General features: G+C 37.7%; 9 protein-coding genes and 1 long non-coding RNA gene across 45 annotated transcripts; 5 read left to right on the top strand and 5 right to left on the bottom strand.

Moving 5' to 3' along the window:
- The first annotated feature begins 6,102 nt into the window (after positions 1 to 6,102).
- Positions 6,103 to 35,900, top strand: LOC137245555 (PX domain-containing protein kinase-like protein). Of its 2 annotated transcripts, none has more exons than XM_067776420.1 (8): positions 6,103 to 6,455; positions 6,744 to 7,029; positions 18,928 to 19,342; positions 19,401 to 19,579; positions 19,645 to 19,884; positions 22,548 to 22,864; positions 22,944 to 23,181; positions 28,461 to 35,900. In XM_067776420.1, the coding sequence occupies exons 1-8, from the start codon at positions 6,354 to 6,356 to the stop codon at positions 28,685 to 28,687; spliced, it is 2,004 nt and encodes a 667-aa protein (XP_067632521.1). In that variant the 5' UTR covers positions 6,103 to 6,353; the 3' UTR covers positions 28,688 to 35,900. The 2 variants fall into 2 exon arrangements, with proteins under 2 accessions (XP_067632521.1, XP_067632522.1); XM_067776421.1 differs by having other exon boundaries at positions 28,437 to 28,566.
- Positions 6,896 to 73,140, top strand: LOC137245556 (dynein light chain Tctex-type protein 2B). Of its 3 annotated transcripts, none has more exons than XM_067776424.1 (4): positions 6,896 to 7,029; positions 54,570 to 54,638; positions 54,704 to 54,900; positions 72,926 to 73,140. In XM_067776424.1, exons 1-4 carry the CDS (start codon positions 7,027 to 7,029, stop codon positions 73,089 to 73,091), a joined length of 435 nt encoding a protein of 144 aa, XP_067632525.1. In that variant the 5' UTR covers positions 6,896 to 7,026; the 3' UTR covers positions 73,092 to 73,140. The 3 variants fall into 3 exon arrangements, with proteins under 3 accessions (XP_067632525.1, XP_067632524.1, XP_067632523.1); XM_067776423.1 differs by lacking the exon at positions 6,896 to 7,029 and adding an exon at positions 42,325 to 42,409; XM_067776422.1 differs by lacking the exon at positions 6,896 to 7,029 and adding an exon at positions 53,984 to 54,172.
- A 36,558-nt stretch (positions 73,141 to 109,698) lies between these two features.
- nito (RNA-binding protein spenito) lies at positions 109,699 to 154,166 on the bottom strand. Its single transcript, XM_067776419.1, has 4 exons — positions 154,048 to 154,166; positions 112,363 to 112,393; positions 111,771 to 112,291; positions 109,699 to 111,701 (listed from the first exon to the last, which is right to left on the bottom strand). The coding sequence occupies exons 3-4, from the start codon at positions 112,283 to 112,285 to the stop codon at positions 109,889 to 109,891; spliced, it is 2,328 nt and encodes a 775-aa protein (XP_067632520.1). The 5' UTR covers positions 112,286 to 112,291; positions 112,363 to 112,393; positions 154,048 to 154,166; the 3' UTR covers positions 109,699 to 109,888.
- On the top strand, positions 117,411 to 126,131 carry LOC137247156 (uncharacterized). The gene is made up of 3 exons (XR_010951784.1): positions 117,411 to 117,449; positions 117,509 to 117,654; positions 125,981 to 126,131. It is a non-coding gene; the product is annotated as an uncharacterized lncRNA (long non-coding RNA).
- A 2,860-nt stretch (positions 154,167 to 157,026) lies between the features above and the next one.
- Positions 157,027 to 159,313, top strand: LOC137245552 (uncharacterized). The gene has a single exon (XM_067776417.1). It carries the CDS (start codon positions 157,163 to 157,165, stop codon positions 158,465 to 158,467), a length of 1,305 nt encoding a protein of 434 aa, XP_067632518.1. The 5' UTR covers positions 157,027 to 157,162; the 3' UTR covers positions 158,468 to 159,313.
- A 46-nt stretch (positions 159,314 to 159,359) lies between these two features.
- p47 (NSFL1 cofactor p47) lies at positions 159,360 to 161,398 on the bottom strand. The gene is made up of 6 exons (XM_067776418.1): positions 161,201 to 161,398; positions 160,963 to 161,141; positions 160,464 to 160,898; positions 160,117 to 160,245; positions 159,717 to 159,959; positions 159,360 to 159,652 (listed from the first exon to the last, which is right to left on the bottom strand). The coding sequence occupies exons 1-6, from the start codon at positions 161,300 to 161,302 to the stop codon at positions 159,520 to 159,522; spliced, it is 1,221 nt and encodes a 406-aa protein (XP_067632519.1). The 5' UTR covers positions 161,303 to 161,398; the 3' UTR covers positions 159,360 to 159,519.
- Positions 161,399 to 167,448: 6,050 nt separating this feature from the next.
- Aldh-III (Aldehyde dehydrogenase type III) lies at positions 167,449 to 826,536 on the bottom strand. Of its 7 annotated transcripts, XR_010951341.1 has the most exons (15): positions 291,987 to 292,447; positions 264,981 to 265,108; positions 264,867 to 264,923; positions 240,019 to 240,074; positions 239,784 to 239,842; positions 201,586 to 201,766; positions 201,263 to 201,484; positions 198,868 to 199,031; positions 198,575 to 198,805; positions 196,263 to 196,460; positions 189,078 to 189,193; positions 174,182 to 174,317; positions 173,958 to 174,108; positions 172,877 to 172,991; positions 167,449 to 167,690 (listed from the first exon to the last, which is right to left on the bottom strand). XR_010951341.1 is itself a non-coding variant. In XM_067776411.1 (14 exons), exons 2-14 carry the CDS (start codon positions 265,066 to 265,068, stop codon positions 167,670 to 167,672), a joined length of 1,680 nt encoding a protein of 559 aa, XP_067632512.1. In that variant the 5' UTR covers positions 265,069 to 265,108; positions 826,402 to 826,536; the 3' UTR covers positions 167,449 to 167,669. The 7 variants fall into 7 exon arrangements, 6 of the variants coding, with proteins under 6 accessions (XP_067632512.1, XP_067632513.1, XP_067632511.1 ...); XM_067776411.1 differs by lacking the exons at positions 172,877 to 172,991; positions 291,987 to 292,447 and adding an exon at positions 826,402 to 826,536; XM_067776412.1 differs by lacking the exons at positions 172,877 to 172,991; positions 189,078 to 189,193 and adding an exon at positions 193,651 to 193,766.
- On the bottom strand, positions 826,537 to 977,938 carry LOC137245549 (protein wech-like). 3 transcript variants are annotated; one of them, XM_067776409.1, is made up of 5 exons: positions 976,311 to 977,938; positions 969,579 to 971,433; positions 967,480 to 967,632; positions 963,192 to 963,324; positions 826,537 to 826,673 (listed from the first exon to the last, which is right to left on the bottom strand). In XM_067776409.1, the coding sequence occupies exons 1-5, from the start codon at positions 976,529 to 976,531 to the stop codon at positions 826,636 to 826,638; spliced, it is 2,400 nt and encodes a 799-aa protein (XP_067632510.1). In that variant the 5' UTR covers positions 976,532 to 977,938; the 3' UTR covers positions 826,537 to 826,635. The 3 variants fall into 3 exon arrangements, with proteins under 3 accessions (XP_067632510.1, XP_067632508.1, XP_067632509.1); XM_067776407.1 differs by lacking the exon at positions 826,537 to 826,673 and adding an exon at positions 829,026 to 835,807; XM_067776408.1 differs by lacking the exon at positions 826,537 to 826,673 and adding an exon at positions 945,252 to 953,442.
- On the top strand, positions 898,857 to 905,399 carry LOC137245548 (uncharacterized). Of its 3 annotated transcripts, XM_067776405.1 has the most exons (7): positions 898,857 to 898,958; positions 901,632 to 901,719; positions 901,780 to 901,848; positions 903,141 to 903,173; positions 903,240 to 903,421; positions 904,386 to 904,536; positions 904,594 to 905,399. In XM_067776405.1, exons 2-7 carry the CDS (start codon positions 901,659 to 901,661, stop codon positions 904,731 to 904,733), a joined length of 636 nt encoding a protein of 211 aa, XP_067632506.1. In that variant the 5' UTR covers positions 898,857 to 898,958; positions 901,632 to 901,658; the 3' UTR covers positions 904,734 to 905,399. The 3 variants fall into 3 exon arrangements, 2 of the variants coding, with proteins under 2 accessions (XP_067632506.1, XP_067632507.1); XR_010951340.1 differs by lacking the exons at positions 898,857 to 898,958; positions 901,632 to 901,719; positions 901,780 to 901,848 and adding an exon at positions 902,049 to 902,142 and having other exon boundaries at positions 904,594 to 905,397; XM_067776406.1 differs by lacking the exons at positions 898,857 to 898,958; positions 901,632 to 901,719; positions 901,780 to 901,848 and adding an exon at positions 902,534 to 902,856 and having other exon boundaries at positions 904,594 to 905,398.
- A 6,628-nt stretch (positions 977,939 to 984,566) lies between the features above and the next one.
- On the bottom strand, positions 984,567 to 1,030,546 carry wech (tripartite motif containing 71 protein wech). 23 transcript variants are annotated; one of them, XM_067776388.1, is made up of 7 exons: positions 1,030,301 to 1,030,546; positions 1,029,743 to 1,030,052; positions 1,024,201 to 1,024,868; positions 1,004,590 to 1,004,881; positions 998,661 to 1,000,596; positions 998,218 to 998,370; positions 984,567 to 995,106 (listed from the first exon to the last, which is right to left on the bottom strand). In XM_067776388.1, the coding sequence occupies exons 4-7, from the start codon at positions 1,004,796 to 1,004,798 to the stop codon at positions 994,936 to 994,938; spliced, it is 2,469 nt and encodes an 822-aa protein (XP_067632489.1). In that variant the 5' UTR covers positions 1,004,799 to 1,004,881; positions 1,024,201 to 1,024,868; positions 1,029,743 to 1,030,052; positions 1,030,301 to 1,030,546; the 3' UTR covers positions 984,567 to 994,935. The 23 variants fall into 23 exon arrangements, with proteins under 23 accessions (XP_067632489.1, XP_067632494.1, XP_067632495.1 ...); XM_067776393.1 differs by having other exon boundaries at positions 1,029,743 to 1,029,918; XM_067776394.1 differs by having other exon boundaries at positions 1,029,743 to 1,029,915.
- Between the last annotated feature and the right edge of the window lie 5,372 nt (positions 1,030,547 to 1,035,918).

The raw sequence follows: 1,035,918 nt of genomic DNA, 5'->3' as shown, positions 1-1,035,918 counted from the left end.
AATCAGCTGATGGGATAACACCACCTGTAATGAATTCGCCTTGACACCACCTCTAATGAATTCGCCTTGTTTTGATATCCAAAGCGATTATTAACCATAATGCCATATAGGAAAAATGTTACCAACTAATTTAGAGCTTCCCGAAAATCGGGAACAGTTAATTGCGCTGCTTACATTGTGAATTCCTACAAGTGACAAATGTCACCAGGGCCCGTATTAACGATAAATGACTGAAACCAAAGAGAATAGATAAATATCTACTATCGTAAAGAGGTTTAACTCTTACACGCATAAGGGACATATATGTCCCCGAGAAATTTTCACCATTTTCAGCAATACTGGCAACCCAAAACACTTCTAACTTCACTTTATTTAAACTTGACTATACCTTATTAAGCGTTAGCGCTAGCAACATGGATAAAAACTGTTATGTGTGTAAATACTCGTTGATAAAGAAGCAGAAATCTCTTTAGCAAGTTCAGTATTTAAAACTGTTTAATTTTATCTAAACCATATATCTCGATCATTTTTTACTTGATCTATACTCACTGGTAAGTAAAGTTATTACTTTATTACATACTTTTGTTTTTTTGGTAAAAGTGAATGCATCAAAGGAGACTTTTGATTTCAACTATTAATATTTTATGCTTTGTAATTATTTTAGGTTTTCACTATTATTTTCTTATATTTTGGTGCCGAAAATGTCTTCAAATCGACACAGAGAATTCTCGTTGCGGGAAGAAGAAATTATAGAAGTCTCGATGGCTGATAACAGCGACGACGAGGATGGTTTGCCCTTGATGAAGAGGACCAAACATTTTTAGCGCAAGATCTGTTTACCGGGGGACTGCTGTTGAAATTGAACTTTACTCAACCCCTGTTGAGCAAGATGTAATTCAAAACCAACCACCCAGTGCTAGTGCCACATCTTTTAATTGGCGAAAAAATGCGTAGTTGCCCCATAATTTTCTGGAGGAACAAGAATGCGATTTCTGTAAGGTTCTTATTGCTGATAGCAACCGCTCTTCTGATGAGGAATTGACTCCTGTAAACATTTTCGATAAGGTTGCTGACTTCGAAAACGTAATTGATAAGATTATAGTTCCTGAATCCATACGTTATGCTGAACAAAACGGCCGATCCTTTACTATGACTAATAAAGAGGCGAAAGCTTTCTTCGGAATGAACTATGTAATGAGCTATCACTGCTTACCTACATTTCGGGTCTATAGGTCTACAGATATTGATATGGGAGTTTCTTACATTTCTAATGTGATGACTATAAGCCCTTTCGAAGAAATAAGAATAGACTTGCCTTCAGTGACAATTCTAAAGAGCCGCGTAGGACTGATCTAAATTATGATATAGCCTTCAAAATACGCCCGTTTTAAAAAACTTCAATTGAGCTTTTCAAAGCTCTATGACCAATACTTAGACCCATGAAATAGACGAACATATGGTTAAGTTCAAGGGTCACAATATTGTGAGACATATGAAGAATGAGCCCACAAAGTGGGGATTCAAAATATGGTGAAGGGTAGACACTACTACAAGATATTTGTTTCAGTTTGACTTGTATACTGGAAGAAAAAATAGCTGCCCTGAAACTAGATTGGGGGAATTGGTGGTGTTACAATTGTTATTCCTAACATAACTTGTGTTTATTTTAAAACAAATGTGCGCAAATACTTTTCTTTCTACACATAAAAACATGTATACCTTATCGCATAAAGGGACATATATGTCCCCTTTGAGAAAACACATAAATATAAAATTTAAAAACTGTTTTCTTAAATTTTATGTTGAACTAAACCAAAATAAATAGATACAAAACAAAAAAATTATTTTTACTACCTTGGGTTAAGAATTCCACTAGGTGTTAATAGGAAAGTTAATTTGAATTTCAAAGTGATGCGCCATACTCGATAACATAATGTTAGCTTAATGTGAAAATGTGCTAAGTCACATTTTTTGAACAAGTTTATTTTAATGCAGTTTTAAAACTGAATTCAAAATACATCGACCACAAAAAAAAGATATTTTAATTTTTAATTTTTACGTGCTGTGGGCAATGATGTGTAAATATGCTAAGTCGTCAGCTGTCAAAAAGAATGTGCTAAGTCAACCTGTCAATAGCTTCGTTCGGGTACTCCAGTTTTCTGTTGATTTTGCAAATTTTGCAGGTTTTGCTGTTCGCATACCCGGCTCTCCAACAAAAAGTTAAGAAAAAGAGAGAGTAAAGTGACATTTCCTTTTGCTGACAGCTGCAATTTTCTGTTGGTTAAAATTTTTGCCAACAGCAATTTACAAACAGAAAAACAGCTGATCGAAAAACTGCTGGTTATATTTTACGCAAATTGCGAAATTTAATTCAAGTATTGCAACCTGAAAATAAAGCATGGAAAAGGTATGTGTTAATGAAAATAATTAGGGCGAATATCTGGTCGAATTGGTGCCTGGGGAACACTTAATTTCTAAATTGTTTGAGCTTTCCATTTTTTTCAACTTTTTATAATTTTTGTACCTACAAATAATTCATCACCTGTTCGCAAATTTTGATAGTTTTTGATGGATTTCTGTTCGCGTACTTTTTTACACATTTTTCTCTATGAGAGGAACCAGCTGATAGTTGAGAGGATTTTGACTGCTTGTAAGTTTCTGTTGGAAAAATACGCGAACAAAGCTAATAATATCAATCTGAATTACCAGTAATTTATTTGTGCGTGCATTTTATTTATTTATTTATGCCACCGTGGTGTGATGGTAGCGTGCTCCGCCTACCACACCGTATGCCCTGGGTTCACACCCCGGGCAAAGCAACATCAAAATTTTAGAAATAAGGTTTTTCAATTAGAAGAAAATTTGTCTAAGCGGGTTCGCCCCTCGGCAGTGTTTGGCAAGCGCTTCGGGTGTATTTCTGCCATGAAAAGCTCTCAGTGAAAACTCATCTGCCTTGCAGATGCCGTTCGGAGTCGGCATAACACATGTAGGTCCCGTCCGGCCGATTTGTAGGGAAAATCAATAGGAGCACGAAGTGTTTGGAAGAGAAGCTCGGCCTTAGATCTCTTCGGAGGTTATCGCGCCTTACATTTATTTCTTTTTTTTTTATATATTATTCAGTCTAAAAGTACACGCTTTGTTGTTGTTGTATTAATGATAAAGACACTCCCCGAAGGCTTTGGGGAGTGTTACCGATGTTGATGGTCCTTTGCCGGATATAGATCCGGTACGTTACCGTAACAAACCACTATTAAAGTACTAGCCCGACCATCTCGGGAACGATTTATATCACCACATTAAACCTTCTAGGCCATTCCCATGATGAACTTGGGGTCGCCAGAGCCTCGGCTGTAAATGAAACAGGATTCGCCACGGTTGGGTGAGGTTGACGATTGGGTTGGAGAAGTTATATATTGCGCTGGCAACCCCTTGAGAGGGTTGTGAACACAACCCCTTGAAGATTCACCCATTTGAGACACGCCTTTGGTGTTTGATAAATGCTTTGCACTGACCAGAATCTACCTCAATTCTTACATGTCGACAACTACATGCTTTCTTACAGACTAGTTAAAAATAGAAAACAATTCAAGCTAAAACTTATATAAGCTGTTATTAAAATTAATAATACTACTGAATCGATTTGCTAGATGTATAGTCCTAGTTATAGGTTCATTCATTGCATTATTCGTTTTATGAGTTATTTCGATAAATAATCTATTACGTCGAAGCTCACGCAGTGGAATATAAGGAATGAACAAATTAGATAAATCGGAGCAATTCGTGCTAAACTTTATTACATTTTAGGTAAGCATGAGTGAGATAAAAGTTCTTCTGTCATGCAAAGCCTGAAGACCAAGCAATTTATGCCTGCTGGTATATGATGGGAGGCCGTCTGGCCAGTGAAGCATACTGTAACGAATTTACTTGCAAATCCTCTTATTTGCCCTTCTGCTAAGTTCGAATCACTAAACTGTTGAATAAATAACTCCAATATTGAATAATGGAAAAATGGCCTTTATTAAAGTACTTCACAATAACACTTATACTTTGCAACTAGTTTGCTTAACAATGAAACTGATCTATTGCCCGACAGATAGCGTGCTTAACTGAAACTGCCCATAGCGCCTCTACCGCTGATGCTTTTATTCTCTGTGATTTACTTAGTTAGTTATAAATTTCTCAGCTACAACCAAAGAGGATAAATATAATAAGAGCCGTCACTCGTTATTTTTGAGGCATTTACTCGATGTAAACTGTGAGGTAGTCATAATAGCTATCATAGTAGCTATCATCCGGTGGCAAAATCCTGAGCCAGATAAATAATTTTGCATGTAAATGCAACAACAACGATTTGAGCTAGATAAATCCAGATAGAAGTCTGGGTCAATTTGTGAGCCAGATAATTTGTTAATTACTTCTTTTTAGGTTGGCAACGCGGCCTTTAATAAACCTACTTTTTCAAAAATAGATGTCGCCGCTTAGCCTTTCGCCGTATGAGTTAAATGAAAAACAGCGCGACATCTGCCTATCACATTTCACGTGTGCGAAAATTTCACGACATCTGCTTCTCAAGTCTCTCAATGATCCAGAGCATTCCCGTGAGAACTGAGCGTGAACCGGAGCTGTATAACTCACTGAAAGACGGCAAATGATTGAGTTATTGATGTGAATTCACGTCACTGCTTAGCATCGGCCTAGATATAGCAGTACCCCTTAGTGCAGCCAACATTCGTAACAATACGTAAGCAATTTTTGTAAACATTTTTTGAACTTTCTGAATTTTATAGGAGTTAGATTCATAGAAAGGATTCCATATTATTGAGTAATATTCAAGACCACTTCTGACCAAGGATATATAAAGTGCCTTCAACGTCATAGGGTCCTTAAAGTCACTGGTACTACGTCTACTGAACCTTGTGCTAAGTCATAAAATAGCTGCTAGGTTAGCATACATGATTTGTATTTATCTTTTTCAAAGCTTCTACACTTAAAAGTATTGTAACTAAGGTATCCTCATTACAAAAAAAGGTTATTTCAAAAATTATTCATTTTTTTTTCGTCTCCTGTAAAATTCGTAAAAAGTGACTTAGCACATTTTCACATTAAGCTAACGATAAGCCAGAGAAACATCAGCTGATCACAAATTCTGTTATCTGTTAACACCTCACATAGTAGGGAAGAGCTAATCATAGTACAGGTCTACAAGTAGTATATGTAGCAGCACGCACATACACAGTCACGCTCACCTGATAAAATGCTTGTTTTTGTTCGTTTTTTTTTGTGGATGCTATTTGGCACTGTTGTACTTCTTAGGACCAAAAAAAGTTTAGTAGCTGCTATCGAAAACTGATTAAAATTTTTATTGTTATATTACAAAGAAATATACTTATTTACTTTCAAACGAGCACTTAATTACATCTCTTTTTAATGTCCATATATTTTGGACAAAATTAATTAACAAATTGTGATACTTTATTACCGGGGACGATTGCTAAAACACGACCAAAACCGTCGGGGGAGGTATTAATAGACGCGTTTTTGCCTCGCTTTCAATAATTCGAATACTTTTTCTCTTTGGACTATTGATAACAGGACAAAACGCGTCTTTTCATTTCTCTTTCCACATTTTTGGACGGGTTATTGCAGTCGACCTCGGTTTCAAACTATTTTTCGCGGAGAACTTTTGAACGGGTAGAAAAACTTAGCACCCGTGTTTGTATTCCTAATACGGGAATAACTACGCGTCCTCAAATACCCCAATTCAAGACTTTTGTATAATTTTCTGTAGGACCCATATAGGTGCACTACATTTTCATACTAAATTCGTTCAAAAGAATTTACCATCACAGCAACCCATATCTGATATTCCGCTCCATTTTTTGTTTCCCTTTGTCGCTTTCCACGACAACAACCCCGGTAATTTTGACACTTCGTTCAGTGTCAAACGCAAGTTCCACGCAGGTTCCACTGAGTTCCACAATAGTTTGACACTGACCGAAGTGTCAAACTGCAGTGTGTTAGAAAGAGAAAGGAATTGTTTCCTTCTCATACATATCATACTTGTAAACCTGTACTATGGAGCTAATTGTGAATATACGAGAAGAAGAGGCACACTATTATCATCTTTTGCGTTTTTGTATAATCCAGCAGAATATTTTCCCCAAAAGTGGTTCAATCTTTAAGGAAATAGTGGAACTTTTGCCGATACTATTAATTTTACAATAGTCAAATCTATCTACATAAAATTTGAATCCATAGAATTGTGTAATTTTATTCTGAATGTACGCCTGTTATGGATTGTATACATTAAAAATGGATACATATCCGAGGAATGTTGCTTATTTGGATGATCAATGGCTATATTTGAGAGACCTTTCGGTTTTAGCCACAAACTCGATGATACACAGTCTATAACTTGCGTGATTGAGACAGCACAAGAAGTGAAGGGCCATACGGTAATTTTTAAATAGTTTATAGCAATGTCCTTTATGTAGCAGGCAAATTACTTCATATCCATACAAATGTACATACCTAAAGTAAAATTGCTAAAGTGATATACATATAAGGAAAAATCAATATTGGTTTGTCGGAAGGACGATAGTGGGGTAGTGTTATTGTAAACTCAGCTGAAAGTGTATGTAAAAATAAAATAATTAAACGAAAAATTCATGTCCATTTCATTTGCCAATCTAATACTAATTACAATATGCTGTACATGTTGGTAACATATACCATTATTTCAGGAATATTTACTACGTATTCAACGTGGTCTAATTAAAGAAAACTGTTGGAAGATTTTGCGTCGATATAATGACTTTGTTGATTTGCACAAATGTCTTTGCATCTCTGGTATCGATCTGCCTATGCCAGGCAAAAGGCTCTTCGGTAATATGCGGCCAGACTTCATAGCTGAAAGAAGACAAGCTTTACAAATTTACATAAACGCTGTTCTAATGAATCCCATTTTGGCATCATCATTACCGGCAAAACGGTTTGTCGATCCGGATAGTTACTCACAATCCTTTCATGGTAAGTCAATGGCTTGTCACTATAGATTTACATATGCATGTACGTCCACTGTCCAATCGGTAGGTAATTATCACACCCTAGAGAATCATTAAATTTACTCCCTTGTGTGGTATACACCATGAACACAGGCAGCATGTACGGGTGTGTATGCTTGTTTTAAAAAGTAAAGTTTGTATGCACAAACATTCATGCATTGGGAAGTGGGTTAATTTGTACGAAACTTTTTTCTCTTTTACATCATTCCTAGGACACTCGGATTCCACCATGAAACTTTAAGAAAAGTTTAAAAGAGCATGCCTCTAAAGTCCTTATACGTTTTGTGTATTTTAAACAGATACTATATTATTAGCTAGGTCCGCGGATTTGTAACAATAATCGATATGTATTCTTTATTTCTAAATTTTATTGTTTTGCTCAGAAATAGAAATCAGTTTGAGTTTTATCTATTATTTATCTTTAATATATGTATCGCAGCGATTCGGGATTTTTCCCGACCAAGGGCTGTCATTTCAGTGTAACCGCATTGAACCCCCGATCAAATAGTTCTGGAAATATGCACCCATATTGGCCCCAAATACTTGGTACAGCAATTTGTTTTCTGTACATCATAAGTTCAATTCGGACCTAAGCTACGCCAATGCTGCTGCCAGCGCTCTTAATAAATCACCTCTGCCATCAAATGCCCACATTACAGTGAAGCCTAGCATAAATGCACCAAAAGAAAAAGTCGTGTATTCATCAGTAGTTAGTGGCAGTAACAATAATCCTGAGTTAGATGTCTTTGTACCATACAAGTGGATTCATTTATCTTCATTCAAGCCTTCAGTTACAGAGGAGAAAATTGTCAAATACATCTCTGAACACATTAAAATGGATGCTTCTGCTTTGGCTTGTTTTAAGTTGGTGAGGCGGGATGCTGACATCAACTCCTTGGTCAGGGTTTCTTTTAAAGTGCGCGTGCTATCAGTTGATTATAACAAGCTATACGACGCTGCTTTGTGGCCCTCTAACGTCACTGTAAAGCCTTTTCGTGTTTTTCCAAAAAACGGAGGAAACCAAATAGTGTCGTAGAGTTACCTAGTGCTATGTATTGCAACACTTATGACATCCCAAACTTCGTCTCGGGTGCTTCTCTGAGAGTCTACTTTCAAAATGTTGGCGGCATGCGCACCAAATCTAAAGACTTTCTTTTATCTACGTCTCGTTTGGACTACGACGTATACGTCATCGTTGAAACGTGGCTCAACGAAGACTTCTTTGATGAAGAGTACTTTGACCCTAAGTTATTCCCAACTTTCCGTAAAGACAGAGACTTCGCGAACACCGGTCAAAAGAAAGGTGGTGGTGTCCTAATTGCAGTTAACAGAAGCCTGCATTCATTAAAGTTTCAACTACATAATCAGGATACGTTGCTCGATCAGCTGTGTGTCTGTGTTTCCAGTTCGTCTGGCTCTACTTTCATTTGTTGCTCGTATATACCGCCCAATAGTGGTGATGGATTATATAATGCTCATGTGGAGAACATCGTTAATTTATGCGAAACTCATACTGATGCCAACTTTTGTATACTTGGAGACTTCAATCTACCAGATATTGTATGGTCAGATTTTCAAAATAATGGAATTTTGACACCTACCAATGTCACGCGTTCTAATAAAATTAGCCTTATAGATAATACCTTAAGTTGTAATCTGATTCAAATCAATAATTAATTTAATACTCTCTCGAGGTTACTTGATCTTATATTCGTCGACGAGAATTTAATATATCAACTCTCTGAGAGTACTTTTCCTGTATGTCTATCTGATAGACATCATATACCGATAGCTATTCATCTACAAAACTTTGATGCTATCCCAACGTCACCTGCTTTAGATAATTCCTCTTTCAGCTTTCGATCTACTGATTTCCGCGAGCTGAACAATGTGTTATTTGAAATTAACTGGGAAAACATATTTCCCTCTAATGACGTCAGTGTTTTTTATGATATTTTCTTATCGAATTTGACTGAAACATTTCAAAGTATAGTTTCTCGTTTTGGGCCCAGGCTTCGTAAATTACCATGGTATAATAAAACTCTTAAGAGGTTGAAAAATAAGCGTAACAAACTCAATAACTTATTCAAGGCGATTCAGATAATATCCTTCTCAGAGGACAGTTCACTACCAGTGTGCGTCAATTTAATGTCCTTGACAAATTCCTTTACAATCGCTATATGGGTAGGCTCGAAAATGAGCTTAAAGAAAATCCTAAAGCCTTTTGGAACTTTATCCGCTCCAAACGTGGTTCGACGAATATCCCGATCTGCATGAGCTTTAATGGTGTAAGCTCCCAGTCCCTACCAGAAACAGTTGAGATGTTTGCTGATTTCTTTAAATCAAACTTTGATGAGGCTACTGTAGATCTGAATGACTCTTATTCGCGATACGGGCTCTATGATCGTCTAGATTTTGGCTCCCTCGCGATCTCCGGCGATGACATCAGCAATGCTATGTCCTCCCTTAAACCCTCGTTAAAATATGACAGTGACGGCCTCTGTGCCTTTGTCCTGAAGTTCTGTAGTTTATCTTTGTGCATACCTCTTCGGCATATATTCAATTTATCCCTGTCTTCCGGAACTTTTATCGATAGGTGGAAAAAAAGTTCCATTTGTCCAATCTTTAAAGCTGGCAATAAAAACGACGTCTCTAATTATAGGCCTATCGCCAAACTAACAGTTTGCTCGAAGCTTTTTGAAAAAATTATAAAAGAGAAGCTAACTTTTGTCATCAAAAGCGTCATTGAGCCGTGCCAACATGGGTTTGTGGCTGGCCGCCCGACTGTTACGAACCTAGTGTCGTTTTCTGATTTCTGCATCTCTGCATTTCAGGACGGTTGCCAGGTAGATACTGTATACACCGATTTCACGAAGATTTTCGATAAAGTTTCTCATAAAATCTTATTATTTAAACTGGAATGCATTGGATTTCACTCTGTTTTCCTATCATGGTTAAAATCTTATTTGTCGAATAGGTCCTTGTGCGTCGAAATTGAAGACTGTAAGTCCCAACCTTTCTTGGCAACATCCGGGGTACCTCAGGGTACCATTCTTGGTTCTCTTTTATTTGTGCTCTTTATTAATGACATTGGTTCCTGCTTTAATTCATCTGATTTCCTTTTATATGCAGACGATCTTAAGATTTTTCGTAAAATTAATGGCCCGTCAGATGCAGTGCTCCAACAAAATGATCTAAATAATCTTGTTGCTTGGTGTAATGCCAATAGTCTCTACTTAAATGTCAAAAAATGCTTTCAAATGTCTTTCTAAGTCGTCTACCCTGCATACCACGCCGTATGGTATTTCAGGTGTTCCACTGGCTTCTGTCTAGGAAGTTATTGATCTATGTGTTGTCTTCGACACCTCGTTCTCCTTCGTTAGTCATATCTGTTATGTCCTTCCGACGGCTTACAGAAACCTTGCCTTCCTTCGCAGATATGCAAACGACTTTAAGGATCCCTATACCAGGAAGGCACTTTTTATCTCTTTAGTTCGCTCAAAATTAGAATACGCCTCAGTTGTCTGAAATCCTATCTATAGTGGCCACTCTGCCAGAATGGAGAGGGTTCAAAGAAAATTCATTAGATTTTGCTTAATTTCTATTAACTTTGACGATCCAACCCCATCCTATTACTCGCGATGCATACTTATTAATCTCCAGTCTCTTGAAATCCGGAGAGCTGCGCATCTACTAATGTTTGTTTATGATCTCATCACTGGAGTTTTGGATTATTCAGCTCTTCTAGCTAAAGTTAATTTTAATGTACCTAATAGATGTCTTCGTACTTTCTTGCCTTTTTACTTGCGTGTCGGTAGAGCTAACTATTGCATGTTTAACCCGATTTTCCGCGCACTTACCGAATTTAATAGACTCTCAGGGTGTTTCCTTCTTGATTTCTCTTTGTCGAGAAGTACGTTCAAGTCTTCTCTGGATTTGTGGCTGTAATTTATTTTTATTATTTATTTAACTCATTGTTATCTTTTTTTTTATTTTTTACACGGTAATTACATATATAAGTTTGACTATATAGTTTTTATATCTTTCTATTCATTTGTATCTAGTCTGTAAGATTCTTTTCGATCATAGACTTAAATAAGCATATACATGTGGGAGCCTTAAAGTAATTAAGACATTTTACAACACTGTATGTCATAAAGCGACTGCAGGCGAACAACGGACTAACAGCAGAAACATGAATAAATAAGATAAAATGCAAACAAGCAACAAAGGGATAACGGAACTTTTAAAATAGCGAATAGACAAATTTCAAAGTCATAGTTTGCGCTTGAGGACAGTTCATATGAAGTTGAGTAGTGAATCGGACGCGCCAGGGCAAGTAAAAATAGCTTCTTTTTTGTATATGCCAAAGCATAAGTGCAAAGTAAAAATGTTTAACTAAATAAATAAATTTGAACTAAAACATGTGTAAATGTGAACTAAACGTGTCTATGTAACTTAAAATAGTAGCGTACAACGCAAAACAATACGAACTTGAAATGTTAATTGTAAAACCGAAATAAACGAAATACAAACAACTTGACGTAATTTTAAAGAAAAGAGCGTGTTAATCCTTTTTGAACCCCACAAATGGTGTCAGAAGTGCGGAAATTTTTTAATAAAAACTTTTATTTCATGCGCCGTCCGATTATTTGTGCTAAAGCCGTTAAGCCACACACGTACATACAAAAAAAAAGCTTGTCACAGATCGTTGTGAAAAATTAAGTGCTAGAAATGCAGCAATATCTGCATAAAACTGTACCAAAAATTTATATCGGGTTTAATTGAAGTCATACGATAGAACAGTTATACATTGGGGTGCCTATATGCAAAACCCTATCGTTGAAAAGCCGTTATGCTCATCGCTCATATTTTGCGTGAAAAAGAAATAATAAATTTTGTCGCTTTGCGGCGTCCGTTTAACGAACAACGGAACACGAACTTTGAAGTGTTGTATACTGCTGCTGGTGAACAAGTTGAGTAGCCAAGCAGTAAAACTTAAATGTTGTTGTTGTGGGCGACTAAGTAAAAGCCCCACCTTTGATGTGTTACTGTACTGTTGTTGGTGAACAAGTCGAGTAGCCAAGCAGTAAAACTTAAATGTTGTTATTGTGGGCGACTAAGTAAAAGCCCAACCGTTGATGTGTTACTGTACTGACATGGGCGAATAAGTCGAAGTAACCCAGCAGTAAATCTACGATTCCGATAAGTGATAATATTTGGCGAACCTATGTTGCAGTTGATGAAAGAAACTTTACACCTACTAAGTTGCAGTTGTTGATACGAGCCGATGCCGCACTTACAAATGAGAAAGCTGAACACTGTCGAGACAAACTAACGATAAGTATAAGTTTATATACTAACTCGATTGTATTGTAGAATTGCTTTGAGTACTAATTTTTGCAAAAAATAAGAATATCCATTTCAAAACATTATAACAAGGTAGATACCAAAAAAAAGTTATAAAGCTTACCGTGGCACAATGGATAGAGATGAAATATTAGGGTTGACCGTAAGTAATTTGAAAAGCAAACTCACTGAACTAGGGCTTTCCACAAGTGGTCGTAAGGTAGTCCTTCAAGACAGACTTATGGAGCATTATGGAATTGAGCTTAGCGATGACGAAGACGAAGTCTTCGAGAATGCTTCCTCTGTACACTACGTTGCCGTTGGGGTGCGTGAAACAACTAGAACACCCTTCCCACTTCGTGACATCGAAGATTCTTTGTCTTGTTTTTCAGGTTCAGGCCAAGCATCAATAGAAAAGTGGTTAGAAATTTTTGAGGAGAACGCTGCAGCAGTGCAGTGGAATGAATTGCAAAAATGTATTTATGCAAAGCAATTGCTAAAAGGTGGTGCTAAGATGTTTGTTCAGTGCCAAAAAGGTATAAAAGACTGGGAATCTTTGAAAAAATCGTTAAAAGAAGAATTTGGTTCAGCAGTATCTGCGAGTGAAGTGCATCGTATGTTGCGCAATAGGCGAAAACAGTATAACGAAGATTACAAAGAGTACTTGTACAACCTCATGGAAATAGGGAAAATTATTGATTTAGATGATGTTAGCATAATCGAATATTTTATAGATGGCTTGCCAGATACGAGGTCCAACAAGGCAAATCTCTACCTGGCAAGAAACCTAAACGAGTTAAAAGAGCAAATAAGAGTTTACGAGAAAATCAGGGGAGGTAGCCGAGCAGCTGCAGTTAAATCAAGCGAACAATCTGGGAAATTACCAAAAGAAGCGCAACACCAACAAGATAAACGCTGTTTTCGGTGCGGTGAAACAAACCACATTTTGCGTAATTGTCCCCAGGCTACAGTCACTTGTTTTAAATGCGGTCAACTGGGTCATATAGCGTCGAATTGTAAAAACCCCAAAAAGGAGTTGAAGGCAGAATCGCTTAATGCAACCATGATGAGTACAAAAAGCAGAACCGTATCACGGGGCGGACTTATTTTTAAAGACATTAAAATTCGGAGCTTCGTACATTCAGCACTCATAGATACAGGATGTGATTTATGCTTGATTAGATATTACGTGTTGGTATCATTAGGCGAATTCGAGTTAACCAACGAAAAGCATCAACTATTCGGTATAGCCGATAGTGCCTTGATAACTTTAGGTGGGTTTAAGACCGAAGTAGAGTTTGAAGACTCCGCAGTTGTTATTAACTTTCATGTTGTTCGCGAGAGAGATTCCAGATTCGGTGTTATTATTGGCAATGACGTTTTGAAATGGGTGGACATAGTAATAAAGAATGATGAAGTGCAATTTAGAAAACGGGGAACTGTGTCCGCGAGTTGTGAGCCAATAACCATAGAAAGAAGTAGTGCAGTTGCTGGTGGACAGTCAGCCGTTGATAGCAAATTAGCTACGGACACTAAGTCAGTTGTTGGCAGAAAAGAAGAAACGTTCGAACTTTTTAATGAATTTGGAAATATATGCACGGCGGAAAGCCAAGAAAGAGAGAAAGAGTTAGATCTGGTGCACTTAGATGCACTCCAAGAGGCAAAAATTAGGTCTTTAGTTAAAAGTTATGTACCCGTGAGAAGTAAAATGTCTCCAGTAGAAATGAAGATCATTTTAACCGATGAAAATCCAGTATATCAAAGGCCACGGAGACTTTCATATGAAGATAGGTGTTGGGTAGACGCCGAAATTGCGAAGTGGCTGGAAGAAGGCATCATCCAATCCAGCTTTTCGGAATATGCGTCATCTGTGGTTTTGGTATCGAAAAAAGACGGAAGTAAAAGACTTTGTTGCGATTACCGCCAGTTAAACGAAAAAATCTATAGAGACAATTTCCCTATGCCATTAATTGACGACGTTTTAGAACGACTTCAAGGCGCCAAAGTCTTCACGATGCTCGACCTGTCAAATGGGTTCTTCCACGTGCCTATAGAGAAAGATTCCAGAAAATATACGTCGTTCGTGACTCATAGTGGTCAATACGAGTTCCTCTATGTCCCATTCGGAATTTCCAACTCACCCGCAGTCTTTTCACGGTACATAACGGCAGTATTACGCCCTCTAATACAATCAGGCGTGGTAGTCGAATACATGGATGACTTGATTATTCCGGCGAAAGACGAAATGGGAGGCATGAAGAGCTTGGAACTCGTTCTGGAAGTTGCATCCGCAAGTGGTTTGAAGATAAAATGAGAAAAATGTCAGTTCTTGAAGAAAAAAGTTGAATTCTTAGGTTATGTGATAGAAAATAGCACAATTAAGCCATGTTTAGCAAAGACAAAGGCAGTAGAGGGTTTTCCGGTACCAACTTCAAAGAAAAGTCTTCAGCGCTTTTTAAAGCCAAATTAAACTTCCTTAACCCTAACGCCATAGTCGTAACCATACCCATATCCATAACCATCTCAATGTGATCGATTAATGGTGCCTTAACCTAAAAATCGTGAAAATTTCATAAAAATGATGAAAACGCAAAAAATTACAAACATATTCCACAAAAAATAAGTATCTTAGTCATAACGTATCCAAAACAATGAAGAAAATCTAAAAAAAGTTATTAAATTCACCAACTCAAATATTTTTAGGTTATGGATATGGCGAGAAACCAAAAACCAATTGATTGGCTATGGCGTTAGCGTTATGGTATGGCACCATTAATCGATTACATTCCTTTCCATAAGGTAGGTTCGATCAGCTGATTTATCTGGTTATGGCTTTATGGTTATAAGTCACCATTAATTCGCCCTTTAGGGTTAACGTCGTATTTCAGAAGGTTTATTGAAGGTTACGCGATTATAGCAAAGCCGCTATCTGAGCTTCTCCGCCAAGACAATAGGTTTCAGATGGGAGACGAGGAGCTAGCCGCATTCCAGCAACTTAAAGTAGCTTTGGTTACGGCCCCAGTTTTAACTTTATATAACCCTAAAGCAGTCACTGAGGTCCACACAGATGCAAGTATGTACGGCTATGGCGCGGTTTTATTGCAAAGAGACGTCGACGATAGAGAATTTCATCCTGTGCAATATATGAGCAGGAAAACTAAACCATTTGAGGAAACACTCCACTCGTATGAGTTGGAAGTTTTAGCAATAATTGAGGCACTAAAAAAATGGAGGGTTTACCTGATAGTTATCAAATTTAAAATCGTAACCGACTGCAATGCATTCACGATGACGTTAAAAAAGCGTGATGTACCGTTAAGAGTTTCACGCTGGGCTTTGTATTTGCAGGATTTTGATTACACAATCGAACACCGTAGCGGAACAAAAATGAGACATGTAGACGCGCTCAGTAGAATGTCGTGCTTGCTATTGGAGGATACATTAAGTCATCGGTTGAAGTTAGCTCAGATGGACGATGATTGGATTAAGGCAGTTAGGAATGTACTAGAAACAGGTCCTTACGAAGATTATTACCTATACAATGACATTTTATTCAAAGATCCAGTTAAGACGTTAGTGGTTATCCCATCTCAGATGGAGGACGAAATTATACGAACCGCGCATAACCAGGGACATTTTTCTAACAAAAAAACTCAAGAAGCAATCGAGAAAAAGTATTACATGCCACAGTTGTCAAAGAAGGTAGCAAAGTTTGTTAGATCGTGCGTGGAATGTATTGTCTCGGAAGCGAAGGCGGGGAAAAAAGAGGGATTTCTGACTCCGATCAATAAGGAGGACCAACCATTGGGTACTTATCATGTAGACCACTTAGGGCCAATGGAAACGACAAACAAGCAATACAATTACCTATTTGTTGTAATCGACGCGTTCTCAAAGTTAACATGGCTTTATCCGACGAAGAACACGGGCGCAGAATCGGTGATCAACATACTAAAAGGGCAGTCGTCAGTTTTCGGCAATCCGAAACGTATTATTTCTGACAGGGGTACCGCGTTTACGTCAAATTCCTTCAGGGAATATTGCGTAAGCGAAGATATACAACTTTTAAACATAGCCACAGGTGTCCCTAGAGGTAACGGTCAAGTCGAGAGGATTCATAGAGTTATTTTGCCAATGCTAACTAAACTCTGCGTCGACGATCCAAAGTCCTGGTACAAACATGTAGATAGAGTACAACGCGCTATAAATAATACTCCTCCCAGAACCACAAAATTCTCACCCTTTAGAATCCTAACGGGGTTAGAAATGAGGGTTGCGGATGTACCAGAACTTAGGGAAATGTTAGAAGAACTTAAGAGTCGAAGAGATAGATAGTGAACGTTATGAAGTCCGACAGACGGCAAAAGAGAACATAGAGAAGATTCAAGAAGAAAACAAGAGAAATTTTAACGCTAAACGAAAACGGGAAATAGAGTATAAACTAGGCCAACTGGTAGCCATCAAGCGTACCCAGTTCGGCGCAGGGTTAAAACTGAAACCCAAATACCTAGGACCATATAGAGTTACCAAGAAATTGAATCACGGTAGATACGAAGTGGAGAAGGTAGGAGACCACGAGGGTCCAAGACGTAGTACAACGGTAGCGGAGTACATGAAAGCATTCGACCCATCGTTCGAGGCGAACTAATCTCAGGATGGCCGGATGTGGGAGCCTTAAAGTAATTAAGACATTTTACAACACTGTATGTCATAAAGCGACTGCAGGCGGACAACGGACTAACAGCAGAAACATGAATAAATAAGATAAAATCCAAACAAGCAACAAAGGGATAACGGAACTTTTAAAATAGCGAATAGACAAATTTCAAAGTCATAGTTTGCGCTTGACGACAGTTCATATGAAGTTGAGTAGTGAATCGGACGCGCCACGGCAAGTAAAAATAACTTCTTTTTTGTATATGCCAAAGCATAAGTGCAAAGTAAAAATGATTAACTAAATAAATAAATTTGAACTAAAACATGTGTAAATGTGAACTAAACGTGTCTATGTAACTTAAAATAGTAGCGTACAACGCAAAACAATACGAACTTGAAATGTTAATTCTAAAACCGAAATAAACGAAATACAAACAATTTGACGTAATTTTAAAGAAAAGAGCGTGTTAATCCTTTTTGAACCCCACATACATATACATATACATACATACATATACAATATTTCATCATGGAATTAATATGTTCCAAGGATTCCGACCAAATTTTGTATCTGACTCGGCATTTTTCAGAACCAAGCGCTGTCATTTTAGTGTAACTCCATTTGATTTGCTGCGTCCCCCACAAATTGTCATCCTCCCAGTAGATCCTTGCAGCGTCGCTGCTCTATAATTGTCTGCCCCGTGAAGGTATCGAACTCAATTCGTGGCCAGGAGCTGATCCAGAGAAATGGTTTTGCTGAGTGTGCCGGAAACGAATCTCTTTAGGACGGTCACACTCTTGCCAGTGTGTCACGTCTAAGGGATGGTTACGTCGCACGGGTGTTCTGGGCTATACCCCACCATCCGTCAACCTCGTAATTTTTATAGATCTCTAGTCACACCCAAGGGCGCCCCATGGTCTGTGCCTCAGTGCCCTACTACCCTTTAGGCTCTAACGACCCCAAGTTCCTAATTGAACTAAGGGGTGTCGGGCGGAATGGCCTAGAAGGTTTAAAGTGATCATATTAAATCGTTCCCAAGATGGTCGGGTTTGTACCTTAATGGGGCTTGTTAACGGAACGTACTGGATCTGTATCCGGCAAAGGTCAATGGATTCGATAACACCCTCAAACCTCCGGTGCTTCGCCCCATCCAATAGGTGCGACCAATCACAAATTGTCATCAATGTCCTCTAACGGGAGTCCAAGGAAACTTGCTGTTTCAACAGGGGTGGATTCATTACAATTGGCGTTGGTACCACATTACAATTGAAGAAATGGTTGGTGTCATGTGGGGACACATTGCAAGCAGGACATACATTTTGAATTTCGGGGTTGATTCTGGATAGGTAAGAGTTTAACCTGTTACAGTATCCAGATCGAAGTCGAGCTAGAGTGACGCGCGTTTCCCTAGCGAGAGTTAATTAAAGCAAATAGTAAAAATTGTTTTTGTATTGATTCGAGACTGTCTGCATTTACTTGACTACGCGGATTCCATATTACTGAGCCGTAAATAAATTCTTTTGAACACTGTTTGACAAATGCAAAAACACCTTTGCCTTTATTCACTGTAGCATTAATATTGTCACGGATATTAGCATCACTAAGTTATTCGTTAAAATATGAAGGTTTATTTACAATTTCTAGACTATAGTTGTTAATTGTATATGAAGCTGGCGATGAAATTCTCCAAGAAAAACACATCACTTTATATTTTTTTTATGATTGATCGGCATATAATTGACATTGCACCAAGTAACCAAGTGATATCCGTTTGAAGCAAGGAATTTTCCTCAACAGACGCATATGATCTGAAAAGTCTAAGAAAAACCGAATATTTTTATAATCTTTCATTCTTAGATCAAGCTGTACAAAATGCTATGCTGTGCTTGCGCAGCGAAGGCATTTGGACATTGGGTAATACTCTTGGTCCTATTGGTTGGCGTTTACGGAAACATTACTTTAAAGTATCACCAAAACCACAGGAAAAGACTGGAAATAAATTACTTGTAAAAAGTGGTTCACAATCACATCAAAGTAAAAATATTTCTGCTTCCAGCAGTAATGGCGGAGGCAATAGTAGCGGCTCCATTGATGGTGCCAATTATGATCCATCTGAATTAGTATTACAATATATCGAATATGGACCAGATAAATATATAGACGATAAGGAAATGGGTGGCATTTTAAAAAGTTTAGTAGGATTGCAGCATCCACATATTGAGGCAATTGTGTATGCGGCACACAACGAGAATGGTTGTGTAGCCGTGCGAAGGTAAAAAAAATGTATTCAATAAAATAGATGAAATCATACAATTTATATTTGTTGACAGATTTTACAAGCAAGGTACGCTGAAGGATATACTTTGTATGGCTACACCAAAAAATCCATTTCTTAGTAAGTATGGTAATCCCAAAGGTCGTACTGCGCTCACAATGAAACAAGTTGCAGTCTATGGACGTCAAATACTTGAGGCTTTAATATTTATACATTCAAAGGGATATCCATATGGTATGCTAATTTGAATGAGTCATGTAATTTTCTATAGAACAATTATCAGCTATTTTATTTCTTAGGTCATTTGCATGCTGGGAATATTGTGATTGTCGATGATTGTGTCAAATTATTGGACATCGAGAATTACATATTAGGCGTACCAGCATTTTATCGACCTTTTTTTGTACAGCATAGTAAAATACATACATTTGAAGATGTTGATGTGTACAGTTTTGGACATGTGCTCTTCGAAATGGCAATGGGCTATCCACTACAAGAATCTGTGGCAAGACAAATCAACGAATGTCCAGAAATGCTAAGTATGTAACAAATAATACAATCATACAGTTAACAAAAGCAAGTTAAAAAAAACCATTTAAAAAAATTAAAGAAAGGCTGTCCCTATTCGAGTCGAAACTTTAGTACAAAGGCTTCCTTCCAACATTTTGTTTTTGTATTTCTTTTTTGTTTTTTTTTTTTGGGTGAATGAAAGCATCTTTCGAAAGAAAGCTCTTAGGGATCTGCGATATCTGTTGAGTGCTGTTTTTGATAGAAAAATGCAATAACAAAAGAAAAAACTCCTCTAGGTGGCGCAAGTATCGATATATTTCAAAAAATAGTTTTTTTTTTTGGTCCAATTTGGCTCATATTTGGAACATATTACATACAGAAATAAAAATCGCTTTATGAAAAAAATTCCCACTAGGTGCCGCAAAAATCGAGCTATTCACAAAACTCGTATTTGTGGTTCGATTTGGCTCATATTTGGAACAAATATTACATACAGTCCGGTAGAAGTGACATCAAAATACTTTGGAGTTCGAGGAGGGACAAGCATACGCGGCGCTGAGTCGAGTAAAGTCTTTGGAAGGAATATGTATTGAGAAGTTAGACTGTAACAAATCGTCAGGAAAGAGTCCTTGTAATAATGAGGCACTAAATGAACTAAATACAATGAGAAATAATAGGCAATTTAATAAAACCTAAAAACTTGAAAATAATATAATTTAAAATTTTTTTTAAACGGTATTATTGAAAATAATACTTACATTAAGTAATAATAATACTAAACGCTAGAAAATAACACAGGGCGACAGCATCTCAGACCCAGAAACCAGACTATATATTTCCGAAGGTATATGATGCGTTGAATCCGATTTGGGCTCAGAATTAAATATCCTAACTTAAAAGTGCAAAAAACACCGTCTTTGCCCATATTTGAGGTTACGTAGCCTTGCAGATGTTTCCTTTCACCAAAATTAAAGGACGGCATCTTTAAATACAAGTCTTCTTCTTTCAAATGGCGTTGAGTTTGTTCAAATATCCTTTTTTTCGCTGAGATATCGCATTTTGAAATTTTCATGTTTCTAAATTTTACTAAATTTCTTGAACTGAGTCTTATTTTTCTTAAAATTTTGTCTCACACCATAAGTGTGCTAACTCGCTGCACCCCTACACTATCTCACTCTCGGGTACCAAATCACACAGAGCCCTAACCCCTAGAAACCACCCCTACCACACCAACCCCCAGCTGGTTAGGGGTTCAGAATATACCCGCGGTAGGTATGCCTGTCGTAAGAGGCGACTAAAATACCAGATTCAAGGGGCTGTGTAGCGCAACCCTTCAAGTTGCCAGTGCAATATATACATAGCTTCCCCAAACCCAATTGTCAAACTCACCTATCCGCGGCGAATCCTGTTTCACTACCAGCGAGGCTCTGGCGACCCCAAGCTCCTCATGGAACTTGGGGGTGGGGAGGGAGCTATACCCTGAAGGTTTAATGTGGCCATATAAATCGTTCCCGAGATGGTCGGGCTAGCACCTTAATGGTGCTGTGTTACCGGAGCGTACCGGATCTGTATCTGGCAAAGGACCATCACATCGATAACACTCCCCAAAGCCTTCAGGGAGCAACCTTATCGCTACAACAACAACAAAAACCACACCACAAGCAGTCAAACCCACCTAACCTTGGGAAATTTAGAAACATGAAAATTTCAAAATGCGATATCTCAGCGAAAAAATGATATTTGAGCAAACTCAACGCCATTTGAAAGAAGAAGAGTTGTATTTAAAGATGCCGTCCTTTAATTTTGGTGAAAGGAAACATCTGCAAGGCTACATAACCTCAAATATTGGCAAAAACGGTGTTCTTTGCACTTTTAGGTTAGGATATCTCGAAAACCAGATCTGATAGAGCAATTCTGAGGCCAGATTTGGATTCAGGGCATCATAAACCTTCGGGCATCATAAACCTTGGGAAATATATTAGCTGGGCCCTAGGTACTAGTCATCACACTCCTCATCAATCTAGAGCGTTGACCAGACAAATAAATAAAAGCGTCGGGGGCGTGAAATTTCTAAAAACGTGAGGCGTTGCACAACCTGATTAAGGTTATTATTACTTAACGTAAGTATTCTTTTCAATATACCCGTTTAACTTAAAACTTTTTTTTATTATTATTTTATTTAATATCTTAAGTTATCGCAACTTTGTCACAGTTTTTCAAGTTCTTTCGGCAACATTTTATTTGTATGATTTCTGTACTATTTTCAGTGCTCCTTAATGTTTAGTTTGACAGGTAACAGATTGGTAACAGTTAAAGAGTCGCTTCGAAACTATTTGAGGTTTTACCGAAATTTTGTCAAGATAAAATAAAAAAATAAATACAAAGCGCGATATCCCTCCGAAGGGATTTAGAACGAGCTTTACTTTCAGTTTGCGTCGGTCGTGATGCTTTTAATTTTTCCTGCAAATTGGTGGGCGGGATCTACATGTTTTTACGCCGACTCCGAACGGCATCTGCAAGGCAGAGGAGTTTTCACTGAGAAGCTTTTTATGGCAGAAATACACTCAGAGCGTCACTGCCGAGGAGCGACCCAGCATATAGAAACTTTTATTTTATAGTATCGGAATATATCGATATGATCAAAAATTTACTAACCTTAACAAAAACTTTTTTCTTTCCTACTTTTGCGCAGAAAATCTACTGGAGAGTATATTATCCAAAGAAGCGGTTAGAGCTGGTTTGCCATCGCTACAGCAAGTCATGGGACACCAGTTTTTTGCGTATCATGCTAGTAGCGCTGCTGGCGGATTTAGCTGCTGCAATGAAGATTCAAGAAGAACACATTTCAAACTATCACTCAACGCAAAGGAGTTAATCAAACAAGCTGCACAAAAATCGGAATTGAGATTACGCGATGAACAAAAATCTGTTAAAAATCAAAAGCGTATTGTGCGTGTGCAAGAAATGATGAGTTCTGAGGAAGAGAAACGAAAATCAAAACAAAAAGCTGTATGTATTTAATATAGAATTAAAAAATACCAAAAAAAACCTTTCAAATTTAATCCACCTTCTTTTTTCGGATACATAGAAACTCGACCATAAACAGTCAAAATTGAAGCAACAATGTTCATTACAAGCGAGTAATGGACGATTGTCACTATCTGCAGCCAGTGGCTCTGCGGCGCTTACAACGTTTAGTGGTGTCGGGAGCAGCAGCAGCAGCAGTGGTAATGTTGCACCTTTCGAACGCGCTAATAGCGTTTTAAGTATGCATATGCTAAAGGATTTGAGTAAAATGTCATCTACATTGCCCACTGATATAAGATGTACGTACCTATGTTATATAATTCAAGTTGTAGTCTTAACAAATTTATAGAATCAATTGAAATATGTATGTGTACAATGCTTGGTTTTATACAAGGGTACTTAGAATATATCCGTGGCAGGTATGCCGGTCGTAAGAGGCGACTAAAATACCCAAACGATTCATGGGGTTGTGTAGCGCAACCTTTTCGAGGGGATGCCACCACAATTTGTAGCTTCTCGAACCCAATTGACAACCTCACCTACCCCTGGCGAACCCTGTTTAGCAGCCGTGGCTCTGGCGACCCCAAGTTCCTCATGGAGAGGAGGAATTTGGGGAAATTTAAGATTTTTCAAGTAAACGTCAACTTTAAAGCCTTATTTCTTTCGCTGTGAATTTTGAATGAGTACTTGTTTATTTAAAGAGTATAAATTGTAATCACAGAAATTTATAGGCATTGAAATTCCTAAAAGGCAATAAGTAAACATTACTTTCTCCAGAGCTCTAAGCTTCGATTGACATCTGTCCATAGAAATTTCCGCGATCTATTAGCGTCACACTCAGAACTGCTTCGTCGCTCCGCTCATCTTCTTATGGACAACCGGAGTCGCAGATTTTTGCTTCTTTTAGAACACTGCTCTGCATTCCTTAGCACAATTGTGCCTCACTGCGTATGCGAAAAGGCAGTCTCTTTGAATTTTTGGAAACCCATATTTTAGAATCTCAGAGCAAAACCGAAGTCTCACTTTAGCTTATCCAACACTTCGTAGCAGCAGCGCCCTCTGCTGCGATACCCACTAGTGAAAAACAAACTATGATGTGTTTGAAGGTCATTTTGGGACATTTATTTATTTATTTATTATTATTAGTCTACAAATTTAACAATTAATCAGACTAAATATAGTACGGATTACAGATAAATTACAGAAGCATACAAATTGAACAAAATTATATTAAAAAATATGTATATACATTATTAAATCAGTTGTCGGGATGGACTGTGATGCCGAGCAATGGGAATTGATTATTAGTGCTGTCGGAATGTACGTAATTTCGAGCAGCTGATGTATATTTGACACATAACAAGTAGGGCTGCGATGTGTGGGAGGTTGGAAAGGACGTAATTCCAAGCCACCCGCCCATAGTTACAGGAGTTGGTGATAAGACGTGATTTCAAGCAGCTGATGTATATTTGGCACACAACAAGTAGGGCTGCGATGTGTGGGAGGTTGGAAAGGACGTGATTCAAAGCCACCCGCCCAAAGTTACTGGAGCTGATGATAAGAGTGGGAGGTTGGAAAGGACGTGATTCCAAGTCACCCACCCAAATCATTGCATATTTAATGTAGTCAGCAGATACTTTTTTATTACGTAGAGTGTGTCACATGTATCAATGTTTTTGCAGTGCTTTTTGAAGTCAGTACACAGACAACGAAGAGGTTCGTGCATTTCAAAATTCGATCTGCATGTGCTTATATGAAGCGGTTGAAAATGTCTAGATGGTCGAAAAGGAACATTAAATAAAATTTCACCGAGCAGAAAAGGGCTATTTACCATCCCTCTAATAAGTTTTACTACAAATACCACACCTACCATCTCCCTACGACTCCGTAACGTAGGGAGCTGAATAAGTTTTAAACGGCAGGAGTAGGGAGGAAGAATCCTTGAGGGGTCCCATTCGAAGATATGGTAGCGTTTTTTCAAAAGGCATGCCAAAACACGTTGATGGTCAAATGGGGGCAATGTCGACCCATGATTCAATTACCAGAGGTTTGTTCTCTAATAATGGCAGAGATTTGACACTCCCAAATTAAAAATCAGGGCGGGTTGCTTTTACGAAGAACGGAAACGGTGAACAATTCAATCCCCTTCAGCGAAAATTGAAGTAGAAAACTACTTTTAGTAATATATTAGTAATTAATTAATTAATGTAAGGCGCGAATAACCTCCGAAGAGATTTTAGGCCGAGCTTCTCTTCCAATTTGCGTCGTGCTCCTTTTAATTTTTCCTACAAATTGGCGGGACGGGACCTACATGTTTTATACCGACTCCGAACTGCATCTGCAAGACAGATGACTTTTCATTGAGGAGCTTTTCATGGCAGAAATACACATGGAGTTCTTGCCAAATCACTGCCGAGGGGCGACCCCGCTTAGAAAAAATTTTTTCTAAAATTTTGATGTTGCTTTGCCCGGAACGTGAACCCAGAAGGCAGAACACGCTACCACCACGCCACGGAGGCAGCCTAGTGGTGATACTAATTTTGTAATTGCCAACAGGTTTTGTGGAAATTATTCATTTTTTTACTAAATATTTACTAGACATGTTAAAAATTTTTATTGCTTTGATAACACAGGCCGACAAAATTTAACCAACATTCAGACCCATAAACCAGACTATATATTTTCGAAGGTTTGTGATGCGCTGAATCGAAATCCTCAGAATTGCTCTATCAGCTCTGGAAATTTTCATGTTTCTAAGTCTAGGAAAAGTTTCCAGGTGTAAGAAAATTTAGAAACAAGAAAATTTCAAAATGCGATACTCAGCGAAAAAAATTATATCTGAGCAAACTCAACGCCATTTGAAACAAGAAGACTTTTATTTAAAGATGCCATCCTTTAATTTTTGTTAAAGAAAACATATGAAAGGCTATATAACCTCAAATATGGGCAAAAACGGTGTTTTTTTTCACTTTTATGTTAGGATATCTCGAAAACGGCCACCGTGGTGTGATGGTAGCGTGCTCCGCCTACCACACCGTATGCCCTGGGTTCACACCCCGGACAAAGCAACATCAAAATTTTAGAAATAAGGTTTTTCAATTAGAAGAAAATTTTTCTAAGCGGGCTCGCCCCTCGGCAGTGTTTGGCAAGCGCTCCGAGTGTATTTCTGCCATGAAAAGCACTCTTTTGCCTTGCAGATGCCGTTCGGAGTCGGCATAAAATATGTAGGTCCCGTCCGGCCAATTTGTAGGGAAAATCAAGAGGAGCACGACGCAAATTGGAAGAGAAGCTCAGCCTTAGATCTCTTCGGAGATTATCGCGCCTTACATTTTATTTTTTTTTTTATCTCGAAAAACTCTCAGTGAAAGCTCATCTGCCTTTCAGATGCCGTTCGGAGTCGGCATAAAACATGTAGGTCCCCTACGGCCAATTTGTAGGGAAAATCAAGAGGAGCACGACGCAAATTGGAAGGGAAGCTTGGCCTTAGATCTCTTCGGAGGTTATCGCGCCTTACATTTTATTTTTTTTTTATCTCGAACACCAGAGCTGATAAGAGCAATTTTGAGGCCAGATTTCGATTCATCGCATCAAAATCCTTCGAAAATATATAGTCCGGTTTCTGGGTCTGAGATGCTGTCGGCCTGTGTAATCCTTTCAGAATTTGTTTAAAGAATGCTTAACTTCAGAAATTGATTCAAAAATACACTACCACAAAAACTGCCTACCTGAGCATTCATTCAATACATTTTGACATAAGATAGGGCGTTTATTAAAAGCATTCTGAGATAAGGCGTTCTTAAACCTTTTGAGACAAATGCTGAAATGGGGAATTTTTGAAAAATATTTTGAGATAGGGCGATTTCGAAACAGCAACCGACTGAGCAGTCGCAATGAACTCACAAAAAACAAAATTGCTCATTGTCTTAGAACTTTATATTCCGGCCTTGATTCTGTTATCTTATGTACTGTCTTGGCTACACGGGAGTTATTTACCTATTTATTCTGAAACTTCGAAAAGCTCCTTTCCGTTCCGGATAAACTGTTAATTTGGAATACTCAGAGCATGTTCCAAATGTTCCAAATAAGAATATAAATAAAATTTTAAATATTTCATAAATACTTAAATAGAGACGAATGTATCGAACGTACGGAAAGAATAAGTTGACACACTCAATGACTAAAACATTTCGTTTTGGCGTTTCTAATATTTCTAGTGCTATTTTCAAATGAGTCGATTTTCTTGTCCAGTTTTTGACGTTCAACCATGATTTTTTTTTTTTTCGATTTAGGTTTCGTATGTTCGCAGGTATAGTTTTCATACATATTTCCTTTGTTCAGCCCACGAATAGATCCAAGTATATATATTAATTACATTTACCATAGAATCGAAAAATGTTTTACTAAGGAATTATGTAGTTCAGCCCGTATCGGGCAATTGTAAATTGGCTGCCTCCTAAATCTACTACTAACAGTTTTCTTACATTTGCGAAGAAACAACACAGTTAAAGGATGTAAATTCGATTTGGAAGCAAGATGGCTGCAATTGTCAAAAATTTTTTCAGCCGAGCGAACCTCTTGTGATTGAATCATGGCTCAACTATATGGTTGGCTCATCTCATCAGCTGATTTTATTTTTTTCATCTCACTGGAGTAGGGATTGTCAAACGGAGATGGCAAAGTCAACATGAAACCAACACATTGACAACATTTTCTTACAACACACAAAAACTGCTAAGTTTTATGTTTTCATTCCACTACATTCGTCTAACACCAACACGCTGATTTTGACAATCTGAACAAAGGTATGTTTGTTACTGTAGAGATGAGCCAACCATATAGTTGAGCCATGTGATTGAATCATGATGTCGACCAACAAGAAAAAGTGAAACTATCTTATTTGTAGCATGATTCTAAAAAATGTTTGTAAACAAATTAATTCAGTTGACAGCTAATAGTAAATTGCGGGCCTATCCCTGTTTTTAATCAGTTTTAACTATAAATTGTTAAGCAATTTGTATATCTAAATGCCGTATTAGACAAAAATTGGACTACAATACAAAACTGCATACTAAAAAAATGCCTCAAAATTTTTATTTGAACAATTTTGTGAAGATTTTTAAAAACGTTTTTAAGTTATACAACTCAATACTGTTTTCTAAATTTAATTAAATAAAAAAAAAAGAAAATAGCTTATAAAATTTGTTAATAATTAATCGTGCAATTTTTTACACACATGTGTATTCATTTTGTTGTTGTTGTTGTAGCGATAAAGACACTCCCCGAAGGTTTTTGGGAATTTTATCGATGTTGATGGTCCTTTGTCTGATATAGATCCGGTACATTCCGCTAACAAACACCACGGGAAGGTGAGGTTGACGAATTGTGTTTGAGAAGCTATACATTTCGCTGGCAACCCCTTGAAAGGACTGAGCTATACAACCTCTTGAATCATTTGCGTATTTTAGTCGCCTCTTACGACAGGCATACCTACCGCGGAAATATTCTAAGCCCCCTAATAATATAGTTCACTTACATTTCAAATAACAAAAAAAAGTTTATTAATTTGAAATGCTTGCAGCTCCACCGCCCACGCCATTAGTTCAGCAATATCATGCCGAACAACAACCAGCCCAAAAACGTACATCGTCAAAACCACTTTTGGCAAATGTTGAACGTCAAGCATCTACACCAAATATATTAACAGATACTGAGCAAGATAGTGATGAACCTCCTCGTTCAGCGCTCTTAGAGTCCATTTGTAAATTTAATCGTGGTTCATTACGTAAAGTGCGCTCTAATGATTAGTAAAAATATAGACAAAAATTTTAAAAGAAAAGCCAACAGGACAGTATGTGCACTGGTATTATTATTCTTATTGTTTTATGCACAATAACTCCAGCCAAAATCAATCACCACCTCCAGAAAAAAAGCTTTTATAAATGAACACAAAATATATTAAATACATACTTTCTAAAATGCAGTATCTAAATTTTTAATGACACTTATGAATAAAACCTTAAAACAAAACAACTGGGAATGATAATCGATTAAATTATATAAATTTTACACGTGCTAATATTGATGTTAACGTATATACAAACATCTCATAAAATATATACCTACATATACTTAAAACCAAAATAATAATATTAAGAGCATGTTTTACATTAATCACTCACAAAAACGCAAATTTATTTCAAAAAAAAAAACAAAAAATATATATAGAAATAAATAAATATGTAATACACACCATTAAGTAGATTAATATGTGCATAAGTGTGGTATTGTTGTTGTAGTACGTCTGTCCACTTTATCTGCTACATCTACATATATACATATTTGTTACACTCAAAGTGAAGCCATGCAAAAATACTAAATAAATAAATCTTAAGTACTCGTGATTTTTTAATATATACACAAAAACATATGTAAATTAAATGGAACGAACGTATTAACTTTTTATAATTTATTGCTCATGTTGTTCTATTCTATTAAAAGCCTATTAATGTACCAGAAAAATATATTTGTTTGTGCTCTCCTACCGAATAGCCTCAAAAGTTTTAGGTGTATACACTGGGCTTTTAAAATGGGCGTTATATACCTTTACCTGAAAATAACCTTCATTTTTCGGAAATTTATAACTTTGATACGAATGATCAACTACTACTACAATAAAACTATAAATTTTTTGTTGGGCTTCGTGCTTTTCGGCCGATAAATATAAGGCAAAAATACTAAATTTTTTCTCTATCCTGCTACGTGTTTCTTCGGAGAGCTTTTTTATTAGGTTAAAAATATTAAATTAGTAACAATGAACATTTACACCCAATCGTTTAACTTACATATGAATGGAAAAATTAATAATGTAAGCTAAATCACAAATTTAGATACATAATTTACGTGTTACTGGCCTTGCTTTACAAACCGTACAAAAACCAGTTCGAATAATTGGCCCGAATGAAGAAAAAAACCATACATTTATAAAGAGTTGAATACTATATTAAAATGCATGATTGAATTACTAGAGGTATGTTCTTTAAGGACAGCAGAACTTCGATACTCAAATTAAAAAATCACGACGGGTTGCTTAAACGAAGCAAGGAAAAAGTGAAAGGAATAACACTGTGGAACAAATTCAGGTTAGCAAAATTTTGGTCGATTCTGAGAGTGAGGGGTGAAAATAGAGGCTAAATTAGAAGTTCCGTATCGCGGCGTTTGTTTATGTTAGTTCAAATTTTGTTTTAATCGACCTTCGAAAACCATACAAACAATATGCTGAAAATCGGCATTTGACTGCAAAGTTCGAAGGTCGATTAAAAAAAAATTCGAACTAACATAAACAAACGCCGCGATATGGGTTTTCTAATTTAGGCTGTATTTTACCACCCACTCTCAGAATCGACCTAACTTTTGCTAACCTGAATTTGTTCCACAGTGTAATTACATATATCCCCTTGTAGTAGAAAACTACCTCAAGTAGCATATTAGTTAGGGCGGGTCGATTTGTATGGACGAAAGTTAGCTGAAATCGCGGCATCGATTTATCGATAGGATTTGGGCTCAGGAAAAAAGTTCCGAGCCTGCGAAATTTCAATTTTTTTACTCTTTTTCGACTTTGATTTTTAAGGTTTTTTTCATGACCTACTAAAAACATTTTCATTTCATTGTAAAATTTTCATGTCCAGTCCGACCCAAAAATGTCCGCTAAAAACGGTGGCGATCACAGTTTTTTGAAAAAAAAAATAATGAAATTTCGCAGGCTCGAAAATTATTTTTTTGGGTATGCGTAGTGGAACCTGAGCCCAAATCCCATCGAAAAATCGATGGCGCGATATCGGTTAATAAATCGACCCACCCTAATATTAGTACTAATAGTAATTATGTAACATTATTAAGTTTTAACTACATATTTCGTGAGAAGATAAAGAATATATTACTGCTGGTTTTCTTAGAAGATTAAACTTAGACTTTGAGAGAACAGTTCAATGTACAGCTTATGTGCGGTTTCACTACACGGTTTATTGTCGTGAAACATAAACAGCAATGAAAATCGGATAGTTTACTCACGAAAACTCTGAAAATTATCTTACAGTCAATAAACAAGTCAAGCGTACAGACCATTCTTTACAAACTATGTTGCGATTCCACAAATACTTAAATGCAAAAGAAAGTTAAATTTGACAAGAGTTTAACTCTTCGACTTTGGCAGCTTAGCTGAGATGAGCAGCAAAATTGTATGCTATCTAAGAAAGTGGCAAGGTTAACCTTACTCAACTTTAACTGGAGTTTAAACTCGCACTAAAAAATAGGGCACCGACCTTTTTAACAGATTTATAAAAGGGCAGAACCAAATACCCAGATTTATTTATTGAAAGTACGTAATCAAAAGTTTTTTCTGTTAAGATAAACTGGTGCGGCTTTTACGGGCTTTGTAGGTTAACGGAAACCTATACGAACATTGTAGCTATTATCCAAACTAAGTAATTTATCAGTAGTCAGTGCACGATTCCTTGGTGTCCGTATTCATGAAGTGTAGTCTTCATAAAATTTCCTTTGTGAGACCACGTTAGTAGATTTTAGTATATTTAATACATTTACTATATTATAAAGAAAAATAATAGTACGAAACTATGCAGTTCACTTGCCCTATTTCTACTACTACAATTTTTCATAAATTTGCAAAGAAGCAACACAGTTGGTGGATGTCAATTCGACTTGGGAGCAAGAAGGCTGCAATTGTCAATAATTTCGTCTAGCAAGCAAGCCTCTTGCAATTGAATCATGACTTGAAAGAAAAAGAAGGAAAAATTATAGAAATTCTAAGTTGGACCATTCGAGTTGAATGGCTCCTTATATTAGAGTTTACAAATTTTACACCCAATTAAAGTGTTAGAGGCTGTTTGAAGAACAGAAAACAAACCATTTTATCATGACGCATAAAAACCAGACAGGTAAAGTCAGTAGTACAACAATAAAAATTTGACGGCCCTCATAATCCGGTCAAGAAATTTAATTTATTTGGGAGGGAAAATTTTTGGTACTTCTTTGCTTATTTTTTACTACCTTTGTAATGAAATGTGCGGAAAAAAAACCAAACTCGATATATCTTCACCTTAAAAACGGAGACATGAAAGAAGAGAAGAGAAGAGAGAGAAAACAGACGAAATGGGAAGAAAAAGTAGTGGAAGTCGGAAAAGTAAAGGGAACGAGAGGAAGATGGGGAGTGAGAGTAAAATTAAGAATAGGGGCAATGGTTTGAGACAAAGTAGTAATAGAGGTTATCAGCAAGATTAATAAGATATGGATAAGATTATGAGTAATAGTGAAAAAAAGAGCAAGAGCGGGAAGAGTAAGACGAAAAGCGGAAAGATTTACGGGAAAATGAAAGGGATAGGGAAGGTCAATGAGCCGAGAAGGGTAAACTAGCAAATGCAGAGAGACAGATTATAAAGGAGGAAGAGGATTTGACAGAGGAAAGGAAAGCACTACTACAACAACAACAACGGAGGAGAGGCAGGTGGATAGATGTAGAGAGGCAGAACAATATATGTCGTGATTGATCATACGGCTGGGAGTATTTCATACTTGTCTAAACGTTTCCTGGGCTAGCCAGAGCTGTTCAAAATTAAGTTCTGATAAGCCAAATTTCTTTGCCATCGGGTAAATCTATAGGCTCTGATTTATTGAAGCACCGCTGCCGCTATATATTGTTACACCAGCCACCTTTTGCTGCTCAATGAGCCTACCTCAACGCTTGGTCTACATTGATAAATGTTGGGTCTTGGGGCCGCATACCGTTAAACCGGATTTTGTATTGCAATCCTCCCAGATACTCACCGGCAAATTTCTGATATTGTTCCAGATCGTCAATCATCTCATTAACATCAACAGTATGTTTCCACATTCCTTACTGACACTCTGAAGATCCAGCTATTCAGTTCTGTTGACTAAAATGTTTTCATTTAGTCCCAGGAAAAGGAAATAAAACCCTCAACAAAAGGAAATACAGACCGCAGGTGTTAATTTTTTGCACGGTACTTTGTATTTCATAGAGGCATTAATGTAGTATTTTTTTATGATATTGTAACGAATTTTGGGAAATTCTTATCATACACTGTGAGGACCAAATATAAAGCATTAATTTGGCCCACAAAAAACACCGCCCCACAACACAGGATCAGTAACACAGACAACGCTACACAAATAAGAATCTACATAAGAACACGATCAGCAACATAGCCAACACAACACGAAACACAAACAAGTCTCTGAAACATCACTAGCGCAAGAAGTTGCCGCAACACTCCATAGCAACACCGTAACCATGGCACGCAACGAACTAAGCTAGCAACATCAAGAGCATTGGCTATGAAAAGGGTAACACAAGAAGACAGCAGCAGTCAGCACGCGGTTGTGGTTGCGACCGGAGCTACTATTGGAGCGTTCTGGAAGGCATATCGGTTTTGACCATTGCAAGCGAGTGCGGTTCATAGGAGAAAGGCGTGGACTAAGAATTGTGGGTAAGCTGGTTTTGACCGCTCTACAACGCTTTAGCCAACGCTCGCTCTCTCGTAAGCAAACGTCCTCCACAGCATCGTGATCTCGCGCTCAACCAAACGTCAACCGTGGCAGAAGTACGTAGACATCCGCAGTAGAAGTGAATCGAAGTGAAACGCCACAACGTGACTGTACCGAGGCTAACGGATTTCACCTAACGGGACGCGAAGTTGTGATTGTTACCCGAGCAGCAATTGAAAGGCATCTGAAAGGCGTATCGGTTTTGACCATCGCAAGACAGTTCCCTTCATAGGAGAAAGCCGTGGGCTGGGGATTGTGGGTAAGCTGGTTTTGACCGCTCTAAAACGCCTTAGACCACTCTCGCTCCCTGCTAAACGAAGGCCCACAGCGTCATGAGCCCGCGCACCACCGCCGTAAGCCTCGGCAGAAACAGCAGAGTCACGCAAGCACACGACGTTGGCCACAGCAGAATCACGCAAACATACGACGTTGGCCGCAGCAGAGCTACGCAAACATACGACGTTGGTCACAGCAGAGTCACGCACGCATACGACGTTGGCCGCAGCAGAGCTACGCAAACATACGACGTTGGCCACAGCAGAGTCACGCAAGCATACGACGTTGGCCACAGCAGAGTCACGCAAGCATACGACGTTGGCCGCAGCAGAATCACGCAATCATACGACGTTGGCCGCAGCAGAGATACGCAAACTTACGACGCTGGCTACAGCAGAGTCACGCAAGCATACGACGTTGGCCGCAGCAGAATCACGCAAGCATACGACGTTGGCCGCAGCAGAATCACGCTAACATACGACGTTGGCCGCAGCAGAGCTACGCAAACATACGACGTTGGCCACAGCAGAGTCACGCAAGCATACGACGTTGGCCGCAGCAGAATCACGCTAACATTCGACGTTGGCCGCAGCAGAGATACGCAAACTTACGACGCTGGCCGCAGCAGAATTACACTAGCATACGACATTGACCACAGCAGAGTCACGCAAGCATACGACGTTGGCCACAGCAGAATTACGCGAACATACGTCGTTGACCACAGCATCATCATCATCATCCACAGCAGAGTTACGCAAATATACGACGTCAACCATACAAGAGCTACACTCACGCAGACGCACCGACATAAGCCGCAGCAGAGACAGCGCAGTCGCTAACCGTAAGAGAAGCACGCCGACGCAAGGCGCCACTGAGGTAAGCTTAGACATACCCAGGCAGCGACCAGCAAGGCGTCCTAACGGAACACGAGGGACCGTTAGCCCACCACTAATCATAGAGCAAGCATCAAACGAAGTGAAGAATACATACACACCCATCTTTCTTTTATTACATTTTGTATTATAGTTATGGTAAATAGAGTTAAAGCAATAAAGTGAATTTTATATGAAAACGATTTGCAAGGTGCCCCGAAATACAAATTTATTGTAAGCGAACCTTGAACACGGCGAGTATACCCGAGCACTTATTGAAGAAGCACCGGGGCAAGAAAAAGCTTCGTTACAACACCTTATGCAAATGTTCGAATCGCTAAATTGTTAAATAAATAATTCCAGTATTCAGTAATGCAAAATGGTCTTTATTAGACTAATTTGAGAGTACCTCACAATAACACTTATACTTCACAGCTAATTGCGTGTTTAAATCAAACTGATTAGTTATTACTCAGCTTGCGCTGCTTGCATACTCTCCATTGCTTCACTCGCATACCTCTACCAAAGTCTAGACGTTTCGTCTTCTAAAACTGCTGTATCTCCTGCTTGGTAATTGAGCTACATATATGCGTGTGTCTGTGTGAGTAACAACTTCGGCTGATGACTACATCTGTGTGTGAGTTATCTCTTGGTTGCCTTTTATATATATGTGTAAATGATGATTGATGTGTTCATGTATATATGAGTGGCTGCTTCATGTTCTTTATTTTGTTGCGTAATTATTTATTTAGTATCAACTTAGTGATGCTAATATTCGTCACAATATTAAAAAAGTGCATATTGCAGATAAGTCAAAAAACAGCACTTAAATGAGGGGGCGTGTCAAATGCGACTCCATTTTGTTATATTGACTTCTCCTGTCTGGTTTTATTGCGTCATGCCATTTTCATAAAGAGAAAAAAAGCTGTATTATTTTAAAAATTTTTGCATTTTCGACAAGTGGCATAAAAATACTATTCCAAAATTTACAACTTTATAAATATAAAACAAAAATAGCTTTACTAGTTATAATTTTAAAACTACTTTTTAATACGCAACCATTAAAGTTATCAATAAGGATATTTCAATTCTATTCTATTCTAAATGTTTCAATTATTAGACGTCTTGGCAAGCAAACTTATGAGTATCATAAACCTTTAAATATAAAATTGTACATACATACACTAATATAGTCATGCACAAGCTTAAAAAATACAATTTCCTTACAAATTAAAAATAAAAATAAAAACACTCACTAAATGCACAAATTATAGAAATATTATTTTAAAATATTTATTTGTTTTTTACTACATCTTTATGTTTCTTCTTGAAAATAGTTGTCTTCGTCAAAGAAAGACATATGTTAACTGTCTATAATAAAGGAGTCATTATTGTACCAAAAATATACAACAGTTTCCCTGTGTTTTTTTTAACAGATGCTAATTAGTTTGTTTTAACTATTGAACCCGGAAAATGGGGCAATGAAGCCAACGATGCTGATAGTTTTAATCTGGACTCAAGATGTTAGTTCAAGTTCGAAAGTCATATACTACAGTCTTAACTCTACACTATATACACACTAGGGTGGGTCGATTTATATGGACGAAAGTTAACCGATATCGCGCCATCGATTTTTCGATACGATTTGGGCTAAGGAAAAAAAGTTCCACTAAACATACCCAAAAAAATAATTTTCGAACCTGCGAAATTTCGTTTTTTGAATTTGATTTTTAAGGTTTTTTTTCATGACCTACTAAAAAAAAATCATATTTTTTTTAAAAAAACTGTTATCGCCAACGTTTTTAGCGGACTTATTTGGGTCGGACAGGGTATACATGAAAATTTTACAATGAAATGAAAATTTTTTAGTAGGTCATGAAGAAACCTTAAAAATCGAAGTCGAAAAAAGTCGAAAAAATTTAATTTCGCAGGATCGAAAATTAGTTTTTGGGGTATGCGTAGTGGAACTTTTTTTCCTGAACCCAAATCCTATCAAAAATCGATGGCGCGATATCGGTTAAAAAATCGACCCAGTCTTATATACACACTGCAACATCGATAACACTCCCCAAAACCTTTGGGCATTCTGTGGCATTTTTGCTTTCATGAACTCCACACATTAATAGATCAATGAAAGTCAGTGTTCCGGTTCAGAGGTGGCACAGAAAAGAAAATTATTTACGCTTCGTTGTTTTGGAAACTACAAGGTAATACAAATATGTATGTATATGTTCCATTCGTTTATGATGAAAAGAAAATGTGCTCCGCGATATCGACACGAAAGGCGATCTATTTACATAATTTCGCATATGAGGTACAAGCCGAAAGGGATTCGTACGAAAAGTCGAAAATAAATACATACATATGTCGAAGTTTCAAATTTTTAAAAATATCGAAATCATATTTTGTCGAAAAAAAAATGTTGACAAAATATTTTGACGAATTAAAAAAAAAACCGATGAAATTTGTGTAGTACCGTGACGTTCCCAATTGGTACTTCACATGCTACTTCTCCAATTACATGGGTGTCCCCTTCCGTGGCTGTCGTAATCTTGCTCCAAGTGGTGGTCTTATCTTCTTGTTGACTAAACCTGATCGTATGATGGAATGAGCCGCACCCGCATCTACAGTCAGTAAACGTTCTTTTCCATCCACATGTCCTCCGACAGTAAGATTGCTTGACCTTTTTCCAATTTGCGAGATAGAGATTATGGGGTATTCAATTGCGGGAGCCAGCTGTCGCCCCTTGCGGCTGACGCGATTTAGTTTAACGATTAGTGGACTTAGAGATTTGCTCATCTCCTTCAGCTCTGCGTTTACGACTAACCACATTGTTGGAACTATAAGGGTTGGTGCTGCAATAACGTGCAATGTGCCTTGGCTTTCCGCACGTAAAGCATTTGACGGCACCATAGTTTTTCAGCTGCGTTCCGTTTTAATGCTTCCAAAATTGTGTCTACCCAGCCTGGCCTCTCCACTTCCACGCGCTGAGCTTTGTATGCGGGCTTACTCAAAAGTGACGCTGTTTCCTGGGTCAGTGCATGGGAAGCCGTTTCAGCAAATGTTAGCTTTGGGTTTGCGTATGTAGCTCGCTTCGTTTCCACGTCCCGTATGCCATTTATAAAACTCTGGATTTTTACCCTCTCGGTGTATTCCACGGCTGCGTCCGAATTTGCCAAATGAGGCAACCTTTCAACATCCGAAGCAAACTCTTGCAAAGTCTCATTAGCTTTTTGGTAACGGTTTTGCTATTCTATTTGATATATCTGTTCCCTATGCTCGCTTCAGTAACGTCTCTCGACAGCGGCCATCAATGCATCATAACTGTTCCGTTCGTACTGTCGAATAGTCTGTAAGATTTCTGCAGCTGGTCCTTTCAATGAAACAAATAGTGCAGCAACTTTCATCTTCAGCATTCCAGTTGTTCACTGTTGCGGTCTTCTCAAGCTGGAGCATAAATAACTGGAAAGGAACAGAACCGTCAAAGGATGGTGTTTTTACCTTTGGATTACTCGCTGAAACTGCTGGGAGATTTAGTTGCAACTCCTGTATGCGACCTCTCAATGTTTCAATCTCGGTATCGATTTTGTCTTCGAGTTGTAAAATTTTTGTATGCTGCGCCTCAAACTTCGAGGAAATACGTCTTTCTTGCTCTTCCAGTTGCGCAGAGATCTGCGATGATATCTGTGCTGAAATTTGCGTCAACATTTCGAATATTCGTGCCTCCGGTGCTTCAATCTTGGATGTAATCTGTGTCGACGTATCTGAAATACGCGTTTCTTGTGCTTCAATCTTTGATGTTATGCGTGTCTCCTGCGATTCCAGTTGAGATGCCATGTGTGTTTTCTGTTCTTCCAGTTGAGATGACATATCGGTTGATATTTGTGACGACATTTGCTTAAGCACTGCTAGTATCGCGTTAGTGTCTACACTTGCCAATGGATTCGGAGTCTTTATCTTCTCCTCCATTTTAGTCGCCGACTCTGACACATCAGGATGAAAAGTGTGTTCATTAACGTCGACTCCCTCCGATTCGATAAACTGTCGTAGGCGTGCTGAACTGAAGTTCGGATTTATTGCCGGTTGTATTCAATCTACGGCTCTCCAACTCCTTCTTCAGTTGCTGGATATTCAATTCACTCAACTTTGCCATGTCCTTGTTGTGCTCTGCAGCTCTGGAATTTTTTCAACAATTCCTCTCCTGACACCAATTGTAACGAATTTTGGGAACTCCTGGTTATTGTACACCTTCTGCAAACATTCAAATCGCTAAATTGTTGATTAAATCACTCCAATATTTAGTATTGCAAACTGGTCTTTATTAAAATTACTTTGAATGTAGTACTTCACAATTATACTTCACAACCAATAGCGTGTTTAAATCAAAACTGATTAGTCATGCTTCAGCTTGCGCTGCTTTTATACTCTCGGTTTCCTCGTTCACCCATTTCTCCTAAGGTCTAGTAATTTCGCGAACTTCATGCTTGGCTAGCAGCCATATACATGTATATTTGTAGTTTGTAGCCATATGCGTGTGTATATGTGAGTACTACTTCGGCTGATGATTACATGTGTTTGTGAGTATCTCTTCATTGCCTTGATTGATGTTTGTAAATGATGATTGATTTGTTTAGAGTGGCAGCTTACTTTATTGTGTCGAGAATACTATTATTGGCGATAACAAATATCCCGATTGGAAAAGGTTAAGGTGTGTTGCACAGGGCTTCAAGTTAAGATTACGCTATGAAAACTCAATATAATAAACTACGGACACTATGTGACACCCCTTAAATTATGAATATTTCATAATTGTTGTATTTATTGTTGAAATAGTATGTACTTGAAAAATTGTTTTACACCTCTAATGCTTAAGTATGAATGTATAATAAGTAGCACAATCCAGCCACCACGATTCACGTAAGTAATATTAAACTGAAATTAAATATACATTAGTATACATTAGGGTGGGTCGATTTGTATGACGAAAGTTAACCGATATCGCGCCATCGATTTTTCGATAGGGTTTGGGATCAGGGAAAAAGTTCCACTACGCATACCGAAAAAATAATTTTCGAGCCCGCGCAATTTCATTTTTTTGACTTTTTTTCAACTTTGATTTTTAAGGTTTTTTTCAGGACCTACTAAACAGCGCACATTTTTGGGTCGGACAGGGTATACATGAAAATTTTACAATCAAATGAAATTTTTTTTAGTAGGTCATGAAAAAACCTTAAAAATCAAAGTCGAAAAAAAGTCAGAGGCTCAAAAAATTTTTTTTGGGTATGCGGACCTTTTTTTCCTGAGCCCAAATCCAATCGAAAAATCGATGGCGCGATATCGGTTAATAAATCGACGCAGTCTAGTATACATACCTATATTATATACATATAAATAACACATTACAATATCGTATTGTAATTAGTTACATAATATTTGTTAATTTACTTAATAAATATTATAACGTTATACTTATCCAACATTTTCGATTTTTATTTATCTCGTCGGACGAGCCCAAGATCTCCTGCTCCCTCGAAAATATAACTTAAATATAAATATCTTTACAAATTGATCGTAAATGAGTATATGGTGACAAAGCATAATACCATTTTTTTTTTTGTTGTATCTTATGTATTTTTCACTAAAGTACGAGTCAGAATCCCTTAGAATCACCTTTTTGAGATAATTCATAAATTTTACGTTACGCTTAAAAAATAACCTTGTGGCGCTCCTTCACCAGCTAAAATAACTCATCTATCTGACCCCTGCTGTTATCAATAAAAATAAAATATTTAAAAAAAAATTTTAAGTTAAACGTTTTTATTGAAAATAATACTTACATTAAGTAATAATAATAATAAAAGCTAGAAAATAATTAGGTAGGTCCTAGGTACTAGTCATCACACTCCTCATCGATCTAGGGCGTTGATCAGACAATTAAATAAAAGCGTTGGACGCGTCAAATTAAACTTTTTTTAATTATTTTATTTTCAAGTTTTTAGTCTTTATTTAACTGCCTACTATTTCTCATTCTCTTCAGTTCATTTAGTGACTCATTATTACAAACACTCTTTCCTGACAATTTGTTACAATTTAAGTCCACAATACATAATCCTTCCAAATCCCCTCCTCGAACTCCAAAGTATTTTGATGTCACTTCTACAGGAATGTATGTAATATTTGTTCTAAATATTACCCAAATCGGACCACAAATAACATTTTTCTGAATATCTCGATCCTTACGCCACCTAGCGGGAGTTTTTTTTACAAAGCGATTTCTATTCCCGTATGTAATATGTGTTCAAAATATGAGCCAAATCGGACCACAAATACGATTTCCTTTAATATTTTGATTTTTTTCATTGGTCGCTTTCTATTCATGTATGTATGTATTATGTGTTCTAAATATGAGCCAAATCGAACCACAAACACGATTTTTTGAAATATTTCGATCCATGCGCCACCTATCAGAGTTATTTTCTTATTATTGCATTGTCATCGGGTTGCGAACTATATTCCAAGTTTGAAGATTGCAGCTTATCGGGAAGTTACTTAAATTTCAATTACAAAATTATTTTCGCTACACAGAGTCAAGCTAAATAAAACTGTTTAAAAACCCGGCGCTTATCCATCTCGATCCATTTACCCAAGCAAGGAACAGCAGTGGAAACTAAGCAGCCAAACAAGCACCGAATGGCTAGCAATGCTGAAGATATTTAGGGTTGGACAGCCCTAGAATTATACAAACAGCTATGGCAGTTGTCTGAAAAAGTTTCTTTCTTCTATTCTAATTTTAAAAAAATTCAATTAAGTAGGAATAAGTATATAAAAACTATAAGGACGAAAAACTATTATTAAGGCCTTAAGCTTGTATTCGAACCTATTCGAACCGTACTTCAAACAAATTCAGAAAAAAGTCGTTTAAAAATGTAAAAGACTTTGTGAATTTTTGTATTCTGAGTTCGTTTTCACAGATTTGCGGGATAATCTATCCTCTGGACGTCGGGTGCCAGATTAGCACCATGATATCTGAAAGCATTCGAAACCCTTTTATCATCCGCCTAACTTTCCATTCTAAGCTCACCGAAAGTTTGCCTTTCGGTATCACTTTTCTTTTTGCAGAAAGGGACACGCCCATTCATTAATCATCTAACCACGGTACTGCGAAATATGCTATTTCAACCAGGTGAAACTGAAGTTATATGATTTTTTTGATGACATACATATGTTTGCTAAGGTTAGTGGCTACTTCCAGAAAATGCGTTGGCTGTGTACTGTTCAGTTAACCTTTTACATGCGTAGCGGTCTCCCACAATTTGGCAAAAAACATTTCTTAAAAATCGAATGTCCTTGGAAAATGGATTTTGTCCTGGGATATGTCCCACCGGTTTTCGAACTCAACTTTTCTTGGGACTCATAGGGCGTAAATTGCTTTTTGGACAATTTTTAAAATTTCTAGTGGGATAATCCATCCCCATGGTAACGGGCGGGTTAACTTGTTCTGCTGAAATCACATGACGTAACCAGCTTCTCAATGATCGTTTCTTAGTGTCTCGTTTCACGATCAGGCGATCTGCATACAGGTTATATTGCATATGGGTATATAGTAAATTTTAATTTATTTGCAATCTACTGGCATCCCAATGGAAGTCTACAACATATCTGAAGTATTCGTATTATTTATTTATTTCTCCGTGCCGAACAACAAACCTTTTTGTATATTTTCTGAATTTTTTATTTCAAATACATATTTAGTTATCATAATCTGATATTTTGCGGCATCATGGAAAGCACTCAAGGAGAGGTACGTCCTCATGAATATTGAAAAAGTGTGAACATATTTTCGTAAAGTTGTCCTCGAAATGTATGTGAGTGAGAAAAGATGGGGAGACATCTTTAAAAAAAATTAGGGTGAAAACCGTTAATACAAAGGGTTTATATTTCTGACTGTTAGGAATACATAATTTTAAAAGGTAACGTTTTACAAGACGGTGCACCACCTAATTTTTATCAGAGGTGGTATCAAAAGACGCGTCCATTTCTAGAATCCGGAAGCGAAAATTTAAATTTTTATTTCTGTCAAAAGATATCAAGCAAAAAATAGGCTAAAATTTTCATGTGGTTGTTGTTTTTTTGCCAGATTTGTTGTACACACATACTAATGCGAAAAGGTGTTCTGCGAACATTTAGTTTTGATCCTCAAACCAGTGTCGGACCCACCCAGGCAGCGTTGCCACATATTTTTTTTCCCAAGTCTTCAAACGCCTCCCAACAAAATTTCAAAAATCGTCATATCTATGGCAACAACCAAAGTCGAGTTAGGACGAAATTGGGTTATTACCAGGGGCCATACGATTGTATCCGCCGAGAACCAAAATGATGAAAAAATAATCAACAATATTAACTTTAAAAGCTCTTTCCTGAAAATTGTCTTTGGTTATTATTTTTTGTTGCCATATATACCATATAAAAACCTTTTTAATTCATTTCGTTTTATTTTATAAACAACAGAAACGTCTTAAAAGATAAATTTTGTATTACATATAAAAGGTACTTATTTTCAGTCACTTTCATTTCTTAGTTAAACATCTTCGCGTTCATTTTTTTAGCATTTTTATTTGCGGTTCGGGAACGGTTCGGTACGGGAAAGTCAAATAACCTGGGCTATAGGGTCGTTCAAGCCCTATAAGTCTCCGGGCCCGGATCGAATCATTCCTGCGCAGCTTCAAATGTCTTTGGGGATGTCCTGCCGCTGGTTGGCCATCATATATACTAACTGCCGCAGGCTTAACTATATCCCAAAGTCTTGGCACACGGTTAGGGTTATTTTCATTCCGAAGGCCGGCAGAAGCTCTCATGTATCACCTAAGGATTTCAGGCCAATCAGTCTCTCGTCGTTTCTTCTTAAGACGTTTGAGCGGTTGATTGATCTGTACCTACGGGAAAGGATACCTCGGGGGTTACTGTCGGCTTCACAGCATGCGTACTGCAAGGGCAGATCGACGGAAACGGCTCTCCATTCGATTGTAAAGCAAATAGAGGGGTCCCTAGAACACAAAGAGTATGCTCTGGGTGCCTTTTTAGACATCGAGGGAGCTTTTAACAATGTCTTACCGGGGGCAATCGAAAGAGCTCTGGTGGGTTTAGGAGTCGAGGCGGCTTTGGTTGAATTTATTAGCAAACTTCTATGCGGCAGAATTGTCGCAGCGGAGTGGGGTGGGGCCATAATTAAGAGGAAGGTGTGCAGTGGCACGCCACAGGGGGGTGTCCTATCTCCTCTCCTCTGGGTTGTGGTAGTCAACGAGCTTCTTGTGGAGCTGGAAGCCAATGGTTGTCGGGTGGTTGCCTATGCAGATGACCTCGCTATCCTAGTCAGAGGCAAATTTCTGGGCACCCTGCGCGATGTTCTGCAGGGCTACCTGGATACTGTGGCTAGGTGGGCTGAGTCCTGTGGGTTGGCGGTCAACCCGGGAAAAACGGAGTTGGTCCTTTTCACAAGGAGATATAAGATGCCCGATTTCAGAACGCCCTCGATTGGAGGGGTACCGTTGGTACTTTCTGATAGGGTTAAATATTTGGGGATTGTTTTGGACAAGAAACTGTCCTGGAGACCCAATGTGGAAGATCGGGCCAGGAAGGCCGCCATTGCCTTGTACTGCTGCAGAGGAGCTATCGGAAAGAGATGGGGACTCTCGCCAAGAATAGTACACTGGCTTTATGAGATGGTGGTCAAACCGATTCTGCTATATGGGGTGCTGGTCTGGTGGAAAGCACTGGACACGGCGAGCACCTCCAAAATGTTAGTGTCAGTGCAACGGACGGCGCTGATCGGTATCAGTGGTGCTCTCAGAACAACACCTACCTTGGCACTGAACGTCATGCTGAACATATACCCAGTAGATATTGCGGGAAAGGCGGCCGCGGCAAGGTCGTTGGTCAGGCTTCGTGATATGGGATATAGACTTTCTGACCAGGGACACTCTAGCCTTCTTACCAGTTTCGACTTCATCCCAGACAGAACGGACTACTGTATGCCGATAACTGCTCCCTATACAACCTTCACCCCAGTTATTCCAGAGAGAGAGGATTGGGGAAGTGGAATTATCTGGGGCATGGGACCGGTTAACTTGTCACGGATGGGTCAAAGCTGGATGGAAAGGTTGGTGGGGGGGTCTTTTGTCAAGAGCTAAATTTAAGCCGCAAGTTTTAGTTGGCTGATCACTGCAGTGTATTCCAAGTGGAAATTGCTGCGATTAAGGATGCGGTGGATGGAATGCTATCCAGTGCTATCACGGTTAAGGAATTTAACATCTACTCTGATAGCCAAGCGGCTATCAAGGCCCAGGGGCGGATACAGGTCTCCAGATGAGGGGGGGCGATCATGGCCGAAAGCTCAAAATCCATTTTTGCCATGGAAGTCAGTAATATAAATTAATGATTAACTTCAGAACACCATTTTGACATAATTACAAATAAACGTATCGAATTTATCTTTAAGCACTCAAATTAGCTCAACTAATTGAAAGAATTCGAACAAAAAACAATCAAGAAATGATTTTATACAGCTCAAAGGTAGAAGCTAGTTCTTTTTGATAAGAGAGTTTCACTTGTGGGTTTAACTAAGTGGAGTTATTTTGAATTTATATCTATTGCAGCAATCAAAAAAGGAAAAAACGAGATGAATAATTTGACTTCAGACCCCATTCTTGGAAACGAATGAACTTTTGTTTACAACGAATGAACTTTTGTTTACAATTGAATGAACAGACAGCTGATTTCGAGCCCCATTCCTGGAAACGAATTGAGAGAGAATACAAGTTTCGTATCAGGTCATCAGTGGCTCTGATATTGCATAAATGAAACGGCATATTAGGTATGTTCCGGAACTTTTATAAAAAAAAATGAAGTTGGTTGGTGATATGAAGAATTTTTGTTAACAATTGATTGAACAGACAGCTAATTTCGAGCCCCATTCCTGGAAACGAATTGAGAGAGAATACAAGTTTCGTATCAGATCATCAGTGGCTCTGATATTGCATAAATGAAACGACATATTAGGTGTGTTCCGGAACTTTTATAAAAAAAAATGAAGTTGGTTGGTGATATGAAGAATTTTTTTATGTTTTGCAAGGTCACCATGTTTCAACTATTTTATTCACAAACCATGGCATATCTGCGGCAATAAGCGGAAAAAGCAAAACTCATTTATTATTTACCTTTTTTCGCTAGACAAGCAGACAAAAGAAGATAAGAAATATTTCATTCAATCTCAATTTTACGGAAATCTAAAAAATGCATTTCAATTTCTGGCAAATTAAGCACGCCCAATATTTAGTCAGGTAGGCGATCGCGAAAGTACTTCGGTCGCGACTCACTTGGATCTCCCGAGGATATATCCAAAGTTGAGATCGGTATCATTCGGAGCTTTATCGTTGCTACCCAGCGATTCTCTAAGTAGCTAGATCTAAGTCACCGTTATTTTTGGTGTATGTGGTATCACAACGGACCTTCGTGTTGTCCAAGTGAGCTATCCTTATCAGGGCAGCTACCACCTAACCTATCCTATCCTATCCTATTTGCGGTTCAATATTATGACAGGAAAACTTATTTAATTTTAAATAATTTTGAGCTCCAGGCCTAACACTAATTATTTTATCTTATTATTGTTGTGGTCGATTTTTCTTATATGAAACATTTTTTAAATTATAATAGAAGAAAAAAATAATTTTTTTTCATTTAAGAAAAAATTTATCATAACAATAATAAGATAAAATAATTATTGTTAGGCCTTGAACTCGATTCAAATAAGCGATCTTAGAAGTCAGTTTGGTTTGGTTGAAAATTATTTTAGAAAAATTCGTTCTACATTTCCTGATGAGTAAGACAAGCACATTACATCTGCAACGAAAGCAGCGTTTAAAAGTAGAGTCAGCTCTTTTGATAGTAGAAAAAGTTTTCCAAAAAACTTCTGGAGGAAGCTTAGAAATGTCTTCAAAATATGTCTTAAATTCTAAAAACTTCAATTACCTATACTCGGTAACAATATCCCGCACAATTTTCTGATCGATTGTGTGTGAAAAATGTTGCAAGACCATATGCAAAGAACAACTTCTTTGGGATCCATGAAACTTAAGTTTTGTAGTACAACATTGTTAAAATCAAAACGCTTTTTAATTTGATCGCACAGTTCACTATGAAAAATAATAAAATCTTGTTTAAATTTGAGTTCTTGCTCGGAAACGTTAGAGGCAGTCTTAAATCGTCATTTTTCATTACAAAATCGTCATTTTAGTTGAAAATCATCAAAATGACGACGGCGTCGTCAATCTGTCAACGCTGCACCCAGGGTTAATTTTTAAATAGCGTCCGAGGGCCGCCAACGCAAAAAGGTGTTCTGTTCCAAAAAACTATGGATCGGGCCCCATATTACGGTTTTTTGTAAATAATTTTCGACAGAGATGAAATTTTTGCTTTCCGCTTTCGGATTCTTAAAACGGAGGTTGAGACGCGTCTTTTGATACCACGTTTTATAATCTTTGATAAAAATTAGGTGGTGCACCGTCTTGTAAAACGTTATCTTTTAAAAGTTATGTATTTAGGACTGTATATTAGACTGGACCGATTTATTAACCGATATCGCGCCATCGATTTTTCGATAGGATTTGGGCTCAGGAAAAAAAGTTCCACTACGCACCCAAAAAAATAATTTTCCAGCCTGCGAAAAAAAAAATGGCGAAAGGGTAAATTTTGCGACCAAAACACTCCCCGAAACCCAAAAAGTTTTTTTTTTTCAAAAAACTGTTATCGTCAACACTTTTACAACAGTTTTTTGAAAAAAAAAAAATATATATAAATGCTATCGAAAAATCGATGGCGCGATATCGGTTAATAAATCGACCCAGTATAATATATATACATTGATTTCATCTGTCCGACGAATCTGTTTAAAATACCAGCATTTAGGAGCAGAGGAAGGAGGAGACCTCCACTGAGTTGTGAGAGGCTGGTATCTTGAAACGGGGATAGCTGGCGTGACATTTTAAGCGGCAAATCGTCTAAGCGGTTTAGTGCCAATTAATAGTAATCCTACAATTTCAAATTTTTCTGCTTTTACTCGAAGCTACCAACAAAATAAAGCTAAATTTATAAAAAAAAAAACATTTTAATATATTTCTGGCATGTGTTTGCAGATGTCGTTCGGAGTCGGCGTAAACATGGGACCTACATTTGTAGGGAAAATTAAAATTAATTTGTTATTTTATAAATAAATATACATTTACAGTAAAAGTAAATCAAGCGTCTTTAGAGTAAGATAGTGATAAAAACTTCGAAAGACTTAACAAGTAGAACGATTTTAAAAAAGCCAACGATTCTTCATTTCTTTGAAACAGATCGATAGATGTTTGGCTCTTGGAACAGTTATACCATAGAAACAATAATAAGAATCCCATGGAATGAGTTTAATTTTCCTACTTTTTCTTTTACATTCCAATTTCACTGATTTTTACCCTTTTTACTCTGAACTTAATTATTCCGTTAATAACTTACATTTTATTATAAGTAAAATTATGTTGAGCTAATAATTTATGGTAAATTATTCGATCTTCGCCTACTGTAACATGAACTATTTCTGATTACAAATTATTTTCTAAGTTTTCGTTTGGTCAGCTATAAAAGGGTGGTTTTTTAGTTTTTTTATGCTGGTCCCAATTCATTAAAAATATGATTATGGCCTTTTCCCCGAAATAGTCACATGGTCAAATTGAAATTTTCCTAAATGGCCACTACACTAAATTTTGAAAAGTCAGCTGGCCTTGTGGCTACTTTAAATATCAAATTGACCTTTTGACCAATTCATATGCCCATAAGCTAAATTGACCTTATGTACGTTGTCTTTATGTCACCCCACTACCAACTATTGCATCGGCCCTTAAGATAAGTGTGCAAAGTTCCAACTGATATTACGGCAATTTTAAGTGATCGTAAGGTAAATTGAAGTTATGTGCGTTGACCTTTTGTCACTCCAGCATAAAATTATTGCATGGTCATCGGTCCTTGACGACTGACCTTAATGCCATTAGTCATTAGTGTTCATGAGGTCAATTGACCTTATGTCCGTTGAATTTAAATCACCTCACCATGAAATAATGTTATTTTCATTGGTGCTTGATACGTGCGCAAAGTTAAAATTTACCTTATGGCCATTTGAAGTGGTCATAAGGTCAAATGACCTTGTGTTCGTTGACTTAATGTCACACCATCATCAAATTATTGCATTGTCATCGGTCTTTTATATGCCTATAAGGTTTGAATTAAATCTGTCCGTTTAAAGTGGTTCAAAGTCGAGTCCAAAGGATTCGGTTACATACAAACAAACAAACATACAGGTGACTGTCATATGTATAAGGGCGTTAAAAAGGCTGATGGGTTATGGATGATTAATTCAGTGAATTCATTAACACAAAGCCGAAAAAATTTATAATCATGCTTTTGGCAAGAGGGCGACGATATGAATGTAAAGGGTCAGTTATATGTAAAATATACACAACCACAAGCAAGCAATATGTGCTACTCTGAAAGTGATGCTCATTTTTCCACTCTTTGCAATAACAATGTTAACAGCACGGTAAGTGAGAGAGTCGCGCGCATAGCACATTCATGAAAATCAAAATTCAACAGACTTCCATGCAATGCAATGCAATGCACTGCATAGTCTAATCAAGTACACGCAAATCTCATTGAACAGATATTGTTTGTGAGAGCAATGTTGCTGTGCCCTGCTATGCTATGTAAGTATAACTGACCCTTAACTGATAAATTTTAGGTAGCCAAATTTGGATAACTTATCCATAATTTGGTCGGTCGGCTTGTCGCGAATGGCGTAATTTTCTTATTAGCACGATTGACTGAAAGCGAGTGCAAAATCCAAAGTTTGCGAATTCATATACTGATACTCGCAGCATTACAGCACATCAGTAGGTACGTATGTATGTAAATGTTATTAATATTTACATAATATCTGTGAGGAACGAACCTATCATCGGTTCAGGAACACACATACAATCGATTCACAATACACATTCCTATATATACATATTACTACACAACCACTTTTATTGTACCACTCTTGATATACATATTATTGAAGATTGTTCTAGACACGAACTATAATAAAACACGTGCCTTCTCAATCGTTCTATTTTATTTAACAAAAGTAATTTGTACCAAAGTTAAGGTACATTACATGGTGCCGAAACCCGAATTAAAGCGAAAAAATGCCAGAATCAGCAACTAATAGCGAAAAACCGGACCACAATATTAGACCACCAAAAAGTTTTGTCATCAACAATTACCAAAATGTGGCAAACGAGTGGAAATTGTGGCGTCAACAATTCGAGTGGTACGCGATCGCGACAGAACTGGATACTAAGAAACCAGAAGTGCAAGTCGCAGTATTCATGTCGTCGGTAGGAAATGACGAAGCAGTAATTTACAATACTTTTAATTTAACAGAAAGTGATAAAAAAAAGCGTCAGCACAATCAAAAGGCGATTTACGGAATATACACCCCAAATCAACGAAACGTACGAAAGATATGTATTCAACACCATCGTACAAAAGGAGTGTCAAACATTTGATGAATTCGTTACAGATCTAAGAAGCAAAATTAAAAATTGTGGTTACGGGACGTTAGAAGACACTTTAATTCGCGACAGAATAGTGGTAGGTATAACAAATGATACAACAAGAGAAAAACTACTAGCGGAAAGCAAATTAACCCTGGAAAAAGCAATAGATATATGTCACTCTGCAGAGCAAGTTAAGATGCAGGTAACAACAATGAATCAAGCGGCCACAGTTGACACCGTTACGTGTAACAAAAAGCAAAATAAATAAGACATCAAAGAAACTAGCAAAAAAGATAAACCCTTTCACTGCAATAGATGTGATACCACGCACGGTCGCCGTAACTGTCCGGCCTTTAAAAGGGTTTGCCAAAAATGCAAAATAAAAGGCCACCTTACCAAATGTTGCAAAAGCAAAACGGTCAACGAACTGGTCCAAGACCGAGAGAGCAACGATTACAGTTTTTTAGTGTCTACGGTAGGTGCGGATTTAGACAGTGTGGACGTCGAAGACTGGTATGAAAAAGCTACGCTGGCCAAAAAGGTAATGGTAAAGTTTAAGCTTGACACACGTAGCCAGTGCAACGTTTTAAACTACGAAATAATAAAGAAAATAGACGTTCACATCAGTCCATCGCCAACAAAGCAATTAACGTCGTTTTCAAACCATAAAATCCCCGTACTGGGTGAAGTGGTCATAGACACGCTTATTAAAAAACAAGAGGTACCCATAAAATACTTAGTTGTCAAAGTGGATGTTACAGCAGTGCTTGGTAAGTCAACATGTGAGAAATTGAAATTAGTGAAGCGTATTGAAACTTTAACTGTTGATGAAAACTTATTTGAAGGAATTGGTTGCCTTAAGCAATACAAATACGACATAGACTTAATAGAAAATCCTAAACTAAGCATATGCCCTGCGCGAAAAATCCCGCATACTATTAGACAGCAGGTTAAAGATGAGCTTGATAGTATGGTAGCGCAAAAAATAATTAAACCCATAAGCAAGCCGACACCGGCTGTATCACCCATGGTCGTAGTAAAAAAAAATAATAAAATTAGACTCTGTTTAGATCCATCGGAGATAAATAAAAATCTCAAAAGACGTTATTATCCACTTACTACGTTAGAAGAAATTACAGCCCGCATCCACGGCTCTAAGTGGTTCACGTTACTCGATTGTAAAAAAGGCTTTTGACAACTGCAAGTAACGCCCCGTACTTCAGAATATCTGACATTCAGTACTCCATTCGGAAGATACTCTTGCTTAAGAATGCCATTTGGCTTAGCATCGGCTCCGGAAGTTTTCCAACAAGTAATGAGTTCGTTGATAGCGGACGTAAAGAACGCGGAGGTGTCTATGGATGATGTTCTCTTGCATGCCACCAGCAAACTAGAACTAGAGAGGATCACTCAAGAAGTACTTGACAAATTCAGAAAAGCAGGCCTTAAGCTTAATAAAGAAAAATGCGTTTTTAATACACAAGAAGTAAAGTTTCTGGGACATATAGTCTCCGCTGAAGGGGTAAACCTGATCCCGAAAAAATGGAAATTATAACGAAAATTAAGCAACCGGAAAATGTTAGAGTTGCAAAGATTCTTGGGTATGGTAACATACGTGTCGAAATTCATAAAACATTTGGCAGATATCACCCAACCACTAAGACAATTATTGCGAAAAGATGTTGAGTGGGTGTGGGATACGCAACACAATGAAGCATTCAATAAATTGAAAAATCTGTTAAAGAATCCACCAGTACTAGGGTATTATGACACGAAAGCGCCAATTTTGCTGTCAGTAGATGCCAGTAGTTATGCATGTGGCGGAGTACTAATACAAAAACAGAAGCCGATCGCTTACTGTGCGAAATCGTTCACAAAAACCGAACAGGGCTATAGGCAATTAGAAAAAGAAGCAAACGCCATTCTAGTAGCATGTAAAAAATTTCACATGTACATCTGGGGTTGCAAGATTTAACGATCGAATCTGACCATAAGCCTCTTGAGACAATATTTAAAAAGCCAATTACAGATGCACCACCGAGATTGCAAAGAATCATGTATCAAATCCTGCCTTATAATCCAAAATCACTTATAAAAAAGGTACGGAATTGTATGTAGCAGATTTACTGAGTAGAGACTGCGAGAACTTAGATAGTGAAGACTTAAATACGGAAAATTTACAAATATGTGCTATTGTGCCATTCACGAAAACGCGAAAAGACGAACTTAAAGCAGAGACCTCAAAAAGTAAAGAAATTAATGATTTAAAGTCAACCATATTAAAAGGATGGCCAGAGACCATCAATAAAGTGCCGGTAAATCTCAAAAAATATTGGTACTACAGAGAGGTTCTCAGCGTTTACGAGGACATCATTTTTAAAGATCACAGAGTATTGGTTCCAAACTCAATGGTGCCATTAGTAATGAAACATTGCCACCTTAGTCATAAGGGACTACAAGGGACGCTAAAACTGGCCCGTGACAATATATTCTGGCCAACAATGACCAAAGATTTAACTGAGTACATAAAAACTTGCAGTGCATGCAGCAAAATACAAAAAGATAATCAGATGGAACAAATAAATTTACAAGCAGCACCGAAACGGCCATGGAGTATTGTCGCTTCGGACATATTCCACTTAAGAGGAAAGGATTATATCCTCATTGCAGACAGCTACTCAGGATACTTTGACTTTAAACAACTAAACAATATCAACAGCTTCAACGTCATTAAAGAACTTAAGACAAGGTTTGCTACCTTCGGCGTACCGGAAGTACTATTATCAGATGGTGGTAAACAATTTGATTGCAGCGATTTCAGGGCTTTTCAGAAAGAATGGAACTTTGAACATAGAATTTCGAGCCCTCATTTTCCACGTTCAAATGGTCTAGCCGAACGCTATGTACAAGAGGCAAAAAACCTGATGAAAAAGTGCCTCGAAGACAACACGGACATACAGCTAGCGCTGCTACATCATTGGAATACTCCACGCATGGACCTAGGGTCTCCAGTTCAACGGTTAATGAACAGAAGAACCAGAACGCTATTACCTACCAATGAAAAGCTACTCAATCCAAAAATAATAAAAAACTTAAGCAAAAAACTAACAAAACTCAAGGAAGGTGAGAAAGGAACAGCAGATAGAAATAAAAAACAGAGTAGAGAATACACAATGCAAGAGAAAGCACTGCTTAGACAAAGCCATAATAACTGGGCTCCAGCTTACATAGTGAGACCAGAAGGACACCGCTCGTACAGAGTACAAACCGAGGATGGCGCCATATACAGAAGAAACACATGGCATCTTAAGCCAGCCACTTCATCCCTCGACGTTGATCCTAACTTGTCCCCAAATCGTCCTACTGTTGAACCAAAAAACCAAAGTTCTTCGAGTCCAACACAGCCACCGACAGAAACCACAACACAACAGTGTCCGCCAGATGACGTGCCTCGTGAAGCTGAACCTTCCACGCCTGCTACACCACAGGATGCAGCTAGCCTCAATCATCCACCACGCACTCGCTCTGGACGTGTAATTAAAACACCCGCAAGGTACCGCTGAAAAGGAGGGATGTCAGGAAAGAACCTATCATCGGTTCAGGAACACACATACAATCGATTCACAATACACATTCCTATATATACATATTACTACACACCACTTTTATTGTACCACTCTTGATATACATATTATTGAAGATTGTTCTAGACACGAACTATAATAAAACACGTGCCTTCTCAATCGTTCTATTTTATTTAACAAAAGTAATTTGTACCAAAGTTAAGGTACATTACAATATCGATTTAACATTTACTCAATTTCGAGTAACAACAATAAAATAATTGTCGTTATGGTGATACATTTATAATTTAGTAATAAATGGCAGAAAATTGGTCTAATCTCGCGAATTTTTACCTTGGTCAGGGGCAGGATGAGGTATTGTTGACAACAAAAAAGTGTCTATTTATACGCTCAGAAGAGTAAGAATTAATTAGTTATTACACCCATTTGCATTAAGTACACACGCAATCATGCATGAACATGCATTTACATGCCATTTTCACGATAGTAAATTGTTTTTTTAATTTATCACAAACGCATAGCACACGAACCTATACATACATGTAATAGTAGTAAATACAACTCCTAATAATCATTTAATGTAATTCCCGCCAATCACGCAAATCCTTATGCCAGCGAACAAATTTATCAAATTCGCATATGTAAATGCGTAACTAAGCAGCTCGTGTGACTAAAAGTAGTAAATCAAAAAATTTCACATAAAACAATCAATCTGTTGTTTTAATAAATAAACACAATTTAATTTTAACAGAGACGTGGTTCAATCAAACAAGGCGGTGGACGTAGAGTTAGCGTCGCCTTTACAGTTCCTCAATCGCGGGTAAGACATAATGACTTTGCCACAAGAAGACAGTAATGTGAGTTCAACAATATCTGTGTTTGCAGCCAGTTTTAAAATATTTGCCATCATATCGTTTGGAACCAAAATATCCATTAAATAAGGAAGTATGCGAGAAAATCATTGAGGCTGTAATGCATAAAGCGTTCGAAAACTTTAATTATTCACCAAAAACTTCGTTAACGTTGTGCGCTCAAATTAGTGAAGAAATCAAAAATCGTGTTAAAGCACAACACTTTGATCGGTATGTATGTTATATGTATTCTTTTAAAGAATGTAGTAAGTTAATTGACCATAAGTTGACCCCAAACGAAGGAATCCGAATTTGTCGAAATTCAAACTTTTCTGTCCGTTACACTGAAAGAAAGACTGGTAAAATCAACCGTCCATCGCAACAAGATGTTGTATCAACTGCGCACATATCGTTGATTCGTAATTGATCGTTTTAGTAGTCAAATAAACAAAAAAAGTTGTTTCATTATACTTTACCCATAGTTTTGTAAAATTAACAATTATTACTGTCGCTCTAGGAATACCAATCAAAAATGTTAATATGAAAGAGATTTCAGTTCATTTGGAAATTACCAGTGCAAACTGTTAAATTAACACAGTTTATTGTCGAAATGACACTGCCAATGAAATCTATGGAAATAATATATATTTCTGTTTTTTCTAGATTAATAGCGTAAACTTTTACATCAACATAGTTTTGTGTTCATATGACACTAATACCTCTGGAAAATATAAAAGCCGGATAAATATATATTTAAACTTACGTATTTTTTTTATATGTATAAATTACACTTAAGTACATTTCATTTATAATGATTTTATTGCTATATTTCGTAATATTAATTAAAATAATAATCACCCCTATTCTGCATTTCGATTACGTTCCCGTTCTACGCTCCGCTTCAATCGAAGTTTGGTATTCTGCATTACGACGGAATTGTAAAGAGAAGAGGAAGAGCAAATGATTTTTCGAAATCAGCTGATGGTACGGAATGTGTGAACATTGGAACAAAATAAATTCAAGAAAATTTGTAAAAAATACTGAAAAACGTTTAAATTTTATTATCCACGCCATTTTGTACAAAAAAAAGCAATAGAATATATTGCCGCAGTGTTATATTTTTTTGAGTGAAGTGCTTTCATAATTGTAAGTGTGTTTTTGTAGTTCTTTTGGCCAATTCCCTGCCGTGGCCACCAAGTTTTGTTAAAACGGATTCCTGCACGAATATAGTTGACATTTTCTGAATTTTAAGGATGCTAATTTCATTGCACTGCCCTAAAATACTTTATGATGATTTATTTATTCTTTCTGCAAGGATTGTTTACGTTTTCGCTTCACCTTCCTCTACTCCGGCAGCTTGCTTTGGCATATATCTGGACCCAACGAACATACACAAATTATAGCTGTCTATTATAATGGAATCAATAACCGCGGCATTATTTATGGAGTTGGAAAGCAACGCATACGAAAATTGCCAGGCGAGAACGGAAAGGCAAATATTGCGAGATTTGTGTAATCCATTTGAGATGAGTGACGAATTGTAAGAAATTGAAATTAACAGTGGTATAGTTTAATGACTTATTTTCTTATTTAGGTTCATAAAAAACTTTCGACTTAACAATGATGCTTTCAAGTATGTGTTAGATACTTTTGTGGAGCAAATACGTCCAAGGACTTCGACATCGACATGTTGTTTTTGCCCTGGAAACATATAAAAAACAATCATCATCAAGCCTTCTACGTTTCTTAACAAGTTTTACTTACATTTTTGTTAAAATTCTGTTATAAATTAATAAAAAATAAAATATTTTTCCGCCAACTAATTTGCAACTTAGAAAAACGGAACTACGATCGAAATGCAGAATACAAAAAATCGAACGATTCGAAGTTGGATCGAAAGAGATTGGAACACAGAATACTAAAATTGCCAAATCGAAAAAATTCCAATCCAAGTCGAAATGCAGAATAGGGCTGAATAACTTAAATCTGAATTCAAGTAAACAAAACTTGTTCCAAATTTCCATCGACGGCTTTATATACGACGGCCATATATGTATATACGTAAATATGTGAATACACAAATAAGCATGATTGCAACATATATATTTGCTACATACATATTCACATACGCGTTAGTACATGCTCTAGCGAACCACATTGGCGTCGGTTTCAAGAACTTTATTTCAAATTTTTCTTCAAAAATGTTCATATTTTTATATTATAATTATAGTTATATTTGTGTACGCACATTTGATATAAAATGTTTAAATTTTCTTTGAATTTAAAACAAAAATCGGACAAATAAGTACGTATGCATGTACTTACTAACCGAACTTCAATTGGGCACACATCAAATATGCTGGCCCACATTAAACATTATACACTTTTATTAAACGCACTTCCACACATTTTTTTTTTATAATTTATTTAATTTATAGTTTTGAACTGTTTCAAATAGAAATGAAAATAGTAGTCACGAAACTGATTATCAATTCTTTCAGTTGCAGCTCATTCTCAATTTCTTTTCTCGTATGTAAAGTTGCCACACTTGATTGTTTCGGACAAAACTTGTAGTATGAATGTTTGACATACAATTTTAAATAGAGAACTTGTAAGTTATAGAAAAGTAAAGATTCAAATCGCGGCAAGGTAATTCACCACCACTGTAGTAGCTTGACATGTAATTCGGCAAGTTTAATTCTCGTAACACTTTATTTTGAAATGACTTCAAAACAACTCAATATTGTATGCTGTCGGAAACATCAACCTTAAAAAATTATGTTTTTTTGTTATCTTATTAGATTCCATGGCGCAACGATACAAGGTGGCAGCATGGAACAGCTGATTATAAACTTTTTTCATTTGATTTGATACATCAACTTCCGGTGCAGTACGATTTTGACATTTGTCCAACGAATTTACAAAAACAAAGTACATGGATTTTTTATTTATGTTTGTAGGTATGTCACCATGCTGCCACCTTGTATCATTCCGCTATGTTAGATTCGTTCGCGTGAGTGAAAATTCGTAAAAACTTGAATAAAAAGTTACAAACTTTGGAAAAATCGTACACGTTCAAACAAAACTTTTGCAACAAGAGGGCCCAATTTCGCTTGGAGGAGAAGTTGCAAAAGTATACCCTATAAATAGGTGTCCCGGTATTACATAATTTGAAAAACTAGTTCTTTGTTGTTTTCCCAATTTGTGTGTTTTTTTCCATTTGGTCGTTTTCTTATTTTGGTGTTTTTTTTTTTTTAACAAGTGGCACCATCGTCATAAGTACAAAGTAGAGAACGCTGTGAGCGTAAAATTCTCTTTGAAATTTGCTCATGCATTGACTGTTGTTCGCTTTTGAAATGACCAGTGAGATCAGTTGTGTGAACAGAAAAATCAGTTAGATTGATTAGGAATCTGTCAATTTTACAGAATTTTGTTAAATTAAGAGCGAAAATTTCTCTTCTGTTGAAATGACTAAATTAATTTGTTCTCTTGACAAAGAACTCGGTCGAATTAACCACAATTCGATCAACTTCACCGAATTTCCGTTAAGTCAAAAACAACAGAACCAATTTGTTGATTTTACTAGCACCATTTCTTTCAGTGTTAACAAAAAAAAAGTTTTCTTTGACGCGCGCAATATAATAAACAATTTTCAAAAAATCCGTGCAAAATTTCATTAATTTTTATCACCGAAAAAAACCACGGTCACTCGTGGAAGGAACAGTTGACGCAAATATTCGACAACACTCTCCCCTTCAAGGCGCATGCCTCCGAAATTGTAACCCAAGTACAAACCCCGACATACGTATTGTCCCCACATGACACCAACCATCTTATTATGAGTAGAATAGAGCTGTAATGCGGGGCGAGGCTATAAATGTATAATCCGGTGGTTTCAAATTAATGGATATGGTTGGGTCTGCACTGTCGTCCATAGCAAAACAGCAGTAAAGTTCATATACTGCCTTTTAGGAATTTTTATGCCAATAAATTTCTGGGATTATAATTTACTCATTAGCTAAAGAAATACTCGGTGTGAATTATAACATTCAAAGATAAAACTAAAAAAAAATAAGGTTTTGAATTTGTTGCCTCCTTTAAAATTTTAATTTCAAATTCAATTTTCTCTGATTTCTCCTTTTACACTTTACTGCCTTTTTGCTATAGACGGCAGTGTGGTTGGAGTGTCCTTTAAGCGGAAGTAGTTGCCGTGACCAGACGTAGTAGATACATTGGAGGGAAGTTAAATATCATCCGCGTGATCTTTTATATTGGCTGCCAAGCAGCAATTAAGGAAATACTCTACCGTAGCATAGTATAATGGAGATATGGAGAAATACGAAATTTAAGGCGAATCTATTCTCTGAGAGACGAATCGCTAGTGTGTTTGCACTATGTTTGACACTTGCTTTCGCCTTCCTGTTCGAAATTAAGTAAGAAACGTAAAGGTCGAACGAAAACGATAGAGAATACCATTGCAAGACGAAATCGTTCGGAGGCGAATCGTTCAACTGAGCTATCGTTCGCAATACAGAATGAAGCCCTAAATTAACAAAGTTTTATACCGGAACTTATGTAAGCTGTATACTTTAAAAAGTTTTAACGGAAAGTGGGGAATTGATTCAATTTTGAATTATATTGGTAAAATTATATTTTGAACCAAATAATTTTTCTTTTGGTGGTTTTGGTTCGGCTTACGAATTTTGAAATAAATTCGGTAGGGTTCTTGGCTCGGTTAAAAGCCCAAAAACAGCGGATGGTTCGGTTTATGAACGGGTTCGGTTCGAAACTCTGCTAACATAGTCAGTCTTCGAAACATAGTCATATTCAGTACGAGTTACATGCCGTCATGCTACATGGCTATCCCCCGATCTAAATACCCGCAGTCAGATCGATCACGATGTGATAGACCGACAGCATGCGTCCAGTATTAAATGGGGTTACACTGAAATGAAATGGTTGACCGCAGGGACAACGTCTTAGAACGTCAAGGCCTATCTGTCCGGTCAGGCGATGCAAACCTAGAAATCATCAACATCTACATCCCCCCTGCCACCTGTTGCCCCGGTGGATACCACCCTAATATTAGAGCCTTACTCACTGGAAACAATCGCATTATTTTAGGCGACTTCAATGCCCATCATGATCTATGGCATTCAAATTTGCGGGCGGACAGTAGGGGCGAGATGTTGGCGGATCAAATAGAAGAAACGACGTTCTGCACAATAAACGGAGACGCCCCCACACGTATGGTAGGAAGCTGTCACAGTTCGCCAGATATCTCAATCGTGAGCGCAGAACTCGTAAACTGCGTCAACTGGCAGCCGATGGTATCATTGGCATCCGACCACCTGCCTATACTTGTTTCGCTCGAGCGTACCGCCGACTTCATCGTCACCGAAAAACGCACTTTCATAAACTTTAAAAAAGGAAAGTGGGGAGAATATAAATCCTTTACAGACAACCTCTTTGCTGCCCTCCCTATCCCGACTGATGCCCGCCAAGGGGAGCGTGCCTTTCGCAAGGTCATTGAATCCGCCTCGGCACGTTTCATTCCCGCCGGGAGAATTCCCGAAATCCGGCCCCACTTCCCGGCGGAGGCCGCAAACTTAGCGAGAGAACGGGACCTTATAAGGCAGCTTGATCCAGGCGACCCCCAAATAAGGGATATAAACCAACGCATCAGATTGCTTGTGGATGAACACAAGCGGGCGAAATGGGAGGAGCACCTAAGAGGTTGTAACCTCTCTACCGGTGTGGGTAAACTTTGGTCCACCGTAAAGTCCCTATCGAATCCGACTAAGCACAAAGACAAAGTTTCCATCGCCTTTGGCGACAAAGTGCTGTCGGATGCGAAAAAATGCGCGAGCGCTTTCTGCCGACAATATATAATGCATTCTACGGTCGACAAAGTTAGACGGAGGGCCAACAGACACGCACATAAACACAAATTCAGCGCGTCACCAATCACCATCACCGCTAAAGAGGTTGAGGACGCCATTGGTCGCGCTAAACCATCCAAAGCAGTGGGCCCAGACGGCATAGCCATGCCGATGCTTAAAAGCCTAGGGAAAGAGGGTTTCAAATATTTAGCGCAGGTCTTCAACCTGTCTCTTTCCACCTTTGTCATACCCGAGAAATGGAGAATGGCCAAGGTGGTCCCGCTACTAAAGCCTGGTAAACCAGCTAACATAGGAGAGTCGTATCGTCCGATATCTCTCCTATCGCCAGTAGCAAAGACGCTCGAAGCCATTTTGCTCCCTTATTTCCAAGCAAATTTGCAACTAGCCTCCCATCAGCATGGCTTCAGAAAACTCCATAGCACTACCTCCGCGCTAAATGCCATTAGTACCCAGATAAATTGCGGTTTAAATCAAAACCCCCACCATAGAACAGTACTCGTAGCGCTAGACCTATCAAAAGCTTTTGATACGGTCAACCACGGCTCGTTACTGCAAGACCTGGAAGGGTCTACCCTTCCCCCATGTCTTAAAAGGTGGACCGCAAATTATCTGGGTGGTCGGCAGGCATCGGTGCTATTTAGAAACGAAACATCAAAGCCAAGGAGAATTAAACAAGGGGTGCCACAGGGTGGTGTCCTATCCCCACTTTTGTTTAATTTCTACATATCTAAACTACCTTCACCACCGGAAGGAGTCACAATCGTTTCCTACGCCGATGACTGCACAGTAATGGCCACAGGCCCAGGCCCACAGATCGATGAGCTATGCAATAAAATAAACGGCTACCTCCCTGATCTCTCCAGTTTTTTCGCCTCGCGAAACCTGGCATTATCACCGACTAAATCTTCCGCGACCTTATTTACAACATGGACGTCCCAAATGTCGACCATTTTGAACATCCACGTCGATGGCTCTACGCTACCGACTGTCCTACACCCCAAAATCTTGGGTGTGACGTTTGATCAGGATCTACATTTCGGTGAGCACGCAGCCGCAATTGTTCCGAGAATTCAGAGCCGTAACAAAATCCTCAAATCCCTTGCTGGCAGTACCTGGGGAAAAGATAAAGAAACGCTCATGACTACATACAAAGCAATTAGCCAGCCGATTACGTGCTACGCGTCACCCATATGGTCGCCAAGCCTAAAAATTACCCACTGGAAGAAGCTACAGGCCTGCCAAAATACTGCTCTCAGAATTGCAACGGGCTGTCTTCTTATGTCCCCAGAACACCATCTACATAATGAGGCGAGAATACTCCCCATCAGGGAAAGAAACGAGATGCTGACCAAACAGTTCCTGTTGAATACCCAGAAACCTGGGCATCCCAACAGACATCTGATTGACGAGCCAGCACCGCCTAGGGGCTTAAGGAGTCATCTCCGTAAGCATTTTGAGGAAATACGGCATCTGAGAACACAGCCGTATGAAGCGAAAAAACACAAGCAGGTCCTTGGTGAACTCCACAAACAGGCGTCGGACCTTTATGCCGGGAATTGCCCGGTGAACCCAGTACTCAAAGTAAAGTATCCAAAACTTGCGGAAGAGGAACGCATACTCCCCAGGGAAACGCGTGTCACTCTGGCTCAACTTCGTTCTGGATACTGTAACAGGTTAAACTCTTACATATCCAGAATCAACCCCGACATACAAAATGTATGCCCCGCTTGCAATGTGTCCCCACATGACACCAACCATCTCTTTAATTGTAATGTGGAACCAACGCCTCTAACACCCCTTTCCCTATGGTCCACCCCTGTTGAAACAGTAAGTTTCCTTGGACTCCCGTTAGAGGATATTGATGACAGTTTGTGATCGGTCGCGTCTGTTAGGTGGGGCGAAGCACTGCTACAACAACAACATGCGTCCAGTATGTAGATTTGCGCATGATCCGAGGACCTAACATCGAATCGGCTTACCGCAAGGAAAAAAACACAAGAACAGCTAGACGTCGAAAGGCAGCGATCGCAACAGACTGCCATTGATTTCGCAACTCGACTCTCACACCTTCTCTCTTAACATTTAGAGCATATCACAAAATCTCTTCCTACCGCTGCCGAGGAAAATATTGGTTACCGGCGAGCACGGAAAAACAACTGATACTATGTAGGAAGCCGCGTTACAATCGAAAGAAAATACGTTGCCTACAGGGCTACGTTAAAAACGAGCGCAACAAGAAGTATGTGAACGCTACCGCGAGTTGAAAAGAGAAACGAGACGGCTTTACAGGAAGAAAAAAAACAGAGTCAGGAAGGCATGATTGTGCTAGCCACCAGAAACACGCCAGCAATTTTAACCAAAAAATTCGCAACAGACGGAAGGTTTTAAGTCAGGGACAAACTCCTGTAAGAACAAATCGCGACCTTGTAGCCCAGAGAGTACTTAGATTATGGAGAGAACACTTATCTGCTCTCCTAAATGGAGACAGTGATGTACCGCCCAGGGATGATGAGGCCGATCCCGCAATCGACGATGATGGAATTAGTGACCCGATATTCTATATAAGCGTGCAATTACTGGGGGATACTGACGACATTGATATCATCGACCTGAACAGCCGCGTGATAAGTCCTGCTTACTCCAAACTGCAAAAAAAGCTGAAAAGATGGGTTTGTTGGTAAATGAGGACAAAACGAAGTACCTGCATTCACCAAACAAAGAGTCGCCGCGTTTACGCCTTGGCAATCACGCCACTGTATGCAGCCATAATTTTAAAGTAAAAGACGACGGTTTTTTGTAAACCACTCTTGCCAATAAATGCTACTTTGGACTAGGTAGGCAGTTGAAAAGAAAAGTCCTCTCTCGGCAAAAATCATGTTCTACAAGTCATTTATCGTACCCGTCCTGCTATATGGTGCAGAACCATGGACCATGACAACATCAGAAGAGGCTGCTCTGAGAGTGATCGAAAGAACATTTCTTCGAAAGATTTACGGACCTCTACACATTAGCGACGGCGGGTACTGAAGAAGATTAAATTATGAGCTGTACGAGCTTTTCTCAGACCTCTGCGTAGTTCAGCGGATTAAAATATTGCGGCTACACTGGCTAGGCCCTGTTATGCGACTGAACGATCATGCTCCGGCTATGAATGTATTTTTATCGGAACCCACCTATGGACGCAGAGGAAGAGAACGGGCCCTACTCGGCTGGAAGGACCTATGGAAAACGATTTAAATTTCCTCGGATAACCAAATTGCGCCAGTTAACCAAACAGATAAGCGACTGGCGCCCCTTGTTGGATGGCCATAACCGTTTGAACGGTTAAACGCCAATTAAGTAAGTGTGGGGTATTGGTATAGTGTATGGAACACTGTATGGAACATATGTAAGCGTCGGCGTGTGTGGTATTGGTAAAATAAATAAATAAATGTAAGGCGCGATAACCTCTGAAGAGATCTAAGGCCGAGCTTCTCTTCCAATTTGCATCGTGCTCCTCTTGATTTTCCCTACAAAATGGCCGGACGGGACCTACATGTTGTATGTCGACTCCGAACGGCATCTGCAAGGCAGATGAGTTTTCACTGAGGGCTTTTCATCGCAGAAATACACCCGGAGCGCTTGCCAAACACTGCCGAGGGGCGACACCGCTTAGAAAAATTTTCTTCTAATTGAAAAACCTTATTTCTAAAATTTTGATGTTGCTTTGCCCGGGGATGAACCCAGGGCATACGGTGTGGTAGGCGGAGCACGCTACCATCACACAACGGTGGCTCCGTGTGGTATTGGTATACAGTATTATAAGCTGTGCGTGGTAAGTGGTATTGCTAAGCTGTCGTAATGTTAAGTGCAGTCACTTGACTGTAACGTTAACCCTATGGACACATTCAATATATGTGAGGTCTTTATAGACCGGCCAGTTCAACACTGTAGCGTAACGTAGGAGCAATGTACGTGGTTGAGTTGATATCAGCGAAATCAGACAGCAAGGAAAGGATATGATAGGAAAAAAAACCGCAGAAAAGGAAAGGCAAGTAAAGAAGAGGACAAAAGAGTAGGAGAGAGAAAGGAAAGAGTAGAAGTTAAGCCGGAATGAAAACCGGAAGGATTGCTATCAATTTGCTTGTGATAAGTTATCGGTTTGCTATAGACGGGTTATGCGTGTGTTATCAATTTCTTATCAACGACCTATCGGTGTATTTAAACTTGGTATATACAAGTTATCGATTTGTTATCGAAGAGATCGATTTGTTCTCAGAGAGTTTGTTATCGATTTACTATCGAACATCTTATGCCTGAGCTCAGTCCCTCCAACTCCATCCAAAAACGTCATAAATTTTATATTTGCGTGTCAATTTTATAAAATAACGGTTAAATGGAATTTGAATACCAAACTTGAATTTATACCCATTTCACTTATATAAAACGCCTAACGGAAGAAAACTGGACCATTTTTAACTATATAAAATCTTAATGTATTAGATTTAGAAAGAAATATTACTTTAATCTATCATGAAAAAAAACTAAAGAAAAAGGGCGTAAAATTAGTTTTTTTGCTCTCCTGTACAATTCAAATGCCGTTAGGTAGATGGTTTTGCAGTTGGTCGATAGATGGTTTTGTGAAGGCATCGTCGATATATAGATGTTGGCAAAGCCAACAACAAATACCTTATTCTGATAACAAGTCCGAAACGTCTGGCCCGGACTGATCTCGAAAAAAACTTCGTTTAATCGAAAGGAAACTTAATTAAAAATATGGGAATTTAATTTTTTTGATATCAGAGGTTTCAGGCAGCATTTTGGATTTCCTTAAAACAGGAAACTTCTGTCCAGAACCTATGATGTCTGTGGACATCTGAGGATTGAGGATTCTCTACTTTAGTCACAATGTTATATCGTTTTTCTCGTACATCCTTTTCCACAGTGGCACGAGGCAATATCACGCAAAAAATATTGCTGTTGTAGAAATCAACTAAGCCATTACTGCAACCACGTCTTGATAAAAATTCAGGAGTTTATTGTGCCTGTAGTTACAAAAGTTTTGCTCTTCATGCCGCGACTGCCAAACCAGACATTTTCTTAACTTCATGCCACACACCTAGATCAAAATACGAGCAAAAAATGTACTGCAAAGTATTTTCTCGTTAATTGTTGGATGTATTGTCACGGATATTAGCATCCCTAAGCTATACCATCACTAAGGCGATGCTAAGCGATGTTCACGTCAATAATCAAATCATGTATACACATATATAAGGCAGCCGAGAGATGTCACACACAGATGCATTTACTTATACGCCTATGTGTGTGCGAGAGACTGTAAACTACAAACTCACATACATCTGAGAGACGCTGAAAAGTAGAAAATTGTAAACAAGTAGAAACTATATGAGAACTATAAACACTCGAAATAGTTGGTAAGTTCTGGAAATCGAAGAGCCTAGAAGTATGCAGCGTAAACTATAAAAGCGTGGCAAGCGAGTAAGAAGTAATTCAGTTTGATTTGAGTTGTCAAGCAGTTTGATTAAGACGATATCTAGCGAGCAATAGCAGTGTTATTCTGAATAGTAGAGTTTCATTGAGCTATCAATCAGTGTGGTTATTAAGCAAGCTATTCGTTGCACAGTTTGTTATTGTGAAGTACTTTAATAAAGGCTATTTTGCATTATTACAAATTGGAGTTATTTATTCAACAGTTTAGTGATTCGAACTTAGTAGAGGATTGCAAATAAGAGGATTTGCAAGCAAATTCGTTACAATTGGTGTCAGAAGAGGAATTGTTGAATAAATTCCAGAGGACAACAAGGACATGGCAAAGTTCGGTGAATTGAAGATCCAGCAACTGAAAAAGGAGTTGGAGAACCGTGGATTAAATACAACCGGCAATAAGATCGAACTTCAAGCACGGTTACGAGAGGTAATGGAGTCGCAAGGAATTGATGTGGACGAGTTTGTCTTTTATCCTGATGGGGACGAAACAACAACAAAAATTGAAGAGAAAAACGAAACATCGCAGACAGTTACGAGCACAGACTTGAACATGATATTGGCTGCAATATCTGCACAAACATCGACAGTAGCATCAATGTCGTCGCAATTGGCATCCCAACTGGAAGCGCAAGAGGCACGTATAACAGAAATGTCATCACAAATATCCACAAATATGTCATCACAACTAGAGGAACAGAAAACGTATATGTCATCTCAACTAGAAGAACAGAAGACGTATATGGTATCCCAGATGGAATCACAAGAAACGCGTATGTCAGAAATGTCGACACAGATTACAGCGAAGATTGAAGCACAAGAGGCACGGATATCCGAAATGTCGGCTCAAATTTCAGCACAGATATCATCGCAAATCTCTGCTCAACTGGAAGAGCAAGAAGGACGTGTTTCCTCGAAGTTGGAGGCGCAAGATACAATAATTTTACAGTTTGAAGAAAAAATCGAGGCCGAGGTGGATGATTTGAGAGGACGTATCGAGCAGTTGCAACTAAATCGCCCAGCAGTTTCAACGAGTAATCCAAAGGTAAAGACACCATCCTTTGACGGTTCTGTTCCTTTTCAGGTCTTTAAGCTACAGTTTGAGAAGACCGCAGCAGTGAACCAATGGAATGCTGAAGATAAAGTTGCAGCTCTGTTCGTGGCACTGAAAGGGCCTGCCGCGGAAATCTTACAGACTATTCCAGAGTACGAACGGAACAGTTATGACGCATTGATGGCTGCTGTAGAACGGCGATACGGAAGCGAACACAGGAAACAGATATTTCAAATAGAATTGCAAAACCGCTACCAAAAAGCTAACGAGACTTTGCAGGAGTTTGCTTCGGACATTGAAAGATTGGCTCATCTTGCAAATGCGGATGCACCCGTGGAATACACGGAAAGAGTGAAGATTCAGAGCTTTATAAATGGCATACGGGACATCGAAACGAAGCGAGCCACATACGCGAACCCAAAGCAAACATTTGCTGAAAGGTATCACATGCATTGACTCAGGAAACGGCCTCACTATTGAGTAAACCAGCATACAAAGCACGCCGTGTGGAAGTAGAAAGGCCAGAGTGGGTAGACGCAATATTGGAGGCGCTGAAAGGATCGCAAAAACGGAGTGAAAAAGTTATCAAATGCTTCAAATGCGGGAAGTCCGGTCACATTGCACGTCATTGCGATCTTGGCCTTAATAGTTCCAACAATGTGGGTGGGCGTAAACGCAAAGCTGGAGGAGATGAGCAAGAGCGAGTAAGAGGTAGAGAGCTAGATCCAGCTACTGAATGCCCTGTGATATCTGTGTCGCAAATTGGTAGAAAATCGAGCAGTCTTACCGTCAGAGGGAATGTGGATGGCAACGAACGAATACTGACTGTAGATACGGGCGCATCTCATTCCTTGATCCGATCTGACTTGGTCAACAGGAGAGTAAAACCGTTACCTGGAGCAAGGTTGCGTACGGTCACTGGCGAGTATAACCAAGTTCAGGGAGAAGTGATATGTGAAGTATTGATTTAGAAGGTCATGGTTCTACACAAATTTGTTGTGGCGTAGATTGTTGATGAAGTTATATTGGGAGTGGATTTCTTGGTTGACCATGACATCAAGATCGATATGCAGAGAAGGGTGATGTGTTATGAGAACCAAGATGTGCCACTTAACTTTAGTTTGGAAAAAGGGATCAGCAGTAATCGGGTACTGGTGGAGAAGACTCGACGAAGGCCACGAAATTCAAAGGTAAAGGTTGATGGAACAAATGGGCCAAACAAATCAAAACCGAAGGTACCTGTGAGAGAAACACTGGCATTGAAAAGCCCTAACGGACGTACTGAAACGAAGAAAGAATGCAAGGGTGGTTTAAAGCCAAGGCACACTACTGTTGTGAAGCGTCGGAACGATACTGATTATGCAAAGGAAATCCGTCCAGCGCAAGCTCTGCGAAGTAGTTCTTCATTGGTCAAGCAACAGAGTGCGAGGGAACGATCCAGGATAATGAGTAGTAAGATGAAACACGGGTACGACAAGGAAAATAATTCGAAAGGTTTCTTGTCGGGAGATTTGGTACTGTTATACAACCCTCACCGGCGGAAAGGTGTTCCATCCAAATTTCGGTGCAGTTGGGAAGGCCCGTACAAGGTTGTGAAGAAGATCAGTGATACCATCTACCGCATACAAAGCATTGAGAAACCACGGAGTAGAAGAGTGGTACATTTGGCGATGCTAGCAGCGTTTAGATCGAGAGACTTGTCTGATCGGGACGATCAGACTTAGGTGGAGGGCAGTGTCATGGATATTAGCATCCCTAAGCTATACCATCACTAAGGCGATGCTAAGCGATGTTCACGTCAATAATCAAATCATGTATACACATATATAAGGCAGCCGAGAGATGTCACACACAGATGCATTTACTTATACGCCTATGTGTGTGCGAGAGACTGTAAACTACAAACTCACATACATCTGAGAGACGCTGAAAAGTAGAAAATTGTAAACAAGTAGAAACTATATGAGAACTATAAACACTCGAAATAGTTGGTAAGTTCTGGAAATCGAAGAGCCTAGAAGTATGCAGCGTAAACTATAAAAGCGTGGCAAGCGAGTAAGAAGTAATTCAGTTTGATTTGAGTTGTCAAGCAGTTTGATTAAGACGATATCTAGCGAGCAATAGCAGTGTTATTCTGAATAGTAGAGTTTCATTGAGCTATCAATCAGTGTGGTTATTAAGCAAGCTATTCGTTGCACAGTTTGTTATTGTGAAGTACTTTAATAAAGGCTATTTTGCATTATTACAAATTGGAGTTATTTATTCAACAGTATAGTGATTCGAACTTAGTAGAGGATTGCAAATAAGAGGATTTGCAAGCAAATTCGTTACAGTATGTATATATCGAGCATACAATTCAGTAGATAATGATTTGGGAAGCCCGGAGGTACTCATAACTTTGCAACTAAAGATTTTTCAGCTAGCTCCCTAGTGATCTAGTTTTGCGATATGCCTGCGGCTTTGACCCTATGTATGTACGTAATTTTTTCCTTCCGGATCCTCGAGTTGCCTACCTTTGCGATGGTTGTTATATGCTATGTTACCTGTTACCATCAAAAGTCTCTGTGTTAGCAACCTTGGCACCGTTGCAACGGAGCGAAATTCGCCCAGGGTTGAAGCTTAATCACAATAAAGGGAACTTTACAAGGAACAAATAGTTTCTGCCTTTTGAGAAGAGCTTCGTCGGCTTCTTAACGGTAACAACCGATACCGACAAGTTGTTTTATTATCATTTTATTATTGATAACGAATTATTGTCAAGTTTTCAATTGCCTGTCATCGTCTTTTTATGGGTTTCTTATGCTTGTTATCGATGGTTAACACATGTTATCGGGTTAATATTGGGGTTTATATTAAAGTTTTATCGGTATTTCGGTAAATCGATATCTTTTCGATACCGAGTTGATACATTTTTGATAATAAAATTTAAAACTTTTCTATAAACCGCCGATAACAAATTAGCAACACTCCAATAACAAATCTATAAGTTACCGAATACAAATTCATATCCTTTTGATGACATACCGTTAACTTTTCCGTAAGTTAACGATACATCTTTGATAACAAGTCGACAACTTCCCGATAACACTCCGATAAGAAATTGGTAACAGTGCGATATCAAATCGATGACGTTTTATGACATATCCATAACTTTTCGTTGATAAATCGATATTTTTTCGAAAACTGATAAACCGGCAATTAGAAAATGATTCAATTGAATTTAATTTAGATTTAGTTTGTTTTACTTTTTATTATATTTTTTTTCTGTTGCCTTTTTCTTTTTACTACCTTTATATTAAGTCCCTTTCATGTTTATTTATTTTTGTATTTCATATAAATCTGACCAAATAATGAGCAATGTTGCAACCAAAAAACCAGAAAATTAAAACTTAAAGCAGAATACCTTACCGAGTGATTTGTTTTTGTAAATACTTTGGGTAGCAATAATAAAAATCACGCATTTTTTCATGTTTTCTGGCTCTTTCATTTATTGGTGACGTGCTTGCCTTGAGTTGCTGTGTGATTTCGCTCATATCAACTCTACCATGTATATTGTTCCCACATTGCGCAACAGTGTAGTGACTCCACAGATTGGACTTTATCAGTGCGGCTTCAGACCTACTATCGACCAGATTTTCACAATGCGCCAAATCTTGGAAAAAACCCGCGAAAAAAGAATTGACACGCATCACTTATTCGTACATTTTAAAGCCGCATTCGACAGCACGAAAAGGAGCTGCATATATGCCGCTTATGGTTATTTGGTTTCCCCGCAAAGCTTCCCTGTACGATATGACGTTGAGAAAAGCTATCAGTTCAGTCAGAACCTCTCCGCTATGTTCGAAACTAAACGAGGTTTCAGATAGGGTAACTCCCTATCGTGAAATTTCTTTAATTTGATGCTGGAGAAAATTATACTGGCTGCAGAACTTAACCGCTCTGGACCAATATTCTATATAAGCGTGCAATTACTGGCGGATACTAACGACATTGATATCATCGGCCTTAACACCCGCGTCGTAAGTTCTGTTTACTCCAAACTGGATAAAGAAGCAGAAAAGATGGGTTTGATGGTGAATGAGGACAAAACGAAGTACCTACTGCCATCGAGCGAAGAGTCAGCGTATTTGCGCCTTGGAAACCACGCTACTGTTGGCAGCCATAATTTCGAAATAGTAAAAGACTTCGTTTATTTGGAAACCAGCATTAACACAAGCAATAACATCAGCTCTGAAATTCAGCGAAGTCACTCTTGCCAATAAATGCTACATTGGACTAGGTAGGCAATTGAAAATTAAAGTCCTCTTTCGGCAAACGAAAACCACGCCGAGGACCAGGTGGAAAACTATTTACACTCTCTTGGTGTGACCAATTGGCGCCAATTGACGCCTTGTTGAACGGCCATAACCGTTTAAACAGTTAAGCGCCAATTAATTAAGTACTTCATTACAGTATACCAATCCCACACACCACCCCTGTATTTACATTCTACATATATCCCCCATACACAATACCACATACAAAGACTACGCTTACAAAAAATTTGATGGGGTTACATTAAAATCCTCGAAATCTCTTGCTGGCAGTACTTGGGGAAAAGGCAAAGAAACGCTCATTACCACTTACAAAGCAATTGGCCAGCCGATTGTATGCTACGCGTCTCCTATATGGTCGCAGAACCTAAAAACTACTCCCTTGAAGAAGCTACAGGCCTGCCAAAATACTGCTCTCAGAACCGCCACGGGCTGTCTTCTTATGTCCCCAGAACACCACCTACATAATGAGGCGAGAATACTCCCCATCAGGGAGAGAAATGAGATGCTAACCAAACAGTTCCGGTTGAATACCCAGAAACCGGGGCATCCCAACAGACATCTGATTGATGAGCCAACACCGCCAGGGGCTTAAGGAGTCATCTCCGTAAGCATTATGAGGAAATACGGCAGCTGAGAACTTAGCCGTATAAAGCCAAAAAAACACAAGCAGGTCCTCAGCGAACTCCACAAACAGGCGTCTGGACCTTTATGCCAGGAATTGCCCGGTGAACCCAGTACTCAAAGAACAGTACCAAAAACTTGCGGAAGAGGAATGAATACACCCCAGGGAAACGCGAGTTACTCTAGCTCAACTTCGATCTGGATACTGTAACAGGTTAAACTCTTACCTATCCAGAATCAACCCCTACTTACAAAATGTATGCCCCGCTTGCAATGTATCCCCACATGACACCAACCATCTCTTTAATTGTAATGTGGAACCAACGCCACTAACACCCCTCTCATTATGGTCCACCCCTGTTGAAACTGAAAGTTTCTTTGGACTCCCGTTAGAGGATATTGATGACACTTCGTGATCGGTCGTAACTATTGGATGGGGCGAGGCACTGCTACAACAACAACAACTACGCTTACACTTAATGTCCTTACATTCATAATTTCCTCATACCGCGAGCAAAGATGTTCATACCTCAAAAACATATGTTTACATTCAATGTATGCAGATATAATTTCTTAAGTGGAACAACTGCGTTGTTATTTTATGTTTCTGTTAAAACTTAATTCAAGCAACTATTAATGTAATCTGAAGTAAGTTTCTATTTCCCCTCAAGTTACTTAATATAATTCTGTGGTATCTGATGTGACCAGCGGCGGTAATTTTTTCAAAATTGACAAAAGATTTGAAAAAAATTCCAAGTCACATGGTCATTGAGGTCTCTTTATATTAACCTATATACGTCATAAAAACCCGTTAAAAACGCATTTTCGAAAAATTGTAAAACTTGTGTAACGCTTTTTCCCATTTAATATTTCAGATACCGTTATGTCTGCATAGTGAGCATTGCTGAGAAGGCTATGCAAGGCTACTGTTCGCTAGTCAACTTTCTTTGGGATGCAGAGAAAGATGGATACATTTCTTACGTTCACGATACACCAAATTTTTTCGGCATCGCCACGCTTTATTATCTTTATTATGATTAAATATAATTATTTCTTTAATGCATAATAAAATTAAATTTATTGTTGCACAATAGCATTATTTAGCCATTTCGTATGTATTTGTTATGGATTAGAAGCGTAAAAGTAAGCTCCTCGCTGTCAATGTATCGTTACTTTTTTTCGTGGTAAAACACGAAAAACACTCCCAAAATAAAAAAAAAAATTAAAAAACATTTTCCGAGAAAGAATCAAAGGTTTGGAATATTCGAAACGCGCTCGTTTTATACTCCACGAAGTAGTTTAAAAAGTATACCCTTCATGGGTATTGTGGTGAATGTTAGCAATTTCGATGCGTCACTGTGCGGTTAGTAAATAAAGGCTATACAAGAACTGTAAACCATACGCACATGCATAGACGGCAACGAAGAATATTTCACACATAACCAGCAGCTAACAGTGGAGAGAATATTTCACACACATAGATGGCAATAAACTCCGTATAACCGGTTTAAGGGCTAGTTGGAACTTAATCAGCAACGTCTGATCACCATAAGGTGCGACTGCAAGCGAGCGTATGTTCATGTCCGTTCCCGGATCGGTGCTGATGCCCGGCTGGTTGATGTCCTCGTGAAAGCAAAAGCTGACATCACCGCCATCCAAGAAACGAAGCAAGGAAAAAAATAAAAAAAAAATTGGCATTCAGGGCTGTCATGGAATCCAATTATTGTCGGAATCGGATTTAAAAACGACAAAATAATTGCTTTGGTGTCATGAAATCCAATGTTATCGGTTTAGTGTTCGAATTGGAATTAGTGTCGGTTTTAGGTGTCACAGAATCCGATAATTCGATTTTGCTATCGGAAACAATCCAATCAGTTAAATGCTGTTGGATTTAATTTTTTCCTAGTAGTATTTCTCTTGCAGTTTAGTATGTTCTAAAAATGTAAGTAAATAAAAGTTTATTTTATAAAAATAAATGTAAATATAGTATATATTTTTTCATTCTTAATAGAGGAAAACATAAAAATTCAATGCAAAACAGCATTTTGACTGAATTTATGGAGAAACATCCAGATATTACGAAGGGCTTCACGAAACACGTAATCTAAAATCGTGACACCGTGCTTCTACCTACACTCATGCTAGAATCCTTGCTAACTGATCTTTGATAGGGTCCTGCAGCTAAAAATCGTAACGTATCTGTTAGTTGCAGCACTGGCAGAACTTTCGAGCGAGTTAAGCGTCCTTCAATGGTGTCCAATACCATTCGGAAAGCCTCTTTGTTTATGCAATAGTACGCAATGTAACTGCAAATACAAACTGCAGAAACCCACATTAAGAAATATTTTTAAATACGCTGTCTCTGGCAACTCAAATGGATTGCTGCGATCTCTTCAAATTTTCCTTTTGACCTTCTCGCAACTTTCTTCTTCCAATAATATAAATGCTACAACTGCTGATGCCATTTTGATGTGAATAAATTTGTTTATTTCTGTTTAAATGCACAAAACAACTATTTTATAAAATATTGCCAAAAAAATTAACATCACAATTGCCGGTGCACCGCATAACAGCTGATTCGAATATCGCTTTTATTTACATTCGAAAAGAGCAAAACCAATACGGTTTTATGACACCAATTTAAATCAATATTGGTTTGTAATTTCGACAAAGCGCAAAATCGACTGGGATTCCATGACAGCCCTGATTGAGTGGACATGCAAATACGCGCATTTTCGGCGTGGATTAGCGGTGGGAGAGTTCGTCGCCAACGATTTTTTAATATTTCATTCATCTGCGCCAGTTCACCGATGGGAGAGAAGGACGATGAGGTGCAGGACGCATTCTACGAGCGCATAAAACGCAAATGCAGGCGCTGCCCCCGCCATAATATAAAAGTCGTACTTGACGACTTCAACGCCAGGGTGGGCTACGTTAAAGACGAACGCAGCAAAAGTACGTGAATGATATGCCGATAGCCTGCGGAGCTATTCAGATATGGCGGCGACGAGTTGGTAAGGCGCATGCATGAAAAAAATAAATAAATGTAAGGCGCGATAACATCCGAAGAGATTTTAAGCCGAGCTGCTCTTCCAATTTGCGTCGTGCTCCTTTTAATTTTTCCTACAAATTTGCGGGACGAAACCTACTTGTTTTATGCCGACTCCGAACGGCATCTGCAAGGCAGATGAGGTTTCACTGAAAGCTTTTAATGGCAGAAATACACTCGGAGTGCTTGCCAAACACTGCCCAGGGGCGCCCCCGCTTAGAAAAAAAATCTTCTAATTGAAAAACCTTGTTTCTAAAATTTCGATGTTGCTTTGCCCGGGGTGAGAACCCAGGACAATCGGTGTGGTAGGCGGAGCACGCTACCATCACACCACGGCGACCGCCAGCGCATGCATGAACTTCTATGTAAAATATGGTCGAACGACGGCATGGCTGACGACTGGAACCTAAGTGTTCTTTGTACAGTCGACAAAAGTCCATAAGAATCGACCTTCTCAGTATTTTGAATCGGATGATTCGACCTTATCAGTGCGGCTTCAGACATGCTAAATCGACCATATTTTCACAATGCGCCAAATCTTGGGAAAAAACCTGCAAAGAAAGAATTTACACGCATCACCTCTTCGTCGAAAAGGAGCTGCCTATATGACGCTATGTTTGAATTTAGTTTTCCCGCAAAACTTATACGGCTATGCAAAATGACGTTGAGCAACATCATCAGCTCAGTCAGAATTGGGAAGGAACTCTCCGAGCCGTTGAAAACTAAACGAGAGGGTGGCCCTCTATCGTGTGATTTCTTTAGTTTGATGCTGCAGTTAATAATACTTTATGCAAAACATAACCACTCTGGAGCAATATGCTATAAGAGCGCGCAATTACTGGCGCATGCTGACGAAATTGACATCATCGGTCTAAACACCCGCGTTGTGAGTTCTGCTTACTCCAAACAGGAAAAAGAAGCTGAAAAGATAGGTTTGAATGTGAATGAAGACAAAACGAGTCAGCAGATTCGCGCCTTGGCAACCACGTTACTGTTGACAGCCATAATTTCGAAATAGTCAAGGACTTCATTTTTTGACCCAGCATTAACACAAACAACATCAGTTTTGGAATAGAGGTTTACGCCGATCACTTTATCGTGTTCCTACTAGAGGTTTACGCCGATCACTTTACCGGTGTTCTTACTTTAAAAGCTTGATTTTTCTATTTAAAAAAATAATATTTAGGAAAGGTTTTGTTTATATGTATTTGAGGAAAGATCCTGGGTTTTTGCATCAAAAGACCGTTCAAAAATTTTCAGGAGTAGCTCCTTGCGAAGGGATTGTCCCTCGTTCGCTTGCTCCAGAGAATTGGTACTGCTGCGTTTGCTGAAAAGAAATATACATAAAATGGTCACACTTTTGTCTGTATAGCTCGTGCAAAGCGTAGTTTCACCTGGGGTTAACTACTAACAATCGTCGCGAACATAATTTCTTTAAATCATGTGCAAACAGTAGCAATCCCAACCACCAGTCGCTACTACGCCTCCTGACACTCATACCATATGCCAGCACAGAAGCTATAGGACTGCGACTTCGAACTCATACCTTCGTCGACGTCACTTTCCTAGAAGCTCTAGGTGTAGTTCTGAAGACTTTCCAACGGATGCTTTTGTCGCGCTATGCTGTCGAGCTACACCACAGAAACACCTTGAAACGTTAGGGAATGACTATTCGGCCAAGGATGCCGCCCTCGAAATCATAAGCAGTCTAAGTGGTTGTCATTGCATCATGGGTGAAAATCGTATATTCCTCGGCGCATTTACATAATTAAAATTTTACAAGGACCCTGGATAAAATTTTTAAAATGTAGACCAAAGATTGCAGACGATTGTGTTGACAACATTGACTTCAATAGTCTTCGTTAAATCAAATTTAGAATGAAAGTCGACGGATTTTAAGTTGAAAGTTGTTAACTACTGTTTTCCGCCCTTACGATAAAGGAGCTCATTATGGATGACCGCGTAGCTTCAGTTTTCAGACAAGTTCGACTGTCCACTACGTTAGGGTAGTATCACACACGGTCATTAGTTCCACTGTCTTGGGAAAGCTTTTGCTTCACCACTTTGAGTGTTCTTGCGAAGGGCAAAGCCTCACCTGGTAGATATATGTGCCTACTATTCACATTTGTAAAAGGAGCCGTAACGTGTAGGTGATATATAAACTTGGTTGATAGGCTATAATCAATGTGATTCACTCCAAGGGACTAGTTTTGGATAGGGCCGCCAACTTTAGGAAATGTCAAACCGGGAGACTTGGGTGTTGAAGGATGAAGTGTGAAAATCAAAATTAACATTTCAGACGCTATTGTATAGTTTCGCAAATAAACAATAGATGTTTGAATGCAAGACTTAGTGATTTTTCAAACCCTTCTCATAAGTACATATATCCTGAACTTAAGTATGAGGTAAGAATAATTTCAAAGGAGTGTTATGCCCCTAGAAACTAAAGGATTTTGCATCACTGATTTCGCTTATTCTTGAGGACAATTTAAAAAATAAATTCCTCATTACTAGTTTTTTCAAAAATGCAAAGTGAGCATATAAATTTATTATATAACTTTTCTTTTAGTGTTTTGTTTTAATAACTTGCTGAATTGGGTGATGCAAAGTCCGCGTTAAGCTGACATCGAAAGCGCCTGTTATTTTAAACAACTTTTGAATAGTTATAAAGAGTTAAATTTCGCAATTAGTTTCTTATAACTGGCAGTGATGCGCATCCGTTGATACCACTTTCGACCATATCCGACCAATTTTCGACATGAAGAATAAATGGCCTAAACAGTCTTAAACGAGTAGAAAATATAGTAACGCGCCGGACGCCGCGCCGACGCGCCGATATTTTTGACATTCGGCGGCGGCGTGCAAAAAACGACCAAAATCGGCGGCGGCGGCGGCGTTTATCGGCGGCGTATATCTCTAGTTCCTACTTTAAAAAACTTGTTTTTTCTATTTAAAAAAAATATTTAGCAAAGGTTTTGTTTGTAAGTATGTATTTGAGGAATCAACGTTTTGGCCATTTCGGAACGATCCGGGGTTTTCCCCTCAAAATTTCGCAGATCGTTAAAAATTCTCAGGAGTAGCTCTTTGCGGAGGGATTGTCCCTCGTTCACTTACTTCAGAGAGGCTTCGAACATAACTCGTCTTTGAAATTGGTACTGCTGCGTCTGCTGAAAAGAAATATCTCGTGCAAAGCGTGGTTTAACCTGGGGTTAACTCCTGATAATCGTCGCGAACACAATTTCTTTAAATCATTTGTGGCTCCTTGGCTGCCACGCACAAAGGCGACTTACGGTTGCTATTAATGGTCTATTAATACTCATGAACCGTGACACAGGGCGCCTACAGGTTTTTTCCCCTGTTTTTAAGAGCTACAATTCCCGATGTGCGAACAGTAGCAATCCCGACCACCAGCCGCTATCACGCCTCCTAACCCTCACACCATATACCAGCGCAGAAGCTATAGGACTGCTGTTTTTGTTTTATCGGCCTATTGATAAAGGATTCAAGGTTCGAAATGAGCTCAAGACCGGAACAATAATTTTTTGTAGATTGTTTTTTTTTTATCTATAATTGAAAAATTTTATTTTGTTTTTGGATAGTAACTAGACAAAATATGTATCTTCTTCGACGTCACTTTCCTTTAAGCTCTAGGTGTAGCTCCGAATACTTTCTAACGGATGTTTTTGTCGCGCTATGCTGCCGAGCTACACCAGAGAAACACCTTGAAACGTTAGGGAGTGACTATTCGGACAAGGATGCCGCCCTCGAAATCGTAAGCAGTCTAAGTGGATGTCATTGCGTAACCCATGGGTGAAAATCGTATAATCCTCGGCGCATCTACATAATTAAAATTTTAAACTGCAGACCAAAGCTTGCAGACGTTTGTGCTCACAACATTGATTTCAATAGTCTTCGTTAAAGCAAAACGATATTTTAGAATGGATGACCACGTAGATTCAGTTTTCAGACTAGTTCGACTGTCCACTACGTTAGGGTAGTAGCACACATGCTCATTAGTTCGACTGTCTTGAGAAAGCTTTTGCTTCACCACTTTGAGTCTTCTTGCGAAGGACAAAGCCTCACCTGGTATATCTATGATCCTACGTATTCACATTTGTAAAAGGAGCCGTATCGTGTAGGTAATATTTAAACTTGGTTGATAGGCTATAATCAATGCGATTCACTCCAAGGGACTAGTTTTGGATAAGGCCGCCCACTTTAGGAAAAGTCAAACCGGGAGACTTGAGTGTTATATATTTTCATTGTCCATTATTCATTTTTTGGAAAAAATATGCAGTGAGCATATAAATGTATTATATAACTTGTCTTTTATGTATGTATATCTCTACTATGGAAACAGAGTAAGAGGGCAGCACACTGCGCTGGAAAACGATTTAAATTCTCTTGGTCTAACCAATTGGCGCCAGTTAGCACAACGACGGCCATTACCGTTTAAACTATTAAGCGCCAATTAAGTAAGTTATTTTCTTAGAAGTACACATTTTTAAAGCTTAAAACTGTCATAAAAGGTCGGGTTCGGTTCGGATTCGACGGAATTTCGAAACAATTCGAATATCCAGTTCGTGGTTCGGTCGGACACTACAATATACTACCATCCATAGCTAAAAGACAGTAAACTTAAGACATCGAGTCCCGGGAATCCCAATCCCGAAATCATGGGATTATATTTATTAAAATCCCGGGATTCCGGGATTCCGAGATTTTATTGGGATTTCATATTGCAATTTTAAAAAGCTTTAACTGATTAATTTTACTGACTTTTTGCTATGGACGGCAGTGTAAACAAGTAGCATTGTAGCAATACTGGTGGTATTATTTGTCCGTTCCAACACACCGATTGTCTGCCTCTTTTTTTATGAATCATGGTCGACGTCCCAATCCGCTTGGGAGAAATTAAGAGAAGACAGGAGTTGCATGTGATCCATCAAGAAGGAATCCCGTGCAAAGAAGCGCGGGGCTCTAAATTTCTATGATCACGGGCAAATGCTACGATATTATACTTAAAAAGTGCTATATCTCTAAAGAGATAGACTTAATGTTCATATGAGCGTACTAAGTGGACACTGCCTTCTTGCATCACATGCTTATAAATCAGGGCTCGTCAGTAAGACCAGCTTTAGGAAACAGGAATAAACGGTTGAGCACGTTCTGTGTTCGTGCTCTGCACTCGCTAGGTCAAAACTTCAGCTACTAAGGGCGGCAGAGTTACCAGATCTCCAGGACAATTAAGCTGGAAAAGTTTTAGTATTTGTAAAGGGGACGATTTTCCGTCATCCCTTGTCAAATGTGGTTTTGAGACAAACCGGTTTCGGCGTTGTGGCATCATCAGTATCCATACATGAGCAGGTATTGTCAAAAATTGATGCTCGTGTATATTTAGTTGTGTATGTGCTTTGTGTTCATTCAGAACCGAGGGTGGTTTTTACTGATCGATTTGTGTGGCTGACTGAGGCAGGTAAAAGTCCGTAATTTTAGTCGTTTAACCTTTTTTGTGGGTTTGGTGTTTTGGTGCGTTAATTGTTTTGTGTTTATTTGTTGTTGTGTGTTTGTCTGTTGTACCTGTGTGATTACTTTGTTTCTTGTAAACAAGTTTTAAAGGCTCGAATATTGTGTCAGAAATTGTGTTTATCTGTTCGTTTATTATTCTACAGTCGAATGTTTCCTGTTTGCAGATTTCCATGTTTTCCAGTACGTTGAAACGTCGGCCTTTTGCTTGTATGTGAAGAACCCTAACTGTTTTATTGATGTTTGCTGTGGAACATTCATTCTCGACCATGTGACGCGCGAAGTTAGACTCTGGTATAATGTTTGCATTCCGTATTTTTTTGTTGTAATCTCTAATGTGTTCTCTGAACCTCGTTCTTATTTGCCGCCCTGTTTGTCCTATGTAACTATGTTGGCTTCCGCAGGTAAGCTTGTATACGCCGTGGCTGCTAAACGGATCCTCTGAGTTAGTGCTAGTTTTTAGTTTTCGCCCTAGATTGTTCGATGTTTTGAATGCCGTGTTAAAGTTGTATTTTTTAAAAGAAGTTTGCCAATATATGTTGCTTTTCCAGTATATATCATAGTCGTCCAGCTATTATTTTCCTTTTCATTATTTCTTTTTGGTTCTCCATTTGTCCTTTTGAGCTTATCTACTAGTGTTGTTTGCAGCGATGTTATGTATGACCTCTCTTATATGGCTCTTGTGTAAGAGGTGTTCTTTCAAATCTATGCACCAAATGCCTTAGTGCTGCATTTTTATGCTGTTGGGGTGATTTGAGGTATTATGTATTATTGTGTTGGTGGCCGTTGGCTTTATATATATGTCATAGTTAAATATTTTGGCTTCTTTATCAATATTTATCGTGTGGTCTAGATAGTTGATTCCTCCGTATTTTTCGGTTTCCATTGTAAATTTTATATTTCCGTGCTGCTTGTTGAGGTACTCCAGTACAAGCTCTTCGTTATTAGTAGTTAAAACGCATATTATGTTATGCACGTATCTCGCATAAAATGACACGCCTAATTGGACTTCAGCTCCTGTACGTAATTTTCTTCCAGATTTTGCATGAACACTTCCATAAGAATGGCTGATGTGGGGCTTCCCACTCCAAGACCGTTTGTCTATATATTTTATTGTTGAATTGAAAATAGTTCTGACGTAAAGTGGTTCTTAGCGTATTTGTGATTTGCATACTTTTCACTTTGTTTTTTGTATTATGAACTATTGTTGAGCTAACTATCTCCAAAGCCTTCGATAGTATTATTGATGGGTATAAATCTTTTATGTCAAAAGATACCAATTTGATGTTCTTTGTTAGCTCTACGGTCTCAAGTTTCTCTATTAGTTCTGTTATGTTAGCTATTGCATATTCGTTTGTTAGCTACAGAGTATCTCTCAATATCGTTTTTAAATATTTCGACAGTTTGTAACATGGTGCCGATTTAAAATTGATGATGGGCCTCATTGGCGTGTCCGGCTTGTGGATTTTTGGTAGCGCAATCCGTGGAGGAGCCGACGGGTTCATTTGGAACCTGATTTAAGGTTTTTACGTTTGGTATTCAAACAAATAAACAAATTCTGCTAACACTATGAACACATTCAGTGAGGTCTTCATTAAACCGGCCAACCTATCCTTGCCTGTCTTTTGGTTGACAGACCTAAGGTATTCAAGGCATTTCAATGTGCTCGTGAGTAAACTTAAAAATTTCACATTTTACTAAATTTTCAATATTCCAAAAAAAAAAAAAACAATGGGCCAAAAGTTTATTCCGCCAGTCGTGGCTCGGCCCCAACCTTAAAAAAAGAGGATATATATAACTGACGACGGCGCATAAAATTGCATGGAAATTCATACATATATCGCATGACCAGATCCGCCAACACCTTTTTTTGTGTAGCTGTGTAATTTATCTCTTCTTTTTAAATTTTGAAACACAATTGGACAATGTTTTCAGTCTAGGAGGCAAAATAAACGCAGAAAATACTCCGCGTTTTCTAGACCAAATGTACAACACTCCCAGAACACAAAACTTACTCGAGAAATATCTTTTCGATCTGATCCTGCAGTTAGCGCCAACAGTAAAATATTGTCACGGATATTAGCATCACTAAGCTATACCATCACTAAGGCCATGCTAAGCAGTATTTACGTCAATAATCAAATCATGTATACACATATATGCATTTACGCCTATGTGTGCGCGAGAGACTGTAAACTACAAACATTCACATCAATAATTCAATCATTATGTATCTACATAAACGAATCAATCATTATGTCTACACATATGTAGGTATACGCAGCTGAGAAGTAAGGCACAACCATATGCAGACATCTTATTTGAGATGCTCCTAAATGTAGGCAATTATAATTGTGGAAGTGTCCCTCACACATACAAGCATGGGGTATGAGAGAAGCTATAAAATCGTGCAATTGTAGTTACAGCTGAGAAGTTTGAGAGATATTGGACTAGTAGATTCTGGAAGCGTCTAGAAGAGGCGAACGAGGAAACCAAAGAGTATAAAAGCCGACAGATGTAGAAGCGCTGTAATTCAGTTTGAGTTGAGCTATCAATCAGTTTGATTAAGCACGCGATCTGGCGGCCAATAGCAGAGTTTCTTTTGAGTTATCAATCAGTTTGGTTATTAAGCCAGCGAGTAGCAAAGTATACGTGTGATTGTGAAGTACTTTAATAAAGGCCATTTTTCCATTCTTCAATATTGGAGGTATTTATTCAACAGTTTAGTGATTCGAACTTAGCAAAAGGGCAAATAAGAGGATTTGCAGCAAATTCGTTACAATTGGTGTCAGAAGAGGAATTGTTGAATAAATTCCAGAAGACAACAAGGACATGGCAAAGTTCAGTGAATTAAAGATCCAGCAACTGAAGAAGGAGTTGGAGAGCCGTGGAGTGAATACAAGCGGCGTTAAACTCGAACTTCAGGCACGGCTACGAGAGGCAATGGAAGCAGAAAGAATTGATGTGGAAGGGTATATCTTTCACCTTGGTGGCGAGGAGACAACAAAAATTGAAGAGAAAAACGAAACATCGCAGACGGTTACCAGCACAGACTTGAACATGATATTGGCTGCAATATCTGCACAAACATCGACAGTAGCATCAATGTCGTCGCAATTGGCATCCCAACTGGAAGCGCAAGAGGCACGTATAACAGAAATGTCATCGCAAATATCCACCAACATGTCATCTCAACTAGAAGAACAGAAAACGTATGTCATCACAGATGGAATCACAAGAAACGCGTATGTCAGAAATGTCGATACAGATTACATCGAAGATGGAAGCACAAGAGGCACGGATATCCGAAATGTAGGCTCAAAGTTCAGCACAGATATCATCGCAGATCTCTGCTCAACTGGAAGAGCAAGAAGGACGTATTTCCTCGAAGTTGGAGGCGCAAGATACAAAAATTTTACAGTTTGAAGAAAAAATCGAGGCCGAGGTGGATGCTTTGAGAGGACTTATCGAGCAGTTGCAACTAAATCGCCCAGCAGTTTCAACTAGTAATCCAAAGGTAAAAACACCATCCTTTGACGGTTCTGTTCCTTTCCAGGTCTTTAAGCTACAGTTTGAGAAGACCGCAGCAGTGAACCAATGGAATGCTGAAGATAAAGTTGCAGCTCTGTTCGTGGCACTGATAGGGCCTGCCGCGGAAATCTTACAGACCATCCCAGAGTACGAGCGGAACCACTACGAAACATTGATGAGCGCTTTAGAGAGACGTTACGGAAGCGAGCATAGGAAACAGATATTCCAAATTGAGTTGCAAAACCGCTACCAAAAAGCAAATGAGACATTGCAGGAGTTTGCTTCATATATTGAAAGATTGGCCCATCTTGCAAATGCGGACGCACCGTGGAATACACTGAAAGGGTAAAAATCCAGAGCTTCATAAATGGCATACGAGATGTGGAAACGAAGCGGGCTACATATGCGAATCCAAAGCTAACGTTTGCTGAAACGGTATCGCATGCACTGACTCAGGAAACAGCCTCACTTTTGAGTAAGCCAGCGTACAAAGCTCATCGCGTGGAAGTGGAAAAGCCAGACTGGGTAGACGCAATTTTGGAAGCATTGAAGGGTACGCAGCAGAAGAATAATGATGCAGTCAAATGCTTTAAGTGTGGAAAGCCAGGGCATATTGCGCGTTATTGCAACACCAACCCTAACAGTTCAAACAATGTGGGTGGTGATGTATATTGGAACGATTTTCCGTCATCCCTTGTCAAATTTGGTTTTGAGACAAACCGGTTTCGGCGTTGTGCCATCATCAGTGTCGATTTTCGTTCTGATCTGTTGTTGTCATTTGTCCTGTATTTATAGTTCGTAGGTATATGAGCAGGTATTGTCAAATTGATGCTTGTGTATATTTAGTTATGTGTATGTGTTGTGTGTTCGTTCAGAACCGAGGGTGGTTTACTAATCGATTTGTGTGGCGGACTGGGGTAGGTAGAAATCTGTGATTTTAGTCGTTTGACCTTCTTTGTCGGTTTTTTGTTTTGGTGTGTTAATTGTTTTGTGTTTATTTGTTGTTGTGCGTTTGTCTGTTGTACCTGTGTGATTAAGTTGTTTCCTGTAAACAAGTTTTAAAGGCTCGAATATTGTGTCAGAAATGGTGTTTATCTGTTCGTTTATTATTCTACCGTCGAATGTTTTCTGTTTGTAGATTTCCATGTTTTCGAGTACGTTAAGACGTCGGCCCTTTTCTTGTATGTGAAGAACCCTAACTGTTTTATTGATGTTTGCTGGGGAACATTCATTCTCGACCATGTGATTCGCGAAGTTAGACTCGGGTATAACGTTTGGATTCCGTATTTTTTTGTTGTAATCTCTAATATGTTCTCTGAACCTCGTTCTTATTTGCCGTCCTGTTTGTCCTATGTAACTATGCTGGCATCCGCAGGTAAGCTTGTATACGCCGTGGCTGCTAAACGGATCCTCTGAGTTAATGTTAGTTCTTAGTTTTCGCCCTAGATTGTTGGATGTTTTGAATGCTGTGTTAATGTTGTATTTTTTAAAGAAATTTGCCAATTTATATGTTGCTTTTCCAGTATATGTCATAGTCGTCCAGCTATTATTTTCTTTTTCATTATTTCTTTTTGGTTCTCCATTTGTCCTTCTGAGCTTATCTACTAGTGCTTTTTTATATCCGTTGTTTGCAGCGATATTATATATGACCTCAAGTTCTCTCTTATATGCCTCTCGTGTAAGAGGTGTTCTTTCAAGTCTATGTACCAAGTGCCTTAATGCTGCATTTTTATGATGTTGAGGGTGATTTGAGGTATTGTTTATTATTGTGTCGGTGGCCGTTGACTTTCTATATATGTCATAGTTAAATCTTTTGGCTTCTTTATCAATATTTATCGTGAGGTCTAGATAGTTGATTCCTCCGTCTTTATCGGTTTCCATTGTAAATTTTATATTGCCGTGCTGTTTGTTGAGGTACTCCAGTACGAGCTCTTCGTTATTAGTAGTTAAAACGCATATTATGTCATCCACGTATCTAGCATAAAATGACACGCCTAATTTGGAATTCAGCTCCTGTATGTACTTTTCTTCCAGATTTTGCATGAACACTTCCATAAGAATTGCTGATGTGGGGCTTCCCATTCCAAGACCGTTTGTTTGTCTATATATTTTATTGTTGAATTTAAAATAGTTTTGACGTAAAGTGGTTCTTAGCGTATTTGTGATTTGCATACTTTTCACTTTGTTTTTTGTGTTGTGAACTATTGTTGAGCTAACTATGTCCAAAGTCTCCGATAGTGGTATAGATGGGTATAGATCTTTTATGTCAAAAGATACCAATTTGCTGTTTCTTGTTAGCTCTACGGTCTCGAGTCTCTCTATTAGTTCTGTTGTGTTAGCTATTGCATATTCGTTCCTTAGCTCCAGAGTGTCTATCAAGATCGTTTTTAAATATTTGGACAGTTTGTAACATGGTGCCGATTTAAAATTAATGATGGGCCTCATTGGCGTGTCCGGCTTGTGGATTTTTGGTAGCGCAACCAGTGGAGGAGCCGAAGGGTTCATTTGGACCAATCTATGTGCCATGTTAGAATCTACTATATTTGTTGCATTTTTTATAGCAACTTTGATTTGTTTTTGGTATTCATCTGTGGGATCCTCTCTCATTCTACGACATTTCATTTCCTCTATGAGATCCTCGGTTTTGGATATATATTGCTCTTTTTCGATTAGCACAGTGGTGTTTCCTTTGTCCGCTTTCGTTGTGACAATATTGTTTTTCCTTAGTTTATGTCGTAGATTCTTTATTGTTTTCTCCTCTGTATTCGGTTTTTGTCGTTCCTGTGCTTTCACCTCCTTTCTTATGATTTCCCTGCACATGTGTCTTGCGTGCTCCTGTTCTTCCTGTGGTATCAATGATATTGCGATCTCCGCATCTACAATCGCTTGCTCCGTTTTTCTTACTGTATTCTGGTCCATGATATTGTGCTTCAGGCCCTTTTCGAGAAGTTGTGCCTCTTCCTTGGTAATGGCCACTGTTGTGAGGTTAACGAACTTGTCATGAAACTGGTGAGTGTTTTGGTTTTGGTTACCCTCTCGTCGTCCTGCCAGCTTGTCCAATTTTCGGTTCAGCGACCTGTATTTTTGTTGTAGTTCCTGATCGACCTCTGTCTTAATGCGGTCGAAGCATTCCATTAATACAGTCGTAGGTAGTTGTTCTGCCAATCTTAAATGGATAGATAATAACTCGGCATTTATCTCATCCTTCTTCGAGTATAAGCTTTCCAACTCATATTTTAAAAAATCCTTTTCCGCTTTTCTAACTGTTTTCCTGCTAGATTTGGTATTTGCCTTTATTGTTATTTTTGCGAATTTCGGAGTAACATTCAATTCCAGGCATTGTTTGTTGAACCAAATGCTCGCCTTTGCTTTATATATTTTCAGTAGGCGTCGCTTGTAAATTGTTAGTAGTCCGTTCGCGTTCAAGTTAAAAGCCTGACAAGCAATAACTGACTTATCTTGTTTGGTTGATTTTCCGACAGGGTGGATAAATGATGTATATTGGAACGATTTTCCGTCATCCCTTGTCAAATTTGGTTTTGAGACAAACCGGTTTCGGCGTTGTGCCATCATCAGTGTCGATTTTCGTTCTGATCTGTTGTTGTCATTTGTCCTGTATTTATAGTTCGTAGGTATATGAGCAGGTATTGTCAAATTGATGCTTGTGTATATTTAGTTATGTGTATGTGTTGTGTGTTCGTTCAGAACCGAGGGTGGTTTACTAATCGATTTGTGTGGCGGACTGGGGTAGGTAGAAATCTGTGATTTTAGTCGTTTGACCTTCTTTGTCGGTTTTTTGTTTTGGTGTGTTAATTGTTTTGTGTTTATTTGTTGTTGTGCGTTTGTCTGTTGTACCTGTGTGATTAAGTTGTTTCCTGTAAACAAGTTTTAAAGGCTCGAATATTGTGTCAGAAATGGTGTTTATCTGTTCGTTTATTATTCTACCGTCGAATGTTTTCTGTTTGTAGATTTCCATGTTTTCGAGTACGTTAAGACGTCGGCCCTTTTCTTGTATGTGAAGAACCCTAACTGTTTTATTGATGTTTGCTGGGGAACATTCATTCTCGACCATGTGATTCGCGAAGTTAGACTCGGGTATAACGTTTGGATTCCGTATTTTTTTGTTGTAATCTCTAATATGTTCTCTGAACCTCGTTCTTATTTGCCGTCCTGTTTGTCCTATGTAACTATGCTGGCATCCGCAGGTAAGCTTGTATACGCCGTGGCTGCTAAACGGATCCTCTGAGTTAATGTTAGTTCTTAGTTTTCGCCCTAGATTGTTGGATGTTTTGAATGCTGTGTTAATGTTGTATTTTTTAAAGAAATTTGCCAATTTATATGTTGCTTTTCCAGTATATGTCATAGTCGTCCAGCTATTATTTTCTTTTTCATTATTTCTTTTTGGTTCTCCATTTGTCCTTCTGAGCTTATCTACTAGTGCTTTTTTATATCCGTTGTTTGCAGCGATATTATATATGACCTCAAGTTCTCTCTTATATGCCTCTCGTGTAAGAGGTGTTCTTTCAAGTCTATGTACCAAGTGCCTTAATGCTGCATTTTTATGATGTTGAGGGTGATTTGAGGTATTGTTTATTATTGTGTCGGTGGCCGTTGACTTTCTATATATGTCATAGTTAAATCTTTTGGCTTCTTTATCAATATTTATCGTGAGGTCTAGATAGTTGATTCCTCCGTCTTTATCGGTTTCCATTGTAAATTTTATATTGCCGTGCTGTTTGTTGAGGTACTCCAGTACGAGCTCTTCGTTATTAGTAGTTAAAACGCATATTATGTCATCCACGTATCTAGCATAAAATGACACGCCTAATTTGGAATTCAGCTCCTGTATGTACTTTTCTTCCAGATTTTGCATGAACACTTCCATAAGAATTGCTGATGTGGGGCTTCCCATTCCAAGACCGTTTGTTTGTCTATATATTTTATTGTTGAATTTAAAATAGTTTTGACGTAAAGTGGTTCTTAGCGTATTTGTGATTTGCATACTTTTCACTTTGTTTTTTGTGTTGTGAACTATTGTTGAGCTAACTATGTCCAAAGTCTCCGATAGTGGTATAGATGGGTATAGATCTTTTATGTCAAAAGATACCAATTTGCTGTTTCTTGTTAGCTCTACGGTCTCGAGTCTCTCTATTAGTTCTGTTGTGTTAGCTATTGCATATTCGTTCCTTAGCTCCAGAGTGTTATCTATCCATTTAAGATTGGCAGAACAACTACCTACGACTGTATTAATGGAATGCTTCGACCGCATTAAGACAGAGGTCGATCAGGAACTACAACAAAAATACAGGTCGCTGAACCGAAAATTGGACAAGCTGGCAGGACGACGAGAGGGTAACCAAAACCAAAACACTCACCAGTTTCATGACAAGTTCGTTAACCTCACAACAGTGGCCATTACCAAGGAAGAGGCACAACTTCTCGAAAAGGGCCTGAAGCACAATATCATGGACCAGAATACAGTAAGAAAAACGGAGCAAGCGATTGTAGATGCGGAGATCGCAATATCATTGATACCACAGGAAGAACAGGAGCACGCAAGACACATGTGCAGGGAAATCATAAGAAAGGAGGTGAAAGCACAGGAACGACAAAAACCGAATACAGAGGAGAAAACAATAAAGAATCTACGACATAAACTAAGGAAAAACAATATTGTCACAACGAAAGCGGACAAAGGAAACACCACTGTGCTAATCGAAAAAGAGCAATATATATCCAAAACCGAGGATCTCATAGAGGAAATGAAATGTCGTAGAATGAGAGAGGATCCCACAGATGAATACCAAAAACAAATCAAAGTTGCTATAAAAAATGCAACAAATATAGTAGATTCTAACATGGCACATAGATTGGTCCAAATGAACCCTTCGGCTCCTCCACTGGTTGCGCTACCAAAAATCCACAAGCCGGACACGCCAATGAGGCCCATCATTAATTTTAAATCGGCACCATGTTACAAACTGTCCAAATATTTAAAAACGATCTTGATAGACACTCTGGAGCTAAGGAACGAATATGCAATAGCTAACACAACAGAACTAATAGAGAGACTCGAGACCGTAGAGCTAACAAGAAACAGCAAATTGGTATCTTTTGACATAAAAGATCTATACCCATCTATACCACTATCGGAGACTTTGGACATAGTTAGCTCAACAATAGTTCACAACACAAAAAACAAAGTGAAAAGTATGCAAATCACAAATACGCTAAGAACCACTTTACGTCAAAACTATTTTAAATTCAACAATAAAATATATAGACAAACAAACGGTCTTGGAATGGGAAGCCCCACATCAGCAATTCTTATGGAAGTGTTCATGCAAAATCTGGAAGAAAAGTACATACAGGAGCTGAATTCCAAATTAGGCGTGTCATTTTATGCTAGATACGTGGATGACATAATATGCGTTTTAACTACTAATAACGAAGAGCTCGTACTGGAGTACCTCAACAAACAGCACGGCAATATAAAATTTACAATGGAAACCGATAAAGACGGAGGAATCAACTATCTAGACCTCACGATAAATATTGATAAAGAAGCCAAAAGATTTAACTATGACATATATAGAAAGTCAACGGCCACCGACACAATAATAAACAATACCTCAAATCACCCTCAACATCATAAAAATGCAGCATTAAGGCACTTGGTACATAGACTTGAAAGAACACCTCTTACACGAGAGGCATATAAGAGAGAACTTGAGGTCATATATAATATCGCTGCAAACAACGGATATAAAAAAGCACTAGTAGATAAGCTCAGAAGGACAAATGGAGAACCAAAAAGAAATAATGAAAAAGAAAATAATAGCTGGACGACTATGACATATACTGGAAAAGCAACATATAAATTGGCAAATTTCTTTAAAAAATACAACATTAACACAGCATTCAAAACATCCAACAATCTAGGGCGAAAACTAAGAACTAACATTAACTCAGAGGATCCGTTTAGCAGCCACGGCGTATACAAGCTTACCTGCGGATGCCAGCATAGTTACATAGGACAAACAGGACGGCAAATAAGAACGAGGTTCAGAGAACATATTAGAGATTACAACAAAAAAATACGGAATCCAAACGTTATACCCGAGTCTAACTTCGCGAATCACATGGTCGAGAATGAATGTTCCCCAGCAAACATCAATAAAACAGTTAGGGTTCTTCACATACAAGAAAAGGGCCGACGTCTTAACGTACTCGAAAACATGGAAATCTACAAACAGAAAACATTCGACGGTAGAATAATAAACGAACAGATAAACACCATTTCTGACACAATATTCGAGCCTTTAAAACTTGTTTACAGGAAACAACTTAATCACACAGGTACAACAGACAAACGCACAACAACAAATAAACACAAAACAATTAACACACCAAAACAAAAAACCGACAAAGAAGGTCAAACGACTAAAATCACAGATTTCTACCTACCCCAGTCCGCCACACAAATCGATTAGTAAACCACCCTCGGTTCTGAACGAACACACAACACATACACATAACTAAATATACACAAGCATCAATTTGACAATACCTGCTCATATACCTACGAACTATAAATACAGGACAAATGACAACAACAGATCAGAACGAAAATCGACACTGATGATGGCACAACGCCGAAACCGGTTTGTCTCAAAACCAAATTTGACAAGGGATGACGGAAAATCGTTCCAATATACATCATTTATCCACCCTGTCGGAAAATCAACCAAACAAGATAAGTCAGTTATTGCTTGTCAGGCTTTTAACTTGAACGCGAACGGACTACTAACAATTTACAAGCGACGCCTACTGAAAATATATAAAGCAAAGGCGAGCATTTGGTTCAACAAACAATGCCTGGAATTGAATGTTACTCCGAAATTCGCAAAAATAACAATAAAGGCAAATACCAAATCTAGCAGGAAAACAGTTAGAAAAGCGGAAAAGGATTTTTTAAAATATGAGTTGGAAAGCTTATACTCGAAGAAGGATGAGATAAATGCCGAGTTATTATCTATCCATTTAAGATTGGCAGAACAACTACCTACGACTGTATTAATGGAATGCTTCGACCGCATTAAGACAGAGGTCGATCAGGAACTACAACAAAAATACAGGTCGCTGAACCGAAAATTGGACAAGCTGGCAGGACGACGAGAGGGTAACCAAAACCAAAACACTCACCAGTTTCATGACAAGTTCGTTAACCTCACAACAGTGGCCATTACCAAGGAAGAGGCACAACTTCTCGAAAAGGGCCTGAAGCACAATATCATGGACCAGAATACAGTAAGAAAAACGGAGCAAGCGATTGTAGATGCGGAGATCGCAATATCATTGATACCACAGGAAGAACAGGAGCACGCAAGACACATGTGCAGGGAAATCATAAGAAAGGAGGTGAAAGCACAGGAACGACAAAAACCGAATACAGAGGAGAAAACAATAAAGAATCTACGACATAAACTAAGGAAAAACAATATTGTCACAACGAAAGCGGACAAAGGAAACACCACTGTGCTAATCGAAAAAGAGCAATATATATCCAAAACCGAGGATCTCATAGAGGAAATGAAATGTCGTAGAATGAGAGAGGATCCCACAGATGAATACCAAAAACAAATCAAAGTTGCTATAAAAAATGCAACAAATATAGTAGATTCTAACATGGCACATAGATTGGTCCAAATGAACCCTTCGGCTCCTCCACTGGTTGCGCTACCAAAAATCCACAAGCCGGACACGCCAATGAGGCCCATCATTAATTTTAAATCGGCACCATGTTACAAACTGTCCAAATATTTAAAAACGATCTTGATAGACACTCTGGAGCTAAGGAACGAATATGCAATAGCTAACACAACAGAACTAATAGAGAGACTCGAGACCGTAGAGCTAACAAGAAACAGCAAATTGGTATCTTTTGACATAAAAGATCTATACCCATCTATACCACTATCGGAGACTTTGGACATAGTTAGCTCAACAATAGTTCACAACACAAAAAACAAAGTGAAAAGTATGCAAATCACAAATACGCTAAGAACCACTTTACGTCAAAACTATTTTAAATTCAACAATAAAATATATAGACAAACAAACGGTCTTGGAATGGGAAGCCCCACATCAGCAATTCTTATGGAAGTGTTCATGCAAAATCTGGAAGAAAAGTACATACAGGAGCTGAATTCCAAATTAGGCGTGTCATTTTATGCTAGATACGTGGATGACATAATATGCGTTTTAACTACTAATAACGAAGAGCTCGTACTGGAGTACCTCAACAAACAGCACGGCAATATAAAATTTACAATGGAAACCGATAAAGACGGAGGAATCAACTATCTAGACCTCACGATAAATATTGATAAAGAAGCCAAAAGATTTAACTATGACATATATAGAAAGTCAACGGCCACCGACACAATAATAAACAATACCTCAAATCACCCTCAACATCATAAAAATGCAGCATTAAGGCACTTGGTACATAGACTTGAAAGAACACCTCTTACACGAGAGGCATATAAGAGAGAACTTGAGGTCATATATAATATCGCTGCAAACAACGGATATAAAAAAGCACTAGTAGATAAGCTCAGAAGGACAAATGGAGAACCAAAAAGAAATAATGAAAAAGAAAATAATAGCTGGACGACTATGACATATACTGGAAAAGCAACATATAAATTGGCAAATTTCTTTAAAAAATACAACATTAACACAGCATTCAAAACATCCAACAATCTAGGGCGAAAACTAAGAACTAACATTAACTCAGAGGATCCGTTTAGCAGCCACGGCGTATACAAGCTTACCTGCGGATGCCAGCATAGTTACATAGGACAAACAGGACGGCAAATAAGAACGAGGTTCAGAGAACATATTAGAGATTACAACAAAAAAATACGGAATCCAAACGTTATACCCGAGTCTAACTTCGCGAATCACATGGTCGAGAATGAATGTTCCCCAGCAAACATCAATAAAACAGTTAGGGTTCTTCACATACAAGAAAAGGGCCGACGTCTTAACGTACTCGAAAACATGGAAATCTACAAACAGAAAACATTCGACGGTAGAATAATAAACGAACAGATAAACACCATTTCTGACACAATATTCGAGCCTTTAAAACTTGTTTACAGGAAACAACTTAATCACACAGGTACAACAGACAAACGCACAACAACAAATAAACACAAAACAATTAACACACCAAAACAAAAAACCGACAAAGAAGGTCAAACGACTAAAATCACAGATTTCTACCTACCCCAGTCCGCCACACAAATCGATTAGTAAACCACCCTCGGTTCTGAACGAACACACAACACATACACATAACTAAATATACACAAGCATCAATTTGACAATACCTGCTCATATACCTACGAACTATAAATACAGGACAAATGACAACAACAGATCAGAACGAAAATCGACACTGATGATGGCACAACGCCGAAACCGGTTTGTCTCAAAACCAAATTTGACAAGGGATGACGGAAAATCGTTCCAATATACATCATTTATCCACCCTGTCGGAAAATCAACCAAACAAGATAAGTAAATGTGGGTGGTCGTAAACGCAGAGCAGAAGGAGATGAGCAAATCTCCAAGACAAATCAATCGTTAAACTAAAGCGAGTCAGCAGCAAGGGGCGACAGCTGACTCCCTCAATTGAATGCCCCATAATCTCTATCTCACAAAGGTCGAGCAATCTTACTGTCGGAGGACATGTGGATGGAAAGGAACGTTTACTGACTGTAGATACGGGTGCATCTCATTCCATCATTCGAGCGGATTTAGTCAACAAGAAGATAAGACCATTGCATGGAACAATATTGCATACAGCCACTGGAGAAGACACCCAGGTAATTGGAGAAGTAGAATGTGAAGTAGCAATTTGGAACGTCACGGTACTAGACAATTTTATAGTGGCAGGTATTGTTGATGAAATCATAATTGGAGTGGACTTCTTAATCAACCAAGGCATCAAAATCGATATGCAAAGCAAGACGATGCGATATAAGAACATGGATGTGCCACTTAATTTCGGCTACGAGAGAGGCTACAGCAGTAAACGAGTGCTGGTGGAAGAGAGTCAGCAAATACCACCAAAATCAGAAGCAGTCATCTGGGCAAAGGTTAATGGAGATTGTGAGACAAACAAATTGTGGGTTGTCGAAGCAGCAAATAAATCAGCACTGAATATACTTGTAGGAAAAACCCTGACTATGACAAAACAAGATGGACGTATTCCGCTAAGAGTACTCAATGGGTTCAAGTCACCATTCAATTTGACCAAAGGAGCTATTTTGGGAAGATGCCAAGAGGCCGAAGTAGTTATTAACTGTGAACAGCTCCAGGAACACGTTTCATCTAGTAATACTGATCTTTCAAATGATATCACGGCATGGACGCATGGGCTAGAGGAAGCCTATCAGAGTAAGGCAAAACAACTGCTCATAAAATACGCGAACATATTTGACCAGGATGGTTCCAAACCAGGCCGCACCAATGTTGTGAAACATCAAATTGACACTGGAGATGCGAGGCCGATCCGTCAAGCTCCACGTAGTGTTCCACTGGCGAAGCGGGAAGTTGTGAGTCAAATCATACAAGAAATGAGTGACAGCGGCGTCATCGAACCATCAGCTAGTCCATGGAGCTCACCGGTAGTACTTGTAAAGAAGAAGGATGGAAAAATGAGGTTTTGCGTGGACTACCGGAAGTTGAATGACGTTACGAAAAAGGATAGCTACCCGTTGCCAAGAATTGACGACACTCTGGACTCGCTATCTGGTACGAAATGGTTTTCCACACTGGACTTGAAAAGCGGCTACTGGCAAGTTGAGGTGAAGGAGGAAGATAAAGAGAAAACAGCCTTCAGTGTCGGTGATGGTCTTTGGCAATTTACAGTGATGCCTTTTGGACTTTGTAATGCACCAGCTACTTTTGAGAGACTCATGGACCAGGTACTGAAAGGACTACATTGGAAAACATGCTTGGTGTACCTGGACGACATCATCGTATTGGGCAAGAGTTTTGATGAACATCTTAAAAACTTGGAGGAAGTTTTCCAGAGAATAGCTGGCGCTGGTCTGAAGTTAAGTCCCAAAAAGTGTACGCTGTTTAAAAAGGAAGTAAATTATTTGGGCCACAAGGTAACGACAGAAGGTGTCTGTACAGCGAATGAAAAGATAGAGGCAGTAAAGGATTGGCCAAGACCACAGAATCTGCATGAATTGAGAAGTTTCCTTGGGCTGTGCACATATTACCGCCGATTTGTACCAAATTTTGCCAGCTTAGCCCATAGTCTCCACGAGCTAACAAGGAAAAATAAAGCTTTTGAATGGAAGAAGGAGCAAGAAGTAGCTTTCCAAACATTGAAAGAGCGGTTGTGCACTGCCCCAATGTTGGCATACCCGATTCCAGGAGCAACGTTTATTCTAGATACAGATGCGAGCGGATATGCTATAGGAGGCGTTTTATCACAACTGGTCGATGGACAAGAGAAGGTAGTTGCATATTACAGCCGTTCAATTGGAAAACCAGAGAGAAACTATTGCGTTACACGGAGAGAGCTGTTGGCATTGGTGGAGTGCATTAAACATTTTCACAAATACCTCTACGGCCAGCGATTCCGTGCCAGGACAGATCACGCAGCGTTGAAATGGCTTCTGCAGTTCCGTAATCCGGAAGGACAATTGGCACGGTGGATCGAGCGACTACAAAGCTAAGACTTTTCCATTGGCACGGTGATCGAGCGACTACAAAGCTAAGACTTTTCCATTGAGCATCGAAAAGGTAGTACCCATGGAAATGCTGATGCAATGTCACGAAGACCATGTGGCCTGGAATGCAAGCACTGCTCAAAAGCCGAAGCTAAAGAAGACATTATAGATGTCCGGCTAATGAATATAACGTGTACGGATGAATGGGACAAGGAACAACTAAGAAAGTGTCAGCTAGAAGATACAGATCTGTCACATGTTATGCAAGGGCTCCAACGAAACGAAATACCAAGCAGAGAGGAGATGTCAGCAGAGAGTCCCATTGCGAAGTCATATTGGGCACAGTGGAACAGTTTAGAATTGATATCCGGTTGCTTGCATCGAGTATGGGAGAGTGAGGATGGTCAATGCAAGAAGAAACTGATAGTTGTTCCCAGGAAGAGGATTCCTGACGTGCTCAGCGTGCTGCACAATGGTCCAAGTGGAGGTCATCTTGGAATCACGAAGACACTCGAGAAAATTAAGCAAAGATTCTATTGGGTTGGTTGCCGTCAGTCGGTCACCGAGTGGATTGCCAACTGCGAGGTATGCAACAGAGCGAAAGGGCCCAAAACCCGAAGTCATGGCCAGATGAAGCAGTATATTTCAGGTGCACCATTTGAAAGGATCGCCATTGATGTCGCAGGTCCATTTCCTACTAGCAACCGCGGAAACAAATACGTACTGGTGGTTATGGATTATTTCAGTAAATGGCCAGAGGTATACCCAATCCCAAACCAAGAAGCAGAAACAGTAGCAGAAGTGGTTAAAAACGAATGGGTTGCAAGGTATGGGGTACCAATGGAGTTACATTCTGACCAAGGCAGGAATTTTGAATCAGCTGTGTTCCAAGAAATGTGCAAGAAGTTGGGCATTCGAAAAACACGGACAACTGCATTGCATCCTCAGTCCGATGGTATGGTGGAACGCTTCAATAGAACAGGAGGAGCATTTAAGGAAAGTAGTAGACAAGTACCATAAGGACTGGGACACACACATATCATTATTATTGATGGCCTACCGATCGGCAGTACATGACACAACGGGCCAAACTCCCGCAAAGGTAATTTTTGGCAATGACCTTCGACTGCCAGCTGATTTGAAGTATGGGATAGATGCCGATGCGGAGAGGAATGTCAAGAAATCCACTGGTGTCTTGGAAGAAGAGCTGAGAGAGATACACAATCTGGTAAGGCAACGAGCAAAGATTATGAGTGATAAGATGAAAGCGAGGTACGATAAAGCAATTAATTCGGAAGGGTTTCAGGAAGGAGATTTGGAGCTGCTATACAACCCACAAAGAAAAAAAGGTTTGTCCCCGAAATTGCAGTGTAACTGGGAAGGTCCATACAAAGTTGTAAAACGGATCAACGATGCAGTGTACCGCATACAAACCACTACCAAACCACGAACCAAAATGAAAGTGGTTCATTTGGAGAGATTAGCAGCGTTTAGATCGAGAGATTTGTCTGATCGGGACGATCAGACTTAGGTGGAGGGCCGTGTCACGGATATTAGCATCACTAAGCTATACCATCACTAAGGCCATGCTAAGCAGTATTTACGTCAATAATCAAATCATGTATACACATATATAAGGCAGCCGAGAAATGTCACACACAGATGCATTTACGCCTATGTGTGCGCGAGAGACTGGAAACTACAAACATTCACATCAATAATTCAATCATTATGTATCTACATAAACGAATCAATCATTATGTCTACACATATGTAGGTACACGCAGCTGAGAAGCAAGGCACAACCATATGCAGACATCTTATTTGAGATGCTCCTAAATGTAGGCAATTATAATTGTGGAAGTGTCGCTCACACATACAAGCATGGGGTATGAGAGAAGCTATAAAATCGTGCAATTGTAGTTACAGCTGAGAAGTTTGATAGATACTGGACTAGTAGTTCTGGAAGCGTCTAGAAGAGACGAACGAGGAAACCAAAGAGTATAAAAGCCGACAGATGTAGAAGCGCTGTAATTCAGTTTGAGTTGAGCTATCAATCAGTTTGATTAAGCACGCAATCTGGCGGCCAATAGTAGTTTCTTTTGAGTTATCAATCAGTTTGGTTATTAAGCCAGCGAGTAGCAAAGTATACGTGCGATTGTGAAGTACTTTAATAAAGGCCATTTTTCCATTCTTCAATATTGGAGTTATTTATTCAACAGTTTAGTGATTCGAACTTAGCAAAAGGGCAAATAAGGGGATTTGCAGCAAATTCGTTACAATATTAAATATAAACCTTTCTATACAAATATACATGGTTTTGGGTATAAAAAATGTAGAGCCGTAGAAAATTGTTCATATATGTAAGTATTTATATATTTTTCATGCATGTAGAAACTTTTGAGAATAAAATGAATAACTTTCTACGGTTTCTAAACAGAGAAAGTTTCTCTAATAAATAAAAAAGTATAATTGGATGGTTCTTATTTCAAACATTGAAAGCCAATATCTGTGTTTTGGGGGCTTACTTCGAAAAATGGGAAAACTACTTTTTTCTTATGGATCAATCTCTTCAAAAAAGTTTTACCCAGCCGATTGTTGTACAGTGCTATTATATGTAATGCTAATGTCATAAATTTTCTATGAATTTTGAAAATTAGAAGTGTATCTGTGGTTTACATTCAGTTGAGGTTTTCGCAATATGACGATAATCTGACAAAAAAAAATCGGTTTGGGGTTTTGTACGTTATTCGCGACTACCCTGGCAATATTTTTCAGAATAAAACGACTTCAAAGGCGTATATCAAAAAATATTTCAAATTTTAACTGTTAATAGTGTAGTAATTAGAAAAGTTCGAATTTTCAGCAAAATTCTTAGTCGAATCCGAGCCGAAGCCGAACCCGAACTATAAGACCGAATTGTTCGGAAAACGAAACTGAACCGAATATTCGATGAAACTCTAGTCAAGACTCTTTCTGGTGAAATAGCGAGAGCGAGTGAAAATGATTGACTGCGAAGTAACAAATGATGAATTTCATATCAAAACCTATAAAAAAGGCACATTTTGTACCCGCCCCCCTCAGTTTTTATTGAAATTTTGCATACAGGTACACTTTACCTATACAAACACAACCTCATTTTTAGAAATCGCATTTTTGAAAAATTGTGGGCGTGGCAAGGTGTCAAAGTGAAAATGCGTGAAAAATTACGGTAATAGGTACTTTTGAGCTGTGATAACTACGGAATGGCTCAACCGATTTCAAAGATCTTAGTACCATTAGAATCGGCTTTCGATTATTTACACTATAAAAAAGTTTTATTCACTGAAAAATCTTTTGTTTCAAAAATAAAATTTTAAACTTGGAAAAATATGCAAAGGCCAAGCATTTAAAAATAAAATATATCTATTTAATTTTGATATTACGGAACTTTTGATCTGTGATAACTACGGAATTGCTCAACCGATTTCAAAGATCTTAGTACCATTAGAATCGAAAATTTACACTATGAAAAAGTTGTATTATACTGAACAATTTTTCGTTTCAAAAATAAAATTTTAAACTTGGAAAAAATCCAAAGGCCAAGTGTTTTAAAATAAAATATATGTTTAATAGAAAGGTATATTTAATATATATAACATATCCAAAAACTAAAATAGCGTTTTTTTCTTTTTTTTTATAAAAATTTTTAAGTAAATTCATCTCTATATTTTGTTATCATAGCATTTTTGAGCTATAATAACTACGGAATGGCTCAACCGATTTCCAAGATCTTGGAACCATTAGAAAGGTATTCAAATAGGCTTTCGAAAACAAGTACTGCAAGAATTTTTATTTCACTGAAAAAACATTTTTTTTTAAGCTATTACAAAAAATTACAAAGATCAAGCATTTAAAAACAAACAAAAAATGCTTTTCAGTGTAATTTTCTCAGTATACGATTTCGATAGCCGATTAGAATACCTTTCCAATGGTGCCAAGATCTTGAAAAACGGTTGAGCCATTCCGTAGTTATCACAGCTCAAAAGTACCTATTACCGTCATTTTACACGCATTCTTCACAACTTTGACACCTTGCCACGCCCACAATTTATCAAAAATGCAATTTCTAAAAATGAGGTTGTGTTTGTATAAGTAAAATGTACCTGTATGCAAAATTTCATCAAAATCTGAGAGGGTCTGGTTCAATGCATATCGGTTTTGATATGAAATGCATCAAATGTTATTGTGTGTGACTTAGTACAAACTCTTCGGTGCAAGAGTCAATATACAAAAAAGCCTTGTTAACGAAAACAGAGACCCCTTAAATGGTTCTGCCTGCAAAATAACATTTTTCACTTACCATTTTTTGGATTATGTAAAGGTAGCTATTAAGCAATTATCAAAACAATCTTCAAATAACTCTTTGCCTTACTAACGTTAAAAAAAACGTTCACAACACTCCACACTACACTTTCACATCATAAACACATATTTTGTAGCGACTATTTATTGATTTATTGAAGATTTACGTAATTCATATATATATATGTACGATTATTACAATTAACGCACTTTTAAGCTGATTACTTCTTGTAATTTTTATGTTTAAAAACGGATGGTATAGGTTTTTTTTAATTACATGCATGGTTTTTATAATTATTTAAATCATTTTATTTATGTATGTAGACTTATGTGCGATTACATAACTTTAATTAACACAAAAAAAAAAATAAGATATTCAATAATTTATTATTTAAAACAAATCATTTTTTTTTTTGTAATTCAGATTTGCAAACGTGTCTCTAACGAAATTAGTGTGCAGTGACAGACGCAAATCACATAAATTTGAACAATATTTGATGGTGCGCAAATTTAAGAAAACAATGTAGCATTCGTAAAACCCTTTAAATGTAGCAATATATATTTTAAACAAATGCTACACGTGGTTCTCTTAGCATGGCTCTAAAGACATTCAAAGGAACACCCACACAGATATATATATTTGAAGAAGATGTTTTTGAACAACAAGAGTCAACCAGATTTAGCCGAGCACAAAAATCTCTATTTGTTTGGCACTCGCGTCAAATATAGGCGGCGGCAAGCAAAGATATTTACACAAATGCATAATAAGCAACTCTGGTGCATTTTTTATATTTTTGTTTTTCTTTCAATGGCTTATGTAAGAAATGTATGTTTGCGTATACGGAAATACATTTACGGTCATAAAAAAAAGCCGACGACAATGTGTTCCCCTTATCTTATATCTTATATCTTAAAGCGAAAAAGCTAGAAAGTTCTTAGCAGTTTGAGTAAAAGCAAAAATGTTTCATAAAAGTAATAGTTTTATCCTTGAAGAAAAAATTAACATAATTGTCTACGAAAGACAAATCACGCAAAATTTGGAAATCGTAGGCGGAATACATCACAATGAAATATCCTTAAAAAGATTATGGACGAAATATATTGAATAGGTGACTTTATCCTCTCATTTTCAAAGTGGACGACCACGAAACCCTAATTTACGCGTTGATAGGAATATCGTCATCATGGCTCTTCTGAATACATTTAAAACTAGTCCAGAAACTTCTGCGGAGTTGGATAATATAAACATGAAAGCTAATAGCAACGACACAGTGTCTCTGGAGAAAAAATAATTTCATGGCCCATGGTCAAAAAAAGAACCTACTTTCCACCACAAAAAAGCCATCCCGCACGCTAACTGGCATTACAAAAACATAAATTGGACAGGGAACGATTGGTCATGATTCATATTTTCTTATGAGTGCAAAATAATTTTTATTCAGTTCAGGTTCGCAATGCGTACCCCGATGCGTAAGTGCAAAAAATCAGAAAGATTGAGTCAAAACTGCGTTAAGGCAACAGTGAACGATTCTCCGTATATAATGGAGTGGAACGCATTAAAAACCGTGATATTAGATTTTGTTAATGGGGAGTTAAACTAACTCCGCCGCCTACATTGACAGCATTCAAGACGGCATCACACCAAGAATTTGGGACTAGACGAGCACAGAAATCTGAACGCATCTGTAAATACATATTTTTGTATTTTTGGGGCTATCCACGCATTACAAAACTGGATTGAATTTATTTATTTTGCGCTATTCAGAGAATATGACTTGTCTCCAGTCACCCCGAGGCCAGTTTCTTTTTTCGCAGAACCAGCTTAGTAGGGAGGATTTTTGTGCTAAGAAACTGGTTTTATTCTAGCCAGGGACCCTCTAATTGATGTATATTGGAACAATTTTCCGTCATCCCTTCTCAAATTTGGTTTTGAGACAACGCCGAAACCGGTTTGTCTCAAAACCAAATTTGACAAGGGATGACGGAAAATTGTTCCAATATACATCATTTATCCACCCTGTCGGAAAATCAACCAAACAAGATGACCCTCTAATTATTTTACCTCAAGTGGCGGCGGACGAACAATATTATAGTTTTTGTGCATATACTATCCTTCAATTCCGAGAAAGTTTCTGGAGCAATTTTAAATGTATTCAGAGTAGCTATCCTGACGATATTCCTATTAACTCGTTCAGTGACCTCTCGTGGCCGTCCACTTTAATAACGTGTGATATATTCACCTATTCAATATATTTCGTCCAGAATCTTCTTAGAGATAATTCATTATAATGTTCTCCGCTGACACTTTCCATATTTTGCGTGATTTGTTCCTTTTAGACAAATATATTGTTTTTTTCTTCAAGAATAAAATTATTACTTCTATGAAATAGAGTTGATTTTACGAAAACTGCTAGGGATTTTCTAACTTTCTCGCCGTAAAATACCACATAATTAGTTAAGGAATTATCGATACTAACCACAATAACTAAACAGTTTCGTAACGCAGCTGTAGTGACTGTAGAAACGTCGTAACAGGGAAAACAGTTTCCTCGCCTTTTTTTTTTTTGACCGTAAGTGTATATTGCAATACCAATAAGCCACATTCAAGCAAACAGAAAACTTTGCTTTATTTGTATCAAGAAACAAACAACACCCTTTTTCTAACTCATTGATCTTTGAAACTTGTAATTCGAGTCGAAATGGAGTACAGAATTTATGCCACACCATATAACATGTACATATTTATTAAAGGATAATTCACAATCAGTTTTTAACTGAACACGGGCACAGTTTGCCTCTTGAAGGGCAAAGGCAACAAAGCTATTTAACTTTTCATATATAGGAAAAATCGCTGCCAGCACAGAAGTTAACACCCACAACACACCATCACATCAATATCCAATATGTGCAGCTCAGCCCAAAATACTAATTCACCACTTCGGACTTGGACCACCTTATTTGTTTTCAGTACATAACACCTTAACGGAACTGAAACTATGTACGTTTGTTGTTTTGAAATAGAGGCGTAAAACTGCACTACGTTTGCATGTTTGAACTAAATGAAATACATTTGTAACGTTAAGAATATTATGTTTTGTAACTTCACTTTCTTTATGCTTAACGAGAAACTATTGCAAATCAAATTGTACAATTAATGTGTACAATTAGTTGATTTTTTTTATTACATTAAAAATGTAAAAAGAAATAGCACAAACTCAACTATATTTAAACAAAAAGTAATTAACACAAACAAACTTTCTCATTAATCAATCACCAATTTGTTCATTCTATATTACACTTGTTGAAGAAAAGCGGTAATCACTGAAAAATATCCAATGCGTAGAACTGCATCACCAAATTTAGAACTAAAATATCAAAAAAACTCTCGGATTATGTATGTATAGTCAGTCAGCACGCGTACACAATTTTTAAACTAATAGTTTTTACTTTATACTTTATATATTTTTTCCTTCGCATACCCAATAAAATTATTATTGATTGTCAAATTGAAGAGATTTTAAAATCAACCACATTCTCAAATATTAAACATTGTAATATTAGCTTCTAAATGCGGATAAATTGATTAATTGACAACAATGTTAAAATTAAAAGTTAGTTTACAACGTGGAATTCTCATTAATTCTTAAAGTGCTCGTGCCAAATGTCAGCAAAGTACTGTGATGAAAAGCTTGTTTTATTATATAGTGAGAATGTATTTCACTAGTCATCTGTAGGACCTTGCAATTATGTGCACCTCATAGCTTTGAAAAAAAGCAAAATTTCGGCCACTTTTGTTGTGACCGTTTGGCACAGGTCCATGTTAAGATATTTCTAATTCTTAGCTGCATCTGAAAAAGAAAAATGTGCCAGTTTGGTAAGAGGTTTGAATCAAAGTGCGAACTAAAACTTTTTCAAACATTCCAGTATTGTATTCCGTGTGTTTACTGGGTGTGTTTGTTGTTATGAGGTGCAGATGTTGTACACAGTTTTTTTTTACTTTTCAATACCTGTGGTGTTTTTCATAATAATCTTTTTCATTCATTTTATATACAAATATGATCAGTGCTTTCACGAAAGTAAAAAACTTCAACTCTTTAATTGGACCGACATACTTTGCTGTTATACTGAATTCACAAATGAGCCTCTTATTTATAAAAAAGCAATATGCATATTAGACTTGGCCAAAAAAGAAAGTTACAAAACTCCGCGCCTAAATTTGAAACTTATGTTGAAAATGTCCAACTGCCTAGAAAGGCAGTTCAGAGTTTTGTGCATTTGATATGAGCACCATTGCAATAGCAAAGATAAGCTACGGATCGTGAACAACTTTTTTTTCATTTAAAATTTTTTTGCACATTTTTTTTGTATTGACAGTTAATGAATTGCTATTATATGTTGAAAAAATATACTACAGTTTTTGATGTTGCGTAGTCGTCTTCTTTGCTAGTATATTGTGTAAATATACTACACCAGTTTGCAAAGCATTGCTACAACAACAACAACAACCAGTTTGCAAATGCAATGGATGCTAGACCATTTGCACAAAATCCCGAACTACCTTTATTATATCTTTTGATTCTTGCAAATACAGCCGTTTCTTGTTGAAACTTGGTTATTTGATATCTGATTTTGAAAGTTTACATTTCATAATAGGGTGGGTCAAATTTAATGTTGAAAAGGCACACCCAGTTTCTGAATCTATGCGTCATACTGAGTAATATTGCCCATGGGACCATAGGTCTGAAATGAATTTCGAGCCTCCCTAATTTTGTTAGAGAATATTTTTTTTAGAAATTTTTATTATTATTTTTGTTAGAAAATATTTTGGGCTATTTAAAAATTGAATTTGCAATATGGAAAAATAAAATATTCGTCGCTATAGGGCGCTTTCCTACTATTTTTCGCATTTTATCGCTTCTTTTTGGGGAAAATCAGCGAATTTGTTGTAAAAATCGACGAATATTTTACTTTTCCATATTGCAAATTCAATTTTTAAATAGCTCAAAATATTTTCTAACAAAAATAATAATAAAAATTTCTAAAAAAAAAAAAAACATTTTCTAACAAAATTAGGGAGGCGCGAAATTCATTTCAGACCTATGGTCCCATGGACAATATTACTCGGTATGACGCATAGATTCAGAAACTGGATGTGCACCTGAAGTCTTTTCTCTCCCCCTACAATTTGATCCGCCCTATTTCATAATTTTTGTCCTGAGAGTATATAACTCCTTCTGATGTATTTTTGCGCTCTGAAGTCATTTTCGATAGTTTTGTCTGCTAACCGTTATAGGATAATTTTCTCGTTTCACCAAGTCATGACAAATCAAGTATGTCAAATCGATTGCAGAGCGCCAAAGGGCATTAAAAGGAATTAAAGGGCTTCTCAAGGCAAAAATAATGGCATATAAGTTCTAAAAGTTGTGTGTGAAATAACCACGTTATAAAGAAAAAAACATTTTCGACTGTGAAATAAAGTAAAGATAAAGAAACAATTTGTCCGAGACCCTCTCAACATAAGCTTTAAATTTAGGGGCGGACTTTGTACATATTTCAAACCATTTTTCAAAAGTTTTCATCCTAAAACCATGATTTGTCATTTTGTCATCGGTGCGAAAATTAACCAAAATTGATTTTGACTTCAAACTTTTTAAATAGAGTTCTTGCGAAAATTCTGAGTTGAAGCGTGCGAATGCGATGTGCGCTTTTTTGAAGCATTTTTATATAAAATTTACGAAAAATGATTTTTGGAAAACATTATAAAAAATTATTGGAACAAAAAAACTATGCACTCATTTCTTTACTCCACTCTATATGCGATATTCATCGTAAATTCAACACAATATTTTGACGACCTAATCGATTTTTTTTTAAATACAAAAAGGTTTTTACGTACATATTTAATCCTTTGTTTCTGACATTTGCTATTCCAAAGAAGGAGTCAATGGACAACAAACTAAAGTAACTAAAGATAAATCCCCCCCAGCGGGTTAGGGGGTTAGAATATACCCGCGGTAGGTATGCCTGTCGTAAGAGGCGGCTAAAATACCAGATTCAAGGGGTTATGTAGCGCAAACTTCTCAGGTCGCCAGCGCAATATATAGCTTCTCCAAACCCAATTGCCAACCTCACCTATCCGTGGCGAATCCTGTTTCATTAACAGCCGAGGCTCTGGCGACCCCCAACTTCTCATGGATCTAGGGGGTGGGAGGGCGGGATGGCCTAGAAGGTCGCATGTGGTCATAAGAATCGTTCCCGAGATGGTCGGGCTTGGTACCGGAACGTACCGGATCTGCATCCGGCAAAGGACCATCAACTCGATAACACTCTCCAAGGCCTTCGGGGGGTGTCCTTATCGCTACAACAACAACAACACCAACAACAAAAACAACAACCAAAGATAAAGCATTCGCGACCATTCGAGTATACCAATCAATTACAACGCATGATCACGTTATGAAAGTCTCTAAAAGAGTTTAACCTATCTGGCTATGATAGGACTGTTTCCAATTGTATTAGTATATACTCGTTGCTTAAATTCTGAAAAAGCCTGGTGCAAAACAAGAAAATATCCGTGCAAATTCTTATGTCCGTATCTCAAAAGTACAGAAAATAAACAAGAGGTCCCAAATATTAGTTGAATTTACAAGGAATTACACATATGTGACCTGGCATCATGAAACGCCGCTATTGTGCGAAAAGAAGTTTTCGAGAAAAACGCGTTTAAAGTTGGTGTTTAGCTTGACTCTGTGTAGCTGGCGGCCGTTGTGAACGAATTTTGTAATTAAAATATAAGTAACATCCCGATAAGCTACAAGCTTGAAACTTGGAATATAGTTCAGAACCCGATGATAATGCAATAATAAGAAAAAAATCTCCGATAGGTGGCGCAAGGATCGAAATATTTCAAAAAATCGTATTTGTGGTCGAATTTGGCTTTAAATGCGATTTGTGAGAAAACTAAGAAAGATAGAAAACTGCAGTTTGTTCCATTGGAAAGAGCGTTAAATTTCCTATAAGCATCACTCAAAAAGTGAACAACGGTATTTTCGCACAATAGGGTCGTTTCATGATTCCAGGTCACATATGTATTTTCGAAGGCATCGTGAAATAATCACTGTTTATCGTGTATTAACTTTCAAAAATGGCAAAGTTTTAAGAATAAATTAGAAAAATTACACAGCAAAACGAAACACTTTTTCATAAACGCGAAAAATATAATATTCTTAAGTGCATTCACTTATGTGGTAATATGTATGTGTTGGTTTGTCTGTGAATGATGAATTTACTACTAGGCAATGCATGCCAAATGGTACATCTTTATTCTTCCAGTCTTCCAGTCAAACATCCTTTAAAATAATATTACTGTTGTGTTGTCAAGTTAAACTAAACCTTTACCGAAAGTAAAAATGTCAATAAGTTAATGCATTACAAATTAAAACTCCTGTACTAGATTTCAATTGCTTTAACCGACAAAATTTTACTGCTTACTAGAAACAATATACCAAGACAAGCTTCATTGAGGCCTAAAATAAAAATTTGCATTCCTACTTTCTTGGAAAACTTAATTTTGAATGACAATGGAAACTCGGTTGCAATTCAAGAATTTAGCTTTAAGCCGAAAAATACTGCAAAAAAATAAGTATTTAACATCCGGTGATGTAGCCGACTATTATATACTTTCAGTTTGTCCAAAGTTTAATAAATTGTAAAAGTTAATTGTTGATATCTTTTGGTTTAGTAAGCAGTAGATCTACTAATGAAGATGAAATTACTTTTTGAGTTTTTAATTTTTGCGCTACTCTCGCTGTAATCGCAAGGTATCCTTTGTAAGTACATAAAATAGAAATATGTAAAGATTTTGTAAATCTCACAAAATAATGTTTTTTTAATTTGTTGGATTTTTTATAGATATAGGGCCGATTTCACCAACTCGACTTAACTTAGTTAAGTCATATTTTTTAATTTTTCTGTTTCACCACCAATGCTTAGCTAAGTCACAAATTAGCTTACCTTTCAGCTGGCGTATTCTCGACTTTCAAGGGTGGCGTGTAATTAAAACGTAGCTAAAAATACTATGAATAAAACAGCTGATAGGGTTATTGTATGTCAAATGGGTTTAGTAGCTAAGTTGGTGAAACCGAAAAAAAAACTCAGATCTGGGCTAACTTAAGTTGCAACTAAATTTTAGCCTAAGTCGAGTTGGTGAAATCGGCCCATAGACTTTATACACTCAGTAAAGTTATAAGGTGTTAACATAATGAGTGCAACTATCAGTTATTTAGGGGTTCCAAATTACTTTGGAGCAAATACTTTAATTTCACTTGCTATCATTTTCTAGAATGATGCAAAAGTTTTTACTCATCCCTCTTTTTTTCTCTATATGATGTTCTTATGTATATGAAATGCGTAGAAACGTTGCTAAGTCTAGCTTAAATTAAACTTAAGTTAGCTTGAATGTATTATTGAATTTAAAATCCTAATACAATTTCACATCCGACGCGTTGAAAATGCGTTTCCATTTTCCCAATTTTTTTGGTGCACTAAAAGCGATTCATAATATGCAAAAAAAAATTTACGTTATTAAAACATACGACGATTATTTCGCCAAACTCACTACGCGACTTTTAAGCGGAGCCACCTCTTACAACGACAACCACCAAATGATCCTCCTTCAAACCTTCCTCAGTAACACTCTGGCATGTACGCTTTAATAGCTCTGTCGAAAAGTCGCATGGCGGAAAAGCATATAGCACTCCCGTAGCTTCCGTATCTTTATTTAACAGCGATATAACTCCTGCTGCTTCTTTTTGTTTCAAATACGAAACTAAATTTCGTAATGGACGCGTTTGTACACTACTATCCTCTAGTGTAGTAGCAGCCGATGATGCCAAACCCAAAAAGATTGCATGTGATGACGATGAGCTAATTCGTTTCTGCACGTCCTCCAATTTTGGTGGATCAAGACGTAGACGTTGTGTTATACGCAAATTATGTTTCCCTTCTTCGTCGCGCATTAACGAATCGACAATATCTGCATCTCCATCGGTCATATGGAATTTAGCTGGAAATAGCGAACTTTTCAATATGAGCGCACCTTGCCATATTACAGTACATTTGCGTGCAATATCTGGTAGAGTACGCGCAGCGCTTAAAGCTCCATTTCGTCGCGAAGAAGAATCTGAATCCGATTCGGGTGAATGTGCACGTTTATGTGGCGATCGTGAACGTGAACGATCAACGCCCGGTTCACGTGAACCCGAACGTGCTCTTTCATATGAATCTCCTGGCGGGCGCCGCCATTCATCTTCAACCCCAGCGGGTGGTGGCATTATCGATATTGCGCCACTATGATGGCTATGCATAGGACGATGTACATCATTGTGATATACATGATATGAACCGCGTCCTCGTCCCCGATAGCCACCACGTCCTCTATACCCACCTCGAGGCGGATATGGGGCATAACCACCACGTGGTACATAATGATGTGGTACTTCTTCATAATGATAGTCATATTCTGGGCGCCTATATTCAGGTGCTTCGTCATAAATGGGTTTAGTTTTAAATGGTGTAGCTGGCACAGTGCCAGGTAATTCAGCGAAATCTGTACGTAACCGACGTTCTGGCCCTCCCAAAGGAAAGCCACGCATTTCTTTAACTGCAGCAGATGCTGCCTCAATAGTTTCATATTGTATATATGCAAATGTATCTCCTTTTTGATATTCTATCTTCTTTATGGCACCAAAACGATCAAATTCCCTTTCCAATTGTGTAACAGAGGTCCAAGCTCCTAGACCACCTATCCATATCCGCGTAGCTGGTGTGGCCTTACCGTAACCGATTTTGCATTGAAACTTTCCAATATATTGACCAGAAAGTTCAATTTTAGCACGATGAGCCATATCTAAATTTTGATAACGCACAAATGCAAATGCATTTCCAGTACCAGGCGGTGGACGTTTTATATCAATGTCATCAACAATTCCATATTTGCCAAATATACGACGCAATTCATCATCCGAAATATTTACTTCTAAATTACCAGCAAAAAGAGTGCGTGTTGCTAAGGGATCATCTTCTGGTTGAACATGATGCAAATAATTTGGGAATTTATCTTTCTTACTTTCAGGCTTTTCATACGGCACATGTGGCCGCGGTGCCATATGGCGCATGGGTGTATACTGATGCGGCGGTGGTGGTCCATGCAAATGTGGCGGCCCACGATGCATCGGAGGACCTCTAGGAGGGAGTGGATACTCATGATGTATAGGACCGCGATATTCACGCGAGCGACCGTGTGGGTGGATTGGTGGCCCATAACGTTCATACGGATCGAGTGGAGGTCGTCGGTGTTCTATTGGGACAGCCGGTCCCATTGGTGAGCGTGGATAATGATAGCGCTCGTATTCAGGCGGTGTTAACGAACGTCCTCGAGGTCTAAAATGTTAGATGGAAATATATATAATAAAATATACATATTTCAAACAGCAAATTTTTCAAACAAACCTATATTCATTATGTGCAGATGACTCGTAAACTGGTTCTACTAAAGCCATTTTATCGTATAGTACAATACGGGGCTTATGATGTTTTGCCTCTCGTGCATCTTCAGAAGTTCGAAAACATACGTATGCAACACGTTCGTCCAGATCATGTGATATACGAATGCTGAAATCACCAAATTTTTTGTATTCGCGATACAATGTTTCCTTAATGAAATCATCCGATGCTTTGGGATGCAATGCGCTCACGCATAAAACTTTGTAAGTTGGTCTATCGGCCACCGGTGGTGGAGGACCACGTAAATACTCTTCTCTATGGGGAGAAACACCATAACGCGGACGTGGACTTGGTGATCTACCTAAACGTCGACGTAACCGTTCAGGAGATAAACGTTCAGGCGAATTTCCTGGTATACCACCACCATTGTCATAACCACGACCCATTATTGTTCTACCGTGTGATGATCGTGCTAAATGATTTCCTCTAGTTGGTGATTCCCCAGAAGCACTACGTTTCATATTATTCTGAATTTCCACAAATTAAAATTTTTTATTTTAGCTAATGAGCCGTTAATTGTACTTGTTGAAAACTGTACCTTTTCTGTGCAGAAATCGTGTGACTGCAATCTGCAAATAATAAAATAATAACTTTATATATTATTGCATCTCTCAAAATCGGAAATGTAAACAATCAGAATAACATTCGGGCCGAACATGACAAACAAGGAGACTAGAAAACAATTTATTTATCTTAAATTTCATTAATTAACAAATTAGTTGATTAACCATATTAGATGAATGAAGTCACCGTGTGCTTGGACCAAGTTTAATCGAAGGTTCAATTAACCCGAATGTTTTTGATGGGTGATATTCTTTAGCATCCAGAAGCATTTTCTCATCAAAACGAAGATCCGCGGTCAGGCCCTTTCAGGAAAAAAAAACAGGGTTTCGTACTTTAGCGCCTTTATAGGCCTATACCATGTTTGGGTATTAATTGAATTGAAATTGCTTAACGGTTTCTACCAGAAGAAATATAGGCCTTTTGCAATGCAGCTAAGAAAATGTTTCATATGTGTGAATATTTACCAAGCGGTTAGCAAGTAACGGAAAAAATAGGCACTAAATTAGCTCCTATTTTTTATTTGGGTTAGGTTAGTTTGAACTGGCTATTTCGTGAGAGCCTCACATATGTATTGTGACGAATATTAAGGCGGTGACATAATGACATTTTTCATATATATGCGTTTAACACAAGCTTATGCACTCCAATAACATCGCCACAATCAACCAAGATGTTGCGTTTGTAAATATGAAGGAACTTCAGACTTGGCAATTGAAGTTTATTACGCCTTGCCAATTCACATACAAAATTTCGTGAAGCACTGTTCTCTAAACATTCTCCATATACAACAAAAATACTTGCTAATATATTTTGTGCCGTAATCGATTGTTATATTGCAGTTTTTATTTGCGAAAAATGTTAGAAAAATTACCAACCAGTGGGAAAAATAATTTCACTTGCAAAGTGTGCCAACACCCTTATCCAAAGCAAATGTCAAATTCTTCTTCTTATGATTTGCTAGGAACAAAATTGGGGAGTTGGCTACTTTTCAATATCAGATGGCGCCAGTGTCACTCATTATATCATTCTCCATAACAATACGTGCAATCTACTCATAATGCATAAGCTTGTGTTAAACTCATCTATATGAAAAACTGCTTATAGGTCGGAGCTATTAGCATAACTAAGTGATACTAGCACCACTAGGCTAATACTAAGCAGCCACTCATATATACGTGAACAAATCAATCATCATTTAAACACATACACACAAGGCAACAGAGAGATATACTCACAAAACCATGGAATCATCAGCCGAAGTAGTACTCACATATACACACGCATATGACTATGAGAAACGCCTAAACTACAAATATACATGTATATCGCTTGTAACCAAGCAAGAGATTCTAGAAGGCGAAACGTCTAGACTTTTGGAGAAATATGCTGACGAGGCAGCAGAGAGTATAAAAGCAACACAAGCTGAGGAATGAAGGTTCAGTTTTAATTTCAGCACGCTGTTGGTTGTGAAGTATAAGTGTTATTGTGAAGTACTTTCAAAGTAGTCTAATAAAGACTAGCTCATCCGCTTTTTAATTACCATTATATGATGCATAGCATGGATGTATACTTCTCCCTATCTCGATTTTTTCTCACTGCACTTACCGGTGTTAAGCTCATTAATTCTTAAAGATCTAAATTAATTTAATGTAATGTTATACTGAAATCCAGTTTTATAAAGAAGGAGACCTTCATTATAAAATGAATTGACGAAATTTTATTGTAATTATTTGTTTACGGACAAAATATGTAGCAATTTTGAATTATGACTATTTATGACAATGATATATGACAATTATTTCATCAAAAAAGGCACATTTCACAATAATACAAGCAAATTTACTTACTCTTTACGTATAAAAAAGGACACAATTTTAATTAATACACAACAAAGTTAAAACTTTTTTGCAACAAGATAGAATTTAAAATAATACGCTTTATGCGTAAAAAAAACTATTCACTTGTTCTTAAGCGAATTGACACAACTAAAAATAGTACTCATTAGTTGATACAGGGCAAGCCATGCAATCAACACCAAAACTGGCATAACGGTAATTTTCCAGTTAAAGAAGAAAATAATGACAACGAATTTAAGGGCAGCTAGAGATGTGTACTGTGAATTGGTTTATGGAAAAAAGCCGATTTTGAGAGTTATGACTCTCTTGTAGTGTGCGATATATAACTAAGTGTTTAGCTACCTTTTGTGTTATATGAATTTTTTTTTTGGCTCTAGGTAAAATTTTTGAATAAAAACACGTAAGTGTTTCTTTTTTACCAATATATTTCGATTACTCAACAACTCTAACACACCAACTAACATCAGACTAAACTACAAAACGGACACAGTAAATTACTAGTGATGGCCGATACAGCGATTTTGAAGTATCAGTGAAATAGTGATGGATATTTTTGAATCGTGGCTATTTTTTATAGCTATAGCGATCGCTTCAATTTATTTTTAATAAGCGAATGTACAATTTGTATACTTGGATATAAAAAAGGAATGTTTAAATTTGTTTACCGGAGTAGATTGAATGTTATAAATTAATTTAGTTTAGTATACAGAATATATGAACCAAAATTGGAATAAAAAGAAAAAAATATGTACCTTTTAATGTAAACTGATGTAATGTGAAATTCTAATTTTCTGAGATATTATAATACAATGTTATTAACTGGCTGACGACATTATGTTCAGTCTCTTATTACGCTCAATGAGATGAAATTAGCGGAAATAGATTTCTATGCATATTTGTTTTATAAATTTTGCTGATTGAAAATGCTTTGATTTTTAAATGTAAGATGAATCAACCCGAAATATATCTGTAAATGTAACACTATAAAACATGATTTATTACTATTATTTTTATACTACACCGATGTATTCAGAAATACTCCATATGAATTTATTCTGAAACTTTGGCTGCATAATGTTTTTATAGTAAAGTGAATTAATTTTTAATGAAAAATGCAGAGCAAAAATATAGTAAATTCTTCAAACTATTATACAAATATTTTTTAACAGAAAATTAGCCACCCACTTCAGTGCCCTAGAAATTAGCCGAAGAATTCAACCATATTGTGACGAATATTAGCAACACTAAGGGATACTATCATCTCTAAGCCGATACTAAGCAGTGACTTGTATGCATATACACAAATCAATCATTATGTCTACACATATGTCCATACAAGCAGCGGAGAGAAACGCACAAACGCATGCATATATCTGAGATACTCCCAAAAGTAGGCAATCATCGGTGGAAGTATCACTCACATATACGCGCGCATATGGCTATGCGAGAAGCTATAATCGTGCATCTGTAGTTATAGCTGGTAAACAAGTAGTAATAGTAGTCTAGAAATAGAAACGCCTAGAAATATGCCAACGAGGAAACCTAAGAGTATAAAAGCAGCGCCAGCTGAGACACGATGAATCAGTTTGATTTAAGCGCGCTATTAGTTGCGAAGTATCAGTGTTATTGTGAAGTACTTTAATAAAGACCATTTTGCATTATTGAATATTGGAGTTATTTATTCAACAGTTTAGCGATACGAACGTTTGTAGGTGAGAAATAAGCGGAGTTTCCCTAATTTCGTTACAATATAATATGATAAAACTTGAATTGCATTCTCCCAAAAAACTTAAATTTTGACTTACACCTGTTTACAATAAGACGAGTGATATACATTTCTATAATTCTTTTATTTTTCTATCAAAAACATAAATTTTATAAAACTGCTAACGGCTGCATAAAGTATTAACTTGGGAATTACACAGGCGACCAATCTTAAAACCAGGTTTATTTGGTGTCACATAGGCGCATAATCATATCAAAATAAAATAGGTTTTAAATTTAGTTTCAGATTTTTTGACAGATAGCTCATAGAAAATTATGTCAAAAAGCTGCAACTAAATTTAAAATCTATTTTATTTTGACTATGATTATGCGCCAGTGCATTTAAGAAAAAAAAATTTGGTCATTTAATCTTCATGAAATATATGAACGGCGACTTTTACAATTATCATGGGGCTTTGCATGCGTTTCATTTATGGGCTCATAAAATTGGCACATTTCACTTCTTTTTTACTATAATTTGCTCTCATCTTTCACTCGGTATTAAAACGGATTTTTAATAAATTAATACAACCAAATTTTCACAGCCAACCAGATCAAAACGTCGTTTATAAAAATATGAATTCAAAATAACGTCGCCTGAAAAAGCAAATTAACTAAAAGTAAACACAACCGAGTGAAGAAATATCGCTATTGGCGAAATGCTGCCAAAATGCCAATCACTGATATATTTGGATAGCTAGTAGTGATGAACGATATTTCACTATCAATGATTGCATCGCCGCTCTCACTATTAAGGGCCCATTACTGATACTTAGAATAGACTAGACTTGACTTGGCGTAAACTTAGCAACTTAGCCACGATTATACTCCACTTAGCGCATACAATCTGGCATCATAATCAGCTTTGAAATTTATTTTTAAATAAATGTCAATTTGTATGACAAAATGTCAGAAATGGAAACAAACAAATGGCATCTCAAAATTTAAACGTCACTTAGAACTTACATAGAAAATCAAAATTCAACAGACTTCTAAGTCAAGTTAAGTGTTGCCAAGTTTTGAGTAATCAGTAACATGCAATGTTCATTTAACAGAACTGTAAGTGACAGTTCTCAAGTCAAGTCAAGTCTATGCTAAGTACGAGTAATGGGCCCTTAAGTCAAGTTAAGTGTAGCTAAGTTTTGAGTAATCAGTAACATGCAATGTTCATTTAACAGAACTGTAAGTGACAGTTCTGAAGTCAAGTCAAGTCTATGCTAAGTATCAGTAATGGGCCCTTAAGTATAAGAATTTCATGCTGAAGGAAAATCGCCAATCACTGATATTTGGATAGCAATAGCTATCCCTATAGATATTTTTCAATTGCGGCGATGCAATCACCGATAGTGAAATATCGTTCCATCACTAACTTGTACACACATTTACTTACAAACAGACAGTACAGAACTCCACGTCAATCGGAGCAGACGTGTAAATAAACGTATGTTAGAAATATTTATTATTATTTGTTAATTAATATTGTCTATTTTTTGTCAACAGTTACCCTGAAGACCGTAACCGTTGAGTAACCAAAATACAGTGATGGAAAAAATAATATGGACACATGGTTAATTTTGAAGTTTTCAGTTCTTTATTCATACCGGATAAAATACAAACTATTTAACAGAAGATAATGTTTAAATAGGGTAATTCAGTTACTATTAGGTCATTTTCCACCAATCGTTTTTGTTTCTCAGACGGCAGTGAATATTTACAGTAACCCCATAGCATATGGAAGATTGATTAAAGTATAAATCTCCGCAATGGGACATTTTCCACTCCTTTTGACGACTAAAAACTGTTTAATCAATTCTGCGATCAAAAAAAAACTCGAAATCGACCCCTCTTATGAATGAAATATGATTTATTGAAAAAGCAACAACAAAATGTAAAGCGATCACAAAAAATGATTAAAATAAGATAAGATTAAACAAGTAAGGAAGGTTAAGTTCGGGTGTAACAGTCGCTTCGATGTCAGTTTAACACGGACTTTGCATCACCCAATTCACCAAGTTATTAAAACAAAACACTAAAAGAAGTGTTATATAATAAATTTATATGCTCATTTTGATTTTTTTTGTTTTCTTTTTTCAAAAAATTAATAATGAACAATGAGTTCAAATAAAATGATCCAAGGCGAACATGTTATCAAGTTGTAAAAAAGAGCCGTTTTAAAAAAAATTTTATATCTCGATTGGCTAAAAGAATAAGTGAAATCAGTTATGCAAAATCGTTTAGTAGGTTCTAGGGTCATAAACACTCTTTTGAAATGATTCTTACTTCATACTTAAGTTTGAAAAATCACTTGGGGCTACATTCAAACATCTGTTGTTTATTGTGGTGGAGCAAAAGCTAGTATGTGATACTGCCCTAACGTCGACGACTGTCCACTGTCGAACTAGTCTGAAAACTAAAGCTACGCGGTCATCCATAACGAGCTCTTATATCATAAGGCCGGAAAAGAGCAGTTAACATCTTTCACCTTAAAATCTGCCGACTTTCATTCTAAAATATCGGTTTGATTTAACGAAGACTATTGAAATCAATGTTGTGAACACAAACGTCTGCCAAATTTGGGCTACATTTTAAAAATTTTATCCTAGTGAAATTTTAATTATGTAGATGCGCCGAGGATTATACAATTTTAATCCGTGAGTCGAGACATCCACTTAGACTGCTCATACTTTAGAGGGCGGCATCTTTGGCCGAATAGTTACTCCCTAACGTTTCAAGGTGTTTTTCTGGTGTAGCTCTGCAGCATAGCGCGACAAAAACATCCGTTAGAAAGTCTTCGGAGCTACACCTAGAGCTTCTAGGAAAGTGACGTCGACGAAGGTATGAGTTCGAAGTCGCAGTCCTATGGCTTCTGTGCTGGTATATGGCGTGAGGGTCAGGAGGCGTGGTAGCGACTGGTGGTCGGGATTGCAACTGTTCGCACATCGGGAATTGTAGCTCTTAAAAACAGCCGAAAAAACTGGAGGCGCCCTGTGCCATGAGAGTCATGAGTGTTAATAGACCATTAATAGCAACCGTAAGTCGCCTTTGTGCGTGACCGCCAAGGAGCCACAAATGATTTAAGGAAATTGTGTTCGCGGTGATTATTAGGAGTTAACCCGAGGTGAAACTACGCTATGCCCGAGATATAGACAAAATTGTGACCATTTTATGTATCTCTTCAGCAGACACAGCAGTACCAATTCCAAAGACCGGGGTTAGGTTCGAAGCCTTTCAGGAGTAAGTGAACGAGGGACAATCCCTCCGCAAGGAGCTACTCCTAAAAATATTTGAACGATCTGCGAGATTTTGAAGCAAAAACCTGGATCTTTCCGAAATGGGAAAAACGTTGATTTCCCTAATTACATACAAACAAAACATTTCCTAAATATTATTTTTCTGAATAGAAAAATCAAGCTTTTTAAAGTAAGAACACCGGCGTACCCGGCGCGCCGCTCACGCCGCCGCCGCCGGTATATAATAGAACCTACGCCGCCGCCGCCGATAAAGTGATCGGCGTAAACCTCTAATGGGTATCAAATGAAAGGTGTTAATGAGTATTTTAAGAGGGAGTGATCCTCAGTTCCATAGGTGGACGCCGTTTCGAGATATCGCCATAAAGGTGGACCAGGGGTGACCCTAGAATTTGTTTGTACGATATGGGTATCAAATGAAAGGGGTTATGAGTATTTTAAAAGGGAGTGGGGCTTAGTTCTATAGGTGGACGCCTTTTCAAGATATCGCCATAAAGGAGGACCAGGGGTGACTCTAGAATGTGTTTGTACGATATGGGTATCAAATTAAAGGTATTAATGAGGGTTTTAAAAGGAAGTGGTGCTAGTTGTATAGATGGTCACCTTTTCGGGATATCGCCATAAAGGTGGACCAGGGGTGACTCTAGAATGCGTTTGGTATCAAACGAAAGGTGTTAATTAGTATTTTAAAAGGGAGTGGGCCTTATTTCTATAGGTGGACGCCTTTTCGAGATATCGCCATAAAGGTGGACCAGGGGTGAATCTAGAGTATGTTTGTACGATATGGGTATCAAATGAAAGGTGTTAGTGAGTCTTTTTAAAAGGGAGTGGGCCTTCGTTCTATAGGTGGTCGCCTTTTCGAGATATCGCCATAAAGGTGGACCAGGGGTGACTCTAGAATATGTTTTTACGATATGGGTATCAAACGAAAGGTGTTAATGAGTATTTTAAAAGGGCGTCGGGCTTAGTTCTATAGGTGGACGCCTTTTCAAGATATCGCCATAAAGGTGGACCAGGGGTGACTCTAGAATGTGTTTGTACGATATGGGTATCAAATTAAAGGTATTAATGCAGGTTTTAAAAGGTAGTTGTGGTAGTTGTATATGTGAAGGCGTTTTCCATATATCGACCAAAATGTGGACCAGGGTGACCCAGAACTTCATCTGTTGGATACCGCTAATTTATTTATATATGTAATACCACGAACAGTATTCCTGCCAAGATTTCAAGGGTTTTTTTCGCCCTGCAGAACTTTTTCATTTTCTTCTACTTAATATGGTAGGTGTCACACCCATAAAGTTTTTTTCTAAAGTTATATTTTGCGTCAATAAACCAATCCAATTACCATGCTTCTTCCCTTTTTTCGTATTTGGTATAGAATTATGGCATTTTTTTCATTTTTCGTAATTTTCGATATCGAAAAAGTATGCGTGGTCATAGTCGGATTTCGGCCATTTTTTATACCAATTCAAAGTGAGTTCGGATAAGTACGCGAACTGAGTTTAGTAAAGATATATCGATTTTTGCTCAAGTTATCGTGTTAACGGCCATGCGGAAGGACAGACGGACAACTGTGTATAAAAACTGGGCGTTGCATCAACCGATTTCGCCCATTTTCACAGAAAACAGTTAGCGTCATAAAATCTATGCCCCTAAAAGGCATTGGATTGGTTAAGTTTTGTTCGACTTATGGCGTTAAAAGTATCCTAGACAAATTAAATGAAAAAGGGCGGAGCCACGCCCATTCTGAAATTTTCTTTTATTTTTGTATTTTATTGCACACTGGAGTTGAATGTTGACATAATTTACTTATAAACAGTAAAGATATTAAATTTTTTGTTAAAATTTGACTTTAAAAATGTTTTTCTTTAAAGAGTGGGCGTGTTCTTCATCCTATATTGCTAATTTTTATTTAGCATATATATAGTAATAGTAGTAAAGTTCCTGTCAAATTTCATCATGATGTCTTCAACGACTGCCAAATTACAGCTTCCAAAACTTTTAAATTACCTTCTTTTAAAAGTGGGCGGTGCCACGCCCATTCTCCAAAATTTTACCAATTTTCTATTCTGCGCCATAAGTCAACCCACCTACCCAGTTTCATCGCTTTATCCGTCTTTCGTAATGACTTATCGCACTTTTTCGGTTTTTCGAAATTTTCGATATCGAAAAAGTGGGCGTGGTTGTAGTCCGATTTCGTTCATTTTAAATAGTGATCTGAGATGAGCACCCAGGACCCTACATACCAAATTTCATCAAGATACCTCAAAATTTACTAAAGTTATCGTGTTAACGGACGGACGGACGGACATGGCTCAATCAAACTTTTTTTGTGAGCTCTGCTCAACTGAGTATAAAGATTCCAAATAAATGTCTCGAGAAAGAATCGCAAAAGATTTAAAACACACTTAAAAATTATTCCCACAAGACTCATAAATGATGGTAAATGACTCGAAAAAGACTAAATACTTATTAGAAATTTAGGTTAAAAAAATGTAGTCGCGCGTAGGGTACCATTTTCTCCCGACGATGGAGTCTTTTCTGATCAGAAAATGAGCGCATATACATATGCTTATTTTGATCATGTTGGAGACTCGAAAAAGACTCTAATATGATTAATAATTTAAAAAAATGCAGGGTGGGTAATGAGAGCTGGAAGTAATAATAGGGACAAATATAAAAAATCGCATGATTTCTTAGTTACTTTTGATTTTCGAACTTTCCGCGGGTTCATGTTAATATTTAGTTGCAGCGCCTTTATTTCTTATCACTTTCTTACATCTCCGCGGCATGGAGTTAACAAAGTCAGCACAAATCTGGGCGGTTATTGAATACCAAGCCTCCTTTATTTTCTTCCACAGCTCTTTTATTTTTCCATTTTAGCACTCCGATTGACCTTTTCAACACTGCCCATAGATGACCTATGGGGTTGAGATCCGCCGACTGCGAGGGCCAATCCAGGTGAACAACTTTATTGCGTGAAAACCAAGACTTGACAATCCGTGATGCATGTTTCGGGTCGTTGTCCTGCATGAATGCCCATTTTAGTGGCATATTATCTTCTGCATAAGGTAACACCACACCGTCAAGTATGTTGAGATAATGCGCAGCACAAATCTTTTCCCGTATCCAAAAAATTGGCCTATCTCCAGACGCCGAAAAGCAGCCCCATATCATTATGGAATTACCACCATGTTTAACTGTCTTCCGGGTATATTTGGGATCGAATTCTTTGTTCTGCGGGCGTCGAACAAATATTCTGCCGTCAGAGCCGAACAAATTCAGTTTCATTTCGTCAGACCAAGGGACATTTTTCCAGTTTACCTTGAAAACGTGCTTTTGCGCAAACTGCATCCTTTGGCCTATGCTCTTTCTGCTCAAAAGTGGAACTTTTCTGGCAGATCTTCCACTCAAACAGGTTCGTGTTGTCTATTCCGAATTGTCCTACTTGTTACGGGAGCATTTAGTCGCTCCTTGATGTCGTTGGAAGACAAAAAACGGGTCCTTTTTGACTCCCTTATAAGCAAATGAACGAAATGCGCCGCGGTTTTTCCCTTTCTTCATCTCCTTTCATTCTTTTGCTAGACTTCAGAGCATTACATACCATATTTTTTGAGCAGCTAATAACTTCCGCTATATAACGTATTGTTTTCCCCATATTTCTCAACCGGATTTTACGGTTTGTTTCTCACTTTTCAAACAATGCTTACCGCGTCCCATTCCCGATTTTTGCTTGTTTTTAGTTGAATTCTATTAAGCTAAATGGGATTTCCAATCAAATAACGTCCGGTCGCGTTCTATTTATCCCGACTATATTTGCTAAACTAATTGCCATTGTGGATAAAACAAGTGTGATATCTTATCCGTCAACTGCCTGACAGGATGTTCAATATCGCTACTTTTAAGCGTTTTGACAGGGTGTTCAATATGGCGGCGCATAGGGCGGGCTATCTTCAGCGGGTGATAGAAAGAGATGCAGAAAAAGACAGCGATAGTCAATTAAAAATCAGGTGATCCATTCTATTTTTAATTTTGACGTCTATGCAGAAGTTATCACACTTGTTTTATCCACAATGCTAATTACGAAAACGACGAAATTGATTTTGTTCCTATTATTTTTTCTAAATAAAAAGAACAAAGCAACCTAAAAGGTTTTTTTACAGGTGCGTTACCCGTTATGTCAAACGTTTTTAGTACGTAAGGTACCATTCAGCACAGTGACTTATCTGTTGCTTTCAACAAAATAAAATGAAAATATACAGTTGTTCTAAGGAATGATATAAAGAGAACATAGGAATTTGATCTAGAGCCAGCAAAAAATAAATTTGTAAATATACATATATTTATGTATACACATATATATAACAAGCACGCCCGGCAGACGCTGTTCTGCCCTAACTTTGGTCTATCTGCATAACTTTTATGAAGTTTTTAGCTCGTACTCTCCCCCAAACCTCTCTCCACGTTTTCGCTATCTTTTTATTCACTTCTGTTTTTGCCTTTCTCTCCTTCTGCGTCTCTTTATCCCTCGCCGTCTTTTCTCTCTAGCTCCCTATCATTCTGCCTCCAACGCTCAATCTCTTCCTATCTCTCTATCTTCACCTCCATCTCTTTCTCAGTTTACTTCCTTTCCTTTCCGTACCTTAAGGGAATTCCCTCTCCTTGACTCACTTTCTTTTCTTTCCTTTTTGCTTTTAAAAAATTTCACTGAAAACCTTTGCAATTATTTTGTAAACGTCCGCGATAATTTCAACTTAATTTACGAGAAATATTGATCACTTGTAATCAGCTAGTTCGGGTTATTTATTTTTGTTAAGAAATAACACTTTTGATTTGATTTTAAACTAATTCACTATGAGCAAAGCTTAAAAAAATTACGTCCAACTTTTAATAAGATAATTCGTGAAAAGTAGCTGCTCCGTCTTAAAGAACACATTTAGGGCTGCCATGAAAAATAATAAAAATGAATACTCAGTTGTTGTCTTTACGATCAGCATACAAATTAGCATTAAACATATTGGCCTTAGTGCACAAACATCAGCATCCCAGCCAGCATTTTTTGAAAATTTTGATCAAAAAATATTTAAATACCATACCCCAAGACGATTAAAAACGTTCAAATTTAAAAGCATTTTCTGGTCGAAAATTAACGTATCGTCGGGAGAAAAATGTACCATAAATGTGATTATTCTTCAATAATCATTTATGATTTTGTATTTGTATTTATTAGGCAATTCATCCCAGCACAACAATTTGGCAAAAATTATTTTATAGTGCTAGTCGGTAAAAGTCATAAAATAAGAACAATTTAAACTTGAAACTTAAATCTAATGACTATGGCTAAGAAAAGATTACAATAAATAATCTATTTAATAAATAATAAATAAACGAATGATAGAGTACATTTGCTTAGAAGAAATCAGTATTTTAATTGTCTAGGTTACTATAGAAACTTGTTTACTCTTTATTGAAGAGCAGAGCATTGCTTATAAGCCTAAGTCTAGAAGGGAGCGAGTTTCAAAGACGTATGGAAGTAATGAAGAACTGGCGATCAGATATTAGCATACGATGTCTGAAGTGGGTAAGGAGAACAGATCTAGACGACTGGAGAAAATTTAGCCTCCGATACAGATAGTCAGGTTCCTTCATATATATTAATTTATGTAGCGTAGTGAGCGTTTTAAGTTTAATAAGGTTATCGAAAGAAATGTTTAGCAACCAGTAAGCATGATGAGAGACGTGGTCAAGTATTTTCAAACCATAGACGTATCTAGCAATGTTGTTATAAACAACATTAAGTTTCCTATTACATACATACATAGTCACAATTAGAGTAAATGTCACAACCATAAAGGATCGTAGGTATTAAGTACGCTTTTGCTATTAGTAGACGAATACGTAACGGAGTAAAATATTGTGTAAGCCAGAGTGTACGAAGCACCCCATACACTTTTCCCCACTGTGCGGAAGATGTGATCCTTCCATGTCAAGGTTTTGTTAAAAACTACACCTAGATTTTTTGCCGTGTCAACGTATTCTATAATAGTGTTGTTTAAAATTAAAATTTCCATTCCACTTTTATCTAGTGACCTTCTATGAATGACTATACATTTCGGCTTCTTAGGGTTAAGACATAATGATTCCTTTTTCGAAACGCTTTTTATTCATATTTGATATCATTGTAAAAATGAGCTTTAATAGTTTTAGAGTAATATTTGACTGCTTTTCAGTCATTTTCTGATCATATTCCTGAATATATTTCAATCGTTTTGGTTGAGATTTTTGAATGCCATTATAATGCATTTATTCTTCATATCTCATTCAAAATAGGATACTTCATAATAATCTTCAGCCCAATTCTAAACGAAAATTCCGTGCGAGTTTTTTCCCTTCTCCCATTCCTCGTATTCTAAATAAAAATTCCTTGTGAGTTTTTTCACTTCTCCCTTTCCTCCTATTCTGAACAATGTTCGAAAAAGCGGGAACCGGTTAAGGGAGAAAAGTGGGTATTATGAATGTGAGGGAGATGGAGATTTCTCTGCCATTTCATAGGAGTTTTTTCACTAGTTAAATTAAAGGGAATGCATCAAAATAGTTAAAGGAAATTCGTTCTTTTACGAAAAAACACTTATTTGTACAAATTTTTGCTAAAATATGTATTTACATTCTACCACAATATTCTCACTGTTATTACAACAACAACCACAATATTCTTTATTTTAAGTCGACAAGTATATCATAAGCAACGGAAGAGCTCTTTGTATATTTGATGCAGCCATCCAGAAATTGCGCAAGGATTTTTTAAGAAGGCTTAATTAGATTTTGGCATATGGCGAAAGGCGAACTCAACTCGACGTGGCCGCCAGAAAATTGCTTTGCAGAATGAAAGCAGGCAACACCGGCGGATTTGTGTTATCCCGCCGTCTTCTTCTTCTTATGCTCCTCTGATGATGTTGCTGTGGCACAAATTCATTACTCATTTCAGTGAATAACACATAAAATGCAATAATGTGCATTGTTTATACCTTATATCTTAATTTCAAAGAAATTCGCAAAAATAATTAAACTTCAATTTTTTAAACAAAATAAGAAATGCGCAACGTAATTTCAATTGACAAAACAGCTGACTTCGAAAATTCGAAATTCCTATTCCCCAATTTTTCTTCTCCCTAGGAGAAAAGAATTGGAGGAATTTTTCCGCGGGAATAAAAAAATCCGCGAGAACAAAATTCCGCGAGAATATTTAGAATTGGTCTGCTTATTTCATCAGGGGAAGAAAGCATGCGAAAGTGAGCTATTCGAACCACAGCTAACTCGCAAACAAACTTGACCGATATACACCTGCGACTACAGCATCCAACATCAGCATTATCGTCTGCATCTTAAAATACGGATACGTTACGGGATGTTGAAGCCGTATCAAGGTATGTCAAGTTAGTTTCACTTAACTGGGGTTCAAATAGCTCACAACCTATGTATTTATTGTCCAATCATTATGTATTTTCTAGGAAGCTGAAGGGAGAAATGGTTGGGGAAATCTTCGTTCACGAGCAGCATTACATTATTTTTGTTTTGAAGAATATCTTTTGCATAAATAATAAAATTTTTATATATTTTTTCTTAGCTTCATGATTGAAAAAATATGTGTATGTGAAAAAAATAAGATTTTTAATGAAAAGTAAAATTTCAACAAGTATAAAATTCATTATTCAGTCAACAAATATATTCATAAGATTCAGAAAGCTGAATCAAAAATGATTATACATTTTTGATCACCTAAAGTAAACACATTTGATTCAAATATGATTCCAAAATGTGATTGAAAAACTATATTCAGTTTTTGATCATCAAAAGTAAGCATATTTAATTATTCTTCTTCTTGGTTTTTATGAAATATTAAAATTTAGTCATCAAAGGACTTCAAAAATGATTCCGAAAAGTGATCGAAAAATGCTTTTTAGTTTTTCATCATCAAAAGTATTCATATTTGATTATTTCTTTTGTTCAATTGTATGATAACTCATTATTTAGTCAGAAAGAGTAATCAAATTGTATTGATATGTAGGGAAATTCAAAATTTAATCACCTAAATGCTGACTGGGATATACATACACATTTATCAAAAAATCTAACCCACTCAGCATTTAGGTGATTAAATTTTGAATTTCCCTACATATCAATACAATTTGATTACTCTTTCTGACTAAATAATGAGTTATCATACAATTGAACAAAAGAAATTATCAAATATGAATACTTTTGATGATCAAAAACTGAATATAGTTTTTCAATCCCATTTTGGAATCATATTTGAATCAAATGTGTTTACTTTAGGTGATCAAAAATTTTAATAATTTTTCATTCAGCTTTCTGAATCTTTTCTGACAATCTTTGTTGAATGAATAGTGCATTGTATACTTGTTAAAATTTAACTTTTCATTATTTTGTTCACATACACACATTTTTTCAATCATGAAGTTCAGAAAAAATATATTAAAATTATTTTTGTTGTTTACGGCCTTTGGATTATAACTTTTTAAATATAAACGAGCTCTAGGCCAAATATTTGTATATTCTTAATAAAACACTATACGTGAAATTTTTGATATACAATTATATTATTTAATTTGTCGATATTTCGACTTCAGTCTGAAGTCATCATCAGGACTAGGTACGAAAAGAACAAACATACATATTAAAATCATAAAAATACACATTTGCACAAGTACAGAACTTACGTTGTTGAATGCAATATGTCGACTAGTGTAACAAAAATATAAGTTTACGAACAGTGCAAAGCAAATAACAATAAATTGTAAATAATACAAAGCCGTTATCATAAACAAAAAATGAACATAAGCAGAAAGTTAGCTGATGAGTAGTGAGCGCCGCTCAAGTGATATCAGCTGCAGCCTGCAGGTGAACTCTTTGGTAAACAGTGGGAGATGCTCTTATCTATTATTGTTGTTGTTGTTGATCAGCTGCCTAAAGGCAGAGGCAATACCAATTGTATCCGGTTTGAAGTTTATGTGTTTGTCGCTGGTTGTATTTATGATGTGTGGCATCTCTAATATGTAGCGTTTATTGTAATTCCTCTCTTGCTGTAGAATTTCTACATTTTCTAAATCGGGAGTGTTCAGTTTTTCTGCAATGCTGTGTTAGCGCCGTTTTGCCATCATTAGGGTTGTTGCGATTTTTAATATTCGTTTTATGCCCGGAAATCCTCGTTTTTAGTTTCGATTTCGTAGTCCCCACATATCCTTTGTCGCATACGTGGAACCCGTCACCATTACATAGAATTTTATATATCAAGTCCGATTTCTCATATTTATCTATTCTAGTCTTGGTATTACTGAAAATTTGTCGGAACCTATTATTGTAGGTAAAGGCTAAATTACATTTCTCTTTGTCATAAATATTTGAATATTTTATTCTGTTAGACAGGCCTGACACATATGTAGTCGATTTATATATTTTACTGTTTTCGGCATATCTACATATATGTTGTGTCAGAAATTGTATTTATCTGTTCGTTTATTAGTCTACCGTCGAATTTTTTCTGTTTGTAGATTTCCATGTTTTCGAGTACGATGAGACGTCGGCCTTTTGCTTGTTATCATTTAGCACAAAAATGCTCCTGCATAGACCAAGGCAGTGTTAATAAATTAGACGAATGTTAATTGCTTAGATTTATTTATACTGATTGTGTGCAGTATGTGCATAACGTAGATGACATTCTAAAAGATATGCATATAGTAGTGACAGAAACGACATAATATAGAGACATTGCATAGACGAAAAATCGTGTGAGGCAAGCTTCACAAAATTCTAGTCGGTCACATTCACCACTTACTACAGCAGAATTTGTTAAACTACCACTGTCTGTATTTGTTATTTAATAATTATTTGTACACTTTTTATCAGTGTATTTCTGTGCTTAAATTATGTTATTATGCTTTCCACCGAAGTTCGCGCATGCAATATCTTTATATTCGAAAATTTTTGGTAGTGAGCAAACATGGTAAACAACTATCTGAGTACCGGAATGAATTTGATAATGCTCTCAAGAAACATGAATGAGAAATAAAGCAAGTTTTAATAGCAGTGTATGTTGCATTTAGCGACAGAATTAAGGAAATGCAAAACGCGCAAGAATCATACGTAAAGAGTGTTGTAGAAGTGAACAAAATACGGGAAATTGCTGAAGGCTTCAAGCGAGGCAGCGAGCAGGTCTGTGATGAGTTGAAAACAAAAATTTTTGAATATAAAGATATTGCATGCGCGAACTTCGGTGGAAAGCAGCAGAGCGTAACAAAATTCTAGTAGGTCACTTTCACCACACCAAAAACTTTAACACAATTTTTAACATAATTTAAGCACAGAAATACACTGATTGGAGTTTTAGTGAGTGAAAGTTAAAATTCTGAACACATTAGCTGAATAAAAAGTGTACAAATAATTATTAAATAACAAATACAGACAGTGGTAGTTTAACAAATTCTGCTGTGGTAAGTGGTGAATGTGACCTACTAGAATTTTGTGAAGCTTGCCTCACACGATTTTTCGTCTATGCAATGTCTCTATATGATATCGTTTCTGTTGAAAACAAACAAGGATGACAATAAGAAAATGAAAATATAAGTAAAGAGAATAAAAAAATGTGCAATGAAATAAAGAAAAATGTTAATAGTGTTGAAGCCAAAGTGTCATACGCAGCGATAACAAAAAATGAAAGACAAAAAAAAAGAAGTGTTGCCAGGGATTCAAGGGGTTGTGTAGCGCAATATATAGCTTCTCCAACCCAATTGTCAACCTCACCTTCGAGCGGCGAATCCCGTTTCACTAACAGGCGAGGCTCTGGCGACCCCAAGTTCCATGAGGAGGGAGGGAGGGATGGCCTGAAGGTTCAATGTGGCCATATAAATCGTTCCCAAGATGGTCGGGACAGCACCTTAATGGTGCTGTGTTACCGGAGCGTATCGGATCTGTATCCGACAAAGGACCATCACATCGATAACACTCCCCAAAGCCTTCGGGGAGTAACCTAATCGCTACAACAACAACAACAACAACAGAAGTGTTGCCAGACATTAGAAATAATCATACTTTAATTGTCAAGCCGAATAAAAGGCAAAATATTGAAAAAACCAAAACTGACATAAACTCCAAAGTTGATCCTAAAGAGCTGCAAATAACTAATATAGTAGCAAGGCAAAGCGGAGTTGTTATTGTTGGAAGCAACAATGATCATGAGCGTGACAAAAAAAAACGCCATTGAGAACAATCTGGGAAATAACTATGAGGTTAAGATTCCCAAAAAGTGAAACCAGCAGTCATGGTGACTGGTATAAATTTTATATATAGCGACGAGGAACTGGTGCAAAGAATTAAACGACAAAACATTTGTTTAAGTGAAACGGACATCAAAATTGTTAAGCAATATGAAGTGAAAAAGAGCCCGAAAAACTGCTATAACGCTGTGATAGAAATGAATGTTGAAGCGTTCGCAAATGTACTAGCTGGAGAGAGGCTTAATGTAGGTTGGGAAAGTTGCCGAGTATATGATGCAGTGCAGGTATTGTGTTGTTTTAAATGCAAAGGCTTCAATCACAAAGCGGCTGAATGCAAGGAAAAGGAAGTATGCACAAAATGCTTGGGTGAGCATAAACATACACAATGCATAAAGGATGCAGTAAACAAGTGCATTAACTGCATAAGAGCAAACAAGGAGCTCAATCTAGGACTTGACGAAAACCATGATACTCTGGATAGAACTTGTCCCGTATACCAACAAAAGCTAGATGCAAGGAAAAGGAAAGTTGTTTATTAGCAACCAAAGAAGATCCTTACTGCAACACAAAAGTCAAAATATTATTTGAATCGAGATAGCAATATATACATATATACAACTTGGAATGCATTTATCTTAATATTAGTAGTATTATAGCAAATAAAATCGATCTGGAACGTCTTATTGAAATAAGAAGACCAAGTATTGTGTTATGTACGGAAACGTGTACAACAGAACATATCTTGGATTTTGAACTTAGTATTCCGACCTGCAAATGCATTCGTTGTGACTCTCAAAGTAGGCATACTGGCGGTGTTGTCATATATGTGTATGAAAATATACAATTTAGCATAGTTTGTAATAAAGCTATCAACATGAATGTGTGGTGCATTATTGTAAAAAAAAACAAATGCGCGTTAAAATGGAAAATCGGTGTACTATATCACTCACCAAGTAGCAGTGACTCCACCTTTATTACTTATCTAAATGAAATCATCACTGAGCATCTCAAGGAGGCGGATAATAATTTAATAATTGGTGATTTTAATATTTATTTATTTATTAGTCTACAAATTTAACAATTAATCAGACTAAGTATAATTACGGATTACAGAATAAATTACAGAAGCATACATAATGAGCAAAATTATATTATAAAATATGTATTATATGATTAAATCAGTTGTCCGGATGGACTGTGATGCCGAGCAACGGAATTGATTATTAGTGCTGTCGGAATGGACGTGATTTCGAGCAGCTGATGTATATTTAATACACGATGAGTAGGGCTGCGATGCGTGGGAGGTTGGAAAGGACGTGATTCCAAGCCGCCCGCCCAACGTAACTATTGATCATTAGTGCTGTCGGAGTGGGCGTGATTTGGAGCAGCTGATGTATATTTAACACCCAATGAGTAGGGCTGCGATGCGTGGGAGGTTGGAAAGGACGTGATTCCAAGCCACCCGCCCAAAGTAACTGGAGCTGGTAACAGATTTAGTTTAACATGTTAATTTTGAATAAGTTATGAGTTCAAAACAGTGAGTATATATTTTTTTATACTGTAGAGTGTGTCATAAGTATCAATATTATTGCAGTGATTATTGAAATCTTGACACAGACAACGAAGAGGTTCATGCATTTGAAAATTCGATCTACAGGTAATTAAATATAGCGGCTGGAAATACCGAGAGGTCCTAAAAGGGACATTAAGCATCACTTCGCCAAGCAGAAATGGACTGTTTATCATCCCTCTTAAAAGTTTTACCATGAATAAAACGCCAAGCATCTCCCTACGGCTCTGTAGTGACGGCAGCTGTAAAAGTTTTAACCGGCTGCAGTAGGGCGGTAGATTCCTTGATGGATCCCAGAGCAAATGATTTAAAGCAAAAAGCAAAAATTGCTTTTGGACCGATTCCAATTTTTCGCTATGAATCTGATAACGCGGGTTCCAGATAATGGAAGCATATTCCAATATAGATCTTACTAACGATAAAAAAAGAGTTTTAGTGACATAGGAGTCATTGAATTCTTTGGACCATCTTTTTACGAAATCCAAAGTCCCTCTAACCCTATTCACACACGATTCGATATGTAATTTGAAGTCCAGTTTAGGGTCCATCATAACGCCAAGATCAGTAAAGTTTGTGGCTTGCTTAATGATATAATCGCATATCAAGTCCTGATGGGATTTAAAAGATTTCCTCGTAAAACACCTAAACTTGCACTTCGGTAAGTTTAGTGACATGACGTTCACATCACACCACTCAACTAGGTTATTCAAATCCGATTGAAGAAGTGCCCTATCTTCAGGTGAGCGAAAGGGCATAACCAGTTTGACATCATCAGCGTACATCAGCGGCATGCAGTGCTTCAAAACATTTCGGAGGTCATTAATGAATAGCAGGAACAACACTGGACCAAGGTGACTGCACTGGGGAACTCCAGAAGATACCTTGATGAATTCAGACAAGGAATTGTTAAACAACGGTTTGCTTTCTTCCTTCCAAGTACGAAGAAACCCAAGAGAGAAGCCGTGATGGGAAACCCAATCGATCAAGTTTTAGTAGGAGTAAGGAATGGGAAACTTTATCAAACGCTTTACTGAAATCAGTGTAAATGACATCAGCTTCGCAGTTCGTCCTAAAGTTATTGGATAAAAGGGTTGTGAACTCCAGCAAGTTAGACACAGTGGACTTACCCTTGCAAAAGCCATGTTGTGACAGGTCCATTGCTGAAGATACTGTAAAAACCAGTTGCTTTGTGACAATTGATTCAAATAGTTTTGGAATAGCACAAAGTTTGGCTATTCCCCTATAGTTTGTGACACAAGATCTACTCCCACATTTATAAAGTGGTATTATAAATGACTCCTTCCACTTCTTAGGGAATATCCCTTGCTTCAAAGAGGCATTAAATAAGCAGGTAAGGGGTTGACAAAGAAATTGAGCGCAAGTTCTTAGCACAACAGATGGTATTTCATCAGGTCCACTGGAGTAGGAAATTTTCAGACTTTCCAGATGCCTTAGTACCTCATATGTATGAATATATGTGATACCTACTGAGTTAAGCGAAGGTAGCACATATTGATAATCCACCAGAGGGGAGTCAGGGATAGTCGAATAATTAGATTTGAAAACGTCAGCAAATATATTTGCAATCTCGGAGTCATTACTAGAGATCTGATCGTTATCTTCATTTTTATTTTGGAGTTGACGAAGGTATAAAATGATTTTGGATTGGAAGAGATCCTATGCTTAATCTTCATCATATAATTCTTATAGCATCTTATCTGTAGCCTGTTGTACTTAAGGCGCAAGATAGAATATGCAGCATAATCACTATTAGAACCAGATAATTTGAAACGCTTGAAGAAGCGTGTTTTTTTGGTTTTTAGATAGCTAAGTTCACTAGAGCTCCAAGCAGTAGCTGGGGGTGCTGAAGGTTTTGGAAAAAGGCACACATTTGAGAAATATTGCATTTAAAACGTTGGTGAAATGAATGGAGCTCGCTTCAATATCTCCGTCGTACTCAGGCCACGTTATTTTAGAGACTTCATCGATTAGTAAAGACCAATTGGCCTTCCTAAACAGAAACCGGCGAGAATATCAATGTAAATGTATCGTCAACATACTCAAACCATCTAACAAGTTTATTTGCACAAATGGCAATGATACAAAGGATAAACTTCGACAAGAGGGTAACAGAGTACTCGTCTACAAGAATTGATTTGCTATTCAGTAACAATGATAAAGTTAAAGCAGTGAATAAAGGTGAACATCGCATTTCTGACCATGAGACAATCCACATCGAAGTGCCAACAACAAAGCTTTGTAAAATGAGAAGATATGCTACTGTTACATGTTGGGAATACTATAGTGCTGAAAATCTTTTAACTTTGCTACGAACATGCGATTTCAGCTTTATGTCAATTTCCGGAGTAGAAACTAAAACTAAAGCCCTGAACGAAGTTTTAACTGAGGCTATGCAATCACTGACTTATATAAAGAGGACCCAAATACAGATAAGAAATAAGTGGTACGACCGAGAATTAACAAACCTGCATAAAAGAAAAATAGAATCTTATAAAACTGCTCGAAATACTGGATTTTGGGACGAATATAACGTCATTAAGAAAATATATAAAAGAACCATAATTTATAAAAAAAAAAAAATACATGGAAGATAGAGTAAATAATAACAATGGCGATATGAAACGTATGTGGAAGTGTCTAAAAGACCTCGTTGAGCTTAACGATGTTAAAAAACATATCACTAAAATTGTAATTAACGGTGAATGCCTAGAAAATGAATATGATATGGCTAATGCCCTAAATAACTTGTTTATACAAAGTATTGTTGAAATTAATGATAGCATCGAAGAAATTGTAAATGGGGATGAAATAAGCGCAAATCACAGTAATCCATTTGAAACATTTAAATTTACTGACATTGTAGTGGACGATATTATTATTATCACAAAATCACTTAAAAACAAATATGGCGGCGACAAGCTTTTATCGGAGGGTCTCTTTAAAGATGCCATGATATATACTGCTAATTTCTACAAAGATATAATTAACGAGTCCTTAAACAGCGGTATTGTACCTAGTTACTGGAAAATTTCAACAATAGTGCCTGTGGAGAAAGTAAAAAATACAATGAAACCTGAGGAACTACGTCCAATTAACACGTTACCTACAGATGAAAAAACTATGGAGACGGTGGTGAAGAATCAACTTGTGGCATACTTAGAGAAGCACAATGTGATTATTCCAGAACAATCGGGATTCAGGAAGAGCCATTCTTGTTAAACAGCGTTGAATATGGTAATTGCAGATTGGAAAGAAGACATAGCGGACAAAAAATTTACGGTGTCTGTCTTCTTTGACTTAAAACGGGCTTTTGAAACCGTCGATAGATCTCAGTTATTGGACGTTATGTTTAAAATTGGTATAAGAGGAAAGGCGTTGGAATGGTTCCGGAGTTATTTGAGCGACAGAAAACAGAGAACGATAATTGGAAAGGAAGTTTCATCAGTGGTGGATGTTAACATTGGTTTACCACAAGGCTCGGTCTTGGCGCCAATATTGTTTACATTGTATATCAATGATATCAAAAGATGCTTAAAATATTGTAAAATACGTATATTTGCGGATAATGCATTGCTTATCATAAGTGAAAAATATGCAGAATGTGCCATACTGAAAGTACAAGAAGACCTGGACTCGCTATACAAATGGTTATGCCTTAGAAAACTGAAATTAACTGTCGAAAAAACTAAGTTCATGATATTTTGTAAAAAAACACTAATATCATAGGTAACAATAGTTTAAATAATATTACGCTAAAGGTAAAAAACATGGAAATCCAAAGAGTAGACAAAATTAAATATTTAGGAGTTTTGATTGATGATAATCTAAATTTTGGAGAGCACGTAACTTATCTGGAAAGGAAAATTGCACAGAAAATAGGCTTCATGTATAGAACATGTAAACATATCAGTCAAAGTCATAAAATATTGGTTTATAGTTCAATTATTGAACCACACTTTATTTATTGTCCTACTATTCTGCTATTAAGTAATGATATATATATTAAGAAACTTCAAATACAGTAAAACAAGGCAATGCGATTTATTTTAAAATTTCCTCCAAGAACGCCAAAAATTGTAATGCTCAATAGATTAAACTGGCTTAGTATTAAACAGTCAGTTAGTTATTTCACATTGAAATTTATACATCAACTTAGGTTAGGATTGTTACCGAATTACCTGAGTAGTAAAATACATTATAATCATGAAATCCACAATTATGGAACTAGAAATTGCAATAATATAAGACTGCCTAGAATAAGAACTGAGTTCGCCAAAAGGTCTCTAGAATATTTAGGGTATAAAATGTACAATGAGTTAAAAGACTGTGAAAATATTAGTAAGTTCAAAGAAAAACTGTTTTTATATTGTACGTCACTAAATGTGAGATGACCCACATGGCATTTAGATGATTAAATTTTGAATTTCCCAACATATAAATACAATTTGATTCTTCTTTCTGACTAAATAATGAGTTATCATACAATTGAACAAAAGAAATAATCAAATATGAATACCTTTGATGATCAAAAACTGAAAATCATTTTTCGATCACGTTTTGGAATCATTTTTGAAGTCCTTTGATGATTAAATTTTAATATTTCATAAAAGTCAACAAAAAGAATAATCAAATATGCTCACCTTTCGATGAACAAAAACTGAATATAGTTTTTCAATCACATTTTGGAATCATATTTGAATCAAATGTGTTTACTTTAGGTGATCAAACATTTATAATCATTTTTAATTCAGCTTTCTGAATCTTTTCTGACTATATTTTTTAACTGAATAATGAGTTTTATACTTGTTAAAATTTTACTTTTCATTGAAAAACTTATTTTTTTCACATACACACATTTTTTCAATCATGAAGTTCAGAAAAAATATGTATATAAAATTTTTATTATTAAGACATTCTTCAAGACAATTTAATGCAAATGCTGCTCATGCCCGAAGATTTCCCCAACCATTTCTCCACCTTCCCAGATAATACATAATAGTTGGACAATACAAAAGTTGTGAGCTATTTGACCAGGTAAGTGAAACTCTCTTGACATACATATGTACCTGGATATGTCTTCAACATCCCGTACCGTATCGTAATTTAAGATATTGACGATCATAGCTGATGTTGGATGTTGTAGTCGCAGGTGAATATCGGTCAAGTTTGTTTGCGAGTGACCTGTGGTTCAAATAGATCACTTCCGCATGCTTTCTTCCCCTGATGAAATAAGATTATTATTTAGTATCTTATTTTGAATGAGATATGAAGAATAAATGCATCATAATCGCATTCAAAAATGAGTCAAAAATCTAAACCAAAACGATTGAAATATATTCACGAATATGATCAGAAAATGACTGTGAAAAGCAGTCAAATATTACTCTAAAACAATTAAAGCTCAATTTTAAAATGATATCAAATATGAATAAAAAGCGTTTCGAAATATGAATCATAAATGATTATTCAAGAATAATCACATTTATGGTACATTTTTCTCCCGACGATATGCTAATATTCGAACAGAAAATGCTTTTAAATTTGAACGTTTTTAATCATCTTAGGGTATTATATTTGAATATTTTTTGATCAAAATTTTCAAAAAATGCTGGCTGGGGAGTATTTATGTTAATCTTTTAATTTTAACCTAAACTAGGTCTTAAAGACCGTAATAATAAATAATAAATAAATATGTGAAGAACCCTAACTGTTTTATTGATGTTCGCTGGGGAACATTCATTCTCGACCATGTGATTCGCGAAGTTAGACTCTGGTATAATGTTTGGATTCCGTATTTTTTTTTTTGTAATCTCTAATATGTTCTCTGAACCTCGTTATTATTTGTCGTCCTGTTTGTCCTATGTAACTATGCTGGCATCCGCAGGTAAACTTGTATACCCCGTGGCTGCTAAACGGATCCTCTGAGTTAGTGTTAGTTCTTAGTTTTCGCCCTAGATTTTTCGATGTTTTGAATGCTGTGTTAATGTTGTATTTTTTAAAGAAGTTTGCCAATTTATATGTTGCTTTTCCAGTATATGTATATGTCATAGTCGTCCAGCTATTATTTTCCTTTCATTATTTCTTTTTGTTTCTCCATTTGTCCTTCTGAGCCTATCTACTATCGCTTTTTTATATCCGTTGTTTGCAGCGATGTTATATATGACCTCAAGTTCTCTCTTATATGCCTCTTGTGTAAGAGATATTCTTTCAAGTCTATGTACCAAATGCCTTAATGCTGCATTTTTATGCTGTTGGGGGTAATTTGAGGTATTATGTATTATTGTGTCGGTGGCCGTTGGCTTTCTATGTCATAGTTAAATGTTTTGGCTTCTTTATCAATATTTATCGTGAGGTCTAGATAGTTGATTCCTCCGTCTTTTTCGGTTTCCATTGTAAATTTTATATTTCGGTGCTGCTTGTTGAGGTACTCCAGTACAAGCTCTTCGTATTAGTAGTTAAAACACATATTATGTCATCCACGTATCTAGCATAAAATGACACGCCTAATTAGACTTCAGCTCCTGTACGTAATTTTCTTCCAGATTTTGCATGAACACTTCCATAAGAATGGCTGATGTGGGGCTTCCCACTCCAAGACCGTTTGTCTATATATTTTATTATTGAATTGAAAATAGTTTTGACGTAAACTGTTTCTGACCGTATTTGTGATTTGCATACTTTTCACTTTGTTTTTTGTATTATGAACTATTGTTGAGCTACGTCCATAGTCTCCGATAGTGGTATTGATGGGTATAAATCTTTTATGTCAAAAGATACCAATTTGGTGTTCTTTGTTAGCTCTACGGTCTCAAGTTTCTCTATTATTTCTGTTGTGTTAGCTATTGCATATTCGTTCCTTAGCTCCAGAGTATCTCTCAATATAGTTTTTAAATATTTCGGCAGTTTGTAACATGGTGCCGATTTAAAATTAATGATGGGCCTCATTGGCGTGTCCGGCTTGTGGATTTTTGGTAGTGGACATATAGTAGATTCTAACATGGCACATATGTAGATTGGTCCAAATGAACCCTTCGGCTCTTCCACTGATTGCGCTACCAAAAATCCACAAGCCGGACACGCCAATGAGGCCCATTAATTTTAAATCGGCACCATGTTACAAACTTTCGAAATATTTAAAAACGATATTGAGAGATACTCTTGCAGAAAATGCCGCGAAGATTAAATTTTGAAATTTTTCGTTTTTCTTTTTTTCGTAAATTATTGAAAATAATTTATTTTTGATGGTCATTTGTTACATTGATTAGGCATTCAATAAAGCAATGAGATAATTAAGAATTTGTATTGAAGGTTGAGATCAATTAAGGCTTTAATGTAGAAAACTTGATTAATTATTGATGTATATTGGAACGATTTTCCGTCATCCCTTGTCAAATTTGGTTTTGAGAAAACCCGGTTTCGGCGTTGTGCCATCATCAGTGTCGATTTTCGTTCTGATCTGTTGTTGTCGTTTGTTTGTATTTATAGTTCGTAGGTATATGAGCAGGTATTGTCAAATTGATGCTTGTGTATATTTAGTTCATTCAGAACCGAGGGTGGTTTACTAATCGATTTGTGTGGCTGACTGGGGTAGGTAAAAATCTGTGATTTTAGTCGTTTGACCTTCTTTGTCGGTTTTTTGTTTTGGTGTGTTAATTGCTTGTCAGGCTTTTAACTTGAACGCGAACGGACTACTAACAATTTACAAGCGACGCCTACTGAAAATATATAAAGCAAAGGCGAGCATTTGGTTCAACAAACAATGCCTGGAATTGAATGTTACTCCGAAATTCCCTAAAATTTTTTATTTTTTAACAATAAAGGCAAATACCAAATCTATCACGAAAACGGTTAGAAAAGCGGAAAAGGATTTTTTAAAATATGAGTTGGAAAGCTTATATTCGAAGAAGGGTGAGATAAATGCCGAGTTATTATCTATCCATTTAAGATTGGCAGAACAACTACCTACGACTGCATTATATGAAACGGACAGTCGTGCCGTACAGACGTGTTGTGTTATCGCTCTGCAAACTTTATATTGTTTTACCTGGTTTTCTGTTTTTTCTGCCAATATTGGTGCAATGGATAGTTTCTGTGCTAAGTGTGATAAGAGTTTTGGCCGAAGTGAGACTCTAATTGTGCCATGCGGTGGCTTTTGTAAAAATTCTTCCATCGTACATGCTGTGAAGGCAACATGTATACATACGATGTAGAATTGATAGATAAGGACCGGCATCTCAGTTACTTGTTCACGGAATGCTTAAATGCCTATGACAAGCTTTGTAACGCATATGACACCGTCTTGGCGTTACATAACGTTAGCTTAGAATCTGCCTTGCTTGCAATTGATGTAAAATTTAAACTTTTGACTGAACAAATTGCTGAAATAAAAAATGATATTAACATTCATGTTAAATCAAAGAGGATAAATACAATAAGAGCCGTCACTCGTTATTTTTTTGCCATTTACTCGATGTATACTGAGAGGTAGTCGCTACTTTTTTTTTGGGCGAGATGTTTATAAATGTCTTCTATACATTTTCGTGGGGTATTTGTGCTTCTTTTTCGACTGTATTTAATTAATTTATTTAATTCTCTTTCCAAAAATCACAGTTGCACAAGAGGCCTACACGGCATGGATAAATGCGAGACAATCAAAAATGTCCCTCTCAGAAAACATTCGGCATCAATTTTTTCAATTTCCAGCGAGATACTCGCCACAAAATAACGAGTGACGGCTCTTATTGTATTTATCCTCTTTGTTAATAGTTGCGCGCTTACACATGTGTCGTTGTCGCCGTCTCTTGTTCACCCCGTTCAACAGTGTGTGCAATGCCATTTTTTCGACCGATCACCTGTTTTTGCAAGTGTTAATACTGCTGTTAATAACGGTGGGCCATCGTCTACATTGCTTTCTACTGCTAACTCAGATAATGAAAAGAGTTATATATCTTATGCGGCAGTTACTCACGAACGTACGTACCAAAAACGTGTCAGCTGACACGGCCTATCTTATGAGTGTGCAATGTGAACAAAAACTCACCGACGTGCAACGCCCGTACGTACGTAGCCCGGAACGTAGAAATCAAAACAATTTTGATTTTTTCCGCAAGAACGTGTCAGCTGATCGCTCTCTCACTAGACAGAGTTGCCTAGTAAACTTTTGTGCGCTAAGTTTTGACCGTTTGCAGTTTTATGCAAAAATACCTAATTAAAGTTTGAAAAATTGTGAAAATAATTCGAAATAATTATGTAAAAGTGCAGATTATAAATATGAAACCTATTTATATTTATTTAATATTAATTCCAGCCTTTTACAACATCAAAAATTAAATTGGAAAAAGTTGATGTTTCCATAAGCATGCATGCAAAATGGGCAATGGCAACAGTGCTTATCTGTAAACAATACACACACAAATATGTTATGTAATGTACACAAACGCACACATTGATTCGTACGGGCTTGAGGGTTCGGTCAAACGTGTATCGTACGACAAACGTCCGTACGTACGGCACACGTCGGTGGGTAATTCTCGCTTTATGCACAACAGCTCGCGGCTCCAGCTGTAAATGTTAATAAATCTAAATCTACTCTAGCAAATGCCAATGCTGCTGATACCGCTAATGCTGTTGATACTGCTAATTATTCGACTGCTAATAACATTTCTGATAACCTTAAGCTAAAGACATTGCCAATAAAACTGCAAATGGCCACGCTGCTGCTAAACACATAGCCGCTGATAAAGTCAACACGAATGCTAAACCTACACCCTTGGCTGTAAACAAAATTTCTCACGATAATGCAACATTAAATGTGGCTGCTAACACTCAAGTTCAAATTACTGCTGTTAATGATATAACAACCATTAATGACAATGCTGCTTCCAGCTCCACCAACACAGGTGGTGATTCTACCTCGCCGCTGTGCGTTTGCCAAATGTTGACAATGCGCAACCGAGGCAGGTGACTGCCGTGCCGCCTCGCATGAAAATTTTTGTATCTCGTCTTCATTCTTCGCTTATGGAAAATGATATTATTAAGTATATAGAAGATAAGCTAGACCTTTCACAACCTATTAAAATAGGCGTGTATAAATTTAATTTTAGTTATGATAGGGATATTTCATCATTTAAAATATCAGTGCCAGACGCTTATTTTGATAGAGTTCTTGAACATACATTCTGGCCGAAACATTCAGTTGTGCATTTGTTTACAAAAAAACCTAACGCCGCAGGAACTTCAAAAAACTCAAAAATCTCTGCGGAAACAGTGAAAAAATAACCATCACCTATCAAAATGTTCGTGGCCTAAGATCGAAATTAAGTACCTTTTTTCTGAATAGTTTTATTTTTACTTCTAAAGTTATAGCTTTTACTGAAACCTGGTTAAAAGCTGATAATTTTAACTCTGAACTCTTTTCACGTAAATATATAGTTTATCGGCGAGATCGTGAATATAGAGTAGGTGGTGTCCTTATTGCTGTTGACTCGACGCTTCCATCTGAGTTGCTGCTATTGGACACCACAAATGACATTGAATTTATAGCAGTAAAGCTTGCCTTGCACAATTTTAGTTTGTTTATCTGCTGCTCGTATATACCGCCGCGATCGGATATACACGTTTATACATGTCATAGCACTGTTATTTGTAGTTTGTACTCGCAATTGCGAGACAAAGACCTCCTAGTAGTTCTTGGTGATTTCAATTTATCATCAGTAAATTGGATCAGTACCATCGACTCAAATTTTATGACTCCCACTACTCAGCACGAGTTTTTAAATAGCCTGCTAGATACATCTCTTCTCCAAATTAATAATATTTTAAATTCTAAAAGGAAAATCTTAGACTTAGTGTTTACAGATGACTCTGCGTGTATTACTCTAACCCGAACTCCCCCATTATCCCTTCCTGAAGACCCTCTTCATCCTACGCTTGAGATAGTACTGGATGTTGTTCAACCTGTGATGCTGTTCGAGTCTTTATGCGTGTACAGACGTTGAAACAGCGACTTCCTTGTTTTATAGTTCTCTTGACGCTTTCTTTGAAAGCTGTGTCCGTCTTCGTTATTCGAGTACCACCACGGGTAAACCACCTTGGTTCTCAAAGCAACTATTAAGACTTGATAATATTAAATCTAGACTCTATAAGAGTTTCAAAAGATCTGGTAAAGCTTTTAATTTTTCTAAATATTTAGTGGCGCGCTCCAATTTTCATCGTCTTAACCAGCAGTGTTATAAAGGTTATCATGTTGCAAATTCCAATTTACTAATAATCCTAAACGTTTCTACAGATTTGTTAATTCCAAAAGGAAAACTTCTGGTTTTCCATCTACTTTTATTTATGGGTGCAAAAACGCAAATTTTGATCACGAAATCGCAGATTTATTTGCTGAATTCTTTAAATCAACCTATTCATCCCAATGTGTCCAGTCTAATCTATATCCATATTGCTTGGAAAGTTCTAATAATATTTTAAACCCATTTATTGATAAAGATACTGTTCTTAATAATCTTCTTGCTTTGAAACCGATATCTGCACCGAGGCCAGATGGTGTTCCTAGCTGTGTACTTAAGTACTGTGCTGTCAGCTTATCAGAGCCTATCTTTAAATTATTTAAACTGTCTCTGGAATCTGCATCATTCCCATCTATTTGGAAACAATCGTTTATTATACCTAGCAGGCTAATGTTGAGAACTACAGAGGCATAGCTAAGCTCTCAGCTATCCCTAAAACTTTTGAGCATATAATTACATACCAGCTTTAATACCTGTGTAGATCTTTAATATCACCTTGTCAACATGGTTTTGTGCATCGGAGATCAACTACTACCAACTTGCTTGAATTTACGTCTTTTGTTATGAATGGTTTTTTAGATTGCAAACAAACAGATGTAATTTACATCGACTTTAGTAAAGCATTTGACTCTGTTAATCACGAGCTCTTAGTTCACAAACTTAATCTTCTGGGTTTTCCAGCGTCTTTATTAAGTTGGATTTCAAGTTATCTTGAAAATAGGACTCAGCGAGTCTTCTTCAACAACAATCTTTCAAAGTCGTTTGATGTAACTTCTGGCGTGCCCCAGGATAGCCATTTGGGTCCATTACTCTTTACCCTGTTCATTAACGACTTACCAAGGGTTATATTACATTCTAGAGTTTTTATTTATGCAGATGATGTAAAACTCTGTTACACATAACTGCCTTCGATCTGATTTTTAGAAGGATCCCATGGTAAGTGGTTTAAAGCGAAAGGCAAAAATTGTTTCTGGACCGATTCCAGCTTGTTAGAATGAATATGATAACGCGGATTCCAAATTATTGAAGCATATTCCAAACTAGATCTGACCAATTATATAAAGAGTTTTTGTAACGTATGGGTCATTAAATTCTTTAGACCAACGTTTAACGAAAGCCAAAGTACCTTTAGCGCTATTCACGCAAGATTCAATATGAAGTTTAAAATCGAGTTTTGGGTCCATTGTAACGCCTAAATCAATAAAAAAAGTGACAGCTGTCAAAGAGTGAAGACGTGTTTTTTACTGCTCTTATTCTTTTATTGTTTTTGCGTTTAATTTATCGTTTTGCTTGCTATAAACAATGGATGATTCCTGTGGAAAGTGCAATAAAGGTTTCGGTAGATCTGATTCTATGATTGTCCCATGTAGTGGCTATGACGTGAACCTGATGAAATCTAACCATAATATTCGGTACCTGTGCCCAGACTGTGCTAATGGGCCTGGAAAACTCTGTAAACTATTTGAGTCTGTGATTGCTACACAAAAAAGTGGGTTAGAAGCACTGATGACTGCCTTTGAAATTAAATTCAAAGATTTGGCCGCGCAAATTGATACTCTAAAAGCTAATATGAACATAGTGCCGTTGCATTACAACAACGAAACCAATAAAAGTAATGTGACTGACAATAATGGTGCAAAAAATAGCAAAACAACACGAAAATAATAATCTTAATACGGCTTTATTAGCCGCAGAAATAAATGCCCTAAAGATAGATGTAGTTAGCTCTCGTACTTTTAGTGCTAAAAGCAATCATAATATTAATTGTGATAGTTGTCGCTCTGCAGATGTCGATTTCTTGGCATTCTCGCCTTTGCCCAGTACCTCACGCACTCTCCCTACTGCACATCTGGCTACAAATACAGACAATACTAATACTGCCGCGATCAGTAGTCCGCCGTCAATTAACCATGCTACTAATACGGTTGAATATATTTCTGCTGCTCCGTCTGCAGGGCCTGCTGCTGTTTCTACTGACGGCTGCCCTGTCTCTCCGGCTGCGTCCCGACGAATAGACTCTGCAGACATCATTGGCATAACTGCTGCCGGCATTTTGGGCCAAGATCTTAATCATTTGGCCTCCATTTCAACACAGCCTGCTGTTTTTCAGAATGTTCGATGATAAGTGACAGCCCTTCCGCCTCGTAAAGTGATCTTTGTATCAAGGTTGCATGCATCACTATCGGAAGAAGACATTTCTAATTATACCTGCACTAAGCTTGGAGTTGAAAATAGTGGCATCAATGTCTTCAAGTTTACTTTTAAATATGCGAGAGACATATCTTCCTTCAAAATATCGGTTCCTGATAAATATTTTGATAAGGTACTGGATACTTCCTTTTGGCCGACTCATTCTGTGGTTCATGTATACTCTAAAAAGCATGTCAATACGTCAAAAAAACTAAGAGACCTGTGCTGTGAGAGCAGCACATACCTTGACAGCTGTCTACCGTCCTGTTCAAAAGGTCAGGGAGTTGATAATATTTCCATAAATGCCACCCAAAAGCAATTGAGTGTCTACTTTCAAAATGTCTCCGGAATGCGAACTAAGTCTAACGTAATGTACAATATGAGTTCGCTTGTGGACTATGACGTGTTCGTTCTTATTGAAACCTGGCTAAATCCTGAGTTCCTTAATGCTGAGTTTTTTTGACTCTAACCTGTACACTGTCTATCGCAAGGATCGCGATTTTTCCAAAACTGGACTCTCTAGAGGCGGTGGAGTTTTAATTGCCATACGCCGGCACATCAACTCGTCGCTTGTGGAGCTGAAGGATCAAGACTCGCTTTTGGACCAACTGTGTGTCTCAGTTCGCGGCATCTCTGAAATGTTTATCTGTGTGTCATACATTCCACCGTCTAGTCTAGACTCACTTTATAAGTCTCATGTAGATAATATTACTGATTTAGTTCGTTCTTGTGATAGTGGTAACTTTTGCATTTTGGGTGACTTTAAGTTACCTAATATTGAATGGTCTTACGTCGATAATAACTACTCATTGGTTCCGAACAATGTAAACACCACTTCTGAGATTTACCTTATTGACAGTTTCTCACGTGTTAGTCTTTCTCAGATCAACGGCTTCACCAATCAGCTGTCGAGAATTCTTGATCTTGTCTTTCTTAATGATAATTTTAGCTGTACGGTCACCGAATGCCTGGAACCGTTGTCGTGCTCTGGTTTGCACCACATTCCGCTTATCCTCGAAGTAGAATTCTATAACTTCGAAAGTATTGGAACTCTGAATGAGGATCTGAAGCGGTGTTACAGAATACCATGGTATACTAGAAAACTAAAGAGGCTTAAGAATCAGAGAAATAGGTTTTACAAAAAGTTAAAGGCCACTAAGCTAATGGCGTATAAAGAAAAATACCTGCGTTATTCCAAATCATTCAAAGCGTTAGGCAAGAGGCTCCATGGTAACTATGTTCGTAATTTTGAATCCGACATTAAGGAAAACCCTAGGGCATTCTGGACTTATGTAAATTCCAAAAAACAATGCTCAAGTATCCCTGCCTCAGTCATCTATAATTCTGAGCATGCTTCATCAACAGCTGAAGCGGCCAATCTTTTTGCAGCCTTCTTCTGCTCCAATTTCGTTACGCCACCGAAAGACCCGCAGGAGTTGCCTACTGTGGTTGACAGTCCCATTAACTTTGGTGCGCTGACTCTATCAATTGAAGATATGGTCGATGGAATCCAGAATATTAAATCATCTACCCATACTGATATTGACGGCTTATCTTTTGAAAAATTGTTTGGCTCTGGCATTTCCCCTCCTTTTAATTTTGAACAAATCTTTAGAGTGCGGCGAATTTATTTATGCGTGGATCAGCCCTATTTTCAAGTCTGGTAGCAAGAACAATGTCGCGAATTATAGGCCCATTGCAAAATTATCATCGGTTTCAAAATTATTCGAGTACATTGTGACACAAAAAATGTACTTTGCTGTTAAACCTCTAATCACTGAAAATCAGCATGGTTTTATGGCCGGTAGATCCACTGTAACTAACCTATCTATCTTCTCTGATTTTTGCATATCCTCTTTTAATGACCGTTGTCAAGTTGATACTGTGTACACCGACTTCTCAAAAGCATTTGATAAAGTTAGTCATTCTAACCTGATTTCTAAATTGACTCGCGTGGGCTTCCACTCGATGTTTTTATCGTGAATTAAATCATACCTCCACCAGCGTAGCTGTGTTGTGGTTATAGACAATAACTCTTCAAACACATTCACAGCCACCTCCGGGGTGCCTCAAGGTAGCATACTTGGCCCATTACTTTTTGTAATTTTTATAAACGATATTTCCACCTGCTTCCACCACTCTAATTTTCTATTATACGCTGATGACCTAAAGATTTTTAATACCATCGCAAACTCAGACGACGTGATTAAAATGCAATCTGATTTAGATAACGTTGCTGTTTGGTGTCGTGCCAATAACTTGCCACTAAATGTTAGCAAATGCTTTCTTGTAAGCTTTTCTAAATCACATGGCCTCATTCCCACTTCCTACTCTCTCGATGGTACCCACCTCTCAACTCTTAACGAGATAAAGCACTTGGGTGTTGTCTTCAATTCGAAATTTTCTTTCACGACTCATATACTCTACTATTGCTAAGGCGTATTCACTTCTGGCTTTTATTAGGCGTTCCTGCACGGACTTCACGGATCCCTACACCCTCAAGTTATTGTTCACTGCACTAGTTCGTTCGTAGCTGGAATATGCCTGTTTTATTTGGAGGCCGTATCATGAATGTCATATTGTTAGGCTTGAACGTGTGCAGAAAGCGTTTGTTCGGTTCGCGCTGCGCTCGATGAACTTTTCTGAACCGATTTCATCTTATAAATCCAGGTGCTCACTTATCAAATTAGAGTCCCTGGAATGCAGAAGAACTGTCCTATCGCTCACGTTTGTTTATGACATCATTAATTTGGTAGTAGATGCACCTTGTCTCCTCCGATTCCATATCCCTATAAGGCCTCTTCGTAATATACCTATTTTCTATACGGATTGTGTCCGAACCCTCTATGCCTCAAACGCACCTTTGCTTAGAGCTATGACCGACTTTAATCGCATCTCTGATTCTTCATTTTGCTCTTTCTAAGTTTACTTTTAAAACAATACTTACTGATATCTTTTCAAACAGATAAATGTGCTGGTCAATCTCTTCATAGCATGTAAGTTTTATTGTGTCTATACTCAACTTATGTACTATACTATTAAATAATCATCTAATTTTAATTTAACATTGTTATCTAGTCTGTAAGGGCTTTAAATGCCATAGACTGAAATAAAGAAATATGAAAATTAGTGACTTGCTTGATTACATAGTCGCCAATAACATAATCATGGGATTGGAAGGACTTCCTTGTAAAATACATGAACTTACATTTAGGGAGGTTTAGTGACATGGCGTTTACATTACACCAGTCACCAAGACTATTCAGATCAGCCTGAAGACATGCCCTATCCACGGGTGAGCGGATAGGCATTACAAGTTTGACATCATCAGCGTACATCAACGGCTTGCAGCTCTTCAAAACACTAGGAAGGTCATTAATGAACAACAGGAACAAAACCGGACCAAGATGGCTGCCTTGAGAAACACCAGAAGTTACGTTTATGAACCGAGACCAACAATTATTAAATATAACTGTTTGTTTTCTTTCCTTCACATAAGAAGAAACCCAAGATAGAAGCAAAGGAGGAAATCCTAACCGATCAAGTTTGAATAAAAGTATAGAATGAGAAACTTTATCAAATGCCTTACTAAAATCAGTATAAATAACATCAACTTCACAATTAGTCTTAAAACTGTTGGATACAAAACTTGTAAACTCGAGCAAGTTGGACACCGTTAATTTGCCCTTGCAAAAGCCTTGTTGTGAAAAGTATGAAGATACTCTAAAAGCAATCTGTTTTGTGATAATCAATTCAAATAGCTTAAGAATAGTGTTGAGTTTGGCTATTCCTCTATAATTTATAACACACGTTCTGCTTCCATTTTTATGCAGTGGTATAATGAATGGTTCTTTCCACTTCTTGGGGAATACCCCTTGCTTCAGGGACGCATTAAAGAAACAGGCTAGAAGTCGATATAAGTATCGAGCACAAAATTTCAGCACTACCGACGGAATTTGATCCGGACCACTAGAGTAAGAAATTTTTAGATTTTCCAGATGAGTTAAAACATCATCAGTACATATATATGGGACTGCCTGGGAATTCAGAGGAGACAATCTGAAAGGATAATTCGATAGCGGGTAATCATAGGTGTTTGAATAATTAGATTCGGAGAAATCCGCAAACATGTTAGCAATTTCGAAGCTATCGTTGGAAATCTGATCATTTAGCTTCATTGTAGAAGAAAACCCTTTTATCTTCCTTTTTGAATTAACAAAGCTGTAAAACGACTAAGGATTGACGCGGTATAGTCAGTCATTGATCCAGAAAGTTTGTAACGTTTGAATGAACGCGTCTTCTGATTTTTCAGGCGTTTCAATTCTTTAGTTCTCCAAGCCGATTATGATATAGCAGTGGTTTCGGACGTAGGTATGCATTTTTTAAATATTCCGTATAATACATTATTAAAATGGGATATACTCTCATCAATATCCCCATCGTACTCAGGCCAATTTATTCTCGATACTTCGAGCATTACTTTAGACCAATTGGATTTTCTAAACAGAAACCGGTGAGGGGTCTTTCGCACTACACGTTGGAGGAACGCTCAGATAAATTATGAGATTCCATAAACATCGCGAGAGCAGGATGATACACATCTTCAGGCAGGGCAAGGGGATCGCATCGATTTACAAAACAATTTGAATCGTCTGAGAAAATTAAATCCAAGCATTTACCGAATTTATTCTGAATGTTGTTAACTTGGAAAAGTCCAACATCTGCAAACTCGTTTAGGAAATCATAGTGGATAGCGCGATAAAACTCCATGACACACATGGCAGATTAAAATCGCCAAGTACAGTGACAGAATCACAGGCCCTGGCAGTGCTGCACACAGATTTTACTATTGAGGAATGATTCAAATATAAGGAAATGTCAGATTGTGGGGCAATGTAGTTGGCTATATTTGTAGGTTGAGGAAAGTTTTACTCTCACACAAAGAAGCTCAGCATCCTCAAAGTCAGGAAAATGTAGTTCCTCCGCGGAAAACCTAGTGTGAACGGCAATTAACACACCTCCACCAGCTCTGGCCAGTCGGTCTTTTCTAAACACTTGAAACGAACTCGATAAAACTTCAGCACTAAAAACTGTTGGTTTTATCCAAGTCTCAGTAAAAACGAGTACATCATAAGAACTCTCATGACTCAGTAGAAAAATTTCCGTTAGTTTGGTATTCAACCCCCTTACGTTCTGATATACTAAGTGAGATATTATTTACGTTTGATAAGACATAATTTAAGTTTGTACCACTTCTGGAGTGTTGCCTGGCAAGTTTTTTGATGCATTTAAAGTAGCGCGGTCACGGTTCGACTTTCTAGTAAACAAATGCACCACAGTGTTTCGGCCAGAAAGTAGAATCGAGTGCCCTATCAAAAAATTTGTCAGGAACTAAGAATCTGAATGAAGAGATATCTCTCCCAGACTTAAAATTAAACTTATAAACATTAATATTGCTGTTAAGTTCAACATCAAGCTTGGAGCATACGTAGTTAGATATATCAGCTTCCGTCAGCGATGCATGGAGTCGTGATACAAAAATGGACCTACGGGGGGAACAGCAGTCACCTCCCTAGGAGCACCAGTTTCTAAAGCAACCGATTCAAAAACAGGGGCTGTGATTAGGGCTGCGAGTGCGGTTGTTGTTGCAGCAGTCGAATCCTTACCAGAAATGTGTTGAATAGCAGGAACAATAACATTAACAGGAACATTCACAGCATCAGACTCATCAGCATTAACAGAATTAGTGCTGTTCCCAAGAGCATTCGCTTTGTTTTTCGAAGCTTGGGTCTTGTTCTTACTAGACATTGCAGTCGAGTAATTAGCAGTATCATCAGCATTAGCAGTCATTTGCTACAGTAGATTTAGATTTATTAACAATTTCAGCTGGAGCCGCGAGCTGTTGTGTGTAAGACATATTACTCTTTTCATTATCTGAGTTAGCAGTAGAAAGCAATTTAGACGATAGCCCACCGTTATTAACAGCAGTATTAACACTTGCAAAGACAGGTGATCGGTCGAAAAAATGGCATTGCACACACTGTTGAACGGGGAGAACAAAAGACGGCGACAACGACACATGTGTAAGCGCGCAACTATTAATATCGTAATGTTTAAATTTTACATCAATTGCAAGCAAGGCAGATTCCAGGCCAATTTTATGTGATGCTAAGACGGTGTCATATGCCTTACAAAGCTTGTCATAGGCATTTAAGCATTCCGTGCACACGTAACTGAGATGCCGGTTGTTAGCTAGCAATTCTACATGGTATGTAGACATGTTGCCTTCACAGCATGTACGATGGAAGAATTTTATACAATAGCCACCGCATGGCACAATTAGAGTCTCACTTCGGCCAAAACTCTTATCAGACTTAGCACAGAAACTATCCATTGCACCAATATTGGCAGAAAAAACAGAAAACCAGGTTAAACAAAATATAGTTTGCAGAGCGATAACACAACACGTCCGTACGGCACGACTGTTCGATATATGGTCATATGATGACCCTTATTTCACAGATACTTTATACCTCGCTGGTACGTCCTATTCTATTATCGAGTACTGTAAATGTGTTTGGTCTCCAATCTATCAAATCCATGTTGATCGGATTGAGTCCGTCCAGAGACGGTTTTTAATTTTTGCATTACGAGGTCTCAACTGTGAATCACGTACTCATCTTCCACAATACAGGATTTGCCATCTCTAGAGAATCGTAGAGTATAACTTGGCATTATGTTCATTCACAAGCTCATCATTGGCGTGATTGACTCCCCCGACCTAATCAATCCACTAAATTTTGCGGTTCCTGCTAGGGCGTTCAGACATTTTGTGCCCTTTCATTTACCTCTTTGCCGGCAAAACTTTGCTAGAAACAGTCCCCTGCGTCATTGGTGCTCGCGGTACAATAATTTGTATAACTGCATTGGCCTTGAATATTCGTTTGCCGCTTTACATACTGCTATACTCTTATGTTTAGCCTGATATTTTATTTTTATTTTTTCTTATACAATGTGATGTCAAATGTTTATAACATACTAATTTTCTATGTACCTTTTTTAAATTTTTTAATATTAAGAATGGATCTGTATTTACATATATATCTGTCTATTAGAATAATTAATCGACCGCTTTGTGTTTGCGTCGACTTTAAATAAATAAATTAAATTATATTAAATTAAATTAAAACTTTATTTATAGATTTGGATTCCAAATAAGAGCGAAAAAGGGACCAGTACATAAAAACAACAATTAGAAATAATATATATGATTCTTGATATTCCAATAGAAAAAATAGGTATTATCTTCAACTTTGGCACATTGCTTCTGTAGCGCTGACTCAATTTGAATAAAAAAAAAAACTTAAAAATGGGCGTGGCAACACCGATACTGTCTCCGTAAAAAACCAGGTTTAAATCTTTCTCTCTAATTTTTAATGCCGAACTTAATTAAATAATTTTTTAAGGTATCTATAAATAAGTCTTCCTACCGTTTTGCCGAAAAGAAACAAAGCTCATCAGAAAGATGCAATAGGGGCCCGGGCGAAAGAGTAATAACACCCGCCTACAAGAGAAATACATATTTCTAAAGAGACATAAGGCCCGAGGGCACATCACAAACGCTATCCTACAGGTTAAACCTAACTTATCTGGATATTGTGAAAATAGCCCTTAGTCAATTTATGGATTGGGATATCATTTTTTAAGGGTACCGATTTGATTTATTTTGTTTCACCATTAGCTTTGGTATGTTCAGTTCAATGTGGTCATATTGAATAGTTCCGGAAATGGTCGGGCTAGTACCTTAATAGTTCTTGTTGCCACAAGGTACCACATCTATATCCAGAAAGAACCATCACCATCAAACAAACAAACTCCTCAACAAGAATGCCTGTAGTTTCATATTGCAAATTCTGAAAACGGGTTATGGTTTCAGCCAACATACATACCAGATTTACATACTATGTGCGCATATTTTTGCGACCCCCAAGTGTATACTTTCGGTTGTCATATATATACTTTTCTATGTACATATGTTCACATTTTGACTATTTTATGCAGTTAATCCTAATAATGTTCAAATATCCATTTGAAACCATTACTGCCCAAGTGTATAAGAAAACAAATTAGTATAAACTATAATAAAATGAGGTTATTTTCTTCCAAGATATTTTCAATTTCGATCAATACTTAATTTCAACGGCTGCACATCTCGTTGTGTAAATTTCTTAATTAAATACTTTAACATAATATTTATACCACCAAAACTTCTTGGCCTTATATAAAAACTGAAATCAGAGAATTTTTTCTGTATACGCGTATGCTGCATTTTTTAAAATGGCGTCGATGGTGAAGATCCCAAAGCTTGTTAAACAAGTTATGTATATTTTGCTTTAGAAATATTTAAAAACTAGTATTAATCACTCACCGTTAATAAAACAGCAATAATGGAATTTGATTTACAATTCTTGAGCAAGAATTTTTATTTTTCACTAATTATTGACGGAGCCAGTCACAGAAGAATTTTTCACATCCACAGAGTTGCCAAATTTAATTGGTTTTAACAAAATGTTACCATCTTTGAATTTTCCATGCATGCTGCCAACTGTACACATTTCTGTTCACTTAAAAACAAATCTCACTACATACCATCTGTCGCTCGACAGCATGCATTTATGCGCGATACTTTTCTTAAAGGAAAATGCACACGAGGCGTAGCTTCATAGACGCGTACAAAATGTGACATATACTTTCGAGCGTCTCTACTAAAAACAAACAATTATTGAAAAAAATAAATAATTAAATTTCTGCATGTATATACGTCCCCGAAACCAAAGGAAAAGAGTGATTTTCTAGTTTTCAACACGTTTTAGCCTTTCAATCGCTTCAAAAATGTCTAACCAATCTTTTGTGGTGTTTGATACTCTTTTTCGCTTTGATAATATAAACAAACACCTTGTTCTTCCTTTTTTTCAAGCTTATGTACGCTCAGCGACCAACACAGCACACCATTCAAGTAAATGTGTTCGACATCAAAGCGTACATATTTCGCATGCAGCGTCTAAGACTCGTACCCTGCAAAAATTGTTGGATTACGTGTTCCATTTTCTTCATGTTGGAGTACTCTAACAATACTCCTTTGCAATGCGTTTGCGGTCCACCATCAGCCGATCATTGCTCGTTTTTTAACGACCGTGATCATGACACAATGACGATCGAACAGAGTTGCTAAAAGTAAAATATTGCATACAAATAACTGATAATAAAATTTTATTATGGCAACTCTGATAAAATGCAACCGCGCACTGGTTTTATGTATACATACTATAGTATAGAGAAATATTAGTTTCTTTATTCACACAAATGCTAAATAACGTAAGAATATTCGTAGTAAAAAATATAAAAGTTGTATTGCCCCTCTTCATTTACCTTCATTTTAAATTAAATTCACTCCGATAATTCTTTCCGACACAATTCCTCTTTAATACTTTGGCATATGATCCTCCGTGGGTGCTCCATGGAGTACTACAGTAAAAGTACTTTGGAAAGTACTCTCACGTATGTACTCTATGGAATACTCACAAACAAAGCGAGAGTGGGATCACCTACTCCTCTCCTAGGACACCGCAATGTTAATTGGAGCACATTTTTTGTATGAATACAGATTAGTTTTGGAATACTCCTATCCCAAAGGAGTATTCCTTACATTATTTATGGAGTACTCGCTTTTTTTGAAGGGTAGCCTCATGTGCACCTTGCCCAAAAGACACGTTCTAGACGCTGCATAGGAAATATGTACGCTTTGATGTCGAGCACATATATTTGAATGGAGAGCGGGTTTTTTGGCTTTTTCGGGAAAATATTTAGCAAAAGAAAACTTCTATCCGCTTTCGTATTTGCGTTCCTAGTTCAAAATTTTACCGTTTGACACCTCCCAAGATATTTGGACATATATTAGCACCTGCCAGCAAAACATTACACAAACTTTATGGAGCGGCCATTTGTTATAACTTTCTATGTGTTTTCAATGCTTTGACAGCGCCCAAAGCTAGCACGATCATAGTGTGCGTCATGTTTTCCACATCGAAACGATTCCTTTCGTCCGTCCATTAGGAATTTAGTAATGAAACCACTCGCTGTTTTTGTTGTTGTTGTTCTTGTTGTACCGATAAGGTTACTCCCCGAAGGCTTTGGGGAGTGTTATCGATGTGATGGTCATTTGCTGGATACAGATCCGACATGCTCCGGTAACACAGCACCATTAGGGTGCTAGCCCCAACATCTCGGGAACGATTTATATGGCCACATCAAACCTTCAGGCCATCCCTCCCTCCCTCGCCAGAGCCTCGTCTGTTAGTGAAACAGGATTCGCCACGGATAGGTGAGGTTGACAATTGGGTTTGGAGAAGCTATATATTGCGCTGGCAAACTGAAACGGTTGCGCAACACAGCCCCTCGAATCTGGTATTTTAGTCGCCTCTTACAACAAATTACAGGACGGGGTTGAAGAAACTGATTGCAATTTGAGCAATTATATAAAGAAAGTACTCGCTCACAGTTAGCGGTATGAGCTGGAATGGAAAAAAAAGAACTGAGCGATTTTCAAAATCTGAAAAAAAAAACCACATTCGGATTCGCACAAAGAGGATATATATCTATCCTCTTTGCTTCTATACATTTTGCTTCTAGAACATATTATTTTTGCGCAGAACACTTTTCTGCGTTGGAGGCCTTCGGCCGCGTTTATAAAAAATAACCCTGGGCTACGCCATGCCAAGTCCGGGTGTGTGGTACACCCGTGGCTACCGCCACGGTGAGGCACACATTTTTTTTGTGGGTAAAAACACAACAACAACCACATGAAAATATCCAACTTCAACTGCAAATGTCTCCGGACAGAGATATAATTTTTCTTTTCCGCCTTCGGATTATTGTTCTCGAGATATATCCGCGCAAAACACTTATGTTTACAATTTTTTTTGTGGGTTCAACAAAATCATCAAAATTACAACAACCGCATGAAATCTTTCAAAATTTATTTTGCAAAGATCTCTTGAGACCCAAAATTTTTTACCTCCGCTTTCGGATTCGCGATCCTGGATCCAAAACGCGTCTTTCGGCACCCCTCTTGATATTTTTGGACGTGTATTAAGAGTGTCATGCTGCCGTATAGAATTACCAATTATATTACAGTTTGTTATATTTCTGTTATGAAAACAAAACCAAAATAACAAAATTTAAATGTGAGAGAAGTGAGAAATTTAAAATTTTTTGAAACGCCATTTCGGTTCTCACCGGTTTTACCTTGTAATATTTATACCATAGTGGTGGATATCTATACCGATAAATTCTAAATTCAACGCGATGTGTTTTGGCCTTAACAAGTGGACACCCAAAACATGATCGAAAATTGCTCGAAGTCAAAAGAACACGTCTTTTTTCGGTCGATTACCTACATAGTGAAGTTATCTACTTTTTGTGTTATTTATTAAATTTATTTTTGGGATTCCAATAGAAATATCCACAATAAAAACCAAACAACAATGCGTAAATATCACCAATTAACGCTTGTTTTAATATCTTGCATAAGCGTGATTGTGTTGTTTACATACAAAATGGAAAACTCTCGTTTGAAAGATGTTTTAACTGCGGTCAACTTTTTTAGTCGCAAGGATGCAGAAGAATTACGTTTGGTCAATAACTTTACATCACTTAATGAGGGCAAAATTGATTTCAATCGTCCCATGCCAGTTTGGCAGCTAATAGGAAATGCCTTCCATGCATACGCTTCATATTGGCAGCGCAACGAACTAGTTTCTTCCGGGGGCGATGTATTAACATTGGTTACCGGCAAAAGTGGCGCTGTTGTGAACTTTCGATGTAGCGCGTACTACAATGATGGGCGGTTAGTACAAGGCAAATTTCGATTTCGGCATTTAAATCAGCAAAAGAAACAAATGGGAAACCTTTCGACTACTACATATACAAATTATATATTTTATTGTCGTCTCAAAAATGATTTCGGCGAACCCAAAAGCATTGTTTATAACGATTTCAGTGAAAGTGACAATGCTGAGCACAAACAACGATTACGTCTTTTAAAAAAAGGGAAATCTGATAATATGCCACAAATACAATTAGCAGCTTGTATTGATCTGGTATCTTTTAATATGAGCAGCGATTTTGGACGCAGTGATGTGAAAATATTGGAGTTCTTCTTACATCATTATGTTCTTGGAATCAATCAATTTATAGTTTATAATGGTGATGAATTGTCGGAAGGACTTTTACAAAAGTTAAGAACGCATACAAATTTGCAAATAGAATTACTCCCATTCAACTTTCCATTTACAAGTAACAATGTGAAGGCTGATGATTTGCGTGAACTACTTAAAACAGATTGTTTGCTACGTAGCATGCATAAAACCAAATTCGTTATAGTATTAGAACCGAACGAATTTTTATTTATGAATACCAAATCAAAGGAAGATCATTCTGTGATGTCTTCATTACACAGGGACAGTCCTAATAGTAATGCATTTGTATTGCAAACATATTCAGTTTGTATGGATTCAAAAAATAATTTTTTAACAAATAATACCTTTTACGATCCAGATGTACTACAACCACATAATATATACATTTATAAACCTTTGGTGCCTACCACAGCGGCATCTACAAGTGGTACTGCTAATTTAGCACCATCTTTAGCCTTCGCTCATAGGTACATTGACTGTGTACATATAGGCAAAGATGGCTTGCATAGATGGGATAACGCGCTGCGTCAACATTTCATGAATAGAATAAATGAAATCAGATTAGGAGTTAAGGAGTTAATGTATGTATAAATGTTTTTTTTTTGTTTTTTAGATTAGCAATATACAATTTAATATTTAATTTATTAAGAACATATAGATAGCTGACTGACAAATCAGTTCTGCTTCCAGTTTAAAAATGTCGTATGTTGTAAAAGCGATTGTTCAACACATGGGCGTTTCACTTGTCATGTAGATCATGACAAGAACAACAACATGTCATGTAGATCATCGTCGTAGAGAAAGGGAGGCAAAGGGGTTTTAAGTAAATTTGTATTGAAATGCATTCAAAGGGAAGTTCCTACAACGAAACAACATATCAGCCATGTGCAGGATTGAATAAGAGTTCAGTTTGTTTAGATTCATGAGCTACATAACTTCACGGTATGAAAGTTGTGCAGCTCATAAAATTTCAAGAGGCAGAACGTCAGATGAGTTCATAAATTAGTGCTTCTTTCGACAAGGAGCACGCCAAAATTGTCCATCTTAGAAGTGTATAGTGTTAATGAAGGCTCTGGATAGGTCAGTTTGTAAAACGACACTATGTTGTCATGGACGAAAATCTAACTGCCTCACAAAAACCGGTCCAATTGGTCGTAGATGAGTTGAAGACTTTGTACCTCAGGATGTCGAAACTTCCCTACCCAAATATTTGATTAGTTTGCTTACTCTTATAAGAGCACTCGTCAATGGTGTACGTAAAATGAAGTCGATTTTTAAATCTTTTTGGAATAGTCTTAGACACTTGTTATATATACTTGCTTATATATATACATTGCACCAAAGTATGTATGGACTTATCCTTTGTAAGACAAAAATACGAACAAATGCAGCTTTATATTATGAAATATTGTATAGAAATAAAAATACGAAATACTCACTTAATTGAAATGTAGTTTTTTTTTGCACAAGCAAAAACTTGCAATTTCATCATATGTAGGTATATATTGCCATATATTTTTGTTTTTATTAAGTATACATATATCATGCAATATTTGCGTATTAAAAATGATTTTACAAATACAATGAATTCAGCTGAGTTCCCATGCTACATACATCTCCATCGAAAAATTGTGTACAATAATTCAGTTCAATCGTTGCATTATACACGCATTTTTTAGACCAGCAGTTTCAATAGTTGCCTCTTCATCTGTGAGTTCACGTGTAGGAAATGATGACACCAATCGAAAGTTTCCGTTCGAATATTGCGGTCTTGCGCTGCAAAAATAAAAGAAATCTTCGTAAAAATCTGGATGTGTGATTTTGATATTTTCTTAATTACTTCGATATATAGCGTATTATGTCGGCAACAGTGTGACTCAAATTAAATTGTGCTGTTAAGCGTGAACCATCAGCTAAGCGTATCTGCAATGTTGTTGTTGGTTGTGAAGCATCAAGATTAATCTTATCTTTAGCAGTATTTTCAACATCTTTATTAGCACCAGGCTTGGAAGTTGCGCCGCTTTGAGATGCTGTTGCTGCTTCATCACTCGGTCCTGTTGCACATACAATATTCGGTGTGGGACTAAATAAAGAATGCATATTAAAAATCTGTAGAATACCTAAATAAAAAATTCTCTGCAACTATTTTGTGATAGTTCAATAAAACGAAAGAATAATGAAGAGAATGGAATAAATTGGAAATTCGTGTTGCATCAACTACTGTTGAATTAATTAATTACCTTCCCAAAGTATGACCGGAGCCTTTAAATTTAGGCATGGTTGATTTTCTTTTATAATCCTCGTGACGATGATCCTCAACATCAACATTAACCAACCAACCCATTTCCAGTAGTTCATGTGGTATTTCACTATACATGGACATAAACAGAAATAAGTAAAAAAGATATAATAAAAAAAAAATGGTAACGTTTTACAAGAGTGCAACACCTAATTTATATCAAAAAACGTATCAAAGGGCGCGTTTCGATACCTTCTTTTGATATCGCCTTTGAATAGTTTTTGATAAAAATTAGGTGGTGCGTCTATAAAATATTACCTAAAAAATAATCTAGATCTAAAGGTTTACCCGCGCATCACAGTTTCCAAAAACTCTTTGTTATCCGGATCATCATAAAGACGCAATTCGCCATCGTCAATAGAAAATCCTTGACTCCACAATTTTAATACTACCACGGGTTTTTTTTCTTCCTTTGCATTATTGCCATCTGCTCGTTGTTGTGGTGTAACAATAGAATGATCTGTATCGGTCATGCCCAGTCGCACGCCTTGTCCCCAATGTACAGCACCAGATGATGTTGACGGGCCCGTTGATGTGCCTGCCGATTCCCCAGTGCTGTGCTCATGAGCCATGCGAAACATATCAGTTAATTGCTCGCGAAAATTTTTACGTTTTGGTGGACCTAAAACTTGCTGGCCAGAACGCTCCGAACCGCCAGCATAAAATGCTTGTCCTTCTTCTTCGGTTGGTGATCGTTTGGACATATCATTTAGGGTTGCAACTCTAAAAATAGTAGAAAGATTTTAACACTTTTTTTTTATATAAATAATATGCAAATTTTTCCTACTTTGGCCTTTCAGTGCTCTTTCTGGTAAAACTATCTGTAGGTGCTTCATGTCGTATGCGACCACTCGAATTTGCTGGTACCGCCTCTTCAGTTGCCCCACCTGAATTTCTGTCATTCGGTTGCTCTTCACCTCCACTATCACCATCCACCTGATTTCCAAGAAAATTGGAAAGTGCATCCTTAAACAGAAAATATTTATCGGAGTTATCTTGGATAGAGATTTGTGCTTTTTTACTACCTCTAATGACCAATTAGAGCTGGCTAAATAAAATCTGGCAACATTTTCATCTCCTCCGCTTATCTCTATAAACTGTGCAATCAATTCATCATTATCAGACATCTTTTCAGAGCTCAAAACTTATTTATTTTTTGTAATGACGATTACAATAAGTAAAACAATGATTTCACAGATTTAACTAATTAAAGATGAACAAAGATAGTCGATAGTAGAGCTGGATTTCGATTCGATTCTTAATCGATCTTTTATTTTAGAAATGTAGGTTCGATTTTTTTTTTTAATTCGTTCGATTCTTTTGGGCATCGAAGTTTTTACACTATCACCACTATTACCATAATACAAAAAAGAAGGTAGTTCCACTTAAAATTTTTTGACATATTTGGGGATTTTTGAAGTTTCATAAAGTCAGTTGTTTTGCCATAAGCGTTGCCTTACCGTTACTGTTTAAGGCGAATTTGTGGTTTTCGAGATGGAAATTTCCTTTAGGATGAAAACAAATTATAATCTGAGACAATAATAATATGCTTTAGCACGATTTATGTACATATATATCGATTGAGAATACAGTAAAACATGGAATTTTATTAAAAAATAGAGGATAATGACTCAATTTCTGCTTTATGCTGATGATCTCAAGATCTATTCTGAGATCAGTTGTTATAATGATGTCGTTGTTCTTCAATCTGAGATTAATAAGCTTTATATCTGGTGTGTTAAGAACCGTCTTTTCCTTAATATAAATAAGTGCCACACTGTGACGTATGGTAAACTGCTGAGGCCACTTCATACCTCCTATCATATTGCAGAAAACTTTCTTCGAACGACTCTTGAAGTTAAAGATTTGGGTGTACACTTCAATTCAAAGTTTAATTTTATCACTCACGTCAGCTTCACAATTTCTAAGGCGCTTTCACTGCTTGCTTTTGTCAGACGCCATTCCGCAAACTTCTCTGACCCCTACACACTCAAAGTTTTATATACGTCCTTTGTGCGGTCCTAACTTGAGTATGCGGCTTTCATTTGGCGGCCCTACCACGCAGTTCACATCAACCGCCTGGAGTGGGTTCAAAAAATCTTTATGCCATTTGCGCTTATTTCATTACGTTTCTCTGAACCGATCGCGTCCTATGAGTCTCGATGCCAACTAATATCCTTACTATCCCTAAACAATCGCAGAATTATTTTGGCCTCGTAGTTCATTTTCGGTCTTTTCACAGGCAAAATAGACTGCGCGCTGCTTCTTGAAAGACTATGCTTAAATACTCCCTGTAGAAACCTCCGCCACTTTGAAATCTTTTTCATAGGGCTGAGTAGAACTGTTTATAACTCAAAAGCGCCTATTAACAGAGCCCTATCAGAAATTAATTGCTTCTCAAGTGTTTTGGAAATTGATTTCTCCGACTCAAAATACGCTTTTCAATTTAAACTAAAAAATTACTTAATCTGTAATAATATAAATTATTTTTGCTAGTTTTCTCCATAGCTTAATATAAGCTGGTCTCTGTAATTAAGTCATAAGTGTCTGTATTAAACATTTGTTACTAGACTAAATAAATAAATAGATAAATATCTTTATGGCAGCTTGGCCCCTAGACAGAAAAAAAAAAAATACACGAAAAATCATGTTGTTCTAGCATGGCCCTATTATCATGCCTCTAAAGTGGATATTTCTTAGGTCATGTTGAGAAAAAGTGTACCTCCAAAGTCTGCACATCTATGTCAATGCTAAAAGGGCACATAATGTGTATAAGCGGGCTGCCCCAAGGTGACCCTTGGTACAACGGGCAAAAACACTCTTATAACTAGTGGCTAACCTGCAGGTTAATGTTCTCCCTAAAAAATGGTTTAATAATTCCCTCCTTAAGCGCAACACTTGAATTATTCAATAAATAAAATAATAAAAAATGTGGACTTGTGGCCAATTTATCAAGAAATTGCGGTGTTGGTTTATAATGACCTCCTTTGGGCAATCAATTGACAAACGTGTATGTTTTGTCAAAATGTTCTGAGCAAACGGATCGAAGTATGCAAAGCAGGGAATATAACCTTCTTAAGTGTCCGTACATGTTTCTTCCACCAAAACAATTTTCGGCAGCTTGAAAAGCTTATTAAAAACCTTTTTTTCTAGGCCGAAATTTCGTATTAAGATATTCCCAAGGCATGGGGCGCATTTTTTTTCTTTTTTATTTAAAATAACTATGAAAGTAATTTAGTCGTATTCGTTAATATGAAATCCATCAAAATTAGAAAAATTCGTAAAATTTTTAAATCTGGTAGCTTGTGTTTGGTGAAATTGTCATTGTCCCCGCAAAAGTCGAGTGGCTAACGTCACACTAAATGGAACTACCTCAATTTTTTGTATCATGCTATCTACTTTACGGATGCATGACGAAATACATATTCTGTAATTTTTGTTTTTATAAATTTAGCTTTATTGTGTTGGTGACTTCGAGAGAAAGGAGAAAGATGAAGAAATTTCACTTCTGGTAAGCAATATATTGAACATGTGTTTATCTATTTTGTGGTATGATATTGTGTTCAGTACGAAATGAAAGTGAGTGAAGGGGAATTCAATCTTATAAGTAATCCAAAGATTCGCAGATCTGTTGTCTGCAAGTATTTTAGTTAAGTGCAGGGCGATTCTGCGAAATGTAAATCGAACGGAAAAAATGCAAAACAGGTGGAAATACAACCAATTTGTCAAATCACTTGAAGCGGTCACATCGAACGTTGATGGAAATGTCTTCATCAACAGCTCTTACAGCGCCGACACATAAGCTTTTCATATAGATGAGTTTAACACATGCTTATGCATTATGAGTAGATTGCATGTATTTTAATAGAGAATGGTAGAATGAGCGACACTAGCGCCATCTGATATTGAAAAGTAGCCAAATCCCAAATTTTATTCCGAGCAAATCATAAGAAGAAGAAGTTGACATTTGCTTTGGCTAAGGGTGTTGGCACACGTTGCAAGTGAAATTATTTTTCCCACTGGTTGGTAAATTTTCTAACATTTTTCACAATTAAAAACTGCAATATAACAATCGATTACGACACAAAATATGTTAGCAAGTATTTTTGTTGTATATGGAGAATGTTTAGAACAGTTCTTCGCGAAATTTTGTATGTGAATAGGCAAGGTGTAATAAACTTCAATTGCCAAGTCTGAAGTTCCTTCATATTTACAAACGCAACATCTTGGTTGACTGTGGCGATGTTATTGGAATGAATAAGCTTGTGTTAAACGCATCTATGTGAAAAATGTCATTGTACCGCGGCCTTTTAGAATCCTTTTTTGAACCTAATACCTATATAACACCACTTTATTTTCGTGTATTTTTTCTTGTATTTTATCTTCAATTTTTTCTCGCACTCCCTCCTAATACGGCTTGAGTACTGGTGTAAGTGTTTAAACTATATTTCAAAAAACTAACGAAATACAAGGAAAATACAATCTAGTTCATTAGAAAAAAAACGAGCAAGTTTGTATTTCGATAGGTTTTTTTGACATTCTGCCATTTTTTCTTTATTATTTTCTACCACATGAAAATTTTGTTCTTAGTTTGAAAATTTGGTGCATAAAAACACAATTAAAATCAACTTTCTTGGTAAAAAAGTGAACCAATAGAGAACGAAACAATTTTCGCTTGTTATTTGCATCGTTTTTATTGTTAAAAGTGTTAATGTAAAAATAAAATGTAAAACATAAACAAAAACATGTCAAACTCACTAATTTTGGGGGAATAGTGGTCTCGCTTTTTCATGATAGAAATTGTTTTTGTGTTTTGAAGTTCTGATAAAGTTTCGTCAGTTTTTTTAGCTTGGAATCCAAGCAAAAATAAAATAGTGTCATATATGCTTAATAACATCAACATAGAGAAATCTCAGTCTGTAGATGAGTGAAAAAAAAAAAACAACTGGATTGTGCTTTGATTAGAATGATTGCCACAGATATGCAATCCTTTAGGAATGCCGAAGATAACGGTTTCAGATGTTTCACACAATGCTTGGATCCTCGGTACGTTTTGCCTTAACGAGTAACACTAAGAAACACACTTTTAACAAATATATAAAATCAATACTTTTTATGACATAGACACGAAAACAGAAGTGGCAATTTTTATGAAATTTCGTCAAATATGGAAAGTACTTCCATAAAGTTTTTACCTGAAACTACGCAAACCGTGACACAAATTGCCGTATGTTGTCAATTGAAAGTTCCGTATACCTCATTGTTTAAAAAGCTGCAAACGTATACTGAGAACATGTTAGCTTGCGTATGTAATAAATATTTCCTTTTTATATGATGCTGAACATAGATCGATTCTAATCCCGTAAACGAAGCGAGAACATTATACATATTGTAGTAATAAGTATTAAAGAAGAAAGGTTGGTTTCCCTACATTTTCAAATAAAAGATTCAAGAAAGCGCAAAAAGAATGTCATTTAGGTAAAGACTATACTAATTATCTCACTCCGATGAAAGGATCAAGTGAATACCCATGTGGCATTCCTTGATGCTTCCAATTCTGTCGGCAGGCACCGAAACGATAGAGAAACTGTTCAGCTTTATTTGTCGGGAAAAGTCGTGTAAATGGTTAAGTACGTAAGCAAGTACACTGTTAGGCAAGGTGCACACGAGGCTACGCGTCAGACGCTGCAGGCAAAATTTGTACGCTTTGATACCGAACACATGTATTTGAATGGAGAGCTGCATACGAGGCGTCAGCTGGATGAAAGCGACAAAGCATGAAATTTTCGTGTGGCTAAGCGTACATCAATGTTGGTCGCTGAGCGTACGTACGCTTGAAAAAAGGAAGAACAAGATGTTTGTTTACATTTTTTTGTATGCAAATTTGTGTAATTAGTTAAAAAATGTCATTTTAGTTAATAACAGTGCGTGAAAGGTATATTACCAAAGCGAAAAAGAGTATTAAACACCACAACAGCTTGGTTAGACATTGTTGAAGCGTTAAAAAGGCTAAAAAGTGTTGGAAACTAGAAATCACCCTTTTTTCTAGTCCGCGGTGGTTTGAAATTGCCTCTCATAATTTACAAAGGCACGGGGATGCAAACAACGTTTAATACCTATTTTCCTTTCGTTTCGGGGACGAATATTGCTGTAGAAATTAAATTTTTTATTTTTTCAATAATTGTTTGCTTTTTGTAGCGACGCTTGAAAGTAGCTTCGTGTGCAGATCTTGAGGCGTAGGGAAATTGTAGCTATACGAAATATCTTGTACGCGTCTATGACACGTAGCCTATGTGCACCTTGCCTTACAAAGAATAAGCAAAATTTAAATAAACATTGTTTGGTTCGATTTAATCGATTTTTTTTGGAATCGAATCGAAAAAATCGATTCTTAAAAAAGTTGAATCGAATCCAGCTCTAGTCGATAGTTGACAACGTTGATTATCATGGCGCAACGATACAAGGTGGCAGCATGGAACAGCTGATTATACCCTTTTTTTTATTTGATTTGATACATCAACTCCCGGTGCCGTACCATCTTGACATTTGTCCATCGAATTTACAAAAACAAAGTACATGGAATTTTTATTTATGTTTGTAGGTATGTCATCATGCTGCCACCTTGTATCATTCCGCTATGTTGATTATGAAAGGCCGGTGTTGCACACAAATCACACACAGAAGATTGCGCATTGACGAGTTCAAAATTGCTTCGTTCTGCGCAACTACGTCACACTTGACTGATTGAGCGAATGATAGAGAAAAAATCAAGAGCTAGAGGAAAATGACGTAAAAATTGCCCATAAAAACAGCTGAACTAATGTTTACATGCACAATCTTGTGTGTGTGATTTGTCATAATGATCCCTACAAAAACCCGTTAGATAGATGCCAGACTATTCGTTTTTACATATTAGGCTTATGGTGGTGCAATGCAATAAAGTCCGGGGATATATAACATCCGCGGGCGCTATTTCCTAAAAAAAAGGAGGTAGTCTCCTGCAACTTGCCAACTTGTTAAGGCTAGCATTTCGAATATTGTTGAGGACCCTAGCAGCGTCTAAAAAGACATCTAAGGCGTATTTCTTGTCTTTACCTTCGCGGTAAAAGCGTATGAAGTGTTTTTTTTTTTTTGATTTTGGGAATCGAATCTTCCAATTCCAGTTGGTGGCAAGAGGGCTTAATTGTCTCTTCGTATAAAGCTTGGTCTCACTACCCATCTACAGCCACAACTTAGAAATTACGCCCTTCCAAAATAATATGTGTACAAAATGTTTTCAATAACGTTTGATTTTTATTTTACATACAAAATAACATAACATATAAATACATTCATATTAATTAACATTTTAAGATGTACATATACTTAAGGTCAACGTGCTGCATTTGTCATACTTGGCATTATATCGTATCTAAAACTAAATTAATATTATAATTAATTATTTACGTCATTGTATTGTATTTTTATTTATTTCTTTTTTATTAAAATGAATAATCATTTACTATCTTTACCGCTCTGAAAAGAACAAAAATTAGAAAAATTCTGGTAAATAAAATTGAAAAAAAGTTTTAACAAATGTATTCCTTAAAATAGTATATTAAATGCTTTGTAGAACTACGAACATAATGTTACATTAAGGACACCTTAAATCAAAAGCCGGCACAACTAAAAATCAAATAAACGCGTAGCCTATTTGAGAGATGGGTAAAGTTCAAATATGAGCGATTTATTCAATATTTTCCAAATCTTTCCTGAATTTATTAATAATAGTGTTACGCCATTTCATCTTAAAATTATTTTAGTTTTGACCATTTATTTCTCAATTAGAACATTTTTTGAAATCTTCGATATGGAAAATGTGGGCGTCACTTGCTAGGCTCTTACTTCTCAAATAGCTAGCCGGTGCACCATTTTTTTTTTTTCAAATATATTGATTTTTACTAAAATTATTGTGCCCATATACAGACGGACGTATGTGTTTTCAATATTTTTTTGACATATACACGACCATATAGGTACATATATCTAGTATTTCTCCGATACCACATTTTACTCGACATCTGTTTATCAATCATTTAAGGCCTCCTGCGATTTACAACATCATCCGATGACGACATATTCACGTCCGAACGCTACGTTTTCTCAATGCAAACGTTGATTGATAGCCCGACACGCACACACAAAAATTCAGTCATTCTCGTTGTAAATCGCAGAAGACCTTTAAAAGCATCGTGCAAAGTAATCGATACCATAAAATCGCAGTTTATGATCTCTTATTGAAAATTTCCTAAAAATTTAATAATAATAAAAGCAAATGACAAAGATTTCAGCATCCCTGTTCCGAAAATTGTCATCGCTCAAAATAAGTATAGCCAATGTGCCATATAAAAGGCTTGCATGAAAAAGTACTAATCTACATTTGAACGTCCTCAATTGTTGATTAAACAATTGAAAGTTAAATATTATAAAAGCTCTTAAGTTCGTTCATATATTCTTCCTAGCGGTTTATGGTCAAATACTGTATACTGGTTTGTGAGTTTGCAAGTTGCTATAGTAATATACTATTTTTCTATATTTTCTAAGAAAAATGTTCTTCTAAACACAATAGCTTGTAATTACAGTCATTTAAAGTAGGCTGTATAGGTAGTTGCAGGTTTTTTGATAGCAAAGAAAATTAACTTTGAATACAAATCTGCTCAAGTAAGATAGAATTCAACCTACAAATGCAAATACTTAGGCAGAGGGACTAATGGTCCTTCTCAATCACTCGGGTCCTATATTTATATTCCGTCAAACACTGTCAAAACATCAGCTGTAAAAAACTTTAGTCCGATGGAGCCAGTCAATCTCTTTGTATATATTTAAATTTAAATGGCTTAAATTCAAGTATCTGTTTTTGTTATATTATCGCCAAAAAATATCCACAATTTACTCTATTTGGCCAATGCACAATGTGTTCATTTACAAAATCCATTTTACTACAATAGCAAAATAAGTAGGACATATAGAACCATTTTGAGATATAGCGAGAAAGCAATTGATTGTCTTTGCGAAGTTTAAGAGAAACTGAAAAGAAAGAAACATTTACTGGCATATTGCGATGATTTAAGGCAACTGTAGTTTTACCGTGTGATTCGCGGTTCGAATCTCGATGAAACCTTTGATAACATTCGAAATTGATTGATATGATTATGTGGCGGTTTTCGAAATGTTAAAATCGCAGTATGCCGGTAAATGTTTCTTTCTTTTCAAAAATAATGATTGAATATTCAATTATTATAAGTCGGTATTAAGCTCATGGATTCTTAAATATTAAACTACTTGAATAATTAGAAGGGGCTATTATTTCTATTGATAAATTTTACGCCTTTTTTGCACCCAACTCCTAAATTGATTTAACATCTCTGATGGCAATGAAAGTATACCAAAAAATAACCTTGGCGAAAAAGTATTTAGTACTGAATGGAAAAAAAGTGTGCATTCATTTCAAGTTTACATTCATTAAAGATTGGGAATGGTTCCTACATTTACACTCTATATTGAATTATATTTTACCATTCAATAACACACACACTTTAGCTTTGAGTTAAAGTATTTTGAGCCATTCAGGAATGGAGATTTATAATATGCAACGAAAAAATCGCAATTTTTAAAAGAATGCTGAGAGAAGGCACACACTTGATTCAATCTTTTTACAGATCTGTGTAAAACTCACTGGAAGACGGCTTATGATCACGACATGATGACGATCGAACAGAGTTGCCAAAAGTAAAATATTGCATACAAATAACTGATCATAAAATTTTACTATGGCAACTCCGATAAAATGCAACCGCGCAACTGGTTTTATGTTATGTCGGAAAGAATTGTCGGAGTGAATTTAATTTAAAAGACAAACAATTTTATTGGTGACAATTAAAATAATTATAACCAAATATATAAAGGTAAAATATGGAATACAGCGCACGTCACAAAAGACGTATTCAGAAAATGGAGAGGGAAAAGTTTGCGAGTAGATTGAAAAATGGAGAAAATGCGACGCTCCAAATTGAAACTCCAAACTATGCCGCAGGATCAGAGGTTGTGGAATTGGTCAGTTCTCCTAGCATAGCAACAGAAGGCAATCATTTTTGCCATCTTCGGAATTTAGTTTGGATGCAAAAAGATTTATGTTTTTTAGCATTTGCGTGAATAAAGAAACTAATATGATGTTTTTCTAAATTTTATGTTTTATTTTGGGTGGATTCTTCTTTAGCGATGGTTTTAAAAGTACTCTTCCATAGCTACTCCACGGAGTAATGCTTTGAGAGTACTTTCTTAAGTAATCTCCTGTAGGTACTTCATTAGGTAATCCATCGAGGGTGGTTTAACGAGTAATCTTTGGCTAGTATTCCAAGAAGTAATGTTTTGAGAGCAAGTTAGAGAGTTTAGAGAGTACTGTTCTGCAGGTATCCCATATTGTAGTTTTTCTGGAGTACTTTGGCATATGATTCTCTGTGGGTGCTCCATGGAGTTCTACAGTAAAAGTACTTTGGAAAGTACTCTCACGTATGTGTTCTAGGAATGCTCACAAACAAAGCGAGAGTGGGATCACCTACTCCTCTCCTAGGAAATCGCAATGTTAATTGGAGCACATTTTTTGTATGAATACAGATTAGTTTTGGAGCAATCCTAAAGGAGTATTCCTTACACTATTTATAGAGTACTCGCGTTTTTTGGAGGGTAATCACCGATTACCGAAGAGAAAAATTTGTGCAGGGAATCTAGTTATTTAATTACCGATTAGGAGCTACGCACGAAAATGAAGATAATCTCGTTATATGTAACTTGGTATTACGTTTGAGTCCAGTTAGAGAGCCACACTTGGGTACAAGATAAGAATAATTTTTTTCTTATTTTGTGCTTTTTAAGAAAATTTCTTTTTCTTGAGAACGCTTTGATTATGAAGTCGAGCCACTGTTTAGAAACAACGGTTGATATTTTAGAAGTATGCTAGTTATCAATATGAATGGTACTCAAGCCCGAATGCTTATCTGGTACATACTTGGCGCCATTCCTGACAGAAAAAACGCTGTGATCAAATAATTATAAAAACAAATTATGAAACTGTGATCATTTTCCTCAGAGGAAATATAATTTTTTTCATACATATGAGAGGGGAAAAAAATTCTAGTTTACCTATAAAGATATTATCTCCATGTAATTAATTTCTAATCGGAATTAAATAGCTAGATTTGCTATATAATTTTTTCTCGACGTTAATCGGTAGTTATTATCAAATGTTAGAGATGGCGATTTTTTTCCTTGACTAAAAGAATCTTCAGGGTGCCTCCTCGAAATGGAAGTACGAAATAAAAGAGGGACGTGAAAATTTGAAAGCTAATAATCTAGTTCCTAGGGATGGGACATATGTGAACGCATAGAAAGACGGTAGTAGGTTTATTGTATATTAACGCACGTGTAAACGTGGTCTTAGGAATGTTTTCAGTTTTATATTTTGCAATCAAAACAAACAAGAAGGCAAATAACTGATAGGTTTACTAGAGTTTAACCCTGCTAGATCGGCCGATTAAGCTCAGCTTAAACTTCAGTTTAACCTTCCTATACTCGCGCATTGGTCTCTGAGGCCGACGAAACAAATTTTCGTAATTATTTTTATGCACGAAAATCTGGAGAAGCAGAGCTCTATGGCTTACTTCGTTTTAGTGTACGCTATGCGTTCGTGCGAAGCGTACGTGTTGTAGCATTTGGCGCCAATCGGTCCATGAGACCGACGCGAGTATGCCCTGATTGTTATGATGAGGCTCAAAACTAAGCCAAACTTATATAAATATATACTTTGATATGTATTTTATTATTATTAAGAAGTTTATTTTGTTTTTAAGAATAAGTTCAGATTTTATTTTTGTGTTCCTATTACTTAAGAAAAATAGCTAAAATTTGAAGACTGATTTGTGATAGACCGAAAGTCTGTAAAATAATTAATAAATGAAGTACTATGCACACTCCTTTTGTTTCATTATGCCCTTAATTTTAAAATAATTATAATATTAAAAAAAAGTGTGTAAAAAAATATATTGTAGGAGGTAAGATCTATCCATCTGTGAGACCGTGCGCGAGTATAGATGTTACAATAATTGGCGCGAGTACAGGAAGGTTAAGTTAACTGAGAAGCTGCATAATCAGTTTAAGTGTAGTTTAACTGACAAACTATGTGGAACTTGTACCAAAAAACAGGGCCTTACATATTATAAAAACATAGGGCTAAACTTGGGTAATAGATACCTCGATCAATTGCCCATGTACTCGATACCTAAGAGAGTTGCTGGTACAAGATAATCGACTACGCCACTTGAACAAAGTACTCGAGTAGGTACCCATAGTTACTCGTATCGCATCAGCACTAGGTAAATATCGAGTCCTTTATGCCGTTACAAATTAGAGTTTCGTTTTTTAAACCGTTTTACGCCAAGAAATCTCCTAAAATATTTTTTTTTAGTTGTGACTGTTTTCGATTTATGGTGCATTATTTAAAAATGTTAGTTTTTGGTGCGTTAGTTTAAAGTTGTAGAATGTGCTTATACTGAAAAAAAAAAATAACAATTCAATAATTAAACGGAATCACGAGTACCAAAATAAATGTATATATGTATTTAAAACTTAGGTATATTGCATATGTAGATGTAGAAACATTTCGATACCATAATAATGAAGGAATGCCATACACCATAATTTATTTTGTTCATTAAAGTAACATCAAATGTTTGTGTGATCCGACGTGGTGAACCAGTGCTTTTAACGTGTAAATAATTTGCCCTTTAATAAGTACGAACAAAATTTTAAATTTCATATATGTAAGTATGTATTTGGTATGTATGGGAGTGTGTGATGTTAGCATGATTTAATTAGATAGATTAGCTGTGACCGAGGCGAATACATACCAGGTGGTGGCAAAGCGAATTCAACCAATTCCCCGTGCAGAAAAAAGTCAAGTCAAAAGAAAATTTTCATTGATTTCGATCAAGCCGAATCCATTCCAGGTGGTAGCAAAGCGAATTCAACCAATTCGCCGAGCACAAGAATGTCAAGTCAAAATAAAATTTTCATTGATTGCGATTAACTGACATATTAAAGTACAAGGCGCTGTATGGAAAATAATTAAGAAGAAGCAATCAGCTGTTCTGATAACAACACCTGGTACTGAATTCGCCTTGAGACGTTGTATGGAAAATAATCAAGAAAAAGCAATCAGCTATTGGATTGGCCTTGGGTAAAGACAAAAAACAAAATATTAGCGCGATTAACACATGTGGGACAGTTCAAGTTCTGTCAAGAGATAAGATAAAAAAAATAAAAATAATGCCAAATTTGTTCAAATGTCTGAAAATTTATTTTCATATTAGCACTTTTCAGAACAGGAATTTCCCTCTTGGCTCGATACTTCGTTAGCTGGTAGTAAGTAGTTTCTTATTGTTTACACAAAATTATCAAATTGAAATTTTTAATTGAGGAAACAGGTGTGAATCAGGCTATTATAATGCCAAGTAATAAATGAACAATTATGTCTAAAAGATTACTGAGAAAAATGGTAGCCGCACTATGTGTTTACTTTAAAAATACTAATTGAGATAGACGGTAATGGAAAACGAATTTTTAAAAATATCTTCTTCTTTTTCATTCCATTCGTATATCCAATTAATGGAAAAGCTTTCCGAATGCTGCAATTTTTCTCAGTACACACAATACCAGCGCTATATCCGAAATATTAAAAATTTAATTTACCTGCATATAATGATTGACTAGTACTGTTAATCCAATACCCAAACCGACAGCTAATAAATGTGTTAAATATAATTTGGGGAATGGGCGACGTTTACGCAGTAAAAGTCCCAGAATTGAGGCTTTACGATCTGAATAAGGCGGATACCGTCCACTGCAATTGAAAAGGTTTTTTGTTTTTTATTTTGAGGTTAGAAAAAAGCAAGCCCAATTAAGAAGATACTTACGAGCCAAAGAGTTCGCCCAATGCGCCCAGATCTTTTATAAGGCACGATTTTTTATGTGTAAATGTTTCAAAGCCATATTTGCCATGGTAACGTCCCATGCCGCTGGATCCAACACCACCAAAAGGCAGCGTATCAACTTGGATTAGAAAAAAATGTGTGTTAGTAGAAGTCCGTAATATAATAATATAATCTAATAATAACAAGTAAGGAAGGCTAAGTTCGGGTGTAACCGAACATTACATACTCAGTTGAGAGCTGTGGAGACAAAGTAAGGGAAAATCACCATGTTGTAAAAAGAACCTAGGGTAACCCTGGAATGTGTTTGTATGACATGTGTATTATCAAATGGAAGGTATTAAAGAGTATTTTAAGAGGAAGTGGGCCATAGTTCTATAGATGGACGCCATTTAGGGATATCGCCATAAAGGTGGACCAGGCCTGACTCTAGAATTTGTTTGTACGATATGGGTATCAAATGAAATGTGTTAATGATAATTTTAAAAGGGAGTGAGCCTAAGTTCTATAGGTGGACGCCTTTTCGAGATATCGCCATAAAGGTGGACCAGGGGTGACTCTAGAATTTATTTTGTCCGATATGGGTATCAAATGAAAGGTATTAATGAGTACTTTAAAAGGGCGTGGGCCTAAGTTCTATAGATGGACGCCTTTTCGAGATATCGCCATAAAGATGGACCAGGGGTGACTCTAGAATTTGTTTGTACGATATGAGTATCAAATGAAAGGTGGTATGAGTATTTTAAGAGGGTGCGGGCCTTAGTTCTATATGTGGACGCCTTTTCGAGATATCGCCATAAAGGTGGACCAGGGGTGACTCTAGAATTTGTTTGTACTATATGGGTATCAAATGAAAGGTGTTAATGAGTATTTTAAAAGGCAGTGGGCCTTAGTTCTATAGGTGGATGCCTTTTCGGAATATCGCCATAAAGGTGGGCCAGGGGTGACTCTAGAATTTTTTTGTACGATATGGGTATCAAATGAAAGGTGTTAATGAGTATTTTAAAAAGGAGTGGGCCTTAGTTCTTTATGTGGACGCCTTTTCGGGATATCGCCATAAACGTGGACCAGGGGTGACTTTAGAATGTGTTTGTACGATATGGGTAACAAATTAAAGGTATTAATGAGGGTTTTAAAAGGGAGTTGTATATGTGAAGGCGTTTTCGAGATATCGACCAAAATGAGGACCAGGGTGATCCAGAACATCATCTGTCGGGTACAGCTAATTTATTTATATATGTAATACCACGAACAGTATTCCTTCCAAGATACCAAGGGCTTTTGATTTCGCCCTGCAAAACTTTTTCAATTTCTTCTACTTAATATGGTAGGTGTCACACCCATTTTACCAAGTTTTTTTCTAAAGTTATATTTTGCGTCAACAGACCAATACAATTACCATGTTTCATCCCTTTTTTCGTATTTGGTATATAATTATGGCATTGTTTTTCATTTTTCGTAATTTTCGATATCGAAAAAGTGGGCGTGGTCATAGTCGCATTTCGGCCATTTTTTACACCAATACAAAGTGAGTTCAGATAAGTACGTGAACTGAGTTTAGTAAAGATATATCGATTTTTGCTCAAGTTATCGTGTTAACGGCCGAGCGGAAGGACAGACGGTCGACTGTGTATAAAAACTGGGCGTGGCTTCAACCGATTTCGCCCTTTTTCACAGAAAACAGTTATCGTCCTAGAATCTAAGCCTCTACCAAATTTCACAAGGATTGGTAAATTTTTGTTCGACTTATGGCGTTCCCCATTTTGAAATTTTCTTTTATTTTTGTATTTTGTTGCAACATATCATTACTGGAGTTGAATGTTGACATAATTTACTTATATACTGTAAAGATATTATCTTTTCTTTTAAAATTTGAATTAAAAAAAAATTTTTTTTAAAAAGTGGGCGTGGTCGTTCTCCGATTTTGCTAATTTTTATTAAACAGGCACATAGTAATAAGTGTAACGTTCCTGCCAAATTTCATCATTATATCTTCAACGACTGCCAAATTACAGCTTGCAAAACTTCTAAATTACCTTCTTCTAAAAGTGGGCGGTGCCACGCACATTGTCCAAAACTTTACTAGTTTTCTATTCTGCGTCATAAGTTCAACTCAGCTACCAAGTTTCATCGCTTAATCCGTATTTGGTAATGAATTATCGCACTTTTTCGATTTTTCGAAATTTTCGATATCGAAAAAGTGGGCGTGGTTATTGTCCGATATCGTTCATTTTAAATAACGATCTGAGATGAGTGCCCAGGAACCTACATACCAAATTTCATCAAGATACCTCAAAATTTACTCAAGTTATCGTGTTAACGGACAGACGGACGGACGGACGGACGGACATGGCTCAATCGAATTTTTTTTCGATACTGATGATTTTGATATATGGAAGCTTTTATCTATCTCGATTCCTTTATACCTGTACAACCAACCGTTATCCAATCAAAGTTAATATACTCTGTGAGCTCTACTCAACTGAGTATAATAATAATAATACACAAATGTTTAGCTAGTAAGTTCATCATGCTTTAAATATTTACAAAAATATTATATCAAAAGATGTTTCCTACAGTAAAAAACGAGTAAAAGTGCGATGCAGGTCAATTTAATATTAATATTATGGGCTCATACTTTTAGAAACATAGCCTTTTGACACCTCTTGAGCATGGTTCCGCGAAAAGACATTTTTTAATGTACACTACAAGGCAGTGTCGTTGCTTAAATAAATAAAAAAATGCAAAGCACGATAACCTCCGAATAGATAATAGGCCGAGCTACTCTTTCAATTTGTGTCGTGCCCCTTTTAATTTATCCTACAAATTGGCGGGACGGGACCTACATGTTTTATGCCGCTTAGAAAAACTTGTTTCTAATTGAAAAAAACTTGTTTCTAAATTTTTGATGTTGCTTTGACCGGGAATTGAACCCAGGATCTTTTTGTGTGGTAGGCGGACAACACCACGGCAGCCGCTATTATCTTCATTTTCGCACTCAACTCCTAATTGGTATTTTATGAACAAATTTTAGAGATGCCAAATTGTTTTCCTAGACCATCCCTAGATGGAACCACGAAGTAAAAGAGAAAGGTGAAAATTTGACACCTAATAATATAGTTCATGGGGATGGGACATATGTCAACGCATAGGCTAAAGGGCCCATTACTGATACCTAGCATAGACTTGACTTGACTTGGCATAAACTTGTCAACTTGGCCACGATTATACTCCACTTAGCGCAATCTGGCATTATAATCAGCTTTGAAATTTATTTTTAAATAAATGTCAATTTGTATGACAAAATGTCAAAATGAAATGGAAACAAACAAATTGCATCTCAAAATGTAAACGTCACTTAGAACTTACATAGAAATTCAAAATTCAACAGACTTCTAAGTCAAGATCTGTAAGTGACAGTTCTCAAGTCAAGTCTATGCTAAGTATGAGTAATGGGCCCTTAACTATTGTGGATTTATTGTAGATTAACTTAGCAACTTCCCTGTCCAATGAGTCATATGTGACTCACCAAAGCGTATTGAAATAAGTTCATGAGTAACATGTGACTCATTTCTCTATACAACTTAGAGAAGCTTTCTTGCTATGAACGTGTCGTTTATATTTGTGAATTCTATGTGAGCGTATATCAAAAGACCTAAACTTTAGGAAAATGAAAGAAAATTTTTTTTTCTGATAGTAGTCTTTTATTCGGTAGAAGAAACATGAAATGTATAAAAATTAAATACAAAAGAGAATGTTTTTATTCATTTAAATTAATGCGTGTCTTCCGTTATATCATTCCAAGCAAACGGCCTTTTTACACATTATGCACTCAGTATGGACTTGCTTTGCTTTCCAACCCAATCCCATTTGATTTTTCAATTTGATGTAGCACCCAGTGCATATTTTTCGTACGAGTTTGTTGTTAATATTTCGTCGAATTGCTTGCAGGCTATGAAAAGGAAAATGCTTTGAAGTTCCTGAAGCGCTAGAGGAAATTGAAGGCCTTTGAGGAAGGTTATGTTCAACGGTTAATGCTGCTGGTTCTAGAAAATGTCGGACTAGATATTCTTGAACTTTGTAAAACTGTCAACTTAGGCCGTCTACCAATTCGTTGTAAACGCATCTAGTGTTGACAATAGCGACTTGAAATAGCAAATCAATTGCTATCTTCTTATACCAAGTTAAGTTTTAGGTAGCGGAGAATGGAAAGATGCAAGTTGATCCGAAATATCAATCCCTTTTTTTGCTTCATTATAGTCAATTATGGAATCTGGTTTTATAACATCGCCTCTTTTTGTACGCACTTTAGACATACTATATCCATGGCATGTTGATATCATCAGTACGTCACGTTTATCGTGCCATCTTAGTACAGTATATAGATTATCTTTTTGTCTACCTATTTGGTCGCCTCTCTTTAGCTTCGCTTTTACTAGCTCCTCTGGCAAATTCCTTTTATTTTTACGTAAAGTGCCAACCAAATCAGTTTTGCGACTTTTTAGGTACCCAGCTAATGGCAAGCTTGTATAGTAGTTGTCAGCAGCAACAATACGATCTTCATCTAACAGCGATTCTGTGAGATGAACTACTGTTGATCCAAGTTTATCCAGACTTTCTAACTGCTGCGACCTTCCATCATAAACCTGGTAGGACCATGTGTAACTATTTACAGCACAGGCTTTGTATATTTTTATGACATAGCGATTGATTTTTGCCGGGTTGTAGCTTTTTATAAGCAAATTTCCACGAAACTTCAAAATAGATTCCTCAACTACTATAATATCAGAAGGTACATACATATAGGCTGTGAAAATTATTTATCACCTTATGTATAAGTGGCTCTATTTTAAGAGTTCTTTGTTCTCCAATAACGCATAATTTGACCTCTGTAAAATGCCAACATCTTAGAATTGAGGAGAACCTGTTGTATGACATATTTATTCTGTGCATAAGAGGATTATAGTAAAGCACGTCCAGTTTAGTGCTCGATTGATGGCTTAGGATTCAAACCCATATACATAATAACTCCAAAAAATAATTTCAACTCCTCTCTGCTGACATCTTTCCACCTCGTCATTCGACTAAATTGTGCAGTGCGTACTTCCTTCAATAACTGAGCGTAATTATTAGTGTGAATAAACATTTCTTCAATTAAATCATCAGGTATAAAATAAGAATGGATTTTCTCCAAACTAATTCTTCCATCTTCAGTAATAGCGGAAATATTTTGTACACCGTGACTACCTGTAAATATTTCTCTCCCCAAAGCCAAAACGCCTCTATTCCATTGCAAATTCGGTGCGTTAGATGTCACTTCTATTTTGCCTAATTGTTATAATATTTGCAATTTCCTCTATATCATCCAGGCATGCTTAACGAACGAAACGATATCATTTCGTTACGATAATCAACGCTAATAAACGAAACGAAGTCACTTCGTTTCGTTTATTAACGTTAAGATCGTCAAATCAACGTTAATTTGTCGTTCTTAACGTTAATAAACGAAACGAAATGACTTCGTTTCGTTTATTAACGTTGATTATCGTAACGAAATGATATCGTTTCGTTCGTAAAGCATGCCTGATATCATCGTATTCTTCATCACTGGGGAGGTATTCTTCATCACTTCCATCACTAAATGCTTCATCATCAGAGTTTTCTAAATATCGGGTCAGTTCTTCTGTCGTAAATCTTTTGTTAGCCATTTTCTCCAATTTTATTATATACTTCTAACTTCAATTAAACAAAAAAGGACACCAATACACGCTTTTGACATTTATATATCAATTTACCCTTATTCTGACTCGAAAACTTATCTGTCATGCAAATTATTTCTTATGGTCCTATATGTTCACAGGTGACTTATTGAACGTGGTAAATAAAATAGCCAAAATAAGGTAAATATATGTAAAATTATTTATAAAAATAATATTTTATAATATATGTATATTCATATTACTCAGTCAAGCAATACAAAAAACTAGTGGGCGTTGGGCCTTGTCAAACCGCTTTGTATGGGACAGGGAAGTTGTTAAGACCAAATCAGGACAATTCAGTAGTGTCCGACCGATTAATCGGCATCGGCATCAGCATCGGCCGGTATAGGATCTTAAAATTGATTTCTGATACTTTATCATCAACTTTCGACATTTTTTTCTACAGCTTGCAGAGAATTAAAAATAAAATCATACAAATTTCATACTAAAGAAACAATACATCTGACTTAAATCTTCTACTTTGTTAGACTTAAATTGACTGGACTTCAAAAGTGTTGGTCACAAAGTTTCGAAATATGCTAAGCAAACAGACAGGAAAAATGATTGTTAGCTGCGCTAAGAGTTAAGCACTAAAATAAGTATAGCTTATATAACTGAAATGATAAAAAAAAATTACTTATGAAGCGTTTGATTATTTGTGATAAATATTTTTTGATCAGCTAGGGATTCAAGTTTAACTTTTTGTTGCTTCCCTGGATTATTTATTTTGGATTAGTGTAGGCACAGTGAGTATGCGTTCTATTTTTTAAAAATAAAAGCGAGCAAAAAAGAAAACATAGGCCCATATGGAATATAAAAGAAGAAATATGACAGATCAAAGGAACTTTTTGCAATACTATTTATTACACCACCAATTTGTTGTACATGTAGTTGTTGGTGTAGCTGCGCCCAAGGCGAATTCAGTACCAGGTGTTATTATCCCAACAGCTGATTGCTTCTCTTGATTATTTTCCATACAACGACTTTAACTTTAATATGTCAGTCAAGGCGAATTCATTGCAGGTGGTGTTATCCCATCAGCTGATTGCTTCTTCTTGATAATTTTCCATACAAAGCCTTGTACAACAAAATGTCAGTTAATCGAAATCTATGAAAAATTTCTTTTGACTTGACATTCATCTGCACGGCGAATTGATTGAATTCGCTTTGCCACCACCTGGTATAGATTCGCCTTGATGTCAGTTAATCGAAATCAATGAAAATCTTTCTTTTCTCTTGACATTCTTCTGCACGGTGAATTGGTTGAATAGGCTTTGCCACCACCTGGTATGGATTCGCCTTGGAACTTTTAAGCTATCTTTACTTAAATGTTTTGGAGAAAAATTTAATCAAAAACATAGCAGACGGTCAAGATGTCAAAAATTTTTCCGGTATAGAGATTCTATACGACTTTTACTCATTAACAACAGTTTTTCAAACAATTTTTTTTTTGCCAATATCCTCTGAGTAAAAATTTTTCCTAAACGTCATTAATAAATCGCGTACCTATGACAAATTATCCAAAACTCTGCCGTATAAAGTGTCCAATGGACACGGCTAAATTTTTCCCAAAATCATAAAGCTGTTGATATTACATCGCTTAGTATACAGAGAAGATATACGTATGTATTTGTAAGTCTTACATCGAAAAAAGGACTATAGGGCTTAAATCTTCATAATGCAGTTTAAACCTATAAAAGGAGCCTGCCCAGTTTTGGCTTGGAGTATATAGCAACAACGGTATAAAAATCGGCTTGAGATTGCGAAATGTTCATAACGTTTTCGGGCTTTTAACCTCTTTTAAATAGTTGTAATTACTCCGGCATTAAAAGTGATGTTGCACAGTGTTATTCAATACTTAAAAATTAAATTAAATTAAAAATAAATTAAATTTGAAAAAACCGCAATTGATGTTTATAAGCACATGCAAAACATGTATAAATATGTACATCTTTATGTATTTAGTTACGAATATTTATATGGTACCAAATCATGGAAGTGGTGTGTTTAGGTTGAAAAGGTTTTTAACTTATGTGCAAGAAAATTAGAAATTTTATCTCGGTTTTCGATTAACATAAGATTTAAGAAATTTAGTTAAATTCATTGCTCTTAAAACTTTATCGTAAGAAAAATGCTTGTAAAATCAATTCGGAAACGCGTCCAAAACCCATCAAATGAAATACAACCAAGTCAAAAAACATATAAAAAGAGATAGGCCCGTAATCATAGTGGCGGACTAAAATACTTTTTAGTTAAAATCTTGCCTAAATTAAAAATGGGATTTATAATTTTGGTCTGTCATAGACATATTAAACACAGTTTTCAGCTAAAATAAGCATGGACAGGGTATCCGCATGAAAAAAGGTATTGATTGGCGCTATGAAGAAATTTTATAGAAATTTTACCCTGTCCCTTACAACCGTGGTTACTTGACTCCATGTATAAAAAATGGTAATTTTTTACGTGAGACAAACTCTTACAATAGCACAAAAATTGTCAAAGGAGTACCTGAAAACGCGTTTTGATCATAATCCGGTGGCGGATAATTATCATTCAATTCTATTTAAAAGTTATTAGCAAACGTTTTGTAAAAATTCGCTGTTTTTTATCAGCTATCAATTTAAAATTGAGTGCACAATCTTTTAATTGAACATTAAATTTACTTAATTTCGTTCTTAAAAAATTATTTAATTCTGGCAACATAAACGAATAAGTAGTTAAAGCGGATTTGGGCTTCTTAAAGCAAAGGAAGAAACAAGGCTATCCACTCATACACTAGTTTTCATGTTGAATAGTTTATATGGTTTGTAATAATGTTCTAAATAAAAGTTGTTTGCATTAAGGCAGATGTGACGTCCAAAATGATGCAAATCTTAAATGTTAGGTGGTTCTAACCGTTAAAGCCATTTAATTTAATATACCCGAAACCGAATAGGGATATCTCTAACCTCGATACTAATAATCAGGTTAAACCAAATTTAGGTTTGCATTCGCAAAGTCATCATAATAAAGGGAGTTTAGTAAAGTTTTCCATAGGAAAGAAGTGACCTAGAATGTTGAGCCATTGTACATGGACCTGCAAAGTTTAAATCCCTTTTACATTAGAAAATCATTGAATTCAAGTAGATCATGACATAGACTAAGAGGGAGATAATGGGGGGAAGTAGTTCAGCAGCGCCCGTACGAAGCAGCTCTTAAAATGTTTGTTGCTAATTCTTGTTGAATTCCATGTTTTATTTCTAGCTTTCTTTTAAGAGGAATTGACAAATGTAAAGGGGAATAGAAGACACAAAACGAAATGCCAGCTGAATTGAATTCAAGAATTCTGTAATGTAATTCAATAATTAGAAGTCGGAAATAAGAAATTGTTCTTTTATTAATAGATATGCACAAAAAATCGAGTAATTACCCTCAAACGGCTGCGAAACTGGTGAAAATTGAATCAGCGGAAAACGCCTTTTTAGTTAATTCTTTTCTGTGTACAATAATATCACCAAAATTACATCAACCACATGAAAGTCTTGAATTTTTTTTTGCAAAAATATCTTGACAGAGTACAAGTATTACTTTGCCGCCTTCGGGTTATTGCTTCCGAAATTAAAGCGCGTCATTTGACACCTCTCCCGAAATTGTTTGACATGAATTAAAAATCGACGCCTGTGGTAAATAATTCCTTCCATTGAATATTTATTTCTAAATTTAATGCCAAAATCAGTATAGGATGCTACTTTTTACTCAAAAGATACTAAAATATCAAAACTCACAAATATCTTTGAATGCGGAATAGTCTTAATTAAAGATTTCGCATATATGGAGCCAAGTAACCATCGCACATTTTAAAATTGTGTAATTTTCGTCACAAACATATTAATACGCATTCTAGGTATAATAAATTAGCTGCTCCTGGCGTATATTTGCTTGTTGTGGAAGCCTTTTTCACTTCCATTTAAGTTCATCGCGTTTAAACAGCAGACCACCAACTTAAAACCTATTTTAAAAAATTTAAATCGGGCTCATGTCATTTTAAATTAAAATACTTTTTTAGAGATAAAATAGTGTTTAAGTTGACTATAACAGACTTAAAATGATATTTAATTTAGAACCATGTTTAAATCAATAAAACTCTATACTATGATTACGGGCCATAAGCTTTAACTCATGATTGTGAATTCATACAAGTGGCGAATGTTTGATAAAAACGTTCACAATAGTAAACAGCCTGGATCACCTGTTTAAGCGCTGTTCGATTACTTAAATAATTTACTCAATAGTGTTTTTCAAATATTTTTGTAGACGACTGGTATATTGCATTACTTACATATTTTAAAACGCATGTTTAATTGGCTACTCATATTTTGTCTATTAACTAGATTTTAGAAATGAATATTAAAATGTAGTCTGGTTTTCTGCAGACAAATTTAAAAGAAAAGCTGATTTGACAAACAAATGGGCAATGCACTTCAATTTAATAACAGCGAGCGAAAAACAAACCTTTCTTCCATTCTCTGGCCAAAGAGGATAAATACAATAAGAGCCGTCACTCGTTATTTTTTTGGCATTTACTCGATGTACACTGAGAGGTAGTCGCTACTTTTTTTTTGGGCGAGATGTTTATAAATGATCTGCCTATGGATATAAAAAGTTGCAACCAAATAACAGTATTTAAAACAAAATTATATGAATATTGTAAAACCTTAGCTATAAGATAAAAAACTGTAATATTTTCAAATTTACGAATTAGGCTTCTGGCCGTAATAAATAAATAATCTAATCTATACATTTTCGTGGGGTATTTTTGTTTATTTCTCGACTGCATTTAATTAACTTATTTAATTCTCTTTCCAAAAATCACAGTTGCACAAGGGGCCTACACGGCATGGATAAATGCGAGACAATTAAAAATGTCCAGCGAGATACTCGCCACAAAATAACGAGTGACGGCTCTTATTATATTTATCCTCTTTGCTCTGGCCATTCGAGACAGCCGTTCTCCCTGTCAGCTATTATTTGACAGGTAGGTAGGTATGGCAATGGAGGAATAGAAAGATGTTTCACTTGTATGAATTCACAATGCTCATGACGGTACAAACTCGTTCATCAACGTTTTTTCCCACCGCTATATTCAAAGCGGTGAACATAATTTCAAATTTGAAAGTATTTTTAAAATAAACATAATTTTTGAAGCTAAGTTCATTTCAATATGTTTTTTCGCTCATACGCATTTAAGATAATAATAAAAAAACAAGCTCAAGGCCTAACAATAATTTTTTATCATTATTATTGTTATGATAAATTTTTTCTTAATTGAAAAAATTTTTAAATTAGAATAGAAGAAAGAAAAAATTTAGACAACTGCCAAAGCTCGTTGTATAGATCCATTTCGGGAACTGCTAAATTCCTTCATCGGCAACGTTTAGGCGCCGCTGCTATAACCATTCAGCCATCACAGCGGTTTTTTGTTTGTCTTCATTAATCCTACTTCTATTCTGGTTCGTGCCAATTTATATTCACAACACTGCGACATCTGTTGCAGAATGGCTGTGAAAATTGGACTTGTTTGTTGGCAATGCTGCCATAGTGTCATATTTTATTGACACTTTTTCCCCGTGCTCTGGGATGTATTAACAATTTTTGTTGTTATATCGGCCTACTGATTTTAAGATCGCGGATTCGAATCGAGCTCAAGGCCTAACAATAATTTTTTATCATTATTATTGTTATGATAAATTTTTTCTTAATTGAAAAATTTTTTAAATTAGAATAGAAGAAAGAAAAAATTTAGACAACTGCCAAAGCTCGTTGTATAGATCCATTTCGGGAACTGCTAAATTCCTTCATCGGCATTGTTTAGGCGCCGCTGCTATAACCATTCAGCCATCACAGCGGTTTTTTGTTTGTCTTCATTAATCCTACTTCTATTCTGGTTCGTGCCAATTTATATTCACAACACTGCGACATCTGTTGCAGAATGGCTGTGAAAATTGGACTTGTTTGTTGGCAATGCTGCCATAGTGTCATATTTTATTGACACTTTTCCCCGTGCTCTGGGATGTATTAACAATTTTTGTTGTTATATCGGCCTACTGATTTTAAGATCGCGGGTTCGAATCGAGCTCAAGGCCTAACAATAATTTTTTATCATTATTATTGTTATGATAAATTTTTTCTTAATTGAAAAAATTTTTAAATTAGAATAGAAGAAAGAAAAAATTTAGACAACTGCCAAAGCTCGTTGTATAGATCCATTTCGGGAACTGCTAAATTCCTTCATCGGCAACGTTTAGGCGCCGCTGCTATAACCATTCAGCCATCACAGCGGTTTTTTGTTTGTCTTCATTAATCCTACTTCTATTCTGGTTCGTGCCAATTTATATTCACAACACTGCGACATCTGTTGCAGAATGGCTGTGAAAATTGGACTTGTTTGTTGGCAATGCTGCCATAGTGTCATATTTTATTGACACTTTTTCCCCGTGCTCTGGGATGTATTAACAATTTTTGTTGTTATATCGGCCTACTGATTTTAAGATCGCGGATTCGAATCGAGCTCAAGGCCTAACAATAATTTTTTATCATTATTATTGTTATGATAAATTTTTTCTTAATTGAAAAATTTTTTAAATTAGAATAGAAGAAAGAAAAAATTTAGACAACTGCCAAAGCTCGTTGTATAGATCCATTTCGGGAACTGCTAAATTCCTTCATCGGCATTGTTTAGGCGCCGCTGCTATAACCATTCAGCCATCACAGCGGTTTTTTGTTTGTCTTCATTAATCCTACTTCTATTCTGGTTCGTGCCAATTTATATTCACAACACTGCGACATCTGTTGCAGAATGGCTGTGAAAATTGGACTTGTTTGTTGGCAATGCTGCCATAGTGTCATATTTTATTGACACTTTTCCCCGTGCTCTGGGATGTATTAACAATTTTTGTTGTTATATCGGCCTACTGATTTTAAGATCGCGGGTTCGAATCGAGCTCAAGGCCTAACAATAATTTTTTATCATTATTATTGTTATGATAAATTTTTTCTTAATTGAAAAAATTTTTAAATTAGAATAGAAGAAAGAAAAAATTTAGACAACTGCCAAAGCTCGTTGTATAGATCCATTTCGGGAACTGCTAAATTCCTTCATCGGCAACGTTTAGGCGCCGCTGCTATAACCATTCAGCCATCACAGCGGTTTTTTGTTTGTCTTCATTAATCCTACTTCTATTCTGGTTCGTGCCAATTTATATTCACAACACTGCGACATCTGTTGCAGAATGGCTGTGAAAATTGGACTTGTTTGTTGGCAATGCTGCCATAGTGTCATATTTTATTGACACTTTTTCCCCGTGCTCTGGGATGTATTAACAATTTTTGTTGTTATATCGGCCTACTGATTTTAAGATCGCGGGTTCGAATCGAGCTCAAGGCCTAACAATAATTTTTTATCATTATTATTGTTATGATAAATTTTTTCTTAATTGAAAAAATTTTTAAATTAGAATAGAAGAAAGAAAAAATTTAGACAACTGCCAAAGCTCGTTGTATAGATCCATTTCGGGAACTGCTAAATTCCTTCATCGGCAACGTTTAGGCGCCGCTGCTATAACCATTCAGCCATCACAGCGGTTTTTTGTTTGTCTTCATTAATCCTACTTCTATTCTGGTTCGTGCCAATTTATATTCACAACACTGCGACATCTGTTGCAGAATGGCTGTGAAAATTGGACTTGTTTGTTGGCAATGCTGCCATAGTGTCATGAGCGAAAAAAAAACATGCGAAAATGAAAAATTTAAATTTCGCGGGTCGTCTGCCATAAGTGTTCGTAGTTTCCAACAAAGCGGTGCCACTGAAAACGGTGAGTATAACGGCCGCTCTTTTTAGCGGTCGTAATAAAGCGGCACCGCTTTTGTAGGGAACCAAACCTTAACACACATTCTCATTGAAGAACTCATAACAAATAACGTAATGGATTACAGCAGTTACTACACCTACTATGGTTATATTACAACTGAGAAGTGTTTTTTTGTATGACACTCGTATTTCCAAAACTCGAGCTGCTAGAAAAAATTTTGGGGCAGATTCGAAATCACAGAAAAACTACATGCATCAGACAATAAGTGCTATTTTGCCCATCAGTGTAATAAATTTGTAGTTTTGATGCAATAAAGGGTTGGTGTAGTCCAAAAGTGCGAAAGACGATTTTTTTTGGTGTACACCCTGTAATAATAGTTCTATAAACCATGTCAGAAATGCGATAAATTTTCCATATAAAATATATGCGATTATCAATAACCGGGTCGACATTAAAAACACGTCACCAAATTTCGAGAGAGGTATCAAAGCATGCGTTTTAAACCTAATAATAATCGTTCAATGGCCGCTATTGAAAATATTTTTCTGTCAGAAGCTATGTGAAAAAAACAAGTGCACTCCTTGTTGTGGTTCTTGCATTTTTCATATTTCGCTTTAAAAACGAAATCCGAAATTGATAGAGATAAATATCAGGATCACAACGTCGTTGTAGCATTTGAATGATAAATTTTGATAGGGACATGGATTAGTGTTCATTGGAACTCAACTAATAACAGTGAACAACTGCAACTTAAAGGGCCAATTAAACTTCCTTAACCCCAACGCCATAGTCGTAACCATACCCATATCCATCTCCAATGGACCGATTAATGGTGCCTTAACCTAAAAATCGTGAAAATTTCATAAAAGTGAAGAAAACGCAAAGAATTACAAATATACTCCACAAAAATCTTAGTCATAACGTATCCAAAACAATGAATAAAATCTACAAAAAGTTATTAAATCCATCAACTCAAATATTTTTAGGTTATGGATATGGCGAGAAACCAAAAACCAATTGGTTGGCTATGGTATGGTTATGGCTTTAGCGTTATGGTATGGCACCATTAATCGATTACATTTATTTCCATAAGGTTGGTTCGATCAGCTGTTTTATCTGGTTATGGATAAGTCACCATTAATTGGCCCTTAATTTTCCACCTCCATGATTTTGTGGCATATATGTATGTTTTAGAAATGAGCTACACTCGCTTAATGAAATGAAGACACACATCCAAATATATTATAAAGAAAAGTAAAGCAAAAGCTTGAATACCTCCACAATGCATTAACGTCTCATTGCTGCTAAATCCACCGCTTGTTGTGTTATCCTTAATTTCATTAATTACTTTGGAGTTATCGGAGAATACGTAGATCACTAAAGGGTTTTCCCTAATTTATATACAAAAATTCATAATTTCCTTTTATGGTACAGTATCAACGTCAAAAATGAAATGTATGTACATTAAGCTGCGACTTTTTAATATGGCAAGAACCCTCATGAAATTGTCAATACCTAATACTATCTACAAACACACACCAAATTGGAGATTTATACCATTTGTGCAATTTATTACGTAATTTATCATATAATAAATTGCCAATTTAAAAAAAATTGCGTAATACTAGGTTCAAACACACACCAAATTGGCAATTTATACCATTTGGGCAATTTATTACGAAATTTGTCATATAATAAATTGTAATAATAAATTGCCAATTGAAAAAAAATTGCGTAATAAATTATTTCAAACTGCAACCTTGTAAAGTGTGTTTATTCAGTAGATTTAAACGTCAGTTACGCATGGCTCAACTATATGGTTGGCTCATCTCATCAGTTGGTTTTATTTTTTTCATTTCACTGGAGTAGGGATTGTCCAAAGATGATGGCAAACTCAAAATGAAACCAAAACATTGAACACATTTTTTTACAACACACAAAAATTTCAAAGTTTTATGTTTTTATTCTATTCCATTCGCCTAATACCAACACGCACATTTTGAAAGTCTGAACAAAGGTATGTTGTTGCTGTAGAGATGACCAGCTATCAAATTACTATTCCGTAAGCTAAATTGACTCATATGAACACCACTCAATTTAAATCGAAATTGCCTCAACCTTTAACCTCAAATTATCTTTCTGTTTGAACATAGTATAAGAAAGAAACGTAGTTTAAGCAATTCCCTTATAACTGAACTATATCAATTCTGAAACATCAGAAATTGGAATTTTAGTGGAGGGTTCTGCCATGTAGTACAAATACAACGAAATAGGCGCACCCTAATGTACATATACATATATACATATATACATTGAATGAAGACAACTGAATAATGGAAATAATGGCGATGGTGATGGAAAATGTCATGCCTCGAGAAGAATTAAAAAAAAAAATGACATATATTAAAAAATCACGATTATTCAAATACATATGTATGAATGAAGTAATTAAATAATAAAGATTTTTTCGTAAGGAGACAAATTTTTAATAAAATCCTACAACCGCAATCGTTAATTTAAGAGTGGGTTATCAAAAAAGGTCTGAATTCGTTGATTGACAGCATCACAAGAAAACCATCGCTTAAATGCTAAGATCTCGTTGAGGGACAGGCATCTAAGATTATTAGTTAAACACATTTTTTGAGCTTTCGATGATTCGAGAAAGACGACGACTCAGAGAAAAGTGAGATGGGGTACGCCATAGGGGGTATTATTTCTCCCCTGTTTGGGTCGTGGTAATGAGCGACCTGCTTCAGGAACTTGAGGGTAGAGGTTGATAAGTGGTGGCCGATGATGCGGCGATTTAGGAAGAGTTACTGAACACATTCAGGAATATTTTACACAGTTACCGAGGTAGATGGTCCGAATCATGCGGGTTAACTGTCAATCCTAGCAAAACGGAAGACTACGATTGTCATGTGGATGGGCAATTAGCAAATGCTAAATTGGCTGTGCGATATGGTGGTACGGTCAAATGATGAGAAGCTGTGCAGCGATTGACGATTACTGGAATAAGCGGGCTCTGCGTACGAAACCTTCAATGCAACGCAACGCCTGGCGGCCTATACGGCTTTGTGATGCACGATATAAGCTTGTGAATTACGAGATCTCCAGCATTCCGACCGACTTCATCTAAGTGAGCTTTCCTTTAACTGGACAGCTGCCACACTACCCAACTTGTGCCAACTACCTAATGCTCATTTCTCTTGTGTTGTATTGGCACTTGGGTTTGTATCGTGTGTTACGATTTAAATCAAAATAGCTCTGAAATTGTGAGTGCGAATAACGATATATGTGAACCAGAAACTTCGCGTACTAGTTAGATTTGTAATTCATCATAATTTGTATAAATATTTTGACAGTTTCCTTTTTATAAATTGAGTGAATAATGGCTTCCGATACGAATCGTAAAGCACGATACGGGTCCTGGTTCTGAACTAAGTAAGCTGGACACTTTGATTGAATTCCGACTATGCTGCATTGTTTAGGTCTCCAGCTAAATAATCTTAAATTAAATCGCATCAATATAAACTTGCTCAATAGTTCGTATCTTGCGCCACCTGGTCGAATTATGCTCCAAATTTCATGTCTCCAGCGCCCGGAAATTTAGTTAAATTTTCAGATTGCAAATTTCGCTCAAGCTAAATATTACGATTCGTGCCCTCCAGCGGGTTAGAGGGCTTAGAATATACCCGCGGCAGGTATGCTTGTCGCAAGAGGCGACTAAAATACCAAATTGAGGCAAAGGGTTATGTAGTGCAACCCTTTCAAGGTGTTGCCAGTGCAATATATAGCTTCTCCAACCCAATTGCCAACCTCACCTAGCCGTGGCGAATCCTGTTTCTTTAACAGTCGAGGCTCTGGAAACCTCACGTTCCTCATCAACCCAGGGGTGGGAGGGCGGTATGGCCTAGAAGGTTTCATGTGGTCACCTGTTACCATCGTTCCAGAGATGGTCGGGTTGGTACTTTAATGGTGCTTATTATGCATCCGGCAAAGGACCATCAAGGCCTTCGAGGAGTGTCCTTATCGCTACAACAACAACAACATTACGATCCGTGCTCCACCTAGCAGATTTTTGCCTTATGTTGTATTGAATTATGCTACAAGTGTTAATTATTTACTCAGCGAGGATCGATATCAAAAATGTTCCCTGGTTTACACCAATTTCCTAAAATCTCGATCCGAGTCGCACCACTACCAAAATATTCCAAAAAAAAGGTACAATTGTCGCATGTCGCTTTATTATAAGAGCACCTCCATATCAAAACGCAATAATTACAATTGAAAACTGTAATGTCTTAGTACAAATCCAAATCTTTAATGAGAAATTTTAAGACAGGCAAACCAATTAGATATCCTTAAACTTTTCATAAACTATCTTGAAGATATTGAAAAGAAGAACGTGATTATATCCAAAACCGAAAAAAAGTTTCAAGTGCACTTATTTCGTATCGATATGGAACTCCTCAAAAAATATCACTGTGTTGGTCTTATTCATATGAGCGGGCGTCTTTTTCCTGTGTGACCTATCCCCACAAAATGTCTCAGGACTTGTCTATCATTGATATGTATATCAAAATCTTTCAAGTCGTAAACAGAAACGACTGATTGCCAGGGCGTATACGCAACCAATCAATATGTAATGGACAAGAGGACAAAATTTTATATTGTGACGAATGAATATTAGCATCACTAAGTGATACTAACATCACTAAGCGGTTGTTAAATGAAGGTATAACAACAATAAAGCAAGCTGCCTCTTTTGTGTACGTAAACAAATCAATCATCATTTACGCACCTACATACAAGGCGAGGGAGAGATACTCACAAGCGCATGTAGTCATCGGCCGAAGTGGTGCTCACATATACACACGCAAATGGCTACAAACTACAAATATATATGTATATGACTGGTAACCAAGTATGAAGTTCACGAAATTACTAGACCTTAGGGGAAAGGGGTGAACGAGGAAACAGAGAGTGTAAAAGCAGGGCAAGCTGAGGCATGACTAAGCAGTTTGATTTAAGCACGCTATTGGTTGTGAAGTATAAGTGTTATTGTGAAGTACTTTCAAAGTAGTCTAACAAAGACCATTTTGCATTATTGAATATTGGAGTTGTGTATTCAGCAGATAAGCGATTCGAACGTTAGCAGAAGATTTGGAATAAGCAGAATTTCCCGAAATTCGTTACAATATGTTTTGATGAATCAAAATCCATTTTGGAGACATTTAGTCAGCGTTCTGGAAGAAGGATGTATATTTTGAGGGGTCTTATGCAGAGAGTGCGCACCTTATGTTGGGCCTTTAATGCATCCAAAGTGATATGGATAAGGTCTTCAAAAGATTCAAAGTTTTCAATATTTTCATTAACGTCTTGACAAAATTTGTTTTTTTTTCTAAGTTTTTCCAAATAAAAACTTATTATAAATATACATACAATAATTAATAAATACATATCTACATCACATTGTATTTCTTTTTTACACTAATATTTAGCAGCACCAACTCCAATTTCAAAAATTACAAACACCAGCGATCATTTATTATATATTAGTTTTAAAGAAACAAAAACACCAAGCACCAATTATAAAAAAAACATAGGTTTTTAAATTAACAAACTTGCAAAAATTTTATAAATAGCAGAGAAAAGGGCGAATTCGCCGCGCCAACACCACTTTGTTCTTTGATAATTATTTTCATGTGTCGCTGCTGTACAAATTAATATTCAACGGGCAATTAATTCAACAGGATTGAGGCATTCCTTCAGCACAATAACCCTCTTTGAGGTGCAGGTAGATACAATTAAAGGAAAAGGACTTTTTTAATATAAAGTCTTCGCTTACCAGCAAATTGCATTATTGTGTCATTTAGAGACATTCCGCCTGCATGGATGTCACGTATAAATAAATTTTGCATGGAGCTCTCTGTGGTGAATATGTACGCGCAAAGTGGTGCATCTCTGTGACGCACACATGTGTTATGTTATGTGTTTGAATGGTGTGCAAGAATTTTTGAAATTTTGTTTGTGTCGAAAATGGTATTTTGGGCGTAGACAACATATATAAATTTTGATTTGCCGATATGGAATACGTGAATTAATTAAATGAAATAAAAATGAAAATAAAACGATTTAAGTTGGATGAAACAATTGAGAAAAACGCCTTGGTGAACCAAGTACATTGGATATCGTACAGTCAGGCATTGTGAAGATTTCTTTCTTTACTTAATTGATGCTTAAACGTTTAAACGGTTATGGCCGTTTAGTCTAACAAGACGCACCAGCCGCTTCTTCGCTCTGCTCTAGAAAATTTGAGGTTTTTAATGTAAAACATCGCATAAAGATCCTCCACTCGTCGTAGAAAAAATTTACTGATTGGTTAATTTAGTTTTGTGTATTTTCCGACGGGGTGGATGATTGATGTATACTGGAATGATCTTCTGTCTTCGCTTGACAAATCTGGTTTGGACGTAAACCGGTTACGGCGTTTAGTTATCTTCAGTGTCATTACTCATTCTGATCTGTTGTTGTCGTGTGTCTTGTATTTATCGTTCGGAGGTACATGAGCATGTCAAAATGGATGTTTTTGTATGTGTGTTATGCTGTCATCGAGCAAATAGTCAGCGCATATGCGCCTTGGCAACCACGCTACTGCTGGCAGCCATAATTTCGAAATAGTAAAAGACTTCGTTTATTTGGGAACCAGCATTAACACTAGCAACAACATCAGCTTTGAAATCCAGCGAAGCATCACTCTTGCCAATAAATGCTACTTTGGACTAGGTAGGGAATTGAAAAGTAAAGTCCTCTACTCTACAAGTCACTTATCGTACCCGTCCTGCTATATGGTGCAGAAGCATGGACCATGACAACAGCAGATTAAGCGGCTCTGGGAGTGTTCGAGAGAAAAGTTCTTCGAAAGATTTATGGACCTCTAGGCGTTGACGATGGCGAGTACCGAAGAAGATTTAACGATGAGCTGTACGAGCTATTCGCAGACATCAACATAGTCCAACGAATTAAACGGCAGCGGCTGCGCTGGATAGGCCATGGTATGCGAATGAAAGATGACGCTCCGGCCAAGAAAGTGTTTCTATCGGAACCCGCCTATGGAAGCAGATGTAGAGGGCGACCCCCACTCCGTTGGAAGGACCAGGTGGAAAACGATTTAAACTCCCTTGGTGTGACCAATTGGCGCCGGTTGGCAGAGAGAAGGAGCGACTGGCGCGCCTTGTTGGACGTCTATAACCGTTTAAACGATTAAGCGCCAATTAAGTAGGTAAGTAAGTTATGTTGTCATTCAGCAACGGGTATGGTTTTCACTGATCAATTCTAGTGGTTAGTTGTAGCAGGCGTCGTTTTATATGTTTTGGGTGTTTGTTGCCTTTGTTCGTTTATTGCATCGTGCTTATTTGTGGAAGCGCGTTTGTCAGAGCCCGAAGTATGCTCGGATATTCCAAACCATTCTTCTGTGTGCGTGCTAAAGCACTCGATTAGCTCCAGTTGTATAAAAATATGGGTGCGGTGATATCGTGAACCCACTTGCGGAAGAACTTTTGCAGTTTTCCAAATATTGAAAAGAAAAACTTTCATTTCAAATAGCTTACAAAACGCTTAAGACATTGGAATTTGAATAAATTTCTCTGGCTTCAACACAAGTTTTACGGCCGAGCCACAATGAAGATTTTCATATAGATGCATTCATCTCTCAATCTTATGCATGCCGGAAACATCGCCACAATCACGCATGATGTTGCGTTTGTAAATATAAAAAAACTTAAGAATTGGCAATTGAAGTTTATTCCGCCTTGCCCATTCACATACAAAATTTCGCGAAGGAGTGTTACAAACATTCTCACTGTACATGAAATATTCTTGCCAACATATTTTGTGCCCTGTTCATTTGTTATATTGCAGTATGTAACTGTGAAAAATGTTACAAAAGTTATCAACGGGTGGGAAAAATAATTTCACTTGCAAAGTGTGAAAGCACCCTTAGCTAAAGCAAATGTCAAATTTTTCTTCTTATGCTTTGCTTGTTTGAAGTTGGTTACTTTTTCACGTCAGATGGCGCCAGGGCCGCTCAATATGCCATTCTCCATAAAAATACGTGTAATCTACTCATAATGCATGAGATTGTGTGAAACGCATGTAGATATACATGTGAAAACTTGCTTATGCCACGGGGCTTTCAATTCCCACATTTTCGCATATTTCGAATATTGAACACCGGCTGACATACTCTAAAATCTTTACTGCATCAAATCTTTAATATATCAGATACATATTTGCGGTTTTAATGATGGTCATAGCTTTTGTATTAATTTTCTAAACTGAATGTACGATATCCAAACAAAAAAAGTAAAACCTGTCATAATTTGTGTATGTTGTTCGACAATGCGCTACATGTATTTGTTTTTCCAAATTTTAAAAAATTTGGATATTCGTTTAATTTACCTGGAATTAATGAATTTTATCGCATCGTAAGCATTTTCCACTGTGACAATTGGTAAGATTGGACCAAAAATTTCTTCTTGCATCACGGGATCATCAGCTTTGACATCAGTTAGTATCGTTGGTTCAATAAATCGTTCAGAGGCATCATAATTACCGCCAACGGCAATTTTACCGCTCTTCATTAATCCAATCAAGCGTCTAAAAGATAAAAGAGTTTATTAAGGTATTCTTGTTTGCTAAGATGACGGTCAAACAGGGAGTTTCGTTGCAAGGCAAGTAGTTAGTCCTCGTGTTCCAATGAAATGTGAACCAGATACGGATAGAGATTTAACATTCAAATGCAATTGAACGGATAGAGATTTAACATTCAAATGCAATTGTTGTATCATTTGTATGTTAAATCTCTATCCGTATCTGGTTCATGTTTCATTGGAACACGAGATGTATTAGGCAAGGAGTCTCTCTGTGTGAGGAACACAGAGTGACGATTTTGAGGAAATCTGTTTCAAAATCATATATTTTTAGATTTATGTTTGAAAAACTTTGGTATATTTGCTTATTAGAGATATGATCTTACACCAGTAAAAAATTCAAAACTCAGTAATGAAACCTTGTTCAAGCCTGAAAATTCAATTACTAAAGTTTTTCAAAATGCCTTACTCGAATATCCACCTCATAGGCATAGGCATCTTGCTGTCGTTGTGAGGGCTTAGTCCAACACGATAGCGAACGACTTTGTATGTGGCTGAGCGGCTTGGGAGCCTGCATCTATGCCGTTCCGCTTTATAGGTGGAATAAAATATGCCAACTATCTCAGCAGTGCTTATTGAATGAATTGCAACCAGGGTGTATGCTCAGTTGTGTTTGCACGGAGCCCTAAACACCACCGGACTACATCGGAAATTATAGATGGCCTCACCACAGCCATATTTAATTGTAGACTACTGAGAACTTCTTGTAGAGAACGTCGTACAACCAAGATGTTTAACTTAAAACGACGTGGGGTGATGATACGAGGGGGATTTAAGGGGTTGATAACACAACCCAATTGTCAACCTCACCTACGCCTTGGGAATCCTCTTACAAATATACATCTATCATACACATACTAAGCAGGCAATGCTCTGGTGACCCCATGGCACTAGGGGTTGGTCGGTATGGCCTAGAAGGTTAAATATGGTCATAATAAATCGTCACCGAAATGGTCGGACTAATACCTTAACGGCGCTTGTTCGCGCAACGCACGGGATCCATATACGGCAAAGACCCTCAATATCAATAACACTCCCCAAAATCTTCGGGGAGTGTACTTATCGTTACACAACAACAACATAAGCAAAGGCCTTGAATATCGATAACACTCCAAAAAATCTTCGGGGAGTGTCTTTATCGTTACAAAGACAAAAACAACAAAATAAGAAGGTCGGGAATAGCATCGCAAGCCGCGAAAGAAAAATGCGTTAAAAGCGATGAATCGGAACTGGATAGAGATGTGAGCGCGGAACCTGCGGGCGAGTGATTTGCGAGGCCGGACAAATATTTGGAGTTGGGAAGGGAAAGAAATATAATTGTGGAGTACTTTGCATGTACGGTAGTCATGAGCTCGCGGGGTTGAAAAATTTCTTAAATCATCCGAAAGTTTATGATATTAGTCTAAAAAAGCTCAGTTATCAGATCTCGGAAACACAATTAAGCTGGATCCTAGGACATACTTAAGTTCTGGTACTCATTTGGCGCTTTATTTTTGGCCGTCAAAGAAATTCAGATAAGAAATTTAGTATTATGATTTTGTCACGAGGACCTCTATTTTTCTAGTGTTTAAAAAACGTTTTTTCTATCCTCTCGTCTTTCTTTCATATTTGTGAAATGTGTTCAGTTATTTCTTGATTCATTGCGTAGTTTTATCCGTTGTACAGTAGAGCGTATCAATAAAAATAAAGTCGAATATGTGCTTCTATACTTATTCCCTGAGTTTTCAAAAATTAAAACATTTTTTCAGCCCACTGCAAAATGAGCGAAATTACCCTTTTCTTTATAACTTATATTTTTTAAAATCGAAAATTAGATACAGAAAACATGAAAAAAGCCCTATTTCGCTGCATTTACAGGTTGACCAAAGTTTATATTTTATAAGCTTTGAACTCCTTATAATCATCAAATTCGGCGAAGGGGGGGGGGGGGGGAGGGCACATTTCCTACTTTATTTATTACATACATCGCGATACCCTTTATGGTACAGCTATTTGGTCTTAAGACAAATCTCCCTAAACTACTCCACTGTGCGTCGTCTAAAAAGCATAATTTATACTTACTGAAAATTTGTGTGATTAATAACACGACTGAGATCTGGACTGCTTTTAATATCATCACCATACCACTCGTGCAATAAACCTTTAACTTCAGCAACGAATTTCTCTTGTATTTCCTTTGAGCACAGCACATAATCGGGCGCAATACACGTTTGGCCACAATTAATCAATTTGCCCCACATTATGCGTTTGGCGGCGGTACGTAAGTCAACCGATTTATCAATATAACAAGGGCTGAAATGAGAAAGGAAAGGCAATAAATGTGAAATGCATTTTCTTTTATTAATAAATACTACCTTTTACCGCCCAATTCCAAAGTCACTGGCGTTAAATACTTATTGGCGGCAGCATGCACAATTTTACCCACTCTCGTGGATCCCGTATAAAATATGTAGTCGAAACGTTGTTTTAGCAATTCGGCAGTTTCTGTTGGTCCGCCACACACAACTGGATAACATTCCTATTTTGTATAAAAAAGTAAATTTTGAAGTTTGAAATATTCATTAATTAGTTAATTTTGAAAATTATGATAATACCAATGACTTTGGCACAGCTCATCTACCAATGCAAAAGATGGCCTGCTTTTAAAACCCCGAAGCGGGTTAGGGGGCTTAGAATATACTAGCGGCAGTATGCGTGGCGACTAAAATACCAAATTGATTCAAGGAGTTGCGTAGCGCAACTCTTTCAAGGGGTTGCTAGCGTAATTTATAATTTCTTCATTATAGTTTCATTTATAGTTTATTTAGCAGCTGAGGCACTGGCGACCTCAATTTCCTCATGCATCTAGGGTGGGGGAGGGGGGCGGCGGCGTGTGTTCATACTAAACCGTTCCCAAAATGGGCGGGCTAGTCCCTTAATGGTGCTTGTTACCGGAACGTACCGGATCTGCATTCGGCAAAGGACTATCAACATCGATAGCACCGCTTTTAATGAAGTACTCCTAACATGGGGCCTATTTTTCAAATGACACAGGTGGATATCTTACCCAGTTTAGTTTTGGATCTTAAATCACCAGGGGTATAAAGTACAACATTGGTTGTTGAAATCTGTAATATGACAGCAGAATTCAGCTGGCTATTACAGATGTGGTCAATATCTAAGATATAAGAACAACTAAGTGATCAAAGTCATGACACTAATAATCGTTTTCCAAAAATTATGCTACTCCATATTTGTTGTTCCAAATTTGTGTGGAAGGTCGTAAAAGCAAGATGATTAACTTCAAAACTTTCAACGACCATGCGGGTTATGATAAGAGGGGAGAGAGAATAGCGTTGCAAGCCGCGAAAAAAGAAAGCGTTGTAAGCGATGACTCGGAACTGGATAGAAATGTGAGCGTGAAACCAGTATGCAAGCGATTTGCGAGGCCAGACAAAGATATGGAGTTGAAAAGAAAAGAAATAGAACTAGTAGAAGAGAGGTCTATCGAAATACCGCTAAGCCTTACGAATTGTCCATCTCTTAAAAGCCGGCATACAGTCAACTATGAATGTGCGGTAGTGCACCGATCTCTTGGGGTGAAGTAAAACGAAGATGTGAGCTTGTGGGACTAAAAAATTACTTAAATCGTGCACAAGCTTATGGTATGAGACTAACAAAGCTCAGTTATCAGATCTCGGAACAAAAATTAAGCTGGACCCCAGACAACTTCCAGTATTTGACAAGATGAGTAATTCTATAACATACTTAAGACCTGATATCGTACCTATACAATCATGCGAACTCCCCTTCCATATTAAATCAGGGACGGGCCAAAGGGGTTGCTACCTTGAACCCCCTGTCAATTAGCGGACACAGCAGATGATTCAAAATCATTGTCTAAATAGCATATTTCCCATAACAACCAATAAATAACCGTATTCAAAACGTATGAAGTAACTAAAACTCAAACTGCTGGTGGTAGTGGGTAGTTTAAATTTTGACATTTCTCAATTTTTGTAATTACACTGTTGCCGTAGTGATTGTTTGTAAAACAACTAAGAGGATATAATTTTTGCGAAATTGTTCCTCATAGTATTTTACCGAATATTCCCAGTTTAAAGTTATAAACTAAAATATGGCATATGACATTCAAAATATTGTTTTCTAAGCAAAGGCAAAGTCATAAACACCTGAACTGAAAAACAGAAAACTTTGATGTTATCATTATATTTTCTAGATATTCTTATACAGGGTTGAAATTCCTTTGACTCTGTCTAAAATGTGTATAGAATATATATTGTGGCGAAGTTTAGCATCACTATGTTATTAGTAAATAAAGGCGCAACAACAATAAAGCAAGCTTCCACCCTTGTGTACATGAACAAATCAATCATCATTTACTCACATTACATACAAGGCAACGAAGAGATAACTAACAAACACATCTAATCATCAGCCGAAGTAGTTGCTCACACATACACACGCATATGACGCATAAACTACAAATATGCATGTATATAGCTGGTGACCAAGCAGGAGAATCTAGAAGGTGAAATGTCTACACCTTTGGAGAAATGTGCTGAAGAGGCAACAGAGAGTATAAAGCAGCGCAAGTATTACTCTCAAAGTAATATAAATAAAAACCAGTTTGCAATACTGAATATTGAAGTGATTTATTCAACAGTTTAGCGATTCGAACGTTAGCAGAAGGTTTCAAATAAGCGGAATATACCCTAAAATCGTTACAATATAATTTAATAAACTTACGTTATCCAAATATTTTGGTATCATGTCTGATATAAATTTAGCACAATTGGCGGAAATTTCACTTGGTTTAATTACAACACAATTGCCTGCTGCTATAGCAGCTGCAACGGGTACAAGTAACAATTGTAGTGGATAATTCCATGCACCAATTACCAAGACTACGCCATAAGGATCATTGTAAATATGCACATCATCTAATAGATTCACGAACGACTTTTCTGGCTAATAAAAAATTGTATAAAAAGAAAAAAAAAAACGTTCCTTTAAAATAAGACTAGGGAATTATTGAAAAAAAAAAAAAAAATACGTCCTTTAGTACTTACCTTTTCAGGTTTCACCCAATCATTTAAATTGTATAAAATGTGTTTTATATCATTTTTTAAAAATTCTGTCTCAACTACTAAACTTTCCTGTTTGGGCCGACGTAAATCTGCATCGAGCGCATTTATCATTAAATTCTCATGTTCCTCATACATTTTCAAAAGATTTTCCAACTGTCTGCGTCTAGAATTGTAAGAGAAGATAGAAAAGTTAATAACATAAAGATGTAAAAGTTCTTTCGTAAAATTTAATTTGTAATTGGCTTCTTTGATTTATTCTGGCTTTTGAGCGTCGTCTGAGAGACACAAATATCTAAGTGGATTAAAGATACTAAAACCGCACCATATTTGCGTGTTTTTAGTTTTTTTAAACTATTGTGGCGAATGTTGACATCACTATGATGTTAGTAAATAATCGCAACAACAAAACACAGCAACCAGCGACACTTATGTATCTACAAGGCAACGAAGAGATATCTCACACACATACATGTAGTCATCAGCCGAAGTTGTTACTCACACCAAAGAGGATAAATTATGATAAGAGACGTCACTCGTTACTCGCAGCCATTTGCTCGATGTTTTCTAAGAGGTAGTCGCTGGTTTTTTTGGGGCGAGGTGTGTATAAAATGTCTTCTATATATTTTCGTGTGGTATTTGTGTTTATTTTTCCGACTGTATTTAATTAATTATTTAATTCTCTTTCTAAAAATCACAGTTGCATAAGGTGCCTACACGGCAAAATGTCCCTCTTAGAAAGCATTCGGCACTGAATTTTTTAATTTCCAGCAGACTGGTGGCTCTTATTATATTTATCATCTTTGCTCACACATGCACACGCATATCGCTAGTAGAAAAGTATAAACTACATACATATATACGCATATATAGCCGGTAACCAAGCATGAGATACAATTGTTCTCGAACGGTTCCCGAAATGGTTAGACCTTAGGAGAAATAGGTGAACGAGAAACACGAGAGTATAAATGCAGCGCAAGCTGAGGAATCAGTAATCAGTGCAGGATTATCTACTTAAGTTAAATATACTAGATTTTTGTAAATTACTTTTATTTTACTTTATTTTTAATGTTCTTTCAAAATGAAAATTTGCAAATCAATTATTTTAGAATTTTGAAAATGTGAAAATATTTAATTTTAATCTTAATATATAAAAAACACGTGTCACAGGTTTGAGGCCAATGGAATCCTAAACTACTGAACCGATTTTGAATTTTTTTTGCACCACGTGTGTAGTTTGATCTAATTTGAAATATAGGATAGGTTATATCTCAGTTTATAGTCGCAATATTATTTTATTGGAATTTTTTTTTCTTTGTTTATACGTAGATAATATTAAAATGTTACGTATACGCAGTGGCAGTCATATTTTCAGGTGGTGCGGATATACTTCCGTGTAATTGCTTGGTGTTTAATTAAACAACCTGCTTATCAATAAAAAATATTATAGCGAATGATAACAAGTATAGCACATCACCAGGCCCGCCGAGAGGGGGAGGGGGTTTCTGAGGGTGTCCGCGATTTAGAGGTACTATGACATTTTTTTTAATACAGGAGAGTCTTTAGTTGTTCTATGTGCTATTTTTAAGCCGAATTTCAAAAGCAACGAAAATCTGCATTTCGTTTTAATATTATAGTGAAGTGTGAAAAATAAATATCTATATATATAAAAAGAAAGGCTAAAATGTGTGTTAGTTGGTCGCCGGTGTTTGAAGAGATGCGGTGGTCGATTTTGTTCAAACTTTCACACAAGTTGCGTAAACCTCACGCGGTGGTTACTACAGGTACAGGGTCTCGAGATATAGGCCAAAACGTGGGCCAGTGAATGCCTAGACAGTGTTTATATAATATGGATATCAAATGAAAGCTGTTGATGAGTGCTTTAGCACAGGGTAATATATTATCCAGAGACGGACTGGGACTGGGATTAGGACTAGGACCGGGACTGAGACTCGGAGTGGGACTGGCACTGGGACTGGAATAAAATACATTCCACCCTCTGGGACAGGCAATAAGGGATGCAGAAGAATGAGAAGGAATTGAGAGAAGAGAAAAGGGAGAAGGAGATTGAGAAAGAGATAGAATGAGACGAAGATGGAGATAGATGAAGCGAAAAAGACGGAGGGAGGAGAAAATAAAAGGATTAGGAAAAAGTGAAGAGGGGGGAGGGCAGAGTCAGACGGAAAAAGCTTATTAAAATGTATGCGGATAGGCCAAATTTAGGGCAGGACAACGTCTGCCGGGTCTTCTAGTATCGAATAAATTTTTAATAAAAATATAGTTTAACATTATATATTTTCGCCATTATAGTTTAAATTAAACTATATATTTTTAAAATTTTATTTATTATTTATTTAAATATTTTTATATTAATATTGAATTAAAAATTTTCCAATTATAATTTAAATTAAAATTTTAAACCTCTTAAATTTTCGAATTTATTTTTAGATTATTTTTATATTTTAACAATTTTATATCAATTATATAAATTTACTTATTTTTTTTTTATATAAAATGTTTTATTTAAATTGTTAACTCCCTTTCCAAAACAATTCTTAAATATTTTGATTTAAACACGCTATTAGTTGTGAAGTATAAGCGTTATTGTGAATACTCCCCAAGTAGTCTAATAAAGCCCATTTCTCATTACTGAATATTGGAGTTATTTATTCGACAGTTCAGCGATTCGAACGTTAGTAGAAGTTGCAAAATAATCAGGAACCCCCCCGTTACACTATATTTATTAATGATAAAAAAAAAACTTTTTTAGTCTTAGTTTGTGAGACTTACACATGATCTTCGACGCTTTGCGGCCCCGCGCTTGTGTCCACGCGTGGTCGATCATGTGCAACTCTCACCTTGTCTTTATCTCGCACAATCTTATTGTGAGGCACTGTGCTGATAGTCCCTACGTACACACCAGCATTCATTTTCAAAAGAGAAGTCATCTTTCTTATTCTTATAGAGAAGAAATGGATGGTGATCCGGTACGTTCCGGAAAATAGCACTGTTAAAATTGTAGCCCAATCATCACGGAAAGGATGTCCTTCCGTTTTGAGCTTGGGGCTGCCACATAGGGCGCGTTCCAGGTATTTGAGGTTGAAAATTGGATTGAGGAAGCTATGAATTGCACTGGCAACCCCTTGAAAACGTAAATCGTCCGAACATAAGTCTTGCCAAGTTGTAGAAAAATTAAATGTAGTTCGTGGGGAATTTCGGAACGAGGTATACAGCGCCGAAGCAACACGGGAGGTAAACGCTATTTGTTATTGCACTATGGGAAATGGTTTTGGACATACAAATAATTAAAAGTGTGGGTCGCCTCAAATTTTTATTGATAGTCAACGGCTCATATCTTTACAAATGATATTTTCATATATGTGTGTATAAGTAAGACCAACTGAACCTTAATCAGGTTATGCTACGCCTCACGTTTTTAGAAATTTTACGCGCCCAACGCTTTTATTTAATTGTCTGGTCAACGCCCTATATTGATGAGGAGTATGATGACTAGTACCTAGGACCTACCTAATTATTTTCTAGCTTTTAGTATTATTACTTCATGTAAGTATTATTTTGAATAAAACCGTTTAACCTAAAATTTTTTTGAATTATTTTATTTTCAAGTTTTTTGTTTTTATTTAATTGCCTATGATTTTTCATTCTATTTAGTTTATTTAGTGCCTCATTACAAGGACTCTTTCCTGAAAATTTGTTATAATCTAACTCCTCAATACATAATCCTTCCTTCGTCCCTCCTCGAACTCCAAAGTATATGCATGTCATTTACGCCAAATATGAGCCAAATTGGACCACAAATACGATTTTATTGAATATCTCGATCCTTGCACCACCTAGCGAAGTTTTTTCTTCTTTTTATTGCATTGTCATCGGGTTCTGAACTATATTCCAAGTTTCAAGCCTGTAGCTTATCGGGAAGTTACTTGAATTTCAATTCCAAAATTCGTAAACAACGCTGTTGTTGTTGTAGCGATAAGAATAATCCCCGAAGGCGTTGGGGAGAGTTATCGATGATGATGGTCCTTTGCCGGATGCAGATCCGGTACGTTCCGATAACAAGCACCATAGAGATATGGTATGACCACATGTAACCTTCTAGGTCATACCGCCCTCCCACCCCCTAGATCCGTCAGGAGTTAGGGGTCGCCAGAGTCTAGTCTGTTAGTGAAACAGGATTTGCTACGGGTAGGTGAGGTTGACAGTTGGGTAGGAGAAGCTATATATTGCGCTGGCAACGCCTTGAGAGGGTTGCGCTACATAACCGCTTGAATCAATTTGTTATTTTAGTCGCCTCTTACGACAGGCATACCTACCGCGGATATATTATAAGCCCCCCTAACCCATAAAATAGTTTGTTTAGCAGTATTGGGGTAGCTTACTGGTGATGAAGCGGAAGTCAGGTTGTAACAGTTCAGAAGGGGGCATTTTAAAATAGTGGTCAAAAGCATCAAAATTACTTCGGAATTTATTAAATGAATAACTCAGATGATAATAGAATTGGTAGAAATAAAAGAAATGTCAGAAAAGGTTATGTGAAAAGTAGAGGCTGAATGGGGAAATGTGAAAAGAAGTGGAGAGGGGAGAAGAGAAAAATGTACCGGATTTTCTGTAATCCGGTACTTGGAACTAGGCACTACGTATTTCTACATTTCTGCATATTAATGGATTTCCTGTTTTTTGTTTGTTTCTGTTTGTATACATATGTATGTATATTTTTTTTTTAAGTATAAATATTTGTTCCCAAAGTGAATTTCAAAAGGTTGACTTGGGGTTACTTTCAAATAAGATATGTATTTAAATTTGTACGTATGTAGATATATACAATAGCAGTATGACCGGAGCAAGACTGAAGTTGATACAAATTCAGCAGCGGCTTTTTAATTCTTTTTCCGTTTCTTAAACGATTTTTGTATTGTTTTTGTCTAGTATTTTTTTATACTCAGTTGAGCAGAGCTCACAGAGTATATTAAGTTTGATTGGATAGCGGTTGGTTGTACATATATAAAGGAATCGAGATAGATATAGACTTCCATATATCAAAATAATCAGGATCGAAAAAAAAATTTGATTGAGCCATGTCCGTCCGTCCGTCCGTCCGTTAACACGATAACTTGAGTAAATTTTGAGGTATCTTGATGAAATTTGGTATGTAGGTTCCTGAGCACTCATCTCAGATCGCTATTTAAAATGAACGATATCGGAATATAACCACGCCCACTTTTTCGATATCGAAAATTTCGAAAAACCGAAAAAGTGCGATAATTCATTACAAAAGACAGATAAAGCGACGAAACTTGGTAGGTGAGTTGAGCTTATGACGCAGAATAGAAAATTAGAAAAATTTTGGACAATGGGCGTGGCACCGCCCACTTTTAAAAGAAGGTAATTTAAAATTTTGCAAGCTGTAATTTGGCAGTCGTTGAAGATATCACGATGAAATTTGGCAGGAACGTTACTCCTATTACTATATGTACGCTTAATAAAAATTAGCAAAATCGGAGAAGGACCACGCCCACTTTTAAAAAAAATTTGTTTAAAGTAAAATTTTAACAAAAAATTGAATATCTTTACAGTATATAAGTAAATTATGTCAACATTCAACTCCAGTAATGATATGGCGCAACAAAATACAAAAATAAAAGAAAATTTCAAAACGGGCGTGGCTCCGCCCTTTTTCATTTAATTTGTCTAGGATACTTTTAACGCCATAAGTCGAACAAAAATTAACCAATCCAATGCATAGATTTTATGACGCTAACTGTTTTCTGTGAAAATGGGCGAAATCGGTTGATGCCACGCCCAGTTTTTATACACAGTCGTCCGTCTGTCCTTCCGCATGGCCGTTAACACGATAACTTGAGCAAAAATCGACATATCTTTAATGAACTTAGTTCACGTGCTTACTTGAATTCACTTTATCTTGGTATGAAAATTGAACGAAATCCGACTATGACCACGGCCACTTTTTCGATATCCAAAATTACGAAAAATGAAAAAAATGCCATAATTCTATACCAAATACGAAAAAAGGGATGAAACATGGTGGTTGCTTTATTGACGCGAAATATAACTTTAGAAAAAACTTTATAAAATGATTGTGACACCTACCATATTAAGTAGAAGAAAATGAAAAAGTTCTGCAGGGCGAAATAAAAAACCCTTAAAATCTTGGCAGGTATTACATATATAAATAAATTAGCGGTATCCAACAGATGATGTTCTGGGTCACCCTGGTCCACATTTCGGTCGATATCTGGAAAACGCCTTCACATATATGTACAACTACCACCACTCCCTTTTAAAACTCTCATTAATACCTTTAATTTGATACCCATATCGTACAAACATATTCTAAAGTCACCACCGATATTTCGAAACGGCATCCACCTATAGCACTAAGGCCCACTCCCTTTTAAAATACTCATTAACACCATTCGTTTGATGCCCATAGTGTACAAACAAATTCTAGGGTCACCCCTGGTCCACCTTTATGGCGATATTTCGAAACGGCGTCCACCTATGGAACTAAGGATTACTCCCTTTTAAAATACTCATTAACACCTTTCATTTGATACCCATATCGTACAAACGCATTCTAGAGTCAACCCTGATCCACCTTTATGGCTGTATCCCTAAATGGCGTCCACTTATAGAACTATGGCCCACTCCCTCATAAAATACACTGTAATACCTTTCATTTGATACACATGTCATACAAACACATTCCAGGGTTTCCCTCGGTTCATTCTCCTACATGGTTATTTTCCCTTATGTTGTCACCATAGCTCTCAACTGAGTATATAATTTTCGGTTACACCCGAACTTAACCTTCCTTACTTGTTTTTTTTATTTATTTAGCTAAACTCGACGTTGACCTTGCATTTAGCTACTTAATTTACCGCTTTTTGCTGCTGTCAAATACGGTTTTAAACAAAATTGAGACTTTTGCCGATTTGTCAGAATGTAGTATGTATGTATGTTAGTAGATATGTGCCTAGCGCGTGGCTGCAAAGTGCCAAAGATAATGCGTAGGTCTTACAACCCTAGACTAACAAAGTTCCTCTTATCATTCAATACTGGATACTGCCTTCTGGCGTCACATGCTTTTACATTAGGCCTTGTCAGTGATAGCAGATGTAGGTAGTGTGGGTTGGAGGGGGAAACGAGTTGGAAAAGGAAACGATCAAGCATGCTTTGTGCTCGTGCCCTGCGTTCGCCTGGATAAGACTCCAGCTATACGGAGTGACACAGCTATCAGATCTAGAAGCAGCAAGTAGCATAGGTCATAATAGGTTAGATTTATAGCATTTGCGAAGAGGACGGAGCTATTGTTTTTATCAAAGGTTCCGGTTTCTGATAGGGGTTTTCAGTTTGGTAGTTGAGCAAACTTCTGGTAACACTATGGATTCATTCAGCCTATGTGAAGTCCTTGCGACTGACTAGTTAAACATAGCCTGACATCTTCTTTTTGTAGCGATAAGAGGACTGCCCAAAGGTTTTAGGTAGTTTTATCGATCATGATAGCACTTTGCGGAACACCATATGCCTGGACCAACTTTAAATACGAAGTCATAGCACATACTATTTTTTGGTTTTGTTTATTTGAATCAGTACATTACACAATAGTCCGACGAGCAATTTTGTAAAAAATGCAGATACAGTGCTCAAAGCTGGTAGGGTATGCATGCGACTTTTAGCTGCTATAACAGAAACTCTAAAAATATACATTTTCTGCGTTCCGGGTCATAGTGGAATCGAAGAAAAAGAGATTGCGGTGGAGCTGGCACGTAGAGGGTCAGCGGAAGGAAATAAGGGAATAACCAGCACCGAAGAAGGCATACTCCTAGGCATAGCCAAGGGGGAATTCGAAATTATACACTGAAAGATAAAACTGGTAAAACCAACCGAATTACGGCTACAATAAACGGATATATCTGTGAATTTTTATTGATCGCATATAGCTATTAAATGAACTTCGCACAAATTGTAGAATCTGAAATAACCGTGGAGAACGAAATATGTCAATGCAGATGACACAACGCCGAAACCGATTCGTCTCTTAACCAAATTTGACAAGTTATGACGGAAAATCGTCCCAGTCCACATAATTTCATTTTAACTTTATTCGTCACAATGCTCACTTTTAATCTTGATGGAGCTGTTGGAGCAGCCCAGCGTAACTTCTTCGGCCACAAAGCGGCCTACGAAGCCTTAAGCCGCACTCATAAGGTCCAATCGGTTCGTTAAAGTCTTCGACGCAGTCTTAAGCAGACTAACTCCGCGGTTTGGGGCATCTTATTTCCTATGGCCAAATATTAATAGCTTATTGTGAAAATTTTGGTAGAGAAGTTCGGCCTAAAATCTCTTCGGAGGTTATCACGCCTTACATTTTGTTTTATCATATATATTATTTCTAATTGCTGGTTTTATGTACGGGTCCCTTTTTCTCTCTTATTTGGAATCCAAATCTATAAATAAAATTCTGGTTGTAAGGATGGAGATTTGGACTATTAGCGAGCTTTGGTCAATTTTGATCGTAATGCTTTTGTTTAGCTATATTTTATTAAAATAATTTGTTAAAAATAAACGATTGTGAGCACACAAATAAATCTATTTTACTATGGCACTATTGTGAATATTTGCACTGTATTACCGGCAGTTGCTATCATACGCCAGATGGCAGCGCAAGCTGTTTTTAATTGATTGATAGAACAGCTAATTTCTGTTGATATTTGATAAGAGACTTTTCTATTGGTTACGCAAGGTGCGCACGGGTCTGGCTCGTTTATTATAAAGCATTTACGTGAATCGCAATTAAGTGCCTGCAGAAAAAATGGGAGACAGTTAACAAGTTACGCACTATATGTAGGTTAAATAACAACCTCCGAAATGGTGCCAGTCGGATGCATACCGGAAAAGTTGGTTGCCACACTTGTAAAAACAGCGCTAAAGTCTTGAGCTATATGTGAACCAGTTGAGAACGCGTTAAGAAGGTCTGGAAATGAGAAAATAAGCTTACATACGTATGTACATACATTCTCCTCTGCTGCTGCAATAGCAAATATTAATGACTCAATTAGATAACATTATTAGCATAATTATTACCATAAACAGCATCGCTGTTATTATATTATCATACGCCACAGCGTTCAGTCAGAATAGCTAGTAAATTTATTTATGCATGCGCTAGCAAATATATTGTTGTGGACATACGGCTTTGTATATTTAGTGATGGGCAGTTCCGGTTATGGAAGCAATCGATTCTATTGAGTTCAGTTCCAAACCAGTTCAAGTGTTAGCACCGATTCCGGTTCTGTTCTTAATGTTAATCTGTTTAATGACATTTTTTCTTCTCGTGTGAGGTAGTTATATCACCTGCAATGGGATAAAGCTCTGACACTCCCGAATTAAAAAATCAGGTCGGGTTGCTTTTACGAAGCAATGAAAAAGGGGAGTAATGCAATGCCCTTCTGTCAAAATTGTAGTAGAAAAAAGTACTTTCTATAGTACATATATGAGTAGTGATATAAATTATGTAAGTAACAGTAGGTATTCTTGAAATTCTTCATTTTTTACTAAATATTGTGACGAATATTAGCAACACTAAGGGATACATTCATCTCTAAGCCGATGCTAAGCAGTGACTTGTATGCACATCAATATATCAATCATTATGTCTACACATATGTACGTACACGCAGCGGAGAAGAGACGCACAAACACATGCAGATATCTTATCTGAGATGCTCCCAAAAGTATGCAATTATAATTGTGGAAGTGTCACTCACAAATACACGCGCATATGAGAGCTATACACGTGCATCTGTAGTTATAATTATATAGCAGTACCTAGGTAAATTCTGGAAGAGCCTAGAAGTATGCAAACGAGAAATCACAGAGTATAAAAGGCCGCCACAGTAGAGGCGCGACAATCAGTTTTTATTAAGCAAGCTATTGGTTGTGAAGTATCAGTGTTATAGTGAAGTACTTTAATAAAGGCCATTTTGGATTATTGAATAGTGGAGTTATTTATTCAACAATTTAGGGATTCGAACATTAGCAGAAGGTTGCAAATAAGAGGATTTGCAGTAAAATCGTTACAATTGGTGTCAGAAGAGGAATTGCACTAAATTCGTTACAATTGGTGCCAGAAGAAGAATTGTTGAATAAATTCCGAAGACTTCGAATACAACTTGGACATGGCAAAGTGGAGTTAATTGAAGGTCCAACAACTGAAGAAGAAGTTGGAGAGCCGCGGATTGAATACAACCGGCAATAAACTCGAACTTCAGGCACGACTACGAAAGGCAATGGAATTAGAGGGAATTAACGTGGAAGAGTATGTCTTTCCTCTTGATGGCGAGGAGACAACAAAAATTGAAGAGAAAATGAAACATCGCAGACAGTTACGAGCACAGACTTGAACATGATATTGGCTGCAATATCTGCACAAACATCGACAGTCGATCAATGTCGTCGCAAATATCATCACAACTGGAAGAACAGAAGACATATGGCATTTCAACTAGAATCCCAGGAGAACCGTATAACATCCAATATGGAAACTCAACTGGCATCCCAACTGGAATCGCAAGAGACACGCATAACATCTAAGATTGAAGCACAGGAGACGCGTATTTACGAAATGTCGGCACAAATTTCAGCACAGATATCATCTCAGATCTCCACACAACTAGAAGAGCAGGAAGTCCGTATATCATCGAAACTGGAAGCGCATATGGAAGAAAAACTAACCCAGTTTCATGAAGGCTTCAGTGGCGACAGGATAAAATAGAGGCAGAGATGGATGCTTTGAAAGATAGGATCCAGGAATTACAATTGAATCGCCCAGTCATTTCAACGTCTAATCCCAAGGTAAAAACTCCATCCTTTGACGGTGTTGTTCATTTCCAGGTCTTTAAGCTACAGTTTGAGAAGACCGCAGCAGTGAACAACTGGAATGCTGAAGATAAAGTTGCTGCACTGTTAATGGCATTGAAAGGGCCTGCAGCTGGGATTTTACAAACCATTCCAGAGGGCGGACGGAACTGTTATGAAGCGTTGATGGGCGCTCTAGAGAGACGATACGGAACTGAGCATAGGAGACAGATATACCAAATGGAGTTACTGAATCGCTTCCAGAGGCCTGGTGAAACATTGCAAGAGTTTGCATCGGATGTTGAAAGGCTGTCACATTTAGCGAATGCGGACGCATCCGTGGAATACACTGAAAGGGTAAAGATTCAGAGCTTTATAAATGGCATACGGGACGTCGAAACAAAGCGAGCTACCTACGCAAACCCAAAGCCAACATTCGCAGAAACGGTATCACATGCTCTGATTCAGGAAACAGCGTCGCTTCTGTGTAAGCCAGTTTTCAAAGCACGCCGTGTGGAAGTAGAAAGGCCAGAGTGGGTAGACGCAATATTGGAGGCGCTGAAAGGATCGCAAAAGTGGAGTGAAAGAGTTGTCAAGTGCTTCAGGTGCGGGAGGCCCGGTCGCATTGCACGTCATTGCGATCTTGGTCCTGGTAGTTCCAACTTGGCTGGTCGTAAACGTAAAGCTGGAGGAGATAAGCAAGAGCGAGGCAGATGTAAAGAACGACAACTTGCCTCAGCTATTGAATATTCTGTGATGTCTGTCTCGCAAGTTGGAAGAAACTCGAGCAGTCTTACCGTCAAAGGAAATGTCGATGGCAAAGAACGTGTACTGACTGTAGATACGGGCGCATCTCATTCCTTGATTCGATCTGATTTGGTCTACAGGAGAGTAAAGCCATTACCTGGAGCAAGGTTGCGTACGGTCACTAACGAGTGTAACAAAGTCCTGGGAGAAGTGATCTGTGAAGTCATAATTGGAAAGGTCATGGTTCTACACAAATTCATTGTGGCGTAGATTGTTGATGAAGTCATATTGGGAGTGGACTTCTTAGTTGACCATGACATCAAGATCGATATGCAGAGAAGGGTTTTGCGTTATGAGAACCAGGATGTACCACTTAACTTCAGTTTGGAAAAAGGGTTCAGCAGTAATCGAGTACTGGTGGAGAAGAGTCGACAAAGACCACGAAAGTCAAAGGTAAAGGTTGATGGAACGAATGGGCCAAACAAAGCAAAATCAAAGATACCTGCGAGAGAAACACTGGCATTGACAAACCCTAATGGACGCACTAAAATGACTGAAAGAATTTTCCAGAAAGGATGCAAGGATGGTTTCGAGCCAGCGCGCACTACTGTTGTGAAACGTCAAGACGATACTGATTATGCGAAGCCAATCCGTCAAGCGCAAGCTTTGCGAAGCAGTTCATTGGCCAAACAACAGAGTGCGAGGGTATGATCCAGTATAATGAGTAGTAAGATGAAACGCAGGTACGATGAGAACAATAATTCGGAAGGTTTCATGGCGGGAGATTTGGTACTGTTATACAACCCTCACCGGCGGAACGGTGTTCCATCCAAATTTCGGTGCAGTTGGGAGGCGCGTACAAAGTTGTGAAGAAGATCAGTGATACCATGTACCGCATAAAAACCATTGGGAAACCACGAAATAGAAGAGTGGTACATTTGGAGATGCTAACGGCGTTTAGATCGAGAGATTTGTCTGATCGGGACGATCAGACTTAGGTGGAGGGGAGTGTGACGAACATTAGCAACACTAAGGGATACTATCATCTCTTAGCTGATGCTAAGCAGTGACTTGTATGCACATCAATAGATCAATCATTATGTCTACACATATGTACGTACACGCAGCGGAGAAGAGACGCACAAACACATGCAGATATCTTATCTGAGATGCTCCCAAAAGTATGCAATTATAATTGTGGAAGTGTCGCTGACAAATATACGCGCATATGAGAGCTATACACGTGCATCTGTAGTTATAATTATATAGCAGTAACTAGGTAAATTCTGGAAGAGCCTAGAAGTATGCAAACGAGAAATCACAGAGTAGAAAAGGCCGCCACAGTAGAGGCGCGAAAATCAGTTTTTATTAAGCAAGCTATTGGTTGTGAAGTATCAGTGTTATAGTGAAGTACTTTAATAAAGGCCATTTTGGATTATTGAATAGTGGAGTTATTTATTCAACAATTTAGGGATTCGAACATTAGCAGAAGGTTGCAAATAAGAGGATTTGCAGTAAAATCGTTACAATTGGTGTCAGAAGAGGAATTGCACTAAATTCGTTACAATATTTTATGAAAAGATATGGAGCTACATGGTATGTATATTGCCTTTGTCTCTTGAAAATAATGAAACCGTACACAAAATCACAAAAAAGACAAAAAATTGATGATTTTCTTATAATTTTAAATGCAGCATTTGGCTTTGGCAGAAAAGTCTAAGGTGCATTCTTAATAGAAAGAGTTTATTGACCGTAAAACGAGCAAAAAGTTAATAATATATTCTTAACAGCTGACACAATAAGCTATCGAAAGTGATCTTTTGAAAATCGCAACTACATTGTCTTGACACAAAAACAAGTAACAACATTGTCGCGAAATATTATAAATTTAAGCGTGGTATTCACATAGCAAGAAATGAAAAATTCCCCACAAAAAGAAAAATTTCGTTTGTCAAGTAGTATCCACCTCTCAAGAAAACTCATACAATTTCCACAAACTTTATCCAAATTATTTTTTAGCAAACGTGCATAGTAGAGCTTACGATTCCTTCTCGAACACAAGCGAGATTTTCGAGACCCGAGAAATCGAGCACTCGACTTTTCGCGAGATTCTCGTGTCTCGAAGTACTCGTGAATCTCGCGAGCTTCTCGACATTCTTACTTAATCGCTGTATGGACAGTATTTATACACCTGGTTTTTTTACTTATGACTTTTTTCTTGATTATATTGCTTCCAATCACATTTAGCTCAAAACATATTGTAACGAATTTACTGCAAATCCTCTTATTTGCAATCTTCTGCTTAGTTCGAATCACTAAACTGTTGAATAAATAACTCCAATATTGAATAATGGAAAAATGGCCTTTATTAAAGTACTTCACAATAACACATATATTTTGCAACGAATATCTTGCTTGATAACCAAACTGATTGATAGCTCAAATGAAAACTGAATTTCAAAATAATATTGCTATCGCTAGCTAGATAGCGTCTTAATCGAAACTGCTTGATCAAACTGAATTCCAGCGCCACTACATTTGTTGCCTTTTATACTCTCCGATTTCAACGTTCGCATCTTCTAGGCGCTTCCATTTCCAGAATATACTAGATGCCATCAGCTCTCAAACTTCTCAGCTGTAACTACAATTGCACGATTTTATAGCTTCTCTCATTGCATACGTTCAGGAGTATCTCAGATATATGCATGTGTTTGTGCATTGATTCTCCGCTGCTCGTATACGTACATGGTACATATGTGTAACACGCAATTATTGTTTCTACATATGTGTAGACGCAATTATTGCCATCTGCTCTCAAACTTCTCAGCTGTAACTACAATTGCACGATTTTATAGCTTCTCTCATTGCATACTTTCAGGAGTATCTCAGATATATGCACGTGTTTGTGCATTGATTCTCCGCTGCTCGTATACGTACATGGTACATATGTGTAGACACAATTATTGTTTCTACATATGTGTAGACGCAATTATTGCCATCAGCTCTCAAACTTCTCAGCTGTAACTACAATTGCACGATTTTATAGCTTCTCTCATTGCATACTTTCAGGAGTATCTCAGATATATGCATGTGTTTGGGCATTGATTCTCCGCTGCTCGTATACGTACATGGTGCATATGTGTAGACGCAATTATTGTTTCGTTTATGTAGATACATAATGATTGATCTATGGATGTGCATGATATCACTGTTTAGCATCGGCTTAGAGTTAGCAGGACCCCTTAGTTTTGCTAATATTCGTAACAATATTTATTATACATATAATTTTGTACGCAATATTTTATTTTTCATCGAGACATCAAGAACACTGCTTCTCGCGAGATTCTCGAATCTCGAATTACTCGTAAGGCTTGCGAGATTCTCGAATTACTCGGAAGGTTCGCGAGATTCTCGACTTTCAATTCAGTCGCTGCATTGGCAATTTCTATACATTTCGGGGTTTTTTACTTGTGGTTTTGCGAACACTTTTGCTTCTGCACCAGAAGAAATCGTAAACTCTATATAAAACAGCCAATGAATTGATTAAGTTGAATGTCGAGAAGCTCGCGAACCTTATTAGTAATTCGAGATTCACGAATCTCGCGAGCCTTACGAGTTATTCGAGATTCGGGAATCTCGCGAGAAGGCGAGACTCTCGAGAAATCTCTTCACGAGCATGTTCGAGAAATCGTAGGCTCTAGTGCATAGCGGAGCCGCCCTGGGTTTGCCAAAAAATATATGAGCAATTGGTTTTTTAAGCAACGACACTGTAAGAACACAGTTGGTTAAATACCCGGGATAACAGTGAGTTAGTGAGTTTTTTTAATGAAATTTGCAATTCTGTTTAAATAAAACGTATTTTTTCTCTTGCTTAGTGTAGTCTCATCAGCTTAGGTGCATTTTCAGTACGAATATGCTAGTTTTAACAAATTTTCTTCTTATGCATTGCTGAATCTGACTTTCGTGTCCTGCATAGAAGTTACGCCGCTTCATAAAAAACAAAGAGATAAAGGTAATGTCAAAATTACTTGACTGCTATTATTTTGCGCATGAGAAAAACATAAGATTTTTTCAGCTGAAAACAATTTTACAGCGAAATGCATGACATGCATTCAGACTATTATTTTGAAAACTTTGTAGCTAAGTTGAATGCAACGAGCGCGGTCCAAATATTCCAAATATATAAAGCGAACCCACAATAGCTTACATAGAAAAGAATGTTCCAAACGACCGATTTTTTCACATTTATCCATTATTAACCATAAGATCAATAAAATAGTACTACGGAATTACGCAGTTAATTACGTATCAATCATTAATATTTGTACCTCCTACTTTTACTACTACTATTTTCCATCAATCTGCAAATAAACAACACAGCTAGCTGATGTAAAAAATGCATCAACCTAGCAAATCTCTTGTGATTGAATCATGTATTGAATCAATGTGTGCCTTCTTGCTGAATGCCCACAAATCTGAGCACCCCAACGGGTGTTTTATGGAAGAGGCCCTGCCTCGCACGTACTTAAGAAGTTATCTCCGCAAGCATTACTGAGAAAATACGGCACCTGAGAACTCATGAAGAAAAAAGAGCACAAAAAGGCCCTCAGAAAAATACACTTAAACGCTGCGGACCTCTATGCCAGGAATTGCAGGCAAACAAAGTTTTTAAAGTCATATACCCTTAACTCGCAGTAGAGGAAAGCAACCTCACCAGGGAGACGCGCGTCACTCTAACTCAACTTCGATCTGTATACTGTGTTTAAGTGGCTTAAACTATGAAGATTTTTCGTTCGTTTGTTTCATTAGCCATTGAGTGTGCTTGTAATACTCAACTGGTTAGTGAAATATTCTAAAAACATAGTTTAAATTGTTTACCCCAAAGCGGGGTTTTTCAAAGCAAAACAAGATGGCTCAACCCGCAGCCAATACCTTGGAGCCCCCATGTCTCCCCCCAATGAATTCATCCAAGGTGTAACAGGCGCATATCGAGTTCTCTCTAAACAATCAAATAATATACTTACTTACTTACTTAATTGGCGCTTAACCGTCTAAAGGGTTATGGCCGTCCAACAAGGTGCGCCAGTCGCTTCTTCGCTCCGCAACCGGCGCCAATTGGTCACACCAAGGGAGTTTAAATCGTTTTCCACCTGGTCCTTCCAACGGAGTGGGGGCCGCCCTCTACCTCTGCTTCCATAGGCGGGTTCCGATAGAAACACTTTCTTGGCCGGAGCATCATCTTTCATTCGCATAACATGGCCTAGCCAGCGCAGCCGCTGCGTTTTAATTCGCTGGGCTATGTTGATGTCAAATAATATACAGTCCACTAAAAATAACAAAATAATCCTACTATAAAAACCCGATTCGCCCGCCGAATCACCAAAGCTTAGACATACTGTAACAGGTTATTTCTTACCTATCCAGAATCAACCCCGAAATACATAATTTATGTCCTCTTTGTAATATGTCCCCACATGACAACAACCATCTTTTCAATTGCAATACGGCACCAGCGCCTCTAACACCCCCTTTTCTCTAATCCAGCCCTGTTGAAACTGCAAGATTCTTTGGACTACCGTTAGAGGGTATTGACGACAATTTGTGATCCACAACAACATTGCTTTATATCTCTATTTAATTGGAACATCTGTAACTTTTTCCGTCCTAATGTCGCGTTGTTTCAATTTTTCTCAAACATGTTTAATAAATGGAAATAATTATGGAGGTTATTTTATGTAATATTAATAACTTAAACATTCAATAAAAGAACGATTTCAGTTTTCAGTTAGGATACTTAAGATCCAAATCCAATTCCGGTTCTCGATAACTTTCAACCGTAACATCCCTAATGAATGCAAATGTTATATGACGATAATTCTGCAGCGATCGCATACAAAGTTTTGTATGAATTATTGAATATTAACATAAATAAATAAAATAAATATACGCATAACTTAGTTATCTAGTTATGTATATACATACATACATAAATCATTAGTATGTTCTTGCATTGCTGGCGAATTCTAGTTTCTTTCAACTTTTCTAAAGATTTCTAAAACTTGTATTGCAAACCTTGAGCGAGTAGATGCTTAAGAGAACAACAACTACAATGACAAGAACAATAACCACGATTGCATAATTGACAAATACTTCCGTTACTTTTAGATTAAGAACGCGAATGCTTAGAAGATTTAAGTTAATTGGTGATGATGATGATAATTCCGATTCTAAAGCGGTTAGTTAGGTTAATCGCAGGGCTACATAAGTTAACCAATGCATTTTCTCAGACTATTTAGCATTGGTATTTCTTGGCCGTAACAGTGTACTGTTACTACATATAAAATAGTTTATCGGAAAGACTGCCGAACAACGATTTGAACAAATCGTCACATACGTTCAAGTTCCCTATATAAGTAACTAGCAGACCCTGCAGACATTGTTCTGCCCTAACTTTGGTCTATCTGCATAACTTTTGAGAAGTATTTACCATTTTACTCTCCCCCCTTTTCTTATTCTTTTATTCAGTCCTCCTTCTGGCTTTCCCTTTCTCCCTCTCCGTCTTTTCCCCAACTTTATTTCCGCCCCATCTATCTCTATCTCTCTATATCTTCGTCCCACTCTATCTCTATTTCTTTCTCAGTCTCTTTCTCTTTCCCTCTTTTCTCTAGAACTTTTTATTCTTCTCCATCCCTTATTCCCAGTTCCAGTCCCAGACCCGCTCCCAGTCCCTGTCGCCGTCCTACTCGGTCCCTTGTATATTGCCCGAAAAAAGTGTCGTAACTACAAATCTAGGCAAAGCACTACCAAAATACCAATTTCAGGAAAATCGAACCGTTAATCGAATTTATTCGATCACTGGTTCGCTGCCCGGAAGGAAATTTCACAGCAACACTCTCCGGCTTGCTGTGAAGCTATCCTGCAAAATTTAATAAAACCGGATGTGGTTTCGGAGTGTATAAGCTACGTACAAACATATATCCTTCTTTATATATATATATTAAGAAATAAGGATGGAGTAGTCTTCGCCTATGCCGGAGTAATGATTCTTAATGTCAGAACAATCGGTTCTAAAATACATAAAGAACAAATGTACACAAGCCACATTTTCGATAAATACCAAAAAAATAATTGATTGATTGGTTATCCTCACACAAAGTTTAACGGTTCTTGTTGTCTACACAGGCGCGGATCTACGGGGGGGATAAGGACCCCCCCCCCCCCCCCCCCCCCCAAAAGGTCGAGAAATTTTGTTTTTCAAATACTTTACAGAACAAAAATAAAATATCCAAAGAAAACAAATATTCAAATGTTCATGTGTTTTCACGATGCACGGCAATTTATACATGAATACCGCTTTTATAAAAATAAAACAAAATTTATGAAACTTTTTGATACCATTTTCCCTCACAGCCAAACTCACGAACCGCTACTGTGTCCACATGAGATAGATGTAACGATGAACCTATTATCTGAACAACAGGTTGTATAGGATATGTACATAATACCGATCTTTAGGACAATAATACTTATACGTCGTATGCGACAGCATCTGACGAAATTTGGAGCTTCCAACTGATAAATTGGGGAAGATATGACAACAAAACATGTTTATATGCATGCGATATATGTAGTAGTCCGATACAGCGGGTTCCAACAAATGTTTAATCAGACACTACAATGTATCCGGCAACAAATTTCATCCAGATGTTTCAAAAATTGAGGAACTAGTTTACATTAAAATAGACAGACAGACATGACTAAATCAATTTGGAATATCATTTTGATAATTTCGGTACTAATTGGTGTGTCGATATCTTCTCCATCAAGGACTTATAGTTTTGAGATTCTGATCAAACTTAATGTATCATTTCATTTTCGATCATCTTTCATCACAGCTTTTGAGAGTTTACATGGAACATGATGAAGTTAGGCCGGATTTACACAAAGTGCTTTGCCAAGTGCTTTACTTTGACAGCCGAGTTCAAAGTATTGGCTTCGTGAGGTTAAAATATGTAAAATTAATATTTCACCGCCATATCCAAGGTAATCAGAAGAGATTTTGATTTTTTGGGCCCACTCAAAATAAATATGTAAATAATCACGACAGATTTGTATGCACAGTTTTAGTCGCAGGTATATGCAGCTTGTGGGGGTAGTAAACATTAGGTTTTTCTTTCTGCATTTTAGCGTGGTTGTGTAAAATGCCGGTTACAAATATTTACAACAATAAATATACATATGCTTATGAGTGTCAGCGAAAATGGCTGCATATAAATTAATAATTAATATAAAGTAAGGTAATTAAAACAATTAAAAGTATTATTATACTAGTTTCAAAACAAGTTAAAAGCAATTTAAAGCTTACAAACTTACATCAAATACATACTGACATAATCGTACAGTAAAAAATTTACAACCAACGCTTAACATGAAACCAACTTTTACGCTTTGATTATAATCAATGGGTAATTATTGTTTTTTTTTTGCTTGTGAGTGTAAGTAAATTACAATAACTGTTTGTCAAAAGTTATAAGCAAATAATAGCTTAACTCGCTAGAAGCAAAAGCGTGATGTTTTGCTGCATTATTGGCCGTTCATGATATATCAATATACTTTAAACTGGAATTCCAAATCAAAAGCAGATTTATGCAAGAGATACATCAAGGAACATTAAAAAGATTCGAAACAAGTAAAGAAGGCTAAGTTCGGGTGTAACCGAACATTACATACTCAGCTGCCAAATTACAGCTTGCAAAACTTTTAAATTACCTTCTTTTAAAAGTGGGCGGTGCCACGCCCATTGTCCAAAATTTTACTAATTTTCTATTCTGCGTCATAAGGTCAACCCACCTACCAAGTTGCATCGCTTTATCCGTCTTTGGTAATGGATTATCGCACTTTTTCGGTTTTTCGAAATTTTCGATATCGAAAAAGTGGGCGTGGAACTTACATACCAAATTTCATTAGGATACCTCAAAATTTACTCAAGTTTTCGTGTTTACGGACAGACGGACGGACATCGCTAAATGAATTTCTTTTTTCGCCCAGGTCATTTTGATATACAGAAGTCTATATCTATCTCGATTAGTTTATGCCGTTACGGGGTACCGTGAGCTTTGCTCAGCTGAGTATAAAAACAATCCAAAATGCAAGGTATATATTTAATCTATTCAAATCACTTCGTACATATCAAATGCGCTTGCCTTTTTGTTTATTAAGGGGAGTTAAAGAGCCATTGTAGGAAAATTCTCTGAATAAGGGTTTCTTGCAAAAGATCAAATTAATTGACAGATATACATTTTTATTTTAAATAACCATTTTCGATTTTAGAGGATTTGCGGAGCATAAGTAGATGGAAAGGTGAACACAAAAGATGGTGAGATTAGGTATAACTGGCCGGTCAATGAAGCTCTTATAGACTGAATCTGTTCATAGTTGGCAAACTTCTTTAAAAAATACAACATTAACACAGCGTTCAAAACATCGAACAATCTGGGGCGAAAACTAAGAACTAACACTAGGAAAATTCTCTGAATAAGGTTTTCTTGCAAAAGATCAAATCAATTGACAGATATACATTTTTATTTTAAATAACCATTTTCGATTTTAAAGGATTTGCGGAGCAGAAGTAGATAGAAAGGTGAACACAAAAGATAGGTGAGATTAGGTATAACTGGCCAGTCAATAAAGCTCTCATAGACTGAATCTGTTCATAGTTGGCAAACTTCTTTAAAAAATACAACATTAACACAGCGTTCAAAACATCGACAATCTAGGGCGAAAACTAAGAACTAACACTAGGAAAATTCTCTGAATAAGGTTTTCTTGCAAAAGATCAAATCAATTGACAGATATACATTTTCATTTTAAATAATAATTTTCGATTTTAGAGGATTTGCGGAGCAGAAGTAGATAGAAAGGTGAACACGAAAGATAGGTGAGATTAGGTATAACTGGCCGGTCAATGAAGCTCTCATATACTGAATCTGTTCATAGTTGGCAAACTTCTTTAAAAAATACAACATCAACACAGCGTTGAAAACATCGAACAATCTGGGGCGAAAACTAAGAACTAACACTAGGAAAATTCTCTGAATAAGGTTTTCTTGCAAATGATCAAATCAATTGACAGATATACATTTTTATTTTAAATAAACATTTTCGATTTTAGAGGATTTGCGGAGCAGAAGTAGATAGAAAGGTGAACACAAAAGATAGGTGAGATTAGGTATAACTGGCCGGTCAATGAAGCTCTCATAGACTGAATCTGTTCATAGTTGGCAAACTTCTTTAAAAAATACATTATTAACACAGCGTTCAAAACATCGAACAATCTAGGGCGAAAACTAAGAACTAACACTAACTCAGAGGATCCGTGTGGCAGCCACGGCGTATACAAGCTTACCTGCGGATGCCAACATAGTTACATAGGACAAACAGGACGGCAAATAAGAACGAGGTTCAGAGAGCACATTAGAGATTACAACAAAAAACACGGTATCCAAACATTATACCAGAGTCTAACTTCGCGAATCACATGGTCGAAAATTAATGTTCCCCAGCAAACATCGATAAGGCAATTAGTGTTTTTCACATACAAGCAAAAGGCCGACGTCTAAACGTACTCGAAAACATGGAACCTTTAAAAGGTGTTTACAAGAAACAAAGCAATCACACAGGTACAACAGACAAACGCACAACACAAAACAATTAACGTACCAAAACAACAAACCTACAAAGAAGGTCAAACTACTAAAATTACGGACATTTACCTGTCTCAGTCAGCCACACAAATCGATCAGTAGAAACCACCCTCGGTTCTGAATGAGCACAAAGCACATACACAACCATCAAATTTGACAATACCTGCTCATATACCTACGAACTAACTATAAATACAGGACAAACGGCAACAACAGATCAGAACGAAAATCGACACTGATGATGGCACAACGCCGAAACCGGTTTGTCTCGAAACCAAATTTGACAAGGGATGACGGAAAATCGTTCCAATATACATCATAAGTCAAAAATCGTTAAACCTATCGTAACAAAATTCGGCAGAGAGATTGTCTTTACTATAAGGAATGCTTTGAAGAAAAATTAACGAAATCGGTTAATTACCACTCCCACTTTTATATAAAAGATTTTTAAAAGGGTCGTGGACGAATAAAATAAGCTATATCTTTGCAAAAAGAGCTTTATATCAATGGTATTTCATTTCCCAAGTGGAGTTATAACAATAAATAGGAAAAACTTCAAATTTTAAAAAATGGGCATGGCACCGCCCCTTTTATGACAAGCAATTTTCTTTGTTTCGGGAGCCATAACTCGAAGAAAAATTTACATATCGTAACAAAACTGGGTACACATATTTTCCTTATAGCAGAAAATATTTCTAGTAAAAATGGACGGAATCGTTTAAAGACCACGGCAACTTAGATATAAAACAAGTTTAAAAGGGTCGTAGACTGGAATAATAAGCTATAAATTAGCAAAAAATTGTTTTGAATCAATGATATTGCACTTATCAAGTTTTATTGTAAGAGGAAATGTGGAGACATTTTTTTTTAACGGGCGGTGCCACGTGTTATGTAGAAAAGTAATTTATCTGAAATGAGATGTGCAATTGAAGCTCACGCTGAGTATATAATGTTCGATTACACCCGAACTTCGACACCTTTACTTGTTGATTTACATTTCGATTTTTAATCCGCATATATCTTCGTATATGCGGTTTTTTTTTCTCAAATAAACCTACACATTTTTATGTTATATTTTATTAATACCGGTTGTTTAATTTCCTTATTTCCGCTTCTTCGAGTTGACGTGACTTCGAACCGGCATTCAATTTTGTTTGCACACAAACATTTATCGTAGACTACAAATTTTCAAACCGCTTTTAAATATAGGACTTTACCGTGGAACTACCCAATCAGTGTTACATATCAATGATTCCTGATAACATTTGTATGCCGTACGATTATATTTTTAATTTTATGAATTTGAATTATACGCAGTTATTGTCTAAAGTAATGTAAGGCTCGAAAACCTTCGAAGAGGTTTTAGGCCGAACTTTTCTTAGTCATTCACTTAACTTCACTGCCTTCTGGCCTTAAGTGCTTTTAAATTAGACCTTCTCAGTGGAAGTAGATGTAGGAAGTACGGGTTGGAGGAGGAAACAATCGACCACGTTGTGCGCTCGTGCCCTGCGCTCGGAAGGCTAAGGCTCCAGCTATCAGAAGTGACACAGCCATTTGATCTAGAACCAACAAGTAGCATAGGTCGTTGAAAGCTTCTAGTATTTGACAAGAGGACGGATATATATTATTACATATGCACTGGTTTCTGATAGGGCTTTTCAGATTGTTTGTTGAGAAAACTTGTGGTAACACAATGGACTCATTCAATATATGTGTGGTCCTCACGGACCAGCCAATTGAACCTAACCTAAGATGCCCAACCTGAGCTTCTATAGATGTCTTGTGATCACAATAGAGCCGGAGGTTTGGCGCAAGTGTGCGGATACGGCAGAACATATTTTACATGTACATATATACTGATGTGGCAGAAAAGAGGTGGAAAGAAGCGCGAGCTGCAAAAATTTCTAAGATAGTATAAAAATCCTACGATGTTAGACCCACAAAGTTGTTCAAATTTCTAATGAGAAGACTTAAGGCTCACGGTGGGCATATTGAACACTGCCTTCTGGCATCATACCTGCAGGAAGAAACGGTTGAACTCATTCAATGTTCGTGTCCTACGCTCGCGAGCTCAAGGCTCCAGCTACTAGGGCGGCAGAGTTGCCAGATCTCGAGGCAGCAATTAAGCTTCTTGTATTTTCCAAGAGCACGGACTCATTCTATAACAAAAGCCCTGGCAACCTAAAAATGCCTCGGAAGTTTAATGAATCTCAAAGTAAACGAATTTCATATAAAATATGATTACTTAAGTCCAACGGTCACATAAATTGATACAATGTTATAGATAACATTGCACACACCAATACATAATAATAAAATATACCAACACAATTTCAAGCTTTATTACGAAAGTCACATATATGGAGCCAAGCATGAACTGCGTGGAGGCATGGAAAAATATATAAAATAATAATAAAACCTCGTACGACGCAATAATCAGCAATTTTACCGGTTGTGTACCGGTGTGTGTACCAATACAATAAGAAGCATGCAACATTTACGACCCTGCAAAAAATGCGATTAGTCTAGGCTGAATCCGGGATTAGTCGCAAGGGAGTATGTGACCAATGCCAATTTTGATCTCTTTGTATGAGTTGAGCTTTTCTCTTTTGTTTGGGCATGTCCTATAAAGAGACTAATTGTACCCATTTGTACCCGAAAGGGATCGATAGCACCAGTCGCCTTTGTACCCATATGGGAAGAAATGAGGACTAATCTCTTTTCCCATCAAAATGTGTAAGAAAACTTGCAAAAAAATTCTAGATACATCTATGTAAAAAAATTATTAAGTCGCCAACTTATTCCAAGAGCTATGAGGACGGAACATGTGGTCCAAGTCATTTAGGTTCGGTATAGGGCTCCATATTTTTAAACGGTTTTATTTAGCTTAACTTTACAGGGTGGACGGCCGGCCGGCACGAATTTTGTAATTGAAATTTAAGTAACTTCCCGATAAGCTACAAGCTTGAAACTTGGAATATAGTTCAGAACCCGATGGCAATGCAATAATAAGAAAAAAAACTTCGATAGGTGGCTCATGTATCGAACTATTTCAAAAAATCGCATTTGTGATCCGAATTGGTTCATATTTGGAACACATAATACATAATACATACATCATACGGCGGCCACCGTGGTGTGATGGTAGCGTGCTCCGCCTACCACGCCGTATGCACTGGGTTCACATCCCGGGCAAAGCAACATCAAAATTTTAGAAATAAGGTTTTTCAATTAGAAGAAAATTTTTCTAAAGGGGGTCGCCCCTCGGCTGTGTTTGGCAAGCGCTCCGGGTGTATTTCTGCCATGAAAAGCTCTCAGTGAAAACTCATCTGCCTTGCAGATGCCGTTCGGAGTCGGCATAAAACATGTAGGTCCCGTCCGGCCAATTTGTAGGGAAAATCAAGAGGAGCACGACGCAAATTGGAAGAGAAGCTCGGCCTTAGATCTCTTCGGAGGTTATCGCGCTTTACAATTATTTATTATTTTTATAATACATACATGAATAGAAAGCGACCTATGATGTCCGATTTGGCTCGTATTTGGAACAAATATTACATACAGTCCGGTAGAAGTGGCAGCCATCAACCTAATTATTTTCTAGCTTTTAGTATTATTACTTCATGTAAGTAATGTTTTCAATAAAACCGTTTAACTTAAAACATTTTTTAAAATTATTTTATTCTTAAATAATTCGAATTAATCACTTTAATCTTTTTTATTTAACTCACTTTGTTGCTACTTATTTTGTTTCTTAAAATGAGCTACATAGATTTCAACCTGACTAGTCTCAACTGTACCCTAAGGGGATCAATTATGCCCCAAAGTATACAAAAGATATCAATTGTAGACCGCTCTCTTTAGGGATTAATCGCACTATTTTTTGCAGGTGACTTTGTTATACAAGACTTAATGGACTACAAAAGTGAATTGCACAAAAGCGAGTTCTGGCCAGTTAGAAAATATGTGAATATGTATGCATGTGACTGGTTAATTGATGTAATCGAGCCAGCCTTTGATTACGAGAGTAATGTAAAATAATAGCCACTATCCCAGTTGTTGACACAAGCGGTTGTCGAGCTCTCTATGAAGTCCAAGGAAAAAATATGCGTGAACTTGGCGAGAGCAAAACAAATATTATTTGCATGTTTTAATCAATATCTTGTCAAGTGAGATTCCACGCATAAACAACAAAGCAGTTAGCAGTTCTTGAAGTTGTTAAAGGGCGCCCCTAAATTTGAGGGTCTAAAGACCGTAATATATAATATACAGATATTTGCTAAAATATAAGAAAAATAAATTTTATGTATGAGTTGAGGAAAAATGAAAAATAGGACGGTTCAGTTACTCACAATACTCATTCTTAGTATATGTACATAAAACCTGATAGTTGTATACTAGATGAATACTGGTTTGCCCAGTTCTTTTTTCCATATTAACAACTTTTATTTTATTTATTTTATTTGTAGCGTTTCTCGACATTGAGGGAGGTTTTACCAGCCATAACTGCAATAAATGTTGCACTAATCGGCTTGGGGGACGACTCAGGGCTATTGAAAGCTGCTGTTGCGGAGAAAGGTTCATGCCGATTTCACAGGTTCCGACAGGTTTAACGGTGGTTAATGATGAGCTGTTGGTTCTTCTTGAGGCGGACGGTTGCTGCAAGTTTATCACATACGCAGATGACCTCGCTCCGTTAATCAGCGGGAGGTTCACGCAGACCCTATGCGGTTTAATGCAAACAAAGCGTGGACTGGGGGAGAGCTGGATCAGGAGTAAAGGACTATCTGTAAATTCAGCCAAGACTGATTGTTCAATAAGAAATTTGAGATACCCGTGTTGCAGCTGCCGCTGATAGCGGGTACTACCCTGATGCTGAGGGACTCTCCTAAATACCTAGGGGTTATTTTGGATAGGAAACTATCCTGAAGAGAAAACGCTCAGGTGCGTGTAAAGAAAGCAACGGCGGCACCATACCGCTGTAGTGGAGCTATTGCGCGAAGATGTAGACTATCCCGGATATTACCCTGTGACTCTACACTGATGTGGTTAGGCTAATGCTTTTATACAGTTCGTTGGTCTGATGTACGAGCTTAGATACAAAATAAGACCTACGGGTACAAGAAAGTGATCTAGTCTGCGTGATGCTCTGTGTACTACCCCTACGGAAGCGCTGGACACTATTTGTAATGTCTTGCCAATGGATTTAATGGCCAAGCAATGCGCGGCCTTTTCTGCTCTGCGGCTGTGCGAGCTATCCGGCTGGAAATATAATGTGGATGGCCATGCAACCATTCGGCGATGGGCTTCAGATATATACTGACGGTTCCAAACTGAAAAATAAGCTGGAAAGTAGTATGTTTGCACCTCAACTAGCCTTTAGCGTACCTGATCATTTCAGCCTATTTCAGGTGGAGGTCGCTGCAATTGACGAGGACGTTGATCACCAGAGAAAGACTGTTTATTTAATTAGTATTTATTCTGACAGCCAGACTGCACTAAAGGTGGTTGAATCGGTCACCTGTAGGTCCAAGGCAGGAGAGAAGCGGCGCAACGAGATTGCTGAGCAAATATCCTTTAGTCTGTTATGGATACCTAGACACTCGGATATACCGGGCAATGAGATGGCTGATGAACTTGCAAAAGGGGCATACACAATGGCTGAGTGTTCCCTATAATGATTACTGTAAGAGCTGTGAGACAAGGAGTAGTAAGAAACAGTTAAGCACTTCCTGTGCGATTGTTCTTCGCTTTAGCACAACAAGCAGAAGTGTCTGGGATCTTTTTTCTTGTTGATCTGGCTAATTTGGAACCTAAGAAATTTCTGAGATTGGCTGCATCCACCTGTTGGTTTGAGTAGAGGAGAGATTTAATTGGTCTCACAACGGGACCTTAATGGGCCCAAGTCCAATTGTGCTCGCTCCGATGGCCATTCTAACCTAACCTAACCATTTAAACTCCTGTAAGAATGAAAACGGCGACCTTGTAACTGATGTCCAGAGAGTGCTTAGATTATGGAGGGAATACTTCTCTGCTCTCCTAAATGGAGGCAGCAATTCACCGCACAGAGATGAAGAACTCGATCCCGCAATCGATGATGATGGAATATATGTCCCCCCGCCCGATTATGACGAAGTTAGAATAGCAATAACCAGATTGAAAAACAACAAGGCCGTGGGCGCTGATGGATTGCCTGCGGAGCTATTCAAGTTCGGCGGCGAGGAGTTGGTAAGGCGCATGCAGCAGCTTCTTAGCAAAATATGGGCGGACGAAAGTATGCCCGACGGTTGGAATCTAAGTGTTCTTTGCCCAGTCCACAAGAAGGGGGATACTGGAAAATGCACCAACTATCGTGGAATCAGCCTTCTTAATATCGCATACAAGGTCCTTTCAAGTGTATTGTGCGAAAGATTGAAGCCCACCGTGAACCGGCTGATTGGACCTTATCAGTGCGGCTTCAGACCTGGTAAATCTACCATCGACCAGATTTTCACAATGCGCCAAATCTTGAAAAAAACCCGTGAAAAGAAAATCGACACACATCACCTCTTCGTCGACTTTAAAGCCGCCTTCGACAGCACGAAAAGGAGCTGCCTATATGCCGCTAGGTCTGAATTTGGTTTCCCCGCAAAACTTATACGGCTGTGCAAAATGACGTTGAGAAACACCATCAGCTCAATCAGAATTGGGAAGGACCTCTCCGAGCCGTTCGAAACTAAACGAGGTTTCAGACAGGGTGATCCCCTATCGTGCGATTTCTTTAATTTGATGCTGGAGAAAATTATACTAGCTGCAGAACTTAACCGCACTGGAAAAATATACTATAAAAGCGTGCAATTACTGGCATTGATATCATCGGCCTAAACACCCGCGCTGTTAGTTCTGCTTACTCTAAACTGGAAAAGAAGCGGTAAAGATGGGTTTGATGGTGAATGAGGACAAAACGAAGTACCTGCTGTCATAGCAAAGAGTCAGCGCATATGCGCCTTGGTAACCACGCTACTGTTGGCAGCCATAATTTCGAAATAATAAAATACTTCGTTTATTTGGGAACCAGCATCAATACTAGCAAAAACATCAGCACTGAAATCCAGCGAAGAATCAATCTTGCCAATAAATGCTACTTTGGACTAGGTAGGCAATTGAAAAGTAAAGTCTTCTCTCGGCGAACGAAAATCATACTCTACAAGTCACTTATCGTACCCGTCCTGCTATATGGGGCAGAAGGATGGACCATGACAACAGCAGATGAAGCGGTTTTGGGAGTGTTCGAGAGAAAAGTTCTTCGAAAGATTTATGGACCTCTACGCGTTGGCGATGGCGAGTACCGAAGAAGATTTAATGATGAGCTGTACGAGCTATACGCAGACATCAACAAAGTCCAGCGAATTAAAATGCAGCGGTTGCGCTGGCTAGGCCATGTTATGCGAATGAAAGATGATGCTCCGGCCAAGAAAGTGTTTCTATCGGAACCCGCCTATGGAAGCAGAGGTAGAGGGCGGCCCCCACTCCGTTGGAAGGACCAGGTGGAAAACGATTTAAACTCCCTTGGTGTGACCAATTGACGCCGGTTGGCGGAGCGAAGGAGCGAATGGAGCGCCTTGTTGGACGGCCATAAACGTTTAGACGGTTAAGCGCCAATTAAGTAAGTAAGTAAGAAATTTACTCCAATGCATTTGCGGTGCGTATGTGTTGATTGGTGTACAGGTTGTGGGAGGGGCATTTTTCCTTATTAGTAGAGAGCAATGGATAAGACTTACCCTATACCTTAATCCATGTTGACGGAAAACACATTCTGACTACGACGAAGTAAGTGGTATGGAGCTCCTCCAGATTCGAACTTAAAAGCGATCCCGCAAACACCACTAATTCCCGCGAAATCATCCTGCTTTATATCGCGTATAAAGTTCTATCTAGCGTACTGTTCAAAGGACTGAAACCCGAAGTAAACAAACGTTGTCAGTAAGTTTTCACAACTTGTAAATCTTCTTTCCACCAGATCTTCACGATACGCTAGATCGTGGAAAAACTCACGATAAGAGAGTTGACACGCAATATCTTTTGTCGACTTTAAAGCACGAAAAGGACTTGCCTGTATGCTGCTATGCCTTAATTAAAATTCCCTGCAAAGCCAAAAGGCGCTGAGCAATACTACCAGCTCGGTTGGGATTTGAAACCAAAAATGCCTCAGACAAACCACGTCACTGTTGATGGATATGAATTGGAGACTGTGAAGGCAAGTACTATTTTGGACTGAGTAGACAATTGAAAAGTAGAGATAACTCTCGACGAAAAAAAAAATCCCACTTCACAAGCCGCTCATACCTGTCCTGATGTAAGGCTCTGAATCATGAGCGGTGTCGAGAGAAGATGAGATGGCCTTTAGAGTGTTTAAGGGAAAAGTTTTCCGTAAGAGAACCCAGGCTTCGAGGGCTAAGTTAATGAATGAACGGAGACGCTCCGATCAAACAACTATATTTAGCGAAACCCTAATTTGGAAGGGGGAGGAAGAGGGACATCGTCACTGGATGGAGGTTGAGGAATATTTGATCTTCCTAATAATAATTATTATAATAATAATAATAGTGCATTTCCCTTATATTGATTAGTAACTGTTTCCTGTCTGAGGGATTCGTAACTTTTTAAATTACTTAAGTTTTTAAACTACGAGGTAATAGTTAAGAGCAAGTCATTAAAATCCAAGTTATCGGAAATCTGGCTAGTACCAAGTAGCATATATACAGTAGCGTTATCATAAATAGCACACTATTTTTTTGCTCATTTTACAACAGACAAAAATGCTCTTATCTTTGCTTTTTCGTTGACTTTAGTTGGAAATGTAAACAAGTAAAGTGTATAGTTGACTCTCCAGTTTTTGTTTTGTGAAGGGTATACTCAGAAAAAACAATTACGTAAACAAATTTACTTGAGTAGAGGAAAATTTGTATGACTTTTACGTATAACTTTCTTTTTTAATAAAATCTTCCATTAATTTTAAGGAAAATTTCACTTAAAATGTCCACTAGTTTTCATTTAGTTCCAGTAGAATTTGGTAGTATTTTTTAGGTAGCACCGGACTACTCTCTTGCACAGCTATTACCGGCCGATTAAAATCGGTGGCAGTGTTGCCAGAATTTTTTCAGAAAAGAAGGCTAGATGTACAAAAATGAATTAGGGCAAATAAAAATGATTAAGGCTAAAAAAATGCTAAAAGTTTAAGGCAACTTTTCAAGCATTTTGTTAATTTTATTCATAAGAAACGTATCAGTATAAACATTTAATTCTTCTATGTAGAAAAAAACTATAATTAATTTGTACTCCAATTTCATAGAAAATAGTTAAATAATAAATAAAAGGAGAAAAAGTTTTGCAATTTTCGACCAATATTCACACTTTTCCAAAAGTCGAAAATTAAAAAAAAAAAATTTGTTCTGAGTAGCTTTTCAATGGTTCTGGAGATCCTGAAAAGGAGAATTAAGGTTTGCAAAATTACGCCCAATTATCAAATTTTTTCGAAAATTTTCAACAAAAATAAATTTTTTTTTTAAATTGGTGTTCTGAGTAGCTTTGCAGTAACTCTGGAGTTCCTGAAAAGGAGAAACAAGTTATACAATTTTTTTGCCAACAATCCAATTTTTCCGAAAGTCGAATTATTTAAAAACTTTGAAAATTAATAAAAACAAAATAAAAAATTTTAAGCAAATCCTTTACATAAATGGATGAAACCAGCGAAAAATGTGTCCTGATATAAAGACATATTCTTGCTGAACTTTGATTTTAAAATTTTGACATAGAAATTGTAAAAATATTTATGAGAAAGAAAAATAAAAAAGTGGAGCGCACATTACTTGGATTGGAAAGTTGGCAGAAAAGAGTCAACTTATCAATATTATTTCTAAGCTTAAATTGCTTCAAGTGAGTATGTGGATGATATTCAAAAACTGTAGCTCAATGGGAAGTCTCTGGAAATTTGATTGCAATTCCCCCCATTCCGTACGATTTTTCCTAATAACCCAATCCGTGCGCACCGTATCGAAACTTTTTGTATTATGTTTTATACTGTCATCGGCCTCTGAATAAAGTTTGAAATTTTAAGTCTCCAGCTCATCGAGAAGTTACTTAAAAGCCGGTTTCAAATTTCATCTCATCTCGTTATTTCGATACGTGAGCGGCCTAACGGAATTTGTTTTCCTTTTGTGCCTTTGTCAGGATGTCTTAACCTATATGTGAATTTCCACGTTTGTAGCTCGATGAGAAGTTACTTAAAAATCAAATTTCCAAACTTCTATCTACCTATTTCGAACGGTGAAGTGTTTCCCCTTTTTTTGCATTGCCTGTTTGTAGCTCAATGAAAAGTTACTTAAAAATCTATATCAAAATTCAAAATTTTTCAAATTCTCATCTAAATATTTCGATCCGTGCGCCACCTAACGAACTTTTTTCTCATTTTGTTCCTTCTTCACGGTGTCTAAGCCTATGTGTGAAGTTTCACGTTTGTAGCTCAATGAGATGTTACTTACAGATCGATCTCAAAATACCAAATTTCCAAATTCTTATCCAATTATTTCTATCCGTGCGCCACCTAACGATTTTTTTTTACATAATATTCGTTTTTGGCGACCTTTTTATTTAAAGAAATTGGTTTTATATAAAACCGATTTTTTTTTTACTTTTTGTTGCATTGTCTCGTTGTCTTAACCTATCATTTGTCGCAAGATTCTCTCCGTTACGTACGATTTTTTTTAATATCTCGATCCGTGTGCCCCCTAGCGAAACTTTTTGTTATGCGTTTTATACTGTCATCGGCCTCTGACTTAAGTTTGATATTTCAAGTCGCTAGCTCATCGAGAAGTTACATAAAAGCCGGTTTAAGTTCTCATCTAATTATTTCGATCGGTCCGCCACCTAACCCTTAACCTATATGTGAAGTTTCACTATTGTGGCTCATTGAGAAGTTACCTAAAAATCGATTGCAAGATTTGTATTGAAAATGCGGACAAGCGTTCAACCGACCTAATATAAAGAAAAAAATGCTTTTCAATAGTTCTGGAGTTCCTGCAAAGTATAAAAATGATCTGTAAATTTTGATAATTGGGCATAATTTTGCAGACCTCTTCCTCATTTTCAGAAACTCCAGAACTGTTAAAAACCTACACAGAACTCCTTTTTTTACATTTTAAACATTCTTTCTAAATTTTGGACTTTTAGAAAAATGTTTATTATGTTTATTACTGTCACGACTATTAGCAAGACTAAGGCATACTATCATCTCTAAGCCGATACTAAGCAGTCACTTGTATCTACATATTGTAAACAAAACAATCATTAAGTCTACACATATCGCTCATTTGCTGCAATGCCGTCATAACTCAAAAAACATGACTTTTGAGTTAATAACATATACATAAACGTACCCAATATCATGATCTATGTTGCATAAAAAAATCTTAGTGATCAGTTAAAAATTTAGCACGTGGTATAAAAATGAAAATATGCCTTTATATGCGCAACATATGGCAGTTAAAATCTTTGAATGGCTCTCCTGGAAAATTGTGTTTTTTGAGTTATGACGACGTTGCGGCAAATGAGCGATATGTACATACAAGAAGCGGAGAGATATGCACAAACACATGCATATATCTGAGATACTCACAAAAGTATGCAATCATCGGTGGAAGTATCACTCACATATACACGCGCATATGGCTATGCGAGAAGCTATAAACGTGCTGGTGAGTTTATAGCTGTTAAACAAGTAGTAAATTCTAGAAGAAGAAACGCCTAGAAGTATGCGAACGACACAGCAGAGAGTATAAAAGGGACAAAAGCTGAGTAAGCAGGATCAGTTTGATTTAAGCACGCTATTGGTTGTGAAGTGTTATTGTGAAGTACTTTCAAGTAGTCTAATAAAGACCATTTTTGCATTATTGAATATTAGAGTTATTTATTCAACAGTTTAGCGATTCGAACGTTAGCAGAAGATTTGGAATAAGCAGAATTTCCCTAAATTCGTTACATTACTATTCCAACCCAAATTCAGTCAATGGTGTCAAAATTGTATCTGCACCAAATTGTCCATCTATATTTTCTAAAATTTTGAAAAAAGCTAAATGGACCCAAAACATTTGTGAAAAAAACTTAAAGCTAAATCACAATTTTTCAAGCTAAGCGCAGAAAAAACGCTAAATCGATCTTGAAAAGAGGTGAAATGGCAACACTGGTATGCGTATCATACCAGCGATGCCATATAAACAAGAATAAAAATAATTTTTTTAAAGCGAGAAATTCCCCCATGTTTTCCCATGCAGCCTTAGGACATATAAATTATACGTTAACAGAAAACATGTCTTTACTATATACGACTCTATGCCGTACTCACATAAATATGGAGGTTTTTCATATATGTACATTTGTATATAACATGTTGAAACTTCACATATTTCCTATCCAATTTGCCATACTGAAAGCTTACACTAGCACCAAAATCCCTTGATTTGGCATTACTGCCTTAGACTAACAAAGTTACTAGTATCACCAAAAATATGGGACTGTGGGCTCATTATGTGCACTTTTACTGAATACTTTTAGCGTCACATGCTTTTAAATTAGGTCTCATCTATGATAAAAGATGTGGAAAGTAGGGGCTGCAGAAGAAAATAATTGAACACATTCAGTGCTATTGTCCAGCGCTCGACAGATTAAGACTCCAGCTATAAGAAGTGACACAGCTATCAGCACCAGAAGAAAGCCTTAGAAATTGTATAGTATTTAATAGCAATTCCTTTAGGGTGTTCTCAAAATCGTTCTGTTTTATAAACGTTTGAAGTAACTTCCCATATGAAATAACTCACAATTGACCTTCGAATTTCAAAAACTAGTGCGGCATCGAGGTAGATATGTAGAGCTTGAATTCGAGAGAAGCAAAGTTCAAGTGCGTGCTTTGAGCAATGTTTTTTTTAATGTTTTGCTAATAATAAAAATTTCGGCTTACCATATTTTTTTTAAATTAAATTCATTTGTTTATGTATGCCTAGTTGTATGTAATAAGCCGAGATTATCTTGTCTTTTCATTATTAATATCTAATCGGCCATTAAAGATTCCCCAAATAAATTTTTTCCTTCGATAATCGGTAATTACGAAAAATTTCAGATACCGATTTTTTCCTAGACCTAGAACCATCTCTGGTGTCGGTTCTAGATGGAAGCATGTAGTGAATGAGAAACGTGCACATTTTACAGCTAATAACCTTATTCCCAAGGATGAGACATATGTGACCGCGTAGATTATCTATTATGGATTCATTGTAGATTAGGGCATGTGTAAACGGAACGACATGACTTGAAAGAAGTTTAGGAAATTAGTCTTAACAAAAAGTTTTCATAATTGAATGAGCTTTGCAAAACAGTAGATACTTATCTCATTGAGAAACCAAAGTAATGACTTTAGTAAAGGCATAATTAGGTAAAAAATGGATAAAATTCTGGCCAGAAAAATTTCCAAAAACTCAGGGTGACTTTTTAACGGACGGACTCGGGAAGTGTATTATCAGTTTTGCAACATTTTCGAAACCTCTAAAGTTAAGTTGTAGGTGGAGATAGTACAATAAGTGCAGACTTTCAGTGAATTTTCATTGTCAAACTTATACCAGTAATAATATGTTTGTGAATTTATCAGTATAATCAGAGAAAATTTTAAGATAGAGATGTTGCAGGCGCGAACTTCGGTGGAAAGCAGCGGAGCTTCACAAAATTTTAGTAGGTCACTTCCACCACACCACAAACTTTATCACAAGTTTTAACATAATTTAAGCACACAAAATACACTGATTGTAGTTTTAGAGTGTAAAAATCTAAATTCTGAGCACATTAGCTGAATTAAAAGTGTACAAATAATCGTTAAATAATAAATACAGACAGTGGTAGTTTAACAAATTCTGCTGTGGTAAGTGGTGAAAGTGACCTACTAGAATTTTGTGAAGCTTGCTTCACACTATTTTTCGTTCATGCAACATCTCTATTTTAAAATTGTCTCTGGTATAATAATTGCTCAGCGCTTCATTATCTTTTTCGTCTTCATGGGCATCACTGCGGTAATTTGAATCTATTTAGATGACCGGAAGTGTATTGCATATGTAGTCTAACTGCTTCTGCACTAAAATTCCTGACTCATGTAACAAGTTTGTAGGTATGTATATAAAAATGCAGTTGCCCGAAAAAGACGTTTAAAAGATACTTTCTTGTAACATAGCGTAGATACTTCAATTTTATAAACTGAAGATTTATTTTTCTACTGGAGTCCAGTGGAATAGTTATTTTATGTATATGTCTGTATGTATAGATATTAGGGTGGTTACAAAGTATATGGTGAATTTTAATTTTTGTTCCATCTTTCCTAAAATATGCCAATAGATCAGAAAATGATTATTGCAAAGTTGCAGGCCAATCCGATAATGTTAATACGTGCCTCATTGAGGTCAAAGTTAGGAAAAACAGCGATTTTTCAGAAAAAAGTTTAGTGCTTCGTCAGTAAAAGCGAAACCAGGAACTTCAGTCGTATATCATTCGATAGGTAATTTTATTTGTATTAATTTTGATCTTAATAATATTTTTATAAAACGGATATTTTTAGCAGTATTTGGCATTTATCCGATAAGAGTTGCCGTATTAAGATTAAGATCATCGGATAAATGCCAAATACTGCTAAAAACAAGTAAAGGTGTCTAAGTTCGGGTGTACATTTCATTTCAGATAAATTACTTTTCTACATAACACGTGGCACCGCCCGTTTAAAAAAAATTTCTCCCTATTTCCTTTTACAATAAAACTTGATAAGTGAAATGTCATTGACTCAAAACTATTTTTTGCTAAGTTATAGTTTATTATTCTAGTCTACGACCTTTTTAAACTTGTTTTATATAAAAGTGGGCGTGGTCTTTAACCGATCTCGTCCATTTTTCACAGAAATATTTACTGCTATAGGGAAAATTTATGTACCCAATTTGATTACGATCCGTTAATTTTTCTTCGGGTTATGGCTCCCGAAACATAGAAAATTGCTTAGTCATAAAAGAAGCGATGCCACGCCCATTTTTTCAAATTTAAAGTTTTTCCTATTTGTTGTTATAAATCCACTTGGGAAATGAAATACCATTGATATAAAGCTCTTTTTTGCCAAGATATAGCTTATTTTATTCGTCCACGACCCTTTTAAAAATCTTTTATATAAAAGTGAGCGTGGTCCTTAACCGATTTCGTTAGTTTTTCTTCAAAGCATTCCTTATAGTAACGGCAACCTTTCTACCGAATTTTGTTATGATAGGTTTAACGATTTTTGATTTATGATTAATAATATTTGTAAAGTTGATTTTATCACAAGTGGGCGGTGCCACGCCCATTTTAAAAAATGTTTCCAAATTTTTATCAAGAGTCTCAATATCAGTCCACATGTCAAATTTCAACATTCTAGGTGTATTATTTACTAAATTATCAGGTTTTTTGTGTTTTCCGAAATTTTATATATATAAAAAGCGGGCATGGTTATCATCCGATTTCGCTCATTTTATATACCAAACTATTATGGGTCCAGATAAGCTTTTGTACCAAATTTGGTGAATATATCTCAATATTTCCTCGTTATCGTGCTATTTTTGAAAAATCGCTGTTTAATTTTCACCTCAATGAGGCACATGTTAACATTATCGGATTGACCTGAAACTTTGCAATAATCATTTTCTGATCTATTGTCATATTTTAGGAGGGTGCCCCGAAAGATATAACAAAAATTAAAATCCACCATATACCTTGTAACCACCCTAATGGATATGCTGGGAGACTTACCTAAAATTCACATCTTTTGTTTTTCCACTGGCGAATGCGGTGCGGCATCTCTGCACAATCTGTGTGCGTGTGGTTAATTTCGGTTTTATATTTGTGTATGTAGTTTTTGTTGTCACAAAAAGAAAATACAAATTTTTAATTAATTTTTTTATTACTCATTTAACTTGAATGCAATGAAAAACACTAATTAAAACAAAGAATAAATAGCAATATGTAACAGAGAAAAAACACTCACATCTTCGAAATTTGCCATTTTGTTAATGGGATGGTTATCGACACCGATTGCGTTATCTGCAAAAAAAAAATGCATAAATTGTAGCATTTTTTGTTAATCTCATGCGGCTATTGAGCAACTTTTATAATATCTGATTTTTACACTATAACAATACATTGTAATAAATTTGTATATAATTTATACCGCACAGTGCTATTAACTTGCACATTTGTAAATATGCACACACGTATGTACATATGTATGAATGTATATTTTTATATGAATCAGTGTGTAAATTTTTAATGGATTATTCAGTTTGTCTTCATTTTATGTATATTTGACATTTTTAGCACATTTTTATATTTGTACATATATTTAAGTATCAGTGCATGTGTAAGTATGTAAATAATCACCTTTGTTTAATTAGTTGTTCGAAAATTTAGTTACTGCTAATTATAACAAAATATTAGTCAAACAATGAAAATGAAAGGTATCACCGGACCGTAAACAGTGTGCAAACAAACAACAAAACCAAGCAATTGTTTATTTTATAAATGAACACCCGTTCAAACAATTTATACAACACGCAGATTGAAAAACAAATGCTAACTAGTCCAATTGGATTTGCAGCTCTGACTGGCGTCTCAAGCAACGAATAAACAGCTGAGTCTAAAAGTGTTGCCGTGTTGAGTACAGGGATGATAAATGGATTTTTTCATTTTCTACCAAACGAGGAAAAAAATGTACCAAATCATTCAAAAATGTACCGAAAGTCTTCGGATGTGAATTTGAACCAAACTAGAGCTTTATTCTGCTTCTTTATCCAAACACTGTCTTTAGTCAGGAAACTTTCTAACACAAATTAACAGGGAAATATGATTTATGAAGAAATACTTTTCCAGTAAAAAGAATAAAAGAAGTTTATCGATTGAAGCGTACAATTATGTCCATATATAAAAACATTTCTTTATTGAGTATCAGTAAGGAACATAAAATTAATATTAAAAAAAACAGCTGCATTCAATGCAAAAACATTTCATAAAAACATTTTAGGTACAAAAACTTTAGATTCAGTATAGAAGTTGACAAATTGTCGCCTACATCTATACTAATAACTCATGCTTCAATCACTACCTTAACAGTTCTTCTTCTTTGAGTTCTGTAAATACCTCAGTTGACAAAAAGCTGTTTTTCGTATCTATATTATGACAACTACTTTTAGTTGATTTCATCAAGTCTTTAGTTTTTTTAAATTCGAAACTGTCTTTATTTGGAGTCCATTTCTACACTTAGTTTTAATTAAATTTTGTATAGAAAATATCCTTTCCACGTTTGTGGATGAATGTGGAATAGACAATACGCTTGAACTATTCTATAAATACTGTAAAACATATGCGCATTTAATTTATTTTTAACTGATCTTAATTCTTCCCAAAAAACTGACTTTTTCGAAAAGGTTGTTTGGTAGAATAATATCCACATTAAAACCGCAGTAAACTTCATCTGGAGTTAAGTGATTTTCATCTGAATCAATATTTGATATCCAAATAGGAGTCCAAATAAGATTTTTTTATAAAATTTTTAATTTGGTAATAAGTAAATGTATGCGAATATCTTTAGACTACATTCCTATATTCACATCATTTATTTCATTTAAAATATAAGAAAGAAATGTAACATATACTTTATAAATAGGACTTTGAAAAATTTCAGATATAAGATTAATATATTGAAATACATAAAATACGTAAAGATTTAAATAATACTTGATGGCATCCCATTCCTCAAGAATTCTATGTATGACTGCTTGTTTAGAAAGCCACCTTGTGGAAGCGTACTTTAGTATAACATGCATTTCTGTACTGATATGTTCTTGAAAACTCCGAAAGTCTGCCCTCGTAAGGAGGCTGTTGCAAAAATGATAGTTTACGTCTTTTAAAAATATATCAATTTTGTTGGGAAATACATCACAAGCGGCCATTGAAGCTAAATTTAAAATGTAACAAACACATCCATTAACATGCAGAATTGGAACGACTTGCTTCAGCCTTGCGTGCACTCCACTTTTTGTTCCCATCATAACCGAGCAATTGTCGGCAGTAAAACCAATCATTTTTTCAAGTGGTATTGAATGGTCTTTCAAAGATTTAATAATGGCATTAAAAATACCCTCCGTGCTACTGTCGGTCAAAGGTATCAAATCTAAAAATTTATCAATGCACTTTTTATCAAAAATTCGAATCGAAACTGCCAAATTTTTTGATATACATATATCAGTCGTGTCATCTATTATTAGAGAGTAATAATTCTTCTGACCAAATGCAATTATGGATTTATAATTTTCTGGCCCTGTTATTTAAGTTATTATTTTCTGTGCTTTAATTCTATTGATGCAAGATTTGTTCACAATTTTAGAATCAGTTATGCTATTTTTCATAAGCATATTTAAATGATCCATAATTGCAAATGGCAAATTGTGCTCGGCAACAAAACAACTTAACTATATATTTTCTTAAAAAAATTTAAATTTTTTTTGTACATTCAGAGCTGCTTTTCAAATGACTTGCAGTGTAGTGCTGTATTTTCAAAAAATGTACCAAATATGTCAATGTAGTATGAACGTACTTTCGAGAAGCGAAATGTACCAAAAAAAGTACAAATATACCATGATTATCATCACTGGTTTAGTATATTTAAACAATGTATATATGTGTGTTAGTATCAGTGTTGCCAGAAATTATTATAATAGTTAGTAGATGTAATCTGTGTTTTAATTAAAAAGGGATACATGATAAATAAAACTCTACTATAGTCTATAAGTTTTCCTACTATGTTTGAGGTGTTTGAAGTAAATTGTTTTTTGCAAAATAAGAACGCCGATAAAACTATTTTCAATAAGGATATTTGCTTTTTGTCCTTTTAAAGAAAACATGAAAATGTAAACTCTACATTCCACATTGTCTGAGAACCTCTTTTTCAAGTTTTTGGTATGTGTTTTACACCGACTCTAAACGATATTTGGCAAGCGAATTTTTGGAGGGAATATTTTCATGACACTTTCTGGGCTGGCCGAACCACTGCCGATGAGTGACCTTAGGCTAATAAAGTTTTAAAATAGGTTATTATGAATATGAATGAAGGAATTTGAAGCCATATGGTGTTTTAATAGAAGTTCAAGCAATTTTATATGTGCAATAAAACTTATAATAAGGTTATACTATGGTACACCAATCTTTATTCAACCTCGTCATTGTAACAGATTTTGTAAGCCAGATTTTGGGTGGGCTTTACATTATCCTTATATAAAAGGTCTTTATACCGCAAGTAGTTCTTTTATGAAACTAAGCCTTATTTTTGTTGGTCCATAAGCCTTATGGCTTAAAGTAACTCCTTACGAAAGTTTTATAAAAGTTTTGACTAATTATTTTAAAACTTTCGAGACAGTTCTTCAAACTTTTAATTATTTTTCTGACTTTTGTGCCAGTTTCGTAATTGACATTTATCTCTTTCTCTGGATTTTGATGTTAAGTTTTGAATATCTTCAGATAAATGATCGGCAGTGCATTTGAAGTATGTAACGTTACAACAAAAGCAACTTTTTTTGGTACAAAATATCTACAGAAACGTTTTTTAAAACGGCCGCTTTTATTAACACTATTGCTTCTATATAATTATTTGAAGTATTTTGCTGTAATTATTTCAGGTTGTTAGTGCTTTTTTTTTATAAAATAGGTTTTGTTTGTTATGAAACGTAAATATAAATTAAATCTGGAAAAGTTTTGTGAAATTTACTCATGTGATCCGGTTACCCAAAATTAAGCGGTAATATTTCCCTCCAAATATTATTAATTTCAGAACTAATTTTCATACTTCATTTAAAATCAGACGAAGTTACCTAAAAACCAACCTACAAATGGAAAAAATGGAAAATTCTTTGGAAACAAAGAAAGTGGTCAAGTGGCAACGCTAATTATCACACTTGAGAATAATGGATTTTTTTTGTGAGCGAGTTGATTGCCATAACGTATCGCAATGAGTACGTGTCGAACACCCAACTGTTAACCAACTGTCAGTGAAGACATAAGGGCTGACATTGAACCTGGCATCTACAGACGACACCACAATAAAGCAAAGCTTAACGACAACCGTAGCCAAGCATTGGCTTCTTGATTACTTTGAAAGCGGCAGCCACCAATATAAATTACAGCAAACAGTATCGAAAAATTTAGAAAAAAATATTAATTATGTTTAAAAAACGCCCAAAAGAATGATTTTAGCTTTTACTACCTGTAAATACTTCTATTTTAGTTTTTATTGACAAAATAAAAAGGATGCCACTCACTGTCGCTTCCAAAAAATAGAATTAGGTTTATACTGTTTTCACACAGACGGCTTATTGAATAATAAAGGCAGTTTTCTACATTAAGACGCTTATTGAGCTCAATCTTCCCTACAAAATTCGAATCTATTATTATTTTATTAGTAGCTAATCGAATGCCTAATGAAGTCAAAAGCACAATGCAACTCTGTTGGCAGCGTTCCGCTTCCGTTTCCGCTTCTTAGTTTTCAAAGCAAATCTCATTGTCTGCATGGAGGAACGATACAAGGTGGCCGCATCGAATAGCTGATTATAACCTTTTTTATTTGATTTGATACATCAACTACCGGCGCAGTACGATTTTGACATTTGTCCATCGAATTTACAAGTACATGGAATTTTGTTTGTTTGTAGGTATGTCACCATGCTCCCACCTTGTATCGTTCCGCCATGATTGTCTGTCTCATCCTTCATACTAATCGAGCAGTTACTTCTGTGTGAAAGCAAAAAAATTTACGATTTCATTAGCAGGTGAAATGAGATCATTAAGTTTCTGTGTGAAAACAGTATTAATCTGGCTACAACGGCTTTCGTGATTGATGTACTGCTCTGTCCCGCGAAAATAACGACACTCATAAGAACATGTGTAAAATTAATATGACTGATGGGGCGGCTACACCGCCGTCGTGAATGTAATCAGGCCAATTCAAAACAGTCATGGCGGAATGATACAAGGTGGCAGCATCACAAATCACACACAGAAGATTGCGCATTCACGAGTTCAAATTGCTTCGTTCTGCGCATCTACGTCACACTTGACTGCTTGAGCGAATGAAAGAGAGAAAAAAACAAGAGCTAACGTAAAAATTGCCCATAAAAACAGCTGATCTTTTGTTTACATGCGCAATGCGCAATCTTGTGTGTGTGATTTGTGTGGCAGCATGGTGACATACCTACAAACCATGGTGGAATCACCAGGTGAAGTAAAAAAAAAACACAGAAGATGTACGCTATCTGAAACGGTAGTGATGTATTTTAGACGGTCAGAAGAGGGTAACATTTTTACCCGCTTTGAAAAAATAGGAGTTGAAAAATAAATTCCTTGCTACGAAAGCCATTACAGAAACTACTTTTTTCAGCATATCAGTGCCACCTAACGCCAATGCAAAATTGAATACAAAGGACCAGCGCGAGTTTACATTACTTTTAGGATCGAATAAAAATAAAAAATTCAATTTGGTCACTTAAACTGACCCCAAATTCAACTGCAGTTGAAACATTCATTGAAAAACCGGACATAAAAGAAACATGTGTTATTCATATAAAGTACATATCGCTCATATGCTGCAACGTCGTCATAACTAAAAAAACATGACTTTTGAGTTAATAACACATAAACGTATCCAATATCATGATCTATGTTGTATAAAAAAATCTTCGTGATCAGTTAAAAATTTAGCACGTGGTATTAAAATGAAAATATGCCTTTATATGCGCAACATATGGCAGTTAAAATCTTTGAATGGCTCTCCTGGAAAATTGTGTTTTTTTGATTTATGACGACGTTGCAGCAAATGAGCGATATGTACGTCAGTTATTTAGTTGAACTTATCTGCCTTTCGTGGAACTTAAATAAGTTTCCGGTTCGATGAAAAGTTTTACAGTCACTCGAAAGTGATTGTGATACACTTAAATGTGTTTCCGTTCCTTGAAATTCATTGACATGTTCATCTGTTTTGTTGATTTGTCGTTGAGAGTCGGGAATAAAACATATGCTCTTCTATTATATAATAACAAACTTAATCAGAAGATCCCCCAAAAACTCTCGACAGTTGAATTCATGATGTATTACTAATGTTACGCAGTTATTATTTACCAAAATATATCAGGGGATAGACTAGCCCTGCGGCAGTCGGCCTAGAATCAGAAGATGATGATCCGAAGCGAGCTAGATTCATATATTCAAATATTCTAAATTACAATCCTTGTAACATTCCTCTCATCTTAGTGGTCTGATTTTTAGGGCAAAACAGAAGCAGTGAGTTAAAATTTTTTTGTATATTTAGAATACCACTGTTCAGGCGAAGGTTTTTCAAAATACGGTATAATACAGTAATTTTGGTGCTCTTATAGGAATGAGAAAAACATTCTTCAGAAGTCTTCAGTAGCACTGTACAGGGGAAGATCCTTGGTTGAATATGACGTGAATGCAAATAGTTTTTTTTAATGATAATATCAAAAATATGGACGTACTAGTTTAGCTCGGCCTAATTTATGGAAGCCAACACCAAACATACCCAAATGATGAATTTCTGTAATTAAATCCAGTAAAGGTCCATCGATATTCACCTTATAGTGTATGTGAAAAAGTAATAAAAGTGGCATAAAATTCGTCTCTGTCCCTAAATTAGTACAAAGTTTATGTTTAATTTTATTGGTATATAAACAATTCGGGAATTCACTAGACTTTTGCTCACAAAGTTCTTAGTCCCAGCATTACGTTGTTGATTGCAATAATATAATTATAATCGCAGTTAGGTTTTAGTAAAGCAAAAATTGGCGTTTTGGTGTTGCCTCTATGGCGAACTCAGTAAATCATAAATGAAATTACGCAGTTCTTCGAAGAATTTTTGTTAACACCATTTTCCCGAAGAAATTTAGCCCGAGCCTGTATCCCAATTTGGGCCGTGCTTCTTTTAATTGTTATAAGTTTTATGCCGACTTCGAACGGCAGCTGCAAGGCAGATGAATTTTCACTTAGAAGCTTTTCGTGGCAGAAATACACTCGAAGTGTTCGTCAAATCACTGACAAGGAGCGACCCCCGCTTAGAAAAGCTTTCCCCTTATTGAACACATTTTTTTCAAAATTTTTGATTTTTCTTTGCACGGGAGTTGAGCCCAAAAGCGTTCAGAAAACTGGACGAATTTGCTTATCTTATAGGCTGAACGAGTCCATAGTAGAGGAATGCTCGACGATTGGTTATTCTCTATAATTTACGTTCCTGGATTAACTGAAGGGCTAATTAAACTTCCTTAACCCTAACGTCATAGTCGTAACCATACCCATATCCATATCCATCTCCGATGTGATCGATTAATGGTGCCTTAACCTAAAAATCATGAAAATTTCATAAAAATGAAGAACACGCAAAAAATTACAAACATATTTCACAAAAAATAAGTCTCTTAGTCATAACGTATCCAAAAAAATGAATAAAATCCACAAAAAGTTATTAAATTCACCAACTCAAATATTTTTAGGTTATGGATATGGAGAGAAACCAAAAACCAACTGGTTGGCTATGGTATGGTTATTGCGTTAGCATTATGGTATGGCACCATTAATCGATTACATTGATTTCGATAAGGTAGGTTCGATCAGCCGTTTTATCTGGTTATGGTTATATGGTCATAAGTCACCATTAAGCTGCAGACATTGGTGCATTATAGGTAACCGTATCGGTAGCTTTATAACAGCTGATTCGACCAACCTTATGGGAATCAATGCAATCAATTATTGGTGCCGCTAAGGTCGTAACCGTATCGTAGCCAATCAATTGGTTTTTGGTTTACCGTCGTAACGATAAACAGCTCATTACGTTACGGATACGACTACAGCGATACGACAAACGGCACCAATGACTTCGCTTTTAATTGTGCCTTGACATATTCAAGTACAAGGCACTGTATGGAAAATAGTCAAGAAGAAGCAATCAACTGTTGGAACAAAAACACCTGGTACTGAATTCGCCATTATTTCTATCAACTCGCTATCCTCCAATCCAGTATGGATTCGCCTTGCTCTGCTCTTAAATGCATGTCAATGGTTACCATACGCCCTGGCAAACGGCTTCGTTTTAAAATTAATGCTATTTGTTGTTATGGGAGTTTGCTGACAGTTTAATTTACTAAAATTGAGATTTTTTTACCCAGCTGTACTTATACACAGGGTATTATAACTTTGATTGGATAACGGTTGGTTGTACAGGCATAAAGGAATCAAGATAGATATCGACTTCCATACATCAAAATCATCAGTATCGAAAAAAATTTGATTGAGCTATATCCGTCCGTCCGTTCGTCTGTCCGTTAACACGATAACTTGAGTAAATATTGAGATATCTTCACGAAATGCAAAGTAGGATGATAACCACGCTCACTTTTTATATATATGTATAACATTTTGGAAAATACAAAAAACCTGACTATTTAATAAATAATACACCTTGAATTTTGAAATATTGGACTGATATTGAGACTCTTGATAAAAATTTGAAAAAATTGTTTAAAACGGACGTGGTACCGCCACCGTCACCACCGTAAAATCAATTTTACAAATATTATTAATCATAAATCAAAAATCTTTAAACCTATCGTAACAAAATTCGGCAGAGAGGTTGCCTTTGCTATAAAAAATGCTTTGAAGAAAAAATTACGAAATCGGTTAAGGACCACGCCCACTTTTATATAAAAGATTTTCAAATGGGTCGTGGACGAATACGAATAAAATAAGCTATATCTTTGCAAAAAAGAGCTTTGTATCAATGGCATTTCATTTCCCAAGTGGATTTATAACAATAAATAGGAAAAACTTCAAGTTTTAAAAAATGGGCGTGCACCGCCCCTTTTATGAATGAGCAATTGCCTATGTTTCGGGAGCCATAACTAGCAGAAAAATTTGTTCAGAATAGAACCATATGTATATGTATTATTGCGCAGCCTTGTAACACTATTAAGCACACGAAACAAACAGCAGCATTTCAAGTGTACAGCTGGGTATGTAACGTTCGGTTTCACCCGAACTTATAGCGTTTTCTCTTCTGGCTAAAGCTGCAGACATTGGTGCTTTATCGGTAACCGTATCGGTAACCTTATAACATCTAATTCGACCAATCTTATGAGAATCAATGCAATCGATTATTGGTGCCGCTAAGGTCGTAACCGTATCGTAGCCAACCAATTGGGTTTTGGTTTACCGTCGTAACGATAAACAGCTGATTACGTTAGGGATACGGATACAGCGATACGATATACGGCACCAATGACTCCGGCTTAAAGCCCCCATTACTGATACTTACGGCTGAATTCTGTAATTCAGTCTCATCTCAAGTCTCTAAATTTGGGATTTTCCGTTAGAGACAATTTTTGTGACTTGAGATGATTTCGGTATTCAGTAAACGAAAGTCACAAAAACAATTCACCATATCAACGAAATTCACCAAAATGACAATTTACTCATACATTGAACAAACAATATAGCATTGCATTTTGTCAACATAACGTTAGCTGATATTGTGGCTGAGCTTGCTAAGACGCCGTTCATAATTTTTATAGAAAATCCCAAAGTGTGTACGTTCGAATATCAGCGGCGCCACATAGAGTTCGATTTTTTTTTAAGTATTTTCTGTTTTTTTAATTTTTTCTAATGCTTATTTTACTTTGAGGAATAAAAAAAATATATTTAAAGCGTTTTTCGCAAATAATTTTCATACTTTTTCTGAAATTTTCACGTTTGTGATGTGCCCCGGCCCAGCTCACAAAGTAGTGATTGATTTTGTGAGGCTGGAGACGCGAGACAGCTTACAGAATGGCAAATTGTCTCAAAAGTGATTTTCACCCCAAATTGTCTCAAAAGTGATTTTCACCCCAAATTGTCTCTAATAGTGACTAGAGGCGGCTTACTGAATTCAGCTGTTAGCATAGACTTGACTTGGCTTGAGAACTGTCACTTACAGTTCTGTTAATTGAACATTGCATGTTACTGATTACTCAAAACTTAGCAACACTTAACTTGACTTAGAAGTCTGTTGAATTTTGATTTTCTATGTAAGTTCTAAGTGACGTTTACATTTTGAGATGCCATTTGTTTGTTTCCATTTCATTTTGACATTTTGTCATACAAATTGACATTTATTTAAAAGTAAATTTCAACGCTGATTATGATGCCAGGTTGTATGCGCCAAGTGGAGTATAATCGTGGCTGAGTTGCCAAGTTTACGCCAAGTCAAGTCAAGTCTATGCTAAGTATCAGTAATGGGAGCTTAAGTCAAGTTAAGTGTTGCCAAGTTTTGAGTAATCAGCAACATGCAATGTTCAATTAACAGAACTGTAAGTGACAGTTCTCAAGTCAAGTCAAGTCTATGCTAAGTATCAGTAATGGAGCCTTAAAGTTTTACGCTTTTTGTACGCCGCGCTAGGGTTGTTGTTCTATTCTAAAAAACAGGCAACGCCTTTACGGGGTATTTCCTTCTTTTTTGAAAATTGTTGTCTGCTCGCAACGCAAAAGCGTTACACTTTTACCCTGTATAAAATGGCGGTGTGGCAGTGCAACTCTGTGAAACTCTCAATTCGTTCTTAAGTTCCACATATACTCTCTTAATTTGAGTGAATATGGTGAGTTGAAATGTTCTTTGTATGCACTATAAAAGTTGAACATTTTCTGGGGTAGGGGTAACTCTATTAAGGCTTTACCATTTACTTAGGCAACAATTTATTTCAGAAAAGAAAACGCTATTAGACTTCCATACCAGGGATGGGCGTTATCAACAAATTTGAATAACCATTGACGAAAAAATAAAAAATAAATTTTTATTCATTATTCAAGAAAACTTGAGTGATGAATAACATGTTATTTTTTATTCAATCATTGCTTGAATAATGAATAACATTTTCTCGCTATTCGAAATATTCTGATTGATGATAACCGCTCATTCTTAGTTTTGCAAAATTTGAATAAAGAGTTGAGTTATTATTCCTTATTTACAAAATATGGAATAACAATAAAATTTTAGTTTTTATTCAGTTATTCAAAAATAAAAAAATAAACCATCGAGATGCCCTGAAAATATACCCATATGCGTAACCAGTTCGTGTGTAGTTCTGAAGCTTCTTAGGGTGATATTGAGATGTTTTCGGGGAGTATTCGTGGGGTTTTTTGGGGGAGGTTGGGGGGTAATATCTGGGACACCCTGCGGATCCTTCCGAGGCCTATTGGGGTCCATTCCAGGGGCTCCCTCGCGATCCTTCTAAGGTTTTGGGGTCATTTCGGGATGACTTTTGCAACTCCCTCTAGGTCTTTTGGAGGTCATTTTGGCATGGTTTAGGGGAGTACCAAGGGGTCCTCCCGGGGTCATTCCGTGATCTTTTTGGGACTCCCTCGGGGTCATTTGGGGGTCATTCCGGGATCTTTTTGGGGACTCCCTCGGGGTCATTTCGGGGTCATTCGTAGGTCATTTCAGGATGGTTTTGGGGACTCCCTCGTGGTCATTTCGGGGTCATTCCGGGATCTTTTTGGGGACTCCCTCGGGGTCATTTCGGGGTCATTCGTAGGTCATTTCGGGATGGTTTTGGGGACTCCCCCGGGGTAATTTCGGGGTCATTCCGGGATCTTTTTGGGGACTCCCTCGGGGTCATTTCGGGGTCATTCGTAGGTCATTTCGGGATGGTTTTGGGGACTCCCTCGTGGTCATTTCGGGGTCATTCCGGGATGGTTTTGGGGACTCCCTCGTGGTCATTTCGGGGTCATTCCGGGATGGTTTTGGGGACTCCCTCGGGGTCATTTCGGGGTCATTCCAGGATGGTTTTGGGGACTCCCTCGGGGTCATTTCGGGGTCATTCCGGAATGACCCCGAAATGACCCCGAGGGAGTCCCCAAAACCATCCCGGAATGACCCCGAAATGACCACGAGGGAGTCCCCAAAACCATTCCGGAATGACCCCGAAATGACCACGAGAGAGTCCCCAAAACCATCCCGAAATGACCTACGAATGACCCCGAAATGACCCCGAGGGAGCCCCAAAAAGATCCCGGAATGACCTACGAATGACCCCGAAATGACCCCGAGGGAGTCCCCAAAACCATCCCGAAATGACCCCGAGGGAGTCCCCAAAACCATCCCGGAATGACCCCGAAATGACCCCGGAATGACCTACGAATGACCCCGAAATGACCCCGAGGGAGTCCCCAAAACCATCCCGAAATGACCCCAAGGGAGTCCCCAAGACCATTACGAAATGACCTACGAATGACCCCGAAATGACCCCGTGGGAGTCCCCTAAACCATCCCGAAATGACCTACGAATGACCCCGAAATGACCCCGAGGGAGTCCCCAAAACCATCCCGAAATGACCCCGAGGAAGTCTCCAACATCATCCCGGAATGATCCCGAGGGAGTCCCAAAAAGATCACGGAATGACCCCGGGAGGAGCCCGTGGTACTCCCCTAAACCATGCCAAAATGACCTCCAAAAGACCTCGAGGGAGTCGCAAAAGTCATCCCGAAATGACCCCAAAACCCTAGAAGGATCGTGAGGGAGCCCCTGGAATGGACCCCAATAGGCCCCGGGAGGATCCGCAGGGTGTCCCAGAAATTACCCCCCAACCGCCCCCAAAAAACCCCACAAATACTCCCCGAAAACATCTCAATATCACCCTTAGAAGCTTCAGAACTACACACGGACTGGTTACGCATATGGGTATATTTTCAGGGCATCTCGATGGTTTATTTTTTTATTTTTGGATAACTGAATAAAAACTAAAATTTTATTGTTATTCCATATTTTGTAAATAAGGAATAATAACTCAACTCTTTATTAAAATTTTGCAAAAATAATAATGAGCGGTTATCATCAATCAGAATATTTTGAATAGCGAGAAAATGTTATTCATTATTCAAGAAATGCTTGAATAAAAAATAACTTTTTATTCACCAATTTGAAAATTTAAAATGATGAATAATTTTTTATTTTTTATTTTGATTTGTTTCATTTCAAAATGAATCAACCCTGTTCCATACTACAAAAATACTATAAAAAATTCAGTAAAAATTGCTTTATAAATGATTGAATTGAGCGAATTGGCTGAAGTATCCTCACTTAACTTCAATTAAGCTTACCTGTTAATATGTAGGCCGTTATTAAAAAATGTTAATTTCATACAAAGTCATGATTTTCTGAAACCGGTTAGTTATTGTGTATTTAATCTTTGAACTGATAAGCTACTCCACTTTAAAAGGCGTCCAAAGTTCCTAGTCATAAATGTTTATGCGTAATAAAACAAACATAGAAGGGACCGAAAATATTAGCTATTTGAAAAAATTGAGTTCGGAAAAGAAGCTAGAAATAATTGTATTATCATATCTACCAACAATCAGTTTTCTGATGGATTAGGCACTTCGGGATATATGTACATATCTGGAGTCGGGTTAACCGCTTACGCCGTAAAAGGCGATCTAGTATTATTTACTAGAAAATATAAGGACCCTTATAGAACTAAGCCTAAATATGGATAAGTAAGGATGCTAGGTTGCACGTGGGACCTATCGCCCAAACTCTCACATTGGGTATTTACGGCAATTGTCAAACCATAGTTTGATATGGGATCTTTGTCTGGTGGACACCACACACAAAAGCACGTATACCAATAAACTAGAGGGGTATCAAAATTATCAATGATAATCATAACGGGAGCACTAAAAACTATCCCGAATGCAGCATTGCATGCCATTCTACACATCTCGCTTGCGGACCTAATGGCCAAAAATATCGTTTTAGCAACTTTAACGGGGCTTAAGACCTCGGGGCAGCTTGAGTGCAGGCCGTATAGCTACAACAGTATAGCGCCATTAAATATGGGGCGAACCGACAACATGGTTCGGAGCCTGAGCTTCGAAAGATCTTAGGGCCACAATAGAGCCGTATGGTAGGCGAAAGCGTGCGAAGGCGGCAGAGCATACTAAACAGGTGTATACCGTTGGTTCCGAAATAACGGAAGGGGTTGGGTCCGCTGTTTACTTTGACGATACAGAAATAAGTACGTCTTACAGGTTGCCAGATCACTGCATCAATGCTGAGATAGAAGGTAAGGAAAAAGTTAATGAGTTGCCAAAGGAGGATGCAGCGCTCGATGAAACGACGGTAGACGTCCCAGTCCGTTTGGAAGAAATCAAAAGGAGGCAGGAGTTGCAGACGATCCATCAAGCAGGAAAGGCGCGGACATAAGCGCGGCGTTTCTAAGATCGTGTACAAATCCTACGACGTTAGACTCCCGAAACTGCTTTATCTCTAAAGGCTAACGATGGGCACACTTAGTGGACACTCCCTTCTCGCGTGACACTCCCATAAGTTCGGCCTCTTAAATTACAGCTGATTTAGGAAGTTCGCGTTACAGGAAGAAACGCTGGAGCAGCTTCTGTGTTCATGTCCTGCGCTCGCGAGGTCAAAGCTCCAGCTACTAGGGGCGGCAGGGTTGTCAAATCTCGATGCGGCAATAAGGCTACATAGGTCCTATAAGACTTCTAGTATTTGTCATTAGGATGGAGCGATTCCGTTTGGTCGTCAAACAAATTCTGTTCAAACTGTGGACATATGCAGATTATGTGAAGTCTTTATTGACCGACCCATTCAACCTCACCTGGAAGTATTTAAGGGTTTGAAAACTTAACCTATAAGCGTTTCAAAAAAGGGAAGAGTCTAAATAGAGCGATCCCCAATTTTTAATTACATTTTATTTCTTTACTTTCGATTTTCACTTGTTTGTGAAGCATTTGGTGAATGTGAGTGTGAGTGACTGCGCAGTGCGTTCAACTGATACTTTTAACGTGCCGATTTGGAGCTTTACGGCGGATGAATTTAAAGCAAACAATTTTTTTTTAATTTTTTTCCCGTTTCCTCCTACGCTCTTCGATGCTGTCGCATCTTCTTCAGGGAGTCTGATTTTTTTATTTAAGAAAAGAAAGTAATTGATAAAATCAATTGTGATGCCCTACGTAATGGAAATTACCACCTATGCAGGGCTTTTGGACGCGTTCTAAACTAGCTGCGTCGTAAGTGGTTCTAACGTAGGCGTTGCCCTTAACTGATTAATTTTAAATGGTGGTACAATTGTGGCTGCCAACTGTACCGCCCAGCACCACTTCGGCGATAGTCATCAAACTTGGGAACTGTAACATGGCGCGACTGTCTCTAATTTTCTCTACAGGGAATATAACCTTTTAAAGATTCATTATTTTAATACTAGCGCGCTATCAACAACAACTAAGTCTATTTATGGATTGCCATTAATAAGCCTGAATAATTGTAATTCATTTTCGCTTTTAATATTCAATGATGATTAAAACTGATTGAAGGCGTCGGAATATGTTTGAAATAATAACTCGAAATAATTACTTTGAATACGCTGATATAATTTTACTTAATTTTCTGCTATTAAAAGCAAAAACAATTTCGTATCGAGTAACAACGAGGGCTGTTTGATACTTCCGTGACTTATTGCATAAATTATATATATTCAGTCATTAAATATTTCATATTCCATTACATACCCATATAAGCTCTGCACATTTAGGTCAGGGTTTTCCACTTTTTGGTACTTCCAAATAATAGGGGGTTTCAAAGCTCTCAAAATACCCGTTTCCTTCAGTAATAACCTCATAATTCACCGAGTCTCTTACATCCTAAATTTGTTTTATCAGGTTAGGAAACAGTAAACACACAGAGGGGCGATGTTTTGAAAATCTGCTGGATGAGGCAGCGGTTCGTGGCGCACTTTGTAAATATTTTCCATGTTGGATACTAATTGCGGTAATTTCTTCTTCAAAACACTGTAAAAACTTAGACTCTTGCGACACGCTATTCGGAATTAAAAAATATCTGCTTACCACCTTAAACACGTAGGTCAAATCGAATGGGTTCCGACCCCCTATAATTCTGTAATAAATATCTTTTTAACTTCTGTATGCTTCATGAATTTGAGGTTGTTTAACGTTTAATTAAGCATTGTGGCCTGACATATAAAAGCTGCAACTAAATTTTAAACTTATTTTATTTGACTATGCGCTTGTATTTTTTAGTTAAGTGTTTGCTTTTTCGTCTGTATAAATGTATTAACCCTCAAACCAGCAAACTTTAAATAATGATCGGAAACGGTTGGGAATTTTTTTCTAGCTTAATTAGGACTTAACAAACTTAATTCCGTCAATATGTCGTTTCGTTTGTCTGCCAGGTGAGAAATAAGAAACAATGCCTCCAGGCACTCTTGTAGGTTAGAGCAAAGAAATTAACACTTACAATTTGTAGTAGGGAACAATGTTTTTATTGAAATAAGTTTTAATAAACAATGAATAATAACACAAATAGATTATTTCTTTGTATGATATTCCCCGAAACAATTTTTCGTGACGGAGCACCATAAATGTAAATTACATACTTCGCAGACACATTGAGTTTGGGAGTTTTTACAAAGTTTACACCATTTTTTACCACCTTTTTCCTCAAGCCATTTCGGAAGAGGGCATTACTGTTGAAGCGAACATCACCAACAGGATATGCAGCTTTTCTGCCTACACTTAGAGAATCAGGTAAAGTGGTTGGTTGGCTTGTTGAAAATGGACGACCCGCCGAACGCTTTTGATTGTAGCTCACAAGAGCAGCAGCGATTTGTTCTCTGAATTCAGGCAGCTGTAAAATCTTTTCTTCTTCGTCAGAAATATTACTGGAGTCATTTATCTTCTCTATATTTATTCGCTTATAAAGAAGGTAAGTGTTCGTTGCAGCCATATCAATAAAATGATAAAAATGGCGCGTCCTTACATCACGTGTCTTGGCTCTCACGTGTTATCGTCCCATCAAACCATCCATTAAGTCGACGCCTCCCATATGGCTGTTGTATTCCCTAATTATTTGTGGGCAATCGACTTCAATGTTTTGCTTCTTCTTCCTGTCATATCGTTTGCTCATTCGGATTGCTTCGTTCGAATGGCTCAACTCCTACATAAGTCGAAGCCGGCCTGACCGCTTTATTGTCCTTCCACAGAAGAGTACTAATATCGATTCCATATGCAGAGCCCACGTACTCTGTTGAAAACCCACGCTCTTCCTTTGCTATAGCACTTTCCGGTGGCAATTTGCAATTTGGGATGCGATTCACTCGAATTGTTCCAAGATCAAATATGCCACGAGCACGCAAATAAACCAACAGAGGTAACGACGTATAGAAATTGTCGAAGTAAATTTTATGGTACATGAAGTCATTCACAGTTTGGGATAACCGAACTACAGCATTTGCTGAACTGCCTAGATTGGGACAATTTGGTAGAATAATATTGTCTCCTGCGCTATTGTAGATTTCAAACCGATATGCGTAACCATACGAATCGCATAATACGAACAATTTGACACCCCACTTGTGGGGCTTGTTTGGGATATATTGTCTTAGATGGTGTTTCATTTTCGTTGAGCACATTTGCTCATCGACATTAATCAAGAAAAGAAATAAAACCTGATAATTTCTGCGAGTTGACAAATAGAAGAAGCTTACCACAGTGGACCATGTTTTGAGATTGAGTCGAAGCGTTCGTAGAGAAGATCCGAGAAATGACGTATCCGAAATAACGAGTCATAACTTGGTTGCCCTTTTTTTACCTTTCCTTCCTCATCTCGGAATGGTAAGAATCTTTTTATAGCTTCAGATCATTTCAATGGCATTGTTTTACGAATGGGTTCGAAAGGGTTCTTTCCCCAATTGTTTTCTAAATTCGGGTATCGATATATTGACATATATAAATGAATTCCGATGTTTTGACATATTTCATCGGCATTCACATTGAATTTTGAGTTCATGTCCCCACTAAGAGCACACCGGTTAGTCTCCTGAACAATCATATCAATTATTTCTTTAGAAAAAAATAGAGAAATAATTGGCAGGGAGATGAAAGCTCTTTTATGTTGTCAGGTAAACGTGTGCATCCACGGAATGCGACCTCATTTACATGAAGTTTAAGAGCTGTATTGCGCCACATCAACTTGCTAAACTCAGCGGAATCTTTGGAAATTGTTTTAACGTCTGATAAAATAAATATAAAGCAAGATCGCCATGAGCAAAGATGGGGGAGATATATTTACTTCCAACAAAACCACCATTGGTTGGCACTACGGCTGGACCGGTGCCTTCGGGTCTTGGTAACGGCGAACGAGCTCTCTTTCTTTGAATTGGAGTTGACGTCAATGCCGTGTAGGTTGCTGTAATCGCATCTGTTGATGGAATGCCACCTTCATCGGCAGTAGCAGTATCTCTGACTGATAATTGGCTGCCTCGTTGAAAAAATTTGCACTCGTATCCAGACCTCGAAGGCATTGAATATCAAGTGTTCGTCCTCTGGACTTATTTCCTCTGGCTCGTGGTCCAGAGAACCAGAGTCTATTCCACTGTTTTAATCTTCTTCATCACTTGTCACTACCGATTCCATGATTTCATGGATTTCTTCATCCGATAACTTCGAAAATTTCACACGCGACATCGTACAGCGGTTTAAAAACAGTATATTTGTATTAACTTTATGAAAACAAGTAATGAAATAAAAGTAAAACCGACTATATAGAACACTTTTTAATAAAATCAATGTGTAGGAAAGTTCACGCTGAACGACAACAGTGCCCTGAGGCACCCTTTAGTTTTTGCACTGCCGGGCAGAAAATTCCACTTATTTTAAAACTTTAGATATCAAATCAGCAAGTTAATGAGCACAGCTTAAAGAAAAAAATTATCAAGCTCCGCGCACTTCTCAAAAATAAAAAGTTTTGATATTGAAAATAATAAATTTCTTTATCCAAAAAAACGACCGTTTTCTCCACCTGTTCGCACAAAACCGATTTTATTTTAATTTGAGAAAGAAATTTCACTAGAAATATGGGCGAGAGAGTTAAATTCATTTTCTTAAGAAAAAATATTTTTTTCACACGGAAATCTTGATATTTGTGATGCATGCCCTGAGGCACTCTTACTGGTTAGAGGGTTAATGCGTATTTTAAAAGGGGGTGGGCCTTAGTTCTATAGGTGGACGTCTTTTCGAGATATCGCCATAAAGGTGGTCCAGGGGTGACTCTATAATGTGTTTGTACAGTTATCGTCCTAGAATCTATGCACCTACCAAATTTCAAAAGGATTGGTAAATCTTTGTTCGACTTATGGCATTAAAAGTATTCTAGACAAATTAAATGAAAAAGGGCGGAGCCACGCCCATTTTGAAATTTTCTTTTATTTTTATATTTTGTTGCACCATATCATTATTGGAGTTGAATGAGGACATAATTTACATATATACAGTAAAGATATAAAATTTTTTGTTAAAATTTGACTTTAAAAAATTTTTTTTTTAAAAGTGGGCGTGTTCTTCATCCGATTTTTCTAAATTTTATTAAGCATACTTATGGTAACAGGAGAAACGTTCTTGCCAAATTTCATCATGATATCTTCAACGACTGCCAAATTAAAGCTTGCAAAACTTTTAAATTACCTTCTTTTAAAAGTGGGCGGTGCCACACCCATTGCCCAAAATTTTACCCACTTTCTATTCTGCGTCATAAGGTCAACCCACCTACCAAGTTTCATCGCTTTAACCGTCTTTGGTAATGAATTATCGCACTTTCTCGGTTTTTCGAAATTTTCGATATCGAAAAAGTGGGCGTGGTTATAGTCCGATTTCGTTTATTTTGAATGGCAATCTGAGATGAGTTCAAGCAGCTCACTACTGCCGGTCGCTTGCGGCCAAGTATCCTCTGGGTAGCCGCTAAACACCCGTTTAGCGGTGAGCTAATGTGAGAATGCGACAACCTGGCTAGGCCACTCTGACATAATCGGTTTAAGGGCTAGCCGGGGGAGATTTCATCGGCAGCGTCTGTACACCTCTAGGTGCGGCTGCAAGCGGGCGTCTGTCTTGGAGCAAGCGGCTCGCTATATAAACGTGCCAAGTAATATTTTCACCCCCGCTGAGCGGGTTGTGCGCTGGGCTTGGGACCCGCCACGTAAAACCATACTCCAATGAAATATAACAACAAGCCTCGGATAAATACACTCTCTATTGATGACGACCATGGCAAACGTTTGAAGGACAATGAATTGAGGGCATGCACCTGGAACGTCCGCTCCCTGAATGGGATTGGTGCAGATGCCCGGCTGGTTGATGTCCTCGTCAAAGCAAAATCTGACATCACCGCCATCCAAGAAATGCGTTGGACGAAGCAAGGAAGAAAGAAGATCAAAAATTGTGACATATATTGGAGTGGCCATGCGAATAAGCGCAGTTTCGGCGTCGGATTCGTGGTGGGAGAGAGACTTTGTCGCCAAGTGCTGGCGTTCACGCCTGTGGACGAGCGTCTCGCCGCTATTCGAATAAAAGCAAAATTTTTTAATATATCATTCATCTGCGCCCATGCGCCGACAGAGGAGAAAGACGATGAGGTGAAAGACACTTTTTATGAACAATTAGAACGCACATACGAGCGCTGCCCCCGTCATGATATAAAAGTCGTGCTTGGCGACTTTAACGCCAGGGTGGGCAAAGAAGGTGTTTTTGGCCCTACAGTCGGAAAGTTCAGCCTACACAATGAAACTTCTCCTAACGGACTGAGGCTGATTGACTTTGCCGGTGCTCGAAACATGGTCATATCAAGCACGAGGTTCATGCATAAAAAGATACATCAAGCTACATGGCTGTCTCCTGATCGAAATACTCGCAATCAGATCGATCACGTTGTGATAGACGGACGGCATGCCTCCAGTGTTTTAGATGTGCGAACGATCCGAGGACCTAACATCGATTCGGACCATTATCTCGTTGCAGCCAAAATACGCACCCGCCTCAACGCGGCTAAAAACAAGGAACAAAAAACACAAGGAAAGCTAGACGTCGAAAAGCTTCAATCACAACAGACTGTCAATGATTTCGCAACTCGACTCTCACACCTGCTCTCTGAGGGCACAACTCATCCTGAAGGAATACAGGAGCAGTGGGAGCATATCTCCAAAGCACTTCATACTGCCGCCGAGGAAAAAATTGGTTACCGGCGGCCACGAAAAAACAACTGGTATGATGAAGAATGCCGCGTTGCAACCGAAAGAAAGGACGCTGCCTACAGGGCTACGTTAAAAGCGAGCGCGACAAGAGGAGTGTGTGAACGCTATCGTGAGTTGAAAAGGGAAGCGAGACGCCTTTTCAGGAAGAAAAAAGCAGAAGCAGAAAGGCGTGAGTGCGAGGAGCTTGAGCTGCTAGCCACCAGGAATAACGCCCGAAAATTCTACCAAAAAATACGGCGACAGACGGAAGGTTTTAAGACCGGGGCAAACTCCTGTAGGAATGAAAACGGCGACCTTGTAACTGATGTCCAGAGAGTGCTTAGATTATGGAGGGAACACTTCTCTGCTCTCCTAAATGGAGGCAGCAATTCACCGCGCAGAGATGAAGAACCCGATCCCGCAATCGATGATGATGGAATATATGTCCCCCCGCCCGATTATGATGAAGTTAGAATAGCAATAACCAGATTGAAAAACAACAAGGCCGTGGGCGCTGATGGATTTCCTGCGGAGCTATTCAAGTTCGGCGGCGAGGAGTTGGTAAGGCGCATGCAGCAGCTTCTTAGCAAAATATGGGCGGACGAAAGCATGCCCGACGGTTGGAATCTAAGTGTTCTTTGCCCAGTCCACAAGAAGGGGGATACTGCAAAATGCACCAACTATCGTGGAATCAGCCTTCTTAATATCGCATATAAGGTCCTTTCAAGTGTATTGTGCGAAAGATTGAAGCCCACCGTGAACCGGCTGATTGGACCTTATCAGTGCGGCTTCAGACCTGGTAAATCTACCATCGACCAGATTTTCACAATGCGCCAAATCTTGGAAAAAACCCGTGAAAAGAGAATCGACACACACCACCTCTTCGTCGACTTTAAAGCCGCCTTCGACAGCACGAAAAGGAGCTGCCTATATGCCGCTATGTCTGAATTTGGTTTCCCCGCAAAACTTATACGGCTGTGCAAAATGACGTTGAGCAACACCATCAGTTCAGTCAGAATTGGGAAGGACCTCTCCGAGCCGTTCGAAACTAAACGAGGTTTCAGACAGGGTGACCCCCTATCGTGCGATTTCTTTAATTTGATGCTGGAGAAAATTATACTAGCTGCAGAACTTAACCGCACTGGAACAATATACTATAAAAGCGTGCAATTACTGGCATATGCTGATGACATTGATATCATCGGCCTAAACACCCGCGCTGTTAGTTCTGCTTACTCCAAGCTGGAAAAAGAAGCGGTAAAGATGGGTTTGATGGTGAATGAGGACAAAACGAAGTACCTGCTGTCATCGAGCAAAGAGTCAGCGCATATGCGCCTTGGCAACCACGCTACTGTTGGCAGCCATAATTTCGAAATAGTAAAAGACTTCGTTTATTTGGGAACCAGCATCAACATTAGCAACAACATCAGCACTGAAATCCAGCGAAGAATCAATCTTGCCAATAAATGCTACTTTGGACTAGGTAGGCAATTGAAAAGTAAAGTCCTCTCTCGGCGAACGAAAATCATACTCTACAAGTCACTTATCGTACCCGTCCTGCTATATGGGGCAGAAGCATGGACCATGACAACAGCAGATGAAGCGGCTTTGGGAGTGTTCGAGAGAAAAGTTCTTCGAAAGATTTATGGACCTCTACGCGTTGGCGATGGCGAGTACCGAAGAAGATTTAATGATGAGCTGTACGAGCTATACGCAGACATCAACATAGTCCAGCGAATTAAAACGCAGCGGCTGCGCTGGCTAGGCCATGTTATGCGAATGAAAGATGATGCTCCGGCCAAGAAAGTGTTTCTATCGGAACCCGCCTATGGAAGCAGAGGTAGAGGGCGGCCCCCACTCCGTTGGAAGGACCAGGTGGAAAACGATTTAAACTCCCTTGGTGTGACCAATTGGCGCCGGTTGGCGGAGCGAAGGAGCGACTGGCGCGCCTTGTTGGACGGCCATAACCGTTTAGACGGTTAAGCGCCAATTAAGTAAGTAAGTAAGTAATCTGAGATGAGTGCCCAGGAACTTCCATACCAAATTTCATAAAGATACCTAAAAATTTACTCAAGTTATCGTGTTTACGGACGGACGGACATGGCTATTTTTTATCGCACAGATTATTTTGATATATAGAAGCCTTTATCTATCTCGATTAGTTTATGCCGTTGCGGGGTACCGTTATGCGAACAAAATTAATATACTCTGTGAGCTATGCTCAGCTGATTATAATAAAAGTAACTAGAAATCTGAATGTTAAAAACATGCAAAGTTAAATAATAACAAGTATTTTCATAGCAAGTAACATGTAGTTTACCACTACTACAGCCTGCTTAATATCGCATATAAGGTTCTATATAGCGTACTGTGCGAAAGACTGAAGCCCATAGTCAACATATTGATTGGGCCTTATCAGTGCGCCTTTAGAGCTGGTAAATAAGATAAGAGAATCGACACTCACCATCTTTTCGTCGACTTCAAAGCAGCCTAAATTTAAATTCCCTGCAAAGTTAAAAAGGCTCTGCCAAATGACGTTGAGCAACACAACCAGCTCCGTAAGGATTGGAAAAGATCTCTCTGAGCCATTCGAAAGCAAACTACGCGCAAGGACTCCAAAATGGCAGACGAGTCAATACGTGTACACCGATGGTTCCAAAGTAATTGATGGAGTAGGGTCTGCGGTATACTGTGCTGATCTGGAAATAAACAAATCTTACAAGCTGTCATATCGCGGTAGTGTAGTGCCGGAAGTAGTAGCCGTAACCAAAGCAGTAGAAATACTGGAAGAGAATAGCTCAAACCGCAGCCGCGTCTACTTTTATTTTGACAGGGAAGCAGCAATCAAGACAATAATCTCTCATAGCACAGCATCTAAAAGAGTGTTAGATTGTAATTAATCCCGGGAAAGAATAGGGATAGGGCGAAACTTACATTTTTGTTGGGTCCCAGTACATATGGGAATGAAAAATCGGATGAGCTAACTAAAAAGGGCGCATCACTCGAAGCCTATACCGTAGACGCCTCAACAAGAAGATTAAGAGAAGGCCAGAGTTTTATACGATCGACAAGCAGGAAAGGCGTTGACCCAAGCGCGGGTCTGTAAAATGTCGAAGATCATGTGCAGGTCTTACAACCCTAGACTAACAAAGTTACTCTAATCATTAACACGCGGGACTGTAGGCTCATGGCACGGGTATTCTGACTGCACACTGCCTACTGACATCACGTGCTCTCCAATTAGGTCTAGGTACTGACAGCAGATGAAGGAACTGGGCTGGAGGAAGAAACAATCGTTCATACTTTGTTCAAGTGCCCGCTGGCTATGACTACAGATTTTAGAAGTGATACATCTATAAGAACAGAAGTGGCATAGGTTCTAGAAAGGTTCTAGTATTTGCAAAGATGGTTGAGCTATTTTATAACATAGCTCCTGGTTTTGATAGGGGCTCTCAGTTTGGGCATTAAAAAAAACTTCTGGAAACACTATAGACTCATTCATCCTATGCGAGGTCCTCCAGACAGACCAGTTCAACTGAACCTAACCTACAAATTCGATGCGAAAATTGTAACAAAATCTGTAGATGAGAACAAGAGAGGCCTTTATTGCGTTGCGAAAAATAAGTGGATGGTCTTTTTCTGACCTAGATGTGATATTATTGAAAAAAAAATAAAAAAATTGTCGCATAAAAAATGCACCGGGTAGGTTTCGAAAATACTCACCGATTTCGATAACTGTAGCGCCTACATTGATATTCTTTTGGCGATTATTTTCAGATTCTGCAAAAACAAAAAACTGCGTTAAGTTGTAATATATAAATAACAAATAATTTTTACCGTTATTGTTGTTATTATTGGGCATCATTATGGTAGTAGATGTGACAAATAATTTATCGTGGTTATCCAGATTTATGACGCTACTCATTTTAATTTAAACTGATTTGTTTAGCTCCGGTCAAGATTTACTGAAAATAAATGAATTACATACCATAATTAGTAAAACATTGTTTATATGATTTTTAAGGCCTTTTGAGGCTACTAGAGTTCGCCCAGTAGTTGAAATTCAACCAGTGCCCTTCGGTCCTTTCTTTTCCTTTCCTTTACTTTCCATTTCATTCCTTTCTTTCCTTTCCTTTCCTTTCTGCCTAAGCTCGCGTAACCCACAACACCGCAACCCTGCCACCCACTTAACACACCACACACTAACACTAACACATTCACACACATAAATTGTCACACCACACATATACATTCATATATAAACATAATTCACAATTTTGTAATAATTTGTACCATACAGTCGATCTTGGCGCGCAATCGCAAGCTATTTAAATATACCAATTTCGATATTTAAACAATTTCCTTGGTTATACATCTATTTATCTTTGGGATTTGATTCGAACTTTCGAGTGCAAGGTGAGCGCAGTGAACACTGCAAAAAAGGACAAAATTATCTACTTTCCTTTCCTTTCCTTTCCTTTCCTTTCCTTTCCTTTCCTTTCCTTTCCTTTCCTTTCCTTTCCTTTCATTTCCTTGCCTTTCCCTTCCTTTTCCTTTCCTTCATTTCCTTTCCTTCCCTTTCCTTTCCTTTCCTTCCCTTTCCTTTCCTTTCCTTTCTTTTCCTTTCCTTTCCTTTCGTTTCCTTTCGTTTCCTTTCCTTTCTTTATTTTCCTTTCCTTTCCTTTCCTTTCCTTTCCTTTCCTTTCCTTTCCTTTCCTTTCCTTTCCTTTACTTTCCTTTCCTTTCCATTCCATTCCTTTCGTTCCTTTACTTTTCTGTCTTTTCTATTGCTTTCCTTTCCCTCACTTATTTTATTTTAATTTATTTTATTTTATTTTATAATTAATTAGATTGGTTGAGATGAAAGACCGCGGTTATTGAATAAAACTTCCTTTTTAGTTTGTTTTATATTCATAAATTTAAATTTTGGTCGATATTTCGACTTCAATCTGAAGTCATCATCAGGGACATTTTATTTTAGTTTATTTATTATACTCAGCGTGCTTTGCACACAAAGTTTATTAAATTTGGCACCATAACGGTTGATCGTAACGACGTAAACGAATCGAGATAAATATAGACTTCCATATATCAAAATGCACAGGATGAAAAAAGGAATTGATTTAAATATGTCCGTCCGTCCATCCGCTTGCCTGTGCATACGATAACTCGAGTAAATATTAAGATATCTTACTGAAATTTGGTATATGGGTTCCTAGGAACTCATCTCCTATCGCTATTTAAAACGTGCGAAATCGGATGATAATCACGCCAACTTTTTATATATATAACATTATGGAAAACACAAAAACCCTAATTATTTACCAAATAATACACATAGAATGTTAAAATTTGATGTGTGGACTGATATGAAAACTCTTGAAAAAAACTTGAAAAAAAATGTTAAAAATGGGCGTAGCACCACCCACTTGGAATAAAATCAATTCAACAATTTTGTGTTGCCTTTCTGCTCCAAAGAAAAATTAACGAAATCGGTTAAGGACCACGCTCACTTTTATATAAAAGATTTTTGAAAGGGTCGTGGATGATTGAAATAAGCTATATCTTTGCAAAACAGAGCTTAATATCAATGGTATTTTACTTTCTAAATGGAGTACCACAAAAAGTTGGAAAATATTAAAATTTTTTAAAATGGGCGCGGCACTGTCCCTTTTTTGACTAGGTAGGTAGGTAGGTGTAATGCCTGGGCGCCCAAGTAGCTAATGAAAAGCCGTTTTGATGCCATAAAACTCGTCTGAACCTACTGAGTACTACATGGATATGTTTTACAACCAGACTGAGTTGTTTATAAAATCAAGAATGTTTGCCATCCCTATTTCCGCTAATCTTCCTAGATCTTCAAAAAAAGGGCTTCCGAATGATTTTAAACGGATTCTAGCTAGAACCGGGCATTTACACAGCAAGTGCTCGACAGTCTCGTTTTCATCTATGTCCTTACAACTTCTGCAGTGGTCATTGTGCGGACTACTCATCTTTTCCGCATGCGTGCCTAAAGCCCAGTGACCAGTGCAGACCGCTATAAGTCTATGGGTGTCGGCCCTGGATCTCCCCAGCATATACCTTGTTTTCCTTTCGTTGTAGTCCGGCCAATTTGCTTTCGAAATCGCACAACCCGCGGTGTTCTTCCATTTTTGTTGCGCTTTGTTCACATAAAAATCTCGAATATCTCCCTTGGCCACCCCCAGGGGTACTTCGACACTGGTTATTCCCTCACCCCCCTCTGTTGAGCATCTGCGTGCCAGTTCGTCAGGCATCTCATTTCCCTCGATTCCCCTATGTCTCGGAACCCACATAATGGATATTTTCAGAGCGTCGTTTGCATGACCCTACCAGCTTTTGGCTAGTATATGGCAGCTCACGCCTTAATTGTTGCTTGACTGTCAGAAAGGATAGACGCTTTGCCAGTTATGCTCCTGGCCTCGAGTAATTTACAGGCCTGCCAAATTGCGAGGACTTCTGCTTGAAATGCACTGCAGTATGACGGTAGTTTGAGCGACGTAGAAATTTCTAGGAAATGCGAGGGGATTCCAGCTCCCAACCCTGAGACCATTTTAGAACCATCAGTGTAGATTAGTATGCCGTTCCCCCTGGAGCCGCTCCCCTCTTCCAATCATCCCTACTTGGAATGACAGTGGTGTTGTTGCCCTCAAACTGAAGTTTGCGGGGATTATCATCTATTTCGGAATTTAGTACTCCCGTCGGGAGTAGATTAAGGATACTGCTATGCCCCTTCTGAGTATCCTTCCAACAACCAGATTATCTGATTCTCAGTGCGGTCTGCGCCGCTGTGCATAGTATGTACATGTGTATCGGAAGCACGTTTAAGATGGGGTCCAAAGCCGCAGTGGGGCAGGTGCGGCAGGCTCCGGTGGCGCCAACGCACGCAGTACGCTGGACCTTCTGTAGGCTGGTGAGGTTGTACTTCTTGCAAAGAGTTTCCCACCACACTATAGAGCTATACGTCAGCACTGGCCGCACTACTGCCTCATACAGTCAAAGAATCATCTTCGGCCTGAGATCCCACTTCTTACCGAGCATCGCTTTACAAGCATAGAAAGCGACGCAGGCCTTCCGCACTTCCGCCTTTTTGACTAAGCAATTTATTATTTGAGCAAGAGTTTAAATTTACTGTTCAATTGTGATTAGATTGGAATTATAGTAAAAAAATCCAATCTTCCGAACCATTTTTATTTATTAGTCCATTTATTTTGACGGAAGCAGCACGGTTACAAACTATCGACTTTGAAGCTCCCTTCATCATCTAGAATTATAACAAGCAAGCCCTTTGGCAACTTCCCTCTAAGTATCTTTCAAAATAGTGTGAATGCCTTTCGCTTAATTTATTTAGCCAATTTCTGCGGCTGTCTAACCAAATTTTTAACAGCAAATGCTTTGTTTACGGCTAAATACTTTACTTTTGCATTTAAAAGTCAGAAATTGTTTTGTTTAGACTTAATTTTTGTCTTTTTAGTGTACAAGTACATGAACTAAAAAAAAATCTTTTTTTTATGCAACAAATTTTTTGGTGGTTGAAACTATTTGGATGTTTTCGAAGCAGCAGCATTTTGAGTTTTACCAGTGCTCCTGAAAATATGCAACGAATTTAAGAAAGTACAAATATTTTCATACAAGTTCGTGTTGCGTTCTTGCTCATTATGGTGAAATTTCCGGTGTGAAAATTTTGTACTTGTGCAAACATACATATAAGTTGAACTAGCTTGTTGCCTCTTATGCAAAAATGTTAATTTCAAAAACGGACAAGTACCGTAAACACTTTATTTGACAAATTTCACAATTCATATGGAAATAGAAATTCAATAAAGGACGATAATATTATTCAGTACATGCCCTGTAGGAAAAATCTCTAGTTCATGGTACAATTTCTATAGTTCCGAACCCCTCCGTAGCATATACGAAAGCGTCATATAGAAGTAGGAAATGTCGATTGTAAATGCGAAAGCGTAATTTGTAATGCAAAATATACAAATTGCAATGGATATAAGCTATGTATGTATATGGCAAGAGGCATATCAACTAAGAATAATTACAGTTTATGTGAAATATCCTATGTTCCCACTCACAAATATCAGAGTGAGAGACCATTTCCATTGAACGAAACTGCATGTTGGAATGCTATCGCGCTGTCTCCTTCAGTTGCTGATCTCTTCGCTCCATTCACCAAATAATCTAAAAATTTAAGCATCAGCATCATCTGACCCTTTTTGTCGGTCGAGCGACCACACTTCAGACACTGATATCGCACAAAAAAAAAATGAATGTATGGGCTGCTTCTAGCAATTACAAACGACGCCTTCACATACCCTGTAAGCAAATCTTGACTGAAACTCAAGTCAATTTTAACCTCTCGAGAGGTGTAAAAGAGACACATAAATAAACTGTTATCCAAAATCTTATAAGTGGAAATGAGTGAAAACATCAAAAATATTGAGAGAGTGCGCTCTTTTAGCGAAAGTGTTGCTTGTTTATGTTTGCTTATTTAATGGTGTGTTCAATTTATACTTATTATTTAAGAATTCATGAGCTTAACACCGGCTTATAGTTATTGAATATTCAATTATTATGTTTTTCTAAGAAAAATTGAAAAGAAAGAAAGAAACATTTACTGGCATATTGCAATGGTACCATTACGAAAACGTACGTATTCATCATAAACCAATTTCGTAATGTTATCAAAGGTTTCACCGAGATTCGAACCGCGAATCACACGGTGAAACCGCAGTTGCCTCAACCACAAGGATATCCTGCTTGTATTTGTTGCCTGGCTTAATTCAGTTTATCTCATTTCTACACCAGCAATACAACTGAAACATTCTGTCTCTATATTGATTTGTGTGTTATGTAGATTACGTGGCGGTTTTCGAAATGGTACCGTGGCAATATGCCAGTAAATGTTTCTTTCTTTCTTTTCAGTTTCTCTTAGAAAAACATAATAATTGATTATTCAGTATAAGCCGGTGTTAAGCTCATGAATTCTTAAATAATAAGAAAGTGATTGTAAATTTGCCCGATTTTCTCACAAAATTAACCAAGTCTGCCGTATGGCTCCAAACCAAGCTTGTAGTCAAGTGTGTCACTTTTGAAACTAATCCATTAACCCGTACTGTTCTTACTGGGTATTCAGTTTATGTTTTATATTTTACGCTTTAACCATTATCCTTTCCTTAAATTTCTCGCATTTTTAATTCACACTCTCTCATTCACAAATGATTCTTATCATATCGAAATGACGCCTGCGCCTTTACAATTGACTATTATCATTTTCATGTGACGATTTCGCGTTTACATTCGACGTTTTCTAATTAACAAATCTTATTTCCAACAGCGTAACTGTTCTAATTTCCTTATGACGGTTTCTCATTTACCATTCCTATTCTTACTTTCAAACGACGTTTTCATTATCACTTACAAAGCAATTGGCCAGCCGATTGCATGCTACGCGTCCCCGATATGGTCACCAAGCCTAAAGGCTACTCACTGGAAGAAAATACAGGCCTGCATAAACACCGCTCTCAGAACCGACACGGGCTGTCTTCTTAGGTCCCTAGAGCACCACCTACATAGTGAAGCGAGAGTACTCCCCATTAGGGAAAGAAATGAAATGCCAAACAAACAGTGTCTCTTGAATATAAAGAAATCTGGGCATCCCAATAAACATCCTATTAATGAGGCGCCGCTTCTCAGGGTTTTGGGAAGTCATCTCCGCAAGCATTATGAGGAAATACGCCACCACACAAAAAGGTCCTCAATGATATCCACAAAAAGGCGTCGGACCACTATGCCAGGAATCTATCGCCGTTCTTAAAGTTAAATACCCTGAACTCGCAGACGAGGAGAGCAATCTCCTTATGGCGACACGCGTCGCTCTAGTTCAACTTCGATCTGGATACTCTAACATGTTAAACTCGTACCTATCCAGAATCAACGCCAACATACATAATGTATGCCCTGCTTACCATGTGACGCCACATGACACCAACCATCTTTAAAATGGAAATGTGGAATCAACGCCTCTAACATCCCTTCCTCTGTAGTCCACCCCCTTGAAACTGCAGGTTTCCTTGGACCCCCGTCTATGGATATTGAAGACAATTTGTGAGTGGTCGATCAAAAATCTGTTAAAAAATGTTCGTGACGTTTCTCTTTAAATGTATCCTTAAAATATATGTTATGTTACGTTTTCGTTTTTACCGAGACTTGGCTAAAACCAACAGTATTTAATGCTGAAGTTTTATCGAGTTCGTTTCAAGTGTTTAGAAAGACTGACTGGCCAGAGCTGGTGGAGGTGTGTTAACTGCCGTTCACTCTAGGTTTTCCGCGGAGGAAGTACATTTTCCTGACTTTGAGGATGCTGAGCTACTTTGTGTGAGAGTAAAACTTTCCTCAACCTACAAATATTTTATAGCCAGCTACATTCCCCAACAATCTGACATTTCCTTCTATTTGAATCATTCCTTAATGAAATTTGTGTTCAGTACTGCCAGGGCCTGTGATTCTGTCATTGTATTTGGCGATTTTAATCTGCCATATGTGACATGTAGTCTTATCGAAGGGAAGTTAGTCCCTACTTCTTGTCGCGCTATCCTCTACGATTTCCTGAATGAGTTAGCCGATGTTGGACTTTTTCATGTGAACAACATTCAGAATAAATTCGGTAAATGCTTGAATTTAATTCTTACAGACGATTCATCAAATTGTTTTTTAAATCAATGCGATCCCCTTGCCCTGCCCGAAGATGTATATCATCTTTCTCTCGCTATATTTATGGATTCTCACAATCTATCTGAGCATACCTGCAACGTAGTGCGAAAGACCCCTCATCGATTTCTGTTTAGAAAAGCTAATTGGTCTAAAGTAATACTCGCAGTGTCGAGAATAAATTGGCCTGCGTACGAGGGGGATATTGATGTGAGTATATCCAATTTTAATAATGTATTATACGGAATATTCCAAAAATACATACCCATATCTGAAACCACTGCAATGTCATCATCGGCTTGGAGCACTAAAGAATTGAAACGCCTGAAAAATCTAAAGACGCGTTCATTCAAACGATACAAGCTTTCTGGATCAATGACTGCCTATGACGCCTACTCAATTTTACGTCACAAGTATAACACGTTAAACAGAATTTGTTACAAGAACTATATCAGTAGGATTAAGAGCCAAATTTTTGACAATCCTAAATCGTTTTACAGCTTCGTTAATTCGAAAAGGAAGATAAAAGGGTTTCCTTCTACAATGAAGCTAAATGATCAGATTTCAAACGACAGCCTCGAAATTGCTAATATGTTGGCGGATTTCTTCAAATCTAATTATTCAAATAGCTATGATTACCCGTCATCGAATTATCCTTTCAGATTGTCTCTTCTGAATTCCCAGACAGTCCCATATATATGTACTGACGATGTTTTAACTCATCTAGAAAATCTTAAAATTGCTTACTCTAGTGGTCCGGATCAAATTCCGTCGGTTGTGCTGAAATCTTGTGCTCGATACTTATATCGACCTCTAGCCTTTTTGTTCAATACGTCCCTGAAGCAAGGGATATTTCCCAAGAAGTGGAAAGAATGATTCATAATACCACTGCATAAAAATGGAAACAGGACGTATGTTATAAATTATAGAGGAATAGCTAAGCTGAACACTATTCCTAAGCTATTTGAATCGATTATCACAAAACAGATTGCCTTTAGAGTATCTTCATTAATTGACCTTTCACAACGTGGCTTTTGCAAGGGTAAGTCAACAGTGTCCAACTTGTTTGAGTTTACAACCTTTGTAACCACAAGTTTTAAGACTAATTGTGAAGTTCATGTTATTTATACTGTTTTGAGGAAGGCATTTGATAAAGTTTCTCATTCTATACTTTTATTCAAACGTGATCGGTTAGGATTTCCTCCATTGCTCCTCTCTTGGGTTTCTTTTTATGTGAAGGAAAGAAAACAAACAGTTATATTTAATAATTGCTGGTCTCGGTTCATAAAAGTAACTTCTGGTGTTCCTCAAGGCAGCCACCTTGATCCGGTTTTGTTCCTGTAGTTCATTAATGACCTTCCTAGTATTTACAGCGCTGCAAGCCGTTGATGTAACTTGATGATATCAAACTAATAATGCCTTTGGAATACGCTTCAATAATTTGGAATCCGCGTTATCAGGGTCATTCTGACAAGCTGCTTTTTGCTTTTCGTCATGTGACCCTTCTAAAAATCATCCCCCCCCCTCTTGCAGCCGGTTAAAACTATTACAGCCGCGGGGAGATGTTTGGCGTCTTAGTTGTTGTTAAATTAATAAGAGGCTCGATAAATAGTCCATTTTTGTTTGTTGAAATTAAGTTTAACGTTCCTATTAGGCCATCTAGAACCACTTCGCTGTTTATGTCATGATTTTAACAAACACTGTAAAAATTTAGACGTCTGCGACTCGTTTCTTGGCAATAAAAAATACCTTTTAACTACATTAAATTTGTAATTTGAAATGAAGCAAAGAACGCTAAAGCGTGATAATACTGTTCAACCCTCTGTTTCAAATATGAAAGTACCAGTTACTGGAAACTTGTTTTCGAAATTGCGTTGTGATCATTATTTTTATATGTACATATGTACTCCAATTTATTCTATATAAATTCTATTCTGTATAAATTTTGTCTACTATTAATTTGCTCTGTTGTTGTCAATTTCGCTTCATGAGTACGTTGTGTGAGGTCTTTTTGAGATACTTACAAGAATTCATTTACTACGTTTTAACTTCTGCTTACTTCTAAGTTTTGAATTTGAAATTGTCAAGCGTTTAATTAATACTCTTTAAATATTATTTTAAAATTGATGACTGCATATGTTATTTATATCGTACATTATATCTTTAAACTAAGTGCCTGTATATTTGGTCTGTATAAATGTTTAATTTGTAGACTGATAAAAAAATAAATATATATGAAGTAGAAAACAGTTTCTGATCTAGGCGCAAAATTTTTTATTAGAGTGGCCCCAACTACTAAATGCCTATTTTGCTCGCCGGAAACTCAAGCCTGCCCTCCACTAATTGTGGTATAAGTAAAAGCAAGTTTTAAATATAATATTTATATAATAGAAGAAAATGTTACCAGCTAATTGTAATAGTTTGAGTTGGCAGCTCTATTATTGACTATGCTGTTTGCCCATACAATGTTGTTCCTCTTGTTCATGACTTCCACATTGATAGCAAAGAGTACTCTGACCACATGCCAGTTGTTATAACTATGAGGTTCTCTCTCTGCTTAATTTTATTTTTCTTAAAAACCAGGTCCTTACTTCGTTCTCCTCTTCTGTGATTATCACGCTGTTCAAAAAAGGCGATCCTTGTCTTTCGAGTAACTATAGAGAGCTGTGTCTGCTGGATACATTGTATAAGATATTTACCGGCATATTATTAAGCCGCATTAATGCGTGGATTGATTGTCATAGTATATTAACAGAATGCCAAGCGGGCTTCCGTAAGAACTATTCAACCATCGATAACATATTTAATTTGACAAGCATCGTTAATTTTAACTTTGAAGAGGAAAACTTTTGTATTTTTTGTAGACTTCTCATGTGCCTTTGATACTGTCCCTCGTAGCTCGCTATTATATAAGCTTGCCTCATATGGTCTGTCCAGTCATTTGATTGAAATCGTACGCCTTATATATGGGGATACTACGAGTCAAGTATGGTATAATGGAAAGCTTTCTAGCCCGTTCCCAGTCCATCAGGGTGTCTGGCAAGGATGTTTACTAAGCCCGGTGCTGTTCTCCCTGTATCTCAATGATTTAATTGATTACCTCCCAGGTGGGGTTAAAGTGGCGGATATGAAAATCAAGCTTTTGATGTATGCCAATGACCTGGTACTGTTAGCAGAGTCGGCTGTAGATCTGCAAAGCATGATTAATGCTTTGCATGAGTATTGCAAGCTGTGGGCATTAAAAGTTAACCTGTCCAAATCAAAAGTCCTTGTTTTTAGGAAGGGTGGCAGGCTCCCCTCTGACTATAGGTGGTTTTTTTGGAAATAATCCGGTCGAAACTGTGAACGAGTATAAATATCTGGGTATAATGCTAAATTACTCTCTTTCACTAAACACTTAGACACAAAGCTTGGCGAGGCAAAAGCCGCAATATGCGCTACATGGTGAGTTGTTTAAATAACCCTCGAATCTGTATTTCGAAAAAAATCAAAATCTTGTATGCTGCCGCAAGATCAATAATATTTTATGGCGCGCAGGTGTGGGGTGGGGACCATCATGAACAGGTAGAAAAACTCTTACGTTTCTTCATAAAGAAGCTTATTTTCTTGTCTGCGAACACACCTAACTATATGTTGCATTTAGAAACGCGTATAGTCCCCAGTTCTTCCACACACTTCGGGCGCACATGTTATATATAGTACGTTGTCTTAGTTTACCTTCGAACAGGCTTCCACGTATACTTGCTGAGGAAAGCATACGGCAAGATGCACCCTGGGTTTAAAATTGGAAACAGCTATCACTCAGAGCGGGCTTAGAACCACTAACCGATTTTTCTCCTGCTTTCCTTAACGACTTCACTTCCTTGTTGCTTGGAAAGCTAGTCGATAAAGAGTTTAAACTATATGTGGATCGCGCTCAAGGCTCTACCACACATGATCTTTACCCTTACTTGGCTCCCGTGAGCGTTACATATTTTGACGACGAACATTCAGCGTATGCCATTAGCTTAATTCTCCGTGCGACAGGTGGTCTCTTGAAGCTTAGTGCGAGATCTTTCAAGAACGTAACAACTGCAATATGTCCAGTAGGCAACCTAGGCGATGATGAAAATGTTCACCACTTTATCGGTGTTTGGCCAGTCTACAATGATTACCGGTTGGCTAGTTTTGGTGAAAAAGTTTTGGACATGGCAAGCGTGGTAAAGTTTATGTTAATTTTTTTAAGTATCTGCAAACCAGCTTAAAGTATAGAGATCTTTTTATACTCAGTTGAGCAGAGCTCACAGAGTATATTAAGTTTGATTGGATAACGGTTGGTTGTACATATATAAAGGAATCGAGATAGATATAGACTTCCATATATCAAAATAATCAGGATCGAAAAAAAATTTGATTGAGCCATGTCCGTCCGTCCGTCCGTCCGTTAACACGATAACTTGAGTAAATTTTGAGGTATCTTGATGAAATTTGGTATGTAGGTTCCTGAGCACTCATCTCAGATCGCTATTTAAAATGAACGATATCGGACTATAACCACGCCCACTTTTTCGATATCGAAAATTTCGAAAAACCGAAAAAGTGCGATAATTCATTACAAAAGACCGATAAAGCGACGAAACTTGGTAGATGAGTTGAACTTATGACGCAAAATAGAAAATTAGTAAAACTTTGGACAATGGGCGTGGCACCGCCCAATTTTAAAAGAAGGTAATTTAAAATTTTGCAAGCTGTAATTTGGCAGTCGTTGAAGATATCATGATGAAATTTGGCAGGAACGTTACTCTTATTACCATATGTACGCTTAATAAAAATTAGCAAAATCGGAGAAGGACGACGCCCACTTTTAAAAAAAAATTTTTTTTAAAGTAAAATTTTAACAAAAAATTTAATATCTTTACAGTATATAAGTAAATTATGTCAAGATTCAACTCCAGTAATGATATGGTGCAACAAAATACAAAAATAAAAGAAAATTTAAAAATGGGCGTGGCTCCGCCCTTTTTCATTTAATTTGTCTAGGATACTTTTAACGCCATAAGTCGAACAAAAATTAACCAATCCTTTTGAAATTTGGTAGGGGCATAGATTTTATGGCGTTAACTGTTTTCTGTGAAAATGGGCGAAATCGGTTGATGTCACGCCCAGTTTTTATACACAGTCGTCCGTCTGTCCTTCCGCATGGCCGTTAATACGATAACTTGAGCAAAAATCGATATATCTTTACTAAACTCAGTTCACGTACTTATCTGAACTCACTTTGTCTTGGTATGAAAAATGAACGAAATCCGACTATGACCACGCCCACTTTTTCGATATCGAAAATTACGAAAAATGAAAAAATGCCATAATTCTATACCAAATACGAAAAAAGGGATGAAATATGTTAAGGTAATTGGATTGTTTTATTGACGCGGAATATAACTTTAGAAAAAACTTTATAAAATGGTTGTGACACCTACCATATTAAGTAGAAGAAAATGAAAAAGTTCTGCAGGCCGAAATAAAAAACCCTTAAAATCTTGGCAGGTATTACATATATAAATAAATTAGCGGTATCCAACAGATGACGTTCTGGGTCACCCTGGTCCACATTTTGGTCGATATTTGGAAAACGCCTTCACATATACAACTACCACCACTCCCTTTTAAAACTCTCATTAATACCTTTAATTTGATACCCATATCGTACAAACTCATTCTAGAGTCACCCCTGGTCCACCTTTATGGCGATATTTCGAAAAGGCGGAGACCTATAGAATAAGGCCCACTCCCTTTTAAAAATACTCATTAACACCTTTCATTTGATACCCATATTGCACAAACGAATTCTAGAGTCACCCCTGGCCCACCTTTATGGCGATATCTCGAAACGGCGTCCACCTATAGAACTAAGGCTCACTCCCTTTTAAAATACTCACTAACACCTTTCGTTTGATGGCCATATTGTGCAAACAAATTCTAGGGTCACCCCTGGTCCACCTTTATGGCGATATCTCGAAACGGCGTCCACCTATGGAACTAAGGATTACTCCCTTTTAAAATGCTCATTAACACCTTTCATTTGATACCCATATCGTACAAACGCATTCTAGAGTCACCCCTGGTCCATCTTTACGGCGATATCTCGAAAAGGCGTCCATCTATAGAACTTAGGTCCACGCCCTTTTAAAATACTCATTAATACCTTTCATTTGATACCCATATCGTACAAACGCATTCTAGAGTCAACCCTGATCCACCTTTATGGCTATATCCCTAAATGGCGTCCACCTATAGAACTATGGCCCACTCCCTCATAAAATACTCTTTAATGCCTTTCATTTGATAAACATGTCATACAAACACATTCCAGGGTTTCCCTCGGTTAATTTTCCTACATGGTTATTTTCCCTTATGTTGTCACCATAACTCTCAACTGAGTATGTAATGTTCGGTTACACCCGAACTTAACCTTCCTTACTTGTTTAAAATGAATTTTCGTAAGCTCTTTATGTCAAATAAGTTAAGTCAATTATAGTGTGGCACTCAACACGTTTGTTACTACCATAATTTTAATTTATTTTAAACTATTTTTAAGTCTTTAATGTTTATTCATTATCTTACAAATGTATGATCTTTTGAATGGTTGAAAATAAATATACTACTACCACTAGTTTGAATTGAAGGGGTTAATTTTTTTTATAGAATTAGCAGTATCAAAAAATTCTTTTTATTTTATAGTTTTTTTCAACACAAGTAAAAAACCGTCTACTTTAAGCGTGCTTTGCACATAGAGTATGTTAACATTGATAACATATCCGTTGATCGTAACGGCATAAACGAATCGAGATAAATATAGACTCCATATATCAAAATTCTCAGGATAAAAAAAGAAATTGATTTAGACATTGTCCGTCCGTTCGTCCATAGCTTGAGTGAATATTGAGATATCTTATTGAAATTTGGTGTATGGGTTCCTTGGCACTCACTTCCTATCGCTATTTAAAATGGGCGAAATCGGATGATGACCACTCCTATTATTTATATATTAAACATTATGGAAAACATAAAAATCCTGATAATAAAATAAATCATACACCTAGAATGTTGAAATTCGATGTGTAGACTGATATTGAGACTCTTGATAAAAATTTGAAAAATCTTTTTAAAATGGGCGTTGTACCGCCCACTTGTGATAAAATATCTTTTCACAAATATTATTAATCATAAATCAAAAACCGTAAAACCTATTATAACAAAATTCGGCAGAGAGGTTGCCTTTACTATGGGAAAGTGAAAAATTACCGGAATCGATTATGGACCACGCCCACTTTTATATAAAAGATTTTTAAGAGGGTCGTGGACGAATAAAAGAAGCTATATCTTTGCAAAAAAGAAATAGGAAAATTTTCATATTTTTGAAAATGGGCATGGCACCGCTGCTGCTATGACTAAGCAAAAAATTAACGGATCGCAATAAGATTGAGTACATGATTGGTTAAGGACCACGCCCACATTTATGTATATATTTCGCCCACATTTATGTATATATTTCAAAGACTTTTAAAAGGGTCGTAGGCGAATATGTCAAGCTATAACTTTCCGAAAAATGGTGTTTTAATTTCTAAATGGAATTATAACAAACAAGTAAGCAAAGCTAAGTTCGGGTGTAACCGAACATTACATACTCAGCTGAGAGCTTTGATGACAAAATAAGGGAAAATCACCATGTAGGAAAATGAACCTATGGTAACCTTTGAATGTGTTTGTATGACATGGGTATCAAATGGAAGGTATAAAAAGAGTATTTTAAAAGGAAGTGGGCCATTGTTCTATAGGTTGACGCCTTTTCGAGATATCGCCATAAAGGTGGACCAGGGGTGACTATAGAATGTGTTTGTACGATATGGGTATCAAATGAAAGGTATTAATGAGGGCTTTAAAAGGGAGTGACCCTTAGTTTTAAATGTGAAGGAGTTTTCGAGATATCGACCAAAATGTGGACCAGGGTGACCCAGAGTATCATCTATCGGGTACCGCTAATTTATTTATATATGTAATACCACCATGGCGGCCGCCGTGGTGTGATGGTAGCGTGCTCCGCCTACCACACCGAAGACACTGGCTTCACATCCCGGGAAAAGCAACATCAAAATTTTAGAAACAGGCTTTTTCAATTAGAAGAAAATTTTTCTAAGCGGGGTCGCCCCTCGGCAGTTTTCGCAAGCGCTCCGAGTGTATTGCTGTCATGAAAAGCTCTCAGTGAAAACTCATCTGCCTTGAAATTCAAGAGGAGCACGACGCAAATTGGAAGAGTATCTGGGCCTTAGATCTCTTCGGAGGTTATCGCGCCTTACATTTATTTAGTTTTTATGTAATACCACGAACAGTATTCCTGCCAAGATTCCAAAGGCTTTTGATTTCGCCCTGCAGAACTTTTAATATGGTAAGTGTCACCCCCATTTAAAGTTTTTTTTAAAGTTATATTTTGCGCCAATAAACCAATCCAATTACCATGTTTCATCCCTTTTTTCGTATTTGGTATAGAATTATGTAATTTTTTAATTTTTCATAATTTTCGATATCGAAAAATTGGGCGTGGTCATAGTCGGATTTGGGCCATTTTTTATACCAAGATAAAGTGAGTTCAGATAAGTACGTGAACTAAGTTTAGTAAATATATATCGATTTTTTCTCAAATTATCGTGTCGACTGTGTATAAAAACTGGGCGTGGCTTCAAACCGATTTCGGCCATTTTCACAGAAAACTGTTATCGTCGTAGAACCTATGCGCCTACCAAATTTCACAAGGATTGGGAAATTTTTGTTCGACTTATGGCATTAAAAGTATTCTAGGCAATTTAAATGAAAAAGGGCGGAGCCACGCCCATTTTGAAATTTTCTTTTATTTTTGTATTTTGTTGTACCATATCATTACTGGAGCTGAATGTTGACATAATTTACTGTCAAGATATTCAATTTTTTGTTAAAATTTGACTTACAAAAACTTTTTTTAAACAGTGGGCGTGTTCTTCACTCGATTTTTCAAGTTTTTTTAAGCACATATATAGTAATAGTAATAACGTTTCTGCCAAATTTCATCATGATATCGGGAGCCAGAACTCAAAGAAAAATTAATTGGGTACATATATTTTCCTTATAGCAGGAAATATTGCTAGTAATAATATATGTAAATATAGTTTAAAATACTAAAAAATACGCAAATATGGTGCCGTTTTAGTATCTACAATCCACTTAGATATTTGATGTTTATAGCACCGTAGCACTGAGGTTCGTTTCTTCGCTATTAAGGACAACACGTTTTGTAGCGAGTTGTTTAACCACATCAATAGTTGCCACTAGATGGATCTAGCTCTTCTTTACGCGCCTAGCCTAGAGAGTTACAAACAAGCATACATACAAGTGAAGCTAATATAAGCGTGTTAAAAATGGATGGGATTGGGAAAAGACCACGCCTACTTTTAAATAAAAGAAGTTTAAAAGGGTCGTAGTCTAGAATAATAAGCTATATCTAAGTGAAATATAGTATTGTGTTTATGATACTTCCCTTACCAAATTTTATTGTAAGAGGAAATTGGAAGACATTTTTAAATGGGCGGTGCCACGCCCCTATTTCTATCAAACAGTACGCAACATTTCTAGAGCCATAAACAAAAAACAAATCCCTCATTACAAAATTCGATACAACACAAGTTAGGCTTATAACAAGAAATGTTTCTAGTACAAATGGCCTAGATCAAATTTCAACATTCCAGGTGTATTAATCTCTAAATAATCGGGTTTTTTGTGTTTTCCAAAATATTATATATGTTAAAAGTGGGCGTGGTTAATATATCAATATTTACTCAAGCTTTCGCGATCACAGACAGGCGGACTCACATGGCTAAATCAATTCCTTTTTTCATCCTGAGCATTTGCATGAATGCACAATAAGGCCCACAGATCGATGAGCTTTGCAACAGAATAAACGGCTACCTTCCTAATCTCTTCAGCTTTTTCGCCTCGCGAAACCTGGCATTATAACCAACTAAATCCTTCGCGACCTTATTTACAACATGGACGTCCCAAATGTTGACCATTTTGAACATCCACGTCGATGGCACTACGCTACCGACTGTCCTACACCCCAAAATCTTGGGTGTGACGTTTGATCAGGATCTAAATTTTGGTGAGCATGCAGCCGCAATTGTACCGAAAATGCAGAGCCGTAATAAAATCCTCAAATCTGTTGCTCGCTGTACTTGGGGAAAAGACAAAAAACGCTCATTACCACTTACAAAGCAATTGGACAGCAGATTGCATGCTATGTGTCCCCTATATGGTCGCCAAGCCTAAAAACCACCCACTGGAAGAAGCTACAGGCCTACCAAAATACTGCTCTCAGAACCGCCACGGGCTGCCTTCTTATGTCCCCAGAACACCATCTGCATAATGAGGCGAGAATACTCCCCATCAGGGAGAGAAATGAGATGCTGACCAAACAGTTCCTGTTGAATACCTAGAAATCTGGCCATCCCAACAGACATCTGATTGATGAGCCACCACCGCCCAGGGGCTTAAGGAGTCATCTCCGTAATCATTATGAGGAAATACGGCAGAACTCATCCGTATGAAGCAAAAAAAAGAAGCAGGTCCTGAGTGAACTCCACAAACAGGCGTCGGACCTTTATGCCAGGAATTGCCCGGTGAATCCAGTACTCAAAGAACAGTACACAAAACTTGCGGAAAAGGAACGAACACTCCCCAGGGAAACGCGAGTCACTCTAGCTCAACTTCGATCTGGATACTGTAACAGGTTAAACTCTTATCTATCCAGAATCAACCCGGCATACTAAATGTATGCCCCGCTTGCAATGTGTCCCCACATGACACCAATTATCTCTTTAATTGTAATGTGGAACCAACGCCTCTAACACCGCTCACATTATGGTATGTTGAAACAGCAAGGTTCCTTGGACTCCCGTTAGAGGACATTGGTGACAATTTGTGATCGGTTCCACCCATTGGATGGGGCGAAGCACTGCTACAACAGAAACAACATGAACGTCATGTAACAAAGTTCACAATATTGAAATATATTGAAAACTTCAAGTTTTAGGTATGTTCCCATAAAATTCAGATGTGCAAAGATGTAAAATAAACAGCAGCGTAAATCCAACTTTGGTTAAAGCCGAACTTAGACTTCATTACTTTTTTGGGAATAGTTTGTGTTTAAATTATTCGTCAGTAGGATTGGAAAAGTGATTTATCAGAAATGAAATGTACAATTGAAACTGAGGCTGAGTATATAATGTTCGGTTACACTCGAACTTAGACACCCTTACTTGTTATTTATAAGATTATAGTATATTAGTAGTATTTTTATCGACACACAAATAGTTGAAATATTTTAAACTAAAACCGGTTTATTTCATTGCACCAGATGTAAATCTCAGGTCAAAACGATAACTAATTTTAATTAAATGTTTTCATAATTTTAAATATTAGTTTTGTATTCACTAACAAGCGCGAAACACCTCAAAGCGATTTCTTTGGTAAATATCCCTAATTCCCACAATTATTAAGTACAAATTTATTTATGTAGCTATAATTAATTTAACTCTTGTTAGACCTTCGATTAGTTTATTAATAATTTAAACGTGGAAAAGGCAGGTGCACAAAGGTCACAGGCAATTCCATATTTGCTACATTGCAGTGTTTAAAGAAATCTATTTGAATATTTGATAACGGTTTATTTATGTATTTGCGCAAATGCACATTCGCAACTAAGTTTGTTTTTACATACCTACGTACTATATACTCATTCAAGTATAATGGCAAAGGTCAAAAGGTAAATAAATATTTGCATTATATGATGTTTATACCTTTCATGAACATGAAATGGTATATTAACTTTGGTCCGATGTTTGTAACGTTGAGAATATAGAAGATAGACTCACAATTAAGTATACCGAATTGATCAGGGCGACGAACTGAGTTGATTTAGCCATGTCCGTCCGTTCGTCTGTCCGTTTGAACGCAAACTAGTCCCTCAAATTTTAAGATATCTCAATGAAATTTGGCACAAGGATGTATTTTTGTATTATATTAGACATTTGTCGGATGCGGTAAGATCGGACCGCTATAACATATATCTCCCATACAGCCGATCGTTCATATAAGACGATTTTGGCCACTCCTGCCGCAATTTAGAAAGTATAAACGTGAAACTCGGTGATGCAAGTATCCCATCTAAAGTTTCTTACAATGGAAAATCTGCGTATTCCCTCGGCGAAGCTGTCAACCTCTTTGCTGATTTTTTCGGGGCGAATTTTGAGACTGGGACGTTTCTCACCGAGGAACTAGATACGGAAAATGACACCCCTATTAATTTTGGTCAATTGTCCCTGACTCTTGAAGATGTCATTTGTGGCATCTCGGTGATCAAGTCGTCAGTGCAAATGGATGTAGATGGGTTCTGTCTTTTTTGTTTAAAAATATTGCAGCAGTTGCGTATCCAATCTTATTAATTTTTAATAAATCTCTCAGGAATGGAGATTTCATAAACGCTTGGAAGGTAACGTCTATTACCCCGATATTCAAGAGTGGTAATAAAAGTAATGTTGCCAACTACCGTCCTATTTCTAAACTTTCCACTGTCTCGAAATTGTTTGAAATTGTAGTTAAGGATAAAATATTCTTCGCAGTAAAGACCTTGATTTCACCTAATCAGCATGGATTCATGCCTGGCAGATCAACTGTAACTAATCTAGCAGTATTTTCTGAATACTGTATTTCTTCATTTAATAGGAGGGCGCAAGTTGATACTATCTATACCGATTTTTCGAAGGCTTTTGACAAAGTCAACCATTCATTACTAATATCTAAACTTGCTGGCTTCGGCTTCCATTCTAGTATGCTATCTTGGGTGAGATCTTACTTGGCAGATCGTAGCTGTGTTGTTGTGGTAGATGGTATTTTTTCGCGGTCGTTTACTGCCAATTCTGGTGTACCCCAAGGGAGTGTGTATGGTCCCTTATTATTCGTTATCTTTATTAATGACATACGTCATTGTTTCAGTTATGCTGAATTCTTATTGTTTGCTGATGACTTGAAAATTTTTGCATCAATCACGACTCAATCTGAGTCCACTATGCTCCAAGCTGATCTTGATAACGTAATGGACTGGTGTAAACGGAATCGTCTGCTTTTAAATATAAGTAAATGTTTTAGTATTACCTTTGCTAAAATTCGAAATGTTCTTCCTGTTTCGTATCATATTGGGGACTCTACGCTGAGGGTTGTTGATGAAATATCAGATCTTGGTGTAGTCTTTGATGCGAAGTTTCTATTCCACAGTCAGATTAATTATGTCATTGCGAAGTCTTATTCCACACTCGCGTTCATTCGCCGTTTCAGTATGGATTTTAGTGATCCTTATACTTTAAAACTTTTATTTACAACCCTAGTGCGGTCTAAACTAGAATATGCTGTTTTCATTTGGAGGCCGTGCCATGCCTGCCATATAGACCGACTTGAGCGTATTCAAAAAATATTTTTGCGATTTGCCCTCCGGTCTTTGCGTTTTCAGGACCCTGTTCCAACATACAGTTCTAGGTGTCTTTTAATTAACCTTAAATCTTTAGTGAGTAGAAGATCAATGCTTTCATTGACATTTTTATATGATATCATCAATGGGACGGTTGACTCGCCCTATCTTTTAGAACGTATACGGTTCAATGTACCATCGCGAACCCTTCGATGTCACGATTTTTTCTGGTTAGATAGATTTAGAACGACTTATGCTTCCAACTCTCCAATTGCTAGGGCAATGAGGGAGTTTAATTTGCTGTATTCTATAGATATTGATTTTGCATTAAATAAATTTAGGTTTAAACTGCTATTGAATGAAATTATTTGAATATTTTATATTTATTAGTTAAGATATATTAGTAAATAGCCTGTAAGGAGGTTCTGATTGTCCTAGACTATAATATGAATAAATAAATAAATAAATAATAAGATCGCGGGTTCGAATCGAGCTCAAGGCCTAACAATAATTTTTTATCATTATTATTGTTATCATAAATTTTTTCTTAATTGAAAAAATTTTTAAATTAGAATAGAAGAAAGAAAAAATTTAGACAACTGCCAAAGCTCGTTGTATAGATCCATTTCGGGAACTGCTAAATTCCTTCATCGGCAACGTTTAGGCGCCGCTGCTATAACCATTCAGCCATCACAGCGGTTTTTTGTTTGCCTTCATTAATCCTACTTCTATTCTGGTTCGTGCCAATTGATATTCACAACACTGCGACATCTGTTGCAGAATGGATGTGAAAATTGGACTTGTTTGATGGCAATGCTGCCATAGTGTCATATTTTATTGACACTTTCCCCGTGCTCTGGGATGTATTAACAACTTTTGTTGTTATATCGGCCTACTGATTTTAAGATGAGCTCGATTCGAACCCGCGATCTTAAAATCAGTAGGCCGATATAACAACAAAAGTTGTTAATACATCCCAGAGCACGGGGAAAGTGTCAATAAAATATGACACTATGGCAGCATTGCCATCAAACAAGTCCAATTTTCACATCCATTCTGCAACAGATGTCGCAGTGTTGTGAATATCAATTGGCACGAACCAGAATAGAAGTAGGATTAATGAAGGCAAACAAAAAACCGCTGTGATGGCTGAATGGTTATAGCAGCGGCGCCTAAACGTTGCCGATGAAGGAATTTAGCAGTTCCCGAAATGGATCTATACAACGAGCTTTGGCAGTTGTCTAAATTTTTTCTTTCTTCTATTCTAATTTAAAAATTTTTTCAATTAAGAAAAAATTTATGATAACAATAATAATGATAAAAAATTATTGTTAGGCCTTGAGCTCGATTCGAACCCGCGATCTTAAAATCAGTAGGCCGATATAACAACAAAAGTTGTTAATACATCCCAGAGCACGGGGAAAGTGTCAATAAAATATGACACTATGGCAGCATTGCCATCAAACAAGTCCAATTTTCACATCCATTCTGCAACAGATGTCGCAGTGTTGTGAATATCAATTGGCACGAACCAGAATAGAAGTAGGATTAATGAAGGCAAACAAAAAACCGCTGTGATGGCTGAATGGTTATAGCAGTGGCGCCTAAACGTTGCCGATGAAGGAATTTAGCAGTTCCCGAAATGGATCTATACAACGAGCTTTGGCAGTTGTCTAAATTTTTTCTTTCTTCTATTCTAATTTAAAAATTTTTTCAATTAAGAAAAAATTTATGATAACAATAATAATGATAAAAAATTATTGTTAGGCCTTGAGCTCGATTCGAACCCGCGATCTTAAAATCAGTAGGCCGATATAACAACAAAAGTTGTAAATAAATAATATATCATAGAAGATTTTCTGAAAAAATCAATTTGATCGGAGCTATATATAGTTATATCCCGTACAACCGATCGTTCAGATAGAAAGATTTTTGGCCATTTCTCCCTTAATTTAGAAATTATAAACGTGAAACTCGGTGATATATATTTTAATATATCATAGAAGATTTTCGGAAAAAATCACTTTGATCGGAGCTACATATAGTATATATCCCATACAACCGATCGTTCAGATAGAAAGATTTTTGGCAATTTCTCCTTAATTTCCAATATAAAAACGTTAAACTTGGTGATATTTCTTCTAATATATCATAGAAGATTTCATGAAAAAATCATTTCGAGTGGAGCTATATATAATATAAATCCCATACAACCGATCGTTCAGATAGAAAGGTTTTTAGCTATTTCACCCTTAATTTCCAATATAAAAACGTTAAACTGGTGATATTTATTCTAATATATCATTAGAAGATTTCCTGAAAAAATCACTTTGATCGGAGCTATATGTATATATTATATACCTATCCCATACAACCGATCGTTCAGATAGAAAGATTTTTGGCCATTTCTCCCTTAGTTTCCAATATAAAAACATGAAACTTGGTGATATATTCTAATATATCATAGAAGATTTCCTGTAAAAATAATTTTGATCGGAGCTATATATAATATATATCCCATACAACCGATCGTTCAGATAAGGGGGTTTTTTATATATTTCTTATCTTATACATCCGATTATTTGGAGATTACGAACGGGATAAGATTATTGTTCAGCCCCATTCATGAAAGGTATGAAGTCTACGGCACAGCCGAAGACAGTCCCGTCCTTACTTGTTTCAATTAACTTTTAACTGAATATACTCAATTAGAATTGCTTCTAATGAAATCTAATGAAAGAATTTTGTTATTTTGTAGGTAAGTGTTTAACACCAATGAATAATTTGTTTATATGGTAGGTATTTCTTTGTTTATTTTTCTTTTTTTAGAATTGATTAATTGTTGTACTTACGAATGTGTTATCGTGAACATGCCATTTCGTTTCTTGGAATACATTAAAGAGAGAAAAAAAAAACATTTCGGACTGATATAATTTTTTTTAAAGTTAAAACTCACTTTCCGGACTGTATAGAAACCCATCAACACTCAGATGTAAGGGGAGGCTTGCCAACCATTAGTGGTAGAGAAAAACAGCTCAGCAAAAAACCCACCATTGTCAAGCGAGTTGAATGGGCTTTGTCTACATTCAGCCCGCTCTAGTCACCAATACCAGATAGGGTCTATCCGTGTGTACACAACCTTATCCAACCCAACTTAAGGTATTTCTACTACTCGGCGACATTCCGAACAGATGAATAGAGGTTGAGGTAATATTCATACTAAAGGCAGGGAAACCCGAGCAGCTGCCGTCGTCGTATCGACCAACCAGCCTCAGTTCGTTTCTCCTAAAGGGTATGGAGTAAGTTTTGAATCAGGATATTAGGGAGGTCAACCCAAACAAACTGTCTCTGTGTAGGATTCAATTTGCCTATCAGTCAAAACAATCCACGGAGACGGCTATTCATAGTCACACGGAAAAAATTGTAAAGGCTTTGGAGTCTAAAAGTGGACCATAATTGAGCTTTATTGACATCTCAAGGGCTTTCGATAATGCCACAAATCAAGCTATCGAACAAGCTATGATTGGCAAGGATATGAGTTCAATGGGAGCTACTCATGCTTAAAAAATTAAAAAAAAAGTAAAAATGTAAGGCCCCATAACCTCTGAAGGGATTTTAAGTTGAGCTTCTCTTCCAATTTCCGGGTCTCGAACATCTCAAGATGAGCATATGTGACTTATCATGACTTTTAATATCATTAATATAATGTCAAAATAAAGGCGTATGCAAGTTTCCAAGTCTTATCTCAAATTCCAAGGCCAAACCTTGAAATGGCTGGAGTAATTTTAATTTTCTTAATGAACCAATTTTGAATAAAAATTTATTTTAGTGTCATAATATTTGGGAATAATTTTTAGTTGTAAATTTTTTAATGTAAATTTGTTTTTTATACCGAAGCGCTTTTGCTTTGTACTAACATATTAATATAAAAAACTTCCATATTAATTTTACTTATATGCATGTGAGGGTATATGGGTGTGCTTTGAACATTTTTGTTTTATGATGAATTTTATATCAAAACCTAAACAAAAAGGCACATTTTGAACCGGACCCCCTCAGATTTTGATGAAATTTTGCATACGGGTACATTTTACCTATAAAAACACCACCTCGTTTTTAGAAATTTTATTTTTGAAAAATTGCGGGCGTGGCAAGGTATTAAAGTTGTAAAAAAAAGATTTCAAAGATCTTGGTAACATTGGAAAGGTATTCTAATCGGCTATCGAAATCGTATACTGAGGAAATTTTTATTACACTGAAAAGCATTTTTTTGTTTTTAAATGCTTGGTCTTTGTAATTTTTCCAAGTTTAGTTTTTAAAAACTTAAAAACAACAAGTAAGGAAGGTTAAGTTCGGTTGTAACCGAACATTACATATTCAGTTGAGAGCTATGGTGACAACATAAGGGAAAATAACCATGTAGGAAAATGAACCGAGGGTAACCCTGGAATGTGTTTGTATGACATGTGTATCAAACGAAAGGTATTAAAGAGTATTTTATGAGGGAGTTGGCCATAGTTCTATAGGTGGACGCCATTTAGGGATATCGCCATAAAGGTGCACCACGGGTGACTCTAGAATTTGTTTGTACGATATGGGAATCAAACGAAAGGTGTCAATGAGGCTTTTAAAAGGGAGTGGTGGTAGTTGTATATGTGAAGGCGTTTTCCAGATATCGACCAAAATGTGGACCAGGGTGACCCAGAACATCATCTGTTGTATACCGCTAATTTATTTATACATATAATACCACGAACAGTATTCCTGCCAAGATTTCAAGGGTTTTTTATTTCGCCCTGCAGAACTTTTTCATTTTATTCTACTTTGCGTCAATAAACCAATCCAATTACCATGTTTCATCCCTTTTTCGTATTTGGTATAGAGTTATGGCAGTTTTTTCATTTTTCGTAATTTTCGATATCGAAAAAGTGCGCGTGGTCATAGTCGGATTTCGGCCGTTTTGTATACCAATTCAAAGTGAGTTCAGATAAGTACGTGAACTGAGTTTAGTAAAGATATATCGATTTTTGCTCAGGTTATCGTGTTAACGGCCGAGCGGAAGGACAGACGGTCGACTGTGTATAAAAACTGGGCGTGGCTTCAACCGATTTCGCCCATTTTCACAGAAAACAGTTATCGTCCCAGAATCTAAGCCCCTACCAAATTTCACAAGGATTGGTAAATGTTTGTTCGACTTATGGCATTAAAAGTATCCTAGACAAATTGAATGAAAAAGGGCGGAGCCACGCCCATTTTGAAATTTTCTTTTATTTTTGCATTTTGTTGCACCATATCATTACTGGAGTTGAGTGTTGACATAATTTACTTATGTACTGTAAAGTTATTCAATTTTTTGTTAAAATTTGACTCACAAACATTTTTTTTAGAAGTGGGTGTGGTCGTTCTCCGATTTTGCAAATTTTTATCGAGCATATATATAGTAATAGGAGTAACGTTCCTGCCAAATTTCATCATGATATCTTCAACGACTGCCAAATTACAGCTTGCAAAAATTTTAAATTACCTTCTTTTAAAAGTGGGCGGTGCCACGCCCATTGTCCAAAATTTTACTAATTTTCTATTCTGCGTCATAAGTTCAACTCACCTACCAAGTTTTATCGCTTTATCCATCTTTGGTAATGAATTATCGCACTTTTTCTGTTTTTCGAAATTTTCGATATCGAAAAAGTGGGCGTGGTTATAGTCCGATATTGTTCATTTTAAATAGAGATCTGAGATAAGTGCACAGGAAGCTACATACCAAATTTCATCAAGATACCTCAAAATTTACTCAAGTTATCGTGTTAACGGACGGACATGGCTCAATCAAATTTTTTTTCAATCCTGATGATTTTGATATATGGAAGTCTATATCTATCTCGATTCCTTTATACCTGTACAACCAACCGTTATCCAATCAAAGTTAATATACTCTGTGAGCTCTGCTCAACTGAGTATAAAAAGAAAAAAAAAAACGCTATTTTAGTTTTTGTATATGTTATATATATTAAATAGACCTTTCTAATAAAAACATATTTTATTTTAAAACACTTGGCCTTTGAATTTTTTTTTTCAAGTTTAAAATTTTATCTTTGAAACAAAAAATTTTTCATATTTTCAATATTTTCGAAAGCCGATTCGAATACCATTCCAATGGTACCAAGATCTTTGAGATCTTTGAAATCGGTTGAGCCATTCCTTAGTTATCACAGCTCAAGGGTACCTATTACCGTCATTTTCACGCATTTTTCACAATTTTGACACCTTGCCACACCCACACTTTTTCGAAAATGCTATTTCTAAAAATGAGGTTGTATTTGTATGGGTAAAATGTACCCGTATGCAAAATTTCATCAAAATGTGAGGGGGTCGAATTTAAAGCATATCGGTTTTGATATGAAATTCATCATATTTGAAGTGCAAATTTGTATCTGTGCCTATGATTCAGGCCAAAACAAAGTGCTATAACTGTATAGGGGTTGAGCAGCTCTGATCAATAGGATGAGTTTGCATGGAATACCTCGAATATTTAAAAAATTCTTTTATTTTAATCAACTAGATATTTAAATTTCACTCACGCTTTAAATTATTAGAGATAATATGTACTTTACAAGCGATATTATAGATGCATTAATAGTGTTATTTTTACGTGATAACTTTTATCGTTAGTTTTTATAAATTTCTTTAATTACACAATTACAAGCGCTTTTCTTTGCGCTTGCGTTGATTTAACGTAGATTTTATTACGTGCACTTTTTTATATAAATAAACCAACAAAAACAATATTTGCAACGCACGAGTTTGTAATTGAACGATTGATCTAATTTGGTTTTACGTGATTCAAATTCAATTAATTTATTGCAATGTTTATTTTTTGTTTTTGTTGTATCAACATATATTACAGCATTATAGCCTTCCCGCTTTAAAACAAGCTATAATGAGTTGCCAAATTTGATAAGTTTTATTGTATTGATGAGCTTTTTGTTTACAGTAGTTTTTTTTCGAATCTAGCGGTAATAAAAGAGCTCGCGTGCACCGATAACTGAAATCAAAACATAACTGAAAGCTTATTGTTTCAAGACCAGGTGATAGAGTAATGTGTTGGGGTAATGGTGTAAGTATGTAAGCATCCACATTAAGCTGGGTCGGTTTATTAACCTATATCGCGCCATCGATTTTTCGATAGGTTTTGGGCTCAGGAAAAAAAAGTTCCACTAAGCATACCCAAAAAACTAATTTTCGAGCCTGCAAAATTTGAGTTTTTTGACTTTTTTTCTTTGACTTTTAAGGTTTTTTCCCTGACCTACTTAAAAAATTTTCATTTGATTTTAAAATTTTCATATATACCCTGTCCGACTCAAAATTGTCCGCTAAAAACTTTGGCGATAACAGTTTTTTGAAAAAAAAAAAAATATTTTTTTGGGTCTTGATGAGTGTTTTGGTGAAAAAATTTATTTTTTTGCCATTTTTTTTGTTTAGGGTTTCTTCAGAAACGTGCAAAAGTGTTGCCGATGAAAACGAATTTGTCTCATAGCTCCTATCCCACTTAAAATTATGCGATAAAAACGTTGGCATTAACAGTTTTTTAGAAAACATTTTTTTTTTTTTGTTTTTGGGATTTGATGTGGTCGAAATCGATTTTCTTCATTTTCAAGGCTCCAAATCATTTTTTATGTATATGTTCCGTTAGACCCATCAATAAAAAAATAAAAAATAAATGTAAGGCGCGATAACCTCCGAAGAGATCTAAGGCCGAGCTTCTCTTCCAATTTGCGTCGTGCTCCTCTTGATTTTCCCTACAAATTGGCCGGACGGGACCTACATGTTTTATGCCGACTCCGAACGACATCTACAAGGTAGATGAGTTTTCAGTGAGAGCTTTTCATAGCAGAAATACACCCGGAGCGCTTGCCAAACACTGCCGAGGGGCGACCCCGCTTAGAAAAATCTTCTAATTTAAAAACCTTCTAAAATTTTGATGTTGCTTTGCTCGGGTGCGAACCCAGGGCATACGGTGTGGTAGGCGGAGCACGCTACCATCACACCACAGTGGCCGCAATATCGACTTCGAAAAAAATGATGAAAAACCTCTTACTCTCTTTATTATAAATATGTCCGATCTTGACGATTTTTTTAGACAAACATCTATGCCCAATACGTAAGCTTGTGGTAAAATTTGATGTTGCTAGCTGTTAAAATGAGGCAGAAATGGCGCAAACCCTCTTATTGAACAACCGATTGTATGGGAGGTATATACTATAGTGGTCCGATCCGGTCGGGACGGACAGACGGACGGACGGACATGGCTAAATCAACTTAGCTCGTCCCCTGATCATTTTGGTATACTTATTGGTGTGTCTAACGGAAACATATACATAAAAATGATTTGGAGCCTTGAAAATGAAAAAAATCGATTTCCACCAAAACAAGTCCCAAAAACCAAAAACAAATTTTTTTTAAAAAACCGTTAATGTCAACGTTTTTACCGCATAATTTTAAGTGAGACAAATTCGTTTTCATCGGCAGCAATTTTGCACGTTTGGCGAAAAAATAAATTTTTTCACCAAAACACTCCTCAAAACCCAAAAAATATGTTTTTTTTTCAAAAAACTGTTATCGCCAAAGTTTTTAGCGGACAATTTTGAGTCGGACAGGGTATACATGAAAATTTTAAAATCAAATGAAAATTTTTTAAGTAGCTCATGAAAAAAACCTCAAAAATCAAAAAAAAAAAGTCAAAAAACCCAAATTTTGCAGGCTCGAAAATTATTTTTTTGGGTATGCTTAGTCCAACTTTTTTTCCTGAGCCCAGAACCTATCGAAAAACCAAGGGCGCGATATGGGTTAACTTTCGTCCATGTAAATCAACCCAGCTTAATCCACATATAGTATATGTATGTCTGTATGCGCTAAACAACAAAACTTAGCAGCGCCAATTTGTACAATACGAAAACGACAGCTTGAATGCCGGCAATCGCAACAACGACGACTTCAGTGATAGTAACAGAAAAAAATACAAACAAATTGATAGGGTATACAGATCTATATGCATGGGTGTAGCCCTAAAGGGAAATGAGGGGTCTGTGGCATGCGCTAGACTCTTCAAGTTGGAAACTTGGCGTCACCTAAAACTGATCATAACCTAAATTATTTTCATCTTCACTAACATTTTCCTTGTGCTACTTTTAAATTTTTTCTACAAATTGGCAGGAGGGAACCTTCATGCTTTATGCCGACTCCGAATGGCATTTGCAATATGAATTTTCTTAAGATTTTGATGTTGCCTTTCCTGGGCCTTGAACCCTAGACCTTCTGTGGTGGATCAAACCTTCAACAACATGGCGCGAGTTACTCAAAATACTTTCACTTTATGGAAATACCGAGCAGATGATGAGGTAGCCGAAGAAGACGCCGAATAGGATATAAACAAGACAAAGTTCTTTGAGTGATCTCCGAAAGAAGATTGAAAGTTAAGCTAGTAGGTTAACGACTTTGTTAAAGAGCAATTTCAGTCTTAGCCTGGAAAGCGCAGGGCACGTGCAAAACATACTCTATTGTTTCCTCATCCAACTCGCACTTTCTACATCTGCTATCAATGGCCAAGCCTAATTGAAAGCTTTGTGACGCCAGAAGGCAGTGTCCAGCAGAATACCCGTCATGAGTCTACGGTCCTCTGTTTTTAATGATAGGAATAACTTTGTAGGTCTAACGTTGTGAGACCCACACATGGTCTTCGACAGTTTGCAGCCCACGCTTTTCCGCTTGGTAGATCACGTGCACCTCTCACCTTCTCTTAATCTGGCCCAATCTTATTGGGACGTTCACGGAGCAAGCTTCAAGGGATGCGCCCTTATTAGCTAGTTCAGCCGCTTTTTCATTCCTATTTATTCTCATATGCCCTGGGACCCAAAAAAGATTCGGCATCTCCTTGTCCTATGACAGTCTAACACACTTTTAGATGTTGTGCTATGTGAGATTATTTCCTTAATTGCTGCTTGGCTGCCAATATAAAAGTAGACACGGCTGCAATTTAAGCCATATTTTCCAGTGTTTCTACTGCTTTGGTTACGGCCAGTACTTCCGCCTGAAAAACGCTAATGGCACTACCCGCGCCGTGATGAAAGTATAAGTATTAGCTCTTTTGCATCATCTCTCCCCCTTAGCGGCTTTGGCTTTCATCTGAATATTTTCTGTTGTACGCATTCATAAGCCTTTTTGATAGAAAGTTATTGGATTCCTCCGGTTCTTCTACTGTGGAAATTTCTTTGGGTTGTTCTAGTTTTGTTTTTAAATATTCCTGGAATCATCTGCAGCCCCTTGTCCTAGGGTATCTAAATGTTCCTCTCTTCCCTACCATCTTTCATGGGATGTTGAAGCCGATATACGCATGGTCTGAGGAGGATCGCCTATCAAGGACTCTCCAATCATATCTTGATATATCACGTTCAGAGTTAATTTTAATATCAACAACATTGCTGTATGTTGGACCAACATATGTATGTAGGGACACTGCCTTGTTGGCTTCCTGCAAATCGCTTTGCAGGATTTAGCAAAATAGAGATTCGCCACTTCAACACTTTCGTCGTGACGACCATATCCTCCACCTGTCCCTTATTTTAAGGCTTTCAAGGTCCTTTTAAGCTGCCTCGCATGTGAGTCGCATGTAAATTCTGCCTGCGCTCCAAGACATTTTTCCAAGCTTAGTGTACAATATATCCTCCGCCTGCTTGTTTATTTGGACGATTTGGCCGATAAACAGTAAGTATATTCCAACCCTGTGTCGATATATTTGGGTTCTGACTCTGCAGAAGTCGCAGCGTATCCTTCGACTTCACCACTCTTCAACTTTTGGTATCGTGTGGATCTGCACTCTATCCACAACCTCAAACCGCGCATTGGTGTCTTGCTATGGGAGGTTGGGAAACACTTCCTCCAGCCACCGCAAGCTTTCGTTGTTTTCGCACGGTATCATCGTCACACCAACGTTGCCTCTTCATCATGTCGCTCGAAGCCTCGTACGAGTTCCAGTACCGAAGGTTTCTCGTAGCAAAACTTTTCAATTACCTTCGGCCTACTTCTACCGCCTCATGGGCCCACTCCAAGCTTTCACTCTCGAGCTCTGTTTTGCCGAGAACTGTACGTTACTGCGAGAGAGCTATCTTTTTCCCTCTGCCGGATCCCGCTATAAATCGATAACAAACCGACAAATCTTCAATAAAAAACCTATAACTCATCCATAGTTTTTGCTATGGCAAGTTTAAAACTCTTGAGACTTTCGATGAAAGGTTTTCTGAACAACTGAAATAACTCTAATATTTTCAATAAGCTAGAATTGGTTGTAAGTATTTGCTAGCACAACAATTTGACAATTAATTTTCGAGTTTTAATCAGTTAAGTTTGAACTTGAAATTATCCGCTTAGAAGATCTCAGCGTTTATAACAGAATTGCACCATGCCATCAGTAGTAGAGAGGAAGTAGAAAGAGACGTCTTCTGCAAAATGTATTATAGTAGCTTATTTTTGAAACAAATTCTGAGATGAGGCGTTCTTCAAAAATGTGTGTTATTTGTAACCAGTCGCTGAGATAGCACGATTTTCGATTGAGTTTTCGATACATCATTTTGCTTCCACCATTAACCGCAGCTTGGCTACACCTTTGTACATGTTTTTATAAACATAGATATAAATTTTAACCTACGATAACATACAATGATATGTGCATACTAGAAGTAAGACTTTGTACTATTTGTAATGTATACTTTATATATTAGAGCGGGTCGTAGAACTCAAAATCCGCGATACAAAATTTATATACATATTTCGGTTTCATAAGCTGATATTTGTTTCAAATATTCTAAATAAAATAAAATAATGCACCAAAATAGTTGAACAGTTATCATTTTTCATTTCGTCGGCTTACAGTGCAAACCTGCTAACATGGGTGGATCCAGAGAGGCATTTAGGGAACTTCACGAAACAAAATACGACTTTTTCGGTAGCCACTATCGATTTTATCAGAATTTTGGCACATTACTTTATTGATCGCGACTAATACTATTGTAAAAAAAATTTTCTCTGATAATTCAATACTCAACGGGATATTTCCGTCATTTATAAGGCTACAATTCCAAAATTTTATATGCGCAACTTCGTAAGGTTGACATAAAAATTGTATTTAACTATCTTAAAAAAAAGCGCGTGGCTTACTAAGGCCGCTCGAATCTTTTGAAAATCTTTGCATCGACTTAAAGCTCGGTTGAAGATGTTGTGATTTTATTTATAACCATCTTTTCTTTTCAAAATCGGTTGATTATTTTTTATGATTGTAAAAATAACTATCTACAATCACTTCTAAGTATATATTTGATTGTAATGACGTTTTGTTTACAATTGCTGTTTACACAATCATTGATTGCATGACAGTTAATATCTAAGATAATTAGTGTAAAAGTGATTGCAATAATGTCTCAGCTACAATCATTAGTTGCGCGCATGGCTCGGCTAAAATCATTGATTATACAAAATTTGTGTTGCAATCAATCTTACAAAACCTATATATTTTGTTTTTGTAAGGATTGTTTTAATGAGTACGGTACAAGAATTACAGTTATCGCGCCGTCCCGGGTTACATTTTCCTCTAAACAGCTGTTGGCCTTCAGTAGTAACAATTTTGAAATGTTAACAAGTATGTATATTTCAAGCTTTCTTAATCGGAGGAATACAAAATCCTTAAAAAACTATTAGGAGTGCAAACGATATATCGACGTTATATATTTGATGATTGCAATCACAGTATTTTATTGCGCCACAAAATGCATTGCAACTAGGTTAATTTAAACGAAGTGCTTACAATGAAGTTGATTGTAGATTGTAAATTTCACAATCACAAAGAAAAAAATCTTTGATTCACACTCATTGGTTGCAAATTGAAATGATTGTAAATTTTCGACCCGTCCTAATACATATATACGTACATATCATACGTCGATGTTTGCTCGTATTAAAATTTAAAAAAAAACGCTGATATGAGCTGCAGAATGCGTACAGCATTGATCATATTACGCCCGCTTCTTTTTCTGCTGCACCTCTTCACCCCACAAAAATAGTGCTGAATTGCCAGCGTTTTACACAAATTTTTATTAAAGTCGTAGGTACAATGGGCACCGGCATTATGAACAACAACGTCGTTGGTCACTTGAGCACTTACGAGTACACTCAGGGGCATTCGTTGAAGACCTATACCTATAAGTATATTGGTATGTGTATGCATATGTTTATGTATATTTGTACCTTTGACAACTACAGCACCACGTTTTGGCACTGTAACATTGCGTGAGTAGCAATACAAAATACAATAATTTTTTTATTCAGTGACAGTCAATCAATCCATGCGTACGTGTATATCTTTTCTTATGTTTATAGCATAGTTGGGCACAGTGCACTTCGCTTTTATTCCTATTTACTTTCTTACTTACTAACTTTAATGTTCAATTCACCTGAATCCAAATGAAAAATTTAAGTGATTTTATATCGTTCTGCAGGTGGTTCTGAAAACGGTGTGTTTGTCTCACACTTTCTGTTGCTAAATATGTGGCTTCCGGGTAAAATACTTTCCGTGCCGGAGTACCTCATCTATTCACACAACGTGGCCTAGCCAAGGATGTCGATATCTGCATAAAGCTTATGAAGTTTATTACTAAGTCTTTTTTGGTGCTCGCACCGCCCAGAGGTTCATAAATCTTTCAAAAAAACTTTGCTCTCAAAAACTTTCAGAGTAGCCTGATCTAACGTGGAAGGACACAGGCGTTAGAAGTGTGCTCCCCGTAATCAATCTGGAGAGATCGGTTAGGTTAGTTTGGGTGGTCCGTGCCCAGCAAAAGTATGAAAAGTATATTTGGATACTTTTTTGGGCCGTTGTGTTACCACATTTTGTAACAGTTATACTTGCTTATAATTTTTTGGCGCATCGCTGCGTGGCAACGATTTACTTAAAGATTAATAAGCCATCCACTGCATTAACTCCCATTGAACTTTGGTCCGTTAACGGTTAAATTAACACGGATAAAATAACTTTGCTAAACCCTCCAATCTCTGGTCGCAAAGACCGGCTGTTGTCCAAATTCAGGAATGCTATACCTCCTCGTTAGTATAACCCGTCCTGTTTTACTGGAGTTGACATCTTATTCTCATGGTTCAGACAATCAATGTCCCACGTAGCACGATTTAGGAAAGAGGTTCTCTTCCAATTTTCGTCGCGCCCCTTTTAAGCTTTTTTACAAATTTGGGGGACGGGACCTACAAGTTTTATGCTAACTCCGAACGGCATCCACAACTCCGAACGGCATCTACAATGCAGATGAGTTTTAAGTGATTAGCTTTTCATGGCAGAAATACAGTCGGAGTGGTTGCCAAATCACTTTCGAGGGGCGACCGCGATTAGAAAAACTTTTTTCTAATTGAAGAAAACCTTGTTTCTAAATTATTGATGTTACTTTGCCCGGAAGTTGAACCCAGAACCATCGGTGGTAGGCGGAGCACGCTACTACCACACCACTGCGTTCAATGTCCCACGTACTCCTGTAAAAAGTCGTTCAGCCACTTGGCAACCTCTACGCTGTCGGTCCTGGAGCTGGTCGTTCACAACAGTGACCCAAAGCAAGATGGAAGGAACACTTTCCTAAGGATTACCTCTTCTCACTTTTCTCTGAATCATAGCTCCTACCAACACCCCATGATCAAGCTGCCACTCAGCAGTGTAGTGATGAATACTACCAGAAAAAATTCGACTCCCAATGCCAGCAGGGCCCTCTCAATGGCCTTTCCTTCTAAGCAGGAAATCCCCAAAGATCTCTGAAGTTTCGCAGGAGTTATATCATGTAGCACATTGCCATTTTTGTTGTTTTTATTGTTGTGTATTACCGCTAAAGACACTCCCAGAAGGTTTTTTTGTTGGTCCTTTGCCGTATATAAATCCGGTAAGTTCCGGTAACAAGCACCATTGAGGTACCACCGCGACCATCTCGGGAACGATTAATATGACTACATTAAATCTTATAGCCCATCCAGCCTCCCACCTCTAGTTCCATGAGGAACTTGGGGTCGCCAGAGCCTCGCCAGCTAAATATGTGTATGATACATTCATATTTGTGACAATTGGGTTGCGAAAGCTCTGAAGCTATAAAGCTTTGTATTGCGCTTATCAACCCGTTGTTGATGTTTTTGTTGTAGCGATAAAGTTACTCCCCGAAGACTTTGGGGAGTGTTATCGGTGTGATGGTCCTTTGCCGGATACAGATCCGGTACGCTCCGGTAACACAGCACCATTAAGGTGCTAGTCCGACCATCTGGGGAACGATTTATGTGGCCACATTAAGCCTTCAGGCCATCCCTCCCTCCCCACCCTCAAGTTCAATGAGGAGCTTGGGGTCGCCAGAGCCTCGTCTGTTAGTGAAACAGGATTCGCCACGGATAGGTGAGGTTGACAATTGAGTTTGGAGAGGCTATATATTGCGCTGGCAACATGAAAGTGTTGCGCTACACAGCCCCTTGAATCTGGCATTTTAGTCGCCTTTTACGACAGGCATACCTACCGCGGGTATATTCTGATCCCCTAACCCGCTGGGGAACTTATCAACCCGTTGAATCTTCCCATTTTTGTTCATACAGGAATTCACCTCGGAATTCAAATCTGGCGTCGTGCACTTAAATCTTAGATCGTTAAATTTTTGTCATAGACGCCAACAGGTTGGCTCATTATAAGATACTGTTTTGTTCTTTTGTTCTTTTTCTCCTGCTCGGGGAATGGGGATGCATTGTTTCCTAAATTTAAGTTATAAGATTGTGAAAGTTAGTGATGCAAAGATCAGAGCACTACATATTTAGTGCATTATGCCGACCCATGGTATGTATGTAATTGTATGTTTCTTTTGTTTAAATCAGCATAATACGCATAACGTTGTCTAAGTTGCTGACCTCCGCTACAATATAGACTCTGTTTACATGTTTTACATATATATAACCAGTTGCGTTAATTTATTTGTAAAATGCCGATTAGGTAGGGCTTTATCGCAGGCATTGTCGTACGTGTGCCCGTTCTACCAAGATGGGCAACAATAACAGAGAGACGGAGGCGTGATCGTTAGAATGGAAAAGCATTACTAGCGAGGATTTGGCTCTGAAGAGGGCAGCTGGCGAGCGTTAGGTAGCTTGTCATTGAAAATCCGTCCAAGGATAAGAATGTAATGAGGATATTAAATAGGAAATTGAAGAGGATATTGTCGGGCTACAAGAATTCAATGAGTTGCTAAGCATAATACATAGTTTTACAGCTTCATAACTTTTTAAACCCAATTGTTGAGTTTACTAAACATAAGGTGAATCCTATTACAAATATTAATATATACCTACTGATGTTTAGATAGCGAGCTGACTAAGAAGATTCGATGTGCTCATATCAATTATTTCCCGAGGTAGTCAGAAGAGTACCATAAATTGCTAATCCCGAAAAGCACCATCAACATCGATAACATTCACCAAAATCATCGCTTGATGGCCATTATTGGCGAGCATCGTAAGCCTCAAAATCAGTGTGGGCCTCAACGTCAGTGTGAGACTTTACCGTCAGCAAACCGCCTCCCGTGTGAGTACCATGGCCCCCGGTATTACCGTGTAGTATTTCGTCAGGATAGCGGCCACCATGGTGTGATGTTAGCGTGCTCCGCCTACCACACCGAATGCCCTGGGTTCACACCCCGGGCAAAGCAACATCAAAATTTTAGAAATAAGGTTTTTCAATTAGAAGACAATTTTTCTAAGCTGGCTCGGCCCTCGGCAGTGTTTGGCAAGCACTCCGAGTGTATTTCTGCCATGAAAAGCTCACAGTGAAAACTCATCTGGCTCGCAGATGCCGTTCGGAGTCGGCATAAAACAAGTAGGCCCCGTCCCGCCAATTTGTAGGAAAAAGAAAAAGGAGCACGACGCAAATTGGAAGAGAAGCTCGGCCTAAAATCTCTTCGGAGGTTATCGCACCTTACATTTATTATTTTTTTATTTCCTCAGGAAGTTGACTAAGCACTAAGCTCTACGTCTGTTGGGGTCATGTTGTAATACGTATAGGCCAGTTTATTCCCGCCCTCACTAGCTACGTTTTCGTGTTGACACGTACTATGCATAAGAGATATTGCAATTGTTTTCTTGCTTTTTTCTCTTTATTTCTTGTACATTAATTTATTATTATATTTTTTTTCAGTACTTTTGAGCGAGTCACGCACCGCTGTATGGACGTTCAAGATACCTAGTTTCCTATCCGTTTCGGAACCGGTATGGAGTTAAAAAGGATTTATTCCAATGTATTTGTTTGCACGGTTCAAGATACTTTCTCCTTCTCTCTCTCCAATCCGCGAATTCGCTTCTGATTCGGTTGCACAGTTGTTACTACTGCGGCGCAGTCTTTCTAGATTTCTTAACCACCTCATTATGTCTGCTATTTTGAAGCATATGATCCACGAAAGTATGCAAGTACTCGCTAATTCAAAGCAGATATTTTTGAAAATGATGTGTTCTACCTCATATGTATTCTGCCAGCTTACAATATGCCTGCACACTTCATCTTGTAACGTCGTCGCGTCAAGTTCGTTTTTCCCCACAACTCAACCGCGTTCTATAAAAGGACGCTATTCATGTGGTTGCGAATAAAATGGCGGATAGTGCGGGAATCGAAATGACAAAGAATTGAATTGGAAACATTTGAAAAACTGAAAAATTTATCGTACTTGGAGTAAACCATTAAATAGAAATTTATCTAAATATATAGTAGCCTCAGTTACGCAGAAACCTACGCACATGGTTCTGGCCTTAGTGTATTACCTGTGTGTTGGTGGAGCAACTGTACAGCAATCTAAAGACTTCAAATTTCTGAAAGATTTCACAAAATAAGAATTAGTAATGGCGTTATAGCTTCTAAGTAAGCCGGGCCAAGGTAGTCTTTCATTCAAATAAATGAATGGAAGCACCTTAAAACTAAAAACAAACAAACAAAGGTACAATTGTTTTTCTTTTTGTTTTTGATTTTGTTTTTAGGTACTTCTTAAAACATCTGTGCCTTGATAGGAACTGTGCTAGGTAGAAGTCCACTTCGTGACAGACAGTCAAGTGCCCATCTATTTGTCCAGCCTTTGTCGAGTTATTCCATCTCAGCTACCAGCTTTGCGATGAAATACATTACTACTATTACAAGTGCTGAGATGCTCGAGACGGTTAGACTGGTGCCAAACAGGAGCACTATAGGTTATTTGGCTCTTTACAACTCTTGCCAGTTATTGGCGCCGTCTTTGCTTTAGCCCTTATGCATTGCTTGTGTTGGATTTTTCTCATATTTCGCTTAAGTGCTTGGTAGTAACAACAGATGCAATTTCATCCGTCAAGTCAATATTTTTAACTCGTTTTTTTTTGTTGTTATATCGGCCTACTGACTTGTAAGTTCACCGGTTCGAATCGAGCTCAAGGCCTAACAATAATTATTTGATCTTATTATTGTTATGAGATATTTTTTTCTTAAATGAAAAAATTGTTTACATTAGAATAGAAGAATGAAAAAATTTAGACAACTGCCGAAGGTCCATTTCGGCAACTGCTAAATTCCTTCATCGGCAACGTTTAGGCGCCGCTTCTATAACCATTCGGCTATCACAGCGGTTGTTTGTTTGTCTTCATTACTTCTATTTCTCTTGTTTCTTGCCAATTTATTTTATATTTGTATTAACTTAATTGATTTAATTTAGTATAATTTAATTTAATTTGATTGGTTTTATTTGATACATTTTTTCAATTTAATTTGATTTTTTAATTTGTTTAATTTAATTTCATGTTTTTAATTATTACCTTTTTTGTATCTTTGTGCAATTATTATTTCATATCATTTTGAAATCAAAGTAATGTAAAAAGATGTTCCATGTGCTTTGATTTTGTAAACACTTTGTGTATCAGTAATAAAAATCACGCATTTGCTTATGCTTGCCATAACATCTCTGGCTCTTTATTTCCAATATAGCAGCAGTGCAAACATGTCTTCGAGCACTTGCATGCACAAAAAATGTATATATGCTCAGAGACTTTAAAATGCATGTACATAAGTGACGTATTTACCTTGAGTTGCTGCTGATCCCACGTGACGTTACAGTGTAGTGACAGTACCTACGCTCTCATTCTTTATAACTGCATACAGCATACAAATACCACCACACACTATGCCTATACTAATACATTCTATTGTACCCCATACAGTACATATGCCAATATTACACACCACGCCTGCAGTTACATTCTACATATATATTAGCCGTGTTTTTTTTTACATGCGTATACGTTTACGTTTGCGCGTAAAAAAACGCTTATGCTCGCTTAGATAATGCCTAGGAGGCCCATCTAGCGGCAGTGGTAAAACAACTAGCTACAGAACAGGGTGTACCTAAAATCTGAGACACAAACCTCTGGCGGCCATAATGTGTAACATATAGCTGAATCAGTTCCGATGAATAGTGGACATACACCATTTTAAGAGGTGATACATAGACACATATTTCAGTTACATCTGAGTACAGGCGTGTAGCCAGAAAAAAATTTCGGGGGGGCGGGTTTTGGCCAAAGTGTCAGTAAATAATAATTACCTGTAAATATACACATATTTATATTTTTACATATTACATATTTATACTTTTATTTATTTGAAAACTTTCTTTCTTTCTATAAAACAATATTTATTTTTCTTGTTTATTTTGCCATTTTTTTAGGATTTCTTCATGAGTTACTTCAATATTAGAGTGGATGTTGAGTAGGGCCAGCCCATTCATCCACTCCTGGCCCATTGTATTTCTTAGATAAGTTTTTGACCTTCGAAGGGAAGAGAAAGAGCGTTCGCTAGGAGCAACGGAAACTGGAAGCGTCGCAGCAATTTTTATATATCGATGTACTGTAAGGAAAAAAGACACGGAACAATTATTTAATGCATTAATGAACGTGCTTGGTCGGTCCTCCTTTGGGATTGTCAAACAATGCCTGAACAAGTTTTGCTATGTTTTTTATTATGGCGTAATACAAAAAAATATTCTTGATCATATTTTTATTTGATTTACTTGATGAGAGATTTCTTTCATTGCATTTTTATTGAGAGGTGGGTAAAGCCGCGTCAAAACCGCACATGTTTTTTTAATTAATCTCTAGAATTTCGACAACGAAGCAAAAATGTAAAGGTAATGTCGATACAAAATTACACTTTTCGAGACTCCTCTTCGTTTGCAAGAAAACATTTTTTTTAATGGAACATTTTAGTGAAAAGTTAATAACTCGCCTGTATATTCTTTTTGTAGACAAAATATTTGCCTAGTCTTAAAAGAAATTTTATAGCTTTATTGCAAAGAGCCTGTGAGTTATTAACTTTTCATTAAAATATTTCTTTTTTTTTTTAAACACTGTATCTTGCAAACGAAGCGCAATTTCGAAAAATCGCTCAAGTGTATTTTTGTATCGACATTTCCTACATATCTTTGCAGTCTTTGTTGAAATCCCAGAGATCAATGAAATTACATTGGCGGTTTTGACGCGGCTTTACTCAGGTGAAACAAATGAAAATGAGATGACTGAGCATGAAAATAATGCAAAATTCGATATTTTAAAAGAAGCGACTACCAATAACTTCTCTCAGTGTGAAATATTATTTCGTTTTATTCTTTCGCATTTTCATTATTGCTATTAATGCTATTTTCTTAACAGGGGTTTTAAAAGTGAATAGAGTAATTATTCTAGTACAGACGTATATTTTTTAATTTTCAGAAATTTCGGGGGGGGGGGGGAGATTTTGAACCCCCAAACACCCCTGAATACGCGCCTGTCTGAGTATAATGCGTATTGAAATTTAGTAGTACTAATATTATGCGCAGCAATATCAGAGGTGTATTTAAAGTTTGACGCTTAGCAGTTCATATAAAGTTTAAGCGTAAACGTCTATAAATGTAAAAAAAAACACAGCTATTGTAACGAATTTTGGGAAATTCCTCATAATAATACACTTTCTGCTAACGTTCGAATCGCTGAACCTTTCGTACTTCACAACTATACTTTACTAATAAAACTCTCTGTTACCTGGTTCGCCCATTTCTCCTAACGTCTAGACATTTCGCGAATATGCCTTCTGCAACAGTTGTATCTCATGCTTGGTACTTTAACTATATACATGTATGTACATATATCTGTAGTTTATGTTTTTCTTCTAGCTGTTTGCGTGTGTATGTGTGAGTAACAACTTCTGTTCTTAGCTGTCGGCTACATATATGTATGTGAAATATTCTCTTCGCTGTCATGTTCATGTTTACATGTAGAAATGTGTGGCTGTTTGCTTTATTGTTGTTGTGCATTTGTTTAGTAGCAGCATAATGATGCATCGAAATGCAAATATTCGCCACAATATGTATATCCCCCATATAGCATTCCACTTACAAAGACTACTCTAACGCTTACGCTCAGCCTCACGCTTACATTTGCACTTACACCTCACACTTACGTTCAAAATTCCCCCAAACCGTGAGCAAAGAAGTTAATACAACAAAAACTTATTTCACATTTGCATATCTGGAGCTGTCAAGAGTGAAACAGCAGCCAACATTGGCGCTGATACCGTCCTTGAAGAAAGCAAGTACTTCGCCTAATCATTCTTTTTTTATTGCGAGATTATTAATAATAAGTACATAATTAAAAATTGTGGTACGCTCAACGGCTAATGGCAATCAAGCTAAATAATATCTAACAATAATAGTGTGTTCGAAGTTCTTTTGTACTTCATTTCAACATTCTTCGCATTTGATCTTAAGTATTTAAAGTTGACAAAAATTATTGTCTTTTAAACGACGATTTTCTGATACGAGAAAAACTTGTACATGTTTTATAAATTCCAAGAAATGTATGTAAGAAAATATGTATCTATGACATTTTTAAGTTACGCATTCGGCCTATGTAAACCAGGTTACCGCCAATTTAGTTCGTACTCGCAATTTACTCAACGCTGACAATAGCTGTTATCTTTTGTAATAGATTTGTAAAAAAACGTTGCGAGTAGTGGCTGCCAAGTGGTGGATAGTAAAACGGAGCTCGTTTCCTTTATGCGTATGTATAAGATTCAGGCATGACGTTCTTAACGTTAATAAACGAAACGAAATGACTTTGTTTCGTTTATTAACGTTGATTATCGTAGCGAAATGATATCGGTTCGTTGGTTAAGCATGCCTGATAAGATTCCTCAATTTTAAGTATACTCTTGTGGGAGTCGCGCTGGTGTTCTCTGACAGGGTTAATTCTATTGGTATTATTCTAAACCGCAAGCTGTTATGGAAGCTTGATGTGGAGACCTGTGCGGGATATAAGCTTGTAAATCACCGGCACTACTCCAGCAATCTTACCGACATCGACTTCATCTCTGACAATGAAATGACAATATGCGCCACCTTTCGCTTCTGCTGCCACCTTCACCACTCATATTCGCTCAAGAGAGGAATGGGTAGGGACTAAATATTGGGCAGGAGTCCACAGACGGATCCAGACTGAACAGGAGGGTTGGGATGGAGTATTCTGGCGTGAGCTAGGTGGCAGCAGGAAATTTAGGCTGTCCAATGACTGTAGCGTCTTCCAGGCGGAGCCCTCGATGGGTTAACAAAACCTTATCTATCCATGGTTAATTGGAGTATTAACAGGGCACCACTCAATTGATATTCATGCCGTGCGGCTTTATATATTAGACAGCCGCAACTGTGTTAGCTGTATGGAGGATGACGAGATGGAATCATCCAGTCACATTATGCTCAGCTGTTCAGCATTTGCATGGAAGAGACGTAAATATCTTTCCTTGCTGTTCGTTCTACTCATAATTTTGACACTTCATTCAATGTGAAACGCTCGTACCACCGCGTTCCACAATCTTTTGACACTTTGGTCAGTGTCAAACGGCAGTGTGCTAGAAAGAGAAGCAAGCAAACATATCTTACTGTTTTCTGTAAAAATCGATAACATTTCAATACAAAAAATTGATAAATTTTCAACAAGAAATCGATTTTTCGATAAATAATCGGTAACTTTTCTATAAAATTTCGATAACAAACCGGTAGCTCGCCGCTTGAAATGTGCAAAACGCATCGATGGAAAATTTATAACACTTTGATAAAAAATCGATAACTCATCGAAAACCTTTGCTTTCGTTTTTTTGCTATCTGCTTTCGGTCTACACATTTTCGCCGAATTCCCAGGCGAGACACTTGCCATTATAGTTTCAAATATATTTACTTTGTCAAATGTAACACTGCTTTATTATTTTATGGTGCCTTTCTTTTATTTAACACACAACTGTACACACAGAAAAATATCTTACATTTTCAGTTAACATGAATCATGTTGAATCAACATGAACAGCTCTAGTACGTAAAGCAAAAACAATTTCGAAAAATCAACACGAACATTTTAACATGAATCGTATGGTTAAAATAACATGAACTATTTCTGCATTAGAATTACATTAGTGTGTATCCCTCACCATAAATTCGGTTTGATTTAACATGAACAAGTTGTTTTCGACCGCCATCTGTCCCCCATCAAAGGTTGTGAACAGAATTTTGTTCTAAAAAGAACACAAGTTAAAGCTGGAGACATTGGTGCTTTATCGGTAACCGTATCGGTAACCTTATAACAGCTGATTAGACCAATCTTATGAGAATCAATGCAATCGATTATTGGTGCCGCTAAGGTCGTAACCGTATCGTAGCCAACCAATTGGGTTTTGGTTTACCGTCGTAACGATAAACAGCTGATTACGTTAGGGATACGGATACAGCGATACGACATACGGCACCAATGACTCCGGCTTAAGTCGTGGTCGGTGTTGCCGGTATTGGTAAGGTAAAATGGCCAAAAGTTCCAAAGTACCAAAGTTCTCTTATCGAAAAAGAGAAACATCGTTGTTTGTGACATATTGGAGAAACTTCACGAGAGAACATCACGCTTTGGGAAAAACTACTCTCTGGGAATGGTAGAGGGGGTCGTACAGATCACAACTGTGAAAGTAGAACCTAAAGGAAATTAATATTTTAGTGTGTATGTATGTATATATGGGTACCTACCGAAAATCTGATAAAATATATTAAATGGGGGACCCAAACACGCGTATTTTCGTCTAGATTAGGAATCTGGAAACAGAAAGTTAATATCCCAATTCGATCAAAAACAATGTGCGAAAAACCGTGAAAACCCCCAAAAAAAATGTGGTATATAATATTAAAGGTTTAATTAGTATATAATAAATGAAAAATAAATTACACTGAAAAATCGGCGTACAAAAATTTGAAGTAAAGAGTGTTACGTTACAAACAACTTTGGGCTCTGAATAAGGTCTTAACTACAAACTCTACTAATATTGTAGTTTATATGAAAAATAGACTTGGAATGCTCGAAGGAAATTGATTTTTTCTGGTTTGTTGACATGCTAGATTTTGCACAAAAAAAAACTATTTTGAATTTTTGACTGTTGCGTTACATGTGATCAAAAGTACTCAAAACATTTGTCACCTCGAAATATTTTATCTGATTGTATTCAGTTAACCTAAATCTGCCTGAAAAAGGTAACTAGAGCGTTAGAAATAATATTTCTGAAATGCAACGTACCTTTTCGTTAGATAATGCAATTTTTAAAAATTTTGTTCATTAAGAAACACCACAGAAACTATCGTATATTTTCGAGGAAAACAAGAGATTGCGCGTTGTTTTCAAGCATAGGTTTCTTTGGTATGTGTGTAACCCCAAAACAATCAAAAGCACATAAAATTTAAAAAAGCTTTTGTGTGGTTTCTTTTTTGGCGATTTTGGCCATATTTGCAAAAATAGAGTATAAAAAACTAGCTTAACATTAGAAACTAACTTAGTAGTCAAACACGCCATTTTATTATTTAGTTTACATTTTGGATAAAAAATCTCTCTGTGGCAACACTGTTCGTTCGTTTTTCTATGCTGCGCTGCATGGCGGATCAAAACTAGGTGGCGTCGGTAAGCATCTGATTGCTAGTTTTTTTCATAAGATTTTACATAACATTCTCTAGCGTAGTACGATTTTGACATTACACCAGAGAATTACAAAAACAAAACACATGGAACGTATGTATGTCGAGCCGCGGCCACCTTGTACTGTTCCACCATGGCTGCGCTGCCTCTTGCATTATTCCGATTTTAATGTGCAGCGCATACGTGGCTAAAAATTGTGTGAATTTTTAATTATCTAAAACTTTATTTTGTGAAATTGTGCCCACCAAATGTGCGAACAAATAGATTTCCTTATGCCTCATTTCGACCAAAAGTCGGATGTGTTATTTGTTGAGACTCCAGAGGACATATTAGTTGATTATTCTACGAATAAAGAAGTGGAAGCTTTATGCGAAATTATTTGCGGTAGGATGCAATTTGATGAACAAGTTTTACAAAGAGTTTTGGGTAAGTATTTTGTGTAATTTTTCGTGTTACCTCGGTATCGATAATCCGAAGGCTCTTCCATTGTGTTTATGTGCAGGACAGAGTTTGGTATTTGTTTCTTTCTGTGAAGAGATATTTGCAATCAAAATTGCAAGTTTTCATGTGGTTGTTTGTAATCACATTAGGCAAAAAAGTGTTCTGCGCAGAAATACTGGGCATGGGTAATTTAGAAAGTTCTTAATGAAACGATTTTTGTTTAATTTTCAGATTGTGGCTTAGATGCTGAAAGCATGTGTCTTCTGAACGATGCTGACTTGGCAGACATTTTCCCAAAGACAGAGATTGGGCTAAAAATAAAATTCAGGGAGCAGCTTTCACACTGGCGCCTTATTTTTTTGGTATGCGAGAGCGCGTACACCGAGTGCCACTCAAAATGTCCATATTTGTATAAAAAACCATCCTTAATTGAAAATGTTATAAATAAATAAAATTTATTTAAAAAACCAAACGAGTTGTTTTATTTTTAGCATGTTAATTTAACAATAAATACAATGTTAAAATAACATGATAAATCGTGTTAATTTAACAATAAAAACATGTTAAAATAACATGACGAATCGTGTTAATTTAACAATAAAAACTGTTAAAATAACAAGATATATGGTGTTAATTTAACAATAAAACCCTGTTAAGCTAACATGATAGATCGTGTTATTTCAACATAGTATAGTGTTAGTTTAACATGTCAGATCGTGTTAGAGTAGCACGAAATAGTGTTAATTTAACGAGAAAAATAATATTGTATTAACAGGAAGTCATGTTGACTCAAACGTTTGTTAAATTGATCTGACATGTAGGAACAGTGAAAAATTAGATTCATGTTAAAACAACTTGAGCGATAGTGTTGAAAAATAATAACCTGAAAAAGTGTTAAAAAAGTGTTGATTCAACATGAAAATTTTTCTGTGTGTAGTTAGTATGCTGTAATGGTAGCAATTATGAGTGTAATCGCAAAGGAGATAAAAGCAAATATATATATGTATGTATGTGAGTTGTTGTTACAGGTTAGTTGAAATGATTTAATTGACTAGTCATTTATAAATATTTAAGTGATGCAGAAATGTTGTGTTACATGAGATGACAGCTGAAACATATTAGACGCTATTAAGCTGGATCCACCACAGAGATTATGAAAAGAGCCATATGCAATTTTCTACATACATACATATACATGCGTATATCGATGACGTGACAGACTAAAATTAGCATTTTCAAGAAGGGTCGCACCTCGCTAGTGGCTTGGCAAACACACCGAGTGTATTTCTACCATGAAAAACTTCGCAGTGAAAATTTTCTTGCTTGCAAATACCATATAAATTATGGAGATCGCATCCTGCAAATTTGTAGGAAAAATTAAAAAAGGAGCACGGCGAAAATTGGAAGAGAAGCTTGGCCTGAATTTTTGGTTACATTTCACATGCCGAATATTATTATTTTTTAATTTCCTCTTTTAAATAGTGTTAATATTTATTGCTATTTGCTATAGAAGCGAATTTTTCTGATTTTCAGATACAGCCCTGTCATTTTATTGCAAACTCCTAATTTTTCACTCCTACTCAAGAGCAAATGTAAGCTGCAAGTAAAGTAAGCTCACTCACATTGCGCAATAGCGTTCCAATGATTACACTGTGCGATACCAAAAAATACCTGAAAGTGATACCATTTTTTTAGTAGATCTTGAGGATCTAAGAATGACTGCATACATGATTTTCCCCGGACACCTCCAAAATCGTGAGTTACGGGTAAGAAAACGGGATTTTTCCGGATCTTATAAGAAGAGAGTTAGACCTTTTCATCGATACATATTGTAACGAATTTAGGGAAATTCTGCTTATTTGAAACCTTTCCTAACGTTCGAATCGCTAAACTGTTGAATAAATCACTCCAATATTTAGTATTGCAAACTGGTCTTTATTTAGATTACTTTGGTAGTAGTACTTCACAATTAAACTTCACAACCAATAGCGTGCTTAAATCAAAACTGAATAGTTATTACTCAGCTTGCGCCACTTTTATGCTCTAGGTTTACTTGTTCACCCATTTCTCCTAAGGTCTAGTAATTTCGCGAAGATTTGTACCTCATGCTTGGTTAGATACCAGCTATATACATATATATCTGTAGTCCGCGCTTCTCCCACAGCCATATGCGTTTGTATGTGTGGGTAACTACTGCGGCTGATGACTACATATTTGTGTGTGTGAGATATCTCTTCGTCGCCTTCTACATAAGAGTGGCTGCTTTATTGTTGTTGTGCATTTATTTAGTAGCAGCTTAGTGATGCTAATATTCGCAACAATATATTAACTAGACAAGCACATATGCACCTATGCACCAATTTTTTCACATTTTTCGGGTTTTGTCAACTTTGGTGTTATCTGTTATCACTAATTTATAAGCGCAGAATGCAGCAGCCATGACTTGCATCAGAATTTTAAATTTATTATGAGTTCAATGCGCTTTAATTTTTTTTTAATATTTCCAAAACTGACTGGTTTATTCAAAATTTTAATGAAAATTTGAAAAAAAAATATAAAATTGTATCGAAACGACTCGTCGAAATGTCCCTTTTGTAACACTGGGTTATTAAATGATTCAATTACTAGAGTTTGTTCTCCAACGATGACAGAGCTTTGACATTCCCAAATATAAAAATCTGAACTGGTTGCTTTTACGAAGTAAGGAAATCGGGGAATAATTGTATCCCCTTCAGCGAAAATTGTAGTAGAAAAGTACCTTTAGTAGTATTTTAGTAGTGATAATAAATTCGTAAATGCCAACATGTTTTGGGGGATATAATTAATTTTCTATTAAATATTTCGCGAATTGATAAAGAGTTATGTTCGTTTGTTTATTCTTTCAGAAATTTTTTTGAAGAATGCCACACACAGAAAAATTTTCATGTTGAATCAACACTTTTTTAACACTTTTTCAGGTTATTATTTTTCAACACTATCGCTCAAGTTGTTTTAACATGAATCTAATTTTTCACTGTTCCTACATGTCAGATCAATTTAACAAACGTTTGAGTCAACATGACTTCCTGTTAATACAATATTATTTTTCTCGTTAAATTAACACTATTTCGTGCTACTCTAACACGATCTGACATGTTAAACTAACACTATACTATGTTGAAATAACACGATCTATCATGTTAGCTTAACAGGGTTTTATTGTTAAATTAACACCATATATCTTGTTATTTTAACAGTTTTTATTGTTAAATTAACACGATTCGTCATGTTATTTTAACATGTTTTTATTGTTAAATTAACACGATTTATCATGTTATTTTAACATGGTATTTATTGTTAAATTAACATGCTAAAAATAAAACAACTCGTTTGGTTTTTTAAATAAATTTTATTTATTTATAACATTTTCAATTAAGGATGGTTTTTTATACAAATATGGACATTTTGAGTGGCACTCGGTGTACGCGCTCTCGCATACCAAAAAAATAAGGCGCCAGTGTGAAAGCTGCTCCCTGAATTTTATTTTTAGCCCAATCTCTGTCTTTGGGAAAATGTCTGCCAAGTCAGCATCGTTCAGAAGACACATGCTTTCAGCATCTAAGCCACAATCTGAAAATTAAACAAAAATCGTTTCATTAAGAACTTTCTAAATTACCCATGCCCAGTATTTCTGCGCAGAACACTTTTTTGCCTAATGTGATTACAAACAACCACATGAAAACTTGCAATTTTGATAGCAAATATCTCTTCACAGAAAGAAACAAATACCAAACTCTGTCCTGCACATAAACACAATGGAAGAGCCTTCGGATTATCGATACCGAGGTAACACGAAAAATTACACAAAATACTTACCCAAAACTCTTTGTAAAACTTGTTCATCAAATTGCATCCTACCGCAAATAATTTCGCATAAAGCTTCCACTTCTTTATTCGTAGAATAATCAACTAATATGTCCTCTGGAGTCTCAACAAATAACACATCCGACTTTTGGTCGAAATGAGGCATAAGGAAATCTATTTGTTCGCACATTTGGTGGGCACAATTTCACAAAATAAAGTTTTAGATAATTAAAAATTCACACAATTTTTAGCCACGTATGCGCTGCACATTAAAATCGGAATAATGCAAGAGGCAGCGCAGCCATGGTGGAACAGTACAAGGTGGCCGCGGCTCGACATACATACGTTCCATGTGTTTTGTTTTTGTAATTCTCTGGTGTAATGTCAAAATCGTACTACGCTAGAGAATGTTATGTAAAATCTTATGAAAAAAAACTAGCAATCAGATGCTTACCGACGCCACCTAGTTTTGATCCGCCATGCAGCGCAGCATAGAAAAACGAACGAACAGTGTTGCCACAGAGAGATTTTTTATCCAAAATGTAAACTAAATAATAAAATGGCGTGTTTGACTACTAAGTTAGTTTCTAATGTTAAGCTAGTTTTTTATACTCTATTTTTGCAAATATGGCCAAAATCGCCAAAAAAGAAACCACACAAAAGCTTTTTTAAATTTTATGTGCTTTTGATTGTTTTGGGGTTACACACATACCAAAGAAACCTATGCTTGAAAACAACGCGCAATCTCTTGTTTTCCTCGAAAATATACGATAGTTTCTGTGGTGTTTCTTAATGAACAAAATTTTTAAAAATTGCATTATCTAACGAAAAGGTACGTTGCATTTCAGAAATATTATTTCTAACGCTCTAGTTACCTTTTTCAGGCAGATTTAGGTTAACTGAATACAATCAGATAAAATATTTCGAGGTGACAAATGTTTTGAGTACTTTTGATCACATGTAACGCAACAGTCAAAAATTCAAAATAGTTTTTTTTTGTGCAAAATCTAGCATGTCAACAAACCAGAAAAAATCAATTTCCTTCGAGCATTCCAAGTCTATTTTTCATATAAACTACAATATTAGTAGAGTTTGTAGTTAAGACCTTATTCAGAGCCCAAAGTTGTTTGTAACGTAACACTCTTTACTTCAAATTTTTGTACGCCGATTTTTCAGTGTAATTTATTTTTCATTTATTATATACTAATTAAACCTTTAATATTATATACCACATTTTTTTTGGGGGTTTTCACGGTTTTTCGCACATTGTTTTTGATCGAATTGGGATATTAACTTTCTGTTTCCAGATTCCTAATCTAGACGAAAATACGCGTGTTTGGGTCCCCCATTTAATATATTTTATCAGATTTTCGGTAGGTACCCATATATACATACATACACACTAAAATATTAATTTCCTTTAGGTTCTACTTTCACAGTTGTGATCTGTACGACCCCCTCTACCATTCCCAGAGAGTAGTTTTTCCCAAAGCGTGATGTTCTCTCGTGAAGTTTCTCCAATATGTCACAAACAACGATGTTTCTCTTTTTCGATAAGAGAACTTTGGTACTTTGGAACTTTTGGCCATTTTACCTTACCAATACCGGCAACACCGACCACGACTTAAGCCGGAGTCATTGGTGCCGTATGTCGTATCGCTGTATCCGTATCCCTAACGTAATCAGCTGTTTATCGTTACGACGGTAAACCAAAACCCAATTGGTTGGCTACGATACGGTTACGACCTTAGCGGCACCAATAATCGATTGCATTGATTCTCATAAGATTGGTCTAATCAGCTGTTATAAGGTTACCGATACGGTTACCGATAAAGCACCAATGTCTCCAGCTTTAACTTGTGTTCTTTTTAGAACAAAATTCTGTTCACAACCTTTGATGGGGGACAGATGGCGGTCGAAAACAACTTGTTCATGTTAAATCAAACCGAATTTATGGTGAGGGATACACACTAATGTAATTCTAATGCAGAAATAGTTCATGTTATTTTAACCATACGATTCATGTTAAAATGTTCGTGTTGATTTTTCGAAATTGTTTTTGCTTTACGTACTAGAGCTGTTCATGTTGATTCAACATGATTCATGTTAACTGAAAATGTAAGATATTTTTCTGTGTGCATACGTTAGATTTTTATTCAAAAATATACTATTTAAAAATTTGTTTCAAAAACTCCCTATTTGATATTTTCAATGAATTTTGACATAGGCCGTTTTTGTGACAAATCCTGAAATGGGAAATTTTTGAAAAATATGTTGAGATAGGACTATTTGGAACGGGCAGCCAACACCAGCAGCCGTATTGTCTTAGAACTTTATATTCCGGCCTTCACTTTTTTTTTTTTGTTTTTTTGTTTTTTTTTTTAATTTTAGAATATTTTATAGTTGTGGAAACATCGTTTATAAAGATCAAAAACAGAATAGGACCGAGATGGCTGCCCTGAGGCACACCGTAGGGAACACCGAACACATTCGAACAAATGTTTTTAAAAATGAATCTTTGAGTTCTACCGCAAAGATAGGAGGAGATCCAGCGAGTTAGGCCGGGTTGAAAACCAAGCAATTCGAGTTTATAAACAAGTAATGAGTGGCGTACTTTGTCGAATGCTTTGCTGAAATCAGTGTATATAAAGTCGGTATGATGATTGTTTCTAAACCCATTAAAGACGTGAGTTGTAAATTCAAGCGAATTGGTTGTGGTTGTTTTGGCTCTACAAAAGCCATGCTGAGAACTATCTATCAATGCAGAAATCAAAAATGTAAGGTGATTAGTAACGATTGCTTCGAAAAGATTAGGGATAGCGGAGAGCTTTGCTATTCCACGATAGTTTTCAATAGTCGACTTGCTTCCTTTTTTATGGAGTGGGATAAGAAAAGATTCCTTCCAAGCCGTCGGGAAAATGCCATTTTTTAAAGAGAGATTAAACAGATCAGTAAGGGGCTGGTAAATGTATTCCGCACATTTTTTAGGAAAACATGTTGGGATCAAATCGGGACCGTAATTGAAGGATTTTTTTAGGGTCTTTAGATGTAGTAGAACATCTTCAGGCAACAAATGTGGGGCATATATTGAGTTACTAGAATGGAGCTCATACGGATAATTTGTAGGTGATGAATCAACCACAGCAGAGTAATTAGAGTGAAAGAATTGAGCGAAGAAGTTTGCAATCTCTTGATCGTCGCTGGAAATGCTATTTCTAAACTTCATGGCAGAAGGAAACCCGTTAGTTCTGCGTTTAGAATTTACGAAATCATAAAAAGACTTAGGATGGCAAATAATGTTTCTTTTAATTTTACATATGTAATATTTATAACCCTTTTTATTAAGTTCAAAATACTTATGACGGAAAATAGCGTACTGTGCATAATGAGAATGTAAAACGGTTCTCTTATATAATTTGAATAAACGTGATTTCTTATTTTTTAAAGCTTTTAAATCTTTAGTTAACCACGCTTGCACTGGTTCAGTGTACGAGCATGTGCGTTTGGGCACATGTTTTTCAAATAAGGTATAAATGGTTTTATTAAAATGTAAAACCTACATCCTCTTTATATCGAGGCCACGTTATCTCAGAAAGCTCTTTATTTAAATTGTTGAAATTAGTTTTGGAAAAATCAAAGCATCTGGTAGAGACACGTGTTTTGTTAGTGCTTATGATTTCGTAAGTTATATCAAGAGAAGGATGGTAAACGTCTTCTGGCAAAACAAGAGGTTCACACCGATTTATAGAGAATTTAGATATGTCGTCAACAAATGCCTAACAATTTTCCATACTTATTCGTAAAGAAGTTGATCTGATTAGGGCAAAGATCAGTAATTCCATCCAAAAAGTCAATATTGTGATCAACGGTATTCCAAGATATATGTGGTAGGTTAAAGTCGCCTAAAACAATCATTGAGTCCATGGGCTTTATCATCGAATTGACTGATTGTAACAGTGAAATATGGTGCATATACAATGATAGATCAGAAGACGGTGGAATATAGCAAACGGCTAAGTAAATATGACCCCGGCCTAGTAAGATTCGGATGCATTTAAACTCGATGGAATCATCTTCGGCTAAATTAACATCTTCAGATGGAATTGAAGAATGTACAGCTAGCAAGACACCACCTCCGGTCCTATTTAAGCGATCATTTCTATAGGGCTGATACTCACCGCAAAAAATTTCGGAATTTAAAACATTGGGTTTTAGCCATGTTTCGGTAAAAGCAATAATATTATAGTTACAGTGAATGGTTTTCAAATATAAGTCAGTTAATTTAGTATTGAAGCCTCTAACGTTTTGATAGTAAATGCTTAAGCAAGATGTTAAATTAAGTTTTTTGGATCGGAACTTTGAGGAGGAATTTTTGCTACATTTTGAGTAATCTCAATAGTCGTATGCACAAATTCGCGAACAAAAGCCCCTGGCGGCCAAAATGCGCTGCCCAAAAGTTTATCAAAATCTTTTGAGTAGACATCAATTCTAATTGAAGAAATGTTTCTTTCGTGATTAAATTAAAATTTTCTTAAAGTCATGCCGTCAGCCTTAATTTTCGAAGTGACATTAGACTTGATATCTTCAACGGAAGTGTCTTTGTCAAAGCGAGATACAAAAATCGATTTTTTGAGGGGGACTACAACCAGCTTCTTAGCCGGTGCTTCTGAATAAGAAGTCACAGATTGAGAAGTTACAGTTTCAGAAGTTACAGTTTGAGATTCTAAGGTTTTTTCCGCGGCCTTAGAAGTGGATGGAACCACAGCTTGCGGATTAGGGGAAGCCAACAGACAGAAGAGTTAAGCTTCTGTGCGGTCCTGCTGCACAGGGAGTGTTTACGCTTTTATTCTTAAATTTCGGAAAACTCTTTTCATTTAAGTATTCATGGAAGTGTTCCGGATAAACCGTTAATTTAGAATATTCGGAACACGTTCGTTTGATACTGCCTTACGAGGTCCAAATATTTCAAATAAATATATACATAATTTTTCAATATAAACCGAATTCACAAATTCTTACGAAATGAGCAAGTTAACATGCTCAATGAGCGTGGTTAGGGGGTATCTCTTTTCCAAGCTTAATATTTGGGAAACTTTCCTTCCGGGAAGCGGACCAGTAGCGGCCTGTTCGAAATAATTATATTTATGGTTTCTTGAAGTTTGCTTGCCTTGACTAGCTTGTTATTTGAGAAAAAATTTTAAGATTTGAAAAAAAACCTATAAAAGGCAAGTGATGAAGAAAATAGAGGGAGAGGAATTAAGCGGGAGTAAAAGAGAGAGAAAAGCAGAAAATGAAAGGGGGAAGATGCGGAGGAGAGTCAGGAATCAAACATGGAGAGCAGAAGAAAGAGGCACGAATTTACAACAATTGCAACTACTGCTTGTGAAAGTAGATACATCACAGAGATGAGTATTATCGAGCAGGGGAATGTCTCATTCATCTCTCTATATCTTATATGTGAAGATAAATGTGATGTTAAAGTTTGTACCTGCAAAGAAATTGAAATGGAAAAGAATTAGACAAAAATTTAATTTAAAATAGAAGATGATGGGATAGACAGTGAAGAGGGGAAGCGAGGTCCACTTTTGAAATGTAGGCAAACCTATTTTAATTCCTTGCAATATTAAAACGATTTAGTACAATTTGATTTTTTAGATTTTTTGTAATAGGTCGATCTCTGGCCCACTTCCCGGAAGGAAAAGTTTTTCAAATAATGAGCTTGTGACGGAAGTAACCCGAAACCAAATTGTAAGTAAATAAAATATACACTATTTTAGTTTACATGAAATAGGTCGGACCCTGGTTCACTACAATTATTTGGTCAAAGAGGCACCCCTGTACCGAATTCGAAATGCAAGTGAATCGCACTATAAGTACGACTTTTTGGAACACATATAATTTCATTAAAATCAGTCCAATCGTTTAGGAGGAGTCCATTCACAAACCCACTTACAAAAGAAATGTATATTAGGGCGGGTCGATTTAAAAATCGCTCATTGCTCTGTGAAAATCGTATTCTAGGGATCAAAATAAGAAACTTTGCCGAAGGAATCATACCTCTAAAACGAATTCTGATGCCCCCCCCCCGCAGGTAGGGGTAAATTTTGAAAAATCCCACTTTGACCCATTTAGAGTGCTCCAATCGAGTCCAAATGTATGACCGACCCCCACTAACTTTGGAGACCCGACACACCGATGCCAGTGGCACACCCCCTGGAACCCCCTGGGGGTAAAGTACATGTAAAGTGCAAAACCGGCGATTTTTTTAAATGCTTGTATGGTGAACCCCCAGGGAGGGTTCCAGGGAGTGTGCCACTGGCATCGGTGGGTCGGGCCTCCAAAGTTAGTGGGGGTCGGTCATATATTTGGACTCGATTGGAGCACTCTAAATGGCCGACCACCACTAACATTGAAGGCCCGACCCACCGATGCCAGTGGCACACCCCCTGGAACCCCCCTGGGGGTTCTCCATACAAACATTTCAAAAAATCGCCGACTTTTTCATGTAAAGTGCAAAACCGGCGATTTTTTGAAATGTTTGTATGGTGAACCCCCAGGGGGGTTCCAGGGGGTGTGCCACTGGCATAGGTGGGTCGGGCCTCCAAAGTTAGTGGGGGTCGGTCATACATTTGGACTCGATTGGAGCACTCTAAATGGGTCAAAGTGGGATTTTTCAAAATTTACCCCTACCTGGGGGGGGGGGGGGACATCAGAATTCGTTTTAGAGGTATGGTTCCTTCGGCAAAGTTTCTTATTTTGATCCATAGAATATGATTTTCACAGAGCATGGGCGATTTTTTTTCCTCCCCTCAAATCGACCCGCCCTAATGTATATATATTGGGGTATTAAAAATATTTTTTTTTAGGTAAACATTTTGTTTTAAGAACAATTTCTAATGAAAACAATAAAAAACAAGTAAGGACTTAATGACTTCATACCTTTCATCAATGGGGCTGAACACTAATCATATCCCATATAATGGGATAAAATAATCGGCTGTATAAAATATGTATATAGTGAACAGATGCACATACCCAAGCGATTTTTAAGATAAATATAAAATAAAAAATATGTAGGTACTTTGTTCGAAGATGCAAAGTTTCACACTTTTTGTGGTCTGCATTAAATAGCTATGTACATATGACCATGAATCACTTATCTATTTGAAGCTTCCAGCCGTTAAAAAGGCGGCAGAAATGCCAGTTTATACGGCGTATATACTATATATATATCTACCACCGATCTCTATGATTTTTTTCAGACAAAAATATTTGCTATATACGAAAGCATATGGTGAAATTTTAAATTTTTAGCTGTTAAAATGGGGCAGAAATTACGAAAAGTTTCTTAACTGAACAATCGGTTATAGGGTATATATACTTTATATACCACCGATCTATACAATAAACGCCTATACGTAAGCCTTCAATTGAAATTTGAAGCCACTAGCTGGTCAAATGGGGCATAATTGTGAAAACAATCGGTTGTGGGAGATATATGCTATATATACGTCCGATATCATAAATTTTTTCAGGCAAAAATATGTGTAATATGCGAAAGAATACGGTGAAGTTTGAAGCTTCAACCTGATAAATTGAGGAAATTATGAAAAAGATGCTCTTTTCTGAAAAATCGGTTGTATGGGGGATATATGCTATAGTGGTCCGATCCGGTCGGTTCCGACGAATGTCGAATCGGACACCTAAATATATCAAGATATCTCAAAAATTGAGGGACTAGTTTGCATACAAACAGACAGGCGGACAGACGGATATGGCTAAATCAATTCAGCTCTTCCTCCTGACCATTTTGGTATACTTATTGGTGGGTCTATCTAATTTCCTTTGAATACTTACAATTTGAAGATTCGTGACAAAGTTAATATACCATTTCATTTTCATGAAAGATATAATAATTATTCCGTGTCTAGTTTTTCTTCCTAGCCTTTCATATTTCAAAAATTAGATTCCATCACCGGGTTTTCTTTTTGTTTTTTAAGTGTAGGTCCTAAAAAGTTCAATAAATCGGAAGGTAGCGAGTAGTAACGGTTTAAGTTACATATACATTTTAGGTACAAAATAAAATACACCACAAAAAATTTATTAATCAATATGAATACCAATAAGAATCAAAATCAAGTGCGTCTACACTACGCAGTCAAATTTTATCTGGTTACGAAAGACTTAAGACACGAACTTTCCTATGATGATTATTAGGGTGGGTCGATTTGTATGGACGAAAGTTAACCGATATCGCGCCATAGATTTTTCGATAGCATTTGGGCTCAGGAAAAAAGTTCCACTGCGCATACCCAAAAAATTATTTTCGAGCCTGCGAAATTTCATTTTCTTGACTTTTTTTCGACTTTGATTTTTAAGTTTTTTTTCATGACCTCCTAAAAAAATTTTCATATTTTTTTTTTCAAAAAACTGTTATCGACAACGTTTTTAGCGTAAAATTTTGGGTCGGACAGGCTATACATGAAAATTTTACCAGAGAATTTAAACACAATGAGAAGGCGTTTTTTTGGCATCCACTGCTTACGATCCATTTGCATGTGACACGTCTTGCACTTCACCACTATTCCCCAAATTCATGTTAATTTAACAGGGTGCAAGACGTAACAGAAAATTCTCTTAACGATTTTCTCTGTTCGTCTGTTATCAAAAAATTCTCTGATCAGAGCAAGTATATTGCAAATTTAATTCTCTGATTTTTGTAAATAAATTATGATGGTTGGAATTGTTTCATTGTAAATTGACTTGCCCCATTAAGTAAGGTCTTAGGAGACAATTATTCAATAGCATGTTTGGTGCAGATGGCCCACCTTTATGGCGATATCTCGAAACGGCGTCCACCTATGGAACTAAGGATCACTCCCTTTTAAAAAACTCATTAACACCTTTCATTTGATACCCATATCGTACAAACAAATTCTAGAGTCAACCCTGATCCACCTTTATGGCGATATCTCGAAAAGGTGTCCACCTATGGAACTAAGGATCACTCCCTTTTAAAATACTCTTTAATACCTTCCATTTGATACACATGTCATACAAACACATTCCAGGGTTACCCTCGGTTCATTTTCCTACATGATTATTTTCCGATATGTTGTCACCATAGCTCTCAACTGAGTATGTAATGTTCGGTTACACCCGAACTTAACCTTCCTTACTTGTTTATTTTATATTTATCTTTAAAAAAATCTTTATTTTATTTTTTAAAAATCGTTTAGGTATGTACATCTGTTCACTATATATTTCTTATCTTATAAATCCGATTATTTGGAGATTACGAACGGGATAATATTATTGTTCAGCACCATTCATGAAAGGTTGAAGTCTTCGGCACGGCCGAAGACAGTCCTGTCCTTACTTGTTTTTTTTTATAATGAAAGTGTGAATTTGAATCTGTGCCTATGATGCAGGGCAAAACAAAAACAAAAGTGCTACAAGTGTATAGGGGTTGAGCAGCTCCGATGTAAAGAAATATTTTGACAAGTATAAAATACATTATTCAGTCAACAAATATAGTCAAAAAAGATTCAGAAAGCTGAATTAAAAATTATTATAAATTTTTGATCTCCTAAAGTAAACACATTTGATTCAAATATGATTCCAAAATGTGGTTGAAAAAATATATTCAGTGTTTGATCATCTAAAGTATTCATATTTGATTATTTCTTTTGTTACATTGTATGGTAACTCATTATTTTGTCAGAAAGAGTAATCAAATTATATTTATATGTAGGGAAATTGAAAATTTAATCACCTAAATGGTGAGTGGGTATAAACAAACCTAGATTGGTATATATGTACACACATATATTCCTAAACTAAAGATCAGCCTACATCCCCATTTCCCACCCACTTCATTGATACCAATATATCCATTGTTATGGACTCGCATTTACTATGGAAGCAGTAAGGAAGGCGGTCGGCATGATATTGTGGTGCACAGTGTCGGCTGGGGCGGGTCCTTGCCAACCTTACTGTTCCTGTGCCATAAACGGAAAAAAATTCCTATCATGCCTATCAAAACGAGCAGCTGTCAAATTCAAAACAAACTGACAGAAGCGCAGAGACCGACTCAAAACGCTTATAATTCAAATCAAAACGACATCCGGTCGAACCGGATGCCACGGACAACCCGTTAACATTCCAAAATTTAAAAATTCAAAAAAAAATTACCGCAAAAAATTTTACCGAACCGGACATGGCCGGTTACCAACGCTGAAAATCGAAAATAAAAAAAAGCTGAAAATTAAAATACATCACAAGGGGGAAAAACAAAAAGGGCCGAATATATCTTGGGGGCGCCGCGGGTGTTGTTGCGACGCCCGGTGCTAGACCCACCCTCAAAATCCATGGCCACCGACGCACCTAATTCTCGGTGGCCCCTTACCTGTGTGCCTACCTAGTGCCTTCTAAATAAATGGCGACGCCAGCATTCCCATATTGCTAACAGTATTATTCAATGTTCATTATTACTACTAACATAGCTTTCTACTTTTGTTCTTACTATAAGGGTTTTGAAGGTGTTTATGTTTATAAATTCATTGAAAGTAATAATAGTCGGTTTGTTTTATAATCTAATATACTATATATGTAATAAAAACAAATCTTTTTTTTTTGTAGAACTTTGGTCAAATGCCCTTTTCTCCTTTTTCTTTTACAAAGCTATCTTAGGGCTGTACAGTTTGGATACAACTTCTGATAATTGGGGCCCCCTTACAAAATTAATAGTTGTTGTATTAAACTTACTTTGAGTTTAACTGAACATCAATTCGATATTACACATAGTATAATGACAGTAATATGCACTATGCACTAAGAAATTAGTTATAAACGCAACTAGGACTAAACTTGGGGTAAATCCTACCCCTCAAAAAATATTGTTTCACAAGCTCAAGTAAAACGTAAGCTTTTAGATTCATGGAGAAATTACCGAAGTCATTCACCTGTTCAGGTAAAACATGAACCCTTTAAACTTATAGTACAATTAATGAAATTGTTTTACTTGTTCAGTTGAAACGTTAACTATTTTATCTGTAACAGTCAGGGTTGGTATTGTTTCGGGTTTGGCTCGACTCAGACACCAAAAAATGTATACAACACAAAGTTTTGTTTTGATAACGCAAGCTAACTCGCATTACTTGTTATTTGCGTCTCTTAATATAGAGTTAATGCATTTTACTGATAATGCAACTGAACTTGAATTACCAACAAAACTTTATTCCTTACCGAAACAATATCAACACTTTTGCTCACTACAAAATCCTATTCGCCACGATGACATCAATTAAAAAAAAAATGTAATAGTAAAGTTTTACCACAACGCAAAGCAGATTTTAATACCTGAAACGCCTTTTTCTTTGTTTCACAGGCAGTATAAATTGCACACCTATGACCATTAAAATATGCTGTTTTTTTGTTGGTTAAAATTTTTTTTTTTTTTTGTAGAAAAAAGGCAATTTACTATGACTTAAACAATACATAGATGTATACTCGAATATGTCTTTTTTTTTTTCAATTAGCTTTATACCTTGTTTTGCAACACTAAATAATTACATTAAATTGATCTTCGTGGTTTTTAGTTATAGCATATAAACTTCACATTATTATCAATCTTGAGTTGTTTTTATGCTTTTTTTAATATTAGTGCATTTAACTACAGGGAATTCATTTTTCATTTTTCTACCAAATTGCAATCCTATTTACAGTGCGAAGGTATTTAGCACATTGGTCTTTGTGTTTTATATAAACAATTCACTTTTAATTTCGTGGTTGCTACATTAACATTATATAATGTTGCGGAGTCAGAATATAATTTTAAAAGAAAAGGTTAAGGCTACAAATACATAATTTTAGTTCAGTAGTGGAACGAACTCACCGCTTTAACCGCTGATGTTCGTTATCTCAATTGGAATGGCCACAGGCCTATATTCGCTGTATCGTGATTGTCATTGTAGCAGGTTTAATGTAGCCCAATTTGGTCGTAGTTGATAAGGGTTGCGCTAGTAGTGTTATTGCCGGTATGGACGCAGTCAATAAAGGTGCGCTAGTCTTGGGGTCGGTGGAACCACCTGTGGTTCGTGTTGACATTAACGGCCTCAAGCCTATGTACGTGGCCCCGCTACGTGCGTTGCAGCTGGTGTGGCGGTACGCCTAATGGTTGTTGCGCTCGTGGTTGCGCTTATGGAGGAGTTGGGGGAGGTACTGCCGATGGTGATGCCCGTGGTAATAGTAGGCACCGTCGCTGGTGGTTGACGCTGTGGTCCGAGTGACCAAATGACCCAGGTAGCGAAAAAGCTTCGTGCTGGCCTTTACGCCGGGGGTAGTGTCCTAACTAGTTAAGATTGATTACCACCCAAAATTTTTTCATTTGCTGCGCTGCATACATTTGCCACTTGAACATGCCTAATGGTTGATAGGTTAAATGCAGATCTAATTCTGGCGTTGTTTCATTGATGGGAAAATGTTCACGTTGTAAGTCCCAATAATCACTTACAAACACCATAGGTGAATACGTTTTACCACCATCATCTTTTTGGTGTCGATTTGGCCGGAAACTCGGCGATTTTTCTTGATTTTTTTCCTTACCAAATTTTTTGTTTTCTGTCTTTTTGTGTATACGGCGGAAACTCAATCCTTTTTTTTCGCTAGTGATCGCAGGTCTGTCTTTTTCCTGTTTTCGATATTTTTTTATCGCCACTTTCGCCACATCGCTAGGTGTGTTCGCGTGAACACGCTCCCAAGTGGATCATAGCCGTAGACCGTAGCAGCAGACCGTAACAAACCTGCTTCGCTTTGGAGACCTGACGATGAAGCGAACAGGAAACCGGATCGTCTGTGGGAAGCTACTGCCAGAGATCTTCGACGACAAGCAACGTGGGGCACGACTCACCCCTGAGATAAGAGTCTCAAAGTCCTCCTACGAAGCTAGCCGGGCAACATAGGTCTATCAAAAAAAAATTAAGTCAAGTTGGGAGTAATTTTTGTTTCCTAGTTATAAGGGCTTTGCGGCAATTAGACATGTTGTTATGGAGAACTCGTCAAAACTCCGAAAGATGGTTCCAGTGGGTATCGCTCCCACAGGAAGGCAAAGCAAAAAAAAAAGGTAGACATTTTGATCTGGAGAACTCGTCCAAACTCCGAAAGGCTAGTCCGACCTAAGCGTGGACTGCCAGGGTGTTCACGGTCCTCGGTGAGTACGCGTGTGAACAACCTATGAGGTCATTGCTCGGGGAGAATACTGGGCGAGATGTCTCCGACCGCCAAAACGCCCAGACAAAAAAAGGTCCAATTGGTAGGTATATATAAAAAAAATCAAATTGTAATTTAGCAAGGAAACGTTTTCTGGTTCATTGCGGACGAATGTCCGAAGCGTGAAAGCGACCTATCAATTTCCCGTTTAGGTCTTCGAGATCATACAGTGCATTGCCTATTTTTCGAAGCACACGACACTTAAGGTATTTCGGCAGGAATTTGGCGTTAATACCCTGTTTAAAGTTACTTAAGGCAAAGTTTCTTCGAAAAACTTCCTGACCTTCCTTGTAGTTGACTTGCCTAGAGCGCTTGTTATAGGTGGTTACTCCCCTATCCTTAGCCTGATCTAAATTTTTACGGATTTGCTCACGGATATTAGTCAACTTGTCAGTTCGGCTTACTATCGTAACTTGGTCTTCCCGAAGGCTGCCGAGCTTCGCTAAAATTTTGTACGTTGCGGCATGCTGGACCATATTTTGGCAATATAATGCAAAGTATGGAGAACACTGAATCGCCGTATGAAAATCACTTCTCAAGACTGATAAAATTTCGGGTATATGCTTATCCCAATCGGTGTGGTCAGGCTTATCCTTCAGGAAAATCCTAATCTTAGAAACAATTTCTCTATTGACGCGTTCGGATGCGTTCGCTTGGGGAGAATATAGCCCCGTCCTCACGTGCGTCACCCCGTAATTTACTAAAAATTGGTTCATTTTCTTCGAGATAAACTGTTTACCATTGTCACTATGGATAAATTCAGGAACCCCTACAGTCGGAAAAATTTCGGAGGCGAAGTAATTTATAACGTTAACAGTGGTGGCTCTTTGCATGGGCTTTAGCCAAACGTATTTTGAAAAATGGTCTAGCACTATGAAAAGAAATTGATTTCGCCGCATAGATCTCGGATACGGCCCTAGAAAGTCGCAATATAACCGCTGAAATGGCCTTTCGAATTCAAAGGTACTCGCTAGAGGTGGTCTCGACTGCTGATTGGTGGGTTTTACCGTTTTGCAGGTGTCACAACGCTGGACGTAGTCTCTGACGTCCTTAGCCTGCTGCGGCCAGAAGTACTTCTGCCTAACACGTTCTAAGGTTTTCTGCCATCCGCCATGGTAACTCCGGTTAGCGTCATGTGCTAATCTCACTGCTTCCTCAGTCAACCCTTTTGGCAACCATAAACGCCACAACGAGTCTTCTTCCCCTTCCATCCCCTTACGAAACTTAACTCTTTTGAAAATTACACCGTCCACAACTCGTAAATCCGGAAGTGATTCCTCGTTTTCGGTGACGGTCCGAATTAAGTCTAAATACTCGTTGCTGCTAAATTCGGGAGAGACCAAATCTATTTCTCCGGGTGTGGTAGTGAAAGACAACTCATCGGCATCAAAACGCGACAGCGCGTCTGGTACTACATTCATGGTGCCTTTACGATGTTCCATTCTAAAGTCGTATCTTTGCAGTAAGAGTGACCATCTCGCTAACCTCCCGCTTAAGTCTTTCTGTGTCATCAACCACTTGAGACTGGAGTGGTCCGTAATAATCCGAAAAGGTAATCCTTCGACATAGGGTCGGAAGCGCTTCACGCTGATTATGGCTGCAAGGCATTCCAGCTCGGTTACTATATAATTGCGTTGAGCATTATTCAGCTTTTTCGACACGAATGCGATTGGATGCTCAGCGCCCTCATCATCGACCTGGAACAACACTCCGCCAACACCTACTTTGGAAGCGTCGCATTGTATTATGAATTCCCTTGAAAAGTCTGGTTGGGCCAAAACAGGGGCGGAACTCAAAGCTTCTTTTAGCTTTTCGAAGGCCTCTATAGCTTCAGAGGTAAGCTTGAACGGGCCTGCTGACTTACGAAGACAGTCGGTCAAGGGACCTGCCAAGTCAGCAAAATTGGTAATAAATGCCCTGTACCAATTCGCCATGCCCACAAACCTACGCACTTGCCGAGGGGATTTAGGGATCGGGAAGTTTTGCATTGCTTCTACTTTTCCCGGATCCACTTTCAGACACCCGCTGCCTATCAAGTATCCCAAGTAGCGTATTTCCTTCTGACAAAATTTACTTTTTCCCACGTTGATTGTCACCCCTGCGTCTCTCAAACATTGGGCCACTTCCGCTAGCAATTTCAGGTGATCCTCAAAATTAGTGCTACATACCATCAGATCGTCCAGGTAGACAAAGACGTTCTCTCGCAGACGCGAAGGGATTGCCTTGTCCATCAGCCTACTCATAATCTGCGGTCCGTTGCACAGACCAAATGGTATTACTTTGAAGTGGTACAGAGGCTTCCCCGGAACTGCGAATGCTGTTTTTTCCTTAGAGGACTCTGTCAATTTGATCTGGAAGAACGCGTCCTTCAGATCAATGCCACTAATAAAATGCGTATCTTCCAGTCTGCTCAATAAGCCGTTGATATGAGGCAGGGGGTACGATTCCTTCTTAGTCACCGCGTTGACCTTCCTCGAATCTATGCACAGCCTAACTTTACCTGGTTTCCGGACCAGTACTACAGGACTACACCACGGGGAGTTGGATTCTTCTATAACTCCTAATTCGAGTAACCTGTCTAGTTCTCTAAAAGCTTCGGCTTGCCTTGGTGGCGAAAGAGGGAAATGTTTGCTTTTTATGGGAACGGCATCACCGGTGTCGATGTGATGCTCCACTAATTTCGTTTGCCCTAGGCCTAATTCCTCGTATGAAGGAAACGTCTCGATTACCTTTTGCAATTCTAATTTTTGCGTTGGTGACAATTCGTGCAGGTTAAGTTCTTCTTCCTTCTCAAGTCTAACCTCTAAACACTCTACGCTTGGGAATATTTCGGGAGCTAACGCAAATGCTCCCCAAAAATCTACCCCGAAGTATGCTTCTTGGAGAAGTGAGGGGACAAGGTAAAAACGAATAACCTTTGTGATATTTTTAAAGGTGACCGGTAGAGATACTGAGCCTAAAATTTTTTGCTTGTTGCCGCCCGCGGTATATACGAACGCATGTAAGGGCTGATATTCAAAGCCGTTATCCTCTAGGAATTCTACTCCGTTTTTCCCTAAGATGGAGACGCTGGCTCCCGAGTCCAACAGCCCTACAAGGAAACTATCCTTAATTCTAGCCTTTACTAAAGGCCTTTCATCCTCGGTAAGCGTTAACCTGGTGGCTTGCAGCAGTCTACGCTCCTGTACTCTCCTGTGGTATCTCTTCCTACACTTCAAAATATTGTCCGATACCGGATATTGTTCGAAAATGGTATGTCTTATTTGTTTATACCTATGTTCCCTTTCTTCTAGGTTTGGTGAAAGTTGCGTCTGGCAAGCGACATCTCTATGCTGGCGTCGCAGAATTCTAATCGGCTCGCTCATCGCGGATGAGGACGTTTGGCTCTCGGATTCAGAACTATTCGAATTGTCAGTACTGTCAGGGAAGGTTATTATCACGTTTGAGGGCTCTTCTGCCAGGGTACTACTGCACCTCGGAAGCTCACCACCTCCATGCAGAGGTTCGCCCTCTGGTTCGGTGCCTGGGACGACGCCTCGAGCACCGGCTGGTGTGGGAGCTATGAAGCCGAACGAGGTTCCCCATCTTCTCGCTCTGGTACTGGTTTCCCTGCCTACGATGGTCCCTAGGGCATTTAGGAGTAAATACCCCCTTATACCCACATTTGAAACAAAAAGGATTTTTTGTGGGTTCCTCACAATATATATAGGAGTGCCCCATTCCCTGGCAATTCCAGCATTGGATTCCCGAGTAGTCCGGTCTTCTGCTGCGTCGATATTCCAGCGCCTCTATCTGCGGATCCGTCTCGCCGTCTTCGTTTTCCATCCTCATGTCCGGGGTTGTCACGCGTGCTTCGTTTACATGCCGTTCTGGGTAAGTAGCTCCCAACAGCTTGCTTTCTTTCAGCACTTGTTCACCTCTGCGTGCTACATCGCGTAGATCATGGAGGGTCCTTACGTCCGCATTAAAAAGCATTAGCTTAAGGCTACTGTTGACGTTTCTTTTTATTATGTCAATCAGTAAAAGCTCCGACATGGGCTCCCTTAAGCGCGCGTTCAAGGAGATTATGTCCGCGTGAAACACGTCATAACACTCAATTGCTTTTTGCTTCCGCATGGAGATCTCCATCATGATCTCGTGGTCAGTCTTCAAAGTGCCAAATTCCCTTTTCAGTGAGTAGCACAAAAAGGCATATGTCGCATTAGGGTTTTGTTTTGTGAACAGCCAGTACCATTCTTCGGCCCGCCCGGAAAGAAACAGGTGGAAACTAGCCATTATTTGTTCGTCAGGGCATTGTGTGCGCTCACACAAGGTGTTCAGTTTGAAAAGGAAATCGGCCACGCTCCCAGTGCCGTCAAATGAGATTTTCCACTCCTGCGGTTTTACTGCTATGCTGCTTGGAGTCGGGTACATTGGCGGTACTACCGTTGGAAATGGGTTACGGTCCATCCTACTTGCGTTCCTATTTTGCTGATTTGCTTGCTGCGTGGATTCGAGAGCGGCGTTGAGCTGGGCCATATTGGCTCTAATTGAGCCCATCTCTCTCCGCATTTCCTCCTGCGAAGCCTGGAACAGTTGGTGTAGCACGTCCACCCACGAGCCTCCACGAGTGGCTTCGTCCTGCATTCCTAGGGTATTCGCCCGATCACTTGTAGCGTCTCCGAAATTTCCAATCTCCTGATTTGGTGGTAAAGCACCAGCTCCTTCGGGTGCGTAGATCTGCACATTGGGCATTAGCCCCGAGATATCGTGCGCGTTCACGTGACTGGTGCTTACAAGTCCGTCCAGTTTCTCGCGAGGGTCATTCAGGTCCGAGCCCATGTTTATTAACGCGGGGTCTCCATATGTTCCGCCTACTGGGGTGTGCACCACCAAGGGACGCCTGGCCTGAGAGAAGGCCCTTCTATTTTTACTGCCCCGGTTCTGGTTTCCCCGGTAATTCCCTGTACTCCCAAGCGGGGTATTCCGGCCCGGTTGCCCGAACGACTGGTCGCGCGACATATTAAAAAAAAAAGTCAGTTATAGGTCAAAAAACTTTTGCCACGTAAGGCAGTTAAGAATTCAAAAAAAGGTTTGGGTATATAAATTTATACACAACGAAAAAAATAAGTAAAACTTTCAAAAGCTGAAAAAAACAGAAGCGACGAAGCAATTTAAATGTGTCGTGCAATCAATGGGAATGCTGGCATCCCTTCCCGAAGGCACTCGGGCTACAGGCGAGAAAAAAAATTACATAGACTCATTCATACTTGTCCCTAGTGCTCCCAACCGCAGTGCGAGGGGGTCTTAAGGCCCCCTCCGAGACTGGTTGGGGTCACTAGGGTCACTCCAGGCACACACGGGTTGGTCTCAACACGCCCAGCCGCAACGCAGGGGCAGTCTTCAGGGGCTTGCCCCTGGGACTGGTTGGGGGTGTTGAGGCCTCCCGTCCATTCTCGCTGGACACCCCTCCTGCCTCCGCCGCAATGGGTGGAGCGGTTTCGGAACCGCTCCCCCAGTCTGGTGGGGCAGGAAGGAGTGCCACTCTGAATCCCAGCTCAACCCGTCACAATCCAGCTGGCACTATGCGTTGCCACCTGAGACGTGGGATGAGCTGGGGTCCTATCAACACATACACACACTCCAGACAACACAAAACAAAACAAATTCGGCATAAAAAAAAATTTATTGAAAAAAAAATTTTAACATTAAAAAAAATTGAAACCCAAGTTAGCGGACATATTATTACCAAACCGACTAACGGACAACATTCCGGAAACACAAAACCCCACTTACAAAAAAAGCAAGTGCGTTTAGCACTGCCTCACTGGGTGAAATAATAAAAAAAAATCCGGAGACTGACGTAAAGTCCGTGGCTCCTTCGGCCACTGCCCCCGATGACCAGCCCGGACAACCTGATCCGTCCAACCATCCCACCGCAACGTAGGTGGCAGCTCTGTGGCTGCTCACTCGGACTGGTGGGATGGTCAACTTCACGGGTTGACCCGACTGACCCTCGCGGCCAGCGCCTTAGTTGCCACGTTGGGCGCCATCTGTTATGGCGCCCTCAGCAACTGTCATCGATGATCATTCTGGACAACTTGATCCGTCCAACCATCCCACCGCAATGCAGGTGGCTGCTCCTGCGGCTGCACACCTCGGACTGATGGGATGGTCAACATCACAAGTTGACCAAAATGACCAGCGCGACAGCGCCTCGGGCACCAAATCCCGTTGGGTGCCATCTGTTATGGATACGCATTTACTATGGAAGCAGTAAGGAAGGCGGTCGGCATGATATTGTGGTGCACAGTGGCTAGTCATTGTCGGCTGGGGCGGGTCCTTGCCAACCTTACTGTTCCTGCGCCATAAACAGAAAAAATTCCTATCATGCCTATCAAAACGAGCAGCTGTCAAATTCAAAACAAACTGACAGAAGCGCAGAGTCCGACTCAAAACGCTTATAATTCCAATCAAAACGACATCCGGTCGAACTGGATGCCACGGACAACCCGTTAACATTCCAAAATTTAAAAATTCAAAAAAAAAATTACCGCAAAAAATTTTAACCAACCGGACATGGCCGGTTACCAACGCTGAAAATCGAAAATAAAACAAGTAAGGAAGGTTAAGTTCGGGTGTAACCGAACATTAGATACTCAGTTGAGAGCTATGGTGATAACATAAGGGAAAATAACCATGTAGGAAAATGAACCGAGGGAAATCCTGGAATGGGTTTGTATGACATGTGTATCAAATGAAAGGCATTAAAGAGTATTTTATGAAGGAGTGGGTCATAGTTCTATAGGTGGACACCATTTAGGGATATGGTCATAAAGGTGGATCAGGGTTGACTCTAGAATTTGTTTGTACAATATGGGTATCAAATGAAAGGTGTTAAAGAGTAGTTTATGAGGGAGTGGGCCATAGTTCTATAGGTGGACGCCGTTTAGGGATATCGCCATAAAAGTGGACCAGGGGTGACTCTAGAATACGTTTGTACAATATGGGTATCAAACGAAAGGTTTTAAGGAGTATTTTAAAAGGGAGTGGGCCTTAGTTCTATTGGTGGACGCCGTTTCGAGATATCGCCATAAAGGTGGACCAGGGGTGACCTTAGAATTTGTTTGTACAATATGGGTATCAAAAGAAAGGTGTTAATGAGTATTTTAAAAGGGAGTGATGCTTAGTTCCACAGGTGGACGCCGTTTCGAGATATCGCCATAAAGGTGGACCAGGTGTGACCCTAGAATTTGTTTGTACGATATGGGTATCAAATTAAAGGTATTAAGGAGGGTTTTAAAAGGGAGTGGTGGTAGTTGTATAGGTGGTCGCCTTTTCGAGATATCGCCATAAAGGTGGACCAGGGGTGACTCTAGAATGCGTTTGTACGATATGGGTATCAAATGAAAGGTGTTAATGAGTATTTTAAAACGGAGTAATCCTTAGTTCCACAGGTGGACGCCGTTTCGAGATATCGCCATAAAGGTGGACCAGGTGTGACCCTAGAATGCGTTTGTACAATATGGGTATCAAACGAAAGATGTTAATGAGTATTTTAAAAGGGAGTAATCCTTAGTTCCATAGGTGGACGCCGTTTCGAGATATCGCCATAAAGGTGAACCAGGGGTGACCCTAGAATTTGTTTGTACAATATGGGTATCAAAAGAAAGGTACTAATGAGTATTTTAAAAGGGAGTGATGGTTAGTTCCACAAGTGGACGCCGTTTCGAGATATCGCCATAAAGGTGGACCAGGTGTGACCCTAGAATTTGTTTGTACCATATGGGTATCAAATTAAAGGTATTAATGAGGGTTTTAAAAGGGAGTGGGCCTTAGTCCTATAGGTGGACGCCGTTTCGAAATATCGCCATAAAGGTGGACCAGGGGTGACTCTAGAATATGTTTGTACGATATGGGTATCAAATTAAAGGTATTAATGAGAGTTTTAAAAGGGAGTGGTGGTAGTTGTATATGTGAAGGCGTTTTCCAGATATCGACCAAAATGTGGACCAGGGTGACCCAGAACATCATCTGTTGGATACCGCTAATTTATTTATATATCTAATACCTGCCAAGATTTCAAGGGTTTTTTATTTCGCACTGCAGAACTTTTTCATTTTCTTCTACTTAATATGGTAGGTGTCACAACCATTTTACAAAGTTTTTTCTAAGGTTATATTTCGCGTCAATAAACCAATCCAATTACCATGTTTCATCCCTTTTTTCGTATTTGGTATAGAATTATGGCATTTTTTTCATTTTTCATAATTTTCGATATCGAAAAAGTGGGCGTGGTCACTCTCGGATTTCGTTGATTTTTCATACCAAGATAAAGTGAGTTCAAGTAAGTACGTGAACTAAGTTCATTAAAGATATGTCGATTTTTGCTGAAGTTATCATGTTAACGGCCATGCGGAAGGACAGACGAACGACTGTGTATAAAAACTGTGCGTGGCATCAACCGATCTACTTTTGTTCTTACTATAAGGGTTTTGAAGGTGTTTATGTTTATAAATTCATTGAAAGTAATAATAGTCGGTTTGTTTTATAATCTAATATACCATATATGTAATAAAAACAAATCTTTTTTTTTTTATAGAACTTTGGTCAAATGCCCTTTTCTCCTTTTTCTTTTACAAAGCTATCTTAGGGCTGTACAGTTTGGATACAACTTCTGATAATTGGGGCCCCCTTACAAAATTAATAGTTGTTGTATTAAACTTACTTTGAGTTTAACTGAACATCAATTCGATATTACACATAGTATAATGACAGTAATATGTACTATGCACTAAGAAATTAGTTATAAACGCAACTAGGACTAAACTTGGGGTAAATCCTACCCCTCAAAAAATATTGTTTCACAAGCTCAAGTAAAACGTAAGCTTTTAGATTCATGGAGAAATTACCGAAGTCATTCACCTGTTCAGGTAAAACATGAACCCTTTAAACTTATAGTACAATTAATGAAATTGTTTTGCTTGTTCAGTTGAAACGTTAACTATTTTATCTGTAACAGTCAGGGTTGGTATTGTTTCGGGTTTGGTTCGACTCAGTCACCAAAAGATGTATACAACACAAAGTTTTGTTTTGATAACGCAAGCTAACTCGCATTACTTGTTATTTGCGTCTCTTAATATAGAGTTAATGCATTTTACTGATAATGCAACTGAACTTGAATTACCAACAAAACTTTATTCCTTACCGAAACAATATCAACACTTTTGCTCACTACAAAATCCTATTCGCCACGATGGCATCAATTAAAAAAAAATGTAATAGTAAAATTTTACCACAACGCAAAGCAGATTTTAATACCTGAAACGCCTTTTTCTTTGTTTCACAGGCAGTATAAATTGCACACCTATGACCATTAAAATATTCTGTTTTTTTGTTGGTTAAAAATTTTTTTTTTTTTGTAGAAAAAAGGCAATTTACTATGACTTAAACAATACATAGATGTATACTCGAATATGTCTTTTTTTTTTTCAATTAGCTTTATACCTTGTTTTGCAACACTAAATAATTACATTAAATTGATCTTCGTGGTTTTTAGTTATAGCATATAAACTTCACATTATTATCAATCTTGAGTTGTTTTTATGCTTTTTTTAATATTAGTGCATTTAACTACAGGGAATTCATTTTTCATTTTTCTACCAAATTGCAATCCTATTTACAGTGCGAAGGTATTTAGCACATTGGTCTTTGTGTTTTATATAAACAATTCACTTTTAATTTCGTGGTTGCTACATTAACATTATATAATGTTGCGGAGTCAGAATATAATTTTAAAAGAAAAGGTTAAGGCTACAAATACATAATTTTAGTTCAGTAGTGGAACGAACTCACCGCTTTAACCGCTGATGTTCGTTATCTCAATTCGAATGGCCACAGGCCTATATTCGCTGTATCGTGATTGTCATTGTAGCAGGTTTAATGTAGCCCAATTTGGTCGTAGTTGATAAGGGTTGCGCTAGTAGTGTTATTGCCGGTATGGACGCAGTCAATAAAGGTGCGCTAGTCTTGGGGTCGGTGGAACCGCCTGTGGTTGGTGTTGACATTAATGGTCTCAAGCCTATGTACGTGGCCCCGCTACGTGCGTTGCAACTGGTGTGGCGGTACGTCTAATGGTTGTTGCGCTCGTGGTTGCGCTTATGAAGGAGTTGGGGGAGGTACTGCCGATGGTGATGCCCGTGGTAATAGTAGGCACCGTTGGTGGTGGTTGACGCTGTGGTCCGAGTGACCAAATGACCCAGGTAGCGAAAAAGCTTCGTGCTGGCCTTTACGCCGGGGGTAGTGTCCTAACTAGTTAAGATTGATTACCACCCAAAATTTTTTCATTTGCTGCGCTGCATACAATTGCCACTTGAACATGCCTAATGGTTGATAGGTTAAATGCAGATCTAATTCTGGCGTTGTTTCATTGATGGGTAAATGTTCACGTTGTAAGTCCCAATAATCACTTACAAACACCATAGGTGAATACGTTTTACCACCATCATCTTTTTGGTGTCGATTTGGCCGGAAACTCGGCGATTTTTCTTGATTTTTTTCCTTACCAAATTTTTTGTTTTCTGTCTTTTTGTGTATACGGCGGAAACTCAATCCTTTTTTTTCGCTAGTGATCGCAGGTCTGTCTTTTTCCTGTTTTCGATATTTTTTTATCGCCACTTTCGCCACATCGCTAGGTGTGTTCGCGTGAACACGCTCCCAAGTGGATCATAGCCGTAGACCGTAGCAGCATACCGTAACACCATGCATAAGCTAACAAATGTTTGTACATTCACATGTTCAAATAAAAGGCAAACTGTTTCAATCAACCACTTCCAACAAAAATTATTCTTACGCACAAGCATATGTACAAATCTATGTTCATATGTTAGCTAAGAAATATTTTTATATTCGCATGTTGACAAAGAAAACAAAATTCACTTCAACCATCCAACCATACGCACAAGCACACATACATATTTACATATGTATGCTCATGTTTTGTATGTAAATCACAAAATCCTGAAAACTAGCTTCCTCTTGATTTTTCATTCATAAATGCTTCTTCTTAAGTTGTCCAAATTGATGATAGAATTTTGCAATTCGGCAACATGGCATTTGATAAAATCGTCAAAAGACAAATTTTTGCGATTTTATAAATTCCAACTTCGATGCATATTGGGGGCATTCATTATGACGAGCATAACTACTTTCATAACCCCGCACTTTTCCTTTGAAATAATACCAAACTATTTATAAGCCTGTATTAAAGTACTAATATGGTAGTAAAAAATGCAAATAAACATGTACAGATATTGCCTAGTAAATGTCCACTAACATATTACCAATATAATCTAAAAATTTCCATCCATTGTTCATATAAATTATTGCAAATAATTTTCTCATATCCTGAATTGCCGAGTTGTCACAGCTTAAGGACATTTTTATTTGCTATTTGAAACCCCCTATCATATTCTGCCGAAAAATTGTTCGCGTAGTCACGCAGCCAAATTTGCAGCAACTGTGTTGCAGTTGTTACATAAGAGTGGTGTTTTACCCGTTTCTGGCCCGAATTCGCACTGTGACGTCATACTGTATATGCTGGCTTGTTTATCACATGTCAGTACAAAGTAAGAATTTTACATTATTTTCATAGATAAAAATTAATATGTGGGAGCGGCGAAATAAATTAAAGTAATTTTGCGAAGAAATATAACATTATTTCGGAAAAGAGCAATAAATTCGTTTATTTTAATTTTATAATAAATTCCCCTTTTAGCTGTGAGTTGTTAAAGGTGTAAACGGCAACACTTTTAACCACCGACGACACATAATTTGGCTCGTGCCTATTGTATTTCGTCGGCTAATTGCTACTAGCATTGATATTTACATATACATCGCCGTATACGCGGATTGCCATAATTGATTTGGTCGCTTCATAACGCGGAAAGCGACGAGTTGTTTTATTAATAACTTCAGACACTGCCACAGCATCAAAGCGACCAAGCTTTTTATACATGTCTGCCTTTAATTGGAGTATTATTAAATATGTATATTTGTATGTACATTTGTACTTTTTTGCTTTGGTTTGTATTTTCATACATATATATTCAATGATACAATGCTCAACATCTGATCAACAGGTATGTATAGCGCTTTTGCGTTGCGAGCAGGCAACTATTTTCACAAAAGAACGAAATACCCCGTAAAGGCGTTGCCTGTTTTTTAGACGAGAACAACAATCCTTGCGCGGCGTACAAAAAGCGTAACACTTTAGCCAGAAAAGAAAACGCTATTAAATTAAGTTCAAGAAAAAAGGAACGGTATAATTCATGTGTACTATAATGTTAAATGCAACATTTGGCACAATCTATTAAGCAGTTGTAGTGGCTATAGAGTTAAACAATTTTTGTTGTTATATCGGCCTACTGATTTTAAGATCGCGGGTTCGATTCGAGCTCAAGGCCTAACAATAATTTTTTATCATTATTATTGTTATGATAAATTTTTTCTTTCTTCTATTCTAATTTAAAAATTTTTTCAATTAAGAAAAAATTTATCATAACAATAATAATGATAAAAAATTATTGTTAGGCCTTGAGCTCGATTCGAACCCGCGATCTTAAAATCAGTAGGCCGATATAACAACAAAAATTGTTAATACATCCCAGAGCACGGGGAAAAAAGTGTCAATAAAATATGACACTATGGCAGCATTGCCAACAAACAAGTCCAATTTTCACAGCTATTCTGCAACAGATGTCGCAGTGTTGTGAATATCAATTGGCACGAACCAGAATGGAAGTAGGATTAATGAAGACAAACAAAAAACCGCTGTGGTGGCTGAATGGTTATAGCAGCGGCGCCTAAACGTTGCCGATGAAGGAATTTAGCAGTTCCCGAAATGGATCTATACAACGAGCTTTGGCAGTTGTCTAAAATTTTTTCTTTCTTCTATTCTAATTTAAAAATTTTTTCACTTAAGAAAAAATTTATCATAACAATAATAATGATAAAAAATTATTGTTAGGCCTTGAGCTCGATTCGAACCCGCGATAGAGTTAAACTATATTTTTATTAAAAATTTATTCGATATTAAAATTAAATATTTTAACATTTTAAAAATTCTAGAATTATAGGTTTGAAAATTTTCATTTTGAAAGAACTGTAAAAGTAAAATAAAAATAATTTACAAAAATACAGTATATTTAACTTAAGTAGATAACCCTACATTTACTCTCCCGCCAGTGAAACGAAAAATTTATTTTTTTTTAATGTTAATTTACAGTGTATTTGTACAGTAAGAATTTTTTGTTATAGTTTGAATTTTGTGTTAATTGCGTTAAAAGTTTATGTTGATATAGATGTAAGTACCCAATCTTTTTATGATCCGACGTACTTGATAGCTTATTTTTAGTTGTTGTTATTGTTTACTTATTGTATTAATATTTTATATATATTAATATTTGGTTGTATTATTGCTATGTTGTTGAGGCTAAAAATAACTTAATAGTTGTTTGTCAAATATTGTCAATTATAATAATGTGTTTGAAGAACCTAGAATGAGGTTGAATGATAGTAGATGGCAACTTTGTGTGCAAAATCACTCAAAAATTAAAACTTGTATTATGCAGAATATATGTTGTATATGTAATAATACTGTTTTTTTTTTTTTTAATTTAATAACATTTTTATATTTTTAGCGATGTCATCCATAATACGTATTATTTTTCAAAAAAAAAAAAAAAAATGAAATTTTAAACAAAATTGTTCACCAAATGTTAACTGTAGGTAGATGCAAATGTTGGGGGTAGATAGATGCCGGAGTTAAAAACATAAATTGATATTGAGTTTGAATGTTGTTAATTTGAATAGAAGAAACTAATTATTCTAAAATAATCCTCAAGTATATTTTGACAGTCTTTGATTACATATAGCAATTTTCTCCATGTTTTTTTAAGACCAGAAGTTGGATACGTTGTAGTTGTAATATGTTCGGCTGATATTTCGACTCGCAATAAGAATAATAATGAGATTCAAAATCGTAGGCATTAGTACTGCAAATAGATACTGATTGTAGCGCCTCTACTATTGCTGCCTTTTATACTCTTTGATTTCCTCGTTGCATCTTCTAGGCGCTTCTGTTCTAGAATCTACTAGTTGGTTATCTGTTATTATTATAACTACAGATGTACGTGTATAACTCTCATATGTGCGTGTGCTTGCGAGCGACACTTCCACAATTATAATTGCATAACTCAGATAAGATATCTGCATGTGTTTGTGCGTTGCTTCTCCGCTGCGTGTACGTACATATGTGTAGACAAATCACTCTTAGCATCGGCTTAGAGATGACAGTACCCCTTAGTGTTTCTAATATTCGCAACACTGCCCTCCACTTAATCTGGTCGTCCCGATCAGACAAATCTCTCGATTTAAACGCTGCCAGCCTTTCCAAATGAACCACTTTCATTTTGGTTCGTGGTTTGCTAATGGCTTGTATGCGGTACACTACATCGTTGATCCGTTTTACAACTTTGTGTGGGCCTTCCCAATTACACTGCAATTTCGGGGACAAACCTTTTTTCTTTGTGGGTTGTATAGCAGCGCCAAATCTCCTTCTTGAAACCCTTCCGAATTAATTGCTTTATCGTACTTCGCTTTCATCTTGTCACTCATAATCTTTGATCGTTGCCTTACAAGATCGTGTATCTCTCTCAGCTCTTCTTTCAAGACACCACTGGATTTCTTGACATTTCTCTACGCATCGGCATCTATGCCAAACTTCAAATCACTTGGCAGTCGAAGGTCATTGCCAAAAATTAACTTTTCGGGAGTTTGGCCCGTTGTCTCATGCACTGCCGATCGGTAAGCCATCAAGAATAATGATATATGTGTATCCCACTCCTTATGGTACTTGTCTACTACTTTCCTTGAATGCTCCTCAAATATTCTATTGAATCGTTCCACCATAGCATCGGACTGAGGATGCAATGCAGTTGTCCGTGTTTTTCGAATTCCCAATGATTTACACATTTCCCGGAACACAGCTGATTCAAAATTCCTGCCTTGGTCAGAATGTAACTCCATTGGTACACCATACCTTGCAACCCTATTGTTTATAAACACTTCTGCTACTGTTTCCGCTTCTTGATTTGGGATTGGGTATACCTCTGGCCATTTGCTGAAGTAATCCATAACCACCAGTACATATTTCTTTCCGAAGTTGCTAGTAGGAAATGGACCTGCAACATCCATGGCGATCCTTTCAAATGGCGCACCTGAGTTATATTGCTTCAACTGGCCATGACTTCGGGTCCTTTCGCTCTGCTGCAAACCTCGCATTTCGCAATCCACTCAGTGACCGACTGACGGCAACCAACCCAATATAATCTCTGTTTAATCTTCTCGAGCGCCTTCGTGATTCCAAGATGACCTCCGCTTGGACCATTATGCAGCTCGCTGAGTACGTCAGGAATCCTCTTTCTGGGAACAACTTTCAGCTTCTTCTTACATTGACCATTCTCACTCTCCCATACTCGATGCAAACAACCGGATATCATTTCTAAACTGTTCCACTGTGCCCAATATGACTTCGGAATGGGACTCTCTGCTGACATCTCCTCTCTATTTGGTCTTTCGTTTCGTTCGAGCCCTTGCATAACATGTGAAAGATCTGTATCTTCTAGCTGACACTTCCTTAGCTGTTCCTTGCCCCATTCATCTGTACATGTTATAGTCATTAGCCGGACATCTATAATGTCTTCTTTAGCCTCGGCCTTTGAGCAGTGCTTGCATTCCAAACTACATGGTCTTCGTGACATTGCATCAGCATTTCCATGGGTACTACCTTTTCGATGCTCAATGGAAAAGTCATAGCTTTGTAGTCGCTCGATCCACCGTGCCAATTGTTCTTCCGGATTACGGAACTGCAGAAGCCATTTCAACGCTGCGTGATCTGTCCTGACGCGGAATCGCTGGCCGTAGAGGTATTTGTGGAAATGTTTAATGCACTCTACCAATGCCAACAGCTCTCTCCGTATAACGCAATAGTTCCTCTCTGGTTTTCCAATTGAACGGCTGTAATATGAAACTACCTTCTCCTGTCCATCGACCAGTTGTGATAAAACGCCTCCTATAGCATATCCGCTCGCATCTGTATCTAGAATAAACGTTGCTCCTGGAATCGGATATGCCAACATTGGGGCAGTGCACAAACGCTCTTTCGATGTTTGGAAAGCTACTTCTTGCTCCTTCTCCCATTCAAAAGCTTTATGTTTTCTTGTTAGCTCGTGGAGACTATGGGCTATGCAGGCAAAATTTGGTACAAATCGGCGGTAATACGTGCACAGCGCAAGGAAACTTCTCAATTCATGCAGATTCTGTGGTCTTGGCCAATCCTTCACTGCTTCTATCTTTTCATTCGCGGTGCAGATGCCCTCCGTCTTTACTTTATGACCCAAGTAACTAACTTGCTTCTTGAACAGAGAACACTTTTTGGGACTAAGTTTCAGACCAGCACCAGCTATTCTTTGGAAAACTTCCTCCAAGTTCTTCAGGGGTTCTTCGAAGTTCTTTCCCAATACGATGATGTCGTACACTAAGCATATTTTCCAATGTAGACCTTTCAGGAGCTGATCCATGAGTCTTTCAAAAGTAGCTGGTGCATTACATAGTCCAAAGGCATCACTGTAAATTGCCAAAGACCATTACCGACACTGAAGGCTGTTTTCTCTTTGTCTTCCTCCTTCACTTTCACTTGCCAGTAGCCGCTTTTCAAGTCCAGTGTGGAAAACCATTTCGTACCACAGAGCGAGTCCAGAGTGTCGTCAATTCTTGGCAATGGGTAGCTATCCTTTTTCGTAACGTTACTCAACTTCCGGTAGTCCACGCAAAACCTCATTTTTCCATCCTTCTTCTTTAAAAGTACTACCGGTGAGCTCCATGGACTAGCTGATGGTTCGATGACGCCGCTGTCGCTCATTTCTTGTACGATTTGACTCACAACTTCCCCCTTCGCCAGTGGAACACTACGTGGAGCTTGACGGATCTGCCTCGCATCTCCAGTGTCAATTGATGTTTCACAACTTTGGTGCGGACTGGTGTGGAACCATCCTGGTCAAATATGTTCTCGTACTTTAGGAGCAGTTGTTTTGCCTTACTCTGATAGGCTTCCTCTAGCCCCTGCGTACATGCCGCGATGTCATTTGAAAGATCAGTATTGCTAGATGAAACGTGTTCCTGGAGCTGTTCACAGTTAATAACTACTTCAGCCTCTTGGCATCTTCCCAAATAGCTCCTTTGGTCAGTTTGAGTTGTGACTTGAATTCATTGAGTACCCTTAGCCAGGGTTTTTCCTACAAGTATATTCAGTGCTGATGTGTTTGCTGCTTCTACAACCCACAATTTGTTTGTCCTACAATCTCCATCAACCTTTGCCAGATTACTTCTTCGGATTTTGGTGGTATTTGCTGACTCTCTTCCACCAGCACTCGTTTACTGCTGTAGCCCCTTTCGTAGCCGAAATTAAGTGGCACGTCCATGTTCTTATATCGCATCGTCTTGCTTTGCATATCGATCTTGATGCCTTGGTCGATTAAGAAGTCCACTCCAATTATGATTTCATCAAGAATCTCTGCCACCATAAAATTGTGTAGTACCGTGACGTTCCCAATTGCTACTTCACATGCTACTTCTCCAATTACCTGGGTGTCTTCTCCCGTGGCTGTATGTAATCTTGCTCCAAGCAATGGTCTTATCTTCTTGTTGACTAAATCTGATCGAATGATGGAATGGGATGCAGACCTTCTTCCAATTTGCGAGATAGAGATTATGGGGCATTCAATTGAGGGAGCCAGCTGTCGCCCCTTGCGGCTGACTCGCTTTAGTTTAACGATTGAGTGGATTTGGAGATTTGCTCATCTCCTTCAGCTCTGCGCTTACGCCCACCCACATTGCTGGAACTTTTAGGATTGGTACTGCAATAACGTGCAATGTGCCCTGGCTTTTCACATTTAAAGCATTTGACGGCACCATAGTTTTTCTGCTGCGTTCCTTTTAGTGCTTCCAAAATTGTGTCTTCCCAGTCTGGCCTTTCTACTTCCACACGATGGGCTATGTACGCTGGCTTACTCAAAAGTGAGGCAGTTTCCAGAGTCAGTGCATGGGATACCGTTTCTGCGAATGTGGGTTTTGGGTTTGGAAATGTCGCTCGCTTCGTTTCTACATCCCGTATGCCATTTATAAAACTCTGGATTTTTACCCTTCTCGGTGTACTCCACGGGTGCGTCCGCATTTGCCAAATGAGCCAACCTTTCAACATCCGAAGCAAACTCGTGCAAAGTCTCATTAGCTTTTTGGTAACGGTTTTGCATTTCTATTTGATATATCTGTTTCCTGTGTTCGCTTCCGTACCTTCCTTCTACAGCAGCCATCAATGCGTCATAACTGTTCCGTTCGTACTCTGGAATAGTCTGTAAGATTTCGGCAGCTGGTCCTTTCAATGCTACGAAGAGTGCAGCAACTTTATCTTCAGCATTCCAGTTGTTCACTATTGCGGTCTTCTCAAATTGTAGCTTAAACACCTGGAAAGGAACAGAACCGTCAATGGATGGTGTTTTTACCTTTGGATTACTCGCTGAAACTGCTGGGCGATTTAGTTGCAACTCCTGTATACGATCTTTCAAAGCATCCATCTCGGCCTCCATTTTATCTTGTCGTTCACTAAAAGCCTCCAGCTGCGATGAGACTTTTGTTTCCTGTGCCTCCAGCTTCGTTGAGATACGCTCTTCCTGTGCTTCGGGTTATAATGTTATGCGTGCCTCTTGCTCTTTTAATTGTTCTGTAATTTGTGACGGCATGTCTGTTTTCTGTTCATTCAATTGTGCTTCAATCTTCGCTGTTATACGGTTCTCCTGCGATTCCAGCTGAGATGACATTTGCGACGACATTTCGAATATACGTGTCTCCTGTGCTTCTTGGATGTTATACGTGCCTCCTGCGGTTACAGTTGAGATGTTATATCTGCTTTTGTACTTCGAGCTGTGTTGACATATCGGTTGATATTTGTGACGACATTTGCTTCAGCACTGCTAGTATCGCGGTAGTGTCTACACTCGCCAATGGATTCGGAGTCTCTATCTTCTCCTCCAGTCTAGTCGCTGGCTCTTCCACATCAGGATAAAAGACATACTCGTCCACATCAATTACTTCCAACTCCATTACCTCTCGTAGCCGTGCTTGAAGTCGATCTTATTGCCGGTTGTATTCAATCCACGGCTCTCCAACTCCTTCTTCAGTTGCTGGGTTCTCAATTCATTAAACTTTGCCATGTCCAAGTTGTATTCGCAATCTTCGGAATTTATTCAACAATTCTTCTTCTGACACCAATTGTAACGAATTTACTGCAAATCCGCTTATTTGCAACCTTCTGCTAAGTTCGAATCATTAAACTGTTGAATAAATAACTCCAATATTTAATACTGCAAAATGGCCTTTATTCAAGTACTTCACAATAAATAACTCTACTATTGCTCGACAGATAGCGTGCTTAATCGAGGCTGATTGTAGCGCCTCTACTATTGCTGCCTTTTATACTCTTTAATTTCCTCGTTGCGTTCCCTGGCGGCCACCGTGGTGTGATGGTAGCGTGCTCCGCCTACCACACCGGATGCCCTGGGTTCAAACCCGGACAAAGCAACATCAAAATTTTTAGAAATAAGGTTTTTCAATTAGAAGAAAATTTTTCTAAGCGGGGTCGCCCCTCGGCAGTGTTTGGCAAGCGCTCCGGGTGTATTTCTGCCATGAAAAGCTCTCAGTGAAAACTCATCTGCCTTGCAGATGCCGTCCGGAGTCGGCATAAAATCATGTAGGTCCCATCCGGCCAATTTGTAGGGAAAATCAAGAGGAGCACGACGCAAATTGGAAGAGAAGCTCGTCCTTAGATCTCTTCGGAGGTTATCGCGCCTTACATTTGTTTTTTTTATTTTTATTTTTTCCTCGTTGCATCTTCTAGGCGCTTCTGTTCTAGAATATACTAGTTGGTTATCTGCTATAATTATAACTACAGATGTACATGTATAGCTCTCATATGCGCGTGTGTTTGTGAGCGACACACACGCAATTATAATTGCATATCTCAGATAAGATATTTGCATGTGTTTGTGCGTTGCTTCTCCGCTGCGTGTACGTACGTATGTGTAGATAAATCACTCTTAGCATCGGCTTAGAGATGACAGTAACCCTTAGTGTTGCTAATATTCGTAACAATATTTTAACATTTTAAAAATTCTAAAATAATTGATTTGAAAATTTCCATTTTGAGAGAACATTAAAAGTAAAGTAAAATAAAAACAAGTAAGGAAGGCTAAGTTCGGGTGTAACCGAACATTACATACTCAGTTGAGAGCTATGGAGACAAAATAAGGAAAATCACCATGTAGGAAAATGAACCTAGGGTAACCCTGGAATGTGGTTGTATGACATGTGTATCAAATGGAAGGTATTATAAAGTATTTTAAGAGAGAGTAGGCCATAGTTCTATGGATGGACGCCATTTAGGGATATCGCCATAAAGGTGGACCAGGGCTGACTCTAGAATGTGTTTGTACGATATGGGTATCAAATGAAAGGTGATAATGAGTATTTTAAAAGGGAATGGGCTTTCGTTCTATAGGTGAACGCCTTTTCGAGAAATCCCCATAAAGGTGGACCAGGGGTGACTCTAGAATATGTTTGTACGATATGGGTATCAAATGAAAGCTGTTAATGAGTATTTTGAAAAGGAGTGATCCTTAGTTCCCTAGGTGGCCGCCGTTTCGAGATATCGCCATAAAGGTGGACCAGGGGTGTCTCTAGTTGTACGACATGGGAATCAAATGAAAGGTGTTACTGAGCATTTTAAGAGGGAGTGGGCATTAGGTCTATAGGTGGACGCCTTTTCGAAATGTCGCCATTAGGGTGGGCCAGGGGTGACTCTAGAATGTGTTTGTACGATATGGGTATCAAATGAAAGGTGGTAATGAGTATTTTAAAAGGGAGTAATCCTTAGTTCTATAGGTGGACGCCTTTTCGAGATATCGCCATAAAGGTGGACCAAGGGTGACTCTAGAATGTTTGTACGATATGGGTATCAAACGAAAGGTGTTACTGAGCATTTTAAGAGGGAGTGGGCATTAGGTCTATAGGTAGACGCCTTTTCGAGATATCGCCATTAGGGTGGGCCAGGGGTGACTCTAGAATGTGTTTGTACGATATGGGTATCAAACGAAAGGTGTTACTGAGCATTTTAAGAGGGAGTGGGCATTAAGTCTATAGGTGGACGCCTTTTCGAGATATCGCCATTAGGGTGGGCCAGGGGTGACTCTAGAATGTTTGTACGATATGGGTATCAAACGAAAGGTGTTACTGAGCATTTTAAGAGGGAGTGGGCATTAGGTCTATAGGTGGACGCCATTTCGAGATATCGTCATTAGGGTGGGCCAGGGGTGACTCTAGAATGTGTTTGTACGATATGGGTATCAAACGAAAGGTGTTACTGAGCATTTTAAGAGGGAGTGGGCATTAGGTCTATAGGTGGACGCCTTTTCGAGATATCGCCATTAGGGTGGGCCAGGGGTGACTCTAGAATGTTTGTACGATATGGGTATCAAACGAAAGGTGTTACTGAGCATTTTAAGAGGGAGTGGGCATTAGGTCCATAGGTGGACGCCTTTTCGAGATATCGCCATTAGGGTGGGCCAGGGTTGACTCTAGAATGTTCGTACGATATGGGTATCAAACGAAAGGTGTTACTGAGAATTTTAAGAGGGAGTGGGCATTAAGTCTATTGGTGGAAGCCTTTTCGAGATATCGCCATTAGGGTGGGCCAGGGGTGACTCTAGAATGTTTGTACGATATGGGTATCAAGCGAAAGGTGTTACTGAGCATTTTAAGAGGGAGTGGACATTAGGTCTATAGATGGACGCCTTTTCGAGATATCGCCATTAGGGTGGGCCAGGGGTGACCCTAGAATGTGTTTGTACGATATGGATATCAAAGTAAAGGGATTAATGAGGGTTTTAAAAGCGAGTGGCCCTTAGATATATATGTGAAGGCGTTCTCGCGATATCGACCAAATGTGGACCAGGTGATCCAGAAAATCATCTGTCGGGTACTGCTAATTTATTTATATATTCAATACCACTAACAGTATTCCTGCCAAGATTCCAAGGGCTGTTGATTTCGCCTTGTAGAACTTTTTCATTTTCTTTTACTTAATATGGTAGGTGTCACACCCATTTTACAAAGTTTTTTCCAAAGTTATATTTTGCGTCAATAAACCAATCCAATTACCATGTTTCATCCCTTTTTTCGTATTTGGTATAGAATTATGGCATTTTTTTCAGTTTTCGTAATTTTCGATATCGATAAAGTGGGCGTGGTTATGGTCGGATTTCGGCCGTTTTTTATACCAAGATAAAGTGAGTTCAGATAAGTACGTGGGCTAAGTTTAGTAAATATATATCGGTTTTTGCTCAAGTTATTGTGTTAACGGCCGAGCGGAAGGACAGACGGTGGACTGTGTATAAAAACTGGGCGTGGCTTCCACCGATTTCGCCCGTTTTCACAGAGAACAGTTACCGTCATAGAATCTATGCTCCTACCAAATTTCAAAAGGATTGGTGAATCTTTGTTCGACTTATGGCATTAAAAGTATTCTAGACAAACTAAATGAAAATGGGCGGAGCCACGCCCATTTTGAAATTTTCTTTTATTTTTGTATTTTGTTGCATCTTATCATTACTGGAGTTGGATTTTGACTTAATTTACTTATATACAGTAAAGATATTAAATTTTTTGTTAAAATTTGAATTTAAAAAAATTTTTTTTTAAAAAGTGGGCGTGTTCTTCATCCAATTTTGCTAATTTTTATTTAGCACATATATAGTAATAGTGGTAACGTTCCTTCCAAATTTCATCATGATATCTTCAACGACTGCCAAATTACAGCTTGCAAAACTTTTAAATTACCTTCTTGTAAAAGTGGGCTGTGCCACGCCCATTGTCCAAAATCTTACTAATTTTCTATTCTGCGTCATATCGTCAACCCATCTACCAAGTTTCATCGCTTTAACCGCCTTTGGCAATGAATTATCGCATTTTTTCGGATAACTTGATTAAATTTTGAGGTATCTTTATGAAATTTGGTGTTCAGGTTCCTAGGCACTCATCTCAGATCGCTATTTAAAATGAACGATATCGGACTATAACCACGCCCACTTTTTCGATATCGAAAATTTCGAAAAACCGAAAAAGTGCGATAATTCATTACCAAAGACGGATAAAGCGATGAAACTTGGTAGGTGAGTTGAACTTATGACGCAGAATAGAAAATTAGTAAAATTTTGGGCAATGGATGTGGCACCGCCCACTTTTAAAAGACGGTAATTTAAAAGTTTTGCAAGCTGTAATTTGGCAGTTGTTGAAGATATGATGATGAAATTTGGCAGGAACGTTACACTTATTACTATGTGCCTGTTTAATAAAAATTAGCAAACTCGGAGAACGACCACGGCCACTTAAAAAAAAAAATTTTAAGTAAAATTTTAACAAAAAATTTAATAACTTTACAGTATATAAGTAAATTATGTCAACATATGGTGCAATAAAATACAAAAATAAAAGAAAATTTCAAAATGGGCATGGCTTCGCCCTTGTTCTTTTAATTTGTCTAGGATACTTTTAATGCCATAAGTCGAACAAAAATTTACCAATCCTTGTGAAATTTTGTAGGGGCATATATCCTAGGACGATAACTGTTTTCTGTGAAAAAGGGCGAAATTGGTTTGAAACCACGCCCAGTTTTTATACACATTCGACCGTCTGTCCTTCCGCTCGGCCGTTAACACGATAACTTGAGCAAAAATCGATATATCTTTACTAATCTCAGTTCGCGCACTTATCTGAACTCACTTTGTATTGGTATAAAAAATGGTCGAAATCCGACTCTGACCACGCCCACTTTTTCGATATCGAAAATTACGAAAAATGAAAAAAATGCCATAATTCTATACCAAATATGAAAAAAAGGATGAAACATTGTAATTGGATTTGTTTATTGACGCAAAATATAACTTTAGAAAAAAATTTGTAAAATGGGTGTGACACCTACCATATTAAGTAGAAGAAAATGAAAAAGTTCTGCAGGGGGAAATCAAAAGCCCTTGAAATCTTGGCAGGAATACTTTTCATGGGATTACATATATAAATAAATTAGCGGTATCAGACAGATGATGTTCTGGGTCACCCTGGTCCACATTTTGGTCGATATCTCGAAAACGCCTGCACATATACAACTAAGGGCCACTCCCTTTTAAAACCCCCACTAATGCCTTTAATTTGATACCCCTATCGTACAAACAAATTCTAGAGTCAGCCCTGGCCACCTTTATGCCGATATCCCTAAATGGCGTCCCCCTATAGAACTAAGGCCCACACCCTTTTAAAATACTCATTAACACCTTTCATTTGATACCTATATCGTACAAACACATTCCAGGGTTACCCTAGGTTCATTTTCCTACATGGTGATTTTCCCTTATTTTGTCTCCATAGCTCTCAGCTGAGTATGTAATGTTCGGTTATACCCGAACTTAGCCTTCCTTACTTGTTTTTTAATTAATTAAGCTTTGTGAAATTTTCACAGGTGAATAAAATTTCCTTCGCAGGTAAGTACCTTTTCTAAGTGAGTGAGTGAGGTGAGTATAATTTTCTGCAGGGGTAAGTTTAATTTTCTTCACAAATACTAGTCGAAAATGTTAACCCCTTACTTAAAACCAAAAAATAGGATCGGAAAATAAAGATGAATCTCTCCCCGCTGGTGGACCCGACACAAGACTTCACACTTTCATTTTCGAAAGTAATAGAATGGAGGATTTTTACTCTAAATGGTCAACAAACATCATAAGGGACTAACCTAACGCCTAGTATAGTCCTAAAAAACATATCCCTTTCCCCATTCCACAAGGCGTCTACAGCTTCGATAGAGCAGAAATATCAAAAATGCGCTGATTGTTATGAAAGTTGCATGTCGCAAATTATCGACACCATGCAACTGTTGAGACCCCCTACTAATACACCTCAACCGCACCAGCGAAATATTCCACTATAGTTAATAAGGCTGGCCAGCATTTAAAACATGTTTACGGAGGTCTATGGTTATCATCCCCAATTAACCCAAGCGGAAAAACCACATTTCTTGGTAGCTGCGAAACAACCCTACTCCCCACGGCAATAGTCCCTATACATTACGCGAGGTAATATATAAAGCTCTCGTTGACCAAGGCTCTCAAAATACGTTTTTGGCGTCCCCAATCCAACAACTTGCGAAGTCACACTTTGCTCCTCTGATTTAAAGAAAAGGATTTGTACCAATGCTATTTTACACCATCAACTCACTAATTTTCCCCCAACTAATAAAGTCTCCAAAGGCAGCTCAACGCTTCAAAAATCGACATGGTTATCATCGCGGTATAGCCCCAAGAAACGCTTATCGCTCAGATTCGGATGGGTACCCAGCGGATCAGTCCGCGAACTAGTAACGGCCTTCACCATTTAAGTCAGTGAGGCAACATAACCGGATCTCAGCAGCCTATTCCAACCCCAGCAATCTGATCCAGATCGGGAACCAATGTTGTGAGGCCCTCTAAAGCACCAAAACCACACCGCCACTGCAGGAAACTCTACGTATTACATACAGGCCCGACTCCTCAAAACGCCTTCTCGTCTATGATTTTCAACTGGCGCCTCTACAAGTTCATTTTCGATGGCGACTTCGAAAAAATTTATCGCAAAATTGACGTCAAAGAAAAAGATCAAGGCTTCCAAAGAACTCTCTTAAGGAAAGCCCTTCAAAATCCGATAGAAGATTTCAAATAAAAAACTGTAAATTTCGGTGTTAAATACGCTCCATACCTCGATATCCGCACAAGGAAAAAAATACTCGGCACTAGCATCATACTACGAGAAGCTTATGTAGATGATGTCCTCTCTGGCGGACACGATAGTGCACTCTCGATTCTATGACTCAAAATATCGATGCTCTTAAATTAGCAGGCGTTCCTCTAAGAAAAATCAAACAAAATGACTGGAATCAATACCAGACTCTGATGTCCTAGATACAGAATTTCTCAAATTCCATGACACTACTAAAACCTTAGGAATACAATGGACCGTATTAACTGACTTGTTTTCGTACTCATACAACGTAATTTCCGACTTTAAGTGAAATACACAACGGTAAATATTCTCAGCCGTAACGAAACTATTTGACCTGGCAGAATAGCTATCTGCAATAGCTCTGATAAGAAGGAACCGACTGGGATGAAGAAGTCAAACGGGAATCCTTTTGCAAGCGGAGCTCCTTCCGTGCAAGTCTCCCAGCTATTGGCAGTGTAAATATCCCTCGATAGGTGCAATTTTCCCCTAACAAATGCATTCAAATTCACGGTTTCTCTGATGCCATGCGTTTGCTGCATGTGTTTATATAAGAGTGCAGCACGATGAGAACTCTGCCTCAACACACCTCTTTATGGCAGTAACCAATGTCGTACCCCTGCGAACAGTCCACTTACCACGACTAGAATTCTGCGGTGCCGTGTTATTGTCGAAATAGATAACTCAAACTTAATTTCAATTGAAGTTGCCACCACCCGAATTGACAATGTGGTCAGATTCCTCCATTGGTTGGCTAGGAAAACCCCGACATACACGGAAAACTTATGTGGCATACGGGATTACCAAAATTTTGGAGAACGTCAGCAACACAATTTGGTGCCACGTACTTAGCGGTGACAAGACACAACAAGATTTAGTTGACTGCTCGTTATGGTGGAATGGACTCCAATAGCTCTCTAAGCAGAACACATTCTGGCCAAAATACTACAATCCATCTCCTCCGGAGAAAATCCATTTAGGCCGTTTCATTCGTCACTCTTAAAACCACCCGATTCCCAATTCGATAGCCTTCACTCACGCGTACGACGCTAAAATAAAACTCATAATGTTAATGCAACGCCATCATTTCCCCAGCAGAAATCACTCAGTTAGAATAATCAAACCCAATCAGGAAGAAAAGTTCCCTACTGTCCCTAAATCCCATGCTAGAGATGGTATCTTCCGAATTGACGGTCGTTTAGTTAGTGCTGATATGAGCTATAAAGAATGCTGTACAATAATTATCCCAGACAACTCGAAGTTCTGCTCCCTGATTCTACATTTGCTCCATAAAGTTTTGCTCCATGGCGAAAAGCAACTAATGATCTGCATGATACAAAAGGAATAATACATCTCCAGGCGCAAGCAGAAAGTTAGAAAATGCATATTCAACTGCAAGACGTGCACGATATATAAGCAACGAATGCGTTCGCAAATAATGGGCGCTATGCCCCCGAATGTGTCACTTACTCGGTATCCTTTTACGTAACCGGCGTTGACTTCGCTGGCGCATTTATGGCGAAGACGTCCCCCTTGCGACGAGTCTTCTACTCAAATGCATACTTTGGTGTATATGTATGCTTATCTACTAAAGCGGTCCATCTCGAATCTTGCACAAGTTAGACAACTGAGGTCTTCACAGCAGCCTTCTCTCGCTTCGTTGGAAGATGCGGATTACCTCACAAAGTAGCTCAACGAGCTTTTCAAAATGAGCTCGCAATATTGATCAAAGAAGCAGCTGTAGATGTTGCTTAAAGATTTGGGGTACAAGGTTTTTCTTGCAGTTTATACCCTCTTATGCCCCACACATAAGCGGCCTATAAGAAGCCGCGGTAAAAAGCTTCAAGACACATTTCACCAAAGTAGCAGGAAATCAAATGTTTACGTTCGAAGAATTCATAACACTCCTCATTCCAATAGAAGCGGTGCTCAAATTTTGCCCTCTCTCTCCTATGTGACAGGACCCAAGTGATTTATTAGCCCTCACTCCAATGCACTTCCTTCCAGATGTTCCCTTTGCATCCTTGCCAGAACCGAATGCCGAAAACTTATCTCCGACTACAAAATGGCAAAGGTTGAAGGTTCTGTATCTTCAATCTAGCTCATGATGAAAGAATTGCAGAAGATATAGAAATGGAAACATACCCAACAGAACATTTGAGAAGGAGATATATGAAAGACGATCTACAACACCCAAATGACTGGCATTTTTTTATTTGCATTGTATAAAGATCTTTACATGTACCCTATACCAATTAAAGTAACTTATCGTTTCCTTAACTTTGCATATTCAAGAAAATACAACAAAATATATCCCTCTTTTAAGTTAAGAAGTAAGCGATTCAACGGAGTGTGATGGACCGCTTTAAGTTATCCGCCACACTATATACGTCTCACAAATAAATCTTTAAAATAAATAAAAGCGACATTCTTAAACATATATACAATAATTATAATTAATAAAGTTTATACTTAATTACATTTAAAACAAGAGTTGTGGCGCGTTTTTATTTCTAAAAGTGAAGCGCCGATATTTTCCCTTAAATATTTTCTGAGTACTACATACCCCATAAAAGTGCAATTTTATAGGGCTTTATAAGAAGTTTCAAAAATGAAGTTATTACTATTTATAATGCAAAAATATCAATATTATTTTTTCTAAGCCAAACTTCTACTGGTTCACATTTTCGCAAAAAACAACCTTAAAATGCTATTTTTATAGGGTGCACTATTCCAAGAGAGATATTGAAGTGCTGCTTATACAATTTTGTTCCTATTACTTTTTCCATCATCTATATATATAAAAAGAAGTGTACATTTTGATTGTCACTCTATAACTCGAGAACGGACAGAAAGATTGCCATAAAATTTTTTGGAAAGATACAGGAAGGAGAGTTGATGGTTAGTAGATTTTGAAATCCCAAATCGGTTTAGCCATTCTTGAGCTATGATTTTTTTTTAGATAAAATTCAAATATGTATATAAAAGAAAGTGGTGTTAGTTACACTACGCATAACTCAAGAACGGATGGACCGATTTGGCTGAAAATTGGTAGAGAGGTAGCTCAGAACCAGTGAACGGACATGGGATACTTTTTATGCCGTTCTGGCTAGGGTCTTGAGCTCAAAACGTGGACCTGGGTAATCCTGGGATATGTTTGTAGAGTATGGGTGTCAAATGGAAGCTGTTTATGAGTACTTTGATACTGGGTATTTTTCGTACCCCTGGGTAACTAGGGTCTCGAGATATAGGCCATAACGTGGACCGGGCACCCCTAGAATGTGTTTATACAATATGGATATCAAATGAAATCTGTTGATGAGTGCTTTAGTACAGGGTAGTTTTCATACCTATTGGTGACTAGGGTCTCGAGATATAGGCCAAAACGTGGACCCGGGTACCCCTAGAATGTGTTTATACAATATGGATATCAAATGAAAGCTGTTGATGAGTGCTTTAGTACAGGGTAGTTTTCATACCTATTGGTGACTAGGGTCTCGAGATATAGGCCAAAACGTGGACCCGGGCACCCCTAGAATGTGTTTATACAATATGGATATCAAATGAAAGCTGTTGATGAGTGCTTTAGTAAAGGGTAGTTTTCATACCTATTGGTGACTAGGGTCTCGAGATATAGGCAGAAACGTGGATAAGGGTAACACTAGGATGTGTTTCTAAATTATGGATATCAAATTGAAGCTGTTGATGTGTGCTTTAGTACAGAGTAGTTTTACACCGCTGGGTGACTAGGGTCTCTAGATATAAGCCAAAACATGGACCCGGATACCCCTAGAATGTGTGTGTATTACGGATATGAAATGAAAGCTGTTGCTGAGAACTTTAAAGTAATTTTCATTGTGATATTCGATTTAGTCGCATCAACCTGGCAAAACTGATAAATATGCATGAATTAATAATACCCACATACCTATTTACATACGTCCTATTCGATTTGCCTGAAATTTGGTATATAAATTTGCCTATATTAGTATTTACGATGCTTTTTTCCGGGAAGTAGACCAGAGACGGACTGGGACTGTGATTAGGACCAAGAATGAGAAATACTTGAGAGAAGAGAAAAGAGAGAAGGAAAAGACTGAGAAAGAGATAGAATGATACGAAGATGCTGATAGATTAAGCGAAAAATACGGAGGGAGGAGTGAATACAAAGATTAGGAAAAAGTGTAGAGGGGCGAGGGCAGAGTTAGACGGAAAAAGCTTATTAAAATGTATGCAGATAAACCAAAAATTTAGGGCAGAACAACGACTGCCGGTTCTGCTAGTTTTATATAAATAAACAATTAAATAAGTAAATGCAAGGCCCAATTATATCCGAAGTTATTTAGGGCCGAGCTTCTCGTTCAATTAGCGTAGTGCTCCTTTTAATTTTTCCTAAAAATTGGCGCAACTTGGCCTACATGTTTTATGCCGTCTCCGAGCGGCATCTGTAAGGCAGATGCATTTTCATGACAGAAATACAATCGGAGTGTTTGGCGAATCATTTCCGAGGGGTGACCCCGCCTATAAACCTTTTTTTTTATGTTACTTTATCCGGGAGTTGAATCCAGTACCCTCGGTGTGATAGGCGGAGCACCCACCACAGCATGGCGGCCGCCAATTACTTATATGTGTAGATACAAACATCAGAGTGCCGATATATTGCTATTTTAATGTTTTTGTTCTTGTATTCAATAAGCGAATGTACCTAAATTAAAATTTTTTCTTGACACACTTGTGCTGCTACAATCACAAAAATTTTGTTTTTCCAATTCGAAACTCATTTTATAACCTTTATATTAAGTCCCTTTCTTGTTTGTCCCCTCATTTCTGTACGAATTTTTGACCCACGGAAAAGTCTTTTTCGGTAACTTCCCGTTGAGCTAGACACTTGATACTCAGAACATAGATCAGATCTGGGAGACATTACAATGCAAATGAAAAAAAAAAATCGTTAGGTGGCGCACGTTTCGAGATATACAGAATATTTATTTTAAAATGGAAATTTTTCGATCGACTTTTAACTAACTTCTCGGTGATCCAGAGACTAGAAACTTAGCACATAGTTTGCGAGTCCATGGCCTCAAATTCGTGGAAAACAAAATGCCGCTAGGTGGCAGACGAATCGAAATAAACGAAAATCTCTGAGAAACGAGGGGAATCTTGCGATCGATTTTTGAGTAACTTGCCGGTGAGCTAGAGACTGGAAACTTGGGCCATGGGTCAGAACTCGGTGACAATGCCATATTTTATTAAATAATTCCGCTAGGTGGCGCATGGATCGAGATATTCGGAAAATTAATTTTAATATGGAAATCTTTCAATCCATTTCTAACTAACTTCCCGGTCACCTAGAGACTATTAACTTAGCACATAGTTCGAGACCCGGTGACAATACAATTTATAGAAAACAAAGTTCCGCTAGGTGGCGGGCTAATTGAGATAACTACATATCCCTGAATCACGAGGGGAATCTTGCGATCTATTTTGGAGTAACTTGTTGTCAGAAACCGGTGAAAATGCAACAATTGATCAAAAGAAAATTCGCTAGGTGGCACGCGAAGCGAGATAGTAAGAAAACAAATTTTAATTTGTGAATCTTTCAATCCATTTTTCACTAACTTCCCGGTTACCTAGAGACTTGAAACTTGGCACTTAGTTAGAGGCGGGTGACAGTACAACTTACAGAAAACAAAGTTCCGCTAGGTGGCGCGATAGTCAAGATAACTGCAAATCCTTTAAAAACGGGGGGAATCTTGCGATCGATTCTGGAGTAACTTTCCGATGAGCTAGAGGCATGAAACTTGGGCCGTAAGTCAGACCCCGGTGACAATGCAATATTGTATCAAAAAAATCCGCTAGGTGGCGCATGGATCGAGATATTGAGGAATCTAGTTTTAAGTTGGGAATCTTGGAATCGGTTTTTAACTAACTCCTTGGATATCTTGAAACCTGAAATATAGTTTAAAACTTGGTGACAGTGCAATGTTTAATCAAAAAGTTTGAGCTACGTAACGCACAAGTCCAACTATTTAGAAGATTAGGCCATACCTTCATGGCTAGCTTCCTCAGTGTTGCAGGCGTTGTAGAATTCCACCTCGTTGAAGGCCCAACTCAATGCATGTTCTTGCATACTTTTAGGCGTACGCAACTTTCACAACGATTTTCAACTGTGCAAATTAAGTAGCTGACAAACGAGGTGGAATTCTCTTGTTTGTTTAGGTAGTACACCAGGTCACATGGGGGAGGGGAGGGATTGAGACTTTGTCACGTAGTCAATAATCTCTAGAAAATCTTGCAATTTTTCAATAGGTGGCAATAGTGACGCACATATGTTGTGATATCAGCTAACTTAGCGTATTCTTTAAATTATTAAATGAAAAGAAATAAAAAAGAAAAAGACTTTCTAAATTAAGTTGTTGTTCGAACATGTTTTTAAATACATTTTTTCTTCTTAATATTATTATCTTATAATTATATGTATGCACGCACGCTTCGCGTAACGCGTCGGGTACCGAATTAATAAAAACAAATATAAATCAAATAACATTTTTTTTTTAAATAATTTAAAATCATACTTGTGAACTACTACGTGAAAACTAAATGGGGCGGAGGGGGTCTTAAAATATACTACCGGTGGTCACCGAGGGGGGGGGGGGGGGGGAGAGAGAGGAATAAAAAGTTGAAGAAAATGGGTCACGTAGTTTGGGTCCGTTCCCTAAAGGTAGTCCTTAAAATTTTTCATCATCTTTTTATTTGTGTTGTTTTTTATATTTCGATAAGTTTTGTCAAAAAATGTAAACTAAAATAGTTTTTGTTTTAATTTATATATTAAAATAACTAAAAAATTTGACAAATGGTTTACCGATTTGAGTATGACGGTAGGAAACAAAGGTGAAGAACGAGTTGAACGGTGAACTTCACAGTCTTCTTAGTTTCCACAAAAGTAATTTTGCATTGCAACATTTTTGACAACCGCTTTTTTGGCGCAGCTTGCGAGGAAACCAAGCCTTTAAAGAAATGGTTTAAAATCAAAAATGTCATGAATTTGAAAATACTTTCTGCTGGTAAAACAAATAGGTACTTTAGGGGGGAAAGAACAGAGTTCAAGGACCTAATCAAGTGAAAACGACTTCATAGCTCGAAATGACATTAAAAGCAAAAATGCAGATTTCCAAGACCGAAATAATGACGCATCAATTAAAAAATCGGATGTAAAATATCCAAGCAAAAAACAATGTCGGCTTATTTTGAAAGATTTATAAACTAAAAACCACCAACCACCACCTCAACGTAAGCTTCAAATTAAGGGGCGGACTTCACACTCTTTTTTTTTATTAAAATTTCACTCTGAACAATTTTTCATAACGCGCATAAAGAAGTACAACTTCAAAGATGTAATAGCTTATTAAAAATAGAAAATGCAAAAAAACTGATCAGAAGCTACACAATCAATAACTTACGTACTTAGCCAAAACATTTCAGAACAAAAAATAATAACGCCAAAATGTAAATAAATTCGCGGATGTAAAAACGTATAGATTACACGGATCAACACAAAATTTGACTTTGACTTCAAAGCATTAAATTTCAATTCTTTAGGTCGTAATTTGACGAAAAAAAATATGGCAAGAAAAAGTTTGCTTTCCTATTTAGGAAACCGCTTGAACGAAATTTTTCAAAATCTGTAGTTTTAATTTTTACTTGAAAATGAAACAATTCAAATAAATAATTTTATTAAGTTTTAATATTGAAATAACTTACAAAAAAGTGGAAAATTATTTAAAAGTCTAAACTTTTACTTTTTTTTTATGTTCATAGGCACTATCCCTCAATAAACCGCAAATATAGTCTCCCATCATGTTTTCATTAAATTGGCCTTGATAACGTTGTTCGAAGAGCCTAAAAGCTCTGCTTTACTTTTTAAAATTTTAATCAAATCAATTAAATCTTCAGTAGTAATGAAGTGATATTTTGGTTGTTCTGGTATCGGTAAAAACTCCTTATCGGCATTGCTTTTATAAGAACTAAGAGATGAGCCACTTCTCTGCGATAATTTTTTCGGTGGCTCTGGTAATGGTCGTGCCAGATCGTGTGCGACTGTAACAGAAGAAGATTCAAGATCAGGATATTCGATAGGGTTTGCATTTTTACCTCTACGTCTTTTACTCGGATTCACAATGCAAAAGCAGCAGTCTTTAACGTCGTCTTTTGGTACTCGCCAGATTCTTGGTGGTGCAAATTTCATAGATCTTTTCTCACCTCGATACTAACCTAAAATATAGAAAGAGAGATCAATATGTCTACTTTATTTAATTTACTATTTAAAAACAAATTGTTACCTTCCAAACATTTTTACAATAACTACAAACAACATATGGAGCCCTTGATTCCAAACCGGACAGCCAAAATATGCTTCGTAGGCTTCACAGAGGACGAGAGATATATTTAAATTATATTTTGTATTTCGAACTCTAATAAATTGCCCACGTATATAACAAAAAGCATCAGCTTCATATTTACACTTTCGCCACGACATTTTAGGTTATTCTAGATTTGTACAAAACACCACGTTGTTAAGTTATTACTCTAGCGCCATGAGTATTGTTACTACAACTATTAAGAAAGCAAACTTTATACCGCAACAAGTAAGGAAAGCTAAGTTCGGGTGTAACCGAACATTACATACTCAGTTGAGAGCTATGGAGACAAAATAAGGGAAAATCAACTCGTAGTAAAATGAACCTAGGGAAACCCTGGAATGTGTTTGTATGACATATGTATCAAATGGAAGGTATTAAAGAGTATTTTAAGAGGGAGTGGGCCATAGTTCTATAGATGAACGCCATTTAGGGATATCGCCATAACGGTGGACCAGGGCTGACTCTAGAATTTGTTTGTACGATATGGGTATCAAATGAATAATGTTAATGAGTATTTTAAAAGGGAGTGGGCCTTAATTCTATGGGTGTACGCCTTTTCGAGATATCGCCATAAACGTGGGGTGACTCTAGAATGCGTTTGTACAATATGGGTATCAAATGAAAGGTGTTAATAAGTATTTTAAAAGGGAATGGGCCTTAGTTCTATGGGTGGACGCCTCATCGGGATATCGCCATAAACGTGGACCAGGGGTGACTCTAGAATGCGTTTGTGCAATATGGGTATCAAATGAAAGGTGTTAATGAGTATTTTTAAAGGGAGTGGGCCTTAGTTCTATAGGTGGACGCCTTTTCGAGATATTGCCATAAAGGTGGACCAGGGGTGACTCTAGAATACTTTGTACAATATGGGTATCAAACGAAAGGTGTTAATAAGTATTTTAAAAGGGAATGGGCCTTAGTTCTATTCGTGGACGCCTTTTCGGGACATCAACATAAACGTGGACCAGGGGTGACTCTAGAATGCGTTTGTACAATATGGGTATCAAATGAAAGGTGTTAATAAGTATTTTAAAAGGGAATGGGCCTTAGTTCTATGGGTGGACGCCTTTTCGGGATATCGCCATAAACGTGGACCAGGGGTGACTCTAGAATGCTTTTGTACAATATGGGTATCAAACGAAAGGTGTAAATAAGTATTTTAAAAGGGAATGGGCCTTAGTTCTATTCGTGGACGCCTTTTCGGGATATCAACATAAACGTGGACCAGGGGTGACTCTAGAATGCGTTTGTACAATATGGATATCAAATGAAAAGTGTTTATGAGTATTTTAAAAGGGAGTGGGCCTTAGTTCTATAGGTGGACGCCTTTTCGAGATATCGCCAAAAAGGTGGACCAGGGGTGACTCTATAATGTGTTTGTACGATATGGGTATCAAATTAAAGGTATTAATGAGGGTTTTAAAAGCGAGTGGTGGTAGTTGTATATGTGAAGGCGTTTTCGAGATATCGACCAAAATGTGGACCAGGGTGACCCAGAACATCATCTGTCGGGTACCGCTAATTTATTTATATATGTAATACCACGAACAGTTATCCTTCCAAGATTCCAAGGGCTTTTGATTCCGCCCTGCAAAACTTTTTAATTTTCTTCTACTTAATATGGTAGGTGTCACACCCATTTTACAAAGTTTTTTTCTAAAGTTATATTTTGCGTCAATAGACCAATCCAACTACCATGTTGCATCCCTTTTTTCGTATTTGGTATAATATTATGGCATTTTTTTCATTTTTAGTAATTTTCGATATCGAAAAAGTGGGCGTGGTCATAGTCGGATTTCGGCCATTTTTTACACCAATATAAAGTGAGTTCAGATAAGTACGTGAACTGAGTTTAGTAAAGATATATCGATTTTTGCTCAAGTTATCGTGTTAACGGCCGAGCGGAAGGACAGACGGTCGACTGTGTATAAGAACTGGGCGTGGCTTCAACCGATTTCGCCCTTTTTCACAGAAAACAGTTATCGTCGTAGAATCTAAGCCTCTACCAAATTTCACAAGGATTGGTAATGTTTTGTTCGACATATGGCATAAAAAGTATCCTAGACAAATTAAATGAAAAAGAGCGGAGCCACGCCCATTTTGAAAATTTCTTTAATTTTTGTATTTTGTTGTACCATATCATTACTGGAGTTGAATGTTGATCTAATATATACTGTAAAGATATTAAATTTTTTGTTAAAATTTGACTTAAAAAATTTTTTTAAGTCAAATTTCATCACCCAATTTTACTAGTTTTTATTTAGCATACATATAGTAATAAGAGTAACGTTCCTGCCAAATTTCATCATCATATCTTCAACAACTGCCAAAATACAGCTTGCAAAACGTTTAAATTACCTTCTTTTAAAAGTGGGCGGTGCCACACCCATTGCCCAAAATTTTACTAATTTTCTATTCTGCGTCATAAGTTCAACTCACCTACCAAGTTTCATCGATTTATCCGTCTTCGGTAATGAATTAAACACCTTTTTGGGTTTTCGAAATTTTCGATATCGAAAAAGTGGGCGTGGTTATAGTCCGATATCGTTCATTTTAAATAGCGATCTGAGATGAGTGCCCAGGAACCTACATACCAAATTTCATCAAGATACCTAAAAATTTACTGAAGTTATCGTGTTAACGGGCGGACGGACGGACGGACATGGCTCAATCAAATCTTTTTTCGACACTGATGATTTTGATATATGGAAGTCTATATCTATCTCGATTCCTTTATACCTGTACAACCAACCGTTATCCAATCAATGTTAATATACTCTGTGAGCTCTGCTCAACTCAGTATAAAAAGGTATTTTCTTTTCGTTTTTTCTTATAATAAAACAAGAAATCGTGAAATAAATTTTAGGACAAAGAACAACTTTTAATACTCAGTTGAGCGGAGCTCACAGAGTATATTAAGTTTGATTGGATAATGGTTGGTTGTACAGGTATAAAGGAATCGAGATAGATATAGACTTCCATATATCAAAATAATCAGGATCGAAAAAAAATTTGATTGAGCCCTGTCCGTCCGTCCGTCCGTTAACACGATAACTGGAGTAAATTTTGAGGTATCTTGATGAAATTTGGTACGTAGGTTCCTGAGCACTCATCTCAGATTGCTATTTAAAATGAACGATATCGGACTATAACCACGCCCACTTTTTCGATATGAAAAAAATGCCATAATTCTATGCAAAATACGAAAAAAGGGATGAAACATGGTAATTGGATTGGTTTATTGACGCGAAATATAACTTTAGAAAAAACTTTGTAAAATGGTTGTGACACCTACCATATTAAGTAGAAGAAAATGAAAAAGTTCTGCAGTGCGAAGTAAAAAACCCTTGAAATCGTGGCAGGTATTACATATATAAATAAATTAGCGGTATCCAACAGATGATTTTCTGGGTCACCCTGGTCCACATTTTGGTCGATATCTGGAAAACGCCTTCACATATACAACTACCACCACTCCCTTTTAAACCCTCATTAATACCTTTAATTTGATACCCATATCGTACAAACAAATTCTTGTGTCACCCCTGGTCCACCTTTATGGCGATATCTCGAAACGGCGTCCACCTATGGAACTAAGGATCACTCCCTTTAAAATACTCATTAACACCTTTGTTTTGATACCCATATCGTGCAAACAAATTCTAGAGTCAACCTGATCCACCTCTATGGCGATATCCATAAATGGCGTCCACCTATAGAACTATGGCCCACTCCCTAATAAAATACTCTTTAGTGCCTTTCATTTGATAGACATGTCATACAAACACATTCAAGGGTTAACCTAGGTTCATTTTTCTACATGGTTATTTTCCCTTATGTTGTCACCATAGCTCTTAGCTGAGTATGTAATGTTCGGTTACACCCGAACTTAACCTCCTTTACTTGTTTTTTTGTAGAGTCGTGTTATGGATATGGCTGAAAACCAAAAACTAATTAATTGGTTATGGTAAGGTTATGACAAAGGCGGTATGCTATGATATCAATAACAAATACATTGATGTCCATAAGGTTGGTTGGATCAGCTGTTATATACCGATATGGATCGGTCAAGTTTGCCTCACTTATTTCGTGATTTGCTTTTTGTCTCCTGTTCTATTCATAAACGAGGGAGCATTAAAGCTATGTTTAAAGTTTGATCTCACAACCTAAGGCATTTGCAGGTGTCACATCTTAAATGCATACAACCAAAGTGTTTTTTTAAATCACAATAAAATTTCTTATTATTTATTTAATTATTATTATTTATTAAACACAAAAAGAAATATTGCCATTGGACTGCTTATTGAAATATCACCAAAGCTCAGCTGCCGTTCCGAAAACGCTCTATTTTAGCATATGTTTTGTGAGCTAGTTAGGTGATTTTTCACTCAGCAGCCGATTTGTGTAAGTAATAGCCTATCGCTGAATTTATAAAATCTTGAACATCTTTATTACACATATTTGTAAATGCAGTCGGATAGTTTCCCCCGGGTACTATCCCACTTCCTAGTACAGCATAAAGTCTTCCTTCCAAAACGGCCGGTGAACCAGCATCTCCCCAACACGAATCACTTGCATGTGTCGGATCTATTAAACAAATTGCTGTTGTTGGTAAAATTTTATCCATCTTCGTCTTAAAATCAGTCGCACATTGGGTGAAGGGGAATAGTTCAAATTCAACAGATTGAAGTACATGCGAAGGTTCATAAATGTCTGGATCTTTCGAACCCCATCCAATAACTTGTACTTTTACGCCTTGCTTTAATTCGTTTTTGCATAAAGATATTGGAATTGTTTTTGGAGAGAAGCGGAAAGCTTTTTTCAGTGAAATCACAGATATATCCATTTCTACACTTGTAAAAGTCCGTGGATAAATTATATTTAACGCTTGGCGTCCATGTTTCATTCTTTTATCATAGTTGGATTGACCAGCAAAAACAGCGATGAGATCCGCTTCAAAACCCCACAAGCAAAATTCGGATGTAAGCACCTTACCCAGAGTGATTAAAGTACCAGTGCACCGATATTGGCATGCATAAAATATTGACACCAAAGAAAACCTTGCCTTTTCATCCACCAAATCACTGCCACCTAAAAGGCGATCTTGCGAATTGGTATTAGAAAGAATGCAACTAAGGAAGACGAATAAGATTACGAAAGAATTGCGAAAATTCATTTTAGTTTTTGTTTCTCCGTCGATTTTAAAGTTTAAACTGAAGGAGTTGAAATTTGTGGGTGCTATTTATATAAAATTTTGTTGTGAAAATAAAAATGAGTTTTAAATTGGAAAAACTAAATTTTTGTGATTGTAGCAGTGTGTCAAGAAAAAATTTTAATTTAGTTACGCTCGCTTATTGAATACAAAAACAAAAACATTAACATAGCAATATATCGGCACTCTGATGTTTGTGAGTGTACCCAGTCTGTACACGTATAGTAATTGGCGGCCGCCGTGCTGTGGTGGTAGGGTGCTCCGCCTATCATACCGAGGGTACTGGATTCAACTCACGGATAAAGTAACATCAAAAATTTAGAAAAAAACGTTTCTAAACGGGGTCACCCCTCGGAAATGATTCGTCAAACACTCCGATTGTATTTCTGTCATGAAAATGCATCTGCCTTACAGATGCCGCTCGGAGACGGCATAAAACATGTAGTCCAAGTTGCGACAATTTTTAGGAAAAATTAAAAGAAGCACTACGCAAATTGAAAGAGAAGCTCGGCCCTAAATACCTTCGGAGATTATCGCGCCTTGCATTTATTTATTTAATTGTTTTTTTTATATACAATGATGGAAAAAATAATAGGAACAACTTGGTGCGAAATACTAAATAAATTGTATAAGCAGCACTTCAATATATGTCTTGGAATAGTGCACCCTATAAAAATAGCATTTTAAGGTTGTTTTTTGCGAAAAAGTGAACCAGTAGAAGTTTGGCTTGGAAAAAATAATAGGGACAAAACGTGTTTATTGATATTTTTGCATTAGAAATAGTAAAAATTTCGTTTTTGAAACTTCTTATAAAGCCCTATAAAATTGCACATTTATGGGGTGTGAAGCACTAAGAAAATATTTAAGGGAAAATAAAAAGAAATAAAAACGCGCCACAACTCTTGTTTTAAATGTAATTAAGTATACACTTTATTTATTACACTTATTGTATATGTTTAAGAATGTCGCTTTTATTTATTTTAAAGATTTATTTTTTTGTATTTGTATTTGTATATTATTATTTAATTTCCCAGCACAACAATTTGACAAAATTATTTTAAAGTGCTAGTCAAAACAGCATAAGAGCAAAAAAAAATATTAACAAAAACAAAAAATGTAATATTAAAAAATATGACAATAAATTAACTAATTAAGTTACAATAGATAATAGACAATTGATAAGAAATTTTCATTAAAAAAAATATTTTAATAGATCTTAGCCTGGGGATGGAGAACAAAAATTAAGGTTAATGGAGAGTTGCAATTGCAGTACGGTACTAAGTTTAACCCTTAGAGAAGGTTGAAGGTGGAGAGTAAAACATGATGAGAAATCAGTAAAGTACATAAGTTAAGGAAGGAAAATAGGGTCAGTTGTAAAAGCAAATTATCTCTTTCTTGAAGTGCAGTGCATTACTTATTTGCCGTATTCTAGTTGGAAGGGAGTTCCAAAGACGGATCGAAGTGACAAGGAATTGCCGTTCAGAAACTAAAATACGGTATTTAACATGCACGAGGAGCATTTACTTTGTTGAATGAAGAAATTGAAGCCTTCGAAATAGGTAATGAGGTTCTTTGGTGTAAATTATCTTATGTAAGGTAGTAAGAGAACTAACCTTTAGAAGGTTGTAAAAGGATATGTCTAGCAACTTTTCAGAGTATTAGGAAACGTGATCAAGACTATTCAGTCCATATACATATCTGGCAATGTTATTGTAAAGAACATTTAACTTCTTTTTGCTCGCGTAGTCACACTTAAAAAAAATCCCACAGCCATAAAGAAGCGTAGGTACGCTTTGGACAAAAGTAATTGTATATGTAGCGGGGTGAAATACTGTGTTAACCACAGTATATGGAGCATTCCGTACACTTTTCCTACTGTATTAAAGATATGGTCTTTCCATGTCAATGTTTTGTTAAAACTATACCAAGATTTCTTGCCGTGTCAACATATTCTATAACAGAGGTTTCGAACATAATATTATCTAAGGCATTTGTAGATTTGTAGCCAGCGGCTTTCTACGAATGACGATACATTTCGACTTTCGAGGATTTAGACATAAGCCGTTCCTAGAAGTCCATACGCCTATTTGCAGCTTTCCAACATTTTGGAAATATACTAATCGTTAGTATGGAGTTTATTAAATATGTTATGTGAGGAAAAATTATGGGTAGGATGATTTTCAATAATTTAGCACATATTCCGTCTAACCCTGTTGCATTGGACTTCACCGAAAGTATAGCTTGCACAACATCACAATCATCGACACCGGCAAACTCAAGGGACTTGCATCAACATTAACACGAGCACAGTAATTGTCAATGCATACATTTGTAGCCGAGGGAGATAGTTTTACAAAATTATCGTCGATATTATTGACATCGACATCGGGTGAAACTAAGAGAGTGGCTTTGGATTTGCCAATCCCAATTCCCTTTATTGTATTCCAAGTTTCCTTCGAAGGCGTATATAGTGCAGCGGATAACTTAAGGCGGTCCATCACACTCCGTTGGATCGCTTACTTCTTAACTTAAAAAAGGGATAGGTTTTGTTGTATTTTATTGAATATGCAAAGTTAAGGAAACGATAAGTTACTTTAATTGGTATAGGGTACATGTAAAGATCTTTATACAATGCAAATAAAAAAACGCCAGTCATTTGGGTGGTGTAGATCGTCTTTCATATATCTCCTTCTCAAACGTTTTGTTGGGCATGTTTCCATTTATATATCTTGTGCAATTCCTTCGTAGTGAGCAAGATTGAAGACACAGAACCTTTGCCATTTTGTAGTCGGAGATAAGTTTTCGGCATTCGGTTCTGATAAGGGGACACCTGGAAGGAAGTGCATTGGAGTGAGGGCTAATAAATCACTTGGGTCCTGTCACATAGGAGAGAGAGGGCGAAAATTGAGCACCACTTCTATTGGAATGAGGACTGTTATGAATTCTCCGAACGTAAACATTTCCTGCTACTTTGGTGAAATGTGTCTTGAAGCTTTTTACCGCGGCTTCCTATAGGCCGCGTATATGTGGGGCATAAGATTTATTTTATTTTTTTATTTTATTTATTTACTACGACTCTAAGAGTTTAGTTCAAAAACTTAAAAATGTGATTGCATTAATTAACAATGTTTACTTAATCTAAATTTTTAAATAAAAAAAATTTAATTATGACACATGTATAACTAATGCATTTAAATCTCAACGACTATATCATTTAATCCGCCTAGATTTGGTGTAGTCATACAACCGGCTCTTAAATAAGTTTCTATCACAATTTTTTATATATTCAGGTAGTTCGTTGAAGTATTTTAAGCTTTTGTAAAAACTACTATTTTGTTCCGATTCGGTTTTATAATTTGACAATTTAAAATCATTTCTCTGCCTTGTATTTATATCATGGACCTCGTAGTTAAATGTAATACCTGTTCTGAGATACTCTGGCAAAATTCCGTGCTTTATATTATAAATAAATTTCATTGTGTTGAAGAATATTTGTTGTTTAATACTCATCCAATGTAAACTTAGAAGCATGTCCCTTATAGGAGTATCATAACGTTTGCTTAAAATAAAGCGCATTGCTTTATTTTGCATTTTTTGCAACTTATCAATTTGCGAATCTTTCAGAATGAAAAATATTGTTAAGCAATAAATAAAGTAAGGCTCAACTATGGATCTATAAACCTTTACTTTGTAACAATTACTTAAGTTTTTACAAGTTCTTTTAATAAACCATAACTTTTTTCATATTTTACTTACTGTATAGTCCACATGGGTATCAAATTTTAATTTGCAATCAATTTGAACACCCAAATATTTAATCGTATATACTTTTTCAATTTCAATATTATTTATTGTAATAGTTTCAAAATTAGCAATGTTTTTTTCCTGAAATAAGCATGTATTTCGTTTTTTTTTCTATATTAATTTTAAATCTGTTAGTATAGAGCCAGATATAAAGTGCGTTTAAGTCACTTTGTAACTTGATTTTTATATCATTGTCATTTTTGCCATTTATAGAAATTAGAGCATCATCAGCGAAAAGTTTTATGAAACTGAATTTCAAAGCAGAATTTATATCATTAACATAAAGGTTTAATAAAATTGGAGCAATAACAGAGCTTTGGGTAGGCCAATCTTAGCATCCACTTCGTCTGATATTTTCGAACCAATTACTGTTCTTTGTTTGCGATTTGTTAAGAAATCTTTAAACCAATCCAGTTCAACATCTCTAATACCAATTCCTTCCAATTTTCCTAATAACATCTTTTTATCTATAGTTTCGAAAGCTCTTTTAAGATCAATGAAAACTGCTATTATCGCCTTTTTATACTCAGCGTGCTTTGCACAAAGATTATATCAACTTTGATTGGATAACGGTTGGTTGTACAGGTATAAAGGAATCGAAATAGATATAGAATCCCATATATCAAAATTATCAGCATCGATCCGTCCGTCCGTCCGTCTGTCCGTTAACACGATAACTTGAGTAAATTTTGAGGTATCTTGATGAAATTTGGTATGTAGGTTCTTGGGCATTCATCTCAGGCCGCTATTTAAAATGAACGATATCGGATTATAACCACGCCCACTTTTTCGATATCGAAAATTTCGAAAAACCGAAAAAGTGCGATAATTCATTACCAAAGACAGATAGAGCGATGAATCTGAACTCACTCTATCTTGGTATAAAAAATGGCCGAAATCACACTATAACCACGCCCACTTTTTTGGATATCGACAATTACGGAAAATGAAAGAAATGCCATAATTCTATACCAAATATGAAAAACGGGATTATACATGGTAATTTGATTGGTTTATTTAAGCAAAATATAACTTTAGAAAAATCTTTGTTAAATGGGTGTGACTCCTACCATATTAAGTAGAAGAAAATGAAAAAGTTCAGCAGGGCGAAATCGAAAGCCCTTGGAATCTTGGCAGGAATACTGTTCGTGGTATTACATATATAAATAAATTAGCGGTACCCGACAGATGATGTTCTGGGTCACATTTTGGTCGATATCTCGAAGACGCCTTCACATATACAACTAAGGGCCACTCCCTTTTAAAACCCTCATTAATACCTTTAATTTGATACCCATATCGTACAAACACATTATAGAGTCACCCCTGGTCCACCTTTATGGCGTTATCTCGAAAAGGCGTCCACCTATAGAACTAAGGCCCTCTCCCTTTTAATACCTTCCATTTGATACCCATGTCATACAAACACATTACAGGGTTACCCAAGGTTCATTTTTCTACATGGTGATTTTCCCTTATTTTGTCTCCAAAGCTCTCAGCTGAGTATGTAATGTTCGGTTACACCCGAACTTAGCCTTCCTTACTTGTTTTACTTTCTGCTTGACCCTGGAGATGTAGTATTCCTTCTGTATTAGAGATATACGCCGCCGATAAACGCCGCGCCGATTTTGGTCGTTTTTCGCACGCCGTCGCCGAGTGTCAAAAATATCGGCGCGGCGGCGGCGTCCGGCGCTTTACTATATTTTCTACTCGTTTAGGCAATTTATTGTTCATGTCGAAAATTGGTCGGATATGGTCGAAAGTGGTATCAAAGGATGCGCATCACTGCCAGTTATGAGAAACTAATTGCGAAATTTAACTCTTTCTAACTGTTCAAAAGTTATTAAAAAAAACCGGGGTTTTCGATGTCAGCTTAACACGCACTTTGCATCGCCCAATTTACCAAGTTATTGAAATAAAACACTAAAAGCAAAGTTTAATAATAAATTTATATGCACACTTTGCATATTTTTATTTTATTTTTCAAAAATTAATAATGAACAATGAATTCAAATAAAATGACCCTCAAGTTTTTAAAAAAAGCAAATTACCCAAAAAAAGTGCCGATTTAAAAAAAATTGTATATTGCGATTGGTTGAAAGAATAAGCGAAATTAGTAATGCAAAATCAGATATCCTTAATCCTGATTCTTAACTCATACTTAAGTTGAGATTATATGTACGTATGAGAAGGGTTGAAAAATCACTTAGGCTTACATTCAAACATATGTTGTTTATTTGCGAAAGTTTAAAATAGCGTCTGATGTGTTAATTTTGATTTCCACACTTCATCCTTCAACACCCAAGTCGCCCGGTTTGACATTTCCTAAAGTTGGCGGCCCTATCCAAAACTAGTGCCTTGGAGTGAATCACATTGATTATAGCCTATCAACGAAGTTTAAATATCACTTACACGTTACGGCTCCTTTTACAAATGTGAATACGTAGGGACATATCTATATTTACCAGGTGAGGTGTTGTCCTTCGCAAGAACACTCAAAGTGGTGAAGCGAAAGCTTTCCCAAGACAGTCGAAATAATGACCGTGTGTGTTACTACCCTAACGTAGCGGACAGTCGAACTAGTCTGAAAACTGAAGCTACGCGGTCATCCATAAAGAGCTCTTATATCATAAGGCCGGAAAACCACAGTTAACATCTTCCAACTTAAAATCTGTCGACTTTCATTCTAAAATATCGGTTTGATTTAACGAAGACTATTGAAATCAATGTTGTGAAGACAAGCGTCTGCAAAAAATTTAAAAAAAAATTTATCCAGGGTCCTTGTAAAATTTTAAATATGTAGATGCACCGAGGATTATGCGATTTTCACCCATTTCGCAATTATAGCCACTTATACTGCATATCATTTCGAGGGCGGCATCCTTGACCGAATAGTCACTCCCTAACGTTTCAAGGTGCTTCTCTGATATAGCTCGAAAGCATAGCTCGACAAAAGCATCCGTTGGAAAGTCTTCGTAGCTACGCCTAAGGATTCTAGGAAAGTGACGTCGACGGAGGTATGAGTTCGAAGTCGCAGTCCTATAGCTTCTGTGCTGGCATATGGTGTGAGGTTCAGGAGGCGTGGTAGCGACTAGTCGTCGGGATTGCTACTGTTCGCACATCGGGAATTGTAGCTCTTAAAAACAGCCTAAAAACCTGGAGGCGCTCTGTGCCATGAGAGTCATGAGTATTTATAGATCATTCATAGCAACTGTAAGTCGCCTTTGTGCATGACCGCCAAGGAGACACAAATGATTTAAAGAAATTGTGTTCGCGATGATTATTAGGTTTTAACCCTAGGTGAAACTACGCTTTGCACGAGATATACAGACAAACTTGTGACTATTTTATGTATCTCCATTTCTTTTCAGCAGACTCAGCAGTACCAATTCCAAAGACCGGGGTTAGTTCGAAGCCCCTCTGGAGGAAGTCAACGAGGGACAATCCCTCCGCAAGGAGCTACTCCTGAAAATGTTTGAACGGTCTGCGAGATCTTGAGGCAAAAACCGCGGATCTTTCCGAAATGGCCAACACGTTGATTTCCTTAAATACATACAAACAAAAGCTTTCCTAAATATTATATTTTTAAATAGAAAAATCAAGCTTTTTAAACTAAGAACGCCGCCGTACGCCGGCGCGCCGCTCACGCCGCCGCCGCCGGTATATAATAGAGCCTACGCCGCCCCCGCCGATAAAGTGATCGGCGTAAACCTCTGTTCTGTATCATGCAGATCATTAGTTGCTTTCGCCATGGAGCAAAACTTTATGGAGCAAATGTAGAATCAGGGAGCGTTCTACTTCGAGTTATCTGGGATAATTATTGTACAGCGTTCTTTATAGCTCATATCAGCATTAATTAAACGACCGTCAGTTCGGAGGATGCCATCTCTAGCATGGGATTTAGGGACAGCAGGGAACTTTTCTTGCTGATTGGGTTTGATTATTCTAACTGAGTGATTTCTGCTGGGGAAACGATGGCGTTGCATTAATATTATGAGTTTCATTTTAGCGTCGTACGCGCGAGTGAAGGCTATCGAAGTGGGAATCGGGTGGTTTTGAGAGTGACAAATGAAACGTCCTAAATGGATTTTTCTCCGGAGGAGATGGATTGGAGTATTTTGGCCAGAATGTGTTCGGCTTAGAGAGTTATTGGAGTCCATTCCACCATAACGAGCAGTCAACTAAATCTTGTTGTTTGCATCCTCGAGTTCCTAAATCGGCGGGGTTTTCATCGCTAGGTACGTGGCGCCAAATTGTGTTGCTGACGTTCTCCAAAATTTGGGTGATCCTGTATGCCACATAAGTTTTCCGTGTATGTCGGGGTTTTTCAATAGAGGAATCTGACCACATTGTCAGTTCGGGTAGTGGCACCTTCAATTGAAATTAAGTTTGAGTTATCTATTTCGACAATAACACGGCTCCGCAGAATTCTAGTCGTGGCAAGTGGTCTGTTTGCAGGGGTACGACATTGGTTACCGCCATAAAGAGGTGGGTTGAGGCAGAGTTCTCATCGTGCTGCAATCTTATATAAACACATGCAGCAAATGCATGGCATTAGAGAAACCGTGGATTTGAATGCATTTGTTAGGGGAAAATAGCACCCATCGAGGGATATTTACACTGCTAATAGGTAGGAGACTTGCGCGGGAGGTGTTCCACTTGTAAAATGATTCCGGTTTGACTTCTTCATCCTAGTCGGTTCCTTCTTACCAGAGCTGTTGGAGAAGGATTTTGGCTAAGATCATTATTCTGCCAGGTCAAACAGTTTCGTTACCGCTGAGAATATTTGTCGTTTTGTATTTCACTTAAAGTCGGAAATTGGGTTGTAGGAGTACGAAAACGAGTCAGCTAATGCATTCCATCGTATTCCTAAGGTTTTAGAAGTGTGATGGAATTTGAGAAATTCTGTATCTAGGACATCGGAATCTGATATTGATTCCAGCCATTTTGTTTGATTTTTCTTAGAGGAACGCGTGCTAATTTAAGAGCATCGATATTTTGAGTCATAGAATCGAGAGTGGACTGTATATCGTGTCCGCCAGAAAGGACATCATCTACATAAGTTTCTCGTAGTATGATGTTAGTGGCGAGTCTTTTTTTCCTTGTGTGGATTGCGAGGTATGAGCGTATTTAACACCGAAAGTTACAGTTTTTTATTTGAAATCTTCTACCGGATTTTGAGGCGCTTTCCTTAAGAGAGTTATTTGGAAGCCTTGATCTTCTTCTTTGACGTCAATTTTGCGATAAATTTTTTCGAAGTCGCCATCGAAAATGAACTTGTAGAGGCGCCAGTTGAAAGTCATAGACGTGAAGGCGTTTTGGAGAATCGGCTCTGTATATAATACGTCATTTAGAGAGTTTCCTGTAGTGGCGGTGTGGTTTTGGTGCTTTAGAGTGCCTCACAACATTGGTTCTCGATCTGGATCAGATTGCTAGGGTTTCTTCCTATTCTCCGAAGCGTTTGAGTAGGCTGCTGAGATCCGGTTATGTTGCCTCACTGACTTAAATGGTGAAGACCGATACTAGTTGTTCGGACTGCTCCCCTGGGTACCCATTCGAATCTGAGCGATAAGCGTTTCTTGAGGGTTATACCGCAATACCTATGTCGATTTTTGAAGGGTTGAGCTGACTTTGGAGACTTTATTGGTTGGGGGAATTGAGTGAGTTGATGGTGTAAAATAGCATTGGTACAAATCCTTTTTTTTAAATCAGAGGAGCAAAGTGTGGCCTCGCAAGTTGTTGGATTGGGGGACGCCAAAAACGTATTTTGAAAGCCTTGGTCAATGAGAGCACGAATTGTATATTACCTCACGTAATGTATAGGGACTATTGCCGTGGGGAGTAGGGCTGTTTCGCAGCTACTAAGAAATGTGGTTTTTCGGCTTGGGTTAATCGGGGATGATAACCATAGCCCGCCGTAAACATCTCTAAATGCTGGCCAGTCTTCATAACTACCGCGGAATATTTCGTTGGCGCGGTTGAGGTGTATTAGTAGAGGATCTCAACATTTGCATGGTGTCGATAATTTGCGATACGCACTTCCATAACTTTCAGAGCATTTTTGATATCTCTGCTCTATCGAAGCTGTAGACACCTTGTGGAATGGGGAAAGGGTTATGTTTTTTAGGAATATACTAGAGCTGTTAGGTTAGTCCCCTATGACGTTTGATGACCATTTAGAGTAAAAATCCTCCATTCTATTACTTTCGAAAATGAAAGTGTGAAGGCTTGTGTCAGGTCCACCAGCGGGGAGAGATTCATCTTTATTTTCCAATCCCATTTTTTGGTTTTAAGTAAGGGGATAAAATTTTTGATTAGTATTTGTGAAAATTAAACCTACCTCTGCAGAAAATTATACTCACCTCACTAACTCACTTGGAAAAGGTACTTACCTGAGGAGGAAATTATACTCACCTGTGAAAATTTCACAACCCTTAATTTATTAAAAAACAAAAACAAATATTATGACCTTAAAGATCCCCGTGAAAAGCGTTGCAAAAGCAAATATATAGATGGACGTGTTTATATCCACAGTAGAGCGTGCAAAATTTTTAAAAATTGCTGTACAAAATCAAATCTGCACAATCATATTTGTTTAACCACGAGTAGTAGACCTGCTTAGGTGGTACACCTGAAAAAAAAAAAACAAGTAAGGACGGGACTGCCGAAGACTTCATACCTTTCATGAATGGGGCTGAACAATAATCTTATCCCGTTCGTAATCTCCGAGTAATCGGATGTATAAGATAAGAAATATATAATGAACAGATCTACATACCTAAACGATTTTTAAGATGAATATAAAATAAAAAATAGGCAGGTACTTTGTGTGAGGATGCAAAGTTTCAGGTTTTTTGTGGTCTGCGTGTAAAAACTATGACTACGAATCACGTATTTCAACAATATATGACGTAAACGTAACTATTTGATGAAATTTGATGAATTTTGAAGCTTCCAACCGTAAAAAAGTGGCAAAAATTACAGTTTATATGGGGTATATAATATATATACCACCGATCTCTATGATTTTTTCAGACAACAATATATGCTATATACGTAAGCATTCGTTGAAATTTGAATCCTCTAGCTCTTAAAATAGGGCTGTAATTACGAAAAGTTTCTTATCTGAACAATCGGTTGTGGGGGATATATACTATATATACGACCGATCTCATCAATTTTTTCAGGCAACAATATGTGCAATATACGAAAGTGTATGGTGAAGTTTGAAGCTTCAATCTGTTAAATTGAGTAAGATATTACAAAACTCCTCTTTTTCTGAAAAATCGGTTGTATGGAGGATATATGCTATAGTGGTCCGATCCGGCCGGTTCCGACAAATGTCTAATCGGACACCCAAATACACCTGCTCACCAAATTTTATCAAAATATCTCAAAAATTGAGGGACTAGTTTGCATACAAACAGACAGACGGACAGACAGACAGACGGACTAAATCAACTCAGCTCTTCATTCTGATTATTTCGGTATACTTAATGGTGGGTCTATCTATTTTCCTTTAAGGACTTACAATTTTGGGTTTCGTAACGAAATTAATATACCATTTCATTTTCATGAAAGGTATAAAAAAAAAGAACAACACCGAGGCGATCCTGCGTGTAAAGTAATTAAAATAGTAATATAGGTTATTGAGTCATAAAATGTAATTTATTGCAAAAGCCTTTAAATGTTATTTTTATAGAGAGCTCTATTCCAAGGAAGATATTGAAGCTCTGCTGATATAATTGATTTAGTATTTGGCAGTAAATTGCCCTATTCTTTTTTCCATCACTGTAATTATTTGCACAGTTGGTATATTCGTTTGAGAATGAATACGTGATATGTGTATAATGACAAGGAACAAATAGAGAAATGTGCAAAGTGTATACTTAATTAGTACTATTGTATTCTCCTGCTAAATAAATATAGTTAAAAACAAGTAAAGGTGTCTAAGTTCGGGTGCAACCGAACATTATATACTCAGCGTGAGCTTCAATCGCACATTTCATTTTAGATAAATTACTTTTCTACATAAAACGTGTACCCCGCCGTTAAAAAAAAAATGTTCCTCTTACAATAAAACTTGATAAGTAAAATATCATTGATTCAAAACTATTTTTTGCTAAGTTATAGCTTATTATTCGATCTACGACCCTTTAAAACTTGTTTTATATCTAAGTTGCCGTGGTCTTTAACCGATCCCGTCCATTTTTACTAGAAATATTTCCTGCTATAGGAAAAATCTGTGTACCCATTTTTATTACGATCCGTTAATTTTTCTTCGAGTTATGGCTCCCGAACTATATAGAAAATTGCTTAGTCATAAAAGAGGCGGTGCCACGCCTATTTTTTAAAATTGAAGTTTTTCCTATTTCTTGTTATAAATCCACTTGGGAAATGAAATACCATTGATATAAAGCTCTTTTTTTGCAAAGATATAGCTTATTTTATTCGTCCACGACTCTTTTAAAAATCTTTTGTATAAAAGTGGACGTGGTCCTTAACCGATTTCGTTAATTTTTCTTCAAGGCATTCCTTATAGTAAAGGCAACCTCTCTGCCAAATTTTATTATGATAAGTTTAACCATTTTTGATTTATGATTAATAATATTTGTAAAATTGATTTTATCACAAGTGGGCGGTGCCACGCCCATTTTAAAAAATTGTTCCAAATGTTTATCAAGAGTCTCAATATCAGTCCACATGTCAAATTTCAACATTCTATGTGTATCATTTACTAAATAATCAGGTTTTTTGTGTTTTCCAAAAAAATATATGTATATAAAAAGTGGGCGTGGTTATCATCCGATTTCGCTCATTTCAATCTATTCTGGGTCCAGATAAGCTCGTGTACCAAATTTGGTGACGATATCTCAATATTTATTCAAGTTATCGTGTTAACGGACGGACGTGGCTCAATCAAATCTTTTTTCGATGCTGATAATTTCGATATATGGAAGTCTATATCTATCTCAATATCCTTTCTACCTGTACAACCAACCGTTATCCAATCGAAGTTAATATACTATGTTTGCAAAGCACGCTAAGTATAAAAAAACCAAATAAGTGATATTTTTTTATTTTATAACGCTCGGGGAAGGGTTCACTCACTTTAACCACAGCTGTATCCATATCTAGTGTTTCCAAATTAAAACCACATGGATAAAATAAATGCTGCGCAATACACATTTGTTCTATTTATAAATTTTTTTTGTGTGAATAAAAAATAAGCAAACAAACAAGATTTTTCCTCTAGATCTGACGAATAAGAATACTTTTTAATCAAGGTTAAATTAATTGAAGTAAATGCTAATTACTTTATTCACTCCGCACATTATGACTTGAGGAAGTTTTTGGGCAAATTACCTACCTCATACAATTTCAGGTATAATAAAAGTTGAACAAACAGATTTGCTCTATCAAACTAACTAGAGAAAATTTCATTGTAGTTGTTTATTTTTATACACGAAAGCGTTTGCATAATTGAATAAATTTATTAATTTGAGAACAATTATGTGATATGTGTACAATGGCTGCATTTTTAAGGAACAAATAGAGAAAAGTGCAAAGGGTATCTATTTGTTTTCAAACTGCCAATTAGTTTTATTGTTTTCTTCTGTCACAAAACCATAGTTGGGGGCAGTGCACTAAATTTTGAGCAACAACACTGCTTGAAACTAATAGCGTTTCCTTTTCTGGCTAAAGTGTAACGCTTTTTGTAGCCCCGCAAGGGTCGTTGTTCTATTCTAAAAAACGGGCAACGCCTTTACGGGGTATTTCGTTCTTTTGTGAAAATTGTTGTCTGCTCGCAACGCAAAAGCGTTACACTTTTACCAGAGAATTTAAACACAATGAGAAGGAGTTTTTTTGGCAGCCACTGCTTACGATCCATTTGCATGTGACACGTCTTGCACTTCACCACTATTCCCCAAATTCATGTTAACTTAACAGGGTGCAAGACGTAACAGAAAATTTTCTTAACGATTTTCTCTGTTCGTATGTTACCAAAAAATTCTCTGATCAGAGCAAGTATATTGCAAATTTAATTCTCTGATTTTTTGTAAATAAATTATGATGGTTGGAAGGTTGAAGTCTTCGGCATAGACGTGTTTAAATTCTCTGCTTTTACCCTGTATAAAATGGCGGTCCATGTCCGTCTGTCCGTCTGTCTGTTTGTTTGCAAACTAGTCCCTCAATTTTTGAGATATCTTGATAAAATTTGGTGAGCAGGTGTATTTGGGTGTCCGATTAGACATTTGTCGGAACCGACCGGATCGGACCACTATAGCATATATCCTCCATACAACCGAGTTTCAGAAAAAGAGGATTTTTGTAATATCTTACCCAATTTAACAGATTGAAGCTTCAATCTTCACCATATACTTTCGTATATTGCACGTATTGTTGCCTGAAAAAATTGATGAGATCGGTCGTATATATAGTATATATCCCCCACAACCGATTGTTCAGATAAGGAACTTTTCGTAATTACTGCCCTATTTTAAGAGCTAGAGGCTTCAAATTTCAACGAATGCTTACGTATATAGCATATATTGTTGTCTGAAAAAATCATAAAGATCGGTGGTATATATAGTATATATCTCATACAACCGGTTGTTCAGATAAGAAACTTTTCGCAATTTCTACCCCATTTTAACAGCAATAAGCTTCAAATTTCACCGATTGCTTACGTATATAGCATATATTGTTGTCTGAAAAAATCATAGAGATCGGTTGTATATATAGTATATATCTCATACAACCGATTGTTCAGATAAGAAACTTTTCGCAATTTCTACCCCATTTTAACAGCTATAAGCTTCAAATTTCACCAAATGCTTACGTGTATAGCATAAATTGATGTCTGAAAAAATCATTGAGATCGGTGGTATATATAGTATATATCTCATACAACCGATTGTTCAGATAAGAAACTTTGCGCAATTTCTTCCCCATTTTAACAGCTAGAAGCTTTAAATTTCACAGATTGCTTACGTATATCGCATATATTGTTTTCTGAAAAAATCATTGAGATCGGTGGTATACATAGTATATATCCATACAACCGATTGTTCAGATAAGAAACTTTGCGCAATTTCTGCCCCGTTTTAACAGCTAGAAGCTTCAAATTTCACAAAATGCTTACGTATATAGCATATATTGTTGTCTGAAAAAATCATAGAGATCGGTGGTATATATATTATATACTTCATATAAACTGTAATTTTTGCCCCTTTTTTACGGCTAGAAGCTTCAAAATTCATCAAATTTCATCAAATAGTTACGTTTACGTCATATATTGTTGAAATACGTGATTCGTAGTCATAGTTTTTACACGCAGACCACAAAAAACCTGAAACTTTGCATCCTCACACAAAGTACCTACCTGTTTTTATACTCAGTTGAGCAGAGCTCACAGAGTATATTAAGTTTGATTGGATAACGGTTGGTTGTACATATATAAAGGAATCGAGATAGATATAGACTTCCATATATCAAAATAATCAGGATCGAAAAAAAATTTGATTGAGCCATGTCCGTCCGTCCGTCCGTCCGTCCGTCCGTTAACACGATAACTTGAGTAAATTTTGAGGTATCTTGATGAAATTTGGTATGTAGGTTCCTGAGCACTCATCTCAGATCGCTATTTAAAATGAACGATATCGGACTATAACCACGCCCACTTTTTCGATATCGAAAATTTCGCAAAATCGAAAAAGTGCGATAATTCATTACAAAAGACAGATAAAGCGAAGAAACTTGGTAGATGAGTTGAACTTATGACGCAGAATAGAAAATTAGTAAAATTTTGGACAATGGGCGTGGCACGGCCCACTTTTAAAAGAAATAAATTTAAAACTTTTGCAAGCTGTAATTTGGCAGTCGCTGAAGATATCTTGATGAAATTTGGCAGGAACGTTACCCCTATTACTATATGTATACTTAATAAAATTTAGCAAAATCGGAGAAGGACCACGCCCTTTTTTAAAAAAAATTTTTTTAAAGTAAAATTTTAACAAAAAATTTAATATCTTTACAGTATATAAGTAAATTATGTCAACATTCAACTCCAGTAATGATATGGTGCAACAAAATACAAAAATAAAAGAAAATTTCAAAATGGGCGTGGCTCCGCCCTTTTTCATTCAATTTGTCTAGGATACTTTTAACGCCATAAGTCGAACAAAAATTAACCAATACTTTTGAAATTTGGTAGGGGCATAGATTTTATGACGTTAACTGTTTTCTGTGAAAATGGGCGAAATCGGTTAATGCCACGCCCAGTTTTTATACACAGTCGTCCGTCTGTCCTTCCGCATGGCCGTTAGCACGATAACTTGAGCATAAATCGACATATCTTTAATGAACTTAGTTCACGTGCTTACTTGAACTCACTTTATCTTGGTATGAAAAATGAACGAAATCCGACTATGACCACGCCCACTTTTTCCATATCGAAAATTACGAAAAATGAAAAAATGCCATAATTCTATACCAAATACGAAAAAAGGGATGAAAATTGGTAAAGTAATTGGATTGTTTTATTGACGCGAAATATAACTTTAGAAAAAACTTTATAAAATGGTTGTGACACTTACCATATTAAGTAGAAGAAAATGAAAAGTTCTGCAGGGCGAAATAAAAAACCCTTAAAATCTTGGCAGGTATTACATATATAAATAAATTAGCGGTATCCAACATATGATGTTATGGGTCACCTTGGTCCACATTTTGGTCGATATCTGGAAAACGCCTTCACATATACAACTACCACCACTCCCTTTTAAAACTCTCATTAATACCTTTAATTTGATACCCATATCGTACAAACTCATTCTAGAGTCACCACTGGTCCACCTTTATGGCGATATCTCGAAAAGGCGTCCGCCTATAGAACTAAGCCCCACGCCCTTTTAAAATACTCATTAACACCTTTCATTTGATACCCATATGGTACAAACATATTCTAAAGTCATCCCTGGTCCACCTTTATGGCGATATCTCGAAAAGGCGAACACCTATAGAACGAGGGCCCACTCCCTTTTAAAAATACTCATTAACACCTTTCATTTGATACCCATATTGTACAAACAAATTCTAGGGTCACCCCTGCTCCACCTTTATGGCGATATCTCGAAACGGCGTCCACCTATGGAACTAAGGATTACTCCCTTTTAAAATACTAATTAACACCTTTCTTTTGATACCCATATTGTACAAACATATTCTAGGGTCACTCCTGGTCCACCTTTATGGCGATATCTCGAAAATGCGATCACCTATTCAACAACCACCACTTCCTTTTAAAACCCTCATTAATACCTTTAATTTGATACCCATATTGTACAAACACATTCTAGAGTCACCCCTGGTCCACCTTTATGGCGATATTTCGAAACGGGGTCCACCTATAGAACTAAGGCCCACTCCCTTTTAAAATACTCATTAACGCCTTTCGTTTGATGCCCATATTGTACAAACAAATTCTAGGGTCACCCCTGGTCCACCTATGTGGCGATATCTCGAAACGGCGTCCACCTATGGAACTAAGGATTACTCACTTTTAAAAACTCATTAACACCTTTCTTTTGATACCCATATTGTACAAACAAATTCTGGGGTCACCCCTGGTCCACCTTTATGGCGATATCTCGAAACGGCGTCCACCTATGGAACTAAGTATTACTCCCTTTTAAAATACTCATTAATACCTTTCATTTGATACTCATATCGTACAAACGCATTCAAGAGTCACCCCTGGTCCACCTTTATGGCGATATCTCGAAAAGGCGACCACCTATACAACAACCACCACTCCCTTTTAAAACCCTCATTAATACTTTTAATTTGATACCCATATCGTACAAACACATTCTAGAGTCACCCCTGGTCCACCTTTATGGCTATATCCCTAAATGGCGTCCACCTATAGAACTATGGCCCACTCCCTTATAAAATACTCTATAATGCCTTTCATTTGATACAAATGTCATACAAACACATTCCAGGGTTTCCCTCGGTTCATTTTCCTACATGGTTATTTTCCCTTATGTTGTAACCATAGCTCTCAACTGAGTATGTAATGTTCGGTTACACCCGAACTTAACCTTCCTTACTTGTTTATTTTATATTTATCTTAAAAATCGTTAAGGTATGTAGATCTGTTCACTATATATTTCTTATCTTATACATCCTATTATTCGGAGATTACGAGCGGGATAAGATTATTGTTCAGCCCCATTCATGAAAGGTATGAAGTCTTCGGCACAGCCGAAGACAGTCCCGTTTTTACTTATTTTTATTTGATTTGATACATCAACTTCCGGCGCAGTACGATTTTGACATTTGTCCATCGAATTTACAAAAACAAGATACATGGAATTTTTATTTATGTTTGTAGGTATGTCACCATGCTTCCACCTTGAATCGTTCTGTTATGGTATGCACTATAAATGTTGAAAATTTTCTGCGGTAGGAGTAACTCTATTATGGCTTTACCATTTACTTAGGCAACAATTTATTTCATAAAAGAAAATGCTATAAGTGAGTTGACATAATCAAGATCTCGCATTAAGTGTTAGGCCGGTGACACAATGACATGTTTCATATAGATGCGTTTAACACAAGCTTATGCATTCCAATAGCATCGCCACAATCAACCAAGATGTTGCGTTTGTAAATATGAAGGAACTTCAGACTTGGCAATTGAAGTTTATTACCCCTTGCCCATTCACAAACAAAATTTCGCGAAGCACTGTTGTAAACATTCTCCCTATACAACAAAAATACAATATTAAAATACATATTTTGTGTTGTATTCGATTGTTATATTGCAGTTTTTAATTGTGAAAAATGTTAGAAAATTTACCAACCATGGGAAAAATAATTTCACTTGCAAAGTGTGCCAACACGCTTATACTGTTTTCACACAGACGGCTTATTCAATAATAAAGGCAGTTTTCTACATTAATACTGTTTTCACACAGACGGCTTATTGAATAATAAAGGCAGTTTTCTACATTAAGACGCTTATTGAGCTCAATCTTCCCTACAAAATTCGAATCTATTATTATTTCATTAGTAGCTAATCGAATGCCTAACAAGCCGTTTTTTTAACGCACGCAAACAGCCGGCGTTTTTTGCCCAAACCCAAATAAGCATGCGTTGCGACAATGTAAAGCATGTGTGCAAACGTCAAATCTAAATGTCACGCAGAACAAAAATTGGTTATCGAGTTAGGTTTTCACGCAGCAAATTCAATTTGAGTTGCTCTCATACAAGTTGTATGTACATGAGACATTTTTGACAGAAAATTACTTGCGTGCGTTTATATTAGGTTGGCATGTAATGAAGTCAAAAGCACAATGCAACTCTGTTGGCAGCGTTCCGCTTCCGTTTCCGCTTCTTAGTTTTTGATGTGTTCAGTGCTTAAAAGTGTCATTTGTCAAAGCAAATGTCATTGTCTGCATGGCGGAACGATACAAGGTGGCCGCATCGAACAGCTGATTATAACCTTTTTTATTTGATTTGATACATCAACTACCGGCGCAGTACGATTTTGACATTTGTCCCTCGAATTTACAAGTACATGGAATTTTTTTTGTTTGTAGGTATGTCACCATGCTCCCACCTTGTATCGTTCCGCCATGATTGTCTGTCTCATCTTTCATACTAATCGAGCAGTTACTTCTGTGTGAAAGCAAAAAATTTACGATTTCATTAGCAGGTGAAATGAGATCATTAAGTTTCTGTGTGAAAACAGTATTAGCCAAAGCAAATGTCAAATTCTTCTTCTTATGATTTGCTAGCAACAAGTTGGGGAGTTGGCTACTTTTCAATATCAGATGGCGCCCGTATCGCTCATTCTACCGTTCTCCATAAAAATACGTGCAATCTACTCATAATGCATAAGCATGTGTTAAACTCATCTATATGAAAAACTGCTTATGCGTCGGACCTATTAAGCTGCCGGGCAACGCACAAAATTTGCTTGATGGTTACCTAGCAACGTGTAGTTGTGTGCGTATCGGGCGATGTCGTGCTCACACGTATTTGTTGTCGGCTTCGCGTTGATGAAAATCATATTTTTAGATTTTTTCGCTTGGCAGCTGGTCTATTTGATCGTGGCCGACGTGGTTGACAAGCACGAATAATATTTATTCGAATTTTTTATTCGTTTATTCGCTTTCATTTATTCAAATTCCTTTCCTTATTATTCGGATAGTACTATCCGGCAGCGATGGGCGTTATCAACAAATTTGAATAAACATTGACGAAAAAATAAAAAATAAATTTTTATTCATTATTCAAGAAAACTTGAGTGATGAATAACATATTTTTTATTCAAGCATTTCTTGAATAATGAATAACATTTTCTCGTTATTAAAAATATTCTAATTGATGATAAACGCCCATTCTTCATTATTCATTATTTACAAAATATGGTATAAAAATAAAATTTTAGTTTTTATTCAGTTATTCAAAAATAAAAAAATAAACCATCGAGATGCCCTGAAAATATACCCATATGCGTAACCAGTTCGCGTGTAGTTTGAAGCTTCTTAGGGTAATATTGAGATGATTTTGGGGAGTATTCACGGGTTTTTTTGGGGGCCGTTTGGGGGTAATTTCTGGGACAACCTGGGGATTCTCCCGGGGTCTATTGGGATCCATTCCAGGGGCTCCCTCGCGATCCTTCTAGGGTTTTGGGATCATTTCGGGATGGCTTTTGCGACTCCCTCGGGGTCTTTTGGAGGTCATTTTGGCATGGTTTAGGGGAGTACCTCGGGGTCCTCCCGGGGTCATTCCGTAACATTTTTGGGACTTCCTCGGGGTCATTTGGGGGTCATTCCGGGATGATTTTGGGGACTTCCTCGGGGTCATTCCGGGATGATTTTGGAGACTCTCTCGGGGTCCTCCCGGGGTTATTCGTGGGTCATTTCTGGATCTTTTTGGGGACTCCCTCGGGGTCATTTCGGGATGGTTTTGGGGACTCTCGCGGGGTCCTCCCGGGGTCATTTGAGGGTCATTCCGGGATCTTTTTGAGGACTCCCTCGGGGTAATTTCGGGGTCATTTCGGGATGGTTTTGGAGACTCCCTCGGGGTAATTTGGGGGCCATTCGTGGGTCATTCCGGTATCTTTTTGGGGACTCTCTCGGTGTCATTTCGGGGTCATTTCCGTATGGTTTTGGGGAATCCCTCGGGGTCATTTCGGGATGGTTTTGGGGACTCCCTCGGGGTCATTTGGGGGTCATTCGTGGATCATTCCGGGATCTTTTTGGGGACTCCCTCGGGGTCATTTGGGGGTAATTCGTGGGTCATTCGGGATGGTTTTGGGGACTCCCTCGGGGTCCTCCCGGGGTCATTTGGGGGTCATTCCGGGATCTTTTTGGGGACTCCCTCGGGGTCATTTGGGGGTCGTTCATGAGTCATTCCGGGATATTTTTGGGGACTCTCTCGGGGTCATTTCAGGATGGTTTTGGGGACTCCCAAGGGGTCATTTGGGATTAATTTCGTGATGAGGTACGACATTCTTCGAAAAAAGTCCCTTGTTTTAAAAGTTTTCTGGGATGTGGCGCATTCAAATCGGCAGCCGAGATTGGGTGATATTCCATTCGGCCTTCGATATATGTATGTAGTTTAATACACTTTAGTAGCACACTTTTAAAATTGAAATATGTAGTTTTTGAGTGTATAATCAAGGTTCAAAACCTGTACATCTCATAGGTCAAAAAAAAATGTTATTTGATTTGAAAAAAGTTTAATTTGATTTGAAAAAAGTTTAATTTGATTTGAAAAAGTTTCTTTTGACCTGAAATTTTTATATGGAGTAATTTGGATGTGTGCTCAGTTAAAACTGTCGCCAAACGTAATCCGCAAATTTATGACTTGGAGACACCGTTTTCTAAGTTTGCTTCTGGGTATTTAGTGCTCTCTCAGGAGTTATTGAACGGTTGGGCAAATCTATGCATAACGGTTGCCACTTTGGTCCATTTGGACCAAAAATGGTCCTTTCCAAACCCGTTTGGCCCGATGGTCCTTTTTGGTAAATTTTGGTATTTTTTAGCAAGTAGGCACGACTTTGGTATATTTCTCTATTTTTCGCTGGGAGAAAAACAAACTATGGGAACGTTGAAAGGACTTTTCTTGATTGAGCATCCTGTTAATTACCATGGATTGAGGCAATACGATGGCCGGCGAAAAAACTAATTGAAAACTTTATGTTAATGACATTTTATCTATACCAAAAATAAAGAAAATATGGTCCTTTATGAAATTTGGTAATTTTTTTTTGATGAATTTCGAACCGAAATGAAAACATTGTATGGCAGCCGTAATTTGGCAGCCAACATTACCATTAACCCAGATACGCCCATCAAAAGTACGTAAATATTTTAGAAGTGCTTTGCATTGATGTTTAGTAAAAACAACAGTCGAAAGACATTGTTGTTATGGATTTATAAAAATGTTTTAGAAAAAATTGATTTCATACAGGCCTTCCCATTGACAGTGGGGTTTATACTTATAAGAAGTACCCCTATGGAACGGTACAATAAAAACAACACCCAAACAAGCAATTGACAAATCATGCTTTTTAATTTAAAGTTGAATACAGTATAATATTTTTAGTTAACAATTGGAAAAAATTCAACTTGCAGTGAAAATGTTGATAGTTTATGATTTGACATCACACAAATTGCCGCAAAAAACTAGCTTACCCTACTGTGGACCGCTATATATTGACAAACATAAAATCCGTAAATAAAGTAAACGCTACATAATAAAACATGTCTCGCTTTGTATGTAAAAATTTAGGTGTCCTATATGTAGAGCATTTGGTATAATTGGGTTAAATCGAAGATAACACTTCAGTCATTTACTTCAATAGTGTCATAATTGAAAAAACAAAATTTTTCAGGGGAGCCATTCAAAGATTTTAACTACCATTTGTTGTGCATATAAAAGCATCTTTTCATTTGTATAGCACGTGATCAATTTTTAACGGACCAAAAAGATTTTTTTTATACAACATACATCATGATATTGATCACTTTTTACGTTATTTACTCAAGAGTCATGGTTTTTGAGCTATGACACTATTGAAGTAAATGAGCGACTTGTTTACACGATTAGTTTGCTGTATAGTACATATTCTTATTAGAATACTGTTATTCCGAGCAAAAGTATAATACTTTTTGAAGACAGGGCAGAGTGGGTAAATGGCATTTTAATTGTAATATTGATTTTCAGTGAAAGTGTTCAAGTGGATATATTAAATAATAATATAAAATATTTACAATGTCAACGCCAATACGAATCGATGAGGATTCGCGATCGAGTATCAGCAATATTGTGCTATCAGTTGTACACTATCAGTTATTGCTAAGTGCCAACTGTGCCCTCAGGGAAAATACATCAGAAGTAGAATAAAATCGGCATCAAATTTTATAAGCCACCTTAAGGTAAGTTTGTTATTTTCTATATAAATTGATTCTACCTTTACCCTAGTGTCGCGTCCCCTAGAAAAAAACAACAAAACTTTTTCCCATAAGCAAACCTGCACGTGGAATTCAAACAGCATTTAGATGTTAAATAGTTATGTGTACTTAAAAAAAATGAAATAATTTTTTTCTGGAAAATTCAAGTAGGATATTTTATTGCCGTCTAAAATTTACTACGTCGGTAACCCCGCTTTCATAGGTTGATTCAAATATAGGCCTATAAGTTTATATCGGTTTATTCTACGAACATAACTGAATTTTATTTTTATTTTGTATAACTGTTTGCATACTTTCACAAGCATTAAAAAATTACTTCTATTTCTTGTCGCGACAAACCGCATTATATGTATATGGTCGTATAGGTATAAGTATTTTAAATGTTTAAAGTCCAAAAATGTTTATCTATCTAAATATTTTAATATATATTCAATGCGCTGCTTATGATCCCTTTTATGCAGATTTAAACCTACGGGCGAATGTCGCGTCCGTTATCCAGGACTTGCACATTTGTAAAGAAGTATCTATGCTACAATCAGGAGTTTCAAATTTTATAGTAGAATGTTGTTTGTTGGTACCAGCAGGTATTATATTTAATACTTTTTAGCGGCTCAGGCCATTACACATAAAATCATTTGATCATATGTATTTAATTAGCGAGCTTTGCTCATATTGCTTTATACAATGGTTTTTGTTATTGATATTAGAGAAAAATTGTAAGTTTACAAACGGCGATGGTTACTAGGACATGTTTCTGAATTTCACTTCTTCACCAGCTAGCTTTTCGGGAGCTGAGCATTGAACTCGAATCTCCAACATTCATATCAGTGCAAAGTCAGATGCCTTTAGCTGCTAAGCCATATGAATGTCCCGTTGTTCGCTGTACAATTGGTCTCTAACGGCCCTATTCTACAGTGGTAACAACTTAATTTTTTACCGGTTACGAAATCTTCTGGCAACTTTTACACCTTTTTGGTATTCTGAAGGCAAAATTGCCGGATAACAACGTAACCACTAAAATAGGTGGTAACATCGACGTAACCACATAAAACAGCTGTTGTTTACTCTGAAAAATAAATAAAGCGAAAGTGAAAATTAAATCGAGCATTTTAAAAACAAATAAACAAATACAATAAAAAAATACAAGGAAAAGTAAAAATTAGCCAAAACGTTTCAAACGCCAATAATCAGTTTAATATAATAAAAATGTCCAATTTACTATTATTGCTGCTTGCTGAAGATGAAGAATATGATGAAATTTTGGAACGGAGACAAAACTTAAAGAGTATTCGGGACAGTAGTGATCCTTTGAACCTTCCTTGTAGTACCTTCAAAGAGCATTTTCCTTTGCCGAAAGAAGCCTGTAAAATACTTATTGAAGAGTTGTGGCCAAAGGATGACCAACCTACTTCTCTGCCCTTTTGAGTACGATTTTTTTGTTGTCTCACATCTTTAGCACATGGATCGTATCAAAAATGTGTTGCTAATAATACATATGCTGCGCTCAGCCAATATTCTGCATCACGAGCTATCAAATACATTACAAATTTAATTGTGAAAGAAAAAGCATCTGAAGTAAGGTTTCCTACCACAAACGAGGAGCAGTTGGCTATAAAAGCAAGGTAACGTTGAACGTGGAAACTTACAGATAGTACATGGGATAATATTTTTTGTTTCTACTTGTTTAGGTTCTACGCAATGTTTGGTTTGAAGGGTGTTATCGGTGCAATTGATTGCACACATGTGGCGCTCATTTGTCCACTAAGAACTTTTCCGGCCAGACCGTGTAGCCTCTACATGAATCGCAAGGGATACTACAGCGTCAATGGTGAAGCTGTTTGCGACGACAACTTAAAGTTTCTGGCAATTGATGCAACTTTTCCTGGGTCATGCCACGACTCAGGTATATGGACAACATCAAACGTGCGTGCGTTTATGAGCGGGCAGAGAATAAGCTTACTACTAGGTGATCAGGGTTACCCCCTAGAGCCTTGGCTTATCACACCCTTAGCTCAGCCCACAAATCCTCGGGAACAAAAATTCAATAAAGTACATTGTAAGGCAAGGAATGTTATTGAAAGAGGATTTGGAGTGGTTAAGTCACGTTTTCGATGCTTGGCACAGCATCGCACTTTAAATTATAGTCCCGAAAGAGTAACTATAATTGTAAACGCCTGCTTTATTCTTCACAATGTTGTAAGAAAAAATTTTCCGGGTGACGAAGTGGAAATTGAAGAAGTGGAGCCAGACGAGGAAACGACTGCACCAGAAATTGCCACCAACACTCATCTTCACCGCCAAGGCGAAAGGATTCGCCAGCAGTTAATCAACCATATACCCTGACTGTGCCTGCGAATAGAATAATAAAATAATATATGTAAACAAAACACAAACAAATACTGAAGAATGAATAAAAATTTAGACAAAATTTAAAATATTCAAAACTCTTTATTAATTACATGATTGACTTGCAGGTTTCTTATTTGTGGGTTTATATTTCTAAATAAGTCAATAACAAAAAAATGGTACTGAGTATCTTCTTTGATAATTTTGTTTCATAGTAATGTGTTTTATCACATTCCATATTGCTTACTTAAAAACTAATATACATTTGTTTATAAAGTAAATAAAACAGCAAAAAGTACAGAATAGCTTGTTTTTAAGTTTCTCAATAATTTTATCACATTTCATACGGGTTATGTAAAAAGCAAAAATTACTGCACTATATTGATACATTTAAAATTAAAAGAAATTCGTTTTAAATGATATAAAAATTCAATTATATAAAACAAATAAAAATTAATTCAGTCTTTTTTAATTTCTTAAATTACTTAATACTTAAAAAAAAAGGAATTCAATGTTCTTAAGCTAAACTTAAATAATCTGAAGTTACAGGGTCGAAACTTTTAGAAAAATAAAAAGGATGCATGATTCGACATGATATTGCTATAGGGATACTTGGAAACTCAAACATTTTCACCTAGGACAATTTTTTGACCAGGACTTTTTCGATTCCGAAAAAAAAAATTATTATTTTCCGTCCCTGGTTTTGTGTGATTAATAGTGTTACAAGGCTGCGCAATAACATATATACATATGGTTCTATTCTGAACTAATTTTTCTTCGAGTTATGGCTTCTGAAACATAGAAGATTGCTTAGTCATAAAAGGGGCGGTGCCAAGCTCATTTTTTAAAATGTGAAGTTTTTCCTATTTATTGTTATAAATCCACTTGGGAAATGAAATACCTTTGAGATAAAGCTCTTTTTTGAAAAGATATAGCTTATTTTATTCGTCCACGACCCTTTTAAAAATCTTTTATATAAAATCTTTTATATAACCGATTTCGTTAATTTTTCTTCAAAACTTCCTTATAGTTAAGCCAACCTCCCTGCCGAATTTTGTTACGATAGGTTTAACGATTTTTGATTTATGATTAATAATATTTGTAAAATTGATTTTTCGGTGGTGGCGGTGCCACGCCCATTTAAAAATTTTTTTTTTTCAAATTTTTATCAAGAGTCTCAATATCAGTCCACTCGTCAAATATCAACATTCTAGGAGTATTATTTACTAAGTAATCATGTTTCTTGTGTTTTCCAAAACTTTATATATATAAAAAGTGGGAGCGGTTATCTTCCGATTTCGCTCATTTTCAATACCAATCTATGCTGGGTTCAGATAAACTCGTGCACCAAATTTGGTGAAGATATCTCAATATACTGAAGTTATCGTGTTAACGGACAGACGGACGGACGGACATGGCTCAATAAAATTTTTTTTCGATACTGATTATTTTGAATATATCAAAAGTCTATATCTATCTCGATTCCTTTATACCTCTACAGCCAACCGTTATCCAATCAAAGTTATAATACCCTGTATACAAGTACATCTGGGTATAATTAGCAAAGTCGGATGACGAACACTTAAAAAAAATTTTTTTTAAAGTCAAATTGTAACAAAAAATTGAATATCTTTACAGTATATAAGTAAATTATGTCAACATTCAACTCCAGTAATGATATGGTGCAACAAAATACAAAAATAAAAGAAAATTTCAAAATGGGCGTGGCTCCGCCCTTTTTCATTTAATTTGTCTATGTCTTTTAATGCCAAAAGTCGAACAAAAATATAGCAATCCTTGTGAAATTTGGTAGGGGCATTGCTTCAATGACGATAACTGTTTCCTGTGAAAATGAGCGAAATCGGTTGAAGCCACGCCCAGGTTTTATACACAGTCGACCGTCTGTCCTTCCGCTCGGCCGTTAACATGATAACTTGAGCAAAAATCGATATATCTAAAACTCAGTTCACGTACTTATCTGAACTCACTTTATCTTGGTATTAAAAATGGGCGTAAAACAACTATGACCACGCCAATTTTTTCGATATCGAAATCTTCGAAAAATTAAAAAAATGCCATAATTATATACCAAATACGAAAAAAGGGATGAAAAATGGTGATTGGATTGGTTTTTGACGTAAAATATAATTTTGAAAAAAACTTTGTAAAATTGGTCTGACGCCATATTAAGTATAAGGAAAATGAATGAGTTCAGCAGGGCGAAATCAAATGCTCTTGGAATCATGGCAGAAATACTGTTCGTGGTATTGCATATATAAATAAATTAGCGATACCCGGCAGATGATGTTCTGGGCCACCCTGGTCCACATTTTAGTCGATATCTCGAAAACGCCTTAACATATATAACTAAGGGCCACTCCCTTTTAAAATACTCATTAACACCTTTCATTTGATACACATGTCATACAAACGCATTCCAGAGTTACCCTAGGTTCATTTTCCTACATGGTGATTTTCCCTTATTTGATAAAGGATGAAGGAAAATTGTTCAAAAAACGTCCACCCTTTGTCTACAATTTGGTCGATATTTGCCAAACGTATGTTATATGGAATTAAAAATCACTTATAATACATCTACGAAACCCTACGAAACCAACGCAGCTATAATTATACTCAGATGAGCAGAGCTCACAGAGTATATTAATTTTGTTCGCATAACGGTATTCCGTAACGGTATAAACTAATCGTATAAAGCCGGAGTCATTGGTGCCGTATGTCGTATCGCTGTATCCGTATCCCTAACGTAATCAGCTGTTTATCGTTACGACGGTAAACCAAAACCCAATTGGTTGGCTACGATACGGTTACGACCTTAGCGGCACCAATAATCGATTGCATTGATTCTCATAAGGTTGGTCGAATCAGCTGTTATAAGGTTACCGATACGGTTACTGATAAAGCACCAATGTCTCCAGCTTAAAACGAATTGATAGCTGAAGAAAGAATGCAAAGGCAAGTTGGTCCACTTTTTAATATTACCATTTGTATGTATCCATTAAAAAGACAATTTTGTTTCGAAAACTCTCAGCTGAGTATGTAATGTTCGGTTACACGAACTTAGCCTTCCTTACTTGTTATTATTTAGATAATTTGTAGATACGGCACTAGCTGGTATTTGTTAACCCAACAAACAATGAAAAAATATTTCTTAGAGAAACCAGATGGTTATCAAGTTGATATCCATTCTCCGTTGAGAAATTTTGTTAAATACAGTTAGTGAATACAATAGTTCTCGATTTGATCTCCAACGTTATTCTCAAAATATTTTCCGACCTTTGAGAGATTTTGACTAATGTACAGCATTCAAATGCATATCCAGCACATTTCCCCAGTTAAAATCTTACATTGGTGATCGAGTTGAGGTGGGTAAAAAAAATCTTCCCCGTGGTGATACCACCAAAGCTAGCAGCTATTTATTGTTAGAAATAGACACCTGGTTGATAGCAATAAAGAAGATTTAAAGTAATATCAAAGTTTTATTTTATTTTCGTGAAAATACTGTAGTATTGGAATCTTACATTTGAGCCCAGTTAGAGAACCACACATAAGAATAAGTTGGGAACTTTCTTTTTTTCAACTTAAGTAATAGCATTTTTTGGCATATAAAAAATTTCTTTTTTGCTGAGAACGCTATGATTCTCAAGTTGAGCCACTCTTTCGAAACAAATTTTGACATTTTAGAAGTATGTCTTGTTATCAACATGAGCACTAATGGTATTCAAGCCCAAATGCCTGTTGGGTATATTCGACGCCTTTGCCAACGAACGAAAATAACTGAGAGGTTAACTAGAGTTTAACCCTGCTAGATCGGCTGCTTAATCTCAGCTTAAACTTCTGTTAAAATAGACTGAAAAACTGCAGAATAAGTTTAAGCGTAGTTTAACTGACAAACTGAGTTGAACTTGTACTGAAAAACCAGGCCTTAGTTTACAAACATTAGTATATACATACATATGTACAAACATACACACAAATATTGCTTTTTTATTGTTACTTGAGTGTTTGAATCCGACTTTTGATTTTGATACGTCATTATTTTGGTCTTGGAAATCTGCATATTTGCTTTAGAGTCCTTTCGAACTATGAAGGCCAAACAAATACTTAATGACACCAATAAGCGATCTTCAACATAAAATTGTTGGGATAAATCTTAATGCCGTGGTATGGTGAACGCGCTCCGCCTACCACAGCGAAAGTCTTAGCTTCAAATCAAGTTCATGAAAAATTTTGAAAAAGTTTTTTTCCATTAGGACACATTTTTTGTCGTCTTTCATCAGAGGCACCACTTTGTTGTTAAGTTGGGCCACCCTCGCCGCCAATGCATACCAATTTGGTATCATCATTTTTTACATTTTTTTGGTTTTTTTGTGTTGTTTTTTATATTTGGATAAGTTTTGTCAAAAAATGTATATTAAAGGAGTTTTTGTTTTAATTTATTTATTAAAATAACTCAAAAATTTGACAAATGTTCCACCGATTTTAGTACGACGGTGAGAAAAAACGGTGAAGAACGAGTTGAACGGTGAGCTTCACCGTCTTCTTAGTTTCCACATAATTACTTTTACATTGCAACATTTTTGACAACTGCTTTTTTGGCGCCACCTTCGAGGAAATCAAGCCTTTAGTAAATGGTTTAAAAGCAACAATGTCATGAATTTGAAAATACTTTCTGCTGGTAGGGGGGAAAGAACAGAGTTCAGGGACCTAATCAAGTGAAAACGACTTCATAGCTCGAAATGAAATTAAAAGCAAAAATGCAGATTTCCAAGACCGAAATGATGACGTTTCAATTAAACAATCGGATGTAAAATATCCAAGCAAAAAACAATGTCGGCTTATTTTGAAAGATTTAAATAAATTAAAAAACACTCAATATAAGCTTCAAATTTAGATCCCACTCAAAACAATTCTACGCGTGCAATTCACAGCGAACATACACACCACTTTTGCGTCACTTTTTTTAAAATTTCACTCTGAACAATTTTTAATAACGCGCATAAAGAAGTACAACTTCAAAGATATAATAGATTATTAAAAATAGAAAATGCAAAAAAACTGATCACAAGCTACACAATAGGGTGGAGTGATGGATTTTTTTTTTTTGGTAATGGCCTAGCAATGAAAAGTTGTCTTTAACTTTGTTAAACAAAACCACCAAATATTATATTTTCGTAGGATGGCGTTTTGAGGTGCCCCAGCCCCAAGAAGTTGAGCAAAATAGTCGCGACTTTACAAAGCTCATTATTTACATATTTATTTTATTTCTTTTTTAATATACATAACTTTAGTAAAATTAGATAAATAAAAATAATAATAAATGTAAGGCGCGATAACCTCTGAAGAGGTCTAAGGCCAAGCTTCTCTTCCAATTTGCGTCGTGCTCCTCTTGATTTTCCCTACAAATTGGCCGGACGGGACCTATATGTTTTATGCCGACTCCGAACGGCATCTGCAAGGTAGATGAGTTTTCACTGAGAGCTTTTCATGGCAGAAATACACCCGGAGCGCTTGCCAAACACTACCGAGGGGCGACCACGCTTAGAAAAATTTTCTTCTAATTTAAAAACCTTATTTCTAAAATTTTGATGTTGCTTTGCCCGGGGTGCGAACCCAGGGAATACGGTGTGGTAGGCGGAGCACGCTACCATCACACCACGGTGGCCGCCGTGATTAGATATTCACCCCTATTCTGCATTTCGATTACGTTCCCGTTCTACGCTCCGCTTCAATCGAAGTTTGGTATTCTGCATTACGACGGAATCGTAAAGAGAAGAGGAAGAGCAAATGATTTTTCGAAATCAGCTGTTGCTACGGAATGTGTGAACATTGGAACAAAATAAATTAAAGAAAATTTGTAAAAACACTGAAAAACGTTTATATTTTATTATCCACACCATTTTCTACAAAAAAAAGCAATAGAATATATTTCCGCAGTATTATATTTTTTTGATTGAAGTGTTTTCATAATTGTAAGTGTGTTTTGTCGTTCTTTTGGCCAATTCCCTGCCGTGGCCACCAAGTTTTGTTAAAACGGATTCCTGCACGAAAATAGTTGACATTTTCTGAATTTTAAGGATGCTAATTTCATTGCACTGGTCCAAAATACTTTATAAAGGTTTATTTATTCTTTCCGCAAGGATTGTTTACGTTTTCGCTTCACCTTCCTCTACGCCGGCAGCTTGCTTTGGCATATAACTGGACCCAACGAACAGACACAAATTATAGCTGTCTATTATAATGGAATCAATAGCCGCGGTATTATTAATGGAGTTGGAAAGCAACGCATACGAAAATTGCCAGGCGAGAATGGAAAGGCAAATATTGCGAGATTTGTGTAATACATTTGAGATGAGTGACGAATTGTAAGAAATTGAACTTAAAATTGGTAAAGTTTAATGACTTATTTTCTTATTTAGGTTCAAAAAAAAAAAACGTTCGACTTAACAAGGATGCTTTAAAGTATGTGTTAGGTACTTTTGCGGGGCAAATACGTCCAAGGACTTCGACATCGACATGTTGTTTTTGACCTGGAAACATATAAAAAAACAATCATCATCAAGCCTTCTAAGTTTCTTAACAAGTTTTACTTACATTTTTGTTAAAATTCTGTTATAAATTAATAAAAAAAATAAAAAGAAAATATTGTTCCGCCAACAAATTTGCAACTTAGAAAAACGGAACTACGATCGAAATGCAGAATACAAAAAATCGAACGATTCGAAGTTGGATCGAAAGAGATTGGAACACAGAATACCAAAATTGCCAAATCGAAAAAATTCCAATCCAAGTCGAAATGCAGAATAGGGCTGATTATAACTAAAAACGACAAATTTTAAATGGCGGTTTACAGTTTTTTGTTGATAATAGTATGTTTCTAATCAATTATATAAGTAAAGGTTTTACAGGCACATAGTAGGCCATGAAAATCAGTAGGCTTTGAAATCAATGAGCACAATAACAAAAATGAGCACAATAACAACAAGCGAAAGTAAATCAATGACAAAAATAAAAATAAAATTTGTACCTACCGTCTTTTTCAAAGTTTAGTTGCGTTGGGGTACTTCTAAACATACGATGAGTGAAATAAAAATTTTCAACCTTATTTCTGGTCTAAAAAGGCAACTTTCTGGAGGTCAACCAAAAGCGATTTCGAAAAAAATAAATTCACTCCACCCTACTACACAATCAATAACTTACGTACTTAGCCAAAACATTTCAGAACAAAAAATAGTAACGCCAAAATGTGAATAAATTCGCGGAAGTAAAAACGTATAGATTATGGATATGGCTGAAAACCAAAAACTAATTGGTTATGGTAAGGTTATGACAAAGCCGGTATGCTATGATATCAATAACAAATACATTGATTTCCATAAGGTTGGTTAGATCAGCTGTTTTATACCGATATGGATCGGTCAAGTTCGCCTCACTTATTTCCTGATTTTCCTTTTGTCTCATGTTCTATTCATAAACGAGGGAGCTGTAAAGCTATGTTTAAAGTTTGATCTCACAACCTAAGGCATTTGCATGTGCCACATCTTAAATGCATACAACCAAAGTTTTTTTTTTAGCAAAAAATATTTCTTTTCGGTTGAAAACACATTGAGAATTACAAAATCTCAAGGGTCTCCATATTTCAAAAATGAAAATGAAAAAACAAGTAAAGCACTGATGAAATAAAGCCACCTGCTAGCTCAGCTAATCAGTTATCAGCTGAGTGAAAGAAATTGTGCTCTGAAACAAAACGTTGAGCCAACTGTCAACAACCAATCGATAAAAACCATGAGTGAATGGAGCAGAAAATTTGTATGCTCACTGATTTGTCGTAAAGTTGCAACTCTGCGTTCCAAGAAGTTATCACTAATCAACTTTGCCAGCAGTTGTGCTTTTGGAATGCGCCCCATGCTTTTTTCAACTCATTCAAATGAATTTGTATATACATGTTCACGTGTTCTTGCAACAACAAAACGTTAAATACATACATACATACATATGAATATACATATTTTCGAGAAAACATATCGTATGTGTTTGCCAAAAGTGACTTCACTTCGGATATCAGCATCTTCGGTGGCAGATCTTTCGCGTTCAACGCTAACGCAGTGTCAGGATGAAAAAGACTCTCTACCAAATTACTGATACGAATCGCTACGTTTAAATAACCCTGACTGAGTGTGAGTACACGATTTTTTATATCATGATCCGAATATATTGGGGCATATTCACAATCGAAATAAAATGTGACTAAGTTAGTTGAAGCATTTTTGACAGAGAGCACATATAAAATTGTGTCAAACAGTGTTAACTAATTTAAAATCATATTTTATTGTGACTTTGCCTATGTCGCGTTGAGTTTGCAGCTACTGATTGCCGATCTCTGCTCTGTGGGTTACATCTCTTTTAAAATAAAATTCCAACTTTCCCAAGCGTGGGATTCACCACGTGTGATTCACCACGTTGTAAGACAATTTTCTCATATAAAATGGCATGGTGAATCCCATCGCAAGCGTGGGTTCACCACGTCTAAGTCTCAGAATCCACGGTTAGGTACCGCCGGGTTTGTATGGGACATAGGCTGTTGTGCATACACAGGACCAGTTCGAGCTTATATTATTTTTGACATCGAATAAGAATAAAAAACCAAAACTGTGATGAGCAGTAAAATTCAGTAATGCGCCTAAAGTAAACTGACCTCAACTTCAACTGCAGTTGAAGCTTTCGTCGAAAAACCGGACATAAAAGGGAGAGGTGTTATCCATTATTTAGTGGAACTGTAGTACCTTTGCGCACATAAATGGGTTTCTGGTTTGATGAAAAGTTTTAGTCACACTTGGAAGTGATCGTAATACTTTTAAATGTGTTTCTATCCCGAAAAATCCATTATTCTTTCCAACTGCTCTGTTGATTTGTCGTTGAGAGCCGAAAGTAAAACATATGCCCTTCTAATATATCATACAAACTTGATCAGAATATCCCCCTAAAGCTCTTGAGAGTTGCATTCATGATGTATTACTAATGTTACCAAGTTATTAGCAGTGTTTTTTGTATATACGTCTACGTTTGCGTGGAAAAAAAATCACTTATCCTCATTTATGCCTGGTTTTTCAGTGCGAGTTTAAACTCTAGTTGATTAGCTTATTATTCTAGTCTACGACCCTTTTAAACTTGTTTTATATCTAAGTTGTCGTGGTCTTTAACCGATCCCGTTCATTTTTACTAGAAATATTTTCTGCTATAAGGAAAATATGTATACACAATTTCATTACATGTTAATTTTTCTTCGAGGTATGGCTCCCGAAACATAGAAAATTACTTAGTCATAAAAGGGGCGGTGCCACACCCATTTTCAAAAATTTTAGTGTTTTCCAATTTAAGGTTATAATTCAATTTAGAAAGTAAAATTCTATTGATACAAAGCTCTTTTTCGCTAAGATATAGCTTATTATTTTCGTCTACGACCCTTTTAAAAATCTTTTATATGAAAGTGGGCGTGGTCTTTAACCGATCTCGTCCAATTTTTCCAGAAATATTTCCTGCTATAGGGAAAATTTGTGTACCAAATTAGATTACGATCCGTTAATTTTTCCTCGAGTTATGGCTCCCGAAACATAGAAAATTGCTTAGTCATAACAGGGGCGGTGCCACGCCCATTTTTTTAAATTTGAAGTTTTTCCTATTTATTATTATAAATCCACTTGGGAAATGAAATACCATTGATATAAAGCTTTTTTTTGCAAAGATATAGCTTATTTTATGCGTCCACGACCCCTTTAAAAATCTTTTATATAAAAGTGGGCGTGGTCCTTATAGTAAAGGCAACATCTCTGCCGAATTTTGTTACGATAGGTTTAACGATTTTTGATTTATGATTAATAATATTTGTAAAATAGATTTTATCACACGTGGGCGGTGCCACGCCCATTTTAAAACATTTTTCCAAATTTTTATCAAAGGTCTCAATATCAGTCCACATGTCAAGTTTCAACATTCTAGGTGTATTATTTACTAAATTATCAGTTTTTTTGTGTTTTCCAAAATGTTATATATATAAAAAGTGGGCGTGGTTATCATCCGATTTCGTTTATTTTTAATACCAATCTATTCTGCGTCCAGATAAGCTCGTGTACCAAACTTGGTGAAGATATCTCAATATTTACTCAAGTTATCGTGTTAACGGACAGACGGACGGACGGACATAGCTCAATCAAATTTTGTTTCGATACTGATGATTTTGATATATGGAAGTCTATATCTATCTCGATTCCTTTATACCTGTACAACTGTTTACGCGGCGTAGGCTGCCACCCGTCCCATCTCCCCCTTGCACATACGTATATCCATGAACTTATATATACCCCATATCTTGTATTATATTCGATTATTGAATTGTATTGTATCGAATATCTATGAATTTATATATACCCGTATCTTGTACTGTATTCGATTATTGAATTGTATTGTATCGAATTATTCCCTAGGACTAAGGCATTGTATTTACCCTTAAATTCCCTATTGGGGCTCCTCATGGCCGTGTGGCAGCCTCCACCGAGCAAAATCCACCAAATGGAATTCGCCGCAAATACAGGATGGCGATCTGGCATGATCGCCATCTGTCAGAAAACCACCACCTTTTTTGACAACATACATTTTTTATTATTATTATCCAAATCTTGCTTTTTGCTGATAATTTTTTCCTCTTTGCAAATAAGTTTTTTAAATAAATAATACAAAACTTGCAGATCGTAGGTTATTGAGTGTATTAATATTGCATTTCGTGTGACAGAATAAGACAAAAGGTGATGAAAAAAGTTAAGGTTTCAGAAAAAACCAACTTATTCAACAAAGCAAAAGTAAAGTGTAGCATAATCTTGCAACAAATACCTACAATTTCCTGTAAATTTTTGATGTGTTTAAGAATTTTTAACAAAATCCTTGGTAATATTCCTAATTGGAAAGATCTACAATTGTTTGCATTTGACATACTTTCCGACGTATTGGGCGAAAGCAACCTGTGGATGTTGGCCGTTGGACGTCAGCACACCACCCGAATTACTACAGAGAGCATCCGCCGTTTCAATATTATTTCACACAAAACCCAACGAGAGGTCTAGGAAGAGTCAGTTGCCGCCAACATCGTCCTAATCCTCATCAGCAACATCATCAACACCAACATCATTATTGGCAAAACCACTGGACTGCAGGTGAGAGCTTTAGTACCCGTACCCGTGTATCTAATGGTCCTTCGAGCCGGATAACTGGCTCGTATGGAAATTTCACTAGAGGACTAAGCCGTCTAGGCGGGCGAGTATGTTTAAGTGACTTAAACTATGAACATTTTTCGTTCGTTTGTTTCATTAGCCATTGAGTGTGCTTGTAATTCTCAACTGGTTAGTGTAATATTCTGAAGACATAGTTTAAGTTTTTTATCCCAAAGGGGGGTTTTTCAAAGCAAAACAAGGTGGCTCATCCCGCAGCCAATACATTGGAGCCCCCAGTGCTCGCCCCCAATAAATAAATACAAGGTGTGACAGGTATATAGTGACCTCTCTCTAAGTAAAATAACATACAGTCCATTAAAATAATAATTTATAAAATAAAAAAGATAATAAATTTAAAAAATGCCTGCTCGCAGTGGGCTTTGAAACCGCAACCCCAAACGTGTGAGTCGGGTACGTCATCCACTGTGCCACCACTCATACGCCATAAAATTACTCCCTTATAACTCGTATTAAACTGCTCGCCCTCAACTGCTCCACGCTTAGCTAACAACCAACCGTTACCCAATCAAAATTGATATACTCTGTGCGCAAAGCACTCTGAATATAAGCATTTCTTTGGTTTGAGCCACACATTTTTGTAAACGCGATGTTGCCTATAGGCAATAAAATCTATTTTACAAATATTATTAATCATAAATGAAAAATCGTTAAACCTATCCTAACAAAATTCAGCAGAGAGGTTGCCTTTACTATAAGGAATGCTTTGAAGAAAAATTTACGAAATCGGTTAAGGACCACGCCCAATTTTATATAAAAGATTTTTAAAAGGGTCCTGGACGAATAAAATAAGCTTTATCCTTGCAAAAAAAAAGCTTTATATCAATGGTATTTCATTTCCCAAGTGGATTTATAACAATAAATAGGAAAAACTTCAAATTTTAAAAAATGGGCGTGGCACGGCCTCTTTTATGACTAGGCATTTTTCTATGTTTCGGGAGCCATAACTCGAAGAAAAATTAACGGATCGTAATAAAATTGCGTACAGAAATTTTCCCTATATTAGGAAATATTTCTAGTAAAAATGGACGGGATCGGTTAAAGACCACGCCCAATTTTATATAAAACAAGTTTAAAAGGGTCGTAAACTAGAATAATAAGCTATAACTTAGCAAAAAATAGTTTTGAATCAATGATATTTCGCTTATCAAATTTTATTTTAAGAGGAAATGGGGAGACATTTTTTTAAACGGGGGTGCCACGTGTTATGTAGAAAAGTAATTTATCTGAAATGAAATGTACAATTGAAGCTCACGCTGAGTATATAATGTTCGGTTAGATCCGAACTTAGACATCTTTACTTGTTTATATTAGCAATGAGTCGACGAGGTTTGACACAGTTGGAGATCAACAAAATAATTGAATTTGAGTGGGACGATTCAGAAAACGGTGAAAGTGATGAGGAAGAAACAAGTTCGGGGTGCATTTGGAGAATATTATTATTGAAGAAACCCTTCAAATTTTTGCATGACCATGACCATGACTTCAGGTTTTTGGCCCTTTCGCTCTGCTGCAAACCTCGCAATTAGCAATCCACTCAGTGACCGACTGACGGCAACCAACCCAATAGAATCTCTGCTTAATTTTCTCGAGCGTCTTCGTGATTCCCAGATGACCCCCACTTGGACCATTATGTAGCTCGTTGAGAACATCAGAAATCCTTTTCCTAGGAACGTTTCGTTCGAGCACTTGCATAACATGTGACAGATCTGTATCTTCTAGCTGACACTTCCTTAGTTGTTCCTTGTCCTATTCATCCGTACACGTTATAGTCATTAACCGGACATCTAAAATGTGTTCTTTAGCCTCAGCTTTTGAACAGTGTTTGCATTCCAAGCTACATGGTCTTCGTGACATTGCATCAGCATTTCCATGGGTACTACCTTTTCGATGCTCAATGGAAAAGTCATAGATTTGTAGTAGCTCGATCCAAGGTGCCAATTGACCTTCTGGATTACGGAACTGTGGGAGCCATTTCAACACCGCGTGATCTGTCCTTACGCGGAATCGCTGCCCGTAGAGGTACTTGTGAAGATGTTTAATACACTATACCAATGCCAACAGCTCTCTCCATCTAACGTAATAGTTCCTATTTGGTTTTCCAATTGTTCGGCTGTAATAGGCAACTACCTTCTCCTGTCCATCGACCAGTGTTGATAAAACGCCTCCTAACGCACATCCACTCGCATCTGTATCTAGAATAAACGTTGCTCCTGGAATCGAATATGCCAACATTGGGGCAGTGCACAAAAGATTTTATGTTTGGAAAGCCACTTCTTGCTCCTCCTTCCATTCGAAAGCTTTATTTTTTCTTGTAAGCTCGTGGAGGCTATGGGCTACGCTGGCCAACCGGGTCGAATGGAGAGAAAAGGGAAGGTCACACTATGCCACACTGGATTTCCGCGCTCAAAGTGCTCTAAGTGTAAAATATGTTTATGCTCTAATCCACAAAAAATTGTCTCAATTCATACCATACTTAATATTTCAAAATTTGAAGGCAAATAAAAACACTGAAAATAAAATAGATATGTACATATGTACTTTCTTTTTTATGTGTACCACTATGGCGCGATGTTGCCTATAGACAACATTTCATAACGGACAAACCAAGAATCGTAGATCTTTGAAACCGATACAACCTTATTTTAGAGCCTACCAAACAATAATATGTCATAAAAAAAATTTTAACCCTGCCCAAATTAATTCGGGCAGGAAAGGGTTAAAATACGCGTGTACGATATTCAAGTATATGTTGGGGCGAGATATGTTTGAAGGGCCTTAGACTTAAAAATCTATGATTTCGTCCTCAGAAGATGAATTATTATTTTTGCTACACTAATAAATATTTTTTGTGTTCATTAATTTTAAGAGATCGTTGTCTATTTCAAAGTAATGACAGCATTCATTAATCCGTTTAAGACCACTTCTTATTGTCAGAAGCGAATGCAACATAACTAAATTCATTTTGTTTCTGTGTTTGCTTTTAATCAAACTCATGTTTGAAAAAGTTCTTGCAACTTGAGCATTACTTAGTGGCAGCAGAAATCGGCAAGCTTTGGGAATTATATTGTTATACTGTTTAACATCAAACCAAAAACTTAATGTTGAAGTCACATTTTTCCAATTTTGGAGATAGATATTTGTCCACTGCATTTATAATCTCGTTATTTCATCAGTGCTTTACTTGTTTTTCCATTTTCATTTTTGAAATATGAAAACCCTTGAGGTTTTACAATTCTCAATGTGTTTTCAAGCGAAAAGAAATATTTTTTGCTAAGCCTTTCTATATTGTGCGGCGTTGCCTTAATTGCTCTATTAATTTACATATATTACGTATTATTCCATCAATGAATTCGTCTATACATTTACCTTATTTTTTAATTCGTATATATTCTTCAAACAAGGTACGGGAGACAAAAATTTATTATAAATTGAAGTTACAGGGTCGAAACTCTTAGAAGGTGACACTATGCTGTTGCACAAGCTGGAAATCAAATATACAACCTCATGCCACAGTTTATCGATTAAAGTTTTTGTTATCAGTTGAGTACCGAGTTGCCACATCATACATAACGAAACAAATAAAATAAAACTTCGGCACACATAAAACACATTACAAATTTCACAATACGTATTGCCGAAATAGATTTGGAGCCAAAAAGAGCGCCAAAAAAGAGCTAGGGTCTAAACCGGAATTTTTGGAGCTAAACGCAAAAATAGGGCTAGATATTTTTTTTCTTTGTAGCGATGTAAACTCAATTTCATTATTCCTATAGATGCCGTCCTAACCTCATTAAATTTAACGAATATGTTAGAGATGAACAAACGCTTAAATCCGTAGCAAATTAATGTCCCATTAACACTTAATACGAGATCTTGATTATATCAACCCACTTAGTTTCAAGCCTCCAACTATGGTTTTTTGACAGAAGAATACAATAAAACTAATTGGCAGTTTGAAAACAAATAGATACCCTTTGCACTTTTCTCTATTTGTTCCTTAAAAATGCAGCCATTGTACACAAATCACATAATTGTTCTCAAATTAATAAATGTATTCAATTATGCAAACGCTTACGTGTATAAAAATAAACAACTACGATGAAATTTTCTCTAGTTAGTTTGATAGAGCAAAAAGCTGTTTGTTCAATTTTTATTATACCTGAAATTGTATGTGGTAGGTAATTTGCCCAAAAACTTCCTCAAGTTATAATGTGCGGAGTGAATAAAGTAATTAGCATTTACTTCAATTAATTTAACCCTGATTAAAAAGTATTCTCATTCGTCAGATCTGGAGGAAAAATCGTATGCTTGTTTTTTATTTACACGAAAAAAATTTATAAATAGAACAAAATCTGTATTGCGCAGCATGTGGTTTTAATTTGGAGTCATAAAATAAAAAAAAAATATCACTTATTTGGTTTTGTTATACTCAGCGTGCTTTGCACATAGAGTATATTAACTTCGATTGGATAACGGTTGGTTGTACAGGTATAAAGGAATCGAGATAGATATAGACTTCCATATATCAAAATAATCAGCATCGAAACAAAATTTGATTGAGCCATGTCCGTCCGTCCGTTAACACGATAACTTGAGTAAATATTGATATATCTTCACCAAATTTGGTACACGAGCTTATCTGGACCCAGAATAGATTAGTATTGAAAATGAGCGAAGTTGGATAATAACCACGCCCACTTTTTATATATATAACATTTTGGAAAACACCAAAACCTGATTATTTAGTAAATGATACACCTAGAATGTTGAAATTTGACATGTGGACTGATATTGAGACACTTGATAAACACTTTTTTTAATGGGCGTGGCACCGCCCACTCGTGATAAAATCAATTTTACAAATATTATTAATCATAAATCAAAAAATGTTAAACCTATCGTAACAAAATTCGGCAGAGAGGTTGCCTTTACTATAAGGAAAAATTAACGAAATCGGTTAAGGACAACGCCCACTTTTATATACAAGATTTTTAAAAGGGTCGTGGACGAATAAAATAAGCTATATCTTTGCAAAAAAAATACTTTATATCAATGGTATTTCATTTCCCAAGTGGATTTATAACAATAAATAGGAAAAACTTCAAATTTTAAAAAATGGGCGTGGCACCGCCCCTTTTATGACTAAGCAATTTTCTATGTTACGGGAGCCATAACTCGAAGAAAAATTAACGGATCGTAATAAAATTGGGTACATAGATTTTTCCTATAGCAGGAAATATTTCTAGTAAAAATGGACGCGATCGGTTAAAGACCACGGCAACTTAGATATAAAACAAGTTCTAAAGGGCCGTAGATCGAATAATAAGCTATAACTTAGCAAAAAATAGTTTTGAATCCATGATATTTCGCTTATCAAGTTTTATGGTAAGAGGAACATTTTTTTTAACGGGCGGTGCCACGTGTTTTGTAGAAAAGTAATTTATCTGAATTGAAATGTGCAATTGAAGCTCACGCCGAGTATATAATGTTCGGTTACACCCGAACTTAGACACCTTTACTTGTTTTTAACTATATTTATTTAGCAGGATGCTACAATAGTACTAATTAGCAGTTTGAAAATAGATAGAACTAATTAAGTATACACTTTGTACATTTCTCTATTTGTTCCTTGTCATTATACACATACCACGTAATCATTCTCAAATGAATATACCAACTGTGCAAATACTTACAGTGATGGAAAAAAGAATAGCGACAATTTACTGCCAAATACTAAATCAATTAAATCAGCAGAGCTTCAATGTCTTCCTTGGAATAGAGCACTCTATAAAAATAACATTTAAAGATTTTTGCAATAAATTTCATTTTATGACTCAATAACATATATTACTATTTTAATTATTTTACATGCAGGCTCGCCTCGGTGTTGTTATTTTTTTTTTTAGGTGTACCACCTAAGCAGGTCTACTACTCGTGGCCATAAAATATGATTGTGTAGATTTGATTTTGTACAGCAATTTTTAAAAATTTTCCACGTTCTACTGTGGATATAAACACGTCCATCTTTCTATTTCTATATATCTATTTGCTTTTGGAACTCTTTTCACAGGCCTCTTTAAGGTCATAATATTTCTTGTTGTTTTTTAATAAATTATGGTTTGTGAAATTTTCACAGGTGAATATAATTTCCTCCTCAGGTAAGCAGCTTTTCTAAGTGAGTGAGTGAGGTGAGTATAATTTTCTGCAGGGGTAGGTTTAATTTTCACAAATACTAATCAAAAATTTTATCCCCTTACTTAAAACAAAAAATGGGATTGGAAAATAAAGATGAATCTCTCCCCGCTGGTGGACCCGAATCAAGCCTTCACACTTTCATTTTCGAAAGTAATAGAATGGAGGATTTTTAATCTAAATGGTCAACAAACATCATAAGGGGCTAACCTAACATCTAGTATAGTCCTAAAAAACATATCCCTTTCCCCATTCCACAAGGTGTCTACAGCTTCGATAGAGCAGAAATATAAAAAGGTTCTGAAAGTTTGGAAAGTTGCATGTCGCAAATTATCGACACCATGCAACTGTTGAGACCCCCTACTAATACACCTCAACAGCTATGCCGCGGTAGATATGAAGACTGGCCAGCATTTAAAGATATGTTTACGGCGGTCTATCGTTATCATCCCCGATTAACCCAAGCCGAAAAACCACATTTCTTGGTAGCTGCGAAACAACCCTACTCCCCACGGCAATAGTCCCTATACATTGCGCGAGGTAATATACAATTCGTGCTCCCGTTGACCAAGGCTCTCAAAATACCTTTTTGGCGTCCCCAATCCGACAACTTGCGAAGTTACACTTTGCACCTCTGTTTTAAAGAAAATGATTTGTACCAATGCAATTTTACACCATCAACTCACTCATTTTCCCCCAACTAATAAAGTCTCCAAAGTCAGCTCAACCCTTTAAAAATCGACATGGTTATCGCGGTATAACCCCCAAGAAACGCTTATCTCTCAGGTTCGGATGGGTACCCAGCGGATCAGTCCGCGAACTAGTATCGGCCTTCACCATTTAAGTCAGTGAGGCAACATAACCGGATCTCAGCAGCCTACTCAAATGCTTCTGAGAATAAGAAGATCCAGATCGAGAACCAATGTTGTGAGGCCCTCTAAAGCACCAAAGACACACCGCCACTACGTTAAACTCTCTGAATGACGTATTATATACAGGCCCGATTCTCCAAAACGCCTTCACGTCTATGATTTTCAACTGGCGCCTCTACAAGTTCATTTTCGATGGCGACTTCGAAAAAATTTATCGCAAAATTGACGTCAAGGAAGAAGATAAAGGCTTCCAAAGAACTCTCTTAAGGAAAGCCCCTCAAAATCCGATATACGATTTCAAATAAAAAACTGCAACTTTCGGTGTTAAATACGCGCCATACCTCGCAATCCGCACAAGGGAAAAAGTACTCGGCACTAACATCATTCTACGAGAAACTTATGTAGATGATGTCCTCTCTGGCGGACACGATAGTCCACTCTCGATTCTATGACTCAAATATTCTCAGCCGTAACGAAACTATTTGACCTGGCAGAATAGCTATCACGAATAATGGCCTTAGCCAAAATCAGTCTGCAATAGCTCTGGTAAGAAGGAACCGACTGGGATGAAGAAGTCAAACGGGAATCCAGTAACCAATGTCGTACCCCTGCGAACAGTCCACTTACCACGACTATAATTCTGCGGTGCCGTGTTATTGTGGAAATAGATGACTCAAACTTAATTTCAATTGAAGTTGCCACCACCCGAATTGACAATATGGTCAGATTCCTCCATTGGTTGGTTAGAAAAACCCCGACATACACGGAAAACTTATGTGGCATACAGGATTACCCAAATTTTGGAGAACGTCAGCAACACAATTGGGCGCCACGTACTTAGCGTCGACAACCCCGCCGTTTTATGAACTCGAGTATGAAAACAACAAGATTTAGTTGACTGCTCGTTATGGTGGAATGGACTCCGATAGCTCTCTAAGCAGAACACATTCTGGCCAAAATACTACAAACCATCTCCTCCGGAGAAAAATCCATTTAGGCCGTTTCATTCATCACTCTTAAAACCACCCGATTCCCAATTCGATAGCCTTCACTCACGCGTACGACGCTAAAATAAAACTAATAATGTTAATGCAACGCCATAATTTCCCCAGCAGAAATCACTCAAAATAATCAAACCCAATCAGGAAGAAAAGTTCCCTACTGTCCCTAAATCCCATGCTAGAGATGGTATCTTCCGAATTGACAGTCGTTTATTTAGTGCTGATATGAGCTATAAAGAATGCTGTACAATAATTATCCCAGACAACTCGAATTTCTGCTCCTTGATTCTACATTTGCTCCATAAAGTTTTGCTCCATGGCGAAAAACGACTAATGATCTGCATGATACAGAAGGAATACTACATCTTCAGACTCAAGCAGAAAGTAAACAAGTAAGGAAGGCTAAGTTCGGGTGTAACCGAACATTACATACTCAGTTGAGAGCTATGGAGACAAAATAAGGAAAATCACCATGTAGGAAAATGAACCTAGGGTAACCCTGGAATGTGGTTGTCTGACATGTGTATCAAATGGAAGGTATTAAAGAGTATTTTAAGAGAGAGTAGGCCATAGTTCTATGGATGGACGCCATTTAGGGATATCGCCATAAAGGTGGACCAAGGCTGACTCTAGAATGTGTTTGTACGATATGGGTATCAAATGAAAGGTGATAATGAGTATTTTAAAAGGGAATGGGCTTTAGTTCTATAGGTGAACGCCTTTTCGAGAAATCCCCATAAAGGTGGACCAGGGGTGACTCTAGAATATGTTTGTACGATATGGGTATCAAATGAAAGCTGTTAATGAGTATTTTGAAAAGGAGTGATCCTTAGTTCCCTAGGTGGACGCCGTTTCGAGATATCGCCATAAAGGTGGACCAGGGGTGTCTCTAGTTGTACGATATGGGAATCAAATGAAAGGTGTTACTGAGCGTTTTAAGAGGGAGTGGGCATTAGGTCTATAGGTGGACGCCTTTTCGAAATGTCGCCATTAGGGTGGGCCAGGGGTGACTCTAGAATGTGTTTGTACGATATGGGTATCAAACGAAAGGTGTTACTGAGCATTTTAAGAGGGAGTGGGCATTAGGTCCATAGGTGGACGCCTTTTCGAGATATCGCCATTAGGGTGGGCCAGGGGTGACTCTGGAATGTGTTTGTACGATATGGGTATCAAATGAAAGGTGGTAATGAGTATTTTAAAAGGGAGCAATCCTTAGTTCTATAGGTGGACGCCTTTTCGAGATATCGCCATAAAGGTGGACCAAGGGTGACTCTAGAATGTGTTTACGATATGGGTATCAAACGAAAGGTGTTACTGAGCATTTTAAGAGGGAGTGGGCACTAGGTCTATAGGTGGACGCCTTTTCGAGATATCGCCATTAGGGTGGGCCAGGGGTGACTCTAGAATGTTTGTACGATATGGCTATCAAACGAAAGGTGTTACTGAGCATTTTAAGAGAAAGTGGGCATTAGGTCTATAGGTGGGCGCCTTTTCGAGATATCGCCATTAGGGTGGGCCAGGGTGACTCTAGAATGTGTTTGTACGATATGGGTATCAAATGAAAGGTGGTAATGAGTATTTTAAAAGGGAGTAATCCTCAGTTCTATAGGTGGACGCCTTTTCGAGATATCGCCATAAAGGTTGACCAAGGGTGACTCTAGAATGTTTGTACGATATGGGTATCAAACGAAAGGTGTTGCTGAGCATTTTAAGAGGGAGTGGGCATTAGGTCTATAGGTGGACGCCTTTTCGAGATATCGCCATTAGGGTGGGCCAGGGGTGACTCTAGAATGTTTGTACGATATGGGTATCAAACGAAAGGTGTTACTGAGCATTTTAAGAGGGAGTGGGCATTAGGTCTATAGGTGGACGCCTTTTCGAGATATCGCCATTAGGGTGGGCCAGGGGTGACTCTAGAATGTTTGTACGATATGGGTATCAAAGGAAAGGTGTTACTGAGCATTTTAAGAGGGAGTGGACATTAGGTCTATAGGTGGACGCCTTTTCGAGATATCGCCATTAAGGTGGGCCAGGGGTGACTCTATAATGTTTTTACGATATGGGTATCAAACGAAAGGTGTTACTGAGCATTTTAAGAGGGAGTGGGCATTAGGTCTATAGGTGCACGCCTTTTCGAGATATCGCCATTAGGGTGGACCAGGGTTGACTCTAGAATGTGTTTGTACGATATGGATATCAAATTAAAGGTATTGATGAGGGTTTTAAAAGCGAGTGGCCCTTAGATGTATATGTGAAGGCGTTCTCGCGATATCGACCAAATGTGGATCAGGTGATCCAGAAAATCATCTGTCGGGTACCGCTAATTTATTTATATATTCAATAACACTAACAGTATTCCTGCCAAGATTCCAAGGGCTGTTGATTTCGCCTTGTAGAACTTTTTCATTTTCTTCTACTTAATATGGTAGGTGTCACACCCATTTTACAAAGTTTTTTCCAAAGTTATATTTTGCGTCAATAAACCAATCCAGTTACCATGTTTCATCCCTTTTTTCGTATTTGGTATAGAATTATGGCATTTTTTTAATTTTTCGTAATTTTCGATATCGATAAAGTGGGCGTGGTTATGGTCGGATTTCGGCCATTTTTTATACCAAGATAAAGTGAGTTCAGATAAGTACGTGGGCTAAGTTTAGTAAAGATATATCGGTTTTTGCTCAAGTTATTGTGTTAACGGCCGAGCGGAAGGACAGACGGTGGACTGTGTATAAAAACTGGGCGTGGCTTCCACCGATTTCGCCCATTTTCACAGAGAACAGTTATCGTCATAGAATCTATGCTCCTACCAAATTTAAAAAGGATTGGTAAATTTTTGTTCGACTTATGGCATTAAAAGTATTCTAGACACACTAAATGAAAATGGGCGGAGCCACGCCCATTTTGAAATTTTCTTTTATTTTTGTATTTTGTTGCATCATATTATTACTGGAGTTGAATTTCGACTTAATTTACTTATATACAGTAAAGATATTAAATTTTTTGTTAAAATTTGAATTTAAAAAAATTTTTTTTTAAAAAGTGGGCGTGTTCTTCATCCAATTTTGCTAATTTTTATTTAGCACATATATAGTAATAGTAGTAACGTTCCTGCCAAATTTCATCATGATATCTTCAACGACTGCCAAATTACAGCTTGCAAAACTTTTAAATTACCTTCTTGTAAAAGTGGGCGGTGCCACGCCCATTGTCCAAAATCTTACTAATTTTCCATTCTGCGTCATAACGTCAACCCATCTACCAAGTTTCATCGCTTTAACCGCCTTTGGCAATGAATTATCGCATTTTTTCGGTTTTTCGAAATTTTCGATATCGAAAAAGTGGGCGTGGTTATAGTCCGATATCGTTCATTTTAAACAACGATCTGAGATGAGTGCTCAGGAACCTACATACCAAATTTCATCAAGATACCTCAAAATTTACTCAAGTTATCGTGTTAACGGACGGACGGACATGACTCAATCAAATTTTTTCTGGATCCTGATTATTTTGATATATGGAAGTCTATATCTATCTCGATTCCTTTATATATGTACAACCAACCGTTATCCAATCAAACTTAATATACTCTGTGAGCTCTGCTCAACTGAGTATAAAAATGCATATTCAACTGCAAGACGTGCACGATATATAAGCAACGAATGCGTTCGCAAATAATGGCCGCTATGCCCCCGAATGTGTCACTTACTCGGTATCCTTTTACGTAACCGGCGTTGACTTCGCTGGCGCATTTATGGCGAAGACGTCCCCCTTGCGACGAGTCTTCTACTCAAATGCATACTTTTGTGTATATGTATGCTTATCTACTAAAGCGGTCCATCTCGAATCTTGCACACGTTAGACAACTGAGGTGTTCAGAGCAGCCTTTTCTCGCTTCGTTGGAAGATGCGGATTATCTCACAAAGTAGCTCAACAAGCTTTTCAAAATGAGCTCTCAGCAGCTGTAGATATTCATATATTAGAATTTCATATATTAAATTAGATTTCTCTAACTTTGGAATTGGGTCCTTCATATTGTTAAATGCTTGTCGGAGTGAATTGTTGTATGTGAATGCTATTGTGTATTTTTCTCTGTCAAATAGGTTCGAACTTTTCATTCTTTCTGCCAATCCGGGAATATACGATACTGGCTTATATAATTTATTGCCTTTTTCACATAAGTTTTCATTTTTGGCTCCTGCGTAAAAGTTGTGAATAAGTTTATTAATCAATTCTCTGGGGAATTCGTTCTGTTCTAACGTCTTCTTTATTATGGCAATATTCTTTTTGTGAAATATTTTCTCACTAATCGTGAGAACTCTACTTATAAAATTCTTCGCGGTGTTTCTAATAATTTTGGTTTCATGTTTAGAATTGTAGTTAATTAATCTACCCGATGAGGTTGGTTTCATATACCAATCAATCCACAATCTGTTGTTTTTATTTATTACCAAAGTGTCAAGATAGGGTAGCTCTCCATCTTTCTCCACCTCTACTGTAAATTTGATAGTGTTGTGGTATCCATTTAGCAATTTTAACATGCTTTCTATTTCTGTAGTTTTTACAACCGCAAAAATATCGTCAACGTATTTTGTCAACAATCGGGGTTTGTTCTTCGCGTCTGTTTCAAACTTCATAAGCAACTCTTCCATAACGATGTCAGCTAGTACTGGGGAAGCTGGAGAACCCATGGGCATTCCTGTACGTTGCTCGTAAATCTTGTTGTTGTATTTGAAGTAACGGTTATCCTTGATGCAGAATTTAAACATGTTAAGAAATATTTCCTTTGTCAGTGATGTGTGTTCTTTTATGTCATTCCATCTTGAAGATATGATTTCAATGGCCACATCCACAGGGATGCTAGGGAACAAGGAGACCACATCAAACGGCACTACACTTTCATCATCATAAATATATGTGCCTTTAATCTTATCTTTGAATGCGGACGAATCTTGGACATTATATTTGGACGATGTATTTAAATTTTTGAGGATTTGGACTACATATTTGCATAAGTTGTAAGACGGAGCGTCAATGGACGAACAAATGGGTCGGAGCGGTATGCCATCTTTATGTATTTTCGGCAGCCCATATATTCTAGGAGGGTTTGCGTTTTTGCATGTAAGGAAATTCTTTTCTTTCAAATCGATAGAACCAATATTAAACATCTTTTGGACTATTTCGTTGTTCCTTTCTTGTAATTTGCTTTGTTGCATTTTGTCTTGTTTTTCTTAAAAATTCTTTGTGTATGATTGTTGTTGTGTAATTTTGTTTACTTATACGGTTCCTTAAAATTTGTTTATACTTGCGGTACTCCAATTGTTTACTTTCCTTTTTCCACCTTCTTCCTATTATTTTGTTAGAACACCTGATTAGTCGATCAGGCATTTACATGCAAGTAAGTCGATCTAGTGTCATAAATGTATATATGTATGTGATATAAATTATATATTTCTGTTTATTTTCTTTTCATGTTGTGTTTTAAAAAAAGTCTTGAAAATGACTTCAGATTGAAGTCGAAATATCGACCAAATAAATGTGTGAATACTAACACAGTGTTTTATTTAAAGCAAGGCCTCGAGCTCACAAAAACCTACATTTTTTAAATAAACAAGGCCATCAAAAATCAAAACATAATTTTTCATATTCAAGAAAATACGACAAAACATATCCCTTTTTATACCTTTCATGAAAATGAAATGGTATATTAATTTCGTCACGAAACCGAAAATTGTAAGTCCTTAAAGGAAAATAGATAGACCCACCATTAAGTATACCGAAATAATCAGGTTGAAGAGCTGAGTTGATTTAGCCATGTCCGTCTGTCCGTCTGTCTGTTTGTATGCAAACTAGTCCCTAAATTTTTGAGATATCTTGATAAAATTTGGTGAGCCGGTGTATTTGGGTGTCCGATTAGACATTTGACATTGTTGCCTGAAAAAATTGATGAGATCGGTCATATATATAGTATATATCCCCCACAACCGATTGTTCAGATAAGAAACTTTTCGTAATTACTGCCCTATTTTAAGAGCTAGAGGCTTCAAATTTCAACAAATGCTTACGTATATAGCATATATTGTTGTCTGAAAAAATCATAAAGATCGGTGGTATATATGGTATATATATATGTATATATTTTCGCAAATTTTAGCCCCATTTTAACAGCTAGAAGCTTCAAATTTCACCGAATACTTACGTGTATAGCATATATTGTTGTCTGAAAAAATCATAGAGATCGGTTGTATATATAGTATATATCTCATACAACCGATTGTTCAGATAAGAAACTTTTCGCAATTTCTACCCCATTTTAACAGCTATAAGCTTCAAATTTCACCGATTGCTTACGTATATAGCATATATTGTTGTCTGAAAAAATCATAGAGATCGGTTGTATATATAGTATATATCTCATACAACCGATTGTTCAGATAAGAAACTTTTCGCAATTTCTACCCCATTTTAACAGCTATAAGCTTCAAATTTCACCGATTGCTTACGTATATAGCATATATTGTTGTCCGAAAAAATCATAGAGATCGGTTGTATATGTTGTATATATCTCATACAACCGATTGTTCAGATAAGAAACTTTGCGCAATTTCTGACCCGTTTTAACAGCTAGAAGCTTCAAATTTCACCAAATGCTTACGTATATAGCATATATTGTTGTCTGAAAAAATCATAGAGATCGGTTGTATATATAGTATATATCTCATACAACCGATTGTTCAGATAAGAAACTTTTCGCAATTTCTACCCCATTTTAACAGCTATAAGCTTCAAATTTCACCGATTGCTTACGTATATAGCATATATTGTTGTCTGAAAAAATCATAGAGATCGGTTGTATATGTTGTATATATCTCATACAACCGATTGTTCAGATAAAAAACTTTGCGCAATTTCTTCCCCATTTTAACAGCTAGAAGCTTCAAATTTCACCAAATGCTTACGTGTATAGTATATATTGATGTCTGAAAAAATCATTGAGATCGGTGGTATATATAGTATATATCTCATACAACCGATTGTTCAGTAAGAAACTTTGCGCAATTTCTGCCCCGTTTTAACAGCTAGAAGCTTCAACTTTCACCAAATGTTTACGTGTGTAGCATATATTGTTGTCTGAAAAAATCATAGAGATCGGTGGTACATATATTATATACCCCATATAAACTGTATTTTTTTGCCCCTTTTTTACGGCTAGAAGCTTCAAAATTCATAACATTTCATCAAAAAGTTACGTTTACGTCATATATTGTTGAAATACGTGATTCGTAGTCATAGTTTTTACACGCAGACCACAAAAAAACTGAAACTTTGCATCCTCACACAAAGTACCTACCTATTTTTTATTTTATATTTTCTTAAAAATCGTTTAGGTATGTAGATCTGTTCACTAGATATTTCTTATCTTATACATCCGATTATTCGGAGATTACGAACGGGATAAGATTATTGTTCAGCCCCATTCATGAAAGGTATGAAGTCTTCGGCATAACCGTCCTTACTTGTTTTGTGTTGTATTTTTATCTCCGTTCATGAGGTAAATAGTGTTAAATACCCTGCATACCGATTTTTGTTTCGTACGAATTTTGCTGTATGTGACCGAGACAAACCCAATCCCATTTCCCTGAGCCAGACCGTAAAATGAAGAAAAACTAAAAAAAGTTATTAAATTCACCAACTCAAATATAGTATTTAGGTTATGGATATGGCGAGAAACCAAAAACCAATTGATTGGCTATGGCGTTAGCGTTATGGTATGGCACCATTAATCGATTACATTCCTTTCCATAAGATAGGTTCGATCAGCTGATTTATCTGGTTATGGCTTTATGTTTATATGGCCCTTAAAGCCGGAGTCATTGGTGCCGTATGTCGTATCGCTGTAGTCGTATCCCTAACGTAATCAGCTGTTTATCGTTACGACGGTTAACCAAAATCCAATTGGTTGGCTACGATACGGTTACGACCTTAGCGGAACCAATAATCGATTGCATTGATTCTCATAAGGTTGGTCGAATCAGCTGTTAAAAGGATACCGATACGGTTACCGATAAAGCACCAATGTCTCCAGCTTAAAGCTACTACAATAAACGGACCAAACCATAGAGCGCTCGAATATCAGAATAATAAATACTTATATCGATTAATTATAATAATAATAATAATAATAATTTATTTATTTACGGTCTTTAAGACCTAGTTCAAGGTAAAAAAAAAAAAATATATATATATATATATATAAATAAATTGTATACATTACATGCTTAATGACTTACAGTATAAAAATAATTTTGCTTTAAACTTATTAATATTTTCACAGTCTTTTATCGCATTTGGTAATTCATTGTACATTTTATAACCTATATATTCTAAAGTCTTCTTCGCGAACTCCGTTCTTACTCTAGGCAGTCTTATATTTCCGCTGCTTCTAGTTCCATAGTTATGTATTTCATGATTAAAATGTATTCTCCCGTTCAGATAATTCGGTGTTATTCCTAATTTCATATGATGTATAAATTTCAATGTGAAATAATATATCGACTGTTTTACACTGAGCCAGTTTAACATATTTAGCATTGTAGTTTTTGGTGTTCTAAGCGAACATTTTAAAATTAATCGCATTGCCTTGTTTTGTTGTATCTGCAGTTTTTTTATTTGTGTGTCATTTGCTAATAGCAGGATTGTTGGACAATAGATAAAGTGCGGTTCAATAATTGATCGATACACTAATAATTTGTGTCGTTGACTAATATATTTACAAGTTCTGTACATAAAACCAATTTTTTTTGCAATTTTGTTTTCTAAATAATTTATGTGTTCTCCAAATGTAAGGTTTTTGTCGATCCAGACTCCTAGATATTTGATCTTGTCTACTTGCTGAATTTCAACATTTCTTATCTTCAGAGTAATATTGCTAAGGGTATTGGCACCCATAATGCTTTGATTTTTGCAAAATATCATACTTTTGGTTTTATCCACGTTCACTTTCAACTTTCTATGGCATAGCCATTTGTAAAGGGAGTCTAAGTCTTCTTGCATTTTCGATACCGCAAAGCCCTCACTTCTTTCACTAATGGTTATCAATGCATCATCCGCAAATAGTCGAATATTGCAATATTTCAAGCATTCTTTAATATCGTTAATATATATTGTAAACAATAGCGGTGCCAATACTGAACCTTGCGGTAGCCCAATATGTACATCAGCAACCGGTGAAACTGCACTTCCAATTATCGTCTTCTGTTTTCTATTACTCAAATAGCTTCTGAACCATTCCAAGGATTTTCCTCTTATCCCATTATTAAACATAACATTCAGCAGTTCCTCTCTATCCACAGTTTCAAAAGCACGTTTTAAGTCTAAAAAGACTGAGATCACAACTTTCTTATCAGTTATATCCTCTTTCCATTCCGCAATAACCATATTCAGTGCGGTTTCGCAAGAATGGCTTTTCCTAAACCCAGATTGTTCAGGTATAATAATTTGGTATTTATCTAGATATGCCACTAATTGATTTTTAACCACCGTTTCCATAATTTTTTCATCTGCGGGTAGCGTATTAATTGGGCGCAGTTCCTCTGGCCTTACTGTATTTTTGACTTTTTCCGCAGGTACTATAGTTGATACTTTCCAGCAATTTGGAACAATGCTACTGTTTATTGATTCATTTATTATATCTTTGTAGAAGTGAGCAATGTAAATCATGGCATCTTTAAATACCCCCTCCGACAAAAGCTTTTTTCCACCATATTTGTTTCTAAAAGATTTAGAAATGTTCATTATATCATCTAACTCTACGTCGGTGAATTGAAAAGTTTCAATTGCATTATTTACACTTGTTTCTGCCGCAATCGGAATTATTTCAATGCTATCATTAATTTCAGCTATGCTCTGTATAAAAAATTTATTTAGGGCATTGGCTATATCGTATTCCTTCTCGAGGCATTCACCGTTAATTACTATTTTGCTAACGACCTTTCTGTCATCGGTGAGCTCAGCAAGATGTTTTAAAGACTTCCACATCCGCTTCATGTCTCCTGCACTATCGAGCACTTTATCTTCCATATATTTCTTCTTTTTATACATAACAGTTTTTTTATATCTTTTTTTTATGCCATTATAATCCACCCAGTTGCCAGTATTTCTAGCAGTATTATAGAATTCAATTTTTCTTTTGTGCAGTTCCCTTAGCTCACGGTCATACCACTTATTCCTCAGTTGTATTTGGATCCTCTTCTCATACGTCAATGCTTGCATAGCTCCAGTTAAAATATTGTTCAGGATCTCAGTTCTACGTTCTATTCCTACATGAGACACAGAGCTAAAGTCGCACGTTCGCAGCAGATTTAAAAGATTTTCTGCGCTATAGTACTCCCAGTTGGTGACAGTAGCAACTTTTCTCATTTTGCAATATTTAGCTGTTGGTACTTTGAAATGAATTGTTTCATGATCGGAAATTTTATATCCACTTACATGTTCAGTTTTAACTTGCTCATTATTGCTGAAGAGTAAGTCTATTTTCGTAGAGGAGTGCTCAGTTATTCTTGTGTTGAAATTTATTCTTTGTACCATAGCCATTTGTGCAAATAAACTTATAAGCTGGTTTGAGTATGTTGATGATATATTCATATTAATGTTAAAATCTCCAACTATTATAATGTTGTCAGATTCCCTGAGGTGTTCATTGATGACATTGTTTAAGTATGTCATGAAGTCAGCATCACTGCTATTTGGTGAGTGATAGAGTACACCAATTTGCCATTTTAACGCATATTTTTTAAGTTTTATGACAATGCACCACACATTCCTGTCAATAGCTTTATTACACACTATGCTATATTGTAAATTTTCATGTACATACATTAGAACACCACCTGTATGTCTACTGTGGGAATCGCAGCGGATGAATTTATATGTGGAAATGCATAGCTCAGAATCCATGATTTTATCTGTTGTACATGTTTCCGCGCATAAAACAATGCTGGGTTTTTTTATTTCTATAAGATGTTCCAGCTCTTGCTGTAATACTATTAATATTAAGATATATACAGTCCAAGTTGAGCACTTTGTTACGCAGGTTTGTTTTAGTTTTTGACTTGTGCTTTGTGGTTACAGATTCCCTCGTTGGTTGCTAATAGCCAATCTTCCTCTTCCTTGCTATGAGCTTTTGTTGATACACAGGACACATTCTGTCCATGGAATCGTGATTTTCGTCCAGTCCCAAATTTAATTCTTTATTTGCCCTGATGCAGTTGATGCATTTATTTATTGCTTCTTTATTGCATACCACATATTTGTGCTCACCCAAGCATTTCGTGCATACTTCTTTTTCTTTGCAGTCACTGGCTTTGTGATTGAAGCCTTTGCATTTGAAACAACATAGTACTTGCACTGCATCATATACTCTGCACCGCTCCCAGCCTACATTGAGCCTTTCTCCGGCTAGTATATTCATAAAAGCTTCAACCTCCACTTCAAGTACGGCATTATAGTAAATTTTCTCATTTTTTTTAACTTCATACTGCTTGACAATTTTTATATCTGTTTCGGATAGACAATTATTCTGACGTTTAATTCTCTGGGTAAGCTCATCATTATCATACTTGAAATTTATACCAGTTACAATAACGGTTGGTTTCACTTTCATAGGAATCTTCACATTGTAGTTATTTCCGAGGCTGTTCTCAATAGCATTTTTTATTTTCTCACGATCATGGTCATTTGCACTCTCTACAATCACTACACCGCTTTGTCTTGCTACTATATTTGTAATTTGTAGCTCCTTTGGATCGACATTCAAGTTTAGATCATTTTTGGTTTTTTCAGCACCTTGCTTTGTATTTGGCTTAACTATTAAGGGAACAACTTTTCTAATCTCTGGCAACGCTTTTGTTACAGCTGCATACGATGCCTTGGCTTCAACATTGCTGTTTCTCTTTATTTCTGTGCATATTTTTTTATTTTCATTACTAATTGTTTCAATCATTTTCTTATTGTCATTTTTATTGCTTTTTAACTCTTCGCATACTTGCTCACTGCTTCGCTTGAACCCTTCTGCTATTTCACGGATTTTGTTTACTTCTTTCACACTTCTTTCGCAAGATTCTTGAGCTTTTTGCATTGCTTTGATTCTTTCACTAAATGCAATTTCCACTGCTTTAAGTACTTGTTTAATCTCTCGCTCATTTTTCTTTAGTGAATTATCAAACTCACTTCTATACTCTGCTAATTGTTGTCCATTCTGCTTTACCACCATTTGCATATCTTTAAGGATGTCATCAACGTTATGTACATACTGCACACAGTCAGTACACATAAACCTAAGCATCTCACATTCTTCAAGTTTGGTGACGCTGTATTGATCCAAGCCTGAGCATTTTGTTGTTAGGTGGTAATATTTACCACACACCCCTTCACACCGAATTTTTGACGCTTCTCCTCGTATATTACTTTTGCATTTGTCACATTTTTTCTCCATTCTTCTTTACACATATACAAAATTTATTATAAAAGTAGTTTACAATGTTTTTGCATCAAATAACTGCAGAACATTTATGTCCGCTAATTGTAGTTGAATTTTAGAGTTTTTATGTATATTTCTCACAAATATTTAGTGCTTATAACTAATTTAAAAAGATTTTAGAATATGCGCATATTTTTCACCGCTTTCTTTCACCGTTTCTTTCACGTATCGTCGGTCGGTTAGATGTCTTTTAGTCTTAGGTAGTATGAATTGGCTTGAATAAACTGTAAAAAAAACAAAAAAAAATATCTACAAACTGAGAATACGATGGATTTAATTTTTTTTGGTATATTCTTAAATACAATCTAGCTGATCAAATAGAGTTAGTTATTACCTATTTTTCAATAAATATATGAAATCATTGTAGTATAAAAGAGAAATGGATTTCTAATTCTTTCATTTGGATGACGAAATGTAGGGAAAGGTTATTATACCAGGTTTAAATGTTTTTCTTGGGTTAATGTACATAAAGTCAAGGTATATTAACAGGATGGGTGGGTAAAGACGAGGAGGGAAAATTCCATCTTTCCAATCCCTTCATCGCTGGTTGCAATGACCTTTTTTGATTCCGCTTTTGTTATACATTTTTTTTGTTTCGCTGCTTGAGTTTCGCTGGTTTTTTTTATACCTTTCATGAAAATGAAATGGTATATTAATTTCGTCACGAAACCCAAAATTGTAAGTCCTTAAAGGAAAATAGATAGACCCACCATTAAGTATACCGAAATAATCAGGTTGAAGAGCTGAGTTGATTTAGCCATGTCCGTCTGTCCGTCTGTCTGTTTGTATGCAAATTAGTCCCTCAATTTTTGAGATATCTTGATAAAATTTGGTGAGCGGGTGTATTTGGGTGTCCGATTAGACATTTGTCGGAACCGGCCGGATCGGACCACTATAGCATATATCCTCCATACAACCGATTTTTCAGAAAAAGAGGATTTTTGTAATATCTTTCTCAATTTAACATATTGAAGCTTCAACCTTCACCATATACTTTCGTATATTGCACATATTGTTGCCTGAAAAATTGATGAGATCGGTCGTATATATAGTATATATCCCCCACAACCGATTGTTCAGATAAAAAACTTTTGGTAATTACTGCCCTATTTTAAGAGCTAGAGGCTTCAAATTTCAACGAATGCTTACGTATATAGCATATATTGTTGTTTGAAAAAATCATAGAGATCCGTGGTATATATATTGTCACGGATATTAGCATCACTAAGCTATACCATCACTAAGGCCATGCTAAGCGATATTTACGTCAATAATCAAATCATGTATACACATATATAAGGCAGCCGAGAGATGTCACACACAGATGCATTTACTTATACGCCTATGTGCGCGCGAGAGACTGTAAACTACAAACATTCACATCAATAATTCAATCTTTATGTATCTACATAAACGAATAAATAATTGCGTCTACACATATGTACCATGTACGAATACGAGCAGCGGAGAGTCAATGCGCAAACACATGCATATAGCTGAGAAGTTTGAGAGCTCGTGGACAATGCTAGTAGATTCTGGAAAAATGCGAACGAGGAAACCAAAGGGTATAAAAGGCAACAGATGTAAAGGCGCTGTAATTCAGTTTGAGTTGAGCTATCAATCAGTTTGATTAAGCACGCGATTTGGCGGCCAATAGTAGAGTTTCATTTGAGTTATCAATCAGTTTGGTTATTAAGCCAGCGAGTAGCAAAGTATAAGTGTTATTGTGAAGTACTTTAATAAAGGCCATTTTTCCATTATTCAATATTGGAGTTATTTATTCAACAGTTTAGTGATTCGAACTTAGCAGAGGATTGCAAATAAGAGGATTTGCAAGTAAAATTCGTTACAATATTATATACTTCATATAAACTGTCATTTTTGCCCCTTTTTTTACGGATAGAAGCTTCAAAATTCATTAAATTTCATCAAATAGTTACGTTTACTTTATATATTTTTGAAATACGTGATTCGTGGTCATAGTTTTTACATACAGACCACAAAAACGTGAAGCTTTGCATCCTCACACAAAGTACCTACCTATTTTTTATTTTATATTTATCTTAAAAATCGTTATCGTTTAGATATGTTCAAATTTCACCAAATGTTTACGTGTATAGCATATATTGTTGTCTGAAAAAATTACAGAGACCTGTGGTATATATAATCTCATACAACCGATTGTTCAGATAAGAAACTTTGCGCAATTTCTTCCCCATTTTAACAGCTAGAAGCTTCAAATTTCCCCAAATGCTTACGTGTATAGTATATATTGATGTCTGAAAAAATCATTGAGATCGGTGGTATATATAGTATATATCTCATACAACCGATTGTTCAGTACGAAACTTTGCGCAATTTCTGCCCCGTTTTAACAGCTAGAAGCTTCAAATTTAACCAAATGTTTACGTGTGTAGCATATATTGTTGTCTGAAAAAATCATAGAGATCGGTGGTACATATATTATATACCCCATATAAACTGTATTTTTTTGCCCCTTTTTTACGGCTAGAAGCTTCAAAATTCATAACATTTCATCAAAAAGTTACGTTTACGTCATATATTGTTGAAATACGTGATTCGTAGTCATAGTTTTTACACGCAGACCACAAAAAACCTGAAACTTTGCATCCTCACACAAAGTACCTACCTATTTTTTATTTTATATTTATCTTAAAAATCGTTTAGGTATGTAGATCTGTTCACTAGATATTTCTTATCTTATACATCCGATTGTTCGGAGATTACGAACGGGATAAGATTATTGTTCAGCCCCATTCATGAAAGGTATGAAGTCTTCGGCATAACCGTCCTTACTTGTTTTGTGTTGTATTTTTATCTCCGTTCATGAGGTAAATAGTATTAAATACCCTGCATACCGATTTTTGTTTCGTACGAATTTTGCTGTATGTGACCGAGACAAACCCAATCCCATTTCCCTGAGCCAGACCGTAGCATAGCAAGGTATGCAGACCCGTCTCGGAAGCATGCGCCTGACCCTTTTTCAGTAGTAAAACGGCAGCATTCGGGAGAAGTTCGTTACACTAAGCATACAAATAAAACACAGTTACTGAGATCAAATCCATGTATGTATTTATTTATAAAACTTATCAAAACGGTTTGTTGATTATTATAAAATGTAAGGAAGGAAAATGGTAGAATGCATGACTATACATATAGGGAGTATCTACAATGCATATATTCTGCACATAAGAAAGTAGTCGTATTTTTAAGAGAAGAAAACCTATTCAATTAGCTGCTTTCAATATACATATAAAACATACCTACTAAATTTTGGTTGCGAGATTACTACACAAACTAAAGGATAAACATGAAAATGTAAATGCCTTCTTTGCTTTTCTTAGGCATTAAGGTTATAAATGTTGATATACGGTTATGTGAAAGATAATATGGTCCTTTTAAAACGGTTATGTTCCAAATTATGCTCATTTATTAGTTTTTAATAATTCCAATTTAAATTATCGTTTCAACTTTAACACAAACTATATATATACATTTAAAAACTTATACAAAGCTCCCAACAATTAATAAAATTTTCATCAGTTTTCCAGATTTATTACAACTTTCAAAAAATATCTGAGAGTTTTGTAGCTCATCTAACTGTAGTGTAATAATGTGCAAGTTTCAAGAGGGTGTTCGCATTTTTTTCCATACACCGCATGAACAAAATTTGTTGTTATATGGAAGATATGGGCAACACCTTCGGCGAAAAAAATTAAAAAAAAATTAACGGTAATTCTCATCTACTTGAAACTTGCACACTATTACACTACAATTGAATGAGCTTTAAGACTGCACATTCAGAAATTTTCTAAAAACTCTTAATAAAAACTTTCGAAAACTGATAAAATTTCGATTAATTTAACTTTAAAATTTTTATAATTATACATATGTACGTATGTGGTTTGTGTTAGAGTTCGGACTTTGTTATAAATGAAAAATGAAAATTAATTTAATTTTTCACTAAACAACCGGTGCGGTTGCAACTGGTTTTCAGCACTGATTTTAGATTATTCTAGATTTGTACAAAACACCTGATTGTTGTTAAGTTAATACTCTAGCGCCATGAGTATTGTTACTATAACTATTACGAAAGCAAACTTTATACCGGAAAATGGTATTTTCGTTTCGTTTTTGCTTATAATAAAACAAAAAATCATGAAATAAACTTTAGGACAAAGAACAACTTTTTTTTTTGTAGAGTCGTGTTATGAATATGGCTGAAAACCAAAAACTAATTAATTGGTTATGGTAAGGTTATGACAAAGCCGGTATGCTATGATATCAACAACAAATACATTTATTTCCATAAGGTTGGTTAGATCAGCTGTTTTATACCGATATGGATTGGTCACTTATTTCCTGATTTTCCTTTTGTCTCATGTTCTATTCATAAACGAAGGAGCTTTAAACCTATGTTTAAAGATCGATTTCACAACCTAAGGCATTTGCATTTGTCACATCTTAAATTCATTCAACCAAAGTTTTTTTAAATCACAATAACATTTTTTATTATTTATTTGTAAATAACACAAAACCAAATATTGCCATTTTGACTGCTTATTGAAATATCATCAAATCTCAGCTGCCGTTCCGAAAGCACTCTATCTTAGCATAAGTTCTGTGAGCTAGTTAGGTGATTTTTCACTCAGCAGCCTATTTAAGAAAAATCTTGCAAGTAATAGCCTACCACTGAATTTATAAAATCTTGAACATCTTTATTACACATATTTGTAAATGCAGTCGGATAATTTTCCCCAGGTTTTATCCCACTTCCTAGCACAGCATAAAGTCTTCCTTCCAAAACGGCCGGTGAACCAGCATCTCCCCAACACGAATCACTTGCATGTGTCGGATCCATTAAACAAATTGCTGTTGTTGGTAAAATTTTATTCATCTTCGCCTTAAAATCATCTTCACATTGTTGGAATGGGAATAGTTCAAATACAACAGATTGGAGTACATGCGAAGGTTCGTAAATTTCTGGATCTTTCGAACCCCATCCAATAACTTGTACTTTTACGCCATCCTTTAATTCATTTTTGCATAAAGGTAATGGAATTATTGTTGGAGCGAACAAGAAAGGAAGTTTCAGTGTAATCACAGATATATCCATTTCTACACTTGTAAAATCCTGTGGACGAATTATATTCAACGCGTGGCGTCCATGTTTCATTCTGTTATCATAGTTGGATTGACCAACAAAAACAGCGATGAGATCCGCTTCAAAACTCCGCAAGCAAAATTCGGATGTAAGCACCTTACCCAGAGTGATTAAAGTACCAGTGCACCGATATTGGCATGCATAAAATATTGACACCAAAGTTTTGAGTAAAAAATATTACTGCCGGGCTAAGGAATCTTGTGTTCGAAGGAAGAATTAGAGGGGCGGGGGAGGGGCGTGGGTGTATCTAGTGGTTAAATCTTATTAATTTTTTGTCATTTAAAACGTAGTAAATAACCGATAATATTCCCAAATTAAAATACATAAAAATAAAAAAATAAATGTAAGGCGCGATAACCTCCGAAGAGATCTAAGGCCGAGCTTCTCTTCCAATTTGCGTCGTGCTCCTCTTGATTTTCCCTACAAATTGGTCGGACGGGACCTACATGTTTTATGCCGACTCCGAACGGCATCTGCAAAGCAGATGAGTTTTCACTGAGAGCTTTTCATGGCAGAAATACACCCGGAGTGCTTGCCAAACACTGCCGAGGGGCGACCCCGCTTAGAAAAATTTTCTTCTAATTGAAAAATCTTATTTCTAAAATTTTGATGTTGCTTTGCCTGGGAGTTGAACCCAGGGCATACGGTATGATAGGCGGAGCACGCTACCCATCACACCACGGTGGCCGCCATATTAAAATACGTATTGTAACGAATTTACCGCAAATGCTCTTATTTGCAACCTTCTGCTAAGTTCGAATCACTAAACTGTTGAATAAATAACTCCAATATTTAATAATGCAAAATAGCCTTTATTAAAGTACTTCACAATAAAAAACTATACTATTGCTTGCCAGATAGCGTCTTAAATCCAACTGATTGTAGCGCCTCTACTGTTGCTATCTTTTATACCCTTTGATTTCCTTGTTGCATATTCTAGGCGCTTCCAGAATTTACTTAGTTACTGCTATAAAATTATAACTACAGATGCACGTGTATAGCTTCTCATATGCGCGTGTATTTGTGAGCGACACTTCCACAATTATAATTTCATTATTTTGGGAGCATCTCAGATAAGATATCTGCATGTGTTTGTGCGTTGCTTCTCCGCTGCGTGTACGTACATATGTGTAGACATAATGATTGATTCGTTTATGTAGATACAAGTGACTGTCTGCTTTATTGTTGTTGTGACTTCATTTACTTAGTATCAGACTAGGGATGTGAGTATCACTTAGTGTCACTAATATTCGTCACACTGCCCTCCACCTAAGTCTGATCGTCCCGATCAGACAAAATCTCTCGATCTAAGCGCTGCTAGCATCTCCAAATGAACCACCCTTCTATTTCGTGGTACCCAATGGGTTGTATGCGGTAGATGGAATTACTGATCTTTTTCACAACTTTGAACGGGCCTTCCCAACTGCACCAACATTTGGATGGAACACCTTCCCGCCGGTGAGGGTTGTATAACAGTACCAAATTTCCCTCCCGGAAACCTTCCGAATTATTGTTCTTGTCGTACCTGTGTTTCAACTTACTACTCATTACCCTGGGCCTTTCCCTTACACTCTGTTGTTTGGCCAATGAACTACTCCGTAGAGCTTGCGCTTGACGGATTGGCTTCGCATATTCAGTATCGTTCCCACGTTTCACAACAGTAGTGCGCCCCGGCTTGAAACTACCCTCGTATTCTTTCTGGGAACTTCGTTCCTTCGTTTTTGTGCGTCCATTAGGGTTTGTCAATGCCAGTGTTTCTCTCGCAGGTACTTTTGATTTCACTTTATTTGGCGCATTGGATCCATCAACCTTTACCTTTGACTCTCGTGGTCTTTGTCGACTCTTCTCCACCAGTACCCGATTACTGCTGAACCCTTTCTCCAAACTAAAGTGAAGTGGTATATCCTGGTTCTTATACTGCAAATCCACTCCCAATATGACTTCATCAACGATCTCTGCCACAACGAATTTGTGTAGAACCATGACCACCCCAATTAACACTTCACCCTGGACTTGGTTATACTCACCAGTAATCGTACGCAATCTTGCTCCAGGTAATGGCTTTACTCTCCTGTTGACCAAATCCGATCGGATTAAAGAATGAGATGCGCCCGTATCTACAGTCAGTATATACTCCTTGCCATCCACATTTCCTTTGACGGTGAGACTGCTCGATTTCCTTCCAGTTTGCGAGATAGGTATCACACGACATTCAAAAGCTGAAGTAAGTTCTCGATCTTTACATTTGACTCGCCCTTGCTTATCTCCTCCAACTTTGCGTTTACGACCAGCCAAGTTGGAACTACCATGACCGGTGCTGCAATGACGTGCAATGTGTCTTGGTTTACCGCACTTGAAACACTTCATAACTCCGGCATTTTTTGTTGTAATCCCTTCAGTGCTTCCAAAGTTGTGTCTACCCAATCTGACCTTTTCTCTTCCACGCGATGAGCTTTGTATGTGGGCTTACTCAAAAGTGACGCTGTTTCCTGAGTCAGTGCATGGGATACCGTTTCAGCAAATGTTGGCTTTGGGTTCGCATATGTAGCTCGTTTCGTTTCGGCATCCAGTATTCCATTTATAAAGTTCTGAATTTTAACCCTCTCGGTGTATTCCGCATGTGCGTCTGCATTTGCGAGATGAGCCAATCTTTCAACATCCGACGCAAACTCTTGCAAAGTCTCATTCGCCTTTTGGTAACGATTTTGCAACTCAATTTGATATATCTGTTTCCTTTGCTCGCTTCCGTAACGTCTCTCTAGAGCACTCATTAATGTTTCATAGTTGTTCCGTTCGTACTCTGGAATTGTCTGTAAGATTTCAGCTGCAGGCCCTTTCAATGCTACGAACAGTGCAGCAACTTCATCTTCAGCATTCCAGTTGTTAACTGCTGACGTCTTCTCAAATTGAAGCTTGAATACCTTGAAAGGAACAGAGCCGTCAAAAGATGGAGTTTTTACCTTCGTATTGCTCGCTGGAACAGCTGGGCGATTTAGTTGTAACTGTTGCATAAGACCTTTCAACGCTTCTATCTCGGCATCAGTTTTGTCCACGAGTTGTAAAATTTTTGCATCCTGCTCTTCCAGTTTCGCAAAGAGCTGCGATGATACCTGTTCCGAAATTTTTGTCGACATTCCAGATATACGTACCTCTTGCGCTTCCAGTTGAGATGACATATATGTCTTCTGTTCTTCCAATTGAGATAAAATTTGCGACGCCATTTCTGAAATGCGTGCCTCCTGTGACTCTAGCTGAGATGCCATTGTCGATGTTTGTGCAGATATTGTGCTCGTCACTGTCTGCGGTGTTTCGTTTTTTTCTTCTATTTTTGTTGTTGTTTTGTCGTTATCATAATGAAAGACATACTCCTCAGCATTGATTCCTTCAAATACCATAGCTACACTTAGTCGTCTTTGTAGCTGGGATTTATCACCAAAAGTAGTCAATCCACGGACTTCCAACTCCTCCTTCAGTTGCTGGATCGTCAATTCACTCAACTTTGCCATGTCCAAGTTGTATTCGAAGTCTTCGGAATTTATTCAACAATTCCTCTTCTGACACCAATTGTAACGAATTTACTGCAAATCCTCTTATTTGCAACCTTCTGCTAAGTTCGAATCACTAAACTGTTGAATAAATAACTCCAATATTTAATAATGTAAAATGGTCTTTATTAAAGTACTTCACAATAAATAACTCTACTATTGCTCGCCAGATAGCGTCTTAAATTCAACTGATTGTAGCGCCTCTACTGTTGCTGCCTTTTATACTCTTTGATTTCCTCGTTGCATCTTCTAGGTGCTTCCAGAATTTACTTAGTTACTGCTATAAAATTATAACTACAGATGCACGTGTATAGCTTCTCATATGCGCTTGTATTTGTGAGCGACACTTCCACAATTATAATTGCATTCTTTTGGGAGCATCTCACATAAGATATCTGCATGTGTTTGTGCGTTGCTTCTCCGCTGCGTGTACGTACATATGTGTAGACATAATGATTGATTAGTTTATGTAGATACAAGTGCCCGTCTGCTTTATTGTTGTTGTGACTTCATTTACTTAGTATCAGACTAGGGATGTGAGTATCACTTAGTGTCACTAATATTCGTCAGAATATATAACCCACTCATAATTGACATGTTTTAACCATTTATACAATTTCGTTTTTACTTCAAAATTGTTTGTATAGAAATGTTATTTCAAAGCCATATAAATCTACGGTGTTCACAACGTTCATATATTTTAAGAGTTCAAGATCAAATAACCCGAGATACAGTTTTGTAGCCATTAAATTTTAGTCTAACAAGGTGGCACTTTTGAGCAGTTTTAAAGTCGCCTTGACCCAAAAACAATTCTTAAAATTCCAAGTGATTTTTAAGCGACCGTATTACCGAAAGTATTACTTTTACAATAAAAACGAATTTAGGCTTATTTTGGGGTTTGAAAGCCATATCGATTGTTACTTATGTTCCATATTCTATTCATTTTTTTTCATGCGATTAAAACTAGCTTTTATAAATCCTCCCCCTGCGGCCGGGCCTGATCTACACATATGGTAATAGGTGACCGCCGTGCTGTGGTGATAGGATGCTCCGCCTATCACATCGAGGGTACCGGATTCAACTCACGGATAAAGTAACATCAAAAATTTAGAAAAAAAGTTTCTAAGCGGGGTCACCCCTCGGAAATGATTCGTCAAACACTCCGATTGTATTTCTGTCATGAAAATGCATCTGCCTTACAGATGGCGCTCGGAGACGGCATAAAACAATTTTTAGGAAAAATTAAAAAGAGCACTACGCAAATTGAAAGAGAAGTTCGGCCCTAAATGTCTGCGGGGATTATCGCGCCTTGCATTTATTTATTTAATTGTTTATTTATATACAACGATGGAAAAAACAATAGGACCAAAATGGTGGGAAATACTAAATAAATTGTATAAGCAGCACTTCAATATATCTCTTGGAATAGTGCACCCTATAAAAATAGCATTTTAAGGTTGTTCTTTGCGAAAAAGTGAACCAGTAGAAGTTTGGCGCGGAAAAAATAATAGGGACAAAACGTGTTTATTGATATTTTTGCATTAGAAATAGTAAAAATTTCGTTTTTGAAACTTCTTATAAAGCCCTATAAAATTGCACTTTTATGGGGCATGTAGCACTAAGAATATATTTAAGGGAAAATATCGGCGGTTCACTTTTAGAAATAAAAACGCACCACAACTCTTGTTTTAAATGTAATTAAGTATAAACTTTATTAATTATAATTATTGTATATATGTTTAAAAATGTCGCTTTTATTTATATTAAAGATTTATTTGTAAGGCGTATATAGTGCGGCGGATAACTTAAAGCGGTCCATCACACTCCGTTGGATCGCTTACTAAAAAAGGGATATGTTTTGTTGTATTTTCTTGAAAATGCAAAGTTAAGGAAACGATAAATTACTTTAATTGGTACAGGGTACATGTAAAGATCTTTATACAATGCAAATAATTAAAGTCCAGTCATTTGGGTGGTGTAGGTCGTCTTTCACTATATCTCCTTCGCAAATGTTCTGTTGGGGATGTTTCCATTTATATATCTTCTGCAATTCTTTCATCGTGAGCTAGATTGAAGATACAGAACCTTCAACATTTGCCATTTTGTAGTCGGAGATAAGTTTTCGGCATTCGGTTCTGGCAAGGATGCTAAGGGGACACCTGGAAGGAAGTACATTGGAGTGAGGGCTAATAAATCAGTTGGGTCCTGTCACATAGGGGATAGAGGGCGAAAATTGAGCACCGCTTCTATTGGAATGAGGAGTGTTATGAATTCTTCGAACGTAAACATTTGATTTCCTGCTACTTTGGTGAAATGTGTCTTGGAGCATTTTACCGCGGCTTCCTATAGGGCGCTTATGTGTGGGGCATAAGTGGGTTTAAACTGCAAGAAAAACCTTGTACCCCAAATCTTTCAGCAACATCTACAGCTGCTTCTTAGATCAATATTGCGAGCTCATTTTAAAAGCTCGTTGAGCTACTTTGTGAGGTAATCCGCATCTTCCAACGAAGCGAGAGAATGCTGCTGTGATAAGCTTTAGTAGATAAGCATACAAATACGCAAAAGTATGCATTTGAGTAGAAGACTCGTCGCAAGGGGCACTTCTTCACCATAAATGCGCCAGCGAAGTCAACGCTGGTTACGTAAAAGTATAACGAGTAATGCGGCAGTTATGCGGCAGTTACCCACCGACGTGTGCCGTACGTACAGACGTTTGTCGTACGAAGCACGTTTGACAGAACTCTCAAGCCCGTAGAAATCAATGCGTGCGTCTGTGTACATGTACATAACATATTTGTGTGTGTATTGTTTACAGATAAGCATTGTTGCCATTGACCATTTTGCATGTATGCTTATGGAAACATCAACTTTTTCCAATTTAATTTTTGATATTGTAAAAGGCCGGAATACATATTAAATAAGTATAAATAGATTACATATTTATAATTAGCACTTTTACATAATTATTTCGAATTACTTTCACAATTTTTCAAACTTTAATTAGATGTTTTTGCATAAAACTGCAAACGGTCAAAATTAGCGCACAAAAGTTTACTTGGCAACTCTGTCTAGTGAGAGAGCGATCACTGACACGTTCTTACGGAACAAATCAAAATTGTTTTGATTTCACGTTCCGGGCTACGTACGTACGGGCGTTGCACGTCGGTGAGTTTTCGTTTACATTGCACACTCATAATGCGGCAGTTACCCACCGACGTGTGCCGTACGTAAGGACGTTTGTCGTACGAAGCACGTTTGACCGAACTCTCAAGCTCGTAGGAATCAATGTATGCGTCTGTGTACATGTACATAACATATTTGTGTGTGTATTGTTTACAGATAAGCACTGTTGCCATTGGCCATTTTGCATGTATGCTTATGGAAACATCAGCTTTTTCCAATTTAATTTTTGATATTGTAAAAGGCCGGAATACATATTAAATAAGTATAAATAGATTACATATTTATAATCAGCACTTTTACATAATTATTTCGAATTATTTTCACAATTTTTCAAACTTTAATTAGGTGTTTTTGCATAAAATTGCAAACGGTCAAAAATTAGCGCACAAAAGTTTACTAGGCAACTCTGTCTAGTGAGAGAGCGATCAGCTGACACGTTCTTACGGAAAAAATCAAAATTGTTTTGATTTCTACGTTCCGGGCTACGTACGTACGGGCGTTGCACGTCGGTGAGTTTTCGTTTACATCGCACACTCATAAGATAGGTCGTGTCAGCTGACACGTTTTTGGTACGTACGTTCGTGAGTAACTGCCGCATAAGATAGGTCGTGTCAGCTGACGAAAACTCACCGACGTGCAACGCCCGTACGTACGTAGCCCGGAACGTAGAAATCAAAACAATTTTGATTTTTTCCGTAAGAACGTGTCAGCTGACCTCTCTCTCACAAAACAGAGTTGCCTAGTAAACTTTTGTGTGCTATGTTTGGACCAATTGCAGTTATTAGACAAAAATGACACTTTTACATAATTATTTCGAATTATTTTCACAATTTTTCAAACTTTAATTAGGGGTTTTCATAAAAGTGCAAACGGTCCAAAATTAGCGCACAAAGTTTACTAGGCAACTCTGTCTAGTGAGAGAGCGATCAGCTGACACGTTCTTACGGAAAAAACATATATTTAATACTTCTAAAGCCGGAGTCATTGGTGCCGTATGTCGTATCGCTGTAGTCGTATCCCTAACGTAATCAGCTGTTTATCGTTACGACGGTAAACCAAAACCCAATTGGTTGGCTACGATACGGTTACGACCTTAGCGGCACCAATAATCGATTGCATTGATTCTCATAAGGTTGGTCGAATCAGCTGTTAAAAGGTTACCGATACGGTTACCGATAAAGCACCAATGTCTCCAGCTTTACGTTAGGGATACGTATACAGCGATACGACATACGGCACCAATGACTCCGGCTTTAGAAGTATTAAATATATGTTTTTTCCGTAAGAACGTGTCAGCTGATCGCTCTCTCACTAGACAGAGTTGCCTAGTAAACTTTGTGCGCTAATTTTGGACCGTTTGCACTTTTATGCAAAAACACCTAATTAAAGTTTGAAAAATTGTGAAAATAATTCGAAATAATTATGTAAAAGTGCAGATTATAAATATGTAATATATTTATACTTATTTAATATATATTCCGGCCTTTTACAATATCAAAAATTAAATTGGAAAAAGTTGATTCCAAAAGTTGATGTTTGCATAAGCATGCATGCAAAATGGTCAATGGCAACAGTGCTTATCTGTAAACAATACACACACAAATATGTTATGTACATGTAAACAGACGCACACATTGATTCCTACGGGCTTGAGAGTTCGGTCAAACGTGTTTCGTACGACAAACGTCCGTACGTACGGCACACGTCCGGTGGGAAACTGACGCATAAGTGACACATTCCGGGGCATAGCGGCCATTATTTGCGAACGCATTCGTTGTTTATAATCGTGCACGTCTTGCAGTTGAATATGCATTTTCTTACTTTCTGCTTGCGCCTGGAGATGTATTATTCCTTTTGTATTATGCAGATCTTTAGTTGCTTTTCGCCATGGAGCAAAACTTTATAGAGCAAATGTAGAATCAGGGAGCAGAACTTCGAGTTGTCTGGGATAATTATTGTACAGCGTTCTTTATAGCTCATATCAGAATTAACTAAACGACCGTCAATTCGGAGGATGCCATCTCTATAGAAAAAATGTAAGGCGCGATAACCTCCGAAGAGATCTAAGGCCGAGCTTCTCTTCCAATTTGCGTCGTGCTCCTCTTGATTTTTCCCTACAAATTGGCCGGACGGGACCTACATGTTTTATGCCGACTCCGAACGGCATCTGCAAGGCAGATGAGTTTTCACTGAGAGCTTTTCATGGCAGAAATACAATCGGAGCGCTTGCCAGACACTGCCGAGGGGCGACCCCGCTTAGAAAAATTTCTTCTAATTGAAAAATCTTATTTCTAAAATTTTGATGTTGCTTTGCCCGGGAGTTGAACCCAGGGCATACGGTGTGATAGGCGGAGCACGCTACCATCACACCACGGTGGCCGCAGGATGCCATCTCTAGCATGGGATTTAAGCTGGAGACATTGGTGCTTTATCGGTAAACGTATCGGTAACCTTATAACAGCTGACTCGACCAACCTTATGAGAATCAATGCAATCGATTATTGGTGCCGCTAAGGTCGTAACCGTATCGTAGCCAACCAATTGGCTTTTGGTTTACCGTCGTAACGATAAACAGCTGATTACGTTAGGGATACGGATACAGCGATACGACATACGGCACCAATGACTCCGGCTTTAGAGACAGTAGGGAACTGTTTTTGCTGATTGGGTTTGATTCTTCTAACTGAGTGATTTCTGCTGGGGAAATGATAGCGTTGCATTAAGATTGCTATTGAAGTCCATTCCACCATAACGAGCAGTCAACTAAATATTGTGGTTTGCAACCTCGAGTTCCTAAATCGGCGGGGTTGTCAACGCTAGGAACGTGCGGCAAATTATGTTGCTGACGTTCTCCAAAATTTGGGAAATCCTATATGCCACATAAATTTTCCGTGTATGTCGGGGTTTTTCTAGCCAACCAATGGAGGAATCTGACAAGATTGTCAGTTCGGGTGGTGGCAACTTCAATTGAAATTAAGTTTGAGTTATCTATTTCGACAATAACACGGCTCCCCAGAGTTCTAGTCGTATCAAGTGGACTGTTTGCAGGGGTACGACTTTGGTTACTGCCATAAAGAGGTGGGTTGAGGCAGAGTTCTCATCGTTCTGCACTCTTATATAAACACATGCAGCAAATGCATGGCATTAGAGAAACCGAAGATTTGAATGCATTTGTTAGCGAAAAATTGCAACCATCGAGGGATATTTACACCGCTAATAGCTGGGAGACTTGCGCGGAAGGTGTTCCACTTGTAAAAGGATTCCGATTTGACTTCTTCATCCCAGTCGGTTCCTTCTTAACAGAGCTGTTGGAGAATGATTTTGACTAAGATCATTATTCGTGATAGCTATTCTGCCAGGTCAAAAAGTTTCGTTAAGGCTGAGAATATTTGCCGGTTTGTATTTAACTTAAAGTAGGGTTGTATGAGTACGAAAACGTGTCAGTTAATGCGTTCCATCGTATTCCTAAGGTTTTAGTAGTGTCATGGAATTTGAGAAATTCTGTATCTCAGACATCAGAGTCTGGTATTGATTCCAGCCATTTTGTTTGATTTTTCTAAGAGGAACGCCTGCTAATTTAAGAGCATCGATATTTTCAGTCATAGAATCGAGATTGGACTGTATATCCTGTCCGCCAGAGAGGACATCGTCTACATAAGTTTCTCGTAGTATGATGCTAGTGGCGAGTATTTTTTTCCCTGTGCAGTTTGCGAGGTATGGAGCGTATTCAACACCGAAAATTGAAATCTTCTATCAGATTTTGAGGGGCTTTCCTAAAGAGGATTCTTTGCAAGTCTTGATCTTCTTCCTTGACGTCGATTTTGCGAAAGATTTTTTCGAAGTCGCCATCGCAGATGAACTTTTAGAGGCGCCAGTTGAAAATCATAGACGTGAAGGCGTTTTGGAGAATCAGGCATGTATATAATACGTCATTTACGGTAGTGGCGGTGTTGTTTTGGTGCTTTAGAGGTCCTCACAATATTGGTTCTCGATCTGGATCAGATTCCTGGGCTTTCTTCTTATTCTCAGAAGCGTTTGAGTAGGCTGCTGAGATCCGGTTATGTTGCCTCACTGATTTAAATGGTGAAGGCCGACACTAGTTTGCGGACTGATCCGCTGGGTACCCATCCGAATCTGAGCAATAAGCATTTCTTGGGGGTTATACCGCGATAACCATGTCGATTTTTGAAGGGTTGAGCTGACTTTGGAGACTTTATTAGTTGGGGGAAAATGAGTGAGTTGATGGTGTAAAATAGCATTGGTACAAATCCTTTTCTTTAAATCAGAGGAGCAAAGTGTGACTTCGCAAGTTGTTGGATTGGGGACGCCAAAAACGTATTTTGAGAGCCTTGGTCGACGAGAGCTTTATATATTACCTCGCGTAATGTATAGGGACTATTGCCGTGGGGAGTAGGGTTGTTTCGCAGCTACCAAGAAATGTGGTTTTTCGGCTTGGGTTAATCGGGGATGATAACCATAGACCGCCGTAAACATATCTTTAAACGCTGGCCAGCCTTCATATCTACCACGGGATAGCGGTTGAGGTGTATTAGTAGGGGATCTCAACAGTTGCATGGTGTCGATAATTTGCGACATGCAACTTTCATAACTTTAAAAAACCTTTTTATATTTCTGCTCTATCGAAGCTTAGGAATATAGGGATCTTAGGAATATACTAGAGCTGTTAGGTTAGTCCCTATGATGTTTGATGACCATTTAGAGTAAAAATCCTCCATTCTATTACTTTCGAAAATGAAAGTGTGAAGGCTTGTGTCGGGTACACCAGCGGGGAGAGATTCATCTTTATTTTCCAATCCCATTTTTTGGTTTTAAGTAAGGGGATACAATTTTTGATTAGTATTTGTGAAGAAAATTAAACTTACCCCTGCAGAAATTATACTCACCTCACTCACTCACTTAGAAAAGGTACTTACCTGCGAAGGAAATTTTATTCACCTGTGAAAATTTCACAAACCATAATTTATTAAAAAACAACAAGAAATATTATGACCTTAAAGATGCCTGTGAAAAGAGTTGCAAAAGCAAATAGATATATAGAATTAGAAAGATGGACGTGTTTATATCCACAGTAGACGTGGAAAATTTTTAAAAATTGCTATACAAAATCAAATCTACACAATCATATTTTATGGCCACGAGTAGTAGACCTGCTTAGGTGGTACACCTAAAAAAACAAGTAAGGAAGGTTAAGTTCGGGTGTAACCGAACATTACATACTCAGTTGAGAGCTATGATGACAACATAAGGGAAAATAACCATGTAGGAAAATGAACCGAGAGAAACCCTGGAATGTGTATCAAATGAAAGGCATTAAAAAGTATTTTATGAGGGTGTGGGCCATAGTTCTATAGGTGGACGCCATTTAGAGATATAGCCATAAAGGTGGATCAGGGTGACTCTAGAATGTGTTTGTACGATATGGGTATCAAATTAAAGGTATTAATGAGGGTTTTAAAAGGGAGTGGTGGTTGTTGTATAGGTGTTCGCATTTTCGAAATATCGCCATAAAGGTGGACCAGGGGCGACTCTAGAATTTGTTTGTACAATATGGGTATCAAAAGAAAGGTGATAATGAGTATTTTAAAAGGGAGTAATCCTTAGTTCCATAGGTGGACGCCGTTTCACGAAAGGAGTTAATGAGTATTTTAAAAGGGAGTGGGCCTTAGTTCTATAGGTGGATGCCGTTTCGAAATATCGCCATAAAGGTGGACCAGGGGTGACTCTAGAATGTGTTTGTACGATATGGGTATCAAATTAAAGGTATTAATGAGGGTTTTAAAAGGGAGTGGTGGTTGTTGTATAGGTGGTCGCATTTTCGAAATATCGCCATAAAGGTGGACCAGGGGCGACTCTAGAATTTGTTTGTACAATATGGGTATCAAAAGAAAGGTGATAATGAGTATTTTAAAAGGGAGTAATCCTTAGTTCCATAGGTGGACGCCGTTTCACGAAAGGAGTTAATGAGTATTTTAAAAGGGAGTGGGCTTTCTTTCTATAGGTGTTCGCCGTTTCTAGATATCGCCATAAAGGTGGACCAGGGGTGACTCTAAAATGTGTTTGTACGATATGGGTATCAAATGAAAGGTATTAATGAGTATTTTAAAAGGGAGTGGTGGTTGTTGTATAGGTGGCCCCATTTTCGAAATATCGTCATAAAGGTGAACCAGGGGTGACTCTAGAATTTGTTTGTACAATATGGGTATCAAAAGAAAGGTGTTAATGAGTATTTTAAAATGGAGTAATCCTTAGTTCATAGGTGGAGACCGTTTCGAGATATCGCCATAAAGGTGGGCCAGGGGTGACTCTAGACTTTGTTAGTACGATATGGGTATCAAACGAAAGGAGTTAATGAGCATTTTAAAAATGAATGGGCCTTAGTTCTATAGGTGGACGCCTTTTCGAGATATCGCCATAAAGGTGGACCAGGGGTGACTCTAGAATGAGTTTGTACGATATGGGTATCAAATTAAAGGTATTAATGAGAGTTTTAAAAGGGAGTGGTGGTAGTTGAATATGTGAAGGCGTTTTCCAGATATCGACCAAAATGTGGACCAAGGTGACCCATAACATCATATGTTGGATACCGCTAATTTATTTATATATGTAATACCTGCCAAGATTTTAAGGGTTTTTTATTTCGCCCTGCAGAACTTTTTCATTTTCTTCTACTTAATATGGTAGGTGTCACAACCATTTTATAAAGTTTTTTCTAAAGTTATATTTCGCTTCTATAAAACAATCCAATTACCTTACCAGGGTTCATCCCTTTTTTCGTATTTGGTATAGAATTATGGCATTTTTTTTCATTTGTCGTAATTTTCGATATCGAAAAAGTGGGCGTGGTCATAGTCGGATTTCGTTTATTTTTCATACCAAGATAAAGTGAGTTCAAGTAAGCACGTGGACTAAGTTCATTAAAGATATGTCGATTTTTGCTCAAGTTATCGTGTTAACGGCCATGCGGAAGGACAGACGGACGACTGTGTATAAAAACTGGGCGTGGCATCAGCCAATTTCGCCCATTTTCACAGAAAAGAGTTAACGTCATAAAATCTATGCCCCTACCAAATTTCAAAAGGATTGGTTAATTTTTGTTCGACTTATGGCGTTAAAAGTATCCTAGACAAATTAAATGAAAAAGGGCGGAGCCACGCCAATTTTGAAATTTTCTTTTATTTTTGTATTTTGTTGCACTATATCATTACTGGAGTTGAATGTTGACATAATTTACTTATATACTGTAAAGATATTAAATTTTTTGTTAAAATTTTACTTTAAAAAACTTTTTTTTTTAAAAGTGGGCGTGGTCCTTCTCCGATTTTGCTAATTTTTATTAAGCGTACATACAGTAATAGAAGTAACGTTCCTGCCAAATTTCAGAATGATATCTTCAACGACTGCCAAATTACAGCTTGCAAAATTTTAAATTACCTTCTTTTAAAAGTGGGCGGTGCCACGCCCGTTGTCCAAAATTTTACTAATTTTCTATTCTGCGTCATAAGTTCAACTCATCTACCAAGTTTCGTCGCTTTATCTCTCTGTTGTACTGAAGTATCGCAATTTTTCTGTTTTTCGAAATTTTCGATATCGAAAAAGTGGGCGTGGTTATAGTCCGATATCGTTCATTTTAAATAGCGATCTGAGATGAGTGCTCAGGAACCTACATATCAAATTTCATCAAGATACCTCAAAATTTACTCAAGTTATCGTGTTAACGGACGGACGGACGGACGGACGGACATGGCTCAATCAAATTTTTTTTCGATCCTGATTATTTTGATATATGGAAGTCTATATCTATCTCGATTCCTTTATATATGTACAACCAACCGTTATCCAATCAAACTTAATATACTCTGTGAGCTCTGCTCAACTGAGTATAAAAATAACAACACCGAGGCGATCCTGCATGTAAAGTAATTAAAATAGCAATATAGGTTATTGAGTCATAAAATGTAATTCATTGCAAAAACCTTTAAATGTTATTTTTATAGAGTGGTCTATTCCAAGGAAGACATTGAAGCTCTGCTGATATAATTGATGTAGTATTTGGCAGTAAATTGCCCCTATTCTTTTTTCCATCACTGTAAGTATTTGCACAGTTGGAACATTCATTTGAGGATGATTACGTGATATGTGTATAATGACAAGGAACGAATAGAGAAATGTACGAAGTGTATACTTAATTAGTACTATTGTATTCTCCTGCTAAATAAATATAGTTAAAAACAAGTAAGGAAGGTTAAGTTCGGGTGTAACCGAACATTACATACTCAGTTGAGAGCTATGGTGACAACATAAGGGAAAATAACCATGTAGGAAAATGAACCGAGGGAAACCCTGATATGTGTTTATATGACATGTGTATCAAATGAAAGGCATTAAAAAGTATTTTATGAGGGAGTGGGCCATAGTTCTATAGGTGGACGCCATTTAGGGATATAGTAATAAAGGTGGATCAGGATTGACTCTAGAATGCGTTTGTACGATATGGGTATCAAACGAAAGGAGTTAATGAGTATTTTGAGAGGGAGTGGGCCTTTCTGGACCAGGGGTGACTCTAGACTTTGTTTGTATGATATGGGTATCAAATGAAAGGTGTTAATGAGTATTTTTAAAAGGGAGTGGGCCTTCGTTTTATAGGTGTTCGCCTTTTCGAGATATCGCCATAAAGGTGGACCAGGGGTGACTTTAGAATTTGTTTGTATGATATGGGTATCAAATGAAAGGTGTTAATGATCATTTTAAAAGGGCGTGGGGCTTAGTTCTATAGGTGGACCCCTTTTCGAGATATCGCCATAAAGGTGGACCAGGGGTGACCCTAGAATTCGTTTGTGCAATATGGGTATCAAACGAAAGGAGTTAATGAGTATTTTAAGAGGGAGTGGGCCTTAGTTCTATAGGTGGACGCCTTTTCGAGATACCGCCATAAAGATGGACCAGGTGTGACTCTAGAATTCGTTTGTGCAATATGGGTATCAAACGAAAGGAGTTAATGAGTATTTTGAGAGGGAGTGGGCCTTTCTGGACCAGGGGTGACTCTAGACTTTGTTTGTACGATATGGGTATCAAATGAAAGGTGTTAATGAGTATTTTTAAAAGGGAGTGGGCCTTCGTTCTATAGGTGTTCGCCTTTTCGAAATATCGCCATAAAGGTGGACCAGGGGTGACTCTAGAATGAGTCTGTACGATATTGGTATCAAATTAAAGGTATTAATGAGAGTTTTAAAATGGAGTGGTGGTAGTTGTATATGTGAAGGCGTTTTCCAGATATCGACCAAAATGTGGACCAGGGTGACCCAGAACATCATCTGTTGGATACCGCTAATTTATTTATATATGTAATACCTGCCAAGATTGTAATGGTTTTTTATTTCGCCCTGCAGAACATTTTCATTTTCTTCTACTTAATATGGTAGGTGTCACAACCATTTTATAAAGTTTTTTCTAAAGTTATATTTCGCGTCAATAAAACAATCCAATTACCTTACCACATTTCATCCCTTTTTTCGTATTTGGCATTTTTTTCATTTTTCGTAATTTTCGATATCGAAAAAGTGGGCGTGGTCATAGTCGGATTTCGTTCATTTTTCATACCAAGATAAAGTGAGTTCAGATAAGTACGTGAACTGAGTTTAGTAAAGATATATCGATTTTTGCTCAAGTTATCGTGTTAACGGCCATGCGGAAGGACAGACGGACGACTGTGTATAAAAACTGGGCGTGACATCAACCGATTTCGCCCCGATGGGCGGAGCCACGCCCATTTTTAAATTTTCTTTTATTTTTGTATTTTGTTGCACCATATCATTACTGGAGTTGAATCTTGACATAATTTACTTATATACTGTAAAGATATTAAATTTTTTGTTAAAATTTTACTTTAAAAAAAATTTCTTTTAAAAGTGGGCGTGGTCCTTCTCCGATTTTGCTAATTTTTATTAAGCGTACATATAGTAATAAGGGTAACGTTTCTGCCAAATTTCATCATGATATCTTCAACGACTGCCAAATTACAGCATGCAAAATTTTAAATTACCTTCTTTTAAAAGTGGGCGGTGGCACGCCCATTGTCCAAAATTTTACTAATTTTCTATTTTGCGTCATAAGTTCAACTCATCTACCAAGTTTCGTCGCTTTATCGGTCTTTTGTAATGAATTATCGCACTTTTTCGGTTTTTCGAAATTTTCGATATCTAAAAAGTGGGCGTGGTTATAGTCCGATATCGTTCATTTTAAATAGCGATCTGAGATGACTGCTCAGGAACCTACATACCAAATTTCATCAAGATACCTCAAAATTTACTCAAGTTATCGTGTTAACGGACGGACGGATTATTTTGATATATGGAAGTCTATATCTATCTCGATTCCTTTATATATGTACAACCAACCGTTATCCAATCAAACTTAATATACTCTGTGAGCTCTGCTCAACTGAGTATAACAAGTAAAGGTGTCTAAGTTCGGGTGTAACCGCGAAATTCTCGTGTCTCGAAGTCCTCGAAAATTTCGCGAGCTTCTCGACATTCTTAATTAATCGCTGTATGGACATTATTTATACGCTTGTTTTTTTTTTACTTGTGAATTTTTTGTTGATTATATTGCTTCAATGACATTTAACTCAATACATATTTATTATACATATAATTTTCTTCACAATATTTTATTTTTCAACGAGACATCAAGAACACGGCTTCTCGCGAGATTCTCGAATCTCGAATTACTCGTAAGGCTCGCGAGATTCTCGAATTTCGAATTTCTCGTAAAGCTCGCGAAATTCTCGAATTACTTGTAATACTCGCGATCTTCTCGACTTTCAATTCAGTCGCTGCATTGGCAATATTCTATACATTTCGGGGTTTTTTACTTGTGGTTTTGCGGACATATGGGCTTGTGCTTCAGAAGAAATCGTAAGCTCTATATAAAACAGCCAATGAATCGATTAAGTTGAATGTCGAGAAGCTCCCGAGCCTTATGAGTAATTTGAGATTCGAGAATATCACGAGCCTTACGAGTAATTCGAGATTCGAGAATCTCACGAGAAGGCGAGACTCGCGAGAAATCTCTTCTCGAACATGTTCGAGAAATCGCAAGCTCTATTCAAAACTATTTTTTGCTTAGTTATACCTTACTATTCTAGTCTACGACCTTTTAAACTTGTTTTATATCTAAGTTGCCGTGGTCTTTAACCGATGCCGTCCATTTTTACTAGAAATATTTCCTGCTATAGGGAAAATTTCTGTACCCAATTTTATTACGATCCGTTAATTTTTCTTCGAGTTATGGCTCACGAAGCACAGAAAATTGCTTAGTCATAAAATGCGCGCTACCACGCCCATTTTTTTAAATTTGAAGTTTTTCCTACTTATTGTTATAAATCCACTTGGAAATGAAATACCATTGATATAAAGCTCTTTTTTTGCAAAGATATAGCTTATTTTATTCGTCCACGACCCTTTTAAAAATCTATTATATAAAAGTGATGTAATCTTTCTTCAAAGCATTCCTTATAGTATAGGCAACATCTCTGCCAAATTTTCTTACGATAGGTGTAACGATTTTTGGGTAATGGTTAATAATATTTGTAAAATTGATTTTATCACAAGTGCGCGGTGCCACGCCCATGTTAAAAATTTTTTCAAATTTTTATCAAGAGTCTCAATATCAGTCCACGAGTCAAATTTCAACATTCTAGGTGTATTATTTACTAAATAATCAGGGTTTTTGTGTTTTCCAAAATGTTATATATGTAAAAAGTGGGCGTGGTTATCATCCGATTTCGCTCATTTTCAATACCAATCTATTCTGGGTCCAGATAAGCTCGTGTACCAAATTTGGCGAAGATATATCAATATTTACTCAAATTATCGTGTTAACGGACGGACATGGCCTAATCAAATTTTTTTTTTCGATACTGATGATTTTGATATATGGAAGTCTATATATATCTCGATTCCTTTATACCTGTACAACCAACCGTTACCCAATCAAAGTGAATATACTCTGTGTGCAAAGCACGCTGAGTACAAAAAAAAAAAAAACAAATAAGTGATATTTTTTTATTTTATGACTCTCGGAGAAGGGTTCACTCACCTTAACCACAGCTGTATCCATATCTAGTGTTTCCAAATTAAAACCACATGGATAAAATAAATGCTGCGCTATACAAATTTGTTCTATTTGCTCTATCAAACTAACTATAGAAAATTTCATTGTAGTTGTTTATTTTTATACACGTAAGCGTTTGCATAATTGAATACATTTATTAATTTGAGAACAATTATGTGATTTGTGTACAATGGCTGCATTTTTAAGGAACAAATAAAGAAAACTGCAAAGGGTATCTATTTGTTTTCAAACTGCCAATTAGTTTTATTGTATTCTTCTGTCACAAAACCATAGTTGGGGGCAGTGCGCTAAATTTTGAGCAACTACACTGCTTGAAACTAAGTGGGTTGACATAATCAAGATCTCGTATTAAGTGTTAATGGGACATTAATTTGCTACCGATTTAAACGTTTGTTCATCTTTAACATATTCGTTAAATTTAATGAGCTTAAGACGGTATCTACAGGAATACAGAAATTGAGTTTACATCGCTGCAAAGAAAAAAAAAAAAAACTAGCCCTTTTTTGCGTTTAGCTCCAAAAATTCCGGTTTAGACCCTAGCTCTTTTTTTTTGCGCTCTTTTTTGGCTCCAAATTTATTTCGACAATACGTATTGTGAAATTTGTAATGTGTTTTATGTGTGTCGAAGTTTTATTTTATTTGTTTCGTTATGTATGATGTGGCAACTCGGTACTCAACCGATAACAAAAACTTAATCGATAAACTGTGTCATGAGGTTGTATATTTGATTTCCAGCTTGTGCAACAGCATATTGTCACCTTCTATGAGTTTCGACCCTTTAACTTCAATTTATAATAAATTTTTGTCTCCCGTACCTTGTTTGAAGAATATATACGAATTGAAAAATAAGGTAAATGTATAGACGAATTCATTGATGGAATAATACGTAATATATGTAAATTAATAGAGCAATTAAGGCAACGCCGCACAATATAGAAACGCTTAGCAAAAAATATTTCTTTTCGGTTGAAAACACATTGAGAATTGTGAAACCTCAAGGGTTTCCATATTTCAAAAATGAAAATGAAAAAACAAGTATAGCACTGATGAAATAACGAGATTACAAATGCAGTGGACAAATATCTATCTCCAAAATTGGAAAAATGTGACTTCAACATAAAGTGTTTGGTTTCATGTTAAACAGTATAACAGTATAATTCCAAAAGCTTGTCGATTTCTGCTGCCACTAAGCAATGCTGAAGTTGCAAGAACTTTTTCAAACATGAGTTTGATTAAAAGCAAACACAGAAACAAAATGAATTTAGTTATGTTACAGTCGGTTCTGAGAATAAAAAGTGGTCTTAAACGGCTGAATGAATGCTGTCATTACTTTGAAATAAACAACGATCTCTTAAAATTAATGAACACAAAAAATATTTATGAGTGTAGCAAAAATAATAAGTCATCTTCTGAGGACGAAATCATATATTTTTAAGTCTAAGGCCCTTCAACCATATCTCGCCCCAACATAAACTTGAATATCGTACACGCGTATTTTAATGGTGATTCGTAAACCCGTAGGATGTTAAAAATTGAATAAAAAAATTGGAAAAAATTTAAATTAATTTTCATAGGCCAACATTTTGACAAGTCGTATTTTTGGCGAACTTATAGCCGTGCCTTAATTGTAGTAGTGTGAAAAATACTTCTTACTTTTTAACGATACCTTACAGCCAAATGGCAAAACTAAAGTTAAAAAAACGTATTTTTGTTATTATAAAATATAAAATCAACTATAAAAAACAGTATTTTTTTATGTACCTCTATTGTACCTTATTATAATTTTTTTGTTAGTTTTCTGTACCTTTTTTATAACTTTATTGAAGTTTGATTTGAAATAAATGTGAAGACTGACATTGAAAAATATACATATACTCTTAGCTCTTTTTCCTTGTAGATACTAGCCCCAAAGAAATTTTTTCTCTGGCAACACTGGTCTCAATTCAAGAACGGTATGTGACATGGTGGAATCACCAGGTGAGGTAAATAAAAAAAGACGGAAGATGTACGCTATTTGAAATGGCAGGGATGTAAATTTTGATGGTATAGTTAAGAACATTTAGGACCTACTTTTCTTGCTATCACAATGTAACACGCTTTTATTAGAACAATTAGGACTGTGATATAAACTGTAAGATTTAGTAATTTAGGTGTAAAGTTTTAATGTTAAAAATATATAATAATGTACAATATGGAATTTTTTTGTTGCAGACGAAGAAGCCTAATTATCGTTAAAGGTTACAGTGAACTTATAAAGTGTTATATTTCTTTACAGTCAATTTATTTTTTACTTTTTAGTTAATTTTATTAACCAATAATAAAAACTTATTTTTAAAAAAGTTTCTTTTCTTTAATTTTATTTTTTTGTTAATTTTGTTCCCACGTATATAAGACAAAAATGGTTCATCCTCCAGAGGACTGTTCTAGTCTTCAGTCTGATCTAAATAATCTTTCTAATTGGTGTATATTAAATCATCTCCATCTAAATGTTAGTAAATGTTGCGTCATCACGTTTGCTAAAGAGTCTAAGACAGTGACTAGCGACTATGTACTAAATGGACAAAAATTGTGCCGTAAAGATACTATTAAGGATATAGGGGTTATTTTCGACTCTAGGTTGACCTTTTCCAACCATGTAGACCATGTGGTGTCGAAGTCTTTTTCTATGATTGGTTTTATACGCAGAAACACTGTGGATTTTGTTGACCCACTTACTCTCAAAGCGCTGTACATATCTTTAGTGCGTAGTCAATTGGACTATTGCTGTATAATTTGGAACCCTTACTATCAAAATCTTACTTCTATAATTGAAACGGTGCAAAGGGTGTTCACTAGAATGGCTTTGCGTCCTCTGTCATGGCCTGATGGGCTTCCAAACTATATTGGCAGACGCAAGTTGCTAGGTCTACAAAGTTTGGAAGAGAGGAGGTCTTATTTTTCTATTATTTTTGTGTGTAATGTGACGAATTCTAGAATCAACAGTGAACTCATTTCTAATTTAATACATGTTCACTCATCAAGTTTTAATTTAAGGACAACTCGTTTATTCGATGTAATTTTTCATGCAACCAATTATGGTTTCAATGAGCCACTCACAAGATGCGTTCGAATATGCAATTCATATGCTAAAAATTTGAATTTCAGTTTAGAGATAAGTAGCTTTAAGACTAGTCTCTTTACACTTTTTAATTAATGAGTCTGTTAGAACTATTCGGTAGACAATAATAAATAAATAAATAAATAAATAAATATCAGAAAAAATCCACATTCATAACCAACAAATTTTCTCTGTGGCAGATATCGGCATCAGGTAACTTTTTTGATACTGTAATATATCCGCAGCAATTTGAGTGTTAGTACGTATAAAGCAACCAAGCGCAGCTAGCGTGATCTATTTGTTTACATACAAAAATTGATGTGTAAGTATATGCTATAATGCATATACAAGCGACAACGGTCTCTCACGAACTATTCCCGTGTTTGGTATGCTTTCGTATGAAATTTTAATTGAAATACGAGGCAAAAGTTTGCTTCGATGGGTGAATTTCAAAGCGCAACTGCTAGCTCAGCTAATCAGTTATCAGCTGAGTGAAAGAAATTGTGCTCTGAAACAATACGTTGAGCCAACTGTCAACAACCAATCGATAAAAACGATGAGTGAATGGAGCGGAAAATTTGTATGCTCACTGATTTGTCGTTCCAAAAAGTTATCACTAATCAACTTCGCCAGCAGTTGTGCTTTTGGAATACGCCCCATGCTTTGTTCAACTCATTCAAATGAAATTGTATATATGTGCATACCATGTTCACGTGTTCTTGCAACAACAAAACGTTAAATACATACATACATACATACTTATGAACATACAGATTTTCGAGAAAACATTTCGTATGTGTTTGCCAAAAGTGGCTTCACTTCGGATATCAGCATCTTCGGTGGCAGATCTTTCGCGTCCAACGCTAACGCGGTGTCAGGATGAAGAAAACTCTCTACCAAATTACTGATACGAATCGCTACGTTTAAATAACCCTGACTGAGTATGAGTACACAATTTTTTATATCATGATCCGAATATATTGGGGCATATTCATAATCGAAATAAAATGTGACTAAGTTAGTTGAAGCATTTTTGACAGAGAGCACATATAAAATTGTGTCAAACAGTGTTAACTAACTTAAAATCATATTTTATTGTGACTTTGCCTATGTCGGGTTGAGTTTACAGCTACTGATTGCAGATCTCTGCTCTGTGGGTTACATCTGTTTTAAAATAAAATTCCAGATTTCGCAAGCGTGGGATTCACCACGTGTGATTCACCACGTTGTAAGACCAATTTCTCATATAAAATGGCATGGTGAATCCCATCGCAAGCGTGGGATTCTAAGTCTCAGAATCCACGGTTAGGTACCGCCGGGTTTGTATGGCACTTAGGCTGTTGTGGATACACAGGACCAGTGCGAGTTTATATTATTTTTGACATCGAATAAGAATTAAAAACCAAAACTGTGATGAGCAGTAAAATTCAAAAATGCGCCTAAAGTAAACTGACCTCAACTTCAACTGCAGTTGAAGCTTTCGTCGAACAACCGGACATAAAAGGGAGAGGTGTTATCCATTATTTAGTTGAACTGTAGTACCTTTGCGCACATAAATGGGTTTCTGGTTTGATGAAAAGTTTTAGTCACACTTGGAAGTGATCGTAATACTTTTAAATGTGTTTCTATCCCGAAAAATTCCTTATTCTTTCCAACTGCTCTGTTGATTTGTCGTTGAGAGCCGAAAGTAAAACATATGCCCTTCTAATATATCATACAAACTTGATCAGAATATCCCCCAAAAGCTCTTGAGAGTTGCATTCATGAGGTATTACTAATGTTACCAAGTTATTAGCAGTGTTTTTATACACGTATATACGTCTACGTTTGCGGGAAAAAAATCGCTTATCCTCACTTATGCCTGGTTTTTCAGTGCGAGTTTAAACTCTAATTGACTAGCTTATTATTCTAGTCTACGACCCTTTTAAACTTGTTTTATATCTAAGTTGGCGTGGTCTTTAACCGATCCCGTCCATTTTTACTAGAAATATTTTCTGCTATAAGGAAAATATGTGTACACAATTTCATTACATGTTAATTTTTCTTCGAGTTATGGCTCCCGAAACATAGAAAATTGCTTAGTCGTAAAAGGGGCGGTGCCACTCCCATTTTCAAAAATTTTAGTGTTTTCCAATTTAAGGTTATAATTCAATTTGGAAAGTAAAATTCTATTGATACAAAGCTCTTTTTTGCTAAGATATAGCTTATTATTTTCGTCTACGACCCATTTAAAAATCTTTTATATAAAAGTGGGCGTGGTATTTAACCGATCTCGTCCAATTTTTCCAGAAATATTTCCTGCTATAGGAAAAATTTGTGCACCAAATTAGATTACGATCCGTTAATTTTTCTTCGAGTTATGGCTCCCGAAACATAGAAAATTGCTTAGTCATAAAAGGGGCGGTTCCACGCCCATTTTTTAAAATTTGAAGTTTTTCCTATTTATTGTTATAAATACACTTGGGAAATGAAATACCATTGATATAAAGCCCTTTTTTGCAAAGATATAGCTTATTTTATTCGTCCACGACCCTTTTAAAAATCTTTTATATAAAAATGGGCGTGGTCGTTAACCGATTTCGTTAATTTTTCTTCAAAGCATTCCTTATAGTAAAGGCAACATCTCCGCCGAATTTTGTTACGATAGGTTTAACGATTTTTGGTTTATGATTAATAATATTTGTAAAATTGATTTTATCACAAGTGGGTGGTGCCACGCCCATGTTAAAATTGTTTTCAAATTTTTATCAAGAGTCTCAATATCAGTCAACACGTCAAATTTCAACATTATAGGTGTATTATTTACTAAATAATCAGGTTTTTTGTGTTTTCCAAAATTTTATATACATAAAAAGTGGGCGTGATTATCATCCGATTTCGCTCATTTTCAATACAAATCTATTCTGGGTCCAGATAAGCTCGTGTACCAAACTTGGTGAAGATATCTCAATATTTACTCAAGTTATCATGTTAACGGACAGACGGACGGACGGACATGGCTCAATCAAATTTTTTTTCGATCCTGATGATTTTGATATATGGAAGTCTATATCTATCTCGATTCCTTTATACCTGTACAACCAACCGTTACCCAAACGGTGGTGCCACGTGTTATGTAGAAAAGTAATTTATCTGAAGTGAAATATAAAATTGAAGCTCACGCTCAGTATATAATGTTCGGTTAGACCCGAACTTAGACACCTTTACTTGTTTATATTAGCATTGAGTCGACGAGGTTTGACACAGTTGGAGATCAACAAAATAATTGAATTTGATTGGGACGATTCAGAAAATGGTGAAAGTGATGAGGAAGAAACAAGTACCGGGGTGCATTTGGAGAATATTATTATTGAAGAAACCCTTCAAAGTTTTGCATGACCATGACCATGACTTCGGGTTTTGGGCCCTTTCGCTCTGCTGCAAACCTCGCAATTAGCAATCAACTCAGTGACCGACTGACGGCAACCAACCCAATAGAATTTCTGCTTAATTTTCTCGAGCGTCTTCGTGATTCCCAGATGACCTCCACTTGGACCATTATGTAGCTCGTTGAGAACGTCAGGAATCCTTTTCTTGGGAACGTTTCGTTAGAGCCCTTGCATAACATGTGACAGATCTGTATCTTCTAGCTGACACTTCCTTAGTTGTTCCTTGTCCCATTCATCCGTACACGTTATAGTAATTAGCCGGACATCTAAAATGTGTTCTTTAGCCTCAGCTTTTGAACAGTGTTTGCATTCCAAGCTACATGGTCTTCGTGACATTGCATCAGCATTTCCATGGGTACTACCTTTTCGATGCTCAATGGAAAAGTCATAGATTTGTAGTAGCTCGATCCAAGGTGCCAATTGACCTTCGGGATTATGGAACTGTGGGAGCCATTTCAACACCGCATGATCTGTCCTTACGCGGAATCGCTGGCCGTAGAGGTACTTGTGAAGATGTTTAATGCACTATATAATGCCAACAGCTCTCTCCATCTAACGCAAATTTCCTCTTTGGTTTTCCTATTGATCGGCTGTAATATGCAACTACCTTCTCCTGTCCATCGACCAGTTTTGATAAAACGCCTCCTATCGCACATCCACTCGCATCTGTATCTAGAATAAACGTTGCTCCTGGAATCGAATATGCCAACATTGGGGCAGTGCACCAACGATTTTTCAATGTTTTGAAAGCCACTTCCTGCTCCTCCTTCCATTCAAAAGCTTTATTTTTTCTTGTAAGCTCGTGGAGCTATGAGCTACGCTGGCAAACCGGTCACTGGGTCGAATGGGGAGAAAAGGGAAGGCCACACTATGCCACACTGGATTTCCGCGCTCAAAGTGCTCTAAGTGTAAAATTTGTTTATGCTCTAATCCACAAAGAATTGTCTCAATTCATACCATACTTAATATTTCAAAATTTGAAGGCAAATAAAAACACTCAAAATAAAATAGATATGTACATATGTACTTTCTGTTTTATGTGTACTACTATGGCGCGATGTTGCCTATAGGCAACATTTCATAACGGACAAACCAAGAATCGTAGATCTTTGAAACCGATACATCCTTATTTTATAGCCTACCAAACAATAATATGTCATACAAAAAATTTTAACCCTGCCAAATTAATTCGGGTAGGAAAGGGTTAAAATACGCGTGTACGATATTCAAGTTTATGTTGGGGCGAGATATGTTTGAAGGGCCTTAGACTTAAAAATCTATGATTTCGTCCTCAGAAGATGAATTATTATTTTTGCTACACTAATAAGTATTTTTTGTGTTCATTAATTTTAATAGATCGTTGTCTATTTCAAAGTAATGACAGCATTCATTAATCCGTTTAAGACCACTTCTTATTGTCAGAAGCGAATGCAACATAACTAAATTCATTTTGTTTCTGTGTTTGCTTTTAATCAAACTCATGTTTGAAAAAGTTCTTGCAACTTGAGCATTACTTAGTTGCAGCAGAAATCGGCAAGCTTTGGGAATTATATTGTTATACTGTTTAACATCAAACCAAAAACTTAATGTTGAAGTCACATTTTTCCAATTTTGGAGATAGATATTTGTCCACTGCATTTGTAATCTCGTTATTTCATCAGTGCTATACTTGTTTTTTCATTTTCATTTTTGAAATATGGAAACCCTTGAGGTTTCACAATTCTCAATGTGTTTTCAACCGAAAAGAAATATTTTTTGCTAAGCGTTTCTATATTGTGCGGCGTTGCCTTAATTGCTCTATTAATTTACATATATTACGTATTATTCCATCAATGAATTCGTCTATACATTTACCTTATTTTTCAATTCGTATATATTCTTCAAACAAGGTACGGGAGACAAAAATTTATTATAAATTGAAGTTAAAGGGTCGAAACTCATAGAAGGTGACACTATGCTGTTGCACAAGCTGGAAATCAAATATACAACCTCATGCCACAGTTTATCGATTAAAGTTTTTGTTATCAGTTGAGTACCGAGTTGCCACATCATACATAACGAAACAAATAAAATAAAACTTCGGCACACATAAAACACATTACAAATTTCACAATACGTATTGCCGAAATAGATTTGGAGCCAAAAAGAGCGCCAAAAAAGAGCTAGGGTCTAAACCGGAATTTTTGGAGCTAAACGCAAAAATAGGGCTAGATATTTTTTTTCTTTGTAGCGATGTAAACTCAATTTCATTATTCCTATAGATGCCGTCCTAACCTCATTAAATTTAACGAATATGTTAGAGATGAACAAACGCTTAAATCCGTAGCAAATTAATGTCCCATTAACACTTAATACGAGATCTTGATTATATCAACCCACTTAGTTTCAAGCCTCCAACTATGGTTTTTTGACAGAAGAATACAATAAAACTAATTGGCAGTTTGAAAACAAATAGATACCCTTTGCACTTTTCTCTATTTGTTCCTTAAAAATGCAGCCATTGTACACAAATCACATAATTGTTCTCAAATTAATAAATGTATTCAATTATGCAAACGCTTACGTGTATAAAAATAAACAACTACGATGAAATTTTCTCTAGTTAGTTTGATAGAGCAAAAAGCTGTTTGTTCAATTTTTATTATACCTGAAATTGTATGTGGTAGGTAATTTGCCCAAAAACTTTCTCAAGTTATAATGTGCGGAGTGAATAAAGTAATTAGCATTTACTTCAATTAATTTAACCCTGATTAAAAAGTATTCTCATTCGTCAGATCTGGAGGAAAAATCGTATGCTTGTTTTTTATTTACACGAAAAAAATTTATAAATAGAACAAAATCTGTATTGCGCAGCATGTGGTTTTAATTTGGAGTCATAAAATAAAAAAAAAATATCACTTATTTGGTTTTGTTATACTCAGCGTGCTTTGCACATAGAGTATATTAACTTCGATTGGATAACGGTTGGTTGTACAGGTATAAAGGAATCGAGATAGATATAGACTTCCATATATCAAAATAATCAGCATCGAAACAAAATTTGATTGAGCCATGTCCGTCCGTCCGTTAACACGATAACTTGAGTAAATATTGATATATCTTCACCAAATTTGGTACACGAGCTTATCTGGACCCAGAATAGATTAGTATTGAAAATGAGCGAAGTTGGATAATAACCACGCCCACTTTTTATATATATAACATTTTGGAAAACACCAAAACCTGATTATTTAGTAAATGATACACCTAGAATGTTGAAATTTGACATGTGGACTGATATTGAGACACTTGATAAACACTTTTTTTAATGGGCGTGGCACCGCCCACTCGTGATAAAATCAATTTTACAAATATTATTAATCATAAATCAAAAAATGTTAAACCTATCGTAACAAAATTCGGCAGAGAGGTTGCCTTTACTATAAGGAAAAATTAACGAAATCGGTTAAGGACAACGCCCACTTTTATATACAAGATTTTTAAAAGGGTCGTGGACGAATAAAATAAGCTATATCTTTGCAAAAAAAATACTTTATATCAATGGTATTTCATTTCCCAAGTGGATTTATAACAATAAATAGGAAAAACTTCAAATTTTAAAAAATGGGCGTGGCACCGCCCCTTTTATGACTAAGCAATTTTCTATGTTACGGGAGCCATAACTCGAAGAAAAATTAACGGATCGTAATAAAATTGGGTACATAGATTTTTCCTATAGCAGGAAATATTTCTAGTAAAAATGGACGCGATCGGTTAAAGACCACGGCAACTTAGATATAAAACAAGTTCTAAAGGGCCGTAGATCGAATAATAAGCTATAACTTAGCAAAAAATAGTTTTGAATCCATGATATTTCGCTTATCAAGTTTTATGGTAAGAGGAACATTTTTTTTAACGGGCGGTGCCACGTGTTTTGTAGAAAAGTAATTTATCTGAATTGAAATGTGCAATTGAAGCTCACGCCGAGTATATAATGTTCGGTTACACCCGAACTTAGACACCTTTACTTGTTTTTAACTATATTTATTTAGCAGGATGCTACAATAGTACTAATTAGCAGTTTGAAAATAGATAGAACTAATTAAGTATACACTTTGTACATTTCTCTATTTGTTCCTTGTCATTATACACATACCACGTAATCATTCTCAAATGAATATACCAACTGTGCAAATACTTACAGTGATGGAAAAAAGAATAGCGACAATTTACTGCCAAATACTAAATCAATTAAATCAGCAGAGCTTCAATGTCTTCCTTGGAATAGAGCACTCTATAAAAATAACATTTAAAGATTTTTGCAATAAATTTCATTTTATGACTCAATAACATATATTACTATTTTAATTATTTTACATGCAGGCTCGCCTCGGTGTTGTTATTTTTTTTTTTAGGTGTACCACCTAAGCAGGTCTACTACTCGTGGCCATAAAATATGATTGTGTAGATTTGATTTTGTACAGCAATTTTTAAAAATTTTCCACGTTCTACTGTGGATATAAACACGTCCATCTTTCTATTTCTATATATCTATTTGCTTTTGGAACTCTTTTCACAGGCCTCTTTAAGGTCATAATATTTCTTGTTGTTTTTTAATAAATTATGGTTTGTGAAATTTTCACAGGTGAATATAATTTCCTCCTCAGGTAAGCAGCTTTTCTAAGTGAGTGAGTGAGGTGAGTATAATTTTCTGCAGGGGTAGGTTTAATTTTCACAAATACTAATCAAAAATTTTATCCCCTTACTTAAAACAAAAAATGGGATTGGAAAATAAAGATGAATCTCTCCCCGCTGGTGGACCCGAATCAAGCCTTCACACTTTCATTTTCGAAAGTAATAGAATGGAGGATTTTTAATCTAAATGGTCAACAAACATCATAAGGGGCTAACCTAACATCTAGTATAGTCCTAAAAAACATATCCCTTTCCCCATTCCACAAGGTGTCTACAGCTTCGATAGAGCAGAAATATAAAAAGGTTCTGAAAGTTTGGAAAGTTGCATGTCGCAAATTATCGACACCATGCAACTGTTGAGACCCCCTACTAATACACCTCAACAGCTATGCCGCGGTAGATATGAAGACTGGCCAGCATTTAAAGATATGTTTACGGCGGTCTATCGTTATCATCCCCGATTAACCCAAGCCGAAAAACCACATTTCTTGGTAGCTGCGAAACAACCCTACTCCCCACGGCAATAGTCCCTATACATTGCGCGAGGTAATATACAATTCGTGCTCCCGTTGACCAAGGCTCTCAAAATACCTTTTTGGCGTCCCCAATCCGACAACTTGCGAAGTTACACTTTGCTCCTCTGTTTTAAAGAAAATGATTTGTACCAATGCAATTTTACACCATCAACTCACTCATTTTCCCCCAACTAATAAAGTCTCCAAAGTCAGCTCAACCCTTTAAAAATCGACATGGTTATCGCGGTATAACCCCCAAGAAACGCTTATCTCTCAGGTTCGGATGGGTACCCAGCGGATCAGTCCACGAACTAGTATCGGCCTTCACCATTTAAGTCAGTGAGGCAACATAACCGGATCTCAGCAGCCTACTCAAATGCTTCTGAGAATAAGAAGATCCAGATCGAGAACCAATGTTGTGAGGCCCTCTAAAGCACCAAAGACACACCGCCACTACGTTAAACTCTCTGAATGACGTATTATATACAGGCCCGATTCTCCAAAACGCCTTCACGTCTATGATTTTCAACTGGCGCCTCTACAAGTTCATTTTCGATGGCGACTTCGAAAAAATTTATCGCAAAATTGACGTCAAGGAAGAAGATAAAGGCTTCCAAAGAACTCTCTTAAGGAAAGCCCCTCAAAATCCGATATACGATTTCAAATAAAAAACTGCAACTTTCGGTGTTAAATACGCGCCATACCTCGCAATCCGCACAAGGGAAAAAGTACTCGGCACTAACATCATTCTACGAGAAACTTATGTAGATGATGTCCTCTCTGGCGGACACGATAGTCCACTCTCGATTCTATGACTCAAATATTCTCAGCCGTAACGAAACTATTTGACCTGGCAGAATAGCTATCACGAATAATGGCCTTAGCCAAAATCAGTCTGCAATAGCTCTGGTAAGAAGGAACCGACTGGGATGAAGAAGTCAAACGGGAATCCAGTAACCAATGTCGTACCCCTGCGAACAGTCCACTTACCACGACTATAATTCTGCGGTGCCGTGTTATTGTGGAAATAGATGACTCAAACTTAATTTCAATTGAAGTTGCCACCACCCGAATTGACAATATGGTCAGATTCCTCCATTGGTTGGTTAGAAAAACCCCGACATACACGGAAAACTTATGTGGCATACAGGATTACCCAAATTTTGGAGAACGTCAGCAACACAATTTGGCGCCACGTACTTAGCGTCGACAACCCCGCCGTTTTATGAACTCGAGTATGAAAACAACAAGATTTAGTTGACTGCTCGTTATGGTGGAATGGACTCCGATAGCTCTCTAAGCAGAACACATTCTGGCCAAAATACTACAAACTATCTCCTCCGGAGAAAAATCCATTTAGGCCGTTTCATTCATCACTCTTAAAACCACCCGATTCCCAATTCGATAGCCTTCACTCACGCGTACGACGCTAAAATAAAACTAATAATGTTAATGCAACGCCATAATTTCCCCAGCAGAAATCACTCAAAATAATCAAACCCAATCAGGAAGAAAAGTTCCCTACTGTCCCTAAATCCCATGCTAGAGATGGTATCTTCCGAATTGACAGTCGTTTATTTAGTGCTGATATGAGCTATAAAGAATGCTGTACAATAATTATCCCAGACAACTCGAATTTCTGCTCCTTGATTCTACATTTGCTCCATAAAGTTTTGCTCCATGGCGAAAAACGAATAATGATCTGCATGATACAGAAGGAATACTACATCTTCAGACTCAAGCAGAAAGTAAACAAGTAAGGAAGGCTAAGTTCGGGTGTAACCGAACATTACATACTCAGTTGAGAGCTATGGAGACAAAATAAGGAAAATCACCATGTAGGAAAATGAACCTAGGGTAACCCTGGAATGTGGTTGTCTGACATGTGTATCAAATGGAAGGTATTAAAGAGTATTTTAAGAGAGAGTAGGCCATAGTTCTATGGATGGACGCCATTTAGGGATATCGCCATAAAGGTGGACCAGGGCTGACTCTAGAATGTGTTTGTACGATATGGGTATCAAATGAAAGGTGATAATGAGTATTTTAAAAGGGAATGGGCTTTAGTTCTATAGGTGAACGCCTTTTCGAGAAATCCCCATAAAGGTGGACCAGGGGTGACTCTAGAATATGTTTGTACGATATGGGTATCAAATGAAAGCTGTTAATGAGTATTTTGAAAAGGAGTGATCCTTAGTTCCCTAGGTGGACGCCGTTTCGAGATATCGCCATAAAGGTGGACCAGGGGTGTCTCTAGTTGTACGATATGGGAATCAAATGAAAGGTGTTACTGAGCGTTTTAAGAGGGAGTGGGCATTAGGTCTATAGGTGGACGCCTTTTCGAAATGTCGCCATTAGGGTGGGCCAGGGGTGACTCTAGAATGTGTTTGTACGATATGGGTATCAAACGAAAGGTGTTACTGAGCATTTTAAGAGGGAGTGGGCATTAGGTCCATAGGTGGACGCCTTTTCGAGATATCGCCATTAGGGTGGGCCAGGGGTGACTCTGGAATGTGTTTGTACGATATGGGTATCAAATGAAAGGTGGTAATGAGTATTTTAAAAGGGAGCAATCCTTAGTTCTATAGGTGGACGCCTTTTCGAGATATCGCCATAAAGGTGGACCAAGGGTGACTCTAGAATGTGTTTACGATATGGGTATCAAACGAAAGGTGTTACTGAGCATTTTAAGAGGGAGTGGGCACTAGGTCTATAGGTGGACGCCTTTTCGAGATATCGCCATTAGGGTGGGCCAGGGGTGACTCTAGAATGTTTGTACGATATGGCTATCAAACGAAAGGTGTTACTGAGCATTTTAAGAGAAAGTGGGCATTAGGTCTATAGGTGGGCGCCTTTTCGAGATATCGCCATTAGGGTGGGCCAGGGTGACTCTAGAATGTGTTTGTACGATATGGGTATCAAATGAAAGGTGGTAATGAGTATTTTAAAAGGGAGTAATCCTCAGTTCTATAGGTGGACGCCTTTTCGAGATATCGCCATAAAGGTTGACCAAGGGTGACTCTAGAATGTTTGTACGATATGGGTATCAAACGAAAGGTGTTGCTGAGCATTTTAAGAGGGAGTGGGCATTAGGTCTATAGGTGGACGCCTTTTCGAGATATCGCCATTAGGGTGGGCCAGTGGTGACTCTAGAATGTTTGTACGATATGGGTATCAAACGAAAGGTGTTACTGAGCATTTTAAGAGGGAGTGGGCATTAGGTCTATAGGTGGACGCCTTTTCGAGATATCGCCATTAGGGTGGGCCAGGGGTGACTCTAGAATGTTTGTACGATATGGGTATCAAAGGAAAGGTGTTACTGAGCATTTTAAGAGGGAGTGGACATTAGGTCTATAGGTGGACGCCTTTTCGAGATATCGCCATTAAGGTGGGCCAGGGGTGACTCTATAATGTTTTTACGATATGGGTATCAAACGAAAGGTGTTACTGAGCATTTTAAGAGGGAGTGGGCATTAGGTCTATAGGTGCACGCCTTTTCGAGATATCGCCATTAGGGTGGACCAGGGTTGACTCTAGAATGTGTTTGTACGATATGGATATCAAATTAAAGGTATTGATGAGGGTTTTAAAAGCGAGTGGCCCTTAGATGTATATGTGAAGGCGTTCTCGCGATATCGACCAAATGTGGATCAGGTGATCCAGAAAATCATCTGTCGGGTACCGCTAATTTATTTATATATTCAATAACACTAACAGTATTCCTGCCAAGATTCCAAGGGCTGTTGATTTCGCCTTGTAGAACTTTTTCATTTTCTTCTACTTAATATGGTAGGTGTCACACCCATTTTACAAAGTTTTTTCCAAAGTTATATTTTGCGTCAATAAACCAATCCAGTTACCATGTTTCATCCCTTTTTTCGTATTTGGTATAGAATTATGGCATTTTTTTAATTTTTCGTAATTTTCGATATCGATAAAGTGGGCGTGGTTATGGTCGGATTTCGGCCATTTTTTATACCAAGATAAAGTGAGTTCAGATAAGTACGTGGGCTAAGTTTAGTAAAGATATATCGGTTTTTGCTCAAGTTATTGTGTTAACGGCCGAGCGGAAGGACAGACGGTGGACTGTGTATAAAAACTGGGCGTGGCTTCCACCGATTTCGCCCATTTTCACAGAGAACAGTTATCGTCATAGAATCTATGCTCCTACCAAATTTAAAAAGGATTGGTAAATTTTTGTTCGACTTATGGCATTAAAAGTATTCTAGACACACTAAATGAAAATGGGCGGAGCCACGCCCATTTTGAAATTTTCTTTTATTTTTGTATTTTGTTGCATCATATTATTACTGGAGTTGAATTTCGACTTAATTTACTTATATACAGTAAAGATATTAAATTTTTTGTTAAAATTTGAATTTAAAAAAATTTTTTTTTAAAAAGTGGGCGTGTTCTTCATCCAATTTTGCTAATTTTTATTTAGCACATATATAGTAATAGTAGTAACGTTCCTGCCAAATTTCATCATGATATCTTCAACGACTGCCAAATTACAGCTTGCAAAACTTTTAAATTACCTTCTTGTAAAAGTGGGCGGTGCCACGCCCATTGTCCAAAATCTTACTAATTTTCCATTCTGCGTCATAACGTCAACCCATCTACCAAGTTTCATCGCTTTAACCGCCTTTGGCAATGAATTATCGCATTTTTTCGGTTTTTCGAAATTTTCGATATCGAAAAAGTGGGCGTGGTTATAGTCCGATATCGTTCATTTTAAACAACGATCTGAGATGAGTGCTCAGGAACCTACATACCAAATTTCATCAAGATACCTCAAAATTTACTCAAGTTATCGTGTTAACGGACGGACGGACATGACTCAATCAAATTTTTTCTGGATCCTGATTATTTTGATATATGGAAGTCTATATCTATCTCGATTCCTTTATATATGTACAACCAACCGTTATCCAATCAAACTTAATATACTCTGTGAGCTCTGCTCAACTGAGTATAAAAATGCATATTCAACTGCAAGACGTGCACGATATATAAGCAACGAATGCGTTCGCAAATAATGGCCGCTATGCCCCCGAATGTGTCACTTACTCGGTATCCTTTTACGTAACCGGCGTTGACTTCGCTGGCGCATTTATGGCGAAGACGTCCCCCTTGCGACGAGTCTTCTACTCAAATGCATACTTTTGTGTATATGTATGCTTATCTACTAAAGCGGTCCATCTCGAATCTTGCACACGTTAGACAACTGAGGTGTTCAGAGCAGCCTTTTCTCGCTTCGTTGGAAGATGCGGATTATCTCACAAAGTAGCTCAACAAGCTTTTCAAAATGAGCTCTCAGCAGCTGTAGATATCGCTGAAAGATTTGCGTTGCAAGGTTTTTCTTGGCAGTTTATACCCTCTTATGCCCCACATATAAGCGGCCTATAGGAAGCCGCGGTAAAAAGCTTCAAGACACATTGTGAAATGTAGCAGGAAATCAATTGTTTACGTTCGAAGAATTCATAACACTCCTCATTCCAATAGAAGCGGTGCTCAATTTTCGCCCTCTTTATCTTGTGTGACAGGACCCAAGTGATTTATTAGCCCTCACTCCAATGCACTTCCTTCCAGGTGTTCCCTTAGCATCCTTGCCAGAACCGAATGCCGAAAACTTATCTCAGACTACAAAATGGCAAAGGTTGAAGGTTCTGTATCTTCAATCTAGCTCATGATGAAAGAATTGCAGAAGATATATAAATGGAAACATCCCCAACTGAGCATTTGAGAAGGAGATATATGAATGTTATATGTTATATATGTTTTTTTATTTGCATTGTATAAAGATGTACCCTGTACCAATTAAAGTAACTTATCGTTTCCTTAATTTTTCATAAAAAATGTAGGTTTTTGTGAGCTCGAGGCCTTGCTTTAAATAAAACACTGTGTTAGTATTCACACATTTATTTGGTCGATATTTCGACTTCAATCTGAAGTCATTTTCAAGACTTTTTTTAAAACACAACATGAAAAGAAAATAAACAGAAATATATAATTTATATCACATACATATATACATTTATGACACTGGATCGACTTACTTGCATGTAAATGCCTGATCGACTAATCAGGTGTTCTAACAAAATAATAGGAAGAAGGTGGAAAAAGGAAAGTAAACAATTGGAGTACCGCAAGTATAAACAAATTTTAAGGAACCGTATAAGTAAACAAAATTACACAACAACAATCATACACAAAGAATTTTTAAGAAAAACAAGACAAAATGCAACAAAGCAAAGTGTGCATAATATCCTCCCCCCCTTTCATTAGTTGTTGTCCCCAATCTCGTTCGCAGCGGGATATTTGCTGGGCTGTGGCGCTCTCGATGAACATTTTGTGATTTGCCCTGTGTATTGTTGCTGCTTTGAAACTAAATTCCGATATGCGTAGGCACATTGGTCTACGTCCGACTTGTAATTCATTCTATTAGGGGTGTTCATAATATGGAGCATCTCCAAAATATATCGTTTATTGTAGTGTTTTTCTTTATCGAGAATTCTAACATTTTCGAAATCGGGGTAATGTCCAGTGTCAGCACAATGAGATGACAAGGCAGTCTTGTTGTCCGACGAATTCTTTCTAAGCTTGATATTGGACCTGTGACCGGAAACCCTTGTCTTCAGTTTTTGTTTTGTTGTCCCCACATATACCTTTCCGCATACGTGGGACCCGTCGCCGTTACATGGAATTTCATATATTAAATTAGATTTCTCTAACTTTGGAATTGGGTCCTTCATATTGTTAAATACTTGTCGGAGTGAATTGTTGTATGTGAATGCTATTGTGTATTTTTCTCTGTCAAATAGGTTCGAACTTTTCATTCTTTCTGCCAATCCGGGAATATACGATACTGGCTTATATAATTTATTGCCTTTTTCACATAAGTTTTCATTTTTGGCTCCTGCGTAAAAGTTGTGAATAAGTTTATTAATCAATTCTCTGGGGAATTCGTTCTGTTCTAACGTCTTCTTTATTATGGCAATATTCTTTTTGTGAAATATTTTCTCACTAATCGTGAGAACTCTACTTATAAAATTCTTCGCGGTGTTTCTAATAATTTTGGTTTCATGTTTAGAATTGTAGTTAATTAATCTACCCGATGAGGTTGGTTTCATATACCAATCAATCCACAATCTGTTGTTTTTATTTATTACCAAAGTGTCAAGATAGGGTAGCTCTCCATCTTTCTCCACCTCTACTGTAAATTTGATAGTGTTGTGGTATCCATTTAGCAATTTTAACATGCTTTCTATTTCTGTAGTTTTTACAACCGCAAAAATATCGTCAACGTATTTTGTCAACAATCGGGGTTTGTTCTTCGCGTCTGTTTCAAACTTTAGAAGCAACTCTTCCATAACGATGTCAGCTAGTACTGGGGAAGCTGGAGAACCCATGGGCATTCCTGTACGTTGCTCGTAAATCTTGTTGTTGTATTTGAAGTAACGGTTATCCTTGATGCAGAATTTAACCATGTTAAGAAATATTTCCTTTGTCAGTGATGTGTGTTCTTTTATGTCATTCCATCTTGAAGATATGATTTCAATGGCCACATCCACAGGGATGCTAGGGAACAAGGAGACCACATCAAACGACACTACACTTTCATCATCATAAATATATGTGCCTTTAATCTTATCTTTGAATGCGGACGAATCTTGGACATTATATTTGGACGATGTATTTAAATTTTTGAGGATTTGGACTACATATTTGCATAAGTTGTAAGACGGAGCGTCAATGGACGAACAAATGGGTCGGAGCGGTATGCCATCTTTATGTATTTTCGGCAGCCCATATATTCTAGGAGGGTTTGCGTTTTTGCATGTAAGGAAATTCTTTTCTTTCAAATCGATAGAACCAATATTAAACATCTTTTGGACTATTTCGTTGTTCCTTTCTTGTAATTTGCTTTGTTGCATTTTGTCTTGTTTTTCTTAAAAATTCTTTGTGTATGATTGTTGTTGTGTAATTTTGTTTACTTATACGGTTCCTTAAAATTTGTTTATACTTGCGGTACTCCAATTGTATACTTTCCTTTTTCCACCTTCTTCCTATTATTTTGTTAGAACACCTGATTAGTCGATCAGGCATTTACATGCAAGTAAGTCGATCTAGTGTCATAAATGTATATATGTATGTGATATAAATTATATATTTCTGTTTATTTTCTTTTCATGTTGTGTTTTAAAAAAAGTCTTAAAAATGACTTCAGATTGAAGTCGAAATATCGACCAAATAAATGTGTGAATACTAACACAGTGTTTTATTTAAAGCAAGGCCTCGAGCTCACAAAAACCTACATTTTTTAAATAAACAAGGCCATCAAAAATCAAAACTTAATTTTTCATATTCAAGAAAATACGACAAAACATATCCCTTTTTATACCTTTCATGAAAATGAAATGGTATATTAATTTCGTCACGAAACCGAAAATTGTAAGTCCTTAAAGGAAAATAGATAGACCCACCATTAAGTATACCGAAATAATCAGGTTGAAGAGCTGAGTTGATTTAGCCATGTCCGTCTGTCCGTCTGTCTGTTTGTATGCAAACTAGTCCCTAAATTTTTGAGATATCTTGATAAAATTTGGTGAGCCGGTGTATTTGGGTGTCCGATTAGACATTTGACATTGTTGCCTGAAAAAATTGATGAGATCGGTCATATATATAGTATATATCCCCCACAACCGATTGTTCAGATAAGAAACTTTTCGTAATTACTGCCCTATTTTAAGAGCTAGAGGCTTCAAATTTCAACAAATGCTTACGTATATAGCATATATTGTTGTCTGAAAAAATCATAAAGATCGGTGGTATATATAGTATATATCTCATACAACCGATTGTTCAGATAAGAAACTTTTCGCAATTTCTATCCCATTTTAACAGCTATAAGCTTCAAATTTCACCGATTGCTTACGTATATAGCATATATTGTTGTCTGAAAAAATCATAGAGATCGGTTGTATATATAGTATATATCTCATACAACCGATTGTTCAGATAAGAAACTTTTCGCAATTTCTACCCCATTTTAACAGCTATAAGCTTCAAATTTCACCGATTGCTTACGTATATACCATATATTGTTGTCTGAAAAAATCATAGAGATCGGTTGTATATGTTGTATATATCTCATACAACCGATTGTTCAGATAAGAAACTTTGCGCAATTTCTGACCCGTTTTAACAGCTAGAAGCTTCAAATTTCACCAAATGCTTACGTATATAGCATATATTGTTGTCTGAAAAAATCATAGAGATCGGTTGTATATATAGTATATATCTCATACAACCGATTGTTCAGATAAGAAACTTTTCGCAATTTCTACCCCATTTTAACAGCTATAAGCTTCAAATTTCACCGATTGCTTACGTATATAGCATATATTGTTGTCTGAAAAAATCATAGAGATCGGTTGTATATGTTGTATATATCTCATACAACCGATTGTTCAGATAAAAAAACTTTGCGCAATTTCTTCCCCATTTTAACAGCTAGAAGCTTCAAATTTCACCAAATGCTTACGTGTATAGTATATATTAATGTCTGAAAAAATCATTGAGATCGGTGGTATATATAGTATATATCTCATACAACCGATTGTTCAGTAAGAAACTTTGCGCAATTTCTGCCCCGTTTTAACAGCTAGAAGCTTCAACTTTCACCAAATGTTTACGTGTGTAGCATATATTGTTGTCTGAAAAAATCATAGAGATCGGTGGTACATATGTATATTATATACCCCATATAAACTGTATTTTTTTGCCCCTTTTTTACGGCTAGAAGCTTCAAAATTCATAACATTTCATCAAAAAGTTACGTTTACGTCATATATTGTTGAAATACGTGATTCGTAGTCATAGTTTTTACACGCAGACCACAAAAAAACTGAAACTTTGCATCCTCACACAAAGTACCTACCTATTTTTTATTTTATATTTTCTTAAAAATCGTTTAGGTATGTAGATCTGTTCACTAGATATTTCTTATCTTATACATCCGATTATTCGGAGATTACGAACGGGATAAGATTATTGTTCAGCCCCATTCATGAAAGGTATGAAGTCTTCGGCATAACCGTCCTTACTTGTTTTGTGTTGTATTTTTATCTCCGTTCATGAGGTAAATAGTGTTAAATACCCTGCATACCGATTTTTGTTTCGTACGAATTTTGCTGTATGTGACCGAGACAAACCCAATCCCATTTCCCTGAGCCAGACCGTAAAATGAAGAAAAACTAAAAAAAGTTATTAAATTCACCAACTCAAATATAGTATTTAGGTTATGGATATGGCGAGAAACCAAAAACCAATTGATTGGCTATGGCGTTAGCGTTATGGTATGGCACCATTAATCGATTACATTCCTTTCCATAAGATAGGTTCGATCAGCTGATTTATCTGGTTATGGCTTTATGTTTATATGGCCCTTAAAGCCGGAGTCATTGGTGCCGTATGTCGTATCGCTGTAGTCGTATCCCTAACGTAATCAGCTGTTTATCGTTACGACGGTTAACCAAAATCCAATTGGTTGGCTACGATACGGTTACGACCTTAGCGGAACCAATAATCGATTGCATTGATTCTCATAAGGTTGGTCGAATCAGCTGTTAAAAGGATACCGATACGGTTACCGATAAAGCACCAATGTCTCCAGCTTAAAGCTACTACAATAAACGGACCAAACCATAGAGCGCTCGAATATCAGAATAATAAATACTTATATCGATTAATTAGATGTCTTTTAGTCTTAGGTAGTATGAATTGGCTTGAATAAACTGTAAAAAAAACAAAAAAAAATATCTACAAACTGAGAATACGATGGATTTAATTTTTTTTGGTATATTCTTAAATACAATCTAGCTGATCAAATAGAGTTAGTTATTACCTATTTTTCAATAAATATATGAAATCATTGTAGTATAAAAGAGAAATGGATTTCTAATTCTTTCATTTGGATGACGAAATGTAGGGAAAGGTTATTATACCAGGTTTAAATGTTTTTCTTGGGTTAATGTACATAAAGTCAAGGTATATTAACAGGATGGGTGGGTAAAGACGAGGAGGGAAAATTCCATCTTTCCAATCCCTTCATCGCTGGTTGCAATGACCTTTTTTGATTCCGCTTTTGTTATACATTTTTTTTGTTTCGCTGCTTGAGTTTCGCTGGTTTTTTTTATACCTTTCATGAAAATGAAATGGTATATTAATTTCGTCACGAAACCCAAAATTGTAAGTCCTTAAAGGAAAATAGATAGACCCACCATTAAGTATACCGAAATAATCAGGTTGAAGAGCTGAGTTGATTTAGCCATGTCCGTCTGTCCGTCTGTCTGTTTGTATGCAAACTAGTCCCTCAATTTTTGAGATATCTTGATAAAATTTGGTGAGCGGGTGTATTTGGGTGTCCGATTAGACATTTGTCGGAACCGGCCGGATCGGGCCACTATAGCATATATCCTCCATACAACCGATTTTTCAGAAAAAGAGGATTTTTGTAATATCTTTCTCAATTTAACATATTGAAGCTTCAACCTTCACCATATACTTTCGTATATTGCACATATTGTTGCCTGAAAAATTGATGAGATCGGTCGTATATATAGTATATATCCCCCACAACCGATTGTTCAGATAAAAAACTTTTGGTAATTACTGCCCTATTTTAAGAGCTAGAGGCTTCAAATTTCAACGAATGCTTACGTATATAGCATATATTGTTGTCTGAAAAAATCATAGAGATCCGTGGTATATATATTGTCACGGATATTAGCATCACTAAGCTATACCATCACTAAGGCCATGCTAAGCGATATTTACGTCAATAATCAAATCATGTATACACATATATAAGGCAGCCGAGAGATGTCACACACAGATGCATTTACTTATACGCCTATGTGCGCGCGAGAGACTGTAAACTACAAACATTCACATCAATAATTCAATCTTTATGTATCTACATAAACGAATAAATAATTGCGTCTACACATATGTACCATGTACGAATACGAGCAGCGGAGAGTCAATGCGCAAACACATGCATATAGCTGAGAAGTTTGAGAGCTCGTGGACAATGCTAGTAGATTCTGGAAAAATGCGAACGAGGAAACCAAAGGGTATAAAAGGCAACAGATGTAGAGGCGCTGTAATTCAGTTTGAGTTGAGCTATCAATCAGTTTGATTAAGCACGCGATTTGGCGGCCAATAGTAGAGTTTCATTTGAGATATCAATCAGTTTGGTTATTAAGCCAGCGAGTAGCAAAGTATAAGTGTTATTGTGAAGTACTTTAATAAAGGCCATTTTTCCATTATTCAATATTGGAGTTATTTATTCAACAGTTTAGTGATTCGAACTTAGCAGAGGATTGCAAATAAGAGGATTTGCAAGTAAAATTCGTTACAATATTATATACTTCATATAAACTGTCATTTTTGCCCCTTTTTTTTACGGATAGAAGCTTCAAAATTCATTAAATTTCATCAAATAGTTACGTTTACTTTATATATTTTTGAAATACGTGATTCGTGGTCATAGTTTTTACATGCAGACCACAAAAACGTGAAGCTTTGCATCCTCACACAAAGTACCTACCTATTTTTTATTTTATATTTATCTTAAAAATCGTTATCGTTTAGATATGTTCAAATTTCACCAAATGTTTACGTGTATAGCATATATTGTTGTCTGAAAAAATTACAGAGACCTGTGGTATATATAATCTCATACAACCGATTGTTCAGATAAGAAACTTTGCGCAATTTCTTCCCCATTTTAACAGCTAGAAGCTTCAAATTTCACCAAATGCTTACGTGTATAGTATATATTGATGTCTGAAAAAATCATTGAGATCGGTGGTATATATAGTATATATCTCATACAACCGATTGTTCAGTACGAAACTTTGCGCAATTTCTGCCCCGTTTTAACAGCTAGAAGCTTCAAATTTCACCAAATGTTTACGTGTGTAGCATATATTGTTGTCTGAAAAAATCATAGAGATCGGTGGTACATATGTTATATACCCCATATAAACTGTATTTTTTTGCCCCTTTTTTACGGCTAGAAGCTTCAAAATTCATAACATTTCATCAAAAAGTTACGTTTACGTCATATATTGTTGAAATACGTGATTCGTAGTCATAGTTTTTACACGCAGACCACAAAAAACCTGAAACTTTGCATCCTCACACAAAGTACCTACCTATTTTTTATTTTATATTTATCTTAAAAATCGTTTAGGTATGTAGATCTGTTCACTAGATATTTCTTATCTTATACATCCGATTGTTCGGAGATTACGAACGGGATAAGATTATTGTTCAGCCCCATTCATGAAAGGTATGAAGTCTTCGGCATAGCCATCCTTACTTGTTTTGTGTTGTATTTTTATCTCCGTTCATGAGGTATATAGTATTAAATACCCTGCATACCGATTTTTGTTTCGTACGAATTTTGCTGTATGTGACCGAGACAAACCCAATCCCATTTCCCTGAGCCAGACCGTAGCATAGCAAGGTATGCAGACCCGTCTCGGAAGCATGCGCCTGACCCTTTTTCAGTAGTAAAACGGCAGCATTCGGGAGAAGTTCGTTACACTAAGCATACAAATAAAATACAGTTACTGAGATCAAATCCATGTATGTATTTATTTATAAAACTTATCAAAACGGTTTGTTGATTATTATAAAATGTAAGGAACGAAAATGGTAGAATGCATGACTATACATATAGGGAGTATCTACAACGCATATATTCTGCACATAAGAAAGTAGTCGTATTTTTAAGAGAAGAAAAACTATTCAATTAGCTGCTTTCAATATACATATAAAACATACCTACTAAATTTTGGTTGCGAGATTACTACACAAACTAAAGGATAAACATGAAAATGTAAATGCCTTCTTTGCTTTTCTTAGGCATTAAGCTTATAAATGTTGATATACGGTTATGTGAAAGATAATATGGTCCTTTTAAAACGGTTATGTTCCAAATTATGCTCATTTATTAGTTTTAAATAATTCCAATTTAAATTATCGTTTCAACTTTAACACAAACTATATATATATACATTTAAAAACTTATACAAAGCTCCCAACAATTAATAAAATTTTCATCAGTTTTCCAGATTTATTACAACTTTCAAAAAATATCTGAGAGTTTTGTAGCTCATCTAACTGTAGTGTAATAATGTGCAAGTTTCAAGAGGGTGTTCGCATTTTTTTCCATACACCGCATGAACAAAATTTGTTGTTATATGGAAGATATGGGCAACACCTTCGGCGAAAAAAATTAAAAAAAAATTAACGGTAATTCTCATCTACTTGAAACTTGCACACTATTACACTACAATTGAATGAGCTTTAAGACTGCACATTCAGAAATTTTCTAAAAACTCTTAATAAAAACTTTCGAAAATTGATAAAATTTCGATTAATTTAACTTTAAAATTTTTATAATTATACATATGTACGTATGTGGTTTGTGTTAGAGTTCGGACTTTGTTATAAATGAAAAATGAAAATTAATTTAATTTTTCACTAAACAACCGGTGCGGTTGCAACTGGTTTTCGGCACTGATTTTAGATTATTCTAGATTTGTACAAAACACCTGATTGTTGTTAAGTTAATACTCTAGCGCCATGAGTATTGTTACTATAACTATTACGAAAGCAAACTTTATACCGGAAAATGGTATTTTCGTTTCGTTTTTGCTTATAATAAAACAAAAAATCATGAAATAAACTTTAGGACAAAGAACAACTTTTTTTTTTTGTAGAGTCGTGTTATGAATATGGCTGAAAACCAAAAACTAATTAATTGGTTATGGTAAGGTTATGACAAAGGCGGTATGCTATGATATCAATAACAAATACATTTATTTCCATAAGGTTGGTTAGATCAGCTGTTTTATACCGATATGGATTGGTCACTTATTTCCTGATTTTCCTTTTGTCTCATGTTCTATTCATAAACGAAGGAGCTTTAAACCTATGTTTAAAGTTCGATTTCACAACCTAAGGCATTTGCATTTGTCACATCTTAAATTCATTCAACCAAAGTTTTTTTAAATCACAATAACATTTTTTATTATTTATTTGTAAATAACACAAAACCAAATATTGCCATTTTGACTGCTTATTGAAATATCATCAAATCTCAGCTGCCGTTCCGAAAGCACTCTATCTTAGCATAAGTTCTGTGAGCTAGTTAGGTGATTTTTCACTCAGCAGCCTATTTAAGAAAAATCTTGCAAGTAATAGCCTACCACTGAATTTATAAAATCTTGAACATCTTTATTACACATATTTGTAAATGCAGTCGGATAATTTTCCCCAGGTTTTATCCCACTTCCTAGCACAGCATAAAGTCTTCCTTCCAAAACGGCCGGTGAACCAGCATCTCCCCAACACGAATCACTTGCATGTGTCGGATCCATTAAACAAATTGCTGTTGTTGGTAAAATTTTATTCATCTTCGCCTTAAAATCATCTTCACATTGTTGGAATGGGAATAGTTCAAATACAACAGATTGGAGTACATGCGAAGGTTCGTAAATTTCTGGATCTTTCGAACCCCATCCAATAACTTGTACTTTTACGCCATCCTTTAATTCATTTTTGCATAAAGGTAATGGAATTATTGTTGGAGCGAACAAGAAAGGAAGTTTCAGTGTAATCACAGATATATCCATTTCTACACTTGTAAAATCCTGTGGACGAATTATATTCAACGCGTGGCGTCCATGTTTCATTCTGTTATCATAGTTGGATTGACCAACAAAAACAGCGATGAGATCCGCTTCAAAACTCCGCAAGCAAAATTCGGATGTAAGCACCTTACCCAGAGTGATTAAAGTACCAGTGCACCGATATTGGCATGCATAAAATATTGACACCAAAGAAAACCTTGCCTCTTCATCCACCAAATCACTGCCACCTAAAAGGCGATCTTGCGAATTGGTATTATTAAGAATGCAACTAAGGAAGACGAACAGGATTACAAAAGAATTGCGAAAATTCATTTTAGATTTTGTTTCTCCGTCGGTTTTTAAGTTTAAACTGAAGGAAGTTGAAATTTGTGGGTGCTATTTATACAAAATTTTGTTGTGAAAATAAAAATGAGTTTTGAATTGAAAAACTAAGTTTTTGTGATTGTCGCAGTGTGTGTAGAAAAAATTTTAATTTAGTTACGCTCGCTTATTGAATACAAAAACAAAAACATTAACATAGCAATATATAGGCACTCTAATGTTTGTATCTACACAAGGGCCAGCCGCAGGATTTTCCATTGGGGGGGCGGGTTTTGAGTAAAAAATATTACTGCCGGGCTAAGGAATCTTGTGTTCGAAGGAAGAATTAGAGGGGCGGGGGAGGGGCGTGGGTGTATCTAGTGGTTAAATCTTATTAATTTTTTGTCATTTAAAACGTAGTAAATAACCGATAATATTCCCAAATTAAAATACATAAAAATAAAAAAATAAATGTAAGGCGCCATAACCTCCGAAGAGATCTAAGGCCGAGCTTCTCTTCCAATTTGCGTCGTGCTCCTCTTGATTTTCCCTACAAATTGGCCGGACGGGACCTACATGTTTTATGCCGACTCCGAACGGCATCTGCAAAGCAGATGAGTTTTCACTGAGAGCTTTTCATGGCAGAAATACACCCGGAGTGCTTGCCAAACACTGCCGAGGGGCGACCCCGCTTAGAAAAATTTTCTTCTAATTGAAAAATCTTATTTCTAAAATTTTGATGTTGCTTTGCCTGGGAGTTGAACCCAGGGCATACGGTATGATAGGCGGAGCACGCTACCCATCACACCACGGTGGCCGCCATATTAAAATACGTATTGTAACGAATTTACCGCAAATGCTCTTATTTGCAACCTTCTGCTAAGTTCGAATCACTAAACTGTTGAATAAATAACTCCAATATTTAATAATGCAAAATAGCCTTTATTAAAGTACTTCACAATAAAAAACTATACTATTGCTTGCCAGATAGCGTCTTAAATCCAACTGATTGTAGCGCCTCTACTGTTGCTATCTTTTATACCCTTTGATTTCCTTGTTGCATCTTCTAGGCGCTTCCAGAATTTACTTAGTTACTGCTATAAAATTATAACTACAGATGCACGTGTATAGCTTCTCATATGCGCGTGTATTTGTGAGCGACACTTCCACAATTATAATTTCATTATTTTGGGAGCATCTCAGATAAGATATCTGCATGTGTTTGTGCGTTGCTTCTCCGCTGCGTGTACGTACATATGTGTAGACATAATGATTGATTCGTTTATGTAGATACAAGTGACTGTCTGCTTTATTGTTGTTGTGACTTCATTTACTTAGTATCAGACTAGGGATGTGAGTATCACTTAGTGTCACTAATATTCGTCACACTGCCCTCCACCTAAGTCTGATCGTCCCGATCAGACAAAATCTCTCGATCTAAGCGCTGCTAGCATCTCCAAATGAACCACCCTTCTATTTCGTGGTACCCAATGGGTTGTATGCGGTAGATGGAATTACTGATCTTTTTCACAACTTTGAACGGGCCTTCCCAACTGCACCAACATTTGGATGGAACACCTTCCCGCCGGTGAGGGTTGTATAACAGTACCAAATTTCCCTCCCGGAAACCTTCCGAATTATTGTTCTTGTCGTACCTGTGTTTCAACTTACTACTCATTACCCTGGGCCTTTCCCTTACACTCTGTTGTTTGGCCAATGAACTACTCCGTAGAGCTTGCGCTTGACGGATTGGCTTCGCATATTCAGTATCGTTCCCACGTTTCACAACAGTAGTGCGCCCCGGCTTGAAACTACCCTCGTATTCTTTCTGGGAACTTCGTTCCTTCGTTTTTGTGCGTCCATTAGGGTTTGTCAATGCCAGTGTTTCTCTCGCAGGTACTTTTGATTTCACTTTATTTGGCGCATTGGATACATCAACCTTTACCTTTGACTCTCGTGGTCTTTGTCGACTCTTCTCCACCAGTACCCGATTACTGCTGAACGCTTTCTCCAAACTAAAGTGAAGTGGTATATCCTGGTTCTTATACTGCAAATCCACTCCCAATATGACTTCATCAACGATCTCTGCCACAACGAATTTGTGTAGAACCATGACCACCCCAATTAACACTTCACCCTGGACTTGGTTATACTCACCAGTAATCGTACGCAATCTTGCTCCAGGTAATGGCTTTACTCTCCTGTTGACCAAATCCGATCGGATTAAAGAATGAGATGCGCCCGTATCTACAGTCAGTATATACTCCTTGCCATCCACATTTCCTTTGACGGTGAGACTGCTCGATTTCCTTCCAGTTTGCGAGATAGGTATCACACGACATTCAAAAGCTGAAGTAAGTTCTCGATCTTTACATTTGACTCGCCCTTGCTTATCTCCTCCAACTTTGCGTTTACGACCAGCCAAGTTGGAACTACCATGACCGGTGCTGCAATGACGTGCAATGTGTCTTGGTTTACCGCACTTGAAACACTTCATAACTCCGGCATTTTTTGTTGTAATCCCTTCAGTGCTTCCAAAGTTGTGTCTACCCAATCTGGCCTTTCCTCTTCCACGCGATGAGCTTTGTATGTGGGCTTACTCAAAAGTGACGCTGTTTCCTGAGTCAGTGCATGGGATACCGTTTCAGCAAATGTTGGCTTTGGGTTCGCATATGTAGCTCGTTTCGTTTCGGCATCCAGTATTCCATTTATAAAGTTCTGAATTTTAACCCTCTCGGTGTATTCCGCATGTGCGTCTGCATTTGCGAGATGAGCCAATCTTTCAACATCCGACGCAAACTCTTGCAAAGTCTCATTCGCCTTTTGGTAACGATTTTGCAACTCAATTTGATATATCTGTTTCCTTTGCTCGCTTCCGTAACGTCTCTCTAGAGCACTCATCAATGTTTCATAGTTGTTCCGTTCGTACTCTGGAATTGTCTGTAAGATTTCAGCTGCAGGCCCTTTCAATGCTACGAACAGTGCAGCAACTTCATCTTCAGCATTCCAGTTGTTCACTGCTGACGTCTTCTCAAATTGAAGCTTGAATACCTTGAAAGGAACAGAGCCGTCAAAAGATGGAGTTTTTACCTTCGTATTGCTCGCTGGAACAGCTGGGCGATTTAGTTGTAACTGTTGCATAAGACCTTTCAACGCTTCTATCTCGGCATCAGTTTTGTCCACGAGTTGTAAAATTTTTGCATCCTGCTCTTCCAGTTTCGCAAAGAGCTGCGATGATACCTGTTCCGAATTTTTGTCGACATTCCAGATATACGTTCCTCTTGCGCTTCCAGTTGAGATGACATATATGTCTTCTGTTCTTCCAATTGAGATAAAATTTGCGACGCCATTTCTGAAATGCGTGCCTCCTGTGACTCTAGCTGAGATGCCATTGTCGATGTTTGTGCAGATATTGTGCTCGTCACTGTCTGCGGTGTTTCGTTTTTTTCTTCTATTTTTGTTGTTGTTTTGTCGTTATCATAATGAAAGACATACTCCTCAGCATTGATTCCTTCAAATACCATAGCTACACTTAGTCGTCTTTGTAGCTGGGATTTATCACCAAAAGTAGTCAATCCACGGACTTCCAACTCCTCCTTCAGTTGCTGGATCGTCAATTCACTCAACTTTGCCATGTCCAAGTTGTATTCGAAGTCTTCGGAATTTATTCAACAATTCCTCTTCTGACACCAATTGTAACGAATTTACTGCAAATCCTCTTATTTGCAACCTTCTGCTAAGTTCGAATCACTAAACTGTTGAATAAATAACTCCAATATTTAATAATGTAAAATGGTCTTTATTAAAGTACTTCACAATAAATAACTCTACTATTGCTCGCCAAATAGCGTCTTAAATTCAACTGATTGTAGCGCCTCTACTGTTGCTGCCTTTTATACTCTTTGATTTCCTCGTTGCATCTTCTAGGTGCTTCCAGAATTTACTTAGTTACTGCTATAAAATTATAACTACAGATGCACGTGTATAGCTTCTCATATGCGCTTGTATTTGTGAGCGACACTTCCACAATTATAATTGCATTCTTTTGGGAGCATCTCACATAAGATATCTGCATGTGTTTGTGCGTTGCTTCTCCGCTGCGTGTACGTACATATGTGTAGACATAATGATTGATTAGTTTATGTAGATACAAGTGCCCGTCTGCTTTATTGTTGTTGTGACTTCATTTACTTAGTATCAGACTAGGGATGTGAGTATCACTTAGTGTCACTAATATTCGTCAGAATATATAACCCACTCATAATTGACATGTTTTAACCATTTATACAATTTCGTTTTTACTTCAAAATTGTTTGTATAGAAATGTTATTTCAAAGCCATATAAATCTACGGTGTTCACAACGTTCATATATTTTAAGAGTTCAAGATCAAATAACCCGAGATACAGTTTTGTAGCCATTAAATTTTAGTCTAACAAGGTGGCACTTTTGAGCAGTTTTAAAGTCGCCTTGACCCAAAAACAATTCTTAAAATTCCAAGTGATTTTTAAGCGACCGTATTACCGAAAGTATTACTTTTACAATAAAAACGAATTTAGGCTTATTTTGGGGTTTGAAAGCCATATCGATTGTTACTTATGTTCCATATTCTATTCATTTTTTTTCATGCGATTAAAACTAGCTTTTATAAATCCTCCCCCTGCGGCCGGGCCTGATCTACACATATGGTAATAGGTGACCGCCGTGCTGTGGTGATAGGATGCTCCGCCTATCACATCGAGGGTACCGGATTCAACTCACGGATAAAGTAACATCAAAAATTTAGAAAAAAAGTTTCTAAGCGGGGTCACCCCTCGGAAATGATTCGTCAAACACTCCGATTGTATTTCTGTCATGAAAATGCATCTGCCTTACAGATGGCGCTCGGAGACGGCATAAAACAATTTTTAGGAAAAATTAAAAAGAGCACTACGCAAATTGAAAGAGAAGTTCGGCCCTAAATGTCTGCGGGGATTATCGCGCCTTGCATTTATTTATTTAATTGTTTATTTATATACAACGATGGAAAAAACAATAGGACCAAAATGGTGGGAAATACTAAATAAATTGTATAAGCAGCACTTCAATATATCTCTTGGAATAGTGCACCCTATAAAAATAGCATTTTAAGGTTGTTCTTTGCGAAAAAGTGAACCAGTAGAAGTTTGGCGCGGAAAAAATAATAGGGACAAAACGTGTTTATTGATATTTTTGCATTAGAAATAGTAAAAATTTCGTTTTTGAAACTTCTTATAAAGCCCTATAAAATTGCACTTTTATGGGGCATGTAGCACTAAGAATATATTTAAGGGAAAATATCGGCGGTTCACTTTTAGAAATAAAAACGCACCACAACTCTTGTTTTAAATGTAATTAAGTATAAACTTTATTAATTATAATTATTGTATATATGTTTAAAAATGTCGCTTTTATTTATATTAAAGATTTATTTGTAAGGCGTATATAGTGCGGCGGATAACTTAAAGCGGTCCATCACACTCCGTTGGATCGCTTACTAAAAAAGGGATATGTTTTGTTGTATTTTCTTGAAAATGCAAAGTTAAGGAAACGATAAATTACTTTAATTGGTACAGGGTACATGTAAAGATCTTTATACAATGCAAATAATTAAAGTCCAGTCATTTGGGTGGTGTAGGTCGTCTTTCACTACATCTCCTTCGCAAATGTTCTGTTGGGGATGTTTCCATTTATATATCTTCTGCAATTCTTTCATCGTGAGCTAGATTGAAGATACAGAACCTTCAACATTTGCCATTTTGTAGTCGGAGATAAGTTTTCGGCATTCGGTTCTGGCAAGGATGCTAAGGGGACACCTGGAAGGAAGTACATTGGAGTGAGGGCTAATAAATCAGTTGGGTCCTGTCACATAGGGGATAGAGGGCGAAAATTGAGCACCGCTTCTATTGGAATGAGGAGTGTTATGAATTCTTCGAACGTAAACATTTGATTTCCTGCTACTTTGGTGAAATGTGTCTTGGAGCATTTTACCGCGGCTTCCTATAGGGCGCTTATGTGTGGGGCATAAGAGGGTTTAAACTGCAAGAAAAACCTTGTACCCCAAATCTTTCAGCAACATCTACAGCTGCTTCTTAGATCAATATTGCGAGCTCATTTTAAAAGCTCGTTGAGCTACTTTGTGAGGTAATCCGCATCTTCCAACGAAGCGAGAGAATGCTGCTGTGATAAGCTTTAGTAGATAAGCATACAAATACGCAAAAGTATGCATTTGAGTAGAAGACTCGTCGCAAGGGGCACTTCTTCACCATAGATGCGCCAGCGAAGTCAACGCTGGTTACGTAAAAGTATAACGAGTAATGCGGCAGTTATGCGGCAGTTACCCACCGACGTGTGCCGTACGTACAGACGTTTGTCGTACGAAGCACGTTTGACCGAACTCTCAAGCCCGTAGAAATCAATGCGTGCGTCTGTGTACATGTACATAACATATTTGTGTGTGTATTGTTTACAGATAAGCATTGTTGCCATTGACCATTTTGCATGTATGCTTATGGAAACATCAACTTTTTCCAATTTAATTTTTGATATTGTAAAAGGCCGGAATACATATTAAATAAGTATAAATAGATTACATATTTATAATTAGCACTTTTACATAATTATTTCGAATTACTTTCACAATTTTTCAAACTTTAATTAGGTGTTTTTGCATAAAACTGCAAACGGTCAAAATTAGCGCACAAAAGTTTACTTGGCAACTCTGTCTAGTGAGAGAGCGATCACTGACACGTTCTTACGGAACAAATCAAAATTGTTTTGATTTCACGTTCCGGGCTACGTACGTACGGGCGTTGCACGTCGGTGAGTTTTCGTTTACATTGCACACTCATAATGCGGCAGTTACCCACCGACGTGTGCCGTACGTAAGGACGTTTGTCGTACGAAGCACGTTTGACCGAACTCTCAAGCCCGTAGGAATCAATGTATGCGTCTGTGTACATGTACATAACATATTTGTGTGTGTATTGTTTACAGATAAGCACTGTTGCCATTGGCCATTTTGCATGTATGCTTATGGAAACATCAGCTTTTTCCAATTTAATTTTTGATATTGTAAAATGCCGGAATACATATTAAATAAGTATAAATAGATTACATATTTATAATCAGCACTTTTACATAATTATTTCGAATTATTTTCACAATTTTTCAAACTTTAATTAGGTGTTTTTGCATAAAATTGCAAACGGTCAAAAATTAGCGCACAAAAGTTTACTAGGCAACTCTGTCTAGTGAGAGAGCGATCAGCTGACACGTTCTTACGGAAAAAATCAAAATTGTTTTGATTTCTACGTTCCGGGCTACGTACGTACGGGCGTTGCACGTCGGTGAGTTTTCGTTTACATCGCACACTCATAAGATAGGTCGTGTCAGCTGACACGTTTTTGGTACGTACGTTCGTGAGTAACTGCCGCATAAGATAGGTCGTGTCAGCTGACGAAAACTCACCGACGTGCAACGCCCGTACGTACGTAGCCCGGAACGTAGAAATCAAAACAATTTTGATTTTTTCCGTAAGAACGTGTCAGCTGACCTCTCTCTCACAAAACAGAGTTGCCTAGTAAAGTTTTGTGTGCTATGTTTGGACCAATTGCAGTTATTAGACAAAAAGGCCTAATGATTGTTTAAAATTTTTTTGAAATATTCTAAAATTATTATATAAAATTCGAGGTTACAAATAAATGAATTAGAAATGTTATTAAGTATTTGTTTCTGCCATTTGCACCATGAAAAATTGCAATTCCAAAAGTTGATGTTTGCATAAGCATGCATGCAAACTGGTCAATGGCAACAGTGCTTTGCTGTAAATAATACACACACAAATATGTTATGTACATGTACACAGACGCACACATTGATTCTTACGGGCGCTTAAAGCGGCAATTACCCACCAACGTGTGCCGTACTTACTGACGTTTGTCGTACGAAACACATTTGACCGAACCCTCAAGCCCGTGAGAATCAATGTGTGCGTCTGTGTACATGTACATAACATATTTGCGTGTTTATTGTTTACAGATAAGCACTGTTGCCATTGACCATTTTGCATGCATGCTTATGGAAACATCAACTTTTTCCAATTTAATTTTTGATGTTGTAAAAGGCTGGAATTAATATTAAATAAATATAAATAGATAACATATTTATAATCGGCACTTTTACATAATTATTTCGAATTATTTTCACAATTTTTCAAACTTAAATTAGGTGTTTTTGCATAAAACTGCAAACGGTCAAAAATTAGCGCACAAAAGTTTACTAGGCAACTCTGTCTAGTGAGAGAGCGATCAGTTGACACGGTCTTACGGAAAAAATCAAAATTGTTTTGATTTATTCGTTCCGGGCTACGTACGTACGGGCGTTGCACGTCGGTGAGATTTCGTTTACATTGCACACTCATAAGATAGGTCGTGTCAGCTGACACGTTTTTGGTACGTACGTTCGTGAGTAACTGCCGCATTATGCAAACAATTTTGATTTTTTCCCATATATATAATACTTCTATATCAATACCTTCCTATCTTCTTAATGTGCAAATTTTCTGTCAATCATTATTTGCTGAAACTGTGCAAATGTATGTTCTGCGCATGCGCGGGCTTTGTTAGTGTTAGTGAATTGTAGTAGCGTGTGTAAAAAAAGTATTAAGAGGGTACCAACGGGTCACTATCCCCTTTACCCAACTTCTGCATACTAATTGGTATTTAGTTTAGTCGATTAAACAATGAAAAGGCCAACAAATACAATACAAGGCTTGATGTATTTATTATTTAAACATGGGCTGCAGCCATACAAAGTACATTATTTACATAAATAGTAAAAAAAAGGCGAAGAATTCATATTTTTTTAAAATGAAAAAAATTCTAGTATACATGTATAAAAATCTACTTATACATACATCCCAACAAGCATTTCTTTAAACGTTTTGAGTTTTTAAATGATGTAAATAATTAAAGTAAACAAAATATGAGTCCAGTACTCACTGGCTGCTATGGGTGTTGAAATAATATCAATTTTGTAAATTTTTTTCTAACATACTCTTTTTCGTCCGTGCTTTTTTTCTTTTCAAAAAACAAACGAATATCCAAATAAAAACTTATTACTTCATTACACAGCTGTGTCCGGTGATTATTCAAGATGTCGTTTCTAAATAAATTGTCGATGGTTATGTGATCGTTCATGATACTATTGGAGAATGCATCACTTGTATTTTGAAAAATTTTATTTATTAAACTTAATTTTGCATTTCCAATTGGACATGCCTTGAGAACTTGTCTTAAAGCTTTCTCTGACACTATACAAATATTACATACGTCCACAGATGGTGCGACAGCTTGCGCGGCTTGTTGAAATATACATATATTTAAGCGCCTTTTTGACAAAAATTTAACTACAGCCTTGAGATTTTGTCTCCTTCTCTCGTTGTATATCTGTACTGTAATGTTTGACAGGCTGCACAGTTGAGTAGTAGTGATATAAGCTGGAGACATTGGTGCTTTATCGGTATCCGTATCGGTAACCTTTTAACAGCTGATTCGACCAACCTTATGAGAATCAATGCAATCGATTATTGGTGCCGCTAAGGTCGTAACCGTATCGTAGCCAACCAATTGGGTTTTGGTTGGTCAGCTGACACGTTCTTACGGAAAAAACATATAATTAATACTTCTAAAGCCGGAGTCATTGGTGCCGTATGTCGTATCGCTGTATACGTATCCCTAACGTAAAGCTGGAGACATTGGTGCTTTATCGGTAACCGTATCGGTAACCTTTTAACAGCTGATTCGACCAACCTTATGAGAATCAATGCAATCGATTATTGGTGCCGCTAAGGTCGTAACCGTATCGTAACCAACCAATTGGGTTTTGGTTTACCGTCGTAACGATAAACGGTAAACCAAAACCCAATTGGTTGGCTACGATACGGTTACGACCTTAGCGGCACCAATAATCGATTGCATTGATTCTCATAAGGTTGGTCGAATCAGCTGTTAAAAGGTTACCGATACGGTTACCGATAAAGCACCAATGTCTCCAGCTTTACGTTAGGGATACGTATACAGCGATACGACATACGGCACCAATGACTCCGGCTTTAGAAGTATTAAATATATGTTTTTTCCGTAAGAACGTGTCAGCTGATCGCTCTCTCACTAGACAGAGTTGCCTAGTAAACTTTGTGCGCTAATTTTGGACCGTTTGCACTTTTATGCAAAAACACCTAATTAAAGTTTGAAAAATTGTGAAAATAATTCGAAATAATTATGTAAAAGTGCAGATTATAAATATGTAATATATTTATACTTATTTAATATATATTCCGGCCTTTTACAATATCAAAAATTAAATTGGAAAAAGTTGATTCCAAAAGTTGATGTTTGCATAAGCATGCATGCAAAATGGTCAATGGCAACAGTGCTTATCTGTAAACAATACACACACAAATATGTTATGTACATGTAAACAGACGCACACATTGATTCCTACGGGCTTGAGAGTTCGGTCAAACGTGTTTCGTACGACAAACGTCCGTACGTACGGCACACGTCCGGTGGGAAACTGCCGCATAAGTGACACATTCCGGGGCATAGCGGCCATTATTTGCGAAGGCATTCGTTGTTTATAATCGTGCACGTCTTGCAGTTGAATATGCATTTTTTTACTTTCTGCTTGCGCCTGGAGATGTATTATTCCTTTTGTATTATGCAGATCTTTAGTTGCTTTTCGCCATGGAGCAAAACTTTATAGAGCAAATGTAGAATCAGGGAGCAGAACTTCGAGTTGTCTGGGATAATTATTGTACAGCGTTCTTTATAGCTCATATCAGAATTAACTAAACGACCGTCAATTCGGAGGATGCCATCTCTATAGAAAAAATGTAAGGCGCGATAACCTCCGAAGAGATCTAAGGCCGAGCTTCTCTTCCAATTTGCGTCGTGCTCCTCTTGATTTTTCCCTACAAATTGGCCGGACGGGACCTACATGTTTTATGCCGACTCCGAACGGCATCTGCAAGGCAGATGAGTTTTCACTGAGAGCTTTTCATGGCAGAAATACAATCGGAGCGCTTGCCAGACACTGCCGAGGGGCGACCCCGCTTAGAAAAATTTCTTCTAATTGAAAAATCTTATTTCTAAAATTTTGATGTTGCTTTGCCCGGGAGTTGAACCCAGGGCATACGGTGTGATAGGCGGAGCACGCTACCATCACACCACGGTGGCCGCAGGATGCCATCTCTAGCATGGGATTTAAGCTGGAGACATTGGTGCTTTATCGGTAAACGTATCGGTAACCTTATAACAGCTGACTCGACCAACCTTATGAGAATCAATGCAATTGATTATTGGTGCCGCTAAGGTCGTAACCGTATCGTAGCCAACCAATTGGCTTTTGGTTTACCGTCGTAACGATAAACAGCTGATTACGTTAGGGATACGGATACAGCGATACGACATACGGCACCAATGACTCCGGCTTTAGAGACAGCAGGGAACTGTTTTTGCTGATTGGGTTTGATTCTTCTAACTGAGTGATTTCTGCTGGGGAAATGATAGCGTTGCATTAAGATTGCTATTGAAGTCCATTCCACCATAACGAGCAGTCAACTAAATATTGTGGTTTGCAACCTCGAGTTATTAAATCGGCGGGGTTGTCAACGCTAGGAACGTGCGGCAAATTATGTTGCTGACGTTCTCCAAAATTTGGGAAATCCTATATGCCACATAAATTTTCCGTGTATGTCGGGGTTTTTCTAGCCAACCAATGGAGGAATCTGACAAGATTGTCAGTTCGGGTGGTGGCAACTTCAATTGAAATTAAGTTTGAGTTATCTATTTCGACAATAACACGGCTCCCCAGAGTTCTAGTCGTATCAAGTGGACTGTTTGCAGGGGTACGACTTTGGTTACTGCCATAAAGAGGTGGGTTGAGGCAGAGTTCTCATCGTTCTGCACTCTTATATAAACACATGCAGCAAATGCATGGCATTAGAGAAACCGAAGATTTGAATGCATTTGTTAGCGAAAAATTGCAACCATCGAGGGATATTTACACCGCTAATAGCTGGGAGACTTGCGCGGAAGGTGTTCCACTTGTAAAAGGATTCCGATTTGACTTCTTCATCCCAGTCGGTTCCTTCTTAACAGAGCTGTTGGAGAATGATTTTGACTAAGATCATTATTCGTGATAGCTATTCTGCCAGGTCAAAAAGTTTCGTTAAGGCTGAGAATATTTGCCGGTTTGTATTTAACTTAAAGTAGGGTTGTATGAGTACGAAAACGTGTCAGTTAATGCGTTCCATCGTATTCCTAAGGTTTTAGTAGTGTCATGGAATTTGAGAAATTCTGTATCTCAGACATCAGAGTCTGGTATTGATTCCAGCCATTTTGTTTGATTTTTCTAAGAGGAACGCCTGCTAATTTAAGAGCATCGATATTTTCAGTCATAGAATCGAGATTGGACTGTATATCCTGTCCGCCAGAGAGGACATCGTCTACATAAGTTTCTCGTAGTATGATGCTAGTGGCGAGTATTTTTTTCCCTGTGCAGTTTGCGAGGTATGGAGCGTATTCAACACCGAAAATTGAAATCTTCTATCGGATTTTGAGGGGCTTTCCTAAAGAGGATTCTTTGCAAGTCTTGATCTTCTTCCTTGACGTCGATTTTGCGAAAGATTTTTTCGAAGTCGCCATCGCAGATGAAGTTTTAGAGGCGCCAGTTGAAAATCATAGACGTGAAGGCGTTTTGGAGAATCAGGCTTGTATATAATACGTCATTTACGGTAGTGGCGGTGTTGTTTTGGTGCTTTAGAGGTCCTCACAATATTGGTTCTCGATCTGGATCAGATTCCTGGGCTTTCTTCTTATTCTCAGAAGCGTTTGAGTAGGCTGCTGAGATCCGGTTATGTTGCCTCACTGATTTAAATGGTGAAGGCCGACACTAGTTTGCGGACTGATCCGCTGGGTACCCATCCGAATCTGAGCAATAAGCATTTCTTGGGGGTTATACCGCGATAACCATGTCGATTTTTGAAGGGTTGAGCTGACTTTGGAGACTTTATTAGTTGGGGGAAAATGAGTGAGTTGATGGTGTAAAATAGCATTGGTACAAATCCTTTTCTTTAAATCAGAGGAGCAAAGTGTGACTTCGCAAGTTGTTGGATTGGGGACGCCAAAAACGTATTTTGAGAGCCTTGGTCAACGAGAGCTTTATATATTACCTCGCGTAATGTATAGGGACTATTGCCGTGGGGAGTAGGGTTGTTTCGCAGCTACCAAGAAATGTGGTTTTTCGGCTTGGGTTAATCGGGGATGATAACCATAGACCGCCGTAAACATATCTTTAAACGCTGGCCAGCCTTCATATCTACCACGGGATAGCGGTTGAGGTGTATTAGTAGGGGATCTCAACAGTTGCATGGTGTCGATAATTTGCGACATGCAACTTTCATAACTTTAAAAAACCTTTTTATATTTCTGCTCTATCGAAGCTTAGGAATATAGGGATCTTAGGAATATACTAGAGCTGTTAGGTTAGTCCCTATGATGTTTGATGACCATTTAGAGTAAAAATCCTCCATTCTATTACTTTCGAAAATGAAAGTGTGAAGGCTTGTGTCGGGTACACCAGCGGGGAGAGATTCATCTTTATTTTCCAATCCCATTTTTTGGTTTTAAGTAAGGGGATACAATTTTTGATTAGTATTTGTGAAGAAAATTAAACTTACCCCTGCAGAAATTATACTCACCTCACTCACTCACTTAGAAAAGGTACTTACCTGCGAAGGAAATTTTATTCACCTGTGAAAATTTCACAAACCATAATTTATTAAAAAACAACAAGAAATATTATGACCTTAAAGATGCCTGTGAAAAGAGTTGCAAAAGCAAATAGATATATAGAATTAGAAAGATGGACGTGTTTATATCCACAGTAGACGTGGAAAATTTTTAAAAATTGCTGTACAAAATCAAATCTACACAATCATATTTTATGGCCACGAGTAGTAGACCTGCTTAGGTGGTACACCTAAAAAAACAAGTAAGGAAGGTTAAGTTCGGGTGTAACCGAACATTACATACTCAGTTGAGAGCTATGGTGACAACATAAGGGAAAATAACCATGTAGGAAAATGAACCGAGGGAAACCCTGATATGTGTTTATATGACATGTGTATCAAATGAAAGGCATTAAAAAGTATTTTATGAGGGAGTGGGCCATAGTTCTATAGGTGGACGCCATTTAGGGATATAGTAATAAAGGTGGATCAGGATTGACTCTAGAATGCGTTTGTACGATATGGGTATCAAACGAAAGGAGTTAATGAGTATTTTGAGAGGGAGTGGGCCTTTCTGGACCAGGGGTGACTCTAGACTTTGTTTGTACGATATGGGTATCAAATGAAAGGTGTTAATGAGTATTTTTAAAAGGGAGTGGGCCTTCGTTTTATAGGTGTTCGCCTTTTCGAGATATCGCCATAAAGGTGGACCAGGGGTGACTTTAGAATTTGTTTGTATGATATGGGTATCAAATGAAAGGTGTTAATGATTATTTTAAAAGGGCGTGGGGCTTAGTTCTATAGGTGGACCCCTTTTCGAGATATCGCCATAAAGGTGGACCAGGGGTGACCCTAGAATTCGTTTGTGCAATATGGGTATCAAACGAAAGGAGTTAATGAGTATTTTAAGAGGGAGTGGGCCTTAGTTCTATAGGTGGACGCCTTTTCGAGATACCGCCATAAAGATGGACCAGGTGTGACTCTAGAATTCGTTTGTGCAATATGGGTATCAAACGAAAGGAGTTAATGAGTATTTTGAGAGGGAGTGGGCCTTTCTGGACCAGGGGTGACTCTAGACTTTGTTTGTACGATATGGGTATCAAATGAAAGGTGTTAATGAGTATTTTTAAAAGGGAGTGGGCCTTCGTTCTATAGGTGTTCGCCTTTTCGAAATATCGCCATAAAGGTGGACCAGGGGTGACTCTAGAATGAGTCTGTACGATATGGGTATCAAATTAAAGGTATTAATGAGAGTTTTAAAATGGAGTGGTGGTAGTTGTATATGTGAAGGCGTTTTCCAGATATCGACCAAAATGTGGACCAGGGTGACCCAGAACATCATCTGTTGGATACCGCTAATTTATTTATATATGTAATACCTGCCAAGATTGTAATGGTTTTTTATTTCGCCCTGCAGAACATTTTCATTTTCTTCTACTTAATATGGTAGGTGTCACAACCATTTTATAAAGTTTTTTCTAAAGTTATATTTCGCGTCAATAAAACAATCCAATTACCTTACCACATTTCATCCCTTTTTTCGTATTTGGCATTTTTTTCATTTTTCGTAATTTTCGATATCGAAAAAGTGGGCGTGGTCATAGTCGGATTTCGTTCATTTTTCATACCAAGATAAAGTGAGTTCAGATAAGTACGTGAACTGAGTTTAGTAAAGATATATCGATTTTTGCTCAAGTTATCGTGTTAACGGCCATGCGGAAGGACAGACGGACGACTGTGTATAAAAACTGGGCGTGACATCAACCGATTTCGCCCCGATGGGCGGAGCCACGCCCATTTTTAAATTTTCTTTTATTTTTGTATTTTGTTGCACCATATCATTACTGGAGTTGAATCTTGACATAATTTACTTATATACTGTAAAGATATTAAATTTTTTGTTAAAATTTTACTTTAAAAAAAATTTCTTTTAAAAGTGGGCGTGGTCCTTCTCCGATTTTGCTAATTTTTATTAAGCGTACATATAGTAATAAGGGTAACGTTTCTGCCAAATTTCATCATGATATCTTCAACGACTGCCAAATTACAGCATGCAAAATTTTAAATTACCTTCTTTTAAAAGTGGGCGGTGGCACGCCCATTGTCCAAAATTTTACTAATTTTCTATTTTGCGTCATAAGTTCAACTCATCTACCAAGTTTCGTCGCTTTATCGGTCTTTTGTAATGAATTATCGCACTTTTTCGGTTTTTCGAAATTTTCGATATCTAAAAAGTGGGCGTGGTTATAGTCCGATATCGTTCATTTTAAATAGCGATCTGAGATGACTGCTCAGGAACCTACATACCAAATTTCATCAAGATACCTCAAAATTTACTCAAGTTATCGTGTTAACGGACGGACGGACGGACGGACGGACATGGCTCAATCAAATTTTTTTTCGATCCTGATTATTTTGATATATGGAAGTCTATATCTATCTCGATTCCTTTATATATGTACAACCAACCGTTATCCATTCAAACTTAATATACTCTGTGAGCTCTGCTCAACTGAGTATAACAAGTAAAGGTGTCTAAGTTCGGGTGTAACCGCGAAATTCTCGTGTCTCGAAGTCCTCGAAAATTTCGCGAGCTTCTCGACATTCTTAATTAATCGCTGTATGGACATTATTTATACGCTTGTTTTTTTTTTACTTGTGAATTTTTTGTTGATTATATTGCTTCAATGACATTTAACTCAATACATATTTATTATACATATAATTTTCTTCACAATATTTTATTTTTCAACGAGACATCAAGAACACGGCTTCTCGCGAGATTCTCGAATCTCGAATTACTCGTAAGGCTCGCGAGATTCTCGAATTTCGAATTTCTCGTAAAGCTCGCGAAATTCTCGAATTACTCGTAATACTCGCGATCTTCTCGACTTTCAATTCAGTCGCTGCATTGGCAATATTCTATACATTTCGGGGTTTTTTACTTGTGGTTTTGCGGACATATGGGCTTGTGCTTCAGAAGAAATCGTAAGCTCTATATAAAACAGCCAATGAATCGATTAAGTTGAATGTCGAGAAGCTCCCGAGCCTTATGAGTAATTTGAGATTCGAGAATATCACGAGCCTTACGAGTAATTCGAGATTCGAGAATCTCACGAGAAGGCGAGACTCGCGAGAAATCTCTTCTCGAACATGTTCGAGAAATCGCAAGCTCTATTCAAAACTATTTTTTGCTTAGTTATACCTTACTATTCTAGTCTACGACCTTTTAAACTTGTTTTATATCTAAGTTGCCGTGGTCTTTAACCGATGCCGTCCATTTTTACTAGAAATATTTCCTGCTATAGGGAAAATTTCTGTACCCAATTTTATTACGATCCGTTAATTTTTCTTCGAGTTATGGCTCACGAAGCACAGAAAATTGCTTAGTCATAAAATGCGCGCTACCACGCCCATTTTTTTAAATTTGAAGTTTTTCCTACTTATTGTTATAAATCCACTTGGAAATGAAATACCATTGATATAAAGCTCTTTTTTTGCAAAGATATAGCTTATTTTATTCGTCCACGACCCTTTTAAAAATCTATTATATAAAAGTGATGTAATCTTTCTTCAAAGCATTCCTTATAGTATAGGCAACATCTCTGCCAAATTTTCTTACGATAGGTGTAACGATTTTTGGTTAATGGTTAATAATATTTGTAAAATTGATTTTATCACAAGTGCGCGGTGCCACGCCCATGTTAAAAATTTTTTCAAATTTTTATCAAGAGTCTCAATATCAGTCCACGAGTCAAATTTCAACATCCTAGGTGTATTATTTACTAAATAATCAGGGTTTTTGTGTTTTCCAAAATGTTATATATGTAAAAAGTGGGCGTGGTTATCATCCGATTTCGCTCATTTTCAATACCAATCTATTCTGGGTCCAGATAAGCTCGTGTATCAAATTTGGCGAAGATATATCAATATTTACTCAAATTATCGTGTTAACGGACGGACATGGCCTAATCAAATTTTTTTTTTCGATACTGATGATTTTGATATATGGAAGTCTATATATATCTCGATTCCTTTATACCTGTACAACCAACCGTTACCCAATCAAAGTGAATATACTCTGTGTGCAAAGCACGCTGAGTACAAAAAAAAAAAACAAATAAGTGATATTTTTTTATTTTATGACTCTCGGAGAAGGGTTCACTCACCTTAACGACAGCTGTATCAATATCTAGTGTTTCCAAATTAAAACCACATGGATAAAATAAATGCTGCGCTATACAAATTTGTTCTATTTGCTCTATCAAACTAACTATAGAAAATTTCATTGTAGTTGTTTATTTTTATACACGTAAGCGTTTGCATAATTGAATACATTTATTAATTTGAGAACAATTATGTGATTTGTGTACAATGGCTGCATTTTTAAGGAACAAATAAAGAAAACTGCAAAGGGTATCTATTTGTTTTCAAACTGCCAATTAGTTTTATTGTATTCTTCTGTCACAAAACCATAGTTGGGGGCAGTGCACTAAATTTTGAGCAACTACACTGCTTGAAACTAAGTGGGTTGACATAATCAAGATCTCGTATTAAGTGTTAATGGGACATTAATTTGCTACCGATTTAAACGTTTGTTCATCTTTAACATATTCGTTAAATTTAATGAGCTTAAGACGGTATCTACAGGAATACAGAAATTGAGTTTACATCGCTGCAAAGAAAAAAAAAAAAAACTAGCCCTTTTTTGCGTTTAGCTCCAAAAATTCCGGTTTAGACCCTAGCTCTTTTTTTTGCGCTCTTTTTTGGCTCCAAATTTATTTCGACAATACGTATTGTGAAATTTGTAATGTGTTTTATGTGTGTCGAAGTTTTATTTTATTTGTTTCGTTATGTATGATGTGGCAACTCGGTACTCAACCGATAACAAAAACTTAATCGATAAACTGTGTCATGAGGTTGTATATTTGATTTCCAGCTTGTGCAACAGCATAGTGTCACCTTCTATGAGTTTCGACCCTTTAACTTCAATTTATAATAAATTTTTGTCTCCCGTACCTTGTTTGAAGAATATATACGAATTGAAAAATAAGGTAAATGTATAGACGAATTCATTGATGGAATAATACGTAATATATGTAAATTAATAGAGCAATTAAGGCAACGCCGCACAATATAGAAACGCTTAGCAAAAAATATTTCTTTTCGGTTGAAAACACATTGAGAATTGTGAAACCTCAAGGGTTTCCATATTTCAAAAATGAAAATGAAAAAACAAGTATAGCACTGATGAAATAACGAGATTACAAATGCAGTGGACAAATATCTATCTCCAAAATTGGAAAAATGTGACTTCAACATAAAGTGTTTGGTTTCATGTTAAACAGTATAACAGTATAATTCCAAAAGCTTGTCGATTTCTGCTGCCACTAAGCAATGCTGAAGTTGCAAGAACTTTTTCAAACATGAGTTTGATTAAAAGCAAACACAGAAACAAAATGAATTTAGTTATGTTACATTCGGTTCTGAGAATAAAAAGTGGTCTTAAACGGCTGAATGAATGCTGTCATTACTTTGAAATAAACAACGATCTCTTAAAATTAATGAACACAAACAATATTTATGAGTGTAGCAAAAATAATAAGTCATCTTCTGAGGACGAAATCATATATTTTTAAGTCTAAGGCCCTTCAACCATATCTCGCCCCAACATAAACTTGAATATCGTACACGCGTATTTTAATGGTGATTCGTAAACCCGTAGGATGTTAAAAATTGAATAAAAAAATTGGAAAAAATTTAAATTAATTTTCATAGGCCAACATTTTGACAAGTCGTATTTTTGGCGAACTTATAGCCGTGCCTTAATTGTAGTAGTGTGATAAATACTTCTTACTTTTTAACGATACCTTACAGCCAAATAGCAAAACTAAAGTTAAAAAAACGTATTTTTGTTATTATAAAATATAAAATCAACTATAAAAAACAGTATTTTTTTATGTACCTCTATTGTACCTTATTATAATGTTTTTGTTAGTTTTCTGTACCTTTTTTATAACTTTATTGAAGTTTGATTTGAAATAAATGTGAAGACTGACATTGAAAAATATACATATACTCTTAGCTCTTTTTCCTTGTAGATACTAGCCCCAAAGAAATTTTTTCTCTGGCAACACTGGTCTCAATTCAAGAACGGTATGTGACATGGTGGAATCACCAGGTGAGGTAAATAAAAAAAGACGGAAGATGTACGCTATTTGAAATGGCAGGGATGTAAATTTTGATGGTATAGTTAAGAACATTTAGGACCTACTTTTCTTGCTATCACAATGTAACACGCTTTTATTAGAACAATTAGGACTGTGATATAAACTGTAAGATTTAGTAATTTAGGTGTAAAGTTTTAATGTTAAAAATATATAATTATGTACAATATGGAATTTTTTTGTTGCAGACGAAGAAGCCTAATTATCGTTAAAGGTTACAGTGAACTTATAAAGTGTTATATTTCTTTACAGTCAATTTATTTTTTACTTTTTAGTTAATTTTATTAACCAATAATAAAAACTTATTTTTAAAAAAGTTTCTTTTCTTTAATTTTATTTTTTTGTTAATTTTGTTCCCACGTATATAAGACAAAAATGGTTCATCCCCCAGAGGACTGTTCTAGTCTTCAGTCTGATCTAAATAATCTTTCTAATTGGTGTATATTAAATCATCTCCATCTAAATGTTAGTAAATGTTGCGTCATCACGTTTGCTAAAGAGTCTAAGACAGTGACTAGCGACTATGTACTAAATGGACAAAAATTGTGCCGTAAAGATACTATTAAGGATATAGGGGTTATTTTCGACTCTAGGTTGACCTTTTCCAACCATGTAGACCATGTGGTGTCGAAGTCTTTTTCTATGATTGGTTTTATACGCAGAAACACTGTGGATTTTGTTGACCCACTTACTCTCAAAGCGCTGTACATATCTTTAGTGCGTAGTCAATTGGACTATTGCTGTATAATTTGGAACCCTTACTATCAAAATCTTACTTCTATAATTGAAACGGTGCAAAGGGTGTTCACTAGAATGGCTTTGCGTCCTCTGTCATGGCCTGATGGGCTTCCAAACTATATTGGCAGACGCAAGTTGCTAGGTCTACAAAGTTTGGAAGAGAGGAGGTCTTATTTTTCTATTATTTTTGTGTGTAATGTGACGAATTCTAGAATCAACAGTGAACTCATTTCTAATTTAATACATGTTCACTCATCAAGTTTTAATTTAAGGACAACTCGTTTATTCGATGTAATTTTTCATGCAACCAATTATGGTTTCAATGAGCCACTCACAAGATGCGTTCGAATATGCAATTCATATGCTAAAAATTTGAATTTCAGTTTAGAGATAAGTAGCTTTAAGACTAGTCTCTTTACACTTTTTAATTAATGAGTCTGTTAGAACTATTCGGTAGACAATAATAAATAAATAAATAAATAAATAAATATCAGAAAAAATCCACATTCATAACCAACAAATTTTCTCTGTGGCAGATATCGGCATCAGGTAACTTTTTTGATACTGTAATATATCCGCAGCAATTTGAGTATGAGTACGTATAAAGCAACCAAGCGCAGCTAGCGTGATCTATTTGTTTACATACAAAAATTGATGTGTAAGTATATGCTAAAATGCATATACAAGCGACAACGGTCTCTCACGAACTATTCCCGTGTTTGGTATGCTTTCGTATGAAATTTTAATTGAAATACGAGGCAAAAGTTTGCTTCGATGGGTGAATTTCAAAGCGCAACTGCTAGCTCAGCTAATCAGTTATCAGCTGAGTGAAAGAAATTGTGCTCTGAAACAATACGTTGAGCCAACTGTCAACAACCAATCGATAAAAACGATGAGTGAATGGAGCGGAAAATTTGTATGCTCACTGATTTGTCGTTCCAAAAAGTTATCACTAATCAACTTCGCCAGCAGTTGTGCTTTTGGAATACGCCCCATGCTTTGTTCAACTCATTCAAATGAAATTGTATATATGTGCATACCATGTTCACGTGTTCTTGCAACAAAAAAACGTTAAATACATACATACATACATACTTATGAACATACAGATTTTCGAGAAAACATTTCGTATGTGTTTGCCAAAAGTGGCTTCACTTCGGATATCAGCATCTTCGGTGGCAGATCTTTCGCGTTCAACGCTAACGCGGTGTCAGGATGAAGAAAACTCTCTACCAAATTACTGATACGAATCGCTACGTTTAAATAACCCTGACTGAGTATGAGTACACAATTTTTTATATCATGATCCGAATATATTGGGGCATATTCATAATCGAAATAAAATGTGACTAAGTTAGTTGAAGCATTTTTGACAGAGAGCACATATAAAATTGTGTCAAACAGTGTTAACTAACTTAAAATCATATTTTATTGTGACTTTGCCTATGTCGGGTTGAGTTTACAGCTACTGATTGCAGATCTCTGCTCTGTGGGTTACATCTGTTTTAAAATAAAATTCCAGATTTCGCAAGCGTGGGATTCACCACGTGTGATTCACCACGTTGTAAGACCAATTTCTCATATAAAATGGCATGGTGAATCCCATCGCAAGCGTGGGATTCACCACGTCTAAGTCTCAGAATCCACGGTTAGGTACCGCCGGGTTTGTATGGCACTTAGGCTGTTGTGGATACACAGGACCAGTGCGAGTTTATATTATTTTTGACATCGAATAAGAATTAAAAACCAAAACTGTGATGAGCAGTAAAATTCAAAAATGCGCCTAAAGTAAACTGACCTCAACTTCAACTGCAGTTGAAGCTTTCGTCGAACAACCGGACATAAAAGGGAGAGGTGTTATCCATTATTTAGTTGAACTGTAGTACCTTTGCGCACATAAATGGGTTTCTGGTTTGATGAAAAGTTTTAGTCACACTTGGAAGTGATCGTAATACTTTTAAATATGTTTCTATCCCGAAAAATTCCTTATTCTTTCCAACTGCTCTGTTGATTTGTCGTTGAGAGCCGAAAGTAAAACATATGCCCTTCTAATATATCATACAAACTTGATCAGAATATCCCCCAAAAGCTCTTGAGAGTTGCATTCATGAGGTATTACTAATGTTACCAATATATTAGCAGTGTTTTTATACACGTATATACGTCTACGTTTGCGGGAAAAAAAATCGCTTATCCTCACTTATGCCTGGTTTTCCAGTGCGAGTTTAAACTCTAATTGACTAGCTTATTATTCTAGTCTACGATCCTTTTAAACTTGTTTTATATCTAAGTTGGCGTGGTCTTTAACCGATCCCGTCCATTTTTACTAGAAATATTTTCTGCTATAAGGAAAATATGTGTACACAATTTCATTACATGTTAATTTTTCTTCGAGTTATGGCTCCCGAAACATAGAAAATTGCTTAGTCGTAAAAGGGGCGGTGCCACTCCCATTTTCAAAAATTTTAGTGTTTTCCAATTTAAGGTTATAATTCAATTTGGAAAGTAAAATTCTATTGATACAAAGCTCTTTTTTGCTAAGATATAGCTTATTATTTTCGTCTACGACCCATTTAAAAATCTTTTATATAAAAGTGGGCGTGGTATTTAACCGATCTCGTCCAATTTTTCCAGAAATATTTCCTGCTATAGGAAAAATTTGTGCACCAAATTAGATTACGATCCGTTAATTTTTCTTCGAGTTATGGCTCCCGAAACATAGAAAATTGCTTAGTCATAAAAGGGGCGGTTCCACGCCCACTTTTTAAAATTTGAAGTTTTTCCTATTTATTATTATAAATACACTTGGGAAATGAAATACCATTGATATAAAGCCCTTTTTTTGCAAAGATATAGCTTATTTTATTCGTCCACGACCCTTTTAAAAATCTTATATAAAAATGGGCGTGGTCGTTAACCGATTTCGTTAATTTTTCTTCAAAGCATTCCTTATAGTAAAGGCAACATCTCCGCCGAATTTTGTTACGATAGGTTTAACGATTTTTGGTTTATGATTAATAATATTTGTAAAATTGATTTTATCACAAGTGGGTGGTGCCACGCCCATGTTAAAATTGTTTTCAAATTTTTATCAAGAGTCTCAATATCAGTCAACACGTCAAATTTCAACATTATAGGTGTATTATTTACTAAATAATCAGGTTTTTTGTGTTTTCCAAAATTTTATATACATAAAAAGTGGGCGTGATTATCATCCGATTTCAATCATTTTCAATACAAATCTATTCTGGGTCCAGATAAGCTCGTGTACCAAACTTGGTGAAGATATCTCAATATTTACTCAAGTTATCATGTTAACGGACAGACGGACGGACGGACATGGCTCAATCAAATTTTTTTTCGATCCTGATGATTTTGATATATGGAAGTCTATATCTATCTCGATTCCTTTATACCTGTACAACCAACCGTTACCCAAACGGTGGTGCCACGTGTTATGTAGAAAAGTAATTTATTTGAAGTGAAATGTACAATTGAAGCTCACGCTCAGTATATAATGTTCGGTTAGACCCGAACTTAGACACCTTTACTTGTTTATATTAGCATTGAGTCGACGAGGTTTGACACAGTTGGAGATCAACAAAATAATTGAATTTGATTGGGACGATTCAGAAAATGGTGAAAGTGATGAGGAAGAAACAAGTACCGGGGTGCATTTGGAGAATATTATTATTGAAGAAACCCTTCAAAGTTTTGCATGACCATGACCATGACTTCGGGTTTTGGGCCCTTTCGCTCTGCTGCAAACCTCGCAATTAGCAATCAACTCAGTGACCGACTGACGGCAACCAACCCAATAAAATTTCTGCTTAATTTTCTCGAGCGTCTTCGTGATTCCCAGATGACCTCCACTTGGACCATTATGTAGCTCGTTGAGAACGTCAGGAATCCTTTTCTTGGGAACGTTTCGTTAGAGCCCTTGCATAACATGTGACAGATCTGTATCTTCTAGCTGACACTTCCTTAGTTGTTCCTTGTCCCATTCATCCGTACACGTTATAGTAATTAGCCGGACATCTAAAATGTGTTCTTTAGCCTCAGCTTTTGAACAGTGTTTGCATTCCAAGCTACATGGTCTTCGTGACATTGCATCAGCATTTCCATGGGTACTACCTTTTCGATGCTCAATGGAAAAGTCATAGATTTGTAGTAGCTCGATCCAAGGTGCCAATTGACCTTCTGGATTATGGAACTGTGGGAGCCATTTCAACACCGCGTGATCTGTCCTTACGCGGAATCGCTGGCCGTAGAGGTACTTGTGAAGATGTTTAATGCACTATATAATGCCAACAGCTCTCTCCATCTAACGCAAATTTCCTCTTTGGTTTTCCTATTGATCGGCTGTAATATGCAACTACCTTCTCCTGTCCATCGACCAGTTTTGATAAAACGCCTCATATCGCACATCCACTCGCATCTGTATCTAGAATAAACGTTGCTCCTGGAATCGAATATGCCAACATTGGGGCAGTGCACCAACGATTTTTCAATGTTTTGAAAGCCACTTCCTGCTCCTCCTTCCATTCAAAAGCTTTATTTTTTCTTGTAAGCTCGTGGAGCTATGGGCTACGCTGGCAAACCGGTCACTGGGTCGAATGGGGAGAAAAGGGAAGGTCACACTATGCCACACTAGATTTCCGCGCTCAAAGTGCTCTAAGTGTAAGATTTGTTTATGCTCTAATCCACAAAGAATTGTCTCAATTCATACCATACTTAATATTTCAAAATTTGAAGGCAAATAAAAACACTCAAAATAAAATAGGTATGTACATATGTACTTTCTTTTTTATGTGTATTACTATAGCGCGATGTTGCCTATAGGCAACATTTCATAACGGACAAACCAAGAATCGTAGATCTTTGAAACCGATACATCCTTATTTTACAGCCTACCAAACAATAATATGTCACACAAAAAATTTTAACCCTGCCAAATTAATTCGGGTAGGAAAGGGTTAAAATATGCGTGTACGATATTCAAGTTTATGTTGGGGCGAGATATGTTTGAAGGTCCTTAGACTTAAAAATCTATGATTTCGTCCTCAGAAGATGAATTATTATTTTTGCTACACTAATAAGTATTTTTTGTGTTCATTAATTTTAATAGATCGTTGTCTATTTCAAAGTAATGACAGCATTAATTAATCCGTTTCTTATTGTCAGAAGCGAATGCAATATAAATTCATTTTGTTTCTGTGTTTGCTTTTAATCAAACTCATGTTTGAAAAAGTTCTTGCAACTTGAGCATTACTTAGTGGCAGCAGAAATCGGCAAGCTTTGGGAATTATATTGTTATACTGTTTAACATCAAACCAAAAACTTAATGTTGAAGTCACATTTTTCCAATTTTGGAGATAGATATTTGTCCACTGCATTTATAATCTCGTTATTTCATCAGTGCTTTACTTGTTTTTCCATTTTCATTTTTGAAATATGAAAACCCTTGAGGTTTTACAATTCTCAATGTGTTTTCAAGCGAAAAGAAATATTTTTTGCTAAGCCTTTCTATATTGTGCGGCGTTGCCTTAATTGCTCTATTAATTTACATATATTACGTATTATTCCATCAATGAATTCGTCTATACATTTACCTTATTTTTCAATTCGTATATATTCTTCAAACAAGGTACGGGAGACAAAAATTTATTATAAATTGAAGTTAAAGGGTCGAAACTCATAGAAGGTGACACTATGCGGTTGCGCAAGCTGGAAATCAAATATACAACCTCATGACACAGTTTATCGATTAAGTTTTTGTTATCAGTTGAGTACCGAGTTGCCACATCATACATAACGAAACAAATAAAATAAAACTTCGACACACATGAAACACATTACAAATTTCACAATACGTATTGTCGAAATAAATTTGGAGCCAAAAAGAGCGCAAAAAAAGAGCTAGGGTCTAAACCGGAATTTTTGGTGCTAAACGCAAAAAGAGGGCTAGATCTTTTTTTCTTTGTAGCGATGTAAACTCAATTTCTATATACCTGTAGATACCGCCATAAGCTCATTAAATTAAAGGCATATGTTAAAAATGACCAAACGCTTAATTCGGTAGCAAATTAATGTCCCATTAACACTTAATACGAGATCTTGATTATGTCAACCCGCTTAGTTTCAAGCAGTTTTGTTGCTCAAAATTTAGTGCACTGCCCCCAACTATGGTTTTGTGACAGAAGAATACAATAAAACTAATTGGCAGTTTGAAAACAAATAGATACCCTTTGCACTTTTCTCTATTTGTTCCTTAAAAATGCAGCCATTGTACACATATCACATAATTGTTCTCAAATTAATAAATGTATTCAATTATGCAAACGCTTACGTGTATAAAAATAAACAAATACAATGAAATTTTCTATAGTTAGTTTGATAGAGCAAATAGAACAAATTTGTATAGCGCAGCATTTATTTTATCCATGTGGTTTTATTTTGGAAACACTAGATATGGATACAGCTGTGGTTAAGGTGAGTGAACCCTTCTCCGAGAGTCATAAAATAAAAAAAACAAGTAAGGTAGGTTAAGTTCGGGTGTACCCGAACATTACATACTCAGTTGAGAGCTATGGTGACAACATAAGGGAAAATAACCATCTAGGAAAATGAACCGAGGGAAACCCTGGAATGTGTTTGTATAACATGTGTATCAAATGAAAGGCATTAAAGAGTATTTTATGAGGGAGTGGACCATAGTTCTATAGGTGGACGCCATTTAGGGATATCGCCATAACGGTGGATCAGGGTTGACTCTAGAATTTGTTTGTACGATACGGGTATCAAACGAAAGGTGTTAATGAGTATTTTAAAAGGAAGTAATCCTTAGTTCCATAGGTAGATGCCGTTTCGAGATATCTCCATAAAGGTGGATCAGGGGTGACCCTAGAATTTGTTGTACAATATGGGTATCAAACGAAAGGTGTTAATGAGTATTTTAAAAGGGAGTGGGCCTTAGTTCTATAGGTGGACGCCGTCTCGAAATATCGCCATAAAGGTGGACCAGGGGTGACTCTAGAATGTGTTTGTACGATATGGGTATCAAATTTAAGGTATTAATGAGGGGTTTAAAAGTGAGTGGTGGTAGTTGTATATGTGAAGGCGTTTTCCAGATATCGACCAAAATGTGGACCAGGGTGACCCAGAACATCATCTGTTGGATACCGCTAATTTATTTATATATGTAATACCTGCCAAGATTTCAAGGATTCTTTATTTCGCCCTGCAGAACTTTTTCATTTTCTTCTACTTAATATGGTAGGTGTCACAACCATTTTACAAAGTTTTTTCTAAAGTTATATTTCGCGTCAATAAACCAATCCAATTACCATGTTTCATCCCTCTTTTCGTATTTGGTATAGAATTATGGCATTTTTTTCATTTTTCGTAATTTTCGATATCGAAAAAGTGGGCGTGGTTACGGTCCGATTTCGTTAATTTTAAACAGCGATCTGAAATGCGTGCCCAGGAACCTACATACCAAATTTCATCAAGATACCTCAAAATTTACTGAAGTTATCGTGTTAACGGCCATGCGGAAGGACAGACGGACGACTGTGTATAAAAACTGAGCGTGGCTTCAACCGATTTGGCCGTTTTCACGGAAAACAATTATCATCATAATATCTATGCCCCTACCAAATTTCAAAAGAATTGGTACATTTTTTTTTTGACTTATGGCATTAAAAGTATCCTAGACCAATTAAATGAAAAAGGGCGGAGCCACGCCCATTTTCAAATTTTCTTTAATTTTTGTATTTTGTTGCACCATATCATTACTGTAGTTGAATGTTGACATAATTTACATATATACTGTAAAGATATTAAATTTTTTGTTAAAATTTTACTTTAAAAAAAAATTTTTTTTTAAGTGGGCGTGGTCCTTCTCCGATTATGCTAATTTTTATTATGCGTACATACAGTAATAGGAGTAACGTTCCTGCCAAATTTCATCATGATATCTTCAACGACTGCCAAATTACAGCTTGCAAAATTTTAAATTACCTTCTTTTAAAAGTGGGCGGTGCCACGCCCATTGTCCAAAATTTTACTAGTTTTCTATTCTGTGTCATAAGGTCAACCCATATACCAAGTTTCATCGTTTTAGCTTTCTTTGGTAATGAATTATCGCACTTTTTCGGTTTTTCGAAATTTTCGATATCGAAAAAGTGGGCGTGGTTATGGTCCGATTTCGTTCATTTTAAATTGCGATCTGAGATGAGTGCTCAGGAACCTACATACCAAATTTCATCAATTTACCTCAACATTTACTCAAGTTATCGTGTTAACGGACGGACGGACGGACGGACGGACATGGCTCAATCAAATTTTGTTTCGATCCTGATTATTTTGATATATGGAAGTCTATATCTATCTCGGTTCCTTTATACCTGTACAACCAACCGTTATCCAATCAAACCTAATATACTCTGTGAGCTCTGCTCAACTGAGTATAAATATCACTTATTTGGTTTTTTTTACACTCAGCGTGCTTTGCACACAGAGTATATTAACTTCGATTGGATAACGGTTGGTTGTACAGTTAAAGGAATCGAGATATATAGACTTCCATATATCGAAATCATCAGTATCGAACAAAAAATTTGATTAGCCCATATCCGCCCGTCCGTCCGTTAACACGATAATTTGAGTAAATATTGATATATCTTCACCAAATTTGGTACACGAGCTTATCTAGACCCAGAATAGATTGGTATTGAAAATGAGCGAAATCGGATGATAACCACGCCCACTTTTTATATATATAACATTTTGGAAAACACAGAAAACCTGATTATTTAGTAAATAATACACCTAGAAGGTTGAAATTTGAGTTGTGGACTGATATTGAGACTCTTGATAAAAATTTGGAAAAAATTTTAACATGGGCGTGGCACCGGCCACTTGTGATAAAATCAATTTTACAAATATTATTAATCATAAACCAAAAATCGTTAAACCTATCGTAACAAAATTCAGCAGAGATGTTGCCTTTACTATAAGGAATGCTTTGAAGAAAAATTAACGAAATCGGTTAAGGACCATGCCCACTTTTATATAAAATATTTTTAAAAGGGTCGTGGACGAATAAAATAAGCTATATCTTTGCAAAAAAATGCTTTATATCAATGGTATTTCATTTCCCAATAACAATAAATAGGAAAAACTTCAAATTTTAAAAAATGGGCGTGGCACCGCCCCTTTTATGACTAAGCAATTTTCTATGTTACGGGAGCCATAACTCGAAGAAAAATTAACGGATCGTAATAAAATTGGGTACATAGATTTTTCCTATAGCTGGAAATATTTCTAGTAAAAATGGACGGGATCGGTTAAAGACCACGGCAACTTAGATATAAAACAAATTTAAACGGTCGTAGACTAGAATAATAAACTATAACTTAGCAAAAAATAGTTTTGAATCAATGATATTTCACTTATCAAGTTTTATGGTAAGAGGAACAATTTTAACGGGCGGTGCCACGTGTTTTGTAGAAAAGTAATTTATCTGAAATGAAATGTGCGATTAAAGCTCACGCCGAGTATATAATGTTCGGTTACACTCGAACTTAGACACCTTTACTTGTTTTTAACTATATTTATTTAGCAGGAGGATACAATAATACTAATTAGCAGTTTGAAAATAGATAGAACCAATTAAGTATACACGTTGTACATTTCTCTATTTTTCCTTGTCATTATACACATATCACGTAATCATCCTCAAATGAATGTACCAACTGTGCAAATACTTACAGTGATGGAAAAAAGAATAGGGGCAATTTACTGCCAAAAACTAAATCATTTATATCAGCAGAGCTTCAAGATCTTCCTTGGAATAGAGCTCTCTATAAAAATTACATTTAACGGTTTTTGCAATAAATTACATTTTATGACTCAATAACCTATATTACTATTTTAATTACTTTACATGCAGGATCGCCTCGTTGTTATTTTTTGTTTTTGTTTTAGGTGTACCACCTATGTAGGTCTACTACTCGTGGTCAAAAAAATTAGATTGTGTTGATTCGATTTTGTACAGCAATTTTTAAAAATTTTCCATGCTCTACTCTGGATATAAACACGTCCATCTATATATTTGCTTTTGCAACTCTTTTCACAGGGATCTGTAAGGTCATAATATTTCATTTTGTTATACTCAGTTGAGCATAGCTCACAGAGTATATTAACTTTGATTGGATAACGGTTGGTTGTACATATATAAAGGAATCGAGATAGATATAGACTTCCATACATCAAAATAATCAGGATCGAAAAAAAATTTGATTGAGCCATGTCCGTCCGTCCGTCTGTCCGTTGACACGATAACTTGAGTTAATTTTGAGGTATCTTTAAGAAATTTGGTATGCAGGTTCCTAGGCACTCATCTCAGATTGCTATTTAAAATGAACGATATCGGACTATAACCACGCCCACTTTTTCGATATCGAAAATTTCGAAAAATTGAAAAAGTGCGATAATTCATTACCAAATACGGATAAAGCGATGAAACTTGGTAGGCGAGTTGAACTTATGACGCAGAATAGAAAATTAGTAAAATTTTGGGCAATGGGTGTGGCACCGCCCACTTTTAAAAGAAGGTAATTTAAAAGTTTTGCAAGCTGTAATTTGGCAGTCGTTGAAGATATCATGATGAAATTTGGCAAGAACGTTACTCCTATTACCATAAGTATGCTTAATAAAATTTAGAAAAATTGAATGAAGAACACGCCCACTTTTAAAAAAAAATTTTTTTAAAGTCAAATTTTAACAAAAAATTTAATATCTTTACTGTATATATGTAAATTATGTCAACATTCAACTCCAGTAATGATATGGTGCAACAAAATACAAAAATAAAAGAAAATTTCAAAATGGGCGTGGCTTCGCCCTTTTTCATTTAATTTGTCTAGGATACTTTTAACGCCATAAGTCGAACAAAAATTTACCAATCCTTATGAAATTTTGTAGGGGCATATATTCTAGGACGATAACTGTTTTCTGTGAAAAAGGGCGAAATTGTTTGAAACCACGCCCAGTTTTTATACACATTCGACCGTCTGTCCTTCCGCTCGGCCGTTAACACGATAACTTGAGCAAAAATCGATATATCTTTACTAAACTCAGTTCACGCACTTATCTGAACTCACTTTGTATCGGTATAAAAAATGGCCGAAATCCGACTCTGACCACGCCCGCTTTTTCGATATCGAAAATTACGAAAAATGAAAAAAATGCCATAATTCTATACCAAATACGAAAAAAGGGATGAAATGTGGTAAGGTAATTGGATTGTTTTATTGACGCGAAATATAACTTTAGAAAAAACTTTATAAAATGGTTGTGACACCTACCATATTAAGTAGAAGAAAATGAAAAAGTTCTGCAGGGCGAAATAAAAAACCATTAAAATCTTGGCAGGTATTACATATATAAATAAATTAGCGGTATCCAACAGATGATGTTCTGGGTCACCCTGGTCCACATTTTGGTCGATATCTGGAAAACGCCTTCACATATACAACTACCACCACTCCCTTTTAAAACTCTCATTAATACCTTTAATTTGATACCCATATCGTACAAACTCATTCTAGAGTCACCCATGGTCCACCTTTATGGCGATATCTCGAAAAGGCGTCCACCTATAGAACTAAGGCCCACTCATTTTTAAAATGCTCATTAACTCCTTTCGTTTGATACCCATATCGTACTAACAAAGTCTAGAGTCACCCCTGGTCCACCTTTATGGCGATATCCCTAAATGGCGTCCACCTATAGAACTAAGGCCCACGCCCTTTTAAAATACTCATTAACACCTTTCATTTGATACCTATGTATATCGTACAAACACATTCCAGGGTTGCCCTAGGTTCATTTTCCTACATGGTGATTTTCCCTTATTTTGTCTCCATAGCTCTCAGCTGAGTATGCAATGTTCGGTTACACCCGAACGTAGCCTTCCTTACTTGTTTTTTAATAAATTAAAAATTTTCACAGGTGGGTATAATTTCCTTCGCAGGTAAGTAGTACCTTTTCTAAGTGAGTGAGTGAGGTGAGTATAATTTTCTGCAGGGGTAAGTTTAATTTTCTTCACAAATACTAGTCGAAAATGTTAACCCCTTACTTAAAACCAAAAAATAGGATCGGAAGATAAAGATGAATCTCTCCCCGCTGGTGGACCTGACACAAGCCTTCATACTTTCATTTTCGAAAGTAATAGAATGGAGGATTTTTACTCTAAATGGTCAACAAACATCACAAGGGACTAACCTAACATCTCTAGTATATTCCTAAAAAACATATCCCTTTCCCCATTCCACAAGGTGCCTACAGCTTCGATAGAGCAGAAATATCAAAAATGCGCTGAATGTTATGAAAGTTGCATGTCGCAAATTATCGACACCATGCAACTGTTGAGACCCCCTACTAATACACCTCAACCGCACCACCGAAATATTCCACTATAGTTAATAAGGCTGGCCAGCATTTAAAACATGTTTACGGAGGTCTACGGTTATCATCCCCAATTAACCCAAGCGGAAAAACCACAATTCTTGGTAGCTGCGAAACAACCCTACTCCCAACGGCAATAGTCCCTATACATTACGTGAGGTAATATATAAAGCTCTCGTTGACCAAGGCTCTCAAAATACGTGTTTGGCGTCCCCAATCCAACAACTTGCGAAGTCACACTTTGCTCCTCTGATTTAAAGAAAAAGATTTGTATTTGCTATTTTACACCATCAACTCACAAATTTTCCCCCAACTAATAAAGTCTCCAAAGGCAGCTCAACCCTTCAAAAATGGATATGCTTATCATCGCGGTATAGCCCCCAAGAAGCGCTTATCGCTCAGTTTCTGATGGGTACCCAGCGGATCAGTCCGCGACCTAGTATCGGCCTTCACCATTTAAGTCAGTGAGGCAACATAACCGGATCTCAGCAGCCTATTCAAACCCCCGGCAATCTGATCCAGATCGAGAACCAATGTTGTGAGGCCCACTAAATCACCAAAACCACACCGCCACTACAGGAAACTCTCTGAATGACGTATTACATACAGGCCCGATTTTCAACTGGCGCCCCTACAAGTTCATTTTCGATGGCGACTTCGAAAAAATGTATCGCAAAATTGACGTCAAGGAAGAAGATCAAGGCTTCAAAAGAGCTCTCTTAAGGAAAGCCCTTCAAAATCCGATAGAAGATTTCAAACAAAAAACTGTAACTTTGGGTGTTAAATACGCTCCATACCTCGCAATCCGCACAAGGAAAAAATACTCGGCATCATACTAAGAGAAGCTTATGTAGATGGTGTCCCCTCTGGCGGACACGATAGTGCATTCACGATTCTATGACTCAAAATATCGATGCTCTTAAATTAGCAGGCGTTCCTCTAAGAAAAATCAAACAAAATGGCTGGAATCAATACCAGGCTCTGATGTCCTAGATACAGAATTTCTCAAATTGCATGACACTACTAAAACCTTAGGAATACAATGGAACGTATTAGCTGACTTGTTTTCGTACTCATACAACGAAATTTCCGACTTTAAGTGAAATACACAACGGTAAATATTCTCAGGCGTAACGAAACTATTTGACCTGGCAGAATAGCTATCACGAATAGTGGTCTTAGCCAAAATCATTCTGCAATAGCTCTGGTAAGAAGGAACCGACTGGGATGAAGAAGTCAAACGGGAATCCTTTTGCAAGTGGAACACCTTTCGTGCAAGTCTCCCAGCTATTGGCAGTGTAAATATCCCTCGATGGGTGCAATTTTCCCCTAACAAATGCATTCAAATTCACGGTTTCTCTGATGCCATGCGTTTGCTGCATGTGTTTATATAAGAGTGCAGCACGATGAGAATTCTGCCTCAACCCACCTCTTTATGGCAGTAACCAATATCGTACCCCTGCGAACAGTCCACAATTGTAGGTACACATATAGGTATACTAGCAGACCCGTCAGACGTTGTTCGGCCCTAAATTTGGTCTATCTCCATACATTTTAAAAAGCTTTTTCCGTCTAGCTCTATACCCCCCCTTCCTCACTTTTTCTTAATCATTTTATTCACTCCTCCATCCGTATTTTCGCTATATCTATCTCTATTTTCGTCTCACTCTATCTCTTTCTCAGTCTCTTTCTCCTTCTCTCTTTTCTCTTCTCTAAAGTTTTTCCCATTCTTCTTCATCCCTTATTGCCAGGCAAATCGAATAGGACGTATGTAAATAGTTATGTGGGTATTATTAATTCATGTCTTTATTTCGGCTTCGCATGCACATTTATCAGTTTTGCCAGGTTAATGCAACTAAATCGAATATCACAATGAAAATTACTTTAAAGCTCTCAGCAACAACTTTCATTTGATATCCATATTACACACACATTCTAGGGGTATCCGGGTCCAGGTTTTGCCCATATCTTGAGACCCTAGTCACCCAGTGGTATAAAAATTACTCTGTACTAAAGCACTCATCAACAGCTTCAATTTGATACCCATAATGTAAAAACACATCCTAGTGTTACCCTGAGGCACGTTTTGGCCTATATGTCGAGACCCTTCACAAATAGGTATGAAAACTACCCTGTACTAAAGCACTCATCAACAGCTTTCATTTGTTATCCATATTGTATAAACATATTCTAGGGGTACCCGCGTCCACGTTTTCGCTCATATCTCGAGACCCTAGTTACCCGCGTATCAAAGTACTCATTCGATACCCATATTGTACAAACATATCCCAGGATTATCCACGTCCACGTTTTGATCTCAAGACCCTATCCAGAACGGGATAAAAATTAGCCTATGCCTGTCTCCTGGTTGTAAGCTACCCCTGCACCAATTTTCAGCCAAATATGTTCATCCGTTACTTCCTCTTCAATCACTCTTTATCTATTAAAAAAAAGCGCATCAAAATCCGTTGCGTATTTTTAAAGGTTTAAGCATTCAAAAGGACATAAGGCCGTGACACAATGACATTTTTCATAAAGATGCGCTTAACACAAGCTTATGCATTCCAATAATATTGCCACAATCAACCAAGATGTTGCGTTTGTAAATATGAAAGAACTTCACACTTGGCAATTGAAGTTTATTTCGCCTTGCCCATTAACATAAAAAATTTCCCAAAGCACTGGTATAAACATTATCCCTATGCAACAAAGATACTTGCTAATATATTTTGTGTCGTATTCATTTGTTATATTACAGTTTTTACTTGCGAAAATGTTAGAAAATTTACCAACCAGTGGGAAAAATAATTTCACTTGCAAAGTGTGTCAACTCCCTTAATCAAAACAAATGTCACATTCTTCTTCTTATGATTTGCTTGTAACAAAATTTGGGAGGTGCATACTTTTCAATATCAGATGGCGCCAGTGTCGCTCATTCCACCGTTCTCCATAAAAATGCGTGCAATCTACTCATAATGCATAAGCTTGTGTTAAACTCATCTATATGAAAAGCTGCTTATGCGTCGGACCTAATAGGGACAGAAAAAGCGACTTTGTTTTATACTATGTAGTGATGTACATCCATACATACCTATAAACCTACGCCCGAAGTTAAATAACGCAGCGAATGCTATATATGTATGTACGTATGTATGTGTCGCATCAAGCCTCACTCAAAAGCAATTAGCGCGAACAGTTCACAGCGAACAAACACACATACGCATTTTTTGATAAAAATGTTACTTTTGTTTAAACAATTTGGCTGATATAAGAAAGGAATCAAGTATTTTTTTTGATGCAGATCGAAGGTAAATATTTCAAAGTTTTACTGAAAAGTAGAATTTTTGAAATACATCCATCAGTTTATGAGCTATAGCTGTGCAAACAAAAATTTTATGATTTTTTGCTACATTTTGGCAGTTTGCCACGCCCCTATAATATATATCTTCAAATTATATTAACTGTACCATCTCACGTAGCTAAGCTTTCAAATGCAAAAAACCGTTTTAAAATCGGAGTATTCTGTGTTAAGTTATGTGCATACATGGCATTTAGCGACTTTATTTTATACGATTTACTAGCAGACCCAGCAGACGTTGTTCTGCCCTAAATTTGGCCTAACTGCATACATTTTAATAAGCTTTTTCCGTCTAACTGTGCCCTACCCCTCTACACTTTTTCCTAAACTCTTTATTCACTCCTCCCTCCCTCTTTTCTGCTTCATCTCTATATTCGTCTCATTCTATCTCTTTCTCAGTCTCCTTCTCTCTTTTCTCTTCTCTCAAGTTTTTCCCCTTCTACTTCATCTCTCATTGCCAGTCCCAGAGAGTGGTATGTATTTTGTTCCAGTCCCACTCCGAGTCTCAGTCTCAGTCCCAGTCCTAGCCCTAATCCCAGTCACAGTCCGTCTCTATTATAATTCCCGGAAAAAAGCATCGAAAATACTAATATAGGCAAATTTATATACGAAATTTCAGGCAAATCGAATAGGACTTATGCAAATAAGTATGTGGGTATCATTAATTCATGTCCTTATTTCGGCTTCGCATGCATATTTATCAGTTTTGCCAGGTTGATACGACTAAATCGAATATCACAATGAACTTCAGAGCTCTCAGCAACAGCTTTCATTTGATATCCATAATACACACACATTCTAGCAGTATCCGGGTCCATGTTTTGGCCTATATTTCGAGACACTATCCTCCCAGTTGTATGAAAATTATCCTGTACTATAGCACTCATCAACAACTTTCATTTGATATCCATATTTTATAAACACATACAAGGGGTACCCGGGTCCACGTTTTGGGCTATATCTCGATACCCTAGCCTCCCAGTTGTATGAAAATTATCCTGTACTATAGCACTCATCAACAGCTTTCATTTGATATCCATATTTTATAAGCACATTCTAGGGGTACCCGGGCCCACGTTTTGGGCTATATCTCGAGACCCTAGCCTCCCAGTTGTATGAAAATTATCCTGTACTATAGCACTCATCAACAACTTTCATTTGATATCCATATTTTATAAGCACATTCTAGGGGTACCCGGGTCCACGTTTTGGGCTATATCTCGAGACCCTAGTCACCCAGGGGTATGAAAATTATCCTGCAATATAGTACTCATCAACAGCTTTCATTTGATATCCGTATTTTATAAGCACATTCTAGTGGTACCCGGGTCCACGTTTTGGGCTATATCTCGAGACCCTAGTCACCCAGGGGTATGAAAATTATCCTGTACTATAGCACTCATCAACAGCTTTCATTTGATATCCATATTTTATAAGCACATTCTAGGAGTACCCGGGTCCACGTTTTGGGCTATATCTCGAGACCCTAGCCTCCCAGTTGTATGAAAATTATCCTGTACTATAGCACTCATCAACAGCTTTCATTTGATATCCATATTGTATAAACACATACAAGGGGTACCCGGGTCCACGTTTTGGGCTATATCTCGATACCCTAGCCTCCCAGTTGTATGAAAATTATCCTGTACTATAGCACTCATCAACAGCTTTCATTTGATATCCATATTTTATAAGCACATTCTAGGGGTACCCGGGCCCACGTTTTGGGCTATATCTCGAGACCCTAGCCTCCCAGTTGTATGAAAATTATCCTGTACTATAGCACTCATCAACAACTTTCATTTGATATCCATATTTTATAAGCACATTCTAGGGGTACCCGGGTCCACGTTTTGGGCTATATCTCGAGACCCTAGCCTCCCAGTTGTATGAAAATTATCCTGTACTATAGCACTCATCAACAGCTTTCATTTGATATCCATATTTTATAAGCACATTCTAGGGGTACCCGAGTCCACGTTTTGGGCTATATCTCGAGACCCTAGCCTCCCAGTTGTATGAAAATTGTCCTGTACTATAGCACTTATTAACAGCTTTCATTTGATATCCATATTGTATAAACACATTCTAGGGGTACCCGGGTCCACGTTTTGGGCTATATCTCGAGACCCTAGCCTCCCAGTTGTATGAAAATTATCCTGTACTATAGCACTCATAAACAGCTTTCATTTGATATCCATATTTTATAAGCACATTCTAGGGGTACCCGAGTCCACGTTGTGGGCTATATCTCGAGACCCTAGCCTCCCAGTTGTATGAAAATTATCCTGTACTATAGCACTCATCAACAGCTTTCATTTGATATCCATATTTTATAAGCACATTTTAGGGGTACCCGGGCCCACGTTTTGGGCTATATCTCGAGACCCTAGCCTCCCAGTTGTATGAAAATTATCCTGTACTATAGCACTCATCAACAGCTTTCATTTGATATCCATATTTTATAAGCACATTCTAGGGGTACCCGGGCCCACGTTTTGGGCTATATCTCGAGACCCTAGCCTCCCAGTTGTATGAAAATTATCCTGTACTATAGCACTCATCAACAACTTTCATTTGATATCCATATTTTATAAGCACATTCTAGGGGTACCCGGGTCCACGTTTTGGGCTATATCTCGAGACCCTAGCCTCCCAGTTGTATGAAAATTATCCTGTACTATAGCACTCATAAACAGCTTTCATTTGATATCCATATTTTATAAGCACATTCTAGGGGTACCCGAGTCCACGTTGTGGGCTATATCTCGAGACCCTAGCCTCCCAGTTGTATGAAAATTATCCTGTACTATAGCACTCATCAACAGCTTTCATTTGATATCCATATTTTATAAGCACATTTTAGGGGTACCCGGGTCCACGTTTTGGGCTATATCTCGAGACCCTAGTCACCCAGGGGTATGAAAATTATCCTGCAATATAGTACTCATCAACAGCTTTCATTTGATATCCATATTTTATAAGCACATTCTAGGGGTACCCGAGTCCACGTTTTGGGCTATATCTCGAGACCCTAGCCTCCCAGTTGTATGAAAATTGTCCTGTACTATAGCACTTATTAACAGCTTTCATTTGATATCCATATTGTATAAACACATTCTAGGGGTACCCGGGTCCACGTTTTGGGCTATATCTCGAGACCCTATCCTCCCAGTTGTATGAAAATTATCCTCTACTATAGCGCTCATCAACAGCTTTCAGTTGATATCCATATTTTATAAGCACATTCTAGGGGTACCCGAGTCCACGTTTTGGGCTATATCTCGAGACCCTAGCCTCCCAGTTGTATGAAAATTATCCTGTACTATAGCACTCATCAACAGCTTTCATTTGATATCCATATTGTATAAACACATACAAGGGGTACCCGGGTCCACGTTTTGGGCTATATCTCGATACCCTAGCCTCCCAGTTGTATGAAAATTATCCTGTACTATAGCACTCATCAACAGCTTTCATTTGATATCCATATTTTATAAGCACATTCTAGGGGTACCCGGGCCCACGTTTTGGGCTATATCTCGAGACCCTAGCCTCCCAGTTGTATGAAAATTATCCTGTACTATAGCACTCATCAACAACTTTCATTTGATATCCATATTTTATAAGCACATTCTAGGGGTACCCGGGTCCACGTTTTGGGCTATATCTCGAGACCCTAGCCTCCCAGTTGTATGAAAATTATCCTGTACTATAGCACTCATAAACAGCTTTCATTTGATATCCATATTTTATAAGCACATTCTAGGGGTACCCGAGTCCACGTTGTGGGCTATATCTCGAGACCCTAGCCTCCCAGTTGTATGAAAATTATCCTGTACTATAGCACTCATCAACAGCTTTCATTTGATATCCATATTTTATAAGCACATTTTAGGGGTACCCGGGTCCACGTTTTGGGCTATATCTCGAGACCCTAGTCACCCAGGGGTATGAAAATTATCCTGCAATATAGTACTCATCAACAGCTTTCATTTGATATCCGTATTTTATAAGCACATTCTAGTGGTACCCGGGTCCACGTTTTGGGCTATATCTCGAGACCCTAGTCACCCAGGGGTATGAAAATTATCCTGTACTATAGCACTCATCAACAGCTTTCATTTGATATCCATATTTTATAAGCACATTCTAGGAGTACCCGGGTCCACGTTTTGGGCTATATCTCGAGACCCTAGCCTCCCAGTTGTATGAAAATTATCCTGTACTATAGCACTCATCAACAGCTTTCATTTGATATCCATATTTTATAAGCACATTCTAGGGGTACCCGAGTCCACGTTTTGGGCTATATCTCGAGACCCTAGTCACCCAGGGGTATGAAAATTATCCTGTACTATAGCACTCATCAACAACTTTCATTTGATATCCATATTTTATAAGCACATTCTAGGGGTACCCGGCTCCACGTTTTGGGCTATATCTCGAGACCCTAGCCTCCCAGTTGTATGAAAATTATCCTGTACTATAGCACTCATCAACAGCTTTCATTTGATATCCATATTTTATAAGCACATTCTAGGGGTACCCGAGTCCACGTTTTGGGCTATATCTCGAGACCCTAGCCTCCCAGTTGTATGAAAATTATCCTGTACTATAGCACTCATCAACAGCTTTCATTTGATATCCATATTTTATAAGCACATTCTAGGGGTACCCGAGTCCACGTTTTGGGCTATATCTCGAGACCCTAGCCTCCCAGTTGTATGAAAATTGTCCTGTACTATAGCACTTATTAACAGCTTTCATTTGATATCCATATTGTATAAACACATTCTAGGGGTACCCGGGTCCACGTTTTGGGCTATATCTCGAGACCCTATCCTCCCAGTTGTATGAAAATTATCCTCTACTATAGCGCTCATCAACAGCTTTCAGTTGATATCCATATTTTATAAGCACATTCTAGGGGTACCCGAGTCCACGTTTTGGGCTATATCTCGAGACCCTAGCCTCCCAGTTGTATGAAAATTATCCTGTACTATAGCACTCATCAACAGCTTTCATTTGATATCCATATTGTATAAACACATCCTAGGGGTACCCGGGTCCACGTTTTGGGCTATATCTCGAGACCCTAGCCTCCCAGTTGTATGAAAATTATCCTGTACTGTAGCACTCATCAACAGCTTTCATTTGATATCCATATTTTATAAGCACATTCTAGCGGTACCCGGGTCCACGTTTTGGGCTATATCTCGAGACCCTAGCCTCCCAGTTGTATGAAAATTATCCTGTACTATAGCACTCATCAACAGCTTTGATTTGATATCCATATTTTATAAGCACATTCTAGCGGTACCCGGGTCCACGTTTTGGGCTATATCTCGAGACCCTAGCCTCCCAGTTGTATGATAATTATCCTGTACTATAGCACTCATCAACAGCTTTCATTTGATATCCATATTGTATAAACACATTCTAGGGGCACCCGGGTCCACGTTTTTATCTCAAGACCCTAGACACGTAGCGAAAAAAAAGGTAGACGCTGGCCGATTCTCAGACCCACCCAATAGGCTCACAAAATTTCATGAGAATCGGTTCAGCCGTTTCGGAGGAGTTCAGCCTCTAAAACCGTGACAGAAGAATTTTATATATTAGATTAGCAGACCCGTCAGACGTTGTTCTGCCATAAATTTGGTATATCTCCATACATTTTAATAAACTATTTCCGTCTAACTCTGCCGCCCCCCCTCCCCCTCCTCACTTTTTCTTAATCCTTTTATTCACTCCTCCCTCCGTCTTTTTGCTTCATCTATCTCTATTTTCGTCTCACTCTATCTCTTTCTCAGTTTCCTCTCCTTCCGTCTTTTCTCTTCTCTAAAGTTTTTCCCATTCTTCTTCATCCCTTATTACCAGGCAAATCGAATTGGACGTATGTAAATAGTTTGTATGTGGGTATTATTAATTCATGTCTTTATTTCGGCTTCGCATGCACATTTATCAGTTTTGCCAGGTTAATGCAACTAAATCGAATATCACAATGAAATTTACTTTAAAGCAACAACTTTCATTTGATATCCATATTACACACACATTCTAGGGGTATCCCGGTCCAGGTTTTGCCCATATCTTGAGACCCTAGTCACCCAGCGGTATAAAAATTACTCTGTACTAAAGCACTCATCAACAGCTTCAATTTGATACCCATAATGTAAAAACACATCCTAGTGTTACCCTGATGCTCATTTTGGCCTATATCTCGATACCTTCACAAATAGGTATGAAAGCACTCATCAACAGCTTTCATTTGTTATCCATATTGTATAAACACTTTCTAGGGGTACCCGGGTCCACGTTTTGGCCTCAATCTCGAGACCCTAGTCACCAATAGGTATGAAAACTACCCTTTACTAAAGCACTCATCAACAGCTTTCATTCGTTATCCATATTCTATAAACACATTCTAAGGATACTCGCGTCCACGTTTTCGCTTATATCTCGAGACCCTAGTTACACGTGGGTACGAAAAATACCCCGTATCAAAGTACTCATAAACCGCTTACATTCGATACCCATATTGTACAAACATATCCCAGGATAACCCGGGCTCACGTTTTGATCTCAAGACCCTATCCAGAACGGGATAAAATTAACCTATGTCTGTCTTCTGGTTCTAAGCTACCCCTCCACAAATTTTCAGCCAAATATGTTCATCCGTTACTTCCTCTTCAATCACTGTTTATCTATTAAAAAAGGCGCTTCATTTTGTATTCATTGCGTATTTTTAAAGGTTTAAGCATTCAAAGGGACATATGGACAGAAAAAGCGACCTTGTTTTATACTATGTAGTGATGTATATCCATACATACCTATAAACCTACGCCCGAAGTCAAATAACGCAGCGAATGCTATATATGTACGTATGTATGTGTAGCATCAAGTCTCACTCAAAAGCAATTAGCGCGAACAGTTCACAGGGAACAAACACACATACGAATTTTTTGTTAAAAATGTTACTTTTGTTTAAACAATTTGGCTGATATAAGAAAGGAATCAAGTATTTTTTTGATGCAGATCGAAGGTAAATATTTCAAAGTTTTACTGAAAAGTAGAATTTTTTAAATCCATCCATCCGTTTATGAGTTATAGCTGTGTAAACAAAAATTTTATGATTTTTTACTACATTTTGGCAATTTGCCACGCCCCTCTAATATATACCTTCAAATTATATAAACTGTACTATCTCACGTAGCTAAGCTTTCAAATGCAAAAAACCGTTTTAAAATCGGAGTATTCTGTATGAAGTTATGTGCATACATGGCATTTAGCGACTTTATTTTATAAGATTTATAGATATACTAGCCTTTACCCGCGGCCCCGTCCGCAAGGAGAAAATTAGATATATGGGCTATTCACGTTAGCCTGCTTATCAAATTATCTGCTTAAAAAATTTTTTTTTTGTCTAATGCATTTTATTTTTGTAATTGAGTAAAAAAAGAACTAAATGAGCTGATAACCTGATATGTTCCCCAAATGATCCCGAAATTATCCAGAAAAAGCCATGAAATGATCCCGACGCTATCGCGGGCGGAACCGCGAAGTTCCCGTAATAGTCCCAAAAAAACCCGAAATGACAACGACACGATTCCAGACTTATCCAGAGAAACACACAGAAATGATCCCTGAAGGGTACCAAAGTGATCCCGAAATAGTCCCGAAAAATTCCGAAATTACCCTGACGTGCTCTCGGAGGGATCTCAAAAACCATCCAGGAAGGGTTCCTAAATTATCCAGAAAAAGTTCCGAAATGACCCCGACGGCTCCACCACGGATCGCGAAAGCCATAGAGAAATTATTCCAGAAGGGTCCCAAAATAATCCCGAAATAGTCCGAAAATGGCCCCGATGGGATCCCGCACGGATTCAGCTGTAATCCCGGAAGGGTTCCATAACTATCCCGAAAAAGTAACAAAAAAAATCTAAAAATGACTCCTACGGCATCCTGTACGGATCCAGAAATGACCTCGGAAGGGTCCCCAAATGATCCCAACATGGTCCCGAAATGACCCTGATGGATCCGGCAAACGATCAAGATTTGATGCCGGAAAGGTCCCCAAATGATCACCTAATAGTCCCGAAATAACCCTGACGGGATCCCATCCGGTTCCCGAAAACCATCCAGAAATGATGCCGAAAGGGTCCCCAAATGATCCCGTATTAGTCCAGAAAAAGTCCCGAAATAAGCCCGACGGTATTCCGGATAGATCCAGAAAACCATCTAGAAATGATGCCGGAAGGTACCCCAAATGATCCCGAATTAGTTCCAAAATGACCCCGACAGAATCCCGGGCCGATCCCGAAAACCATCCAGAAATGATGAAATGATGCCAAAACGGACCCCATATGATCCCGAAAAAGTCCCGAAATGACCCCGACGGGATCCCGGACGGATCACGAAAACCATCCAGAAATGATAGCGGAATGGACCCCAAATGATCCAGAAAAAGTCCCGAAATGACCCCGACGGGATCCCGGATGGATACCGAAAACTATCCAGAAATGATGCCGCTAGGTACCACAAATGATCCCGAAATGACCCCGTCGCGATCTCGGACGGTTCCCGAAAACTGTCCAGAAATGGTGCCGGAAAGGTCCTCAAATGAACCCCTAATATTCCCAACATGACCCTGATGGGATCCCGGACGGACCCCGAGAACCATCCAGAAATAATGCCGAAAGGGTCTCCAAATGATCCCGTGTTAGTCGAGAAAAAGTCCCGAAATGACCCCGAGGGGATCCCGGACGGATCCCGAAAACCATCCAGAAATGATCCCGAAATAGTCCCTAACGAGTCCCGAAATGTCCATGACGGGATCTCAAACGGATCCCTATCCATCCAGGAATGATCTTGGCCCAAAATGATCCCGAAATAGTTTCGGAAAAGTCCACAAATTACCCTGACGGGATCCCGGACGAATCCTGAAAACCATGTTTAAATGATCCCAAAAAAGTCCCGAAATGACCCCGACGGGATCTCGGATGGATCCCCAAAACCATCTAGAAATGATGAAGGAAGGTACCCGAATTGATTCCGAAAAAGTTTTGAAATGACCCCGACGGGATTCCGGACAGATCCCGAAAATCATCCAGAAATGAAGCCAGAAGGGACCCCAAATGATCCCGAAAAAACCCGAAATGACCCCGAAGGAATCTCGAAAACCATCCAGAAATGATAACGGAAGGGACCCCAAATGATCCCGAAAAAGTTTCGAAATGACCCCGAAGGGATCCCGGACCGATCCCGATAACTATCCAGAAATGATGCCGGAAAGGTCCTCAAATGAACCCTTAATAGTCCCTAAATGACTTTGAATGGATCCCCGACGGATCCCGGAAGCTATCCAGAAAGATGCCGGAAAGGTTCCCAAATGATCCCCAAATAGTTCCGAAATGACCCTGCCGGGATCCCGGACGGATCCCGAAAACTATCCAGAAATGATGGCGAAAGGGTCCCCAAAAGATCCCGTATTAGTGGCGAAAAAGTCTCGAAATGACCACGACGGAATCCCTAACGGATACCGAAAACCATCCAGAAATGATGCCGGAAAGGTCTTCAAATGATCACCTAATAGTCCCGAAATAACCCTGCCGGGGTCCCGGACGGATCCCGAAAACCATCCAGAAATGATGCCGAAAGGTACCCCAAATGATCCCGAAATAGTCCCGAAATGACCCAGATGGGATCCCGGACGGATCCCGAAAACTATCCAGAAATAATGCCAAAAGGGACCCCATATGATCCCGAAAAAGTCCCGAAATGACCCGGACGGACCACAAAAACCATCCAGAAATGATGGCGGAAGGGACCCCATATGATCCCGAAAGATCCCGAAAAGACCACGACGAGATACCGGACGGATCCCGAAAACCATCCAGAAATGATGCCGAAAGCGTCCCCAAATGATCCCGTATTAGTCGAGAAATATTCCCGAAATGACCCCGACGGGATCCCGAACGGATCCCGTAAACCATTTAGAAATGGTACCGGAAGGTATCTCAAATGATCCCGAAATAGTACCGAAATGAGCCTGACGGGATCCCGGACGGATCCCGAAAACCATCTAGAAATGTTGCCGGAAGGTACCCCAAATGATCCCGAAATAGTCCCGAAATGATAAAAATGTATAAAAACTGAGCGTGGCTTCAACCGATTTGGCCGTTTTCACGGAAAACAATTATCATCATAATATCTATGCCCCTACCAAATTTCAAAAGAATTGGTAAATTTTTTTTCGACTTATGGCATTAAAAGTATCCTAGACCAATTAAATGAAAAAGGGCGGAGCCACGCCCATTTTCAAATTTTCTTTAATTTTTGTATTTTGTTGCACCATATCATTACTGTAGTTGAATGTTGACATAATTTACATATATACTGTAAAGATATTAAATTTTTTGTTAAAATTTTACTTTAAAAAAAAATTTTTTTTAAAGTGGGCGTGGTCCTTCTCCGATTTTGCTAATTTTTATTATGCGTACATACAGTAATAGGAGTAACGTTCCTGCCAAATTTCATCATGATATCTTCAACGACTGCCAAATTACAGCTTGCAAAATTTTAAATTACCTTCTTTTAAAAGTGGGCGGTGCCACGCCCATTGTCCAAAATTTTACTAGTTTTCTATTCTGTGTCATAAGGTCAACCCATATACCAAGTTTCATCGTTTTAGCTTTCTTTGGTAATGAATTATCGCACTTTTTCGGTTTTTCGAAATTTTCGATATCGAAAAAGTGGGCGTGGTTATGGTCCGATTTCGTTCATTTTAAATAGCGATCTGAGATGAGTGCTCAGGAACCTACATACCAAATTTCATCAATTTACCTCAACATTTACTCAAGTTATCGTGTTAACGGACGGACGGACGGACGGACGGACATGGCTCAATCAAATTTTGTTTCGATCCTGATTATTTTGATATATGGAAGTCTATATCTATCTCGGTTCCTTTATACCTGTACAACCAACCGTTATCCAATCAAACCTAATATACTCTGTGAGCTCTGCTCAACTGAGTATAAATATCACTTATTTGGTTTTTTTTACACTCAGCGTGCTTTGCACACAGAGTATATTAACTTCGATTGGATAACGGTTGGTTGTACAGTTAAAGGAATCGAGATATATAGACTTCCATATATCGAAATCATCAGTATCGAACAAAAAATTTGATTAGCCCATATCCGCCCGTCCGTCCGTTAACACGATAATTTGAGTAAATATTGATATATCTTCACCAAATTTGGTACACGAGCTTATCTAGACCCAGAATAGATTGGTATTGAAAATGAGCGAAATCGGATGATAACCACGCCCACTTTTTATATATATAACATTTTGGAAAACACAGAAAACCTGATTATTTAGTAAATAATACACCTAGAAGGTTGAAATTTGAGTTGTGGACTGATATTGAGACTCTTGATAAAAATTTGGAAAAAATTTTAACATGGGCGTGGCACCGCCCACTTGTGATAAAATCAATTTTACAAATATTATTAATCATAAACCAAAAATCGTTAAACCTATCGTAACAAAATTCAGCAGAGATGTTGCCTTTACTATAAGGAATGCTTTGAAGAAAAATTAACGAAATCGGTTAAGGACCATGCCCACTTTTATATAAAATATTTTTAAAAGGGTCGTGGACGAATAAAATAAGCTATATCTTTGCAAAAAAATGCTTTATATCAATGGTATTTCATTTCCCAATAACAATAAATAGGAAAAACTTCAAATTTTAAAAAATGGGCGTGGCACCGCCCCTTTTATGACTAAGCAATTTTCTATGTTACGGGAGCCATAACTCGAAGAAAAATTAACGGATCGTAATAAAATTGGGTACATAGATTTTTCCTATAGCAGGAAATATTTCTAGTAAAAATGGACGGGATCGGTTAAAGACCACGGCAACTTAGATATAAAACAAATTTAAACGGTCGTAGACTAGAATAATAAACTATAGCTTAGCAAAAAATAGTTTTGAATCAATGATATTTCACTTATCAAGTTTTATGGTAAGAGGAACAATTTTAACGGGCGGTGCCACGTGTTTTGTAGAAAAGTAATTTATCTGAAATGAAATGTGCGATTAAAGCTCACGCCGAGTATATAATGTTCGGTTACACTCGAACTTAGACACCTTTACTTGTTTTTAACTATATTTATTTAGCAGGAGGATACAATAATACTAATTAGCAGTTTGAAAATAGATAGAACCAATTAAGTATACACTTTGTACATTTCTCTATTTTTCCTTGTCATTATACACATATCACGTAATCATCCTCAAATGAATGTACCAACTGTGCAAATACTTACAGTGATGGAAAAAAGAATAGGGGCAATTTACTGCCAAAAACTAAATCATTTATATCAGCAGAGCTTCAAGATCTTCCTTGGAATAGAGCTCTCTATAAAAATTACATTTAACGGTTTTTGCAATAAATTACATTTTATGACTCAATAACCTATATTACTATTTTAATTACTTTACATGCAGGATCGCCTCGTTGTTATTTTTTGTTTTTGTTTTAGGTGTACCACCTATGTAGGTCTACTACTCGTGGTCAAAAAAATAAGATTGTGTTGATTCGATTTTGTACAGCAATTTTTAAAAATTTTCCATGCTCTACTCTGGATATAAACACGTCCATCTATATATTTGCTTTTGCAACTCTTTTCACAGGGATCTGTAAGGTCATAATATTTCATTTTGTTATACTCAGTTGAGCATAGCTCACAGAGTATATTAACTTTGATTGGATAACGGTTGGTTGTACATATATAAAGGAATCGAGATAGATATAGACTTCCATATATCAAAATAATCAGGATCGAAAAAAAATTTGATTGAGCCATGTCCGTCCGTCCGTCTGTCCGTTGACACGATAACTTGAGTTAATTTTGAGGTATCTTTAAGAAATTTGGTATGCAGGTTCCTAGGCACTCATCTCAGATTGCTATTTAAAATGAACGATATCGGACTATAACCACGCCCACTTTTTCGATATCGAAAATTTCGAAAAATTGAAAAAGTGCGATAATTCATTACCAAATACGGATAAAGCGATGAAACTTGGTAGGCGAGTTGAACTTATGACGCAGAATAGAAAATTAGTAAAATTTTGGGCAATGGGTGTGGCACCGCCCACTTTTAAAAGAAGGTAATTTAAAAGTTTTGCAAGCTGTAATTTGGCAGTCGTTGAAGATATCATGATGAAATTTGGCAAGAACGTTACTCCTATTACCATAAGTATGCTTAATAAAATTTAGAAAAATCGGATGAAGAACACGCCCACTTTTAAAAAAAAATTTTTTTAAAGTCAAATTTTAACAAAAAATTTAATATCTTTACTGTATATATGTAAATTATGTCAACATTCAACTCCAGTAATGATATGGTGCAACAAAATACAAAAATAAAAGAAAATTTCAAAATGGGCGTGGCTTCGCCCTTTTTCATTTAATTTGTCTAGGATACTTTTAACGCCATAAGTCGAACAAAAATTTACCAATCCTTATGAAATTTTGTAGGGGCATATATTCTAGGACGATAACTGTTTTCTGTGAAAAAGGGCGAAATTGTTTGAAACCACGCCCAGTTTTTATACACATTCGACCGTCTGTCCTTCCGCTCGGCCGTTAACACGATAACTTGAGCAAAAATCGATATATCTTTACTAAACTCAGTTCACGCACTTATCTGAACTCACTTTGTATCGGTATAAAAAATGGCCGAAATCCGACTCTGACCACGCCCGCTTTTTCGATATCGAAAATTACGAAAAATGAAAAAAATGCCATAATTCTATACCAAATACGAAAAAAGGGATGAAATGTGGTAAGGTAATTGGATTGTTTTATTGACGCGAAATATAACTTTAGAAAAAACTTTATAAAATGGTTGTGACACCTACCATATTAAGTAGAAGAAAATGAAAAAGTTCTGCAGGGCGAAATAAAAAACCATTAAAATCTTGGCAGGTATTACATATATAAATAAATTAGCGGTATCCAACAGATGATGTTCTGGGTCACCCTGGTCCACATTTTGGTCGATATCTGGAAAACGCCTTCACATATACAACTACCACCACTCCCTTTTAAAACTCTCATTAATACCTTTAATTTGATACCCATATCGTACAAACTCATTCTAGAGTCACCCATGGTCCACCTTTATGGCGATATCTCGAAAAGGCGTCCACCTATAGAACTAAGGCCCACTCATTTTTAAAATGCTCATTAACTCCTTTCGTTTGATACCCATATCGTACTAACAAAGTCTAGAGTCACCCCTGGTCCACCTTTATGGCGATATCCCTAAATGGCGTCCACCTATAGAACTAAGGCCCAGGCCCTTTTAAAATACTCATTAACACCTTTCATTTGATACCTATGTATATCGTACAAACACATTCCAGGGTTGCCCTAGGTTCATTTTCCTACATGGTGATTTTCCCTTATTTTGTCTCCATAGCTCTCAGCTGAGTATGCAATGTTCGGTTACACCCGAACGTAGCCTTCCTTACTTGTTTTTTAATAAATTAAAAATTTTCACAGGTGGGTATAATTTCCTTCGCAGGTAAGTAGTACCTTTTCTAAGTGAGTGAGTGAGGTGAGTATAATTTTCTGCAGGGGTAAGTTTAATTTTCTTCACAAATACTAGTCGAAAATGTTAACCCCTTACTTAAAACCAAAAAATAGGATCGGAAGATAAAGATGAATCTCTCCCCGCTGGTGGACCCGACACAAGCCTTCATACTTTCATTTTCGAAAGTAATAGAATGGAGGATTTTTACTCTAAATGGTCAACAAACATCACAAGGGACTAACCTAACATCTCTAGTATATTCCTAAAAAACATATCCCTTTCCCCATTCCACAAGGTGCCTACAGCTTCGATAGAGCAGAAATATCAAAAATGCGCTGAATGTTATGAAAGTTGCATGTCGCAAATTATCGACACCATGCAACTGTTGAGACCCCCTACTAATACACCTCAACCGCACCACCGAAATATTCCACTATAGTTAATAAGGCTGGCCAGCATTTAAAACATGTTTACGGAGGTCTATGGTTATCATCCCCAATTAACCCAAGCGGAAAAACCACAATTCTTGGTAGCTGCGAAACAACCCTACTCCCAACGGCAATAGTCCCTATACATTACGTGAGGTAATATATAAAGCTCTCGTTGACCAAGGCTCTCAAAATACGTGTTTGGCGTCCCCAATCCAACAACTTGCGAAGTCACACTTTGCTCCTCTGATTTAAAGAAAAAGATTTGTATTTGCTATTTTACACCATCAACTCACAAATTTTCCCCCAACTAATAAAGTCTCCAAAGGCAGCTCAACCCTTCAAAAATGGATATGCTTATCATCGCGGTATAGCCCCCAAGAAGCGCTTATCGCTCAGTTTCTGATGGGTACCCAGCGGATCAGTCCGCGACCTAGTATCGGCCTTCACCATTTAAGTCAGTGAGGCAACATAACCGGATCTCAGCAGCCTATTCAAACCCCCGGCAATCTGATCCAGATCGAGAACCAATGTTGTGAGGCCCACTAAATCACCAAAACCACACCGCCACTACAGGAAACTCTCTGAATGACGTATTACATACAGGCCCGATTTTCAACTGGCGCCCCTACAAGTTCATTTTCGATGGCGACTTCGAAAAAATGTATCGCAAAATTGACGTCAAGGAAGAAGATCAAGGCTTCAAAAGAGCTCTCTTAAGGAAAGCCCTTCAAAATCCGATAGAAGATTTCAAACAAAAAACTGTAACTTTGGGTGTTAAATACGCTCCATACCTCGCAATCCGCACAAGGAAAAAATACTCGGCATCATACTAAGAGAAGCTTATGTAGATGGTGTCCCCTCTGGCGGACACGATAGTGCATTCACGATTCTATGACTCAAAATATCGATGCTCTTAAATTAGCAGGCGTTCCTCTAAGAAAAATCAAACAAAATGGCTGGAATCAATACCAGGCTCTGATGTCCTAGATACAGAATTTCTCAAATTGCATGACACTACTAAAACCTTAGGAATACAATGGAACGTATTAGCTGACTTGTTTTCGTACTCATACAACGAAATTTCCGACTTTAAGTGAAATACACAACGGTAAATATTCTCAGGCGTAACGAAACTATTTGACCTGGCAGAATAGCTATCACGAATAGTGGTCTTAGCCAAAATCATTCTGCAATAGCTCTGGTAAGAAGGAACCGACTGGGATGAAGAAGTCAAACGGGAATCCTTTTGCAAGTGGAACACCTTTCGTGCAAGTCTCCCAGCTATTGGCAGTGTAAATATCCCTCGATGGGTGCAATTTTCCCCTAACAAATGCATTCAAATTCACGGTTTCTCTGATGCCATGCGTTTGCTGCATGTGTTTATATAAGAGTGCAGCACGATGAGAATTCTGCCTCAACCCACCTCTTTATGGCAGTAACCAATATCGTACCCCTGCGAACAGTCCACAATTGTAGGTACACATATAGGTATACTAGCAGACCCGTCAGACGTTGTTCGGCCCTAAATTTGGTCTATCTCCATACATTTTAAAAAGCTTTTTCCGTCTAGCTCTATACCCCCCCCCCCCCCCCCCCTTCCTCACTTTTTCTTAATCATTTTATTCACTCCTCCATCCGTATTTTCGCTATATCTATCTCTATTTTCGTCTCACTCTATCTCTTTCTCAGTCTCTTTCTCCTTCTCTCTTTTCTCTTCTCTAAAGTTTTTCCCATTCTTCTTCATCCCTTATTGCCAGGCAAATCGAATAGGACGTATGTAAATAGTTATGTGGGTATTATTAATTCATGTCTTTATTTCGGCTTCGCATGCACATTTATCAGTTTTGCCAGGTTAATGCAACTAAATCGAATATCACAATGAAAATTACTTTAAAGCTCTCAGCAACAACTTTCATTTGATATCCATATTACACACACATTCTAGGGGTATCCGGGTCCAGGTTTTGCCCATATCTTGAGACCCTAGTCACCCAGTGGTATAAAAATTACTCTGTACTAAAGCACTCATCAACAGCTTCAATTTGATACCCATAATGTAAAAACACATCCTAGTGTTACCCTGAGGCACGTTTTGGCCTATATGTCGAGACCCTTCACAAATAGGTATGAAAACTACCCTGTACTAAAGCACTCATCAACAGCTTTCATTTGTTATCCATATTGTATAAACATATTCTAGGGGTACCCGCGTCCACGTTTTCGCTTATATCTCGAGACCCTAGTTACCCGCGTATCAAAGTACTCATTCGATACCCATATTGTACAAACATATCCCAGGATTATCCACGTCCACGTTTTGATCTCAAGACCCTATCCAGAACGGGATAAAAATTAGCCTATGCCTGTCTCCTGGTTGTAAGCTACCCCTGCACCAATTTTCAGCCAAATATGTTCATCCGTTACTTCCTCTTCAATCACTCTTTATCTATTAAAAAAAAGCGCATCAAAATCCGTTGCGTATTTTTAAAGGTTTAAGCATTCAAAAGGACATAAGGCCGTGACACAATGACATTTTTCATAAAGATGCGCTTAACACAAGCTTATGCATTCCAATAATATTGCCACAATCTACCAAGATGTTGCGTTTGTAAATATGAAAGAACTTCACACTTGGCAATTGAAGTTTATTTCGCCTTGCCCATTAACATAAAAAATTTCCCAAAGCACTGGTATAAACATTATCCCTATGCAACAAAGATACTTGCTAATATATTTTGTGTCGTATTCATTTGTTATATTACAGTTTTTACTTGCGAAAATGTTAGAAAATTTACCAACCAGTGGGAAAAATAATTTCACTTGCAAAGTGTGTCAACTCCCTTAATCAAAACAAATGTCACATTCTTCTTCTTATGATTTGCTTGTAACAAAATTTGGGAGGTGCATACTTTTCAATATCAGATGGCGCCAGTGTCGCTCATTCCACCGTTCTCCATAAAAATGCGTGCAATCTACTCATAATGCATAAGCTTGTGTTAAACTCATCTATATGAAAAGCTGCTTATGCGTCGGACCTAATAGGGACAGAAAAAGCGACTTTGTTTTATACTATGTAGTGATGTACATCCATACATACCTATAAACCTACGCCCGAAGTTAAATAACGCAGCGAATGCTATATATGTACGTATGTATGTGTCGCATCAAGCCTCACTCAAAAGCAATTAGCGCGAACAGTTCACAGCGAACAAACACACATACGCATTTTTTGATAAAAATGTTACTTTTGTTTAAACAATTTGGCTGATATAAGAAAGGAATCAAGTATTTTTTTTGATGCAGATCGAAGGTAAATATTTCAAAGTTTTACTGAAAAGTAGAATTTTTGAAATACATCCATCAGTTTATGAGCTATAGCTGTGCAAACAAAAATTTTATGATTTTTTGCTACATTTTGGCAGTTTGCCACGCCCCTATAATATATATCTTCAAATTATATTAACTGTACCATCTCACGTAGCTAAGCTTTCAAATGCAAAAAACCGTTTTAAAATCGGAGTATTCTGTGTTAAGTTATGTGCATACATGGCATTTAGCGACTTTATTTTATACGATTTACTAGCAGACCCAGCAGACGTTGTTCTGCCCTAAATTTGGCCTGTCTGCATACATTTTAATAAGCTTTTTCCGTCTAACTCTGCCCTACCCCTCTACACTTTTTCCTAATCTCTTTATTCACTCCTCCCTCCCTCTTTTCTGCTTCATCTCCATATTCATCTCATTCTATCTCTTTCTCAGTCTCCTTCTCTCTTTTCTCTTCTCTAAAGTTTTTCCCCTTCTTCTTCATCTCTTATTGCCAGTCCCAGAGAGTGGTATGTATTTTGTTCCAGTCCCACTCCGAGTCTCAGTCTCAGTCCCAGTCCTAGCCCTAATCCCGGTCACAGTCCGTCTCTATTATACTTCCCGGAAAAAAGCATCGAAAATACTAATATAGGCAAATTTATATACGAAATTTCAGGCAAATCGAATAGGACTTATGCAAATAAGTATGTGGGTATTATTAATTCATGTCCTTATTTCGGCTTCGCATGCATATTTATCAGTTTTGCCAGGTTGATGCGACTAAATCGAATATCACAATGAACTTCAGAGCTCTCAGCAACAGCTTTCATTTGATATCCATAATACACACACATTCTAGCAGTATCCGGGTCCATGTTTTGGCCTATATTTCGAGACCCTAGCACTCAGCGGTGTAAAACTTACTCTGTACTAAAGCATCCATCAACAGCTTCAATTTGATACCCATTCTGTAAAAACACATTCTAGATGTATCCGGGTCCACGTTTTGGGCTATATCTCGAGACACTATCCTCCCAGTTGTATGAAAATTATCCTGTACTATAGCACTCATCAACAGCTTTCATTTGATATCCATATTGTATAAACACATACAAGGGGTATCCGGGTCCACGTTTTGGGCTATATCTCGATACCCTAGCCTCCCAGTTGTATGAAAATTATACTGTACTATAGCACTCATCAACAGCTTTCATTTGATATCCATCTTTTATAAGCACATTTTAGGGGTACCCGGGTCCACGTTTTGGGCTATATCTCGAGACACTATCCTCCCAGTTGTATGAAAATTATCCTGTACTATAGCACTCATCAACAGCTTTCATTTGATATCCATATTTTATAAGCACATTCTAGGGGTACCCGGGCCCACGTTTTGGGCTATATCTCGAGACCCTAGCCTCCCAGTTGTACGAAAATTATCCTGTACTATAGCACTCATCAACAACTTTCATTTGATATCCATATTTTATAAGCACATTCTAGGGGTACCCGGGTCCACGTTTTGGGCTATATCTCGAGACACTATCCTCCCAGTTGTATGAAAATTATCCTGTACTATAGCACTCATCAACAGCTTTCATTTGATATCCATATTTTAAAAGCACATTCTAGGGGTACCCGGGCCCACGTTTTGGGCTATATCTCGAGACCCTAGCCTCCCAGTTGTACGAAAATTATCCTGTACTATAGCACTCATCAACAACTTTCATTTGATATCCATATTTTATAAGCACATTCTAGGGGTACCCGGGTCCACGTTTTGGGCTATATCTCGAGACCCTAGCCTCCCAGTTGTATGAAAATTATACTGTACTATAGCACTCATCAACAGCTTTCATTTGATATCCATATTTTATAAGCACATTCTAGGGGTACCCGAGTCTACGTTTTGGGCTATATCTCGAGACCCTAGCCTCCCAGTTGTATGAAAATTATACTGTACTATAGCACTCATCAACAGCTTTCATTTGATATCCATATTTTATAAGCACATTTTAGGGGTACCCGGGTCCACGTTTTGGGCTATATCTCGAGACACTATCCTCCCAGTTGTATGAAAATTATCCTGTACTATAGCACTCATCAACAACTTTCATTTGATATCCATATTTTGTAAGCACATTCTAGGGGTACCCGGGCCCACGTTTTGGGCTATATCTCGAGACCCTAGCCTCCCAGTTGTATGAAAATTATCCTGTACTATAGCACTCATCAACAACTTTCATTTGATATCCATATTTTATAAGCACATTCTAGGGGTACCCGGGTCCACGTTTTGGGCTATATCTCGAGACCCTAGCATCCCAGTTGTATGAAAATTATCCTGTACTATAGCACTCATCAACAGCTTTCATTTGATATCCATATTTTGTAAGCACATTCTAGGGGTACCCGGGCCCACGTTTTGGGCTATATCTCGAGACACTATCCTCCCAGTTGTATGAAAATTATCCTGTACTATAGCACTCATCAACAACTTTCATTTGATATCCATATTTTGTAAGCACATTCTAGGGGTACCCGGGCCCACGTTTTGGGCTATATCTCGAGACCCTAGCCTCCCAGTTGTATGAAAATTATCCTGTACTATAGCACTCATCAACAACTTTCATTTGATATCCATATTTTATAAGCACATTCTAGGGGTACCCGGGTCCACGTTTTGGGCTATATCTCGAGACCCTAGCATCCCAGTTGTATGAAAATTATCCTGTACTATAGCACTCATCAACAGCTTTCATTTGATATCCATATTTTGTAAGCACATTCTAGGGGTACCCGGGCCCACGTTTTGGGCTATATCTCGAGACACTATCCTCCCAGTTGTATGAAAATTATCCTGTACTATAGCACTCATCAACAACTTTCATTTGATATCCATATTTTGTAAGCACATTCTAGGGGTACCCGGGCCCACGTTTTGGGCTATATCTCGAGACCCTAGCCTCCCAGTTGTATGAAAATTATCCTGTACTATAGCACTCATCAACAACTTTCATTTGATATCCATATTTTGTAAGCACATTCTAGGGGTACCCGGGCCCACGTTTTGGGCTATATCTCGAGACCCTAGCATCCCAGTTGTATGAAAATTATACTGTACTATAGCACTCATCAACAGCTTTCATTTGATATCCATATTTTATAAGCACATTCTAGGGGTACCCGAGTCTACGTTTTGGGCTATATCTCGAGACCCTAGCCTCCCAGTTGTATGAAAATTATACTGTACTATAGCACTCATCAACAGCTTTCATTTGATATCCATATTTTATAAGCACATTTTAGGGGTACCCGGGTCCACGTTTTGGGCTATATCTCGAGACACTATCCTCCCAGTTGTATGAAAATTATCCTGTACTATAGCACTCATCAACAACTTTCATTTGATATCCATATTTTGTAAGCACATTCTAGGGGTACCCGGGCCCACGTTTTGGGCTATATCTCGAGACCCTAGCCTCCCAGTTGTATGAAAATTATCCTGTACTATAGCACTCATCAACAACTTTCATTTGATATCCATATTTTATAAGCACATTCTAGGGGTACCCGGGTCCACGTTTTGGGCTATATCTCGAGACACTATCCTCCCAGTTGTATGAAAATTATCCTGTACTATAGCACTCATCAACAACTTTCATTTGATATCCATATTTTATAAGCACATTCTAGGGGTACCCGGGTCCACGTTTTGGGCTATATCTCGAGACCCTAGCCTCCCAGTTGTATGAAAATTATACTGTACTATAGCACTCATCAACAGCTTTCATTTGATATCCATATTTTATAAGCACATTCTAGGGGTACCCGAGTCTACGTTTTGGGCTATATCTCGAGACCCTAGCCTCCCAGTTGTATGAAAATTATACTGTACTATAGCACTCATCAACAGCTTTCATTTGATATCCATATTTTATAAGCACATTTTAGGGGTACCCGGGTCCACGTTTTGGGCTATATCTCGAGACACTATCCTCCCAGTTGTATGAAAATTATCCTGTACTATAGCACTCATCAACAACTTTCATTTGATATCCATATTTTGTAAGCACATTCTAGGGGTACCCGGGCCCACGTTTTGGGCTATATCTCGAGACCCTAGCCTCCCAGTTGTATGAAAATTATCCTGTACTATAGCACTCATCAACAACTTTCATTTGATATCCATATTTTATAAGCACATTCTAGGGGTACCCGGGTCCACGTTTTGGGCTATATCTCGAGACCCTAGCCTCCCAGTTGTATGAAAATTATACTGTACTATAGCACTCATCAACAGCTTTCATTTGATATCCATATTTTATAAGCACATTCTAGGGGTACCCGAGTCTACGTTTTGGGCTATATCTCGAGACCCTAGCCTCCCAGTTGTATGAAAATTATACTGTACTATAGCACTCATCAACAGCTTTCATTTGATATCCATATTTTATAAGCACATTTTAGGGGTACCCGGGTCCACGTTTTGGGCTATATCTCGAGACACTATCCTCCCAGTTGTATGAAAATTATCCTGTACTATAGCACTCATCAACAACTTTCATTTGATATCCATATTTTATAAGCACATTCTAGGGGTACCCGGGTCCACGTTTTGGGCTATATCTCGAGACCCTAGCCTCCCAGTTGTATGAAAATTATACTGTACTATAGCACTCATAAACAGCTTTCATTTGATATCCATATTTTATAAGCACATTCTAGGGGTACCCGAGTCTACGTTTTGGGCTATATCTCGAGACCCTAGCCTCCCAGTTGTATGAAAATTATACTGTACTATAGCACTCATCAACAGCTTTCATTTGATATCCATATTTTATAAGCACATTTTAGGGGTACCCGGGTCCACGTTTTGGGCTATATCTCGAGACCCTAGTCACCCAGGGGTATGAAAATTATCCTGCAATATAGTACTCATCAACAGCTTTCATTTGATATCCATATTTTATAAGCACATTCTAGCGGTACCCGGGTCCACGTTTTGGGCTATATCTCGAGACCCTAGCATCCCAGTTGTATGAAAATTATCCTGTACTATAGCACTCATCAACAGCTTTCATTTGATATCCATATTTTATAAGCACATTCTAGGGGTACCCGAGTCCACGTTTTGGGCTATATCTCGAGACCCTAGCCTCCCAGTTGTATGAAAATTATCCTGTACTGTAGCACTCAACAACAGCTTTCATTTGATATCCATATTTTATAAGCACATTCTAGCGGTACCCGGGTCCACGTTTTGGGCTATATCTCGAGACCCTAGCCTCCCAGTTGTATGAAAATTATCCTGTACTATAGCACTCATCAACAGCTTTCATTTGATATCCATAGTTTATAAGCACATTCTAGGGGTACCCGGGTCCACGTTTTGGGCTATATCTCGAGACCCTAGCCTCCCAGTTGTATGGAAATTATCCTGTACTGTAGCACTCATAAACAGCTTTCATTTGATATCCATATTTTATAAGCACATTCTAGCGGTACCCGGGTCCACGTTTTGGGCTATATCTCGAGACCCTAGCCTCCCAGTTGTATGAAAATTATCCTGTACTATAGCACTCATCAACAGCTTTCATTTGATATCCATATTTTATAAGCACATTCTAGGGGTACCCGAGTCCACGTTTTGGGCTATATCTCGAGACCCTAGCCTCCCAGTTGTATGAAAATTATCCTGTACTATAGCACTTATCAACAGCTTTCATTTGATATCCATATTTTATAAGCACATTCTAGCGGTACCAGGGTCCACGTTTTGGGCTATATCTCGAGACCCTAGCCTCTCAGTTGTATGAAAATTATCCTGTAATATAGCACTCATCAACAGCTTTCATTTAATGTCCATATTTTATAAGCACATTCTAGGGGTACCAGAGTCCACGTTTTGGGCTATATCTCGAGACCCTAGCCTCCCAGTTGTATGAAAATTATCCTTTACTATAGCACTCATCAACAGCTTTCATTTGATATCCATATTTTATAAGCACATTCTAGCGGTACCCGGGACCACGTTTTTGGCTATATCTCGAGACCCTAGCCTCCCAGTTGTATGAAAATTATCCTGTACTATAGCACTCATCAACAGCTTTCATTTGATATCCATATTTTATAAGCACATTCTAGCGGTACCCGGGACCACGTTTTGGGCTATATCTCGAGACCCTAGCCTCTCAGTTGTATGAAAATTATCCTGTACTATAGCACTCATCAACAGCTTTCATTTGATATCCATATTTTATAAGCACATTTTAGGGGTACCCGGGTCCACGTTTTGGGCTATATCTCGAGACCCTAGTCACCCAGGGGTATGAAAATTATCCTGCAATATAGTACTCATCAACAGCTTTCATTTGATATCCATATTTTATAAGCACATTCTAGCGGTACCCGGGTCCACGTTTTGGGCTATATCTCGAGACCCTAGCATCCCAGTTGTATGAAAATTATCCTGTACTATAGCACTCATCAACAGCTTTCATTTGATATCCATATTTTATAAGCACATTCTAGGGGTACCCGAGTCCACGTTTTGGGCTATATCTCGAGACCCTAGCCTCCCAGTTGTATGAAAATTATCCTGTACTATAGCACTCATCAACAGCTTTCATTTGATATCCATATTTTATAAGCACATTCTAGCGGTACCCGAGTCCACGTTTTGGGCTATATCTCGAGACCCTAGCCTCCCAGTTGTATGAAAATTATCCTGTACTATAGCACTCATCAACAGCTTTCATTTGATATCCATATTTTATAAGCACATTCTAGCGGTACCCGGGACCACGTTTTTGGCTATATCTCGAGACCCTAGCCTCCCAGTTGTATGAAAATTATCCTGTACTATAGCACTCATCAACAGCTTTCATTTGATATCCATATTTTATAAGCACATTCTAGCGGTACCCGGGACCACGTTTTGGGCTATATCTCGAGACCCTAGCCTCTCAGTTGTATGAAAATTATCCTGTACTATAGCACTCATCAACAGCTTTCATTTGATATCCATATTTTATAAGCACATTTTAGGGGTACCCGGGTCCACGTTTTGGGCTATATCTCGAGACCCTAGTCACCCAGGGGTATGAAAATTATCCTGCAATATAGTACTCATCAACAGCTTTCATTTGATATCCATATTTTATAAGCACATTCTAGCGGTACCCGGGTCCACGTTTTGGGCTATATCTCGAGACCCTAGCATCCCAGTTGTATGAAAATTATCCTGTACTATAGCACTCATCAACAGCTTTCATTTGATATCCATATTTTATAAGCACATTCTAGCGGTACCCGAGTCCACGTTTTGGGCTATATCTCGAGACCCTAGCCTCCCAGTTGTATGAAAATTATCCTGTACTATAGCACTTATCAACAGCTTTCATTTGATATCCATATTGTATAAACACATTCTAGGGGTACCCGGGTCCACGTTTTGGGCTATATCTCGAGACCCTAGCCTCTCAGTTGTATGAAAATTATCCTGTACTGTAGCACTCATCAGCAGCTTTCATTGGATATCCATATTTTATAAGCACATTCTAGCGGTACCCGGGTCCACGTTTTGGGCTATATCTCGAGACCCTAGCCTCCCAGTTGTATGAAAATTATCCTGTACTATAGCACTCATCAACAGCTTTCATTTGATATCCATATTGTATAAACACATTCTAGGGGCGCCCGGGTCCACGTTTTTATCTCAAGACCCTAGACACGTAGCGAAAAAAAAGGTAGACGCTGGCCGATTCTCAGACCTACCCAATAGGCTCACAAAATTTCATGAGAATCGGTTCAGCCGTTTCGGAGGAGTTCAGCCTCTAAAACCGTGACAGAAGAATTTTATATATTAGATTAGCAGACCCGTCAGACGTTGTTCTGCCATAAATTTGGTATATCTCCATACATTTTAATAAACTATTTCCGTCTAACTCTGCCGCCCCCCTCCCCCTCCTCACTTTTTCTTAATCCTTTTATTCACTCCTCCGTCCGTCTTTTTGCTTCATCTATCTCTATTTTCGTCTCACTCTATCTCTTTCTCAGTCTCCTCTCCTTCCGTCTTTTCTCTTCTCTAAAGTTTTTCCCATTCTTCTTCATCCCTTATTACCAGGCAAATCGAATAGGACGTATGTAAATAGTTATGTGGGTATTATTAATTCATGTCTTTATTTCGGCTTCGCATGCACATTTATCAGTTTTGCCAGGTTAATGCAACTAAATCGAATATCACAATGAAATTTACTTTAAAGCAACAACTTTCATTTGATATCCATATTACACACACATTCTAGGGGTATCCGGGTCCAGGTTTTGCCCATATCTTGAGACCCTAGTCACCCAGCGGTATAAAAATTACTCTGTACTAAAGCACTCATCAACAGCTTCAATTTGATACCCATAATGTAAAAACACATCCTAGTGTTACCCTGATGCTCATTTTGGCCTATATCTCGATACCTTCACAAATAGGTATCAAAGCACTCATCAACAGCTTTCATTTGTTATCCATATTGTATAAACACTTTCTAGGGGTACCCGGGTCCACGTTTTGGCCTCAATCTCGAGACCCTAGTCACCAATAGGTATGAAAACTACCCTTTACTAAAGCACTCATCAACAGCTTTCATTCGTTATCCATATTCTATAAACACATTCTAAGGATACCCGCGTCCACGTTTTCGCTTATATCTCGAGACCCTAGTTACACGTGGGTACGAAAAATACCCCGTATCAAAGTACTCATAAACCGCTTACATTCGATACCCATATTGTACAAACATATCCCAGGATAACCCGGGCTCACGTTTTGATCTCAAGACCCTATCCGGAACGGGATAAAATTAACCTATGTCTGTCTTCTGGTTCTAAGCTACCCCTCCACAAATTTTCAGCCAAATATGTTCATCCGTTACTTCCTCTTCAATCACTGTTTATCTATTAAAAAAGGTGCTTCATTTTGTATTCATTGCCTATTTTTAAAGGTTTAAGCATTCAAAGGGACATATGGACAGAAAAAGCGACCTTGTTTTATACTATGTAGTGATGTATATCCATACATACCTATAAACCTACGCCCGAAGTCAAATAACGCAGCGAATGCTATATATGTACGTATGTATGTGTAGCATCAAGCCTCACTCAAAAGCAATTAGCGCGAACAGTTCACAGCGAACAAACACACATACGAATTTTTTGTTAAAAATGTTACTTTTGTTTAAACAATTTGGCTGATATAAGAAAGGAATCAAGTATTTTTTTGATGCAGATCGAAGGTAAATATTTCAAAGTTTTACTGAAAAGTAGAATTTTTGAAATACATCCATCAGTTTATGAGTTATAGCTGTGTAAACAAAAATTTTATGATTTTTTGCTACATTTTGGCAATTTGCCACGCCCCTCTAATATATACCTTCAAATTATATAAACTGTACCATCTCACGTAGCTAAGCTTTCAAATGCAAAAAACCGTTTTAAAATCGGAGTATTCTGTGTGAAGTTATGTGCATACATGGCATTTAGCGACTTTATTTTATAAGATTTATAGATATACTAGCCTTTACCCGCGGCCCCGTCCGCAAGGAGAAAATTAGATATATGGGCTATTCACGTTAGCCTGCTTATCAAATTATCTGCTTAAAAATTTTTTTTTTGTCTAATGCATTTTATTTTTGTAATTGAGTAAAAAAAGAACTAAATGAGCTGATAACCTAATATGTTCCCCAAATGATCCCGAAATTATCCAGAAAAAGCCACGAAATGATCCCGACGCTATCGCGGACGGAACCGCGAAGTTCCCGTAATAGTCCCAAAAAAACCCGAAATGACAACGACACGATTCCAGACTTATCCAGAGAAACACACAGAAATGATCCCTGAAGGGTACCAAAGTGATCCCGAAATAGTCCCGAAAAATTCCGAAATTACCCTGACGGGCTCCCGGACGGATCTCAAAAACCATCCAGGAAGGGTTCCTAAATTATCCAGAAAAAGTTCCGAAATGACCCCGACGGCTCCACCACGGATCGCGAAAGCCATAGAGAAATTTTTCCAGAAGGGTCCCAAAATAATCCCGAAATAGTCCGAAAATGGCCCCGATGGGATCCCGCACGGATTCAGCTGTAATCCCGGAAGGGTTCCATAACTATCCCGAAAAAGTAACAAAAAAAATCTAAAAATGACTCCTACGGCATCCTGTACGGATCCAGAAATGACCTCGGAAGGGTCCCCAAATGATCCCAACATGGTCCCGAAATGACCCTGATGGATCCGGCAAACGATCAAGAATTGATGCCGGAAAGGTCCCCAAATGATCACCTAATAGTCCCGAAATAACCCTAACGGGATCCCATCCGGTTCCCGAAAACCATCCAGAAATGATGCCGAAAGGGTCCCCAAATGATCCCGTATTAGTCCAGAAAAAGTCCCGAAATAAGCCCGACGGTATTCCGGATAGATCCAGAAAACCATCTAGAAATGATGCCGGAAGGTACCCCAAATGATCCCGAATTAGTTCCAAAATGACCCCGACAGAATCCCGGGCCGATCCCGAAAACCATCCAGAAATGATGCCAAAACGGACCCCATATGATCCCGAAAAAGTCCCGAAATGACCCCGACGGGATCCCGGTCGGATCACGAAAACCATCCAGAAATGATAGCGGTATGGACCCCAAATGATCCAGAAAAAGTCCCGAAATGACCCCGACGGGATCCCGGATGAATACCGAAAACTATCCAGAAATGATGCCGCTAGGTACCCCAAATGATCCCGAAATGACCCCGTCGCGATCTCGGACGGTTCCCGAAAACTGTCCAGAAATGGTGCCGGAAAGGTCCTCAAATGATCCCCTAATAGTCCCAACATGACCCTGATGGGATCCCGGACGGACCCCGAGAACCATACAGAAATGATGCCGAAAGGGTCCCCAAATGATCCCGTGTTAGTCGAGAAAAAGTCCCGAAATGACCCCGAGAGGATCCCGGACGGATCCCGAAAACCATCCAGAAATGATCCCGAAATAGTCTCTAACGAGTCCCGAAATGTCCCTGACGGGATCTCAAACGGATCCCTATCCATCCAGGAATGATCTTGGCCCAAAATGATCCCGAAATAGTTTCGGAAAAGTCCACAAATTACCCTGACGGGATCCCGGACGAATCCTGAAAACCATGTTTAAATGATCCCAAAAGAGTCCCGAAATGACCCCGACGGGATCTCGGATGGATCCCCAAAACCATCTAGAAATGATGAAGGAAGGTACCCGAATTGATTCCGAAAAAGTTCTGAAATGACCCCTACGGGATTCCGGACAGATCCCGAAAATCATCCAGAAATGATGCCAGAAGGGACCCCAAATGATCCCGAAAAAACCCGAAATGACCCCGAAGGAATCTCGAAAACCATCCAGAAATGATAACGGAAGGGACCCCAAATGATCCCGAAAAAGTTCCGAAATGACCCCGAAGGGATCCCGGACCGATCCCGATAACTATCCAGAAATGATGCCGGAAAGGTCATCAAATGAATCCTTAATAGTCCCTAAATGACTTTGAATGGATCCCCGACGGATCCCGGAAGCTATCCAGAAAGATGCCGGAAAGGTTCCCAAATGATCCCCAAATAGTTCCGAAATGACCCTGACGGGATCCCGGACGGATCCCGAAAACTATCCAGAAATGATGGCGAAAGGGTCCCCAAAAGATCCCGTATTAGTGGCGAAAAAGTCTCGAAATGACCACGACGGAATCCCTAACGGATACCGAAAACCATCCAGAAATGATGCCGGAAAGGTCTTCAAATGATCACCTAATAGTCCCGAAATAACCCTGCCGGGGTCCGGACGGATCCCGAAAACCATCCAGAAATGATGCCGAAAGGTACCTCAAATGATCCCGAAATAGTCCCGAAATGACCCAGATGGGATCCCGGACGGATCCCGAAAACTATCCAGAAATAATGCCAAAAGGGACCCCATATGATCCCGAAAAAGTCCCGAAATGACCCGGACGGACCACAAAAACCATCCAGAAATGATGGCGGAAGGGACCCCATATGATCCCGAAAGATCCCGAAAAGACCACGACGAGATACCGGACGGATCCCGAAAACCATCCAGAAATGATGCCGAAAGCGTCCCCAAATGATCCCGTATTAGTCGAGAAATATTCCCGAAATGACCCCGACGGGATCCCGAACGGATCCCGTAAACCATCTAGAAATGGTGCCGGAAGGTATCTCAAATGATCCCGAAATAGTACCGAAATGAGCCTGACGGGATCCCGGACGGATCCCGAAAACCCTCTAGAAATGTTGCCGGAAGGTACCCCAAATGATCCCGAAATAGTCCCGAAATGACCCCGACGGGATCCCAGACGGATCCCGAAAGCCATCCAGAAATGATGCCGAAAGCGTCCCCAAATGATCCCGTATTAGTCGGGAAAAAGTCCCGAACGGGATCCCCGACGGATCCCGAAAACCATCTAGAAATGATGCCGGAAGGTACCCCAAATGATCTCGAAATAGTCCCGAAATGACCCCGACGGGATCCCGGACGGATCCCGAAAACCATCCAGAAATGATGCCGAAAGGGTCCTCAAATGATCCCGTATCAGTCGAGAAAAAGTCCAGAAATCACCCCGACGGGACCCGGACGGATCCCGAAAACCATACAGAAATGATGCCGAAAGGGTCCCCAAATGATCCCGTCTTAATCGAGAAAAAGTTCCGCAATGACCCCGACGGGATCTTGGACGGATCCCGAAAACCGTCCAGAAATGATGCCAAAAGGGTCCCCAAATGATCGCGTCTTAGTCGAGAAAAAGTTCCGAAATGACCCCGACGGGATCCCGGACGGATCCCGAAAACCATCTAGCAATGATGACGGAAGCTACCCTAAATGATCCTGTATTAGTCGAGAAAAAGTCCCGAAATTACCACGACGGGATCCCGGAAGGATCCAGAAAACCATCTAGAAATGAAGCCGGAAGGTACCCCAAATGATACCGAAATAGTCCCGAAATTACCCTGACGGGATCCCGAAAACCATCTAGAAATGAAGCTGGAAGGTACCCCAAATGATCCCGAAATAGTCCCGAAATGACCCTGACGGGATCCCGGACGGATCCCGAAAACCATCTAGCAATAATGCCGGAAGCTACCCCAAATGATCCCGTATTAGTCGAGAAAAAGTCCCGAAATTACCCCGACGGGATCCATAACGGATCCAGAAAACCGTCTAGAAATGAAGCCGGAAGGTACCCCAAATGATCCCGAAATAGTCCCTAAATGACCGTGATTGGATCCCGGACGGATCCCGAAAACCATCCAGCAATGATGCCGGAAGCTACCCCAAGTGATCCCGTATTAGTCGAGAAAAAGTCCAGAAATGACCCCAACGGGATCCCTGATGGATCCCGAAAACCATCTAGAAATGATGCCGGAAGGTACCTCAAAAGAACCCGTATTAGTCGAGAAAAAGTCCCAAAATTACCCTGAAGGGATCCCGAACGGATCTCGAAAACCATACAGAAATGATGCCGAAAAGGTCCCCAAATGATCCCGTATTAGTCGAGAAAAAGTCCCGAAATGACCCCGACGGGATCCCGGACGGATCCCGAAAACCATCGAGAAATAATGCCGAAAGGGTCTCCAAATGATCCCGTATTAGTCGAGAAAGGGCCCCGAAATGACCCCGACGGGATCCGGACGGAACCCGACAACTATCTAGAAATGATGCCGAAAGGGCCTGCAAATGATCCCGTATTAGTCGAGAAAAAGTCCCGAAATGAACCCGACGGGATGCCGGACGAATCCCAAAAACCAGCCAGAAATGATGCCGGAAGGGACACCAAATGATCCCGAAAAAGTCCCGCAATAATTCCGACGGGATCCTGAGCGGATACCGAAAACCATCCAGAAGTGATGCCGAAAAGGTCCTCAAATGATCACCTAATAGCATCCCGGACAGATCCCGAAATCCATCCAGAAATGATCTTGGGAGGGTCCCAAAATTATCCCGAAATAGTCTGGGAAAAGTCCAGAAATTACCCTGACGGATACCGGACGAATCCTGAAAACCAATCTTAAATGATGCCGAAAAAGTCCCGAAATGACCCTGATGGGACCCGGAAAGGATCCCGAAAACTAACCAGAAATGATGCCGGAAAGGTCCTCAAATGATCTCCCAATAGTTCCGAAAAGACCCTGACGGTATCCCGAACGGATCCCGACAACTATCCAGAAATGATACCGATAGGGCCCGCAAATGATCCCGTATTAGTCGAGAAAAAGTCCCAAAATGACCCCGACGGGATGCCGCACGAATCCCAAAAACCATCCAAAAATGATTTTGGAAGGGACCCCAATGATCCCGAAAAAGTCCCGCAATTATTCCGACGGGAATCTGAACGGATACCGAAAACCATCCAGAAGTGATGCCGGAACGGTCCTCAAATGCCCACCTAATAGTCCCAAAATGACCCTGAGGGCATCCCGGACAAATCCCGAAATCCATCCAGAAATGATCTTGGGAAGGTCCCAAAATGATCCCGAAATAGTCTCGGAAAAGTCCAGAAATTACCCTGACGGGTTCCCGGACGAATCCTGAAAGCCATCCTTAAATGATCCCGAAAAAGCCCCGAAATGACCCTGACGGGATCCCGAAAGGATTCCAAAAACTATCCAGAAATGATGCCGGAAAGGTCCTCAAATGATCCCCTAATAGTTCCGAAATGACCGTGACGGGATCCCGAACGGATCCCGACAACTATCCAGAAATTATGCCGAAAGGGTCCGCAAATGATCCCGTATTAGTCGAGAAAAAGTCCCGAAATGACCCCGACGGGATCCCGGACGAATCCCAAAAGCCATCCAGAAATGATGCCGGTAGGTATCCCAAATGATTCGGAAATAATCCCGAAATGACCTCGTCGGCATCCCGGACGGATACCGAAAATTATCCAGAAATAATGCCGGAAAGGTCCACAATTGATCCCCTAATAGTCCCGAAATTACCCTGATGGGATCCCGGACGGATCCCGAAAACCATCCAGAAATGATGCCGGAAGAGCCCCCAAATGATCCCGAAAAAGTCCCCAAATGACCCCGACGATATCCCGGACGGATCCCGAAAACCATCCAGAAATGATGCCGGAAGAACCCCCAAATGATCCCGAAAAAGTCCCCAAATGACCCCGACGAGATCCCGCACGGATCCCGAAAACCATCCAGAAATGATGCCGGAAGAGCCCCAAATGATCCCGAAAAAGTCCCCAAATGACCCCGACATACTCCAGAAAAGGTTCCGAAATGGCTCCGAGGGAATCAACGACGGATCGCGAAAACCATACAGAAATGATTCCGGAAGGATCCAAAAATGATCCCGAAATAGTCCGGAAATGACCCAGATGGGATCCCGCACAGATCCAGAAATGATCCCGGAAGGGTCCAAAAACTATCCCGGAAAAGTAACAAAAAATCCCGAAATGGCTCCTACGGCATCCCGGACGGATCCAGAAATGATCTCGGAAGGGTCCCCAAATGATCCCAAAATGGTCCCGAAATGACCCTGCTGGATCCGGCAAACCATCAAGAAATTATGCCGGAAGGGTCCCCAAATGATCCCGAAATAAAACAGAAAAAGTCACGAAACGACCCCTAGAGGATCCCCAAATGATCCCGTATTAGCCCCAAAAAAGTCCCAAAATGACCCTGACGGGATCCCGAAAGGATTCCGAAAACAATACAGAAATGATGCCGGAAAGGTCCTCAAATGATCCCCTAATAGTCCCGAAATGACCGTGACGAGATCCCGACAACTATCCAGAAATGATGCCGAAAGGGTCCGCAAATGATCCCGTATTAGTCGAAAAAAAGTCCCGAAAGGACCACGACGGGATCCCGACCGAATCCCAAAAACCATCCAGAAATGATGCCGGTAGGTATCCCAAATGATCCCGAAATAGCCCCGAAATGACCTCGTCGGCATCCCGGACGGATCCCGAAAATTATCCAGAAATGATGCCGGAAAGGTTCCCAAATGATCCCCTAATAGTCCCGAAATTACCCTAATGGGATCCCGGACGGATCCCGAAAACCATCCAGAAATGATGCCGAAAGGGTTCCCAAATGATCCCGTATTAGTCGCGAAAAAGTCCCGAAATGACCCCGACGGGATCCCGGACGGATCCCGAAAACCATCCAGAAATGATGCCGGATGAGCCCCAAAATGATCCCGAAAAAGTCCCCAAATGACCCCGACGAGATCCCGGACGGATCCCGAAAACCATCCAGAAATGATGCCTGAAGAGCCCCCAAATGATCCCGAAAAAGTCCCCAAATGACCCCAACGATATCCCGGACGGATCCCGAAAACCATCCAGAAATGATGCCGGAAGAGCCCTCAAATGATCCCGAAAAAGTCCCCATATGACCCCGACGAGATCCCGCACGGATCCCGAAAACCATCCAGAAATGATGCCGGAAGGGTCCCCAAATGATCGAGAAATAGTCCCGAAATGATTCCGGAATAGTCCCGAAAATGTTCCAAAATAACCCCGACGGGATCCCGGACGGATCCCGTAAACTATACAGAAATCATCCCGGAAGGGTCCCAAAATGATCCCGAAATAGTCCCGAAAAAGTCCCGAAATTACCCCGGCGTAATCCCGGACCGATCCCGAAAACCATCCAGAAATGATCCCGGAAGGGTCTCGATATGACCCTTACGGGATTACAAATAAGGTGAAGCTAATTATAAAACCATGTTAATAAGGCAGCAGACGCATTGGAGCGAATGAAAAGTTAGATAGAAACATACAGGTAAAGCTAATAAAAGCGTGCTAATAAAAACAATTAATGGTGGGCGGATGGCGGGAGTAGAGGAGAGGACCACTGATCGTTCGTCCAAAATTGTCTAGATCTCGTTCTGTATGTACCAGATACCAAAAACTATTGATTTAGGAGAAAATTTAGATTGAGTTATAACAATTTATGGATTTTACACCAGAGGGGTAGATAAAGGGGGGCGGGCGGAGGGTGTCACTGCTTACTTTGTAAGCCCTCGACTTATTTGACCCCTTGAGTCTGTGATATTGGTGAAGGCCAGTATACGTAAAGTTATAATGTGTAAAAATTATGAAAAATAATTTCTCGAAGGGTCGTGGGACCCCCACCCCTCTTTCCATGTTCGAAAAAAATTTCGCTAGTAGACTACTGTCTGTGTCCCAAATTTCATCAAAATCCGTGTAGCCATTCTGGCGTGATTCAGTCGCAAAGACGAAAAAATATAATAATTAAATTATAACTGTTCCTAGGGGGCGGGGACCACGCCCCTTTTGAAAAATATATAGCTAGTAGATCCTTCTAGACTATTGGCTATATGTGTGCAAAATTTCATCCAAATCGGTCCAGCCGTTCTTGCGTTATTGAGTCACAAAGACAAACGTCTGGACAAACATCCAAACATCCAAACATCTAAACATCCAAACATCTTAACATCCAAACTTTCCCATTTATAATATATATTAGATTAGATTAGATATTAGATTAGATTAGATATTAGATATTAGATTAGATAGATATTAGATGTAGATTGGAAATAGTGAGCATGCACTAATACTTGTAAAACCCGCACATGCGCATAACGAAGGTGACGCTCAACTAGTGGAACAGAGAACTACTAGATGATGTTAAGGCACAAATCATACATATATACCATGTAGAAAATCCAATGATGCAAGCTATCGCACAACCAGGATGAATGCTATGTCAAACTAGTCTTCATCTGTACCTTTTTTTTGTTCTTTTTTTTTTTACAAGAAACTGGTAGATTTTTTTTGCTGTTTTCGAGGTATAGTAGATTTCGATCATATAAAAACAGTCCCAAACCGGATCGGATTACCAAGAACCATCTCTGTCCTTATTTAAGGTGAAATAGCCTAGCTGCGCCAGAGCAAGATGGCGAAATACCCAATAGGGAAAAGTACCCAGTTCGAACCCTAAGAGGAGAATATGGGAAAATATAAAATTTTAGCTTTGGTTTTTTGCTATTCAACGATCGACAGTTACGTAGATGATTTATTTAGGGTTTACGCAATTTCAATCATTTTTTTTTTGAACCAGTACGAATTTATGCTGGTACATTCCTGTTTTTTTTGTTGTTCAGCAAATTTGGATAGCGTGATTTATAACGTTACTAGCCTTTACCCGCGGCCCCGTCCGCAAGGAGAAAATGAAATATGTGGGCTATTCACGTTAGCCTACTTATAAAGTTATCTGTTTAAAATTTTTTTTCTGTCTAATGCATTTTATTTTTGTAATTGAGTAAAAAAAAGAACTTTATTAGCTGATAACCTGATAGGATCCCAAAATGATAACGAAATTATCCAGAAAAAGCCACGAAAAGACCCCGACGCTATCGCGGACGGATCCCGAAAACCATCCAGAAACGCCCCGGAAGTGTTTCCAAAAGTTCCCGAAGTAGTCCCAAAAAAACCCGAAATGACAACGACACGATTCTAGACTTATCCAGATAACCACACAGAAATGATGCCTGAAGGGTACCAAATTGATCCCGAAATAGTCCCGAAAAAGTTCCGAAATTACCCTGACGGGCTCCCGGACGGATCTCAGAAACCATCCAGAAAATATCCAGGAAGGGTCCCTAAATTATCCCGACTAACTCCAGAAAAAGTTCCGAAATGGCTCCGAGGGGATCCACGATGGATCGCGAAAACCATACAGAAATGATTCCGGAAGGATTCCAAAATGATCCCGAAATAGTCCGGAATTGACCCAGATGGGATCCCGCACAGATCCAGAAATGATCCCGGAAGGGTGCAAAAACTATCCCGGAAAAGTAACAAAAAATCCCGAAATGGCTCCTACGGCATCCCGGACGGATCCAGAAATGATCTCGGAAGGGTCCCCAAATGATCCCAAAATGGTCCCGAAATGACCCTGATGGATCCGGCAAACCATCAAGAAATTATGCCGAAAGGGTCCCAAAATGATCCCGAAATAATACAGAAAAAGTCATGAAACGACCCCTAGAGGATCCCCAAATGATCCCGTATTAGCCCCGAAAAGGTCCCGAAATAACCCCGACGGGATCCCGGACAAATCCCGAAAACCATCCAGAAATGATGCCGGAAGGAATCCCAAATGATTCCGTAAAAGTTCCGCATTGATTCCGACGGGATCCCGAACGGATACCGAAAATCATCCAGAAGTGACGCCGGAAAGGTCCTCAAATGATCACCTAATAGTCCCGAAATGACCCTTAAGGGGTCATGGACGGATCCCATAAACAATCCAGAAATGATCCAGATATATTCCCGAAGAAGTCCCGAAATGACCCTGACGGGATCTCGAACGCACCCCTAAATGACCCTGACGGGATCCCGGACAGATCCCGAAATCCATCTAATGATCCCGAAAAAGTCCCGCAATGATTCCGAGGGGATCCTGATCGGATACCGATAACCATCCAGAAGTGATGCCGGAAAGGTCCTCAAATGATCACCTAATACCAAAATGACCCTGACGGCATCCCGGACTGATCTCAAAATCCATCCAGAAATGATCTTGGGAAGGTCCCAAAATTATCCCGAAATAGTCTCGGAAAAGTTCAGAAATTACGATGACGGGTTCCCGGACGAATCCTGAAAGCCATCTCTAAATGATCCCGAAAAAGTCCCGAAATGACCCTGACTGGACCCCGAAAGTATCCCGAAAACTATCCAGAAATGATGCCGGAAATGTCCTCAAATGATCACCTAATAGTTCCGAAAAGACCCTGACGGGATCCCGAACGGATCCCGACAACTATCTAGAAATGATGCCGAAAGGGCCCGCAAATGATCCCGTATTAGTCGAGAAAAAGTCCCGAAATGAACCCGACGGGATGCCGGACGAATCCCAAAAACCAGCCAGAAATGATGCCGGAAGGGACACCAAATGATCCCGAAAAAGTCCCGCAATAATTCCGACGGGATCCTGAGCGGATACCGAAAACCATCCAGAAGTGATGCCGAAAAGGTCCTCAAATGATCACCTAATAGTCCCAAAATGACCCTGACGGCATCCCGGACAGATCCCGAAATCCATCCAGAAATGATCTTGGGAGGGTCCCAAAATTATCCCGAAATAGTCTGGGAAAAGTCCAGAAATTACCCTGACGGATACCGGACGAATCCTGAAAACCAATCTTAAATGATGCCGAAAAAGTCCCGATATGACCCTGATGGGACCCGGAAAGGATCCCGAAAACTAACCAGAAATGATGCCGGAAAGGTCCTCAAATGATCTCCCAATAGTTCCGAAAAGACCCTGACGGGATCCCGAACGGATCCCGACAACTATCCAGAAATGATACCGAAAGGGCCCGCAAATGATCCCGTATTAGTCGAGAAAAAGTCCCGAAATGACCCCGACGGGATGCCGGACGAATCCCAAAAACCATCCAGAAATGATTTTGGAAGGGACCCCAATGATCCCGAAAAAGTCTCGCAATTATTCCGACGGGAATCTGAACGGATACCGAAAACCATCCAGAAGTGATGCCGGAACGGTCCTCAAATGCTCACCTAATAGTCCCAAAATGACCCTGAGGGCATCCCGGACAAATCCCGAAATCCATCCAGAAATGATCTTGGGAAGGTCCCAAAATGATCCCGAAATAATCTCGGAAAAGTCCAGAAATTACCGTGACGGGTTCCCGGACGAATCCGGAAAGCCATCCTTAAATGATCCCGAAAAAGCCCCGAAATGACCCTGACGGGATCCCGAACGGATCCCGACAACTATATAGAAATGATGCCGAAAGGGCCCGCAAATGATCCCGTATTAGTCGAGAAAAAGTCCCGAAATGACCCCGACGGGATCCCGGCCAAATCCCAAAAACCATCCAGAAATGATGCCGGTAGGTATCCCAAATGAACCCGAAATAATCCCGAAGTGACCTCGTCGGCATCCCGGACGGATACCGAAAATTATCCAGAAATGATGCCGGAAAGGTCCACAAATGATCCCCTAATAGTCCCGAAATTACCCTGATGGGATCCCGGACGGATCCCGAAAACCATCCAGAAATGATGCCGGAAGAGCCCCCAAATGATCCCGAAAAAGTCCCCAAATGACCCCGACGACATGCCGGACGGATCCCGAAAACCATCCAGAAATGATGCCGGAAGAGCCCCCAAATGATCCCGAAAAAGTCCCCAAATGACCCCGACGAGATCCCGCACGGATCCCGAAAACCATCCAGAAATGATGCCGGAAGAGCCCCAAATGATCCCGAAAAAGTCCCCAAATGACCCCGACATACTCCAGAAAAGGTTCCGAAATGGCTCCGAGGGAGAAATGATTCCGGAAGGATCCCAAAATGATACCGAAATAGTCCGGAAATGACCCAGATGGGATCCCGCACAGATCCAGAAATGATCCCGGAAGGGTCCAAAAACTATCCCGGAAAAGTAACAAAAAATTCCGAAATGGCTCCTACGGCATCCCGGACGGATCCAGAAATGATCTCGGAAGGGTCCCCAAATGATCCCAAGATGGTCCCCAAATGACCCTGATGGATCCGGCAAACCATCAAGAAATTATGCCGGAAGGGTCCCCAAATGATCCCGAAATAAAACAGAAAAAGTCACGAAACGACCCCTAGAGGATCCCCAAATGATCCCGTATTAGCCCCAAAAAAGTCCCAAAATGACCCTGACAGGATCCCGAAAGGATTCCGAAAACAATACAGAAATGATGCCGGAAAGGTCCTCAAATGATCCCCTAATAGTCCCGAAATGACCGTGACGGGATCCCGACAACTATCCAGAAATGATGCCGAAAGGGTCCGCAAATGATCCCGTATTAGTCGAAAAAAAGTCCCGAAAGGACCACGACGGGATCCCGGACGAATCCCAAAAACCATCCAGAAATGATGCCGGTAGGTATCCCAAATGATCGCGAAATAGTCCCGAAATGACCTCGTCGGCATCCCGGACGGATCCCGAAAATTATGCAGAAATGATGCCGGAAAGGTTCCCAAATGATCCCCTAATAGTCCCGAAATTACCCTAATGGGATCCCGGACGGATCCCGAAAACCATCCAGAAATGATGCCGAAAGGGTTCCCAAATGATCCCGTATTAGTCGCGAAAAAGTCCCGAAATGACCCGGACGGATCCCGAAAACCATCCAGAAATGATGCCGAAAGGGTTCCCAAATGATCCCGTATTAGTCGCGAAAAAGTCCCGAAATGACCCCGACGGGATCCCGGACGGATCCCGAAAACCATCCAGAAATGATGCCGGATGAGCCCCAAAATGATCCCGAAAAAGTCCCCAAATGACCCCGACGAGATCCCGGACGGATCCCGAAAACCATCCAGAAATGATGCCGGAAGAGCCCCCAAATAATCCCGAAAAAGTCCCCAAATGACCCCGACGATATCCCGGACGGATCACGAAAACCATCAAGAAATTATGCCGGAAGAGCCCTCAAATGATCCCGAAAAAGTCCCCATATGACCCCGACGAGATCCCGCACGGATCCCGAAAACCATCCAGAAATGATGCCGGAAGGGTCCCCAAATGATCGCGAAATAGTCCCAAAATGATTCCGGAATAGTCCCGAAAATGTTCCAAAATAACCCCGACGGGATCCCGGACGGATCCCGTAAACTATACAGAAATGATCCTGGAAGGGTCCCAAAATGATCCCGAAATAGTCCCGAAAAAGTCCCGAAATTACCCCGGCGTAATCCCGGACCGATCCCGAAAACCATCCAGAAATGATCCCGGAAGGGTCTCGATATGACCCTTACGGGATTACAAATAAGGTGAAGCTAATTATAAAACCATGTTAATAAGGCAGCAGGCGCATTGGAGCGAATAAAAAGTTAGATAGAAACATACAGGTAAAGCTAATAAAAGCTGCTAATAAAAACAATTGATGGAGGGCGGATGGCGGGAGTAGAGGAGAGGACCACTGATCGTTCCTCCAAAATTGCCTAGATCTCGTTCTGTATGTACCAGATACCAAAAACTATTGATTTAGGAGAAAATTTAGATTGAGTTATAACAATTTATGGATTTTACACCAGAGGGGAGATAAAGGGGGGCGGGCGGAGGGTGTCACTGCTTACTTTGTAAGCCCTCGACTTATTTGACCCCTTGAGTCTGTGATATTGGTGAAGCCCAGTATACGTAAAGTTATAATGTGTAAAAATTATGAAAAATAATTTCTCGAAGGGTCGTGGGACCCCCACCCCTCTTTCCATGGTCGAAAAAAATTTCTCTAATAGACTACTGTCTGTGTCCCAAATTTCATCAAAATCCGTGTAGCCATTCTGGCGTGATTCAGTCGCAAAGACGAAAAAATATAATAATTAAATTATAACTGTTCCTAGGGGGCGGGGACCACGCCCCTTTTGAAAAATATATAGCTAGTAGATCCTTCTAGACTATTGGCTATATGTGTGCAAAATTTCATCCAAATCGGTCCAGCCGTTCTTGCGTTATTGAGTCACAAAGACAAACGTCTGGACAAACATCCAAACATCCAAACATCCAAACATCCAAACATCTAAACATCCAAACATCCAAACATCCAAACTTTCCCATTTATAATATATATTAGATTTCTCATCTCTCGATACGAGTAAGGAAGTCATTGTCTGATCTGACTGTACAAAGGTATATCAAGAAGAAAAGAAAACAAGTAAGGAAGGCTAAGTTCGGGTGTAACCGAACATAACATACTCAGTTGAGAGATATGGAGACAAAATAAGGAAAATCAATCTGGGGTAACCCTGGAATGTGGTTGTATAACATGTGTATCAAATGAAAGGTATTAAAGAGTATTTTAAGAGAGAGTAGGCCATAGTTCTATGGATGAACGCCATTTAGGGATATCGCCATAAAGGTAGACCAGGGCTGACTCTAGAATTTGTTTGTACGATATGGGTATCAAATGAAAGGTGTTACTGAGCATTTTAAGAGGGAGTGGGCCTTAGGTCTATCGGTGGACGCCTTTTCGAGATGTCCCCATTAAGGTGGACCAGGGGTGATTCTATAATCTGTTTGTACGATATGGGTATCAAATGAAAGCTGTTAATGAGTATTTTGAAAAGGAGTGATCCTTAGTTCCATAGGGGGTGTTCCACCAGGGGTGTCTGTACGATATGTGCATCAAACGAAAGGTGTTACTGAGCATTTTAAGAGGGAGTGGGCATTAGGTCTATAGGTGGACGCCCTTTCGAGATATCGCCATTAGGGTGGGCCAGGGGTGACTCTAGAATGTTTGTACGATATGGGTATCAAACGAAAGGTGTTACTGAGCATTTTAAGAGGGAGTGGGCATTAGGTCTATAGGTGGACGCCTTTTCAAGATATCGCCATTAGGGTGGGCCAGGGGTGACTCTAGAATGTGTTTGTACGATATGGGTATCAAATGAAAGGTGGTAATGAGTATTTTAAAAGGGAGTAATCCTTAGTTCTATAGGTGGACGCCTTTTCGAGATATCGCCATAAAGCTGGACCAAGGGTGACTCTAGAATGTTTGTACGGTATGGGTATCAAACGAAAGGTGTTACTGAGCATTTTAAGAGGGAGTGGGCATTAGGTCTATAGGTGGACGCCTTTTCGAGATATCGCCATTAGGGTGGGCCAGGGTGACTCTAGAATGTGTTTGTACGATATGGGTATCAAATGAAAGGTGGTAATGAGTATTTTAAAAGGGAGTAATCCTTAGTTCTATAGGTGGACGCCTTTTCGAGATATCGCCATTAGGGTGGGCCAGGTGTGACTCTAGAATGTTTGTACGATATGGGTATCAAACGAAAGGTGTTACTGAGCATTTTAAGAGGGAGTGGGCATTAGGTCTATAGGTGGACGCCTTTTCGAGATATCGCCATTAGGGTGGGACAGGGGTGACTCTAGAATGTTTGTACGATATGGGTATCAAACGAAAGGTGTTACTGAGCATTTTAAGAGGGAGTGGACATTAGGTCTATAGGTGGACGCCTTTTCGAGATATCGCCATTAGGGTGGGCCAGGGGTGACTCTAGAATGTTTGTACGATATGGGTATCAAACGAAAGGTGTTACTGAGCATTTTAAGAGGGAGTGGACATTAGGTCTATAGGTGGACGCCTTTTCGAGATATCGCCATTAGGGTGGGCCAGGGTGACTCTAGAATGTGTTTGTACGATATGGGTATCAAATGAAAGGTGGTAATGAGTATTTTAAAAGGGAGTAATCCTTAGTTCTATAGGTGGACGCCTTTTCGAAATATCGCCATTAGGGTGGGCCAGGTGTGACTCTAGAATGTTTGTACGATATGGGTATCAAACGAAAGCTGTTACTGAGCATTTTAAGAGGGAGTGGGCATTAGGTCTATAGGTGGACGCCTTTTCGAGATATCGCCATTAGGGTGGGCCAGGGGTGACTCTAGAATGTTTGTACGATATGGGTATCAAACGAAAGGTGTTACTGAGCATTTTAAGAGGGAGTGGACACTAGGTCTATAGGTGGACGCCTTTTCGAGATATCGCCATTAGGGTGGGCCAGGGGTGAATCTAGAATGTTTGTACGGTATGGGTATCAAACGAAAGGTGTTACTGAGCATTTTAAGAGGGAGGGGGCATTAGGTCTATAGGTGGACGCCTTTTCGAGATATCGCCATTAGGGTGGGACAGGGGGGACTCTGGTATGTTTTTGTACGATATGGATATCAAATTAAAGGTATTAATGAGGGTTTTAAAAGCGAGTGGCCCTTAGATGTATATGTGAAGGTGTTCTCGCGATATCGACCAAAATGTGGACCAGGTGATCCAGAAAATCATCTGTCGGGTACTGCTAATTTATTTATATATGCAATACCACTAACAGTATTCCTGCCAAGATTCCAAGGGCTGTTGATTTCGCCTTGTAGAACTTTTTCATTTTCTTCTACTTAATATGGTAGGTGTCACACCCATTTTACAAAGGTTTTTCCAAAGTTATATTTTGCGTCAATAAACCAATCCAGTTACCATGTTTCATCCCTTTTTTCGTGTTTGGTATAGAATTATGGCATTTTTTTCATTTTTCGTAATTTTCGATATCGATAAAGTGGGCGTGGTTATGGTCAGATTTCGCCCATTTTTTATACCAAGAAAAAGTGAGCTCAGGTAAGTACGTGGGATAAGTTTAGTAAAGATATATCGGATTTTGCTCAAGTTATTGTGTTAATGGCCGAGCGGAAGGACAGACGGTGGACTGTGTATAAAAACTGGGCGTGGCTTCCACCGATTTCGCCCATTTTCACAGAGAACAGTTACCGTCATAGAATCTATGCTCCTACCAAATTTGAGAAGGATTGGTAAATTTTTGTTCGACTTATGGCAATAAAAGTATTCTAGACAAACTAAATGAAAATGGGCGGAGCCACGCCCATTTTGAAATTTTCTTTTATTTTTGTATTTTGTTGCATCATATCATTACTGGAGTTGAATTTTGACTTAATTTACTTATATACAGTAAAGATATTAAATTTTTTGTTAAAATTTGAATTTAAAAAAATTTTTTTTTAAAAAGTGGGCGTGTTCTTCATCCAATTTTGCTAATTTTTATTTGGCACATATAGAGTAATAGTAGTAACGTTCCTGCCAAATTTCATCATGATATCTTCAACGACTGCCAAATTACAGCTTGCAAAACTTTTAAATTACCTTTTTGTAAAAGTGGGCGGTGCCACGCCCATTGTCCAAAATCTTACTAATTTTCTATTCTGCGTCATAAGTTCAACCCATCTACCAAGTTTCGTCGCTTTATCTGTCTTTTGTAATGAGTTATCGCACTTTTTCGGTTTTTCGAAATTTTCGATATCGAAAAAGTGGGCGTGGTTATAGTCCGATATCGTTCATTTTAAATAGCGATCTGAGATGAGTGCTCAGGAACCTACATACCAAATTTCATCAAGATACCTCAAAACTTACTCAAGTTATCGTGTTAACGGACGGACGGACGGACGGACGGACATGGCTCAATCAAATTTTTTTTCGATCCTGATTATTTTGATATATGGAAGTCTATATCTATCTCGATTCCTTTATATATGTACAACCAACCGTTATCCAATCAAACTTAATATACTCTGTGAGCTCTGCTCAACTGAGTATAAAAAAAAGCAATGTCTAATGGGAAGACCAGGCGATTATGCCGTTTGACCTATACCTAAGGAGAGAAGATATGGAAAACTGGAAAACTCCCGGTAGAAGCAAAGGCTTTGAAGGCGTAGGCCAAAGATTAATAAAATCAGTTTTGATGTAGACATCGGCAAGACCACCAAGGTGGGCGAGAACCACCCGAACACGCGTATGTGCACAAAGTTTTACATTGAATACTCAATACTAATAAACAAAAAAAAACACATTAAATTTCCGAATAGCTGGTAATTATAAGTGCGTTAAAAATCTAAAGGTGAAATCTAAACGATATTTGGAGTTTATTTGAATTTACCAAGAGTTTATGTGGAGACATCGGAATGACCTGGACCCAAACCCGCGTGCGTTGGGACTAAAATCCACGGCTGTTCTAGATAATTTCTAAAGTTAATTGCTTAAAGTTGCTGAAAACATGGGGTAGAATTAAGTTCATTTTATTTCGTGGACGTTTAATTGGTGAATGTGAATAAATGTATAATAAATAATGCTCCAAATAAGCTTTTACAGAGCATTAAGATAATGATTGACAAAATTAATCAGGAGAAAATTTATATAAATAGCCTTAAAAATGACAATTGTGTTGGCTAATCTCAAAGTTTACCAAAATATCTGATAAATTGAAATCAAGTAGTAGCTAATAAAACGCTCTAAAGTGCATTGTGCAATAAAGTGGAATAACTATTAAAGTAGCGAAAAGCTTTCAGAGCGAGTTTCCCAACAGAATAATTTTCAATAGATGAAATACAGAACTGTCTATCAAACTGAAACTCTCCTACAATCCGAATATTCGGCAATTGCTAACAAAAATTTTAATAAATTTAACCCTCTACATATTTTTTCTTAACTTATTGTTCTTATTATGTGGCGAATGGTTTTCATTGTGCAAGAACATACCCTTGATAGCATATCACGTATGGCGCCATAAGAATCGCACTGTTATGACGGGAGCTGAACTTTACGATCCCACAACGATATTAAAAGTAGCAGGCAAACTGCAGTGATCTCGAAGTAGAACTAAACTACAAAGAAATTACCTAAACCAATTAATAAATATTAAAAACTACAACCAACTCTGAGCCAGTTGTAAGCCAGATGAACAAATCGAGCTATTGTGGCCATTTTGAAGTTCTAAACGCAATAAAAAATAGAATCTACTTGCTTGACCCGAGAAGAACGGTGAAAAGTTTGTAGGAGTGATGGAAATTACGGGCACTAAAACCGTGATTCATCAAATGGAAATGTTTAAAGAGGCCAATGTGCCCAACTAACTTTAGAAATGTCAACGAAAAATAAGAAGAGAAAAATCATCACGCAGGTGAAGGAGTAGCTGTAACCTTGGTCCATACTCAGTCGCCGATATTTCTCAACAAACGTCGAGGCGGTCGACTTAACGGATTCCTGGAAATTTATCTCTAGAGTTAAATAAGTTATAAAGATTTTTTTTTTGATCATATGTATTTAATTAGCGAGCTTTGCTCATATTGCTTTATACAATGGTTTTTGTAATTGATATTAGAGAAAAGTTGTAAGTTTACAAACGGCGCCTACATGGTGATCAAAAGGAATATAAACACAAAGGCAACTCTTAGAGACCAATTGTACAGCGAACAACGGGACATTCATATGGCTTAGCAGCTAAAGGCTTGCACTGATATGAATGTTGGAGATTCGAGTTCAACGCTCAGCTCCCGAAAAGCTAGCTGATGAAGAAGCGAAATTCAGAAACATGTCCTAGTAACCATCGCCGTTTGTAAACTTAAAATTTTTCTCTAATATCGATTTTTTTTGTTTCCAAATTTTCTTAGGAAAATTAGCTAGTTAGATTGGTTGCATAAATAAATAAATTAGGGATGTAACTAGTTTCTTGGTCTTTCTTACGATCACTCAGTGATAGTTTCATATTTTAATTATGATAATTTAAAAAGAAAATTTGTGCACCATAAAACAGGGAGTTAAGGTAATAATCTCGTCGATTTAAGTTTGCCGTAATTTTGGTTTAATTATATGGTTTGGAATTCCGACAAAGTTCGCAAACTCGCATTTTCGGTATAAAATTTTAAGAGTTGATCTCGTAGGTAATACCGAAAATGGGCTCGCCTTCTTAAGTTCGTTAATACATTTTTTTTGTATAATTAACACCATTCGATTTACCAGTGATGTCAAATTATGCATTCTAACATGATGCCAGTGTATTTTCAGAAATAATTGTAGCACTAGCAGACAAGTTCGCTAGACATAATACATCGAACTTACAACATTCCAGTCATCGTCGATGAGCTCTCCGTCGCATCGATGGAGATCAAGTAAGTAGAACAAAAATATATACTTCAATTACGTACATATTGTATTTTTTCAGTAGAAACATTTGTCGACGTGTTAGATTTGGAAAATATTTTTCATTTTATTGGTAATTATTAGGTGAAAAATATCCCTTTTGTCTTTACATTTTGAACCGCGATTTGAAATCTAAGTTTGATTGCGTTTGAAGATAATAGCTAACACACTCACAACCTTTTTCCTTACCGAGCAGAAGTTCGTGTCTTTAGTCATTTCGTTTGCATATTTTTCCTTTGGCACAAGTTCGTGTCTTTAGTCGTTACGTTTATTTATTTTACTTCAGCGCAAAAATCGAGTTGATAACTCAAAACAAAGCCCATATATTGAGGGGATTTGCGAATAATGGGATTTCCCAAGTAAGCTTACGAATGTTTGAAATTAATATTTATATAATTAAGTATAAAGCTACTACAATAAACGGACCAAACCATAGAGCGCTCGTATATCAGAATAATAAATACTTATATCGATTAATTAGATGTCTTTTAGTCTTAGGTAGTATGAATTGGCTTGAATAAACTGTAAAAAAAAAAAACAAAAACAAAAAATATCTACAAACTGAGAATACGATGGATTTAATTTTTTTTGGTATATTCTCAAATACAATCTAGCTGATCAAATAGAGTTGGTTATTACCTATTTTTCAAGGTATATTAACAGGATGGTTGGGTAAAGACGAGGAGGGAAAATTCCATCTTTCCAATCCCTTCATCGCTGGTTGCAATGACCCTTCTTGATTCCGCTTTTGTTATAACTTTTTTTGAGATCGCGGGTTCGAATCGAGCTCAAGGCCTAACAATAATTTTTTATCATTATTATTGTTATGATAAATTTTTTCTTAATTGAAAAAATTTTTAAATTAGAATAGAAGAAAGAAAAAAAAAAAAAAAAATTTAGACAACTGCCAAAGCTCGTTGTATAGATCCATTTCGGGAACTGCTAAATTCCTTCATCGGCAACGTTTAGGCGCCGCTGCTATAACCATTCAGCCATCACAGCGATTTTTTGTTTGTCTTCATTAATCCTACTTCTATTCTGGTTCGTGCCAATTGATATTCACAACACTGCGACATCTGTTGCAGAATATAACAACAAAAATTGTTATAACTTTTTTTGTTTCGCTGCTTGAGTTTCGCTGGTTTTTTTTTTGTGTTGTATTTTTATCTCCGTTCATGAGGTAAATAGTGTTAAATACCCTGCATACCGATTTTTGTTTCGTACGAATTTTGCTGTATGTGACCGAGGCAAGCCTACTCCCATTTCCCTGAGCCAGACCGTAGCATAGCAAAGTATGCAGACCCGTCTCGGAAGCATGCACCTGACCCTTTTTCAGTAGTAAAACGGCAGCATTGGGGAGAAGTTCGTTACACTAAGCATACAAATAAAATAAAGTTATTGAGATCAAATCCATGTATGTATTTATTTATAAAACTTATCAAAACGGTTTGTTGATTATTATAAAATGTAAGGAACGAAAATGGTAGAATGCATGACTATACATATAGGGAGTATCTACAACGCATATATTATGCACATAAGAAAGTAGTCGTATTTTTAAGAGAAGAAAAACTATTCAATTAGCTGCTTTCAATATACATATAAAACATACCTACTAAATTTTGGTTGCGAGATTACTACACAAACTAAAGGATAAACACGAAAATATAAATGCCTTCTTTGCTTTTCTTAGGCATTAAGCTTATAAATGTTGATATACGGTTAAGTGAAAGATAATATGGTCTTTTTAAAACGGTTATGTTCCAAATTATGCTCATTTATTAGTTTTTAATAATTCCAATTTAAATTATCGTTTCAACTTTAACACAAACTATATATATATACATTTAAAAACTTATACAAAGCTCCCAACAATTAATAAAATTTTCATCAGTTTTCCAGATTTATTACAACTTTCAAAAAATATCTGAGAGTTTTGTAGCTCATCTAACTGTAGTGTAATAATGTGCAAGTTTCAAGAGGGTGTTCGCATTTTTTTCCATACACCGCATGAACAAAATTTGTTGTTATATGGAAGATATGGGCAACACCTTCAACGAAAAAAATTAAAAAATAATTAACGGTAATTCTCATCTACTTGAAACTTGCACACTATTACACTACAATTGAATGAGCTTTAAGACTGCACATTCAGAAATTTTCTAAAAACTCTTAATAAAAACTTTCGAAAACTGATAAAATTTCGATTAATTTAACTTTAAAATTTTTATAATTATACATATGTACGTATGTGGTTTGTGTTAGAGTTCGGACTTTGTTATAAATGAAAAATGAAAATTAATTTAATTTTTCACTAAACAACCGGTGCGGTTGCAACTGGTTTTCAGCACTGATTTTAGATTATTCTAGATTTGTACAAAACACCTGATTGTTGTTAAGTTAATACTCTAGCGCCATGAGTATTGTTACTATAACTATTACGAAAGCAAACTTTATACCGGAAAATGGTATTTTCGTTTCGTTTTTGCTTATAATAAAACAAAAAATCATGAAATAAACTTTAGGACAAAGAACAACTTTTTTTTTTTGTAGAGTCGTGTTATGAATATGGCTGAAAACCAAAAACTAATTAATTGGTTATGGTAAGGATATGACAAAGGCGGTATGCTATGATATCAATAACAAATACATTTATTTCCATAAGGTTGGTTAGATCAGCTGTTTTATACCGATATGGATTGGTCACTTATTTCCTGATTTTCCTTTTGTCTCATGTTCTATTCATAAACGAAGGAGCTTTAAACCTATGTTTAAAGTTCGATTTCACAACCTAAGGCATTTGCATTTGTCACATCTTAAATTCATTCAACCAAAGTTTTTTTAAATCACAATAACATTTTTTATTATTTATTTGTAAATAACACAAAACCAAATATTGCCATTTTGACTGCTTATTGAAATATCATCAAATCTCAGCTGCCGTTCCGAAAGCACTCTATCTTAGCATAAGTTCTGTGAGCTAGTTAGGTGATTTTTCACTCAGCAGCCTATTTAAGAAAAATCTTGCAAGTAATAGCCTACCACTGAATTTATAAAATCTAGAACATCTTTATTACACATATTTGTAAATGCAGTCGGATAATTTTCCCCAGGTTTTATCCCACTTCCTAGCACAGCATAAAGTCTTCCTTCCAAAACGGCCGGTGAACCAGCATCTCCCCAACACGAATCACTTGCATGTGTCGGATCCATTAAACAAATTGCTGTTGTTGGTAAAATTTTATTCATCTTCGCCTTAAAATCATCTTCACATTGTTGGAATGGGAATAGTTCAAATACAACAGATTGGAGTACATGCGAAGGTTCGTAAATTTCTGGATCTTTCGAACCCCATCCAATAACTTGTACTTTTACGCCATCCTTTAATTCATTTTTGCATAAAGGTAATGGAATTATTGTTGGAGCGAACAAGAAAGGAAGTTTCAGTGTAATCACAGATATATCCATTTCTACACTTGTAAAATCCTGTGGACGAATAATATTCAACGCGTGGCGTCCATGTTTCATTCTGTTATCATAGTTGGATTGACCAACAAAAACAGCGATGAGATCCGCTTCAAAACTCCGCAAGCAAAATTCGGATGTAAGCACCTTACCCAGAGTGATTAAAGTACCAGTGCACCGATATTGGCATGCATAAAATATTGACACCAAAGAAAACCTTGCCTTTTCATCCACCAAATCACTGCCACCTAAAAGGCGATCTTGCGAATTGGTATTATTAAGAATGCAACTAAGGAAGACGAACAGGATTACAAAAGAATTGCGAAAATTCATTTTAGATTTTGTTTCTCCGTCGGTTTTTAAGTTTAAACTGAAGGAAGTTGAAATTTGTGGGTGCTATTTATACAAAATTTTGTTGTGAAAATAAAAATGAGTTTTGAATTGAAAAACTAAGTTTTTGTGATTGTCGCAGTGTGTGTAGAAAAAATTTTAATTTAGTTACGCTCGCTTATTGAATACAAAAACAAAAACATTAACATAGCAATATATAGGCACTCTAATGTTTGTATCTACACAAGGGCCGGCCGCAGGATTTTCCATTGGGGGGGCGGGTTTTGAGTAAAAAATATTACTGCCGGGCTAAGGAATCTTGTGTTCGAAGGAAGAATTAGAGGGGCGGGGGAGGGGCGTGGGTGTATCTAGTGGTTAAATCTTATTAATTTTTTGTCATTTAAAACGTAGTAAATAACCGATAATATTCCCAAATTAAAATACATAAAAATAAAAAAATAAATGTAAGGCGCGATAACCTCCGAAGAGATCTAAGGCCGAGCTTCTCTTCCAATTTGCGTCGTGCTCCTCTTGATTTTCCCTACAAATTGGCCGGACGGGACCTACATGTTTTATGCCGACTCCGAACGGCATCTGCAAAGCAGATGAGTTTTCACTGAGAGCTTTTCATGGCAGAAATACACCCGGAGTGCTTGCCAAACACTGCCGAGGGGCGACCCCGCTTAGAAAAATTTTCTTCTTATTGAAAAATATTATTTCTAAAATTTTGATGTTGCTTTGCCTGGGAGTTGAACCCAGGGCATACGGTATGATAGGCGGAGCACGCTACCCATCACACCACGGTGGCCGCCATATTAAAATACATATTGTAACGAATTTACCGCAAATGCTCTTATTTGCAACCTTCTGCTAAGTTCGAATCACTAAACCGTTGAATAAATAACTCCAATATTTAATAATGCAAAATAGCCTTTATTAAAGTACTTCACAATAAAAAACTATACTATTGCTTGCCAGATAGCGTCTTAAATCCAACTGATTGTAGCGCCTCTACTGTTGCTATCTTTTATACCCTTTGATTTCCTTGTTGCATCTTCTAGGCGCTTCCAGAATTTACTTAGTTACTGCTATAAAATTATAACTACAGATGCACGTGTATAGCTTCTCATATGCGCGTGTATTTGTGAGCGACACTTCCACAATTATAATTTCATTATTTTGGGAGCATCTCAGATAAGATATCTGCATGTGTTTGTGCGTTGCTTCTCCGCTGCGTGTACGTACATATGTGTAGACATAATGATTGATTCGTTTATGTAGATACAAGTGACTGTCTGCTTTATTGTTGTTGTGACTTCATTTACTTAGTATCAGACTAGGGATGTGAGTATCACTTAGTGTCACTAATATTCGTCACACTGCCCTCCACCTAAGTCTGATCGTCCCGATCAGACAAAATCTCTCGATCTAAGCGCTGCTAGCATCTCCAAATGAACCACCCTTCTATTTCGTGGTACCCAATGGGTTGTATGCGGTAGATGGAATTACTGATCTTTTTCACAACTTTGAACGGGCCTTCCCAACTGCACCAACATTTGGATGGAACACCTTCCCGCCGGTGAGGGTTGTATAACAGTACCAAATTTCCCTCCCGGAAACCTTCCGAATTATTGTTCTTGTCGTACCTGTGTTTCAACTTACTACTCATTACCCTGGGCCTTTCCCTTACACTCTGTTGTTTGGCCAATGAACTACTCCGTAGAGCTTGCGCTTGACGGATTGGCTTCGCATATTCAGTATCGTTCCCACGTTTCACAACAGTAGTGCGCCCCGGCTTGAAACTACCCTCGTATTCTTTCTGGGAACTTCGTTCCTTCGTTTTTGTGCGTCCATTAGGGTTTCTCAATGCCAGTGTTTCTCTCGCAGGTACTTTTGATTTCACTTTATTTGGCGCATTGGATCCATCAACCTTTACCTTTGACTCTCCTGGTCTTTGTCGACTCTTCTCCACCAGTACCCGATTACTGCTGAACCCTTTCTCCAAACTAAAGTGAAGTGGTATATCCTGGTTCTTATACTGCAAATCCACTCCCAATATGACTTCATCAACGATCTCTGCCACAACGAATTTGTGTAGAACCATGACCTCCCCAATTAACACTTCACCCTGGACTTGGTTATACTCACCAGTAATCGTACGCAATCTTGCTCCAGGTAATGGCTTTACTCTCCTGTTGACCAAATCCGATCGGATTAAAGAATGAGATGCGCCCGTATCTACAGTCAGTATATACTCCTTGCCATCCACATTTCCTTTGACGGTGAGACTGCTCGATTTCCTTCCAGTTTGCGAGATAGGTATCACACGACATTCAAAAGCTGAAGTAAGTTCTCGATCTTTACATTTGACTCGCCCTTGCTTATCTCCTCCAACTTTGCGTTTACGACCAGCCAAGTTGGAACTACCATGACCGGTGCTGCAATGACGTGCAATGTGTCTTGGTTTACCGCACTTGAAACACTTCATAACTCCGGCATTTTTTGTTGTAATCCCTTCAGTGCTTCCAAAGTTGTGTCTACCCAATCTGGCCTTTCCTCTTCCACGCGATGAGCTTTGTATGTGGGCTTACTCAAAAGTGACGCTGTTTCCTGAGTCAGTGCATGGGATACCGTTTCAGCAAATGTTGGCTTTGGGTTCGCATATGTAGCTCGTTTCGTTTCGGCATCCAGTATTCCATTTATAAAGTTCTGAATTTTAACCCTCTCGGTGTATTCCGCATGTGCGTCTGCATTTGCGAGATGAGCCAATCTTTCAACATCCGACGCAAACTCTTGCAAAGTCTCATTCGCCTTTTGGTAACGATTTTGCAACTCAATTTGATATATCTGTTTCCTTTGCTCGCTTCCGTAACGTCTCTCTAGAGCACTCATCAATGTTTCATAGTTGTTCCGTTCGTACTCTGGAATTGTATGTAAGATTTCAGCTGCAGGCCCTTTCAATGCTACGAACAGTGCAGCAACTTCATCTTCAGCATTCCAGTTGTTCACTGCTGACGTCTTCTCAAATTGAAGCTTGAATACCTTGAAAGGAACAGAGCCGTCAAAAGATGGAGTTTTTACCTTCGTATTGCTCGCTGGAACAGCTGGGCGATTTAGTTGTAACTGTTGCATAAGACCTTTCAACGCTTCTATCTCGGCATCAGTTTTGTCCACGAGTTGTAAAATTTTTGCATCCTGCTCTTCCAGTTTCGCAAAGAGCTGCGATGATACCTGTTCCGAAATTTTTGTCGACATTCCAGATATACGTGCCTCTTGCGCTTCCAGTTGAGATGACATATATGTCTTCTGTTCTTCCAATTGAGATAAAATTTGCGACGCCATTTCTGAAATGCGTGCCTCCTGTGACTCTAGCTGAGATGCCATTGTCGATGTTTGTGCAGATATTGTGCTCGTCACTGTCTGCGGTGTTTCGTTTTTTTCTTCTATTTTTGTTGTTGTTTTGTCGTTATCATAATGAAAGACATACTCCTCAGCATTGATTCCTTCAAATACCATAGCTACACTTAGTCGTCTTTGTAGCTGGGATTTATCACCAAAAGTAGTCAATCCACGGACTTCCAACTCCTCCTTCAGTTGCTGGATCGTCAATTCACTCAACTTTGCCATGTCCAAGTTGTATTCGAAGTCTTCGGAATTTATTCAACAATTCCTCTTCTGACACCAATTGTAACGAATTTACTGCAAATCCTCTTATTTGCAACCTTCTGCTAAGTTCGAATCACTAAACTGTTGAATAAATAACTCCAATATTTAATAATGTAAAATGGTCTTTATTAAAGTACTTCACAATAAATAACTCTACTATTGCTCGCCAAATAGCGTCTTAAATTCAACTGATTGTAGCGCCTCTACTGTTGCTGCCTTTTATACTCTTTGATTTCCTCGTTGCATCTTCTAGGTGCTTCCAGAATTTACTTAGTTACTGCTATAAAATTATAACTACAGATGCACGTGTATAGCTTCTCATATGCGCTTGTATTTGTGAGCGACACTTCCACAATTATAATTGCATTCTTTTGGGAGCATCTCACATAAGATATCTGCATGTGTTTGTGCGTTGCTTCTCCGCTGCGTGTACGTACATATGTGTAGACATAATGATTGATTAGTTTATGTAGATACAAGTGCCCGTCTGCTTTATTGTTGTTGTGACTTCATTTACTTAGTATCAGACTAGGGATGTGAGTATCACTTAGTGTCACTAATATTCGTCAGAATATATAACCCACTCATAATTGACATGTTTTAACCATTTATACAATTTCGTTTTTACTTCAAAATTGTTTGTATAGAAATGTTATTTCAAAGCCATATAAATCTACGGTGTTCACAACGTTCATATATTTTAAGAGTTCAAGATCAAATAACCCGAGATACAGTTTTGTAGCCATTAAATTTTAGTCTAACAAGGTGGCACTTTTGAGCAGTTTTAAAGTCGCCTTGACCCAAAAACAATTCTTAAAATTCCAAGTGATTTTTAAGCGACCGTATTACCGAAAGTATTACTTTTACAATAAAAACGAATTTAGGCTTATTTTGGGGTTTGAAAGCCATATCGATTGTTACTTATGTTCCATATTCTATTCATTTTTTTTCATGCGATTAAAACTAGCTTTTGTAAATCCTCCCCCTGCGGCCGGGCCTGATCTACACATATGGTAATAGGTGACCGCCGTGCTGTGGTGATAGGGTGCTCCGCCTATCACATCGAGGGTACCGGATTCAACTCACGGATAAAGTAACATCAAAAATTTAGAAAAAAAGTTTCTAAGCGGGGTCACCCCTCGGAAATGATTCGTCAAACACTCCGATTGTATTTCTGTCATGAAAATGCATCTGCCTTACAGATGGCGCTCGGAGACGGCATAAAACAATTTTTAGGAAAAATTAAAAAGAGCACTACGCAAATTGAAAGAGAAGTTCGGCCCTAAATGTCTGCGTGGATTATCGCGCCTTGCATTTATTTATTTAATTGTTTATTTATATACAACGATGGAAAAAACAATAGGACCAAAATGGTGGGAAATACTAAATAAATTGTATAAGCAGCACTTCAATATATCTCTTGGAATAGTGCACCCTATAAAAATAGCATTTTAAGGTTGTTCTTTGCGAAAAAGTGAACCAGTAGAAGTTTGGCGCGGAAAAAATAATAGGGACAAAACGTGTTTATTGATATTTTTGCATTAGAAATAGTAAAAATTTCGTTTTTGAAACTTCTTATAAAGCCCTATAAAATTGCACTTTTATGGGGCATGTAGCACTAAGAATATATTTAAGGGAAAATATCGGCGGTTCACTTTTAGAAATAAAAACGCACCACAACTCTTGTTTTAAATGTAATTAAGTATAAACTTTATTAATTATAATTATTGTATATATGTTTAAAAATGTCGCTTTTATTTATATTAAAGATTTATTTGTAAGGCGTATATAGTGCGGCGGATAACTTAAAGCGGTCCATCACACTCCGTTGGATCGCTTACTAAAAAAGGGATATGTTTTGTTGTATTTTCTTGAAAATGCAAAGTTAAGGAAACGATAAATTACTTTAATTGGTACAGGGTACATGTAAAGATCTTTATACAATGCAAATAATTAAAGTCCAGTCATTTGGGTGGTGTAGGTCGTCTTTCACTATATCTCCTTCGCAAATGTTCTGTTGGGGATGTTTCCATTTATATATCTTCTGCAATTCTTTCATCGTGAGCTAGATTGAAGATACAGAACCTTCAACATTTGCCATTTTGTAGTCGGAGATAAGTTTTCGGCATTCGGTTCTGGCAAGGATGCTAAGGGGACACCTGGAAGGAAGTACATTGGAGTGAGGGCTAATAAATCAGTTGGGTCCTGTCACATAGGGGATAGAGGGCGAAAATTGAGCACCGCTTCTATTGGAATGAGGAGTGTTATGAATTCTTCGAACGTAAACATTTGATTTCCTGCTACTTTGGTGAAATGTGTCTTGGAGCATTTTACCGCGGCTTCCTATAGGGCGCTTATGTGTGGGGCATAAGAGGGTTTAAACTGCAAGAAAAACCTTGTACCCCAAATCTTTCAGCAACATCTACAGCTGCTTCTTAGATCAATATTGCGAGCTCATTTTAAAAGCTCGTTGAGCTACTTTGTGAGGTAATCCGCATCTTCCAACGAAGCGAGAGAATGCTGCTGTGATAAGCTTTAGTAGATAAGCATACAAATACGCAAAAGTATGCATTTGAGTAGAAGACTCGTCGCAAGGGGCACTTCTTCACCATAAATGCGCCAGCGAAGTCAACGCTGGTTACGTAAAAGTATAACGAGTAATGCGGCAGTTATGCGGCAGTTACCCACCGACGTGTGCCGTACGTACAGACGTTTGTCGTACGAAGCACGTTTGACCGAACTCTCAAGCCCGTAGAAATCAATGCGTGCGTCTGTGTACATGTACATAACATATTTGTGTGTGTATTGTTTACAGATAAGCATTGTTGCCATTGACCATTTTGCATGTATGCTTATGGAAACATCAACTTTTTCCAATTTAATTTTTGATATTGTAAAAGGCCGGAATACATATTAAATAAGTATAAATAGATTACATATTTATAATTAGCACTTTTACATAATTATTTCGAATTATTTTCACAATTTTTCAAACTTTAATTAGGTGTTTTTGCATAAAACTGCAAACGGTCAAAATTAGCGCACAAAAGTTTACTAGGCAACTCTGTCTAGTGAGAGAGCGATCAGCTGACACGTTCTTACGGAACAAATCAAAATTGTTTTGATTTCACGTTCCGGGCTACGTACGTACGGGCGTTGCACGTCGGTGAGTTTTCGTTTACATCGCACACTCATAAGATAGGTCGTGTCAGCTGACACGTTTTTGGTACGTACGTTCGTGAGTAACTGCCGCATAAGATAGGTCGTGTCAGCTGACGAAAACTCACCGACGTGCAACGCCCGTACGTACGTAGCCCGGAACGTAGAAATCAAAACAATTTTGATTTTTTCCGTAAGAACGTGTCAGCTGACCTCTCTCTCACAAAACAGAGTTGCCTAGTAAACTTTTGTGTGCTATGTTTGGACTAATTGCAGTTATTAGACAAAAAGGCCTAATGATTGTTTAAAATTTTGTTGAAATATTCTAAAATTATTATATAAAATTCGAGGTTACAAATAAATGAATTAGAAATGTTATTAAGTATTTGTTTCTGCCATTTGCACCATGCAAAATTGCAATTACAAAAGTTGATGTTTGCATAAGCATGCATGCAAACTGGTCAATGGCAACAGTGCTTTGCTGTAAATAATACACACACAAATATGTTATGTACATGTACACAGACGCACACAGTTGACACGGTCTTACGGAAAAAATCAAAATTGTTTTGATTTATTCGTTCCGGGCTACGTACGTTTTTGGTACGTACGTTCGTGAGTAACTGCCGCATTATGCAAACAATTTTGATTTTTTCCCATATATATAATACTTCTATATCGATACCTTCCTATCTTCTTAATGTGCAAATTTTCTGTCAATCATTATTTGCTGAAACTGTGCAAATGTATGTTCTGCGCATGCGCGGGCTTTGTTAGTGTTAGTGAATTGTAGTAGCGTGTGTAAAAAAAGTATTAAGAGGGTACCAACGGGTCACTATCCCCTTTACCCAACTTCTGCATACTAATTGGTATTTAGTTTAGTCGATTAAACAATGAAAAGGCCAACAAATACAATACAAGGCTTGATGTATTTATTATTTAAACATGGGCTGCAGCCATACAAAGTACATTATTTACATAAATAGTAAAAAAAAGGCGAAGAATTCATATTTTTTTAAAATGAAAAAAATTCTAGTATACATGTATAAAAGTCTACTTATACATACATCCCAACAAGCATTTCTTTAAACGTTTTGAGTTTTTAAATGATGTAAATAATTAAAGTAAACAAAATATGAGTCCAGTACTCACTGGCTGCTATGGGTGTTGAAATAATATCAATTTTGTAAATTTTTTTCTAACATACTCTTTTTCGTCCGTGCTTTTTTTCTTTTCAAAAAACAAACGAATATCCAAATAAAAACTTATTACTTCATTACACAGCTGTGTCCGGTGATTATTCAAGATGTCGTTTCTAAATAAATTGTCGATGGTTATGTGATCGTTCATGATACTATTGGAGAATGCATCACTTGTATTTTGAAAAATTTTATTTATTAAACTTAATTTTGCATTTCCAATTGGACATGCCTTGAGAACTTGTCTTAAAGCTTTCTCTGACACTATACAAATATTACATACGTCCACAGATGGTGCGACAAACGGACCTTTATTTTTGTGCGCTGAAAGTAAGGGAATTTCTTCACCTATCAATTGCCCTTGATATGTGGAACATTTTATTTTCTTTTGTACCTTCATTTTCCTTTTTTGAACAAAATAGCCTAATGTACAAATTGATAGAAGCAAGACGGCTTGTTGAAATATACATATATTTAAGCGCCTTTTTGACAAAAATTTAACTACAGCCTTGAGATTTTGTCTCCTTCTCTCGTTGTATATCTGTACTGTAATGTTTGACAGGCTGCACAGTTGAGTAGTAGTGATATAAGCTGGAGACATTGGTGCTTTATCGGTATCCGTATCGGTAACCTTTTAACAGCTGATTCGACCAATCTTATGAGAATCAATGCAATCGATTATTGGTGCCGCTAAGGTCGTAACCGTATCGTAGCCAACCAATTGGGTTTTGGTTTACCGTCGTAACGATAAACAGCTGATTACGTTAGGGATACGTATACAGCGATACGACATACGGCACCAATGACTCCGGCTTTAGAAGTATTAAATATATGTTTTTTCCGTAAGAACGTGTCAGCTGATCGCTCTCTCACTAGACAGAGTTGCCTAGTAAACTTTGTGCGCTAATTTTGGACCGTTTGCACTTTTATGCAAAAACACCTAATTAAAGTTTGAAAAATTGTGAAAATAATTCGAAATAATTATGTAAAAGTGCAGATTATAAATATGTAATATATTTATACTTATTTAATATATATTCCGGCCTTTTACAATATCAACAAGTAAGGAAGGCTAAGTTCGGGTGTAACCGAACATAACATACTCAGTTGAGAGCTATGGAGACAAAATAAGGAAAATCAATCTGGGGTAACCCTGGAATGTGGTTGTATAACATGTGTATCAAATGAAAGGTATTAAAGAGTATTTTAAGAGAGAATAGGCCATAGTTCTATTGATGAACGCCATTTAGGGATATCGCCATAAAGGTAGACCAGGGCTGACTCTAGAATTTGTTTGTACGATATGGGTATCAAATGAAAGGTGTTACTGAGCATTTTAAGAGGGAGTGGGCCTTAGGTCTATCGGTGGACGCCTTTTCGAGATGTCCCCATTAAGGTGGACCAGGGGTGATTCTATAATGTGTTTGTACGATATGGGTATCAAATGAAAGCTGTTAATGAGTATTTTGAAAAGGAGTGATCCTTAGTTCCATAGGTGGACGCCGTTTCGAGATATCGCCATAAAGGTGGACCAGGGGTGTCTCTAGAATGTGTTTGTACGATATGGGAATCAAATGAAAGGTGTTACTGAGCATTTTAAGAGGGAGTGGGCATTAGGTCTATAGGTGGACGCCTTTTCGAGATATCGCCATTAGGGTGGGCCAGGGGTGACTCTAGAATGTTTGTACGGTATGGGTATCAAACGAAAGGTGTTACTGAGCATTTTAAGAGGGAGTGGGCATGAGGTCTATAGGTGGACGCCTTTTCGAGATATCGTCATTAGGGTCTAGAATGTGTTTGTACGATATGTGCATCAAACGAAAGGTGTTACTGAGAATTTTAAGAGGGAGTGGGCATTAGGTCTATAGGTGGACGCCCTTTCGAGATATCGCCATTAGGGTGGGCCAGGGGTGACTCTAGAATGTTTGTACGATATGGGTATCAAACGAAAGGTGTTACTGAGCATTTTAAGAGGGAGTGGGCATTAGGTCTATAGGTGGACGCCTTTTCGAGATATCGCCATTAGGGTGGGCCAGGGGTGACTCTAGAATGTGTTTGTACGATATGGGTATCAAATGAAAGGTGGTAAGGAGTATTTTAAAAGGGAGTAATCCTTAGTTCTATAGGTGGACGCCTTTTCGAGATATCGCCATAAAGGTGGACCAAGGGTGACTCTAGAATGTTTGTACGATATGGGTATCAAACGAAAGGTGTTACTGAGCATTTTAAGAGGGAGTGGGCATTAGGTCTATAGGTGGACGCCTTTTCGAGATATCGCCATTAGGGTGGGCCAGGGTGACTCTAGAATGTGTTTGTACGATATGGGTATCAAATGAAAGGTGGTAATGAGTATTTTAAAAGGGAGTAATCCTTAGTTCTATAGGTGGACGCCTTTTCGAGATATCGCCATAAATCTGGACCAAGGGTGACTCTAGAATGTTTGTACGGTATGGGTATCAAACGAAAGGTGTTACTGAGCATTTTAAGAGGGAGTGGGCATTAGGTCTATAGGTGGACGCCTTTTCGAGATATCGCCATTAGGGTGGGCCAGGGTGACTCTAGAATGTGTTTGTACGATATGGGTATCAAATGAAAGGTGGTAATGAATATTTTAAAAGGGAGTAATCCTTAGTTCTATAGGTGGACGCCTTTTCGAGATATCGCCATTAGGGTGGGCCAGGTGTGACTCTAGAATGTTTGTACGATATGGGTATCAAACGAAAGGTGTTACTGAGCATTTTAAGAGGGAGTGGGCATTAGGTCTATAGGTGGACGCCTTTTCGAGATATCGCCATTAGGGTGGGACAGGGGTGACTCTAGAATGTTTGTATGATATGGGTATCAAACGAAAGGTGTTACTGAGCATTTTAAGAGGGAGTGTACATTAGGTCTATAGGTGGACGCCTTTTCGAGATATCGCCATTAGGGTGGGCCAGGGGTGACTCTAGAATGTTTGTACGATATGGGTATCAAACGAAAGGTGTTACTGAGCATTTTAAGAGGGAGTGGACATTAGGTCTATAGGTGGACGCCTTTTCGAGATATCGCCATTAGGGTGGGCCAGGGTGACTCTAGAATGTGTTTGTACGATATTGGTATCAAATGAAAGGTGGTAATGAGTATTTTAAAAGGGAGTAATCCTTAGTTCTATAGGTGGACGCCTTTTCGAAATATCGCCATTAGGGTGGGCCAGGTGTGACTCTAGAATGTTTGTACGATATGGGTATCAAACGAAAGCTGTTACTGAGCATTTTAAGAGGGAGTGGGCATTAGGTCTATAGGTGGACGCCTTTTCGAGATATTGCCATTAGGGTGGGCCAGGGGTGACTCTAGAATGTTTGTACGATATGGGTATCAAACGAAAGGTGTTACTGAGCATTTTAAGAGGGAGTGGGCATTAGGTCTATAGGTGGACGCCTTTTCGAGATATTGCCATTAGGGTGGGCCAGGGGTGACTCTAGAATGTTTGTACGATATGGGTATCAAACGAAAGCTGTTACTGAGCATTTTAAGAGGGAGTGGACACTAGGTCTATAGGTGGACGCCTTTTCGAGATATCGCCATTAGGGTGGGCCAGGGGTTACTCTAGAATGTTTGTACGATATGGGTATCAAACGAAAGGTGTTACTGAGCATTTTAAGAGAGAGGGGGCATTAGTTCTATAGGTGGACGCCTTTTCGAGATATCGCCATTAGGGTGGGACAGGGGTGACTCTGGTATGTTTTTGTACGATATGGATATCAAATTAAAGGTATTAATGAGGGTTTTAAAAGCGAGTGGCCCTTAGATGTATATGTGAAGGCGTTCTCGATATATCCACCAAAATGTGGACCAGGTGATCCAGAAAATCATCTGTCGGGTACTGCTAATTTATTTATATATGCAATACCACTAACAGTATTCCTGCCAAGATTCCAAGGGCTGTTGATTTCGCCTTGTAGAACTTTTTCATTTTCTTCTACTTAATATGGTAGGTGTCACACCCATTTTACAAAGATTTTTCCAAAGTTATATTTTGCGTCAACAAACCAATCCAGTTACCATGTTTCATCCCTTTTTTCGTATTTGGTATAGAATTATGGCATTTTTTCATTTTTCGTAATTTTCGATATCGATAAAGTGGGCGTGGTTATGGTCAGATTTCGCCCATTTTTTATACCAAGAAAAAGTGAGCTCAGGTAAGTACGTGGGCTAAGTTTAGTAAAGATATATCGGATTGTGCTCAAGTTATTGTGTTAATGGCCGAGCGGAAGGACAGACGGTGGACTGTGTATAAAAACTGGGCGTGGCTTCCACCGATTTCGCCCATTTTCACAGAGAACAGTTACCGTCATAGAATCTATGCTCCTACCAAATTTGAGAATGATTGGTAAATTTTTGTTCGACTTATGGCAATAAAAGTATTCTAGACAAACTAAATGAAAATGGGCGGAGCCACGCCCATTTTGAAATTTTCTTTTATTTTTGTATTTTGTTGCATCATATCATTACTGGAGTTGAATTTTGACTTAATTTACTTATATACAGTAAAGATATTAAATTTTTTGTTAAAATTTGAATTTAAAAAAATTTTTTTTTAAAAAGTGGGCGTGTTCTTAATCCAATTTTGCTAATTTTTATTTAGCACATATAGAGTAATAGTAGTAACGTTCCTGCCAAATTTCATCATGATATCTTCAACGACTGCCAAATTACAGCTTGCAAAACTTTTAAATTACCTTCTTGTAAAAGTGGGCGGGGCCACGCCCATTGTCCAAAATCTTACTAATTTTCTATTCTGCGTCATAACCTCAACCCATCTACCAAGTTTCGTCGCTTTATCTGTCTTTTGTAATGAGTTATCGCACTTTTTCGGTTTTTCGAAATTTTCGATATCGAAAAAGTGGGCGTGGTTATAGTCCGATATCGTTCATTTTAAATAGCGATCTGAGATGAGTGCTCAGGAACCTACATACCAAATTTCATCAAGATATCTCAAAATTTACTCAAGTTATCGTGTTAACGGACGGACGGACGGACGGACGGACGGACGGACGGACATGGCTCAATCAAATTTTTTTTCGATCCTGATTATTTTGATATATGGAAGTCTATATCTATCTCGATTCCTTTATATATGTACAACCAACCGTTATCCAATCAAACTTAATATACTCTGTGAGCTCTGCTCAACTGAGTATAACAAGTAAAGGTGTCTAAGTTCGGGTGTAACCGCGAAATTCTCGTGTCTCGAAGTCCTCGAAAATTTCGCGAGCTTCTCGACATTCTTAATTAATCGCTGTATGGACAGTATTTATACGCTTGTTTTTTTTTTTACTTGTGAATTTTTTGTTGATTATATTGCTTCAATGACATTTAACTCAATACATATTTATTATACATATAATTTTCTTCACAATATTTTATTTTTCAACGAGACATCAAGAACACGGCTTCTCGCGAGATTCTCGAATCTCGAATTACTCGTAAGGCTCGCGAGATTCTCGAATTTCGAATTTCTCGTAAAGCTCGCGAGATTCTCGAATAACTCGTAATACTCGCGATCTTCTCGACTTTCAATTCAGTCGCTGCATTGGCAATATTCTATACATTTCGGGGTTTTTTACTTGTGGTTTTGCGGACATATGGGCTTGTGCTTCAGAAGAAATCGTAAGCTCTATATAAAACAGCCAATGAATCGATTAAGTTGAATGTCGAGAAGCTCCCGAGCCTTATGAGTAATTTGAGATTCGAGAATATCACGAGCCTTACGAGTAATTCGAGATTCGAGAATCTCACGAGAAGGCGAGACTCGCGAGAAATCTCTTCTCGAACATGTTCGAGAAATCGCAAGCTCTATTCAAAACTATTTTTTGCTTAGTTATACCTTACTATTCTAGTCTACGACCTTTTAAAATTGTTTTATATCTAAGTTGCCGTGGTCTTTAACCGATGCCGTCCATTTTTACTAGAAATATTTCCTGCTATAGGGAAAATTTCTGTACCCAATTTTATTACGATCCGTTAATGTTTCTTCGAGTTATGGCTCCCGAAGCACAGAAAATTGCTTAGTCATAAAATGCGCGCTACCTCGCCCATTTTTTTAAATTTGAAGTTTTTCCTACTTATTGTTATAAATCCACTTGGAAATGAAATACCATTGATATAAAGCTCTTTTTTTGCAAAGATATAGCTTATTTTATTCGTCCACGACCCTTTTAAAAATCTATTATATAAAAGTGATGTAATTTTTCTTCAAAGCATTCCTTATAGTATAGGCAACATCTCTGCCAAATTTTCTTACGATAGGTGTAACGATTTTTGGTTAATGGTTAATAATATTTGTAAAATTGATTTTATCACAAGTGGGCGGTGCCACGCCCATGTTAAAAATTTTTTCAAATTTTTATCAAGAGTGTCAATGTCAGTCCACGCATCAAATTTCGACATTCTAGGTGTATTATTTACTAAATAATCAGGGTTTTTGTGTTTTCCAAAATGTTATATACATAAAAAGTGGGCGTGGTTATCATCCGATTTCGCTCATTTTCAATACCAATCTATTCTGGGTCCAGATAAGCTCGTGTACCAAATTTGGTGAAGATATATCAATATTTACTCAAATTATCGTGTTAACGGACGGACATGGCCTAATCAAATTTTTTTTTTCGATACTGATGATTTTGATATATGGAAGTCTATATATATCTCGATTCCTTTATACCTGTACAACCAACCGTTACCCAATCAAAGTGAATATACTCTGTGTGCAAAGCACGCTGAGTACAAAAAAAAAAACAAATAAGTGATATTTTTTTATTTTATGACTCTCGGAGAAGGGTTCACTCACCTTAACCACAGCTGTATCCATATCTAGTGTTTCCAAATTAAAACCACATGGATAAAATAAATGCTGCGCTATACAAATTTGTTCTATTTGCTCTATCAAACTAACTATAGAAAATTTCATTGTAGTTGTTTATTTTTATACACGTAAGCGTTTGCATAATTGCATACATTTATTAATTTGAGAACAATTATGTGATTTGTGTACAATGGCTGCATTTTTAAGGAACAAATAAAGAAAACTGCAAAGGGTATCTATTTGTTTTCAAACTGCCAATTAGTTTTATTGTATTCTTCTGCCACAAAACCATAGTTGGGGGCAGTGCGCTAAATTTTGAGCAACTACACTGCTTGAAACTAAGCGGGTTGACATAATCAAGATCTCGTATTAAGTGTTAATTTGCTACCGATTTAAACGTTTGTTCATCTTTAACATATTCGTTAAATTTAATGAGCTTAAGACGGTATCTACAGGAATACAGAAATTGAGTTTACATCGCTGCAAAGAAAAAAAAAAAACTAGCCCTTTTTTGCGTTTAGCTCCAAAAATTCCGGTTTAGACCCTAGCTCTTTTTTTTGCGCTCTTTTTGGCTCCAAATTTATTTCGACAATACGTATTGTGAAATTTGTAATGTGTTTTATGTGTGTCGAAGTTTTATTTTATTTGTTTCGTTATGTATGATGTGGCAACTCGGTACTCAACCGATAACTAAAACTTAATCGATAAACTGTGGCATGAGGTTGTATATTTGATTTCCAGCTTGCGCAACCGCATAGTGTCACCTTCTAAGAGTTTCGACCCTGTAACTTCAATTTATAATAAATTTTTGTCTCCCGTACCTTGTTTGAAGAATATATACGAATTAAAAAATAAGGTAAATGTATAGACCAATTCATTGATGGAATAATACGTAATATATGTAAATTAATAGAGCAATTAAGGCAACGCCGCACAATATAGAAACGCTTAGCAAAAAATATTTCTTTTCGATTGAAAACACATTGAGAATTGTGAAACCTCAAGGGTTTCCATATTTCAAAAATGAAAATGAAAAAACAAGTATAGCACTGATGAAATAACGAGATTACAAATGCAGTGGACAAATATCTATCTCCAAAATTGGAAAAATGTGACTTCAACATAAAGTGTTTGGTTTCATGTTAAACAGTATAACAGTATAATTCCAAAAGCTTGTCGATTTCTGCTGCCACTAAGCAATGCTGAAGTTGCAAGAACTTTTTCAAACATGAGTTTGATTAAAAGCAAACACAGAAACAAAATGAATTTAGTTATGTTACATTCGGTTCTGAGAATAAAAAGTGGTCTTAAACGGCTGAATGAATGCTGTCATTACTTTGAAATAAACAACGATCTCTTAAAATTAATGAACACAAAAAATATTTATGAGTGTAGCAAAAATAATAAGTCATCTTCTGAGGACGAAATCATATATTTTTAAGTCTAAGGCCCTTCAACCATATCTCGCCCCAACATAAACTTGAATATCGTACACGCGTATTTTAATGGTGATTCGTAAACCCGTAGGATGTTAAAAATTGAATAAAAAAATTGGAAAAAATTTAAATTAATTTTCATAGGCCAACATTTTGACAAGTCGTATTTTTGGCGAACTTATAGCCGTGCCTTAATTGTAGTAGTGTGAAAAATACTTCTTACTTTTTAACGATACCTTACCGCCAAATGGCAAAACTAAAGTTAAAAAAAACGTATTTTTGTTATTATAAAATATAAAATCAACTATAAAAAACAGTATTTTTTTATGTACCTCTATTGTACCTTATTATAATTTTTTTGTTAGTTTTCTGTACCTTTTTTATAACTTTATTGAAGTTTGATTTGAAATAAATGTGAAAACTGACATTGAAAAATATACATATACTCTTAGCTCTTTTTCCTTGTAGATACTAGCCCCAAAGAAATTTTTTCTCTGGCAACACTGGTCTCAATTCAAGAACGGTATGTGACATGGTGGAATCACCAGGTGAGGTAAATAAAAAAGACGGAAGATGTACGCTATTTGAAATGGCAGGGATGTAAATTTTGATGATATAGTTAAGAACATTTAGGACCTACTTTTCTTGCTATCACAATGTAACACGCTTTTATTAGAACAATTAGGACTGTGATATAAACTGTAAGATTTAGTAATTTAGGTGTAAAGTTTTAATGTTAAAAATATATAATTATGTACAATATGGAATTTTTTTGTTGCAGACGAAGAAGCCTAATTATCGTTAAAGGTTACAGTGAACTTATAAAGTGTTATATTTCTTTACAGTCAATTTATTTTTTACTTTTTAGTTAATTTTATTAACCAATAATAAAAACTTATTTTTAAAAAAGTTTCTTTTCTTTAATTTTATTTTTTTGTTAATTTTGTTCCCACGTATATAAGACAAAAATGGTTCATCCCCCAGAGGACTGTTCTAGTCTTCAGTCTGATCTAAATAATCTTTCTAATTGGTGTATATTAAATCATCTCCATCTAAATGTTAGTAAATGTTGCGTCATCACGTTTGCTAAAAAGTCTAAGACAGTGACTAGCGACTATGTACTAAATGGACAAAAATTGTGCCGTAAAGATACTATTAAGGATCTAGGGGTTATTTTCGACTCTAGGTTGACCTTTTCCAACCATGTAGACCATGTGGTGTCGAAGCCTTTTTCTATGATTGGTTTTATACGCAGAAACACTGGATTTTGTTGACCCACTTACTCTCAAAGCGCTGTACATATCTTTAGTGCGTAGTCAATTGGACTATTGCTGTATAATTTGGAACCCTTACTATCAAAATCTTACTTCTATAATTGAAACGGTGCAAAGGGTGTTCACTAGAATGGCTTTGCGTCCTCTGTCATGGCCTGATGGGCTTCCAAACTATATTGGCAGACGCAAGTTGCTAGGTCTACAAAGTTTGGAAGAGAGAAGGTCTTATTTTTCTATTATTTTTGTGTATAATGTGACGAATTCTAGAATCAACAGTGAACTCATTTCTAATTTAATACATGTTCACTCATCAAGTCTTAATTTAAGGACAACTCGTTTATTCGATGTAATTTTTCATGCAACCAATTATGGTTTCAATGAGCCACTCACAAGATGCGTTCGAATATGCAATTCATATGCTAAAAATTTGAATTTCAGTTTAGAGATAAGTAGCTTTAAGACTAGTCTCTTTACACTTTTTAATTAATGAGTCTGTTAGAACTATTCGGTAGACAATAATAAATAAATAAATAAATAAATAAATATCAGAAAAAATCCACATTCATAACCAACAAATTTTCTCTGTGGCAGATATCGGCATCAGGTAACTTTTTTGATACTGTAATATATCCGCAGCAATTTGAGTATGAGTACGTATAAAGCAACCAAGCGCAGCTAGCGTGATCTATTTGTTTACATACAAAAATTGATGTGTAAGTATATGCTAAAATGCATATACAAGCGACAACGGTCTCTCACGAACTATTCCCGTGTTTGGTATGCTTTCGTATGAAATTTTAATTGAAATACGAGGCAAAAGTTTGCTTCGATGGGTGAATTTCAAAGCGCAACTGCTAGCTCAGCTAATCAGTTATCAGCTGAGTGAAAAAATTTGTGCTCTGAAACAATACGTTGAGCCAACTGTCAACAACCAATCGATAAAAACGATGAGTGAATGGAGCGGAAAATTTGTATGCTCACTGATTTGTCGTAAAGTTGCAACTCTGCGTTCCAAAAAGTTATCACTAATCAACTTCGCCAGCAGTTGTGCTTTTGGAATACGCCCCATGCTTTGTTCAACTCATTCAAATGAAATTGTATATATGTGCATACCATGTTCACGTGCTCTTGCAACAACAAAACGTTAAATACATACATACATACATACTTATGAACATACAGATTTTCGAGAAAACATTTCGTATGTGTTTGCCAAAAGTGGCTTCACTTCGGATATCAGCATCTTCGGTGGCAGATCTTTCGCGTTCAACGCTAACGCGGTGTCAGGATGAAGAAAACTCTCTACCAAATCACTGATACGAATCGCTACGTTTAAATAACCCTGACTGAGTATGAGTACACAATTTTTTATATCATGATCCGAATATATTGGGGCATATTCATAATCGAAATAAAATGTGACTAAGTTAGTTGAAGCATTTTTGACAGAGAGCACATATAAAATTGTGTCAAACAGTGTTAACTAACTTAAAATCATATTTTATTGTGACTTTGCCTATGTCGGGTTGAGTTTACAGCTACTGATTGCAGATCTCTGCTCTGTGGGTTACATCTGTTTTAAAATAAAATTCCAACTTTCGCAAGCGTGGGATTCACCACGTGTGATTCACCACGTTGTAAGACCAATTTCTCATATAAAATGGCATGGTGAATCCCATCGCAAGCGTGGGATTCACCACGTCTAAGTCTCAGAATCCACGGTTAGGTACCGCCGGGTTTGTATGGCACTTAGGCTGTTGTGGATACACAGGACCAGTGCGAGTTTATATTATTTTTGACATCGAATAAGAATTAAAAACCAAAACTGTGATGAGCAGTAAAATTCAAAAATGCGCCTAAAGTAAACTGACCTCAACTTCAACTGCAGTTGAAGCTTTCGTCGAACAACCGGACATAAAAGGGAGAGGTGTTATCCATTATTTAGTTGAACTGTAGTACCTTTGCGCACATAAATGGGTTTCTGGTTTGATGAAAAGTTCTAGTCACACTTGGAAGTGATCGTAATACTTTTAAATGTGTTTCTATCCCGAAAAATTCCTTATTCTTTCCAACTGCTCTGTTGATTTGTCGTTGAGAGCCGAAAGTAAAACATATGCCCTTCTAATATATCATACAAACTTGATCAGAATATCCCCCAAAAGCTCTTGAGAGTTGCATTCATGAGGTATTACTAATGTTACCAAGTTATTAGCAGTGTTTTTATACACGTATATACGTCTACGTTTGCGGGAAAAAAAATCGCTTCTCCTCACTTATGCCTGGTTTTTCAGTGCGAGTTTAAACTCTAATTGACTAGCTTATTATTCTAGTCTACGACCCTTTTAAACTTGTTTTATATCTAAGTTGGCGTGGTCTTTAACCGATCCCGTCCATTTTTACTAGAAATATTTTCTGCTATAAGGAAAATATGTGTACACAATTTCATTACATGTTAATTTTTCTTCGAGTTATGGCTCCCGAAACATAGAAAATTGCTTAGTCGTAAAAGGGGCGGTGCCACTCCCATTTTCAAAAATTTTAGTGTTTTCCAATTTAAGGTTATAATTCAATTTAGAAAGTAAAATTCTATTGATACAAAGCTCTTTTTTGCTAAGATATAGCTTATTATTTTCGTCTACGACCCATTTAAAAATCTTTTATATAAAAGCGGGCGTGGTATTTAACCGATCTCGTCCAATTTTTCCAGAAATATTTCCTGCTATAGGAAAAATTTGTGCACCAAATTAGATTACGATCCGTTAATTTTTCTTCGAGTTATGGCTCCCGAAACATAGAAAATTGCTTAGTCATAAAAGGGGCGGTTCCACGCCCATTTTTTTAAATTTGAAGTTTTTCCTATTTATTGTTATAAATACACTTGGGAAATGAAATACCATTGATATAAAGCCCTTTTTTTGCAAAGATATAGCTTATTTTATTCGTCCACGACCCTTTTAAAAATCTTTTATATAAAAATGGGCGTGGTCGTTAACCGATTTCGTTAATTTTTCTTCAAAGCATTCCTTATAGTAAAGGCAACATCTCCGCCGAATTTTGTTACGATAGGTTTAACGATTTTTGGTTTATGATTAATAATATTTGTAAAATTGATTTTATCACAAGGGGGCGGTGCCACGCCAATGTTAAAATTGTTTTCAAATTTTTATCAAGAGTCTCAATATCAGTCAACACGTCAAATTTCAACATTATAGGTGTATTATTTACTAAATAATCAGGTTTTTTGTGTTTTCCAAAATTTTATATACATAAAAAGTGGGCGTGATTATCATCCGATTTCGCTCATTTTCAATACAAATCTATTCTGGGTCCAGATAAGCTCGTGTACCAAACTTGGTGAAGATATCTCAATATTTACTCAAGTTATCATGTTAACGGACAGACGGACGGACGGACATGGCTCAATCAAATTTTTTTTCGATCCTGATGATTTTGATATATGGAAGTCTATATCTATCTCGATTCCTTTATACCTGTACAACCAACCGTTACCCAAACGGTGGTGCCACGTGTTATGTAGAAAAGTAATTTATTTGAAGTGAAATGTACAATTGAAGCTCACGCTCAGTATATAATGTTCGGTTAGACCCGAACTTAGACACCTTTACTTGTTTATATTAGCATTGAGTCGACGAGGTTTGACACAGTTGGAGATCAACAAAATAATTGAATTTGATTGGGACGAATCAGAAAATGGTGAAAGTGATGAGGAAGAAACAAGTACCGGGGTGCATTTGGAGAATATTATTATTGAAGAAACCCTTCAAAGTTTTGCATGACCATGACCATGACTTCGGGTTTTGGGCCCTTTCGCTCTGCTGCAAACCTCGCAATTAGCAATCCACTCAGTGACCGACTGACGGCAACCAACCCAATAGAATCTCTGCTTAATTTTCTCGAGCGTCTTCGTGATTCCCAGATGACCTCCACTTGGACCATTATGTAGCTCGTTGAGAACGTCAGGAATCCTTTTCTTGGGAACGTTTCGTTAGAGCCCTTGCATAACATGTGACAGATCTGTATCTTCTAGCTGACACTTCCTTAGTTGTTCCTTGTCCCATTCATCCGTACACGTTATAGTTATTAGCCGGACATCTAAAATGTGTTCTTTAGCCTCAGCTTTTGAACAGTGTTTGCATTCCAAGCTACATGGTCTTCGTGACATTGCATCAGCATTTCCATGGGTACTACCTTTTCGATGCTCAATGGAAAAGTCATAGATTTGTAGTAGCTCGATCCAAGGTGCCAATTGACCTTCTGGATTATGGAACTGTGGGAGCCATTTCAACACCGCGTGATCTGTCCTTACGCGGAATCGCTGGCCGTAGAGGTACTTGTGAAGATGTTTAATGCACTATATAATGCCAACAGCTCTCTCCATCTAACGCAAATTTCCTCTTTGGTTTTCCTATTGATCGGCTGTAATATGCAACTACCTTCTCCTGTCCATCGACCAGTTTTGATAAAACGCCTCATATCGCACATCCACTCGCATCTGTATCTAGAATAAACGTTGCTCCTGGAATCGAATATGCCAACATTGGGGCAGTGCACCAACGATTTTTCAATGTTTTGAAAGCCACTTCCTGCTCCTCCTTCCATTCAAAAGCTTTATTTTTTCTTGTAAGCTCGTGGAGCTATGGGCTACGCTGGCAAACCGGTCACTGGGTCGAATGGGGAGAAAAGGGAAGGTCACACTATGCCACACTAGATTTCCGCGCTCAAAGTGCTCTAAGTGTAAGATTTGTTTATGCTCTAATCCACAAAGAATTGTCTCAATTCATACCATACTTAATATTTCAAAATTTGAAGGCAAATAAAAACACTCAAAATAAAATAGGTATGTACATATGTACTTTCTTTTTTATGTGTATTACTATAGCGCGATGTTGCCTATAGGCAACATTTCATAACGGACAAACCAAGAATCGTAGATCTTTGAAACCGATACATCCTTATTTTACAGCCTACCAAACAATAATATGTCATACAAAAAATTTTAACCCTGCCAAATTAATTCGGGCAGGAAAGGGTTAAAATACGCGTGTACGATATTCAAGTTTATGTTGGGGCGAGATATGTTTGAAGGTCCTTAGACTTAAAAATCTATGATTTCGTCCTCAGAAGATGAAGTATTATTTTTGCTACACTAATAAGTATTTTTTGTGTTCATTAATTTTAATAGATCGTTGTCTATTTCAAAGTAATGACAGCATTAATTAATCCGTTTCTTATTGTCAGAAGCGAATGCAATATAAATTCATTTTGTTTCTGTGTTTGCTTTTAATCAAACTCATGTTTGAAAAGGTTCTTGCAACTTCAGCATTACTTAATGGCAGCAGAAATCGGCAAGCTTTTGGAATTATACTGTTATACTGTTTAACATCAAACCAAAAACTTAATGTTGAAGTCACATTTTTTCAATTTTGGAGATAGATATTTGTCCACTGCATTTGTAATCTCGTTATTTCATCGGTGCTATACTTGTTTTATCATTTTCGTTTTTGAAATATGAAAACCTTTGAGGTTTTACAATTCTCAATGTGTTTTCAAGCGAAAAGAAATATTTTTTGCTAAGCCTTTCTATATTGTGCGGCGTTGCCTTAATTGCTCTATTAATTTACATATATTACGTATTATTCCATCAATGAATTCGTCTATACATTTACCTTATTTCTTAATTCGTATATATTCTTCAAACAAGGTACGGGAGACAAAAATTTATTATAAATTGAAGTTAAAGGGTCGAAACTCATAGAAGGTGACACTATGCGGTTGCGCAAGCTGGAAATCAAATATACAACCTCATGACACAGTTTATCGATTAAGTTTTTGTTATCAGTTGAGTACCGAGTTGCCACATCATACATAACGAAACAAATAAAATAAAACTTCGACACACATGAAACACATTACAAATTTCACAATACGTATTGTCGAAATAAATTTGGAGCCAAAAAGAGCGCAAAAAAAGAGCTAGGGTCTAAACCGGAATTTTTGGTGCTAAACGCAAAAAGAGGGCTAGATCTTTTTTTCTTTGTAGCGATGTAAACTCAATTTCTATATACCTGTAGATACCGTCATAAGCTCATTAAATTAAAGGCATATGTTAAAAATGACCAAACGCTTAATTCGGTAGCAAATTAATGTCCCATTAACACTTAATACGAGATCTTGATTATGTCAACCCGCTTAGTTTCAAGCAGTTTTGTTGCTCAAAATTTAGTGCACTGCCCCCAACTATGGTTTTGTGACAGAAGAATACAATAAAACTAATTGGCAGTTTGAAAACAAATAGATACCCTTTGCACTTTTCTCTATTTGTTCCTTAAAAATGCAGCCATTGTACACATATCACATAATTGTTCTCAAATTAATAAATGTATTCAATTATGCAAACGCTTACGTGTATAAAAATAAACAACTACAATGAAATTTTCTATAGTTAGTTTGATAGAGCAAATAGAACAAATTTGTATAGCGCAGCATTTATTTTATCCATGTGGTTTTATTTTGGAAACACTAGATATGGATACAGCTGTGGTTAAGGTGAGTGAACCCTTCTCCGAGAGTCATAAAATAAAAAAAACAAGTAAGGAAGGTTAAGTTCGGGTGTACCCGAACATTACATACTCAGTTGAGAGCTATGGTGACAACATAAGGGAAAATAACCATCTAGGAAAATGAACCGAGGGAAACCCTGGAATGTGTTTGTATAACATGTGTATCAAATGAAAGGCATTAAAGATTATTTTATGAGGGAGTGGACCATAGTTCTATAGGTGGACGCCATTTAGGGATATCGCCATAACGGTGGATCAGGGTTGACTCTAGAATTTGTTTGTACGATATGGGTATCAAACGAAAGGTGTTAATGAGTATTTTAAAAGGAAGTAATCCTTAGTTCCATAGGTAGATGCCGTTTCGAGATATCTCCATAAAGGTGGATCAGGGGTGACCCTAGAATTTGTTGTACAATATGGGTATCAAACGAAAGGTGTTAATGAGTATTTTAAAAGGGAGTGGGCCTTAGTTCTATAGGTGGACGCCGTCTCGAAATATCGCCATAAAGGTGGACCAGGGGTGACTCTAGAATGTGTTTGTACGATATGGGTATCAAATTTAAGGTATTAATGAGGGGTTTAAAAGTGAGTGGTGGTAGTTGTATAGGTGGTCGCCTTTTCGAGATATCGCCATTAAGGTGGACCAGGGGTGACTCTAGAATACGTTTGTATAATATGGGCATCAAACGAAAAGTGTTAATGAGTATTTTAAAAGGGAGTGGGCTTTAGTTCTATAGGTGGACGCCTTTTCGAGGTGTCGCAATAAAGGTGGACCAGGGGTGACTCTAGACTTTATTTGTACGATTTGGGTATCAAATGAAAGGTGTTAATGAGTATTTTTAAAAGGGAGTGGGCCCTCGTTTTATAGGTGGTCGCCTTTTCGAGATATCGCGATAAAGGTGAACCAGGGGTGACTCTAGAATATGTTTGTATGATATGGGTATCAAATGAAAGGTGTTAATGAGTATTTTAAAAGGGCGTGGGGCTTAGTTCTATAGGTGGACGCCTTTCGAGATATCGCCATAAAGGTGGACCAGGGGTGACTCTAGAATGTGTTTGTACGATATTGGTATCAAATTAAAAGTATTAACGAGAGCTTTAAAAGGGAGTGGTGGTAGTTGTATATGTGAAGGCGTTTTCCAGATATCGACCAAAATGTGGACCAGGGTGACCCAGAACATCATCTGTTGGATACCGCTAATTTATTTATATATGTAATACCTGCCAAGATTTCAAGGATTCTTTATTTCGCCCTGCAGAACTTTTTCATTTTCTTCTACTTAATATGGTAGGTGTCACAACCATTTTACAAAGTTTTTTCTAAAGTTATATTTCGCGTCAATAAACCAATCCAATTACCATGTTTCATCCCTCTTTTCGTATTTGGTATAGAATTATGGCATTTTTTTAATTTTTCGTAATTTTCGATATCGAAAAAGTGGGCGTGGTTACGGTCCGATTTCGTTAATTTTAAACAGCGATCTGAAATGCGTGCCCAGGAACCTACATACCAAATTTCATCAAGATACCTCAAAATTTACTCAAGTTATCGTGTTAACGGCCATGCGGAAGGACAGACGGACGACTGTGTATAAAAACTGAGCGTGGCTTCAACCGATTTGGCCGTTTTCACGGAAAACAATTATCATCATAATATCTATGCCCCTACCAAATTTCAAAAGAATTGGTAAATTTTTTTTCGACTTATGGCATTAAAAGTATCCTAGACCAATTAAATGAAAAAGGGCGGAGCCACGCCCATTTTCAAATTTTCTTTAATTTTTGTATTTTGTTGCACCATATCATTACTGTAGTTGAATGTTGACATAATTTACATATATACTGTAAAGATATTAAATTTTTTGTTAAAATTTTACTTTAAAAAAAAATTTTTTTTAAAGTGGGCGTGGTCCTTCTCCGATTTTGCTAATTTTTATTATGCATACATACAGTAATAGGAGTAACGTTCCTGCCAAATTTCATCATGATATCTTCAACGACTGCCAAATTACAGCTTGCAAAATTTTAAATTACCTTCTTTTAAAAGTGGGCGGTGCCACGCCCATTGTCCAAAATTTTACTAGTTTTCTATTCTGTGTCATAAGGTCCACCCATATACCAAGTTTCATCGTTTTAGCTTTCTTTGGTAATGAATTATCGCACTTTTTCGGTTTTTCGAAATTTTCGATATCGAAAAAGTGGGCGTGGTTATGGTCCGATTTCGTTCATTTTAAATAGCGATCTGAGATGAGTGCTCAGGAACCTACATACCAAATTTCATCAATTTACCTCAACATTTACTAAAGTTATCGTGTTAACGGACGGACGGACGGACATGGCTCAATCAAATTTTATTTCGATCCTGATTATTTTGATATATGGAAATCTATATCTATCTCGGTTCCTTTATACCTGTACAACCAACCGTTATCCAATCAAACCTAATATACTCTGTGAGCTCTGCTCAACTGAGTATAAATATCACTTATTTGGTTTTTTTTACACTCAGCGTGCTTTGCACACAGAGTATATTAACTTCGATTGGATAACGGTTGGTTGTACAGTTAAAGGAATCGAGATATATAGACTTCCATATATCGAAATCATCAGTATCGAACAAAAAATTTGATTAGCCCATATCCGCCCGTCCGTCCGTTAACACGATAATTTGAGTAAATATTGATATATCTTCACCAAATTTGGTACACGAGCTTATCTAGACCCAGAATAGATTGGTATTGAAAATGAGCGAAATCGGATGATAACCACGCCCACTTTTTATATATATAACATTTTGGAAAACACAGAAAACCTGATTATTTAGTAAATAATACACCTAGAAGGTTGAAATTTGAGTTGTGGACTGATATTGAGACTCTTGATAAAAATTTGGAAAAAATTTTAACATGGGCGTGGCACCGCCCACTTGTGATAAAATCAATTTTACAAATATTATTAATCATAAACCAAAAATCGTTAAACCTATCGTAACAAAATTCAGCAGAGATGTTGCCTTTACTATAAGGAATGCTTTGAAGAAAAATTAACGAAATCGGTTAAGGACCATGCCCACTTTTATATAAAATATTTTTAAAAGGGTCGTGGACGAATAAAATAAGCTATATCTTTGCAAAAAATTGCTTTATATCAATGGTATTTCATTTCCCAATAACAATAAATAGGAAAAACTTCAAATTTTAAAAAATGGGCGTGGCACCGCCCCTTTTATGACTAAGCAATTTTCTATGTTACGGGAGCCATAACTCGAAGAAAAATTAACGGATCGTAATAAAATTGGGTACATAGATTTTTCCTATAGCAGGAAATATTTCTAGTAAAAATGGACGGGATCGGTTAAAGACCACGGCAACTTAGATATAAAACAAATTTAAACGGTCGTAGACTAGAATAATAAACTATAACTTAGCAAAAAATAGTTTTGAATCAATGATATTTCACTTATCAAGTTTTATGGTAAGAGGAACAATTTTAACGGGCGGTGCCACGTGTTTTGTAGAAAAGTAATTTATCTGAAATGAAATGTGCGATTAAAGCTCACGCCGAGTATATAATGTTCGGTTACACTCGAACTTAGACACCTTTACTTGTTTTTAACTATATTTATTTAGCAGGAGGATACAATAATACTAATTAGCAGTTTGAAAATAGATAGAACCAATTAAGTATCACGTTGTACATTTCTCTATTTTTCCTTGTCATTATACACATATCACGTAATCATCCTCAAATGAGTGTACCAACTGTGCAAATACTTACAGTGATGGAAAAAAGAATAGGGGCAATTTACTGCCAAAAACTAAATCATTTATATCAGCAGAGCTTCAAGATCTTCCTTGGAATAGAGCTCTCTATAAAAATTACATTTAACGGTTTTTGCAATAAATTACATTTTATGACTCAATAACCTATATTACTATTTTAATTACTTTACATGCAGGATCGCCTCGTTGTTATTTTTTGTTTTTGTTTTAGGTGTACCACCTATGTAGGTCTACTACTCGTGGTCAAAAAAATAAGATTGTGTTGATTCGATTTTGTACAGCAATTTTTAAAAATTTTCCATGCTCTACTCTGGATATAAACACGTCCATCTATATATTTGCTTTTGCAACTCTTTTCACAGGGATCTGTAAGGTCATAATATTTCATTTTGTTATACTCAGTTGAGCATAGCTCACAGAGTATATTAACTTTGATTGGATAACGGTTGGTTGTACATATATAAAGGAATCGAGATAGATATAGACTTCCATATATCAAAATAATCAGGATCGAAAAAAAATTTGATTGAGCCATGTCCGTCCGTCCGTCTGTCCGTTGACACGATAACTTGAGTTAATTTTGAGGTATCTTTAAGAAATTTGGTATGCAGGTTCCTAGGCACTCATCTCAGATTGCTATTTAAAATGAACGATATCGGACTATAACCACGCCCACTTTTTCGATATCGAAAATTTCGAAAAATTGAAAAAGTGCGATAATTCATTACCAAATACGGATAAAGCGATGAAACTTGGTAGGCGAGTTGAACTTATGACGCAGAATAGAAAATTAGTAAAATTTTGGGCAATGGGTGTGGCACCGCCCACTTTTAAAAGAAGGTAATTTAAAAGTTTTGCAAGCTGTAATTTGGCAGTCGTTGAAGATATCATGATGAAATTTGGCAAGAACGTTACTCCTATTACCATAAGTATGCTTAATAAAATTTAGAAAAATCGGATGAAGAACACGCCCACTTTTAAAAAAAAATTTTTTTAAAGTCAAATTTTAACAAAAAATTTAATATCTTTACTGTGTATATGTAAATTATGTCAACATTCAACTCCAGTAATGATATGGTGCAACAAAATACAAAAATAAAAGAAAATTTCAAAATGGGCATGGCTTCGCCCTTTTTCATTTAATTTGTCTAGGATACTTTTAACGCCATAAGTCGAACAAAAATTTACCAATCCTTATGAAATTTTGTAGGGGCATATATTCTAGGACGATAACTGTTTTCTGTGAAAAAGGGCGAAATTGTTTGAAACCACGCCCAGTTTTTATACACATTCGACCGTCTGTCCTTCCGCTCGGCCGTTAACACGATAACTTGAGCAAAAATCGATATATCTTTACTAAACTCAGTTCACGCACTTATCTGAACTCACTTTGTATCGGTATAAAAAATGGCCGAAATCCGACTCTGACCACGCCCGCTTTTTCGATATCGAAAATTACGAAAAATGAAAAAAATGCCATAATTCTATACCAAATACGAAAAAAGGGATGAAATGTGGTAAGGTAATTGGATTGTTTTATTGACGCGAAATATAACTTTAGAAAAAACTTTATAAAATGGTTGTGACACCTACCATATTAAGTAGAAGAAAATGAAAAAGTTCTGCAGGGCGAAATAAAAAACCATTAAAATCTTGGCAGGTATTACATATATAAATAAATTAGCGGTATCCAACAGATGATGTTCTGGGTCACCCTGGTCCACATTTTGGTCGATATCTGGAAAACGCCTTCACATATACAACTACCACCACTCCCTTTTAAAACTCTCATTAATACTTATCTTGTTTGGTTGATTTTCCGACAGGGTGGATAAATGATGTATATTGGAACGATTTTCCGTCATCCCTTGTCAAATTTGGTTTTGAGACAAACCGGTTTCGGCGTTGTGCCATCATCAGTGTCGATTTTCGTTCTGATCTGTTGTTGTCATTTGTCCTGTATTTATAGTTCGTAGGTATATGAGCAGGTATTGTCAAATTGATGCTTGTGTATATTTAGTTATGTGTATGTGCTGAGTGTTCGTTCAGAACCGAGGGTGGTTTACTAATCGATTTGTGTGGCTGACTGGGGTAGGTAGAAATCTGTGATTTTAGTCGTTTGACCTTCTTTGTCGGTTTTTTGTTTTGGTGTGTTAATTGTTTTGTTTTTGTTTGTTGTTGTGCGTTTGTCTGTTGTACCTGTGTGTTTAAGTTGTTTCCTGTAAACAAGTTTTAAAGGCTCGAATATTGTGTCAGAAATGGTGTTTGTCTGTTCGTTTATTATTCTACCGTCGAATGTTTTCTGTTTGTAGATTTCCATGTTTTCGAGTACGTTGAGACGTCGGCCCTTTTCTTGTATGTGAAGAACCCTAACTGTTTTATTGATGTTTGCTGGGGAACATTCATTAATACCTTTAATTTGATACCCATACCCATATCGTACAAACTCATTCTAGAGTCACCCATGGTCCACCTTTATGGCGATATCTCGAAAAGGCGTCCACCTATAGAACTAAGGCCCACTCATTTTTAAAATGCTCATTAACTCCTTTCGTTTGATACCCATATCGTACTAACAAAGTCTAGAGTCACCCCTGGTCCACCTTTATGGCGATATCCCTAAATGGCGTCCACCTATAGAACTAAGGCCCACGCCCTTTTAAAATACTCATTAACACCTTTCATTTGATACCTATGTATATCGTACAAACACATTCCAGGGTTGCCCTAGGTTCATTTTCCTACATGGTGATTTTCCCTTATTTTGTCTCCATAGCTCTCAGCTGAGTATGCAATGTTCGGTTACACCCGAACGTAGCCTTCCTTACTTGTTTTTTAATAAATTAAAAATTTTCACAGGTGGGTATAATTTCCTTCGCAGGTAAGTAGTACCTTTTCTAAGTGAGTGAGTGAGGTGAGTATAATTTTCTGCAGGGGTAAGTTTAATTTTCTTCACAACTACTAGTCGAAAATGTTAACCCCTTACTTAAAACCAAAAAATAGGATCGGAAGATAAAGATGAATCTCTCCCCGCTGGTGGACCCGACACAAGCCTTCATACTTTCATTTTCGAAAGTAATAGAATGGAGGATTTTTACTCTAAATGGTCAACAAACATCACAAGGGACTAACCTAACATCTCTAGTATATTCCTAAAAAACATATCCCTTTCCCCATTCCACAAGGTGCCTACAGCTTCGATAGAGCAGAAATATCAAAAATGCGCTGAATGTTATGAAAGTTGCATGTCGCAAATTATCGACACCATGCAACTGTTGAGACCCCCTACTAATACACCTCAACCGCACCACCGAAATATTCCACTATAGTTAATAAGGCTGGCCAGCATTTAAAACATGTTTACGGAGGTCTATGGTTATCATCCCCAATTAACCCAAGCGGAAAAACCACAATTCTTGGTAGCTGCGAAACAACCCTACTCCCAACGGCAATAGTCCCTATACATTACGTGAGGTAATATATAAAGCTCTCGTTGACCAAGGCTCTCAAAATACGTGTTTGGCGTCCCCAATCCAACAACTTGCGAAGTCACACTTTGCTCCTCTGATTTAAAGAAAAAGATTTGTATTTGCTATTTTACACCATCAACTCACTAATTTTCCCCCAACTAATAAAGTCTCCAAAGGCAGCTCAACCCTTCAAAAATGGATATGCTTATCATCGCGGTATAGCCCCCAAGAAGCGCTTATCGCTCAGTTTCTGATGGGTACCCAGCGGATCAGTCCGCGACCTAGTATCGGCCTTCACCATTTAAGTCAGTGAGGCAACATAACCGGATCTCAGCAGCCTATTCAAACCCCCGGCAATCTGATCCAGATCGAGAACCAATGTTGTGAGGCCCACTAAATCACCAAAACCACACCGCCACTACAGGAAACTCTCTGAATGACGTATTACATACAGGCCCGATTTTCAACTGGCGCCCCTACAAGTTCATTTTCGATGGCGACTTCGAAAAAATGTATCGCAAAATTGACGTCAAGGAAGAAGATCAAGGCTTCAAAAGAGCTCTCTTAAGGAAAGCCCTTCAAAATCCGATAGAAGATTTCAAACAAAAAACTGTAACTTTGGGTGTTAAATACGCTCCATACCTCGCAATCCGCACAAGGAAAAAATACTCGGCATCATACTAAGAGAAGCTTATGTAGATGGTGTCCCCTCTGGCGGACACGATAGTGCATTCACGATTCTATGACTCAAAATATCGATGCTCTTAAATTAGCAGGCGTTCCTCTAAGAAAAATCAAACAAAATGGCTGGAATCAATACCAGGCTCTGATGTCCTAGATACAGAATTTCTCAAATTGCATGACACTACTAAAACCTTAGGAATACAATGGAACGTATTAGCTGACTTGTTTTCGTACTCATACAACGAAATTTCCGACTTTAAGTGAAATACACAACGGTAAATATTCTCAGGCGTAACGAAACTATTTGACCTGGCAGAATAGCTATCACGAATAGTGGTCTTAGCCAAAATCATTCTGCAATAGCTCTGGTAAGAAGGAACCGACTGGGATGAAGAAGTCAAACGGGAATCCTTTTGCAAGTGGAACACCTTTCGTGCAAGTCTCCCAGCTATTGGCAGTGTAAATATCCCTCGATGGGTGCAATTTTCCCCTAACAAATGCATTCAAATTCACGGTTTCTCTGATGCCATGCGTTTGCTGCATGTGTTTATATAAGAGTGCAGCACGATGAGAATTCTGCTTCAACCCACCTCTTTATGGCAGTAACCAATATCGTACCCCTGCGAACAGTCCACAATTGTAGGTACACATATAGGTATACTAGCAGACCCGTCAGACGTTGTTCGGCCCTAAATTTGGTCTATCTCCATACATTTTAAAAAGCTTTTTCCGTCTAGCTCTATACCCCCCCCCCCCCCCCCCCTTCCTCACTTTTTCTTAATCATTTTATTCACTCCTCCATCCGTATTTTCGCTATATCTATCTCTATTTTCGTCTCACTCTATCTCTTTCTCAGTCTCTTTCTCCTTCTCTCTTTTCTCTTCTCTAAAGTTTTTCCCATTCTTCTTCATCCCTTATTGCCAGGCAAATCGAATAGGACGTATGTAAATAGTTATGTGGGTATTATTAATTCATGTCTTTATTTCGGCTTCGCATGCACATTTATCAGTTTTGCCAGGTTAATGCAACTAAATCGAATATCACAATGAAAATTACTTTAAAGCTCTCAGCAACAACTTTCATTTGATATCCATATTACACACACATTCTAGGGGTATCCGGGTCCAGGTTTTGCCCATATCTTGAGACCCTAGTCACCCAGTGGTATAAAAATTACTCTGTACTAAAGCACTCATCAACAGCTTCAATTTGATACCCATAATGTAAAAACACATCCTAGTGTTACCCTGAGGCACGTTTTGGCCTATATGTCGAGACCCTTCACAAATAGGTATGAAAACTACCCTGTACTAAAGCACTCATCAACAGCTTTCATTTGTTATCCATATTGTATAAACATATTCTAGGGGTACCCGCGTCCACGTTTTCGCTTATATCTCGAGACCCTAGTTACCCGCGTATCAAAGTACTCATTCGATACCCATATTGTACAAACATATCCCAGGATTATCCACGTCCACGTTTTGATCTCAAGACCCTATCCAGAACGGGATAAAAATTAGCCTATGCCTGTCTCCTGGTTGTAAGCTACCCCTGCACCAATTTTCAGCCAAATATGTTCATCCGTTACTTCCTCTTCAATCACTCTTTATCTATTAAAAAAAAGCGCATCAAAATCCGTTGCGTATTTTTAAAGGTTTAAGCATTCAAAAGGACATAAGGCCGTGACACAATGACATTTTTCATAAAGATGCGCTTAACACAAGCTTATGCATTCCAATAATATTGCCACAATCAACCAAGATGTTGCGTTTGTAAATATGAAAGAACTTCACACTTGGCAATTGAAGTTTATTTCGCCTTGCCCATTAACATAAAAAATTTCCCAAAGCACTGGTATAAACATTATCCCTATGCAACAAAGATACTTGCTAATATATTTTGTGTCGTATTCATTTGTTATATTACAGTTTTTACTTGCGAAAATGTTAGAAAATTTACCAACCAGTGGGAAAAATAATTTCACTTGCAAAGTGTGTCAACTCCCTTAATCAAAACAAATGTCACATTCTTCTTCTTATGATTTGCTTGTAACAAAATTTGGGAGGTGCATACTTTTCAATATCAGATGGCGCCAGTGTCGCTCATTCCACCGTTCTCCATAAAAATGCGTGCAATCTACTCATAATGCATAAGCTTGTGTTAAACTCATCTATATGAAAAGCTGCTTATGCGTCGGACCTAATAGGGACAGAAAAAGCGACTTTGTTTTATACTATGTAGTGATGTACATCCATACATACCTATAAACCTACGCCCGAAGTTAAATAACGCAGCGAATGCTATATATGTACGTATGTATGTGTCGCATCAAGCCTCACTCAAAAGCAATTAGCGCGAACAGTTCACAGCGAACAAACACACATACGCATTTTTTGATAAAAATGTTACTTTTGTTTAAACAATTTGGCTGATATAAGAAAGGAATCAAGTATTTTTTTTGATGCAGATCGAAGGTAAATATTTCAAAGTTTTACTGAAAAGTAGAATTTTTGAAATACATCCATCAGTTTATGAGTTATAGCTGTGCAAACAAAAATTTTATGATTTTTTGCTACATTTTGGCAGTTTGCCACGCCCCTATAATATATATCTTCAAATTATATTAACTGTACCATCTCACGTAGCTAAGCTTTCAAATGCAAAAAACCGTTTTAAAATCGGAGTATTCTGTGTTAAGTTATGTGCATACATGGCATTTAGCGACTTTATTTTATACGATTTACTAGCAGACCCAGCAGACGTTGTTCTGCCCTAAATTTGGCCTAACTGCATACATTTTAATAAGCTTTTTCCGTCTAACTGTGCCCTACCCCTCTACACTTTTTCCTAAACTCTTTATTCACTCCTCCCTCCCTCTTTTCTGCTTCATCTCTATATTCGTCTCATTCTATCTCTTTCTCAGTCTCCTTCTCTCTTTTCTCTTCTCTCAAGTTTTTCCCCTTCTACTTCATCTCTCATTGCCAGTCCCAGAGAGTGGTATGTATTTTGTTCCAGTCCCACTCCGAGTCTCAGTCTCAGTCCCAGTCCTAGCCCTAATCCCAGTCACAGTCCGTCTCTATTATAATTCCCGGAAAAAAGCATCGAAAATACTAATATAGGCAAATTTATATACGAAATTTCAGGCAAATCGAATAGGACTTATGCAAATAAGTATGTGGGTATCATTAATTCATGTCCTTATTTCGGCTTCGCATGCATATTTATCAGTTTTGCCAGGTTGATACGACTAAATCGAATATCACAATGAACTTCAGAGCTCTCAGCAACAGCTTTCATTTGATATCCATAATACACACACATTCTAGCAGTATCCGGGTCCATGTTTTGGCCTATATTTCGAGACCCTAGCACTCAGCGGTGTAAAACTTACTCTGTACTAAAGCATCCATCAACAGCTTCAATTTGATACCCATTATGTAAAAACACATTCTAGGTGTATCCGGGTCCACGTTTTGGGCTATATCTCGAGACACTATCCTCCCAGTTGTATGAAAATTATCCTGTACTATAGCACTCATCAACAGCTTTCATTTGATATCCATATTGTATAAACACATACAAGGGGTACCCGGGTCCACGTTTTGGGCTATATCTCGATACCCTAGCCTCCCAGTTGTATGAAAATTATCCTGTACTATAGCACTCATCAACAGCTTTCATTTGATATCCATATTTTATAAGCACATTCTAGGGGTACCCGGGCCCACGTTTTGGGCTATATCTCGAGACCCTAGCCTCCCAGTTGTATGAAAATTATCCTGTACTATAGCACTCATCAACAACTTTCATTTGATATCCATATTTTATAAGCACATTCTAGGGGTACCCGGGTCCACGTTTTGGGCTATATCTCGAGACCCTAGCCTCCCAGTTGTATGAAAATTATCCTGTACTATAGCACTCATAAACAGCTTTCATTTGATATCCATATTTTATAAGCACATTCTAGGGGTACCCGAGTCCACGTTTTGGGCTATATCTCGAGACCCTAGCCTCCCAGTTGTATGAAAATTATCCTGTACTATAGCACTCATCAACAGCTTTCATTTGATATCCATATTTTATAAGCACATTTTAGGGGTACCCGGGTCCACGTTTTGGGCTATATCTCGAGACCCTAGTCACCCAGGGGTATGAAAATTATCCTGCAATATAGTACTCATCAACAGCTTTCATTTGATATCCGTATTTTATAAGCACATTCTAGTGGTACCCGGGTCCACGTTTTGGGCTATATCTCGAGACCCTAGTCACCCAGGGGTATGAAAATTATCCTGTACTATAGCACTCATCAACAGCTTTCATTTGATATCCATATTTTATAAGCACATTCTAGGAGTACCCGGGTCCACGTTTTGGGCTATATCTCGAGACCCTAGCCTCCCAGTTGTATGAAAATTATCCTGTACTATAGCACTTATCAACAGCTTTCATTTGATATCCATATTTTATAAGCACATTCTAGGGGTACCCGAGTCCACGTTTTGGGCTATATCTCGAGACCCTAGTCACCCAGGGGTATGAAAATTATCCTGTACTATAGCACTCATCAACAACTTTCATTTGATATCCATATTTTATAAGCACATTCTAGTGGTACCCGGGTCCACGTTTTGGGCTATATCTCGAGACCCTAGTCACCCAGGGGTATGAAAATTATCCTGTACTATAGCACTCATCAACAGCTTTCATTTGATATCCGTATTTTATAAGCACATTCTAGTGGTACCCGGGTCCACGTTTTGGGCTATATCTCGAGACCCTAGTCACCCAGGGGTATGAAAATTATCCTGTACTATAGCACTCATCAACAACTTTCATTTGATATCCATATTTTATAAGCACATTCTAGGGGTACCCGGGTCCACGTTTTGGGCTATATCTCGAGACCCTAGCCTCCCAGTTGTATGAAAATTATCCTGTACTATAGCACTCATCAACAGCTTTCATTTGATATCCATATTTTATAAGCACATTCTAGGGGTACCCGAGTCCACGTTTTGGGCTATATCTCGAGACCCTAGCCTCCCAGTTGTATGAAAATTGTCCTGTACTATAGCACTTATTAACAGCTTTCATTTGATATCCATATTGTATAAACACATTCTAGGGGTACCCGGGTCCACGTTTTGGGCTATATCTCGAGACCCTATCCTCCCAGTTGTATGAAAATTATCCTCTACTATAGCGCTCATCAACAGCTTTCATTTGATATCCATATTTTATAAGCACATTCTAGGGGTACCCGAGTCCACGTTTTGGGCTATATCTCGAGACCCTAGCCTCCCAGTTGTATGAAAATTATCCTGTACTATAGCACTCATCAACAGCTTTCATTTGATATCCATATTGTATAAACACATCCTAGGGGTACCCGGGTCCACGTTTTGGGCTATATCTCGAGACCCTAGCCTCCCAGTTGTATGAAAATTATCCTGTACTGTAGCACTCATCAACAGCTTTCATTTGATATCCATATTTTATAAGCACATTCTAGCGGTACCCGGGTCCACGTTTTGGGCTATATCTCGAGACCCTAGCCTCCCAGTTGTATGAAAATTATCCTGTACTATAGCACTCATCAACAGCTTTGATTTGATATCCATATTTTATAAGCACATTCTAGCGGTACCCGGGTCCACGTTTTGGGCTATATCTCGAGACCCTAGCCTCCCAGTTGTATGATAATTATCCTGTACTATAGCACTCATCAACAGCTTTCATTTGATATCCATATTGTATAAACACATTCTAGGGGCACCCGGGTCCACGTTTTTATCTCAAGACCCTAGACACGTAGCGAAAAAAAAGGTAGACGCTGGCCGATTCTCAGACCCACCCAATAGGCTCACAAAATTTCATGAGAATCGGTTCAGCCGTTTCGGAGGAGTTCAGCCTCTAAAACCGTGACAGAAGAATTTTATATATTAGATTAGCAGACCCGTCAGACGTTGTTCTGCCATAAATTTGGTATATCTCCATACATTTTAATAAACTATTTCCGTCTAACTCTGCCGCCCCCCCTCCCCCTCCTCACTTTTTCTTAATCCTTTTATTCACTCCTCCCTCCGTCTTTTTGCTTCATCTATCTCTATTTTCGTCTCACTCTATCTCTTTCTCAGTCTCCTCTCCTTCCGTCTTTTCTCTTCTCTAAAGTTTTTCCCATTCTTCTTCATCCCTTATTACCAGGCAAATCGAATTGGACGTATGTAAATAGTTTGTATGTGGGTATTATTAATTCATGTCTTTATTTCTGCTTCGCATGCACATTTATCAGTTTTGCCAGGTTAATGCAACTAAATCGAATATCACAATGAAATTTACTTTAAAGCAACAACTTTCATTTGATATCCATATTACACACACATTCTAGGGGTATCCCGGTCCAGGTTTTGCCCATATCTTGAGACCCTAGTCACCCAGCGGTATAAAAATTACTCTGTACTAAAGCACTCATCAACAGCTTCAATTTGATACCCATAATGTAAAAACACATCCTAGTGTTACCCTGATGCTCATTTTGGCCTATATCTCGATACCTTCACAAATAGGTATGAAAGCACTCATCAACAGCTTTCATTTGTTATCCATATTGTATAAACACTTTCTAGGGGTACCCGGGTCCACGTTTTGGCCTCAATCTCGAGACCCTAGTCACCAATAGGTATGAAAACTACCCTTTACTAAAGCACTCATCAACAGCTTTCATTCGTTATCCATATTCTATAAACACATTCTAAGGATACTCGCGTCCACGTTTTCGCTTATATCTCGAGACCCTAGTTACACGTGGGTACGAAAAATACCCCGTATCAAAGTACTCATAAACCGCTTACATTCGATACCCATATTGTACAAACATATCCCAGGATAACCCGGGCTCACGTTTTGATCTCAAGACCCTATCCAGAACGGGATAAAATTAACCTATGTCTGTCTTCTGGTTCTAAGCTACCCCTCCACAAATTTTCAGCCAAATATGTTCATCCGTTACTTCCTCTTCAATCACTGTTTATCTATTAAAAAAGGCGCTTCATTTTGTATTCATTGCGTATTTTTAAAGGTTTAAGCATTCAAAGGGACATATGGACAGAAAAAGCGACCTTGTTTTATACTATGTAGTGATGTATATCCATACATACCTATAAACCTACGCCCGAAGTCAAATAACGCAGCGAATGCTATATATGTACGTATGTATGTGTAGCATCAAGCCTCACTCAAAAGCAATTAGCGCGAACAGCTCACAGGGAACAAACACACATACGAATTTTTTGTTAAAAATGTTACTTTTGTTTAAACAATTTGGCTGATATAAGAAAGGAATCAAGTATTTTTTTGATGCAGATCGAAGGTAAATATTTCAAAGTTTTACTGAAAAGTAGAATTTTTTAAATCCATCCATCCGTTTATGAGTTATAGCTGTGTAAACAAAAATTTTATGATTTTTTACTACATTTTGGCAATTTGCCACGCCCCTCTAATATATACCTTCAAATTATATAAACTGTACTATCTCACGTAGCTAAGCTTTCAAATGCAAAAAACCGTTTTAAAATCGGAGTATTCTGTATGAAGTTATGTGCATACATGGCATTTAGCGACTTTATTTTATAAGATTTATAGATATACTAGCCTTTACCCGCGGCCCCGTCCGCAAGGAGAAAATTAGATATATGGGCTATTCACGTTAGCCTGCTTATCAAATTATCTGCTTAAAAAATTTTTTTTTTGTCTAATGCATTTTATTTTTGTAATTGAGTAAAAAAAGAACTAAATGAGCTGATAACCTGATATGTTCCCCAAATGATCCCGAAATTATCCAGAAAAAGCCATGAAATGATCCCGACGCTATCGCGGGCGGAACCGCGAAGTTCCCGTAATAGTCCCAAAAAAACCCGAAATGACAACGACACGATTCCAGACTTATCCAGAGAAACACACAGAAATGATCCCTGAAGGGTACCAAAGTGATCCCGAAATAGTCCCGAAAAATTCCGAAATTACCCTGACGTGCTCTCGGAGGGATCTCAAAAACCATCCAGGAAGGGTTCCTAAATTATCCAGAAAAAGTTCCGAAATGACCCCGACGGCTCCACCACGGATCGCGAAAGCCATAGAGAAATTATTCCAGAAGGGTCCCAAAATAATCCCGAAATAGTCCGAAAATGGCCCCGATGGGATCCCGCACGGATTCAGCTGTAATCCCGGAAGGGTTCCATAACTATCCCGAAAAAGTAACAAAAAAAATCTAAAAATGACTCCTACGGCATCCTGTACGGATCCAGAAATGACCTCGGAAGGGTCCCCAAATGATCCCAACATGGTCCCGAAATGACCCTGATGGATCCGGCAAACGATCAAGATTTGATGCCGGAAAGGTCCCCAAATGATCACCTAATAGTCCCGAAATAACCCTGACGGGATCCCATCCGGTTCCCGAAAACCATCCAGAAATGATGCCGAAAGGGTCCCCAAATGATCCCGTATTAGTCCAGAAAAAGTCCCGAAATAAGCCCGACGGTATTCCGGATAGATCCAGAAAACCATCTAGAAATGATGCCGGAAGGTACCCCAAATGATCCCGAATTAGTTCCAAAATGACCCCGACAGAATCCCGGGCCGATCCCGAAAACCATCCAGAAATGATGAAATGATGCCAAAACGGACCCCATATGATCCCGAAAAAGTCCCGAAATGACCCCGACGGGATCCCGGACGGATCACGAAAACCATCCAGAAATGATAGCGGAATGGACCCCAAATGATCCAGAAAAAGTCCCGAAATGACCCCGACGGGATCCCGGATGGATACCGAAAACTATCCAGAAATGATGCCGCTAGGTACCACAAATGATCCCGAAATGACCCCGTCGCGATCTCGGACGGTTCCCGAAAACTGTCCAGAAATGGTGCCGGAAAGGTCCTCAAATGATCCCCTAATATTCCCAACATGACCCTGATGGGATCCCGGACGGACCCCGAGAACCATCCAGAAATAATGCCGAAAGGGTCTCCAAATGATCCCGTGTTAGTCGAGAAAAAGTCCCGAAATGACCCCGAGGGGATCCCGGACGGATCCCGAAAACCATCCAGAAATGATCCCGAAATAGTCCCTAACGAGTCCCGAAATGTCCATGACGGGATCTCAAACGGATCCCTATCCATCCAGGAATGATCTTGGCCCAAAATGATCCCGAAATAGTTTCGGAAAAGTCCACAAATTACCCTGACGGGATCCCGGACGAATCCTGAAAACCATGTTTAAATGATCCCAAAAAAGTCCCGAAATGACCCCGACGGGATCTCGGATGGATCCCCAAAACCATCTAGAAATGATGAAGGAAGGTACCCGAATTGATTCCGAAAAAGTTTTGAAATGACCCCGACGGGATTCCGGACAGATCCCGAAAATCATCCAGAAATGAAGCCAGAAGGGACCCCAAATGATCCCGAAAAAACCCGAAATGACCCCGAAGGAATCTCGAAAACCATCCAGAAATGATAACGGAAGGGACCCCAAATGATCCCGAAAAAGTTTCGAAATGACCCCGAAGGGATCCCGGACCGATCCCGATAACTATCCAGAAATGATGCCGGAAAGGTCCTCAAATGAACCCTTAATAGTCCCTAAATGACTTTGAATGGATCCCCGACGGATCCCGGAAGCTATCCAGAAAGATGCCGGAAAGGTTCCCAAATGATCCCCAAATAGTTCCGAAATGACCCTGCCGGGATCCCGGACGGATCCCGAAAACTATCCAGAAATGATGGCGAAAGGGTCCCCAAAAGATCCCGTATTAGTGGCGAAAAAGTCTCGAAATGACCACGACGGAATCCCTAACGGATACCGAAAACCATCCAGAAATGATGCCGGAAAGGTCTTCAAATGATCACCTAATAGTCCCGAAATAACCCTGCCGGGGTCCCGGACGGATCCCGAAAACCATCCAGAAATGATGCCGAAAGGTACCCCAAATGAACCCGAAATAATCCCGAAATGACCCAGATGGGATCCCGGACGGATCCCGAAAACTATCCAGAAATAATGCCAAAAGGGACCCCATATGATCCCGAAAAAGTCCCGAAATGACCCGGACGGACCACAAAAACCATCCAGAAATGATGGCGGAAGGGACCCCATATGATCCCGAAAGATCCCGAAAAGACCACGACGAGATACCGGACGGATCCCGAAAACCATCCAGAAATGATGCCGAAAGCGTCCCCAAATGATCCCGTATTAGTCGAGAAATATTCCCGAAATGACCCCGACGGGATCCCGAACGGATCCCGTAAACCATTTAGAAATGGTACCGGAAGGTATCTCAAATGATCCCGAAATAGTACCGAAATGAGCCTGACGGGATCCCGGACGGATCCCGAAAACCATCTAGAAATGTTGCCGGAAGGTACCCCAAATGATCCCGAAATAGTCCCGAAATGATAAAAATGTATAAAAACTGAGCGTGGCTTCAACCGATTTGGCCGTTTTCACGGAAAACAATTATCATCATAATATCTATGCCCCTACCAAATTTCAAAAGAATTGGTAAATTTTTTTTCGACTTATGGCATTAAAAGTATCCTAGACCAATTAAATGAAAAAGGGCGGAGCCACGCCCATTTTCAAATTTTCTTTAATTTTTGTATTTTGTTGCACCATATCATTACTGTAGTTGAATGTTGACATAATTTACATATATACTGTAAAGATATTAAATTTTTTGTTAAAATTTTACTTTAAAAAAAAATTTTTTTTAAAGTGGGCGTGGTCCTTCTCCGATTTTGCTAATTTTTATTATGCGTACATACAGTAATAGGAGTAACGTTCCTGCCAAATTTCATCATGATATCTTCAACGACTGCCAAATTACAGCTTGCAAAATTTTAAATTACCTTCTTTTAAAAGTGGGCGGTGCCACGCCCATTGTCCAAAATTTTACTAGTTTTCTATTCTGTGTCATAAGGTCAACCCATATACCAAGTTTCATCGTTTTAGCTTTCTTTGGTAATGAATTATCGCACTTTTTCGGTTTTTCGAAATTTTCGATATCGAAAAAGTGGGCGTGGTTATGGTCCGATTTCGTTCATTTTAAATAGCGATCTGAGATGAGTGCTCAGGAACCTACATACCAAATTTCATCAATTTACCTCAACATTTACTCAAGTTATCGTGTTAACGGACGGACGGACGGACGGACGGACATGGCTCAATCAAATTTTGTTTCGATCCTGATTATTTTGATATATGGAAGTCTATATCTATCTCGGTTCCTTTATACCTGTACAACCAACCGTTATCCAATCAAACCTAATATACTCTGTGAGCTCTGCTCAACTGAGTATAAATATCACTTATTTGGTTTTTTTTACACTCAGCGTGCTTTGCACACAGAGTATATTAACTTCGATTGGATAACGGTTGGTTGTACAGTTAAAGGAATCGAGATATATAGACTTCCATATATCGAAATCATCAGTATCGAACAAAAAATTTGATTAGCCCATATCCGCCCGTCCGTCCGTTAACACGATAATTTGAGTAAATATTGATATATCTTCACCAAATTTGGTACACGAGCTTATCTAGACCCAGAATAGATTGGTATTGAAAATGAGCGAAATCGGATGATAACCACGCCCACTTTTTATATATATAACATTTTGGAAAACACAGAAAACCTGATTATTTAGTAAATAATACACCTAGAAGGTTGAAATTTGAGTTGTGGACTGATATTGAGACTCTTGATAAAAATTTGGAAAAAATTTTAACATGGGCGTGGCACCGCCCACTTGTGATAAAATCAATTTTACAAATATTATTAATCATAAACCAAAAATCGTTAAACCTATCGTAACAAAATTCAGCAGAGATGTTGCCTTTACTATAAGGAATGCTTTGAAGAAAAATTAACGAAATCGGTTAAGGACCATGCCCACTTTTATATAAAATATTTTTAAAAGGGTCGTGGACGAATAAAATAAGCTATATCTTTGCAAAAAAATGCTTTATATCAATGGTATTTCATTTCCCAATAACAATAAATAGGAAAAACTTCAAATTTTAAAAAATGGGCGTGGCACCGCCCCTTTTATGACTAAGCAATTTTCTATGTTACGGGAGCCATAACTCGAAGAAAAATTAACGGATCGTAATAAAATTGGGTACATAGATTTTTCCTATAGCAGGAAATATTTCTAGTAAAAATGGACGGGATCGGTTAAAGACCACGGCAACTTAGATATAAAACAAATTTAAACGGTCGTAGACTAGAATAATAAACTATAGCTTAGCAAAAAATAGTTTTGAATCAATGATATTTCACTTATCAAGTTTTATGGTAAGAGGAACAATTTTAACGGGCGGTGCCACGTGTTTTGTAGAAAAGTAATTTATCTGAAATGAAATGTGCGATTAAAGCTCACGCCGAGTATATAATGTTCGGTTACACTCGAACTTAGACACCTTTACTTGTTTTTAACTATATTTATTTAGCAGGAGGATACAATAATACTAATTAGCAGTTTGAAAATAGATAGAACCAATTAAGTATACACTTTGTACATTTCTCTATTTTTCCTTGTCATTATACACATATCACGTAATCATCCTCAAATGAATGTACCAACTGTGCAAATACTTACAGTGATGGAAAAAAGAATAGGGGCAATTTACTGCCAAAAACTAAATCATTTATATCAGCAGAGCTTCAAGATCTTCCTTGGAATAGAGCTCTCTATAAAAATTACATTTAACGGTTTTTGCAATAAATTACATTTTATGACTCAATAACCTATATTACTATTTTAATTACTTTACATGCAGGATCGCCTCGTTGTTATTTTTTGTTTTTGTTTTAGGTGTACCACCTATGTAGGTCTACTACTCGTGGTCAAAAAAATAAGATTGTGTTGATTCGATTTTGTACAGCAATTTTTAAAAATTTTCCATGCTCTACTCTGGATATAAACACGTCCATCTATATATTTGCTTTTGCAACTCTTTTCACAGGGATCTGTAAGGTCATAATATTTCATTTTGTTATACTCAGTTGAGCATAGCTCACAGAGTATATTAACTTTGATTGGATAACGGTTGGTTGTACATATATAAAGGAATCGAGATAGATATAGACTTCCATATATCAAAATAATCAGGATCGAAAAAAAATTTGATTGAGCCATGTCCGTCCGTCCGTCTGTCCGTTGACACGATAACTTGAGTTAATTTTGAGGTATCTTTAAGAAATTTGGTATGCAGGTTCCTAGGCACTCATCTCAGATTGCTATTTAAAATGAACGATATCGGACTATAACCACGCCCACTTTTTCGATATCGAAAATTTCGAAAAATTGAAAAAGTGCGATAATTCATTACCAAATACGGATAAAGCGATGAAACTTGGTAGGCGAGTTGAACTTATGACGCAGAATAGAAAATTAGTAAAATTTTGGGCAATGGGTGTGGCACCGCCCACTTTTAAAAGAAGGTAATTTAAAAGTTTTGCAAGCTGTAATTTGGCAGTCGTTGAAGATATCATGATGAAATTTGGCAAGAACGTTACTCCTATTACCATAAGTATGCTTAATAAAATTTAGAAAAATCGGATGAAGAACACGCCCACTTTTAAAAAAAAATTTTTTTAAAGTCAAATTTTAACAAAAAATTTAATATCTTTACTGTATATATGTAAATTATGTCAACATTCAACTCCAGTAATGATATGGTGCAACAAAATACAAAAATAAAAGAAAATTTCAAAATGGGCGTGGCTTCGCCCTTTTTCATTTAATTTGTCTAGGATACTTTTAACGCCATAAGTCGAACAAAAATTTACCAATCCTTATGAAATTTTGTAGGGGCATATATTCTAGGACGATAACTGTTTTCTGTGAAAAAGGGCGAAATTGTTTGAAACCACGCCCAGTTTTTATACACATTCGACCGTCTGTCCTTCCGCTCGGCCGTTAACACGATAACTTGAGCAAAAATCGATATATCTTTACTAAACTCAGTTCACGCACTTATCTGAACTCACTTTGTATCGGTATAAAAAATGGCCGAAATCCGACTCTGACCACGCCCGCTTTTTCGATATCGAAAATTACGAAAAATGAAAAAAATGCCATAATTCTATACCAAATACGAAAAAAGGGATGAAATGTGGTAAGGTAATTGGATTGTTTTATTGACGCGAAATATAACTTTAGAAAAAACTTTATAAAATGGTTGTGACACCTACCATATTAAGTAGAAGAAAATGAAAAAGTTCTGCAGGGCGAAATAAAAAACCATTAAAATCTTGGCAGGTATTACATATATAAATAAATTAGCGGTATCCAACAGATGATGTTCTGGGTCACCCTGGTCCACATTTTGGTCGATATCTGGAAAACGCCTTCACATATACAACTACCACCACTCCCTTTTAAAACTCTCATTAATACCTTTAATTTGATACCCATATCGTACAAACTCATTCTAGAGTCACCCATGGTCCACCTTTATGGCGATATCTCGAAAAGGCGTCCACCTATAGAACTAAGGCCCACTCATTTTTAAAATGCTCATTAACTCCTTTCGTTTGATACCCATATCGTACTAACAAAGTCTAGAGTCACCCCTGGTCCACCTTTATGGCGATATCCCTAAATGGCGTCCACCTATAGAACTAAGGCCCACGCCCTTTTAAAATACTCATTAACACCTTTCATTTGATACCTATGTATATCGTACAAACACATTCCAGGGTTGCCCTAGGTTCATTTTCCTACATGGTGATTTTCCCTTATTTTGTCTCCATAGCTCTCAGCTGAGTATGCAATGTTCGGTTACACCCGAACGTAGCCTTCCTTACTTGTTTTTTAATAAATTAAAAATTTTCACAGGTGGGTATAATTTCCTTCGCAGGTAAGTAGTACCTTTTCTAAGTGAGTGAGTGAGGTGAGTATAATTTTCTGCAGGGGTAAGTTAAATTTTCTTCACAACTACTAGTCGAAAATGTTAACCCCTTACTTAAAACCAAAAAATAGGATCGGAAGATAAAGATGAATCTCTCCCCGCTGGTGGACCCGACACAAGCCTTCATACTTTCATTTTCGAAAGTAATAGAATGGAGGATTTTTACTCTAAATGGTCAACAAACATCACAAGGGACTAACCTAACATCTCTAGTATATTCCTAAAAAACATATCCCTTTCCCCATTCCACAAGGTGCCTACAGCTTCGATAGAGCAGAAATATCAAAAATGCGCTGAATGTTATGAAAGTTGCATGTCGCAAATTATCGACACCATGCAACTGTTGAGACCCCCTACTAATACACCTCAACCGCACCACCGAAATATTCCACTATAGTTAATAAGGCTGGCCAGCATTTAAAACATGTTTACGGAGGTCTATGGTTATCATCCCCAATTAACCCAAGCGGAAAAACCACAATTCTTGGTAGCTGCGAAACAACCCTACTCCCAACGGCAATAGTCCCTATACATTACGTGAGGTAATATATAAAGCTCTCGTTGACCAAGGCTCTCAAAATACGTGTTTGGCGTCCCCAATCCAACAACTTGCGAAGTCACACTTTGCTCCTCTGATTTAAAGAAAAAGATTTGTATTTGCTATTTTACACCATCAACTCACTAATTTTCCCCCAACTAATAAAGTCTCCAAAGGCAGCTCAACCCTTCAAAAATGGATATGCTTATCATCGCGGTATAGCCCCCAAGAAGCGCTTATCGCTCAGTTTCTGATGGGTACCCAGCGGATCAGTCCGCGACCTAGTATCGGCCTTCACCATTTAAGTCAGTGAGGCAACATAACCGGATCTCAGCAGCCTATTCAAACCCCCGGCAATCTGATCCAGATCGAGAACCAATGTTGTGAGGCCCACTAAATCACCAAAACCACACCGCCACTACAGGAAACTCTCTGAATGACGTATTACATACAGGCCCGATTTTCAACTGGCGCCCCTACAAGTTCATTTTCGATGGCGACTTCGAAAAAATGTATCGCAAAATTGACGTCAAGGAAGAAGATCAAGGCTTCAAAAGAGCTCTCTTAAGGAAAGCCCTTCAAAATCCGATAGAAGATTTCAAACAAAAAACTGTAACTTTGGGTGTTAAATACGCTCCATACCTCGCAATCCGCACAAGGAAAAAATACTCGGCATCATACTAAGAGAAGCTTATGTAGATGGTGTCCCCTCTGGCGGACACGATAGTGCATTCACGATTCTATGACTCAAAATATCGATGCTCTTAAATTAGCAGGCGTTCCTCTAAGAAAAATCAAACAAAATGGCTGGAATCAATACCAGGCTCTGATGTCCTAGATACAGAATTTCTCAAATTCCATGACACTACTAAAACCTTAGGAATACAATGGAACGTATTAGCTGACTTGTTTTCGTACTCATACAACGAAATTTCCGACTTTAAGTGAAATACACAACGGTAAATATTCTCAGGCGTAACGAAACTATTTGACCTGGCAGAATAGCTATCACGAATAGTGGTCTTAGCCAAAATCATTCTGCAATAGCTCTGGTAAGAAGGAACCGACTGGGATGAAGAAGTCAAACGGGAATCCTTTTGCAAGTGGAACACCTTTCGTGCAAGTCTCCCAGCTATTGGCAGTGTAAATATCCCTCGATGGGTGCAATTTTCCCCTAACAAATGCATTCAAATTCACGGTTTCTCTGATGCCATGCGTTTGCTGCATGTGTTTATATAAGAGTGCAGCACGATGAGAATTCTGCCTCAACCCACCTCTTTATGGCAGTAACCAATATCGTACCCCTGCGAACAGTCCACAATTGTAGGTACACATATAGGTATACTAGCAGACCCGTCAGACGTTGTTCGGCCCTAAATTTGGTCTATCTCCATACATTTTAAAAAGCTTTTTCCGTCTAGCTCTATACCCCCCCCCCCCTTCCTCACTTTTTCTTAATCATTTTATTCACTCCTCCATCCGTATTTTCGCTATATCTATCTCTATTTTCGTCTCACTCTATCTCTTTCTCAGTCTCTTTCTCCTTCTCTCTTTTCTCTTCTCTAAAGTTTTTCCCATTCTTCTTCATCCCTTATTGCCAGGCAAATCGAATAGGACGTATGTAAATAGTTATGTGGGTATTATTAATTCATGTCTTTATTTCGGCTTCGCATGCACATTTATCAGTTTTGCCAGGTTAATGCAACTAAATCGAATATCACAATGAAAATTACTTTAAAGCTCTCAGCAACAACTTTCATTTGATATCCATATTACACACACATTCTAGGGGTATCCGGGTCCAGGTTTTGCCCATATCTTGAGACCCTAGTCACCCAGTGGTATAAAAATTACTCTGTACTAAAGCACTCATCAACAGCTTCAATTTGATACCCATAATGTAAAAACACATCCTAGTGTTACCCTGAGGCACGTTTTGGCCTATATGTCGAGACCCTTCACAAATAGGTATGAAAACTACCCTGTACTAAAGCACTCATCAACAGCTTTCATTTGTTATCCATATTGTATAAACATATTCTAGGGGTACCCGCGTCCACGTTTTCGCTTATATCTCGAGACCCTAGTTACCCGCGTATCAAAGTACTCATTCGATACCCATATTGTACAAACATATCCCAGGATTATCCACGTCCACGTTTTGATCTCAAGACCCTATCCAGAACGGGATAAAAATTAGCCTATGCCTGTCTCCTGGTTGTAAGCTACCCCTGCACCAATTTTCAGCCAAATATGTTCATCCGTTACTTCCTCTTCAATCACTCTTTATCTATTAAAAAAAAAGCGCATCAAAATCCGTTGCGTATTTTTAAAGGTTTAAGCATTCAAAAGGACATAAGGCCGTGACACAATGACATTTTTCATAAAGATGCGCTTAACACAAGCTTATGCATTCCAATAATATTGCCACAATCAACCAAGATGTTGCGTTTGTAAATATGAAAGAACTTCACACTTGGCAATTGAAGTTTATTTCGCCTTGCCCATTAACATAAAAAATTTCCCAAAGCACTGGTATAAACATTATCCCTATGCAACAAAGATACTTGCTAATATATTTTGTGTCGTATTCATTTGTTATATTACAGTTTTTACTTGCGAAAATGTTAGAAAATTTACCAACCAGTGGGAAAAATAATTTCACTTGCAAAGTGTGTCAACTCCCTTAATCAAAACAAATGTCACATTCTTCTTCTTATGATTTGCTTGTAACAAAATTTGGGAGGTGCATACTTTTCAATATCAGATGGCGCCAGTGTCGCTCATTCCACCGTTCTCCATAAAAATGCGTGCAATCTACTCATAATGCATAAGCTTGTGTTAAACTCATCTATATGAAAAGCTGCTTATGCGTCGGACCTAATAGGGACAGAAAAAGCGACTTTGTTTTATACTATGTAGTGATGTACATCCATACATACCTATAAACCTACGCCCGAAGTTAAATAACGCAGCGAATGCTATATATGTACGTATGTATGTGTCGCATCAAGCCTCACTCAAAAGCAATTAGCGCGAACAGTTCACAGCGAACAAACACACATACGCATTTTTTGATAAAAATGTTACTTTTGTTTAAACAATTTGGCTGATATAAGAAAGGAATCAAGTATTTTTTTTGATGCAGATCGAAGGTAAATATTTCAAAGTTTTACTGAAAAGTAGAATTTTTGAAATACATCCATCAGTTTATGAGTTATAGCTGTGCAAACAAAAATTTTATGATTTTTTGCTACATTTTGGCAGTTTGCCACGCCCCTATAATATATATCTTCAAATTATATTAACTGTACCATCTCACGTAGCTAAGCTTTCAAATGCAAAAAACCGTTTTAAAATCGGAGTATTCTGTGTTAAGTTATGTGCATACATGGCATTTAGCGACTTTATTTTATACGATTTACTAGCAGACCCAGCAGACGTTGTTCTGCCCTAAATTTGGCCTATCTGCATACATTTTAATAAGCTTTTTCCGTCTAACTGTGCCCTACCCCTCTACACTTTTTCCTAAACTCTTTATTCACTCCTCCCTCCCTCTTTTCTGCTTCATCTCTATATTCGTCTCATTCTGTCTCTTTCTCAGTCTCCTTCTCTCTTTTCTCTTCTCTCAAGTTTTTCCCCTTCTACTTCATCTCTCATTGCCAGTCCCAGAGAGTGGTATGTATTTTGTTCCAGTCCCACTCCGAGTCTCAGTCTCAGTCCCAGTCCTAGCCCTAATCCCAGTCACAGTCCGTCTCTATTATAATTCCCGGAAAAAAGCATCGAAAATACTAATATAGGCAAATTTATATACGAAATTTCAGGCAAATCGAATAGGACTTATGCAAATAAGTATGTGGGTATCATTAATTCATGTCCTTATTTCGGCTTCGCATGCATATTTATCAGTTTTGCCAGGTTGATACGACTTAATCGAATATCACAATGAACTTCAGAGCTCTCAGCAACAGCTTTCCTTTGATATCCATAATACACACACATTCTAGCAGTATCCGGGTCCATGTTTTGGCCTATATTTCGAGACCCTAGCACTCAGCGGTGTAAAACTTACTCTGTACTAAAGCATCCATCAACAGCTTCAATTTGATACCCATTATGTAAAAACACATTCTAGGTGTATCCGGGTCCACGTTTTGGGCTATATCTCGAGACACTATCCTCCCAGTTGTATGAAAATTATCCTGTACTATAGCACTCATCAACAGCTTTCATTTGATATCCATATTGTATAAACACATACAAGGGGTACCCGGGTCCACGTTTTGGGCTATATCTCGATACCCTAGCCTCCCAGTTGTATGAAAATTATCCTGTACTATAGCACTCATCAACAGCTTTCATTTGATATCCATATTTTATAAGCACATTCTAGGAGTACCCGGGTCCACGTTTTGGGCTATATCTCGAGACCCTATCCTCCCAGTTGTATGAAAATTATCCTGTACTATAGCACTCATCAACAGCTTTCATTTGATATCCATATTTTATAAGCACATTTTAGGGGTACCCGGGTCCACGTTTTGGGCTATATCTCGAGACCCTAGTCACCCAGGGGTATGAAAATTATCCTGCAATATAGTACTCATCAACAGCTTTCATTTGATATCCATATTTTATAAGCACATTCTAGTGGTACCCGGGTCCACGTTTTGGGCTATATCTCGAGACCCTAGTCACCCAGGGGTATGAAAATTATCCTGTACTATAGCACTCATCAACAGCTTTCATTTGATATCCATATTTTATAAGCACATTCTAGGAGTACCCGGGTCCACGTTTTGGGCTATATCTCGAGACCCTATCCTCCCAGTTGTATGAAAATTATCCTGTACTATAGCACTCATCAACAGCTTTCATTTGATATCCATATTTTATAAGCACATTCTAGGGGTACCCGAGTCCACGTTTTGGGCTATATCTCGAGACCCTAGCCTCCCAGTTGTATGAAAGTTATCCTGTACTGTAGCACTGATCAACAGCTTTCATTTGATATCCATATTTTATAAGCACATTCTAGCGGTACCCGGGTCCACGTTTTGGGCTATATCTCGAGACCCTAGCCTCCCAGTTGTATGAAAATTATCCTGTACTATAGCACTTATCAACAGCTTTCATTTGATATCCATATTGTATAAACACATTCTAGGGGTACCCGGGTCCACGTTTTGGGCTATATCTCGAGACCCTAGCCTCCCAGTTGTATGAAAATTATCCTGTACTATAGCACTCATCAACAGCTTTCATTTGATATCCATATTTTATAAGCACATTCTAGGGTACCCGAGTCCACGTTTTGGGCTATATCTCGAGACCCTAGCCTCCCAGTTGTATGAAAATTGTCCTGTACTATAGCACTTATTAACAGCTTTCATTTGATATCCATATTGTATAAACACATTCTAGGGGTACCCGGGTCCACGTTTTGGGCTATATCTCGAGACCCTATTATATCAACATTCAAGTTGATATTTTTAAAACTTTTGTTTTGGTTTGTAATATAAAATTTATTTTTGTTTTATTTTTGAGTTTAAATATTTTCCAACTAACTAGAATTTTCTTTTTTTTTTTGAAGTTATTCAAAATTTTAAGTTAACACGAAAACTCAATTAAAATTATTTTAAAAATTAAAGTAAAGAGTACAAAGTAGTTAACACTATATTTACTCCCCCTCCAAGAAAATTTGAAACAAACAAATTATTAATTAATATTAAAAGTAACCTTTTTTTGTTTTTTGTTGTTTAATGTATTTGTATTTAAATTAGTGTTAATAAGTATGTTTGCTGGTTTAAGTAAATCAATTGAAATATTTTTAATAGTATTTTTGTATTGAATTGTAAATGTTTTATTTTTCTTAGAGATAACTTTAAAAGGTCCTTCATAAGGTGATTCTAAATTAGATTTACTAAGAACTTTAACAAAAACATACTCACAATTTTCTAATTGTTTAGGAACGAAAAAATTTTCTTTATTATGATGAAACACTTTAGAACGAACAAGCGAAAAATATTCTCTTATTTTATGAAGAGCGTCATTAGAAAAATCATGTTCTTTATTACTATTTGAAATAATTAATTCACCGGGTATTCTAAGTGTTTGGCCATAAACAAGTTCAGCAGATGAACATTTTAAATCTTCTTTAATAGAAGTTCGTAAACCAAGTAGAATGAATGGTAAAATGTCAGACCAATGAACCGAGTCGTTTGATGCTATAATTGCTGCTTTTAAAGTTCGATGAAATCTCTCTATCATGCCATTTGCTTGGGGATGGTAAGGAGATGTATGAATTTTATGAGAACCTAAAAGTTTAGTTAATTCCGTAAAAAATGTTGAGGTGAATTGTGAACCTTGATCTACTGTAATATTCAATGGTATACCAAATCGTGGTATATAATTTTGAATAAAAGTTTTTACTATAGTATTTGTTGAAATATCTTTAAGTGGATAAGCTTCAGGCCAACGTGAAAATCTGTCAATAATTGTTAAAATATAACAATTTCCATTTGAAACTGGAAGAGGTCCAACAATATCCATATGAATATGTTCAAAACGGCCTGATGGTATTTGAATTTTTTGGATAGGAGATTTAGTATGTCTTGAAATTTTGGATTTTTGACAATTGATGCAAGATGAAGTCCAATCGTTAATCTCTTTACGCATGTTAGGCCAATAATATTTATTTTGAATTAATTTTCTAGTTGTTCTTATACTTGGATGAGATAATGAGTGAATTTTGTCAAATATAATTCTTCTCATAGAATGTGGAACATAAGGTCGAAAAGGTTGTAGAGAAACATCACACCATATGTTTAAATTAATAATTGGAATATGAATTTCTTTTAAATTATTTTTAGAATTTGGATCAGAAATGGTTTTTTGTAAAAATGTATCAGTTTGCTGTTCTTTATATAAAGTTTCTAAATTTATATCTTGAGTTGAAATTGCATTTATTTCTGGAATACGGGAAAGTGTGTCGGCAACTATGTTGTCTTTTCCACGTATATATTGAATATCATTTGTAAATTGAGCAATGTATTCAAGATGACGTAGTTGACGAGGAGATCTATCTACTTTAGAATTTAGAACATGAATTAAAGGTTTATGATCAGTATAAATAGTAAAAGTTCTACCTTCAAGAAAATGTTTAAAATGTTTAATTGAATTATAAATTGCCAAAAGTTCACGATCAAATGTTGAATATTTAGTTTCTGTTGTAGTTAATTTTCTTGAAAAATAAGCTAAGGGTTCTAGTATATTATTGCTAGTTTGTTGAAGAACTGCTCCAATAGCAACATTTGATGCATCTACTGCTAATGATAAAGTACCATTTTTGTCGAAATGTGTAAGTAAAGTATTTTTAGCAAAAAGTTTTTTAACATTTTCGAAAGCTGTTGTGGTTTCATTTGTCCAATTTAATTGTTTGAGTTTGTTTTTAATTGCATGTGTTAACATTTCATGCAGAGGACTAAGTTCTGTTGCTAACATTTTAATATATCTGTGATAGTAATTTATCATACCTAAAAATTTTTGTAATTTATTTATAGAAATTGGTTTTTCAAAATTTGTTATGATTTCAATTCTATCTAAAGATGGTTTAATACCTTCGCCTGAAATTTCGTAACTTAAAAAATTTAATTTATTTACACCGAGAGTACATTTTGAAGGTTTGATATTTAAATTATATTCTTCAAGTCTTTTGAAAACTGATTTTAAATGATTTATATGTTGATCTTCATTATCACTGGCAATAAGAATGTCATCAATGTATGTAAATACAAAATCGAAATCAGAAAATACTTCATTAATAAAGCGTTGGAAAGTTTGAGCACTGTTTCGTAAACCGAAAGGCATTCTTACGAATTCAAACATTCCAAAAGGGGTAGTTATTGCAGTTTTATGAATGTCTTCTTCTGCCATTGGAATTTGGTGGTAGGCACGCACAAGATCAATTTTGGAAAAAAATTGTTTGTTTTTTAAATCAATTGTTAAATCGTGAATATGTGGTAAAGGATACCGATCTGGTGTAGTAATAAAATTAAGTCTTCGATAGTCTCCGCAAGGTCTCCAATCATTTGGTTCTTTTTTAGGAACGAGATGAAGTGGAGATGCAATAGGAGAATTTGAGGGTCTGCATATACCCGTTTTAACTAAAAATTCAAATTCAGCTTTAGCAATTTTAAGTTTGATTGGATCAAGACGTCTGGGTTTCGAAAATGGTAAAATACCTTTTGTTTCTATCCTGTGAACCGTATGGTGTTTAACTTTTTTAGTATAATCTGGTTCACAGGTAATAGATGGAAATTCATTAAGTAATTTTGAAAACTTATTTTCGACAATAGGAATTTTGAGTGAGAAAATATCAGAAAATCCAGAAGATCCAGTAACTTTAATTTTTGTAGTAGAATCCATTATTTCTTTATTTTTAATATTGACAATAATTCCGAATTTTTCTAAAAAGTTTGCTCCTAAAATTGGTGTATCAATATTCGCAATAATGAATGGAAATTCAAAATCTCTTCTTAAACCTAAATCAATTTTAAGTAGTTTTGTACCGAAAGTTTCAATTGAAGAACCGTTTGCTGCGGTCAAAGTAAGATCCGAATTTCTTTTATAAATTTTAAATTTAGAAAAAGGAATAACTGATACAACTGCACCTGTATCGATAAGAAAATTAAGTTTATTGAATTTATCAAATATGAATAGGCGACGAGTAGGTTTAATAATAGTTCCATTATCCGTCACCGTCATAATGGATCGTTTCAGTTTAAATTTTGTTCGGAATTTGAATTGTGATTTTGATTAAAATTGCATGGGGGTATACACTTAAGAGCGTTATTCTTAAATTGTTTGTGATACCAACAAATAGTTGTTTGTGAATTAAATTTACGATTGTTTGAAAAATTTCTTGATCTTGAAAAATTTCGAGATTTAGATCTATCTCTATCTTTAGATCTTGAACGGATTTGTAATTGATTAATATCATTAGAAATTTTATTTAAATTTTGATAAATAGCCGTAGTTAATTCAGTTAAATTTTTAACGCATTGTTCTAAAATATTATTATTTATACTTGAGACTACAGGAGATTTGGAAGAATGACGTTTGTTGATTAAATCAAAAAGTTTGTCAGCTAAAATAATTACTTCATCTTTATTTTGATTGTTACTAGAAGTTAAATGGATTTGTATTTCTTGTGGCAATTTACGAATCCATAATTTGAAAAGTAATTCTTGACTTATAATGGAGTCAGTACCTATAAGTGATTTCATAAATCTGAATAATTCAGATGGTGAACGATCACCAAGTTCAGTTTTTGAAAATAATTGTTCTAATCGTTTTTCTTCGCTTAAAGAAAATCTTTCACATATAATTTTTTTGATTGTATCATATTTATTAAAAAGAGGAGGAGGGTTAATAACATCTAAAATTTTAGATATAGTATCTCGTTGAAGAGTAATTAGAACATTTTGAAATTTTAAATTGTCATCATTGATATTGTTAATTTCAAATTGTCCTTCAACAAGCAAAAACCAGGCATCAGGACAATCTTGCCAAAATTGTGGTAATTTAATAGATTTAGTAGAAGGAAAATTTGTAAAGTTATTTTGTGTTGAAGTATTTTGTGTTGTATTAGAGATGTTGTTTTGTGTTGTATTAATGTTAGAATTTTGAGTTGTATTGTGAGTCATGATGTTATTTGTATGGTTGATATTTTGATTTTCTGCATTTGTAAATTTACGAGTTCGTATTGGTGAACGTAGAACCATATGAAAAGAAATTTAAATGAAAAATTTGAAAATAAGAAAATATTTAAGAATTTTTTGGAAAGGGAGTTAACAATTTAAATACAATATTTAATTTTATATAAAAAATAAATAAATTTAAATAACGTATATTAAAATTTTTAAGATATAAAAATAATCTTAAAATAAATTTGAAATTTAAAAGGTTTAAAATTTTAATTTAAATTATAATTGAAAAATTTTAAATTTAATATTAGAATAAAAATTGTACTTACATAAAATTAAATTTAATAAAAAAATATTAAAATTAATAAGTAGTTGATTGATGATTGGCAATGGCATTTACGTTATTCGAGAAATTTTGATTGTTGATAAATATTTTCGTTTTGATTGTAGTTGGAAGTCTGGCCAGTCTGGTGATTAGAAGGTCTATTGAGTTATGTATATCGATTTCTCTGATGAGCAAATAGCTTTTGAGAAATTGAAGCGATTCAGGCAATGTTTCGAGAAGATTTTTAGATAAATTAACGTATGTAGCTAATATGCTCTCCTCTGATTTCGTTTGGAATACCTCATCAAGAATTGTTGAAAGATATTGCATTGTCATTACAGTCGTCAGTTGGACGACGTGGGTTATTCAAACTATCTACACTCATGTTATATGAACTATTTGGTATAAATGAAATTGTCGATGATGTCGATGATGTATCACTTTGATAAAGATGTTGTTGTTTTTCGATAAAGGCACACGCACGTTCACATAATGTTCATAGAATACGCGTAGTATGGATTTAATCGAATTGCCGTCGATTTGTAAGTTAATTAAATGTGCCAAGGAGGTCAATGACAATGGTAGATTAGTTGTTGAATTATTCGTAAAATCAAGTTTTATTAGATTTTTTAACAGCGAAATTTCATCCGGAATTTTCGTAATTTTGTTATCGCGTAAATCGAGAGTAGGTCAGAAGGATCGTTGGTAGGATCGCCAATATATCAACATTCAAGTTGATATTTTAAAAACTTTTGTTTTGGTTTGTAATATAAAATTTATTTTTGTTTTATTTTTGAGTTTAAATATTTTCCAACTAACTAGAATTTTCTTTTTTTTTGAAGTTATTCAAAATTTTAAGTTAACACGAAAACTCAATTAAAATTATTTTAAAAATTAAAGTAAAGAGTACAAAGTAGTTAACACTATACCTATCCTCCCAGTTGTATGAAAATTATCCTCTACTATAGCGCTCATCAACAGCTTTCATTTGATATCCATATTTTATAAGCACATTCTAGGGGTACCCGAGTCCACGTTTTGGGCTATATCTCGAGACCCTAGCCTCCCAGTTGTATGAAAATTATCCTGTACTATAGCACTCATCAACAGCTTTCATTTGATATCCATATTGTATAAACACATCCTAGGGGTACCCGGGTCCACGTTTTGGGCTATATCTCGAGACCCTAGCCTCCCAGTTGTATGAAAATTATCCTGTACTGTAGCACTCATCAACAGCTTTCATTTGATATCCATATTTTATAAGCACATTCTAGCGGTACCCGGGTCCACGTTTTGGGCTATATCTCGAGACCCTAGCCTCCCAGTTGTATGAAAATTATCCTGTACTATAGCACTCATCAACAGCTTTGATTTGATATCCATATTTTATAAGCACATTCTAGCGGTACCCGGGTCCACGTTTTGGGCTATATCTCGAGACCCTAGCCTCCCAGTTGTATGATAATTATCCTGTACTATAGCACTCATCAACAGCTTTCATTTGATATCCATATTGTATAAACACATTCTAGGGGCACCCGGGTCCACGTTTTTATCTCAAGACCCTAGACACGTAGCGAAAAAAAAGGTAGACGCTGGCCGATTCTCAGACCCACCCAATAGGCTCACAAAATTTCATGAGAATCGGTTCAGCCGTTTCGGAGGAGTTCAGCCTCTAAAACCGTGACAGAAGAATTTTATATATTAGATTAGCAGACCCGTCAGACGTTGTTCTGCCATAAATTTGGTATATCTCCATACATTTTAATAAACTATTTCCGTCTAACTCTGCCGCCCCCCCTCCCCCTCCTCACTTTTTCTTAATCCTTTTATTCACTCCTCCCTCCGTCTTTTTGCTTCATCTATCTCTATTTTCGTCTCACTCTATCTCTTTCTCAGTTTCCTCTCCTTCCGTCTTTTCTCTTCTCTAAAGTTTTTCCCATTCTTCTTCATCCCTTATTACCAGGCAAATCGAATTGGACGTATGTAAATAGTTTGTATGTGGGTATTATTAATTCATGTCTTTATTTCGGCTTCGCATGCACATTTATCAGTTTTGCCAGGTTAATGCAACTAAATCGAATAGCACAATGAAATTTACTTTAAAGCAACAACTTTCATTTGATATCCATATTACACACACATTCTAGGGGTATCCCGGTCCAGGTTTTGCCCATATCTTGAGACCCTAGTCACCCAGCGGTATAAAAATTACTCTGTACTAAAGCACTCATCAACAGCTTCAATTTGATACCCATAATGTAAAAACACATCCTAGTGTTACCCTGATGCTCATTTTGGCCTATATCTCGATACCTTCACAAATAGGTATGAAAGCACTCATCAACAGCTTTCATTTGTTATCCATATTGTATAAACACTTTCTAGGGGTACCCGGGTCCACGTTTTGGCCTCAATCTCGAGACCCTAGTCACCAATAGGTATGAAAACTACCCTTTACTAAAGCACTCATCAACAGCTTTCATTCGTTATCCATATTCTATAAACACATTCTAAGGATACTTGCGTCCACGTTTTCGCTTATATCTCGAGACCCTAGTTACACGTGGGTACGAAAAATACCCCGTATCAAAGTACTCATAAACCGCTTACATTCGATACCCATATTGTACAAACATATCCCAGGATAACCCGGGCTCACGTTTTGATCTCAAGACCCTATCCAGAACGGGATAAAATTAACCTATGTCTGTCTTCTGGTTCTAAGCTACCCCTCCACAAATTTTCAGCCAAATATGTTCATCCGTTACTTCCTCTTCAATCACTGTTTATCTATTAAAAAAGGCGCTTCATTTTGTATTCATTGCGTATTTTTAAAGGTTTAAGCATTCAAAGGGACATATGGACAGAAAAAGCGACCTTGTTTTATACTATGTAGTGATGCATATCCATACATACCTATAAACCTACGCCCGAAGTCAAATAACGCAGCGAATGCTATATATGTACGTATGTATGTGTAGCATCAAGCCTCACTCAAAAGCAATTAGCGCGAACAGTTCACAGGGAACAAACACACATACGAATTTTTTGTTAAAAATGTTACTTTTGTTTAAACAATTTGGCTGATATAAGAAAGGAATCAAGTATTTTTTTTGATGCAGATCGAAGGTAAATATTTCAAAGTTTTACTGAAAAGTAGAATTTTTTAAATCCATCCATCCGTTTATGAGTTATAGCTGTGTAAACAAAAATTTTATGATTTTTTACTACATTTTGGCAATTTGCCACGCCCCTCTAATATATACCTTCAAATTATATAAACTGTACTATCTCACGTAGCTAAGCTTTCAAATGCAAAAAACCGTTTTAAAATCGGAGTATTCTGTATGAAGTTATGTGCATACATGGCATTTAGCGACTTTATTTTATAAGATTTATAGATATACTAGCCTTTACCCGCGGCCCCGTCCGCAAGGAGAAAATTAGATATATGGGCTATTCACGTTAGCCTGCTTATCAAATTATCTGCTTAAAAAATTTTTTTTTTGTCTAATGCATTTTATTTTTGTAATTGAGTAAAAAAAGAACTAAATGAGCTGATAACCTGATATGTTCCCCAAATGATCCCGAAATTATCCAGAAAAAGCCATGAAATGATCCCGACGCTATCGCGGGCGGAACCGCGAAGTTCCCGTAATAGTCCCAAAAAAACCCGAAATGACAACGACACGATTCCAGACTTATCCAGAGAAACACACAGAAATGATCCCTGAAGGGTACCAAAGTGATCCCGAAATAGTCCCGAAAAATTCCGAAATTACCCTGACGTGCTCTCGGAGGGATCTCAAAAACCATCCAGGAAGGGTTCCTAAATTATCCAGAAAAAGTTCCGAAATGACCCCGACGGCTCCACCACGGATCGCGAAAGCCATAGAGAAATTATTCCAGAGGGGTCCCAAAATAATCCCGAAATAGTCCGAAAATGGCCCCGATGGGATCCCGCACGGATTCAGCTGTAATCCCGGAAGGGTTCCATAACTATCCCGAAAAAGTAACAAAAAAAATCTAAAAATGACTCCTACGGCATCCTGTACGGATCCAGAAATGACCTCGGAAGGGTCCCCAAATGATCCCAACATGGTCCCGAAATGACCCTGATGGATCCGGCAAACGATCAAGATTTGATGCCGGAAAGGTCCCCAAATGATCACCTAATAGTCCCGAAATAACCCTGACTGGATCCCATCCGGTTCCCGAAAACCATCCAGAAATGATGCCGAAAGGGTCCCCAAATGATCCCGTATTAGTCCAGAAAAAGTCCCGAAATAAGCCCGACGGTATTCCGGATAGATCCAGAAAACCATCTAGAAATGATGCCGGAAGGTACCCCAAATGATCCCGAATTAGTTCCAAAATGACCCCGACAGAATCCCGGGCCGATCCCGAAAACCATCCAGAAATGATGAAATGATGCCAAAACGGACCCCATATGATCCCGAAAAAGTCCCGAAATGACCCCGACGGGATCCCGGACGGATCACGAAAACCATCCAGAAATGATAGCGGAATGGACCCCAAATGATCCAGAAAAAGTCCCGAAATGACCCCGACGGGATCCCGGATGGATACCGAAAACTATCCAGAAATGATGCCGCTAGGTACCACAAATGATCCCGAAATGACCCCGTCGCGATCTCGGACGGTTCCCGAAAACTGTCCAGAAATGGTGCCGGAAAGGTCCTCAAATGATCCCCTAATATTCCCAACATGACCCTGATGGGATCCCGGACGGACCCCGAGAACCATCCAGAAATAATGCCGAAAGGGTCTCCAAATGATCCCGTGTTAGTCGAGAAAAAGTCCCGAAATGACCCCGAGGGGATCCCGGACGGATCCCGAAAACCATCCAGAAATGATCCCGAAATAGTCCCTAACGAGTCCCGAAATGTCCATGACGGGATCTCAAACGGATCCCTATCCATCCAGGAATGATCTTGGCCCAAAATGATCCCGAAATAGTTTCGGAAAAGTCCACAAATTACCCTGACGGGATCCCGGACGAATCCTGAAAACCATGTTTAAATGATCCCAAAAAAGTCCCGAAATGACCCCGACGGGATCTCGGATGGATCCCCAAAACCATCTAGAAATGATGAAGGAAGGTACCCGAATTGATTCCGAAAAAGTTTTGAAATGACCCCGACGGGATTCCGGACAGATCCCGAAAATCATCCAGAAATGAAGCCAGAAGGGACCCCAAATGATCCCGAAAAAACCCGAAATGACCCCGAAGGAATCTCGAAAACCATCCAGAAATGATAACGGAAGGGACCCCAAATGATCCCGAAAAAGTTTCGAAATGACCCCGAAGGGATCCCGGACCGATCCCGATAACTATCCAGAAATGATGCCGGAAAGGTCCTCAAATGAACCCTTAATACTCCCTAAATTACTTTGAATGGATCCCCGACGGATCCCGGAAGCTATCCAGAAAGATGCCGGAAAGGTTCCCAAATGATCCCCAAATAGTTCCGAAATGACCCTGCCGGGATCCCGGACGGATCCCGAAAACTATCCAGAAATGATGGCGAAAGGGTCCCCAAAATATCCCGTATTAGTGGCGAAAAAGTCTCGAAATGACCACGACGGAATCCCTAACGGATACCGAAAACCATCCAGAAATGATGCCGGAAAGGTCTTCAAATGATCACCTAATAGTCCCGAAATAACCCTGCCGGGGTCCCGGACGGATCCCGAAAACCATCCAGAAATGATGCCGAAAGGTACCCCAAATGATCCCGAAATAGTCCCGAAATGACCCAGATGGGATCCCGGACGGATCCCGAAAACTATCCAGAAATAATGCCAAAAGGGACCCCATATGATCCCGAAAAAGTCCCGAAATGACCCGGACGGACCACAAAAACCATCCAGAAATGATGGCGGAAGGGACCCCATATGATCCCGAAAGATCCCGAAAAGACCACGACGAGATACCGGACGGATCCCGAAAACCATCCAGAAATGATGCCGAAAGCGTCCCCAAATGATCCCGTATTAGTCGAGAAATATTCCCGAAATGACCCCGACGGGATCCCGAACGGATCCCGTAAACCATCTAGAAATGGTACCGGAAGGTATCTCAAATGATCCCGAAATAGTACCGAAATGAGCCTGACGGGATCCTGGACGGATCCCGAAAACCATCTAGAAATGTTGCCGGAAGGTACCCCAAATGATCCCGAAATAGTCCCGAAATGACCCCGACGGGATCCCAGACGGATCCCGAAAGCCATCCAGAAATGATGCCGAAAGCGTCCCCAAATGATCCCGTATTAGTCGGGAAAAAGTTCCGAACGGGATCCCGGACGGATCCCGAAAACCATCTAGAAATGATGCCGGAAGGTACCTCAAATGATCCCGAAATAGTCCCGAAATGACCCCGACGGGATCCCGGACGGATCCCGAAAACCATCCAGAAATGATGACGAAAGGGTCCTCAAATGATCCCGTATCAGTCGAGAAAAAGTCCAGAAATGACCCCGACGGGACCCGGACGGATCCCGAAAACCATACAGAAATGATGCCGAAAGGGTCCCCAAATGATCCCGTCTTAGTCGAGAAAAAGTTCCGCAATGACCCCGACGGGATCTTGGACGGATCCCGAAAACCGTCCAGAAATGATGCCAAAAGGGTCCCCAAATGATCCCGTCTTAGTCGAGAAAAAGTTCCGAAATGACCCCGACGGGATCCCGGACGGATCCCGAAAACCATCTAGCAATGATGACGGAAGCTACCCTAAATGATCCTGTATTAGTCGAGAAAAAGTCCCGAAATTACCACGACGGGATCCCGGAAGGATCCAGAAAACCATCTAGAAATGAAGCCGGAAGGTACCCCAAATGATACCGAAATAGTCCCGAAATTACCCTGACGGGATCCCGGACGGATCCCGAAAACCATCCAGAAATGATCCCGAAAAAGTCCCCAAATGACCCCGACGAGATCCCGAACTGATGCCGAAAACCATCCAGAAATGATGCCGAATGATCCCGTATTAGTCGCGAAAAAGTCCCGAAATGACCCCGACGGGATGCCGGACGAATCCCGAGGACCATCCAGAAATGATGCCTAAAGGGACCCAAAATAACCCCGAAAAAGTCCCGTAATGATCCCGGAAACCATCAAGAATTTATCTCTCCAAGGTACGCAAATGATCCCGAAAGTACCCCGACGGGATCCCGGACGGATCCCGAAAACCATCCAGAAATGATGCCGGAAGGGTCCCCAAATGATTGCGAAATAGTCCCGAAAATGTCCCTAAATAACCCCGACGGGATCCCGGACGGATCCCGAAAATAATACAGAAATGATCACGGAAGGGTCCCAAAATGATCCCGAAATAGTCCCGAAAAAGTCCCGAAATTACCCCGGCGTAATCCCGGACCGATCCCGAAAACCATCCAGAAATGATCCCGGAAGGGTCTCGATATGACCCTTACGGGATTACAAATACGGTGAAGCTAATTATAAAACCATGTTAGCAAGGCAGCAGACGCATTGGAGCGAATAAAAAGTTACATAGAAACATACAGGTAAAGCTAATAAAAGCGTGCTAATAAAAACAATTGGGGGAGGGCGGATGGCGGGAGTAGAGGAGAGGACCACTGATCGTTCCTCCAAAATTGTCTAGATCTCGTTCTGTATGTACCAGATACCAAAAACTATTGATTTAGGAGAAAATTTATATTAAGTTATAACAATTTATAGATTTTACACCAGAGGGGTAGATAAAGGGGGGCGGGCGGAGGGTGTCACTGCTTACTTTGTAAGCCCTCGACTTATTTGACCCCTTGAGTTTGTAATATTGGTGAAGGTCAGTATACGTAAAGTTATAATGTGTAAAAATTGTTAAAAAGTAATTATTCGAAGGGGTCGTGGGACCCTCTTCCCCCTTTCCATGTTCGAAAAAAATTTCGCCAGTAGCCTATTATCTCTGTCCCAAATTTCATCAAAATCCGTGATGCCGTTCTGGCGTGATTCAGTCGCAAAGACAAAAAAATATAATAATTAAATTATAACTGTTCCTAGGGGGCGGAGACCACGCCCCTTTTGAAAAAGTATATCTAGTAGATCCTTCTAGACTATTGGCTATATGCATGCCAAATTTCATACAAATCCGTCCAGCCGTTCTTGCGTGATTGAGTCACAAAGACAAACGTCTGGACAAACATCCAAACATCTAAACATCCAAACATCTAAACTTTGCCATTTATAATATACTAGCCTTTACCCGCGGCCCCGTCCGCAAGGAGAAAATAAAATATATGTGCTATTCACGTTAGCCTGTTTATCAAGTTGTCTGTTTAAAAATTTTTTCTGTCAATGTATTTTATTTTTTAATACAGTAAAAAAAAAAGAACTAACTGAGCTGATGGGCACGCTTACATGAATAGTACAATACACTTTTTTTCGAATTAAAAAAATACATTTTGTTTCTAAGTTAAATTAATTGATATGACAGGGGTGAAAGAATTACTACTCATAGAACAAAGGAGTGAAACTACAATTAGCTAAAACCAAAAAGAAGTTTTTAAATAAAAGCAGTGTTGCTTTTTCGGGTATTTAGTTGGTTAAAATATGACAAAAATTTTAATTATAGTTGTAATAGTTCGTTACAGGATTCATTTAAAAATAGAACGAAAAAGCTGTGATATATTAAAGATAAAACATACCGAATTTTAATTACGAATAATTTGCCGTAAATCCACGGCCATGTGTGCTGAATTACCGGTTTCGAAGAGACCTAAAATGATCCCGGAAGTGTCCCTAATTGACACCAAATAGTCACGAAATGATGCCGACGGGATCCTGGACAAATCTCGAAAACTATCCAGAAATGATGCCGGAAGGGTCCCAAGTTATCCCCAAATAGTCCCGAAATTACCCTGACGGTATCCCGGACGGATACCAAAAACCATCTAGAAAAGTGGCCGGAGGATACCCCAAATGATCCCGAAAAAGTCCTGAAATGATCCAGACGGGATCCCGGACGAATCCCGAAAACTATCCATCTAGGTACCCCAAATGATCCCGAAATAGTCCCGAAATTACCCCGCCGGGATCACGGGCGGATCCCGAAAAAGTCCTGAAATGACCCCGACGGGATCCCGTACGGATCCCGAAAATCATCCAGAAATGATGAAGGTAGGTACCCAAATGATCCCGAAATAGTCCCGAAATGATCCCGGACGGATCCCGGAAACCAACCAGAAATGATGCCGGTAGGTACCCCAAATGGTCCCGATATGACCCCGTCGGGATCCCGAACGGATCCCTAAAACTATCCAGAAATGATGCCGGAAAGGTCCCCAAATAACCCACTAATAGTCCCGAAATTACGCCGACGGAATCCCGGACGGATCCGGAAACTATCCAGAAATGATCCCGCTAAAGTCCCAAAATGACCCCGACAGGATCCCGGACGGATCCCGTAAACCATCCAGAAATGATGCCGGTAGGTACCCCAAATGGTCCCGATATGACCCCGTCGGGATCCCGAACGGATCCCTAAAACTATCCAGAAATGATGCCGAAAGGGTCCCCAAATGATCCTGTATTAGTCGAGAAAAAGTTCCGAAATGACTCCGACGTGATCCCGGACGGATCCCGAAAACCATCTAGAAATGATGCCGGAAGAGACCCCAAATGATCCCGCAAAAGTCCCAAAATGACCCCAACAGGATCCCGGACGGATCCCGAAAACCATACAGAAATGATGCCGGAAGAGACCCCAAATGATCCCGCAAAAGTCTCAAAATGACCCCGACAGGATCCCGGACGGATCCTGTAAACCATCCAGAAATGATGCCCGAAGAGACCCCAAATGATCCCGCAAAAGTCCCAAAATGACCCCGACAGGATCCCGGACGGATTCCGAAAACCATCCAGAAATGATGCCGGGAGAGACCCCAAATGATCCCGCAAAAGTCCCAAAATGACCCCGACAGGATCCCGGACGGATCCCGTAAGCCATCCAGAAATGATGCCGGAGGAGACCCCAAATGATCCCGCTAAAGTCCCAAAATGACCCCGACAGGATCCCGGATGGATCTCGTAAAACATCCAGAAATGATGCCGGAAGAGACCCCAAATGATCCCGCAAAAGTCCCAAAATGACCCCGACAGGATCCCGGACGGATCCCGAAAACCATCCAGAAATGATGGCGGGAGAGACCCCAAATGATCCCGCAAAAGTCCCAAAATGAGCCCGACAGGATCCCGGACGGATCCCGAAAACCATCCAGAAATGATGCCGGAATGGACCCCAAATGGTCCCAAAATGACACCGACGGGATCCCGGACGGATGCCGAAAACCATCCAGAAATGATGCCGGCAGGTACCCCAAATTATCCCGAAATAGTCCCGAAATGACACTGACGGGATCGCGGACGGATTCCGAAAACCATCCAGAAATGATGTCGATAGGGTCCCCAAATGATCCTGTATTAGTCGAGAAAAAATTCCGAAATGACTCCGACGGGATCCCGGACGGATCCCGAAAACCATCTAGAATTGATACCGGAAGGTACCCCAAATGATGCCGAAATAGTCCCGAAATGACATCGACGGGATCCCGGACGGATCCCGAAAACCATCCAGAAATGATGCCGGAGGAGACCCCAAATGATCCCGCTAAAGTCCCAAAATGACCCCGACAGGGTCCCGGACGGATCCCGTAAACCATCCAGAAATGATGCCGGAAGAGACCACAAATGATCCCGCAAAAGTCCCAAAATAACCCCGACAGGATCCCGGACGGATCCCGAAAACCATCCAGAAATGATGCCGGAATGGACCCCAAATGGTCCCGAAATGACACCGACGGGATCCCGGACGGATCCCGAAAACCATCCAGAAATGATGCCGGAAGAGACCCCAAATGATCCCGCAAAAGTCCCAAAATAACCCCGACAGGATCCCGGACGGATCCCGAAAACCATCCAGAAATGATGCCGGAATGGACCCCAAATGGTCCCGAAATGACACCGACGGGATCCCGGACGGATCCCGAAAACCATCCAGAAATGATGCCGAAGGGTTCCCCAAATGATCCTGTATTAGTCGAGAAAAAGTTCCGAAATGACCCCGACGGGATCCCGGATGGATCCCGAAAACCATCTAGAAATGATGCCGGAAGGTACCCCAAATGATGCCGTAATAGTCCCGAAATGACATCGACGGGATCCCGGACGGATCCCGAAAACCATCCAGAAATGATGCCGGAAGAGACCCCAAATGATCCCGCAAAAGTCCCAAAATAACCCCGACAGGATCCCGGACGGATCCCGAAAACCATCCAGAAATGATGCCGGAATGGACCCCAAATGGTCCCGAAATGACACCGACGGGATCCCGGACGGATCCCGAAAACCATCCAGAAATGATGCCGGAAGAGACCCCAAATGATCCCGCAAAAGTCCCAAAATAACCCCGACAGGATCCCGGACGGATCCCGAAAACCATCCAGAAATGATGCCGGAATGGACCCCAAATGGTCCCGAAATGACACCGACGGGATCCCGGACGGATCCCGAAAACCATCCAGAAATGATGCCGGAAGAGACCCCAAATGATCCCGCAAAAGTCCCAAAATAACCCCGACAGGATCCCGGACGGATCCCGAAAACCATCCAGAAATGATGCCGGAATGGACCCCAAATGGTCCCGAAATGACACCGACGGGATCCCGGACGGATCCCGAAAACCATCCAGAAATGATGCCGGAAGAGACCCCAAATGATCCCGCAAAAGTCCCAAAATGACCCCGACAGGATCCCGGACGGATCCCGAAAACCATCCAGAAATGATGCCGGAATGGACCCCAAATGGTCCCGAAATGACACCGACGGGATCCCGGACGGATCCCGAAAACCATCCAGAAATGATGCCGGAAGAGACCCCAAATGATCCCGCAAAAGTCCCAAAATAACCCCGACAGGATCCCGGACGGATCCCGAAAACCATCCAGAAATGATGCCGGAATGGACCCCAAATGGTCCCGAAATGACACCGACGGGATCCCGGACGGATCCCGAAAACCATCCAGAAATGATGCCGGAATGGACCCCAAATGGTCCCGAAATGACACCGACGGGATCCCGGACGGATCCCGAAAACCATCCAGAAATGATGCCGGAATGGACCCCAAATAGTCCCGAAATGACACCGACGGGATCCCGGACGGATCCCGTAAACCATCCAGAAATGATGCCGGAAGATACCCCTAATGATCCCGAAATAGCCCCGAAATTGTCCCGACGGGATCCCGGACGGATCCCTAAAACCATCCAGGAATGATTACGGAAAGGACCCAAACTGACCCCGAAAAAGTCCCGTAATGATCCCGGAAACCATCAAGAATTTATCTCTCGAAGGTACGCAAATGATCCCGAAAGTACCCCGACGGGATCCCGGACGGATCCCGAAAACCATCCAGAAATGATGCCAGGAGGGTCCCCAAATGATCGCGAAATAGTCCCGAAATGATTCCGGAATAGTCCCGAAAATGTCCCAAAATAACCCCGACGGGATCCCGGACGGATCCCGAAAACTATACAGAAATGATCCCGGAAGGGTCCCAAAATGATCCCGAAATAGTCCCGAAAAAGTCCCGAAATTACCCCGGCGTAATCCCGGACCAATCCCGAAAACCATCCAGAAATGATCCCGGAGGGTCTCGAAATGACCCTTACGGGATTACAAATAAGGTGAAGCTAATTATAAAACTATGTTAATAAGGCAGCAGGCGCATTGGAGCGAATAAAAAGTTACATAGAAACATACAGGTAAAGCTAATAAAAGCGTGCTAATAAAAACATTTGATGGAGGGCGGATGGCGGGAGTAGAGGAGAGGAACACTGATCGTTCCTCCAAAATTGTCTAGATCTCGTTCTGTATGTACCAGATACCAAAAACTATTGATTTAGGAGAAAATTTATATTGAGTTATAACAATTTATAGATTTTACACCAGAGGGGGATAAAAGGGGGGCGGGCGGGCGGAGGGTGTCACTGCTTACTTTGTAAGCCCTCGACTTATTTGACCCCTTGAGTCTGTGATATTGGTGAAGGCCAGTATACGTAAAGTTATAATGTGTAAAAATTATGAAAAATAATTTCTCGAAGGGGTCGTGGGACCCCCACCCCTCTTTCCATGTTCGAAAAAAATTTCGCTAGTAGACTACTGTCTGTGTCCCAAATTTCATCAAAATCCGTGTAGCCATTCTGGCGTGATTCAGTCGCAAAGACGAAAAAATATAATAATTAAATTATAACTGTTCCTAGGGCACCACGCCCCGTTTGAAAAATATATAGCTAGTAGATCCTTCTAGACTATTGGCTATATGTGTGCAAAATTTCACCCAAATCGGTCCAGCCGTTCTTGCGTTATTGAGTCACAAAGACAAACGTCTGGACAAACATCCAAACATCCAAACATCCAAACATCCAAACATCCAAACATCTTAACATCCAAACATCCAAACATCTTAACATCCAAACTTTCCCATTTATAATATATATTAGATACTAGCCTTTACCCGCGGCCCCGTCCGCAAGGAAAATTTTAAATATATGGGCTATTCGCGTTAGCCTGCTTATTATCTGTTTAAAATTTTGTTTTCTGTCTAATGCATTTTATTTTTGTAATTGAGTAAAAAAAAGAACTAAATGAGCTGATAACCTGATAGGATCCCAAATGATCCCGAAATTATCCAGAAAAAGCTACGAAATGACCCCAACGCTATCGCGGACGGATCCCGAAAACCATCCAGAAATGCCCCGAAAGGGTCTCCAAAAGTTCCCCGAATAGTCCCAAAAAAACCCGAAATGAGAGCGACACGATTCTAGACGTATCCAGAGAACCACACAGAAATGATCCCTGAAGGTGTTCCAAAATGATCCCGAAAAGGTTCCGAAATGACCCTGACGGGCTCCCGGGCGGATCTCAAAAACCATCCAGAAAATATCCAGGAAGGGTCCCTAAATTATCCCGACTAACTCCAGAAAAAGTTCCGAAATGGCTCCGAGGGGATCCACGATGGATCGCGAAAACCATACAGAAATGATTCCGGAAGGATTCCAAAATGATCCCGACGTTGTCCGGAATTGACCCAGATGGGATCCCGCACAGATCCAGAAATGATCCCGGAAGGGTGCAAAAACTATCCCGGAAAAGTAACAAAAAATCCCGAAATGGCTCCTACGGCATCCCGGACGGATCCAGAAATGATCTCGGAAGGGTCCCCAAATGATCCCAAAATGGTCCCGAAATGACCCTGATGGATCCGGCAAACCATCAAGAAATTATGCCGAAAGGGTCCTAAAATGATCCCGAAATAATACAGAAAAAGTCACGAAACGACCCCTAGAGGATCCCCAAATGATCCCGTATTAGCCCCGAAAAGGTCCCGAAATAACCCCGACCGGATCTCGGACAAATCCCGAAAACCATCCAGAAATGATGCCGGAAGGAATCCCAAATGATTCCGTAAAAGTCCCGCATTGATTCCGACGGGATCCCGAACGGATACCGAAAATCATCCAGAAGTGATGCCGGAAAGGTCCTCAAATGATCACCTAATAGTCCCGAAATGACCCTTAAGGGGTCATGGACGGATCCCATAAACCATCCAGAAATGATCCCGATATAGTCCCGAAGAAGTCCCGAAATGACGGGATCTCGAACGCACCCCTAAATGACCCTGACGGGATCCCGGACAGATCCCGAAATCCAACCAGAAATGATCTTGGGAGGGACCCCAAATGATCCCGAAAAAGTCCCGCAATGATTCCGAAGGGATCCTGATCGGATACCGAAAACCATCCAGAAGTGATGCCGGAAAGGTCCTCAAATGATCACCTAATACCAAAATGACCCTGACGGCATCCCGGACTGATCCCAAAATCCATCCAGAAATGATCTTGGGAAGGTCCCAAAATTATCCCGAAATAATCTCGGAAAAGTTCAGAAATTACCCTGACGGGTTGCCGGACGAATCCTGAAAGCCATCTCTAAATGATCCCGAAAAAGTCCCGAAATTACCCTGACTGGACCCCGAAAGGATCCCGAAAACTATCCAGAAATGATGCCGGAAATGTCCTCAAATGATTACCTAATAGTTCCGAAAAGACCCTGACGGGATCCCGAACGGATCCCGACACCTATCTAGAAATGATGATGAAAGGGCCCGCAAATGATCCCGTATTAGGCGAGAAAAAGTCCTGAAATGAACCCGACGGGATGCCGGACGAACCCCCAAAAACCATTCAGAAATGATGCCGGAAGGGACACCAAATGATCCCGAAAAAGTCCCGCAATAATTCCGACGGGATACTGAGCGGATACCGAAAACCATCCAGAAGTGATGCCGAAAAGGTCCTCAAATGATCACCTAATAGTCCCAAAATGACCCTGACGGCATCCCGGACAGATCCCGAAATCCATCCAGAAATGATCTTGGGAGGGTCCCAAAATTATCCCGAAATAGTCTGGGAAAAGTCCAGAAATTACCCTGACGGATCCCGGACGAATCCTGAAAACCAATCTTAAATGATGCCGAAAAAGTCCCGAAATTACCCTGATGGGACCCGGAAAGGATCCCGAAAACTAACCAGGGAGGGACCCCAATGATCCCGAAAAAGTCCCCCAATTATTCCGACGGGAATCTGAACGGATACCGAAAACCATCCAGAAGTGATGCCGGAACGGTCCTCAAATGCTCACCTAATAGTCCCAAAATGACCCTGAGGGCATCCCGGACAAATCCCGAAATCCATCCAGAAATGATCTTGGGAAGGTCCCAAAATGATCCCGAAATAGTCTCGGAAAAGTCCAGAAATTACCCTGACGGGTTCCCGGACGAATCCTGAAAGCCATCCTTAAATGATCCCGAAAAAGCCCCGAAATGACCCTGACGGGATCCCGAAAGGATTCCAAAAACTATCCAGAAATGATGCCGGAAAGGTCCTCAAATGATCCCCTAATAGTTCCGAAATTACCGTGACGGGATCCCGAACGGATCCCGACAACTATCCAGAAATTATGCCGAAAGGGTCCGCAAATGATCCCGTATTAGTCGAGAAAAAGTCCCGAAGTGACCCCGGCGGGATGCCGGACGAATCCCAAAAACCATCCAGAAATGATGCCGGTAGGTATCCCAAATGATCCCGAAATAATGCCGAAATGACCTCGTCGGCATCCCGGACGGATACCGAAAATTATCCAGAAATGATGCCGGAAAGGTCCACAAATGATCCCCTAATAGTCACGAAATTACCCTGATGGGATCCCGGATGGATCCCGAAAACCATCCAGAAATGATGCCGGAAGGGCCCTCAAATGATCCCGAAAAAGTCCCAAAATGACCCCGACGATATCCCGGACGGATCCCGAAAACCATCCAGAAATGATGCCGGAAGAGCCCACAAATGATCCCGAAAAAGTCCCCAAATGACCCCGACGAGATCCCGCACGGATCCCGAAAACCATCCAGAAATGATGCCGGAAGAGCCCCAAATGATCCCGAAAAAGTCCCCAAATGACCCCGACATACTCCAGAAAAGGTTCCGAAATGGCTCCGAGGGAATCAACGACGGATCGCGAAAACCATACAGAAATGATTCCGGAAGGATCCCAAAATGATCCCGAAATAGTCCGGAAATGACCCAGATGGGATCCCGCACAGATCCAGAAATGATCCCGGAAGGGTCAAAAACTATCCCGGAAAAGTAACAAAAAATCCCGAAATGGTTCCTACGGCATCCCGGACGGATCCAGAAATGATCTCGGAAGGGTCCCCAAATGATCCCAAAATGGTCCCGAAATGACCCTGATGGATCCGGCAAACCATCAAGAAATTATGCCGGAAGGGTCCCCAAATGATCCCGAAATAAAACAGAAAAAGTCACGAAACGACCCCTAGAGGATCCCAAAATGATCCCGTATTAGCCCCGAAAAAGTCCCAAAATGACCCTGACGGGATCCCGAAAGGATTCCGAAAACAATACAGAAATGATGCCGGAAAGGTCCTCAAATGATCCCCTAATAGTCCCGAAATGACCGTGACGGGATCCCGACAACTATCCAGAAATGATGCCGAAAGGGTCCGCAAATGATCCCTATTAGTCGAAAAAAGTCCCGAAAGGACCACGACGGGATCCCGGACGAATCCCAAAAACCATCCAGAAATGATGCCGGTAGGTATCCCAAATGATCCCGAAATAGTCCCGAAATGACCTCGTCGGCATCCCGGACGGATCCCGAAAATTATCCAGAAATGATACCGAAAAGGTTCCCAAATGATCCCCTAATAGTCCCGAAATTACCCTAATGGGATCCCGGACGGATCCCGAAAACCATCCAGAAATGATGCTGAAAGGGTTCCCAAATGATCCCGTATTAGTCGCGAAAAAGTCCAGAAATGACCCCGATGGGATCCCGAACGGATTCCGAAAACCATCCAGAAATGATGCCGAAAAGGTTCCCAAATGATCCCGTATTAGTCGCGAAAAAGTCCCGAAATGACCCCGACGGGATCCCGGACGGATCCCGAAAACCATCCAGAAATGATGCCGGAAGAACCCCCAAATGATCCCGAAAAAGTCCCCAAATGACCCCGACGATATCCCGGACGGATCCCGAAAACCATCCAGAAATGATGCCGGAAGAGCCCCCAAATGATCCCGAAAAAGTCCCCATATGACCCCGACGAGATCCCGCACGGATCCCGAAAACCATCCAGAAATGATGCCGGAAGGGTCCCCAAATGATCGCGAAATAGTCCCGAAATGATTCCGGAATAGTCCCGAAAATGTTCCAAAATAACCCCGACGGGATCCCGGACGGATCCCGTAAACTATACAGAAATGATCCCGGAAGGGTCCCAAAATGATCCCGAAATAGTCCCGAAAAAGTCCCGAAATTACCCCGGCGTAATCACGGACCGATCCCGAAAACCATCCAGAAATGATCCTGGAAGGGTCTCGATATGACCCTTACGGGATTACAAATAAGGTGAAGCTAATTATAAAACCATGTTAATAAGGCAGCAGGCGCATTGGAGTGAATAAAAAGTTAGATAGAAACATACAGGTAAAGCTAATAAAAGCGTGCTAATAAAAACAATTGATGGAGGGCGGATGACGGGAGTAGGGGAGAGGACCACTGATCGTTCCTCCAAAATTGTCTAGATCTCGTTCTGTATGTACCAGATACCAAAAACTATTGATTTAGGAGAAAATTTAGATTGAGTTATAACAATTTATGGATTTTACACCAGAGGGGGAGATAAAGGGGGGCGGGCGGAGGGTGTAACTGCTTACTTTGTAAGCCCTCGACTTATTTGACCCCTTGAGTTTGTGATATTGGTGAAGGCCAGTATACGTAAAGTTATAATGTGTAAAAATTATGAAAAATAATTCTCGAAGGGGTCGTGGGACCCCCACCCCTCTTTCCATGCTCGAAAAAAATTTCGCTAGTAGACTACTGTCTGTGTCCCAAATTTCATCAAAATCCGTGTAGCCATTCTGGCGTGATTCAGTCGCAAAGACGAAAAAATATAATAATTAAATTATAACTGTTCCTAGGGGGCGGGGACCACGCCCCTTTTGAAAAATATATAGCTAGTAGATCCTTCTAGACTATTGGCTATATGTGTGCAAAATTTCATCCAAATCGGTCCAGCCGTTCTTGCGTTATTGAGTCACAAAGACAAACGTCTGGACAAACATCCAAACATCCAAACATCCAAACATCCAAACATCTTAACATCCAATCTTTCCCATTTATAATATACTAGCCTTTACCCGCGGCCCCGTCCGCAAGGAGGAAATGAAATATGAGGGCTATTCACGTTAGCCTGCTTATAAAGTTATCTGTTTAAAATTTTTTTTCTGTCTAATGCATTTTATTTTTGTAATTGAGTAAAAAAAAGAACTTTATGAGCTGATAACCTGATAGGATCCCAAAATGATAACGAAATTATCCAGAAAAAGCCACGAAATGACCCCGACGCTATCGCGGACGGATCCCGAAAACCATCCAGAAACGCCCCGGAAGTGTTTCCAAAAGTTCCCGAAGTAGTCCCAAAAAAACCCGAAATGACAACGACACGATTCTAGACTTATCCAGATAACCACACAGAAATGATGTCTGAAGGGTACCAAATTGATCCCGAAATAGTCCCGAAAAAGTTCCGAAATTACCCTGACGGGCTCCCGGACGGATCTCAGAAACCATCCAGAAAATATCCAGGAAGGGTCCCTAAATTATCCCGACTAACTCCAGAAAAAGTTCCGAAATGTTTCCGAGGGGATCCACTATGGATCGCGAAAACCATACAGAAATGATTCCGGAAGGATTCCAAAATGATCACGAAATAGTCCGGAATTGACCCAGATGGGATCCCGTACAGATCCAGAAATGATCCCGGAAGGGTCCAAAAACTATCCCGGAAAAATAACAAAAAATCCCGAAATGGCTCCTACGGCATCCCGGACGGATCCAGAAATGATCTCGGAAGGGTCCCCAAATGATCCCAAAATGGTCCCGAAATGACCCTGATGGATCCGGCAAACCATCAAGAAATTATGCCGAAAGGGTCCCAAAATGATCCCGAAATAATACAGAAAAAGTCACGAAACGACCCCTAGAGGATCCCCAAATGATCCCGTATTAGCCCCGAAAAGGTCACGAAATAACCCCGACGGGATCCCGGACAAATCCCGAAAACCATCCAGAAATGATGCCGGAAGGAATCCCAAATGATTCCGTAAAAGTCCCGCATTGATTCCGACGGGATCCCGAACGGATACCGAAAATCATCCAGAAGTGACGCCGGAAAGGTCCTCAAATGATCACCTAATAGTCCCGAAATGACCCTTAAGGGGTCATGGACGGATCCCATAAACCATCCAGAAATGATCCCGATATATTCCCGAAGAAGTCCCGAAATGACCCTGACGGGATATCGAACGCACCCCTAAATGACCCTAACGGGATCCCGGACAGATCCCGAAATCCATCCAGAAATGATCTTGGGAGAGACCCCAAATGATCCCGAAAAAGTCCCGCAATGATTCCCAGGGGATCCTGATCGGATACCGATAACCATCCAGAAGTGATGCCGGAAAGGTCCTCAAATGATCACCTAATACCAAAATGACCCTGACGGTATCCCGGACTGATCCCAAAATCCATCCAGAAATGATCTTGGGGAGGTCCCAAAATTATCCCGAAATAGTCTCGGAAAAGTTCAGAAATTACCCTGACGGGTTCCCGGACGAATCCTGAAAGCCATCTCTAAATGATCCCGAAAAAGTAACGAAATGACCCTGACTGGACCCCGAAAGGATCCCGAAAACTATCCAGAAATGATGCCGGAAATGTCCTCAAATGATCACCTAATAGTTCCGAAAAGACCCTGACGGGATCCCGAACGGATCCCGACAACTATCTAGAAATGATGCCGAAAGGGCCCGCAAATGATCCCGTATTAGTCGAGAAAAAGTCCCGAAATGAACCCGAGGGGATGCCGGACGAATCCCAAAAACCAGCCAGAAATGATGCCGGAAGGGACACCAAATGATCCCGAAAAAGTCCAGCAATAATTCCGACGGGATCCTGAGCGGATACCGAAAACCATCCAGAAGTGATGCCGAAAAGGTCCTCAAATGATCACCTAATAGTCCCAAAATGACCCTGACGGCATCCCGGACAGATCCCGAAATGCATCCAGAAATGATCTTGGGAGGGTCCCAAAATTATCCCGAAATAGTCTGGGAAAAGTCCAGAAATTACCCTGACGGATACCGGACGAATCCTGAAAACCAATCTTAAATGATGCCGAAAAAGTCCCGAAATGACCCTGATGGGACCCGGAAAGGATCCCGAAAACTAACCAGAAATGATGCCGGAAAGGTCCTCAAATGATCTCCCAATAGTTCCGAAAAGACCCTGACGGGATCCCGAACAGATCCCGACAACTATCCAGAAATGATACCGAAAGGGCCCGCAAATGATCCCGTATTAGTCGAGAAAAAGTCCCGAAATGACCCCGACGGGATGCCGGACGAATCCCAAAAACCATCCAGAAATGATTTTGGAAGGGACCTCAATGATCCCGAAAAAGTCTCGCAATTATTCCGACGGGAATCTGAACGGATACCGAAAACCATCCAGAAGTGATGCCGGAACGGTCCTCAAATGCTCACCTAATAGTCCCAAAATGACCCTGAGGGCATCCCGAACAAATCACGAAATCCATCCAGAAATGATCTTGGGAAGGTTCCAAAATGATCCCGAAATAGTCTCGGAAAAGTCCAGAAATTACCCTGACGGGTTCCCGGACGAATCCTGAAAGCCATCCTTAAATGATCCCGAAAAAGCCCCGAAATGACCCTGACGGGATCCCGAAAGGATTCCAAAAACTATCCAGAAATGATGCCGGAAAGGTCCTCAAATGATCCCCTAATAGTTCCGAAATGACCGTGACGGGATCCCGAACGGATCCCGACAACTATCCAGAAATTATGCCGAAAGGGTCCGCAAATGATCCCGTATTAGTCGAGAAAAAGTTCCGAAATGACCCCGACGGGATCCCGGACGAATCCCAAAAACCATCCAGAAATGATGCCGGTAGGTATCCCAAATGATCCCGAAATAATCCCGAAATTACCTCGTCGGCATCCCGGACGGATACCGAAAATTATCCAGAAATGATGCCGGAAAGGTCCACAAATGATCCCCTAATAGTCCCGAAATTACCCTGATGGGATCCCGGACGGATCCCGAAAACCATCCAGAAATGATGCCGGAAGAGCCCCCAAATGATCCCGAAAAAGTCCCCAAATGACCCCGACGATATCCCGGACGGATCCCGAAAACCATCCAGAAATGATACCGGAAGAGCCCCCAAATGATCCCGAAAAAGTCCCCAAATGACCCCGACGAGATCCCGCACGGATCCCGAAAACCATCCAGAAATGATGCCGGAAGAGCCCCAAATGATCCCGAAAAAGTCCCCAAATGATCCCGACATACTCCAGAAAAGGTTCCGAAATGGCTCCGAGGGAATTAACGACGGATCGCGAAAACCATACAGAAATGATTCCGGAAGGATCCCAAAATGATCCCGAAATAGTCCGGAAATGACCCAGATGGGATCCCGCACAGATCCAGAAATGATCCCGGAAGGGTCCAAAAACTATCCCGGAAAAGTAACAAAAAATTCCGAAATGGCTCCTACGGCATCCCTGACGGATCCAGAAATGATCTCGGAAGGGTCCCCAAATGATCCCAAAATGGTCCCGAAATGACCCTGATGGATCCGGCAAACCATCAAGAAATTATGCCGGAAGGGTCCCCAAATGATCCCGAAATAAAACAGAAAAAGTCACGAAACGACCCCTAGAGGATCCCCAAATGATCCCGTATTAGCCCCAAAAAAGTCCCAAAATGACCCTGACGGGATCCCGAAAGGATTCCGAAAACAATACAGAAATGATGCCGGAAAGGTCCTCAAATGATCCCCTAATAGTCCCGAAATGACCGTGACGGGATCCCGACAACTATCCAGAAATGATGCCGAAAGGGTCCGCAAATGATCCCGTATTAGTCGAAAAAAAGTCCCGAAAGGACCACGACGGGATCCCGGACGAATCCCAAAAAACATCCAGAAATGATGCCGGTAGGTATCCCAAATGATCCCGAAATAGTCCCGAAATGAACTCGTCGGCATCCCGGACGGATCCCGTAAATTATCCAGAAATGATGCCGGAAAGGTTCCCAAATGATCCCCTAATAGTCCTGAAATTACCCTAATGGGATCCCGGACGGATCCCGTAAACCATCCAGAAATGATGCCGAAAGGGTTCCCAAATGATCCCGTATTAGTCGCGAAAAAGTCCCGAAATGACCCCGACGGGATCCCGGACGGATCCCGAAAACCATCCAGAAATAATGCCGGATGAGCCCCAAAATGATCCCGAAAAAGTCCCCAAATTACCCCGACGAGATCCCGGACGGATCCCGAAAACCATCCAGAAACGATGCCGGAAGAGCCCCCAAATGATCCCGAAAAAGTCTCCAAATGACCCCGACGATATCCCGGACGGATCCCGAAAACCAACCAGAAATGATGCCGGAAGAGCCCTCAAATGATCCCGAAAAAGTCCCCATATGACCCCGACGAGATCCCGCACGGATCCCGAAAACCATCCAGAAATGATGCCGGAAGGGCCCCAAATGATCGCGAAATAGTCCCGAAATGATTCCGGAATAGTCCCGGAAATGTTCCAAAATAACCCCGACGGGATCCCGGACGGATCCCGTAAACTATACAGAAATGATCCCGGAAGGGTCCCAAAATGATCCCGAAATAGTCCCGAAAAAGTCCCGAAATTACCCCGGCGTAATCCCGGACCGATCCCGAAAACCATCCAGAAATGATCCCGGAAGGGTCTCGATATGACCCTTACGGGATTACAAATAAGGTGAAGCTAATTATAAAACCATGTTAATAAGGCAGCAGGCGCATTGGAGCGAATAAAAAGTTAGATAGAAACATACAGGTAAAGCTAATAAAAGCGTGCTAATAAAAACAATTGATGGAGGGCGGATGGCGGGAGTAGAAGAGAGGACCACTGATCGTTCCTCCAAAATTGTCTAGATCTCGTTCTGTATGTACCAGATACCAAAGACTATTGATTTAGGAGAAAATTTAGATTGAGTTATAACAATTTATGGATTTTACACCAGAGGGGTAGATAAAGGGGAGCGGGCGGAGGGTGTCACTGCTTACTTTGTAAGCCCTCGACTTATTTGACCCCTTGAGTCTGTGATATTGGTGAAGGCCAGTATACGTAAAGTTATAATGTGTAAAAATTATGAAAAATAATTTCTCGAAGGGTCGTGGGACCCCCACCCCTCTTTCCATGTTCGAAAAAAATTTCGCTAGTAGATTACTGTCTGTGTCCCAAATTTCATCAAAATCCGTGTAGACATTCTGGCGTGATTCAGTCGCAAAGACGAAAAAATATAATAATTAAATTATAACTGTTCCTAGGGGGCGGGGACCACGCCCCTTTTGAAAAATATATAGCTAGTAAATCCTTCTAGACTATTGGCTATATGTGTGCAAAATTTCATCCAAATCGGTCCAGCCGTTCTTGCGTTATTGAGTCACAAAGACAAACGTCTGGACAAACATCCAAACATCCAAACATCCAAACATCCAAACATCTAAACATCCAAACATCCAAACATCTTAACATCCAAACTTTCCCATTTATAATATATATTAGACTAGCCTTTACCCGCGGCCCCGTCCGCAAGGAAAATTTTAAATATATGGGCTATTCGCGTTAGCCTGCTTATTATCTGTTTAGAATTTTGTTTTCTGTCTAATGCATTTTATTTTTGTAATTGAGTAAAAAAAAGAACTAAATGAGCTGATAACCTGATAGGATCCCAAATGATCCCGAAATTATCCAGAAAAAGCTACGAAATGACCCCAACGCTATCGCGGACAGATCCCGAAAACCATCCAGAAATTCCCCGAAAGGGTCTCCAAAAGTTCCCCGAATAGTCCCAAAAAAACCCGAAATGAGAGCGACACGATTCTGGACGTATCCAGAGAACCACACAGAAATGATCCCTGAAGGTGTTCCAAAATGATCCCGAAAAGGTTCCGAAATGACCCTGACGGGCTCCCGGGCGGATCTCAAAAACCATCCAGAAAATATCTAGGAAGGGTCCCTAAATTATCCCGACTAACTCCAGAAAAAGTTCCGAAATGGCTCCGAGGGGATCCACGATGGATCGCGAAAACCATACAGAAATGATTCCGGAAGTATTCCAAAATGATCCCGAAATAGTCCGGAATTGACCCAGATGGGATCCCGCACAGATCCAGAAATGATCCCGGAAGGGTGGAAAAACTATACCGGAAAAGTAACAAAAAATCCCGAAATGGCTCCTACGGCATCCCGGACGGATCCAGAAATGATGTCGGAAGGGTCCCCAAATGATCCCAAAATGGTCCCGAAATGACCCTGATGGACCCGGCAAACCATCAAGAAATTATGCCGAAAGGGTCCCAAAATGATCCCGAAATAATACAGAAAAAGTCACGAAACGCCCCTAGAGGATCCCCAAATGATCCCGTATTAGCCCCGAAAAGGTCCCGAAATAACCCGGACGGGATCCCGGACAAATCCCGAAAACCATCCATAAATGATGCCGGAAGGAATCCCAAATGATTCCGTAAAAGTCCCGCATTGATTCCGACGGGATCCCGAACGGATACCGAAAATCATCCAGAAGTGATGCCGGAAAGGTCCTCAAATGATCACCTAATAGTCCCGAAATGACCCTTAAGGGGTCATGGACGGATCCCATAAACCATCCAGAAATGATCCCGATATAGTCCCGAAGAAGTCCCGAAATGACCCTGACGGGATCTCGAACGCACCCCTAAATGTCCCTGACGGGATTCCGGACAGATCCCGAAATCCATCCAGAAATGATCTTGGGAGGGACCCCAAATGATCCCGAAAAAGTCCCGCAATGATTCCGAGGGGATCCTGATCGGATACCGAAAACCATCCAGAAGTGATGCCGGAAAGGTCCTCAAATGATCACCTAATACCAAAATGACCCTGACGGCATCCCGGACTGATCCCAAAATCCATCCAGAAATCGTCTTGGGAAGGTCACAAAAATATCCCGAAATAGTCTCGGAAAAGTTCAGAAATTACCCTAACGGGTTCCCGGACGAATCCTGAAAGCCATCTCTAAATAATCCCGAAAAAGTCCCGAAATGACCCTGACTGGACCCCGAAAGGATCCCGAAAACTATCCAGACATGATGCCGGAAATGTCCTCAAATTATCACCTAATAGTTTCGAAAAGACCCTGACGGGATCCCGAACGGATCCCGCCAACTATCTAGAAATGATGCCGAAAGGGCCCGCGAATGATCCCGTATTAGTCGAGAAAAAGTCCGGAAAAGAACCCGACGGGATGCCGGACGAATCCCAAAAACCATCCAGAAATGATCTTGGGAGGGTCCCAAAATTATCCCGAAATAGTCTGGGAAAAGTCCAGAAATTACCCTGACGGATCCCGGACGAATCCTGAAAACCAATCTTAAATGATGCCGAAAAAGTCCCGAAATTACCCTGATGGGACCCGGAAACGATCCCGAAAACTAACCAGAAATGATGCCGGAAAGGTCCTCAAATGATCTCCCAATAGTTCCGAAAAGACCCTGACGGGATCCCGAACGGATCCCGACAACTATCCAGAAATGATACCGAAAGGGCCCGTAAATGATCCCGTATTAGTCGAGAAAAAGTCCCGAAATGATCCCGTTCCAAAATGATCCCGAAAACATTCCGAAAACGTTCCCGGGCGGATCTCAAAAACCATCCAGAAAATATCCAGGAAGGGTCCCTAAATTATCCCGACATACTCCAGAAAAAGTTCCGAAATGGCTCCGAGGGGATCCACGACAGATCGCGAAAACCATACAGAAATGATTCCGGAAGGATCCCAAAATGATCCCGAAATAGTCCGGAAATGACCCAGATGGGATCCCGCACCGATCCAGAAATGATCCCGGAAGGGTGCAAAACTATCCCGGAAAAGTAATATAAAATCCCGAAATGGCTCCTACGGCATCCCGGACGGATCCAGGAATAATCTCGGAAGGGTCCCCAAATGATCCCAAAATAGTCCCGAAATGACCCTGATGGATCCGGCAAACCATCAAGAAATTATGCCGAAAGGGTCCCAAAATGATCCCGAAATAATACAGAAAAAGTCACGAAACGACCCCTAGAGGATCCCCAAATGATCTGCATTATCCCCGAAAAGGTCCCGAAATAACCCCGACGGGATCCCGGACAAATCCCGAAAACCATCCAGAAATGATGCCGGAAGGAATCCCAAATGATTCCGAAAAAGTCCCGCATTGATTCCGAAATGACCCTTAAGGGGTCATGGACGGATCCCATAAACCATCCAGAAATTATCCCGATATAGACCCGAAGAAGTCCCGAAATGACCCTGACAGGATCTCGAACGCACCCCTAAATGACCCTGACGGGATCCGGGACAGATCTCTAAATCCATCAAGAAATGATCTTGGGAGGGACCCCAAATGATCCCGAAAAAGTCCCGCAATGATTCCGACGGGATCCTGATCGGATACCGAAAACCATCCAGAAGTGATGCCGGAAAGGTCCTCAAATGATCACCTAATAGTCCCAAAATGACCCTGACGGCATCCCGGACAGATCCCGAAATCCATCCAGAAATGATCTTGGGATTGTCCCAAAATTATCCCGAAATAGTCTCGGAAAAGTCCAGAAATTACCCTGACGGGATCCCGGACGAATCCTGAAAACCAATCTTAAATGATGCCGAAAAAGTCCCGAAATGACCCTGATGGGACCCGGAAAGGATCCCGAAAACTAACCAGAAATGATGCCGGAAAGGTCCTCAAATGATCTCCCAATAGTTCCGAAAAGACCCTGACGGGATCCCGAACGGATCCCGACAACTATCCAGAAATGATACCGAAAGGCCCCGCAAATGATCCCGTATTAGTCGAGAAAAAGTCCCGAAATGACCCCGAAGGGATGCCGGACGAATCCCAAAAACCATCCAGAAATGATGTCGGAAGGGACCCCAATGATCCCGAAAAAGTCCCGCAATTATTCCGACGGGATCCTGAACGGATACCGAAAACCATCCAGAAGTGATGCCGGAAAGGTCCTCAAATGCTCACCTAATAGTCCCAAAATGACCCTGACGGCATCCCGGACAAATCCCGAAATCCATCCAGAAATGATCTTGGGAAGGTCCAAAATGATCCCGAAATAGTCTCGGAAAAGTCCAGAAATTACCCTGACGGGTTCCCGGACGAATCCCGAAAGCCATCCTTAAATGATCCCGAAAAAGCCCCGAAATGACCCTGACGGGATCCCGAAAGGATTCCGAAAACTATCCAGAAATGATGCCGGAAAGGTCCTCAAATTATCCCCCAATAGTCCCGAAATGACCGTGACGGGATCCCGAACGGATCCCGACAACTATCCAGAAATAATGCCGAAAGGGTCCGCAAATGATCCCGTATTAGTAGAGAAAAAGTCCCGAAATAACCACGACGGGATCCCGGACGAATCCCAAAAACCATCCAGAAATGATGCCGGTAGGTATCCCAAATGATCCCGAAATAATCCCGAAATGACCTCGTCGGCATCCCGGACGGATACCGAAAATTATCCAGAAATGATGCCGGAAAGGTCCACAAATGATTCCCTAATAGTCCCGAAATTACCCTGACGGGATCCCGGACGGATCCCGAAAACCATCCAGAAATGATGCCGAAAGGGTTCCAAATGATCACGTATTAGTCGCGAAAAAGTCCCGAAATGTCCCCGACGGCATCCCGGACGGATCCCGAAAACTATTCAGAAATGATGTCGAAAGGGTCCCCAAATGATCCCGTATTAGTCGAGAAAAAGTCCCGAAATGACCCCGACATACTCCAGAAAAAGATCCGAAATGGCTCCGAGGGAATCAACGACGGATCGCGAAAACCATACAGAAATGATTCCGGAAGGATCCCAAAATGATTCCGAAATAGTCCGGAAATGACCCAGATGGGATCCCGCACAGATCCAGAAATGATCCCGGAAGGGTTCAAAAACTATTCCGGAAAAGTAACAAAAAATCCCGAAATGGCTCCTACGGCATCCCGGACGGATCCAGAAATGATCCCAAAATGGTCCCGAAATGACCCTGATGGATCCGGCAAACCATCAAGAAATTATGCCGGAAGGGTCACCAAATGATCCCGAAATAAAACAGAAAAAGTCACGAAACGACCCCTAGAGGATCCCCAAATGATCCCGTATTAGCCCCGAAAAAGTCCCAAAATGACCCTGACGGGATCCCGAAAGGATTCCGAAAACAATCCAGAAATTATGCCGCAAAGGTCCTCAAATGATCCCCTAATAGTCCCGAAATGACCGTGACGGGATCCCGACAACTACCCTGAAATGATGCCGAAAGGGTCCGCAAATGATCCCGTATTAGTCGAGAAAAAGTCCCGAAATGACCACGACGGGATCTCGGACGAATCCCAAAAACCATCCAGAAATGATGCCGGTAGGTATCTCAAATGATCCCGAAATAGTCCCGAAATGACCTCGTCGGCATCCCGGACGGATCCCGAAAATTAAGCAGAAATGATAACGGAAAGGTTCCCAAATGATCCCCTAATAGTCCCGAAATCACCCTGATGGGATCCCGAAAACCATACAGAAATAATGCCGAAAGGGTTCACAAATGATCCCGTATTAGTCGCGAAAAAGTCCCGAAAACCATCCAGAAATGATGCCGAAAGGGTTCCCAAATGATCCCGTATTAGTCGCGAAAAAGTCCCGAAATGACCCCGACGGGATCCCGGACGGATCCCGAAAACCATCCAGAAATGATGCCGGAAGAGCCCCAAAATGATCCCGAAAAAGTCCCCAAATTACCCCGAGGAGATCCTGGACGGTTCCCGAAAACCATCCAGAAATGATGCCGGAAGAGCCTCCAAATGATCCCGAAAAAGTCCCCAAAAGACCCCGACGAGATCCCGGACGGATCCCGAAAACCATCGAGAAATGATGCCGGAAGAGCCCCCAAATGATCCCGAAAAAGTCCCCAAATGACCCCGACGAGATCCCGGACGGATCTCGAAAACCATCCAGAAATGATGCCGGAAGACCCCCAAATGATCCCGAAAAAGTCCCCAAATGACCCCGACGAGATCCCGGACGGATCCCGAAAACCATCCAGAAATGATCCCGAAAAAGTCCCCAAATGACCCCGACGAGATCCCGAACTGATCCCGAAAACCATCCAGAAATGATGCCGAATGATCCCGTATTAGTCGCGAAAAAGTCCCGAAATGACCCCGACGGGATGCCGGACGAATCCCGAGGACCATCCAGAAATGATGCCTAAAGGGACCCAAAATAACCCCGAAAAAGTGCCGTAATGATCCCGGAAACCATCAAGAATTTATCTCTCCAAGGTACGCAAATGATCCCGAAAGTACCCCGACGGGATCCCGGACGGATCCCGAAAACCATCCAGAAATGATGCCGGAAGGGTCCCCAAATGATTGCGAAATAGTCCCGAAAATGTCCCTAAATAACCCCGACGGGATCCCGGACGGATCCCGAAAATAATACAGAAATGATCACGGAAGGGTCCCAAAATGATCCCGAAATAGTCCCGAAAAAGTCCCGAAATTACCCCGGCGTAATCCCGGACCGATCCCGAAAACCATCCAGAAATGATCCCGGAAGGGTCTCGATATGACCCTTACGGGATTACAAATACGGTGAAGCTAATTATAAAACCATGTTAATAAGGCAGCAGACGCATTGGAGCGAATAAAAAGTTACATAGAAACATACAGGTAAAGCTAATAAAAGCGTGCTAATAAAAACAATTGGGGGAGGGCGGATGGCGGGAGTAGAGGAGAGGACCACTGATCGTTCCTCCAAAATTGTCTAGATCTCGTTCTGTATGTACCAGATACCAAAAACTATTGATTTAGGAGAAAATTTATATTAAGTTATAACAATTTATAGATTTTACACCAGAGGGGTAGATAAAGGGGGCGGGCGGAGGGTGTCACTGCTTACTTTGTAAGCCCTCGACTTATTTGACGCCTTGAGTCTGTGATATTGGTGAAGGCCAGTATACGTAAAGTTATAATGTGTAAAAATTATTGAAAAATAATTTCTCGAAGGGGTCGTGGGACCCCCACCCCTCTTTCCATGCTCGAAAAAAATTTCGCTAGTAGACTACTGTCTGTGTCCCAAATTTCATCAAAATCCGTGTAGCCATTCTGGCGTGATTCAGTCGCAAAGACGAAAAAATATAATAATTAAATTATAACTGTTCATAGGGGGGGACCACGCCCCTTTTGAAAAATATATAGCTAGTAGATCCTTCTAGACTATTGGCTATATGTGTGCAAAATTTCATCCAAATCGGTCCAGCCGTTCTTGCGTTATTGAGTCACAAAGACAAACGTCTGGACAAACATCCAAACATCCAAACATCCAAACATCTTAACATCCAAACTTTCCCATTTATAATATATATTAGATATTAGATATTAGATTAGATATTAGATTAGATTAGATATTAGATTAGATAGATATTAGATGTAGATTGGAAATAGTGAGCATGCACTAATACTTGGAAAACCCGCACATGCGCATAACGAAGGTGACGCTCAACTAGTGGAACAGAGAACTACTAGATGATGTTAAGGCACAAATCATACATATATACCATGTAGAAAATCCAATGATGCAAGCTATCGCACAACCAGGATGAATGCTATGCCAAACTAGTCTTCATCTGTCCCTTTTTTTTTGTTCTTTTTTTTACATGAAACTGGTAGATTTTTTTTGCTGTTTTCGAGGTATAGTAGATTTCGATCATATAAAAACATTCCCAAACCGGATCGGATTACCAAGAACCATCTCTGTCCTTATTTAAGGTGAAATAGCCTAGCTGCGCCAGAGCAAGATGGCGAAATACCCAATAGGGAAAAGTACCCAGTTCGAACCCTAAGAGGAGAATATGGGAAAATATAAAATTTTAGCTTTGGTTGTTTGCTATTCAACGATCGACAGTTACGTAGATGATTTATTTAGGGTTTACGCAATTTCAATCATTTTTTTTTGAACCAGTACGAATTTATGCTGGTACATTCCTGTTTTTTTTTTGTTCAGCAAATTTGGATGGCGTGATCTCTAACGTTATTTCTCATCTCGCGATACGAGTAAGGAAGTGATTGTCTGATCTGACTGTACAAAGGTATATCAAGAAGAAAAGAAAAAAAAAAACAATGTCTAATGGGAAGATCAGGCGATTATGCCGTTTGACCTATACCTAAGGAGAGAAGATATGGAAAACTGGGAAAACTCCCGGTAGAAGCAAAGGCTTTGAAGGCGTAGGCCAAATATTAATAAAATCAGTTTTGATGTAGACATCGGCAAGACCACCAAGGTGGGCGAGAACCACCCGAACACGCGTATGTGCACAAAGTTTTACATTGAATACTCAATACTAATAAACAAAAAAAAAAACACATTAAATTTCCGAATAGCTGGTAATTATAAGTGCGTTAAAAATCTAAAGGTGAAATCTAAACGATATTTGGAGTTTATTTGAATTTACCAAGAGTTTATGTGGAGACATCGGAATGACCTGGACCCAAACCCGCGTGCGTTGGGACTAAAATCCACGGCTGTTCTAGATAATTTCTAAAGTTAATTGCTTAAAGTTGCTGAAAACATGGGGTAGAATTAAGTTCATTTTATTTCGTGGACGTTTAATTGGTGAATGTGAATAAATGTATAATAAATAATGCTCCAAATAAGCTTTTACAGAGCATTAAGATAATGATTGACAAAATTAATCAGGAGAAAATTTATATAAATAGCCTTAAAAATGACAATTGTGTTGGCTAATCTCAAAGTTTACCAAAATATCTGATAAATTGAAATCAAGTAGTAGCTAATAAAACGCTCTAAAGTGCATTGTGCAATAAAGTGGAATAACTATTAAAGTAGCGAAAAGCTTTCAGAGCGAGTTTCCCAACAGAATAATTTTCAATAGATGAAATACAGAACTGTCTATCAAACTGAAACTCTCCTACAATCCGAATATTCGGCAATTGCTAACAAAAATTTTAATAAATTTAACCCTCTACATATTTTTTCTTAACTTATTGTTCTTATTATGTGGCGAATGGTTTTCATTGTGCAAGAACATACCCTTGATAGCATATCACGTATGGCGCCATAAGAATCGCACTGTTATGACGGGAGCTGAACTTTACGATCCCACAACGATATTAAAAGTAGCAGGCAAACTGCAGTGATCTCGAAGTAGAACTAAACTACAAAGAAATTACCTAAACCAATTAATAAATATTAAAAACTACAACCAACTCTGAGCCAGTTGTAAGCCAGATGAACAAATCGAGCTATTGTGGCCATTTTGAAGTTCTAAACGCAATAAAAAATAGAATCTACTTGCTTGACCCGAGAAGAACGGTGAAAAGTTTGTAGGAGTGATGGAAATTACGGGCACTAAAACCGTGATTCATCAAATGAAAATGTTTAAAGAGGCCAATGTGCCCAACTAACTTTAGAAATGTCAACGAAAAATAAGAAGAGAAAAATCATCACGCAGGTGAAGGAGTAGCTGTAACCTTGGTCCATACTCAGTCGCCGATATTTCTCAACAAACGTCGAGGCGGTCGACTTAACGGATTCCTGGAAATTTATCTCTAGAGTTAAATAAGTTATAAAGATTTTTTTTTGATCATATGTATTTAATTAGCGAGCTTTGCTCATATTGCTTTATACAATGGTTTTTGTAATTGATATTAGAGAAAAGTTGTAAGTTTACAAACGGCGCCTACATGGTGATCAAAAGGAATATAAACACAAAGGCAACTCTTAGAGACCAATTGTACAGCGAACAACGGGACATTCATATGGCTTAGCAGCTAAAGGCTTGCACTGATATGAATGTTGGAGATTCGAGTTCAACGCTCAGCTCCCGAAAAGCTAGCTGATGAAGAAGCGAAATTCAGAAACATGTCCTAGTAACCATCGCCGTTTGTAAACTTAAAATTTTTCTCTAATATCGATTTTTTTTGTTTCCAAATTTTCTTAGGAAAATTAGCTAGTTAGATTGGTTGCATAAATAAATAAATTAGGGATGTAACTAGTTTCTTGGTCTTTCTTACGATCACTCAGTGATAGTTTCATATTTTAATTATGATAATTTAAAAAGAAAATTTGTGCACCATAAAACAGGGAGTTAAGGTAATAATCTCGTCGATTTAAGTTTGCCGTAATTTTGGTTTAATTATATGGTTTGGAATTCCGACAAAGTTCGCAAACTCGCATTTTCGGTATAAAATTTTAAGAGTTGATCTCGTAGGTAATACCGAAAATGGGCTCGCCTTCTTAAGTTCGTTAATACATTTTTTTTGTATAATTAACACCATTCGATTTACCAGTGATGTCAAATTATGCATTCTAACATGATGCCAGTGTATTTTCAGAAATAATTGTAGCACTAGCAGACAAGTTCGCTAGACATAATACATCGAACTTACAACATTCCAGTCATCGTCGATGAGCTCTCCGTCGCATCGATGGAGATCAAGTAAGTAGAACAAAAATATATACTTCAATTACGTACATATTGTATTTTTTCAGTAGAAACATTTGTCGACGTGTTAGATTTGGAAAATATTTTTCATTTTATTGGTAATTATTAGGTGAAAAATATCCTTTTGTCTTTACATTTTGAACCGCGATTTGAAATCTAAGTTTGATTGCGTTTGAAGATAATAGCTAACACACTCACAACCTTTTTCCTTACCGAGCAGAAGTTCGTGTCTTTAGTCATTTCGTTTGCATATTTTTCCTTTGGCACAAGTTCGTGTCTTTAGTCGTTACGTTTATTTATTTTACTTCAGCGCAAAAATCGAGTTGATAACTCAAAACAAAGCCCATATATTGAGGGGATTTGCGAATAATGGGATTTCCCAAGTAAGCTTACGAATGTTTGAAATTAATATTTATATAATTAAGTATAAAGCTACTACAATAAACGGACCAAACCATAGAGCGCTCGTATATCAGAATAATAAATACTTATATCGATTAATTAGATGTCTTTTAGTCTTAGGTAGTATGAATTGGCTTGAATAAACTGTAAAAAAAAAAAACAAAAACAAAAAATATCTACAAACTGAGAATACGATGGATTTAATTTTTTTTGGTATATTCTTAAATACAATCTAGCTGATCAAATAGAGTTGGTTATTACCTATTTTTCAATAAATATATGAAATCATTGTAGTATAAAAGTGAAATGGATTTCTAATTCTTTCATTTGGATGACGAAATGTAGGGAAAGGTTAGTATACTAGGTTTAAATGTTTTTCTTGGGTTAATGTACATAAAGTCAAGGTATATTAACAGGATGGTTGGGTAAAGACGAGGAGGGAAAATTCCATCTTTCCAATCCCTTCATCGCTGGTTGCAATGACCCTTCTTGATTCCGCTTTTGTTATAACTTTTTTTGAGATCGCGGGTTCGAATCGAGCTCAAGGCCTAACAATAATTTTTTATCATTATTATTGTTATGATAAATTTTTTCTTAATTGAAAAAATTTTTAAATTAGAATAGAAGAAAGAAAAAAAAAAAAAAAATTAGACAACTGCCAAAGCTCGTTGTATAGATCCATTTCGGGAACTGCTAAATTCCTTCATCGGCAACGTTTAGGCGCCGCTGCTATAACCATTCAGCCATCACAGCGATTTTTTGTTTGTCTTCATTAATCCTACTTCTATTCTGGTTCGTGCCAATTGATATTCACAACACTGCGACATCTGTTGCAGAATATAACAACAAAAATTGTTATAACTTTTTTTGTTTCGCTGCTTGAGTTTCGCTGGTTTTTTTTTGTGTTGTATTTTTATCTCCGTTCATGAGGTAAATAGTGTTAAATACCCTGCATACCGATTTTTGTTTCGTACGAATTTTGCTGTATGTGACCGAGACAAGCCTACTCCCATTTCCCTGAGCCAGACCGTAGCATAGCAAGGTATGCAGACCCGTCTCGGAAGCATGCACCTGACCCTTTTTCAGTAGTAAAACGGCAGCATTGGGGAGAAGTTCGTTACACTAAGCATACAAATAAAATACAGTTACTGAGATCAAATCCATGTATGTATTTATTTATAAAACTTATCAAAACGGTTTGTTGATTATTATAAAATGTAAGGAACGAAAATGGTAGAATGCATGACTATACATATAGGGAGTATCTACAACGCATATATTATGCACATAAGAAAGTAGTCGTATTTTTAAGAGAAGAAAAACTATTCAATTAGCTGCTTTCAATATACATATAAAACATACCTACTAAATTTTTGATGCGAGATTACTACACAAACTAAAGGATAAACATGAAAATATAAATGCCTTCTTTGCTTTTCTTAGGCATTAAGCTTATAAATGTTGATATACGGTTAAATGAAAGATAATATGGTCTTTTTAAAACGGTTATGTTCCAAATTATGTTCATTTATTACTTTTTAATAATTCCAATTTAAATTATCGTTTCAACTCTAACACAAACTATATATATACATTTAAAAACTTACACAAAGCTCCCAACAATTAATCAAATTTTCATCAGTTTTCCAGATTTATTACAACTTTCAAAAAATTTCTGAGAGTTTGTAGCTCATCTAACTGTAGTGTAATAATGTGCAAGTTTCAAGAGGGTGTTCGCATTTTTTTCCATACACCGCATGAACAAAATTTGTTGTTATATGGAAGATATGGGCAACACCTTCGGCGAAAAAAATTAAAAAAAATTAACGGTAATTCTCATCTACTTGAAACTTGCACACTATTACACTACAATTGAATGAGCTTTAAGACTGCACATTCAGACATTTTCTAAAAACTCTTAATAAAAACTTTCGAAAATTGATAAAAATTCGATTAATTTAACTTTAAAATTTTTATAATTATACATATGTACGTATGTGGTTTGTGTTAGAGTTCGGACTTTGTTATAAATGAAAAATGAAAATTAATTTAATTTTTCACTAAACAACCGGTGCGGTTGCAACTGGTTTTCGGCACTGATTTTAGATTATTCTAGATTTGTACAAAACACCTGATTGTTGTTAAGTTAATACTCTAGCGCCATGAGTATTGTTACTATAACTATTACGAAAGCAAACTTTATACCGGAAAATGGTATTTTCGTTTCGTTTTTGCTTATAATAAAACAAAAAATCATGAAATAAACTTTAGGACAAAGAACAACTTTTTTTTTTTGTAGAGTCGTGTTATGAATATGGCTGAAAACCAAAAACTAATTAATTGGTTATGGTAAGGTTATGACAAAGGCGGTATGCTATGATATCAATAACAAATACATTTATTTCCATAAGGTTGGTTAGATCAGCTGTTTTATACCGATATGGATTGGTCACTTATTTCCTGATTTTCCTTTTGTCTCATGTTCTATTCATAAACGAAGGAGCTTTAAACCTATGTTTAAAGTTCGATTTCACAACCTAAGGCATTTGCATTTGTCACATCTTAAATTCATTCAACCAAAGTTTTTTTAAATCACAATAACATTTTTTATTATTTATTTGTAAATAACACAAAACCAAATATTGCCATTTTGACTGCTTATTGAAATATCATCAAATCTCAGCTGCCGTTCCGAAAGCACTCTATCTTAGCATAAGTTCTGTGAGCTAGTTAGGTGATTTTTCACTCAGCAGCCTATTTAAGAAAAATCTTGCAAGTAATAGCCTACCACTGAATTTATAAAATCTTGAACATCTTTATTACACATATTTGTAAATGCAGTCGGATAATTTTCCCCAGGTTTTATCCCACTTCCTAGCACAGCATAAAGTCTTCCTTCCAAAACGGCCGGTGAACCAGCATCTCCCCAACACGAATCACTTGCATGTGTCGGATCCATTAAACAAATTGCTGTTGTTGGTAAAATTTTATTCATCTTCGCCTTAAAATCATCTTCACATTGTTGGAATGGGAATAGTTCAAATACAACAGATTGGAGTACATGCGAAGGTTCGTAAATTTCTGGATCTTTCGAACCCCATCCAATAACTTGTACTTTTACGCCATCCTTTAATTCATTTTTGCATAAAGGTAATGGAATTATTGTTGGAGCGAACAAGAAAGGAAGTTTCAGTGTAATCACAGATATATCCATTTCTACACTTGTAAAATCCTGTGGACGAATTATATTCAACGCGTGGCGTCCATGTTTCATTCTGTTATCATAGTTGGATTGACCAACAAAAACAGCGATGAGATCCGCTTCAAAACTCCGCAAGCAAAATTCGGATGTAAGCACCTTACCCAGAGTGATTAAAGTACCAGTGCACCGATATTGGCATGCATAAAATATTGACACCAAAGAAAACCTTGCCTCTTCATCCACCAAATCACTGCCACCTAAAAGGCGATCTTGCGAATTGGTATTATTAAGAATGCAACTAAGGAAGACGAACAGGATTACAAAAGAATTGCGAAAATTCATTTTAGATTTTGTTTCTCCGTCGGTTTTTAAGTTTAAACTGAAGGAAGTTGAAATTTGTGGGTGCTATTTATACAAAATTTTGTTGTGAAAATAAAAATGAGTTTTGAATTGAAAAACTAAGTTTTTGTGATTGTCGCAGTGTGTGTAGAAAAAATTTTAATTTAGTTACGCTCGCTTATTGAATACAAAAACAAAAACATTAACATAGCAATATATAGGCACTCTAATGTTTGTATCTACACAAGGGCCAGCCGCAGGATTTTCCATTGGGGGGGCGGGTTTTGAGTAAAAAATATTACTGCCGGGCTAAGGAATCTTGTGTTCGAAGGAAGAATTAGAGGGGCGGGGGAGGGGCGTGGGTGTATCTAGTGGTTAAATCTTATTAATTTTTTGTCATTTAAAACGTAGTAAATAACCGATAATATTCCCAAATTAAAATACATAAAAATAAAAAAATAAATGTAAGGCGCCATAACCTCCGAAGAGATCTAAGGCCGAGCTTCTCTTCCAATTTGCGTCGTGCTCCTCTTGATTTTCCCTACAAATTGGCCGGACGGGACCTACATGTTTTATGCCGACTCCGAACGGCATCTGCAAAGCAGATGAGTTTTCACTGAGAGCTTTTCATGGCAGAAATACACCCGGAGTGCTTGCCAAACACTGCCGAGGGGCGACCCCGCTTAGAAAAATTTTCTTCTAATTGAAAAATCTTATTTCTAAAATTTTGATGTTGCTTTGCCTGGGAGTTGAACCCAGGGCATACGGTATGATAGGCGGAGCACGCTACCCATCACACCACGGTGGCCGCCATATTAAAATACGTATTGTAACGAATTTACCGCAAATGCTCTTATTTGCAACCTTCTGCTAAGTTCGAATCACTAAACTGTTGAATAAATAACTCCAATATTTAATAATGCAAAATAGCCTTTATTAAAGTACTTCACAATAAAAAACTATACTATTGCTTGCCAGATAGCGTCTTAAATCCAACTGATTGTAGCGCCTCTACTGTTGCTATCTTTTATACCCTTTGATTTCCTTGTTGCATCTTCTAGGCGCTTCCAGAATTTACTTAGTTACTGCTATAAAATTATAACTACAGATGCACGTGTATAGCTTCTCATATGCGCGTGTATTTGTGAGCGACACTTCCACAATTATAATTTCATTATTTTGGGAGCATCTCAGATAAGATATCTGCATGTGTTTGTGCGTTGCTTCTCCGCTGCGTGTACGTACATATGTGTAGACATAATGATTGATTCGTTTATGTAGATACAAGTGACTGTCTGCTTTATTGTTGTTGTGACTTCATTTACTTAGTATCAGACTAGGGATGTGAGTATCACTTAGTGTCACTAATATTCGTCACACTGCCCTCCACCTAAGTCTGATCGTCCCGATCAGACAAAATCTCTCGATCTAAGCGCTGCTAGCATCTCCAAATGAACCACCCTTCTATTTCGTGGTACCCAATGGGTTGTATGCGGTAGATGGAATTACTGATCTTTTTCACAACTTTGAACGGGCCTTCCCAACTGCACCAACATTTGGATGGAACACCTTCCCGCCGGTGAGGGTTGTATAACAGTACCAAATTTCCCTCCCGGAAACCTTCCGAATTATTGTTCTTGTCGTACCTGTGTTTCAACTTACTACTCATTACCCTGGGCCTTTCCCTTACACTCTGTTGTTTGGCCAATGAACTACTCCGTAGAGCTTGCGCTTGACGGATTGGCTTCGCATATTCAGTATCGTTCCCACGTTTCACAACAGTAGTGCGCCCCGGCTTGAAACTACCCTCGTATTCTTTCTGGGAACTTCGTTCCTTCGTTTTTGTGCGTCCATTAGGGTTTGTCAATGCCAGTGTTTCTCTCGCAGGTACTTTTGATTTCACTTTATTTGGCGCATTGGATACATCAACCTTTACCTTTGACTCTCGTGGTCTTTGTCGACTCTTCTCCACCAGTACCCGATTACTGCTGAACGCTTTCTCCAAACTAAAGTGAAGTGGTATATCCTGGTTCTTATACTGCAAATCCACTCCCAATATGACTTCATCAACGATCTCTGCCACAACGAATTTGTGTAGAACCATGACCACCCCAATTAACACTTCACCCTGGACTTGGTTATACTCACCAGTAATCGTACGCAATCTTGCTCCAGGTAATGGCTTTACTCTCCTGTTGACCAAATCCGATCGGATTAAAGAATGAGATGCGCCCGTATCTACAGTCAGTATATACTCCTTGCCATCCACATTTCCTTTGACGGTGAGACTGCTCGATTTCCTTCCAGTTTGCGAGATAGGTATCACACGACATTCAAAAGCTGAAGTAAGTTCTCGATCTTTACATTTGACTCGCCCTTGCTTATCTCCTCCAACTTTGCGTTTACGACCAGCCAAGTTGGAACTACCATGACCGGTGCTGCAATGACGTGCAATGTGTCTTGGTTTACCGCACTTGAAACACTTCATAACTCCGGCATTTTTTGTTGTAATCCCTTCAGTGCTTCCAAAGTTGTGTCTACCCAATCTGGCCTTTCCTCTTCCACGCGATGAGCTTTGTATGTGGGCTTACTCAAAAGTGACGCTGTTTCCTGAGTCAGTGCATGGGATACCGTTTCAGCAAATGTTGGCTTTGGGTTCGCATATGTAGCTCGTTTCGTTTCGGCATCCAGTATTCCATTTATAAAGTTCTGAATTTTAACCCTCTCGGTGTATTCCGCATGTGCGTCTGCATTTGCGAGATGAGCCAATCTTTCAACATCCGACGCAAACTCTTGCAAAGTCTCATTCGCCTTTTGGTAACGATTTTGCAACTCAATTTGATATATCTGTTTCCTTTGCTCGCTTCCGTAACGTCTCTCTAGAGCACTCATCAATGTTTCATAGTTGTTCCGTTCGTACTCTGGAATTGTCTGTAAGATTTCAGCTGCAGGCCCTTTCAATGCTACGAACAGTGCAGCAACTTCATCTTCAGCATTCCAGTTGTTCACTGCTGACGTCTTCTCAAATTGAAGCTTGAATACCTTGAAAGGAACAGAGCCGTCAAAAGATGGAGTTTTTACCTTCGTATTGCTCGCTGGAACAGCTGGGCGATTTAGTTGTAACTGTTGCATAAGACCTTTCAACGCTTCTATCTCGGCATCAGTTTTGTCCACGAGTTGTAAAATTTTTGCATCCTGCTCTTCCAGTTTCGCAAAGAGCTGCGATGATACCTGTTCCGAATTTTTGTCGACATTCCAGATATACGTTCCTCTTGCGCTTCCAGTTGAGATGACATATATGTCTTCTGTTCTTCCAATTGAGATAAAATTTGCGACGCCATTTCTGAAATGCGTGCCTCCTGTGACTCTAGCTGAGATGCCATTGTCGATGTTTGTGCAGATATTGTGCTCGTCACTGTCTGCGGTGTTTCGTTTTTTTCTTCTATTTTTGTTGTTGTTTTGTCGTTATCATAATGAAAGACATACTCCTCAGCATTGATTCCTTCAAATACCATAGCTACACTTAGTCGTCTTTGTAGCTGGGATTTATCACCAAAAGTAGTCAATCCACGGACTTCCAACTCCTCCTTCAGTTGCTGGATCGTCAATTCACTCAACTTTGCCATGTCCAAGTTGTATTCGAAGTCTTCGGAATTTATTCAACAATTCCTCTTCTGACACCAATTGTAACGAATTTACTGCAAATCCTCTTATTTGCAACCTTCTGCTAAGTTCGAATCACTAAACTGTTGAATAAATAACTCCAATATTTAATAATGTAAAATGGTCTTTATTAAAGTACTTCACAATAAATAACTCTACTATTGCTCGCCAAATAGCGTCTTAAATTCAACTGATTGTAGCGCCTCTACTGTTGCTGCCTTTTATACTCTTTGATTTCCTCGTTGCATCTTCTAGGTGCTTCCAGAATTTACTTAGTTACTGCTATAAAATTATAACTACAGATGCACGTGTATAGCTTCTCATATGCGCTTGTATTTGTGAGCGACACTTCCACAATTATAATTGCATTCTTTTGGGAGCATCTCACATAAGATATCTGCATGTGTTTGTGCGTTGCTTCTCCGCTGCGTGTACGTACATATGTGTAGACATAATGATTGATTAGTTTATGTAGATACAAGTGCCCGTCTGCTTTATTGTTGTTGTGACTTCATTTACTTAGTATCAGACTAGGGATGTGAGTATCACTTAGTGTCACTAATATTCGTCAGAATATATAACCCACTCATAATTGACATGTTTTAACCATTTATACAATTTCGTTTTTACTTCAAAATTGTTTGTATAGAAATGTTATTTCAAAGCCATATAAATCTACGGTGTTCACAACGTTCATATATTTTAAGAGTTCAAGATCAAATAACCCGAGATACAGTTTTGTAGCCATTAAATTTTAGTCTAACAAGGTGGCACTTTTGAGCAGTTTTAAAGTCGCCTTGACCCAAAAACAATTCTTAAAATTCCAAGTGATTTTTAAGCGACCGTATTACCGAAAGTATTACTTTTACAATAAAAACGAATTTAGGCTTATTTTGGGGTTTGAAAGCCATATCGATTGTTACTTATGTTCCATATTCTATTCATTTTTTTTCATGCGATTAAAACTAGCTTTTATAAATCCTCCCCCTGCGGCCGGGCCTGATCTACACATATGGTAATAGGTGACCGCCGTGCTGTGGTGATAGGATGCTCCGCCTATCACATCGAGGGTACCGGATTCAACTCACGGATAAAGTAACATCAAAAATTTAGAAAAAAAGTTTCTAAGCGGGGTCACCCCTCGGAAATGATTCGTCAAACACTCCGATTGTATTTCTGTCATGAAAATGCATCTGCCTTACAGATGGCGCTCGGAGACGGCATAAAACAATTTTTAGGAAAAATTAAAAAGAGCACTACGCAAATTGAAAGAGAAGTTCGGCCCTAAATGTCTGCGGGGATTATCGCGCCTTGCATTTATTTATTTAATTGTTTATTTATATACAACGATGGAAAAAACAATAGGACCAAAATGGTGGGAAATACTAAATAAATTGTATAAGCAGCACTTCAATATATCTCTTGGAATAGTGCACCCTATAAAAATAGCATTTTAAGGTTGTTCTTTGCGAAAAAGTGAACCAGTAGAAGTTTGGCGCGGAAAAAATAATAGGGACAAAACGTGTTTATTGATATTTTTGCATTAGAAATAGTAAAAATTTCGTTTTTGAAACTTCTTATAAAGCCCTATAAAATTGCACTTTTATGGGGCATGTAGCACTAAGAATATATTTAAGGGAAAATATCGGCGGTTCACTTTTAGAAATAAAAACGCACCACAACTCTTGTTTTAAATGTAATTAAGTATAAACTTTATTAATTATAATTATTGTATATATGTTTAAAAATGTCGCTTTTATTTATATTAAAGATTTATTTGTAAGGCGTATATAGTGCGGCGGATAACTTAAAGCGGTCCATCACACTCCGTTGGATCGCTTACTAAAAAAGGGATATGTTTTGTTGTATTTTCTTGAAAATGCAAAGTTAAGGAAACGATAAATTACTTTAATTGGTACAGGGTACATGTAAAGATCTTTATACAATGCAAATAATTAAAGTCCAGTCATTTGGGTGGTGTAGGTCGTCTTTCACTATATCTCCTTCGCAAATGTTCTGTTGGGGATGTTTCCATTTATATATCTTCTGCAATTCTTTCATCGTGAGCTAGATTGAAGATACAGAACCTTCAACATTTGCCATTTTGTAGTCGGAGATAAGTTTTCGGCATTCGGTTCTGGCAAGGATGCTAAGGGGACACCTGGAAGGAAGTACATTGGAGTGAGGGCTAATAAATCAGTTGGGTCCTGTCACATAGGGGATAGAGGGCGAAAATTGAGCACCGCTTCTATTGGAATGAGGAGTGTTATGAATTCTTCGAACGTAAACATTTGATTTCCTGCTACTTTGGTGAAATGTGTCTTGGAGCATTTTACCGCGGCTTCCTATAGGGCGCTTATGTGTGGGGCATAAGAGGGTTTAAACTGCAAGAAAAACCTTGTACCCCAAATCTTTCAGCAACATCTACAGCTGCTTCTTAGATCAATATTGCGAGCTCATTTTAAAAGCTCGTTGAGCTACTTTGTGAGGTAATCCGCATCTTCCAACGAAGCGAGAGAATGCTGCTGTGATAAGCTTTAGTAGATAAGCATACAAATACGCAAAAGTATGCATTTGAGTAGAAGACTCGTCGCAAGGGGCACTTCTTCACCATAAATGCGCCAGCGAAGTCAACGCTGGTTACGTAAAAGTATAACGAGTAATGCGGCAGTTATGCGGCAGTTACCCACCGACGTGTGCCGTACGTACAGACGTTTGTCGTACGAAGCACGTTTGACCGAACTCTCAAGCCCGTAGAAATCAATGCGTGCGTCTGTGTACATGTACATAACATATTTGTGTGTGTATTGTTTACAGATAAGCATTGTTGCCATTGACCATTTTGCATGTATGCTTATGGAAACATCAACTTTTTCCAATTTAATTTTTGATATTGTAAAAGGCCGGAATACATATTAAATAAGTATAAATAGATTACATATTTATAATTAGCACTTTTACATAATTATTTCGAATTATTTTCACAATTTTTCAAACTTTAATTAGGTGTTTTTGCATAAAATTGCAAACGGTCAAAAATTAGCGCACAAAAGTTTACTAGGCAACTCTGTCTAGTGAGAGAGCGATCAGCTGACACGTTCTTACGGAAAAAATCAAAATTGTTTTGATTTCTACGTTCCGGGCTACGTACGTACGGGCGTTGCACGTCGGTGAGTTTTCGTTTACATCGCACACTCATAAGATAGGTCGTGTCAGCTGACACGTTTTTGGTACGTACGTTCGTGAGTAACTGCCGCATAAGATAGGTCGTGTCAGCTGACGAAAACTCACCGACGTGCAACGCCCGTACGTACGTAGCCCGGAACGTAGAAATCAAAACAATTTTGATTTTTTCCGTAAGAACGTGTCAGCTGACCTCTCTCTCACAAAACAGAGTTGCCTAGTAAACTTTTGTGTGCTATGTTTGGACCAATTGCAGTTATTAGACAAAAATGACACTTTTACATAATTATTTCGAATTATTTTCACAATTTTTCAAACTTTAATTAGGGGTTTTCATAAAAGTGCAAACGGTCCAAAATTAGCGCACAAAGTTTACTAGGCAACTCTGTCTAGTGAGAGAGCGATCAGCTGACACGTTCTTACGGAAAAAACATATATTTAATACTTCTAAAGCCGGAGTCATTGGTGCCGTATGTCGTATCGCTGTATACGTATCCCTAACGTAAAGCTGGAGACATTGGTGCTTTATCGGTAAACGTATCGGTAACCTTATAACAGCTGACTCGACCAACCTTATGAGAATCAATGCAATCGATTATTGGTGCCGCTAAGGTCGTAACCGTATCGTAGCCAACCAATTGGCTTTTGGTTTACCGTCGTAACGATAAACAGCTGATTACGTTAGGGATACGGATACAGCGATACGACATACGGCACCAATGACTCCGGCTTTAGAGACAGTAGGGAACTGTTTTTGCTGATTGGGTTTGATTCTTCTAACTGAGTGATTTCTGCTGGGGAAATGATAGCGTTGCATTAAGATTGCTATTGAAGTCCATTTCACCATAACGAGCAGTCAACTAAATATTGTGGTTTGCAACCTCGAGTTCCTAAATCGGCGGGGTTGTCAACGCTAGGAACGTGCGGCAAATTATGTTGCTGACGTTGCCACATAAATTTTCCGTGTATGTCGGGGTTTTTCTAGCCAACCAATGGAGGAATCTGACAAGATTGTCAGTTCGGGTGGTGGCAACTTCAATTGAAATTAAGTTTGAGTTATCTATTTCGACAATAACACGGCTCCCCAGAGTTCTAGTCGTATCAAGTGGACTGTTTGCAGGGGTACGACTTTGGTTACTGCCATAAAGAGGTGGGTTGAGGCAGAGTTCTCATCGTTCTGCACTCTTATATAAACACATGCAGCAAATGCATGGCATTAGAGAAACCGAAGATTTGAATGCATTTGTTAGCGGAAAATTGCAACCATCGAGGGATATTTACACCGCTAATAGCTGGGAGACTTGCGCGGAAGGTGTTCCACTTGTAAAAGGATTCCGATTTGACTTCTTCATCCCAGTCGGTTCCTTCTTAACAGAGCTGTTGGAGAATGATTTTGACTAAGATCATTATTCGTGATAGCTATTCTGCCAGGTCAAAAAGTTTCGTTAAGGCTGAGAATATTTGCCGGTTTGTATTTAACTTAAAGTAGGGTTGTATGAGTACGAAAACGTGTCAGTTAATGCGTTCCATCGTATTCCTAAGGTTTTAGTAGTGTCATGGAATTTGAGAAATTCTGTATCTCAGACATCAGAGTCTGGTATTGATTCCAGCCATTTTGTTTGATTTTTCTAAGAGGAACGCCTGCTAATTTAAGAGCATCGATATTTTCAGTCATAGAATCGAGATTGGACTGTATATCCTGTCCGCCAGAGAGGACATCGTCTACATAAGTTTCTCGTAGTATGATGCTAGTGGCGAGTATTTTTTTCCCTGTGCAGTTTGCGAGGTATGGAGCGTATTCAACACCGAAAATTGAAATCTTCTATCGGATTTTGAGGGGCTTTCCTAAAGAGGATTCTTTGCAAGTCTTGATCTTCTTCCTTGACGTCGATTTTGCGAAAGATTTTTTCGAAGTCGCCATCGCAGATGAACTTTTAGAGGCGCCAGTTGAGAATCATAGACGTGAAGGCGTTTTGGAGAATCAGGCATGTATATAATACGTCATTTACGGTAGTGGCGGTGTTGTTTTGGTGCTTTAGAGGTCCTCACAATATTGGTTCTCGATCTGGATCAGATTCCTGGGCTTTCTTCTTATTCTCAGAAGCGTTTGAGTAGGCTGCTGAGATCCGGTTATGTTGCCTCACTGATTTAAATGGTGAAGGCCGACACTAGTTTGCGGACTGATCCGCTGGGTACCCATCCGAATCTGAGCAATAAGCATTTCTTGGGGGTTATACCGCGATAACCATGTCGATTTTTGAAGGGTTGAGCTGACTTTGGAGACTTTATTAGTTGGGGGAAAATGAGTGAGTTGATGGTGTAAAATAGCATTGGTACAAATCCTTTTCTTTAAATCAGAGGAGCAAAGTGTGACTTCGCAAGTTGTTGGATTGGGGACGCCAAAAACGTATTTTGAGAGCCTTGGTCAACGAGAGCTTTATATATTACCTCGCGTAATGTATAGGGACTATTGCCGTGGGGAGTAGGGTTGTTTCGCAGCTACCAAGAAATGTGGTTTTTCGGCTTGGGTTAATCGGGGATGATAACCATAGACCGCCGTAAACATATCTTTAAACGCTGGCCAGCCTTCATATCTACCACGGGATAGCGGTTGAGGTGTATTAGTAGGGGATCTCAACAGTTGCATGGTGTCGATAATTTGCGACATGCAACTTTCATAACTTTAAAAAACCTTTTTATATTTCTGCTCTATCGAAGCTTAGGAATATAGGGATCTTAGGAATATACTAGAGCTGTTAGGTTAGTCCCTATGATGTTTGATGACCATTTAGAGTAAAAATCCTCCATTCTATTACTTTCGAAAATGAAAGTGTGAAGGCTTGTGTCGGGTACACCAGCGGGGAGAGATTCATCTTTATTTTCCAATCCCATTTTTTGGTTTTAAGTAAGGGGATACAATTTTTGATTAGTATTTGTGAAGAAAATTAAACTTACCCCTGCAGAAATTATACTCACCTCACTCACTCACTTAGAAAAAGTACTTACCTGCGAAGGAAATTTTATTCACCTGTGAAAATTTCACAAACCATAATTTATTAAAGAACAACAAGAAATATTATGACCTTAAAGATGCCTGTGAAAAGAGTTGCAAAAGCAAATAGATATATAGAATTAGAAAGATGGACGTGTTTATATCCACAGTAGACGTGGAAAATTTTTAAAAATTGCTGTACAAAATCAAATCTACACAATCATATTTTATGGCCACGAGTAGTAGACCTGCTTAGGTGGTACACCTAAAAAAACAAGTAAGGAAGGTTAAGTTCGGGTGTAACCGAACATTACATACTCAGTTGAGAGCTATGATGACAACATAAGGGAAAATAACCATGTAGGAAAATGAACCGAGAGAAACCCTGGAATGTGTATCAAATGAAAGGCATTAAAAAGTATTTTATGAGGGTGTGGGCCATAGTTCTATAGGTGGACGCCATTTAGAGATATAGCCATAAAGGTGGATCAGGGGTGACTCTAGAATGTGTTTGTACGATATGGGTATCAAATTAAAGGTATTAATGAGGGTTTTAAAAGGGAGTGGTGGTTGTTGTATAGGTGGTCGCATTTTCGAAATATCGCCATAAAGGTGGACCAGGGGCGACTCTAGAATTTGTTTGTACAATATGGGTATCAAAAGAAAGGTGATAATGAGTATTTTAAAAGGGAGTAATCCTTAGTTCCATAGGTGGACGCCGTTTCACGAAAGGAGTTAATGAGTATTTTAAAAGGGAGTGGGCCTTAGTTCTATAGGTGGATGCCGTTTCGAAATATCGCCATAAAGGTGGACCAGGGCTGACTCTAGAATGTGTTTGTACGATATGGGTATCAAATTAAAGGTATTAATGAGGGTTTTAAAACGGAGTGGTGGTTGTTGTATAGGTGGTCGCATTTTCGAAATATCGCCATAAAGGTGGACCAGGGGCGACTCTAGAATTTGTTTGTACAATATGGGTATCAAAAGAAAGGTGATAATGAGTATTTTAAAAGGGAGTAATCCTTAGTTCCATAGGTGGACGCCGTTTCACGAAAGGAGTTAATGAGTATTTTAAAAGGGAGTGGTGGTTGTTGTATAGGTGGCCCCATTTTCGAAATATCGTCATAAAGGTGAACCAGGGGTGACTCTAGAATTTGTTTGTACAATATGGGTATCAAAAGAAAGGTGTTAATGAGTATTTTAAAATGGAGTAATCCTTAGTTCATAGGTGGAGACCGTTTCGAGATATCGCCATAAAGGTGGGCCAGGGGTGACTCTAGACTTTGTTAGTACGATATGGGTATCAAACGAAAGGAGTTAATGAGCATTTTAAAAATGAGTGGGCCTTAGTTCTATAGGTGGACGCCTTTTCGAGATATCGCCATAAAGGTGGACCAGGGGTGACTCTAGAATGAGTTTGTACGATATGGGTATCAAATTAAAGGTATTAATGAGAGTTTTAAAAGGGAGTGGTGGTAGTTGAATATGTGAAGGCGTTTTCCAGATATCGACCAAAATGTGGACCAAGGTGACCCATAACATCATATGTTGGATACCGCTAATTTATTTATATATGTAATACCTGCCAAGATTTTAAGGGTTTTTTATTTCGCCCTGCAGAACTTTTTCATTTTCTTCTACTTAATATGGTAGGTGTCACAACCATTTTATAAAGTTTTTTCTAAAGTTATATTTCGCTTCTATAAAACAATCCAATTACCTTACCAGGGTTCATCCCTTTTTTCGTATTTGGTATAGAATTATGGCATTTTTTTTCATTTGTCGTAATTTTCGATATCGAAAAAGTGGGCGTGGTCATAGTCGGATTTCGTTTATTTTTCATACCAAGATAAAGTGAGTTCAAGTAAGCACGTGGACTAAGTTCATTAAAGATATGTCGATTTTTGCTCAAGTTATCGTGTTAACGGCCATGCGGAAGGACAGACGGACGACTGTGTATAAAAACTGGGCGTGGCATCAGCCAATTTCGCCCATTTTCACAGAAAAGAGTTAACGTCATAAAATCTATGCCCCTACCAAATTTCAAAAGGATTGGTTAATTTTTGTTCGACTTATGGCGTTAAAAGTATCCTAGACAAATTAAATGAAAAAGGGCGGAGCCACGCCAATTTTGAAATTTTCTTTTATTTTTGTATTTTGTTGCACTATATCATTACTGGAGTTGAATGTTGACATAATTTACTTATATACTGTAAAGATATTAAATTTTTTGTTAAAATTTTACTTTAAAAAACTTTTTTTTTTAGAAGTGGGCGTGGTCCTTCTCCGATTTTGCTAATTTTTATTAAGCGTACATACAGTAATAGGAGTAACGTTCCTGCCAAATTTCAGAATGATATCTTCAACGACTGCCAAATTACAGCTTGCAAAATTTTAAATTACCTTCTTTTAAAAGTGGGCGGTGCCACGCCCGTTGTCCAAAATTTTACTAATTTTCTATTCTGCGTCATAAGTTCAACTCATCTACCAAGTTTCGTCGCTTTATCTCTCTGTTGTACTGAATTATCGCAATTTTTCTGTTTTTCGAAATTTTCGATATCGAAAAAGTGGGCGTGGTTATAGTCCGATATCGTTCATTTTAAATAGCGATCTGAGATGAGTGCTCAGGAACCTACATACCAAATTTCATCAAGATACCTCAAAATTTACTCAAGTTATCGTGTTAACGGACGGACGGACGGACGGACATGGCTCAATCAAATTTTTTTTCGATCCTGATTATTTTGATATATGGAAGTCTATATCTATCTCGATTCCTTTATATATGTACAACCAACCGTTATCCAATCAAACTTAATATACTCTGTGAGCTCTGCTCAACTGAGTATAAAAATAACAACACCGAGGCGATCCTGCATGTAAAGTAATTAAAATAGCAATATAGGTTATTGAGTCATAAAATGTAATTCATTGCAAAAACCTTTAAATGTTATTTTTATAGAGTGGTCTATTCCAAGGAAGACATTGAAGCTCTGCTGATATAATTGATGTAGTATTTGGCAGTAAATTGCCCCTATTCTTTTTTCCATCACTGTAAGTATTTGCACAGTTGGAACATTCATTTGAGGATGATTACGTGATATGTGTATAATGACAAGGAACGAATAGAGAAATGTACGAAGTGTATACTTAATTAGTACTATTGTATTCTCCTGCTAAATAAATATAGTTAAAAACAAGTAAGGAAGGTTAAGTTCGGGTGTAACCGAACATTACATACTCAGTTGAGAGCTATGGTGACAACATAAGGGAAAATAAACATGTAGGAAAATGAACCGAGGGAAACCCTGGAATGTGTTTGTATGACATGTGTATCAAATGAAAGGCATTAAAGAGTATTTTATGAGGGAGTGGGCCATAGTTCTATAGGTGGACGCCATTTAGGGATATAGTAATAAAGGTGGATCAGGATTGACTCTAGAATGCGTTTGTACGATATGGGTATCAAACGAAAGGAGTTAATGAGTATTTTGAGAGGGAGTGGGCCTTTCTGGACCAGGGGTGACTCTAGACTTTGTTTGTACGATATGGGTATCAAATGAAAGGTGTTAATGAGTATTTTTAAAAGGGAGTGGGCCTTCGTTTTATAGGTGTTCGCCTTTTCGAGATATCGCCATAAAGGTGGACCAGGGGTGACTTTAGAATTTGTTTGTATGATATGGGTATCAAATGAAAGGTGTTAATGATTATTTTAAAAGGGCGTGGGGCTTAGTTCTATAGGTGGACCCCTTTTCGAGATATCGCCATAAAGGTGGACCAGGGGTGACCCTAGAATTCGTTTGTGCAATATGGGTATCAAACGAAAGGAGTTAATGAGTATTTTGAGAGGGAGTGGGCCTTTCTGGACCAGGGGTGACTCTAGACTTTGTTTGTACGATATGGGTATCAAATGAAAGGTGTTAATGAGTATTTTTAAAAGGGAGTGGGCCTTCGTTCTATAGGTGTTCGCCTTTTCGAAATATCGCCATAAAGGTGGACCAGGGGTGACTCTAGAATGAGTCTGTACGATATGGGTATCAAATTAAAGGTATTAATGAGAGTTTTAAAATGGAGTGGTGGTAGTTGTATATGTGAAGGCGTTTTCCAGATATCAACCAAAATGTGGACCAGGGTGACCCAGAACATCATCTGTTGGATACCGCTAATTTATTTATATATGTAATACCTGCCAAGATTGTAATGGTTTTTTATTTCGCCCTGCAGAACATTTTCATTTTCTTCTACTTAATATGGTAGGTGTCACAACCATTTTATAAAGTTTTTTCTAAAGTTATATTTCGCGTCAATAAAACAATCCAATTACCTTACCACATTTCATCCCTTTTTTCGTATTTGGTATAGAATTATGGCATTTTTTTCATTTTTCGTAATTTTCGATATCGAAAAAGTGGGCGTGGTCATAGTCGGATTTCGTTCATTTTTCATACCAAGATAAAGTGAGTTCAGATAAGTACGTGAACTGAGTTTAGTAAAGATATATCGATTTTTGCTCAAGTTATCGTGTTAACGGCCATGCGGAAGGACAGACGGACGACTGTGTATAAAAACTGGGCGTGACATCAACCGATTTCGCCCCGATGGGCGGAGCCACGCCCATTTTTAAATTTTCTTTTATTTTTGTATTTTGTTGCACCATATCATTACTGGAGTTGAATCTTGACATAATTTACTTATATACTGTAAAGATATTAAATTTTTTGTTAAAATTTTACTTTAAAAAAAATTTCTTTTAAAAGTGGGCGTGGTCCTTCTCCGATTTTGCTAATTTTTATTAAGCGTACATATAGTAATAAGGGTAACGTTTCTGCCAAATTTCATCATGATATCTTCAACGACTGCCAAATTACAGCATGCAAAATTTTAAATTACCTTCTTTTAAAAGTGGGCGGTGCCACGCCCATTGTCCAAAATTTTACTAATTTTCTATTTTGCGTCATAAGTTCAACTCATCTACCAAGTTTCGTCGCTTTATCGGTCTTTTGTAATGAATTATCGCACTTTTTCGGTTTTTCGAAATTTTCGATATCTAAAAAGTGGGCGTGGTTATAGTCCGATATCGTTCATTTTAAATAGCGATCTGAGATGACTGCTCAGGAACCTACATACCAAATTTCATCAAGATACCTCAAAATTTACTCAAGTCATCGTGTTAACGGACGGACGGATTATTTTGATATATGGAAGTCTATATCTATCTCGATTCCTTTATATATGTACAACCAACCGTTATCCAATCAAACTTAATATACTCTGTGAGCTCTGCTCAACTGAGTATAACAAGTAAAGGTGTCTAAGTTCGGGTGTAACCGCGAAATTCTCGTGTCTCGAAGTCCTCGAAAATTTCGCGAGCTTCTCGACATTCTTAATTAATCGCTGTATGGACATTATTTATACGCTTGTTTTTTTTTACTTGTGAATTTTTTGTTGATTATATTGCTTCAATGACATTTAACTCAATACATATTTATTATACATATAATTTTCTTCACAATATTTTATTTTTCAACGAGACATCAAGAACACGGCTTCTCGCGAGATTCTCGAATCTCGAATTACTCGTAAGGCTCGCGAGATTCTCGAATTTCGAATTTCTCGTAAACTCGCGAGATTCTCGAATTACTCGTAATACTCGCGATCTTCTCGACTTTCAATTCAGTCGCTGCATTGGCAATATTCTATACATTTCGGGGTTTTTTACTTGTGGTTTTGCGGACATATGGGCTTGTGCTTCAGAAGAAATCGTAAGCTCTATATAAAACAGCCAATGAATCGATTAAGTTGAATGTCGAGAAGCTCCCGAGCCTTATGAGTAATTTGAGATTCGAGAATATCACGAGCCTTACGAGTAATTCGAGATTCGAGAATCTCACGAGAAGGCGAGACTCGCGAGAAATCTCTTCTCGAACATGTTCGAGAAATCGCAAGCTCTATTCAAAACTATTTTTTGCTTAGTTATACCTTACTATTCTAGTCTACGACCTTTTAAACTTGTTTTATATCTAAGTTGCCGTGGTCTTTAACCGATGCCGTCCATTTTTACTAGAAATATTTCCTGCTATAGGGAAAATTTCTGTACCCAATTTTATTACGATCCGTTAATTTTTCTTCGAGTTATGGCTCACGAAGCACAGAAAATTGCTTAGTCATAAAATGCGCGCTACCACGCCCATTTTTTTAAATTTGAAGTTTTTCCTACTTATTGTTATAAATCCACTTGGAAATGAAATACCATTGATATAAAGCTCTTTTTTTGCAAAGATATAGCTTATTTTATTCGTCCACGACCCTTTTAAAAATCTATTATATAAAAGTGATGTAATTTTTCTTCAAAGCATTCCTTATAGTATAGGCAACATCTCTGCCAAATTTTCTTACGATAGGTGTAACGATTTTTGGTTAATGGTTAATAATATTTGTAAAATTGATTTTATCACAAGTGGGCGGTGCCACGCCCATGTTAAAAATTTTTTCAAATTTTTATCAAGAGTCTCAATATCAGTCCACGAGTCAAATTTCAACATTCTAGGTGTATTATTTACTAAATAATCAGGGTTTTTGTGTTTTCCAAAATGTTATATATGTAAAAAGTGGGCGTGGTTATCATCCGATTTCGCTCATTTTCAATACCAATCTATTCTGGGTCCAGATAAGCTCGTGTACCAAATTTGGTGAAGATATATCAATATTTACTCAAATTATCGTGTTAACGGACGGACATGGCCTAATCAAATTTTTTTTTTCGATACTGATGATTTTGATATATGGAAGTCTATATATATCTCGATTCCTTTATACCTGTACAACCAACCGTTACCCAATCAAAGTGAATATACTCTGTGTGCAAAGCACGCTGAGTACAAAAAAAAAAAACAAATAAGTGATATTTTTTTATTTTATGACTCTCGGAGAAGGGTTCACTCACCTTAATCACAGCTGTATCCATATCTAGTGTTTCCAAATTAAAACCACATGGATAAAATAAATGCTGCGCTATACAAATTTGTTCTATTTGCTCTATCAAACTAACTATAGAAAATTTCATTGTAGTTGTTTATTTTTATACACGTAAGCGTTTGCATAATTGAATACATTTATTAATTTGAGAACAATTATGTGATTTGTGTACAATGGCTGCATTTTTAAGGAACAAATAAAGAAAACTGCAAAGGGTATCTATTTGTTTTCAAACTGCCAATTAGTTTTATTGTATTCTTCTGTCACAAAACCATAGTTGGGGGCAGTGCGCTAAATTTTGAGCAACTACACTGCTTGAAACTAAGTGGGTTGACATAATCAAGATCTCGTATTAAGTGTTAATGGGACATTAATTTGCTACCGATTTAAACGTTTGTTCATCTTTAACATATTCGTTAAATTTAATGAGCTTAAGACGGTATCTACAGGAATACAGAAATTGAGTTTACATCGCTGCAAAGAAAAAAAAAAAACTAGCCCTTTTTTGCGTTTAGCTCCAAAAATTCCGGTTTAGACCCTAGCTCTTTTTTTTGCGCTCTTTTTTGGCTCCAAATTTATTTCGACAATACGTATTGTGAAATTTGTAATGTGTTTTATGTGTGTCGAAGTTTTATTTTATTTGTTTCGTTATGTATGATGTGGCAACTCGGTACTCAACCGATAACAAAAACTTAATCGATAAACTGTGTCATGAGGTTGTATATTTGATTTCCAGCTTGTGCAACAGCATAGTGTCACCTTCTATGAGTTTCGACCCTTTAACTTCAATTTATAATAAATTTTTGTCTCCCGTACCTTGTTTGAAGAATATATACGAATTGAAAAATAAGGTAAATGTATAGACGAATTCATTGATGGAATAATACGTAATATATGTAAATTAATAGAGCAATTAAGGCAACGCCGCACAATATAGAAACGCTTAGCAAAAAATATTTCTTTTCGGTTGAAAACACATTGAGAATTGTGAAACCTCAAGGGTTTCCATATTTCAAAAATGAAAATGAAAAAACAAGTATAGCACTGATGAAATAACGAGATTACAAATGCAGTGGACAAATATCTATCTCCAAAATTGGAAAAATGTGACTTCAACATAAAGTGTTTGGTTTCATGTTAAACAGTATAACAGTATAATTCCAAAAGCTTGTCGATTTCTGCTGCCACTAAGCAATGCTGAAGTTGCAAGAACTTTTTCAAACATGAGTTTGATTAAAAGCAAACACAGAAAAAAATGAATTTAGTTATGTTACATTCGGTTCTGAGAATAAAAAGTGGTCTTAAACGGCTGAATGAATGCTGTCATTACTTTGAAATAAACAACGATCTCTTAAAATTAATGAACACAAAAAATATTTATGAGTGTAGCAAAAATAATAAGTCATCTTCTGAGGACGAAATCATATATTTTTAAGTCTAAGGCCCTTCAACCATATCTCGCCCCAACATAAACTTGAATATCGTACACGCGTATTTTAATGGTGATTCGTAAACCCGTAGGATGTTAAAAATTGAATAAAAAAATTGGAAAAAATTTAAATTAATTTTCATAGGCTAACATTTTGACAAGTCGTATTTTTGGCGAACTTATAGCCGTGCCTTAATTGTAGTAGTGTGAAAAATACTTCTTACTTTTTAACGATACCTTACCGCCAAATGGCAAAACTAAAGTTAAAAAAAACGTATTTTTGTTATTATAAAATATAAAATCAACTATAAAAAACAGTATTTTTTTATGTACCTCTATTGTACCTTATTATAATTTTTTTGTTAGTTTTCTGTACCTTTTTTATAACTTTATTGAAGTTTGATTTGAAATAAATGTGAAAACTGACATTGAAAAATATACATATACTCTTAGCTCTTTTTCCTTGTAGATACTAGCCCCAAAGAAATTTTTTCTCTGGCAACACTGGTCTCAATTCAAGAACGGTATGTGACATGGTGGAATCACCAGGTGAGGTAAATAAAAAAAGACGGAAGATGTACGCTATTTGAAATGGCAGGGATGTAAATTTTGATGGTATAGTTAAGAACATTTAGGACCTACTTTTCTTGCTATCACAATGTAACACGCCTTTATTAGAACAATTAGGACTGTGATATAAACTGTAAGATTTAGTAATTTAGGTGTAAAGTTTTAATGTTAAAAATATATAATTATGTACAATATGGAATTTTTTTGTTGCAGACGAAGAAGCCTAATTATCGTTAAAGGTTACAGTGAACTTATAAAGTGTTATATTTCTTTACAGTCAATTTATTTTTTACTTTTTAGTTAATTTTATTAACCAATAATAAAAACTTATTTTTAAAAAAGTTTCTTTTCTTTAATTTTATTTTTTTGTTAATTTTGTTCCCACGTATATAAGACAAAAACGGTTCATCCCCCAGAGGACTGTTCTAGTCTTCAGTCTGATCTAAATAATCTTTCTAATTGGTGTATATTAAATCATCTCCATCTAAATGTTAGTAAATGTTGCGTCATCACGTTTGCTAAAGAGTCTAAGACAGTGACTAGCGACTATGTACTAAATGGACAAAAATTGTGCCGTAAAGATACTATTAAGGATATAGGGGTTATTTTCGACTCTAGGTTGACCTTTTCCAACCATGTAGACCATGTGGTGTCGAAGTCTTTTTCTATGATTGGTTTTATACGCAGAAACACTGTGGATTTTGTTGACCCACTTACTCTCAAAGCGCTGTACATATCTTTAGTGCGTAGTCAATTGGACTATTGCTGTATAATTTGGAACCCTTACTATCAAAATCTTACTTCTATAATTGAAACGGTGCAAAGGGTGTTCACTAGAATGGCTTTGCGTCCTCTGTCATGGCCTGATGGGCTTCCAAACTATATTGGCAGACGCAAGTTGCTAGGTCTACAAAGTTTGGAAGAGAGAAGGTCTTATTTTTCTATTATTTTTGTGTATAATGTGACGAATTCTAGAATCAACAGTGAACTCATTTCTAATTTAATACATGTTCACTCATCAAGTCTTAATTTAAGGACAACTCGTTTATTCGATGTAATTTTTCATGCAACCAATTATGGTTTCAATGAGCCACTCACAAGATGCGTTCGAATATGCAATTCATATGCTAAAAATTTGAATTTCAGTTTAGAGATAAGTAGCTTTAAGACTAGTCTCTTTACACTTTTTAATTAATGAGTCTGTTAGAACTATTCGGTAGACAATAATAAATAAATAAATAAATAAATAAATATCAGAAAAAATCCACATTCATAACCAACAAATTTTCTCTGTGGCAGATATCGGCATCAGGTAACTTTTTTGATACTGTAATATATCCGCAGCAATTTGAGTATGAGTACGTATAAAGCAACCAAGCGCAGCTAGCGTGATCTATTTGTTTACATACAAAAATTGATGTGTAAGTATATGCTAAAATGCATATACAAGCGACAACGGTCTCTCACGAACTATTCCCGTGTTTGGTATGCTTTCGTATGAAATTTTAATTGAAATACGAGGCAAAAGTTTGCTTCGATGGGTGAATTTCAAAGCGCAACTGCTAGCTCAGCTAATCAGTTATCAGCTGAGTGAAAAAAATTGTGCTCTGAAACAATACGTTGAGCCAACTGTCAACAACCAATCGATAAAAACGATGAGTGAATGGAGCGGAAAATTTGTATGCTCACTGATTTGTCGTAAAGTTGCAACTCTGCGTTCCAAAAAGTTATCACTAATCAACTTCGCCAGCAGTTGTGCTTTTGGAATACGCCCCATGCTTTGTTCAACTCATTCAAATGAAATTGTATATATGTGCATACCATGTTCACGTGTTCTTGCAACAACAAAACGTTAAATACATACATACATACATACTTATGAACATACAGATTTTCGAGAAAACATTTCGTATGTGTTTGCCAAAAGTGGCTTCACTTCGGATATCAGCATCTTCGGTGGCAGATCTTTCGCGTTCCACGCTAACGCGGTGTCAGGATGAAGAAAACTCTCTACCAAATCACTGATACGAATCGCTACGTTTAAATAACCCTGACTGAGTATGAGTACACAATTTTTTATATCATGATCCGAATATATTGGGGCATATTCATAATCGAAATAAAATGTGACTAAGTTAGTTGAAGCATTTTTGACAGAGAGCACATATAAAATTGTGTCAAACAGTGTTAACTAACTTAAAATCATATTTTATTGTGACTTTGCCTATGTCGGGTTGAGTTTACAGCTACTGATTGCAGATCTCTGCTCTGTGGGTTACATCTGTTTTAAAATAAAATTCCAACTTTCGCAAGCGTGGGATTCACCACGTGTGATTCACCACGTTGTAAGACCAATTTCTCATATAAAATGGCATGGTGAATCCCATCGCAAGCGTGGGATTCACCACGTCTAAGTCTCAGAATCCACGGTTAGGTACCGCCGGGTTTGTATGGGACTTAGGCTGTTGTACATACACAGGACCAGTGCGAGTTTATATTATTTTTGACATCGAATAAGAATTAAAAACCAAAACTGTGATGAGCAGTAAAATTCAAAAATGCGCCTAAAGTAAACTGACCTCAACTTCAACTGCAGTTGAAGCTTTCGTCGAACAACCGGACATAAAAGGGAGAGGTGTTATCCATTATTTAGTTGAACTGTAGTACCTTTGCGCACATAAATGGGTTTCTGGTTTGATGAAAAGTTCTAGTCACACTTGGAAGTGATCGTAATACTTTTAAATGTGTTTCTATCCCGAAAAATTCCTTATTCTTTCCAACTGCTCTGTTGATTTGTCGTTGAGAGCCGAAAGTAAAACATATGCCCTTCTAATATATCATACAAACTTGATCAGAATATCCCCCAAAAGCTCTTGAGAGTTGCATTCATGAGGTATTACTAATGTTACCAAGTTATTAGCAGTGTTTTTATACACGTATATACGTCTACGTTTGCGGGAAAAAAATCGCTTCTCCTCACTTATGCCTGGTTTTTCAGTGCGAGTTTAAACTCTAATTGACTAGCTTATTATTCTAGTCTACGACCCTTTTAAACTTGTTTTATATCTAAGTTGGCGTGGTCTTTAACCGATCCCGTCCATTTTTACTAGAAATATTTTCTGCTATAAGGAAAATATGTGTACACAATTTCATTACATGTTAATTTTTCTTCGAGTTATGGCTCCCGAAACATAGAAAATTGCTTAGTCGTAAAAGGGGCGGTGCCACTCCCATTTTCAAAAATTTTAGTGTTTTCCAATTTAAGGTTATAATTCAATTTAGAAAGTAAAATTCTATTGATACAAAGCTCTTTTTTGCTAAGATATAGCTTATTATTTTCGTCTACGACCCATTTAAAAATCTTTTATATAAAAGTGGGCGTGGTATTTAACCGATCTCGTCCAATTTTTCCAGAAATATTTCCTGCTATAGGAAAAATTTGTGCACCAAATTAGATTACGATCCGTTAATTTTTCTTCGAGTTATGGCTCCCGAAACATAGAAAATTGCTTAGTCATAAAAGGGGCGGTTCCACGCCCATTTTTTTAAATTTGAAGTTTTTCCTATTTATTGTTATAAATACACTTGGGAAATGAAATACCATTGATATAAAGCCCTTTTTTTGCAAAGATATAGCTTATTTTATTCGTCCACGACCCTTTTAAAAATCTTTTATATAAAAATGGGCGTGGTCGTTAACCGATTTCGTTAATTTTTCTTCAAAGCATTCCTTATAGTAAAGGCAACATCTCCGCCGAATTTTGTTACGATAGGTTTAACGATTTTTGGTTTATGATTAATAATATTTGTAAAATTGATTTTATCACAAGGGGGCGGTGCCACGCCAATGTTAAAATTGTTTTCAAATTTTTATCAAGAGTCTCAATATCAGTCAACACGTCAAATTTCAACATTATAGGTGTATTATTTACTAAATAATCAGGTTTTTTGTGTTTTCCAAAATTTTATATACATAAAAAGTGGGCGTGATTATCATCCGATTTCGCTCATTTTCAATACAAATCTATTCTGGGTCCAGATAAGCTCGTGTACCAAACTTGGTGAAGATATCTCAATATTTACTCAAGTTATCATGTTAACGGACAGACGGACGGACGGACATGGCTCAATCAAATTTTTTTTCGATCCTGATGATTTTGATATATGGAAGTCTATATCTATCTCGATTCCTTTATACCTGTACAACCAACCGTTACCCAAACGGTGGTGCCACGTGTTATGTAGAAAAGTAATTTATTTGAAGTGAAATGTACAATTGAAGCTCACGCTCAGTATATAATGTTCGGTTAGACCCGAACTTAGACACCTTTACTTGTTTATATTAGCATTGAGTCGACGAGGTTTGACACAGTTGGAGATCAACAAAATAATTGAATTTGATTGGGACGAATCAGAAAATGGTGAAAGTGATGAGGAAGAAACAAGTACCGGGGTGCATTTGGAGAATATTATTATTGAAGAAACCCTTCAAAGTTTTGCATGACCATGACCATGACTTCGGGTTTTGGGCCCTTTCGCTCTGCTGCAAACCTCGCAATTAGCAATCAACTCAGTGACCGACTGACGGCAACCAACCCAATAGAATTTCTGCTTAATTTTCTCGAGCGTCTTCGTGATTCCCAGATGACCTCCACTTGGACCATTATGTAGCTCGTTGAGAACGTCAGGAATCCTTTTCTTGGGAACGTTTCGTTAGAGCCCTTGCATAACATGTGACAGATCTGTATCTTCTAGCTGACACTTCCTTAGTTGTTCCTTGTCCCATTCATCCGTACACGTTATAGTAATTAGCCGGACATCTAAAATGTGTTCTTTAGCCTCAGCTTTTGAACAGTGTTTGCATTCCAAGCTACATGGTCTTCGTGACATTGCATCAGCATTTCCATGGGTACTACCTTTTCGATGCTCAATGGAAAAGTCATAGATTTGTAGAAGCTCGATCCAAGGTGCCAATTGACCTTCTGGATTATGGAACTGTGGGAGCCATTTCAACACCGCATGATCTGTCCTTACGCGGAATCGCTGGCCGTAGAGGTACTTGTGAAGATGTTTAATGCACTATATAATGCCAACAGCTCTCTCCATCTAACGCAAATTTCCTCTTTGGTTTTCCTATTGATCGGCTGTAATATGCAACTACCTTCTCCTGTCCATCGACCAGTTTTAATAAAACGCCTCCTATCGCACATCCACTCGCATCTGTATCTAGAATAAACGTTGCTCCTGGAATCGAATATGCCAACATTGGGGCAGTGCACCAACGATTTTTCAATGTTTTGAAAGCCACTTCCTGCTCCTCCTTCCATTCAAAAGCTTTATTTTTTCTTGTAAGCTCGTGGAGCTATGGGCTACGCTGGCAAACCGGTCACTGGGTCGAATGGGGAGAAAAGGGAAGGCCACACTATGCCACACTGGATTTCCGCGCTCAAAGTGCTCTAAGTGTAAAATTTGTTTATGCTCTAATCCACAAAGAATTGTCTCAATTCATACCATACTTAATATTTCAAAATTTGAAGGCAAATAAAAACACTCAAAATAAAATAGATATGTACATATGTACTTTCTTTTTTATGTGTACTACTATGGCGCGATGTTGCCTATAGGCAACATTTCATAACGGACAAACCAAGAATCGTAGATCTTTGAAACCGATACATCCTTATTTTACAGCCTACCAAACAATAATATGTCATACAAAAAATTTTAACCCTGCCAAATTAATTCGGGTAGGAAAGGGTTAAAATACGCGTGTACGATATTCAAGTTTATGTTGGGGCGAGATATGTTTGAAGGTCCTTAGACTTAAAAATCTATGATTTCGTCCTCAGAAGATGACTTATTATTTTTGCTACACTCATAAATATTTTTTGTGTTCATTAATTTTAAGAGATCGTTGTTTATTTCAAAGTAATGACAGCATTCATTCAGCCGTTTAAGACCACTTTTTATTCTCAGAACCGAATGTAACATAACTAAATTCATTTTTTTCTGTGTTTGCTTTTAATCAAACTCATGTTTGAAAAAGTTCTTGCAACTTCAGCATTGCTTAGTGGCAGCAGAAATCGACAAGCTTTTGGAATTATACTGTTATACTGTTTAACATGAAACCAAACACTTTATGTTGAAGTCACATTTTTCCAATTTTGGAGATAGATATTTGTCCACTGCATTTGTAATCTCGTTATTTCATCAGTGCTATACTTGTTTTTTCATTTTCATTTTTGAAATATGGAAACCCTTGAGGTTTCACAATTCTCAATGTGTTTTCAACCGAAAAGAAATATTTTTTGCTAAGCGTTTCTATATTGTGCGGCGTTGCCTTAATTGCTCTATTAATTTACATATATTACGTATTATTCCATCAATGAATTCGTCTATACATTTACCTTATTTCTTAATTCGTATATATTCTTCAAACAAGGTACGGGAGACAAAAATTTATTATAAATTGAAGTTAAAGGGTCGAAACTCATAGAAGGTGACACTATGCGGTTGCGCAAGCTGGAAATCAAATATACAACCTCATGACACAGTTTATCGATTAAGTTTTTGTTATCAGTTGAGTACCGAGTTGCCACATCATACATAACGAAACAAATAAAATAAAACTTCGACACACATGAAACACATTACAAATTTCACAATACGTATTGTCGAAATAAATTTGGAGCCAAAAAGAGCGCAAAAAAAGAGCTAGGGTCTAAACCGGAATTTTTGGTGCTAAACGCAAAAAGAGGGCTAGATCTTTTTTTCTTTGTAGCGATGTAAACTCAATTTCTATATACCTGTAGATACCGTCATAAGCTCATTAAATTAAAGGCATATGTTAAAAATGACCAAACGCTTAATTCGGTAGCAAATTAATGTCCCATTAACACTTAATACGAGATCTTGATTATGTCAACCCGCTTAGTTTCAAGCAGTTTTGTTGCTCAAAATTTAGTGCACTGCCCCCAACTATGGTTTTGTGACAGAAGAATACAATAAAACTAATTGGCAGTTTGAAAACAAATAGATACCCTTTGCACTTTTCTCTATTTGTTCCTTAAAAATGCAGCCATTGTACACATATCACATAATTGTTCTCAAATTAATAAATGTATTCAATTATGCAAACGCTTACGTGTATAAAAATAAACAAATACAATGAAATTTTCTATAGTTAGTTTGATAGAGCAAATAGAACAAATTTGTATAGCGCAGCATTTATTTTATCCATGTGGTTTTATTTTGGAAACACTAGATATGGATACAGCTGTGGTTAAGGTGAGTGAACCCTTCTCCGAGAGTCATAAAATAAAAAAAACAAGTAAGGAAGGTTAAGTTCGGGTGTACCCGAACATTACATACTCAGTTGAGAGCTATGGTGACAACATAAGGGAAAATAACCATCTAGGAAAATGAACCGAGGGAAACCCTGGAATGTGTTTGTATAACATGTGTATCAAATGAAAGGCATTAAAGAGTATTTTATGAGGGAGTGGACCATAGTTCTATAGGTGGACGCCATTTAGGGATATCGCCATAACGGTGGATCAGGGTTGACTCTAGAATTTGTTTGTACGATATGGGTATCAAACGAAAGGTGTTAATGAGTATTTTAAAAGGAAGTAATCCTTAGTTCCATAGGTAGATGCCGTTTCGAGATATCTCCATAAAAGTGGATCAGGGGTGACCCTAGAATTTGTTGTACAATATGGGTATCAAACGAAAGGTGTTAATGAGTATTTTAAAAGGGAGTGGGCCTTAGTTCTATAGGTGGACGCCGTCTCGAAATATCGCCATAAAGGTGGACCAGGGGTGACTCTAGAATGTGTTTGTACGATATGGGTATCAAATTTAAGGTATTAATGAGGGGTTTAAAAGTGAGTGGTGGTAGTTGTATAGGTGGTCGCCTTTTCGAGATATCGCCATTAAGGTGGACCAGGGGTGACTCTAGAATACGTTTGTATAATATGGGCATCAAACGAAAAGTGTTAATGAGTATTTTAAAAGGGAGTGGGCTTTAGTTCTATAGGTGGACGCCTTTTCGAGGTGTCGCAATAAAGGTGGACCAGGGGTGACTCTCGACTTTATTTGTACGATTTGGGTATCAAATGAAAGGTGTTAATGAGTATTTTTAAAAGGGAGTGGGCCCTCGTTTTATAGGTGGTCGCCTTTTCGAGATATCGCGATAAAGGTGAACCAGGGGTGACTCTAGAATATGTTTGTATGATATGGGTATCAAATGAAAGGTGTTAATGAGTATTTTAAAAGGGCGTGGGGCTTAGTTCTATAGGTGGACGCCTTTCGAGATATCGCCATAAAGGTGGACCAGGGGTGACTCTAGAATGTGTTTGTACGATATTGGTATCAAATTAAAAGTATTAACGAGAGCTTTAAAAGGGAGTGGTGGTAGTTGTATATGTGAAGGCGTTTTCCAGATATCGACCAAAATGTGGACCAGGGTGACCCAGAACATCATCTGTTGGATACCGCTAATTTATTTATATATGTAATACCTGCCAAGATTTCAAGGATTCTTTATTTCGCCCTGCAGAACTTTTTCATTTTCTTCTACTTAATATGGTAGGTGTCACAACCATTTTACAAAGTTTTTTCTAAAGTTATATTTCGCGTCAATAAACCAATCCAATTACCATGTTTCATCCCTCTTTTCGTATTTGGTATAGAATTATGGCATTTTTTTCATTTTTCGTAATTTTCGATATCGAAAAAGTGGGCGTGGTTACGGTCCGATTTCGTTAATTTTAAACAGCGATCTGAAATGCGTGCCCAGGAACCTACATACCAAATTTCATCAAGATACCTCAAAATTTACTCAAGTTATCGTGTTAACGGCCATGCGGAAGGACAGACGGACGACTGTGTATAAAAACTGAGCGTGGCTTCAACCGATTTGGCCGTTTTCACGGAAAACAATTATCATCATAATATCTATGCCCCTACCAAATTTCAAAAGAATTGGTAAATTTTTTTTCGACTTATGGCATTAAAAGTATCCTAGACCAATTAAATGAAAAAGGGCGGAGCCACGCCCATTTTCAAATTTTCTTTAATTTTTGTATTTTGTTGCACCATATAATTACTGTAGTTGAATGTTGACATAATTTACATATATACTGTAAAGATATTAAATTTTTTGTTAAAATTTTACTTTAAAAAAAAATTTTTTTTAAAGTGGGCGTGGTCCTTCTCCGATTTTGCTAATTTTTATTATGCGTACATACAGTAATAGGAGTAACGTTCCTGCCAAATTTCATCATGATATCTTCAACGACTGCCAAATTACAGCTTGCAAAATTTTAAATTACCTTCTTTTAAAAGTAGGCGGTGCCACGCCCATTGTCCAAAATTTTACTAGTTTTCTATTCTGTGTCATAAGGTCAACCCATATACCAAGTTTCATCGTTTTAGCTTTCTTTGGTAATGAATTATCGCACTTTTTCGGTTTTTCGAAATTTTCGATATCGAAAAAGTGGGCGTGGTTATGGTCCGATTTCGTTCATTTTAAATAGCGATCTGAGATGAGTGCTCAGGAACCTACATACCAAATTTCATCAATTTACCTCAACATTTACTCAAGTTATCGTGTTAACGGACGGACGGACGGACGGACGGACATGGCTCAATCAAATTTTGTTTCGATCCTGATTATTTTGATATATGGAAGTCTATATCTATCTCGGTTCCTTTATACCTGTACAACCAACCGTTATCCAATCAAACCTAATATACTCTGTGAGCTCTGCTCAACTGAGTATAAATATCACTTATTTGGTTTTTTTTACACTCAGCGTGCTTTGCACACAGAGTATATTAACTTCGATTGGATAACGGTTGGTTGTACAGTTAAAGGAATCGAGATATATAGACTTCCATATATCGAAATCATCAGTATCGAACAAAAAATTGGATTAGCCCATATCCGCCCGTCCGTCCGTTAACACGATAATTTGAGTAAATATTGATATATCTTCACCAAATTTGGTACACGAGCTTATCTAGACCCAGAATAGATTGGTATTGAAAATGAGCGAAATCGGATGATAACCACGCCCACTTTTTATATATATAACATTTTGGAAAACACAGAAAACCTGATTATTTAGTAAATAATACACCTAGAAGGTTGAAATTTGACGTGTGGACTGATATTGAGACTCTTGATAAAAATTTGGAAAAAATTTTAACATGGGCGTGGCACCGCCCACTTGTGATAAAATCAATTTTACAAATATTATTAATCATAAACCAAAAATCGTTAAACCTATCGTAACAAAATTCAGCAGAGATGTTGCCTTTACTATAAGGAATGCTTTGAAGAAAAATTAACGAAATCGGTTAAGGACCATGCCCACTTTTATATAAAATATTTTTAAAAGGGTCGTGGACGAATAAAATAAGCTATATCTTTGCAAAAAAATGCTTTATATCAATGGTATTTCATTTCCCAATAACAATAAATAGGAAAAACTTCAAATTTTAAAAAATGGGCGTGGCACCGCCCCTTTTATGACTAAGCAATTTTCTATGTTACGGGAGCCATAACTCGAAGAAAAATTAACGGATCGTAATAAAATTGGGTACATAGATTTTTCCTATAGCAGGAAATATTTCTAGTAAAAATGGACGGGATCGGTTAAAGACCACGGCAACTTAGATATAAAACAAATTTAAACGGTCGTAGACTAGAATAATAAACTATAACTTAGCAAAAAATAGTTTTGAATCAATGATATTTCACTTATCAAGTTTTATGGTAAGAGGAACAATTTTAACGGGCGGTGCCACGTGTTTTGTAGAAAAGTATTTTATCTGAAATGAAATGTGCGATTAAAGCTCACGCCGAGTATATAATGTTCGGTTACACTCGAACTTAGACACCTTTACTTGTTTTTAACTATATTTATTTAGCAGGAGGATACAATAATACTAATTAGCAGTTTGAAAATAGATAGAACCAATTAAGTATACACGTTGTACATTTCTCTATTTTTCCTTGTCATTATACACATATCACGTAATCATCCTCAAATGAATGTACCAACTGTGCAAATACTTACAGTGATGGAAAAAAGAATAGGGGCAATTTACTGCCAAAAACTAAATCATTTATATCAGCAGAGCTTCAAGATCTTCCTTGGAATAGAGCTCTCTATAAAAATTACATTTAACGGTTTTTGCAATAAATTACATTTTATGACTCAATAACCTATATTACTATTTTAATTACTTTACATGCAGGATCGCCTCGTTGTTATTTTTTGTTTTTGTTTTAGGTGTACCATCTATGTAGGTCTACTGCTCGTGGTCAAAAAAATAAGATTGTGTTGATTTGATTTTGTACAGCAATTTTTAAAAATTTTCCATGCTCTACTCTGGATATAAACACGTCCATCTATATATTTGCTTTTGCAACTCTTTTCACAGGGATCTGTAAGGTCATAATATTTCATTTTGTTATACTCAGTTGAGCATAGCTCACAGAGTATATTAACTTTGATTGGATAACGGTTGGTTGTACATATATAAAGGAATCGAGATAGATATAGACTTCCATATATCAAAATAATCAGGATCGAAAAAAAATTTGATTGAGCCATGTCCGTCCGTCCGTCTGTCCGTTGACACGATAACTTGAGTTAATTTTGAGGTATCTTTAAGAAATTTGGTATGCAGGTTCCTAGGCACTCATCTCAGATTGCTATTTAAAATGAACGATATCGGACTATAACCACGCCCACTTTTTCGATATCGAAAATTTCGAAAAATTGAAAAAGTGCGATAATTCATTACCAAATACGGATAAAGCGATGAAACTTGGTAGGCGAGTTGAACTTATGACGCAGAATAGAAAATTAGTAAAATTTTGGGCAATGGGTGTGGCACCGCCCACTTTTAAAAGAAGGTAATTTAAAAGTTTTGCAAGCTGTAATTTGGCAGTCGTTGAAGATATCATGATGAAATTTGGCAAGAACGTTACTCCTATTACCATAAGTATGCTTAATAAAATTTAGAAAAATCGGATGAAGAACACGCCCACTTTTAAAAAAAAATTTTTTTAAAGTCAAATTTTAACAAAAAATTTAATATCTTTACTGTATATATGTAAATTATGTCAACATTCAACTCCAGTAATGATATGGTGCAACAAAATACAAAAATAAAAGAAAATTTCAAAATGGGCGTGGCTTCGCCCTTTTTCATTTAATTTGTCTAGGATACTTTTAACGCCATAAGTCGAACAAAAATTTACCAATCCTTATGAAATTTTGTAGGGGCATATATTCTAGGACGATAACTGTTTTCTGTGAAAAAGGGCGAAATTGTTTGAAACCACGCCCAGTTTTTATACACATTCGACCGTCTGTCCTTCCGCTCGGCCGTTAACACGATAACTTGAGCAAAAATCGATATATCTTTACTAAACTCAGTTCACGCACTTATCTGAACTCACTTTGTATCGGTATAAAAAATGGCCGAAATCCGACTCTGACCACGCCCGCTTTTTCGATATCGAAAATTACGAAAAATGAAAAAAATGCCATAATTCTATACCAAATACGAAAAAAGGGATGAAATGTGGTAAGGTAATTGGATTGTTTTATTGACGCGAAATATAACTTTAGAAAAAACTTTATAAAATGGTTGTGACACCTACCATATTAAGTAGAAGAAAATGAAAAAGTTCTGCAGGGCGAAATAAAAAACCATTAAAATCTTGGCAGGTATTACATATATAAATAAATTAGCGGTATCCAACAGATGATGTTCTGGGTCACCCTGGTCCACATTTTGGTCGATATCTGGAAAACGCCTTCACATATACAACTACCACCACTCCCTTTTAAAACTCTCATTAATACCTTTAATTTGATACCCATATCGTACAAACTCATTCTAGAGTCACCCATGGTCCACCTTTATGGCGATATCTCGAAAAGGCGTCCACCTATAGAACTAAGGCCCACTCATTTTTAAAATGCTCATTAACTCCTTTCGTTTGATACCCATATCGTACTAACAAAGTCTAGAGTCACCCCTGGTCCACCTTTATGGCGATATCCCTAAATGGCGTCCACCTATAGAACTAAGGCCCACGCCCTTTTAAAATACTCATTAACACCTTTCATTTGATACCTATGTATATCGTACAAACACATTCCAGGGTTGCCCTAGGTTCATTTTCCTACATGGTGATTTTCCCTTATTTTGTCTCCATAGCTCTCAGCTGAGTATGCAATGTTCGGTTACACCCGAACGTAGCCTTCCTTACTTGTTTTTTAATAAATTAAAAATTTTCACAGGTGGGTATAATTTCCTTCGCAGGTAAGTAGTACCTTTTCTAAGGGAGTGAGTGAGGTGAGTATAATTTTCTGCAGGGGTAAGTTTAATTTTCTTCACAAATACTAGTCGAAAATGTTAACCCCTTACTTAAAACCAAAAAATAGGATCGGAAGATAAAGATGAATCTCTCCCCGCTGGTGGACCCGACACAAGCCTTCATACTTTCATTTTCGAAAGTAATAGAATGGAGGATTTTTACTCTAAATGGTCAACAAACATCACAAGGGACTAACCTAACATCTCTAGTATATTCCTAAAAAACATATCCCTTTCCCCATTCCACAAGGTGCCTACAGCTTCGATAGAGCAGAAATATCAAAAATGCGCTGAATGTTATGAAAGTTGCATGTCGCAAATTATCGACACCATGCAACTGTTGAGACCCCCTACTAATACACCTCAACCGCACCACCGAAATATTCCACTATAGTTAATAAGGCTGGCCAGCATTTAAAACATGTTTACGGAGGTCTACGGTTATCATCCCCAATTAACCCAAGCGGAAAAACCACAATTCTTGGTAGCTGCGAAACAACCCTACTCCCAACGGCAATAGTCCCTATACATTACGTGAGGTAATATATAAAGCTCTCGTTGACCAAGGCTCTCAAAATACGTGTTTGGCGTCCCCAATCCAACAACTTGCGAAGTCACACTTTGCTCCTCTGATTTAAAGAAAAAGATTTGTATTTGCTATTTTACACCATCAACTCACTAATTTTCCCCCAACTAATAAAGTCTCCAAAGGCAGCTCAACCCTTCAAAAATGGATATGCTTATCATCGCGGTATAGCCCCCAAGAAGCGCTTATCGCTCAGTTTCTGATGGGTACCCAGCGGATCAGTCCGCGACCTAGTATCGGCCTTCACCATTTAAGTCAGTGAGGCAACATAACCGGATCTCAGCAGCCTATTCAAACCCCCGGCAATCTGATCCAGATCGAGAACCAATGTTGTGAGGCCCACTAAATCACCAAAACCACACCGCCACTACAGGAAACTCTCTGAATGACGTATTACATACAGGCCCGATTTTCAACTGGCGCCCCTACAAGTTCATTTTCGATGGCGACTTCGAAAAAATGTATCGCAAAATTGACGTCAAGGAAGAAGATCAAGGCTTCAAAAGAGCTCTCTTAAGGAAAGCCCTTCAAAATCCGATAGAAGATTTCAAACAAAAAACTGTAACTTTGGGTGTTAAATACGCTCCATACCTCGCAATCCGCACAAGGAAAAAATACTCGGCATCATACTAAGAGAAGCTTATGTAGATGGTGTCCCCTCTGGCGGACACGATAGTGCATTCACGATTCTATGACTCAAAATATCGATGCTCTTAAATTAGCAGGCGTTCCTCTAAGAAAAATCAAACAAAATGGCTGGAATCAATACCAGGCTCTGATGTCCTAGATACAGAATTTCTCAAATTCCATGACACTACTAAAACCTTAGGAATACAATGGAACGTATTAGCTGACTTGTTTTCGTACTCATACAACGAAATTTCCGACTTTAAGTGAAATACACAACGGTAAATATTCTCAGGCGTAACGAAACTATTTGACCTGGCAGAATAGCTATCACGAATAGTGGTCTTAGCCAAAATCATTCTGCAATAGCTCTGGTAAGAAGGAACCGACTGGGATGAAGAAGTCAAACGGGAATCCTTTTGCAAGTGGAACACCTTTCGTGCAAGTCTCCCAGCTATTGGCAGTGTAAATATCCCTCGATGGGTGCAATTTTCCCCTAACAAATGCATTCAAATTCACGGTTTCTCTGATGCCATGCGTTTGCTGCATGTGTTTATATAAGAGTGCAGCACGATGAGAATTCTGCCTCAACCCACCTCTTTATGGCAGTAACCAATATCGTACCCCTGCGAACAGTCCACAATTGTAGGTACACATATAGGTATACTAGCAGACCCGTCAGACGTTGTTCGGCCCTAAATTTGGTCTATTCCATACATTTTAAAAAGCTTTTTCCGTCTAGCTCTATACCCCCCCCCCTCACTTTTTCTTAATCATTTTATTCACTCCTCCATCCGTATTTTCGCTATATCTATCTCTATTTTCGTCTCACTCTATCTCTTTCTCAGTCTCTTTCTCCTTCTCTCTTTTCTCTTCTCTAAAGTTTTTCCCATTCTTCTTCATCCCTTATTGCCAGGCAAATCGAATAGGACGTATGTAAATAGTTATGTGGGTATTATTAATTCATGTCTTTATTTCGGCTTCGCATGCACATTTATCAGTTTTGCCAGGTTAATGCAACTAAATCGAATATCACAATGAAAATTACTTTAAAGCTCTCAGCAACAACTTTCATTTGATATCCATATTACACACACATTCTAGGGGTATCCGGGTCCAGGTTTTGCCCATATCTTGAGACCCTAGTCACCCAGTGGTATAAAAATTACTCTGTACTAAAGCACTCATCAACAGCTTCAATTTGATACCCATAATGTAAAAACACATCCTAGTGTTACCCTGAGGCACGTTTTGGCCTATATGTCGAGACCCTTCACAAATAGGTATGAAAACTACCCTGTACTAAAGCACTCATCAACAGCTTTCATTTGTTATCCATATTGTATAAACATATTCTAGGGGTACCCGCGTCCACGTTTTCGCTTATATCTCGAGACCCTAGTTACCCGCGTATCAAAGTACTCATTCGATACCCATATTGTACAAACATATCCCAGGATTATCCACGTCCACGTTTTGATCTCAAGACCCTATCCAGAACGGGATAAAAATTAGCCTATGCCTGTCTCCTGGTTGTAAGCTACCCCTGCACCAATTTTCAGCCAAATATGTTCATCCGTTACTTCCTCTTCAATCACTCTTTATCTATTAAAAAAAAGCGCATCAAAATCCGTTGCGTATTTTTAAAGGTTTAAGCATTCAAAAGGACATAAGGCCGTGACACAATGACATTTTTCATAAAGATGCGCTTAACACAAGCTTATGCATTCCAATAATATTGCCACAATCAACCAAGATGTTGCGTTTGTAAATATGAAAGAACTTCACACTTGGCAATTGAAGTTTATTTCGCCTTGCCCATTAACATAAAAAATTTCCCAAAGCACTGGTATAAACATTATCCCTATGCAACAAAGATACTTGCTAATATATTTTGTGTCGTATTCATTTGTTATATTACAGTTTTTACTTGCAAAAATGTTAGAAAATTTACCAACCAGTGGGAAAAATAATTTCACTTGCAAAGTGTGTCAACTCCCTTAATCAAAACAAATGTCACATTCTTCTTCTTATGATTTGCTTGTAACAAAATTTGGGAGGTGCATACTTTTCAATATCAGATGGCGCCAGTGTCGCTCATTCCACCGTTCTCCATAAAAATGCGTGCAATCTACTCATAATGCATAAGCTTGTGTTAAACTCATCTATATGAAAAGCTGCTTATGCGTCGGACCTAATAGGGACAGAAAAAGCGACTTTGTTTTATACTATGTAGTGATGTACATCCATACATACCTATAAACCTACGCCCGAAGTTAAATAACGCAGCGAATGCTATATATGTACGTATGTATGTGTCGCATCAAGCCTCACTCAAAAGCAATTAGCGCGAACAGTTCACAGCGAACAAACACACATACGCATTTTTTGATAAAAATGTTACTTTTGTTTAAACAATTTGGCTGATATAAGAAAGGAATCAAGTATTTTTTTTGATGCAGATCGAAGGTAAATATTTCAAAGTTTTACTGAAAAGTAGAATTTTTGAAATACATCCATCAGTTTATGAGTTATAGCTGTGCAAACAAAAATTTTATGATTTTTTGCTACATTTTGGCAGTTTGCCACGCCCCTATAATATATATCTTCAAATTATATTAACTGTACTATCTCACGTAGCTAAGCTTTCAAATGCAAAAAACCGTTTTAAAATCGGAGTATTCTGTGTTAAGTTATGTGCATACATGGCATTTAGCGACTTTATTTTATACGATTTACTAGCAGACCCAGCAGACGTTGTTCTGCCCTAAATTTGGCCTAACTGCATACATTTTAATAAGCTTTTTCCGTCTAACTGTGCCCTACCCCTCTACACTTTTTCCTAAACTCTTTATTCACTCCTCCCTCCCTCTTTTCTGCTTCATCTCTATATTCGTCTCATTCTATCTCTTTCTCAGTCTCCTTCTCTCTTTTCTCTTCTCTCAAGTTTTTCCCCTTCTACTTCATCTCTCATTGCCAGTCCCAGAGAGTGGTATGTATTTTGTTCCAGTCCCACTCCGAGTCTCAGTCTCAGTCCCAGTCCTAGCCCTAATCCCAGTCACAGTCCGTCTCTATTATAATTCCCGGAAAAAAGCATCGAAAATACTAATATAGGCAAATTTATATACGAAATTTCAGGCAAATCGAATAGGACTTATGCAAATAAGTATGTGGGTATCATTAATTCATGTCCTTATTTCGGCTTCGCATGCATATTTATCAGTTTTGCCAGGTTGATACGACTAAATCGAATATCACAATGAACTTCAGAGCTCTCAGCAACAGCTTTCATTTGATATCCATAATACACACACATTCTAGCAGTATCCGGGTCCATGTTTTGGCCTATATTTCGAGACCCTAGCACTCAGCGGTGTAAAACTTACTCTGTACTAAAGCATCCATCAACAGCTTCAATTTGATACCCATTATGTAAAAACACATTCTAGGTGTATCCGGGTCCACGTTTTGGGCTATATCTCGAGACACTATCCTCCCAGTTGTATGAAAATTATCCTGTACTATAGCACTCATCAACAGCTTTCATTTGATATCCATATTGTATAAACACATACAAGGGGTACCCGGGTCCACGTTTTGGGCTATATCTCGATACCCTAGCCTCCCAGTTGTATGAAAATTATCCTGTACTATAGCACTCATCAACAGCTTTCATTTGATATCCATATTGTATAAACACATACAAGGGGTACCCGGGTCCACGTTTTGGGCTATATCTCGATACCCTAGCCTCCCAGTTGTATGAAAATTATCCTGTACTATAGCACTCATCAACAGCTTTCATTTGATATCCATATTTTATAAGCACATTCTAGGGGTACCCGGGCCCACGTTTTGGGCTATATCTCGAGACCCTAGCCTCCCAGTTGTATGAAAATTATCCTGTACTATAGCACTCATAAACAGCTTTCATTTGATATCCATATTTTATAAGCACATTCTAGGAGTACCCGGGTCCACGTTTTGGGCTATATCTCGAGACCCTAGCCTCCCAGTTGTATGAAAATTATCCTGTACTATAGCACTCATAAACAGCTTTCATTTGATATCCATATTTTATAAGCACATTCTAGGGGTACCCGGGTCCACGTTTTGGGCTATATCTCGAGACCCTAGCCTCCCAGTTGTATGAAAATTATCCTGTACTATAGCACTCATCAACAACTTTCATTTGATATCCATATTTTATAAGCACATTCTAGGGGTACCCGGGTCCACGTTTTGGGCTATATCTCGAGACCCTAGCCTCCCAGTTGTATGAAAATTATCCTGTACTATAGCACTCATAAACAGCTTTCATTTGATATCCATATTTTATAAGCACATTCTAGGGGTACCCGAGTCCACGTTTTGGGCTATATCTCGAGACCCTAGCCTCCCAGTTGTATGAAAATTATCCTGTACTATAGCACTCATAAACAGCTTTCATTTGATATCCATATTTTATAAGCACATTCTAGGAGTACCCGGGTCCACGTTTTGGGCTATATCTCGAGACCCTAGCCTCCCAGTTGTATGAAAATTATCCTGTACTATAGCACTCATAAACAGCTTTCATTTGATATCCATATTTTATAAGCACATTCTAGGGGTACCCGGGTCCACGTTTTGGGCTATATCTCGAGACCCTAGCCTCCCAGTTGTATGAAAATTATCCTGTACTATAGCACTCATAAACAGCTTTCATTTGATATCCATATTTTATAAGCACATTTTAGGGGTACCCGGGTCCACGTTTTGGGCTATATCTCGAGACCCTAGTCACCCAGGGGTATGAAAATTATCCTGCAATATAGTACTCATCAACAGCTTTCATTTGATATCCATATTTTATAAGCACATTCTAGTGGTTCCCGGGTCCACGTTTTGGGCTATATCTCGAGACCCTAGTCACCCAGGGGTATGAAAATTATCCTGTACTATAGCACTCATCAACAGCTTTCATTTGATATCCATATTTTATAAGCACATTCTAGGGGTACCCGAGTCCACGTTTTGGGCTATATCTCGAGACCCTAGCCTCCCAGTTGTATGAAAATTATCCTGTACTATAGCACTCATAAACAGCTTTCATTTGATATCCATATTTTATAAGCACATTCTAGGAGTACCCGGGTCCACGTTTTGGGCTATATCTCGAGACCCTAGCCTCCCAGTTGTATGAAAATTATCCTGTACTATAGCACTCATAAACAGCTTTCATTTGATATCCATATTTTATAAGCACATTCTAGGGGTACCCGGGTCCACGTTTTGGGCTATATCTCGAGACCCTAGCCTCCCAGTTGTATGAAAATTATCCTGTACTATAGCACTCATAAACAGCTTTCATTTGATATCCATATTTTATAAGCACATTCTAGGGGTACCCGAGTCCACGTTTTGGGCTATATCTCGAGACCCTAGCCTCCCAGTTGTATGAAAATTATCCTGTACTATAGCACTCATAAACAGCTTTCATTTGATATCCATATTTTATAAGCACATTCTAGGAGTACCCGGGTCCACGTTTTGGGCTATATCTCGAGACCCTAGCCTCCCAGTTGTATGAAAATTATCCTGTACTATAGCACTCATAAACAGCTTTCATTTGATATCCATATTTTATAAGCACATTCTAGGAGTACCCGGGTCCACGTTTTGGGCTATATCTCGAGACCCTAGCCTCCCAGTTGTATGAAAATTATCCTGTACTATAGCACTCATAAACAGCTTTCATTTGATATCCATATTTTATAAGCACATTCTAGGGGTACCCGAGTCCACGTTTTGGGCTATATCTCGAGACCCTAGCCTCCCAGTTGTATGAAAATTATCCTGTACTATAGCACTCATAAACAGCTTTCATTTGATATCCATATTTTATAAGCACATTCTAGGAGTACCCGGGTCCACGTTTTGGGCTATATCTCGAGACCCTAGCCTCCCAGTTGTATGAAAATTATCCTGTACTATAGCACTCATAAACAGCTTTCATTTGATATCCATATTTTATAAGCACATTCTAGGGGTACCCGAGTCCACGTTTTGGGCTATATCTCGAGACCCTAGCCTCCCAGTTGTATGAAAATTATCCTGTACTATAGCACTCATAAACAGCTTTCATTTGATATCCATATTTTATAAGCACATTCTAGGAGTACCCGGGTCCACGTTTTGGGCTATATCTCGAGACCCTAGTCACCCAGGGGTATGAAAATTATCCTGTACTATAGCACTCATCAACAGCTTTCATTTGATATCCATATTTTATAAGCACATTCTAGGAGTACCCGGGTCCACGTTTTGGGCTATATCTCGAGACCCTAGCCTCCCAGTTGTATGAAAATTATCCTGTACTATAGCACTCATCAACAACTTTCATTTGATATCCATATTTTATAAGCACATTCTAGGGGTACCCGGGTCCACGTTTTGGGCTATATCTCGAGACCCTAGCCTCCCAGTTGTATGAAAATTATCCTGTACTATAGCACTCATAAACAGCTTTCATTTGATATCCATATTTTATAAGCACATTTTAGGGGTACCCGGGTCCACGTTTTGGGCTATATCTCGAGACCCTAGTCACCCAGGGGTATGAAAATTATCCTGTACTATAGCACTCATCAACAGCTTTCATTTGATATCCATATTTTATAAGCACATTCTAGGAGTACCCGGGTCCACGTTTTGGGCTATATCTCGAGACCCTAGCCTCCCAGTTGTATGAAAATTATCCTGTACTATAGCACTCATCAACAACTTTCATTTGATATCCATATTTTATAAGCACATTCTAGGGGTACCCGGGTCCACGTTTTGGGCTATATCTCGAGACCCTAGTCACCCAGGGGTATGAAAATTATCCTGTACTATAGCACTCATCAACAGCTTTCATTTGATATCCATATTTTATAAGCACATTCTAGGAGTACCCGGGTCCACGTTTTGGGCTATATCTCGAGACCCTAGCCTCCCAGTTGTATGAAAATTATCCTGTACTATAGCACTCATCAACAACTTTCATTTGATATCCATATTTTATAAGCACATTCTAGTGGTACCCGGGTCCACGTTTTGGGCTATATCTCGAGACCCTAGTCACCCAGGGGTATGAAAATTATCCTGTACTATAGCACTCATCAACAGCTTTCATTTGATATCCATATTTTATAAGCACATTCTAGGAGTACCCGGGTCCACGTTTTGGGCTATATCTCGAGACCCTAGCCTCCCAGTTGTATGAAAATTATCCTGTACTATAGCACTCATCAACAACTTTCATTTGATATCCATATTTTATAAGCACATTCTAGGGGTACCCGGGTCCACGTTTTGGGCTATATCTCGAGACCCTAGCCTCCCAATTGTATGAAAATTATCCTGTACTATAGCACTCATAAACAGCTTTCATTTGATATCCATATTTTATAAGCACATTCTAGGGGTACCCGGGCCCACGTTTTGGGCTATATCTCGAGACCCTAGCCTCCCAGTTGTATGAAAATTATCCTGTACTATAGCACTCATCAACAACTTTCATTTGATATCCATATTTTATAAGCACATTCTAGGGGTACCCGGGTCCACGTTTTGGGCTATATCTCGAGACCCTAGCCTCCCAGTTGTATGAAAATTATCCTGTACTATAGCACTCATAAACAGCTTTCATTTGATATCCATATTTTATAAGCACATTTTAGGGGTACCCGGGTCCACGTTTTGGGCTATATCTCGAGACCCTAGTCACCCAGGGGTATGAAAATTATCCTGCAATATAGTACTCATCAACAGCTTTCATTTGATATCCATATTTTATAAGCACATTCTAGTGGTACCCGGGTCCACGTTTTGGGCTATATCTCGAGACCCTAGTCACCCAGGGGTATGAAAATTATCCTGTACTATAGCACTCATCAACAGCTTTCATTTGATATCCATATTTTATAAGCACATTCTAGGGGTACCCGAGTCCACGTTTTGGGCTATATCTCGAGACCCTAGCCTCCCAGTTGTATGAAAATTATCCTGTACTATAGCACTCATCAACAGCTTTCATTTGATATCCATATTTTATAAGCACATTCTAGGGGTACCCGAGTCCACGTTTTGGGCTATATCTCGAGACCCTAGCCTCCCAGTTGTATGAAAGTTATCCTGTACTGTAGCACTGATCAACAGCTTTCATTTGATATCCATATTTTATAAGCACATTCTAGCGGTACCCGGGTCCACGTTTTGGGCTATATCTCGAGACCCTAGCCTCCCAGTTGTATGAAAATTATCCTGTACTATAGCACTTATCAACAGCTTTCATTTGATATCCATATTGTATAAACACATTCTAGGGGTACCCGGGTCCACGTTTTGGGCTATATCTCGAGACCCTAGCCTCCCAGTTGTATGAAAATTATCCTGTACTATAGCACTCATCAACAGCTTTCATTTGATATCCATATTTTATAAGCACATTCTAGGGGTACCCGAGTCCACGTTTTGGGCTATATCTCGAGACCCTAGCCTCCCAGTTGTATGAAAATTGTCCTGTACTATAGCACTTATTAACAGCTTTCATTTGATATCCATATTGTATAAACACATTCTAGGGGTACCCGGGTCCACGTTTTGGGCTATATCTCGAGACCCTATCCTCCCAGTTGTATGAAAATTATCCTCTACTATAGCGCTCATCAACAGCTTTCATTTGATATCCATATTTTATAAGCACATTCTAGGGGTACCCGAGTCCACGTTTTGGGCTATATCTCGAGACCCTAGTCACCCAGGGGTATGAAAATTATCCTGTACTATAGCACTCATCAACAGCTTTCATTTGATATCCATATTTTATAAGCACATTCTAGGAGTACCCGGGTCCACGTTTTGGGCTATATCTCGAGACCCTAGCCTCCCAGTTGTATGAAAATTATCCTGTACTGTAGCACTCATCAACAGCTTTCATTTGATATCCATATTTTATAAGCACATTCTAGCGGTACCCGGGTCCACGTTTTGGGCTATATCTCGAGACCCTAGCCTCCCAGTTGTATGAAAATTATCCTGTACTATAGCACTCATCAACAGCTTTGATTTGATATCCGTATTTTATAAGCACATTCTAGCGGTACCCGGGTCCACGTTTTGGGCTATATCTCGAGACCCTAGCCTCCCAGTTGTATGATAATTATCCTGTACTATAGCACTCATCAACAGCTTTCATTTGATATCCATATTGTATAAACACATTCTAGGGGCACCCGGGTCCACGTTTTTATCTCAAGACCCTAGACACGTAGCGAAAAAAAAGGTAGACGCTGGCCGATTCTCAGACCCACCCAATAGGCTCACAAAATTTCATGAGAATCGGTTCAGCCGTTTCGGAGGAGTTCAGCCTCTAAAACCGTGACAGAAGAATTTTATATATTAGATTAGCAGACCCGTCAGACGTTGTTCTGCCATAAATTTGGTATATCTCCATACATTTTAATAAACTATTTCCGTCTAACTCTGCCGCCCCCCCTCCCCCTCCTCACTTTTTCTTAATCCTTTTATTCACTCCTCCCTCCGTCTTTTTGCTTCATCTATCTCTATTTTCGTCTCACTCTATCTCTTTCTCAGTTTCCTCTCCTTCCGTCTTTTCTCTTCTCTAAAGTTTTTCCCATTCTTCTTCATCCCTTATTACCAGGCAAATCGAATTGGACGTATGTAAATAGTTTGTATGTGGGTATTATTAATTCATGTCTTTATTTCGGCTTCGCATGCACATTTATCAGTTTTGCCAGGTTAATGCAACTAAATCGAATATCACAATGAAATTTACTTTAAAGCAACAACTTTCATTTGATATCCATATTACACACACATTCTAGGGGTATCCGGGTCCAGGTTTTGCCCATATCTTGAGACCCTAGTCACCCAGCGGTATAAAAATTACTCTGTACTAAAGCACTCATCAACAGCTTCAATTTGATACCCATAATGTAAAAACACATCCTAGTGTTACCCTGATGCTCATTTTGGCCTATATCTCGATACCTTCACAAATAGGTATGAAAGCACTCATCAACAGCTTTCATTTGTTATCCATATTGTATAAACACTTTCTAGGGGTACCCGGGTCCACGTTTTGGCCTCAATCTCGAGACCCTAGTCACCAATAGGTATGAAAACTACCCTTTACTAAAGCACTCATCAACAGCTTTCATTCGTTATCCATATTCTATAAACACATTCTAAGGATACTCGCGTCCACGTTTTCGCTTATATCTCGAGACCCTAGTTACACGTGGGTACGAAAAATACCCCGTATCAAAGTACTCATAAACCGCTTACATTCGATACCCATATTGTACAAACATATCCCAGGATAACCCGGGCTCACGTTTTGATCTCAAGACCCTATCCAGAACGGGATAAAATTAACCTATGTCTGTCTTCTGGTTCTAAGCTACCCCTCCACAAATTTTCAGCCAAATATGTTCATCCGTTACTTCCTCTTCAATCACTGTTTATCTATTAAAAAAGGCGCTTCATTTTGTATTCATTGCGTATTTTTAAAGGTTTAAGCATTCAAAGGGACATATGGACAGAAAAAGCGACCTTGTTTTATACTATGTAGTGATGTATATCCATACATACCTATAAACCTACGCCCGAAGTCAAATAACGCAGCGAATGCTATATATGTACGTATGTATGTGTAGCATCAAGCCTCACTCAAAAGCAATTAGCGCGAACAGTTCACAGGGAACAAACACACATACGAATTTTTTGTTAAAAATGTTACTTTTGTTTAAACAATTTGGCTGATATAAGAAAGGAATCAAGTATTTTTTTGATGCAGATCGAAGGTAAATATTTCAAAGTTTTACTGAAAAGTAGAATTTTTTAAATCCATCCATCCGTTTATGAGTTATAGCTGTGTAAACAAAAATTTTATGATTTTTTACTACATTTTGGCAATTTGCCACGCCCCTCTAATATATACCTTCAAATTATATAAACTGTACTATCTCACGTAGCTAAGCTTTCAAATGCAAAAAACCGTTTTAAAATCGGAGTATTCTGTATGAAGTTATGTGCATACATGGCATTTAGCGACTTTATTTTATAAGATTTATAGATATACTAGCCTTTACCCGCGGCCCCGTCCGCAAGGAGAAAATTAGATGTATGGGCTATTCACGTTAGCCTGCTTATCAAATTATCTGCTAAAAAAATTTTTTTTTTGTCTAATGCATTTTATTTTTGTAATTGAGTAAAAAAAGAACTAAATGAGCTGATAACCTGATATGTTCCCCAAATGATCCCGAAATTATCCAGAAAAAGCCATGAAATGATCCCGACGCTATCGCGGGCGGAACCGCGAAGTTCCCGTAATAGTCCCAAAAAAACCCGAAATGACAACGACACGATTCCAGACTTATCCAGAGAAACACACAGAAATGATCCCTGAAGGGTACCAAAGTGATCCCGAAATAGTCCCGAAAAATTCCGAAATTACCCTGACGTGCTCTCGGAGGGATCTCAAAAACCATCCAGGAAGGGTTCCTAAATTATCCAGAAAAAGTTCCGAAATGACCCCGACGGCTCCACCACGGATCGCGAAAGCCATAGAGAAATTATTCCAGAAGGGTCCCAAAATAATCCCGAAATAGTCCGAAAATGGCCCCGATGGGATCCCGCACGGATTCAGCTGTAATCCCGGAAGGGTTCCATAACTATCCCGAAAAAGTAACAAAAAAAATCTAAAAATGACTCCTACGGCATCCTGTACGGATCCAGAAATGACCTCGGAAGGGTCCCCAAATGATCCCAACATGGTCCCGAAATGACCCTGATGGATCCGGCAAACGATCAAGATTTGATGCCGGAAAGGTCCCCAAATGATCACCTAATAGTCCCGAAATAACCCTGACGGGATCCCATCCGGTTCCCGAAAACCATCCAGAAATGATGCCGAAAGGGTCCCCAAATGATCCCGTATTAGTCCAGAAAAAGTCCCGAAATAAGCCCGACGGTATTCCGGATAGATCCAGAAAACCATCTAGAAATGATGCCGGAAGGTACCCCAAATGATCCCGAATTAGTTCCAAAATGACCCCGACAGAATCCCGGGCCGATCCCGAAAACCATCCAGAAATGATGAAATGATGCCAAAACGGACCCCATATGATCCCGAAAAAGTCCCGAAATGACCCCGACGGGATCCCGGACGGATCACGAAAACCATCCAGAAATGATAGCGGAATGGACCCCAAATGATCCAGAAAAAGTCCCGAAATGACCCCGACGGGATCCCGGATGGATACCGAAAACTATCCAGAAATGATGCCGCTAGGTACCACAAATGATCCCGAAATGACCCCGTCGCGATCTCGGACGGTTCCCGAAAACTGTCCAGAAATGGTGCCGGAAAGGTCCTCAAATGATCCCCTAATATTCCCAACATGACCCTGATGGGATCCCGGACGGACCCCGAGAACCATCCAGAAATAATGCCGAAAGGGTCTCCAAATGATCCCGTGTTAGTCGAGAAAAAGTCCCGAAATGACCCCGAGGGGATCCCGGACGGATCCCGAAAACCATCCAGAAATGATCCCGAAATAGTCCCTAACGAGTCCCGAAATGTCCATGACGGGATCTCAAACGGATCCCTATCCATCCAGGAATGATCTTGGCCCAAAATGATCCCGAAATAGTTTCGGAAAAGTCCACAAATTACCCTGACGGGATCCCGGACGAATCCTGAAAACCATGTTTAAATGATCCCAAAAAAGTCCCGAAATGACCCCGACGGGATCTCGGATGGATCCCCAAAACCATCTAGAAATGATGAAGGAAGGTACCCGAATTGATTCCGAAAAAGTTTTGAAATGACCCCGACGGGATTCCGGACAGATCCCGAAAATCATCCAGAAATGAAGCCAGAAGGGACCCCAAATGATCCCGAAAAAACCCGAAATGACCCCGAAGGAATCTCGAAAACCATCCAGAAATGATAACGGAAGGGACCCCAAATGATCCCGAAAAAGTTTCGAAATGACCCCGAAGGGATCCCGGACCGATCCCGATGACTATCCAGAAATGATGCCGGAAAGGTCCTCAAATGAACCCTTAATAGTCCCTAAATGACTTTGAATGGATCCCCGACGGATCCCGGAAGCTATCAAGAAAGATGCCGGAAAGGTTCCCAAATGATCCCCAAATAGTTCCGAAATGACCCTGCCGGGATCCCGGACGGATCCCGAAAACTATCCAGAAATGATGGCGAAAGGGTCCCCAAAAGATCCCGTATTAGTGGCGAAAAAGTCTCGAAATGACCACGACGGAATCCCTAACGGATACCGAAAACCATCCAGAAATGATGCCGGAAAGGTCTTCAAATGATCACCTAATAGTCCCGAAATAACCCTGCCGGGGTCCCGGACGGATCCCGAAAACCATCCAGAAATGATGCCGAAAGGTACCCCAAATGATCCCGAAATAGTCCCGAAATGACCCAGATGGGATCCCGGACGGATCCCGAAAACTATCCAGAAATAATGCCAAAAGGGACCCCATATGATCCCGAAAAAGTCCCGAAATGACCCGGACGAACCACAAAAACCATCCAGAAATGATGGCGGAAGGGACCCCATATGATCCCGAAAGATCCCGAAAAGACCACGACGAGATACCGGACGGATCCCGAAAACCATCCAGAAATGATGCCGAAAGCGTCCCCAAATGATCCCGTATTAGTCGAGAAATATTCCCGAAATGACCCCGACGGGATCCCGAACGAAATGGTACCGGAAGGTATCTCAAATGATCCCGAAATAGTACCGAAATGAGCCTGACGGGATCCCGGACGGATCCCGAAAACCATCTAGAAATGTTGCCGGAAGGTACCCCAAATGATCCCGAAATAGTCCCGAAATGATAAAAATGTATAAAAACTGAGCGTGGCTTCAACCGATTTGGCCGTTTTCACGGAAAACAATTATCATCATAATATCTATGCCCCTACCAAATTTCAAAAGAATTGGTAAATTTTTTTTCGACTCATGGCATTAAAAGTATCCTAGACCAATTAAATGAAAAAGGGCGGAGCCACGCCCATTTTCAAATTTTCTTTAATTTTTGTATTTTGTTGCACCATATCATTACTGTAGTTGAATGTTGACATAATTTACATATATACTGTAAAGATATTAAATTTTTTGTTAAAATTTTACTTTAAAAAAAAATTTTTTTTAAAGTGGGCGTGGTCCTTCTCCGATTTTGCTAATTTTTATTATGCGTACATACAGTAATAGGAGTAACGTTCCTGCCAAATTTCATCATGATATCTTCAACGACTGCCAAATTACAGCTTGCAAAATTTTAAATTACCTTCTTTTAAAAGTGGGCGGTGCCACGCCCATTGTCCAAAATTTTACTAGTTTTCTATTCTGTGTCATAAGGTCAACCCATATACCAAGTTTCATCGTTTTAGCTTTCTTTGGTAATGAATTATCGCACTTTTTCGGTTTTTCGAAATTTTCGATATCGAAAAAGTGGGCGTGGTTATGGTCCGATTTCGTTCATTTTAAATAGCGATCTGAGATGAGTGCTCAGGAACCTACATACCAAATTTCATCAATTTACCTCAACATTTACTCAAGTTATCGTGTTAACGGACGGACGGACGGACGGACGGACGGACGGACGGACATGGCTCAATCAAATTTTGTTTCGATCCTGATTATTTTGATATATGGAAGTCTATATCTATCTCGGTTCCTTTATACCTGTACAACCAACCGTTATCCAATCAAACCTAATATACTCTGTGAGCTCTGCTCAACTGAGTATAAATATCACTTATTTGGTTTTTTTTACACTCAGCGTGCTTTGCACACAGAGTATATTAACTTCGATTGGATAACGGTTGGTTGTACAGTTAAAGGAATCGAGATATATAGACTTCCATATATCGAAATCATCAGTATCGAACAAAAAATTTGATTAGCCCATATCCGCCCGTCCGTCCGTTAACACGATAATTTGAGTAAATATTGATATATCTTCACCAAATTTGGTACACGAGCTTATCTAGACCCAGAATAGATTGGTATTGAAAATGAGCGAAATCGGATGATAACCACGCCCACTTTTTATATATATAACATTTTGGAAAACACAGAAAACCTGATTATTTAGTAAATAATACACCTAGAAGGTTGAAATTTGAGTTGTGGACTGATATTGAGACTCTTGATAAAAATTTGGAAAAAATTTTAACATGGGCGTGGCACCGCCCACTTGTGATAAAATCAATTTTACAAATATTATTAATCGTAAACCAAAAATCGTTAAACCTATCGTAACAAAATTCAGCAGAGATGTTGCCTTTACTATAAGGAATGATTTGAAGAAAAATTAACGAAATCGGTTAAGGACCATGCCCACTTTTATATAAAATATTTTTAAAAGGGTCGTGGACGAATAAAATAAGCTATATCTTTGCAAAAAAATGCTTTATATCAATGGTATTTCATTTCCCAATAACAATAAATAGGAAAAACTTCAAATTTTAAAAAATGGGCGTGGCACCGCCCCTTTTATGACTAAGCAATTTTCTATGTTACGGGAGCCATAACTCGAAGAAAAATTAACGGATCGTAATAAAATTGGGTACATAGATTTTTCCTATAGCAGGAAATATTTCTAGTAAAAATGGACGGGATCGGTTAAAGACCACGGCAACTTAGATATAAAACAAATTTAAACGGTCGTAGACTAGAATAATAAACTATAACTTAGCAAAAAATAGTTTTGAATCAATGATATTTCACTTATCAAGTTTTATGGTAAGAGGAACAATTTTAACGGGCGGTGCCACGTGTTTTGTAGAAAAGTAATTTATCTGAAATGAAATATGCGATTAAAGCTCACGCCGAGTATATAATGTTCGGTTACACTCGAACTTAGACACCTTTACTTGTTTTTAACTATATTTATTTAGCAGGAGGATACAATAATACTAATTAGCAGTTTGAAAATAGATAGAACCAATTAAGTATACACTTTGTACATTTCTCTATTTGTTCCTTGTCATTATACACATATCACGTAATCATCCTCAAATGAATGTACCAACTGTGCAAATACTTACAGTGATGGAAAAAAGAATAGGGGCAATTTACTGCCAAATACTAAATCATTTATATCAGCAGAGCTTCAAGATCTTCCTTGGAATAGAGCTCTCTATAAAAATTACATTTAACGGTTTTTGCAATAAATTACATTTTATGACTCAATAACCTATATTACTATTTTAATTACTTTACATGCAGGATCGCCTCGTTGTTATTTTTTGTTTTTGTTTTAGGTGTACCACCTATGTAGGTCTACTACTCGTGGTCAAAAAAATAAGATTGTGTTGATTCGATTTTGTACAGCAATTTTTAAAAATTTTCCATGCTCTACTCTGGATATAAACACGTCCATCTATATATTTGCTTTTGCAACTCTTTTCACAGGGATCTGTAAGGTCATAATATTTCATTTTGTTATACTCAGTTGAGCATAGCTCACAGAGTATATTAACTTTGATTGGATAACGGTTGGTTGTACATATATAAAGGAATCGAGATAGATATAGACTTCCATATATCAAAATAATCAGGATCGAAAAAAAATTTGATTGAGCCATGTCCGTCCGTCCGTCTGTCCGTTGACACGATAACTTGAGTTAATTTTGAGGTATCTTTAAGAAATTTGGTATGCAGGTTCCTAGGCACTCATCTCAGATTGCTATTTAAAATGAACGATATCGGACTATAACCACGCCCACTTTTTCGATATCGAAAATTTCGAAAAATTGAAAAAGTGCGATAATTCATTACCAAATACGGATAAAGCGATGAAACTTGGTAGGCGAGTTGAACTTATGACGCAGAATAGAAAATTAGTAAAATTTTGGGCAATGGGTGTGGCACCGCCCACTTTTAAAAGAAGGTAATTTAAAAGTTTTGCAAGCTGTAATTTGGCAGTCGTTGAAGATATCATGATGAAATTTGGCAAGAACGTTACTCCTATTACCATAAGTATGCTTAATAAAATTTAGAAAAATCGGATGAAGAACACGCCCACTTTTAAAAAAAAATTTTTTTAAAGTCAAATTTTAACAAAAAATTTAATATCTTTACTGTATATATGTAAATTATGTCAACATTCAACTCCAGTAATGATATGGTGCAACAAAATACAAAAATAAAAGAAAATTTCAAAATGGGCGTGGCTTCGCCCTTTTTCATTTAATTTGTCTAGGATACTTTTAACGCCATAAGTCGAACAAAAATTTACCAATCCTTATGAAATTTTGTGGGGGCATATATTCTAGGACGATAACTGTTTTCTGTGAAAAAGGGCGAAATTGTTTGAAACCACGCCCAGTTTTTATACACATTCGACCGTCTGTCCTTCCGCTCGGCCGTTAACACGATAACTTGAGCAAAAATCGATATATCTTTACTAAACTCAGTTCACGCACTTATCTGAACTCACTTTGTATCGGTATAAAAAATGGCCGAAATCCGACTCTGACCACGCCCGCTTTTTCGATATCGAAAATTACGAAAAATGAAAAAAATGCCATAATTCTATACCAAATACGAAAAAAGGGATGAAATGTGGTAAGGTAATTGGATTGTTTTATTGACGCGAAATATAACTTTAGAAAAAACTTTATAAAATGGTTGTGACACCTACCATATTAAGTAGAAGAAAATGAAAAAGTTCTGCAGGGCGAAATAAAAAACCATTAAAATCTTGGCAGGTATTACATATATAAATAAATTAGCGGTATCCAACAGATGATGTTCTGGGTCACCCTGGTCCACATTTTGGTCGATATCTGGAAAACGCCTTCACATATACAACTACCACCACTCCCTTTTAAAACTCTCATTAATACCTTTAATTTGATACCCATATCGTACAAACTCATTCTAGAGTCACCCATGGTCCACCTTTATGGCGATATCTCGAAAAGGCGTCCACCTATAGAACTAAGGCCCACTCATTTTTAAAATGCTCATTAACTCCTTTCGTTTGATACCCATATCGTACTAACAAAGTCTAGAGTCACCCCTGGTCCACCTTTATGGCGATATCCCTAAATGGCGTCCACCTATAGAACTAAGGCCCACGCCCTTTTAAAATACTCATTAACACCTTTCATTTGATACCTATGTATATCGTACAAACACATTCCAGGGTTGCCCTAGGTTCATTTTCCTACATGGTGATTTTCCCTTATTTTGTCTCCATAGCTCTCAGCTGAGTATGCAATGTTCGGTTACACCCGAACGTAGCCTTCCTTACTTGTTTTTTAATAAATTAAAAATTTTCACAGGTGGGTATAATTTCCTTCGCAGGTAAGTAGTACCTTTTCTAAGGGAGTGAGTGAGGTGAGTATAATTTTCTGCAGGGGTAAGTTTAATTTTCTTCACAAATACTAGTCGAAAATGTTAACCCCTTACTTAAAACCAAAAAATAGGATCGGAAGATAAAGATGAATCTCTCCCCGCTGGTGGACCCGACACAAGCCTTCATACTTTCATTTTCGAAAGTAATAGAATGGAGGATTTTTACTCTAAATGGTCAACAAACATCACAAGGGACTAACCTAACATCTCTAGTATATTCCTAAAAAACATATCCCTTTCCCCATTCCACAAGGTGCCTACAGCTTCGATAGAGCAGAAATATCAAAAATGCGCTGAATGTTATGAAAGTTGCATGTCGCAAATTATCGACACCATGCAACTGTTGAGACCCCCTACTAATACACCTCAACCGCACCGCCGAAATATTCCACTATAGTTAATAAGGCTGGCCAGCATTTAAAACATGTTTACGTAGGTCTATGGTTATCATCCCCAATTAACCCAAGCGGAAAAACCACAATTCTTGGTAGCTGCGAAACAACCCTACTCCCAACGGCAATAGTCCCTATACATTACGTGAGGTAATATATAAAGCTCTCGTTGACCAAGGCTCTCAAAATACGTGTTTGGCGTCCCCAATCCAACAACTTGCGAAGTCACACTTTGCTCCTCTGATTTAAAGAAAAAGATTTGTATTTGCTATTTTACACCATCAACTCACTAATTTTCCCCCAACTAATAAAGTCTCCAAAGGCAGCTCAACCCTTCAAAAATGGATATGCTTATCATCGCGGTATAGCCCCCAAGAAGCGCTTATCGCTCAGTTTCTGATGGGTACCCAGCGGATCAGTCCGCGACCTAGTATCGGCCTTCACCATTTAAGTCAGTGAGGCAACATAACCGGATCTCAGCAGCCTATTCAAACCCCCGGCAATCTGATCCAGATCGAGAACCAATGTTGTGAGGCCCACTAAATCACCAAAACCACACCGCCACTACAGGAAACTCTCTGAATGACGTATTACATACAGGCCCGATTTTCAACTGGCGCCCCTACAAGTTCATTTTCGATGGCGACTTCGAAAAAATGTATCGCAAAATTGACGTCAAGGAAGAAGATCAAGGCTTCAAAAGAGCTCTCTTAAGGAAAGCCCTTCAAAATCCGATAGAAGATTTCAAACAAAAAACTGTAACTTTGGGTGTTAAATACGCTCCATACCTCGCAATCCGCACAAGGAAAAAATACTCGGCATCATACTAAGAGAAGCTTATGTAGATGGTGTCCCCTCTGGCGGACACGATAGTGCATTCACGATTCTATGACTCAAAATATCGATGCTCTTAAATTAGCAGGCGTTCCTCTAAGAAAAATCAAACAAAATGGCTGGAATCAATACCAGGCTCTGTTGTCCTAGATACAGAATTTCTCAAATTCCATGACACTACTAAAACCTTAGGAATACAATGGAACGTATTAGCTGACTTGTTTTCGTACTCATACAACGAAATTTCCGACTTTAAGTGAAATACACAACGGTAAATATTCTCAGGCGTAACGAAACTATTTGACCTGGCAGAATAGCTATCACGAATAGTGGTCTTAGCCAAAATCATTCTGCAATAGCTCTGGTAAGAAGGAACCGACTGGGATGAAGAAGTCAAACGGGAATCCTTTTGCAAGTGGAACACCTTTCGTGCAAGTCTCCCAGCTATTGGCAGTGTAAATATCCCTCGATGGGTGCAATTTTCCCCTAACAAATGCATTCAAATTCACGGTTTCTCTGATGCCATGCGTTTGCTGCATGTGTTTATATAAGAGTGCAGCACGATGAGAATTCTGCCTCAACCCACCTCTTTATGGCAGTAACCAATATCGTACCCCTGCGAACAGTCCACAATTGTAGGTACACATATAGGTATACTAGCAGACCCGTCAGACGTTGTTCGGCCCTAAATTTGGTCTATCTCCATACATTTTAAAAAGCTTTTTCCGTCTAGCTCTATACCCCCCCCCCCCCCCCCTTCCTCACTTTTTCTTAATCATTTTATTCACTCCTCCATCCGTATTTTCGCTATATCTATCTCTATTTTCGTCTCACTCTATCTCTTTCTCAGTCTCTTTCTCCTTCTCTCTTTTCTCTTCTCTAAAGTTTTTCCCATTCTTCTTCATCCCTTATTGCCAGGCAAATCGAATAGGACGTATGTAAATAGTTATGTGGGTATTATTAATTCATGTCTTTATTTCGGCTTCGCATGCACATTTATCAGTTTTGCCAGGTTAATGCAACTAAATCGAATATCACAATGAAAATTACTTTAAAGCTCTCAGCAACAACTTTCATTTGATATCCATATTACACACACATTCTAGGGGTATCCGGGTCCAGGTTTTGCCCATATCTTGAGACCCTAGTCACCCAGTGGTATAAAAATTACTCTGTACTAAAGCACTCATCAACAGCTTCAATTTGATACCCATAATGTAAAAACACATCCTAGTGTTACCCTGAGGCACGTTTTGGCCTATATGTCGAGACCCTTCACAAATAGGTATGAAAACTACCCTGTACTAAAGCACTCATCAACAGCTTTCATTTGTTATCCATATTGTATAAACATATTCTAGGGGTACCCGCGTCCACGTTTTCGCTTATATCTCGAGACCCTAGTTACCCGCGTATCAAAGTACTCATTCGATACCCATATTGTACAAACATATCCCAGGATTATCCACGTCCACGTTTTGATCTCAAGACCCTATCCAGAACGGGATAAAAATTAGCCTATGCCTGTCTCCTGGTTGTAAGCTACCCCTGCACCAATTTTCAGCCAAATATGTTCATCCGTTACTTCCTCTTCAATCACTCTTTATCTATTAAAAAAAAGCGCATCAAAATCCGTTGCGTATTTTTAAAGGTTTAAGCATTCAAAAGGACATAAGGCCGTGACACAATGACATTTTTCATAAAGATGCGCTTAACACAAGCTTATGCATTCCAATAATATTGCCACAATCAACCAAGATGTTGCGTTTGTAAATATGAAAGAACTTCACACTTGGCAATTGAAGTTTATTTCGCCTTGCCCATTAACATAAAAAATTTCCCAAAGCACTGGTATAAACATTATCCCTATGCAACAAAGATACTTGCTAATATATTTTGTGTCGTATTCATTTGTTATATTACAGTTTTTACTTGCGAAAATGTTAGAAAATTTACCAACCAGTGGGAAAAATAATTTCACTTGCAAAGTGTGTCAACTCCCTTAATCAAAACAAATGTCACATTCTTCTTCTTATGATTTGCTTGTAACAAAATTTGGGAGGTGCATACTTTTCAATATCAGATGGCGCCAGTGTCGCTCATTCCACCGTTCTCCATAAAAATGCGTGCAATCTACTCATAATGCATAAGCTTGTGTTAAACTCATCTATATGAAAAGCTGCTTATGCGTCGGACCTAATAGGGACAGAAAAAGCGACTTTGTTTTATACTATGTAGTGATGTACATCCATACATACCTATAAACCTACGCCCGAAGTTAAATAACGCAGCGAATGCTATATATGTACGTATGTATGTGTCGCATCAAGCCTCACTCAAAAGCAATTAGCGCGAACAGTTCACAGCGAACAAACACACATACGCATTTTTTGATAAAAATGTTACTTTTGTTTAAACAATTTGGCTGATATAAGAAAGGAATCAAGTATTTTTTTTGATGCAGATCGAAGGTAAATATTTCAAAGTTTTACTGAAATGTAGAATTTTTGAAATACATCCATCAGTTTATGAGTTATAGCTGTGCAAACAAAAATTTTATGATTTTTTGCTACATTTTGGCAGTTTGCCACGCCCCTATAATATATATCTTCAAATTATATTAACTGTACCATCTCACGTAGCTAAGCTTTCAAATGCAAAAAACCGTTTTAAAATCGGAGTATTCTGTGTTAAGTTATGTGCATACATGGCATTTAGCGACTTTATTTTATACGATTTACTAGCAGACCCAGCAGACGTTGTTCTGCCCTAAATTTGGCCTATCTGCATACATTTTAATAAGCTTTTTCCGTCTAACTGTGCCCTACCCCTCTACACTTTTTCCTAAACTCTTTATTCACTCCTCCCTCCCTCTTTTCTGCTTCATCTCTATATTCGTCTCATTCTATCTCTTTCTCAGTCTCCTTCTCTCTTTTCTCTTCTCTCAAGTTTTTCCCCTTCTACTTCATCTCTCATTGCCAGTCCCAGAGAGTGGTATGTATTTTGTTCCAGTCCCACTCCGAGTCTCAGTCTCAGTCCCAGTCCTAGCCCTAATCCCAGTCACAGTCCGTCTCTATTATAATTCCCGGAAAAAAGCATCGAAAATACTAATATAGGCAAATTTATATACGAAATTTCAGGCAAATCGAATAGGACTTATGCAAATAAGTATGTGGGTATCATTAATTCATGTCCTTATTTCGGCTTCGCATGCATATTTATCAGTTTTGCCAGGTTGATACGACTAAATCGAATATCACAATGAACTTCAGAGCTCTCAGCAACAGCTTTCATTTGATATCCATAATACACACACATTCTAGCAGTATCCGGGTCCATGTTTTGGCCTATATTTCGAGACCCTAGCACTCAGCGGTGTAAAACTTACTCTGTACTAAAGCATCCATCAACAGCTTCAATTTGATACCCATTATGTAAAAACACATTCTAGGTGTATCCGGGTCCACGTTTTGGGCTATATCTCGATACCCTAGCCTCCCAGTTGTATGAAAATTATCCTGTACTATAGCACTCATCAACAACTTTCATTTGATATCCATATTTTATAAGCACATTCTAGGGGTACCCGGGTCCACGTTTTGGGCTATATCTCGAGACCCTAGCCTCCCAGTTGTATGAAAATTATCCTGTACTATAGCACTCATCAACAGCTTTCATTTGATATCCATATTTTATAAGCACATTTTAGGGGTACCCGGGTCCACGTTTTGGGCTATATCTCGAGACCCTAGTCACCCAGGGGTATGAAAATTATCCTGCAATATAGTACTCATCAACAGCTTTCATTTGATATCCATATTTTATAAGCACATTCTAGTGGTACCCGGGTCCACGTTTTGGGCTATATCTCGAGACCCTAGTCACCCAGGGGTATGAAAATTATCCTGTACTATAGCACTCATCAACAGCTTTCATTTGATATCCATATTTTATAAGCACATTCTAGGGGTACCCGGGCCCACGTTTTGGGCTATATCTCGAGACCCTAGCCTCCCAGTTGTATGAAAATTATCCTGTACTATAGCACTCATCAACAGCTTTCATTTGATATCCATATTGTATAAACACATACAAGGGGTACCCGGGTCCACGTTTTGGGCTATATCTCGATACCCTAGCCTCCCAGTTGTATGAAAATTATCCTGTACTATAGCACTCATCAACAGCTTTCATTTGATATCCATATTTTATAAGCACATTCTAGGGGTACCCGGGCCCACGTTTTGGGCTATATCTCGAGACCCTAGCCTCCCAGTTGTATGAAAATTATCCTGTACTATAGCACTCATCAACAGCTTTCATTTGATATCCATATTGTATAAACACATACAAGGGGTACCCGGGTCCACGTTTTGGGCTATATCTCGATACCCTAGCCTCCCAGTTGTATGAAAATTATCCTGTACTATAGCACTCATCAACAGCTTTCATTTGATATCCATATTTTATAAGCACATTCTAGGGGTACCCGGGCCCACGTTTTGGGCTATATCTCGAGACCCTAGCCTCCCAGTTGTATGAAAATTATCCTGTACTATAGCACTCATCAACAACTTTCATTTGATATCCATATTTTATAAGCACATTCTAGGGGTACCCGGGCCCACGTTTTGGGCTATATCTCGAGACCCTAGCCTCCCAGTTGTATGAAAATTATCCTGTACTATAGCACTCATCAACAACTTTCATTTGATATCCATATTTTATAAGCACATTCTAGGGGTACCCGAGTCCACGTTTTGGGCTATATCTCGAGACCCTAGCCTCCCAGTTGTATGAAAATTATCCTGTACTATAGCACTCATCAACAGCTTTCATTTGATATCCATATTTTATAAGCACATTTTAGGGGTACCCGGGTCCACGTTTTGGGCTATATCTCGAGACCCTAGTCACCCAGGGGTATGAAAATTATCCTGCAATATAGTACTCATCAACAGCTTTCATTTGATATCCATATTTTATAAGCACATTCTAGTGGTACCCGGGTCCACGTTTTGGGCTATATCTCGAGACCCTAGTCACCCAGGGGTATGAAAATTATCCTGTACTATAGCACTCATCAACAGCTTTCATTTGATATCCATATTTTATAAGCACATTCTAGGAGTACCCGGGTCCACGTTTTGGGCTATATCTCGAGACCCTAGCCTTCCAGTTGTATGAAAATTATCCTGTACTATAGCACTCATCAACAGCTTTCATTTGATATCCATATTTTATAAGCACATTCTAGGGGTACCCGAGTCCACGTTTTGGGCTATATCTCGAGACCCTAGCCTCCCAGTTGTATGAAAGTTATCCTGTACTGTAGCACTGATCAACAGCTTTCATTTGATATCCATATTTTATAAGCACATTCTAGCGGTACCCGGGTCCACGTTTTGGGCTATATCTCGAGACCCTAGCCTCCCAGTTGTATGAAAATTATCCTGTACTATAGCACTTATCAACAGCTTTCATTTGATATCCATATTGTATAAACACATTCTAGGGGTACCCGGGTCCACGTTTTGGGCTATATCTCGAGACCCTAGCCTCCCAGTTGTATGAAAATTATCCTGTACTATAGCACTCATCAACAGCTTTCATTTGATATCCATATTTTATAAGCACATTCTAGGGGTACCCGAGTCCACGTTTTGGGCTATATCTCGAGACCCTAGCCTCCCAGTTGTATGAAAATTGTCCTGTACTATAGCACTTATTAACAGCTTTCATTTGATATCCATATTGTATAAACACATTCTAGGGGTACCCGGGTCCACGTTTTGGGCTATATCTCGAGACCCTATCCTCCCAGTTGTATGAAAATTATCCTCTACTATAGCGCTCATCAACAGCTTTCATTTGATATCCATATTTTATAAGCACATTCTAGGGGTACCCGAGTCCACGTTTTGGGCTATATCTCGAGACCCTAGCCTCCCAGTTGTATGAAAATTATCCTGTACTATAGCACTCATCAACAGCTTTCATTTGATATCCATATTGTATAAACACATCCTAGGGGTACCCGGGTCCACGTTTTGGGCTATATCTCGAGACCCTAGCCTCCCAGTTGTATGAAAATTATCCTGTACTGTAGCACTCATCAACAGCTTTCATTTGATATCCATATTTTATAAGCACATTCTAGCGGTACCCGGGTCCACGTTTTGGGCTATATCTCGAGACCCTAGCCTCCCAGTTGTATGAAAATTATCCTGTACTATAGCACTCATCAACAGCTTTGATTTGATATCCATATTTTATAAGCACATTCTAGCGGTACCCGGGTCCACGTTTTGGGCTATATCTCGAGACCCTAGCCTCCCAGTTGTATCATAATTATCCTGTACTATAGCACTCATCAACAGCTTTCATTTGATATCCATATTGTATAAACACATTCTAGGGGCACCCGGGTCCACGTTTTTATCTCAAGACCCTAGACACGTAGCGAAAAAAAAGGTAGACGCTGGCCGATTCTCAGACCCACCCAATAGGCTCACAAAATTTCATGAGAATCGGTTCAGCCGTTTCGGAGGAGTTCAGCCTCTAAAACCGTGACAGAAGAATTTTATATATTAGATTAGCAGACCCGTCAGACGTTGTTCTGCCATAAATTTGGTATATCTCCATACATTTTAATAAACTATTTCCGTCTAACTCTGCCGCCCCCCCTCCCCCTCCTCACTTTTTCTTAATCCTTTTATTCACTCCTCCCTCCGTCTTTTTGCTTCATCTATCTCTATTTTCGTCTCACTCTATCTCTTTCTCAGTTTCCTCTCCTTCCGTCTTTTCTCTTTTCTAAAGTTTTTCCCATTCTTCTTCATCCCTTATTACCAGGCAGATCGAATTGGACGTATGTAAATAGTTTGTATGTGGGTATTATTAATTCATGTCTTTATTTCGGCTTCGCATGCACATTTATCAGTTTTGCCAGGTTAATGCAACTAAATCGAATATCACAATGAAATTTACTTTAAAGCAACAACTTTCATTTGATATCCATATTACACACACATTCTAGGGGTATCCCGGTCCAGGTTTTGCCCATATCTTGAGACCCTAGTCACCCAGCGGTATAAAAATTACTCTGTACTAAAGCACTCATCAACAGCTTCAATTTGATACCCATAATGTAAAAACACATCCTAGTGTTACCCTGATGCTCATTTTGGCCTATATCTCGATACCTTCACAAATAGGTATGAAAGCACTCATCAACAGCTTTCATTTGTTATCCATATTGTATAAACACTTTCTAGGGGTACCCGGGTCCACGTTTTGGCCTCAATCTCGAGACCCTAGTCACCAATAGGTATGAAAACTACCCTTTACTAAAGCACTCATCAACAGCTTTCATTCGTTATCCATATTCTATAAACACATTCTAAGGATACTCGCGTCCACGTTTTCGCTTATATCTCGAGACCCTAGTTACACGTGGGTACGAAAAATACCCCGTATCAAAGTACTCATAAACCGCTTACATTCGATACCCATATTGTACAAACATATCCCAGGATAACCCGGGCTCACGTTTTGATCTCAAGACCCTATCCAGAACGGGATAAAATTAACCTATGTCTGTCTTCTGGTTCTAAGCTACCCCTCCACAAATTTTCAGCCAAATATGTTCATCCGTTACTTCCTCTTCAATCACTGTTTATCTATTAAAAAAGGCGCTTCATTTTGTATTCATTGCGTATTTTTAAAGGTTTAAGCATTCAAAGGGACATATGGACAGAAAAAGCGACCTTGTTTTATACTATGTAGTGATGTATATCCATACATACCTATAAACCTACGCCCGAAGTCAAATAACGCAGCGAATGCTATATATGTACGTATGTATGTGTAGCATCAAGCCTCACTCAAAAGCAATTAGCGCGAACAGTTCACAGGGAACAAACACACATACGAATTTTTTGTTAAAAATGTTACTTTTGTTTAAACAATTTGGCTGATATAAGAAAGGAATCAAGTATTTTTTTGATGCAGATCGAAGGTAAATATTTCAAAGTTTTACTGAAAAGTAGAATTTTTTAAATCCATCCATCCGTTTATGAGTTATAGCTGTGTAAACAAAAATTTTATGATTTTTTACTACATTTTGGCAATTTGCCACGCCCCTCTAATATATACCTTCAAATTATATAAACTGTACTATCTCACGTAGCTAAGCTTTCAAATGCAAGAAACCGTTTTAAAATCGGAGTATTCTGTATGAAGTTATGTGCATACATGGCATTTAGCGACTTTATTTTATAAGATTTATAGATATACTAGCCTTTACCCGCGGCCCCGTCCGCAAGGAGAAAATTAGATATATGGGCTATTCACGTTAGCCTGCTTATCAAATTATCTGCTTAAAAAATTTTTTTTTTGTCTAATGCATTTTATTTTTGTAATTGAGTAAAAAAAGAACTAAATGAGCTGATAACCTGATATGTTCCCCAAATGATCCCGAAATTATCCAGAAAAAGCCATGAAATGATCCCGACGCTATCGCGGGCGGAACCGCGAAGTTCCCGTAATAGTCCCAAAAAAACCCGAAATGACAACGACACGATTCCAGACTTATCCAGAGAAACACACAGAAATGATCCCTGAAGGGTACCAAAGTGATCCCGAAATAGTCCCGAAAAATTCCGAAATTACCCTGACGTGCTCTCGGAGGGATCTCAAAAACCATCCAGGAAGGGTTCCTAAATTATCCAGAAAAAGTTCCGAAATGACCCCGACGGCTCCACCACGGATCGCGAAAGCCATAGAGAAATTATTCCAGAAGGGTCCCAAAATAATCCCGAAATAGTCCGAAAATGGCCCCGATGGGATCCCGCACGGATTCAGCTGTAATCCCGGAAGGGTTCCATAACTATCCCGAAAAAGTAACAAAAAAAATCTAAAAATGACTCCTACGGCATCCTGTACGGATCCAGAAATGACCTCGGAAGGGTCCCCAAATGATCCCAACATGGTCCCGAAATGACCCTGATGGATCCGGCAAACGATCAAGATTTGATGCCGGAAAGGTCCCCAAATGATCACCTAATAGTCCCGAAATAACCCTGACGGGATCCCATCCGGTTCCCGAAAACCATCCAGAAATGATGCCGAAAGGGTCCCCAAATGATCCCGTATTAGTCCAGAAAAAGTCCCGAAATAAGCCCGACGGTATTCCGGATAGATCCAGAAAACCATCTAGAAATGATGCCGGAAGGTACCCCAAATGATCCCGAATTAGTTCCAAAATGACCCCGACAGAATCCCGGGCCGATCCCGAAAACCATCCAGAAATGATGAAATGATGCCAAAACGGACCCCATATGATCCCGAAAAAGTCCCGAAATGACCCCGACGGGATCCCGGACGGATCACGAAAACCATCCAGAAATGATAGCGGAATGGACCCCAAATGATCCAGAAAAAGTCCCGAAATGACCCCGACGGGATCCCGGATGGATACCGAAAACTATCCAGAAATGATGCCGCTAGGTACCACAAATGATCCCGAAATGACCCCGTCGCGATCTCGGACGGTTCCCGAAAACTGTCCAGAAATGGTGCCGGAAAGGTCCTCAAATGATCCCCTAATATTCCCAACATGACCCTGATGGGATCCCGGACGGACCCCGAGAACCATCCAGAAATAATGCCGAAAGGGTCTCCAAATGATCCCGTGTTAGTCGAGAAAAAGTCCCGAAATGACCCCGAGGGGATCCCGGACGGATCCCGAAAACCATCCAGAAATGATCCCGAAATAGTCCCTAACGAGTCCCGAAATGTCCATGACGGGATCTCAAACGGATCCCTATCCATCCAGGAATGATCTTGGCCCAAAATGATCCCGAAATAGTTTCGGAAAAGTCCACAAATTACCCTGACGGGATCCCGGACGAATCCTGAAAACCATGTTTAAATGATCCCAAAAAAGTCCCGAAATGACCCCGACGGGATCTCGGATGGATCCCCAAAACCATCTAGAAATGATGAAGGAAGGTACCCGAATTGATTCCGAAAAAGTTTTGAAATGACCCCGACGGGATTCCGGACAGATCCCGAAAATCATCCAGAAATGAAGCCAGAAGGGACCCCAAATGATCCCGAAAAAACCCGAAATGACCCCGAAGGAATCTCGAAAACCATCCAGAAATGATAACGGAAGGGACCCCAAATGATCCCGAAAAAGTTTCGAAATGACCCCGAAGGGATCCCGTACCGATCCCGATAACTATCCAGAAATGATGCCGGAAAGGTCCTCAAATGAACCCTTAATAGTCCCTAAATGACTTTGAATGGATCCCCGACGGATCCCGGAAGCTATCCAGAAAGATGCCGGAAAGGTTCCCAAATGATCCCCAAATAGTTCCGAAATGACCCTGCCGGGATCCCGGACGGATCCCGAAAACTATGCAGAAATGATGGCGAAAGGGTCCCCAAAAGATCCCGTATTAGTGGCGAAAAAGTCTCGAAATGACCACGACGGAATCCCTAACGGATACCGAAAACAATCCAGAAATGATGCCGGAAAGGTCTTCAAATGATCACCTAATAGTCCCGAAATAACCCTGCCGGGGTCCCGGACGGATCCCGAAAACCATCCAGAAATGATGCCGAAAGGTACCCCAAATGATCCCGAAATAGTCCCGAAATGACCCAGATGGGATCCCGGACGGATCCCGAAAACTATCCAGAAATAATGCCAAAAGGGACCCCATATGATCCCGAAAAAGTCCCGAAATGACCCGGACGGACCACAAAAACCATCCAGAAATGATGGCGGAAGGGACCCCATATGATCCCGAAAGATCCCGAAAAGACCACGACGAGATACCGGACGGATCCCGAAAACCATCCAGAAATGATGCCGAAAGCGTCCCCAAATGATCCCGTATTAGTCGAGAAATATTCCCGAAATGACCCCGACGGGATCCCGAACGGATCCCGTAAACCATCTAGAAATGGTACCGGAAGGTATCTCAAATGATCCCGAAATAGTACCGAAATGAGCCTGATGGGATCCCGGACGGATCCCGAAAACCATCTAGAAATGTTGCCGGAAGGTACCCCAAATGATCCCGAAATAGTCCCGAAATGACCCCGACGGGATCCCAGACGGATCCCGAAAGCCATCCAGAAATGATGCCGAAAGCGTCCCCAAATGATCCCGTATTAGTCGGGAAAAAGTTCCGAACGGGATCCCGGACGGATCCCGAAAACCATCTAGAAATGATGCCGGAAGGTACCCCAAATGATCCCGAAATAGTCCCGAAATGACCCCGACGGGATCCCGGACGGATCCCGAAAACCATCCAGAAATGATGACGAAAGGGTCCTCAAATGATCCCGTATCAGTCGAGAAAAAGTCCAGAAATGACCCCGACGGGACCCGGACGGATCCCGAAAACCATACAGAAATGATGCCGAAAGGGTCCCCAAATGATCCCGTCTTAGTCGAGAAAAAGTTCCGCAATGACCCCGACGGGATCTTGGACGGATCCCGAAAACCGTCCAGAAATGATGCCAAAAGGGTCCCCAAATGATCCCGTCTTAGTCGAGAAAAAGTTCCGAAATGACCCCGACGGGATCCCGGACGGATCCCGAAAACCATCTAGCAATGATGACGGAAGCTACCCTAAATGATCCTGTATTAGTCGAGAAAAAGTCCCGAAATTACCACGACGGGATCCCGGAAGGATCCAGAAAACCATCTAGAAATGAAGCCGGAAGGTACCCCAAATGATACCGAAATAGTCCCGAAATTACCCTGACGGGATCCCGGACGGATCCCGAAAACCATCCAGAAATGATCCCGAAAAAGTCCCCAAATGACCCCGACGAGATCCCGAACTGATCCCGAAAACCATCCAGAAATGATGCCGAATGATCCCGTATTAGTCGCGAAAAAGTCCCGAAATGACCCCGACGGGATGCCGGACGAATCCCGAGGACCATCCAGAAATGATGCCTAAAGGGACCCAAAATAACCCCGAAAAAGTCCCGTAATGATCCCGGAAACCATCAAGAATTTATCTCTCCAAGGTACGCAAATGATCCCGAAAGTACCCCGACGGGATCCCGGACGGATCCCGAAAACCATCCAGAAATGATGCCGGAAGGGTCCCCAAATGATTGCGAAATAGTCCCGAAAATGTCCCTAAATAACCCCGACGGGATCCCGGACGGATCCCGAAAATAATACAGAAATGATCACGGAAGGGTCCCAAAATGATCCCGAAATAGTCCCGAAAAAGTCCCGAAATTACCCCGGCGTAATCCCGGACCGATCCCGAAAACCATCCAGAAATGATCCCGGAAGGGTCTCGATATGACCCTTACGGGATTACAAATACGGTGAAGCTAATTATAAAACCATGTTAGTAAGGCAGCAGACGCATTGGAGCGAATAAAAAGTTACATAGAAACATACAGGTAAAGCTAATAAAAGCGTGCTAATAAAAACAATTGGGGGAGGGCGGATGGCGGGAGTAGAGGAGAGGACCTCTGATCGTTCCTCCAAAATTGTCTAGATCTCGTTCTGTATGTACCAGATACCAAAAACTATTGATTTAGGAGAAAATTTATATTAAGTTATAACAATTTATAGATTTTACACCAGAGGGGTAGATAAAGGGGGGCGGGCGGAGGGTGTCACTGCTTACTTTGTAAGCCCTCGACTTATTTCACCCCTTGAGTTTGTAATATTGGTGAAGGTCAGTATACGTAAAGTTATAATGTGTAAAAATTGTTAAAAAGTAATTATTCGAAGGGGTCGTGGGACCCTCTTCCCCCTTTCCATGTTCGAAAAAAATTTCGCCAGTAGCCTATTATCTCTGTCCCAAATTTCATCAAAATCCGTGATGCCGTTCTGGCGTGATTCAGTCGCAAAGACAAAAAAATATAATAATTAAATTATAACTGTTCCTAGGGGGCGGAGACCACGCCCCTTTTGAAAAAGTATATCTAGTAGATCCTTCTAGACTATTGGCTATATGCATGCCAAATTTCATACAAATCCGTCCAGCCGTTCTTGCGTGATTGAGTCACAAAGACAAACGTCTGGACAAACATCCAAACATCTAAACATCCAAACATCTAAACTTTGCCATTTATAATATACTAGCCTTTACCCGCGGCCCCGTCCGCAAGGAGAAAATAAAATATATGTGCTATTCACGTTAGCCTGTTTATCAAGTTGTCTGTTTAAAAATTTTTTCTGTCAATGTATTTTATTTTTTAATACAGTAAAAAAAAAAGAACTAACTGAGCTGATGGGCACGCTTACATGAATAGTACAATACACTTTTTTTCGAATTAAAAAAATACATTTTGTTTCTAAGTTAAATTAATTGATATGACAGGGGTGAAAGAATTACTACTCATAGAACAAAGGAGTGAAACTACAATTAGCTAAAACCAAAAAGAAGTTTTTAAATAAAAGCAGTGTTGCTTTTTCGGGTATTTAGTTGGTTAAAATATGACAAAAATTTTAATTATAGTTGTAATAGTTCGTTACAGGATTCATTTAAAAATAGAACGAAAAAGCTGTGATATATTAAAGATAAAACATACCGAATTTTAATTACGAATAATTTGCCGTAAATCCACGGCCATGTGTGCTGAATTACCGGTTTCGAAGAGACCTAAAATGATCCCGGAAGTGTCCCTAATTGACACCAAATAGTCACGAAATGATGCCGACGGGATCCTGGACAAATCTCGAAAACTATCCAGAAATGATGCCGGAAGGGTCCCAAGTTATCCCCAAATAGTCCCGAAATTACCCTGACGGTATCCCGGACGGATACCAAAAACCATCTAGAAAAGTGGCCGGAGGATACCCCAAATGATCCCGAAAAAGTCCTGAAATGATCCAGACGGGATCCCGGACGAATCCCGAAAACTATCCATCTAGGTACCCCAAATGATCCCGAAATAGTCCCGAAATTACCCCGCCGGGATCACGGGCGGATCACGAAAAAGTCCTGAAATGACCCCGACGGGATCCCGTACGGATCCCGAAAATCATCCAGAAATGATGAAGGTAGGTACCCAAATGATCCCGAAATAGTCCAGAAATGATCCCGGACGGATCCCGGAAACCAACCAGAAATGATGCCGGTAGGTACCCCAAATGGTCCCGATATGACCCCGTCGGGATCCCGAACGGATCCCTAAAACTATCCAGAAATGATGCCGGAAAGGTCCCCAAATAACCCACTAATAGTCCCGAAATTACGCCGACGGAATCCCGGACGGATCCGGAAACTATCCAGAAATGATGCCGGAGGAGACCCCAAATGATCCCGCTAAAGTCCCAAAATGACCCCGACAGGATCCCGGACGGATCCCGTAAACCATCCAGAAATGATGCCGGTAGGTACCCCAAATGGTCCCGATATGACCCCGTCGGGATCCCGAACGGATCCCTAAAACTATCCAGAAATGATGCCGAAAGGGTCCCCAAATGATCCTGTATTAGTCGAGAAAAAGTTCCGAAATGACTCCGACGTGATCCCGGACGGATCCCGAAAACCATCTAGAAATGATGCCGGAAGAGACCCCAAATGATCCCGCAAAAGTCCCAAAATGACCCCAACAGGATCCCGGACGGATCCCGAAAACCATACAGAAATGATGCCGGAAGAGACCCCAAATGATCCCGCAAAAGTCTCAAAATGACCCCGACAGGATCCCGGACGGATCCTGTAAACCATCCAGAAATGATGCCCGAAGAGACCCCAAATGATCCCGCAAAAGTCCCAAAATGACCCCGACAGGATCCCGGACGGATTCCGAAAACCATCCAGAAATGATGCCGGGAGAGACCCCAAATGATCCCGCAAAAGTCCCAAAATGACCCCGACAGGATCCCGGACGGATCCCGTAAGCCATCCAGAAATGATGCCGGAGGAGACCCCAAATGATCCCGCTAAAGTCCCAAAATGACCCCGACAGGATCCCGGATGGATCTCGTAAACCATCCAGAAATGATGCCGGAAGAGACCCCAAATGATCCCGCAAAAGTCCCAAAATGACCCCGACAGGATCCCGGACGGATCCCGAAAACCATCCAGAAATGATGGCGGGAGAGACCCCAAATGATCCCGCAAAAGTCCCAAAATGAGCCCGACAGGATCCCGGACGGATCCCGAAAACCATCCAGAAATGATGCCGGAATGGACCCCAAATGGTCCCAAAATGACACCGACGGGATCCCGGACGGATGCCGAAAACCATCCAGAAATGATGCTGGCAGGTACCCCAAATTATCCCGAAATAGTCCCGAAATGACACTGACGGGATCGCGGACGGATTCCGAAAACCATCCAGAAATGATGCCGATAGGGTCCCCAAATGATCCTGTATTAGTCGAGAAAAAATTCCGAAATGACTCCGACGGGATCCCGGACGGATCCCGAAAACCATCTAGAATTGATACCGGAAGGTACCCCAAATGATGCCGAAATAGTCACGAAATGACATCGACGGGATCCCGGACGGATCCCGAAAACCATCCAGAAATGATGCCGGAGGAGACCCCAAATGATCCCGCTAAAGTCCCAAAATGACCCCGACAGGGTCCCGGACGGATCCCGTAAACCATCCAGAAATGATGCCGGAAGAGACCACAAATGATCCCGCAAAAGTCCCAAAATGACCCCGACAGGATCCCGGACGGATACCGTAAACCATCCAGAAATGATGTCGGAAGAGACCCCAAATGATCCCGCAAAAGTCCCAAAATGACCCCGACAGGATCCCGGACGGATCCCGAAAACCATCCAGAAATGATGCCGGAAGAGACCCCAAATGATCCCGCTAAAGTCCCAAAATGACCCCGACAGGATCCCGGACGGATACCGTAAACCATCCAGAAATGATGCCGGAAGAGACCCCAAATGATCCCGAAAAAGTCCCAAAATGACCCCGACAGGATCCCGGACGGATCCCGTAAACCATCCAGAAATGATGCCGGAAGAGACCCCAAATGATCCCGCAAAAGTCCCAAAATGACCCCGACAGGATCCCGGACGGATCCCGTAAACCATCCAGAAATGATGCCGGAGGAGACCCCAAATGATCCCGCAAAAGTCTCAAAATGACCCCGACAGGATCCCGGACGGATCCCGAACACCATCCAGAAATGATGCTGGAAGAGACCCCAAATGATCCCGCAAAAGTCCCAAAATGACCCCGACAGGATCCCGGACGGATTCCGTAAACCATCCAGAAATGATGCCGGAAGAGACCCCAAATGATCCCGCAAAAGTCCCAAAATGACGCCGACAGGATCCCGGACGGATCACGTAAACCATCCAGAAATGATGCCGAAGGGTTCCCCAAATGATCCTGTATTAGTCGAGAAAAAGTTCCGAAATGACCCCGACGGGATCCCGGATGGATCCCGAAAACCATCTAGAAATGATGCCGGAAGGTACCCCAAATGATGCCGTAATAGTCCCGAAATGACATCGACGGGATCCCGGACGGATCCCGAAAACCATCCAGAAATGATGCCGGAAGAGACCCCAAATGATCCCGCAAAAGTCCCAAAATAACCCCGACAGGATCCCGGACGGATCCCGAAAACCATCCAGAAATGATGCCGGAATGGACCCCAAATGGTCCCGAAATGACACCGACGGGATCCCGGACGGATCCCGAAAACCATCCAGAAATGATGCCGGAAGAGACCCCAAATGATCCCGCAAAAGTCCCAAAATGACCCCGACAGGATCCCGGACGGATCCCGAAAACCATCCAGAAATGATGCCGGAATGGACCCCAAATGGTCCCGAAATGACACCGACGGGATCCCGGACGGATCCCGTAAACCATCCAGAAATGATGCCGGAAGATACCCCTAATGATCCCGAAATAGCCCCGAAATTGTCCCGACGGGATCCCGGACGGATCCCTAAAACCATCCAGGAATGATTACGGAAAGGACCCAAACTGACCCCGAAAAAGTCCCGTAATGATCCCGGAAACCATCAAGAATTTATCTCTCGAAGGTACGCAAATGATCCCGAAAGTACCCCGACGGGATCCCGGACGGATCCCGAAAACCATCCAGAAATGATGCCAGGAGGGTCCCCAAATGATCGCGAAATAGTCCCGAAATGATTCCGGAATAGTCCCGAAAATGTCCCAAAATAACCCCGACGGGATCCCGGACGGATCCCGAAAACTATACAGAAATGATCCCGGAAGGGTCCCAAAATGATCCCGAAATAGTCCCGAAAAAGTCCCGAAATTACCCCGGCGTAATCCCGGACCAATCCCGAAAACCATCCAGAAATGATCCCGGAGGGTCTCGATATGACCCTTACGGGATTACAAATAAGGTGAAGCTAATTATAAAACTATGTTAATAAGGCAGCAGGCGCATTGGAGCGAATAAAAAGTTACATAGAAACATACAGGTAAAGCTAATAAAAGCGTGCTAATAAAAACATTTGATGGAGGGCGGATGGCGGGAGTAGAGGAGAGGAACACTGATCGTTCCTCCAAAATTGTCTAGATCTCGTTCTGTATGTACCAGATACCAAAAACTATTGATTTAGGAGAAAATTTATATTGAGTTATAACAATTTATAGATTTTACACCAGAGGGGGATAAAAGGGGGGGCGGGCGGGCGGAGGGTGTCACTGCTTACTTTGTAAGCCCTCGACTTATTTGACCCCTTGAGTCTGTGATATTGGTGAAGGCCAGTATACGTAAAGTTATAATGTGTAAAAATTATGAAAAATAATTTCTCGAAGGGGTCGTGGGACCCCCACCCCTCTTTCCATGTTCGAAAAAAATTTCGCTAGTAGACTACTGTCTGTGTCCCAAATTTCATCAAAATCCGTGTAGCCATTCTGGCGTGATTCAGTCGCAAAGACGAAAAAATATAATAATTAAATTATAACTGTTCCTAGGGCACCACGCCCCGTTTGAAAAATATATAGCTAGTAGATCCTTCTAGACTATTGGCTATATGTGTGCAAAATTTCACCCAAATCGGTCCAGCCGTTCTTGCGTTATTGAGTCACAAAGACAAACGTCTGGACAAACATCCAAACATCCAAACATCCAAACATCCAAACATCCAAACATCTTAACATCCAAACATCCAAACATCTTAACATCCAAACTTTCCCATTTATAATATATATTAGACTAGCCTTTACCCGCGGCCCCGTCCGCAAGGAGAAAATAAAATATATGTGCTATTCACGTTAGCCTGTTTATCAAGTTGTCTGTTTAAAAATTTTTTCTGTCAATGTATTTTATTTTTTAATACAGTAAAAAAAAAAGAACTAACTGAGCTGATGGGCACGCTTACATGAATAGTACAATACACTTTTTTTCGAATTAAAAAAATACATTTTGTTTCTAAGTTAAATTAATTGATATGACAGGGGTGAAAGAATTACTACTCATAGAACAAAGGAGTGAAACTACAATTAGCTAAAACCAAAAAGAAGTTTTTAAATAAAAGCAGTGTTGCTTTTTCGGGTATTTAGTTGGTTAAAATATGACAAAAATTTTAATTATAGTTGTAATAGTTCGTTACAGGATTCATTTAAAAATAGAACGAAAAAGCTGTGATATATTAAAGATAAAACATACCGAATTTTAATTACGAATAATTTGCCGTAAATCCACGGCCATGTGTGCTGAATTACCGGTTTCGAAGAGACCTAAAATGATCCCGGAAGTGTCCCTAATTGACACCAAATAGTCACGAAATGATGCCGACGGGATCCTGGACAAATCTCGAAAACTATCCAGAAATGATGCCGGAAGGGTCCCAAGTTATCCCCAAATAGTCCCGAAATTACCCTGACGGTATCCCGGACGGATACCAAAAACCATCTAGAAAAGTGGCCGGAGGATACCCCAAATGATCCCGAAAAAGTCCTGAAATGATCCAGACGGGATCCCGGACGAATCCCGAAAACTATCCATCTAGGTACCCCAAATGATCCCGAAATAGTCCCGAAATTACCCCGCCGGGATCACGGGCGGATCACGAAAAAGTCCTGAAATGACCCCGACGGGATCCCGTACGGATCCCGAAAATCATCCAGAAATGATGAAGGTAGGTACCCAAATGATCCCGAAATAGTCCAGAAATGATCCCGGACGGATCCCGGAAACCAACCAGAAATGATGCCGGTAGGTACCCCAAATGGTCCCGATATGACCCCGTCGGGATCCCGAACGGATCCCTAAAACTATCCAGAAATGATGCCGGAAAGGTCCCCAAATAACCCACTAATAGTCCCGAAATTACGCCGACGGAATCCCGGACGGATCCGGAAACTATCCAGAAATGATGCCGGAGGAGACCCCAAATGATCCCGCTAAAGTCCCAAAATGACCCCGACAGGATCCCGGACGGATCCCGTAAACCATCCAGAAATGATGCCGGTAGGTACCCCAAATGGTCCCGATATGACCCCGTCGGGATCCCGAACGGATCCCTAAAACTATCCAGAAATGATGCCGAAAGGGTCCCCAAATGATCCTGTATTAGTCGAGAAAAAGTTCCGAAATGACTCCGACGTGATCCCGGACGGATCCCGAAAACCATCTAGAAATGATGCCGGAAGAGACCCCAAATGATCCCGCAAAAGTCCCAAAATGACCCCAACAGGATCCCGGACGGATCCCGAAAACCATACAGAAATGATGCCGGAAGAGACCCCAAATGATCCCGCAAAAGTCTCAAAATGACCCCGACAGGATCCCGGACGGATCCTGTAAACCATCCAGAAATGATGCCCGAAGAGACCCCAAATGATCCCGCAAAAGTCCCAAAATGACCCCGACAGGATCCCGGACGGATTCCGAAAACCATCCAGAAATGATGCCGGGAGAGACCCCAAATGATCCCGCAAAAGTCCCAAAATGACCCCGACAGGATCCCGGACGGATCCCGTAAGCCATCCAGAAATGATGCCGGAGGAAACCCCAAATGATCCCGCTAAAGTCCCAAAATGACCCCGACAGGATCCCGGATGGATCTCGTAAACCATCCAGAAATGATGCCGGAAGAGACCCCAAATGATCCCGCAAAAGTCCCAAAATGACCCCGACAGGATCCCGGACGGATCCCGAAAACCATCCAGAAATGATGGCGGGAGAGACCCCAAATGATCCCGCAAAAGTCCCAAAATGAGCCCGACAGGATCCCGGACGGATCCCGAAAACCATCCAGAAATGATGCCGGAATGGACCCCAAATGGTCCCAAAATGACACCGACGGGATCCCGGACGGATGCCGAAAACCATCCAGAAATGATGCCGGCAGGTACCCCAAATTATCCCGAAATAGTCCCGAAATGACACTGACGGGATCGCGGACGGATTCCGAAAACCATCCAGAAATGATGCCGATAGGGTCCCCAAATGATCCTGTATTAGTCGAGAAAAAATTCCGAAATGACTCCGACGGGATCCCGGACGGATCCCGAAAACCATCTAGAATTGATACCGGAAGGTACCCCAAATGATGCCGAAATAGTCCCGAAATGACATCGACGGGATCCCGGACGGATCCCGAAAACCATCCAGAAATGATGCCGGAGGAGACCCCAAATGATCCCGCTAAAGTCCCAAAATGACCCCGACAGGGTCCCGGACGGATCCCGTAAACCATCCAGAAATGATGCCGGAAGAGACCACAAATGATCCCGCAAAAGTCCCAAAATGACCCCGACAGGATCCCGGACGGATACCGTAAACCATCCAGAAATGATGTCGGAAGAGACCCCAAATGATCCCGCAAAAGTCCCAAAATGACCCCGACAGGATCCCGGACGGATCCCGAAAACCATCCAGAAATGATGCCGGAAGAGACCCCAAATGATCCCGCTAAAGTCCCAAAATGACCCCGACAGGATCCCGGACGGATACCGTAAACCATCCAGAAATGATGCCGGAAGAGACCCCAAATGATCCCGAAAAAGTCCCAAAATGACCCCGACAGGATCCCGGACGGATCCCGTAAACCATCCAGAAATGATGCCGGAAGAGACCCCAAATGATCCCGCAAAAGTCCCAAAATGACCCCGACAGGATCCCGGACGGATCCCGTAAACCATCCAGAAATGATGCCGGAGGAGACCCCAAATGATCCCGCAAAAGTCTCAAAATGACCCCGACAGGATCCCGGACGGATCCCGAACACCATCCAGAAATGATGCTGGAAGAGACCCCAAATGATCCCGCAAAAGTCCCAAAATGACCCCGACAGGATCCCGGACGGATTCCGTAAACCATCCAGAAATGATGCCGGAAGAGACCCCAAATGATCCCGCAAAAGTCCCAAAATGACGCCGACAGGATCCCGGACGGATCACGTAAACCATCCAGAAATGATGCCGAAGGGTTCCCCAAATGATCCTGTATTAGTCGAGAAAAAGTTCCGAAATGACCCCGACGGGATCCCGGATGGATCCCGAAAACCATCTAGAAATGATGCCGGAAGGTACCCCAAATGATGCCGTAATAGTCCCGAAATGACATCGACGGGATCCCGGACGGATCCCGAAAACCATCCAGAAATGATGCCGGAAGAGACCCCAAATGATCCCGCAAAAGTCCCAAAATAACCCCGACAGGATCCCGGACGGATCCCGAAAACCATCCAGAAATGATGCCGGAATGGACCCCAAATGGTCCCGAAATGACACCGACGGGATCCCGGACGGATCCCGAAAACCATCCAGAAATGATGCCGGAAGAGACCCCAAATGATCCCGCAAAAGTCCCAAAATGACCCCGACAGGATCCCGGACGGATCCCGAAAACCATCCAGAAATGATGCCGGAATGGACCCCAAATGGTCCCGAAATGACACCGACGGGATCCCGGACGGATCCCGTAAACCATCCAGAAATGATGCCGGAAGATACCCCTAATGATCCCGAAATAGCCCCGAAATTGTCCCGACGGGATCCCGGACGGATCCCTAAAACCATCCAGGAATGATTACGGAAAGGACCCAAACTGACCCCGAAAAAGTCCCGTAATGATCCCGGAAACCATCAAGAATTTATCTCTCGAAGGTACGCAAATGATCCCGAAAGTACCCCGACGGGATCCCGGACGGATCCCGAAAACCATCCAGAAATGATGCCAGGAGGGTCCCCAAATGATCGCGAAATAGTCCCGAAATGATTCCGGAATAGTCCCGAAAATGTCCCAAAATAACCCCGACGGGATCCCGGACGGATCCCGAAAACTATACAGAAATGATCCCGGAAGGGTCCCAAAATGATCCCGAAATAGTCCCGAAAAAGTCCCGAAATTACCCCGGCGTAATCCCGGACCAATCCCGAAAACCATCCAGAAATGATCCCGGAGGGTCTCGATATGACCCTTACGGGATTACAAATAAGGTGAAGCTAATTATAAAACTATGTTAATAAGGCAGCAGGCGCATTGGAGCGAATAAAAAGTTACATAGAAACATACAGGTAAAGCTAATAAAAGCGTGCTAATAAAAACATTTGATGGAGGGCGGATGGCGGGAGTAGAGGAGAGGAACACTGATCGTTCCTCCAAAATTGTCTAGATCTCGTTCTGTATGTACCAGATACCAAAAACTATTGATTTAGGAGAAAATTTATATTGAGTTATAACAATTTATAGATTTTACACCAGAGGGGGATAAAAGGGGGGGCGGGCGGGCGGAGGGTGTCACTGCTTACTTTGTAAGCCCTCGACTTATTTGACCCCTTGAGTCTGTGATATTGGTGAAGGCCAGTATACGTAAAGTTATAATGTGTAAAAATTATGAAAAATAATTTCTCGAAGGGGTCGTGGGACCCCCACCCCTCTTTCCATGTTCGAAAAAAATTTCGCTAGTAGACTACTGTCTGTGTCCCAAATTTCATCAAAATCCGTGTAGCCATTCTGGCGTGATTCAGTCGCAAAGACGAAAAAATATAATAATTAAATTATAACTGTTCCTAGGGCACCACGCCCCGTTTGAAAAATATATAGCTAGTAGATCCTTCTAGACTATTGGCTATATGTGTGCAAAATTTCACCCAAATCGGTCCAGCCGTTCTTGCGTTATTGAGTCACAAAGACAAACGTCTGGACAAACATCCAAACATCCAAACATCCAAACATCCAAACATCCAAACATCTTAACATCCAAACATCCAAACATCTTAACATCCAAACTTTCCCATTTATAATATATATTAGATACTAGCCTTTACCCGCGGCCCCGTCCGCAAGGAAAATTTTAAATATATGGGCTATTCGCGTTAGCCTGCTTATTATCTGTTTAAAATTTTGTTTTCTGTCTAATGCATTTTATTTTTGTAATTGAGTAAAAAAAAGAACTAAATGAGCTGATAACCTGATAGGATCCCAAATGATCCCGAAATTATCCAGAAAAAGCTACGAAATGACCCCAACGCTATCGCGGACGGATCCCGAAAACCATCCAGAAATGCCCCGAAAGGGTCTCCAAAAGTTCCCCGAATAGTCCCAAAAAAACCCGAAATGAGAGCGACACGATTCTAGACGTATCCAGAGAACCACACAGAAATGATCCCTGAAGGTGTTCCAAAATGATCCCGAAAAGGTTCCGAAATGACCCTGACGGGCTCCCGGGCGGATCTCAAAAACCATCCAGAAAATATCCAGGAAGGGTCCCTAAATTATCCCGACTAACTCCAGAAAAAGTTCCGAAATGGCTCCGAGGGGATCCACGATGGATCGCGAAAACCATACAGAAATGATTCCGGAAGGATTCCAAAATGATCCCGACGTTGTCCGGAATTGACCCAGATGGGATCCCGCACAGATCCAGAAATGATCCCGGAAGGGTGCAAAAACTATCCCGGAAAAGTAACAAAAAATCCCGAAATGGCTCCTACGGCATCCCGGACGGATCCAGAAATGATCTCGGAAGGGTCCCCAAATGATCCCAAAATGGTCCCGAAATGACCCTGATGGATCCGGCAAACCATCAAGAAATTATGCCGAAAGGGTCCTAAAATGATCCCGAAATAATACAGAAAAAGTCACGAAACGACCCCTAGAGGATCCCCAAATGATCCCGTATTAGCCCCGAAAAGGTCCCGAAATAACCCCGACCGGATCTCGGACAAATCCCGAAAACCATCCAGAAATGATGCCGGAAGGAATCCCAAATGATTCCGTAAAAGTCCCGCATTGATTCCGACGGGATCCCGAACGGATACCGAAAATCATCCAGAAGTGATGCCGGAAAGGTCCTCAAATGATCACCTAATAGTCCCGAAATGACCCTTAAGGGGTCATGGACGGATCCCATAAACCATCCAGAAATGATCCCGATATAGTCCCGAAGAAGTCCCGAAATGACGGGATCTCGAACGCACCCCTAAATGACCCTGACGGGATCCCGGACAGATCCCGAAATCCAACCAGAAATGATCTTGGGAGGGACCCCAAATGATCCCGAAAAAGTCCCGCAATGATTCCGAAGGGATCCTGATCGGATACCGAAAACCATCCAGAAGTGATGCCGGAAAGGTCCTCAAATGATCACCTAATACCAAAATGACCCTGACGGCATCCCGGACTGATCCCAAAATCCATCCAGAAATGATCTTGGGAAGGTCCCAAAATTATCCCGAAATAATCTCGGAAAAGTTCAGAAATTACCCTGACGGGTTGCCGGACGAATCCTGAAAGCCATCTCTAAATGATCCCGAAAAAGTCCCGAAATTACCCTGACTGGACCCCGAAAGGATCCCGAAAACTATCCAGAAATGATGCCGGAAATGTCCTCAAATGATTACCTAATAGTTCCGAAAAGACCCTGACGGGATCCCGAACGGATCCCGACAACTATCTAGAAATGATGATGAAAGGGCCCGCAAATGATCCCGTATTAGGCGAGAAAAAGTCCTGAAATGAACCCGACGGGATGCCGGACGAACCCCCAAAAACCATTCAGAAATGATGCCGGAAGGGACACCAAATGATCCCGAAAAAGTCCCGCAATAATTCCGACGGGATACTGAGCGGATACCGAAAACCATCCAGAAGTGATGCCGAAAAGGTCCTCAAATGATCACCTAATAGTCCCAAAATGACCCTGACGGCATCCCGGACAGATCCCGAAATCCATCCAGAAATGATCTTGGGAGGGTCCCAAAATTATCCCGAAATAGTCTGGGAAAAGTCCAGAAATTACCCTGACGGATCCCGGACGAATCCTGAAAACCAATCTTAAATGATGCCGAAAAAGTCCCGAAATTACCCTGATGGGACCCGGAAAGGATCCCGAAAACTAACCAGGGAGGGACCCCAATGATCCCGAAAAAGTCCCCCAATTATTCCGACGGGAATCTGAACGGATACCGAAAACCATCCAGAAGTGATGCCGGAACGGTCCTCAAATGCTCACCTAATAGTCCCAAAATGACCCTGAGGGCATCCCGGACAAATCCCGAAATCCATCCAGAAATGATCTTGGGAAGGTCCCAAAATGATCCCGAAATAGTCTCGGAAAAGTCCAGAAATTACCCTGACGGGTTCCCGGACGAATCCTGAAAGCCATCCTTAAATGATCCCGAAAAAGCCCCGAAATGACCCTGACGGGATCCCGAAAGGATTCCAAAAACTATCCAGAAATGATGCCGGAAAGGTCCTCAAATGATCCCCTAATAGTTCCGAAATGACCGTGACGGGATCCCGAACGGATCCCGACAACTATCCAGAAATTATGCCGAAAGGGTCCGCAAATGATCCCGTATTAGTCGAGAAAAAGTCCCGAAGTGACCCCGGCGGGATGCCGGACGAATCCCAAAAACCATCCAGAAATGATGCCGGTAGGTATCCCAAATGATCCCGAAATAATGCCGAAATGACCTCGTCGGCATCCCGGACGGATACCGAAAATTATCCAGAAATGATGCCGGAAAGGTCCACAAATGATCCCCTAATAGTCACGAAATTACCCTGATGGGATCCCGGACGGATCCCGAAAACCATCCAGAAATGATGCCGGAAGGGCCCTCAAATGATCCCGAAAAAGTCCCAAAATGACCCCGACGATATCCCGGACGGATCCCGAAAACCATCCAGAAATGATGCCGGAAGAGCCCACAAATGATCCCGAAAAAGTCCCCAAATGACCCCGACGAGATCCCGCACGGATCCCGAAAACCATCCAGAAATGATGCCGGAAGAGCCCCAAATGATCCCGAAAAAGTCCCCAAATGACCCCGACATACTCCAGAAAAGGTTCCGAAATTGCTCCGAGGGAATCAACGACGGATCGCGAAAACCATACAGAAATGATTCCGGAAGGATCCCAAAATGATCCCGAAATAGTCCGGAAATGACCCAGATGGGATCCCGCACAGATCCAGAAATGATCCCGGAAGGGTCAAAAACTATCCCGGAAAAGTAACAAAAAATCCCGAAATGGTTCCTACGGCATCCCGGACGGATCCAGAAATGATCTCGGAAGGGTCCCCAAATGATCCCAAAATGGTCCCGAAATGACCCTGATGGATCCGGCAAACCATCAAGAAATTATGCCGGAAGGGTCCCCAAATGATCCCGAAATAAAACAGAAAAAGTCACGAAACGACCCTTAGAGGATCCCAAAATGATCCCGTATTAGCCCCGAAAAAGTCCCAAAATGACCCTGACGGGATCCCGAAAGGATTCCGAAAACAATACAGAAATGATGCCGGAAAGGTCCTCAAATGATCCCCTAATAGTCCCGAAATGACCGTGACGGGATCCCGACAACTATCCAGAAATGATGCCGAAAGGGTCCGCAAATGATCCCTATTAGTCGAAAAAAGTCCCGAAAGGACCACGACGGGATCCCGGACGAATCCCAAAAACCATCCAGAAATGATGCCGGTAGGTATCCCAAATGATCCCGAAATAGTCCCGAAATGACCTCGTCGGCATCCCGGACGGATCCCGAAAATTATCCAGAAATGATACCGAAAAGGTTCCCAAATGATCCCTAATAGTCCCGAAATTACCCTAATGGGATCCCGGACGGATCCCGAAAACCATCCAGAAATGATGCTGAAAGGGTTCCCAAATGATCCCGTATTAGTCGCGAAAAAGTCCAGAAATGACCCCGACGGGATCCCGAACGGATTCCGAAAACCATCCAGAAATGATGCCGAAAAGGTTCCCAAATGATCCCGTATTAGTCGCGAAAAAGTTCCGAAATGACCCCGACGGGATCCCGGACGGATCCCGAAAACCATCCAGAAATGATGCCGGAAGAACCCCCAAATGATCCCGAAAAAGTCCCCAAATGACCCCGACGATATCCCGGACGGATCCCGAAAACCATCCAGAAATGATGCCGGAAGAGCCCCCAAATGATCCCGAAAAAGTCCCCATATGACCCCGACGAGATCCCGCACGGATCCCGAAAACCATCCAGAAATGATGCTGGAAGGGTCCCCAAATGATCGCGAAATAGTCCCGAAATGATTCCGGAATAGTCCCGAAAATGTTCCAAAATAACCCCGACGGGATCCCGGACGGATCCCGTAAACTATACAGAAATGATCCCGGAAGGGTCCCAAAATGATCCCGAAATAGTCCCGAAAAAGTCCCGAAATTACCCCGGCGTAATCACGGACCGATCCCGAAAACCATCCAGAAATGATCCTGGAAGGGTCTCGATATGACCCTTACGGGATTACAAATAAGGTGAAGCTAATTATAAAACCATGTTAATAAGGCAGCAGGCGCATTGGAGTGAATAAAAAGTTAGATAGAAACATACAGGTAAAGCTAATAAAAGCGTGCTAATAAAAACAATTGATGGAGGGCGGATGACGGGAGTAGGGGAGAGGACCACTGATCGTTCCTCCAAAATTGTCTAGATCTCGTTCTGTATGTACCAGATACCAAAAACTATTGATTTAGGAGAAAATTTAGATTGAGTTATAACAATTTATGGATTTTACACCAGAGGGGGAGATAAAGGGGGGCGGGCGGAGGGTGTCACTGCTTACTTTGTAAGCCCTCGACTTATTTGACCCCTTGAGTTTGTGATATTGGTGAAGGCCAGTATACGTAAAGTTATAATGTGTAAAAATTATGAAAAATAATTCTCGAAGGGGTCGTGGGACCCCCACCCCTCTTTCCATGCTCGAAAAAAATTTCGCTAGTAGACTACTGTCTGTGTCCCAAATTTCATCAAAATCCGTGTAGCCATTCTGGCGTGATTCAGTCGCAAAGACGAAAAAATATAATAATTAAATTATAACTGTTCCTAGGGGGCGGGGACCACGCCCCTTTTGAAAAATATATAGCTAGTAGATCCTTCTAGACTATTGGCTATATGTGTGCAAAATTTCATCCAAATCGGTCCAGCCGTTCTTGCGTTATTGAGTCACAAAGACAAACGTCTGGACAAACATCCAAACATCCAAACATCTTAACATCCAATCTTTCCCATTTATAATATACTAGCCTTTACCCGCGGCCCCGTCCGCAAGGAGGAAATGAAATATGAGGGCTATTCACGTTAGCCTGCTTATAAAGTTATCTGTTTAAAATTTTTTTTCTGTCTAATGCATTTTATTTTTGTAATTGAGTAAAAAAAAGAACTTTGTGAGCTGATAACCTGATAGGATCCCAAAATGATAACGAAATTATCCAGAAAAAGCCGCGAAATGACCCCGACGCTATCGCGGACGGATCCCGAAAACCATCCAGAAACGCCCCGGAAGTGTTTCCAAAAGTTCCCGAAGTAGTCCCAAAAAAACCCGAAATGACAACGACACGATTCTAGACTTATCCAGATAACCACACAGAAATGATGTCTGAAGGGTACCAAATTGATCCCGAAATAGTCCCGAAAAAGTTCCGAAATTACCCTGACGGGCTCCCGGACGGATCTCAGAAACCATCCAGAAAATATCCAGGAAGGGTCCCTAAATTATCCCGACTAACTCCAGAAAAAGTTCCGAAATGTTTCCGAGGGGATCCACTATGGATCGCGAAAACCATACAGAAATGATTCCGGAAGGATTCCAAAATGATCACGAAATAGTCCGGAATTGACCCAGATGGGATCCCGTACAGATCCAGAAATGATCCCGGAAGGGTCCAAAAACTATCCCGGAAAAATAACAAAAAATCCCAAAATGGCTCCTACGGCATCCCGGACGGATCCAGAAATGATCTCGGAAGGGTCCCCAAATGATCCCAAAATGGTCCCGAAATGACCCTGATGGATCCGGCAAACCATCAAGAAATTATGCCGAAAGGGTCCCAAAATGATCCCGAAATAATACAGAAAAAGTCACGAAACGACCCCTAGAGGATCCCCAAATGATCCCGTATTAGCCCCGAAAAGGTCACGAAATAACCCCGACGGGATCCCGGAAAAATTCCGAAAACCATCCAGAAATGATGCCGGAAGGAATCCCAAATGATTCCGTAAAAGTCCCGCATTGATTCCGACGGGATCCCGAACGGATACCGAAAATCATCCAGAAGTGACGCCGGAAAGGTCCTCAAATGATTACCTAATAGTCCCGAAATGACCCTTAAGGGGTCATGGACGGATCCCATAAACCATCCAGAAATGATCCCGATATATTCCCGAAGAAGTCCCGAAATGACCCTGACGGGATATCGAACGCACCCCTAAATGACCCTAACGGGATCCCGGACAGATCCCGAAATCCATCCAGAAATGATCTTGGGAGAGACCCCAAATGTTCCCGAAAAAGTCCCGCAATGATTCCCAGGGGATCCTGATCGGATACCGATAACCATCCAGAAGTGATGCCGGAAAGGTCCTCAAATGATCACCTAATACCAAAATGACCCTGACGGTATCCCGGACTGATCCCAAAATCCATCCAGAAATGATCTTGGGGAGGTCCCAAAATTATCCCGAAATAGTCTCGGAAAAGTTCAGAAATTACCCTGACGGGTTCCCGGACGAATCCTGAAAGCCATCTCTAAATGATCCCGAAAAAGTAACGAAATGACCCTGACTGGACCCCGAAAGGATCCCGAAAACTATCCAGAAATGATGCCGGAAATGTCCTCAAATGATCACCTAATAGTTCCGAAAAGACCCTGACGGGATCCCGAACGGATGCCGACAACTATCTAGAAATGATGCCGAAAGGGCCCGCAAATGATCCCGTATTAGTCGAGAAAAAGTCCCGAAATGAACCCGACGGGATGCCGGACGAATCCCAAAAACCAGCCAGAAATGATGCCGGAAGGGACACCAAATGATCCCGAAAAAGTCCAGCAATAATTCCGACGGGATCCTGAGCGGATACCGAAAACCATCCAGAAGTGATGCCGAATAGGTCCTCAAATGATCACCTAATAGTCCCAAAATGACCCTGACGGCATCCCGGACAGATCCCGAAATCCATCCAGAAATGATCTTGGGAGGGTCCCAAAATTATCCCGAAATAGTCTGGGAAAAGTCCAGAAATTACCCTGACGGATACCGGACGAATCCTGAAAACCAATCTTAAATGATGCCGAAAAAGTCCCGAAATGACCCTGATGGGACCCGGAAAGGATCCCGAAAACTAACCAGAAATGATGCCGGAAAGGTCCTCAAATGATCTCCCAATAGTTCCGAAAAGACCCTGACGGGATCCCGAACAGATCCCGACAACTATCCAGAAATGATACCGAAAGGGCCCGCAAATGATCCCGTATTAGTCGAGAAAAAGTCCCGAAATGACCCCGACGGGATGCCGGACGAATCCCAAAAACCATCCAGAAATGATTTTGGAAGGGACCTCAATGATCCCGAAAAAGTCCCGCAATTATTCCGACGGGAATCTGAACGGATACCGAAAACCATCCAGAAGTGATGCCGGAACGGTCCTCAAATGCTCACCTAATAGTCCCAAAATGACCCTGAGGGCATCCCGAACAAATCACGAAATCCATCCAGAAATGATCTTGGGAAGGTTCCAAAATGATCCCGAAATAGTCTCGGAAAAGTCCAGAAATTACCCTGACGGGTTCCCGGACGAATCCTGAAAGCCATCCTTAAATGATCCCGAAAAAGCCCCGAAATGACCCTGACGGGATCCCGAAAGGATTCCAAAAACTATCCAGAAATGATGCCGGAAAGGTCCTCAAATGATCCCCTAATAGTTCCGAAATGACCGTGACGGGATCCCGAACGGATCCCGACAACTATCCAGAAATTATGCCGAAAGGGTCCGCAAATGATCCCGTATTAGTCGAGAAAAAGTTCCGAAATGACCCCGACGGGATCCCGGACGAATCCCAAAAACCATCCAGAAATGATGCCGGTAGGTATCCCAAATGATCCCGAAATAATCCCGAAATTACCTCGTCGGCATCCCGGACGGATACCGAAAATTATCCAGAAATGATGCCGGAAAGGTCCACAAATGATCCCCTAATAGTCCCGAAATTACCCTGATGGGATCCCGGACGGATCCCGAAAACCATCCAGAAATGATGCCGGAAGAGCCCCCAAATGATCCCGAAAAAGTCCCCAAATGACCCCGACGATATCCCGGACGGATCCCGAAAACCATCCAGAAATGATACCGGAAGAGCCCCCAAATGATCCCGAAAAAGTCCCCAAATGACCCCGACGAGATCCCGCACGGATCCCGAAAACCATCCAGAAATGATGCCGGAAGAGCCCCAAATGATCCCGAAAAAGTCCCCAAATGATCCCGACATACTCCAGAAAAGGTTCCGAAATGGCTCCGAGGGAATTAACGACGGATCGCGAAAACCATACAGAAATGATTCCGGAAGGATCCCAAAATGATCCCGAAATAGTCCGGAAATGACCCAGATGGGATCCCGCACAGATCCAGAAATGATCCCGGAAGGGTCCAAAAACTATCCCGGAAAAGTAACAAAAAATTCCGAAATGGCTCCTACGGCATCCCGGACGGATCCAGAAATGATCTCGGAAGGGTCCCCAAATGATCCCAAAATGGTCCCGAAATGACCCTGATGGATCCGGCAAACCATCAAGAAATTATGCCGGAAGGGTCCCCAAATGATCCCGAAATAAAACAGAAAAAGTCACGAAACGACCCCTAGAGGATCCCCAAATGATCCCGTATTAGCCCCAAAAAAGTCCCAAAATGACCCTGACGGGATCCCGAAAGGATTCCGAAAACAATACAGAAATGATGCCGGAAAGGTCCTCAAATGATCCCCTAATAGTCCCGAAATGACCGTGACGGGATCCCGACAACTATCCAGAAATGATGCCGAAAGGGTCCGCAAATGATCCCGTATTAGTCGAAAAAAAGTCCCGAAAGGACCACGACGGGATCCTGGACGAATCCCAAAAAACATCCAGAAATGATGCCGGTAGGTATCCCAAATGATCCCGAAATAGTCCCGAAATGAACTCGTCGGCATCCCGGACGGATCCCGTAAATTATCCAGAAATGATGCCGGAAAGGTTCCCAAATGATCCCCTAATAGTCCCGAAATTACCCTAATGGGATCCCGGACGGATCCCGTAAACCATCCAGAAATGATGCCGAAAGGGTTCCCAAATGATCCCGTATTAGTCGCGAAAAAGTCCCGAAATGACCCCGACGGGATCCCGGACGGATCCCGAAAACCATCCAGAAATAATGCCGGATGAGCCCCAAAATGATCCCGAAAAAGTCCCCAAATTACCCCGACGAGATCCCGGACGGATCCCGAAAACCATCCAGAAACGATGCCGGAAGAGCCCCCAAATGATCCCGAAAAAGTCTCCAAATGACCCCGACGATATCCCGGACGGATCCCGAAAACCAACCAGAAATGATGCCGGAAGAGCCCTCAAATGATCCCGAAAAAGTCCCCATATGACCCCGACGAGATCCCGCACGGATCCCGAAAACCATCCAGAAATGATGCCGGAAGGGTCCCCAAATGATCGCGAAATAGTCCCGAAATGATTCCGGAATAGTCCCGGAAATGTTCCAAAATAACCCCGACGGGATCCCGGACGGATCCCGTAAACTATACAGAAATGATCCCGGAAGGGTCCCAAAATGATCCCGAAATAGTCCCGAAAAAGTCCCGAAATTACCCCGGCGTAATCCCGGACCGATCCCGAAAACCATCCAGAAATTCCCCGAAAGGGTCTCCAAAAGTTCCCCGAATAGTCCCAAAAAAACCCGAAATGAGAGCGACACGATTCTAGACGTATCCAGAGAACCACACAGAAATGATCCCTGAAGGTGTTCCAAAATGATCCCGAAAAGGTTCCAAAATGACCCTGACGGGCTCCCGGGCGGATCTCAAAAACCATCCAGAAAATATCTAGGAAGGGTCCCTAAATTATCCCGACTAACTCCAGAAAAAGTTCCGAAATGGCTCCGAGGGGATCCACGATGGATCGCGAAAACCATACAGAAATGATTCCGGAAGTATTCCAAAATGATCCCGAAATAGTCCGGAATTGACCCAGATGGGATCCCGCACAGATCCAGAAATGATCCCGGAAGGGTGGAAAAACTATACCGGAAAAGTAACAAAAAATCCCGAAATGGCTCCTACGGCATCCCGGACGGATCCAGAAATGATCTCGGAAGGGTCCCCAAATGATCCCAAAATGGTCCCGAAATGACCCTGATGGACCCGGCAAACCATCAAGAAATTATGCCGAAAGGGTCCCAAAATGATCCCGAAATAATACAGAAAAAGTCACGAAACGCCCCTAGAGGATCCCCAAATGATCCCGTATTAGCCCCGAAAAGGTCCCGAAATAACCCGGACGGGATCCCGGACAAATCCCGAAAACCATCCATAAATGATGCCGGAAGGAATCCCAAATGATTCCGTAAAAGTCCCGCATTGATTCCGACGGGATCCCGAACGGATACCGAAAATCATCCAGAAGTGATGCCGGAAAGGTCCTCAAATGATCACCTAATAGTCCCGAAATGACCCTTAAGGGGTAATGGACGGATCCCATAAACCATCCAGAAATGATCCCGATATAGTCCCGAAGAAGTCCCGAAATGACCCTGACGGGATCTCGAACGCACCCCTAAATGTCCCTGACGGGATTCCGGACAGATCCCGCAATCCATCCAGAAATGATCTTGGGAGGGACCCCAAATGATCCCGAAAAAGTCCCGCAATGATTCCGAGGGGATCCTGATCGGATACCGAAAACCATCCAGAAGTGATGCCGGAAAGGTCCTCAAATGATCACATAATACCAAAATGACCCTGACGGCATCCCGGACTGATCCCAAAATCCATCCAGAAATCGTCTTGGGAAGGTCACAAAAATATCCCGAAATAGTCTCGGAAAAGTTCAGAAATTACCCTGACGGGTTCTCGGACGAATCCTGAAAGCCATCTCTAAATAATCCCGAAAAAGTCCCGAAATGACCCTGACTGGACCCCGAAAGGATCCCGAAAACTATCCAGACATGATGCCGGAAATGTCCTCAAATTATCACCTAATAGTTTCGAAAAGACCCTGACGGGATCCCGAACGGATCCCGACAACTATCTAGAAATGATGCCGAAAGGGCCCGCGAATGATCCCGTATTAGTCGAGAAAAAGTCCGGAAAAGAACCCGACGGGATGCCGGACGAATCCCAAAAACCATCCAGAAATGATCTTGGGAGGGTCCCAAAATTATCCCGAAATAGTCTGGGAAAAGTCCAGAAATTACCCTGACGGATCCCGGACGAATCCTGAAAACCAATCTTAAATGATGCCGAAAAAGTCCCGAAATTACCCTGATGGGACCCGGAAAGGATCCCGAAAACTAACCAGAAATGATGCCGGAAAGGTCCTCAAATGATCTCCCAATAGTTCCGAAAAGACCCTGACGGGATCCCGAACGGATCCCGACAACTATCCAGAAATGATACCGAAAGGGCCCGTAAATGATCCCGTATTAGTCGAGAAAAAGTCCCGAAATGATCCCGTTCCAAAATGATCCCGAAAACATTCCGAAAACGTTCCCGGGCGGATCTCAAAAACCATCCAGAAAATATCCAGGAAGGGTCCCTAAATTATCCCGACATACTCCAGAAAAAGTTCCGAAATGGCTCCGAGGGGATCTACGACAGATCGCGAAAACCATACAGAAATGATTCCGGAAGGATCCCAAAATGATCCCGAAATAGTCCGGAAATGACCCAGATGGGATCCCGCACAGATCCAGAAATGATCCCGGAAGGGTCCAAAAACTATTCCGGAAAAGTAACAAAAAATCCCGAAATGGCTCCTACGGCATCCCGGACGGATCCAGGAATAATCTCGGAAGGGTCCCCAAATGATCCCAAAATAGTCCCGAAATGACCCTGATGGATCCGGCAAACCATCAAGAAATTATGCCGAAAGGGTCCCAAAATGATCCCGAAATAATACAGAAAAAGTCACGAAACGACCCCTAGAGGATCCCCAAATGATCTCGCATTATCCCCGAAAAGGTCCCGAAATAACCCCGACGGGATCCCGAACAAATCCCGAAAACCATCCAGAAATGATGCCGGAAGGAATCCCAAATGATTCCGAAAAAGTCCCGCATTGATTCCGAAATGACCCTTAAGGGGTCATGGACGGATCCCATAAACCATCCAGAAATTATCCCGATATAGACCCGAAGAAGTCCCGAAATGACCCTGACAGGATCTCGAACGCACCCCTAAATGACCCTGACGGGATCCGGGACAGATCTCTAAATCCATCAAGAAATGATCTTGGGAGGGACCCCAAATGATCCCGAAAAAGTCCCGCAATGATTCCGACGGGATCCTGATCGGATACCGAAAACCATCCAGAAGTGATGCCGGAAAGGTCCTCAAATGATCACCTAATAGTCCCAAAATGACCCTGACGGCATCCCGGACAGATCCCGAAATCCATCCAGAAATGATCTTGGGATTGTCCCAAAATTATCCCGAAATAGTCTCGGAAAAGTCCAGAAATTACCCTGACGGGATCCCGGACGAATCCTGAAAACCAATCTTAAATGATGCCGAAAAAGTCCCGAAATGACCCTGATGGGACCCGGAAAGGATCCCGAAAACTAACCAGAAATGATGCCGGAAAGGTCCTCAAATGATCTCCCAATAGTTCCGAAAAGACCCTGACGGGATCCCGAACGGATCCCGACAACTATCCAGAAATGATACCGAAAGGCCCCGCAAATGATCCCGTATTAGTCGAGAAAAAGTCCCGAAATGACCCCGAAGGGATGCCGGACGAATCCCAAAAACCATCCAGAAATGATGTCGGAAGGGACCCCAATGATCCCGAAAAAGTCCCGCAATTATTCCGACGGGATCCTGAACGGATACCGAAAACCATCCAGAAGTGATGCCGGAAAGGTCCTCAAATGCTCACCTAATAGTCCCAAAATGACCCTGACGGCATCCCGGACAAATCCCGAAATCCATCCAGAAATGATCTTGGGAAGGTCCAAAATGATCCCGAAATAGTCTCGGAAAAGTCCAGAAATTACCCTGACGGGTTCCCGGACGAATCCCGAAAGCCATCCTTAAATGATCCCGAAAAAGCCCCGAAATGACCCTGACGGGATCCCGAAAGGATTCCGAAAACTATCCAGAAATGATGCCGGAAAGGTCCTCAAATTATCCCCCAATAGTCCCGAAATGACCGTGACGGGATCCCGAACGGATCCCGACAACTATCCAGAAATAATGCCGAAAGGGTCCGCAAATGATCCCGTATTAGTAGAGAAAAAGTCCCGAAATAACCACGACGGGATCCCGGACGAATCCCAAAAACCATCCAGAAATGATGCCGGTAGGTATCCCAAATGATCCCGAAATAATCCCGAAATGACCTCGTCGGCATCCCGGACGGATACCGAAAATTATCCAGAAATGATGCCGGAAAGGTCCACAAATGATTCCCTAATAGTCCCGAAATTACCCTGACGGGGTCCCGGACGGATCCCGAAAACCATCCAGAAATGATGCCGAAAGGGTTCCAAATGATCACGTATTAGTCGCGAAAAAGTCCCGAAATGTCCCCGACGGCATCCCGGACGGATCCCGAAAACTATTCAGAAATGATGTCGAAAGGGTCCCCAAATGATCCCGTATTAGTCGAGAAAAAGTCCCGAAATGACCCCGACATACTCCAGAAAAAGATCCGAAATGGCTCCGAGGGAATCAACGACGGATCGCGAAAACCATACAGAAATGATTCCGGAAGGATCCCAAAATGATTCCGAAATAGTCCGGAAATGACCCAGATGGGATCCCGCACAGATCCAGAAATGATCCCGGAAGGGTCCAAAAACTATTCCGGAAAAGTAACAAAAAATCCCGAAATGGCTCCTACGGCATCCCGGACGGATCCAGAAATGATCCCAAAATGGTCCCGAAATGACCCTGATGGATCCGGCAAACCATCAAGAAATTATGCCGGAAGGGTCACCAAATGATCCCGAAATAAAACAGAAAAAGTCACGAAACGACCCCTAGAGGATCCCCAAATGATCCCGTATTAGCCCCGAAAAAGTCCCAAAATGACCCTGACGGGATCCCGAAAGGATTCCGAAAACAATCCAGAAATTATGCCGCAAAGGTCCTCAAATGATCCCCTAATAGTCCCGAAATGACCGTGACGGGATCCCGACAACTACCCTGAAATGATGCCGAAAGGGTCCGCAAATGATCCCGTATTAGTCGAGAAAAAGTCCCGAAATGACCACGACGGGATCTCGGACGAATCCCAAAAACCATCCAGAAATGATGCCGGTAGGTATCTCAAATGATCCCGAAATAGTCCCGAAATGACCTCGTCGGCATCCCGGACGGATCCCGAAAATTAACCAGAAATGATAACGGAAAGGTTCCCAAATGATCCCCTAATAGTCCCGAAATCACCCTGATGGGATCCCGAAAACCATACAGAAATAATGCCGAAAGGGTTCACAAATGATCCCGTATTAGTCGCGAAAAAGTCCCGAAAACCATCCAGAAATGATGCCGAAAGGGTTCCCAAATGATCCCGTATTAGTCGCGAAAAAGTCCCGAAATGACCCCGACGGGATCCCGGACGGATCCCGAAAACCATCCAGAAATGATGCCGGAAGAGCCCCAAAATGATCCCGAAAAAGTCCCCAAATTACCCCGAGGAGATCCTGGACGGTTCCCGAAAACCATCCAGAAATGATGCCGGAAGAGCCCCCAAATGATCCCGAAAAAGTCCCCAAAAGACCCCGACGAGATCCCGGACGGATCCCGAAAACCATCGAGAAATGATGCCGGAAGAGCCCCCAAATGATCCCGAAAAAGTCCCCAAATGACCCCGACGAGATCCCGGACGGATCTCGAAAACCATCCAGAAATGATGCCGGAAGATCCCCCAAATGATCCCGAAAAAGTCCCCAAATGACCCCGACGAGATCCCGGACGGATCCCGAAAACCATCCAGAAATGATCCCGAAAAAGTCCCCAAATGACCCCGACGAGATCCCGAACTGATCCCGAAAACCATCCAGAAATGATGCCGAATGATCCCGTATTAGTCGCGAAAAAGTCCCGAAATGACCCCGACGGGATGCCGGACGAATCCCGAGGACCATCCAGAAATGATGCCTAAAGGGACCCAAAATAACCCCGAAAAAGTGCCGTAATGATCCCGGAAACCATCAAGAATTTATCTCTCCAAGGTACGCAAATGATCCCGAAAGTACCCCGACGGGATCCCGGACGGATCCCGAAAACCATCCAGAAATGATGCCGGAAGGGTCCCCAAATGATTGCGAAATAGTCCCGAAAATGTCCCTAAATAACCCCGACGGGATCCCGGACGGATCCCGAAAATAATACAGAAATGATCACGGAAGGGTCCCAAAATGATCCCGAAATAGTCCCGAAAAAGTCCCGAAATTACCCCGGCGTAATCCCGGACCGATCCCGAAAACCATCCAGAAATGATCCCGGAAGGGTCTCGATATGACCCTTACGGGATTACAAATACGGTGAAGCTAATTATAAAACCATGTTAATAAGGCAGCAGACGCATTGGAGCGAATAAAAAGTTACATAGAAACATACAGGTAAAGCTAATAAAAGCGTGCTAATAAAAACAATTGGGGGAGGGCGGATGGCGGGAGTAGAGGAGAGGACCACTGATCGTTCCTCCAAAATTGTCTAGATCTCGTTCTGTATGTACCAGATACCAAAAACTATTGATTTAGGAGAAAATTTATATTAAGTTATAACAATTTATAGATTTTACACCAGAGGGGTAGATAAAGGGGGCGGGCGGAGGGTGTCACTGCTTACTTTGTAAGCCCTCGACTTATTTGACGCCTTGAGTCTGTGATATTGGTGAAGGCCAGTATACGTAAAGTTATAATGTGTAAAAATTATTGAAAAATAATTTCTCGAAGGGGTCGTGGGACCCCCACCCCTCTTTCCATGCTCGAAAAAAATTTCGCTAGTAGACTACTGCCTGTGTCCCAAATTTCATCAAAATCCGTGTAGCCATTCTGGCGTGATTCAGTCGCAAAGACGAAAAAATATAATAATTAAATTATAACTGTTCATAGGGGGGGACCACGCCCCTTTTGAAAAATATATAGCTAGTAGATCCTTCTAGACTATTGGCTATATGTGTGCAAAATTTCATCCAAATCGGTCCAGCCGTTCTTGCGTTATTGAGTCACAAAGACAAACGTCTGGACAAATATCCAAACATCCAAACATCCAAACATCTTAACATCCAAACTTTCCCATTTATAATATATATTAGATATTAGATATTAGATTAGATATTAGATTAGATTAGATATTAGATTAGATAGATATTAGATGTAGATTGGAAATAGTGAGCATGCACTAATACTTGGAAAACCCGCACATGCGCATAACGAAGGTGACGCTCAACTAGTGGAACAGAGAACTACTAGATGATGTTAAGGCACAAATCATACATATATACCATGTAGAAAATCCAATGATGCAAGCTATCGCACAACCAGGATGAATGCTATGCCAAACTAGTCTTCATCTGTCCCTTTTTTTTTTGTTCTTTTTTTTTACATGAAACTGGTAGATTTTTTTTGCTGTTTTCGAGGTATAGTAGATTTCGATCATATAAAAACATTCCCAAACCTGATCGGATTACCAAGAACCATCTCTGTCCTTATTTAAGGTGAAATAGCCTAGCTGCGCCAGAGCAAGATGGCGAAATACCCAATAGGGAAAAGTACCCAGTTCGAACCCTAAGAGGAGAATATGGGAAAATATAAAATTTTAGCTTTGGTTGTTTGCTATTCAACGATCGACAGTTACGTAGATGATTTATTTAGGGTTTACGCAATTTCAATCATTTTTTTTTGAACCAGTACGAATTTATGCTGGTACATTCCTGTTTTTTTTTTGTTCAGCAAATTTGGATGGCGTGATCTCTATCGTTATTTCTCATCTCGCGATACGAGTAAGGAAGTGATTGTCTGATCTGACTGTACAAAGGTATATCAAGAAGAAAAGAAAAAAAAAACAATGTCTAATGGGAAGATCAGGCGATTATGCCGTTTGACCTATACCTAAGGAGAGAAGATATGGAAAACTGGGAAAACTCCCGGTAGAAGCAAAGGCTTTGAAGGCGTAGGCCAAATATTAATAAAATCAGTTTTGATGTAGACATCGGCAAGACCACCAAGGTGGGCGAGAACCACCCGAACACGCGTATGTGCACAAAGTTTTACATTGAATACTCAATACTAATAAACAAAAAAAAAAAACACATTAAATTTCCGAATAGCTGGTAATTATAAGTGCGTTAAAAATCTAAAGGTGAAATCTAAACGATATTTGGAGTTTATTTGAATTTACCAAGAGTTTATGTGGAGACATCGGAATGACCTGGACCCAAACCCGCGTGCGTTGGGACTAAAATCCACGGCTGTTCTAGATAATTTCTAAAGTTAATTGCTTAAAGTTGCTGAAAACATGGGGTAGAATTAAGTTCATTTTATTTCGTGGACGTTTAATTGGTGAATGTGAATAAATGTATAATAAATAATGCTCCAAATAAGCTTTTACAGAGCATTAAGATAATGATTGACAAAATTAATCAGGAGAAAATTTATATAAATAGCCTTAAAAATGACAATTGTGTTGGCTAATCTCAAAGTTTACCAAAATATCTGATAAATTGAAATCAAGTAGTAGCTAATAAAACGCTCTAAAGTGCATTGTGCAATAAAGTGGAATAACTATTAAAGTAGCGAAAAGCTTTCAGAGCGAGTTTCCCAACAGAATAATTTTCAATAGATGAAATACAGAACTGTCTATCAAACTGAAACTCTCCTACAATCCGAATATTCGGCAATTGCTAACAAAAATTTTAATAAATTTAACCCTCTACATATTTTTTCTTAACTTATTGTTCTTATTATGTGGCGAATGGTTTTCATTGTGCAAGAACATACCCTTGATAGCATATCACGTATGGCGCCATAAGAATCGCACTGTTATGACGGGAGCTGAACTTTACGATCCCACAACGATATTAAAAGTAGCAGGCAAACTGCAGTGATCTCGAAGTAGAACTAAACTACAAAGAAATTACCTAAACCAATTAATAAATATTAAAAACTACAACCAACTCTGAGCCAGTTGTAAGCCAGATGAACAAATCGAGCTATTGTGGCCATTTTGAAGTTCTAAACGCAATAAAAAATAGAATCTACTTGCTTGACCCGAGAAGAACGGTGAAAAGTTTGTAGGAGTGATGGAAATTACGGGCACTAAAACCGTGATTTATCAAATGAAAATGTTTAAAGAGGCCAATGTGCCCAACTAACTTTAGAAATGTCAACGAAAAATAAGAAGAGAAAAATCATCACGCAGGTGAAGGAGTAGCTGTAACCTTGGTCCATACTCAGTCGCCGATATTTCTCAACAAACGTCGAGGCGGTCGACTTAACGGATTCCTGGAAATTTATCTCTAGAGTTAAATAAGTTATAAAGATTTTTTTTTGATCATATGTATTTAATTAGCGAGCTTTGCTCATATTGCTTTATACAATGGTTTTTGTAATTGATATTAGAGAAAAGTTGTAAGTTTACAAACGGCGCCTACATGGTGATCAAAAGGAATATAAACACAAAGGCAACTCTTAGAGACCAATTGTACAGCGAACAACGGGACATTCATATGGCTTAGCAGCTAAAGGCTTGCACTGATATGAATGTTGGAGATTCGAGTTCAACGCTCAGCTCCCGAAAAGCTAGCTGATGAAGAAGCGAAATTCAGAAACATGTCCTAGTAACCATCGCCGTTTGTAAACTTAAAATTTTTCTCTAATATCGATTTTTTTTGTTTCCAAATTTTCTTAGGAAAATTAGCTAGTTAGATTGGTTGCATAAATAAATAAATTAGGGATGTAACTAGTTTCTTGGTCTTTCTTACGATCACTCAGTGATAGTTTCATATTTTAATTATGATAATTTAAAAAGAAAATTTGTGCACCATAAAACAGGGAGTTAAGGTAATAATCTCGTCGATTTAAGTTTGCCGTAATTTTGGTTTAATTATATGGTTTGGAATTCCGACAAAGTTCGCAAACTCGCATTTTCGGTATAAAATTTTAAGAGTTGATCTCGTAGGTAATACCGAAAATGGGCTCGCCTTCTTAAGTTCGTTAATACATTTTTTTTGTATAATTAACACCATTCGATTTACCAGTGATGTCAAATTATGCATTCTAACATGATGCCAGTGTATTTTCAGAAATAATTGTAGCACTAGCAGACAAGTTCGCTAGACATAATACATCGAACTTACAACATTCCAGTCATCGTCGATGAGCTCTCCGTCGCATCGATGGAGATCAAGTAAGTAGAACAAAAATATATACTTCAATTACGTACATATTGTATTTTTTCAGTAGAAACATTTGTCGACGTGTTAGATTTGGAAAATATTTTTCATTTTATTGGTAATTATTAGGTGAAAAATATCCCTTTTGTCTTTACATTTTGAACCGCGATTTGAAATCTAAGTTTGATTGCGTTTGAAGATAATAGCTAACACACTCACAACCTTTTTCCTTACCGAGCAGAAGTTCGTGTCTTTAGTCATTTCGTTTGCATATTTTTCCTTTGGCACAAGTTCGTGTCTTTAGTCGTTACGTTTATTTATTTTACTTCAGCGCAAAAATCGAGTTGATAACTCAAAACAAAGCCCATATATTGAGGGGATTTGCGAATAATGGGATTTCCCAAGTAAGCTTACGAATGTTTGAAATTAATATTTATATAATTAAGTATAAAGCTACTACAATAAACGGACCAAACCATAGAGCGCTCGTATATCAGAATAATAAATACTTATATCGATTAATTAGATGTCTTTTAGTCTTAGGTAGTATGAATTGGCTTGAATAAACTGTAAAAAAAAAAAACAAAAACAAAAAATATCTACAAACTGAGAATACGATGGATTTAATTTTTTTTGGTATATTCTCAAATACAATCTAGCTGATCAAATAGAGTTGGTTATTACCTATTTTTCAAGGTATATTAACAGGATGGTTGGGTAAAGACGAGGAGGGAAAATTCCATCTTTCCAATCCCTTCATCGCTGGTTGCAATGACCCTTCTTGATTCCGCTTTTGTTATAACTTTTTTTGAGATCGCGGGTTCGAATCGAGCTCAAGGCCTAACAATAATTTTTTATCATTATTATTGTTATGATAAATTTTTTCTTAATTGAAAAAATGTTTAAATTAGAATAGAAGAAAGAAAAAAAAAAATAAAATTTAGACAACTGCCAAAGCTCGTTGTATAGATCCATTTCGGGAACTGCTAAATTCCTTCATCGGCAACGTTTAGGCGCCGCTGCTATAACCATTCAGCCATCACAGCGATTTTTTGTTTGTCTTCATTAATCCTACTTCTATTCTGGTTCGTGCCAATTGATATTCACAACACTGCGACATCTGTTGCAGAATGGATGTGAAAATTGGACTTGTTTGATGGCAATGCCGCCATAGTGTCATATTTTATTGACACTTTTTCCCCGTGCTCTGGGATGTATTAACAATTTTTGTTGTTATATCGGCCTACTGATTTTAAGATCGCGGGTTCGAATCGAGCTCAAGGCCTAACAATAATTTTTTATCATTATTATTGTTATGATAAATTTTTTTTTTTCTTCTATTCTAATTTAAAAATTTTTTCAATTAAGAAAAAATGTATCATAACAATAATAATGACAAAAAATTATTGTTAGGCCTTGAGCTCGATTCGAACCCGCGATCTTAAAATCAGTAGGCCGATATAACAACAAAAATTGTTATAACTTTTTTTGTTTCGCTGCTTGAGTTTCGCTGGTTTTTTTTTTTTTGTGTTGTATTTTTATCTCCGTTCATGAGGTAAATAGTGTTAAATACCCTGCATACCGATTTTTGTTTCGTACGAATTTTGCTGTATGTGACCGAGACAAGCCTACTCCCATTTCCCTGAGCCAGACCGTAGCATAGCAAGGTATGCAGACCCGTCTCGGAAGCATGCACCTGACCCTTTTTCAGTAGTAAAACGGCAGCATTGGGGAGAAGTTCGTTACACTAAGCATACAAATAAAATACAGTTACTGAGATCAAATCCATGTATGTATTTATTTATAAAACTTATCAAAACGGTTTGTTGATTATTATAAAATGTAAGGAACGAAAATGGTAGAATGCATGACTATACATATAGGGAGTATCTACAACGCATATATTCTGCACATAAGAAAGTAGTCGTATTTTTAAGAGAAGAAAAACTATTCAATTAGCTGCTTTCAATATACATATAAAACATACCTACTAAATTTTTGATGCGAGATTACTACACAAACTAAAGGATAAACATGAAAATGTAAATGCCTTCTTTGCTTTTCTTAGGCATTAAGCTATAAATGTTGATATACGGTTAAGTGAAAGATAATATGGTCTTTTTAAAACGGTTATGTTCCAAATTATGTTCATTTATTACTTTTTAATAATTCCAATTTAAATTATCGTTTCAACTCTAACACAAACTATATATATATATTTAAAAACTTACACAAAGCTCCCAACAATTAATCAAATTTTCATCAGTTTTCCAGATTTATTACAACTTTCAAAAAATTTCTGAGAGTTTGTAGCTCATCTAACTGTAGTGTAATAATGTGCAAGTTTCAAGAGGGTGTTCGCATTTTTTTCCATACACCGCATGAACAAAATTTGTTGTTATATGGAAGATATGGGCAACACCTTCGGCGAAAAAAATTAAAAAAAATTAACGGTAATTCTCATCTACTTGAAACTTGCACACTATTACACTACAATTGAATGAGCTTTAAGACTGCACATTCAGACATTTTCTAAAAACTCTTAATAAAAACTTTCGAAAATTGATAAAAATTCGATTAATTTAACTTTAAAATTTTTATAATTATACATATGTATGTACGTATGTGGTTTGTGTTAGAGTTCGGACTTTGTTATAAATGAAAAATGAAAATTAATTTCTTTTGTAAATTAATTTAATTTTTCACAAGCTTTTGACCACAGGCGCAAACAGCAGACGCTATTACTATCAAAAGTGACATCTCATGGCGTTGCCATCGAGAAAAAATGTATGCAATTTTATCTCAGAGTTGTATTTTCAAGCAGAATTAGGCAAGGTACACACGAGACTACGCGTGATAGACGCTGCAGGCGAAATTTGTACGCTTTGATGCTGAACACATGTATTTGAATGGAGAGCTACATACGAGGCTTCAGCTGCATGAAAGCGACAAAGCATGAAATTTTCGTGTAGCTAAGCGTACAGCAATGTTGGTCGCTGAGCGTACGTACGCTTGAAAAAAAAAGAAGAACAAGATGTTCGTTTACATTTTTTGTATGCAAATTTGTGTAATTAGTTAAAAAATGTTACTTTAGTTAATAAAAGTGCGTGAAAGGTATATTACCAAAGCGATTGTGTATTAAACACAACAACAGCTTGGTTAGACGTTGTTGAAGCGTTTAAAAGGCTAAAAAGTGTTGGAAACTACATATCACTCTTTTCTCTAGTCCGCGGTGGTTTAAAAATGCCTTTCTAATTTACAAAGGCACGGGGATGCAAACAACGTTTAATACCTATTTTCCTTTGGATTCGGGGACGGATAATACTAGGTTCAAACACACACCAAATTGGCAATTTATACTATTTGGGCAATTTATTACGCAATTTATCATATAATAAATTGTAATAATAAATTGCCAATTGAAAAAAAATTGCGTAATAAATTGTTTCAAACTGCAAATACAACCTTGTAAAGTGTGTTTATTGAGTAGATTTCAACGTCAGTTGCGCATGGCTGAACTATATGGTGTTGGCTCATTTCATCAGCTGATTTTATGTCTTTCATTTCACTGGAGTAGGGATTGTCAAAAGAAGATGGCAAACTCAAAATGAAACCAAAACATTGAACACATTTTCTTACAACACACAAACATTTCAAAGTTTTATGTTTTCATTCCATTTCATGCGCCTAATACCAACACGCACATTTTGACAGTCTGAACAAAGGTATCTTCTTGCTGTAGAGATGAGCCAACCAGCTATCAAATTACTATTGTGTAAGCTAAATCGAGTTGTATGAACAGCACTCAATTCAAATCGAAATTTCCTCAATTTATTTTTCTGTTTGAACATAGTATAAAGCTGAAGAAATTTAATTTTTTATTTTTTTTCAATAATTGTTGCTTTTTGTTGCGACGCTCGAAATTAGCTTCGTGTGCAGATCTTGAGGCGTAGAGAAATTGTAGCTATATCAAATATCTTGTACGCGTCTGTGACGCGTAGCCTCGTGTGCACCTTGCCTTAAGGTGAACTAAATAAGTTAAGTGATTTTTGTTGAAACTTTATTTTGAACCGAACCGAACCATTTCTTTGGGTGGTTTTCGGTTCGGTTTTTGGAGTTAAGAAAAAAAAAATGGTTCGGTTCGTGGTTCGGTTCAAAGCCCCAAAATAGCGGGTGGTTCGGTTCATGAACCGGTGCGGTTGCAACTGGTTTTCAGTACTGATTTTAGGTTATTCTAGATTTGTACAAAACACCTGATCGTTGTTAAGTTAATACTCTAGCGCCATGAGTATTGTTACTATAACTATTACGAAAGCAAACTTTATACCGAAAAATGGTATTTTCTTTTCGTTTTTGCTTATAATAAAACAAAAAATCATGAAATAAACTTTAGGACAAAGAACAACTTTTTTTTGTAGAGTCGTGTTATGAATATGGCTGAAAACCAAAAACTAATTAATTGGTTATGGTAAGGTTATGACAAAGGCGGTATGCTATGATATCAATAACAAATACATTTATTTCCATATGGTTGGTTAGATCAGCTGTTTTATACCGATTTGGATTGGTCAAGTTTGCCTCACTTATTTCCTGATTTTCTTTTTGTCTCATGTTCTATTCATAAACGAAGGGAGCTTTAAACCTATGTTTAAAGTTCGATTTCACAACCTAAGGCATTTGCATGTGTCACATCTTAAATTCATTCAACCAAAGTTTTTTTAAATCTCAATAACATTTTTTATTATTTATTTGTAAATAACACAAAACCAAATATTGCCATTTGGACTACTTATTGAAATATCACCAAATCTCAGCTGCCTTTCCGAAAACGCTCTATCTTAGCATATGTTCTGTGAGCTAGTTAGGTGATTTTTCACTCAGCAGCCGATTTAAGAAAAATCTTGCAAGTTATAGCCTATCGCTGAATTTATAAAATCTTGAACATCTTTATTACACATATTTGTAAATGCAGTCGCATAATATCCCCCAGGTATTATCCCACTTCCTAGCACAGCATAAAGTCTTTCTTCCAAAACGGCCGGTGAACCAGCATCTCCCCAACACGAATCACTTGCATGTGTCGGATCCATTAAACAAATTGCTGTTGTTGGTAAAATTTTATTCATCTTCGCCTTAAAATCATCTGCACATTGTTGGAATGGGAATAGTTCAAATACAACAGATTGGATTACACTCGAAGGGTTATAAGAGCCATCTTTCGAACCCCATCCAATAACTTGTACTTTTACGCCTTCCTTTAATTCATTTTTGCATAAAGATAATGGAATTATTGTTGGAGAGAAGAAGAAAGCCTTTTTCAGTGTAATCACAGATATATCCATTTCTACACTTGTAAAATCCTGTGGACGAATTATATTCAACGCGTGGCGTCCATGGTTCATTCTTTTATCATAGTTGGATTGACCAACAAAAACAGCGATAAGATCCGTTTCAAAACCCCGTAAGCAAAATTCGGATGTTAGCACCTTACCCAGAGTGATTAAAGTACCAGTGCACCTATATTTACATTCATAAAATATTGACACCAAAGAAAACCTTGCCTCTTCATCCACCAAATCACTGCCACCTAAAAGGCGATCTTGCGAATTGATATTATTAAGAATGCAACTAAGGAAGACGAACAGGATTACAAAAGAATTGCGAAAATTCATTTTAGATTTTGTTTCTCCGTCGGTTTTTAAGTTCAAACTGAAGGAAGTTGAAATTTGTGGGTGCTATTTATACGAAATTTTGTTGTGAAAATAAAAATGAGTTTTGTATTGAAAAACTAAGTTTTTGTGATTGTCGCAGTGTGTGTAGAAAAAATTTTAACTTAGTTATGCTCTCTTATTGAATACAAAAACAAAAACATTAACACAGCAATATATCGGCACTCTGATGTTTGTATCTACACAAGGGCCGGCAGCAGGATTTTCCATTGGGGGGCGGGTTTTGAGTAAAAAATATTACTGCCGGGCTAAGGAATCTTGTGTTCGAAGGAAGAATTAGAGGGGCGGGGGAGGGACGTGGGTGTATATAGTAGTTAAATCTTATTATTTTTTTGTCATTAAAAAAGTAGTAAATAACCGATAATATTCCCAAATTCAACTACATATTGTAACCAATTTACCGCAAAAGCTCTTATTTGCAACCTTCTGCTAAGTTCGAATCACTAAACTGTTGAATAAATAACTCCAATATTTAATAATGCAAAATGGCCTTTATTAAAGTACTTCACAATAAATAACTCTACTATTGCTTGCCAGATAGCGTCTTAAATCCAACTGATTGTAGCGCCTCTACTGTTGCTGCCTTTTATACTCTTTGATTTCCTCGTTGCATCTTCTAGGCGCTTCCAGAATTTACTTAGTTACTGCTATACAATTATAACTACAGATGCACGTGTATAGCTTCTCATATGCGCGTGCATTTGTGAGCTACACTTCCCCAATTATAACTGCATTCTTTTGGGAGCGTCTCAGATAAGATATCTGCATGTGTTTGTGTGTTGCTTCTCCGCTGCGTGTACGTAGATATGTGTAGACATTCATTCGTTTATGTAGATACAAGTGACTGTCTGCTTTATTGTTGTTGTGACTTCATTTACTTAGTATCAGACTAGGGATGTGAGTATCACTTAGTGTCACTAATATTCGTCACACTGCCCTCCACCTAAGCCGGATCGTCCCGATCAGACAAATCTCTCGATCTAAACGCTGCTAGCATCTCCAATTGAACCACCCTTTTATTTCGTGGTTTCCCAATTGTTTGTATGCGGTAGATAGAATTACTGATATTTTTCACAACTTTGTACGGGCCTTCCCAACTGCACCAACATTTTGATGGAACACCTTCCCGCCGGTGAGGGTTGTATAACAGTACCAAATCTCCCTCCCGGAAACCTTCCGAATTATTGTTCTTGTCGTACCTGTGTTTCAACTTACTACTCATTACCCTGGGCCTTTCCCTCACCCTTTGTTGTTTGGCCAATGAACTACTTCGTAGAGCTTGCGCTTGACGGATTGGATTCGCATAATCAGTATCGTTCCCACCTTTGACTTTCGTGGTCTTTGTCGACTCTTCTCCACCAGTACCCGATTACTGCTGAACCCTTTCTCCAAACTAAAGTGAAGTGGTATATCCTGGTTCTTATACTGCAAATCCACTCCCAATATGACTTCATCAACGATCTCTGCCACAACGAATTTGTGTAGAGCCATGACCTCCCCAATTAACACTTCACATACCACTTCTCCCTGGACTGGGTTATACTCACCAGTAATCTTGCTCTAGGTAATGGCTTTACTCTCCTGTTGACCAAATCGGATTAAAGAATGAGATGCGCCCGTATCTACAGTCAGTATACGCTCCTTGCCATCCACATTTCCTTTGACGGTGAGACTGCTCGATTTCCTTCCAGTTTGCGAGATAGGTATCACACGACATTCAAAAGCTGAAGCAAGTTCTCGATCTTTACATTTGACTCGCCCTTGCTTATCTCCTCCAACTTTGCGTTTACGACCAGCCAAGTTGGAACTACCATGACCGGTGCTGCAATGACGTGCAATGTGACTTGGGTTACCGCACTTGAAACACTTCATAACTCCGGCATTTTTTTGTTGTAATCCCTTCAGTGCTTCCAAAATTGTGTCTACACAATCTGGCCTTTCCACTTCCACGCGATGAGCTTTGTATGTGGGCTTACTCAAAAGTGACGCTGTTTCCTGAGTCAGTGCATGGGATACCGTTTCAGCAAATGTTGGCTTTGGGTTCGCATATGTAGCTCGTTTCGTTTCGGCATCCCGTATTCCATTTATTAAGTTCTGAATTTTAACCCTCTCGGTGTATTCCGCATGTGCGTCTGCATTTGCGAGAAGAGCCAATCTTTCAACATCCGACGCAAACTCCTGCAAAGTCTCATTCGCCTTTTGGTAACGATTTTGCAACTCAATTTGATTTATCTGTTTCCTATGCTCGCTTCCGTAACGTCTCTCTAGAGCACTCATCAATGTTTCATAGTTGTTCCGTTCGTACTCTGGAATTGTCTGTAAGATTTCAGCTGCAGGCCCTTTCAATGCCACGAACAGTGCAGCAACTTTATCTTCAGCATTCCAGTTGTTCACTGCTGACGTCTTCTCAAATTGAAACTTGAATACCTTGAAAGGAACAGAACCGTCAAAAGATGGAGTTTTTACATTGCTCGCTGGAACAGCTGGGCGATTTAGTTGTAACTGTTGCATAAGAACTTTCAACGCTTCTATCTCGGTATCAGTTTTGTCCACTAGTTGTAAAATTTTTGCATCCTGCTCCTCCAGTTTCGCAAAGAGCTGCGATGACACCTGTTCCGAAATTTTTGTCGACATTCCAGATATACGTGCCTCTTGCACTTCTAGTTGAGATGACATATATGTCTTCTGTTCTTCCAATTGAGATAACACTTGCGACGCCATTTCTGAAATACGTGCCTCCTGTGACTCTAGCTTAGATGCCATTGTCGATGTTTGTGCAGATATTGTGCTCGTCGCTGTCTGCGGTGTTTCGTTTTTTCTTCCATTTTTGTTGTTGTTTTGTCGTTATCATAATGAAAGACATACTCCTCAGCATTGATTCCTTCAAATACCATAGCTACACTTAGTCGTCTTTGTAGCTGGGATTTATCACCAAAATTAGTCAATCCACGGACTTCCAACTCCTCCTTCAGTTGCTGGATCGTCAATTCACTCAACTTTGCCATGTCCAAGTTGTATTCGAGGTCTTCGGAATTTATTCAACAATTCCTCTTCTGACACCAATTGTAACGAATTTACTGCAAATCCTCTTAATTGCAACCTTCTGCTAAGTTCGAATCACTAAACTGTTGAATAAATAACTCCAATATTTAATAATGCAAAATGGCCTTTATTAAAGTACTTCACAATAAATAACTCTACTATTGCTAGCCAGATAGCGTCTTAAATTCAACTGATTGTAGCGCCTCTACTGTTGCTGCCTTTTATACTCTTTGATTTCCTCGTTGCATCTTCTAGGCGCTTCCAGAATTTACTTAGTTACTGCTATACAATTATAACTACAGATGCACGTGTATAGCTTCTCATATGCGCGTGTATTTGTGAGCTACACTTCCCCAATTATAACTGCATTCTTTTGGGAGCATCTCACATAAGATATCTGCATGTGTTTGTGCGTTGCTTCTCCGTTGCGTGTAGGTACATATGTGTAGACATAATGATTGATTAGTTTATGTAGATACAAGTGACTGTCTGCTTTATTGCTGTTGTGACTTCATTTACTTAGTATCAGACTAGGAATGTGAGTATCACTTAGTGTCACTAATATTCGTCAGAATATATAACCCACTCATAATTGACATGTTTTAACCATTTATACAATTTCGTTTTTACTTCAAAATTGTTTGTATAGAAATGTTATTTCAAAGCCATATAAATCTACGGTGTTCACAACGTTCATATATTTTAAGAGTTCAAGATCAAATAACCCGAGATACAGTTTTGTAGCCATTAAATTTTAGTCTAACAAGGTGGCACTTTTGAGCAGTTTTAAAGTCGCCTTGATCCAAAAACAATTCTAAAAATTCCAAGTGATTTTTAAGCGACCGTATTACAGAAGGTATTACTTTTACAATAAAAACGAATTTTGGCTTATTTTGGGGTTTGAAAGCCATATCGATTGTTACTTACGTTCCATATTCTATTCATTTTTTTTCATGCCTTCCTTTCCTTTTTCCTAGCCTTTATAAATCCTCCCCCTGCGGCCGGGCCTGATCTACACATATGGTAATAGGTGGCCGCCGTGCTGTGGTGATAGGGTGCTCCGCCTATCACATCGAGGGTACCGGATTCAACTCCCGGATAAAGTAACATTAAAAATTTTGAAACAAGTTTCTAAGCGGGGTCACCCCTCGGAAATGATTCGTCAAACACCCCGATTGTATTTCTGTCATGAAAATGCATCTGCCTTACAGATGCCGCTCGGAGACGGCATAAAATATGTAGGCCAAGTTCCGCCAATTTTTAGGAAAAATTAAAAGGAGCACTACGCTAGTGGAAAGAGAAGCTCGGCCCTAAATGTCTGCGGAGATTATCGCGCCTTGCATTTATTTATTTAATTGCTTATTTATATACAACGATGGAAAAAACAATAGGACCAAAATGGTGGGAAATACTAAATAAATTGTATAAGCAGCACTTCAATATCTCTCTTGGAATAATGCACCCTAAAAATAGCATTTTAAGGTTGTTCTTTGCGAAAAAGTGAACCAGTAGAAGTTTGGCGTGGAAAAAATAATAGGGACAAAACGTGTTTATTGATATTTTTGCATTAGAAATAGTAAAAATTTCGTTTTTGAAACTTCTTATAAAGCCCTATAAAATTCCACTTTTATGGGGTATGTAGCACTAAGAAGATATTTAAGGGAATATATCGGCGGTTCACTTTTAGAAATAAAAACGCGCCACAAATCTTGTTTTAAATGTAATTAAGTATAAACTTTTATAATTATAATTACTACTTGGTGAAATGTGTCTTGAAGCTTTTTACCGCGGCTTCCTATAGGCCGTTTATGTGTGGGGCATAAGAGGGTATAAACTGCAAGTAAAACCTTGTACCCCAAATCTTTCAGCAACATCTACAGCTGCTTCTTTGATCAATATTGCGAGCTCATTTTGAAAAGCTCGTTGAGCTACTTTGCGAGGTAATCCGCATCTTCCAACGAAGCGAGAGAATGCTGCTGTGAAGACCGCTTTAGTAGATAAGCATACAAATACGCAAAAGTATGCACTTGAGTAGAAGACTCGTCGCAAGGGGCACGTCTTCACCATAAATGCGTCAGCGAAGTCAACGCTGGTTACGTAAAAGGATAACGAGTAAGTGACACATTCGGGGGCATAGCGGCCATTATTTGCGAACGCATTCGTGCACGTCTTGCAGTTAATATGCATTTTCTTACTTTCTGCTTGCGCCTGGAGATGTATTATTTCTTTTGTATCATGCAGATCTTTAGTTGCTTTTCGCCATGGAGCAAAACTTTATGGAGCAAATGTAGAATCAGGGAGCAGAACTTCGAGTTGTCTGGGATAATTATTGTACAGCGTTCTTTATAGCTCATATCAGAATTAACTAAACGACCGTCAATTCGGAGGATGCCATCTCTAGCATGGGATTTAGAGACAGTAGGGAACTTTTTTTGCTGATTGGGTTGCAGGGGTACGACTTTGGTTACTGCCATAAGGAGGTGGGTTGAGGCAGAGTTCTCATCGTTCTGCACTCTTATATAAACACATGCAGCAAATGCATGGTATTAGAGAAACCGAAGATTTGAATGCATTTGTTAGGGGAAAATTGTACCCATCGAGGGATATTTACACCGCTAATAGCTGGGAGACTTGCGCGGAAGGTGTTCCACTTGTAAAAGGATTTCGATTTGACTTCTTCATCCCAGTCGGTTCCTTCTTAACAGAGCTGTTGGAGAAGGATTTTGGCTAAGATCATTATTCGTGATAGCTATTCTGCCAGGTCAAAAAGTTTCGTTACGGCTGAGAATATTTGCCGTTTTGTATTTGACTTAAAGTAGGGTTATATGAGTACGAAAACGTGTCAGTTAATGCGTTCCATCGTATTCCTAAGGTTTTAGTAGTGTCACGGAATTTGAGAAATTCTGTATCTAGGACATCAGAGTATGCTATTGATTCCAGCCATTTTGTTTGATTTTTCTTAAAGGAACGCCTGCTAATTTTTAGAGCATCGATATTTTCAGTCATAGAATCGAGATTGGACTGTATATCGTGTCCGCCAGAGAGGACATCGTCTACATAAGTTTCTCGTAGTATGATGTTAGTGGCGAGTATTTTTTTTCGCGGTTTGCGAGGTATGGAGCGTATTTAACACCGAAAATTGAGGGGCTTTCCTAAAGAGGGTTCTTTGCAAGTCTTGATCTTCTTCCTTGACGTCGATTTTGCGAAAGATTTTTTCGAAGTCACCATCGCAGATGAACTTTTAGAGGCGCCAGTTAAAAATCATAGACGTGAAGGCGTTTGGAGAATCGGGCCTGTATATAATACGTCATTTACGGTAGTGGCGGTGTTGTTTTGGTGCTTTAGAGGGCCTCACAACATTGGTTCTCGATCTGGATCAGATTGCTGGGCTTTCTTCTTATTCTCAGAAGCGTTTGAGTAGGCTGCTGAGATCCGGTTATGTTGCCTCACTGATTTAAATGGTGAAGGCCGACACTAGTTCGCGGACTGATCCGCTGGGTACCCATCCGAATCTGAGCGATAAGCGTTTCTTGGGGGTTATACCGCGATAACCATGTCGATTTTTGAAGGGTTGAGCTGACTTTGGAGACTTTATTACTTACTTACTTACTTAATTGGCGCTTAACCATCTAAATGGTTATGGCCGTCCCACAAGGCGCGCCAGTCGCTCCTTCGCTCCGCCAACCGGCGCCAATTGGTCACAACAAGGGAATTTAAATCGTTTTTCACCTGGTCTTTCCAACGGAGTGGGGGCCGCCCTCTACCTCTGCTTCCATAGGCGGGTTCCGATAGAAACACTTTCTTGGCCGGAGCATCATCTTTCATTCACATAACATGGCCTAGCCAGCGCTGCCGCTGCGTTTTAATTCGCTGGACTATGTTGATGTCTGCGTATAGCTCGTACAGCTCATCATAAAATCTTCTTCGGTACTCGCCATCGCCAACGCGTAGAGTTCCATACATCTTTCGAAGAACTTTTCTCTCGAACACTCCCAAAACCGCTTCATCTGCTGTTGTCATGGTCCATGCTTCTGCTTTCTGCAGGACGGGTACGATAAGTGACTTGTAGAGTATGATTTTCGTTCGCCGAGAGAGAACTTTACTTTTCAATTGCCTACCTAGTCCAAAGTAGCATTTATTGGCAAGATTGATTCTTCGCTGGATTTCAGTGCTGATGTTGTTGCTAGTGTTGATGCTGGTTCCCAAATAAACGAAGTCTTTTACTATTTCGAAATTATGGCTGCCAACAGTAGCGTGGTTGCCAAGGCGCATATGCGCTGACTCTTTGCTCGATGACAGCAGGTACTTCGTTTTGTCCTCATTCACCATCAAACCCACCTTTACCGCTTCTTTTTCCAGTTTGGAGTAAGCAGAACTAACAGCGCGGGTGTTTAGGCCGATGATATCAATGTCATCAGCATATGCAAGTAATTGCACGCTTTTATAGTATATTGTTCCAGTGCGGTTAAGTTCTGCAGCTAGCATAATTTTTTCCAGCATCAAATTAAAGAAATCGCACGATAGGGGGTCGCCCTGTCTGAAACCTGGTTTAGTTTCGAACGGCTCGGAGAGGTCCTTCCCAATTCTGACTGAGCTGATGGTGTTGCTCAACGTCATTTTGCACAGCCGTATAAGTTTTGCGGGGAAACCAAATTCAGACATAGCGGCATATAGGCAGCTCCTTTTCGTGCTGTCGAAGGCGGCTTTAAAGTCGACTAAGAGGTGATGTGTGTCGATTCTCTTTTCACGGGTTTTTCCAAGATTTGGCGCATTGTGAAAATCTGATCGATGGTAGATTTACCAGGTCTGAAGCCGCACTGATAAGGTCCAATCAGCCGGTTCACGGTGGGCTTCAATCTTTCGCACAATACACTTGAAAGGACCTTATATGCGATATTAAGAAGGCTGATTCCACGATAGTTGGTGCATTTTGCAGTATCCTCCTTCTTGTGGACTCGGCAAAGAACACTTAGATTCCAACCGTCAGGCATGCTTTCGTCCGCCCATATTTTGCTAACAAGCTGCTGCATGCGCCTTACCAACTCCTCGCCGCCGAACTTGAATAGCTCCGCAGGCAATCCATCAGCGCCCATGGCCTTGTTGTTTTTCAATCTGGTTATTGCAATTCTAACTTCATCATAATCGGGCGGGGGGACATATATTCCATCATCATCGATTGCGGGATCGGGTTCTTCATCTCTGCGCGGTGAATTGCTGCCTCCATTTAGGAGAGCAGAGAAGTATTCCGTCCATAGTCTAAGCACTCTCTGGACATCAGTTACAAGGTCGCCGTTTTCATTCCTACAGGAGTTTGCCCCGGTCTTAAAAACCTTCCGTTTGTTGCCGTGTTTTTTGGTAGAATTTTCGGGCGTTATTCCTGGTGGCTAGCAGCTCAAGCTGTTCGCACTCACGCCTTTCTGCTTCTGCTTTTTTCTTCCTGAAAAGGCGTCTCGCTTCCCTTTCAACTCACGGTAGCGTTCACACACTCCTCATGTCGCGCTCGTTTTTAACGTAGCCCTGTAGGCAGCGTCTTTTCTTTCGGTTGCAACGCGGCATTCTTCATCGTACCAGTTGTTTTTTCGTGGCCGCCGGTAATCAATTTTTTCCTCGGCGGCAGTACGAAGTGCTTTGGAGATATGCTCCCACTGCTCCTGTATTCCTTCAGGATGAGTTGTGCTCTCAGAGAGCAGGTGTGAGAGTCGAGTTGCGAAATCATTGGCAGTCTGTTGTGATTGAAGCTTTTCGACGTCTAGCTTTCCTTGTGTTTTTGTTCCTTGGTTTTAGCCGCGTTGAGGCGGGTGCGTATTTTGGCCGCAACGAGATAATGGTCCGAGTCGATGTTAGGTCCTCGGATCGTGCACACATCTAAAACACTGGAGGCATGCCGTCCGTCTATCACAACGTGATCGATCTGATTGCGAGTATTTCGATCAGGAGACAGCCATGTAGCTTGATGAACCTCGTGCTGGATATGACCATGTTTCCAGCACCGGCAAAGTCAATCAGCCTCAGTCCGTTAGAAAAAGTTTCATTGTGTAGGCTGAACTTTCCGACTGTAGGGCCAAAAACACCTTTTTTGCCCACCCTGGCGTTAAAGTCGCCAAGCACGAATTTTATATCATGACGGGGGCAGCGTTCGTATGTGCGTTCTAATTGTCCATAAAAAGTGCGGGGGCAGCGCTCGTATGTGCGTTCTAATTGTCCATAAAAAGTGTCTTTCACCTCATCGACTTTCTCCTCTGTCGGCGCATGGGCGCAGATGAATGATATATTAAAAAATGTTGCTTTTATTCGGATAGCGGCGAGACGCTCGTCCACAGGCGTGAACGCCAGCACTTGGCGACAAAGCCTCTCTCCCACCACGAATCCGACGCCGAAACTGCGCTTATTCGTATGGCCACTCCAATATATGTCACAATTTATGATCTATTTTCTTCCTTGCTTCGTCCAACGCATTTCTTGAATGGCGGTGATGTCAGATTTTGGAGACTTTAGAGCATTGGTACAAATCCTTTTCTTTAAATCAGAGGAGCAAAGTGTGACTTCGCATGTTGTTGGATTGGGGATGCCAAAAACGTATTTTGAGAGCCTTGGTCAACGAGAGCTTTATATATTACCTCGCGTAATGTATAGGGACTATTGCCGTGGGGAGTAGGGTTGTTTCGCAGCTACCAAGAAATATGATTTTTCGGCTTGGGTTAATCGGGGATGATAACCATAGACCGCCGTAAACATATCTTTAAATGCTGGCCAGCCTTCATATCTACCGCGGGATAGCGGTTGAGGTGTATTAGTAGGGGGTCTCAACAGTTGCATGGTGTCGATAATTTGCGACATGCAACTTTCATAACTTTCAAAACCTTTTTATATTTCTGCTCTATCGAAGCTGTAGACACCTTGTGGAATGGGGAAAGGGATGTTTTTTTCTAGGAATATACTAGAGATGTTAGGTTAGTCCCTTGTGATGTTTGTTGACCATTTAGAGTAAAAATCCTCCATTCTATTACTTTTGAAAATCAAAGTGTGAAGGCTTGTGTCGGGTCCACCAGCGGGGAGAGATTCATCTTTATTTTCCAATCCCATTTTTTGGTTTTAAGTAAGGGGATACAATTTTTGATTAGTATTTGTGAAGAAAATTAAACTTACCCCTGCAGAAAATTATACTCACCTCACTCACTCACTTAGAAAAGGTACTTACCTGCGAAGGAAACTGTACTCACCTGTGAAAATTTCACAAACCATAATTTATTAAAAAACAACAAGAAATATTATGACCTTAAAGATGCCTGTGAAAAGAGTTGCAAAAGCAAATAGATATATAGAAATAGAAAGATGGACGTGTTTATATCCACAGTAGAACGTGGAAAATTTTTAAAAACTGCTGTACAAAATCAAATCTACACAATCATATTTTATGGCCACGAGTAGTAGACCTGCTTAGGTGGTACACCTAAAAAAAAAATAACAACACCGAGGCGAGCCTGCATGTAAAATAATTAAAATAGTAATATAGGTTATTGAGTCATAAAATGAAATTTATTGCAAAAATCTTTAAATGTTATTTTTATAGAGTGCTCTATTCCAAGGAAGACATTGAAGCTCTGCTGATTTAATTGATTTAGTATTTGGCAGTAAATTGTCCCTATTCTTTTTTCCATCACTGTAAGTAGTTGCACAGTTGGTATATTCATTTGAGAATGAATACGTGATATGTGTATAATGACAAGGAACAAATAGAGAAATGTACAAAGTGTATACTTAATTAGTTCTATTGTATTCTCCTGCTAAATAAATATAGTTAAAAACAAGTAAACGTGTCTAAGTTCGGGTGTAAACGAACATATATACTCGGCGTGAGCTTCAATTGTACATTTCATTTCAGATAAATTACTTTTCTACATAATACGTGGCACCGCCCGTTAAAAAAAAATATTCCTCTTACAATAAAACTTGATAAGTGAAATATCATTGATTTAAAACTAGAGCTTACGATTTCTTTTCGAACAGAAGCGAGATAATCGAGAACTCGACTTCCGCGAGATTCTCGTGTCTCGAAATCCTCGTAAATTTCGCCAGCTTCTCGACATTCTTAATTAATCGCTGTATGGACAATATTTATACGCTTGTTTTTTTTTTTTACTTGTGACTTTTTTGTTGATTATATTGCTTCAATGACATTTAACTCAAAACATATTTATTATACATATAATTTTCTTCACAATATTTTATTTTTCAACGAGACATCAAGAACACGGCTTCTCGCGAGATTCTCAGATCTCGAATTACTCGTAAGGCTCGCGAGATTCTCGAATCTCGAATTTCTCGTAAAGCTCGCGAGATTGTCGAATCTCGAATTACTCGTAATACTCGCGATCTTCTCGACTTTCAATTCAGTCGCTGCATTGGCAATATTCTATACATTTCGGGGTTTTTTACTTGTGGTTTTGCGGACATATGGGCTTGTGCTTCAGAAGAAATCGTAAGGTCTATATAAAACAGCCAATGAATCGATTAAGTTGAATGTCGAGAAGCTCCCGAGCCTTATGAGTAATTCGAGATCCGAGAATCTAACGAGGCTTACGGATAATTCGAGATTCGAGAATCTCACGAGAAGGCGAGACTTGCGAGAAATCTCTTCTCCAGCATGTTCGAGAAATCGCAAGCTCTATTCAAAACAATTTTTTGCTTAGTTATACCTTACTATTCTAGTCTACGACCTTTTAAACTTGTTTTATATCTAAGTTGCCGTGGTCTTTAACCGATCCCGTCCATTTTTACTAGAAATATTTCCTACTATAGGGAAAATTTCTGTACCCAATTTTATTACGATCCGTTAATTTTTCTTCGAGTTATGGCTCCCGAAGCACAGAAAATTGCTTAGTCATAAAATGCGCGCTACCACGCCCATTTTTTTTAAATTTGAAGTTTTTCCTACTTATTGTTATAAATCCACTTGGAAATGAAATACCATTTATATAAAGCTCTTTATTTGCAAAGATATAGCTTATTTTATTCGTCCACGACCCTTTTAAAAATCTTTTATATAAAAGTGGGCGTGGTCCTTAACCGATTTCGTTAATTTTTCTTCAAAGCATTCCTTATAGTAAAGTCAACATCTCTGCCGAATTTTGTTAGGATAGGTTTAACGATTTTTGATTTATGATTAATAATATTTGTAGAATTGATTTTATTACAAGTGGGGGTGCGACGCCAATTTTAAAATTTTTTTATCTAGAGTCTCAATATCAGTCCACATGTCAAATTTCAACATTCTAGGTAAATCATTTACTAAATAATCAGGTTTTTGTGTGTTTCCAAAATGTTATATATATAAAAATTGGACGTGGTAAGATAAGCTCGTGTACCAAATTTGGTGAAGGTATATCAATATTTACTCAAATTATCGTGTTAACGGACGGACGGACGGACGGATATGGCTCAATCAATTTTTTTTTTCAATACTGATGATTTTGATATATGGAAGTCTATATCTATCTCGATGCCTTTATAACTGTACAACCAACCGTTGTCCAATCGAAGTTAATATACTCTGTGTGCAAAGCACGCTGAGTATAAAAAAAAAACAAATAAGTGATATTTTTTTAAACGGGTTTTTTTTATTTTCTGACTCTCGGGGAAGGGTTCCCTCACCATAATCACAGATGTATCCATATCTAGTGTTTCCAGCTTTAAACCAAATGTATGAAATAAATGCTGCGCAATACAAATTTGTTCTATTTATAAATTTTTTTTGTGTGAATAAAAACAAGCAAACAAACAAGATTTTTCCTCTAGATCTGACGAATAAGACTACTTTTTAATCAAGGTTAAATTAATTGAAGTAAATGCTAATTACTTTATTCACTCCGCACATTATGGCTCGAGTAATTTTTGGGCAAATTACCTCATAAAATTTCAGGTATAATAAAAATTGAACAAACAGCTTTGCTCTATCAAACTAACTATAGAAAATTTCATTGTAGTTGTTTATTTTTATACACGTAAGCGTTCGCATAATTGAATACATTTATTAATTTGAGAACAATTATGTGAAATGTGTACAATGGCTGCATTTTTAAGGAACAAATAGAGAAAAGTGCAAAGGGTATCTATTTGTTTTCAAACTGCCAATTAGTTTTATTGTATTCTTCTGTCACAAAACCATAGTTGGGGGCAGTGCGCTAAATTTTGAGCAACGACACTGCTTGAAACTAAGTGGGTTGATATAATCAAGATCTCGTATTAAGTGTTAATGGGACATTAATTTGCTACCGATTTAAGCGTTTGTTCATCTTTAACATATTCGTTAAATTTAATGAGCTTAAGACGGCATCTACAGGAATATAGAAATTGAGTTTACATCGCTACAAAGAAAAAAAAAAGATCTAGCCCTATTTTTGCGTTTAGTTCCAAAAATTCCGGTTTAGACCCTAGCTCTTTTTTTTGCGCTATTTTTGGCTCCAAATCTATTTCGGCAATACGTATTGTGAAATTTGTAATGTGTTTTATGTATGCCAAAGTTTTATTTTATTTGTTTCGTTATGTATGATGTGGCAACTCGGTACTCAACGGATATCAAAAACTTTAATCGATAAACTGTGTCATGAGGTTGTATATTTGATTTCCAGCTTGTGCAACAGCATAGTGTCACCTTCTAAGAGTTTCGACCCTGTAACTTCAGATTATAATAAATTTTTGTGGCCCGTAACTTGTTTGAAGAATATATACGAATTAAAAAATAAGGTAAATGTATAGACGAATTCATTGATGGAATAATACGTAATATATGTAAATTAACAGAGCAATTAAGGCAACGCCGCACAATATAGAAAGGCTTAGCAAAAAATATTTTTTTTCGGTTGAAAACACATTGAGAATTGAAAAACTTCAAAGGTTTTCATATTTCAAAAATGAAAATAAAACAAGTAAGGACGGGACTGTCTTCGGCTGCGCCGAAGACTTCATACCTTTCATGAATGCGGCTTAACAATAATCTTATCCCATTCGTAATCTCCGAATAATCGGATGTATAAGATAAGAAATATATAGTGAACAGATCTACATACCTAAACGATTTTTAAGATAAATATAAAATAAACAAGTAAGGAAGGCTAAGTTCGGGTGTAACCGAACATTACATACTCAGTTGAGAGCTATGGAGACAAAATAAGGAAAATCACCATGTCGGAAAATGAACCTAGGGTAACCCTGGAATGTGGTTGTCTGACATGTGTATCAAATGGAAGGTATTAAAGAGTATTTTAAGAGAGAGTAGGCCATAGTTCTATGGATGGACGCCATTTAGGGATATCGCCATAAAGGTGGACCAGGGCTGACTCTAGAATTTGTTTGTACGGTATGGGTATCAAATGAAAGGTGTTACTGAGCATTTTAAGAGGGAGTGGCCCTTAGGTATATCGGTGGACGCCTTTTCGAGATATCGCCATAAAGGTGGACCAGGGGTGACTCTAGAATATGTTTGTACGATATGGGTATCAAATGAAAGCTGTTAATGAGTATTTTGAAAAGGAGTGATCCTTAGTTCCATAGGTGGACGCCGTTTCGAGATATCGCCATAAAGGTGGACCAAGGGTGACTCTAGAATGTTTGTACGATATGGATATCAAACGAAAGGTATTACTGAGCATTTTAAGAGGGAGTGGGCATTAGGTCTATAGGTGGACGCCTTTTCGAGATATCGCCATTAGGGTGGGCCAGGGGTGACTCTAGAATGTTTGTACGATATGGGTATCAAACGAAAGGTGTTACTGAGCATTTTAAGAGGGAGTGGGCATTAGGTCTATAGGTGGACGCCTTTTCGAGATATCGCCATTAGGGTGGGCAGGGGTAACTCTAGAATGTGTTTGTACGATATGGGTATCAAACGAAAGGTGGTAATGAGTATTTTAAAAGGGAATGGACTTTAGTTCTATAGGTGAACGCCTTTTCGAGAAATCGCCATAAAGGTGGACCAGGGGTGACTCTAGAATATGTTTGTACGATATGGGTATCAAATGAAAGCTGTTAGTGAGTATTTTGTAAACGAGTGATCCTTAGTTCCATAGGCGGACGCCGTTTCGAGATATCGCCATAAAGGTGGACCAGGGGTGTCTCTAGAATGTGTTTGTACGATATGGGAATCAAATGAAAAGTGTTACTGAGCATTTTAAGAGGGAGTGGGCATGAGGTCTATAGGTGGACGCCTTTTCGAGATATCGTCATTAGGGTGGGCCAGGGGTGACTCTAGAATGTGTTTGTACGATAAGGGTATCAAACGAAAGGTGTTACTTAGCATTTTAAGAGGGAGTGGGCATTAGGTCTATAGGTGGACGCCTTTTCGAGATATCGCCATTAGGGTGGGCCAGGGGTGACTCTAGAATGTTTGTACGATATGTGTATCAAACGAAAGGTGTTACTGAGAATTTTAAGAGGGAGTGGGCATTAGGTCTATAGGTGGACGCCTTTTCGAGATATCGCCATTAGGGTGGGCCAGGGGTGACTCTAGAATGTGTTTGTACGATATGGGTATCAAATGAAAGGTGGTAATGAGTATTTTAAAAGGGTGTAATCCTTAGTTCTATAGGTGGACGCGTTTTCGAGATATCGCCATAAAGGTGGACCAAGGGTGACTCTAGAATGTTTGTACGATATGGGTATCAAACGAAAGGTGTTACTGAGCATTTTAAGAGGGAGTGGGCATTAGGTCTATAAGTGGACGCCTTTTCGAGATATCGCCATTAGGGTGGGCCAGGGTGACTCTAGAATGTGTTTAGGAAGAAATTGCACAAAGTTTCTTATCTGAACAATCGGTTGTATGAGATATATACTATGTATACCACCGATCTCAATGATTTTTTCAGACATCAATATATGCTATACACGTAAGTATTTGATGAAATTTGAAGCTTCTAGCTGTTAAAATAGGGCCGAAATCGCAAAAAAAAATATATATATACTATATATATACTATATATACCATCATATATATATAAATATATATATCACCGATCTCTATGATTTTTTGACAATATATACTATATACGTAAGCAATCGGTGAAATTTGAAGCATATAGCTGTTAAAATGGGGTAGAAATTGCGAAAAGTTTCTTATCTGAACAATCGGTTGTATGAGATATATACTATATATACAACCGATCTCTATGATTTTTTCAGACAACAATATATGCTATATACGTAAGTATTCGGTAAAATTTATAGCTTCTAGCTGCTAAAATGGGGCTAAAATTTGCGAAAAAATATATATATATACTATATATACTATATATACCACCATATATATACTATATATACCACTGATCTTTATGATTTCTTCAGACAACAATATATGCTATATACGTAAGCATTCGTTGAAATTTGAAGCCTCTAGCTCTTAAAATAGGGCAGTAATTACGAAAAGTTCCTTATCTGAACAATCGGTTGTGGGGGATATATACTATATATACGACCGATCTCATCAATTTTTTCAGGCAACAATATGTACAATATACGAAAGTATATGGTGAAGTTTGAAGCTTCAATCTGTTAAATTGGGTAAGATATTACAAAAATCCTCTTTTTATGAAAAATCGGTTGTATGGAGGATATATGCTATAGTGGTCCGATCCGGAAGCTTCTAGCCGTAAAAAAGGGGCAAAAAAATACAATTTATATGGGGTATATAATATATGTACCACCGATCTCTATGATTTTTTCAGGCAAAAATATATGCTATATACGTAAGCATTTGGTGAAGTTTGAAGCTTCTAGCTGTTAAAATGGGGCAGAAATTGCGCAAAGTTTCTTATCTGAACAATCGGTTGTATGAGATATATACTATATATACCACCGATCTCAATGATTTTTTCAGACAACAATATATGCTATATATGTACGTAAGTATTCGGTGAAATTTGAAGCCTCTAGCTCTTAAAATAGGGCAGTAATTACGAAAAGTTCCTTATCTGAACAATCGGTTGTGGGGGATATATACTATATATACGACCGATCTCATCAATTTTTTCAAGCTTCAATCTGTTAAATTGGGTAAGATATTACAAAAATCCTCTTTTTCTGAAAAATCGGTTGTATGGAGGATATATGCTATAGTGGTCCGATCCGGTCGGTTCCGACAAATGTCTAATCGGACACCCAAATACACCCGCTCACCAAATTTTATCAAGATATCTCAAAAATTGAGGGACTAGTTTGCATACAAACAGACAGACGGACAGACGGACATGGCTAAATCAACTCAGCTCTTCAACCTGATTATTTCGGTATACTTAATGGTGGGTCTATCTATTTTCCTTTAAGGACTTACAATTTTGGGTTTCGTGACGAAATTAATATACCATTTAATTTTCATGAAAGGTATAAAAATAGGTAGGTACTTTGTGTGAATATGCAAAGTTTCAGGTTTTTTGTGGTCTGCGTGTAAAAACTATGACTACGAATCACGTATTTCAAAAATATATGACGTAAACGTAACTATTTGATGAAATTTGATGAATTTTGAAGCTTCTACCCGTAAAAAAGGGGCAAAAAAATACAGTTTATATGAGGTATATAATATATGTACCACCGATGTCTATGATTTTTTCAGACAACAATATATGCTATATACTTAAGCATTTGGTGAAGTTTGAAGCTTCTAGCTGTTAAAATGGGGTAGAAATTGCGAAAAGTTTCTTATCTGAACAATCGGTTGTATGAGATATATACTATATATACAACCGATCTCAATGATTTTTTCAGACAACAATATATGCTATATACGTAAGCAATCGGTGAAATTTGAAACTTGTAGCTGTTAAAATGGGGTAGAAATTGCGAAAAGTTTCTTATCTGAACAATCGGTTGTATGAGATATATACTATATATACAACCGATCTCTATGATTTTTTCAGACAACAATATATGCTATATACGTAAGTATTCGGTAAAATTTATAGCTTCTAGCTGTTAAAATGGGGCTAAAATTTGCGAAAAAATATATATATATACTATATATACTATATATACCACCATATATATACTATATATACCACTGATCTTTATGATTTCTTCAGACAACAATATATGCTATATACGTAAGCATTCGTTGAAATTTGAAGCCTCTAGCTCTTAAAATAGGGCAGTAATTACGAAAAGTTCCTTATCTGAACAATCGGTTGTGGGGGATATATACTATATATACGACCGATCTCATCAATTTTTTCAGGCAACAATATGTACAATATACGAAAGTATATGGTGAAGTTTGAAGCTTCAATCTGTTAAATTGGGTAAGATATTACAAAAATCCTCTTTTTATGAAAAATCGGTTGTATGGAGGATATATGCTATAGTGGTCCGATCCGGAAGCTTCTAGCCGTAAAAAAGGGGCAAAAAAATACAATTTATATGGGGTATATAATATATGTACCACCGATCTCTATGATTTTTTCAGGCAAAAATATATGCTATATACGTAAGCATTTGGTGAAGTTTGAAGCTTCTAGCTGTTAAAATGGGGCAGAAATTGCGCAAAGTTTCTTATCTGAACAATCGGTTGTATGAGATATATACTATATATACCACCGATCTCAATGATTTTTTCAGACAACAATATATGCTATATATGTACGTAAGTATTCGTTGAAATTTGAAGCCTCTAGCTCTTAAAATAGGGCAGTAATTACGAAAAGTTCCTTATCTGAACAATCGGTTGTGGGGGATATATACTATATATACGACCGATCTCATCAATTTTTTCAAGCTTCAATCTATTAAATTGGGTAAGATATTACAAAAATCCTCTTTTTCTGAAAAATCGGTTGTATGGAGGATATATGCTATAGTGGTCCGATCCGGTCGGTTCCGACAAATGTCTAATCGGACACCCAAATACACCCCCTCATCAAATTTTATCAAGATATCTCAAAAATTGAGGGACTAGATTGCATACAAACAGACAGACGGACAGACGGACATGGCTAAATCAACTCAGCTCTTCAACCTGATTATTTCGGTATACTTAATGGTGGGTCTATCTATTTTCCTTTAAGGACTTACAATTTTCGGTTTTGTGACGAAATTAATATACCATTTCATTTTCATGAAAGGTATAAAAACAAGTATAGCACCGATGAAATAACGAGATTACAAATGCAGTGGACAAATATCTATCTCCAAAATTGGAAAAATGTGACTTCAACATTAAGTTTTTGGTTTGATGTTAAACAGTATAACAGTATAATTCCAAAAGCTTGTCGATTTCTGCTGCCACTAAGTAATGCTGAAGCTGCAAGAACTTTTTCAAACATGAGTTTGATTAAAAGCAAACACAGAAACAAAATGAATTTAGTTATGTTGCATTCGCTTCTGACAATAAGAAGTGGTCTTAAACGGATTAATGAATGCTGTCATTACTTTGAAATAAACAACGATCTCTTAAAATTAATGAACACAAAAAATATTTATGAGTGTAGCAAAAATAATAAGTCATCTTCTGAGGACGAAATCATATATTTTTAAGTCTAAGGCCCTTCAGCCATATCTCGCCCCAACATAAACTTGAATATCGTACACGCGTATTTTAATGGTGATTCGTAAACCCGTAGGATGTTAAAAATTGAATAAAAAATTGGAAAAAATTTAAATTAATTTTCATAGGTCAACATTTTGACAATTTGTATTTTTGGTGACCGTGAGGTCATTGCAGTAGTGTGAAAAATACTTCTTACTTTTCAACGATACCTTACCGCCAAATGGCAAAACAAAAGTTAAAAAAAACGTATTTTTGCTATTAAAAAATATAAAATCAACTATAAAAAACAGTATTTTTTTATGTACCTCTATTGTACCCTATTATTATTTTTTTGTTAGTTTTCTGTACCTTTTTTATAACTTTATTGAAGTTTGATTTGAAATAAATGTGAAAACTGACATTGAAAAATATACATATACTCTTAGCTCTTTTTTCTTGTAGATACTAGCCCCAAAGAAATTTTTTCTCTGACAACACTGGTCTCAATTCAAGAACGGTATGTGACATGGTGGAATCACCAGGTGAGGTAAATAAAAAAAGAGAGAAGATGTACGTTATTTGAAATGGCAGGGATGTAAATTTTGATGGCATAGTTAAGAACATTTAGGACCTCCTTTTCTTGCTATCACAATGTAAAACGCTTTTATTAGAACAATTAGGACTGTGATATAAACTGTAAGATTTAGTAATTTAGGTGTAAAATTTTAATGTTAAAAATATATAATTATGTACAATATGGAATTTTTTTGTTGCAGACGAAGAAGCCTAATTATAGTTAAAGGTTACAATGAACTTATAAAGTGTTATATTTCTTTACAGTCAATTTACTTTTTAGTTAATTTTATTAACCAATAATAAAAACTTATTTTTAAAAAAGTTTTTTTTCTTTAATTTTATTTTTTTGTTAATTTTGTTCCCACGTATATAAGACAAAAACGGTTCATCCCCCAGAGGTCCATTGTAGAGCGATTAGAGCTTCAGTACAACGGGGTTCGCCCTGGTATCCTGAGGCGCAACGTTAGCGATATGAACTTTTTATACACCCTCATATTATTCAGCCCTCGGCACGTGCTCACCATACTAATTATAAATCAGAAATGATCATAAATACTATACATCAACACGGATTTGTACCCTCGAGATCAACTTGCTCAAATCTGGTCTTAATTACAAACAAAATAGTTAACGCCTTTGAGAGCCATGCACAGTTAGATGTAGTTTACACTGACTTTTCTAAGGCATTCGACAAGGTAGACCACTCCATTCTCTTGGAAAAACTCAAAGCATTCGGCATTAACGGAAACCTTCTAGATTTTTTTTCAAGTTTTCTTATGGGACGAAAACTTTTCGTCCAAATGGAATCCGCTAGATCTCAAACTTACATACATGCTTGGTCAGGTATCCCCCAAGGTACACATCTTGGGCCTCTGCTCTTTTTACTATTTATTAATGACCTTCCTGATCAATTTTCAACTGCGGATTGTCTTATGTTTGCGGATGATGTTAAATTATTCCTAAAAATTCAAAATACAATTGACTGTTCTAGTCTTCAGTCTGATCTAAATAATCTTTCTAATTGGTGTATATTAAATCATCTCCATCTAAATGTTAGTAAATGTTGCGTCATCACGTTTGCTAAAAAGTCTAAGACGGTGACTTGCGACTATGTACTAAATGGACAAAAATTGTGCCGTAAAGGTACTATTAAGGATCTAGGGGTTATTTTCGACTCTAGGTTGACCTTTTCCAACCATGTAGACCATGTGGTGTCGAAGTCTTTTTCTATTATTGGTTTTATACGCAGAAACACTGTGGATTTTGTTGACCCACTTACTCTCAAAGCGCTGTACATATCTTTAGTGCGTAGTCAATTGGACTATTGCTGTATAATTTGGAACCCTTACTATCAAAATCTTACTTCTATAATTGAAACGGTGCAAAGGGTGTTCACTAGAATGGCTTTGCGTCCTCTGTCATGGCCTGATGGGCTTCCAAACTATATTGGCAGACGCAAGTTGCTAGGTCTACAAAGTTTGGAAGAGAGAAGGTCTTATTTTTCTATTATTTTTGTGTATAATGTGACGAATTCTAGAATCAACTGTGAACTCATTTCTAATTTAATACATGTTCACTCATCAAGAATTAATTTAAGACCAACTCGTTTATTCGATGTAATTTTTCATGCAACCAATTATGGTTTCAATGAGCCACTCACAAGATGCGTTTGAATATGCAATTCATATGCTAAAAATTTGAATTTCAGTTTAGAGATAAGTAGCTTTAAGACTAGTCTCTTTACACGTTTTAATTAATGAGTCTGTTAGAACTATTCGGTAGACAATAATAAATAAATAAATAAATATCAGAAAAAATCCACATTCATAACCAATAAATTTTCTCTGTGGCAGATATCGGCATCAGGTAACTTTTTTGATACTGTAATATATCCGCAGCAATTTGAGTATGAGTACGTATAAAGCAACCAAGCGCAGCTAGCGTGATCTATTTGTTTACATACAAAAATTGATGTGTAAGTATATGCTATGATGCATATACAAGCGACAACGGTCTCTCACGAACTATTCTCGTGTTTGGTATGCTTTCGTATGAAATTTTAATTGAAATACGAGGCAAAAGTTTGCTTCGATGGGTGAATTTCAAAGCGCAACTGCTAGCTCAGCTAATCAGTTATCAGCTGAGTGAAAGAAATTGTGCTCTGAAACAATACGTTTAGCCAACTGTCAACAACTAATCGATAAAAACGATGAGTGAATGGAGCGGAAAATTTGTATGCTCACTGATTTGTCGTAAAGTTGCAACTCTGCGTTCCCAAAAGTTATCACTAATCAACTTCGCCAGCAGTTGTGCTTTTGGAATGCGCCCCGTGCTTTGTTGAACTCATTCAAATGAATTTGTATATATGTGCATACCATGTTCACGTGTTCTTGCAACAACAAAACGTTAAATACATACATACATGCATACATATGAATATACAGATTTTCGAGAAAACATATCGTATGTGTTTGCCAAAAGTGGCTTCACTTCGGATATCAGCATCTTCGGTGGCAGATCTTTCGCGTTCAACGCTAACGCGGTGTTAGGATGAAGAAGACTCTCTACCAAATCACTGATTCGAATTGATACGTTTAAATAACCCTGACTGAGTGTGAGTACACGATTTTTTATATCATGATCCGAATATATTGGGGCATATTCATAGTCGAAATAAAATGTGACTTAGTTGAAGCATTTTTGACAGAGAGCACATATAAAATTGTGTCAAACAGTGTTAACGAACTTAAAATCATATTTTATTGTGATTTTGCCTATGTCGCGTTGAGTTTACAGCTACTGATTGCAGATCTCTGCTCTGTGGGTTACATCCGTTTTAAATTAAAATTCCAACTTTCGCAAGCGTGGGATTCACCACGTCTAAGTCTCAGAATCCACGGTTAGGTACCGCCGGGTTTGTATGGGACTTAGGCTGTTGTACATACACAGGACCAGTGCGAGCTTATATTATTTTTGACATCGAATAAGAATAAAAAAACCAAAACTGTGATGAGCAGTAAAATTCAGTAATGCGCCTAAAGTAAACTGACCTCAACTTCAACTGCAGTTGAAGCTTTCGTCGAAAAACCGGACATAAAAGGGAGAGGTGTTATCCATTATTTAGTTGAACTGTAGTACCTTTGCGCACATAAATGGGTTTCTGGTTTGATGAAAAGTTTTAGTGACACTTGGAAGTGATCGTAATACTTTTAAATGTGTTTCTATCCCGAAAAATTCCTTATTCTTTCCAACTGCTCTGTTGATTTGTCGTTGAGAGCCGAAAGTAAAACATATGCCCTTCTAATATATCATACAAACTTGATCAGAATATCCCCCAAAAGCTCTTGAGAGTTGCATTCATGAGGTATTACTAATGTTACCAAGTTATTAGCAGTGTTTTTATACACGTATATACGTCTACGTTTGCGGGAAAAAAATCGCTTATCCTCACTTATGCCTGGTTTTTCAGTGCGAGTTTAAACTCTAATTGACTAGCTTATTATTCTAGTCTACGACACTTTTAAACTTGTTTTATATCTAAGTTGGCGTGGTCTTTAACCGATCCCGTTCATTTTTACTAGAAATATTTTCTGCTATAAGGAAAATATGTGTACACAATTTCATTACATGTTAATTTTTCTTCGAGTTATGGCTCCCGAAACATAGAAAATTGCTTAGTCATAAAAGGGGCGGTTCCACGCCCATTTTTTTAAATTTGAAGTTTTTCCTATTTATTGTTATAAATCCACTTGGGAAATGAAATACCATTGATATAAAGCTCTTTTTTTGCAAAGATATAGCTTATTTTATTCGTCCACGACCCTTTTAAAAATCTTTTATATAAAAATGGGCGTGGTCGTTAACCGATTTCGTTAATTTTTCTTCAAAGCATTCCTTATAGTAAAGGTAACATCTCCGCCGAATTTTGTTAGGATAGGCTTAACGATTTTTGGTTTATGATTAATAATATTTGTAAAATTGATTTTATCACAAGTGGGCGGTGCCATGCCCATGTTAAAATTGTTTTCAAATTTTTATCAAGAGTCTCAATATCAGTCCACACGTCAAATTTCAACATTATAGGTGTATTATTTACTAAATAATCAGGTTTTTTGTGTTTTCCAAAATTTTATATACATAAAAAGTGGGCGTGATTATCATCCGATTTCGCTCATTTTCAATACAAATCTATTCTGGGTCCAGATAAGCTCGTGTACCAAACTTGGTGAAGATATCTCAATATTTACTCAAATTATCGTGTTAACGGACAGACGGACGGACGGACATGGCTCAATCAAATTTTTTTTCGATCCTGATGATTTTGATATATGGAAGTCTATATCTATCTCGATTCCTGTATACCTGTACAACCAACCGTTACCCAAACGGTGGTGCCACGTGTTATGTAGAAAAGTAATTTATCTGAAATGAAATGTACAATTGAAGCTCACGCTCAGTATATAATGTTCGGTTAGACCCGAACTTAGACACCTTTACTTGTTTATATTAGCATTGAGTCGACGAGGTTTGACACAGTTGGAGATCAACAAAATAATTGAATTTGATTGGGACGATTCAGAAAATGGTGAAAGTGATGAGGAAGAAACAAGTACCGGGGTGCATTTGGACGATATTATTATTGAAGAAACCCTTCAAAGTTTTGCATGACCATAACCATGACTTCGGGTTTTGGGCCCTTTCGCTCTGCTGCAAACCTCGCAATTAGCAATCCGCTCAATGACCGACTGACGGCAACCAACCCACTAGAATCTCTGCTTAATTTTCCCGAGCGGATTCGTGATTCCCAGATGACCTCCACTTGGACCATTATGTAGCTCGTTGAGAATGTCAGGAATCCTTTTCCTGAGAACGTTTCGTTCGAGCCCTTGCATAACATGTAACATATCTGTATCTTCTAGCTGACACTTCCTTAGTTGTTCCTTGTCCCATTCATCCGTACACGTTATAGTCATTAGCCGGACTTCTAAAATGTGCTCTTTAGCCTCGGCTTTTGAACAGTGTTTGCATTCCAAGTACATGGTTTTCGTGACATTGCATCAGCATTTCCATGTGTACTACCTTTTCGGTGCTCAATGGAAAAGTCATAGATTTGTAGTAGCTCGGTCCAAGGTGCCAATTGACCTTGTGGATTACGGAACTGTTGGAGCCATTTCAACGCCGCGTGATCTGTCCTTACGCGGAATCGCTGCCCGTAGAGGTACTTGTGAAGATGTTTAATGCACTATACCAATGCCAACAGCTCTCTCCATCTAACGCAATAGTTTCTCTTTAGTTTTCCAATTGATCGGCTGTAATATGCAACTACCTTCGCCTGTCCATCGATCAGTTTTGATAAAACGCCTCCTATCGCACATCCACTCGCATCTGTATATAGAATAAACGTTGCTCCTGGAATCGAATATGCCAACACTGGGGCAGTGCACAAACGATTTTTCAATGTGTGGAAAGCCACTTCCTGCTCCTCCCTCCATTCAAAAGCTTTATTTTTTCTTGTAAGCTCGTGGTGGCTATGGGCTACGCTGGCAAACCGGTCACTGGGTCGAATGGGGAGAAAAGGGAAGGTCACACTATGCCACATTGGATTTCCGCGCTCAAAGTGCTCTAAGTGTAAAATTTGTTTATGCTCTAATCCACAAAGAATTGTCTCAATTCATACCATACTTAATATTTCAAAATTTGAAGGCAAATAAAAACACTCAAAATAAAATAGGTATGTACATATGTATGTACTTTCTTTTTTATGTGTACCACTATGGCGCGATGTTGCCTATAGGCAACATTTCATAACGGACAAACCAAGAATCGTAGATCTTTGAAACCGATACAACCTTATTTTACAGCCTACCAAACAATAATATGTCATACAAAAAATTTTAACCCTGCCAAATTAATTCGGGCAGGAAAGGGTTAAAATACTCGTGTACGATATTCAAGTTTATGTTGGGCGAGATATGTTTGAAGGGCCTTAGACTTAAAAATCTATGATTTCGTCCTCAGAAGAGGAATTATTATTTTTGCTACACTCATAAATATTTTTCGTGTTCATTAATTTTAAGAGATAGTTGTTTATTTCAAAGTAATGACAGCATTCATTAATCCGTTTAAGACCACTTATTATTGTCAGAAGCGAATGCAACATAACTAAATTCATTTTGTTTCTGTGTTTGCTTTTAATCAAACTCATGTTTGAAAAAGTTCTTGCAACTTCAGCATTACTTAGTGGCAGCAGAAATCGACAAGCTTTTGGAATTATACTGTTATACTGTTTAACATCAAACCAAAAACTTAATGTTGAAGTCACATTTTTCCAATTTTGGAGGTAGATATTTTTCCACTGCATTTGTAATCTCGTTATTTCATCAGTGCTATACTTGTTTTATCAATTTCATTTTTGAAATATGGAAATCCTTGAGGTTTTACAATTCTCAATGTGTTTTCAACCGAAAAGAAATATTTTTTGCTAGGCGTTTCTATATTGTGCGGCGTTGCCTTAATTGCTCTATTAATTTACATATATTACGTATTATTCCATCAATGAATTCGTCTATACATTTACCTTATTTTTTTATTCGTATATATTCTTCAAAAAAGGTACGGTAGACAAAAATTTATTATAAACTGAAGTTAAAGGGTCGAAACTCTTAGAAGGTGACACTATGCTGTTGCACAAGCTGGAAATCAAATATACAACCTCATGACACAGTTTATCGATTAAAGTTTTTGATATCCGTTGAGTACTGAGTTGCCACATCATACATAACGAAACAAATAAAATAGAACTACGACAATTACAAATTTCACAATACATAAAAAAAAAAATAAATGTAAGGCGCGATAACCTCCGAAGAGATCTAAGGCCGAGCTTCTCTTCCAATTTGCGTCGTGCTCCTCTTGATTTTTCCCTACAAATTGGCCGGACGGGACCTACATGTTTTATGCCGACTCCGAACGGCATCTGCAAGGCAGATGAGTTTTCACTGAGAGCTTTTCATGGCAGAAATACAATCGGAGCGCTTGCCAGACACTGCCGAGGGGCGACCCCGCTTAGAAAAATTTTCTTCTAATTGAAAAATCTTATTTCTAAAATGTTTTGATGTTGCTTTGCCCGGGAGTTGAACCCAGGGCATACGGTGTGATAGGCGGAGCACGTTACCATCACACCACGGAGGCCGCCAATTTCACAATACGTATTGCCGAAATAGATTTGGAACCAAAGAGCGTAAAAAAAAAGAGCTAGGGTCTAAACCGGAATTTTTGTAGCTAAACGCAAAAATAGGGCTAGATCTTTGTAGCGATGTAAACTCAATTTCTACATTACTATAGATGCCGTCCTAGCCTCATTAAATTTAGCGAATATGTTAAAGATGAACAAACGCTTAAATTGGTAGCAAATTAATATCCCATTAACACTTAGTACGAGATCTTGATTATGTCAACCCGCTTAGTTTCATGCAGTGTTGTTGCTCAAAATTTAGTGCATTGCCCCCAACTATGGTTTTGTGACAGAAGAATACAATAAAACTAGTTGGCAGTTTGAAAACAAATAGATACCCTTTGCACTTTTCTCTATTTGTTCCTTAAAAATGCAGCCATTGTACACATTTCACATAATTGTTCTCAAATTAATAAATGTATTCAATTATGCAAACGCTTACGTGTATAAAAATAAACAACTACCATGAAATTTTCTCTAGTTAGTTTGATAGAGCAAATAGAACAAATTTGTATTGCGCAGCATTTATTTTATCCATGTGGTTTTAATTTGGAAACACTAGATATGGATACAGCTGTGGTTAAAGTGAGTGAACCCTTCTCCGAGAGTCAGAAAATTAAAAATATCACTTATTTGGTTTTTTTTATACTCAGCGTGCTTTGGATAACGGTTGGTTGTACAGTTATAAAGGAATCGAGATATATATAGACTTCCATATATCAAAATCATCAGTATCGAAAAAAAAATTTGATTGCGCCAAGTCCGTCCGTCCATCCGTCCATTAACACGATAATTTGAGTAAATATTGATATATCTTCACCAAATTTGGTACACGAGCTTATCAGGACCCAGAAGAGATTGGTAATGAAAATGAGCGAAATCGGATGATAACCACGCCCACTTTTTACATATATAACATTTTGGAAAACACAAAAACCCTGATTATTTAGTAAATAATACACCTAGAATGTTGAAATTTGACTCGTGGACTGATATTGAGACTCTTGATAAAAATTTGAAAAAATTTTTAACATGGGCGTGGCACCGCCCACTTGTGATAAAATCAATTTTACAAATATTATTAATCATAAACCAAAAATCTTTAAACCTATCGTAACAAACTCGGCAGAGATGTTGGCTTTACTATAAGGAATGCTTTGAAGAAAAATTAACGAAATCGGTTAAGGACCACGCCCACTTTTATATAAAAGATTTTTAAAAGGGTCGTGGACGAATAAAATAAGCTATATCTTTGCAAAAAAAGAGCTTTATATCAATGTTATTTCATTTCCCAAGTGGATTTACAACAATAAATAGGAAAAACTTCAAATTTAAAAAAATGGGCGTGGCAATGCCCCTTTTATGACTAAGCAATTTTCTATGTTACGGCAGCCATAACTCGAAGAAAAATTAACGGATCGTAATCTAATTTGGTGCACACATTTTTCCTATAGCAGGAAATATTTCTGGAAAAAATGGACGGGATCGGTCAAAGACCACGGCAACTTAGATATAAAACAAGTTCTAAAGGGTCGTAGATCGAATAATAAGCTATAACTTAGCAAAAAATAGTTTTGAATCAATGATATTTCACTTATCAAGTTTTATTGTAAGAGGAACATTTTTTTTTAACGGGCGGTACCACGTATTATGTAGAAAAGTAATTTATCTGAAATGAAATATGCAATTGAAGCTCACGCTGAGTATATAATGTTCGTTTACACCCGAACTTAGACACGTTTACTTGTTTTTAACTATATTTATTTAGCAGGAGAATACAATAGTACTAATTAGCAGTTTGAAAATAGATGGAACTAATTAAGTATACACTTTATACATTTCTCTATTTCTTCTTTGTCATTATACACATATCACGTAATCATTCTCAAATGAATATACTAACTGTGCAAATACTTACAGTGATGGAAAAAAGAATAGGGACAATTTACTGTCAAATACTAAATTAATTATATCAGCAGAGCTTCAATGTCTTCCTTGGAATAGAGCACTCTATAAAAATATAACATTTAAAGGTTTTTGCAATGAATTACATTTTATGACTCAATAACCTATATTACTATTTTAATTACTTTACATGCAGGATCGCCTCGGTGTTGTTATTTTTTTTTTTAGGTGTACCACCTAAGCAGGTCTACTACTCGTGGCCATAAAATATGATTGTGTAGATTTGATTTTGTACAGCAGTTTTTAAAAATTTTCCACGTTCTACTGTGGATATAAACACGTCCATCTTTCTATTTCTATATATCTATTTGCTTTTGCAACTCTTTTCACAGGCATCTTTAAGGTCATAATATTTCTTGTTGTTTTTTAATAAATTATGGTTTGTGAAATTTTCACAGGTGAGTACAATTTCCTCCTCAGGTAAGTAGCTTTCCTAAGTGAGTGAGTGAGGTGAGTATAATTTTCTGCAGGGGTAGGTTTAATTTTCACAAATACTAATCAAAAATTTTATCCCCTTACTTAAAACCAAAAAATGGGATTGGAAAATAAAGATGAATCTATCCCCGCTGGTGGACCCGACACAAGCCTTCACACTTTCATTTTCGAAAGTAATAGAATGAAGGATTTTTACTCTGAATGGTCAACAAACATCATAAGGGACTAACCTAACATCTAGTATAGTCCTAAAAACATATCCCTTTCTTCACTAATTTTCCCCCAATTAATAAAGTCTCCAAGGGCAGCTCAACCCTTCAAAAATCGACATGGTTATCATCGCGGTATAGCCCCCAAGAAACGCTTATCGCTCAGATTCGGATGGGTATCCAGCGGATCAGTCCGCGAACTAGTATCGGCCTTCACCATTTAAGTATGTATGTATGTATTTATTTGAAAATTTGTTCCTAGCACAACAATTTTGACAAATTATTTAACAGTGCTAGTCATGAATAGCATGAGCTATAAAAATTGAACATTTATAATAATAAATTAGATTAATCAAATTAAATTAAATATAACGGACAATAGTGAAATATTTATGTATGTAAATGTAAATCTTAAAACTAAAGAAAAGTAGTTAATAAATATTAAAAGACAGCAGTTGTGATGACAACCTTTGGCTGGTTATAGATTGAATAGTATTTAACAAATAAAGAAAGAAGACACAGAGAAAGGAAAAGGACTTAGAAATGAACATTTTAACAACAACAATTTGAGATCCAGTTTAAGAGTCGTTAAAAAATGATGTTAGCTATTTTCTGAAGTGCAGAGCATTACTTAAGAGGCGAAGACTAGTAGGTAGCGAGTTCCAAAGACGTATTGCAGTAACAAAGAATTGGCGCTCAGAGGTTAGCGAGCGGTATCTTATGTGCTTAAGAAGAAGCACCGATCTTGATGATTGCAGAAAAATAAGCTTACGATATAGATAGTCAGGTTCCTTCGTGTGTATCAATTTATGGAGGAAGGACAGTGTTTTGACTCTTAAAAGATTTTCGAAAGGAATGTTTAGCAACCTTTCAGCATGTTGAGATACGTGGTCAAATCTTTTCAACCCATAAACATATCTAGCAATGTTGTTGTAAACAACATTTAGTTTGTTCTTGCACAGATAGTCACAGTTTGAGTAAATCACACAACCATGGAGTAGCGTAGGTATTAAGTACGCTTTAGCCAGAAGTAGTCTTATGTGCAAAGGCGTGAAATACTGTGTTAACCATAGTGTACGAAGCATTCCATACACTTTCCCAACCGTTCTAAAAATATGGTCTTTCCATGTCAATGTTTTGTTAAAAATTACACCTAAGTTTTTCGCCGTATCTACGTATTCTATAACGGAATTGTCGAACACTACATTCTCTAAATCATTAGTGGGAAAAGACTTTCTATGAATAACAATAATTTTAACTTATTCGTGTTTATACATAAGCCATTCATAGCAGCCCATGAAAATATTTGATTCAAATCGTGGCTTAAGTTACTTATGCACAAGCTAGTTTGATCACGAGGACAACACGTAAATAACTGCACATCATCAGCGTAGATATGAACATTACAATACTTAAGGGCATCGGGTAAGTCATTGATGTACAGAACAAATAACAGAGGACCCAGGATAGAGCCTTGAGGGACGCCTCTTAAGACATGAAGGAAGTCAGACTTTTCACCATCTATACATACTGCTTGAGTCCTATCGCCAAGATATGATCTTATAAGGGCAACTGCATGACCAGAGAAGTTAAATAGGTTTTCCAGCTTCCTACAGAGCAGAGTGTGGTCTACAGAATCGAAAGTTTTGTAGTGGTCAAGAAGTTTAAGAAGGCAATGTAACTTTCATCCACTCGCTCACGAATTTCTTCTGTCACAGATAATAGTGCCGTTGTAAAGCTCCGCTTTGACCTGAAACCGGACTGACTATCTGACAGGAGCTTGTATTCATGTACATATGATACGATTTGCCCATGTCGAATACGTTCAACGACCTTAGGGAGGAAAGGGAGTATGGCTATTGGTCGATACTCATTATTTTGTTTACGGATTGGAATAACTTTTGCAGCTTTCCAGTATATTGGGAAGACACCGGTCGTCAAAATTGAGTTGACCAAGTAAGTAATGTGGGGAAGGATTTTGGGAAGAATGACTTTTAAAAACTTTGAACATATACCATCAAGCCCCATTGCGTTAGACTTCACAGAAAGTATGGCTTGGACAACATCACAATTATTGACACAAACAAACTCGAAAGGGCTAGTGTCAACATTAACACGCACGGAGTAGTTATCAATACACACATTGTCGGCTGAGTTTGGTAGTCTTACAAAAGTATTATTTATTTCGTTGATGTCGACATCAGGGGGATGAGACAGGTCACTTTTGGGCATACCAATTCCTATTTGTTTGATTTTGTTCCACTTTTCTTTTGTATTCAAAGCAGAACTAAACTTATACTTAAAATAATTTGCCTTGGCCAGCCCTATGGCTTTGTTTGCAATAAGCCGAGCTGTTTTAAAACAGCTATGCGCTTCGACTGTTTTGTACCTTTTCCACCGTGAGTAGGCTTGGTTACGAAGGTGGATAAGGTGTTTTAATGTAGCATTGAACCACGGGCTATTCTTGTATTTAGGTGTTTTTATTTTTAGTGGAACGTGATCATCGAATAACTTATTTATATTATCCTGCAGAAACTTTGTCTGGTCATCAACCGATGTTAACGTACGAATCAAGCTCCATTCAACCGACTCAACGGACTCAGCAAGGGAATAATAATCTATACTTCTGTAATCGCGATACGCGAACGAACTTGGCCTACATGATGTTTGGAAGTTGTAGTTTAGGAATATCAGGTCGTGTTTTGAGAAGCAGGAGGCGGATAGTTGCGTGTAGTGAATCATTTTATGAAGATCATTGACAAAAAATAAATCTAATAGAGAAGAGTTTGTATTTATTTATTTATTTATTTATTTATTTATTCATATTATAGTCTAGGACAATCAGAACCTCCTTACAGACTATTGACTAATATATAGCTTAACTAATAAATATAAAATATTCAAATAATTTCATTCAATAGCAGTTTAAACCTAAATTTATTTAATGCAAAATCAATATCTATAGAATACAGCAAATTAAACTCCCTCATTGCCCTAGCAATTGGAGAGTTGGAAGCATAAGTCGTTCTAAGTCTATCTAACCAGAAAAAATCGTGACATCGAAGGGTTCGCGATGATACATTGAACCGTATACGTTCTAAAAGATAGGGCGAGTCAACCGTCCCATTGATGATATCATATAAAAATGTCAATGAAAGCATTGATCTTCTACTCACTAAAGATTTAAGGTTAATTAAAAGACACCTAGAACTGTATGTTGGAACAGGGTCCTGAAAACGCAAAGACCGGAGGGCAAATCGCAAAAATATTTTTTGAATACGCTCAAGTCGGTCTATATGGCAGGCATGGTACGGCCTCCAAATGAAAACAGCATATTCTAGTTTAGACCGCACTAGGGTTGTAAATAAAAGTTTTAAAGTATAAGAGTCACTAAAATCCATACTGAAACGGCGAATGAACGCGAGTGTGGAATAAGACTTCGCAATGACATAATTAATCTGACTGTGGAATAGAAACTTCGCATCAAAGACTACACCAAGATCTGATATTTCATCAACAACCCTCAGCGTAGAGTCCCCAATATGATAAGAAACAGGAAGAACATTTCGAGTTTTAGCAAAGGTAATACTAAAACATTTACTTATATTTAAAAGCAGACGATTCCGTTTACACCAGTCCATTACGTTATCAAGATCAGCTTGGAGCATAGTGGACTCAGATTGAGTCGTGATTGATGCAAAAATTTTCAAGTCATCAGCAAACAATAAGAATTCAGCATAACTGAAACAATGACGTATGTCATTAATAAAGATAACAAATAATAAGGGACCCAACACACTCCCTTGGGGTACACCAGAATTGGCAGTAAACGACCGCGAAGAAATACCATCTACCACAACAACACAGCTACGATCTGCCAAGTAAGATCTCACCCAAGATAGCATACTAGAATGGAAGCCGAAGCCAGCAAGTTTAGATATTAGTAATGAATGGTTGACTTTGTCAAAAGCCTTCGAAAAATCGGTATAGATAGTATCAACTTGCGCCCTCCTATTAAATGAAGAAATACAGTATTCAGAAAATACTGCTAGATTAGTTACAGTTGATCTGCCAGGCATGAATCCATGCTGATTAGGTGAAATCAAGGTCTTTACTGCGAAGAATATTTTATCCTTAACTACAATTTCAAACAATTTCGAGACAGTGGAAAGTTTAGAAATAGGACGGTAGTTGGCAACATTACCTTTATTACCACTCTTGAATATCGGGGTAATAGACGTTACCTTCCAAGCGTTTATGAAATCTCCATTCCTGAGAGATTTATTAAAAATTAATAAGATTGGATACGCAACTGCTGCAATATTTTTAAACAAAAAAGACAGAACCCATCTACATCCATTTGCACTGACGACTTGATCACCGAGATGCCACAAATGACATCTTCAAGAGTCAGGGACAATTGACCAAAATTAATAGGGGTGTCATTTTCCGTATCTAGTTCCTCGGTGAGAAACGTCCCAGTCTCAAAATTCGCCCCGAAAAAATCAGCAAAGAGGTTGACAGCTTCGCCGAGGGAATACGCAGATTTTCCATTGTAAGAAACTTTAGATGGGATACTTGCACACGACTTTTTAGCCTTAACGTAACGCCAAAAAGATTTAGGGTTTAACTCAATATTCCTTTCAAATTTAGCAACATACTCTTTATGAAGTTTCTTACCCAAAGATTTAAACTTACTTGAGTATAATAAATATTTATCCTTATGAAGACGCATCTTCGATAATTTATATCTTTTAAAAAACTTATTCCTTAAATTTTTAAGTCTTTTCAACTTTCTTGTATACCAAGGTATTTTGTAACATTTCCTTTTCACTCGAGGAATTAAAGTGGAGCAAATTTCATTGACTTTAACTTTGAAAAGATCAAAGCATTCATTTACACTCATCCCAGAAAATATAGTATCCCAATCATGCAAATTGATTCTATCGCTAATGGCATTAAAGTTGCAATTTTTGAAACAGTAATTATCCGGTAGCAAATCTAAGTCGACATTTCTAAATTCGTAAAACTCCAGTTGCAGGACAAGAGGAACATGATGCAAGCCGGGGCATGACAGAGGGTCGAGACATTCTTCCAAAGAAAAACTCATATCTTCACTTAAAAAAATTAGATCTAATGTTTTAAACAGTTTATTTAATATTGAATTAATTTGGGTAAGATTGACGCTTAATAAGTTGTCAACAACATACGTTTCGGAAAAGCTAGTTACATTGTTGGGGTACAAAGTTAAACTCTCACCCACTGGCGCCCAGCTCACATCTCCTTTGTGAAATGCGTTGGTATAGCACAGTTTGTGGGAAAAAGTCCCAGAGATTCCATGCTTTGTTTTAAAGTGGCATCCACCAGTAGGTTACTATTAAAATCTCCAGCGATGATAATATTGTCATAGTCTAATAGTAACGATTGAAGAAATTCAATAAACGCGGAAAAATCTACTAGTCGATTCGGTCTATATGCACAGCCGATAAGAAGCCTACTATTATTATCAGAAAACATATGAACAAACACATATTCCACAGGATCACCTGGACTAGAACAACAACACAATTTACAGGACATACTACTTTTTACATATATCGCAACACCACCATGACCACTTCTATCAACTCTGAAAAGTTGGTAGCCATTTATCTTCACCATATCATTTCTATGAAACGAAGAAAACCATGTTTCTGAAACACATATGACATCTATATCGGAGCCTTCTGACAGAAACCTCAACTCGTCAAGCTTTTTATAAAGGCTTTGCGCATTGATATGAATAACTTTCAGCCCGTTGGCTTTTTTGCTGACTATGCGCAACAAAGTAGATAGACAGTCTTTGGAAATCGGGGACTCATTATCGGAGACCAACATTATAAAAATAATTAAGTGAATGATTTACACTGAATTTGGCTAACAACATAATTAATGATTTTGTGATGTTGTAGGTGGAGAAAAAGACAGAGAAGGAATAGATTAGAAGAGAGCAAAGAGAAATATTTATTAGCAGGGGGCTGTTAGTTAAGCCTTTGGTGGCCCTCCAGGGCGTTGTTCGCAACCGGCGTGACGTCTTCACGAAAGGAAGTATTGTTTTCCGGGTCGAGACTATCGAGAAAACTCAGGCTGGGGACTGCTTCGGGTCGGTCGCCGAATTTTCGCTTTATATGCACCACATCCCGCATTGTGAACACCGATGAAACGTTTTTCCTCTTCTTTAGATGGATCGCAGCCTTGAAGATCTCATAAGTCATAAGTCATAAGTCAGTGAGGCAACATAACCGGATCTCAGCAGCCTACTCAAATGCTTCTGAGAATAAGAAGAAAGCCCAGCAATCTGATCCAGATCGAGAACCAATGTTGTGAGGCCCTCTAAAGCACCAAAACCGCACCGCCACTACAGGAAACTCTGTGAATGACGTATTAATACAGGCCCGATTCTCCAAAACGCCTTCACGTCTATGATTTTCAACTGGCACCTCTACAAGTTCATTTTCGATGGCGACTTCGAAAAAATTTATCGCAAAATTGACGTCAAGGTGGAAAATCAAGGCTTCCAAAGAACTCTCTTAAGGAAAGCCCCTCAAAATCCGATATAAGATTTCAAATAAAAAACTGTAACTTTCGGTGTTAAATACGCTCCATACCTCGCAATCCGCACAAGGAAAAAAATACTCGGCACTAACGTCATACTACGAGAAACTTATGTAGATGATGTTCTCTCTGGCGGACACGATAGTCCACTCTCGATTCTATGACTCAAAATATCGATGCTCTTAAATTAGCAGGCGTTCCTCTAAGAAAAATCAAACAAAATGGCTGGAATCAATACCAGACTCTGATGTCCTAGATACAGAACTTCTCAAATTCCATGACACTACTAAAACCTTAGGAATAAATGGAACGTATTAGCTGACTTGTTTTCGTACTCATACAACCCAATTTCCGACTTTAAGTGAAATACAAAACGGCAAATATTCTCAGCCGTAATGAAACTTTTTGACCTGGCAGAATAGCTATCACGAATAATTATCTTAGCCAAAATCCTTCCCCAACAGCTCTGGTAAGAAGGAACCGACTGGGATGAAGAAGTCAAATCGGAAACCTTTTACAAGTGGAACACCTTCCGCGCAAGTCTCCCAGCTATTGGCAGTGTAAATATCCCTCGATGGGTGCAATTTTCCCCTAACAAATGCATTCAAATCCACGGTTTCTCTGACGCCATGCATTTGCTGCATGTGTTTATATAAGAGTGCAGCACGGTGAGAACTCTGGCTCAACCCACCTCTTTATGGCAGTAACCAATGTCGTACCCCTGCGAACAGTCCACTTAGGTTAGGTTAGGTTGCAAGGGCTGAGCTGAACACTATGGTAACAGCTCACTACTTAGGCCACCAATGGGCCCATTGTAATACCCTATACGGTCTCAAAAGAGGACCCCTACCCTGCCTAAAGCGGGTCAAACCACCTCGTGGAAATTATAAATTTTGCCAGAGCCTTTACTTCATAGCAAGAGACTTCAGGGAGGTCATGTAGAAAAGGTTTACCGAGGATAGCCATCCTACGCCAACTAAGCGCTGGACAGTGACAGAGAAGGTGCTGGACGCTTTCTTCCTCTTCTGTACATCTGCAGCTGCGACAATAGTCGAAGGTCGTTACCCCCATTCTAGCACCGTGCGTGCCTATTAAGCAATGCCCTGTTGGAACCCTTATCAGGGACGATAAAGCTGATTTGTTTAAAATCAGAAGCGCTTCTGTGCGCCCCTTGTCATATGACGGCCAGGTTTGCCTGGATGTCTCACACGATGATATGGCTGACCATAGTCCATTTGCGATTCTTATAGTGCTTGTGTTCACACGAAGCCTGAAAATGGCCATGGGTAAACCTACCGAATCATTTCCCGGAAGGATATGGTCGGTGGTGCCTCTTATGGCCAGCTCGTCTGCTCTGCAATTGCCCTCAATATCCCTGTGCCCAGGTACCCATATAAGGCTGATACTGAAGTGTTGAGCCATCTCGTGAAGAGATCTGCGGCATTCAGTGACTGACTTTGCGTTGTCGACGAATGAGTCCAGGGCCTTTAATGCGGCCTGGCTGTCTGAGAAAATAAACACCCATTTACCATCCTTAGGCATAGACCCGAGATGGTTCACAGTCGTGTGTATTGCCAGCTTTTCCGCTTGGTAAACACTACAGTGATCTGGTAGGCGAAAAGAGACCTCTAGACCCAGATCCGGCGAAAAAGGGCCTGCTCCCACCTTCCCGTCAAGCTTAGAACCATCCGTGAATATGTTGATGGCACGCGGTACCGTATGTTGTCTGGTATTCCAGTCCTGTCGCGATGGTATATATATACTATAATTTTTAACGAAGACGTTATTTGGCGTGCAGTAGTCAGTGCGCACCGGTATTGGGACTGGGGCGCTCGTGCCCAGGATTGTCGCGTGTCCACTAGATCCATTTGACCAGAGACCTGTTTCCCTTATGCGTAGAGCGGCGATGACAGCTATTTCCTTCGCCACCAGGTCAAGAGGTGGAAGGTATAGCATTGTGTTGAGTGCTTCAGATGGAGTGGAGCCGAGAGCCCCGGTGATGCAGAGCTCCGAACTCCGTTGCACCTTTTGAAGCGTCTTAAGATAGGTAGTTTTAGCTAGTGCAGGCCACCAGACCAAGGCACCATAAAGAAGAATCGGGCGCACAATGGCTGTATAAATCCAGTATGTCACCTTGGGGGAGAATCCCCAGGAGGTGCCAATTGCCCTCTTGCAGGTGAACAGCGCTGCTGCTGCCTTCTTGCATCGCTCCACTATATGGTCACTCCATAATAGCTTCCTATCCAGAATTATTCCCAAATACTTGACTCGATCGCTAAAAGCTAAAAAACGTACCCCCAATTCTTGGCGGTGTTAGATTTGGTACCTTATACCTCCTCGTGAAGAGGACAAGCTCGGTTTTATTCGGGTTGACTTCCAAGCCTATGGCTGTGGCCCAGTGCGAGATTTTGGATAGTGCCCCTTCCATTAGGTTGCAAAGAGTTTGCGGAGATTTCCCCCGCATGGTGACGCAGATGTCATCTGCATACGCGATCACTTGGTGACCTTCCGATTCCATGAGGCGGAGTAGTTGGTTGTCGGTAACCACCCAAAGTAGCGGAGAGAGAACACCTCCCTGCGGAGTGCCTCTGCCGACTGGTCTGCGGATCACGCATCCACCTAGCTCAGTTTTAATCTGCCTACGCGTAAGCAGATTGTATATAAACTCCACCAGGCACGCGCTCACCCCCAGATCGGTCAGCGCCGAGGTGATGGCCTCCGGGAGAACGTTGTTGAAGGCACCCGATATATCTAGAAATGCCACCAATGTGTATTCCTTGAGGTCTAGTGACCTTTCGATAGCGGATACCAGTGAGTGCAAGGCCGTGTCAGTTAACCTGCCCTTAGTATAGGCATGCTGTGCTTGCGAAAGAAGCGACGGCTCAATCCTCCTCCTGATGTGGTCCTCTAGAAGTCTTTCAAGCGCTTTAAGCAGAAAAGAAGATAAGCTTATAGGCCTATAATCATTTGGTTTAGAGTGGGAGGGTTTCCCTGCCTTGGGGATAAAGACCACGTTGACTTCCCTCCACGATACTGGTACGTAATTGAGCCTAAGACAACCTATAAACATCCCTTTAATCCAGGGCCTTATAAGTTCGGCAGTATACTGGAGCTGAGCCGGAAAAATTCCATCCGGCCTCGGCGATTTATAGGGCTTGAAGGTATGTAAAGCCCAATCTATCCTTTTATCATCTGTGATTTCGCTTATCAGCTGATCATTAGGTGACCCTCCGCTGACAATACTTGAAGACACGCCCGTTCTTGCTGGGAAGTGCGTATCCATTAGCAAGTTTATGGTTTCAGCGCTTTTGGACGTAACTTAGCTGAGTTGGAGATTTCGATAGCACCTTCCTTAACCGGGAGGCCGCGGATGCGGATTCAATCCTGCCGCAGAAATCCCTCCAGGAGGATCGCTTCCTGATTGCTTTTTTATATATATTTATATTTATATTCGCTTTATAAGCATCCCATGAGGATTCATGTCCATCATGCTTTGCTTTATTGAAGGCCGCCCTACATGACTTTCTAAGTTTATCAAGATCAGACGACCACCATGGTGGTTTGTGAGTTTCCAAAACCTTTTTAGCCGGGCAAGCCCTATCTAAAGCATTCCTGCAATTTTGACTGAAATTATTTACAAACACGTCTAGCTCCTCCTCGCTTTCTGGGACTCGTACCTCCTCAGATAGCTTTTTACCTATAATCTTCTTATAGTAGCCCCAGTTAGTTCTTCTAATATTTTGTATATACTTAGGACTTGCGTGCGCCTGCGATATAGAAAAACTTATATATCTATGGTCAGAAAAGGAGTGCTCCTTTAGAACCCTCCATGAAACTATCAGATCACTGAAAGAGTCTGTGTCTAGAACAGAACCGCCTAGAAATGTCAACGAGTAAACGAAACAATATGAAAGGCGACACCAGAAGAGGCGCGAGAATCAGTTTCGATTAAGCACGCTATCTGTCGGGCAATAGCAGTATTATTTTGAAAATCAGTTGTAGTGTTATTATAAAGAACTTGAATAAAGGCCATTTTGCATTATTAAATATTGGAGTTATTTATTCAACAGTTTAGTGAGTCGAACTTAGCAGAAGGTTGCAAGTAAGAGGATTTGCAGTAAATTCGTTACAATAAGCTTCAAATTTAGGAGCGGACTTCCCACATTTTTTGTTAATGTGGCCCAACCCGCTCAAATCTACAACCCACTCTAAACAATTCTGCGCATGCAATTCACAGCGAACATACACACCAACTCACTTTTGTGTCACTTTTTTTTTAAATTTCACTCTGAAAAATTTTTCATAACGCGCATAAAGAAGTACAACTTCAAAGATGTAATACCTTATTAAAAATAGAAAATGCAAAAAAACTGATCAGAAGCTACACAATCAATAACTTACGTACGTAGCCAAAACCATTCAGAACAAAAAATAATAACGCCAAAGTGTAAATAAATTCAAGTAAAGTAAAGATGTAATATAGATTACACGGATCAACACAAAATTTTACTTTGACTTCAAAGCATTAAATTTCAATTCTTTAGGTCGTAATTTGACGAAAAAAAAAATATGGTAAGAAAAAGTTTGCTTTCCTATTTAGGAAACCGCTTGAACGAATTTTTTTTCAAAATCTGTAGTTTTAATTTTTACTTGAAAATGAAACAATTCAAATAAATAATTTTATTAAGTTTTAATATTGAAATAACTTACAAAAAAGTGGAAAATTATTTAAAAGTCTAAACTTTTACTTTTTCTTTTATGTTCATAGGCACTATCCCTCTATAAACCGCAAATATAATCTCCCATCATGTTTTCATTATATTGGCCTTGATAACGTTGTTCGAAGAGCCTAAAAGCTCTGCTTTACTTTTTAAATCTTTAATCAAATCAATTAAATCTTCAGTAGTGATGAAGTGATGTTTTGGTTGTTCTGGTGTCGGTAAAAACTCCTTATCGGCATTGCTTTTATAAGAACTAAGAGATGAGCCACTTCTCTGCGATAATTTTTTCGGTGGCTCTGGTACTGGTCGTGTCAGATCGTGTGCGACTGGGGCAGAAGAAGATTCAAGATCAGGATATTCGATAGGTTTTGCATTTTTACCTCTACGTCTTTTACTCGGATTCACAATGCAAAAGTAGCAGTCTTTAACATCGTCTTTTGGTTCTCACCAGATTCTTGGTGGTGCAAATTTCATAGATCTTTTCTCACCTTGATACTAACCTAAAATATAGAAAGAGAGATCAATATGTCTACTTTATTTAATTTACTATTTAAAATAAATTGTTACCTTCCAAACATCTTTTACAATAACTACAAACAACATATGGATCCCTTGATTCCAAACCGGACAGCCAAAATATGCTTCGTAGGCTTCACAGAGGACGAGAGATATATTTAAATTATATTTTGTATCTCGAACTCTAATAAATTGCCCACGTATATAACAAAAAGCATCAGCTTCATATTTACACTTTAACGACGACATTTTAGGCAGGGCTGCAACCGCAAAGCGGTTCGGTTCAGTGGTTCGAACCAGCCAGGCAAAACTTGAACCGGTTCGTGAACCGGTTCGCGGCCACCTCTGAACCGCCGAACCGGTTCAGTTCAAATGGTTTAAAGGTTTAATACTAAGTTTTAATAGTATACAAAATTTGAAATTCGTCACTTGGGATCTGTGTGCAACCAACCATCGATATGTACCTACTAAGCATACAAATAAAATAAAGTTATTGAGATCAAATCCATGTATGTATTTATTTATAAAACTTATCAAAACGGTTTGTTGATTATTATAAAATGTAAGGAACGAAAATGGTAGAATGCATGACTATACATATAGGGAGTATCTACAACGCATATATTATGCACATAAGAAAGTAGTCGTATTTTTAAGAGAAGAAAAACTATTCAATTAGCTGCTTTCAATATACATATAAAACATACCTACTAAATTTTTGATGCGAGATTACTACACAAACTAAAGGATAAACATGAAAATGTAAATGCCTTCTTTGCTTTTCTTAGGCATTAAGCTTATAAATGTTGATATACGGTTATGTGAAAGATAATATGGTCCTTTTAAAACGGTTATGTTCCAAATTATGTTCATTTATTAGTTTTTAATAATTCCAATTTAAATTATCGTTTCAACTTTAACACAAACTATTTATATACATTTAAAAGCTTACACAAAGCTCCCAACAATTAATACAATTTTCATCAGTTTTCCAGATTTATTAATTAAATTTCTGAGTGTGAAGTTTTGTAGCTCATCTAACTGTAGTGTAATAATGTGCAAGTTTCAAGAGGGTGTTCACTTTTTTTCCATACACCGCATGAGCAAAATTTATTTTTATATGGAAGATATGGGCAACACCCTCGGGGAAAAAAATTAAAAAAAATTAACAATTGTTTTTGTTTTTATCGGCCTGTTGATAAATGATTCAAGGTTCGATTCGAGCTCAAGGCCAGAACAATAATTTTTTTTCTAATGATAATTATTGTTATTTTTTAATTTTTCTAAATTTGAAAAATTGTATTTTGTTTTTGGAATAGTAAGTAGAAAATTTTTCAGACAACCTGCCATAGCTGAGCAGATAGATCCATTTCGAAGGGTGCTAAGCCTTCATCATCAGTACGCTTTAGGCATGCTGTGCTCAGCTATGGCAGGTTGTCTGAAAAATTTTCTACTTACTATTCCAAAAACAAAATACAATTTTTCAAATTTAGAAAAATTAAAAAATAACAATAATTATCATTAGAAAAAAATTATTGTTCTGGCCTTGAGCTCGAATCGAACCTTGAATCAAAAAAAAATTAACGGTAATTCTCATCTATTTGAAAGTTGCACACTATTACACTACAATTGAATGAGCTGTAAGACTGCAGATTCAGAAATTTTCTAAAAACTCTAAATAAAATTGATAACAATTCGATCAATTCAACTTTAAAATTTTGATAATTATACATATGTACGTATGTGGTTTGTGTTATAGTTGGGACTATGTTATAAATGAAAAATGAAAATGAATTTATTTTGTAAATTAATTTATTTTTTCACAAGCTTTTGACCACAGGTGCAAACAGTAGACCCTATTACTATCAAAAGTGACAACTCATGGCGTTGCCATCGAGAAAAAATGTATGCAATTTTATCTCAGAGTTGTATTTTCAAGCAGAATTAAGGTGAATTAAATAAGTTAAGTGATTTTTGTTGAAACTTTATTTTGAACCGAACCGAACCATTTCTTTGGGTGGTTTTCGGTTCGGTTTTTGGAGTTAAGAAAAAAAAAATGGTTCGGTTCGTGGTTCGGTTCAAAGCCCCAAAATAGCGGGTGGTTCGGTTCATGAATCGGTGCGGTCGCAACTGGTTTTCAGCACTGATTTTAGGTTATTCTAGATTTGTACAAAACACCTGATCGTTATTAAGTTAATACTCTAGCGCCATGAGTATTGTTACTATAACTATTACGAAAGCAAACTTTATACCGAAAAATGGTATTTTCTTTTCGTTTTTGCTTATAATAAAACAAAAAATCATGAAATAAACTTTAGGACAAAGAACAATTTTTTTTTTTTGTAGAGTCGTGTTATGGATATGGCTGAAAACCAAAAACTAATTAATTGGTTATGGTAAGGTTATGACAAAGGCGGTATGCTATGATATCAATAACAAATACATTGATTTCCATATGGTTGGTTAGATCAGATGTTTTATACCGATTTGGATTGGTCAAGTTTGCCTCACTTATTTCCTGATTTTCTTTTTGTCTCCTGTTCTATTCATAAACGAGGGATCTTTAAAGCTATGTTTAAAGTTCGATCTCACAACCTAAGGCATTTGCATGCGTCACATCTTAAATGCATACACCCAAAGTTTTTTTTAAATCACAATAACATTTTTTATTATTTATTTGTAAATAACACAAAAAGAAATATTGCCATTTGGACTGCTTATTGAAATATCACCAAACCTCAGCTGCCGTGCCGAAAACGCTCTATCTTAGCATATGTTCTGTGAGCTAGTTACGTGATTTTTAACTCAGCAGCCGATTTGAGAAACATTTTGCAAGTTATAGCCTATCGCTGAATTTATAAAATCTTGAACATCTTTATTACACATATTTGTAAATGCAGTCGCATAATATCCCCCAGGTATTATCCCACTTCCTAGCACAGCATAAAGTCTTCCTTCTAAAATGGCCGGTGAACCAGCATCTCCCCAACACGAATCACTTGCATGTGTCGGATCTATTAAACAAATTGCTGTTGTTGGTAAAATTTTATCCATCTTCGCCTTAAAATCAGCCGCACATTGTTTGAATGGGAATATTTCAAGTTCAACAGATTGGAGTACACGCGAAGGTTCATAAAGGTTTGGATCTTTCGTACCCCATCCAAAAACTCGTACTTTTACGCCTGGTGTTAATTCATTTTTGCATAAAGATATTGGAATTATTTTTGGAGAGAAGTAGAAAGCGTTTTTCAGTGTAATCACAGATATATCCATTTCTACACTTGTAAAACTCCATGGACGAATTATATTCAACGCATGGCGACCATGTTTCATTCTTTTATTATAGTTGGATTGACCAACAAAAACAGCGATGAGATCCGCTTCATAACCCTGCAAGCAAAATTCGGATGTAAGCACCTTACCCAAAGTGATTAAAGTACCAGTGCACCGATATTGGCATTCATAAAATATTGACACCAGAGAAAACCTTGCCTTTTCATCCAGCAAATCACTGCCACCTAAAAGGCGATCTTGCGAATTGGTATTATTAAGAATGCAACTAAGGAAGACGAACAGGATTACAAACGAATTGCGAAAATTCATTTTAGTTTTTGTTTCTCCGTCGATTTTTATGTTTAAACTGAAGGAAGTTGAAATTTGTGGGTGCTATTTATAAAAAATTTTGTTGTGAAAATAAAAATGAGTTTTGAATTGGAAAAACTAAGTTGTTGTGATTGTCGCAGTGTGTCAAGAAAAAATTTTAATTTAGTTACGCTTGCTTATTGAATACAAGAACAAAAACATTAACATAGCAATATAGCGGCACTCTGATGTTTGTATCTACACCAGGGCCGGCCGCAGGATTTTCCATTTGGTGGGGGGGTTGAGTAAAAAATATTGCTGCCAGGCTAAGGAATCTTGTGTTCGAAGGAAGAATTAGAGGGGCGGGGGAGGGGCGTGGATGTATCTAGTGGTTAAATCTTATTATTTTTTTGTCATTAAAAAAGTAGTAAATAACCGATAATATTCCCAAATTCAAATACATATTGTAACGAATTTACTGCAAATCCTCTTATTTGCAACCTTCTGTTAAGTTCGAATCACTAAACTGTTGAATAAATAACTCCAATATTTAATAATGCAAAATGGTCTTTATTAAAGTACTTCATAATAAATAACTGTACTATTGCTCGCCAGATAGCGTCTTAAATCCAACTGATTGTAGCGCCTCTACTGTTGCTGCCTTTTACACTCTTTGATTTCCTCGTTGCATCTTCTAGGCGCTTCCAGAATTTACTTAGTTGCTGCTATAAAATTATAACTACAGATGCACGTGTATAGCTTCTCGTATGCGCGTGTATTTGTGAGCGACACTTCCACAATTATAATTGCATTCTTTTGGGAGCATTTCAGATAAGATATCTGCAGGTGTTTGTGCGTTGCTTCTCCGCTGCGTGTACGTACATATGTATAGACATAATGATTGATTCGTTTATGTAGATACAAGTGACTGTCTGCTTTATTGTTGTTGTGACTTCATTTACTTAGCATCAGACTAGGGATGTGAGTATCACTCAGTGTCACTAATATTCGTCAGAATATATAACCCACTCATAATTGACATGTTTGAACCCCGAAAATCCTCCCCCTGCGGCCGGGCCTGATCTACACATATGGTAATAGGTGGCCGCCGTGCTGTGGTGATAGGGTGCTCCGCCTATCACACCGAGGGTACTGGATTCAACTCACGGATAAAGTAATATCAAAAATTTAGAAAAAACGTTTCTAAGCGGGGTCACCCCTCGGAAATGATTCGTCAAACACTCCGATTGTGTTTCTGTCATGAAAATGCATCTGCCTTACAGATGCCGCTCGGAGACGGCATAAAATATGTAGGCCAAGTTCCGCCAATTTTTGGGAAAATGGAAAGGAGCAATACGCAAATTGAAAGAGAAGCTGGGCCCTAAATGTCTGCGGAGATTATCGCGCCTTGCATTTATTTATTTGTTTATTTATATACAATGATGGAAAAAACAATAAGACCAAAATGGTGGGAAATACTAAATAAATTGTATAAGCAGCACTTCAATATATCTCTTGGAATAGTGCACCCTATAAAAATAGCATTTTAAGGTTGTTCTTTGCGAAAAAGTGAACCAGTAGAAGTTTGGCGTGGAAAAAATAATAGGGACAAAACGTGTTTATTGATATTTTTGCATTATAAATAGTAAAAACTTCGTTTTTGAAACTTCTTATAAAGCCCTATAAAATTGCACTTTTATGGGGTATGTAGCACTAAGAATATATTTAAGGGAAAATATCGGCGGTTCACTTTTAGAAATAAAAACGCGCCACAAATCTTGTTTTAAATGTAATTAAGTATAAACTTTATTAATTATAATTGTTGTATATATGTTTAAGAATGTCGCTTTTATTTATTTTAGAGATTTATTTGTGAGGCGTATATAGTGTGGCGGATACCTTAAAGCGGTCCATCACACTCCGTTGGATCGCTTACTTCTTAACTTAAAAAAGGGATATGTTTTGTCTTATTTTCTTGAATATGCAAAGTTAAGGAAACGATAAGTTAATTGGTGCAGGGTACATGTAAATATCTTTATACAATGCAAATAAAAAAACGCCAGTCATTTGGGTGGTGTAGATCGTCTTTCATATATCTCCTTCTCAAACGTTCTGCTGGGCATGTTTCCATTTATATATCTTGTGCAATTCTTTCATCGTGAGCTAGATTGAAGATACAGAACCTTCAACCTTTGCCATTTTGTAGTCGGAGATAAGTTTTCAGCATTCGGTTCTGGCAAGGATGCTAAGGGGACACCTGGAAGGAAGTGCATTGGGGTGGGCCCTGTCACATAGGAGAGAGAGGGCGAAAAATGAGGACCGATTCTATTGGAATGTGGAGTGTTATGAATTCTTCGAACGTAAACATTTGATTTTCTGCAACTTTGGTGAAATATATCTTGAAGCTTTTTACCGCTATTGTGTGGGGCATAAGAGGGTATAAACAGCAAGAAAAACCTTGTACCCCAAATATTTCAGCAACATCTACAGCTGCGTCTTTGATGAATATTGCAAGCTCATTTTGAAAAGCTCGTTGAGCTACTTTGTAAGGTAATCAGCATCTTCCAACGAAGCGAGAGAAGGATGCTGTGAAGATCGCTTTAGTAGATAAGCATACAAATACGCAAAAGTATGCATTTGAGTAGAAGACTCGTCGCAAGGGGCACGTCTTCACCATAAATGCGCCAGCGAAGTCAACGCCGGTTACGTAAAAGGATAACGAGTAAGTGACACATTCGGGGGCATAGCGGCCATTATTTGCGAACGCATTCGTTGCTTATATATCGTGCACGTCTTGCAGTTGAATATGCATTTTCTAACTTTCTGCTTGCGCCTGGAGATGTATTATTCCTTTTGTATCATGCAGATCCTTAGTTGATTTTCGCCATGGAGCAAAACTTTATGGAGCAAATGTAGAATCAGGGAGCAGAACTTCGGGTTGTCTGGGCTAATTATTGTACAGCGTTCTATATTGCTCATATCAGAATTAACTAAACGACCGTCAATTCGGAGGATGCCATCTCTAGCATGGGATTTAGAGACAGTAGGGAACTTTTTTTGCTGATTGGGTTTGATTCTTCTAACTGAGTGATTTATGCTGTGGAAATGAAGGCGTTGCATTAAGATTGTTATTGAAGTCCATTCCACCACAACGAGCAGTCAACTAAATATTGTTGTTTGCAACCTCGAGTTCCTAAATCGGTGGGCTTGTCATCGCTAGGAACGTAGCGCCAAATTATGTTGCTGACGTTCTCCAAAATTTGGCTAATCCTGTATGCCACATAAGTTTTTCTAGCCAACAATGGAGGAATCTGAGCATATTGTCAGGTCGGGTGGTGGCAACTTCAATTGAAATTAAGTTTGAGTTATCTATTTCGACAATAACACGGCTCCACAGAGTTCTAGTCGTATCAAGTGGACTGTTTGCAGGGGTACGACTTTGGTTACTGCCATAAAGAGGTGGGTTGAGGCAGAGTTCTCATCGTTCTGCACTCTTATATAAACACATGCAGCAAATGCATGGCATTAGAGAAACCGAAGATTTGAATGCATTTGTTAGGGGAAAATTTTACCCATCGAGGGATATTTACACCGCTAATAGATGGGAGACTTGCGCGGAAGGTGTTCCACTTCTAAAAGGATTCCGATTTGACTTCTTCATCCCAGTCGGTTCCTTCTTACCAGAGCTTTTGGAGAAGGATTTTGGCTAAGATCATTATTCGTGCATAGCTATTCTGCCAGGTCAAAAAGTTTCGTTACGGCTGAGAATATTTGCCGTTTTGTATTTGACTTAAAGTAGGGTTGTATGAGTACGAAAACGTGTCAGTTAATGCATTCCATCGTATTCCTAAGGTTTTAGTAGTGTCATGGAATTTGAGAAATTCTGTATCTAGGACATCAGAGTCTGGTATTGATTCCAGACATTTTGTTTGATTTTTCTTAGAGGAACGCCTGCTAATTTAAGAGCATCGATATTTTGAGTCATAGAATCGAGAGTGGACTATCGTGTCCGCCAGAGAGGACATCATCTACATAAGTTTCTCGTAGTATGATGTTAGTGCCGAGTATTTTTTTCCTTGTGCCGATTGCGAGGTATGGAGCGTATTTAACACCGAAAGTTGAAATCTTCTATCGGATTTTGAGGGGTCTTCCTAAAGAGAGTTCTTTGCAAGTCTTGATCTTCTTCCTTGACGTCGATTTTGCGAAAGATTTTTTCGAAGTCGCCATCGCAGATGAACTTTGAGAGGCGCCAGTTGCAAATCATAGACGTGAAGGCGTTTTGGAGAATCGGGCCTGTATATAATACATCATTCAGAGAGTTTACCGTAGTGGCGGTGTGTTTTTGGTGCTTTAGAGGGCCTCACAACATTGGTTCTCGATCTGGATCAGATTGCTGGGCTTTCTTCTTATTCTCAGAAGCGTTTGAGTAGGCTGCTGAGATCCGGTTATGTTGCCTCACTGACTTAAATGGTGAAGGCCGATACTAGTTCGCGGACTGATCCGCTGGGTACCCATCCGAACCTGAGCGATAAGCGTTTCTTGGGGGTTATACCGCGATAACAATGTCGATTTTTGAAGGGTTGAGCTGACTTTGGAGACTTCATTAGTTGGGGGAAAATCAGTGAGTTGATGGTGTAAAATAGCATTGGTACAAATCATTTTCTTTAAATCAGAGGAGCATAGTGTGACTTCGCAAGTTGTTGGATTGGGGACGCCAAAAAGGTATTTTGAGAGCCTTGGTAAACGAGAGCACGAATTATATATTACCTCGCGTAATGTATAGGGACTATTACCGTGGGGAGTAGGGTTGTTTCGCAGCTACCAAGAAATGTGGTTTTTCGGCTTGGGTTAATCGGGGATGACAACGATAGACCGCCGTAAACATATCTTTTTTTGGTTTTAAGTAAGGGGATAAAATGTTTGATTAGTATTTGTGAAAATTAAACCTACCCCTGCAGAAAATTATACTCACCTCACTCACTCACTTAGGAAAGCTACTTACCTGAGGAGGAAATTATACTCACCTGTGAAAATTTCACAAACCATAATTTATTAAAAAACAACAAGAAATATTATGACCTTAAAGATGCCTGTGAAAAGAGTTGCAAAAGCAAATATATAGATGGATGTGTTTATATCCACAGTAGAGCATCCAAAATTTTTAAAAATTGCTGTACAAAATCAAATCTGCACAATCATATTTGTTTAACCACGAGTAATAGACCTTTACAGGTGGTACACCTGAAAAACAAAAAATAATAATAACACCGAGGCGATTCTGCATGTAAAGTAATTAAAATAGTAATATAGGTTATTGAGTCATAAAATGTAATTCATTGTAAAAACCTTTAAATGTTATATTTTTATAGAGTGCTCTATTCCAAGGAAGACATTGAAGCTCTGCTGATATAATTGATTTAGTATTTGACAGTAAATTGTCCCTATTCTTTTTTCCATCATTGTAAGTATTTGCACAGTTGGTATATTCATTCGAGAATGATTACGTGATATGTGTATAATGACAAGGAACAAATAGAGAAATGTATAAAGTGTATACTTAATTAGTTCTATCTATTTTCAAACTGCTAATTAGTACTATTGTATTCTCCTGCTAAATAAATATAGTTAAAAACAAGTAAACGTGTCTAAGTTCGGGTGTAAACGAACATTATATACTCAGCGTGAGCTTCAATTGCATATTTCATTTCAGATAAATTACTTTTCTACATAATACGTGGTACCGCCCGTTAAAAAAAAATGTTCCTCTTACAATAAAACTTGATAAGTGAAATATCATTGATTTAAAACTAGAGCTTACGATTTCTTCTCGAACACAAGCGAGATAATCGAGAACTCGACTTCCGCGAGATTCTCGTGTTTCGAAGTCCTCGTAAATCTAGCGAGCTTCTCGACATTCTTAATTAATCGCTGTATGGACAGTATTTATACACTTGTTTTTTTTTACTTGTGACTTTTCTGTTGATATTCCATCAATATCTCCAGAAGAGGTTCTTACATATTTAACTTCTTTGAAGGAATTTTATAAATACGGTCCTGACTTGGGAGCCACGATGGATGCTAAACTTAGTTCCAACCTTCATATTATGACTACTGCCAATAAAGCTAGAGGTGTTCTGTCATTCGTGAAGAGATGGTCTAAAGAATTTAGTGACCCTTATGTAACCAAAGCCCTTTTAACCACATTAGTTAGACCGATAATAGAATACGGATCAGTAGTCTGGAATCCGCGATATCAAGTTCATGCAGATAGACTTGAGTCAATACAGAAGCAATTTTTACTTTTTTCTTTAAAGAATTTTCATTGGGACTCTGCATATAATCTTCCACCTTATACTAGTCGGTTAAAGCTTATCAATCTTGCAACGCTCGCTAGTCGTAGAGAAATGCTAGGCCTATTATTTATGGCTTAACTACTGAATGGACTAATTTCTAGCCCCTTTCTTTTTAACGAAGTAAACTTCAATGTCCCATCACGAGCGTCAAGACATTACAAACCTCTTCTTTTGAGGCAGTGCACAACTAATTTCGAATTAAATGAACCTTTCCGGTGTTTGTGTCATGATTTTACTCTCATTCGAAATCATTTGATATAACGGATTCACTTTTTGCTATAAGGAAAACTGTTCTATCCTATCCTAACTCGTAACAAAATAAAAATAAAAAAATAAAAATCTTTATATGCTAAATCGTTAACTTATTTCAAAATTTATTATATGTATAATTTTCATCTGTTATGTATATAATACTCTACTGATGATTTTTATTCTGCAACTGAGCAGTTTTAGATCTCGACGCTTAACAAACCTCCGCCTATCAACAAATCGGCAAAAACAAAAACAAATCCGTGCGTCATGCGGATGCGCCGCTCATGTCGGTTGGGCGGGCTTTGGAGGGTATTAATCCTTTGGGTTTATTATTATTATTATTATATTGCTTCAATGACATTTAACTCAAAACATATTTATTATACATACAATTTTTTTCACAATATTTTATTTTTCAACGAGACATCAAGAACACGGCTTCTCGCGAGATTGTCGAATTTCGAATTACTCGTAATACTCGCGATCTTCTCGACTTTCAACTCAGTCGCTGCATTGGCAATATTCTATACACTTCGGGGTTTTATGCTTGTGGTTTTGCGGACATTTTGGCTTGTACTTCAGAAGAAATCGTAAGGTCTATATAAAACAGCCAATGAATCGATTAATTTGAATATAGAGAAGCTCCTGAGCCTTACGAGTAATTCGAGATTCGAGAATCTCGCGAGAAGGAGAGACTCGCGAGAAATCTCTTCTCGAACATATTCGAGAAATCGCAAGCTCTATTCAAAAACTATTTTTTGTTAAATTATAGTTTATTATTCTAGTCTACGGCCCTTTTAAACTTGTTTTATATCTAAGTTGTCGTGGAAAAATTTGTGTACCCAATTTTATTACGATCCGTTAATATTTCTTCGAGTTATGGCTCCCGAAGCATAGAAAATTGCTTAGTTATAAAAGGGCGCTGACACGCCCATTTCTTTAAATTTGAAGTTTTTCCTTTTTTTTTTTATATGAATGAAATACCATTGATATAAATCTCTTTTTTGTAATGATGTAGCTTATTTTATTCGTCCACGACCCTTATAAAAATCGTTTATATAAAAGTGGGTGTGGTCCTTAACCGATTTCGTAAATTTTTCTTCAAAGCATTCCTTATAGTAAAGGCAACATCTCTGCCGAATTTTGTTAGGATAGGTTTAACGATTTTTGGTTTATGATTAATAATATTTCTAAAATTGATTTTATCACAAGTGGGCGGTGCCACGCCGATGTTAATATCAGTCCACACGTCAAATTTACACAATCTAGGTGTATTATTTACTAAATTATCAGGTTCTTTTGTGTTTTCCAAAATTTTATATATATAAAAAGTGGGCGTGCTTATCATCCGATTTCGTTAATTTTCATTACCAATCTCTTCTGGGTCCAGATAAGCTCGTGTAACAAATTTAGTGAAGATATCTCAATATTTACTAAAGTTATCGTGTTAACGGACAGACGGACGGACGGAAATGGTTCAATCAAATTTTTTTCGATACTGATTATTTTGAATATATCAAAAGTCTATATCTATCTGGATTCCTTCATACCTGTACAACCAACCGTTATCCAATCAAAGTTATAATACCCTGTATACAAGTACACCTAGGCATAATTAGCAAAATCGGATGACGAACACTTAAAAAAATTTTTTTTTTAAGTAAAATTTTAACAATAAATTTTATATCTTTACAGTATATAAGTAAATTATGTCAACATTCAGCTCCAGTAATGATATGGTGCAACAAAATACAAAAATAAAAGAAAATTTCAAAATGGGCGTGGCTCCGCCCTTTTTCATTTAATTTGTCTAGAATACTTTTAGTGCCATAAGTCGAACAAAAATTTAACAATCCTTGTGAAATTTGTTAACGGCATAGCTTGTATGACGATAACTGTTTCCTGTGAAAATGGGCGAAATCTGTTGAAGACACGCCCAGTTTTTATACACAGTCGGTCGTCTGTCCTTCCGCTCGGCCGTCAACAAGACAACTTGAGCAAGAATCGATATATCTTTACTAAACTTAGTTAACGTACTTATATGAACTCACTTTATATTGGTTTTAAAAATGAGCGAATCCGTCTATGACCATGCCCATTTTTTCGATATTGAAAATTTCGAAAAATGACATAATTATATACCAAATACGAAAAAGGGATGAAACACGATGATTGGATTGGTTTTTGCAATAACCACTCTCGTCAAGATATCGAAATCACGCTAGGTGGCGTTAATGCCAAGGTGGGTCATTGGGGTCGAAAAATTCAGCATTCACGGATTACAATTCCCAATCGGTTGAGGTTGATTGACGTCGCACTAAATCTTAGGCAAAATATGGTTAGACGAATTTGATTGTGATATGCCAAATCTACAAGAAAAGCAATCCTAGTAAATTCCTATCTGGCATATTATGGAGAAGACGGACTTTATCAGAGAAGTATCATATCACATACTCGCTGTTATTGAAGAAAGAATTCGGCCTCACTTAAATGTAAAGTGCATGTCTCGACGAATAAAAATCTTGAACGCTGTAGGTAGAAAAAAGTTCAGCGAATAAAAGTACCAACTTTACGCTGGTTGGGTCATATTATGCAACTGAATGTAGAACGAGGAAAGTATTTGAACTTCGATCATCCTAATTTTCTTTTAAACTCTTTCTTGTTTTGACACTGTATGTAAATAACATTGATATAAAACCAATTTTCGTTATTTGATTTTTTATGTTATTTAATTTTTTTTCTTACAAATATGAATTAAACATGACCTTCGTAGCTTCGGTCTTAATACTTGGTTGTCTGTGTGCGCGCTATTCAAAAAATTATTTTAAAAATATATACATACTTTATTATAAGCTAATGAAAACAATTTGTTACAAAAGCTTGGTCACATACAACTCACTGCATTTGGTTAAGTCTTAGAACAAAAATGTGGCTAATGAACTGATGCTAACTGGTTTCTAACTCAACTTCGGCTTTGCAGTAGGTTGTTTGTAGACTGGTTGGCCTTTAAGTCGGTCAGTGGCGCGCTATGACGACAACCATGACAATGATCTTACGATTGCAATGCTTTTAATATATGTACATATGTACATATGTTAGTCAATGTAGCTGTTACTTCATCTCAGTATTGACTTTGAATTGTACATAATACTTAATAATGTTAAATTTATATTTGATTATGTGTATTAAGGTAGTTAAACAAAAATTTACTCCTTTTCATTCCGTTTCGATGTAAGTACATATAATTTATTGTCGATACCTTTTCAAAAACTTGAGTTAAAATAAGGAAAATCACCATGTAGGAAAATGAACCTAGGGTAACCCTGGAATGTGTTTGTATGACATGGGTATCAAATGGAAGGTATTAAAGAGCTTTTTAAAAGGGAGTGGGCCATAGTTCTATAGGTGGACGCCATTACGGGATATCGCCATAAAGGTGGACCAGGGGTGACCCTAGAATGCGTTTGTACAATATTGGTATCAAACGAAAGGTGTTAATGAGTATTTTAAAAGGGAGAGGGCCTTAGTTCTATGGGTGGACGCCTTTTCGAGATATCGCCATAAAGGTGGACCAGGGGTGACTCTAGAATTCGTTTGTACGATATGGGTATCAAACGAAAGGTGATAATGAGTACTTTAAAAGGGAGTGGGCCTTAGTTCTATAGGTGGACGCCTTTTCGAGATATCGCCATAAAGGTGCACCAGGGGTGACTCTATAATTTGTTTGTACGATATGGGTATCAAATGAAAGGTGTTAATGAGTATTTTAAAAGGGAGTGGGCGTTAGTTCTATAAGTGGACGCCTTTTCGAGATATCGCCATAAACGTGGACCAGGGGTGACTCTAGAATGCGTTTGTACAATATGGGTATCAAATGAAAGGTGGTAATGAGTATTTTAAAAGGGCGTGGGCCTTAGTTCTATAGGTGGACGCCTTTTCGAGATATCGTCATAAAGGTGGACCAGGGGTGACTCTAGAATTTTTTTGTACGATATGGGTATCAAATGATGAAAGGTGTTAATGAGTATTTTAAAAGGGAGTGGGCCTTAGTTCTATTGGTGGACGCCTTTTCGAGATATCGTCATAAAGGTGGACTAGGGGTGACTCTAGAATTTGTTTGTACGATATGGGTATCAAATGAAAGGTGTTAATTAGTATTTTAAAAGGGAGTGGGCCTTAGTTCTATAGGTGGGCGCCTTTTCGAGATATCGCCATAAAGGTGGACCAGGGGTGGCTTTAGAATTTGTTTGTACGATATGGGTATCAAACGAAAGGTGATAATGGGTATTTTAAAAGGGAGTGGGCCTTAGTACGATAGGTGAACGCCTATTCGAGATATCGCCATAAAGGTGGACCAGGGGTGACTCTGTTATACTAATTTCACACAGACGGCTTATTGAATAAGGCAATTTTTATTTAGACGCTTATTGAGCTCAATCTTCCCTACAAAATTCGAATCTATTATTATTTCATTAGTAGCTAATCGAATGCCTAATGAAGTCAAAAGCACAATGCAACTCTGTTGGCAGCGTTCCGCTTCCGTTTCCGTTTCTTAGTTTTCAAAGCAAATGTCATTGTCTGCATGGGGGAACGATACAAGGTGGCCGCATCGAACAGCTGATTATAACCTTTTTTATTTGATTTCATACATCAACTACCGGCGCAGTACGATTTTGACATTTGTCCATCGAATTTACAAGTACATGGATTTTTTTTGTTTGTAGGTATGTCAACATGCTCGCACCTTGTATCGTTCCGCCATGATTGTCTGTCTCATCCTTCATACTAATCGAGCAGTTACTTCTGTGTGAAAGCAAAAAATTTACGATTTCATTAGCAGGTGAAATGAGATCATTAAGTTTCTGTGTGAAAACAGTATTATGTGTTTGTACGATATGGGTATCAAATTAAACGTATTAATGAGGGTTTTAAAAGAGAGTGATGGTGCTTTTGATTTCGCCCTGCAGAACTTTTTCATTTTCTTCTACTTAATATGGTAGGTGTCACACCCATTTTACAAAGTTTTATTCTAAAGTTATATTTTGCGTCAATAGACCAATCCAAGTACCATGTTTCATCCCTTTTTTCGTATTAGGTATATTATTATGGGAATTTTTTCATTTTTAGTAATTTTCGATATCGAAAAAGTGGGCGTGGTCATAGTCGGATTTCGGCCATTTTTTACACCAATACAAAGTGAGCTCAGATAAGTACGTGAACTGAGTTTAGTAAAGATATATCGATTTTTGCTCAAGTTATCGTGTTAAAGGCCGAGCGGAAGGACAGACGGTCAACTGTGTATAAAAACTGGGCGTGGCTTCAACCGATTTCGCCCTTTTTCACAGAAAACAGTTACTGTCCATGAATATAAGCCTCTACCAAATTTCACAAGAATTGGTAAACGTTTGTTCGACTTATGGCATTAAAAGTATCCTAGACAAATTAAATTAAAAAGGGCGGAGCCACGCCCATTTTGAAATTTTCTTTTATTTTTGTATTTTATTGCACCATATCATTACTGGGGTTGAATTTTGACATACTTTACTTATATACTGTAAAGATATTAAATTTTTTGTTAAAATTTGACTTAAAAAAAATTTTTTTTTTTAAAGTGGGCGTGGTCGTTCTCCAATTTGGCTAATTTTTATTGAGCATACATACATATAGTAATAGGAGTAACGTTCCTGCCAAATTTCATCATGATATCTTCAATGACTGCCAAATTACAGTTTGCAAAATTTTTAAATTACCTTCTTTTAAAAGTGGGCGGTGCCACGCCCATTGTCCAAAATTTTATTAATTTTCTATTCGGCGTCATAAGTTCAACTCACCTGCCAAGTTTCATCGCTTTATCCGTAGTTGGTAATGAATTATCGCACTTTTTCGATTTTTCGAAATTTTCGATATCGAAAAAGTGGGCGTGGTTATAGTCCGATATCGTTCATTTTAAATAGCGATCAGAGATGAGTGCCTAGGAACCTACGTACCAAATTTCATCAAGATACCTCAAAATTTACTCAAGTTATCGTGTTAACGGACGGACGGACGGACGGACATGGCTCAATCGAATTTTTTTCGATACTGATGATTTTGATATATGGAAGTGTATATCTATCTCGATTCCTTTATACCTGTACAACCAACCGTTATCCAATCAAAGTTAATATACTCTGTGAGCTCTGCAATAAAATAATATTGCGACTATAAACTGAGATATAACCTATCCTATATTTCAAGTTAGATCAAACTACACACGGGCTGCAAAACAAATTAAAAATCGGTTCAGTAGTTTAGGAGTCCATTGGCCTCAAAAGTGTGACACGTGTTTTTTATATATTAAGATTAAATAAAATTAATAATACAATAAATATAGTTAATAATATGGGAAAAATTATTAACAAAATAAAATAAAATAAAGTGAAATAAAATAAAATTGATTAAAATAAAACAAAATGAAATAAAATAATGTAAAACAAAATAAAGCAAAATAAACTAAAATAAAATAAAATAAAATAAAGAAAATAAAATAAAATAAAATAAAGAAAATAAAATAAAATTAAATAAAAAAGAATAAAATAAAATAAAATAAGGTAAAATCAATCCGAAACAAATTTGTTTGTTGTCGAAAAGTTTTGGATTTGTCATCGAAAAGTTACCGATTTCTTATGAAAGTGTTATCGAAATCGATAGCTTTGTTATCAAAAAGCTATCGTTTATTTACCGAAAATAAATCGATTTGTTATAAAAAGGATGCCAATATATTTTTGGAAGCTTCTAGATTTGTGATCGAAGCGTTACCCATTTGTTTTCGGCATGTTGTCGATTTGTTAACGACGACTCAACGGCTTGTTATGAAATATATACATATAAAACTTCGATATAAAATCGGTCAACTTCGATAACCAGCCAATTAGAAACTAATAAAAAGACAATGACAAGCTGATAACAAAACGATAGAAAGCTTTTAACAAATGCAAAACTGACAACAATATTTCGATATCAATATTAAACCTATAATAAAACAATAATTTGTCGGCGTCGATTGTTACCATTAAGAAGGTTGTTCTCAAAAAATCAGAAATTGCTTGTTTCTGGTAAAGTTACCTCTGTTCGGTTTTTATTTCAACACATGGGGAGCTTTAGTTAACTTAGAAGCAATATTTTCATAAACGTATACCGGTATGTCCACACGTCGAACTTCACAAGTACTTGGTACTTACACCTTTTAATACCTTTCATGACAATGAAATGGTATATTAGGTTTGTCACGAATCTCAAAATTATATGTAATTAAACCGGAAGAAATAGACGCACTAATAAATATACCGAAATGATCAGGATGACGATCTGAGTTGATCTAGCCTAATTTTTTGAGATATCTTGATGAAATTTGGTCAGCGAGTATATTTGGTGTCCGATTAGACATTTGTCGGACACTTATCCCCCATACAACCGATTTTTGTAACAAAAGAGGTTCTTTGTCATATCTTCCACAATTTATTCGACCGAAGCTTCAAATGTTTCGTATGTGGCACATATTGTGTTGGGAAAAAATCGTTGATGTCGGTCGTACATCTTAATATATAAAAATCACGTGTGACTATGTTTGGCGCAAATAGACTCCTAAACTACTCAACCGATTTTAATTTGTTTTACACCCCGTTTGTAGTTTGATCTAGCTTGAGAGATAGGATAGGTTATATCTCAGTTTATAGTCGCAATATTGTTTTATTGCAAATTTTTTTATTTGTTTATACGTAATAATAAAATGTTACGTATACGCACCGGCACTCACATTTTCAGGGGTGCGGATATACTTCCGTGTAATAGGTTGGGGTTTAATTAAACAACGTGCTTATCAATAAAAAATATTAAAGCGAATGATATCAAGTACAGCACATCACCAGGCCCGCCGAGAGGGTGAGGGGTTTCGCGATTTAGAGGTAGTATGACATTTTTTTTTAATTCAGGAGAGTCTTTAGTTGTTCCATGTGCAATTTTTAAGCCGAATTTCAAAAGCAACGAAAATCTGCATTTCGTTTTAATATTATAGTGAAGTGTGAAAAATAAAAATCTATAAATGGCTAGCCTGGAACTAAACTGGTCTATGTAACAAAATACAAAAGTTGAGAAAACAGATGAAACGCTTTTTAATACAGTGTGCGATTGTCGCTGTATGTTAAGTGAATGTTGTACATTATTATGTTAGCTTAATAGCTAACATAATATTCTGCATTAAAAAAAAAATTATTATAGAAACGTTTTTTATATAATATTTTTTTAACAAAAAACTTGTTACATAGACTAGTTTAGAATTTTAAATTTTTAAGGAAGGTTGAACTACAAATTGGAAATAATATGAATAAAACAACAAACAAATAAGTGAAAGTAAGTACTTTGATTAAAAATGATCGCAAATGATCACCTCTGCATTAAAAGTAACAGTAACCTAGTCTTCTTCACGGCGGGCTGGTCGAAAATCTTTTGGATTTTTTTCTGTTTCACCTCTGCGGTTTTCATGTGGAAGGGACTGGTAATAGGGTTGATGAATCGGTGGTACAAATTTCAACATTTTTCTTATGTCCTGCATTTTTTTGAATTTCAAAACGCGTATGTCGCTGCCCTGATCTGGTGTGAATTCTGCAAGAACTCGCTGAGACGGTTACTGCACCACACAACCAGACAGTTTGAGAATCCCAGCTTCTTAACTTATCATGAATATCTTTTTGAATGGGCGGGCCACTGTCTCATTGACATTTCCTCTTGTGTTAATATACTCTTGACCTGTTGCTCTTTTTCGCTTTCTTTCAGTTTTCCCCCAAGTTTGTTCTTGCCTCTGCTTCTTTCGTCCCCTAGGCGGCGGGGGCTGATTGTTCATACTCTCATTAACTAACTCCACTGTTTCTGTTAATTGAAAAAAAGTAAGTAGATACCTCGATACAAAAGTAAAGCAATCTAAAGTCGTATTTGTCATTACACAAAGAAATATAACATTTATTAGGTTACAGGTCGATAAGCGGTTTCCAATGTCATGCAGGTGTCTGCTTGCAAGTAACCTGTGCGCATGGAATCAGCCCGAACAGACCACAAACTCGATACAAAATACGTAAATACCTTCATCAGAATCGACCTCATGAGTATGAGGTACATACAAATCTTCCTCATCACTAGAGCCAAAATCTTCAGATTCAGAGTCACTTTCTCTATAATTATGGATAGTAGCGTTTCGGAGTAGACGTCTCATTCGTGCAGACATGGTTGGTCGGTCTGCGTCTGTGGATTTTTACTAAGAAGCCTGTATGTACACTGTTACTCAAATGTCTCCTATTCATTTAAAACACGCAAATTAACCTGCAAACACAATTGCTGACAAAAGATAATATCAGCTGATAATGAATGACAATGACATTTACAGTGTTGCCAGTTATGATTCAAATAAATCGATTTTTTGTAACCATAATGCACATAGACCAGTTTAGTTTCAACAAGTTTGTAAGATCATACTGGCCTATGTTAGTCTATGCTAGTTGGACCACTTTAGAATTTCTTGAAATGACAAAAGGACGTGAATTATAAAGTGATATTTTTATCTTTTGGATACTTTGATACAGAAATAAGATATAAATCAATTTTGCACGGATAAATTTATCTCTTTCAAGTTAAAAAAGGAACATATCTCGATTTCTGAAAAAATGTTACATATACCAGTTTAGTTCCAGGCTAGCCATATATAAAAAGAAATGCAAAAATGTGTGTTAGTTGGTCGCCGGTGTTTGAAGAGATGCGTCGGTCGATTTTGTTCAAACTTTCACACAAGTTGCGCAAACCTCACGCGGTGTTTACTACATAGGTTTGGTTGCGATCGACAGGTTCTCGAGATATAGGCCGAAACGTGGACCCGAGTACCCCTAGAATATGTTTATAGAATATGGATAACAAATGAACGCTGTTGATGAGTTTTTTAGTAGAGGGTAATTTTCATACCCCTGGGTGACTAGGGTTTCGAGATATAGGCCAAAACGTGAGCCAGTGAATGCCTAGACAGTGTTTATACAATATGGATATCAAATGAAAGCTGTTGATGAGTGGTTTAGTACAGAGTAATATATTATCCAGAGACGGACTGGGACTAGGATTAGGACTAGGACTGGGACTGAGACTCGGAGTGGGACTGGGACTGGAATAAAATAAATACCACCCTCTGGGGCAGGCAATAAGGATGCAGAAGAATGAGAAGGAATTGAGAGAAGTGAGAAGAGAGAAGAGAGGAGATTGAGATAGAATGAGAGGAAGATGGAGATAGATTAAGCGAAAAAGACGGAGGGAGGAATGAATAAAATGATTAGGAAAAAGTGAAGAGGGGGGAGGGCAGAGTCAGACGGAAAAAGCTTATTAAAATGTATGCAGGTAGGCCAAATTTAGGACAGGACAACGTCTGCCGGGTCTTCTAGTATAACATATATCTCATACAAACGATTGTTCTTGCATAAAAATAAGAAATAGCAGTTCATTCCATTAAAGGTGGACACATCATGTTAATTAGTAACGAGTGCGTATCAAGTAACATGGAGCTGGTGCTTCATTTGTTGTTGAACATTTCGGGATGACTTCAAGAAATATTTCTGATTTATTATTTTGAGGAAATTTTCGAAACAATTTCAGAATCACTTTTGGATTACTTTCTGATTATTTTTTGAGTCTCCATAAATAAATAACTTTGACCTCTGTGCGATACTTCTAAGCCGTCTCCAATCAGGAATAAAATATGTATGTAATATTTTTGAACTTGGGTGCGCGGGTGACTTTGAAGGGTGAGACTGGAAAAAGTGGTTTAATTGATTTATAAAAACCACCATAATGTGCGTATATAGGTATGGCCCGTAGGGGCTGGAACGAAGCTCTGAGAAATGTGCTGGTGACAAGTGAGCTTATTGCTTGACGCTTGGGTTATAAAGGAGCTGTCTGATAATGATCTCTAGACTTTCAGGTTATAGAAGCATGTATACCAGTATATGCAACAAGCATTTTAGTAGCATTTGGGTCGTTGAATTCCTTATTCATGCATGATTCAACCCGTAATTTAAAATCAAGTTTGAATTCAAACGTAGCTCCCATTCTCATGGGATTGGAATGATTTTCTTCAACAATCAATTAAGATTCTATTGAATATCTGTTCTACAATCGCATAGACAAAACAAATTTTACAACTGCTTGCAGCATCTGAAAACATTGGGAAGGTAAACCGATGTATTGAGATCAACAAACAAGACATTTTACTGTTGGTTTTCTTTCTTTCAAATAAAAATATACACATAAAAGAGAAACTAAAGTAGAAAAAATATGTGATATAAAATATCGAGTTTGAATAAGCGAAGGGAATTATACACTTTATCAATTGTCCCACGATATGTAATCAATTTCACTGTCAGCCTAGAAGGTTATTGGGGATTGTTTGCGATGAACCTTATCGATAAATAATACAATAATACATATTTTAGAGAGATTTACTTACCTTCGAGGAGATCAAGGTAGAAATTTGTGTTGTATTGCCTTTTCATTTTTCATACAAATTTGCGGGGGCCTTCATGTTTTATACCGAATCTGGTAAACTTGGCTGGAAAAATTTTAATATCAGAAATAACGTGGGCCGACCACGGTTTCGGGAATATTTAGGAGTATTTTGGTGGGCGAAAACTCTTCCAATATTTGAAGCATGCGGATTTTCCGATGGACGACCGGGCAGTCCTCAAAATAGGGGAACAGCTAATTGGTACTGCTGCTGATCTGAAACGAAGAAGGTTGCGGCTCGGTATTAGGGAATTTAAGCTGAACATTTTTACAGCAGCGACAACACAGGCAAAAAATTTGAGGAGGTTGATGATGCCAACAGACTTTTAGATGAGCTCAACTGCTGACAGACAACAAGAGCGTCCCCGGTCCAATGGTGAGAGTGGTGCAGATAAACTTGCAACATGCCAAAATTGCCTCGGATAACCGTATGGTCTTTCTTAGGGAGGACATTGATATCTGCCTAGTGCAGGAACCATGGATCTGGCACTCAAATGTAATCGGCCTAGAGACAAGAAACTAAAACCGGTTTTACACACATGGAGAAGGTAAGCCGGGCGCGTGTATCCTTGTTAATTTCAATATCTACGACGTTGCAGTGATGAACGTTGAATCACGAAGCGGTCGAAGCTTAAAAATCGTCTCGGCTTATACATATGACTCACTCTCTCAGGGGAACGCTTCCACCTTCGTCTTCCCGAAAGTGTTGAAATAAGTCTCCTTAACCCATCATCGCATGATCCTATTCATTATTGTTTGGGAGAGTGAAGTAAAGCCATTGCACAGAAATCTGAAGCGAATATCTTGGAGTCGATTCAACAGGATATTCAGTGATAGGGTCTGTAGAAACAAGACTCCTATTCAACCTTCAGATAACCCGGATGAAAGCCTTTCAATAGGTGACATTCTCTTGATGAGGGAATATAAAAAAGCCATACGAAATACGAAAATTTCTGGCGACAACATTGAGTGCACGAAGAACTCAGCCGGGCTTGAAAAGATTCTAGCCAAAAGGCATTCAACGGCCAAGCGCACTGATGGGACATGGGCTTACTGTCCGGATGGAATTGGAGGGAGAGCGGAAAAAGCATAACAACAGGAAGCAACTTTTGGCAGAAGGTAAAATTGCCAGGGTAATAAATAGCTTCTCACCATAAATCCCTATGTTGTAGATGACGTTATCCCCTTGGGCAGAAGGGGACATGAGCTAGCGGTTTCAAGCGGATAAATCTCATAAGAGAAACTTCTTGATGAGATTCTCCTTTCCACAGCACAGTATGCATATCTGACGGGAAAATTCACAAAGACTGTAATACATGAGGTAGTGCGAGTAGTGGGGAAGTTCCGTTTGCATAACAAGTTCATTCTGGCCGCGTTTGTTCATGTGCAAAGGCCCTTTCAACAACGTGAAAGCTGTGCGATAGCATCAGGAGTTTTAGGACCAATATCAGATCTCGATATTTCTTTTAAATCGCGAGATATCAGCAGAGCTAGAGTGAGCGAGAGTTAGTAGTAGTACCGCGGTCTCAGATCCCATCTTAAACCTGCTTCCCATAAATATGCACATACTATGTACGTCGAAAGAAACTGTACTGAGACACAGCTACTCTATCTATTCGAATTTCTCGCGATTTGGCAAGCCACTCCAGGTTCGGATCATAAATGACAAGGTATCTATTTTTTTCTGGCAGTGAAGCAACAATAAAGGCGCTAGCTCCAACATACACTAGTTCAAAAATTAGCAGGGTCATGCTAGCCAGAGCCATAGGGGAATCGAGGGAAATGAGATGCCTGATGAGCTGGCACGTAGGGGCTCAAAAGAAGGTGAGGGAATAACCAGCTTCGAGATAGGCATATTCCTTGGGGAGAAACTCGAAATTTGTAGGTAAAAAAAGCTCAGGAAAAGTGGAAGAGTGCCTCTATATAATATCAAGAGCTACATACATGGCCACCGAGGTGTGATGGTAGCGTGCTCCGCCTACCACACCGTATGCCCTGGGTTCGCACCCCGGGCAAAGCAACATCAAAATTTTAGAAATAAAGTTTTTCAATTAGAAGAAAATTTTTCTAAGCGGGGTCGCCCCTCGGCAGTGTTTGGCAAGCGCTCCGAGTGTATTTCTGCCATGAAAAGCTCTCAGTGAAAACTCATCTGCCTTGCAGATGCCGTTCGGAGTCGGCATAAAACATGTAGGTCCCGTGCGGCCAATTTGTAGGGAAAATCAAGAGAGCACGACGCAAATTGGAAGAGAAGCTCGGCCGTAGATCTCTTCGGAAGTTATCGCGCCTTACATTTTTTTTTTTTACATACATGGCCAAACTACAGTGATTGAGGGACAATTAATATATTGATAAGGCCGGGGCTCGCAACCATAAACTTATAGCGGTTTGTACCGGTCATTGGGCCCTAAGCGCGCATGCGGAAAATAGGAGTAATCGGCATAATGGGCACTAAAGAAGTTGTAAACGACCGGCAGGTAGGTTATCGGATATAAGGACTCAAAATATTCTTGATTTTATAAACCACGCCGACTGTTGAAAATGTATTTAAGAGAATTCCAAAAATTTACATTCACTAATATTGTACCTTTTATTGTAAGTCATTTTTATTATTTTTATTATTGCTTACATAAAGTAATTACAAAATAAATATTTTTCTTTCTATAACTAATTAAATAATACATTTTGTTATCAGTCGATGCTCACAATTATTTAAATTTAATTTAACTATATTTTTTAATTGTTTTTACAATTGTTTGGATTTTTTAATCAGTTTTCTTAAATCTAATATATTAATAATAATTGTTTTTATATATGAAATATTACGAGCACAATTAAGAAAGGTACTTATAGTTAGTTTTCTTCACATATATATATATATTTTTTTGGCTAAATGAATTCAATGTTTTTATAAGTAGAAATAATAATAATAACACAAAAAGGACATACCCTAATAAATTTATATATGCATATAAGGCATAATCTGTTTTTCGCTCTACTTATGCGGATCATTGGAATCATGATTCCTTTTGTTGATACGAAGAAAAAATTTGTCTATGATATCGGTGTATAATGAAATACGAGGTTACACAAATACATTTCTAAATTCCTACAGAACACAATACAAGCACAAGATTTCGAAATCATATTTTTATTAAAGGAGCATTCCGCGATTGGTACGGTACGAATCGTACTTATTTTTAAGGGTTTCTTTAGATCTAGTTTGCATATAATGAGATTGTCTTCATTTTTGTACTTAACTCTAATCGTTGATTATATAACTAAATTTCCCATATAAATTTTTCCCTGCCATAATCGGTAATAATCAACAAATTTTAGGGATGTGGATTATTTTTCACAGAAAAATGTCCACCCCTAGAGTGTAATATCCAATTGGAAGCACAAAATAAAAGAGAAACGTGAAAACTTAACAGAAAATAATCTAGCTTCCAGGAATGGAACATACGTAACGGCGTAGGTTATCTATAAACCATTTTATTATTTTTAAACTTTTAGTGTGGATTAAGGCACGTGTAAACGTAAACGTAAATCGTAAACGTGGTCTTAGTGTAGTATTGTGTGTTACATGTCTAATTAAAAACGGAAAGCTGCTTTTGGAATATTTGCATACTTTGATCAATCGTCGAACATGTGGTGTAACATGCCTTAGAATTCGTTTCACTTTCACTGCATTCAATTGTCCAATACGTATACATACATATGTACATATACACACATGTAGCAAACTATTAATAACCCAAATAGCCACTCGAGCTCAAAATGCATTTCTGCATTAGTTGCACATATTTGTTTACATCGGTCAATTAGTCACGCTGACTGACACGCTTGTCTATTTGTCACATTGACCGACAAATACATTATACACATACATGTACTTCTGTATTTAAATAGGTTATTGTAATTTGCTAAATTGTATACAGGAAATTATGTACAAGTTAACTTGGAACAATGTAATACCACCCACGTCGTCCACAAGAGGATCGTCTACCAGAGCTAGCCGATCCCATTCAATAAATTATCCATTTTTATCACTTACAATTGGTTAAGTAACTGATACCACCCACATTGTTCGCTTAGCATAAGCTAATCGTACCCATACCATAAATTAGTCTCATAAATTGTTTGCAGCTAAACAAATAGCTGACAAAAAATTCTTAAATTGTTTTGCCGAAATACTACTACTCATATTTCGGCAACCCAAATAAAATTCCCAAAACACTTTGCGCAATGTGATCGCTAACCCAAGTCCGATCGCACTTAATAAATTACGAATGCAAGCCTAAGCGTTTTTGTCCAAAAACGATTAAGCAACAGTCAAAAAGTATGTCACTTGAAAATTTGGCCACTCAAGCATTTCAAAGCGACACGCCGTCAATCCATATATTGACATATCACATACATTCAAACCTGAACCGGCCATACGGTAACATGTCGAGCCAGAATTATGCGAATATAGGTCGTACTGAAAAATGCAAAAACAAAATTATTTACATAGGAAATACTTTCCAATATTTCCAGCACATAGGGAAAATAGGGCATGTGCAGTTGCAGCGCAGGCACAATTCTAGTATAAATAAGAAAATTGCTGTAAATTAGTCTAGTATTTTTTAGATCTTCAATAAAGAAAATGTTCCCGAAGCGAGCCCGGTAAAAAATAAAACATCCGTTTTATTATTTGGCGCCCGAGACAAAAAGTCTCCCGGGAAATCGCGTGTAAAGTCCTGAAAATACAAAGTAAGGACTAACGATAAAAATACGCGTGTGAAAGTCCTGAAAATACAAAGTAAGGACTCGCGGAAAAAAAGTCTCCCGGGAAATCGCGTGTGAAAGTCCTGAAAAGTAAGGACTCGCGATAAAAGTACGCGTGTGAAAGTCCTGAAAATATAAAATAAGGACTCGCGGAAAAAATACGTCAGTGAAAAAAAAATTTATCAGAAAAGTGAAAATCCTGTGAAAAAAAGGACCCGCGACATACATTAATATTTGCGGCTATAGCAGTGGGCCCCGTAGTAGCCAAAGCAAACCGGTGGTATAACGTACCAGCCCGCGGCATAGGAAAACATTTAAAAAAAAAAAAAACGTTCGTGGAGCAAAAAATAAAAAATAACAACATAAAAAATTTCCTCAGCGGGCCAAGCGCGCAGTGGAAGTGGAATAAAAAGCTTGAAACGAGAGGAAAAAACCCTACAGCCTCCAGAGTAAGAGAAGACAAGTAGCAGCACTAGAAAAATTACACCAACCACCAACAGTGAGCAAAGAGATAAAAACAATTTTTTTTTTAACCTAAGCTTAAAAATTAAGACACATATTTAGCCTGGAAAGAGAAAATTTGTCAGGAAAAATTAATTAATAATAAATTATTCTACCTAAAATCCAATAAAAGGAAAAAAGGGAAGGAAAATATGGTTGGGAAAAATAGTGTGTGAGGAAAAATTTAATATCGCTGCTTAAAATTAAATAAAGGAAATTTGATTTGAATAAAGTAGCCATAGCAGAAGACTACGATAACCCAGATACCCTAGTATCTGAAACCAGACAAATGATAGAAGTTGCTAAGAAATTATATAGAAAATAAAAGTTAATAAAAATTATTGAAAACAGAACTAAGTTTTTTAAAGTGCAAAAATTAGAATAGGAAATTCCTAAAAGGGACAAACGGCATAATTTTCAACATGGCCAACCCCAACAATTTAGTTAGACCTTCGATCCTTTTCCAAAATCAAAACCCCACAGCCCCCAGATCAATAATCAAAACGAGCAATTAAATATAACGGAGCTAAGGAATCTTATAGCTGAAATTGCAGCTAAAGTATTGACACAACAAGGACCACAGGTAGTCCAAAATATTTTAAACCCAAATTGTAGCTTGGCTACAGCGGGAGACCAAGACATTGTAGAGGAACAAAGAGGAAACCTAGGAGAATTAGACAAAATACCAGATGTGGCCAAGTGTCTAAACGATTTCTCAGGTCGCCCAGGAGAATTCAACTCCTGAAAGAAAAGTGTCGATCGTATTCTGAATTTATACGAACCACTAAGGGGTACACGAAAATACTATGGCATCCTTAGTATAATAAGAAATAAGACAATGGGAAATGCCGATGCGGCATTAGAATCCTATAATACCCCTCTGAATTGGGGACCAATTACGAAGTGTCTCGCTATGCACTACGCAGATAGACGAGACCTATCAACCTTGGAATATCAAATGACCACACTCATACAAGGTGATAAATCGATAGACGTATTCTATCAACAAGTGTATAAACACCTATCTCTCATTCTAAACAAATTGGGTTATGAAGGTATGAGTAGTGAAACGCAGCTAATGCTCACAGAGTCATATAGGAACAAAGCATTGGATACATTTATTCGAGGATTAAATGGAGACTTGCCAAGATTGCTAGGTATGAAGGAACCAGTCGATTTACCTCAGGTCCTCGATTTATGTCAGAAATTAGACAACCAGAATTTTAGGACGAACCACGCCAATGGCATGTAGCAGTCATACCAAGGGTACCAAAAACCAACAAAAAATTACCCGTCACATCAAAGAGCACAGCATTTTTACCCACAATTATAAATAATAAAATAAAATAAAATAATAATAAAATAAAAAAAAAGTCCGATCGCACTTAATAAATTACGAATGCAAGCCTAAGCGTTTTTGTCCAAAAACGATTAAGCAACAGTCGGAAAGTATGTCTGCATGTGTACAACTCGACAAAAGGAGGAGTTGACAGTTTTGATCAGATGTGCCAAAACATGAACCATGGCAGGAAAACCAGAAGGTGGCCTCAAGCATTTTTCCAAAATATGATGAATATAGCTGCAATAAACGCATAAATCGTTTACGCGCACAACATGTGTAGCCGTGGGCAAAAGCCAGAATCCCGACTTAATTTAATGTTATCTCTACACAAGGAGTTAATGGGAGGATTTCAAAGGAAAAGATTAGCAACTAATACAAACATGAGCCTGGCGTTGAAAAAATCCATTCAAAATATTGTAGGCCAAGCCAAGAGGCCCATAGTGCCGGAGAAAACCAAAAGGGGCCAAGGAAGTACTGTAATATTTGTAGTTATACCAAACGTAGATACACGACCACTTATTGCAATTGTGGATTAGCTATTTGCGGTGAACATGCACAAAAAAGGTGCCCCGACTGTGCTTGTAACACAATTTGTATGCATTCATAATCATAAAAATCAATAATAAAGTATTCTTTTTGTTTATTTTATATATTTTAATAAAAAATTACTCTTATATTATATCCTGGCTTTCAATTCTTTTAATTTTAAACTACTACTTTACAAAATAAATCAGATAATAACGTAAAATTTTGAAGTGAGTAAAATTTACTTATCGGTACCTATAAGCGCCTACAATTTAACCGTACCCTTCTAGGGTTAAAGTGGATTAATTGAAACATATTATATACATTAAATGAAATAGTAGTTTTTTTTGTCTGATGGAACGCCTCATAGCCGAACCTCCCCATCTGCAGCAACACTAGTGAACTTCTGCCCAGGAGCAACAAGAGCAACCACCGACCATCCAACCCTACCAACCCACAAATCGGCGATTTAAAAGCCCTAATTAACTACTACATATAAACATAAACATATAAATATACATACCTTTGGCAATTTGAAAAAACAACCTAATTCGAGTTAGGATAAAAGTGATATTCCGGCTTCATAACAGAAATCCGTTACAGATCTTCCTGTGTTACTTACTTACAGCCCTAGCGCCAAATGGCTGCTACAAAATATAGGAAGCTACAATGGTGAATTGTGGCCAGCTTTTCAGATAAAGGTCTATGTATCGCCATTATCCTAACTCGAAATAGGTTGTTTTTTCAAATTTCCACAGATATACTTAGCGTAGGAACATAATTTGTATGTATAATTTGTGGAATTTGTATATCATCACTTGGAATTTTAAAACAAAGTCAGAATCGAACCTATTTACATTGAGTTCTGTTAATCCTTATGAAGTAATTGTACTAAAAGAAATGATTCACAATAGGAATACAACAGTCAAACACCAAAGCATAAGAAGAGTGGAATAAAAGATTAAATTATTAGTTTGAATATAAAAGTGAATGCTGGGGTTATATAATTAATTTGCCTGAGAGGGAGATGTATGTTTTCCATACCGTAATTAATTTTGTAATTTTAATAATATCACCAATACTACAAATAGGCCGCTGAAGAAATTATAATAAATTTTCATTTGAATAGAGAATCGCCTATCGCAAGATAGCCTTTCATATTCTCTTACGTTTATTAAAAATTCATTAACAATGCAAATATGAAATATCAAGAAATTTTTGACGTGAACAATTAAATTCATAAGATGCCTGATATATGTATAACTTTTCACTTTTTGCTGCACTGCGACATATGACAACCATATAACAATGCTTGCTCAATTAGCAACATGTTGACCCACTGCTATTCAAAATGGTTCATAGACGGTGTTTAAGTGAGTTGAGCTTACTTAAATAGTATTCCGTTTCGTAGGCCACTATGCATAAAATGACTTTCGGTCACCTAGCCAGTTGTATGACTTGCGCTCATACAACCCTGCAGATGAAGTAGACTGGAGTTGCCATCCACTACTTCCAATCAACACACATTGGAGTTGCCTTCCAGTGATATAGTTCTTCTATAAATACGAGTACGATTCACGACATCGCTCTTCTTTTTTATTCACATCATCCACCATTAGCAACAACGGAGCGCGAATCTTTTACCCATCACCAAACTCGGAGTTATAATCACACTATAGTCATTGACAAAATACGATTTATCATTGATCATCTATCATCACATCAAATGAGGAGTAAATCAAAGGACGTATAAATGCGCCAACCGTAAGTTGTATCATTCTTAACCTTACGATTACTAGAGATTTTTATGTACGAAGTTTACTAATACCCACCCGGGTGACCCGTGTTCATTTGCTATGTTACGTGGTAGATTCATATTTGTTACTTGTTACAGCGTAGAGATATTTATGAATGTTATAATAAACAATGTCTTGTAATTGTTCGCATATATAATTTTATTAAATCCCGATTAGTAAATTATCTATTTCAATAATATTTTCTACTAAGTGGAATAAGTTGTGACCAAAGTTGTCCAATGAGAACGACACATATGGTCTGGCGAATTAATTATTAATTATTTGCTTTATTCGCCCTTCTTATTTCAACAAATCAGCTGCTTTGTTATTGACTTCGCCCTGGAAAATACCGTTGTTCCTGAGAAAGCGGTATTTATGAAAGCGATTCACCGTGTCCGAATAAGCAGAAGTTATTTTTCCTAGAGAGTGTGGATAAAATAAATAAAAATAACTTAAAAATAAATAATAAATATGAGTGAAAATAAGTTTGAATATCTTTCTGCAGCAGCTGTTGTAAGGTAAGCGAACATTTTCATTTCTAGGTAAGTGAACATTTTGGTTTCTTTGGTCATAGGCTTTCTTAGGAAGATAGGGAAGCATATTATCGGAATTCGATTGATGCTGACTCTGAGGCGGACGATGAAATGTTTGAGGATGACGATGGTGAAATTGATGTACATATCAGACCAAATTTAGACTCAGATATGGAAGTTGAACAGTATGAAGTAGAGATAAATGATGATACAGATAGCGATGAGGATGATGCCTATAATGAAGAACTATTATCCGCTTCTAATAGTGACGGGTTTTTCTCTTCTAAATATGGTACGAAGTGGTACAAGCACTCTCCTCGAATTAACCGCCAACCAGCTAATAATATAATAAGAGATACATCCCTTATGGGGCCTAGTCCCATTACAAAAAACCTTTCAAAAATTGATATATTCAAACTTATATTTAGTGAACCTATAAGGGACCTTATATGCAGATATTCAAACAAAAAGGCTGAGTATGTATACGCCCAATGGAACGAGGTAAATTCTGAAAAGCCATCGGGATCATGGAAACCCATAACGGATGACGAACTACTAGCCTTTGTTGGAATTTTGCTTTTCACTGGTTGCCATATTTCGAGTAAAGAACCAGTAACTGAACTCTGGAAAAAAAAACGCTTACCCTCTATATCGCGCGACAATGTCTCGCAACAGGTTTACAGAAATATTACGATTCATCCGTTTTGACTGGCATACTTCTAGACTATCTCGTCAAGAAACTGACAAAGCTGCAGCTATAAGGGACGTCCACACGAATCTATTACTGTTGATGAACAATTATTTGCATATCGATGACGAACTAGATTCACCCAGTACATGCCATCTAAGCCTGCTAAGTACGGAATCAAAATCTGGTGGGCTTGTGATTCTTATAGCTACTACCCACTTCGGGGACAATTGTATACAGGAAAAGAAGGTAATGTGCGGGAAAAAAACCAAGGCGAGCGAGTTGTGAAAGACTTGGTAGCTCCATACAAAGGATCCGGGAGAAATATCACAATAGACAACTTTTTTTCTACACTTTCATTGGCTAACGAACTAAGAATTTGGAAATTGTCTGTGGTGGATACAGTAAAAAAAATAAAACATATATTCCAAACGAATTCAAGCCGTCTCGAAATCGGGAGGAGCATTCCAGCTTGTTTGGATTTAACGAAACTACTGCAATGTGCTCATTTGTCCCAGCCAAGAATAAAGTTGTAGTTATGCTCTCAACTATGCACGCAGATGGAGGTATTACTGGGCCAAAAAATAAGCCTGATATAATTATGTTCTACAACAAAACCAAGGGCGGAGTTGACACGATGGACAGAATGGTATCGCAGTATTCCACAAAGAGAGGAACGCTTCGCTGGCCTTTGGCAACATTTTTTAATATTCTCGATGTAGCAGCTCTTGTTGCATTTATAATATACGAAGAGAACCAATCCAATCGTGTGAACCGAATTAAAAGAAGGCGTTTCCTAGAGGATTTATGTGAGGAGCTCTGCAGACCACATATATTGTTGAGATCTACAAATCGAAATATTACTGGAAGGTTCCATATAAAATCTGCAATAGAATGCATTTAAGGTACTTTTTATAGATATTGCTTCGAAAAGTATCTCTAGTGTTTATTTTTGTAGGAGTCCCAGCCTCCGAACCCCACGATGATGAGCAGTTTGAGCCAAATGAAGCCCTGGAAAGGGATGCAACTGGACGAATAAAGGTCAAAGGCAAATGTTACAAATGTCTTGTCGAAAAGAAAAAGAGAAACACTCGCCAAATCTGTATAAAGTGCAAAAAAACCATTTGCGTAGAGCTTAGTGTAAGTCAAACGAAATGTGAAAACTGTCACGCGGGCCCTTCAACAAATCGTTCCGTACGGAAAGTGTACATATTTTTTTAGTTTACGTTCAATGCAGTAAAGAAACATATTCCTGTGCAAATATTTCAATTACATTCATGAATAAATCGTTTGCAACAACAGTATATATATTCATGTATATGGTGGTCACCAGGGTGGGTAAACGACGTATATAAAATGAGAAAGTCCAAAAAAATACATATTTCGAATTTCAAAGTCAATTTAGTATTTGATTTTCTGAAAGAACTCAAAATTTTGATCAGTGAGTAAAAAGCATTTTTAGATTGAGTCAATGGTTGTCGAATAATCAATTAATGAAATTCCAAAAGGTCACCCGGGTGGGTATTGGTAAACCTAAGGTTAACAAAATCATCCGAAGTAGCACTTGCGCTGCGTTAGGTCCCTTTCATTAAACAACCCTTGCGCGGTCGAAAGGGTAATCTATTTCAACACATCGCATCTTCCGTAAATCTCCCTTTTGGTTCATTAAAGTTCATTAAAAATGAATTGTAAAAGGCAAAATTACATTTGCTTTTTTATTCATTGAAATCTATCATCAGAGTATATTACATCCATTGTTAGTTTAAGGCTCCAGTTCAATGAATTGATTGTAATTGAATTTAAACTCATTTGCGTGATTGCGTTTAACAGGGGGAAAATGCAGACTGAACAAATAAATTACTGAATGACTTCTTTCCAGCACGGAGAAAATTCGGGCCATGCGCAATTGCATAGCAGGAAAAATTTTATAATAGTGAAACATTTATAATTTAGACTATGTCTGAACGGATTTCAATCAACGCCGCTAAGCTGACCCAGCCGAGCAAACGAAAATATATTCAAGTCTGCTTCGGTTCTTAATTAACGTTGCTATGCGTTAACTAACACACACAAACAAATTACATACAAAGACTTTCAAATTACTAAATAAGTCAGACATGAAAATGTTTTAAGCGAAGAGACATAACATTGTTTTTCTTTTACCTGTATTCTGTTATACCACATTCATGATAAGAAGCGATACTTTTGAACGTTTAATCACATTCTGTTACACAGGCAAAACGCTCATAACCTTAGCCAATGTGAACCACCGATTGTTGGGCACGAAAGTCAACGCGGATCAATCCACGTAATGAAATGCATAATTGGCGCCACACATTGGGGGCTGGCATAATTTTCATATACATCACCACCTTTTTCAAAGTAAGTTTATTTACATATGTTTTCAATACTACAAAAAACGTCAATAAAACAAAAATAGAAGCGGCTTAACTGCAACGTTCAACAGTAGTTTCTTGTTTTCGGCTCATTACAATGTAATGTAACGAACTGCCAATTTAGAACACTATTTAAGAGTGTCTAATTATTTTACAAGGAATCTTGCATTGATATTTCCTTCATTTTGTTTAAGGGATAGCTGGTATCGTAAAGCTTCCCTCAACGCTTAACTCAGCTAAAATAATATATCCAATAATAATAACCGAAGCTATACTTTTGAATGTTTAATCACATTTGGCTACACCGGTAAAACGCTCATAATCGTCAACAATGTGAACTTAATGTTGGACGTGAAACTCAGCATGTATATTACAAGTGAAGGACGCAAGATTCAATACGTGGACATTTTAATAGAGCATGTAAATTACAACAATAACATGCACAAACTACAATAACATTAAAATGCACTTTAATAGGAGAATCATCTTCAAAGGCAAGTTTATGATGCCAATAGCCAACATTTTGCAGGCAACATTTGAAGTGATATATCTTAAGTGCATGAAGAAGTCATTATTGATTTTCTTGCTAAATTTTCCATCCACCTAAAAAAACACAAAATTATCGTCCCACATTAGGCGCAAGCGTAACTTTGATAGTACTTGTAAACTTACAAACGTAGCAACATAATTAGTTTAGTAACATAATTATAAGAATTTGTGTGCATAAACTCTTGTTTAATGCTAAATATTATCAGTAATGAGTGATACAAGTTCTTTCAAATATTTTGCTATCCCCCATGCGTGGTAAAAACCCAAAGCTGTATCTCCTTTACAGCAGCGCTGATTTTCAATGTGTTGTGACACACAAGCTTTAGAAATGCATTAATGCTCTGCAGCCATATATTGTAGCATTATACGTCATACCCACTGTAATGTAGCATTATGCTTCATACCCACTGTAACACACTTGCAATAATACTCATCATAAACTCCAAATATATTTTAGTAATAATCATATTACAATATTGTCCAACATAAATTATTGAACTAACCCAGACGGTTAACCAACATCAATGGAATGCCGAATATGAGACCCACATCCATTCACAGCTAATAAATTTTGAGTATACATACAAACATACAACCCATTGTGGGAAAATACCAAAACACTCAAATTGATCTGCTGACGTTGCTAAACAACATGTACAAACCTACATGTATGGAGCCATGCATACAAAACCACATGTATACAAAGACTGTATACAAACGTACATGTATGCATACTCCATTTCCTATGTACTTATTTTTAGTTATTAGTATTAAGATATTTATGAATGTATAGGTTAAGTCAATTACTATAAAAGACAAGAATTTATTTAATAAAAAGAAGATTTAATGTCGCACCATCAAACGTGCAACGTCTTTTAATTTCTAATACTTCATGGCGATCCTGCCTGATCTTTAATTAGCTGAAAATTTGCTCTTAAGCAAAATTCGCTAGATCTCGCTGAAGGGAATATCCTGCCAGACTAGATTTAAAATCGGCAAAACTGCTAAGAATCTAGCTGGAGGAGACCGTGCAAGAATTAAACAAAAAGTAAATTCATTAAATTCTGCCAATAAGGAAAAAGGAACAAATTTCCTTTTTAAGAAATTTTGATTGCCACGTTCAAAAATCGAGCGAAGGGTCATACTTGCAGACAAGGCCAGCAAAAGGACAACACAAAAAATTATACAGCTTAAATTAACAGAGAAAGGAGCGCGCAGGTGAAGTGGAATATACACCCAGAATAAAAACATTAGGAGTGAAGTGAAAGGAGGGCGCAGGTGAAGTGGAATATACACCCAGAATAAAAGCATTAGGCGTGAAGTGAAATATATAACACAGGATCCCGGCATTGGACGTGAATAACAAGCTGGACAATTAAATAAAAATGTCTTAGAATAAGTATGTATATAAAATTTAGAATCAATTGAGCGGCCTCAAGGACGCTAAACCATTAGCAAAAACGAGAGTTTTTGCTTAGTATTTTTTTTTGAAAAAAAAAAATGGGAAATTTAAACTAAAACAAAAGTATGTACGAATAACTTCTTTGGACCTCGGAAAAAAATTGTATAAAAATCTAAATTGTTAAAATTTAAATTAGGAGGAAAATTAAAACTACTTATTGGAAAAAAAAAGTAAAAATTTCTTATTCAAAAAAACAAAAAAAAGCTAAAATGCTAAAAATCCTAAATTAAACTTTTATAAAAAAAAATTCAAGTAAATTGGAATGTTTAGGAGACCTCTGTAAAATAGTAAATCAACTTCAGACAGTCCACCTATCCTCTAGGGTATGTGCAGTTGCAGTGCAGGCACAATTCTAGTATAAATAAGAAAATTGCTGTAAATTAGGCTAGTCTTTTTTTGATCTTCAATAAAGAAAATGCTCCCGAAGCGAGCCCGGTAAAAAATAAAACATCCGTTTTATTATTTTACATTAGTGTAAATAGGTATAAGTAGAGTAAGAATATTTTGTATAAAAGGGAAAACAATTTCTAAATAAAATCAATTACTACTCATGATCCAAACGTCACACTTCATTGTTTTACTTATTTACAACATAACATTGTTCTTCTTTTACCTGTATTCTCTTATACCACATTCATGATAAGAAGCGATACTTTTGAACGTTTAATCACATTCTGCTACACAGGCAAAACGCTCATAGCCTTAGACAATGTGAACCACCGATTGTTGGGCAACGCGGATCAATCCACGTAATGAAATGCATTATTGGCGCCCCACATTGGGCGCTGGCATAATTTTCATATACATAACCAACGTTTACAAAGTAATTTCATATACATATGTTTTTAATACTACAAAAACGACAATAAAACAAAAATATAAACGGCTTAACTGCAACGTTCGAACAGTAGGGTTTCTTGCTTTCGGCTCATTACAATGTAATGTAACGAACAGCCAATTTAGAACACTATTTAAGAGTGTCTTATTATTTTACAAGTAGCCTTACATTAATATTTATAAATATCTTTCATTTAGTTTAAGAGAAAGCTGGTAGCGTAAAGCTACCCTTAACCCTCAACTCAACTAAAATCATATATCCAATAATAATAACCGAAGCTATACTTTTGAATGGTTAATCATATTTGCTTACACCGGTAAAACGCTCATAATCGGCAACAATGTGAACTTAATGTTGGACGCGAAACACAGCATGGATATTACAAGTGAAGGACGCAAGATACAATTGCGTGGACATTTTAATAGAGCATATAAATTACAACAATCACATGCACAAACTACAATAACATTAAAATGCACTTTAACAGTATAATCATCTTCAAAGGCAGGTTTATGATGCCAATAGCTAACATTTTGCAGGCAGCATTTGAGTAAGATATACCATTTCATTTTGATATATCTTAAGTGCATGAAGAAGTCATTATTGAATTTCTTGCTAAATTTTCCATCCACCTAAAAAACACAAAATTATCGCCCCACATTAGGCGCAAGCGTAACTTTGATACTACTTGTAAAAATGCAAACGTAGCAACATAATTAGTTCCAACTCAGTGGAACGCATCATAGTTGATAACATAAGGTTCCAACTCAGTGGAACGCGGCATAGTTGCTAACATAAAGTTTGTGATATGCAGCCAACTTCCGGCATCCGCAATATATACACATATACTTCCGGCAACCGCAATACATTACGGGCAATTTTCAACATCCATACGAGCACTTTTCAACCTTTTACTTTGGATAGATATATATTTTTATACTCAGTTGAGCAGAGCTCACAGAGTATATTAAGTTTGATTGGATAACGGTTGGTTGTACATATATAAAGCAATCGAGATAGATATAGACTTCCATATATCAAAATAATCAGGATCGAAAAAAAATTTGATTGAGCCATGTCCGTCCGTCCGTCCGTCCGTCCGTCCGTCCGTCCGTCCGTCCGTCCGTCCGTTAACACGATAACTTGAGTAAATTTTGAGGTATCTTGATGAAATTTGGTATGTAGGTTCCTGAGCACTCATCTCAGATCGCTATTTAAAATGAACGATATCGGACTATAACCACGCCCACTTTTTCGATATCGAAAATTTCGAAAAACCGAAAAAGTGCGATAACTCATTACAAAAGACAGATAAAGCGACGAAACTTGGTAGATGGGTTGACGTTATGACGCAGAATAGAAAATTAGTAAGATTTTGGACAATGGGCGTGGCCCCGCCCACTTTTACAAGAAGGTAATTTAAAAGTTTTGCAAGCTGTAATTTGGCAGTCGTTGAAGATATCATGATGAAATTTGGCAGGAACGTTACTACTATTACTCTATATGTGCTAAATAAAAATTAGCAAAATTGGATTAAGAACACGCCCACTTTTTAAAAAAAAATTTTTTTAAATTCAAATTTTAACAAAAAATTTAATATCTTTACTGTATATAAGTAAATTAAGTCAAAATTCAACTCCAGTAATGATATGATGCAACAAAATACAAAAATAAAAGAAAATTTCAAAATGGGCGTGGCTCCGCCCATTTTCATTTAGTTTGTCTAGAATACTTTTATTGCCATAAGTCGAACAAAAATTTACCAATCCTTCTCAAATTTGGTAGGAGCATAGATTCTATGACGGTAACTGTTCTCTGTGAAAATGGGCGAAATCGGTGGAAGCCACGCCCAGTTTTTATACACAGTCCACCGTCTGTCCTTCCGCTCGGCCATTAACACAATAACTTGAGCAAAATCCGATATATCTTTACTAAACTTAGCCCACGTACTTAGCTGAGCTCACTTTTTCTTGGCATAAAAAATGGGCGAAATCTGACCATAACCACGCCCACTTTATCGATATCGAAAATTACGAAAAATGAAAAAAATGCCATAATTCTATACCAAATACGAAAAAAGGGATGAAACATGGTAACTGGATTGGTTTGTTGACGCAAAATATAACTTTGGAAAAATCTTTGTAAAATGGGTGTGACACCTACCATATTAAGTAGAAGAAAATGAAAAAGTTCTACAAGGCGAAATCAACAGCCCTTGGAATCTTGGCAGGAATACTGTTAGTGGTATTGCATATATAAATAAATTAGCAGTACCCGACAGATGATTTTCTGGATCACCTGGTCCACATTTTGGTGGATATCACGAGAACGCCTTCACATATACATCTAAGGGCCACTCGCTTTTAAAACCCTCATTAATACCTTTAATTTGATATCCATATCGTACAAAAACATACCAGAGTCACCCCTGTCCCACCCTAATGGCGATATCTCGAAAAGGCGTCCACCTATAGAACTAATGCCCCCTCTCTCTTAAAATGCTAGTAACACCTTTCGTTTGATACCCATATCGTACAAACATTCTAGAGTAACCCCTGGCCCACCCTAATGGCGATATCTCGAAAAGGCGTCCACCTATAGACCTAGTGTCCACTCCCTCTTAAAATGCTCAGTAACACCTTTCGTTTGATACCCATATCGTACAAACATTCTAGAGTCACCCCTGGCCCACCCTAATGGCAATATCTCGAAAAGGCGTCCACCAATACTCCTAATGCCCACTCCCTCTTAAAATGCTCAGTAACAGCTTTCGTTTGATACCCATATCGTACAAACATTCTAGAGTCACACCTGGCCCACCCTAATGGCGATATTTCGAAAAGGCGTCCACCTATAGAACTAAGGATTACTCCCTTTTAAAATACTCATTACCACCTTTCATTTGATACCCATATCGTACAAACACATTCTAGAGTCACCTTGGCCCACCCTAATGGCGATATCTCGAAAAGGCGTCCACCTATAGACCTAATGTCCACTCCCTCTTAAAATGCTCAGTAACACCTTTCGTTTGATACCCATATCGTACAAACATTCTAGAGTTACCCCTGGCCCACCCTAATGGCGATATCTCGAAAAGGCGTCCACCTATAGACCTAATGTACACTCCCTCTTAAAATGCTCAGTAACACCTTTCGTTTGATACCCATATCGTACAAACATTCTAGAGTCACCCCTGTCCCACCCTAATGGCGATATCTCGAAAAGGCGTCCACCTATAGACCTAATGCCCACTCCCTCTTAAAATGCTCAGTAACACCTTTCGTTTGATACCCATATCGTACAAACATTCTAGAGTCACACCTGGCCCACCCTAATGGCGATATCTCGAAAAGGCGTCCACCTATAGAACTAAGGATTACTCATTACCACCTTTCATTTGATACCCATATCGTACAAACACATTCTAGAGTCACCCACCCTAATGGCGATATCTCGAAAAGGCGTCCACCTATAGACCTAATGCCCACTCCCTCTTAAAATGCTCAGTAACACCTTTCGTTTGATACCCATACCGTACAAACATTCTAGAGTCACCCTTGGTCCAGCTTTATGGCGACATCTCGAAAAGGCGTCCACCTATAGAACTAAGGATTACTCCCTTTTAAAATACTCATTACCACCTTTCATTTGATACCCATATCGTACAAACACATTCTAGAGTCACCCTGGCCCACCCTAATGGCGATATCTCGAAAAGGCGTCCACCTATATACCTAATGCCCACTCCCTCTTAAATGCTCAGTAACACCTTTCGTTTGATACCCATATCGTACAAACATTCTAGAGTCACCCTTGGTCCACCTTTATGGCGATATCTCGAAAAGGCGTCCACCTATAGAACTAAGGATTACTCCCTTTTAAAATACTCCTTACCACCTTTCATTTGATACCCATATCGTACAAACACATTCTAGAGTCACCCCTGGCCCACCCTAATGGCGATATCTTGAAAAGGCGTCCACCTATAGACCTAATGCCCACTCCCTCTTAAAATGCTCAGCAACACCTTTCGTTTGATACCCATATCGTACAAACATTCTAGAGTCACCCCTGGCCCACCCTAATGGCGATATCTCGAAAGGGCGTCCACCTATAGACCTAATGCCCACTCCCTCTTAAAATGCTCAGTAACACCTTTCGTTTGATGCACATATCGTACAAACACATTCTAGAGTCACCCCTGGCCCACCCTAATGACGATATCTCGAAAAGGCGTCCACCTATAGACCTCATGCCCACTCCCTCTTAAAATGCTCAGTAACACCTTTCGTTTGATACCCATACCGTACAAACATTCTAGAGTCACCCCTGGCCCACCCTAATGGCGATATCTCGAAAAGGCGTCCACCTATAGACCTAATGCCCACTCCCTCTTAAAATGCTCAGTAACACCTTTCATTTGATTCCCATATCGTACAAACACATTCTAGAAACACCCCTGGTCCACCTTTATGGCGATATCTCGAAACGGCGTCCACCTATGGAACTAAGGATCACTCCTTTTCAAAATACTCATTAACAGCTTTCATTTGATACCCATATCGTACAAACACATTATAGAATCACTCCTGGTCCACCTTAATGGGGACATCTCGAAAAGGCGTCCACCGATAGACCTAAGGCCCACTCCCTCTTAAAATGCTCAGTAACACCTTTCATTTGATACCCATATCGTACAAACAAATTCTAGAGTCAGCCCTGGTCTACCTTTATGGCGATATCCCTAAATGGCGTTCATCCATAGAACTATGGCCTATTCTCTCTTAAAATACTCTTTAATACCTTTCATTTGATACACATGTTATACAACCACATTCCAGGGTTACCCCAGATTGATTTTCCTTATTTTGTCTCCATAGCTCTCAACTGAGTATGTTATGTTCGGTTACACCCGAACTTAGCCTTCCTTACTTGTTGAACTTAACAAACATCAATCAAATTACTGTGTACCACTAACTCCATATATCTTATAAAAATAAAAAATAAATGTAAGGCGGGATAACCTCCGAAGAGATCTAAGGCCGAGCTTCTCTTCCAATTTGCGTCGTGCTCCTCTTGATTTCCCTACAAATTGGCCGGACGGGACCTACATGTTTTATGCCGAATCCGAACGGCATCTGCAAGGCAAATGAGTTTTCACTGAGACCTTTTCATGGCAGAAATACACTCGGAGCGCTTGCCAAACACTGCCGAGGGGCGACCCCGCTTAGAAAAGTTTTGTTCTAATTGAAAAACCTTATTTCTAAAATTTGTATGTTGCTTTGCCCGGGATGTGAACCCAGGGCATGCGGTGTGATAGGCGGAGCACGCTACCATCACACCACGGTGGCCGACAATATATCTTATATGTCAATAAAATACACAATTAGCCTACCTATTGTTCTCATTCAATTGTGAAGAAAGTTCCTGCGATTTTGGATTACGCTACAGAAAAGTTACGGTGAGTGTATCGAGTTGACATTGCTTGCCATACCTCTGGCGCATGGCCATACCACACAAAAGGACCCCATTACCATAATATTTATATAATATTGCACAACTGCACATATTTGTTTATATCGGTCAATTGGTCACGGTGACTTATACACTTTGGCCATCTACACGCTCATGTACCTAAATAGGACATTCCAATATGCTGACTCCGCATTCAGGAAATATGTACATTTTAGTTTGTAAGTATTACTGTAAATAGGTACAAGTAGAGTAAGAATATTTTATTATAAAAGGGGAAACAATTTCTAAATAAAATCAATTACTATTTATGATCCGTGTGACGTTTGGATCATTGTTTCACTTGTTTACAACATAACATTGTTCTTCTTTTACCTGTATTCTGTTATACCACATTCATGATAAGAAGCGATACTTTTGAACGTTTAATCACATTCTGTTACACAGGCAAAACGCTCATAACCTTAGACAATGTGAACCACCGATTGGTGGGTATGAAAGTCAGATCAATTCACTTAATGAAATGCATAATTGGCGCCCCTCATTGGGCGCTGGCATAATTTTCATATACATCACCAACGTTTACAAAGTAAGTTTATTTGCATATGCTTTTAATACTACAAAAAAGTCAATAAAATAAAAATATAAGCGGCTTAACTGCAACATTCGAACAGTATGGTAAAGCTACCCTTAACCCCCCACTCAGCTGAAATCATATAGCCAATAATAATAAGCTATAGTTTTGAATGGTTAATCATATTTGGTTACACCGGTAAAACGCTTAAAATTGATGTACGCAAAACTCATCATGGATATAAATTACAACAATCACATGCACAAACTACAATAACATTTAAATGCACTTTAAGAGAAGAATCGTCTTCAAAGGCAAGTTTATGATGCTACCTGAAGCCAATAGCCAACATTTTGCAGGCAGCATTTGAAGTAAGATATATCATTTCATTTCTATCTCAATCGGTTAAAGATATACATAATTGGTACAGAAGCCTTAAATTTTCAGTCCAAGCGAATACAATAGATTTAGAATTAATTCCTAGATTTGATTTAAAGTCTATACTTCAGCAGATATCAAAGTTAATACCAGCTCATTTAGAGATTGCACAGACATGAATGTACATGAAGGTTTTTTCGATTAACATGACGTCTTTAGCATTGTCAGATCATAACATGATTGTAGTATTATCTGTTCCATCAACATCCAAGCCATCAAATATGGAATAGTGGAGGTCTATGTCTATACCACACAGTCTCACTATTAAGAATCATCTTTCTAATAAGTCCGACATTGTGAAGCCTTATTCAACTGTTCAGTTGATACCAATAGATCAGCACATAATTATTGACAATGATCGTCAGAGGTGGACTTCTATCTCATATGAACAATTTCAGCATTGTGCGTAGGACACAGCTATAGTATGTGACACTCATTATATTTGCCCTCTTTATTAAGGTAGGAAGATCCAAGTAAAATTGGAAATTCTTGTCAATTAAAATTAGGAGTGTCTTATGATGATGCTGTAGCCTTTAAAATTGACCCACAACACTGGTTGTTGCCCCTACTGGCAAGCACAGCAACTGCTTATCAAAAGTGTCGGTGAATCCCAAAATGATATCGATAATGAATCTGAAATTCCTACACCTCGGCTAAGTTTAGTTAATCTTCCACACAATTGCATGTTAAAAGTAATATTTCGCTATCAATGACATGGTTATCACAACAATCACATAAACATCAACAATTGGATGGCAACATTCATTATGGCCCTTAATTCCAGTTTGAGCATTCATGATGTGAATCTATCCCCTATAAAAATACTACCAACTATTAATGAGTCATTATTGAAGGGGAAACTACGGTTAGGCGCTTGAGAAATTAGCTACATAGTTTAGACAAGATCACGGTTCTAGATATCTCGCCACACCACATGCAGGATTACAGAAAACACTTACAAGATCAAATTGACTCTTGGTCACTTCCAAAGATCAATCCACGACCATTTATTTATGGAGAGATTGCACTCATTTTAATGTTGGCAGTTGTCAAGCTATGCTGTTTATTACGAAATGCCTATATGCCAGCAGCCATCGGTGCAGCATCAGTTCCACTAAGGACTTTTGTGGCAGCATCAAAACTCGGTTTGACACAAAAACATTTGACAATGTAAATATTCCTTCAACATCCTAACAAAGCATTGCAATATGTTGAAGTAAAGGGGAAGAGCCATGGTTACAAGGGCAACTCCATCTACAGAGTGACATATCTCTGTCAATGACATGGTTGACAACGTCTAATTAACACAATGATATTAAAAACAACGTAACTGCCTTTATTATGGCTTTAAAGTCTAGTCTCATCATTAAAAAGATGTCACGTCTACCTCTTGCCAGAGTCCCTCTATTAATTGAATCATTGTTCATAGAGGGTGAAACAACTGTTAGGCGACTAAAAAATATCGAGAAATCACGGTCCTGTACATGTCTCCTCAAGACATGCAAACTTATAAGAAGTACTGAAAAAGAGCATCGACGCCTGGTCATTTCCGACTTTGGATTGGCAATCATACATGTATCTCCTTCCGGGGGTTATACTCACACTAATAGTCATAAAGACCTATTGTGCGTGTCGGAACCCGTACTGTAGCGTTACTTGGAACGTGTTCACCTTCAATGCAGTTCACATATCACATACAGACCACACAAGTAGTGAAGTCATACTGACCCACATAATTACTTGAACTCAGTAGGAGTTCAACATCATATGTGCATGCCGACACACACGACACATATTTGTTTATATTTGTTAATCCGTCACATTAACTAACACACTTATCGAGCAGTCACGCTGATCGACATATTTGTCTATTGGCCATTGTGACTGTCGAACTATATACAAGTTAACACGCTCAGCCACTGCCCATTCAACCCATTCCCACGTTCTATCCGCAACGTCAGCACATTTTGTTTCCCACCGATCGTTGCATACGCTGCAGCGTAAGCATATTTGTATTTCATCATGAAATGCAATACCAATATTTTAATAACGCAACGCTTGTGGGAAATCAAGGCCACGGTCATTCTCACCTGTATTGTAACACACTTGCGTAAGGGTACAACTAAGTCGATTTGTCAGTTATATACAATCATTTTTGAATAAAGTATATTTGTTAACTTTAAATTTCAGTGCTTACTAATTTCAACTTCTTAGTTTGTTTGGAGCGAGTTGGCTCCTTAATTTTTTTAAGTGAAAGGATCTGAGATCCTTAAGTGGCGCCCGAGCAGGGCCCGCTTGTGAAAGTGAATATCCTTTAAGGATCAAGTACATAATTGGTACAGAAGCCTTAAATTTTCAGTCCAAGCGAATACAATAGATTTAGAATTAATTCCTAGATTTGATTTAAAGTCTATACTTCAGCAGATATCAAAGTTAATACCAGCTCATTTAGAGATTGCACAGACATGAATGTACATGAAGGTTTTTTCGATTAACATGACGTCTTTAGCATTGTCAGATCATAACATGATTGTAGTATTATCTGTTCCATCAACATCCAAGCCATCAAATATGGAATAGTGGAGGTCTATGTCTATACCACACAGTCTCACTATTAAGAATCATCTTTCTAATAAGTCCGACATTGTGAAGCCTTATTCAACTGTTCAGTTGATACCAATAGATCAGCACATAATTATTGACAATGATCGTCAGAGGTGGACTTCTATCTCATATGAACAATTCCAGCATTGTGCGTAGGACACAGCTATAGTATGTGACACTCATTATATTTGCCCTCTTTATTAAGGTAGGAAGATCCAAGTAAAATTGGAAATTCTTGTCAATTAAAATTAGGAGTGTCTTATGATGATGCTGTAGCCTTTAAAATTGACCCACAACACTGGTTGTTGCCCCTACTGGCAAGCACAGCAACTGCTTATCAAAAGTGTCGGTGAATCCCAAAATGATATCGATAATGAATCTGAAATTCCTACACCTCGGCTAAGTTTAGTTAATCTTCCACACAATTGCATGTTAAAAGTAATATTTCGCTATCAATGACATGGTTATCACAACAATCACATAAACATCAACAATTGGATGGCAACATTCATTATGGCCCTTAATTCCAGTTTGAGCATTCATGATGTGAATCTATCCCCTATAAAAATACTACCAACTATTAATGAGTCATTATTGAAGGGGAAACTACGGTTAGGCGCTTGAGAAATTAGCTACATAGTTTAGACAAGATCACGGTTCTAGATATCTCGCCACACCACATGCAGGATTACAGAAAACACTTACAAGATCAAATTGACTCTTGGTCACTTCCAAAGATCAATCCACGACCATTTATTTATGGAGAGATTGCACTCATTTTAATGTTGGCAGTTGTCAAGCTATGTTGTTTATTACGAAATGCCTATATGCTAGCAGCCATCGGTGCAGCATCAGTTCCACTAAGGACTTTTGTGGCAGCATCAAAACTCGGTTTGACACAAAAACATTTGACAATGTAAATATTCCTTCAACATCCTAACAAAGCATTGCAATATGTTGAAGTAAAGGGGAAGAGCCATGGTTACAAGGGCAACTCCATCTACAGAGTGACATATCTCTGTCAATGACATGGTTGACAACGTCTAATTAACACAATGATATTAAAAACAACGTAACTGCCTTTATTATGGCTTTAAAGTCTAGTCTCATCATTAAAAAGATGTCACGTCTACCTCTTGCCAGAGTCCCTCTATTAATTGAATCATTGTTCATAGAGGGTGAAACAACTGTTAGGCGACTAAAAAATATCGAGAAAATCACGGTCCTGTACATGTCTCCTCAAGACATGCAAACTTATAAGAAGTACTGAAAAAGAGCATCGACGTCTGGTCATTTCCGACTTTGGATTGGCAATCATACATGTATCTCCTTCCGGGGGTTATACTCACACTAATAGTCATAAAGACCTATTGTGCGTGTCGGAACCCGTACTGTAGCGTTACTTGGAACGTGTTCACCTTCAATGCAGTTCACATATCACATACAGACCACACAAGTAGTGAAGTCATACTGACCCACATAATTACTTGAACTCAGTAGGAGTTCAACATCATATGTGCATGCCGACACACACGACACATATTTGTTTATATTTGTTAATCCGTCACATTAACTAACACACTTATCGAGCAGTCACGCTGATCGACATATTTGTCTATTGGCCATAGTGACTGTCGAACTATATACAAGTTAACACGCTCAGCCACTGCCCATTCAACCCATTCCCACGTTCTATCCGCAACGTCAGCACATTTTGTTTCCCACCGATCGTTGCATACGCTGCAGCGTAAGCATATTTGTATTTCATCATGAAATGCAATACCAATATTTTAATAACGCAACGCTTGTGGGAAATCAAGGCCACGGTCATTCTCACCTGTATTGTAACACACTTGCGTAAGGGTACAACTAAGTCGATTTGTCAGTTATATACAATCATTTTTGAATAAAGTATATTTGTTAACTTTAAATTTCAGTGCTTACTAATTTCAACTTCTTAGTTTGTTTGGAGCGAGTTGGCTCCTTAATTTTTTTAAGTGAAAGGATCTGAGATCCTTAAGTGGCGCCCGAGCAGGGCCCGCTTGTGAAAGTGAATATCCTTTAAGGATCAAGTAGTAAAAAAATCTGTGAAGTGAGCTTACATTGAAATAAGCAAATAAAAAAATAATACAAAAAATTTAAAAACCAAAAAGCTATAAGAGGTAAAGAACCTCATATTAGAAAAAGCAAAAATATATAGAAGCTAGCTCTTCTTAGGAAAAAACCGTGTACACGATATAACACCACTTATGAACCTAGTGGTGCTGTAAGTATAGAACTTAATCAATAATTTAATATACCTTCTTTTTTTCCAACGGTAACAAGGATGGAGGAACTTAAAGTGAACGTAACGAATTTAACAGGTGCCGTTAATGCCCTTCTGGAGAAGATGAAATTTTTAGAGACGTGTGACGGAGTTGGACCGGACCAATAATACCTTCAGCGGTCCTCCGCGTAGCGAGGCAACAGAGGAAGTGGTGGCACAAGCCCCATGACTGAGGCCGACATTCGCGAAATATGTCGTCTGCCTGATTGCGTAAAAGAGCTTCAAGTTTTTGATGGAAGCCCTATACACTTCGTGTCCTGGGTACACTCCGTAGAAACCATCCTTGCTGACTTCTCAGTCATCAAGGGAAAACCCTTATACCGTGCTATATTACAGCACATTCGACAAAAAGTTCGCGATACGGCGGATAACGCCCTGATTTCCTACAATATTTTTGACAATTGGTCAAAAATAAAGGAGTGCCTGGCTCTGCATTACGCAGATAAGCGGGATGTCCGCACTCTCGAACACCAGTTGCATCAATTGCAACAGAAAGGTGGCACTGTCGACGAGTTCTACGCTCGAGTGAACCACCTATTCAACTTGATCCTTAATAAGTTACAAACCGAATCGTACACTGAAGAAACCACGAAGGTCCTTATGGACACCTACAGAAATAGGGCGTTGGATGTATTCATCCGCGGTCTAAATGGGGAGCTCTCAAGGATGCTCCTCGTTCAACGCCTCAAGACCCTTCCAGAGGCTTATTCAGCCTGCCTGGAGTTGCAAAATGTCAACTTCAGAAACGTATCCCTTCACCCATCTCCCGGTAATAATCGCATAGTGGTCCCTATTAACAATTTAAACGAGATTAAACCTTCCTTCGAAGGGAGACCACCTGTAATCCCACCCAGGCCTACCTGGCGTCAACAAGATCGCAGGGCTCCATTCGATAGAAGGGAGCGTTTTTCAAGAATGGATGTGGACCGCTCTACCCAATCGCGTGCTGTAAATTATATCAATCGCCCTAATCCATTCAAACGTGAAGCAAGATCGGAAAACCTCCCGAGGAAACAACAAAGGCTTTTCCATTCAACGACCGGAACTGATGAGGATAACTCCAAGGAAGAAGAATCGACCAAGAACGGATTTTCTATCGGAAAGTCATCTAGCGTACCATACTTAGAGTACACACTCTCAGGTGGTCGCACCCTCGACTTCCTGATTGACACAGGGGCCAACAAAAATTTCATTAGCGAAGAAATTGCAGCTGGAGGTGATCCCGTTGAGAAAGTTTTTAATGTCCACTCAGCTGGAGGAGAGGTGCAGATTAGTAAAAAGATAGGTTTAAAATTTTTCAGGGATGTGGGCTTCCCTTCAAAGATAGCTTTCTTTGTCCTCCCGGGACTGAAATCCTTCGCCGGTATTATCGGCGATGATACGTTGAGAATGTTAGGGGCAGTAGTCGACAGGAAGAACAATTTCCTAAGGATAAATAGTTTCAATTTACCACTAAAGGCCAAAATCTTGAATCAGGTTAATTACTCAATGGGAAAGGACGTATCCGCGGATATAAAACAGCACGTTGATGATGTACTGGAAAAATACTCCGATCTTTTCCTCCCTCTTAATGGCAGTGAGCTCGTGGATACAAATGTGCGAGCCGAAATATGGACCACCACCCCTGAACCTATCTACAGTAAAAGTTACCCTTATCCGGTATGTATGAGGGAAGAAGTAGACAGGCAAATAACCGAATTGCTTAATGAGGGAGTTATTATACCTTCCAAAAGCCCTTATAACTCCCCAATATGGGTGGTGCCCAAAAAACCAAAGCCGAATTGGGAAAAACAATATAGAATGGTGATTGACTATAAGAGATTAAATGCTGTCACTATCGCCGATACGTACCCTATCCCAAACATAAACTCCACCTTGTCCAGTTTAGGGCAGGCCAATTTCTTCACAACTATTGACTTAACGTCTGGCTTTCACCAGATACCTACGAAAGCGTCGGATATACCCAAGACAGCGTTCTCAACGATGAATGGGAAATGTGAATTCCTACGCTTACCATATGGTTTAAAAAATGCTCCCGCCATTTTCCAAAGGATGATCGACGACGTCCTCAAACAATATATAGGGAAAATTTGTTATGTCTACATTGACGACATAATTGTTTTTGGAAAGGACCCGGAAGAACATTTACTGAACATCGAAAAGGTATTTGCAAGGCTTTGCGAAGCAAACCTTAAGGTAAATCTGGAGAAGACCTGCTTTTTCGAAAAAGAAGTAGAATTCCTTGGGTACGTCATCACTCTCGATGGCGTTCGCGCTGACCCAAGCAAGGTCGAAGCGATTAAACTTATTTCACCACCAGAAAATCTCAAGGTTTTGAAAAGCTTTTTAGGTATGACTTCCTATTACAGGAAGTTCATAAGAGACTACGCAAAAGTGGCAAAACCTCTAACCAATCTCACTCGAGGCGAGAATGCTCAAGTGAAGCAAATTGTTCCAAAAAAGTAAAAATTGAACTTGACGAGAGGGCCCTTCAGGCTTTTCATGATTTAAAACAGCTTCTTGTATCTGCTGATGTTCTTGCATTTCCAGATTTCGAAAAACCATTTAACCTGACTACGGATGCCTCGAACTTCGCCATCGGGGCAGTCCTCTCCCAGGGAGCAGTAGGCGAGGACAAACCTATAGCTTACATTTCACGATCCTTGAATAAATGCGAAGAAAATTATGCTACTAACGAGAAAGAGCTACTCGCTATAGTTTGGGCTCTCGATAATCTGCGGTCGTACCTATACGGTGCCAAGAAAATTAAGATATACACCGATCACCAACCACTAACTTTTTCTCTGAGTTGCAGAAACTACAATGCTAAACTTAAACGCTGGAAGGCCAGGATAGAGGAGTACAATTGTGAAATAATCTACAAACCAGGAAAATCGAATTTAGTCGCCGATGCTCTCTCTCGTCTCAAACCCGAAGTTAATGTGCTAACCGATTCTATCATTGTCCAACCTCCATCTGTTTCAGGACATGATCCCACAAGTGCTGGACTCGAAAGAGAACCCGAAATTGACACTGCCACTCAATGCACAATGCATTCAGCTGATCAGGATAATTCGGATTTAATACCACATGTAGAGGCCCCCCTTAACGTTTTTAAAAACCAAATAATCTTCAGAGACGGTAATCGTCCACAATGCCTGGAGCATCCTTATCCGGGCTATAGCAGGCACTATGTGTCATTTCCTGAATCGGATACGGCCGCATTGGTTACTATTTTAAGGGAGTGCCTCAACCCAAATGTGATAAATGGAATAAAAATTGCTGAGATATTCCTCGCTTCACTCCAAAACGCGTTCATTAACAACTTCCGGAGGTACCGCATTAGAATAACCCAGAGGGTGGTGGAAGATGTTACGGTTCCGGACAGGATCTACGAAATAATCGAGAGGGAGCACAAACGAGCCCACAGAAATCCCCGTGAGAATAAAGCACAAATACTCGAGCAATTTTATTTTCCCGCAATGTCCAGGCAAATCAGAGATTACGTTAGGCAATGTGATACTTGCAAATTAAACAAGTACGATAGGCATCCGGCGAAACCGTTTCTCCAATAAACCCCAATACCAAATTATCCCTGCGAAATTCTACACGTCGACCTCTTCGAAATAGAGAAGCAAAGGTATCTCAGTGCAATTGATAAATTCACGAAATTTGCCAAGCTTTTCCCAATAAAGAACAAATCTTCCGTTCACCTCCGAAGAAAGCTTACTGATCTCCTGCACTATTTCTCCGTGCCGAAAATATTAGTAAGGTATGCAGTACCAAAGATTCCATTTGTATGGGAGGTGCCACGCCCCTTTTATATAACGAAATTATTTTTTGCCTAAAACCTTCCCGTTGTTCGAAGGAACCCATAGCCAAAATTTGGTGATGATTGATGTGTGGGAAATACGTGTCCATAGCGAACACACACACGCAGAATTTGATTTTTATATATATATGGCTGAACCGATTTGGGATTTCAAAATCAACTAACCATCATCTCTCCTTCCTGTATCTTTCCTAAAAATTTCATGGCAATCTGTCGAGCCGTTCTCGAGTTATGGAGTGACAATCAAAATGTACACTTCTTTTTATATATATAGATTAGCCCGGGTCTCATTTAAGCAAACCTCACAACTAAAGAGGTCATAATTTTACATAATAGTGTAATAGAATAAGTTATCTGAATGTAATTATAGTAATCTGGCAGCACGAAGTGTCGAGCAGGTTTTGGTGACTTCCGGTTCCGAAAAGTGTGTAAAAAGAAGAGAAAAAGCCTTGCGATATTGAAGTAAAATAAAGGAATCGATCACAAAAGATCATATATCAGGTGTGGAAATCCCACAGGCCAATATTTTATTTCAATATCAAGATATTTTAAATTCAAATCGAAATTTGAAGAAACTAATTGATAATGGCAAATATGCTGACACGGCAGCAAATGATTAATACGCTGACGATGGCTAATGTTGAATTTGATAAAGAGGCTACTCTTGTACAATTGCGTTTCTTGTACGACCAGGCTGTAGCTATTCTGCCAAGATTATTGGATGACGGTTCGCTGAATGGAAAGTTACAAAACGTGAACGTGCCAGATGAAAATGTACCGGACAAAAATGTGCCAGATGAAGGTGTACCAGAGGAAAATAGGCCACATGAAGACGTGCCAGATGAAGGAGGGCCGGAGGAGGACATAACCGGTGTAGATGCGGTGAATGCTTCAAATGTTGATAATGATTTACTACTTCCGTTGACCACTTTGACCAAGCCAAATTTACAGGCGAGTGGCAGCTCAATTGATAGCTTAAAGGCTGGAGAAGAGCACTTGGCACGGATGCTAGCTGTTGCTCGCAAAAAAAAGCGTTAACTGATTGAACTGCGGCAACAGATCAATCAAATTGATAGACGCAGAATTGATCTGCATGAGCTGGATGCTCTCATGAATAAATTCGACGGGTCAGAATTCCAAGATGTTGTTAAGTGGATTGGTGAGTTGGAGGCAGTATTTGAATTTCTACGCTACAATGATAGAGACAAGCTGATTGCTGCTCGACATTTAGTAACAGGCCATGCCAAAAAATTCCTGGACATTGCTCTAGTCCGTTCGTATAGTGACTTAAAGTCTGCTTTATTGCTGGAGTATCGACGAACGTTTTCGCTCCAAGATGTATTTAGCCAGTTGAAAACACGTAGTATTAAACCAGGGGAAACCCCTCGACAATGCGTGGTGTAAATGCAACATATGGCTAGCCGAGCTGACATACCAGAAAGTGATTTAGTCGACATAATTATTGACGGACTCAACGACAAACCTACTTATGTATCGATGTTATATGGTGCAACGTCAATCAGAAGTTTAAAAATGTTGATGGAGCGTTACGAAAAAATGAGAAAAACTGTTGTTACAGTGGATAGTCGTGTCAAAGAGAAGCCCGCCGTAACTAACCGTGTAGATGTCAATAATGTGCGTTGTTACAATTGTTTCCAGTACGGGCATTATCAGAGTGCATGTACACAACTCAGACGTCCACCTAATTCGTGTTTTATGTGCGCAGAAGTAGGCCATACTCGCCATAATTGTCCTCGTCGTGTATCATCAGCAAACAATCGCAACGTCGCAGCTGCTGTAGGTGATGAGGAGATTCGAAAAATGAATAAATTAACTGAACGACTTCCGCCAAACAACATGGTAAGTGTTGCCTTCTATAATGGAGAAAAGTGTACTGATTTAGTCTCTCTTCTTGCATTATTCGACACGGGTAGTCCAATTAGTTTCATAAAACGATCCCTTGTGCCAGAGTTAGTACAACTAAGCAATAAACGAAAATTAACACGATACCATGGAATTGGTGACAAGCAAATAAAAATGTACGGTATTTTGCCTTGTAAATTTATATTTCGTAAGCATTGTATCATTCACAATTTTGTTATTTTGCCAGATTCGGATGCAGTTGTTCCAATATTGGTTGGACGGGACCTGTTAACAAAATTGCGAATAATGTTGTGCCAATTTAATAAAATTAGTTATAATCCAAATGAACTTTCAAAATAAATCCCATCTTTCGGATATCCTTGTCAGTACACTTCGCTCCTTTCATTTATATAAAAGTCCACAAGTTGTTGACCAGGTTGCTTTCATAGAAAAACAAAACAATGTAAACTTTGAGAGGTCAGAATTAGAGATAAGCTAGAATTGCTATCGTAATAATATCAATGTGGGAAAATTGATCGATAAAGATGTAAATGATTGCAATGAAATTATTTTATCTGTTGATGCAACTGAGGAAGAGAATGTTAGCGATTATATTAATATAGATCCAAAATTGAATAAAATAGAATCAGATATCCTTCGCGCTATAATATTGAATAAATGTAAAAGTACTAGCAGAGCGATTGTCAGCGGGTATTCGATGAAAATCAAATTGAAAAATGATACAACAGTGTACAGTAGTCCGAGGAGGCTATCGTTTAAGGAAAAAATTGAGGTCCAGAAAACTATTGATGAATTATTGGCTAAAGGTATTATAAGACAAAGTGAGTCACCTTATGCGTCGCCCATAGTTTTGGAATGAAAAAAGAATGATTCATTGAGAATGTGCGTGGACTATCGGGCGCTCAATAGTTTAACAATACGTGATCACTATCCGTTACCTCTTATTGAAGATTGTTTAAGCTATCTAGGAGAAAAAACGTATTTCAGTACTCTTGATTTGAAGGATGGCTTCCACCAAGTACCAATGAGTGAGGAGTCCATACCACTGACGGCTTTTGTCACGCCAATGGGTCAATACGAATATTGCTATATGCCATTTGGACTGACCAATGCATCTGCAGTTTTCCAGCGCTTAATTAACAAAATTTTAAAACCACTTATTGATGCTGGTAGGATTGTAGTGTATTTAGATGACATTAATGTGGCTACCAAAACGTTTGATGAGCATGTTGAAATATTGAAGCAAGTAGTAGATCTATTAAGTGCTGCTGGGTTGCAATTAAATTAAATTTGTCAAGTGTCGATTTGCATATAAAGAAGTTGAATACTTAGGATATTGTGTAAATGATAGGGGTATAAGTCCAAACGAAGCACACCTTAAGGCAATTAAAAATTATCCGATTCCTAAAAATGCAAAAGAGGTAAAACAATGTGTGGGCTTATTTTCTTACTTTCGACGCTTTGTCACAAGTTTCTCCCGGATTGCGGTCCCTTTAAATCAGTTGACGCGTAAAGATGTAAAGTTTGAGTAGACAGATGAGTGTATGAGTAGCTTTGCAACATTGAAAGATAAATTGACAGAACCGCCTGTGTTATGTATATTCGATCCACAACGTGAAACCGAGCTGCATACAGATGCGAGTGCTCGGGGGTATGGAGCGGTATTATTACAAAAGCAGAATGACAGAAAACTCCATCCGGTTGCATATTTTTCTAAAACATCTACTGAAGCGGAATCGAGATATCATAGTTTCGAGTTGGAAACTCTTGCGATTGTTAATGCATTGGAGCGGTTTCGTACATTTTTGGATGGGGTTCCTTTTGTGCTTGTTATGGACTGCAACTCGTTGGTGTTGACATTGGAAAAAAAAATTGTGAACCGTCGTATTGCGCGGTGGACCTTAAACTTCTCAAACTTTGATTTCGTTTTAAAGCACAGGGGAGGGGATCAGATGTCACATGTAGACGCTTTGAGTAGGGTACCGGTGTGTTATATTGGGGAGAATGAGGTTGATCTGAATATTCAAATTGCACAGTCGCGTGATAGAAATATTCGCGAATTAAAGGAAAAACTAGAAGGCCGGGAGGTGCCGGGATATGGGTTGGAGAATGGTTTAGTATTTCGCGTTAGTGGACGATACCAGCAGTTATATGTGCCATCGGAAATGGAGGAAAACGTAATGAGAACCGTACATGAGAATCATGGTCATCAAGGAACAGATAAGTGCTCATATCAAATACAGAAGCATTATTGGTTTCCTTTGATGAGGAGAAAGCGTAATAAATTTATACGAAATTGCTTGAAGTGTATATATTATTCTAGTTTGCCTAGCAACAGAGAGCGAAATCTTTACAGTATTCCGAAAAGGCCGGAGCTATTTGATACATTACACATTGACCACTTTGGACCATTGGAGTCGGTAAAATCGAAACAAAGGCATGTATTGGTGATCGTTGATGGGTTTACGAGGTTTGTTAAGTTATATGCGGTTAGACCAAGCTCCAAAGAGAGTATATGTGCACTTAAAAAGTACTTTGTAGATTACAGTCGTCCACGAAGAATCGTAAGTGATCGGGGAACAGCATTTACTTCCAATGAATTTGAGAACTTCTGTAAAGAATGTAACGTGAGTCATATTTTAAATGCAGTAGCTTCACCCCAATCGAACGGCCAGATAGAACGAGTGAATAGGGTGTTAAAAAGTATTTTATCGAAGCTAACGGACCCAATATGTCATGCCGATTGGAGAAGGAAGTTGTCTATGGTGGAGTTTGCAATAAACAGACTCCCAGCCAAATGATGTTTGGTGTTGAACAAAGGGGGGAGCCAATTGATGAATTAACCGAATACTTGCATGAAATTTACTCTAAGCCCATTGAAAATTTAGAAGTGTTGAGAAATGAGGCTGATATTTACATTCAAAAATCTCAGTTGCATAATCAGAGCAATTTCGAACGAAGTCATAAACCGCCACGAGAATTTAAAATAGAGGATTTGGTGGTAATAAAAAATGTGGACACTACTGTGGGTCAAAATAAGAAACTAATCCCTAAGTATAAAGGTCCATATGTAGTGCATAAGCAGTTTAGTTGTGACCGATATGTAGTTAAAGATATTGAAAATTGTCAAGTTACTCAAATACCATACAATAATGTAATTGATTCAAGTCGCATGAAGAAGTGGTTAGAGCCTGGTCAAGATGTGGATTTGGAAGGCAACATTGATAGTCCTGATGACTCTATGTCAAATGATTATTGTACAGATTATGAGTATTTAGAAGAAGAAATTGTAAGTGATTGTACTGATTATGAATATTTGGATGAAATTAAGGATTGTATGGATCAATCGAGGTCGATTGATTTTCAGGTTGACCGAGCTGTAATAGAATAAGTTATCTGAATGTAATTATAGTAATCTGGCAGCACGAAGTGTCGAGCAGGGTTTGGTGACTTCCTGTTCCGAAAAGTATGTAAAAAGAAGAGTAGAAGACCAGCCAACGCGTTGCTTGCGATATCGAAGTAAAATAAAGGAATCGATCACAAAAGATTATAATAGGAAAAATATTTTAGAAAATAGTAATAGGAAAATATTTTTACTTTAACCTACAAATAAAGAAATAACACTCTATAAGAATAGGCTAAAAACAATATAAAACACCTGCTAGTAACTCAAATAATCAAAAACAAAAAAAGTCTCAACATAAGCATTCCACGTTACTTACAATTATCAATAAACAAAAAAAAAAAAAAAAACAATAAAGAAATGTTCACTCAATATGTACACATGAAAAAAACATGATATATACAAATGTAAGAATAGAAAAAACCCAGTCAGCATATTATGAAAAACAAACACGAGAGTCAGCATAACAGGTACATATGTAAAGCAAATGCAAACGAATAAAACCAAAAAGAAAACACATAAACAAACAATTAATTACTTATAGCATCAAGTTACCACTATGACATAAATTACAATTGAATTTGAAAGACAAAAAAAAAAAGAAGAATGTAAAATTTGGTAACTCCAAGCAAGTAAGTTGACTGGTTCATTAAACGCAAAATGAAACAACACGGCACACTTATATCAGTGACATTAGAGTGACCATCTATAATTAAGCGCGAAATTATATACGTTCACTCTTGAAAGGCCGATGGTGTAGTGTTGCGTGGAATTCACCTCACTTCGAATGCGCTTAACATTGCAAATATACATACACACCCACGTTCATATTCAACTGGCCCAGAAAACCACTATGAGTTCATTCGCATTTGCCAAACCGTCCAATATATCGATTCGTCATACCAACACGCTTACGCGCGGATCATATTGACAATATGTAGGTCAATACAATAATATGCTGACAAACAATTATTCATTATGAAATCATGCACTTTTAGTATCTAATCATTAATGTAAGTATGTATTTGTAGGTTAAGAACTTTTGTATAAATAGAAATGGATTTCGGTAATAAACAAGAATGACTATTTTGCGCTACACTTAAGCGGACTTGTTTTCATTTCCTTAAACATTGCAATACATGATTGTTCCTGTATATATCACCACTATAGCCATGGTCAAGGATTAACCAGGCGAATAATTGGATACTACAACAACCCATAAGGGGGTGAGTCAGCCTCTTTATAGGTGGGAAACACCAAGGTTTTTTCCTAAAACATGGGAGGACATGTGTGTGGTTATTTTATTTAACTTTTTGAATAAAAAATATTTTTTTGTGACTTAGGCGTAAAATGCCGCAAGTGCGTTAAATGATAATCTTTTAATACCAGTTCAAATTAATTTATTTAAAAAAAAATCATAATAATAATGGAAAATCAAAAAAAAACTTGGCTAAAGAAATACAAAAGCTTCATTTTAAAGGCCATGGCGTGGACTTAAATGAAGGAGTTGAAGGTATTTCTTGGCTAAAAACCAGCCTGGAGGAGTTGTGAAACTTATTCAGCAGTGCCCACCAGGATTTAGCAAAGGACTCGAATTAAAAAAAACCGCATATATGAAGGATGACGTCGTGGGAAAAGTAAGTAAAGGCGTACTCCATGGTAAGTAAAATATTGAGTAAGTTGAGTAATATTTCATTTCCACCTCTTACCAGAGTCCCCCTATTAAATAAATCATTGTTCATAGCGGGTGAGACAATTGTTAGGCGATTAAAAAATCAACTAAAAAATATCGCGATCCTGGACATGTCTCCTCAACATATGCAAACTTACAAAGAAGAACTGAAAAAGAGCATCGTGCCGACTTTTGAATAGAACATATAAACGAATATACATGTATGAATTTTACCATGCACCCTGTATCACAATATGATACACAAACATCCATTTCGACTAAACACCTACACAAATACAATTTGCGAATAAAGACAAACATCCATTTCGGTCAAACACCTACAGTCCCTGCTAACCATGGCTAACTACATTTTGCTATTTTCACCTGAAAATCCAACACTGTCTCAATTTCTTTTTGGACACAACTAACACCAACTCACATATGTGGGACATATTTCATAATTGTGGTAAATTTCTAAGATGTGCGAATGAAACAGTAGTATGATGTAGGAATGAAACTATAAGATACCACAGATTTCGCCACCATTTTTGAAAATTTTTTAGACAAAACGCGTCTCATTCCGAAATAATTTAATAAAAATTGAATGTTGCAAGTGCTCAAGTGAGTAAGAACATTAAAAATAAAAAAAAAATATAACAGAAAAGTGTGCGACAATATTTTCGCGCAATAATTGGGGGTTCGCTAAAGAAAAACGGGCGAACGTTCAAAAAAAATCTCCAGAATAGCAAATCAGCTTTCATCAGCCACAAAAGGGCTTCTCCAAAACGCCACTTCCACGTTGGATTATCCGAGGTAAGTAAATGTTTAGTTATTTTAGTATAACTAACTTTTTTTTTGTTGTAGCAGTGCAAATTTGGAAATATATTGCAGAACTTACCCTTACCGTCCTACGCAGGACTGACTTTCTTTTTGCTTACCATAATACGGGTATGTAGTTATATACATATGTTTGATGGCACGATATTTGCTGGTAATTCTTTTCTTTAGCACATGTTACGGTCTGCTGTTATGGTCTACGGTTACGGTCCACTTGGGACAACAGCGTCGGCTTCACCAGCAAGGTCAACATCACCAGTAACCACGCCGGCAGAGGCCCATGGTACGTACTCTGGCGGCCATGTAAGTATCAGCCTTGTATAGACTTAAAAATAGTTACCCTACAAAAAATTTGGTCATAAAACTTACCCACGGCCATACAAACGTGACTATGAATATAACCTATGACTGTAAAGTGACTAGTCCAATGACGTGAAATGACGAGAGCGTTTTTTGCAGGGTAGTTAAGGAACTTCTAAGTAATGCTTAGAGGGTTTTGTACAGTCCGGTTGAACCATTTAACAAGGGTCGATTTTTCTCGTCAAATTTTATTATTGAATACTTGAAATTGTTAGTTTTACAGCAAAGGGCATACATCCTTTTTTTATATCATTTTAATAATGGACAGACCTGTAAGCACCAGTAATCTTAATGCGCCCCTATTAAACGCGCATGATATCTCGGGGCTAATGACCAATGTGTCGACTTATGCACCGGATGGAGCCGGTGCCTTACCATTACACCAAGGAGTTGGAAACTTTAGAGAAGCTGCAGGGGACCGGGCGAATACCCCAGGAATGCAGGACGAAGCTACTCGTGGAGGCTCGTGGGTGGACGTGCTACACCAGCTATTCCAGGCTTCGCAGGAGGAAATGCGGAGAGAGATGGGGTCAATCAGAAACAATTTGGACCAGCTCAACGCCGCTCTCGAATCTGCGCAGCAATCAGCGAATGAGAACCGGAACGCGAATAGGATGGACCGTAACCCACTTCCAACAGTAATACCACCAATATACCCTGCTCCGAGCAGCATAGTAGCGAAACCGCAGGAGTGGAAAATCTCGTTCGACGGCACTGGGAGCGTGTAGCATTATACGTCACACCCACTGTATTGTATCATTATACGTCACACTCACTGTAACTTATTCACGGCATTACGCATAACAAACTCCAAATATATTTTAGTAATAATCATATTACAATATTTTCCAACATAAATTATTGAACTAACCCAGACGGCTAGCCAACATCAATGGAATGCCGAATATGAGACCCATATCCATTCACAGCTCATAAACTATACATACAAACATACAACCCATGGTGGGAAAATATTAAAACACTCAAATTGATCTGCTGACGCTGCTAAATGTACAAAACTACATGTATGGAGTTATGCATACAAAACTACATGTATACAAAGACTGTATACAAACGTACATGTATGCATAACCCATTTCCTATGTACTTATTTTTAGTTATTAGTATTAAGATATTTATGAATGTATAGGTTAAGCAAATTACTATAAAAGACAAGAATTTATTTAATAAAACAAGATTTAATGTTGGAACATTGAAAGCGAAACATCTTTTATTTTAGTACATTTCAAGCGTAGCAGATTTCCTTTTTAAGCTGAACACCTTGTGTGAGCGCACACAATGCACGGACGAACAAATAATGGCTAGTTTCCACCTGTTTCTTTCCGGGCGGGCCGAAGAATGGTACTGGCTGTTCACGAAACCAAACCCAAATGCGAAATATTCCTTTTTGTGTTACTCATTGAAAAGAGAGTTTGGCACTTTGAAAACTGACCACGAGATCATGATGGAGATCTCCATGCGGAAGCAAAAAGCAAGTGAGTGCTATGACGTGTTCCACACGGACATAATCTCCTTGAACGCGCGCTTAAGAGAGCCAATGTCGGAGGTTCTACTGATTGACATTATAAAAAGGAACGTCAACAGTAGCCTTAAGCTGTTGCTTTTCAACGCAGATGTAAGGACCCTTCATGATTTACGCGATGTAGCACGCAGAGGTGAACAAGTGCTGAAAGAAAGCAAGCTGTTGGGAGCCAATTACCCAGGACGGCATGTAAACGAAGCACGCGTGAGAACCCCGGACATGAGGATGGAAGGCGAGGACGGCGAAATGGATCCGCAGATAATGGCGCTGGACTATCGACGCAACAGGAGACCGGATTATTCGGGAATCCAATGCTGGAATTGCCAGGAAATGGGCCACTCACACATATACTGCGAGGAACCCATTAGGAATCCTTTTTGTTTCAAATGCGGCCATAGAGGAGTATTAACTCCAAAATGCCCTAGGGATTATCGCAGGCAGGGAAACCAGTACCCGAGCGAGAAGGCGGGGGAGCCTCGTTCGGCTTCATAGCTCCCACACCAGCCGGTGCTCGAGATGTCGTCCCGTGCACCGAACCAGAGGGTGAATCTCTGCATGGAGGTGGTGAGCTTCCGAGGTGCAGTAGTACTCTGGCAGAAGAACCCTCAAACGTAATAATAACTTACCCTGACAGTACGGATAATTCGAATAGTTCTGAATCCGAGAGTCAAACTTCCTCATCCGCGATGGGCGAGCCGATCAAGATTCTGCGACGCCAGCACAGGGATGTCGCATGCCAAACGCAATTTTCACCAAACTTAGAAGAAAGGGAACATAGCAAATAAGACATACCATTTTTGAACAATACCCGGTATCGGACAATATTTTGAAGTGCAGGAAGAGATACCACAGGAGAGTACAGGAGCGCAGACTACTGCAAGCCACCACGTTAACGCTTACAGAGGATGAAAGGCCCTTCGTAAAGGCTAAGATTAAGGATAGTTTTCTTGTAGGGCTATTGGACTCGGGAGCCAACGTCTCCATCTTAGGAAAAAATGGATTAGAATTCCTAGAGGATAACGGCTTCGATTATCAGCCCTTACATGCGTTCGTATATACCGCGGGCGGCAACAAGCAAACAATTTTAGGTTCAGTATCTCTACCGGCCACCTTTAAAAATATCACAAAGGTTATTCGTTTTTACCTTGTCCCTTCACTTCTCCAAGAAGCCTACTTCGGGGTAGATTTTTGGAGAGCATTTGCGTTAGCTCCCGAAATATTCCCAAGCGTAGAGTGCATAGAGATTAGACCTGAAAAGGAAGAAGAACTTAACCTCCATGAATTGTCACCAGACCGGAAATTAGAATTACGAAAGGTCATCGAGACGTTTCCTTCGTACGAGAAGTTAGGCCTAGGGCAAACTAAATTAGTAGAGCATCACATTGACACCGGTGATGCCGTTCCCATAAAAAGCAAACATTTCCCTCTTTCGCCACCGCAAACCGAAGCTTTCAGCGAACTAGACAGGTTACTCGAATTAGGAGTTATAGAAGAGTCAAACTCTCCGTGGTGTAGTCCTGTGGTACTGGTTCGGAAACCAGGCAAAGTTAGGCTGTGCATAGATTCCAGGAAGGTCAACGCGGTGACTAAGAAGGACTCATACCCCCTGCCTCATATCAACGGCTTATTGAGCAGACTGAAAGATACGTATTTTATTAGTGGCATTGATCTGAAGGACGCGTTCTTCCAGATCAAATTGACAGAGTCCTCCAAGGAAAAAACAGCATTCGCAGTTCCGGGGAGGCCTCTGTACCACTTCAAGGTAATGCCGTTTGGCCGGTGCAATGGACCGCAGACTATGAGTAGGCTGATGGACAAGGCAATCCCTTCGCGTCTGCGAGAGAACGTCTTTGTCTACCTGGACGACCTGATGGTATGCAGCACTAATTTTGAAGACCACCTGAAATTGCTAGCGGAAGTGGCCAAATATTTGAGAGACGCAGGGCTGACAATAACCGTGAAGAAAAGTAAACTTTGTCAGAAGGAAATACGCTACTTAGGGTACTTGATAGGCAGCGGATGTTTGAAAGTGGATCTGGGAAAAATAGAAGCAATGCAAAACTTCCCGATCCCTAAATCCCCTCGGCAAGTGCGTAGGTTTGTGGGCATGGCGAATTGGTACAGGGCGTCTATTACCAATTTTGCTGACTTGGCAGGTCCCTTGACGGAATGTCTCCGTAAGTCATCAGGCCCGTTCAAGTTTACCCCTGAAGCTATAGAGGCCTTCGAAAAGCTAAAAGTAGCTTTGAGTTCCGCTCCTATCTTGGCCCAACCAGACTTTTCCAAAGAATTCGTAATACAGTGCGACGCTTCCAAAATAGGTGTTGGCGGAGTGTTGTTCCAGGTCGATGACGAGGGCGCTGAGCATCCGATCGCGTTTGTGTCAAAAAAGCTGAATAATGCTCAGCGCAATTATACGGTAACAGAGCTGGAATGTCTGGCCGCCATAATCAGCGTGAAGCGCTTCCGACCCTATGTTGAGGGATTACCGTTTGGGATTATCACGGACCACTCCAGTCTCAAGTGGTTAATGACACAAAAGGACTTGAGCGGAAGGTTGGCGAGGTGGTCGCTCTTACTGCAAAGATACGACTTTAAAATGGAACATCGTAAGGGCACCCTGAATGTAGTACCAGATGCGCTGTCGCGGTTTGATGCCGATGAGTTGACTTTCACTACCACACCCGGGGAAATAGATTTAGTCTCTCCCGAATTTAGCAGCAACGAATATTTAGACTTGATTCGGACCGTCACCGAAAACGAGGAATCGCTTCCGGATTTACGAGTGGTGGACGGGGTAATTTTAAAACGAGTTAAATTTTGTAAGGGGGTGGAAGGGGAAGAAGCGGGGCCGAAAGGGTTGACTGAGGAAGCAGTGAGATTAGCACATGACGCTAACCGGAGTTACCATGGCGGGTGGCAGAAAACCTTAGAACGTGTTAGGCAGAAGTACTTCTGGCCGCAGCAGGCTAAGGACGTCAGGGACTACGTTTAGCGTTGTGACACCTGCAAAGCTGTAAAACCCACAAATCAGCAGTCGAGACCACCTATAGGGAGTACCTTTGAATCCAAAAGGCCATTTCAGCGGTTATATTGCGACTTTCTAGGGCCGTATCCGAGATCTAAGCGGCGCAATCAATTTCTTTTTATAGTACTAGACCATCTTTCGAAATACGTTTGGCTAAAGCCCATGCAGAGAGCCACCACTGTTAACGTTATAAATTACTTCGCTTCAGAAATTTTTCCGGCTGTAGGGGTCCCTGAGTTTATTCACAGTGACAATGGTAAGCAATTTGTCTCGAAGGAAATGAACCAATTTTTTGCAAATTACGGGGTGACGCACGTGAGGACGGGGTTATATTCTCCGCAAGCAAACGCATCCGAGCGCGTTAATAGAGAAATTGTTTCGAAGATTAGGATTTTCCTGAAAGATAAACCTGACCATACAGATTGGGATAAGCATATACCCGAGATTTTATCTGTTTTGAGAAGTGATTTCCATACGGCGATTCAGTGCTCTCCATACTTTGCATTATATGGCCAAAATATGGTTCAACATGCCTCAACGTACAAAATTTTAGAGAAACTCGGCAGCCTTCGGGAAGACCAGGTTACAATAGTAAGCAGAATTGACAAGTTGACTAATATTCGTAAGCAGATACGTAGAAATTTAGATCAGGCCAAGGATAGTGGAGTAACCTCCTATAACAAGCGCTCTAGGCAAGTCAACTATAAGGAAGGTCAGGAAGTTTTTCGGAAAAACTTTGCCTTAAGTAACTTCAAACAGGGCATTAACGTCAAATTCCTGTCAAAATACCTGAAGTGTCGCGTGCTTCGAAAAATAGGCAATGCACTGTATGATCTCGAAAACCTAAGCGGGAAATTGATAGGTCGCTTTCACGCTTCGGATATTCGTCCGCAATGAACCAGAAAGAACGTTTCTTTGCCAAATTAGAATTTGAATTTTTTTATATCTACCTACCAATCGGACCTTTTTTTGTCTGGGCGTTTTGGCGGTCGGGGACATCTCGCCCAGTATTCTCCCCGAGCACTGACCTCATAGGATGTTCACACGCGGACTCACCGAGGACCGTGAACACCCTGGCAGTCCACGCTTAGGTCGGACTAGCCTTTCGGAGTTTGGACGAGTTCTCCATATCAAAATGTCTACACCTTTTTTTTTGTTTTGCCTTTCTGTGGGGGCGATAACCACTAGAAATCATCTTTCGGAATTTTGACGAGTTCTCCATAACAAATGTCTAATTGCCGCAAAGCCCTTTTAAACTAGGAAACAGAATTAATTCCCAACTTGACTTAACCTTTTTTTGATGGACCTATGTTGCCTGGCTAGCTCAGTCGGTAGAGCATGAGACTCTTATGTTAGGGGTGAGTCGTGCCCCACGTTGATTGGCATCGGAGGCCCCTGGCAGTGGCTTCCCACAGAGGATCCGGTTCCTGTTCGCTTCATCGTCAGTTCTTGTTAGGGTCTGCTGCTACGGTCTACGGTTACGGTCCACTTGGGAGCGTATTCGCGCGAACACACCTAGTGATGGGGCGAAAGTGGCGATAAAAAGTGTCGAAAAACAAGGAAAAAAACAGACCGGCCATCACTAGCGAAAATTGCCATGAGTTTCCGGCAAAAAGAAAAAGAGGAAAGGTGGAAAATTGCGTGAGCGAAATTTTGGCGACCCTACAATTATACAAACGGGATATATAACATCTAGGGGCATAACTTCAGCAGCAAAGGCGTCAAGTTCCGCTAATATACTGCGTAATACAATCAACGTCAAAGAGGCGAGTCATCCGGCTCGTAAAGGGTAGCACGAAGCTTTTTCGCCACCCGGTTCACTGGGTAACCTCGACCCAAAGCGCCAAATACCACCAACGGCGCCTACTATTATCACGGGCACCACCGACAACAATATTAGCCGCAACTTTATCAGCTACGACCATAACGGCTACAGCAATACTAGCCGCATCCTTATCAGCTACGACTATACCGGCTATGACAATGCTAGCGCAACCCTATCAGCTACGACCATAACGGCTACAACAATACTAGCCGCATCCTTATCAGCTGCGACTATACCGGCTATAACAATGCTAGCGCAACCGTATCAGCTACGACCGTACGGGCTACAACAATACCAGCTACAATAACAACCACAGGGCAGCGAACATAGGCCTGCGGCCATTCCAATTGCGACAACGAATATCAGCGGTTAAAGCGGTGAGTTCGTTCCAATACTGAACTAAATATACGTATTTGTAGTCTCAACCTTGTCCTTAAATTTTTTTTTTTTTTTTGACTCTGCAACAACATATATTGTTAATATACAGACATATCCAAATTCAAGGCTATCACCCTATACTAATACTAGCCGCCTCCTTATCAGCTACGACTATACCGGCTATAACAATGCTAGCGCAAACGTATCAGCTACGACCGTACGGGCTACAACAATACCAGCTACAATAACAACCACAGGGCAGCGAACATAGGCCTGCGGCCATCCCAATTGCGACAACGAATATCAGCGGTTAAAGCGGTGAGTTCGTTCCAATACTGAACTAAATATACGTATTTGTAGTCTCAACCTTGTTCTTTAATTTTTTTTTTTTTTTGACTCTGCTACAACATATATTGTTAATATACAGACATATCCAAATTCAAGGCTATCACCCTATACTAATACTAGCCGCATCCTTATCAGCTACGACTATACCGGCTATAACAATGCTAGCGCAACCGTATCAGCTACGACCGTACGGGCTACAACAATACCAGCTACAATAACAACCACAGGGCAGCGAACATAGGCCTGCGGCCATCCCAATTGCGACAACGAATATCAGCGGTTAAAGCGGTGAGTTCGTTCCAATACTGAACTAAATATACGTATTTGTAGTCTCAACCTTGTTCTTTAATTTTTTTTTTTTTTTTTTTTTGACTCTGCAACAACATATATTGTTAATATACAGACATATCCAAATTCAAGGCTATCACCCTAGTATAGAATCTTAACACGTAATACATACATACATGCATATACCTAAGTTAAAGAGAACAAGCTGCATCCACTTGTGGTAAAGTTAACTTATTATACCATGCAAAACAAAAAAAAGTAGACGTAACGTAAAGTTAAGTAGATAGGTTTAATTAACTTAGAAGCAAGAGAGAAAAAAAAAACAAAACAATACCAGCACTGACTGGTAAATGCAAAACAGTTTACGTTTTACCTGAACATGTAAAACGATTTCATTAATTTTATTATAAATTTAAAAGTTCAAATTTTGCCTGAACAGGTAAAACGATGTCGTTAGTCTTACTATAAATTTAAAAGTTCACGTTTTACCTGAACGTGTAAACGATTTCGCTAATTTTTCTATGAATTTAAAAGTACCCGCTTTACCTGAACATGTAAAACGATTCCGTTAATTTTCCTATAAATTTAAAAGTTATGTTTTACTTCAATATGTGAAACAATTTCTTCGAGGAGTATGATTTACCCCAAATTTAATCTTAATTGCTTTTATAACAAATTTTCTTAGTACATATTACATATTAGTGTCATTATACTATGCGTTATACCGAATTGATATTTTGTTAAACTCAAAAATAAGTTCTACTACAACAACATATTAATTTTGTAAGGGGGCCGCAATTATCGGAATTTGTATCCAAACTGTATAGCCCTAGAATAGGTTTGTGAATGAAACGAAAACGGGCATTTAACCAAATTTTTACTTTGCATGTAATATATCTACTATTCATAAGCACATTTATTTACAATTTTTTTTCACACCAAGCGCTTATAACCCTTGTCAAGAAAAAAAGGGGGTGACATAAATATAGGTATAGCTTTCAATATTTTTTTATAGCATACATACGTTAGTAAAAATGAAATTTGAATAAACTTGTAAATAATATGGGAATGCTGGCGTCGCCATTTATTTAGAAGGCACGTAGGGTTACCAGGTAAGGGGCCACCGAAATTCAGGTGCGTCGGTGGCCATGGATTTTGAGGGTGGGATATGCACCGGGCGTCGCAACAACACCCGCGGCGCCCCAAGATATATTCGGCCCTTTTATTTATATTTTTATTTTTCAGCCGTTTTTTTAGTTTGATTTTCAACGTTGGTAACCGGCCATGTCCGGTTCGGTAATTTTTTTTTTGCGCTTAGTTTTTTTGAAGTTTCTTTTTTTGAATTTTAAATTTTTGAATGTTTAACGGTCTGTCCGTGACATCCGGTTCGACCGGATGTTGTTTTAGTTTGAATTTATAAGCGTTTTGAGTCGGTCTCTGCGCTTCTGTCGGGGTTTTTGATTTTGACAGCTTTCAGTTTTGATAGGCATGATAGGAACTTTTTTCTGTTTATGGCGCAGGAACAGTAAGGTTGGCAAGGACCCGCCCCAGCCGACAATGACTAGCCACTGTGCACCACCACATCATGCCGACCGCCTTCCTTACTGCTTCCACCAAAGATGCGTATCCATAACAGTCTTCAAAGCGAAGCAGATTTGTTACGGTCTGCTGTTATGGTCTACGGTTACGGTCCACTTTGTACAACAGCGTCGGCTTCACCGGCAAGGTCAACATCACCAGTAACCACGCCGGCAGAGGCCCATGGTACGTACTCTGGCGGCCATGTAAGTATCAGCCTTGTATAGACTTAAAAATAGTTACCCTACAAAAAATTTGGTCATAAAGCTTACCCACGGCCATACAAACGTGACTATGAATATAACCTATGACTGTAAAGTGACTAGTCCAATGACGTGGAATGACGAGAGCGTTTTTTGCAGGGTATTTAAGGAACTTCTAAGTAATGCTTAGAGGGTTTTATACAGTCCAGTTGAACCATTTAACAAGGGTCGATTTTTCTCGTCAAATTTTATTATTGAATACTTGAAATTGTTAGCTTTACAGCAAAGGGCATACATCCTTTTTTTTATATCATTTTAATAATATATTTTGTCGTTTTAAAATGTTTGAAGTTAGCTCTATAAATTTTATTGACAATAAGCCGTCCTTATCACGTGAAACGTTTTAGCGATCCATTTTTGGAGCTCAACCGTGGGATTTAAACTTTCTTTTCTTATATCATTCAAATACAATATATATATATATATATATATATATCTATACATATGACTCACTATTGCTAGCAATATCGTTCGAACAACCAGAAGCAAATAATATACGTGCATATAATACATAGCGCTATACAAATTTATCTTTATTGCTTTTATAACAAGTTTTTTTGGTACATATTACATGTTAGTGTCATTATACTATGCGTTATACCAAATTGATATTTTGTTAAACTCAAAAACCGTAGACCATAACAGCAGACCGTAACACACACAACTGCTAAAATTAGTCAAAATATATCGGGAGGGGTGTCAACAGAAGCGCTTTGAACTCAGAACAACGAATCTGAAAGCGGAAATTGAAAATTTTATATCTGTGCAGAGATATTTACAGTTACCCAAAATATATTAACGAAAAATGACCCCTGCTCCCTCCGAAACCGGCGGTGTGATACATAGAATTTTGCAGAATCCAGAACAGATATTTCTTTTAAGAATAGAGTAGATATACAACATCATTTAGATCAATTCAGGGATAATGAAAATGTGTTAGAATCCGTAAATATTGACATGGTTTCTCAGTTCCCTTTAGAGCCGATGCATTTAGTGGACTTGGGAGTAATGAAGAAACTACTTGAAAAACTTGTTACAAGAGGGAACGTAACAAGAATGAATGCAACATTGAAGTTTCTCAGCAGTTACCTTCCCTCTGAATTCCCTAGACGCAGCCGAGATTTAGATCAAGTAAAAAACTGGAAGTCAACAGAATACCGCCAATTTTTATTGTATTCAGGCTTGTTCGTTTTAAAAGACTGCATTCCAGACAACCTGTATTCTCACTTTTTCTTATTACATTGCGGTATTAGACTTTTCTCTTGTGAGAAGTCTTGTAGAGTAGAATCCAATGTCGCGAATGAAATGTTAGAAGAATTTGTTAGTGTTTGCTGAATTATACGGCGCGGATTTTGTTAGTTTTAATGTTCACGGGCTTTTACATTTAACTGATTGCGTTAAACAGTTCGGTCCACTAGATACCTTTTCAGCATATAAATTCGAAAATTATATGCAACATATTAAGAAAATGATTAATAGTCCAAAAAATATACTGCAGCAATTATTCTTAAGAATTAAAGAAAGACGAAATTTTACGGATTTCAGCAAAGTTTAAAGTATGGATAAATTTGTTATAAGTTCTACAAAAGGCAGGGATAGTTTTTTATAGCAGTAAAATGGGTTCCCTAAAAATTGTCAACCAACAGAGCGAAGGAAACACTTTTAATATTGTAATTTTGACACAAGTTGCAGACGTTTTTAGGGAGCCCATTGTTTCCTTATCTGGAATAGGTATTTTATAATTTTTCATAGGTCAAATATGGATTTAAATTCTATCAAGGAAGAGGAGCCGGGAACCAGTCAGGCAAATTGTAATGAAATTTTTTTATTCTTAGTTTTGCCTATCACAATGATTATTCTCATTAAGTTCTTTCTAATTTTATACCTCTTTTTTAGTATCACGACGCTTTAAAATTACGCAACCATTTTATCAACGTGCTGCCACCCAACCACTGGCTGAAAAGAGTGACTTTGAAGAGGTCACTCAAATGGAACGCCTTTTGGCTGGAGTTTCAAGGATAGAGGCCCGGAAAGAAGAAATGTTGAAACGACTAGCCGCCTTAGAAAAAGTTATTGCCGACAAGGTGGGTATTTTTAATAAATTCAGTCCATAGAATAGTAGTGCTGGCATTATTTCACAACCAATTGATAAATCTTTGGTGTTTGATTTAATGCTTTGCACCGATGGTCTATCGCTATCCTGATTTATCCATAAGTGAAAATTTACCTTAATGAAACTCAACTTAAATTTTAGATGCCCAAACGTGCAGAGGTGCAGACTCAAGGCCAATTTCTGCGTGAGGTTAAGGTGCTTTCCGCCAAAACGCAAAGATCGTCCGTATCTCCGGAGACGTGTGTAGCGAGGAATAAACGTTTTAACAAAGTTTGCTCCCTATGTCATCGGAAGAAACGGCGCTGACGGTGGAAGAGTGCCTTACCAATAAGGCTCACGCTGATGCTATGGTATGCCCCTATTTTTACTAGATCTAATATTAGATTAGATTTTAGATTAGATTTATTCGTTTTCTTTCAAATCACAATATTTTATACATGTTTACATATATAAAATTGATACTTAAATTAATACATTGAAATTGAAAGAAAAGTAAGGCACTCTGTAAAGTTATCTAAAACATTAGTTTTGTATGCCATCTCAAAATAAATTAATGAATATATACAAATGTGTGTGGGGTGAAAATAGTAAAACAGTTACAACCTAAGTGGAAGTTAAAGTACCAAATGCAAAATAAAATGTATAAACAATAGAAAATAAAAATGTTGATTATAAATTACTAAGTGGTAGGGTTCAGCAAAGTTCTGATGTCGTCGTGTGACTGCTCTAATAAAAATGATTTGATATTTTTTAAAAATTCACGCATATTTCTGATGAGACGAATATAAATAAAGCACTCAACAATTGAATATATATATATATATATAATCTTATAATTTTATAGTCGGCCATCATTTTTCGGCTAAAATGGTCAATCGAGAGTGTCATGCAGTCACTCTTTACTGACGAGTTGGCGTGGGAGTATAACTGCTACGGCGGATTAGGGAAGAAATCCTTTACAAGTCTAAAGGTTGTAGATGTGGTTCTGGGTTGTGGTGAAACTGGGTGAAATCCACTTTTTCTTTTTATACTTTGTTTTTTTTTTAAACTTCCGATCCCGAATATTACGTTAAATTATTTATAATAAATAGTAAATTCCACCATTTATGATTATATTGTTCTTTTCTTAATAACCTCCAATTCCTAATACCGATTTACATAGAACGTTTTGTCGCGTCCCTCGCTTTCTTCGATATAAATATTGCTGTACAAAGTTCGTTGAATATTGAATTACCATCAACTTATGCCAAGTCCAAGCGAAGCATGCGACAAAACGTTCTATTTGAATTCTCATCACAACTCCTTTCCTATGTTAAACATATATTTGAACAAAATTCATAAGTTTTTTTTCGAGCTTAGCTATGTTTATAGTTTTATATATTTATTTTTTAAAAACTTGCAACTGTTCTTAAATTATTAAAACTAAATTCTGAAAGTAAAAGTATTTGTTAAATTTAATTGAAAGAATAATAACTAATCTATATTTTAAATAAGAAAAATATTTATTTGAATTTTAAATCAAAACCAAAACGTAACACTAATCAATAGAAAAATGAAATGTATTTATATATAAATGTATTTTAAAATAATGAATGAACTAAAACGAATTTTTGTAAATATTTTTTAATGTAAATATCTAAAATATGCATATATGTAAATTATTCATACTTAAAATGAATTTGTTGTATTTTTAAGTTGAACTATATTTTAAATAAGAAAAATATTTATTTACCTGGAAAACGTAATTTCTTTATAAAAACACAGAATGCAAAATTTTGGACATGTTTTGGGCGGTTTTTGGTTATTTTGTGGGGTTTTTGCAATTTTTTAGGTATTTTCAATTCGTATTATGGATTAATTTATCATTGGGCTGGCAACTCTGGAGTGCCTAAAAGTATGTAGCCTATTTAAAATGACATTTTGAAAGCAGTTCAGCTATTCATTTTTGATATGGTGGTTCTGGTTGAGTGCGATAGAGATGGAAGATCACACGTGCACGAAATATCCCATTTCACCATGGATAATATCGGCGCCTCGCCGAACAAAATTATCCAACTTATTATCCAACTTTTTGGATAGCGTCTGTATATGATTAGCCAAATTTGCATCCACTCATGGTTAGCAGGGATTGTTGTTCGTTTTCAATAAGAAAAAACGTGTGTGTACATACGCCATACGCTGTGACTTATATGTTAATATAAGCAGAAGAAAGATAGACGTAAATATATAAATGGTACGCAAAGAACAAGCTGCCTGAGTGCGAATAAAAGAGACAATATAAAACACTGTTCAAATGTAAAAATTGAAAAAAATTAAACAACAAATATATACAAATTGAAAAGCAGCGACGAAAAGCGGCAGCAGTTAGCAGAAGCAGTGATCACGGAAGGCGAAATACCCAGATGCAGAAAATAGATAAGCAGATTAGAAACATGTATTACCTACATTTATTTTACTCGCGGAATTTGTTTTTATTATAAAAATTTAAGTAAATATTATGGAAATCAATAAATTTCTCGCGCGGTTAATTTGCATTGAACTAGTTAAAAGTAAAAGATGTATATTTCATAAAAATCAATAAATTTCTTGTCCGCGCAATTTTTATTGATAATAAAAAGCGAAGTAAATTTTATAGGAATCAATAAATTTCCGGAAAAAAAAATTATTTACGAAAGCTGAAATAAGTGCTTAGGGAGAATTTAATTTGATATTTTTACATACGCATTTTTAGCAAAACTTCGAAATGCAGGCTCAAGAACTATTGGATATGACAGTAGCACTGTTAAAGGAAAAACTTAGGGATTAGAGCTTAAATTAAATTGAATTATATACTACACCAAAAATGCGTTTTATTGATTAAAACCCTACATACAACACAACAAGCACATTTATTAGAAAGTGCATATGGGATATTATCAATCGTCAATTAATAGCAAAAAATATCTTTAAGAATGAAAAAGTTGGCATTCTTACAATATTCCGGATTAAGAGGATAGCGCCAACTAAACACGAGAATGAATATTTGAAAAAATATAATAAAATACAAAACCATAAAAATCAGCTTTAAAAGGAGCCTTATAATGCAATATAAAAATACGTGAAGGTAGCAGCCAAAATTTTGAAGTTATATCATTTACAAATCATAAAATGCTATTTTGGACGCATGAATATTACAACTGAAGGATTGCGTGGACATTAGCGTCGAATAGAACATATAAACGTGGAATGGAGCATATATTATAAGAATCAAAAAACTCAGCTCAAAGGCAACGTTATTTTGTAGGCAGCATTTGAAGTAAGTTATAGCATTTACAAATAGATAAATGCTATTTTTATAAAGTATAGAAATAAAGTCAGTTCAATTCTGAAAATATGGCAACGAAACCCTATTTAAAGATGTTATTCATGTATTTTTGTAATGATGCGATCCATGCAGCAAACCAAATAATTGGCGCCCAACATAAGGCGTCTGCATTATTTTTCTTATTCATCACCAATATTTACAAAATAAGTTCATTTATGTTTAAGATATCGCAAAAAAAACACATGCTTCATGTAAACGTACACATATATACACATAATTTTAGCTTAGAAATATAATTTTAAGAATTTTTAAACTAAATAAACTCTTCTAAATTATTAAACCTGAATTGAAAATATTCTCATTGAAGACACATACGTTTTCTTCTTTTAACTATTTTGCTATCCCGCTCGCGTTAAGATACCAATATTAGCCAACATTCCTTACTACAGCGATACTTTAGAATGTTTAATGTTGTTGTTGTAGCGATTAGGACAATCCCCGAAGGCATTGGGGAGTTTTATCGATATTGATGGTACTTTGCCGGATTCAGATCCGGTACGTTCCGGTAACAAGCACCATTAAGGTACAAGCCTCACCATCTCTAGAACGATTTAGTCATACCACACGAAACCTTATGGGCCATCCTGCCCTCCCAACCCCTAGACCTAGAGCCTCGGTTGTTAAAGAAACAGGATTCGCCACGGGTATTTCAGGATGTAAGGTTGACAATTGTAGTGTATACACTCGATCAATGAGCTAGAATAGCAATGTCACATGTATATGTACATAAACATGTACACGCAACCAATGAACATGAGTACTGACCTACTGCAAAGCTATTGCTTGCATTGAAATACAGTTGGACAATGAACATTTATAAATGTAAATCTTTCTGCTTACCTAACGGAAATCTGATTGGTTGCCCTTCAAAGCATTTCCAAGCGTTGGAAGTCATGGGAAAACGAGACAAGTAAGGCGGAGTTAGAAACTAATTTTGTGTCACCAAAAATTGTATAAATAGATTAAGATTTTGAATAAAGAAACAGATTGAATATGAACATCAAACATATGATGACTTTTTCTTTCTCTTATTAAAAACATTCCGGCAACTTACATCTGTAGGTAGCCTAGAGATCGGCTCTCGAGCCTTATTCACCCTTTTTCGACGACCATCAGGTCACCACACTGGATATAGCATCCGATTGTGTTGACTTTTTAATAGAGAATATAAACGACTACACATTACAACAAGCACATTTACTAGAAAGTGCATATGGGATATTATTAATCGTCAATTAATAGCAAAAAAGATCTTTAAGAAAGAAAAAGTGGACATTGTTAAAATATCGCGGATGAAGAGGATAGCGAAAAATGAACACGAGAAACAACATTCAAAAAATATAATAAAATACAAAACCATAAAAATCAGCTTTAAAAGCAGCTGTAGCATTACCAAATGCATCTCTCTGCCAATGCATTTTTTATGCATATATAAATATCGACCGCACACATTCAAATTACATCGACCCACATAAATTATGTTGAACCAGCGGGAATTCAACATCATATAAAAATGCCGACAGCAATACCCATATCTGTTTATGACCAACCAAAACCCATATTGTCAACTCTATATGACTGTCACATTGACCAACCCGGTAGTCAGCATGATTGAACGTCATTAACACTTTGTCAATGTGTTTTCCAAAATATTTATATGTACATAATAACAAATATCTATAATAAGGTCAAAGTAATAATATGCTGACTCGGCATGCATGTATTAGGAATGTAGATACTTTTTAGTGTGTAGGTATTAGTGTAACTACGTATATGCAAAATAAGAAATTTTGTATAAAAAGAAAAGCATTTCTTCAATAAAATCAATTCTGTTCAAACGCTAAACATCGCCGTTTAATTTATCCTTATTTATACATCTTTCAGAGCCTTATAAAGCAGTATAAAAATACCTGAAAGTAACACAATTTTGAAATAAGTTATAGCTTTTACAAATGATAAAATGCTATTTTAAGAAAGTATAGAAAAAAAGTCAGTCCGATTCTGTGTATATGTAAATGCAAATCGATTCGCGTAAGTCCTACTTATGTTTCTTTTTATAAATGCGATTCATGCCGTGAACAACGTAATTGGCGCCCGACATTGGTCGCAATCATAATTTGCACAATTATCAGCAGCGTTTACAAAATAAGTTAATTTCAAGATCTCGCAAAGAAAGGCCAAGTTTAGATTTTGCTATCTTACATTTGCCCTCAGACCTTAACTCAGCTAAAACCACATCTTTCATTATTTGTCTCGTTATTCCCGGGTATCTAAGTCTAAGTGGAACAAGATTAAGGACCACACCTCCATGACCAAAGAACTTTTCATGAGAGTGGTCAAGTTCTGCATAAAAGATAACAGGTACTTTAAGTACAATGAAAAAATATATGAGCAACGTTCAGGTATGCCGATGGGATCACCTGCGTCACTTGTCGTAGCGGGCATTGTAATGGAGGATCTGTTAACAAGGTTTGAGACCGACTCGATAAACAAACCACGATTACTAACGAAATATGTGGCTGACATATTCGCTATTAGCAAGACAGAACACGCAGACGTGATGCTTAATCTTCTTAGTAGCTATTACAAATCTATAAAGTTCACGATAGATATAGAGAAAGATGGACAGATACCATTTTAGATACACTAGTAATTAAGAGGAACAACAAGTTGAAGATAACTTGGTACAGAAAGCCAACCGCATCTGGCAGGCTAATAAACTTCAACTCAAACCATGAAAAGAGTTTAATAATAAATACTGCCAATAATTTTGTAAAACGGGTTCTTTCCATAAGCAATAAATTTTCCACCCTGAGAATAAGAAGATTATCGAAAATATACTCGAGGATAACGATTTTCCCGTGAAATTAATAAGGAAACTGATTTTTAATTATCGGCCCAGTGATAAAAATAACGAAAGATCTTCAAATGATAAAATATATAAATCGGCCGCATACGTCGCAGGATTGTCCGAAAGAATAAAATATTCTAATATGTATGATAAAGAAAACGTGCGACTAGCCTTTACATATGGCAATACTCTGCGGAATATTTTCAGTAACATGAAAGATAAGATACCCATACAGGATCAGTCCAATGTGGTATACAAGGTATATGTGGGTACTACAAAATCAAAACTCAAGACAAGGATATCTGCACACAAATCAAATATAAAATTAAGGAATAATTTTTCGGACAACAAAACGGCGTTAACATCCCACTGTAAGGATACCGGACACTACCCTGACTTCGATAATGTAATCATCTTAGAAAAAGAGAAAAACTATAACAAACGATTTATATTAGAAATGCTACATATTTTGGACACCCCTAATGACCGGAAAATTAATTTCAAATCAGACACAGCCGATTGTGCATATGCATACCGCAACCTGTTACTTAGGCACAAAAAACAATGCTGATCGAATTATTTACATATATGTATGTATGTACGTTCGTCGTTGGGACAAAAACTATGACATGTTGGGATGATCATCTGTTTGCTGTCTTATGTATGGTTGTTTTTTATGAATTTTGTTTGCGATTACTGTTCTTTTGTTTGTTTACTTTTTCGGTCGATACCAATTGTATGCTTGTTACATATAACTATTGTAGAGCTTTTTTAGTCTTCAAAGCGTATGTAGCATTATACGTCATACCCACTGTATTGTAGCATTATACGTCACACCCACTGTAACACACTTGCGGCATTACGCATCATGAACTCCAAATATATTTTAGTAATAATCATATTACAATATTTTCAAACATAAATTATTGAACTAACCCAGACGGTTAGCTAACATCAATGGAATGCCGAATATGAGACTCCTTATCCGTTCACAGCTAATAAATTTTGCTTATACATACATACAAACATACAACCCATTATGTGAAATAACCAAAATACTCAAATTGATCTGCTGACGTTGCTAAACAACATGTACAAACCTACATGTATGGAGTTATGCATACAAAACTACATGTATACAAAGACTGTATACAAACGTACATGTATGCATACCCCATTTCCTATGTACTTATTTTTAGTTATTAGTATTAAGATATTTATGAATGTATAGGTTAAGTAAATTACTATAAAAGACAAGAATTTATTTAATAAAGGAAGATTTAATGTTGGAACATTGAACGCGTAACATCTTTTCCTTTTTAACATTTCACGTAGCTTAAGATGTAAGTAATGAATGTTTGTTGATGCCTTTTTTGGTTTTAATAATTATGTTTTATGTTATTTCCAGTCCTGAGGATGACTTCAGACTGAAGTCGAAATATTGAAAAATAAAGACAAAATAAAATACACATCCAAGTGATTTATTTAAGAAAGCCCGGCCTTGAGCTCAACCAAAAATTTCAGTTTTTCTACCACATCTTTCAAATAAAATACCGTCGACAATATGGTCTCAATATGAAAGGCAAGTACGATATTGAAAATGGATATTACAACCGATCGTGTGGACTTTTGACGCCTACGTGAATATTTTAATTGTCATAGTTTGAGAGGAATGCAATGCAACGAACAAAACAAAAATTATCTCTAATTTCGACTGCATTCTTCACGAAACGTGCGACTTTAATCTGTTCTTAGGTTGCAATTAAAGTGCGCCCGGAGCAGACTCCCATTTAGCCATGGTCAAGTACTTTGGGGCACTTGAAGCCACACGCTGAATTAAAGAATATACATAAATAATCACATATTTTCATTTGATGTTAGTTTTAAGTCAACTATTCATTAAAGCACATTTATACTAAACACGAACAGAGCATATAAACGAGTACACATTACAACAAATACACTTACTAGAACCCTGCAAAAATCTTTGGATCATGTGGTCCACCTGTGCCATACTGGAGTACCCCGTGGATTACTCTGATGTAATGCTGAGCTGAAGTATATGGTCCAGTCCTAGGACATCGCAATGTTAATTGGACCATATTTTTTGTATGAATTGTGGTTAATTTTGGAGGACTCGCTTGGTCCATAGCGAGTACTCCATACATGCATGCAAGTTAAGAGTACACTTCCCACAGTGCCCTTATGGCATTCATAAACAAATATTCCATTTCTCAAGCCACTGGCATTTCAGTAAGCAGACTAAACAAATACTATGTTTCTCAAGCCACTGGCATTTCAGTAAGCAGATTAAACAAATATTATATTTCTCAAGCCACTGGCATTTCATTGAATAAATATTCCATTTCTCACTCATCGGTTTTCATTAGCAAACCCGATGCAATGCTTATATTGTAAATATTAAATTAAGTTATAAATAAGAGCAATTGTGGAAAATAAAGGCTGTTTGGTTTCTGAGTTTGGTGTCAATGTTACATTCTGTAACTAACCATACAAAATTCTTATTATTTTTTAAAAACCCCTCCTAAAGTAGGAGGACGATAATTGGCGCCCAACGTGGGGCACGCGTTGTAAAAAATAAGTATCGTCAAAGGACGAGAAAGAACAAAAAAAAACACAAAAGTTAAACAACAAAATTTTTTAAATAAGTATCGTCAAAGGACCAGAAAGTACAAGAAAACATAAAGTAAAACAACAACATACAAGTGGTTTGGAAGAAACATTGACAATAGTAAACAGCTTCAATCATCTGTTGAATCGCTGTTCGAATACTTGAAATTTGAAAATTGACAAGAAAAATACAAGTGAGTATCTAACAGCAAAATAAGTCCATGGAGAAATAAATTTAATAAAGTGTGCAAAAACAAAAACAAATTTAAAAACCTAATTCTTGAATTACTCGTATCACAACAACAACAAAACAAACATACAACCATAACGTTAAATATGAGGAAGAAGTGAATGAGAGGAGACGAGCAGTTCAAAAAAGAGCAGAGGAAAAAAGGAAGCTGTATATAAATTTGATGTTACAGGACCAGTGAGAGCAGCAGTACGGCAGTGAAGTAAGATTAATTTTTATGCTATTTAGTGACTAAAAATTCATTCTTGTACTTACGCTATTTAAAAACAATTACTAAAAATATTTAAGTGTGGATTTGTTGATACAAGTATTTAGAAGTATGTCGTTAGAAAGTGAAAATGAAGCCCTAGTGGTTAGGTTAATAGCCGCGACTAACGCTTCATTAAAATTAGAGGTAGCGGAATTGCGCAGGCAAATCGAGGGGATGATTAGATCTAGTTTGTAAGTATTGGTAAGAAATATTTTGTATAAAAGAAAGTGACTTCAAATAAAGAGCTAATTACTGACAAACACTCAACATATGAGTTATATATTTTTTATCTAAAAATACTTCAATATATATATATAGCATACTGTCACCAAGTATCACCAATCCACCAATTCAGCCACGAACGGCAAGAATGGCAACCCGTGCAAGGTATAATGCGTAAGAATACGAGAGGCAACATAGTTAGCTACTGAGAGTCGATAAAAGAGTTAGTCGTAGTCATCCAGAGTTGTCGGTCGCAAAAATACTTAGTTAGTGCCATGGAGTATTATGCGTCATGCCCACCTATGCAATACATTTGCGGCATTATGCATCATGAACTTCTATGCCAATGCTATTCCATACGCAGTCATAGCATAATCATATTACAATATTATGCGACATAAATTACATTGACCCAACACAGCGGTAAGCCAACATCAATTGAATGTCGAATGCGAAACCCTTGTCAGTTCACACCTTAACATTTTTGCTCAGTCACTCAACCCGGTCAATACACTTGCCGATCGTCAATCTTAGTTTGTCACCAAAATATTTACACACAACTAACTTACATTGTTTACTTTGTTAATGTGAATCACCCAAATATTCATACACAAACATTTTACATGGTTTACATAAATAGCAATCTGCTGACTTTGCATACTATTATTACAAATGTACATATTTTTAGTTTCTTAGTATTAGAATAATTATGAATGTGTAGGTTAAGAAATTATGTATAAAAGAGAAAAGAACTTCTTTAATAAAATCAATTATTTTCAGACATTGAAGCTGAAACCTTTCGTCTTATTAATTTTAACTTTTCATGGCGATCCTGCCAGCTTGGTCAAGAATTAGCAAAACTGCTGAAGACCTTGCTGGAAGAAAATCCTGGATATAAACTAAGCAGGATTCGCCTTTTAACTTTTCATGGCGATCCTGCCAGCTTGATCAGAAATCAGCAAAACTGCTAAAAGATCTTGCTGGAGGAAAAGATCCTGCCAGTTTTATCTGCAACAAGCATAAGACTTGCTGACCAAGCAAATATCGGTTAAAAAGATTTAGCTGCTCAGAGATCCTGCCCAGGGAAATTTTAAAAACAAAGTATAAAAATTAATAATCTTGCCATCCGGGAAAAAGTTGAATTTTAAAGGATCCTGAAATAATAAGCAAATACAAAGGATTACAACGGCTATTGCAGCACAAATACAATAAAACCAAATCAAATATCAGCATTGAGGCAATGTTATCAACAAAATAACGAAGAAACAAATGCAGAAGGCAAATAACCTTGAAGAACAAAATTAAGCAACAGCAGTGACCAAGGATGAATAAAGCATAAGGCGAAATGGAATAAACGGATTTAAAGGACACATTTTAAACAGCAATATTCTGAAGGACCAATTGGCGGCATGACTGGCGAAGAGCAGTACTAATAAGTATATTTGGAAATAAATTGGGCGGCCTTTACGGACGCTAAACTATTAGCAAAAACGAAAGTTTTTTTTTTTAAGTAGGAATCGAAAAATAAATAAAAGGTAAAACGCTCCTTTTCCAAGAAAATTTCATAAAAAAAAGGGAGTAGGAATAAAATTAAATGTATTATTTGAAAAGAAAATTTTAAATATTAAAAGCTAAAGAAATTTTTTAACACTATCGATGAAAACGACATAGAAATTAATATTTTGTAAATTGAAAAAAAAAAAAAATAATAATAAAAATGCTAAAAATTGTTTTAAGTTAAAAGATTTTTCCAGTTAAGAATAAAAATTTTCTTATACGTTAATAAAATTAACTAGATAACAAGTAAAATGGAATGTTTAGGATATTTTTTTAAAACAGTCAGTTAACTTCCGATAGTTTAACCTATCCCTTTGGAGAAAGCCCATAGGACATTTTATAAATTTTTTTCAATGGAAAGGGACTTTCCAGATGTCCCCCTCCAATGGTGGGACGAAAATACATTACACACTAGGGACCTAAAAAAAGAATTAGAAGGGTTAAAGAAATTGTGGAAAATAATAGGAATGGAAAGGGAACCCACAATAGAAGATATAATAAATCCCACAACCAAGGTAGAAGAAATAATGAGAATTATTAGGAGAGTGTTCCCCGAAAATGCTAAATGTTAAGCTATAGTAGCTTTAATTATTAAAAATTAAACTTAGTTCATTTCTGAGAAAGATAACTATAGAAAATTTTCAGCATGGCTTCGTGGACAAAGATTGCGCAAGGCATCGTGATAGTGATAGCCGGATATGAACTAGGAAAGGAAAATTCAGCAAGTTCAGAAAATAAAGTATCTGCAAATAGGATAGTTAAATATGAGCCACCAGACCAACGAGACACAAAAATTACCCCAAAAATTCCAGATTTTTGGATATGAGCAATGATTTGAATAGTCGGGCTATTGATCATTGCGATGGCCACGATACTAAAAAAATATTTGAAAATCAAATATATGCAATTGAAAAACGTACAACAGCGCATCTAAAATTTCGTCTTATTAATTTTAACTTTTCAGCCAACAATCGCATAGAAATACAAATGAATTAAACCATGTACTTATTTTAATACAATAAGTATTTTTTATTTTACCTAACTTTAACTAATCAACATTAATTCTAATTCAATGTACTTATTACTTGAAATATCATTTAATAAACATTATTATTAATTAAGCTATGTGGTGCGTGTGTAACAGGTCCCACATACATAAGTGAAACGAGATTCTGTGGCAACGCAGATCGACTTGAGGAAGTCACTCGTGCTTTTCCTTTTTTTATTTAATTGCGATCCAGGTAATCAATCGCATAATTGGCGCCCAACATTGGGTGATAGTCTTTTTCGTCTTTACGAAATATGTTAATTGATGTGTTTAATTTAAAGAAAAAAGCGCAAATGTGGAACTGCTTAGATTTTTGTTTCCAGCTCACCGTAATGAGCTAAGAAATTAAAATTGGATTTGGATGGACGTCCAACCCTTTTACTCTCAACAACGGGCGTAAAAAGGAACAGCTGATCGTTGTCGGTAGTAGACGAAAATGCTGTGTAATAAAATTAACATCAGTTTCTACTTGTTACTGGCTATAAAATTTTCTATAAATGCTAGTAATTGTGAAAAACTATGCGCTTTCTCCAATGTACATGAATTTGAAAAACCAAAATGTGGGAAATCAAGTTTAAAAGTTTCCTTTTTTCAAAATAAGTACATTTTCATATATTCCAGTTGTTTAAATCGGAAAATTTACAGTTTCTTTTTATGCAAAATTATCAAAGAAAACAGTTCATATAGAATATTTTAAAAAAATTTCTCAAAAATGTATGAACACATTTTGAACATTTTTCCACAATTTAAATTGTATTTAAACTCCGTTTAACTCAACATATAAATAGGGGCGTATTAAAGTCAAAATTAGGTAGGTGCTTAAATTTAGTTGCAGCAAAAAATCTATAACTAAATTTAAGTATCCACTTTTACTCGTTTTTCTTTTGACAGGAAATATCTGATCTAAATAAGCATACATTGACATTGCAGGCAATACGTCGTATTGGGGAGTATGTGAGAGGGCCAATCTTTGACCATGCCGATGTGACCATAGTCAACGCAAGGTTGGAGAGCTTAAAGGAGCAGTGGGTGCGCTTTAATCCGATCCACGAAGAAATTATAGGCAACATCGCTGCAAGTGCCCTCAAGGAAATAGAGATAAAGCACGCGATGGACCTTGCTGAGGAGGTGTACTTCAGTACCAAATCGACACTAAAGAGAAAGATTAAGGACCTTTGTCCTCAAGAGAGAGCAACATCTATAGTGAATATGCCTGGGGAGAGTTTGATGGGAACATTCTAAAGTGACAGGGTAACAAATAGCTCAAGCATACAAGTTTGCATACTTGAAACAGTCGATGACGGGAAGAGCCGCAAGGATACTCGGAGGGTGGCAGCTTACGAATGGCAACTACTACGAAGCATGGGAAAGGTTAAACCAATTTTATAACAAGAAGTGTCCGATTTGTCGAGAACACTTCAGGCAGTTTAAAAGATTGTCGATTTTGCAAGGCAATCCCAAGGCGGATGATCTGCAGAAGATGTCGAACGTGGCACATGAAACACTACTGCAGCTTCGTGCTCAAGGACTGCCAGTGGAGCATTGGGACATGGTCATAGTGCACATGCTTCACCAACGGTTGGACGCTGAGACAGGGAAACAATGGGAATTGCAACGAAAGAGTGACACGCCAACCACCCAAGCGATGTTGGAGTTTTTAGATCGGCAGGCAGCTGCATCGGCTGGGCCGAGTGAAAGGAGGTTCCGCGGGTTTGAGATAGGGCAAGGTAGATAGGCAGGCCCGCAATGAGATAGTTCAATTATAACGCAGCCATCAACAAGCGATAGGTCCAGAAAGCCGGGAAAGACATTTCAATGTGAGGCTTGCGGAGAAAGAAATGGAGAAGAGATAGAGAGCCAGTCAAGATTGGGCAGTTGGTATTATTAAAGAGCGAGAATTTTCCGCCAGAACAAGCCCATGTTATTCTATAGGAAAGGCCTTGTGTTTGTGAAGAAATTTGAATTGTTTGCGCGGATTCAAATTTCTTCAGCCTGTGTGAGGCTGGTGGTGTGTTATAGAAATCTTTACAGCGTGATATTCTACACACGTTGGATGTTGTAAACAAGATTAAATTTAAATAAATTTTCAATAAACTGTATATAAAGCGTAGAATTTTTAATATATTAATTCAATGTCGATCGTTGATTTAAACTTATCGGAGTGCAGTTCTAATTATTCAGATTGCTCTAGTAATAATGGTAAAACCTTGCAAAATGAATCAAGTAAAAAAGTTACTTTCATTCCTGCCCCTCGCAAGCATATGAGAGAGGATATAAGTGACGACGAATTGTTGATTTCGAAAGGAGAGGAAGTTATAGATTTACCGAGAAACTTCAAGACGAACCAGTGAAGATTCCAGAGAATCAAGACATTTTTGCAGAGTTATGTATGGATCAGACAGCGAACGCGGACGATCAAAATGCTCGAAAAAGATTACATGAAAGTGGGTTGATGCAGTTAGTAAGTATATTGGAAATAATAGAATTGCTATGAGAGAAGACATTTCTTTTCAAGATAATGAAACCATTAACTAGGGTAGATAGAGTTTGTATAAAGGCACGCAATCTACCCTGGAAGAGACTAGTCTCTCAGATGCAACACGGAATATTGAATACCTGGAAAACTCTAAAGATGCAATCGATAGAATTCGAGAACTGTACATACAAGGACTTTCTGAAGTATCTTCAAAAAGGAGATATTACATGATGTTTACCAAAAAAAAAACCTCTTTCCGAAGCTTGTCGACCAAATTATGCAAATTTATACGAGCGACATCGCGGAGCAGTCATGATCATCTGTAGCCATGATCATTGTACAGGTCTACAAGTAGGATACATATGTAGCAGCACGCACATACACAGCCACGCTCACCTGATAAAATGCTTGTTCTTGTTCGTTTTTTTTTTGTGGATGCTATTTAGCACTGTTGTACTTCTTAGGACCAAACAAAGTTTAGTAGCTGCTATCGAAAACTGCTTAAAATTTTTTTTCTTATATTACAAAGAAATATACTTATTTACTTTCAAACGAGCACTTAATTACATCTCTCTTTCATAACCATATATTTTGAACAATTTTAATTAACAAATTGTGATACTTTTTTACGGGGACGATTGCTAAAACACGACCAAAACCGTCGGGGGAGGTATTAATAGACGCGTTTTTGCCTCGCTTCCAATAATTCGAATACTTTTTCTCTTCGGACTATTGACAACAGGACAAAACGCGTCTATTCATTTTTCTTTCCGCTTTTTTGGACGGGTTATTGCAGTCGACCTCGGTTTCAAACTGATTTTCGCGGAGAACTTTTGAACGGGTAGAAAAACTAAACTCCCGTGTTTGTATTCTTAATACTGAAATAACTACGCGTCCTCAGATACCCCAATTGAAGACTTTTTTATAATTTTCTGAAAGACCCACATGGGTGCACTTAAAATTTCCTACTAAATTCGTTATAAGAAATTTACCATCACAGCAACCCATATCTGATATTCCGATCCCTTTTTTGCTTCCCTGTGTCGCTTTCGACGAAGCAACCCCGGTAATTTTGGCACTTCGTTCAGTGTCAAAACTCATGTTCCACGCAGGTTCCACTGGGTTCCACGCTAGTTTGACACTGACGAAGTGTCAAACTGCCGTGTGTTAGAAAGGGAAAGAAATTTTTTCCCTCTCATACATATCATATGTAAACCTGTACAATGGCCATGATGACCACTACCATGTCGTCCACGATTGCACCTATCATAACTACTCATGCAGATGTTCCGTCATTGAAGCATTCAAACATATTGTGGCATCTTAAATCAACCAATCTCACCACATCAAAAATCTATCAGCTGATGTTCTAATTAACCGAACACGCTCGCACGGGCGAATGCAACCCGGCGCGAGAGTTAAGGAATGTTTACAACGCCACCGCTGACGTCGCCACATAACACGTTATAACAGGCAGCGAATGCATTAACGATACAAACCGTATCAGGCAGCAACCGAAACGGAATTTTCCACAAACAAACAACAGATAAGTAATAGCAAACAACCTTAACAATAGATAAGTATTAGTAAATAACCTAAGCAATGGATAAGGACTGATAAACAATTTTCCACTGAAAATCTTCCGCCGCGTCCTAGTATTATAAATAGCCCTAAGTATACAAAATGTAGATCAGTATTAATTCCTATTAATAAAGAAAGCACGTGACTGTGCAGCATAAAATATATTTCTTTACTCTATTCTATTCAAATAGAATAACTCGATCGTGGTTCGGCCATTTTAATTTGGTATCTAAAAGCTGCAAAATCAAAAATTTTATAAAAAGTTTAATAAAGTAACTATTTTAAAATCTCACAAAGAAAAAGAAACCATAGTTCCATTTATTGTGTGCCGGCTAGAGTACTGCAGCTGTTTTGAGACAATTTGCAATAATGCATCTTGTAAGTAATTATTACCAGATAAGACAACGTATTGCAAAAGCACGCCGCGGCCTCTCTAAATTATTATAGTTAAAACCACGCATGGCACATATATGGTACATGGCGACCGTGCCATCGGGCCACACCGCGTGGTGTACAAAATGGCGGATTTGCCAGTGTCGGCTGCAGATTGCACAAAACTTCTAGAATTTCATATAGAAGTATTTCAATTCCTAAATTTAGGAAGAGGTAACCGAAATTCGATTGGTCTGGCGACTTGCCAACAAGTTTAACATCGTGGTTTCAGTAGCGCCTTAACATTTATACATTTGATCCCTATTTCTCCAACTTCATTCAATTGGAAACCATTGTGGCTACAATGCAACAAAATGTTCAACACCATCATCGTGTTTCATCCAAACAATCCTCATCTGTAACGCTGGTACTGCAACGTTATTCATACGTACATTTCCAAATTTCAGCATTTGCATAATTTTTTATAAAAAGGTATATACGGCAAATTTATCATACATATAATACACATTTAAACGCATTCATTGTGTTTTAAATTGCATGTCGACAGCCTCTTGCATGTTACCTAATTTTGCTTGAAACATCCATACATTTTTTTTCCAGGTGATTTAGCAAACGGTACTTTTCGGAATTTGGTAATTACAATATATAAAATATTTTAATTATTATTTCGGGTTTTGCACATAATTATAATTGCCAATTGAAACACTCTACCATTTCAATTTAGTGCGTTTTAACTAACCTAATATAATTAATTCTCTTTCAAATTTTGCTTATTTCCTTCGAGATTTTTCTTTTCGAACACGAGTTCCTTACAAATTCCTTATTAAGTCCTTGCAAATTCCAAAGTTTCTAAGTTTTGCATTTGGTATCCGTCCTGGAATTCATTAGACCATAAATTAATCCAATTAGAAAATGTCGACTTCACATTCTCTGTAACCCTGCAGTCAAAAGCCAAAGTAGTCAGCGAACATTCTAGTTCATTGACTAGAATTTTGTGGCGCTATTCATACTAGTTAGTGTATGAGTAGTTAACTGACTAGAATTGTGTGGCGGTCATCATACTAGTCAGCTTTTGAGTAGTTCATTGACTATAATTTTGTGGTGTGATTCATACTAGTTAGTGTATGAGTAGTTAACTGACTAGAATTTTGTGGCGTTCATCATACTAATCAGCTTTTGAGTAGTTCATTGAATATAGTTTTTTGTTGTGGTTCATACTAGTTAGTGTATGAGTAGTTAACTGACTAGAATTTCATGGCATTCATCTTACTAGTCAGTTTTAGAATAGTTTATTGACTATAACTTTGTGATGTTATTCATACTAGTTAGTAGTTGAATGATTTAATCGACTAGAATTCCCAAACGTCCCAGACGGAATACCTATGCCGATGCCAAAACACCTTGACCATGAGGGCATCTGCAGCCTCGCACATTTTTTCTACTTATCGTTAAAAGCACTTGCCATTCCAAAATAACGGAGAATGGCAAGGATAAACCCCCTACCAAAAACCGGAAACCCAACGAGTATCTACCGATATTATCCTTTCAGTCAGTAACTCATTTAAACGAAATTCTTCGGTTATCCAGACTTCCGTAAAGTGCATATCACTACTGAACTCCATTAGCACTCATCATAGGACGGTGCTGGTGCTGCTTGGCCTGTCAACCATGACTGGCTCGTTCAAAAGCTTTTGATATGGTCAACCAGGGCACGTTAATGGAAGACCTAGAAGGGTCTCCCCTTCCCCAAGTCTGATCGGCAAGCATCGGTGCAATTCAGGAAAGTAACATCAAACCAGAGAATTATTATACAAGGGGTGCCACTTTTGATTAACTTCTTCAAATATCACCACCAGTAGGAGTCACTATCGCTTCCTACGCCGATGACTGCAAAATAATGGCCACAGGTCCAGGCGCACAGATCGATGAGCTTTGTAACAGAATAAGCTACCTCCCTGATCTCTCCAGTTTTTCGCCTCGCGAAACCTGGCATTGTCACCGACTTAACCCTCCGCGACCTTCTTTACAACATGGACGTACCAAATATCGACCATTGTGAACATCCACGTCGATGGCACTACGCTACCCACTGTCTTATACCCTAAAATCTTGGGAATGACGTCTTGCCGGCAACACTTGGGGTAAAGACAAAAAAACGCCTTTTCACTTACAAAGCAAGTGGCCGGCATGATATGGTCGCCAAGGTTAAATAAAGGTTACTCACTGGAAGAAAATACAGGCCTTCCAAAATTCTGCCCTCAGAATCGCTATGGGCTGTCTTCCTATGTCCCCAGAACACCATCTATACTATGAGTTGAGAGTACTCCCCATTAGGGAGAGAAATAAAATGCTAACCAAACAGTTTCTCTTAAATAACCACAAACTGGCCATCCAAACCAAAATCTGATTAATGAGACTACACCGCCCAGTGGCCACAAAAGGCCATATCCGTAAGCCTTATAAGGAAATGCGGCACCCGAGAATACAGTCGTATGATGCCAAAAAGCACAAGCAGTTCCTGGATGATATCCACAAACAGGCGTCGGACCTCTATGCCAGGAGTTGCCCGGCGAATCCGGTACTCGAACAAAAGTACTCAGAACTAGCAGAGTAGGAACGCGCTATCCGTAGGAAAACGCGCGTCACTCCAGCTCAACTTCGACCTGGATACTGTAACAGGTTAAACTCTTACCTACCCAGAATCAACCCCGACATACAAAATGTATGTCCTGCTTACAGTGCGTCCCTACATGACACTAACCATCTATTTAATTGTAGTGTGGAACCAACGGGTCTCATTATGGTCCACCCCTGTTGAAACAGCAAGTTTCCTTGGACTCTCGCAAAGTTTAGGAACGAAACTTCAAAATCAAGGAGAACTATAAAGGAGGAGTTACTATCATTTCTTATGCCGACAGCTGCATAATAATGGCAAAAGTCCGTGGCCCCTCAATAGATAAATTAGTTTACAAAATGATTATCTATCTAATTTAATATCTCTCTAGTTCAATATGCATCAACTTAATTGTAATATGCACACAAAGGTATTACTATAAGGCCGCAAGACACCCTTAATACACGTCCTAAAATTTTGGAGAGGTATCAAAATACTTGTTTTGGAACGCGAATCCGAAGATAAAATCAAAGAGTTTGTGTCTATAGAAATTTATGTTATTTATTTTATTTTTTATGTATTGTTGTTTGTTTTATTTGCTCGATGCAATAGATTAATATAACATATCAATGTAAACAAATTATTATGAAAGGCGTCTTTAACTCATTAAAATTTACAAATGTATAAGATGAACATACCATTAAATTTCAAGATCATAAAAATTTGCCCGTTAATTTCAGCTTTAAAAAAAAAGAATTTATTTGAACATTATGATAATAGCAAGACTATATACTAATATTAAAATAAATGTACGATAAATGCCCTTCGTATCCACTGTCTAAAACAATTATTTACGGCTCCATTCTATATGACGAATCGCCAGTATATTTGCACTATTGTAAACGATGGTAACATATCATTTGATAGTTGCTTTCGCCTTCCTGTTTGACATAAAGTAAGAAACGTAAAATCCGAAGAATACCATTGCTAGACGCAATCGTTTGGAGGCGAATCAATCGTTTGAACCATCGTTCGTAATACAGAATGAAGCTCTTAATTTCATTTTCTATTTTCCTTGTTATAACCTAACTCATGATGTTTCTCTATTGCAGCTATAGTTTCCCTCATCTCACGATTCCGTTTTTCCAGGGTATCCTTCATCCGAGTTTTGATCTTTGTCAGTGAAAAATCATATTCTGCTTTAAGTCGATCATATTCTCGCAACATATGTGTTTCTTATCTTCAGCGTAACGCTTATAATTCGCTGCTGTATGTTTTGCTGAATTGTATTTCTTTCCCCATGCTGTCAACGCCTTTCGGTGCGCTCGCTCCAAAGTTTGTACCTTATCTTTCCATTCACTCTCTATAGCATCGACATGTTTACTTTGCTCCTCCCATTGCATCATTACAGCTTTCATCGATTGACGCTCGGCTTCGATTTGCGTTTGCCGTTCTTCTAATTCTTTAGACAGTTGAACAACATATTGATTTTTTGCTAATAATTCATCACCACATTTATGCAATATGGCAGTTTCAATCATCGTATGCGCTTCAGCATTTTTTTTGTTTAGTACTTCTGCGATATGTTCACGTTCAGCTAGAATAGCTTGCTTTAATAGCTCCACTTTGGTTTGTCGCTGTTGTAGGACTTTACGCGCAAGTTCATATCCACGTTTCAAACAAATATTTTTCTCTTCAGTTTGATTTTTATTTGAAAACGTTTGATTTTGATAATTGTAGAGTCCGTTGAAAATTGGCTATTTTTTCGCCTGTTGAAGATTGGCTATTTTTTCTTTGCATATATGTAAATGTCAGCGATGACAAAAGATCGTCGATAAACGAAACTATCGATTTTGATATAGCGATATATGCATGATGGAATTATAGAAGGTGACGCATTGCGCATGTAAACATTAGTTCAGCTGTTTTTTATGGGCAATTATTACGTCATTTTCCTTTAGCTCTTGTTTTTTTTCTTTCTTTAATTCGCTTAAGTAGGCAACTGTGGCAGAACGAAGCAATTTTGAACTTGTGAATGCGCAATCTGGGTAGGTTATTTGTGCGATATAAGTAAGCATTTCTAACCTTTACGCGCTACCTTATATTACCCTAAACCATTAAGTTTTGGGTTCCCGTAAAAGTATACTGTTCAAAATTTTAAGAATACGACTGTGTGTAAATAAGTTCCAGTTCAGTGAAAAAAATTTGATGTTCAAACATTTTTATAGAAATTTCATTTAAAAGGCGATTGTAATTTTTATGCATGAAAATAGTATAGATATATCGTCAATAAAAGTAAGGCGGACTTACATACGCGACATGTAGCGGCAACGGCGCTAGACTTTTTGGACTTTGTCCATAATAATGCATGCAAAGAAGATTTTGCCGCGTAGTGTAGTGCAGCTAAATCTGTGCTTGTATTAAAGCAGCAAGACGTTTCATAGTTTAAAGGGCGAATTAATGGTGACATAGCCATAAAGCCATAACCAGATAAAACAGCTGAACTAATCTACCTTATGGAAATCAATGTAATCGATTAATGGTGCCATACCATAACGCTAACTAGATTACATTGATTTGCACAAGGTAGGTGTGATCAGTTGTTTTATCTGTTTATGGCTTTATGGTTATAAGTCACCATTAATTCGCCCTTAAAATCAACGCAGAAAGGCGATCCATGTAAATTTTTTGCTCGCGTTGCTTTGCTTTATGCCTTTGCTGCTGTATTCAACCTATCGATTTGCTTTCTGTCGTTACCGCATTGGTGTTTTTACATGTAAAGCTTTATATATTATTTGGAAAACAAAATACTGTGGCTATTCCATAAAAAGTTTGTTATAGTTGTAATATAACAACAGCTGTTTTAAGAAAAACATAACACGAGCGCGGACGATCATATTATCCGACTACATTTTTTCGATCTATCGTTGGCAAGCGCAATAATCGATAAACGGCTTGCGTATACACATCTAATTTTTTCAGTATACATTCCAAATTATCAAGCGTGTACGAAAAAGTGGAAACATTTTGCTCGTGCCTTATAAAAATAATAAAAAATAAAATTAAAAATATAAATTTTGTGGTGTTTTGCGATTTTGGTGAGTTGAAAATTGCATGTAACAATGAGTAGCAAACATAATATGAGAAGACTTTTCAAGAAGCAAAGGGAAATGTACGCTAGGACTTTGTTTATACCAGTTTCTAGTAATGATGAAGCAGGGCCATTAAAATCCTCTGTGGAGGAATGCGGTACTAGCATAAGTGGAGTTGGCGATATAGGGAGTTTGCCTACTAAGTATGAATGTGCGGAAAGTGATTGTTCAGATGGAGCTATGAATGTAGATAGTGGAAATTCAGTTGAAGGCAAACTGCAGCGTTCCTTTAAGGAAAAAATCCTGGAATGGTTTACTACTTTTAGACCATCACGTAGAGCATTTGAGAGCCTTCTTAGTATTTTACAAGAAGAGAATCTAGATGTACCAAGAAGCGCCGAAACACTCTATGCCAAAAGAAGAGAAATCGCTGTTACTAAATCCGTTCCACCAGGACTCTATTGCCATGTTGGTTTGAGAAAGCAATTGGAGAAAATTGCATACATATTTAAAGAAATTGACACCTTTTATATAGACATAAACATTGATGGGTTGCCATTATTCAGAAGCTCTCGCATTCAATTGTGGCCAATATTGGTGCGGCTAGTTGGTTTTAGCAGGCATGCTTAACCAACGAACCGATATCATTTCGTTACGATAATTAACGTTAATAAACGAAACAAAGTCATTTCGTTTCGTTTATTAACGTTAAAAACGTCAAATTAGCGAAATGATTTCGTTTCGGTTTCTGCCATATCAAAACGAAATCAAATCGTTTATGTTGATTATTAATTTAAAACTATGCTGGCAAAGCTGATTGATGGCGGAGTCATTAAAGGTGAAAGCATTCGCCAAGCTGATTGCAACTTTTCTCATGAATTTTGACAGTACGAACATTTCTCAGAGTATTTTTGACATTACCACCAACGAATTACACAAACAAATTACATGGAGTTTGTGTGTGTATGTGCCCTCGTTGTTACCACCTTACCGCTTCACCATGGCTATAGCATTGCCAGCACAATTCAAACATAAAGTATCACGTTTTTGTTAACGTTTTTAACGTAAACGAAAGCTTTTCGTTTCGGTTAAAAACGAGATACAATTTATCTTGATAATTTCTTTATCGATAATATTTCGAAGTGTTTCAACGGAAACGGTGGAAATTTTTTGATAAACGATTAGCTTAACGTTAAGGTGCATCCCTGGGTTTTAGCACTGTTTGTGTTTTTCCTGTCGGTATATATGTTGGAAATAAAAAGCCAAACGATGTTTCGGAATTTTTAAATCCTTTTGTTACGGAAATGGAGAATATCTTAGAAAATGGCATTGAAATAGGTGGCAAATTGTTAAAAGTTCTGATAAGGTCAATTGTGTGTGACGCTCCCGCGAAAGCGTTTGTTTGCGGTACACCTTATCATTCAGCTTCTCATGGTTGCAGCAAGTGTACGCAAATCGGGATTAAAGTAAACCATGTAATGGTATATTCTTCTGTGCCTGGAAATTTGGTAACTGACAATGACTTTTTAACCAGAAGATATAAAACACATCATGTCCCGAAATTTAGGAATTCAAAGACTCCACTAGAAAAAATTGGGGTAAAAATGATAAGCCAAGTAGCAATAGATAGTATGCATTTGGTGGATTTGGGGATAATGCGAAACTTTTTAAAAAGAATTATACAAGACGATATAAATATAAAAGTTGAAAAGCTTAAAAAGAAACATATGTCACAATTTTGAGTCTCTCTAGCACCGTTCGTAACGAAGGAATTCGCCCGTAAGCCCAGATCGTTCGATGAAATCTCAAATTGAAAGGCAACTGAGTTTCGCCAATTTCTGTTATATACAGGGGTCCTTATTCTGAAAGACAATGTTCATGGTGACTTACATTATCAATTTTTGCTTCTATTCTGTGCGTATAGGATGCTCCTTTGCCCCAAATCATATTTAGATAATTTGGGAATTGCAAAAAATATGTTATCTTTATTTGTTGAAAATTTCTCAACTATATTCGGGGATTCCAGTGTTACTCATAACGTTCATCATTTACTACATCTAACGGAGAGTGTTGAATCAATTGGTCTGTTATCAAGTTTTTCAGCTTACGATTTCGAAAATTATTTACAAACATTAAAAAAGTATGTCAAAAAGCCAACTCAAATTCTTCCACAAATAATAAATCGAGTCAGTCATGAAACGTTGCTAGCAAATGAAAAGCATCAGGGCTTTAAAACTTTGAGGGGCAGAGGTTTGTGTTATTTTTTCCAGGATTGTGTCTTTTCTTCTAAAAAGCCAGATAGCTTCTGCCTTATTAAACCATTCAAACCAATAGAAATTACAGGGTTTTCAGAAGACAAACGTTTTATAATAGGGAAAGAGTTTGCAAATTTGAGAAGTTTCTTTTTAGAACCAATTGACTCCATGTCTCTTCGTATTTGCGTGGGCGACTTCACACTCATAGACGAGGAAACCCAATATCCTATTGAAGAAATAGAATGTAAACTAGTAGGTCTCCCTCATATTGATAGCATATTATTGCTGCCATTGTTACATGGCACTTTTTAACTCAACTTAAATTGAACACATTAGGGAAATTAATAGTTTGCTTTGTTTGGTGATTCGAAATCATATGCAGCAAAATATTAATTTCCCTACTTTTAACTAAATTAACATACAGTAAACTTTGACAATAAATATAACAATCATGCCAAAAGAAGTAAAGCGCGTATCCTTCAGCAACGTCGAGAACGTACCATCATCCTCTTGTAAGTTTCATCACATATACATATGAATAAGATATCATCAACTCAAGTATTCTTTTTTAGATAAAAAGTCACAAGTTGCAGAGTGTGCAGGATGCAAGGCGCTGGATGCAAAGATAACAAATTTGCAAGGTAAGTTATTTGACGGGCATGGTAGTCACAGTTTTAGGCTATTTGCCGCTCCCCCGCGAAATTCGAGTATAAATGCACTCATCCGTCAGCTTACTATGATGCATACAAAATCTTATGTGTCGGGCCTATAATTTCAGTCCAATTCAATGCAATTCGATAGTACCATCGGTACTAAGCGTTCTCTAACTAGGTAATCTTCTGTCATATCGAAAAATTTTGTAAACAAATTGTTTATATTTTGAGAAGAAAATCTCATACTTTAAGGGTTTACATCGTTTGACTATAATAAAATAGGTAGTATATTGTGCTACAGGTTTTTACTTTACAACATGTGTTAGCTGATTAGACACGTCTAAATGTTGCAAGTATATTACCCTTTTACCTTTGCTAACGTTCCGCTTTTACTAGAGGCAATTTAAAAGTTCTGGTAATAGTCTAGTTGAGGGGTCGACTGCTAACACGCGTCGAGAATATCGAGAGAGGTGTCAAAGGACCTCAACAACAATAATCCGAAGGCGAAAAGCAAAATTGTATCTCTGTCCGGAGATATTTGCAGTTGGATTTGGCAATGGTTGTTATGCACTGAAAAAAAGTGTGTGCTCAAAGGGATTTTGCACGCATTTTTTTTTTATCCCAGCCCATTGGTGGACCGGCCAGGTTAATTTTTTATAATCGCGGCCGAAGCCCCTTATCGCAGACAGCTGTTCTCAAAATTTCGGAGGAACCCGTGGGTAATTTTTCGGCTTTACGTTAATATCTTTTGAACGAGTTAAAGTTTTTCTTTTCCGCCTTCGGATTATTAATACTGAAGTCAAGACGCCTCGTTTAACACCTCATTCGATATTTTTGGACGCGTATTAGCAGTCGATCCCTCAACTAGACTTTTACCATATAAATAAGCCACACGCAAATTTTCACCGTACGGCCGATTTAAATGAAATATACAACAAATTTTTAAGAAAAAGTTATTCAGTGTATAGAGGGTAATTTTTGTATGTATGAAGCGTGGTAGGTATCTGATATGTATACCAACAATACCGGGGCAATGATACTTAACAGTAAAAGAGTTTAAAATTTTGTGGTTGTTGATATTTTGATGATTTGGCTGCATATTCCATTTACGATCCCGGATAATAAAATAATTTTTGTTATAAGTCTACACTTTTTCCAGTCAAGTTCAGAAAATGACAAAAGATGATCAAAAATTTCAATTTAAACTCAAAAGTTATTGCAATTAATTTTACCTGTTTGCTTGCAATTGACAAAATAATTATTGTTGCTTTTACTTCCAGAATCAGTCGGAAACCTGAAGGAGACCATTTTGTGTAAGAGTGTTAAATATTTTCTATATATTACATATACTTAAATTCAACTTTTCAACTTTTCTTTAGCCTTAATGTCTTCTCAGAATACTGCAGTGATGACTGCACTTGCAGACACAAAAGTGGTGATGAGCAAGTTGGTTCAACAAGATGCTGCAGCATGCTCAGTCAGATCTTACTTTCCTCTGTCGTGTGCAGAGGATTTGTTTAAGATAAATGAAAAGGTTGTTCCTGAAAATCGGACTTTGTTTGTGAGTATTTTTTCCAACAGTGAAAATTATAAATAATCAATTAGGTTTGGGGAACCGTTGTTGAATTTTTATTTTATTTAAGGTTTCTTAAATCGGGTTAATTTTTTCAGAAAGGAAACTCAGCCTATCACACCGATGGTCCCAATAAAAAGCTCAAACATTTAGAAACATGTTTTTTCAATTAGAATGAAGTATTTATCGGCAGTGATTTGGCAAACACTAAGAGTATATTTCTGCATGAAAAGCTTCTCAGTGAAAATTCATCTGCCTTGCAGATGACGTTCAGAATCGCCGTAAGCCCTGTAGTTCGCGTCTCGCCAATTTGTAAGAAAAACTAAAAAAAAGATCAATACAAATTGAAAGAAAAGTTCGGCCTAAACCTCGTCGTAGGTAAATCACACCAAGTACTAATTTTATTTAATTTCAAAAAACTTAAACTAATTGTCTGTACGATAAGAGCTCTTGGCTGAGAATATGGAGTTTGATTACACCCGATCTTAGACAGCCTTACTTGTTAATTTTACTTTTTACATAAAAAATTAAAGGTGGAAAATTTTTAAATCTCAATGGATAGTAATTGGTGAATCGGATTAAAGACAACGTCTACTTATTAATTCCATACTGTTTTATCAATTTCACAAATATTTTGACAGATTCATATTTATCGTTGGTGTAAAATCGGTTACGCCATTTTAGAACAAAATACGGACCCACGACAAAAATTTCAAAAAGTTTTCCACAGTCTTTTGCTGTTTTTCTTCGTCATACTTCCTTCTGGACAGTAAACATTTGTTTTAAAGTTTTCTTAATTACTTATCGTTAGCTCAATTAATAAAGTCCCAAACCAACAATTAGAAGATATGTTAAAAATTTGGTTATGGACTTTGTGAATGGAGTTAAAGCTATGTTGTAATTGGAATGATTTTGTATCATACTTGGTATGTTTTAATAATTATTTTCACAGATTTCAACACTTAGGAACTTACTGCAAAATTCGGTGAACAAAAACCTTCACAAAGTCCTCAGCAGTGCAGTCATAATGGACTACAATGTTGACGGCACTCATGGGAAGAAGGGCCTTAAAGAACACGCAAAGTTTTATTCAGTTTTCTTGGGTAACATCCGTAAAAAGTATTAAATTAACATAATCTTAATATATTATTATTTCGTAGAATCTATTATAAGTCTGACTTCTAATGATGAACCGGAAGAACAACTACGAAAAGCAATGCAGTTGCATAAGAAGCGGGTTTTCCAAAAAAAAGGCGGCATGGCGAAGACAGTAAAACCATTTCCAGAAAGGCTGGATTAACTGTTTCACTACACCTTTTTCAGGTTTAGTTCAGAAAGTTGCAATTGAAGTTCAGAAAATTACAAATGAAGTTCAGAACGTTCAATTGGAGTTCAGAAAATAACAATTTAAGTTCAGAATTTGCAATTGAAATTCAGAAAATTACAATTGATATTCAAAAAATTTTTCAATTTAAATATTCTGAGCTACAATTGAAATTTTTTTAACTACAATTATATATTCTGAGCTACAATTGTAATTTTCTTAACTCCAATTATAATTTTATGAACTTCAATTTAAAATTCTGAACTTCAACTGCAACTTTCTCAAATAAACCTAAAAAAGGCGTAGCTACTTAGTTACATAAGAATAATGAAACCTTGAAGGTTAATTTTTGAAATGAATTTGAGTTTAGTTAGGAAACTTTGAGTTATAACTTTTTAATTTTTATATATAAGTAATTTTAATTTACATTAGTTCCTAAGATGTAGGTTATTTTTGAAATGAATTTGAATTTAGTTAGAAAATTTTGAACTATTATTTTTTTAGTTATTATATACAAGTAATTCTATTTACATTAGTACCTATTTTTATATATTTTGAAGTGATATATATGAAGTGATATCTATACATTAATAATTTTATATATAATTTACATTAATCAAAAATGTATTTGAACTAGTTTAGCAAATTTGAACTCTATTTTTTTTAATTTTTATAGACGTATATATATATTTATTCAAATCTATTACAAAGTATTATGTATTGAAGTGATAAATTTTAAAGTGATATACATATGTTTATATAAACATATTTTTTATATATATGAAATATGATGAATAAATGAATTTGAGCTAATTTATTCAAGTAATTTTTTAACCCGACTAGATCTAGTAAATTAACTAATGGACGCTGATGCAAATATTGACTAGTATGTCAACTGTTTTACATTGATGAATAGACTGAGTAGTATGTCAACTGGTATGTTGATGTTGAATACAGTGACTAGTATGTCAATTGGTAGGACCCTGATGGGTATGCTGACTAGTATGCAATCTGGTATAATGCTGGCGCAAAGGCTGACTAGTATGTCAATTGGTAGGACCCTGATAGGTATGCTGACTAGTATGCCATCTGGTATAATGCTGGCTCAAAGGCTGACTAGTTTGTCAATTGGTAGGACCTTGATGGGTATGCTGACTAGTATGCCATCTGGTATAATGCTGGCGCAAAGGCTGACTAGTATGTCAATTGGTAGGACCCTGATAGGTATGCTGACTAGTATGCCATCTGGTATAATGCTGGCTCAAAGGCTGACTAGTATGTCAATTGGTAGGACCCTGACGGGTATGCTGACTAGTATGTCATCTGGTATGATGTTGGTGTATATAATGACTAGTTTGTCAATTGGTATGATGCTGATGCAGAGGCTGGCAATTGATATTTCGTAGGACATCGCCGTATTAAAAATACCAGTTGCTTATATGCAAAAATTACAGAACTCATACTAGTTGAGATTTTTGGCCAACTAGTATTCTTCTAGTATACAACTAGTTGGTTTGACTGCAGGGAATTAATAAATTTCATTTTTTCCAGATTAGTATCCGCTGCGAAACTCCTTATAAATTCCTTATTAATTCCCTACTAATAAGGCGTATAACCAGCCTTATGAAACTGTTATAAAACCCTTAATAAATCAATACAATGTGAGATTTTTTTTTGATATAAAACGATGGTTCCGTCAAAAACCAACTGAGATTTTTTTAACAAAGCACTGCGTCCGTGAATATATATGGATTTTTTTTTTAAACTGTTTACCACAATTTTGAGATTTTTACCACACTTCTGAGCCATTTTAAATTCAATTACTGCTTACAGATTTTTCATACAATTATATTTCAGTTGCAATTAATTCTGCCAAACAACTTCTACGAGCAAAAATTAAAATTGAGACAACGAGCCGGTATATGTTAAAAACTATCGATTGCCATACTCTCAACGCGAAGAAATAAACCGCCAAGTAAATAAACTGTTAGACAACGACTTGATTGAACTTAGTTACTCTAATTACAATAGTCTGTGGTATTATGCATGATGCCAATTTATGTCAATATGTTTGCACTATTAATCATCATATCCTAATACCCTAATACTGTTTATGCAGACCACCCATATAGTATGCATATTACAATGTTGACCCAAATACATGTAAATGCCCACACAGCGGGAGTTCAACATCACTCACTAATGCCGACGGTAAGACCAGTATCTAGTTACAATACACTGGAATATTGACGAGCCCGCTAATAGCGTGACCAAGTGTCAATGACAACTCGTCAATACGCTTGCCAAAATATTCACAGTTATAATTGGTAAAAATAGATGGAACTAATATGCTGACTCAGTACATAAATATTAAGAATGCAATTTATTAGTGTTAGTGTAATTATGTATGTGTAGACTAGACAAATTTGTATAAAAGGGAAGACAATTTTAAATAAAAGACAATTGCTTTGTAACGCTAACCATCAGCGTATCAACAACACTTTCTTTTTCTAAACCAAATGATTACAAGTCCTTTGTGATTGTAGTCCCAAAGAAGGATACGAATGGTCAAAAAGCTTATCGTATGTGCGTAGATTTTCGCGCAGTAAACAAGAAACTAATTGCTGATAAATTTCCACTAGCTAGAGTTGACCATATTTTAGATAATCTTGGTAGAGCAAAATATTTTTCGACATTAGATCTTTTCTCGGGCAGACTTGATCAACCTGCCGACTCATTTTTCCAAGGAGGGTGATGTAATGGCACCTTAAGTTAATCAATCCCACCACATCAAAAATCTATCAGCTGATGTTCTAATTGACCGAACACGCTCGCACGGGCGAATGTAACCCGCCGCGAGTTAACGGCGTTATATATATTTACTACATATATGTATATACGTATGCATACACTCACTGCATACCTACATACACACACATATACAACATACATACCATGAACACTAGATAGATACGTATAAATTATAATTGTTTACAAACAAAAATAACCACAAACAACGATATGCCCTTTAACCTTGTATGATAGTATAATAACAAAGAGATTACTATAGAATACATAAACAAGCATATTCTCTGATAAGTAAGAAAGCAGCATACCCAACATGTAAACATGTTTTCAATAACAACCTTATCACTAAACAAACAATAGTTAGAAATAGCATAAATAGACGTAAGTAAAAAATGTAAGGCAGTTCTGTAAATAAAGGAATTCAAAAGGGAGCTCCGCTCAGAAAAAATATAGTTTTATTAATTCCTCGACGCGGAAACCTAACTCGCGAGCGTGGCTCGGCCCTTGTAATTTGGTATCTAACAGCTGCAACATCAAAAAATTTAAAAAAAAAAGTTTAATACAGTAACTATTTTAAAATCTCACAAAGAAAAACAAACCATAGTTCCATTTATTGTGTGTCGGCTAGAGTACTGCAGGTGTTTTGAGACAATTTGCAAGAAAGCAGCTCACGGCGTAATTGGATGGCATCTTGTAAGTAATTATTACCAGATAAGAAACCGTATTGCAAAAGCACGCCTAGGCCTCTCTAAGTTATTATAATTAAAACCATATATATATATATATGGTACAATATATCGGGATGTGAAAGACGATTTTCTCGACGAATTATTGCCAGTATCGACATCAGTATTGACCACTGGGCAAATTTGTCAATCTATTTGGATTTGTCAATCTATGTCAGTTGTTGACAATTGTGATAAGATAATTGAAGTGGGGTTTTTTAATAACCATTTTTCCCAACTATAAAAGTGGCGTTTTTTATTAAGTTAATTGGATAATATTGTCGTAGAGAATTACAAGTGTTATCGGCATAATGAAAGTGGAATAAAACATTAAGTATGAATATTCAGGGAGTGAAAATAATAATTGTTTCACTTATTTCGACCAAAAAAATCAGTATGTTCTGAATACCGCAAAATAAATTTCTGTATGCGGGTACAATTCATGTATGAATGTATATAACAATGTAACAAGAAATGCATTATAGGTATGCATATTTTGTACATGTCAGTGGTTACGACAACGCTATGATAGCGCATTGTTTAATAGGACCAAAAAAGATAGGATTCAAATGTATTTATCCGTTAGATAAGAAACACTTGAGTACATAATTTATTTACGTATGTCTAGACAAAATTAGACAAAAGTAAATACATTGATTATTTGGAAGTAATAAAATTCACATATTTTACTGTTAGGTCACCCTGTGACGTTTCATATACTCCATAATTTTGTATTCTTTGTTTGCAATGTATTCGTCCATATACTTTACCCTGTATAACTTGACACATATATATTTATTTAACTAACGGATTTAATCATACGATTTGAAGATATAAAAGGCACAATATAGAGATAAATAACATTGTATTAGATTTGCAGACGTGACAAGCAACACAATTATAAAATAAGCAAATATTTAAGGTTAGGGCATAAATGTACTAGAAGTTTGTATCGGTATTAAAGTTGATATCACCTAAAATTATCATCTTCCTTTTTAAACATAGTAGCCATAATAGTCAGCTCAGATGGCAACGCTCCCATAATAAAAATACCGCCCTGCTGATGAATACGGCAACCCGGAGAGTATTCGTGATTGCTATTATTCAAGCAAACTCCTAAAGATCTTAAAAGATCCTGCCAAACCTGCTTGCTATTTAAAAAGCAATTTACTAAACAGCTAAAGCAGGAGACTAGATATTACAGAAATTCGGCCAAAGTAAAAAAGGCTAAAAAAAAGTTATTTAAAAATTGGTGACAAACCGACTCATGCAGGATCTAAAGAACTACAATTTTGAAGGCACACTAAGGCGATACGGCGGATCGAGGCTTCACGTCACCTTGATAAGGAGGCAACAGACTTAATTTCTTCAAGAGAACCAAAGCAGTACCAAGGATAATGACGGGCGGCATTAAGCATAATCGAGTGAAATAAAGATCATGACAGGCAGCATTAAGCATAATAGGAGAAGTGGAATAAACATTTCAACCCGACTGGTGGCATACTAGTTCGAACAACAACAATTTAGACAGGCAGCATGACTGGCGGCTACTACATATTTTAATCAATAATACAACATTAATTAATACTGAGTATACTTAGAAAATTCTGACGGCCTCACGGCTGCTTAAAAAGCAAAATTTTTTTTCTGCTTAGGAAATTTTTTGAATAGTTAAGAAAAAAAATTTAAATTAAAAATGTTTAGGATAAATAAAGAAATTTTTTTCGGATTTACATAATGACAAAAATAACAAAAGAAGAATTTGAAAAATGGCACAAACTCAGTCTAAAATAGAAAAAGTTTGAAGTCCAAGGTGGCACAGAAAAGAAATGGGCTTTTGAAAAATTAATTAAACAAGAAAAAATAAATTGTACTTAACTATCAATAATTTAAAAAAATAAAATTAAAAAATTTTGTAAGAAAAATTTTATCTAAATTAGAAATGAAAAATATTAACGTAAAACAAAAATTTTAATTAAGAAAATTAAAAATATTAGAAATACAATTTTTTTATAATAATTTTTATAATTTTAATAAGAAAAAAAATTTACAATAATTTTAAGTAAAATGGAATGCAAAGAATATAGAATAAAATCAAAGAAATTTTACTAAAGTTTAAATTAGTTCTTGCTGTAAGAAACCGGAATATAATTTTTATCCCCACTTCAAAATAAACAAACAAATTCATTTCAGGTTAAATTTACCATTATGTCATAATTTACGACCACACAACGACTGAATGTGAAAGACAAAGCAATCACAAACTTATGATTCTACCATCAACATACTCGGTTAATCATTTTACACTGTTGTGGTATTACCGCAATACAAGATATTTGTACTTATGTACATGCCAGAATAGGTCTAGCTTGAAATGCATAAGCAAATGAATTTCACTTTCGAACACGTACAAATTACTCATAGCGACACAGTCATTGCGGCGTAGCTAAGTTACATTGAACCTGGCGGGGAGCCATATCCATTTACAGTTGCTTAACCCATAAACATAGCTGATTGACAGCGTCGGTTTGTCGTTGCGACTGACCAACATTTTTACATAGTTAGGTAATAAGAATATTGCACTGAATAGGTATATAGAAATAGAATGTAGTTATTTTTAGTGTGTACGTATTATACAAAAATATTGTAATAGTATTGTAAGAAAAATTCCTATAAAAAGGGAAAGCATTTGTTAATAAATCTTAATCTTAATCTGATGTCAGCGCTGAACATTACCCCCAGCAAAACCCTTTTGTTTTAATTCAACAGGCGTACTTTACATGGCGATCCTGCCATTGTTTTAATTTCAGTTAATACATTCAGTTAATACTTTTACACTGAGAATTAAGTTGATTGACTTAAGTGTAACAGCAATCTTGATTTGGCTCAACACCTACGTATACGCTGCTTTGCAATGTAAGAATCTCTCAATAAAAGACAAAGACATTGACAATACAAATAGCGCTTTGTAATGTTCGCTATCAAAATTAATGTCAAACATTTTCATCGCATACAGTCGCCCTTTTCTTTGGACAACCGCCAAGTCATCGCCGAGTACCTGATTCAATTGTCGCCTTATTCGGACTTTAAAGTCCCACTTACGAATTCCCAGGTATGTATACATGAAAGTAAAGTGTAAAGTGCCAGGTTGTTGCATTCACTTATGCACATCCCGTTTTTTTGTTACAGTGCCATAGAAATTGCAGTGGAAGGAAGAACCACACTCGATACCCAAAATCTTGCATCCACGACAGGGGTGGGTGTGGATACATTTCTATTACAAGTGAAAAGGCAGAACACTAAGCAACCTATAACGGGGCAGCAACAGCCTTTTGCTTCTGTTCTGTACAGGCACCAACCACACATATGTACCAATGTACAGGCCCCACTGCGCCTAGGTGTTGTACGGTACCCATTCAGGCCGTTGCCATCCAATCAGGTGCAAGACAAATCCCAGCTTAATAGCCAGAGGCAAGAGGACAGGATAGGTGGTACCAGCAACCATTCGCACTAAACAAGAGTAGCGAAGAATAAGTGGAAACCGTTAGGAAAAGATTTGAAACGAAAACGCGATAGAGTGCGGAAAGTCTAAATATATGTAGCCAAAGAGATTTGTGGCAACCAAAAAGAGTGACAGCAACAACTACCGAACCTTAGAAAACAAAGAGCTGTTACAACCAGACAAAAAAGAAAGAAATAAGTCGAAGATTAGTTAAGTTAAAAGTGTGAATTAATTACGAAGGGTATTATTCAATGTATACTCGTAATCAGTTAAAAAAACATCCGAAAAGGTTGAGTAGCTAAAAGAAAACCAATCACTTATACCAGCTAGTGCCTATAAATAATCAGTGTAAAAGTCATTGCCGGTCCTATTGTGTTCGGTGTTGTTGCCAATCCCAACCCCCCGCTTAGAAAAGCAAGCGTAAAAATCTCAATTAAATCAGAATCAGATTCAATCAAGTAAATGTTCGTATACTTCGCTGCGGACATTCCAAGAAGATATACCTAGATAGATAGAAAACTACGGTTTCTATAGAACTGTTAAGTTAGATTTTTTATGTAACGAAAGAAAACGAAATTGCTAATAAGTGCCACCAGCTGATTCATGCTCCGACCGACCGCAACATCGCATAACAACTACAACGATGTAAGGCCTTTCAACGCTGCAGCTGAACGCGAATTTGTAAGCACGTAAATTATATATTTTCCTATCTAACTCTTTCGTTACCATTTGTATTTAGCCGATCCATATCGCCGTAAATATGTACGTCTGCCGGCAACCATTTTCCTTGCCTAAAGTTTATTTGCTATAGTGTTTGAAATTTTAAATTTCCAGTAATGCTGATTGGCATTTTCATAAATCGTGTATTCTCGCTCTAAGCTCACTCGCACTCGCTCAGAATAGGTAGTTGGTGTCCATACCTACATACCTACATAATTACAAACGTACATATGTCGATTTGGTGACAGCTAAACACTTACATAAAATCCGGGAAAACCTTAATTGAAAACCCAACCGAAGGGATAAAATTCCACATCTAGTTGATAATTGTTAAAGAGACATTGGCAGTGTATTCGATTTTTTTTGGTGTGCCTTTGATCCAATTGATCTAGTTGGGATTGCCTTTGCTTTTTTATGCAGAACTCGCTTTGAGTGGGAAACCCAAATCCATAGAGAGATAAGAGTTTAAACTTCAACAATTTTTATTAGCCCCTTGTAAAGCCCATAAGTATGTAGGTGAAAAGTTGTTATTATTAAGAATCAAATCATATAGTTGAAGTTTCTTGATATTTGAAATTACGAGGGTTACTCGTCATACAAGTTTGTTTAGCTACGTTTAGTAGTAATCATTGTTTAATAAAACACCAATATGAATTTATAAAGTTGTCAAGAAAACAACCTATCATGTGTTAAGTCTTTCTGCTAATTCCTGGTAGGCATGGCAACATAAAAAGGTAAGGGAAATTAACGTGGGTATCTTCCAATGCATGTTGAGATTGAAGATCATGGTAGGGTAGGGTGCAGAATGCAAGAGTCGAATGTCACCTTAGACCTTGCACCCGAATACACACTCATAAGGGGGAAGTTTCAAATATTCTTAAATCTAATTTTTATGTGACTTCATCATGACTTGATATTTGCTTGTTTAAACCGAGGAGATTTCTCCCTTCTTCGGTTCTGCCCGGAGTTCTATAAATTAAAGTTTGTGTAATTGAGGTTGAGTATCGGCAAAAACCCACCCCACGCCGAAAGAGCTAAGGCACGAGAGAGCTCCATCCGCCGAGACCCCTTCAACCTTTTGTAGTCGAGAACGCTAGGAGTCTAGTTCCGTTTTTTTTACACTAGCTTGCATTGTGATCTCACCTTGCCACATCCCGTTGTGCTATGTCCCATCGGTACCAAAACACGTTACCTCACCTACATCTTTGGCTTCCCATTAAGGAGCCAGCGAGCACAAAGATCACATGGCAGTAAACTTATTCATTACAGCTTATAAAGCAGTAATAAAAAATGATAAAAACAAAAATAGAAAATAAGCAAAATGAATGTGTCGATTGTCCTGGACCTATGATGTTATTGTGTTTGTACAACTAAATATATTATTGTGAGTCATTGTTCGATTGTTGAATTTTTAATTTTTATTGAAAATAATGATTCGTTTTGTATTTTCATATTGTTTGTTTGAAAATAAAATAGGCTTCCTGATGATGACGCGGATGCGTCGAAATGCATAGAAGAGAAAAAATTAAAACTCTTGGTTTTTTCTTTATAGGTATCGACCGAAACAGCTGCAACCCAGCAAATGAAACGTGTATAATTTTAACAAACTTTATTTATAGACACAGCTGAGAAAAGCTCTAATTGTCAGTCCGTCTGCGTGACGTGATTATTTAGGAATTAATACAGCTACCGTTACCAAATTTACTATGTACGTCAAACAATTATTGGCCATAAACGAAAAATCGTCTAAGCAGCTACCACAAATTTAGGTAATCTGATTACCCTTGTCGTAAAAAACTAGAATAGGAGTATTGGACAAAATAAATTAGTGACCACGCTGACTTTTATATGAAAGATTTTTAAAGGAATCTAAAGTGAATATACATAAAATGGAATATCATCGTGAAAACGAATTTTATATCAAGGCCATTTTAAATACTTCAAATGTGTACTTTTGGAAAATGACGTGGCACCTCCCTTTTTTAACACGCATTTTCCAATTTTTTGAAAGAGAACTTGGTTAAGGATCACATACACTTGTATATAAAAGATTTTTAAATACGTGATATGGAAGGAGAAATGTGTATGGGAGGTACCCCAACTTCTTTTTCAATTCTTTCCGTTTTTTTTTCAATGATATAATTTCAATGTTGGGCATCTCCCTGTAGGTAACGACCTACCCTCACTTCATGTCATGTCACGTACACCATGATAAGCGCTTACTTCTACACCACACCCATTCTGATATGCTCTATCATGAACTACAACGGACAAACAATATGTGCAAAAATAGAAATGCACTATCGCTAGAATAAGCAATAAAACACAAATAAATGTGTATTATATAACAGATAAAAACCTACGCATCTCAATAGTATAAGTAGCACTCAGATAAAAATAACTCACATTACGTTATGATGTACACAGGAATAAGAAGACATGTAAACAATTTCCAATTTAAGATTTTGTATAAAAACTCCTGTAAATATTCCAATAAATCAGTAGTCTTATAAACTCTCAAAGCAGTTGTATGGCAATTAAATAATTAACAAAATGTAATCTCAAAACAAATAAATATTATCAGTAACACATAGAAATAGTGTAAATAGATGTAAGACTAAAAATGTAACCCAGTTCTAAAATAAACGAAACTAATAAAAGATCTACATATGTTCATGAAAGTATAGTAGTTTTAATTTTAACTCGCTAACTGGGGGCCAAACAAACCTTTAAGTCCTCACAATCCATTAAAGAAAAGGATAGGAAAAAATTCCACGGGAAGAAGGACTTCCAGCACCAGATCTTTGAAAAAAATGTTTTTAATTAAGCAAAGAAAAAAGTTAAATTCCTGAAAAATTGGAAAAAGTATAACGGATAAGTCTTGATGTACAGATACTACATTCAAGCAACGTTATGGTAGCATACAACGCTTCTTGAAAACAGCACATCACACTGTATTCGCGGAGAAAGCGACAAGAAAGCTTCAATTTATCGCGCCTATCGTTGGATATAAACCCCGAAATGACAACACAAGAGATCGCAAGCCTGAGAGCACAAGTTGCTGCTCTGACCACAGGACTTACTGACACCCAACAGAGAATAAGTTCCGTTGCAACATCTAACATCACAGTCATCAACCAATACCAGTACTACCACATATCACCGATGAGTCACATCAATCAACCTACAACTTTTCAAAACGTTACCAATAGTATGACAAGAACCGATATGTCGATCATGGAGACAACGTGCTTGGACACTCTTGGAAAATATAAATTATTACTCTACTACACCCACGTACTATTATACATTTGAAAATTCCAGGAGTGGCGGCCGACATTATAATTAACCACGACACCAAATCCATTTTTATGATATAATTGACCATCTCGATTACACCTATGCGAACCAGAGACCTCGAAGAAATGAAGAGAATAAGGCAGGGAAAAAGAACCTTGGCAGAGTTCCATTGCGAAGTCAGAAAGGCACTTAATCTTGCACTCACTAGAGTTGAGATGGCTGAGAGAAGTTGTTCAAAAGGCAGAAGTATATTGAGCTACTATGAAACAAAGTCGAATTTGTCTAACACTCAAAGAGAGCTACTAATTACATTAATAGTGGAAGAACCAACTGCAATGATATAACAATAAGAACTTCCGATTATCCAGCAACTGTCGACCAAATAATTTCAATTTTGCCTTTAGAGAGTGAAGCCAAAGCAAATATTTATGAGCTTTCGAAAATTCCACTAAATTAACTTATCATAGCTATATGACACTACTTTATTTTCGTACATTTTTTTATATTTTTCTTTTATTTTACGTGATAGAAATGGTCACATACAGTTTTCAGTGTTAGTGCAAACGAGCAAGTTATGTTCAGAATTAGAAAAAAAAGAGCTTAGTGTCATGCAGGTAACGAACAGCGTGGCATAAAATAAATTTTATTAGAACATGTGTATTAGACCGTATCATATTTTTAGCTTTTTTAACTGCAGACCTCGTCATACAGTCTATAGTGTATGGTTTCTTTAACTGCGGCACTTTTCAGTAGTGAACAACTCACGAATTACAAACGGTGTCTTAATTTAAATATATATTTTTATAGGAGTTTTATTTTATTCGTCGCACTGGCCGAAATTCCAAATATACAAATATCAAAGCAAAGCGCCAAAAGTTTTGCTGCAAACCTTTGACCGCACTTGCATTTATTTTTCTTGGTGGTAGCATTCCATATTTTACATTTCGTACACCTGGAGCTACGTGTCATCCTATGTTCATGTCGAAAGCCATTTATTCCTTAAAAATGTATATGTTTCAAACACACTTCAACATGTCAGGGAGTCAGTTGAATGGAATTCGAAATATGTGCGTTTTCTTAGTAACTCTCTACATACCATACTGGTCTAGAACCGCAAAAGTAGCTGAAGCGCCAAATGGAGATATGGAACTGATAAAGGGTATTATTGGCTACTTTGATAAAAAATTATCTACAGTCCTATTGGAAAAAATTAGAACCCATCTGTGGTATATATCAGAGGAAGCAGTTGCACTTGCCTTTTTTGATCCACATGTAGCATCAGAAATAAAAAGTAAGATGGTTTTAGCATTGCAAATAGAGTCCAATAGAGACAATCCTATCGGTGATGATATTTCCCCTTTTAAAAAAGTGTGTGTAAGTGTTTATGAATTACAATTATTCACATCCAAAGATTAAATTATTTTATAACTACCCACACAAAAACGTTTTTTTCTCGTTTGGAAATTTCAATGGATTTCTTACGCTTAATAAAAAAAATATATGTAAGGCGCGATAACCTCCGAAGAGATCTAAGGCCGAGCTTCTCTTCCAATTTGCGTCGTGCTCCTCATGATTTTCCCTACAAATTGGCCGGACGAGACCTACATGTTTTATGCCGACTCCGAACGGCATCTGCAAGGCAGATGAGTTTTCACTGAGAGCTTTTCATGGCAGAAATACACCCGGAGCGCTTGCCAGACACTGCCGAGGGGCGACACCGCTTAGAAAAATTGTCTTCTAATTGAAAAACCTTATTTCTAAAATTTTGATGTTGCTCTGCCCGGGGCTTGAACCCAGGGCATACGGTGTGGTAGGCGGAGCACGCTACCATCACACCACGGTGGCCGCTTACGCTTAGATCCAACAAATTGGCCTAAAAATGAAGCATTTTGTAAAGGGGAACAGATCGTCAAATGCATTACTGTTGTAAATTATGCCGCGGAAAGAAAATTCAAACTAATAACTGACTTCAACAGATGCTTGACGCACAATGAAGACGATAAACAGTACTTGTTACACATTGTAGAAGGCTACCGAAAGGACTTGCCAGCCTATACAAAATCTTCAATGATTTAAAATAATAAAAATAATAATAATACTATGTATAGTATATCTAATTAAATAAAAAAAATTAATTGAAAAAATTTGTTTGGGTGTTTTTCAAAAATTTTTGGCATCAAATCGCATATTTTGATCGCTGCCCAAAGTTGAAATTCAAAAAAAAAAAATAAAAACCGTATGACCAATGCCAGGTCTATTGTACACCACATCCATTCTGATATGCTTTATCATGAACTGCAACGGACAAACAATGTGTAAAAATAGAAATGCACTATCGCTAGAATAAACAATTAAACCCAATAAATTTGTATTAGTTAACAGATAAAAACCTACGCATCTCAATAGTATAAGTAGCACTTAGATAAAATAACTCATATTACGTTATGATGTACACAGGAATAAGAAGACATGTAAACAATTTCCAATTTAAGATTTTGTATATAAACTCAGTAGTCTTATAAACTCTCAAAGCAGTTGATCTCTTTATTCAATGAAATTGTTTCTGCTTCCCACCAGTGGTAAGGCAGATTCAATTAAATAATTAACATTTGGTCCATGAGAGCCGTTGAGCCAGGACAGTTAATAAAATAAAGGAACATTTTGTTAAATGTATCTTTAATAAATAGGCGAACTAATGGCTGTAACAGCTAGTTAAAAAGAAAATAAAAGATAAAAAGCATAAAAAAGTGCGACTAAAAAATAAAAAAAGTGAAACGAAAAGAAAAACCTTGACACATTAAGAAGGGAAAGTTAGTGAAAATAAATTCGCAGTTCAAGAACATTGCCCGTTTTTTTCTTTCATTCAATAAACTTTAAAGCCTTAAAAATGGGCACAAATAGAGGGAAAGTCCTTGAGTCCCAGTTGGGCATAAGCGAAAAAGTTCTACAAATATATAATAGTGTAGCAGAAAATAGGATTTCGCAATCGAAGGCTCTGTAAAACACCACCTAAGAAGAGTCATGGGCGAAACCAAATTGACTTTTGAAGAAATGTCCACGTTGTTATGCCAAATAGAAGCAGTGCTGAATTCACGGCCATTGTATACACTTGGATCAGAAATAGAGTATAACAACGTACTAACGCCTGGGCAATTTCTTATTGGCAGGCCGTTACTAGATATTCTAGAAGTCACATCAGACGTGGAGAATATCGGGGCATTAGACCGTTGGAAAATTATTCAAAAGTTAAAGAGAGACTTTTGGAATAGATGGAAAGAAGAATATCTATCCACCATGCAAAAGAGTAATAAATGGAAAGCTCCCACAGGTAAAGTTAAAGAGGGTGACATTGTGATACTCAAAAGATGAAAATTCTCCACCCTCCAAATGGCCTTTTGCTAAATTTATAGAAACTCATCCAGGAAGTGAGCAAGGTTCGCATAGTCACGCTAAAACTTGAAAATACTACATTAAAAAGGCCAATTCAAAAATTATGCCCGTTGGAAATTTTGGAAGATGAGCAGGAGCAACAAGTGAATGCAACTTGTTTACAACAAACGTCCAGAAATATGATAAGTTATATCACCCTATATACACACACATATATATATACTTTCTAACATAAATTCCATAACTAAATAAACAGTATGCTATTTATTAACACAGCTATCATTACAACTCAGTGTAGGTATTTTTATCGCCAAAAATAAAGCAATTAAACAAAAAGGGACCAACTGAAGATAAGAATCGGTCTCTTCACACAAACACACCCATTTACAATAGAAACATAACTTTAAGATTTTGTATATAAACTCCTGTAAATATTTCAATAAATCAGTAGTCTTAGAAACTCTCAAAGCAATTGATCACTTTATTCAACGAAATTGTTTCTGCCCCCCACCAGTGGTAAGGCAATTAAATAATTAACAAAATGTAATCTCAAAACAAATAAATATTATCAGTAACACATATGTAGAAATATTATAAATAGATGTGTGACTAAAAATGTAACGTAGTTCTAAAATAAACGAAACTAACAACAGGCTAACGGGCTTCGCCCATGTTTAAGCCATTGTCAATGGCCTGCGTTTTTGCCACGTGCCCGTGCCGTGGTTGTGTTATATGAATTCTTTACCATACGAAATTTGAAATACGATCATATCAAGTTTAGGGCGTAGTCAATAATCTAATCTAAACAAACTGGAAAAATATGTAAAAAATAAACATTGAAAAGTGTATATAAAGTGTTGGGTATACTGAATTTAAAATTAAATGTCAAGTATATTTGATAGTGAATTAATCTTTGATTGTACGGAGTATCAGTATTCGGAAGAAACAAATTCTTATAATTATTCAGAAAATAATTCAGTGGTTACTTATAAAAATGGTGCGCACGATCAAGTCAATGAAAATGATGAAGACGGAAAAATTAAATTCCAATGTACCGGTGAAGAGATTTCGTCAGGCGGAACGAGTTCCTCAGGAAGATTCATTAACCAGTTGTTCGAGCGATAACGACGAAGATGTCGAAGAAATACCAATGGGACACGAGCTGGAACAACCGATAGTGATAACCGAAGCACAGCAGCCGAATATGATGCCGTTAGACAGTTCCGAAGACGAAGAAGTAGGAGTAGAAGCTGCCAATGAATGTCAAGGAATGTCAGATGCACAACTTAAATCCATCTACGTCGAAAGCTGGGTTGCAGACCATGCTTTTGGTGGATCTACTGGGACCCAATGCTATTATTAAAAATAAGTCAAGTATTAAAAAAAGTGGAAAGGAATTTCGTAAAATTAAGGAACTTAGATATGAAAAGAATGTCAATACAAATACACAATTTGATAGGGAGTGTAGTGAAATCAATGGAAGAGAATGGGATAATCTTAAGGAGGTGTTTGTTCAGTGTTTTCGAACATTACCTCCAAAAGGACGTGTCGTACACGACATTTACGAAAAAACAATTACCTCAATCCTTGATAGAAATGATTATTCAAGTTTCCGAGAGAAACACAGAGGGAGGAGTGTGTTCATCGTCTGCAGTCATGGAGAACATTTCCATGTCATCCATGACTGCACCTACCACAACTACTCCTGCCGTTGTTCAGCAATTGAACGATTTAAGTGCAGAGAAGAAGTTGGAAGACGATTTTTTCAACGAAATTGTTTCTGCCCCCCACCAGTGGTAAGGCAATTAAATAATTAACAAAATGTAATCTCAAAACAAATAAATATTATCAGTAACACATATGTAGAAATAGTATAAATAGATGTGTGACTAAAAATGTAACGTAGTTCTAAAATAAACGAAACTAACAAAAGATCCACATATGTTCAGGAAATTATAGTAGTTTTATTTTTAACTCGCTAACTGGGGGCTCAAACAAACCTTTAAGCCCTCACTATCCATTAAAGAAAAGAATAGGAAAAACTTCCACGGGAAGAAGGACTTCCAGCACCAATCTTTGAAAAAATTGCTTTTAATTAAACAAAGAAAAAAATTTTATTTGGAAAAAGTATGGGTCTTGATATACAGATACAACATTCAGGCAACGTTTTAGTAACATACAACGTATGCTGAAAACAGCACATCAAACTGGATTCGCGGAGAAAGCGACAAAAAAGCTTCAATCTATCGCGCCTATCGTTGGATATAAACCCCGAAATGACAACGCAAGAGGGAGCACAAGTCGCTGCTCTGGCCACAGGACTCACTGAAACCCAACAGAGAATAAGTGTAGCATTATGCGTGGTGCCCTCTTATGTCAGTGCGTTTGTAGCATTATGCAGTATGCTCTTCCACGCCAATGCACTTTTTATGCAGACATCACACAGTCATATTGCATTCATATTACAATATCGACCTAAATACATTATGTTTACCCCAACACAGCGGGAGTTCATCACCACATACAATTGCCGACAGCAAGATTACATTTAACTGGCGCATTGACCAATTTGTTAATAGCGTGACCGAACGCCAATGACAGTTTGTCAATGTGCCTGCCAAAATATTTATAAAATGACAAATATCCAAAATGAGGTCAAACTAATATGCGTAGAATAGATAATTTTGTATAAAAAGAAAGGCATTTCTTTAGTAAAGGCAATAACTTTTGTTCGCTAAACATCAGCTGAACTCTTTTCATTTTATTTCACATTACATAAGTTCCGTTGTAACATCTAACATCACAGACACCAACCAATACGAGGACTACCACATATCACTGATGAGTCACAAATCAACCTAGAAATTTTCAAAACGTTATCAATATTCACAGCCGACAAGAACCAATATCGATCATGGAGACAACGTGTCTGGAGACACATGGAAAATATAAAGAATTACTTTACTACACCCACGTACTATTATATATTTGAAAATTCAAGGAGAGGCAGTCGACATTTTAATTAACCACAGCACAAAATTCCATTTTTATGATATAATAGATCATCTCGATTACAACTATGCAAACCAGAGACATCTGCATGTGTTGCTCGAAGAAAAGAAAAGAATAAGGCAGGGAAAAGGAACCTTAGCAGAGTTCCATTGCGAAGTCAGCAAGGCACTTAATCTTGCACTCACTAAAGTTGAAATGGTTAAGAGAAGTTGTCCAAAAGGCAGAAGCATATTGAGCTACTATTAAACAAAGTCGAATTTGTCTAACACTCAAAGAGAGCAACTAATTACATTAATAGTGGAAGAACCAACTGAAATGATATAACAATAAGAACTTCCGATTATCCAGCAATTGTCGACCAAATAATTTCAATTTTCCCTTTAGAGAGTGAAGCCAAAGTAAATATTTATGAGCTTTCGAAAATTCCACTAAATTAACTTCTCATAGCTATATGACACTACTTTATTTTCGTACATTTTTTTATATTTTTCTTTTATTTTACGTGATAGAAATGGTCACATACAGTGGCATAAAATAAATTTTATTAGAAGATGTGTATTAGACCGTATCATATTTTTAGCTTTTTTTTTAACTGCAGACCTCGTCATACGGTCTAATGTGTATGATTTCTTTAACTGAGACACTTTTCAGCAGTGAACAACTCACAAATTGCAAACGGTGTCTTAATTTAAATATATATTTTTATAGGAATTTTATTTTATTCCTAGAACCTGCCGAAAAAATTCGGGTGGAAAGTTGTATGCCAAATATACAAATACCAAAGCAAAGCCCCAAAAGTTTTGCTACAGAAGTGACTGACGCCAGCTCAACGTTTGAGCCAGAGTTTGATGAATCGATTGATATGCTTTATAAACAGAATTAAAGAAACTTTTCGGATTGAAATGCTGTGTAGCGTTACTTGGAATGCGTTTCACTTTCAATGTATTTGATGGTACTATATACATACACACCTATAGACCACACAAGTAGTCAAGCTATACTGACCCATATAATTACTTGAACTCAGCAACATCATATGTGCATGCCGACACACACGACACATACATATCTGTTTACATTTGTCAATCCGTCACATTGACCAACACACTTTTCGATCAGTCACGCTGATCGAAATATTTGTCTATTGGTCATAGTGACTGTCGAACTATATACACATATGTACATAGATAGGTCATTATAATATGCTGACTGTCATTTACGTACTACGAATCTATGTACTTTTAGTTTGTAAGTAGTAGAGTAGATACGTATTAGTAATGTCGAAATATTTTGTATTTAAGAAAGTACTTTAAAAATAAAGAATGCAATCATATTCTATCAACGAACCAATGTTGATAATTTGTTCATTTAATACTTCTTCATGGCGATCCTGCGAGTCTGATCACTAGTTAGCAGAAAATTTGCTAAACCAGCAAAAAAACTGCTAAACGATCACACCGGATAAAGATCCTGGAAAATTTTTTTTAAGTCAAAAACTAATGGCCACACCCCGGTGCCAAAAGAAAAGATATACTGATGGCAAAATTAAATTGAATTAAATTGATTAATGTTTACGGGCAATTGGTTAAAATCCTCCAGAATCGGATTTTCGAAGTATTTTCATTTACTCATCGAGCAATTTTTTGAGGCTCTATGACATTGTGACAGGGATACAAGCAACAATTTGTTATTAGCAGAATTTAAAATAGAGTGGAATAGGAAGACAAACAAGCTGACTGGCAGCGGTGGACAAACAACTTTTTCCACTAAACGTATAAGGAAGTGGAATACCAAATTGACACGTTAGACTGGCAGCAAAACATCAAAGGTCCCCGTTTTTGATAAAGAAGATTACCACATGACTGGCAGCAACTAAGTATCTAAATTAACATTAAGTATTAGAAAAAATTTGGCAGCCTCACGGCTGTTCAACCAAAAGCAGAAATTTTTATTTCTGCTTAGGAATTGTGTGTGATTGTGACAAAAATTTAAATTTTTTTTAAATATAAAGAAAATTGCAATGGTTTGTTAATCAATTAAGTTTGTTAAAATTCAAAAGAAAAAAGAGAGGAAAAGGTTACAGCTATTTCACAGTTATGCCTGACATAACTGAAGAACAATTCCATGAAATGTTTAACAATTGTGCAGAAAACTTAAATAGAGGCTACTAATAATATCACAGTGGTAAAGCAAGGTCCGACACCGATTACCATAGAAGAGTATCGGCGCCGGAATAAGCTTAACAAAAATGAAGAAATACCTAAAATACCTGCCCCCAATAAAAAGACAAAGAGAAAAACGGGGAGGCAGGCAGTATAAGAAAAAAAAGGAAATAGCTGAAACCTTCACACTATTAAATCTAACAACTAACACGGAAGATAGGTTAAAATTAAAACAAAAAATTGAAGAGTTAAGGAGTACTAAGTAAATATACAAAATAAAAATTAGAAATGTTTTGAATAAAATATAAGAAATAAATTTTTAAATATGGTAAGAAAAATTGTAAATGAAAAATTTTAAACAAAAGGGTTTGAAGAAAAATTTTTAGAAATAATTTTTTTTTTTAATTATTACAACATTCATTAACAAGGTCGTGAGTAAAATGCAACGCTTAGGATAAGGAATGAAATCCAAAAAATTTATTAAAAACTAAATTTAGTCTCTTTCTCACAGAAATGGGAGAATAATTATAGAGAATTTCAAAATCTCTTGTTGGACAAAGATTGCGCACGGCATCATGATAGCGATAGCCGGATATGAATTAGTGAAAGAAAACTCTGAAACAACAGAGAATAGCATAGTAAAATATGAGGCACCAGACCAAGTAGACACAAAAATTACCCCAAACATTCCAGATGTCTAGCCGCATTGATTTGCGTAATCGGGCTATTGATCATTGCAATGGCCAGGATACTCAGAAAATATATGAAAATCAAATATAGACAATTGAAAAACGTGCAAGATCGCATCTAAAAAAAATTTTTTATTTTTTTTTTTTTCAATTTACAAATATCCACTTTAGCACCTTATTATTTAAAACCAAACCCAAAGCTGAGGAAGAGCAAAAAATAATTAAAATAAACCTTCAAATAGTAACTCTCAAAATGTCGCAATCGACAGTAAAGGCAGCTTCATTAGCCCTGCCTAAAGTCAATGGCAAACCAAGAATTTGCATAATTTCACAATTCACAATAGTAGTTCCTAGGGAAGTTATAGAAATACCAACTATGAAGGATGTCAAGGTAAAAAATTTAGACCACAGCCCTGATAAAACAATAATTTTTCACAAGCATTGCGCGATTAAAAAGCTTATGTCGCTGGAAGTACGCAAAATACTAAAATACAAACAAATAATTTTTTCGTAATCAGCACCCTTAAATTGACTTGAAACGACTAAAAAAAGTCTGGATAATTTTTCACCGTTGACCAGTGTTATAATAGGAACCATTCCGCACCACAAAACAGCTATGACCGCCAGAGGAAAGGACTACCTCCTAACAATCCATTTCGCGGAGAGCCTCAACAAAGGGAACGAAATCATTCATCTCGTAATTTTAACATACAACAGAAGGTACAACGAGTCAATCAAACACGAGACGAAGAAATACAATCACTTGCACCGGAAAATGACGAATATGTAACAGGCAGTGTTTTTTTAAGCGTATGAACAATTTGCCGTGTCTGCAACGCCACTGCAGGAATACAGGCAAACTCATCAACATCCTGATCGACACCGGAGCAACAAATAATTATACAAGTGAAAAATGCAAAATCGTAGTCATCACTTATGGTATGGTACATCTCTGCCGATACTATGAAAATAGAAGAATGCTTCACAGACAAAGACAAATTGACGAATTCAACAGCAACTCGTAACAGCATCAAAGAAATTAAATGGACCAACCTACAACTCGCTTATCATTACTAATATTTTACCATACTTCAACAAAACAGACAGCATAAGGAAGTGGAATAATGGATGAAAATTGTGACTGGCGGCATACGTTGGTAAACAAAGACGTTAAGAAAAGACGGGCAGCAGATGACCAGAAATATTTAAAATAAAAAAAGTATAAAATTTGCAAAAAATTTGGCAGCTCAGCTGCTCGACCAAAAGCTCAGGAAATTTTTTATATAAAAATAGAAAATTAGAAAAATGTGTAAGATAAAAGAGAAAAATCCTTTTGGGTTATTGAACTTAACAATAGTGTTGACGCCGACGTCAATATTTTAATTCTCACGGTTTGGGAGGAATGCAATGCAACTAACAAAATTCGTCTCTAATTTCGGCTGCATTCCTCACCAGACGTCTGCAGACGTGTGACTTTGATCTGTTCGTGCATACATACATACATATGTACATACATGCATCTCTAATTTCGTCTGCATTCTTCGTCAAACTTGTGATTTTAATTTGGGCTTAGGTTGCAATTAAAGCGTGTGAACGGAGTATCCACCAGGCATGCTTAACGAACGAAACGATATCATTTCGTTACGATAATCAACGTTAATAAACTTCGTTTCGTTTATTAACGTTAAGATCGTCAAATTAACGTTAATTTGGTTAAATGACTTCGTTTCGTTTATTAACGTTGATTATCGTAACGAAATGATATCGTTTCGTTCGTTAAGCATGCCTGGTATCCACACATACATACAACCATGATCAGGTACTTTGGCGTACTTGAAGCCACATATAGAATTAATATAATCTGCTGGCAAAGGTTCATCCCAGTCCAGTTTCAATTGCCAGATCTCTTTTTGCCGTTACCACTATAGATGCCAAAACACCCAACGGATCGAAGAGTCTAACTATATCTGAACTCACCGACCGTTTGGTTATTACATTGCAATCTGCTAGACACACCTTTACGCAAAATCGATCAACTTTAGGCATCCATGTCAAACCCAAAGTTTTGATGGTTTGACTGGTCTCATTGTCAAAGTCTACATCAACTTCCTGGTCCTCCAAACCAATATTTTGCAGAAATTGTGAATCATTCGATTACCACTTTTGTAGGTTGAGGCCATGTTTCCTTAAAATGTGTATTAATTGCTGTTGAATCTCAATTGTTGTCTTTAAGTTGTCTGAGCCACCAATTCCGTCATCCATATAAAAGTTGTCCTGTAGAAACTGGACCTCCCCCCTTCGTCTACCTGGACGACCTGATGGTATGCAGTACGAACTTTGAGGACCACCTAAAATTCCTGGCGGAAGTGGCAAAGTGTTTAACCGACGCAGGTCTGACAATAAACGTAAAGAGACGTAAATTTTGTCAGAAGGAAATACGATACTTAGGGTACTTGATAAGCAGCGGGTGTTTGAAAGTGGATCCAGGAAAAATAGAAGCGATGCAAAACTTTTCGATCCCTAAATCCCCTCGGCAGGTGCGTAGGTTTGTGGGCATGGCGAATTGGTACAGGGCGTTTATTACCAATTTTTCTGACTTGGCAGGTCCCTTGACGGAATGTATCCGTAAGTCATCAGGCCCGTTCAAGCTTACCCCTGAAGCTAAAGAGGCCTTCGAAAAGCTAAAAGTAGCTTTGAGTTCCGCTCCTGTCTTGGCCCAACCAGACTTTTCCAAAGAATTCGTAATACAGTGCGACGCTTCCAAAATAGGTGTTGGCGGAGTGTTGTTCCAGGTCGATGACGAGGGCGCTGAGCATCCGATCGCATTCGTGCCGAAAAAGCTGAATAATGCTCAACGCAACTATACAGTAACCGAGCTGGAATGTCTCGCCGCCATAGTCAGCGTGAAGCGCTTCCGGCCCTATGTCGAAGGATTACCGTTTCGGATTATCACGGACCACTCCAGTCTCAAGTGGCTGATGACGCAAAAGGACTTGAGAGGGAGGGTGGTGAGGTGGTCTCTCCTGCTGCAAAGATACAATTTTAAAATGGAACATCGGAAAGGCGCCCTGAACGTAGTACCCGATGCGCTTTCGCGGTTTGATGCTGATGAGTTTACTTTCACCACCACACCCGGGGAAATAGATTTAGTCTCTCCCGAATTTAGCAGTAACGAATATTTAGACTTGATTCGGACCGTCACCGAAAACGAGGAATCGCTTCCGGATTTACGAGTGGTGGAGGGGCTAATTTTCAAGAGTTAAATTTCGTAAGGGGTGGAAGGAGAAGAAGACTCGCTATGGCGTTTGTGGTTGCCGAAAGGGTTGACTGAGGAAGCAGTGAGATTAGCACATGACGCTAACCGGAGTTACCATGGCGGGTGTCAAAAAAGCATAGAACGTGTTAGGCAGAAGTACTTCTGGCCGCAGCAGGCTAAGGACGTCAGGGAATACGTCCAGCGTTGTGACACCTGCAAAGCTGTAAAACCCACTAATCAGCAGTCGAGACCGCCTATAGAGAATACCTTTGCATCCGAGAGGCCATTTCAGCGATTATATTGCGATTTTCTAGGGCCTTATCCGAGATCTAAGCCGCGAAATCAATTTCTTTTTGTAGTACTAGACCATCTTTCAAAATACGTTTGGCTAAAGCCCATGCAGAGAGCCACTACTGTTAACGTTATAAATTACTTCGCTTCAGAAATTTTTCCAGCTGTAGGGGTCCCTGAGTTTATTCATAGTGACAATGGTAAACAGTTTATGGCGAAGGAAATGAACCAATTTTTTGTAAATTACGGGGTGACGCACGTGAGGACGGGGTTATATTCTCCTCAAGCGAACGCATCCGAGCGCGTTAATAGAGAAATTGTTTCGAAGATTAGAATTTCCCTGAAGGATAAACCGGACCATACCGATTGGGATAAGCATATACCCGAGATTTTATCAGTTTTGAGAAGTGATTTTCATACGGCGATTCAGTGCTCTCCTTATTTTGCATTATATGGCCAAAATATGGTCCAACACGCCTCAGCGTACAATATTTTAGAGAAACTCGGCAGCCTTCGGGAACACCAGGTTACGATAGTGAGCAGAACTGAAAAGTTTACTAATATTCGTGAGCAGATCTGTAGAAATTTAGATCAGGCCAAGCATAGGGGAATAAACACCTATAACAAGCGCTCTAGACAAGTCAACTACAAGGAAGGTCAGGAAGTTTTCCGGAAAAACTTTGCCTTAAGTAACTTCAAACAGGGCATTAACGCCAAATTCTTGCCAAAATACCTTAAGTGTCGAGTGCTCCGAAAAATAGGCAATGCACTGTATGATCTCGAGGACCTAAACGGGAAAATGATAAATCGCTTCCATGCGTCGGATATTCGTCCGCAATAAACCCTCAAGAACAGTTGCCAAATTACAAATTGATTTTTTTTTATAAACCTACCAATCGGACTTTTTTTTTGTCTGTGCGTTTTGGGGGTCGGGGACATCTCGCCCAGTATTCTCCCCGAGCAATGACCTCATAGGATGTTCACACGCGTACTCACCAAGAACCGTGAACAGCCTGGCAGTCCACTCTTGGGTTGGACTAGCATTTCGGAGTTTGGACGAGTTCTCCTTATCAAAATGTCTACACCCATATTTTCTTTTGCCTTTCTGTGAGGGCGATAATCACTAGAACCATACGGAGTTTTGACGAGTTCTCCATAACAAATGTCTAACTCCATAACAAATGTCTAAAGCCTTTTAAACTAAGAAACAAAATTAATTCACAAATTGACTTAACTTTTTTTTGATGGACCTATGTTGCCCGGCTAGCTTCGCGGTAGAACTGTGAGACTCTTATCTTAGGGGTGAGTCGTGCCCCACGTTGCCTGGCATCGGAAGTGGCTTCCCACAGATGAACCGGTTTCCTGTTCGCTTCATCGTCAGGTTCTCAAAGCGAAGCAGGTTTGTTATGGTCCACTTGGGAGAGTCACCTTTGGAACGCACCAAGTGGCTAGTGATAGGGAAAAGGATAGGATTCACCCTCACTCATGTCTGCCTGGGATGGTTAAAACACTTTTTGTTAGTTTCGTGCGGGTGGCGTCGCAAAAAAGTTCCCATGACATTGACGAATTTTCAATAACATCTGGTGCAATGGTGTAGGTGGCTCATCTCATCAGCTGATTTTATTCGTTTCATTGTACTGGCATGGAGATTGTCAAAAGGAGATGGTGAACGTAAAATGCAACCGATGCATTAGCCATTATGCCCTGCGTGGTGGTAAAGTTTTACCTAATTCGGCGCACAACGTACCCGCGGGACACAAAAGTTGAAAAGTTTTACGCTTTCTCTACGTTGCATTCACCTATCATCAATACAAGGGTTTGACAACTGGAACGGGACCGGTATAGTGCTGTAGGGATGAGCCAACGATAACGATGAATCAATCGATAATCGCCGCCACGGTTAGATAACTGCGTTTTTCATCGCTGAATGGAAGAAGAAAAAAATTGTCGAGGATACCAGGTGTGTGTGGCCATTTTGGGAGAAAAAGGAAACCAATTCAGAGCTATTGAAGCAGAGATTCTAACAAATTGTTTTTTGAGTGATATATATTGAATTTTTATTGAAATATCTCAAATTTATAAACTCACATGGAATTAAAAAAAAGGAAGTTGAAGTGGTTGAATTAATAAGGCCAACGTAGAAAGGAAAACAAAATCCAATTTGGGCAGCGGAAAGAGAACCGTGGTTGTATAGATCATGTGCTCCTAAATTCATTGGAATTGCCATTTGTATAATTTTTATGGTTTAATATACATATAAGCAAATTAAATAAATAATCATATCTGCAAAAAAAACAGTGAAAGTTGGTGGGAAAGTCCACGTTTAAGGCGGTGTGGCCGCCATTTGCGAAAAATTCATACTTTTCACATGTGTACTTATGGTATGTAACCACAATCATTTCGACGCCCACCCACGAGCGCAACCGCCACCATCTGCGCCAACCACCAACGCCAGTGGCCACAACCACCACTTCGACCGCGCCACCACAGCCGCAACCACCGGCAGCGCCTACCCAATAGCGCCAACGAAACCACCGGACGTACCACTAACCTCTACTTTGGTAACAATTACAGCAGGGCCGACGCATATAGGCCTACTGTAACACCAACTTATCAACAACAACCAGCAGAGCCGACGCATGTAGGCCGGCGGTAACATCAACTTGTTAACAACAACCAGCAGGGCCGCCGCATATAGGCCACTGCCATCTCAACGTAGTAACCACAACCAGCAGGGCCGACGCATATAGGCTGCTGCAACATCGACTGTGGCAACAACAACCAGCAGGGCCGACGCATATAGGCCGGCGGTAACATCAACTGTGACAACAACAATACAGGCAACAACACTCCACATCGGCAACGACAATTACAGCAGGGCCGTGCACATAGGCCACGACAGCAACCATACCGGCATCATCCTAGGAACACCAAACACCAATTCTAGCAACAACCGGGTGAGTTCGTTCCGTACTACGGACCACTAGAATCTACTAAATAGAGAGATTCCCAAACCAAATTTGATCGTAGGAGAGTACAAAAATCACCAAAAAAACCGAAATTTTAGTATTTTTGAATTATAAAAAGTAGCATACTTGCTAGGTAAAGCAAATTACACCTATACATTTATGCTCGCATATGCCATAAGCATAAACGTTTAAAAATACTTCAATTTCAGTTCACTAGCATTATGAATGCGCCGCTTTAGACGTTTAAATTATAGAAAGTAGTATACTCACTAGATTAAATCAAAAACACAACCACAAAGGTTTTTTTTTTTTGGGTAGTTTACCCTTTTCTTTCAAATGTCATTAAGGTTCCTTTCTTCCTCTTAACGAATTGTTTTCGCCAGACCTTTCTTTTAAAAGAAAACTAGAAGTGATAAAAATAAGGTTTCTAAACGTAAGCACTGCTACTATGCCTAAATAGTGAATGATAAATATGTTAGAACGTACATATGTGCATAATCTTTCAATAGTTGATAATTACAATAATTAGAATTGTAACTGAGATTTCACTACAAACGAGTTTTTAATTTTCTGAATGTACTAGTAATTATACATTTATTTATGTTAAAGAAACTCAATTGACGTGAATTGTAGTCGTAAGCCAGGATAATATCTTGGTTAGATATTCAAATCGTAGTTCTAACACAACTTAAGTTTTATTTCGAAGTAGATAGGGCTACAGAGTAAAATAATATATACGAACAGAACTGCCTTCAAAACGATTCACGTAAGGAAAAACTCAGAACTTCGAATAATAGAAATATTTATTGGTTTAAACTTCGATTCATGCACCAATTGGATTTCTATAACATTCCATTAAACAAAAACAATCTAACCTCATATTAATTATTACAAATACGCAAATTTTTGGAAAACAAAAAATATTTTTTTTAAGAAATTGAAGAATAAATATTAACTTATTTACTTAAACAGGTAAATCATAGAATTAGGAAACTAAGATCTAAAATAGAACATAAGTAAACTCAATTAAATAAAATAGGAAGGGAGGTTGAGGAATAGGGGAATAAAAGGGGGAGAAAATATGTATGAAGATAATAGTAAACTAAGTAACCCTAAAATTAAATAAGGAAAAATTTAAGTGAAGAAAGATTTTTAATTAAATAAAATTACCTAAAATGGGATAAATTGAAATAAAATAAAAATTAAATTAACATAACTAAATACAACAAAAGAAAAAGGAAGCGATAAAATAAAATAAAACAAAAATAAATTAAACTATAAGGAAATAAAATTTGATGAAATAACAAATATTATAAATATGCAATAATAATATAAATAACGTAAATGGAATTAATCGCGACAAAAATAAAAAAAAAAAATAAAAAATTTATCTAAACATACCAAAAATAAAATAACATGGAATAGAATACGATAGCAATTTAGCTAACGTAACGCGTAATTACTTACATACATCTAAGGTTTGCAAAGACACTAACCTCAAAAACGTATGCTTAAATTTGCATTTTTCTTTGTTTACCATTTAAAGCCCGTATTATCGGGGAGTTAATAAATTTGTCTTTTGTATATCGGAAATGAACATCGATAAAAAAAGGTAAAATTTGTCTCATGTACATTGGTAATTTAGGTAGAGGATAGTACCGGTAGTGTATCAGTTATTTTGTCATTCATGATTCTTTTTTTTTAAAAACAAAATGAATTGTAAATAAATAGTTGAAAAATGGGAATGCTGACGGTTCTTCTCATTTAGAGGGCACATAGGATAATACAGTGGCCACCGAATATTTAGGTGCGTCGGTGACCATGGTCTTGAGGGTGGGATATGCACCGGACGTCGCAACAACACCCGCGGCGCCCCCAAGTTATATTGGGCCTTTCCCATTATGTGCTGTAAAACCAGATTATACGCCTATTTCTGATGTTTGGGTTCAACATATTTACTGGGTATTAAGGATAAAATTATATACGTTCACTTAAAAGGCCGATGGTGTAGTATTGCGTAGAATTCACCTCAATGCAAACACGCTTAACGTTACAAATGTTATATATAACAAACGTTCATATCTAATTGACCCAGATAACCACCATGAGTTCATTCGCATTTGCCAAATCGCCCAATATATTGATGCGTCATACCAAACTGATCAAGCGGGAATCATATTGACAATATGTAGGTCAATATAATAATTTGCTGACAAACCATTTCTCACTATTGAGTCAAGCACCTCTAGTATGTAAATATTATGTACACATGCCGATTTTTAAGTGAGTCGACGCTCTTAAGGGTCGGCTGTGCAAAAAATTAGTAATCATAGTAAATATACGAAAACAAAAAATAATAGCAAAAGTCAGCATATTATGAAGCGAGAGTCAGCATAACGGGCAATGTATGTAAAACAAATGCAAACGAATAAAAACAAAAAGAAAACACATAAACTCAAAATATCAAGTTACCACTATGACATAATTACAACTGAATTCAAAAAAAATTTTTTTGGTAACACCAAGCAAGTCGACTGGGTATTAAAACACTGGCATTTCGAATTTAACAATTGATATACTACAAGCTTTTAATGGCGCAAAATAAAAATTTTAATCAGCGTGGAGTACCCGCAAACCAAGGTGACCAACCACCACAACAAAGGAACCGCCGCTGGCGTGACTACCAGCGTATGAACGACTTCAACATGGGTAGAACAAGCTCTTGGGCTGAAGAAGCCGAAATAGATGAGCGATATAGGAACGTTGCTGAGCAACGCCGCCCACCACCCCGACAGCCTCAACAACAGCAGCAGCGACAACCGCAAAATAAAAGGCGTGAGAGAGGTCCTCCGCCAGCAAAACCTACTGTTGAGACACCACCTAAGGACGAGATCATGTTTCAGGGCTCAATAGCATCGTCCGTTCCATTGACGTTGACTGCTAGTCATAACGTTGAATACTCGAGTTACGTTACATTACTCGAAGAGTTTTGGAAAATGTGCGTTAAGGAAGATAACCGTTTAGAGAGGCAAGTACCGTTTGCCGTTTTCCAACATGTCATGTTTGGCGCTTTGCAAATAAGAATAGCGCAATACCAACGATTTGAATGTGGTGATTCTCTTTATGCCGGCTTCGTTGATCCGGTCATCGCGTTCGGTGAAAATTTTAAGATCCCGAAGATCTTACTAGACTGCCTTGATAGTGTAGCGACTTGCATTACACCATCTGGCGATAGGGTAGCCATTAATCAACCTAAGGTGTCAATACCTCAAGGTCCAATCGCTGAAGCAAATTCGAAGGCTGCTGCACCTTCTGGAAGTCTCGGTTACCTAACGGATAGTAACCATAATGTGTATGAATGTTATGCTTCACCATTCATATCACGTCGGCTCATTGAGCAAACAATCGCGGCTAATGATGCGCGAAATTTCTCTGATTGGAATCCATTCCCTTCAGGCTGGTTAGCTGAGCCAGTTCTAATTACTAAGAACCTAGTCGGATACCACCGCCCGCTGCAACTACATCCCGACGCTTTAAGTCTTCTGCGTCGCATTGAGTTTTTAAATGATGATACATTATTAGGGCGCATTGCATATTCTTCATATGCCACGAATGAAGTCAGCACTTGTCTGCAGCGTATTTCCAGTATAGACATGGTATCAATGGAGTTTAAAGGACGCGACTCCCTTTCAATGTTTGGCTTCAAACATTACGACGGCGTCAAGGTTGACCCTGACCTTGCTCTCTTTGCCGCCAGTGCCAACGTATTGTCTCCTTACGCTTTGGGAGCACCAATGGCATTTAAAAGCCAATGTTACGGCTTCAAAAGCAAGCGAACGATTTTAAACCCTGGACTATGTGCTGTAAAACCAGATTATACGCCTATTTCTGATGTTTGGGTTCAACATATTTACTGGGTATTAAGGATAAAATTATATACGTTCACTTAAAAGGCCGATGGTGTAGTATTGCGTAGAATTCACCTCACTGCAAACACGCTTAACGTTACAAATGTTATATATAACAAACGTTCATATCTAATTGACCCAGATAACCACCATGAGTTCATTCGCATTTGCCAAATCGCCCAATATATTGATGCGTCATACCAAACTGCTCAAGCGGGAATCATATTGACAATATGTAGGTCAATATAATAATTTGCTGACAAACCATTTCTCCCTATTGAGTCAAGCACCTCTAGTATGTAAATATTATGTACACATGCCGATTTTTAAGTGAGTCGACGCTCTTAAGGTTCGGCTGTGCAAAAAATTAGTAATCATAGTAAATATACGAAAACAAAAAATAATAGCAAAAGTCAGCATATTATGAAGCGAGAGTCAGCATAACGGGCAATGTATGTAAAGCAAATGCAAACGAATAAAAACAAAAAGAAAACACATAAACTCAAAATATCAAGTTACCACTATGACATAATTACAACTGAATTCAAAAAAAATTTTTTTGGTAACACCAAGCAAGTCGACTGGGTATTAAAACACTGGCATTTCGAATTTAACAATTGATATACTACAAGCTTTTAATGGCGCAAAATAAAAATTTTAATCAGCGTGGAGTACCCGCAAACCAAGGTGACCAACCACCACAACAAAGGAACCGCCGCTGGCGTGACTACCAGCGTATGAACGACTTCAACATGGGTAGAACAAGCTCTTGGGCTGAAGAAGCCGAAATAGATGAGCGATATAGGAACGTTGCTGAGCAACGCCGCACACCACCCCGACAGCCTCAACAACAGCAGCAGCGACAACCGCAAAATAAAAGGCGTGAGAGAGGTCCTCCGCCAGCAAAACCTACTGTTGAGACACCACCTAAGGACGAGATCATGTTTCAGGGCTCAATAGCATCGTCCGTTCCATTGACGTTGACTGCTAGTCATAACGTAGAATACTCGAGTTACGTTACATTACTCGAAGAGTTTTGGAAAATGTGCGTTAAGGAAGATAACCGTTTGGAGAGGCAAGTACCGTTTGCCGTTTTCCAGCATGTCATGTTCGGCGCTTTGCAAATAAGAATAGCGCAATACCAACGATTTGAATGTGGTGATTCTCTTTATGCCGGCTTCGTTGATCCGGTCATCGCGTTCGGTGAAAATTTTAAGATCCCGAAGATCTTACTAGACTGCCTTGATAGTGTAGCGACTTGCATTACACCATCTGGCGATAGGGTAGCCATTAATCAACCTAAGGTGTCAATACCTCAAGGTCCAATCGCTGAAGCAAATTCGAAGGCTGCTGCACCTTCTGGAAGTCTCGGTTACCTAACGGATAGTAACCATAATGTGTATGAATGTTATGCTTCACCATTCATATCACGTCGGCTCATTGAGCAAACAATCGCGGCTAATGATGCGCGAAATTTCTCTGATTGGAATCCATTCCCTTCAGGCTGGTTAGCTGAGCCAGTTCTAATTACTAAGAACCTAGTCGGATACCACCGCCCGCTGCAACTACATCCCGACGCTTTAAGTCTTCTGCGTCGAATTGAGTTTTTAAATGATGATACATTATTAGGGCGCATTGCATATTCTTCATATGCCACGAATGAAGTCAGCACTTGTCTGCAGCGTATTTCCAGTATAGACATGGTATCAATGGAGTTTAAAGGACGCGACTCCCTTTCAATGTTTGGCTTCAAACATTACGACGGCGTCAAGGTTGACCCTGACCTTGCTCTCTTTGCCGCCAGTGCCAACGTATTGTCTCCTTACGCTTTGGGAGCACCAATGGCATTTAAAAGCCAATGTTACGGCTTCAAAAGCAAGCGAATGATTTTAAACCCTGGACTATGTGCTGTAAAACCAGATTATACGCCTATTTCTGATGTTTGGGTTCAACATATTTACTGGGTATTAAGGATAAAATTATATACGTTCACTTAAAAGGCCGATGGTGTAGGATTGCGTAGAATTCACCTCACTGCAAACACGCTTAACGTTACAAATGTTATATATAACAAACGTTCATATCTAATTGACCCAGATAACCACCATGAGTTCATTCGCATTTGCCAAATCGCCCAATATATTGATGCGTCATACCAAACTGCTCAAGCGGGAATCATATTGACAATATGTAGGTCAATATAATAATTTGCTGACAAACCATTTCTCACTATTGAGTCAAGCACCTCTAGTATGTAAATATTATGTACACATGCCGATTTTTAAGTGAGTCGACGCTCTTAAGGGTCGGCTGTGCAAAAAATTAGTAATCATAGTAAATATACGAAAACAAAAAATAATAGCAAAAGTCAGCATATTATGAAGCGAGAGTCAGCATAACGGGCAATGTATGTAAAGCAAATGCAAACGAATAAAAACAAAAAGAAAACACATAAACTCAAAATATCAAGTTACCACTATGACATAATTACAACTGAATTCAAAAAAATTTTTTTTGGTAACACCAAGCAAGTCGACTGGGTATTAAAACACTGGCATTTCGAATTTAACAATTGATATACTAAAAGCTTTTAATGGCGCAAAATAAAAATTTTAATCAGCGTGGAGTACCCGCAAACCAAGGTGACCAACCACCACAACAAAGGAACCGCCGCTGGCGTGACTACCAGCGTATGAAGGACTTCAACGTGGGTAGAACAAGCTCTTGGGCTGAAGAAGCCGAAATAGATGAGCGATATAGGAACGTTGCTGAGCAACGCCGCCCACCACCGCGACAGCCTCAACAACAGCAGCAGCGACAACTGCAAAATAAAAGGCGTGAGAGAGGTCCTCCGCCAGCAAAACCTACTGTTGAGACACCACCTAAGGACGAGATCATGTTTCAGGGCTCAATAGCATCGTCCGTTCCATTGACGTTGACTGCTAGTCATAACGTAGAATACTCGAGTTACGTTACATTACTCGAAGAGTTTTGGAAAATGTGCGTTAAGGAAGATAACCGTTTCGAGAGGCAAGTACCGTTTGCCGTTTTCCAGCATGTCATGTTCGGCGCTTTGCAAATAAGAATAGCGCAATACCAACGATTTGAATGTGGTGATTCTCTTTATGCCGGCTTCGCTGATCCGGTCATCGCGTTCGGTGAAAATTTTAAGATCCCGAAGATCTTACTAGACTGCCTTGATAGTGTAGCGACTTGCATTACACCATCTGGCGATAGGGTAGCCATTAATCAACCTAAGGTGTCAATACCTCAAGGTCCATTCGCTGAAGCAAATTCGAAGGCTGCTGAACCTTCTGGAAGTCTCGGTTACCTAACGGATAGTAACCATAATGTGTATGAATGTTATGCTTCACCATTCATATCACGTCGGCTCATTGAGCAAACAATCGCGGCTAATGATGCGCGAAATTTCTCTGATTGGAATCCATTCCCTTCAGGCTGGTTAGCTGAGCCAGTTCTAATTACTAAGAACCTAGTCGGATACCACCGCCCGCTGCAACTACATCCCGACGCTTTAAGTCTTCTACGTCGCATTGAGTTTTTAAATGATGATACATTATTAGGGCGCATTGCATATTCTTCATATGCCACGAATGAAGTCAGCACTTGTCTGCAGCGTATTTCCAGTATAGACATGGTATCAATGGAGTTTAAAGGACGCGACTCCCTTTCAATGTTTGGCTTCAAACATTACGACGGCGTCAAGGTTGACCCTGACCTTGCTCTCTTTGCCGCCAGTGCCAACGTATTGTCTCCTTACGCTTTGGGAGCACCAATGGCATTTAAAAGCCAATGTTACGGCTTCAAAAGCAAGCGAACGATTTTAAACCCTGGACTATGTGCTGTAAAACCAGATTATACGCCTATTTCTGATGTTTGGGTTCAACATATTTACTGGGTATTAAGGATAAAATTATATACGTTCACTTAAAAGGCCGATGGTGTAGTATTGCGTAGAATTCACCTCACTGCAAACACGCTTAACGTTACAAATGTTATATATAACAAACGTTCATATCTAATTGACCCAGATAACCACCATGAGTTCATTCGCATTTGCCAAATCGCCCAATATATTGATGCGTCATACCAAACTGCTCAAGCGGGAATCATATTGACAATATGTAGGTCAATATAATAATTTGCTGACAAACCATTTCTCACTATTGAGTCAAGCACCTCTAGTATGTAAATATTATGTACACATGCCGATTTTTAAGTGAGTCGACGCTCTTAAGGGTCGGCTGTGCAAAAAATTAGTAATCATAGTAAATATACGAAAACAAAAAATAATAGCAAAAGTCAGCATATTATGAAGCGAGAGTCAGCATAACGGGCAATGTATGTAAAGCAAATGCAAACGAATAAAAACAAAAAGAAAACACATAAACTCAAAATATCAAGTTACCACTATGACATAATTACAACTGAATTAAAAAAAATTTTTTTGGTAACACCAAGCAAGTCGACTGGGTATTAAAACACTGGCATTTCGAATTTAACAATTGATATACTACAAGCTTTTAATGGCGCAAAATAAAAATTTTAATCAGCGTGGAGTACCCGCAAACCAAGGTGACCAACCACCACAACAAAGGAACCGCCGCTGGCGTGACTACCAGCGTATGAAGGACTTCAACATGGGTAGAACAAGCTCTTGGGCTGAAGAAGCCGAAATAGATGAGCGATATAGGAACGTTGCTGAGCAACGCCGCCCACCACCCCGAAAGCCTCAACAACAGCAGCAGCGACAACTGCAAAATAAAAGGCGTGAGAGAGGTCCTCCGCCAGCAAAACCTACTGTTGAGATACCACCTAAGGACGAGATCATGTTTCAGGGCTCAATAGCATCGTCCGTTCCATTGACGTTGACTGCTAGTCATAACGTAGAATACTCGAGTTACGTTACATTACTCGAAGAGTTTTGGAATATGTGCGTTAAGGAAGATAACCGTTTCGAGAGGCAAGTACCGTTTGCCGTTTTCCAGCATGTCATGTTCAGCGCTTTGCAAATAAGAATAGCGCAATACCAACGATTTGAATGTGGTGATTCTCTTTATGCCGGCTTCGTTGATCCGGTCATCGCGTTCGGTGAAAATTTTAAGATCCCGAAGATCTTACTAGACTACCTTGATAGTGTAGCGACGTGCATTACACCATCTGGCGATAGGGTAGCCATTAATCAACCTAAGGTGTCAATACCTCAAGGTCCAATCGCTGAAGCAAATTCGAAGGCTGCTGCACCTTCTGGAAGTCTCGGTTACCTAACGGATAGTAACCATAATGTGTATGAATGTTATGCTTCACCATTCATATCACGTCGGCTCATTGAGCAAACAATCGCGGCTAATGATGCGCGAAATTTTTCTGATTGGAATCCATTCCCTTCAGCCTGGTTAGCTGAGCCAGTTCTAATTACTAAGAACATAGTAGGATACCACCGCCCGCTGCAACTACATCCCGACGCTTTAAGTCTTCTGCGTCGCATTGAGTTTTTAAATGATGATACATTATTAGGGCGCATTTCATATTCTTCATATGCCACGAATGAAGTCAGCACTTGTCTGCAGCGTATTTCCAGTATAGACATAGTATCAATGGAGTTTAAAGGACGCGACTCCCTTTCAATGTTTGGCTTCAAACATTACGACGGCGTCAAGGTTGACCCTGACCTTGCTCTCTTTGCCGCCAGTGCCAACGTATTGTCTCCTTACGCTTTGGGAGCACCAATGGCATTTAAAAGCCAATGTTACGGCTTCAAAAGCAAGCGAACGATTTTAAACCCTGGACTATGTGCTGTAAAACCAGATTATACGCCTATTTCTGATGTTTGGGTTCAACATATTTACTGGGTATTAAGGATAAAATTATATACGTTCACTTAAAAGGCCGATGGTGTAGTATTGCGTAGAATTCACCTCACTGCAAACACGCTTAACGTTACAAATGTTATATATAACAAACGTTCATATCTAATTGACCCAGATAACCACCATGAGTTCATTCGCATTTGCCAAATCGCCCAATATATTAATGCGTCATACCAAACTGCTCACGCGGGAATCATATTGACAATATGTGGGTCAATATAATAATTAGCTGAGCCAGTTCTAATTACTAAGAACATAGTCGGATACCACCGCCCGCTGCAACTACATCCCGACGCTTTAAGTCTTCTGCGTCGCATTGAGTTTTTAAATGATGATACATTATTAGGGCGCATTGCATATTCTTCATATGCCACGAATGAAGTCAGCACTTGTCTGCAGCGTATTTCCAGTATAGACATGGTATCAATGGAGTTTAAAGGACGCGACTCCCTTTCAATGTTTGGCTTCAAACATTACGACGGCGTCAAGGTTGACCCTGACCTTGCTCTCTTTGCCGCCAGTGCCAACGTATTGTCTCCTTACGCTTTGGGAGCACCAATGGCATTTAAAAGCCAATGTTACGGCTTCAAAAGCAAGCGAACGATTTTAAACCCTGGACTATGTGCTGTAAAACCAGATTATACGCCTATTTCTGATGTTTGGGTTCAACATATTTACTGGGTATTAAGGATAAAATTATATACGTTCACCTAAAAGGCCGATGGTGTAGTATTGCGTAGAATTCACCTCACTGCAAACACGCTTAACGTTACAAATGTTATATATAACAAACGTTCATATCTAATTGACCCAGATAACCACCATGAGTTCATTCGCATTTGCCAAATCGCCCAATATATTGATGCGTCATACCAAACTGCTCAAGCGGGAATCATATTGACAATATGTAGGTCAATATAATAATTTGCTGACAAACCATTTCTCACTATTGAGTCAAGCACCTCTAGTATGTAAATATTTATGTAAGTATGTAAGTTAACAGTACACTTCCCACAGTGCCCTTATGGCAATCATAAACAAATATTCCATTTCTCAAGCCACTGGCATTTCAGTAAGCATACTAAACAAATATTATATTTCTCAAGCCACTGGCATTTCAGTAAGTAGAGTAAACAAATATTATATTTCTCAAGCCGCTGGCATTTCAGTAAGCAGACTAAACAAATATTATATTTCTCAAGCCACTGGCATTTCACTGAATAAATATTCCATTTCTCACGCATCGGTTTTCATTAGCAAATCCGATGCAACGCTTAAATTGTAAATATTGAATTAAGTTATAAATAAGAGCAATTGTGGAAAATAAAGGCAGTTTGGTTTCTGAGTTTGGTGTCAATGTTACATTCTGTAACTAACCATACAAAGTTCTTATTATTTTTTAAAAACCCATCCTCAAGTAGGAGGACGATAATTGGCGCCCAACGTGGGACATGCGTTTTAAAAAATAAGTATCGTCAAAGGAGGAGAAAGAACAAAAAACACAAAAGTTAAACAACAAAATCTTTTAAATAAGTATCGTCACTGGACGAGAGAGAACAAGAATCACAAAAGTAAAACAACAAAAAATTGTTTTCAAAACTTTAACTAACTACCATTGTGAATTCATACAAGTGGTTTGGAAGAAACATTGACAATAGTAAACAGCTTCAATCATCTGTTGAATCGCTGAAAATAAGCAAAGCTGCTAAAAACGATCTCACTGAAGGAAGATCCTGCCAGATCCTGCTAAAGATATGTAAGGTCCTGCCCAGTTTTAAAGTATAAAGCAAATTATTGTTTTGGAAGAGATCCTGCTGGATAAAGATCCTGCCAAGTTTTTTTAAAACTGATGGCCACACAACGGCGACAAAAGGAAAAAGAGCAATTACCTATTACATTCTACATAATTATTGGAAGTTAAAGGGCATTAAATGGACCAACCTACAACTGGCTTATTATTACTAATATTTTACCATACTTCAACAAAACGGACAGCATAAGGAAGTGGAATAATGGACGAAAATTGTGACTGGCGTTGGTAAACAAAGACGTTAAGAAAAGACGGGCAGCAAGATGACCAAAAATATTTAAAATAAAATAAGTATAAAATTTTCAAAAAATTTGGCAGGCCAGCTGCTCGATCAAAAGCAGAAATCGAATGTGTAAGATAAAAGAGAACAATCCTTTTAGGTTACTGAACTTAACAATAGATAAGAAGGAAAGGATTGAACTGAAAGAGATATTAAGGACATTAAGCAACACTAAATAAATATGCAAAACAAAAACTAGAAATGTTTAAATAAAATGTTAGAAATAAAATTTTAAAATATCTTGTAAGAGCTACCAAATAAAGAAAATAACTTATAATTTTGAAGAAAATTGTAAATGATAAATAAAAATTTTTTTTGAAAAAAATTTTTTAAGTTATTTAAATAATGAAAAAAAATTTGTAAAATGGAATGTTTAATGTTTAAATTAAAATAAAGAATGAAATCAAAGAAGTTTCATTAAAAGGACTAAAGAAAAGCCACGGAAACAGGAAAATAATTATAGGAATATTCAAAATGTTTTGGTGGGCTAAAATCGCTCAAGGCATTATGATAGCAATAGCTGGTTATGAGGTAGGAAAAGGAAACATACAGACCACACAAGTAGTTAAGTTACACTGACCCAAATAATTTACGTGAACTCAGCAGGGGTTCAACATCATATGTGCATGCCGGCACATACGACACATATTTGTTTACATTTGTCAATCCGTCACATTGACCAACACACTTATTGATCAGTCATGTTGATCGACATATTTGTTTATTTGTCATGTAATGGTAATGGTAAATGTGTCATTATAATATGCTGACTGTAATTTATGCATTATGAATCTATGTACTTCTAGCTTGTATGTATTAGTGTAAATACGTATTAGTAATGTTGAAATATTTTGTATAAAGGAAAGCATTTTGATAATAAGCAATCAATTATATTCGATCACTTAACAAAGGCGGTTCCTTTTCTTATTAGTATTCTTCAGTAATAAAAGGAATCTGTTTGGCAGAAATACGTCGCCAACAGAAATGATTATCTGTGCGCTACCAAAATACAGAGCTTGTAAGCATGTACATATAAATATTTACTTATGTTCGTTCAGATAGAAATAAGAATAGGTTAATTACACTGGTGTACAGCCAAAATTAACCAAAGACGCCATTATGAAATTAAAAAAAAATAAATAAATGTAAGGCGCGATAACCTCCGAAGAGATCTAAGGCCGAGCTTCTCTTCCAATTTGCGTCGTACACCTCTTGATTTTCCCTACAAATTGGCCATACGGGACCTACATGTTTTATGCCGACTCCGAACGGCATCTGCAAGGCAGATGAGTTTTCACTGAGAGCTTTTCATGGCAGAAATACACCCGGAGCGCTTGCCAGACACTGCCGAGGGGCGACCCCGTTTAGAAAAATTTTCTTCTAATTGAAAAACCTTATTTCTAAAATTTTGATGTTGCTTTGCCCGGGGCTTGAACCCAGGGCATACGGTGTGGTAGGCGGAGCACGCTACCAACACACCACGGCGGCCGCCATTATGAAATTCCTATGTAAAATCACCCCCTGATTTCGAAAATCAAGGTTATTTTTAATTCTATGGTAAAGTTTTTGAGATATTTACGAATAACGGTTTTCCCAAAAAAAAAAAAAAATTGGGTCCACTTAATCATATATTACTCAAGAACGAATTGAGCAATTTCAAAACGGTGTGCATACAACACGTTTTGCTAGGTCCTGCAGATTCAAAGATAAGGAACAATCATTACGGATTTTTTCCATTTTTTTTTTGTAAAAATATAAAAAAAAGTAGTACTTTGCGAGGAAGGATCTCGAAAACTTTTCATTTTTTTGTAGATTTGTTTTTTCTTTCTCTCTAAGCTCTGTTTTATTACAAAAAAAATAAGCTTTAATTCAACAAAATCTATGGACTAATACAAAAGTTATAAGCATTCATGTAAATATTCCCATTTAATACTTAAGCGCCCTACTTCATTGTATTTTGTTCGTCTTCGCGAGTGGACATGTTTTCATTGTGCTGTGGGGTGCGCACTTTGTGGCCACAAACTTAACTATAGTCAGAAAACTATAAACAATAAAATAAACTAGAAGCTTTATTTCGCCTTCCAACTATCGAATTTAAATACATATTAATATGAATTGTGCCATATGTAAAGGAAAAGTTGATCGCGCGGATCCAACCAAAGTTGAGTGCTTAACATGTAATTTATATTTTCACGGCTCTTGTGTGAAATTGACCACAGATGATATCGGTTACATGAAAGCAAGTAACATAAAATTATGCTGCGACATATGTACATCTGCCCGTCGGAGCCCTCTTAATCGAGATACTTTTTCACCACTTCAGCCATTGCAACAACAATTGCCATCAACATTACAACAACAGGGCAAGCCGAGAACAAAGCCAGCAGTCATAATCGGTTCTTCTCAAGAATTGCAACAGCGACAACTACAACATCTCAGCCCATGCTTTAGCAATAAGAAATCAAATAGCAATGACAATGCTGGTACTGTAAACGACAAGTCGGTGAGTTGCGAAGATGATGATAATAGCCGTGTTTTTTTTACACGCGTATACGTAACGTTTGCGCGTGAAAAAAACGCCTATCCTCGCTTAGATAATGCTTAGGAGACCCATCTAGCGGCTGTGGTTAAACAACTAGCTACAGCAACAGGGTGTACCGAAAAGCGGAGACACAATGCTCTAATGGCCATAGGGTATAACATATAGCTGAATCAGTTGCGATGAATTGTGGACACACATAGAATACATAGAATTAGTGTAGAGGGTGAAACAAAGACACATATTTCAGTTACATCTGAGTATAATGAGTATTGAAATTTAGTAGGACAAAATTTATGCGCAGCAATTTCAGAGGTGTATTTAAAGTTTGTCGCTTAGCAGTCCATATAAAGTTTAAGCGTAAACGGATATACGCGTGTTAAAAAACAAGGCTAATATTACGCTACAGCTCTTGTACAAAGAGATCTTATGCCTTAAGACACTCAACATTGATTTTCTTAAAACGATTGACAGTTTAAGAGAAGAGAACAAAATTCTAAAAGAGAAAGTCGGTTAGTTAACCTCTGATATTTTCGCTAGTGCTAACATAAAGCAAAAAATATTTATTAACGACAGTCTTACGCCCTATAACAGAGCTTTATATGCAGAAGCAAATAAAATAAAAAAAGAGAAACACTATAAATATTTATGGGTTAGGAATTCTAAAATATTGTTAAGAAAAGCTGAAAAAGGGTTGTTGTTGTTGTTGTGAGATCGTTTGATGATCTGTCTGGGTTACCAGACTAGTTCGTTTATCAACTTTTTAAAAACCTTAAATATGAACACTTTTATACCGAATGATCTCAACAGCGACAACAATCTTAATGATAGCCCTATACGCAGTGCAAATCTGATTGTTTCTTATAAATATTGTCTTTATATAGTACACCAAAACATTCGTAGTCTACGGCAAATCTTTGATTCCTTGTTGTGTAGCTTGGAAGCACTTCCCGTTCTTCCTGATTTAATATTCGTGCCAAAAATATTGATTTACTCCCATGAAACTGAGTTTTATAGTATACCCGACTACAATTTCTTTGCTAATACCAATGATGAATATTCTTCAGGTGGTGTAGGAGTTTTTGTGCGTAATACAATTGCATGCGATATATCATGCTTTAATCTGTCGAGCGCAGACATATTGAAAGTTGTATTAAAAAATAATAATAAGTTTTTAACTCTAGTCTGTGTATACAGACGTCACGCTGAATCTCGTCTATGCTTTCTGGAAGAATTTACAAACATTCTAAATGTTGAGAGATCGAGGAGCGTTATTATAGTAGGTGACCTGAATCTAGATATACTCCAATCGAATACTATATCTGCAAATTATTTAACCCTTATGGCAAGTAATGGATTTATTTCTTATGTAAATGAACCAACAAGAATTAGCTCTGGAACTTGCTAGGATCATGTTTTTTGTAGATTCAGTAGCATTTGTGCTTGCACAGGTGTTAATTTGGATCTTCAAATTACCGACCATACTATGACTGGAATTAAAGTTGCTAATTTCTATTACGTGAATAAGAAACCAAAAAATAAAGGCGTGATAAATAAAATCAAATATTCGATATTGAATGAGAGGCTATGCCATGAAGATTGGGTTAGGGTTTACAATGAGAGGAATACCTCTAAAGCGTACGCAATTTTTATCGACATAATGCATTCTCACATACGGTCTGCAAGCTACACATATGCTGCACGGAAGTTAAAAACTAAACTTAAACCCTCGATTAATGATAACCTCATTAGGAAAGTTAATCTAAAAAATAAGCTGGGTGGTAAATGCCGTAAGCATCCATCAAATCGGGAACTTCGTTCTCGATATAACAAGTTATGCAAGCAGCTAAATAAAGATATTCAATCTCAACGTGATAGCTATTTCCGTGATAGATTCTTAGACTGCCGAGGTAATTCGAAAAAAGAATGGGAAGTTATTAATAGTGTCGTTAACCGGAAACGGGTAAATCATGAGCAGGCTGTCACTCTAACCGAAAATGGGAATACTATATCAGACCCTTCCACTGTGTCTTGCATCTTCAATGATTTTTTTGTATCGGTGGGGCAATCTAGCTCTACTCCTTGCAAGTGTATCTTCTCTGACAATGATACATATATCACAATAATAGTTTTTTATTTGAAGCTTTCACAGGTTCAGAGATTCTAGCAATTATTAAAAATTTAAACAACTCCAATTCTTGTGGGTATGACGGCGTTTCAAATAAGCTACTGAAGAGCACTGCACTTAATTTAGTGGATATTTTGAAATATATTTTTAACAACAGTATATGCTCAGGAACTTTTCCGGACCTGCTGAAATGTGCGATAATCGTCTCTTTATTCAAAAAAGGTAACAAAAAAGATAAAAGCAATTATAGGCCGATTTCCCTACTGCCACCTACTTCAAAGGTTTTTGAAAAAGCATTTAAAAATCGTATTTTAAGTTTCCTTGAAAGAAATGGGTTTTTTAGTTCAAAGCAGTTTGGGTTCAGGCCCGGACGTTCAATTGAAGATGCCCTTTTAGAATTTTGCTCCTTCATTTACAAACAGCTCGATAGTAAACTAAACAGCGCTAGTCTCTTTGTTGACATTACTAAGGCTTTTGAAACGGTGGACCATGAAATTTTACTGCATAAATTATATTGCGCCGGCTTCCGGGGGTTTGTGCACGAGTGGTTTAAGTCATACTTGTCTAATAGGGTGCAAAAGGTTAAATTACACGGATATCTTAGCAGCAGTAATTCAATAACGATTGGGGTTCCACAAGGTTCTGTCCTGGGTCCTATTCTCTTCTTAGTTTACGTTAATACAATATTTCATTTGCCTTTCGTAGGAAATGTCACTTCTTTTGCTGATGACCTTGCGATTGCGTATGGCTCTAGCAATGCTGTGGACTTAATAGCAAATATAAACTACGACGCTTCTCTGTTAAGAACTTGATTTGCGAAACACTAGCTGGTAATTAGCAGTAAAACCAAGCTAATGTTTTTTAGTTTGACCTCGAGGCTATCGCCAAATATAAACATAACTTTTCATTCTTCAGGTTGCGAACGTTTTCTCCTACACAATCACTTGTGTCCGGATTTAAAAACCAATACTTTTAATTCTTATGTACCTTGTAGTACCAATTGCTTTGTAATTGACACGGTAGATGAATTCCTCAACCTAGATAAAAACATGAATTGGTGGAACCACATAACGCGTTTAAATCAATATCTGAAATTTTCATTACGCTGCCTCTATCACCTCAGAAGTTGATGTTTAAAAAGCACCCTAAAAACAGTATACTACTCATTGTTTCACTCTAAATTGCTATATGGTATCATTTGCTGGGGAGGTGCTAGCCTAAACAAGATCCAACCTTTATTAATATTGCAAAAGTGTAATATTCGAAAAATATGCAAGGTAAATCGGACGCATCCCTCAAGAGAGCTCTTTAGGAGTTTACAGATTCTTCCAGTAAGAGACCTTTATTATTTCAAAGTCTTAAACATTTTTTTTATTAGGTGTGGTTACCTGGAAAGCATGACATCGGAAATTTATAGTGTGAGGATAAACTCGCACAACACCGTAATAGTACCTTCTTGGAGAACCACACTTTATAGCAGGTTTTATACTATTGTCTCGTAAGCTATTTAGCCATAAGAAATATGAATCAAATTTTAAAGAATGTGAAATCCTTCTTGTTAGAACAATCATACGACGAAATCGAAGTTTTGCTGCGGACCAATACCTAATATTTGTATGTTCAATATTGACTATATATTTGAATATTCTGAAACTTGCTATTTGTTTTTTCTGCTTTTAATCCTTTTAATGTTTCTAAAAACCTTAAAAATGTTACCCACGTACCTGATGTACATTTTTTATTTTAAAGTTTGTTTTTCTTTCTTTTTTCACTTTGAATTTTAATTTGAATTTTACAATTTATTTAACTTTTTAAAGCCACCCTACTGTATTTTTTTAACTAGTAGATATTGGCATATAGCGCTATGTTAAGCTTAACATATAAAATGCCTTAACTTTTCTTATACCTATAGTATTTTTATATTCGCTGTAATATTGTTTTTACTTTTGTTTTTTGGAATATTATTCACTATGTACATAGGTGTAAGCAAAATGTTTAATAAAATTGAATTGATTTGAATTGAATTGGTACATATGTGTAAGTATTCGTATATCAATTAGTTAGTTTTTGCAGATTTTTTTGTTTTCTCTCTAAGCTCTGTTTTATTACAAAAAAAACAAGCTTTCATTCAGCAAAATCGATGGACTAATACAAAAGTTATAAGCATTCAAGTAAGTATATCAATTTAATACTAAAGTACCCTACTGGTACTATGTGTTAGTATTCGTATATCAGTTAGTTAGCGAATATTAACACATATGTACCATTAAGGCACTTAAGTATTAAAAGGATATATTTTCTTGAATGCTTATAACTTTTGTATTAGTCCATCGATTTTGTTGAATGCCATTTTTTTTTTTTTTTTTTTTTTTGTAATAAAACAGAGCTTAGAGAGAAAAAAACAAATCTGCAAAAAAATAAAAACTTTTCGAGATCCTTCCTCGCAAATTACATATTTTTTTATATTTTTACAAAAAAAATGGAAAAAATCCGTAATGATTATTCGTTATCTTTGAACCTGTAGGACCTAGCAAAAAGTGTTGTAGGCACAGTTTATACCAAATTTCATTACCTTTTTATTGCTCAATTCGTTCTTGAGATATATATGATTAAGTGGACTAAATTTTTTTTTTTTTGGAAAAACCGTTATTCGTAAATATCTTAAAAACGTTACCATAGAATTAAAATAACCTTGATTTTCGAAATCAAGGAATTTCATAATGGCGTCTCTGGTGCAGAAAAAAAATTGGAATTTGTGATCCAGTGTTATCTATAAATAAAAGGATCCGTGTAACGCAGCGGCAGTGTTATTTTAGTAGTGAATGGTGATCGTTTTGTTATTAACATTGGAAAGTAAACAGGTAATTTTATATATCCAAAGCCGTGAGTTCAAAGCAACAGCTTGAAAGACTGGTTTCAATAATGGAACAAAGTCCGTTTATAGCGAAAGAAACTTGCACAAAGACGGGAAAAAAAGTGGAATGGTTTGAAGTTTGCAAAAAATTTATAAAGAAAGATGTATAGTATTAGCAACTTTTTTAGCAAGCTATACGTATTATGAGTAAGGTTTATACAAAGCATGCTATGTTGTAGTTTAGTAAATAGATAAGGATTTCATTCTTTGAAGGAGTGCTAGTTGTCAACCTTAAGTTAAATAATAGCATGCTCAATCGACAAATCAAAAATTATGTCCCCTGATTATATTACAAGCCAGTAGTCAAAAAACAAGAAACTTAATCAAAGACAGCTATGTCGTCACATGCCGGAGCAGCGATGTCGCGGCAACAATCACTTCCAGGTGCATATGATGACCGATGCCCGCTCACAGTTCACAATTCAAGGCCAACTATTTGTGCATACTATTTATGGCCTTAACGCACAGCCAACATTTTTATAACAGTCGCCTAATCTATCCATGCCGCAGCTGCCCAACGCCAACGATCATACGTAACCAGTGCGAGCTGCATTCATGCCGCGAAAGTTATTAGTGTTTCAAATATATTTAAACATATTCTTAAAATATATCTATAATGCATACATACACACACATTTGTCAATAGGTTCACTATCTGTAAGTTTAGATAAGTAACTAGAATTTCAAAAATTACAGCGGACACTTGTCCCTAAATGGCCAATTAAACTTCCTTGACCCTAACGCCATAGTCGTAACCATACCCATATCCATAACCATCTCCAATGTGATCGATTAATGGTGCCTTAACCTAAAAATCGTGAAAATTTCATAAAAATGAAGAAAACGCAAAAAATAAGTCTCTTAGTCATAACGTATCTATAACAATGAACACAATCTAAAAAAGTTATTAAATTCACCAACTCAACTATTTTTAGGTTATGGATATGGCGAGAAATCAAAAACCAATTGGTTGGCTATGGAATGGTTATGGCGTTAGCGTTATGTTGTACCATTATGCATGGTGCCCTCTTATGTCAATACGTTTGTAGCATTATGCATCATGCTCTCCTACGCCAGTGCACTTTTATGCAGACCTCAGTCATATTGCATTCATATTACAATATCGACCTAAATACGTTATGATAACCCCAACACAGCGGGAGTTCAACATCACTTACAAATGCCGACTGCGAGACCTACATATATCCGATTACATTTAACCGGCTCATTGACCAAATTGTTAATAGCGTGACCGAATGCCAATGACAGTTTGTCAATGTGGCTGCCAAAATATCTACACAATAACAAATTTCTAAAATTAGGTCAAATAATATACTGACACAATATATATGTAGCAAGAATGTAATACTTTTAGCTTGTAAGTATTAATGTAATTATGTGTGTGCAAAATAGAAAATTCTGTATAAATATTAAGGCATTTCTACAATAAAGGCAATCACTTTTGTTCGCTCAACCTCAGCGAAACTGTTTTCTTTTATTTAATATTACAATGGTATGGGACCGTTAATCGATTACATTGATTTTCATAAGGTAGCTTCGATCAGCTGTTTGATCTAGTTAAGGTTTTATGCTTATAAGTCACCATTAATTGGCCTTTAATATTAATCGCTTTACACAAAATTTCATTGAGAATGTAGGTAATATATTGTTAAAATAGACGAATAAATAAAATATAATAACAAATTTTAAACTCTTATTAACAAAGATCGAATTCAAACGCTTAATCCGAGCCAAAAGGAAATAATGGCGGAATTCATGGCGAGGCACCTGCTTTGGCATCAGCTTGCTTCAAATTTAACTTCTCCAGAAGGTAACTAAAAGCTTATTTAGTTAAGCGAAATCTCTTTAAGAAAAAAAGCTTCAAGCCAGCGGATTAAGTGAGATTTCTTTAGAAAGCACGGAAAAATCTCTTGAAAAGCAAATAAATAAAGTCTATAACAAAAAACTCAGGTTGAGAGTGAATTGATTACAAAGCACTGAAATACGGCTTAACTTCGGCCAAGACGAATCTATAATAATTGTGTTCAAAATAAATATTGATTATTTCAAAAGCTTCTCGAAAAATTAGAAACTGAAGAGACCAAACAATTTAATATTATACTGGATATGCTATTTGATGACTGAAAATCTGAAAAATTTTCTGAGGTGTTTTACGCAGATATTGAATTGCTGTATATTTACATATATATTATCCGACAAAAATATATTACTCTTTTGTGTGCCTATACATAAGCCTATAGGTTAAGTTTTTATAAATAAATGGCTCTGTGCAAACGGAGCGTGAGCGTCCTTTTCGCATTGAATTGATGATTGTCTTATTTGATCATTGGTGATCACAAAGAACAACATTTTGGTAAGTGTTAATTTTTTCTGTGAAATTTAAAAAAAATAAAAAAATTTAATATTTTTGTGAGAAAAATGAAAAGTTTAAATTTAGGTTAGAATTTTTAATTTTTTTGTTTTTGGCAAAACAGTTGTTGCAGAACGCTATTAGTACTAAATTGCGTAATCTGGTAACCCTGAAATGTGAACTCGCCGCTGTCTGCCAAGTCCCATTTTGTAGTTTGAATAATCGCCATTCGTTGGCAAGCAGTCGGATAAGGCACACAGCGGTAAAGAAAGTTGTAATTTGTAATGTGATTTATTAATTTTTAATTTCATGTAGAAATAAACCACCCACCCTACCATCTACAACACCAACTTCAATTATGTACCATCTTTAATGTTACCATCTTGATGGTAAAATAGGGGTGCGTTAAATTCGTGTATCCGAGCCAACGACAAGAGTCATAACATAAATGAAAAATGGCTAAAGAATGAAAGCGCCAAATAACTATAATTACTAAATCAATAAAAAGTTAGTAATTTACAGCTAGCATTAAAGTACATGGTTATTATTAGCTAAGAAGACGCACATTTGAAAAGGAATGCCCACCTATAAAGTCAATAAAACAGGGACCAACTGCTAGTTTTAGGAAAAACAAATATACATACATACATAATTAGATAAGGAACATAACTGTAAGAATTTGTATATAAACGCTGGAAATTATTAAATAATTGACACGATTCTCGCTGAAAGAACATATCTGCTCAATCATTTGCCACATCATGTGTCATTATCAGATCGAAGTCCAATAGAACTTATCAAGATCACATCATTGCTCACCAGAGTACTTGAAAAAAGCATCTTGTTTCAGTTGAAAATACCGCTTATAAGCTCAGAAATATTTCAAGCTTACCAATTATTTCCATATCCCACGATGTACTATGGTAATTTCATTCAAATCAACGCGGCTAACAATATGCTATTTGTCAGTGAAGGAAAACATCTTGATTATTCTAGTAATGAACACAAGTTTCTGAGATGCACAAAATTACAAAAGCTGTGGATTCGCCCTCAAGTACATCCCATCTATAACTCTTCAGGAAGGCCTATTTGTGAGGTAGATATTCTCTTACGAAAGACCAATTTGTTGGCAGGGTGTGAAATTGGCATTAGTAAACCTGAAGTATTTTGGGAGCAACTTAATGCAATAAATATATGGATATTTTCCCTTCCGTCACCGCAAACTTTGGAAGTAAACTTTTGGAAATAGAACTCCATCAACAAGGAATTATTGAAGTACAACAGGGCTGCCGAGTTGACTCTGCCGCAATAATTTTATAGACCGTTGATGAACCATCTGAGGATATATGATAATTTTAATTTGTCAACTAAATTACCCGAACTGAAATGGTTCAAAACTAAAGAAGCAATCACTTTAATTCAATTTTTTTGATTATTTAAGTCTACACGAAATTCTGGGAGAAAGGAGTTGGAAGCCAATTATTTCAACAATCGATATTATGTAATTTTAATTCTAAAGATAATAATCAAGTTACTAACACAAAGAACTGCCCAGCTTTAGCATATCCACTTAGCTTGAAATGTGAAATCTTCCACCATTTAGTAGCAAAAAAAATACAAATAGTCAAACTAAGGATAAACTCTGAGCAATTTATTACTTATTTATTGATAAAAATAAAATTAATATGCATTGTTGTACACATATACCATAGATATATAATACTAGCTGTTTGGGAAACATATTTCTTATCAGAGAATTGAGACACATAAGAAATACGTCGCTAACAGAAATAATATGTAAGTACGGGATGATTTTTTGCTTTCACTCTGATGCTTGTTATTAAGAAGCATTGATTGGATCAATGCTCGAGGACTAATGGCTATGACTGACCTCCATTACACACATAATCGTGAAATAAGTGCAGTGGAAGAACCAACCCGTGATGCATTATATTATGGAGCCTTGACTACAATGTGGATGATACTGCAGGATACAAGATTTACTAGGGATAATATTTCTGATGCCAGAAAACAAGTCATATCACTCCTGAAGAAAATTGAGCCTCCTCGAACTGCATTTAAACAAGCCTTAACTGGTTGGATTGACTTAATTAAATGTAGCCGCATTGACTCTTAAATAACATACTGTGTGCAAGTAAACTTGGAAACGTATGTCGGAGAAAAAGCTCCTGGCAATGTGCTTGATATTGCGTTACTCCAATTCAAACTATTAGGTGTACATTGTCAGAGCTACTTTTGTGGCGGTATCCACGATACCAAAGTCATCATTCACAGAAAAATGGTTAACTAATAAATTGACCGGGCTAAAAAGTGAGACAGGGGATATGCTAGCATCAGAGACTATGGACCTCGAAACATTGCTTAGCTATGAGAGGCTATTCCAGAGGCCCATAAATTACTACAACATCAATGTAGGCGGATTGCTATATAACTATCAACTAGCAAGAGCGCACGACTTTATGACGATTGCCAGGATGACTGAGCAAGCAAAAACACCACACATGGCTTGCTTAAACGCAATCTCCAAAATGTTGATGCAGTACCATAACATCACATGCACAACTCTTTGCTCATCTTTTGGAGTTCATCAGATGACCAATATTATTTTTCTAGCATGTCAACTGATACATAACCCATTCATATCATTGACAAGTCCCCCATTCCGGTGTCAATGTATGCAGATATTACATACATAGCATCATATCCAGAATTCACAAAGAAAGACAAAATGAATGCAGCCTTCAAATCACCAGCTCTAAAATCACTAACGTAGAAGTAATACTAAAGGATGAGAAAACTCGATCAGACAAATGGCCACTTGTCAGAATAATATAATATATATTATGGAGCCTTGACTGCAATGTGGATGATTCCGCCGGACACAAGATTTACTAGGGATTATATTTATGATGCCAGAAAACAAGTCATATCACTCCTGAAGAAAATTGAGCCCCCTCAAACTGCATTTAAACAAGCCTTAACTGGTTGGATTGACTTAATTAAATGTAGCCGCATTGACTCTTAAATAACATACTGTGTGCAAGTAAACTTGGAAACGTATGTCGGAGACAAAGCTCCTGGGAATGTGCTTGATATTGCGTTACTCCAATTCAAACTATTAGGTGTACATTGTCAGAGCTACTTTTGTGGCGGTATCCACGATACCAAAATCATCATTCACAGAAAGATGCTTAACTAATAAGTGGACCGGGCTAATAAGTGAGACAGGGGATATGCTAGCATCAGAGACTATAGACCTCGAAACATTGCTTAACTATGAGAGGCTATTCCAGAGGACCATAAATTACTACAACATCAAAGTAGGCGGATTGCTATATAACTATCAACTAGCAAGAGCACATGACTTTGCCAGGATGACTGAGCAAGCAAAAACACCACACATGGCTTGCTTAAACGCAATCTCCAAAATGTTGATGCAGTACCATAACATCACATACACGACTCTTTGCTCATCTTTTGGAGTTCATCAGATGACCAATATTATTTTTCATGTCAACTGATACATAACCCATTCATATAATTGACAGGCCTGCCTCCCATTCCGGTGTCAATGTATGCAGATATTGCATATATAGCATCAAGAAAGACAAAAGGAATACAGCCTTCAAATCACCAGCTCTAAAAAAATCTGTTATCATCAGAGCCTATGGACCTCGAAACATTGCTAATGTGATGGACATACATAAATACATGTACAAGCATTCGAACATGACCTACATTTAACGCGGTCGACAGCAATAAGCGCAATAGAAGTCGATCGGCCAATAAACATGGCCATTGAAGTAGGCTAATGAAACTGCGACGCAAGCAAAATTTTGAAGACACGCTGCGCTGCCAAATGCAATCTACTGACTAAGCGAACTGAGCCATGCCTGTGGAAAGTGCTTGGGCAAATAGAAAAAAGAGAGGAGTTATGAAAGGTATTTTCTGTGACTAAATAATTGTATAAATAGAATTAAGTTTGAAAAAATTTAAGAGAATGATCACAACAGTGAAACTATTCGTCACATGTTTTTATTTTCTTTCATGCCAGCTTTTGGCAACCTCACGGCTGCCTATTGAACGGCAGATCTCTCTCTGCTTTATAAAGATGAGAGACTTATATAAAATCACACAAATCCTACCACGGGACCACCACACTTAGCTATGAGAGGCTATTCCAGAGGCCCATAAATGACTACAGAATCAAAGTAGGCGGATTGCTATATAACTATCAATTAGCAAGAGCACACGACTTCATGACGATTGCCAGGATGATTGAGCAAGCAAAAACACCGCACATGGCTTGCTTAAACGCAATCTCCAAAATGTTGATGCCGTACCATAGCATCACATACACGACTCTTTGCTCATCTTTCGGAGTTCATCAGATGACCAATATTATTTTTCTAGCATGTCAGCTGATACATAACCCATTCATATCATTGATAGGTCAATGTATGCAGATACTGCATATATGCATAGCATCATATCTAGAATTCACAAAGAAGACAAAAGGAATGCAACCTTCATATCACCTGCTAAAATCACTAACGTTTAACGTAGATTGCTTAAAAGATTATGCCAAAAAATTTAGGCCGACCTACTAAATTTTCAACTAAATAATTATCAAGTAGATAAGTTTCTTTTCAGCTCAAATATATAGTTACAATATACCAACCTCAAATTTTTACAAAGCAACAAATTTTTTTTTGAAATTGATATATCATATGCTGTAGCATTATGCGTTTTGCCCTCTTATGTCAATGCGTTTGTAGCATTATGCTCTTCTACGCTAATGCACTTTTTATGCAGACCCCACGCAGTCATATTGCATTCATATTACAATATCGACCTATATACATTATGTTGACCCCAACGCAGCGGGAGTTCAACATCACATACAAATGCCGACAGCAAGACCTATATCCGGTTACATTTAACTGGCGCATTGACCAATTCGTTAATAGCGTGACCGAGCGTCAATGACAAAATATTTATACAATTACAAATATCTAAACTTAGGTCAAACTAATATGCTGACTCAGAATGTATATGTTAGGAATATATATTAGTGTAATTACGTATGTATAAAATAGATAATTTTGTATAAACGTTTAACGTAGATTGCTTAAAAGATTATGCCAAGATTGTGCATTTCTTTAATAAAGGCAAACCATCTTTTATTTAGTTAAATATTTCATGGCGATCCTTCCAGTTCAGATCAAACATCAGCACAACTGCTAAAACGATCTGACTGGAAAAGATCCTGCCTAGTTTTTAATTTTTTTTTTTATTTTTTAAAAATCGGAAAAAAGGGATAACGCTTTGTAATGCGTACTCTTTAACTTATCAAGGATGACGCTTTGTAACGCGTACAGCAATACAGCTAGAACACTCTACTTTAACCACCGATCCAAAGAACCAAATGCCATTGCAACAACAATAGCGGCAACATAATCGAGTGGAATATCATTAAAGATTCAACAAACTGCGGATATTTTGGACAAAAGCATAATCGAGTGGAATATCACCAAAGATACAGCAAACCGCGGATATTTTGGACAAAAGCATAATCGAGTGGAATATCACACCAGAGGGACAACATAAGCGAACCGAATATTTTGGTAACATCAAACTGGCAGCTATAATATGTATATTTAGAATCAATTGAGCGGCCTCATGGACGCTAAACCATTAGCAAAAACTTTTGTTTTTGCTCAGGATTTTTTTATTAAATTAGAATCAACATTTTGAAAAAAGTATAATGTAAAATACTTCTAAAATTCAAAAAATTGTTTCCAAAAAAACAAAATGTTTTCCTCCTTTTCAATTAATATAAAAAGAAAATAGAAAGAGTTTCAGTTATTCCTTTGATATGAACGAAATAACGACAGAAGAAGAATTTCATAAGATATTTTAAAAGTGTGAAAACACAATAGAAAATTTCATTAAAATTTCAGAAGAGATTCTAAAGAAAAGTAAACTTGAAAAGCAATGTCCGACACTGATTACCATAGAAGAGTATCGGCGACGGAATAAGCTTAATAAAAAGGAAGAAATTCATACGATACCTTCCCCGATAATACAAGGAAGAAGAAAATTGGGGAGGTAAACAATTCAAAAAGAAAAAGGAAATAGCTGAAACTTTTAAGCTCTTAAATATTACCACCAATAAGACTGAGAGGAAAAGTAAAACGACGTACGTCTCACAGACGTACGTCATCTGACTAGGGTTAAGGACTATTCATTACAATATTTATCTATTTATGGATTACTCCCGTTTTTTGCAGGTTACGTCAAATAAACGCAGAGCTAAATAGTAAATAGGGATTTGAACTATTATAAGAAGCCTTTAAAATATATTTAATTGAGTATATCTATAACTGATTTAAAGTATTTGAAATAATAAAACAATGAAAATTGAATTGGTTTTAAATATTGAATTAATTGCGCTTCAATTAAAAATTCAGTAGAATTCTACCCCTTTTCTTGATATCGAGAATCAAGTCCTATTTTTCTTGAGAGTGCTATAATTTTCGACAGCTTCGGAAATCGTGCTTTAACCGTGTACCTTACAGAAATAGATTAGAATTCGATCCGTTTTCCTATCGCTTTCTAACGAAATATTTGTTTGGTTGTTTTATTTTTTATCGATAGTAAATTGATTTAAAAAATATTATATACTATTTTGAATATATTTGTGTAACCTCGCCATGCCATTTTTGACGATATTGAAGAATATTTTTTGGTTCATATCAACAATAAAAATCTTAGTTTCGAAGGCGCGGGGTAAGCTTAGTGCATACAGTATCCTTGGTATGTTTTTTTTTTTTAAATTTGTAGGCGTGCAATTTAACCCAAACCTTTGGCTCTTGAAGTATATAAAGTTTCTTATAATTTTTCGTTGCATATTTTATAAATTTGAAATTATATATTCTTTGGAAATAAATATATATTTTTTTTAAATATGTTTCAAACGTACACAATTTTTAATCCTTATTTCGCAACTTTTTTGTGACACTCAATTGAAATATTTCTGAAAACCCTATGGACACACATTCAGTCTATGCGAGGTCTTTATTAACCGCACAGTTTAACCTTAACTTAATGAAATATATATTAATAGTTTGAAATTTTTTGATCAAAAAGGCTAGTTTTTTGTTTTTTTTTTTTAACTAAGCAACTTAGTTGGAAGAGTATTGTTTTCGAAATGAATTTTTATTACTTTTCGTATATGTATGTTCAGAAACTTTTGAGCTGAGAGGGAGAAACGCAAAAAACGTTGTAAGCGACAATCATACATTTTCAGGAAAGCAAAAATCAACCTTCTTTAAGGAAGGGATCATAGACATTTTTGTTGTTTCCCAGTTAAACACAAACTAACATTTGATGGAAAATATGATATTGACTGAATTGATTTTCGAGCACAGAAAGAAATGAGCTAGTAAAATCAACAATCAGGTTTGTTATTCTGGAATTAACAATTATTCAGTGATCGCATTATGGTTAATTCAATGGAGGTTTTTGTTAAAAGGACACACTTGTAGGGACATTACAACAGAAGAAAAACTGTTGGTATCAAGTTAACAATGGCCGTGTTTTTTTACTTGCATGTGTATACATCTGCGTTTGCGCCTAAAAAATTCTCAGCGGTAATTTAACATAGTAGTATGGAGAAATAGCGAAGACACACTTTTTAGTACTAATTTTATTCACAACAATTTCATAAGAGCAGATAAAGCTATGCGTAAAAAAAAGATACAGCTAATATTCTGTCAAAATTAAAGATTCTCAATCAATCTAACTGAGTTTTCTATTAAAATAGAAATCTCTGTATATATTAGGGTCGATTTAAAAATCGCTCATTGCTCTGTGAAAATCGTATTCTAGGGATCAAAATAAGAAACTTTGCGCCGAAGGAACCATACCTCTAAAACGAATTCTGATGTCAACCCACCCCCCCCCCCCCCCCCCCCCCCCCAATTTGGGTCGAACTTTTGGGTAGGGGCAAATTTTGAAAAATTCCACTTTGACCCATTTAGAGTGCTCCAATCGCGTCCAAATGTATGACCGACCCCACTAACTTTGGAAGCCCGTCCCACCGATGCCAGTGGCACACCCCCTGGAACCCCCGGGGGTTCACCATAAATGTTTTCGCAGAGCAATGGGCGATTTTTTTTGCCTCCCCACAAATCGACCCGCCCTAGTATATATATACATATCTTTTTACAACAAAAATGAGCCTTAGGTTTGATGATTTTTCTTTTGTTGATTTTACTGTGAATACGGTTATTTCAGAATCAACCACTTGTGCGAAGTTGATTCAACAGTTATTTTTGCGATGGATAAAAATTGACAGAAATATCGGTTGAAGCAACCCGTAATTCGCTTGTTTTTACCAGTTTTTTTCTCTAATTAATTACTGACAAACTTTAAAGTCTGGTTTTGCATAAGTTGGCGTTTGCAACGTTTTTCGTTATCACGCTTTTATACTAAAAAGAAGCGTAAAAATGTAAAACAAATCTGAGATATATTTATATGAAACATTTTTGATTGTGAATGCAATACTCTACACTGCTTTGATTTCGAAAATATGATAAAGTTTTTTTGTAGTTTAGTTCTATTTGTTGTAATATCAGAAATCCCCAAAGCATTGAATTAAAATGCCTTTGCTTTTGTCACTGTTATTTGCGAAAACTTTAACTATCACTTAACAGCCAATAACAAAATTATGACATTATGACGAAAGCCTATAACGGCACTAACTTTATACGGGCTGATTTTTTGATATTATAACCAAGGCGAATCCATACCAGGTGGCGGCAAAGAGAATTCAACAAATTCGCCGTACAGAAGAATGTTAAGTCAAAAGAAAATTTTAATTAATTTCGATTAACTGACATATTAAAGTACAAGGCGCTGTATGGAAAATAATCAAGAAGAAGCAATTAGCTGGTGGGATAACAACACCTGCTATTGAATTCGCATTGATTATAACACATAGGTGTTGTAGATACATAGGCAGCCCTCACGGAAGTTAGCACGAGATCATTGTGGCCTGGAACATTTTACACAATGTTTTTCATTGTGAACGGATACGGGGACAAAAAAAATAAAGCTTTTAACGCGATAACACTAGCACCATATAAAACAATTATTTAAAAAAAGGATTGTAGTTTCAAATTCTAATTCTAGGAAAAATGCTTTTAAGGTACACATAATGACATAGTCATGTCACATTGTTCATACCGCAGTATATGATTGGTTTTAAAATTTTCAAAAATGTATCAAATTGAAAAAAAAAATTTAAAAATCTAAGAGCCGTTTTCTCAAATTTTGCGTACAAACAACTGTTTTAACCGGACGGATAAACTTAAAAGTTAACATGAGAAAAAGGCCCTAAATAGCAAATTTAAAATTGCATAAAAAAAGCTTTATACAACAATAACATCAATAAAATCGGCTTACATTATTACTGTTCATGGTTTACTAAAGTAGCTAAATATACATAAATTGTGTTTTTTTTTTTTTCGTTTTTTGCACAACGTTTTTAAAATGAACTTAAGTTTCTGGTAAAAATAGCTCTTTGTTTATGATAAAAGTAAAAAAATATGAATATAATTTAACGTTTAATTTGCTTTGCCTATAAACGGCTTTTGAATTCCTTTTTAAAAATGAGAATTTTTTTAATATGCAATTTTAAATTTTTAGAAAATATGTACGAATCTTTTAGAAGGACTCGTACCTTCTTTGGAGTCCGGTGATAGTTCGATAAGTAGAACAATACGTCCATCTGGCATTATGGCAACATCACAAGTTCGATCTTTTTCCTCTATAGTTTTCGGCATAAATGGATTGAGAGATGGACGTATTTCAATCTGAAAAGAAAAATAATAATGGTATTATTAAAAAAAAAATTGTTAACTATTTTTTTAAATAAGTGTATCTATAGGACAACGAAAATTCAACAGAGGACTCGGTAGATACGCGTCATTGATCTATCACACATTCCAGCGATTTTTTTTAGCGAAACGCACTCTAACTTGCAAATACAGAATACTGTCTGGTACTGAACCACTACCCACAAAAATTTTTCATGACTGAGGCATTAAACTAAGTGCTCCCTAAAACTGTACGCTGCTTACTATGTAGGCACCCTTAAGTCCTTAAGCCATGTTTTATAGGTGTTTTTTTTTTTTTTCATCCCACTTACTCTTTAGATTTAGTAACTTGCTTTGCGTTCCTAAATTGGTACCGATATGAAAAGACATAAGTCATACTCCACCTTTTCTGCTTCCTTTTTTGTTTTTGCTCACCATCTCATTTCATTTCCTGCTCTCTTTTTTCTTATTCCCTACCAATACCATTTCCCCCACCCCTAATAGTCCAATTGAGCAGAGAGATTATTGAAATAAAAGTACCCGCAATTGAAGCATTTTCATTTCATTTGAAAGCGGCAGGCACCAACATAAATTACAGCAAACAGTAGCGAAAAATTTAGAAAAAATATTAATTATGTTAAAAAAATGTCCAAAAGAATGATTTTAGCTTTTATTATCCGTAATTTAATTTTATTTTAGTTTTTATTGACAAAATAAAAAGGACGCCATTCACTGTCGCTTCCCAAAAATATAATTAGGTTTAAGCTTGAAACACAATGCCCTGACGCCGCGAAATAAACGCGACGAAAATCGCCTTGTCAAAAATAGAATCCCCATAATTACATGAAGGTGAACACAATGAACGCCAAGAGAGAAATTTACGCGACGTCATTTTGCGACGATAGATTTATTTCTATCGTCGCCCCCGGGCGATGACGACAAAAATCCCAAGGGTTGCTGCTGTTAAATTAAAAGAAAACATAATATCCAAAAACAAATTTTTTTTCTTTATATATAATTTTTAATTTAAATTCTAAACATTTTTGTTTTGTTTTGTTAATTTCTTAACATTTTGGGCGTATTTTAGTAGTCAAGTGCTAAAGTAGAGAATTAAAAAAGTTTTAATTGTTTTCATCTTTATTTCTAAATAATGGCCACTCTGAATAAACAGCGTCAATTTCGCCCGGCATTGTGTTTTAAGTAGACGAAATGTCTGGGCGTAATTTAAAAAATGTCATCGCCCGACGCGGCGTATATCGTCGTCGCTCGGCATTGTGTTTCAAGCATTGATCTGGCTACAACGGCTTTTGTGATTGATTCCCTACAAAAATTTTTGGATTACGTGTTCCCTTCAAAAAACGCGAGTACTCCATAAATAGTGTAAGGAATACTCCTTTAGGAGTATAGGAGTGTTCCAAAACTAATCTGTATTCATACAAAAAATGTGCTCCAATTAGCATTGCGATGTCCTAGGAGAGGAGTAGGTGATCCCACTCTCGCTTTGTTTGTGAGTATTCCATAGAGTACATACGTGAGAGTACTTTCCAAAGTACTTTCACTTTAGTACTCCATGCAGCACCCACAGAGGATCATATGCCATTAGTACTTAGGAATTGTGTCGGAAAGAATTATCGCAGTGAATTTAATTTAAAATGAAAGTAAATGAAGAGCGGCAATACAACTTTTATATTTTATACTACGAATATGGTGGTCAGCAAACGCTTTGCAAAGGAGTATTGTTAGAGTACTCCAACATGTAGAAAATGGAACACGTGATCCAACAATTTTTGCAAGGTTCTTTCTTGTTTCTTCATGTTTAAGTACTCTAACAATACTCCTTTGCAAGGCGTTTGCGGACCACCATCAGCCGATCATTGCTCGGTTTTTAACGACCGTGATCACGACACGATGACGATCGAACAGAGTAGCCAAAAGTAAAATATTGCATACAAATAACTGATAATAAAATTTTACTATGGCAACTCTAATAAAATGCAACCGCGAACTGGTTTTATGTATATATACTATAGTAGAGAGAATTATTAGTTTCCTTATTCACGCAAATGCTAAGCAACATAAGAATATTCGTAGTATAAAATATAGAAGTTGCATTGCCTCTCTCCATTTAATTTCATTTTAAATTAAATTCACTCCGATAATTCATTCCGACACAATTCCTCTTTAGTACTTTGGCATATGATCCTCTGTGGGTGCTCCATGGAGTACTACAGTGAAAGTACTTTGGAAAGTACTCTCACGTATGTACTCTGTGGAATACTCACAAACAAAGCGAGAGTGGGATCACCTACTCCTCTCCTAGGACATCGCAATGTTAATTGGAGCACGTTTTTTGTATGAATACAAATTAGTTTTGGAACACTCCTATAATCCTAAAGGAGTAGTCCTTACACTATTTATGGAGTACTCGCGTTTTTTGAAAGGTTGTCGTGCTCATGACGGAACGATACAAGATGGCAGGACGGGACAGCTGATTATAAACTTCTTTTTATTTGATTTGATACATCAACTTCCGGCGCAATACGATTTTGACATTGGTCCATCGAATTTACAAAAACAAAATACATGAAACTTTTATTTATGTTTGTAGGTATGTCACCATGCTGCCACCTTGTATCGTTCCGCCATGGTCGTGCTGCTCTGTCGCGCCGAAAATAACGACGCTCATAAGAACATGTGTAAAAATAATTACAGAAGGGGCGGCTACACCGCCGTCATGAATGTAGTCAGCCCTAATATCTTCACGTTCTAATCCAGAGCCGGCCAAAAGTTGCACATTGTGCAATTTGAGTTCGTATTTTCATACAGCCACTAACGATGTGCTTTCACGATCGTTTGCTTTCGCTTGTCACTCACTAAAATCAACAGTGAATGCAAAAGGAAAAGCCCATGCTACTTTTTGGGCACATAATAAAAACAATATGCTGCAAGGTTAAAGTGACTTTTAATACGTTTTAGTTAGTATTATTAAGTTCCTTTGAACATACATATTAATATTGACGATTTAAATATTAATAATTAATAATAATTAATTTATTATTATTAAATATTGACGATTTAATATAAGTAAATTTTTATACGTTCTACTTAGTTTTATTGATTTTTATACATTTTTTTATTGAATAACTTTATGTTTTGAAAATATATATTTCTATGTTTACATTTACTTTGTTTTATAGTTCTTTCTTAATGAAAAAGTGTTTTTTTTAAGTAAATTTTGCATTGAAGAAACACCATACCTTCTTTTATAAAAAAGTTTTGGCTAGCTCGACCTCCGCGTTCTTAGTTATATGAATATAAGTAAATATTGTTAGGATTAGCTTGAAATCAAATAACCAGAGTCCTTTTTAATTTCGAACTTCACAGTCCACATTTTCTTTTAGCACACTGTGGGGAGTTGTCACTCAATTTTTACACACACTTATGCAATTGTTTTAGTATTTGTGTGGCCGGCTCTGTTCTAATCATCGATATATACACTAGGGTGGGTCGATTTGTATGGATAAAAGTTAACCGATATCGCGCCCTCGATTTTTCTATAGGATTTTGGCTCAGGGAACAAAGTTCCACTACGCATACCCAAAAAAATAATTTTCGAGCCTGCGAAATTTCATTTTTTGACTTCTTTTCGACTTTGATTTTTAAGGTTTTTCATGACCTACTAAAAAAATTTTCATATGTATCCCTGTCCGACCCAAAAATGTCTCCTGAAAACGTTAAAAGTTTTTTGAGTTTTTTTTTACAAAACTGTTATCGCCAACGTTTTTAACGGACCTTTTTGCGTCTGACAGGGTATGCAAGAAAATTTTGCAATCAAATGATAATTTTTTAGTAGGTCATGAAAAAAAACTTAAAAATCAAAGTAGAAAAATAGTAAAAAAAAATTCGCAAGCTGGAAATTATTTTTTTTTTGGGTATGAGTAGTAGAACTTTTTTTCCTGAGCCCAAATCCTATCGAAAAATCGATGGTGCGATATCGGTTAATAAATCGACACAGTCTAATATACACACTTTACATCCTATTTCAAGCCTAGTAAGGAAAATATAAATTATCTACAAAACTAGTTGAGCCAGAGGTGGTAATTTACTAATACCGTGAAACGAGACTTTAAACACGTTAAAAAGAATACTTACGCTCCATTGATACTCCATGCTTGCACTGTAAACGTTGACTCGTTGATTTTTCGAATCAGCGACGATAATGCGTCCTTCATCATCACAGCAAACACCAGAAGGCCGATTAAATTCTTGATAACCAGATCCTTCATGCCCTTTATTTGCAATGATCTGCGGGGGGAAATTAAAACAAAATATGATAAGACAAAATGCTTAAGATGCTCTACTGAAAATAATAAAGCCTACTATGATATCCGACGAATGCCCCGTTTCCGCATATGCCATGCGATTCGTACGCTCTTCTAATTGCTTTCTTCGAAAAAGATTTTTCACCAAAAAAGAGCGCGAAATACCACCACATGCTTAGAGGGTTTGTGAGAAACAGAGCTGCCAAATATTTTAAGTGAAATAAGTAATAAGTTTAAGTAAACAATTTTTTACTCAAAAGACTTATTAACCGATTTCCAGTAAATTAACTTTCAGTAAAATTGCTCCCGTGATTAAATAAATTAAAATAAATAAATGCAAGGCGCGATAACCTCCGAAGAGATTTTAGGCCGAGCTTCTCTTCCAATTTCCGCCGTTTTCCTTTTTAATTTTTCCTACTTGTTTTATGCCGACTCCAAACGGCAGCTGGAAAGCAGATGAGTTTTCACTAAGCTTTTCATGGCTGAAATACACTTGGAAATACACGGGATCTTCGGTGTGGTAAGGGGAGCACACTACCATCACACCACGGCGGCTGTGATTAAATCCACATTATTAGTCACCAAGCGCATCTTTGCCGAATGCAGTTCTTCAAGTGTACATACATGTCTGAAATGGATCAACCAACAACATATGTATATGGCATTTTCAGCCTTCATGGTTGTTCAAAACGCTTATACGACAGCGTCTTCATGCACATATTTTTTTTTCATTGCTCCTATGAACTTTTGTTTGTTTAATCATCAAAGCATATTGCTTTCAGTTTGTGGTACTTCTGTATACTACATCTATTTTATTCAAAAATTTAGTACGTAATTAATTTTTTAATAAACTTTTCTTATTTTTATTAAACTTTTTTTAATTTTTACTGAATCCGCAATAGTTGTCTAACGAATGACGCTTAGAACACATGACATCTTTGCCTTTGCACGAAAGACGTGTATGTGCGACTGTTTTATCCACTTATTCTTTTTTATTCACGTACTGTATTGCCGACTGGTTATGAGAATGCCAGATCTTCTCAATCTAAATCAGATTTCCCGCGCAAGACAAGCGTCGAATAGCATAGTGGGTATGTATATTTTGTGTATCAAAAACAAACAATCGATAATTTGGTAGTAATCAGCAGATAAAAGAGAATTTACATAGAGCTCTTGCCGCATAGGTTCGCCTTAACGGTTTGATCACAACAAGTGTTTCTTATAGATGCATCCAACTAAATCTTATGCATTATTAGTAGATTGCACGTATTTTTATGGAGAACGGTAGATTCAGCGACACCGACGCCATCTGACATGAAAAAGTAGCCAACTCCCAAATTTGTTGCTAGCAAAGCATAAGAAAAAGAATTTGACATTTGCTTTGACTAAGGGTGCTCTCACACTTTACAAGTGAAATTATTTTTCCCACTCGTTGGTAACTTTTCTAAAATTTTTCACAGTTAAAAACTGCAATATTACAAATCAATAGCACTCGAAATATGTTAGCAAGTATATTTCTTGTACAGTGAGAATGTTTATAACAGAGATTCGCGAAATTTTTTTATGTAAATGGGCAAGGCGAAATAAATAAACTTCAATTGCCAAGTTACAAACGCAACATCTTGCTTGATTGAGGGGATGTCACTGTCATGCATAGGATTGCGTTGAACGCAACTATATGAAAAACTTCATTGTGTATCGGCCATTAACAATATTTCAGCGTTTTCCTCGCTTCATATTCCCCAAACTTTGTCTAGCAAAGGCGAAACAGTGTAACAAAGCGTTCTATGTTGATTTGGAATTATGGTGACGCATTGCGCATGTAAACATTAGTTCAGCTGTTTTTATGGGCATTTTTTGTTGTTGTTGTTATTAGCTGCGATGATTTTTTTGATATACATACAGAAAAATAAAGCCTACAAAACTCACCTCATTATTATCGGGATTAATAAGGTACAAGCAGTGATTGTCGAAGTCTGAAACGATAATATTTCCAGTAGGCGTATAACATACACCACGAGGCGAGGCAATACCTCTATTCATGCCATAGTTATGGAATATAATTTGGCGTATAAAACGGCCCTCCGAATCGAATTGTTGTACACGATGATTACGTGAATCGGTAACGACAATTTGACGACGCATATTCACTGCTACATCCCAAGGATACTGGAATTGGCCATGTTCTTTACCCTGACAACCAAATTTTGATAGAAACAAACCATGCGACGAAAATATTTGTACACGATGATTATCCTTGTCTACGACAATTATACGATTATCGATATCAACACAAATGCCGGCAGGTAAATCAAATTCACCATTGCCATTACCTTTACGACCGAATTTCAACTTCAACAAACCATTCGCATTGAAAATCTGTACACGATTATTACGTCTATCGGAGATCAAAATATTCCCTTGTTTATCAACGCACAAACCCCAAGGACGACTCAATTGTGCATCATCGTGACCTTCGAATGCGAACGATAATGATGGGATATTTGTTTTGTGTGCCGCTACAAGATCGACGCAGCCGGGAATGGCTGGGCTGCAACGTGACGAACCCTGTAACTTCAAATTCGCTGAAGTACGCACAACACTTAGCTCCCATTCGAGCCCCGAAGATTTTGTGCCATTTATGTTAACTTCACGTAACGGCATAGACGTTGCTATATTGCCGCTGTGATAACTATTCTCAGGCACAAATGGCAAACGTAAATGATTTGTTGCGGTGCTCGCATTAGTTAAAGGCATATTTGGATGTGGCATAGGCTGCATTACTGCACCAAACCCAACACCGTTTATGGGGAGTACTGGTGTCGCAGTCACTGTTGCTCCATTTCTTTCTTCAACATACAAGACAGAGCCTTGGTTACGTATATCTTGAATTAAGCTATAATTTGGTGGAACAAAAGCGTAAACATCTTGTTTTGGTTGTAGATCTTTATAAATTGCGGCGAATTGCTCCAATTGACGTTGTCCATTTGAAATTTTCATTGCTAAATCAATATCATCCATACAACCAATCTTCCCAGATAATTTTGACAACATATCCGAAGTTTCGGCTATACCAGCGAGTGCCGACTTCAATCCAACCATTTGATCATTTAAAATAGCTAAATGACGTTGACGTATTTTTTCAATCAAATCCAATAAATAACGTTCACGATCTTCAATGGCTTGTATGAATTGTGGAAAGGCTCTTCGCACATTGTCGCTAAGCTCAGCGCAATTATTTTCGGTAAGTCTTATAAAGGCTAAAGCGCGATCAATGCTACTTTTAATGCATTTTGTGCCAGTACGACTACTTTCAATAGCTACATCAATCTTTTCTTGTGCGTGTTCGGCAAAACTTTGCACCGAAGCGTAATTGTGCTCTTTATGTTCATGGAGCGTACAACATTGGCAAACCAACTTTTTGCATACCTCACAAACGTAACGCAACACCTCATTGTGTATATCGCAAATACCGACGGGCGATGGTGGTGTTAAATTGTTAATGGAAATGTGTCCTGGCGGGGAAGAGCCAATGGGTTTTGGTAATGAGTTAATCCTGTGATCTTGGTAAAGGGGACCATCGTGTATTTTGCGTAAGCAACTATTGCACATAAACTCGTTACAATCGATACAACGAGTCGTTGCTGTGTCAGTACAAAAGTTGCAATTGGCGGCTGAGTTTCGTGATGAATTCGGTCTAGCGATTGTAATACCATCACCATTCTCATTCGGTGGTGAGTCAAAGCATGCTGCTATATTATTGGCATTGTACAGTGGTGGTGATCTGTAATAAAAATAAAAATAAAAATGGTAGGTTTATTTATTTTTGGGATGGTACTTTAAGGTTCCTCATATGAATATGAGGTCAATTGAATTTACTCTGAGATCACATCACATTTCCGAGCTCAACTAAGCTCGTATATTTAGTTTCAGAAGTTCTCAATGAAAGTGTTGTGGCGAATCTTCACATCACTAAATGAATGCACAACAACAGAAACATTAAAGCAAGCTACATAAACAAAATAATCATCATTTACCAAATACATACAAGGCAACGAAGAGATAACTCACACACAGATGTAATCATCAGCCGAAGTAGTACTCACATATCCACACGCATATGACTATGCGAGAGATTATAAACTACAAATATACATGTACATACATATATGGCTGGCAACCAAGCATGAATTTCGAGAAATTACTAGACCTTAGGAGAAATGGGAGGACGAGACAACAGAGTGTATAAAAGAAGCGAAAGATGAGTAGTTAGTATTCAGTTTGATTTAAGCACGCTATTGGTTGTGAAGTACTTTCAAAGTAGTATAATAAAGACCATTTTGCATTATTGAATATTAGAGTTATTTATTCAACAGTTTAGCGATTCGCACGTTAGCAGAAGGTGGAAAAAGCGGAATTTCCCCAAAATTCGTTACAGTATTTTGTAAAGTCTGAACGAAAGAAAATTTTGTTGTTTCACTGAATTTTTTATATATCTAAATCTTAGTTTTCAAACTAATCATAAAAGACTCCCAGAAGGGGGCCAATTAGAAACCGCTTCATTTGCATAAATGCCGAAGTGGTTGGCGAATGTGTTTCTGGCTCCTCTGACACTAATAAGCGCTTATGAACCGTTTTATGTTGCTTAAAAGTACCCGAATAAGAATTATATGAGAAATATGATGGACCAATTTTCCGCCATGTCTTGTAAAATTTTGTTCTAAACGCTTGGTAGTGAGCTCTGCTAGTAGGCTCCAATTTGGTCTATAGCTCGCTTACAAGCATACATAGCACCTCAGATTTCTTTGACACTATTTTAAGCCAATCACGAAGAGAGCTTGGATGCTAGTTCTCAACTAATACTCGAAAGGAATTAGCTAATTAGGCTAAAAAGTAAGATTGCAATGATTATTTATTTATAATGCCGTGAACATCGCATATATAAAATTCTCATGTGACAGTATTTGTGGTTGACCTCTTTTAAAATGGCTCGACCAATTCTCATGAAATTGTGTGAGCATATGAGGAAAGCTTGAGAATCTTTGCTATTTTTCATACCCTAAAATGGTAAGGGTGGTCCACCCCTAATTTCTTTTAGTCAAAATTTTTTACTTTTATTTTTTCATAAAATAGCATTATAAATTACATACAACCCTCTGTAACTGGGACTGCGAAAAAGGGAAGGAGAAGAATAAAAAGAACTACAAAAACGGGAAGCGAGGGAGGAAGGGGAGGAGCCAGTTTGAAAAGAAAGGATGGAAAAGGCGAAGAGGGAGAAAGACACGCAGAGAGAGGAGTGAATAAAAGGAAACAGAAAAGGAGGAGGAACAGTAACAGGTAAAAACTTCTTAAAAATTATGCGGATAGACCAAAGTTGGGCAGAACAACGTCTGCCGGGTCTGCTAGTATTGAAATATGTTCTTTGTTTGAATTCAGTTCGTTTAGCACTTCAATAGTGGCATTTTATTTAATGATGTTGGAACTCAACTAGAGAACTGAACAATTTTTTTCGATTGCACTAACAACGATAACGATGTGACAACTATATCTAGTTTAAATTGAAGAAAAGTGCCGTTATATCAAAATTAAAATAATCATCTGTTATTTGGCGACAACGGCTGATTATAGGTTAACGAATTTCGTATACTGCATATCAAAATCGTTATGCGATTAGCTTTGTGTGGTTCGACTGATATCCGCCAGTCGTAAGCTATCTATTTCCGGTAGCCATAGAAAATGATTCTCGTTTGTTAGTAGAGGTATAGCAAACATGTAGTATGTTAACAGGGCATGTTCAAATAGAGGGCGTAGTTTAACAGCATGTGAGCAGTTTCGAAGTTCAAGTTATAGCGTTTTCTTGTCTGAAATAAATTGTTGCCTAAGTAAATGGTAAGGCCTTAATAGAGTTACTTCTACCCTAGAAAATTTTCAACATACATATATAGTGCATGCAAAGAACATAAATGGCTACCCCATGTATTAGCTGATTTTCATAAACGCGCTGTCAATGATAATAAAAATCCATTAGCAATTTTTTCCTTCATTTCAATTTTCTTCGAAAAATAAACCGTCACGATCAGCTGGTTTAGCAGAGTTGCACTGCCACACCGCCATTTTATACAGGGTAAAAGTGTAACGCTTTTGCGTTGCGAGCAGGCAACAATTTTCACAAAAGAACGAAATATCCCGTAAAGGTGTTGCCTGCTTTTTAGAATAGAACAAAATATATTTACAACCCTTGCACGGCGTACAAAAAGCGTAACACTTTTGCCAGAAAAGAAAACGCTATTAATGTTACAATAATGAGTTCGAACATAAATTCTTATAAGAGTAGTGGAAACAGATGTTATTAACAGGCATCATAACTGCAGGGCCTACACTGTGGGATCTTTGTAGGAAAATGTTGCAAAAATTACGTGAGAGATTGCTTATTAAAATAACAGCATGAAAAGTTGGACAATGCAGTTGCTGAAGGAGTTGTAAGATGGTCGGTTGTCCGGGAAAAAGTAAAAAAAAAAATAAATAAATTTAAATCGCGGGATACGTTTGAAATCCCTTCCGTGCAAAGCTATGAAAAAAAAATTTTTTAAGTTAATAAAAATTAAAAACTTACAGTGAAACTTGCCAAAAAAAAAATATTTTTATTTAAAATTAACAAAGCGAAGAAAGCAACAAAAATGTATATGAACCCGTGAATAAAAAGCAAAAAAAAAACGTTAATTTGTTGAAAAAAATAAAAATTATTAAAATAATTATTTGAAAGTTTCAACACAAAAAAAAATATTATTTATTAATCAAAAGTTTATCCCCACCGTGCACTGCGTCAAACTAAGAAAAATCTTTTTTCAAAAGTTAATAAAATAAAAAACTTACAAGTGAAAAAATAAATAAATTACATTTAATGATCGGAGGGAAAAGTTGTATCAACACGCGAAGAAGTGAACCGAAAAGTTATACAAAACTAAGTTTATTTGTTAAGAAGAAAATAAAAACTAAATATTAGGATTTGTGGCTACAAAAAATAAGAACAAACGACAAATATCTAATTTCAAAAAAAAAAATTTCTACAGAAAGGAACCGAAAAGTTATACAAAAAAACATAAAAAAGAGAAAAAAAACCGTGGAAAATTTTGTGAAACGATTAATGTAAGGTCGCAGTGGGCGAGTGAGCGAGTCAAAAAGCTCCAGAAAATTATATCACTAGAGAAGAAACGGGGTATTAGAAAAAGGTCTCTAAAGGGAGTGGTCTACGATTGATCTCTTTTATCTGCATTTGGGTATAATTGATCCGCTCTAGTCGCTTTGGGTACAGTTGGGATTAGTCAGTTTATTATCTACATATATGGTCAGTTTTAAGAAAAAATAAATAAATAAATGTAAGGCGTGATAATCTCCGAAATTGGTGGGACGGGACTTATTTGTTTTATGCCGACTCCAAACAGCAGCTGCAAGTCAAATGAATTTTCACTGAGAAGCTTTTCATGGCAGAAACACACTCGTAGTGTTTGCCAAATCACTTCCGAGGGGCAACCCAGCTTAGAAAAACTTTCCTCTATGTAGTTGAAAAAAATTGCTTTTAGATTCTAGAATTTTGGTGTTGCTTTGCCCGGCGCCTGAGCCCAAGATCTTCGGTGTGGTAGGCGGAGTATGCTACCACCCAGGGGTGGAAACTCTTATTCCTTGTATAATATAATTCCTTGAAAAACTATTAATTTTGGTATTTGGATCAAGATAAAAATTATTTTCGGATTTTTATTACCCGAGTCCGTTAGAACTAGTTAAACTCGGCTTATCAAGCCGTACTTTTATTTTGGCCTTAAAATATACAAGTCCGGATTTAACTTTTATTTTTAAAAGTCCGAGTTTAACTAGTTCTATCGGACTCAAAAAATACAAATACAGATTTTACTTTTATATGTGGACTTTTATGGAAAAAGTTTGAAAAATCTCATCAACATGATATTGCTATAGGGATACCTGGGAACTCAAACATTTTCACTTAGGACAATTTTTTGACGAAGACTTTTTCGACTCCGAAAAAAAAGATATTATTTTCCGTCCCTGCTACCACCACACCACGGCGGCCTCCAATTTTAATAAACAATAACAAAAAACGGCAAAGAAATGGATACAACAAAAACACTTAGTTTCATTGAATCGAATTATTTAAGAAAAATTCGGAGCCCTCTAATGAATCTAAAATACTAGGACCATTACCGCATTAATTATTTTATTTAAATTTGTCTACAAAGCCAATATGAAAAAAATTCAAAATGTTGTATAAGAGTTAAAAAAAGATAAAATCGGTAAGAATTCCGTACGGGCAGAAAGAGATCTTATCCGACATAGACAAAAGCAAACAAAGAAGAGAACGAAAATCGACACTGATGATGGCACAACGCCAAAACCGGTTTGTCTCAAAACCAAATTTGACAAGGGATGACGGATAATCGTTCCAATATACATCAAACAAAGAAGTCTTGTCTTACAGTTCCCGTCGGGGTACGAAGAGAATCTATCCAAGGTATACGTAGTTTTTTTTAAGCACATCCTTTAACTTTTTCTATTTATTTAAAAAATATGTCTTTCGGGTTTTTATTGAACGTTTTTAAAAAGAAAAATTTCTTTAATTATAGTTATTTATTATACTTTAATACTTACACCTCATTCGACTGCACCGGCTGCATGCCACCTCGTACGCCATTCATATTCCATAAAGTATAATTATCAAAAATATCGACCACTAAACGTTCAACCGTTGTAACTTTGTCAGATCCATTGCTGCTACGTCGACTACTGCTGCCACTTCCTGGATGCGATGCAATGCTGCAGGCATTCATTGTTGTATTGGATGCGGTTAAATCACTCGATAAAATATCCATTTTCAAATCAAATTTAAATTCAACGATATTTACTTGTCGTTTTCACAATTTCACTAAGTGATATACTTTGACTTTTTACTTGTTGTTTATTTTTTTTTTTTTATTTAATTTAATGTAAACTTTAAGTCTACTTAAAGAATTTGTTAATCGAGTTTTATTGTGTTGATTTGTTGAAGTTTTTTTTTAGATGCGCTTCGGACGCATGCGTGAGTATAACTGATCTTAATTGCAGATGCTTTGTTGGCGAGGAAGACTTCACGCATAATGCAAATACACGCATACATACATAAGCAGGTATTCGTAGAAAAGCAGCAGCAGGTCATAAATTTTCTTTTGCCTAAGATTTTCTCAAAACAAAGGAATGTGCATTTACGCATGCGCATACCCACACACATACATATGCGTGTGCATCGAAAATAAATTCAAGGATAGCCTTACGCAAAATGTTTTCGTTACAAACATAAATGAACACACACCCATGCATATTTTTTAGTTAGGCCATTAAATTTGAAAGGATCAGTTTCGCTCATTAAATATGTAGGTAAGTGCATTGATTTTAGAAAGCAGAAATGTACCTTTATCAGCTGCTTAGTCCTGCAGGTAGGTCTACTGCGGCGGCATAACATAGCCATATTACACAGTAATATCTATTCATTAATTTTTACATACGTGGTTGTGTATATATTTTTAGTGAAGCATAAACGTTGACAGCACTGAATTGCAAATATTTAAATGTTTTTACATAAGTGTTAAGAAAAACCGATATGTGAGCCGGCAAACCTTAATCCTCGATAATTTTCCGGTGATTTGTATATGTATATATGTACATACATATATGTATTCATATCCACATAGTATTTATGGCTATTGCTTGCAAAAGTTGGACAGTAAAGCGTGAAGTCACTGAATGACTCTTCCTCGTCATCTTTCAAGTGAGATTGTCCTAAGTACAACAACTGACAAGTCTCCAATCACTATTAGAGAGATGGGCGTAGATCCAATTTAGTATCTCCGTATAGCGTAACTTGCCAGACGGATCTCAACACTTAGCAGGAGATTGTAGCAATCCAGTGAAAAGTTACTCGACAAAACCGCGGCAGAGCTAAGTCACTCGCCAAATACGCTCAACTTCACAGGCCTTAATTAGCAGCCTGCTTGCGACGCCCACTTCATCTCTGATATCGCCGAGCTTCACTTGGATGATGTCTGAGTAAGTTAGTATGCTGGGATGCTCAATATTCATAAGTTTATATCGCGCCATCTTCCCAACAATATCCATCGGGTTTATATTCCACATTACATTCAAAGCCACAGTTGGTATTATACAAATTATTAAATTTAAATATAAATGCTTTTTTTTTTTTTTATATATGCTTTTATTTTTATTTTTTGGACTTCTGACAGCCGTTTTTCTTTACAGAGTTGCGCCAACTAAAGCTTTCTATTTGATACTCTTTATTAAATACCAGCTAGCCCTAGCAGTTGCTTGCCGCATTTTCGCCAGAATTGCAATTTGAGAATAAGTTTTTTTTGCCACTGCACCGTCAGCAATATCAGAGTTATTGTTGAAGCGTAATGTATTATGTTTTTTTGAGCACTTTTGTCATATCAAGCGAAAGCGCATTGTTGGCCACATTCGCTATTGCTAATGCCAACTTACATACGTAAGTGTCAGTGCCCCATTTCGAAGTACATTTTATACCATTGGAAAAGGTGTCGTGGAGCGCGATGGAGAAAAGTCCTATGTAGAGGAAACAGTCCAGTGACTAATAAAGAAAGAGAACAAGAAATGGTCACGTAGTAGTGAACAGTTAATTGAAGCGCTTCTCGACGCACCACATATCCCATCGGGGGATGATCCAGAAGAGACAGTAGATAACACTTACATTTCGATCATGGAGCGGGTAATGCCGGGCTTAATGACCAAGATCGAATGGGCGGTGAGGACTTTTCTGGCCTAGATGGTATATTCCCCCGACATAATTAAAATTTCCAGTAGAACTATCATGCAGGGCGCATAAGATTGAATCATATACCCAACTTGAGAGCTGCTCGTGCCATTTTCCTACGGGGAAAGCGGCGAAGTTCAGTCATATGTATCCTAATGACCACAGACCCATTAGCTTACTATCATTTCTGCTCAAAATCTTTGAGAGGCTGGTAGATGTGTAAATAAATTGCAACATGGATGAAAAACTGTACTCTAAAACACAACGTGCTTAGGTAAGTCGGTAGACACGGCACTGCATAGGGTGCTTATAAACATAGAGAACGCCTTGGAATACAAAAAGTACTCCTTAGGAGTCTTCTTAGATATTGCCGAGTCTTTCAATAATGTCGCTAAACAGGTGATCATGGAGCGTCTTAAGTACATTAAAATGCTGGATGTACTAACCAGATAGATCTGCTGCGTGCTTAATTGCAGAAAGATCACTCCGTAGTGACGGCTGTATTACGACACAAAATCGGTGGATAGGGGCACACCACAGGGCGGAGTATTCTCAAGTCTGCCGTGTACACTGAATATCAACTAACTGCTCAGGCGGTTCGGCGTGGAAGGCACTTTCTACTTATTACAATTTACGGGTCCATCATCGAATCGCCTGAGCAGTTGGTTGATGACCAACGTCCACAGCAAAGGTGATAGCACCTGCGACGTGCCCCTGTCCATTGATTTCGTGGCCTCGTACAATCCCCATTGTGATGTAATGTTCCTGCAATTTAACATGCAGCCGATCCATATGGTTAAGGCTGGATGTACTTTAATGTAATTAAGACCATCCATAATTGCCCATTTAGAAACATTGTTCAAAGCCCCGCCAATGTCTAAGAAAACTCCTAGAGCATATTCCTTATACTCCAGAGCTTTCTCTCTTCTTATTACCACCCTATACAATGCGGTGTCTACCGACTTGCCTTGGGTGTACGCATTAGACTGGGTCCATTTATTAACCGATATCGCGCCATCGATTTTTCGATACAATTTTGGGCTCAGGAAAAAAGTTCCAGTACGCATACTCAAAAAATAATAATTTTCGAGCCTGCGTAATTTCATTTTTTTTTTTACTTTTTCGACTTTGATTTTTAAAAAAAATTTCATATGTATATCCTGTCCTACCCAAAAATGTCCGCTAAAAATATTTTTTTTTTTTCAAAAAACTGTTATCGCCCACGTTTTTAGCGGACATTTTTGGGTCGGACAGGATGTACATATGAACATTGTTTAGTAGGTCATGAAAAAAACCTTTAAAATCAAAGTCGAAAAAAGTAAAAAAAAATAAAATTACGCAGGCTCGAAAATTATTTTTTTGGGTATGCGTAGTGGAGCTTTTTTCCATGAGCCAAAATCCTATCGAAAAATCGATGGCGCGATATCGGTTAACTCTCGTCCATACAAATCGACCCACCCTAGTACGCATGTTGTGTTGTGGAGAGCCACTTTTTATCAACGTTGGGCTTTTTGTACACACTTATCAGCCTCTCAAAGGTTTTGAGCAGAAATGATGTTAAGCTATAAATCTTTTTTAAGATTTCCCATATTTAACCGTCGATAATCTGATCATCGGTATATTCAATAGCCTTTACAAAATTTAATGCATAGAACAATCGATGGTAAGCTTCTACTTTCGAACGAAGTGGCATGGTTGAACTCTAGTCAACTATAACTTGTGTTTAGACACGCACGTAAAAACTAGGCATAAAACAAACATAAAGCACATGAGCTGAAGTTCTGATGAAGAAAACTCGCTGCGATTTCGTTCTACCATATTCCTGTAGTTTATGTAGTATGTAGCTAACATCCTCATCACATTTACAATGTCCTTGACGGTTGTTACACTAAGTAATGAAGTAATATTTCTACTTTTTTTTACTTACTTTTTGGTCTCGTTTCTGAATTGCTAGCATATCCTCTCTTTTTTACATTAATTAGTCACACCTATAAAAATGTACATTAGACCGTTTCAGAGAACAACTTTTCTTCTACCAAAAAGCCTTTTTAGTTTTGTACAAATTTGATTGAAGTTTTCGGTTGCGGTCGCCCACAAAAATCTTGACAATGTTCTTGATATTACATTGAGGTCTGAACGTGATATATTAAAAAATGCGGGGTCCTTGATAGACCATACTTTACACTATCCCCTTAAAGAGGGTAGAGAAGGGAGGAACCTAGAAACATTAGGAAAAGAACAAAAAAATAGAAAAATGGAAATGGTGGAAGATGAAAAGGTAAACAAAGTTCGAGAAGCAAAGAAGCATTGGAAAAAAGAAGAGTTTCAGATATATGAGGAGCCGGTTAAAATTAGTTTTGTATGAAATGAAACAACTTTGTTTTCGGCGATAGCAGCAAAGTTTTATTTGTTCTATAAAATTGCATCGTAAAATTATTACGGAATTCGTACAAAATTTTTTATTTACGTACAATAAAATATTTTATATACTACACAAATTCTTTATTATACGCTCAATGATTTTTATGCATAAATTTAGTTATACAGAATTGATTTCACAATTCATACAAAAACATTTGTGTTTATGTCGATCTTCTGTTACTGTGATACATATTTTACGATTTGTGCCTTAGCATATATATATATGTATAATCTAACATTATTAATTTCACAAAATTGTTTCGTTTTAAGCTAAATGGCTTTTTTTCTGACTAATAATAATTTTTTTGTTTTTGGAAATTGAATCCATATTTTGTGTTAGTTTTACTTAGTTTGTTTTACAATTACACACAGACAATTTACGCGGCATGTATTTGTCATTAGTTATTTAGTAAATATATGAGTATGTAAATTTTAATTTAATTTTTCACTTTAGCATTATTTAGTATGTATACTGGAAAACCTACAATTTTTTTTTTTTAGAATTTTGCAATTCATTTACTATCAGTTCATTATATAAGCATTAGCGCGTATGCATTTGCAATTTTTATATTTAATAAATTTTTTTTTTCAGTTTTTATTAGAGTTATAAAATTCATCGTTTACTCGATTTTTATTGATAGTATTTATTTATTTCGTTTTTTTTTGTAATTAGTATTAAATAGTACATATGTATATGATATATATATGTTTTTCTGGAATTTTGAAAATTATTCGCACGATTTTGTTGTTATTGTGTTAGTAGGTATGCAAGTATATATTTTTTGCAATATTTCTTGCAAATTTTTTTTAAATCTTTGACCACTGTATGCGTTTTATGTATAGTAATATATTTTTTATGAATCTTTATAATTTTCATCATTTGTTAACCAAGTGTTGTTGCTAAATTCTTATAGCTTAAACAGACGAAACGGCGATCCGGATTATACAGCTAATTCGGTATAAACGGGAGACTAAGAGAAACTGTTAATACATATAAGTGAAATTGTTAACTCCCAATATTGATAAAGATTATGGAGGACAATGAAATTAAAAAAAAAAAACCATCTAGCTAATGCTATTCGAAACCCAAAACAAAATATGACGCTGAAGATGGCCCAACACCGTATACGCTTGATCTCCAAGCCATCATTGGGAAAGTGGTGACTAAAAATGTTAAAAAAAAAAAATAGTAGCAAATAAATACTATCAGTATTTTCTTCTTTTACTTATAATGTAACATGCAGTTTTGAACAAAAGTTCCCTGCGAGTTTTTTACCCCTTTCCATTTCCTCTTATTCTGCATTAAAAATCGTTGAGCACTTTTTCACTTCTGTCTTTCCTCTTATTCCGAACAATGTTCGAAAAAGGGAAAAGCGGTTAAATGAGAAAAGTGAGATTCTGCTTGTTGTCTTTTAGAAATTGTTACGCTTATTGAATTGAAAAATGGCGGAACTAGTAACAGGTGACTGTCGGAAATCAGCTGATTGGTACTTTATTAATATGATTTGACATTTCCGACGTCGTACGATTAATTAAAATTAAACTTCCTTAACCCTAACGCCATAGTCGTAACCATACCCATATCCATAACCATCTCCAATGTGATCAATTAATGATGCCTTAACCTAAAAATCGTGAAAATTTCGTAAAAATAAAGAAAACGCAGAAAATTACAAACATATTCCACAAAAAATAAGTCTCTTAGTCATAACGTATCCAAAACAATGATAAAATCTACAAAAAGTTATTAAATTCACCAACTCAAATATTTTTAGGTTATGGATATGGCGAGAAACCAAAAACCAATTAGGACTTAAAGGCCAATTAATGGTGACTTATCCACATAACCAGATAAAACAGCTGATCGAACCAACCTTATGGAAATCAATGTAATCGATTAATGTTGCCATACCATAACGCTAAATCCATAACCATATCATAGCCAACCAATTGGTTTTTGGTTTTCCCCCATATCTATAGCCTAAAAATATTTGAGTTGGAGAATTTATTAACTTTTTGTAGATTTTATTTGTTGTTTTGGATACGTTTTGACTAAGAGACTTATTTTTTGTGGTATATGCTTGTAATTTTTTGCGTTTCCTTAATTTTTATGAAATTTTCAAGATTTTTAGGTTAAGGCACGAATAACTGATGTAAATTTGATATGGATAAGTAAAAATATGGTTATGACTATGGCGTTAGAGTTAAGGAAGTTTAATTGGCCGTTTATGTTTGTAGGTATGCCACCGTGCTGCCACTTTGTATGGTTCCGCCATGAATTGAAGGGAGCGCAGAAAAAATGTTTAAGTTAATTGTATTTCTCGCGAAAAGCTACTTATTTGTGTAAATATGTACTAAAATACAGTAATATTCTACCATAATACTCTTCATTTTAAGTCGAAAAGAATAAATAAGCAACAGATGAATAAATTATTACTAAACCGCCGTATCCACATCGCAAGAATTGAAAAATTCGATACAATTGTTAGCTCAAGAAAGACACAAGAAAAATTTCGTTTATCAAGTAGTACCTATACTCCACTCAAGAATACACATACATACACTTTCTGCTACCTTATTATATAAATTTTTTAGAAAACGCGCAGAGCGAGCCCTCGTTTCGCATATCATTATTTTCTGAGCAGCGACCCTGTAAGTGCACAGTCGGTTAAATAACAGGGATAACAGCGACTGTACATATGAATTTTTTCAATGGAATTCGCAATTCCATCTAAGTACAAATATTCTTATGTTAATTTTAAATAATTTTCTTCTGCTGCATTGCTGAATTGAATTTTTTGTTGTTTGCAGAGAAATGACACCGCTTCATAGAGAACACAGAAGTTGCGCTTCAATGAAGCCTCATCCGATCCCCCAGATCAAAAATTTAACATGCAAATAACGTCGTGATCCTAATAATTATCTATATCAATATCGGTTCCGTATGATTTAGGGGGTCCGATATATACCAACTTGTTTCCTTTCAATACTCTATAAATATTAACTTTTTGTCTGACAAAAAACTATCAAGGCCATATTCATTATAAGCTATGCTGGAAAAACGATACCTATATAGGTCTAAATATATGGAATTATCAAATTTTTCCAAGAAAGTTTCAATTTACTGCAGTTAAGTTAAAAAATAAAAATAAATGTAAGGCGCGATAACCTCCGAAGATATTTAAGGTCGAGCTTCTGCTTAGGTAGGTACAACAAAATATGAAAAATACCAAAACCACCAGAGACGTATATAAATCTATAGAGAATAATCAACAGCAAGAAAAATTGTCAAAATGGCGGTAGGTAATTCACCACATTAGCAAAAAACGCGGTGTTTTCGTGAAAATTTCAAAACAAAAAAATTATTGAAAACTTAAAAAAATAGTTAAAATGTGGTTATTATATCAAAATAATATTTTTCTTGCGTTATAATTGACGAATTTCATGCCTCATTTCCCCCATTATGAATTACCTACCCGCGATTTGATGGTTTACTGTTTCCCACTATTCGTTGGCGGTTCTCTATTTTTATACGTTCTCTGAAAACCACAACAAAATTAACAATGGGTTTTTGTACATAGCTCCTGACGGAAGTAAAATTTCAATATAAGCCTTCTGACGATTGTTATAAACAGAGCTGCTCAACCCCTATACACTTGTAGCACTTTAGTTTTGCCCTGAATCATAGGCACAGATTCAAATTTACACTTTGAATATAAAAAACATTCTATAGCACTCCCATATGCCCTCACATATAATTTCGAATCATATGAAAATGCTTGAATTTCTTATGAAAGTGCCAAGGAAAAGCACTCCCGTATGAAGCTCAGGCACTTGTGTATGATAAAAAAATTTACACTAACAATTTGACCACTTAAAATGATTCAAAAACATTATAGCACTGAAAAAATGTGTTATCAAAATTGATTCTTAAATAAAATTAAAATAGATAATTGACCGCGGAGCTGAAATATATGGGGCATATGACCAAAGAATATAAGCAAAACTGTACCAAAAGAAAAGGAGCCTATTCTAACTTCATACGATATTAGTTATTTACCCTCAAGGGAAGTCAGTAACTAGTGATACAAAATTCTGCTTCAGAACTAGACCTAGAGTGCCAAATAAGTATTAGTTCGTTAATAGCTAGATTTTCAGTTATAAAATCGACAAAAAAACTTCTACCAGCTTTAACGAGCTGCGGCTACATATGAGTATGCTTCTTTCTCAAGACTATTCCACCAGTACGTAACTATCGAAAAAATACCAAAAAGAAATTTGTATATAGTTAGGAACTACTGAAAAGTTAAAGCAGCGGGAACAATTTCCATCGCTTAGGACATCGCCATGTTAAATTTGCTAGTTGAAAACATGTAAAAGAGATAGATGGTGAACTATTAGTGGTTCAGAATGCAGTAGAAATGCAATTAATTCAATTCGGTATATTATTTTTCTTGGTTATGAGACATTTTTTGACTGGAAGTGGGGGGAACCGTAGAGTAACCATGCCTATCATTTACTTGTTAATCATTTTATTAATCTCTACATTCACTTTTAGTATGATTATTGAAACCCTAATTCCGACGATATATGTATGTATATAGAATATGTTCCCACAAAACTTGAGGCTAGAGGTCAATGTAATTTTTCGCTACTTTCAGAATTACATTTATTGGCTCTTGTATGTTGGTGACATAACTATTGACGTAATATTTTAAGCAAATATTTTGCAACAAGAAACCAAATATTCAACTTTTTCCGACCTTAAACAATTAAATTTTTTTAAATATGTATATTTTTTTAAATACAAACAAATTTCAGTGCACATATAATTTTGTACATGTATTGTGATTCGCGCTTCCAAATAAAAATCTTTGAGCAGCACTGGTTATAAAGTTCAGAACGCACCTTTTGATACAACTTCCGAACTTTTTTCATGTTCTACTTTTTTTGACTGCAAAATCTTATATAATGTTATGAAAGATATATCGCATTTGTGGCATAGTTAAACATACTAATAATTAATTAGTTATTCGTTTAATAATTTGTTTTTTGAAAAAAAACTTGTAAATAATAGGCACCCTTTTATGTGCAGACTTGAATCGACTGCTGCCAACTCACATCGAAATGATCCGAATCGTTCCAGTGAGATTTGGTCGTGATCCAGATATCGGTATAGCTCATTGGAAAAGAGATAAAGGCAATGTCAAAATTACTAGGCTACTACAATTTTTCACACAAGAAATATAAACGAAATTTTTCTTGAGCGTTTTCTTGTGATGTGAATATATAACAGTATTCTTAGTTCTACCGTCGATCATTGTAAAATTTTGACCGACATAATTGCATAGCTAACCAGGATTTATTGTTGCAGTCTGCTTACGCCTTTAGAAACATTTATTTCAATTTCGTTTTTCTTTTTATATTTTAGTTGCTTATACAATAAGTTTACGGAATTTCTTTTTTTTTTTTTGTTGCTTTAAGTATTTATGCAGTACTTAAGTATTCATGTTCATATATAAATAATCATAAGTGTTAAGCTATATATGTATATATATCTTTTATTACGTTCGGTATAAATTATATAACTTTTTGCATAAATGCCTTCTACTTTTTTTGTTTTTGTTTTTCATACATTTAGTATTTAATTTGTACTTTAGATTTGTACTCAAATTGCTTTTCAATAAATATTAATGCGTCTTTCTTTTGTTCTTAAGTATTTTTTTTCCTTTTAGTTAGTATCTCATATCAAAAGTATTTTCGAAATCGCATTACAAAATTGTTTTCGAAAGTATCTTACATGTATTTATTTATTATGTTTATTTTCATTTCTTTCAAATTAATAATACTCGCAGAAGCATACGAAATTTAATACTCAAAGCATTTATATAATAGTGTTATGTATGCAGAACTTAGTTTAGTTTTTAATATTTTTTAAATATTGTATTTATATTTTTTAAAATTATTATGCATTTTTATTTATACTTAATATGTAATAAATGTATGTATATATAAAATTGAGTTTTATGTATAAGAAAAGTATTTAAATTTTTAATTTAAAATGGCATACGAATGTTTGGTGAATAAAAGCGCAAATGCTGGCATAGTTGTTGTTTACAATCGTAATACAAGGTATCTACATATATATTACATAAATTTTGAAATAATTCAATATATTCTACTTGAAATTTCATTACAAAACATCAGAATCATTTTTACATATACAAGTGTGACACCGTCAGCTACCTGACAGGATATTCAAGATGGCTACTTTCAAGAGTTTAGGCAACATTTTGACAGGATGTTCAATATGGCAACGTACACGGTCGGCTTCAGCGGGCGAAAGAAAGAGATACAGGATGAGATTTATAATTTTGACGTCTATGCAGAAGATATCACACTTGTTTTATCTTATGTACCAGAATATGCGACCAGAATTATTTAAAACGTGTTAAGGACCAATTAATGGTGACTTATCCATAACCAGATAAAACAGGTGATCGACCCAACCTTATGGAAATCAATGTAATCGATTAATGGTCCCATACCATAACGCTATAGCCATAACCATATCATAGCCAACTAATTCGTTTTTGGTTTTTCGCCACATCCATAACCTAAAAATATTTGAGTTAGTGAATTTATTAACTTTTTGTATATTTTATTTATTGTTTTGGATACGTTTTAACTAAGAGACTTATTGTTTGTGGAATATGTTTGTAATTTTTTGCGTTTTCATCATTTTTATGAAAATGTCAACTTTTTATGGTTATGGCAGCATTAATAGATCACAATGGAGATGGTTATGGATATGGGTGTGGTTACGACTATGGCGTTAGGGTTAAGGAAGTTTAACTGGCCCTTTAAGTTGATTTTTATGTAATAGCTGAACAGCTGTAAGCAAGGTCCCATTCAACAATTAATTTTGAAATTTCAATTATATGACGTTATTGGAGCCTACGATTCGCCCCGCGTTAAACAACTTCACACTGCAAACTATAACAGATTCAGTTCTTATATTTCCACGACACAATCCACATCCTCAAATGACCCTACCTGCTGCCTGCCATACATTCTGATAATTGCGACCTCTTGGCCTCTAAATAGATGTTAACAGCGACTTCCGCGCTTTGACACAATCTTTTATATTTGCTCGGCTTGTGTCAATGCAAAACTTTGAGTGATTTAATTTCACACAACCACTAAATTTAACAAACTCGCGATCAATTCAACGCAATCTGTCTCTGTTCCAGGGGCCATTAAACACACTTTTCTTGAGTGCTCAAGGGAATTTTAGGATGATCTATGCCTATCCTAAAAAAAATTAAGATGCGATTTCCTCCAAATTTGGTACAGGAGTACTTCCTTCACTAGCTTATAGTTGGGCCAGGGCCGATCTATTGTAATAAATCGTATTTACGTTGTGGTTTGATTGAAATTCGGAACAGTGGTTCCCCTTGGACAAGTTAAATATTTGAGACCCTCTCGTTGCAGTAAGTGAACCAGGGGCCAACCCATTCCGAAAAATCTCCTTTATGTTGGGATTTGCTTGAAATTTAGTACAGCGGTACCTCCTTGACTAGGTTAGTATTTGAGACAATTTTCTTTCATTTGAAATTTGGGACTGGGGTATTTCCCTGACAAGCTTATTTTTTGAGCAACATTTCTTTCCGGGAATGGACCAGGATCGGAGCGGCTGTAGTAAATTTTATTTTTAGAGCGGTATGTTAGACATTAATTACTAAGGCAGCCTTTCGAATATGTTAATCTTATATATAAAAAACGAATGCAAAATCTGTGGGTTACTTTATGACTTAAGATCAGATTTCAAAATTTTTAAACTTATAGCTGAGTTGGTTTCATATCAACTGGCAGATGGTTTGTAGGTGAGTTTTAACTTCATATTTGAACAAATTTTTGACCCAAGAACGGGAAGGTGATTGCTCCCTCTATTTTTATTTTACACCCTCTACTTTTCTTCACATCCTTCCCTTCTATTTCCTCCAATCTAGGGAGAGGAAAGTAAGTGGGAGTATAAGAGAGAAAAATCGATAAAGTGAAATGGGGAAGATACGGCGCAAAGGCAGGCTGAAACAGGGAGAGGTAACAATATACACAATTTTTTTGACAGAAGCTACAATTTGACAAATCTTTCTGTTTACTGGAATATTAGCGAGGAATATTATCGGTCAGGAAAAGTCTCAATTATTAACCTTTATCTTACATATTGTGACGAAGATTAGCAATACTAAGCTGATACTAAATAAATAATAAATAATCACGCACCAATAAAAACATGAAGCAGCCACTCGTATCTACATAAACACATCAATCATCATTTACACACATATATAGAAGGCAATGAAGAGATATTTCACGCACACACTTGTGGTCATCAATCGGAGTAGTTGCTCACACATACACACGCATATGACTATGTGAGACGCATATACTACAAATATACATACGCGAAACGTCTAGGCTTTAGTAGAAACATGCGAATGAAGCAACGGAGAGTATAAAAGCAGCGCAAGCTGGGTAATCAGAATCAGTTTGAATTTAAACACGCTGTTGTGAAATACGTGATATTGAAGTATAATTTTACTACTCCCAATTGGATTAATAAAGACCATATTGCTATACTGAACATTGGAGTGATTTATTCAACGTTAGCAGAAGGTTTGGAGTAAGTGGAATTTCTCTAAATTCGTTACAATATAAATATATAAAAATAAATGCGATTTTAAAAATTGTCATATATTGGTTATGGTTTATAGAAGCAAAGATATTGCAATCGATCGGTCAGGTGAAGCAGGTATGTATTACTATTTGGTATAGAGCAGAGGTGCACAAAGCAAACAGAGCTTCAAACATAAACGCGTAGTATGTATGTATAAGAAGAATGATGAACAAAATTTGAGCATAGAATTCACGCATGAGATGTTTACTTGAACAAGCAAAAACTAATTGCTTGCTCTGCTCAATCTCAGTCGCTACGCTCACGCAACATATACGCAAATGCCTAATAAATTTCCGACGCTCTACGAAGCTTTTGTGGGTATCTCTCGTATAGTGATTCCATATATGCGGAAATGGGAGTGGGAACGCAACCACGTTGAGGAATGGGAAGGATATAAATGAAATAAGGTATGGACAAGAATAAGAAAAAAAAGGAGATAAAGTAGAAGAGAAAAGTATAAAGAAGTATTTCAGTCGACAACGCATTTTGGATGCAGAGAAAGGGGGAGACCCCTACAGAGTTGGAAGAGGCAGGAGGAGAAAACCTTGACCTCCCTTGGTGCTCCCAGTTGGTGTCAGTTATCGCGAAACAGGGATAGGCGGTGAGACTTGTTACGAAACGGCCAAAATTGCTTAGGCGGTTAAAGGTCAATTAATTATGATGATGATGAATGGTATAGAGAGTGAAGAGGAGAAGCGAGGTTCACCTGTTAAATGTAGGCAAACCAACTTTCAGGCAGAACAAAGTATGCCGGGACTTTAGTAACATATTAATTATTTTTCGCGATATATCGAAAAGCATATTTAAGCCAAACCGCTTCTCCAATTCTGACAAGAAAAAAACATAGTATTGAAGTATTTCAAAAAAGTGATGAACCTTGATTTACACAATTATTATGTAGGTCGACATTTTCTAACGTTATCGCTTTCTTACAATTAAATATTTTTTATGTTTTTCATTGAAGAAATGTTGCAATGCATTTTGCTTATCAAATTTTTTCCTCAGTCTTATTTCATGCATTTTTAACTTATGTAATTAGATATTTTTTTTAAATTTTTTGATCGTTTTTTAAATCATAATACGTTAGGGTAGTAGTTATGTAGTTTGTTTGTTTTAGATTTAAGTTAGCAAGGTTTCTCCGAAATAGTTATTTTTGTTTTAAATTTAATTGCATACAAAAAGCTAAAATATGTTTTGGTTTTGTTCTTGTTTTATTTATTTTTTTTTTTTTTTTTTTTAACTAAGCAGCTTAGTTTGGTACACATTTTTCCCATTATTTTGTTTTTTTTTTCACACATTTTGTGCTGTCATTTTCACAAATTTTAGCATACAGTTTGACTTTATCGCTGAGTATATGAACAAGTCTCATACTTTTGTTCTTTGTTTTTGTTTTTTAATCTCTATATATTTATTCTTTTTTATCAATTGATACGGCAACATTCATATAAAATATGCAGTTTCTAACGCCAAATTTCCGTTGTAAACTGAGTTTTATCTTCACAATACATAGTTACATAATAGAACATAAACATACGGTATATTATTAAAAAAAATGTTTAAAAAATTTACTAGAACAAAATTTATTAATCATAAACTTATATATAGTTTTTGTCATAATTTAATTTTTCATTGTGATACAAGAAAAAAAAAAACAATTTTAAAACGCGTCACATGCATACCCAAGTCTTTAAAAATGCAATTTGTACTAGAAAAAAACAGTCAATTCGGTCGAGGTTACATAATACAATGACAATAGTCAAAATTAATACATGCGTGTATTTTAATTTAACTTTTATATCCTTTTATTTTTTTTCAACGACTTTTACATATATGTACATATGTATGTATGCATTTAATTTATATTTAGTTTTATATTCTTGCTCGCATTCTTTGATATTAATAATAGTAAAAAATTTTATATATAAAATTGCATTAAATGTATATTTTAAATAATTATGTATTACTGTAAACATGTATTTGTGATCTATTTTTTTTTTTTTTTTTTTTTTTTTTTTTTTTTTTTGAAGATAGTAACACTATGCAACAAAGTGGAACGTAGGAAAGAAAATAATACGATATAGCAATTGAGAACGTAAAAGATATGTGATTTTACGGTGTACGTACAGCGTTCTTGCTTTAGTCTCAGGTTGATTTAGAAAATATGGAGCTTTTTACGGTGTAATAAAATTTTCGTAATTTCGACTCAAGTGCATCTGCGTTATTTGAAAAATTATTGTTTTATTTGATTGGATTTTATTTTATGTTGTTTTATTTTATTTTACACTATTTTATTTTGATATTTTTTTATTAAATTGTATTTTAATCTACATATTTTATTTTGTTTTTATTTTATTATGTTTTACTTTACTTAAGATATTTAAGAATTAATGAGCTTAATTATTTTGTTTATTGGGAAAAACTGAAGAGAGGAAACATTTACTGGCATATTGCGATGGTACCATTTCGAAAACCGCCACGTTATCATCAACATTACGAAATTGCCTGACAATGATGCCGTGGCGGTTTTCGAAATGGTACCATCGCAATATGCCAGTAAATGTCTCTTTCTTTCTTTTCAGTTTATCTTAGAAAAAACATAATAATTGAATATTCAATTATTATAAGCCGGTGTTAAGCTCACAAATTCTTAATAATAAGTTTTTTTATTTTATTTACTTTATTGTATTTTATTTTGTTTTAATTTAATTTACTTTTATGTTATTATTTCATTTTATTTAATTAAATTTAATTTTTTTATTTTATTCCATTTTATTTCATTTCAAGACAACTGGTCCTAAGAATTATAAGGGCTTTAAATTTCTTCAAAATTCTAATTTATTAAAAAAAAAAAAAATTTATAAAAACGAAAGAAGTTTGCAGTCTGCGGAAATTTTCCTAACTTATCCCAGTTCGATCTTAATTTTCAGGAACATTTTTTTTTATTTATGTTTAATATTCAGTGTACTGAATATTTCCAATTAGAAAATTTATAAATCACTTATTTTTTATGGTGTACTGGTTATCATAATTTATTTTCAAAATTATCCCCAAATTGTTTGACAAACTATGTCAGGCTTTAATTTACAATCTACTGTGGTTTTTCTAGACAATATTGAATTTTTCGCAGTGTACCTAGGTTGATTTAAATAGTTTATAAAATTATGCAGAACACGTTGTGCTATGTTATGTAATGTTATGCCAAGCTATTTTATTTTGAGTAACCGTGGCCGAAACAGTGACTGGGATCTAACAAATTACTGGAACTATGGCAGTAACCGTTGCCATAATCTTAGGCATAGCCGTAACCCCAACTGTTACCCCTTTTTGTACTTACAACCGTAAAGGCGGCCGCTCTAACTTAATCATAAGCCCAAACAATAACCATGACTGTTACTGTATATTGTGGGGTGGCTGGTGAAACTCGCTCCAGCGGGTTAGAGGGCATGTATGTCTGTCGTAATAGGCTAACATACCAAATTCATTCAAGCAGTTGTGTTGCGCAACGCTTTTAATGGGTTGTCCGCGCAATATATAGCTTCTCCTACCCGATTGTCAGTATCATCTTTAACAGCCAAGGCACTGGTGACTCCAACTTCGTCATGGTTCTAGGAGGTTGGAGGAGAGATGCGGCCTAGAAGGTTTCATGTGGTCATACTAAATCGTTCCAGAGCTGGTCGGGCTGATGCCTTGATGGTGCTAGTTACATTAATATCGATAGCACTCCCCAAGGCTTTCCGAGAGTGTCCTTATCTCTATAGCAACAACAACAACATTTGAAACTCATTAAGTACACTCTAGAATGCATTTAAGAAATCGAACTTTTAACATATTTTTTCGTTTGAATTATTTTTTTCCAAAACTGCCCTTAATGTGTTTTACCTATCACCCAACGACATAGACTTAACGCTACATTTCTTAATATTCGAATTCGTGTGTGTCTCCGCCTACATATCATCCTTCTTTTACTTGTCAACGCTAAGTATCATCAAACTTATTGATGTCTTACTCACCATAGTCATCATCATTCTCATAATTCTTCTTCTTCCTTTTATATTTTGTTCCATCTCCTAATTTACCCTTGAGGTTTCCTTTCCGCCCGCTTATTCTCCTAATTCTGACATAGTTTTTTTCTAACTTTGTTTATTTCCACACTCTAGAGTCTTTCCAGAGAGACACTAGTCTCTCTCAAATTATCACACCGTAAAAAATGTAGCATTGCTTTCATAATCGAAATAAAGTAGGTAGGTACATAATTTAACAAAATTTTCTAGGCGTCATCTGTCAAAAAACTGCATCTAACTTTAAATATTTACTTAATTATGACTTAATTTTTCAATTTGATAGCGAATTTTTAAAATCTCAAGATTGTAACAACTATAATTTTTTTAAATTAATTGAGATCAAATTAGATAAACTTATATGAACTGTAAAAATATATATATTTTTCTATTTGTGAGCCTAGGCCTCTTTTAAATAAAACAACTCGGTTTGTTGCTAGTATTTAATTCTCCATCTGAGATCATCATCAGGAATCTTCCGCTGTGATGCAAATCGAAAATTAAATACTAGCAACAAACCGAATTGTTTTATTTAAAAGAGGCCTAGAGCTCACAAATAGAAAAATATATATATTTATTCATTAACGGGCAATAAACAAATTAACTGTAAAAAATTTTTTTAAATTACAAGGAAAAGCTGTGAGTGGTGTCATGTTCCACAAGCTTTTACATTCTCAATGGACATACCATTCATTTTTAATATTCATAATTAATATTGTTTGTCGCACAGTGTTATAATTATTAAATAATTATTTATTTAATTAAAATTTAGGAGGTAAACAAAAATTTAATGAATACATATTGCTTCCAACTTTTTTACGTTTTGTCATTTCCTTTTACATAATACAAATTGATTTTCTTTTTACATATAAAAAAAATGTGCCTTTGGCTTAATTGTGTTATGAATTTAAACTAAAATAACATACTTATATAAAAAACATAAAACAAATTTTTAACGATACATATTTGTATTAAAAATAAAGGCAAATTTTTTAAATTTGATTCAATATACAATATGTTGCCATTTTGTTTTGTATTACATAATTACTATTGTAGTAGATGAACACATGCACAATTAAACACAAAATTATTTTGTGTGTATTTGAACTCGTTTTTTTAATCCTCACTTAGTGTAATATATTTAATTTGTATGAGCGTATATAGTATTTTGTTTTTGTATAGTTTTTTTATTTTTTACTTTTGTTCGGTAAAAAATTTATTCTAAACGTCGAATATTTAAAAAATATGCACGAATCTTTTATAAGGACTGGTGCCTTCTTTGGAGTCAGGTGATAATTCGATTAGGAAAACGATTCGCCCATCGGGCATTATAGCAACATCACAAGTACGATCTTTTTCGTCGATTGTTTTCGGCATTAATGGATTCATTGTTGGACGTATTTCAATCTGTAATAATAAAGAGCAGCATTGGTATTGTGTTATGCTAATTATATAATAAAACTAGAGTACCCGATAGACTTTGTTTTGCCCGAAAGTTGGTTTGCCTACATTTGACAGGTGAGCCTTGCTTCGCTTCTTCACTCTCTATCCCATTCTCCTCTATTTTATCTCCTTATTTTTCTTATTCTTATTCATCCCTTTTTCCATTTATCTCCCTCTCTCTCCTAACCTATTCCGTGCTCCACGCCTACTCCCATTTTTATTCCTACTCCTACTCCCACTATCTTTTTCTATTCCTACTGATCTGCAATACTACTAACTCCTCTGACATCAACTCCCATTCATTTTTATATATAAGATATTGATTGATAATTGAGACGTTTTCCTGCCCGATAGTATTCCCTCCTACTACGCTCCCAGGAAACAGCGGGAGCTTCTGTGAAAAAAAAATGTGCGTATCTTTTTTCCTCTCCCTCCTCCTCTCCCTATTTGAGCCTCCCTCCCAACCGTTATTCACCTTTCACTTTCTCGATTTTTCTCTTTTCTAGTTCCACTTTCTTTTCTTTCCTTAGAGAAAAAGAAATAGAAGGGAAAAAGGTGAACGTAAGTAGAGGGAGCAAGAGAAAGGAAGTAGGTGAAGAAAAGTAACGGGAGAAGCCTCCCTTCCCTTCTAGAATCACCCTGGTCCACATATTGGCTTTTATCTCAGATATATGTTCTCATATGTAAGTAAAACCTACCTGCAAACCATCTGCGAAACTATACGAAACCAATGCAGAAAAAAAACTCCAACATAAATATTCGCTTTGGTTTTTGTAAACACTTTGAATATCAGCAAAGAAAAGTACAAATTTATTCATATTTATTGATTCTCTCGCTATACTTCTAACAAAACAACTATATATCCGATTTTGAGTTATAAAGTTACCCATAAATTTTGCAATTGTTTTTCTATATACGATTTACTTATTCGAAAGGTTGCCTAAATTATAAATGTCAAACAAATCGGTCCTCAAACAATAGGTCAGACCATGGTCAACTTTCCGGGAAGAAATATTTTTAAATAATAAGCCAGTCAAGGAGGAGCCCCTGTAGCAAGTTTCAAGCAAATCACAACATAAAGGAGATTTTTTGGAATGGGTTGGCCCCTGGTCCTCGTACAAGAAAGAAAAGGTCTCAAATACTAAACTTGTTCAAGAGGAACCCTTGTACTAAATCGCATTTTAAATAAGTTTTTTTTCGAATATGTAGGCCACTTATACACTTCTCAGAAGGAAAAGTTTCTGTAGACAAGGAGGTACCCCTGCACCCAATTTCAAGCAAAATGCACCATCAACACATAGTCATCAACACATTATCTAAAAAGTATAGGTAGTTTCCAATATGATCCTTAAAATAGTCGCCAAATCATCCCGAAATGACCTACAAATAGTCCAAGGAACATTCCGAATACTACCCAATTTTCCACAATCGATTAGGGCTCAAGCTAAGTGACCACAGTTTAGTAGATCACAATGAATTTGATCCTTGAACCAAATATTATTGATCTGAGGTAAATACATTCAGAGTTACAGCGTGTGTTTGTTCTAAAGCCTGTTGTGGGGGACTGCGCAAACGTGCTGCTTTGAACTCTATCGATACGACCCAGGTACATTTATAGAATATTATTGGTAGAAGGCCAACACAGGTACATAGATTTAGAGCAATTTAAAGATATTGTTTTCAGAGATGGGGAGCGAGGGGAGAATATCCGCAAAGTTTTATACCTCTACCATATACTTAGGCCCAGTTTTTCAGGGCGAGTTTAAGTTCCCGTTAAAGTTGAATAGAGTTTAACCCTGCCTTTGACCGATTAAGCTAAGTTAAGTAGCAACATTTTAAGCCATAGACCAAAATGGCAAGGATAACCTCACGTCAACTGAAGTTTAAACTCGAACTGAACACCCTTAAGTTTGAAGTGCAATTTACACTTTTTTCACCATCCACAGTGAATCCTTGTGAGTAAATTCAGCATTTCATTGACTCTTTTCATTGACTTCTCTCCAGTTTTCTGATTTTGCTGTCATTTTCTTAACTTTACTTAAACTTTCGTAGCTTAGATTTGTTTAATGGCTAGGTTAAGTTAGGATAGGATAAGTTCAGTCAACGGTGAAGTTACCTTTGATAACGTTGAGAAGTGTTACGTTGTAACTTGTTGTTCCGGGTTGGATAAGTCTATCGGAGATCGGAGGAAGACAAATCGTTGCCTAAATAAAAAAAACTCTAAAATAACAATCCCCAAGTGAGTGGTTAGTGCAGATTATAATGTTATTTTCAGAGTAATAGGTACGGTGCCCACGCAGAAAGGTATTCTGCGCGGAAATACTGTAAGGGCTATTCTGTATTTCAAGCTCTGCCGAAAGCCGCTTATGCAGAAAGTTTCCGAATCGCCTACAATTCTCCTCCGTGTATAATCAGCATTATACAAGTATTCGTCATACAGATTCCAACTTTAAGCAATATAAGCCGTATTCAGTGACTCTACAGAACACGTGCCGCACGTAGCCAATTTTCAACCCTTAGCGAGGAGGCCACATTCCTCTAAATTAAATTCCTGCTTCGCTCCACTTCAGGTGGCAGATAAGCCGAAGAGTGAAGCAAATGTTGGCCGCGCCAGTCGATCTAGTACCTGAAGTTGTTAATACAAAACTTACTAACAAAAGACTGCCTACATCCTAGCATTCCGTACGAAAAGAGAAGTTTCTGTTTATGCTAGTCAAATCTTGGTTTGCTTCCCTACACTAAAAGATCAAGGCTGATATCAGGGTCGACTTTAAATTTACGTATGCCCTGCGCCGTTAAATCCCTTCGAAACATGACGCAACGTCAGTCATATTTGATTGGCCCATTTTAGAGGGTCAGAAGATAATTGGTCCAGAAATCGACCTTTCGGCGCAGTATTTAACAGTTCAGGTCGTGTTTTGCTTCGATTAGCTCATAACGACAAAAAAATGGCCTGATGATGGCATGAAACTAAACTGGAGGAAGATGGAGAGGAACGCGTACAAATATAGTAGGAGATAAAACTTCTTGAAGGGAATAAATTGTCTGCTGTGTCTAGTAATTAGTATAACTTACATTCCATAGGAATTCCATGCTGGCGCTATAAACCGAAATACGTTGATTTTTAGAATCTGCAACAATAATACGTCCATCATCGTCACAGCAAACACCAGAAGGACGATTGAATTCTTCTAAGCCAGAGCCTTCTTGGCCTTTAGCAGCTATGACCTGTAGGCATAAAAAAAAAATTTATACATATATTTAATTAGCCCAAAAAGCGAGGGAGGTATGGAAGATCACCATATCTAAGCTCACGAAAGCGCTCTTAACTCAGTCCTTAGCGATGTTTAGATATTTAAAAAAATCTTCAAACTAATTCTGAGATAAGACGTCTCTATTCATTTGGTAAGAAATAGTTTGCTGTGGTACGGCGTTTTCGATGGTAGCTGAGATAGGGTGAACTTCCAGTCAGCTGTCAATAAGTATCTACCAAATAAGCGAGTCGCTCAATAACTTACATCATTTATATCAGGATCAATTAGATATAGACAATGATTGTCAAAGTCTGATACAATGATATTACCAGTGGGCGTGTAACATACACCACGCGGTGAAGCCAACCCTTTATCCATACTATGAGTATCGAATATGATTTGACGTATGAAACGACCCTCCGAATCAAATTGTTGTACACGATGATTGCGCGAATCGGTTACCACAATTTGACGACGCGAATTTACAGCTACATCCCATGGATATTGGAATTGACCATACTCTTTACCAAAGCTACCGAATTTCGTTAAAAATCTACCACTCGAAGTGAATATTTGAACACGATGATTATCCTTGTCAACAACAATTATACGATTATCGATGTCAACACATATTCCAGCTGGTAAATCAAATTCACCATTCCCATTGCCTTTACGCCCGAATTTCAGCTTCAACAAACCATTCGCATTGAAAATTTGTACACGATTATTACGTCTATCGGAGATCAAAATATTACCCTGCTTATCAACGCATAAGCCCCACGGACGGCTTAATTGCCCATCATCATGACCCTCGAACGCAAATGATAGCGAGGGTGCACTACAATTACGTGCTGTTATATGCTCAGTATGACCGGGTATGGCTGGCGTGCTACGCGGTGCTCCAAAATGTAAATTTGGCATCGTACGAATAACGCTGAGTTCCCATTCGAGACCGTTATTCTGTTCGCTGCATGAGCTACCACCGCGTGATGGCAACAATGGTGATGGTATGCTACGGAAACTATTTTCACGCACAAATGGACGACGTACATTTGTTGCGCTTGCTACGTTAGCTACGTTTGTCATATTTGCATGTGTCATGGGAACTACTGCTCCACCAAATTCTGCGAATGGACCATTACCTCCAATACTACCACTTGCGCCAGCAACGATAACCGCACCACCACTACCACCTACAATAGGTGGCACGCTTGTTGGCGCTGTATTTTTATCCTCAACCAATACCACAGCACCTTGATTGCGTATATCTTGTAGCATGCCATAGTCCGGTGGGAGAAATGCAAATATTTCCTGCTTGGGTTGTAGATCTTTATATATGGCAGCGAATTGTTCCAATTGACGTTGTCCATTCGACACTTTCATTGCTATATCGATTTGATCCATACGTCCAGTATTATCTGATATTTTCTGTAACATATCAGACGTTTCAGCTAAACCAGAGAGCGCCGATTTTAAACCAGCCATTTGATCATTTAAAATAGCTAAACGACGCTGACGTAGCTTCTCTACGAAATCCAACAAAAACCTTTCACGATCCTCAATAGCCATTATGAATTGTCGAAAAGCTTTACGTATATTTTCGCTCAACTCAGCACAATTACGTTCGATAAGTCGTATAAACGCTAGCGCTCGATCAATGCTACTCTTAATACATCTGGTACCAGTGCGACTACTTTCTATAGCTGCATCAATTTTTTCTTGTGCTGTTTCAGCAAAACTTTGCACCGATGCATAATTGTGCTCTTTATGCTCGTGCAGCGTACAACATTGGCACACCAATTTCTTGCACACTTCACATACGTAACGTAATACCTCATTATGTAGATCGCAAATGCAATTAGGTGGTGGTGGTAGACCAGTATTTGTAGCCATTCGACCGGTGGGTGAAGTTCCTATAGGTGTGGGTAATGAAACTATTGCATGATTTGAAGATATCGGACTATTACGATGACTACGCAAACATCCATTACACATGAATTCGTTACAATCTATGCAGCGAGTTGAAGCCGTGACGTCACACCAACTGCAACTTATGCTTGAGTTGTTTGATGATGATGGCGATACTTTATTGCCACGATTAGAATTCGGTCTGGACAATCCATTGCTGCTATAATCACTTGGTGGAGTTTCGAAATTACCGAAGATATTGTTGTAGATATAATCGTTTTGGGGTGGTGAGCTATTGAAAAAAAAAATTGTTTTAAATTAGATTTAACATTAGCCTTAGTACAAGCAAGATTTTAATGATTACAAGCAATAAAAGATGCGGCCGACATAAAGGAAGTTGTACAATAGAAAATACATACTGTGACGAATATTAGCATCACTAAACTGATACTAAGTAAATAAAGACACAACAACAATAAAGCAAGCTGCCACTCCTGTGTACATCAAATCAATCATCATTTATACACATACATACATACAAGGCAACGAAGAGATACTCACAAGCACATGTAGTCATCAGCCGAAGTTGGTTCTCACACATGCACACGCATATATGTAGCTCAATTACCAAGCAGGAGATACAGCAGAAGGCGAAACGTCTAGACCAGGGATAACCAAAATTGAAACTGTGGCTGTATTAGTGACAGCGCGATGATCGTGCGTATCACTTGATGTACGATTCATTCGCCTATTAGCAAGCAACGAGGCAACATCGTATGCAAGATTTTTGTTTATGTATGCGCATGATTATGAAACTTCGCGCATAAGTAGCATAAATAGTCGTACGCAAACAAGCGACACCAACAATCGATGTTCCTACGCTGCTTGTTGAGCGACAACTAAAGATGAAAGAGAATAACAATACGTGTGAAGTGGCGCCAATAATTATTCAACCAAATGGTTATCCCTGGTCTAGACTTTAGTAGAAACATGCGAATGAAGCAACGGACAGTATAAAAGCAGCGCAAGCTGGGTAATCAGAAATTAGTTTGATTTAAACACGCAATTAGTTGTGAAGTAAGAGTTATTGTGAAGTACTCTCAAGGTAGTCTAATAAACGACCATTTTGCATTACAGAATATTGGAGTTATTTATTCGACAATTTTGCGATTCGAACGTTAGCAGAAGGCTGCAAATAAGCGGAATTCCCCAAAATTCGTTACAATACAATTATAGACTTGCTGACTTTAACATCAAGACGGGCAAGGAGGGGTTCTTTGAGGCTGATTGACTCCGCAGAGTCTCAAAATATTTTGATCAGTAGAACCAAGCATCAGCATAAAAATTATACCAGCTATTCGACTAGAGTTCTGGAAAGGGCTCTGCGAAAAAGAAAATTCACCCGGCAAATGCTGCTCCGTAGGGGACTTCAGAGACGTAAATGGTAGTTCGATAGTGAGCTGTGAGAAAACCATAAAGGTTCTCATGATCATCATAGTTTCGCAATTGCACAGGAATTTGTTTCTTCAGCGCCAACAATTGCTGGGCTAGTCATCATCCTTGACTGATATATTACATGTAGCACTACATTAACCTTATCAGTGCCAACAGCTTGAAGCTGGGCTACCTTTTCAATAATTGGAATATTCTCCCCTCACCTTTGACTATATCAAATCACCTTTACTCCGATGGCGGCACTTTTGGCGAGGATACCTGGGCACGGTAGCGAGGGGGACTGAATCCAACAGACTATCTGCAAACCTCAAAACGCTAAGATAGTTCCACTCACGAGGAGGTACAAGATACCTGTATTCAGACTACCCTCCTTTGTTGGCGTATCTCTGGTACTCTCGGGGAGGGTGAAGTACCTTGACATTATACTTCACAGCATGCTGCCATGGCGACTTCAAAAGAGGTCATAGCTAGAAAATCCTCCGTCGCCTTTACTGCTGCCGTAGATCCATTGGAAACCCCTGGGTGCTCTTTCCAAGAATAGTGCACTGCATATGGTCGTTAAAACAAATCCCCTTTTATGAAATGCTGTCCTGGTAAAAAGCACAAGAGACTGGGTCATCAAACTGATGCCTTTTTATGGAATTCTGGTTTGGTGGAAAGCAAAAGACATTGCTCTTAAATTATTTTGTCAAGAATTGTCAGCCGAGGCCATTTAGTCTTTCAACCCGTCGTATGTTACATATACGAGGTTTCAAAATTGTTTGGCCGATCGTGGCCGCCGAGTGCCTCAACTCGTGTGGCTTCCTGCCACTGTTGGATAAGAAATTATATCGGCCGCAGAGTATAGCAACATTTCTGCGGTAAAGCGACATACTACTTACGGAACCTGCAAAGCGGAGGTGGGTGCCAATAGGGGCTTTCGAACTTCGCTAGCCACTTTTAGCCTGATTTGGAAATGTGTGCATCGGTTTAGATGAACAACCCTGCAAAAATCGCGAGTACTCCATGCATGCATGTATGGAGTACTCGCTATGGACCAACCGAGTGCTCCAAAATTAACCACAATTCATACAAAAAATATGGTCCAATTAACATTGCGATGTCCTAGGACGGGACCATATACTCCAGCTCTGCATTACATCAGAGTAATCCATGGAGTACCCACAGTCCAATTAACATCGTGTAGTGATTACAATCGTTAAAAGCGAGCACTGATCGGCTTACAATATGTTCGTGTAGAAATATGAGTTGGTCCATTGCTGCATTACAGTGGAGTACAATGGTAAGTACTCCAGTGGACCACATGATCCAACGATTTTTGCAGGGAAACGCCGGGCTGACATCACCTCTTGTCAGGTGTCGATGTCCTTTTTGCTAGTCTTTGATACCAAGCGCTCAGCGGAACTGCTTTGGATGTAGAATAGCGTGATGGCGGTAAACTTGTTACGCTGGCTGATAGGAATAGGGACCAAGAATTTGTCGGATGGCAGAAAAATGACGATAATGGCGAACTGGTAATCCTTGAACAATGTATACGTCAGTTTTGGAGGGAAGACTTCTACTAACGAAGGACTTCGTTTGTTTAGGAATCAGAGTTAACAGCGAAAACAATTCAGTCGGTATTTTGGACTGAAAATCGAAGGGCTTTGCTGATTAAGTCAAGTTGGGAGAAACAGGAGTGAAGGACTTGATCTACCATTTTTCGTATTGTTTCAACCGGGAAAACACTGCACGAAGGTTTACTGCTGCTTTACGGATACGGACAGTGAACCTATTCATTTTAACCTTTTTAGTCTATTACAGGTGGTACTTCAGTACTAATACCTTCTGGCACTGCCACGGAAATGCTTCTTACACCCCTCGAACTTTCAGATCGGTGTTTTTAAGTCTCCTCAGGGGCTCAACCCACTGGGGTTGATCTCCTTTGAAGCTCACAATTTCAGTCATTTATTGCAAAGAAGGAATATTCTTCTTCTTCTAGTAGCGATAGAGAGACTCACCGGAGATTTTGGGGAGTTTTATCGATGTTAATGATCTTTTGCGGGATATTGATCTGGTACGTTCATACCGACTAAATAAACAAGATTCGCCACGGGTAGGTGAAGTTGACAGTTGGTTTGGAAAAACTATATTTGGCCCTGACAACCCCTTTAAATGGTTACGATACACAACCCCTTGAATCGCGCAAAGAAGGAATTACTGGCATACTTTTCTACGGGAGGCCGAAATTGCCTAAAATATAAAGCGTCTGACGTTAAAAAAAAGGTGTCTGACTTGATCAAAGATAGCCCATAGTATTGTGACGAATATTAGCAGCACTAAGCTAAATCTATGTAAATAAAGGCACATCAACAAGAAAGCAAGCTGCCACTCTTGTCTACATCAAATCACTCATCATTTATACACATACATACAAGGCAATGAAGAGATACTCACAAACACATGTAATCATCAGCCGAAGTAGTACTCACATATACACACGCATATGGCTAAAAAACTACAAATATACATGTATATGGCTGGTAACCAAGCATGAAGTTCGCGAAATTACTAGACCTTAGGAGAAACCGAGAGCACAAAAGCATCGCAAGCTGAGGCGTGACTAATCAGTTTGATTTAAACACGCTGTCAGTTGCGAAGTGAAGTTTAATTGTGAAGTATAATTGTACTACTCCCAACGTAGTCTAATAAAGACCATTTGTTATACAGAATATTGGAGTGATTTCTTCGACAGTTTAGTGATTCGAACGTTAGCAGAAGGTTTGGAATAAGAGAAATTTTCCCTAAATTCGTTACAGTATGTAGTATGTATGTATACAAAGGTACTCACTCATTTGTTGGTTCCGCTTTGGTATTTCCACCTCGTGCTCCATTGATATCCCAAGATGGATATGAGCTAAAAATTCCAGCTAATAAACGTTCTGCACTAGAGCTCGATCCGTTTGTATTGTTTGTGTTATTTGCATTCGTTATGCTACTGCTTGATGCCATTTGTTGTTGTTGGCTCAAAGCTATATTGCCATTTGGGGGATTCATCATAAAATCAAAAGTAACGTTGCGAATGAAACTCGTCGCTCAATCGAATTCAAGTTCACTCCAACTCCAGCAATTAACTTTGCACACTAAAATAACAAAGAAAATTTAAAAATATGTTATTTTCATGAAACACCAACTTTTCCGAACATTAACTAAAATTTAAAAAAAATACATAAATGTAAGGCGCGATAACCTCCGAAGAGATTTAAGGCCGAGCTTCTCTTCCAATTTGCCTCGTTCTTCTTTTTAAATTTTCCTAAAAACTGGTGGGGCGAGACCTACTTGTTTTTTGCCGACTCCGAACAGCATCTTCAAGGCAGATGAGTTTTCACAGAGGACTTTTCATGGCAGAAATGCACTCGGAGTGCTTGGCAAACACAGCCAACGACGCCGCTTAGAAAAATGTTCTTCTAGTTGAAAAAACTTGTTTATAGAATTTTGATGTTACTTTGCCCGGGGCGTGAACCCAGGATCTTCGGTGTGGTAGACGGAGCACGCGGCCGCCGTATCAAGAATACATTGCAGCTGTTGAGATATGTATATCGTAGAGGCATGCGTGGATGCAACTGCATGGCTTTAGGAAAATATATATACCCTGTCGGAAAAAGACAGATTGACTCCTGCTCACTTTCATCCCAGTCGCAAAAGCGACTTTTGACCATTTTCTGTAGATACAAGTTTATTGTGTACGATCTAGGTAAAATATATTCAAAATCAAACACATGGCCAGTAGATCCTTTTACTTCATACAAATCTGTTCATACGGCCTGGCATGATTGGGCAACAAATACGATCCAAGCAAGATTGGCCTTAATAGTGGCTAGTTTTTTTCGTTTATAAGTTGTCAAAAGACAACAAAAAACCCTGGTAAAAGTCTATCGGCTAACTTATTAACCATCATCCGATTTCCTAACCATACTGCTCTTGCTTGAGCGATCAGCCCAATATATCACGTCTGGCCGACGCACTTTCATCAACTTTAAAAGAGCAAAGTGGATCGACTATACAGTATACAAAGACAATCTTTTTACTGCCCTACCAATTCCACCTAATGTCTGTCAAGGAGGCGGCCGCAACTTCAGCGAGAGAACGTGACCTTGTCAGACATCAAGACCATGGTAACCCCTGAATCAGGGATTCGACCTGCGCATCAGACAGCTTGTGGATAAACACAAACGGGTGATCTACAACAACAACAACAACCTTTGTGCCGTTGTTGGTAATCTATGGTCAACCGTAAAGCCCCTTTTAACCCCATCTAAAAACAATGCCAAATATCATCCGCTTTGGCGACAAAGTGCTATCGGATGCGAAGAAATGCGGGAGCTCTTTCTGCCGGCAATATGTAATGCATTCCTCGGTTAACAAATCGAGGCGGAAGGCCAGCAACAGACGTAGGAAAAGCAATCAAACTTGCCAAAGCAGTAGGCCCGGACGGGATTGCCATTACCAAGCTTAAAAACTTTGGCAATGAGGGGTTTAAGTACGTGGCGCTTGTCTGCAACCTATCTCTGTTCGCTTTCTTCATCCCTGAAAAATGGAAAATGGCAAGGGTGGTACCACTACTAAAGCCTTGGAAATCAGGTAGCGTAGGAGACCCAAATCGTCCTATATATCTCCTATCGCCAGTAGCCAAAACATTTCACGCCGTTCTGCTCTCCTCTTTCAGCGCAAACCAGCGACTTTCCAACAACCAGCATCGCTTCCAAATGTGACATAGAACCTCCACAGCTATAAACGCCACTAACACACAAATAAATTGTGGATTCAACCAAGAATACATTTTATTGGGATCTGCATTTTGGCAAGCACGCAGTCGAAAGTTTAAAAGCCCCAACTCTTCAAGGCCACGTTGTTGTTGTAGCAGTGCTTCGCTCCATTCAATAGCCGCGGCCAATCACAAATTGTCATCAATATCCTCTAACGGGCATAGGTCCTAGAAAGCTTCTAGTATTTGCCAAGAGGACGAAGTTATTTTATAACATAGGTCCTGGTTTTGATAGGGTCTTTCAGTTTGGTCGTTGCAATAAAAGAGATGGTTGGTGTCATGTGGGGCACATTGCAAGCAGGACATACATTTTGTATATCGGGGTTTTATTCTGGATAGGTAAAAGTTTAACCTGTTACAGTGCCCATTATCGAAGTTGAGCTAGAGTGACGCGCGTCTCCCTGTGGAGAGTGCGTTCCTCTTCTGCGAGTTCTGGATATTTTTTTGTAAGAGTTGGATATCAAGGCCATCGCTGGCAGTACTTGAAACAAATACAAAGAAATGGTCATAGCTACTTATAAAGCAATTGGGCAGCCGCTTGTGTGCTACGCGCCTCCGATATTGTCGCCCCAGCTTAAAAAGAAAACACCCTGGAAGAAACTGCTAGTCCGTCAAAGCACCACGCCCGAAGTGCCACGGGATGCCCTCTCATGTCATCAGAACACAATTTAAAAAGTGAGACTAAAATACTCCCCATTAAAGTGAGAAACGTAAAGTTGAACAAACAGTTTCTGTGAAATATTCAAAAACCTGGACATCCGAACAGACATCTGATTGAAGAGGCCCCGCCTCCCAGGGACATAAAAAGTAACATCCGCAAGAATTTCGAAGAAATGCGGAACAAAATAACTCAGACGTTTGAATGAAAAGATCCTCAGAGTCATCCACAAGTGTAGACCAAGTACTATGCCGATATCTGCGCGGTGAAACACATTTTCAAAGTCAAACACCCGAAATTCGCAGCTGAGGAGAGCAGTTTTTCCAGGAAGACGCACGTCAAACTCTTACTTGTCCCACATGTAACGTGTCTCTACACAACACCAACCATGTTTTCAGTTACGATGTGGAACCAACCCCTCTAACACCCATGTTTCTTTGGTCCAACCCTGTTGAAACTGCAAGTTTGCTCGGACTTGATGACAATTTGTAATGGGGCGCAGTACTGCTACAATAACAACAATAACAGACTCACGCCATATGTTCTTCCAATTTCTTTTTAAAGATTTTCATTTCCGGCAGGGCTTACATTACTACAAAAGAAAGAATCTCCAGCTAAATAAATCCTTACGCGTCAGTGTCTGTGCATTGAGTTTGAACACGCATTCACTGACAGGCTACCCAGTAAACACTTTTCTTTTAATCTTAACATATATGCAGTTATGTCATAGAGGTCAAGTGTTTGTCTCCTAATGAATGTATTCCAAAAACCGTCTACATCACCGCGTAGAAAGCGAAACAGACGCACACACAATTGTCAGTCATATCATCCTCCTCAAGGCAAGAACAGAAGAGTGAATTACAAAGTATCCTGATCACAGTTACCTATGTTTTTATACCATATCGAAGTGATCTGCCAGCAATCCAACAAATTTACAGGTACCCCTTCTACTCCATAAGTGCCGACACCTAGCCAGAACTTCGGAGATTGATGGCGTTCATGGGAATGCCTGTTCACATGCCGCCCTGGCATAGTATGGCGTATACCTACGAACTATGCCGAAGCCGATTTGTCTCAAGATGACGAAAATAGTTCCAATATAAATTAATCGGTGCTTAACCGTCAAGGTGATTTTGGCCGTCTCGTAACCAAGTCATGCCAGCTATCACTTTCACATGATCACTTTCATCTACTAGCAGCCAACCGCAGCAGCCAGGCATCGATATCTTCTCCTAAATTCAGTTCAGACATTCTAGCTACATGTCATGCCAATATTTTCTTTAAAATCATAGTCTGTTAAACGTTTGATGGTGTTATTATCAGAAAAACGAGTTGCCATCCGAGGCTTTGTATGTTTCATTAAAAATCGTTTTTACGTGGCATCCGCCGATCCTAGCGCGTAACCCAGGGATGGGACTTGAACATTAGTCGCCTTTTACGACAGGCATACCTACCGCGGATATAACCTAGGCCTCCTTACTCAAAGGGTAATTTCATCTGTTTAGGCCGACAGCCCAAACTCCAAACATAAAAGGTCGCCCTCGCATTTTTCTTATATTGGTTAACAGTGCCAGTCAAATTGTTTATGTTAACCATACAAATGAACATCGCTGGAATAAATAAACAGTTTAACTGGCAAGCGGTATTGACCTGTTATGTTCTTTTACTTCACTTGTTTTCACACATCAAGGAGAAAGGACGTATCCCGCCGCAGTTTCCAGCTTCAACCAAAAGGTAACCTAAAAATATATATAATTAATTTTTGTGCACAATCTTTATTTCGAATAAAGATATTATATTTAAATTCAAATTCTAATACCAAACTTTTTCTTCTTTTCTACATTAAATCTTGACCGGCACCATCCCTGAGCTGTGGCCCGGCCAAGACACATCAGTTCACTACCTAAGATTTATCATTTTCCACATTTTCGCAAACCCGTTAGGAGACCAGTTTTCCGAATTTTACCACCTATAGAAACTTTGGTTTTTTCACAATAATTTGGTAAGAAAAACAAAATTGAAGCTCTTAGTTTTCATAAAAGACTGAAAACCGTAGACGTGGCTTTGAGCACCATGACATGGAAATTCTGTGAGGCAGACTACAATACTGCACCTTAACATTTCAAATGATTTGAGCTTTCGACACATCTACTCAAGCTGAAAACAAGCATTCAGAATAATTAGCCAAATTTTTTAGCTTCAAGTGCTTGAAGCTATTTAAATAATTATTATCTATGTAAAGGTAGAGATGAGAAGCTGTAATCAAGCCTATTTGTACTCTTATTCAAATGGGATCAACATCATCATTAGTTGGCTATTAACTGCCTAAGCGATTCTGGCCGCTGTGTAACAAGTCACGCCAGCTATCTCTATTTCGCGATAACTGGGGCCAATTGAGAGCACCAAGGGAGGTCAAGTCTTCCTTCACCTGCCTCTTCCAACACAGTGGAGGTCTCCTCCTTCTTCTGCATCGAAACTGCGATGTCAACTGAAATACTTTCTTGGCCGGAGCATCTTCGTCCATTCGCATAGAATGACCCAGCCATCCTTTAGGGTTTTATTCGCTGAACTATCATCATATCTGCTTAAAACTCATACAGCTCATCATTAAACCACCTTCGATACTCGCCGTCGGCATTATGGATAGGATATCATAAATCTTCCGGAGAAATTTTCTATCGAGCACTCCAAGAGCCATATCATCTTCTCTCGACACCTTTCATGATTACGAGTCAAACATCAGGACAGGTATGATGAGCGACTTATCAAATGCCTACTCAGTCCAAAGTAGCACTTGTTGGCAAGAGTTATTCTCCGTTTGATTTCTAAGCTGACATTGTTTTTGCTGTTAATTCAGGTTCCCAAATAGACTAAATCCTTCACAGTCTCGAATTTATATCCATCAACAGTGACGTGACTCCCAAGGCGAGAACGATTCTTTTTGGATGACAGCAAGAACATCGTCTTGTTGTTATTTAACGCAAGACCCAATTTTTTTGCTTCTTTATCTAATCCAGACAATTCAGAACTCACAACACGTTTGTTCAGTCCAATAATACCAATATCATCAGCATACCCCAGTAATTGTACCCTCTTATAATAGATTGTACCATCACGGCTTAGTTCTGCTGCTAGAATTACCTTCTCTAGAGTTATCTTCTCCATTATAAATCTCACGAAAGGGAGTCGCCTTGTCTGAAGCCTTGTTTGGTTTCGAGGTCCTTCCCAATAATTACGGCTGCTTCGAAGTCGATGAAAAGATAGTGAATGTCGATTCTCTTATTGTGGATTTTCTGTAGGATCTGGCGCAACGTGAAGATCTGGCCGCTAGTAGATTTACCAGGTCTGAAGCCGCACTGATAAGTTCGAATCATTTTGTTGAGTATGGGCTTCAGTCTTTCTCACAGTAAATACGCTAGATAGAACTTTGTATGCGATATTAAGCAGATTGATTACGCGGCAATTGGCGTGGTTTGCGGGATCGTCATTTTTGTGGATTGGGCAGAGTTCAGTGAGGTGTTCACGTCAAGTCAAGTGTTACTTCCACAACTTAAGCACACTCTGTATGTCAGTAACCAGGTCGTCATTATCGTTCCAGCAGTAATCTGTTCCAGTCTTGAAACCTTCCAAAATGAAAAAATACTCACTTTCAAATGAAAAATATTCTGTTGGTTAAAGTTACAATGAAGATAATTTCAAAATTACGAAATTTTTTTCTTTGCGTTTATTGGGTTATAGAAAATAGTATTAGGTGTGTATAGCGTTGCATCAAAGATTTCCCAAATGCATGTACATATATATCTATATATGAATGTATTTCATTCTTTTAAGGATATTAAAGTCGAAGGGATGATAACTGACTTCTACATACATTGAATCTAATAAAAAATGGAGAAGGAAAAATACTAGACATGGCTGCTGTTACGTAGCTCAAATTACTTTTGCTTGTGCTTCATATTTAAATACGCAATTACTTTAGGGTGAGTCTCTTTTGGGCAATAGGAAAAAATACCCTCGACTAATAAACTCCTTCTATCTTGACTCACTTTCGATTTTTGACTTTCGATATACAAAAAAGATTAGTATAAAGAACAGATTAAAAGCATGCAAAGAAAATTTCACTTACACTTGGTCAGGGGCACGCCTTCGAATAAGAGAAAATTTAAATCGCTTTTTCCTGCTTTCAAGTATTTGGTATAGAAATACTTCATACAGGGATTTGAAGTTGGATAAGGCAGAAGAGGGGGAGATGAAATAGAAGAGGAGTATCAAAGTATGTATTCATCTACATGAGAGTGGCAGCTTGCTTTATTGTTGTTGTGCCTTTATTTACTAACAGCTTAATGATGCTAAAATTCGCCACACTCGTTCCACCATACCATCGGACTGAGGATGCAATGCCTTGGTAAGAATGTAACTCCATTGGTACACCATATCTTGCAACCCAATTATAAACACTTCTGCTACTGTTTCCGCTTCTTGATTTAGGATTAGGTATACCTCTGGCCATTTGCTGAAATAATCCATAATCACCAGTACTTATTTGTTTCCGCAGTTGCTAGTAGGGACCTGCGACATCCATAGCGATCCTTTCAAATGGCGCACCTGAGTTATATTGCTTCATCTGGCCATGACTTCGGGTTTTGGGCCCTTTCGCTCTGCTGCAAATCTCGCAGTTGGCAATCCACTCAGTGACCGACTGACGGCAACCAACCCAATAGAATCTCTGAACCATTATGTGGCTAACTGAGAACGTCGGGAATCCTTTTCCTTGGAACAACTATCAGTTTCCTCTTACTTTGACCGTCCTCACTCTCCCAAACTCTATGCATGCAAACTGATATCAATTCTAAACTATCCCACTGTGCCCATTGACCTTCTGGATTACGGAACTGCAGGAGCCATTTCAACGCTGTGTGATCTGTATGAAGCATTGATGGCCGCTCTAAAGAGACGTTACGGAAGCGAGCATAGGAAACAGATATATCAAATTGAGTTGCGAAACCACTACCAAAAAGCGAATGAGACTTTGCAGGAGTTCGCGGAAATGCGGACGCACCCGCGGAATACACCGAGAGGGTAAAAATCCAGAGCTTTATAAATGGCATACGAGATGTGGAAACGAAGCGAGCAACATACGGAAACCCAAAACCAACATTTGCTGAAACGGTATCCCATGCAATGACTCAGGTAACAGCGTCATTTTTGAGTTAGCCCACACAATTTTGGAAGCACTGAAAGGATCACAACAGAAAAATGCCGGAGTTATGAAGTGTTTCAAGTGCGGTAACCCAGGTCACATTGCACGTCATAACAGCACCGGTCCTGGTAGTTCCAACTTGGCTGGTCGTAAACGCAAAGCTGGAGGAGATAAGCAAGAGCGAGTCAGATGTAAAGATCGAGAACTTTCCCCAGCTATTTAATGTCCTGTGATATCTATCTCGCAAATTGGAAGAAAATCGAGCAGTCTTACCGTCAAAGGAAATGTGGATGGCAAGGAGTGTGTATTGACTGTAGATACGGGCGCATCTCATTCTTTAATCCGATCTGATTTGGTCAACAGGAGAGTAAAGCCATTACCTGGATCAAGATTGCATACGGTTACTGGCGAATATAACCAAGTCCAATGAGAAGTGGTTTGTGAAGTCTTAATTGGGAAGGTCATGGTTCTACACAAATTCGTTGTGGTAGAGATCGTTGATGAAGTCATATTGGGAGTGGATTTCTTAGTTTACTATGACATCAGAATCGATATGCAGAGAAGGATTATGCAGTATAAGAACAAGGATGTGCCACTTAACTTCAGTTTTGAGCAAGGGTTCAGCGGTAAGCGAGTGCTGTGGAAGAGATTCGAAAAAAACGCAAAAGTCAAAGGCAGCAGATCGGCCAAGGGTTGATGGAACGAATGGGCCAAACAAAACAAAACCAAAGGTACCGGCGAGAAAAACACTGGAATTGACAAACCCTAACGGACGCACTAAAACGAACGAAAGAATTTCCCAGAAAGAATGCAAGGGTGGTTTCAAGCCAGGGCGCACTACTGTTGTAAAACGTCGGAACAATACTGATTATGCGAAGCCAATCCGTCAAGCGCAAGCTCTACGAATTATTCCAGTGTCAATAGAGTATGAGGCAGCGAACTAGGATAATGTGTAGCAAGATGCAACACAGGTATGACGAGAACAACATTTCGGAATGTTTTTTTTTTTTGAGGGAGATTTAGGACTGTTATATAACCCTCACCGGAGGAAAGGTGCTCCAGCCAAATTTTGGTGCAGTTGGGAAGGCCGGTACAAAGTCGTGAAGAGGATCAGTGATGCCATCTACCCCATACAAACAATTGGGAAACCACGAAATAGAAGGGTGGTTCACTTGGAGAGGCTAGCAGCGGTTGGATCGAGAGATTTGTCTGATATACTGTAAAATTGTTCCACTAAATGCACTAAAACCGTCTTGCCATATATAAATTTGAAATTAGCCCGATTGATGGAGGGTAGATACAGAGTAGAAACACTTCTGAACCTTTTCTGATTTAGCAGATTTCAAAATATAACAATTGCGACATCTCGTCGCAACTGTCGCGACATGGGGGGCTGTGCACAGAAAAGTATGCAACATTTAGTACCGATATGGTCACAGGGAATAAGAGCTTAACTGCTATACTTTTACATAGTAGTTGAAAAACAGATAGCTGCACTCTTAACTGCTACAGGACTTTTCATAACATTATCAGTCACCAAGAGTTTTTAATGAAAATTTCAAACTTTTAAAGCTGACGAATGAGAAAAATATTTCTGTGTATGCAAATTTATGGTTCATTTAAATCTGGTATAATACTTGAGTAGAAGTTTTATAAAGCTTATAACTAGAGGTAATTTTCTTTTTTAGTTTTGTCTTGGAAATTATTATATTTCAAATTTGTAAATATGTTTTCTATTGGCCGAACTTGTTTAAATAGTATTTTGAGTTCGGGTTTAGTGACCCAAAAATCGCCCGAATTTCAAAATGTAATTAAATAGGGTAATTTTTTGCAAATATCGTCCCCCCTTTTTGGAACCTTAATTTTGATCTTTTTTAATTGGTATCAAATTCGTGCTCAGTCGATGAAGTTTAGGTTAGGTTAAACTGGCCGATCAATAAAGACCTCACATAGATTGAATGTGCCCATAGTAATACAAGAATTCGTTTGACAACCAAACGGAAAAGTCCCAATAAGGCACCAGGACGTATAGAATAACTCCGTCCTCTTGGCAAATACTACAATTTTTCTAGGACCTAACTTAATCTGCCACCCCTAGTAGCTGCCGCGAGCGCAGGACACGGCAACAGAACGTACTCAACCGTTGCCTCCCACTGCAATCAAGCTAACCCGAGGTCTTAACCCCTATTGCAGCTGCTAGCGCTATATTTTTGGCCATTAGGTCTGCATGTGTAATGTGCAGAATGGTAAGCAATGCTGCTGTCGGAGTAGTTTTCAGGGCTCCCGATATGCTTATCATTGATAATCTGCATACCCCCTCTAGTTTTTTGGAAAAAACGTACTCTTTTGTGTGGCTGTACACCAAACTAGGACCCCATAGAGAGGGATAAAGTTTGGGCGATAGGCCCCACATTCATACCAGCATCCTCTTGCATGCATAAAGTGCCCCGGAGACTGTTTTCGACTTCTCTCTTCCACATGGTATTTCCACGACAACTTACTATCTAAATGCAAGAGCGTCATATGGAAAAGGGAATAGTCAACTGTAAATGCGAAAGCGTCACTTCGATATGAAAATAGATAGACTATTTACATGTGAAAAAAAGAGAAGAGAAAGCGTCAAATAAAAACTCGAAAGCGTCAATGTTAATTAAAAATAGTCATTTGAAAATGATAATAGTCCATTGTAAATGCTAAAAGGTCATTTGTAAATGAGAAAGCGTCAAATATAATTTCGAAAGCGTCAATTGTAATTGAGAATAGTCAGTTGTAAATGAGAATAGTCAATTGTAAGTGCGAAAGCGCCACATTAAAAAGGAGATTAGTCAATTGTGAATGCGAAAGCGTCTTATGGAAATAAGAATAGTCACTTGTAAATGAGAAAGCATGAAATGAAAATGCGGAAACGTAGTTTGTAATTGAGAATATAAAAATGGTAATAAAGAAAAGTTATGCGAGTTACAACGGTCATATCCTCAAAGGATGGAAATTGGCTATGTTCCGACTGACATATCTTGGAGTGAGAGGGCATTTCCATGAAGCGTCTTCGAATGCTGAAGTGCTCTCACGCAGTCTCATTCCGTTGCTGATTTCTTCCCTCCATCCACCGATTAATCTACATAAATATTGCAGCTGTTGCTCTACATACAACATACGTTAGTCAGTGGTATAGCAATATTTCCCCGCATCTATGTTTTTTGCTTTCCCTGGAGAGTCTCGATTGGGATCAGCATTGCCTAGCGCAGTGCTAAATGCCGCATTTCAGTTTGGCCATTTTAAGTATCAGCTAAGGCCGACTCGATTCTCGAATGGCATTGGCCATCATAACTATGCCATTTTAATCGTTGATCTACTCCTCCGATCGTTGACAAACTGATTTTACTGCAGCAGTGCATGCATTTGTGCTTAACGGACTCTATTTCGGTCGATCGACGATACTCCAGACACTGACATCTCGCCAAATAAGTGAATGCACGAGCCTTTTACAATTACAAGTGGCACTTTCTCATATTTACTTTATGCTTTCTCATTTACATGTGACGTTTTCTCATTTACACCTGACGTTTTCTCATTTACAATTGACTATTCTCATTTCACAATGACGCTTTCGCATTTATAATTGACTATGACATTAGCTGTGTTTTTTTTTTTTTTCAAGTCTATATACGTTTACGCTTAACCTTATATGTACTGCTAAGCGACAAACTTTAAATACACCTCTGAAATTGCTACGCATAAAATTAGTACTACTAAATTTCAATACGCATTATACTCTGATGTAACTGAAATATGTGTCCATGTTCCACCCTCTGCACTAATTCCATGTATTCTATGCGCGTCCACTATCTATCATAACTGATTCAGCTATATGTTATACACAGAAATACAACAGAGGGTTGTGTCTCCGCTTTTCGGTACACCCTGTAGCTGTAGCTAGTTGTTTAACCACTGCCGCTAGATGGGTCTCCTAAGCGAGATAAGATAAGATAAGCGAGGATAGGCGTTTTTTTCACGCGCAAACGAAACGTATACGCGTGTAAAAAAACACAGCTACTTTCTCATTTCCAACTGGCTATTCTCATATACAAATGACTCTTTCGCATGTTAATTTTACGATCTCTCATTTACAAATTCCTCTTCTCATATCGAACTGACGTTTTCGCATTTACAATTGACTATTCTCATTTTCTGATGATGTTTTCGCATTAACATTTGACGCGTTCTAATTTACAATTGACTAATCCAATTTACAATTTACAAATTTTAAATCCAACTGACAGTTTCTCATTTTCAAGTACCTATTTTCCATATGACGATTTCTAATTTGCAACTGACTATGTTTATTTCCAAGTGACTCTTTCTCATTTACAAGTGGAAATGGAGTAGTACATTTCGTAAATATTTTGTGCTATAGTTCTAGGTGAAAGCTATGTTAAGCCTTTTTCCGCCACTCAGTATAACCTGTGTGGTGCATATGCATATTACATAAAAGAAAGCAAATGGGAATTGATTACCTCTCGGTTTAGGCTTAGTTATATTTTATATAAAGTACTTTTCTTAGAATGGGCGAAATTAGCAAAATGGTTTCATAGAAAACTAAAAGCTATGTATGTAAGTATGTATATGTCAATCAGTACCTTGCAAAATATGTGATTAGTTTAGGATGATTTCGGGATGAGTCGTAAAGGAATATGCGACTATAGCAAGTTCTGATCTCTTTATATGGGTTGAAGTAATCCCTTTTGTTTGAGCATGTCCTATGGAGAGACCAATTGTAGCTGTTTACGCCTGAACGACTGGTGTCGGACTGGTGCTCTATATATAGTCTTACGGGTACTGTCGAACAAATCCTTTGGGTATTGTTCTACACGCCCTCTTTGTACCCCTACGGATATTGTCGGACAGATCTTTTTTCCACTCTCCGTTATTCCCTTACGGGTACTGTTCGTCGCGTCTTCTTTGTACCTCTGCGGGTACTGTCGGAATAATAAAAGCAAATCAAATATTACGATAATGGAACATATGGTCCTAATATTTTAGGTTCGGTACAGAGCTCCAAATTTTTCTTAAATAATTTTATTCAATCACATTTAATATTTTTATACTCAGCGTGCTTTATACACAGAGTATATTAACTTTGATTGGATAACGGTTGGTTGCGCGGGTATAAAAGAATCGAGATAGATATAGACTTCCATATATCAAAATCATCAGTATCGAAAAAAAAATTGATTGAGCCATGTCCGTCCGTCCATCCGTTAGCACGATAACTTGAGTAAGATATGAGATATCTTCACCAAATTTGGTACACTAGCTTATCTTGACCCAGAATAGATTGGTATTGAAAATGAGTGGAATCGGATGATAACCACGCCCACTTTACATATATATAAAATTTTAGAAAACACGTGAAACCTGATAATTTAGTAAGTAATACACCTAGAATGTTGAAATTTGACATGTGGACTGATATTGGACTCTTGATAAAAATTTGGGAAATTTGTTTAAACTGGGCGTGACATCGCCCACTTGTGATAAAATCAATTTTACAAATTTTATTAATCATAAATCAAAAACCGTTTAGCCTATCGTAACAAAATTCGGCAGAGCGGTTGCCTTTACTATAAGGAATGCTATGAAGAAAAATTTACGAAATCGGTTAAGGACGACGCCCACTTTTATATAAAAGATTTTTAAAAGCGTTATGGACGAATAAAAGAAGTTATATCTTTGCAAAAAAGAGTTTATACCAATCGTATTTCATTTCCCAAGTGGATTTATAACAATAAATAGGATAAACTTCAAATTTGAAAAAATGGGCGTGGCACCGCCCCTTTTATGACCAAGCAATTTTCTATGTTTCGGGAGCCATAAGTGGAAGAAAAATTAACGGACCGTAATGAAATTGTGTACACACATTTTCCTTATAGCAGAAAATATATCTAGTAAAAATGGACGGAATTGGTCAAAGACCACGGCAAATTAGATATAAAACAAGTTTAAAAGGGTCGTACACTAGAATAATAAGCTATAACTTAGCAAAAAAAAGTTTTGAATCAATGATATTTCACTTATCAAGTTTTACTGTAAGAGGAAATGGGGAGACATTTTTTTTTTTAAACGGGCGGTGCCACGTGTTATGTAGAAAGGTCATTTATCTGAAATGAAATTGAAACTCATGCTGAGTATATAATGTTCGGTTACACCCGAACTTAGACACCTTTACTTGTTATTTTATTAATTTCAATTAGCTACATAAATTTCAAACTGCCTGTTGCCAAATACACCCAAAAGGGGCAAGAGGGGATCAATTATACCCCAATGTGGACAAAGGAGATCAATCGCAGACCGCTCTGCTTAGGGATTATTCGCACGATTTTTTGCAGGGTAATCCTTTATCAAAATTTTGACTCAGCACTACGTAGTCGGCTTCCTAGTTGCAGTCTTCGGGACACAATCATCTACAAGTTCTAAATAGATAGCCACAACAAACAATTGGGTCTCATTTTCTAACCGCTTAGCTAGGGGCAATATCAATTGATTTGTTTTGGTATTGTATTCATATTTGACACTGCATCTAGACATTTTATTTTTTTACGCTATGTAAGCCTGTGTGAAAACCCTGAATAAGATGCGTAAATGTCCAACTACCTAGCTCTTATGAAAATCTTCCGAATACGTTTAACCAGTTTTATATACACATCTTTACGCATTTTGTGATATTTTTTTCATTTTTAAGTTTTTGGCCTTCCAAATCTTTATACTTTATTGCTTTCGACGTTGCATTTTGTGCGTAAGAAATCATATAAATGTCTGTCTGACAATCTGTGTGCCTTGTAACCGTTCTTGGGAAGCAGATATAGCGCAGACAAACAAAAAATTGCAAAGAAGAAAGGGCCGTAGACATCTTGAAGCAGTTGAGTAAAAACAACCCCCGTTATTATGAATACATACGTACTCGTATGTGTGCATGTATGCACATACGAGTAACAACCAAGTTATTCATAGAATTTCAGCGCAGAGAAAACTCAACCCCCAAAAGATTAATACTATTGCAATTTGTGTGTCCTCCCGGAAGGTACCCCAGCTCTATACCAGCACCTAGATTGTTTACATGCATGCTTATTTATGTACATGCATGAAACAAGAAAGAGATATATACATATGTACTTGTGCCTACATATATTGCTGTAGTAAAACGAAGCTAATAAGGATACACGATAATAGATATTAAGGACTAAGTATGCAAGAATAAGGCAAAATGCGAAATATTAACAATTTCTTTTGATTATGCTTACATTCGCTTTTATGTTATGTATATCTTCTTCATTATATGTACATATTTATGTACATATGTATGCAATTAAGTACCGACATTCGATGGGGACGAAATATCTAAAAAATTAAGTAATTACCCTACATTGAACCCAATCTATTTTTTTGAAGAGACAAAGCAATGGTCGCCAAGCCTAATGACTACTCACTGGAAGAAGCTACAGGCCTGTCAAAATACTGCCCTCAGAACCGCCACGGGTTGTCTTCTTATCTCCCCAGAACACCATCTACATAATGAGGCGAGAATACTCCCCATTAGGGAGAGAAATTAAATGCTAACCAAACTGCAAACTGTGACTGTTGAATACCCGGAAACCTGTGCATCCCAACAGACTTCTGATTGATGAGCCAATACCGCCCAGGGGCTTAAGGAGTCATCTCCGTAAGCATTATGAGGAAATACGGCACCTGAGAACACAGCCGTATGACGCCAAAAAATGCAAGCAGGTACTCAGTGAACCCCACAAACAGGCGTCGGACCTCTATGCCGGGAATTACCCGGTGAATCCTGTACTCAAAGAACAATACCTAAAACTCGCAGAAGAGGAACGCACACTCCCTAGGGAAACGCGAGTCACTCTAACTCAACTTCGATCTGGATAGTGTAACAGGTTAAACTCTTACCTATCCAGAATCAACCCCGACATACAAAACATATGTCCTGCTTGTAACGTGTCCCCACATCACACCAAGCATCTATTTAACTGTATTGTGGAACCAACGCCTCTAACACTCCTCTCATTATGGTCCACCCCTGTTGAAACAGCAAGTTTTCTTGGACTCGCGTTAGAGGATATTGATGACAATTTGTGATGTTGTTGTTGTTGTTGTTGTAGCGATAAGGTTACTTCCCGAAGGAGTGTTATCGATGTGATGGTCCTTTGCCGGATACAGATCCGGTACGCTCCGGTAACACAGCGCCATTAAGGTACTAGCCCGACCATCTCGGAAGCGATTTCTATGGCCACATTGAACCTTCAGGCCATCCCTCCCTCCCCACCATGAGGAACTCTGGAACTTGGGGTCACCAGAGCCTCGGCTGTTAATGGAACAAGATTCGCCACGGATAGGTGAGATTGACAATTTAGTTTGGAGAAGCTATATATTGAGCTGGAAACCTGAAAAGGTTGCGCTCCACAACCCTTTGAATCTGGTATTTTAGTCGCCTCTTACGACAGGCATACCTACCGCGGGTATATTCTAACCCCCTGACCCGCTGGGGGACACAATTTGTGATCGGTCGCACCTATTGGATGGGGCGAAGCACTGCTACAACAGCAACATCAACAACACACGGAATAGAAATCCGATATTAGGATAGACCTTACTACGGGTGGTGGTTCGCCCCTAACCTGAAAAAAAACAGAAAACTTTTACCGACGACTTACCTCTTAGAGGTTAGAGCCGGCTTTGTGTGTTAGATATATTATATCATATATATGATTGGATGGTTCTTGCTAGACTATCCTGCTCCGACCATGCGTATATAAGCTACAGCATCCCACTAAAGATGTTAGAGAAGAGAGGAATGTTTAGAAACCCTAGGTCAACGAACGGGACGACCTTCCAGAAACATGTAGAAAAAAAAACTGGGACTCCCCAAAGAGGTTGCCAATGTGGAGGAACTTGAGGAGTACAATGATTTCCTAACAAGGACGCTTACGACTGCGTCTAGCAGAGCTATCCCTTCAAGAAGACTCAGAGCAAAAGCAAAGCCGACATGGTAAAGCAATGAGCGAAGTATTCTAAGAAGATAGGTAAAATAAATGTTTAAGCTAGCGAATTCCTCGAAAATCGAAGAGTGCCGGAACGAGTATAGGGATTTATTGAGGATCTTCTAGCGTGAAATTTCCAAGGCGAAGAGAATCTCATGGAAAAATTTCTGTGTGGACATAGAGTGATCAAGCGAAATAGCACGGCTGAAAAAAGGCTTAGCAAGGGGAAACATGGTCCAAGGACTAATATAGAAAGATAACGGGGAATGGTCACGTAATAGTGAGGGGTCCTTGAGGTGCTTTTCGATACATATTTCAGATTCAGAAGAGCCAGCAGACAGCACTCACACTTCAATCCCGGAACGGGTAGTGCCGGGGTTGGTGACCGATACCAAGATCAAATTGGTGGTGACGACGTTCTCTAAGTTTAAAGCGCCGGGCCAAAATGGTATATTTCATGTCATGCTACAAGTTTCAAATAGTGCGGTCGTGGAATGGCTTAAAATAATATTTGATGGGTACACAAGACTGAATCATGCACTCTTGGAGAACTGCTCGTTTAGCTTTCCTACGAAAGGCGGGCAAGATCGAACAGATGTATTCCAAAGACTACAGGCTCATTAGGTTAGGTTAGGTTAAGAGGGCGTGCGTGAGTGTTACCCACACTTCCACTCGGGGACATTTTTGTCCATTGTGAGTGCCCTCAGTAAGTACAGGCTGGCGGCAAATTCGTTTAGCCCCATTACCTCCTAGTGGTCCTCAACGAACCACTTGCTTTCCCTGATGAACCCAAGAAGAAACGAGACGTCCACCTTCCCAACCTCTGCCAGGCTGTCGAAGAAGCGTGATCCCAGAAATCTGAGCCTTCTTCTTTGAAGCGCCGGACATCGGCAGAGAATGTGGTAGATCGACTCCTCTTCCCCTCATCCTGACAGCTTCTACAGAGGGAGCTTGTTGGTATACGCCACAGTCGGAGCATTGGTGCGATAGCACAATGACCTGTGATGACACCCGTAAGTACCCTTACCGCAGATTTGTTCAGTTTGAGAAGGAAGCTGGTGCCTTTCCTATCCAAGCATGGCCATAAGGACCTTGAGACTTCGCAGTAAACCCTATTGGTCCATAGCAAGTCCGTTGCCCTGTTCTCATATTCGTCGATTATCCCTAGGAGATAACTCAGCGGTGGTCGGACAGAGCTGTCCACCTCACTACAGGCTCATTAACTTAACATTTTTCTGCTCAAAACCTTTGAGATGGTGATAGATGTGTACATAACACAACATGTCTACACCCAAGTCAAGTCGGTAGAGATACTGCACTGAGTAGGGTGGTAATGAACATAGAGAAAGCCCTCGAATATAAGAAATATGTTCTAGGAGTCTTCATAGACATTGCCGGCGTTTTCAACAATTTTTCTAAATGGGCGATCATAGATCATAACCATATGGATCGCTGCATGTCAAAATGCAAGAATGGGGATTGTATGAGGCCATAAAATCATTGGACAGGTGTACGCCGCAAGGTGGGATGCTATCAAAAATTCCTAAATTTGACCAGGCCTATGTTAGGAGGGGTGACCCTACAGGAGAAACTTTGCGCAAAATATCTAGGTATCATCCTAGAAGTAAGCTGTCGTGGAAGCTCAACGTGAAGGAGAGGGTGAAAAAGGCCTCGACGGCACTTTATGAATGTAAGAGGATGCTGGGGTGTACGTGGGGTTTATCGCCCTTTCTTTCTCATTGGGTATTTACAGCGATTGTAAGCCCTATCCATTACTATCAAGTTCTTGTTTAATGGAAGGCCACACAAAAAAACGTACCTCAAAAATTAGAGGGGGTATGCAGGCTATCCATACTTAGCATTACGGACGCCCTGAAAACAAACCGACGGCTGCACTGTATGCCATTCTGCACATTCCACCTGTAGACCTTGAGCAAAGAACATAGCGTTAATAACTGTAACCAGAGTCAGTGCCTCGGGGCAGCTTGAGCAAATACCATACGGCTATAGTAGTATAGCGTCATCAATTGCAGGACGAACAGAATACCTGATTCCCTATCTGCATTTAGAGAGTGCTCTTAAAGCCACAACAGGGGTGGGTGTTTGGCGCAGGGGTGCTTATGTGGCGGACGAGGAGATACATGTGTACATAGGTGATTCCAAAGCACTGGAATGAGTAGGATCTTCGGTAACTGTGCTGATTTGGAAATAAACAGATCCTACAAGCTGCAAGATCACTGTAGCGGAAGTATAAGCCGTAACCAAAGCAGTAGAAATACTGGAAGAAAAAAATTTAACTACACCCGTGTTAACTTTTATATATTGACAGCCAAGCATCAATTGAGGCAACAAGCTCGCATAGCACAGCACCTAAAAGTATGTTAGAGTGTCCCAATTAGGTTGGGCAATACTTATTGGTGGCTCTATCTCTTCTCCTTTAAGGACTTTGAATTTTCGATTTCGGACCACAATTACCTAATACATAGGTACATATGTTTATCATTTCATTTTCTTGAAAGTTATAAGAAAACATTTTCGGTTGTATTTTTAAGGCTAAACAAAATTTAGTGTAATTTTCAAAACAAACTCAACATGATCTTTAAATTTAGTGCCATTCTTTGAAAATTTATTATTTCAACTGTGGGCCGACCCAGTCTAATGTACGACATATGTAATTAATGGTATACCTACTCTATACACATACTTACATATTCTACAAAAGTGCTTACATTTCTTGGTGCAGGCATACAAATCGGCGGGCTTATAATTGTATACTTATGTATGTGTGATGATGATGATGGTGGTGACGATGATGACGATATTGTTGTAGTTTTAGTTGCCGTTGTCGATGGCGTTGTGTCAGTGTCAATAAAGGAAAGGCGATCTACAAAACGTATGGGGTATTTTCCGTTTCCTTTTATTCAACGATTTTTTTTTACTTTTGTTTTGTTGTGTTGTTTCTTCTTGTTCTTCGTCGACTTTTACCAAAAGACACGTTGGGATTCTTGTTTTGCTTTTGCTCCCCAATATTTCAGTAAATTTGTTTTCCCTTCGTATTGTGCCACTTATACTCCTCCTCATTCACTCTCTTTTGTATTTGTGTGCGTGTGTACCTCTATGAATACTTTTTTATTAATGTTTGATGATTGCCTTTTACCCAATTTATTTTCTTTTTTTTTTTGGATTTTTTTGCTATGGATGCAAGGAGAGTATTAACGAGTTTGTGATAATTTTTGATTATTGCGATTATCTCATTCTTTATTTTTATAGCTAATTTATAGGTATATTATTCATCGTAGTTTTATTTCATTAGTTATTGGAAGATGTCAGCAAATATGTCCAGCTTTGTCTTTTTTGTTACTTTATTTCTCCACTTCGTCGCTAATAGAAGACGTCCCTTTATAATTTAATAATACATTTATATATGTACCTACACAACCTAATGCACATGCATACATATTAGGGGTGTTCTTATTTTAAAATCGAAACTTAATCGAGTACTTAGATGGTGTACATCCATACATACAAATTACTCTAACAAAAGCAACACCTAAAGAAACGCTAGCAAAATAAAGTAATAAAGCAAAAACCGCAATCAAAATAAAAAAAAATAGGTAGAAAATAACCTTAAAAATAGGAATCTTCCGGATGAATAGAAACAGTCAAATCAAAAACTGTTTTAAAGCTACAACACTAGGCGTGTTTTTTTCCATGTATATGCATTAGGGTGGGTCGATTTGTATGGACGAAAGTTAACCGATATCGCGCCATTGATTTTTCGATAGGATTTGGGCTCAGGAAAAAAAGTTCCACTACGCATAGCCAAAAAAATAATTCTCGAGCTTGCCAAATTTCATTTTTTTGACTTTTTTCGACTTTGATTTTTAAGGTTTTTTCATGACCTACTAAATAAATTTTCAAATGTATACCCTGTCCGACCCAAAAATGTCCGCCAAAAACGTTGGCGATAACAGTTTTTTGAAACTGGACAGGGTATACATGAAAGTTTTACAATGAAATGAAATTTTTTTTAGTAGGTCATGAAAAAAACCTTAAAAATCAAAGTCGAAAAAAGTCAAAAAAATGAAATTTGGCAAGCTCGAGTATTATTTTTTTGGCTATGCGTAGTGGAACTTTTTTCTTGAGCCCATATCCTATCGAAAAATCGATGGCGCGATATAGGTCAATAAATCGACCCAGTCTAATATACATATGTACATCTACATTTGCGGGGTAGAAAAAAACTTATCACATAGATAATATATAGAACACCCATTTAGCGATAATCATTGAAGAATCACGGCAGTGGTTAAATAACTCGCTACAAAACAGGTTGTGCCTAATAGCGGAAACACGTACCTCTCTTTGTCATAGTGTACAACCTCCCTACAAAAATCGTTGGATCATGTGATACACTGGAGAACAAACTTATCATTATACTCCACTGTATGCCAGCAATGGACCAACTCATGTTTCTACACGAACATATTATAAGCCGATCATTGCTCGTTTTTAACGATTGTAATCACTACACGATGTTTATTGGACTGTGGGTACTCCATGCATTACTCTGATGTAATGCGGAGCTGGGGTATATGGTCCAGTCCTAGGACATCGCAATGTTAATTGGACCATATTTTTTGTGGTTAATTTTGGAGCACTCGGTTGGTCCATAGCGAGTACTCCATACATGCATGCATGGAGTTTTCGCGATTTTTGCAGGGCTATAGTTGAGTCGTTTTTTTTATTTTTCATAGCTGAGTTGGTTGCTTTAAATAGTACACACACACACTTTTCGGTCATAGAAGTGGAGAAGAGTGTAGAGATGAAATAGAGAGACACACTTCAGTTGCAAATAAGTATCATGCCTACCGAAATTTAGCAGTATTAGTTTTCTGTGCAACAATTTTATAAGTGTCGATAAATTTATGCACTTAGCAGCCCATATAAGTTTAAGTGCATATGTAAAAAACACAGCTACTTTTATATGAAAAATTTTGATATTTGTAAAAGAAAACTAAGCATTGAGCAACGTTTTTTAAAAAGGTTAAAAGTTACCGGTAATTTCAAGTTATATAAAACTAAGTACACTTGAGTGCATGAAGTAGAAAGCTACACTTTTCATCAAAAATGATTAGGCAAATTTCTTAATGAAAATTTAAAAACTCTTATTTAGCATTTTAGGCCTTACTCCACGTGGGTCCAACACTGCTTCGGAGATCAAAATTATATCCGCGTAGAACACCTTTTTCGCAATTTTTTTGTGGATATAACAAAATTATCATAACTACAACAAGCACATGAAAATTTTCACCTTTTATTGCGATTATCTCTTGATCGAGTTAAAATGTCTCTTTCCTCCTTCGGACAAATTAAACGACGAAACACTTCGAAATAAAGAACAACCGCGAAAAGAGAATACAATTTGCAAAATTGCACTACAATTATTTCTAGAGGAATAAGGATAGTCTAAAATTGTAGTCAAAGAATGTGCAAGCATGTTTTTGATATAGGTACTTTTTCCGTTGACATCTTTGTTAGAATAATATTTGAAAACTGGTGCTTAACCATATGTATAATACTTCTATATTGGCAGTAAGTTATCATTTCAATGTTAAAACATTTTTATCAACAATATAATAACTATTCGAAGCGTGCGTTTTGTATGTGTGAACAAGTTTTCAAATCTCTTGAAAGAAGTTATGTACATATGTATATGTGATGTTTCTTTCTAAAGTTTTCTTCGGTATTAAAGAAATTTCACACAAAAAATTAATGGAATCACAATTTCGATTAATGAAATAATTAATTTTTCCTTTTCACACAGGGCTACTTGCTTCATTAACAAACATCTTTCAGTAACCCGAAAGAAATACTATGCTTTAAATGGGAAGCAGCAGTTCCCTCTCTAATTTTAAAGGCAATCAAAATAAAACGCACGCGCAAATAATAGCCGTGTTTTTTTTACACGTATATACATCTACGTTTGCGCGTAAAAAAACGCTTATCCTCACTTGGCCAGCATTTTTCTAGTATCTTTTTTTTACTATTCAAAAATTTCTAAAAACATCACCCCCACCCACAGGAGGCTTATAGTTTGATCACAATTTAATATTAAAGTTACCAAAAAAATGCAAGAAAATGCAGTGAATTGAGCAAATATATGGTGATACCAGAAAAACGACTCAATCTATTCTAAAAGCGCCGTTTTTATTCCAGATTTTGTCTTTTTTTTATGAAGTAAACGTAATTTATTTTTAAAAATCGCGATTTTTTTTACAAATTTTCAATTTTTAATGAAACAAACATAATTTATTTAAAAAAAAAAAGCGCCACAGGGGAACATTTTTTAAATTATACGTAACTTATTTAAAACAAGTAAGTAAGGTTAAGTTCGGGTGTAACCGAACATTACATACTCAGCTGAGAGCTTTGGAGACAAAACAAGGGAAAATCACCATGTAGGAAAATTAACCTAGCGTAACCCTGGAATGTGTTTGTATGACATGGGTATCAAATGGAAGGTATTAAAGAGTATATTGAAAGGGAGTGGGCCATATTTCTATAGGTGGACGCCATTTCAGGATATCGCCATAAAGGTGGACCAGGAGTGACTCTAGAATGTGTGTTGTACGATATGGGTATCAAACTAAAGGTATTAATGAGGGTTTTAAAATGGAGTGGCCCTTAGTTGTATATGTGAAGGCGTTTTCGAGATATCGACCAAAATGTGGTCCAGGGTGACCCAGAACATCATCTGTTGGGTATCGCTAATTTATTTATATATATAATACCACGCACAGTATTCCTGCCAAGATTCCAAGGGCGTTTGATTTCGCCCTGCAGAACTTTTTCATTTTGTTCGACTTAATATGGTAGGTGTCACACCCATTTTACAAAGTTTTTTCAAAAGTTATATTTTGCGTCAATAAACCAATCCAATTACCATGTTTCATCCCTTTTTTCGTATTTGGTATAGAATTATTGCATTTTTTTCATTTTTCGTAATTTTCGATATCGAAAAATTGGGCGTGGTCATAGTCGGATTTCCGCCATTTTTTATACCAAGATAAAGTGAGTTCAGATAAGTACGTGAACTAAGTTTAGTAAAGATATATCGATTTTTGCTCAAGTTATCGTATTAACGGCCGAGCAGAAGGACAGACGGACGACTGTGTATAAAAACTGGTCGTGGCTTCAACCGATTTCACCCATTTTCACAGAAAACAGTTAGCATCATAAAATATATGCCCCTACCAAATTTCACTAGGATTGGTAAATTTTTGTTCGACTTATGGGATTAAAAGTATTTTAGACGAATTAAATGAAAAAGGGCGGAGCCACGCCCATTTTGAAATTTTATTTTATTTTTGTATTTTGTTGCACCATATCATTACTGGAGTTGAATGTTGATATAATTTACTGATATACTGTAACGATATTAAATTATTTGTTAAAATTTGACTTTAAAAAATTTTTTTTTAAAAGTGGGCGTGTTCGTAATCCGATTTTGCAAATTTTTACTTAGCACACATATAGTAATAGAAGAAACGTTCCTGCCAAATTTCATCACGATATCTTAGACGACTGCCAAATTACAGCTTGCAAAACTTTGAAATTACCTTCTTTTAAAAGTGGGCGGTGCCACGCCCATTGTCCAAAATTTTACTAATTTTCTATTCTGCGTCATAAGATCAAATCACCTACCAAGTTTCATCGCTATAGCCGTCTTTGGTAATGAATTATCGCACTTTTTCGGTTCTTCGAAATTTTCGATATCGAAAAAGTGGGCGTGGTTATGGTCCGATTTCGTTCATTTTAAATAGCGATCTGAGATTAGTGCCCACGAACGTACATACCAAATTGTATCAAGATACCTCAAAATTTACTCAAGTTATCGCGTTTACGGACGGACAGGGCTAAATGAATTTCTTTTTTCGCCCAGATCATTTTGATATATAGAAGTCTATATCTATCTCGATTAGTTTATGCCGTTACGGATTACCGTTATGCGAACAAAGTTAATATAATCTGTGAGCTCTGCTCAGCTGAGTATAAAAATAAAAAGCGCCGATATATATAGCCGACCCATTAGCACTGCGACACCCCCTTTCAGGATATTGAATATTCCTATTAAATTTCAATAAACATTTTATTTGCTTTCGGTTTAAAAGCAATTGGACACGCAATACCGACGACACACGACGAAACTGATATTATAAATAAGGACACCCCTAGTATACACATACATACATAGGTACATGCGCATACCTACATAATTATGCCTAAACACTCATACATATATACGTAGATATGCTCAAATCTAATGCCTTTTTATTGTTATTATGTTTGTAGCGGTGTTCTCTTCAGTGTTTCTCGAATTCCCTTTGCTAGTTTTTGATTTCCTTTTTTTTTTTGCTTTTTTTTGAATATTGCAAAGACCACTGCTATAAAAATGTATATATTTATGTATAATAGAAACCGAAGTCACTTTGTTTGTTGAAGTTTTATTATTTTAACTCCTCTTTATATTTCGTATATTTATATTTTTAATATTTTTTACTGTTGTTTTGCACTTTCCCTGTATATTGCTCAAATTAAGTTTAGCTGTTAATGCATTATGTTATATATTTTATAAAAGTACCGCTTTTGAAGCATTTCCCTTAGATTTATTTAAATCTTCGTTTGTTTTTTTATTTTGTGTTTTCTGTATGTAAAATTATTCTAGCAATATAAAATCTCTTTTATTTAATAAATTTTAAATTTAATTGTTTGGCTTTATAAGCACTTTTACTTTATGAGAAAAGGTGCCTTTGTATGTATGCATACATTTATCTTATCCTGTTTTTGCATATTTGGTTTTATTGTTAATACATATTTACTAAACACATACAGACATTAATTAATATTTTTTATTTCATATTCACAGCAAATAAGTAAATTGTATCATAGCTTTTTCAAATTTTGTTATACACTTTTTTTATTTATTCAGTTGCACACTTTAAGGACAAAAATCGAACACGAAGACTAAACACCTTTTACTTTGGAGCTCTGACAAGACACTAAATTCTCACTAACAAGAAATCGCGCCCTTATGCCGTGTGTGTAGCCCAGTTTCCTATCAGCAAGTCAGCGGCGAGAGAGTCAACAAGCATCACATTAAGGGTATAACACATAGGCAACTGTTTAATATTACACACATTTAAAAACATGCGTAGATATTGTATATAATCGAGCTTATCTGCATATGTGTATAAACAGTAGGTTGGTCCGTAAAATAATTAATTTTTTTTTTTTTTCACCAGGGCTAATCCAAAGTATGTTCTACCTGAAAAGATGCTCAAGTTATCTTGTGCACGGCGTCTGTGGTTTCACTTCAAATGCGAGAAGAATTCACTTTTGGCAAAGTTGACAATGAAGCATTCTCAACAGGGGTGGACCATATGGAGGTTGCGTTACAATTGCAAAGATAGTGGTGTCATAGGGGGACACAACGTATTCAGGACATACATTACGTATGTCGGTGTTGATTGTGGATAAGTAAGAGTTTAACCTGTTACACTGTCCAGAAAGAAACTGGACCAAGGTGACTCATGTCTCCCTTGGTAGTTTGCTTTTTTCTCCGCAAGGATTAGATGGTGTATATTGATAACGCGCTTCATCGTATGCGACCTAGCAAAGGTGTTTACCTCCGTATACTTATCTGGATCAAACGGCTGCGTATGCCGGTGGCGGATCTCATCGTAGTGTTTACGGATATGTTTCCCCAACCCTATTGGATGCGGGGCAAGATCAATTAGTTGTTTGCTGCGCTGTCTCGGTTTGTGACAATTTAGCAAAAACTGTCTGTTCAGCATTTCGTTATGCTCTTTAATGTTGACCTCATTTTCCTCACTCACTATGTAGATTATATTCAGGGGTTATACGAAAACATCCCATGGGAGTTCTGAGTGCAGCATTTTAGCAGGTTTGTAGCCTTCTCCAGTGTGTTTTGTTTTTAGATCAGGCGACCAGACTGATGACGCGTAACACATGAGCTGCCGGTCAATTGCTTTGTAAGTGGTTAACAGTGGTTCTTTATCTTTTATCCAAGTGCTGCCGGCAAGCGACTAGAGGATTTTGTTGCGGAGCTGTACTTTAGATACAATTTCGGAGGCATGCGCCTTGAAGAAAAGAGTGTTATCGAACGTTACCCTAAAGATCTTTGGGCGACTGACAGTCCGTAGCGTAAAATCATCGACGTTAGCGTCCAATATTTGCGTCATCCGTTCTTTCCACGTCATAAACAGAGGGATAGTACCTGGTCGCGTGCAGTGAAGAAATCAGAAATACTGGGGAGACCGCTGTTTATTCTAGATACTAATTCGTTCATTGGAGTGCCAAGTCTTGTTGCCACACGCAGTCGTCGGCGTAAGAAATGATAGTAACCCCATCTGTTGAGGAAGGCAGTTTTGATATGTAGAACTTAAACAGAAGTGGGGATAGGACACTAACCTGTGGCACCCACTGTTTAATTCTCCTAGGTTTTGAGGTTTCGTTCTTATGTTGAACCGACGGTTGCCGACCATTCAAATAATTTGGGTACATATTTTTAGACAAGGAGGAATGGGGTGAACCTTATTTGTCTTGGAGTAGCATGCCGTATTTGATTATATCTAAATCATTTTTTCAAGGTCAAGTGCCATGAGCACCGACCTATGATGGGGTTTAATGGGGTTGTAGTAAATGAAAAAATTTTTCAAACAACATTTTACTCAAATGTATGAAATTTTTTTGATGGTCCTTTGCCGGATATATGTAGATCCGGTACGTTCTGTCACAAACACCATTCTAGGCCCTCCCGCCTCCACCCCCTAGTTCCATGAGGGGATTGCGGTCGCAAAAGCCTCGCCTGCTAAAGAAACAGGATTCGCCAAGAGAAAGTGAGGTTGACAATTGGGTTGGAGAAGCTATAAATTGCGCTGGCAACCCCTTGAAAGGGCTGCGCTACACAATCTTTTGAGTCATTTGAATATTTCAGCCTCTTATGACAGGCATACTTTCCGCGGTTGTAATCTAAGCCCCTTAGACCGTTTTCTTTTATTTGAAACCGATTCGGAAATATCTCTTGTTCCTATAGTAATATTGTCTTCCATGTATAAAAAATAGTCGGGGCTGTATAAAGGTTTCCAACAACTTTCCCTCAAACGTTATAACATACTTCGGGCAACAGAGAATAGCGCTGGGTATTTTATTCCTAAGAAAGTATACCCATAGGATCCGGTTCTTCAAGTCTGATTCCATAGTATTCGTCTATATGTATAATATACATATGGATGTGTTACCGATTCACCAAGAACATCTTTTTTTACAGTACTTTGTATGGTAGAAAATTGAGCCACCCTTGTTAGAGTTACATATGTATATACACTTGCAGACATCGCATTCTCTTTATACCTATGCATAAGTGTATTGTCCTGAATTCGGTAAAAGACAACATGTGTCTTCTTATTACATATATTTGTGATCATAAGTTAGCGAATGCAATGCATACAAGAATTCTTCAAATTTAAGCTCGTATGGAGTTTCTATACTTACTTATTTTACAGTTAAATGATACCGACTTAGCTGAAATTTGAAAAAAGATGTCACAACTAGAAATAGGTTCCTATATATTTTTCTCAAAAATCGAGAGATATGAAGTTTTCGAAGGGCATGAAAAGATGTCCTGATTTCAGCGAAATCTCTTATTTCCTAGGACTACAAATAAATTATTTCAGCATTTTCTTTGCCTAAATCTTTTGAGATTTATCGATATGCACAGTATATTAGCCGTGTTTTTTTTACACGTAAACGTCTATACGCTTAAACTTTATATGGACTGCTAAGCGACAAACTTTAAATACACCTCTGAAATTGATGCGCATAAAATTTGTCCTACTAAATTTCTCTGCACTAATTCTATGTATTCCACAAATCATCGCAACTGATTTAGCTATATGTTATACCCTATGGCCATCAGAGGGTTGTGTCTCCGCTTTTCGGTACACCCTGTGCCTGTAGATAGTTATTTAACCACTGCCGCTAGATGGGTCTCCTAAGCATTATCTAAGCGAGGATAGGCGTTTTTTTTTCACGCGCAAACGTAAACGTATACGCGTGTATAAAAAAACATGGCTATTAAGTCGAGCATGTGTGGTAAATTCTTTTCATGGGCATAACCCGCTCGCCGGTGGCATCCCTCAACATTATATACATTGAAAACTCGGTGTAATACTACCGAGCGACTGAAAAACAAGTAAGGAAGTCTAAGTTCGGGTGTAACCGAACATTATATACTCAGCGTGAGCTGCAATTGCACATTGCATTTCAGATAAATTACTTTTCTATATAACACGTGGCACCGCCCGTTTAAAAGAAATGTCGCCCCATTTCTTCTTACAAGTGACTTAAACTATGAACTTTTTTCGTTCCGTTTGTTTCATTAGCCATTGAGTGTGCTTGTAATTCTCAGCTAGGTAGTGAAATATTCTAAACACATAGTTTAAAATTTTTATCCTAAAGCGGTATTTTTCAAAGCAAAACAAGGTGACTCAACACGCAGCCAATACCTTGGAGCCCCTAGTGCTCGCCCGCAATGAATACATACAAGGTGTAACAGGCGCATACCGACCTCTCTCTAAATAAAATAATATAAAGTGCACTTAAATAACAAATAATATTGTAACGAATTTAGAGAAATTTCGCTTATTCTTATACTTGCACAAATGATTGCCTACTTTTGTGAGAATCACAGATATATGCATGTGTATGTGTGAGAAATACTTTGCTGATGATTGCATACTTTTCTGAGCATCTCTCCGCTGGTGGCATGTTCATATGTGTAGACATAATGATTGATTTCTTTATGTACATACAAGTCACTGCTTAGTATCGGCTTAGAGATGATAGTATCCCTTAGTGTTGCTAATATTCGTCACCATATAATAACAAAAAAACTATTCGCACGTCGAATCACCAAAGATTAGACAAAACTTGATAAGTGAAATATCACTGTTTCAAAACTATTTTTTGCTAATTTATTTTTAAACTTGTTTTATATTTATTTATTTTTAAACTTTTTTATATCTAAGTTGCCGTGGTCCCGTCCATTTTTACTAGAAATATTTTCTGCTATAAGGAAAATATGTGTATACAATTTCATTACGATATGTTAACTTTTCTTCGAGTTATAGCTCCCGAAACATAGATAATTGCTTTAGTCATAAAAGGGGCGGTGCCACACCCATTTTCAAAAATTTTAGTGTTTTCCAATTTAATGTTATAATTCAATTTAGAAAGTTAAATTCTATTGACACAAAGCTCTTTTTCGCTAAGATATAGCTTATTATTTTCGTATACGATCCTTTTAAAAATCTTGTATATAAAAGTGGGCGTGGTCTTTAACCGATCTCGTCCATTTTTTCTAGAAAATATTTCCTGCTATAGGGAAAACTTTTGTGCCCACTTTTATTACGATCCTTTAATTTTTCTTCGAGTTATGGCTCCCGAAACATAGAAAATTGCTTAGTCATAAAAGGGGCGGTGCCACGCCCATTTTTTAAAATTTGAAGTTTTTCCTATTTATTGTTATAAATCCACTTGGGAAATGAAATACCATTGATATAAAGCTCTTTTTTGCAAAGATATAGCTTATTTTATTAGTCCACGACCCTTTTAAAAACCTTTTATATAAAAGTGGGCGGCAACCTCTGTGCCGAATTTTGTTACGATACGTTTAATGATTTTTGATTTATGATTAATAATATTTGTAAAATTGATTTTATCACAAGTGGGCGGCGCCACGTCCATTTTAAAAATTTTCTTCAAATTTTTATCAAGAGTCTCAATATCAGTCCACACGTCAAATTTCAACATTCTAGGTGTATTATTTACTAAACACTCAGGCTTTTTGTGTTTTAAAAAATGTTATATATATAAAAAGTGGGCGTGGTTATCATCCGATTTCGCTCATTTTCAATACTAATCTATTCTGGATCCAGATAAGCTGATGTACCAAATTTGGTGAAGATATCTCAATATTTTCTCAAGTTATCGTGTTAACGGACAGACGGGCTCAATCAAATTTTTTTTCGACACGGATGATTTTGATATATGGAAGTCTATATCTATCCCGATTCCTTTATACCTGTACAACCAACCGTTATCCAATCAAAGTTAATATACTCTGTGTGCAAAATGTGGCCGGATTTCCGGAACTAAAACGAGCCGAAGCGGATTCAATGACCTTGCCGAAAGCACGCACCCCTTGAAGGGCGTCAGTCGGGATATGGAGGGCAGCAAAACGATTGTCAGTATAATTGAGAAAAGTGCGTTTTTCAGTAGTGATGAAGTCGGCAGATCGCTCGAGCGAAAAGAGTATGAGTAGGTGGTCGGATGCCAGTTGACGCAGTTTACGAGTCCTGGGG

The sequence above is a fragment of the Eurosta solidaginis genome, chromosome 3 (genome assembly GCF_040869045.1).
Source record: "Eurosta solidaginis isolate ZX-2024a chromosome 3, ASM4086904v1, whole genome shotgun sequence".
In the NCBI taxonomy this organism is placed as follows: domain Eukaryota; kingdom Metazoa; phylum Arthropoda; class Insecta; order Diptera; family Tephritidae; genus Eurosta; species Eurosta solidaginis.
The sequence above is the reverse complement of the archived record's forward strand: the minus strand, read 5'-3'. Positions and strand labels throughout refer to the sequence as shown.

What these genes read in the sequence shown, in the direction of transcription:
- LOC137245555 (XM_067776420.1), top strand. Translation starts at nt 6,354, where the DNA reads ATGGCTATATTTGAGAGACCTTTCGGTTTTAGCCACAAACTCGATGAT. An exon ending in GGTTGTGTAGCCGTGCGAAG is followed by an intron (nt 19,343 to 19,400) that starts GTAAAAAAAATG and finishes ATTTGTTGACAG; the next exon opens with ATTTTACAAGCAAGGTACGC. An exon ending in GAAAATCAAAACAAAAAGCT is followed by an intron (nt 22,865 to 22,943) that starts GTATGTATTTAA and finishes TCGGATACATAG; the next exon opens with AAACTCGACCATAAACAGTC.
- LOC137245556 (XM_067776422.1), top strand. Translation starts at nt 54,116, where the DNA reads ATGGCAGAAAATTGGTCTAATCTCGCGAATTTTTACCTTGGTCAGGGG. An exon ending in TTGGTCAGGGGCAGGATGAG is followed by an intron (nt 54,173 to 54,569) that starts GTATTGTTGACA and finishes TAATTTTAACAG; the next exon opens with AGACGTGGTTCAATCAAACA. An exon ending in TTACAGTTCCTCAATCGCGG is followed by an intron (nt 54,639 to 54,703) that starts GTAAGACATAAT and finishes CTGTGTTTGCAG; the next exon opens with CCAGTTTTAAAATATTTGCC.
- nito (XM_067776419.1), bottom strand. Translation starts at nt 112,285, where the DNA reads ATGAAACGTAGTGCTTCTGGGGAATCACCAACTAGAGGAAATCATTTA. An exon ending in TCTGCACATAATGAATATAG is followed by an intron (nt 111,702 to 111,770) that starts GTTTGTTTGAAA and finishes CTAACATTTTAG; the next exon opens with ACCTCGAGGACGTTCGTTAA.
- LOC137245552 (XM_067776417.1), top strand. Translation starts at nt 157,163, where the DNA reads ATGCGTAAATATCACCAATTAACGCTTGTTTTAATATCTTGCATAAGC.
- p47 (XM_067776418.1), bottom strand. Translation starts at nt 161,302, where the DNA reads ATGTCTGATAATGATGAATTGATTGCACAGTTTATAGAGATAAGCGGA. An exon ending in AAGAGCACTGAAAGGCCAAA is followed by an intron (nt 160,899 to 160,962) that starts GTAGGAAAAATT and finishes TACTATTTTTAG; the next exon opens with AGTTGCAACCCTAAATGATA. An exon ending in TTGGAAACTGTGATGCGCGG is followed by an intron (nt 160,246 to 160,463) that starts GTAAACCTTTAG and finishes GTCCATGTATAG; the next exon opens with TGAAATACCACATGAACTAC.
- Aldh-III (XM_067776411.1), bottom strand. Translation starts at nt 265,068, where the DNA reads ATGAGTAGCGTCATAAATCTGGATAACCACGATAAATTATTTGTCACA. An exon ending in ATTAATCACACAAATTTTCA is followed by an intron (nt 196,461 to 198,574) that starts GTAAGTATAAAT and finishes TTTATCTTTTAG; the next exon opens with ACGCTTGATTGGATTAATGA. An exon ending in ATAAAATTCATTAATTCCAG is followed by an intron (nt 189,194 to 196,262) that starts GTAAATTAAACG and finishes TATATAAATTAG; the next exon opens with GGAAAACCCTTTAGTGATCT.
- LOC137245548 (XM_067776405.1), top strand. Translation starts at nt 901,659, where the DNA reads ATGCCAAAAGAAGTAAAGCGCGTATCCTTCAGCAACGTCGAGAACGTA. An exon ending in GAACGTACCATCATCCTCTT is followed by an intron (nt 901,720 to 901,779) that starts GTAAGTTTCATC and finishes ATTCTTTTTTAG; the next exon opens with ATAAAAAGTCACAAGTTGCA. An exon ending in GTTTTATTCAGTTTTCTTGG is followed by an intron (nt 904,537 to 904,593) that starts GTAACATCCGTA and finishes ATTATTTCGTAG; the next exon opens with AATCTATTATAAGTCTGACT.
- LOC137245549 (XM_067776407.1), bottom strand. Translation starts at nt 976,531, where the DNA reads ATGGATATTTTATCGAGTGATTTAACCGCATCCAATACAACAATGAAT. An exon ending in GCATGGAGTATCAATGGAGC is followed by an intron (nt 963,325 to 967,479) that starts GTAAGTATTCTT and finishes TTTTCTTTTCAG; the next exon opens with ATTGAAATACGTCCATCTCT. An exon ending in ATCACCGGACTCCAAAGAAG is followed by an intron (nt 835,808 to 963,191) that starts GTACGAGTCCTT and finishes CACACTCTCTAG; the next exon opens with GAAAAATAACTTCTGCTTAT.
- wech (XM_067776384.1), bottom strand. Translation starts at nt 1,004,798, where the DNA reads ATGATGAATCCCCCAAATGGCAATATAGCTTTGAGCCAACAACAACAA. An exon ending in AAAGCGGAACCAACAAATGA is followed by an intron (nt 1,000,597 to 1,004,589) that starts GTGAGTACCTTT and finishes TTTTTTCAATAG; the next exon opens with CTCACCACCCCAAAACGATT. An exon ending in TTGATCCTGATATAAATGAT is followed by an intron (nt 998,371 to 998,660) that starts GTAAGTTATTGA and finishes TTATGCCTACAG; the next exon opens with GTCATAGCTGCTAAAGGCCA.